The 1,153,433-nt window shown below is 35.4% G+C and overlaps 10 protein-coding genes, 1 non-coding gene and 3 pseudogenes across 25 annotated transcripts in view; 8 read left to right on the top strand and 6 right to left on the bottom strand.

Annotated features, from left to right (window-relative positions):
- The window catches only part of Kiaa0825 (KIAA0825 ortholog), a 369,653-nt gene extending 249,762 nt beyond the window's left edge, over window positions 1–119,891 (bottom strand). For 2 of the 7 annotated variants that reach the window (XM_071612407.1, XM_071612409.1), the window contains exons 1-10: window positions 80,626–80,862; window positions 66,021–66,189; window positions 62,342–63,011; window positions 30,172–30,333; window positions 19,159–19,253; window positions 15,993–16,220; window positions 14,518–14,783; window positions 12,919–13,069; window positions 8,484–8,674; window positions 5,676–5,858 (exon numbers count right to left, since the gene is read on the bottom strand). In XM_071612407.1, the coding sequence (XP_071468508.1) occupies window positions 5,676–5,858; window positions 8,484–8,674; window positions 12,919–13,069; window positions 14,518–14,783; window positions 15,993–16,220; window positions 19,159–19,253; window positions 30,172–30,333; window positions 62,342–63,011; window positions 66,021–66,189; window positions 80,626–80,786 (2,276 nt within the window). In that variant the 5' untranslated portion in view covers window positions 80,787–80,862. Of the gene's footprint in view, window positions 1–5,675; window positions 5,859–8,483; window positions 8,675–12,918; window positions 13,070–14,517; window positions 14,784–15,992; window positions 16,221–19,158; window positions 19,254–30,171; window positions 30,334–62,341; window positions 63,012–66,020; window positions 66,190–76,689; window positions 76,736–80,625; window positions 80,867–84,308; window positions 84,448–85,707; window positions 85,778–119,804 lie in introns of those variants that run through there. The other 5 variants (XM_071612405.1, XM_071612406.1, XM_071612408.1 and 2 more) reach the window with 5 other exon arrangements.
- Window positions 119,892–119,991: 100 nt separating this feature from the next.
- Slf1 (SMC5-SMC6 complex localization factor 1) lies at window positions 119,992–192,207 on the top strand. Of its 2 annotated transcripts, none has more exons than XM_071612404.1 (21): window positions 119,992–120,078; window positions 136,092–136,205; window positions 136,372–136,447; window positions 137,566–137,806; window positions 148,022–148,184; window positions 155,284–155,427; window positions 156,573–156,719; window positions 157,708–157,848; window positions 159,189–159,311; window positions 160,337–160,390; window positions 161,306–161,464; window positions 162,272–162,435; window positions 165,700–165,828; window positions 166,386–166,551; window positions 176,222–176,369; window positions 183,833–183,978; window positions 185,049–185,212; window positions 185,836–185,969; window positions 187,871–187,963; window positions 188,368–188,550; window positions 191,226–192,207. In XM_071612404.1, exons 2-21 carry the CDS (start codon window positions 136,092–136,094, stop codon window positions 191,705–191,707), a joined length of 3,171 nt encoding a protein of 1,056 aa, XP_071468505.1. In that variant the 5' UTR covers window positions 119,992–120,078; the 3' UTR covers window positions 191,708–192,207. The 2 variants fall into 2 exon arrangements, with proteins under 2 accessions (XP_071468505.1, XP_071468504.1); XM_071612403.1 differs by having other exon boundaries at window positions 157,705–157,848.
- A 10,296-nt stretch (window positions 192,208–202,503) lies between these two features.
- On the bottom strand, window positions 202,504–734,259 carry Mctp1 (multiple C2 and transmembrane domain containing 1). 2 transcript variants are annotated; one of them, XM_071612401.1, is made up of 21 exons: window positions 733,540–734,259; window positions 486,347–486,461; window positions 437,351–437,493; window positions 427,548–427,627; window positions 424,679–424,790; window positions 415,688–415,726; window positions 398,206–398,376; window positions 395,251–395,381; window positions 380,001–380,187; window positions 375,222–375,315; window positions 359,145–359,247; window positions 357,289–357,391; window positions 356,859–356,960; window positions 356,404–356,478; window positions 354,340–354,459; window positions 296,995–297,114; window positions 275,760–275,813; window positions 212,339–212,448; window positions 207,819–207,928; window positions 205,619–205,716; window positions 202,504–204,476 (listed from the first exon to the last, which is right to left on the bottom strand). In XM_071612401.1, the coding sequence occupies exons 1-21, from the start codon at window positions 734,257–734,259 to the stop codon at window positions 204,405–204,407; spliced, it is 2,859 nt and encodes a 952-aa protein (XP_071468502.1). In that variant the 3' UTR covers window positions 202,504–204,404. The 2 variants fall into 2 exon arrangements, with proteins under 2 accessions (XP_071468502.1, XP_071468503.1); XM_071612402.1 differs by lacking the exon at window positions 415,688–415,726.
- LOC114086376 (large ribosomal subunit protein uL4 pseudogene) lies at window positions 435,724–437,091 on the bottom strand (annotated as a pseudogene).
- LOC117794927 (activator of basal transcription 1 pseudogene) lies at window positions 500,249–501,970 on the top strand (annotated as a pseudogene).
- An 83,639-nt stretch (window positions 734,260–817,898) lies between the features above and the next one.
- On the top strand, window positions 817,899–890,366 carry Fam81b (family with sequence similarity 81 member B). The gene is given in 13 exon segments (XM_027927503.2): window positions 817,899–817,981; window positions 822,155–822,286; window positions 822,288–822,346; window positions 822,757–822,794; window positions 822,796–822,864; window positions 826,207–826,271; window positions 846,457–846,700; window positions 852,167–852,285; window positions 867,486–867,615; window positions 870,060–870,166; window positions 885,967–886,102; window positions 887,668–887,863; window positions 890,233–890,366. Coding segments are annotated over 13 exon segments (1,512 nt in total).
- Window positions 890,367–904,150: 13,784 nt separating this feature from the next.
- Skic3 (SKI3 subunit of superkiller complex) lies at window positions 904,151–1,005,826 on the bottom strand. Of its 2 annotated transcripts, XM_027927745.2 has the most exons (43): window positions 1,005,753–1,005,826; window positions 1,000,642–1,000,708; window positions 997,026–997,172; window positions 995,305–995,394; window positions 991,914–992,057; window positions 990,585–990,676; window positions 990,099–990,174; window positions 989,401–989,541; window positions 986,362–986,460; window positions 986,138–986,246; window positions 980,021–980,161; window positions 979,084–979,185; window positions 978,100–978,239; window positions 975,791–975,877; window positions 975,586–975,689; window positions 974,834–974,960; window positions 974,003–974,182; window positions 973,557–973,681; window positions 972,406–972,659; window positions 971,143–971,245; window positions 968,591–968,767; window positions 968,359–968,503; window positions 968,118–968,196; window positions 967,970–968,031; window positions 967,797–967,853; window positions 965,792–965,860; window positions 964,564–964,638; window positions 963,764–963,905; window positions 954,382–954,475; window positions 949,701–949,778; window positions 945,114–945,238; window positions 944,191–944,314; window positions 941,251–941,472; window positions 940,323–940,395; window positions 937,565–937,618; window positions 937,342–937,453; window positions 933,625–933,753; window positions 928,496–928,617; window positions 925,914–926,072; window positions 921,726–921,878; window positions 913,637–913,767; window positions 911,880–912,003; window positions 904,151–909,175 (listed from the first exon to the last, which is right to left on the bottom strand). In XM_027927745.2, exons 4-43 carry the CDS (start codon window positions 995,392–995,394, stop codon window positions 909,101–909,103), a joined length of 4,695 nt encoding a protein of 1,564 aa, XP_027783546.2. In that variant the 5' UTR covers window positions 997,026–997,172; window positions 1,000,642–1,000,708; window positions 1,005,753–1,005,826; the 3' UTR covers window positions 904,151–909,100. The 2 variants fall into 2 exon arrangements, with proteins under 2 accessions (XP_027783546.2, XP_071468501.1); XM_071612400.1 differs by lacking the exon at window positions 997,026–997,172.
- Window positions 1,005,827–1,005,934: 108 nt separating this feature from the next.
- On the top strand, window positions 1,005,935–1,048,680 carry Arsk (arylsulfatase family member K). Its single transcript, XM_027927726.2, has 8 exons — window positions 1,005,935–1,006,227; window positions 1,012,389–1,012,518; window positions 1,014,456–1,014,615; window positions 1,028,201–1,028,483; window positions 1,031,072–1,031,243; window positions 1,033,144–1,033,368; window positions 1,045,056–1,045,280; window positions 1,047,547–1,048,680. Exons 1-8 carry the CDS (start codon window positions 1,006,096–1,006,098, stop codon window positions 1,047,834–1,047,836), a joined length of 1,617 nt encoding a protein of 538 aa, XP_027783527.2. The 5' UTR covers window positions 1,005,935–1,006,095; the 3' UTR covers window positions 1,047,837–1,048,680.
- Window positions 1,048,681–1,066,483: 17,803 nt separating this feature from the next.
- On the top strand, window positions 1,066,484–1,067,898 carry Gpr150 (G protein-coupled receptor 150). Its single transcript, XM_027927527.2, has one exon. It carries the CDS (start codon window positions 1,066,484–1,066,486, stop codon window positions 1,067,774–1,067,776), a length of 1,293 nt encoding a protein of 430 aa, XP_027783328.2. The 3' UTR covers window positions 1,067,777–1,067,898.
- Window positions 1,067,899–1,074,343: 6,445 nt separating this feature from the next.
- On the bottom strand, window positions 1,074,344–1,074,416 carry Trnae-cuc (transfer RNA glutamic acid (anticodon CUC)). The gene has a single exon. It is a non-coding gene; the product is annotated as a tRNA-Glu (tRNA).
- A 21,313-nt stretch (window positions 1,074,417–1,095,729) lies between these two features.
- LOC114086418 (heterogeneous nuclear ribonucleoproteins C1/C2-like) lies at window positions 1,095,730–1,096,577 on the top strand (annotated as a pseudogene).
- Window positions 1,096,578–1,100,163: 3,586 nt separating this feature from the next.
- Window positions 1,100,164–1,112,332, top strand: Rfesd (Rieske Fe-S domain containing). 6 transcript variants are annotated; one of them, XM_071612397.1, is made up of 6 exons: window positions 1,100,364–1,100,945; window positions 1,101,047–1,101,728; window positions 1,104,128–1,104,186; window positions 1,109,960–1,110,135; window positions 1,110,243–1,110,277; window positions 1,112,044–1,112,332. In XM_071612397.1, the coding sequence occupies exons 4-6, from the start codon at window positions 1,109,961–1,109,963 to the stop codon at window positions 1,112,305–1,112,307; spliced, it is 474 nt and encodes a 157-aa protein (XP_071468498.1). In that variant the 5' UTR covers window positions 1,100,364–1,100,945; window positions 1,101,047–1,101,728; window positions 1,104,128–1,104,186; window position 1,109,960; the 3' UTR covers window positions 1,112,308–1,112,332. The 6 variants fall into 6 exon arrangements, with proteins under 6 accessions (XP_071468500.1, XP_027783518.1, XP_071468498.1 ...); XM_071612399.1 differs by lacking the exons at window positions 1,100,364–1,100,945; window positions 1,101,047–1,101,728 and adding an exon at window positions 1,100,164–1,100,270; XM_027927720.2 differs by lacking the exon at window positions 1,104,128–1,104,186 and having other exon boundaries at window positions 1,100,365–1,100,945; window positions 1,101,583–1,101,728.
- A 2,105-nt stretch (window positions 1,112,333–1,114,437) lies between these two features.
- On the bottom strand, window positions 1,114,438–1,153,207 carry Spata9 (spermatogenesis associated 9). Its single transcript, XM_027927700.2, has 5 exons — window positions 1,153,147–1,153,207; window positions 1,152,885–1,152,973; window positions 1,143,219–1,143,440; window positions 1,124,448–1,124,543; window positions 1,114,438–1,114,728 (listed from the first exon to the last, which is right to left on the bottom strand). Exons 1-5 carry the CDS (start codon window positions 1,153,205–1,153,207, stop codon window positions 1,114,438–1,114,440), a joined length of 759 nt encoding a protein of 252 aa, XP_027783501.2.
- On the top strand, window positions 1,140,593–1,141,119 carry LOC114086444 (large ribosomal subunit protein eL32-like). Its single transcript, XM_034637151.2, has one exon. The coding sequence runs from the start codon at window positions 1,140,638–1,140,640 to the stop codon at window positions 1,141,043–1,141,045; it is 408 nt and encodes a 135-aa protein (XP_034493042.2). The 5' UTR covers window positions 1,140,593–1,140,637; the 3' UTR covers window positions 1,141,046–1,141,119.
- Window positions 1,153,208–1,153,433: the final 226 nt, after the last annotated feature.

The raw sequence follows: 1,153,433 nt of genomic DNA, 5'->3' as shown, positions 1-1,153,433 counted from the left end.
TAGATAGTGTATGGGTACATATAGGAGCAATGGAGCCAGACAGCCTCAGTTTGCATCTTGGGTATGCTTTTTATTGGAGATATGGTGTTCAGCAATTTATTTAGTTTCAGTTTTCTTATTTGCAAAAGAGGGATTGGGTCAGTGTGAGGAGTTGGTGAGATAATGCATATGAAAGATTTAGCCAAGTGCCTGATATAGGACAAGGGCTCAGTATAACAGTTGTAAGTAGTTCTTAAGAAGGTTTTATGACTATCTGAAAACTGACATGGAATTTCTAATAGACTAAATGGTTGCCTAGTTACAGTTTTATACTGAAGACTAGAAAAAATAATGTAGGATCTAATAATAATGGAATGGTTAATTGGTGCCAAAATTTCTAAGACTTTTACAAGGACATTTCTGCCAGAACCAGAACCTAAACTCTTTACTCCACTGAGAGTTGCTCAGTCATACTGGTAATAGTAAGGTTATTTGGCTATAAGAGATATTATGGCAGATGTTTATGGTCTCAGAGGGGGAGGGATCTGTATGAGCATTTAATTCCACAGCAAGATCCCAAATTAGTTTCATTATTCTGGAGAGTATAACAGGGTGAAAATTGGCCCAGAAGCCTCAATGGGGGAATGAAATATGAGCTAGCTATTAGATAACCTCTAATGATGTTTTGGTATACAGTTAAAAGAGAGGATGCTCTGAATAATTCATAGCAAAAAATAACAATTATATGAGCCATAGCATTATATTTTCCACAAGCACATAAAGGAATTTTGATATAGCAAATTTAAATACTTTAAAAATAAGTAATTGTCTATAGGTTGAAGCAAAATACATTTCTTCTCATTCCTAAATCAGGCTGTAAAATAGATCTTGCTTAGGGGGAAAAAAAGTGAATTTGGGAAATTTCTTGCCTTTGTCCTTTCTCCAACATTAGTGAGCCATACACTTTCCCTCTCATTAACACCACCTGCCTCTGGCTGACCATACCATAGTGCTGCCTCACTTTCTATTTTAGATTCCTTTTGTTGTTGTTGTTGTTTCTGATGTATGCTACTTTTCCCTTAACAAAACTGATTAGCTTCTTGAGCTTATGTAGCCAGCTGCTGGGATGAAATAAATCCAAGGCATATCAAAAGTGAGAACAACTAAAAGCTAAAAAGAGTTAGCTGGGGTTTATGCCTTTCTTGTGCCACTCTTGGCTGCCCTCCCAAGAGAATTGGTTCTCCTATGAGGTTAATGGAATAAGCCCCCATGAAGGAATTAAGTAGGCCAAGGATATAAGCTCTAGGGGCGGTAGAGGTGTGAGGGGTGGGTTTCTTGTTTCATCTGTGCATATCAAAGTTACTGGGTGATAAGAAAAAATACCAAGAGAAGACTACAACCTTAGAAGGAGAATTGGTAGGAGAAAGCACCAAAAATTGAGGATATGTAAGTCTTTTTGATAGCCCTAAAATAAAAAGCCATTATGAATATGTAGAAATAATCAAATTCAATCTACTTTAAGATTTAAACAGAATCCTAAGTCACTTCTTTGCTTTAAAAACAAAAAACAAACAAAAAGTGCTACCCCAGGGGCCATAAATTTGTTGCTTAAATGTCACTGAGAGATATCTGGTAAGATTGGAGTAAATTATGGTTCCCTACATTTCTCATGATCCCTAGCTTGAATTTTTCATAACAAAAATCACTCTCTGAGGTTAGAAAATGATGATTTTTAAATTAGACAATGGCACAGTGCTGCTTGGTCTATTGTTGAGCCACAGTAAATATGTGGTAGGGAAGAAAAAAGAAAGAATAAATGGAAGGTATTGCCAGAACATGCTTAGTGGAATGGAAGATGAATTTGAGGGGCCATCTATGAAGAGCACACAGCCACTGGGGAAGGGGGAGAACAGGACAATGGTGGAGAGAAAATAAGACTGGACCTCAGGGTACAGCAGGAACCAACCAGTAAAAGGCTAAGGTGCAAATCAACTCCAAAATTAAAGACTGGTCCTTTCTCAGTGTTTTACATATTAGGACCACATATAAAGCTTTTTGATTTTATGTGTTTTTTTTAAAAAAGTTATTTCTGCTTAAAAATAATATTTAAAGGGAGGCAAATAAAAGGACTTTCCTCCTTCTAAACAAAAATGGAAAGAAATATCATTTAATGGATTATTTTGCTTTCTGACAGACTATTTTTAACATTTTAAAAATTTTATTTCCATTAAATCTATATAAATTTTAACTGCTTTATTAAGACATATAATTCACATGCCTAAAAATTAATATATTTAAAGTATACAATTAAATGGTCCCTACTGTAATCACAGCTGCATAACTACATCACTATCTAATTTTAATTTTTTTTCCTTATCCCTAAAAGAAGCTTTATGCTCATTAGCAGTCACTCTCCATTTTCCTTTTCCCTCAGCTCCTAGCAACCAGTGATCTGTTTTCTTTCTCTATGGATATGCCTCTTCTGAATTTTTCTAATAAACGTACCCAAACAGTAAGGGTTCTCTTGTGTCAGGCTTTTTTCACATAGCGTAATGTTTTTAAGGTTCATTCCTAGTAAAGCACATATTAATAATCCTGCTTTTTTATTGCTGAATAATATTGCACTGAATGCATATGCCACATTTTCTTTATCCATTTACCAGTTCATGGGTATTTGGTTTGCTTCTACTTTGTGCTATCATGAAAAATGCTTCTATGAATCTTTGTGAAGACACATTTCCATTGCTGGGTCATAAGATGATGTGCTCAACATTTTACATAATCATACTTCATGCTTCACAGTTGAGGAACTTCCTGTTTTCCAAATGATATTGGTCATTCTTGAGATATGAAAAACAAAGTTTTAGCCTAAAATATTTTGGTTTTTGAGGGACAGTGAATTAGTTGCAAAGCAAAATGTAACAAAACAAAGTTTAAGACCATAATCTCAAAAGACCTAATATTAATTTGAAATTGAGTTATGGACATGGCATTGAAATACCTTGGAATTCATTGATGTAAAATCTTTTAAGTGCTTCCACGGCTAAGACAAGATGAGTCTACTATTCCTTGGCTAATTGAGCAATATCCTAACCTACTTCTGACGAGCTGAGCCTTTGACTGGTAGTTTGGGACTTTTACTGGAATCTTACTCTTCTGTGTTATTTAATGTTGGAATAAACAACTTTCAGGATTTCTAATATGATACATCAAAATATTTCAGAAATATAAAAATTTATTTAATTTTAACATTAAAAATTTTATCAGACTTTGCTAAATTACTAAGGAGAGATATTACATCTTTCTTACTCTTATATCCCTTGTGCTTAATCATAGAGGCAACACGATTGAATTGAAATCAAATTGCATTTACCTAGAACTTTAGGAATTAATTTGGGGTGTGAGTGCTGGAAATTGAACTCATGACCTTGGATATACCACTGAGTCACACCCCCAAATCCCTCTAGGAATTAATATTTAACTTGCTATATACAAGCTAAAACTAACAGTCTATGCAAGCAAGTGCAGCAAGGAAACCACTAACTGGCTATGTGGATATGCATGGGAGGATGCTTCTGAATGCAGTTTGTTGACAGATTTCCTCTGTCAACAAAAAGCAAAATATATCTCAAAGATTAGAATATTCTAGAAAAACAATTTAAATTCATATGAAAGGATTTTTTGGAATAAACGAATATTTAAAAGGAATTAAAGTGTATCTAGATTTTTGAAAGCAATATAGCTTTCTATGTTTCACATTAGAAAAATCCAGAGGCAATGGTTGATATAAAATGTTATAAATGTAATCCTGATTGAAATTAGCAATTTAAATTTGCTGAATGAGATTACAGTGTAGTATCTGATGCACAAATCAGAGATTTGAGTACTTGCATAGTTGTTAGAAAATGTATCAAAAGGTCTTAGGTTAACAATAATGAGTGTACATATTATATTATTATTATTATTAAAGTATGCAATCTTTGATAATAATTTATTTGTTTTACAAATGCATTGGGGGTTAAAATTTTTCAATTCATCTGTGACAAAGCATGAAATTCAATATTGCTCACCATGACAAATCCATGAAATTTGTCAACTTTGTTCCTGATTTTCACAGGGCCTTCCTCTTAGATGAAATGACCCATTGAACCGAGAGCACAGCAATTTTTTCATCTATGGTAAATCAGTTTAGTTTGCCAGGATTTACTATGGGCCTCAGACTTAAGCTTTTTATGATTATGAAGCATTATGTATATAATCTCAACCTTATGGAGATTTATCTCACTGTTTCTTCCCGTTTCTGAAAGAATTATCCATTTTTAAAGTTAGTTCTCCACCTGGATTGCCTAGAAGAAACAACCTGTACACAATGGCTTTGTCGACAGTGAAAGAGTAGGTGAAAATTATAGGAAAATTGCAATCAAAGTTGTTAATTACTCTTAGAATATCTGACACTAAAGTCTAAAATTTATTGAAAATAAAGATTTGTATGTCACTCTTGCCAGAATGTTATAGGAAGGAACACTTTACCTTGTTTAGCCTAAGAAATAGAAATATTATATAAAATTTTTACTATCTAACTGGTAACGTACAATTATTTAGTCTTTTATTATAAAAGTGACAATTTTGGAAGAGGAATTAAATAAAATATTAATGTTTTAATTGTAAAATCTACTCAAACCTCTTCTATAATATTACAAACTTGAATCAAATTAACTAGAAGTTAAAAGTAGTTCGAAAGTTTTCTCTAAATCTTGTTTAGCTAAGTAAAATATTTAAATGTTTTTTCCATTTAATTACTCATTTCTATTTCCACTTGCCATTATCATTTAAGACACTAAAGCCTAATATTAAAAGTACAAATCTAGCCAGATATAGAAGTGCACATCTGTAATCAAACTACATGGGTGGCTGAGGTAGGAGGCTGAGGCTTGAGTCCAGCCTGGGTAACTTAATGAGATCTTATCTCATAATAAAGCAAAAATGTGGCTTGGGATGTGGCTCAGTGGTAGAGTATCCCTGGGTTCAATCCCCAGTACTAGAGGGAAGAAAAAAGCACTTCTATAGTAGATTTATTGAAAGTATGCAACCTTTAGGTCTCTTTCAGAATTGGGCATATTTTAGAACAATTTTCTAAAATTTATTTTTTATTAGAGCAAATTATGTAAAATTAAAACATTTTTTATATGTTGATAGACCTTTATTTTTTTATTTACTTATATGTGGTACTGAGAATCAAACTCAGTGCCTCACACATGCCAGGCAAGTATGCTACAGCTGAGCCTCAGCTCCAAACTATAACATATTGTTAAGGTGAGCCAAAAACAACTAGATATGATTTTCTTTTTCACAGAATATCAAGTAATGACTAAATAATCGACCCATTAAAATAAGTCAAAAAGTAAAGCTTAAAATGCTCCAACTACATTGGAAACTTATCAACTGAATGAGATTGACCAATAAATGAAGACAGATATAATACATATTGGGAGATTAAATTAGTTTGAGAATCAAGAAACCCTTGTTGGTTGGTATTAGTTTTATAGAATGGCCCAATACACAATATCAAAAATGTACTTCAGAAAATTTCTACTTGCTACTTAACATAATTCAATAAGTGCTATGAAAATAGCTTTGTTAAATACATTATTTTATATATAATCATAATTAAAAAATAAAATATATTTGATACTTACCTAAATAACTCTGTTAATGGTGAAGTCAAAATGGCTAATGTTGTAAACAGATTATTACAATGGGTATGAATTTTAAAAATTTTATCATCTTTAGACTCATGAGGATTCACAAGGTTTTGTACAGATGTACAAATCGACCATAACATGTTCTCAGTGCAGATTAAAATTGTTGTCACATCAAGTCTATTGGAAAGAAAAAGAGGAAAATCATACTAAAATAAACTTTTGGCTTGGTATATATACTTTCCTTCATATTTCTAGTACTAAGCATATGTAAGAATAAAAAGTTTTGGTTAGATGTCAGAGCTTCAGATCAAAAACAAAAAGCATCAAAGATACTTTTTTTGAGTTTCTGGTGTTATACGTCCCATAATACCATCATGTTAGGGATAGTTAAGGTCTATAATAGTATTCTAGGAATGCTTTTCATAAAACATTTGCTTTGCATTATCAAGATTTTATTCCAGAAGCTCAAGAGACTGTCCTTTAAATTACACTGAGCAAAAGAGAAGCTAGCTGAAAAGAAAAACTTGCTATTATCCATACATACATAGTAGGTGAAAATTTGATAGCAGAACAATTCTCTCCATCCATGTCTAAGCTGTCAAAAGGCTATAATATGTGGAGTAACATGTACTCCCAGCAAGTGCGAGATAAGAAGAAATAACAACAGAAACACAAATGAAGATGCTCATCCTTTCAGAAATTTCTAGTGTTAATAAATTTGTGGAAAATGTGCTCTATCATTTATTTTATTTATAAAACTATTTATTTGTTTCCATATTCCCAAAGTTTTTAAATTTAAAAAATGTTTAATGTATTTATTTTAATTGACAGAATAATTACACATATTTATGGTGTACAGTGTGACATTTCAACACATGAATACAACGTGCAATAATCAGATCAGGGTAATTGGCATATCTATCACCTTAAGACATATATCATTTCTTTGTTTTCAGAAGCATTCAAAATCTTCCTAGCTATTTTGAAATAGTCAATTAATTGTTATAGTAGTCAACCATGGTTATCACAATGTGCCAGAGACCTTTAGAAGTTATTCCTCCTGTCCTATTGCATGCCATGTCTCTTAATTGTCCTCTTACCATCCCTTCCTCCCCTTTCTGGTGTTTTAGTAGAAATGCAGACAAACATTTAAAGGCATTTATTTTTAAAGTATATGACTAAGTTGAACAGACCTCAGCTAATATACTTTTTTTGCTTTTAAATTAAGAGTTGAAGCAATACAAAATGGAAATTTTTTAAAGGATAACAAAAATATGTTTACAGATTTTTAAAAATTATACTTAGGCCAAAAGTGTATTATATATAATCAATTTTCTATGTTAATACACATGATTTTGGTTATATGACATACGTACACTATTGGAATACTAAACACATCAATAATAACTTTTAAGAAGGTGTAATTGTAGTTGATATTAACTTTCCCTAAATGCTAAATTAAGTCACTAATACATGATACACATGTACATCACATAATCTGATTTCCATAATAATGATGGTTTAGGATTAACCATTCAAATAAAAATAAATTTTTTACTTATCAAAACTAGAAACAATAAGTCTAGCTTTACATAGCATTTTATTCAACCATCCAGAAAATAAAAACCAAATTCTCTATGGTACAGTTAATTAATTAAATATACTACCTGTTTGATGAGCTAACAGTAAATCTCATTTTACAAATATCTCATAATGACTTGCCACCTCATAGTCAAATGTGCTTCATACTAAAAAAGAAAAAGAATGAAGGAATACTTTGCTCTCAAAAGGAATTTACCAACTATTCAGAGTTCAATTTTTTAAACACTTGGCCTATAATTCAAAACAGCCTGTTCAAAATACAGTGTTTATGAAACACTGTAGCAGGACCTAAATGCCCTTAAGATTGCCATATACTTTACAATAACATGATCAGAAATAATTCTCCTGCCAAAATAAATAAATAAATAAAAGCTTCTGATGTATATAGGTTTCTTCTAAAATATTCCTGGAAAAAAATTCTATGTAAACAACAGGTCTTAGACAAAGTATTTATAAAATAAAAGTCTCTGTTCATGTAAATCATTGTTGTTACATAAGGCCATTTGTATAATATTCATTGCCTAGATAACTCAAAGAATTGTGCTGTATTTCAGTCTTCAATTTAAAGCCTGGTGACTGGTGCTCCTCATTTTCTGGGATTCTATATTTTCTTGAACTGGCTTTTAATAATACATAGTGAAGAGAAAAGAAAAAATAAAGGAAAAGAGGAATGAGGGAATTGAAATATATTAAGAAGAAAAATTACTAGACAATGCAGATAATGAAGACAAACTTCTATATATAAAGGTTTAAAAAAGACCACCACTAAAATCTCTTGATTGCCTAGAAGCTCAAAGTCAAATTAACTGCTCCATCACAGCTTGGCTGCTTTTTTATCTATTTTATTAACTTTTGTGTGTATGTGTGTGCGTGTGTGTGTGTGTGTATACATAAATATATGTATGTATACATATACATACCTATATATGTCCTAGATTACAAGACATCTTGAATAATTTCTTAGAAACAAATGGGTTTTATAGGCAAGTTTAAGAGGAAATAAGAGCAAAGTTACTTCTATTTGAGTTCCACATTTCCACTTAAATACCCCAGAAGAACTGAAAACAATTTCCTTTCAGATGTTAGGAACATGTTAAATATACAAGGTGTTGTGTGTGTCATGAGATTCAGAAATATATTCTGCATTACACTGACTCAAAAGTTTTCTTGGAAAGCAGTAGTTTTCAGAACTTCAATTACCTTATCTGTGGAGTTCTCTTATAACTGGGATGGGCCCGAGCATATCTGGAGGCTAGCAGACTCAATGATTTCTCTAGCACTTCTGCCAGAATTTCCTGGGCTATCTTAGGGGGCAGAATGGTCCAGAGATCATGATGAAGAGCCCAGCAGAAATAATGCCACATCTGGAGTGAGAAGGAGCATCTTTCCCCCTGGCAAAATCAGCACACATTAAACAATAGAATTACATCTTCCAAAATGTCAGTTTGCTTCCTATGAACCTAATTAGTTCAGGCTGAAAGGAAATAGCTGGAGAGACTGACACACTAGATGACCAGGAAAGATTTTTGACTAGATGTTAAACATCCTTATTGACAAAGGAACATATGTTTTATTTCAATTACAAGACCAGATATTCTAGTGCAAATCCAGACCATAAGCATTTAACCTAGCATATCCTTGATTTACTTACTCCCGGCCTAGGGTTTAAAATTTACTTTGAAACAGTTTTTGTAGTTGCTAAACAAGTTATGCTAGGTAGTTTAAGATAATAGACTGATTCTTCTAAAATTGAAATCTATTTAAATTGTCAATGAAGGTATTTTTCTGAAACTATTGGCATCATTGAGTTAATTTTATAAATCAGATTTCATATTGTAAGAAATGACAGGAATAAAATAAATGTGCACACTATAATCTTATCAATATTCATGAAACAAAGTGGGATGTATAACTACTAAAGATTATTACATTGGGCTATTTCACCTATGGCATTTTAATAATAGTACTATACTAGCAACGGATACCACAGAGGTCTAATTTTATAAGATTTTGAAAATCCTAGATACATAGTTTCACCATTTCTTAGCATTTTTATGGCATTTTATACTTCCAAGGGACCAGATTCTCATTCTTTTCTATCCCTCTACAGATTTCCTTTGTGCACTTACTTTTCCCTGAGTGCTGAGGGAGACCCAACAGTGGCCTAGGCAAAAAGGAACAAGCAGAAAGGAGAAGGTAGCCTCAAGTGATTTGCAAGTATTAATTAGGTATCATGCTCTGGGGGAGGTTTGTAGTTGTTGACCTCATTTTCTTCAAATCAGATCAAAAGATTATTTGAAATAAGAAAGAGTAGAAAGCATTCTTCAAACATTATCCTTATTATGTTAATATATCAAAACTTAAAACTGGTAAAATTTCCTATTTTAGCTTTAAGTAATTTTCTTTGCCATAAAATTTGTGCTTTGCCCAGTATATTTAAAAACAACAACAAAAAAGTCATCTAAAAATAGCTGTTGTTCTCTTATACCAAAAATTGATGGTTTCCTAAGCAGATACGTCTTTAAGTATTATTAGACTCTTCTTCCGGTAGTCTCTTTGGTTATTAAAATCTTCTGCAGTCATTGTGAATAATAATTTATAGTTATTATATATTGAATTTTAAATGGCTTTTATAAATAAATAGAATTGTTTTTCCTTAGAAAGGTAACTTGGGCATCAAACTGTCAAGAGTCAAGTTCAAACCAAAGGGGATTTAGACTACTGGTTCTGACTTCCTAATGAGACATACATCTAAACTGCTTAAGAAAAAAAAACACATATGTATATAATTAATATTGAGGCAGCAAAATTAACAGTTTCATATGTTTTATTTGTGATATGTCCTATAATAAAGAATTCTTTTTAAAATAAGGAGTTAAAACTTGATTCCTTTAAACTTTTTTGTGTTGCACATAAATGAAAACAAAACTAAGCCCAGCTGATGTAGTGACTAGCATGAACAATTATACTAACTTTCCCTTTGGCAATGAATGACTGATTAAAATGTGATCAACAGTATTTTTCATAATTTTAAGAATATGAAAAACCAATTTCCTTAATGCCTTCCTTTTAGCAATAAATGGGAAAATAAAGATAACTTGGGCACACAGATATCTTCTTGTAAAGTGAAGAAGTACTTGCTCATTTTTAATACTTTTCAAAATTTAATGTTTACTTAAAAATATTCAAACTGGTCTTTGTTTCAACAATTATTTTTAAAATGCATACAACTTCAATTAAACTAAATGTGATTCATTTATTTTTTCTGACCTGTTTCCCCATTTGTTGTCATTTCAAAAGTATTCTGCTAGTAAACATCTGTTATTTTTGCAGACCCACTATAATGTAAACAGATGTGGGCTTTTATTTAGATTATATATCAGGAAACAAGCAGCTGGGCTTTATTATAGAAGCCATGCAATATTATGTTTGAACAGACAATTCTTTATTCTTTGACTATTGGAAAACACAAGTTTCTGAAATTGAGCAGACGTCAACTCTACTAAAAGCTTAATTTTGAACATGTAATCTGAACACCCACTGTGCCATCTGACCAGCACCTCATCAGAGAGATATCTAACTCTTTGAATTTTACAACCTGACAGTTTAGAAAATGGAAATAACAGATCTAGTGCTCACTTGTTATCACAAAACATGAGTGAATATTGCTCCGTATCTTTTACTATTTCTCTACTACATTCTGCACATGGTGATAAGTTCTTCCAAGATTTCTATCCTATCCTTCGCCTGCAGCCAGGCCACTCCATCTCCTTTCCTCTCAACACAGGCCTGCCCAAAACAAGCTAGTTCTTTTTCACAAATCAGCTGGAGTAACAGGGAGAGGAGGAGAAAGGGGTGCAGCCAGCGAGATAAAACCATGTCAGGTACACCACTTGTCAAAACAGTTTAAATTTGTGCTATTTTTAGAAGGATCTTAGCTTTGGTAAATAGACAAGTGGTATCACTTTATTTTTCTGAGAAAAAAATAACAACCACTAACTCTGCAATTAAATTGTAACTACTGACCATGTAAGTATATGGAAGCTACAGTACCATGTAATCACAGGGTAACTATCTCATTACTTCTGTCTTTGAGGCTAACGCCTTGTCATAAGACCTAAGAGCAGTGTTTTACATGGTAATTTGGTTGTTTCTTTTTTTTTTTTTAAATACTTGGTAACTTCAATAACAGCTTGTCAATGCATCCACTTATTATTTACACTGTACGACTATTCTAGTTCCAATTTGTATAAGAGAAAACAAATACCCCTGTATTGAACATATACTGAGATGATAACTGTTCTTCTCCAAATATCATATAAAATTGTCATTAGTATCCTGACATGTTGAAATAGTTTGAAACATGAGATGGATTCATTTTCAACCTCTCTGTTTACCTCAAGGCAAATAAGGAGGCTGTGAGCTGCCAGGAGAGGGGAAGACCAATACATTCATTCTTATCTCAGGCTACCAGCTGTACCATACCACTTTTTTCCCTCATTCTGCTCACTGCTCCCACTACTTTTTGAAGTATGTCAGGCTTGGAAAACCCTATATGGATGCTCTTGCAAAGAGAAAAACTATCTGGGAAGGGCCTCTAAAGAAGAGATAAAATGGCCTTAGAAAAAGTGAAAAGTCCTTTAATAGAGCTTCTTATTAGCTGTTCCTCTGAATTGTAGCAACATTTATGATGGTAACTCAGGCATAAATGGAGCCACAGGAACCTGCAGTGCCAGGGAGGTGACAAGAGTGACAGTTGAACAAAGCTCCACTCTGTTTTTCTAATACCCTATAGTGGCTAGAACAATCAGGAAAAACAAAAACCATAAACTTTGATTGAAAAATTGACAAAAAGTTGAAATGGAAAAGCTCATGAAGTTGAATTTGGCTATTGAAATTTTTTTTAAATCACAATGATCTTTTATTAAGGTAGTATAAATGTTTTACCCTTCCCTAAAATCCATTTCAAAGAATTTCAAATATTGTGATCTGTGTATAATATGTGGGGTCTAGGGGATGATAAACTAATAAAGCTTGAAGATGAATAATTTTAATTGATCCTCGGTTTGGTTGCACTGGGAATCATTAGGCTTTAATTTGGTAGAAAGTTAAGATTTCAAAACATGGCTAAATGAAAATAGGTAAGTTATAAATGATCAGATGGGTCTTAAAGTGCACTCATAAGAACAATGAGAAGGGAAAAATAAGTATAAAAATAAAGGTCCTTAATAAAAAATATTTATCAAACACAGATGGAAATACATAACAAGAAAAAATGCAAGGATACCCATAACTGGTTCCTTTGGAGAAAATATGTTATAGCTTTTTGCTGTGTGTTATCTTTTTGAGTTTTCATTGTATCTCATTATATTACACCTTATATAGCACTGCAACATTGCAGCTCAAATTAAGTTATTTTTACTTTTAAGCAGAAGGAGAGTTCTGATGTCTAATTTATTTCAGGTTTTTAAAAACAGTGTTTTTCCTAAATACAAATTCAATATTTAAAAAATATTATCCTAACAGCCTTCATGTGTTAGTAATGCCAACCTCATGTTTCTAATTAGCCAGAAAGCAGGTAGGCAGTAAAACATATTTGTGTAAAAAGGAAGGGATAGTAAACTTAACTTCACACCTCATAAAAAGCTTTGTAGTCATCCCAGTGGTGGCTCTCAGCATCCTGTAAAATGCTTGTAGCACAAACTCTGACGCAGTAGTCCGTAACCTGAAACTGTAGAGTGTTGATGAATTCCTGATATCGTTGGACAGGCACCAGGAATATGGGTCTGTTCAGAGGGAATGATCAAAGAGGCAGAGATTTAAGGCCTGTGCAGTAGGAGGCAACAATCTCCAGTACTACAAGTGGTTTTGATTATTAGATATCAATCATTCATTTCCTCCTAATGCTGTAGTAAGTCTGTATCCACATTCACTTTCCAAAAAGAAAAGGGAAAAAAAAAAAGCTTGTCTTTGTTTTGCAAGTCCTTTGAAAACGTACATCTGTTGTTCTACAAATATGCATTTCAACTTGATATAAACTGCACTGTCAATACATCATTCAAAACTAAAAATATTCTTTGTAAGCCTATTATTAGAGATCAGTGTATTATTTAGGCATTAGGTTATCGTTACTACTAGAGAACAACATACACTTGTCAGAACCAACTTTTATAAAGCTATCACATATTCCACAAAAACACTCTTTTTATTTTTTAAAAATTGCAATTTTGTAGACATCAATTATCTCATAAACTGTTTAAAAATATCCCACAGAAATGAAGTGTTTCTGGCATATTTTGTTTATAAATTCAAGTATGAATTGCAACATCTGACTACTTACGAGAATTAAAGAAATATCTTTTATCTTCAGCTATTAAGAGTACACTGCTTTCTTTCATAACTGTAAGACTGTGAAGGCTAAATAAAAAATGCCAAATAGATTCTTGGGGTGACACTGGACTGGTGAGTTCATATATTCCCTTCACAAGGCACCAGGTTAAGTTCTGTATGATACAAATGTAACCAGAAAGACTATGTGATAATACCTGTGATCATTTTTATCTCTATATGGAAAACATCATATCTTAGACTACTAATACAAGAGAATCAACATTGGTAGTTGTTTCATCTTCAAATACTATGGGTAGTTTATTACTAAATAGATGTCCTGCAATATGTTTGCATTGGTCACTAGAATAGATTAAGATTGGGGTCTGGATATAGCTCAGTTGGTAGAGTGCTTTTCTTGCATGCACAAGGCTCTGGGTTCAATCCCCAGCAACACACACACACACAGAATAAATTAAGAAGCATTTGTTTTCTACACCATCTCCTAACAGCTTATTGGCTTAAAGACAAAAAAGATAAGTGAATATTTTACAAATAAATACAAACATGGGATAAAAACAAGCTTGTTTTCCATTTTCAGTGTGGTCCGTATAAGGTGCCTTACAAAATGGAAGAGGTACATTTAATCATGTCATAACAATGTACAGAAAATAGTTGCTCTTTTTAGTATGTCTGAATAGAGTCGAACTTTCTTACTGTCTATGTACCTAGTTTAATACCTCTCATGGTTCACCTTTTTGACATTTCCTAGTCAAGAAAAATAAAAACAATTCTCCTTGTCAATTATTATTTTCTCTTCAAATATCATCCTTAAAATTTCATTCCTGTGATATCTAAAGTTTACACATTTCTTTAAGCATAGCCATTAGCTTAATTTGACACTCACTTCTTAGTGGTTTCTTTCATCAAATTATTGCAGTGTGTGAAATGCTGGAAGATGTACACCGCTGTGGAGAGGAGTATGTGCAGGTTTTTCAGGGGTGCTTTGGAAGGAACATCCTTGCCTCTCTCTTGTAGTCTTGCCAGGACAGCTGTTGCCACTTTGCAACAGGCCTCTACCAAGTTTGCTCTAATTTCCTGAAAAGAATCATCTCTGCATGCCAGAGCCAGTGGAAGCATGGTGTCAAGTTTTTCCATGATGTCAGAACAAAACTAGGGAGAAATAAATGTGGCACTGAGTTATTTGTATTCTGACAGCACCGTGTAATTTATGTATAGTGGAGCCAAATTCCTAAGTAATGAATTTGGCATCAAACATAAATATAATGGACACAGCTTTACAATAATCAATTCTTAGTTGTAGAAAGTTAAATGTTTCATGTCAAATAAAGAAATACCAAAATGATGCCTCTCTATCTATAACCTTCAAACATTATGCTTACCAGACAGACATTATGAAAAACTCAAGAATAGCTTTACTTGACAATACCTTTGTTTGGAGTAAATAGAAGTCAGAAAATATGTATCCTTAATATTAATGCTTACATTATTTTTTAACTTACCCAAATTTTCTTTCTCTAAATTTCTATAGGATGATCTTATTAAAAATCACATATAAATATCAGTTTAATTTAAATAATCTAAAAGAAACAGAAGCTATCCCATGTTGCATCTTCTTATAGCTAAAGAGTCAGCAACTTTCAGAAGTGATGTCTGGCTTTTCACCAAATATTATGTATATACTTAATGGAACAGGAAGATATGGTGGGAGGGAAGGCAAAGCTTACCTCCACATAAAATCAGCCAATAAAACTCCTTAGGGAATGTTCTGGAGCTTCAAGGTGACAGTAGCATAATGAAACCCTAATCAAGGACTCTTAAAAATATCACAACATAGGCTTCTGAACTCACTGTGGACCTTATAATGAATAACTGTATTTATCTACTTCCTATTTTCACAGATAGTTCAATGACTTTCAAAGCACTGGTAAAGAAGTAAGTCTGATGCTAATGATATAGAATGCTAAGTAAGGTATAAAGAAAGAGTTTAAAATTGCCCCAAACCAAACACAGAGAGATAATATCTCCTTTAAATTTCTAAATTTCTCCTGGAGTCCTTCAAAGGTCTAACCAAAACAGGAAGTTATTCCAGTTCCCCCTGGTGTCACAGAGGCCCTGTTAGGTTGCCTCAGATCAAGGGAGCAAACAGCTATCAAGAGGTATAAGTGGTTTTGGTAGTAGTGTCCCCTAGACAGCAGAGAAGACAACTCGTATTGGGTCAAACACCAAAGGATTGCCAAGAGATGCCACCGTTTGATCTAGTTTCCTTTTGCAATACCTTATATTAAAAGAGAAAGAAATCAGAAAAAAAAACTCCATTATACCTGTCAGCAGTTTGAAAGGAATTCATTTGATACTTACCTTTGCAATTTTCTTTGGTTGTTCCTCCTCAGGAAACATGTGGCTATCTTGCCAAATTTGCTGGACAGTTACAAGGTTCATATCATAGCTCACAGCTGAAGACTTTTCATTCTGTTCCTGTTGGAGAATTTTTGTGGAAAAATTTTCAACTGCAGTTGTTATGCAATGTGCCATGGGTAGAGATACTTCTTTAAATGCATTCCTCCAGCCAAAATCTAGTAAAGTGACCTGAAATATAAATTGATTTACAGTCATATTAATCTTAACTTAGAAACAAATATTTCTATTGTTATAGATATAAAATTATGACTTGCATTCAACATATTGAATATAGGTATTCTTTGATATACTGCAAAAGCCATTCTTACAACCTGAAAAATATTACCTAGTGAATCTAGTAATATACAAAAACCATGTGCATTCTTTACACACAGTAATATACTGTTAACTGTTATTTCATTTTAATTCATCAGTGGGTTTAATAAAAATCTTTTTTCAAAATTTAATCTCTTAAATATAGTTCAATAAAACCATCTTTACGAGAGCCGAAAGCTACACTTACAATTTATCACATAAAACAACCTTTAAATTCAATATATTTAATAAAGTTTAATTAGATTTTTACAGTCTTTTTATAGTTTATTGTTAACAAGTATTGCAACATACAACAGCATTTAATATTCAATCTTTGATTTCTTTTTTAATCTCAGAAATCCAGACAAGCCAAAAAAATAGCAATAAGAAATAAATTTATCAGAGAAAAACCACCACTGCACCTTTCTGAATTTTCACTTGCTTAGAATTTTATTTAGTCTCTCTAATTTTATTTAGTGATAGGCACTGCTACATTTATTCCAGGAAATGAAGAATTAAAATTATCTGCATTGTTCTGTGTGGGGGAGGAGCAGAGCGGGGGTCAGGGACTGTAATGTTGTCTTTTTAACTTTTGGTCTGTGTCTCCTATGGCAATATATTTATGAATATATATTTCCCCACAAGTTCCCTAATACTCCCTAAAATACTAACAGCATTATGACTAGCAGGCTGAACCTGTGCTTAGAACTAAACTCTCCTTATTTTGTTTATGGTAGCATATTATCTACTCCAACTTTAGGAGACCCTGGGCTCTATATCCCTGACTGAACTACTTATTTTTCTTGATCTCAGGTTCTTTGTTCGAAAAATAAAAGAGTTGAATTTGATTATTTCTATGGTCTCTTTCAGTCTAAAATTACTGAGATTATGATTATTAGCCTAACTTTTTTATGTATGCCCCATTCAGCATTAATGTAATGCTTTTATATATACAGTACAAAATAATAAAAGTGATTTATTTTCTAGAGCTATAATTCTATGATTCCATGTCTATAATCAGAAAATGGGGCTCTTATTCTCACTATACTTATTATGTAACTGAACTTGTCTGTCTAAATTTTATTTGGATCTTTAACATCATAGGCCTGAAGCATGTCTCTCTAATAGTTGCATAAAATTAATCAACTATTAAGTTCTATCTACTAAGTTTTTAGAATCTCCTTTCTTACAAGTAAAGTTTCAGAAGTGAAATGGCTATATCCCTCTGCCATAACAGTAATTCCTTGGAATATATTTAAGATAAAAATGTAAAAAGGAACTGATCTCCATGAAAATGAAAACAAACAACTAAAGCTATAATTTTTGTTTCCCCAGTAGGGCATATATATTCACTGAAATCATTCATTAATTCATCTAAGGAAATATGTTCCACTAAAAATGGCCATTAATTATTGTTGCTATAATGACATTTTCCCCCCATTTTTTTAGATGCAGTGATGATTATCTTTTCCCATGATTATTTGTATATGACTATACTGTCGGTCCATCTAAATTTTCTTTACAAAATTTAGGGGGAAAAAAGCACATTAGTAGTCACTATTTTAAAAAAAATCTGAAACCTTTAATTACTGAAGCTTTCTAAAAGTCTACTTGTTTTCTTGGAAGATCATTTTTTATCTCTATTCTTCTCATATGGTATTTGGCATCACACAAATTCTAGTGAGAACAGAAACATTTAACAGTTGATCCAGGGGGAGAAAAAGATCATGTGGCATCCTGTTCTGTGTACAAATTAGTTATGTGCCAAATCCCTATTTTAAATTACCTAATACTAATTTCTTAGTACTAATTTTGACTTTTGGTTAAGGCACAATGTATAACTTTGAATTGTCCCTTGCCTTCTAGATTGACATTGTTAAAAAAATTCATCCTTTGCTTTATGAAATATTTACCTTGTATATTAGTCAGGATTCATCGAGAAAACAGAAAACACTCAAGGTATTTCAAAAGGAAGAATTTAATGTAGGATATTGATTACCTAGAAGATGGAAGATCTGACTAGCCAAACATGGGCTGTAAAGCACAACAGATATTAATATATGAGGAAGCCACAACCAACCCTAGGATTGGAGGAGCAAAGAAAGGGGATAGTGCTATGGTAAACTAGATCCTGGGCTCCCAGTGGAAGCTAAACCCAAGGCAGACCTGCTTTGTGGAACCTGAATCATGCAGGGAGGGCTGCTTGGTAGGAGTAGGGTCAAGGGAAGAGCTAAAGGAGTCACAGCCACTGCCAGAGGTTGAGGGGGCGGGGAGGCAGGAACTGGTTTTCTGCAAATACTACATTCCAATCTTCTATGGATGCCTTTAATTGGCCAAACATTCCCTTTGCTTTCTAAGTTCCAGAAAGCAAAGGATCCTGGCAGATGTAATTCTCCAATAAGCAGAGCAGAAGAAGAATAGTAATGGATATTGAGAATAAACAAGCAAAGGTTGGGTACATAAACATAGGTGATCAGATCAAACTATTATTTCCTTTCTTTTTTAAATCTCCACTTTCTCATGTTTCAACAATTATTTACAACCTATATTCTCAAAATGCAGACCTTGAGTCAGAATAGGGAACAAAGATCTCTTAACTTCTATCTCTCAACTCCTCGTATGGAACAGATTGCGCAAAAGAACAGTGGCCCTACTAAATTAATTTTTGTCAAAAACTTACAAGTCAGCTTTCAATCAGAAATTCCTTTCTAGTGGCAAAAAGGAAAATTCAAGAAATTTTGATTCATAATGGAATCACAGACATAGACATAATGGAATCACAGACATATTATGTATGACTAAAGTTTCTTACCTCTTTTCCTGGTAGCAATTGCTCTAAAGGAATACTGGTTTTATGTGCTTTAGGTTTTTCTATTACAATTTCTTTATTGGATTTCTCCACAATTCCTAAGCAATAGGAAAGAAAACAGACATAAAAGCAAATATTTGAGAAGAACATCCAGGAGTTGTGGCATATGTGAGCAGGGAGGCAGAGGCCAGAGGATCTGAAGTTTGATGTCAGCTTCAGCAATGTAGTAAGACCTTGTCTCAAAAAAAAAAAAAAAAGAGTGGTGGGCAAGGGTATAGAGCAGTGGTGAAGCACTCCTGGGTTAAATCCCTGCTACCAAAAAAAAAAAAATACTAGATGTAATTAACAGATTCAAATGAAAATGAATTATGTTGAAAAACTTTATCCATCACAGATACATACACATTAAACAAACATACATATCAATATACAGGGAATAAGTCAACAAGATACCACAGTTATAATAATGAAAGGGTTAAGATAGAGCCCTTTTTCATATATGAGTTGAAGAAATGTATATGCTAGTTATATTTATATTTGATACATATACATATATGTCATCTATTTGATACATATACATATAAAGTCTCAAAAAAAAAGATGTCACTAATTCACCTCATGTTGACAACACAGGATACATTAAGAGTAGAAAATAAACTTAATTTCATTGTTCACTTAAAAAGTTAAATTCTAAAAAAAATTAAAATAAAAAGTTAAGTTTGGGGGCTGGGGTTGTAGCTCAGTGGTAGAGCACTTGCCTAGCACATGTGAGGCACTGGATTTAATTCTCAGCATTGCAATTAAACAAACAAATAAATAAATAAAAATAAAGGCCCACAGACAACTAAAAATATTTTTTAAATAAGTTAAATTCTAAGGTACAACATCTAAAAACTGGGAGGTATGCCAGGCAAGATGGCCCACACCTGTAATTCCCAGATACCCAAGAGGCTGAGAGAGGAGAATGGTAAATTAGATGCCAGCCTTGGCAATTTAGCAACACCCTTTCTAAAATAAAAATTAAATTAAAAAGGGCTGGTGTTGTAACAGTGTAAAGTGTTTCTAGGTTCAATTCTCAGTACTGAAACAAAAGAAAATAGAACAGAAAAAGGGGCGGTGTTTTGTATCATGCTAACGCAAAACAAAGAACAAAAATATACAGATCAACATCAACTTCTCAAAAAAATACCCCCTTGAAAACTACATAAATGATTAATTTGAAAAGCTCAAATACTGGAGAAGACATAAAATAATCCTTAGTTCCTAAAATGGAAATATTTCCTTAACTCTTATTTTTTATAATTAAGGAAATATTTTCTATGGGGAAAAAATAGACCTACAAAAATGTAATGAATAAACACTCCAAAAAGAAATCTTTCCATTTTTTTCCACTAAGGTTACATTAATGATATTTTGATTCAATATGAATAATTTAATATTCTTTTTTGCTTAGACTTAGCACATAATGATAAATTATATGCTATGATAAAATTTTTCTTTTCTTTTTTCGAATTTACCAGGAATTTTAAGAATCAGTTTCTTCATATTCCCTGGACAAAGCAAATTTCAAAATTTAGCTTATTTTGTTGATGGGGTTGTGACCAATAGAGTCATCTTGTAGATGAGTGTTTTCTCCCCAAATGTGGTTTTATGAACATACTTGTGAATGATATCTAAGGAGTACAATTCACTGCAGATCTAACTCAATGGTTGAGCATTTGCCTAAGCATGCGAAACTCCAGGTTCATTTCCCAGCCCTGGGTTGGGGGGTGGGGGAAGAGAGAGAGGGGAAGGAAGGAAAAAAGGGGGAATCCAATTCACAGAAATAAAACCATTTTGTTCTGATATTAAAGTTAGTTTCAATATTCTTGTACATAGGGTGCACTAAAGGTAAATATTCCATTTGGTAGGCAATAAGAGCACTGCTATGGTTTGGAAAAGAGTTCCCCAAAGGCCCATATGTTAAAGGCTTGGACTCTAATAACCTGTGGTGCCATTGGGAGGTGATGAAAACTTTAAGAGGTGAGACCTAGTGGAAGAAAGTAGGTGAGTTGGAGTGTACCCTTGAAGGGGCTATTAGGACCCCAGCCTCTCACTTTTTCTGTTTGCTTCCCAGCTGCTATGAGGTGAGCAGCCTCCTCCACCACATACTCCCCACAGTGATGGACTTGTGCTGCCACAGGCCTAAAGGCAAAAGGACCATGTCACCACAGACTGAAACCTCTGTGAGCCAAAATAAACCTGTCCTCCTTATAACTTGATTACTTCGGTATTTTATTTTAGTGATACAAAGCTGCCTAACACAATCAACTTTTAAGGGAATTTTAAGAGAGCTTATCTATTCTAAGGAAAAGTTTTCCCCAATTCTAATATGTCTTAATTGCTTTTGGATTTGTAAATACTTCTGAGAATTTATTTAAAGTTACAGAACACTCCATACAAAGATACACAATATGACTAAATGGCAGGTAATTGTGTGCATGTGCACCCATGCAAGCGTGTGAACACATGCACACTCACACCCCTTTGGGACTCTCAGGTCCTCTTACAAAGCTTATTCATGAACTGCAGTTTAAGAATCCATTTCCCAAGATACATCAGAGCATAGAGAAGGTTTTAGACTCAAGGAGTATTATACAATTTAACCTAAAATGCTTTTACTTTTTTTCCTTTTTATTGGTTCTTTTTAGTTATACATGTCAGTAGAATCCATTTTGAAATAATTATACAAGAATGGACTATATCGTGTTCTAATTCAGACCCCAGTATCTCTCCTAAAATTCTTTGTCTTATGGTTATTATTTTATAATTTCTTTTTAGGAATATGGTGAAATAAATAAGATCAATTCTAACATTGAACCAAAAATCCAGATTACTCACAGATTTTTAAAGAAAGAAAAATAAAAATATAGGCAAATTTTTAAAAATATGGAATATTTTTCAAAAGAGTCATGTAGAGAAAGCTTAGGACACAAACAGCAAAAGCCATAAAAATTCTGCAGTACAAAAATATCATTAAAAGTCAAAATAGATATGATAAACTGACTTGGCAATTGTCCTCAAAATGTTCATTTAAAAATAGGCTTTATTTTTTAGATAAATTTCAGACTTATAGAAATATTGAAAAGAATGTACAAGAAGTTTTCACATACTTCCTCCCTCTGCTCAGTTTCTCTTATTGTTAACATCTGGCAATGATGTAGTATATTTGTTACAACTAAGCCAATAAAACCAATACTGAAATATCATTATTAACTGAACTTCAAAGTTTACATTAGTACTTACTCTTTGTGTTGTGCAATTCTATGGGTCTTGCCAAACAAACAGTGTCACATAGCCACCATTACTATACCATATGGAATAATTTCACTGCTCTAAGAATACCCTCTGCATCACCTATGTATCTCTTCTCTCTTTTACCCCTGGCACATATTTTACCCTCTACCACCTCCTTTCTACCCCTTTGACTTTCTACCCCCCTGTTTCTATAGTGTTGCTTTTTCCATAATGTCATATAGTTTGAATCATACAGCATACAGCCTTTTTAGATTGCTTCTTTAACTTAATAATATACATTTAAGTTTTATACATGTCTTCTCATGGATTGACATCTTATTTCTTTTTATTGATTAATAATATTCCATTGTATTGACATACCACAGTTTTTTATCCATTTACCTATTGAAGAATATCTTAGTTGCTTCCAAGTTTGGGCAATTATGAATAAAACCGTTATAAACATGTCTATGCAGGTTTTTGTGTGGACGCTAAGTTTTCATCTCGTTTGGATAAATACCTAAGAGTGCAATTGCTAGATCATATGGAAAGGCTATGTTTAGCTTTGTAAAATACTGCCAAATTATCTTACAAAGAGGCTTTACAATTTTGCATTTCTAACAGCAATGAATGAGAGTTCTTGTCACTCCACATCCTTGCCAGAATTTGGTGATGTTAGCATTTTGGATGTTAGCCATTCTATAGGTGTATAGTGGTATCATGTTTTAATTTGCATTTCCTTATTGACATGTGATGCTGAGTATCTTTTCATATGCTTATTTACTATCTTTATATCTTCTTTGTTAAGGTGTATATTAAGGTATTTTATGCATTTTTAATTGTGTTGTCTGTTTTCTTGTTGGATTTTAAGAGTTCTTTGTATATTTTGAATACAAGTTCTTTTTCATATGCTTTATAATTCTTTTTTTAGTCTGTTGCTTATCTTTTCAACCTCTTTATGACCATACCTCTTTGCTTGACAATTCCACTTTAGAAATCTGCCCTTCAGATTTACTTCTGTACATGTAAGACAAAATTCAAGGAAATTTGCCTTATTATTTGTGGTAGTAAATGAAGGGAAAAAAACTCTATATATTCTTTAATGAAGAGCTCATTAAATTATGATACATGCACCTGTGGAAAACTATTCAGCTGTTAGAAAGAATTAGGTATTCTATACTTTCTGAGTTGTTAATAAAAGGACATTTGCATAGTATAACAAAATTTTGTCATTTAAACTTGGGGATATTTTTGGAAGTAGTCATCTATGAAAAGGCAAACTGGACAAGCAAAGTGAAAAAAGACATAACTTCACCATTTACCCTTTGTCCTGTTTAAAAGTTTTACAATATGCATTTAGTTCTATTCAACAATAATTTTTAAATTAGAAAAAATAATAAAGATCATGTTGTTATTGACATGAAGGGACAACACTTGGATTCCTAATGTCACTTTACTTTTCTACAAAGAGCTCATAAAACTAGTTTATTTAAAAGGTACTTATCAAGACTATACATTCAGGGATCATTTCTACAGTTAGTTACTAAAAGGTACTTAGCCTGAGAACATTGACACTAGTTTCAAGTATACACTTTGCAGATTTCTTTCTGGAAATAACTATCTGCCATCGTGTAGGTATAGTTTAAGTCTTAGGAAAAAAGACATGTATTTATCTTTTCGCTCCCAAATACATTATGTTTATTCACTAAATGTAATGTGCTCAGATGTTTATATAAACCATCTGCCTATTTTCAAGATGAGTAAGGAAAAAAGATAAGCTTTCCAAGACTTCTCTTCCCGGTGCACAAATTTAGAGAGAAAAAAGTGAATAATCAAGTAATTATGATAACCTTTAAAATATATTCCCCCAAAAAAAATTTAAAATTTTTTTAAAAGCTTAATCTTTTATGGGAAAGCAAATGGGATTATTTTTAGGCAGGATTAATAATACTGAATCCATAGTAATAAGATCTCTTGTGATTTTAATGAATTGTGGCATTTTTATATTTCTTTGGAATTCAAAATGGTCAATTTCAAATTTGGGCAGTGTAAGACTTTATGAGCTTTGTGAACACTTGGGGAATTATAGTAATATATTTTAAAAAAATATTTAAAATTCTATATACTTGTTATTGTCTAGAAAAGGTAGTCCATTTTTGGCTCATCAGATATTTGCATGTGATCAATATGGTCTCTCTAAGAGCATGCCTAGATTAAGGATCTCAGAAGAGAGCAGAGGGTCACAAGAGTGCCAGCTGCTCAACAGTTTCCCCTACAGAGTTCTCTGTGGTTCATTTTATAGTGCTGGTTAGTTTCCACACTGCCTCTTTCTTTCATAGAGAGTGCGGGTTGGCAGTACTTCCCTGTGACATCCACTTTCACACCCAAATTGGTCTTCATAGGTTCCCATTGTGTGCACTACAAAGCAACTTGCCTTGTTGGCAGCTCTAAGTGGAAACTACAAGTCTTTCTTTTCTTCACTGTTCTTTTCTGGCTCACAAGCAGCCTCCCACCAAAAGCTGAATCTGTAGAAGAGACTACATCCAAGAGATAATACCATGAAAAAGTATGAAGAGAAGCCCAGGTGGCCACCTTGCAAATTTCCAATGTGGAAGCCTTCGACCTCTCTGCCCAAGAAACAGCTAAAGTCCTAGAGTAATGAGCTTTACAAACCCTAGGAGCCTCTTTACCTTAACTACATACGCCTCCCTAATACAATCCCTTAACCATCTAGCTAAGGAACTCTTAGAAGCCATTTGACCCCTCTTAAGACCCCCTAAGAGTACAAACAATCTTTCAGAAGATCTGAAATCTTTGATTCTTCTGAGACAAACCCTAAGTGTTCTTCTTACATCCAATTGAAGCAGCCATTGCGCTTTGTCATTGCTGGGGCTAAAGAAAAATGAGGACCAAGAAACCTCCTGGTTTAGATAAATCTCAGATGCCACCTTTGGAAAAATTGAGGAACTGCCCAAAGAACAACTTTATTCTGAAGGAGCATTAGAAATGCCCCATAAAGCAAACCCAAAACCAGTCCATAAAATGCCATCACCTAAACAAAATGCAATAATAAGGCATCATAACAGTCAAATAACGTCCTGTTGTTCTCTAAAATGATGAAATTAGCCATCAAAGCATGACCAAATAAAAGCAAATACATAAAACGATTAAGTATCTTTTCTTTCTCTGAAAAAAAAAAAAAAACTCTTTCTCTACAAAACTCTTGTTCACATTCAAATTACTAAGAGAGCTGCCAATTTGGCTACATCTACAATATTATAGTAAATATCAAACTAGAAAGTAAAATATTTGGTTAATCATCTTATATTTTCTCTTTGTGATGCTAAGTACCTGTTAAGTACATTTTTACAACATTTATAGACAATGAAGAAAAAAAATCTTAACTTTCATCAGGTTGTTTAAGTTATATAGCCACGGTAGGAAACTTTTTCCAAGTTAACAAAATATGCTCCAATCAAAACAAATATACAGCAAACCAAATGACTTATTCTCTTTTCCCCCCTCATTCTCTCCCACATAAGATTTTTAAGCAAATCATTAACCATAAGGAATATTCAATAGTTAAGATACATTTGGTTCTTTAGTCATCTGTTTCACAGAATCTTGTTCATTTAAAAAACCAATTCCTTTGATAAAGATTGATTAACTTGGATACACTAGATAAAATATTTAAGATATTTCTTGAAAATTTTCCTCAAGATCATTCTTCTTAGAGTACCATCTACATAAACTTGTGTCAGATTAAATCAATCTTGGCTTTATCACAAAAAAATAGAAATTTAAATATAGAAGAATACACATCCCACAAGAAGGTGTTCTAGTCCTCAGTCATTTCTTTTTTAAGATTTTTATTTGTTTTTATTAGTTATACATGGTAGCATAATATATTTTGACATATTATACATATATGGAATATAACTTCTCATTCTTCTGGTTGTACATGATGTAGAATTACACTGTGTAATCATATATGCACATAGGATAGTAATGTCTGATTCATTCTACTATCTTTCCTATTCCCATTCCCCCTCCCTTCCCTCATTCCCCTTTGTCTAATTCAAAGTACTTCTATTCTTCCTCAGTTGATTCTTATGCCTACTGTTCAAAATTATTTCTATATACTATGTTTGATAATCAACAAGTATGTTTGTATAGTACACTATCATTAATGTGATGTTGAAGTTGCTGTTATCTGCCATACTGCTTTTATGACAAATTTGAGGGTAAGACAGTACATTATGGCATAATTATATATATTCCTTGTGAATTTTATTCAAAAAATGGTTACTATAGCTATCAGATATTTAGAATTTGCAAGTCTCCACATTGCTTGATAGCTGAATGATCTTTTTCTTTTTCTCCTTTTTCTCTGATATCAACATGTTAATTTTTTTTTCAATTCTTAACCATGTCATTTTATATCTTTAAATACTTATAACACACAACTTCTATTTTGAATTTTTGCTACCCTTAAGAATAATAAAGTTCTCAGAAATGACACAAATTCTTAAGGGCCTGATCTAGTACCAAATCAAGATGATTCCCAATTGGTAGGTGCCTGTATGTTTTGGAGTTCATTCTATTTTTTAATGTATACTTCATAAGAGATCAACTAGGGAAGTGGATGAGAGGTGCTTGATCTTAGCCAGGTATGGTGAAATGACTACCAACAACAAATGTCAACTGTTCAAGGCACCAATATGTCAATTAAATATTTTTCATTCTCTTTTTAACAGAAATTCATATTTCCTTTCTTATAGTTTTATTTTTTGTCAATTTCACAAATCTATAATCTACCTCTATTTTTTCTTAAAATTAGCTCCATATTTGGAAAAGTGGTCACTACAATTTGAATATGGTTTGAGTCTATTCTGCAAGGGTTCATGTGTTGGAAAGTTAGTCCTTAGTGTGGTAGTGTGAAGATGATGTGATCTACAAGAGATGCAGACTAGTGGGGGGGAGTTGTTGGAATATTGACCCTGGATGGGATCAAGGTACTTATCTTGGGACTGTTAGTTTTTGTGAGAAGGTTTTTATAAAAAGATCAATCCTGGATCTTCCTTTCTGGCTTTCTGTCTGGCCATATGATCTCTTCCTTTTGCTTGTGCTCTTGCCAGTGTGATGCCATCTGCTATGTGGCGGCACAGTTAGGAGAGCCCTCACCAAAGCCAGCACTATATCTTTTGGACTTTCAGTCTTACAAAACTGTGTGCTAAATAACCTCCTTTGTTTATAAATTATCCAGCATCAGGTATTTCATTATAGTAAGAAAAAGTACTAACAGTGATTTGCATCATTTGTATTATAATAGTGCTACCTAAACTTAACCTGAAACACAGAAAGCCAGGAAACAACTTAATGTAAAACAAACTTCAATCCTACAATTTTTCTAATGTTATTTACATAAGGCAAAGTACTTTAAAAATACATTTAATTTGCTCCATATGTTTATATATGTAATTTCTTTATTAAAAAACTGGGCTTTGGGGTTGAAATTTTCAGATTATTTGTTAATCCCTGCTTCCCTCATTTTATTTTGCAGATGTAGTCATTCTCTCTAGAATGATATATGGCATCATGTAACAGAGAGTTTTGTATGTTCCATTATGATAAAAATGAAATCTATAAATATAGACATGACAACAGTCATTATTCCATCTTTGAATTCTATATTTAATGTTAGAAACACTATTTCATAGTGCAGCTTTCTTCAAAGGGATTTTGTTAAGACTAACTGAACCTGAAACAACATATTATGTAATTACTATTTTCAATAACTCACATTTATTGCTTTTATTGCTTACTTATGATATGCTAGACATTTCTTTAAGTACTTCATTCACTAAATCATTTAATCCTCACAACATTTTGGAATCTGAAGCGTCTAATTCTAAAAGAGAATGAAAATTCTAATAGAAACTAAAGGTACTCCTCCATGATTATTTTGAAAATGAGAAAACTGAGGTCAAAGAGACTAAACGTTTGACTCAAGATCATCTGGCTGGGCTGGGGCTGTAGCTCAGTGACAGAGTGCTTGCCTAGCATGTGTGAGTCTCTGGGTCTGATCCTTAGCACCACATAAAAATAAACAAATGGGATGGATTCAAACTAAAAAGGCTCTTCTCAGCAAAAGAAACAATCAGTGAGGTAAAAAGAGAGCCTACATTTTGGGAGCAAATTTTTACCACACACACATCAGAGCACTAATCTTGAGAATATATAAAGAACTCAAAAATCTTAACATAAGAAAAAACTAATAACCCAATCAATAAATGGGCCAAGGAATTGAACAGACACTTCTCAGAAGATGATACACAAATCAACAACAAATACATGAAAAAATGTTCAACATCTCTAGCAATTGGAGAAATGCAAATCAAAACTACTCTAAGATTTCATCTCACTCCAGTCAGAATGGCAGCTATTAAGAATACAAACAACAATAAGTGTTGGTGAGGATGTGGGGAAAAAGGCACACTCATACGTTGCTGGTAGGACCACAAATTCATGCAGCCAATATGGAAAGCAGTTCGGAGAACCCTTGGAAAAGTGGAAATGGAACAACCATTTGACCCAGCTATCCCGCTCCTCAGCCTATACACAAAGGATTTAAAAGCAGCATACTACAGGGACACAGCCACATCAATGTTTATTTCAGCACAATTCACAATAGCTAAATTGTGGAACCAACCTAGATGCCCTTCATTAGATGAATGGATAAAGAAAATGTGGTATATATACATAATGGAATATTATTCAGCATTAAAAGAGAATAAAATCATGGCATTTGCAGGTAAATGGATGAAGCTGAGACTATAATGCTAAGTGAAATTAGCCAATCCCAAAAAACCAAATGCCAAATGATTTCTCAGATTTAAGGATGCTAATCCATAATATGCTGTGGGGGGAAAGGGGAGATGGGAGGATTAAGTGAACTCTAGATAGGGCAAAGGGGAAGGAGGGGAAGGGAGAGAACATGAGGTTAGGAGAGATGGTGAAATGAGATGGACATCATTACCCTAAGTACATATATGAAGACACGAATGGTGTGATACTACATTGTGTCCAATCAGAGATATGAAAAATTGTGCTCTATATGTGTAATATGAATTATAATACATTCTTCTGTCATATATAACAAATTAAAATAAAAAATAAAGAAATAATGGATTTCATAAACACTAAAAATATATAATTAAGCATACTTGTCTACTAGCAATGTGAAAAGATATTCTTTAGACAAAAAATGTATTATATCAAACTGAAATTTGGACCTACACAAAGAAATTATGAATGCTGAAAGTGGAATAAGTGAATAAAATTGGGGGAAGAAAAACAAAATAAAGCATGCTGTCCATCTAAAATTACAAAAAGAATTTTTTTAAAAAAAGATCATCTGGCTGCTAGTGGCAGAAAAGGAGACACTACATTACCCAGTATGCTTATTTTTCCATAGACCAGGCTGTGTATTTTTGGGGAAAAAAATCAATCTGATTTTAACTGTAGACAATTATCCAGACTCAACTTTGCTAATTTGAACTAAGGAATCTGCCAAGTACAAAAGATAAAAATAAAATCCATGGTGTGCACTATACTGAATGTTTATCTCAAGAATTTTACCGTGTATTTTTTCCAAGTAATGGTACAGATTCAAAGTGGCAGGAAGCAAAAACAGAGAGAAATTGTAGATTTAAACATTTAAACAAAACAATATATTACCTGAAGTATTCCTGGGCATCTTAAGCAATAAAAACATTTCTTCAAACAGCTCTTGAACATCATTTTCCAGCTTCAAAAAAGATTTTATGACTTGTGATAAAAATTTGAGTTCATCAAAGGAAAGGAAAATGTTTCTTCCTGTCCGTGGGCATTCAGGTGTAACTGTATGAAGAGAAGATCAATACTGTTAAACATTTTGTTTGTTTTCTCAGTAAATATTAGAACAATCTATATGGCATCATAAACCATCCAAACTAACAAGACACTCCATAAGTGAAACAAATTTGTTCATTAAGAAAACACAGAAAATCTCTTAGGAAAGTCCTTTTTCTTGGAAGTTGGACATAAATATTCTACTTGATGCAGATATGGCAATTAATTAATTAGGTTCATTCTTAGAGTTATAAATAGGGATGTGATTTGTTGTTCTGAAATCTTATACAATCTTATGTTTTTAAAGTCTAGCACAACTTGAATATAATCATGCAGAAACATCAGACAAACTCAAATTGAGGGACATTCTACGAAATAGCAGATACGTTCTTTTGGAGTGTAGGGTCAGGAAACAAAAAGACTATGAAATATTCTAGTCTAAATAAGCCTAAAAAGATATGAAAACTAAATTCAATACATGATCAACATTTTAGTTTGCAGTAAATGACATTATTGGGGTTATTTGGTGAATTTTGAGCAAATCTATAATCCAATGCTATTATTGCATGACTGTTAATATTCTGATTTAACCAACTGTACTATTATGAAAGAGAATACTCTTTAATAACGTTTGTAACTTACTCTCACTTCAGAAAAAAAAAGTTTTGAGAAGAGAAAAGAAATGTAGAATTGTGATAAACTGCAAAATATTAACATTTGATAAATATGAATATGAAATAAATTTTGGAATTCTTCATATTATTCTGGCAACTTCTTTTGTAAGTCTGAAATTAAAATAAAAGCTTTAAAAAAAGACCAGATGAGGATATATCACTCTTCAAGATCTTATACATGTTATTTCTATATCATTAAAAAGAAATAAACTAATTCAGCAAGAGAATATAGACTATATAGTTCATGAAATCATGTTTAAAAATAACACCTGTCTAAATAATTGTGGTATCTCTTGCTTGCCTAAGAACAATATAACTAAAAATAAATGAAGATTGATTTTTCTTTTTATAATTATGTTACTAGTCAAGTCTTACTACCACTTTATTATTATAGAGAACACCTTATACTCTAAGAGTTTGGAAACAGTTCATTTATTACATCCCTCAAGATAAATTTGTTTTCATTTTAGGTTGACATCATCACATGACACTTTTGATCATGTTCTCAGGGATTTAAAGAATCCCTTATTAATGCCACTTCTTTTTTAAAATATTTTTTAGTTGTTGATGGACCCTTATTTATTTATTTACATGTGGTGCTGAGAATTGAACCCAGTGCTTCACATATACTAGGTAAGTGCTCTACCACTGAGCTACAACTCCAGTCCCTTAAAGCTGTTTCTTAAAATATATATTTAAGGATTATCTTGAGGAAAAATTATAAATTGGAAAAATCTGTAAACGCTTATGAAGTAATCATTAAGTGTTTTTGAAGAGAAAATATTAAAGAATGCTCTTCAGAAATTATGTAGGAGTCAGTCTGGTGGTTACAAATCAAAAAACAAAAAAGATTACTTTCCTCACATGGATTTAGAAGTTTCCAGAAATATTTTATAGATAATATTTTATAGATAATCCACTTCACTTCAGTCAATCTTTAAAATATTGGCATCAAACTTATAGTCATATTATGGTCTTTCACAGAGAACAAAAAAAATGTCATGATGTCTTTGCATGTACATGAGAAAGATATCTACTAACTTCAACTGTGGAATTTAGTTTTGTTCTTAAAAAATACAAAAAAAAATTTTTGAAATATACAAATACCTACAAAAACTCCATTTCATCTCTACATTGACCTCAGTCCCATATACATTAAAATCTACCTCTAAATAGCCCTAATTACATTTAGCATTCTTTAAGAATTCCAGAGTTCAGAAGATATACAAGGAGCATACATAACTAAAATTTTGCCAGACATATCATGTGTCAAAAAAGAAAAAGAAAAAAATACATAAATCATGTTCTATTTAGTCATTGCTTGATTTGCATTTGGCTAATTTGATTTCTTTTAATCTTTAATCATGGAAATAAGAGGCTAGTTTAACCTTCTAAATTGTAAAGTTCCTTTTGAATTTAATATATTTTTGAAACAAATTTTCAAAGATGTTAAGAATCTTTCCCAATCAGGAAAGGCCATTCAATGGTGTGAACAAAAATTAACCATATTTAACAAGGCTTTATTTGGTTGAATTCTAAATTGGAATAATTATAAATATTTACAGCATAAGCAAAGAAACACCCCAAGAAAAATCTTTAACAGTCAAAACACTACAACCTGGGGTCTGAGGATATAACTCAGTTGGTTGAGTGCTTGCCTTACATGCAGAAAGCCCTGGGTTCAATCCCTGGCACCACAAAAAACAAACAAACAAACAAACAAAGCACTTGTTTAAAATTATGTAGGAATTAAGGATTCTACATGAAGAGGTGTTATGTTTATGATCCAGAGTTAGACCTTATTTCAGACAAATCACAATATTGAAAAGCAAATCCATTTTAATTCAACAAATCTTTAGAACTTAATAATGAAAGAGGACAGAATAATATGTATGACCTAAATCTAATCATTTTTGTCCCAAAGAAGCAATGATTATGGTGGAGCCCCATTAATTAGTAGTTCTTATTTCCTATCATTATTAGCTCAGTGTTCTCCCAAGAGTATTGTGAGGGTTCTTAATTTATGGGGAAAATACTTCTGTGATAAATTCATTTTGTGAAAGGCCAATTAAAGCAAAATTAAACACAAAGGATAGAATTGCATTTCCCAAACTTATTTGACTTATTTCCCTCACTGTTATCTCACAGGACTAGTGTCCTAATCATCACACTTAGTTCATGATTTCTATGTACGGAAACATATCTAGTTTTCTGTCCCTGAGATTCTTCACTGCTAGCTAAATTAGGAAAGGATTTCTCCCAGCAGAAATTTCCTTTCTTTAAAGTAATCTCTTTTCCTTTTCTTTGAATATGATTTCTGTTTGTTCCTCTCCTCCAGATCACCTCTCCAGAAAACTTCATCTGGATATAATCAATTGATCCAGAGAGCCTCTTTCTTCATCTATGTCAATCTGATCTTTATTTATTCATCCATTAAATTATTTATTTAAATAACTATGGAACTGCTTTGCTTTCAAGAAGACTTGGACATACATGTTTATACACACAATCTTTGGCCTGCCACCAATGATTGCTATAAAATATCTGAAATAATGACTGACGACTGTTGATTATTGTATAATGAGCTCTAATTTTTTTTTTTAGTTGTAGATGAACACCTTTATTTTATTTATTTTTATATGATGCTGAGGATTGAACCTAGTGCCTCACGTGTACTAGGCAAGAACTCTACTACTGAGCTATAACCCCAGATCTCTGATTCTTAGGAAATATAAATTTCACCTAAATCTTAATAATATTATAAAGAAAAAATTTCCATTTTAGGGCAAGACTTCCTTTAGTTTACCATCAACTAGCAATAAGTAAGTCTATGTAAATAATAACTAAATAATTTTTTTCTTCCATAAGTTTAATTTAAAATTTTCTAAAATGCAGTCCAAATTTCTCTGCCTTCCTATTTTTCAGACTATTTAGAGAACATTTTAAATTTTACTTCACAACAGGCTTATGATGAAAGTTACTTCTATGTTGCATACAGAGACTAATGTTTGTTCCTCTGTTAAAGGGTATTTTCAAACTGATAACCATTTGAAAAATGTTATATGATCAAATAAGCTTGGGAAATCCTACATACTACATTGTATTAAGGTGGTTCATAATGCAAATTAGCATATTAAAGTTTCTGTTTGCTTCTATAATAAAGTAAAAAAAAATAGAACAATGTTTCTCAAATTTTCCACCCATGAACCCCAGTTTCCCAACACACCTATTCATTTGTGAGATTTTCTTAAAAACAATTGTTCAGATGATCACTGTGCAACCTGAGTATTTATATCTGTTTTTCTTTTCATTTTTAGACTTTCCCATGTGGATTCTTGAGGCTGGTTGTGTGACTCATTTTACTAGTATTCTCTTTCACTTGTAAACTGCTGCTCCTAATATCATCACGGTGTTTTTTGCAGACCCTTTAAAGAAATTAATGAAAAGTCTCCTAAATCCACTTATTGGAAAATCTCCATGTAGGCACAGTTTGAGGGCTAAAACCTAACTTTCTAAAAATCCACCAATGCTCTCAAAGGACAGTAAAGTCCAGGATCTCCTGGATTACTAAAAATGCAAATCCTAGGATCACCTCCAGATCTCATGAATCAGCATCTCTGTGCAATCAGCCCCACAAATATTCCTTTTAAGTTAACTTCCCAAGTGAGTTTTTTTGCACACTAAAATTTGAGACTACTGCCTGAGGGGGTCCATGAGCTCTAGTTACAATACTTTTGGTTAAAAATCACCCATTAGGCATCAGAAAATCTGGATTCGGATATTAGAAAGTCAACCAAAAAGGTACTAGTGTGTAAAACACCCCCCAGGCCTTTATATGCTTTATTTTGAGACAGGGTCTCCCTAAGTTGCCCAGGCTGGCCTCAAATTTGGGAAGAAATATGGATAATCTGTAGGAAATTTTAAAGAGCACATTGTATAGACTTTCCCTAGGCAAAAGAAAAACTGCTATTAGGGGGGAAAAAAAAAAGACTAAAGACTAGTTGAAGTTCATTTGTCACAAACATAAAATGATTTCCATAATGTCAAAGACTAAGCCCAGTTTATTCAGTTTCAGCATCTCTGAACCAAGCATAATCTCTCATACAAAGTAGAACTGAAAAACGTCCGGTAAAAACACAAAACAAATGAAATTTCATGGGCCCTAGAAATAGCTAGGTTTGGCCCAAAATACATATTTTATACCTAATTCCAAAATGTAATCTTCAAAACAACAAGTATTTGTAGTGTGAGTTTGTAAATAAAGAAAATTTATAATACTCTATAAACAGTCTGTATAGTATTCTGTTTGACAAAATACATTCGACAATTACTTCTAAAATAGAAAATGTGTGCAAAAGAATATAAAAACAACGATGGACTAGGAAACAGAGCATATTAAAGCACATCCTTCTAAGGTATAATTTTTTTGTGTTCTTAAAAAATAAAATTATGCTTCAGGGGTAAAATTTCATCCTGAAAAAAAGGGAACAGATGTTCTCAGAAGTTTTTTCTTTTTTTATTTGTTCTTTGTAGATACCCATGACAGTAAACATACATATATATGTATATACATAAATATATATATATACATAAATAACATTTACCAAAAAAAGGTTCTCTTGCTCTATCTCTTTCCACATACATATAGTTATATAAATAAATGTGCATATATTTATAAATGTGTATTTACAGATATCTGTATATATGTTTGTATACATAAATATCTATATGTTCATATAGATATATTGATGTATCATTCATAAAGAATACAGACTATATATTTAAAAGTGCCCAGGAACAGTGGCAACACTTGTAATCCCAGTGACTCAGGAGGCTGAGGAAAGAGAATCCTAAATTCAAGGTGAGCCTGGGCAACTAGTCAAGACCCTGTCCCAAAATAAAAATTATAAAGGACGTGAATAATAGCTCAGTGGTAGGGAGCCCCTGGGTTCAATCCCTAGTTCAGAAAAATAAAAGTGTTTTTCACCTCATGACTGATAGATAAATAATTAGTCCCATTCTCTTCTAGTAAAATTTAGGACACGGAAAATATATCCAGAGAAATATTAAGGCTTCTCATAATTGATCTGCAACAAAACAGCATTTGGAATGAATTTCAACCTTCAGCTAAATCAGACAAACCATAAGAATACAGGTAGTGGCTGAAAGCACACATATTATTTTCAAAAACCATTAGCAACAGAATTCTTGTTAATAATAGCATTAAGATACTGGAGAAAATGAGAAGCTACAAACAGATAATCTGAAGCTGGTGGATCAGTATAATAGGATAAAAGGTGCACATTTCAGTTTTCCCAAGAAAAATGAACATTAGCCACCCTGCTATTGACTGCAAATGGATCCATTTTCAGTGGGGAGGTAGTCTCAGTGCTATCTGACAAGCGATATAAAAAAGGTGACACACAAATGTCATTGAAGGTCTTATTACAGATGAAATTTATGACATAATCCAAATGGAATATATTTGTTCCAGTAAAGAAAACTTTTAAACAGTCTTATAATATGAAGACAGCAGGGACTGAATAAGAGCAAGTAAGAAGTAGTTTTCCCAGCACCCAAGAGAACAGGTGAGCCCACTAAGTATATACCAGAGCCTGAAGAAGCCAAGGCCTCCCTGAGTGCCTGGTTCCATAGAGCCACAAACAGGGGAAGAGCAGAATGCAAACACTACAATGCTGAATTTGTAAAGAAGCTTCTTTGTCATGTAAGCCTAAAAAGTAACTGGAAAATCAGGTATTGCATCTGCCACATGCACTGAGAAGAAATTGGAACTGTTTTTTCTCTTTTTTCTCCAGCATTGTTTTTGTATCTTTTACTATTTTGCAAATTTATATGACTAGGAAGACAACTGAGGTAAAAGTAAGAAAAGAAATATTTCCACCTTAGTTTTCAGAATTGAATGTATTCCTTCTTCTCTCTTCTGAGGAGGCTTCCATATGTACCACCCACAATAGGGTAAAATTTAGAATGAGTGAATGAGGAGTGAGTGAATAAATGATTAAAAGAATAAAGTTTAAAATCTCTGAAGTTGAGTGAAAATGTAACCTGATCTAAGCTGACAGAAATTCAGAAACCCCACAGGTAAGTATCAGGAACCCTCTCCTAAATGGTCAGAGAGTAGAGAAACAATTACAATGTTGAGGAAGCTTAGCCTCATAAATGTTAATGAATCTGGATTTGAATTCAGGAATCACTTATCTTTTAGAAGCTGTAAGTTGGACCCCTCTGTCTCTCTCTTTCTCTCTTCCCATTTCTGCCCCCGCCACACACACCAAGTTTTATCATGTGAGGCACTATTTAGAATATAAGAGGTGACATATGGAGTGGCTAATACCTGAAATCTACAAGCCAGAAAGCTGGGTTCAAATGTGGGTACTACTGTCTACTACCTATGTGACCATACAAGTTACTTATTCTCTTATGTCTCAATAGTATATGAGGTTTAACTGAGTTAACACTTTAGAACAGTATCCCCTGGAGGTAGGAAGTGCTTGTACAAATGTTAGATACTATTGCCATCTCCTCTGAGAAGCCTACCCTCAAATACCAGGCTGGGTTAGGGTCCTGTTCTCTATGCTCCTTTCTTTCACTTTGCACATATTTCATTTTAGCATTTAGTATGTCACATCATAATTTTTAGTTTGGGAATTGTCTACTAAAACTTTAAGTTCCTTTAGGTAGAGATCTTTTTTTCCCCATAATTATATTCCCATTACTCATCAGAGTGCCCACATGAATGATTTAAAAATGAAACATGTTTGGTGACTGTCAAGAGACAAAACCAATTGTTCTTAACTCATTTTCCTCCACCATAAACATACTTTAAAATAAAACTTGATTATTCCATCTAGTATAAATCTAATATTTATACAGTAATAAAATTCCATAATATCTCATTTTATTCATATCATTACTGTATACCCATATTGACTTCATATTAATACTATATGCCAATTTTATATAAATATGATTTCATATTATAGTATTGAAGGCCCTTTGGAGAGGGCTATACAACAAACATAGCTTTGCTTCACATACCAAGAGAAACTTACGTAGCTAGAAAGGTGGCGATAGAGTCACCTGAAGCTATCTTCTGTGTCAGTGAAAAGAAACTGCTTCTATTATTTCCTTAGATGGTTCCCAGGCCAACACTGGCTCCACTGGATGTCACCTAAACTTACTGTTAAATGATAAAATTCTCTCACACTCCATTTCATCTCCTCTGGCAAAAGAGGTCAGTATTACATTAGCAAGAGATTTGACTTAATGCTCATTTGCCAAGGGTATCATACTCTTGTTCCTCTCTTCTATTTTTAATTTTTGACAAAGAACATGAGAGAGAATATCTGACTACTGACATAGCCACTGTTGGTTGAGGATACTAATCAAAGAACAGGTTACATTTAAATCCAGCCAAAATCCAAAATGGTTCCCAGGACAGACTTCTGAATATTTTCTCAGCTGACTTTTGTTTTATGGTGGTTTAAATCCCAGTTGCAAATACTTGAATATGCTGACCCCTTTCAAGAAACATCTTCATGAAAGGTGTCTCTTAAGTACAATGAAATGGGTTCTAAATTTTAAGTACTTACATGATAATGGTATATTATTAATGAAATATCTTCCTAATATTCCTTTCTCAGTCCCAAACTTTGCTAGAGTGTGGTTAATTATATTTCTTATCATATATGTTACTTTCTCTTATCATGACTAAAAATTAACCTATAGAAAAAACCTTAAACCAAGTTAACAATTCATTTTTACTATAGCTTCAGGTTGTATCTGAAAATCAATATTTCATTTTTTAAAAGAATATGCCATGACAGAGAAATTACATTATCAGCTCTTAATATAACATGTTAAAATTAACTTTAAAAATTTAGCACAGGAATAAAAATAATGCCATCATCAAAAAGACAGATTTAAGTAAGATATCTGCTGAGTGTGCTTCCTAATATATTTTCTAATTGAATCATAACCTTTCAAGAGAGATTGAACACTTTTCTTCTCCTATACTAAAAAATAAAATATAAGATTCACTTCACACTCTTTTTTTAACACCAGGTAGAAAATTGTAATTCCTATGAATGTATGTTAACATTACAATGAAAAGAGATAGCCGTGGTGATAATAGCAATTTTTTGAACCCTCCTGGAAAGTTGTCCTCATAAGCTTATTATTCTATCAGAGCAGGGTGCAGGCCTTAGAGGTAGGGAAGACATTTCCCAGGTGTGATGGCCCTTTGTCTAGTAAATTTTATAGTTAGTCTTACCTTTTTAGCTGCCCTTCTCACCTAAGAAAAAGTTATGTAGTCATAAAGGTAAAGTCCTATTTCCTTCAAACTTCAAATACAACTTGGAGCACCTGGGAGGCAGAAACTATCTTTTATAATAATGTCTCTCTCAAAAGACATATGGTCTACAAAAAGCCCCTTTAAGCCTTTAAGTGGGTTTCACTTGCTAATTAAGAAAAAAAAAGAAAGAAAGAAAAAGTGCCAGCAATGCAAGTAAATGACACCATGTAACAAGTGCCTCTAGTGGTGAGAAGAGGTATAGAGGGCAGTTTGAAAGCAAGAGTGGGGAGACTCACAGGGCCATGACTCAGAACAGTCACCATGGGGTCTGGCTGCCATGTTTGTCTAATAAGTTAACCTCTCCAACTATTTTAGTTCAGAAGAGAAGAAATACCAATAAGACATAAGATGCCAAGAGAAGTCTGTGAATAAGAAACTAAATGAAGAAAATACCAGGAGTTGATTGTCATCCTATTTTGATATTTTATATCAAAATTTTGATATATATATCAGTACTGGGCTCTGTTAGGTTTTTTTCTTCAAGGTAAAATTTTTTAACTGAAAAAAAACAAATAAAAAACACATGGAAAATTAAACCTTATTTTTTATTTTTAGTATATAATCAAATATTAGACTTACTTGATTTTATGTTACAATAGAAGCATAAAACCTCATTCAAGAAACACAAATACTTCAAAAGTAACTCATTGTCTTTTGCATAGAGTGTTTTTGGTGACTGGATTTTGATAAAGAAGAAAGGAAGAGTAGATGGAAAAGGAGGAAAAGAAAAAGGCAGTGAGAGGTGAGAAGAGAACAGGTCCTCTTAAATAGAGGTGAGTGTATTATATATAGCTCCTGGGATGAACTTGGCCTAGTGCTTATCTTGTTGAGTTCTATGAGCTCAACATAGTTTGAGTACTCCCCAATACCAAAAGAAAAAAAAAAAGCCAATGGGCGCTTCAGTGTACATTATCATTTATACAGATACCTTTCTTTCAAATATCAAGATCTAGCAATATTAGAAAATAATTATGTAATGCTTAGTAGGTATCCAATACTGTTATAAGTATTTTCCCACACATTCAGGCTAATTCTCTAAGCTCTGTGAAGAAAAACTAATGTTAGCATTTGCCTCTAAAGTATAAAAAGGTTAAATATCCTGTACAAGGTCACAAAGTTCATAAACAAAGTCCAGGACTTCAAGGAAATCTGGCTCCATACTCCACACTTTCAAAAAAACCACTACATTGGTGTCAATCAAATGTTCGCATGCATTAGAATTATCTATAGAGCTCTTAACACACAGATTGATTGACTGGCCCACCTCCAAAGTTTCTGATTCGGTGAGTCTGGGGTGGAGCCTGAGATTTTAGATTTCTAACTTGTTCTAGGTGCTGGTGCTGCTGAGTTGGAAACCACCCCTCTGAAAGCCACCTTTATTAGTTCCATGTTAATTTTTGGTATACCTACCTAGCTACCCTATTCTTAAGTTTTATGGATTTGCCTCAGTATAAACTCCTTTCAAAGGCTTGTTTAGTTCTTTGTTCAATTGTGTTAAACACTATATTCTTCTTTTAATAAATGGTCTTTCATTTTTGTGTAAGAATCATAGATGAGAAAGAACAAAACGTCACTTGCAAGATTAGAGTTATGGCTAATGCCATCATCAATTATTTATAGACTAGCTCCTAGGTACTACTCATAGTTCTCTTTCTTGTTTTCAGCAAGCAACAGAAACCTCTACTGCTGATACCCTCTGAAGTGAAAGGAAATCTTCTCTTTCTCTTAGCCTATGGAAAGTATACTCATGGCCAGACTCAAGTCCAAATCTTTAAGAAGTTTTTCTGGTTTGCTCTTCTTACTCCAAAATCTTCCTTCCTTGAATTCCTAATGCATTTGAAATCTTACACAAATAACTTGGTAATTTTTAATTGGGCTATCTATGCTTTTCCCCCTGTTTTATTTTTTTGGGGGGTTAGTCTTTTTTACCTCCTAGATTTGAAGGTACCTAAAGACATTATTTTAATCATAATACTACATGTAATCTAAGCATCAAAGACTGGCTTTTAAGACATAATCAAACAAAATCAGGTTTTAAATTCATTTCAAACTTCAGGAAAAAAAATTGCATTGGGGAAAGTGGTTTTCTCAAATGAAAAATTTTTAGTTACTCCAGAGTTAGCTGAGGTGGGGAGCAGAAAGTAGAACCAAACTATGGACTAAGGCATCCAGTAGAATAAACAGGCTTGAGTTAGAAGATGCGACAAGACCTGAGAAACAAAGCTCAGGTTTTCTTTCCAAGAAAACTCTCCATTCTAAATTCTCCACTTTAGAATTCATTTCAGAGCTCTTTTTCCTTGTGGTGTAGGAAAACACCAGAAAACAAATACTTTTTTTTTATCTCCTCCTACTTTTTGTTTCTCCAGATCCTGCCCACACTGTAACCCACAAGGCTTCATTACATCTTGATTACCCTGGACTGAAGTCAGAAGGGACCCCTACCTGGTAGAATCCTTTCCCCCCAGAACTCTGCAACTGCTTGTCTGCATAACTCCCAGTAGCTCTTCAAATATTTGTATTTTATTTCTTGATCTAGATAGGGAGGCAATGGTCTTTTTTTTTTTTTTAAATCCCCATTAATCTTAGCACACTATTTTAAAAATAGAATGGGATTTAATTAATAAGTTGATTAGTTGGCTGCCAGTATAGACTATTATACCTTCAGATTCTGATTTATTTTAAAAATATGGGTCAGTTAAAAAATATTCATTGAACTCCTGGTATGTGATAGGCAGTGAATTGGGTGCTGGAGAAAATAAATAACACTTGCCCTTGAGGTGCTTAGAGTCCATATGGGGAGACAGACTCCTAATGATATATTTTAATAGAATACACTAAAAGCCTTAAGATAGGCATATGGAGATGCTGTGGGAGCATGGATTAGGAGCTATGGTTTATGAAAGCTTCCTAGATGTGAACTGTCATAAAGGATCAATGGGAATTAGGCAAAGAACGGTAGGAAGAAAGTGAGAGTTGATGAACAAACCATCATCAGCAGGGCTTTTTCTCAGTTCAAGTTTTTAGTGGAGAGTGAAAAATACATGGTGGAGGGAGGCATGAGCTGAGGAGAAGGAAAGTGGTAGGTTATGGAGGCCAGCTTTCCAACATTGAGTTGCTGGGGCAAGATGATGACTGATGAGGAGCCACTGGAGAGCTTTAAACAAAGGAAGAAAGTGTGCAGGCAGATGTCTTTGAGAAACACAAGAATAAGCATAGGGAACCTAATTAAAAACAAAACTATTTTAACAGCCCAAATTAGAGATGATAAAGACCTAAGTAAGGCCTTGATGGCATGAATGGAAAGGAGCAGAGAAATTTGGAAATATTTAGGGGTTGAAGCAAAATTAAGAATCGTGGTGATTCTTGTGATGGTAGGGAGGGTAAGCAGAAGGAGACAATAAAAGTTTGTGCCAAGTGATTATTAGTAGCAATAACTTAGTTTGGAGGCGGGGGGGGGGGGAAGCAGGGATCAGCTGATGGTGAAAAGTTATGGGATATCTCTGTGGTGTTTGGAGGGCCTGTGGAAAATCCAAGGGAGCAAATGATCAGTTTTAGCTATAGAACTGTGGAAGTTCTGGGGCAAGAATCAGTTCTGAGCTAGATCTGGCAGTCACAGAGTCAGAGTCGCAACAAGCAAAGGAGATCTCTGGATACATTTCTTAGTTTTAACTTAGTTTTTATTTAATGATTACTGTTTATTTTATTTATTTGGTATTGGGGATTGAATGCAAAGGCACTTAACCACTGAGCCACATACATCTCCAGCCCTTTTTTATATTTTAGTTACAGACAGGGTCTCTCTGAGTTTCAGACCTTGCTAAGTTGCTGAGGTTGGCTTTGAACTTGAGGTGATCCTCCTGCCTCAGCCCCCCAAGCCACTGGGATTACAGGTGTGTGCCTTCATGCCCAGCTAGTATTTATTTTTAAATTGAAAAAAAATTCCATAAAACATCATACAAAGTACTTCAAAGATACAATGAAGTAGTCATTATGCAATTGGATTAAAAAAAAACAGCAAATATTCAGTCTCATCATGTATTGGTGTATGGTAACACCACATTAGTATATGATGGCAAGTTACCTTGTCAGTACTTCATATATATATGTGTATATATATATACACATATATATATGTATATGTATATAATGTATATTTCAATGTGTATGTATTTATGTGTATGTTTTAAATAAGGATAATGATACCACTTAGCTTGTGTCAGAACTATGATTAATATCTATATTAATGCTAAGACACTGTGAGGAAGGTTTTATAATTATTATTACCTCCACTTTCTAGATTAAAGGAGGGATGCTCATGGAAAAAAGGCAATCTATCCAAAGTCTCATAGCTGCTAAGTGGCAAAACTGGAAAGCAAAGTCAAGAGCTATAGGAAACTGAGAATTAAGTGCTCCTCTGTCACTGCCATCCTTTGCTCAGGACTATTTTGTAGCAATGAGAGGATAGCTGGCAAGATAGCAATAACCTTGATGATCCAGAAGGAGGCAGGCGAGCACAGGGATTTCAATACTTAAGAAGCATAATTAATGACAATGTCTAAATGAATACATGCATTAATCTGGATAGTTGTGCTTCTAAATATTTGTAGTTAAGACTTACAAGATATATTTATTTTAGAGGACAGTTTGGAAAAAATACATTATACATATATACACCAATACTAATTTAGTTTACTGTCTGTCCCCGGAATATCACTTTTAAAGATACATAAGTGCACAAAGAAAAGAAACTGGGAAAATCCTAATTTCTATCATGGAGTTGGTTAAAATTATATAATCACACAGTACATAACTTTAGCCTATAAAAAGAATAATGCAGATCATTCTGTATGTATTAATACAAAAAGAGGCCCATGGTATAGTAAGTTACAACAAAATTGCAGAGAAATTTGTAGAATGTACATGCATAAGTGTGGAAGGGCACAAACCCAATTGTTAACAGGGATTACTTTAAGGGGCTAGGATTAAGGGTATGGAAGAGACAGAATGCTGAGAGCCATTAGCCAAGTAAGTAGGTATGACAATTTCCTTGCCAGCATACCCCATGTTGCTGACATGTTGCAGCGACATTGAATGTAGGTGACCTTGCTCAAGGACCAAGGCAGATTAGGGTGTTCCCGGTTTAAGATAATCGTGTTTAGGGCGTTCCCAGTTTAGGTTCCAGGTTTAAGGTTTAAGATTATTCCTCCTGGGAATAGGGCGTATCCTGCTGCCTGAGTTCCCCTTGAGTTCTCACGGGATTCAGACAGTATATTTTGGAGATAGAAGCCCAGTGGAAGTGAATTTGGGCAGAGGAGGTGGATTTGGGCAGAGAACGTGGATCTTGTAACAGTGGACAACAGTGGGTATATATTGATTTTGAGAAGAAAAAGTTATTTTTCTGAGTTAAAATGTAGTAAGATCTATTTAAATTTAGCCATATGCAAATAAATTGTGCCTACCTCTATATTATGAACTAACGTGATGTTGCTGTAAAGAATGTCAGAACTGACTGCAATGACATGGGGAAAGGTCATGAAGTATTAAGTGAAAAAATACATTCTAGAACAATATGTCAATTTTGATCAAACATTTTAAAATTATAAATGCATACATGAATTTTTAAATATACAAAAGAAAATATTCAAAAAAGAAATATTCTAGAATATTCAACAAAATGTGAATAAGAGTGATGACCCTGGGGGTTAGGACTGGAAGGAGGAGAATATGAAGACTTTCTATGTATATTTAATGTCTTAATTATTATAACAAAAATTTATTACTTTAATAATTTCTTTAGAGTAATAAAAATATCCCTTGAAAAATGCAATTTTAGCAGTGGAATCACTTCATTTTCACTTTATTTCAGATCTTAAATATCTGTCATCATGAAATCTACAAATGTGCCTGAGTCAGAATTTCAGATTTATGAAGTTTATGAAATTTGTAACAGCATAACTTTCATGTTTAACCATAAAGACTGTAAAGAAAGTAAAAATATTTTCATATATTTTAAAAATCTCAGTTTTTCTCTCCCCCCCATTTCTATAATGTAAATCAAGGTCCTCTTCATATATCTAGCTGGAAATGAATGATCTGCCTGTAACACTTCCTAGAACAAGCTAAACAACCTTGACTTTGTCATTTCTAACACTGAAGAAACAATTTGAGACTTTCATAAATTTTTTTTCACCAGTTTTAATATTTCTGAGATAAACAATAACAAAGCTGGGGGTGATGGCACACTCTGGGAGGCTGAGGCAGGAGGATCACAAGTTAAAAACCAGCCTCAGCAACTTAGCGAGGTCATAAGCAACTCAGTGAGACCCTGTCTCTAAATAAAATTTTAAAAAGTTTGGGAATGTGGCTCAATGGTTAAGAGCCCTTGGGTTTAATCCCTGGTACCAACCCCTCCCTCCCCAAAAAAATAAAACAACAAAAAAACAATAACAAACCAGGGCTCCAGAGGTACATTTGGAAGTGAAACAAGCAAATATGGGGCATCTTCCTAAGAAGGAAGAACCCAGTCTGTTTTCCAGTCTTTGGCATCTTCTAGGGAGGTTAGCAGGGTGCTCATAGCAAGATTTCTTCGTGTGTGTGTGTGTGTGTGTGTGTGTGTGTGTGGGTGTGTAGCTAAGGATCAAACCCAGGGCCTCAGGAATACCAGCTAAGGGCTCTGCCACTGAGCTACACCCCTGGCCCTCTCATCTTTAGTTCAAAGTGGTAGGACACTGCAAATGGATTCTGTGGAATAGATCTATGCCAGCCTATCAAGTAAAATAATCATAGGCACACACCTAAATGCAAAGGAAGAAATGGTCTCATCAGATTAGCTTGAAAATTGTTCTACCTGTAACAAAGTACACAGACAGAACAATATTGGAGGCCCTAAATATCTTAAGTAGGACTGGGGGTGTAGTTCAGTGGTAGAACAAGTGCATATCAAAAGGTGAGGGACCCTGCACTTGATCAAAAGTAACACAAATAAAATGGAACAAAAACCTTACATAAGGCATTATTGATAGGATCTTATTTCTCCAAGATTTTTAGTCAGAAGTAACAAAAAAGAAGTAAATAATGGAAACAATAAATGGGACTTTCCTATCAGGTTACAGATTATTCTGTGGGCCTTGTCTCAAACAGGAACAGGGAACAATGGACAGCACACTTAGCTGTGTTGTAAAAGCCCCTCTCTTTAATCAACAGCTGAGTCTTCTCACTCACATCAAGTCAGAGGATCAGAAAGGAGCCTTTTATATCTGTTTGGTGAGCAAGACTTCCAGCTTTGCAAAGGGGGACTTACATGTTTGGAATTCATGTGGAGGCTGGAAGACTCCAAAGGGCTTATGGTAAATTGGGGGAGTAGCTTATGCCCCTTTGTTTTGTCCTGAAGTGGCATGAGTGATCCCCAAGTGATTCTGATAGACACTCTTATTTTTTTGATACTTATTTTTTAGTTGTAGTTGGACACAATACTTTTATTTTATTTTTTTATTTTTATGTGGTGCTGAGGATCAAACCCAGGGCCTCACACATGCTAGGCGAGCGCTCTACCGCTGAGACACAACCTCAGCACCCCCACCCCACACTCTTATTTTTAAAAATTTTTTGTTAGTGATCCAACATGAAAACTAGATTTTATGCTAGTATGTGTGAGTGTATAAATTCCAGGTACTATTTAAAAAGTATATATATGTTCTTTCCCAGACAAATCACAGAGGCTGCCTTACTAGAAATCTCTTATATTTATTACAAAGCTGACATTTAGAATTATGTCTGTGTGATATTTTAAAAAGTTAATCTCTATAGTTATCCCTTTATTTCATGGAGATTTCAACTTAAAGACCAGTTTCAAGATTAAGTAAAAATTATGTCATGATAACTAACAGCATAAAATATATCAGCTCCACCACATCACCAATAACCATTAGATGTGTCAAGATGTGAAAGCACAGATAAGTCTCATTTGATTACTATGAAAGCTAATTACATTCAAATTCTTTTAAAATTAATAAAATGGATGGCCACGTTTGTCTTCGAAAAATTTATTTTAAATTAAAAACAGGGAAAATAAGGAAAAACAAGTAAAGACTAGAACTGAATAGAGGCTTCAAGTTCTTAAACGAAAAGATCAAACTAAAGACAAACATATTATATGTAAATAAGCATGCCTAAAATGAATACTAAGTAATAATTTATCAAAAAATTAAAATTAATTACAAGTTTAAATTTTAACACAGAAACCTTTGCTACAATGTTGAGTAACTCAGCCTGATGATATTTAATATAACTTTATGCGGTTTGAAAACTACAGTTAGCTCTCAGCAATCAATTTGTTGACTCTGTTTTCCCCAGGTAATGTTTGCTACCAGTGGGAAAATATTCCTTATGCTCTAACTACTATTGCACACTTCATAACCTGCTAATTAGCACTTAATTTTCTCTTTGCTTAGGGAATGATGATTATTGCCTTCACCTAATACAACAAAGGGCTACCTTCAACAATCAATTTTTTAAAAATTAGCTAATGATCCATAGACAATACCCATCCCCCCATGAGTGCCTTATGGAGTCAATCAGGATATACCCTGTTAACCACTACAAATTTTCAAGCACAATTAAAGATAGTTAACTTTAATGCTAACATAAGAGGATAGCCACTTTGATTATTTTAAGATGACACAACTTTGAACATGTTGAGCTGTTTGCGGTATAAAAATTTTAATCTTGTTTTAAACTTGCATACAAAATTATTAAGGTTTGATTTAAAATATTTAACATGAGATGACATAAGTGAGATACAAATTCTTATCAAATAGATGTTTAAAAATTGAAAGTACAAACATTAGAAGCTAAGTTCTTTTGCTTGTATACTACTTGAATTTGTAGAGATTTTTGCTAGCAAGTGGTCATTTTTCCCTTGGTAAAAGAAGTAATTATAAGAGGTGTAAGTTGGTTTTTAAGTTTTGTCCATGGTTTTCTATAACATATCCTAATCTGGAGAAAAAAAATTATATTAAAATATACTTCTTTATCCATACTTACACTGTATAAAAGCATGGAACAGTAATAAAAGTTATTTCATTTTTACTGAATCATGCAAATGTCATCATAGAATGTACTAATAAATTGGTTCTCTAACTTTGGATCAAAAGTATTTTAAAAGGGCAGTGTCTGCCTGGTCTCTAAGCTTGAAAGCTTGCTACTCTTCAAATAAACAAGGAGAAATTAAAATTTGAAGTACAAATTTATATAATATGAAATGTGGTTCTTATGTTGATAAAAGACCCCAAAATCTAGACATTCTAGGTGGTAACAGTGAAATTACAATGTCTAAATTTGCTGTTGCATATATATTATCATACAGTAGTTAATACAACCCACAATGCCAGAATACCCAACAAATGATTATGAACAGTCAAGAAAATGAAGCCCACGTACCTTATAGTCTCAATAGGAGTAAAAGAGACACTAGTATTCAAATATCAAATTCTTATTTCTAATTACATCTATTTCATAAAATAGCAAATTATAAAAAACAAACTTGGTCAAAGTTTTTTTAAATAATTTTTTATAAGTTAGATAGTGAAATAGCAAAATAATTGTTAAGAGTATTGAAAAATAGCTGGGGGATATAGCTCAGTGTTAGAGCACTTTCCTAGCATGAAGGAAGCTGATTCCCAGCACTACACACACAAACACACACACACACACACACACACACACACACATGCATATACACACATTTTAAAATGAAAATGGAAAAAATTCACACCACTTAGACATACAAATTAAAAAAGAGAATGCAAATCTTGACTCAGTGACCTGATAAAATATGAGGTAGTTTAATAAAAGTAAAAACTATGCAGCTTAGTGATTGTGAATGTGGAAATTTTAAGGAGTAAATTTCCCAAGTAGAGCATGGGGAAATGCATGCATAAATCCCATTAGCAATAATGTGTTCCTCTGATCTTGGTGATGTTCACTTTTAAGTGAATCCATAACTATTGTAACAATCCTACATTTATGACAGCATTCATCTACTCAGTGTCTCCTGAAGCAGAGAACTTAAAACTAGTGCTAATTCTTTCTCTTAAATTTACTAATGACATACTAAAGTTTATAGGCAATAGTCACAGATCAACCCTTTTTATGTCGCACTGTGGTGTGCAATATATATTTTTTTTAAATTAACTATATGTTTTAAATAATTAGTACTGCTGGATATAATCACTAATTTCCTAAAACTGTAAAAGGCAACTTAATATTTCTGCATAGCAGCTGTAATACACAATATTGCACCGAACTAAATTATTACAAATAGTGCCAGCAGTTTTCTATACACAGTACTTAAGATAATTATAAAAAACCATCTTCATTACTGAGTGCTAGCATTTTTTTAACAGTTTAATTTGGATAGGTTACAAAATACATTCAGATCACATAGATATAATTACTATAGACCCAAGAAGCTATAAAATGTTCCCAACCAAATCCCTTTGACCCTGTTAATGTCTGTTCCTTGTTAATCTAAGGCAAACATTGTTTGTAGTGTGCATTTGTTATAGAATATGAAAGGGGGGGGGGGTAAGGAAATCCCTTAACAGTTGTTATTGATTCCAGCATTTACCGACTGAGAGTTAAGTGCTGTTTACAAAACAGAACAGATGCAGATGCTGACAAAAAGGTAAACAATTGTTGCATGGCTTCCTGCCAGATTCTGAACCAATATATTAAACTCCAAGTGAAGCACATTTCCCCTATGGATTGCACTTATTGCCACTTCATTTCCTATGTGCTCAGTCTCTCTATTGCCGTGCCTGGCACTAAGCTATTTCCAGTTCCTTGCTGACCCCTGAGGCCTAGTGCTACCACACACAGCCATTAGAGAAGGGAATTGCATGTGTCTGACACGGCCTGAAACCAATTATTTGATATTTTCTTCAGAATGATGCCCAACTCTGTTGGGAATGAGCAATCATGAAATAATTTACCTCCTGATTTAATTTTTTCCTGCACAAATTAGTTGTAGACTGAGCTGCCTATACACAGCTGCCTGTGACATAGCTCTGTCTTATCAAGATGATACTTGAAATGAAGCAGGGGAGTCTGAATTGAATAGGTTGGGGAATCCTGTGTTAAAGAGGCATTGACAAGTTTATCAGATATACTGATCACATGTACTCTCCGTTGATTGAAAATGACAGAACCTTAAAGAACTCTCAGGGTAGCAGAGAAAACCACAAGGATACAATTCTTATCAGAGTGTTTAATGTTTTTAAATACCTGTCTATTTTAGTATGCTTTTTGTGTCCCAGAAACCTTGGCATATGATCATAATATTTAACAAAATATTAAAAGCAAACACATTGGTTCATGGCTAAATGACCTTCACTAAATTTCACATTTATTATCTCTGTTTTTAGATATAGATATAAATGTCAAAGTATATATTTTTCTGTAACTCAAATCTCTACAAGTATCTTTCCTAATAATACAAAGGGCTTGTTGCCTCCAAGTAACAGAAATGGGCAAAATCTAAGATTATCACTTATCAACGAATATAGAAAGCTTGTATGAATCTGCATATTTACAAATCATCACATATTAAGGGCAACTGATCAAGCTAAATAAAGAGAACACAAGTCTCTTTAGAGAAACTCACTGGATATAAAACTTCAACCTATCTTGTCCATAAATTCAAGAAAGAATCTTTCTCACTTCTACATACTGATTCACATTAGATTTTAGCTATTAAATCTTAAAGGGGCTGCTACTGTTGCATCTTCTGATTTCTTTTCAGGGTCCAAGGTTCCACTAACAAGCCCCATTTAGTATAACTGTGAACTATAAAGCTTTTGTGATCATGATTAAGAAAAATTATAAGAAAAATGCACCTTAAAAGAACCCTCCTCAAATAGCTGAAGGATTACATTTTATTGCATTACAAAAAGAACATTAACAAAGATGATTATAATTGATTTCAGTAGTCTGGAAAAAAGATAAAGGTGGCGTTATAAAGCAATTTTACAATATAGCTTTCTCTGACAATGATCATCATAAAATTTGGAGGTAATTCCTCTTTTTTATAATACTTGGGTATTCACTCTAATAATTAACACTACACTGTGCCTTTTGCTAATGGAAGGGCTAACACTGAATTCAAACTTAAAGTAAGTTTTACCTTGGAGGACAAACAATATAATGCCATTTATTCTAAAATTAGCTCAGTGATGATCATGCTGTAGAATTTTAAATAACAAAATGTCAAATTATTTAGTTTTTTATATTTTATTGGCTTCAGATAATTTCAAAGCCCTTATTAGATTCTTATCTGTGACCCTGACTTACCTGCTGTCTTGGATACTTCCTATTGTCCTGTTATGAAAAAGATTAAATGAGTAAGGGGATAAAGTACTCCTTTCTAAATAGCAGACCAGAGTTTTCTATTTTTATTCAATGTTGAAAATAAGCTGCAAAAGCAAACATTGATAGGCTTTGCTTTTGATTAAGGCAACATACACTACTTCATTTAAAGTAATTTTTCATTCCCTTACATGTGCAATTTTAGATCTCCATTTAGATAGGCCAACCATCAACATTCTTATGAGTGTTCTGATAAGAATAGAAGAAAATTTAAAATATATGTATAAACAGAGGAATAGAAATTAAAATTTAAGAATGACAAAAGCAAAAGAAATTCTGACTAGAAATCCAAAATGACTTTTGAACATTTTTACCTAAAGCTAAAGATTATTTTCTTGTTTTTAAGTATGGCAGGAGGAAGATTAATCAGTTTAGCTCTCAAAGCTACCAATAGTTTCTCCTTATAAAATCCTTCACAGGGGTCATCTCATATTCAGAAAATGCCACTCCAGAGAAAGAATTTTTTTTTTTTTCCTTTTGGTACTGGAGCTTGAACCGAGTGGGACTTTACCACTGAGCTACATCCACAACCATTTCTAAAAAATGTTTTATTTTGAGACATGATCTAAATTGCTGAAGCCAGCCTCCAGTTTGCAATCTCCTGCCTCAGCCACCAGAGTCACTGGGATTACAGGCAGACACCACCATGCCCAGCCAAAGAATTTTAATAGTCCCAGATTAGTAGACACAGATTTCCCAGGTTGTGGTCTGAATATTGGTATCCTCTCCCTAAATTAATATGTTGATATCCTAACCTCCAAGATGATAGCATTCAGAAGTGGGGGCTTCTGGGAGGATTATCATCGAGCCCATATGAATGGAATTAGTGCTCTTATGAAAGACCTCCCTTATTCTTCTGCCATCTATGAACCAGAAAGTAGGCCCTCACTAGACACCAAATCTGTTGGTGTCTCTAAAACTGTGAGAAATAGTATTTGTTGTTTTACGTATCCCAAGTCTATGGAATTTTCATTACAGCAGGGTTAATGGACTAAGACATTTCTTAAAGTAAAAACAAATAGGTGAAGACGTTAAATTGTTAAATGACAACTATCTTGAGGCAGCAGGTTTGTTTTATGCCAAATATCTGACTTAATGGAAATGAAGAATATTATGGTACAGGAACAATCATTAAAATTCTCAGTTTCCAGTTGAAAATAATTAACTTTTAAAGGAATCTTATCAATGTTCGCTTGCTAATTAAACTTTTTATCTTGAACTTTTGTTAAATATATATATGCTGGGTACTAATAACTGATTAATAGTGTACTAACCAGAAGTCACTTATCACATTTTCTAGGAACCTGAGAAGAAACATGTTAATTAAATAGTATTTAACAATTATTTACAATAGTCCATTGGAAAGATAAATATATTTTAAAGATTAATCTAGGGATTCATGACCTGTGAATATTTTATATAAAACAACAGAGCTAAGTATTTACATTAAGGATTATGTTCATAAATTAAGATATGGAATAACAGATCATTTTAATGGAGTAAAGCAGAAACCAAAAAAGTTTTAGGAAGGTGACTTAACTACTCACTTTACTATAGAAAATTAATTTTTTTTTTTGGCAGTGCTGGAATTGAACACAGGGCCTTGAGCATGAGAGGCAAGCATGCTACTAGCTGAGCTATATCCCCAGCCCCTTAGAAAATGAAGTTCTGGCTTGTAACAATCTCAAGTATAAGTACTTTGCTTAAACAATATAGAATAGTTGCAAAATAAATTTGTTCACTTTGAGAATGATTTAATTTAAAATTCTTTTGTAGATTTTTTCAATTATTTTAATTCTGTTCTCAGTGCTTAGCACTTGTGAGCACCAAAACCAAGCACTAAAACCCAAACAAAACCCAAGCCATCAATTTATAAAAATGTTATTAAATGGTTAATAATGTATGTAAATTTCAAAATGACCTGTGACCTTAGATAAAAACAAAACAGGGAGTCATTTTTATCTTCATTCCTTAGGATCTGAGTGTCACAATTAAAGTATATGCCAAGTGAAATAGTTTTTCTACCCTTAAAAAGAACACACAGGTGTTCCAAGGAGAGAGTAAGCAGACAATTGAGTACAATTAAGTGTTCACTGTTACTACATGGAAGCAAAAATATTACTAAAATTAATTACATCTACTTTCTCGCTAACTAAATGTACTTTGTTGCCCTTCTGTCTCTGGAACATTGATTGTAAGCCTCAGAACACTTAATGAAGAATAGCTAGGTTAGAAAATAAAGTCCATGCAATAAAAGCAAAATCTTAGGTAAAGATATGCACGCATAAATGTGCTACCACACATTTATCTAAGCACATAAATACACCCTTTCCTCAAATCCATACAAATACGGTCATTTTTCTCATGTTTGTTTACTTATTTTTTTTTTTTTTTTGGTACTGGGGATTGATTCCAGGGGTACTTTACCACTGTACCCCATTTTTAAAATTATTTTATTTTATTTTGAGACAGGGTCTTACTATGTTGCTAAGAGTCTTGCTAAGTTGTTACAGCTGCCCTTGAACTTGAGATCCTCCTGTCTCAGTGTCCTGAGTAGCTGGGATTATAGGCACGTACCACCATGCTTTTCTCATGCTTTTCAGAGGTGATACAAATTTTGTAGAAGAACCTAAGTACAAATTCTTTATTAGGAGAAAAAGTCTACTTGTTTTCTTAGGAGGGATTGAGATGCAGTAGGAAGAAGTTTTTCTTATGATCTTAATTCTTTTGCAAACTTTGATAACCAGCCAAAATGCTTTTGTCTTTTTCACCCATAAAACAAGGTCTGGAGTTGATGCACAGGTTAATTTCTGGATGGTGCGGCAGCAAAGAAAAGTCAAATAAAAAAAAAATGGCTGCTTCTCACAAACAATTCTAACTATTGGTATTATTTGCAGTTAATAAATTGTATAAAGGATCTCAAAACTTGGCAACAATTCACTCAATTATTTCAGTAACTTAGTACTTTTAGCTTAACTCTGGTTTAAAGCTTAAATGTAACCAGCTTACTCAATTTCTAGGAATAAAATGAGATTCTCTATCTACTTAAAATGTCAAGTAAAAAATTTCATAGTATTATTTTCCTTTTCATGTATTATGCAAAGTCTTTCATCTTTTTCCCTTTCCAAATCTTTTCCAAATAAAAAATACAGTGATGTGACTTTGCACTCTGTTACTATTAAAGTTCCCAAATTCAAGTTTGTTTAATCTAATATGCAGAGAAATAAATGTGTATTATAATTCTATAAAGTTTAACACACACACACACACACACAAACGACCTAAAAAGGAACCAAAATGGGAATTACTCTTCAAGTTATAAAAGGATTCTTTGTCTTACAAATCAATTCTTTTGACAAGAGATAGTACATGATAGTAGTTAAGAGAACAGTTTTTTTCATATAGGTTTGGATACTGGTCAAGGGAATTCCTAGAAGGTAAACTCTAGGCAAGCTACCTAGTTTGTCCAACCTCAGGTTCTGATCTATAAAGATAATACTCAACTTTCAGAGATGTTCCAAGAATTGAATAGTATATGGGTGCCTAAAGTGCTTAATGTGGAATACAGCAAATGAAAAGCATCTAAAAGAACAGCATCTATGGCTGGGATTGTGGCTCAGTGGTAGAGCGCTCGCCTACCATGCATGAGGCACTGGGTTCGATCCTTAGCACCACATAAATATAAAATATATTGTGTCCATCTAAAACTAAAAAATAAATATTAAAAAAGAACTGCAACTACCATACAATTGATTTTACATACTTGCAAGTAGATATTAAGGCATAATGATGATCAATGAGAAAATATTAATACAAATTAATGTTGAATCTAATCTATGTTCTGAGTAGTACTCCCTTACAAAATACATTCTTTCTTTTAAAGTATTTCTTTGAAATAAATTTTAAGCTATTTGTGCATTATCAAAACTCAAGACTTAGAATGGCTGGGAATGACTTTAAACATGGAAAACACTATCGTAAATATCATAAAGAATTTGTCTTAGTCTGTTTCTTTGGAGGAAGACGAAATAAAAATAAATAATTCTAATTTTTACTCTTATCCTAGTAGATTACCTTGTGAACTTCTACTATGGAGAGATTAACAATACAGAAGGAAATCCTACCAAATGGTGAACATCCTTCCTGGCCCACAAAAGGGAATAGGAATCTTTCCCCTGCTGAAGGCATGTTATAGAATATTTTAGGAGAAGGCTCCAGAAGGCACTGAACATACCATGTAAAAATAGAACTAGTAGGAGAAACAGCTTTGTGATCGATTCTGTCATTATCTAAAACATCACTCTGACTTTCTTTACATGCTGAAAAAATATACTAGGAGTATTTACAAAAACTTAACATATATAATATAATAGTTTCATTATAATGGGGTAGAAATTCTTATCTAGACTTGTGAAAATATTGTTCTTCCATGCTTTAAAAGGTCTAATTATGAGGCTTTTGATTTATACAGGCATCTGTATGTCCAGAGATGCTTTTTTGGAAAAAGTATTGTCCAAGACTTTGCAGAAATGAGCTAGTTCTTTCCTGGGCAAAACGTAGGTCATTACTAAATCCCTACCTTGCCTAATTTAAATATAGGCCAGAGAAAAGACATATGGATTTCTGTTCAATGAACAATACAGAATAATAATTGCATTTCTAACTCTTGTCTGTGGTCTTAATTTTCAATTACCTCTTTAAAAATTGCTCCTATAAAAAATAAAAATTGAAAACTAAAAACAAAACAAACTTGATTGTGAGATCAAAGGGAAAGACAAGAAAGAAATTATCATTAAGAGCTTCAGATGTAAGCTGGAAGAAGAAACTTCCTATTTTTGTTTAATTACTCTCCCATCCCCCAAATGCAAGGATACAAGATGGGCAGTTTTCATATTGTTATCTTCAAGTTTCACTTGGGGGAAGAAAACTCACACAGATGGAGATCTAAAAGGAGGCTTTTGTATCTTCTACTATGGCATAAAAAGCCACATGCTGAGCCAGTTAACACATCTGTGTCAGCAAAGAGAGGAAATGTGGTGGCAGTTTCTAATGTCAACTTGAAGGCCTAAACTCTGGTTGTGGTTACTTAAACATAAAGAGTTTAAACTTAAAAGAATCCTTAGATATTACCTAATTCAACCCTTTCATTTTATTGAATAGTAAGATTCAAAGAGGTCACAAAGGTCACAACTAAGGTCACAAACTAAGTCACAAAACAAGGGTTTGGGTGAGTCAGTCAGGACCAGCACACTTGACTCAAGCTGTACTTTAAACCTTCTTTGAGCAAAATGATTGTGAACAAGCAATGTATCAGTCTTTCATTAGAAAACAGCCACCATGATAAAGCTGATTAACAACATAATTTGTTAAGAGTTTTCAACAGTGGTACAGCAAACAAAACAAATTTGTTAATAACTGAATATACATTACCATCTCTTATTAGTTTTTTCACTACACTTATTGTTTTATATTACTTAAAGATCCATCTTCTACTAGTGTGGGATTAGAAAATAACCCAGTATAATTGTCATCAGAGATCTAGTGGAGTAACCTTTACATGTGCCTCAGAAGCACAAGGCTCAACAGGCAGAAGAGATGCAACATCCTTCTATAAGTCTTAATTACCCTAGAACAGTTCTCACACCAAAGCTTCTTCCTGTATGGATTGTGCATGGCTTGCTTCAGTACACTTTTTCACCCTTTCTTGGTATTACCTCTTAAATGGCCATAGCCACTTGAGGCTTAGGGAGTAGAGTGCCTTTTGATTGGCCTCTTTTCCAAATGTGTATGTCTTTCCCTGCTCAAGATTTCCATCCTCAATTTGGTGTGAGGGCCTTCATTATCCTGAGGATCGTTTCACCCCAAAGAGTTGAGATCCTCCTTAAATAAAACAGGGACGGCTGCTCAGTTCAATCCCTCATCCAAATGCAGATTTTCAGAAACCTTCCAAATGTTCAAAGATATGTACCATATTCTCTTCAGTCTTTCCTTTTCAAGCAAACAATAACCTCAAGAAGAACTCAGAAGAAGATGTACCATAAAATTTATCCTAAAATTAGAAGCTCATATTAGCATCTTTTCATATTAAAATATAGAGGATTTATTTAACTGGAATTTACTAGACATAAACAATCCTGTTTTTTCAAACTTGAGAAAATAGCACTTTATTTTTTTTAAATATTTTTAGTTGTAGATGGACACAATACCTTTATTTTGTTTATTTTTTTCTTTGTTGTTGTTTTTAATGTGGTGCTGGGGTTCGAACATCTTCAAGCATGCTAGGCAAGCACTCTACCACTGAGCCACAACCCCAGCTCAATAGCACTTACTTTAAATTCAAAGGACATAAAACTTTAAAGGTAAAATTAATTTGATTACTTAACTATTCCAAATGTAAACATAAAAAAGTTACAATATAAGAATGGCAACAATTCTCCTGAAATGGCGATGGCACAGTATAATGTGTAAATGTGGCTCTGGTTTTTAGATAGAGGCAAATTAAGTTATAATCAAAATATTAATAGCAAATATTTTGCTTTTTTAAAAGATGTTTATTTTAACTTTAATGCCTTATAAGATAAATGAAAAAAACAAAATATTGTAGCAAAACCCTTTAAGAAATAATAGATAATTTTCTTGCAAAATATTAAAAGACAAGTAATAAGAATACAGATTAGTAAAATCAGGGTTATTAAGAAAATAATGGTTCTTAAATCATTCTTCAAACTTTGTAAGTTTATAAGAGCAATATCCTTTTCTAGGAAAAATCAGCAAATTGAAGATTTTATAACACATACATCAATATTATTTCATCATTTCCTTCAAAGAACAAAAAACTAAAAATATAATCTATACATTTCCAAATGTATTACAATACTAAAACAGCAAATGCTTTCAAAGAAATAAGACATTCAAAACCATAGGAATATAAAGGAGAAAAATGGTTACCATACAATGCCAAGTTGGGGAGTTAAAGTGTAGGGACAAGCTCATATATAAATAAATTATATATACCTGGTACCTTATCATAAGAGAAGAGACAGCAAGATTATCACCACATTTTAAGTGAATGTCAAAAAAGAGCCTGAACTAGTTACAAAGGATATTCTGGGGTGCCCAGGTGAACGTTTAACCCCAGGGACCAGCTGGAAATATAGGATAGTTAGGCTAGGCTAGGCTAGGATGAAAACCATCCTAATCAGTTTCCGAGGTAATAAACATAAGCAAATTATGTCAGTTATAATAAAAAGACAAAGAAAAATGAAAACATTCAATGAGTACTGCCTATAATTACAGGAATGTAAAATTTTTAAAAAGTGGGAATGCATTTAGTGAATAATTTTTTAATGCTAATTATCACAGTGTCATGCACAGTTTCTGACATGATTTTGTGGCATATCAAGATAAAATAATACGGCTGGAGACATAAATCAGTGGCACAAGGCTTGGGTTCAATCCCCAACACTGAAAAAAAAAATACATACACACACACACACATTCATATACCAAAACACAGAGGAAGCTCCTTTATTTGGCTTATTAGATTAGTTGTACGGCCTTGGGAAATATTTACCCGAGTCTCAGTTTTCTAATATATAAAGTATACAGGAATAATGTGAAGAGCTGTTCAGAAGATCAATTGAGCTAACACACATAAAATCTTGTAAAATCTTAATAATAAGCAGTAATCATTTTTTTGATATTCAAGTAATATAGATAGATAATTTATAGACCATTCAGGGAAGAACAATCAGTCTTCAATCTAAATATAAAATCAGAGGTAATTAAAGGTTCAATAGGTCCAAATTGTCTTAGCTCATCAAGAAAAGGGAAGGTATCTACACAAATAGAGAATATATTAGCTTAGTACTATAGTATATACACAAATCCTGATTAACATATATTAATAGATCACTGAAGAGGAATTATAAACAAACATACTTTAAATTGGGATTTGAAGTATTCAAATGAGAAGAGGGTAGGAGAGTTTGGAGAAGAATAAAATAATGACAACGTTGACGCTAAGGAAGCATACAGAGCATTCAGAGAAGTGTTTTTAAATGGGCTATGCTATTTCCATCTGAGTTTTAGTCAATAAAGCACAGTTATAGAGTCAGGGTTGTAGAATTAGATACCATGCATATGAATCCTACTTCATTTTGGGATCTTCAAAAGATTACTTAAAATATCTATCTCTCAGTTGCCTCACTGTAAAATGGAGCTTAACAATGACATCTATGTTGTTAGGGGGTTAATAACAAAACATTAAATAGATATTGAACATCACTGTCTGAACCAATACAAGTTACATAAGGAATGTTGTTTTTATAATATCAGGCAAAATATCATATCTTTGGTGAGCATAAAGATAGAGGCAATATAATATATATCCCATTCAAGCCAATCTAGATTTTATTCAACTATGAATATAAATTATTGTTGCTCATCTTAAAGCTGCATTTTTTAATAAATAAAATTTCAACATTGGGTCAAATATTAGAGAAAAACATGGTTCATCTTTTTGAGTGAGTTTAGCATTTCTCATATAGCAGCAGTGACTTATTTAGTTTTCTTCCCAATTCTGTGTCTGGCACAGAATCTTAAACATGGTAGCTCCTAAAAAGATTTTCTTATTGTAGGTGGTTAATAAAACTGAAATAAACTTTTCAGGAAGTTTGCTTGAACAGTGCTCTGTGAAATTTCTTTTACAAGTGATAAAGCATTTAATTCTATACTTTGAGACAAGATCCAATAGCTTGATAGTTAAGAACAGAGATATTGGAGATACAAAGAATTGCCTATAAATTCTGATTTTGAATATGATTCTGACCTCATACACGATGATCCTGAGCAAGTTAATTTTTCTAAGCTCCTTTCTTTGTTCAGAAAATTGGGATAATAAGGAATAGGTTGTCCTTACACAGTGCCTGGCATATGGAAAGGGCTCATTTAACAAGTGATTTATACCTAGCTCCGACAATGGAGCTTGAGAACGATCTGTGCAGTCAGACTTGTGGAAAATGCTTGCAATTCTAGAGTTAAAGCAGGCACACATTCTCTTCTCTCAGCAAAGGGAGAAAAATACCTCAATATCAGTGCTAAAGACTCCATAGTAATTTATAATATTTTCAACCATCTGGATCTTTTCTTCTTTTGTAAAGTATACTAAGCACATATAAAACTTTCATATTGAAAACACAAGCAGGCTAGAAGTTTTTTAGAAAGTATAAAAATATTAGAAAACAAGTGCACTCATGAATGAAATCTGTTTTGAGAAAAACTGCAATGTCTCTAAATTATTTTGGCATAACCCAAACTGGCTAATGCAATGCTGATCTGCAATATGATTCAGCTTCCAGATAAAAATAAAAATTTTAAGAGAAAATATTGCTATCTTTTAATATTCATATAACATATTAATTTGGTATCATGAAATTTTATTAATGACATTAAGTAAAAATTTGGTGAAATTATGGAAATTTTTAAAAAGATCATAAATACAAAGATCTATATCAATTCACCAAAACATAATTTTCAAGTACTTAGGTAATATAGTTTACAAACCTACTTGGAAATACAGCTCATAGTATCATAACTAATGATTACTTTTTTTTTTTTTTTTTTTGCCTTACTGGGGATTGAAAGCAGGGGCACTCTACCACTAACCTACAAATAAGGCTTTTTTTGTATTTTATTCTGATGCAGGGTCTTGGTAAGTTGCCAAGGATGCCTTGAACTTGTGATTCTCTTGCCTCAGCCTCCTAAGATGCTGGGATTACAGGCGTTTGCCTGGACCAATAAGTACTTTTGAAATAATCATATTGTTAGTTTTGATTCTTATGCATTGATGGAAAATTAAAGCCAGGAAGAGGAAGGGTATTACATCATAATAACTTCTTTTTTTTTCCCTATATCTTTTGAGTAAAAGTAGGAAATTTAAAATTTTTATTTTAATATATTCTTATTGAAATATTAGAAGAATGTTTAAAATTATAGTTAATGTTAAATTGTAATTAAAGTTATAAGTAAAATGCTGTGCCTTCCTAAGCAATTATAATGTAGAATTTTATAATTGATATTTCATAATTGCTATTTATTAGAACTGGATGACTAAAATTTAGTTATAATTTTTAAACTTCCAATTTTAGTTAATGCAAATTTCAACAAATTTTCCTTAATAATGCTTTGGCTTTGGAAGATACAATGGATTACAAACTATGCTTTTTTGTTATACATATAACTGCATGTTTGTTTATGTGTGTGTTTGGCTTAGTACTTTAACATTTGGTATAAGCAAGCAAGAGAAATGAAACTCTTATTTGTAAAACTTTGACTTACATTTTCAATACCATTAACAATTAAACAGAAAAGAAAACACTCTATGAGTATACTTACAGAAAAAGAATGCATAAGAGAAATTTATACTGCAAAAGTTCATTACATTTATTTTTTGAAATTTCAATGAGATTTAACCAAACAACAAAAACCCAGAAAAGATATCAAAAGGATTAAATTAAACCAATCAAAAAATTTAAATGTCACTAACCCAAAGCATGCACTGCTCCTCTATGCTTGCTGGAGCTCTTGCTTGTTTTAACCACACGAACAGTATTTTCTTTGAACTGCAACTCACAAAAATTTTCAAGAAATTTTGTCATTTCTTCTGTAACTGTATCCAGGTAAGTTTCTTTAATGAATTTCACTGTTGAGGATGGAGCTAAAATTTCATACAGTGTGTCAAAATCCTCTTTTATCATTGAGTATAATGTAAACATTGTATTTTGGAATCCATGAGCCATTACATCTAAATTTGAATCTCTGCTGTAAGAAGGAAAGCAGTTCTGCAGAAGTTTAGCCAACAGTTTATTCTGTATGTTTTGGTACTTGACAATAACTTCTGATTCTGGATAGAGAAACAAGAGTTGCTGTATGCGTTGGTTTTTCAATATCATTTTTTGCTGTGAATTACTTATTTCATTATGGCTTTGTAATCTGCTTACTAAGAAGCGTCGAAGATGCAGTCTTATATCATCCCATACAGACTTTACATCTACAGAGGAATGATCTTCAACAGAATGAAGAGAAGTTCTAGAAAGCAAATGGAAAGATGTTTCACTTAGAGACGACGGGAATGAAACACTGCTTCGGCAGGAGAGGTCCCAAAGTAAATCCAGAATCATTTCCTCTTGATTTTGTTCATTCTTCAAGAAATCTTGCTGATAAAAGTAAATCATAAATTTAGAAATGTGATTAAATCAAAGTACAACATGAAAATATCATTTCTATAAAGATGTACAATTTCATATATTTTTCAATTTAGATTTAATACTCTTTTGCTCTTCAAAACTTTTTCTTTCTTTTTGTATTTGGAATTTAATCAATTCAGATATTTTAGAATATTAGCTCTCATGATCTGTAAATTTTATAAAGCCCAGCTGATTAAATATCTTTTCAGCTACATTTCTAGACAGGTACTTTTTAATGTTACAAATTATATAACCTAAGCTGTGTGAAGGGTGCAGCTTAAAAATTCTATATAAAAAAAATGTATAGTAAAATGTTGATTGAAATGTATACTTAAGAAAAAATAAATTCAAGATCATGCCCCGTAATTAATTCTTGGCATATAATTTTCATGCCTGAATGAGTACACTTATTATTATAAAATCCCAAATGAACATATAATGCTTAAAATCATTCTGAAATAGAACAGAGATCTTCAAATATAGTATGTGTCTAGGGGTTACTAATAGCTACCATCCTGAGAAATAAAATTTAATACATTGAAAGATTTTAACTTTCATTTAAATTCCTTTCTGAGAACCATGTTAAGGATGTGAGAATATTTTATTTCTCTCCAAAGAAATAACTAAATCAAAATGGGATAAAGATACTCTCAGAATCACTCCTCAAAACATGATATGAAATTATTCCTTTATACTTTCCATGCTGATAGAAAACAATGGTGAGTATAAATACATATAATAAAAGGACAAAAATTACTTTACTCCTGGATTTTGAATCACATAAACACATTTTCCTTACATTCTGACTTTTCTAATTATATTTATTTCAGCTAATACTGAAATTAGTTTATATTCTCTAAGTAGAAACAAGCTGATTACAAGAGAAATGGAAGTAAAGCCCAAGTGGTGTGAAAATCAGGCTGGTTTTGAAATTAATTATTAGTAAAGATATTACAGGTATTATGTGTGATTCAGAATAATGAACAACTCCTAGACAAATTTCTGGTATTTTTTTTTTTTTTTTGGTCATTCTAAGCTTTACAATGCGGAATTTAATGTTCTATGTGTAATAATTATACCTAATATCTATAATTTTTATTTCATAAAAAGTATTTTCTATATATTCTCTGGGTTATTCAGAATGAAAACTCCATGGCATAGATATTAAAAACCCAGTTTACAAATAAGGACACTAATATGAAGTATGCTTAAATGATTTTCAAACTTCACACATAAGAAGGCAGAGAACCAAGACTAGATTCCTGGTTTCATTTTCTTCATCTGTATTTCTTCCTATCATAATCTAGAGGACTACAGAGTGAATATAACCTTTCTGTATCTTCTTCTTTTTCTCTCATGCTATTAGTTCTTTTGATACTTCTGGAAAGAAATGTCCTTAGGTGGAGTCTGTGACATGTCAACATTAAGATTAATTCTACAAGGCAAATGATCATCTTAGTGCTCAGCCTTGGGCTTTGTTAAGTCAGTTAATAAGTGTAAATATTTGATCAGACAAAAAATAATAGATTACAGAGGTTTAAAATATGTGTTTTGTATGATTGCTTAAATTTTGAAAATAACTTCACCATAATTGGCATGAGAGCCTTTGTTTCTTATTTAAATAGCTAGATAATTAATATAAATTTTGTATGAAAAAAATAAATATATGAAAAATGCCATCAAAATCAACACTTTTAGTATGGAGAAACTTGATAATAAGGTCATTTTAATCTGGATCTGTTTTAATAATGTGGTTCTTTCCTCAAAATAACATGCTCAATTATGTAAAAAAAAAAAAACCCTAAGTCTGGCACAAGCCTATCAGACTAATGAGTTTGAACAAAACTAAGGTGGCCTTTGCCCTGCAGTGAATAGAGAATGACTTATGTGTGACAGATTAAAAGATAATTAAAAGCTCTTGCTTTTAATTAAATGAGAAAGCATTATTACATCAATATTAATGAAATTCAATACACATGGTTCTTAATAGAAATTAAAGAAATAACTATATCCATATTTATTCTTCAAGGCTCCACCTTCAAGTGATAATGGGTGAGAGGATTTTCTTAAAAGATTAAGGCTTGAGGGCATAGCCTTCCTTTCTCTTCCTTTTATTACTTTGTAAACATTAAAGAGACATCTGTAATAATAACAACAGCCAAAAACTATTTTCATCTGATTCTGTCATCCTAAGCCATCTACAACCTCAAAATATTTTCCACATCTGCCTTAGTCAATGTTTGATGTTTAGACAAGAACTGTATGCCTTTCTTCCCCCTTAAATTAAATTAAAATCATGGGCTCCAGAAATACTGCTTTCTAATAATTGTACTGTTTCTCTGGGAATCTTTTTTTTTTGTAAGCAAGCCACCATTGTAGATGTAGGTGTAATAAAACAACTATTCTTATTGAAGGATAAAACTTCTCTAATGTAGATGGTGGCCAGTATCAAAGGAAAAATAATATAATAATTCTCCATTAATTAACAGTGGTCTTATATAAATTGCTGACTTGATTGAAAAGAATTGGGTATGAGTACAGGTTGAAAATACAGAGAATGACAGATAAGGCCACTTAAAAGATATGATTGATGTGGATCTTACTATGTTTAATGCTGAACATAGAGAAAATTAATAGTTGTGAATAACACAAAATATAATGAGTATGAATTTCTCTGGCAGACAACTGCAGTACACACCGTTATAGTTTTTGATACTTATATGCCATACATCATATTACCAATCACCTAGGAATTACAAATTTAACCTTCATTTACATAAAATTTCATTTTTTGATTTAAAAAAAGCAAATAGCTCACTGGATTATATTAGGGATATAGGAACAAAACAAAAACATAAACCTAATATCATCACTAAAATAAATAGTTATACATAGAAATAGAAGAAACTGCATTATCTATCTATGTTCACCCACCCCATTCCATAATAAAATAAACTTTTTTTGGTTGTTTATTTTTACCAGTGTTTTGAGGAATTTTATCAGATCTCCATGGGGAATGGAAGGTGACTTAGATGTATTATGATGATAGCTAGTTAGCCATTCAAAGCAGTCAGTTGATGTTTGCAGCTGTACATCTGGGCATTGTTTGTTAACTTCAGATTGTATTTCTTTAATGCAGGATTCTATGCTATAAAAAAAAAAATTATTTTTGTAGAAAGTAGGTAATTGCTACATTTCAGAATATCACAGGGCCTGAAATGTTTGTTTGTAGTACCTGGTTGTATACAATTGACAAAAGTATAAAAAGTATAAACAGTCATATGATATGAAAATAATAACAAAAGGACTACACATTTTCATTTACACATGAAAACAAAGTTCAAATTTTCTAACAGAAAAAAATGCAATAAATAGAAAATATCAAGCTACTTACAGATGAATTAGAAATTATTTGTGTTAAAACAAATATCAACCATAGATACAATGCAATAATGGCTCTCTTGATAGGTAGTGGATGGATGGCAGAGAAAAAAAATATTCTGATGATTATGAAAATCAGAAACTTTCATTATATACCAACAGGTGAATGGTGATACCAATTAGGAAAAACTTCAATACTGGAATATTAAGAAGTTGTGAAGCAGTTACAAAGACCTTGTGAGTTTAAAAGGATAACTACATCTAAATAATTTCTGAAGTCACCCAACTTCAGAAAAATCCATACTAAACATTAAAAAAAAAAAGACTGGAAGGAAATGAAGCAAAAGGTTAATGACAATTATATTTGGTTTTTAAATTTTACTTTTCTATATTTTCTAAGTGTTTTTATGGCCCAAAATGAAATGCTTAGTTTAAAAAAAAGAAAACAAAAAAGCTAAGATTCAATTGAATTTTAGAAATATGTTTAAAAATTCCAGTGAAATCATCCCTAACTCTGATAAAACAACATGTATTCTGTTGTTTTAATTTCTATATATAATTCTGCACATGCATGTTTATAAATCATTGTGGTATAAATTGGTGACCTTTAGCAGAGTGTCATCTGTGAAGTCACATGGATATGACATATTACTACCACCTGATGGCAGCATATCTAAACTGCAAGAAAGCTTGCAAATGTAAATTACTTTGAAGCTGAATCCCCTCATCCAAAATTGACAGTTATGCACTTGTCTCCTAAGAGATTATCAAGAAAGACTTGTTACAAAAAGGCAAAGTTACTGTTTTGAAAATATAATTGCTATTAATTATAGGCTCCATATGATAGAACCATGTAGGTTTTAGAAACCAAGGTCTGATTATGAAAATTGATGTTCTGTAAATGACTTTTCAAAATTCATCAGGTGTGGGTTGCTATAAAACATGCACTGTAAAAGTTAGATTACAGCTTTTTAGGATACTTCTGAGTATGAATGAATTCAATCTAAATTGCCTTGAAAAAAATAAGTTCTGAGAATCATAAGCCCTTTTCATGAAAACAAAGAAAAATAATACCTCCTCTTGGCCAAAGGCGGCTCAATTTTCTAATGGGACAGTCTTATTCTGGAATACCAGTTCTGACAAGAGATTGGCATGTATTTTCTTAACTTATGTAAGCACTTATATGGACTGAGAAACACAATGTCCATAGGCATACATCTTGACTCTAGGGACCCTTTATAATAAAAATCAAAGGTTTTTATTATAGCATCCTCGTGTGCCTCATTCAGTGAAATCTAATAGATTACAGCAATGTGAATTGGAAAGGCTCAGCATTTAGTCTACCTAAATCTGTTTCAATCAGGACTCAGCTTTTAGGCTAATCTCTAACATCTGAATCTGGGTAGAGGCCAATAACTCCTACAATTTATAAATAAGGTAAAGCCTTCAGAGGGCTAGATGTTTTAGTAATTTGTCCAAACACTGATAAAGAGATTAAGCAGTTGCATTTCAAGGGACCTCCCTTAAAAGGAAGACAGTTGAGCTTCCTTTTAAAATCATTTTGTCACAATTTCTAAACATCAGAACTCATTAATGGCACCTGATTTTTATTTTAATTGGCTAAGTATCTTGTCAATATACCATTCACCACTATTTATACACATTTTTCTAAAAACAGAATCATCTGAAGTCTAGAATTTCTTTTTTCTTTTTTGTACCAGGGATTGAAGCCAGGGGCACTTGGCACTGAGTCACATCCCCAGCCCTATTTTGTATGTTATTTAGAGAAAGGGTCTCACTGAATTGCTTAGTGCCTTGCTTTTGCTGAGGATGGCTTTGAACTCACAATCCTCCTGCCTCAGCCTCTACAGCCACTGGCACCACCGCACGTGGCTACAATTTATCTTTAATTGAGATCAAAATTGAATCAAAAATTAACTTTCAACATTTAAAAGAGACTTTTTCAAATATCATGTTTCAAATATTATTTTGAAATATGTAAAGTAAGTAATACTGCTGGTAGGAGATAGTAATCTGTCACAGAAGGAAGTCTGTATATTATTAGACTTAGATGATGTGAGATTTAGTCTAGGTTTTCAGAAGCAACATAGCCACTAGTATTTATTTTGCCTTAAGAGTTTTCTGTTTAAATGTATATTGTTTCAAATTTTCTTTAGAAGCAAAATCAGTTACAAAAAATAACCAAGCTAATTCAACCAACAGGAATATAATTAGCACATTTATTATTGGATTCCAAACATTAGGACAAAATACACAAAGATTACAAAAATAGTACATTTTCTTCCCAAAATATTTAAATTTCCAAATTTACAACATTAGTTGGCTTAATGAGGACTTTTTAAAGCATATTCTTAGCTTTATTTGTAATATTAAAGCCATTAGAGACAACCTAAATGTTCATCAATAGGAGAATGATTAAAAGATTGGATAGTTCAAAATAAGTTTAAAAATAAAGTAAAATTACACTTATCAACACGGATGAATCTTAATAACTATAAACTTAAGGGGGAAAAGCAAAAATGAATACACATACTATGATACTATCCATATTCTAATTTGAAAATACTCCATATAATGCTCAGAATTATAAACACGGGTAGAAACTGAATGAGGAATGTACTTTAATGATTCAATATCACCCTCTGCTAGGGTAGGATGGAAGTGCAAGAGGCTGAGAAGAGGTACAGGGAGTCTAAGCTGGTAATATTTTATTTCTTAAATTGAATGGTGGGTGCATGAGTATTTATCACAGTACTCTATGACTTTTCATAAATCTCAACATTTCTTAGTAAATTTGAACTTCAATGTGCTTTAATTATAATGAGTCTGAATTATCCAAGTTAATGATGTGTGCAAGTGATACATTACTGAAAGACTGTGTATAAATCAATTTATAAACCATTTTTAAAATGCAGAATGTGTATTCTCAGCTGAATTCTACCAAATCTTTAAGGAAAACTAATACCAATACTCCTGAAATAATTACATGAAATACAAAGGGATGGAACACTTCCAAATTCATTCTGTGAAGCAAGTATCACACTCATACAGATAACGACACATCAAGGAAAGAACACTAAGACTAATATCCCTGATGAACTCTGATGCAAAAATCCTTAATAAAATATTAGTAAATCATTTTCAACAACATATTAAGATGATTGTGCTTCATGACCAAGTTGGTTTTATCCCAGAGATGCAAGGATGGTTCAACATATGCAAATCAATAAACGGATTTTACCTCATAAATAGAATTAAGGACAAAAATCACTTAATCATCTCAATAGATGCAGAGAAGGCTTTCAACAAAATTTAGCTCATTCATGATTAAACCCATTCATGATAAAAACACTGAAGAAACCAGGAGAGACGAAATCTACCTTAACATCAAAAAGGCTAAGTATGAAAAATCCAAAGCCAACCTCATAGTAAATGGGGAAAAACTGAAAGCATTTCCTTTAAAATCTGTAACAAGAATATTCACCCTCACATTCTTACTTAATAAAGAGCTAGAAATTCTAGCCAGAGGAATTATGCAAGAGAAGGAAATAAAAGGGCTAAAAATAGGAAAGGAAGAAGCCAGTATCACAGACAGATAAAGACACATACAAAATTCAATAGCTTTCCCATATACCGATAATTAATCTGCTGAGAAAGAAATCTGGAAAACACTTCCCCTATTACAATAGCCTCCAAAAACAAAAAACAAACAAAAACCCTAGGAACAAATTTACCCAAGTAGGTGAAGGATCCCTACAATGAAACCTAAACAAGACTGAAGAAGACTTCAAAGGATGGTAAGATCTCCCACGTTCATGGATAAGCAGAACTAATATTACTAAGATGGCCATACTATCACAAGTAATATACAGTTTCAATGCAATCTGCATCAAAATACAAATGACGTTCTTCAAAGGACTAGAAAAAAGTCCAAAAACTGCATGGTGCTGGCAAAGAAACAGACAAATAGACCATTGATATAGAATAGAAGACACAGAGACAAACATATACATCTATAGTCATCTAATCTTTGACAAAGTTGCTAAAAACATACATTGGAGAAAAGACAGTCTTTTTAAACAAATGAAGCTGGGACAACTTGTTATACATATACAGAAGAATGAAACTAGACTCTTATCTCTCACCCTGAACAAAAATCAACTCAAAATGGATCAAAGACCTAGGAATTAAACTAGAAACTATGCAACTTTTAGAAGAAAATGTAGGGTCAACCCTCCAATTTTTAGGCACAGGCAACAACTTTCTCAGAAGATCCCCAAAGAATGGCAAAAGTCAATAAATGAGACAGCATAAAATTAAAAATCTTCTGCACAACAAAGGGAATAATTAGGAATGTGAAGACAGAACCTACAGAATGGGAGAAATTCTTTGCTAGTTACTCTTCTGACAGAGGATTAATATCTAGAAGACATAAGAGTTCAAAAAGCTTTACAACAAAACTCTAAATAACCCAATTAATAAATGGGCAAATGAATTAAACAGACATGTCTCAAAATAAGAAACATAAAAGGCCTATGTATGAAATGTTCAACATCATTAGCAATTAGGAAAATGTAAATCAAAACCACACTGAGATTGCATTTCACATCAGTCAGAATGGCAGTCATCAAGAATATAAACAATATATAAAATAATGTTAACAATAATGATGGAGAGGATGTGGAGAAAAAGCAACACTTTTACACTGTTGGTGAGATCGTAAATTAGTACAACCACTATTGAAATCAGTATGGAGGTTCCTCTAAAGACTAGGCAGGGAACTACCATATGACTCAGCTATACCCCTCCTCAGTATTTATCTTAAACAATTAAAGTCATCACACTATGGTAATATGTGCATACCCATGTTTATAGCAGCATAATTCACAATAGCAAAACCATGGAACCAGCATAGTCATCCTTCAAGAGATGAATGGATAAAGAAAATGTGGTATATAGACACAATGTAATTTTATTCAATCATAAAGAAAAATGAAATTATGTAATTTGCAGGAAAATGCATGGAACTAGAGATTAACATAATTGCTAAGTGAAATAATCCGAATTCAGAATGTCAAGGACTGCATGTTTTCTTTCATATGTGGAAGTTAGGAAAAGTAAAAAGATAGGTTCTAGAGGGTGGGGGTGGGGTGGAGCAGAGATCTCATGAAAATTAATGGAAAATCAGTAGAGGAAAGGGACCAGAGGCTGAGAAAGGGGAGGGAGGGAGGAAGTGCTCAGGAGTGATATTGGCCAAATCATAATATTATACTGTGTGCATGTATGAATATGTAGCAACAAATTCTATCATATGTACAACAATAATGTACCAACAAAAACTGTGGAAAGAGAAAAAAAAAAGTAGAGCCATTATTTAGGGGAAAAAATAAACTTCTCAATCAAAAAAATAAAAAAATTAATATAAAATATTCTTTTTTTAAAGCCTACCCATGACAATTTTCCTATTAGCTTTCACTCCTAGATTACTGGAGTGCAAAAACTGCTTATTGAATGAAGGCATTATATTTGATAACCATGAAATGAACACTGAATGAGTGGTTGGCACTGTAATATATATTAGAGATCTAAAGCAATAAGACATCATCCTATTCCTAAAGGAATTCTGTCTAGTAAGATAGATAGACCTGTAAATAAATAACTACAATATGTTAAGATGTGATAAGAGGTGTGTAGAATGTGCTAAGGGAGTACATAAGAGGGAACCACCAAGTGTGCCTGTGGGAGGTATAGAAGTGGATTCTCCTCATGGAAAAGGAGGTTGTATGCAACAATAACAATGCTTTAAGAAAATTTATAGAATCATCCTACTTAAGAGTCACTGCCACCTAACTCCCACAATTCAGTACTGATCATTTATTTAGAGAATAAAAATTATGATTTTATTTTTGTGGCCTCATCACATTCATGCCCCTATGTGTACAAATATGCACAGATACACTATCTTACTTCCTAAAAGATTACAATATCCTACAATTAAACAGATGGCATTAAATATCAACAGCAGCATAGGACCCATTAATATTAGTCTGGTGGAAGTGGGGAGAGAAACTGAGAAAAAGAAAAAAATAAAAAGAATTACAGCATAAAATCTTGAAACTACAATATGTAGCTTATTGCAAAAGCTTCTCAAAGATTTAAAATATAGTCTTTATTATGTAGCCACAAAACAGTTAAAAGGAAAAAAAAGCATGCTCCACTGGGAAAAATTATGAGAATTTCTTGATATAAAGGTTGTAAAAAACAAATATGTGTTTTCACTGAATGTTAAAACACTTTTAAAAATTTTTATTTCTGAAATCAGAGTAGAAATCCTATGGCAGAGTTTAAAGAATATTTTTAAAGTATGAAAACCCAAACATTAAAAAAAAAATTTTTTTTAAGATGTTACATGTTCGGTGCTCTTTTCTTATATGACATATCAATAACGCAAGTTCAGTTTAAGGAAAAGTCTTTCAGTTCTGTCATATGTGTTTAAAAACACAAATAAATAGTTATAAGGCAAATAAGAATTTTTTAGTTTCTGGATAAGCCTAGTTTATCTAAATAAGTTACTAAAATTCCTTGGGATTACCAGGTAATTTTCAGGGAAGAGGGCTGATTTATAAAAACTAGTGTGTAGGGCTGAGGTTGTGTCTGAGCAGTAGAGCACTTGCCTAGTACATGTGAGGCCTTGGGTTTATATTTGGCACCATATAAAATAAATAAAATAAAGGTATTGTGTCCAACTACAACCAAAAAACAAATATTAACAAACAAATCAAACAAAAAAAAAAAAACACTAGTGTGTAATTAAACTATAAGTCAGTCATGAAATGAAAACTCATTTTCACAACATAAAGACATTTCTGGATAATGTTTCATAAAAGGACAAAAAAAGCATTCCTAAAACAACTACTTTAATGGCTAAACTGAATAAGAAATTAACATTTCTGCTGAAATGTATTCTATTTCAGAAAGGTTTTAGTTATTTCAAAAAGTTGTAATGGAGCTAAAACTATAAGGGGAAAAAACACCTTTGACATCAAATCACATTAACACTATCTCTTTACATCTTTCTCACATGTATGCTTCCCTTTCTATTTTGTCAAAGAGTTAGGTTAGGCCCTTATCATTTTTCGTCTGGATTGTATATTAATAGCCTCTCAAGATTCCTGTCTATTGTTAACTCATCTTTCCTTATTTAGTATGAGGAACATAGTATAAAACAAACTTTACAGTTAAGTCCTTCTATTGATTTGTTGCTTTATATCACCAATCTTTAGTTTAGAGAAGCTCTGGAATGGCCCAGATGGCTTCAGGAAAGTTCAGACCCAGTGTAGGCATGTCAACCTGAAAAGTCTTAAAATGCTTTTAAAAAATTAAACAATTGTGAAATATCTATCTCCAATACCCTCCCCAGGCCCCTAGTCCCTGTCCCCAGGCCCAGTTTCAGTGGATGGCAGAGTTATACCAGAATGAGGTGGTATTAACAAGAAGAATGAGCCTGGCGTTATATCTATGTTGAGACACATAGTTTTAAACCTCTGCCTCCTAAATTTATATCTGATTTGGATGATTTTTCATAAACTGTAGAGGCAAAAGCAAGATGAAAGAGTCACAAAGCTATGTTAACTACATAAAGAAAAATTTTTATAAATGTTCCATAGAGATATAAGAACATGGTGATTTAATACCCATGACAAGGAATCATATGTAAGTGTCCTTTAAATCTATGAAACTTGCTCCTGTAATTTTAGCATAATGTGGTTTATCTCAAGGAAACTATACAATAAACTAAAATCAGGAGGAGAAAAGTGGGGAATCTGAACGAGTACTTACTCCATGCCAATTCCCTTGATTCTCTTCCTAAGAGCCAGGAGTAAAAAAAGAAATGGAGAATATTATGTAACAGTGAGAATCAGAAGAGATCTAGAGCCATATCTGGTATAAATCTTTATCTCCACTGATAAGTTGAAGCAAGAAGATTGCAAGTTTGAGGCCAGCTTCAGCCTCAGCAACTTGGCAAGACTCTGTCTCAAAAAAAAAAAAAAGGTGGGCGGGGGACATAGCTCAATATTAAAGCACCCCTGGGTTCAACCCCCAGTACAAAAAAGCAAAACAAAACAAAAATAGAAATTAAGAGTTTTAATAATACCTATGGTTAGGGCATGAGAATGGAAGGCATATTGCATACATTCTATATGCTACCCACTGGAGAGAAGTCATTTGCAGCACTGCTGGAGAACAATTTTGCATAGTTAACTGCATAATTTCTAAGAAAGTATCTCATAGATAACTTTCATAAGGATGGAAGGACATATCCTTTGTATGTGTAATAACAGCAGAAAAATGAAAATAATGGAAATGCTTATCAGGGGAGAACTGGTTTAATAAAAGGTATTACTTGCATATCCATACAAGTAAAATTTAAAAGAATTAGGGAGAACTATATGAAGAGATTTTTAGATAACATTAACACACACACACACATATACATGCACACACATAATCATAATACATATCCCTTTCTGAAAAAACCTCTGAAATGTACTTTTAAGTGCATACATGTATATGCACAGAGTATTTCTGGGAAATTATATAAAAATTAATCAGAGCAGGTTCAAATAACTATTATTGATTCAATCTGCATACTGAGTCTGGATTTTCAGTATAACAATAGGAATCCTTTTTTTGTCCTTTTATAAAACATTATCCAGAAATGTCTTTATGTTGTGAAAATGAGTTTTCATTTCATGACTGACTTATAGTTTAATTACACACTAGTGTTTTGTTTGTTTGTTAATAGAAGGGTCAGAGGAGTAAGAATACTTCCTCATATTTGCCCATCTCTACTATTTGAAATTTTACTGTATAAATTACTATTATAATATAAAAATACCTAATGAAAATTAACATTTGAAGACAGCTTCTTTTACCATGCTCTCCTCACCTACCTCCATTCTAATTTAAATAAAGCAAGCACAAGTCTAAAAAACATGCTAGCATATATTTACTGATTACCTTCTAGCCTACTATGTGCCAGAACTGTTTCAGGCAATACTGTTTTTGGCAATTCTGCTTTACAACTGTTTTAGGTACTACAGTAATAAACAAAGTCCTTAAAGCAGAAATTAAAGAAAAGTCTTTAAAGTAACGTGGATTAGGATTGTGATGAGCAATGGCCTTGGTGTTAAAGACACTTTTCAGACAAGGTACTGAATTTGTTGAGTCCTGGACAAAGTTCTTTTCCAAGAACAGTAGATAGGACTGAGTTTAATTTTAATCATTTATCCAACAGGAAAGATGGGCCAGCTAACAGTGGTCATGTCTGTTACTGGAGCTCAGTCCTCTGGTGTGTTTCCTTCTCTGTTCTTATCCTCAGGGGTGGGTCAGATTTTAACAGGCCCATAAGTTGTTACCTCAGGAGTTGGGCTTTATTTCCAACTGGCCCATTATTTCTTTGGGAAACAGTGGCCCAACTATTATTGATTCAATCTGCATACTGAGTCTGGATTTTCAGTATAACAATATTTGTACTTTTGCTATCCTAATAGTTTAAAAGCAGGTAGACATGTGCTTTTCTTTATTTCCCATGAAAAGGTAATTACAATGCTATTCTTTAGGAACATCCTCAAACAACAATTCTCTATTGTGTTTATGCCTTATGGCCTACATTAAATGAAGCTATTGTACTTACAAATAAAAGCTATACTTTTATTTATGAATGGGGCCAGGGAAAGTTTAGGGTACCTAGCAGCTGAGGCCCAGGATGCTATCTGTGTGAGGAGGACAAGAATGCTATGAAGACTCAGTCAGAGGACATTGGAAAGTGGTGTTTTAGGTTTTACTCTGGGTTCAATGATAAATGAGGAAAATGTTTTCTTTCCATATAGCCTAGTCTTGTGCAGTAGGATGGGAGGAGAGATAGGCTTCCCTTAGATGGAGTACAGAATATAGAAACCCCAAAACAAGGTATAAACATAGGAAATTTAAATGCATCTACCATGTGAAAAAGTCTAAAGTTTTCACATATAAGCTCAAAAAATTTAAGCATTATATGAAAAATAAGTGTAATCAGTAGGCATGTATCCTCTCATTAATAAACACAAATAAATTTATAGAAATCTTTATCTAATGCTGTTTCATGATATCCTTCCTCCCGTCACTGCTGAATTAAAACCAATGGATTGTCCCTGGTAGCACTTCCTAATTTTTCTTTAGATCACAAAAAATGCAGATATCTTACATCAGTATCAGCAAAACCTGCTTCCCGAAGTACAGATTGAAGTTGTCTATAATTAGAAAACAGGAGAGTAAAACAGACTTTTAAGATACAATAATATAAAAAAAACAAGACAACAATAACAACAAAAATAAAATAAAATGCTACATTCAGGGCTGGGGATGTAGCTCAGTAGTAGATTGCTTGTGTAGTTATGTACCAGGCCCTAGGTTCAAACCCCAGAACCACAAAATATATCAATCAGTAAATAAAAATGAAGAGGGTGCAGGTAAACTAAAAAGATACAATAATATACATCCAACTGAACATTAAGAGGATAAAAATCATTCTGTCTTATTCTCAGTTCAAGAGAATGTCTATATCTCAATATCTTATTAAATTAATGAGTTCTAGTCAGCTCAAAAAATGTTTCAGTGTATGTGCAGTTTTCTGACTCTGTGGGTACAACATTTATAGCATTCTTCCATGGCAGGTTATTAACCTTCTTGTTATCAATTTTGATATGTGTTCAAAGTAAATGATTCATTGTCCCTGATTTTGACCATCAGAAGTAGGAGTCACCTAGCTCTGAATTGAGTGGAAACCAATGTATAAAAGTGAAAATAGCTTGAGAGAATGACTGCCTATCCTGAGGGGAGGTGAAGGTTCAGTGACCTCTGGGCACACCAGTCCATTCTGGTGAATCACTGCTTTGGGGAGGTTAGAACCCCCATGGCTCATAAAATTTGATGATATTAAGAAGAGGGAAGGAATTCACACTTAAGATGTCAGGGTCATTTTAAGAAATAACAGCTTTAAAAATCCAAGTGTAAGAAAAAATACTGTATTTAAAAATGTATTGCAATTATTTTTTTTTCTTTTAAAGTATTGGGGAAAACCCATATCATACAGATGTTCATTACTTATTCAATGTACACCACTGGGAGATAAACAGAACTGTTAAAATACAAAAATGCCAAGGGTAATTCAACTGCTGCACTGTAAGTGTGGCATAACTGATTCGTCATGACACACAATTTTCTAAAATCTATTCTGTTAGAAGGCAATAAATGAGTGCATAAATGATTTACACTCTTTAGAACCATAGTTATTATTCAGTATTTTATTTTTGAAAATATATACACCCTATACTATTATGTTTATTCTCTAGAGTATAATAAAAACATAATTGAATTTGATGAAAAATAGACTTGATTCTAAATGTAGCATATAGTACATACAGCTACTCTCTCATTTTATCCTTTGTGAAGCTCAATGGTCACTTGAGGTGGTTCTGCTCTAGGTTTGTTTTAATATATGAGCAATAAAGTGTTTTTAATTTAAAATTATATCCCTATATTCCATATTACAATTTCTTTTTTACTAACATCTGAATTTCAACCTATAAAATAATTTATGAATGCAAAATATAATAATTTAATAACTGTTTTACTTTTAAGTGTGATTTTTTTATTAACCAAGTAGGGCAGAAAATTAAGTACAGATGGCTTACCAAATAAAAACAAAGCAATATATAGTAAAAACATCAGTTTGGTAGCTTACTTTGTTTTGATAGAGACTAAATGTCATTTTGAAGGGAGAAATGTATCTTTAAAATAATTTTCCATTTTAAAAATATAACCATCTCTGAAATTTAGATAAATTATTTTAAATCTATTTAAATGAACACTATTTTCATTTCTAAGTTCTCTTAGGTTAGAAACTCCATCATACGATATATAAATATATAGAATAAAAATTACATGAGTGCATAATTACACTTAGGTTTTATATAGTTATTTTATAATATATGTAATTTCAAGTATACACTCTCAACAGTATGGTTAAGTCATATACATATGCTACATTTAAAATATATTCATTACATATGTTTATATTATAAAGTTAAAAATAAGTTTAATTCTTTCTGATGAAATTCAGGAAAAATATTTCCTCCTCTCCTTTTTCTTAAATCATGTGCCTTAGAAAATTTAATCATAGTACTTTTTTACTTTTTGGACATGTATTCCTTGGAAGACTAGATGTGCCTTTTGTCAGCTTTGGGACCCAAAATGTCCTTCTCAAGAATCTGGGAGCTATGTTTTTGAAATGAGTAACCAGATAGATCATTCCCCTCTTTCCTCCTTTCTGTGGGAGAGTTAAGAGTCTAACTTCAGTGTGTACCTGGCTTCAATTTGCAAAATTATCACCTCGCATGAAGATATTAGAAAGATGTTTCTCCTCCAGATGAAGTCTATCAGCTAACACAGGTAGTAATTTCCCCAACTCTCACAGTAAATTTAGTATGAACTATGTGTGAAAAAATGTGTTGTGAAGTCTTCTTAAGGATTAGTGATGTTTACCTCAGCAACATATGAGTACAGACTGTGTCTACCTGGCTACCTAAGGTGGTAAGAGTCCTTCCTGTCTTTGCAATCTCTTAGTAGATTGCCTGTGATGTACATCATATTTTTGTTTAATGCTTAATCAACAATAAAAGTGTTTTCTTTCTCTGCTGATTTCATGGGCAGGATTTCTGAGAAGAGAAAAATTTTGTTTCTAATTATAACTCCCCAACAATATGCTATCTTTTGAATTTATTTGTACCTATTATTATGGTGATGAAGAATTAACTGTGTTCTCATGTAAACAGGAGAAAAAATACATTAGAAAATTTTCAATTGCTTCATTCATTTTCTTTGAACCAATTGAAAGATACCTTAAATATTCAAAAAAGAAAATATTTTGTTGCATGCTAAAAATTTTTACTGTGATTTGTGCATTTATAGCAACCCACATGTGAATTAGAGCTTTTAACTAGAAGGATTCAAATGAGTGAACTGCCTGATTAAAGAGTAAGATCTATTTATAGAAAACTCCTTTGTTATCCGTGCTCCCCCCAGTATTGGGGGAGAAGTCCCTCTCATTTAGGTGAGAAGAAGACTTAAAATGACAAATATTATGCAAATAACTTATTTTTAATGTTCTGTTTTCAGTAATATTGATTGTGACCTTTTAGTACCATTTAAATACCTTAATTTAAAAATTTTAATTACTGTGATTACCTTCAAGTAAAAATGCTTAACTCTAAACATATTAATGACAATCCAGGACATTAATATTTCAAACTCTAAGAATCCTTTAATAGTGGTTTAATAAACTCTAATTGGCCTATTTGAAAACAGTGCTTATATTTTCTAGTCTTATTGAAATTACTCATCAGATAAAGACAATTGCCGGGTTTCTGTTCTCATGACTAAAAGGCTCAGGAGTCACTCCAGGTAAACTGGGCTAACTGGGCTGCGCAAAATAACCACACAAGAGACACAAATACCCTTTTCTTTGGGGTCACTGTGACGGCTCCTCTGACCTTAAGGGTCCACAGAAAGAGAGAGAGTGAGAGCACTGCTGACCCCTTTTATTGAGGAGAAGCTATTCAAATGAGGCAAGGGGTCAGGTTTCAGGGGGCTGAGTCTATCTTCATGATGTCCACTGTCAGCAGGTTGACTGACACCTGGGTAGGCCACACCCAAGGGCACAGTAAGAGAAGGGGACACACACAAGGCACTTCCATGGAAGATTCTATCCTCAACAGGGCAAGGGGTTGTATTACAAAGGAACAGGTGAGCATAGCTTCGCCCATGGGGCTGTAGAAGACACACCCATGCATGAGACACAGACCCTGGAACCCAAGAAGGGTGGGGAAAGCTCTGTCACATTTCTGTGACTGAGAGCTTCAGCACCCAGTCAGGGAGTGTGACCCAGTCACATGCAAGGATGGTCTCCCACAGACAATTGTGTTAATTTTTAAGATGGGGATTATAATCAATATTTTTCATGAAAGTTAATAATAATTCAAACCCCAAATTGTTTAAGAGTAGAAACATTAGAACTAGACTAGGTAAATTCTATGTAAACAGAATATGAAATAATTTTTTAAAAATAATTAGCAATATTTACCTTGTAGCATTTTGTTCTATCTGTTCATCAATGTCACTGAAGATCTGCTTAAACTCCAAGTCTCCAGGAAACGAGTTTAATAAGCATTGTAGGTCAAAAGAATTATGCGAATATTCATCTACCCAGTCCATTCTGAGGAACAAAAATAAGCAATAAAACATGTCAGTTTCCCCAAGATAAAAAGAAAAAAAAAAAAAACAAAGAAAGAAATCTACCTCAAACAAATCGTGATACTAAAAGTTGTAACACTCATAACCCACTTGAATCAAAGTGTGAAATATGATATATCAAGAACTATGTAATGTTTTGAACAGCCAACAATAAAAAATTAAAAAAAAAAAAGTTGTAACACTAAACCAAAAATAATAGTTTCCCTTTATAGGCACATGAAATATAGACAAGGAAGAGAACTAGGGTGCTATTAAACTAGGGAGAGTGCTTTGTTATTTATATTTCATGAGGTGTGACCTAATTTTCACACTTCTCTGTGGTATGAAAACTGAACAACAAACCAGCCTTAGAGGGTACTTAAACATTCTATAGCTTCTCACTATAACCAAAGCTACAGAGGAAATCAAAACACCCGGAGAACACTGTAAACAAAGCTGGATGAAGCTAGAACTCAACACCTTCCTTCCATTCTTGTGAATACACTGACCTGGAAATTGTAGTTTCAGACTTTTGTTTTTAATTTTAAAAATTTTGGGGGGCGGGTACTGCAGATTGAACCTAGGGGCGCTTTACCACTGGGCTACAGCCCCAGTCCTTTCTTAAAATTTTGAGATAGGATAGGATCTTGCTAAGTTGCTAAGGCTAGCCTTGAACTTGTGATCCTTTTGCCTCAAACTCCCTATTCGCAGGGGTCCACCGCCACACCAGGCCAGTCTCAGACTTCTATAGCCTCATCCCTGGGCCTACTTATATGTGAAGAAAGCAAAATTTTCCTTGAGTTCCTCTAGCATTCCAGACAGACTTTGCCACAGGCTATTGTCTTTCTTTGGTCCCACTCAATTTCCAAAGAGAATCACTTATAAGCTATTGTCTATTTTTTGGTGTCACTAATTTCCCCTAAAAATCATTTATTGTCCCTTAAAATTGCTCAGATTTTCCCCATATCCCTCTTCCCTATCAAGAATGTATAAGCAACTGAACCTCATTGGGTTATTTAGCACTCTCCACCTTCCTGTGATCCCCCTGAACACACTAACAAGTTTGAGCATTTTCTCTTGTCAATAGTCAGTTTACTTCACTAAATTTAGACTCAAAATTACAGGGGGGAAGAAAATTCTCTTCACTGCTTCACTAGCAAAGTTATTCTGTATTATTACAAGAGTCGTTTTACACCCCAAAGGTCTCTCCCTCCAGAGCAAAAAGGTTGATTCAGACACTGAATGAATGGATGGTGCGTATCTATGTGCAAGCCTCTCTTTAGAATTTGTGAACAGAAGCCTGGTGTGGTGATGCATGCCTATAATCCCAGAGGCTCAGGATGTTGAGGCAGAAGGATCCCAGGTTCAAAGCCAGCCTCAGCAAAAGCAAGGTATTAAGCAACTCAGTGTAACCTTGTCTCTAAATAAAATACAAAATAGGTTGGGGATGTGGTTCACTGGTTGAGTGCCTCTTGAATCCAATTCCTGGTACCCTCCTCTGCCTCAACAAAAAAAGAATTTGTGAACAGAGCTATATGCTGATCATTTGCATAAGTGACCAAAAGTACAAAATAACTACAATGGAATGATTTTAGTTTTTTTTTTCCATTTTGGGGTAGATCTGCCTCTTTATTCTCTCTTACGTTTTTGTATTAGTCTGGAAGTAACTTAGGCTTCATTCTGTTTCTCTGACTCTGGTCAAGACCCAATAATGTGCCCTTCCCGTGCAGATTTTCAGTTTCATTTAGATTTTCAAGGAAGCAACTGCTATAGCATAATGAGAGGAAGGAGCCAGACTTGTTCAGCTGCTCAAAAACATCACTGTGGTACCTTCTCTCTCTGATGGCTACCTCACAGCCTACTTTATTCTTTACTGTTTTGTCTGTGAAACTGGCATTGTTTCAGAGAATGGCTCTTACTACTATAGCCGCTTCCTTTTGCAATACTGTAGAATGTAGTTTTCATGCCTCTGGTGTCTTCATTTCTCAAAGCCTCTATACCTTCTATCTTTCAGAAATATTCCAATGCATGTTTCTTTCAGTGCTGCTTTTCTATTATATCTTTACTAACATTTCAATAGGATTTCAAGAGGGAGGAAAGTAAATATGTGTGCTTAGTCCTTCATCTTCAGAATTTTCTGTTTCCATTTCCCATACTAAGAGAAATAAAATAAATTATGAGAATTTGAAAAGTCAAAATGTACTGCACAATCTTTTCAAATAGGTATGGCCAAAGCAGAAGACATTGATATGTGTGTGTGTGTGTGCGTGTATAATATATACATATATATATATATATATATATATATATATATATATATATACACACACACACATATATATACATATACATATATATATGCGCTAATGCAAGCAAATTAAATGTAACATTAAATTATATGAAGTCACAATTCCCAATTAAAATGCCAAGATTGATTCTACAAGAAATTCTTGTGAATATAGTCTAGTGATTACCTGTCTATAGATATAATCTGTTTTGCTTTTCTCTTCAACATGAAGTTCAACTATATATGTTGATTTCAATCCGTAATATATTTATTTAAATAAATAAATATTTAAATAATTATTACTATTGGGTACTGGGGATTGAACCCAGGGATGCTTTACCACTGAGCTATATCTCCAGTCATTTTTATTTTTTATTTTGAGACAGGGTCTTGCTAAATTACATAGGGCCTTGCTAAGTTGCTGAGGCTGACCTCAAACTGATGATCCTCCTGCCTCAGCCTCCTGAGTTGCTAGGACTATAGGCCTGTGCCACTGTGCCTGGCTTGTATTTGTTTCATAGAATTTAAATATTATTGTCTACTTTAAAGTTAGAACTGTATTTTTGTATAATATTGATTACTGGAGTCAAAAAAAAAAAACAACATTTTTTTTTTCAGTATTGGCAATTGAACTGAGGTGTACTCTACCACTGAGCTACAACCCCAAGTCGTGCCCCCACCACCTTTATTTTTTTAAGACAGTTCTTACTAAGTTGCCCAGGCTGGCCTTGAACTTATTGATTCTTCTGCCTCAGCTTCCTGAGTAGCTGGGATTAAAGACATGCACCACACTGCCCAGTTTCAAATTTAATTTTAAACATTATTTCCCTAGTATAACATAAAAATAATCAAGCTTATTTTTTAAAATGACAAAATTCTAAAAATTAGACCATTAGGACTGTTAGATTTAGCATTCAGTTTGGAAGATCCAAGACAAGTAATCACATACATGTACTGATAACTGCTAAGTGAAACTGGGCAGGTGGAGATTGAGAGGCAAGGCCTATAGCCTTGAGTCTATACCTCAGTCTTGCTCTGTATCTTTACTTTATCACTTTATATTATAACTGTCTTGTAGCTAAAGTCTTATTTATTCATTAAAATAGTTCTGAGTTCTGATAATAGTAGAGACAGTGAAAAAGTATCAATTTTAGCTACAGGCAAGATATTCCAGATAAATTAATGATCAAACTAACTAATATTTAAGGAATTATTAAAGATGTGAAGAGGTCACCTAAAATTTTTACCTATACTTGTTTTTCCATGCAGCTGCTAAAGAGGGAAGACATTATGGCTGCGGGGTGATGGCCCATTGCCGGCTCTTCAAGGTGCAACATCCAGTGTTTTCAAGATGTATAAAGATTGTCAGAAGAAATGTTCCCAAAACTTGTCATAGAAAATGACAAAAAAAATTTTAAGAAAACAGTTGCATATAACAAGCATATAGGTAGCTGTCAATGAATGCTCTGGTTCTTTGAGGTGTTCAAAAACACTTCATTGCATTTATTTTTTTCACTAGGAATTAAGATGAGGTTGGTGATGTGGTTTTTAAGAATTCCCCTCCCTCTCTCTCTCTCTCTCTTTCGTGCAAGGCAAGCATTCTACCAACTGAACTATACCCCAGCTTGTTAAGGATCGTCTGTGTACATGATTGTAATGTTTTTCTATCTAACCTCAGTATGAAAAATAATCAATTAATATAAAGAATCAACAAGGAGAATGTCATTTGATAAGAATAATAAGGTATTAGAACGACAATGGTTTAGAGTGTTCATGTAAGCTGCCTAGATCTGTGATGCTTCCATGTCTATATAAGGTTTAAAGGTGATAAAGGACTAAAAAAAAAAAGGCCACAGTTACCTTAAGGTAGCAAGATTAAGGTACTTTGTGATAGAATAATAAAAAACCTGATGAGAAGCTGAGGCAAGGAAATTGAAGGTTCAAGGCCAGCTTCAGCAATTTAGCAAGGCCCTAAGCAACTTAGTGAGACTGTGTTTCAAAATAAAAAATAAAAAGAGTTGGGGCAATATCTCAGTAGTAAAGTATCCTTGGGTTTAATCTCTGGGACCAAACAACAAATAAACAAGAGAGAGGGGGAGGATGGGGGAACAAGGAAGAAAAGAAAAAGGAAAACCTGATGTGTAAAATAGAATTAACATGATGGGGAAATTAGCTTGAGTGGATAGGGATGCAGAGGACCAACGTGAGAAATAAAGCAGGGAGGGCTGAATGTAGATTATTCTAATGTTTAAATATGGAAGTCTTCACATGAGGATTGCAGTGGTTCATCATGCACTAAAGTGGGCCTGGGGTCTAGGCACCAATCAATCACTATTATCTGATAAATAAAAGATAACTATGTCCTCAATGACAGTAAAGTAAATTAATGAGGGACAAAATGTGGTTTGGCAATTCTTCAGTGGTATTTCACAACAGTGAAACTACTTTTTTAAATATTTAGGGGGAAAATGTGAAAGCATGTAAGGCTATAGGTTAAGATACAGCTTTATATTCTGTTTGGTTCCTGTACTTGGAACTATTGACTTGTCATCAGGAAGGTAATCATAATTTGATATAAAAAAAACCTCATCCTAATCAATAATCAATCAAGGGCTGGGGATGTGGCTCAAGCGGTAGCGTGCTCGCCTGGCATGCGTGCGGCCCGGGTTCGATCCTCAGCACCACATACAAACAAAGATGTTGTGTCTGACGAAAACTAAAAAAAAAAAAAAATAAAATAAAATATTAAAATTCTCTCTTTCTCTTTAAAAAAAATCGATCAAAAATTAAAGTCATAATTGTTCAAAGTATAATAACTATTAAATTGTCATTCCACAATATTGCTTTGTTTCTGATCATTTTTTATAAGATTAAAAAAGCACATAATATTTTAAACAAATATTAACTGCTAATCTAATATGAATCATTGCCTTTTAAAATGATTAAAGAGTTAAGCTTGATGAATTATATCTAAGTCAAACATATGTGGATTAAATTTCAATCCTTGGCAAATTATAACCATTGAGTTATAAATTCCCAAGAATAGCAACTGTAAGAAAATATGAATGTATTCTAAACACTGCCAGAAAATATTACAATAAAACATACCCACCCAAAAAGCCAGTATCACAGATACTTTGTGATAGAATAAGAAAAAACCTGATGAGAAGCTGAGGCAAGAAAATTGAAGGTTCAAGGCCTGTATGTAATCAAAGGAAATCCCACAAAATTAATTTTGAAATCTCAGTTGCCCTTTGCTATATTTTAATATAATGCCTATCTTACACTCTTTCTTTATTTAGATTCATAAAATAGTCAGAATCCTTATTTTGCATTTCTCTTTGTCTCTTCAACAATAAAACTTCAGAATGCCATTATTCTATATTGGCAAACCAATATGTGCTTTAAAAGAGTGAAAGAAGGAAGAAAAATCACTTGGATGTAATTCACACTAAAATTAAGTACGAAAAGGAGAAATATTAGGACCACATAATTTTTTTTCTGTAAAAAATCCCAGGAAGGAGGTTTACATGCCTTCTGAAATCTGTTGACACACTGTGAAATTAATGTGTCCATCTCCTCTGGATCACATAAAGTCCTACCATTCAATATCAGTGCCTAAAACAGAATAAACACTGTTAATGAGCACAATAAAGTAATAGTGTATTCTAACTAATTAAAAATAACTATATGTTATTTTTAATTAGTTAGAATACACGAATTCAATGTTGCACTATAAAAAAACACATTTAACTCTAAATGCCATTGATTCCAAAAATCAGTAGATTTGAGTCTTGATCCTGGTTCTGAATCTATGTAGAGGTTGGGTAAGTCAATCTCTCTGCAAGAAGGCAGCTCATGTTCCTCATTTATAGAATGAGGTGAACAGAATTATTAGGCCCTATGGTTTCTTTAAGCTATAAATTAATTATATTCTGTAAGAAATGGTGGGAGAATGCCCAATTTTTGCCTAATTCAAATCAGCTCTCAATGGACTAGACTATTTTGTTTATTGACACCATTATTTTTCACAAAATCCCCTATCCTTTTTTTTGAGATGGGAGTTTTTCTTTTTGAGATGGGAGTCTCACTATATTGCTCAGGTTGGTCTCAAACCCCTGGGTTCAAGCTATCCTTCTGCCTCAGCCTCCCAAATGGCTGAGAGTCAAGGCAAACCACCATGCCTGGCTACCTAACCATTTTTAAGTTTCTCTTTTCCCTTACCCAGGCCTGTCACATAGAAAGCTAAAGAAGAATTTATAGCTTAGCAAGAAATAATATGTAAAAAGAAGAAATATGAGGCAGCAAGTTATTATTTTATACAAATGCCAACTTTTTATATTTTACTTTTTATACAAATGCCAACCTCCAAGCTCCCTAAAATATTCTAAAAAACAGCTGTCCCATGTGTCTGAACTCTTGACTGGGCACTCTTTACTCAACAAAAGATGTATGAGGTCAAGTGACTCATGCCTTCACAAGGAAAAAAAATCAGATCTACAGAAGCCATCAGGTATCCTTGATCTATTATTCTTTGTATTCTTATATCATTTCTATCATTCTTCATATTGCTGAATATGCTTTGTACCGCTGGTTTGATAAAATAGCAAAATAAATACAAATTTTGCCCAGGCTATCATTCTTACACCTGGACCAGCCTTTTCTTTTGGCCAGGCTATTTTTACTTTTCCATCCATATCTAGTCACAAATATTTCTCCTATATCATTCACAGAGTCCTACCAGCATTACATTAATCAAAATTTAATTTTAAAAAATCATGAAAATTTTAATTCAGTGAGTTCATTCTTAGAGACATGAATTAAAGTTATGATGGTTAAACAACAAGATTAATGATAACAACAGCTAACCCAGGCATTGTTCTAAGTATTTTATGTTAAATGAACTCATTTAATTTTTAACGTAATGCTAAGGGATAGGCATTATTATAATCTCTATATTAAAGATGTAGAAATTGAGGCACAGAAAGGTTCATGACTTGCTCATGGTCACTTAGATCAGAAGTGACATGGTTAGGATTCAGACTACAAATGTTAACCTTAATCACAATACTATAAACAACTACCTCTCAGGATAGACTTATACTTAAGAATTATTATTTTACTTCTAATAAATGTTAATTTGTCTTTTGCCACATACATTTGACAGCATTCACTAGAACCATCATAAATATCCTTTATTATAAAACCTACATAATTGCAAAGAAAAATAATCCCAAACAAAGCAAGATAAAAATATCTTTTTTTAAAGGCTAGATCTACTTCTCTGATAGTATGGAATTGCCAGAAATCTTTCTTTTCATTAATTACTTGGGCATTGAAATTTTAATGTTTTAGCTTCCCCAAAAGACAGGAAAAAAGATTCAAATGGAACTCAATTTGTTGATAGTAATTTAAAATATATGTTGAGGTATCATGTTAGGAAACAAAGAATGTGTTTTTCTATTCAATTTATATTCTCAACTCTCATCCATATAATAGATTTTCCTTCATAGACTGCTATGCTTTTTGCTAATAAGTATGTAACTCCTGATTACTATTATTATATGGCTTATAATATCAATATAAATTTGATAATACATTAACATACTACAGCTATTAAAAGTCACCTTTTTAAAATATAAGATATTTCATTGTAACTCCTCTATTAATGATTTATATATGTGTGCATATGAAGTAGAAATTGACAGGATCAGTCAGAATACACTACTGTAGCTTGACAAGCAAACAGAATTAATTGTCATATGATTTTCTCACCAAATATGACAATGCTTTCTTTTCAATGCAATTCTCTTTTTAGAAAATATTTTCATTTTAATAACCCTTTATAATCTTCAATATGCAATCCTAGCCATCTCTGCTTTAATAGAACAGTGAAACCAAGATAATGTGAAAATAAATTTTAATTTATCATTCTTTTATAACTTGGCACTCATACATTTCACATGATTTCAAAGTTGCAAAATTATTATATATTTTGAGATTGGAACTAAATAATGTCACCAGCCATAAGGTTAATGTTTAACTAATGAATTTTTAAGCATAGTAAAACCTCATCAATTTAGGGAAAAAATTTGTGTGCATTGGTAGAAAGTTATGGAGCACTTTTAAAAAGGCAGCATATTATGCATTGACTGAGAATAATCACAAACATAGCTTATGACATGCCAAATGCATTTTTAAGGAATTCTATTTCAATAAATAGATAGTACTTTGAATGTAGGACATACTTTGTATCAAAATGAGTTCCTTCTAATAGATTTAGGATTCTTAAAATACATTCCAAGAGTATAAGAAGTTCTCTTAAAATGCTAATACTATTAATTAGCTAGTCTTTTAGTATGGTAATATTAAACTATTGGTAATATTAACTAGCTTAACACTAACTTAATGATTAAAATCTATCTTTGGCAATACCCTTTTATGACTTCCAAGGTTTTGCTTCACAAATTGTCGCTAATCTTGTATCATCAATATTCCTTTCAACTGATTCTAAACATGTTCACGATTCTTACCTTTTAGAAACAACAGCCCCTCTCTGGGACCATCCCCTCCCTTCCTTTCATATTCTAGTTTCTCAAAATAGCAGTCTATATATCCTAATCCAATATTATTACTGATTATCAATCCAGAAAATCAGGTTTCTGCCTATACCCTTAAAATAAAACTGACGAAATATTTTTCAGCTCCTATTATATCATACATAGTCTAGTGGCAGGTACTCATTCCTTGAAATTATCTCCACTCTTGACAATATTTCTAGTTCTCTTCTTGTCTCACACCATTTACTCACAGGCTCCTGGTAAGAGATAAAACTGGGTAGCTGGTCAGCTCACAACATGTTTTTTATTTTTATTTTTTTAACTTTGATACACAACATGTGCATATAAAATGAAAGCATATTTTTGTGTTATAGGACCTAGCTTTTCTGGTTATAACTAATTGCTTGAGAGTTATACCATCTGATGATGTTAGATCATCTAAACGAATTTTGAGGATGGGACCAAAGGCAAGGGCAGGGAATCACTGACAATAGACCAATCAAGTTAATTTCAGCCTCCTAAGAGAAGATACATGTACTGTGGATTTTGGTGGTTGAGGCCACTGAAGCCACACAGTTCCTTTCCTCTGAATGAATGATTATATAGCTTTGTGTTGATTTGGTGAGACACAAAAAATAAATCCGTTTGGGCGCCATTGCCCAACAATTGCTCTTCTTCTTTTTTCCTTAAATTAACCAGAGTGGTTTTTATTAAATTAATAATCATCTTAATTGTCTTCTCTCTCATATCTGCCATTAAACATTGATATTCACCACAGATATTCTCTCTAGACTTATGATGAGGTTAAGGACATGCCTCCCGAATATGCCCTTAGCTCTTAGGAAAACAACTGAAGCAGAAAGGTCTCTCAAACCTTCCTTCTCCCCTGAAGTAGGCCATAAAAGAATTCTCTTATCTTACTTTGAAATAGGTCATAAGCCTCTTCATTCCAGAGGTGCCTACCCTGGTAACAGTGCCTCTTCTTTGGCACTTCCTTCTCTTCTTGTTCATTTCATGTCAGACTTCATGATCCTCATTTATTCTGTGTGCTTTTGTGGGTAAGTTCTTCATCTATCACTACTATGCTCTTTAGGTCTAGATCTCTACCCCAACACACATTTCCAAGCAATTACTAGATAATTGCACATGTCCAAAACTTAATTCAAAATCTTTTATTTAAACTGTTTTTTCTCTGACACTATAGGCTCACCAACTATCTCTTTGTCTTTTGCCCTTGTATCTTAGAGCAGGTATTTGTAAACTGTGGTACAACCTGTTTCTGTATGACCTAAGAATGATTTCTATATTGCTAATGTGTTATAAAACAAAACAAAATAAAACAAAAAAGCAAAAACAAAAAAAAGAGAGTACATATGTGTCTCACAAATCCTAAAATATTTACTATCTGGTCCTTTATAATAGAAAAAGTTGGCTGATCACCATCTTAAAGGGTCAAAAAGTTCTTTGACCCTAGTCTCCCAAATATCTTTCTTTGGTACTAGAGATTGCACCCAGGGGTGCTTAACCACTGAGGCATATCCCCAGCCCTTTTTGTTTTTTTTTTTTATTTTGAGTCAGGGTCTCATTAAGTTTCTTAGGACCTTGCTTAGTTGCTGAGTCTGGCCTTGAACTTGTGATCCTCCTGCCTCAGCCTCCCTAGCTGCTGGGATTACAGGCTTGTGCCCAAGCTCTCCAAAATATCTAAAATGGTTAGTGAATAATTCAAATTTTACTTTTCCTTCTGTCAGCTACAGTATTCCAAGTCTGAACATTATTTCTTGCTGAAAAAAATGGAACAGCTGGGCGCAGTGGTGCATGCCTGTAATCCCAGCAGCTCAGGAGGCTGAGGCAGGAGGATCATGAGTTCAAAGCTAGCCTCAGCAAAAGCGAAGTAACTCACTGAGACTCTGTCTGTAAATAAAATACAAAACAGGGCTGGGGATGTTGTTGTTCAGTGGTTGAGTGCCCCCTTAGTTCAATCCTTGGTACCAGGAAAAAAAAAGAAAAAGAAAAACATCCTATGTGGTTTCTAAGGATCATATCTTGTGGTATGATAATGTGTATATACACACACACATATTTGGGTTTTGTTCTCCTCTCTCGAGTATAGAGCTCAAAAAACCTTTGTAATTTCCTGATATGTCTTTTATTATTTATGTCTGAATTTATGCTGAAATATGACTCTTGGTGGGTCCCTAAAAGGCTTCAGGATGGGAACTGGTCACCAGAGGAACCAACCACCTAAGTAGCAGGTTGTAGGTTTAAAACTGAGCCCAGTTACTAATGGCTGATGATTTAATCAATCATGAGTACATGATAAACTTCAATTAAAAACTCAAACAAGACGATTCAGGGAGCTTCTGGAGCTTCCAGGATGTTCAATCCACTCATGTCTTGAGAGGGTGGCACATCCAGAGAACATATGGAGACTTGCTGCCATGGTCCCCATCCTTGCTTTGTCTTATACATATCTTCCAGTTGACTATCCCTCAGTTATATATTTTCTGATATGCATACCTATAAGTACAGTGTTTCCTGAATTCTGTGAGTCATTCTAATGAATTATCCAACCCAAGAGTGAGTTGTAAGAATCCTTGAATATGCACTCCACTAGGTTCAGTGCAACATATTAGAAATGTAGATATTATTCTTAGCTGGGAGATCATACAATAACAGGGCATATGGGAAAACCAGTTGTGTCTGCATATGAAGTGAATGCAGCCTTGTGGGGGTATGCATTAACTACAGGCAATCAATATCAGAATTAAATGAACTAAACTGTAGGACATCCAAGTGTTGTGTGCCTTGCATGTGGGCATGACTTCTCATTTTACAAACTAAATCTGGTTATTTCACTACTCTGTTGAAATAATACTGAGGTTTTTCCACAATGCACAGCACAATTCTAGGCTCTTCTTGTTTATACATATAGTTCTTCATATTTAATTATATTTTTCTATTGTGACTGTCCTTGATTGATATCCTGAAACAGTCACCCAGCTATTCAATAAGAATGCTTTCAGTAGAATATTTTATTTGTGGAAATATTTACTCCGTCATGTAAACAATACTATTTAAAGGAAACACATAACCATTATAACAGTATTATCTTTAAGAAAAAAAAGTTATCTACAATTGTGGCTTAAACCATTTTTAAGTGCCGTTTTAAAAATAATTTAAACCATTTTTTAAAAAGATATTTTGAAAAGATAAGAAAATACGCTGTGGTGAAAAATCAGGATTTAATATTTAAGCTAATCAAATAAAATTTAAATGTGATACCTAAAAATTCTGTTTCCATCTAGAAAAAAGGGAAATGAGATTAAAATAATCTTTAAGGACTCTTACTTTTAAAATTCCATGATTTTTAATCATGTGATTTATTTATTTAATATTTAAGAAATCTTTTGTCATATGTACTTTGCAATATGCTTTTTAATTTTATAGTTAATAAAAGGAAAATTTGTTAGTAGTTAAAAAATTCATATGAAATGACTTGAAAATCAATTTAAAAAGCAACAGTGAAAGTAAATAATCAATTTCTTCATGTTAAATCAAAAAATCCATCACTATACTTGCTTTTTACTTTATTTGCTGCTTAACATATCTCAACAGTGAATCTATCATATCAACATAGTCATCATGATCCAAGCTGCAAATAATAGAGAGTGTCAGTGTCAATTTTGCTTTCTCACACTTGCTTCCCTTCACTTCATCTGATTTTAATAATCCCTGTCAAACCACAAACAGTCCAAATTACCTTCATGACACAGAAGCTTTCAAGGAGCAGACAGAATCTCAACTTTCATTTAGCAACTACAAAAGAAAGCTGTCCAGCTGGACAAATATTATTTCCACACTTGACATCTCTACAGTTGAGCATGCATTTTAATTTTAACTAAACCTGCCAGGAGTTTGATATGAGCTACTTGTGTTGTGTAGATTGACTCACAGGATTATCAGACCAATGACTGTAATTGTGATGAAAGAACCTAGCATTTATCTACTAAAAGATGAATCACATACCAAAACTAAAACATCAAAATGAACATATGAAAGATAATGTATAGGTATTAATTACAGGAGGAAAAATTAGGTTTTTTAATTACTAAAGTTTAAAAGATACAGAATACATTCTTTTTTAAAAATTTTTTAGTTGTTGATGGACCTTTTTAATTTATTCATACTGCGGTGCTGAGAATCAAAACCAGTGCCTCATGCATGCTATGCAAGCACTATACCACTGGGCCACAACCCCAACCCCAAGAATACATTCTCCATATAATTTTTAAAAGTAACAAGTCAAAATATGAAGTAGCAAAAAAATTTACTTATACAAATTATAATCATATGTTTCTCAGACACTACTGAGAAACAGGATTGAAGAATGAAATTTAAAAATTTAGAAGTCAGATTTCTAGAAAAGTTTTATTTGTCAAGTACAATAAAGCTTACATTTTGACAAGATACCAAAAAGTCCACTCTATACTACCAACATGCCCTTAAATATAAAATGTAGAATTTCAAGAAATTCCCGAGTAAAGATGAATAATGATACTAAGTTTGTAGAGAAATATTAGAATAAAAGTTATTATGCAAGCCATATTGAGGACTATTAGCTCTTTGGAATTTAATTTATTAAACATATCTAAAAGTTTCAAACTGTAAAATATTTTTGAGAACATTTTAAACTAGACCCAAACTCTTTCTAAAGTTGCTAAAATCTCACAAATGTACAAAGGCTATCTTCCCTCCAGCCTGCTATAAGTTGATCCTAGGCCTATCTTATTCCTTCCCCAAGGGTCAATCCATTGGTCTTAGAACACTGCTTCTCCCTTAACTCCATTTTGGAAACCCTATCTCAATTTCTTTAACCAGCTCCCTTTCCTTGTATTTCCCTTTATCCTCTAACTGGATGATTTCTCCTACATCCACATTGACTGTTACAATCTGTCTGCTAGAGTTATTGTTCTGACTATATGCTGGGCAAATCCCACAGTTCCTCAAATTTAATATGCCTCAATTTTATTCTCTTTGAAACTTCTTCATTCTCTTGACAACCATATGATAATTAATAGCTCCAACATCAACCTAGATATTCCTGTCAGAAATGTGATAGGCATCTCTTAAAATCCAGTATTCTCTCATCAACCCCATAGCTATGTCTTTCACATCCATCCATTTCCTCCTACTACCTACCCCTGTGTATGTTTAAACACCATCTTCTAGATCAGTGCAGCAGTGTCCTAAAAGGTCTCCCTATTTTGGGTATCATTACCTTCTAACACATACCCTAACTTCTAAATCATGATCTTTGTAAAACAGAAAAAGATATCAGTGTTTATAATAAGATTTTAAGTCTAAGTGACTGGGAATAAAGTTATACTCACATGAAAAAGAGAAAAATCACAGAAGTGGTTTCTAAGGAGAGAGTCTAAACATTCTATCTTCTATTTTTAAACTTATATTTTTGCTTGAAAAATTATAATCATATATATTTATAGAGTATAAAGTGATGTTGTAATATATGTATACAGTGTAGAATGAATGAATCATACCCCTCACCTTAAATATTTATTATTTATTCCTTCTAAGTAAAACTTTATACTTTTGACTAACAACTCCTATTGCCCCCACCGCATGGTACTATCTACTGTCCATGACTTCAATTATTTTAGATTCCATGTAAAAGTAAGAACATGTGACATTTGTCTTTTTGTGTATAGATTATTTTACTTAGCCTAATGTCTTCCAGTTTCATCAATGTTGTCTTGAATAATGGAATTTCTTTCTTTTCAGGTTGAAAAATATTCTCTTGTATACATGAACCACATTTTATTTATCAATTTATCTGATAATGAATACTTGGGTAGGGTGTTAACTTTAGAATAGAAAAATTTGAAATATAAGAAGTATAGTTAGGTCTAAACATCCAGCAAGCATTTGGAAAAGGCAAAGGGAATTTTGAAAAAAGGGAAGAAACATATACACAAAAAAGGACTACATAATTTATCATTCAAACCAGGCCATTTTTTAGCTTAAAAAGGGTAAGCAAATGATAAAAATTATATAATTTTTGAAATGCATATTTACACATAATAAAATCAGATAAGTGGTTTTGTTAAATTTGAGGCCATATACAATAAATATATTAAGAACTTTTTAAAATAAACTTTTTCAAGAAAATTCTTTTGCTTAGTAAAGCAAAAACTCTATTATTTGTATAAAGTTTTATGAACAGATGGTTTTTTAAATATTTATTGTTTAGTTATAGGTGGACACAATATCTTTATTTATTTTTTTATGTGGTGCTGAGGATCGAACCTAGTGCCTCACACATGGTAGGCGAGCACTCTACCTCTGAGCCACAACCCTAGCCCATGAACAGATGATTCTTGATGCATTTTCACATATTTTAATCAATCTGTCCACTATGTGTCATTCACAGATAGTTTTCTGAAGAATAAATTTTTATATGACTATTTTATGGCTAGCAGGTTTTTTTTTTTAACTATCAATACCTTCAAATGACTCTTTTACATAAATAACATTTTAAATTGGGAAATATTCTCCTTTAGGTGCAAAGGTGTCTGATAAATTTATGAAGTTCAAAGAAAATTTTGTTAGATCAAGAATAGTCTCAATGTTAAGTTTTATTATGAAATATTTTTACAAATAGTATTTTTGCCTCTGTGCAGACTTTTTTCACCAATAATTTAAAAAGATGAAACTCATCAAATAAATATTTATGGTTATTTTGAATGTTTTTCTAAATTTAAGTGGTGCAAAATTGTAAAGTTTTACATTTTATCATAATTATGGGCCAGAATATTAATAAACAATATCAGCTCCTTCAAAATATTTTCCCCAGAAGGCTAGATATTGAAAAGGAAACTATGGAATTTCATATTTAACTAGGGCATATGATTCGAACTTTTATCATTTAATCTGTTCAATTCTCCCATTGATGTAATGGGATACTTGGCAGTATCTTCCAGGTGGCAAGCTTTCTTTTCAACATTTGCCATTATCTAAAATCTTCACATAAATTGGAAGTCCTATTCTCCATTTATTGAATGCTTCAGTTAAATATTTCTAGTGGATTCTGAAGAAACTGGAGCCAAAATTTAGAGAACATTTTAAATTAATTAATCGATTTTTTAGTTGTAGATGGACACAATTCTTTATTTTGTTTATTTATTTTTTATGTGGTGTTGAGGATTGAACCCAGTGCCTCACACATGTGAGGCAAGTGCTCTACTGCTGAGCCACAACCCCAGTCCCTAGAGTACATTTTTACAAAAATGTTTAATACCATAGTAGGATACCTAAGTTGATCCACAAAATAATTCTACAAAGTGTCAAAAGTTCTAAAATCCAGGGAGAAAGTATATACCATCATGATATAAAATTATTTTTGGTTTTATTAAACATCAGCCTATTTGTAAATATTTATAAGCCATTTATTTTATGTATGTATAAAGCATTTGAATTTTTAAACTGTATATTTCATTTTTATTAGTAGAATACTGCAGTTTGGGGGATATAATTAGAAATTACCATGTGCATGATAACATATTCCAGAAACAGTTCTCTGTCTCTAAACTTATTAAAAGCATTTTTATAATGTTGTGTTCTACAAGTAGATAGTATCACCAAAAGCAAATACTTTCATTATTTTTCTTATATTTTGTAATATAATTTATAATAGCCTTCACAATATCAAATATTTCAACTCTGACACAATGAATTTCCAAATGCTTTATTTTGATTTCATAAACAGGATGAGAAATTTGAACCATTATTGGAATTGATTTTTTTTATTACAAATATCCAATGATATTGACGGACACCTGGCATCATTTAACTGTTGAAATTCTTCAAATGGATAGATATATTAACTGTTATTGCTTCCCTTTTCATACATGCAAAGGAAAACTTGAAATTAAAAGTGCAAGGAATTAATTTAGAACAACCACTTGATCTAAATGAAAAGTCATGTTTAACAGATATACAAAGTATATTTTGCAATGAAATATTAAAATGGAAATGTTAAGGCCTCCTTCCCTTTTTTTCCTAGGTGAAAACTATTTTGACTTTATCTTATATGTATCAAGGAGTCAGAAGTTTTTTCCTATGGCAGTACAGGACTAGTGTTTTACTAATATCTATAAAACAGGGTGTTAAGATGTTTGGTGTGAGGGGAGAGACGGAGGTAGGAAGCTCAATTAGAAGTATAGTAAATTAATCCAGATGAAGGTGATGATGAATTAAGGAAAGAATGTGGCCCAAAGAAAACAGAAAGATAGCTTTTTCAGTGAGTTTTCAGGATCTGAAAACATTGCTTGGGCTCAGTGACTGAGGCAGACAATTACAGCTGAGAGAAAACCAGGCATGCTGGTTGCAGGTGCAGTGGCGAATGCCTGTTATCCCAGGCAAATGATCCTCCTGAGCCAGGAGGACTGAGAGTTCAAAACTAGCTTTCAGCAAAAGTGAGGTACTAAGCAAATACTTTCATTATTTTTCTTATACTATGAAATATAATTTAAAATAGCCTTCACAATTTCAAATATTTTGATATTGTGAACTCAGTGAGACCCTGTCTCTAAATAAAATACAAAATAGGACTGGGGATGTGAATCAGTGGCTGAGTGCCCCTGATTCAATCTCCAGTACCAAAAAAAGAAAAGAAAAGCAGGCATTTGTTACATGTTCTAGGCATCAACAAGGTTGGACTTGAGACCTGATTAACCAGACAAACCAAATAGGACAACTGAAAATTGTGAGGTCATGTTAAGAGACAGAAAGCTTGGGGATTATGCCATTATAAACTAGCAAGTATAAAACCCAGAGAGTGGCTTTTCTTGAATTAAAAATTATATATATCAGTGTGATAAAAGGCTAATTATGACAACAGTGAGGAAAATAAAGAAGTGTGCATCATTCAGAGTAGGGAATATTTGTCCTTAAAAGCTTTTACAATCTTGCTTAAGGTAACCATAGTTAACATACATTGCATATACAAGCTGGTCTTCAGGAAGGTAGCTGAGGGTGACTGTGATTGTCTACATGGTTTTCTGCAAGCAAAAGCCAAAGGATAGGCTAGGATAGAGAAATGAAATCATAAGAAAGCTTATGCTATTTCAAAGGAAATTCTAAGTTTTTAATCTGGTTGACAGATGATAGTTTATTAATAGATACTAAAAATTTAGGTGGAAATGGTGATATGAAATATGACAAATTAGAATACTGAATGATGATTTTGAGTTTGTAATACAAATGGAAATGTCCAGAGTAAAGATGGAAGAGATACATGAGAGGAGTTCAGGAGAAAGGATAATGCTCAGTGTTACACTGCAGTTTAGGAGACCAAGAGGCAGACAATATTGTTCAAACAACTTTTGGACTATCAATTACAGGTTTAAAAAAATGCATGGAAATTTAATGTGTATGTGTATAAACATACATTTTAAACACAAGCTTCACAAAGCTTCACCCTTAAAAACTTCACTGATATCTTCTATTCTATTCTATTTTTTATTATTGTCCACATTAAATCTAAGTTAATATCAAAGCTACAGAATGGTTCAAAAAATTTAGATTAAAAAGATAAACTTGTGGGCTGAGATATAGCTGCTTAGTTGGCACAGTGCTTGCCTTATATGCACAAGGCCCTGAGTTCAATCTCTAGTACAAAAAAAAAAAAAAAAAAAGGTAAATTTGTGATTACTTTCTAGAACTGCCTGTAAACATATGATTGATAAATCCAGAAGAGATGTTCTTTGAAAAAGGGTAAAAAAGAGAAAGGCAAAAAATTAAGATTGGGGTGGGGACTATTAGCAGAGGGTAGAACAAAAGCCAAGGAAGATAAAGAAAGCAGGGTTGGAGGTTGGGGAGAAAAAGTACCCAAGAGTAGAATGTTGCAAAAAGGAGGGAGCAGTAACAAAATCCTTTTTTGAGTTGTGTGCAGCAATGCACACCTGTAATAGTGACTCAGAAACTTAAGGCATGATGATCGTAAGTTTGAGGACAGCCTCTGCAAGCTAGCAAGGCCTTGTCTCAAAATAAAAGTAAAAAGGAATAGGGATATAGCTCAGTGGTAAAGTGTCCCTGGGTGCAATCCCTAGTACCAAAAATAAAAAGCAAATCCTTTCTCTTTTTCTTCTTCTAATTTTTCTACTGATTGATTGATAGTGGTATTAAGGACTGAATCCAGGGGTGCTCTCCATTGAGCTAAATATGTAGTCCTTTTCTATTTTTTTGAGATAGGGTCTTGCTAAATTGCTGAGACTGGCCTCAAACTTGTGATCCTCTTGCCTCAGCCTCTTGAATTGTTGGAATTGCAGGCATGCACCACTATACCAAGCCAAAAAAAAAAAAAAAAAAAAACCTTTTCAATTCATGTCTTCATTTCCATTGGAGTTTCTCAAAATACTGTACGAAACAAACTTAAGACACATTACTGTAGACCCTAGCTAAAAATTCAAGTACCTGGGCCACCAAAGATCGAATAAATTAAAGTTTCATTATAGGCACCCAAATTGGAAATTTTAAGGTTTTCCAGGGCATGCTTTTCATCAAGCGTTTTTATTTCAATGTCTTTTATAAATAAGCTTTCAAAGCAGTACTTTCCATGCACTCTTACTTCACACATTATATATATTTTTGAATATATATATATATATATATATATATATATATATATATATATATATATATATATATATATATAGTTGTTAGGTGAGTACTTATATACCAGACCATCATTTCCCTGAAGATTATCGTGATTATTTCAATATTATGCTCATCCAGAAAGACAAAACCAGCTTCGAGAACATCCAACCTTATTTTTTTTTTAAAAATTGTTTTTTAATTGTAGATGGACACAATACCTTTGTTTTATTTATTTATTTTTACGTGGGACTGAGGATTGAACTCAGTGCCTCACAGATGCTAGGCAAGCACTCTCTCACAAAGCTACAACCTCAGCTCAACCTGTAAACAAACATTCTTTATCCATCTAATTTTTCTATATTACTCATGTAAGATATTGGCCAACTGGACTCACATCTCATCATCTTTATTCAGTCAGAAGCACATATATTTAAGATGTAATGCATTTTATCATAATTCATTTTTATTTGCATTGGACTTGTTAAGCATCATAATCTAGTGGCATTAGCAGAACTTACAGGCAGAAAGTGCCATAAGGAGAAGTTTTCAGAAAACACAAAAACTGGTTTGTGATATGAACTTTAATAGCAAATATATCTATTTATGTTATGGCTTTTTATTACCAAAAAGATTATCAAAAAATAACAAAGTAGTATGAGGTATGGATTCATTGTACTCAAGATGGAATCATGGCTAAGAATAGCAGTAGTTAATGTTTATTCACCTATCTCACAAAAGGTAAGTGAATCCTTTATATGCCCTAACTGATTGATCCTTATAATCCTGTAATATAGGTTTTAGACCTCATTTTCCAGATGAGAAAGCTGAAGTATGGAGAGTTATGAAACTCTACTGAGATCCAACAGTTGGAATTAGGAGGTAGGCAGGCAGCCTATCTCTAGAGTCTGCACTCTATCTTTGCTCTACTGTGACTTTAAGAAAGTCTTTTTTGAAACAAATATCTGCCCCTGGAGAATGACAGGCTTGCTGTTTATGTTGTGGGATTATTTTAATGTGCTCTTCATTCAACTGCTTTCAAGATAATTTGGGTCTACCTCATTCCTGCTTATATTTAGCTATTTTATAGATCCCATGATAATGCACTTGAAATATGACAGGAATCTCCAAATCAGCACAAGGATGGAAATTCAGTGTCATACAAAAAAATAGAAATTTATTTTAAAAGATACTTAAAAGATGTATATAAAGGCACGATAGTAAAGTAACTTAGAGCTACACTTTTTCAATTTTAATGTATCAATTATTATTTGTTAAAAATCTAGACTTTTCAGTAGGTCTAAGTTTCTACATTTCTAACACATTCCGAAGGGATAGTCATACTGTTGGCATAGGATCACATTTTGAGTAGTAAGAGCTCAGAGTCACACTGCTTATGTTTGAATCCCAACTCCATTACTTAATAAGTTAATGTAATCTCTTTGTATACCTCTGCCCCAACTGTAAAAGAGGAAGATCACTAAGGATTGTTATCAGGATTACATGAGATAATCTGTAGAAAGTACCTGGAACAGTCCCTGTCATGTAAAACTCAAGAAATGTTATACCTTGGCATAAATGAAAAATATTGAAATCATATATTATATCCTTAGAAAAGTAATTTATAGAAATGATTCAATCTAGCAGAAATACTAAATAATATGTCATTGATTCTTTTCCAAGCAGTCACCTAGAACACAGTGCATTGAAGGATATTAAATAGTTAGATCTGCTACTTACTTTTATTAAATACATAAATCTGAAACTGCTCTAATAAATTTGCATGAAGCCAGCATGGTGTACGATATTTAAGTTGCATAACTTGTTTATAGGCCAGAAGATTTTTTTCATGATGCAGGTACATACTGTGTTCCAATTCACTTATTTGAATAACTTCCTTTGAATTCAGACAGCGATTTTTGCTTTAAACTTTTCATTTTTATGTTGGATTTTTATGTAGGATTAGTATGAACAATAACAATGATGTTAAAAATTTGTTCAAGAAAGAGTACTGCTATAGCTTAAGTGGGTTAGAAGGATTTAACAAATCCTTAAGATAACTGTAGATATTTTAAAATCGCTATGAGATACAGAATAATTACCTCTTGCTTTTGAAGACTAGGGTTTAGAAAGAATAATAATATTAGAATTTTGACAATTTAAAAATGATATTTTAAGAAAGAAACTAGGGGTAGAAAAAGTAAAGATATATCATAACATGTTCTCAAATGAAAACTGTAAGAAATTTATCAAATTCAACAATGATTGAAAAATAAAGACAGAGAAGGAATGGAACACATTAGAAAATAAAGATTAATGTTCTCCTAGGCATTGATAAAACCCAGAGAGGGTAAAACTTGGTGGTTCAGTCAGGGAGGAGTTGAGAACTATGAACTGTTTTTGTTTTGTGGGTATCTTTAAAAGTCAGCAAGAAAAGGTTAAACACACACACACACACACACACACACACAAAAAAAAAAAAAAAAACCTGCCTTTTCATTTTTTATTTTTTTAACACAAGTAATTTTAAAAATTGGGAACAAATTCTATTACATTTTGTTTTCTAAATTAAAGCTAGATTCAGCACAGGTATGTATGACCTACCTGCCCCATAAGATCACGTCAGGTAAGAATCAAAGAAAAGGAACAATTTGGGTAAGTACATTTTCTCTGCCATTCTCTTCTTGCAGATTAGGGTTAGGTATATTCTTGGAAGTTCCCTTAATGTCTGGTGTGATACTAATATTTATTTTTAATTTTCCACTCATCATATTTTATTTACTTTGTTTTGCTTTCTGAGACAAATGTTAATTAAAAAATAATAAAATAAATAAGAGTTTACTACCCCTCAAATCTGCATAAAAATGCTTTACTTGAAGAACTAAGTTTGGAAGTTTATAAAATTCACTTGTACTCAACTACATCAAATAAGTATTGTTCAAATGAAATGAAACTTGTGCTTTTAGTGAAAAGAAATATCATTTGTGGGAACTGTGAGTCTTTATTTATTTATTTATTTTTGGTGAGCCTGTAGCCAGTTAATCATAGTGTTCTTAGAATAGGAGAAGGCTGGGACAGGCTAATACAGCTTCAATGAACTAGCTACTTTGGCACACTAAACCATAGTACCCGAGCAAATTCTGTTTTAACAACAGCCACAGGGTCCTTTCTAAAGCATTGCCTCATCTTTGATATTGATTCTTAATATTTTTAAAAAGACAATAATGAAGGATATCAAATTATTAGGATTAAGGGTAAAAGAAGAACAGAATGTGAACAGGATTATACCAACATCATGTCTTATTGTTTGGGTTCACATTTTTTTGGAATCAAATACCTGAAAAACAAAAATTTACTTAAAATGCCTGAGTTAACTTTTTCCACTTACAATTCAGGTATTAGCTGTGTCTTAACTCCAGGGAAGCAAGGAATTCCACTTCAGTGTGACCTATTTATGCCTCTTAGATTTATCATATGCATTTTTTAATGACCCCAAACCAAAGGAAATGTAGAAACCTATTTGAAAAGTTGACGTTAAGGTTGTGACACCAACCAAAACAACAAGAGAATTTAAAGTTAAACTGACACAAAATCCCCAAATCAGTCTGTTATCCTCCTAATTTAAAAAGCAGTAACTATGTGAAATAGTGATGGCATGTCAGCCTCTGCTTTGAAACTCCTGAATTTTGTCACTTGGTGTTTGTGTCACAACCTTAATATTATTTAAATATACTTTTTAATATCTATTATTTAAAAAATATCTTTGAATTGAAGATACTCTAAAGCTTTGAAGAAGCCAACCTCAAAGCATTGCATTCCTAGTGTGCCACTTTTATTAGAAGTAGTGCATAAAACATTTGCTGTTGACAAATCTAATTCATTAAAAGGTGAGATGGATGCATTTTAAAATAACTGGCTGGCATCATTATCTGCAGCGCCTTTTATAAATTATTCCTCTTTTCCCTTTTGACTGAACTTGTCACAGTTCCCTTTCAGAGCCTGAGTGTTATGCCTTATAGTCAATGCTTTCAACATGTTTAGACAAGTCACAAGTTAAACAAGCAGCAGTATTTTATTTTCTAGAAATGAGAAAGGATAACAGAAATACAGATTATTTTATTCAATTCATTGATTTTTAACTAAAGACAAGTAAAGTCAGTTAGTGGAGGTTTCATCTCACACAAAGGATTTAAAAATAAAAGTATACTGTGTGTGTAGAAGGGGAAATTTCAAAGAAAGGGACATAAAGAGAGATGCTGGCAGCCCTGCTGCACTGTCATGCAGAAAACTTGGTTTAAAATTGAATTGTGCTTCCCCTGACATTGGAGATCAGGTGTATCATAAGGCTGACAGCTGGCTGGCACACTAACTTCCTAAAGGAAAATGCTAACTGTATTCTCTTAGAGGCCAAAGGAATAGAATTATAGAAGCCTTCAAGGAAACTCAGGAGGTAGAGTACAAAATATTCAAAACATTAAGAAAAACATTTCTCACTTAATTTTATTTCAGAAGACTCTTAAGAATGAGCTGGTTATCTAATCTTAAGCAGGAAGAATATTATTTTCTTATGAGTCAGTAATAGAACTGTTCCTTCTTTTAATATCTTCAGCAGTTTTTTTCCCAAAATTCATAAAATATACGTATAAAATAATGGGACAAACCTTTATTACTGCCATAGTGGAGGAAGAGGGCACACCACATTAATAGTCTACATTGGTAGAGTATGACTTATAGGCTTGAGCTATGAAGAATTAATAAAGATGTGTATTCTGGGAATACATAAAGATATCTTGAAGTTGGAGTCCCTAAGGAAAGCTTATAAACAAGAGGGACCATACCTCGTAGGCACATATATAACAGTGGCACCTGGAAAAATATTTAAAACATTCCTTCATTTTGCTAAAAATTGACCACTTCTAAAGAAATGGTTGTACCATATAAAACTAATGATTCCAATTTGATTACCTAATTACTAATTGCCCTACCTTTTCCACTTTTCTGGGTGACCTTGTTTAAAAGAGATTCCTGGATTCTGTCATCAGGTGTTTGTGTCATGACTTTTATATTATTTAAATATACTCATTAATATCTATTATTTTAAATACATCTTTGTATGTGCAGAAAATGCTCAAGATAATTGAAAATCTTGCTAAAAATGGATTCTGATTAAGTTGCTTTAGGTTCAGTCCTGAAACTCTATATTCTAACAAGATTTTAAGTAATATCACCAATGTTGTAGTCCACAGCCTTCACTTACACTAATAAGATTCCGCCAGTTTATTGGTCTTTCTCTACATCAAAGTATACTATTTGTCTTCTTGGCTATTGATCTTTTGCTTTTCCACAAAAATTTAAAATCTCTTGTCAAGTATTTTCCTTTTCTCACCATAAGGATGACAGTTAATAATTTGATTGAGATTGTAGTGATCAATTCAGCATCTGCACAACATTGAGTTTTTCAAGCTATGCGTATTATATATTTATTGAGGTCTTATTGTCACACAATAATACTATTTTTCCCATGGGAGTTTTATATCTCTTGATATGTTATATTTATTCCTAGGTACTTCATATTTTGAATGTTGAAAATAATATCTCTTTGCAAAACCTTTCCTTTTTTATACATGTACATATAAGATTTTTGATGTTTATCCAAAATATTTGTTAAACTTACTATTCCATAAACTGTCAATGTTGTTACCTGGTAAAGGAGGTATGAGTGCTGGTAGAATATACTAAAATAATAACCATTATAATAATAAAAAATAAACTGCTTCTTTAAAAACATGTCCATAATGAACTATAAACAACAATGATAAAGAAGGATAGCAATGTAGAAAATGTTTAAAAGGAGAACCAAAACAGAACTCAAGAGGTGGGAATGCAGCTCAGTGGTAAAGCACTTGCTTATCAATAGGCAAGGCCCTGTACTTGTAAGAAAAAAAAAAAAAATCTCCAGCACTGAAAAACAAAACAAAACAAGAAGAAACAGGATAGAAGAGAGCATGTACCCACTATTTTCAGCCATTTAAAAATAGGTGCACAAAGTTTTTGGTTAGCATCTTAGTCTGTTTTCTATTGCTATAACAGAATATACCTGCCACAGGATAATTTACAAAGAAAAGAGATTTTTGTCTCACAGTTCTGAAGTGTGGGGGAGGGGAGTTCAAGAGCATGGTACTAGTATCTGCTGAGCCTCTGGTGAATACCTCATGGCAAAAGGACAAAGAAGCATTAATTAATTCACAAGGCCCTTCTCCCATGACCCATACCCCTCTCACTAGGCTTCCAATACTGCTGACCTCGGGACCAAGCCTTAATGTGAAGTTTTGGTAGCAACAACCTATATTGAACAACAACCTATATTGAAACCACAGCAAGTAGGAAGGTCAAACAGCATATTTTTTCTTTTGTTCCTGATATATCTCTTTAAGTAGATTAAAAAAAAAAAAAAAAGGTGTGTTGAAGGAAGGGAAGTGTACGTTTACAACAAAGAAGAGAGTCATCAATACAAATTATATAGGGTAAGACAGATGTAAGAATAGTCCTAGAAGAAAGAGACAGAAAAGCTCACAAGAATGTGTGCTGAGGGAGCTGCAGTTAAAGGAGTGCTTTGTGCTTTGGTATCTGTGACAGATGTGTGAATACTAAAAATCAAAATCAGTTGAAGGTTTGTCCAAGAAACACTGAACTTCCCTTCCCCACCTTTTATACACGTAACTACTTTTTTTGTCTTTTCCTTTTCTATTGTTAAATTTTTAACTGTGGGTAAAGTAAATAAATAAATGAGATAAATGATATATTCAAAGAAATAAATTGACTGTCTAGAAAAGTAGGAAAGGTAGTATGAATATGGATGTCCCCCCAAAAAGTTGGTCCCATTCTGGCCTTTCACTTACTTTAGAATGCTATTTACTCCACAGCAAATTTTATCAGTGAAATTTGAAAATTTGAACATATGAGTATAAAAATTTTAAAAAAATTTAATTTGAAAAACTGCTAATTGTTAGGTAAAAACAGCCAGACTTTGTTATATGCTGGCCTGGGGCTACTCTTGTCACCACCAACCACAACCTATTCAGAGCACAGGTTCTTCTAATTCAGAGAAGAGCTTATTTGAAATGGTCAAAGGGGGCACACTTAATGCATGATGCCCAAACCTTGCAGTGGTCAGTGGAATAAATAAGTGGAGAGGGCAAACATGAATGATCCTAATTGAGAGAAGCATATTCTTGGTTGAGACTTAGAACGTAGGCAATGGGGACCAGAGATAAACAAGGATGACCTTGTATTCTGGGCCAACCCTAAGGCTGAATAATTACATGCCAGAGATGAAAAGGGCATAGTAGAAAGTAAAAGCTCAGTAACACCTGAATACAGTCTGCACTTGAAATTTGAAATGCCTTTCTCTTTTTTTTTTTAAGAGAGAGAGAGAGAGAGAGAGAGAGAGAAAGAATTTTTAATATTTATTTTTAGTTTTCGGTGGACACAACATCTTTATTTTTATGTGGTGCTGAGGATGGAACCCAGCACCCCGCACATGCCAGGCGAGCACGTTACCGCTTGAGCCACATCCCCAGCCCTGAAATGTCTTTCTCTTATCAATACAGAGATCCATGAGCAGAGAATGAATTACTGACTTGAAGTATTTAAGCACAACTACTGTCCAACCGCAGGCATACCATTAAACTACACAGACATTATGTATAACCTAGAAAACCATATGTAAAACTAAAAGCAAGTATTTAAAAGGCTCTGTGGTCAATCCCAAGTATAACTCTCCTCCTTTCCTCCATCAAAAAAAAAATTTTGTTTTTTAAACAGAGAGACATCAATAGTCACACATGATAAGGGAGACAAATTTCAAAAATTTAATTTAGGGAAATTACCCTCCAAATGAACAAAGCACAATAAAAATATAAACATCAACATGATTAACAGCTAACTTTTCAGAGGCAACAATGGACACCAGAAAATAGTGGAATGAGAAATTCTAAAAAAAAATACAATTCAAATAATCAATCTAAAACTGAAAGTAAAATAAAGCCATTGCCTTTAAAAAGAATTAAAATAAAGATTCAGAATTACCTTTAAAGAGATACTGAAGAAAATACACCAATTGTAACTCAATTATACAATAAAAAAATAAAGAGCTCCAGAACTGGTAATTATGTGGATTAATTAAGATTCTATGATACTTATTTCTCATTTATTCTCATTCAATTCTATATACACGTAACACACATATAGATGACAGAGAGCCCATCAATTAATTGTTTGGTTTACAATATATGCAAATCTAATGTATATGACAGAAATAGGAAAAAGGGAAGGGAACTATATTACAGCAAATTTTCTACATTTTATTAAAGTTGATTCACATGAAGCTGTTTGTGGTAAATTAAGATGTAGATTGTATTCTCAAGAGAAACACTAAATAAACTTTTTAAAAGGTTAACACAGAAATTAGAATCTGTGTATACTAAGTATATTTAATACAAAAGAAGCAGTCAAGAAAGGACAAAAAGGATAATATGAAACTAAATTGAAATGAAAAATGTAAACTTCACACAATAGCAATAAGTACATTAAATGTATATGGTGTAAATACCTCAATCAATAGGCAAAGACTGCCAGACCAAATAGAAAGGAAAGGTCCAACCATGTGTTGTTTATACAACAGACATCTTAGATTCAAAGACACAAGATAGGGTATAAATAAAAGAATGGAAGAATATTGTATTGCAAACAATAATCATAATAAAGTTGGACTGCTATATTAATATTAGACAAAATGAGATTCAAGAAGTAGTTAGAGAAAAAAGGATGTTTCAAATGATAAAAGGGTGAGTACATGAGGAAGATGTAATTATATATATACCTAACAACAGCATTAAAAATCAGTGGAGCAAAAATGAGAGAATTGGAAAAAGAAATAGACAATTCAACAATTGTAGTTTTTAATACTGTGCTATAGACAATTCAACAATTATAGTTTTTAATACTGTGCTCTCAGTAAAATAAGCTTGATGTATTGACATTTGTATCATTATGAAATACCCCTCAAATACTATTTCTTAAAGCTTATTTTGTCTAATATTAATACAGCAACTCCAGTTTCTTTTTTTAATATATACTTTTTAGTTGTAGGTGGACACAATACCTTTATTTTATTTTTATATGGTGCTGAGGATCAAACCCAGTGGTGCTAGGTGAGTGCTCTTCTACTGAGTCACAACCCCAGCCCACAGCAAATCCAGTTTAATTATGACTGCTGTTTGAAAGAAATTCATTTTTTTATTCTTTTCCTTATCACCTATCTTTTTGTCTCCTCCCCCTCTTCATCCCCCTCCTTCTTCCTCCTCCACCTTCTTCCTCTTCTTCTTCTTCCCAGGGATTGACCCAGGAGTGCTTAAGCACTAAGCCACATCCCCAGTCCTTTTTATTTTTTGAGATAAGGTCTAGCTATGTCGCTGAGGCTGGCTTTGGACTTGTGATCCTCCTGCCTCAGCCTCCAGAGGCACTGGGATTCTGAGCATGCACCACTGTGCCCAGCAAGATGTATCTTTTATAGGCAACACATGATTGGATTTTTCTTTTTAAAATTTAGTCTGACAGTATACAATGCATATCTTAAAAGAATATCTGAGATCAATAACCTAATCTTCTATTTTAAGAGCTTAGAAAAAGAAGAACAAGACAAACTGAAAGCAGGGAGAAGGAAGGAAACAATGAAGATTAGGTTGAAAATAAAAGAATAGAAAAACAATAGAGAAAAAAAATCAATGAAATCTAAGTTGATTCTTTGAAAAGATCAACAAAACTGACAGAAATTTAGCTAGACTGGCAAGATATTAATGGATTAAAACAGATTCTAAGGGGATACGACAGATAATTATATATCATCAAAGTACACAACCCAGACAAAGAGACAAATCTGTAGAAAGATAAAACTACTGAATTTAATTCAAGATAATTAGAAAAATAAAAAGACTTTTTGGGGTTTGAATACAGTTCCTCAAAGTTCATGTGTTGGACACCAGATCCCTAATTAAGAAGTTTTGGGAGGTAGGACTTTTAATAAGTGTGAATGAATTAATGCTCTAATTGTAGGAGTGGTTTCCTTATTAAAACATGAGTTTCATTTCCTTTTGCTCTCTTTGCTCTTCCATCAAGGAATAAATTTGGTGACATGCTAGCATTTTGATCTTTAACTTCTCAGGCTCTGGAACTGTAAGTTAATAAATTTCTGCTAATAACTTTGGTCTGTGCCATTCTGTTATAGTACCACAGAAGAGCCTAAGACATATCACAAGTAAACAGATTGAATTAAAAATATAAAAATTTTTTACAAAGAGAATGCTAGGGCAAAATGGCTCTACTGGTGAATTAAAAAAATTTTCAAAAATTCTTCTAGAAAACAAGAGAAGGAAATACTTCTCAACTAATTCTCTGAATCTAGTATTAATTACACTGGTGACAAAAAGTAGATGACTATAGACCAATATCTTTTATAGTGGTAAAAATATTCAACAAAATAATAGTAAACTGAAAACAGCAATACATAAACAGAATTATACACCATGACCAATTGAGATTTACTCTAGGAAAGTAAAAAGTTTAAACACCTTATTAAAATATTAAAGGACAAAAATACAAGATATAAATTCATGCAGAAAAAAATGTTAACGTCCAACACTCTTTCATGATAAAAACACTCAACAAAATTTCATGATAAAAGCATTCAACAAAGTAGGAATAAAAGAGAACTTCCTCAACCCAATAAAGGGCATCTCCAAAAACCCAAAGCTATAAAAATTATGTTGAAAGACTGAAAGTTTTGTCTCTTAAGATCAAAAACAAGATAAAATTGCTGGGTTTTAACCACTTTTATACAACATTGCCCTGGAAGTTCTAGCCAAGACAGTTAGCCAACAAAAGTAAGTAAAAGAAGGTATTCAGAATGTGAAGCAATAAATACAATTATTATTTGTAGACAAAATGATCTTTATATAGAAAATACTGAGAATTCTCAAAATAAACTAAAAAAAGAGAATTGAATATCAACGTGCAAAAGATTGGACTCTTTCCTCACAAGAGACATATTTAACTCAAAATTGATCAAAGACTTAAATATAGGCACTAAAATACATAAAATTCTTAGAAGAAATTATAGGTGTAAATCTTCTAAATCTTGTATTCGGTAAAGTTTTCTTAGATATAACACCAAAAGCAGAGTTAACAAAAAAAAAAAAAAAAAGGAGATAAATTAAACCTTATTAAAATTAAACTTTTTGGTGCTACAGGCCTACAATTCCAGCTACTCAGGTGTTTAAGACTGGGCAATTTAGCAAGACTCTGTCTCAAAATGAAAAATAAAAAAGGGCTGAGGATATATTTCTGTGGTAGAGCACCTCTGGGTTCAATTCCTAGTACTAGAGAAAAAATATTTTGTGTTTCAGAGGACAAAAAGGAAGTGAAAAGGTATGCTATAAAATGTGAGAAAATATTTGGAAATCATGTATCCCAAGATATGTAAATAACTATTACAACTCAAAAATAAAAACAAATCATCAATTTAATAATGACAAAAGGATTTGAATAGATATTTCTCCAAAGATATATACTTGGCCAATAAGTATATGAAATGATACTTAGCATCACTGATTATTAGAGAACTGCAAATGAAGACCACATAATTAGCATGTATAAGGCCCTGAGTGATCCACATCACCACAGAAAGCTAAAAAATCTATATGAGTTTTATCTTGTTTTTGATATGGATCTAGGAATCACATGAAATCTATAGGTTAAGTTGGGAAGTATTGCTATTCCACAACTAACTAAAATGACTAAAATCAAAATATATATAACAACAAGTGCTGGGAAGGATATGGTGAAAAAGAAGTCCTCATACCAGTTGGTGTCAACGGGGTTATTTCCTACTTTTACTTTCCATTTTATAATTATTTTTTATGATCTCTTCTACTAGACTGAAAGCACATGAAGCTAAGGATTAAGCTTCTTTCCTTCTCCAATGTGTACTGATTGTTACTACCACAGCCTGAATATAACTCAGTTGGGCAACTGTCATTCTGTGCTGCCTTTCATCAATAATTTCTCTCTAGACTACATATTTTAAAACAGAACTGCACCTTCTTTACTTTGACATCCCAGTTCCTAGGCTAGGGGCTGGCACAGAGGAAATACAAATAAAAAGTTAAATTGAGACTCCAAAATGTCATCTAGAGACGCCCGATATTCTTTCAGGTGATCTGCAAGGTTAAAACTATTTTTATCATAATAAGACATTATAGGTCAGTTTTGCTAGGTTGGGAGTTGCACATAGTCCAAAAGCCAGGATGCCTTAGGACAAATCAATGAATCCCCCAATGTATTAGAAGTTTTAGTTTTCTATTTGTTATGATAAATAACCACACATTTCTTGGTTAGTTAGGTTTTCATTGCTGTAACCAAAATACTCAACAAGAACAACTTAGAGGAGGTTTCAGAGGTCTCAGTCTGCAGACAGTAGACTCCATTGCTCTGGATCCAAGGTGAAATAGCACATTATGGGTGAAGGATATCATGGAGGGAAGCTGCTGTCTTCATGGCACTGAGAAAGCAGAGAGAAAGGGAGTGGACAGGGCTACAGAAAGAACCACCCATCTAGAGCACGCCCCTGTTGACCCACCATCTCCAGCCACACTACATCTGCCTACAGTTACCATATAGTAGGATGGACTGATTAGGTTATAACTCTCACTATTCAATTCTTTCAACTACGAATATTCCTGTAGAAACATAGGAGCTTTGGAAAGATATCTCATATCCAAACCATAACATTCTTCCCCTGGTCCCCAAAAGCTCATGTCTATCTCACAATGAAACATACATCTAGTTCATTTCCAAGAGTCCCATAGTCTTAACAGTTTTAGTAATATCTAAAAATCCAACTCCAAAGTCTTATCTGAGATGCCAGTCAAACTCTTTGCTATGAGCCTTTATAAAAATCTAAAGCAAGTTACATGTATCCAATATACAAAGGCACAGAGTAAACATTCCCATTCCAAAGTAGCAAGAAGGATAGGGCCAAAGCAAGACTGAAGCTCATCCAGGCAAAGGGATCTGGTAACTTTGGAGGTAACTCTTAGTACATCATCTAGAATACTTGGCTGTAAGATGTTCTCTCCAAAGAGTTTGGGAAGCCCTGGCCCTGGGTGCTTGCTTACAGCTTACATGAGCTCTCTTTTAGCCTGACTCTATTCACAGCCAGCTGCTTTTCTTGGTACAGTCCACGTTACTGTCATCTCTTGATTTCTGAGGCCTCTATTCTAGCTTTGTCTTTACCATTACAGCTTCATGCATGGTCCTCTCATGGACAGCCTGCAGGGATTCCAACCCTGCTACACATTGCCTAGCCTCCAAGGCCTGCCTTTGAATCCTGGGTGGAAGCCTCCATGACCCCTAACTTCAACATCTTGCATTCCTGTAGAACCAGGACAACATGAACACCAAGGTTTGCCACCAGTTTGCAGAGGACCTGGGCACCCTAGTGTAATGGCTGTACCAGCCTCTGAGTGCCTGGGTAGTGCAAGGTGAAACAAAGTCCTAGGTCCCTCTTCATAATCAGGGTACCCCCATGATTCCTTCTCAAAGAAATTTTTTCTCCTAAACCCTTGAGTCTGCAGTAGATATGGTCTTGAGATGCCCTCAAAGTATTTTTTTCTATTGTTTCTGGGTAACATCTCTTTAGGAGCTGTAATCTCTTCAATAAGTACTCTTTGTTCCCAGCTGTATATGCACTTTTCTGGACAAAAAAAAAAAATTGAAAAATTTTAAAATCCTTTAGCTCTGCTTTCTGCTCCTGATTTTCACAGTAAATGCTACCAGCAATATCTACGACCCTAAGTAAATGCTGCACTGCCTTGAAATTTCCTCTGCCAGATTAATTAAGCCCTTACCTTCAAATTCAGTCTCAGCACTGCATGTAAATAAATAAATATTTAAGGTCCATTGACAACTAAAAAAAATTTAAAAAAAGGTAGAAAAGTTCTTTGCCAGGATGTAATATAAGTTGGCCTCTACTCCAATTCCCAATAAAGTCTCATTTCCCTCTGAAACCTCATGAACATAGTCTGCACTCCTACCAGCATTTTGCTCTTTTGAACTTCCACCAGAATTGACCATTAAGCTCTGCTTGCAACATTCTAAGGCTTTTCTAATATTTTTCAAATTCCTGCTGTAAACCATTTCCAAAAGCTTCTGAACCACATGATAAGATTAATCAGCACTAACCCCACTTCTAGGTAACATTTTTTTGTTAGCTTTTTCATCGCTGTGACCAAAACACCAACAAAAACAATTTAGAGGAGGAGAGTTTATTTGGGACTTATGGTTTCTGAGTTCTCAGTCATTAGATGACCAACTCCATTGTTCTGGGCCCAGGGGAGGCAGCACAACATGGGGAAAGGGCCCAGTGGAGGAAAGCAGCTCAGCTTATAACAAGTTCAAGAAGCAGAGGGGTGGGGAAGGGGCCACAGTGAAGAACAAACCTTCCAAGGCATGCCATTAGTGATTCACCTCTTCCAGCCACACCTACCTACAGATACCACCCAGTCAGTCCATTGACACTAGGGTAGACTGATTAGGTTACATTTCTCACAATGCAATCATTTCACCTCTGAATGAATACTCCACGGGAGCTTTGGGAGGACATCTCATATCCAAACCATACAGTATAAAACCACACAAACTTACTATCTTACAGTTGCCCAGGTGAAAAGTCTGAAATGAGTGTCATTAAATGAAAACTGAGTGTGTGACAGGGTTGTATTGCTTTTTGGCAACTACAGAATCTGTCCTCTCCTTGCATTTTCTATCTTTAGAGGCTGCCTTCATTTCTTGGCTTGCACTTTCTCTATTTACTAGGTAGCTACATGTGTTGAGTCCTTTTTACAATGCTTCATTTTAAAGGTGAAAGATACTTGGTGAACTGAAGTTTTAAAAAGCAAGGAAAATACATAAAGAAATGCCATGATCCAATGAAGCACAAAACACTATCCAACTTTTTTACTAAAAATAAAGATGTCATCAGGATAATGCTCCTCAAAAAGAGCTCCTACCACTCCTCAGTTTAAATTAGGTAAACTCCAGATTTAAACTGTTGAATTAGCTGTGCCCCTTGGAGGGAAAATAGTAAATTCAGATGAAGTAGCCTGGTTGCTAACTGCTAGAAACAACTTCAGCATACATGTACGAACTCTCTGGCACCCAATAGCCAGAATCAGAGAAGAGCTCTACTTAGAAAATTTAGCAACTAATCAAAGTGACATAAAAGTTCTATCACATTAACAAACTGGGATGCCCTGAATAAACAAGAAGCCATTTCTGGGAAGTCCTAAATTTAGACTCATAAGACCAAGCAGCTGGCTCAAGTCACATGTGTCCAGAGTTATCTGGATGAGTTAAATCACCTATTTGGTCTTTTTTCATCTCCTGTGTAAAATAAAGAAGTTAATCTGAATTACTTGTTTTCAAATTCTACTGTAATTCCCAGTAACAAATACATTGAAATCCTGAGAATCCATATATCTGAAACAAAAATGCAGGCTACTAGTCACCTAATTGCTAATTCATAAACTGCCATTTGAAAAGCACTTATTGTGTTGATGGATCTCTATAATTACTTATTTAAAACAACAAAAGGGGAATGGTATTTTTCTTAAAAGGTGGGAGGGGCTGGGCACAGGCAGTAAAATACAAGAGTAATAATGCAAACACATTTTTAAATCATGGAATGTGACCACAGTTCATTATTTTTTATTAACAGTTAACATTACATTCAGTACTGTGACCACATGGAATTCCTCTATCAGACAACTTTGGCATGAGAACTTGCCTTCCAGCTACTGAAGATTTCTTAAAATAGGACAGCAGTTTGATATTCTCTTAATCTATCTTTTTGCTGTGAGAGTTAAGTAAGAATACAAATACCATTTGTTTTTATTCTTTAATACTTCTGAGACAAATGGGTATTATAAAAAAATGCCAACTCCACCCTCCTCCACTCCGTCCTGGTTATACACATATATCACTACTTATTGTGAAAAGCCTAACATCTTTCATATGACCACACTGTTATCTATAGCTTGTCCTAAACTTGGCATTTTTTTTTTTTTAACCCTTAGCTTTATCATTAGCCAGTTTTCCTCATCTGTACTCCTGGAAGCAAAATTTCTTTACTCTGCATTCCATCTTGTTTTGTGTTCAATGATGTTTATAAATTGTCCCTCACATAACAACTATTTATCTCTCCTAGTAGATGATAAGTAAAAAGATTCTTTACCTTGTCTAATTTATAAAGCATATTTATATCCACCAATCTTTTATCTTCACAAACTGAGGGACAAAAAAAATCTATATTTATTTAATGGCAATTGTATGTTGGGCTGTGTGTTTGAGGACATATATATACATACATATACATATATCAACTCACTTAACTCTCAAAACAATCCTGTGGATCCATTTTACATGTGAAAACTCACAAAGGTTCTGTAACTTATTAGTATCAGAAGCTGTTTAAAAAGAACGGCTGAGAATTTTTACAATTCTGGTCTTGTTCTTTCCATTATGCAAACATGACTGTGTCAACCAAAGGGGAAGACAAAAATACATGTAAATTTCACTGAAGACAGTTTCTCTAGTACGCTAGAATTGGCCTATTCAGGTAATACTTGGGAATCAAGTAAAGTTAGAGAATTTTAGAAGTGGAAGGGACAATACAGATTATCTAATCAAATTCCTACATTATAGATGAGAAGTATGATTCCCAGAGAAATAAATTTCCTTTAGCATACAGTTTGTACTGAGCCAGTATTAAACCCAGTTAGAGGAAGTATAGCAAAGTGGTTAAAATTATGACCTCTGGAGTTAGACACATTGGTTCAAATCACAGCTCTGGCATTTAATGACTTTGTATAAACTAGTATGATTTATAAAGCTTATCTTTTGTCTCACTTTTTTCAGCTATAAAAGGATAGTAATACTTACCCAATAGGGCTATGAGAAATAAACCTTATACTTCATAGCAGAAAGTAAGCACTCAATATTTCTTTTTATGAATGAATGTGGAGTGGACACAGCATTGTAGGGTCAAGGTGAGTAACAATAAATAAGCATTCATTGATTTACATGGTAATTTCTTTTAAACAATACATATACAAACACTTTTTGGTAGATAAGTAACATTTTTAAAAGGAATCACATAATAAACGTGCTAGATGGTATGTATGAGATGATGAACAATGGAGACAATCTCAACCTTCCTAAGGACTCAAATTTGACAGAAAGCAAAATATCTCTGAGATCTTCCTATGGTATATGCAAAAGCATATACCTTTCACATGGTTAAGTCACTGGAATGTACTCAAATGCACATCAGTATTTTATGTTATTTGTACATACATAGTGTGTCTTTCTGTGAAACAAAATATTCTGTAGAATTAAGTTGTCATTTCTAACATTGGTCATTTCTACAAGATTTTAGCAAATTTCCAATCCTCAAATTTTTAGTTCTCTACATAAAATAGGATATTGGAATGGGCAGGTTTAATTAGGCATACTTCCTTAACATGTGTAGTAATGACCATGTTTCTGAGAATTTTTAGCTAAAATAGAAAAGTTTTGCTAATAATCACTAAATAATAATTATGTGTGTGAAAAGCTGCTCTCAGAAGCAACTGACATTTTTGACTCAGAGTTGCCAATATGCTATTGGTCTCTAGATCTTTTGCTTTTGTTCTACGTATTATGCTTAAGTACAATGTAGGCATTTGATTGACTTAGGTTGATAAAATGGGCCAATAATCAATATAGAAATCACATTATTCAAATGTGGAAATTACCTAGGTTAATGAATGAACTCCTTAAATCCCTTTATCTTCAACCTGTGCTATACACTGACTTCTAAATCTGATATACTATTTATCCAATTTTGCTTGAGAGTAAAAAAAAAAATGATTCTGTTAGGTTTATATTATGAGAGAAAGTATAGAACACAGTAAAATGAAGCAAAGTTTACATGGGATACAAATTTCAACTGTGCTACTTAAATGTATGATGTGTGGGAAAACACAATCTCTTTGAGTCTCAGTATAAAATGTTTACAAATTAGAGATGATTTTTCTTGATCTTATTTTTAAATTAGACATTAAGTAAAATTATAAATGTAAAGTTCCTGGAAGACAATAGATACCTGTGGTATTAGTGGTTGGCTTTATTAATTTGAATGGAAAAATCACAAATCGAGAGCAAGAATTAAAAATAAAATAACTTGCCTGCATAAAAACTAGTTGCTATATGTAAATAACACACAATAACACACAATGCAACAATTTACAGTTCATTCCACAGGAGAGATAAAAACCATATGATTAAATAAATGGCAATATTTGGGTCAATGGGAAGATTTTAAAAATTGGTTGAATTATTAACCCACCAGAAAGTTAGAAAAGATCAATGTGCTGTCTTAAATATGGATGCATTACTCTCAAAAGGGAATAAGGCATATGTGATTTCGAATAGAACATAATGTGTTTTTCTATATGGTAGAGTACTCCCTAGAATTCTGGAGTATGGAATGGGTTCTTTTTTTTTTTTTTTTGTAGTGGGGGAGAGCTGCCATTAATGGGGAAAAAAGGTGATTACTGAAATATAAGGTGTTGAGAACTACTTAACTGGACAAACTGCATTACTCACAAAAAGAGAAGTTGCCAAGGTTCACTACACCAGATCTTTCAAATCCTTGAATAAATGAGCTCTTTTCCTCACATTATCCCTTTGTCAGAAGCAATTTCTCTTTACAACTATTTTGGCTACTTTAGACGTTCATCCCTGAGTTCTAAATTATTGAAAAAGCCTGGAGCACATTCCTTTCTAAAAGTACATCTACTTCCCAATCACTAGTTTACAGAAGGTAAAACGTCCATCTAAAGCCCACACATGAAATTATAAGCTTGTTGTCCTATCTCATTAGTTCACAGCAGCCATGAAAACAGAGACCATTCTCCTCACCTAATCAAACTGCAGCGGAAATGTTCAAATAATTCTAGTTTAGAAATGACTCTCCAAACCGCACCTAATAGGTCCTCTTCAATCTACAGTCTCCTTCCCAGGCTTGGCATCTCAGAACTATTGAAACACAGCTTTCCATAATCGAGCGTGATCAAACCCTGCCAATGGAGAAAGTAAGGACTCGGCACTAAGCCGGGTCGCGATACACACTGTCCATGGCCTCGAAGTTGGACACAGATACTGCAAGTGAAGAAGAAGGTAAGCAGGGATCCCAGGGCCTTTTCCAGGCTCAAGAATGGTCAAGAGCCCCGGAGATGGACGGGACTCCAATTTTATCCCTCTCCCACTCACTTTTCGATCGGGCCGAGATGCTGACTGAGCCCCAGTTGGTCGGAAAAAAACAGGTCCAAGAGACAACCCACAAAAATCACTTACCAGTCTCCCACCTCCCGCACGTACCAAGCCGGAAACGAACCCGAGCTGGCCACAGTCAAGCCCAGCACTACCTCAGACCATCCTGGCGACCGCTCCAGAGCGTCACTAACAACCACCCGGAAATGGTACAACCTCTTCCGGGGCTGCCAAGCGCGCGGCGGGAAATTATTTCCCAGAGCCCGGATTAGTGAAGCAGCGAATGCTGCAGCGGTAATCGACGCCGCTGCTGCCGCCGCCAACCGAGAAAAGCAGCCCAGACACTCCGGCCGGGAAGGTAAAGGGCCTCACCTCGGAAGACTCAGTTTACCCTGCCTCTTTGGGGACGTTTTGTCCCAATCTGTGCCTCCGAAGTTTCTGCTGCCCCCAGCTGGGAAGGGACTGGGTTGAACGGTGGCAGCGCCTGGCTCTCGCGCTTTCCACAGTCGCGATTCCGTCCCACTCTCCCGACTAGCTGCGCTCAGCGCCCGCGTTGGTAGCCTGCAACTGCAGACCTGGCCCTGCTCCGCCTGAGCTCCTCGCGAAGCGCCTCTCTGCAGTGCAGGATTGAGTGCTCCCCTCGCCTCCCGCTTGCGCAGCTCCGCGGCTGGTTCCCCCCCCGGGAAGGCGCTAGGCCGCCCTCATCTCTGGTTTCCATAGAACCAACTGGGACGCCTCACCCTGATCCCAGATTCTTGGCTGCTTTCCATAACTTAGCGTCAGTAAATGTAGTAGGGATGCTCCAGGCCTACCTTCCTGTGACAAGGAAAATAGTGTCATTCTTTGTTTCCTTGTTGATTTTTTAAACACATGGCAAAGAGCTTATCTCTGCAGCTGCTGTAAGGCCTTTAAACAAACATAAATACACCTTGCCCTAAAGGGAGGATCCCTGTTCCTGGGAATTACCTCTCAGCTGACTGAAGGCTAGGGACAAGACTAAGTGAATGTCTGGAGCTTTCTTCCACTTCTAAAGCCTCTGATTAAATACTGACAAAAATTGATATCAGTATTTGAACCAGAAGGTAGATTGGGCTTGATTTTTAAGGCCTCAATTTCTTTTTGACAAATATTGACTATCCTCTGCAAACAAACAAAAATTTTCCGTTGAAACATTGGAAATGACATTTAAACTGGATTTACAGTATATGTATGACAGACATTGCCCCTCGTGGACTTTTTGGTTTGTGTTACTCACTTATGCCTCAGTTCCTAGAAGTATGTTGATGTGCAAGATGTTCCCCTTGAAGAGTTTGCCAAAACCTCTATATTACAGGTCTTCAGTACATAAACTGATATTTTATTCTTCACTAATTCAGTGTATTCATAATCAGCTACAGTGTTGAAATCCTTGAATGTTTTAATACATTTATTGTAAAGACGGCCTCCAAAAATGCAAATAAGCCTCTATTACATCCCTTTTCTATGTCCATATTTTCTAATGCCTGTGAAGTTCAATTAAGTGATTTAACATTTCTTGCTTTCCTAAAGCAGAAAGGATAAATAATTTGAAAGTCTTTGAAAGAGTGAGCAATGTGGTTACTTTTCACAAACTTCAGAACTTTTTTAAAAGATTTTCTTCTAGATATCCACAATTTCCAGCGATGTCCTAAAACACTGATATTTACAAATCCAAAAGTATAGTGGTATCAATTAGACAATATTTTTAATGTGATATAAATCTTGATTATATTATTCTAAGATAGTCTTTTTTCGTGATTTAAAAGTCTGTAAATAAAATAACAATTCAGTGTAAGTTCTGAATAATAAAATCTAAAGACACTGGAGAATCCTGTGTCTTAAAATATAACTAAAGTAGAACATTACCTGTTTCTTGACTCTTTGGATATACTAGTAGAAAATAAATGCTGTAAAATGTTGTAGGTACTTTTTGACATAAGGAAATATTACTGCTTAAAATTAAATATCTCTGAAACTTTTAAATACATGTAGTTTTTACTTTCTGAGAAAATTTGAAATTAAAGATATACTGTTGTTATTTTTGATAAGAAAGTAGACCCATTTGACTATCCCTTGATTAATTGATCCCAAATTCATTTTGAGAAGAAAGTTATAAAAACTTTGTTTCCAATAAGAAAAAATAATGACACTTTTCAGATTTTTTCATAGAAATATGGTGAAATTTTAGGCATTGGTATTATTTTCCAGAAAATAATTTATAAATATGTTTATATGCTTTCAATTTTGCTGATCTTAATGTCTCCCCAGCCTTGTAGTGGATTCCTTTTATGCAGCATGCCTTTCTTTCATGCTATGAAAAATGGATTGCTTTTTAAAATTATAATGCAGTTAAGAATATCAGACTAAATTCTGAAATTTGAGTCAGGATGGTTTTGTAAAAAAGTCATATCATTTTTGCAGAAACAGGCTTTTCTTTGAATATTGGTTTACGGATTTACTAGTAATGTGTGTGGGGGGGGGTGTTGCTGAGGATTGTACCCAGGGCCTTGTCCAGGCTAGGCAAGCACCCAGCTCCTTAGATTCTTAATTAGTAATACTTCTCAGTGTCCTCATCTGTTTGACAAGGATAAATAGCACTTATGCTGTGAAGAAGGAAATCAGTTAACAGATGAAGTGCTTAGACCACAGTAGGTCCTCTGTAAAAATTAGAGTGCAGTGGCACATGACTGTAATCCCAGTGGCTTGGTAGGCAGAGGCAGGAGGACTGCAAATTCAAAGCCAACCTCAGTAACTTAGGGAGACCCTGTCTCAAAATAAAAAATAGAAGAGGGCTGGGGATAGGGCTCAGTGGTTAAAGTGCCTCTGGGTTCGATCCTTGCTACAAAATAAATAAATAAATAAATTTTTAAAGATTCTGCTTGTTCAGCTTTAGGATTATACTCCTCCTCCTAAGTAATCCAAAGTTTCTAGGACACCTAAGCAGGTTTAGTGACCAGTATTTACTGTCCATCCATTTTTTTGCCCTGAACTGTGTTCCTTTTTCTTTTTCTTTTTTCTTTCTTTTTTTTGGGGGGGTGCTGGGGATTGAACCCAAGGCTTTGTGCATGCAAGGTAAGCACTCTACTGACTGAGCTATATCTCCAGCCCTCCGTGTTCTTTTTTCAACCTGCTTCATTATGAAACCTTTTTCTCTAAAATAGCATTGCCAGTCCAGCCTGTACCATGTACACTATACACTACTGGATAGATTGAATGGTTCTGTTATCTCAGCCTCTCATTTCTTCCTCACCACAGTCACTTTGTTGCTAATTCTCCATTTCCTTCCTGTACTGCTGAATTTACCATCAAAGGGACTAATGACTGCTCCTTTCTCAAATAATGCCATTGAGGTAAGAACATCTCTCCAGGTCTCATCACTGGCTGTCATATAATTAATATGTTTAGATCATATCCTTGAAGGATGGGCAGGAAGTAGACATCTTTTAAACCAATTCCAAAGTCCCCCTGAAAGAAATTAAACAAAGGGCCTAGTTTGGCTCCTTGGCCAAGAGGGACCAGAATTCTTAAACTCTCCTTGAAACCATAGTGTTCAGCGTAGAAGTATTTTACTCACAGTTTGAGTACTGTAACATGTCCCTCTTTTGCAATATTGGTTAAAACAGAGATATAATATTTTGATCTTTGCAGTTTTAGCTCATCTTTGTTTATTTTTCCAGCTAAATATTATTCGTAAAGGAAGTCATGAAAATCTTTCACAGCAATATTATTGATTGCATTTAACACTTGGTATGTTTTTCAGAAGATGGAAATTTCAGGGAATTTTCTTTAATTTGCTATAGAAGTAGATTTTAAATCAAAATAGCTTACATTCTAAAATAATGAAATTGAGAGACAACTAGTTTTCATCACATGACTTTAAAACCATGAAGAATATTAAGTGGCATGGGAAATGATCATGATAAAAATTTACATAAAAGTACAATATAGAACTACATATCTAAATTTTGTTATGTGTATTTTTTTTCACACACACACATGAAATGTGAAAGTCAATCCTGGGAAAATGTTAATAGTGGTATTACAAGGTAAAGGAATTAGAGATTGTTTTAATTTTTCTGTAATAAGCGTGAGTGAATTAAAATTAATTTTTTTCCGGGGGGGGGGGGTGTGGTTATCTGGAATTGATCTCCAGGGCACTCAACCACTGAGCCAGACCCCCAGCCCTATTTTGTATTTTATTGAGAGGGTCTTACTGAGTTGTTTAGTGCCTCCCTGGTGCTGAAACTGGCTTTGATCCTCCTGTCTCAGCATCCCGAGCCACTGGGATTACAGGTGTGTGTCTGCTGGTGTGTTCATTACAACTAAAAGACAAAATCAGCAAATTTAAGTAAATTAAGAAATATGTGAATTAACTTTTAAAAAATAAGTCTCTTATTTAATTTATAATACTTATCAGATGGCTTTATTTTCTTTATTCTTTTTTCTTTTTTGGTACCAGGGGTTGAACTCAGGGCACATAACCAATGAGTTACATTCCTACCCATTTTATTTATTTTTAGACAGGGTCTCACCAAGTTAGGGCCTTGATAAGTTGCTGAGACTGGCTTTGAACTTGGGATACACCTGCCTCAGCCTGTGGGATTATCTGCATGTGTCATTGTACCTGGCTATTTTCGAAACACACACACACACACACACACACACACACACCCTTATTTTTATAAATAATGTTCTTTTTTTCTATAAAGACCTCTTTAAGCATTGCTGCTTCTCTGTTCTGCAGCACTTTCCTTTTTCACACAACAGTTTATTCTGCTCTTTCATCCTAGCCAAACCTTTGTGTTCTTATCTGTAGTGTTGCCTCTACTTTTCTCTGAATTCCCTTTTCAGTATATTCTACATCACCTTCTTCAAACATGTCCCAGATAAATGTTATATTGTGTAGAATTCAAAGGACCTAAAACAATAGTGTGTAATAAAAGCTTTGCAATTATGATGCTTGCTGTGCTATAAGTTTATTTGCATTTCTGACTGGCTCTAACTGCAAAGGAATTTCAGGCATCAGGGATAGGCCCATGTGGGAGATATTTTGGGAAAGTCCACTCCACAGAAACAGTTGCTTGCTATGCCTAAATGCCAGCACTGTTCACAATAATTCACTCCTTGGTTGTCAATGATATATGGTTTAAGGTAAGTAAATTTAAAAATTATTGTACAGAGTTTTAAAACACTCATCACTAGGCATGTAGTATATAATTTAAAAATTTTTTGACTACAGATAAAATCATTTAAATGTATAAGATAAATGCTCCCTCCCCTTTTTCTATAAAGATAGGGCCTTATTGTATGCTTGGTTGCTTCAAGGACCCTGCCTCCCAGTAAGTACTAGAAAGATTTGTGATTTTCCTAGAAATATCACTGGTATATTTATAATATATCTGCTTTCTTTCTTATATTAAAAGATTCCCAAACGTTAGTTGTCTATCTTCCATATCTCAGAACATATCACCTATATAAAACTTGACCCTACTTTTAAGGATTTTTAGCTGACTGGGTTATTGCTATAGGTTCTGGAAATTTTTATGGTGTTCTCTTGGAGTTCGTTGGCATGTCAAGCTGTTTATTGTTCTGATAATCCTGCAAGGATCAGGAAGAACTATCAAATCACTAATTTTATTAATATAAATTAATCTGTTCATATATCTGTACATGGCTGTGTCTTTTCCTATATACAGATAACAGTTTTCCCATGTTGCTGTGTGGATTAAATTTGTGATGTAGGTCATCAGTTCATTATTCAATGTTATTGGAAAGCATTACTACATGTATTGTTCACTATGTTGTTTTAAGTAGATAATTTTATCATAGAATGCTATTAGATTTGGACCACTAGAATTTATTCTTTAAAAATATAGTTATTTTATGTCATCACCAGGATTCACTATTCTGAGAAAGTTTAGCTCATAACCCCCTTTTTCCCCCATGGTGAACTTTTGGGAAAATGTCCCATATTCTGGTTTGTTTTAAACACATCTATAGCTACAAAATGCCCAAATCAGGACATCCTGTTTTTTTCACTTGTGCGTGAGTAGTTTCAGTTTCCTATTTCATCATTTTCTAAGGAAACAAATTGCTTTAAAAAGGCTTTCCTGATTTCTACTGTTATATAGTTGGTCCCCCTTTTATGTTACCATCTATGGGATCTTGCTGTTAAATACACAGATATTATTTCTATCATTTCTATTCCGTTATAAAAATGTTGTGTCTCAAGATGAAAGCTTTGTTTTATATGCTGGCTTCAGTAAGTTCTAATAATTTAATAATTTACACATCAAACCAAAATATGTTAAAATGTCACTTTGTTAATAATAAACATTCAGTTGTAAAGAGTTGTTATTGACTTGTTTGGAAAAGAAAAACATAGTTTTTTTTCTTGTATTTCTATGTAACAATTGTAAGGAAACTAATTGTTAAAGAACAACATTTAAATACAACTTTTGATAATAGTCTTATAGCAAATTTATTTTTTATTGGTTTCTTTATATTTTGATTATTTAACAGGTTCTGTTTTGTTTGTGGTACTGGGGATTGAACCTAGGAGGACTCTACCTCTTAGCAACGTTGCCAGCCCTTTTTTTATTTTTTATTTTGAGATAGGTTCTCACCAAGTTGCCCAGGCTGGCCTCAAGCTTGCAATTCTCCTGCTTCAGTTCCCTGAGTCACTGGCATCACAGGGGTGTGCTACTATCCCCAACAACTGTAGCTTTCAATACTTCATATTTTAGAATAACTAGACAGGCATGATCTTAGGTTTTAAAAACAACTCCAACTTCCTTTCATTAGCAACATTTCTTTATATAGCCTGATAAAAAATAGTTTCCAAAATTCATAAATACATAAATGAGATATAAATAGTAGGAAAAGTATAATCTATGCTTAAAGCCCTACTTTTGAGAACTACCAAAGCAGTTATTAAGTACCAAGATTATATTCACAGATATTGCATTTCATTTACCTAGTATTTCTGAAAGGTCCATCATTTTCTAAAGGAAAATTGCTAAAGAATTTATTTATTTAATTCTCTAGAATTAATGAAAGCAGCATTTTCCCCTAGTTGTAGACATTATATTTGAAGTTCACATGTGGCTTTATTGTATGTGTTCTGAATAAGATTAATGAATTATTTCTTGGAACAATATATTTGTAGTTTTAACATATTGACAAGAGCTATGTTAATGAGACCCATGTAAACTTTTTTTTTACATTTTTAAAAAATGTGTAATTATTATAGTAAAAAGTTCCCTACTGAAGAAGCTGCCTATAGTTTACCTATTGATGAAAGTATTTTTCATGGATGATTAAGTTTTCAGGAGACTAAGCCCAACTGTGTATATGATATAATTTTTTACTAACCAGACCAAATCCTTATAACTTTAAAGTATTTCTTTCATTGAAAAGGCTTTGAGTTTTAGGGTTTATTTTATTTTAATTAATTTATTTTTTATTAGTTTCTTTTAGTTATATATAACATTAGGACTCATTTTGAAATGATTTCAAAAGCATGAAAAATATTCTAATTCAGTTGCTAGTACTTTCCCTTTCCTTTCTCTCCTCCTTCTGTTCCCTTTTATTTTACTGATCTTTCTACTATTATAGATTTTTTTATTATTAGTGTCTTGTGGATGTACATGAATATGTGATTCCTTCTGGTATGTTCATATATGTACACAGGAGAAACAAATCAGATTAATTCCACTGTGTTTTTCCCTATCCTGTCATTCCTCCCTTCCCTTCATTCCCCTTTGTATGCTCCACTGTTTTTTAACCCCTTATTTTGAATTAGCTTTCACCTATCAGAGAAAATATTCGACCTTTGGTTTTTGGAAATTGGCTTATTTCACTTAATTTGATAGTCTCCAGATCCAATCATTTACCAGCAAATACCATAATGTCATTCTTCTTTATGGCTGAGTAATACTAAATTGTGTATATATACCAAATTTTTTATATCCATTCATCTGTTGAAGGTTGGCTTCATAGCTTGGCTATTGTGAATTGTACAGGTGTAAATGTCTACATCATTGTAGTATGCTGATTTTAATCTTTAGATGTATACTGAATAGTGGGATAGCTGGGTCAAATGGTGGTTCCATCCTAGTTTTTGAGGGGGGAAAAATGCTTTCCAGAGTGGTTGCACTAATCTGCTATTCCACTATCCATGTGTGAGTGTACCTTTTCCCCCACATCCTCGCCAACACTATTGGTACTTGTGTTATTGATAATTGCCATTCCTACATGAGTGAGATAAAAATCTCAGTGTAGTTTTAATTTGTATTCCTCTAATTGATAGAGATGTTGACCATTTTTTCAAATATTTGTTGACCATTTGTATTTCTTTTGAGAAATGTCTGTTTAATTCCTTTGCCTCATTATTGGTTTTGTTTTGTTTTGTTTTGGTGTTAAGTTTTTTGAGTTGTTTGTATATCCCGGATATTAATGCCCTGAGGAACTGACAGTGACAAAGATTTTTTCCCATCCTGTAAGTTCTCACTTCACTCTCTTAATTGTTTCCTTTGCTTGGAAGCTTTTTGGTGCTATCGCACGTACTAATTTTGATCTTCTCAAGCTTTAGGAGTCTTGGTAAAGAAGTCAATTCCTGAACTGACATGTTGGAGTAGATTTCTTCTACTAGGTGCAGGGTTTCTGGTATAATAACTAGGTTTTTGATCCACTTTGAGCTGAGTTTTGTGCAGGGTAGAAAGATAGGGGTTTAATTCCACTCAATTATATATGGATTTCCAATTTTCCCAGCACCATTTGTTAAAAAGACTGTTTTCTCTAACACATGTTTTTGTCTGAAATAACTGTATTTATGTGAGTTTGTCTCTGTGTCTCGTATTCCATTGGTCTCTCATACCTTTTTTGGTGCCAGTACCTGCTGTTTTGGTTCCTGTAATCCCAGTGGAATTAATCTGATCTGTTTCTCCTATGTACATATATGACATATATGAACATACCAGAAGAAATCACATATTCATGTACATCCACAAGACGCTAATATGCTGTAGTATAATTTGAGGTCCAATATTTTGATGCTTCCTGCTTCGCTTTTCTCGCTAAGGATTGCTTTAGCTGTTCTGAGTCTCTTATTTTTCTCAAATGAATTTCATAACTGCTTTTTCTAGTTCTATAAAGAACATCATTGGAATTTTGATGGGGATTACATTGAATCTGTTTAGTGATTTTGGTACTATGTCCATTTCAACAGTATTAATTCTGCCTGTCCAAGAACATGGGCAATCTTTCCATCTTGCAAGGTCTTGTTCAGTTTCTCTCTTTAGTGTTCTATAGTTCTCATCCTAGATGTCCTATACTTTATGTTAGACTGATTCTCAAATTGTTGTTGTTGTTGTTGTTTGTGGTGGTGGTTGTTTTTTTTCATTATAAATATGATCATTTATTTCAAGTCACTTAAAAAAAAAACTAGGAAGCATACTGAAAGGCATTCAATGTTTTACCTGCCAAATGTAAAAGACTGATTGCTCTTTTTTTTAATCTTGATTTTTTAATTGCTTTTATTTTTTAAATACATGACAGCAGAATGCATCACAATTTTTAGTACACATATAGAACACAATTTTTCATATCTCTGTTTGTATATAAAGTATGTTCACACCAATATATATGTCTTCATACGTGTGCTTTGGATAATGATGTCCATCACATTCTTCCATCATTGCTAAATCCCTGCCCCCTCCCTTCCCCTCCCACCCCTCTGCCCTATCTAGAGTTCTTCAATTCCTTCTGTGCTCCCTCTCCATACCCAAATATGAGTCAGTCACCTTATATCAGAGAAAACATTCACCATTTGTTTTTTTTGGGATTGGCTAACTTCACTTAGCATTATCTTCTCCAACTGCATCCATTTACCTGCAAATGCCATGATTTTATTCTCTTTTATTGCTGAGTAATATTCCATTGTGTATATATGCGCCACATTTTTTAATCCATTCATCTACTGAAGGTCATTTAGGTTGGTTCCACAGTTTAGCTATTGTGAATTGTGCTGCTATAAACATCGATGTGGCTGTGTCGCTGTAGTATGCTGTTTTTAGGTCCTTTGGGTGTAGACAGAGGAAAGGGATAGCTGGGTCAAATGGTGGTTCCATTCCAAGTTTTCTAAGGAATCTCCATACTGCTTTCCATATTGGCTGTACCAATTTGCAGTCCTACCAGCAATGTATGAGTGTGCCTTTTTCCCCACATCCTCCCCAACACTTATTGTTGTTTGTCTTCATAGTAGCTGCCATTCTGACTGGAGTAAGATGGTATCTTAGAGTAGTTTTGATTTGCATTTCTCTAATTGCTAGAGATGATGAACATTTTTTCATATATTTGTTGATTGATTGAATATCCTCTTCTGAGAAGTGTCTGTTCATTTCTCAAGTTTTTTTTTTTCCTTGTGGTGGTTGTTTTGTTTGTTTTTTTGAGACTATTTTGAATGGATGGTTTTCCTAATTTCTTTTTCAGCAGATTCATCATTCAAGTATAGAAACATAATTGATTTATCGGTGTTGATCTTGTATCCTGCTACTTCACTGAATTCACTTATGAGTTCTAGAAATTTTCTGGTAGAGATTTTTGGGTCTTCTAAATATAGATTCATGTTGTCAGCAAAGAGAGATAATTTGAATTCTTCTTTTCCTATTTGTATCCCTTAAATTGCCTTCTCTTTTCTGTTTGCTCTGGCTAAAGTTTCAAGGACTAGGTGCAATAGGAATGGTGAAAGTGGACATCTTGTCTCGTTCCTGTTTTTAGAGGAAATGCTTTCAGTTTTCTCCATTCAGAATAATGTTGTCCTTAGGTTTGTCATAGATAGCCTTTACAATGTTGAGATAAGTTCCTTCTATCTTTGGTTTTTCTAGTGTTTTAAACATTAATGGGTGCTATTAATTGTTGAATGCTTTTTCTGCATCTGTTGAGATAATTGTGTGATTCTTGTCCTTAAATCTATTTATGTGATGAATTAACATTTATTGATATCTGCATACTGAATCAAACTTGCATTCCTGGCTTGAATCCACTTGATCATAGAACACTGTGTTTTTGTATGTAATTTGCCAATATTTTATTACAAATTTTTGCATCTAGTTTCATCAAGGATATTGGTCTGAAGTTTTATTTCCATGATGTGTCTTTGTCTGGTTTTGGTGATAGGGTGATACTGACTTAGTAGAATGAGTTTGGCCGTGTTTCTTCCTTTTCTACTTATTGTAATAATTTGAGGAGGATTGGTCTTGGTTCTTCTTTAAAGGTCTTATAGAACTTGGCTGAGAATCCATTCAGTCCTAGGCTTTGCTTTTGATGGAAGGTTTTTGATAACTGCTTCAATTTCATTGCTTGAAATTGATCTGTTTAAGTTTTCTATATCCTCTTAGTTCAATGGGTAGGACATATATCTCTAGGAATTTGTCAGTATCTTCAAGATTTTCTAGCTTACTGCAGTATACATTTTCAAAATAATTTCTGATAATCCTCTGTATTTCAGTAGTGTCTGTGGTAATATTTCCTTTTGCATCTCAGATTTTTATAATTTGAGTTTTTCTCATATTTTAATAGTTTATCTAAGGGTTTATCAGATTTGTTTATTCTTTCAAAAACCCAATTCTTTGTTTCTTTGATTTTTTATATCAATTTCAATGATTTTTGATTCTAATTATTTCCTGTCCTCTACTGATTTTGGTATTTTGTTCTTCTTTTTCTAGGACCTTGACATGTAATGTTAGATTATTTACTTGGTATCTTTCTCTTCTTTTAAGGTATGAGAGCAATGCTATGAACATTCCTCTTAGAACTGTCTTCATATTGTCCCAGAGACTTTGATAGGTTATATCACTATTCTCATTTACATCTAAGAATTTTTTAGAATTTTTCCTCTGATTTTCTCTGCTATTCATTCATCATTCAAATGTATTTTATTTAATCTCCAGATGTTAGTTTCTCTTTTTGTGTCCCATAATTCTTTTCTAATTTCATTCCATTATGATCTGATAGAATACAGAGTATTTTCATTATTTTTTTGTATTTGCTAAGATTTGCTTTGTTACGTAAAATATTATCTATTTTAGATAATGTTCCATGTGCTACTAAGAAAATAATATATTCAGTCATTAATGGGTGAAGTGTTATATGGATGTATGTTAGGTCCATATTACTAATTATATTATTTAGTTGTGTAGAATCTTAGTTTTTGTTTGGACGAATTATCCAGTGGTGGTAAGAGAGGTGTATTAACGTCACCCAATGTTATTGTTTGGTGATATATTTGATTGTCTTTTTTTTTTTTTTTTTGGTACCAGGGATTGAACTCAGCGGCACTCAACCACTGAGCCACATCCCCAGCCCTATTTTGAATTTTATTTAGAGACAGGGTCTCACTGAGTTACTTAATACCTCACTTTTTTCTGAGGCTGGCTGTGAACTTGTGATCCTCCTGTCTCAGCCTCCCAAGCTGCTGGGGATTACATGCATGCGCCACCATGCCCAGCCTATTTGATTCTTAATATCGAGAGGGGTTTGTTTGATGTATATAGATGCTCCATTGTTTTGGCATAAATATTTACCATCCTTATATCTTGTTAATATATGATTCCTTAAGTAGTGTGAAGTGATTTTCTTTGTCTCTTTGATTAATCTTGGGTAGAAGTCTACTTTATTTGATATGAGAATAGCAAGCCCTGCTTGTATATGAATCCCATATGAATGGTATTTTTTTCCCCGTCCTGTTACTTTCAGTCTGTGGCTATCTTTGCCTGTGAGGTGAATCTCTTGCAGACAGTATAATTTTGGGTCTTGTTTTTTAATCCAGTTTGCCAACCTATGTCTTTTGATTGAGTTTAGACCATCTACATTCAATGTTATTATTTGAGAGGTGAGTTTTATTTCCTGCTGTTTTGATTTTTTTTTCCTAATGTTTAAATTTGAGTTCATTTTCCTTTAATTGATTATTTTAATATTATTCCTTCCTATGCTAGTTTTCATTTCTTTTTCATGAAATATTTTATTTAATATTTTACATAGTGCAGACTTTCTAGTTATGAATTTCTTTAATTTTTGCTTATCATGGAAGGTTTTTATTTCCTCTTGACTTCTGAAGCTTAATTTTTCTGGGCATAGTATTCTTGGTTGGCATCCATTTTCTTTTAGAGCTTGGTTCATATTATTCCAAACCTTCCTAGCTTTTAGGTTCTGGGTTGAGAAATAGTTGAAGTCTGTATTGATTTATCTCTGAATGCGACTAGTTATTTTTCTCTTATAGCTTTTTAAAATTCTGTCATTGTGTATGTGAGATGTTTTCATAATGATGTGTCTTAGAGTGAATCTATTGTGATTTTTGTATATTTGTAGTTCTATATACCTCTTATATTTGAATTTCCATCTCATTCTTAATATTTGGAAATTTTTTTATATTATTTCATTGAAAAGAATGTGCATTCCTATAGTTTGTATTTCAGAGCCTTCATAAATCTTAAATGTGGCCTTTTAATGCTATCCAAGTTTTCCTGAATATTCTGTTCATGGTCTTTTAACGTCTTTATGGTTGGCTTTATTTTCAAGATTATGTACTTTGTCTTCAAGATCTGAAAATCTTTCTTCAAAGTGGTCTCATTTATTGGGGATGTGTTTTTAATTTTTTAATGTAGCATATTGATTCTTTCATTTCAAGGATTTCCTTTTGGTTCTTTTTCAGAATCTCAATCTTTTATTGAAGTGATCTTTCACTTCCTCTTTTTTCTCTGATTTCACTCCTTACATCTTCTTTTAGCTCTTAGAATAGTTTAACTATGGACTTTCTGAAGTCTTTCTCTGACTTTTCCTCCACTGTGGTGTCATTGAAGTCTGTTGTTGAAGCATTAATGTGTCGTTTGGGATGGTTTGTTCCCTTGTTTTTTCATATTGTTTGTGTACCCATCTATTAGTATAGTTCTGACTTCTTTTAGGCAAAGGACTACTTTGTGAGCTTCTTTCTCTTCAGACCCCTGGGTTGGATGATTTTTTAAGTCACTGTGTGATCTGTGCTGATTCTAATATCAGCACCATTTTAAGACATGTCACTGAGCTCTATTTACTATAGTGACTTCAGAGTCAATCCTTGTATTATTCAACCTTACAAGAAACAAAAACTTGTTGCAGTTGTTCTCTGCAGTTCCTCAAATTCAACCATAAACCTGTAATTATGTTCCAAAATAGGTAAAAAAAAAAATTATTTGTTGAATTTAGTAAACTTACTATAACCTTAAGTGAGGGTTAAAAGTGGGTTGGAAGAAAAATTGGGCAAAAAGGAGAGGAAAAAGACAGAGGGGGAGAGAGAGGAGATAAAAGACTAACCTACACCAAGGTAGAAAATATTGGTGTTTGAGGTAGTAGCAGATAATGCAAGAATATGAGTAGGGGGTGAAAAAGCAAGTATAAATCAGAGGTAGGAAAACAAAGATAGGAAGATTGGTTTCATTTAATGCTTTAAACCATTAGATCAAATACACTCAAATGGGTTGAAGGTACAGTGTTGGTTATTGGTTTAACAATTGTCATTCAAGTTAGAGTTTTTTATATGATCAAAGTTGATATTAGAGTTGTTTATAGTAAACCATGTCAAGGTGAGGAAGATTCTTGTTGAATTTTGGTTTGCATTTCATTGGGGTTTGGACATTAAGCAGATGTCCAGCAGTCTTTGGCTGTGGATCTCTTCTGAGTTGCAGGGGCACAGGAGCCAATTCCTTAGTTGCTGGTAACCTCCTACTAGCATCTTCTGGTTTGCCAGCTCAGGGGCCTGCATCTGACTGCTCAGAGGGCGCAGTGTTTGGGTTGGTTGTTTCTATTGTGTGCAGTAGTTCAGGATGAAGGCTCTGGAGTGCCCTTGTGTTTGCTTTGGGTTACCATGTACCTGCTCCCCTCTACAGGATCCTTTTCACGATAGTGAAGATCTGTGAGCACAGGAACTCTGGTAGTGAATTTTCTGTTGTGTAGTGTTCTGGCCATTGACACTCTCTGAGGTACTGTAGTGAAGGGTCTCAGGTGATTCACCTAGTCTAGTTTCTACTGCCCCATGTTGTGAATGACTAGGTTGATCACAGGTCGCTGTGTGCCAATTAAGGCTGGGAGCAGCCCTTTCCTGGTGCATAGACTGTGTTAATTTTCCACGGGATGTCTGACTGGACATTCAGACACCTTCCCTCCGGTAAGGCCTATGTTCCTAGAGATCATCTCTAGCCTTCTCACTGTGCCTCCCACTAGTTTTAGTGGTCTAGGCTAATGAATCTGATTTCCTCTATTTGGTGCCAAAAATGCTTTGTTGCTGTCTCTGAGTCAAGCAAGGGAATGCTGAGCAATTCTTTATGCTCTTGCCTGGGTCATGGAGTTTGAGCAGGGTTAGGTGCAGTTCCCAGCACAGATCTCCACCAACACGTTCCCCTTGTTCATGTTGAGGTAGAGCGAGCAGGGGATTCTAACAATTTTCTGCTAGTAGTGGTTCTTCTAGAAGTTCTTTCTGGCTGGATGCTTAATAAATCCCACTGCAGGGGGATTTAAGGGGTGACTAGTTGGCTGATGACTGCATATCCATGGCTCAGTTTTCTTTTTACAATTTGGTTTTAAGCTGTTTGCTCTGTTTTAAGGGCCTTTTTGTTACTGTTGTACTATTAATTTTGTCTGTCTTTCCAAATGTTTTAAGTGGTTGAGCTTAATTTCCACTCCCCAATCTTCTCTCTCTCTCTTTCTCTCTCTCTCTCCCCCACCCCCTTTCATTCCCAAGTTCAGTATGTTCAGAAATGTACATGGGGAATAGAATCTATACAGGATCATTATGTGTACCTGTTGTACTAAATTATTTGGTATTAATGCTGTGGGACCATGTGTTCTTTGTCTCCAGTGACTTGCACATATCCTTAATATCTGTCCAAAAACACTTCAGAATTCAGTACAAAATCTGATTGTATCATTGTCCACAATGTATTTGTTTTAAAGCTCTTAGCAAAAAATAGCATTTTAAGAATGAAGCTGGTATTGTTATACTAACATTTTTATGGATATATATCTTTTTGTGAAGAATTATATTCATTCATCAATGTGTGTATTGATGCCCACTTTCAGTGTTCAAGCCAGAAACAAAAATTTATTTTATTTAAGATCACATTTCGAGAAGATAACTTTTTAAAATTTGTTTCTGTTGTAAGTAAATTTAACATTGGTGTAATGTTTATGGTTAAGCCTTACATGTTTAGTTCATTATGTGTTTAATTAATTTTAGTTTTTATTTTAGTACTCATAGTTAAGAAAAAATAACTCTTTGAGTAATGTGTTTAACATGTTATTTTCTGTGTGTATATATGTTAGATGGAACATGATGCCCCAAAGCATATCATCCAGATGACAGGATTTAAGATGGAAGAAAAGGAAGCTCTAGGAAAATTGCTTTTAAAACTAGATTGCACGTTTATTAAGAGTGAGGTGAGTACAAAAGCTTATAAAAATATTCAAGGTGTAGTTGAAAAATAGAATTAAAATACTGACTTAAACATGAAATATTGCCCCTTGATATTGTAAGAATAGAAAGTTGTGTTATTAAGGAAATCTTAGTTTAGTAATATTTCTTCATGTGAATTTTTCCCTCTAGAAATACAAAAATTGTACGCATCTTATAGCTGAACGCCTGTGTAAGAGTGAAAAATTTTTAGCAGCTTGTGCAGCAGGTAAGTAAACTGCCTTTCTCTGAACCTTAAAAAATCCTCGTGTTAAAGAAAAGATAGCATGTTTATTATATCAGATAAAAATGTGGTTTTTCCCCTGATATTTTTCTTAAATTATTTCTTTGATATAACTTCTACTTTATTATTCTTCTGAGTAAAACTTTGTAATACATGAAAATATGTTAATTGGGTGGAAATATTTACTTCACCAAAGATTTAGGTGTTTTATTTAGAAAAAAATTGTTTAATAAAAAGATTGGCACCAAATGCCAAAACTTAAGCTTTTGTTGAGACCTCAGCTTTTCTTTGATCTGTCATTGGAAATAATCAGCATTTTTGTTCTCCTTCTGCTTCCTCTCCTATCCATTCTATGAAGCAATAGTGATTCTATTTTATTTCCCTAAAATACCAAATTCAGTAAACCCAAATTAGACCTTAATCTTTCTTTCTCCCCCTTTGTCGCCACTGATAATCCTTAAGGCTGTCTCTACTGTGAGTGATTTGGAATATCATTAATCTACTGATTGAATCACCCCCAAAACAGATAGATGTATGTGACTCCAGTGAATTTATTATTTTTTAGATTAACATACCAGAGGATTGATTCATTATTCTTGGATTCATTATTAGGTCCATAAATAAAAGCATACATTTTCCCTGCAGTTTAAAAGATCATTGATTCCCAGATATAGAAACTACAGAATGATATTAAATGCCAGAGAAAATTACCTAACAATAAATTTGTTTGGCAAAGTGTAACAGTACTGTGAACATTATTGGAGAGACTTTTAGCATAGGAGAAACAATATATATATCAGCCCAAAAGTGAATGATATCAGTAATAATAATTCAAATAATATCACATATTTTTTATTTTAAAGCTTTAGATGTATGCTTCATTAGTAATATTTAAAATTATAATTATTTGTCACTGAAGACATTACATACAATGTTCAGTGATGTTATCGGCTTCACTCTCAAAAATTTAGAAAAACATAGTTCAAAGATTATGTTGGCAGTATAGCCTAAGAATCTCATGTTGACAAAGATTGACTTATTTGAAATTTGATCTTTATTTGAACCAAAATTTCTCTGTGATGAACAGTTCATTTCCTTTCTAGGAAAGTGGGTACTGACTAAAGACTACATAATTCATAGTGCCAAAAGTGGCAGATGGCTTGATGAAACAACTTATGAATGGGGATATAAAATTGAAAAAGACTCCCATTATTCACCTCAAATGCAATCTGCACCTAAAAGATGGCGTGAAGAACTGAAACGCACTGGTGCTCCAGGAGCCTTCCACAGATGGAAAGTTGTCCTTCTTGTTAGAGCCGATAAACGAAGTGATTCTCTTGTAAGGTAGGATCTCATAAAAGCTAAAGCAATGAATAAGAAAACAATTTTGGCATGAATACCTTATTGTATTTTTGCAGTTATCAGTTCAGTCAAAATGTGAGCTGTGATTATTTTCTTTTTGATCCCCTAGGTAAGCCATTCTGCATGTTTAAGTATATGTCTCTAATAAAACAAAATCTATTTGATCTCCTTTATTTTCCATGTTATTTCTTTTGGCCAAGTTTGAACCTCTTAAATTTTTGCTAGTAAAGTATTATGTTATCAGAACCCTTTTTTAGGTTTATGTAGTATTATCTTTATGGTTCTTAGTGTTTTCATAGTTTAATTTCATTTTGCCTTTTATATATTTTTTGGAAGCCTTTCAGTTGTTTAAAAAGTATTACAAGTCTGCTACTATTCTTTTTTAAGAGGGGATCGTTTTATTCTCTTTAGTGAAATGTAATTTATGGATAATGATTATGGATATGGGTAATGCACCCATATTGAGTGTACACTTTAATAAGTTTGGATAGGAATTCACCTATATTACCCTCACTGTATCAAGATCTGTAACATTTACACTCATAATGTTCTTTTGTGACCTTATACATTTAATTCTGGACCACAAATACTGGGCAATCACTGGTTTCCTTCTTATAGTTACAGATTAGATTTGTCTTTTTTTTTTAGAGGTTCATATATTTGGGATGATACTGAATACGCACTTTGTTTTAGCTTCATGTGCTTAGTACTCTATTTTTGAAATTATGTTGCATGTATCACCATTCACTCTTGTTGCTGTTTAGTATTCTACTCTATTGCTGTATTAAAGTCTGTTTGTTCACTCGCCTATTAATGGGCACTTGGGACATTTTATTATTTTTATTAATATGAATAAAGCTCCTTTTTAGTGATTATGATAATGTGGTGTTGTTAGAAAGATCAACAAATGAATCAGTGGGACAGGAACAGAACCATACATAAGGATACTTGAATTATGACAAAATGTCATAATTGTGCTGAAGAGAATTGTCTTATCCAAGGTTATGCCCCAAACGTGAGGGCAGTGGGCATCTAATGACTGACTCATGTTGGGATATAAAGGAACCTCTCTCCAGCAGTAGGTATAATCGAAGGGCTACTTTGGCTCTAATGCACAGATGGAGTAAGAGAGGCTTTCCTTATAATTATATGACAGTTCAGTTGATTCCTCTGCCCATGGCTACTTCATCCCCTTCCCCTCCACAGCTGTTTTTCCGACAGAACAAAACAAAACAAACCAAGCTGCTTTGACCATTTGAGTATGAGTATTCATATAGGCATGTTTTCATTTCTCTTAGGAAATACCTGAGAATGAAATTGCTAGCTCAGATGACAATTGCATGTTTAACGTTATAAGAAAATGGCAAACTGTTTTCCAAAGTAGTTGTACCATTTTACATTCCCAATTGCAGTGGAAGAGAGTTTAGTTGCTCTGCATTTACTTTGGCACTGTGGTCAAAAATCAATTGACCATAGATGTATGGTCTATTTCTGGACTTGCTATTCTGTTACACTGACCTGTATGTCTAACATATACCATCATCATACTGTTTTGATTACTATTGCTTATAGTAAATCTTCAAATGAAATAGTAAAAATCCTTCAACTGTGTCTTTTAAAAAACTGTTGTGGTGATTCTGGATTCTTTGAATTTTCATATATTTTTAGAATCAGCTTGTAAGTTTCTGTGAAAAAAGCAAGCTAGGATTGTATTTTACCTACAGTGTTCATACTGGGAGAACTGTGTTCTTAGAAATATTGAGTCTTCTTATTAGTAGACTCTCTCTCCTAGTGTTCTTTGGTTTCTGTCATTAATGTTTTATAGATTCATTTTATTAATCTTGTACATATTCTGTTGAATTTATTCCTAGGATCTTTCTGTTTTGGGAAGCCATGTAAATGAATTTCTTTGAAAGTTTTATCTGCATCTATTGAGATAATTCACTTTTATCTTTAAGTTTGTTAATATGGTGAATAATACTGATTGAATTTCAAATGTTAAACTTACATTCTTGAAATAAACTGTATTTCACTGTGGTGGATTATGCCTTTTTAATATATTGCTGATTCACCATTTCTATTTAGCAATTTACTAGATGTGCTAGTAAGCCAGTGTAATAAGTACAACAAACAAACAAACAAAAAAGACATTAAGATTTTTATCAAAGATACTTAAATTAGTGAATTTAGGAAGATCACAAGATAACATCATTATATAAAAATTATTTTCTTACATATTAGCAAAAAAAATTGGAAATTAAAATTTAATTATTTTAGTTTTGTTATTTCATTGACTTCTGTAGTTGGTTTTTTTATGAAATGGCTTTGTTGAGATATAATTAACATACAATTTAGCCATTCACTGTAGTGTATAATGTAGTAGTTCTTAGTATGATCACAGAGTTTTTGAATCATCAGTACAATACAGTAAATATTAGAACATTATCATCACATTAAAGAGAAGCTTCATGATCATTGGTAGCTATTCATTTCTTATCTCTTCTGTCTGTCCCCCTGCCAATACTCTCCCACCATCTTGGTCCTGGAATTACTTATCCAGTCTGTGTGTCTATTTTGTACACTTAAAAATATATTCCTCCTATCTAACCATAATTATATATCCTTCCACTAACATCTCCCCATCCTTCTTCCATCTCCCTAACCACCCAAATATCTGGTAACCACCATTTCACTATTTCTATGATATCAGTTCTTTAGATGGCACATATGAGGGAAATCATGCAATATGTAGTATTGGTCTCTATAACTGGCTTATTTCATTTAACATAACATTCTCTAGCTCCATCCACATTGTAACAGATGACAAAATTTCATTCTTATGACTGAGCAGTGTTGCATTATGTAGGTGTTCAGCAATTGGTGAACATGTAAGTTGATTCCATATCTTGGCTATTATAAATATTGCTGTTATAAATATGGAGACACAGCTATCTCTTATACATACTGATTTCATATTCTGTGGATACATACCCATATATATGGTGAGATTGATGAATCATGTGGTAATTCTGTTTTTGATGTTTTCCATAATGGCTGTACAAATTTACATTCCCCTCAACAATGTGTAATAGCCCCCTTTTCATATACTTGCCATCACTTATTTTTTTTCCCTCCTTTTGATAAAAACAGTTCTAACAAGTGTTAAGTGATAAGTGGTTTTGATTGGCATTTCTCTGATGATTAGTGGTGTCAAACATTTTTTCCATATACATGTTGACTATTGTTTGTCTTTTGAGAAGTAACTGTTTAGGTTGTCGGCCCATTTTTTAAAAAGGGTTATTTGCTTTTTTGCTATAGTTGCTTGAATTCCTTATAAACTCTACATATTAACCACTTACCTGAAGTATAGTTTGTGAATATTTTCTCTTATACTGTTTGTTGTCTGAAATTTTAGATTGATGTTATCTTAGTTGTCTATTTTACTGTTGTTTCTTGGACTTTTGAGGTCATATCTTTTCTCAGACCAATATAAAGTCTTTCCTCTCTTTTCTTCGAGTGGTTTTGTAAACTATTCAAGCCTTAACATTTTAGTCTTTGATCTTTTTTGAGTTGATTTTGTATATGGTATGAGATAAGATTTTAATTTTATTTTTCAGTATGTAGATATCCAATTTTCCAAATACTACTTACTAAAGAGATTTTCCTTTTCCTATTGTATTTTCTTGACACTTTTGTTGAAAATCAGTTTGCTGTAAGTGCATAGACTTATTCCTGAGCTCTCTGTTGTGTTCCATTCGTCTGTGTGTCTGTTTGCATGCCAGTGATACTATACCTTTGTAGTATATTTTGAAGTCAAGTAGTGTGATACAGTCTACTTTGTTCTGTTTTACTCAAGATAGCTTTGGCTGTTCAGGGTCTTTTTATGCTTCCATGTAAACATCAGGATTTTTTTTTTTTTTTTTCTTGTTTGGTGAAAAATGTCATTGTACCTTTTTTTTTTTTTTTTTTTAAGTTGTCAATGGACCTTTATTTTTCTTATTTACATATGGTGCTAAGAATCAAGACCAGTGCCTCACACATGCTGGCAACATGCTCTATCACTGAACTATAACCCCAGTCCCATCATTGTATTTTGATAGGGATTTTATTGAATCTATAGATTGATTTTGGTACTATGGACATTTTAACAGTATGCCTCTAATATCTTTCCATTTATTTGTATACTCTTTAATTTCTTTCATCAGTAAATTTTATATAGTTTTTATTGGAGAGAGATTCTAACTCCTTGGTTACATTTATTTTATTTTTTATAGATTTGAAAATGAGAAAGTTTCTTAATTTCTTTTTCAGCTAGTTCATAGTAATATAGAGGACACTATTGATTTTTATGTTAAGTTTTTTATCCTGTGCAACTTTTTTGAATTTGTTGACTGATTCAGGTAGCTTTTGGATACTCATTGGGATTTTTCTGTCATGTCCTTTGCTAACAGAAATAATTTGCCTCCTTTCCAGTTTGGGTGCTTTTTTTCTTTTCTGTTGCTGAATTGCTCTGGCCAGGACTTCCAGTACCATGTTGAATAGAAGTGGTAAAAGTGGGCATACTTGTCCAGATTATAGATCATAGAAGGAAAGTTTTCAACCCTTTCCTGTAAAGTGTTAGCTGGGTTTATGTGTTATGGCCTTTTTTGTGTTAATGTGTGCACCTTCTATACATCAGTTACTTAAATTTTTTTGCATGAAGGATGTTGAATATTGTCAAATACTTTTTCTGCATCTACAGAAATGATACGATCTTTTTTTTCTGTTAATGTCATACCATGTTTATTGATTTGTATATTTTGAACCATCTTGAATTCCTGGTCGTGGTGAATGATCTTTTTAAAGTCTTGTCAAATTTAATTTGTTATTATTTTGTTGAGAATTTTTGTATTTCTGTTCCCTGAGGATACAGGTGTGGTGGTTTTCTTTTTTTCTTTTTTGGTTGTGGTGGTTGTTTTGTGTCCCTCTGATTTAGGTTTTCAGGGTAATGCTCCCTTATAAAATGTGTTTGGAAAAATTCCTTCCTATTCTATTTTTTGGAATAGTTTGAGAAGAATTAATATTAGTTTTTCGAATGTTTGGTGGAAAACAAGAATAAAGCTTTTAGATCCTCGCCTTTTCTTTGATGGGAGATTTTATTGTTGATTCGGTCTCATTATTTTTATTGGTCTGTTTAAGTGTTCTTTTTATTCCTAATTTGGTAGGTTGTGTGTGTCCAGGAATTTATCAATTTTTTTAGATTTTCTGATTTCTTAGCATATAATTGTTCATAAGTCTTTTATGACTTGTATTTCTTTGGTATCACTTATAATTTCTTTTTTTCCCCACCTTTGAGTTTCTTCATTTGAGTCCTTATTCTTTTTGTAGTGTAGCTAATGGTTTGTCAATTTTATTTATCTTTTTAAAAATCCAACTCTTGGTTTTATTGTTTTGTTTTGTTTTTTCCTGGTGTCCATTTTACTTATTTCTGCTCTAATCTTTGTTATTTCCTTCATTTTTCGAACTTTGGATTTAGTTCTTCTTTTTCTGGTACTCTGGTGTGTAACAATAGGTTGTTTATTTGAAATTTCTTTTTGATGCAGGCTTTTATTGCTATAAGTTTCCCTCCAATATTGTTCTTGCTGCATTCTATAGGTTTTGGTATGTTTTATATCCATTATCATTTGTCTCAAGGTGTTTCTTTGCTCAGGATTGACCCCGGGGCTTCATTCATGCAAGATAGTCATTCTATCCCTGACCTGTGTCCCCAGCTCTTGTCTCAGGATGTTTTTGATGTCTCTTTTTGATTTCTTCTTTGACTCATTGTTTGTCCTGGAATATATTGTTTAATTTCCATTTATTTGTGTGTTTTCTAAAGATTTCTGATTACTGATTTAGTCTAACTTTTTATCATTGTGTTTATAAAAGACAGTAGGTAATGATTTTAAGTTTGTTCAGACTTATTTTGTGATATAACATAGAACTATCCTGGAGAATGTATTGAGTACATTCTAGAAGAATATGTCTTATATTGGTTTGGATGGAATGTTCTGTATATGTCTGTTAGGTCATTTGGTTCCAAGTATAGTTCAGATCTAATGTTTTTTTTCTTTCTAGATTATCTGCCTATTGTTGAAGTATTAAAGTATTTATATTGAAGTCTCCTATTATTACTGTATTGCAATTTATCTATTCCTTTAGATCATTTAATATTTGATTTATATATTTAGGTGCATGTATACTTCCAATTATATCCTCTTGATGAATTGACCCCTTAATCTTTATATAATGACTTTATTGGTCTTTTCTTACAGTTTTTGACTTTATCTTTCTTGTCTAAGTATAGCCAGCCGTGCTTTTTTTTTTTTTTTTTTTTTGCATGGACTATGCTTTTCCATTCTCTCATTTTCAGTCTATGTGTGTTTTTAAAGATTGAAGTGAATCTTTTGTAGGCAGCATATAGGTGGATCATGTTTATTTTTGTTTAAACCTGGCCACTCTGTATCTTTCTTTTTTGGTACCAGGATTTGAATTCAGGGGCTCTCCACCACTGAGCCACACCCAGCCCTATTTTTATATTTTATTTAGAGACAGGGTTTCATTGAGTTGCTTAGCACCTCGCCATTGCTGAGGCTGGCTTTGAACTCATTATTCTCCTGCCTCAGCCTTCTTAGCTGCTGGGATTACAAGCATGTGCCGCTGCACCCAGCCCACTCTGTGTCTTTTTTTAAACAATTTAATCCAGTGATAATTGATTGGTAATTGAATTTACAGATATCTTTGTAACAATGCCTGCATAAGGAACCCAGGTTTCTGAGAGCTTCTGATTAGCCAAATACATGGAAGTTCCTAAAGTCTGTATGCCTGGAGAAGGCACAGAAGCTCCACCTCCTTCCCACATGCCTTTCCCTATGCATCTGTTCATCTGTATCCTTTGTAATAGTCTTTATGATAAACATATCTCTGAGTTCTGTGAGCTACTGTATCAAATTAATCAAACCCAGTTGAACCCTGGTTTATAGTTGGTCAGTCAGAAGCAAAGATAAAACAATCTGAGGCTAGCAGTTAGCATCCAAACTCGGGGAGAGGGCAATCCTAGGACCTGAACCCTCAAACTGTGGAATTTGACACTACCTTTAGTTCTCATTGTCAGAACTGAATTGGGTTAGAGGACATCCAGGTGGTATCTTCTGATGCAGAATTGACTGCTTGTTTGCTAACAGAAATAAATTCTCACATTTTGAGATAACAGAAGTTTTCTCTGTTGATTATTGTGGTGTGAGAGCAGAGAAAACTTAGTTTTTTTAATTTTTTTTTCTCCCACACAGACCCTGGATATAAAATTATGGGTTGACTATTTTTTTTTTACTTTCAGTAATTAAACGCTCTGTTTATTGTCTTCTATCTTGTACCAATTTTGATGAGAAATCAACTGCCATTCTTTCTGTCTGTAGTTTCTTTTAAGTCTTTCTGTCTGATTTCTTTCAAGTTTTTCTCCTGACCTTTATTTTTTATCACTTTGATACTGATGTATATATACATGTGTGTATTTTGTTTATTTGTTGGCTTGGGTATTTTATGTTTCTTATACATTTGGGTTTTTTCTTATTACTATTAAAGAATATTCAGCCATTATTTTTTATATGTGTCTCATCTTATGTTGTTATTCCACTGGAACTCCATTACCTGGCTTCTGCCCCTCGTCCCACTTCAGCACTGGGAATTGAACCCAGAGGTATTTTACCACTGAACTACAACCCAGCCTTTTTTATTTTTCACTTTGAGACATAGTCTTACCCTAAGTTGCTGAGGCTGGCCTCAAACTTGTGATCCTCCTGCCTTAGTCTTCTCAGTCACTGGTATTATAGAGGTCCACTACACCTAGCCATGACATGTATTTTAGACTATTTAATTCTATTCCATAACTATTTCATGTACAGTTCTTCTTTTGAAAAAATTTTGATCTATCTTCAGGTTCAGTAATTCTTTTATCTGTTGTTTCTGCCTCTTGATAAGCTTATTAAAGAAATTGTTCTCTGATATAGTGCCCTTTATTTCTACCATTTTCATTGATGTCTGCTGAGTTCTCAATCTGTTTATGTACATTGTACATCTTTTCCATTAAGTTCTTTTAAATCATAGTTATTTAAAGGTGGTTTTCTGATCATTTCAACGTGAATTATATCCCAGTCCATACTGTTAATTCTTTTATTTCTTGATTTAAGTTTTTTTTTAACTGTTCTATAGATATCTTATATTTTTAATGCATTTTGCTTAATATTAGACATCGCATGTAGAAGAATAATACAGGCTAAGATGAATAATATTTATATTAAAAATGGGACTGCCTCTTCTATAAGGGGGCTATTATGGGTGATTGAGTTAATCTTGTCAGTTATTGAGTTGGATTTGGGTTTTGTTAATGTTATAGTCACCCTCAGTGCATCTCTGCTGCTAACAGCAGTGAACTCTAATTTCTTTGTATTTAGTTTGGGACCGTGGGTACTAGAAAGGTTTTTATCAGTGCTCTTGCTCTGCCTTAACCTTTTGGTAGTTCCTGCACTAAAAGGGCACAGGAGTACACTCTTTATGTTCTTCCCATCTATCTTTTTACTCATTTATAGGCCGAGTGTGGATAGTGTATATTCTCAGCTCTAGATAGGCTTTCATTTTAATCCTTCTCTATGTTATTGGTTCCTGTGATTGGGGCTTTCTCAGTATTTGTGTTTCTAGCCTTCCTGCCCCACTCCCCACAATCAAAATCTGACTATCTGTGGACAGGCTTTTTCGGCAAGAGAGAGTTTCTGGTCTCTCCCCAGTGTTATATCTCTGTGTATTGGTCTAAGATCCTGCTCCCAGGGGATATTTGTGTTTCTCCTTTATAGCGATGATTTTTGCTTCTCTCATGCAGAAACAGTGGATCTTTTGGGGTGGGGGACTGGGCAGCAGGAGAGTTTTTTTGCTCCTTCCTTAGAGATAAGTTTTACTCCCTCCCCTTCAAGAGAAAAACATTGTATTTTTTTCCCTAGGTCTGAGGGCAGACAACTTTCTTATTCTTCTCCAAACATCTGAAGGCTTTTCCTTTATAGTAGAGAAGGAAGAGCTCAGGGAAGGGGACCTGGTTTTATGTATACACTTCAGTGGCAACCAGTCCCCATCTGTCCTGAACAGGAGGGCTTGTATTTTTTTCCTGACATGCCCCCAGTATTTTTCATGAACATTTAATGAAGGCCTATGCCAAAGAGCTGGCAAATGAGAGCATACTTTCTTGGGTCAGGGACTTTGCTTTTCAAAACTGGTACACAAACTATCTTCTTCATTTCAGTTGTCTTAAATTTTTGCCTGGTTCTTTTTAAAAAATATTTTTAGTTGTAGATGGACACAGTACCTTTGTTTTATTTATTTCATTTTTATGTTGTACTGAGGATTGAACCCAGTGAGTCACATATGCAAGGGAAACTTCACCACTCAGCTACAACCCCAGCCCTTTACTGATTCTTATGTGTTCTTATGACCAACCACTTTCCTTTGCTCTGCCAACAGTGAAATGGTTTGGAAATCCAATCCTTTTCACATAGGGGCCTATCATTCTTTGGAAATTAACTTATTTGATTGACTTATTACCTTGATTCGCTAATGAGCTTAAAGAGAATTATGATGTGGATTATTTGGCCTTATTTTTAGGTGGTAGCAGTATAGCTTTCTAAAAGCAGAAGCTTAGTGCTTATGGGACGTGTATGTCTGCCTGAGTCTATATGTATTTTTTTTTCTTAATATAGACTAGAGCTAAAAATTTTTAAAGGCTGAACTTTTAAGGTTGGCAACTGATTTCATTTTTTGTGGTCCAGAATGATTTCCTTGGGTATATATTGCCTTCCAGGATATCTGCTTCCTTAGCCGTTCTTCATTATTCTTTTGGGCTTAACGCTTGGCTTATACTTAGGAAATACTTTAATATTCTTGCTTCATAAAAGTCTTTCCCATATCAAGAAATGAATAGGCAGAAAGAATAGTATGATTTCTTAAACATTTGCTATGAAAATCCTATATTTTAAGAAATTATTGCAATAGTTATTTTTTGTGATCCTCAGTGGCCCAAAGGAATTAGTTCCTTTCAGATAGTTATACTCCTGCTCCAAGGAGTAATTGATTTGAATAATTTGACTAAATATATTCAATTTTTCTAATATATTTTATACCATTTACATTTTTATTTAGAGTTTTGGAGGCTGGAAAGGCAAATGTTATTTTACCAAAAAGTTCACCAAGTGGAGTAACTCATGTGATTGCCAGTAATGCAAGAATCAATGCTGAGAAAGAAAAAGATAACTTTAAGGCTCCATTTTATCCAATTCAGTATCTAGGGGATTTTCTTTTAGAGGTAAGTAAGATAAATAGTAGACATTTTTTAGTATTTATTTTGTAAAGTACCCATAGAGTGAAATGCAATCATCCCTTGGAGCCCCAGAGGATTGGTTCTAGGATCCTTCTTATATACCAAATCCAGGGGTGCTCAGATCTCAAGTCTTTTATGTAAAATGGCATAGTATTTGTATATAACCTACATATATCTTCCTGTGTGCTTTAAATCATCTGTAGATTATTTATAATACCTATTAGAATGTAATTGTTATGTAAATAGCTATTTCACTATATTCTTCAGGGAAGAATGACAAGGGAAAAAAGCCTCTACATGTTCAGTATGGGTGCAGCCTTCTTAGACCTAACTGTATTTTCCAACTGAAGTTGATTTGAATCTGTGGATTTGGAATCTATGGATATGGAGGACTGACTGTTTATATTAATATTATATTCTAAATTGTGAACATATAGGGATTGAAAGTCATTAAAATGATAATATTTTTAAGGTAATTGTTTTCACTTATTTAAATGTTGAAGAATACCACTTACATATTTTGAAAAAGCTTAAGTTTAATTTTGTCTTATTTTGAGTCTCTACTTTTATTTTTAGCACTTTGGTGGTATGTCCTACAAAATAATTTTCAGCATTTTAATGTTAGAGTGTAATAAAACAGCAGTAGAATACATAGTATCATATGAGGATTTGGGGATTATTTTTTCTTTGGAAATGTGAGCGCTGTTTCTAAGAGTTTAGAAATATTTTCCTGTCCTATTCCCCTACCTCCTTCTCTATACTTGGTGTAAATACTAGCCCTCAAGTTGTTTGAATGGGGATTAAAGCCTGATTAAAGCCTCTAAGCATAGAAGAATTTATAAGTCATTTAGAATAGAAAATAAACCTCAGTGTATCCCCAAACAGGCTTGATCTAGGAAAAAGTATTTCCTTCCGTGTTTCTCATCTCAACAGATTCCATCACCTTTTATCTAATACTTTATGTCAGAGATTTAGGAATCACCATTGTAATCTTCCTTTCCCTTACTCCACATATCTTGTCAACTACTAAGTCCTATTTATTTTATCTCAAATGTTTTGTGAATCAAACCACTTCTGTCCTTCTGTACTAACATACTGAGTTCATCATCTTTCCTCTGTGCTCTTGGAGAACAATTGGCATCAAGAATCATGTCTGGGGGCCTCAGTTTTAGTTCAGTGATAGAGCACTTGCCTAGCCTGAGTGAGGCACTGGGTTGAATGCTCAGCACCACATAAAAATAAATTAATAAAAGTATTGCATCTATCTACAACTTAAAAAATAAAAGAATCGTGTGTCTTTTCCATAATTATATCCTGGTCATCTCACATAGAACCTGGCAAGTGGGTCCTCATGTAATACCTGTTAGTTTAACGTAAAGAAAACCTTTGAGTCTTCTGTGAGTAATTATCATTCTGGAATTATTTTTCCCTAGTAAGTAACATCAAGATTACTTACTTGGATTGGAAATTTGCCATTAGTATTAGAATTTGATCTATTTGGACTATTGATAATCTTGACAGCCATAGATCTGGAAATGAGCACATGAACCAATTCAGTTCAATGAGGCATGAAGAGGAATAAGTAAGAACTTCTAGGATTCTTCCTCATTTGAAAGAGATCCAATGGCAGACTAACTTCTGTTAGATGTGAACATGAAAGAATGTAACCTAAATTACTACTAGTAATTGACCATGAGGAGTACTAGCCTTAGCTTGTTAGCCCTATAGATAGCAGATTTTATAGGTAGAATCTGGATCCTTGCTGATGATGGAGTCCCTGGGTTAACCAAACCTTGAAACCACATTGGACCAAACTGCCATTCTGTAAGATAATACATTTCTATTGTTTAAGTGAGAGTTGGTTTTCTATTAGTTGTATCCAAAAACATCCTGATACACCTTTTTAAATAGTTTAAATGTAGTATTAACTGTCAACAGAATGAAAATCATTAGTAGATATGTCTGAATTTTCTCTTCTCTATGCAAAAAAATGATTAGAGTATGATATATTTGTATTACCCACAGTCCTGTTTTGCAGTATTTTGAATAATTCGAATTTAGATGCTAAAATAGTAGAGAGCAGCAATAGAATATCAATCAGAAGTAACAAATATTTAAATTTATACTTAGTTTTAGAACACATTGTTCTTTCTTTAAGTTCTGGATCAGACAGCTGAGGGTTCATAACTGGTAAACTAAAGAAAAGATATTGTACTCACTTCTGAGGAGAAATTAGAAAGTTAACTTCATATTGGTGTCTTGCTTTTCTTCTTCCTCTTTTGCACAGAATAATAAAAATGTTCCTCATTGACTGTATTCTGAAATGTCATCTCAGAAGAGTAGCTTTGTAAATTGACTAAGTTAAAAATAAAAAACACTCACTAAAAAATAATTCTGTTTAACCTACTTACACCTTTTAGAAAGCTTCTGAATAAACAGAATCAGGTATATATTTAGCTCAGGTTTACAGATAATTTATTGAAAACTATTGCTGTACCAGGTACTATGCAATGCACTAGAGATATGAAAATGAATGCAACCACATATCAGACTTTGAAGTGGTCTACTATTTAGTGATGGATAAGGAATGTAGAGATTATTAATTTCAGTTCAGTATGAAATTTGCATTGATAAAACTATTTGCATAGCAGAGGAATACGGAGGAACAAATGATTAATGTATCTCGGTTGTTTGATCCATGAAGGCTTCACAAAAATGAGAGAATACTAAGGAATACTTAAAACTTCTTTTGACTCTCTATTTAAAATACAATAAAACAAACTTTGGAAAAGTATTATAGAAACAAACCAGACACACAAAACAATATGATTTTTTGATCTAAATCAACCAACTTGTGAACAAGATTTGTAATATCTAGTTGTGACTATAGAGAAGTCGTTTATCCTGTGCCTTAGTTTTCTTTCCTTTTTATGTGAAACTAATATTTAATGTTGCTTCACTTGTTGTTAGTACAACTATTACTCCGTTTATTAAGTAACCACTATGTGTCAGGCACTATGCTAAGCATTTTATACCCTTAATCTTATTTAAACCTCATGTTCATTTCTGGTGTGTCTTATTTTTCCATTAATAGTTGGTGATATTCAGGTACAATGAGGTTAAATAACTTGCCCCAAATCCCAGAGCTGTCATGTATGAGAGCAAAATTTAAGGCTATACACTCAATACATTTTTACTTCTTTTGAATAAATTTTGATTTCTTTTGTTAGATCTCCCTTCCATAAGGTAGTAGATAATCATAGGATTATGAAGTACTATTTAAGAATCATGGTGTAAGTACAAGTTAAGAACCAAGTAGCCCTCAAAGGACTCTTGTTCTTTACTTGATTTCTCTGGCTTTCTGTAATCTTATGATTAGCATATCAGTCTCATGAATTCATTCAAATTGTATGACAAATTCCTTGGCTACATATTGGAATAACACCTGGAGACCAGAGTATATCTGTACCTAGTCCAAGGTAGGAAACAATCCTGAAACAAACCTGAAACAATATCATTGTCTGAACCGTACTATACTACTACTAGAATAAGTGGCTGTCTTTTACATGACACCATACTATATAAAATATACTAGATACAGCCATTTTTTCCTATATTATATGGAGACATATGCCATAATGTCTAGTACATAATTGGTATAAAGAAATAAAATATGAATATTTACATTTACAATAATTATAATTATTAATTACTTTTCATCAAAAATTGGTTATTTTTCATATGAGTAACCAATTAGAGTATTGGTGGCTTAGAGAAAAATATATGTTGATTTTTTTTTCTCTCATATAAAACATATTGGTTTTAAAAAAAAACTTTGAATGTCATTCTTTGTGAGGTTATGATTTTTAAATAGTCCAATGGGACATAGGACACTAGAAGCATCCGTTCTCATTGATAAGTCATAAATAACATCTGAAAAGGCTGCATAAGTAAACATAATGTTTCATGCCTCCTTGCTAATGATAATGGCAGATTCATTTTGCATTCTGTGCAGCTGGAATCTATGTGGGGTTAATTAATCCTATATTTTAGACATTTCTCAATCTGGGCCTATGGACTGATTGTCCTTCAGTTGTATACCATGTGAAATGGAAAGCCAGAAACTTAACTTTTTTTACCCTGCAAATGAATCCTTAATGGAAATTACTGTTGTACATTCAGAGTATTACTCTGAATGTCTTTGATAGAAAGGAACAAAAGTCTGTATTTTTCTTAGTTTTAGTTTCACTTTTCTGAATAGCTGAAGGGTCAATTCAGTCAACCACTCTTAGGGATTGTTTTTTGATTACAGGATTACAATGTGCTAAGTCCATCATATCCACAAAGGAAGCCTGACGTGAGAGGGAACCAAATGTTACACTATATAGGCCTTAACACATTTGGATTTTATCATAATCATGCCCTTGGAGAGGGCATTGATTACCAGGCTATTTGGGTAAATGTGAATCTCTAAACAACCTTTCAGGAGTATGTTTTAGGAACTGTCATGAACTCACTTTTACTCCTAACTCTTTGCTGTGAAGTCTTAAAACTTGTAGAATTATATGTATAGATATATATGTGAATATTTGTTAAATGATTGGTAGGAAATTGATGAATTTAGTTTGAATGTATTGGCAAGAGAAATTTGTTTGAGATACAGTAGGGTGACAAAAATTGTTATTTTTAATCTGGTAATATCAGAACTGTGAATTCAGCTATTGCTTACTTTTATTTTCCCTCCCTCATGTGAATGGTAAACTTGCAAGTGAGAAGCTTATCAGAAAAACAATCCAAGAAAAATTGATCCATAATCAGATAATTTTTAATAGAATTATAGTTAAAAAAAAAAAAAAAACAGCATGTTGTTGGCATCAAAACAGGCATGAAGGCCAGTGGAATAAAAGAAAACTCAAGAGATAAACCCACATAAATAAATACAGTCAGCTTATACTAGACAAAGGCATCAAAAACATACATACATTGTAGAAAAACTTCTTCAACAAATGGTGCTGGGAAAACTGGAAATCCATATTCAGCAGAATGAAATTGAACCCCTGTCTCTCACCCTGCATACAGCTCAGCTCAAAATGGATCAGAGATCTAGGAATTAGAACAGGAACTCTGCACATACTAGCAGAAAATGTAGGTTCAACAATTCAACATGTTGGCTTAGGAACTGACTTCCTTAACAAGACTTCTAAAGTGTAAGAAAAAAGGTTAAAAATCAATAATTGGGATGGCATTAAACTAAAAAGTTTCTTCACAGCAAAGGAAACAAAAGTGTGAAGAGGGAGCCTACAGAATAGGAGAGAATCTTTGCCACCCATACCTCTGATAGGGCATTGATTTCCAGGATATACAAAGAACTCAGAAAACTTAACATACACACACACCCGCCAACAAATAAAACCCCAAATAACCCAATCAATAAATGGCAAAGGAACTTAACAGACACTTCTCCAAAGAAGAAATATGAACAGTCAACAAATATATATATTAAAAAAGTTCAACATCTATTGGAGAAATACAAATTAAAACTACACTTGAGATTTCATCTCACTCCAACCACAATGGTGATTATCAAGAATACAAATAAGCCGGGTGCAGTGGCACATGCTTGTAATCCCAGTGGCTTAGGAGGATGAGGCAGGAGGATCTTGAGTTTAAAGCTAGCCTCAGAAATTTAGCGAGGCCCACAACTCATTAAGACCCTGTCTCTAAATAAAATACCAAATGGGCTGGAGATGTGGCTCAGTAGTTAAATTCCCCTAGGTTCAACCCCTGGTACCAAAAAATAACAATAATAATACAAGTAATGATAAATGTTGGTGAGGATGTGGGGAAAAGGGTGCACTCATATATTGTTGGTAGAACTGCAAATTAGTGCAACGACTCTAGATAGCAGTTTGGAGATTTCCTCAGAAAAAAACAGGTGTGGAACTACCATTTGACTCAGTTATCTCAGTCCCTGGGATATATCCAAAGGATTAATATCAGCATACTACAGGGACGCAGCTGCATCAGTCTTTATAGCTGTACAATTCACAATAGCCAAGCTATAGAGCCAACCTAGATGCCCATCAACAGATAAATGGATATAGAAATTATGGCATATATACCAATGGAATATTAGTCAGCCATAAAGAATGACTTTATGACAAATTAAGTCATAAACAGATGGGTCTTAGACTATCATGCTAAGTGAAATAAGCCAATTCCAAAAAACTAAAGGGCAAGTGTTTTTTCTGATGTGTAAAAGCTAACTCACAATAAGAGTGGGGAGGGGAAGAATAGTTCGGTGTATTAGACAAAAGGGAATGAAGGGAAGGGAGGGAGAAAACAAATAGGAGAAACAGTGGAAAGAATCTGACATATATAAATGTACATATATAAATCCCACCATCATGTACATCTACAAGACTAGGGCCCTAATCAAGATATATTCCACACATGTATAATTTTATGAAAATAGACTCTTTTGTCATGTATAACTAACAAGAACCAAAAAAAACAAAAACAAAAAAAATCTCGATTGTAGCAGGACACAGGGTACACACATGTAATCTTGGTGACTCAGAATGTGAAGGATTGCATGTTTGAGGCTATCCTCAGCAACTTAGCAAGGCCCAAACAACTTAGCAAGACCCTGTCTCAAAATAAAAAGTAAAAAGGGCCAGGGATGTAGCTCAGTGTTGTAAAGCACCCTGGGCTCAATCCTTAGTACCTCCCCGACCCACTCTGTATCCACCCAGCAATTTGCATCATAACTTTAAGTTGGACAGGGATTAGATAAATATTTTTTCTTGATTATTTGTAAGAAAAAGATTGTTACTAGACTTAGCAAACATTATTTTTCCTTTCTGACATACTAAAATCACTTTATTATTCACAACTTTTGTAGTAATAATTTTTTCCTTGAGAGATTTATCTGTGTTTAACCTTTTTTTGGAGGACATGTTTTATATCCTTGCTCGACTAGTGAAGTATTAAAAAATTATAGATTAAATTGAATACCATAGGAAGTACACAATGTTGAAATTACACTTAGTTAATTGCCTAAACCATTTTTACATACATACAGAAAGAAATTCAGAATGATGAAGATTCCCAAACCAATTCTGTTTGGAGCAAACATAGCAATCAAGAGAAAAACAAAGATTTCAGGAAAGATATGGGATTTCTTGAAGTGAGAGGTGCCTTAAGAGGGACCATATGTAGAACCCAGGTAAGATTTTATAGGCTAAAAAAAAATGTACATTTCTGGATTTTCTTACAGAATTGTTAGAGAAACAGTACATGGTAGAAATTACATGAATTTTGGAATCTGAAAGCTGATATCTGAATCCTGGATTTATCTAAATTCAAGTATTTAACTGCATATATAACAAATTTTTTAAAAGCATGGATTTTGATTAATATGTGGGGAAATACAGGAAGGACTTTGAACATGGTGCACTTGTGGCTGTCATGTATGAATTTTCAGATATCAGCAACAAACAAAAATGTCATTGTTCTACTCTAGAACACATGATGTTCAATTCTGTTGTTTCATATTGTGTTTTATAGAACAGTCTGTTGGTTAATTTACCAAATTATTATTAACTTAGTAATTATTAGTAGTTTATATTGAAGTATTCTTATGTGTAACTAAAAAACAATTCTAAATAGATTGAGTTTTCACTGAATGTGTCAAATATTAAAAAAGAAAAAGAATTTTAGGAACAATTTGGAAGTTTTTTAATTGAATAGTCCTTAAATTCTACATGGTAAGATTATCTAAAACTTCTGAAGTTAATACTTTTGCATGTTTTTCCAAAATATATTTGATATTTATGTGACTTATAAGACTACTTCTATGATCACCTATGCATGCTTATAAAAAAAGTTTTTAGGGTTGATGTGTCTGTTGAAATATGCAAAATATAGCATAAAATATTTTTAAATACATAAAGGATTGTAAAATGATGAAATTATTAAATAAATTCAGTTTGACTAAACATGAGTAAAAGAATAAAATAAGATTTTGTAAAAGACAGAAATTATTAAAATATATCTAGGAGAATGTATATAAAATTTAGATAAAAATTTCTCATTTGTAAAATAAATTTCACAGTATAATGAGTAAATATTAAACATCTGAATTGAGCATACAGGTACACCAAATTAAGTGTATATGTAAACTTACTATAAAACTTAGGGAGCTATAATATGTATGTTCTGCTTTATGTGAGTCTGACTTAGATGGAATATAATTTGCAGAGCTTTTTACTTTTTGTATTTCATCTTGAGTTTTTCTGTTGGGACTTGCATTGTTGTGTTGAGGCTACATTTAATCCATAGACTAATTAAAGTAATTTTATAAATATACAGAAAGAAATGCAAAATCATGATGAAGATGTTAATGTTAGTTGTATTCTAAGTGACCATCACAAAAAAGAAAAATTCAGAGAATCCAGTAAAGATTTGAAATTTGTTAAAATGAGAAACACCTTAGGAAGGCATACATATGGAAATCAGGTAAAACTCTACAAATTAAAAATAATTTATTTACATTTACAACTTCTTTCTAAATTTACAAAGTACAATGTCATTCATGAAATTTCTTTTCATACATATGTATGAGTATTTATAAATATTTGTGTTTAGTTCTTAAAAGTAGATTCTTTTTAAGTATGTGTTTATATGCACCAATTGTATAAGAAATAGCCTTACTGATTTTTTAAAAATATACGTATATCTTAATTGTAGTAGGACACAGGAACTTTATTTTATTTATTTATTTTTATGTGGTGCTGAGGATTGAACCTAGTACCTGTCATGTGCTTGGTGAGCATTCTATCACTAACCCACAACCCTAAGCCCAGAGCCTTACTAAATTTTAAGTCCCTGCTGTGTCATTCCTAACTTTATCTTTTTTCCCTTTTACCCAAAGGTATCCTTTATTTTAGAATATGTGCTATTTTCTTGCTTTTCATTATGGTTTTACCAGTTTGGTGAATTCCCAACAAATATTTGTTTAGGTTTGCCTGTTAATAATCATTTTGTAGTTCATGCAATTTATAGACAATTTTTGCTAGTGTATACGTTTCATTATTCGTGTCACACTTATATCCATTATCTGTTTTACTATTGATAAAGCATTTCACTTTTCTTTTAGTTGATTTGCCTATTTTAAAATTTTGAATAATTATTTGAACAGTGTACATATTGTGTGATTCTTCATATACAAGTTAAGGAATTTCTCTAGTTTAGGTTATATTCCTAGGAATGGAATAGGTGGGTCATGAGGATTATGCATATTTAACTATTCTAAAACCTGTTTCCCTGAATGTTTGTTAATGTATACCTATTCCAAAAGTGAAGAAGATTTTTCTTTTATGTAGAGCTCTGTTTTTAATGTGTTATACTTGTGTTGTAACTCCCTCTTCTTGAATTAATTTGGATTTTGTAAGATACATAGTTTATATTGATACTTGTTTAATTGTGGTTTAAATGCATATAGAAGGAAACTAAGCAAAAAGATGAAGACAGTCAAAGAAATTATACTTTGAAGAAAAAACGCAAAAAAGAAAGTGATTGCAAGAAAAACATTGAACATGACAAAATTAAAAGTACCTTAAGGAAGCATATATATTACAGAAATCAGGTAAATCTCTGTTAACAAACTGTAGGTTTAATTTTCTCTGGCTCTTACTAATATAATCTAGAAAAATAATCTTATTTTTATGATTCCTTGCTGTGTTCAATATAACCTGTATGTCTTAGAAAAAAAAAATCTTGAGTTGATCTGGTATAATGTAGTTAATGTTATAATTATCTTTGGTACATAGTGAAAGCATTTTTACATGAATACACAAAGAAATTTGAGTTAATAATCAAGATATTCAAATTAATTTTCTTGTGCATGAATATAACCAAAAAGAAAAAACAAAAAAGAGGTTCTGGAGAGAGTCTGAATTTCTTGAAATTTAAAAACAACCTTTAACTCTATACATATATGTAGTTTGAGTAATGCATTCTCACATAGATTTTGTTTTTTATACTTCCCTGGTATATATAATACAGATCATTTATAATATGAAAGCTTGTTTTTCAATGGAATTCTAAGATAAATTACTTCCGTAGTATAACTTTATTTTGCATTCTAAGCCACAGTATGTTTTTACCAGTTGAGCATTCCTCATCCAAAAATCTAAAATGCTCCAAAATCTGGTAGGTGTTTTGTTTTTGTTTTTAATTTTTTTTTTTTTTTTTTTTTAGTTGTAGATGGACACAATATCTTTATTTTATTTTTTAGTTTTATGTGGTGCTGAGGATTGAACCAAGTGCCTCACACTTGCTAGGCAAGCACTTTACCACTGAGCCACAACCCCAGCCCCCAAATCTAATAGTTTTTAATGTGATATACTACAAGTGGAAAATTTCATACCTGACCTCATGTGATGGGTTGCAATCAAAACACATGCCACAAGCATTATAAATATGGTATAAAATTACCTTTAGGCTACATATGTAAAAAGTATTTAAAACATAATGAATTTTGTGTTTGAATTTGTGTTGTATTCATTGTATATTTATTTGTGCAAACATTCCAAAATCTGAAACTCTATCTTGTCCTAAGTATTTAAGATAGGAAGCATTTCATATTTTTCTCTAGTATAAACCTGTAAACATACATTCAGAAAGATAGTTTGACATGAACATGGCAACCAAGAAAAACAAGGAGGTTTCAGGAAAGACTTAGAACAGGTTAAAATGAAAACTATTTTAAGATATTGTATTTGTATATATCAGATAAAACTTTCTCAAATTGAAATGTTTGCTTTTTAAACTTTTTTATTCATTGCATCATCTTGATAAATGTTTGTGAGGCTCTTTGCTAAAGATAACATTGTATAAATGTGTTTTTGTACTGTCCATTATGATAGCATTCATGTTGGCACTATCTTTACTGCATTTGTCTAAAGTTCTTTTATGTGTATATAGAAGGAAATGAAGAATTCTGGTTTTGCCAATTATGCCACAGAATCAAAAACCAAGGATATCAGGACAGATGTGGATGTCATTGAAATAAAAAATGCCTTAAGGAAGCACATATATAGAGCTCAGGTAAAACTTGGTACTCTTGGTACTTTCACTTTTTTCTGTAATATAACCAAAATATAATTATATACATATGCACATATAACATGATTCATTACTGTGTTAAATATGTCATAATTTTCTGAGTTCATTGATCTAACAACAGTAATGTAAATATGTTGAATTCTCTGCTATTTATACCTCACTAATAATATTACAGATTAATTGTGCTTACAGACTACTATAACTTTTTGCTGAATACTTGATAGCTTAATATTTGGCTAATTTAATATTTAGCCAATTTAATTTTGGTAGCTTTGTATTTTAGTTTAGTCGGTTGCACTGTGACTTTTGATGTCTGATTAGATTAAGGGAAATTGCTTTTTGATAGATCATACAACTTTTTCTTGGCATTATTGAAGCCAAAGATTTATTGATTTGATTTTATTTCTTTGTTAGCAACGAGTTTGAACATATTTGATACCTTTACTTCTCATTCATGTATTTCTTCCACTGCCAGTTGCCTATTCATACTCTTTGCCCATTTATTTCATTGGGTTGCTTGTTTTATATTCTTGCTTCTAGAACATTCTAAAATCAGAGTATTATCTAGCATTATAATCTATTGCAATAGATTATAATTAGCTGCAGATTTTTTTTCAGGACAATATTTTTTAAAATGTACAATGATTGTATACAAAATGCCCCCAAAGGCTCTTATAGAAACTGTTTTCCCATTTTTTATTATTAGTATATTAAGGACAGTACACCATTTCATATCTTCAAAGTAAAAAATGACCTTACCTTTTAAGTTATTTTAATTTAGAAGGAGAAAATAGAAAGTATTCATACTCATTACTTATGAGAGTGTTTATTTCCCAAAATAATGAAAGTTGCTAATTTGGCCAGACATGACTATCAGATTAATTATAGCTATTAATGTGTTCCTGGATCTATTTTTTATGTTTGACCAAGGTTTCATGCTATGTAAGCTGAAATATATTTTTCAACCTAAAATGTTAAATTTTAATTATATGGTTTCTATTTTCTAGGCTGTCAGATACAACTGTATTAGACTAGAAAAACAACCAGTGTACAATGTAGAGGTAAGAGGCTTGGAGTAGGGTGGTGATGAGGACCAAAAAGAAGCTTTGTCTTTTGTTATTTTTAGTCATTTTGATTTAAAGGAATGTGTTATCTATACAAGAAAACTTCCTATCATATTTGAAATGTAGTCTAGTGAGAAATTAAAAAGAAAAAATTTCATACTATTGTAAAAAGTGATCCTGAGAATTAAAAGCTTACCTGTGCTTATGACAGGTGAAATATATATATCCTTATTCTTACATTTTATAACTGTCATAATTACTATTTTCAGATTAAATTTTTGTATATTTCCAAAGTATATTATTTTTAATATTATTATTCATTCCTTTAAAATTTGTCATTTTATTTCATGAAGTCTTTCAGAATGTTTTTCACTCTACTAATTCTAGGTAGTTACTTTTCTTGTTAAAAAGTGTCTTGACCATGGAGGAATGAATATATTTTGTGAAACTAAGTCTTACATTAGTGCACATCCTTGGAGTTATTTTATGACTCTCTAACAATTGGTACTTTTTGCTAATGTTGATTGTCCTTGATGATATCTTAATATATTCAGAAATCCTAATAGATAAAGTATGTTTTCAAGTTTAAAAGAAAAATATTTGCACCTAAGAGATTCTTCTTTATCCACCAAACTTTGCACATTTCTTTTAAATATTTTCATTTTGAGATAGGAAGTATTTTCCCACTATTTAAGGCAACAGAAAATAATAAATATAACAATAATTTACATTTTTGCATCACCTTCTTGTTGTAAAACACAGTCATACTCATCATCCTTTTTGAATCACAGCCTACCCCTATCAAGTAGTGAGGATAGGAATTACCTTCATTTTACAGATGAGGAAATTAAAGAGATTTAATCCTAGAATTTCATTCTCTGTTCTTTGAGTCATGCAGTCTTTTTTTCTTAGGTTAAAAATGCTGAATTTCCTAGAGGCGTATTGAATTTAATTGAAAGTCTCATAGAAGGTCAGTTTTTTAAAGAAGCAATTGAGGAACTTTCCTCTTTGCAAGCACATTATATCCCTCCTGTATGCCTTCTTCACGCTCTTCTAGAGAATGTTTTACAGGTAAGAACAGTCTTATGGGTTTATTTTCTTTTTCCAAAGGATGTTAAAATGTGAATATTTTCTAATTTTATATGTTTATTTTCTCTTTTCAATTGTATTTCCCCCTCATTTTAGTAGGAAATAGTTGTTTGATATCACTTTTTCTATTTTTTAATCATATTTAGGTACTGTTCAAGGATTTTTTTTTTTTTTTTTTTTTTTTGGCTTATTTTCTCAGAATTTACAATATAACTTTCTTTTAGGTGAAAAAGGTACCTGATTTTTTCCATAGCAATAAGGTTATCCAACATAAAGTCTTGATTATAATGCTCTAGAGTACTATTTAGTAAACTACTCCTTTAGTACATTGATAGTAATCATTTATATTTACAATATTCAGAGAGAATGAACATTAGGAACAGCTGATGAAAGATAGTTTTCTAATCATGTTAATAAAGGTGCTGATTTAAAAACTAAGCTGTCTGACTAATGTTGATGATAAGAATGTTCCATGAAAATTTCTTACCTTTAGTTTCTTTTAGGTGACTTTGGGAACTCAATCTTACTGTAATCATAAAAAGAAAAATGAAAGTTTTGTATAAGGTAGCCCTAATAACTAAACATTACCTAATTTGTACATACCTATTTAGAGAGTACCTCTTAGTTGCACTGTTTAATTAGCTAGATATGATACTTCTTTCTGATCTTGTCTAAACACATACATTTGGCAAAAAGTTAAGCCACAGTTATTTCTAGTTTTAGAATGAATTCTGTGGAAACTACTTTTAACTACGGTATTTTATTTGTTTGTTTATTTTTAAATAATAGGATAATATAGATACGTTTTCCGGTCGATACTTTCATATATTGTCAGCTCTTCTTCACTTGCATCCTCCTTGGAAGTCCCCAGCCATGTCAAGATATTACTTAGAGTTGTTTCAGTGTCCAACTTGTATGAAAGGAGCTTGGTCTTTAGTAGAAGTGCTTATCAGGTAAGGAATTTCACATGTGAGGATATTAAATTTAGTGTAATAGTTGTTAAATTATGTAGAGAAATAGACTTCTATTTTTAGAAAAAGTGTGTAATATATTTGTGTGTTGTATTTATGACAAAACTATAAAAAGGATAAGTTTAGGTCATGCAAAGAAAATTATGAAATATGTATTTATGAAATATGTATTTATGAAAATACATATCAAATTTCAGTCATCAGAAGTATAAATATTTCTAACTATATATAATATCCTTTTTAGGGTTTTGTTATATTTTTTCAGCTAGAAATTTGAATTTTGAAACAGGTCTTAATGTTTCATACATATGTTATCTCTCTTATGCCTCTGTACATGCTATCATCTATCTAGACCTTCTTTTGTCTTCCAAATCTTGCTATCTCCAGAAATCCTATTTCTTCTTTTTTTATAGTGGAGCTACTAATTTCCTCATTTCTACTCTGATAAGTTTTCTGTATTTGATAGCCCTCCTTTGTCTTGGAAGATCTTTCTTTTTATCCATGTATTCAGTTTTAGGAGAGTCATAGCAGTGGTAGAAGACTACTGCCAGGCAAAAGGCTTGACCTTTGGTTATCTCTTTGAGTCATAAAAAAAAAATGACATACCATCTATATGGTTGTGATATATTAGAAGCAAGCTATTCAGCTAGGTAGCATGCTTTTATTTAGTCTTTCAACAAAATGTTTAGGGAAACAGGCACTATGCTCCATATATACTTTTTATCAGGGATAAAAAGATAAAATTATAGTTCCTTCACTTCCTGGAAGGTGAATGAGATGTAAACAAAATACCAGCATAACAGTACTAGCCAACATAGGTATAGGATGGGGAAAAATATGGTTTATATTATATGGCATTCTTCCTGATTTGCAAATCTGTTCCCTCCTTCACTGTCATTGCCTTTGTTTAAAAGCCCCTATTGTATAAAACTATTGCAGTACCTACTTTACTGATCTTGATTCACTTTATTCCCTTTATCTTCTAGGGTGCCTCACTATGCTCTTTCCATAGTATTCTTGTCATTTTCCAGATGAAAGTCCTTTATTGACTCACATATCACCTATTGAAGATGGGTGAAATTCTTTAGCAAAACATACAAGACCCTTCATGCTTTAGCCTCTGTGTCATGTATGTCTCCATTCTCATCATCACTTTCCCAAATGCCCATTGACTGTTTTCCATTTCTATCTGCTTGCTCTCATGTTTCTACCACCTCACAAATATCTGCCACCTCCAAATTATCCTTTAAAATACAACGCAGATGCACCTCCTACCTTTTGCCTTTTCCTTTGAGTTAAGTTTATCATTCACGTAATCCTTTCTTAAGATCAGGTGCTAAGTCTTGTATATCTCCATCTTCAATATCTAAGAAAATGTCTAGAACATAATAAATGCTTAATGAATGTTTCTACAAATTAATTGATGCTATTAGGAGATGGAATTTGGACGGTTTAAAAGTAGGCTTTTTATTAAGCAGAAATAACTAGGTTTTGTTTCAAATAATCGGTTTCATTATAGGTTGAGGAGGAAAAGTACCTAGAGAAGTTGTGGAATATTAATAAATGAGCTAGGTGATGTTAGTCTCTCTACTTTTTTATACATTTGAAATATCTCATAATATGTGTTTTTAAAATAGCAAGACAAGAAACTGTTTTCTATCCCTGGCAGATCTGGGATCTTATAGAACAGAGTCAAGTATTAAATAAATAATTAAATTTATTAGCTAGTAAATACTCCCCTAATAATGTAGATTCAAGACAAGGAAAGCTGAGTCAGGTGTAGAAAGTAAGAGACAAATTAACAATGGCCAAAGACCTATAGAGGACTGTCATTCAGAATAAGGTGGGTGAAGGGTGCTCTGTAGGGACACAATACAGGATGAGATGGAACACATCACTTCTGGGTTACATCTCTCTGCAGAGAGATGGTCCTGGACTAAATGCCTCCTAATATCAAGACACCCAAGAAATCCTGAGGCACCTTTCCAGAGATAAAGAAACCTGTGAGAATAGCCTGAGTTGAGTGAAACCTAAAATCCTTAGAAAATGCAGAAACAACTGGTCTAAATGTAGCTCACTGGATTGTTTTTCTACCATTGGTGGAATGAGGCCTAAAATGGACATTAAATTATGTTACAGGAAAATAAAGTTCAATTGCTTGCTATTTGGGGAAAAAAAGTTAAGTAGAGACAGAATAAAAAGGTATTGTTGATATAATTAATCAGAAACTTGGGAGGTAGTAATAAATATTATTCCCTGAACGCTATAATCTTAGGTTCTCTTTTAAAATACAACAGTCACTAATATGGCATTATATAAAAACGTGGATGTGTAACCGATGTGATTCTGCAATCTGTATTTGGGGTAAAAATGGGAGTTCATAACCCACTTGAATCAAATGTATGAAAGATGATATGTCAAGAGCTTTGTAATGTTTTGAACAACCAATAAAAAAAAAAAAAAATACACTGTAGAACTATGCTACCTAACCCAGTAGCCACTAGAGACATATGACTATTTATATTTTAATTTAACTAAAATTTTGTAATTCAAAATTGAGATCTTCGGGTGTCTACTAGAACATATTCATCATCACAGAAGTTCTCTTGGATTTGATGACTGTAAGAGATGATAGAAAACAAAATATCAACTTATTAAAACTCAGGACTGGGTTGTGGCCCAGTGGTGGAGCACTTGCCTAGCATGTGTGAGGCACTGGGTTCGATTCTTAGCACCACATATAAATAAATGAATAAAATAAAGATCCACCAACATCTAAATTTTTTTTTAATTATTAAAACTCATAAAATACAGCCCTGAATAACCTTAATTTACTAAATAATGAAAAAGAAAATAATTGTGAATAAGAAAGAAAGAATTTTAGTGACTGTTAGAGTCTGAGAGCAAAACTTACCATTTGGATCAAAAGGACTTAATGAAATTCCTTTCTTTGTTTTTATCAGTGAAATAAATACAAAGAGAGAACACTGGTAGTTGTTAAATATCATGATCATTGATAGAGAAATTATAAGTATATTATTAGGAATTAAGTAGTCATGAGATATTGTAGTGGTTTAATTTTTAAAGGAAGAAAATGTTAATGAAATTTTATTGAGCTTCCTTTATATTTTGTTGAAGAAAATTTCATGAAAATTACATCAGTATTCTAAAAAAAAAATTTTTTTATCCACAAATTACTCTGTGGTTTTGATTGTATGTTATAGATTGTTCGTTCCTGTCTTTCAGGTCTTGTCTTTTCAATGAAAGTTTTTGTCACCAAATTTCAGAAAATATTGGGTCTAAGGTACTCCACCTAACACTGCTCAAATTTTTCTTTAATTTGGTTGAAAGTGAAGTACGGCATCTGAGTCAAAAGTAAGTTTTAATCACAAAAAATCTGTACTTTTCTATATTTCTACTTTTTTACCTACCAATTTTATGATTGGTATACATATTCTAAAAAGTCAACTGTTTTCTGTTTTAGAGTGGGTTTAAGACATTTTCAGAAACACTCTAGTGACAGTAAAGTTTTATATGCCCCCTTTTTTTTCCCCTCAGTTCACATTTTTATTTCTTGCTCTTTATTCAGATAGATAAATGTGATTTAACTTTAAAGGATTTATATATTTTAAACTTCTTTAGTAAATGAATGCTGAAGAAAAATCTTAAACACTGAATTTATGATATACTTAATAAGTTTTCCCCATACTCTAAACTTGTATAGATTATCGTTTATGTTAGTGTGATTCTTTTTTTTAACTGTGAGGCTATTTTTTGTATTTTGTCCTTTATTGTAATTATGTTATAATCTTTACATGTTATGACCTTTTTTATATTAAATCATTGCTAGTAATCTTTTGTGTTTTTGACTGAAGATACCGCTGTCATCAATTGGGGCATAAACATTTACTTTTTGTTCATATTTTCATTAGGTTGTATGACTGGCCAGATTCTCAGAGTCTAAAAATAACAGGAAAGGCAATTCTTCTTGAAATCTTTTGGTCAGGAAGTGAGACCTCTGGGCTTTTGACCAAACCAGTGAATATGCTTTTGGAATGGACTATATATTCTCACAAAGAGAAATGCAAGTCTAATGACGTAAGTAGGATTAATGGCCTATGGAAAAAGTATACTGGGTCTTCTTTATTTGTAGGTTCTGTACCAACCAACCACTAATCAAAAGTCTTTGGGGGAAAAATTGCGTCTTCCTTGAGCATGTACAGACTTTTTTTCATGTTATTATTCTGTAAACAATACAGTATAACAACTGTTTACATGGCATTTAGATGTATTAGATATTATAAGTAATCTGATATGCTTTAAAACATATGGTAGGATATGTTTAAATTACATGCATGTACTATGTTATTTTAAGGCATTATTCACAAATTTAGTTACCTGCAGATTTTGGTATCTAAGATGGGTCCCAAAACAAATCTCCTGACAGTTGATGAGGATGACTGTACCTTGAATGAACACACCTTTTCTTTTTCTTTATTGTATGAATATTTGTATGAATATTGTATGGATACACTTTTTCTTTATTGTATTAATTACTTTTTGTTTTCTCTTTAGTTTATCTAATTTTAAGATAGATGTCCTTAGAGACCAGCTTCTTCATCTCTCACTTGGTTATAGTAGCTAGTAAATGTTATTTGATTACTGCTATGAAATCTGTAGCCACGATTTAAAATTTTTTACTTTTATATATTTCAGAACTATAGTAAAAAAAAATTGAATCAATTCATACAATTTTGGGGAGGCACTATAATAAGAAGCTTTGCTTTTTTTTTAAAACTACCTTTCTGGATGTTAAAAATTATTTGCTGAAATATTTCTTCATACGTAGATTTTACCTGTTACAGCAAATTTAACACTTGGAGACTTTAGTGTATCATCTATCTGTAATACAGTTGGGAAAATTAAATGCAGTAAAATATGTGAAGTGATAAGCTGGGTCCCAATATTAAGATAAATTAATATTGATATAAATTTGATGTGGAGAGAAGGATATTCTAGGAAAAATAGGACACCAAGAATTCATGACAGATTGTCCAATATTCTTGAGTTAACCACATCATAATAAATATAAAAAATAAGGGTAGATTGAAAAACATGTTGCAACAAGTAAGGTATACACTAAGGGTTTATATTCATAATACATAAATATCTTCTAGTAATCAATAAGACAATAAGCCCAAAGAAAACTGAGCACAAATTAATAATAGGCAACTCATGGACAAGGAATACAAATATTAAAAATTTTTCAATCTTTCTATTATTTATAGAATGTGAAATTTTAAAAATATATATAATATTTATACACCAAGCACTAACTACACCCTAACTAATCTACTAAGCACTTTTGTATCTTATTTATTCTTTACAGTATCCTGAATTAAAACTGTAAGGCTTGTCATTTTATGAATACAAAATTGAAAGTGAGAGTGACTAAATAAATTTTGCATGTTTGCAAAGAAATTGAGTCTCTTTATCCTCAAAAGTCAGGCATTTTGGTCTTCATATACCACTTTTATCATTAAATGAATTAGGATATTATTTTTGTCTCTCTGCTTACAAAAATTTTTAAGTGATTTTTTTAGTGATTACTGTTCATTAGAATGCTATGGAAGGGATTATTCTTGTTTGTAGGAGGGAATGTTGAAGTATCTATAAAAATTTAGTACTCAGTAGTTTTACATAATTAAATGAATCCATAAGAATGACTGTGGAGCTGGGCGCAGTGGCCCATGCCTGTAATCCCAGCAACTCCAGAGGCTGAGGCAGGAGGATCAAGAGTTCAAAGCCAGCCTCAGCAAAAAATAGAGGTGCTAAGTAACTCAGTGAGACCCTGTCTCTAAATAAAATACAAAAAATAGGGGTGGGAATGTAGCTCAGTGGTCCAGTGCCCCTGAGTTCAATCCCCAGTAACACTCCCCCATCCCTCCAAAAAAGAATGTATTGCACCATGGTACTTAATGATATGAAATTGCAAACAACATAATTCCCTAAATCTTCACAGTGAAATTATTAAATTATATACAAATCTCTTCTGCTATTCTATACAATTGTTACAAAAGGGACAATTCTGTCTAGATAACTTGACAAGGAATGATATCTATTACATATTAACTAAAATGGGGGAATCCAGAATATTTAGTGTAGTAAAATTACACCAGCGTATAAAGAAAATGTGTAAAGTATAGCAACAAACTGGCATGTTTTGAGTGCATACTAAATATTACTCACCTTTCTCTTTAAGTATGATCTGCTTTTGAGACTTATCATCTATTTTTTGTGTTAATTCCTGCTCTTTAATTTTTAATTTTTTACTTTCTCTTCTGTTTTCTCAAATGTTTAGATTTATTTCTTCTTGGTTTTTCTTTCTAATACTTAATTTCCTTTGGAGTACAATTTGATCTTCATTTTATAGATTTGCTACTTTAATGTAAGTCATGCTTATTATTTTTTAAAGTATTTTCTATTGTCAGTTTTTATTTCTTCTTTGATCCAAGAAATAATTTTAAAAAGGTCTTTTAAAATTTCTAAATGGATGGGGTTTTGTTAAGATGAATGGGTTTGTTTGACTATGCTTTTCTTTGTTAATTTCTAATGATAAATTATAGTTAAGGAATGTGCCTTATACAATTTATACTTTCTGGAATTTACTAAACTTTTCTTTTTGTCCCTTATAAGATTAAGGACTAAAACATGTTTTCTTTGTGGTTTACAGTGTTCTTTGTCACCTACTATATCAAACTTCAAAAATTATTTTAATCAACTCTTCTGAATTGTGATTTTTTCATTTTTTAATTTTATTAATATATATATAGGACCATTTTGTTTTTCTGAATTCATATATCACTATAACTGCTAGAGTTGTGATGCCTAAGTACTATAAGTACTAGTTAAGATGCTTAGTTAGGAAATATTCTCCTTGGAGGCAGTAAACAGTGGTTTGAGTGGAAATCTTTAGTGTCAAACTATGCTCTCGTATTAGTTTCTCATCATATATTTTCTCAGATCTATTTTTTTCTCCTCTACTGTTTAAATTCCAATTGAATTTGTATTACACTTCCTCTTCTTATCCTCTGTGGGTTTTTGTTTTTTCTTTTCTATACTTGTAGCATTCTGAGTAGGGCATTTTCATTCAATTTTTAGTTTACTTTTTCTCTTCAGCTACATTCTTAATGTATTGTTAAACATGATCATTGCATTTTTTCCCTAGACATTTTTTACTGCCTGCTATGATGTGTTTTTATGGTGACTAATACCCTACAAAGTTTTTTTGTTGTTGTTTTTGTGGTGCTGTGCATATAAGGCAAATACTCTACCAACTGAGCTATATCCCCAACCCCCTGCAAAGTTTTTAAGGTTTCTTTTGTATTTGAAAATGGGACAATTCACAATAGCTAAACTGTGGAGCCAACCTAGATGCCCTTCAGTGGATGAATGGATTAAAAAAAATGTGGCATATATACCCAATGGAATTTTACTCAACAATAAAAGAGAATCAAATCATGGCATTTGCAGGTAAATGGATGGAGTTGGAGAAGATAATGCTAAGTGAAGTTAGCCAATCTCCAAAAAACAAATGTCGAATGTTTTCTCTGATATAAGGATGCTGACTCAGAGTGGCGTAGAGAGGGGGAACATGGGAGGAATAGATGAATTCTAGATAGGGAAGAGGGTTGGGAGGGAAAAGAAATGGGCAGGGGACTAGCAAGGATGGTGGAATGTGATAGACATCATTATCCAAAGTACATGTATGAAGATACGAATTGGGTGTCAACATACTTTATATACAACCAGAGATATGAAAACTTGTACTGTATATGTGTAATAAGAATTGTAATGCATTCCACTGTCGTTTATTTTTTTTAAAAAATCAATTTAAAAATTGAAAAAGACAATGGCAATAAGTTTTTATATAATCTATGACTGATTATTTCATATCTGAAGTTTTTGTGGGTCTGTTTTTATTGTTATTTCTGCTGTTTCCTTCCCTAGTGCTTTTTAATTTTTCTTGCAAACTAGTTATCATTCTCTGTGTGCTCTCAATTACATTTGAAAAATTATTTGTAGAACTAGTTTGCCAAAGATCAAAATATCTTCTTCTAAAAAGAATTTATGTTTACTTCTGCCAGGTGCCTAGTTGTACTACCAGTCAAAGAAAACTCTAATCCAGTGTCTGTCTCATGGACCTTGGGTAGTTCAAGTGAAGTAAAAGGGTTTAAAAATGTAGTTTTGCTTTTGATTCATTCTTAATCTTGGGTGAGGTCCTTCAGTGTCTTAGCTTATTGAGAATTAGGCCTTAGACTGTGATCTCCCCCTCCCCTTTTAAAACCCCTTTCCCCTAGACTCCTCAAAACACAGCTTTATATCTCAGCTTTTTTTGATAAAATCAGCAGGAATCCTCAGAGCAAAGTCAGTTAGCTTTGAATGCTTTGCTTAACTTTTAAACTTCTCTTGGATCTTGGCTTAGCAATTACTCATAATTTATTGTTTCTCTTCAGAAAATACTTTATCTAGTTCATCCAACGTTTTGTTTTCAAAACTGGTTTTATCAGAATTCCCTAGGATTTGATTAACAGAAATTCTTGCTGGGCTCTATTTATTTATTTATTTTGATTTTTTGGTTTGTTTGTTTTGGTTTTTGTACCAGAGATTAAACCCAGGGGTGCTTAACCACTGGGCCACATCCCTAGCCTTTTTTATTTTTATTTTGAGATAGGGTCTTGCTAAATTGCTTAGGGCCTCAACCTCCTGAGCCACTTGGATTACAGGCCTGTGCTACCTCCCTGGCTCTAGTTTGTTTTGTTTGTTTGTTTTGTATTTGTAGTTTGACAGAATGCCTTTATTTATTTTTATATGGTGCTAAGGTTCAAACCCAGTGTCTCAAGGCAAGAAAGCGCTGTATCACTGGGCCACAGCCCCAGCCCTCCTTGCTGTTTTTTAAAGTTCTATTTATTGGGCATGTGATTCATGCTTCAGGAAAGAAAAAAAAAAATCTTTTAGGGTGTTAGGGTTTTTTCTCTTTTGTAAATCAACATTAAAAATTAGCAAGATTACTCCTAGGTATAACTGGATTTCTTTGGAATCAAGCAATACTATATGTGACTATAACCAGGTAGATAGGCACTTTTTTGCACATGTATATGATTTTAAAAGAAGCATGACTATATAAATATATAGAAATTGAAAATATTCAGTGTTTAATCTTCAACCAAAATAGAACTATCTACACCTAATTATCAGAGTTGATTATAGTACTTGTAAGCCAGAGTTTATAAGTTACCATCTGTCTTTTTTTTTTTTACTTTTAATAAAATAAAATCATTTAAGAGAGAAAATATTTCATTATAGAACATTTCCTTTCTTCATCCATTTGATGAATAAATGAAATTTCATATTAATATCTGAAATCAATAACAAAACTGATGTTTTCACATTTTACTAAATCACCAATGGATAACCACAGATAAGAAATTGCTAAAGAAACACTGATAAAAATAGTAACAGATTTATATATATTTAACTTGAAGATTTTTGTTCAAATTTGTAAATAAAAGCAACATATTTGAGAAGCAGTCTGCAATAAATTGTAGCATTAGTTATAATATCAAAGATGGTTTTAGATTTTGCAGATTAATATTTTAACATTTGAATTGCTTAAATTCACATAAATTGTGTGTGTTTTTTTTTTTTTATTGTATTACCTTTCTGTTAAGAATTCATTCTTGCACTTAATTAAATCTTTTTTTGGCAGTTTCTAGTTCAAGAATTCCACGCATGTTCACAGACATCATTTTTCTTACTGTAAAGCATTTGTTTCTTGATTTGCTGAGTTGAAGCATTCAATTTAAGTCATTAGCTAAACAGAAGTCCTCAGTTTATGCTAATATTGTTTTGTCACAATGTCAATCAGCAAGTATTGCAGAGTGACACAATGGCTGTGAATTTCATTGTCATTAATCTGAGAAAGCTTTGGGCTTTCCTTGGCAAAGAGCAGAGGTGGGCTGTGTCAAGGTTATGGAGGAGGTGTGAATTTTACTAAGCTTTGGTGGTTAGACCCATTTTTCCTTGAAATATCCTTAAGAGCTATTTAAGCTTAACCCCACAATTATAGGTAGAATAGAAGTTAGTTTATATTTAATGATTAGAAAATTGAAGCTAGAGACTTTAAGTAACTTACTCAAGCTGTCACAGCTTATTAGGTCAAAGTCTTGATTGGCGTCCAAGTCTCTGGTGAAGCCTGCTTTCTTATGTTTCAAATACCAGTGGTTAAAGCAAGAAGAGGCACAGTATGTGCATTATGTTTGCATCTTTGCAAAAGAGTAGTTTGTCATCTATTTCAGTGGAATATTGTGGAAATTCTTAATCTGGGAGTATTAAAAGGCCATGATGTTAGTTTGTTCTGTGTTACAGAGTAGTCAGTTTTTGGAAAATCACCAAGTTTATAAACTGTAGATTACTTGTACTATACAGCAAGATAATAGAGAACTGTACTGACAATGTCTGGTAATACACTTTAACATATTAGAAAGGAATTCTAAGGTAAATATATGTCATATATGCAAATCATGTCTTTATTTCTTTGTTAATTCTTAGGATATTCATGTTCTCTTCTTTCAGCTTTAGCAAACATTTCAGTATTTCAAGAAAGCTTCTTCCTTTGGTTTATTTGCCATTTTCTTATTAATCCACTTCTGAAGCATATATATCCATTATACTAGAAATAGTGGCATTGTTTATACACTTGAAGTGGTTGTGAGTATAATCCATGGCGCGATGTCTTGGTTATGCTAAGTGTCATAATTAAGAATATAGTATAAAAAATCTAAAAACCTGATTTGGTGGTGTCTTTTTTGTAGAATACATTTATGGATCAGAAGTAACATGCATGTTTAGCCCAGTGACACACTTAAAAAAATAACTTTACCAGGATCTTTCCATGGTAAAGAATCTACAGTTTTTCCTCAAAACCACTTTTGCCCATCTCTAACTGCTTAATAACATTAATATCAAGGTAAATTTAATATTAATGTTCAATTAAGATTTCAGATATAGGTATACATACATTTGTCTAAGGAAAAAGGGAAAGTCCTATCTGGTTGATTTTATTAATTCTGATTGGTGGATTGCTGGATGTGGTTTTGTGTGAGACTTAGAGACTTACCTTGAAGGCTAACTTACCTCACAGTCTCAGAATTAAGGATCTTAAGTAATCCTGATTTAATATAAACTTGAGATGGGGACTACATTCAGAAAACAAAATGTACTAGTCCCTTGTTTATTTGTTTTTTAAGTGATATCATTACTGATATTCATATGTATAATATTGGAAGAAACATTCTGTGGTATACATATGGACATGATCAATTTGCTGTTTTATGTTCTCTTGACAACTTGAATGATGAGAGTAAGGTTTACCTTTACTTGCTCAAAGGGATCACATCTACATATTTGGCTTTACAAAGAATAGAGTTGTTTTCCTGCAAATTAGAGACTAATACTGAACCCTAGATCCTAAATCTCAGATCATACAAAGGAGGCTTTGGTATTGGTGATACGGCCAATCTTGCAGTTAGCTCCCCATACCACACAGTTGCAGCTGCAATCCTTTTTAACTAAGCCTTCTAATAAGGTGTGAAGGAGTACTGCTGTTACCAGCCTGTGATTTCTGACCTGGTAGGATCAGGCCATGCATTGTGGCCCCATGTCATATCAAAAGAAGACCATTCCTTCTTTAAGTGTTTATTATGCAACTTAAAATCCCCTCAACCCCATGCTTCAGGATCTCTCTCATAGTTTATAATACCCAGCCCTGACAGAATGCAGTGTGCTACCATAGAATGTAGTAGGGTGCCAGAGGACCTGTACAGCTAGTACTGATTCTCACTATGAGTTTTCCTTCCATAAGCACTTGTTTTGGCAAGCCTGATGTATGTGCCGCTTGACCATTTGCCTGTGTTTGCACAACAAACCAGAAATAGAACTTTCCTTTTGAAATCACTTGTGTAGTTTCTTCTTAAGATAAGGAATAATGTCCTAATAAAGTGCAAAATATACCTATAGGAGATTCATTTGCTGAGGGCAGAAGAAGCAAATCTAGCAGTCACTGAGGGTTTCATATATTAGGAATTTTTCTGTCACTAATCCCTTTTAGGCATTGTGTGATGACAGAAAATAGCAGTTACAATTTATTTGGCTACCATAGCATTTATTAAAATCTTCTTAAATGTCTTCTACCCAACTGTTAATTTAGTGATTTTTTTTCATACATCCAACATGCCTAGACAACAAATCCCAGGAATATAGAAATTTCAGCTAGTTTTAATGTCATTTTTAAAAAGTGTTTATATTTAAAATTAAAGGTGTTTTTAAATATTATTTTCACACTTTTTCATCTTCACACTGAATTTAGTGGATTAAAAGGATATTTTTAAACGAGTAAATCACTCTCTAAGGTTTTTATGCTTTTATATAATATATAATAATACTTTTTTGTGTGTATGCCAATTATTAAACCTAGGAGAGCACTTAACTACTGAGCCATATCCCCAGGTGGCCCCCGGACCCCACCTCCAAGTTGCTGAGGCTGGTTTTGCACTGGTGATTCTCCTGCCTCAGTCAGCCTGGCTGCTGAGATTACAGACGTGCGCCACCACACTTAGCCTTGCTATGTTTCTTATAGGAATTTAATAATATTTACTATAAAAGTGACAATATAAATAATATTTATCCTTTGAAGGCTGATCTCTATACATATTCAAGTTAGGTATTTAATATAACTTAATTAAAATTTGAATCACTATTTCTTTACGACAAATTGGCTAAAGTTTTTATTTGTTTTGTTTTTGTCTTTTTCTGAAAAATGTCATTTAGAGAAATGTAAAGGATAATTCTATATTTGAATAGTAAGGGTAGCAAATCTATCTGCTTTTATTGTCATATATGTTCCTGTTAACAGAAATCCACAGAAACCATGTATTTTCTCATTGTTTAAATTGAATTATTGCCTGAATAAAGCACTTTACAGTGTCAGAAAAAATTATTTTAACAGTTTGCTGTAAACTATTCCCTAGAGAAATTATTGTTTTTCTTTTTTGTATACAATTGAGCATCTCTAATCCAAAATTCTAAATGTCCTCCAATCCAAAACTAATTAACCTGGTGCCACAAGTGGAGACATTCCACACCTGGCCTCTTTTGATGGGTTTGTAGGCCCACTAAAAATATCATATAAATTACCTTCAGGCTGTGTGTAAGATATATATGAAACAGATATGAATTTCTGTGTTTGTACTGTGTCCTATCCCAAGATATCTCTTATGCATTTGTAGATAATTTCAAAGTTTGAAAAAAATCTGAAATGTGAAGCACTTCTTGTCCTAATAATTGTAGATAAGGATTACCCAAACTGGAGATAAATTCTGTGTGTGTGTGTGTGTATGTGTGTGTGTGTGCATATGTATATAAACACATTAACATAATTTGTAAAACAAGCCAGATATATATGTGGAAAGAGAGAAATATACATACTTGTGTACATAGAAAGAAAGGTGAAGGAGTTGGGGGTGAATGAATGGAAAAAGAGGGAAAACAGGAGTTACTGTACTATGGTTCTTAACACTGTCTTTTAGCATTAGCATACTCTGTTTTTTTTTTTTTTTTTAATAACTAAGCTTAGCCTCAAAAAGTACTCAATGATAGAGATGTCATATTTTAATATATTTTAGTAATGTTTTTCCCATCTTAATGTTAGGTCTTCAAACATGAACTAGCTTACTTATTGACTGGAATTCTTGGAGCAGCAATAGATTATTGGATTTTCCTTGGTCTTAAGATGGGTAGAAATGTGATGAGACACATGTCTGATGACTTAGGAACTTATATTTCCCTTTCATGTGATGGTAAGTGTGTCTTTGTTTTTTCTTAGCCTCATTCTGGAAATTGTTATGTTAATTTTTTTTTTTTTTTTTCAATTCTTTTGGTGGTACTAGAGATTGAATCCGGAGGACTTTGCCACTGAGCTACATACCCAGTTCTTTTTATATTATTATTTTGAATCAGGGTCTCACTGAGTTGCTGAGGCTGGCCTGGAACCTGCGTCAGCATCCTGAGTTGATAGAATTACAGGTGTACACCACCCCACCCAGCTAGAAATTAGTTTTGACTTTCCTTTAAGCAGTATGTAATCTTCTAATGTATGTTTAAATGATGCTTTCCTTAAAATAATTGCAGATAGATAGACAGATATATACAGGAACAACTGAAGATAAAATTACCCATAATGCACCCACATAGATAATCACTTTTAACTTATGATGTTTTTCTAGTATTTGTAAGTATTTTTATGTAGTTGAGATTATTACTATATATGCAAGTTTGTATTCTTATTTTCCTCTAAATATTACAGGAGGTGTCCCCCCATATATATTATTTATTACCCAAAAGTATTTTTTAAATAGTTTTTGGTTGTTAATGAACCTTTATTTTTAATTTATTTATATATGGTGCTGAGAATTGAACCCAGACATACTAGGTAAGTGCTCTACCACTGAGCCACAATCCCAGCCCCTATTATCCAAAAATATTATTTTGATGTTTCATAAAAGTTGAATATTACTTAATAGAATAAAAATAATATATGGAAAGAAATTTTTTATTATATGTTATGTATAATATTAATATGGTTTCCTGATTCTATAACTAAAAATTGTAATTAGACAATCTTATGCAGTAGTTTTAAAAATTAGTTTTTACCCCCATTTCATTGGAGAAATAGATTCACTTTTTTATTTTAATATTTTTTTTAGTTGTCAGTGGACCTTTATTTTCTTATATATGGTGCTGAGAATCGAACACCAGTGCCTCACACATGCTTAGGCAAGCATTCTACCACTGAGCCACAACCCCATCCCTGAAGAAATAGATTCACTTTTTAATGTATGTTTTGTAGAATCTTACATGTTCAGAACTATTTTCAGTATCTTTAATACCTCTAATTCTTTGAGTAGGATGCATTATCAGTCTCTTGTCTTACCTGTGCTATATGAATAATTACCAGGTTTTTTCCTATATAAACACCTAATAACATTAAAAAATGAAACTCATTGAATAAGAATACTTTTTACAAAGCCCCTTATATTAATCTGGTTTATATCACTCATTATAATATTTCCCCCCAGTGTACCTTTTGCTGTATAGTTTTTCTTAATATAATGTAAAAAAACTATTAGCCAACTAGTTTGGTTGCTTTCATCTGGTTATCTAACAAGAAAGGAGTATGGATGAAGCAAATAGAAGTACTTTATATGCATAATTTTCTCACTTTTCCTCTTCACCTTATTATCTAATTTTAAAGTTTTTTCTAAATTAAATGAAGAGTGTTATTTAAGTGTTATGATGACAGAATTCCTTTTCACAACTATCATCTTATGGTAAGTTCTAGTCAACTCTTTGACATGTCTAGTCTGAGGAAGGCTTCCCTAAGACCTTATGTATGTTTTCTAACTTCATAGCCCAATTTAGGAAGAGTATGCTTTTCTGAACTCTTGCCATTCCTTTTTGTTTCTGTAACTCTGAACTCCTAAAATGAACATATTTTAAATCAAGTGTACTTTGTGTGGCTCTCAGATATAAAAGATGATTTTTACATACTTAATTTTCAATTATTTAGACTGCTAAAACATATAATTTTGTTGCACATATTGTAGTGCATCTTAGTTTTATATAAAGAAAAAGTTCTTGAATCCGCTGTCAAGCAATTTAATACTTGAAAGAGAGATTCCAGAATAGGAATCCAGGTTATAACTGGGTTCAGGATTTATTTGATGATGTCCTCTGGAAAGAGAGGTCTTTTTTTTATACTACCAAAGTTAGAAGATTTTTATCTAAAGCACTTTGTCTCCTTTTTTTCTCTTTCTTTTTTATTGAGCCAAGGGGGTGATTGCTCTTTCTTTTGTGGACTAGCTGTCCTTTGTTGAGTGACTTTTTAACATTTCTTAGCACAAATTCAATCTTCCTTTGGAAACTTATCATTCTTTCCCACCATTTCTACTAGGTAGTGTAGTGTTTTTTGTCCTTTTAGAAACAGCAGAATTCTGGCATTGTTTGCCAGAGTGACAAATAATATTTGGCTAACAGAATTCCTTGTTTCCATTCTGTAATGAAACCTCTTTGAGTTTGAGGGCCCAGGACAGGATTATCAATGGCTTTAGAGCCTACCAATACAATTAAATATGTTATTTCCAGTACACAGTAATTGCCTTTAAGGAAATAAAAGTTATTTTATAGTTTAGTCAAATACATGACATTTGAACTTTATGTTAACAGAGTTCTTTGTGTAGCTTCAATGCTTTCCTTACTCATAAATTTCTCTTTACTATGAAGTAGGGCATTGTTATCCAGTGTTATTCTTATTTTCACATGTCAAATTTAAACCTTAGAAGTTTAAACCTATGACTAACTTGAGGTAGAACTTAATGTTACTTTGATAATCATGTCACCAAAATGATGCCAAGGATATATAATTGATCACTTATCTTTAAAACTCTAGATGTGTGCTTGGCTAGCATTGTACAACTCCCTGAGTCCAATACCAGTAACACACACACACATACACACACACACACACACACACTTATTTCCATAGGTTCCAAATTAGATTGCAGATAGGCTAGTTAAAAATTTCTAGCATATATTTCTAAAACTGGTTCAAATTAAATATTTCCCTAGTTTTTTTTATTTATTTTATATTATTGTTTTTATATTTAATATTTATCAGGGTGTAGAAAATTAAGTGAACATTTCAACATTAAGAAAGCAGGAACTTTTCTATAGCTAAAGTGCAAAATAAAATTATATTTATTATGGGATTTGTAGAATACTACACTTTTCCCTACAAAGTGAACCAGGTGTTATTTCTAATTATATCCTTTCTGCTCATATTTTTATGAAGAAATTTGAGAATCATTGACATTGGGTTGTTTGCTTTTTTATTTTTTAACACTTTTTTGCATTCTTTATTTGGTTTTCCTCAGTACTGGACATTGAACCCAGGTACACTCTACCACTGAGCAGCACCTCAACCCTTTTTATTTTGAGACAGGGTCTTGCCTACTTGGGGTGACTGGCTCAAACTGCTGATCCTCCTGCCGCATTCTAGGCAGTCTCTGGGAGTATAGGCATGCACCACCACACCCAGCTTTTTTTCATTATTCTTTGGCTCAGTTACTATCTTCTGCTTTTTCTAATTTGTAAGTAAAGATGCTATGTTGCTGTAGCATTACTTCCAGTTGAAGATATTGATCCATCTTTCTCGTTTAATTTTAGTATTACCCTTGTTAGTTTATAATTGGTGAAAATTAAGGCAATAAATAGTTCAGAAGATAAGTAAAATCTTACTTTCTTTCCATCACATCTTGTGTCTATCAGATTCACATTTTGGACAAAAAGAATTTCCTTCTTGTATTTTAAGGTCATGTGAAATTTATTTTCAATGCCTAATTGAAATTCCCAGTCTATTGGCGTAAACTAGGGTTAGCAAACCTTTTTAATGTAAAGTGCCAGATAGTAAACATTTCTGGCTTTTTTGTCCCTACTGTCTCTGTCCTGTCTGTGCTGCAGTTTTAGTAAGAAAAAGCAACTATACACAGTATATAAATGGATGAACATGGCTGTGTTCCAGTAAAACTTTGTTCATAAAAATAGGCAGCAAACCATTGTTTGCTAATTCTTGAGTTAAACAAATTTCTTCTGTTTTTTTTTTTCCAATGGGAAAGAATACTTGTCATTAAAATTTTTATTTTTCACATCTTAAGAGTACTTTTTTTAAATATTTTTTTTTTAGTTCTTGCTGGACCTTTATTTAATTTATTTATTTTATATGTGGTACTGAGAATTGAACCTAGTGCTTCACACATGCTCGGCAAGTGCTCTACCACTGAGCTACAACCCCATCCCTTAAGAGTATTTTTAATAAACCTTCCTTTTCCCTTGGGTTGCATTATTATCTTTTCCTGATATTTTTTGTTTTTATTCAGTTTTACTTTTTTTACATCTATTCCCTTTTAATGCTTCCACGAATGCAAATTTTTATCTTTTTACTAATTGTAATTATCTCGTTCAAAATGCTTCTTTTTCTTTCATTCATAAAACACTTCTTTATTGGTGTTCAATTAGGCATTCAACTTAACACTTCATATATAGTGAAGGAGGGAAATAAAACATGATTCTTGCTTTTTTGGAGCTTTCAGTGGGAGAGGAAGATTGTAATAAAGTTAATGTAAATGTACCATTATACATCATTTAAAAATAAATGTTGAGAACAATTAAAACCATGGGTTGATACTGAACTACTTTGTATTGGACGATCAAAAAACACAGAACTTGAAAGATAAGCAAAAGATTGGTACATTCAGGGGAGAGTATTCTTGTCAGAAGAGTAAAAATTTACCAGAATTCTTAAAGTAGGAAAGAGCTGAGGCTGTGTGAAGCCTTCTCACCGACTGGTAATAATATCAATGGAGTCAGAATAAGGCCAAAGAAATGGGTAAGGGAGTTTATGTAGGAACTTGTAAGCCATGCTGAGAATTAGAAGCTATTTAACAAGGGAATGGAAAGATCTGGTTAACTTTTCAAAAGATTGTTCTTGCTTTACATTGTATTTTATTTCCATGAAAGAAAAAGAAGCATTTTGAATGAGATAATTACAATTAGTAAAAAGATAATTATAATTAGTAAAAAGTTATCTGTCACTCATTTTTTCATCTGTCAAATATGAATGTTTATTCTGTGCAATTTAGTGATATACATTCTGTGAGGGCTAAAAAATATGATCCTATTCTTTAAAGGTTTTGCAGTCTTGGCTAAGTTCTCTTGTTCATCTGTTATTTTTTATTCTATTTTATTCTGTTACCTGGTAATATGTGGATCCATTAGAGTTTGTATTTCCCTGTTTCTGTAAGCTTACCAAATAGCTTCTTCTTAGATGAATAACTCCATTTGATAGTGTGAGATTATCTTCTTCAAATTTTACAGTCAGACCTTTTCTCCTTTCCTTTGACTGCCTAGAGTTCAAGTTAACAGATCAATTCATTGTAGTAAACTCTGTGATGGTAGATATAGGGTTTTTAATGTCCATAAGTAGAAATTAAATGTAACTCCTTTCTCATTTCCTGTTCATAAAAACCATATCTCCATTGAGATCATTGTGAAAGGAGTTATGAGTTTAGCAATCATATCTGTTCAGGGATATGTGAATCTGGTTGTCATATGAATGGAATCATTTGCTAAAGACTCGTATAGTAGTCTGTCACATCGCAAGAGCCTCGATCTCTTTAATCAAGGCAAGGTTTCTCAGTCTGAGCACTGGTTATGTTTTGGCTGGATAATTGTTGTTGAGATTCTCTTGCACATTAATAGGATGTCTAATAGCATTCCTAGCCTTTTGCCACTAGGGGCCAATAGCATTCCCTTCTCCGTTTGTGAGAACCAAAATTTCCCTTGAAGAAAAATCCTACCTTTTTCCTCCTCCTCACTGATAATCAGTTGGTCAAGAAGGGTCAATGACTGCAAGGACACCTGAGTGCCAGCCTTTCTGTGAATACATCTGAGCAGGTATTCAGTGCGTGACTGCATTGTCCTGACTAAAAGAAACTCCACCTCTGAGTAGAGAAGTCAAGCTTTATAAAACTTAATATGGCTATTAAGTTTCTTATTTAGCCCCATTTTAAAAATATTTTAATTAATACATGTAATTGTAATTCTTATGTGTTGTAAATATTTGTTACTTTTATTGACTTTATTGTTTCAGTGTAGTTAATCTACCATATTATATAGTATCTCAACTTTTTTATACTGTTTGTTTTGTTTAATTTTAGCTCTTTTGGTATCCTATTGTTTGGTATCATTCTTTACTTGACATTCCATTGTTTTATCCATTTTGTTACACAGATAGTAATAATAGAAAATTTATAACATTAAATAGATTACAGGGGAAAAATCACCCTAGTACTTTATCACTTTCAGTTCATTTGTATATGCATTTCCATCTTACTGGAACACTGATGTAATTGAATAGCAGAGATTTGAGGGTTTGGGTGTCTTTTTGTTGGTTGTTTTTCATTTAAAATAAGCCCATAGTCACTGGGCACGGTGGCAACAACCTGTAATCCCAGTGACTTCAGTTATTTGGGAGGCCAGCCTAGGCAACTTAACAAGACCCTATCTCAAAATGAAAATATTAGAAGAGTTGGGGATATAGCTCAGTGGTAAAGTACCCCTGAGTTCAATCTCCAATACCAAAAAACAAAACAAAATAAATACAAAGTAAAAGGGACTGGGATGTTGCTCAGCAGTGAAGCAACCCTGGGTGTAATACCCTCCCAAATACAATATAATAAAATAACCTCATGGTAGAATGAATGAAATTTTTTGGTTTTGTTTTTAATTGTAGATGGACACAATACCTTTATTTTATTTTTATGTGATCCTGATGATTGAACCTAGTGTCTCCCACGTGCAAGGGTAGCACTCTACCACTGAGCTACAACCCCAGCCCAAGTGCAAATTTTTAATGAAATCTTTACTTACATACTCTCTATTTTATGTTTTCTTTATTTATCTTGTGCTTGTCTTTCTTCTCTTCAGTAATAGGATTTATGGGTGTTATTAGGAGTAATAGTCTAATATATTTTTTCCTATCACCTCAAGACTGATCGTTGCAAATTAAATAAGTGTGGTCATTCAAAAACTAAGTACTAGTTTTCCAAAGAAGCAGCTGTTTCATGAGAAGAGATCTTTTATGTTAATTGGAAAATATAGTGATAAAAATCTCATGTATTTTGGTATAATTATATTATTTATTCTGCGTGTGTGTGTGTGTGTGTGTGTGTGTGTATGCAATTGTAAGGCTTTTATTTGATGTAATAAAAAGTAAAATGAGAGTTCATGCCATAATTTTTTTTTCTCTTTAAAGGCAAAGAATAGGAAAACTACTTTTTTTTTTCTTTGGTGTGTATATGTGTGTGTAGTTTATAATGTGGATAAATGTTTTTGGTGTAGGAACCATCATTTGGTTGAAGAAAATCTACTGATGAAATAGTCTAAAGGAAAAAAAATTCATTTGAGCACAGTGGCACATATCTGTAATCCTGGTAACTTGGGAGGCTGAGACAAGAGGATCTCAAGTTTCAGGCTAGCCTCAATAACTTAGTGAGCCTCTAAACAAATTATCAGAATACAAAGGCTTAGGGATAAAGCTCAATGGTGAAGAGACTGTGGATTCAATCTCCAGTCCCCTAAACGCCCCCAAAAGAGAAAAATATATAGAGAGAATATAGTTCTATTTTCTTCTCTTGTTTTTCTGCAGACTTTTCTTCACAGGAATTAGAGATTTTCATTTGCTCCTTTTCTTCCTCCTGGCTTCAAATGTTTGTTGCCGAGGCAGTCTTTAAAAAGTTGTGTTTGCAGAGCTCTATCAGTATTTCTTCTGAGCCACTCTCTCTTCATAAAATGGTAAGCACTATTTTAGATGTTGTAATTCCTAAGAAGTATCTTTATAAATTCAACTTTTAAATATTCTTAGGTATTTCTAATAAATGAACAGAGTTAACAAATCTTTCCAACCCATAAAAGAACTAGTATTTTTCTATTTCAAAAATAGTTTAATTACGAAAATCAAAGGGAGATCAGTAAAGGGACCATAGGGGGATTCTTGGGGAATATTAGCCAAATTATATTGTTATATTGTGTACATGTGCAAATATGTAAAAACAAATTCCTCCATATGGACAACTATAATGCATCAGTAAAAATATAGAAAAAATTCAGTGAATAGAAATTTTTAATCATTTTTTAAAGTAATTAAGGGTTGATAATAGAAAAGCGGAACAGTAATCTTTGTTCCCTAATCACTTCTATAATAATACATAAGATTATTTTGAACTAGATTCAAAACAATTCCACCTAATATTTAATGGTTTATAAAGAACAAAATTTATAAATGATATATATCCTATATACACATACATATAAGTTACATTTGATCCAAGGTTTTCTAGTTTTATTTAGGCTACCCGAAGATATAATTAGGATTTAGTATCTAGCAGTTTCTTCAACAAATAAGAAGTAAGTTTATTTATTGATCAGATTGGGTAAATTGTTTTACAACAATACTTACCTTTAAAGTTCTTTTCACTCCTTATTCACTCATTATTCATTTATTTCAGCCTTTCTGTTGAAGAAAATTATTTTTAAAATGGAAATGACAGAATATAAGTTGTATAAATCATCAATGTAAAAGTATACGAGTGATTCATAAGTTGGATATAAGACAAATCAACTTTCTTAAATGAGTATTAAAATTGAATAATAAAAAAATTATTTTCAAGAAGGTATTTTCCTTCTTGTCTACATGATATTGACATGGAACTATCAGCTTTTTAATATTTTATCGTGTTCAAATAAAGTGGAAACTGTAATAGTGAAATCTAGAAAATGTAATCACATTTAATAGTTAATCAATTAATTTCTTTTTACTGCTATCTTTGTAGTTGAGAAAGCAATATAATAATATTTTGCAACAGGTATATTCCTATTTGCCAGCTTTGGGGAAAACTATTATGCATGGAGCTGGAAAAATACCAATACCAAAGAAAATAGGACAGCGACCTTGCCTTGAATCTCCGAGAGCTTTACTAATGCTGAATGGTGCTAAGCAGAAACATGTTGAAGGACTGTCAGAGTTACCGTAAGTGTTGCTATTATCTCTGCTGTGCGTTATTTTGGAGTACAGCTTTTTTTTGACATCTTCCTTGAACTTTAGCTTATCTGTGTAACAATTACTGTTTTATACAATTTTTGCCCTGTGATTTGAATTACTGCTTTTCCATTATATAGATGAGCTTTCAGAAGGCATGTTCATGTTGAGATACTCAAGTTGTTGTACTACCTTCTCCAAAATGAGAAACTTCCTCTAGATGTATGCTGTAGAAAACTCAGAAAGCCTGAATTATTCTCTAAAAGAAAAAAGAGAATAGTATTCACATGAAAATAAGAATTGGGAGCAGAGGCCTGTGTTCTAATCTTAGTTTTTCACTTTATTTTCTCTGTCAGATATGGTTTATACTTGGTTTCCTTTTATTTACCCCACATTCTGTATTCAGAACCTTCGCAATGAGTAGTTGAGGCTAGTAAAATGAAAATTAATGCATAAAAACTTATTTCTATATGATTGAAATCAATTTTAGAATTAACAGTGAAGACTGAGTGATTAAGGGAGTTTAAATTAGATTTTAAGAAAAATACCCACCATATAATATATGCTGGCATGCCTTGCTGAAAAACAAGCTTTCATTCTTTTTTTCTTTTCAGGGAGCTGAACCTTGCTAAATGTTCCTCATCATTTAAAAAATTGAAAAAGAAGTCAGAAGGAGAATTGTCATGTTCCAAGGAGAATTGCCCCTCTTTAGTTACGAAGATGAATTTTCATAAGACTAATCTAAAAGGTATTCCAAGTATCTAAATTAATTTATGCTAAGAACTTTTTGTGGTTATAGTCAGTACTTGTAAATTTTGCCCTGATGAATACTTGTAACTTAAATATTGGACTAGGTCCAGGAAATGCCTTCCTGGATACCATATTATTTTCTTGTACTGTCACTTGTACAGAGAAAATGATCAGTTAATACCTGGTATAATAGAGTATTCCTCCCTTTCTTTTCTCCCCCTGGCCTTCCAAATACTAAACATAGTGTGCAGCACTCATTGAGCATATTCCAGACTTGCCCGCCTTACTTTTCTATTCCACCTCAACCTGTGTTGTTCAGGATCAGTGTCTTCTGATTTGAAAGTATAATTCAGTCTTCATCTCTTTCAGTCTTAGACATTTTGTGAACAAAGAATGAGGAGTAGGCTATGTTACATAGCTGTGTTAAGCATATGGGCTCTTTTCTTCTAGGCACTGAGCCCAGACTATGAAATGTGTTTGGCTTTTGGTTCTGACTGTACTGGAACCTAAGCACCTAAAGGATGGAATAACTAAGAAGAGTCTTGTAATAATTTACTGTCACCCCTTTTATGTAGTTATCTCTTAACTTAAAAATGTAAGTTATCTTTAAAGAGTCTGTACTTAGCCAAAGTAAATTGTTGAATCTTTTGTTTATAAACTAAATCATATTTTCAATATAGTATTAATATGACACCCATAGAAATAGAGTAAAGCTCTCAAAGTCTTTCAATATGATAAAAATTCATAATTTCATATCACAAATTCAAAATAATGTCTCGTTTGGCTCAAAATCTGAAAAATGTATTACATGAGATCTTTAATATTAATTTCACAAATCAGGGTCTTTTTTCTTTGTTTTATTGTTGCAGAAAGTAAAATGAATATGAATGACTAGTCTGAACAGAAGGAACTGGGGGAGAGGAAGAGAATTGAGAAATAATACAAAAAAACTTGAAAAGCTTCTCTGTGCATGTAAAAGTAATATTTTAGTAGAAGTTACAGAGATATCTGTAAAACTGAACATTATAAAAATAAACTACATAGTATTTTATAGTAAGAACAAGTGTGTTTCAGTATTTCATTTTGTTTCTTAAGCAGTCACCTATAATAAGTTTTAACAAATTTACGTCAAATCATCACTTATAATTTATTAATCTTGGTTATAACAAGACAGATATAGTTAATTTTTGCCAGCAACTACTAATTGCATTCCTCCTAGCAAATCTTTACTTTTCTATTTGTTACACTTGTTCAGCTTTAAATGGTACTAGAGATTTTTTTCCCGTGTAGTGTGTGTGTGGTGTTTATATTAAGATTCCTCCATTTCTCCCTCTCTGTGCTGCTGTAGCCAAGCCAGACAGCCTATTGAGAAGCAGCAAACCATCTGTTAATGGATTTGAAGTTCTGAATTATACTTGAGTGTGTAGAGGCACTCGTGCTTAGCCAGAAACATTCATTTGAATTAAGCTATAAATGCTGTATAAAAAGGAGCCATACATTTAATGCAGGTTCATGAATAAATTTAAGAGAGGGCAATTGCACTCTAAACTTTTACTGCTGCAAAACCCAGTATTTTTGGTGTTCTCTGATCATTTGGGGATTTTATAGCAGGGCTGAAGCTTTAAAACTTGAACTAGGGGGAGACAGTGCCTATGTTAAACCTTTTGCTGTAGAATTTCATTGCTGAATTGCTGATTGAACAGAAGCTCTATGAATTGGTGGGGATCCCCCCCCAACACACACACTTTCTAATGCAGGAGATGTTTAAACTAATCAAAAGGAAAACTCAATAAATAATTTTCTGGCATGGGGCCAGATCTCCTAGTTCATGCCCTTTGATTATTTTCTTTAGTTGATATCTTGTCTTCTCTGGAATAATCTATTAATTTTTCATGGCAGGAGAAACAGCCCTGCATAGAGCTTGCATAAATAACCAAGTGGAGAAATTGATTCTTCTTCTTTCTTTGCCAGGAATAGACATCAATGTTAAAGGTAAGTTTTAAATCTTTGTGGTTTTATACAATGTCTTAATATTTATGATATAAAACAGTTTTATGTCACATTAAGAAAGAACACTTGAGTTAATTTACCTAAGATGTCTTTAAAATATAGCTATTAGCAAAACCCAAGAATTTCATTATGTAATGATTTATAGCTAATGTTATAGAAACATTTTTAGTGTTTATATTTTGTTCATAATATTTTAAAATTGTCTTTAATTATTTAAATTTCTTTTTCTTTAAAGCAATGTACTTACACTGGGTATTTTTAGCAAAGTTTATTTTTAATATGAAGTGCGTACAAAATCATTCCGATAAGAGAAGTAGAACATCAATACTTTACTAACAGAAGTCCTACTTCTGCTGTTTTAAAACTTGCCTTGATTTCTAATTTAGACAATGCTGGCTGGACGCCTTTGCATGAAGCCTGTAACTATGGCAACACAGTGTGTGTCCAGGAAATTTTGCAACGTTGTCCAGAGGTAGATCTGCTCACTCAAGTGGACGGGGTGACTCCTTTGCATGATGCACTGTCAAACGGACATGTAGAAATTGGCAAGCTGCTACTACAGCATGGGGGTGAGTGCATTTATGCTAAATGGGTTTTGATAAATTATCCAGTTTTTTGACGAATCCCTTGGAGGTAGATAGCATTTTATATTTAAAACCTGTAAGAAAAGAGGTTTTCATTTCATATTAATAAAAAAGTAAGGATAAAAAGTCTCATAGAATGTAATCACCTTTTATTAATAGTGATAAAAGCCTTTTCATATTATGGACGCATGTATGTATTGTTAAGTCTATTACGGTTCATGTACAAGAGTGGATTTTTTAATTGAATGTGTTGGTTTTAGATATTAATCCTTTCATTTAATATATGAAATCCCTATGAACTAGTCATTTCTGAAAGCTTATTATTAAATGAATGTAAATGTTCATGTGATTACTTGAATTTTTTCATGCTTTTTATATGTAACTGTTCAGTATTATTTTTATAAGGCATATCTTTACAGACTGTGAAAAAGATGTCCTAGAATCTTTTTCTTCATTCACATTTTGCAGTCAATTAAATTAAAGTAGAAGAATTTTCAAATGGTAATAACTGTTGTGCAGGGATTTTATAAAAAAGGCTAACTTAAGCTTAATATTCAACTACTGCTCTTTCTACTGATATTTAATCTTTGCTTTCAGCAAGCCCCTTTCTTTTTTCAGTAACATTCTTAAATCTGAGCTGAATATTATTAATTTACATCAAAATATTCAAACTGATTTGTGTTTTAAAAAGAACAACAAAAGAAAATTGATGAGCTTATAAAACAAAAACAAATTTATGTAAATTTCTCATTGCTTTCATGTACTCTAATCTTAGAAATTAACATGATTTTATCCCATAATGAAAGCATTTGATTCTTCATAAAAACGAAAAGCATATTTTGGGGGGGATGTCTTTTTTTTTCTTTTCTTTCTCTCTCTTTTTTTTTTTCTGTATATACATATAAGAAAGGTTGTATAGCACAATAACATAAGCCATTTGGTTATTTATAGTCTTCTCCTGCCCCCTAAAGGCGTTAGTGTGTCTGTTTTACTAACCATTTCATAATCAATATATTTCAGTTCTTCTGCCTTCTTTTTTAGTATTGTTTACTAAACATAACATTCGACCTCCTAAATGTTTTATTTTTCTACTCCTAAGTGTTTTGTTTTTCTACTTAATTTGTATCTGACATTCAAGCCAATAGTTGATTTTGCTTCAAGTATTGTTAATATAAAAGATATTATATTAGGTCCATTTCTCTAGTAGACTTCAGTATTCCATCAGCCAATTTGAATTTTATCTAGTGAATGATAGTAAATGGATGAGCTCCTTGACCTGGGAGAGGAAATCTACTTGTTCTTGAATTTATTAAGGTCTTTTGACAATTGTACAAGACTTAGTATTGCCTCAGTAATATTTGGTTTAAATCTGTTACATCGTTTGACATTATCATGTAGTAGCTGTATTATCTATCCATTTTGAGTAGTTTAGTCTTGAGAGTAATAATTTTAAGATTGAATTTATGTCTCAAAAATTTTTATTTAAGTATTCATAATTTTGTCTTTTTTTAATATGAAATGCATTTTATATCTCAGTCATTATGTATGTTTAATCAAAGTTACCATTAGGAGGTTTCACAGTTACAGTATGTTCTCTCTGTGATAATATAATCTTCAACAGTGTGACTTTCTAAGGTGTCTGCTAGTACTAAAACCTTTATATCCATTCTGACATCTTATTTATAACTAAGTGCATAAATTATTGTAAGATTTGGTGTCTAATACTCCTTTGTTTTGCTGTGTCACCAAATACTATGTTATTTTTATTTTGCCCTGTTATACCATCCTTTACTACAGCATCCTAAACTATATCTTCAGTACTTCTAAGTAGTTAGATACATTTAGCTTGGATAGACAGATTAAGATCTGAGTTTAATGCAGAATAATTAACACCTAATTTTTTTGGAATCATTTACCTATACTAAAATTAAGCATAAACAAGGATAAAAGAAGTAAGGTTTTCCAGTTTTTGTACTACCAGAATTGTTGACCACCAGTGGAAAAGGGCACTACTTTTCCTTCTTGGTAATATGAGACAGCCTTGGGACTCTTATAGAATTTAAGAAAAATATATATTTTGTTAATTTCTTTTTTTTTTTTTCTTGTGATGCTAGGGATTGAACCCAGAGCCTTGTGCATGCAAGGCAGACACTTTACCTACTGAGCTATATCCCTAGCCCCTATTTTGTTAATTTCTTACGGAAATACTGAAATTCTTATTTTAAGATGATAATTAATAAAGTTTTATAAAAGCCTTTTTCATTTATAATCATATATACTGTATATTTCACTCAGACATATACTTTTTTTTAATGAGGAAACTTTTTATTTTATTCATTTATTTTTTTATGTGGTTCTAAGGATTGAACCAGGGCCTCATATGTGCTAAGCAAGCGCTCTACCGCTGAGCCATAACCCCAGCACCTAAGGAATATACTTTTAATCTCCTTAGGCAATTGACAGAATTTTGCTTTTTTTTAATGCACCTTTATTAGGCAGTTAGTATGTATAGCCACTTAATTATGCAAACATGAATTAGTTAAAAACATGATTATAAATAGAACCCTGTGTGCTTTGGGAAAAAAGAGAGAGAAAACAGCTGTTAAGTTGCCAAAATAAAAATATTTTACCCTTAACATTTTGCATTTTCTTTTTTACAGGCCCAGTGCTTTTACAGCAGAGAAACTCTAAAGGGGAATTGCCCTTGGATTATGTAGTATCACCTCAAACCAAGGAAGAACTATTTGCTATTACAAAATTAGAAGACACAGTGGAGAATTTTCATGCACAAGCAGAGAAACATTTTTACCACCAGCAACTTGAATTTGGTTCATTTTTACTTAGTAGGATGTTGCTAAATTTTTGTTCGATTTTTGACTTATCCTCAGAGTTCATCTTAGCTTTCAAAGGGTTAACTCATCTAAATGACCTGCGTATGCCTTGTAAAAGTTATAAAGAAACCCCTAGTTCTCATACTGACTGGTTATTGGATCTTTATGCTAGAAATATAAAGACATTGCAGAAGCTCCCAAATATTCTTCAGGAACTGCCTGAGAATTTGAAAGTATGTCCTGGAGTACATACAGAGGCCTTATTAGTGACATTGGAAATGATGTGTCGATCAGTCACAGAGTTTTCATGATGATGCCAAAAAGTATGAGTCAGTGTTCTAAACATGTTCAACTTGCTTTAGTCATTTAGTACAGACTTCATGGCTTACTGACAGATAGTAATTTTATTTATTTATTGACAGACTTTACAGCCTTGAAAAATTTTAAAAGCACTTAAAAATCTTCATCAGAAGTATAGTCTAAGCTTCTGTCTTTTTACAGTGTGTAGAATTTGACTCAGAAGTAAAAAAAAAAAAAAAAAAAAGTTTGGTATCAACTATTTTCATTAATCTGATTTTTTTTGTTGTTGTTGTTCTGGAATTGATATTATTTATCTACTCATTGTAAATGTAAAAAATTTAATTTAAATATTTTTTCAAATCAATATGTAATGTCCTCTAGGTGTTCTAGGTCTTAGAATCATGGTAAGGATATTCATGGAAATGTGTGTCTGTAAACTTGTAACTACCTTTTCTTCTCTATGGGTTGATGGACTAAAATATACATTTTAGTTTTGTGTGTTTCCCAAATAAACATCTTTGAAATTTAAAATATTAATTATTATTCTTATGTTTTTAAATGCACTTAATACGCAAAGTCTGACAGTTCCATCCCTTAATCTGTTTTATTTTAGCAGTTCATGTACAAAGTATATTACTGCTCCATACAATCAGTATTCTATAAGTAAAAACATTTTCCTGCATAATAAGTTCTATTAAATATTAAGATTATAAGTGGCATTTAAGTACTAGATGTGAGATTATCTAAAAATTTAATGTACAATATGAATATACAGTAGTAATGTTTCAAATAACAGGTTTTTCAAAATAGTAATTTATAGTAAAACTAAAAGACAGGGCATGGATAATAACCACTTTTAAAATTGGAATTTCTTCACTATAAAATAAGTTACATTGTGCTACAGCTGGAAAAGAAACATTAAAACTTCCATTTAGCTTTTATGTAACTAAAGTGATGATCTCAGAAATTAATCTACTGAAGAAATATACATCAATTTTATCTTGGAAGTAGATCTTTTAACAAGATACAAATGTTCAGTTTCTTACTATAGAGTTTATAATCTAAACTAAACTGCTACATTAGTATGTCAGCTCCGAAAACAATGTTTTTCCATATTTTTAAATAATTAAAATTTTATATATACTGTAAGAAATATTAATAATTTCTATTTAGCCTTCACATATAACATCATACATATTTCTCCTTATTACTGAATCTGCCAAGCTATCAGAGAAAAATGACATAGGGGAAACTCTCTAAAGGATGTTAAGATATTCATAAGGAGTAACATGCTTCCCCAGATGACGACTGTGAACATTTTGTTTCCCAGGAGTTGCCATTTTACCTCACTTATGAAGGCACCTGGGATAATGTTTGCTTGGTAAATTATTATAAATTGAAGAACATAGGCCTTAACATCAAGTCAGTTTTAAATCTTTAGTCTAGTTTGTTAATGACTAAGTTACAAGGAAAATTCATTTCTGTGCTTTGATTTTCTTACATATCAGATGGAAATAACATCAAGCATTCCTATCATGATAGAATTAAGTTAGTCTATCATTTTATATAGCACCTAATAAATATTACTTCCTTTCTAGTTCTTACCTCCTCTTTTGGTTATAATGAATCATTAAAGTAGAATGTAAGATGTAATTGCGTAAGTTAGCAGTAATGCTAAGGTAATTAAGTAATCGACATCATGAGTTGAGGTTTTGCACTGTTAGAAAAAAGTAGTTTTCTAAAATAGATATTCATAGAGAAATAGTCATTTGGTTGAGATTTTCATTAATATTTCATAACTATTCTATCTGCCAACTTCTACAAGTTGTGATGACATATTCAAATGCCATTGAAGTCTCTCTTTGTAAGAATATTGCAGTTTCATTCTTTGAATGTCCAGTGTGGCAAACACAGGTCACTATGTTTTTTGGTCTAGTTAACAATACCAGGATATGAGTATGTATTTCAACCTTTAATATTCCAATATACATATATAAACATATATATACATATAAATGTATATATACATATATATATGTTATTAAAAACAATAATTGCCTTAAATCTTAGAAAAGTGGAAATTCTAAAAACTTAAAATAGTCTTTCTGAGTCCTAGATGTTTAGCTGGAAACTTCTCATAGGTCCAGCTGAATAATGTTATTCCAACTTGTACTCTTTCAGATTTTATATCATTTACTATCTTCTGTTCAGAAAAACACAGGTTTTCATATAAGTCAAATGAAAATAATTAATAATTGTTTTGAATTCAGTATTTCTTGAATACCTAAAATGTACCAGCTGGTGTACTTAATGGCCTGACTCTACAAAAAAACAAAGACTTAATAGTCTGGGAAGGTAATCTAGGCTTAAATATTGTGAGTTTTCTTGCCTTCGAAAATGCTGTTAAAAATAAGTAATTTAAGCTAGGCTTGGTGTCACACACGTATAATCCCACAACTGGGGAGGCAGAAGTCTTGCAAACTGGAAGTCAATCTGGGCAATTTAGCAAGAAGACCCTGTTTTCAAAATAAAGAAAGGCTAGGAGATGTGGCTCAGTGGTAGAGTGTCCTTGGATTTGATGGCCAATACCAAAAAAATAATACTAATTTCAGTTTTATGTGTTTCTAAAATTTGCAGTAATGGTGCTCTGCTTTTGTCTTTAAATGTAAATATTCAATAGTCTGGCTGTTTAGTCCTTTGATTAGTATTATTTTAGCACTTTTATTTTAGAGTGGGTCAAATGTAGAGTGTGTTTTCAGTGTTACTGAATTAGTACTCATTCTTAGGCAAATACAAATGCATTAACAGTTAGATACTTTATATAAACTCCAGAAAATGTTTTTTTTTTTCTTAACACTGTTACAGAAATTTAAATGAATAACTTTACATGAAAAAAAAAATGGTGGAATGTGCCCTCATGCCTTTATACACCTTTCCAGTTTAGTGATGAACTTGATGAGAGCCTGTCACTGTTGCTCCTTTATGAGTAGAAAGGGGTCATCTTTGAGTGACATGAGGCACTCTTTCCCTTAGGCATTATCATACAGCTTCCACACCAATTGTAACTCCTGCTGACGTGGAGCTTACAAAATTCAGAATGATAATTGTTTTTATAACCAATGTGGATTGAGTTAGAAAGGTCAATGATGGCATTACTGGAATTAGGCTGTGCCTATGTCAAAAATGGAGTCCTGGAATAGTTAACTATTCCCTATAAGTTAAATTGTTATCCAGAAATTTGCCTTGTAAGTTAAAATGAGTTGGAGGATATATTTTCTTGGTTACTATCTCATATATATTTAGAAATTATTAGGCTAATTAATTAGAAAAGGTTGTATTATTCATGTACTTGGTTCTAAGCATACATATCTCAAGACCTTGTGAGAAAAGATAAACATTTTGTAAGTTTTTTTTTTTTTTTTAGTTGTCAATAGACCTTTATTTTCTTCATTTATTTATATGGGGTGCTGAAAATCGAACCCAGTGCCTCACACATGCTAGCAAGCACTCTACCATTGAACTATAACCCTAGCCCCTTGTAAGATATTTTTAACATTGGTATTAGTTTTTTTAAAGAGTTTGCCCTGTTATAGTCAATTTCTGTCTTCTAGAACACCCAAAATATGTTCAACTCATGTTTCAAGTTTATGAAAATACCAAACAACATAGACCTCTCCTCTACCTATCTTTGTTTCTTGAGACATGAATTTATGTGAATTTTAAAGGGGAAGGAGTATTTCTGTTAAAATGTTTGAAAAAGAGACTTCTTAGGTTTACCACATATACATCCAAGTGATTAGCTTTTTTTCACAGAAGAATCTGCTATTTGGTAGTATTTTTGTGTTATTAGCTTTTTGTAATATTTTGTATATTTGAACTAATTACTGTAGGTTTTAAGTTTGAAGTACAACCCTTAGCACTAGATACAAGTGATTTTTTTTTTTTTTTTTTTTTTTTGCTTTAGAACATTTTTGTTTTTAAGGATATACACCTTTTCCCTCCCTTTTAAAAACAGAAGGACATTGAACACTTTTCTGGTTTTTAAAACTGTTGCCGAATTAAAATCCAGCAGTATTAAGTAAGCAAAGTGACTAGTTCAGTTATAAAAACAGTATAAATTATAAATGTATACATAATATTTTTAAATATTATAACATCATATTGCCTGTGACACAGACTCACTCTCAAAAGGCCCTTATCCAGACATTCCTAAATAGCTGTCTCTAATTAGAATTGAAACATTCTCTCTAAAATTGTTTTTGTATACTAGCTCCCAAATATTTTTAGGATGTTAAACCCAGATTTGGTAAATCTAATCATCTTCCTTCCCTGGGTATCTAGATTGGATTAAGTGAACATTAATACTTTAATGGCTATTAATCATTATAGTAGAGAACGGCTCACTACTTGGGAACATATGCTTTAGTTCCACCAAAGAATAGAGGTTTTAAAAAAAATAGTGCTTCCAGAAGATAAGTTGCACTGAATTGAAAATCTGGAATCTAGCATCGAATTTGCACCTATCATACTATCATTTGTCTTGATAGTAGATGAACTAAAATTGCCGTTGCTTCTCCAACCTTCTGTCCCCAAGTGATATAGTCATATTGAAAAAATTAATCCAAAAGTGGTGACTGACAGATGAAAGAGTGTTTGTTGTTGATGGCTTTTCAGCTTCAAGGTTAGGTCTATGATGGTTTAAGTCATGATGCTTGATAAATTTTATTGAATGACCAGAATGGTTTAATTTATAATAGGTTTTTATCTTAAGGAAAGTACATCTCAAGTATCTGACTTAGCCCTAAACATGCATTTTTCTACTTTGCATTCTCTTACAAAATGAAGATGAAATTGCAAGCAGTAGTTAGAGTTTGATAAAATTAAAATATGTTTTGAAAGAACTTTCTAGGAAAATTTAATAGCAGAATTGTAAAGAAGAAAACTGCCAAGCGAATGGGGGAAAAACTATTAGGAATTGTTTTGATTTGAAGGTATGAAGAAAGTAAAAATTTTCAGGTGTTATTTAATATTATGAAATTAGTGAAAGTATAAAATTAGAAGGCTTATAGACAAATCTAATTTCAGTAATTAACTATGTCTTTGAAAAATTTGAGTAATTTTCAATAAACTAAGCCAAAGGTCTGGGTAATTATTTTGTAAGAGGTTCTTTTAGTTGAAATTCAATAAAAATGATGAAGAATAAAAATACCAGTTTAATGAAATCATCAAAAACAGACTATTTTGACTAGTAGTATTCAGTCTATTCCTCAAGATTAGGTAAGTCTAGATGCCTTATTTCTTATTTTCCTGCCATTTAAGTTCTTTCCAAGTTCATGCTTCTGACATGTTATTGGAGAAAATGATCTTCTTAACGGACATCAAAAGCCATTTTTTAAAGGTTCCTTAAAACCATTTTTCTTGACAAGTTTTTGTTCTTTGTTAAAAGCTATTTAAATGTGATTAAAAATCACTTCCATTTACATAGGGAAAATTACTGTACATAAATATATTGCTGCCAAGTGCAGCGGCACACACCTATAATCCCATGGGTTTAGGACACTGAGGCAATAGGATCAGTAGCCAGCCTCAGGAAAAAGCAAGGCACTAAGCAACTCAATGAGACCCTAGACAAATAAAATGCAAAATAGGACTAGGGGTGAGGTTCAGTGGTCAAGTGCCCCTGAGTTCAATCCTTGGTACCAGAAAAATAAATAAAATAAAATAAACAAAAATATATTCCTAATTATTGGTTGTGTTTATGTGGCAAATTTTTGAAAATTTCTTTTTCACTTAACATTTTTTTACAACATGATTTGTTTGGAATGCCAGTAACCAATTTATTTTGAAAGTAATGTTCCAGATCGAAGTAAAAATCAGTATTGATTTTTACTGAAGTTGCCTTAATTATTTATTCATTTATTTTTTAGATTTAAAAATGTTTTTAATTTTTTATTAGTTCTAATTAGTTATACATTCTTTTCAATTCATTGCACACATATGGAGCAGAATTTTTCTCTGGTGGTACATGAAGTAGAGTGACACTATTTGTGCAATCATACATGTACCTAGGGTAATGATGTCTGTTTCATTCCACTGTCTTTTCTACTTCCTTACCCCTCCCTGCTTTGCCCCATCCAAAGTTCCTCTACTCATATCACACACACATTCCCATTATTGATTAACATCCACTTATCAGAGAAAACATTCATCCCTTGGTTTTTTCAGGATTGGCTTATTTCACTTAGCAAGATGTTCTCCAGCTCCATCCATTTACCTGTAAATGCTGTAATTTTATTCTCCTAAAGTTGCTTTATTTAAATTGGCATCTATTAGAGTTTTAAAAGATAAACTGCAATTTTAAAATATGGCCATTTTTCTTCAAGGTAGGATGTAATTAATATCATCTAATATAAATCTCGACACACTTGTACTGGGTGCTCCTCTTCTGAGAGTGTATTTATCACTTTACTGATCTAATTCTTCTAATTTTAATTTTCACTGCTTTAAAGTAGATCCTCACCATGTTGGGATAGGGATTAGGAGATTATTAGTAGTTAAATTGCTAAAGGTTAAATGTTTCCATATGTAGTCATGATAAAATGTATTTTTGCTTTCTGACTCTAGAAGTATTCACAGAATCTGAAGAATTACTTGTTCTCTAGTGGGTCTTTTCTGATTCAACACAGAAAAGGAGATAGAAAACTGTTAAGATTAAGTGATAGCTATCTTTATCAAAGGTTGTCCCTTAAATGCCTTTGAAGGGAGTTTACTACTATTATTAAGTTAAGAATTTGTTCTTCTATCATCATTGGTCTGGAAAAAATCCACTTTATGACATTATTTGCAATGTAAATTCAGATGAAAAACGCTATTTGTTGAGAAAATTATCTGTACTTCTAGTGTGATGGCCAGGAAAATGGCTTCATTTTTTTTATATTATTTCTGGAAATGCATTTTTTTCATATATATGCTAGGGGGGAAATTTTACATGTTCAGGAATTTAAAAAGGATACCTCATTGGTCATTAAAAACTACTTATTCAAAAATGCATAATATTTGACTTTTCTAGATGGATTCCCCTGCAGTCTGGCTGCAGCAAAATAGCCGGGGGGTGATGAACAACTTGTGTAGATTGATACAGCAGGAATGGGATCCGTTTATTGTAGGACAACAGAGGTATTTATACATTCCACACAGCTTATCTAATTAACATAAACTAGATACAGCAGTCAACCAATAAGGAATCTCCACACTTAATGGCTTGCTGGCGTTACTTCACAAACCACTCCCTCTGGCATTTTGCCAGGCGCCATCCAGACTTGTTTACAGACTCTAACATTTGCCAGGCACCATCCTGACTTGTTTACAGACTCTAACAATGTATCCCTACCTGTGTAATAGAAAGTAGATATTTGTACCTTTGTAAGAATTTTTCTAAGAGAGTTAGTTTGACTTAACACTACTTTATAAGGAACAGTATTTTATAGGGAATGTAATTAATTATATATCGTCTACTTCTCTAATAGCTTTAAAAAGGGATCTCTAAATGTGAATCAGATATTGACACTTCCTTCCCCAGCTTCTCTTTTGTTTTCCAGCTATTTCTGTAATGACACTTGACATTTTCTCAGGTGTCTCCCATAATGCAAAAGACAATAAAGAAGCTGGACCTGGTGGTACATGTCAGTAATCCCAGCTGCCAGGAAGGCTGAAGCAGGAAGAACACAAATACAAGGCCATGGGACAACTTAATGAGACCCTGTCTCAAAAAAATTAAAAAGTAAAAAGGACTGGGGATGTAGTTCAGTGGTAGAACATCCCTGGGTACAATCCCCAGTACTCAAAAACCAAAACAAAACAAACACCACACAATTAAGAATGGCTGGGAGCCAGGTCTATTGGTGCAAGCCTATAGTTCCATCTATTGGGAGCCTGAGATAGAGGATTGCTTGAGCCCAGGAGTTAAAGACCAACTTTGACAACGGGAGACCCTGTCACCAAAAAAAAAAAAAAAAAAAAAAAAAATTAACTAAGAGTGGCTGAAGCCAACTTTTTCTATGAATTTTTCATTTCCTCCAAACCTGTTACCATTTGAACCCTTGTAAAATCAAATCTCTCAGTTTGACTCCAGCTATTTTGAAATTTGTCTTGGATCAGAAAGTAAATTTGAGCCTATATTGCCATCTTTCCTAAGTCATAGCAGTGATATCTCCCTGAGAGGTCTCAGAATCTCTTCAAATATGGTCCTCCTGAGAAAACAAGGTGATTTTCAGTAAGATTCATTGACTCAAGTTGGTTTCTCCTTTTCTCTTTTGAAGCAACAATTGAGATATTTGTGGTAGGGAAGACTTAACATTGCAATTTTAATTTTGCTTCATATTGAAAAATTTTGACACAACTACTTACCTAAACGATTTGTTTTACTAAATACAAATAAAACTTTCTGCCTAATGCAGTAACCCTGCTAATTGACTAGAGCAGAAGAGCAATGCCATTGTTACTTTTTGAAAAATGGAATAATAATTTTTTCAGTGACATTTGGAAGAAATACAGGATAGTTGCATAAATTTCTAAAAACCCTCTTTTTACAACAATACTGCTTGTGCATTCAATACAACACTTTTTTGGGTTTGGGGGGATTTTTTTGTTGTTGTTTAACTTAGAATGTGAATGATCTTTGTCTTATTTTTTGTCTCGGATTTCTTCCTTGAAAATAAACTGGCAATGCTTGATTTCTTTTGTGCTTGGTCTGGTACACCTGTGTCCATCTTTTTCATGTTCAACTTTGATGGCTCTCTTTGTTATGGATGTCTCATTTAAATGGCTTAGATTGGCTTTTGCTTGGTGACATGGGGTGGTTTTCTTGATGAGTGGGTTAATTCCATCTTATATTTACTATCATGTTAGATGAGTTGATCTCAGATCTATCTTGATTTTTTTCTCTGGATAGTTTTTAAAAAAGTCTCCTCCAACCCAAAACAAAGAATGTGAAAGAAGGGATGAGGCAAAAAATTGAAACTCCCTTAAGATTAATTGCATATTTGGTTATTAGATTTGTATTTGGTGTGTGTGTGTGTGTGTGTGTGTGTGTGTGTGTGGTGTTTTCCCTTTGGTTCTTAATCCATATCCCTTGGAAAAGCACAAATAGAATCATTAAGTTCCAATAAATTTTCTTGTATTAATTTCTACATTATGTAAATACTTTGACCATTTAATTTTTTATTTGCATAATGTTCTTATATAATGACAAATTATTCTTGATATTTCATAAACTTTAGAGATTCAACTGGAATAAGTCTTCTGATGTGATTGTTAACTATATAAATGTAGAAACTGAGGTATAAGAGTAATATTTTACCAAAGAAAACCCTGTTTTTCCAGTGAGTTAATTCAGTCATCCCATGAAGGAGAATTATAATTCAAAGAAATAACACTATTGTAAGAATTCATTATATTTTTATATGGTTTTGATTCATACTTAATCAAAAGTCTGATTTCTAGATTACTCTATCAAACCAGTGAATAGGCATCTATAATACACACTCATATTAGATATTTAAAGCACCAGGACTTTAAACACATATTCATTTAATAATATCTGAGGCTTTTTAAAGAAGTAAAGTAGTAGCTCCTTGATTTGTATTTCTAGAGCTTTAACTGCCTTAGCCTTTTTTGTTTTTAATGGTGAGTACAAAATTCCAAAGCATCATGAACATTTAGGGTCAGTTAACAAGTTTATAAACTGAAATTAAGGTCTTTGAGTAAGATTTGTTAATACAAAAGTAGGCTACTTTTGGAAATCCTTGAGTAAGGAAAAGTCTGTTATGGTCTCTGGATAAAGTGCTTACTGTAAAGTTTTTATTCACATTTAAATGCAAATAAAAATTCTATAAAAGTTATTTTCAGAAAAGTATCAGTTAAATTTACCTTTCACTATAATTCAACTTCAGGTTTGGTTTTAATATACTACCATTAGTTTGAACATTGCCTATGATAGGGTCATACAGTAGGTACTCAATAAATATATCACAGAGCGAAGTAATTTAAAGAATCTCCCAATTCACATTATCATAGTATATAAAATAGCTCAAAAATAATTGGGAATTCCTGTAGAATTATCAGTGTGAGTCTGGGACAGTACCAATATGAACAGCTATTAAATAGTTGTTTCTAAGGTGGAGATCAAGTTTAAAAATATGGACAGATATGCATTTCTTGCGAATTATCAAAATTAATGGTGATAATTTGGAATGTAAATATAACAACTTTCAATGAATTTACTCACTAAAAAATGCTGAGGAAAATATTTAGTAGTTCATAATATTTACTATATTTAGCAGTCTAAATAAAATAAAGTAACATTCAGTCTCTTAAGATATTTTGAAATATTTGCATCACAAATCAAAACCAAGACAGATTACATAGTTCTTAAGAGAAAGGTATGCCTATGTGAGAAGGGGAAATAGTTAAAATTCAAGACAGTTTGTTTCATCCTGTGAGTGTAATAGTTTCAAAAGGCAGTGATGATTTACCTGACTATCACTTTTATACTTAGCCTCAAGCTAGTTACTACTCTCAGCTTCATTGAGTTTTTTTTCCAATTTTTTTTAAAATATCTTTTTTAATTGTAGGTGGACACAATGCCTTTATTTTATTTTATTTATTTTTATGTGGTGCTGAGGATTGAACCCAGTGCTGAGCTTCATTGAAGATTCAGGAGAAGCCAAGTGTAGTGTCATTTAAGAATATGCACGCAATCCCCCATCCTCTTAGCCAAAAAAAAAGTATTGATTACACATAGAAAAGATTATTTTCTTTTCTATTTAATGCAGTGAATATGTAGTCAACATTATCATTGAACTAAACATCTGAAACTTGATACAATGAAACAAAATTAGTCATGTTAATGGTTACGATTCACTAAATACATCTGAGGTTGTAGAATATCAGGCTTATAGACATCTGAGAAGACATTGTCAGCACAGACATAAATCTCACACAAGGTATAATCAAGTTATTTTAAACAAATTATCAGACTCTCGGTAGTAACATCAACTTCATGAAGTAATGTTTTAGCAACAAACAGTGATGGTATGCAGAGGTAAAGCATGTCATTTTAAACATGATGCACTAAATAGAGCATAATGAGGTCAAAGCCTTTCTGTAGAAAGATAATTTAATTGACATTCTTTCAAGCATAGTGTATAAACAGATCAAAATAGTTCTATTATAAGAAATAGTATTCAACAACATATCTCTAAATAAAAATACTTTTAAAAATCAGCTTTGATGAGATTGTTTATTATTTAAAGAATCTTCCTTTAGCGTGAAATATATATTTTCTGCTTTTCTACATCTTCCAACATAATCCCCACCAGTCTATTATTCCCTATCCCAGTCTATTATTAAGAAAGTAGTGCAAAACATTGTCTGCAGCAGTTTCAACTGAGCTAAAGTTGCCTACCAAGTTAGAGAAGTAAGATTCTCGCTGCCCAAATGGTTTCTTTCTCTAGAGGTATGTTCCCTCGATATACCAGGGAGATAGGTATAAAAGCCACTGTAAGAGTCTTGGGAATGCAGTTTTTAAGTATAGATTCTATGGTAAGTAGTGAAACATTTTTAAAGGCAACCCCCCAAGCAGTTTATTTTACAAAACAGGTTCTCATGCATTCATATTATCAAGAATTATTTTTTCATAAATGAATGTAATGAAACACTGGCATATCGCTTAGCACACTGCATTCTCCTCTACATTTAAATTCACACTAACAAAATCATAGTATGCATTAAAGCATTTCAGGAACTTAATGAAAAATCAAATATTTTTTTTTTCTGTGAGAACACTTGAGTATTAAATGTTTTTAGATGCACAAATACATAATTTGATACCAAAAGCAATATGGATTTCTTTTGCTTAGTATTTTTGACAATTGAATTGGGTTGCTAATTTACTAACTTTGGTAGATACAAAAATTCAGATAGGCAATCATTTATAAACCTGGCAGTATTTATGTTATATAGTCCTGGAGAGATTTTAAGTTCTTAGATGGAATGATAGAAGGTTTATAACTTTTCTTTACAGAATCTCAGATTCTCTTGAGGGGTTGAATGTGCCTGCACTCATTAGTTTAAAATCAGCCTAGTCATACCTAAGTAATTTGCACAGGAGTGAATGTCAGGATCTAAAGACAGGATTTACATTAGATTGAAGTGTGTCCTTTTCAATTCAGACTTTGGGATTTGCCCTTTCTTGAAATGTATAAAACATAGAAAAATGTAATGGATTACCTTTCAGATAAAAAATAGTCACATTTAAGAAAAACTTTAAATCTACATAAAATTTAAATGTTAATTTGATTTTAATCAGAGTTAAGCATTTTATCTAATATTCTGGTTCTTCTACTTGTAATTAGAGAAGTGTGTGTCTTCCAGTGTTATCACCCTTACATTTGTTCTTTCGGTATATTATATTATTATCCATAGCTAATAAGACTTTCACACAGTAGTAGTTAAACTGTTATCAAGTTGAGTCTGTACAATGGAAGTATATTTCCAAAGACATATGCCTTTGTACAATATTTACAAATTCTATCATGATAAAAAGGCAAAATAAATAAAAAGCAGAAAGAAAGGAAATGCTGCAGAGGCTGAAGGCTTTTTCTTTTATCTTCCCAAACAGATGCTGGTCTCCTCAGTGCTGGGAGCTGGCTAGCCAAGATTGTTTTTCTTCCTTTTATATGGGCTATGAGAAGGATCTGGTTTCAGTTCTTGGTATTGCACCTGTTTAAACAGAGTTCAGAGAAAAACTGGTCAGGTGGCCACTTTCTGGCAAAGGAAGGAAAAGCAAAGCAATGAAAGACTATGCTGGGGGAGGGGGGTGGAATGCTCTAGAGCATTATGGGATCTGCAGCTGGGATGCACAAAACAATAAGAATGATAGAGCAGAAGTCAGAAAGGAAATCCTACCAAAAACTTCATGGAACCCTGATGTGAACTTTGGTAATGGGCTAGGGTCTTCACTGACCATAATACATGAAAAGCAAAACTATCTCAATCTGTTTTGAAGGACTGGATAATGGTTCTTTGCAGTTTACTGTCTGTTGCATACTGTCTTAATCTTCATCCAGCCCATTCTCATACATATCAAATGAAAAACTGAACTGAAACAGGAAAAAGTTATTAGCTACAACTCACCTTAAAGATTTTGATTAAAAAAAAAAAAAAAAAAACTTATTCTGAAAATAGTTGATGGTTTAATGGACTTTAACCTTGAAGGATTTCAAAGTATTTTAAAAATGTGCCCCATTCTTTAAAAAGTAGTCAGCTTCCTCCCCCTCAGTGATCTAAAATATGCATCTTTAAAACTCACTTAAATGTGCATACTCTAGAAATAAATTTTTTTGTCTTAAGTGTCTACTGACAAATTTTACTCTCATTTAATAGTCCTATTTTCTCCCATCAGGTCATGATGACAAACTCCAGCTGAACTTAGGTAAAGGAGGATTCTTCCTGACAACTCTGGTAGGTTTTTTTAAAAAAATATTTATTTTTTTAATTGTAGTTGGATACAATAACTTTATTTTATTTATTTATTTATTTATTTATTTATTTATTTATTTATTTATTTATTATGTGGTGCTGAGGATCGAACAGGGCCTCTCAGTGCTAGGCGAGCGCTCTACTGCTGAGCCACAACTCCAGCCCCTCTGGTAGGTTCTTTATGCAGCATACTCTGATTTTCACACTCGCCATTCTTTGCTAAATTTTTCTTGGATAACACTCCAAGTTGACTAACGTCCTGACTGGGAAAATCTTCCACAGTCTTTATTAACTTTACCTGGCTTTTCTAAAACTTTGACATTGAAAGGATATAAAAGTTAAAACTCAGTGCCACATTTCATCAAAGTAATAATTATACATACCACCTGTACATCTGAAGGGACTCTGGAAAGGAAGTCAAGTAGCTCATTGTTATCAATTGCATATGGACTCCGAAGTTTTTTTGTAAATTTATTGATGCCTAAAAAAATGATAGGTCAAACATAGAAATCTCCAAAGTTTGAAGTTATACAGAGCATTTGTCTGGCAAAAGTATTACAGTGATTTGAAGATCTTGCTTATATGCTACCCCTCAACCTTGACTGAATAAAGCAACCTATGTTGCTTTCCTGCTTCTCCCCTTTTCCCAACTTAGCTGCTGCTCTTTCTCTTTGCACATTTTGTTCCTTTTTAGCAAGAAAAGCTTTCTGTTTTGGACACAAATGGGCATAGCTATAAGGAATGATAAGGCTATGATGAAAATTGTCTTCCTGTATTTTTAGATTGAGATTGTTAAGGCAGGAAGTCTACTTGATTGGCTTTCCCCTTTTCAAAAGATATATCTTTTTTTGTGGGGAGGTTTTGCCCTTAAACAAGCTAAATGCCTAGAAGACACATGACCTTGATTTTTTTCAAGCATTAGGAGAGGGATTGCTATCAGCTTTTTCTCAAAAAATAGTTGTACATGAAATCAACACACTGACAAAAACTGAAACAAACTAGATCATCTCAACTCTTCTTCATGAAGTTCATACAGAATGAACTGGAATCTTGACTTTGGTCTCTGTATTATCATGTAAGAACTTTCTTATATTTCTGGCTACCTACCATTGAAAGCATATTCTTGTTTTATTTCATTTGATGAAACAAGAGACCCAAACACATTCTCTAAAATTACTTTTAAGACAGCTAGCCAGTGAGGCCCCATAGGTTACATAGCCAGATGTTGGCCATGACCTCCAGTTTCTAAGAACCTGGGAAAGTAGGTTGGGTTGGTGAGGGTGTTTAGTAGCAGAGATGGCTTGGCAAGTGTGACCCTATTAGGTTGTGTTAATAAGCTACCACACATGATAATGTACCTTGATTCCTTCAATAATAGAACATCTGCTTTAATATCAGAAAGGAACAACAGATGAGGGCTTGAATATACAATAGAAAATAAGAATATGGTGGAAATGCTTCATTCCTTGTATAGTATCATAACTGAATTTCTGTTAATTATAGTAATTAAGATAGGAAAAAATAATTGTCACCCACCCCATGTTTAAAAGTGATGGTAAGGGGTTGGAAGGCCTGCTAAAGATGGGCCAAAAAAGAATATGGAAATAGGAATCTTAAGAGTAGAGGCCTTGGCAACAGATTACTTTATTCCAGAATATTTCTTTTAAGGTCTTGAAAACAGAGAATAAAAAACTCCCTTTAATCTCTTTCCTTTCAGTGTAAACATGTTTTCTGAAGTTAAGATCCATTGGTATTCTTTGCATTTTACTTTAGCAATCTTAGACGTATGTGTATGTAGGCAAGGACAAGTAGAGACTTACTCTGCCCCATCTTGTTTATATATGTCATTAATGTTGTAGTTGTATATGTTAGATCTTAAAGACTGAAAAGGGGATTTGTAAACCAAGAACTCTGTCACGAAAGAAGTGGGGGTGACACATTATAAAGAATGCTGAAATAAATTATCTCTTAAATGGAGCTAGGTATGTAGGAATTGTTAGCATGCAGCAAAATCATATTAAAATTTAGATTTAAAAATATCACCTTTCAAGTAGCTTTTTGTAGAAGCATTCTTGTTCATTATGTATAAAACAAGTATTTTTGTTCCTAAGAAGCCTATAAATGCCAACAACCCTTCTCCTGAATCTTAAAGGTGACCTCTTAAATAGCCATAAACAGTACCATGTTTACATACATTTCCACAGAATAATGTACCACAGCAAAAAAGCATATTGTCCTAAATGGACCATATGGATCAAAATGCTCCTGTTTGTGTGTAAGTGGTGAAAATAAATCATAACAGTATCTAGACAAAGCTATACTTTGATATATGAAGAATCTGCACAACTACACCTTTATAGTCTGATAGAGCCTATGGTGCCAGATAAGAAAAATGCATTTTTCAGGTAGACCTAAATCTTTACACTGTTGTGATTTTTAACTGATCTGTCTCATTTCATCATAGAATAGCCACATGACCATAAATATAGTGAACTACTGAGAGTATAACTCATCCCTTAAAAATAGTTTATTCTTAACAGTTAAGACACTTAAAAAAATTTTTTTTAAAGACTTTTTACTTACCCCAGACAAGGACAATGTATCGTAGTGGAACGAAGTACAGGATGATTGTGAACACACAGAGGGCTACAATGGCCAGCCAGCTTAAGAATGGAACAGTCCAGTTGAAAGTACTAAGTGAAAAATATAACACATCAGCAATCTGAGCACTTCACACCTTTTTCAAACAAAGATTAAAATAAATGTGATTTTGACTAATTTGGAACCTAATCAGTCTGCATTTTTCTCTGGAGTAGAAGCCAATGTGGTAGGCTTATCAGAGGACACAGGTTACTCAAGATTTGCTCAATTCCATGAATATAGAAGCCCACTTGGATTGTAGTGGACAACTTCAGAGTCTAATCACTTGTACTCTTTGAAATCTATGTAATTCACTTATCAAAGAGGAACTAACATTCTATTACCTAACTCTTTAGCAAAAAGAGCTATTGTACTGTTTGTGTGACTCCCCACATGGTAAAAAGATTCATTTTTCTCCTGCTAAAACTAATACCCAGCCTCCTTTTCTTTCTTTGTTTTTGTTTTGTTTTGTTTTTTAGGAGTGGAACTACCCTGGGCATTCTTCCCTCTACCAACCTTCACTCAGTTTTTCCCACATTGGGAATAAAATGTTTCTAGCAGTTGTCTATAGACACAGTTCTTATACTTTGATGTAAACCCTCTAAATTTTAGAATTCTTACTCAGTTATGTTTCAAATGGAATTATAAATAAGGAAAGGGGGACAAAGCAATTAACCTTATAAAGCTTTACCTGCTATTATTGCCCTTCTCCTCAGGAATAGATAGGTAATTAAGAAATAACATCAGCATTGCCTGTTATTCTCCCTCTAGTACTTTGGGAGAGAATGGCACATGATGGATTTGTAGGATAAACTGTGAAAAGGGAATACAAACTGGAAAAGTATGCTTATAGTAGGCTGGGGTTAATGGGTCTATAGTGTTGCTATACTGCTGGTGATTGATAACGTGGAGGACTTGGTCCCAGAGGGCTACAAGACAGTAAGTATTAACAGTAAGACACGATAAAAGCAGAAACAGGATCAATGAACAAGAGTAGGGGATGTTACAAAAAGTAAGGAAATGGGGAAATAATTTAGTGGAACAACAGGGAAAATGAAGACACACACACAAAAAAGATGATGTAGAACATTTTTTTTAAAGAGTGTAGAGAATCAAGGAAATGAAAGATGGAAAGATTCTATTTAAGGCTTTCTGTGTAGAAGTTCTGTGATGAATCTCAGATAACAAAATTATAGAATAAATAGAAATGCATTGAGCCTCTAGGTTAGGTATACAAATACATCACTATTTACAGATACACCATTGCATTTTTTTGAAATCTCTATAATGTTCAGTACCAAAGAGAAACTAACATATTGTGTCTACTGAGTCTAACAGTAGTTTGATGAAAAGAGCCAAGAAGTAAAGAGATCTATATTCAAAGCCTGGATTCTGTTGTATGAGTCAACATCTCTAACCCTAGGTTATCTCCTTTAGAACATTAGGATAGCTTCTGTTATATCAAGAAAGATTGGTTGTGATGCAGCATATTTATGTGATTCAAGGTGATCAGAGATAATCAACTCCAGGAGTCTAAAGTGTGTCATTTCTTCCAGTGAGAAGGACTCCAAACACAATTCAGAAAATACAAAATTTATTTCTTCTAATTTCTTGGTAATGCATGTTATAGTCATTTGGAGTGGGGTTTGTCAGGGCAGTTTTGATCCAATGAAGGGTGATTACTAAGAAATTTTTTTCCTATACTATACCTCAGCTTAACACATAAGAGTTGTTCCTTAGCTTTATGTCTTTTAGCTTGCTTTTTTGTGTCTCCTTAGGTTCATTGTTACCTAAAATTGTTTGTTCTAGTAAACGATCCAAAGTTGGATAAGTTGATTCAAAATTGGATAAGTTGGCTGTCCTGTTTTCAATAACCCTTGGATTTTTGGCTTTTCTTTGTTTTTTCCTCTTATGGTCAGAGTGAGCATACTGAGACTGTGTCAGTAGGTAAGGTTCATGCTTTACTTCCTTGATGGACACCTGTGCTTTCCTTGCTTCTGCCTGCTTGTGGAGAGAACAGAAGGCTTTCTTTCCTACGGCTCAGTTCAGAGCCATCCATCACACCACTCCATGTGTGAGGGCACTGGCACTTCGTTTGGAAAACCTTCCTTCTGGGCAGCCCCACTGAAGGACTCCCTGTGTTTTTCTTTCTCTTACTGGAAGGATAGATGGCAAAGAATCCTCACCACTGTAGCTAGTGGTAGGGAAAAAAGCTTGCCCTTTTCTGTTTCTACATTTTGCATTATGGAATCTAAATCTAGAATATGCTCTTCCCCAAAAACAGAGCTGCAATTCAAGAAAGTTCTGGAATGATTATTTAGTAACAAGACATGGTATTTATAGAGATTTCATTTTGTGCTTAAAGATCACTTCTGAATCTGCTTTCTGGATGATGTTTTTAATCTTATGTGACCCCAGGGGAACTTTGCTTTTTTGGTATCCAAAATATTGTTTTACAGAAGATATAGCTCCTGTAAGACTTACTCAATCTTATGCCATATTCCTGTACCTCAGCACAGAAAATTCTACAAAGCCCAGGTTCCCCCAGAGCTGGTCCACCTCCAGACTCTGATCATATCCTTCAGCTAGCCATCATGTTCTCTGTTTGAGTCCTCCCACCATTCAGAGTTAAAAAAGCTTTCTTTCCCTCAGGTGTTCATTAGTCTGATCTCAGAGCTGATCCATGGTCTTCTGGTATAAATGAGAGGTTTCCATCACATTATCAGTATATGATGTACTCCGGAGAAAAGTAAAAAGAATGTCCCAAATTTAGGGCTACCAATGCCCCAAATTTAGGCCACACTATGCTTCAGTGGATAGGGTAGAGAGTACAGGGAACATTCTTAGAAATAGCACAGGGAGGAAGAAGGAGAGAGAAAAGGCGTGGGAGTGAGTCTTTTAAAGTCCAAGGCTGAATATTGTTTAGGGGTACATTTGCGAGTGAGAGAGAAAGGACCAATGAATGATTCACACCTTTTGTTTAAATAATTGACTCCTTTCAAATTCTGTGTATGTCCAAGGATCTAAATCTGCAGAATACTTTAGGTTATCAATAAAAAAGATTGATATTTAAACTAAGAAAACCAGGCTTATCCAGATACATTGTACCCCTTCTTGACTAGATCATTAGCAATCATTACACAGGCCAGTTTCATGTAGTTTATGAGGCCTTAGCATGGCTTCAACTCATAACCAATTACTGTAAATTCACCTTACCGGTTTTTTTTTTTTTTCCTAAGTAAACTTTTTTCGGGGGAGGGGGTATTGGTGATTGAACCTAGAGGCAATTTACTATAGAGCTACAACCCCAGCCCTTTTAAGTCCTTTTTAATTTTTAACCTTGAGACAGAGTCTCACTAAGCTGCCCAGGCTTACCTTGAACTTGAAATCCTTCTACCTCAGCCTCCCAAGTTGCTGGGACTATAGGCATGTACCACCACACCTGGCTAATTTTTAAAAATGTATTAGTAAATAAAATAATAAAACAATAAGATAAAGTAAGTTCCTTAATTTTATGTTAGCTCTCAATGAAGCTGTATAAAAAATTAAGATTCTAATATTTTTTTAAAAAAGAGAGAATTTTTTAATATTTATTTTTTAGTTTTCGGTGGACACAACATCTTTATTTTTATGCTGAGGATTGAACCCAGCGCCGCGAGCACGCTACTGCTTGAGCCACATCCCCAGCCCAAGATTCGAATTTTTAAGTATAAAAATTCTGTGATTTTTTCTAGATGGCAAAAGTTTGTTTCATTGATAATTATGATCTCAGATATTTAAACTAAAATATCTGAGTTTAGGGCCGGGCATGGAGGCCTGTAATCCCAGTGACTTGGGAGGCTAAGTCAGGAGGATCTCAAGTTCAAGACAACCTCCCCAATTTAGTGAGATCATAACCAACTTAGTGAGGCCCTGTCTCAAAATAAAAAAATACAAAGGGCTGGGGATATGGTTCAGTGGTAAAGCACCTCTAGGTTCAATCCCTGAGGTGGGCGGGAGGAATAGAGTATAGGAATATTTCTGTAGGGTGCTATACATAATATTTTTTTAAATATAGAGTAACTTGAAACTATAACTAGACCAATAATAAAATACAAGTGTCTTCATTACCTGAAATCATCATTTAGCTTGATTTATTTTTTTCTATCATGATTGCATATTCCATTTAAGAACAAAGTCTTTCACTGTGAAAAATGTGCTAAAGTTTAGGACGGTGTTATTTCTTCAAAGCTACAAGTATGACTTCTTTCCAACCAATATGTTCTAAATTTCAGGGAAGAAATTGACAGAACTTTCATAAAACCAAAGACTGGCAGAAACAAAGTAAATGATGATGAAACTGAGCAATAGATCACCCAGAAGGAGTATGTCCTGCCAAAATGAATGTGGCATTTCACCCTTCAAGAAATAAATGGATACCCTGTCCCACAGAAGGCCAGGGCTCACATGTCAGCATCACTCACTTCTTTATCCTTTCGCCAAAGGAAGCCACTTCATCTAGGATGTTCTGGACACTCACACATACCTCCTGGATGGCATAGATTTTATTTATAAATCCCTTTTTTTCACTGTCCTAAAATGCAATAAAAAAAGAAATTCTGTATGAATAAAATATATCCTTTAGTGCTTGAATTCTTTGCATTGTTCCTCATATTTAAAATTTAAATAAACTTTCTATACGTAGATGGATAATTGAAGCTTATGAAAATTTCAGGATATTAGGGACATGAGGAGGAAGAGTACCCAGCATCATAGACCTGTGCTGCTATGAAAATGGTTGTGACCCAGCAGACTTGAATTCTTTTGTTCTTAGGCTGATTAAAAGAGACATTGAGGGAGTTGGGGGATAGGGTGTGAAAGAGAGGACAGATCTCAATATTAGCAAACCTGGATTTTGCAGTGACTCAGAACCCATCAATATTCTACGTAGCAAATCCAGTTTTCTTGACCCTACCACCCATAGACCCATGTTTGGTTGTGGCTTCAGATAATTCAGCAGCAGAATATTCTGGGTACAAATGAAAACTGCAAAAAAATAACAAATAACTGAAATCCATTAAGTTGACACTTCCTAGATCAAATATACACTAAGCTTAATCACCCACTGAAAAGTAATACTCTTACTCAGTAGCATATACTATTAGTCAAGGTTCTGACTAAATCCCCTCTCCCTACCCCTCCCCCCCTTTTTTTATATAGTTCATCCTAAAACTTGTGCAGAATTTAAGCAAAGCTGGTGCACTCCAGGGAAGAGGTGGGTGGGGATTGAACACAAAGCACCCAGAAAGTGGTGTGAGCCTAAGGGAAATGTGCATATTTTGTAATTTTAAACCCAGAAGAAGAAATAGTGGTGGCCTTTCACGATTGAAAATTCTGCTTAGTAGCCTGGCATCACAGGCACTTGCCTAGGCTGTTTAGTGGAGACCATCCAACCCTGATTCCATGACTCCATTCCTCCATGCCAGCTTGAATATCTATGGAAATATAGATCCAATTTCATTACTTTAACTTCTTTTGAACACTTGCATACTATGCCAGAACACTTGAGACCTCATGTGGCAGTCAGTGCTTGCTGAAAGCAGCCAGGAAGCTAGAATAATAATGTCATGTTGCACATTTACATACTGACTTTCATTTCAGAAGAGTCTAAAGCACTTTACACTGTGAACACTTGGCCATGGCTGGCATCCTGCCACCCAGAAACCAAGGGCAAGTGAATCAAAGTTGTGTGTGTATCCTCCTAGGATATTGCAGTATACGTGGACCAAGGACATGAAGGCCAGTTTTACAATAACTTGATCTTTGGTAGATGTCAATTACTTGGAGCTTTCATTTTATATTTAATTACCATGGGAGGATTGTCTACATTATTTATCTTGCTTATGCCAAAACAGATTTTCAAACAATGAGGTAGATGAGACACACAAAACCCAAAACAGTATAGAAAGCAATTAGCTACTCAGCATTCCCCACTATCGTCAAAATTCACTTGTCATGATAGACTTGGATGCATCAACTGCTTATCTTCCCCCCCATTTAATAAAACAAAATGCATTAATTTTACCTATGTAATTGTACACTTTAGAATGAAATGAATAACCATTGGCTCTTTGTAGTTCCGTTCATAAACAACTACAAAGTTGGTCGGCATGATCCTTAGTGTTCTCATCTCAAGTATCAACTAAATTAACTTATGTCCATAAAGCAAAGTGCTCTTATAAGTGATTTATTCTAAATATAGCAAAGTCAGTTGGAGGGCAGGGTGGGGGAGTATATGATAGTGGTAGACTGCAATGCTTAGTATGTGCAAGGCCCTGGGTTCAATCCCCAGCACTACAAAAAGAAAATGAGTCAAAACCTGCTGATTGTACAATGAAAAGTCTGCTGAGAATAAGATTTATTCAAAATTATGTGAAAAATATTTTCTCACAACAATAAAATATATAATATTTAGGTATAACTTAAGATATATACAAAATCTATATGAAAATATGGATATATCACATTTGTATATTATAATACTGAATACTAAATTTTTTTCCTCCAGTTTGAATGCAATTTCAAGCAAATCCCAAATGTTTGAAGAGAATATGATGATATGTTTCTAAATTTTGTTGGGAATAATAAATAAGTACAGCCAAGAAATTTTTATGAAAGAGAAATAATGAAAAAGCATTTAATGGACCAGATACTTAAGTAATTAAAGTGAGATGTGGGCACATAGAGATTGATATATAATGTGTCACCATCATAAAGAGGGAAGTGTTATGTTACTGAGCAATTATGTCCACAATTTGAACAAAATTATATTAAATCCTACCTTCAATAGAGTCTCTAACCTATTTGAGATAACCCATATCTACTTCAATATTTACTTCAAATAGCTCCAAATACATTCTAGGTTAATTTTTGAAAGCTAAAAATAAATGATAAAAATATAATATAGGATGGGCTGGGGTTGTGGCTCAGTGGCAGAGTGCTTGCCTTGCACTGGCGAGGTACTGGATTCAATCCTCGGCACCACATAAAAATAAAAACAAAGATATTGTGTTGATGTATACCTAAAAAAAAATTTTTTAAATAAGTAAACTATTTACTCACTTTGGAATACCAAAGAACTTTCTAAACATATAAGCTCTACTAGGAGATCACAAGGAAATATCTGATAGTGATAGTTACATAAAATCATATCAAGTCATCATAAATTTGGAAGGCTAGAGCTAGGCATATAGTTCAGTGGTCTGGTGTATGCTTAGCATGTATAAGTTCCTAGTTCAATCTGCAACACCACCCAAAATTTTAAAGTCTTAAGTAGGAAAAAAATTTGAAAGAATATGACAAGTGATGGGATGATGTTTCCAACGTATTCAGTAAACATCTGAAAATGTTTCATTGAAGTTTTGTTTATAATGCCAAAAAGAAAAATCAATAATATATTGGTTGGAATTAATTATGAAATCAAAAGCATTATTATTTAATGAAAACAAAAATGCTTATGATCTAATAGAAATAAAAAGTAGGAAGTAAATGTGATATAATTTTTTTTTTTTTTTGGTACTGGAGATTGAATGGGGAGTGCTTAAACAATGAGCCACATCCTCAGCCCTTTTTGTTTTTTGAGACAGGGTCTTGCTAAGTTGTTTAGGGCATCAATAAGTTGGTGAGGCTGGTTTTGAACCTGTGATCCTCCTGCCTCAGCCTCCCAAGCTGCTGAAATTATAGGCATGGGTCACCACACCTGGCAATATAATTCTATTTTTTAAATGGCTGTTACGGGAAAAATGAAAGGAATGTGTCAAAATATTCAGATAATGGAAGTTTATCTTCTTTGTGCCTTCCTATAATGATTCAAAGCCTGCAAGTTATTGTTTTTCCTTTATAATCAGAATATTATCCTGATTTTCTCCAATATTATTGAAGGAACTTAGAAGAAATAAATTAATTAGAAATTACTGAGCATGGTTTTACTGTGGTATTTTAATGTGTTTTTCTATTTTTATAAGTAATTTGGGGAGAGAAGTATAAGTCAGTGGTCATTAAGCACTGCAAAGTGATTTTTAAAGAGTTCATTCAGTCCCCTCAACCATCCTACAATATATTTTTCTCCACAGAAGAGGAAACTGAGGCTCAGGGAAAATGACAGCTTGGATTGGGACTGCAACTGGCTAACTTCAGTCTATTCTTCAAACCATAACATACTATGTGACTATTTTATCCAGGAAGTTTTTATTTTCTCCCTAGAACCCCAGTATGATAAACAAAAAGAAAGGATTTGAAAATGTTCAGAAACTTTTTAGATAGCACCATCTACCCTTGATACTCATCACACAGATAAAATCCAGAAACTAGATTCAAAGGTGGAAAGTGAACAGCATCAGATTATATGCTAACAGGATGCACAAATATTAAATATGGAAACTTCATTAGTAGGATGTGTCATGTTAAGGTATCTCCAAAGACTATTTTTAGTAGATACTTTAAAACCTAACTGTTGATATATGATTATTTGTTAATATTCTTTAAAAATCAGATCACTCTTCGTTGTATTTGTTTCTCCTGTACTCTCAGCCCACTGCCACTCCTTGTCTGGCCACCAAAAGACAAAAATAAGATGGTCTCTCTGTAATGCTGGCAAAGTTTTGGAATGTTGGCAAATGCTTTCAGGTAAAAAATTGTATTTTAAAATCTTTCATCAATTTCTATATTCCTCCACTGTGGTCTCTAACCAATGAAGTAATTACTCTTTATATACAGTATATGACCCAAAACTGCAATGGGTAATGGAATTGCTCTGTGTTACATTCCACTATTTCATACTTTTTTTCCCTAATGTTCAGTACTTTATTAGTTGAGAATAAATTGGTACATTTCTTTTATTGTTGTTTTTGCCTTCCTTTATAAACTGGCTTGGATGAAAGAAATATCACAGGGTAGTCAATCATCCAAAGGCTTGGTAGTGACACTGGTTTCTTTAAAAAATGTATTATTAATATTACTTTTGAAGATGTAAAAAAATTACCCATAAAAACAGCTATAACTATAAATCTAAGATCATGTGAGATTTCTATTGCACAACTACTTTAATTCTGTACATTTTTAAGAAGCTTATTAGACTTTAAATAGTCCATAAAACATCAATAAAAACAAAATTTAAATTAGTGATTTTCTAATATTTGCCCATTTTATTACAATTACATATCACAGAAAGTTAAGCTACATTCTGTCAAAGAAGTAGCTACTTTATAGCTACTTCTTTGAGATTTTTAGGAAAATCTAAAGACCTAAGCAATTAATAGGAATACCTTACTTATTTGGAAAATCCTGTCCATTGACTTCTAAGCCAAAATGACAGATGTCCCCTCCCCTCTTTCATTGATTCCGTTCTGAATGGGACCAAGAAGCCAAAGTAATAGGCATCTGGGATGTGTATTCTGGGACTGACTCATGCTGAGCTGCATCCTGCCTCGGCCATTAAAGCATTTAAGGGCCCTGCCAAATGGTCATTGTCAACCTGTTGACATCATAGAAAGTGAATCTGTTGAAAGCCTGGGCTGTATTGTTTACTTAGTGGGTATGTAGAATATGTTTGTTCCAAATATCACTATTATAAAATTATTTTTTTTCACTTTCCAGGCTTGAGAGAGTGTCTTCAGAGTGAAAGGGAGGAGCTATTCGATTTTATGCCAGCATAACAAACATAAAATAGAACAGTACTAGCAAACCAAGGCATATGGTCACATTATTTCCTGGGGGATGTATTCAAATTTGAGATACTTCTACCCCGAAGAGCTAATCTTGATCATTAATTTTGCTTCTTTAAATCTTTGCTATATAAAAGGTTATAAGGTTGTTATTTGCTGAGACATAATTAGTTTACCAATAACTACAGCTCTGTGGATAAGTATAGCTTCACAGAACATGAAGTCCAGAATTGTGCTTAGAGTGTTTGTTTTCTATTATTTATTTTCTATGCTAAATATAGCTTTGGTCCACCACTTTTTCTAGTTTATCAGTAAAATGCCACTCAGTTCTACACATCTAACCTATGGAAAATATATTAGATATGACATATAGATTAGATGAAGAAGTGATCAAATATTTTCTCTGTGCCAATATGCTTTCTTTTTCAGATATAGGAAACTACTTTTCAGCCCAGTATCTAGAATACTGAAATTCTCACAGAGAGCAACTTGGCAACTCAGAGCCCCTTGGCTACTGAATCTTATCTAAGTGTCTTACTCAGTTCTTACTATATCAAATCTTATCCAGTTTACTTGGTGCCTTGGCTCTTCTCCCTATACTATCCTTAAAAAATAGGAGAGTTCCATTGAGATACTGAATTCTGAAAGATATGTATGGTTAAGAGGCTAGATGGACACCATTTAACAAGACAGTATATATTTTTTCTTAAAACAGTTTTCAAAAACATCTGTATTTCAGGGTTATAAGAAGAACTAAATTAAATGAAATGCTACATATAAAGTTTCTAGAATAATTTCTAGTACAAATAAACTATGAATATAATTCTTTAGTTTTTTAAAAAAGAATTGAAATTATTTTTATTCATTTTGGCTTATATTAAAAACAAATTTTGGAAACATTAGAGGAAATTTCCAACTATATGAAGCCTTTTATTACATGTTTAGTTTTGCTCTAAATGATCCAGTGTTGATCTGCCAGATTCAACTTTAGACAGTAATGATAGATTCTTCATGTTACATAGAGAATCCCTTCTTTACCTTCTTACTTAGCAGATATTTTTGTTTTTGTTGTTTTCCTTCCAGAATAAGTATTTTCCTGATCTTAGTTTTTTTTCCCTAACTCTGTTGCAAAGTAGCCTTATGTTTTTCAGTGCTTATTTTCTGCAGTGCAGTTTATAATAGCCTTGTTGCACATTTACACTTAACCTTAAAAATGATTGTAAAATTACAAGAATATAAATAGAAATATCACCTGGACTGAACAGTTTTTAAAAAGTCTTGTTTTGGGAGTGGGGGGCGGTGGTAATTGGGGATGGAATCCAGGGATACATTACTACTGAGCTACATACCTAGTTCTTATTTTTTGAGATAGGGTCTAACTTATTGAGGGTCTTGCCAAAGTTCCTGAGGCTGGCCTCAAATTTGAGATCCTCCTGCCTCAGCCTTCCAAGTCACTGAGATTACAGGGATGTGGCACCACACCTTGCCAAAAGTAATTGTTTTTAAATAACAGCTGGCACTCTGTTATGATGAGAGCCAGAAAGGAAAGGATAGAGAAAAAAAGAAAAGGAGGAAAGATAGGACAAAAGAGGAGAAAGAAAGAGGCCAAAGGGAAAGAGAGAGAAAGGGAAAGAATGAAAATTTGGAGAAGACACACTTGGTCAGACAGGAGAATGAGGATTCCAGGAGAGGTTGGAGTGAATTTGAGCAGGGAAGGACAGATACCTTGGATCAGAAACAAAAGCAAAACAAATACTTCCTAACCATGTTAGCTTCTAATTAAACAAAAATTATTACCTGTGAAAGACTGTATGTAAAATACTTATTTTTTTCTAGTAAATGCAAATAAACTTTACAGAAGGCCTGCACAGGGGTGCAGATATACCTGTTGTCTGGGGAGAGTTCCCTGAAGCCAAGTATTTTAGACACCCTCATCATATAGGGCCTAAGGAAGGTGCAAATATCTCTAGTCCTAAGGATTTAAGAAAACTCATTCTAACTGTCCTGCAAGTATTTGACAACTCTTAAAAGATGGGGACTATACATTGGTCTCGAAACCTTTGACTCAGTCTCCTTGCCAGCAGGCAGGAAGTACAACTCCTAGAGAAGGGCCTTGTAGATGATCTGTCCAGGCTTTTGTCCCAGGAGAAGCTCTGCTTTCTGATGCACTCCAAGTGAAAGGACCAAGAGTCTGACTCCAGGCTAACCTTGATAAAAGACACACAGAAGCTCTGAGGCTGCTGTTCCTAAGTAACCAAGGAGAAACATAAATAACAAAAGCTACTATCACCCAGAAATGCTAGGATAAGAATTTGTGGGATAAGAATCTTGTGTGAAAGCACAAGATTACAGTGGCCAGGGACAAGTCATTGTCTGTACTTAGACCTCATTTGGAAAAATAAAAATAAAAAGATTAAGTAAGGTGGGTCCTAAAATCCCTTCAGGTTAGATTTTGCCATGTTACCCAATAAGATAGTAAGGCTATGGAATAACCTCTGTCCCTCAGAGTCATTTGAAAGATTTCAAGACACTGCTGGTAGGTTATCCTGCGGTTTCTATAGGTGCAGTCATAGAAATGTGGAGATTGTTTCTGAATCCTAATAGCAAATGTTGGGATAGGTTTTCTTTATTACAACTTCTAATGAAAAAATTGTAAATGCCTATGTTTGTTTTTAAAAGCCTCTTCTAAAGTGTTTCATTTTCAAATGTGTGTTTAAATGTGTTTTAAGTTCAGATGCAGAGCTAAGAGAACATTTGAGAGGGTAGAGAAGGTAGTTCTAGATAAGCATAATCTTATTTAGAAGATGATTAAATTTCTAAATAATTGGCTCTATTTCTGAGTGGTTCAAATACTGCCACTCATTTCCTTAGCTACATGGTTTTGAGCAATTTATTTGACTTCTTCATCTGTAAAACTGGAGAAATAAAGGAAGATACCTTGTGATCATTAAAAAAATTATCTAAAGCATTTACCACAAACATCTGGAACATAAATACTCAGTAAATTAATCATCAATATTATCAATAACTTGAAGAAACTGAAAAAGGAAATAGTCTAACCTTTAAATGTTAATTTTTATTAAATTTTAATAAAGACGACAGAATTTTCTCCCTTCTTATTTATAATTCTGGAATATTATTTTATGTTTATATGTCGTCATATGTGTCTCATATTATCCTTACAACAGTCACCCAAGGTGACCTGAGTTATTCTCATTTCCTGCTTGAGGAAACTGAAGGCCTATTATCTAAAGTCCCACACTTCTACCGTAATTTGTGCTCACACGACTTTGGTAGCTCCAGTTATATTTTTATAAGTTTTTATGTTTACATATTTTTACCTGAGATTTGAAAACTGGCATCTGAGTAGAAAGAGACCATCTGTTTACAATAGTCCTCACCCACTAAAAGTTGTATGTCCTCTTCATGCCTTTTGTCATACTCATGTAAGACACATGCCATTATCATGTATATCATGTGATTTTTATCTGTCAGTGCTTATGCAAGCAAAACATTCCATTAGAATCAGAGTTTTGTTCCTCAACAAGCCTCATGGCTGAACCAGGGCCGAATTCTCTAATCTTAAACAGTACAAGCTCTATAGCCAATCTACTTTCTAGTGCAGTTTTTGTTTGTTTTTGTGGGGCTGGTTATCAAGCCCAGGGCCTCACACATGCTAAGCAAGCACTGTACCACTGAGCCATACCCCTTGGCCATTAGTGCAGTTTTTAATCAAAAAAAGAAGCTTTCTAATATATAACAAAAGGACATATACACAAGGGGTGGAACTTGTGTAAAAACGAAAAGGTTTTCTTAGATTTTATTTAAAAATCATCATTTACCTTTTTAGGACTCTATGCTTCATAAAACACTTTTATCTTTCTATTTGAGATGTCAGGGGCAAGTGTTTCCTCCATTTTACACATAAGGAAACTGAGGCTTGGAAAAGCTAAGATGTTACTAGTTAAAAAGAGTTCCCAGCACCATAATCCATGTCTCATGAGTGAAAAGGGACTTCTTTTAGGTCACTGTCAAAAAGCCATCAAGTCACACATGATATTTTTTTACTACATTGTTTTAGATATTTAAGCTTGACTCTTCCCAAAAACTAATCTTGAGTCATAATCAAATTGTGTGAGAAAGGAGTCATATTAGTATTATAAAAACAATGTTCTTTGTGATATCTCCAAAACTGAGTAAGAATTACTTTGTGAAATCCGGAGGCTATTTTTCTTTACAAATATTTTACAAGACAAATTTGTACCTTTCTAAAAAGGCACATCTGTTATAAATTATAGAAAGAGAGAGAATCACCATCCTTTCTCCCATCTGAGCTTAAAAGAGATTTGTTGACATATTCTAAGGCCGGCATAGACAAAACAGCACAGGAAAGAGGAGGCGGTCAGCAGGACCAGGGTTTGGCTTTGTTTAAACTAATTCCACATGCCCCATGAACCATTAGCTGTTTTTTATTTCCTGCTCTAAAGATCTGTAGTGAAAATAATCTGGGATAAGGAAAAGCTGCGCTTATTTTTTTTTTTCCCCAACAAGATGCTGTGTTAGCAAATAGAACATATGAGCCACCTTCAGCAAACCAAGGTCTTTAATAATCCATTTTTCAAACACTACTGGTATTTCCTTTCCAAACAAAGATGGACTGTGACTGGAATCAATTTCATCATTTGTATGGTTACAATTGCCAAGTTTCTGGAAATAATCGCCATTTAAATACTGGATAATATTTTTTATATGAAACCAACAACAGTTTTATTGCTATTTAATTTCCATGATTTGTTTGCCTGTTGTAAGTTTTCAGTGTTCTGAGAACATGATGTTTGGGGATAGGGAGAAGTCTTAAAAACAAATCAGGAAAAAAGCAATGTTGAAGTTGTGTTAATGGCCCGACTTGAATCCACCAAACAAGGGAAATGAACATTAGGAAAAATTTTCCTTCACCATTTTGGGCTTTTCACTCTCAGTTTTCCTATAAAAGGCACAATAATAATAATAACATCACCCACCATTTTCATTTGGACATAATGTGAAAAATCAAGAACAGGGCTGTGAACTCAATTGTCCTCCTTAAAAAGATAATAGGGTTCTTCAGTGAAATTCGACAAAACAAAGGTAATGTCAGTAAATAAGGGGCTTGGCAAATCTGGAAGGAAGTAAGCCATCTTTCTCTATTGATGCCATATGTAGCACATACCTGTATAAGAACTTCATGCTCTACGGGATACTGCTGATATATGGAGCAGGCCTATCTTCTCAACTCCTTCCTTACTGCAGACTAAATCACTAAATCAGGCTCATTCTGAGGTCAACATGGAAGAAAACACCTAAGGCCCACTTTATAATTGTAGCATTGTTGAGAACTTACTTATATGGATGATGGTCTCTGTCTGTCAATAAACTTGGGGGTGGGTCAGGGTGAAGAGTGGGAAAAGGCAAGATAAAGATGGTTATCAACTTGAAAGAGTTTCAAAATATTACACCATAGATAGCTATCGCTTTAATAGGATAAAATAAGTCCTTAGAAATGGTGGTTTACTTATCTGCATTTAAAATTCCTATATGTAAAATAAAAGTAGAATGGACATGAATTGAGGCCATTATGTACTTTCCTGGGCTTGTCCTAATCAGGTTGATGTGAACCTGAATCCTGATGTATTTTACAAAGTATGTGACCCGTGTAAATTACTTAACCTTTCAGATACTCAGTCTTTCCACTAGTAAGTTAGAGACAGTGTCTAGTAGTGTTGACAAATTGTGTACAACAGATGCATTCGTAGATATTACTTAAAGACTAGTTCAACAGAAATGGTTATGTACATCTACCTATAATCCCACTATTTGGGAGGCTGAGGCAGGAGGATTGCAAGTTCAAGACCAGTCTAGGCAACTTAATGAGACTCTGTCTCAAAAATTACAAAGTATTGAGGATGTAGCTCAGTGGTACAGCACTTGCCTAGCATGTTGTAAGGCTCTGGGTTCAATCCCCAGTACCAACAAAATAGACACACACACACACATACACACACACACACACACTCATTTCCTTCCACCCAGTAATTGTCTTTTTTCCCAAAAGGTAATATTTTCCTATTTTGAGTTCTTTCTTCCTTTTCCTGGAATTTATGTTGAGAATCCTACTTATCAGATAATTCATTTTATTCATATCACCTACTCATTTGAGCAGTATTCTGTTTAGCTAAACCTCTTAACAAGTACTTATTGAATAAATGAATATCAACTAAATATCTGACACTGTTATAGGTTCTACAGGATATAGTGATATGCAAGATAGCACCAAACACATAAGTAAACAAACAAGAAAAATAGCAGGAAGTTAAAAGTTCAGTGAGCCACTGGACAAAGGTACATATTCTAGAGAAGGACCCAGTGGTCAGAGTGGGCTGCTCCAAAGATGAACTCTGTAGTTGAAAAGTAGGTGTTTATGTCAGGAAAACAATAACTCCTTTCGGTCTTTCAAATGGAATTTAATGCAGGGAAGTGGCTACACAGGTGATGGAAAAATTGAGAATCAAATAGAGTGTGGCAGATTTTGGCAATGCAGGAAGCCATTGTCAGAGGGAGGTAATGCTACTTACTGGAGTCTAGGTACTAGACCACATGGCCTGACCATGTGACAGGAGCCAAGCCATGGAAGTCTTGGCAGTATTTGAGATTATGGAGGATCTGTCTGTTGGGAAGGTGAACCACAGACTCAGCCACTTAGACACTATTAGAAAATGCCCCAGAAGCAAAGATAAATATGGGGAATTGGGAAAATTGTCCTCATTTTTCTCCTTCTTCCTTCCTTCCAATCTTCTTTTATTGAATTGAAGATGAGGACAGAAAGAGCATGCTTGAGAAAAGGTAGATGAAGAGTTGTATTTGGACAATGAAAAAGTGTGAGGTGCCTATTGGATATCCAGGAGGTAATAGCAATAGGTGGAAGGATGTTTGAGTCAGGGTAGGAGATACTGATTTGAAAGTTCTTGGTATTCAGAAGGTCCTTAATGTCAAAAAAGAAGGAGTCACCCAGGTAGGGAATGTGGACAGAGAGCACCAAAACAGCTCTGGGCCCAGCAAAACTTAACTATTGAGCAGATAGGTAGGAACTAGCAGAGGAGACTGAAAAAGACTGAAGTGGGAGAAAAATTAGAAGGCACTATGAAAGTCAAAATAAAGGAAGTATTTGAAAGAGAGAAGGATAAAACTCTCAAACTCTGAGAATTCAATAAAGACAAGAGAAAAATGCCAGTGGATTTGGCAAATGGATATGTGACCTTAAGGAGCAATTTCAGCTCAGTCGCTGGGATAGAAGCTGTGGATGGATTTAGCAGAGTGCAATTGCAAAGTGGACACACTCACTGTAGACACCTCTCAAAAATTTTGATGTGAAGGGTTGCTATATAATGGGGAGAGAGCTGGAATATATGTGTGTGGAATCAAGAGGCTTTTTTAAAGATAAATACTACAGCCTTATAACTCCAATCAAGATTTGTAGCTTAATAATATTCCTAGGTGATTCATATGCACATTAAAATTTGCAAAGAGATATCCTACAGTATATTTACTTGTTTTTGAATGACCAAGCAGCACAGAGGAAAAGGATGTTGCAGAAAATGAGAGCCAATGGCACTGCAGTTTGCAAAGAGACGAGACAAAGGGAGAGGCAAAGATACCTTTTCCCCAGTGACCAAAGGGAAAAAGTAGTGAAGATAAAAGAGGTCTCAGCATTGGTGTTAGGAGGATGCAAAGACCTGAGTGTTCTAATCGCTTCTGTTTTTCTCTGTGATGCAGGAGGCCAAATCATTAGCCAAAAATGAACAGGACAGAGGCTGCTAGAGACATCAAGTGTGAAACTGTTCACTGGGGAATGCCATTTTTCCTCTCAGTGCTGTTCCCAGGCCCTGTGGGGGTGATTTATACCAGTGCTGCATTGCCATATTCACTATTGATTTTGCATTTCAGACCCTTCCACTACCTTAATAATATTAAGAGTTTTCTCTATCTTTCTTGTCTAGTCTTTTATTTAACCCCCTTTTACAAAGCTTATTGTACTGTTGAAAAGTCTAAATCAACATGGTATTCAATAGCCAACAATTGCTCTTAAATGGAAAGAGAAGACCTTTTTTTTTTTATGAAGACTACCTTTGAATGAAGACTACCTGCCTCTCCTGGCCCTCCCTGCCCCAGCAGAATGGTGAGCCAGCCTGCGCCAAGTCTGAAATCTAGCAGGTACCATCAAAGAGTGAGAAAATATGCTTTTTTTTCTCCTCTCCAGTTCCTGCTTTTTATTGCTGGCTCTTGATTTTTTTGGCAGTACTAAGGATTGAACCCAGGGTTTCTCTACCATTGGGCTACATCCCCAGTCCTTTTTGTTTTTCTTTTGAGGCAGAGTCTCATTAAGTTGTCCAGGCTGGCCTTGAACTAGTGATCCTCCTGCTTCAGCCTCATGACTCACTGGAATTACAGGCATGTACCACAGTACTTAGCCTGGCTCTTGATTTCTGAGAACAAAAACAGTTCTTTGCTAAGTAACTGGATAAACAATCTAGAACTTGACCAGGTCACTGGTGATTTAAATTTGTTCCACTTTGCTGGTATGGTAGCAGAAAATTTCCACCATCACCAGAATGATATTGCCTATCTGGGAATTTATTTGCTTCTGTTCTGAAGGGTCATTTTTGACTTCTGGAAATATTCACATGCCACTAATCATAACAAAGGGGAAAAGGGTTACACATGGTCCCCTACAAACTGTTCTAGGTTTAGTAAAGCATATTGTCCTTGCCCTGGGTTCTTCAAATAAATAAATACCACTCAATTATATGTACTGAGTGAACCTTTTACTCCATTCTTTTTTATGCAGGAGATTCTATCATCAAATGAGAATAAATTGTTTTCTATGCATCTGGAAAGAGTTGGTGAGAGAAAAGGCCATACACACAGGTGGTGACGCAAACTAAGTTTTAAAGCCATGCCTTATACAGAGCACAGCTCATAAAAGTCTTCGTGGCAACTGTAACTCACACTCCTCTCCTCCTGTGACCCCCATCTTCCCTACTAACACTCCACTCCCAGATGTTTCAGAAGAGAATTTGAAATAGGTATGTCACCATTTGGGAACCTCTATTTAAAAAAAAAAAATCAAACACTGAGTTCTGAATCACAATTAAATATGAGCAACTCTAGCCAGGGAAACACACACACACACACACACCCATACACACACACACACACCACACAAATTGCAGGGGAACTTGACCAATATAAAATCAAGTACCAGTATTAACGAGAAAACCTTCAATAGGAAAGCATTGGGAAATATTGCCACTGCAAGAGGGAGTGATTCTACTTCCAGTTCTTTTCTTGGAGTTTGTATTCCAGGACGACAAAAGAAAATATTTTTGGTATAATTTGTAGAGCTAAAGAAATCCCTGTATACTTGGAGCAATTTAAGATTGTTTTGAGTCTAATATGGTAGATTAATCCCAAATATGTAAAATGTTTAGCCCACTGTCTGATTTATAATAAGTTCCAAAAATGTTCCTTATTACCATTTTATTATTATTAATTATTTTTGTTACTATAATTATCATTAAGTGCTGGAAGATAGATGACAATAAATATTGACTTTTCCTACCTGATTTTTGATGTGTTTATGATATCAGATGAACACAAATGTTTAAATGCCTCTGTTTATGAATGCTTCCTGATTGTAAGCACTAAAGTTACAACAATCTGCTCTTCCTCAAACACACTGTGTAGAGTTGATAGAAATTATTTTGAACCTTCTGGTTTGTGTGACTTTTTGGCACATCTACCAGTATTATGAATTAGATATTTTATCTGAGCCAAACTGCTGCTATGCAGGAATACAAATAGAAGTAGCATTTTCCAGACAAATACATAGCCGGGGAAACAAAGACAGCATTATAAATTAACATTTAATTTTTCATTATTCACTTTATTACTCTAAATGTCAAAATTGTCCTTCCAATTTCTGATTCTTATTTCCCCTCCTTTCTGAGAAGCATTTAAATACTTTTCTTTAGCCAACAGGCACTTATTTATTCTTTTAACTTCAGAGAGATAATTGGCACAATTCAATTAAGAACACAAAGTCACTGATACCAGGTAGTGTCACTCTTGTAAGGTCATTTTGCTAAAGAGCCACCTTATAGTGGCAAACATCACATTAATATAGGATAGAGTGGTCATGCTTAAGAAACATGATTTCTAAGAAATATTAAAAGACAATATTATTACATAAGAGAAAGGATTTGACAACTGACAGTATTTTTTAATATTGCTGATTGCTATTATTTTTTTTTTCTGCCAGGATAAAAATCTTCATCCATCTGAAGTTTTATTTACTTTTTTTTTCATAGTGCCTTGTTGCCTTAGGAAATTTAACTGACTTTAGAAAATGATTAGGTCATGAAGGTGAAATCCTCATGGATAGGATTAGTGTCTTCATAAAACACCCCAGAGAGTCCTTCACTTCATTCCACCACATGAGGACATAGCAAAAAGACAGTCATTCATGACCCAGAAAGTGATCCCTCAAGAAACTGAATCTATTGGCTTCTTGATCTTAGACTTTCCTGTCTACAGAACTGTGAAAAATAAATTTCTGTTCTTAAGCTACCTACACTATGGCATTCTGTTATAGAAGCCTGAATGGACTAGAACATTAAAAAATTCATCAAATCATCAGGTTTGATTTATAAAATTGTATTTATGTATTAAGATTTTATAAATATATTGCTTAAATTTAAAGTTGAAGTTTGTAGAATTACTTGTAATTTTATCTATTCCAAATATGACAAAGTTGACTATTCCCATCTACTTTGTTATTAAGTAAGTTGGTTGTCTTAGAAAAATGTTTTAAAAAAGTTACTTAGAAAACACTTAGGAAAATGATTTTGTGAAATTTGTATTTAAAAATTTTAATGCAATTGAATTCAAAGGACAAGGAAGAACAGAATTTTCTATTCAAAGTCCATAAGCTTTCTCTTATTTGTAGGAATTATGACTGACAAGGAGCTTTTCAAGTCTAGAAAGTGGGCATCCAAAGTTTTAGGCAAACATTCAAAACCCATAAGTTCTCTAGCATTCTTAGGCATAGCAATATGATCCACAGATGATTTCCATCCTTTCCATCAGACAAAATTCTACAGACCACAAAAGTGTGTGTGCATATATTTTATATCAGCACAGCATAGGTGCTAATCACTGGAAGGAAGGATAGTCATAGATCCCCAGGCAACACACCTTTGCTACATCAATACAGTGGGATGATCCATACCTTAAAGAAACATTAGTAGGATGAAGTTAAATATTCAGTTATAAAATAAGTTCTCTTCCCAGTTGTAAACCAAGTTTTAGTTCTTCATTCATGCTCAGGACTCAATGATAGAAGTGGAAAGCAGAACATCCACATTATATGCCAGGTACTATGCTAAACCCTGCACTTGCCTTAGGAAAGCATTCCACAAACAACCCACAAAAACTATTAGCCTCATTTTGCAGTTGGAGAAATATCTTCAAAAGGTCACCGAGCATGAAAGGGGCTGAGTGAGGACCAAAAGCATATCCACAGGTGGCAAAAAACTTAAACAAAACAAAACAAAACCTTGCATTACAGAAAACTTAAAAATAAAAAATAAGCTTAGATGACAGTAAAAAAAATCTCTTGAAAACATGTGATCATATTTAGGATATATCCTTCCAATATTTTTTCTATGTATTAATCTTTCTGCAATTATTAATCATGTGATTACTACATGTCAAGAACAGTGTCATATGCTATGGATTCAATGAATTAGTCAAGTTTGATCTGGAATCCCTGATATTGAACATGTAAAGTTATTGCATTTACAAAGGAGATGTGAAGTATACACCCATGTATACATATTTCTTGCTTTTAACTTCTAAATGCTGAACATTTTTATTGATTTCCCTAGCTATCATTTAAATAGTGGTGCAGAGAACACCTTTGTACGTACGAAGTCTTTGTACTTTGTACAACCAAACTTCCAAATCTTGAAATGCAGAGTTGAAGGATACACGTTTTAAATAGTATTTTATTTGGTACCAGAATTGAAATCAGGGGCACTCAACCACTGAACCACATCCCCCAGACCTATGTTGTATTTTATTTAGAGACAAGATCTCATTGAGTTGCTTAGCATCTCGCCATTGCTGAGGCTGGCTTTGAACTTGTGATCCCCCTGCCTCAGCCTCCCAGCCCACTGGGATTACAGGCATGCACCACCACTATGCCCAGCCACTTACATAGTCTTTTAAAGTAAGTAAATAAATAGTTTTAAAAATTATAAATACATGTTCAAATTGGGATGGAAAAGCTTCCCTTTTACTCCCTGGCTCTGAGCCAATTTCTCTCCTTCTTGGACACAATCAGTGTCACCTAATTTCTCCTAGAGTCTTCCAGAAATTCTGCTGTGCATAGTCAAGCAAATACAAATGTGAATGAGTGGAAGTGTATGTGTGTTATCCTATTTCTTTTTTCTTTTAAGACACAAACAGCATATAATAACACAGTCATGTTTTTTCCTAATGAATTATATATCTATGAAATTGTTTTGCATGAATGTTTAAATCTTTCTCATTCTTAGAACTGCATAATGGCCCATGGCATGGATATACTGTGAATTTACTTGATCAGTTTTCCATTAATTAAGTTTAGGTCCTGGGCTGGGGATGTGGCTCAAGAGGTAGCACGCTCGCCTGGCATGCATGCGGCCTGGGTTCAGTCCTCAGCACCACATACAAACAAAGATGTTGTGTCTGCCGAGAACTAAAAAATTCTCTCTCTCTCTCTCTCTCTCTCTTAAAAAAAAAAAAAAGTTTAGGTCCTTTACCAATTTTTGTTATTACAAAAGGAGTTCACACATGTTAGGGTATCTGTAGGATAAACTTGTGGAAGTGGAATTGTTTGGCCAAAGAATCCATGTTTTTGTGATTTTGGTACCTACTGCCAAACTGCCTTCCAAAAGAGATTGTACAGCTTCTACTCCCACTGGGAGGACATGGAGGTATCTATTTCCTTGCCAGACTGCATCTCAGATGTGCCTCCTCTCTTCCATGTATGTTCAAGAATATCTGGAGACTCAGACTAATTACTGGGAGAGCTCCATCAGGTCAGTTTTTTATACTTTTAACAGTATTTGTCTAAATTATGTTTTGAATTAAATGAGACTCTGATATTTAGTACTGAGTACAAAATATATGTTAGAGAAGAAGACAGTTTTAATCTGGATATAGAAATGGCAAGCCAGTTGAGCGTTTTACAGTACAGGTGGGTCACAAATAATCTCCACATTACTGATAGACTAAAGTAGAATTTTTCTTGTTCCGAAGCAATTTCCACCAAAACTGCTATATGGAAAGAGATTTTTGAGAGTATTTGTGCATTGTATGTAAGGTCTAGCCTCATAAGTATGTTTGAATAAATGTTTCTATTTTACTACATTTTCAAGCAGAAAAAATTCAGCATAGTAGTAGAATAAGCAGTAGAACATTCCAGTGAAGTATACAGGCTATACAACTAAGTAGCCCCAGGTTTGGACCTCAGTTTCCACCTGCTGACCTTGAGTTTGAATCTTGCTAACTAGTTGTTCTCATGTACCTTACTTACTGCATCTGAACTTCAGCTCCTCTCCTCACTATCCTTTTTCCCTGCAATGTTGGTGATAGAAGCCAGGGCTTTACATATGCTAAAAGCAAGGGCTGTACCACTGAGGTACACATCCTCAACCCTGAACTTCAGCTTCTTTATATATAAATATGATTAGTAGTAACATATAGTTACTGAAAAGATTAAATTACATACATTCCCCAGTGAATGGCAATAACTACTAGCACAATATCACTTTGGCAAGCACAGTCCCCAAATCAAGTATCCTATCTAATTTTAAGATGCATTCCCAGATTTATATAGTTAAATGCAAGCAATATAAATATAAGCTAAATACAAATATTGGTTAACCTTAGAATTTAGAATAACCCAAATCAATCTTGTTGAATTTAGAAAGATTAATACTAAAGTTCAGATTTCCTAAACACACACACACACACACACACACACACCCTTGTACCCATATATACTTCAAATGAGAGAATACAAGAAACAAAGTATATGTAAAAATCTTTGTATGAACTGGAGTCAGTCTTAGAAGATAATAAGTATAAACTTATTGCCAGGATAGCAAAAACATGTAATCACACCTCATTTACTAAGATCACATGGAAAGGCACTAGACTATTTTTTGGCTAGAAGAAAATGTTCATTAACTCATTAAGGGTCTGGAACCAAGACAGAGTCCTAAGCCCATAGACATTGGCCCTGTCTTCATGGTGCTTACAGTCAGGCAAAACATTCTGAGGAAGATACAACAAGTAACATATTTCCACTGAGCTTCCTGGGAATAGCAGAAACACTTTCAGGTAAGGGTTCTATCTACTTACTTAATCTATCAGGGAAAATGGCTAAGTAGAAGAAATGGGCTCCAACCCAGAGCATTAAGCTCAGATATTAGAATGTCATGTGTGTGATTTACAAATCTAAGCACACAAATAGTTTTATGTCATTTTTTTACCAAAGATACTTGTCACTATATGAATACTAAATAAGGATGTTTCCTGAGTGATTACTGAATAGGAAATAATAAAATGGGGAGTTTCATAGGAGTTTTGTTTAGATGACACCAATTTTGTATATATGTTCTTTTATGTTTGAAATAAGTACCATTACCATTGTGATTCTGCACCATGTACAGCCAGAGGAATGAGACGTTGTTCTCCATTTGTGTACAATGTGTCAAAATCCATTTTACTGTTATATATAACTAATTAGAACAATTTTTTAAAAATAAAAAGAAAGAATACCATTGAATATTTTGGTATTCTATTACTCACTAGTTACATAAGTTATAAAGCTATATTTCACTGATAGAAAATCTAATTTAATTAGAACTTGAATTCTCATAATTAGCTAAATCTCATTTACAGGAAGTCTCTAAACTCAAGCCACGAATAATGCACGTTCGCCACCTAGTGGCACTTATGGCAAACTGCAGGTGCATTTATAATATACTGAATTTAAAACAGTATATTCTGCTAATTCATGGATAACATCAGAAGTTTTATGGATAACTTCCATTTTCTAGATGATTTATGAGGTTTTAGCCATAGAAGTTTACTGTGACAAGCTCTCTTCTCATTCCTTTTCGTTTCCCACTGCACTAAGTTAGATAGCCCTCACCTTATCCTAGTGGTGGGCTAGCCTCCTGAATAGACTCTCCAACACCTGTAAAATACAACAATTTGTGTCATTCCTATATTTAAGAAATGAAAAAAAACAGTTTGCAACACATCCAATAGAAGCACCTGGGCCCGAAGCAAAGTGCTTGATTTCGAACTTGCTCAACAAACTGAATGCTAGCAAGAGGCTCAAGTGTGGCCACTCAGAGCACAAATCATACTTTGCAGGCTGTTCCCCTGCTGAATGCTCTACCTGAAGTGTCCTTCCTACCTTTCCTCCACCTGGGTAATTTCCACCCAGTCTTCAGGACTTGAAGCACTTCTTGGCTCTGCAATTCACTCATCTTTCCTCATTCTGAATTTTAAGAACGATAATTGTCTTCAGTCCAAGATGAACCTCTGACTTATTTTGCTGCTCTCTTATTAGTGTCCATTATGTCAAAGGACTTGTAGATGATTTCTCTAATGGGAAAAGAGTTTTTTTTTTTTTTCCTGTGGGAAACCTCTTGAGGACAGTGATTGTTCTTAGATGTTTTAAAATATCCCCTCTCCACTGCTTCTAGCTCAGTGAAGAACACAAAGCTCAATACATACTTGAGGGTTATGGCCACCAATACTTAACAGCATTTTGTTATCCTGATATTTTAGTCTGCAGATGTATTGCAGGTGTGGCTTCTGATCATCCTGTCATCTTTCGATAGTTAAAACACATGTGATCTTTTCAACAGCAGCGGTAACTACATGTCAGTTTATCTGCATAATCAGTGAGTAGGAAAATGGGTATTGATGTTTCCTGGTTATTTAGGCTAAGAGAATAAATAGTCTTTTGACTACCTGAGTATTTTAGGTGAAAATTGGGGTCAAAATTTGGCAAGGATTTATCCCATTGATTGATTTCACTTTGTATATGAAGGTCCATTCTAAGTGATTAATGGATGCCTTTCAGGGGTCACTATCCGTCTTCAAAATACATCATTCCTAAGTAGGCAAATTTCTACTTTGAAGAGAAAAAGTTTTACTGTTTCACAAACATGTTAGACAAGCATGTGGTTTGATCAACAGGGCATAGGATTCATGAAATCAACATGTATTCATAGGGCATCATATGCGGCAGCCAGCCTCCTTCAGGTTCTGATTAAAACCACTATGATAAAAACTGGTGTTAGATCCAGGAGAAGGCTTTGTTCTTAAATTAATTTAAATATATCCTGGGATAGCAGAAGGTATTGAACTTCCCTACATGAATCCCCAGTGGTGTGACATTCTAATAGGAAGACATGTTGGTTTTAATAAATAGATGATCCAAGGATGCACACCCAGGCAGGAGGTATCTCAAACCTCAATTTTAACCCTGTAGTTATAAGCATATGACAAGATCTTAATGTTCTTTAATTTGGGATAAGGTTTAAATAGTTTTAAATAAATTGTATAAGGCTCAAATATGTTTATCACATGAAGTGCTACAGCAATTACTTTGCCAGATACAATATTTTCTTGACTCATACACATATTTAAAATATATGTATAGATACACTTCAAAAATAAAATTCATGTTGACTTATCATTCTTAAAATAACTTTCTCTACACATATCCATTTATCTCTAGACAAACAGTCATTGAAAATATGATTTGCCAAGGATTTGAATTTGTGTATCTACAGGCTGCATATTCTTACAATAAAAAAGTAGAAAAATCTACTTTCATGCCTTCAGTTATCTTTGTTGAATTTGATTTTCTAGATATAAATAACCAAACTCTCTCAACATAAGCCTGACACAGATAATGAATATGTTTCAGATGCCAACAGGAAAACATACTTCTGCCACAATTAAATGCAAATGTTTTGAATGCGTGCAATATTAAAGTCGAGTTTAAGCCACTGAATGAGGAAATTCAGAAGTTAAGTGGCTCAAAAGGAATAATTTAAACCAGCTGAGTCAGGTTTTCCCAGGAACAAGCTGCCCCTTGGGAATAAATCTGGCGTGGTTGTAAGTGGTAGAAACTCTGTACGTTGGATTTCAAAATTTTAATAAGAATGGAGATATTATTCCTGATACCTTGGCAATTTTATGCAAAGTGCATAGGGTTTCATTCTGAGAGAAGCCCTGTCTGTTTACTTAGCCAGTTACTTCATACTTTCTGAGTACCCACTGTTTGCAGTATAGTAGGCCAAGCATTTGAAGAGGCACTGGACTCATGTATCTTTCAGTTGCAGAACAGACCTTACATGCAAACGCCTTCCAATACTAAGAATCCTGCTTCTATAAATTTGGAGGGGACTGAACCAAAGGAGTGATTAATCACGGAGGCAGTATTATCAAACATGACTTCCTGGAAGAGTTAAAGGACACAGAATGCAGAATCACACAAGTTATTTTATGAGGATGAGAAATCAAAATGCTACATTAGAGCCAATAATCTATGTTGAGGAGATCTGTGATGAGAGAAAGCTGTCAAGAGCCTTGACGACCCAGGGCATCTGGTTGGCCATCTAGGTACTATCTCCTTCCTCCCTGAAGTGTGAAATGTTCACTATTCATCTTTAGGTCATGTGTAATGTGAGAGAACCCCAAGAAGTAAATAAATTAGTGTTACAATTGTGTTGTCAAAACTTGTAACCTCACAGATACATTATAGACAATAACTGGGCTTCTGTAGACACTCTCGCACAGTGATCCTTTTAAAGCGAAACCTGAAGTTAAAAAGGAAATGGTGATCCCTCATAATAGAAGTATAGATGGAATGCTAGTTTATGCATTTCTCACTGTACCTCCCTTATTAAAGTATCAGAGAAAATATTAAGGGGCAATTTGGTTTCTAACATTTAAATATATATATACCTGTTTTTAGCAAATAAAATGACTTTACTTATTGTACTAAAAATTATGGTGTAAATTCAAGACCAAGTGCAATACAAAACCAACTCAGATGACCAAAAGAGGAATCATGCATGTTCAAGGACAGCTACTTTAGGAGGCTCTGCTGATGCTGCTAAGTGTATTGTTTAAAAAGTAATTTAACTTGTGTCTAGCTTCCTCTTGGATGCTCGAATAATGTTGAATAATAGCAGGGCATGCCACCAAGTTAGGAATCTCCTCTAGCAAAATTCACCAGCACCTTTTGGATGGGGAATTTCCACAAAGCCACCTATTACATCAGAATTTGGGGATGGCAGAGGAGCAAATGTTTGCCTGTCTTGAATTCAAATTCCACGCTGTAGCTTATTGGCTGTGACTCTGCATGAGTTTCTTAACTTCTCTAACCCTCAGTTTCCTCTATGTAAGCTAGGGTTAATAGGGATACATGTTTTCTCAGGGTTATTATAAGGATCAACTATGATAATGTAATTATAGTGCTTTCCCAATGCTTGTCTTATAGGAATACTTTATAAATATAAATCCTTATTTTAATTCCAGAATATTTAAATGACATCACACAAGTGGAAGCTTTAGGTAAAATTTTGAGTATCATTTAGGCAATAAAGAAGTGGAAAGCTACAAGAAGAAATTACTCTGATAAATCTACTACTGCCCACAGCAGAAAATAAAAGAGGAGGTATGTCTGTTTACCAGTTTTAAGTGTTTCAACTGATTTTTTCATTTTGGATTCAATGATGCTAAGTGAATGGAGTACCGATACTGTCATTTGTCTTGGTCAAGAAGTCAGTTGAATCAGACACTGTGATGCTTTACAGTCTTGGGTCAATCCCACGAGCCCTCTGTGGGATTTAAAGCTTGCCTTGACGGCAACAGAAAAGAGCATCACGAGCTGATAAACCCTGCTACTTGCCTGCTAAGCTGGTTCAAAAGGAGAAAGCCTAAGGAACTTCCGAAGCCTCTTGGTTTCGCCAACCATTTGATGATTAAAATATCTTTTTGCTGATTAATAATTTAACATTAAGTTTTTAACTAAAAAGAAATGTAAAGAAAAATACTCTATTGAACTCTCAAGAATATTGACAGACTTGAGGAAGTGTTTCTGTTCCTTCATGTCAGACTAAAGAAACTTTAGTATAGATCATCTATTTACTGTGTATCCATTCCAGGCAATAATTCAATCAGTGAAATTCTACTGAATACCTATTATCCACCAGGTAGTCTGCTGAGTGGAAGAGATGCAATGATTAATAATGCCCATTACCTGCCCATCAGTGACACAGGTTAGTAAGCAAATCCTCAGGACACTATCTGTTAAGTTCTACAATAGAGGCATAAAGAGGTGGGGGGATGGCTAACTGGTAGAGGCAAGAAAACTCCACAAAGGAGAGCAAAATGATATTCCTCATTCACCAAAACAGATCAAGAACAAACACCAAATGAAAATATCATGAAAACGTTAATGTAATCCAATGTCAAAGGAAAATCTGGGGGATTATTCATTAGCTTGTCACTCCTGTTTTTCCATAAGTAGGACTAAATAAGAATTCCTTATACTTAATCCTAAAGCTGTATTTGGAGGATTAAATGTGGAGCTTATTAGGAAACCTGCAAACTTACTCATATTCAATTCAATAAAAATACAATGGAGAGTCTACAATATGCCTAGTGCAGATTTCATGCTAATGAGAAGGAAAATACAACAGAGAAGACAGAAATAAAGGCGGAAAAGGCTTGCAGGCTCAGGAAGGCAAGACGAGATAAAGGAGCATGTGAAAAATGCTTTACAACAGGGTGCCAACAGGAGCTATCAGAGACACAAACACCAGTGCCTGAATAGGCCAGCCTGGGTGAGAATATAGGCCCCATGAAGAGGTGGTATCTACAACTCAGCTCCCTCTGATCATGGCCATGTGGGAAGCCAGACTCGACTTTGCCCGAACCTCCTATTTTCAAAGAGAAGCTCAAATCCATTTTTCTTTCCTGAGATTTGATTCCCCCCCCCATATTTTTATTGGCACATTACAATTGTATACAGTGATGGTATTCATTGACACACTTATGCCTGCACGAAATACTACAATATAATTTGGTCAATGCCATTTTTCAGTATTTCCACTTTTCCTCCCCCTTGTCTCTTTTCTCTATTCTACTGATTTCCCTTTGATTTTCATGAGGTCCCTGCCCACTGGCCCACTTTCTTTATCGTTTGTTTTTTTAGTGGTACTTGGTACTGGGGACTGAACCCAGGTGTGCTCTTCCACTGAGCTACATCCCCAGCCTTTTTAAATTTGGGGACAGGATCTCACTAAGTTGCTGAAGCTGACCTCAAACTTGCAATCCTCCTGCTTTGGCCTCCCCAGTAGCTGGGATTACAGGTGTGTACTATCATGCCCAGCTCTCCTATATCCTCTCTAGCTTCCACATATGAGAGAAAACATACCACTCTTGACATTCTCAATTAGGCTTATTTCACTTAATGTAATGGTCTCAAGTTCCATCTATTTTCCTGCAAATGACATAATTTCATTCTTTATGGCTGAATAAAACACCATTCTGTATGTTATGGTTTGGAAGTTAATTGTCCCCCAAAAGCTCATGTGTAAGACAATGCAAGAAGGTTCACAGAATAAATGATTGTGTTGTGAGAGTCTTAACTCAGTCAGTGATTTAGAGATTAACTGAGGGGTAATTGAAGTGGCAGAATGTGGCTGGAGGAGGTGGAAATTGGGGTGTGGCTTTGGTAGATATATTTGTATCTGGCAAGTGGAGTCTGTCTGTCTCTCTCTCTCTCTCTCCCCCTCTCTGCTTCTTGATTACCCTGATGTGAGCTGCTTCCCTCTACCACACACTCCACCATGATGTTCGGCCTCATCTCGAGCCCCCAAGAAATGAAGCTGGGCTTCTATGTACTAAGATCTCTGAAATGTTAAGCCCTCAAATAAACCTTTTCTCCTCTAAAACTGTGCTGGTCGGGTCCTTTAGTTACAGGAGTGAAAAAGCTGACTAAAACAGTGTATATATGCCACACTTTCTGTATTCATTCATCCACCGACAGACATATTTTGGCTATTGTGAATTGTGCTGCTATGAACAGGGGTATGACTGTATCACTATATTATGATGACTTTAATTCAAGATAATTATCAAGGAGTGGTATAGCTAGGTCATATGGTCGTTCCATGCCTAGCCTTTTGAGGAACCTCTATACTGATTTCCATAGTGGTTGTATCATTTACAGTCCCACCAACGGAATAAAAGTTACTTCTCCACATCCTCTCCAGCACTTATTATTATTATTATTTGTATTCTTAATGGCCATTTTAACTGGGATGATGAGATCTCCTGGTTTTTGAAAATTGATTTAGGGGCTGGGGATGTGGCTCAAGCGGTAGCGCGCTTGCCTGGCATGCGTGCGGCCCGGGTTCGATCCTCAGCACCACATACAAACAAAGATGTTGTGTCTACCGAAAACTAAAAAATAAATGTTAAAAATTATCTCTCTCTCTCTCTTAAAAAAAAAAAGAAAATTGATTTAGAAGTTAAATTCAGTTTCTTGGCTGCCAGTTTTCAGCCTCTGGGTTTTTAAAATGCACAAGGAAAAATTTTAGTGAATAATGGGATGACAGGGTACAGGATACAAGGGCTTGAGCATGGAGTCAAATCCTGCCCACCTGTGCTATGCAGAGAGTCAAATCCTTGAAATGGCACTGAATTTTGGTTTCATAATATTTCGACTGGGAATAAACATATCTGCCTCAAAGGTGTTTCATGAGAAGGAAATGTGAGCTAGCTAGCATATAGAAAGTTCCCCTCAAGTTTTTATTATTTTTAGAAAAACCTTCATGAAGGAAGGGTAGTGAGAGCTGGTTCTTAAGGGATGGATAGGAGTTTGATGTACAGATGGCCTGGAGGGTTTCCAGATCTTCCAGGGAGAGCTGCAAAGGTTCAGACATTTTAAGGAAATGGAATACAACTGTCTTGGAAAGATAATGTTCTTTCATTTGGCTGGAATAGAGAGCATGTAAAGGAGTATAAAGGGGTGAGTTCTACAACTGTGACCTGAGCTCTGGAGTTCCTTGAGTGCCATTCTAGGGAGGGTGGCACTTCATCTCAGGAAAATGAGAAGACAATAATGGGTTTTGGACAAGGGAGCACCACATTAGGGCTATTCTTTTTTTGATGTAGTCATCCAGCTAAATTTATTGGGCACTTACTATGTGCCAAGCACTATACTTGATCCTGGGATTGCAGTAGTGGACAAATGGAGTTCCTACTCAATGGAACTTATATGCTATAGGCATTAGGAAAGTCAGGTGCAGTGGTGTGCACCCATAATATCATTGAGTCTGGAGGCTGAAACAGGAGGATCACTAGTTCAAGGATAGCCTAGGCAACTAAGAAAGACTCTGTCTCAAAATAATAAAAAGGGCTGAAGTTGTAGCTCAGTGGTATGGTGCCCCTATATGCAACCCCCAATACCAATGAGTGAATGAATGAATGAGTGAATGAGAGATGTGTCAGGAGGCAGGTCTAGGTTGCATTATAGGAGCCTAGGGTTGAAAAGACTAATTGGCAGGACATTACTAGTCTGTAGCAAGAGGTGGTGAGGGTAAAATTTCAGGCAGTGGTAGTGACAAAATGAAGATGAGTCAAGAGATGGAATCACTAACAGGAAAAGAGAAACGATATAGGTCATTGGAAGAACACATGTTTTTGAGCTGGGTCCATAAAGCAGTTACGATGGCATTAGTAGAAGCAAGAAAAAATGAGGAAACTCCCATTTGTTAGTGGGAACAATGAATTGACTTTATCCTTGTAGAGGTTTTCATTTGTTTGTTTTGTTGTTGTACTGGGGATTGAGCCCAGGGTCTTTTACCAGCTAGGCAATCACTCTACCACTGAGCTACATCCCCAGCCCATCCTCACAGAGTTTTGATAAATGGCACATTGGTCTGTTAATGGCTCCATCTGCAGCATCTTCACCAAGTAGTTATCTCTGAAACAGGTTTTCTTACCAAGAAGTAATTCTTGATCTGATTACAGCCAGAGACTTGATACCAAGACTAAATTTGTGTTCGGCTTACTTCTGAAAACACAGCCTCAAAGGCAAATCCTGAACACAGCATCTGGTTCGAAAAGCGCTTGCTTTAAGATGGTGAAAAACGGTAAGAGAAGGAAGACATGTCTCTACCAAACAGAATAAAAACATTCTTCAGCCATGTCTCACACCCTTATTTTTTCTTCTTATTACATAAGCCCAAGTGCAATAAGGTCCCTGAGGAAGTTTGGGGGCTCAGATTTGAGGATTTACTCAATGACCCATCTTTCTGTTTGTGAGATGTATACCCACAAATGACTGGTATTTCTCCAAATAGTGCAATTATGTGTTAATTAAAATATTAAAATTAATAAAAGCAGAGTCATTATATTTTTATATCCAGCATCTAACACAGTGCACATAGAAATAATTTCTTGAAGAAATAAATGTTTATTTGTAGAATAAATGTAGAATCAACTTAATGAATTTTTTAGCATTTAGCTGCAAGTAACAGAAGATTTGAGGTAACAGAATACATTTTCCTCATGTAATAGGAAGCTCAAAAGTTACTGATGCTGTTTTAGATTTGAGGGGCAGGGGCACTAGAGATTGAGCACAGGGATGCTTAACCACTGAACAAATCCCCAGTCCTTTTTATTTTGAGACAGGGTTTCCCTAAGTTGCCAAGAGTCTTGTTAAGTTGAGGCTGGCCTCAAATTTGTGATCCTTTTGCCTCAGCCTCCCAAGTCACTGGGATTAGAGGTGTGTGCCACCAGGCCTGGCTATTTTAAATGTTCAAAGGTACCATTTGAGCCCCAAGAAGTTCTGTCTTTCCATCCCATCATCTCTTTGTTGGCTGAATCTTGGTGGTAGAATGGCTATCCCAACCCCAGGCATCACATGCACATTCAAGCGTAGATGAAAGGAGGAAGAAGGGAGCTAGCAATTTCTGTCCTCTTTTATAAAGAAAGTAAAAAGCTTTCCCAGACACTTCCCCACAATGTTCTTTCTTAGCTCTTTGGTCAGGATTACATTAGATGACCATCCACAGACACAATGAAACTTTAGAAAATGAATATTTAGGTCAGAATCTCTGCTGTCATATATAAAATTGGTCTTCTATTAGCAACGGAGAAAGGGAAAATGTGCATTGGGTAGACAATGAACAGTATCAGCCACACTTCTGAAGCTCTTTCTGTCTCTCACTCCTTATGAATACTTGATTTATAGCCTTGCATAATTATTTGTCACTTATTTTTCCTCTCAGATTGAAGACGGAATTCATATTTTACTCATTTTCCTCTATCTTTTTACACAGCAAGTCCCCAATAAGGATTGTTGAACATATTGAAAATATTATAAATGTTTTTAAAGTATATGTAAAATGATGCTTTTTAAATAATTATAGGGAAAAAACATGAGTTTTTAAAGGCACTTTTACATTTATACATTAGCTACCATCTCCATTTAAACACACTAGGTAAAGTAGGCTTAAGTGGAGTTTCAGGAAGGGGAACAAGAACAAATATAAACAACAAATAAAACATTTTTATAATCCTAACAACATTGCAGGCAAAACTGAAATTCATCTCTATAAAATGAAGTTAATTTTCTGTTTCTTTGTCTTATAATGCATTCTCTACCATTAAGGAAGGTAAATTATTCTAGAAATACTAATTCAGGTTTATAAAACTTTAGTGAATCTTGCCTGGCACAGTGGCACATGCCTGTAATCTCAGCAACTCAGGAGGTTAAGGCAGGAGGATCACAAGTTCAAGGCCAGACTTAGCAACTTAGGGAAGCCTAAGCAACTTAGCAAGACCCTGTCTCAAAAAAAAAAAAAAAAAAAAAAAAGAAAGAAAGAAAAAGAAATTTAAAGGGCTGGGGATGTGGCTCAGTGGTAAAGCACCCCTGGGTCCAATCCCCAGAACCAAAAACAAAAAGGACAAAAGGAAACTTTAGTGAATCTTAATGTACAATAGAAATTTTTCATGTTCGTAGCACCATGGCTCAAAATCCTAAAACCTGGTACTAACCAATCTTTCCAACCCTATCATAACTCTTGGATCAGAATACTTTTCTCCAGCCAAATTCTTCTACTCAATGCCTCTTGAGCATTCCCCTTCCCCTGAATCCCTTCGATTCTTCACTCAGCTTTTCTGAACCCAACTTAGTCTTCAAAGGCTAGCTCAAGTTTCAAGTTGGTAACTGAATGATGGTAAGTCTGGTTCAGGCTAGAAATGCAGTTTGCCTTTGGCACAACTTCTGCCCATATTTGGGGTTGTCACTCCAGTTGTCCAAGAATCACTTGTGTGAACTGCTATCCTTTCCTTCCCATGCAGTATCTCACCCAGGGGGAACACTGCAGCAGCCCTTTCTTCTGTAGTAGAAAACTGATGGATAGGACTAATAGTGATCATGCTTACCATTTAATGAACAATTTTATAATTATATATTTGTTAACATTTACTACATAGGAAGTAAGGACTATTTTTTAAAAATTTTTAATTTTTATATTTTTAGTTGTTGATGGACCTTTGTTTTATTTATTTATATGCGGTGCTGTGAATCAAACCCAGTGCCTCACACATGCTAGGCAAGCGCTGTCACTGAACCACAACTCCAGCCTAAGAACTATTATTTTGATCCTTATAATTTTGAGGTAAGCAATATTTTTATTCCTATTTTGTAGATGGCAAAACAGCTATCTTAGATAGCTTCTAGTCCAGGAGTCAATAGCTTTTTTTTTTTTTTTTCTCTATAAAGGGCTAGATAGATACTAAATGTTTTAGACCTCAAAGGCCATGCAGTTTTTGTTGTAACTACCCAACTCTGTCCCTGAAAGCATGAAAGCAGTGATAGATAACTAAATTTTTAAAAAAGATAGGCGCACTGATGTTTCAATAAAACTTTATTTACAAAAACAGGCAGCCAGTTGAATTTGTTCGTTGACTATATTTTGCTGTCCTCTGTGCTAATCTGAATAACCCATCTTATATATTAGGCCAAGATATGTAAAGCTACTTGGTTCAGGCTACAACAGCGGCAGATCTAGAATACAGGTCTTCTAACTGGTTATTCATAGTTTTCAACTACTAACTGAATTGGAATAATTATTCTGTAATAGTTGAGCTTTTGAAACTGAAAGGAAGACCTGATATTCTTGAAAAATTAGATTGTTTTGACCCAGATGATTAGATTCACATAATTTGATGTGAATTTTATTCCTTTTTATGGATCTGAAGTCAATGGACTTTTAAATTCAGTTTGCTTGTTTATCTTTTCAGTGAAAGTATTTCCCAGACTAGACAAACAGTGGCCACAATTGCATGTATGATTAGGACTTTGTGCTTGTTAAAGAGCAGCAGGATTTTGCAATTATCACACTATCAGCACATTTCCAGGACATAATGCATTACAAGATTCCTTGGAGTGATTCTGAAGACACATGATTCCCTGCCTACTTTCCTATATTACCAGGGGGCATTTTAACCTAATAATATGGGTAAGAATATCCTTTGTGGTTTTAGAACAAAACCCATGATTGCTTGACACCCTCAGCTCCATGCTGTAAAAAATTAAAAAAAAAATTATCTCCATATTGTTGATTCAAATATTTGAAAGGAAATAAATTTCTGTGGGTAAGCCATTATTGTACGACCTTTGTCTCTTCTGTTAGTAGGCTTGGAATAGCATGGAAAATATATTCCCTTGCATATTTACTTCTTGAGTGCTGTGCCAGCACCCTAAATTTCTCTGATTGTCTCAGAACTCTGCAATGATACTAATAGCTTCAAGAAGAATTTCTTGAGCTAGAAGAACTATAACACTACATTTCTGGCTCTCTCCAGAAAAGAAACTAAGCAGAATATAAGAGATGAATTGAACTTTAATTTTACCCACAAGTGTAATATACTTTACACTTGTGGGTAAAGACAAGATGCTGTTATCTTGACTGTGCACAGTAGACAAACCACAGAAGACTATCTGCCTGTGCATTAGTGTTCAATGAAATCAGAAGGCTGAGGGATGAGTTGACTCCAGAAAGTCAAGAAATAGTTAATTTCAACTGGCTCCAGAGCAATCTTGTCTGTGACTTATATGTGACCTGGTGTTACATTTGGATTCTGAGCGTCCATGTCTTTCAGGTTATGACCATCATATTTAAATAATTAGGTCAACCTTGAAAGAAGTTCAGAATCTTCACTAGCCTATATAGCTTTTGCTAGTCCAATCTGATGTCAAGGAGACTGAAGAAAAAAAATATTTCCTATGAATAGAAAAGAATATTAATTATTTGTCACTGGTGACTGAGTGTCTCATAGGTACTACCTCCTAGCACTTCAAATACTTGCAGCTTTGTGTCCTGAAATTTGCTTTTGAAGAATGAAAAAATATCTAATATGTTTTATCCAAACAGTAGAATAAGAGCTAGTTTTCCCAAATTTAAATCCTTAAGTATTGATATTAAAATTAATAAGGAAATAGTTCGTGATTTCCTGCCAAGGATAATATCTAACTAAGAAGCTGTGGGGTAAGTATGATTACAGTATGCATTATAGGGCCAAGGAAACTGAGGCTTATAGAGAAGTTAAGCAATGTACCTAAGGTCATTTAGCTAGTAAGTGATTAGGCTGGAATTTAAACTGAAATCTGATTCTAGAGTCTGAATGAACCCTTTACTCCAGTATGTATAATCACTTGGTAAAATCTATATCCTTCAGTGGGGAACTTGCTGTATGAAAAAGAGACATAGAGGAAATAGCATTTTCCAGTGTCCTATTCCTTAGATTGCTGCTGGCGTACTACAGAACCCAGCCTAGCTGGTGCTACCAGGTCTAGGGATGGAGGTACCAGCCACAAGAACCCATAATCAGATCTCATCATTGCTTTTCTCCAATAGTTACCAATGTCTGCTCCTTGCCTTTGTAATGCTAATGAAATGCAGGGAGAATTATCATATTCTTAATGGTTTGAATTACTTATTTTTGGGTAAATGAAACCTTGTTTTATAGTCATTCTCTCCCTCCCATATTTTAGGCTCATGAACCTTCTAGACCCTTTTAATAATCACTAAGGCTATCCACAAATATTCTGGCTCTTTCTGAGCTGAGGAAGTATTGCACTTCCCCTTTTTTAGCTGATGAAAGGTGAAAAAAGGTGGTCTGTGTTTCTCCTGGGAGGAAGCTTTAAGAGCCACAACTGATCCCAAATAGTATAATATTTGGACCTAGAGAAAGGAGAGAATAAAAGTGTGGCATCCTCTGTCCTCCCCTGATAGACACATGGTAAAAGAGAAACCAAACCAAAACAAACAAATAAACAAAAAGCATTGTAGTTTTAAGCCCTAAGATCTGGAGTTATTACAGCAGCAGCAATGCCTATCCTTCCTGACTGATCCATTCTTACAGATGTTGATGCCTAATTCAAAGCAGCAACATGGAAAATGTGGCAGAAGAAAGGGGTTAGGCTTCTGGTATTTGTGAAAACCAACACTATTGTCAGCTAACAGGAAATTCCAAGTATGTCCAATAAAACTGGAAACAGTATTCCATCATCTAAGATGGAATCCTGGTTAGGAGTCTCTGCAAAGAGAAATGTGGCATTTCCAATTCCTGCAACTCACCCAAATTGTTGAGAGGACCTAAAAAGTCCTGTATCTTTCCTATATGATCTTGGACATAAGCATACACACTTTCAAGACAATGTGAAATGAACTATTTTGGCTATGCTGAAGTCACCACTCAGAAACATAATTTTTAAACTTTCCTGACAGATATGATCAGTAGAGCAACTAAGGGCTTTTCATTTTCCTCTTCTCCTTTTTAGTAATAAACGAAAAGAGTGATGCTGTGAGTTAGGGGTTTAAACAGAAAGAAATTGAAATCCATGACAGTGATGACTTAATAATATTGCAAATTATAGTTTTTAGTTCAGGTAATTTAGCATACCAAATCACAGTTTAATTTCCTTCTACAGAGCCCAGGCATGTGAGAGAGCGTATGGGAAAGGGGGCAAGGTGGGATGGAGGGAAGGGTGAGGATGAACGTGAAGAAAAATATTTTAAGACCACTCAAATGCAGATGCCCTTGAAAGACAAATAGAAGTGACCTGGAGAATGCACACAACAGTTCATTAATATGTTCAAGGCCTGTAGCCCTGAACTTTGGGAGGCCAAGAGTCCTTGCTTTCTTTTGTTCAGGTGCCTATTCCTCCTGCCTGGTGGAATGTGAGGCTCAAGTGCCCAGAAGGAATGCATAAAATGTGCAGAGCCCTGACAGCTGTGAAAGAAAGAGTGACTTTGAGAGTGTCAGCACAAGGAGCTGCTGTTGAATGGCATGTGTCCTTGATTGTGAACAAAGCCACATGAGGGAGCAGAGAAGGGGGAGCTGAATCACTTAATGACTTGTCTTTTGTTCTAGGATCAACCTTCCAGATAAAATAACCCACTATTCAATCCACACTCACAACTCTCCTTGCAATCTATTCAAAATAGCATCTTCAGGTAAGTCAATTAAGACACCTGGCTGAAGCAGCATCTGTGTGTTTGATAGGAGAGTTGGAAATAATTACACTGAGTGAATTTCATCCACAATGATTACCTGAGTCCCTGCCATGGCAAGGCTGTGAGGCCAACCATTCTGAGCTGGCTCAGGAAATATTAGTTGTTCAAGCCTGTCAGTATCACACAGCCAGGCTGCAGCTTCAGGTTAACCAAATGTTCACCGGAGGACTCTAGAATAGTTATGCTGCTTACCTGTACCTGACTTCAGAGGGTAAGACTCAAACAGGTAGACTGAGTTTGCAGATGCTTTAAACTAAAATGCTAAAACATAGGAGTTTAATAACCACCCAATTAAAACAATTGGGGGTCCCCCTTCATCCTTATCAAAATAAAATCTCATGGAGTGGGATAAAGAATACATGTTTTAACATTGTTCATAGATTTTGAAAATTAGTTTGTGTTTTTTTTAATCTCAAGTTAACTCAAAGGAAAAAAAGAAAATGGAATCCCTCATAAGAACAAAAAGCACCAAGACAAAAACACCCATGGAAACAAAACTCAGTCCAAAGACTTCATCTAAGCAGAGAGATCATGTTATTCATTATCCAAACTGGAGCACTTTGGAAAGTGAAATGGGATGCTATAATAATTAGAGCAGGCTAACAGGCACAAAATGGGACTGTACTCTCTAAACCAGGACTTACAGTCACCTGAATTTTAAGAGTAATACAGGCAGGAAAAATATTTAGGATTTAAGTCACTGCCTCAAGTCTTGAAACTTAGCAATTATTGCAAATATTTTTATAGGGTTTTATGAACCCTGAACATTGAAAATTTGCTTCAGAAGCTTATTGTGTCTTGAGTAGAACAGGATGAACTTTCAGAAAGAATGGATTGTGTGTTTTCACTATTTGGTATATGCGAGGATATCAGTGCGAGAAGAGTGATTTGGAAATGCAAAATAATTGAGACACCATGTATTCCTAGAAAATTTTTATTTTTTTGGTTTTAATAATGATATGGCATATGATTGCATTTGCACAAAATTATAGTGATGCTATTGCATATTTACTTTCAGGTATTAGTTCTATTTTTAAAATAATGTCAAAATATAGTGTACATTCAATTAAACATCTCTGAGTAAATAAAAATCTATTCCTTGGGCTGGGAATGTGGCTCAAGCGGTAGCGCACTCACCTGGCATGCGTGGGGCACTAGGCTCGATCCTCAGCACCACATAAAAATAAAATAAAAATGTTGTGTCCACTGAAAACTAAAAAATAAAGATTAAAAAATTCTTTCTCTCTCTCTCTCTCTCTCTCTCTCTCTCTCAGAAAAAAAAAAAAATCTATTCCTAGCTCTCTAAAATTCCCAATATTGGAACTGCTTTCTCAAAACATCATGACCAATGGAAATGTGTATGCAGAAGAATTTAGATCTCCACAAAGTAACTTCTCTTCTAAAAATTTTATGTAGGGTAGACTATGCCTCTTCCATGCACAGTTACCCGTGCATGGAAGGAAAGCATAATTGGTGTGTAGGTCCTCAGAGAAAAGTAGTATCTAAGGAAACATTGAAATAATTACTAAATATGTGTATAAAAGAGGCATGGTGATAGTTACAGGAGAAGGGAAAGAGAAGGAAAGGAAGAAAAAATCGTTCTTAGATGATTATAAAATATATCTTATTTACCTGAGAGAGTTAAAATGTATTGGCTATGCTTTTTAAAAACTGGTCTTAATTACCCTTGAGACCAGAATTCCATATGAGATAAATATGTTTTTAGATAGTTTTCTAAAATATGTATAATTTACTCAAGGAAAAAAGGACTGTGTCCTCTGGAGCCAATCTAGCCTCACAGGTAAATACAAATTTAAGTAGATTCCTAAGAAGCATATTATGTACAGTTGCTGATGGAGTGGAATGTCTATGAAGAAGCTGGGAAGGTCCGTCAGTTAAGTACATAATAAAAATGTATTGAAAAAATACATCATTTTCTCAGTGGACTATAATTGGCTATGCATAGTAAAAAGTCTTATTTTCAAAAACGTATTCGGCATCCGCAGAGTTTTAAATCTCAATAACTGCGTTATTTTTAAAACTCAGAATGCTATGCAATATTAGTGAGAGTGACAGAGGAACTGCATGGCAGATGTCATTCTACAATTTACAACTCTCTTTGACATCCTTTTCCCCCCATTTTCTTTTAAAGCAGACTGCATCTAAAGCCATAAATGAAAAGTTAAAGAAGACAGAGAAACAAACTTCAGCTTTCTTTCCTAGTTTGAGTGATGCTTTCAGATATGCCAAAGTACAATTAACTTGCAGTGTGCATTTTTTTTTTTTGTTATCCAGGTAGAATTTTCTATGATAACCAACCAACCAAACAAAAAAAGAACAGAAAGACAGACACACAGAATTTAAAGGTCTGTAGGAACATAATTTAGTTCTGCTATTTATACCTTTATTTGGTGGGAAGTCTTCCTTATCCACTGATTCTGAGGCTTCATCTGCCTAACACTTCATATTCTCTGAGCTTATTCTCTGAGGCCATTTTGGCCTCACTTCAACTATATGTCTGAATTGTATACAAGTATATATGAGAGACTCAGTTCATCTCTAAGGACATTCAGGGACTGAAAATGAAGGGATGGAAAAAGATATTCAATGCCAATGGAAACCACAAGAACATGGATTGCTATCAATGCTCTTAATAGATAAAACAGATTTTAAGTCAAAATCTGTAAATGGAAACAAAGGAGGACATTATGCCTTGATAAAGGAATCAACTAAGCAAAATCATATAAAATTATAAATGTATATGCACCCAATACCAGAGGGCCAAAATATATAAAAGAAAACATTAGATCTAAAGGGAGAAATAGAGGCCAATATAGTAATAGTTGGAAAATTCATTATCCACTTTCAACAACAGTTTGTCCACACAGAAAATCAACAATGAAACATTAGATTTAAACTACGATAAGCCTAGCAAACCTAACAGACATTTACAGAACATTCTGTCTCCTCTTACAACCTGTACAGGTTTTCATTGTACCTGTTCTTCCTTCCTTTCTTTATTATCCTGTTTCTACACATACCACTCTGGGATGTTGGGCCATGTGAACTGCTCTGTTTTGGTTACTATATACTCCTGCTATGTCACTAGCCAGGTGGGGCCTTCACCATTACTTGGCGATTTGTTCATTCATCTAGTGCTGACTGGCTATCACATTTCTCACTGGTACTCTTTCTATCCTCCTTCTTTCTCCAGAGCCTCCTCCCCTCCCAATTTTTATACTCTCAGCAGGTGACATTTCTCCCTCTTTCCTGACACAGTTGAAGCCACATGTGCTTCCTCAACACCCATATTCTTCTCTCAGAATGGCCCCGCAGAACCATCCCTCCTGCTCTTCTTTCCACTCCTCCTATCTCTTCTGAGACTTTGATCCCCCACTTTTCTAGCTCTAGAATTCTCCTCTCCAGCTTCCTTCTAAAATAGTGCTCTCCAGGACCAAAACAAAACAAACCCTGAGATCTTGCCAACTCCTTAAGTTCCCATCCTTCCTCTCTCTTACCCAATCAAATTAAACCATTTTTAATTAATTTTTTAAAATATATATATGACAGCAGAATGCATTACAATTTATATTACACATATAGAGCATAATTTTATCACATCTCTGGTTGTATACAAAGTATATTCACACCAATTCATGTCTTCATTCATGTACTTTGGATAATGATAACCATCACATTCCATCATCATTTCTAACCCCATATCCCCCCTCCCTTGCCTTCTCACCCCTCTGCCCTATCTAGAGTTCATCTATTCCTCCGATGCTCCCCCTCCCTAACCCACTATGAATCAGCCTCCTTATATCAGAGAAAGCATTCCACATTTAGTTTTTTGAGATTGGCTAACTTCACTTAGCATTATCTCCTCCAACTTTATCCATTTACCTGCAAATGCCATGATTTTATTCTCTTTTATTGGGACTGCAAATTGGTGCAGCCAATATGGAAAGCAGTATGGAGATTCCTTGGAAAATTGGAATGGAACCACCATTTGACCCAGCTATCCCTCTCCTCAGTCTATACCCAAAGGACTTAAAAACAGCATACTACAGAGACATAGCCACATCAACGTTTATAGCAGCACAATTCACAATAGCTAAATTGTGGAACCAACCTAGATGCCCTTCAGTAGATGAATGGATTTTAAAAAATGTGGCAGATTAAACAATTTTGATGGGCATTTTCCTACCAACTGCCTCTGATATAACTTCTGCTTTCTGCTCTTACCACTTCAGGGACATGAGAATTTTCTTAGGACTCATCTTCTATGTCCAGCTGCCATATTTAATTCAAGTGTTGGTTTCCAAGTTAGGGATCCTTTTGATTCTTCCCCCATCACTCTGAAGATTCCTTTTCAGCCCATGCTCTGTCTTCATTCTCCCTTGATCCCTTACATGACATTCTCCACAGAACTATCTTGCCCTCTTCCTTTCAATTTCCACATCCTCTATTTCAGTAATTATCTTGTAGCTCTAATGGATAATTCCAAATTTAAGTCTCTATAATCTCTTTGAACTCTAGATTTCTATTTCTAACATCTGTAAGAACACCCAATTTGATGGCTTGGTGACATTTCAAACCCAACATATTAGAAACAGAAATAATTTTCTTCCTCTCTAAAATCTATCCGTATTCTTCTGTTCCATTTAATAAATGACAATTTTCCTGGATACCCATTACAATAATGTTGCTGATGATGCTAATAATGACCATAACAACAATGATGCTACTACTACTACTATTATACTTATGAAATTCTTAACCTATGCCAGCCCTTGTTCAAATCTTTATATCTATTTATCATTTAATCCTAATAAAAGCATACTGAGGTAGGAACTATTATTAACCTCACTTTACAAATGGGGAAACTAGGGGCTATGGTTGTGGCTCAGTGGTAGAGGGCTTGTCTAACATGTGTGAGGTCCTGGGTTTGATTCTCAGCACCACATAAAAATAAATAAATAAAGATATTATGTCCAACTACAATAAAAAAATAAATATTAAAAAAATGGAGAAACTGAGGCCAGAGCCCAGGTTCAGGACTACGACCACCCCACCAACTGACAGACCCACGCTGGAGCCCAGGCTGAGGCCTAGGACCACCCCACTTAAAGAACCAAAGACAAGATTAGTCCCAGGACCATGCCCACCAACAGGCAGATCTACCTGGAACCCAGGCCTACCCCCACCTCCATCTTGGGACACTGCAGCCACCACTATAGCCCTCTCCATGCAGTAGCTTCCACCTTGGAACAACAGATAGGACCAGGAAGCAACTGCATCTCCAAACAGACAGCCCACCCTTTCACTCCCATCTCTGAAAGTGGTTGCATCCATCTTGGGACACCCCCAATGCTATCTCTGCTATCTTGAGTTATGTCCTCTATTGCCACCACCACATTTAGTTACAGTAGCATTTATCATGGAACGGTGGCTGGGGTCTAGAAGCCCAACATCAAGGTGAGAGAGAGGTAATCTGCAGGGACACTATAAGATTACAGGGTAGAAACTGTAATATCTCAGATCCACACTGCAAGAAAAGAAGACACATAGACAACATGAAAAAAACAAGGGAGGAAAGTGCCCCAAACAAACCAAGATACTACAATAACAGAATCCATGGATAGCACAGTTGATGAAATGTCAGAGGAGTTCAGAATGCACATAATTAAAATGATCTATGAATTAAAAAATGACCTAAATGAGCAAATACAGGCAAAAATTAATCACTCCCATAAAGGGATAAGGGAGCAAATAGGAACTATTGATCACACCAAGAAAGGGATAAAGAAGCAAATACACATAGCAAAATACTACTTCAAGAAAGAGAGATTCTGGGGAAAAAAAAGAAAGAAAAGAAAAAGAAAACCAATCAGAGATCACTTGGACGACAGAATGCCAGATAATGAAGACAAAATATACAATCATGAAAATAAGTTGACCACACAGTGAAGAGGGTAAGAAACCATGAACAGAACATCCAAGAATTATGGAATAACATCAAAAGACCCAATCTAAGATTTATTGGGATAGAGGAAGGCACAGAGATTCAAACGTAAAGGAATGCACAATCTCTTCAATAAAATAATGTTTAGAAAATTTCCCAAATATGAAGAATGCATTGGAAAATCAAATACAAGAGGCTTACAGGACACCAAATGTACACAATTATAACAAATCTACACATTATAATGAAAATGCCTAGCATAAAGAGTAAGAATAGAATTTTAGAAACCACAAGGGAAAGAAATCAGATTACATATAGGGGGAAATCAATTAGGATCTCTGCAGATTTTTCAACTCAGACCCTGGAAGCCAAAAGATCCTGGAATAACATATTCAAAGCTCTGAAAGAAAATGGATGCCAACCAAGACTCTTATATCCAGCAAAATTAAGCTTTAGATTTGATGATGAAATAAAATCCTTCCATGATTAAGAAAAGTTAAAAAAATTTACAACTAGAAAGCCTGCACTACAGAACATCCTCAGCAAAATATTCTATGAGGAGGAAATGAAAAACAACAATAAAATCAGCAAAGGCAGCTATTACACTAAAGGAAATACTAATCAAAAGAGAAACCAAGTCAAGTTAAATACCAAAAATAAACAAAAATGACCTGAAATACAAATCATGTCTCAATAAATCCCTGAATGCTAATGGCCTAGACTCAGAAATCAAAAGACAAAGACTGGCAGATTGGATTAGAAAAAGAAAAGACCAACAATATGCTGCCTTCAAGAGACTCATCTCAGAGGAAAAGACTTCTACAGACTGAAGGTGAAAGGTTGGGAAAAAACATATCACTCACATGGACTGTGGAAAGAAGCAGGGGTTTCCATCCTCATATCAAATAAAGTAGACTTTAAGCCAAAGTTAATCAAAAGGGATAAAGAAGCACACTTCATACTGCTTAAGGGAACCATGCATCAACAAGACATAACAATTATAAATATATATGCCCCAAACAATGGAGCATCTACCTTCATCAAACAAACTCTACTTAAGTTCAAATAGACCACAACACAAAAATTCCGGGTGAATTTAACACACCTTTTTCACCACTGGATAGATCTTCCAAACAAAAGCTAAACAAAGAAACTATAGAACTCAATAATACAATCAATAATTTAGAATTAACAGACACATATAGAATATTTCATTCATCAACAAGTGAATACACTTTCTTCTCAGCAGCACATGAATAATTCTCTAAAAAAGACTTTGTAGACCATGTTACAAAGCAACTTTTAACAAATACAAAAAAGTAGAGTTACTACCCTGCATTCTATCAGATCATAATGGAATAAAATTAGAAATCAATGATAAAATTTAAAAAAAGAAGCAACTCCCACACCTGGAGACTAAATAACATGCTATTGAATGAACAATGGGTTGCAGAAGACATCAAAGAAGAGATTAAAAAATTCTTAGAGGGAAATGAGAACACTGATACAACATAGCAAAATCTCTGGGACACTATGAAGGCAGTACTAAGGGGAAAGTTCATTGAATAGAGTTCATTCCTTAAAAGAAGAAAAAGTCAACAAATAAATGACCTAACATTACATCTCAAAGCCCTAGAAAAAGAAAAACAAACCAATACAAAAGCAGTAGAAGACATGAAATAATTAAAATCAGAACTGAAATCAATGAAATTGAAACAAAAGAAACAAATGAAAAAATTGACAAAACAAAAAGTTGGTTCTGTGAAAAAATAAATAAAATTGATAAACCCTTAGCCATGCTGATGAAGAGGAGCGAGAAAACTCAAATTACTAACATCTGTGATGAAAAAGGAAATATCTCGATGAACACTACAGAAATACAGAAGATAATCAGAAATTATTTAAAAAATTTTTACTCCAATAATATAGAAAATATCAAAGGCATCAGCAAATTTCTAGAGTCATATGATTTGCCCAAAATGAATCAGGATGATATACAAAATTTAAACAGATCAATTTCAAGCAATGAAATAGAAGATGCCATTAGAAGCCTACCAATCAAGAAAAGCCCAGGACCAGATGGATACACAGCCAAGTTCTACAAGACCATTAAAGAAGAACTAATACCAATACTCCTCAAATTACTTCATGAAACAGAGAGAACACTTCCAAACTCATTCTACGAGGCCAATGTCACCCTGATTCCAAAACCTGACAAATACACATCAAAGAAAGAAAACTTCAGACTGATATCTCTAATGAACATAGATGCAAAAATTCTCAATAAGATTCTGGCAAATTGAATACAAAACCATAGAAAAAAATAGTGCACCATGATCAAGTGGGGTTCATCTCAGGGATGCAACATTGGTTCAACATACAGAAATGAATAAATATAATTTATCACATCAACAGACTTAAAGATAAGAATCATATTATCATCTCAATAGATGCAGAAAAAGCATTTGACAAAATACAGCACCCTTCATGTTCAAAACAGTGGAAAAACTAAGGATAACAGAAATATATCTCAACATTGTAAAAGCTATCTATGCTAAGCCCCAGGCCAACATCATTCTTAATGGAGAAAATTTGAAAGCATTCCCTCTAAAAACTGGAACAAAACAGGTATGTCCCTTTTCACCACTTCTATTTAACAGAATTATTGAAACTCTAGCCAGACCAATTATACAGACAAAAGAAATTAAAGGGATACAGATAGGAAAATAAAAACTCAAACTATCAGTATTTGCCAACAACATGATTCTATATCTAGAGGATCCAAAACATTCCACCAGAAAACTTCTAGAACTAATAAATGAATTCAGCAAAGTAGCAGGGTATAAAATCAACACCCACAAATTAAAGGCATTTCTGTACATAAGTGACAAATATTCTGAAAGAGAAACTAAGAAAACCATCCCATTTATAAAAGAAAATAACTTAGGAATCAACTTAATGAAAGAGGTGAAAGACCTCTACAATGAAAATTACAGAACACTAAAGAAAGAAATTAAAGAAGACCTTAGAAGATGGAAAGATCTCCCTTGTTCTTGGATAAGCAGAATTAATACTGTCACAATGACCATACTACCAAAAAGACTATACAGATTTAATGCAATCCCAATCAAAATTCCAATGACATTCCTCATAGAAATAAAAAAGCAGTCATGAAATTCATCTGGAAAAATAAGAGACCCAGAATAGACAAAGCAATCATTAGCAGGAAGAGTAAAGCAGGTGGCATCACTATACCAGACCTTAAACTATACTACAGAGCAATAGAAAAAATTTTATGGTATTGACACCAAAATAATCTGGTAGACCAATGGTACAGAATAGAGGACATAGAGACAAACTCACATAAATACAGATATCTCATACTAGACAAAGACATATATTGGAGAAAAGATAGCCTCTATAACACATGGTGCTGGGAAAACTGAAAATCCATATGCAGCAAAATGAAATTAAGCCCCTATCTCTCACTGTGCACAAAACTCAACTCAAAGTGGATCAAGGACCTAGGAATTGAACCAGAGACCCTGCACCTAATAGAAGAAAAGTAGGCCCAAATCTTTATCATCTTGGGTTAGGCCCCAACTTCCTTAATAAGACTCCTATAGCTCAAGAAATAGAATCAAGAATCAATAAATGGGATGGATTCAAACTGAAAAGCTTCTTCTCAGCAAAAGAAACAATCAGTAAAGTGAATAGAGAGCCCAAAGAATGGGAGCAAATTTTATCACACATACATCAGACAGAGCACCAATCTCTAGGATATATAAATAACTCAAAAAACTTAACACTAAAAAGACAAACAACCCAATCAGTAAATGGGCCAAGGAACTGAACAGACACTTTTCAGAAGATGATATACAATCCATCAACAAACATATGAAAACATGTTTAACATCTCTAGCAATTAGAGAAATGCAAATCAAAACTACCCTAAGATTTCATCTCCCTCCAGTCAGAATGGCAACTATTAAAAATACAAACAACAATCAGTGTTGGTGAGGATGTGGGGGAAAAGGCACAATCATACATTGCTGGTGGTACTGCAAATTGGTGCAACCAATATAGAAAGCAGTATGGAGATTCCATGGAAAACTTGGAATGGATCCACCATTTGACCCAGCTATTCCACTCCTAGGTTTATACACCAAAGACTTAAAAACAGCATACGTACTACAGTGACATAGCCACATCAATGTTTATAGCAGCACAATTCACAATAGATAAATTGTGGAACCAATCTAGATGTTCTCCACTAAATGAATAGATAAAGAAACTCTGGCATATATACACAATGAAATATTATTCAGCATTAAAAGACAATACAATCATGGCTTTTGCAGGCAAATGGATGAAGTTGGAGAATATTATGCTAAGTGAAGTTCGGCAATCCCCCAAAACCAAAGGCTGAATGTTTTCTCTGATATGTGGATGCTGATCCATAATGGGGATGGGGGGTGAGCAGGAGAGAAACGGAGGAACTTTAGATAGGGCAAAGGGGAGAGAGAGGAAGAGAGAGGTATGAGGGTAGGAAAGACGGTGGAATGAGATGGACATCATTACCCCAAGTACATGTATGAAGACATGAATGGTGTGACTCTACTTTGTGAACAACCACAGAAATGAAAAATTGTGCTTTATATGTGTACTATGAATTGAAATTCATTCTGCAGTTATGTATAACAAATTAGAATAAATAGATAAATTTAAAATAAAATAATGGAGAAACTGAGGTACAGAGGTCAAATTCCTTGTTCAACCTCACACAGCCTGGTTAAAGAACAAATATCCTTTTCTACTATGCTATATTGCCTCAAGAACTCTTTAGCATTTCTGATTGCTGGCAGAATTTTTAAGATGTATTATAGTGTGAGTGGCTGGAAAGTGGCTACTTTGAGGTCCTGGGGATTTGAAACTGGATGATGGTTTTTGAAAATGGAGAGTGACTGACAAGAGACACTAGAGTTCTGTGAGAACAAGAACTACACTCAACTCTTGTCATCTGTAGCACCACAAGCAGAGCTGAATTTCAGAGTGGTGAATGGGGATAGGAATTAATTATTTTCATATGTGTGTGTGTGTGTGTGTGTGTGTGTGTGTGTGAAAGTTCCTTTTTTCACCATACTGGCAATGGTAGATGCAATTACACTTATGGGAGGTGTAAATATCAGAGAGAAGTACAGAAAGATATTGGCAAAATGTAGATAATTTGACAGCCAATTTTCTCTTGCGAAGTAATAGCCAGCATATAACATGACTGGTTTGCACAGTTATGGGACTCTGATTTGCTATTTTTCCATTCATACATATCTTTCCATTCATGGAATAGTCAGATGCTTACTTTTATGTAACATTGTGTATAATATATATTATAATACTTAGTTCTGGTCACCTGAATTTTTTTGTGGCGTCAAGGCATATGAAAATGAAATAAACTCATAAGTTAATAAATACCATATAAATGTCATAAAGCAATATGGCATAAAGGTTTAAAGTATGGGCCTCAGAATCTAGGTAGAAATTCCAGCCTTTTGTGACCTTGGATAAGTTAGTTTGTTTTCACATATAAAATGTGGATGATAGAACATACTTAATTGAGTTGTTATGAAGAAGAAATGAGAATAATACAGTGCCTGGCACATAATTACACACATATTCACTGAAAAACTAGAAGGGAGAAAATTATGAATGTCAGCTGAGTGGAGCAAATACATTATTATGTGTTCTGAAAAGGGGCTCCCTATTGGCTAAACAGTACATTGAGTGGCAGGGTTAGATTCTGATTCTTAAAGAATGAATGAATCTTAGAGCATTTTATATAGATAGCAAAGTAGAATTTGACAGAATATAAGAGGAAGGTATAAAGTAAAAAAAAAAGAAATATTACTATAGCAAATTATACAGAATTCTGATTACAAATTAGAGAGAGAACCATAAAAGATGATTTGAGTTTTTGAGTATTCATTAGCAATGTGATACTCTTGGTAGAAATCCATTAGCCATGGAAGGAAGCAAGTGTTAGAGGAAGAAAATAAACTCAAGTTGTAATGTATTGAGTTTGAGGTTATAGTGAGACAATTTTCAATAGCCAAGAGGGTGGAAAGAGGCAGCAGACTGGGATGAAAGGGAAAACTGGAAAGTCACAGCTCCTTTAAATATGTCAAAATATACTCTACTGTCATGAATAACAAAAAAGAGGTTTTATTTCTCTTTATATCCATCAGGACATCTAGCATAGTGTTATCAACACCCCACGTGCATAACACTTGTTACACTGAGGAATAAATAAGGAATAAAAGCTTTTGGTGTTATCATCCCTAAGGCAGTATTTAAAATTGTGGGCACAAATTAGTCTCTAAGCAAGAACAAAATTTGGAGGTACACAGACACTGGAGACCAAAGAAGGAACTTAAACACAAGTGCACAGGGAAATAAAGGACGGTCCAGGGGTCATGGGGCACATGCACTAGAAAATAGGCCCAATCAAAGTAACTAATGTTTTCAGGGAACAAAGTTTAGCAAACTGCTACAAATGGAGTTCACAGAAGAAATGATTAGGATTAAACAGAAGTGGGGAGTAGATGAAGGCAACAGATGTAGGGTATGTCTGAGATTGATGATGAATGAAGGAAAAGAAAACTCTTTATATCCTTTTCTAAAAATGTGTCAGTACATGATGCACAGAATTGACATTTGTCATAGGTACTTATGCATACATAAATGGCACACATGTATGAATATGTGAACAAACGAACAAATTGCATTAGTCATTTGTATTGAAGATAAGAAAAATACCATATCTTGATTTCTTTTTTCATAATTAGAAAATTTCCCCCTTCATTTCTGTACTCTGGGTATGTGAATAGATGCAAAGGTACTTGAAGGTGACAGATGATCAATGTTAAAAACTGATCTCTTTCTAACATCTTACTCTTTTACCTGATGTTATGAAAAATGACTCACACCATAAGTTATATCACAATTTAGATTGTGGGAAGGTGAATAATACAGAAATACAGAAATTTTTCATATCAATTATTGTTGCACTCCAGGTGACTGCCCTCTGGATAGTTTCTTTTATTAAAACTAATTGTTTTGCATGTTTAGAAAATGCTCAATTTTTGTCATCATGAAGAAGAATCTGTACAATATCATGGTAACATAAAAAGCAAACATGACTTGTGGAAATAGGAAAAAACCCTTAAAATCAGTAAGCATCTATTTGCTTTTCCCTATATAAATTAAAAACAGATATCAACAAAATATTTTAGCTTTAGGATTTGTCTATAAAATCATGCTTAGTGGATAAAACTCACACTTGATACATTCAACTCTGTGTGCATTTTCAAGGAGAATTATTCGATCCTCAAAACCTGACCTAATGAAGGCCTTCATGCAAGCAGTGAGTGAAAAAATCCTCAAACAACATAAAAACGCATAGATATGTGGCCAACTAGGGACAAATGTTGATGGGATTATCACCAGATCTCAGAAGACAAGGCCTATCTATCAAACATGCCTACCATAAGCTTTGATTCCACTAATTCCCTGAGAAAAGACATCAGGTAGACTTCTGGATACCAGGTGTGTAAACATTCAGAAATTCTGATATTACGATATCTCCCATGTACAAAACCCGAACAGAACCCCACCAGATGCAGAATCTAGTTTCCACTGGGAATGCTACCTACCCTTTAACTATTGGTGTCATTATTTAAATGTTTAATGTAGGAGAAACCGAAGTCCAAAAAAGAACATGCCTGCACTTAATTTCAAGTGACAGCTAATACAGTGCATTAAAGGTGTAAGACTATACACATGGTAGTTATATATAAATAGTAACATTAAAAGGGGTTACAACATCCCTAAGACATCCTAAGTCTAAAACACTTAAAAAGCACATTTGCAGTACAACTTATCTTAAATTATTTTAATTGGTTTCAAGATGACTTCAGATTAGTGATGGGCTTTGACTTTTTTTCTGATTGTAAAAGAGAAACAGATGAATGCTTTTTAGGCAGGCTAATATCATTCCCAGGTAGGCTACCACATAACCTGTGTTACTTAAATGCCATTAACTATTAATGAATGTTATTTTCACCTAAGTGTTTTATGTAAATTTTGTTTTCCTACAGTTGTTAGTTCTAATAAATATAGCTAATACAAATGTCTTTTGTTCTTTCTTAGCATTCATTATCAAGCAACTTTTTCACAGAGGAAAAAAAAAGTAGTGGCAGAGAATGCTTAGCAACCATTTTACTGTTGGTTTTTTTTCCCCACTGTATGAAAAATAGCCCAGTTATATTCTTTAGCTCAATTGCTTACAAATAACTTATCTGAGAAAAAAATCAAGTGAATCTGTCGGTTGTGGAAGTTTATTTTTCCATGTGTTATCTAGAGATAAGCCAGCCTATACTATTAGATTTCCACTGACATAATTGTGCATGAATTCTGATCTGATTTGGTATTATGTGGTGCAAAAGGTGACACATTTTCTCTAATATACCCCATTAGAAGGGAAAGAAATTGCCGAAGTATGAAATCTGAGGACCTTGATACAGAAACTGTGTGACTTTGAGGTTAGTTAAATGGGAGAAAAGAACTTGTTCAACTACCCCAGGCACTAAAGATTGTGACAAGCAAACCTACCAGCTGGGGTAGTTACTCTGTTGGATAATCAATAAAATCTTACATTATCAGCTTGCCCCAGCTGTATATTCGTTTATCACATTGCCTCCTATGACTCCAAAATATTCAAGTGCGGAATCACAAAGAGAATATAGATACTGTCCTCATTCCCAAACTATTGCTGATCAGAATACGTGGCTGAGATAACAGAACTAAGAAATGGCATCTGTGTGCATAACATGTGGAATATTGATTTTAACATCCACATAATGCTACCTCACTACCACAGAGAAACATTAGCTCCAGAGATATAGAAAAAAGGGTCTTGACCAAGCTACTTATGGTTCTTACAAAAAATTTTTTCAGAGATACTAGTGAGAAACATCCTTGGGAAAAAACTAGTACAATGCCAGATATGAAGTGTTTATAATCTCCAATTACATTTTCTAAAAAGTAGAAACTATTATGTTTTAAGAACTATTCTGCAATCTCCTTTCTCAGTAGACTTTTCATTTTTGGCAGCCAGTCCTGGCAGGTAAAGCCCAATTTCTAGAACACAATCTATTGGCATTTTGTTCTCCTTTATAAGTGGAGGACAGTGAATGTTTATTATGATTCATACAGGAATTTTGTAGGGTTCTTTGCAACTCCTTCCTAATTCTCAACAAACCTCAAGGGTCAGTTTAGCTGAAAGGTGAAAATTTTGGATGAAGTCCTTATCTACAACCTAGACAAAGAAAGAATTGGGAAGTACTTTTGTATTTAAATGGAGAAATAGTGAATGACAACAATCCTTTGTTGCTTCTCATCTTCAGTATGTAAATCGTTATATATGTGTTTGCACACCACACACACACACCCACACACACCCACACGGACCTTCTTTGGTAATCTGAAGGTGCCATGTTTATTTTTGAAATAATCTAACCTACTTTGGATAAACAGTCTCCTGGTAGGCAATAGGTTTCATTATTTTTCCCATACTGGAGATGGAACCCAGGGGCACTTTGTCACTGAGCTACATTCCCAGTCCTTTTTATTTTTATTTTGAGATAGGGTCTTGCTAAGTTGCTGGCCTCAAACTTGCAGACCTCCTGCCTCTGCTTCCCAAATCCCTGAAATTACAGGTATGTACTAGGTTCCATATTCCTTGATGCTACATGATACATATTAGAAGTTTTTGTTCTTTGAAATTTTGGCTGATTTTGTTTTCCAAAGATGGACACACTATATCTCCCATATAAGACATAGGTTCTTATGCAATGTGATCTTGATATCACCTATCAATAGGTAGAACTGAGTTTCCCCCTCCTTGAATCTGGCTTGGTCTTGCTTGACTAGTAGAATGTGGTAACAGTGACAGTCTGAAACTTGCAGGTCTAGTTCACAAGCCTTGCAGCTCCCACTTGGGTCTCTTGAAACACTCGCTTTTTTATTTTCCCTCTCAGAACCAAGCTGCTGTGCTGCAAGAAGCCAACAACTGTCAGTCATCTGACTGAGCCACCTTAACTACCCAGTCTAGTCAAACTTTAGATGGCTACTACCCCAGACATCTGATAAGAACCACACAAAATTCAGCAAGATCTGCCTAGGTGAGCCCAGTCAACCCACTGAATAATGAAAGAATAATAAATTATTACTTTAGGTTACTAAGTTTTGGGAGAGTTATTGTAAAGGAAAAAATAGATGTTAGAGGAATAGACTAGTCTTTAAAGTTTTTTTTCTTCATTTGAGACTTTTGTTAGTGTGTTATGTGTCTCATAGGTTTCAGTTTTTCATCTATAAAACAGTAACAGCAGGGGCTGGGGCTGGGGTTGAGGCTCAGCAGTAGTGCACTTGCCTGGTATGTGTGAGGCACTGGGTTCCATTCTCAGCACCACATATAAATAAATAAAATAAAGGTCTATCAACAACTAAAAATAAAACTCAAAAAATAAAAGAAGAACAAAAATCAAAACAGTAACAGCAGTAACTGCTTCTCAACTGACCCAAGTTCTGCCAGCATCAAATTGTCCTCATTGACTATTAGATCAAAGTCAGACTATCCATGGTTATTATATTCCTTCTGAATCAACTTTTGAGGCAATAAAATTATTTAGCCTCTTTTTATACTACCCTTCATGTCTCCACATTGGGCCTGTGCTTACTGAATAGGTAAAAGACCTTGGGTGTGACCTGCTGCCATCATTCCTCCAGATGTCATTCCCAGTGCCAGGGAACAGAGGTAGATGGGACTTTCTGTTTATATTCAGCAAAACAGGCTATGGACATACAAACTACATATCAAGTGGCCTAGGTGTCATAAGTCAACAGGCTTTGCTACATATCTGGGTAGGCAAATTAATTAGAGGATTTCATTTCTTATCTCAGAACATGAATAATGTTAGGAAACACCAGATGTATTTCCTAATTCCTCAGCTTCTTCTCTATTGGACAAGTTAACTTGTTTGGTAGGCTTAACTGCTGTCCCATGATCTGGTGTCTAATCTTAGCTACTTCCACACTAGCCAGGCTAATCTTCCTGTTACTGGAACAAGGGAATGACACCTGATATGCCAATGTGTAAAGTTCTTGTTAATATTGAAAAGGTAAGAAAGGAAAGTACTTTGAAATAAGAATGGGCTGTACAAATACATCTCAGCTGGATAACTCAGCCAACCACAATCCTAAAATTTACCTTACTCACTTCAATATAATTTTTAAAATAATCTTAGACTTAGTATTAAAAATATCTCTCAAATAAGTTTCTATTATCACTATTACTGTTTAAAGATGCCTTTATTTTTTTTATCAGAGCTATTTTAGTGCCTCCTAGCATATTTCCCTACTTCAAGTCTCATTTCCTTCTTATTCCATCCTCTGTCTGGTTGCCATGGTTCTTTATAGAAATGAGCACTTATTTTTTGGCTGATAATAATTGTGCACCTTTGTGGGGTACTGTGTGATGTTCTGGAACATTTTTACATCATCTATTGATTAACTCAGGACACTTCATCTCAAGTATTCATATTACTTTGTGAGAACATTCAGGATCTTTCTTCTAGTTATTTTGAATGATATAATACTGTTAACTACAATCACCCTCTGTGTAACGGAACACTAGAACTTATTCCTTCTATCTGACTGAGAGGGTAGGAGACATGGGGAATGGAAAGGTGTTGGTTAATGGGCAAAAGTTCTCTATCTAAAACACAACTTCATCATGAAAATTCACACTTTGAAACTGTACTGCTTTTGATTCCATTTCTTATTACTTTGAGAATATCATCCAAACTCAGATGATGGCTAAAAGTTTCATGAGCTTAAATTTACATTTCCAGTGTCATTTTCTTCTACCTCATCAGCAGCACTCTATGTTCCTACTATACTACACAGTCCTTGATTTTATGCCACCCTTCCTGGTACATGCTCATTCACACTTCAAGACCCAAACTGAATGCCACTTCCTTTGTGGAACATTTGCTGACAATTCTGAGATGATGGTTACCCTCCTGTTTTCTCACCAAAATTGTTCATAACTTTCTTAACATTTTCCTTGTTGTATTATAATCATTGGCTTATATAACCAAGGGCCCCATCAGCTAGAGACTTCTGAAAAGCTCATGTTGTGTCATATTGTCTTTGTCTGCCCAGTGTCTTGTCCCTCAACATGTGTTTATGGAATGAAGTATCATTTTTCAATGGGACATACACAATAACAAAATAGTTCAACCTTTACCTGAGATTGGGCTTCAAGGTGCAGGGGGTTTGGTAGGTATGTGAACTTAGGAAAGAAAAAATTTAAGTTCCTTTCTGAGAAATTGATTACTCTTGTAAAAAAAAAAAGAAAGACTGTTCTATGTCAAATGTAATATTAAATCACTGATTCACAGAGTGGCAGAGATAGGATGCTGGATCCATCAGCCTAGACAAAGTTTAGTTGCAAGAACCAAGACCTCAATATCTTAGAGACTTGTAGAACCAAAGAATTATTTTTTTTACACACACTATATGTCCATGAGTTGGCCTCATGTTATCTTTATTCCGGGACTCAGGTTGAAAGAGTGCCTTTCTGTGGACAGTTCCAGTATCATGGCAGAAAGAAAAGAGATGGAAGAGCCCAGGGTGGCCCTTAAAACCTTTTCTTGGAAGTGGCAGGTGTCAGCCAAAGTGAGTTGTGCAGCCAACACTGGTGGGCAAGAAATTATATTTTTAACATAATGCAATCTGCCATGGGTGCTACCAAAGGTAAGAAGACAATATTCAGGCTTCTAAAACAGCTTCTTGATGAGAATCTAAGAAAACACACTTGTCTCACACGAGTATAAGCCATGCATCTTTTTACTTTGAGTCTAGCTTAAGTTGGAAAACTTCAAAGAAAAATTAGTGCCATGAAGTTTTCATATCTATTGGTTTTATTGTAAGTATGCAATGTGATAAAACACAAACATTGCAGTACTTGTGTGGCAGAATTCTGCCCAATAGAAGCGTGGAATCAATTAATTGAAGAAGTACCTCAGACTGCCTACTCTGAAAATCTATTGGATATTGTGGAATTTTCACTTGTTATAAAATTGTCCCAATTTTTAGACAGGAACTTTATCTGGCTTAGGATTTACCCTTAAATAAGGAGTGGGTACTTATAATGAAGCATTTTTATGTGTTAACCCTATCACCAAGAAAAGTAACTCATATGCTGCTGGAAGTATTTGGTGAAGCACACATTTCTTGGAGTTTTATCTAATCACAGAATTTCTGACATTTCTTTAATATTTTTTTTTGCATGTAAGTTAATGAAAATAGATACCTCTATTTGTATAGCCAACTCCTGTTGGCAGGTTTTTACAATCCCGGAAGAATTCTTACTTTGTGAACTCCTTTTAGGATCTGCAGAGTCAATGTCTTTAACATGGTGAAGAATTTCTTTGCCAAACAAACTTTCAGGCAGAATAAAAATCTTGGCACTCTGGGCTCAGATGGAGCATCTGTGATGCTTGGCAACACATCTGGTTCTGCTGCTTTGGTGAAGAAACATTCTTCTCATCTCAACATGCAGTGGTGTCAGCCGGTGTCAACGACTCTGCCAGCAATCCTGAAAAAATCGTGTCTATTTCTCTGTATGTTGTCAACCTCCTGAGAGCCAGGGCTGACACACTGCTATTTCAAGAGTTTTTGTCAAGAAATGGGAGCAGAAAAGGAAGTTCACTGTTGCAATACAGAAGTTAACTAGCTTTGCAGAGGACTGTCTTGAAACATTTGATTGGCCTTCGAATAAAAGTTTCTTCGTTTTTAAGGCAAAGGAAATCCAGCTATCAGAATAAACTAACCAGAAAGAGTTCTATTCTTAGTTTAGCTTTATTTGATGGGTATTCTTGCCAAATTATTCAGGTAACTTTTTCTATTTCAATTACTTTAGCCCACCTGCCACTCTAGAAGAGCAGGTGGGCAGGGGGCACAAATATCTACCCAAATATTTCAAAATTGGAGAAGTGCTTCTGCAGAGTAGAATAAATGATGAAGTGACAAAGCTGTCAATTTGTTTAGAGGTATAAACCTGCCAGCAGCTAGAATCACAAAATAACTCTTAGAAAGCTAATTCTGCCTCAACTCTTAGAAACCTAATTCCACTGACCTTAACGTAGACACAAAAATATTTAATCCGTTTTTCAACCATGAAGCATTAAGGATGCAGACTTTTCAAAAGATGATCTCATTAATGTTTTATGAATTCAGAAAGAATTCTTGGGGAATTCTAGGAGAATTCTAGGACTCCTCATCTACTAAAGTTATAGCATATATTTGTTTGTTACTGTTTTCTTTTGCCAAATTGGTGTTTCCAGCACTTACTGCCATGAAACTGAAAGTCATAATCAAACAAATGTCAAAGATAACAAGCATATTGTTGCATCAAAGCCCTTCCATAATATCAAAATCAAGCCAAATATCAGTCTTTTTGTAGAAACTTTTGAATATAATTTTTTACTTTAAAAAATTTGAATTTATCTCAGGTGTTTGAGGAAATAGACATTAATGTCTTGAGGAAGATGGTGAGAGCAATAAAATATGACTTCATAAAGATACTTCAATTTCTAAAAAACAATTCCATTTCTATGTCAGCAAAAATGGTGTTAAAAAAGTGTGTTGGTTTAATTTCTTCTGGGGAGTAAGTCTGTAAATTTCTTAAGATTCTCAAAGGATTTATTATCTCTATAGGGTAAATAACCACTGCCCGGAAGTTTTGTAGGGTGAAACATTTTAAGGAATGGAATGAATGTTGTGAGGAAGTGACATTCTGTTGAAAATTGACGTTAACCATGATTTGCCATTACATTCACTAATTTAGAACACTGGCTCCTAAACAGGAAAGTATGCAACCATATCAGATGGGCAATATCCCTCTTCTCATTTTGGGGTGAATTTTTCTGAAATAAAAATTAAGACAATTTGGATAAAGATATTTGCTTTTTAGATGCTATTTTTACTTTCCATATTGAATGAAGAACTGTGTGGCCATATTTACGTAGAAGAATAGGACTAAGTTAGGAAGGAAAAAATAGGAGTTAACACTTGTGCTATCAAATAAAATGCTTTTGAAGCAGTATAGAAAATTCAGCTGGAAGGTACCTGTAATAGTTCACTATTGCTACTCTAGTGAATTACCATAAACCTAGTGGCTTAACATATATTTATTATCTTACAGTTCTGTAGTTAAGTCTAAAATGGGTCTCACTGGGCTAAAATCAAGATGTGAGCAGAGCTGCATTTCTTTCAAAGACTCTAGGGGAGAATCCTTTTCCTTGTGCTTTCTATCTTGTAGAAACTGCCCACATCGTCTTGGCTTGTGGCCTCCTTTTTCATCTTCAAAGCCAGCCATAGCAGTCCCTGGCCCCCCAACCTTGCTCCAGCCCATTTGTGTTTTATCGCTGCTGCAATGATCAGTCCTTGACCACCTTCTTCCCTCGAGGGTAACATCTACTCCTTCCACAGCTGCTTCTTGGTATCCAGGGTTTCCTTGTGCTCATTGAGCCTGTAGTGCAGGCGTGTGCTTTCTTTGGCAGCAGATTCTTCCTGCCTTGTAAAACACCCTCAGGTTTCCTGAGCCTGGCTAGTGACATTGAGAACAAAAGCAATGACTACAGACAAGCTCTCTTGGAGAGCTTGGACCCCCAGGCCGTCCATCACTTTAGCAACACGCAGCTGGGAGAGCCCCTTTCAGGTGGTCCAGCTGGTGCAGCAGCTCTTTCTTCTTCTTGCTACAAAGGTCTTAAGCTCTGATCTTGGCCATAGCTGCACAAGTAGCCATCAGCTGCCAGCTGCTCTGAATGCCCCCCTCCTCTTAAAGACACAAATGATTATATGGGCCCACTCAGATAATCTAGGATAATCACCCTGTTTTAAGGTCAGCTAATAAGTAACCTCATCCTATCTACTGCCTTAATTCCTCTTTTTCATGCTGTGTTATACATTCACAGGCTCCAGGGATTAGGACATGAACATTTTTAGTCTCATTCCACCTATAACACATCTCTTAAGATAACTGAGTGTGCAGAACAATGAGAAGTAGAGGAAATGCAGAATTAAACATATCCCAGCTGGAATGGGAGTTTTCTTATCATACCACCTAAATACTTATTCAAGATCTTGTCTGAGTCTGTGTATGGTGGTCCGCATCTGTGATTCCAGCTACTTGGGAGACTGAGGTAGGAGGATAGCAAGTTCAAGCCTTGGCAACTTAGCCAGACCCCGTCTTAAAAATAAAGGAGGGGGCTGGGGATGTGGCTCAAGCGGTAGCGCGCTTGCCTGGCATGCGTGCGGCCCAGGTTCGATCCTCAGCACCACATACAAACAAAGATGTTGTGTCCGCTGAAAGCTAAAAAATAAAATATTAATTCACTCTCTCTCTTTAAGAAAATAAATAAATAAATAAAGGAGGTAGGAATTGTCCCTTTATACTTCTAAGTTGTGCTTATTTATTGTAGAGTGCCCCTGGGTTTAATCCCTAGCACCATCAAAACAACAAGAACAAACAATGGTGGAACTGCAAATTGGTGCAACCACTCTGGAAAGCAGTAGGGAGATTCCTCAAAGAAAATAGGAATGTATCCATCTTTGACCCGATTATTACTCTTCCTGGTATATACCCAAAGGATTTAAAAATCAGCTTACTACAGTGACACAGACACATAGCAGCAAAATTCACAATAGCTAAGCTATAGAGCCAAACTAGGTGCCCTTCAATGTCTGAAGCAATTTGCCTCCATACTCCACCCCATGCCCCAGGAAGCCTGGGCTAAAGGAAAGATAAAGATGCCACATTTGAAGTCAGGAAATCTGGGTCTCAGTTATTCTGTCATTTATTGTCTGTGTCACCTGTGATACTCATTTTGGCTGAACAAGCTTCCCCTTGTTTTTATTTTATCTGTGATGCTGAGGACTGAACTCAGTGCCTTACACATTCTAGATAAGTGCTTTACCACTGAGCTACACCCCTGGCCCCCAGGTGCCTTATTTTAAAACAAGGTGGTTGAATTGGATTATATCTTGGGCCCCTCTATTTTTATTATCCCTATGATTTGGGGTGAAGTAGAGAGTTTCTACAAACTTAAAATCAGTAGGCTGTTAGCCCAGTGGGCTTAAGCACCACCAAGTCCCCCAAAAAGGAATGGATACTTCCCCACCTTTTACTAATTTTATTCTTAATATTCTTTTCCAGATGGGAAAAAATGAGAGGATAGAAATGACCCCTCAGACTCTCTGCCCAGTCACCCCTGGCTTTAGATCAAAAGTGGATAAAAGCAAGTGGGATATATTGATTTTACCAGCAATACAACTACTGTGCACTTCAGCTTATCTCTCTGCAATGAGATGCTTCTATCCAATAAAAGAACATGTCTAGGCAGATTGGCTTTCCTCTTTTGTTTACTGTAGGAAGGAACACAGATGGTTCCATTTTCACCCTACAGCATGGGAAGGTCTATATGGTTGTGGTAGACAGAATTCTAAGATGGAGACCAAGATTCCCACCTCTTAGTCTATAAGTCATGTATAATCCCCTATTCTTATGTTTGGGGATGGGTTTAGGAGTATAATGTGTATAATGGGACAGTTACTCCCATGATTATGTTCCATAGCACAGCTGTCTTTAAGAAAGAGAGAAAGGCAGGTTATCACTGGGGTCTGGTCTAATCTGGTGAGCTAGCATCTTCTTGAAGGAGAGCTGAAGCATGGGAGAGATTCAACTCAACAAAGATTGTCCAAAGATAAATTTAAAGATAGAAGATCCCACAGAAATTGGCTAGGAGCAGAAAACAAGGGCTTTAGTTTTTCTACTGAATTCTACTAACAACCTAAATGAGTTTGGAAGTGAATTTTTCTCCAATAAGAACTCATTCTGTCATATTTTGAGGGGGAAAGCTTCAGCAGAGAGCCCAGTTGGCTGTGCCTGCACTTCTGACCTACTGAACCAAGATCTTAAAAATATAAGTGTTGCTTTACACCTCTAAGTTGTGCTCAGTTTTTATGCAGCTATAGAAAAATGGATAAACAAATAGTATTCCAGTTAAATATAATTAAAAAAAATTTTTAGGAAGTACTGTTTTTCTTGTTTGCTCTCTTTCTGCCTTTCTCCAAAGCCTTGATCCATTTCCTTATCATGCATCTTTTTTTTCACTGAATATAACTGTAAAATGCAATTTTGTCAGATTAAAATCTTCTCTCATATCACTTAGAATTATCTCTTTCTCCCCCCACCCCACAGTTGATTTAAGATTCAGAGATGTATGAATGTTGGGTACATTATATACATGTTTGGGCTGGAGAATCAAACCAGAAAACATAGACTTCAAGAATCAAAGCAAACAATCTGTATATTTTGAAGGAACTCAGATATGTTTCATTCATTGCATCTAGTTATCTTGAAACATAGTAACCTTGACATAACCGTTGAAAAAAAGGAGAAGCAATGTAAGCATAAATGCCTGAACATTTTAATATCTTTTATCAATAAACATTACTAGAATGCCATGCATTTGAATTCATGCTTTTCCTGAGGGAAACCTGCATTCTGTCTTCTCTTCCTGATGTTGCAGCTGGATCTTATTACAAGGGTGGGATGCACCATGGGAAGCATGCCTAAACTTTTTAAACTACAGAAGGCAGATCTTCGTTAATTAGAGGTCTAGATTATGCAGAATGAGCATTGTATTATTACATATAATGTGGAGAAAAACACTATTACATGACTGTTCTTAACTCCACCTAGGTAATTTAGTTCAGCCTTATTTTCTTAGATATTCTGTTAACCACAAAGGCAAGATTTGGTGTCAGGTCAAAAATCACATCAAACTGAGGCTTTGTTGTTTTGACTGAGAGAACGCTCTGTAACAAAGGGAACTGAATACACAGTATGATGTCTTTCTAACATTTAATTCAGAAAAAAAAAATGTCATCTCCAGCCCGGCTTAACGTAGAGCTAATAATGTACTATGCTATGTATGATGCAGATAAGTGAAAATATTAACAAGTAAATGCTTCATAACTAAGACTCACCATTTAAAATCCATATTCTCTTTGTTAAAATTGTGAAATTGGATTAAGAGAGAAGCCACCTAATTTTAGATTCAAACAAATGTGGACAATGGATTTTAGAATGAAGAATAAGTGTGTGGCCATCTGAATAATGATGAGATCTTTTAATAAAAAGGAAGAATTCAAGGAAAAATACTTAAAAGGTCATAATCTAGAAAAATTTCAAAATATGGAGATGCAGGTAAATCACAAGTTAGCTTTAACCAACTTCAACCAAAGCTTTCCCAGGTGCTAAAGTCAGCACTGAAGAAAAGCTATTACAAAGCAATTATGTGAAGTAATTGTAATCTTTGCTTCAACTTCTTATACCTGTGTCTTTGCCATGTATATAATTATGCTGAGGGAAAATACTCCAAGCTCAAATGAGATAAAGGACTTCAGTGTATGCCCGCATGGACCTTGTCAAGTAGCCAATGACTTGCCTTTCATTGTGAGTGACTAATATCAATGCTGGCTCTAAAGAAAGACACTTTTCATAATCGCCCAACAATCTGCTAAGTGAAAACATATGGATTGGCTTAGGCAAAGCCTGCCAGGGGTCTTTGCTGAATGGAAAACAGGTGCTCTCATTCTGGGCCACGTAATACCCCATTTACCCCCAAGTCCAAAGGTTATAGGACTAATAGCTGCCTCGTGGTAATCAGGGAAGCCAAGACACTGGCCCTGCTGAAACATCTGGGACATATTTTACATACTTGCAACATATGCTTCAGGTTCAATTAACATGAGGCTTTGGCACATTTATTAATCTTTTTTACTTTTATCCTATAAGAGGACCCACTGACCTGACCCCACTATTATACCATATGAGAAAACAGAGAAATAATGAGAGCTAGAGGTCAGTACCTGCTCGTATGGTGAAAAACACATTTGTTTTCTTATGAAATTCCATTACGCATGACTCTATACACAAACTTTAAATAGAGGAACCAATGAATTTTTTAAAGTAGGAAATTACTCTTCTCCCATTCAGACACACGGATAGCCAAGACTTAACAATGCAGGGCTGTGACAGCCAGTCAAGGGATGGAAGCCAGTAAATGGAAACTTGCAGGATCCTTTCACGTTTCCATTTCTTATGGTACAAAAACTTTACATTTTAGGATGTCCACTCTAGGATTCTTTCCTCAATTATGCAAGAACTTAAACATCTACTATAATTACTACATTTGATGTTTTTGAAATAAAATTTTAATGTTGATATTGAATTATGGTTGAGAAAAAGAAAACCTATATGATGTCCAAATAAGGAATGCATTTAGGAAAAAAAAATCAGCTCACATTTTTTTTCAGAAGGAAAACACCCTGTGTGTTGGCACCCGGTACAGAAGAATACAGCTGAATTCATGCAGTAAAATAAGCACTCACTTTCAATCAACTTTGGTAACTAGATCTGAAAATGTGTTAGAACCAGGGTGTCAATTCCAGACAACCATATACTAGATTACGATGGATGCTACTCCAGAGATTTGGAGTTGTTTTCCCACTCGCATGTTCCACTTGACATCTATGTTTTGGTGAGCTGGTTAACTAGGTGTGTATTTGTTTCCCAAGCCTAACATCCTCTCTGTTGAAAAAAAATGACCATAAAAAGAAAGATTAGAGGTGTAGAATATCAGCAAGCTGGCTAAAAATATATAGGGTGACTTCAAGCAGGGACATTGAAGTACTAGACTTCACCAAGGGTTTCCATTTATTAACATTTCTGGGGAAACGCCTGCTGCTGGGATGGATCTTTATGGTGGCTTTAATAATAAAGCAGCAACAAGCAAGGGGAAATGGCCATAAATGGATGGCAGCTCAGTGTTTATCAGCAGAGAAATGATGATTCAGAGCTGGCATGTTGAGTTAAAATACAATCTCTCTACAGCTCCACAACTGACCTTAACAATAAATCATATCATTTATTGCCAGAAGTGTGTGCTCATGTTATTTAACATTAAAAACAAGCACATATGTGTTTTTTGCAGGAAGAAGATTTTGTTAGTTTATGTTTGATGATGTTGCTAATAACTGAATGATGTACAGAAGGAAAATTTCACATAAAAGCTCTGTCAAAAATGTTTGAAATAGCATTAGAAGGGAGAAGAGGGGAAAAGCCCGCATGTGTGTGTTTATTTTCCTTTAAGCACTGAATATTATTCAGGAAAAGAGTCATTTGTGAAGTTAACTAATCCCTGTGATTTTTTTTTTTTGGACACCTCTAGTGCTTGCTTCCAAAACAAATTCTTGAGGACATACCTGTATATCTCTACTGGAACCAAAGGTCAAGGGCATAAATTGAGATACATTGTTTTTCTCCTTCAAAAAATTTCATTGCTTTACTATAACAGAAGTCAGATTCTGGTGAAGGTCAAAATCTGGCTTTATTTGCCAAACAATGTTCAAAGAAATAATGATATTCTCTCCCTGCCTCTGATTTCACCTTAAGACTTTGTAGATTTTAGGTCTAGAAATGACAGAGGTCATGATGTAACAAACGGCCATAGAAAGCTGTTCTTCCAATACCAGCCACAGCTGCAGTGGTGCAAGGTCGTTCTAATTCTTCCCCCTAGCTGTCCCCTCTCCCCAGGGGACAACCAATCCAAGCAGTCCTAGAAACTAGCTGTTATTTACTGTGGTCAGCCTCCCCAAGCCCACCAGCAATTGAAGTAGTAGCCTCAGCCTGAATGGACTTCCCTGATGGAGGAGCCATGGGGTCATTCCAAATCTAGACAAGGCCACTGGACACCAGGGTTATTTAAATGTCCTCTTGAGTGCTCCACACACGTGTTCTTTTGCTGAGCAATTCTTTGAAAATTACAGACGGCAATATCCATGCTCAACTCATGCAAGGCTGCTGATTTTTTCACTCCCCTCTTCCCCCAAAGCATAGAACCATTTGTAATACTCAAGATAGGACAAATTTTTGCCCTTCAAAAACAGTTGTCACTGCCGTTATCTTCATGAGAGCTATCAAGTTCCAGACAAGCTGAATTATTTTATTTTATTTTTTTTTGTTCCTGGCAGAAAAATATTTGACCCAGCTCTGGACAAAAGCGAAGAGGATTTATAGCCCTCTCTCCCTCTTTGCAACATGCAGTGGCATTGTTAGGATGATAAACAGCACTGTCCAATTTTCTGGACTCAAACACTTCAACTCCTTTTTTAACTGTCTGTGAAAACAGTGTCATGTCTACATTTCCCCATCCCCAGGTACCCAAGTGCTGGGAAAGATAATTACCTTGTCATCTTTGTCATCTTCTTCTTCCTCGTCCTCTAGCATGTCCTCCACTACCTGCAGACAGAAACACAAGTTGTTTTTGTGCTCCTAAAGGACAGAATTTTGTCCTGTCATTTTGAACCTTTTGGAAATGAAAATTTTATTAACATTTGAAACACATACACTGGAGAAGGAATGTTTGATCTAGAGATGGACATTAGGAAAAGGCTGTCTTTAATTGTTTAAAATCAGGTAACAGAAGCCCGATCAAGGGAATCCTATTCATGCAAAATGTTTTGTGACAAAGAATTTGAAATATGTGTAAGGCAAACTAACATCAATTTGGAGGATGCTTTACATCAGGAAATCTCCTTTCTACCTATTCTGCTGTCAATATTAATCAGGCACTCTAAATTTAGAACTAGATAACTAAGCATGAAGCAACTCTGTTATTTCTAATTTACTTTTTGCTAAACTCTTAGATTAAAAAAAATCTGTTAATCCATTCATGCTGATGGCCTATGGTGTAAAACTAAATGTCTTTTATAGTTCAAACTTCAATTCAGTTTTGTGGATTACCTGAATATTTCATTTTGGCTCTGTGATTTTACACAAAGATTATGAGGATTGTTAGTAAAAGAAATTTAGAAATGCATTCTATAATCAAATGTGCATAATATATGCACCTAACTCAGACAAGTGGATATGCATATGCACTTTTAATGGCTCCTAATTCACCTATATTAGTAGAATGGAAGAGTCATTCTGGATTTGCCAAATAATTTTCGTTTGCTTTGGTCAATATATAACTGCCAGTATTAATAATGGGATTTCATTAAAGTTTTTTTTATGACTTTATAGACTTACATAAACATACACACGTGCACCCCAGGGAAATTAAAAACATAAAAAATAAACCCTCTACAGTTGGGATTCTTATTCAGGTAAGTTCCAACTTCTTGTATATAACATTTTATATACTTTCTAAATTTTTATTGTGTTTTTTCCTAATCCAATCTGAGTATCTCTAAATAGTTAGCACATATTTGAGAACATTTCTTTCAAAGCTTGTAACTTTGGAAGATAAAGACAACTAGCCCTTCTTTTAGGAGACTTTTTGATATAAATAGGAATAGCTTATGAGTGAAAATTTCAATCACCAAGACAGTATTATGCAAAGATTGTATAAACTGAGATGACATATCTGAATTCTCAGTTATTCCTAATATTTTTCTGAAATATTCAAAAAGCATTCAGTGATTTAAAAAAACCCAACACACACTTCCAGGTCTCATGAACCAATATAAAACTAAGCTATCTAAAAAACTGTGAAATTGTTTCTAATTTATGTCATACATAACATCTTCTGTTCAACAGTAGGATTTTGTGGTCTTTCATTTTGACATCAGCACTTCAAAAGAATCATAGAACAGAGTAGGGTCAAAGAGCATGAGAAGAAGATTAACATTAAACAGGGATGAGAGGTGGGAGGGAAAGGGAGAGAGAAGGGAAAATGCATGGAAATGGAAGGAGACCCTCAGAGTTATACAAAAGTACATACAAGAGGAAGTGAGGGGAAGGGGAAAAATAATACAAGGGGGACAAACGAATGTCAGTAGAGGGGGCAGAGAGAGAAGAGGGGAGGGGAGGGGAGGGGAGGGGGGATAGTAGAGGATAGGAAAGACAGCAGAATACAACAGACACTAGTATGGCAATATGTAAATCAATGGATGTGTAACTGATGTGATTCTGCAATCTGTATATGGGGTAAAAATGGGAGCTCATAACCCACTTGAATCAAATTGTGAAATATGATATATCAAGAACTATGTAATGTTTTGAACAGCCAACAATAAAAAATTAAAAAAAAAAAAGAATCATAGTAGCCCAACATACTTTTTCCAATGTATGTTGAGTGCTTATACAACTTTGGGAACATGTAAAGCAATTTGAATTGTGGTTGACCTAAACAGGAAATATGAACTCTTGATACTCTAACTATTTTCAGCCACTCCATAAGCATTTATTGTAAACCTCCTTATCCAAGGCACACAATTCTAGGTAATGTGAAAATACAAAGAGAAACAACACATAGGTACTTGTCTAGCCTCATATAGGCCCTATGGAATGTAAACAGGGACCAGCAGATAAGCCATCATATTAATTTTTAACTTTCTTTAACCTGAATTATGTGCATCACAAATATACAGACATTAGTAATGACAATGTGTAATTGAGGAGATGTATGCCAGGCTATTCCTTATTGGCCTATTTGCGATGGAGGTTTAGAAAGGAAAAGAAGCCACAGTGTTTCAATGCATTGTATTACATCAAGATTTCACCTAACCCTTGCCAGATTTTTTAAAAAAATGATTATTTTCTACTTCTAATAAAATTATCTTTAGGTGCTGGATGTGGTGGCATGTACCTGTAATCCCAGTGACTTGAGAGGCTAAAGCAGGGAGATTAAAAATTTGAGACCAGCCTTAGCAACTTAGTGAGGTCCTAAGCAACTTAGTGAGACCTTGTCTCCATTAAAAAATAAAAGGGGCTGGAGATGTAGCTCAGTGGTAAAGCACCTCTGGGTTCAATCCCCAAGTATATACACAAAAGGATTATCTTTAAAGTTTTGGATTTAAATGAAGTTTTTTTTTATTGCTAAAACTATCCATGCAGTCATATCAAATATGTCAAAGAAAATAAAATATTCTTTTACTCCTTTTATTCCTCTGACTAAACTCAAGAAGTATTATATATAACTAGTTATTAAAAATATATCATATACCTCCTCTTACAGTACTTAGCATCCTACTGCAGATACTACAAAGGCAGAATGGTGTCAAATTGTATCTAGCAGATTGCATAATAGGTGTTCAAGAAATATTTTTTGATCTAGTGGATAAATGACTGCATCATCCATCCTTCATATCTTGGAACACACTCTTTGGTAAAGTGCCTATCATTTATCTCACAAACCTGACTTAGCTCACTTCGAAAGAATTATACCTAATCAACTTAATAAAGGCAAATATTCAAAATGCTTTCAAACTTTTTCCTGGAAATAGAACCCATGAATATTTAATCTTTAAGATCTGGGGATATCTACTAACGCCAAATTAATTTTTAAAAATTCCAAGTATGATTGAACCATGAAACAAACTACTAGCGTAATTTACACACTTTGTAAATCAGCTGTGGCTCTTATGTTCAAGTATGAGTCAAAGAAGCCTACAGAATCAGGCTCTTCATTTGCAAAACCCAAACTGTTCTTTCCCTGCACAAGTGGGTAATTGGCTATGCACAATTGCTCCACAAATGTGCAGCCAGAACCACCCAATACAACCATTTGCTTTTACATTTGGCAGAAAAGTGTTGTGTTAGTGAGAGGCCTTTGTGTTGTGTTTTAGCGCTCTAGTGAGGGCTTTTCCCCTCCTCCAGTGCCTCCTTAATGTTATATCATGAACATCTAAAAGTGAGGATTTAAAATACAGATAGTTTCCTGTTGATGCCTTTTAGCTGCTTCAGAATGCACGCCCCCCCCCCCCATTATATTTTTTTCAGGTGAAGCTTAAGTTGCCTTGAAATGGAGATGATAAAGCCCTGATCATCTGATTAAAGTCCAAGGAGATCATGTCTGTAGAGTGTTTAGCACAGTTCCTGTATCAAAAGAAGTTCTCAAAAATATTAGCTATTGATAAAATAACATCAACTTAATATTTTAACACTGAGTTTTGGAAATTAAATTGCATCTTTTTTTTTTTTTTAACCTGGGCAGAATATCTTTTGTTCTCAATGACAAAGTTCTGATTCATGTTTTCACTGAAAATAAGGAAAACACATACAGGCACAAGGAGAGGTTTGGGTAAAGATTCCAAATTAAAATGATGCTGCTTTTTTACAACTAGTTTTCAGGCGTTAGTGGCCTGGTGAAATGGACAGCCCTGAGAGCAAGAGTGTCTCAGAAGCTGAGCTTTAAGACTTGAGCTCCAGCCAAATGCAATGGACATAGAAACCACAAACTGTGTTTTAAAAAATAAACTGTGTAAGGCTGGAGATGTAGCTGAGTGGTAGAGTGCCTGCTTAGCGTGTGTGAGGTCCTGGGTTCAATCCCAGGACTGAGAAAGAAAACAAAAACAAAAACAAAACAAACCTGTATATGTCACAGAAGTGCATTTAACGACTGCATAAAATGTAATCTTTCCCAGAGAACTTAAATAACACCTGATACTTAAAAAGAGAGTACTGGAATTTAACACTTAACTTAGGAAAACAAATAAAAATACAGGAGACCTAGTCTCAAATTCAAGCCCTTTCCTCTTCAAATAAAACCAAATAAGCATTACATAGTTTTGTTTTCAAATATTGCAAGTCCAATTGCCCAAACATTTGTCAGCAATGATTTAATAACACACACACACACACACACTCACACACACACACTTCCTTACAGGGGGAATGACAAAAAATTCAGGTGATAGAAAAGATACGTTTGCAAAGTTCAGATTTTTTTGTTTTTTCTTAAAAGGGAATATCTCAGACTGGCTCTGGAATTCTCTTTCCAAATTATGCTTTCTGATACGTTGCTTGAAAGCAAGTAGTATTAATCAAACAAAGGAAGGGCACTAGGGAAATCAGAAAGATGTAATGCAAGCAGTTAAAAGTGACATGACCTTCTGTAATGTCGCTCGTCACAGACTTATATGCCACACACTGGAGGAAGGTCTTGAAAGAACGGATTCCTGGTACTATTCCTTGAATGTAATACTAATAAAGATGACATTTTAAAAAACACACATAGACAGCCCCAAATGTAGTGTGCCAGCTACATTACAGCCAAAGAATAAGCAGATAACATTATTTTAAAAAGCATAATATTTCTTCTTCCATATCCAATATTTGTTGAACATTTGTCATTAAGATATAAAACATAATATGTAGCTATACATTTAAGAATCTATTTCCAAAATGGAACAAAATTGCTTCTACAGAATATCTTTTATATATTTTTTTTCTAATTTTGTAAGATTTAATTGTAATCCAACACAAATCTGTGATTTTCAAGGAAATAAAATGTTATTTGAGTGAAAATGTGAATAATGATGTTGAAAATCTGAATGAAAATATGACAACATGTTTAGAATCATTCCATCAATGATATATACAGATGTGACCAGAGAAAGCAGTTAAAGGAACATTAACACAGTAAAAGTATGATAAAAAGTGGATTCAGGTAAACTTTAGGATTAATATCATAATGCAACAGTGGATAATAATTATTGCTTTTCAAAATCAATTTAGGGTGCACATTTAGACTACAGTGACCAGAGCAGGTTAAAAAGGTCCTTGGATAATTCTTAAAGTACTTTATATTCTGACTTTCCAGGAATATTATTTTTCTCTTATTCAAATCCACCTAAACAAAAAAGAACGAAAAGAATCTTTGTTATATTCACCTTGTTAAGATAAGAATTCAGTGATGTGAAGCCAAGCCCCCTCAAAACCCAGTGCTGAAACAAACTGGTTTCTTTTGTATTTCTACATTTTTTCTTGAAAATAATCTTTGAATTAAATGGATGTTTTGCTCTATTCAGAATGAACAGTTGCACAATTCAAATTGCTTTTCTAAAACACAGTCTACAAAAAAGCAACACATTTAAATTAAAGAAGAAATCATTGCTGTCCAGATGTGCAAATGCAAAGTTAAAATATTAAAGAAAATTGTCACAAAAGAAAGAAGTTTCATACTTAATTTCATATTCATAGAACATCCGAATGTGTACAGATGCTTATATTTGGATACATTACAAACTAAATGCCTGTTTCCACCATAGAGATATGGAAGAATTAGGGGAGAGTGGTACTCTTCAACATGATTTGGAGCTTATTGTATCATTGTGTGTCTACACCACACAGAGCACACATTTGCATGTCAGTGGATTTATTACAAGTGTAAGTACTGTTTGAAATTCAGAAATGTCTCTGAATTGGGAAGATGCATAGAACCACTTAAATGATTTTGGATCATCTGAAGGTACCAGAGGTTGGGCTGAAGGCTTTTTTGTGGTCAATAAGATCATTATGGATGTACTTCTGCAGATGTTTTTTTTTTTTTTTTTACAACAGACATCTGCTTCTCAAAAGATTTTTGAGAAGCAACTTTTGCAAAATGAATGGTACAATTGAACTACATGTATAATCTAGACCACATTTGTAAGAGTAATAACATTCATAAACACATCTGGGATATACTGTTTTATCCAGTATATCGCAAAAGCAACTGCATGTATGATGGCTGCTTGGTCTGATTCACGCTATTAAGGATTTGACCTTGAAGTATTTCAGCTACAGTAGTCATCAAGATAACTGAACTACTAGATGTAATAATAATTAGTGTGATAGTCTTGCCAGTGAGGCTGAATATATTGCAATACAAAAGAAGGCAGACTAAAAAGAAAAGCATTAGTACTTATTGCTAAAACACTTCCTGATTTTTACAGAGACACTCAAATACAATTATTTCTTCTTTCAGAATGCATTTCCTTGGCTCATTCTGGGAAGTGCCATGTTGTAATTTAGTCTGATTCTTAATAGGAAATGTGGCTTTAATGTGGCTATCAGATGACTTTTGATTCATGCCACTGATTACAGCCTGTATTCTGCATCATCAACAGCATTCTTATTTGCAATATAAAATGCTTTACTATAAGGTGCAAGGACACTAAATTTACTTCACTGGCCAAGAGTATGTAACCATTTATTTTCTTCAGTGTCAACTTAAAATGCAGAAAAAACCTTCCATTAAGAAAGGCTAAACAATAGCCAATATAAATTTTATAATCAGTATAAGCATCTTAAATGAATTTCTTTTCATATTTCCTTCTCAGTATTCTTAAATGTTTATTCTTAGACTTACACAAAGCACTGTGAACAGAAATCTAGTGTTTATTTGAACTCTGTCTCCATCTAAAGGCTTCCCAATGTATTGTATTTTTTACTTGAAGGAAAAACCTAATCTTGGCATCTTTAGTATATTACAAATTACTTGGGTTAAGTAGGAAAAAACAGGTCAGCTATTAACCTGTGGTGTACTTTTAAAATGATGACGCTTTCTTAAAACTCTTGTCAGATATTAAAACAAATATACAAAATGCCAAAAAATTTGAGTTGTTTAATGTGCTTTGTAAGTAAAATTAAAAGATAACTAGACATTTCAAACCTATTTTATAAAAGTTAATGTTTTTAAAGCAAAATGTTTTTGTTTATGAAGAACAAACAGTTCAAATAAAAAGAAAATTTCTTCCTTAAGCCTCTATGTATGAAGCCAAATTTCCATTTGAGAACCACAGCTTTTTAACAAAAAAGGTACAAGTTAAAATGTTTCAAATTGAGAACAACTTTAGAAGCTTTTACATTATAAGTTGTCTAATGAAAGGTTTGCATTATTTATTTAATGCGTTTTCTGCAGTGCAAGAAAAGGGAGCTGCTGTGATCTCTGTAGGAGTCCATGTTCTGCTAACGTCTTGTATATGTCTCTTGCTCTAACCTCATCAGACACATTTGGGAGCATTAAGCTGCAATAGGTGAGAAATTCTTTTTCAGGTAAAGGCATAGCACATGTTCTACAGGTAAATACTACACTTTGGGGATATTGGGGATCTTTAAAGAATTTTGAAAACAAACATTTATCTTGGAGATTAATATTAGCACACTTTGGAGCATACTAATCTATTAAGTCTGATTCATTTTTAATGAAAATTCACCGCAACCCCCCATTTTAAGCAATATGTTGGGGGGTGTGGAGGGGGTAAGTGGAATGTGTGTTCAATCACAGAGAAACATTCTGACATTAAATTGAATTTTTCCACTTAAAATGTTGAGATATAAGAATGTTATGTCAGAAAATTTAACTTTTAAAACTGAGCATTTTAAAATGTCAAAAAATCAAGAAAGACTTCAGTTATTTGCTTATGTCTTTTTTGAAAAAGTAGTGATAAAATATAATTTTATTGAGGATAGTATTCACAAAAGAAAGAAATCTCTAGTCGGTTTGGACCTGCATTTGGACTGGAAAAAATGTCTGTGGTTAATGGTAGCATAAAAGCCTGAATGAAAAGAAAGTTCAGGAAACCCACACAATCCCATACAATGGTTATAGCATGAGCTTTCCATAATATTACACAGAGCTCTTTCTACAGTCTCACAAAGGCCAGTCTGGTCCACTTATCATTTCTGCTTTATGTAGTGTACTGTGTGATTGCTAAATTAGTGCATAATGCATTTATAATATTTATAGTACCAACATTTAGTTAAATAACCTTTATGTAAGATTTATGTTGATTTTTTTTATTTCTCATTTAATGGCAAATTATGAAGAGCATGTTTCATAAAGATAATTCTCCATTTAAATTCATCAGTCCATTAAATATTAAAATTATGTTTCTGATGCAATCGAGAACAAATTTGTCCAGCTTCAGTGATTATTTGCACTCATAAAAATTAGGCTTGATTAATAAAATTTAAATGCTTGATTAAGTTGACATTTTCATGTCCCATTCTGATTTATTAAAATTAGTCCCTGTCTCCAGGCCTGGTATGCCAGTGTGGGTTTACCTTCTCCTTTCTCTTACCTAAAACATCCTGAGTGAGGCTGTTAGGAAAGAGTATTTTGCTATGAGGCTCAAAGAGTTTTTCAGTGAAATGTCCTACTCTGGCCATGTGCTTCCTACCTTTGGTTTTCTGCACTGGGTATGGTGAAAATATGTTTCTTTCATGTATCAATGGATTAACATTTAACATTTAAGGTATTTCTGTAAAATTCAACTTCTAAGAAGCTTTCATCTGTTGAAGATTGCATTTTCTCAAATTTCTTCATGTTTTTTTTTATTGGTAAAAATATAGATTTTTATTTTTGTGAGACTTCCGTATACATAGCAAGGGAATTCTGGACATAGGAAATCTTACTGTGTCAGTGCTTCTGTCTTTGTCTATAATCTTAAAACTAACAAGAATCACAAATGACCAAGGGAAACCATTCTTTTCAACAGGACTTAGACAGAAAGTCCTCCTGAGAACAAGTGACTTATATAACATCTAAACCCACATGATACCCACACTGGCTTACTTATCATGGTATGATGTTCAATTGTCATTTATTGAGCAGTTACCACATGCTTAACACATGGGGTTGACTCTTAAATTCGCAGAAGACCCCAACAAGGTAGCTAGTATCCCCATTGCAATGGTGAGGAAATTGAGGCTTAGGGGAATTAATAAATTTGTATAGCTAAAAAGTAGAAGATTTGGAATTTAATCCCATGTCTTCCTAATTTCAAAGTTTGGGCTCTTAATGCTTACTATCTGGAAAGGTACAGGAGTAACACTTGTTTTTTAAGTTATTTTTGCTATTGCCCAGGGGAGTAAAACTCATTTCAAAATTCTGTACAGGAGAACTGACTCTCTTGTTTAAGCAATGCTGCCAGAACATTGGGTTATTTTTAAAGTAAGTGACACTGTGTAGTAGTTATTTTCTTTTTCTTGCATGATGAAATAAATTCAGTAACAAATGACAGATAATGTCCTCAAAGGTGTATTTTAGTTTGGCCACTGAAATGTACAGTTCCAACACTATGTATAGGATAGTGAAAGGGCCTTGTACACTCTTGACAAATGTATTTTATACAATGTTCAACAAAACAAACAAAACTCTCAGGGTTACGGGACCCTTAATAATAGTTCTGATTTACAAATGTTTTACACAAGTAGATAAAGATATATTATTTAGTCTCCAGTTTTGTTGATGGAAATCTGGCAATTTCTTGTCACTGTTCTGAATGAGGGACAAGTCTCCACAAATATATATAAAATATATATATATAAAATATAAAAATAATATGTATAAAAGTACATATAAAATATATAAATAAAACAATATATAAATATATAGTATATTTATAAAATATAAAAATAAAATAATATATAAATAATATATATAAAAATAAAATATATACATAAAATATAAAATCTCCTGCCAACACCACCCACCTTACATGCATGATGATCAAGATTGGCAATGCAAATTAGTCACCAGTCATGAGTTACCAGTTACACCAAAAAGTACTTACTTTTGGTCTTTGATCCTATTTCCCTTCACCACAGCATTTCTAGTAGTTTGGTGTTTAACAAAAAGACAGTGCAAAATCATTTGGAAAGAAGAAACAGAAGGTCACCAGAAATAGGTAGGATGGGAACAAATCTTTACTCCTCACACTTCAGATAGAGCCCTAATATCCAGAGTATACAAAGAACTCAAAAAATTAGACAATAAGATAACAAATAACCCAATCAACAAATGGGCCAAGGACCTGAACAGACACTTCTCAGAGGAGGACATACAATCAATCAACAAGTACATGAAAAAATGCTCACCATCTCTAGCAGTCAGAGAAATGCAAATCAAAACCACCCTAAGATACCATCTCACTCCAGTAAGATTGGCAGCCATTATGAAGTCAAACAACAACAAGTGCTGGCGAGGATGTGGGGAAAAGGGTACACTTGTACATTGCTGGTGGGACTGCAAATTGGTGCAGCCAATTTGGAAAGCAGTATGGAGATTTCTTGGAAAGCTGGGAATGGAACCACCATTTGACCCAGCTATTCCCCTTCTCGGTCTATTCCCTAAAGACCTAAAAAGAGCATGCTACAGGGACACTGCTACATCGATGTTCATAGCAGCACAATTCACAATAGCAAGACTGTGGAACCAACCTAGATGCCCTTCAATAGACGAATGGATAAAAAAATGTGGCATTTATACACAATGGAGTATTACTCTGCATTAAAAAATGACAAAATCATAGAATTTGCAGAGAAATGGATGGCATTAGAGCAGATTATGCTAAGTGAAGCTAGCCAATCCCTAAAAAACAAATGCCAAATGTCTTCTTTGATATAAGGAGAGTAACTAATAACAGAGTAGGGACGAAGAGCATGAGAAGAAGATTAACATTAAACAGGGATGAGAGGTGGGAGGGAAAGGGAGAGAGAAGGGAAATTGCATGGAAATGGAAGGAGACCCTCAGGGTTATACAAAATTACATACAAGAGGAAGTGAGGGGAAAGGGAAAAATAATACAAGGGGGAGGAATGAATGACAGTAGAGGGGGTAGAGAGAGAAGAGGGGAGGGGAGGGGAGGGGAGGGGGGATAGTAGAGGATAGGAAAGGCAGCAGAATACAGCAGACACTAGTATGGCAATATGTAAATCAATGGATGTGTAACTGATGTGATTCTGCAATCTGTATACGGGGTAAAAATGGGAGTTCATAACCCACTTGAATCAAAGTGTGAAATATGATATATCAAGAACTATGTAATGTTTTGAACAACCAACAATAAAAATTAAAAAAAAAAAAAAAGAAATAGGTAGGATGACATATCTACCTGACACCAAACCAGTGGGTATCCTCTTCTTCTCTCTAAAGTCATACTCCTCAGTTATAGAAATGACAGAATTGTGGGGGCAGAACTTTTGCAAGAACAGAGGTGAGAAAACCATTTGGCTGACATGAAGGTAGATACTTGAGTTGTATACTCTGGAGAACCACAAAGCGATGAATTTACTGGATGTATAGAAGGCTTTGAGGGGAATTTAGGGAGTTGAGATTTCAATGACTGTCTGGGGCTCCAGGGGCTAATTGGGGATCAAGAGAAAAATCAGCCATTTATGGAATCACATTTTCAGTTGGAAGTGGCCAAAAAAATTAATCCGGTGGAAAAGGAGCTAGGTTTCAGTGAAGAAATCCTCTGTAAAAACTGAGAGTACCTTTTTATTTTGTTACATTCTCATATGCATTTCAGGAAAATCTGAGCAAGGTGGGAAAAACTCAGGAAGACAGTTGGGGAACAAAATATGAGAGTAACCAGGAATATCTTCTAAGGAAAATACCATTAACTTTAAACTCTGGGTGTCTCTTTTGAGTCCTAATAGATCTAAAGCAAGAAGTGCACCTTCCATTGAAGAGATCTTTAGAAAATTGACTTTTAAAAATAGAAGTGTTTTTCTTTACATTTTTTTCTATATGAACTGACATGTCATGTACAGATTACGCTCATCTTCTACCATGCTACCATTTGATCTTTCCAATTTTAAGTTTAGTCACAGAGAGCAAAAGGACAGCTATAAACTCAAGAAGTATTAAAGGTAAACATGGAATACAAGTGAAAGGCACAGACAGGAGCAGGAGTGAAGTGAGAACTGGGGCAACAGATAGCCCTTCTTTTCCTTAGATATGCAGTTCGCATAGTACTTACTATATTCAGATACTTAAGGTTTTTTTTTTCCTCACTAGGTCATAAACTGTCCTAGGTACAGAGTATGTCTTAATCATCTTTCTTGGGACAATACTATGGTTAGGGCTGTTAAATGTTCAATAATTTTCTTTTGTTGACCAGAAATAATGGTACATAAAAATTAGATAGTTTTTGATTTGGAAAGAAATATCAGACTAAAATATTTATTCAACCTTTTTTGAGCAATAATTATGCTGCTATGTGTAAGAAATCTTGCTGTACTGGGATTAGATACATAAATGGAAGATACGATTACAATAATAACAGGCTGGTGAGAAAGACCCATGGTGAGCCAATTATCATAATACTGTGAGAATCCTGTGCTTTTTATTATTATGGTTTCTCTCTAATTTGGTCTTGAGGTCTCCCTCAAGAGAGGCCATGAGGTACTCTACCCATTGCTAGACTAGCTCTGCTGAGGAAAATTGTATTAGACATAGGTACAGCAAAGAAGTATGAGGTTCAGGTGTGTCAGTCAGATGAGATATAAATAAAAATGCATGAGATAGAAGAAATTCCTTACTTACAAGTCCCAGAGAGGTTGAATACCAAGTTGAGATTGAGAGACATCTGGAGATGTCAGGGAGCCAACCAGTGGGTGGGGCACGTGAGAGGAGGAGAGGACCTGTGGGACTGTGACTTTATTAGGGCCCCTAGGCATTATCCTGGGCTAGTTTAAAGAAAACACATGCAAAGTTGGGAACTTATTTATGTTATTCTGGTGTTAACCATTAGATTTTACATGTCAGCAGCTGTGGGGCGTGTTACACTTTGGGTCAGTGGTTTGAGAAATAAGGGGGCTATATTACAAACAATTATACAATAGAGGAAATTCAAACTAGCCAAAGGTGATGGGATACCACTGGGTTTCAGATAACTTAAGTCATTTCTAAAAACAGATGCTTAGCAGCAACTATATAAATAAATTTATGACAGAGAGAGAAAAGGGGACTTAGAGGGGCAGGCCTGCTTAAAATCGTGGAGTCTAAGTTCACAGGGTTGACTTGTAAGGGGTAAACATGAGCAGGCAAGGCAGCCCTCCAGAAGAAATGATATGAGTGACTTGCCAGGTATCCGTGCATCAAATGCTAAAACTTCAGTAATTGATAAATTGACATTAACTACCCAAAACCTTCCAAATGCATATAATTTTTTTGCTAAAATTCTTTAAGGACCTTGTCAAAGGGCCTTATCAAAGTGGTGCCCAAAGATTTGTTTAGGGTTTTTCTTATAGCATTATTTGAAACATTTGACACAAGCATTTCTAAATAGTGTTTAATAAAGAAAAAAATATAATATTCATGCAACAAAAACTATGAACCCTTAAAAATCAGGTGTTTGAAGGTTTTCCAGCAACGTGAGGAATGCTTCTAGATATACTGTAGACTATAAATGCAAATAAGCTAACAGTGGGTTCAGTGTAATTTATTTTTAAAACAAAATATGTGCAATAAGCAAGAAATATAAATTTACACTTGTAAATATAATTTTAAGAAAAGAGTAGAAGGTATAGAGAGAGTTATACAATAGTTGATTTGGGAAACTACAAATACATTGTTATCTCCTTTTCTTGCTGCATCTTGAACCACTCCACCCACAGTCTTCCTCTTCAGAAGTCAAGGAACCATCACCTGTCAAAATTCCTCTTTTTCACCAGGGTGAAAGCCCCCCTCCAACTCCATTCTCCAGTGGTGGGGCCCCTACCCCCATGTCTGGGCCACCACCTGCTCATGGTCAAAAACCAAGTTTTCTGTGAATAATACACAAGGTACAGCTGGAGAAGGAGCACCACAGCCATCCAGAGCAAAGCACATTGGGAAGAATCTGGCCTTAGCCAGGACTATAGCTTCCCTGAATGTTCTGTGTCTTTGCCAAGCCCACTGCTGCTGCACAGCCACATAATCTGCACTAAGTCCTCAAGCCCTTCATGTGCTGTCCCAGTGGCAAGGACTTCCAAGTGCTTCAGCCATGCTGAATGTCAGTCTACAGTGCTCATATGGCTTTCAAGACTGCATGGAGCGGGTAGTGCACAGGTACCTCCATCAAGTTCACTTGTGTCCTGCCCTGCTGGGCTACTAACTTCTGTTCCACATAGAACATTCCCATCCAATCTCATTGGCTCTGCAGATATGATGACTTTACCCTCGCCTCAGTTTCCCCATCCATCCAAAGAGAGAATCATCATTCCTTTCTCCCTCCCTTTCCATCTGTGTTTTGAAGACCAAGTGGTTGCCTTCCTTGGGCCTGTGGGATGGGTCAATAGGAGAGGAAGAGATCACATGTCTGGATGCCAGTCAGTACTGCAGTCTGGTCCAACTCTGCTGCAAGTGGCATCACCTCTCTGTGCCTTGGATTCTTGCTTTCTCTAGTTGTGAACAATCACTAGTTAACTGAGGTGATGAAAGAACGAGAGCATATTCTGACTCACTTGTGTTTTTCCCCCGTTTGGCTGATGCTCCCGCTGTTTGTTCAATAAACATTGCGCACTCCAAAACAAATGCACACGAAAATAATTGTGATGGAATAAAAGGGAAGTAAACTGAAGCTCTGGTTTTGATATGGTTTTCTCACAAGGGGTATGTCTTGCTTGAAGATGTTGGGGGACCACCAAAATAGCACAATGATGCAATGAGAGTTTTATTTCAGATCTGTAGGTAAGAATGCAGGTAGAATCCAAGGTGCATTGGGATAAAGTTGCCAGATAATCTAGGAATCCGATTAAAATGAAATTTCAAACATGTAATCAATATTATTTAATGTAAGTATTTAATATTACTACCTGAAATTTCAATTTATTATCTTTGGCTTTTTTTGTTTTGTTTTTGTGCTAAAAACCCAAACTTGGGATGAATTTATTGAACTTCAAGGCAGGAATTTGGGGAACTCTGAAAAGTAGAAGGTCTGGTCATTTTATGAGAAGGAAGGGATGGTAGGTAGCATGGTAATGAGGTTGGGCCTCTGGATGAGCATAGAAAATGGGCAAATCCTATTGGTCTGTGTACAGATCCTGATGAGGTGATGGTCATCAATTTGTTAGGACACCATTCTCTACAGTGAGTGACTAGGTAGTAAGGCTAAGCAACTGGTGAAAATCCTTGAGAGGGGCCATGGGGGATAAACCTTTCAACTGACATCTAACTAGCTGTTGCTTATGACTTCTTTATGCTAGTGATTGTGTTTGGAAAACTAAAGGTCTGGTTCTTTTCATGGTCCTCCTCAGATTTTTACAAGCTGGTGACCTTCTGAAAAAATTGAGAAAATTGCTGTTGAAATAAGCACGAAGAAGAAAAGAGTAATCACCCATTTTTAGATGTGTTTACAGGCTGTATGACTCAGTGCTGCTTCTGTTAAGATCACTGAGTATGTGGTCTTTTTTGGTACTGAGATGCAAACATAGGAGACTCATGATCTATGCTACTTTCAGTGAATGATAAAACACTTATTGAAGTAGCAAGGGTCTAACTGTAACATTCAGAGTGCTTCTGTATAGAAGTCCTCTTCTCTCTCAGCTTGGCTTTGGTCAATCTCTTTTGATCCTTTTAGGAATAGTTCACTTTTTCAATGTCCATATATTCAAAATCTACTGTGGACTTCTTTGGAACCAAAAGCCCTGGCTTGAAAAAAAAATAAATAAATGTGTTTGATTGACAGGGATTCAGGTCAAACACCAGATGTTTCTTTGGCAGAATTTCCCAACAACAGCATTTATGGTGGAAAAATCATTATTTTTTCCTTATCAGCTTCATTTGTAGAGATAATTGCTCTGAGACTAAATGGACCCAACCCAACAAGAAACAATATTAAGTACTATTCTAAAGAGGAAATGAGGAATCAAATGCTTTGTCATTAGGGTGGGCTAGCTAAACATTTCGGATTTACCAAAGTGTTTTAGCAAGGCAGACTTTGTCTCAATTTGTGTCACAGTCATATCATGAGTCAGAATGATTTCATTGATCTGCCCCACTCTTCTGTCTTTTAATGCTGCCATTGATTAGGCAACTGAGACTGTTGTGTAGGAGGAATATCATGACAGTATGAATGAATGTTCTTTTAAAGTATAATTTAAAAACACTGCTTGAAGAATTTCTGTATGTCAAAGAAATTCAAAGACTTTCTTTCCTAATGTGAAAGATTTTCAGCTTTGATTTACTTCCCTATGCTCACCCGGGTAGATGGAAGGTCATTCTCCAGGCCACAAGTGCTTATGAAATTAATGGTGGGGGGCATCTGAGCTAGAACAGATGTCCAGCACTCTTTCATGAGAATTCATGGGGTTCCTCATAGGAAGGAGTCTTGGGACACTTGAGATTCTGTTTAAAGCTCTGGACACTTAGAAAGTGTCCCTTGGGAAAGACATGCCCAAGTATGTACCACAAAAAAAAAAAAAAAAAAAAAAAAAAAAAAATAGCCTGGGGCTTCAGAAAAGGGAAGAACTGGGTTAACATTTCTCTATTCTGTGGTGGTCCTTATTTATCCTTTTTCATTTTAAATTTCTTCATTTTTAAAGTGGGGAGAAAACCACTTAGAATTATTTACTTCATATTATTGTTGTACAGAATAAAAAGAGATTATGTTTCTTAGCAGGATATTTTATACATAGAAATTGCTTAATAAATATCAGCTCAGTTTCCTGAATGAATAGTAACTAAGTTAAGGCGGGTGGGCTAGGAAAAACGAATGTTTGTCATCAATATGATTGCTTGAAGATAGAGATAGTGCTGCTGTTTTTTTTCTGTAAGTTATGGGAGAAACTTGCCCAGGGAGAAGTGGGGTGTACCAAAATATAGTCAGAAGAGAAAATGTAATCGACTAGTGATTAAGAGCATAAGCTTTAGACAGATGAATTGGCCCTGTTTCTGTGTATATAAAATAGAAATAATGATACCTACAGAGTGTGTAATAGGCCCCTGGTTTGCTTGACCAGCCTATTTCCTTCAATCTCTGAAACTCAAGTCCATTTTCTAAAGGAAGGGCTCTTATAGCCATGCTTATTTCTCATGAGCAGGTTCCCTTAATTGCCACAAATAAAAGGACAAAGGGGTTCACCTGACTTAGGAGGACTTAAACCATTGACTGGGCTGGCACATTCAGCCTAAAAGAGAATTCCTCCTAAAAGAAGACTAAATGACATGATGAACATAAAGTGCTTCACATGGCACCCAGGGTGTAATGAGGGCTTAGTAATTTTTAAATCCAAAGACCATTTCCTGGCATCTGTTCTATCTAAACTTTTTTGTCTACAGTACCTATAATTTGGCCGGTTGGCATAAGCCTAATAGGCAGTGCAGGGGAGACTTTTTCTCCAGGTTTTGGAGTGACAGCTCAAACCAAGAGAAGGATGACATTTCTAACTTTATATCCCTTTCATGCCAGGGACATTTCTGAGTGAAGCATGTATTAAACAGTTTTCCCAGGAAAAGCCTAACAATTCTCATGCTAGAAATTTTAATGTCATGGTCCCAGCCTAGGTAGATTCAGACCTAGGACTGCTTATTTTTAACAAGTCCAACTGGGAAACAGTGGAAGTGAAATATCATTTTAAACACACAACCTTCTCATGAGCACCCTGAGTCAACAGCTTTAGCCCCCAGAAATGGCTGGCCACTTATCTTGTCTTTAACAGGTTCAGTTTGTTAAATGCAGCAAAACTTCTTCAGTAAGGATCCTATCTTTTATGTTTTCTCATTAAACTTGAACAGGCACCATGGGGTGGGGGAAAGGTGACAGTTTCAGCTCCTGTGATCTTAAGGATATCCAAGAGAGGAAAGGCTTTCCTAATAAACAATAAACACACAAGAAAACCTTCTCCTATTGTGGTTATAATCTCAACTATCAATCAATATGTTGAAGACAGAATTTTCATCCATTTATGTACTTTTCATCTTTCACACGTGTTCATTTTCTTTTCTTTTTCAACTTCTTAGGTCATGGAAATATTATTTCCTATTTTTTTCTTTTTTAAATACAGATCTGAAGGTCATTTTGATTTGTTTTTCTTTTATAGTTTTCATCCTAATTAAATTTACTCAGCTGAATTTACAGATATGTATATTTTTCATGACAGAATCCCCATCCTCACAATATAGCAAGTTTCCTGTTTGGGGGTTAGCTAACAATGTGATTAATGCTTCTCAGAGATCTTGTAAAGTTTTTACATATGCTGAAAGATTCTGCAAAATTCTGGGCCACCAATAAGAGCTTAGAGAAATACCATTCTTCTAGGGCTATGCACAATGCAGAAGTCATTAAGTCACAGCATAGCAACCCCTACAAACACTTTTCCTTAATTTGTGCATGCATGTGCATATGTGTGTGTATGCACACACACACACATAATCTGTACCCAGCAAAGTATAATCCAGGTTTCTATTCAAAAGGAGCAACCAGTTCAAATGCACAGCTGGGTATGCCAGAAAACACATAATTAGACAAATTGGATTTAAGAGTTACGTAAGGTCTCAACTGAGCCAGTGAATAAGAAGCTGAATGAAACGTTGTGATTGCTGCTCTGGTGCCTGGAAAGAACAGAATATGTGGATATGTGTGTTTTGGGCAAATAAAAGGCAATTACTGGGAGTTATGGAGTGTGGTTGGCATTCCATGAGATTTAGACTATAGAATGTTCCACAGTGGGCTGTACTGGGGGATAAAATGTTGTCCAGGGCTAAAAGGAAGAATCTGTTAGAAGATATATGCATAAAAGGAAGATTTGGTAAATTCTATTTTGGAGTTGTATTTTATTTTTAAAAACAGAAACGATTGTTGAAACGTTACATGTTATATAATTTTAATTACATATTGTGTAATTTTCTACAGGCTTATAAAAAGTCTGAGAGAATTTTAAGTACCAAGGACACATTATATATTATTATTTCTCCTCTAAAAGTGGACTTTTCCATCTGAGGCATGTATATTCTGGAAAAGATAATAAGCAAAGTCCACAGCTTCAGAATTTTTCACTAAGAATTCTCAAACTAATGACGAAATGTTGAAGATAAGTCTCCTCATAGGATTACGAAGCTAAAACTAAATTACCACTTTTTCCTATTTGCAAATAATCTTATTTGCAAATTTGTCTCAAGGCAACTGAATGAAAAGTAGATATTCTTCTCTCTTGACAATCTCCCCGAAATAAATGGGACAAAAAAGCAATTGTCTGACAGAGTCCTATTTTCCTAAAGAAAATATTGTGGATTAATTGACAAAAGTACCTATTAGTCCCCATGACACTAGTGCTTATAGCATTTGGGGCTTGTCTCTTAGTGTGCAATTTAAATATGTATCCATAAAACCCTTGCCAATAATAATAACTTCTTGTCTATTGATGCCACCTAACCATTAAAATCTCTATTAACAATCTCATCTTTGATTTGCTATAGTTTACAAAAAAATATTTTGAGCACCTCTAACTTGCAAATGACATGCTAAAGACAGAGGGAAATACAAAGACGAACACAGTCTCTTCTTTCAAACTTACAATCTAGTCAAGGAGACAGAAATAAAATAGGAAAGTAAATATGGTATGTTTTTGGGAACTTTGCCATGCACTTAAGTGTTTGTGAATCAGGATTTTTCTTTAATTTTGATGATAAAGAAAATAATTTTGAAGAAGTATATTTTGCTTATGTTACCACTTGAAGTGCACTTTACTTCAAAGGGGAGTTATTTTATTTCACAGGTACATCTGTGCAAACATGGTGCTTAATATTATAAGAATTTTATTACATAATAATTTAAAATGGTGATCAAATAACTGCATCATTATGCATACAATAGTTGATAAACAGTTCTGATTACACATCAAATGGAGACCCTTAATGGTGCATTTAAAACATTTATGTAATCTGACGGGAAAGAACATATAGTTACCAAGTAGATTCTCACGTCTGGTAATCCTTAAAATTCTTCTCAGCAGCTATCTATCTAGATATTCAATTACAAATGTAGTGTTTGGAGAAGACACCCCCTTCCTCATTGTTTATACGTTGGGAAGTTTTTGGAAGCAAATATTCTAGGGATATAGAGACTGGAATAATCTAAGGGGAACAAAGCTGGGCAGGAGAACAACAAAAGTGATTCTAGTGTGACTAGCTTCAACTTCTTAGTCTAAGGGGTGGGGGACAGAGAGAAACTTTGTCTCACACATTCTGAAAACTTTCAAAAATGCCAAAGAGGGGAGGTGGATTTAATTTAACTTTCCCTAGATTAAAGGGAAGTTCTTCATCCTTGAGCTAATATCTCAATACAATCCCAACAAAGAGAAGTTGTTGTTCAGCAAATGTTCATTGAATTAAGGTACTTATTTTTTTTAACTTTTTTTTCTTTGTAGTTGTAGATGGACAAAATGCCTTTATTTTATTTGTTTATTTTTATGTGGTGCTGAGGATCGCACCCAGTGCCCTGGACATGCTAGGGAAGCACTCTGCCGCTGAGCCACAGCTCCAGCCCAAATTAAGGTACTTTAATACACTTTTGCAGGTCAACAGCCATCAGTCCTTCCTTCCTTCCAATGACTATAGAGAGAGCACTGTCATTTGGTTGGATCATTAATAATTTTGTGAAATGTCTTAGTTTAGGAATCATTAAGACATAAATCAAATAAAGAGACCAAAAGAAACAATCATTTTGAGGAACAGCCATTTATGATTAAAGAAAATCACAGTTCATTCTTTGGTGTACTTCCTACTTTAGTTTTTACCATGGTAAGTGTAATATTAGAAATAGGTAAATACTTTCTATTGTGTTAGGACCAAAGAGTTATTAGTTTTGATCTGATAAAACTTTCCTCCAAACTTGAGTATTTATAGACAAATTTCTAGTTTGTAAAACCAAATTCAATGTTGATCTTGTCAGAGAAACTAGGAGTAAGAACAAACACACACACAAGTAGGAAAGTAGAGACTTACTGTATCACGTTGCCTGTTATCTTTCCCTGATATTATCAAGAAGTAGTTCCATGTCAATAGTAACAACAAAACCAGTGGTATCATGTAGAGCTCAAAGTTCCAGACAACAAAGAGAAAGAGCTGGAGGAGAGAGAAGAGAGAAAAAGAGATGAGTCAACTCTGAATTTCATTAGATGGACTTTCTTATTCATTCTTTACTTCAAAAACCACAAAAACTAAGTACTTCAGAACAGGAAGATTTATCTTGAAAACAAAAGCCCTAAGAACTTGTTAGGTATTTTTCTAAAAGCATAACTGACCCCTTGAAGGCCACTGTTAAGATTTTTTTTTCACATTGTTTAATTTCTGTGAAGGAAAAACTGATATCATTACATTGTCAAAGAGGCAATTTTAATTTTTCTCCTCCAGTGAAATTATTGTTAGGTTTGACAAAAAAAAATTTAAAAAGACAGCAAAATGAGCTTTGCTGCATTGTTAGAATAGCCTGTTCTATCTGCCTTAATGACAAAGAATGAATCACTATTTAACATTAGGAACTTTTTTAAAAATCTCACTTGGATAACACAATGCAACCAGAATAATAGGCAGATGAAAATACCAAGTCTACACCTGAGAGCTCCAAAGATGTCACATTATGAAAAAGCACTGCTACCAACAAGTGTGAAAAAAAGTTGGCTTAATATTCAGTATAGAAATCAAACATCTATTGAAAAAAAAAAGAGTAATTCTATCAAGTTATTTTGCCAAAGGAAATTCTAAAATGCCTATTTATATTATTTTTAAAAGCCATCTATTTCTCTAAATATATAAACCATTTTTTGTTGTAAGATAAATGTTAAACTAAGAACCCAGGGTAGCAGATGGAGCCATTCTAAGAGCATTTACACTGGAAAACAGCACAACTTTGGATGTGACGTGTGACTCACACCACACCCCCACCAAACTCCTGGACAGATCATCTAAATTCACTGGGTCTGTGGCTCCTGCTGTCAAACTAAGGTTATGTTAAGTTAGGTGGGATTTAAGAGCTGACTCTAATGCTAACTAGCTGTACAACCTTTCAGCAACCTATATATTCTCTCTTTAATTTCTTTCTCTAAAATGGGGGCAATAGAAGTGTCACTTCACAGGTAGGAGAATTAAATCAATAAAATGCCTAAGGATTCAATATACTGCTTGGTACCCAATACGTGGGCAAAACCATTATTGTGTAAATATTATTGATATTCAGGAAATTTAATTATTCACTAAGGTCCTCAAATTCTAATAGTGAAAGCTGGAAAGTCATCTGCCTACTAAAATTTAGCTGAATGGTAGCTTTACTAGGAATTTCAGCTGGTTGGGATGACAAGCACCTTGTATTTGATAGGTCCGGACATGGAGGGCGTAAGGAGACTCATGCCAGGCACAGCAGCATGGGCTACCTGCAGCCTCATAATACCTCTCAGTCTAGTCTACAGGCTGCCCAAATGGCAGAGAGAAGTAAACTGTGTGGAGTGATAGAGATCCCATCCTGATAGCTGCAAGACCCAGGCTCTAGACCTTAGAAAGTCACGTTGTCTCTGTGTTTTCACGTCTAGACAGAGGTCTATAAACCTGATCACCTCAATACTTCAATATTTGAAATGACTTTATGACATGACTGTACCATCTCATTTTTTAACACTAAATGTTGAAAATAGTACATTGTATTCAATTTTTTCATATTTATAACCCAGATGAACACCAAAAAGCATAATTAATGATTTAGTAACCCAAGAAATAAATTTTGAACAGAATTACATGGTAACTATAGATTTAAATTCCTCAATAAGAAAATTTCCAAATATTGCAAAACATGAAACATGACCCATATCTTTTCTTTCATCATAAAAGCAGAAAGATTTCTATAAAGATAAAATATTTGCATTTAATTTTTGAAATTTGTAAAATATATACAAAGATGATAAAAATTATGATTTATGGATATGATTATTAAAATTCATGTTTATAAAAATAATTCAGGAAATGAACTAAGATAAATTTAATAGACATTAATATATGTAAAGGGGAGAATTATTTTTTACTAGAATCCATATTAATTCTTTATACATTTTGTGTAACGTTTAGACACCCATGAGAATGTAAAATCCTTAAGGTTAGAGACTTCTTTTTTGTTCACTGTTTTATATCCAGAGCTTAGAATACTACTTAAATACTCAGTAAGTAAATTTTTATTCAATTAATGAGGAATTGGACACTGGATTCCTAAATTACTCAACAGAAATATATTTAACTATTAGTAAAATTACTATAAAGCCACTACATAAAACCAATGGACTTCAGAAAAATGCATTCAGAACTACAACCTTGGATACAACTAGCAAATTTCTCTCCCCAATAAATAAGTCTACCTTAGTATTTCTGGACAATATTCTCTTTACATCCTGGCTATGCAGGCATGAACTGTTTTGCATGTTATGGTCTGAGCACAGTCTTTCCTCTAGGCCCTTCTTATGTTTGCCTTTTTTGAGAGTACTCCCTCTACTCAGTATGTTCTAACCTCATGGCAGGTCTTAAGGTTATTCTACTACTAAATATGACAAACTGTAATCATTTTTAACCTGTTGAGCATATATATTCTCCCTTGTAATGTCTACTCCTAGTGTATTCCAGAATAAACTTTTTGTAATGTCTATGTATTGGTGTTAGTTATAGGCCTTTTTACATAGAAAAAAACCTTTCTAGATAATAATTCTGCAAGTAATCAAAACATCTTCCATGCTTTTTTCTTCTCTAGGTTTGATATCACCGATTGCTTCAAGCACAGTAACAAAGTATGATTTCTGGGAACTTCCCTATTTTAGACTTCTACCTTTTATCAGATACAAATCAATATATCAATAGCTTTCTTAAAATGGAATACTCAGAACTGGCATGAAACTTCTCATGAATACCTGTAGTGTATATGCATCCTGTAGACATGGGCACCAGAACATGGGTTAGGGAAAGACACAGAAAAGAGAAACAAAGGAAGAAATTACATTAGGTTTAGGGATCCTGGCAGTGGAAAAACAGTCTCCTTTCCTAGTATGTGTTCTTTAAGAATCTATTATTTGAGTAATTGAGAAAGGAACTCCTATTCTTGAAACATCTTTATCTTTTAAAACCCCAAGAAATCTTTGAATAGATTCTAAATACATAAGCATTTATTTATTTTTCTTTTTCAACACCCAATTGAAGTTTACAAAAGGTTAAAATATATTCATTGAATACTTACCATGTATGTGCTATGAAACACTGGGTGTTCAAAAGCAGGAAAAACATCATCTCAGGAGTCAGATTGTTAAGAATCACTAAGAAAAAGAAATCCTTCACTATATTGTTCTTATTAGCTGGTGAGAGTCCTCTGATAAAAAGTGCCCTCAGAGAAATAAAGCAACTTTTTTACTCATTCTCTTTACACCGAGGCCTCTTCCTAGGGACCCATTGTGCTAAACTTCTTCCCTACAGAAAAACTGTGATAATGAGCCAAGTGTAGTGGCACATGCCTGTAATCCCAGGGGCTTGGGAGGCTGAGGCAGGAGGATCCTGAGTTCAAAGCAAGTCTCAGCAACTTAGTGAGACCCTGTCTCTTAAAAAACAAACAAACAAACAAACAAAACCCACCAAAAACCATAAAAAAGGGCTTGGCGTGTGGCTCTGGTTAAGCATCCCTGGGTTCAATTCCCAGTACAAAAAACAAAAACAACAAAACTTAGATAATGAAAAGGCTAGGCCTTCAGTATCCCAGTAGGGCATCAGGAGAAAGAAGCTGCAGGTGGGAGAAAACCCAAGGATGGCCAGATCAGCTTCGGATCTGTCCTTGGTCCTGACTACACTTTTCCATAGGTTGAGATATATTCATGGGTTAAAATAGGATGAGAAAAGAAATTAAGAAATAAATCCTCAACACATTCACAGAATACAAATATAAACCATAAAATGTCTAGCATTTGTCCTTATCCAAACTTCTAGAATCCCTTTTACCTGTGTGGAATGTGGAAAGAGGACCCAAGGATTCTAGATTTTTTTTAGGTGACAAGGACTCTCACAAATTTATATAGTATTTAATTTCATTCAATTCCATCACTATCATATCCTTCCATTATTTCCCCTTCCATGTCACACAGTCTCCTCAACTGTCTCTTTCACTGTCTCCCACTTCACCCCTGACACCCATGTTTTATAAGGAAACTGGGACCATCTACATTTCACTTTTAAAGAACCCATGCCTCCATTCCAAACCAACAATGTAGGCATATATTAGTTATCCCAGATCTCTATAAACTGAAACTATTCTAAGTATTTGATGGTTTTCTTTTTAAAAAAATTACTAAATGGTGGTTGTGATTTATATTTAGAATTCTATAGCAGAAACTCTTCATGAGACATATTAGCCAAATAGTGATAGTACACACAACCTCCATCATTAGGAAAGAATACTGAGAGTTCTACCCATTATCCTGACTGTCCAATGTCCTCTTTCAACTAACTTTGGAATGTCAACCAAGATAATGGAATCCCTCAACAGACTGCTGCTGTTTCGTCCATTGAAGAGTGCATCAGTGTTCACGGTAGGCTTAGAGGCATGCACGTTCCCTAGTTCCTAGCCATGAACTTGAGCAAGTTACTAGATTTCATTTAGCTTTATCATCTGAAGAGGGGAAATTATATGATTTACTTGGTGGCTGTGAGGTGGAATTTGCCTACTGTTGGCACCTACAAGGTGCTCAGAAAACAGAATTAGATTGACTCATATTATGTATAATTCTTTTTTGGACTTCTTGCAGTTTATCACATTTCCTACACTGCCTTAGAACATATAGTTAATGATTGTTTTAAGATAAGAGAGATCTTAAAGAAGTGATGCCAACTAGAAAAGGAAGAGATAATGAAATAAGTGCCATTTTCAGTGTTTAGATTGTGATGATCATGTACAGTGAAGACCCTAGTTTGTTCATGCTGCTCTTTATCCAGGTATTTTGTGATTGATCAAGAGTATCAAATATGATGAAAGCAGAAGCCTAAAAAAAACACATGACACAGCCACCCCATCATCTTAGCTGAAAGCTAGCACCCAGGAGCACAGCTGCCTACTGAGGACAAGTTGACTGAAGATGCATGCATAAGCCCAGCTGAAACTGGTCCAGAGTGCTGGTCCACAACATCATCACTAAATGAAGTTTCTTTAAACTACAAATTCTGGAGCCATTTGTTAAAGAACAAAAGCTAACTGATATATTACTCTCTCTGCAAGGAGATACTATGGTATGGTGGAATATGGTTTGCATCACAAGCCTGAAGAAGTGGTTTTAGCCTGATATTTGATCATCACAGGACCCTGGGAAAGATGACTACTCTCTTTGATTTTAGTTTTGTATCTGTAAACCTGGTAACCTTGGCCTATCTCAGAAGATGACTTCGGGTAGTAAATGAGTGACATATGTGGAAATGCTGTATCACAAAGTACTATATAAATGCAATTTAATGCTTTTTCATATTTAAAGTTATTTCCAAGAAAATTACACAGACTTTATAAACTAATTCTCTAATTCAATATGATAATTTTTCTGAGAAGATGGCTGAAGTTGTGTTAAACACAGGGTATAATTAAAATACAGAAAAAAGAAAAATTCAGATCTTTACAGTAGCTCACTATTATTAGCAAATGGCATTTGTATACATCGCAGATTTTGTCAACTCTGGAGTTAAAACAATTAAGTTTTAAAATGTTAAGCATTTTTTTAAAAAAATCTCATGCCCCTAAATATAAAATAAAATCTTGCTCTGAACTGACAGTTTTACAAATGTCAATTCCTGACCATAATCCTTTTTCATTTTTAAGTTCAAATACCTTTTATTTAATTCACTATTACCTTGCTCATAATATTAGCATCATTATCACAAAACATAATCCTTAAGTCTATTTGGTTTAGGCTTTAAAAGCATTCTAAATTTTAATCCTAAAAATTCATAATGGTGGTTTTGAACATTTTAAACTTACTAAAAAATAAATAATATAATTTGTCCTTAAAAGTATCATAGGATGAACTTAAGAGGAAAGACCTGAGAGGCAGACTGTGAAGACTAAGAATCAGAAGACTTCATTTTACAAGTGAGGAAACAGGCTCAGGAATTTTGAGGCTTGTCTAAGGACACTATTAGTTGCAGAACTAGGTCTTCTGATTCCTAATCCAGGGTGTTTTTCCCACAAAGGCCCACTGACTCTAAGGTGGAGAATTTTATAGTGAATATTGATTTAGGTACTGATTCAGTTTGTCGATTTTCTTATGTCTTCTTCTTTGCTGTGGGATGGCTACTTTCACATCAGTGCTAAGAAAGGGAATGATACTTCGTAGGTGTCTGCAAAGAACACCTTTTGGTATAGCAAAGAGGTCAAAAACTAATAGTGGAAACGAGGCTTGTGGAGCCCATTTCATTCTTTCTTTTTCTCACTCTCTCACATGGTTCTGAATAATCAAAAGTTGGCTATTCACAAGGTTTCTATTAAATGGGGTTTTCTTCTGTCCAAAATGTTTAGAAGAGGTTAGCAAGGTGGCTGTAAAGGCAAGGGTTGGAAACAGAATGAGCCAATTACATTTTATAGACAAAAAAGCCTGGCTTTTTCACACGAAGATTAAACAAACAAAAAATCTGTTCTACTGAGAAGCTAAGTGAAGATGGGATAAGGCTTTTCATTTGTATTAAAAAAAAAACAAATTACATAAAGTCGAGTGAATGACTCCAAATATCAAGATTTTATAGCCACACAATTTCTTAGGAGGTGCAGGACATACATGATTTGTATTTCTTTGAGCTTGGAGGCTTACGAGTCCCAGACAGGACCCAGCCATTCACATCATCTCATCAATTGATGCTCCCATTGAAGTGCAATGGGAGATGCCTGCATTCAATGATCATTCAGTGCCACACATGACAGTATCCCTGGGGGAGACCACTTCAAAAAATCATTTAAGTTAGAATATTGAATATCCTATTCTTTTGCAAACTACAGTATATTTTAAAAAGAAATCTCGTCCAAAATGATTAACACTTCCTACTGTTCAGGAAAAAAGCCTGCCCTTTCAGACTAACAGCTGTGGATCATTAGCTCGCCAGTGATGAGATGTGTTTGATGAGTATTTTTCTTTCTAATTAAGAGATGAGATTCTCTATTTGACTGTCTCTTCAGAAAGAAGTGAAAAAATTTTCTGCCTACATGGAAAGGCCATTTCTTACAAAACAATTAATTATTTCATGGTCCTTTTAGAAAATCCTTTTCCTCTCTAATTTCAATTCATTTTTTCCTTGAACTTAACACACATTTACACTCAGGCCTTCACAGTATTAACCCATTTTTCACCCTACCTTCACCCCCTAATGTTTTTCTATTTGTCTCTTCACTCAATAATATCTATTTCAAGTAAAACAGAAGGAGGAAATGTGCCCAAAGAGCGTATGCTTATAAGAATTAATCCAAAAGGACTTTTTTGGTCTAACAGAGAACATGTGATCTCAGAAAATTCCCTGATGTGAGAGAGGCCTCTAATTATGTAGATGATAAATACATAGGATATGCTTTTTGAAGCAATGATTTAAGAAAAAAAATTCAAGGTGCTTAGCAATATATAAAAACTGGTTGTGGGGATGAATACTTACAAAAAAAAAATTTCACCTCTGCCAATAAGGCTGGCCTTAAACAAGAAGGTAATTGAATGTAAATGGGACCCAAAATATTTCACTTTTCTTTTTGAAAAAGGCTTCATAAGAATTGGGAAGGAGGTAAAATTCCTGGATTAAAAATTTGATTGAAGAGTGTAGTATGAAGCTAAATGAAAGCACTGTTTGTGAATTAATCCCATCAGTTGCCTCCTTACATCCTTTTTAGCACTAAAGAAGAAAAGAGGAAAAGAAGTTAGGAAGGTCAACTTTCAAATACTTAGGAGCAGACTGCCACTTCCCTCCCCCAGGGTACTCTTGGAAATATGTAGAGTATTTTTAGTTGTCACAAGGACTAGAGTGAGAGAAGGGAGATACTGTACTTTATTCAGTGGGTGGCACCAAGGGTATGGATCACTCTGACAAATGCAGGACATTCTCACCCAATGCGAATTTTCCTGCTCAGAATGCTAGCAGAAGTCCTTTTCGAGAAACAATATCAGTTTGCTATGTAGACAACAGAATATTCTACAATTTAGAAGAAACTATACATTCATACATACACAAGTGCACACAGAAGAAGGCTGGGCATATTTCCATGGAGACAGCATGACTTATGACTTAGGGGTTGAGAGTAAGTTAGCAGTAGGGAAAAAATGCCGCACTCATACATAAGCATTTGTACTAGATTTTTCTCTCTAGCTATTAATGCTTAATATTAAAAGTATGGTTAAAGAAGAAGTGGAGGTGAATTCCTTGTGCTTATTTCATCTCCCTTGAATTAAGTCAGGCTCCACCACATTATCAGAACTTTCAAGCCTAGTCTTTGGGGGAAGGGGGGCAGTTTTGCCTTATATTAAACAGTAGGTGGTATCACCTCTTTTAAGATCTTTATTTATGGTTGGTTCTTTAAAGCATTTTGTACCACTTCCTCTCATCATAGGAGAAAAGATAGGCAAGGTGAGCCAGACTAGTTCCTAGGATAAGGACAGACTTTCCAAGGTAGTTTTAAAGTATGAATTGTGGCTTTTTGGAAGAAAAGGCTTTACTTTGTTTGGACAATTCTCTATCTAACATGAACAGAAGCAGGAAACTGACCTTAGGCCCACTGATTCTCTCTGTGTTGAGATGCTGTTTCCTCTGATCATGCCACAGTGACACGGTGCAGGGAGGGGCTTTGTATGCTCAAAAGAGCCCCATATAGAGCAATCGCTCTCTCTCTCTCCTATTAACTAGAATGAGAACAGCTTTCTTTCTGATTAGTTTCAACCAGTTATCAAATAAACAAGACATTTTTTTTTGTTTGTTTTGGAACACTAATTTTCTATGTGTTATGATTTAGATCTGGAATGTCTTCCCCAAACTGACGTGGTGAAGGTTTTTCAATGTCCAGAGGTGGGACTTTTGGGAAGTGATTGATCATGAGGGCTTTAATCTCATCAGTGGATTAATGTGTTTAATGGATTAATAACTTGCATGGACTATTGGGAGGTGGGACCTGGTTGGAGGAAGTAGGTCGCTGGGTATTCCCTAGAAGGTCATTTCTTGTGTTTGGCCCCTCCCCTCCCCCTCTGTCTCCAACTGTGATTGAACTAAGGAGCTTTCCCCTGCCATGCCTTTCTGCCATGATGTCCTGTCTCACCTCAGGCCTAAAGCAATGGAGTCAGATGACCACGGACTGAAATCTCTGAAAGTATGACCCCAAATAAATCTTTCTTCTTCTCAGTTGTTTATACCAGGTATTTTGGTTAGTGATGAAAAAACTGACTAATGAAATATGTTTACAGCAAAAACTCAGAGTGCACTATCTAAAAAATGCTTCCTGGTATTGAATAGGCAAACCATGTTAGGAAGGTTGTGCATCTCTGTTCTGGTGATGGAATGAGGTATGTAGTTAGGAGTAGTTAAAAAAAGAAAAGAAAAAATGGTTAATTTACTAGCAAACATTGAATTGAATACATGTCTATACTTTGGTTCATTTATTTACTGATGGTGTTGAAAAAACATTGTTCAGATTTACTTCAACCACATACATCAGAAGGTTCCCATTCTTTATTTTGTGAAATTGACCAGTGTATTTTTAAAGTTGCTATCTGAAATTTAAAGTTGACAATCTTAGAACATCCATGTTTTTTTGAAAAGCATAGCTTGACTCCAGCTATTAAAGAAGCAAATGTGAAAACTAGATAGTACTCGTTTGAAGATATGCTACATATGACCCATGGAAACAGCTACTGAGGGATCTCTACAACAAAATGGACCAAAATACCCTCAGAGATGATGCTATTAACTAATCATAGGAAAATGCACACCACTTTTCTTGATGGAGATATTGATAGAACCTGCCAGTCAGAATGTTTAGGAAATTATTTATTTATTTAGATGTTTCTTTTTTTCTTTTCTTTTCAGCAAACTGTACTAATATTTTGTATCATTTTTATCAAATTCAGAGATGAAAATCTCTAGCTTTGCTTTGAGAATATTGATGACTCCAAAATGTAAAGCCCAGAGTATGTCCAATCTGAATATCACATCAACCACACGCAAAGATAAGAAATCCCTGCAATGTTGTGAGCTTAATGTTAATAAAAGTTTGGATGTAGAATTAAAGTGACAAATGTTTGTAGATGCCTAGAGAATGTTGATTCCTGGAGGTACTTTCCCTTAGAAATTAGTTCTTTACCTAGTAGCTTATAATAACAATCACAATATTGAATACAGTTGATGTTTTAATTTTAATAGCTTTATCATTTGCAGAAGTTCGGATTACCCATAATGGAGCTGTATAAAAAGTTATTCTTTCAGACTCCAGATCAACACATATGTATTATTTCAAATGACCAAAGATGGACAATAAAGAGCAATTGGTATTATTTGTCCCAGAAGGAGGTTGCTGGTATGCAGTAGCAATCACTCCAAAAATGAAAATAAATTGAGAACCAACATTAAAACACTTTTTTCCCTAACTAACAAATAAAGCATTGAATGTTCTTTATCTCTGCTAGTAAATAGTCGTGGGTTCTTCCAGAAAGAGTTGGATCATGGAGAATGGGTATATTGGAGAAAGACCAGTTCTTTGAGCTAAATAGCCTTAACTCATTCTTATGTGTTCTTTTTGTATTTCTTGAGTAATTGTTAGAGTAATCGTTAGTCATCCCTTTATGCCTCCAGTGACAATGAAAAAGGCATTACCTTTTCCAGGATATTCAAGTCATTAAATAAGGTTTGGATATCCCTTTTTGTCTTTCCAGTTCTTAGATTATTAGTAAACTAAATTATTGTGTTAAACATGATCTTTTATTTAGGAATATTTTTCATATAAACTTACCATTATTACATACTTTCTGGGACTTGAGAAGTTCTGTAGAGATTTAGGAAAACTTATTACACACAGTTACTTTTATAAATTTTTAAAGAAATGAATCTTTTCCTGAAATGAATCTGAACCTATTTTTGAAATAGGTTCTTGGTCATTTCCCCTTCTTATGTATGTAAATGCTGTTGTCTAGACACACAATTTTTATACCAATGTTTGCTGATGTACAAAATGTGAAATTTTCCCCTAAGCTTGAATTTTGGCTTTAAAGCTATCTCCATCATGAACAGGTACAATATTTAAGGCAACAGCTGGCATTTCAGTTGCTCATGGGGGGAAACTCCCTCTGTTCTATATACTGTGCCAGAAAATAGTATACCCAGCCATCTAACAAGCCAAACACATGTTAGTGAAGTCTGTGATACAAGTTACTTTAAAAATTAGACCTGCAGTCTTTATACTCCCAGTTCTAACTCGCTGAACAGGAATGCCTTTAAGAAAGCAGATGATGAATTATAGTCATTCTTTTTGTACAGTAGCTGATGCACAGAGGGTTGCACTCTGCCAAGTTTGGGGATGTTTGGTACCATTCTGACTCACTTCCACTCAAATTATTTCATTCATACTTACCCAACTTAACATGAATCTCTCTCCTGGGCTACCAATTTCTGATCTGTCTTTTTAATCCTCCATACTATATTGCAGTTCCTTACTGTTGATTATTCTTTGCTCAGATTTAACATCTTCATTTCAATCTTAAAATCACAGAGCCCAAGTCAGAAAGTGTGTTTTAAAATTTTCACCCTCATAAATAGATTTAAGACCTAATAATATCATATATTTCAGCTATCTTACCAGCTTCTGAAACTTCATCTCCCATTCTGTCTTATAATTTTCTAATTTTCTCCTTCACTGGTCTCATTCCCCCAGTCCCTCTGTTCTGGAAAAACTTCAAGAGTTATGTTTAGCAGCTCTAGCTATGTCTGAACATTTCTCTTTGCAATTCAAATAATCATCTTAGGCTGATTTTAACAGCCTTCTTTACTCCATTCCATCTTTTACCCTTGCTGCGTAATGTTTACTGATGAATGTCTTTCTCCCATTTCTTAGCAGATCTAAGTGGTCTCATTAGTGCACGGGAAGCCTAAAGGTTTGAACACTAAGTATACATTTCTTTTGGCTATTTTCCACACCTCTAAATATCCTCTTAAATGCAACAGGGCTTGTGTTTCAATGGTAACAGAAGTTATCAGAGAACACTAGTTTAGACAGCAAGCAAGCCGAACTCCAACTGTTCAAACAGCCTGACTTTTGCAGTAAAAGGAAAGGCCCACGGCCAAGACCACTGAGATGAGCAGGTATTTTTAGTTCACTTGTAGGCCAGCTCTAATGTAATTCTGAAATGTTTTCTTCAAACCAAACCCAACTTTTTCAGGGCTGTCCAAATCTGTTTTCTTTTATAGCAAGTACAAATTCTTGGAGCAAGGGAAGCATGCGTATCATTTGCAACGCTGCTGCATGTCTATGGTGTTGATGCCCGATGGCTCAAATTAGTCCGCAAAACAGATGAGCGCATTGTAATTAGCTCTTGTCAAACTGTTAGAAATACAAAAACCATTTCCACTGTAATAAAAATTATGAAAAAGAAAAATCTCTCATATCATTTTCAGCCAAAATAGTTCCTGAAATGTCTTGTAGTTTAGGATTCCAGAGTTCTAAAAGAAGGCCATTTCATTTTCAGAAAAGCTTTCAGTTCATTGACATGGGGATGCTGAGATGCATTATCTCTCAGACATTTTTGTTGTTGTATTTGATTGCCTGTAAAATCTCATTTCTAAAAATGACCTGTCAGGAATGGACATATTTTGTTGAGCCACAAGGTGCTGATGTATGATTCTCAATAAACATTTATGCTTCTTTGAGTATTTTTTAAGTAAAAATTTTCTGCATTTTTTTCTATTAGTGTGTTCCTATGCTCAGTTTTCCTGAACAACTAAATATTGAATTCTATTTAAACAAAAGAGGATATTTAAGCTGGTATTAATCATAGGTTCAGATGGGACACCTTTGATGTCAAACTCTCACATGATGACCATCAGTTTCTTGTTGACAATTTACTTGGATATTCATTATCAGGACAGTGACTCAAAAGATGACTTTGTTCAATCTTTTAAATTATTCACAAGGAGAGTTTTATATCTCTCTGGAATTTAATGACTCTCAAGGAAACATATGGGCTACTAATAGTGTCTAAAGAAGCAAATGTAAGTACTAGTTGAAAGGTGATGTCATTTGAGATTAAATTATATAAACCCAAAGTTATCCCTTTCTGTATGTCTTTGGAACCTTCCCAAAGATATCTTTAGGGTTAGCCGTGATACTGAGCACAATGGTATAAATAAATCTATCTTTAAGAGTAATAAAATTACTGTATGCAAAAGTTAATACAAAATAGATTATAGAGCTGAAACCATAAAATCTCTAGAAGAAAACAAAAGAAAATATTTGTGGTTTTGGGTATGCAAAGAATTCATAGATATAACACTTAACACATTCTCTCTCCTACTCTTAACCTCTTGTTCTATTTCTCTCTGTCTCTCTATGTGTAAGTACTTGTATTAGATTCCTTAAAGTTAAAAACTTTAGTAATACAAAAAAAAGGCCATTAAAAATGGAAAAGACAAGCCTCCTGTTAAAAGAAAGTAATTGTAAATAGTATATATAATAAAGGACTTGTATTCAGAATATATAAAGAACACTCAAAACTTAATAATATAAAGATGAAAACCAAACTAAAAATAGGCAAAAGATTTAATAGACATTTTACTAAAGAAAACACATGAATAGTTAATAAACACATGGAGAGCTCAACATGATTAGTCACTAGGGAAATGTAAACTAAACCACAAGAAGATACCACTTCCTATTCACTGAAATGACTATCAAGATGAAAAGTACTATATGTTGGTGAAGATATGTAGAAATTAGAATGCTCATATACTACTGGTGGAAATGCAAAAGAGTGATGCCACTCTACAAAACATTTTGGTGTTTTCTTAAAATGGCAAATGTAAACTTACCTTGCAAACCACCAATTCCACTCCTAGAGAGCCAAAAGAAATGAAAATATATGCCTAGATAAAGATTTGCACATTCATGCAGCATTATTCATGACACCCTCAAAATGGAAACAAAAAAATGTTTATCAGCTGGTGAATGGATAATCCAAATGTGTTGTAGCCATACAATGGAATATTATTCCTCAATAGAAAAAAGACACTACTGATGCCTTCTAGGTCATGGGCTCAAAATCAATACCCTAAGTGAGAGAAGTCAGATGCAAAGGATATATTATATGAGTCCATTTATATAGAATATACATAAAAGGCAAGTCACTAGAAATAGAAAACAGATAAGGGAGCTGCGTGCAGTGTTGTGCACCTGTAATCCCAGCTCACTCTGGAAGCTGAGATAGGAGGATCATAAGATGGAGGCCAATCTGGAAAATTTGTTGAGCCTTATAATGAACAATAAAAAGGACTGGAAATATAGCTCAGTGGTAAAGTGCCCCTGCATTCAATACCCAGTACTGCAATGAAAAATAAATAGTAAAGAAAAGAAAGCAGATTAGCAATTGGCAGGGGCTGGAGGTGGGAACAGGCAAGAGGAATCCTTTTGAAATGCTGGTTACACAATTCTGTAACTGTACTAAAAACCAGTAAATTATACACTTTAAATAGGTTGACTTTTGTGGCTATAAATTCTACCTCAATATAACTGTTTAAAATAAAAAGTGATAAACTTCAAATATAAATTCTTGGGAGAAAGTAGGCTGAGGCAACGAATGGTAATGGATCTTGGGTGTGTCTTGCCAGCATTCTGAAAATATTTAAAATTCTGATTGACAACACTATCCATATGATAATTCTTCACACAGTTGCTCCTCGTTTGAGTTCAGAGAAGTCCCATAAAGAAATTGCTAAGGCAAATACCTACGTCAGTTATTGCTAATTATAATTGCAAAAGCCAAGTCCTAGAGGCCGGTGATGGAATGTGACAATAAGAAGCTACTACCCTAAAGTGAGATTATGGCATTAACTCTAAGTTCCCATAAAAATATGATCAATTTGGAGAAAAACATAGAATTTTGTCACCCTCTGAATTAAAAATGGCTGAGAATTTGAAAAAAAAAAAAACAGTGCTAAGGAAACTCTAAATTTGAGATGTTGAAAGAAATAGAAAAAGAAAGGAGGCTGAGACAGGAAGACCACAAGTTCAAGGCCAGCCTGGGGAACTCTCTCAAAATTAAATAAAAGAGTCTGTGCGATATAGTTCAATGGCACAGCACTTGCCTAGCAAGCCCCAGGCCCTGGGTTCAATGCCTAGTACTGCAAACAAACAATCAAACAAAAACAAACCAAAAAAGGCATGAGGGTATGCGGGGGGGGGGGGGGGTGTGATAAATAACTTAACTAACATGCTGAATGAAAATTGGTCAAATAAAACTAAACAAAAACAAGAGAATGAGGATAGACTATAGAAGGTCCTTGTGCCTGTCCAGAAGAAAGTACCTCGGGATGAAGAAGATGATGTTTTCTTACTTGGTGGTCAGGCCAGGGAGCTCTTTTAATTTGGGCCTAGAGTTGGGTTTCATTTGCATTCCTCAGCGATCTCTATTACCAAGTCACCTTTAGTCCACATGGCAGGAAATAAATCTCACCCCTACATTCATCCACAAAAATAGCAGGAAAACATGTTAGGGGCTATTTGTTTTATTTTTTTGGTCAGCAACAGTCAGCAACTCCCTTTGGTTGGTTGAGTTTGTTTTTCTCAGTATATTACATCAAGAAAATAGAAATGAAAACTGCTGAACACAGCAGGACGAGTGAAATAAATCTGAAAACCACTTCCAACTGTTTTTATGTGAGCACTTCTAAAGCTCTAAGATAATCCTGTATCTTCCTATAACTGCTACAAAACATTTCTTAATTTTTTTTCCACGATAAAGCTTAATACACGTGTTTGTAAGTTAACTAAATTATATCAAGCATAGAAAAGCAGGTGAGGCCTGGCAGATTTCCCATTGTTTTTACAGCCAGTTTCTCTATCTACCAATTGCTGCAATCTAAACTGGCTCCAGGTTCTGCTGTCAGCTCCCAGGGAGCTATTCTATCTCCTGTGGAGACAGGTGTGGCTTTGTCCTCCAAGTGCAGGACCCTGGGCAGAGTCCAGCTCCCCTTTCAGCAGCTCCCTGTTGTGGCAACACTGCACTTCTTTCATTTACATCTTTGCCTCTCAGACAAATTTGACCGCCCTTCTGCCCAGAAGTGTTCATCCTGAGTCTCACTCTAATAAAGACATCACCTCAGAAGCAACTCTGGGTTCAGTGTTTACTAGTGCAATGAAAGGGTAGCTTTAGCTCAATCTTGGGAGGCATGGAGAAGTGTGTGGATTTTAAACATCAGAGAGGGACACTGGCTCAAAACTCTCATTGGGAATTAGCAGAAAAGTAAATGGATTATGTTTAGATTATGCAAAATAAAGGGTAATTGGTGAACAGATGGGAGGAAGACCTAAAAAGAGATATCACAAAAAAATAAAATAAACAGGGCTGGATAATACCTAAGTAGGAATTGAATATGAAGCTGAGTTTAAATAATTTTAATTAAATAAAATTATTACCATAGATAAATAATTATAACTAAGCATTTTTGTGCCCGGAAACAACTTAAGATCTCTCTCATACACAAGAAAACTTGTTCTTGTTCTTTTTTTTTTTTTTTTGGTACAGAAACTTGTTCAATAATGATAGCTCCCAAATCAGTTAAAACATTTTCAATATGCAGGGTAAAATAAGTGTGTATAAATATGTGTATCAAGTGTTTATATGGGTATAACATATTAATATGTATGGATATGAATGTATATAAATATATATTTTATCTATATCTATCTATACTTTTATTTATTCATTCTATATGTAATATATATCTACAAATATTAGGTAATTATTCATGGGCCCCTCTCTTTCAATTGTGGAATGGAAATATCAATTCAGTTATATTGTGAAAGTTCATTAAACACTGTTAATTATATAGTTTATCTCCCTTCTAAGGAAATAATTTTACATGGGATTAATATAGCACTGTTAATATATTTAAAGAATTTTATTATTTTGAAACCTAAGTAGGAATTAAATATGAAGCTGAGTTTAAATAATCTTAATTAAATAAAATTATTACCATAGAGAAATAATTATAACTAAGCATTTCTGTGCCCGGAGGGACAACTTAACTTGATTCCCCTTTATCATTTTTAATTATATTTCTATATTTTCATTCCCATATTACAGATAGGAAAATTGAGATTAAGGTGAAGCACGCATTTTCTAACATGTTACAATAGCAAATGTTTCAATCTCTACTTCACAGTCTAATTCCAAAAATAAGGTGGTAAAATGTGATAGGATTTTAAGCCATTTTGTGTAACCTTGCTTCATGATAGTATAAAAAAGACCCTATATATGTGTGTGTGTGTGTGTGTGTGTGTGTATATATATATATATATTTAAAGATTATTAAATTTGCCCTTTTTAGAACTATTGGCCCATCCACAGTCAGTCCATCTATGGTTGACATCTTTTGTTTTTTTTTCTCACACCCTGATTTTCCTTGGGGAAATCCTCCCTGCCTCTCAGTTGGTGGTTTCTGATTCCTCCTCTGGCTCCTGCTAAAGAGATCCTGGCCCCAGTCCTGGGAAGTGAGACCATAAACTGTTCCAGACTGGAGAACAGACTCAAGGGTGGGGTAATCAGAACAAATGAAACACAACCACACATCTTTGGAATTACTATATTTTTAAAAAAAAAGAATATTTTCCTGACCAAAAGCTAAAAGAATGTAAACTGGGGGTGCTGATTGCCATGTAGAAGAAATTCTGTATAAAATCAGTACTAAGATAGAGAAAAACCAAACCAAGAAGTGGCAAGAAACTGCCTCTGGAATCATCTGAAATATAACTTGATCTTCCAGCATACATACACACAAAAGAAAGTTTTAAAAAATTAAATATTTTGTGACTGGGGTTGTAGTGCAGTGGTAGAGCACTTGCCTAGCATGTGTAAGGCTCTGGGTTCAATTATCAGCACCACATATAAATAAGTAAAAAAAGGTCCATTAATAACTAAAAAATATATTTAAAAAAAATAAATATTTTGATGCAATTCTTATAGGTTTTGAAAAATATAAAATTCATTTGTCATTCTTGGCCACAACCAGACTTACTTAGAATCTCTGGTGATAGGGCCTTGGAATCTACATTTTGAGTTATTTCTGCGGTATTTCTGGAGATCAGCTGACTTAGACCTTCTTGAGCATCCACCAAAATTCCCATTCTTTCTCCAATACTACCAGCAAATCAGATATAGTTCACAGACTGCTCCAGAGGCTTCCCAGAGAATGAAATAAAATAGACTGAGGGCCACAGTTATTCTCTTCTAGTAGTTATAACAACTTCTTATTTACTAGTCAGGGCAGAGAAGTGATTGCGATTATTTGAGGGAAATTTTAATGAAAGGAGGCCTTCTTTCTTCTCAATAGCCTCCTGGTAAAGTGAAACAGCTTCTGATCATATGGGGCTTACTTTTCTGATAACATGTTTGACTAGGACTGATCAGAAAAGTAAGGTGGGCAGATAAAATTTATTAGGAAAAGAACACCCAAGGTCCTCCCAAATTCAATTTTTCTCCTTATCTTGGAAAATTCAGGTAATCTGCAGGGAGGGAATTGAGGTGGTCTGTTAGAACTTGGGACAAGGGGTTATTATGGGAACATAGGTTCCTCAAGTTTAGCCAACAGAGTGCATGAGGGTGTGGATTTCTGGGTATGGATTGACGGGGTGGGTTTCTTTCACCAGTTTTATAAAGCAAGAAAAACTAATTCAAATTTACCCTCTTGTGTTTCTGACTGGATTCTAGGAGCACTCTTCATAGTTGTTTTAAAAGGTTGAGGAAAACAGAAATCTTCAGTAAAGATTTTTCTGCCTTTAGATCAACTTTACGGTAAGTTCCAGTCCTTACAGATGTGTTCCCTCAATGTCAATGCTGGCAATCAGCCCCCCATGCTTACATTACATTCTTTTAGCTTTTGGTCAGGAAAAAGATTCTTTTTTTTTTTTTTTTAATATAGTAATTCCAAAGATGTGTAGTTGAGTCTCATTTGTTCGGATTAGCTCACCCTTGTCCAGAGTGGCCACACCATACAAAAAAAAAAAAAAAAAAAAAAAAGGTGATTATTTATTTTCTAAAATTATCAATCTTTTCATATGTTTAGATATTCTGAACTAGTTTCCCCAATGAAAAGTCTACCTTCTTAGGCCTAAATTTTATCTAAGGAGCAGGTGACTCTGGACATAATATTTTACCACTGACTGCTGTACCTTGTGGGGACAGCAGACAGAAATAATATGCTTTCAGAGGATTCCCTCTAGGATTTTAAAAAATGGGCAGGAGTTCATTATACACAAGTTGCATGAGGTCTTCTGGGAGTCTGATGATTAACGATCCTATAGAACCCATCCTTTTGTGTCATTTTGAGTTGGATTTTGTGGAAAAGTTGTCTTGATGGACAGGAATTCCCACTGAGATAGAAAAGGATGTGTTCTAGACCTCCTTCACACCATCCCACACTTTTTTCTTTTTAACTTATACCTTAAAGACTTCTTGTCACTTTTGACTGAGCTGGATGCGAAGCAAAAAGAGAACACAGAAAAAAGAATTTCCTAATGTGTTAACATTGTGGTTTTATTGTCACACAAATAGGTGTGAGCTTAAAAAACAAATATCCTAGGACACAGTGGGGGTATTGAAAAGATAGCTTAAAATGAATCATCTCCAAACCCAAATAATTACTTTTGACAGATGCTCTGAAACACTCCACTTACTTATAGCCTACCACTCCAAACAGGTTACTGACGCCCAAGCATAACAGGTTCTGGTGAAGGACTCCCAGGAGCCATGAGGTCAGCTGCTCAGTGGGTGCTCTAATGGGACCTTCATTAAGCCTAGTGGGAGTTTCATAATACCCTCTTTAACATTTTTTTTTTTTTTTTTGCAGGCTAAAATAATCACAGTCATGCTCTTTGGCATAGAATTTTGAGGTTTGTGAGAAAAACCTTGGTCCCATTCTCAGCCCGTGTCCATGTGGAGGCGAGGTGGCATTTTACAGGCTTGTGTTTTGGTTAGGCTTCTCCACTTTTAAAAGAGTTGTCAGCTACATTCCCATCTCAGCTGAGGCTTAAAGCATGGTCTGTCCCTAATTGGCAACAGAATATTTGCACTCCAAGTACTTGTCAAAAGAGGATAACACTGACTGCTTGCTGCCCAGTGCCTATCAAAAATCAGTCGAGAGAAATTGTATTTATGGAAGGTTGCCTGAAGGACATACATTCCTTTTTAGATCTTTGAAATTTTATTTCTGGATTTAGCCAAACCTTTTGAGAGAGTAACATACTTAAACCCTATAGCCATACCTCAAAATGATAGTTATTTATGATTATGCACCTGGCACTAAGATAGGTGCTTTTCATACATTAGCCATTATCTTTAAAATGACCATGTGAGGTGAGGGCTACCGTCTGTTTTCCAGATCAGGAAACACTCCCAGAACCATCAAGTTGCTTGCCCAAGGCCACCAACAAGCACATGGCATTATACATAATTCAAATGAAAGTCTGTCTGGCTCCAGATTTCAAGCCTTGTGTACAGAACTTGAGTTGCTTTTTACCAAACTGCATTTTGGTGTTGCAGCAGCAACCTCTACTGAGAAAAATCAGAAGGAAGACTTCTATGAAACACAGCATGGAATTTAATTCTAGAGATTCTGTTCAGATCATACAGTGTTGATTCACAGAGGCTTTAGACTAAGAGTGCTTGAGGTCATAGTACTAGAAATAGTTGGACTCATACTGGACAAAGAATGTAATATAAAACATGAAGAAGATTATGAATCATCACCAATAAGTTTCCTTTTCATTTACTTCTTGGGAAGCCTGCATCCCAAAATTGGACCTTCTTCTGCTGTCTAGGATGTAAGCTGTGCATTTTATGTGGCACTTTCACAGCTGGAATTACTTATCCTCCCACTCTCTAACCATCAGGGTGCTCCTCTCTATATATAGATACATGGATAGATGGATAGCTAGAAAGATAGTAGATAGATGATAGAAAAATAATCAGGGCCTTGCAAATACCATGCAGTTTCTCTATCACTGAGCTATATCCCCAGTCCTTTTTTTCATTTTTGTTTTGAGACATGTTCTCACTAAGTGTCACAGGCTGGCCCCAAACTTGTGATCCTCCTGCCTCAGACCCCTGAGTATCTGGGATTATAGGTGTGTACCACTCTATTTGGTTTTGGTTCCTTTACTTACATACTTAACTTGATAAACTGCATGTATTTTTGTAATCCATTTCCATTATTTTCCTATTTTTTCAGTACAAATAAAACCCAAATTAGAAGCCTACACTTAATAAGTATTTAATGTATTTGGGGGATCTATGCCTAACGGCACATTTTCTTTCAAATTTTTTTATAGATTATAGGTTAAAATTAGGTTATGTCAGTCCCATTTTATAGATGAGAAAAATGGGGTTCAAAGAGTTTAAGTAAAATGCCCAACATCATACAGCTGAGCCAGATTTCTGGCTGATTCTAGAACCTGAACTCTATTATGGATATGTCTCTTCAGTTTCATGTCATGATCAGTTAATGGGAACAGAATAACCTGATAGGATGGGAATAAAAGGAGATATGGGTGAAAGAAAAAAAAAGATGGGGGAAAATATGTCTTAAAGGTAAGAAAGGGAGCAAGCAAAACTAGATGAGAGAAAAGTTAGGTAGAGAAAAGGCATTTGAAAAATAACAGAGGAAAAGAAGAGCATGAACTGTAATGACTAGCTCCCCCACAACTTTAAAAATAGCCTTTGCTGCATCAGAAAACAGCTTCCCTGCTTTTTTGTTCAAATTTATATATATATATATATATATATATATATATATATATATATATATATATATACATATATTTTTTTTTTTTAAATAAAAGTGTCTTTTCCCATGGATTTTTAAGGGACCTCTATAGAGTAAGGAATGATATGGATTTTTAAAGTTCACACTGGAACCACTGAGGTGCCTATCGATTTACCAGCTGGAAATATCTTTTGAGATTTAATATCTATTACACCCATGGTCTTTGACATACTTATGTTATGTAATTGCTTATTTTTGTAGATCCTATTTGGATCCAACATCGCCAATAGCAGAATTTCATTTGTGTTTCATTTTCTTATTTTCCAGATCAAAGCTAATTTTGACTAAGTTGGCTCCTCATGGAGGAATACATATATATTTGGGGTGAATATTCCTCATGTTTCCACTTGGGGTGCCATTTCACACTCACACATGGCTTCTCTCCTTAAGTGTTTCTTCCCCCTCCATGCCAGAAACTTCTAAACACAGATAAGGTGGTTCATTTCTTAAATTACATTGATTCTTCCCAACAAACTAGCAGGAGCTAAAGAATGGTGAAGTAAGCCCAGCATTAGATCCTAGGTTCAGCCCCAATTCTACTGCCCAGGAAGTAGGCCACCCTGGATGAAGTGGATCAACCAATCATGCAAGGTCATTTTGAAGGTAATGGATGTGAACATGCTTTGAAATGGTAAAACACTAACAAATTAAAGATAATTAGACCCAGATCCCGGTTTATATCTAGATATAAATAAAAGACTCTGGGATTTTCATTCTGCTGCTACCAATTAACTAACATTTATTGAGTACTGTCAGATTATCAGAACACATGGAGCCCATAGGCTTCTCCTGTAAAGTGTCAGCTTCTGAAGGGCAGCATCATATGAAGGACTCAACACAGCCAGCCTTGCCAGTAGACTTAAGACTGAGAGTTAAGTCAGTAAGCAGGAATGCTAAGAGAACCTCCCGATGCTAAGACCACCATGTATATGATCATGGGTTAACATGGTTGAGAATGGATGACATCAAGTCAAGGATAGTCCCCAAAAGAGCAAAAGGGGTCTGCACATTTCATTCTGGTTCACCTAGTCTTCTATTACTAGGTGTCCAACAGGAATCTCCAAACAGCTGCTTCCTATATCCAATTTGCAAAAAAACACAAAACATTTGTTTTGTCTTTTGTAACCATACACAAATAAAAATATGTTCACAAAGAATTTCATAAGATCATGTGCAATTTTTAGACTCTCAAATGTAAATGTCAGAAATAATCTTTGAAAGTCTTGGAAATTTTCTTCACACAGCTGACAAGACACCTGATGTTTTAACCATTGAGAAGAGTGTTCCAACCTGTCTACAGGAACCATTTTTAGGAGTCAAAAGTGCCGAAATAAGAATCCTTTGTATAAATAATGTAATGCACCTAAGTTTCAATTAATTTTAATTTAAATGTCCTTTACAAAACGAACTCAAGTGAAAATGTCTACAGAGATTTCATGGAAACACAATATTTACATATTTCTGAGGCAAAAGTAATATTTTAGGCTCTTAAGTTTTTTGAAAATCATCGAGACTGGATACATGCATTTTCTGATGGCAAATATTTTGTTATTCAGTTCGTTCAAATAATAAGACAAAGATGAGACGAAATTTGTTAAAGCCAATTCAGATTAGTGAGAAAGGAAAAAGGTAAATTCTGAAGAAGAAACACTTCTGTGGAATTCTTTACTGATGGAGTGGCATCCTAGGAAAGCCTCTTTAATGAATCTGCTGATGCTTGATTAGAGTATTAAAAGATTTCTGGAAAACTGGGGCATTCCCAGGGGTTCTACAGTTTCTGTAGTATCCTTAATTAATTCCACTTTGAGTTCATTATTCAACAGCTGCTTTAGGAAAATAAAAGGTCTGCATCCCTACACAAATGTTTGAGAGTTATTTCATAATGCAGTCCCTCTTTACAGAAGCCATTTGTTCTAAACTAGATTAAGAGAAGATACAATAAGAACTACTTCCACTGCCAAGGGAGTTAGAAAAATTATCCAGTTTTACCTATAATTTCCTCAGTGTAAGAAAAGAAAGTTTGCACATAATCACCATACTCCCCCATGAAGACAGAGCTGTTCCTTCCCTAGCTTTCAAAGCTTCATTTCTACCTAAGGTTATTTTTGCTGGGGAAATATGTCTGTGATTTCCTTGATCGACAACTTAAACATTTAGATCTCCCTCTGTAAATTGCTTTGAAAAAGTGCATTTGGCTTCTTTGACTCACAGTCCACAATTTATCCTTTGATTTTTCCTCTCGGTCATTTTGACACAGGTTCTTTTCTCTTGCTTTGGGCTATCTGAACAGGCACCCCCACCACCACCACACACACACACACACCGCCCTTTCAGAATGACTTCATGACAAGTGGTCTGGTTTTGAACACCACCTTAAATTTCAGCTGCCCTGTTGGCTCATGTATTTACAAAGTCTGAATTTATTGTGGGTCCTTGTAGTGCAATTTTTGACACATCATTAAGCTCCCTTTTCATTGGGAGCCTAAGGGCATATTCAGGCTCACTGCGAAGAGTGCGCCTAAATAACGGTTAAAACACGTGTCATGAGCTGCAAGGGGCTTGTTTGCCAGCAGGGCAAACAGTTCCTGTAGCTGAAGCAATACCCTACAACAGGGTGGGTAGAGATAATGAGATAACCACACACCACAAGTGAGCTGTTCATCTTTGTCTTCAAGCATCTAAGAACACAGTTATCTCAGTAAGAAGATGCACCCTAGAGAGTAATAAATATCTTTCAGAAAGGTAAAGAAAAACAGTCAAAGAAAACAAACCCAAAAATATAAGCAAAAGAAGATTTGTGAATATTTTTTAAAGCAAAATTGCAACTATACCAGAACTTATTGAATCTGGCCAATAGTTCTGTGTGCTTTTTTTTTTTTTTTGCAATATGTTTCATTTTAATTGTATGCAGATTTATTCTAATGTTATGATGCTAATCAACCTGTGTAGCTATAATAAAATAAAGGCAATGTCAACACCTCATCAACTAGTCACACTGCTTCTTTCATCCTAGAAACTGTATCCTCCCTACACAACACCAAAGTGCTATGAAAATTATTTATACAAATAAACTTTTATCGGAAGACTGAAAATGCATAATAAATTATGTGTAATATGGCCCAATTATGTGGTAATTTCTTTGTTTTAATTATTTGTATGGTTTTAATGAAGGGGCTGCTAGAAAGTGGAACCATTTTTATTTTTAATGAAAAAAAACAAATTGTTTTTTAGGAATGAAAACAAAGATAATTAACTATTAAATTAGAGGCATACTAATATATGTATGTGCCTAAATTATTATTATCAGTATTATTACTTTGTTTGTGCTATCAAACTTTTCTCTCTGAAACTCTCATGTTGGCTATTCAAGTTATTTTTCCCATTTCTGTTAAATGTATTAATATCTTGCTGTTCATCAAGTGCCAAAATAAAGGTTAAAAAAGTTCCCTAGATTATCTACAGCAGAAAAATTGGGGTGGGTGATGACAACTATGATCTTTCAAGATGCAGTTTACGAATGCATAATAACTTAAGAAAGTGAGAAAAAAATAGATTTATCAAGAAAAGAGAGAACTATCCTAAATTCAACACAGCAAATCAGCAAATTTCTTCAGGGAAAGACATCAAGTTTGAAAGGCATCAATACTTTTCTGCTGTCACCAAACTGTTATTTATGCTCATGTACCAGCTGGATTTGTGTATGTGCGTGCATAATCTTTTTCTCACCACTGATGTCATCATTAAAGCTGTGCAAGAATTTTGATTTTCGCTTTGCACAATCTTCAGGGGAGACTTGGACATTATGGTGAAAGTTTGTGACAAGTTTGTAAGAAAAGTAAGAAATGCAGGCTTAAAGCAGTGAAATTTCACCACTGCAAAATGGAGTAAGCTTTCCTAAGTGTGTTTTGTTTTTCCTGTTCAGCCTACATTGTAGAGAACATGTGAGGCAACTACAGAGAATGGAGCTAACCATTTTTTGAGGGGGATGGAAAGACATTTATTACCCACATAACCCTCTCTAACTAACTGTCCTTTTTGAATATTCAAGTATATTCTAGAGTTTTAAGGCATACAATCTTTTTTTTTTTTTTTTTTAACAAATGTTCAGAAAGATAATAGCCACTGGGCATCTGATTTTCAAGGCAGAAACTAGAATTGCTTTGTATTATTGTAAACAAAGACTTCAAGATACTAAGTAAGACTTTTAGGATTTTTTTGTTTATGGCATCTCAAAGCTGCAGTGAATTAATTTTTTAGACAAGGAGGTAAACCCCAGGAACAATGGGCAGCAGTGGCCCATCACGAGGAGGCACATATGGAAATTCAGAGGGAGCCCATTCCAGGGGCAGACCTCAGGATGTACAGGTGGCAACCTGGACAGTGTGGAGGTTGGGGCCTGTAAATGGGGTCCCATCACTCAACACTCATTTCTGATTGCCCAGACAGTTCTCTTTTGGGGGAATGGTACTGGGGATTGAACTCAGGGTCACTCGACCACTAAGCCACATCCTCAGCCCTATTTTGTATTTTATTAAGAGACAGGGTCTCACAGAGTGGCTTAGCACGTTGCTTTTGCTGAGGTTGGTTTGGACTTTGGATTCTCCTGCCTCAGCCTCCTGAGTCATTGGGATTTACAGACATGTGCCACTCTACCCAGTGCCCTGACAGTTCTTTAAGTCAAGAAATGTGCTCTTTTTGCTCTTTCAGTGGTTTTTCAGTTTTTCCAGAAACTATCTAACTCCAAATAACATTCCAAAACAAAATGTCACTGTGAGGCCTAATAACTGAATTAGGAAGTAATGTGCACTTACATTCTTACCCATTTCTACATTCATAGGTTTAAGGGTTTGGAAATGCAGGAGAGGGACTTTTGAAAGGAAAGGTAAACTGATTTTTATTAAGAGTGACTCAGTGATAGACCTCTTACATTTTTTTTAACTTTATTCTCTACAAAGTCTACAAGATAGGTAAGAATTTTCCCTTTCTGAAAAAGGAGGTAACTGAAGGCCAAGGTTAGATAACTTATCCAAGGTGAGAAATAAAACAGAAAGGAGAGAATTCCATGGTCTAGTATGATTTGGCACTGTCCTACTAGTGAGTGACTAGTGACAGTGGGCAAGTAACTTAACCTGTCTGGGCTTTGTTGTCCTCAATTATGGGGTTGTTGTTTCCCAGCAGCTGAGATACTATGTGCAGCAATTCAACGGGTGCCATCTATAATGCATTCGTGCTCACTAACTAGGTTGCTTCTGCCAGTGCTGGAATCCCCAGGACTCCTCATAGCCACATTATCATCCCTGTCTTTCTCAGGAGAATTACAATTTGTATCTGGGCCTGTCCTATTTGAAAGCTCTTACCCTTTCCTCCATGCAGATCTTCAAACTAGATTAGAGGAAGAGATGAGTGAAAAACAAATCCACCTGTAGATCTACGCTGTGTCAGCAAAAGGTGCCAAAGGTGTTCAAAATACTAACTGGTCCTCAAGTGTTTGCTAACCAGCTGGGGAGAGAAAACACATACTGAGGACCAATTTAATACATAACCAATGATGCTATGTTGTAAAAGCAGCAGAGTAAATGGTGAAGAGAGAAAGCACTTGAGGAGTTGAGGGTTTTCATGACTCTTTTTCTTCACCTTCCTCAGTCTGCTGTGCTTTTCTCGTTACCATGGAGGCTGAAATCAACTCAGATTCTTTATAAAGACACTAGGGGTTGAGATTTAATGCTGGAAGGTTTATGCAATGAAATTCCCTTTCCCTGGTGATTTTATGATTTCACAGTCTGAGCCTTTGTCTTTAGAATAGATTTAAAAGACCCACCTGATTGCTCATGGTTTTGTCCTAAGTGACAATCTTAGGTTTCTTATATAAACTGGAGCTGATAAAATTTGCAATTCCCTATTTATAACTTCTTCCATTTTCTCAGACAAAAGGGCAAAATAAGGAAGATAATTATTGCATCCTTCTCTATAGTTTAAAAATCATAGACTTAAAAAGTATGAGGTCATTTGAGTCCCAGAAAGTGAGAGATTTTGATGGAGAATATGTTCTGCTATATCTAGGATCATTAGTAATGTCAATCTTGGAGTCCTTCTTTTCCCTGAAAGAATATCTCATTGAAAACATTTTAATTTCTTCCCAGGAAGATTCCATGATCTGCAGAAGCAACAGTAGTTCACTCTCTGGAGTAGGGGAGGAAGTCACAGTGGTTAAGACTCAGGGAAATGCAGTTCGTGTTTGGCCAGGACTACCTGATCTACTATTTATGGGTCCTGGACCAAATTGCTCCAGTTCTCTGTCTCTTGGTCTTTTCATCTGTGAAGTGAAGATCATAGAGTAACTACCACTTAAGATTGTTATGAGAATGAAATGAATCATTATTTATAGCATCTGTAGAACAAAGCCTGTTCCAGGCTAAGCATATCTTTTTTTAAGTCAAAAAATTGTGCTTCCTTGCACACTTTTGGACCTAGTTTTCTTTAAGCATCTCCCTGGTCAGAAGGATGAGAAAATAAATATCTGAAATCTAAAGCATCTGGGTTGGAGGTTGGAGGTGAGATACTGGGCACTTGTTAATCAACCAGTCATCTCTTGGAATATAATGAGACTTAATCAGGGTTCCCAAATCAGACTATCCTCTGTACTCATGGAAGGGTAAAGTATTATTAATATGTATGTGTGTGTGTGTGTGTGTGTGTGTGTGTGTGTGTGAAATATTATGTGTACAAGGAGTCAGAAAGGCAGACATCCTGAGGCACAGCTCTTGGACAGGGCTTTTGGCAACAATATTTAAACATTCCTTCACATACCACCACTTGATGTAAGGCAGTGATTTGTTAACTGGGTCATCTGTAACACTTATCCCTTCCTTTTTTTGGAAATACACCTGTTTCTGGGATTTGATTTGGCTCCTAATTCAAACAGACCTCCAAGTGCTCTGAAACAAAATCAACCTAAAATTATACACTTATCTAGAGTTACATTCAGGCCATATGGTTTAAGTTGTCCAAATGTCACAGAAGCAGCAGCAGCAGCCATCATCATACTTTACACTTGCCCAGCATCTCTCCTGCCAGAATATTATGTAAGTTATAAAAATTTCATTAAGGCAGAGGTGTTAACCCTGATTCCAAAAGGGCAGTCCCTTCACTGCTGTGTTTTGCTTTAGTTCTGTCTCATGATGAAGCACTGCATGACAGTTTCTCAAAGTCCTTTACAATCTTACTATGGCATTCTTGTAACTGACAGTGTCTAAACTGGGAATTCCTGTGATGTTAAAGACAGGTGGGGAGCATGCAGGACCAACACCCTGCTCTTGGATCTCTGAGAAAACTTGAGAGGACGCTTAACTAAATTATTAGGCATACCACACTGTAGTTTAAGGACAATGGCTGGGATGTCATTTCCAGAAAACTCTGTAAAATATGTTACAAAAGCCTGGGCAGTGAGGATATCTCTCTGCATTGCTTTAAGTCTTCACATATCTGAACTTGAAGTTCTCTGTCAGATTACCAGACCTTTTTCTTGAGCTCTAGCACTGTGCCAGATACTTGGGAGATTCTCATTGGCATCTCAGGAGATGTCAAGTGGAAAAACAAATACATTAAATGCATGATTATCCTGCTGCAGGTATCACAATCAGAGAGTTCTATAGCATATATTTGATGAATTAGGCATAAAAAAGGCCTATAAAAAGATGATTCTGAGAAAGAGAGACGATGATGATTGTCAGGGGCTGACAGGGACTGGTTGGACTAAAGAGATCCTTAGAGGTTTTGGTGCTAAAATTCTCTAGGCAGTGTAGGGTTTTTTTGAAGACAAAATTCCATCATAACTTTGCTTGGCATTATTCCTATGGTATTTAATGTCTCTGAAATTATCTAGGCTGGAACATTGTAAACATCTATGCTTTCTTGCTCATTAACCAACTAACCAATGAATGAAATGATCAACAAAACATGTGGTATGCGCTAGGACACAAGGACAAATACTCCCTTCAGATAACATTCCTGCAGTCAGTGAGCTCATAGTGAAATGCAAAAGCTCAAAATTCAACTTTTTGAAACATGTCCCTGCTTTTGTTCAGTACTGGTCCTTGGCTAGGACCATCCTCCAGTTGAAGTCAGCACAGCTGAATATCTAGAAATTTTTGTAATCAACTCTAACCATGTCATTACGTGAATTACTTCCAGGTTCTGCTTTACCTGATAAACTGGGAGTTGAGTTTTCACACTTTAATACTAAAAAAAAAAACAAAAACAAAAACAAAAAAAAAACCCAACAACTCTCCAGAAGTTTTCTGAGGGTATGCAGAGATAAGGTTCAACAACATAGAAAACATTTCTTAATAGTATTTTTAAAAGATTATTTTAAAAAGGATGGAAAAGTTTTATAGAATAGCTAAGTCATACATATTTAAAAAGAATACAAAAGAAGTCAAAATAAAATTCTTGCCTAACACAGTTCCTTTCAGGTAGGCTCTCTGTAGACCTCCCTGGGATGGGTATTTGTTCTCCTCTACTGATGATGGGGCATCTGGAAAGTACTGACAAACAACCCTAAACAATGGGTTTGAAGCTTGGCTCTGGCACTTCCTAACTATGATCTCAGGTAAATTTCTCTTTCAGAGCTTTGATTTCCTCTTTTATGAAATGCTAAAATAATAGCACCTTCTTTAAAAGATGATTATGAAGATCATATGATGACATTTGCACAGTGCCTAGCATGTAATATATGCTCAATAAATATTCATTTTCCTTAATTGAAAAAAAAACTAATTCACAAATCAAATTCTAGGATTTCTATACCCTTAGTTCAGTATTTAATTATGTCCTCTGGTGATAATTAGAGATCTAGAGCAATGAGCTCAGGCAAGCACTGTAACTATGGCTGCATGTGACACCACAGGGGACATGAGGCACAGACTTTGAATCAATCTGGAATGGCCGTGAATGAACCTGATGAGCTAAAACCAAATTAGGTTCAGAATGACACTCATTTTAAACACAGCTAATGTTGCTAGAAAAAATCCTCCCCCAGTTCTCTGGGGAATCCTTGGAGCCACCTAAGAAAGGGTGACCATGGAAGAAAGAATGAAGAGAAGACGTCCTTTCAGGGCACAAAGTCATATTCACAGAAACAGAACTAAATTGAGAAGACTGAACTATACAGAGAGTAACAGAGAGGTGACAAGAGCTTCCCTTTCTCTTTTCTTATCCCTTAGTTGCAACAGGAGGGGTCTGGGAAGGTGGGTATGAGAGAAGTTTTGTTCAGGCCTTCCCAGAGAGTAGCTTATGATGTGAGATTTTAGACCCCACTGAGACCCCTTGGCTGAGACTTCTCATTTCCTCCATTGCTCTAAGTTACTTCAGGCTCTCATCCTTTCCATGTGACATCTTTTCTTTCCCTTTATTTTTTATTTTGGGTTAGGAGAGGAAAAGAGCATCACATTTAGTACTTGGAAACCTGGACAGTCAGGACTTACTAGCCCCGAGTTACAGTGCAAAGGATTTCAACTGGCTGGACTTAGTTTGCATTCTGGGCATGAAGACTCAAGTCCTCTTAAAGAATAAAATAGTCTAATATTTAATTTAGACAATAATATCTCCTTTAAAATATATATATATATATATATATATATATATATATATATATATATATATATATATATATATATGGTATTGCTATCTTGAAGATAACCCTTTGAGGGACTTGTTTTTAAGTTGCATTTAATATTAACCAAGCTGTTTTTACAGAGTGTCTATGTTTATTTTAGGTGACTATTCTTCCCCAGGGGATTGGGAGGCAATGTGGATGTTACTACCATTAGCTTGGGCCATTTCTGATAAAACAGAAAAACACTTGGCACAGAGTAGGTGCTCTCTGTGGGAAGCAACTTTGGCAATGGAGTGCCACAGGAGACAAAAAAAAGTTTAGAGCTGGCTGCTGGGCATGAATTCGAGGCTTAATGGAGAGAAATAGTTGGGCCTTTCCTGTGTCCTTCTAGGGTTGCCAGAGAATGAAAACAGGGATTGAAAGATATGTTCCCAGTATGGAAAGTTATTACTGAAAATAAAATTATTGCAAGTTAAGTACTTATGTTGGCAACCTCAGCTACAATAATGGCAAATGGTAATTTCAGTCATAAATCTATGGTCAATCACAAAGATTGGCACATAGATTGGAAAAGCTTTTAGAATATCTATTTTTTTCCATGAAAAATAGCTGAAAAACAATGCTGGTTTTCTATGCTGTGATACTTTCCATCTCATAGTGGCACAACTCCCACCCCAAATGTTGTGGAATTATATTCAGTATAGATTTGTTTATCATTTCTTCTATCCTATCCATTTTTCAGTAGCTGATTAGTCTCCCTGGGATATAGACACATCTCTGATCAAGAGAGGCTTGACTCTTTCCCATCTTCGCACATGCATCCTAATAACTACATTACTTATAATAAATGGGCTTATATGTACATATATAAACAAATTTTATGCATATATGTTCCTCATATTGTATTCAAAGACACATTCCGAATGGTTGTATATATGTACTCATATTCATATAGGAATCCAACTAGATTCCCAGAGGGAAATGTGGAACACATTGTTAAAATGTCTGTCATCCATGTAAGAGAAACAGAAATGAGCTGGGCATTAAATTTGCATACAGCCCCAAGCACAGAGGTTCCTGTATGTGCACCGTTCTACTGTTCTTGATGATGGGCATATCTGACAGGAAGATTCTGTCAGGATTAGCTCAGGAAAAACACCCCCAAGGAGATAATTTGAAGACATACTGAGAATTTGCCTCAATACATGAAAATAAACATGAAATCCTCAGCACTCTCTGCACAGTGAAAAGTTCCCACCAACACCCCACCACACACCAGGGGATAATCTACTGGAGCTAATTAACACACAGTCATACGCAACGCTGTTAGAAGTGGTTGCCACTTAGGATTGATTTAGTTGCTGCGGTGCTTAAAAGAGACTTGAGAAGGTTTCTGTGTAAATGCGGGAGGAAAGAAGAGGAAATAAAAGTGTAAAAACAGCTGCAAAATTAAAAGGTGCTAAGGTCTTTTTTTCCCCCCTGAAGACATTAGGGAAACTTATGGAGAAAGTATTATTATTCCGGTAAAGACAGACTCTTGATTTTATGTTTCTTTCCCCATCAAAATTACACACACATTCATACAGGGTTTATAGATTGTGACTACGAAAAAGGGCATGTTGTACCTCATAAACAAATGGGCTCTTCATTAAATGCTAACCCATGGATTATGACACCTAAATGACAACAGCCACCTTTTCCTGTCCACTTCTCATTTTGTTTCATCTTTCCAGAGTATTTAGATTTTCAGTAAAGTTATTAATTAGTAATATGTTTTGGGAAAAATAATCAAGGAATAAAGAGATGCAAATAATTCCTTCTCATTACACCATCTTTGCAAATGATAAGGATAGAAAAATTTACTTTAAAATGTTCTTTCTCAAAGTAAATGTTAGGGATGCCATCTTATAAATAAACAAGATGTCTAATAATCATGATTGTGGAATATTGCAATGAAGTAAATAGTGGTTTTAGCAACCTGTTTTCTTTCTTTCTTTTCCTTTTTTTTGGTCATGGAAACATAATAGAAACAATACAAATCACATGTCAGTGCAAGTAAGAAATTGATTTGAACTGGACAAACAGGAGAGAAGAGTGAGGACATCAGTGAAAATTCCATTAAGTCAGACTTAGTGAACTTTTTGAGATTATAATTGATTTTTTTGCCCTGATAAAAGCATTTGCTAAAGAAAACTATAAAAACATAAAAAGGATTTCAGAGGACAGTGCATTTACTTCAAATTTAAGAACCATCTTTTATGGGGCAGTACTGGAGAATTGAACCCAGGGTCACTTTACCACTGAATCACATCTCCAGTGCTTCTTTCTTTATTTTTGAGGCAGGGTCTCACTATGTTGCTGAGGCCAGCCTCAGAATTGGCAAACTTTGCCTCGGCCTCCTGACTAGAGGGATTATAGGCATGTACCACTGTGCCTAGGGAGAACTCACTTTTAATTATAGCTGTACTGTGTCTATCCAAAATAGTAATCCAGGTTTAGCAGTATTTTATATTCCACAAGTTGAGATATCTTTTCTTAAGAATAATAGAACCTATATGTACAATATCCTACAATGTTATCAGTTTATATTAGCCTTTAAAATAAAACTTAACCAAAATATATATCTTTATAAATCTCTTTGTACAAAGCCCTCTAGCATATCCTGAGTGGAATTAACAAATGAAATCTGGACTGCATCCCTTGGAAGCTCAAGTTCAGGAGTGAAGACAGAAATATTCACAAAGAATGAAGGAATGGCAAAAAGGTAAAAGAGTTTCAACTTGAGAATCAACTCTAAAAAATTGGTAACGGTTATGTGGTGTGTTTTACTGAGAGGGATTATGACATGTATGTGTAAGTGCATGTTCTGTGATGATCAGTTTATAATGTCTGCCATGAGAAAAGGCATCAGAGGTGGTGGACTATAGGCATTTATCTGCCAATTGGCCTAGAAGGTGGAGTATATGGGTGGGATGCGTGAGACTATATGTAAGAAATAAGAGTTAGAATTATAGGTTGGGGTTAGAAAATGGGCTTTGGACTTTTCCCCAAGCCTTGTTCTAATTAGTCAGGTTTTATTTTAAATATCTCTCAAAAAATAAAGAATTTGCTAACATGGTTTTGGGGCCATTAATTTGACCTTCTTATCTGAATCTTAGATTGATTTATGTAGAAAATAAGAGTGCCATCAAAATAAATACTAAAGCTAAAAATATAAAGTTTAGAAGTGTCATGTCAGTGCAAGTAAGAAATTGATTTGAACTGGACAAACAGGAGAGAAGAGCTCACAGGTTCTGGGAATTTGCCAAGTGGGACCAGCACATTTGAACGAGGCAAATAGACTGATTTATTTGTTATTTTCTTACCAAAAAAAAAAAAAAATGAAGCTTATGTTCTTGCAAAAAAAAAAGTAAAGATTTTATTTTTGCTGTTTTCTATGTTAACCAAGAAAGATTAGCTGGAAACAGCTGTTCATTCTATTTTAAACAGAACAGATACCAAGTCAAAAGGGACTAGATCACCCTCCTCCTACACTGTGCTGCAGCTTACATGTTCCTCCATTAATACTGCCATCAGTGATGCTGGGAACTGACAAGCTTTCTATTCCTCGTTTTTAAAGAATGGGTTGGAGAGATAAGGAAATTAAAAAATATTTTTAACAAAATATTGAAGATGTGCATTTTTTTTTTCATTTCATTAATTTACTTCCACCTCTTCCATTCCAAGAGCATTGAAACCTAGGGGTACCACTTGGAGAGCCTGCTTTTCTTTCTGGGTCTAAGGTGACAGAGACATGCAGGAGGCCCTGAAAGAGGAAGATGGATTGAAGGGTGTCAGGATGTCAGCCTCTGAAGAAATCCTGGCAGCTCCCCAACTGCCAGTTGTAGAAACACTTTTCTCAATTGTCTTCCCGCACAGACTTCACTGTACATTGATGATTTTTTAAAAATGCATCATTACCTTTTTCCCCTCCTCCCACACCAATTTCTGGTTTCTTTATTCCATCTTTTAAAACAGTCTCCTTCCCTTTCTTATTTAGTTCTTTCTTTTCCAATTCATTATATATCCTTTTGTGGAAGGAACCCAGTTGGGCCCTCTAGACTGATTTTACATTAGAAAACCCTGAGAGAAGTTGGATTTTACTCATTATGCTTCTTCCCTATCCAAGAACAACGAAATAAAAAAAAAAATCACAATTGTTGGAGGGCAGAAACTGTGATGTGTGTATGTGTGTGTGTGTGTTGTGGGGAGTTGTCTGTATTATGTTCTTTTAAGGCACCTGTGGTAATTCTAATGGGCATCCAGTAGATTGTAGAAGACCAATGGTTTTCAAAATGTGGTCCCTGAACCAGCATAAGCAGCATCACTTGTAAACTTTAAAAATGCAGACCCCTGAACCCCACACTCCCTCCCTACTGTATCAGAGAACTCAGGAACAGGGCTCAGATTTCTGTTTTTAAGAAACGTTCCCCTTAACCTACTGAATTACAACCTGGCTTTTATCAAGATCCCAAGGCTGAAGAACACTGTTCTAAGAACTCTTTAAAAGTTCCATATGCTCTTGGCCAAGTAGCTGGCAATTTATGATTTTAATAATCAATGTAGTAATTAATAATTTCTTGAAAACAGAACCCATTTATTTTTTTCAGCTATTAAAAGGAGAAACAAAGTTGATTTTCCTATGTGGTACAGGTCTGAGTCTTTTACTATTCTTTTATTTCCATTCAAAGGGTATTTTCACATCTCCCAAGAAAATAAAAGGTCAAATCCCAATGTTTTCCTCAGTTTTGATATGTGTCCATTTATTACTCTGGAAATGGGATCTCTGAGGCTTGACAGAGAACAAAGATGGATTCTTTGATTTTTTTTTCTCTTTTCTCCTACACAAAAATGGATTTCTGGGGGTAAAAAGAAATTCTTTATTGAACACAACAAAGGGAAAGCAATGTGTGTATTTGTACATATATGTTGGGGTGGGGTAAACTAGATCGAGAGGGAAATATCATCCTCCCAATGTCAAGTTCATCACCCCTTAGGGTCAATCCTGATGTGAGGATGCCCCAGATGTCTCTGTAACAGAGAGAGCTCTGTTACTTCTTGTGATTACTCTAAAACTATGAGAACCAGTGTAATGGCAAAAGATCACAAACCCACCTGCTCAAGCACCTGTTTTCCTACTCTTCTATTTCCATCTGCAACTTCAGCTCCATTTAGCTCAGATAAGACTGATCCCTTGAAACAGCAGGTCCTTCACCTGTCTGGTATCCTAGTTTAGTCCTTAATTTGAGGGAGTGGTAGGTGGGGCTATCAGAAGATCTATGTTTGTAGCTAATAAAAGGAAATATTTTCAGAGTTGAAAAGAGCCTGCTGAAAAATAATGATTAAAAAGTATGCCTGAATCTGATTATAACCAATTTATAAATCAACTATCCTGAATAAAGGGATATGACATTGAATCTCACAGCCAGAAAGTCTTTCAAAAATAAAAAAGAATCTAAAATCAATTGTGCAAAACCAAGCAAGAAAGAAGCCTCCCTCCATGTTAATGTTAATTTTCTCATTCCAGTTTTGCCAATTGGTTCAAAACTTCTTAGTCACTCAGTTTACTTCTTTTAGAGCTTCCCCACACTCTACAGCCCCGAGGGTCACCCTGTGAGAAAATGCCTTCTCTAACCACTTAAGAAGTGAATATTTGTTGTGAACCAGCTGCAGTTCTAATAACCACTGATCCGTGGAATCAAAGGCTACTCCTGACACACAATAAACTCTTCTTGTTCCTAAAGCTGCACTGTGTAACCTTCACAGGTATTATAAAAAGTAGGCATGATGGGTCCTAAATGCAATCACAGCCATGGTTGTTATTATGATCGGATTGATTTCAAACTTCAGAAAACCAAGAAGTTCAAGGTTTATCAACAAAGGTGGTAACTGATGCCATATAATTTCTATGACTATAGAATAATTTCTTCAAAATCAAGTATGCTGTATTGCTCTTGTTAATATTTGAAACTTTTAAGTTTATTTTAAATATCAACAGTTTGAAAGGTAATGCAGTGTTGATAATAAAAGTTCATCTCCCACTTAAATATAATTTTCCATTTTCATTCACAAACAATTTGTTCTAAGAATTCCTGAAATAAATCAGATTTCATTCTCTAAAATCCAATGGATTCCCAGATAGAAAAGAAAATTACACAGGAATGAAGGTTTATAACTTTTGTTTGAACTTGATAAAAACCTCATGGAATTAGACATTTATGGGTGTGACACATTGCCTAGAAGTAAGACTAATGTTTGATGAGAATTTAGTGCACTGGAAATCCACTTCTCAGTAAGATATGAAGTAATAAATTTTCATGGGTACTTAATTGACATTGGAATAGTAATAATAAAATGGAACAAAATAAATATTTTATTCCAGAAGTGATCATTATAATTTTGTGTGCTAATTAAATCTTTACTAATGGTACTTATTAATAAATATGTACTATTGGTTCCTTTTGTCTGAAATGCTCTTTCTTGCTCTTATTTGCTGTCAGACTCATATTCATCCTCCAAGACTCAACACAACCATCCCGTCTTCTCTGTAGCTTGCCTCCATCTGTTTCACAGGGGTCAGGCCATGACCAATTTTGAATCCCAATGTAGAACAGTTTGCCAACTCAATGGGCACTTAGCCCACATAGTGAAGGAAGGAGTGAAGGAATAAAATAGGTCAAAATTGGACAAATAGCCTCGGCAGCAAAACAGAATTACCTTTCTGAAATAAATCAAAAGCCATAATTCTAAAAACATCATGTACTGTTTTCAACTCATGAATTAGAAATAAAGGTACATTTTGGTATGGAACACATGCTCTGCAACTGTTCAAATTAATACACTGCTGTCAATTGTTCCAAAAAATCTACCACAAGGAAAAGAAGGAAATTAACTTCTATGCTATTAAGAAATACATAAGCAATGGCATTTTGCAGTATTTATTTAAAAATAGCTAGTCACAAGAATAATGTTGGTCCTTTTGACTTTTAACTATTCTTGATAAAAATAAGATTAAACAGGTCTAAGCTGGACAAGGTTCTGAGATGCTGGCAGCATTATATCATTGCATGAGAGTCTGACTTAAGTACCTGACTTAAGGAACACTCTTGTAATCTTTGCTACATAACTATTAAAATTTTATTCTATAATTTAGGAGATTTATGGATCTCTTTTTATCTGAAGGGCTGTATGAAAAACTAAGCATTACATTCAGTCAAGAGTCTTCATGATTTTCAAGATTCCACGTTATATACCCACCTACATGGGGTCACAATCCAAAGTCACCTCTGAGAAAATTGTGAACTTTAAGGCCAAACAACTGCATAAATAATCTTTAAGCCACTGTTTCAAAACCACAGACCATCATCAAAGTCTGGAATTTATGCAAATAACACTGCTTACATTTAACAGATCTGTAAGGGTGCAAGCTTTTCCAGCTAAAATAAATGAATAAATGGAGGGAGCTTTTGTGGTGCAAGATTGCTACCTACAGGCCAAACTGCAGAATGACAAGCAATTGATGTGGAAGGAGATAAAAGAGGCAATTTTACATACTGGCATGTAAGTTATTTACTGACAGTGGGTGAGCCCAGGACCATGCAAACTTTCATATTATAATTTTATATGTGCATTCTAAGTTCCTGTTTCAAAACTACAAAACTGATTTAGAATTCTACAGTATCCCTTTCACCTTTTATTCTTTTGGAGGTTTATCTTTTGACAAATGAAAACTACCTTTCAGGTGAGGAAAAAAACTCTCTTTCAATAATAAACTATAATATCTCCAAATCTATATTTATTATAGGGATTGATTCTCTATAGAATCACCACTGATAAAGTTAATTGTTTTTTGGTAGAATAATCAATCTCAAAATGTGGGGTTACTTTCCACAGTTCCAACTAACCTCTTGGGGCAGCAGTGGTATGAGAGGGAGCAGTTTATACTGCAGGGAGCAATTACACACTCCCTGACTCTATGTGGCTTTTAAAATTCACTTGTTCAAAACTACAGATGTTCAATATTTAGAGTAATTTAGGGATTATATGTCTCTGAACATATTTCTTCTTTAAGAAAATATCAAATACTTTGTTTATGAAGCTCAGATGGTATTCTGTCTTAAAATAAAGGAATTTGATTTTCATTGGCAAAAAATATCAAATTAGCACTGAATTCTCAGTAATTTAGATAACTTACCCCACTTTCTGAAATATGGAGAATGATTTTAAAATGCATATCTATGAGGCAAGTTATTAGAGACGTGTTTCCTTTCAACTGATAAGGAAATTACAACTCTAAAGAGAGTAGGTTTAAAAACTGAATAATATATTATGGTTAAAGCATATCAACAATCAGTCACTCCATATGTTCAAAAATATATCCCACCATCACTGCACCTGCCATGAATAAGGCTACCGAAACACGGAAAAGGTAGAGCAATTCTTCCTCATGGTGTCATAGATGCTAAGTAACATTGTCAACATTTTCTGGGATATGCATAAAGTAAAACTGTCCATCTTTAACACTTCTATTTACATAGTTAAAACATTCTGCTTACCTATCAAATGAGGATGTTCAGCTCATCCTTAATTTTAAACACAGTTTGGAGCATATTCAAGTTGCATAAAGAAAGAATACTATTTTTACACTTGATTTTGATTTTGAATGATAAAAATTTTAATTATATCTTTGAAATAGTGAGAAGTTAACAATCTCAAAGTTCAATTAATTAGAGCTCAAATATAACAAAACGATTAAAGACATTTACTAGCAGTAAATATGATAGTTTGTTCTGATTTTATAGACAACTGCATATTGTTCAGCATTTTTCCTCTACTAAAGTGTAAATTTTACAATTGGGTGGTGCAAACAATGTGTCTAATAGAATCTATAACTTTAAAAGTAGAAGTGGCAAAGGTGTTGTTAACCTCTAGGATTTTCCCCTGATATGAGTCTCCTAAAGAGCAAATATTTTCTATATGGTGTTTAACTGCACATATCATAATATAGTTATGTGATGATTAAATAACCTCAATTTTAATTAAGTAGATAACCCTTTTTATTAGAAATAATTCTCTATAATTAAAGTGTTCAGGAGAAATTTTAAAGATTTAGGACAGAACTATGTAATTTCTAAAAGCAAATTTTATAACAAGTTTTCTATGAAATAAATAATTCATCTAAAAATACCTTTCCTCTTATACAGGTCCCAGCAAATTAGATTGTTACTTTTTCAGCTGACTCATCCTTTGCTTAGTCAGTACAATTGTGAATTGAATTAGTGAGAATACTCAGGATAGATGAGATAATTATTAATTAAGAGAAAAGGTTTTAATATTGCCCTCTTAGGCAAACTAGGTTTTAAACACTTTGCTATTATTTACCTGGCTCAAATAAGTTCCTATGAAGAACCTTACTTCCACCATAACATAATTATAAACCATATAAATTAAGGGCAAGAATTTTCCTATTGTATTTTAGAAGTCCTTAGTAACCAAATGTAGAACTGAAAAACAAAAATTGTACTGAAGTTGGCGGATACTTATGCTATCTATCAACAGCAACTAAAATTATTGATTATAAGAAGCAGTGGTATTATTCTTCTGGTGTCTAAAAGCAAGGTAGCTTACTGTGTTTGTGTGATGTTCTAATGTGCATTGTGTACTAGGAAAATTGCCCCCACATGTAACAAAGCTGGGTTTTTTTGTAGGTTGCAGAACTCTATTTAATATTTTTCCTATTTGTGTATTTTCATTGTTCTCCTGCTAAACATGAACAAATTCTAAAATTAAATTTACATTATCAGTATGAATTTTAGACCTATCTGGTCTCCTTCTAGGAAGAGATGTTACTTTTATCTTTGTTACATTCTCTGCAAAACTTACAGGTAACATTCTTTCAGAAAATGCCAGCCAATAAACTACACTAAAATAATTTTCTTTATAAAAGCTCAGTGATCTTTGGCATTGTTCACTATTTTCAAAACCATAAAAGAACAGATAACAAATATATGACTCACAAATTATCAATTATGAAAAATAATCTGGTTCAGAAAGCTGCACTAATGTAAAAAGATGGATCACTTGTCACAAACCAATAAAGGCTATTGTTTGTGAATCCAATATTTGATTTTATCATTTGTGTTGGGCAACTTAAAATGATTTTTAAACTACATTACTTTTTGAAAAAAAAATTGTTATAAAGGTGAACATGGGGGTTGCAGGGAAAGAAACCATATGTAATCTGTCATCCTCAAAAGAATTTATATTCTTATGTTGAATCCAGCCTATAAATCCAAATTGCAAAGATGTGGTCAGCAAGGATGGAAGCATTAGAAAGGACTCTATCGTGCTCCAGAGAATGGGCCTTACAGGAATGTTAGCATGGTTTTGACTCTATCCTTTCTTTTCATGTGCTCTTCTGATGGCTGAATATATGCAACTGTGATGCTTCATTATGCAGAAGTTAAACTCTGTGTTTCTAAGTGTGCTTTATTACATTACTTGCGAGGGTAACTGCTTTTGTTTACTTTGCATTACACAGAGAAAATCACAAGGAAGCCGCCAGATTCTCAAAACCTCTATTACAAATTCTCTTCCCAGTTGTTTTATATTTACCACTTCATAATGAAGGAAGAGATATACTTTACACCAAGAAGAATCGCACCCCTGTGAGTGGCTAGGATTAGAAATTTTCTACATGGTGTTATCTGAGGGTTCCTCCAGTGCTCTGTCTGCTCTCTGATATCTCAATTACAGCCTTTCATACCTGCTTATTTTTCATATTTTTAAATATATTTACATATCTTCTTATAAATAAAGACTTGGATGTCTAAGAAAAAAGTATGCTGTCCACAAGGCCAGTGATGAAATGGGTGCATGTTGGGTGCATGAAATGGGTGCATGAAATGGGTGATCTTATTTCTACCCCTAGATAACAGATTTGATCATTAGATTATCTAGTTCACACCCTGAAAGTTACAGGGAACAAGTCCAAAGTGATGACCCAGGGAACAGGTGAATTTCAGTGACATATAATATGGCAGACACAGGCAAAGGGTAGCAGAGACCATAGCACAGATAATGAGAGTAATATCATGATGACGACATGCCCAGATGGATCTCTGGTGGGGAGAGTGAACAGTGGTGGAAGAAGGGATGGGCTTATGGACCAAAAGGTAATAACAACATTCCAGAGATACTTCATCTATCTTTATCTCTGAAGTCAGCTTCTCCATCCTTGTAGACATTATGTAATAAACAGAAAAAAAAGAGAGCCCAAGGACCTAGTTATACACACCAAAATGCAGAAAGAAAAATTAAGTACCAAACCTGGATCAATCTATCACAGCTTGTTTGAGGTGGAGGTCATAAATGTATTTGAATATAATCATACTTGGACTTTGAAAAGAAGTGAAAATAAGATTGGGGGCTGGAATAATTGAGTAGCTATTCAATTATAGAAACTTCTCATTAATGAAGACCTATTACACTAAGTTTTTAATAGAAAATGTGCTAATTGACTATGTTGGAGCTTAGAACAAACATATGGCTAAGATGTTTCATTACCCAGTTTGGTTCCATGTCCATGACCAACTCTAACACTGTAAAACTGGGTGTTTCTATGACAACTACTGAGCTTGCTAACTAAAGAGTGGGTGACCAACTTGACAGATAAGTTCCTTCAACTAATATATGATCTATAGTCCCCACACTGTGTGACCCTGAGGTATGAGGTATACCTTCTCTTGTCCCTTACTTAAACTATTTACTTTAATTTCAGCTTTGGCAAAGTTTAAGTCAAACTCTTATGTGAATAAAATTGCATAGTTTTTTTTAATTGAAAATGGTGTATAAAGCCAAGTACTTGATTTTCTTATAGAAATGAAACAAATCAACACACTCCAAATGGGTCTGAATCTAGGGTTCACTTTTCTAAGGAGTGATCCTAATACTTTCTGTAATGTTTGGATGGGGCCAGTCTCAGAGCCAAAGCCTATACAGTAACATTCAGGAGATGGGTGTTTCATCATCCATGATTTTAGACAAAAAAAAATCTTTTTTCCCCCAATGTTATTCTAAACTAAAATTCAAAACAGGTGTTTGATGCTAAGTCTGTAACCAAAATATTCTGATAAGACTTCCCTCGGAAATATAATGGTTACATAGCCCTTGTATAGCTTTAACAAACCCCTATTTTCTTCTTTCTACTCCGTACAATGTGCAGTCTATTTTCACCCATTCAAGACTAAATTACAGATAAAGTTACAGCAAATTTGTTTTCTCAAAAAAGCAGTCAGCCTTAATATCCCTTGAGTAATAAAAGCCTTGTCTTTCATTCAGAAGTAGAACTGGCATAATTTTCTCCAAGAAACAAACTCTACTTCCTGTGACAATGGACCTCTTCTTAAAATTCTGAATGGGATACAGCTCAATTTGCAGGTGTTCAGGTATAAAGGTAAAAGGGCATTTGACCCCCCAACTGGCAATTGTTGCTGTGGTAGGTAACTTCAGTCTGCTAGTTATATCATTCTATTAGATAAGCTGCCAGAGTTTTCAGCTCTGAATTACTGAGGTAGGCTCAAGTGAATCAATAATTTATACAGATATATCTCATTCATTCTGATGGTATAAAGATACATACTAACAGCCTGCTGCAGCCACAGAACAAAGCCAGAAAGACATTATTTAAAAAGAAAGAAGGAAAAGGAAACCCATTTATCTCTGTGAACAAAACCATTACATAATAATGACCTAATGGCTTATTAATTTTATTTTTCAACTGTTTTAACAAATAGTATGATGAGATAAATAAGCTCTGCATGAATCTCAGTCAGGTTGCCCTGGCAAATGTTAAGACAACATTTAAAACTTTCAGACAGCTTTTAAAATAGAATTGATATTTTACATAGCAATGTAATATAAATCATTGGAAAAATAATTCATGAACCTAAGAAGTTTGCATTAAATAGATTATCTAAGTCCCTTAAATATTTCCTTACTGAATTTCAGTATGAAATTACTTTCTAAAAGATAAGAATCAAATGCATTTAGGGACTATGCACTAAGAGTATAGTTAATATAGCTGTATGCCATTAATCATTACCTGGGGAAAATTATATAGTGTTTTATACACTAATACTATGACATTTTTATTAACTCATAATCCCTGTGCTAACAGGAGTGTATTAAACAAGTAATAATTAAGAGGGCAGCAAATATTAAAAATGCCTACTTTAAAATTCCTCAATCATGTTAAAAGGAATCCTCTAACATACAAGTTTCTCTAAAGGAGAGCAGTGCCAAGATCAGTATGGTTATAGCATAAATTAATAATCAATGGATATAGATCACATAAATTTTTCCATAATTTCTGGCTATTTTCCTTCAGGATTAATGGAGTTTATGATCTAAAAACATTTAAAAAAATGGCTCCTAGAAACTTTAATTAAAAACAGTGACTGTTTCTTGACAGATTTGAAAATGTATTTGAAGATAAGATGCATTGGTAGTTGATCCCTTGCCCATTTTACCTCTTAAGTTCAAGGCTGAATATATCTGGCTTGGATACATGAATCAATTGCATTCAGATTTGGTTTAGAGATGCTATGTCCAAAATTAATTGGTGTAATAGACTCAACAAGAAGGAGGATGGCAATTCGAGGTTATACTCAGGGACCCTATTTTCCTTCCCATGGAAAAATCTCCTTCTTTTCTAGGGAACCCCGTGAGGGATTACAGTAGATGATAAAAGTCTGAAAGAAAATAAAAGCATACCTGAGATAGAGTGAAGGCAAGAGGGGGGGGGGGAGGGAGGGACAGACAGACAGACACTGACTAAAGTTGTTGGTTTCACCTAAAGTTCTTAAACATTTTTATGCAATGCTCTGAAGCTGCCTGCTGTTACTGGTTAATTTTTCTGGACTGCCAGGAAATATATACAGGAAGCAAAGAGAGGAAGGAGAAATAATGGAGTGCCCCCTTTCTGACAGTCAAGAGAGGAGAGAGAAATGTTCCCACACTGATCTCATTAAGATGACGAGAATAATGAGTGTGAATCTTCTGTACGAATCTCATAGTAGATAGAGGAAGGCATAAATGTATCCCCCATTCACCCTTTTATGATGCCTGATATACTACATTTATTCTCAGCTTCATCTGATACTACTGTTGGGGGTTTCTCTTAGGATATTACAGCTTTAACTTCAAGTTTTGCCGCTGAAGTCCTCTGAGTCAGTCATTCCACACAGCTTTACTGAGTGTGCATGAAAATGGGGGAAGATCTGTTAATGGCAGTTGAAATGCATCTCAAGCAGAACAGCCTGAATTTATTTCCTGTCACTGGCTCTGGTAATGGATTAAAAATACTGACAAATGGCATTTTTCAGTTTAAAATCTATTTTATTTCCTAGTTCCTTAAACTTAGGTTAAACAGTCTAGTCAATTAGAAATAGAACTTAGGGATTACTACTAAATATTTTGCAGCTATATTTTTGTAGGAAAAGCCATCAATCTGTGACAAACACTGGTGGGACATTTTCTGTTATCTCCTGCTCTTAGGTCCAGTAGAGAATACTTTTTTCATCAATAACTTTACATTAAATTTACATCATTTTGATAAAATTCTTGAAAGACTATAGCTTTCAGGAAAAAAACCAAAACTCTATGTTGTTGTGATCATGTTATTCAAATCTAAATTATCCACAGGCTCTCTCCTGCTTCACAGAATTTCATTCAGATGATTTAATTTAGCTTTCTTCACTCCAATAACTCCAATAGCAATAAATTGGCACACCAAGTTTATAACTATACCTCACAAAGTCGATATAACAAAGTGGGCAACACCCTACAAATTCAAATAGTATTTAAAAGTATGCCCTAACTGTTGTTTCAATACTGCACTACTTCATAAAATAATATACTATTGCATCATGTTGTTTAATTTTATGCTGGAATAATTTGGATGTATATAATTTTAAAGAAAATATAGATTCTACAACATGTACACTCAGAAAAATGAGAAATTATATCCCATTCATGTATGATATATTGAAGTACTGTCATGTATAACTAATTAAAACAAATAAAAATTAATAAAAAAAGAAAATTTAGGAAGACAGAAGTACAATGAAGTTGGGTCACCAGTTTTTCTAAATGATTAAAATACATATACTTTCCCCCGGCATTTATTTAGTCTAATGGAAATTTATGCCATGTAAAAGTCATTTTAGCTACCATTAAATCAAAGTGGATCAATAGAGTTTAAGCTACTTAAACAACTCAGTAAAAATATGTTTGAAACCTGGGAAATATATTCTTAATGAATTGACATTTGCTTTTGGGAAAAAAGTCATTTTTACTACTTACAGGCAAAATTATATAATATATACATATGTTATATATATAATCTAAAATGTACCTTACTCAAACACACAGTGAGCTCTAATTAAGAGTTTCTTTTTTTTTTTTTTTTTTTTACTATTATACACACATCTCTGCATGGTATTTTTGGAATGTGATTGCAACTAATAGAAAAGATGATCAAAATATAAGGTATATACTTATTACTTAAACTGCAGAAATAAGACTAAGCAGAGTGGGCATTAATTTACTATATCAAGTAGGCAATTCCAGCCTTCCCACATCAGCGTGTTCCTTAACAGGAAACACAAAGCCTCACAAGTTCAACTTTACACCCTGAGAATTCTACAGCACAATGTCAAACACCTGCTTTTCCTTAATTGAGGACAATTCAACTTACAAACGTCACCCTTCTTCTCACTGCTGCTGTCCTTGAAACTTCTATTACTAGCAACTGGGGGAGGAGAGTTATTGTCTTGGTAAGTCATTTACTTTACCTCTTTGTACTTGTTCTGTCCTGTAAAATAATCTCTAAGCTCCCTTCCAGCTGTAACATTCTATGACTTCATATGCATTGTTCATATCCCTTACGACTTTTACTTTTTAAAGCCCTGGACTTTGCCCTTAGAATTTGGACAGATGTGTTCCTGGCATCCTGAGCACCCAGCCATAATCCCACTGACTTTTCTTCCTCCATAGGATGCTTCCATTTCCAAGCTAGGACTCTATGAAGGGATCCCTAGGCTTGGTGAGTGGTTCAATGCTATTATCCATGGTGTCCCCATAAAGAAGTGTGTTCCAAGGTTCATGCAACTGTCTTCCAAAACAGACCTTTCCATCTTGTTTGGATGTAAGTAGATTGTCTGAAAAATGTTACATTTTATGTACACTAGCCAGCCCAGATATGGGACTTAGAAATAAAGTGGTGGTAAGAGGCACAAACTCTGAGAATCTTAAAAATGTAGGAAACAGTGCACATTTAGTCAGGTTAGTAGAATCCAGGTTAAAAGTCTGTCTTGTAAATATCAGCCTCTGGCTAAGGTATGCAATAGGCTGTTCCAATAGGAGAACCAAACTATGTAAAGGAATTTAAATAAAAATCAGATACACACTGACTCTCAAAACTTTTCAATATCACTACCTACCTAGAAAAAGTGAACTCAGCCATCTGAATAATATGTAATTTTTCTCTGCCATCACTTTACTAATATCACTTCAAAATATAACAACTCTCTATACAAGTTCAGTATACTAATTTGTGGATAATTAATGTACTACAGTAATATTTGGTGATCTATGATTTTAAATTTAATCTAAATGATTTCTCTGATTGACGAAGGGAAACTATTTAATTCACCGCTTTATGACAAAACTGAATGAAGCTGGGCTCAGTGGTGCATACCTGTAATCCCAGCAACTCAAGAGGCTGAGGCAGGAGGATTGCAAGTTTGAGGCCAGCCTGGGCAATTTAGCAAGACCCTGACTTCAATTTTAAAAAGGCGGAGTGGGGGTAGTGGCTGGGAATGTAGCTGAAGTGATAGAGCACCCCTGGGTTCAATCCCCAGTACCATTGAAAAAAAAAATCTTGATGAAAGATTTCTGTTTAAAACATGTACAAAATTTGCTTGCAGGAACTGTATAGAATGTTATCTATGGAAAATAGATAACACATAATTATTTATATATAGCAATGTGGGATAGAAAATCACATATTTACATATTGTTGATAAATTGCAATAGTAAAGTGTTTTTTTTTTATCCCAGTGGTGAGCTGAAAAACTTTATATGCAGAACAGACTATAGAACACATATTTGAACTGTTTTAAATGGTTTTCCTATTACATAACCTTTTCTTTTCCTGCCCTTCCAATGGAGATTTAATAGGTAATCAAGCTTAATGAAGTATGCTTTTATAACTTTGACATATTATATTTATTTAAGAATAAAAAAATTAGCAGTTACTCATAAAAACAGTACAATGTATGTATAAAACACTAATATTGAGATGTTATATTACTTAGTCCAGAATTCAGCTTCAGCCCACTTCTCCATTTTGGATTGGGGTATAGGAGAAAATCCTTATGTGGTTTGCATAAGGGGGAAAATCAAATTCTTCCATCTTTAGGAAACTAAAATTCTTTCCTTGAAATGGTGGACTGCAACGTAGTCAATGATTTCTTATAGCAATCACAAATTCTCTTTCTCTCGACTGGTTTGCATCATATACAAATGATAGAAATTCCAAATTATACATTATCACCAAGAGTAGGAAATTAAACACAGTTAAACTTACATTAAACCCTAATATGTAGAGTATGCATTCTCAGTAGGGGCAATATGACACCCCAGGGGATGAAAATTAGTTCTTGGTGGGGGCTGCCAGAATTACTTATGACTGCCCCCCAAAACTCAGTACTCTCTGACAAAATCTTATTCCCTTAGTATTTAATTTCTTTCATTAAATTAAAAGAAAAATTCTTCTGTAGCAGAATACAAAAAAAAAGTCGAGGAATCTGACTTAAGATTAAATAAAAGTTTTGTCATGAAAATCTGTTTATTTATTCCCTTAAAGCCAGGGGTGACTTTTGTTTTTATCCAAATATACATTTACACTTTGAATTCTTTCCATCTTTCTTTGCTTCTTAGCTGTTCTCTGATTTTCTCTGCATTATTTCACTATAAGCCAGTCACTATCATCTTTACTGTTACCACTTGTTGATTGTTGGATTTCTGTCATCACAAAAAAAGTAGCAGATGCAACAGAGTCATTACTCACAGACCTACCTTTGGCAAAGACAGACTACTATATATCCCCAGCTCTTAATATAATGTTCAAACATGGTAAAATGATTGCAAGGAAATAGGCAGAGAGAAAAAGGAATAACTAGGTTAATAACATTTCAAGTTAGTCTCTGACTTGGTAAATTAACTCAAATATATTCACAATTCAAAGGTTATATTTACAACTATCCAAAAATAGAAAAATGAAATGATAGAAAGCATTCTATTTCCTATTTCTTAATATTTATCTGATACAAAAGTGCATGAAATTACATGGAGAATGAATCGAATGAATAAAGTATATTAATGACTGCTTCTCTGTTATAATTTATAAACATTCAGAAGAGTTAGTCCTCTATCAAATTTTACTAGAATAAATTATATAATTATCTCATTCTTTTAAATGGTTTCCTTTGCAAAATTCACTATATAATGATATACTGAAATGAAAATAGTTGGCCATTTTGTTCAATAAATGTGTCCTATACAATTTAAATCAAAGTTAGAAAATAGAAAAATCCTTCAGAGGACAAGAATATAAGCTTAGGAAATGGGGAGAGAGAATCAGATATCTTTGATTCATTTCATGATTTTTAATCCTTAGCAAACTCAGTTGGAAAATATGGAGCACACAACATATTTATAGCATCTTATGAAGGTTTGGGGATTGCAACTACCTGATAAGTAATGCAAAGAGGTAGTTTAAAGGCAACACCCATACAAACAGAAAAAGACTACACTGAGGCTTTGTGTACTCCACCACCTGAACCTTCATTGCATGTACCAATAAGGGTCATGAGAAGGAAAATTCTTGGATTCAATATGGAAACATAGTGTTATGGTTTGGATCTAAAATGTCCCCTAAAAGATCATATGTCAAAGTCTACAGGCAGGAGTGTTCAGAGGTGGGGCCTTTGAAAGATGATTGTATTATGCGGGCTCTAACCTCATCAATGGATTAAACATTTATGGGTTCATAATCGAATGGGCTATCGGAAGGTGGTGGAAATTTAGGAGATGGGTCCTGGTTGGATAATGTAGGCCCTCTGGTGTATGTCCTTGAAGGTTATATTTTGTCCCTGGCCCCTTCCTCTCTTTTGCTTCTGGGTCACCATGACGTGGGTAACTTTGTCATATTCTCCCCACCGTAATGTTCTGCCTCACCACAGGCCCAGAAACAATAGAGCCAATTGACTATGGACTGACATTTCTGAAACTGTGAGCCAAAATAAATCTTTCCTCCATTAAGTTCTTTCCCTCAGGTGTTTTTTCACAGCAACAAAAATTTGACTGACACATATGGTTATGATTATAATATTTGTGGTTTATGTTTGATTATAATATAGCACAACCATGTTTATACTTGGAAAAAGTGATCAGTTTTATTTTCTCCAAATCACCCACAAAAGAAAACTTTTACAGATTTTAGCATCCTATGACTTCCCATATAGAGGACAAAGGAGGTAGAGCAGAGATCACAGAAATCATGTTTGATCTGCTACTGGGATTAATACAGAATAAAATTTAGGATGAACAAGATTTTCAGAAAGTATCAGATTCTCTGGCATATGTGACTATCTCCCTCCAAATATCAGAAAGCCCTTTTGATGACATCTATTAAAATAAACCAAAAAGGGCGTTGGCATCATTTAAAGAGAAGGATGATTTGCAGAAGTGCTGCATCGTATAATCTAACAAAAACAAAAACAAAAGAAAAATTATTCATGTAAGTAGGAATGCAAAGTGAACTGCAGCATCACTTCTCAGGAAGGATCAAGAAATGTTTTGTTACATTATTATCTGGTTAGGTACATTTCCTATGATTCAGAATTGACTTTAGCTAATAGTGATCAGCCTTAAGACTCAACTCACTTCTAAATTATGGTCTTTTCAGGGGAGATTTTGTGTAATTGAAAGAATTTATATGCAATGTTTTGTGAAAAGCAGTGCTTACGGAAACCTAATTTATAACTCGTCATGTAATTTAGGACACTGTTTGAAAAAATTCTTCCCTGGAATTGAGATGAATTTTGGGAAAAATGTATATTCTGGGTATCAACTTGATATGCCAGAATGTCCATCTGAATTGTGCATATAATCTATTTACTGAAAATGGTACTGCTAGACACTTCAATGTGTCAACACTTTTGACTCTACAAAGTAATTTTAGGTAACTTTGGTTATGTGTGATCTTCTAAATCAATGAGATGTTGCAGGTTTTTTCCTTTCTTGTTCGTTTGAGAAAGAAATGTTTATCATTGTTTAAAACTTATATAAATTAAATTAACTATTGTTTACTAAATAATGGCATAAATGCTAAAAGGTGGGCAAAAGGGCTTGGAAGTTAAAATTTATAGCTTTAGAAAAATTCGTGAGTACAAGGATAGAACCATCAATCATAGATCATTTTTCTTTAGTATTTGTTTCTTTAATTTTTCGAGGTCCTTCTGATTTTCTATCATGGGCAAAGTAATAAAAATTATATCTGGAACATTTCCAACTTTTCTGCTAACTCTAAAGAATAATCGTGGCAACAAAAGACTCATAAAAATAATTTGAAAATCGTCATAGACCTGAAACATAATTTTCCTGGTGTGGTATTACTGATATCTGGTAAATTTTCAAAATAGGAATTTCTGTTGTAAACATAAAGTGATCTTTGATATGACCAGTATAATTATCCTATGTTCCATTATTCAGTAATATAAAGTAAGACTTGACTTACAGGTGGATGTTGACATTGTTTTTATACTGATGCTTCTTTTTAAACAATGAGCCCTTTTTAGTCTTTGATCATGAAGCCATTTAAAATGTCCTCTTGGTTTTTAATAACTTTTAGGAAAATCCATAAGTTGTTTAGTAGCAGCAGACTTTCTACCCAGGAAGCACACAATGAAGCCTCCCTAAGTGCCTATTGTCTGCAGATCACTGTATTATATTCCCTTTGCCTCTGCAAGCTCAGTTCCTCCTCCTTTGCTGGGGCATCCTCCATTTTTTTTTTTTTTTTTAATCATTTGGTTACACAGAACAGCCTTGTGTCATTCTTTGCATGCATCATCCCTGGTTTTTCCTCTCCTCCTGCATAATGGCCCAGCTTTTCTGAGGATGGCTGTTGTCCCAAGTGTGATCCTTTACTAAAATGGGAATTGAATGAAAGTGAGCACAAATTTTCTGGAAGCAAACGAAAACCAGCCATTTGAAAAGGACCCAGAAAGAAACAAGTAATGAACCAGAGTGGCCTCCATGAATTGCTGTAGAGGGAATTCTTGGTCTCCCCACCCCACCTTTCTCTCTCTCTCTCTCTCAAACACACACATATATACACACCAAGAAAAACCTAGAGGGAGAATCTCAGTTGGAAGCCTGCCTCCTAGGCTGGTCTGGACAGAGGGTTGAAGTCAGTAGCCCTACAGGTACTAACAGAAACAAATGTATTTTATGACTAACAGTTAAGCATTCAAACATGCCGCTTTGGAACACAAGGTACATTGAGGAGTTGACATCTCTTCATAATTCATGTTCATTGTTCCTCTAAGTAAAATATGTGTCTCTCTTTAGTTATTCTGTTAGGAATTGTACTTTAAAGGCAAGAGGACATTTTTGATAATGCACATCTTAAGACTTTTCATTAAAGTACCAAATTTAAATTCTACCTTTTTGTGCACTCTGACATTTTTGTCTGGCATTTTCATTAATTTTGCGACATACATAAATGTAGCTGAAATGTTAACTGATCAATACTTTGTCTCTCTCATGTAGCACTAGCGCTCCATTCCCCAAGGACCACACAGCAGAACAGAAATTAAATGTGTAAAATATCAAATGTTAATGTTAAACACAGCGGCACTTACTGTATAACGACAGAAAAGGCTAAAACAATTCCAAATGGACAGATGGTACCACAAATTATCTACAATCACATTTAAAGATTAAAGTTTGTCCTGTAAAATAATTCTTTGACGCACACTGAAGTGTGTCCTTTTACTGATAGCTCAGTTGTCCAATTATTTTTGTGCTCATTACAGTGAGAAATGACAGTACTGAAAAGAGAGAATGTACACTCTTTTTCTTTTTTCTCTTTTCTTTTTCCCATTTTGCACCCACTGACATCCACAAGAACACAAATGTCTGGTCAAAAGCCTGATGAAAATTAGGCCCAATTTATGAGGCATTTCCAAGTCTATGATAGATGATTCCCAGAGACAAGCAGCGCCTACACGCACACGCCTGTGTTCGCTCTTAGGTAGACGTTACTCACAGCAACATTCAAAACCCACTGCATAGTGCTCAAAGGAAGGCCATTCCCAGAAACATATTTGCTTATCTTTTCCCTCCCCTTCCAGACTAATTTCAGTTTCTATTGTCATCAGCTGGCTTGGAATCCTCCCCATAGCGTACAGGTAGTGCTGTGCAGACTGCAGCTGCCCTGAGTCTGCATTTCTTGAGCTTTCCACGTTAGTTGTCACTGGGACACTAAAATGATGGTTTTTCTATTTTGACTTATATTTTTGGAGAGTAAATTAGAAAAGGAAAGTAAAACAGAATAGAAAAAAAAATACCTGCTTTTATAAAGTTTGATCTGGGCCTAAAACCAAGTTGTATAATGGTACAAATGCATGTGCTCCATGAGGCAGCTGCATTTATGAAAAACTGGGCCAAGAGGAACCAGTATTATAATAATAGACCCATGATCCATCAACAGGGCGTGACAGGAACAGTATGTTTGTAACAATGGGGTGCTGCTCATACTCTTCTCCTAATGGAAAGCACTCTTTTTCAATAAACTGGCCTAAAAAGGCTCCAGTTAGGTAATGAGATCTTTGAAACATTTCATTTTTAAAATACTCACATCATTTAATATCTATAAGATGAATAAAAATCTTACAACAGTTTTGAACTTTATGTTATTAAAATTGTAAGGTATATATTTTAAAGGGTCTTTTAGAGAAGAAATAAAATCTACTGTATGGCCTTGGGCAAGGTAATTAACTTTCCTGTGCCTCTGTATACTGGGAAAATAATAGTATCTAAGTACCTAATGATATCATAAGGTTTTGGGGAATATTAAATTCATTAATGCATGAAGGCATTTTCATGTGTTAATATGTAAAGAGTGGTTCCTTGGCACATAGTAAGTACTTAATAAATACCAGCTCTTGTTATATAAGAATCTTTTAATATCAGAATTCAATCTGGGGTTTTATATTAATAAAGGATTATGGAATAGTTTAGAATTCAAATGGAAACTATAGAAAAATTACTACAACAGTATTAAGCTGCATGTATCATGATTTAATAACTAGCCTTATTCAATCAAACCCTTATCTGTCTGGCGAGTAAATTTCTCCACATAAGAAAAATATTCATATTGATTGATTGGTTCATTAATTGGTCAATTGATTTAGTAAACCATTTATATAGGGAGCTTAGTAACTGCTAGATATTTTGCAGATGACACTGGAGTCCAGGATGAAAAACACAGGGTTCCCATTCTCAAGGAGCTCCTAGTTGAAGTCTAAATAAATAAAGCTTGGTTTTGTTATTCATTGTTGTTTAAATCACATTCAACAGAATGTAATTTAGCACTTCTTTTTTTTCCTATGAAACTGTTAATATTATTGTTTCTTCTCAAAATACTCTTAATGTGTTTTCACATTGTTGTTTATAGCCTCTTTTTTTTTTCTTACCCTCAGTGTCCAAGGTTCTTTTCCTACATTTATTATGCCTGCTCTGCTTTTTGTGTAAGCCTCTTGCATTCAGCTGGTGTTTCATAGGACTGTCTGTTACAAACCGACCACCAGAAGAGAGAGATTTTTATAGTTCTTCCCCAGTGAAGTTTGCCCCCTTTCAATGAAATCATATTATGTTCATGTACCTAAATTTCTCAGAATTTCAGTGTCTGGATTTTATTTTTTTTCCCCAGAATCAGAAAAAAAAAAAGTGAAAAAGGGCTGCCATCTTGAATATATTTTACAAGAGTGTCCTTTAGAAGCCTCAAGTTTATGAAGACTTACGTAACACAGAGCAAAGCTCAAGAGTTCACAACAAATGTTTCTGAACAAATTATATAAATATATACACTTTTCTGTGTTCAAATTTCACAAACAGCTATGGAGAATAACTTTGGAAGGAGTGAATCAAAAATGGCAGCATGACCTTTCCAGTAGAATTTTATTGCTGTTATAAGGCCTCATAGAACCTGGAAGTAATGATATAAAATATACATAGAAACTCAGTATCATTTTTTCTCATTAACATCAAAGTGCCTCAATGCTAGTGAAAAATCAGAACAAAGTTTGTTTTACAGTACCCCAATATCTTTATTATGTGAGAGGACTACTAAAAGAGTATTTAGAGAGGGAGTTGTTGTCCTCCCCCCCTCTAAAACTTAATGATGATGACAGTCACTTTCTTTAAAGAGACAACAACATGTCTATGGGAAGCAGGCTGCCTAACTTTCTGGTAACTTACAACACAAAGGGACATACATACTCTTTGTTCATGTGCTCAGACATTAATGAAAGTCCCATAGAAGCCCTGAGAGGAGGACAGAGCTCAAAGTACTAAACAGATGTGCATACATTCATTTGAATGGTAATACTAAAATGTTGATTTGTTACTATAATTGAGGCTTTTCTTGTAAGCCCTCATAATAAAGTCGTATTTTGCAAAACTGGCAACTATAAGGAAACATAAGGTACTTATATTCTAACAAACATGAAAATAAAATAAAGGATTTCAAAAGACAGACTCCACTTAAACTTCAAACTGAAATCCTGAATAAGCAAAAATAATGTGAGAACAGAAAATCCCAGCTAAAACATAGAGGAAATTATCTTTTTGGATTTTCTGGCCTTGCCAATTGGTCTCATCAGCACTTTTTAAATAATCAAAAAGGCTACAAGATGAACATTGTTAGAGGACTATCTGGATCCATCGAATTCTTACTTGTGACTTTTTAAAAACTGGAAATCTCAGAAGTAATAAAATACTCTTAAATAGGTCACATCCACTTCCAATTGATTCACATATTAAAGCATTACATACTACCATTCTACTGCCAATGATATTCATATTTGGGAGAAAAAGACTATAGAATGAATAAAATCAAATTGGGGATGGTCAAGATTATAACTATTATTATTTTCACATTGAGGACTTTTCTTGGCTCTCCTATTGGGATTTAGAATTATGCAACATGCAAAATTTTACTTTTTAACTGTTACAGAGAAAATTATACATTGGCTGAGATGTCTTGCGTTCCGGAAATCTGGGGTGGGGGGTGTATTCTTGGACTCAGACCTTGAACAATCCATCAGGTTCCTGCCCACGGCAAATCTGTCCAGTCAAGTCTTAAAATAGGAGTTTTAAAATGGCCACATCAACATAACTGTTACTATAGCCACAGAAACATGCAGCTATGATTACTGAATTTAATGAATAACAATGTAAGTAATACAGAATGATCATACCACAAAAGCAGCTAGACTCCTTGGGGGTGAATCCCAGTCAAAGCAACTATTAACGTAGTATGCAGCATTCACCAGCACCATGACACAGCGTTTCGTTCTGATAAAGTTTCTTAGTAGCAGCTGTAAGGAAAATGAAAAAATTATTAGAATCTGCAAGATGAAAAAATGATCAAATAAATGGCAAAATTCTTCAAGTTTATTATGACTTAAAAAGGATTCAGGGAGTTAATAAAGCCATAAGAACATACTAAGCAATTTGGCTCACAAGTTTAAGAGAAAAATGTATTTCTGGAGAAAATGGAAAAAACTGACCTGTAAGAGCAAGTTCTTAGCTAAATATATTTGAAAAAACAATACTATCATGTAGGTTGGATTTCTTTTTTCACAAGAAAAAAAAATTCTAACAAATTTAAAAATTGCTATTTACTGAATAATTATTAATTTTTAAGCTCTTAAATCTTATTGTGATTTTAAGATTCATTAAATGTCTTAACTTCAACATATTTCAAAGTGAATTGAATACTTTGGAATGTTTTTATTTCGTCTTAGAGAAAAACCTGTCAAGTATTGCTTATTATAGAAAACAAAATATTTTCACCTTTTAAATAAGATTTCTTCCTTTTTTACTAACATGTTCTCTACTAACGAATCTCTCTCCTACCTTAAATGTAACCTATATTTTCTCATTTCTTATTTTGCATACTTTTGGAGATCAGGAAAAATATTATAGTAATTAAGTGTGCCATAAAATATTTAATTTGAATGGTATATGAGAGTTGATATAATTTAAATTTAAAACTATAGCATGATTTCAACAGTGAAAAAAAATAGTGTACATGCTATATAATGGTTCAAACAATTACGTACAAGTATCTTAACAGTTAGAACAATCATATGTCTGCAGGTTAATATTTTGCTACTCCAAATATACTTAAGTACTGCTCTGATGTTTTAAAGAAGTAGCTATGTAAAGTTCACTGAGGCTGTACAGCTAAAAGTATATGTGTGTAAATACAGATGCAAGTATGTGCATAACAATTTTAACACGTTGCTAAAACTGCAATTCCATTTAGGCAAAACGAAGAGTCTCCCTATTTATTTCACCTTCCTTTAAGAACATATTTTATTATTTTTATCTATGTAGAGAAATGTAGTCTGAATTCCTGTTTAGATAGATATTGCATTTGTAGCACATACACTATATTTAAATATCCAAAGATCTCACTGTTTTGGGTAGATTTCTTAGATTAAAAATAAAATGATTTCAGGTTTCTAATGGCATGGAAAATTATCAAATATTTCAAGGTGCTAATAAGTTCAGTAAATTTTAAAGCCATAATAAGTGCAGTTTATTTTTTGCTCTGTGATTAGGTGTAGCATTTTTGTTAAAAGGGGTAGTTTAGTAGCACTTTTTAAAAACTTTATATCAAACCAAATTTAAAATTATAATTGATAGGTATCGAGCTTAATTTAAAAGTCTTTCATGATAGAAAAGTGCGATTTCCTGGATTTCTATTTTCTTAGCTAAAAATGGCAATGCAAGTTCAGTTCTGAAAGATTGTAGTTAAAAATCTAATTAACAGGAAGGTTCCTCTTAAAAGATGGAGCCCCCTCGCTGGATTAGAGGGAAAAGCTTTATTCGGCTCACTTTACACACACCTGCATCATACCTGTGGGTGGTCTGCACACACATTTGAACCTCAGCTTTTGGCATTCTCATTTGTACACTCCATAGCAATCAAATTGTATGTTATGTTTGAAAAGATCATTCTTTTGCTAAAACATGACTACATATCCATTATATGCAGCACCTACAGTATCCCTTGTTCTTTCTGACCACCCCCATCCAATGTATTAGTTTGGTATTGTCCTGGTTTGATCTTTTAAAGAAAGGAAGGAAGAGAGAGAAAGAAAGAAAAAAGCGAGCCATTTTCAATAAGTAGATGACCAAAAATTCCATCATCTTCCCCCCTCCATACCTCCAAAATTTATTTGAATTTACTTAGATGTTTTACAGATATAATCAGGTCTTCCCGGAGGGATTAATCTTTCCTTGCTTTTTACCTGTTTAGAGAGTCTGTTTTCCTCTTCAATGTACTTCTGTTCTTTGGGTATTAATGTTCGTAAGCTGGCTTTCACCTATACATCAACATATGTGTCTGTTATGGATTAATATATTACAAATGTTTACAAGTTTTTCACGCAGTTCAATTTTCAATAATTTTTCAAGTTTCAAAGTCCTGGCTGCTGTGCTCATAAAATATAAATGTATACAGTTGCACATGCATGCACTTCCTTTTCTTAGGCAGGCAGGCAGCGGTCAGAGCACAACCACAGCAGCAGTCGCCAACTATAACAGAAAGTGTGGGTGTGCCAGGCAGTGGCAGAAGCGTATTCTCCAGGATACATCAAGGTTTAGAGAAAATGAGGAATGACAGAAATTCTCTACAAATCAGGAACAAAAGCTTTCATGAAACTGAACTCTTTAGCAGTACAAAAAAGCCAAAGTTAAGACTTACAGCATTAAAAATCACATCTATTTCAAGATAGATGACCCCCTTTGTTGGCCCTGTCAGCTGCTTGTTTTTCAAGACGTAGGCTTTCTGTTCACCATTTTGAATCTGCGGGAAAAGGACATGACAGCCGTCTGTCTCGCGGTCTCCACTGAATACACTCCCTCAGTGACCTTTGACCCCCAGCTGCTGAAACTGACAGAGAACCCAAAACAACTGTGGCAATTCTGACAAGTACCTGTTCATTACCAGGATCAAGTCTGTCAGGAAAAATTAACTATCATGGGATTCAACATGGCCGTGAATTGAGTATGTTAAAATTTTTAGTGTTCTTATTACAGACCTTGGTTGAGAAATGACAGACATAGAGCTGAGGTTTTTTTTTTTCCTTGAGCAAAAGCAACACAGAACAGTGTGTCAGGTGAATAAAACTTACAGACAGCAATGGTATAGCAACTTTGCCCAGAAAGTCAGCACTTCGATCCCGATCTTCATCATAAACTGTCACTTCAAGAACGGAATGAATATCTTTAATGTTGCTGCATAATAAATATATGTAAAAAATAAAAAAGATTTCATTAGTGGGAAACAAGAACTAAAATGGTTTTGAAATTTCAGATAGCTCCAGCTGATTTTGTATGTGTATATTTTTATGTGTGTTATTTGCATATACACATACAGGGCAGCTTGGTATCTGACAGAATTTCCCATAGTGCACCCTAGTTGACTACAGTGATGGTTCTATTATCTAAATCTTTGAAGAACACTGTAATTTCAAGTTATAATTTTTAAAAATGAAAAATAATTTCCCATCTGCATGGGCAAAGAATAAAGTTAATGAAAAAAATCAATAAGTGAACCTGCTGTTTTTTAGATTTTTTTCTTTTCATTTTAACAATAAATCATATTTTCCCACAACCCCCACATAAAACACCATAAGGTTTGATATCAGCAAGAGTCACCATTTATTTTTTATAACTATTATTTTTTATAATAATAGAACGTGTCTTTTTTGTTTACAGCTCTCACCAAAACATTGACTCAGTTTCTGTTATGTTCTTAGTGGGAAAAAAAAAATGAACAAACACAGAAAGCAGAATGGTGAATATGTAACATTTATAGCAATTGTACCACCCTGGAATTTAGAAATTAAGTGATGTTCCATTATGTTCTAAAGACAACATATGTTAACAAATGACTGTGTGAGTTCTTCATATTCTTGTTTCTAGAAAAATAAATGCAAATTGTTGATAGCATTTATTCTTGGATCAAACTGTTTGCCTAGAAAACATGAATTAAGAGGAAAAAAAAAGAATATTCATTACTGAAAAACTGCAACCACATGTGAGAAGAGGCTTTATCAAGGCACAATCAATTAATGGCTTTGATAATAATCAAACCTATTCATTTAATTATGCATTCCAGAGAAAAACACTCTCCACAACCTTCTTAGGAGTGCAAGTCTCCTGACTAGGCTTTCATCTTTTATAAAAATGTGGAATTCCTTAAAAATAAATTGGTCAGATAATTAAAGCTGATTAGTTACGGGCTCTTAAGGAAAGGCATTATAAGGAATTAATGAAGAATTTAGCACTTTTTCATGTACAAAATAAAACTGTGTTAGAAAACTTTATGTAGTACTTCTGTTTGGAGAGTTTTCTTTTGTTTAGAGTTCATTTCTAAAGCTCAATTTAAAAAAAAAAAAACTTAGGAAATACTATAGTGTAACATCGGCAGCTTTTACAGTGCATGATTGAAAAGATTTCCAAACTTTTTAAAACAAAAGGAAAATTAACTCAAAGGGTGTTTTGGTATCTAGGACAATACTTAATATTCTTATTGTGCTAAAATGAAACAAACCAAAACTAAAGCATCTGCCGAATTCGTGACCAGATTGTTTGCTGATTTCAGCAATGGAACAAATAGAGCTTTGTCCTCCTTGGTGTCAATGTGATTGGGAAGAATTTCAATAGAAAGTATAAAAGGAAGAAGCAGTATGGCGATTCTGTTGATGAGAGCAAAACCCTTAGTGAAGTCATATGAAAAACACAGTCGTATAAAGAACTCAGTTTAAAAGATGTCTGTGAAAACAGAACAAAACAAAAAATGGCATACTTCTTTCCCCAGGTCTCAATTCTCAGGAAGGTAGTCATGAAATTTCCAGTTGTTAGCAAAGACAGGTCAGATACATTGAGTTGTGAATTAGCAAATAATAGACAGACACACACACACACACACACAGAAGTATATTTCATACAGTTCTGAAATGAGCTCAAGGTAATGGTTACTTACAATGTGAAGACTTTGTTCCACTCAGGATTGAGATTTTTGTAGACGGTATGTGTTAGCAGTCTATCATTGTTCAGTTCTACTACACAAAATGGGTCACTTTTACCTACAAGATATTTGGGGTGGACATTTTTAGTATAAATCGCACCCATCATTTACAATGTCATGTTCATGACCATGTTTATTTTCCAAAAGTTTTATAGTAAACAAAAAGTCAAGTAAAATTTTAAAAATAAAACAACCCATCAAAATAGAGTTAGACATACTAGATGATGTTAGCAATCATAATGATTCACAGCAATTTAGAACCTGGAAAAGTGAAAAAGACCAAATTATATAGCTTAAATTTCAATTTGCATTTGTTTTACAAAAATAATACTATAATGAGAGAGAATGTGATGCATGTCCATCCCTAAATCAGTTGTTATTTAATTCTATAAAGATCATTTGAAATGTTCATCTCCTTCAATCTTATGCATATATTTTTCAACTCATCTGATTGACTAGTAACTTGTAACTAAATTTCTAAACAAGTTTATTTTGAGAAAACTGCTATTATTGCAGAATTACAACATTTTAATCTAAGGCTGAGTTACTTTCTCCTGAGATATCTATGGAATCATAAGAAGTAAATTAGAACCTCTTAGGCAGAAAAAAATTCTGCCATTTGAAACTTACATCAACAACCAATCTGCATGTTAAGAACAGTATTTTTTCTGTTTGCCGAAAGTAAAGGATTCTATCTATCATCTATTTACAGCGACTTTGCTCTGCCAGTCAAATCTCATCCTTTCTGCAATTATGTTTTGTGATGTTCTCAATATTTTTGTAAGGTCATGTCCCGTGTTATAAGAACCCATAAAGTCAGAGGCTCTACGGGAGCAGCATTAATGATATTAGTGCAGCATGTAATTTGTTTGATACCTTATACAAATGACAATGAAATCAATATTTAGACAAAGCTGTCCAGAGGTCATATCTTTTAAACTACAATATTGATTTAGACTACATAAGAGGTTAATGTGCATATTATTAACTTTAATGGTAAAGAATAATTGTTTTAAATGCATTGTGAATTGTACTCAGAGTAGTTTACACTTGTGCGAAAGCTTAAATATCATTGAAGATTTTCAATTAAATTTTAATGAGAAGAAATGTATCAGCTACCAGTGACAAATAAGCTATGTATGTATGTATTCCCATACAGCAGTGTTATTCACTTTGTATAGTGTAGTTCTTAAAATGAACTGCACAAACTTTGACTCACTTTTAATTTATTATTTCTATATTTTAAAAAAAGATTCAATATGTGTGTATAAGTTCAGTGGGCTCATATATCCTGGGATAATTGCATGGTTTAACATTTTGGTAGTCTTCTCAATTTGGAGTCTTGGGAATAATTTTCAGTAAAGAACAGGGAACTGGAAGTCTTCAAGGTCTGGTGAAGATTTCACTTCTGGCTTAGCATCTGTATTGTTTCCCCCACCCCCACCCCACCACTTCTTCATTGTTCTTGCCTTTACCTACCTATACCACCCTCACTTCCAGCTCACACATACGCTATGGAAGATAGTGTTTAAAAAAGAATATTTTCTTCATTAAAACATATTGCAACCTGTTTTATTTGGTACATCATCCCATAGAATTCTTGTACAAGCATGAAAAGGCAGGCTCAAATAGTTCTGGAAATATACTTAACTGTAAAGGTCTAGGCAAAATCTTCCTAATTAACCATCATCCCATGGTAGTTAGTAGGCCACATACATAGGAAAAGCCATGCTATTTTGATTCTAGATTCATATATTTAACCACCAATATTTACTGCTTACCAAGTACCAGACAGTTTTCTATGCATCAGAGCTTTAGCAGTATATAAAACAATTGTTAAAAATGCCTGTCCCCGTGGAGTTTACATGGAAGAAGAAGGCAATGACTAATTTTAGTTTTTTTAGGTGATAAATATTATGGAGAAAAATAATGATGAAAGGTGACGGGGAGTGCTGGTTTAGACATAAATTTTTCAAAAGGGCCACAAGAAAGGTATCTCTGAGAAAGTGACATTCAGGCAAAGCAATAAAGGAGGTGAAAGAATGAGTCGGGTTAGCCAGAGAAACAGATCTTGGAAAGGCCAAAGAAGTGGCTATCCCTGGCATTTCCAGGAATATCCAGGAGCCAGTGTGGTTGGAGGAATGGATGAGGTGGTGGGTAGGTGACAGAGAGGTAGGAGGAGAGTGGCAGGCCTTTGAAAGGACTTGGATTTCACTCCAACTGAGAGAAAATGCTGTTGGGGGGATTTGAGTTGAGGATTGATATGATCTGATGGCTGTTATTTGAGAATAAGGTAGCAGCAGGGCACAGGAGGAGGTAGGGAGAAAGTCAGGAGTCTATTGAGATAATTTAGTGGTAGAAAGTGGTTGGATTCTGGACATATTTTGAAGATATTGTCAACAGGATTTGCAGATGTCAATATTGAACAATCTAAAATGCCCTAAAGATGGAAAACAATTCATTGAGCGCCGCTAAGCCAGTACTTTTTCTTTTCTATCTTCTCTTTCTTTTTAAGAATAAAAAGCATTCAACAAGATTCTCAGACTGGATAATTCTAGAATCTGACAGAGGAAAATTTAGGTAAGAAGAGAGCAGGAATTTTATGTTTCTTTTGTATTCATCTTTTATTTCTAAAAAGTTATCTTTTTGCAGTGTAAGTTAATGGATGCCAACATGAAGTGTTTACACACAGTTGCTTTTCACTAATTTAGAGAGTATCCTTCCACTGTGTGATCAAGGGCAATTAAAAATTAGCAGCAATTTCAACTGTAAATATTAGATTCTGTAAACTTACCATTAAAAAGCATACACTTTAGTTTTATTTTAAAGAAGTGGCTACACATAGTTAATGTGCTTATCTGGCTTGCTAAATACTATTCTAAATGACTGGCTTTTCAGTTTCTAAATTTTGCAGTCTTGATTATCTGCCACTTAAAAAAAAACAATTTAGAGAAATGCCAGTGATGGACCTAACCATTAATTATCTCTTAATTATTCTTTCCTTTTATCTTTTTATCTTTTTATCATTCCATTTAGACTCTGTGTTACACTGCTCTGCTTGCTGAGAGTACTGAGTTGTGGGATTGACTATGGGATGCAATGTTGAAGTCCCTAAAGTGTACTTTTTCTGCAAAGATCCAGGGAGTGATACAAAACAGTGCCCTGAAATGTTTTTGTTCAAAATCATACGGTCAGGAATGATTTTGGAGGAATGAAGGCAACATCCAAAGTTAAAGTGTATTTTGTTTCTGATCATTTTTGGCTATTGAAAGAGCCTACATGTATGAGAACATAGTACTGATCTTCCTCTCATTTTTGTTGTAATGTTACAGTAGATATATGGGTGCCATCAGGCTCTCGTAATCCCTATCCCTTTGGATATAAAGCACCCAATCCTCTTCTAGCAATGCAAGAAACTGGAGGATTTGGTTTGGATGGAAGATAGAAATTTCAGCAGTGCTGGATGGTTGGAACTGTGGAGTTGTTTACTTTAACCATCATGACAGCTAGAAGAGAATCTTAGCCTTCCTTGAGAAAATGGCAATTTTCCATGTTAACAATTTTCTAGAGAGTAATACTAGTGCTTTTTTGATGGTTCATTACTTACTGAGTTTCTGCTCTGCTCACCCTAGAACTACAAGTATGATTAAGACATAGGCAATCTCTCAAGGCACATACAATTTAGTAGACATGAAAGACATGTAAATACACAATTATAATTTAGGGTTGTAAGTGCTATAATAAAGGTAAGTGAAGAGTTCAAAGGGAGCAATGAGAAAGAAACATGTCATCTGTAACTTCAGGATGGGAAAGGGAAAAGGAAGTAGAGACTGTCCCAGAGGATATGACCCTGTGATCCACGGTGAATATACATCTCTATTACTGGCATTTTTAGAAAAGAAGGACAACCACATAAAAAGTGGACTTTAATGTTTTATTATCAGGAGTATTTAGTTGAAATCTCTTTTGATAAGGTCTCTATAACAAAAAACCTAGATATGTGTAACATAACCACTATAAAATATTTAAAACTTTTGTTAGTATTGAGGTATTTCTAGTTAAATACTAGAGGCTACTTTTTTTTCCTATGGATTTCTAGTAAGAAAAAAAAAAGAAAATTTCAACTTATACTATGAAGCAGATTCTATCTCATAAAGCTGAGTCTATAATAGATTTTAAAGCATAAGAAGGCTTTTGTTGAAAAAGCATTCCTATGAGAATAAAAACAAACATCAGAGTTGACTCTAGTGGGCATCTATTCTGGCAACCTTCAAAACAGCACCGAGGATTAAACAGGGTGCACTCACTGACTGGCTACTTCTCTCTCACTGTTGACCCTTGTTCTTTGAGGTTTCAACACTGACACGTATATAAAAACACTATGGAAAAGTCTGCACTGCTTCTACTCACTTGCTAACTGCTTTATGGCAAGTGGATGACTTCAGGTTGTTCAAACTATTGGTTTGGGCATTAAAGTCACTCAAAGAATACTGAGTTTACATTCTTGCTCACAGAATAGAGAGTTAATCTTGATCCATCAGTGGTGGACTTTACTGGGTCATTTTGCTGCTGATAACTGGGGCCATTTGCTGGATGTGATGTGCTATAAAATTATGGGGGTGGTAAGGAACCCAGTGATCACCTCTTTGTTGCTATGTCTCTGTAAACACAGAGGCTTTCAGTGGTATGGAAGGCAATTTGTGCCCACGGGGGCCTTTTATTTTGGGCCTACCTTGCACAAATTAAGCTCTTTGGTTTAATTTCTTTGGTTTCCACAGTTTGAAGTGAGTCTATTTTAATCTTTTTATAAAATTATAATTGAGGTTGCCATCTGTCCTTTCTGCAAACTGAAATTTCAATCATGGCATATAACAATGTTAGAGTTGAGGGAATCCCATAGGGTCCATTGGAACAAAAAGCAATGTGTGTTGAAGACATCTTCCAATCCTCCTCTTACCACTGGAGAAAGAACTCTGACCTTAGTCGTTTTCATTGACTGACCTAAACACATTTTCAACATCTGATTGGTGGAATCACATTAACTGACATGCTTCACTAGGTCCCTACTGGGTCTGATTCTGGGACTTAGTAATAACAAAAGTGAAAATAATAAGGCTTATTTTTTTTTCCTCACTAAGTCATAAAGCAGGTTTCATTGTGGCAAGAAAATTGACACTCTAAAGTCACAGCTCTACTATATCTTTTTTCATATTGAAAATTTTATAATGTCCTCTTTCTTATCCTGAAACAAAAAAAACTGACCATTATATGATTTTAAAATTTAATATAATGCCTGAATTCTATTATAAAGGAAGACTAAATAGAAAGCTGTTTACGATAAAATCATACATTTATTTGTTAAACAAATATTTAGTGAGTGCCTATTATGTGCCAGGCCATATGAACAAAAAAGAGAAAGGTTTTCCCTTTCTTAGAATTTACTTTAGAAGGGAGGAGAGATGGAGAATAAATACTGAACCTAATAAGTAGACTGGATTATATGCTAGAGAGCAATGCATGTTAATGGAAAAGAAACAAAGAGTAGGATAATAAGTTTGAAGGGTTTGGGGAAGGTCAGAATATAGATTTAATTGCGTGGTTAGAGTAGGTCTTATTGAGAAGATAAGGGCTGGGTAAAAAACTGAAGGGGGTGAAGTAGTAGCCAAGTGAATATGTGTAGACAAGTGATCCAGAAAGAGGAAAAAGCCTAGACCAAAAGCTGGTGTGCTCAGGGCCTTAGATACTGGGGCATGGTGAGCAATGGGAGATTGGTACAAGACGTCAGAGAAGTGATGGAACCAGACCATGAAGTACCTGCAATGCCAACTGTGCAAACCATGTATAGCAGCTATTCACAAGGACTGATTAAACAATAGTGTTTCAGGAGGAAATCTAGATAATTATGAAACCCATAATTAATTAACCCATAAATATCTATTAATATAGTTTTGAATGTAAGGCATGTGGCAATTTTCATTATGTAAGACTGATGCTTTTTTTTTTTTAATTTCTTAGGTAGATGGACATAATTCCTTCCTTCCTTCCTTCCTTCCTTCCTTCCTTCTTTCCTTCCTTCCTTCCTTCCTCCTTCTCCTCCCTCACTCCCTCCTCTCTCTCTCTCTCCACCCCCACTCCTTTCTGCTTATGTGGTACTGAGGATGGAACCCAGTGCCTCACACACGCTAGGAAGTGATCTACCACTGGGCTATACCCCAATCCTATCTGATGCTTTTAAAGGCATTCCATGTCCCCAACCCCCAGATACCAAATACCACCGGTGCTCTACAATCATTATGGCAAATAAAATTCTCTCAAAAGTCTCTTAAACACTAAGAGGCAACACTGTCTTCTCCCTAGGTGAGCATCATTGCCTGACTGCAAGTGTGTACACATTTTGTCTTAGGAACACATACAAATTACTGAAGATATCAAAGAGTTTTATTTATGTGTGACAATATCTATTAAAATTTAGCATTTTAGGAATTATAAAACACTTAAAACTTGTTAATTCGCTAAAAATTACAATAATAAGTTGATGTCATGGTAACATGGGAATGATCAAACATTAGATAGCCTTTCAAAAACGTCATTGTACACTCATGAGAGTGAAAAATGCAAATAATATCTTGATTTTGACTTTCCAAAAAATGTCTTGGGGAATTCCCAGAGGTTTCTGGACTTCTGAATAAACACTAAGAGCAATGAAAACAGATAAAGCCCAACATAAATATGGGGTTATTTCACTTGGAATCTAGAACTAGATGCAAAATAATATTTGTAGAATTCTGTGTAACTAGATGCATTCTTGATCCCTAAAATTTAGCCATCTTGATACATGCTGGGGAACTTGAAATTCATGATAGAAGAATGGGAAGTGAAATGAGACTGATGAGAAAATAGAAAAGAAAGAAGAGGAAGACTAAAGGATCTATTAAATAAGGAAAATCCATGAGAAAAATATGCCTGAGCTTATCAGAGCTTAGACAAATTATGGTAAAAACATAAAAATCTTCACTTTCAATTCATTTTAAAACAAAAAAAAATATATAAGAGATTTGTTGTAAGCTTAGACAAAAAAGTTGTTTGGTCTAAAATGATTATAAAAAGAGTATAAGCTCTCTTGTTTTTGCAAGCTTTCCTAGAAACTTTAGGACCTATAGTATTTAATTAGACTTTCTTGCAGAAAAACATGAGGCTGCAAATTAACTCTCATAAAAGTAGACTAATTAACTGCAGAGATCTTTTGCAATAAAACGAAATCTTTTAGACTTAAAAAATTAGGTATTATTAGGTTTTTAAGTTTTATATATATACTTAATTAATCAAAGGTAATGCAATTGAAAAATGTCATCTGTCAAGTCTTTGCCTTTGGAATGATGTCTTTGTCTTTTAATTTCTCTTCTACAAAATAACTCTCTCAGGAATCTGTTGCTCATCTTGGCACCTACTGCAGTGTCTCATAATCTGAAGGCTTGTGGGGAAGCCTGAAGGCCAGTTTGAAAAACCCTTCTAGGACTTGACTCTCTACTTCAAACAGGTGGTCACTGAATGAAGTTCTGCTTTAACAGTTCCAGTGATGGAGAACTCATCTCCTCTACGGGAATAGTCTGATCTATTTTTTGGCAATTATAAATTCTGGAAAGGTTTTCATTATTTGAATATAAAATTACGTAACTGTGACTTTTGTCTATTCTTTGATTTCCCTTATATAGTAATTTTAAAATCTAAATAAAATGTTGGGTGTAAAGTGAGGGGGCAGCACCCGTCAGACAGTGTGTAATCAATGTTTGTTACCTGCCCTTTTATGCTGGGTACTGCAGATGGCTTTGAGTACCCCTTCTAACTACCTTCTAGGTCTCTTCCTGAACTATTGAGGCCATGAAGCCCAAAGTGACATTTCCAGAGTCCCTTGCAGCTAGGGATACAGTATATCCCCTTTTGGTTAAATTTCCTAGTAATTTGGATCCAAACCTTGGTCATTACTTCCATTGCCAGCTCCTATAATTACCCTTTCTCATGACAGATCTTTGGATAATTGGCAAGAAATTATATTCCCCCAATGTTTTCCTTTCTGCAACACAAGACAGTTGGTAGCTTTAGAGGAAAGATCTGGATCAGCATGCCTACTCTGCATTTTATGAGTTGGTGTGTTGGGGTGTGTGTGTATGCATGCTTGGGTACTGACTGGACAAGTTATTTAATCTACACCTCATTTTTTCAAATGTATAAAGTGGGCATAGTATTTATTCACATTGTTGTGAGATTGGTTGTGATTATCTTTATACCGAGCTCAGGGTTAGATCTGTCATGTGACAAGGGCTCAATAAATTTTAATTGCTATTATTATTGTTATTATTTTCATTATACTCAAGGTATTCTCAATTGACTTGGTTCTAAAACAGTAGACATTCCAGTTGAAAATATATTCTGGTTAGTCTTTCTTTAAAGGGCAGTTTTTTATATCTGGATTCCTACCCTTGCACTATTGTCTTAAAAGTCTAAAATAAAGAATTATTCTAAATATTTCATTTTACTCATTGTAACAAATTGATGTATATATAATTCACTCTCATAAACCTTAAACTCAACTCAAAACCTAAAGCCGTCTCCAATATTTTCTACTCTTTTCTCTTTTTTTTTTTCTAAGAGGGAGAGGGAGGGAGGGAGGGAGGGAGAGAGAGAGAGAGAGAGAGAGAGAGAGAGAGAGAGAGAGAGAGAGAGAGAGAATTTTTAATATTTATTTTTTAGTTTTCGGCGAACACAACATCTTTGTTTGTATGTGATGTTGAGGATCAAACTCGGGCCCCACGCATGCCAGGCGAGCGCGCTACGCTTGAGCCACATCACGAGCCCTAATATTTTCTACTCTTAAAGCAAGTCATCTTGTTTTTTACCCATGTAAGTCTTGAGATTCATACTTTTCAACATTTGTCTTATTGAATAAAGCTAATTTAGGCTGATGTAATATATATATATATATGTATAGTCTAATAGTTTATATTCGTAATATATCATATCCATCTGTAATGTATGTTATTTACATATTATTACATGGTTGTTCATATATAGTTAATAATATATTATATTAATGTGTGTTATAGATGTATATAAATATAAAATACTGATACATAAACACAATATGTCTTAGTCTCATATAAAATAATTTACTAGCCCTCCGAGTATGTTTCATAAGAAAGAAGTCAATTATCTCTTCAAAGCCATTAATAAATACAGTAAACAATTTATACCAAGGACAGAGTCCTGTATCCTTCTATTCAGCATCCCCACTGACATCACTCCTTTAATCATTCTTTAGACTTACTGTTCAGTCATTTATGATTCTAACTATACTGTTATATATCCCTGTAATAAGATTTTTTTAAATACTTTTTAAATGCAGATCTCTGTTTGCATCAGAATTTCCCTGATCCAATGTTCAAGGAAATACGTTGCTTATTCACACAACTATATTGTAATATAATGAAATAAAAAGAATAGTTTTTAAAAAATGATTGTAGCATCTCGAAGCATTTCTTTAAGCACTGAGTGAAATCCTGGAGCTAGCCCCTTCAAGCCAAATCAGCAATTCTCTATTTCTTTACTCAAAGGATCATTTTGTAATCTTAGTTCCACAGAACCCAATTAATTATTTTATAGTATTTCTCTTTCCCTCATTTCCCATTGATAGTAGGACCACCACTTTCTCAGCCCATAGTCCTTCACCTCTAGAGCATATCAAACCCAATTATTAATCTCTTTTGTCATCCCACCTATTCTTCCAGAGCAGTATCTTCTAACCATGTGACCTGCATATGAATGACACATGATTTCTGTAATTCCCTTTAAAACACTGGTTCAGACTCAGACCTTACCATCCCTTGTGCTAAATTATAATTTCATTCTCATTTTCACAAATATTTGATATCGACTATTTGGTTTAGAAGATTACTTTTGCATTTCTATAACTAGAATATGATTAGCTTTTAAAATGCAATTACTAAAAGGAGGAAACTTTTATTTCTATGTAAGTTATAGTGACATAAAAGAAGAGCAATAAGTTTGCTCTTTGTGATTTTTTGGTTTAGTCTCATTCTTAAGAAAGAGATTTATAGAGCATTAATACATGTATCATGCATGTATGTATATATAATATTATTTTCTAAACGAGATATATTGTGATAAGAGTGTCAGGTTTTATATATTTTTGATGCATTATTAATGGGATAAAATGTCTTCTCAGAGTGTATAGGCTGCTTAAAAACCTTCTACCGTGTAATTATTAAAAAGCAAATGGGGAAAACATTGGCTTATATAATGGAAATAAAACATATTTTTTTGCTTGGGAAATTTTCCATATTTTGTGTTAACACTTAGGATTTTTGTTTCAAGTAATATAATTTCAAGATATTAAGATAACAAAGTTAAAAAATTAAGAGTATCTGCACATATCTTGCTTTTATTTGGTAATTTTTTTTATCCTTGATAATTCACAAATATGAGGACTCATGCTATTTTTCACATAGTCCATTCAGTAAAGGACATATATTTTCTCTTCTTCCAACACGGGTTTTAAATAAGGATCATAAAATGTAAGGCTAGATCTATCAGACACCATCATATTATTAAATATGATAATGACAATTGAAGGATCATGTTATTAAAAATTCAATCTGCTATAATCCTATAAGAGAAGCACTTAGCTACTACTTTCAATAGAGCAATTGTATTCTGCAGGCCACTTGAAGCAACAATTGCATATATTTTATGCGATTTGCTAGAGGAACACACAAAAAGTTATTTTTTTTAAAGTACAATATCTTGTCTATGTTATATGTATGTGCTTGGTATTTCTCCAACTTTATATAAAACTTTCCAAGAGCAGACTTGCCTTTTTTCTGTACAGCTGCCTTTTCATTTTCTTTCTCTGAATAGACCCATAATGTTCAGGGAAAATACCAAGAATAATAAATCCCAATCTCTGTATAAAATATACCTTCATGACACACTCAAGCTGGAAATCACAGGAACCAATAAAATGCAGGCAGCCTACTGATAATGAGGTCAGAAATACAAATAAATTTACTTTTAATGAAGACTGGAGGCACAGTAATCAAAGTGTTAAAATTCATTTCATGCATATCTCATTTGCTTCTTAGCTGATATTTACCACGCAATTCTGTGAGAAAGTAGAGGCCTAAGATGCTCCAGATAAATGGCTCAATTAATTGTACAGAGGTAGACCTCTTTGAGCTGAGCCAGAGCTGTGAGCTCTTTATTAAAAGCACTATTCTGTAGCCCCTAACCTTGTTCCTTGACTCCTCTCTGGTTTCCAATTTAAACAAGTCCCCATGCGGCCCGCTCTAAAGGGCTTTGTCTCCCTGTCATTGTTAAGAGAGCTGAGGCATCCTGGAAGTGTGAAATCAGACCTCATGAGTTGAACGGTTCCCCAGGGAACGCCGGACTGCGCAGAAGGTCAAAGTCATGGGCCGGACCATCTAAAAGTGTCTGATCGCCGGTCTGTGACACAGCAAGTTGGGGGTGGGGGCTAGACTGAAGAGGACTGAAATTGAACACGTCTTAATTAAAGCCCACAGACAGCAAAACAAAATGTTTTCCAGGCAGCCTGTCAAATGGGGCTTAAATTTAGCTCTGCTAATGAATCTGAGCTGCTAACTGTTATTTCTTAAGATAATAAGACTCTCACGAAAGCTGATAAAAAAAAAAAAAAAAAAAAACTGTAGCATGTCTTTTTCTGCTGTTTTGTTACTTAAATATTTTCCAACAATGAAGACAGTTTTCCAAAAGGAAAACATGGGGAAAGTCTATGCAAATAAAGGGGTAGTAAACATCTCTCTTAATAACTAGTAGGTTTCCAGACAACAGGGTTGGTGTGTTGCAAGTCTTTGTGTATAGCCTTGTTTTAGTGGGGGGGAAAAAAACCCTCTCATTTAATGGGACAATTTCAGTGACAGATTCTACTAATTGTAAAATTCTTTCTCTCTCTCTCACTTTTTCTTTTCCTTTTCCTCTATTGTTTCCTGGAAGAGATGGTGCATTAATTTGAGAGATCAATTCACCTGGTGTGGAAAGTTTTATATTATTGTACCTTTTAGTACAGTGAAAAGGTAGGGCATCTTTTGACCGGTTTCACAGTTCTCCCATATTACTGCTCCTGAAACTGAGTCTCCCTGGGGAGGCTATGTATGACCTCTTCCTTAGGAGCTCAAACACACACACACACACACACACACACACACACACACACTCACACGCACAAAACCCAGGGGGAAATGAAGGGGAGGGGCTGAGGAGAAGAACTCTTTTCTCTTTCTTCTCTTAGAACTTGAAAGAACCAATAGGCTAGGTCTAAATACTCTGCAAAGAAAGCCTCACTCAATTTAGAAGACTTGAAATGTTCAGTTGAAAGCAGAAATTAGGCCCTGCTCAAGGAAAAGAATAATTAGAAGCTAGAAAAGACAAATTACAACATGAACCGTTTCCCAGTACCCCCCCACCCCCATTCCTTTTTCCCTCATTGTCCTTTCTATTCTCACAATCCATCCAGTTCTAAGGAACATGTGATTTAGTGGAGAGAATCTTCCTCAGTGAACACAGGGCCAGACAGTCTCTAGGTTTTTTGCTTTGATAGTGCAGAAAGACATTAACCTTTTCGCTGGTTAGTTGAAAGGTAAGTAAGTTGTACTGAGCAGTATTTCTCTGTTATTCCAACTTTTTCCCTCACGAAGAATTTAGCAGACCAACTTTTCAAACCCGAGTGCCACTTTCTCAGGCTGTGAAAGGCTGCCCACAATTTGACTGAAATTTCAATCCACTCTTGTGCCCTGCTCAATGCATGTGTATGTGTGGGAGTTGTAAATTGAGGCCTTAACCACCAGAGTTAATCTCTTTTTAAAATCTGTATTAACCTTAATGATTTGAAGTGCACTGTCCAACACTGGGCTATTGAGACGGAAGAAAAAACTACCCTCGACTATCAACAGTTTATTAGGGGCTTAACTGAAGTGACCTACTGTAGTAGTGTTCAGCTGAACAAGGCTATAGGCTTTTTGTGGAAAGGGAAAGAATTGAGGGTTTCATTAAAAAGTAATTTGTGCTTTATACTCACTCATTCAAAGAGAGTCTCAATTGCTCTTTATTCACACAGAGTTAATACAGTATCACAATGTTTCTCAATGAATGTGTTGTAACAAAAGAAAAATTTTACATTTTGAAAGGGAAAAATTCTTTGTGACTTCAGTAAGATTGATGGCTACTTAAAAGATTACAGAATCTCTCACATTAAATGATGGAATATGAAAATTAATTTTTTTTGCTTAAACAATGAAAGTTTAACTTTATGTCCAGATCATTGAAAATATTTTAAAAATTGGGCAAAATTGGTCAAATATAAGTTTGTCTTGTTGGAATGGTCTAGAAAAAAAGTGCTCTGAAGCCAAATATCTTATAATAATACCTTCATTTGTACTGAGTCAGAAAATATTCTTGGCTTAACTCGGAAAATTATCCGTGATTTAAAATCTCCCCTCTCCATCTAAACACTTATAAATGGATACTTATTTGAAGATTTGAAGACAGCACTATTCATTCAATTCCCTCTTTTCAAACTATTAGTTAATATTGTATAGAGCTTGACTATTATTAACCATTGAGATGTACATCACATCTTTAAAGTTCTTCTTTGAATAAGAGATAAAACTACAGAGCTTACTTGTACATCAAATTAACTGACAAATGGGGCCATCAGGATACACACACACATACACACACACATATACACAGTCTTTTCAGAAGAAAAGATTATTTTTAATATTGGTGGTGCATTCAGACATTTCTGACTTAAATACATGGTCCTCAATTTTTTGCCACCATCACAAATGTCATAAACCACAAAAGTTCCAAGAGTGAGCAAGGTCAAAGACTGAATTATCCTTTTGCCCCTGAATAGTTCAACATCTCTCTTGTTCAATTCAGAGCCCATTAGATTATAAGGTCACCACGGAATGAGAATCATTAGATTTATATCCCTAAAACTGGAGGAAAAAAATGGGGACTTTGTTATTTAGTATTCCCCAAATTAATGTTCATTTTATCAAATCAAAATCATGTCTCATTGAATCCCTAGAGGAAAGGCTATTGTTATTCACATCGATTTACATAGAACCATTAGGAAAGAAATATCTCTATTTTTTCCAGCTTTGAAAGAACATGTACTTTAACTTCCATAGTGGCATACAGGCCAACTAGGTTAACATAGTTTGCATATTCATGAAGTTTTAAAATCAAAGACAGCTTCTTTCTAAGAGAAGAAAAACCTACACAATAGTATTCAGCTTCAATAATGGACAGGTAGCTAAGTGTTTGAAGTAAATGGTACTTGAATTTTTCTATAAGAAATTGTTTTCCCAGATTAATCTGATTATAACCATACCTGAAATAAAATTCATAAGAGAGAAAATGAATAAACTTAACATTCACTAATTGTTTAGCACTAGGAGCCAAGTCAGCATACATGCAAACAGATTTCCAAACTATATTTTCTCCCACTGTTTTTAGCTACACCTAGTTTGAAAATTTTTGACAGTTCTTATTTATCTTCTTAGTCACAAATAACCTGATAATTACTTCTTTAGAGAAACTATAAATTCCCAACATTTTTACTTTATCATATAATAAATAGTCACTTGATAATATGCAAGTAGTAAAACTTAAAAATATTGCTCTTTTGGACGAAACATGCTACTTTAGTTTGAAGGCAGTTATCTTTTAATTTTTTCATTTTGTTAAATGAATTACTGAAGGACACAATGATTTGCAGACCCTTGGATGGTAAGAAAAATATACTTCTGTCTTTCAAATAAGTCTGTTACCTTTTGCACGTCATCGTGCTAATCATTCATAATGGTAAGTATAGTTCCACAAATAATAAGTGGGTACTTTCCATAAACCATGAAATTTGTATAAAAAGTGGTCAAGTCAGTCCATCTCAAGATAAATAATTTGATCAATGGAATAAACATCACCCATATCCTTACAAAATTTAGCAATAAATATATAACATGAAAACAGTTATAACAAAATGAGTAAATTTTTAAGAGATAAGACTAAGTTTTTCTTTCTTTCTTTCTTATTTATTTATTTTTTGGGACAGGGGAGAACTTGGGACTGAACCCAAGGTACTCTACTACTGAGGTACAGTCCCAGTCCTCCCCCCTTTGTTTTTTTAAACATGGTCTCACTAAGTGGCCAAGGTTGGGCTTGATCTTGCAATCCTCCTTCCTCAGTCTCCCAGGTAGTTGGTAGGCATATGCCACCACGTTTTGGCAAGCCTATGCCATGGTTAAACACTTCAAACAATCCTGATGTTTAGTTTAGATCCAGAATGATCTATGGATATGTTAAGAAATTTGGACAACTAGGAGATTGAAGGGGCAACACAAATATTCAAGAGTCCATAGTAATTATTAAGCACTACTCATCTAAACTTCTTAGAGACCTGTGCAACAGATTTCATGCATGTGTACATTACAAGTATTTGGTTATGGGGAAGGTGATATTCTCTGAGAGAAGATAATTCAGCATTACTTCAATATACTAAAATGACAATATCTGGAAAATTATTTATAATACATTGGTTAAACTATGGGGAGGGCAACAATTCAAAAGTTATTTTGCTTTTATTGTTTATTTTTAATATATTACCCTGTCTTTAAAAAACAGAATTAGTATAAAAATTAGAAGTATAAAAATCATGGGGTTGGGGGGCTGGGAATATAGCTCAGTTGGTAGAGTGCTTGCCTTGCGTGCACAAGGCCCTGGGTTCGATCCCCACCACCAAAAGAAAAAAAAAATCATGAGGTTGGAAAATCTTTGTTAAGATCAACCCTGAATTTTTATATTTAAATTAGTTACTTTGACAATCCACTCAGGTAAAATGAAGAGTTGGAATATTCAGTGGTGTAGCTCTTGGATACTGTCCCACATGTGCCATAGGAGAATTACATCCTTTCTTACCTGTGACATCAGCAGCCATCAAACCTTCTGCTCTGATGACTTTCACTTGGAGAAATCCCACATCTTTTAGGTTGTGGAATATCCTCAACGGGCTCTGAAAGACCCCAAGATTGTTATTAGAAAAGAAAACTCCTAAGGAGTCTCAAAGAGTGTGCTAAGAAAATAACTAAGTTTTGTGGATATCCTGGGATATTCCCCAGAGTGTCAAAAGTTCATTTGTCTTTCTCCAATACAAATTACCCTTTCATCATCATGAATGTACATACACTCACAATTATGTAGCTAATTATTGCTCTATAAGTAGATTTTCTGAGAGAATAAAAAATCACATTTATTCCCCATAAGTAATTATCAGTAAATGGTAAAAAACAAATTATAGAAAAAATATGTCTACTTTCTTTTCTTCTCTCAATGCCCTCCATCAAAACACTCCAAGAAATCTTTCATCTGTAGAGATGATGGTTTGAAGACTAAGGATTCCTAATAGTAGTGAATCTTTAAGTTGTTGGTCATATAACACATGGGGCACAAGCAAAATGTCAACACTAAATTAATTAATTTTTCTATTAATTTCTTCTTGGTATCTTTTAGAAACTGCATGTACTAGATTAAAGATAAATTAAAGACTGTTTACTAATGTTTAATTCAAAAGACAGTGTAGTTCTATAAGTCTTTTAGGGAGAAGGCATGATATTTTAAACTAAATAAAATTGATGACTTGAAAATTAATTCAAAAGGAGTAATTTTTTCTTAAACCTATAGTTTTACTTGGTAGCATACGTATGGAAATTTTGATAGAAGAATCAAATGATAACAGTTATTTTGCTTCCTAAGGTCATAATTGTGATTTTTAATAAGCACAGTACTTGCAGAAATTAAAAGCAGGAAACCAACACAACAATTCAGAAGTCTAATTAATGGGCACAAATAGTCTGAGAATAAAATGAAACTCTAGACACCGAAATGCATTTGTTGATTTACACTTCATAGCGTTTTTCCTATGGCGAGGTCAGCTTTTCTACTCAGCATCAAAGGCACTTCTTTATCATCATCTTTAAAATGTTTCATGACCAGGGAGCATAACACACTTTTGCATAATAAAGTTATCTATTAAAATGTTGCTAGAGTAAAAAGCATCCCCATTATTGTATTACCAATGTGAGAATACTGACAAGCCCAAAGCTTCCTGTGATATGAACTTTATCAGTCCCCTATGACTAGTCATTGTTTACACTAAAGATATGCCCTTGGTACCCTGAGAGGAGGAAATACAGATCTATCTGTAATCTCATAGCCTAACTTTTTAAAAACGATGTTAGCACAAGGATTAACTCTTAATCTTTTATTGTCTTTAAACAGTTGTTTATCACCAAAAATCTGTTTAAAATAGCCAGATGACACAGTTTAGTAAAAAGGTACTTCTCTTTCCATTTAAATTCTCATAAATTAAGGGTTTTAACAGTGGGGGTTTTAGACAGCAGTATTGTAATTCCAAGGTTTGTAGGCACGTTGTGCTCCTACAGTAACAATCAAGTTTGGGAAGCTTTTTATCTGAGAAGTTAACTAATGCAATAAACCAGACAAATCCCCTACCCTAATGATGGTTTGATAGTTTTATCAAAAGATTCCAGTACTTATAATTTTTCAGAAGCAATTTTAACCAAGTTTCATCATGACTAAAACAAATATCATCAGTCCCCATGTCTGAGAACCATTTCATTCTGGTAATCTCATTCCACAGACACCCTGTCTTCTGATGCTTCTTCAGCTCTGATGTTCTGCTTCCCATTTGGAGGGGTAATTATTGTTTGATGGTTTCATTTTTCCAAGTCAGCTGACGCCCAGTAACTTATTGCAAATTTCAACTGTTTTAGGCCACTGATGCGAATATTATTATAATAAGAACTCAAAAAAGCAAATAAATACATCAGTTTAAAAATATTACTTTAAGTAATACTTCATCAAGAGATATTTCTGTCTTGTTATTTATAGTTATTTTAGAAGGCCTCAAAACATAGATGGCTTCTGAAGCCAGAAATTTCCATAGCAGAGGAATCTATGATTTGCTGTGAATCCTTTCAGCCCTCAATAGATGGGAAAAGATTGAAATGCTCTGGAGAGGAGTCCTCTTTATTTTTTTAATGAAAGGCTGTATAATATATTTTCTCTATGGCTGCAGCAGCTGTCAGGGAGAGCATCTCAGTTCAGCTCTATTACGGGAGAGGCAATACCCCAGCCTATGGCATCGAGATGCTCTGAGGGGCCAGAGCTGATTGACAGCTTGTCACCGTGACGTCTTATTCCATCTCTGTTATGGAGAAAATTAATGTCACACCACCAGCCTTATGACTCGCTGTCATCTTAGAACCGCTCACCTTTTATCAATGCTCTAAATAACATTTCAAGCCCATCGTCTCACGGTGGACAATCCGGTCAAGGGACATTAAATCAGATGACTGTGAAATGTCATAATAAAAATGGAATGCTAACAACTTCTTCTCTAAACTAGCTCCTCTGGTTTTTAAACTGTGACAAGGGGGAGCAAGGGTTCAGCATACCCGTTCTGAGAAGGTCATACAATCACTCTTGGTCTACTACCCATTACTACCCGCCCCCTATTGACCTTCCCTCCCTCCCTCCCCCACAAAAGAAGAAAAAAAAAGAAAAATGGAATTAGCCATCTTTTCAGAATGGGGTGATCAAATAATGGCTCACATAGGAATGTCTGTTTAATTTGTGAGACTTCAATGTTTAGCAATGAACAGCTAAACAACAGCAAAGGAGAGATTTTTCAAGGGCTGTTTCGTATGAGAGTCGGGAAGTTCATTTACTTTTCTGCACACAACCAATGCCAAATCAAATACTTAAGTTTAACCTTAACTTTTAAAAACATACATGTCCTTACAAGAAAACATAAATAATTCTCCAACATGTAACATCCTTTATATGTTTCTCCAAAACAAGGGATATTTTAGACATGATACAGCATCCATTCATTTCAAAATACATATAATAAAAAAGAAACACACCACAGCCCTAAAATATAGCTCTTTGTCCCTGTATTGCTATGAGCAATTATAACACATGTGCTATACTGATAGTGTAGTTTCTTAGCAAGTAAGTCTCTAGAGGGAGGTATAGGCCTGTGCCTGAAGTTCAAGGCTATGAAAAAGTACATTAAAATATGATTCACTTTTTAATATATTCAGCAGAATATAAGCTGAAAACTCACTGGAACATCCAAATAATATTTTAAAATTTACTGAAATAAGTAGGGGTTGAAAGAAGATGGGCAACAAATACTCAAGTTCTGAATGAAAGGAAGTCCATCCAGCAAAGAAAAATTAGATCAATAATAGATGGATTACTTCTAATTACCTGAACAGAATTATCACCTCCATATATAGGATAATAACATTGTAATCCATTAACTACAGTATTATAATACCTAGAAGAATTTTTATATTAATATACCAATTAATTTCTTTATAATAGTTTTAACTCATAGAGTTCACTTTTGGTAACAATATGTTTTGGTACATACCAATAGTGAAATAATTTTCATAATTGCAATTATATATTAGGAGATGCCACATAATACCTTAAGCTTTTAGGTGGCTTAAAAATATATACTATTTAGCCTTGCTAAGTCACCTCTATTAAACTGTTTATGATAACACCATTGGTGGATGAGTTGAACAAGCATTAGCAGACAGCTGATTCAGTGGAGATAGCCAGAATAAATTTGCTGAAGCGCACATCCTGCTAATCTGTTTGAAGAATATTGTAGAGCATTAGTACCAGCACTTCATGTTATCTGCACAGCCTGATAAGGTACATCTTTATTAAATTCGGTTATTGAAAGGATGTCAGTCAGCAAATAGGAATATATTTTTTTAAAGCCATTCTTTGTTAGTCAGAGCTTGGTTTCATGGCTGAGTGTCTAGAGGAGACTTCTAAACACCTGGCAGCATTGTACAATACAAGCTTTGTAATTTTAAGTGGAAGCTTTTCTCCTCAGCTTCATGGGTACTGAGGCATTTACTTTTCCAAGCTTCCATTGAGAAAGAATGGTGGAGTAAGAGCTCCCCTCTCTGTTGATTCAATAAAACTACACAGTGGGAAATGCACCCTGGGAGGTTGCTGGGAAATAAAAAGATTTGGTTGCAAATGTTTGGGTTTGGTAAGATTTGTGGAGGGTAGTTGTTTTGGTGGCTCACTATTCTACCTTCTCACTCCACATTTGATCAAAGGGAAGGAAGCTCCCTTTTAATTGCACTTAATTTAAAAAAATTAAAGGAAAGAAGTGAGGCTTTTCTAAGGCATTGAAAATAAAAATCACTTCTGTGAATACTCTCTAGTTTACCAAGCTTCTAATTAACGCAAGTGCCATTAACCCCATTTTCAAACTCAGAAAACAAGGAAATCATAATTGCAACTCTACAGAGTCAATGAGTTAATTTAAAAGTAATGTTTGTGTAAACTTGACTTTATGATAAGATTCTCTGCATGATAAAATCACTGAGCAGAATCCAGAACTTGCTCTGGAGTTGATTCTGGAGAAGACTAAGGGTCTAGACATGGGTGGGTAAAAGACATGAGTGGGTAAAGCAAGTGCTCCTGCAAAGTCTGTGTGGAATTTGTATGTGTCCAGTGTTTTGCTTCTGCTGAACCTTCCATAAGACAACTTATCATAAATACATCTATCACTCAGGGTACATTGTTTACAACCTCATCTAGTCACATGTGACTCCAGAAGGAGGAGAGTTACATACGTACATATCTCTTTAATATCTCCTCCCGCTCTTTCTGGTCCTCCAGGGAGTTGACGGAGAGGTCAGAGATACTGACTGTGGCAGAGGCTGTCAGAGTGACGAGCAGCACCAGGTGTCCCTCACCCTCTTCCAGCTGCAACTCCAACTTGTGTGTCTGTTCCCTACTGAGGGACGACAGGTCGACCTGGCACCTAGAAACAAATGTTTTGAATCAGCAAGTGGCTTTTTTGCCACATCAAACAGCAGAAGTGAGGGCTGCTCAGAGGTATGTGAAAAGTGAATCAATAGAAATATTATCTGGCCCACTAAAAGAAAACATTTTTCATGTTAGTTGACATTCTTCAAAAAATTCAGATCCTGGTTATCTTAGGGTCTGTAATTTCTCACTTCCTATAAGACACCCAGAAAAGGAGTTTTCTGAAATTGGAATATTATCCATTGTAACCCTATTCAGAAATGGTGAGGACTTCCCATCCCTAGGTGACCTAGGAACTGGGTTGAAGGGTCTTTGCTTCCAGAAGGACTGACATAAAGGGTCTAGGGAAGCACAAGTCTGAGTTTTGTGTCACTTTCAAAACAAGGTGTATTTCCCCCCTCATTCATAAATGTTACTAAGTAGTGAATAATAAACATACTATAGTGGTGCCATAAGTATTACATTTTGAAACCCATGCCAATTTACTCATAGTACACTCCATAAGTCTAAATAAAAGTGCCCGAATCCCCTGAAACACTCTACCCCAAGTGTTAGGACCTCACGGGGTTCTATAACTTGGCATCTCATGCTTTATTTGCCACTCTGAGAGCTGAACACCATGCAAACCCTTTTCATAAAAATGTCACTTGATTTGGAAGAAACAGATAATATGGTGACCATAAGTTCTAATAACCTGAGAAAAATGTGGCAGTCATGAATGGAAATAGCCAATGATAAGAATAAACAGGGTTCAAGTGTTATAAACACAGTGGTCGGCAATCAGGGCCAGATGAAATTCTTATTCTTTGGTTTTTGTTTGTTTGTTTTTTGGTACCAGGGATTGAACACAGGGGTCCTCGACCACTGAGCCACATCTCCATACCTATGCTGTACTTTATTTAAAGACAGGGTCTCACTGAATTGCTTAGTGCTTAGCTTTTTAATGAGGCTGGCTTTGAACTCGCCATCCTCCTGCCTCAGCCTCCCAAGCCACTGGGATTACTGGCACACACCACCGTGCCTGGCTCTTATTCCTTTTTCATTCCTCACTCTCTTTGTTCATTATTGTTCCACTTTTAAATTAAATGTTGAGAAACTGATCCTCAAAACTTCTAATGGGGTTTAAACATCTGCTTAATGTGGGTGATTTTAGAAACGGACCCAAAATCAGACATTAATTTTTGCATATCACTTAATTTGAAGGATGACTGTGCCTAGACACAATTGGAAAGAGAGCAACATAACTATAAGAAATGAAAACCAACAGTAAGGCCCTACTCAATGCTAGGAAGTCTGTGTGTTGTAAATGCTCACTGTATTGAGAAAGCAAGAAGTTTAGATGCCAGGACACGAGAATAAATCATTCAGGGTCACTCCAGGTGAATTAGGTTAGTGTGAAATAATCACACAGACAGAATACCCTTTTTCTCTGGGCTCAGTGACGGCTCCTCTGCTCCAGCATCCACAAAGGAGGCAATCGAAGGATGACAAAAGAGGGAGGAGCACATTCTGAAGCCCTTTTATTGAGGGGAACACACTCCAGAACATTCCACCCTAAATGAGGCAAGGGGTCAAGTTTCAGGGGGTTGAGTCTAGCTTTGTGATGTCTTGTGGTCAGCAGACTGACTGACATCTTGGAAGGCAATGCCCATCTCATTGGGTAACGCCCACACCCAGAGCTGCACCTCCCTTACTGAGCAGGGGCAAGTCCACATGGATTGCAGAGGGTGCAGTGCCAGTCCAGTTCCTCTTTACTCCAAACTTAAAGACATGTGCTTAGCTTCTGTTCAGGGTGGCCCCCTACAGAGTTTTGTGAAATCTGAAAAACACCCTCTTAAAACTAGCATTTACATAGAAAACCTCTTTGTTTCTTTGAACACAACATTCATTTCAAAATACTCTATGCTGTCTCTTTAAACTTTCAAGAATGATAAAAATACATAAAATGCCTTATCTAATATTTTTATTGAAATTAAAATAAGTTTTTATCAAGAACAACAAATTGAGAGTAAAAAATATAACTGAAAAATAACCACTCTAAAGTATTCTCTAATAAAAAGGAAAGACATGAATATGGTTTTTTAGAGTTTTTTCCAATACTGGGCACAATGCCTGTGGCCTGTAATTGGTTGAATGACAGTGAATCTCTGGCTTGGATCAGAATGTAATACCAGAGAATCAAACTGGAATTGTAATCCAGACAGTATTCTTCACTTCTGGATACAGTTGTTACCCAGAATGGTCTTCCCTGGGCTTTGTTTTTTCTTTTCTTTTTTCACTCACATTGATCATGTATTCATTTTCCATGTTCCTTCTTTACTTACTCTTACATGCCACTGCCTTTCTCTTAAAAACGTCTGGACGACTTCTGGAGAATTTCCTTCTGTGCCTGCCACTTTGCACTGGTTGTGCAGATGTGGGCTTATGCTTCATTTACATCAGACTCATTACACACAATGCTCTAGAGCTGGGGAAGGTGCTGTAAGATTACTTGCTTCAGGAATTGCAAACTGGAAACTGGAATCTGATGTATAGATAGATGGGTTGTTTCTGCTGGTAGTGCACTAAATAAAGTTCTGAATCTAACGCAGTAATTTTAAATACAGGGCAAATGCCCTCTGAATTAGTTAGTGTCCTCAGTACTGCCTATTCGTTACAGCTGGCTATTCACTAAATTACTCTACCTGGTTCCAACAGACATAAGAATTTGTGATCCCTGTGCTCTTTAGTTTGACAATGAGGGAAACTGAGGGCCAGAGAGGTTAGAAGGGATTAATAGAGATCCAACAACAGAACCAGAACCTGTAACTCTGGAATCTAAGATCTAGTCTTAAGCCACTGTGCATCCCAAGAGAAAAGTGTGCTGCTAGCAATGGTTCTTAGAGTTGGTAATATCTTGATTTGTTTTTAAATAGAAAAAATTATCTTAATTTCCAAGTATATAAAATTATGTTGTTTTTATTCTAATTTATATATATGAATTAAATATATATTTTATTCTAATTTATATATACGGATATATATATAAATTAGGGAAGCAGGCTATAAGTTAAACTTTTATAAGATTATTAAGAAAATTTTGCACATTAAAGTTTTAAAACTAAGAAACTAATTAAAATTTAAATTAATGATATAAATTTATAGGGAAGATTATGCTTTTCCACAGCAAATAAAATTTCAATATTGAGTATACTCACAGAAAGGTTTCCTCTCAAGTCCTGTCCTACCTTTAGTGTCACACAATTCTGACTTTAACAATTCTAACATGGAGAGTACTATCTACACCAAGAGAAAAGAGAATATGAAATGACTTCAAGTTTCTTTGTGCTAGTTGAGGTTATTCAAACCTGCTATTTGTCTAAAATTTGTTTAGGAGTGAGAAGCCATTTTAAATAAAGCGTCACCTATAATTAGGCAAAATAACTCAAGGATAAAGTCCGTACTGCAGCTTCACTGATGAATAGCAAATCAAACTGGGCAGAGACAAAGAATTTGCCATCCTCTTGTAGCTTTGGAATAAATATGTACAAAGATGCAACCCTTGTGACACAGTCTATTGCCCTGTGGATGGGCGTGGCAGTAATCATTGTGGGGCAGTCTCCAGTATTTGGCTCACCTGTGCTATTATGTCCTGCAGAAGGGAAGATTCACTGTAGTTTGGCTATAGAAATACTAAGTGGCCATCCAGATGCTGCAGTAGAGGCACATATTAATGGTTTTATATTGTTATTAAAATTAAAATGCAAAATTGAAAAAGCAGTGATGTAATTTCATGAACTCCAAAAATACCTTCAGAGAATAGAGCCCAGAGTCAGAATCCCTTGGTTCTAGCCCTCCATTTTCCACTAATTAGTTGTATGACCTTTTAAAAGACAACTAACTTATCCTCTTGCATTTCACTTTTATCATTTGCAATTATGAGTTAATTGAACTAGATGAACTTTAAAATTTTCAAAAATCCCACAATTTTTTATAACTCTATGTTTACACTTGCTACATCTTCCTTCTCTGAAATTTCACAAATCAAATAACTAAGAGAACAAGTTTATCTTATAGGCAATGTATTGCCTATTCTTCAAATGTATTACTAAAAAAAATCTGAATGTTGGTGTAAGAAGTAATCCGATCTAATTTAATTTCAAATTGCATTACAGGAAGCACCATTCTTCCATGGTGATCTTAGAAGTATACCATATCTTAGTGAAAGTGTGAAAAAACTGGCTGTAGATTCTCCTCTTTGATTCAAAGAGCAACTCCCCTTCCATCTACCTGTTTTATATTGGAAGTTCCACATGTGTGATTTGAAAATATACTTAACATCTTATGCAACTCTCTAGGTTCTCCGGAAGCCATGTATCCTGGGCTCTCAGCTGCTTGCTTTGCCTCAGCTGCTCCTTTGGCTATCTCTCCAAAGATTCACTATAGTTTGGCTATGGAAATACTAAGTGGTCATCCAGATGATGTACCATCATCAATTGGTCATCCACCACCATGACCAATTGCCTATGCTTGGATTCTCATTAGTCTTCTACTATAGGTGGTTATTCATTCTCTTGCCCAAAGTGGGCAGGGCCCTCCTTTAGGATACTACTGTGCTCCAGGCCTAGCTGCCACATGCGAGAAGTTTCTGTTTTCCAAAGCCACTTCTACACTTTTTGATGTGAAAAAAACAAACAAACAAACACCACACTGTGTAAATGAGATCTGGCTCCCAGATCAACTGTCAATGAAGCTGGAAGAGAACAATGCATAAATTGTCTCTTTGTGGGGCGAACTTAGATCAATGGAATAGAAGATGGAAAGGTAACTTCCATGCCATCTTTCTTCTCATGGACTGTTCCAAAACATGATTCTATATTACCTGGACCATACATGGCCAGGTGTATACTGCTAAGCAACAAGCTGTGTCTCTGAAATACAGGAAACAGTGACCAGCCTAGTAACATATTATTGTGTGTTGCTTCCTAGTCTTCCCTGACCGGGGATCTTTATCTCTCACTGAGCACTGCCACCTAATCATTTCTTTAAGTTCTGTTTGGCAAAAATCATTGACAGAGTTTACCCCTCTCAGTTATGGATGTTCAAGACCCAACCTGACCACATCCCTCCCCTGGCCTCCTACCCTATATGAAATATTCTTGGAAGTCAATAGTGCCCTTCAGGAACCACCATTAATTGTGTATCATTTGTGCATGCATCTATATGACTTGTCATTCCAGATGGCTTATAATTCTCACATTTCATGCAAGGGCTCAGCGTTTCTTTGTGTTTCCATGAGGCACCCTTCTGCCTGAGATGATGCATCTACCTGTCTTTGCTTGACTAATTTTTACTAATTCTCATTAAAACAAAATTCAGTTGTTTATCTAAAACACTTTAAGGGCAAGAAAAATGTCTTATTCTCAGCATCTAGCACAGGACCTGAAATAAAATTGGTGCCTTGTATATTAAAAAAGTACTTATGGATTAATGGAGGTTCAGAGAGGCCAAAAATTTACCCATGGTGACAGTGTTTGACAGCGGCGGGGCAGGTGTAGTGCATACAGTGCTTATTCTACCACTTCTCTATCATTTCCCTAGAAAATGGTCTGATTTCTTTCTAATACTCATTCTACTCATTCATTAATTCATTTACTAACATTTTAATAAATGCCTAGCTATCTGCTCCTCTGTTGGATTTTGAGAATTTGTCCCCTTCTAGGCCGTTAGTCTTTCAGAACATTATTTTCAGGACTACCACAGACTGTGTGTTTTTGAAGAAAGCTATTTGGTTTCAGAATACTGAAATTTAATGAAACTTGATTATTCATTTGTATTGTGATATTAAGCTAGTTATTTATATTCTTTGTGTATTAGGTTTCATCATTTACCAAACTGAAGATTTTAAAAACTCCCTTCTCTTTACATAGAGGTGTAAGAACACAAGAATAATAGATTAAAATGTCTTTGAAAGTTTAAAATGCTATCTCAATATACTATCTGGTTATATTATCATATTTGCCTTAGTTTTATATTACAAACTTTAAACTATGTATACCAAAACAAACTCTTCAATTAACCAAACAATAGAATAATCAAGAAAGTAGCAACAACACTGAAGAAGATTTTAAAGCTACTTTGCCTCATTCCAGAAATGAGGAAATTAGGGCTGAGAGAAACAGCAATGTCAAGAGGTTAAACCATGTTTCCTGACTTCCATATCTAAACTCAAACTTCTTTGTATTTAAGAAAAGCATAATAAAAAAAAAGGAAAGAAAAAATAAAGCCTACATACATTTGGATTATTTAACCACATGAAAGGAATATTAGTAATCTTTGCAAGTGATATTTTCCCCTCTAAGAGTTGAAGGAGAAAAATCTGAGTTCTCATCTCCTTATCTTTTCCCTTGCTTTCCCTTCTGCCATCACTAAACCAGTGACCAACATTTCTTTCCAGATACAGCAGTCCCTTGATGAGCACCCTGGGTATATAGGAATGAATCCCCAGGGGTGCAGGAAGTAAATTTTGGAAATCTTTGGAATTATTTTTCATTTAGAAATAAGACAGATTTCAAGCTTCATAGAGTTAACATATGCATTAACACAGGTGGCCCCTATTTGGAAGGTGTCACCCTGGCCTACAATATTTCAAGGGAGGAGTAGGAGCTGCAGGACACCAAGGAGTTGACAGGGGCACCCTTCTGTGCTCACTTCCGTTCACTGAATTGCAATTCACACATGCCCTGTTAAGTGGATTTACGGATTATATAATCTGGTTCTAACTAAACTAATCCTTGCAAAATGGACAATTGGCTTTAAAAGATCCCAGCAAAAGAACTGTGGATTGAAGATAATGCTAATTGAACATGCACAAGTGAACAGCAATGATAAACAAGAATCTGCAAAGCTAACACTTCCACTCCTACTCGAACTCCTGTTAGCCACATTAGGATTCACAAAACACTGGTGGTACAATCAGATCTAGCAAGACCTCAGCTCAAACAATCTAAAATTATCAAGGAGAATATTTGCAATAGAAATTCATACCTATGCTTTTGACAATGAAATTCTTAGTGTATTTTATGTCTTAAAGTACTAACTAATGAATGGTATTTTGAAGCCATTATGATTAGCAAGATGTTTAAAATGAAACCTTCAGAATAGAAAGACAAGCCTCCATAGATTTTCTTCAGGGGAGTGGATTTAAAAAAAAATATAATATTTTACATAATTTTTAACCAAATTTAACAATAAATTTCCTGAAGCTCATTGAAATTTCATATATGTGAACTACTTTACACTAGATAACAAAGAATACATAATATAATATAGAATCTTATAAATTAGTATTACACATTTACCTCCTTGGAATATTTGCATTTTAAATAATTCACCACATAATTGCTAAAGTGTTTTCAAGTTCATGAGTATGCAAAAGTTTTACACCATCTCTGACATTACAAAATGATAAATGCTGTTACTACCTTTTTGTTGTCAGAAGTTGCCACTTTTCAATTGTCTTTGGGGAGATTGCTTTATCAGAACATGCTCTGCAAACTTGTAGAATTCCCTATTCATTGACTTGAAGGTAAAGCATTTAATAATTTCTGGTGCACAGAAATTATCTTGGAAACTTTGTCCATTATTACAGAAATATTGTGATGAATATAAATTTTATAAGAAAACCTTCAGAAGAAAAATAGTAACTCATGAAAAAAGGGATTAAAATATATCCAGTGTAGGTTGAGTTCATGAAAAACCAAAACAAAAATCAATGACACTCTCTAGTCTTTCTTTATTTAAATGTTGTTTATCTCCCTAATGAACTGTCCACTCAAACCCACATAAGAAAAATGTAGAATATAATGATTTCATAAACAAAGACTGCTTTATTTTAGAATTTTCTGACTAGCTGTCTTTGTGCTTTCAAATTAATAATGAAGCAGAATCATTCTTGTTCTTTTTTTTTTATTAGTTGTCTTGTTCTTATTTATGTAGGAAGTAAAGGATCACAGTAGTTTTGGTGTCACAAATAAGAAATGTTCAAAATCAGAATCTCTAGACTGTCAAATGCACAAATGCAATGACCTTCAACCTTAAAAAAGCACTAGTTTATTTAAGATTCAAAATCAAAGGCTATTTTCCTCAGCTCCCCACACTAAACCTGAAAACACATTCAAGTACACCTATACATCCACATTCTCTTCACCTCAGCTTTATATACAGAGCCACAGATTTATTTTTATGGCTGTAGAATTGGAAAGCATTTGTTTGTCACCCATAAATTGCCAATTTAGAGTAAGTTTTTCTTATATATTATTTAATAAAAATTTGTTGAAATTAAATTTTATACTCAAGCTTACATTTGTTAACACTTTGTTGCATTGGGCAGCACCAAAGCTTAGTCCCTGATAACAACACAATAAATAGAGTCAGTAGCAATCCACGAACTTAAAATATATGTACCCCAAGTCAATGCCACTGTAAAGATAAACATGTACTTCCACACTAATAAATAATGTTGTATATCTTCTGTGTTGGGTTGCAAATAACTCTAACTAAATAAAATTGCATGACATGGGATTTACATACTCTGTACATTCATAAAAATAACTTGTTCTCTGACAGCACCCATTCTTGGCAATTTACCACAGCTGTCAGCAGCCAGTTTGTTCAGATTACTGCTCTGCATAAAAATGTAACAATCATGAGGATTTATTAGCTGATTATCTTAAAGGTGGCAGTCCATCTTGCCAGCCAAAATGCAGGTGATCAGAAAGTTAAATAATTACCTGCAGATTAACATTATTTCACCTTCACTTGAAGTTTGTAGTTCAGCAACAGGTAATATTTTTTTGTTCAAACTTTGCAATATAGTGTACATCTCCTAAGTCGGTTTACTCTGACTACTTGGCATCTTATTAAGCACATAAAGGCTTCAGGAGAACATGATGAATACAAGAATGGTAAAATGAGGGTGAACTTTAGAAGCAAGAGACCTGTGTCTGAGTCTCAGTTAATCCAGTAACTTAATAACTGACCAACCTCTTAATCAACTTTGGCTTCACTATTTGCATCTGTAAAATTGGTAAAATACAGATCCCACTGTTTACCTCCTGATGTTGTGTTAATGTTTGTAGTAATGCCTTACAAGTTGTAAAGCAATTTATTTATTTATTTATTTCCATGCATGGTAAATTTATTTTTGTGTAAAATTTAAAAACCAAAAGTCATTAACTTCTATATATCATGAAAATGAGTTGTGAAAACTCTTAACAAATTAGGTATGAAAGAAACATACCTCAACATAATAAAAGCCATATATAACAAGTCCACAGTTAATATCATATTGAATGGGGAAACACCAAAAGATATCTGAGATCTGGAATAAGACAATGATGCCCACTTTCAACAATTTTATTCAACAATTTTACTTAAGACTGTAAGTCTTAGCCAGAGTAATCTGGCAAGAGAAAGAAATAGAAGGCATCCAAATTGGAAAGAAGGAAGTCAAATTTTTACCCTTTGTAGATGATATATCTTATATATGGAGAATCCCAAAGACTCCACCAAAAAACTATTAGAAAAATAAATGAATTCATCACATTTTCAGGTTACAAAGTCAAACGCACAAAAATCAGTAAGGTTGTTATATGCTAACCAAGTTATCTGAAAAAGAAATCAATAAAATAATCCAATTTATAATAGTTTAAAAAGTAAAATACCTAGGAATGAATTAAACCAAAGAGGTAAAAGGTCTCTACAATTAAAACTATCAAACTTTGATGAAAGACACTAAAGAGAAAAAAATACAAAAATGTAGAAAGACATCTGTGCTCATGGATTGAAAGAATCAACTTTGTTAAAATATCCATACTGCCCAAAGTAATTTACGAATTCAGTGTAATTTCTATCAAAATACCAATATTCTTTACAGAACTAGAAAAAACAATTCTAAAATTTATCCAGAACCACTCAATCCCCACCTAGCCAAAGCAATCTTAAGCAAAAAACAAACAAACAAATAAATAAAAAGGAGGTATTACACTGACTTAAAAATAGAGTACAAAGCCATAGTAATTAAAACAGTATGGTATTGAAATAAAAACAGACCTAGACCAATGGAAGAGAATAGAGATCCTAAAATAAACTGATTCATCTGGAGCTAACTTATTTTCAACAAAGGTGCCACAGTAGAGAAAAGACAATCTCTTCAACAAATAATTTTGGGAAAACTGAATTTCTACATGCAGAAGGATAAATCCAGACCTCTGTCACATTATACATATGACAGTTGACTCAAAACAGAAGGTGTTAATATCCAGACTACATAAGAAACTAAAAAACTCAATAATGTTGTTGTTGTCATCATCATCATATCCAATTCAAATGGGCAATATGCCTAAATAGAACTATGTAGACATTTAGCAAAATAAGACATACAAATGGCTAACAGGTATGTGAGAAAATGCTCAACATCACTGATCATCAGGGAAAGGTAAATCGAAACCATGATGAGTTATCATTTCGCCTCTACAAGAATGGCTACTGTTAAAAAGATCAAAGATAGTGAGTGCTGTTAGAATGTAGAGAATAGGGAATCCTTGTGCACCACTGGTAGGAATGTGAATTACCACTGTCATTATGGAAAACAATATGGAGCTTCCTCAAAAAATTAACAATTGAGCAACCACACAATCCAGCAATCTTACTCCTTGGTTTATACCCAAAAGAAATGAAATCAGTATGTCAGAGGCAACTGCATTCTTATGTGCACTATAGCACTATTCATGATAGCCAAGAAATAGAAGCAACTTTAGTGTCCATCGAAATGATGAATGGACAAATAAATGTGGAACATTTATGCAACAGAATTACATCATTCACAAAATGGATGAAATCCTGTCATTTATGACAACATGGATGGAATTGGAAGTTATTGTGCCAGGTGAAATAATCCAAGCACAGAAAGATAAGTAGTGCATGATCTCTCCACTATATGGAATCTGAAGAGTTGATCTCATAGAAGTTGAGAAAAATCGTAGTTTCCAGAGCCTGGTGAGAGTAGGAGGGTGGGAGGAATAGGGAAAGGTTGGTCAGTAGGTGCTATGTTATAGTTAGTTAGCAGCAAGCAGTGCTGGTGTGCTATAGTACAGTAGAGTGACTGTAGATAATGAAGTGTATAATTTTAAAAATTCTATAAGGAAGGATTTTGAAGGTCTATACCACCAAGAAATGCTAAATGAGGAGATAGATAGGTTCACTTTGAATTAAACAATGATATATACATTGAAACATAATGAAGTACCCCCAAATATGTACAATTTTTGTATCAATTGAAAAATGTTATGATAAAAGTATCTTGGTAATGTATGGGTTGTGTTCACCCCCAATATAACAATTCAGTATTTTTAAGTATTTTTCAGACACATTTATACTTTAATTCACTCTTCTCTTTTGTATTATATCTACACATATTTCCACAATCAAACTGAAAATTTATATCTTCCACTAAGTTATGTTGTTTTAATAGCCATTTCTTTCATGCCCAGTGTCAGATCAATTTTTTGGGGGGGACGGGGAATGAAGTCATAACTTCCAGTATAAAATTAAGCTACAGGAATTTAAAATTAAAATCCAGGAAATAATAAATATTATTATGTTCCTATTATGTGCCAGATTTTTATCTAGATATTGAGTGAATAAAAAACTAAAAAATTCCTGCCCTCATGGAGCTTACATTCTAGTGAGGGGAAATAAATGATAAAATAAATAAGTGAGATGTACAGTATACCAAATGATGGCTACTTCTACGGAGAAAAACAGAGCAGGGCAGGAGAAAGGGGATTTTGATTTTAAACAGACTTGGTATGGATGCCTCCTTGACATGATATTGTACACAGATCTTAAGAAGGTAAAAAGGCAAGGAAGACAGGTATCTGAAGTAAGAGTGGTACAGAGGGAAAGTTATGGGGTAGGGAGTGTCTGGTGTGCTCAAAGAACAGCACAGAGTCTAGTGCGGCTGGGAGAGAGCAGAGGGCAGGAGAGGCAGATTGGGAGAAATGTTCAAAGTAGAGGAGTAACAGGAACAGATCATGTGGAGCATCATAGGACTCTGTGAGAACTTCTGCTTTACACAGATTAGGATGGGAAACAAGTAAAGGATTCTGAACATAGGAGTTAAATTACTTTATTTGTGTTTTTAAAATATTACTCTGGATGCTTCATTGGAAACAGAGTGTTGTGGAATAGGAAGGGTGGAAAGAAGAACAGAGGCTTTTTCTATTGTCCATGTGAAAGCTAACGTTGCCTCAACTAGAATCATAATGGTAGAGGTGATGGAAAGTAGTTACTGTAGTTTGGATCTTGAATGTCTTCCAAAAGTCTTTGTGTTGAAGGCCTATAACCAGTCAAAACAACTTTTCTCTTTGTAAAGTTGATTATCTCAGGTGTTTGTGGCAGGTGATAGTGGCAGAAAGCTAACAGTTGTAAATTTCGAATATGTTTTGAAGGAAAAGTTAGCAAGTTGCTGACGGCTTTGAGGAGAGTGAGAGAGAAAGGAGTAAGACATGACTATAATATTTTTTATGTTAACAACTAACATAGGAAAAAAGACAGGTTTAGGGGCTGGGGACCAGAAATTTAGCTATGTACATGCTAAATTGGAGAAATCTGTTGGACAGTCAAATGGCAATATCAAGCAAGGAGTTGGGTATAGGAACCTGGAGTTGAGAGAAAAGTTTTGAAGTGGACCTGCACATTGTTAGTTGTCAACCTATAGGTCATGTGGAAAGCAACAGAATGGATAAAGGGTAGGCAGAAATGATGCCCAAGACCTGAGCTCTGAGGCTCTCCAGAACTACAGCATGAGGGAGACAAGGAAAAAAATCAGTGAGGGAAACTAGGAAGGAACATGCAATGAGGGAAGAGGAAAAAGAAGAGAATGAGGCCTCCTGGAAGCCAGGTAAAAATGTTTCAAGGAAACTTATCAGCCAAATGTAGCACAGGTGCTGGGTAGAAAAGAGGAAGGTTGAAAACTGGCCATTGGATTAAACATCTTGTCATTCAGAGGTGACCCTGGCAGGAGCAGTTGTTGGGAGTTTAAATGGGTTTAAATGGGAATGTAAGGGATAATGTTTACTGTTAAAATACTTCTGAAAGTTGCTTCAACACTCCAGATTTGAAAATGGCCATTATGTCTATATGTGTGCTCTTGTTTCTGTGCTCTAAAACTTTTGAGCTCAAATTGCTTTCAGAGGCAGTTACATTTGGCATACGTTAAAAATTGGAATTACTTGTCTTTCTCTGAACTTCACAAAACTTTCTTAAAATTCTCAGTTTTCTAGATCTTCTATCCACTCATCTATTACTATTCTCTAAATGTCTGCTTAAATGTAGACAGATACTTAGAAATAAGGTGAAGTGAAATAAACAAGTCCACCTCTCTGCCCTCCACTTCTGCCCTTGAAGAATTCATAATATTACAAAGTGGGGAAAAGTATCAAATGAGCCGAGAAATTTCATACATACCAAATTTGGAAATTCTTCCCAAAGGAAAAAATAAATATAAGTATATTTGCATTATGAAAAAAAGTAGAAAAAGGGATAAGAAGAACTTCATATGTCACCAGAAGTATGAGAAGCCAGTATAATTTAGAGTATAGTTGCCTTCATTATTTTGCCAAAATAAGGAAGCTTGACTATCAAATAATGAGATTAAGGCAGAAGGTTATACATGAAAGCAACTTTAATTATCTGATACCAAATATAAATAATGTTGCTATAAACGATGAAAACGAATGAATCATTCAGGGAATAGTGAGATTTCAACTCCTTGAAAGAACTCATAGCATACTGAGGGAGACAGAATCATAAATACAAAATTATAATTAAACACATTTAATGTGTTAACAGATGTACACCATTACCTAAGCTAGTGGTACACTGCTAGGAAAAAAAGACTGAACTTTCAGAAAACTCTGAAAAATAGTGTTTTACTTATCGGAAAATTTGCAATATAGAACTTTGCTTTAAAAATGATTGAAATATAGAATTGTATTATATTACAGTGGTGTTGTCCCAATTTCATTTTATAAGTAAAATATTAAAGGTTAACTTAAGTTGATCTTTCACCTCTTGTATGATGAAAGCTATTGCTTAAAACATGCATATGAGAATCATAAAAAATGAAGAGATAAGTGTGTTGGACTGGATTCTTGTTGTACTTTCTTAGAATAAAATTTCTTTTATCATTAGTATGTATGAATTTTCTTTAGATATTAAGTTTGAAGACTTGAATTTTATGTGAACTACAGTGAAGAAGGATTTTTTTTAAACTAAAAAATTCTGTACACCATGCTTTATTACAGTATGGGCAGGTTTTCAAGTGTTTTGCTTCAAAAACACATATACAACTATTGAAAAATATAAAATAGTCTAAAACTATTTTCAAGTTTTAGACTATTTTATATAATCTCATGATTCAAGTAGTCATTCAAAATAATCTTGACTTTGTAAAGAAATGTCAATGTAAGCCTCTGAATAGTTGTTTTTTTTTTTCCTGTATTATCAGATTAACATGGACCTGCCTCACTTACATGTTTCCTTCACTAAAACTTGGAAACTCTTTAGAGATTTATGAACTCCTAAGAGATTATAAAGATTCTCTCCCTTGTAGGCAGTTGTAGGAAATAATGCATTTTATGGTTACAATATGCATTATGAAAATAAATACTATGTTAGATCACTTTAAAGACTATGAATATACTCTTTGTTTCTTTAAGTATCTCATATCAGATGAAATTCCTCTTTTTCAACTCCCATAACTTCTGTGCACAATATCTGTGACATCTGGAGAAAATTTCTAGATGCTGAATTGGGAAAGCTTGTGTCCATCGACTAGTCAAAACTGCCACCTACTGGTCAGTCTTTAAATCTTTTTTTTCCCCTTCAAATATTGCTTTACAATGGAGAGAACATTCCTTTAAAACAACAAAGATAATTTACAATATCCAGATTTTTAAAATTCAACAAAATTCAGCCTCTTTAGGGTGAACCAAAAATAACAAATTGTACATACCTGCCAATAAAATCATCCCTTTTCCCAGCATCTTTGTCCCATGCAGTAATATCAATGATTCCTCCTCTTTCTTCATAAAGATGAAAATCAAATTGTTCCCTCCACTGAGGATTCAAAGTTTTTGGCATAATCTGGAAAACCAAAAGGTCATTGTTGTCTTATTAATATCAGCCTTTAAAAACTTAACTTGAGACCTTAAATCAAACTTAGGTACCAACTGGAAAACTATGTAAGTGTGCTATTTGAACCAAAGATTCCAGAAAAAAATAGAAATCAGTCACTAGATCTCTAGCATCTTTACTGATGAACAGATTCCAAAGGATGTGTCCTGAAAAAATCAAAAGTGACCCTCAATTTTCTTACATAACAGATGAGAAATATAAATTATGTAGAAAAGCTAAATAGATCACTATTTACCTTTCATATCTATCACTCAGACACTAGTAGTTATTCTACATAATTATAAATTGTTACTAGATGAAGACATAATTCATAGTTATCCCATTATAAATGAAGACAAGGATTCTCAGACTTTCTTTTTCCCCTTACTCCCCACACATTGGAATCTTCAACAGAGTACATGAAAAACAGAAAATGAATTTCTATGAGAGCAGAAGAGAAAAGCAAGTAGATTTTAGTGGTCAGGCAAACTTTTACATTAGATGTATTATCTTCATTGTACATATATGTGTGTTTGTGTGTGTGTGTTCTCGTGTTGCATATACAAAAAGATCCATGTAGTTCACTTTTATAAATTCAAGTATTCAGATAAGAAATATAGCAGAATCAATAATAAACTATCCTACAGTGACACGATTTAAAATTCCATTCACCATTAGATTAAACAACACTCATATTTGTTTCTTAGCAGGAGGGTGTGCCATGGCTTTTTCTTTTTGATGTATGACAGGCGGGTCTTCAGATATAAAGAGTTTGAAAGCTATGAAGTATGTTATGTGCAAAGGTAATATAAATGAATCACAATTTTTAAAAGTTCATAATGTGAACTTAATCAGCAATAGATCATGGACAGAAAGAGCAAAGAAAGACACATGTCCATAGTTGGGTTTCATATTTCATACCTAAAGAGCAAAACTATAAAAATAAGTAATTTTTTAAGCCTACTAGAACATAGAAATGATGCTAATTAAGAGAAGGTAAGATTCAAGTGGGCATAGATACCTATTTTTGTAGAGGGAACAACCTTAAAATTTGTTATTAAGCTCCATATCAGAAAAAAATTACTGAAAGGCACTGACTGAATGCTAAGATCATTCAAATATCATTGGGCTTTGATGAATTCCTATGGTATTCTGGTAGTGGGAGGGAGGTGGTATTCTTACTTGTGTGGCTATAAATAGACTTAACTTTTCACTTTTCTTCTTTAGGATTGTCTTCCTTATATGATTTCCTTCAGGTCAGAAATGATTCATTTCTATTCCAGGTGGGCATTCGTAAGGTAACCTGCTTGCTAGTGGTGCTCACTGCCTGCTAACAAACCAGCACTATGATATTTCTAACAACTTTAAGCTCTCATGAAAACTTCTTGGCCCAGAGGGGGAAAGCTGTTTATTAAAAAAAGTATATATGTGACTATATGACCAATATGATTCTGCAACCTGTATACTCAGAAAAATGAGAAATTATATCCCATCTGATTCAAATGTATGATATGTCAAGGTCATTGTACTGTCATGTGTAACTAATTAAAACAAATAAAAAATTTTTTAAAAAATCCCTGAAAATGATGACATCAAGGCAAAGGAATTCTCCTCAAAATGGCCTATGATCTTTATTTCAGGATGGAAATAATCACTGGTCCCAAGCTATCTATGAATATCAGCTGTCCAAACTGACCAGTAAAGAGGTTAAAATTGGATATAATGCAAATAAGATGTGCTCAAAATACAGTTTTGGATGCTATGACTTTTACTAATTACTATTACTTCCATCCATAATATATAACTAAGGTTATTTAATATATTACTATTAAGAACATCATTGTTACCACACAATACACTTCCTCCTCCTACTGTTATATTTCTTTTTCCTTTTGCTTTCCCCATTTACTGATTATTTATAATGTGTGAGGGAGAACTCAAAGCCCTTTACATGAAAAACATATATTCATTTAATCTTCTCAATAACTTTTTTTACTAGGCCTTATTTTAATTCTAGTCCTTATTTTAATTGTTACAGATGGGAAAACTGAGGCATGGAGAGACTATGTAACTTGTGCTATGTGCTATGATACAGCATTGATAGTGGCAGTAGGAATGTGGTCATTTATTTCTCTTTTTTCGGGGGAGTGTACTGAGGATTGAACTCAGAGACACTAAACCACTGAGCCACATCCCCAGCCCTATTTTGTATTTTATTTAGAGACAGGTCTCACTGAGTTGCTTAGCACCTTGCTGTTGCTGAGGCTGGCTTTGAACCTGCAGTCCTCCTGTCTCAGTCTCTTGAGCCACTGGGATTACAGGCTCATTTACTTCTTAGATAAATTTAGAGCCTTGTGATCTACATTGGTGTAAGTAAGGTTGGATAAAATGACTCAGAGTAATTCACAAAGATTTATGGCATGTAAAATAATATTAAGAGCCAATATTCTCTAGGCACTTTATATGCCAGCATCAACTATGTTCTGTCTGGGCTATTGTTCCTTTTTTTTCTTGTAAATCCTCATAGGTATGCTATGAGAGACTTCCCACCATCATTCCTGTTATAGATGAAGAAATTGAGACATAGAGAATTAAGCAATTTACCCAAGGTCACTTAGCACATAAAGTAAGAAATGCAACAGAATTGTTGGTTTTGTTTTTCTGACATGATATTCAAAAGTTCTCTTAAGCATTTCAAAGTATACCCAGCATTTTCATTTCCTAAAGCATGGCTGTTACCAGCCAATGCCTTCTCAACATTGATAGGAACAGAACAGAGAAAATAGAGAGCTACCTTGCTCTTGTACTTCTGATGCCCAAGCCGGAATTTCACATAAGGGTCACTCAACCCATTGGAATCCATCGCTTTGAGGTCTCGCCCCTCAATCAAGGTGATGCTGACTATCCCTCTCCATAGGTGGGATTTTCTGTGCTGGTCTGACAGACGTAAACTTTGGGTCTGAAACTTTCACAAAGAAATGTGAGTTAGGTTATTTTGTTTTAAACTCAAGTATTTCATTTGGTCTTAAACTTTCCCTGACACAGTTTTTCAAAAAATAAAAACTAAGCAGCTACATTTTTAAAAAATAAAAAAATGGAGTATTAATTATTTATTAGTTATAAATTTGTTAATAAATTGTATCATGACAAATTTGTTGTGTAGAAGAGGTTAGTGCTCAAATAAAGACAGTCTAGCTTTTCATCTCTTAAAATTAGAAGATGTAGATAGTTTAAGAATATCAGAGAATACTTGCATTCATGTCAAATATGCCTGTTAAAAGATGTTTAAAATAAATATAAATATCAAAGACCATATCTACACTGTGATATTTAATTTTTAATTATTTATGGGTTTTGATGAGATTTTTCATGTTATAAATGGATTTTATGGGTAGTTTTCAGTTATAAGATCAGTTACAATTCTATTTGGATAATTTAAATACTTTCTTGCCACATTAGGAGAGAACTGAGTTTCAGCTCAATAGAGAACTATTTAAGGTAATACAGAACACAAAACAAAATCAGTATACCTACTCAAGATATTTTACTTATGTCTGAAATTTGCATCACAAACATTCATTTTTTAAATTACAGACATGATTTATATTGGTGAGTATATTTTGTATTCATTTCTCACTCCAGTATTTGAACATTTTCTTTAGAATTTTTTATTATACTCAATTCCAAATCATAATATTCAAGCCAGTGAGCAAAATTAGAATTTTTTAAAATTAGCAAGTATACTACAAATGACCATATAATATCATTTACCTAAATAGCATATGAAAAAAAAATGGAGAAAGTATTTAAACACCAAAACATTTTTAAATCTAGATTCAGCAACAAGCAGTATTATAAAAAATATTGTTTCCTTCTAATCATCAATCATGTTTTTCCCATGTAGTTATTTCATAAAGAAATTCAACATCCCTCTGACTCTTACAGTACTGCAACTTCTAAATTACAGATGAGCTCTATTTGCTATCTAGTCCCTTCTACATTAATGTAGGAAATTACAGCCTCTTTTATATAACTCTTCCTGCCATGCTGACTTCTTCATTTCTCATACCATACAGCAATGCCAGTCATTCTTACATGTCATCCTTAAAAGTTGTGCACTTCAGGTGCTTTTACTAGGAAAACGAAATCGATGTTTTTCAAAAGACAGTAGTTCTAATCCTTGAACTTTTCAATGGAAACCTTTCTAAATCACATTGTATATTTTCCTGTCTTTTTGAATAGCAAATTTTAAATGTTGGTCATTTCTGTCTTATTAAAATCAACATGCCTCAAGAGTGTTCTGAAGGGCAATGGAGGTTCATGGAGCCCCAGAAAGTTCCACAGATCTCTGCCCATTTCAGTTAGAGTTCCCTCTGCTCCTATTCATTCTATATATAGGTATTGGGTTTGCACATTGGCTTTTGTTTGAACAAAAGACTTCTCAGATTAAAACAGAAGTTCTCAATTAAAATTGTTCAGAATTTGTTGTACCAAGTGATGCCAAGTTATTATTCTTTTTTATTTATTTATTTTTTAGTTTTAGGTGGACACAATATCTTTATTTTGTTTTTATGTGGTGCTGAGAATCAAACCCAGTGCCTCATGCATGTTAGGCGAGTGTGCTACCACTTGAGCCACATCCCAGTCCCCCAAGTTATTATTCTTGTTGTTGTTGTTTTCATTCTAAGATTTCATGCTATTTATTACTATATAATACAGCAGTAGGTTTTGGTGATTGATTGACTGATTGATGATTGATTTATTGATGTAACTACCTCTGCTGATATTCAGATGGCCTCTAACAGCATATCTTAGAAATGCAGGTTTTAAACTCTGGATCAGAAACATTTATTAAGGAATATGAGTGGCATAGGAGGAAAAAAGGAAAACAAATATGGTAAATAAAAAGAAATAGTTATCTTAGCAAAGACCAAAATAATTACTAATAGAGCTTTAGAATTTAGAAGCAGTTATATGTTCATTATACATTTGGCTTTCACTAAATCTCCAGGAAGAGGAAGGTGAGGCTTCTGCCCGTTTTTTTAGATGTGGAATTTGCTGTTCAGAGTAGTTGAGCTAATAGATGGTAAACATGTGACCAGAACCCCAGTATTTATGGCCTTTATTCACCCAACACAGGTGTTTAGGGTAGAGGTTCTCTCATAGGCTTGAATGCTGCCATAAGTAACACTTATTTATTTATTTTTGGTAATAGGGATTGAACTCAACACTTTACCACTGAGCTACATCCTTAGCCCTATCTATTATATTTTGATACAGGGACTTGTTAAGTTGCTTAGGGCCCCATTAAGTTGCTGAAGCTGCCTTTATACTTGTGATCCTCCTGCCTCAGCCTCCCAAGTAGCTGAGATTACAGGAATGCATGACTGCACTGGGTAAAGGTAGCCCTAATTTAAATATAATGTTGCCAAGTGGTATTCCCCAGTTAGGTGGGTTGATTTTGAAATAACATTCTAGAACAGATCTTCCTACATGGCTAATTCATGAAGGCACCTTCTACTTTTCTACCATATAAGCACATGTATTTTTATTTATAATATTTCAATTTATTGAAGAAGGCACTTAGTACCATCTTCTATATATTTTTCCAGAAGAAGCTATACAAGGCATGCAGCCAGGTACAATCTAGGTTACATATCAGCTTCAATTAGTAATGCTAAATTGGTTTTCTTTCTTTTTTTTTTTTTTAAAGAGAGAGTGGGAGAGAGAGAGAGAGAGAGAGAGAGAGAGAGAGAGAGAGAGAGAGAGGGAGAGAATTTTTTAATTTTTACATCCCCAGCCCCTAAATTGGTTTTCTTAATAGGACCACACTTACTTGTTTACCCTGTCTCCACGCACCCCCCCACCCCGCCTTTTTCTTTTAACATTCAAATATAAACAGGGTAAGGAGGGAACAGGTAGGTGCTTTCCATGAGATCTTTCATGCTTTCACAGAAAAAAAAAAAAGGAGCTTAATGGAGTCTTTGACTACTTCCATCAGTCATTATGGTAGTCTTTTCTGTAATCTGGATGGATATTTCCCCCAAACTTGGAAAACAGGCAGGAAGAAGGAGTGTTCCCTCATAAAAGCAAGGCTAATGAATGTGGGAATTGAGATGACCTCTGCAAAGGGCTAAAAAAAAAAAAAAAAAAAAAAAGAGGAAGAAGAAAAAAAAATAGTTCCAAAAATATGGTAATTGAATATTTTTTAAAAGTGATTTTTTTTTTCAGTAACTTTTTTTTTTTCCAAAATGGCATATTTCTAGAAAGGAACTCCATAATTCAGCTGTGGATTTTATGAAATAACCATATAGTAATGAGTAAATGCATGGTCATTAAACAGGTAAGTGTTTAGTTTAAGCATAAAAGATAGAAAATTTGAAATAAAATTTTAAAGTAAAGACATAAACTTAGGCTATCAATAGTAGAAAAGGCATACACTTAAATACAGTTGGTCTACCACATCCATGGATTTTCTGCATCTGTGGATTCAACTAAACATGGATTTGAAATAAATAGGAAGAAAAATTGCATGTTTACTAAAAACGTACAGACACTTTTCTTCCTCATCATTCCCTAAACAATACTGAATAACAACCATTTACAGAGAATTTACATTGTGTTAGGCACTATAAGTAATCTAGAGATTATTTACATATAGGAGGATGTTCATAGGTTTATACAAATATGACATCATTTTATGTAAGGAATTTGAACATCTGGAGATTTTGATATCCACTGTGGGTAGGAGAGTTGGAACCAATCCCACCACCCCACCCTTGCAATACTAAGGGACCAGTTTTTCACTCACATTATTCTAGCAATTCCTATATAATTGTAAACATTATTCACTCTCTGGTATGGATAATATTAATCTATTTAAGGTCCTTCTTTAGACATGTTTCTAAATTTCTAAAGAACCAAGCCTGCGAAAGAAACCGTTTGGACTGGGGATGAGGCTCAGTAGTACAGTGCTTGCCTAGCATGTGCAAGGCACTGGGTTTAATCTCCAGCAACACACACACACACACACACACACACACACACACACACACACAGAAACATACCAACTTTGAACTTTTAAGGTAGTAGTTCCTGTATTTTAGCAGTGCATGTATTGAAATTACTGGGTCTGATTCCTGGATGTGATTCAGTTCTTGTGGGGGAGAGTCTAATCTTCATTTCAACATGTGCCCCATGTGATTTTCACACACACCAAAGACTGAGATCCACTCTCATAAGAAACACCCATCTAAGTTCGGAATTAATAAAGAATATCAAGATATCAGGTAATAATACAAATTTAAAAGCATGAAGCAATTAGTCAATAACATGGATCTTTAGTAAAATTATAGAACTGGTTAGCTGGTACTTAAGAAAGACTATTAGTTCACTTATATTATTTCTTGAAAAATAATTCAAGATTATAATTTCTTTTATATATGTAAATTCACTATATATATCTAAATATACATAAAAGAAATTATACAAATCTAGGTTAGAATAGGGAGTAGTTTTAAGTACAAGTCAGTCCTTATAATTCACAGCTCATGCAAGCTCAGAAAAAATAAATGAACTGAACAGTTGAACTTACTTGTGCATTTTGGAAATAAGGACTCTGAAGTTCTGCCCTGCAGAAGCCCAGGACAGTAAGAGCAGGCCTGCTACATGTCTGGATGGAAATGAATGGTCAGAGCTGTATGGGAAATCTTTGCACCACTCTAACCCCTCATTTTGATGAGGATTTAGAATTACTTTAAAATATTATTTGAAAAGTATGTACTTGCTTCTCAAGTCACTATCAGAAAATGTCTTGTAGCATCATGAAGATAAACACCAGGACATCTTTATAGTTACAGCTACTTTTTAAATAAAATATAGCCCGAAGATTATATGGTGATAGATCCTGCTGAAGTGGTTTCAGGATTTTGTTAATAGAATCATTATAGAAAATAAACACCATCAGAGAAATCATAGAAAGAATAATTTTTCCCAATGTCAAAATAATGATAGGTCTAAAGAAGAATAAATGTTACATAGATAAGTAATAACTATCTATGATCATGTTAACCTTGCATCCCACATGAAAATCTTTTGTAATGATCAAAGAAATATCTGCAAAGTAATAGGAATTTTGTCTCATGTAAGACATCTTCTTGCTGCCTTGGTTATCATTTTAAGAAAAGCAACAAAAAGATCCCTTCCCTACTAAAACCAAGAGCAGTAAGAGATGGATTAAGAAAGATAAAGCTTAACAGGAAATTCTGGAGGGAAGGTATCATGATGGAGTTGAAAGTTTGCATTAAGGACTTCTAAAGCAGCTATAGAGTTTCTGAGTATTATTATGAAGAAATGGGAAGCAATAGCTTTGATGACATCAGCAGGGAGGACTGGATAGGACATCTGAAATATAGGTTATGTCACACAGAAACATTTATTGAGCAGCTATTATATGCTGAAGTTTTCATTCTCCAGTGTTTTTCATGACAAACATTCTTTTTTTTTTTTTTAAGAAAAAGAAACAGAGGCATAGAGAAGATAAATGTCCTTCTCAAAGCCAAATGTCTAGAGGATAGCAAGATTGAGATTTGATTGTGGAGTTACTGACAACTAACCTATGATTTCCCCCACTATACCTCATTTTTTGGACATCTGTGAAGTTTATGATACAAAAAAGAAAGAAAAAATAATTAATCAGCACAGGTTTTTCAGATTGCTTTTGTCTTTCATTTAGATTAAATATAGTCTGATTATAAATTGTTGAGAAAAACTAAATGGGGACTTAAAAGAAGTAAAATAACTGGCATATGTTATTTGGTAAAGCAAATGAGAGTTGACTGTACTCAAGTTGTGCAATCTAGCATATAGCTTGACAACACCTCTGTATTCCCACTCTTATTATTTAAGTTTACTAGTTTCATTCCTTGAAAAACTGGACCACTAATAATAGGATATATCCTATTTGTCTAAATTTTTATTTAAAAATAAATCAAGACCTAAACCAAATCTATTTAGACTCCACATGTGACTAGGGGAGCACAGTTATACCAATCCTCTCCCTGATACTGTAAACGATCCTTGGCTTTTGTTATCCTGGATTGTATTACCTGTGTAAAGACTAATCCTTCCAAATGAGACCCAGACACTGAAACTGGAGTAAAAGTGTGTTTACAATAAGGCATGTGTGGAGTCAGCTCTTTTCTCTATTTTTAGCACAGAGATGGCACAAGCTTTTATTTAATCAAATGATCCACACACCACTACAAAAAAGAGATAATGACAGCCAAGAATGACTGTTTTGTGCTGCAGAAACTAGAGTGTGGAGCAATTATTGGCTCAATCCCAGGCATGGGCATGTCCTATCCTTTCCTTTTCCTGCAGAGTTCACTCCAGTGAATTGCACCTGGATGATGAAGTCCAACAACTAGATTTGTTCTGCAGTCCTCCATCCTCTCCAAGCAGGATTGCCTCTGCAGAAGCCCTCCCAGTGTTTTGTGCCACGAAAGCCAAGCGTCTCTGCTGACAATAAAGCTTCAATCCCTTTCTTCTTAGAAGATGACTCTCTGGCATTGTAATCCTCAGAGAAGTTCTCTTGATTTTTATCCTCTCATTTTCTGTTGTATTTTTTATTGCTTCTTTATACAATTTGTGGTGCTAGGAAATTCTTTATGTTTACCTGAGGTGTTCTAACTACCCTCTCTAACTTCAATTGTGGATCAACAAAATTTCTTAAACATTTCTTGTATCCTTCAAAGTATATACTTATAGAATAGCATCATATATATTGTAATTTTCTTGGCTTGTTAAAATAATCTGCAAATTTCTACCAATGATGCAGGGAAAGGAATAATAGTCTTTGGTTTGAGTACAGAGACATTTTCTTTGGAAACATTTAATTAAAAAATATATATTTTAATTTAATTTAATTTTTAAAAAAATATATATGTATCATCCAGGGTCTTAAGCATGCTAGGCAAGTGCTCTACCACTGAGCTACACTTTCACCTTTTAAATTATTTTATTTAGAGACAAGGTCTTGCTAAGTTGCCCAGACTGGCCAAACTTGCAATCCTTCTGCTTGAGTCTCCAGAGCAGCTGGGATAACAGGTGTACAACATCATGCCCAGCTGCAAATAGTTTTGAGACTCTTATTTTCATGTCTAAAAATGGAAATACTATCAGACCATTTGGGGAGGTATTTCATAGATTATTGAGTTGTTCAGCACAGCTCAGGATCTCAGGATCACTTTTTTGTTTTACAAAGTTGACAAGTCTTCTCCTTAGTCTGTAGTCTTCCTCCAACAACACTTCTGATTGACCTTAAGATATGCTCTGATGCTCTGACGTAACTCCCATTGTTCTGTATTTTTGTATATAATCTTCTTTGCCTGGCATAATCCTCTTCTCCATTTTTAGGTGAGTTTATTTTGAAATATCCCAGCTGCTTCCATTTAAAAAATGTTAACATTTCTCTTTAATTCATTGTTCTTGTATGATGATTCATGCAATTAACTCTGTGATCAGTGTCTAGATGTTTGTTAGGTGGAGGAAAATAGTAAGAAACATAAGCATGCTAAATATTTGAAAGAACTATTCTAAGTTATTCTCCTTAATGAGAAGTTAAATTAATGAACTTCTAACTTAGAATAATCCGATTTGATTTCACATAATTTTTATTGTTTCATGAGAAACATGGTAATTGTTATATCCACAATTTAATATTTTGTGTTCTAAGACACGATATTTTGATGAATTAAACTGTTATGCTTTTAAAAATTAGAATATGTCTGTATCATATCAGTGATACAATTTATTCTCAAGAAAATTAAGATGTAGCAAGTAGCCCTGACATTCCAGCTAAGTGACTTATTGCTAGGATTTAGTTTCACTCCATATAACTCATTTGCCATCTCTTGAACACATGTATTTATACTTATAAATTAAGCAGATAAAACTTTCTTTCAAATCACATCTCATTTAACTTACATAACACACCTACACTCTTCATGCAAGATTTTTTTTTCTGAGCATATCTGAAAGTGTTCCTAGGAAACCTCCTTTCATATACATTCCCATTAAAAGCTCATCAGAATACCAATATTGCTTGGGTAAAAAGCCACAAGGTAAGTTTTCAGAGTGGGCTTTTTATGTGAATATGTGAGATAACACTCATCCAGCTGTGGCCAATAATTTTCTGATTTTGTAAATGGGACATCGAACGCAGCAACTCCTCAACAGAGGAGCTGCTCTCCCTACTCATGAATTCTATTCATCAACTCAAGAGAGGAATGCTTCTGCTGTGAGTTCTTCAAAAACATTTATTTCTGTGGCATTCACAGAAAAATATTGGTTCTGATCACACCATCTGAGTACTTGATGATACTGATATCATTTCTCTGGGCCTTTGTTTCCTCACTGGTAAAATAAATGACCCCCACATATTCTGTCTGTGACTAGATTCATTTGTCACTCATTTGTTGTTGCTTTCCCATGAAAAAGCATTATTGCTATACCTTGGACACAAAACAGCTATCGTTTAAACCTGTATATTTGTTATTCTTAAATTACACAGTTTAAGCAATTGAGAAGGTTATTAATATTTAAGGATGAATATAATCAAATGGAAAGCACTGATAAATGGAAGACTAATTTAGAAACAGCAAAGTAGGAAGAAGATGTTGAAAGAGTCACTTGAAAGGGAGACTTGAAAAAGTATTAATTACAGAGTTGATACTGGTGGCAAATCTACACTAATTGCCAGTCTGCATGTTTGCTGCATAGAGAACAAACAGAACACAGAACACCCTCAAATCCTGCTCTCAAATAAGTGTTCCATGTGAATTCACACCACATTTGTGGAACTTAATAGATAGTGAAAAATGTTTGCAAAAAGCCATTTTCCATTTCAGGTCATAGAATGATTCAAAAACAGCTTGTGTGATCATGGACATTGCATGAACTCGTAAGATGAACTGTGATTATTTCAGCATATGTATAGAATACCTTCAGCAAAGGCAGTGAACTGAAAGCAAATGAAGAGGCTATAATCACTGAAATAGTCTTGCAGTAATAAAAGTGCAAAAAAGTGTTAAAGCAGGCAGGGATGAGAAGACTTGATTTATATTTGCTCAATGATCAGTACATAGCTTAATCTGGAACCTGACAGACTGCTTAAGAAACACTGCACCATATCTTAAAATTCTAAGGAAAAAGGTTATTTTCAATCATGAGCAGTTTGAGAGCCAAGAAAGGAAAATAGCAAAGCCCTAAGATTATAGCATTTCCATGGTAGTGACTATTGCTATATAATCATGTACCAAGTGTGAATTTTCAAAGAAAGAGAGACACTCTTAAAGGCAAAGTTAAATTAAGTGTATTAATAGCAAATCATGCTGCATATGATGCAGAAATAATAGCAGAGAAAAAAATGGATGACAAAGCTCATAAGACTTTAATAATTGAAGAGTAACTTAAATTGCAATGGCATTTAAAATTAATTTGGTAGAAATTTCACCTTTTTTTGTTTTAATCAAAATCAGAGTTAATGTTTTTCTAAATCACAGAGGTTTTATTTTTTTCCTCAAAGAAAGGGCACTGATTGTCTTGTACAGATCAAGTGTATATGTTATATAAGATCAATGTAACACAAGTACATTTTTTTTAATAGAAATGAAGCAGAAAATAATCTCCAAGATGGAAGGTCTCTGGGGTTCCAGCTCTTTGGAATAGCCTTTGTCTCACAAGGAACTAACTTCAAAGATATAAGTTTTCAAATATATGAAGTTCTTAATGTTTTTTTTTTTCAAATGAAGAAATAAAAGAGTTAGCTATCTAGAGGACTTAGAATAAAATTTAATAAAGAAGGCAAGTGAATACACCTGTCTGGGAGCCTATTTTAAAAAGTGAATTTCTTAATTCACACTCAAGTTTCAAAATTTCTAAGTAGAACAAAAATCAAGAATGTTAATATAAAGGATTTAGACATTACCCTCCAAAAGAAAGACTTCACAGAGAAATAAGATCCAACCACTTCATTTTCTGAGAGTTCCTAAAAACAAACAAATATTTAGCCAAATGTTGTTTTTTTAGAATATTTAATTAGTATTCAAATCAAAACAAATAAAATCAAATAAAATTTAAAAACAAAATCTATATATCCTGGAAATCCATTGGATAGTAGAAACCAAGTTTCCTTCTCTTGTGAATAAATCAAAGTTTTTATCCTATTCATCTCTGACATCAGTGGTAATAAAGTTGAGAGGATTGTTTCTGTAGTTTGAAGCAAGTCCACTTACCTTTTTATTATTAATTTTTTATTAATATATCTTTGAGTCTTATCATAAAAAGTAAAATTGTTTAAGGATATTTTTAAAGATTTTTTTTTAGTTGTTGATGGACAATTATGATTCTTTTTTTTCTTGTGGCTTCTGGCACCATGTTTGCTCTGCATGGGTATGAAATTTTCAACAGACCAACCATGGCTCTCCTTTTACTAGTTTCTAATGATAATGACAACAAAACACCTGGCATTATGATAATGCACCCTAAACAAAAGTGCTGACTTAAACATAGAGAGCAAGGAAAACTGCACAAACCATTCATGAATTCCAGAAAAGACTTGGGCTAAACTGCAAGGATACATATTCAGTTACACTTCTATCTTTATCAAGACAAGAAACAAATAAGTGAGGAAAATTGCCATTTAAAAAGTTCTAAAATTATAAAGTGACATCAAAAGAGAACAAAAATATAGATAGCAAATTGATCAAGGAAAATTACTGAAAATATTCCAAATAATGAATTGTTAGAGTGCTTGTACTGAGGTTTTTAATTTATTAGAAGAATAAGATCCACTGGTAGTATCTTATTTAGATCTATTTTTTTCCTCCATAATCTAAAAATTAACTATATTTTGAATTTATAAATCTAAAAAATAACATTTTTACTCTCAAGGAAATTAAACTAAAGGATAGTTTCCCCAACCCTAACAAATTAATATGATACTATTATCCAGTTGTACATAAAAATAAATCACAGAAATCTCTTCAGAATATGTATTAGATAGAATAAGGATTAGTCAATAAAGTTATGTTAAAAGTGATACTTTGGCCAGGCAAGGTGGCACACACCTGTAATCCCAGCTACTTTGGAGGATCCTTCAGGAGGAAGGCAAGTTTGAGGCCAGCCTCATCAATTTAGTGAGACCCTTCATTTAAAAAATTTAAAAAATAAAAAAATAGAATGTATCTAGTTGTAATTCAGTCCCCAGTACTTCTCCTTCCCCTTCCTTCTCCCTATTCCTTGCTCTCTTTCTTCTATTGTTCTTTCTGCCATTTATCCACAGTTTTTTTTAAAAAAAATTAATTTCTTGTGGATATTCATGATGGTGAGAGTCACTGGAGTATTTTCATAAATGCACATAGGAAAGTTATTGCAGAATCAAATTAGCCTTAATGTGTACAGGCCTTTAAACATATCACATAGTACTGTAAGTCACTCATTCTTCAAAATTCAAGACAATCATAATAGATTTGAAACTATAAACCTTGGAATTCAAGTATAAGAATCTAGTCAGCAAGCCTTCCTGCTTATATGAGTGTGCTTTTATATGAGCACAATTCCTTTTGATAAAAATCATTTGGCAGGCTGGGACTGTGGCTCAATAGTAGAGTGCTTGCCTAGCACACATGAGGGACTGGGTTTGATCCTCAGCACCACATAAAAATGAAACAAGTATATTGTGTCCACATATAGCTAAAAAATAAATTTAAAAAAATCATTTGGCATTCAAGAGATTAAAAAATAAGTAAGTATCTGAGTAAATCATTTACATAAACTTTCCTGGTCAGACTGGAATCACTGTTCATCAAAACCATGGCTGCTGGATGCTTCCATCCTATCAATAGGAATGGCTTGTGATATCAACTAAGCTCTATCAACAGTTACGTGGGCCAAGGTTTTGGTAGCAGGCTCCTAACAAAATTATGAATTGTTTTCACTGGGATTCAAAGTACATTAAAATTCATAAATCTCCTCCTAGTTGAATTCAACTTAATCTATCAATCATCTGTCTTCTTAAATTAAAAGGCCATGTAAATCTGAGAACTTGCTCTTAGTTCCATTATCTGGAGCCCAGTTACATTAGTTCTCCCCCTTTTATCAGCCTGGAAAGAATGATCCTGGGAAACTTGGTTACACGCCTATGATGTAACACCTCTTCTGCAATCCCACATTGAACACCAAGATAGACCTAGATCACAGTTGTGGTAGAATCCATCCTCTGCTTGAGATTATATTTTGTCCTTTCACTTTGTGCCAACTCATTTTGGACCCACAATATTTTAAAAATTCAACAGGAGTGGTCAAATAAATATAATGCCATCATTATAGCAAATCCCTGTAGTTATGAATCATAATACTTAAAAATGTAATTTTATGCCTCTGGGGAAGTATTGTCAAAACAGCAAAAAAAAAAGTCATCACAACATAAAATTTAATTATGGCTCCATGTATTTTGTAGGATAATCAAATGTTTACTGGGATTACAATAATACTTGTTCTAAATAAACATACTACAAATTTCAGGAGTTTGGTTAACTAGAGTCAAAATATTCTCCTTCATCATAATTGCTCATTGCTGTTCACCATTTGTTGATTGGATTCTCAGGCATCTTAATTAGAGAATGAATTTACAGTATTTCCAAATAACACAGATTTAAAAGTAAAAATAATAGCAAAGCAAAAAATTTTAAATAAAATGATATGCTTCCCTCAAAAACAAATAACCATATATCATTTTCAAAGATATATGCATAATAATTTGAAATGATGCACCAAAGAAAACCATTTTGGTCACTCCTGGTTGAGAAGGTATGTTACCAATAAATTGTTAATTTTTTGCAGATTTTCAAAAAATCACCTCTTTGTCAGGATCTGAACTCTTTATAGGAAGAACCTGGTAATTGTTAATTGATATCTTTTTCCCCCAGTATGTCTGATGCTAAGAGCCAAGTATATGATGCATGGCATTTTTGGTCGAAAGGTGACGCCAGCTAGCCATTGAGATGATATGATTATGTTAAGATTTGCATTCATATGGATATTGGACTCCTGCTGTTCACCTAGGCCGGCTACGGGACTCCTGGAGAGTTCCCATTGGTTGGGGAAGTACAGTAGGAGGGAGTTCCGGGGGAGGAGCTCTCTCTGGGTCCGGGAGGATGCGGCGTGGGTGGAAAAAATCTTCCCGGGCGGTACCGGACATTGGCGGCAGTTTCAAAAAATAAACTTTGTTCCTGCTTGAGTGGCTCGTGATTTTGTGCCCAGCCAGACTGCGGCAGTCTGACTGACTGTGTGAGATAGTTATGTGTTAATCTGTTTTTTTCCCCTCACTTAAATTAAAGCATTTATGAATTTCCACTGCATTACTAATGAGTCACTCAAGATGTCAAGTTTAACTACACCCTGCAACTTAAAGTTGAGTGGTCTCTAGCTCAAATTAAAGTATATATATTTGCTGAAAAGTCTTGTTAAAGATTGCTTCATTCAACCAATGCACAAAGTGTTTTATAGTTCATTTGTTATGCTAAGTGATTATAATAAAGTCGTTATAAAAAAGATCTATTGAAAAAAAAGAAAGAAGCCATTAAGTAGCAGTAGATATGGTAATGAGATCATCATAGTAGTCTTTATTATATTTTTCAGAGGATGAACTTTTTCTTAAAGAAAATTATAAACTATTACTAAGGTCATGAGTGGAACATGTATATCTTTATATTATCACTATAGTATTTCTCAGATAATTTAAGCAATTTGTTGAAATACATAAATTATTATAGCACCCGAATCCATGGACACATTCATTCTTCTGAATTGAAACACAGACATACATACATGGTATAAAATCGTAACTGCTTGCTGTCTGATAGAGACAATTATTTCATTATTTTTTTCCATTTTGGCTTGATCTTACAAAATTTATTCACAAAATACACGTAAATCTTCTCTTTTGAGCTCATGCAACTTTCTTGATGAATAATTTAACCTTAGAATAAATTATCAATGGTAAGCTTCTTCTAAAGAATAAAATATTGCATTTATCTGCCAAAATGCAGTTTGTCACATGAGTGTAACTCTTTGACCAGGATAATTATCTAGTTGCCCAAGTTTAGGGATAAATTGATTCCTTTATTCTTAAAATAACATTCTTCTGTTACAGTTGAGTGTGAGGCACAATTTAAAATGTGCATGATGGAAAGTGTACCTGGGGAAAACCAGACTGTTTCAAAGGATGCTACCTTTCCCAGAGGAGGAGACCTTATGGAATTCATAACTGTTTTCTGATTTGCATAACATTCAAATACAGCACATATTTCACATATTCTTGCTCTTCAGAGGTGTAGGAGCTTCCCCCCATCACTTGTTTTTAGGTGATAACACATTTACTCCAAATAAGTTAGTCCTGAACAGCAGTTATAATTTCTCACTTCTTAAGCTGGCTACTCCTCCAATGATTTCAATAGTAAATACAAACCCCATTATGTGAATGCCACAAATAATAAAATTTCCATTAAAATAATATATTATTGGCAGAAGTGAGATAAATAAAATGCAAAAAGAAATCTCATCACCCAAACTCAGGATGATGAAAATGACAAGAAGACATGTAAGTAATGGGAAATTCTAAGAGTTGCATATTAAAAGTAACATCAAATTAGCTTTCTCCCTCTGTAGTTATGCTTTTCTGAAAGTACCCAGTCAAAATGCTACAGGGAATCTGAAGCAACTCTTCCTGGCTGAATTTAAGTCTTTGCTACAAAATCTCTAATTCTCAGATTTTATATCCTTCAATGATGCTCAAAGTCAGGCTATATTTCAAAGTCCTGCATCAAAATACAGGATACCTCATTCCTGTAAATCAGGATTCCAAAGAAGAACATGATTTAAGTTTAATGAAAAATTCACCTTTGATTTTGAACAGTTGTATCAAGTATAAATACCTGTATTTAAATGTAATGAAAAAACATTCCAAAACTAAAAAGAGAAAAAAATTCTAAGATGAGACTCTTCAAGGGGAATGTTGAAATAATTAGAGAAGAGGTCCATTTCTATAAAAAGTGACAATAACATTTATAAAACTTCAGTCTAGTCACTTTTCCCTCAGTTTCACTGCAGGACTCAGGGAGCAGTTCCAAGTTGGTAGTCTGTGTGAAGGATGGTAAACGAGGAAGTAGAGGTAGTAGTTGAATGTCAAATTTTGCCTGAATTTTTAATTACAACATTATGATACATATGGCAAATGTTTCAGGGCACAGTGAAAAGTTGAATGAGTGAGTTAGCAAGTGTTCCTTGTGGTCTCATAGAAAAAGAAAATAAAATGAGCAAACTGATTTTAACTCATTCAGCATTCAATATCCCCATTAAATTTTACCAAATTGAAAATCCTTTAGACTAACCCCCAAAGTAATATTAACACAGGTACTAAATATAAACTGCCAAATACTCAAATGAGTGTTGGGTTAGACACAGGGAATCTGTATGTTCAGTGGCAAGCTTGAAAAACATACCATTTTGAAAGTACAAATGGGTTATTAACAATAAAAACTCCAAGTTTAGATATAAAAATAATGGTAAGTAGATGTTTACTATACATTTTAAATCTTCTTGTAGATTGAAATAAAATATGTGAATTTTTCCTGAAGGTTAAATTTAAACACAAAATTAATGTATTTTTAAAAAGAATGTTTCTATTCTTTTTAAATTTTTTTGTAGTTGTAAATTAACAAAATTCCTTTATTTTATTTTTTTTAATACTTATGAGGTGTTAAGGATCAAACCCAGTGCCTCACAAGTGCTAGGCAAACACTCTGCCACTGAGCTACAATCCCAGCCCCAGCCCCATGTTTCTATTCTTTTTTATATTAAAATCAAACAGAATCATTCCCACTAGTTGATACTAAATACTAGGTCAAACTCTTTTCCAGGATTACATGTTAAATTCATCTGGAAGAAGAAATATGACTATATTATTAATGGATTGTTTTGGGTTCTATACAAATGTATCATCAGAGAGATAGAATATCAAAAGTCAAATTATATGCATTTAAAAGTATATATACTCTTAATATAATACTATTTTAAAATATAATTACAAAGAAAAAGTAACAAATGTGAACAGTACAAACATTTCTTTAAAATTTCTTGAAACTTTATTTTGTTTAATAACAACACAGTGAATGCCAAGTCAGAAATACTCAGCAACTTCCTTAAAAAGCACTTTTGGGGATCTAACCTTTTTGTGACTTATCTTTTGTTCGTCAATGCTATAAGAATTGGAGAGAAATTGTCCTTAAGAAACACTTGTTGAAACAGATTAATCCATTATCACAAATATTAAAAACTAATAAAAGTATTTTCTTAAATCACAATAAATAAAAATGACAAAATTAAAGAAAAATGTAAGTAGTAGGATGATTCAATCAGAATGGAAGAAAAAAGATTGTCATGTTGCAGGGTCTAAAAAAATTAGTCATTATTTAAAAAGGAATATTAACATTTTAAGTAGAAATTTGTGCAGTTTTTATAAATAAAATCTGTTTGACTTGTTGGAAGATATATTTATTTAAAAGTTCAGTTTAATCTTTATATTTATCTATGTCCAAAAGTGGTATCACCACTGAATAAATTAAAAGCTCAGTATATATCTTATGTGTCTGACAAGTTTTAAGGAGAGAGCCAGAGTTTTTAGTACCTGGCAAGAACCATAAATTCCCCTCACTCCCAAGATCCATGTATTTCTTGAAGTGAGAAAGACAATGAAGAAAAATTGTTTTCATTATACACTCCAAAGTCACGATACAGTGATTTTTTTGAGTTTAGAAAAAAAATCTCATACTCAGTTTTTCATGAACAAAACCAGTAAGTTTCATAGATCTTCCTTCTACCTGGAGTTGTCCTTGCCCTCACCTCATCATTTCATTCTGGGAGCAAAATGATTTTCTAGACCCTGTTGTACATTTAATAGAGACCAGATGCTGAGAATGATGCTGAGAAGTGATCAGAATTTAATAGGAGAATGATTCACATGCTCTTATCGGTGTGATTTCTGTTCATTTGGAAAGCATTGCATGATTTGCTTAAAGTTTATGGAGAAAAAAAAATAACAATTGAATAGTGATGCGACTCTGTGGTATAGCTTGAGGAAGTATGAGAGGGGTTTGGGGAAGCAGCTGATAGTCTTCTCAACAAGAAAAGCTGAAAGATCACATGCTAAGAATTACCTTACTTGATCTTTTCCAACTCTTCCTCATTAGCATTGTCTGTAAATGAAATAAAGCATTTTCATTATCTTTTCACTCTAGTAGAGAACAGGGCAGCCACTGTTTTCTAGAGGAAGCATAACATTTATTAGCTCCTTAAACAGCAAACAGTTTTCGGCAACAATTGCACAAGACAAAAAAAAATTGTTTTCACATATACATAGCTAGAGCAGCACCTTTAACATTCAAGCAGTCTTTCTGGTAAGAGTTCATTTGCTTTATTCTTTGTATGAAGAAATGGGACAATATATTTAAATAGAGTGGAAACTTGAAATTCCTTAGCTATCAACTTGAAAATATACACTGAATCTCATGATTCACAACTGTTCCTTTTGGTGGTGGGAGTTGAAGTGTGTTTGGCTTTATTAGATATGTAATAATTTTTCTCTTCAAACACAATTAAAATCTGTGGCTTTGGTGACATCTTAGAATCGTCTCTGCATCGGGTTTATCTTTGTTATCAGTGACTACAAAATGCTTTCTATTGAGGAAATGCTGCATGTTGTGCTAGCTACACATGCATCTCCTGCTGAATGTTCAACCCAAACCTACTCTTCAAGCTTTAGGTTTGTGTCATAATAAGAGGTATTCATGGGCAAATGTTTTAATCAAAGTTCTAGAGATTTGTGATGAGTGCCTGAGATCACTGGTCTCTTGCATCAAGTAAACTGTGAAGCCCAAAGCCTTTCAAAATTATTTTCTCTTTTCTACTAAAAACTTCTCAGTGAACCTTAAGTTTTTAACCTTTCTGATTAACCTCTTTACCATGTCTTAGTTTTATCATTATCTTTGAGGCAGATGAAGTAGAGAATAGGGAATATTTGAAGCAAGAATTATAGCTTATAGAAAATGCTTATTGTATTTGTATAACAAGGAAGCATCCTGGTGCTTTTAAGAACTGTATCTCCTTCAGCAGAATTCACTATAAAGGAGGGCTGTTTCAGCAACCACTCATGGACTACAAAAAACAAAAAATAAAGGCAAGATTTTAATATAAGACTAAAGCTACCCTTGCCCTGCACCAAGATATTGGAACCATGTAGAGGCTTCAGGATTGAAAATAAGAAAATCATAAATTTATCAAATATAATGAAAAAATCCTTTTGTTTGCAGATAATGGCTTTATAGGGCATTTTTTCCCTACATATACTCTGTGTTAGATATTGACCAAAACATGGAAGAGTAATAGATTTCCTAAGGTTCTAATACTCCCCTATCCATTCTTCAAATGAATCTAGGAAACTGCAAAACAGTGCTATCAATTACTATTATAGGGACATTTTTGTTTTCTAAGAACTAAGGTCTGATTCATTTTGAAGTAAAAAATTCCATCATGGGGTTGTGGATATATATATCCTTTGGACTTATGCTAGGTGTTTGTTGTTGATGTTAAGTGAGTCATCCACGTCACTACACCCAATATCACCACATCCTCCACCACCAAAAGGCATTTGGAAACTGAATTCGCTAATGTATTCCATATTCACAAAAACTGTCTAATTAAGAGTCAGATAATGAATATTCAACTTTCTCAGAAAGCACAGTTTCAATGGACTGCATGATAATTTCTAGAGACAATGTTTTAAATCAAATCAAGTGAGAATAAAACCCCATCACTCATGATTATTTAACCACCATCATCTAGCACCTAAGAATCTTATGCAATTCCATTCTGTAAGAAGTGCTATGCTATGAAAAAAGTGTTTGGGATATTGGAAGAATGGAATCTCACTGCAACACTTGATTCAATACTGCTGGGCAAAGTTACCTCCTCTGAGTCAGAGTACTGCATGTGACTAATTTCTACATGTAAAAGAAAATATGAGGATGGTGTTTTTTCCTATCTCTCAAAATGGGTTTTATGAACAGGTTGTGTGACTTTAATTTTCAGAATTGGAAAACTGATACAAGAAAAAAATTCAATTAGTTCCTTGAGTTGAAATACAAAAGATTTGACAGTTATGAGGACCATTCATTTTCCTGATTCAGTATCTAAAGTTACATTATTAGAGTCAAGTGATTCTCACAATGGCTCCAGATTTTATAACAAAATTTCTGCCACTTTTGTCAAGCCTACCAGCTAAGTAATAGATTAAGTTCCCAGGTTCCCTTTTCTTTTTAGAAAGTTGGATTAAGGTAGATTCAATGAAAATAAAAACAATAGAAATGTTAAGAAGGAAATTAATTTAATAGAATACTATTAAAACTGTTATCTTTGCTATCTGGGGCATCTGTTAGAGAAGAAAGATCAGGGAATGTTAAAGATAAGAGATGAAGCAAATTCTAGAAAAATAAATTTTTTTTGCTCTGTGATCTTAGGTTCAGCTGAGAAACATATGAATTTGTTTTCGAAAGTGTCAGTATCTAAAATTAAACTTAATAATTATTAGCAGCTCAACCTTCCTTGAAACAAATAAAAGAAATAAGTAGCATAAAATAGCTATTGATAGAGCTGCAGAAATGACTATTTTTAAAAGATTACAAATCTCAATTCATTTTCCATTATCATCTTCTGTAGTGGTGATATTTTTTAGGCAATTATAAAGCTAACATACAAACAAAATTATAGAATTATTAGTCTAAGCATTTTATAAAACATATTTAATTATTTTGCAGGTAGTCCAAATTTTGGCTAGATAATAATTCTGAAAAATAAAAAATTAAACTAAAGTAAAAATATGTTTTTAAAATTCATTAAAGGTCAACTAGGACCAATCCATATGTTTCTTTGAATTTTCTAACTTTTTAGCCTTAGCCAAGCAATTTGTATGCCTCCATTATCTAAGAGAGTGTGTAACACAAATTAACTCACTTTTATTTCACAAATTCTCCAATGAAGAAAGCTGTGGATTGAACTCTGCTAGAAAAAGAGCCAGAAAGAACTCAAACACACTATCAGACAGAAATACCATATATAGGACACACATATATGAACTGCATACCCTTGTAGGTTCGAAAACAGAACATGCAATCAAAACAGAAATGACAGTTGTGCCATGCAACACATCAGCATGCCCCCCATGAAGGTTTTGGGTTCTTGTACACACAATGCTGGAGACTTTAAAAAAAAAGTGTGTGTGTGTGTGTGTGTGTGTGTGTGTGTATGTGTGTTTCACATCTGGGATTTTTTATAAAAAGAAGTCAATGGAGAAAATTTTAATACTGGCAACTATATAATACATTTGCTATTACTCATATCATACTTCTCAAATTGCTGAAATTAGACATTGCAAGTTGTCAAGGCTTTGGTAGACTCAGTAGGCTGATAGGTTTTTTAATTCATTCTTTAATTTTACTGATTTCCAGAAGTATAGCAATCCACACAAGAAATCATCCCAACTGCATTATTCATGGAACCTATTGTCAGTATTTAACAGTGCATAAAAAACTCACAAGATAACTGATTTAGAAATCTTAGCACTTTGTATTACTGACTACTCTATATTTCTAGTTACTCTCTTTCTAATTTTAATAGCATTTTCCTAATGTTAATGGTATTTCTTATTTGATAGGATTTAAAGGGTCTTAAACTCATATCTTCCATTTTTCCATTTTAATATGTATAAATACCAGAGTTTTGTAAACACAGGCATAAAAATGAACATGTAGTTTGTTATTACTTTGATTTTTAGTTTTAAAAAAGTTTTTTTTTGTTGTTGTAGGTGGACACAATACCTTTATTTTATTTATTTATTTTAATGTGGTGCTGAGGATTGAATCCAGTGCCTCACATGTGGTAGATGAGCACTGAGCTACAACCCCAATCCCAATATGTGTTTTTTGAATTGAACTATTCAGTTCCAAAAGCCTAAAATAATTTCTGAGCTAATAATCTAAGAGAACAGAACTCTTCTTATAATTTTGCTATATGAGGGTCAATGCAAACTCATCCTGTATTTCTTCTCTGTATATCATTCATATTAAATGCCATTGTGAAGCATTCTGATTTCTGATTTGGTGCATTTTGAAATTGAATTTCTCTAAATAAGATTTGTTCATGGATAATTTGTACAAGTTCAATATGCCTTTTTCATCGAAGCAGTACATTATATATTTAAGGCATAAGATAATTTAATTTGAAGACAAATTGGATCTCTGATTGTCTTTAATCAAGAAATTTCAAACTTATCCCAGAAAAACATAAAATAGCTAATACTAGACATATTACAAAATGAAGAAAAAACAGTGATGTATTTACAATTCATTGTCATCATTTCTAATCATTTCTTTTCTCTTGGGAAGAGCCATATAGCTTGATTTTAATCAGATTATCATTTAATGTGTTAACGATTTTAAGAACTTACAAGAGAAAATTAAATAACTACTGAATCATAATTTAATATAATTTGTGACAAACTGAAGGGTGTGTATATTGAAACAAGATAAAAATACTTTAAATACTATCCCCTGGTCCTTTGAAGTATCCCTTTGATTCTTGTAGAGATACATCTGCAACCCAATGAACAACTTCTAGGTACAGAAAGCTTGATAAAATTTGATAGAAGTTATCATAAGAAGCATTATATATAATAATTATATATATATATATATATATATATATATATATATATATCCCCTCCCCAAGATGATAGGACAGAAGATAGAGGTGAGTTGAAGTGTAGGCATATTTTAGGAAGGACAAGTGACATTGAAGAAGTTTGTGTGGCTCAGACACAAGTTACAAGTGCAGAAGTTATGCTGTTTGTCAGAAAGCCTTAAAGTTGATCAGGAATTTCAGTTTAATTAGAGAAGCAGTCACAGGTCATTGAACAATTAGCAGGAGGAGGAGGGGGAATTCCAGAATCTGGCACATAACTGGATTTTTTCCCTTTTGTTTTGTTTTTTGAATCGACACTTAAAAGTTGTCATACTTATAGGTCTCATGAGATATTTCTAAACACATACACACAAATGTTTAATGTTCAGATCAGGATAAGCTTACCTATCTCTTCAAACACTTGCCATTTCTTGATAGCTAAAATAATCAAAATTCTTTCTTGCATCTTTTAAAAAATATTTAGTAGATTATTGTAATCTATTGTCACCCCTCTATGTAAGAGCACACCAGAACGTCCTGCTCCTATTGAACTGTAACTAAGTACCCACTGATTAACCTTTCTCCATCTCTCTCTCCTGCTTTGTCTCATCCTCTGGCAACCACCGTTCTTCTCTCAATTTCTTTGATATCAACTTTTTTAGGTCCTATATAAGAGTGAAATCATGCTGTATTTATCTTATTTGTGTCTGGCTTATTTTTTTAAATACATTTTTTATTTGTAGATGGACACAATACCTTTATTTTCTTTATTTGTTTTTTTTTGTGGTGCTGAGGATCAAACCCAGTGCCTCACCTGTGCTAGGCAAGTGCTCTACCCCTGAGCTACAACCCCAGCCCCGTGTCTGGCTTATTTTAATCAACATATGGCCTCCAGTTCCATCCATACTGCTACAAACAATAGATTTTCATCCTTTCTTATGATGGAATAGTATTGGGTTATAGTTTATTTTTCAATAGATGCCTACACATATGGGGTCCTTGTGCAGAGTTTTAAAACTTAATAACTAGTGTTGATGGATGTAATAACTAGTTTGAGAGCATTTAAAAAAGTGGCTGTAGAACCTCTACTTAGACCAAATAAACAAAAAACAATGACAACAGAACAAATTTATATGTATTTGTTGGAAATTTTCATAATGTATGGATAGCAAACACTTAGAAACCCAGATTCAAATCTAGGATATTAGACTAGCTAGGATATTGAATCTTAGCAGAATTTTATGTGAGGATCTTTTATCCTTCTTCCCCTTTCCTGTCGCAGCTTGCTTCTCTGCAGACAAGACCCTGCCCTATCTATGGATTAAACCCATGAGGGGGAGCCAGGATAGCCTCACTGGTCATCTTTCTCCTTGCCTCCTGAGGTGTGACTGAGGTCAGGCTGGGCAGTGAGTATGGCCCCAGCCAGAAGCTGGCTCTGGTATGGATTGCAACCATTGCTGAGTCCTGGCTAAGTCACTTGCTTCTCTGATGAGAAAGAAAGAAGCCAGAGGAGAATCAGTATTGGCACGGGAGGGAAGAAGACACCATTTCCCAGTTCACACAGCAGAATAAATCCATTGCTCTTTGAGACTCTGAAGGGGGAGGACATGAAGTGGGGCAGTGAATGAAAAATATCTGTCAGTAAAGGATTTCTTTCAAAAACATCTGGGGTAGTCAATGGGATTTAGTCAAGAAAATGGCACAGGGCTCTTAGGAGGACAACTTTGTGTTAAGGATGTGGCTGGAGAGAGATAAGAAGGAGAATGGAAAAAAAGAAGAAAATAAGGTAAATAAAACCAGGCTTTTGATATACAACTGTTTAATATAACCCACCTGTTTTCTTCTGTATTCATGTTTGAAAGCTCACTGATAAGAAAGCTCCTGAGTGCTCTAATGGTTTTAAATGATTTTATTCTAATTAGAATAAGATAAAGATAAGTTTGAGTATCTATAGAGATTGAAGTGTTTTTGCAAGGATTGTTAAAAAGAAAATAATGTTGAGAACTGTTTTTCCTATTTTGACACATATATCTATGTGATTTAAGTAAATTCAGTAGTAGCTTCACCGTAAGATTTTTCCCCTACCAATTTGATAACTCAAACTCTCAATTTGATGTTAGAATATTTAATAAAGATACCTTTGATGTAAAAATTGAGTAGACTATCCATCATCAAATCACGCAAATAAGCATTATAGCTGCTGTATTTTTCCAATATTCAATAATATTGCAAATTTGGATGGTTTAGGGATACACAGAACCTCAGGCACCTCACTACTTTTGTTTGTGAAGTGCTGTCTGTCCTTCATTAACATAACAAAGAACCCCAATGCAGAAATATACTGTCATCAAGTTTGTTGATTTTTATCTCCTACCGGTAAACTTGCCAATTTCCTTCTATCTCTGCCTCTGACAGTTCTAATGTAAGCCTCTGTCATCTTTTACCTGGATTTTTGCAATAGCCTCCTCATTGGTCTACAAGCATCCATTCTTACCCTTTTGATCTGTTTTCTACAATGCAAGTACAAAGATATTTTCAACAGGAAAATTTGATTGTGTCATTTCCTTTATCCAGAACTTTTGATGGCTCCTAATTACTCTTTGGGAAAAGACCACAAACCTTAACATGACCAATGGGCTTTCCACAATTGGGGCTTCTCCCTCCCCTCCAGTGTCATTATGCACCATGACTGACCATGGTTTTTAAGGTTCTCCTTCCTGCATGCTTCAGTGATTTTTCAATTCTTGTAATATAGACTGGTTTCTCTAGCCACAGAGTCTTTGCATATGTTGTTTCCTTTGCTTGAAATACTTCTTATGTTTTTTAAAAAACCTTATTAAATACTATTCACACTTCATACTTCAGTTTCCATTTATCTTCCTTAGAGAATCCCTACACACCTGACTGGAACAAAATTTCCTTGTTGGTCTTTCAGAAACATGTACCTCCTTTGTGGCACTTAACAGGTGGTCATTTTACATTTCCTTCTGTGATTATTTGAGTCCTGAGTTTTCCACTGAACCCAAGATCTACTGTATCCTCAGCGTCTAGCATACAATTGACTTACAGTAGGTTCTTGGTGAATAGCAGGATTATTCAAATAAAGCACAAAGTAAACATTTATAATTTATTTCTATATGTGGATTTAGCCAGCTAGGATGTACTTACTGACTTGTGCTGGGTGAAATAATGTTTTCCAACTGGTTACTTCTAAGATCATGGGCTTCTATTTCTGAATATTCCTAACCTACCCTTCCATCTGCACATGAGTGCATCTGCACACATACAAACCTAAGTTCTTACAATAGGTGATATTTAGTAATACTTGTTGTAAAAGCAAACAAAAAATATCCTTGGTGACTATAGACATTTAACCTATTTTTAGCAAAATATTACATACCTATAGGAATTTATGAGCTCATTGTTTAACTTTTAAAGAAGAATTGAAAGAAGTAATTATTGAAGAGGTGAATTTTTCAATGAATTTAAAACAATTCTTAATTTGAGGTTGAAATTCACTGTTTTTACCTACAGACTTGATAAAAATGTCAATAATACTTTTTCAGCAGACCATATTATTAATTTTAATAGTGCATTATTTTAAGACAGCCATATTTATGAAATGGAGTATTTGAACTCACCTAAAAAATTATGTCTACTACAAAAATGTGTTACAAGCAGAGTAGTTCCCAGGTACATAAATGCACATTTGATCTAATAAATAATCTCTGGTAAGTGGTGGCAGAAAGTGCACTGGCAAGCATACTGATGTGGGTCAAACCTGATATTGTTTCATGTTACTTCAACAGTGTGGGAGTAATTGGCTCCTCTGCATTCCTTGTTAGTTTCTCATAGCAGCATGGTGTGCAAGGAAGTACAGACAGCTAGAGCTGAAAAATGAGTCATATCGATATGGAAGCCCATAGAGAAGATGGAAAGTACTCACTTATCATTCAGTCAACAAATACCAGAAAGCAGAAACTCTGTTATAATTTCACCTCATTTTCTTTGTTATGATACACCTGACAATATTCTCAAAATAGCAGGGTCTGGATACCTCAGTGTGGAATCCCAAATATTCAATTCACTTGTAAATGTATTCCCCGAATAAACACTAATATTTGTCTACAATGTAACACATGTGAAATTGAGAAATAAAATTATAAAAAATGATGCAAATCTGTTCCTTATTTACAACAAGAGGTTCTGATCTGGAGCATGGGACAGGAAATTTGAGTTAAAAAGACACAATAAGCATGGACTAGCAATCCCCCGATACTCACAGAAACAAAGAACAGGCCAGATTTTCATATGCAGCTTCTCTTTATTATTACCTCTGGATCCAAAGAAGGCTTACATCATTCGAACAAGTGAGAGCAAGGAAAGAGCTCGTACTAGGGGGTGGGGGAACTTACCACATCCCTGGATTCTCCTTCTTTAGGGGTAAGGATGACTGAGAGTAAAATGATTCCAAGATCATGGTCAGGATAGTGGGGATCTTTCAGAGTTAGGGTCACATCTGTGGACCTGTGATATAAAATATTTAGAATTTTTGAATAGTCACTAAATAAATAAGACAAAAATATTGTATCAATAATTTATTATTATTAAAAGAAAAGCAATTGTTGTCTTCATTTACTTCTTGGTACAATATTTGCTATCATTAGAATATTACCAATGTATTAACTTATCCAATAACTGAAATCAATTGATAGACTTGAATTCATTGGATAAATTTCTGCCCTTCGTGGGGTTCTAAAAGGTTGCTGACAATGCATAGGTAACATCTTGTTGCACATTTCAATCAATGTTGAACATATAGCGTTTAGTGCCTACCATAAACCTAAGTTTCTGTGAAACAGTACGGAACAAAAAGATCTTGGAACAAAAGAATCTTGAAATGTAGGCCAGCCTGGAATGTATCCTTGCTTGTTGAGTCATTCAGTGTGCATTTTGTTCACAAAGTGCACGTTAAACACATTAAATGACACACACTGCTAGTTTCTGGGTAAAAACCAGTGGTCAAAAACCAAGATTAGCTCAGTGTCTTCATGGAGCTTAATTTTTGGTGCAGAATTCTAGTGCTGGGGAGAGGGCTTATTGTGGAAGGCTGGTCCAAGTAAGAATGTTCAATTCTGGCTACATATCAGAATCAACTAGGAAGCTTTTAAAAAGTGAATATTCCTGAATTCTACTCTTGAGGATTCTGGTTTTATGTATCAGAGATGGGACTTGAAAATTGATATACTTACGAAACTCCCCAGATAACTTTCTCATACAATCAGGAGTGAAAACCACAGCTAATTGTCAATGCCAAGATTATAATACTAGGCATTTTCACATGATCCTTAATTTATTAAGTCAAAGAATGATAGTATGAAAAACGTGAACAATTTTTTGGTGTCAGAGATTTTAACTGAACCATAAACAGCCTGTCAGAATAATACTACACATATGTTATAGTAGTTGTGATGCAAATTGCTCCAATACTAACTTATCTATAACTAATCATTATGGTTTTATAGTAACAATTTGTTTTTTTATTTAGAAAAAATCTATTAAGCATTAGTATATATGTGTAAATATATATGTATACTATATAAGTATATATAGTATAACAATTTGATTTTATTCCTTCTCCTATAATGAGTACATATAACAATTAACAGAAATTTTTATTATGTTTTATGATTACATGATAAAGATTTCAGAACATTTGCAATTGCTTTATGATGCTTATTATTTTTCTTCAAAAAGATACACTAAAACATAATATAGTAGCATAATTACCTATGTGCCTATTATTATAATCCATTTTTCTATACCCAAATTCCACTAATTTATACAAAAATTGAAGTGGTATACTAAATTATATGAGTTTATAAAGTGGTAATTTGATGTGTACATGGTTTTAAGGGAAGAGAATTATTAACTACATAAATTATTAATTACATAAAGTAAGTAATGTATCAAAATCCACATCAGATGCTTATATATAATCTCTTAATTTTCTTAATTATCTTATATTTTCCTATTTAAAATTATTTCTCACCAATGATTTATCTTTAATAGAGAACAAGAGAAATGTATGCTTTGGGATTAAGTTTCTAGTAATTTTCATATCCTTTTGCAGAGGTCAACAGAGAAAATAATTGCAGTCTTTGTAAAGGAACAGCACAGTCCATACTAGTTTAAGCTGTGTTCATCATCATGGACCACATATATGACCACTGAGCATGCATCCTACTGTGCAAAGCCAGTAGTTACTTAAGTTCTATCCTTATGTCAAGCCAGTGCTTAGCCTTTAGGTTGGGATGGAGAACATGTCAGAAATACAGTAAAGGCTGTTCTTTTTACCTGTCTGAGATAAAAATGACCATTGGAAGACCAATAAGCTATCCCTGTGTTCAAACCTTGCTCACTATAATACACAAGTGGGATTTCTCACATATGTTTCTCTACTCATCTACATTTATAGGATAAGAAAATGATCTGGCCCATGAATCTGCATCTCTGCTTTCCACTGTCCCTATCACAGGATGTCACGTGATCATTCAAAACAGGAATTCCTTCTCCTTATAAACTTCAAAGAAGATTTCAACAGCTCCTTTGAAACCCATTTCAGCACTGTTTTAAATTTGTTTTTTTTCCTTCTATGATATAATCAATTCTTAGTTTCTATGCTGAAATTCATTTTGAAAACTACGATGCCCATTGTTTTAGGGGCATGGAATGATTAATATTAGTAATAATAATGTAACTTTATAATTAGTCAAAAATGATAATGTAACTGAATAAATATAATCAATCTGTCTCCATTTTAGGAGTACTTCTTAGTAACCTAGTGAAAGCAACCTGGTGATTGTAATCAGTGATGGCAAAATCAGGTTCTACCTAGATTCAGGTGATGAGAGTTGCTGCTTTTGAAGCAAAGTACACATTTTATTTTCTATTAGGATCAACATTTATAATCTTCTTCATCTCACTACAACCGTATAAGCACTGTGAGACTGAAGAGTATGTCTTTTGGCTCTAGATTCTCGTGCTTAGCATAGTACTACAGTCAGAACAGGTGTCCAGGAATTTTTTTGTTGAATAGTCGTTGAATGAGGCAATTATACCCGCTGGGGAGGTGAGAAAGGGACACTTGAGAAAGGGTTGTTAGCCTGAAGGCTCATAGCTGTAGATGACAGAACAGCACCCAGAACATAGATTGGCTGGCATTTTCTATTTCACAGGTCCAGCTGCACAAGGCAGAGTGATATTGAAATAGTTAAAAGTTACCTGTTTAAATCCAATTGTGTGAGATCCAGAAAAGCTGAGCCCATAAAGTCATCCTGTAGTCCAAAATCATAGTCAAATACCTAAGAAGGCAAGGAAACATTTTCACAAATAATTCTAGTATAAGCCATAAATGAAAACATCTTAATTAAAAGTACTGATTGTCTATGTCATCAAAAACAATTAAATTTCATGGTATTTGCTTTTCAAAATTTATTTGTTTTTGTACTTTGGAATATTAGGGTCTCATAAAACATTTAAAGGAAAATACATATTTTTACTTAATATTCATTTTTACATCAAATATAACTTTAAGAAAGATGTGATAAAATTAAATGAAGTATAGAACATATTCAAATTGTGAGAAACACAGACTCATAATATTTTTCCTTATATTACAGAAATGATATTGGCATTACTGGAACAAAAGTGAGTTAGTATGGGAAAACTCAACAAACAGGTCTTCCATGTTGGGCTCTGAGTGATGAAAACATGATTCCAAACTCCTCGTATGTTTTAGGTCATTGAAGATAAATTCTGTGATGTTATAGAACAATGCCATTTTAAATACACAAATCATAAAAATCCAGATAATATGATTAAAGTACTTGGTAAAATTATATTAAGGTTAAATCAAACTAAGATTTTATTGGCAAAAGCAATTGCTGGGGATAATACTAATGTTAATAACAATATAAGCAAAAGGAAAAGAATGAACACATTTCTCTGTCTATATTCTCTATTCAATATTTTCTCTGTGTCTCACATGGTTTTCATTCATACTGTTGGAGGGCAGACAATGTCCCTGACCTCTTGGACCTATTTAGGAGTTAAGACAGTCAATAAATAGTTAAATAGATACATTACAGATATTATAGGTAAATAGTTAAATAGATACATTATGGGTGCTATAGTGACAAAAAAAAAAAAAGAAAAAGAAAAAGAAAAAACCTCTAAGGGGTGTGATTGGGATCTGATATTTTAGATACGGAGTCCAGGAAAGCCTCTCAGAGAAGGTGTATTTATGTACAGATCTGAATAATGGGAAGAACGATGCCATACTAGTATGAGGAAGAACACTCCAGCCAGAGGAACAGCAAGCCCAGGAGAAGGACTGATGTGTCTAAACGTCAACAAGAAGCCAGTGGAGTTGAAGCAAATGGAAAGTTTAAGAAAGTTGGAGGGAAAGCTCAAGACTAGGTCAGTTTAGACTATTTCCAAAGGACTCTGGGTAAATGGGAACTGGCTAATTCCCATGCATTTATTAATTTTCTCATTCATTTATTCCCTCAGCCAATATTTATTAAGTACTTGCTATGTGCTAGGCATTGAAAAGACGGTGCTGAGCAAAAATGATATCATGGATGCTTACACCTTAGTGAGGGAGATGGATGTTAAACAAGAAAATGTATAAGTGATATGTAATCATAAATTTTGATAAATGGTTTAAGGAAAACAATGGGGTGAAAAGAAAGACTAGCAATGGAAAATAGGGAAAGCTTTTAAGATAGAGAAAATGCTACTAGAGGAAGTTGGTTTCACAATCTATTCAAATAGAAAATATTTGTTTTGAGCACTGGGATACATAAGCATAAACAGATAAGTCTGCTTTCAACTAGATGACCCAGGCCACTGGACTCTCCAGGATGTGAGAATCCATGAGTCTGAGAGAATCAATATCCCAAAACTTCCATATTCAACTCTTACACAATAGTTTGAATGCTCCATGTAGAAAAAACAGGTATAGTAGCCCTGAATCAGTTATTCTTTTTTTCCTCTAGTGCAGGTATACTTCAATTTTTAAAAAATCTGAATATATAAAACTTGATTTTTAAACAAAAAGATTAATATATTATACTACAAAAAGAATTCTTAGATTGGAAAAGTCACAAGGGAATTCATTTAAGTAATAAGCTTTCCCAATGCCTTTTATATTATTCAATGTGAAGTTGTTCGATTTGCATACAACCTTTCAGAGGTACATTTATTGTAGAAAGCTCAGCACTTCTGCAATAAATATTCTCCTTGATCAATTACATTTGTGAGCTTTAGTCATTCATTCAGCGGCCTATCACATGCACACATTGCAGTTCTTAGGCAACTGGCAGCTTGATATTTGCAGGTGATTGCAATAGTGTATTTTATAACATAAAATTTCCACCAAAACATTAGAGAAATTTCTTGTGCAATGTCTTCTAATCATATCATCCTCAGATTTGAAATCTTGGGAACAAAATACATAGCATATAATTACTGAGAACACCTGGAATATATTCACACATATAAAGCAGAAAGCTGTGAATCCAGTGAAATTAGTATAGACAGCCCAAGGGGGTGATTCAACATCCAAGTTATTCTCCTGGTGAGAATGTTCCCTCTTCTCCTAATGGTAGATATTTACTTTAGTTCTCAATTCTCATTAATCAATAAAGTCATAAACATGGGAAGGAATGCAAACTCTAGAATCTATTCATTAGTGAAATCTTTAGCAGTGCTACTTGGTTCCAAGTTTTATAAGCTATTTGTCAGAGGGAGCATTGTTCTCCAGCATTTGATCTTCAGAAACAATGAACAGAGAAGAGATAAAACAGGAAAGAAAAGGTATTCCTACTGCAATAACAAGGAATACAGTTAATGTTTATTAATATTTATTCAACAGTTAATGTAAGTTGTCACTGTTTAAAATACATTATATGGATCTAAAAAATTAATTCTTTTACAACCTAGTTAACAAGGTACTGTTTCTATTTATTGAATAAAAGAATCTGAAGGTGGAAAAGTTTGGTATTTTCCCCAAAATCCAGGAAGAGACCAGATTCTAAAATCTTATTGTATTGACTTTCAGAAACAGAGCATGTTTAAATTCAACAAATTCAACTTGGGTACCCACTCTGGGAAAAGCACTGGAAATTCAAACATAAATGATTTACACAAGATCCTTGCTTTCATGGAACCTCTACTCTGAGTTGAAACATCAAATAACATTAAGTAGAAGTTACTTTGGTCTGATAATATGCTTGTTCATTGTCAAACATATTTAAATAATAAATATATTATTACAAATAATTTATTTAGCATCTTGAGTCAATTATCTATCAAAAAATTGTCTGGGGAAATGTGTCAGTAAAATGCTTTTGGATACAAAATGGAAACTTGACTCACTGGCTTCAATACGATTGGGAATTTTTTAGTTCAAAATGTTCATAGGTAATTATGACTTCAGAGAAGTTTTAGTTTATTCAATTTCAAAATCATCTGAAAACATCTTAAGAGTTGGTTTATTAACATTTCTAATCAAATTAAAGCTTCTTTAAAGTTCTAACCCATCCCATAAGACTATTTAATAGGATCCAAGATAAAAAAAATTCTACTCATCAACTGTGTCTATGACTCATTTTATACCCAGTTTCAAAATAAACATCACACTATAAAATAATAAACTATAAAATTCGTAGAAGTTACATTGTAAAATTAGCAAATAAACCTGAACAAATTCTAACTGTGGTCACTGTAATTAATCATTCTTACTGGAAAACAGAAGCTATGTTGCACAATTGCTGGATGGACTTAAGAGATTATTATTATTATTATTATTATTATTATTATTATTAATCCGGTTCACCTGTAAAGTGTGGATAAGAACAATTATAGGGTTATGTGAGGCCAACATGAGCTAATGTTAGCATGCATTTAGTGTGCTGCTTAACAATGATGGCTATTTACTATGATGAAGATGTGCCTGTAGATTCCACACTTCCCAAGACTCATAGCATCCTTTGCCTATCACAAACAGTTAAGCTTTTGGTTTGGTTTGTTAGTGATTTTGGGGAGGCAGGACTATAAAATAGTTGAGATTCTTTATCAATAAATTTAGGAAATACTTCTGAACCATGCCAGATAAGAATTTCAGACAATACAAACATTTTCTTACTATGGAATAATTGTTTGACTGTGTTCTGACTGGTTTATGCTATAAATGTATTTCCACTCCAAATATTCAGTTGTTTCCATTCACGTGTCTAGAAAAGTATTTCCCTACCCTAGCTGTACATCAAAATAACCTATTGAGTTGTTTTTAAAATAAAGAGGCTTGACTTCTACCTCAGAGGTGATAAACTGGAACCTTTGGGGGTAGAGTTGGGAATCTAGAGTTCTAAAAACTTTATGGATAATTCTAATAATATGGCATGGCTGAGAATCATTAGTGTGTGATATTGTGTATTTATTTTTTTACTCTTTAATTAGTGCATATTAATTTTACATAACTGTGGGGTTTCAATGTAGCATATTTGTACATACATAAAAACATAATTTGATTGATTTCACTCCCTGATGCTTCCGCCATGCTCCTCATTGCCTTCTTCCTGATCTCTTTTCTCTATCCTAATGATCTTCCTTCTAATTTCATGGAATCTTTCATTTTGTTAATTTTTCCTTCTAGCTTCTACTTCTGAAAGAAAACATGCAACATTCTTCTGAGTCTGACTTATTTTGTTCAAAATTGGGTTCCATCCATTTTCCTTCAAATGTCATAATTTCATTCTTCGATTGTGTACCATATTGTGGACCATATTTTCTTTATTCCATTCTTCCATTGATAGACACCTCGTTTGGTTTCATAATGTACTATTGTGAGTTGTGCTAAAATAAACATGGATGTGCATGTATCTCTAACATGTCCAACTTCATTTGGATAAATATGAAGGAGTGTGTTATGGTATGGATGTAGAATGTCCTCCAAAGTCTCATATATTCAGAGGTGGTGCTTTTAGAAATTGATTAAATCATGAGGTGCTTTTTTTAGAAATTGATTAAATCATGAGGGCTGGACCTCTTTAGTGGATTAATCCCCTGATGGATGCATGGACAACTGGAGATGGGACCTAATTAGAGGATGTAGTTCACTGGGGCATACCCTGGAAGAATGTATCTTCTTCCCAGCCCCTTCCTCCCTCTCTCTGTTTCCAGCTGCCATGAGTTGAACAACTTTCTTCCACCCCACCCTTTACCACACTCTTCCACCTGATGTTTCTGCTTTGGAGCCAGTGTACCATGGACTATACCTCTGAAACTGTCATCCAAAATATTTCCCCCTCTAAGTTGCTCTTGTCAGGTATTTTGGTCACAGCAATGAAAAGCTAAAACATGTGATTTGGCTGAACATTAGCCACAGTGTCATAAACATTTTCTCCTTAATATTACTTGTACTCTTCTACTGTAGTTCTGGGTATTTACTATAAGCCTTGAATAGTAGTGTCAGTGGAAAGACATAGAGGATTTGAATTAAATTAAACAAAAATGGGCGAGGAATTTATCCTGCTGTTTGTGCTGTGAGCAGGAGTGTCAGTGTGCACACAGACAAGGTTCCTGCAGTCTTATTTCCCTTAAGTATTGCATGTATTGCATTTTAACTCAGCTCCCACTGCTACCTTATTATAATATTTTTATAGCCCATTCCTCAAGCTTTCTTCTTACCTGCCATTAATGTGAAGGCATTCAGAACTGAAGGAATATTCTCTTTTCACTAAAAAGCTATGTGAATTTCAGATAAAAAATAAACTTAGATTATTTTGTGCATAGTATGACAAAATATGACAGTTTCAATATTTTCTGAATTTTTTTTTTACTGGAAATGATACAAGCACTATAACTTTAATATGATTTATAACCATGGCTCAGAACTAAATTTTGTTTTCCTTAGTAATTTTTACATTGATAGAGACGAGATTAAAGGATATACAGGTATTTCTTTTTCTTAAGCTACAGATGGGAGGATTGCAGACTTAGTATTTTCTAACCAACTACTTCACAAATGCATTTCATATTACCAATCACTAAAGAATAAATTCCTAAGAAATCTTTCAGGCAAGATTAATCATTCATCAGAGAAAAAGTAGACTTCATATTAGAATCAAGGAAATCAATCACACAGGGTTGTGCAGAGATAATGAAAATGATGTAATGTTAATGAAATTATAGTGTCTGAAACTATCACTTTCACCCATGTATTTCATTTAGGTCCTTGAATGCCTGAGGTTAGGCAAAAAGTGGCTAACACAAAAAAGGAAAAATTAAAGCTAAGAGATTTTCCTCTAAAGAAGCCCTATGCATTTTACAGAAAGTGAAAACCAACAGAAAAATGTGATAGCATTTTAAAAAGTGCAGAGTATCACAAAACTGCGCTTTTATGCTTGTATTAATATTTGAGAGGCCAGTGAAATTTCTTTCTAAATTAATCATTTTTTTCTTACACAGAAATGTAACAAAATTGACAAATCTTTTATAAATTACTATGTACCTACTTCTGTATGGTAGAAGTTAAATTGTGGATAATAATCTTGTATAATGAACACTCAAAAGTGGTTAAAGAACAAAGCTGTAAAACAACCCGTGGATTCTTATTCTCACCTTCTTATAGTGTGTGTGTCATTAACCACGACTATCTATCAGCCTGCATGCATTGTCACTGTCTCCATCTACTGTGTGTTTGTGTGTGTGTGTGTGTGTGTGTGTGTATGTGTGTGAATGCACACACATGTGTGTTACTGCTCTCTGAAAACAACATATTTTCCTAACATTCTTTTCTGTGTGCTTCAGATTCTTGTCTGTCTGTTTCAAGCCTAGTTAAATGTTCCTCTTAAAATATGCACTTGACAATTGACTTTCTACATAGGTGAATATTCATTCTTGAGCACAAGAGAATAAATAGCAAAAGGACCCAGCCAATATCTAATGTAATTTTGGGAAATTCATGTGTAGCCTCGTGTAGACTGGAGAGCCACAGATTGTTTTGTTTGTTTGTTTTTTAAAATACTTTTAGTTGTTGATAGACCTATTTTTATTTATTTATACATGGTGCTGAGAATCGAACCCAGCGCCTCACACATACCAGGCAAGTGTGTTACCACTGAGCCCCTGCCCCAGCCACTTGTTTTGTTTTTTAATGGACTAATATTCCATTAAAGGAAGATAGATCCATCACAGAAGTATTGAAAACAAATGTCTTCCCTGTCATGATTTCTCTCTTTAGCAATATTAATGCAATCCAACAGCCTGTTGCTACCATATTAACATATGCTTTCCTCTCCACCATTTCCTTCATGACTACAGCTGCTCTCACTCATCTCTTCTGACCACCCCCTCAGGAATAAAATTTCTTCTATAGCCTTCTTGGCTTCAAAAATTCCTCTTCATCCTCTGTGTCACTGCTTTATAATGAAAGTGATATTTCTTTCTCTTTAGACATGAGGAGGAGGGTAGAAACATCTCCGATCAAGCTTCCCTTTGTGGGCAGGAGGGTTGGTTGTGAACATTCCCACATTAATAATTATTGCAGCATCCCACATTATACATTAAGAGATGGTTCATTAATTCTATTTAATTGATTTCCTTTAGTCAGTGTTCACTTGAGACAATTTCTTATGCAATAGAGGTTCATTCTCCATATACGATATCTAGTAACTTATCAACTTTACACTTAGGAGATTCTCTTCATCCATTTTATAAACTGTTTTTACTAGTATTTTAATAACATCTTGATAGTTTCTTTTTCCTTTCTGTGGGAGAAGGAAACAACTGGAGGCAATACAATGAAGATTTGGGGGAAGGGGGATGTCCAGTGATTGTTGAAGGAGTGACTCTGAGATTTTGAGCTTATATGCCAGTAGAGAAAATCTAGAGAAGAGTGGGTGTGTTTGGTGTGGTAAAACAGAGAAAAGCATGGACACTGAATGGATAGACAAAACACAGGAGCACAAAAAATTGTATGGGTCTAGAGACATGAAATAAAGAGAAGTGAGGTATGAAATTAGGAGACCTATTTAAAACCATAGTTTTAACAAGGAATTGGGTTGTAATTTCCTAAGAACTTCCTTAAGCTCTTCATCTTTCTTTTAATTACATCAAATAAGAGAAAAGCCTTCCCCCCGCCACTCATTTTTGGTAATATAATAGAGAATGAATTTTTCTCCTCCATTATCTTTACCCTTTTCATTTCCCAAGTAAAGAATTTTGCTTGCAACCAGGAATTGTGGATCTTAACTAACAATTTATTTTTTCTCACTGCCTTTAGCCAAGTCTTTATTCAAAATAAGCTGTCCAAAATGACTTGACCTTTAGGGAGCAAACCCAATTGAGAGTTTATACATTAAGCTCCTTTCCTTCTATGGTAGGTTTCTTGCTACATTTTTTCAACTGCTGATTTCTTGAAGGCTGCAGCTTTTTTACCCACCAAAGTCTTCATCAACCACCTAACTCCAACCATCTTCTTTCCTTTCTTCCCTACCCTGCTTCCTGCCTGCAACCCCCTTCTCATTTTATTTGCCTCTGGTACTGAGGCTATCGTATCCATCTGGAGTTTGTGATTCCTGGTCTGGTGTTCTGGCACATGGTCTTTACATATTGATTGCAACATGATTCTCAGGTTTTTAAGTGGATTTTTTCTTCTTGACTCTGTGATGAATCATCTTCTGTGGTGCTCAGAAAGCTCTCTATATTTCAGGGCTTTTCAAGATTCTGCTAAGGCATGTATTGATCGTTTTGTGCATGGGAAGGCTGTAGCTACTCTTGAGGGAAGCAGTTTAGCACCAAATGCCATACAATCATTTAGCTTCTGGAAAGCACTTTCATTCCAAGGCAGAAACAGTTCCACATGGCCACCAGGAACAAGCTCTAAATGTTTACTTACATTAAGCAGGGTAATTACAGGAATGATTCTGAAGGCCTTGTTGTACCAGAATCCTCATTAGAGGTGATGCATGGTCCCTGAGCTGGATATAACAATGGTTTCTCATTTTACCCTTGACAACTCTTATTTGCTGAGAAGCACAGATCTTTTGGATATCATTCCATGATTTGAATTTCCTAAGAACCAAGCAACCACCTTAAATTTTTTGTAATCTTCAGTGTTATCTTTGCTCGCCAAAGGAAGCCCAGGAATTGCTCATTATGATAATCATTGGACATGAACATGCTGGTAAAGCTGAAGTAGCCAGGCCAGAGCAGATGGGATATGGCTTTGGGATTGACAGGTGACAGCAGCACGAGGTTTTGGTTAGAGCAATCATGTGACCTCCTCAACACATATTTCCAAAAGTTGTCCTAGCTGGAACTGTGAACCATACCACCTCAAACTCTGGGGATCTGAAGTACAGCTCTGCCAGTACTTCTGGACTCAGCACTGATCTGATGGTCTGCTAATTCACTGACAGCACAGGACTGTCATTTTTATGCAAATTAGTGGAAAAAATATTCACATCTGGTTGAAGGGGAGTCTTGAAAAAGGCAGAAAACATGACATGTTGTCACATGTCTTTGTCTTTTTGGTGAGTTTTCATATCAGTGGACAAGTACACATTCAGGTGAGAAGAGGAGGCCACACACCTTTCAACTGGCAGCTTTTATAGGAAAAGCTTAAATAGCACAGTTCTTAAACAGAAAGCCTAGGTTCTGCGAAAGCTCTTCATCTCACTAGGTTACATGGAGACTTGTTTTCAGATGCTCCCAGAGTGCACTGAATAAGGAGGCAACGCAAAGCAGGAGGAGACATACTTCCTGATCCTCCCAAATAACTGCAATACAACTGTCCTGAAGAAAAATGCCTTTGCCAGCTTCCTCTACCTTCTATCTCATTTCATCACATTATCAACAGATTAGACTTGTGAACAGCAGAGTACATCCTGTGTGTAAAATCTCATCAGAGAGAGAGAGAGAGAGAGAGAGAGAGAGAGAGAGAGAGAGAGAGATGCTAAAAAACCATTCAACAGGATTTTGTGTCAGATTCTGTTAGGGAAAAACAAATGGCTTACCTTTATATACAATGGCTCCCTAAGATGATCAATAAGAATGCAAGCCTTTTCCTCCCACACAGGATTGAGGTTCTTGTGTATTATTTTACTTCTAAAAACTTCTTTTCTTCCAATTTTAAACTTCACGTATGGATCACTTGTCCCTATTAAAGAGATACATATTGACCCATGTTAATCATGCCTTTCTAAGGAAACAAGATAACTGTTTATTAAAACATCAGAAAGAGTTTGAAGGAAGAAAATAAGGGTTGTGTTTTTCCTGAATCTTTTCTTGCATATGGAAGTGACAGAAAATTATTATTATTATTATTATTATCTTCTCATATTGTATAATCCTGTCCTGTTATTTTTTTCAAAAAAAAAGTTGATTACATGGAGGAGATATAAATTGAAGCCCAATTATAAATCAGAGATTAATCAGACATTTCTCTTGATATCATCCAATCACCTATAAAAAGCATGAACAATGAGATTGGCTTATTTAACTAGTTTTAAAGACTAATGCATATTACCAAAATTAGGGGCTTAGGAAAAGGTGAGTATCAAATTGAGCTTCATTTCATCCTTGATTTCATATTCTTTCTTGCTTAGAAGTTTCAATTTTAGAATATGAGGAAAGAATGTTGGTCTTAGAGAAATATAGTATGAGGGAAGAAGGACAAATACTAATTAAACAAACTGGATACTTCATTTTGTGCTTAACCCTTTCTTTGCTGCATATATGATGAAGAAAATCAGAGCTGTCAAGTTGTTCATGGACATACAGCTATCAAGATATGGAGTTAGGATTCCACACAGGGCTATTTGACTCTAATGGCTGCATTTTATACCATCTGTGCAGGAGAGAAAGGCCTTTACATACATACACACACCAATATAAAATACTATTTCTTATTTGGACATGAGGTTGACAAATGAGGTCCATCTTTACTGGTGGAGTTTATACAGTTACTAAGGATTCTTACAGAACTGAATCAGTGACATCATCAAAGAAAAATGATCCAGTATATGACAGTCTCCATTGTTAGGAAATAAACTCTTTCTATAAGGCCCTACTTCCTTAGGATAAGTTTGATGTAACCTCACTTGATAACTGTGGTCTATATGATTCAATAAAAGATACTGTAATGGTTTGGATGTGAGGTATCCCTCTAAACCTTATGTGTGAGACAATGCAAGAAGGTTTAGAGGAGAAATGATTGGGTTATGAAAGCCTTAACCCAAATAGTGAATTAATCCCCTGATGGGGATTAAGTGAGTGGTAACTGAAGGCACATAGGGTATGGCTAGAGGAGGTGGGCATTGGGGGCGTGCATTTAGGGGTATATATTTTGGATCTGGTGAGTGGAGTCTCTCTCCTTTCTGACCATCATGTGAGCCACTTCCCTCTACCACAGCCCCATGATGTTCTTCCTCACCTTGAGCCCCAAGAAATGGAGTGTGCTGACTATGGACTGAGACCCCTGAAACCTTGAGGTCCCAAATAAAATTTTCCTCCTCTAAAATTGTTCTTGTCAGGTGTTTTTTGTTACAGCAGTGAAAAAGATGACTGAAACAGACATGAATGGGACTCTGAAAACTATAAAACCTCAAGTAAGTGTTAGACGTTACAGTTCTGAAACTGAGATCCTTAAATCTACCCTCTATATCCCTCCTCTATCCTTTACTCACCTCAATGACACACAAACACCTATGCTAAGTATAAGCTTGCCTTATCTGGTTTGCCTTTTCTTAATTATTTGGGATTACTCTCAAAACTCTTCATATCCCCCTGCCCCCAATATAATAACTAGACCCAAGTATAATAAAATAACAAAACCCACTTTTCCATTGTGACAACTCCATTTTCAGTTTGATTTTATTATAAAAGTACAACCTTAAAAATATTTATAAATGTAAATGCAGGCTTATACATGAGAACTATTAGAATATTTCTTAGGCAGTTCAATACACCTGAAATGTTTTAATGACTAAATGCTTAACAATTAAATGTTTAATGGTTAGATGGCTAACATGGGTATTTTCAGCTTACTGGTTCTCAGATATGGGTGAGGATCCTGGGAGATAGAGCTGTTACAGTTCATATTCTGAAGGAGACTAAAATTCAAGAACCCATTTGAATTTGCTTAGTCATGCACTAGATCATGTTAATGTCACTGGTTTTAAAAATTATCTATGTAAAGTCAGGGTGATGGTACACACCTATAATCCTAATGACTCCAGAGACTAAGGCAGGAGGATCACAAGTTCAAGATCAGCCTCAGCTAAAGCCCTAAGCAACTTAGTAAGACACTGCCTTAAAATGAAAAAATAAAAGGGCTAGGGGTATAGCTCAATGGTAAAGCACCCCTGGGTTAATTCCCAGTAGCCCCCTCCCCAAAATGATCTGTGTAATTACCAGTACCTTCTAAGCCAGCTAAGATATCAAAATCTCCATGAAATTAGAGCTCCACTGGATCTCTATTACACATGTCTAGCACTTGGTATAGAATCAGAAATATTGTGCCAGGCACGGTGGCTCAGGAGATTGAGGCAGGAGATGGCAAGTTAAAGTCAGCCTCAGCAACTTAGCAAGACCCAAAGCAACTCAGTGAGACCCTATCTTAAAAAAAAAAGGGGGGGGGGGTGGCAATGTTGCTCAGTGGTTAAGTGCCCCTGGGTTCAAGCCCCCGGTACCAAAAAACAAACACATTAATTAATTAAAACTATTGTAAGTCCTTAATAAATGTTTGGTGAACAAATAAATGAAAGAATGATTTAATGATGCATGGGGCAGAAAGGTAGTCTAAAAAATTGCTTGGTAAAAATAAAAGAAAATTTGGGAATCTCTATTTTTTAAGTTTGCAGAGGCAGTAAAACTACTCAAAAATTTTCATGCTCAACATCTCCAGTGTTTCCGAAGGACAGATGGTCAGCATAGAAAGTAAATAATCAGTCGGGGTCAGAAATATGAGAGCTAATTGGTAAATTATCAAAGAAAAGGAAATGGGTTGCTAACACCTTCAGGCAACCCAGGGAACGCTCCTCCCAACACAAGGAATTGCTAATGATCACCCTTCTCTTTTCCTGCCCTTAGGCATGTAAGTAGGTGGAGAGGGAGAGAAAACCGGGATTTATAAAAAGGCAAGACACCCCACTCCTGAGGATACCCAGCTCTGGATCCCCATTTCTCTGGAGAAGTATAACTCTGTCTCTCTCTTAAAGGAAACTTGCTTTCTAGGTTTGCCTAGGTGTTTCTTGGGTGTTTAGGGAACGAGGAACCAATCCTGATTTCCCAGACCAGTATCAATTTCAGAAATGAATTCTAAAGCTTCCAAACCTCTCTAGCACAGAGGATGAAACCCTTGACCAAAATGCTATGTTGCAGGGTGATACCTGAGGATAAGGAAAAAGACTTGGGTGTCTTAAGTAGATGTCCCAAAGAATATGAGCTAAATCTCTTGCCCTTTTCTTGTTGTTTACTCTGCTTCGGCAACATTTTAATGAGTGTGGTTATTGAATTTTCAGAATAAAGCATATAAGAGTAGTAGGTGGCAAGAGGAAGCCAGAGAGACTGCAGTAAAAAATGACAGTTCTTATGAGATTAAGAAGAACAGTTTTGAAATTTGAGAAGAAGTTACAAAAATTTTTGTAAGTTTTTCTTTCTAGAGCACTTTGGAACAGGGACAAAGGGTTCCAAGAGAGATACGTAGGGCTTACTGGTAGCTGACAGATGGCAGCAAAAATGAAATGAACTCAGGAGTAGAAACAACATGGTATGAGGGCAAAACAAACTATTGGCTGGTCTAGATCAGAAATCTCAGAAATAGACTAATGGAAATATTCTATTTGATGATGGTTACAACATAAAAATAAATGGAGAAAAGATGAACTGTTAACTAGATTTTACTGGGATATCCGACTCATCATATGAAAAAGTTGAAGCCAGATCCTTATCCATCTTGTGCCATATGCAAAGATGTACTCCTGACAAACCTAATGGCTAAATGTGAATTTTAAATCAACAAAGTTAATAGAGATGGGGGAAATATTTTATGAAAAAGCAAAAATTTAAAATCACAAGCCATAAAATAAAGAGAGAGAGAGAGAGGAGAGGAGGAGGATTGTGTACAGTTAAAACCTTTTCTTTAAGCATGGTATAAAAACAAACACATAGACCAACAGAAAAGAATAGAAGACACAGAGACAAACCCACATAGCTATGTTGATTCTTGACAAAGGTGCCAATAACATACATAGGAAAAAAGACAGCTTCTTCAGCAAATGGTGCTGGGAAAACTGGATATCCACATGCAGAAGAATGAAACCATATCCTTATCTCTCACCATGTGTAAAAGTCAACTCAAAATGGGTGAAAGACCTCAGTATAAGACCAAAAACTTCACAAATGTTAGAAGAAAAAGTAGGAAACTCTTCAACACACAGGGGCAGGAAAAGACTTTCTGAATAGGATCCCTATAACTCAGGAAATAAAGAAAAAGAATCAATAAATAAGATAGTATTAAATTTAAAAGTTTCTGAACAGTAAAGGAAATGAGTGAAGAGATAGTTACTCTCCTGACAGAAGATTAATATCCAGAATATACAAAAAACTTTCCACCAGATCACTCAATCAATAAATGAGCAAATGAAATGAACAGACCACTTCTCAAAAGAAGAAGTGAAAATGGTCAACATCTTCAGCCATCAGGAAAATGTGATTCAAAACTACACTGAGGTTCCATCTCACTCTAGGTAGAATGGAAATCACCAAAAATGCAGATAATAAATGCTGGCAAGGTTTTAGGGTAAAAGAACTGTTGGAATTCCACACTGCTGGGATGTAAATTAGTAGAGCTAGTATGGAAATCAGAATGGAGGTTCCCCAAAAAGCTAAAAATAGAACTACAAAAAGATCCAACTATACCTTTCCTTGGTATTCATCCAAAAGAATTAAAGTCAGCGTACTCCAGAGATACATGCATATCCATGCTTTTTTGCAGCACAATTCATAGTAACTATGTTATGAAATCAGCCTAGATACCCATCAACAGATGAATGCATGAAGAAAATGTGGTGAATATATACAATAGAGTTTTATTAAGCCATAAAAAGAACAAAATTATATAATTTGCAGGAAAATGGATGAAACTTGAGAGCATTATATTAAAAATAAGCCAGTCTCAGAAAGTCAAGGATTATGTTTTTTTCTCATGTGGAAGCTAGAAGGAAAAGAAACAGGAAATAAAGGGATATCATGAAAGTAGAAGGGCGAGATCAGGGAGAGAGAAAGGGGGAAGGAGGGGGGTGTACTGGGAGAGTGAAATTGATCAAAATACATAATACATGCATATATATATATATATATATATATATATATATATATATATATATATATATATATATATTTTCACCCAGGGCTTAAAATTTCTCCTTCTTTTGTTTCAGTATAATTGAGTTCACTCTTTCTCTATGTAATAGTCTTGTCTCTATTCCAATATATATATATATTTGGTACCAGAAATTAAACTCATGGGAGCCACATCCTCAGTCTTTTCTATTTTTTATTTTTTAGTCTCAGCTAAATTACTGAGATTGGCTTTGAAATTGTGATCCTCCTACCTTAACCCATGGAGCTGTTGGAATTACAGGTATGTACCACCCCACGCAGCTCCAATAGTCTTTGCTATTTTTGACAAGCATCCATGCAATTTCCCTCCTTGATATGCTGAAGAGCAGTTTGGTAGATTTCTGTTTGTTGTTCCGGGATACCTAGCTGAGCTAGATTCCATTGTCAGTCACAGTTCTTTACTTCTCTCAGTGTCCAATATCTTTGCAATCCCTCCTACTATGGACAGACTTTGCCCTTGATGATGAAACTTGTTTTGACCTATAAATTTAATAAACCAAATCCTGATTTTAGCAAACAGGGTTATGGAATGGGCCTGTGAAATGGCTGGGCCTTCGCTTGTGCTTCTGCTATCACTATGAGCAAAACATACCTGGCCAGCTAGTGGTCCCAGGGAGAGTATATAAGATGTCTGAAGCAGAACAACGCCTGCCATCTCAGCCCAAAGCAGAACTGCCATGCTAACTCACCAATTTATGGACAAAACATAAATACTTTTTGTTGTATGTAACCGAAGTTTTGTGGTTATAGGCAATGCAATTGTTCTAAGAGTTAACAAACATGGTAGGCTTGTAGCCTAATTTTCTGGCCCTCCCAGAGATTCCTTGAGTGCATTCCTTTCTTTCTGGAGTGGGTTCTGATTACAGCTAAAATCTCTGAGTGAAACAATAGATAGTGTCTAGTGCTGGTGAGGACGTGGGAAGGTGGACAACCTTGTGTTCACTAACAGAAGGACAGAATATTTCAGTAATTTTGGAAAGCAATCTGGCAATTTCTGATGAAATTATGTGTATGTCTTATGATCCAGCAATTCCATTTGTGAGCCTTTATTCCATGTAATTTTTGTGTAGGTCCAACAGGAACTATTTATAAAGATATATTCAGTAGCACTATTGGTAGTTGCAGATACCTGGATGTCTATCATAAGGCAGAAGAAAGGTAAAATGTGGTAGATGTATACATAGAATACTAGGAAGCAGTTAGAAATAATGGATTGGTTCAATGGACAGCATCATCAATATCTCTAAATAGCAAAGCCATAAGCAATAAATATAGGAAGTACTATATATAGAACATCATATAGGCAATGAAAAACACAATCACACAGTTTATATTCCAGAGGGTTACATTCAATTCAAGAATATGTATTAAGTATGTTGATTGGTCTTCTACATGGGCTAAAGAAAATTGGAGTTGGAAAACTCATATGAAGGTAGAAAAACAAAAACAGGTAAGGGGGTCTTACACAGGCCAGTTATTAGAGGAGTGTGGTTAAACCTGCATTTTAGAAAAAAGGAGGAAAATAAAAGGAAAGATGGACAAAAGGGAGAACTGAAAGAAAAAATGAAAAGGAAGGAGGAAAAAAATGAAAGGAAGAAAGGAAGGAAAGCTAGCTATATTTACAAACCATTTTGGTAAGCCACAAAAGCTGAGACACAGAGTCAGAGGAGCTTTGGCAAAGCCTCTCCAAACAGTACCCAGATGGGGCTCCCTGGAACTTTGCCATTTACTTCATGCGTGACAGCTCCCAGGCAAGGAGCTCCCAGGCAGGTGTTCCCGATGATCTGATGGCTATACTTGGATTGATTCCTGCTTCTGTAAGAACCATTTGAAAATTCTAGCAATAATGCAGAAAAAGCTGGCTCAAGGTCCTTGTTCTTTGTGTTCAACTTTGCTCATATTTTGGGCATGACTTCTGACCCTCTTTTTTGCTGTTTACTTGCCCAAGCCTTCTTGCTACAGTTTTGGTGCAGTAAGTTTGTCTTTGTTCTCTGTTTTTAGCATGAACTAATTATATTTAACAATTTTAAAACTACTTCATTAGAACTCAAAAAACTTAACACCAAAAAGAAAAACAAATAATCCAATCAATAAATGGGCAAAGGAACTGAACAGACACTTCAGAAAAGAAGAAATAGCATCAGTCAACAAATATATGAAAAAAATGTTCAACGTCTCCAGCAATTGGAGAAATGCAAATTAAAACTACACTAAGATTTCATCTCACTCCAGTGAGAATGGCAGTGATAAAAAATACAGGCAATAATAAATGTTGGGGGAGGATGTGGGAAAAAGGGTACACTCATACATTGCTGGTGGAAGTGCAAATTGGCAAAACCATTATGGAAAGCAGTATGGAGATTCCTCAAAAAACTAGGAATGGAACCACCATTTGACCCAATTATCCCACTCTTCAGCATATTCCCAAAGGACTTAAAATCAGCATGCTATTGTGACGCAGCCACATCACAATGTTTATAGCAGTTCAGTTCACAATAGCTAAGGAACCAAACTAGTTGCCCTTCAACAGATGAATGCGTAAAGAAAATGTGCACACAATGAAACATTACTCAGCTGTAAAGAAGAATGGAATTATGGCATTTGCTGGTAAATGGATGGAACTGGAGACTATCATGCTAAGTGAAATAAGCTAGTTCCCCCAAACCAAAGGCCAAACATCCTTTCCGATATGTGGATGCTAACACACAATAAGGAGGTGAGGGAGAATAGAAATTCATTGCATTGGACAAAGGGAAATGAAGGGAAGGGTGAAGGAATGAAAATAGGAAAGTCAGTAGAATAAATTAGAATGACTTTCCAGTGTTCTTATATGAATACATGACCAATATAACTGCATATCCCAACCATAAGAATGGGAAATTATACTCATATATGTATAGTATGTTAAAATACACTCCACTGTCATGTATAACTAAAAAAGAAACACATAAATAAAAATAAAACCTCTTTATTAAGATATGTTTGACCTGTACAAATCGAACTTACTGTATACAACCCAATGAACCTATAAAACTGTCACAGTCAAGACCATAGATATATCCATCATTTTCCAAAGTTTTCCCCTTCCCTATTCATGTTATTATTATTTGTGGTAAGAGTACTTAGTGCAAGACTTACCTGCTTTGAAAAAATACAGTACAGTATTTGTAGTTAAAGGCACTATGCTATGTAGAATTTTAGGACTTTGTATCCTTTATCCATTAGTTCTCCATTTCCCTCTTACCTCAGCCCTTGGAAATCTCCATTCTACTCATTGCTTTTATGAATATATTTTAGATTTCTCATAAAAGTGAGATCATATTTGTCTCAAAGCATTTGTCTTTAGATTAATTTATTTATCAAAGGATCCTCCAAGTTCATCTACGTTATTGCAAATGAAAGGATCTCCTTTTTTCTTTTATATTTTAAATTGACAAATTAAAAATTTGAATCCATATATGTACATGAAGCTTTGAACTCTGTATGTATTAGAGAATGGCTATATCAATCTAATTAATGCAGATCCTTTGATATAGATATTTAAAAATAACTATAGACTTGTTTGTGAAAAATACTTAAAATTGAATAATAGTAATGTTTAAGTATAAAGTATACTGTTATTAACTATAGTCACCATCCTATACAATAAATTTCTTAATTTATTACTCCTAACTGAAATTTTGCATATGTGACCAACATTATCCGGATAGACTACAATAAAATAATAGTAGGGAACTTCAAAAACCCATCTTCAGCAATGGATAAATTGTGTTCTATATTAATATTAGGTCTATTTTTTCCAGGATGTAGTTTAAGTCTGATGTTTCCTTATTGATTTTCTGTCTGGATGATCACTGTTGAAAGTAAAGTGATAAAGTTCTCTGCTATTGTTAGAAAATTAAGGTGGCTTAGGAAAAGTGTTCTAAAACCTAATGGACATCATTAAAAATAAATCCAGATTTCTCATTAAAATAGTTCTTAGCTTTATTTTGTTGAGACTATTTCTGTCTTCAGATCTATTAATATTTGCTTTATATATTTAACTACTCTAATGCTGAAGTGCATATATTTACAATTGTTATATCTTCTTGCTAGATTGACCCCTTTATTGTTATATAATGACTTTCACTGTTTTTGCAGGTTGACTCAAAGTCTGTTTTGCTGGTGTGAATATATAGCTACCTCTGCCTTTATTTGGTTTCCATTTGCATGGAATATATTTTTCATTTTTCATGGAGTGGGTCTCTTGTGCACAGCACATAGTTGGCTCTTTAGAAGTAAATCCATTTGGTTATTCTGTATCTTTTGATGGGATGTTTACATGCATTTATATTCAAGGAATTTTGATACAAAAGGACTTACTACTGCCATTTTGTTGTTTTCCAGATCCTTTGATATAGTTATTTAAAAATATTTTGTCTTTTAACTTTTATACTACAGTTGAAAGTGGTTTACACATCGCTATTGCAGTATTATTCTGGATTTGGCTATATCCTTACCTTTTCCAGTGAGTTTTATAATTTTGTATGTTTCACATCAAAAATAAGCATCCTTTCAGGTCAGTTTGAAGGATTTCCTTTAGCATTTCTGGCAAGGCAGGTGTAGGGGCAATGAACTCCCTCAGTTTTTGATTGCTTAGGAAAGTCTATATCGCTTCTTCATTGCTAAAGGAAAGCTTTCTGGCTCTTTGTTTTTCCTTTCTGAAGAACCAGCTCTGTTGAGTAGTCCTGGAGGGAGCCTGATCTGTGGAGAAGTCAGAGCTCTCTTTACTCATCCCCTCAGGTGAGCATCTGGCAAAAGGGGACCTCTCCAGGCGCTGAACTGAGGTGGGCTTGGGGGAAAGAAGGGTAATATAGGTAGAGTGAAACTGCCTTTCCAACCTTCTTCACTGTATCTTTCCTCATTTCTGTTCTCCTCTACCACACTTTAATCTACAGCCTCATGAAGGTATTTTTTAGTGTGAATTTTTTTAATATCAGTGTTTCTGACAAAGCATGGGAAATTCTGTTCTGCCTTGTTGCTAATATCACTCTTCTTAATATCATTAAGTATTTGTTGAATGAGTGAGTAAATAATTAAGTGTACAGAGTGATGTCAAACACATCCTTCTTATGGTTTGAATGTTTATATCCCTTCCAAAATTCATGTTGAAACTAAATTCTCAATGCAACAGTATAAAGAGGCGGTGCCTTTAGGAGATGGTTAGTCCATGAGGACTCCACATCACAAATGGATTAGCCTTAGAAAAGGGCTTGGGGGTGAGTTCACTTTTTGCATCACTATGTCCCAAGAGAATATGGTGTTTATCCCTTTAGGAGAACTTAACGACAATGCACCATCTTGGAAGCAGAGGCTGGGCTCTTATCAGATGCTAAATCTGCTGGCACCTTGATCTCCAAAATTGTGAGGAATAAGTTTCTATTGTTTATGAATTACCCACACTCAGATTTTTTGTTAAAGCAGCATAAATGGATTAATATAATCCTCACAAAGACTATAAAATGTTTGGGAAAGTATATATCATCATCCTATATTGCAGGTGAAAAGCAATCTGAGATTCAGTGTGACATTCCTCTAAACCTCATAACAAGTAAGTGACAGGAATGGAAGACAAATCTAGACATCAGACTCCAAGTCCAGGATTTCTTCTATTTAACCATTTGAAAAAATAAAATGAAAGCTGAAAAGAGGAGGCCTCACAGTTTAGTTTGGGCTGATGCTCCAATGGGCACCAAGATCTCAAGGACAAATGTCAGGGTTCTCTGAAAACACATTATGATGGTGCAATCTTTTATAGATGTGTGGTTTGGGGTATAGGTTGGCCTGGTTTGGAGATGGCACATATGTCAGCAAATTTCAGCCAGTGAGAAAAACAAACCCAAGTATATGCTCACCATGGGTTAGCCACCAAACTTTACCTGTTTTGTTTTATTTCGCCAACCATCACTTAAGTCTCTGGGTACTATTTTCAAAACTTAGTAACTATCTTTCAGGGCTGGGAATTGAATTCAGAGTCTAATGCATGCTAGGCAAGTGCTCTAACACTGGGGTATACACCTTTTCACCAACTTTAGTAATTTTTAATAGCCAACTTTCAAGTATTTATAATTGTTTTCAAGATCTTAACTTGGGGTATCCTTAGTGATGGATAGTCCCTAATAGTTCAAGACCTTCAGCTTTGTTGTGATTCTAGTATAGATAATAGGAGACATTGTTCTTTGAAGTTAGGGTTAGTAAAATATTTGTAGTAAATAATGTCTTGTCTTCCATGTTTGACCACGATTCTTTCAACAAGTTATTACTGGTGATATTAATAGCTATGTTTGTTTTTTAAATAAGGAGTTCCATGGCCAAGTGTTTCTGACAAAGCATGGGAAATTCATATTTGGAAAATATTGATTTGGAAGTAAATTAAATAGATATATTATCTCCAGTCTTAAAATAGTTGAATGTGTGCTACGACTCTCCATGAAGTGGGGTGGGTGGTGGAATACATCATTTATGAGGCTTTTATGACCCCAAAGACTATTTTCCTAGGATTTGTCTTTTAGAACCAGTAAGCCCTGAATCTTTTTTGGAAAATGCTGCCTTATTGTATTTCATAATAAAGACGTTTCACTTTCTAGAGGTCATTTTATTGTAATATACTTTCAAGTTATCTCAAATAATTTTATTAGGTCACTGGTATGAGAATTAACCTTTAATAAATATATAATATAAAAAGTTTCATTTGTTGCTTCAAACAATCCCTAATAAACCCACAGGCTAGTGCAGTTTTGTTGCAATATTGCAACAAACCACAAGATGGCACTAATACTCATCAAATTATGCATGGTCTGTGATTCTGCTATTCAAACAAAGCTAGGTGGCTCCCCTGCACACTTTGTGGTTCCCAGGCACTTTCTAGAAATATACGTTTCACTGTTATTATTTACAGAATTAACCTCATTAAAGAATTTCTTATGGTGATGGTGAAATTTTAAAAAGGGCAAAAAAGGATAGGAGATTAAACTAGGAAGTTTTAGCCTTAAAATACAAAATTCAGATTTTGTTATTAACATCTGAGTCCAGAATCTTTCACACATTAATTAGTCAGATAGTCTTAACCTCAGAGTTTGCTTTTAATTATTATTTTACATTATAATTATACATCTGTGCTTTAAAAGTTCTAGAATATTTTAAACTAAAGAACATTAATGTTTGTTTCTGAACTCCAGGATCAAATTGTTTCAAAAAGAGGAATTAGATGGTTTCTGTCAATGGTTTCTCATGTAGTAGAGGAATACATATTATAAATACCATGTGTATGTGCTTGTTTTAAAATGAATCAGAACAATGATGAACTTCAACATTTTATACAATTACTTAGCCTAAGTTTGAACAGGTCCATTTTGTGCAGAAATAAACAAAGCAGACAGAAGATGGCAGCCTCTCTTCCCTTAAAATAGGAGTAAAGATATTTAAAATATAAATAGCCCTCTAGTAATGGTTCTCCTGGTTTTTATTCTCAGAATAAATGAGCCTCCTGGTTAACAAATTCACCATGGATCTTCCTGAAGATAACCAATCTTATTATGAGCATTAAGAGTTACCTGTCTTTTGTCACCCAAAGGCAACAGAGGGGTTGTCTTTGGATAAGATCTTATTTAAGAGAGACTATGAAAATAGTCATGTTTAAAACATACTCCCAATAATGGATTGTTTCTTTCTACACATTTATTTTCATTAATTATTTTTAAAACTTTAAAATATGTACCTTATTTGTGTGCTAAATTATTTCTTTATGCTCTCCTATTCCTTTTTCATTTTTTGTTGGTGACTAGTAATGCCTTAAAATGGAAAAATTTTGCAGAGCTAAATAACTGGATGTCTTAAAATTTAAACACAAAAGGTTTATAACAGCAGATAGCTTCAGGTAATAACAGTAAAGTAAAAAAAAAAAAGTAAATTGACAGGCTGGGGCTGTAGCTCAGTGGTGGAGCACTTACCTCGCATATGTGAGGCTCTGGGTTCGATCCTCAGTACTACATATAAATAAGTAAAATAAAGATTCTGACAACTAAAAATATTTTATAAAAAAAGTAAATTAACATTTTTAAGGAACATGAATATTCTAATGAATTTAAATTTGGGGCTAATAAAATTACCACAATATAGCACACAAATGAATGGAAATGATGAATTGGAAATAATACTATAACAAAATACAGTATAGAACTGAATAAGCAAATTTATTTCTTTGAGAAGAAGGCACTTCAGACAAATTACATATTATAAAAGTATTAATGATAGGAATACATGTGATTTTTATGAGAATTTTTTAGGATCATTTTTCTCTTCTAAATGCACAGTTCAAGATAGGATATGCAAGAAAAATTGTTCATGTTGTATTTGGGATAAATACAACTGACTCAAGTTTACCTTCATATCTACATAAACAACAGATAGTATCTAAATGCAATTTCCTGATAACTTCTGGAGGGTTTGGTAAGATAAAATAAGGAAGGGTGGTGCTTATTTACATGTTTCTCACACTGCTTTAAACAAACCTTGTTTTAATTTTGAATAGACATTGTATATTGACCTGACATAAGAACAATTACAATGGTGTCATAATTACCAATCTTTCCTAAGAACCTTAATTCTGTAGCCTCCAGAAATTCCCTCTATGAGCAGTAACTAATGCACTGACTCTGTAATAGAAATATATACTCCTCACCATTAATTTTTTTTTTTACCTAAAGGGAAACAGTTTTTCCTGAAGTAATTTTGAAATATATACCAGGTTTAACTTTTCTATATAAAAATTCAAATAGCAATAAAATTGTAATGGAAAGTGCCCATATCCACCTCAATTATTTTTTTAAGTCAGTCTCAACACTTTTCTGAAATTGTTTCCCTGAGTGCCACCGGTAACTTTTTAAAAAAAAAAAAAATACCAGTTTCAATGGCTTCCTTAATCTTTGACTCCTTCCATCTGTGAGTCATTAAATATTACTACCTTCACTGACTGAAAATTTCTTCTTTCTGGATTCTGTAGCACTAGTCACAGTAGACCTCTGATAGGAATAATATTGGCCAGAGAATGAGTTCTGCTTGTAGGAATAATATTGGCCAGAGAATGAGTTCTGCTTGTTTTAGCAGTGTGATCTATGAAAAGTGCTCTTCTCTATACTTTTGTCTTTTCAAAATAAGGAACTGCCCACATTTACCTGAGAGCCAAGCTCTCTGATGACACCCAACCTGCATACCCTTGATGGACAATCAGCCATTCCACATAAGTGGGTTTTCCAGGAAACTAAAAGGTACCACTCCAAACATGTGGTAATATAATTGTTAACATGCCTAAAGAAACTATTTCTAAAATTAATAATATTTCTGTCCTTTGGGAATACAAAATGAATATAACTTTTAAAATGTGGGGTAGAGTGTCATTTATTGATCATGTCTGTCTGGGAAAGATTCCAGCATAAGCAATTTAAACCTTTTTTAGAAAACTAGTGAAATTTGTGTAGAAATATTTCAACTTTTGAAACTCTCCACTGAATGTGTCTAAAGGTCAAAAGATATTTCTTATATAATGAGGGCACTTTCCCCATAATGGATATTTCTATAATATGATTACGTATTCATTTTTCTTCATACCTTTCAATTTGCAGTTATTATAAACTCAATGACAGCATTATTTTCATTACTATAAATGCCAGTGAATAAAATGTGGTGCTTAAAACATAACAGGTTAAATGTAATTTGAAGTGGATGGAGCAAGAGTGCCAAGATCATGTACTTCATGGAGAGCAACCTGCCAATCAGAACCCTGCTCTTGGTCCATTATGTGGATGAGAAATAAACTTCTATCATTTTGAGTCATTAAATATTTGAGGTTCTATTTTGTGATCAGATTTCAGTGTATTCTAATCAATACAGATTTTAAAGTCCTATGGATTATAATTATTAAAATTTCATTTGCAATATCATTCGGTGTATTCCACCTGATATATGTCCCTAAATTCTTTGATTCTAATTTTTAAAACACTTCTTGAAGGGTTGGTGACATAGTTTAGTGGAAGAGCACTTGCCTAGCATGTAAAAGGCCCTTAGTTAGATCCCCATCATACCAGAAAAATGAAACAAAACCTCTCAAAACTATCTCTATCATTATTGCCTCATCATTCCTTATCTACATTATTTTAGAGCCTTCTTCTTGTTTTCTGTGCTTCTTCAAATCTAACCTCTAAATGATGCTATTATTTCCATAATATTCAAATCTGTCCACTTTATTCCTCTTGGACTATATTTATAAGTTTTTTTTCCTGCAGTTGTAGATGGACAGCATGCCTTTATTTTATTTGTTTATTTATTTTTTATGTGGTGCTAAGGATTGAACCCAGTGTCTCACACGTGCTAGGTAAGTGCTCTGCCACTGAGCTACAGCCCCAGCCCCTTGGACTACCTTTTATTCCGTATCTCACATCCAGAAGCACTTCTGTGGGTAGCCCAGGCCCCAGAACTCTGGCTTAGGATCAATATTCAAAACTTCTTATCCAAGAGATTTTTTCCAAACATGTGTGTATTTTGACAATCTTGTACTTTAACTATGGAGATTTCTGATCCTAATTTGGCATCCATTTTCCTCTTTTACCTTTTAGGTATAGAGTCTTGAGGAGTTTTAGCAGAACAGAAGATCACCCACCACAGAATTTCTTCTTCTTTAAGCACAGGCATGACCACATGAACAAATCTTTGCTGGCAAGAACTGACCAGAGGTGATGTAGGCTCCCTCTGGATCTTCTAGTGTAAAGAGAAGCAGCCACTTCAGACCAAAGATGGAGGCCACATGGTGATGAGAGCAGAGCTATTCCATCAGCCCTAGATCTCCCAGGACCTCATGTGGCAGAAAATGTAAAACTATGTGAAAAGTTGAGTTTCTTATTAAAAAAAAAAAACTCATCTTGTACCATAGTACAACTTTCCAAATAGATTTCCCTTCTAGAAAAGTACATTTCTTACTGGAATGACTTGTTTGACTTTATAGAGTCAATCGGTCTATAGACAGAGAGAACCTATTCATTTCAGTTTAAGAAGACTGTGTTCTGAATGAGTTTTTTTCCATAGCCTGGACACTTCTGGGCATGTCTCATACTTGCAGACATAAAGATTAAAATAAAATAAATAAAGAAAAATGGGTCTAGAGGGGAGAGAACTAGAACTAACTTTCTTGAATAACTATTATGCACCTGGGCCTTTTAATAAAATATTTTATTTATATATAATTACATCCCTGTTAGGTAGGTTAAACCAGCACAGAGGAGGCCACCCAGTAAATGTTAAATACATTGATGTTCTCAATATTTTACCAGTTAGTAAACTGGTTCTGAGAGGCAGCTTGACTTGGTTACGTTTAGTAAGGGGCAGCTCCAGAGTCTATTATAAGATCTATTTGATTCTGGATTCCACGTTTACTCCACTAATCTGGACCCCTGTAATTCTAGCTGAGGCTAATGGAGGAGGGTCATAAATTTGAGGCCAGTCCAGATAACTTAGTGAAACCCTATTTCAAAATTTTCAAAATTAAAAGGGCTGGGGATGCATTTCAGTGGTAGAGTTTTCCTGGGTTCAATTCCCAGGGCTGAAAAAAATATTAAAAAGAAAGGAAAGAAAAAAGAAAAAAAAATTAGAAATTTAATCCATTGCACCATGTTGTCTAACTACTATAAACCTTTTCAATCAATGCTTTTCTTAACTATCTCAAACTATTATTTTTGAGCATAGTCTTCCTTCAATAAATCTCTTCAATCTCTTTGATCCCACAACAGAGGCAGGATTTGATACTATGGAATTCATGTGTTGCACCCAATGTGGTAATTATAATTTTTAACTATTAGACTAGCAGAATATGGACTAGACAAACTCAGGAGAATTGGGTTAGGAAGATGATTTATTTAATGCTATTTGTCTCCACTAGACTGAAAATATCACAAGGGCAGGGACCCCTTCTGCACCCCAGAACCTACTTCAAAGCTTGCTGTTGTTGATCAACAAATATTTGTTGACTTCTGTGAATAACATATTATTATTAATATATTAGCTTTGCTTAAGTTGGATACTGATTCAAATGCCCCAAACTGAGTTTCTCTGCAAAGAATCAAATGGCCCAATGATAAATAAAATTCTAATTAAATAGTATGAAACTGTTTGATATATTTCTGAGGGGAGTGAAGGCTCACAATTACTCCACCCATAACAGAGATAGTTCAGTGTTGAACAGGGTGATAGTTAAGAGCTCAGCCTCCAAGTTAGAAAGCCTGGGTACCAATCTGCACTCCAGCACTTACTAGTCATGAGGACCTGGGCAAGTCATCTGACAGGACAAAATGGAAGTGATCACAGACACTCATTAACGTCACCAAAGGGATTAATTATGGGGTACATGTCAAGTCCCTGCCATAGTTCTTGCCACATTCAATTAGCAATTATTTTTATTCTTAATCTTACTTAGAATAGAAAGTAATATAATTATATCACAATTTTAAAATGAATTATATAATTGAGATAAAGAACTATGAACACATCAAAATGGGATCAAATATCTGATTCCACATGTTTAATAATTCATTTCAGTTCAGATAGTTATTATTTAGCTACTTCCTTTAATCATTTAAGAATACATAAATACATAGTAGAAAAGTAATTATTTTCAAGTGCTTTCTCTCTTCTAGTTATATGGAAATAGCAACTCTATTAGATTTGTTAAATCAAGAAAAAGGCTTATAATTAATTATAAACATTGTGTGAAAAAAACATCATAAAATGTGCCATTAAAATAATTAGAGAACATAGAACATATCCACTAAAAATTGATGACCCTGAAAACAAAACCTCTTCCTCAATCAAAACTGTAAGTAATAATGCAAATAATTTTATGACTCTTTATTAATTACTATTAACTGAAATAACTCCAAGACAATTATATTACAATTGTACAAATGTGTAACAAATGGCCATAGTAAGAGAATAGTACATTTCTTAGACTCACATATTCAATTTGAGAAAAGACAAAGGAGTGATCTCCTATTTGCTTCTCTGCTGTAGTCTTCCCCACTCTAATTCATTTTCCAACATCATAGGCATAAATATTTTTCTGATGCAAAAGTCTGATATTATTCCTTTGCTTTTAATTCTCATTACTTTCTCCATGACTTTAAAATACAGTCCAAACCACTCAGCACGTATTATGGACTGAACATTTGTGTCTCCACTGTACCTCAAAATTATCTGCTGAATTACTAAGTTACCACTGCCCCACTGTGTGATGGCATTTGAGAGTCGGGACTTTGGGAGGTAATTAGGTTTAGATGAGCTCATGGGGTGGGGATGGTCTCATAATGGGATTAGTGTCCCCTGAGAAGAGGAAGGAACTCAGAGCTCTCTCTCAGTATATTGAGGAAAGGCCACATAACCATCCAGCAAGAGGGGGCTGTCTACAAGCTAGGAAGCAGGCAAGTCCTTGCCAGAAACCAAACCTTTCTCTTAAGCTCCCAGGGCATGATGCCTTGAAGTAGCTGCCATTAGATTGAAAGGGAATAGTAAAAGAATGAATCCTGTATGAAGAATATGTGTAAGAAATAAGAACAGACCCAACTCAGAAGCACATTAAAAGTATCATATGCTACTACCAGTAGGCTTTATCCCTGTAAAGCAAGAGTGGTTCTACCTATGAAAATCATTAATGTGGTATACCACATTAATAGAATTGGGGATAAGAAAAAATTCATGGACATCTCAATAGATCCAGAAAAGGCATTTGACAAAATTCAATACCCTTTTATATTTAAAAACCTCTTAAATTAACTATGACTAGAAGAAAACTATCTCAATATCATAAAGGTCATATATGAAAATTCCTCAGCTAATCATCCACAATGGTGAAAACTTAGGCTTTTCTTCTAAGATAAGGAACAAGGCAAGGATGCTCACTCTCACTACTTTTATTCAACAAAATACCAAAGTCCTCACCAGAGCAATTAGCTAAGAAAAAGAAATTAAAGCCATCCAAATCTGAAAGAAAGAAGCAATTTTTCCCTGTTTGCAAATTACATGATATTTATATATATAGAAACCATCAGGAGTTCATGAGAAAAATAATTACTAGAACTAATAAGAAAATTCATTAATATTGCAGGACACAATAATGAACATACAAATCAGTCTCATTTTGATATATTAACAAGTAACTATCCAAAAAGAAAATTATGAGAACAATTTCATCTATAGTTGCACCAAAAATAAGAATATTTATGAATAAGATTGATAGGAAAGTAAAAGTCTTGTATCTTAAAACTATAAAATACTAATGAAAGAAATTGAAGAAGATACAAGTGAAAAAATAGCCGGTGGTCATAGGTTGGAAGAATTAATTTTGTTAAAATCACTGTACTACTAGAAGCAATAGACAGACTGAATGCAATTCCTATCAAAATTTCAATGGCATTATTCACATAAATGGAAAAAAAAACTAGTACAAAATTCATGTGGAATCACAAAAGACCCTAAATAGACATAGCCTTTATAAGAAAGAAAAATGAAGTTGGAAGCATTAGAATGTCTGATTTTAAAATACATGACAAATCTAATTAAAATAGTATAATTATAGTATAAAGACAGATGTATAGTCCAATGGAACACAGTTAAAGGTGCAGAAACCAATCCATGCATATATGGTGAACTGTTCTCAAAAAAGTTGCCAGAGATGCAAAATAGGGAAAAGTTAGTTCAACAAATGATGTTGAGATATTTACATGCAAAAGCATAAAATTGGACCCTGACCCTCTACCATACACAAAAGTCGACTCAAAATGGATTAAAGGCTTAAATATAAGATTGGAACTGTAAGACTTCTAGAAAAATAAATGAGAAAAAGTTTCACAATATTGATCAAGGTAGTGATTTTGTTGCCAAAGCATAGGCAACAAAAACAAATCAGGCAAATGAAATACATTAAACCTAAGTTTCTACACAGCAGGGGAAACAGCCAACAAAGTGTAAAGGCAATATATAGAATGGGAAAAGATATTTGCAAACCATATATCAGGTAAGGGGATAATATTCAAAATATATAAGGAAATTCTACAGCTCGATAACAAAAACAAATTAATACTATGATTTTGAAAGTAAGCTAGAACTTTGAATACACATTCCTCCAAAGAAGATATACAAATGTCCAACAAGCATATTTAAAAATGCTGAATGTTACCAATCATTACAGAACTCCACATGAAAAGCAATGAGATATTACCTCACATCTTTAAGGATGGCTATTAACAAGTGTTAATGAGGATATGGGGAGAAATTGGTACCCTTCTACACTGTTGGTGAAAATGCAAAATAGTGTAGTTGCTGTGGAAACCAATACAAGGATTTATCAAAAATATTAAAAATAGAATTACCATATGACCCTGCCATCTCACTTCTGTGTATGTATTTAAGATAATCAAAATTGGGATTTTAAAGAGATTTTAGCACTCCCAATCATTATAGCACCATTCATAATAACTGAGACATGGAAACAAGTTGCATGTCCACTGATGGATCAATGAAGAAAGGAAATGTGTTATATTCATATAATAGAATATTATTCAAATTTAAATAAAGGAGAAAATTTTGCAATATATATAACCATGGATGAAACTTGAAGAAATTATTCTTTATATCAGCTGTATCCTATTAAAATGTATAGCTAACTTAATTATGATGTAAAGCTAATTAAAATTAAAAATAAAGAAAACGGAATTTCCTTCTATTCAGAAATACAGACTTTGAGCTGCATAGAGGGATGAACTTAGGGACTCTAAAGAAAGGTGAATGTCTTTCATGTTCAGGAAGAAGAGTAAACCACATATTTGGGACCAGAAGGTGAACTATAGCTGAGACTATTATTGTTTGGCAATATCCAGTTTTTCTTTTTTTCCCCTAGGTACATGGCTGGACTAAAACTCCAAAACTCCTTTAAAATTAGGAGTGGCCAAGTGGCTGTATTCTGATCAATTCATTCTAAATCCAAAAGATATGTGGCAATGTCAAGTCTGGTCCATAAAAATCTCCTATGGGTGATTCTTACTTTCATTTTTCTATTCACATGCTGAAGAGAGATTTTGAAGACCAAAAGAAAGGGAATGGCACTGGATAAAAAAAACTAAAAACACACACACAAAACCTAAGATCCCTTAATGTGAAACAGAGCTGGATCTCCCAACTTCCATTACTAATGCATATTGGACCATGATAAAAGCAAACTACAAGCTTTTATTATGTTAAATAATTGATATGTAGGGCTTATCTGTTTAGTTATATACCTTTATAAAAATAAAAATTAAGCCCAAACATACTATTATTACATTGTTTGGTGCAAATTATAAAGAAAATAAAAGATTTAAGTCCCTTTAAAAGGGATTTCATTGATAAAAATACTTCAAAAATCCAATTTGCAAAATATCTCAAGTGATCAATAGTTCACTCAAATGATGATTGTTTACAAAGAGTTAATACTAAAAATATAGGTCTAAGGACTTAGAATTATCCTTAGCCTTTTATTAGAATTTAGTAACATTCAAAGCAAGTATTCAGATATATTTCTGATAGATTCTTTTAATTGTTTCACCTTCTTTAATTAATGGTAGCAATGAAGTGAAAATTATTATTAATCATCTTCACATCTGGCAATGCTTCCCTTCAAAACTAAGCAATGATTGAATAATCTTATAGAAACAAAAATAATTGGAAGACAATTCATGTAGCTTTTCTCTAATGTAAGAATTCCAGCTACAAAACCCAGTGACATATGACAGATGGTCAGATATGTGGAACAGAAAGGCAGCTTGAGTGTTTCCAGCTCAGCACTTCAAAGCTATATTCAATATTTGTTGAATGTATATGCTAAGTGCTGTGGTATATTTTAATTTTGGACAGGTCTGTTATAAAACATATTTACTTGTCTGAGGCATATCTACCTCCTCTGGATCTTTAAAGCTTTAAGGAAGTAGCTGGTCCCTTTACATAGACATCCCTTCCAGGCACATGTGAACATAAATATACCTAGTCACCTGGCACAGTTATATATGAGGCCATTAAAAGCAAATGCAATACACTGATCTTCTTGTTCATTGTTCTTCAACAAGGGGATTTTTATTTGTTCCCATGAATTAGCAATTAAAAAGAGGGATGCTTTCTAGTTCTTTGAGGAACCTCTATTCTACCTTCCATAATTTACACTCCTCTGAGTAGTGTATGAGAGCTCCCCCAACTTCACATCCTTGATGAAATTTGTTGAGTTTTGCCTTTTTTTGTAATAGTCATTATAAGTGGGGTGAGATAGCTTAATGTGATTTTGATTTGATGATGAGTGATGTGGAGCATTTTTTTTTTACATACTCAGCCATTTTCTTATTTGCTTTAGAGAAATGTCTATTCAGATCATTTATGCATTTTTAAATCACATCATTTGTTTCTTTTGCCATTGAGATGTTGAGTTTCTTGTACGTTCTGGATAGTATCTGCTGGTTGGATTAATAGTCTTCAAATATCTTCTCCTTTTCTGTGGATTGTCTTTTCATTCCAGTGATTGTTTCCTTTGCTGTACATAACCTTTTTTGTTTGATGTAATCTCATTTGGCAATTAATTTCTTTTGTTGCTTGTGCTCTTGGGTTCATGTCCAAAATATGTTTCTCAGATCAATGTTCTGAAATATTTCTCCTATTGCATATATATCCAAAGGAAAGGAAATCAGTATGTCAAAGAGGTATCTACACTCCCATGTTTATTGTAGCACTATTCATGATAGTCAATGCATGGAATCAACTTAGGTGTCCATGATGGATAAGGATAATGTTCATATACAGTGGAATATTATGCAGCTATGAAACAATTAAATCCTGTCATTTGTGGCAACATGGGTGAAGATAGTGTACATAATGGTAAGTGAAGTAAGTCAGACAAATATCAAATATTTTCACTCATATGTGGAAGTTATAGAAGTAGGGAGAATATTACCAGAAGTTGTGATATTCATTGTGAATAGGTACAAATAAAAGGATAGCTAATAGATACAAATTAGAATTAGGAGGAATAATCTACAATGTTATATTGCATAGTAACATAACTATGGTTTACAATTAATTGTATATTTCAAAACAGTAGAAAATATTTTCAATTTTCCAACATAAAGAAATGCTAGGGCTGAGGGTGTAGCTCAATGGTAAAGTGTTTGTCTAACACATATTAGGCCTTGGGTTCAATCCAGGCACGACAAAAAAAAAAAAATATTTGAAGCAATGTCTGATATGATCATTACACATTACACACATGTATTGAAACCACCTTACTTGTAAATACATACAATTATGGAATTTTACTCAGCAATAAAAGAGAATAAAATCATGGCATTTGCAGGTAAATGGATGGTGTTGGAGAAGATAATGCTAAGTGAAGTTAGCCAATCCCAAAAAATCAAATGCCAAATGTTTTATTTGATATAAGGAGGCGGATTCATAGTGGGGTAGGGAGGGGTAGCATTAGAGGAATAGACAAATTCTAGATAGGGCAGAGGGGTGTGGGAGGAAAGGGAGGGGGCAAGGGGTTAGCAAGGAAAGTGGAATGCGATGGACATTATTATCCCAAGTACATGTATGAAGACACAAATTGGTGTCAACACATTTTATATACAACCAGAGATATGAAAAAATGTGCTGTATATGTGTAATAAGATTTGTAATGTTATTTATTTTTTAAAAAAAGAAAAAAAGAAAAGAAAAGAATGCCACCATGAACCCCCCCAAAATTTTTAAAATAAAAAATAAAAAGGAAAGATGATTTTCTTTTAAAATACAAGTTTAAAGGGAATGACTACAACTGCCTCCATGTCCCAGGTGATTAATTACAGGCTTTTCATCAATTATTATATTTGATAATTTTGATGTTTAATTTTTATAATTTTATTTTGATAATCTAATGACTATATAAGCTTTATAAGCAAGCAGAAAAGATAAGCAAAGTAAAATGTTAACACCTACAATGTAACTAAAATACTTAAGGAACAATTAAAAAAACTTCACTCCTTATGCTAAAAATGGTTAATAAGTGTTCAATGTGACAAGTGACTTCAAAACTTGCAATTATCCTGCTAAAGCATGTCGTCACTGGTAGAGGCAAGAACAGCAGATATAGTATAGTAGTAGGTGTTGAGGGTACTTGTTCTTATCATTAAATCTTTAACACAGCGTTTTCTTCAACTCTCTGGTGGGGTGTGATAAAGTCTGTGGTCTGCACTAAAGTTTAATAAAAGCGTCAGAATCCACCTAAATTCTGCTTTTCCCAACTAACACACTCTACCTTGCCTTCCACTTTTCTGTCTACCTTGCCTTCTACTTTCCTGTCAAACTTGCTACTTTTCTGTTGCCATTCACATTCTGTTATGTTGTTAAGGAAGATGAGGCTCTTGTGTACTACAAGGCTGGTGCTACTTTGCAGAGTAAATAAATTCTCCAGCAGGTATAATTTTCCTTTTCTGAAATGCCTTCGAGCATTCAACAATATTTACTAGATGTCAATTATGTGCAGACACTGGGGATTCAGCAGTGCATAAAACTAAGTCTCCACACCCAAGGAGCTTTCATTCTAGTGGAGGGAGGCAGGCCACAAAACAATGATTTAGTATATAATGTACCATGTGCTTATAAGTGCATGGAGCACAAGAAGCTGGCTAAAGGGATGGGGTGGTGGCCAGAGGGGCCTGCTATCTTGATTCAGGTGCAGAGGGAATGCTTCAACTATAGTGAGACATTTGACAAAGGACCTGAAGCAATGAGGGATTGTTCCAAAGAAAGCAGCAACCATAGAGTACCTGTAAAGTCAGTGGTAGAAGAGAATGTCAGAGCTTGGTGGGACAACGGATCATGTGGGACTCTGTAGACCCTTATGAGAACTTAGGGTTTTTATTCAAATGAATTAAAATAGAACAGCAAGTTAATAATTAGAGAAAAAATATTTTAAGATTGGCTTGTCTGATGTCAAATTATTCTTAAGATTAAGGATAGACCAATAATTGAAAAATAGAATGTGCTTAAAGAACTAATTATAAAAGGGCAAGTAGGTTGTTTTCTGTAAGTTATTCAAAGTAATGACTAGGTTTAAGACTAGCTTTCCTGAAATGTTTTGACAAAGTTAACCTAAAGGTTAATAATGCATATAAAAGAACATGAATTTTTGTATTTCTCATCTTTATGTCTACACCAGATCCTTAAAAATTTATATTAAAAAACTAAATATAATAGAATAAAATATGAAATATTTTCAAAATCTGCTATGATTCCTGTTGATTTGAATATGATCTGGTTTATCTTGATATTTATACAATAGCATCAAATGAGATTTGGAAATCAACATTCATAATCGAAATATCATCTTCAAGGCAATGAACATCTATTAAATGTCTATTAAATATTTATGAGTGAGCACATATGAGATAGCTATTATTAGGAGCTGGTTGTAAGCATCCTTCCTACTGTAGTAGGCAGAAATGAGACCTAATCTCATTTCCTTTAAAAGCAGGAAGGTTTCTCTACTTTGTAGCATATGGGTAAGTCAGAGTTGAAGCATGAAGGGGATCTCACGTGCAATTTACTGGCTTGAGAATGATAGAATCACATGGAAAGGACATGAGACTGGCCTCCAGGAGTTGAAGCAATCCCTGTTTGGAACATAGCAAAAACATGGAGACTTTAGACCAATAGCCACAAGCAACTTATTTCTGACAATATCAGAATGGGCAAGACAGAAGACCCTGAGCTCCAAATAAGAGCTCAGTCTAGCCAACACCTTGCTTTTGGCCTTATGAGACTTAAACAGAGAACCCAGGTATACTGAACCAAATTTATGATCCATAGAAGCGGTGAGCTTTTAAATGGGTGTTGTTTAAGGAGGTAAACTCACAGAAATTGCTTATAAAGAAAGAGGAAACTAATAATTTACCTGTAGGAACATATGAATATGTAGTTCGAGAAATAAAAAGGAAGCAGGAAGGAAAATTAGTTGGAACTAATAAAAGATTTATTATAAAAATTATAATTTATCATAAAAGATATTAGTGTATTGGGGCTATCTAAATTGCCATAACAAAGAGAACTAAAAAATATAGTGGCTAAAATTAGAGATAAAATTCATTCCATTCTTTCAAAACCAAAGAGGGCTAGGTAGCTTGCACCAATAAAGCAATTTCCACCCTTGTTTGTGCCTTTTGACCTACAGCTCATAGTACAAGGCAGCTACTCTTGTTTTCTCTATCATTGAGTTGTCAGGAAGGTAAAAGGGGCCCAGACAACCCTAGTCTATTTCTTTTAGGGGCATAACCTGGGATTTGAGTCACCCAAAGTAGCACTTTTGCTCAAATCTCATTGACTAGAACTCAACACAAAGTAGGCTGAAAAATATCAGTCATGGCTTAAGGCAATCTAAAACATGGAAGCTCTGTGAGGACAGAAGGGCTGAATGGATAGGTACGGGAACATAATGAACTGTCTCTATCACAAGCTAATAGAGCTTGGGATATTTTATATGTTATGAATATTGAATTGCTCAAATTAGTATGAATTTCTTTCATGGAAGTGAATCAGATATTTGTTTTTACCAAAACCTCTCCCAAATTAGCCTAGACTTTCTAGACTCTAGACCTAAAGCAAAAATGAGGAATTCTTCTTCTATGTGACAGTTTTCCAAATACTTTAGTCAGGTTTTCAGTGTCCTCCATAAGTTTACACGGATTGCCCTCCAGTCCCTCTCCCATACTTCTCTGTTTATCGTACCTCACTATCTTATATGCTCTAGCCTCATTTTTCCTTGTTATGAAGTCCTTGCAAAGACCATACTCCTCAGTGAAAGGCTCTTGGCTGAGAATTTGAGTTGAAAAAGAGGCCACAGGAATATTTAAAATGAAGCGCTGAATAAGCATGTTTGCAAGGACAAATAAACATGATATACTTTTAGGAAATCTATGAAAATAACTCTATCTGAAGTGGAAATAACATTTTGGGGAATAACGAGAGCTTAAACTGTTTAATTGTGTCTATAGAGTCAGTTAAGAGAGTCATGAATGCCAGAATGAAGATCTGATGGAAATTATATTAACATAATGGAAGGTGTGTTAGTGGTGAGTTGAAATCTACATTCTAAACCACAAATACCAGTTTTAAATGTGGATTCAACAAAGTAAACTTTTGGGTACATATGGCTGCAGAAAACAATCTTTTTTTTTTTTTTTTTGGTATTGAGTATTGAACTCAGGGGCATTCGAACACTGAGCCACATCCCCAGCCCTATTTTGTATTTTATTTACAGAGGGTCTCACCGAGTTCCTTAGCACCTTGAATTGCTGAGGCTGGCTTTGAACTTGTGATCTTCCTGTCTCAGCCTCCCAAGCCTATGGGATAACAGATGTGTGCCACTGTTCCGGCTAACAATCAACTTTTAAAGCAGAGAGATAGCTCTTCTTTTTATTTCTTTTATAAGGTTATAAATTTAAGTATAAATAAATTTTCTTGATACATAAACCTTTAAATAGAAATAAACTCTGTATCTAACAAGATTAATGACTTAAAAACACATTAGATACATATTAATCAAAGCAATACTATTCATGAATATTAATTATAAAATATTTAATATCAAATGCTATCCTAACACTGACATTTTCTTCAATCAAAAAGAGTCTTTGCTAAAATACTTTATAATACAAATGATTAAATCGTACATCAATGTTCTTTTACATCTCATTTAATGTGAGTCCTGATGTAAATAAAACATCCATGGCATTTTAAGCTACACAAAAAATTTATGTACCATGTGATAAAACTAATTAAAAATCTTTCATGGGTAGCATTATTCTTTGCTTATAAATCTCTAAAACCTCCTAACATCAGAGAGCAAGGGCTCAAGAAAAGGTTTTAACCATGGTGATTTCACAAAAGCCATTATCTTTAGAGTGGGTGAGAACTGTAGTGTCAGGCACCAGAAAAGTATGAGTGGTATATGCAACCCCATTCTTTCTTTGGAGATTGAGAAGTAGCTTAGCTTACCTTAATAACATAGGCCAGTAAGATCATATAATAGTTAATACGCAATACTAATATAATTCAGTGCTGTTACTAATTGAATACAAGCTGTACCTTAATTGGCACAAATGATTTGAAGCCCCATTAATGGTTTAAATTTTCATTTTGCTTAAAAAAAGACCTGTTTTTAATTTTCTTTTCACATATCCATATTTTTTGGAGGTGCTGTGTAGCTATAAAAGGCCTTGCCCAAAGAACTAGCAACAACAGTGCCACCATTAAATTATCACAAATTTATAACTACTGAAGATTCTGGAGCACTTTATTTAAATAATAAGTTTGAAACCCAAGTCCTGTTCCCTGATGTTTTACCAATTTGTGACTATGGTAAAGTTACTTTATAAATTCTGTTCATTTAACTTTTTTAAACATGTTAAGTAGATCTTGCTTTTATGTACCTGACTCTGTAGCCAGAATTATTATCATTATTATTATCCTTATCATTATTATTTTTATTATTGTGAGAACTCAGGGGAACTCTACCACTGAGCTACATTCCAACTCATTTTGTTTTGAGACAAGTTCATGTTATCTTGCTAAGGCTGACCTAAAACTTGAGATCTTCCTGCCTCAGCCTCCCATGTTGCTGGGATTACAGGTGTGCATTACCATGCCTGACTAGAATGAAAATTTAAAAGTATGAATAATAAAAATGCTATCACAATGTAGGATGTGACTGCCTTTGTTACTATGTGTGTTTTCCTTATGCAACTGGAAGGATGGTCTGCTTTTATTTCTTCAACCTTGAGCTAACTATCTACTTCTCTCCTGTTCTCCATGTTTTGAACCAAAGTACACACATTGGCATTTGGCATCCTGAATCCTCCCAAAACTTCAGCTCTTCTGGCACAATCTGGTACAAAGAATGTAGTAAGTACAAGGCCTTTTTTCCCCATTAACAACCAGTTGCTCAGACTTCAAAACAAGCTTTTACTGCGCTTATTTCCATTTGTGGGTATTGTTTTTTAAAGAAAAACACATATTGCATGCTTACTATATGCTAAGTAATGTCCTTGTCAGTTTATGTATCTTTGCTCACTAAACCATCACAAGGACTTTACACTAAGTTATTGTATTATTTTATGCTACCTTATTCTATAATAATTGATAGTTATAACCATTACTAACATCACTACCCAATCATTATCAACACAGGAATATTGCAGAACTCTAAGTGTGAAGGGCGCTTCCTAGCGTCAGCAATGTGCTGGGTGGTGCATGGACTAGGTGCTAAGTAACTGCTCCTGGAGACTGATTCTCTAACACTTTCTCTTCATGTTCTTCTTTTCCTTTTCATATCCCTGGTGTTCTAAGGAGTTCTCATGACCTATGTGGAATATCAATTCTGGAAAAGGCAATAGTTGTAGTTTTGAAAGGGTGAACAAACTGAAAGCACAAGACAGTTTAGGTACACATAAGAAAAAATATTTCAGGGGCAAAACAGTTCAAAATAGGACTATCAATGGTGGAGATGTTTAGGCTTCACCTCAAGGCTTCCTCAAGATGGTCACTAGCACCGTGGGAGCAACATGAACACAAAACTTCATGTGAGTGCCTGGAAAATAATAGCTCCCCTCCTTTCCTTGTTCTAGGGGACAGTGCGGTAAATCCCTAATCAAATCCCCCAAACTAATCCCATCCATAAGAAATTACTTGGATTATTCTTGGTATTGAGTGTGGTTTTTTGTAGGGAGTTTTATGGGCTCTGTTTGCTTTGGCCTTTCACATATAATTATATTCTCATAAGAAAGTATGCAAATTCAGAAAAGTCAAAAGTTAGATAACTTATTTCTTTGCTTGCTACAGTCACTCTGCAAATTGTGAACAGCTCTGTAGAAGCCAAAAGATCACATGGTGAATTTTGGCAATAGCGTCTTCCATGGCTGTTGATTTTGGGGTATAAGCGATTGAACTCAGGGGCACTTGACTACTGACCCACATCCTCAGCCCTTTTTTTTGCATTTTATTTAGAGACAGGTCTTACTGAGTTGCTTAGTGCCTTGCCATTGCTGAGGCTGGCTTTGAACTCACTATCTTCCTGTCTCAGCCTCCCAAGCAGCTGGGATTACAGGAGTGTGCCACCATGCCCAGCTTACAGCAGGTTTTTTTTTTCCCCAAGCTAATAAAAATATAATTTTCATAAATACTAAACGTACTTAAGATTTATATTAATGTTTATTCTTGAAATGGAGATACTATATCTCTTAAAAATACCTTTATGTTAATATTTAATGCGTCCTTTTATTTCTGGGCTGATTTACAAGACTTTGCAGAATAGCAGTTATTTCAATCTTCTCTAATATTCCCATTTTCATTTAGAAATGACACAGTTGCTTTCTATTGTATTCAAAGATTGCTCACAAGAATCAATGAATAGATTTTCTAAGTGCTAATGTTTTAACTAAATGAAAGTGCTCCTTAGCAATTCTGTTCATTGGTTGTCATAAAAATGACTTTGGGGACTAGGTCTTTGAAAGACTGTGGCATCTGAAAATGTCCTAGGTATTTTCTTTTGGTGCTATACCTTCTAGCCTTAGCATGGACAACTGAGATTTAGTTAATCCAGTGGCTCAAGGAGCATATTTTAAGAGTATTTTCTAGAAGAGTTGAAACAGACGGACCATCTGGAAGGAAAGACAAATAAGTTACCTTTTATCCCTCTAACTTTGACCCTGTAGATAAAAGAAAAATTCTAAGATATCCTAAATTTAATGACAAGGGCCAGAGAAAGGTTGGGGGGGGGCAGAGATTAATTAGTTAACAGGTAAGGGCCTAAAATAACAAAAGACTGTTCCACATTCCCAAATGTGTTTTAAAACCTTAACTTAAATCCCATCATGATCCCCTAGGTGCCCCTCCTGCTTACAACCCCAATCCATCCAGAAGCAATGACTTTTCTTATGATGTATCCTCCTATCTCAGAGCTTTCTGGTTGCATTCACTTGCTCCTCTGTAAAGCCAATGTAATATGTAAATATATAATGTGATGTGTAAATAGCCAATGAATATTTAATTTAAACAATGTATGCTTTACTCCACCCAGACTTTCATTATAAAAATGTTCTTAGTTCTAAGTCCAATGGAAATTTTCCGAGCTGCTGTCTCACCTTGTTGCTGGAAGCTGTGGGTTAATTTTAGAGGGCTCACCTCACTAAATCAAGCCCCTGAAGATTATCTCCCTTTTGATTAACCTATTGGTTAATAACATTCATTATGTCTGCAAAAATAGCAGCTATCACATTCACCAATTCCATTCACTCTAATTGGGAATGAAACAGCATGGATCATTAGGAATCATTTCAGAATTCTGCCTATACCACAAGTCCTGAGGTTAGTTTTATTTAGCTGGTTTATTACACTGTATTTTCTAGACTTCAATGTAAGTTCCTCAGCTAGAATCCAAGGCACAGGAACTCATAGAATTACCTTGGTATGGCCAAGAACTTCCTTTACCACTTTCCTACCACAACTCTTGGACTTAATAAAAAGATGCAATGCTTTCTCTTCTTAAGCCCTTCCCATCTAATACCCAATTGTAGAACAAAAGTGTAGGAAGAAATAACCCCTTAAATTTGAAATCTAGGACTGGGATTGTAGCTCAGTGGTAGAGTGCTTGCCTAGCATGTGTGAGGCACTGGGTTCGATTCTCAGCACCACATACCGATAAATAAATAAAATTTAAAAAAAATCATCAACAACTAATAAAAATGTTTAAAAAAGAATTTAAATCTAATAGGTGACAGTATTTGTGCCATTGAGCAGTAGTACTAAAATATTCCTGTCTTTGCTAATAACAATTTTAAAACAATTCCTTATTTTCTTATGAAAAGTTAAAAATAATCTTATTCAGCCTTCTGTATTACCGATACCCTACATTAATGCATTTGAAGAGCAATAACAATGCACCTGAAATGTGTTGTCTTTTCACTCTCTATTGATTTTTTTGTTGCATATGATGTAGTAAAAAGGAGGTTCTATTGACTTCTGCTATGACATTTATTATTCATAACAGTAAAGAATACTTTTGTTGCTCAATATTATTGAAAGAGTGAAATAGAAATCAGTAATAATTGACTTCAAATAATGTTCAATACTCTGGAGAAGTGTTTCCCATAGTTTTCTTTTTCTTTCCATCTTGAAAACTGGTAACAATTCCTTTTCAGATTTTATCATCATTCTCAGAGTGCAATTCTGAAATGATTAATGAAAGCCTTGTATGATATTTTAAAGAAAATAGGAGCTTCGTGCTTCAAAGAGTTGGATTAAAAAGTATAAGAAATCAGACAAACAGTTGCTTTTTTTTTCTTTTTAAATCACTCTTCTTTTAGATTGCACTGATTTCCTTTTATAACTTTTAATGTTTGCTTTTTTTTTCTCAACAAAATCCTACTTTTCTTTTCCTGTAGGGTAGATGGGCTGTCACTTTGGAATAAGTAGTACAAAGACATACAATGAGTAGGCTGTCAACATCAGCTATTTGTTAGGGCAGAAACTATGGTGTTTCTGACTATGGTGTGTCACTGTAGCACACAACCAGAGAAGTTCTTGAAGCACAAAAGCAAATGCTGAATGCCAGATCCCAGTAGAATATGTACTACCACTAAAATAACAGAAAAGAAAACGTCCTTGCATATTTCATTCAAATATTCACCAATTTAATTAATCATATTTTAGTTAATGTCAGGCTAATGATAATGCTGATGGTGATGAAAATTTTATCAGATGGCTGACTTTGCATATTGTACAAAACTTCCTATGCAGAAACCCATTCAATCTTTAGAACAAGCCTGAGAGGTAGACACTTTTGTTACTTCATTTGCAAGTGAAGCTTAGTTATTCAGTGACTTAGTTCTGGTCTCTCTGATGCCAAACCCATGCAGTAGCAGATGTTGTACCTGGCTATATGCTGTCTGCATTCTCAGTTTCCCTTCACACCAAAGGCTTTTTACTTCCATCCTTTTTACAAACACTAGTGACTTTCTGCAGCCACTGGTGCATGTTTGACCTATGCCTTGGGAGCAGGCCTCAACCAATTGCAAATGGAAATTACTGAATAAGCAACTCATGTTCTTGGTTCCTCACTGGAACTTGCTGAGGAGGTTCCATATGGTGTCCCAGGATCCCCAGAGGTTGCTTGTTTCTTCATTTACTCTGTGCTGGCCCCTTCCCTGTCTCATTCCTTCCCCTTGTCACTGATGTCTGGGATTGTCTGCCAAAGATACTCCAATCTGCTTGTCAGGGTCTGCTTCTGGTGAACCCAACTTAAAACCATGATATTCCTTCCATAACTAACAGACTGTCAATAAGATGTCATTTAGAATTAAATTAACTGAAGCTAAGTGTTTCCACTTAGTTAAAACTTGAATGTGCTTTTCTGGAAAAGCATTTTATTTTAGTTATTTTATAATTTATGCTCACAAATTTTTGGAATAACGAAGAACATCGCTTGGTTCCTTTTCTTACTTTAATTAGAAATTATTCTCTGGTAACTTTTTTTAATAAGTAATAAGGTCTCAAAATGCTATACAATTTTAAAAAATCAGATGCACCATTTTGTAGTCATTGCCTCTGAGTACATTTTGGTATATACAGTGAATGCTACAAAATTTTAAGCAACTTAACCTTCTACATTTTAAAGATATTTGTGCATATCAAATTGGTCATTCTTTATAATGAGAATTTCACATTAGGTTATAATTACCGAGCACCTACACGTTCACAATGGATAAAATCCATGCTTGACAGAAATAAGCAATAAGTAATAACTAAGAATAATGAATAATGAACTGCAGGCTATAAGACAGTGTCTTCTCCTTCCAGAACCATTTTCTCCTCATACTCTAAGGTTTATAGGCCCTCGGCCATGATTTTACTTTTCAAAGAGTTACAAATATCTGGGAACCTTCTCTTTTCTGAACAGATATCATTTTCATTAGAAAGATTAAGTCAAATTTCCTCTCTCCAGAAGGGAAGAGGAGCTTCTGTGTGGAGTTCTTACAGAAACTCCAAATGGCATGATTTGTGGGTTCCTCCTGGCAGTGCGTATTCATAGTATGTGCTGTTCTTACTCTGTCCCACAGGGAAGGGGAGAGTCAACATGGGAAACCAGTGTGAAAAACAATAATGCCTGTTCTCTGATGTAGAAACCTCAAGTTTGCTTTTGATATAAAGCAAAGAAGGACAGGGATTTAAAATTTATCAGTAAAATGTTCTTGGAAGTGAATTTTTAAATTGTCCTTCAGAGAGCCTTTTCACTTGCAAAAAAGATTGCAATTAATCTCCAACACTTGTGAGCAACTAAACTGACTGAAATGGTTCTCTGAGTCCCTAGGCAATTCTTGGAGTGATTAGGGGAACATCAAAGCCAAGCAGATGTCTGCCACTAGATGGAGGAACAACATTGGAGATTTCTTCCTCTTTAAGAGCACTGTAACCAGAAAATAGCCAGACTTCTCAAAGGCATGGAAATCTGAGCTCATGTTCACAGCCCTCTCATGTCAAAGTCTAATGTCCATTTGGAAGGACCCTCATCTAACCTTAGGCCCTGGAGGAGTGAACCGGGTCCAAAGGCCTGAGTGAGACTAGAGTATTGAGGGGTCTCCAGAAGCTCCAGGAAGAGGTACCTAGAAGACTGCACAGGTTTCTAGAGTGCTTTAGATACAAAGAATTCTGTGGTATGTGTTGTATTTGAGAGTTACTACATAGCTGTCCACTGTGTTACTAAAGAGTGAGAAACACTCTTAGAAAAAAAGTTTAGGGTGAGCAAGTAATCTTTCACTGAAGTCTTTTGGTTATACTGTGGATTGCTCGAGGAAGTTTTATTATCCATTTTTTTTTTTTTTTTTTTGGAGGGGATGCTAGGGATTGAACCCAGGGATGCTTAACCACTGATCCATGTCCCTAGTCCTTTTTACATTTTATCTTGAAGCAAGGTCTCACTAAGTTGCTTGGGGCCTCACTAAGTTGCTGAGGCTGGTTTTGAATGTGAGATCCTCCTGCCTCCACCTCCGAGCAGCTGGATTATAATGTGGACCACTGTGCCTGGCCTACATGTTTTTTTGGTCCACAGTTTCATTTACCCACTAATTAGAATAATGCATAGTAATTGGTATAGTGGCTTTCTAATTGTCCATATGACTATTGGTGCCAGTGAGGTTCTTTGGATATCTGTGTGTATGTGTTTGCATAACTGGAGACTGAACTCATGCATGCTCTACCACTGTGCATCCCCAGCCCCTTTTTATTTTTCATTTTAAGACAGGGTATATGTTACCCAGGCTGGCCTCAAACTTGAGATCCTCCTGCCTTAGATTCTTAAGTTATTGGGATTCCATGTGTGCACCACCATGACCAGCTGGAGATCTTTTTTTATCAGTGATTCACAAACTTTAGTATATATCAGAATCACATAGAAGTTTTTCTTAAAACACAGGTGAATAGGTATTTTTTTCTAGAGTTCATGATTCAATAGGTCTAGGGTGGGGTCTGATAATTTTCAAGTTCCAAAGTGATTTTGATGATACTGTTCTGGGTACTAGACTTTGAAAATCACTAGTATATATGTACAACTGTATGTTTTTTTTTCTTTTTATATCTTCTCTAAAAATTAAGGATAACTATGTATTTTATAAAAAAATATCTAATTAAATTGCTTTAAAAGTGAAAGGAGAAGAAAGTATCTGATCGCTAATTTCTTAAGAACTTTTCAAGAAAAGGATACTGTCCTAGAGTGAATTGAAGAGATAGTTCTGGTTTTTATAAAACAGAACAAAAAGTTGAGCTATTTGATATTTTTCCCTGAGGCAAAAGACCTATCCCTATACTATGTTGGGACAGGATTTTTCTTTTGACAAGGTATTTTTACCAGACTCCAGAGAGAAATCAACAAGCTTATGTAGTCTCTCCAATTGAATAGAGCTCATATTTTGATTGGTCCTGAAATTAGCAGGTACATGTAAATTTAGAATAAGGAGTTTTAAAACACCCCCTTCCCCATGTAAGGGAAGGAACAAATGTTTAAAAGGGTAGAGTTGTAGTTAATAGGTGTTCTTGATTACTAAGATAAGATGAAGAACAAAAGGTATGCTAATAGTCTGTCCTTAAGAAACCTTTTGTCTTAAGATTTTTAAATAAAGATTGAAAGATGGTAATATTAAATGGTAAATAAGTATCACATAATTATAAAATGTCCTTTAGGGTCACTTAATTAAGTCTCTTTAATATTCCTGATCATAGAAAATTCTTGAACCTTAACTCTTTAAAACTTGATTTAAAGACAGCTAAATATCTTCTCTTTGCCTGTATTACCAAATGGGATATAATGCAAACATTGCATTTCATTCATGTAAATCATATTTATTTTCTGATAGGAGGCTTAAGTAACTATAAATTTTTAGACATGTCCTATAGGATAGATAAGTGATCACTAATTTCACTTAAAATTTAAGGATGTTTGGATGTAACAGGTATAAAACTGAACTGAAATAGAGTAGTATCTATATTTTTAAAATGTGTTTATTTTATACTTTAGGAAATGCTGTGTGCTATTTCATTTGGATTCTTTGATAAAACTTTAAGGTTCTGTATTTCTCTGATGGGTTTTAACATTAGTCATGGTTGTATTCCTTGGCAATGTCAATATTAATTTTCCTTCCATGATTCATATTTAACTTTGAGACTTGAAGTAATTAATATGTAATGTTTGTCATTTAATATTTAAAATAAACAGAACAAAGATACCTGGTCACCACAGGATAGGTTTTTCTTTTCTTTTTTTTTTAAAGTATGCTTTATCTTTTATATTAGTTTTAACTTCCCAGCAAAATTTAGCAGAAAGTACAAAGAGGGACCCTAACACACACTCACAGACTCCCCCACTGTGAACATCCCACCAGAATGGTACATTTGTTACAAATGATCAATCTAAATCCAAACATCATAACACCTAAGGTTCCTGGTTCACATTAGAGTTTATTGAGTAGCTTTTATTTACATATTTTTAAATATGCAAATTATTTGTAACACCAATAGCCATGAAGTTTCAAAAGTAAAATTAATGGAGTAAAGTGTCTTGTACTTCTTAAAATTAATTATATTCAATCCAAAATATATTATCTACCATTGTTTCACATACATGTCTATATATTGAATATATGCATATGGAGATAATTTTAACTTTTTAAAAAAATTTTAAAGTTGTTGATGGGCCTTTATTTTATTTATATGTGGTACTGAGAATCAAACCCAGTACCTCATGCATGTCAGGCAAGCGTACTACCACTGAGCCACAACCCAAGCCCAATTTTAACTTACTTTTAAAAGAAGTTTAAGTATAATAGAAATTGGAAAGAAAAATAGTGAAGACAGTCTATTACCAATACAAAGCAATGAAAATTTGTTTTCCATAGAGAGAAGAAACTGGGTCTGCTTTTATGATGATTTTGAGTATTTTTTGACCATGGTCAGTTATTTTTAAAAAATTGTTAGAAAAAATGATAAAGGTTTCCTATGACTAGACAACCTGTAATTGCTGAGTTACTTGTTGTTTTGCCTCCACTGGGGTTGCTATAAGTACTGCTACTGTGTTAGTAACACAGTCAAGGTTGTAGACCTCCTTCATGTCCTTGAGCATTTGTGTGCTGCTCTGGAAATCCTGTTTGATTTTATTGTTATCCAAGGTCAGGTCGTAAATTTGGAATAATGAAACTGAGAGGGTGTTTTTATATACAGACAGACTGGTGCTTTCTGAACAGCTGCTAGGAACACAGAAGGCTTGCTCTCTCACCTTGAAACCTGCCCTGGGTCATTCAAGTGCAAAGGGACTGCATGATACAATTAGGCACAAATTAGGAATGCACCACATTTTCTAAATTTTCTCAGTACTTACTCTAGTGTGGGGAAACCTATACCCCTTTCCTAATGAGAATATTACCTTTAGTTAATTTGGTATTCTCTTGGAAGCCTGACGAAAGAATATACTTATATGTTACTAAACACCAAATGGCAAAATGATTCCCTGATTAGTAAATTTTATCTAGACCAGGACAAATAGAAACACCTGGTAGGAAGCCACATCTTTGAGCTTTCCTGAGCATAATGACTATTATAACAGGACATGTCTATGAAGTAGTTATAAGAAGTAATGGCTCCTGTGGCAAATGAAGCCTTTATGTCAGGTTGGTTCCCACATCTCCTCAGTGTGGATCTTGTCTTTTTGCATCTGCACTATGTTACCAAAATATAAAGATAAATAACTTGCAGATGGTAGTGGGAGCTGGAGCTGCTACATAGACTACAAAATATCTGGTGCTTTCTGGCTGATAAGCTGTAGTTCTGGTCCTATATCCTCTTAAACAGACTGTGTCAAGTATGGTCATAGATAGTCTTTTAAGGCTGATGTTTAGTTGAACCAAGAGCCACAATGGTTATAGAATACTGTTTTGTTCTTTTTGAGATGTAAATGTAAAACTCAATTATCTAAGGTCAATTTTGTATAGGTACAGTGTTATTCCTTTGGGGTAACTCAAGTGTCATGAAATTTATTTCTAGGTAGATTCCATTTTTAGTTTTTAAATTATTGATCAGTTAGATGCTTTTGGTGCCAGTGCTCAGTGCTGATTGTAAGACAGTAGAGATTTGCCAGTGCTTTCACTGTCATAACGTATTGCTCCTTTCAGGGTAATCATCACTTACATTAGAAGTATGTATATTGGCTTATATACTCACTTCCAAAAGGAGATGCTGCTGTCTTCCATTCTGGCATCGTTTATAGGTAAAACAGAGGCATTCAAACTTTCATCAGCAGGTAGCCTTCCTTCTCCCCTTGTGCTTGCCTTATGTTCCTACTATTAGCTACAGGGACAGAGATGGTGTCTTCAAGAGGAATCACAAAGGAAGTCAGTCTCAGACCTTGGTGGAAAAGACTATTGAGGTTGCAGAGATGAACTCATGGGTGCAGATTTCAAAATGTAAACTGAGACCTAAATTTTTAGATTTCCAGAGCACTTTCGATGCAATGGCAAATGACTTTGTGAAAGTAGGTTGCTAATGTAAGGTCATCAGAAAAAGAAATATAACTGTGAAAGTGAAGACACATTTCTAATTATAGTTATTTGTTTTCAGATATTATTGGTATTACTTTTAATGGTTTATTTTATAAGCGCACAATAAAGCACTTTCATTCCTTTTTGTTCTCTCCTTTGCCCTAAATTTAGAAGATTGAATTGTTGGCAATTAGAATGAATAACATCTCTTAAAATAATCTTAATTAATGGGCCTATAATTTCATGTCAGTTGTACTGAAAATGTGAACTCATTCTTAATAGATATACTAAGCCAACTGACCTTTCAAAATTTACAGAATAATTTGTGTATTATCCAATTTTGGGCAATACATAACAGAATTCCTGAGAATATTTCTTCATATAGGCAAAGTGCATAAAAATCCAAGAACACAATACCAAGAAGAAACATACCTTTTAAGAAGGTTCAATATGGAAAACCATGAGTACAAGCTAATTAACCCCAGAGAAACATAAGAACAATGTCTCTAATAAAGAAACTCAGAGATATGCTTTTAAAATGGGTTAAGCTTACTGCCATCTTGATTAACAGCTGCTGAATTAAATCATACTTATTCTAAATCAAGTTCGTCTACAATCAAATCTCATTTGAAAAGAACACCGTTGGCAAAGCCTATGCAGATGCTGACGGAAATACACTGAATATTGATTATCTCTAAAATACTGAGAAGAGTGTCAGATATTGTCCTCAGGGCCTTTCCTGGATCCTTTTACTTCATATGGCAATGTAGTTATTTACAAAAGTTTAATAAACATTGGTTCTCTTTCCTTCCTTAGGAAGGAAGCAAATTTGTAATCCTAATAATGGAAGAAAGGACACCTTAAAAAGTAAATAATGTTTAGATAGGTGAACTATGACTATGTTTCAACAGTGGGAACATCATCCTCAGAGTATCTTCAGGAAATTGTAGTGACTGCTCTATGACTTAAGGTATCCCAAATTTACCTCTGGTAAAGGATGTCACCTCTTGCTAAACCTTAGGAATCTATCTTAAAGAAAGGTATACCCCACAGATATACTGCTGTAGACAAATCCCAGGGAGGAGCCACTGTACCCTTTTCACTGACATAGACTAAAGTGTTAAGACCAGTATAAAATGCTTTCTAGACAATGGTGCAATCCTGGAGTCATTACAAAATCTCCAGGTAGAAGTTCATTCTCAGGGTTTAGCAATTGCGTGCACGTGCGTGAACACACACACACACACACACACACACAAACACACAGTGGAGATTGAACCAGCAGCCTCATGCATGCACATACTCTACAACTGAGCTACATTCCCAGGCCCATACTGCTTAATTTCCTGATGAACTTTAATGAGATTAAGATGTTTTAGGAAGCATTAGTATATTCTATATGACTGAATCTGGGACTCTTGAGAATGCAATAGAATACTGTTAATAATTACGTCAGTTAAAAGGTATAAAACAAAAGCCCCCAGGTTAACTGGACTATACAGCTATCCTATTTTTTTTTAATTTTTATTGTTGGTTGTTCAAAACATTACATAGTTCTTGATATATCATATTTCACACTTTGATTCAAGTGGGTTATGAACTCCCATTTTTACCCCGTATACAGATTGCAGAATCACATCAGTTACACATCCATTGATTTACATATTGCCATACTAGTGTCTGTTGTATTCTGCTGCCTTTCCTATCCTCTACTGCCATCTTGATTAACAGCTGCTGAATTAAATCATACTTATTCTAAATCAAGTTCGTCTACAATCAAATCTCATTTTGATTTCCCCTCCCCTCCCCTCCCCTCTTCTCTCTCTACCCCCTCTACTGTCATTCATTTCTCCCCCTTGTATTATTTTTCCCTTTCCCCTCACTTCCTCTTGTATGTAATTTTGTATAACCCTGAGGGTCTCCTTCCATTTCCATGCAATTTCCCTTCTCTCTCCCTTTCCCTCCCACCTCTCATCCCTGTTTAATGTTAATCTTCTTCTCATGCTCTTCGTCCCTACTCTGTTATTAGTTACTCTCCTTATATCAAAGAAGACATTTGGCATTTGTTTTTTAGGGATTGGCTAGCTTCACTTAGCATAATCTGCTCTAATGCCATCCATTTCCCTGCAAATTCTATGATTTTGTCATTTTTTAATGCAGAGTAATACTCCATTGTGTATAAATGCCACATTTTTTTTTTATCCATTCATCTATTGAAGGGCATCTAGGTTGGTTCCACAGTCTTGCTATTGTGAATTGTGCTGCTATGAACATCGATGTAGCAGTGTCCCTGTAGCATGCTCTTTTTAGGTCTTTAGGGAATAGACCGAATAGCTATCCTATTATAAATAAATTTCCCCAGGATCAAAAACAAAGAGGAACCTGAACACCAAACCATGAATACACATCAGAGATGGCAGGTACTCTCACAGCCAGTCCTGTGAAGATTGGAGGAAACATCTGTATATGCAGATATCTTTAGATATAAGTATATGTATATATCTGTGCATCCTACCTTGTGCACAATACACACTAGTCATATTACTCTGCTTTACCCACTAGGAGAATAACTCTTTAGGAGCTTCACAAATCGTATTCTAATGATAAAATTGCTGGCAGGCCCTCTAACTTGAAAAAGTCCTTTTTTACACTTAGAATTCAGAATATATTTCAGTTTTAATAAATTGAATTTATTTTCTCAGATCTGGCTACATTATATCTGGTGTTCTCAATTAGTGAGAAATGTGAATCTTAGCTAGTGGTAAATTTCTAAATCTTTTCCCATCTACCAGACTTTTATGATTTCTACTACAATCTGGAAATGTGGTTCTCAGAACACCTGCAAACACCCTTCAGCACAGACACATCAGACTCATAGGGTAGGCTTCAAGAGATTCAGAGTATGGTACCCAGGATCTTCTAACTCTACTCAATGCAGGAATTTCCTTTTCCTTTTTTACCTTTTTTTTTTTCACCTGGGAATTGAAGTCAGGGGCACTGAGTTACATACCCAATCCCCCCCCCCCTTTTGAAAATTGAGATGGGATCTTATTAAGTTGCTGAAGCTGGCCTCAAACTTGTGATCCTCCTGCCTCAGCCTCTTAGAGTCCCTGGAAATACAGGTGTGCACCATCAGACCCAGCAATGCAGGGATTTTTAACACTGCTATAAACAGAATAACAAAAAGTTCCCCCAGTTCACCTGATTGATATTTAAATTTGATCCTAGCACGAGAAGCAATTGTCCTCAGTAGTAGATTAACTTGAACCTCTAGAGACTCCTTACCCCCCAAAAAAGAAGGTATGTCTGAGTCTTTATCCCTGATCCTTGTGACTGTGACCTCATTTAGAAATAAGGTCTTTGTTGATGTAATTAAGTTAAGAATCTTGGGATACAGTAATTCGGTATTTAGGGTGGATCCTAAATTCAACCATTGTGTCTTTATAAGAGAAAGGAGAGGGAGATACAAGGCCCAGAGACACAGAGGGGAGGGCCACATGAAGGCAGAGGCAGAGACTGGAGTGATGCATCTATAAAAAGCCAAAGAATCCTGGAGCCACAAGAAGCTGCAAGTGAGGAGAATTCTCTCCAGTAGTTCTGAGAGGGTGTTTCTCCTTGCCACACCTTGATATTTTGACTCCTGGCTTCTAAAACATTGAGAGAAAAAAAATTTCTGTTGTTTTAGGTCTCCATGGGGTAATTTTTAAAAGCAGCTCTAGGGATACAATATATTCTTCACAATACAAATTTCAAGAAATCAAATTGTAGGGAATTGCTACATTGCTCTTATTTTTCTAAGAGTACAAATAACTATGTTAAAACATTACATTAAGAATCCAATACATGATAATATAGATGTCTCTGTCAAAAGGTATATCTCCTAAAAAGTACTACTTAATTAAAATATAAAAGGCATTTTTCTAATAATAACTGTACTTGACAATTACATAGGGTCAGGTAAAATGATAACCCAGATTTCAGATAAATCATATTTTAATATTTGTATTTTTCCAATATTATTTGAGACATGTTTATACATATATATGAAAGACAATGTATTATTTATCTCAATTGCAGATTTAACAAGGTATCCTATAGTTCTGATTTCTAAACCTGGAACCCTCAATTGGAATAGGGAAAACACACATCTCACTCAAAGTCACACAGCTAACAAAATGTGGAACTTGGCTTTGACCTCATGTGTGTCAGATTCCCAAGATCATGCACTTTGTGGTTCATCAGGCTGCCTAAAGAAGAGCTAGTAAAACCCAGGAAATGGTAGTACTATTTCAAGAAGCCATCTGGATATTCTGGAAAAGGGGTAACAAAAATATAAAAATGAGGGCAGCTGAGGCTGCCTCTGTATCTACTACATATGAAGGAGGATTCTGGAGGAACAAAGTCCAGCATTCCAGTGATAGTGGTAGAAGTGGAAATGAGTTTTTTCCTCCCATTCTCCTGTGCAAATGTGATATGAGGCATAGGGGACGCAGACATTTTTGTCTTGCTGGGTAGTAGATAAGGGCATTGACATAAAACAGAAGGGAGACCAGCAGAGTAGAGGCAAGGGAACAGTGGGATGGAAGGGGGAGAGAAAAAGAAAGTACTGGGGACTGAAAGGGAGAAAATTACATTCCATGCACACATGATTATGTCAAAATGGTCCAATATTATTAATAACCATGATACACTACTAAAATCATAATAGTAACTTTCAAAAATGTTTGAAATGCGAGGCCCTCCATCCCCAGCAATGCTTTGGTGGTCCACAGACCAAAGAATGGCCTTACGGAATCCTGCTGGATGACCATAAACAGACTCTCAGACTCCAGGAAAAAGTATTGTCGGGCAATAGAAAAGCAAATGGGAAGGGCACCTTTCCTGTGAAAAAGGAACATCAACATCAGTGGGATAAATGAAGAGTGTAGGATGTGCTAATTCTAATGGCTCTGCAAGGGTCTTATTCATTGTTTTCCAACCTGCACAGACCTCCCAGACACCATCAGGTTTTGTTGGTGGTGGTTTGTTTGTTTGTTTAGCCCCTGCCTCCCAAATGCTCCCAGGACCTGATGAACATTCCCTTGAACCTTCTCTCATATGTTCCTTTCCTTCTCCACTTCCATACTCATAATCCCAATTCAAGCACTCAAAACTGTATTCCCACATGACTGCAATGCTTTCTTCTAACTTTAAGTATCCATTTCCATCTAATTATCCTGCCAGCTATATGTATATAAATTCATGAATCTACAATGACCCAAAACCATCTATCCAATCAAATGTTTAACACAGTTATTCAGAAATGGGTCAAAGATGTTTACTCAACCCCAAAAGTAACTCAGGTTGCTTCCTCCCTGTAATTATCTCTTATTACCCTTACCCAATTAAAATTTCACAAATGCAAAAGTAAGGTAAACTGGTGAAACTGAATTAGAGTTAACCTTTTAACATTTTGTTGTATTCTTCATTCTTGCAAAGTAATATTTTCTCTCTTTTTGTTCTTTTTTCCCCCTCTCTCATTTTTTTTTCTTAAATACATGCCCCCGCCAAGTTTCCTGAAATTTGTTTCATAATTTTGTCAGTAATATCTATAGAGAATAATTTGAGATCCCAAATTGTGGAGAAATAGGGAATGTTGAAATGAGGTTGTGCACACACCTTTCAAAAGATAGAGATGATACGGTTCAGATAAATTGTGTCTTATGATGGGAGTTTGCCTGATGTTCTCTTATGATTTTGTCGAGCTTTTGCATTTTGACAAGAATGCTACAGAAATGACAGGTGGTGCTTGGTGTACCTTATCAGGAGCTATGTGATGTCTGCATGTCTCGTTACTTCTGAATCACCTTTGATCACTTGGCTAAGGTGGTGTCTTCCACACTTCTCTAGAGTTAGTATTTTTGCTTTTGTAACTCATTCATATCTTGCAGAAAAATACTTCAAAATGCTGCAAATACTCTGTTTCACATCATAATTTTGCACAGATAACTTTAGCATTCATTGAAGATTTTTGCCTACAACGATTGTGATTTAGTGTTTGTTAAAAGCTGATTTCTATTTTCATCTTCCCTTCTTCACTCATACATTGAAATTCTACTATAAGGAAAAGCTGTACCTTCTATCTCACTTATTCTTTTATCCAATCATTTATTTATCAGTATGAAATCAGAGATATTTATTATATTCCACATGTTATACTACATTAGTACCATTATTTGTTTTGTTGCTGAAATTGTCCCAGTTTTGGACATTAGGAGTTTCTTTAAGTTGGCCCTATGCAATTTTGACATTCTGCCATCAACTTCAGAGCACTGCCTTAGTTCCTGGCAATGCAAGATGTTCCAGGCTCATCTTGTACTTTTCCTGCATCAGGTCTGAAATCAACCATTCCTCCAGGAGCCCTGATTACTGTATTAGGAAAATTCTACTTAGAAACAAATACCTAGGCCCTAGGTGTGTTACTATTTTATCATTAAACTTTTGTTATAGCTTCTGGGCCCTTTCAGCAAATAGATGTAGGAAACACACACACACACACACACACACACACACACACACACACCTTTATCCATTTGTATTTATATCTATTTGAACACATATTAAAACCCATTAGTTCACATCATTACCTAATACCACAGGGACCATTCTAGACTTACCCATTTCCTTTTTTCCCCATATTTTTATTGGTGCATTATAATAATACAGAATAGTAGGATTCATTATTGCATATTCATATGTGCACACACTATACATAATTTGGTCAACATCTTCCCCAATACCTCCCTTTCCTTTCCATCCTCCCTCCTCCAGGTTCCATTTCTTTACTCTACTGGTCTCCCTTGTATTTTCATGAGCTCCTCATCACCTCCCAACACCCCGACCCCGGTTTTTTCTCTTGAGCTTCCACATATGAAAGAAAACATACAAGCCTTGATTTTCTGAGTTTTGCTTATTTCATTTAATATAACACTCTCAAGTTCCATCCATTTTCCTGCAAGTGACATTTCATTCCTCTTTATTAGCCTTCTCCTTTCCTGTATTTGTAACTACTTTCTCCAAGGTTTCTCACTACCTGGCTCTCATTCACTACAATCCATTTACTTATTTGCTAGCTCCTAGCATACACATTCATCTAATAATTGATAATAATGCTCCAGTACACAATATTTATGTTTATTGATTTTTAAGTTTTATAGCATATAACTCACTACTGTTTTACATCGTTTCTTAGATTAGTTATTTATTCAACAACTCCTGAGGTGTAGTTATTCTTATATTTCTTTCTGAGTTCCTCCATGCCCTATTGACTTTTACTAATCAATCTAGTAGTTATTTTAAGATGCTAACTATTGCCATAGTTACAAATGTACAAGAACTATGGTTTACTCAGGGAAATATTACTCCTCCCTCACCCTTTTACCTTATTCCCATCCCCTATTCTTGTCACCTGATCTTACCCACATTCTGCATGTTATCAATTTTATTCATTTCTGATTTTTTTCCTGTTCTTCTTTTTGTACAAATTAGAAGAAAACGCAAAATTTCTTATATCATTTTTCTTACATGAAATGATGCATATGTTGATATTCTTTTGAACATTTCCTAAGTAAACTTAATATATCTTCTACAATTTTCCTTATTAATTCCTAGAGATTTTTCCTTATTGTCTTTTACAGCTGCATGCTCATGTGGATGTACTACAGTTTATTAAACTTTGCCCCCATTAATGGCTATGTTTTAAAATTTTTATAATTATAAACAATTAATACATTGTAAAAGTATATATTTTAAATTACTGAGGGCTTATATAGGAATAAAATTTTTATCTCCAGTTCAGTGGTTTAATTCTGTTTTAAAAATACTATATTGAGAGCAGCTTGAAAACTAAAAAAAAAAATGTTATATGAAATAATGTTAATACTGTGCTAATAGCATTGTTTTCTTTTGGTAATCTAATTATAACTTATTTGAAATAGTTCAATCCAATAAACATTTCTCCTCACCTACTAGACCAGATGTTTAATTTTGAAATCTTTCCCATCGGTTCTAACATTTTCAATCATATCTTCATTCATTAAAAATATTCTAATTACTAAAAAGATTAAATTGTTTGTACTTGTTCAATATTGCTTGTATTTTGTTATAATGTAGTTTTCTACTATTAGTAGGACAAAAGGAACATTTGAAAAAGAAGTTCTAATTACTAATATTTACTTAAAATTAAAACTATTGTAGTTTCTAATCATAAAATAACCACTATTACATAAAAATATTTTATCCCCTTGGAGAGAGAAGACATAAATTTTAGACTATAGCCTGTTTTGTTTTGGGTTTTGTTTTTTGTTTTTGGTACCTGGGATTGAACCCAGGGGCCCTCAAGCATTGAGTCACATCCCCAGTCCTTCTTATATTTTAAGACAGGGTCTCACTAAGTTGCTTGGGGTCCCACTAAGTTCTGAGGCTATCTTTGAACTTGCGATCCTTCTGTCTCAGCCTCCTGAGCTGCTGGGATTACAGACATGCACCATGTCCAGCTAGACTATAGTCTTAATCTGGCTCCTCTATTCCCTAAGTATGGATATCTGTTAGGATAGAAGGAGTAAAACTGTATCATAGAATGTTATGGGTCGCTCCAGTGGTATAATGACAAAATAGCATAGGTTTCCTCCCTCCTAGCAGGAGAAGTTTCACCAAAACTTTGCTTCCTGTGAGACAGAAGCTTTCAGGGACCTACAGGTCTCTATCTCCTGCATGGCTGGTAATTAAAATTTATGAAGGATGCTACACAGTCTATTTGGGAATTTATCCCTGATCCTGCCTCTGCCCTGGGTTTAGGAATCCCTCAGGTGCTCCAGCCTAGTTTATCAGGACACTGCACTTATAATCTAAGGAGTATTTATGTTGTCCTCTGCCTCATCATGGCCTACAAAAAAACCTGTTCAATCCACCAAGTCCTGTTTAATCCTATTGCAAGGTCCAACTAAGTCTCAAATAGTTATTTGATGGAAAGCTCTAAAGTTTTGGTGAGATACTAGTCCTGGATTTTGTAATTTCAGTAGATTTAACTGGGTCTACTAAAAAGTAACTTCTGGTATAGCTTCAAATAGACACCTCACCTATGTAACCACCTGTTCCACTGATTATATACAAATAGAGTCTAACTTGTCAGCAGTGTGGTAAGGACCTTGCTGTCTGGGTCAAGTAGGTCATGGTTTGGAACCTGCATCAAAACCTCTTTCTCCATGGTCAGAGGAGTGAGGTAATATATCAAATTGCATCATTAAATCCAAACTTCTCAAAATTACAATATTACAGTTTTTATTCAAATTTAAGCAATCATAAAGGAAGCAATCTTTCTCACAAATACACAGAAAAAGCATCTAGGTGATATTGTTCTTATGTTCATACCTCCTCGATCTCGGGCAGCTAAACTTTGACCCCTTCTTAATGTAATGTCCAACTGGTACATTCCGGGATCAGCCAAAGGGACATCTGCATTACTGGTTCCAACAGTGTTTATTTTCTGGAAAACAAGAAATATACAAAATATTAAGTTTATTATCTTTGTTCTTTTTTCTTAATGGGAGACTATATGTAGCTTAAACCAAATTGTAAGAATTAGACAATAAAAAATCAACTTGTGATTTCACACGGTAACATAATCACTCAGTTCTCTGAAGGTTTTGAAATTCATAAAATTCTTTAGACTTAAAATAAAAACATGGCCATTATAGAAATGTCCCATTTTAACTCATTATAACATATACAATATGAAAAACATTTCGTATGGAAGACTACATAATTTATCTAAAAAGATTAACATAATAGTCTCTAAAAGTAAAAATACATTAAATTATGAATGGAGAATAAAGATGTACAGAAGCTGATTTCCATATAACTGAAAATTAAAATTAAAATGATTTATTCAGGAGTCTTTGTTGACTCATTTACCTATGCAAAAGATCTCAGACTGATGGATTATACACTTCTATTTCAGCCCCAACATAAAATATGATATAATTGTATGGAAATAAATTCTCCTAGCATTTTAGCATTTTGACAGTATTTGCAAGAAACAAATTCTCAATGGGGCTGAATATCTAATGCTCCTTTCTATGGAATTAAAGTGCACCAAGTTTTTTTTTTTAAAAAAAAACCTTTGCAAGGCTACCTCTATAGAATATTTTTAGCAACAACACACTCTTAATAAGTCACTAGGCATTGAGTTACAAAAACATTTGCAAGAGGAATAACAATAAGAAAACAACAAAAAAGACATTCAGTAAAAATTTTAGAAGTCAAATCTTATATCTCTTCCATTTTGTATAGAGTAGGAAAGTTATTTTTCTTCCCATGTTTGATATTATTTTAAATTTTATGATTCTTTCTATTTAAAAAGAAATGTTATTTTGTTTTAAAATATGCATAGATAATAGTTTCGATCCTTTAATTCCATAATTCACATGAAATGCAACCATAAAGCAGTATTTTTCAAATTTTTATTGAGATATAATTCACATAAAGTAAATTCACCTTTCAAGTGAGGCATTATATTTTTTCTGAAGTTTCAGGACCAAGGTAAGAAGATTTCCTTTTGTAACAGTGATTATTTAAAATGAGAAGCAGCACAACTTTGATTGATAACCTGGAGTCATCATCTCTCCTCTGGTAACAATAAAGAATTCATTTTGCTCCTCATAGTCACCTTGTTTCTATAAATGACATCACCATTCCCTAATCACTCTGGCTAGAAATTGCTGAGCCATCTTTGAACTCCTTCATTTGCCTCCCACTCACATCCAAATAGCTGCCAAGTACCATCCACCCCATTTCTGTGTTATATTTTACAACTGCCTTTTTCTGTGAATTCCTATTACCACTAGTTTGGATCACGCCTTGAAACAACAGAGAAATAAAAAGTAAATTTCAATCCAATTGTTCTAGTCCTGTAGTTACCAATTATTACTTTTGAAAGTTCTTTACAAACATATACACATACTAGTGTTTTAGTCAGCTTTTTGTCACTGTGACAGAAACATCTGACAAACAAGTTTATGGAGGGGAAAGTTTACTCAGGGCTCCTGGTTTCAGAGATCTTAGTCCACAGATGGCCAGCTTCACTGCTTTGGGCCCAAGATAAGACAGAACATCATGGCAGCAAAACAAAGCAGTCCAGGACATAGCTACCAAGAAGTAGAGAGAGTTCCACTCACCAGGGACAAAATATAAATCCCAAAGGCATGCCCCCCAAGACCTACCTCTTCTAGCTATACCCTACCTACCTACAGTTACCACAGGATTAACTGCTGCTTAGGTTAAGGCTCTTATATAAGCATTTCACCTCTAAATTTTCTTGCATTGTCTCACACACGAGTTTTGGGGAGATACCTCTTACCTAAACTAAAACACAAAGGTTTTTGTGTGGTTTGTGGTTAGGTTTTGGTTTTAATTTTTAACAAAGCTAATATTATATTATTTTCTCCATTTTAACAATTTATTTAAGAAAAATATCATGGCATTTTTCTACCCATAGATTGATCAGCTTCTCCCCACACCTCTAATTTTCCAGCTTTAATGAGGCATAAATAACAAAATTGTGTGACTCTATGATATACAATGTGATGATGTGACATACATATATTTTGTGAGATGATTGTTATAATTAAGTAGTTAACATATTTCTTACCTCATTTAGTTAATCTTTTTCATTTTGTTTTACTTTGTGGTGACAACATTAAACAAATTTCAAGTATAAAATTCAGTATTGTCACCATGCTATATACAGACATCATGCTATATATTGGGTTCCCTAAATTATTTATCTTATACTGAAAGTTTACATCTTTGAGCAATGTTTTTCCTTTTCCCTCATCCCCTAAGCCCTGGTAACTGCTTTTTGTTTTAGGAAAAGTATCTTCCCAGCGTGTCAATACTATAGTTTCTCTGTTATTTCCTATTGATGAGCAGTCATGTTAGTTTCAGTGTTTGCCACTAAAAGGACTAGTAATCTTATTTCTCTTATAGGATATTTTTTTTTTAGGCTTTTTTTTTTTTTTTTAATTTTTTATTGTTGGCTGTTCAAAACATTACATAGTTCTTGATATATCATATTTCACAATTTGATTCAAGTGGGTTATGAGCTCCCATTTTTACCCCATATACAGATTGCAGAATCACATCAGTTACACATTCTTATAGGATATTTTTTTCCCCAAAAAGTTTAAATCCTTGACACTGCTTTCAAAAATGTGTCAGAGTACCTATTTACAATAACTAATCCGCATATGATGTTACTAATTATTCTAACTTTTCAAGTTTTGTGAGCAAAACACATTATATACCTTTAAAACATATTTTCAGAGGTATGTTCAGGTATCTTGAAATCGGGGTAAAGGATAAAAGAGTGACAAATATTTATGGGCCATGCAGAAGACATCCATCTGGAAAGAGGAAGTCAACCAACGGCTTCTAAACAACTTCTCAAAGAACAGTTTGTATGAGAGTCTAATTCATAATCAAGATTTAAATTCAGATTCCTGGACAGTTGCTGACATGGACATTGTGTTCTAAGCAGTTTATTAGGTTCTTTTATACATATTGTTTCTGAGTAAACAAATCTATTAATGAATATTAATATTATATAGGCTTAGTACATTCTTTAAAAATGGAATGCAATCTGCAGAAAAAAAAAGTGATTTTCTACTCACCCCACCTTTAAAGACACAAAAGTTTGAATGCTCAGATATCTGTAACTTTTGTAGTCTTTGTTACACTATTCAGTGCTTCTGGAACTTTAGACTACATAATTTATAAAGTACTCTGTTTTATATTTTAAAATGTATACTATATGTTATCTGAGGTTAAGGAATTTTCATAGGTAATTTTAGTTACTTCAGAGTGTCCACTCCTGCCATTTTAGAATTTAACAGTTAAGACACAATTTCACTGGCCATGTATTTATTGGCTATGTTCATTTTTTCTTTTACAGAAAATTCATCTTTTGGCTATGTTCATTTTCTTATTCATATCCTCTGCTCATTTTTCTATTATGCTGTCTTTTATATGGCATGTAGGAACAGTTTTTATATCATATATATTGCAAATATTTCCTTCTACCTTGTTTTCTGTCTTTGATCTTTGGTCTTTGGGCAGTTAAAGCTTTTTTTTTAATAACTTCTACATTCTTTTTCTAATTTGCTTTTCCCTTCCTCCCTTCCTTCCTTCTTGCCTTCCTTTTTTTTTATTTGCTTCTCATGATGCTGAGGATCAAACACAGGACCTTATACACACTAGGCGAGTGCTATACCACTGAGCTTTATCCCCAGATCCTTTCTTCATTTCTTATCTTGACTAAAAATATTTTACTACATCATGAAAATATGTAGTCATTTTCTTGTATTTTTATAATTTTAATTTTATGCACATCTCTAAATCATCTTGATTATGAATTTATACAGTATATTTAAATATACTGTGTAAAACAGGAACTTAAGTATTTCTTCAAATGTTGGTTGGATTGAGAGTCAGCAGGTGTAATACTACCTATTAAAAAGCCATTTCCATTTACAACACAGCAAGTTCTCACAGGTATTTGGATATGCTCCTGAAATTCCTATAATTTACTTATTTTTGCATCAATACCATACAATTAATTACAATGACTTTTAAAGCAAATTTAAATATCTGTTAGAATATGTAGCTGCACATTTCTTGTTTTTAAAAAGTTGCCTGGTTATTGTTGCTTTTGTGATTTTTGGTTTAGCTAGGCCAGAATCACAGATTGAATATCAATTCTGCCACTTACGATAAGTATATGTGAGTTCTTATTTTTCAAAAATGAAACAAATGGGCTCCACCTGTGCGGAGACTGGCCACGAGGGCTCACCCTCCAGGAGGAAGAAGCCCCGCCAGCCCCGCGGGTCCCCCTGGCCCCACTCTGAAACCCAACGGCAGCTAATGGTCCTTCAATTCACAACCTTCGACTGAAGTTAAACGTACACCGTGGCTCCTCTCGGCCAATCCACTTAAGTTTACTTTAAGCCACTTGCATCAGGCACCTATTAAAACAAGAGTGAGGAAGGGAAGGAAGATGGCGGCGAGGGGAGTGCATTGCCCCCGTGTGCTGCTTCACTGTGTGGGAGTATGACAAGTCAGGACGGCTAAAGGATATCTTGTTAGGAATTTCCAGCAATAGTGGGGTGCTCTGGAACCTGGAGGAAGGATTTCCATCGCACAAGGATTGGCTACGGGGACTCAAACGCGAGAGGTTTGTCGCACGGAGGGTAACACTGCTTATTCAGCAAATCGCCCCGCGGCTAGAGTCTGCAGCGCGCGCTGGGATAGAGACGCAGGGTTACAGCGCTGCAGTTTCTGCCAGCCGCGCAAGCACCATACTCAGGGCTGAATTCTGGGTTCGAGACGGGGGAAGGAAGCGGTCCATCTCGGTTCTCCACACCGGTCAGACCACAGAGGAGGCCAGCAGCCACCATGTTGGTAAACTGACGTCACCACCCCTGTTTTCGACTGACCGCAGCTCATTCAGCCATAGAACAGGTAATTTCAGGCTGAAATTCGCCTGCGGCTTGCAGACAGATTGCTAGGGTTCAGCGCCTGGGTGCTTCTTAGAACCTGATCTTATCGGAGCGAACACCGAGCGCGGGGCGGCCGAGTTCCGGCTCCCGGAACTGTCCCGGAACCGCCCTGGCCCAGGGCTGCGGAGCCTGCGGAGGCTGCTTCTTGGACCCTGCTCCTATCAGAGCATACACCAAGCACTAAGCAGCCGAATTCCGGCTCCCGGAACTGAGCCCGCGGGGACTGCTTCTTGGAGCTTACACTTATAGGAGCTTACACCGAGCACGGAGCGGCCGAGTTCCGGCTCCTGGAACTTTCCTGGCCCGGGGCTAGGAGCCCGCGGAAACTGCTTCTCGGTCCGGGTCCTGCTGAGGGCCAGTCAGGTCTCACCCGTTGCTTTGGTTGCCCGGCAAGGGGAACGAAATGCTGCCATTCGCATAGGATACCAACATGGCAGAGATCTGATGTCTGCAGAAAGCGGCGGAGGAGAGAACTTCATCAATACCAGCGGTGACATAAGCAGTTGGTCTCCTGGTAGGGGGGGGTGAGGCACAGTCACCCGAGTCTCCTCAATTTGTCGTTGAGCCAGAGGGGAGGAGCCGGGCCGCCGCCAGCGCCCGGAGCAGGCCCAGCGGCTCGCCAGCGTGGTGACCGCGTGACCCCAATTGGAGAGGGGGCGGAGCGGAGCCGCCACCCGCACCCGCAAGGTGGGCAGACCCGCGACCCAGTGGTACATGGGTGTGGTAGGAGGGGCAGGGCAGAGCCGCCGTTCGTGCTTGCAAGGTAAACAGACCTGTGACAGCCTGGCGGGTCAGGCCCAGTGGCCTGCCAGTGTGGTACACACGTCACCCCAACTGGAGTAGGGGCAGAGCAGATCCTTCTCCCACGCCCGGATCAGGCCCTGCCAGTGTGGTGGTCACGTGACCCCAATTGGAGTGGGGGCGGAGCGGAACCGCCACCCGTGCCCGCAGGGTGAGCAGACCAGTGATCAACCTGCAGATCAGGCCCAGGGGTCCGCAGGCGTGGTAGGAGGGGCAGGGCAGATCCGCCGCCCGCGCCTCCAAGGTAGGCAGACCTGCAACAGACCGGCGGATCAGGCCCAGGAGCCTGCCGGCGGGGTACAAACACCACCCTAATTGGAGTAGTGGCAGAGCAGAGTCGCCCCCCGTGCCAGGAACAGGCCCAGTGTCCTGCAGGCGGGGTAGTCATGACACCCCAATTGGAGTAGGGGCAGAGCAGAGCCTTCACCCGTGCCCGAAAGGTGGGCAGATCTGCGACTGACCAGCGGGACAGGCCCAGTGGCCTGCCGGTACGACAGACACGTCACCCCATTTGGAGTAGGGGCAGAGTAGAGCCGCCGCCCGCGCCTGCAGGGTAGGCAAACCTGCAACCGACCGGCAGATCAGGCCCGGTGGCCTGCCGGCGTAGTACACTCGTCACCCCAATTGGAGTAGGGGCAGAACAGAGCCGCCGCTAGCTCCCAGAACAGGCCCAGTGACCTGCCGGCGTGGTAGCCACGACACCCCAATTGGAATAAGGAGAGAGCAGAGCCGCCGCCCGCACCTGCAGGAAATATACGCAAGCAGTATGAAAAGACAAGGAAAGAAAGGACCACAAGCAATGCAGGTCAACGCAACTTTAGAAGAGGTAACAGCTGCAGCAGATGGAATGTCAGATAAAGAATTCAGGATATACATGCTTCAGATGATCTGGAGTATCGAGGAAGACATTAAACAGCAAAATCAGACAATGAAAGATCACTTCGACAATGAATTACGCAAACAAATCCAGGAAACAAAGGATCAACTATACAGGGAGATAGAGGTTATAAAAAACAAACAATCAGAAATCCTAGAAATGCAGGAAGCAATAAACCAACTTAAAAACTCAATGGAGAATACTACCAGCAGAGTAGAACACTTAGAAGATAGAACATCAGACAATGAAGACAAAGTATTTCAACTGGAAAAGAACATAGACAGCTCAGCAAGACTGTTAAGAAACCATGAGCAGAACATCCAAGAAATATGGGATAACATTAAGAGACCAAACTTAAGAGTCATTGGGATACAGGAAGGTACAGAGCTCCAAACTAAAGGAATGAGCAGTCTATTCAATGAAATAATACGAGAAAACTTCCCAGACTTGAAGAATGAGACAGAATCCCAAATCCTAGAAGCCTACAGGACGCCAAATGTGCAAAATCATAAGAGATCCACACCTAGACACATTATAATGAAGATGCCCAACATACAGAATAAGGAGAGAATTTTAAAAGCTACAAGAGAAAGGAAGCAGATTACATTTAGGGGTAAGCCAATCAGGATAACAGCTGATCTTTCAACACAGACTCTGAAAGCTAGAAGATCCTGGAATAACATATTTCAAACACTGAAAGAAAATGGGTTCCAACCAAGAATTGTGTACCCAGCGAAATTAAGCTTCAGGATGGAGGATGAAATTAAAACCTTCCACGATAAACAAAAGTTTAAAGAATTCGCAGCTAGAAAACCATCTCTTCAAAACATCCTCGCCAAAGCATTACAGGAAGAGGAAATGGAAAATAACAATGAAAACAAACAGTGGGAGGTAGGACAGTAAAGGGGGGGGAATAATCAAAGAGGAAAACAAACCATGTTTAGTAACAAAAATAAACAAATATGGCTGGAAGAACAAACCATATCTCAATAATAACCCTAAATGTTAATGGCTTAAACTCACCAATTAAGAGACACAGGCTAGTAGAATGGATCACAAAACAAGACCCAACAATATGCTGCCTACAGGAGACGCATTTGATAGGAAAAGACATACGTAGGCTGAAGGTGAAAGGTTGGGAAAAATCATATCACTCATATGGACTTCGGAAACAAGCAGGAGTGTCCATACTCATATCAAATAAAATAGATTTCAAGCCAAAGTTAATCAAAAGAGATAAAGAGGGACACTACATACTGCTTAAGGGAACCATACACCAACAAGACATAACAATCATAAATATTTATGCCCCAAACAATGGTGCAGCTATGTTCGTCAAACAAACTCTTCTCAAGTTCAAGAGTCTAATAGACCACCATACCATAATCATGGGAGACTTCAACACACCTCTCTCGCCACTGGACAGATCTTCCAAACAAAAGTTGAATAAGGAAACTATAGAACTCAATAACACTATTAATAACCTAGACCTAATTGACATATATAGAGTATACTACCCAACATCAAGCAGTTACACTTTTTTCTCAGCAGCACATGGATCCTTCTCAAAAATAGATCATATATTATGTCACAGGGCAACTCTTAGACAATATAAAGGAGTAGAGATAATACCATGCATCTTATCTGATCATAATGGAATGAAACTGAAAATCAACGATAAAAGAAGGAAGGAAAAAGCATACATCACTTGGAGAATGAACAATAGGTTACTGAATGATCAATGGGTTATAGAAGACATCAAGAAGGAAATTAAAAAATTCTTAGAGATAAATGAAAACACAGACACAACATATCGGAATCTATGGGACACATTGAAAGCAGTTCTAAGAGGAAAATTCATTGCTTGGAGTTCATTCCTTAAAAAAAGAAAAAACCAACAAATAAATGATCTCATACTTCATCTCAAAATCCTTGAAAAAGAAGAGCAAAACAACAGCAAAAGAAGTAGAAGGCAAGAAATAATTAAAATCAGAGCTGAAATTAATGAAATCGAAACAAAAGAAACAATTGAAAAAATTGACAAAACTAAAAGTTGGTTCTTTGAAAAAATAAACAAAATCGACAGACCCTTAGCGATGCTAGCGAAGAGAAGAAGAGAGAGAACTCAAATTACCAGCATACGGGATGAAAAAGGCAATATCACAACAGACACTTCAGAAATACAGAAGATAATCAAAAACTATTTTGAATCCTTATACTCCAATAAATTAGAAGATAGTGAAGGCATAGATAAATTTCTTAAGTCATATGATCTGCCCAGATTGAGTCAGGAGGATATAGACAACCTAAACAGACCAATATCAATTGAGGAAATAGAAGAAACCATAAAAAGACTACCAACTAAGAAAAGCCCAGGTCCGGATGGGTTTACAGCAGAATTTTACAAAACCTTTAAAGAAGAACTAATACCAATACTTTTCAAGCTACTTCAGGAAATAGAAAAGGAGGGAGAACTTCCAAATTCATTCTATGAGGCCAACATCACCCTGATACCTAAACCAGACAAAGACACTTCAAAGAAAGAAAACTACAGACCAATATCTCTAATGAACCTAGATGCAAAAATCCTCAATAAAATTCTGGCGAATCGGATACAAAAACATATCAAAAAAATTGTACACCATGATCAAGTAGGTTTCATCCCTGGGATGCAAGGCTGGTTCAATATACGGAAATCAATAAATGTTATTCACCACATCAATAGACTTAAAAATAAGAACCATATGATCATCTCGATAGATGCGGAAAAAGCATTCGACAAAGTACAGCATCCCTTTATGTTCAAAACTCTAGAAAAACTAGGGATAACAGGAACATACCTCAATATTGTAAAAGCAATCTATGCTAAGCCTCAGGCTAGCATCATTCTGAATGGAGAAAAACTGAGGGCATTCCCTCTAAAATCTGGAACAAGACAGGGATGCCCTCTCTCTCCACTTCTGTTCAACATAGTTCTCGAAACACTGGCCAGAGCAATTAGACAGACAAAAGAAATTAAAGGCATAAAAATAGGAAAAGAAGAACTTAAATTATCACTATTTGCAGATGATATGATTCTATACCTAGCAGACCCAAAAGGGTCTACAAAGAAACTATTAGAGCTAATAAATGAATTCAGCAAAGTGGCAGGATATAAAATCAACACGCATAAATCAAAGGCATTCCTGTATATCAGCGACAAATCCTCTGAAATGGAAATGAGGACAACCACTCCATTCACAATATCTTCAAAAAAAATAAAATACTTGGGAATCAACCTAACAAAAGAGGTGAAAGACTTATACAATGAAAACTACAGAACCCTAAAGAGAGAAATAGAAGAAGATCTTAGAAGATGGAAAAATATACCCTGTTCATGGATAGGCAGAACTAACATCATCAAAATGGCGATATTACCAAAAGTTCTCTATAGGTTTAATGCAATGCCAATCAAAACCCAACAGCATTTCTTGTAGAAATAGAGAAAGCAATCATAAAATTCATATGGAAAAATAAAAGACCCAGAATAGCAAAAACAATGCTAAGCAGGAAGTGTGAATCAGGCGGTATAGCGATACCAGACTTCAAACTATACTACAGAGCAATAGTAACAAAAACAGCATGGTACTGGTACCAAAACAGGCGGGTGGACCAATGGTACAGAATAGAGGACACAGAAACCAATCCACAAAACTACAACTATCTTATATTTGATAAAGGGGCTAAAAGCATGCAATGGAGGAAGGATAGCATCTTCAACAAATGGTGCTGGGAAAACTGGAAATCCATATGCAACAAAATGAAACTGAATCCCTTTCTCTCGCCATGCACAAAAGTTAATTCAAAATGGATCAAGGAGCTTGATATCAAATCAGAGACACGGCATCTGATAGAATAAAAAGTTGGCTACGATCTACAGTCGGTGGGGTCGGGCTCCAAATTCCTCAATAGGACACCCATAGCACAAAAGTTAATAACTAGAATCAACAAATGGGACTTACTCAAACTAAAAAGTTTTTTTTCAGCAAAAGAAACAATAAGAGAGGTAAATAGGGAGCCTACATCCTGGGAACAAATCTTTACTCCTCACACTTCAGATAGAGCCCTAATATCCAGAGTATACAAAGAACTCAAAAAATTAGACAATAAGAGAACAAACAACCCAATCAACAAATGGGCCAAGGACCTGAACAGACACTTCTCAGAGGAGGACGTACAGTCAATCAACAAGTACATGAAAAATTGCTCAACATCTCTAGCTGTCAGAGAAATGCAAATCAAAACCACCCTAAGATACCATCTCACTCCAGTAAGATTGGCAGCCATTAGGAAATCAAACAACAACAAGTGCTGGCGAGGATGTGGGGAAAAGGGTACACTTGTACATTGCTGGTGGGACTGCAGATTGGTGCAGCCAATTTGGAAAGCAGTATGGAGATTTCTTGGAAAGCTGGGAATGGAGCCACCATTTGACCCAGCTATTCCCCTTCTTGGTCTATTCCCTAAAGACCTAAAAAGAGCATGCTACAGGGACACTGCTACATCGATGTTCATAGCAGCACAGTTCACAATAGCAAGACTGTGGAACCAACCTAGATGCCCTTCAATAGACGAATGGATAAAAAAAAATGTGGCATTTATACACAATGGAGTATTACTCTGCATTAAAAAAATGACAAAATCATAGAATTTACAGGGAAATGGATGGCATTAGAGCAGATTATGCTAAGTGAAGCTAGCCAATCCCTAAAAAACAAATGCCAAATGTCTTCTTTGATATAAGGAGAGTAACTAAGAACAGAGTAGGGACGAAGAGCAGGAGAAGAAGATTAACATTTAACAGGGATGAGAGGTGGGAGGGAAAGGGAGAGAGAAGGGAAATTGCATGGTAATGGAAGGAGACCCTCAGGGTTATACAGTGGAGGGGGTAGAGAGAGAGGAGGGGAGGGGAGGGGAGAGGTGGTGAGGGGGGAGGGTGGAGGATGGGAAAGGCAGCGGAGCACAACAGACACTAGTATGGCAATTTGTAAATCAATGGATGTGTAACTGATGTGATTCTGCAATCTGTGTATGGGGTGAAGGTGGGAGTTCATAACCCACTTGAATCAAAGTGTGGAATATGATATGTCAAGAAATTTGTAATGTTTTGAACAACCCACAATAAAAAATTAAAAAAAAAATGAAACAAATGAAAAGGAACAAGATTTTGATCTAAACTTCACTGAATTTCTATACTAATATGGAAAGGACTTATAGTTTCATAATACCAAATACTCCTCTCAAAGGAAAATATAACTTTCCATTTCCTCAGATCTTGTTTTATGATATTTAATAAAATGATATTATTTTCTTCATAGGTCTTATGCCTATCTGGCTAATTTTATTCTTGGGTTTCATTTTTATTGTAAATGAAGTAATTTTTTCAGTTCTATTTTGATCAGGAAATAATAGTATAATTATGACCTAATAATGTATAATTGACAAATATTATTTTGTATACTGACTTTGTCTACTATCACTTTGAGTTGTCTGTGTATAAAACTGTTTTATAAAATTCCAGTTTGATTTGTGTTATCTAATGCTTCAATTACTTATTTCTTTTTGTGTTTTCATCAAAGAGTATTTAAATAGAAGTAGTAAATTTCTGAATATTTGATTTTAATGTCTTTTAGTATTTCAGTATTAAACATGTTGCTTACCAAGCTTAAGCTTTTTCTTCTATTCTGATTTTACTTGGAATTTTAAAAAGTAACTTCTGAACCTTATCAATAGGCAATAGGTTTGGTGCTTCTATTAATAAGATCATAAGATATATGGAATTTTTGGATGATAGATTTAACTGTTCTTTTTCCTTTTTATTAGTTCTTTTTAGTTATATATAAAAATAGGGTTCATTTTGACATAATTACAAAAGCATGGAATACAATTTGTTCTAATTCAAGCCGTAGTACTTCTTCTTTCCCTCCCCTCCTCCCTCCCCCTACTAATCTTTCTGCCATTTACCCATAGTCATTTTTTTAATCAATGTCTTATGGATGTACATAATGGTGAAATTCACTGTGGCAACTTAATATATGACATAGGAAGGTTCATTCCCTTGTCTTTTCCTATTTCATCCCTCCTCCCTTCCCTTCATTCTCCACCATCTAGTCCATTGATCTTTCTTCTATTTTTATGGAATCCCCTGCATTTTCCTTTCCCTCTTTCTCCCTCTCTCTCCTTCACTTCCCTCCCTTATTCTGGACTAGCTTTTAGTTGGTAGATTTTTCTAACAGTGAATCATCTTCATATTTCTGGAGTAAACTTTACTTGGAGTTGTGAGTTAGTTTGCTGTGATGCACAGTCCTGATTGTGTTGAAAACCATCTACTGTACCCCAGCATACTTGAGAATATGTCTACTTCTCACTGAAGGATCCACAGCCCCCATTTTATACCTTAAACCTATTTTTCCAAACCAATCTTTGACTTTTCTCTTTCATATACTTTGGACCATTTTCCTTAATAGAATAGGACTTAAAATCAATCACTCCTATCTTCATCATTCTCTCCACCAGGACTGCCCTCACCCTCTTGTTTTCTATGTCTTCCCATCAGTCTTCGAGTCTTCTTTCATGAACATTTAGTATCTTTATTTTCCATTGCCACATTATCTTCTGTTTTAGATTTTAAACTTTTAAAATCAGCAAACAGAGTAAGGATCAAATTGATTACAAATTGAATAGAGGCTACAAGAACAGATGTCTTTAATGACACATGATCTAGCTGAGTAGAAACCTACATGAGGATCTGTAACAAAGCTGATAAGCGACGGGCAGTTTTGTTCTCTCTCTTCTAAGCTGTGCGTGACACAGAATCTGTGCTGGCACCTTCTTTCTGGAGGAACTCAAGTATACCCTTAGAATCCTTCTCTATAAAGCACTCTAGGCAGCTGTAGCCAAATCAAATTTGACATTTAAAATGAATGCTGTCTACTAAGAAGTTATAATAAAAGATAGACTGCAAGATGATGAAAGAATTAAATCATTTGGAGAACAGGAAAGATGCAAGTTATAATGGGAGAAGAATCTGAGGGGTACGATTTTGACAAGGGAGGATTTGCAAGACGAGAACATCAGGAAAAATCAACCTGATACAAGTGGTGAGTAGTTTCTAGAAAGTGCATCACTGAGTTGTATGAGAAATAAGATAGAAAAAGACTGACATACAGTGAGACCAGGCTAAGGAGAGTTTTAGCCTGTGGGCAACAGGAAACCATCACATGTTTTTGAAGAGAGAAAAAGTGTAAGCTGGCCTCCTGACAAGCATTTATTGTCTGTCCTTCATGTTTCATGCTCTGGGCTAAATGTTCAGATTTCAGAGATGAACAAAACCTGGCCTTTTTTCCCCCTGTAAAATAGATGAGAGTAGAGAAATCCCGTGGGCAAAGGAATTATTTAAAAAGGCTTTGTAACAGTTTCTTTTAAGTCACAAGAACAGGATCTGATCGGCAGTTAGAGAAACAAAAGATGGATTCAAAAGATATTAAAGAAATTCAATCAACTGAATTTGCCAACTGACAATATGTGGCAGAGGTAGGAAGTGGAGGAATGTGTCATACAGAAGTTTGAGCTGACCTTTGAGAGAATGGTAATGCCAGTAGTAGAGAAAAGGGAGGAGGACAAGTTCCATGGTGTCATGACCCAAGAGTCCTCCAACCCTGTGAAAGAAGGATATCAAGAACCACCATGGTTCCAAGAAGCACATACATCAGCAAGCTGCCTATGGAGAGATGCTACAGATATGTGTGTATTTGTGTGTGTGTGTGTGTGTGTGTTTTATATTATGTAGAATATCTTTTTTCAAAATGTTTATTAAGAAAGATGTCTCCAGTGCTAGCTCTGAAACATAGTTATTTGTCATTTCAAATATCTTGAATGACATTTCCAACTTGTTTGTACTGGTGTTTTTCTTTTGAAGCCAGGGAAATAGGCCCTTTACAGCATTTATCATAATTTCAAGGAGTCAGTCAATATGTCTTCTCAGCAGAAGACAGAGGCAACTACTGAGAGAGGGCTGTTGGAAGAAAACAGAAGCAGAGCAGGAGCAGGAGCCTGGGCCATGTCCTGCCACGCTGCAGCCCCTGAACATCCACAACCTGCTCAGAGTGTTTGGTGAGGTCAGGGATCCTTGTCTTCCAGGCAGAGGACAGGTTCGAGAGAGGTAAGAAGGAGGCGGCACCAGCCTCCAGAAGAATAAAAGCAATCTAAGTACATCAAGGACTACACTGAGGGGCTGGGTGGAGTCCCGCAACAAATGGGTGGCCAAACGGGTAGCAGCCAGTCTGTGCAACTCTCCCATGGGTGCTGGCAGGCACAGCCCTTTCTGTTATGACCTGTGGAACCTTTGCACTGTTTTCCTTGATCCCACCTCAGTGAACACCTTGCCTTTGAGTACCAGGTGTGACACCAGAGCTTGAGAGCAGAGGTTGCTCATACCAAGCAAGAGACTGACTTCTTCTATCTTCGGAGTTTAGAGCAGGGACAGTGCTTCCTTGTAGCTATGGGGACCCTACTCATCCAGAAGGCTGCTGGGTGTTTGCCCAGCGTCCCATGAAACAGGAGCTGAGGACCTGGAAAGCACTTGGCCAGGACAGTGTGAACAGGCTCACCTGGCTACAACCCAGACCAGGCCTGCTGCAACCAAGGGTTCTTTGCCAGAATCTTTGGAGTATCCCACCACCCTCGGAGAGTACAGAGGAACCCTCTCTGGTCAGGGACTCATGAGGGACAGGGAGGCCCTTTCACCTCCTATTCCTGCTCTGCTTCTGGTCTATCTCATGCTGGAATGACACATGACACCCAGGCAAACATTTTCAACTTGTTTCTGAGACGAGGAGTCTCTGGTGAAGTCTAGACACGGAAGTTTTGTGGGCCTTCCTCCGTCTTATGCCCAATTCCTATAAGTGCCTGGCTTAGGCACCTTATTCATATTAGCTTGATTATGACCACTACCGATGCCTGTTAGTCTTGTTTGACTTGGTTGCCTGTATCTTGTTTAGTTGGGTGCTCCTAAACAAAATGCTACTTTCTTGTCCCAGGAATGGCCTTTATTTGAACCTCTGGTGGAAACGGCTGGTCCAGGCAGTCTTCTTCTGTTTACTGAGTACAGACAAGGGAACAATATCATTTTTATTTAGAAAAACAGATATAAGAGTTACTGGTTTAGAACTGAATTAGGGGTGAGAGTCATTTCAACTTTCACCTTGTGTTACATTCATTGACCTTCACTCCATCTCCTTGTCTCCGAGCCTCCATTCAATCTAGATCTTTGTGGGGTTTTTTCTATTTAATTCCTTAGCCCAGAGCATTTATCTAGTATATTTATTAAATTGCAGTGTGAGAAATAGTGATAATGGGTGAAAATGACCTTGGTGTTAAGAGTCTATAGAGGAGCTGGGGCTGTAGCTCAGTGGGAGAGCCCTTGCCTGGCATGTGTGAGGCACTGGGTTCAATTCTTAGCACTGCATATAAATAAATAAATAAATAAAGGTCTATCAACAACTAAAAAAGATATAGTTTTTTTTAAAAAAGAGTCTTATAGATCACTAGAATAAGATGGGCATCATGGTAGAAGCATATAAGGGATAGAGTCGGGGCCACGTGCTCTGGGTGTGGACCCCATTTGTTGTCACAGGCAGCAGGAAGGTCAGTCTTCACTAAGTCTCCCCAAGTCATTCCTAGAGGTGAACTGGAAAATGGCAGAGCAGAATAAGTTTGGACTGCTCCTGAAGTTCAAACTGCTTCATGGATGGAGTGTTAGGGCAAACCAATGTAAAGGGCAGAAGCTTGGAGGAAAGCTGGGAACCAAGATCCCTCAAGCGCTCTTATGTGTGTTGGGGCTGTGCAGGATTCACAAACACAAGCAGAGGAGCCCTGATTGCTTCAAAGAATCAGGGTGAGCCATCAAAATTAACTTAAAACTTGGGAGTCACAATGTATACACAGAAAATAATATAAGGAGTTAATGACCTCTGCAGTTATTTTTTATATATATTCTTACTAAACTGTAAAATCCATGAAGGCAGAGGCCATGCCTGTAGTTTACATAGATGTAGCCCTGTCATATCCCTGGCAAAGAGGAGATGATCAGTACATATTTCTAAATGAACTAAGATGTTAATAATGGAAAAGAGTTTATTTTTTAATTCTTCTAGTTATTCTTTGCATTTTCAGAGGTCAATTAGAAAAAGAACAGTAATGGCAAAGGAATGATTGTCTAGAGGAATCCCAGGCAGTAAATGCTTGGGTGGGGGGAGGACACCTGGGCATCTAAGAGCCTTTCATGCCTAAGCTCTTCATATCCCTTGCTTTTTATTTAATCTGGTTTATGGTCTCAGACATTCCCAAATCAGAGTTTTACATGTAGATGCCTTTGATTAGTGATGCTACAACACAGATAATAAGAGCAGTCTCTTTTGTAGACATAAATGCTACCTTAGTCTTGGTTACTTAAAAAGGAAAAAGGTTTATTTTGACTAACAGTTTTGGTGGCTGGGAAGATATTGGCATTTGCTTGGCTTTAGGTGAGAATCAACTTGCTTTGCAACAATGTACTATCTCAGGAACCAATCTAATCCCATGAGAATGAGAATTCACTCTTACAAGGAAAGCATTGATTCCAGTTAAAGAGCACACTTCCCAACTTCCCTAAATTGGTAACTAAATTTCAACATTTGTAGGGACAAAACAAATCCAAATCATAGCACTAACTCTCTTAATAAGTTTTTCATGTTACTCAAATCAAAACTAACCTCTCCTTTCCTGTTCCTTTTCTCTCCCTAACCCCTCTTTTCTGGGTTTCTAGCATAGATTTCTGGATTACAAATGATGCATCAGGTAAACATTTAGAGATTTGAGAGATAAACTAGAGGAAACACCAGGTGCTCTCTGAAATTAATTACTCTTCTTTAGTTCTTGAGTGGATGTGTCTCTAATCTAGCTGTTTCTTATCATTCTAATTTTGAATATGTTGGAGAAAATATAGGTTTGCTCACTCAGTGTATATTCCCAATCCCATTGAGCTTTAGTTTTTATGTGTTAAAGAGGCTGGAAAACTATGAACTACACTTCCCAGTTCTCTTTGTAGATAGGATTTTGCTTAGGTTCTTCAGTTACATGAACTTGGAGGTAGAAGTGAGCACTATGGCAGCCTGACAAGCTTGGTATAAGAACCATCTGGTTCTTCTAGAGAAGCTATGGCAAATTTTGGTGACTAGTCCATGGTATCATAAGTACCACACACTAGGCAGAAGTAGCAAAGGTATAATGTGGTTGGTATATTTCCAGACCTCTTTAGTATCCAACACCATTTCTCTTGACCTGCCTTCCTGTTTAAATTATCTGGAAGAGATTCTGTGTTCTGTAAACTAGAACCCTCCTCAGATTAATGACAAGTAATAGAAATAGATGCAGGTAAGAGATCTTCAGGGAGGCAGTGATCTGGATTATCCAATAATACTAGAGGTTGGGACACAAGAAATGCCATGAGTTAGCAAAGTAGGTAATTAATTACCTGGGAATGAAGAGCTTTAGTAATGGCTAGACCTTGTAGACCAATGATTGCTGTGATAGAACATTATGAAGGGTATAGGATATGGGGAAAAGGTCTGTTTCTAACAGGCCTGAAAGTTTAAAGAGAAATGATAAGTTCAAAACCTTTAATTCAGAGCTATTGACAATTGAATGATATAAGCAGGTATAAACAAAACTGTCCCAGGTAAAATGGGATGTTTGTTACTTAATAAGTTAGTCTTCATAGGAACCAGGAGGAGAGGATAACTGGGGTTTGAATTTGAGCAAATTATGTAATATGTATTTATGAATATGTTAAAATTAACCCCACAATCATATAAGACTATAATGCACTAATAATGCACTAGTAAAAAATAAATTAGCCTTCAGTTAAGCAGAAAGCAGAAACATCCAAATTATAGATATGATTCTGATCGTATCAAAGCTTACTATTGTTTGTTTTAGAATGGAAGTACAACCCTGGGTTTAATTCTGAGATTTTGATTTTCCAATTTTCTATACCAAACAAAACAAGCTTGTCAATACTCAGGCCCAACAAATGACAACATTTGCTGCTGTTGGATAAAGTACAAAATCCAGTGCTCCAGGAATGTCTTTCCTGGGACTCCCACGACCCTGATTACTCACCCTCGGCTGGTCCGCTAAATTGATTGTTCTGTGAGGCATTGCTTCATGATTGCTGATAACCTTTCCACCCACACATACAACTAATAAAATAACCTGAGTCAAAGCAAGAGAAATTCTGTTTTCTTAATCCTTATGTACGTGGCACACTCCCTTTTCAAATCGGACCAAGAACCCAGCCTCTGTGGTAAGAGATACAGATCCCATGGTGGGAATACAGGTATCAGATCAAGTACAGAACTTCACCCCTGTACCATCCGCTGTGCCCCTTTGTTTCTAATCTTAAAGATGTAGTACTAGAGACCTCATGAAGGATCATTTTAATTATGAAATAAAATGTGTCAAAATGCTTAGTAAACATAAAAAAATATTTAGATATAAGTATCTATTCAGGGACAGGTGATGAGAAGAGTTATTATAAGATAAAGGAAATATTACAAGCATCAAGGACAAAGGCCTGGATATAAAGCCTAGCTATGCTGTTAAGCTGCTGTAAGGCTGAGGGAGATTTTTGAGGTCTAGGGGCCTTGTTTTCTCCTCTTTAAAATTATATAATTGTGAAAAGTGAAAGAAATAATGTAATTGAAAGTGCTTAGCAAAGAGACAATTTACAAAGTAGATTCTTCCTGCTTTTTGCAAATTATAATATGTATTATGCATATGTACTGGGAGTGTTTATCAATGGTCAACCAGAAATTAGAAACAAGCTAGCAGATCTTCCTTGGGTTATGTCTGGGGACTTTTGTACTCTTTTATTACTTAATGATTGCTATCTTTACTATTTCACCAAAATAATATTCATTAGACCTGAGAGCAAGATAGATTTTATTTGTATTAACTCTTCTGACCTTTCTATCTTTTGATGAGTCCTCAAACATATTCGTTCTTCCTTAAAGAAAACCAAATTTCATCAAAAAGCAGAGTTAACAGCAAACACAACAACTCCAAAAGATATAAACTTATCAAAAATAGGCATCCTGTACTAATTTAGTGATTGATGTTACCTGGCTTGCCACATATGCTTCTGACAATAAATGTTTCAATTAATCAAGATTAGTTCTGTTATTTCCAAAATTTGGGCAATACACATAGGAAACACTTAGTTTTGAAGGATTTAAATTTTTGAAATTATAACAATCTCAGAGAGAGAAACTTATGTAACAGATATTTTACTTGAATTTTGAATTTTGCTAGAAAAACACATTCACGTCTATGCATTCACAGCTAGAAAGCTGTCACCATAGATACCCTGAACTCATCAGATTTTATGAAGACCCATCAAAGAAACCTGCTTATAGATTTAATTGCATACCTTTACTTTTGAGGGAAAAATATATAGTGTATCTCCTTTTTTCAGTGAATTACAAAGTGCTTTTTATCTGTGTTTCTGTTTTAGAAACTTATTGTTTATTTTAAAATCAACTCCAGGAAAACCCAAAGAACTAAAGTAATATTTTGGTAGTTCTAAAAGCACTGATATGATTCATATGGAACATTTTTATTGACATGGGCAAATGCTTAGGGTGAAAAAATAGTGAGGTGAAAAATCAGATGCAAAACTGCGTACAGATGATATATGGATACTAACCCACAACAGGGAAGGGGAAGATTAGAAATTCATTGGACTATACAAAGGGGAATGAAGGGAAGGTAGGAGGGATGGGAATAGGAAAGACAGAAGAATGAATCAGACATATCTTTTCTATCTGCATATATGAATACACGACCAATGTAACTCCACAAACATGCACAATCACAATAATGGGATCCTAATTTGAACAAGATATACTTATTCTATGTATGTAAAATATTTCAAAATATACTGTACTACAATGTAAAAAAGAAAGAAAAAAAGAAAGAAAGAAAGAGAGAGAGAAAGAAAGAAAAGGAAAGAAAAGAGTAACCAATAACCCCTGTAAAGAAACAGCAGACTGGGAAATGGCTCCTCAGACTGAAAAACAGCTATTCATACTTGAAGCACTTTCTACTTCACAAAAAATTTCACATGTCAGAATTCTGGAATAGAGTAGGTAGGTAAGCCCTCAAAAATTTTTCTTGATGAAGTATTTCATTTGTTCTGCATGTAGAAAAAGTTAAGTAATTCAGTACTGATGATTAATAATGCAAGAATTGCACTGAGGTTAGTTTATGGAAAAAGGTCACTGTGAGATAATATATATGGCTATTGATAAATGACACACAATCCTACTTACTCTACTCATGCTGTTTCAGAATATTATAGATTTTACCTTATTTTCAGAAAACAGTAAAACAACAAGAAATTTTAAGAATATATTCTCAACTCTTTGTTTTCAAATGATGACTTCATTGAAGATTGACAATATTAAAAATGTAATAATTATATTTATTCATTACAAAATAATAGGAGGAAAATATAACAGTATACTAGCAAGGGTTATTCTGTGGATGGTGACATTAAGGGGAATGATTTTCTTCCTACTTTCAAGAAGGTTTCAAGTTTTTAACATATGTGCAGCATGTATTGTCTGATAAAGACTTTAAAATAACAATATTATTCTCTGCTGCTTCTACCCTTTGATGGCTCTGTTAAAGATACTATGGAATAGACTTATAAACTTTATTTGATTCAACAAAGGCTTTCACATGAAGCAAAGCATATCAATATGCCAATTTTATTGACATAGGAGTCTAAAATAAAGTTCATGTATATTTCATTCCCTCAAACAATTTCATGGTCACAGGTGTACAAATGTGGTTGGAGAAGTATTTCATATACTCAGCTGTGCAAATATCACATTATCCCTCACAGGTAAAACCAGACTACAAATATGGAACTGTGAAGTTTGGCATAGGGTACCCCTCAGAGAATATTTTGATTTCTATTTCATTATTGCCACCTTCGCAAACACTGGTAGAAGAGGTTATTAAGTTTTCAAGCAACAGAATAAGTAACAGAGCATTGAATTATAATCCAAAGTACAAAATAAATTATGGTTTTATACTGATATAAATGATTTGAATAAGTAATTAAATAAATAAATGGCAGAGAATAGAATGTATATTGTGGAAGAATTCAAGATAATTTATGTGGAAACTCTTCCTCGAGGAGGTAGAGCATCACTCCCTACCTCTTCAGGTTGGTATGCATGTAGTGTACAGCATGGACAGGCTTGGAAGAGGACTGGGGGAAGTACCTAGAGAAACCCGACAAATGCTACGCCAGGCAGGGGAGGAAGGTTAGCATCAAAAACGGTAAGTCACATTGATAGCATGCAGCTTTGATGAAGTGATGAGAAGCACTTATCGATCTATCTATCTAAGGCCCTATCTCCATGGGCCTTCTCCTCTGCCAAGCCATGAAAAACACACCAGAAAAACCTGTCAAAGAACATTCTATTAAAATACCGGACCAGTATGCCTCAAAATTGTCAAGGTCATCAAAAACAAGGAAAAGTCTGAAAATTCTGTTTTATTTTCACAACTTTTCCATAAATCTAAAACTATTCTAAGATAAAAAGTTTATTTGGGCTGGGCAAGGTAGTACACACATGTAACCCCAACTACTCTGGAGACTGAGGCAGGAGTATCACAAGTTTGAGGACACCTGGGTAACTAAGTGAGACACTAACTCAGGATAAAATAAAAAGGGCAGAGTATATAAAAAATAAAAAAAGGTTGGAGATGTAGCTCAACAAATTCCTAGTACAAAAAAAAGAGTTTATTCATAGAAAAGTTCTGTGTAGTTAATTCTATTGTATAAATAATGTAGTGTTTGATGGGGACAACCATGTCAACCATGCTTAGTAAGCATATGGACAAGCTTCATAGAAAACATGTTAGTAAATAATTAGCCTAACACTCCCCTCTACTTCCTTTTCCTTTGTACATTCTTCAGATGATAAAACTAAGGGTGATATATTTAAGGGATACATTTACATATTAATTATAGTTAGTAAAAATAATTCTCTAATATTGCTGCTGATATAAACGTTTTACCTCCAGATAACTCTTGAAGGGTGGTGGCAGTGACCACACTTTAGTCATAAGACTTGGGGTTACTTCTAATTCATCTGTAAAGTTAACTATTACCTGAACAAAGAACTTAGCTCTTTGACTCTCAAAACCTTATATAAAAGAGGAGATTTATCTACAATACTTCCAAATTTTCTTCTCTCTTTCAAAACAAAAGAGAGCCACCCCTAATAGATTTTTAAATTTATATCTATTGCTATAAATGGTTCATGTTCTTACATTTATAAATGGGGAGTAAACTAGTACCTACTTGATAGGGTTTTTGTGAAGACTAAATATAAAAATATGTGTGAAACACATACTATCCTATAGTAAAAATAAAATAGACCCTGCTTTTATACTCTGAAAATAACAGTGTAACTATAGATGATTGTGAAAACATGGTGATGTGAAACATAGATTAGTATTTATTTTGCAGACACATTCCAAAGGACATACTTTAATGGGGAAAAGTTCAGGCAGTTGGAGCAAGTCATTTTTTCGGGATAAAATTCTGAGATTTCTATATTTTCACACTCCTCAGAACTCTGCCCACGAATTGAAATGCTTTCACCTAAGTGGGATTTTTGTGAGAGAAGTTTGTCATTCTCAACTATTTGTGCCTATGGTGAGTGATTTAAGAAAATTATAAGGGTTTTCTGCACACGTAAAATCTATTGGAGTAATGGGTTGAAAGAAGTATACGCTATGGGTAAAGCATAAATCTTCGAAATGATCAAAAGTGGATTATAAAGATAATCAACTATAATGACAAAAACTGGTGAGCTTATTCAATTAACTGATATTTTTCAAGTGTTCCAGAATTATCACTAACGTGAAGTAATCAACACTGTTATAAATTGAGTACTATCATATGAGTAGATAATATTATCATTTCTAACTTTTTTAGAACTTCCTCATAATGTAGAATTAACCCAATACTCTAAGATGGCCAAACATTTCTCAGTAATGGGATTCAGTGTGGGAAGCTCTGATGAGCTTATTATAAGAACACATACTCTTCATCTTGGCACATAATCCCCACCAAAATTGCCCTGCTTCCATTAGCAATTTTAAAGAAAGGCTTGAGGACTAACTGACCCAGGAACATAGATAACTTCCTGCGTGGAGAACAGCCTCTGGGTAGTGCCTGGATAAAATACAGTGACTGTATTGGTACCTTCTTAGCCTGTGCCTCTACATTCCCCTTTTTCAATATCCCCCAATTTCCTCTTAGATATTCAATGTTGTTGTGGGGAAGCTCACTTGCCCATCAACTCAGAAGCCAATCTAACACCTGGCCACAGTAGACTAGTTCAGGTTGATATGGGACCTGAGAATATTTTGGGCACATCTTCAAATTTGACTAGGAATGTTAGAACAAAAGGCTTACTCTTTCCTCCTGGGTAAGAATGAGGAAATGTAGTGGGATGCGGGCAGACAGTTTGAGTTTACAGAGTAGGGAGCCATATGAGAGAAAGATAATAATGGGAAAATCTGGTAGAAAGACAGAAATATAATAGATTATTGTTACTTGACTGAACTAGGAGGTTAATCTCTAGATTTTCTAGTTATTCCAGTCAATAGAGTCCCTTCACAATTTTAGTTGGTTTCAGTTGTGATTTTTGTTATTTGCAATCCAAAACTTTACAATAATGAACTAGATAACACAGATGAAGCACAAACACGGCCCATTTATTCTGCATTTCAAACTTAAGACACAAATACTCTTGTTATCTTAGTTTCACGATATGTGAAAGCTAAAGTTTCTGCAATTTACTTCATCTAGGAAATAGAAGTGGAATCAATGCCAAGTCTATTCTTTAACCACTATGCTAATGATTCCTTCCAGATTTTTAAAAAAATAGGCTAAGGAACTGAATAGACACTTCACAGAAGAAGTGTAATCGGTCAACAAATATATGAAAAAATGTTCAACGTCTCTAGCAATTAGAGAAATTAAAACTACACTGAGAGTTAATCTCACTCCAGTCAGAATGGCAATTATCAAGGATACAAGAAATAATAAATGTTGGCGAGGATATGGGGGAAAAGGTACATTCATACATTGCTGGTGGGACTGCAAATTGGTGCAACCATTATGGAAAGCAGTATAGAGATTCCTTAGAAAACTTGGAATGGATCCACCATTTGACCCAGTTATCCCACTCCTTGGTTTATACCCAAAGGGCTTAAAATGAGAAGTGATGCAGCCACAACAATGTCTATAACAGCTCAATTTACAACAGCCAAACTATAAAACCAATATAGGTGACCTTAAACAGATGAATGTATAAAGAAAATGTAGTATATATACACAGTGTAATATTACTTAGCCATAAAGAAGAATGGAATTGTGGTGTTTACCAGTAAATGGAATTGGAGACTATCATGCTAAGTGAAATAAGCCAATTCCAAAAAAACAAAAGCCAAATGTTTTCTCTGATATGTGGATGCTAATTTATGATAAGGGGAGTGGGTTTAGGGAAGAATAAAAGTACTTTGGATTAAACAAAAGAGAATGAAGGGAAGGGAGGGGGAATGGGAATAGGAAAGATAGTAGAATGAATCAGATATTACTATCCTTTGTGCAGATATGATTACACAACCGATATAATTCTACATCATGTAGAACCAGAAGAATGAGAAGTTATACTTCATATATGCATGTCAAAATACATTCTACTATAATGTATAACTAACCATAACAAATAAAAAGAAATCAAAAAGTGAAATAGAAATCTGAAACTACATAATAATTTTAAATTCTCAGGTCCTAATTATATAATTTTACTTATCTAAAATTTCAAAATGGCTGTAGCTAAGGACAAAGTATTTTAAATGTGTAATACACAGGGTTTCTAAATCACAGATTCAGTATATTCCTCATGAAAAAGATATTTCTCTCTGCCATTTATTACTTCCAGTAATTTGGGGGATGGGTATCTTTTTTGCTTCTAATCAAATCTCTTTGGTGTCATTAACTAAGCTAATTAGCTAGATATTATTTTAGGATAAATAACTTGTTCAACACATATAAGATGGGGGTTTACAATTAGAAAATACAGTCATATATATTGCCTTTATTTCAGTTAATGTATAGAAATAGTGTATAACTTTATCCCAGAAGTCAGAGGGAAAATATACCCTATGGAAATACAATATATATTTGTAAAAAGTGTTTTTTTATTCCAAAGATTAATACATACCCCTTTCATGGGCACGATGGTAAATGACAGTAATCCTAGCGACTTGGGCAGCTGAGTCAGGAGGATCACCATTTTAAGACCAGCCTTAGCAACTTAGCAAGACCCTAAGCAACTTAGAAAGACCCTGTCTCAAAATAAAAAAAAAATTAAAAAGGGCTGGGGATGTCACTGAGTGATAAAGAAAACCTAGGTTCAATTCCCAGTACAAAAACAACAACAACAATAACAACAACAAAAATCCAAACAAAAACCACACACACCTTTCATTTTGTAGCAAAATATTATTCATTTCTTTTTATATGTCTTTTCCATCTTTATATTTTATGGCTGAATCTGGTTCCTGTTTCTCTGAGTTGAAAATACAGAATTCTACCCGTGACCTCAGCATTTCACTTTCTAGAGAAGTTCTAGTTATTACTGAAAAAGACTGAAGACTTGGGATCTTGTTTTGTGAATCTCACTGCTTCATCTGCTGAGATGTCAGACCAGCTGCCTCTATTGGTTCAGTGCAGCAGTTTGAGAAGTTCCCAGTTATGTGTGATTGGCACACCTGCACATGTTCCCAAAACTAAGGCCCATTTTTCAAGTTCCAGGAAGGAAGGGTTTGTTTATACAACCAAATAAAATAGGTGTTATGTCTACATATTGGACCAATGAGTACATTAACTTAGAGTATCAGTTACAGTATAAAAAGGTATAAAGATTTGGCAGTTCAATTTACTTTTATATGAACCTGCTAAGACTAAGCAATAAATAAATACAAATCACATCAAGCTACCAGAATCCAGAGGAAGACTCTGAAATTCACTGTTTTCTTAAGTGATGGTTTATGGATAGATCAGATAAAAAGGTTAAAAATTCATAGCATGATATACCATCATGATATACCATCCTCTTGTTAAAGATAAACCAATGCTTAAACATTCAGTTGGGAGCACCATATGTAGAATTCCCAATAATATCTATCTCAGGGTATCATTTCTTTAAATACACTAAGTGCACACTATAGCTGGTACTAAAAACAAAAACAAAAACAAACAAACAAACAAACAAAAACACTGAAAGCTAAAATTTTACATCTTTCACCTAAACTCTAGTGCTTCTCCTCAAAGGTAATCACCATCAACATCTTCTTGAGTATCCTGTGGAAAGAAAATATATACTTTTTAAAAATGTACGAAGGTAAGGGTGAATGCATTGTATGGGCCATGAAGCACTTTCATTTTTTAAATCTTGTCACATTTTGGCAATTGTTTGATATTTGCTTATTCAGCACTACCTCATCCTTTCTAACAGACCAACAGTATTCTGTTGAATGTGTATACCATAACAATTTAATCAACTTTTTGCTGATGGGCACTTATATTTTTATTTCCCCCACTTTTTATATTATTACGAAATTCTGAAGAGTACTTAATTGCATATAGATCTCAGTGTACTCTTAGTATTGGCAGTTATAACCAACAGAATTGTTAGGTATATGGACTAGACGTTTTTCATTCTTAGAGCTCTTGTCAAATCAACCACTTTCCAGAAATACATGAATTTATGTTTCCACTAACAGTGATTGAGAGTTTCTCATATAAACGTCATGAACAGATGTCATCAGACATTTCCAGTCAGTCTTCTGCAGAGAACCACATTTAAAGATGCCCAGATCAAAAGTTAAGATACTTCATGATTTACTTCCACTTCTCAAAAATTTCTGAATTTAATCCAATTTATAACCTATTTCAATGCTTGTCAAAATTGCCTTCCTCTCCTTGTAAAACTTCTTCACAGTGATCCACTACTACAGCTTCTGAGGTCAATCCCCCATAAGGGGTAATTGACACTAATACCAGAGGTTTTCTCTAGCCTTGGAGGTAATGTTTCTACTTTCCTTGAGACCCGCAGGACTCCCAATCTCCTGATTATATCATTCATCTTAGCCTTTTTTCCATCTCTTTCTTTGTAGTTGTGAACAGGAAGAAACTGCATGAAAATTTCACAAACATGGAGGAGTTAAGAACACGCACACCTTCAATCTTGTTGGTCTGTCACAAATTTTTAAATACTTGCCCTTTTGACTGATTAAAACAGGTATCTTCTTGTTTTGTTTTGCATGCCTTTATTTACTAGTGAGATTGTCTGTTGGCCATTAATATATTTTCTTATGAACGGTTTATGTGTATTGATTCTTTTTTATTTTATGTTAAGTAATGTTTAATTGGCTAGAGTGTGCCCTTTGTAGATTTAGAGAAATAGTAACAGCTCTATTCTAAAGGGCAAGGCTTATGTGGATGGAGCCAGGATCAGCAAGTACATCTCTATAGTGACCCTGATAGTGTGCTCATCAATTCTAGCTCTGTCTACTAAACATGGTGTGCTCACACATAGGCTTTTCACAGAAGGTATCTCTGCAGCAACCACTTGCTAGATATTTTTCCAGGTGCATTACAACAAAATTTAAGGTTCTGTGGTGGTGGGGTGTGTGTGTGATGGAGGAGTGTCAATTTCCTCTTGTCCTGTGTGTCCTGTGTGTATGGGTCAGATGACTCTCTGCCACAGGGAGGGCAGTACCCATCTGAGTATTTTGTTCTCATTGGTGATTGGCCACATCATGGAGAAAGGTCTGTGAAAGGTCTGAATAAAGTCCAGGTGAGAAAGAAAGGGAATAAAGTGCAAGGAGAGAAGGTTGAGAGAAGCATTAAAATGAATTTCTTTCTACTTGTAGAATCCAGCTGGATTCTGCCACGTGCTACCACTAGAAAAAGGCAGCATAGGTGGCCTGGTTCTTTCTGCCTTTACAGAAGGTGAGGGAGACAGGGAGGGAGCAGAGAGAGTGCAGTTCTGGGCAGGCAGAACACTTCTCTAAGTGTTGGCTCCACGACAATGTAAAGGGTGTGATTTTCAGCTGCCTTCTCACTCATCTTTACCCTCTGTCCCTCCATCAACATCAATCCCCACAGCCTTAATCAAGACCCATTCTCTGGTGTGGGACTCAGAATTCTGAGTTCCCTGTCCACATAACTCACCTGCTTACCCGACCTTTCCATGTGAGTGTCTCATGGGCAACTTAAACTTCATATGTCCGGGTCTCATCTCTTGATATGATTCTCCAAATTTTTTTTCCACTTTGACCTCTATTTTTCAATTCAAACAAAGTATTCACCTGCCTATTAATTAATTGCACAGGATCATATTTTCCTCTTCTTTTCCTCCAAACTACTTCTACTAATTCTTCTTCCTCTTCTTCCACTTCCTCTTCTTCTCCTCCTCCCCCTCCCTCTCCTCCCCTCCTCCTCTTCCTCTTCTTCTTCTTCCTCCTGTGGTGCTGGGGATTAAACCCAGGGCCTTGTACATGTAAGCCAAACATTCTAGAAACTGAGCTATATCCCCAACTTAACAGCAAATCCATCAGATAAAGTTCAAAGATGAATCTTAAGTCTTTCCTCTTTTTTCCCTACACCTATCACCACTAGCCTGATCACCCCTAGCCTGAATTAGGTTGGTGTCATTCTAAGTGATATTCCATCTTCTACTCCTCTACAATCCAGTCTCCCAGAAGTGCTCATCCAACACTCTCCTGCCTAGAACTTTTCAGTGGACTTCCATGCATTGAAAACTCCTTAGTATGGCTTACAAAGCTTTGTATAATCTGTGCCCCCAATGACCCAATTCCAACTCCAGCTATTCCCCCACCCCACTGCACAGTAACCATGGTGGCCCTCTGTGAGTTTCTTGAATTTGCTAAGGTCTTGTCCTCCAGGAACTTCACACAAGCTATTGTTGGATACTGTCTCCTCCAGGCTATTTTCATGACCAGATCCTTACCCTCCTGGAGCTCTCAGCTCATATCTGTCACCTCCTCAGAGAAGCTTTCTCTTATCACCCATCTAAAAATTCTCTACTAGTTAAGGTTTACCACAGCAATATCTTGTTTCCTTTATGTCACTTTTTGCAATTTGGAAATGTCCTATTTATGACTTGACATGGTTTTAGTAGATTCTATGTCTGTGTGATGCACACTTGCACCTCTTGCTTTTCAGAGTAGTGCCTGGAGTCAACACATATTTGCTGACTGACTGACTGACTGACTGATGGACTGACTGTGTGAATGCATGCATGAAGATTTGTTCCTGGATTCAGTGAACTTAGAGGGCTAGATCATTTTATTTATTTATATTGTGCATTGGATCCACAGGAGCTTAATCGCTGAACCACATCCCTAGCCCTTTTTATTTTATCTTGAGACAGTGTCTTACTAAGTTGCTTAGAACCTCTCTAAGTTGCTGAGGCTGGCTTTGAACTTGTGATCCTCCTGCTTCAGCCTCATGAATCACTGGGATTATAAGCAGGTGCCACCTTGCTAAACTAGAGGGCTAGATTTTAGGAAGAGGAGATTACCATTTAAGGAGGGAACAAAGCCTCAGCATTTGGTACAGTTACTCAGAACTTACTCAGAAGTGAGGCTTGAGTCATGTGTCAGCCAGCATCATCAATAAAAGGGTCAGGTCAGTGGTTGAACCAAAGAAGATTCAAAGGCTATGGTGGCCTCATCCCTGGATATAGAATTTGGACTTAGTATAGAAACACATACTTAATACTTGACATATGGTTACATGGTAACTTTTGATACTTAAAGTTCTCAAAAAATATCATGTTTGGAGTGCTTATTCTGTATTTCAGAAACAGTGTACTATAATGGTTAAAATACAATTTTGTAGCCAGACTGCTTGAGTTTGAAGCCTGTCTGACATTTTCTAGCTTTGGGACGCTGCACAAGGATCAGAACCTCTCTATAACTCAGCTTTTCCCTCTGGGAAATGGGGTCATAATGGGTCATGCCTCATCAGGCTTTGATAATTTAATAGGTTAATAACCCAAAGTAATTATAATAGTATCAGAGACCTAGTAAACACCATGAAAATGTTAGTTATCAATATTTTGTTTCTAGAAATGCCAGGAGAGTTTGCACTGGGAGGAGATTAACTCTGAAAAGATGCCTCCCAGAGGTATGGTATTCCATGGACCAAATCCCAGGAGGGTGTTCGTGAAAATCTGCATGGATAGAGATGCCAGAATACCATTGTTACTATTACCTTGTAAAGAATTCATTTGAAAGGCTAATTAGCCACACATACAATTCCTTAGAAAATGCAAAGAAACCTGAACAAAGTTATGGTCAACTCAATGAATGTAAAATCTATATCAGCTCTTACAGCCAATTTTACAGTTTGATGGCTTCGCTCTACCTCTAGAGATAGAGCTCTTGGAAATAAGTGTTTCTATTATATAACTTTTATCTTGGATGTTACTTCATTATGCTAATAGTCTCCCTACTGGTCTGCTCTATTCTTCATTTTTGTCAAGCCTCAGGAAGAAATGGTGAGATAGTCAAGGACTAAAGAATAAATGGATATGAGAACAAGCATAAATATCCTATCCTACTACTTTTACCTTAAGACATCAAGTTATGAATGTTCTAAAGATAATCAGAAGTTCACCAGTCAGGATCACCTCTGAAGGGAAGTTTTCCTGATCATCTCCACACTAACAGTCACTCTTCCCGTCCCTCCAGTCCCCACAGTTAGTTATATCCTACCCTGTGCTCTGTTGAAACCCACTTCTGCCATTGTCTCACTGCACTTGAACTTCTGCCACATGTGACTATTTCCCCTACTAGACTGTATATGGGACCATGACTCACTCATCTCTCCTTACCCTGATGAGGGCTATGAGATTGATGTGAAGTTAAGGGAAGACCAAGTTCATGTCAAATATGTGGCATTCAATGCTGTACTTCGAACAGCATTCCTGTTGGAAAGTAAGTTCTGTGTGAGCAATGATTTTTGTACATTTAATTCACTCCTGTGTGCATATAGTACAGTGTCTGACACAGTGAGTGCTCTAGAAATATTAAATGAGGGAATAGAGAAGATACCTATAGCCTGGGGTGCTATTTATCATCCCTGCATCCTAACAGCCCTGAGAATAAGTCAGAGGGACATGACAATATGGAAGTGAATAATATCACTCAGGACCATTTGTTTTTCCCACATATGTAGTCTCTATTTCACTTTGACACCATGTACAAACATGAATATAGTCCCTCTGTGAAAGATGCCCACTTAAGTCACGAGAATTCAAAGTTACAAAGTGTTTAAATTCTGGTTTAGTTTACTTTACATAGTGATTACTTTATGTAGGCTTCCTAAGCCCAGATTGCATTTCCAAGGCCTCAAGAACAGCCAGCACCAGCCTGGAACCTGCCCCCGTCATGTTGTCTTGCAATTGCACAGGGGCCAAGGTGGCGCCACCTCTCTCTGAGTACTCAGGATTTGCTTGTTGAGGTCAGAGATTTACTCTTGCATCATGTTCCTTTTGGATGTAGACCTCTTTGACATTTTTACTTTCAAATGAATTGTGTAAAGTGAATACAACATTAAATATCAATGTCAATTGGCACCAACCAGAGAGAGATTTTCATTTGGCAGGAAAGATGCCTGATGTGATTGCAAAAAGACCTCTAAGCTGGCATCACTGTGGCCTCTGTGAACATCTGTTCTTCCTAGGGCCTCACACAAATGGTCCAAAACTGTGGTGCAGACTCGCACTAATCCCTGGTTGGATGTTTCTCCTTGGCATTGTCAGTTTATCCTAGGAAAGTCAGGCCCTCTTCCCAGCTTCCTCAGGAGCTACCCGGGCATATGTTGGGTCATGATTGTCTGATCATAAATGAAATATTATGAGAGCATATCAATACAAATAAGAAACTTTAGTAACACTGCCCTTTTAATAAAAACTATTAGCTGTTTTTAACTCAATAATTTAAGTTTTAAAGAATAAAGGGAATAAAAGGGCATTACCATTTCACCCTCCTTCTCCCCTATGAATAGCATTCATAGGTCAGTCCTATGAAATTAAAATGATGGCATTTAGTAGTCTGACACCTGTTTAAAATATTTATAATGATATGTCTAAGAAAATGAATTTTGAATACCAAAAAACCTGCCTATCTACCATTTCCTCTCCCTTGACTAATCTGACATCTCTCTTTTCTATCCGTCCATTCTTCCATCTATCCATCTGTCCATTCACCCATTCACCCACCATTAAGTACTACAGTAGTCTTTATACTGGGCCAGGGAATGAATATATAAACATGGATGAAGACATGGTTTTCACCACTTATAAGTTCATAAATTTGATGTTGCCTCTAATGTAATAAGATTTTAAGCAGAAAAGTTATTAAATCAGATAATATATTCAAAGGAAGCTTTCTCATAATGATTATATTTAAAATGTAGCTTATCCTACTTGGGCTTGAATAACACAAACTGATTAACATAGCTGCAGCATAAATTGCTTTTTCTTTATCTAAAACCTCAGAAAAAGAAATAGAATTTTTTTTTTTGGTTTCTATAAAAAATAGATTATTTAGGAGTCAGAATGTGAATAATTTACTGATGTACTTTTAATCTTTATCTGACATTAGTTACAATCACTGCCATAAGCTAAAGATGACAAAGAAAAAGCATAACATATGGGTTTTATGTAATTTTTACAAGAAAAGTGTTATTTTGACTGACAATATTTACTAGAATTTGTACCCCAAGGAAGAACCAACACAGAGCATTATAATGAAAATTTCTTTGTCACTGAGATTGATTTCATAAAGAATTTATGCTCAACGTTATCATGCTGAGAATACCAAATAATTGTGATGAATGTTGTTACCTGACTTAGTCAAAATGTCACTTATTCCTCTAAGGGGAGATGAGAAACCACTAAAATAGATAAATCATTGTCAGAAGAAAGAGTTTACCATTGCACAAGCACATACTACTTTTTCCCTTAAGAAGAAATACTAAGGCAACATCAAAGAAATACTTAGGAATAAGAAATCCAAATATTAAACTTGCTGGTTTGAAGACTTGAAGCCCACGGGTATTCTGTAGTTGTGTGATGAATGACTGAAGGGCCCAATTTGTCATTTCCCTGTCTGAGAAAGGTTTATTATAACAAGTTATAACAACAGATAGGGTTTTGCAATTTCATTCACTGTCAGGGAGGGGCAGGGAACTTGGAGACACAGACAGAGATGAAAGATCAAGTCTATCACATTCCTCCTTACAGAAGAGAAAGGAGCAATGAAATTTTATAGCAAAGAGCCTTTGCTGGCTTGCATCTACTTCCAAAGAACTCCATTTCAGTCGCTGGAATGAAGACATGTGTAGCCAAGAAATTTGCCCTGATGGAAAAATCTTTGCATTAGGACATATTGGAGTCTAAAAGGCATCGATGGCAAAACTTCCCAAGCTTTGGCATCTGCTGTTTTGCTCTTCTGCCTCTAATTGATTTAATGGCATCATCTTTAATTAAAGAATGATAAATTCGAATCCCCAGAGTCTTAATTTCCTCACCAAACTCAAGGGTGAGAAGCTCATAGTGCTGATTCTAAACATTAGCTCATTTCTCTGCAAAACAAAAATGCCAGCAAAGCACTTCTGGGGGTAGCACTTCCCATCAAGTTTCATAACATTTACCTCCCAAAGAACAGCATCCCATTCAAGGAAACCATCTTCCCGCCTGGTGCCAAAACTCTTTTGAGGAGCTTTGAATTACTGCCCACTAACAAGAATAAAGTTTGTTGAAGCAAAAGCCTCAGATGAACAAACCAAAGATGGGATATAGTGGTATATAATAAAAACTAAAAAAAAAAAAATTCTAAGACATAAATAAGTAAAGTATTACTGTGTGGGAAAAATGAAACACACACAAAAAAATAAAATTGCCTCCAGAGGCACAAATGCTAAAAAGTCAAAATGCAAAATAGTAATTATAAAAGGCCTTAGCTCCCAGGAAAGTAATAATCTATTCTACATTTAAATATTTCCCCTTTGGTAAAAAGAAATTATTACCTCACTTTTCAACCTACTTTCTGGTTTTCAAAAATTCACTAATAATAATCTAATGTTCATGTCCTTTCATTCTGCAGACTGATGCTATTTTAAAATCCGCAAAACCAACACTGTAGTACAAGGACGAGGTGGCACAAAAAATTAAAATTAAAAAAGGAATGAACCTCCCTCTACCTTATCTTAATTGAAAACAGAATATAGCTTAGACATGGCTGCCAGTTCATCACTCTTTCCTATCTCAAGTCAAATTGATCAAAGTCTTATGAAATGTGGTATAAAAAAGAATACTGAACATCAGAATAAACATTTGTCTAACACCATTACCATCACCTCTTTAGGCACTCAGAGGGATGGTCAGTAACTGGGACCCCTGGTGACCCAGGGACCTCCTCACCAAGACACCTTAGGCAGCCACCTAGGAGATGTACTAGTCTTTGTACCACCAAAGAAACATCTGGGAATCATGTCCCATAGTACTAGGCTCAAATTTATAGCTGAAGAAGAGACAAGCAACACGATTTAAAGATAGGTATCAGATTTAGAAAAGAAAATTTACAGGATGCCCAAATAAATGTGAATTTCAGATTAATAATTTTTTAGTTTAAATATTTCCTCTTTAATATTTGGGAATTGCTTATACTAAAAAAGACTTTTTGTTGTTTCTCTAAAGCTCAAATTTAACTGGGATTCCTGTATTTTATCTGGCAGCCATATTTCCTGGGTGTGGAAGGAAAACTACCCTTTCTCCTTTCCTTGCCTAGGTATGGCTGGGGGAACAGAGTAGGAATGAAGCCAGCAGATCTCACAGTCACATGCAGGTATTCCACACTTGTTGAGACTTTGCTAAACTCACATCTTCCTGTGTCTGGGAGCAACAGCTGGGCACACAATGCACTTTTAACCCAGAAAGCACTATTCCTCACTATAGTAGCCCAAGACATGCTTCTCTGATAGTATAAAGCAATTATAGATAACATCAGGATCTTTCCACAAAGTTGCCAGATTTATGCCTGCTAATATTTGACCTTTGGTTCTATTCTGACAAAGGTGCATTGCTATGGATTAAATTGTGTTCCACCAAATATGAGTCCCTGGCACCTCAGGATGGGACCTATCTGGAAATAGGTTGTTGATATAATCAGCTAAACAGGTAATACTGGATTAGGGTGGGCCCATAATCCAGTGTGGCTGGTGTCCTGATAAAAAGGGGGAATTTGAACACTGAGACATATTTATGGGGAGTATATACTATGTGCTGATTATGTTATGCTGACACAAACTCAGAATCTATCAGAAGTTAGGAGATAAACCTGGGCCAGATTCTTCCCTGTGCATTCAGAAGGAGCATATCCTTGCGGACATTTTGATTTTGGACTTCCAGCCTTGAATCTGTTAAGAAAAAGCATTTCTGTTGCTTCAGCTGCTCTGTTTGTGACATGTTGTTGGGGGCACACCCAAGAGACCAACACGTGCACCAAGTGAGCCTTCTATTGTTGACATTTATTTTTAATGTTTAACTATTTACTTACACTTTTACTCTGTAGTAACGGGGTTCTGAGCTAACTGCTTTGACGAAAGCCTGCTTTGTACCCCATTCTTATCCAATCCTATTCCAGGCTAGAGGCTTGGTACCTACTCAGTATCCATATCCTCAAAGACTGAGGCCTCACAGAACTCACAATCATTAAGGAACTATGGACTAGCTTATAAATCGAAATACACAGAGAGGGCCCCCAGCTCTCGCCCAATCCTGTGACAGGGATTTTATCTATCTGTTCAGATGACCAACTATGTTGGCACCTCTGTACTAGCATTCATTTAATCACCAGGATGTCTGCCTCAGGTTGTAGGAAGGGTGGCCCCTCCAACCTTCTGTGCTGTGAAAGGTGGTCTCTGAGCTCTTAGTCTCAGCCACCACCTATCTTTAACCAGCTACTTATTACACTTTAAATAGAGATGTGATAAAATACATACTTGAGAAATATTACATCTCTGAACATTATCAGAAAAGAATTTGAAAGAATAAGGAAATGAACTTTAAGAAAACAATACATGAGAATGCATTTGCATGTAACATTGAGGTAAGGTTTGTCTAAAAGTTTGGGAAAGTAGATAGGTTTTTTTCAAAATCAATCCACTGAGGTTTTGAAATAAGATTTACCACTTTCTGGGTAAGCCTTTATATAGAGTTAGATTCATTTAAAACAATTTAAACAGGTAATTCTCCAATGTGGTCCACAAAGCTGAGTTCATTGGCTTGTTACCATGGCGATGTCCTAGGTTCCACCTTAGAGCTACTGAGTCATTCAGACTCTTGGGAAATGTGATCCAGCAATTTGCTCAGGGAGGTTTTATGCACATTAAAATATGAGATTTGATATGATTTAAAGTGCTTCTATGGTTGGCTAAAATTCCAAATATTCTCTTGCCATTCTTTTCCTGCATTTTTACAAATTGTATTCTCATCCTATAGTCTTTCTAAGAGTCTTCCTCCAGATGCAACAGAGGTATGAGGGACTCTGCACTGAAGGACTATGGCTCTTGTGGAAGAGGTAACTTTCCTATGTTCACATATGAATACACAACCAGTGTAACTCTATATCATGTACAACCACCAAACTGGGAAGTTATACTCCATATCCACATTATGTCAAAATACACTCTACTGTCGTGTATAACTAAAAAGAAGTAATAAAAATGAAAGAAAAAAAACTAATGGAAAAAAGACATTTTGGGCATGTTTGTTTAGTGGCCCCAGGTTAAACTTATGATGCTAGTTTATAGTTTTAACAGATGACTTCTAAACATACAAAATTTCATTAATCTTGTTTGGTAGAAGAAGACTGGAGTAGTTGTCCAGTTAAACCTGTGTTTTAATACTAGGAGAAAAGGCTCTTTGTTTTTTCTCATTTCTGGCCATTTAACATTTAAATAAAAAACTAATATTCCAGCAGGGAAAAGTGCTTTGTAGTTCTTTAATTAGCAAAGCAAAGTAAAAGGACACAAAGAATTACTTTCAATATTAAAAAGAAGCCTATTTGTTATTCAAAAAATATTAGATCTATTTTCAGACACAAAACAATATATTTGTGTGTATTTCATATTTTACATGTAAATCAAGGAGGAACAACAATACTTTGGATAAGTACAGAACAAAGATTGAAGTGGCAGAATTGTTTTCAGACATTACTAAGAGCATGAGCTCTTTTATGGATTTCAATAAACACATCTCTACCCTCTTAAATCAGAATGACAAGATGTTCAGTCCTTATATAATCATGTTCTCCACAGCAGGCATTAATTCAAGGTATTATTGTATTTATTAAGGTGTTATTCATATATGAATATAAAACTATGGCTAAACATAGATCTTGAGCTTTAAGGTTCTTTCTAGCTAGTAGTGAGGAGTGGTGGTAAGTCTTCCCTGCCCCCTCGCCCCACCATATCCCAAAGTCCCTTTTCTCCAACCTTAGGGAGAAGTGCACAGAATCACCAGATACCTCGCTAAAACACAGATCAGATTCTGCAGTCTCAGGTGAGGCTGAGCTCCAGGTCATTCACAGACTACAATTCAAAAAGCAAGGCTATAACCACAAGGAAGAGGAGGAAAGAAGAAATAAAATTTTAAAAAAGCATTGTTTGCAGAGTAACTATTAGGTATCAAGCAGTCCTCAAGGGACATGGATTCACAAATCGCAATACAATCCTTTCTGATTGATGTGCAAGCCAACTGTGGCCTCCGCAACTCAAAAGACAGAAAGGGACAGTCAAGAATTCACAAAATGTTTGAATTTGAAAAGCAAAATCTGAGGGGAAGATAGAAGGAATTCATTATGTAAGAATAATATGACTGAACTTAAGAATAAAAAAGCTATTATGCAGTGAATAGAAATCAATTGTCTTTTATATCCATGATTAAATATTCCAAACTTGCTTGAGTATGAAAATCACCTGGTGTATTTGGTATGGAAAAGCACTGAGGTCCAAAACGAGCTGCTGCTTAATCAGTCCAGGAGATTAATTCTTCTAGTCCATGAATCCAGAAAACACTGGTTTGTTATACTGTTTTGCTTTTAGGAATTTTGGATACTTAAAGCTTAATGTGGGGCTGGAGTTGCAGCTCAGTGGTAGAGTGCTTGCCTCAATGTGTGGGGCACTGGGTTCAATCCTCAGCACCACATAAATAAATAAAATAAAAATATTGTGTCCATCTACAAATTAAAAAAAGCTTAATGTGATCTTATTCTATTTCAGTATGTACAAGGAATATAATAGAATGAAATGGATAAGAATTGTGACAAGCTCAAGGGACCTGGGTAGATCACCCAGTTAGTACAATTGTGGAGCCAGAACTTGTTTCAACTTCTTCAGTAGCCAAATTTAATACATCACTGCCATAAACTAAGTAAAATTATTTTAAAGCAAAGAATGGAAATCAGGAATACTATCGGGAAAGTTTAAAAGAATAAACTATGATCTAATTCAACAATCGTTATCTATTCTGTGCAGGACATTGTATTACATCCTGCAGAAGACATTAAAAAAATGGACCAAAAAAAAAAAAAATCCCTCTAGTTCTTATTTGGATGGTTGAGGGATGGACATCGCTCATTTGATACATGCAGTTAAGATTATGGCACCCACAGCAGATCCCCTAATGTTTACCCACTCCTATCCCTTGAAATAATTCTTCCTAGATTAGAATTTTACAAAAGGGGGAGTTTCCCACAGTCATTATACTCATCAAATCCCCACTCTATGGAAGATAACACATGGGTAACAATAGGAACAAATAAAGGGAAGACATAGACCGTCAAAGTTTGCCATCATCTTGGGCTTAATTGATGTATCTATATATGTCTCACAGATATAATACATGTGTCACTTACTGACAGGGATATTTTTGTGAGAAGTTTCCTCATTATGCAAACATCATAGGTGTGCTTACACAAAGATGGCTTTGATGTCACTAGAAAAATAGAATCTTTTCAGTTCTATTATAACTTTTATTTATTGAATGACCATCCTATATTTGGCCTGATACTGACAAAAATGTCATTATGTAACACATGATTCTATCTATTTCCTTTGGTGTATCCTAATGGGTAGTTCCTCTCCATATGGGAATCTATGTGTGCTCAGGGAGATTATTTTCTGTTGGTTTGGAAAATTAAGTTTTGCAATGAGGTGTCTCCTTTTTGTGAATATTTTTAACTTTATTTACTGGAGCTCTTTTTGTAATTCCTCTCCTGAGCTAATCAAGATTATTATCAAGCCAAGAGTGGTGATGCACACCTGTAATCCCAGCAACTGGGGAGACTGAGGCAGGAGGACAGCAAGTACAAAGCCAGCCTCAGTAACTTAGCGAGGCCCTAAGCAACTTAGTGAGACCCTGTCTCAAAAATAAAATTAAAAATAAAAAGGGCTGAGGATGAGGCTCAGTGGTTTAGGTTCAATCCCTGATACCAAACATCAATAAATAATTCTTATCAATCCTTATTTTCTATGGCATATGTGCAAACATTTATTTATTTAAACATTCAACAACATAAAAAGTCCATGACGGTTCCATTAATATTGAGGACTGAGGGAAATAGGTGATGGTACTAATAACAATTAACATTTAATATTACTATGTGCCGGGCACTTTTTCTAAGAATTTAAAAATATTAACAGATCTAACCTTTATAAACCTCTCTATAAAAAAAAACTGAGACAAACAGAGGTTAAATAACATGTCTAAGTTCACTTGAAAGTTAAGTTGGTGCTTGAGGCCAGACAATCTGACCAAAAGTGTATCTCATGGAAGATACTAATCTATTGAGCCTTTGCACGTTCCTAAGGAGCAATGTGGTGTGATAGAAAGTGCACCAGCTTTGGAGTCTGACAAACGTAAGGCTTGGATCACTAGGACATACAGTTGTACTGCCATGGGTTACTTAATATCATTAGGCTTTAGTTTTTAAACTGTAAGGTAATATCAATAGTATCTTTTGAGCTAAGTTTGGGGATAATTAGAAGCAATGTATGCAAAAAAAAAAAAAAAAAAAAGGATGATGCCTGGCTTATAAGCAATGAATAAACATTAGTTATCATGTATAACAAAATCAATATTTTGACTTAAGACTACTATGTTACACTTCAACTTTAATGTAATATAAATTATGTGAGGGAAAAATGATAATAAACTTCTATGTTAATATTTGGCCTTATGTGCATACTTTGTAATTCATACTATTTATTTGGCATCAATCAAAATTTCAAAGTCAGTATTATCAAACAGAAGAGCAGAAGAAAATTATACATGACTTGGAATATTACATAAAATTATGAAATTAAGGATTTCTTTATGGGCTTGACTCTCCACATACTTAATATTCTAGCTAGAAAGAATTATTAGCTCTTAACACAACCATTTGTATAATGCTTATACTTAAAATCTCATTAACGCATCTCTCAAAATTTTCTCATTGCAGGCATGTTTTGCTAATATGAAACATTATCGACAGTGTGGGTAGAAACATATTTAAGGAAAAGGAGCTAGGGAAAATCAGATCATGGTAGTTAAGCTATCAATGATTTTGAAATTCTATTTCACAGGTGTCTTTCTTACTTACTTAGATTAACAAGCATATAATCTAGGTAAAATGTGTGCTATCACAATGACATTTTAAAATATCAAAAATGGATATAATGATTTTTCAGCTTACATGAATTATCAAGGATTAATGCACACAGTAGATATATTTTTTTTAACATTTGGGATATTAATTCGCTAACTGTGAGAAAGGTGGGTAGAAATTAATCTTTCACTCTGAAGCTCTCTAGTATTTATGCACTGTTAGTAACACAGTGGACTCATTGGCATTCAATTCCAACATTGGGGCCCGCATTTTATGTCCTCCTTTGATGGTAGTGATTCCTACCTTAATGATCTTGCTTTTGGTATTTCTCTGGGGAGTACTACTACCTCAGTTCCCAAATATTACAGCTACAGTGTTTCCATTAAAAGGAATGAACTCTTTCATCCCAAATAGACAGGGCTGAGGATGTGGCTCAGTGGTAGATCATTTGTCTAACACACACACACACACACACACACACACACATTCTCTCTCTCTCTCTCTCTCTCTCTCTCTCTCTCTCTTTTCTTCCAAGGACTGATCTTATGGAAATAATTCTATGAAAAGCAAGTTATAGAAAAAATTTTTATTTCATTTATATAAATAAAAATATACTATATTTTGTTTATGGATATATATGTATTTTTAGAAAAATACATATATATTAATTGAAAAGAGATTCAAAGAATGCCAGATTCATGGCCACAGAGTCTCTAATCTTATCTGTAATATTTTATTTTCTGGAGAAAATGGGACTGGGAGCATACAAAAAAATTAACATTTATAGATTATGGAGAATGGAAATGGAGACATTTGTTAATCTTTATACTTTATGCACTTTTTAAGATGTCTTAAAATACAAGAATAACATAAACATTAGGGTGGGGTATACCTTAGTAGTAGAGTACTCTCCTAGCATGCAGGAGGCCCTGGGTTTGATTCCCAGCAACACTAAATAGATAAATAAATAAATAAATAATAAAGAATAGTATAAACCAAAATGCAAGTTAACAAAATCACGTTACAGGAATCGTCAAATTTATATCATAGGAGCTTTATCTCTCTCGGATCAAAGTGAAAAAACAAAGAGGAGAGGAGAGGCAAAAAGAGAGGAGTAGAGAGAAGCAGAGCTATGTGGGGTGCAGATGATAGTCATGGCATAGAATGAGGGACTTTTTATTTCTAGGCAAATTTAAAAATACTCAACTGGGCAGTAAAAATCATTTTGAGAAAAAGTTTCTTTTTATTTTGAAAACTCTTATTTGTCCTGCAATGTAATGCAATGGGAAAATGAATCAGAATGTATAATTTAGCAGTTATGGATTGGCATTGGTAATTCTTTCAGTATTATACATAATTTGCTTAAAAGTTCTACATCAGATTATATAATCTATATAGGCCACTTAAAAATTAGAAAGGCAATCAGAATAAACTTGTATGCCTATCAAGATTACAGAAAATACACGTTCAAATAGAGACTGAGAATGTATCTCCGAAGACATTAACTGCTTGTGTCACCAAATAGCTTCGAAACTTCTTGATAATGGTCCTAACTCCCAAATTTCACCTTGGTATACAACGTTAAGTGTCTCTTGGAACCCCTAGTTTTTATTGAGAGCAGTCAATGCAGTGACAAATACAGTTTTGTGAGCTCTATTTGGTAAGAGTTTCCTGTTCAGTCTCTGATAGAATACCAATAATAAGCTGCAAAATGTCAAAACAAAAGGATGTGAAGCAGGGGTAGAGATAATCAAACCTAGATAAACATCCCCTAAACAACAAATATTTATTTCCCATCTCCAGTTCATGGGACTTATTCCAATGACTGGAGGCTTGTTTATAATGAAAGAGTAACTTTATTTCTATTAACTGGGTCTATGTTAATTAAGTTACAAAATAAAATCCAGCTGGGCTTCTCAAGATGAGTCAGTATTCTGACCAAAATCATTTTCAACCCAGCCATTTTTACAGTCTGAAGTTTTTAATTCATATTCTAGTGGTATAAATTAGCTGAGGCGTTAGCTCTTCTTCTTAGCTCTTCCAAATATTTCAAATGCATGAATTATTTATGGTTTATTCTTGCAAAAACAGAATTTAATGTAATAATACAATGCCAAAGAAATCTGAAGGAAAATTCATTCCTGTTTTAGTCTAAATGATTGCATAGTTCAGATTTTTAAAACATAAAACTTTAAATTTACATTAATGTATTTTTGCCAATCACAAGAGTCAAGACTAGAATTATGAGAAAGAATTGTAATGAGAAGGGGGGAAATGAAGGAAGAGTTAAAGTCCAGTCCCAGATACATTCTCTGAATGACCTTTACAACTGCATCTTTCTGGACCCTGCCTTCTTCATCAATAAAATAAGGCCTTCTAGACAACCTTTGCCTACTTTTCACAACTATTTTGAGTCTAATGAAATGTGGTATTGGAAAGCACTTTGGAAACTATTAAAGTATTCTACAAACTTAAAATGTGCTACTCTAACAAAGATTTAAGCGGCCAACAAATGCAAGGGTTTAGTAAAGATAAAGATTACCATGTAGAGAAGATTGTGAGAATTTCCCCTTTTCTCTTCAAGGCTCTTATTTTTGCAGATCTTACTGCCACCCACAATAATTTTTTTATCTCCTTTTACCTCACCCTAAGCATAACTCCAAACCAAGTTTTTAGGGGATCAGAGGAACAATATGCATTAGAGTTCTTTGACATTCTCTTCTTAAATATGTGTCATTCCTTGCTCTTAGTGCTGTTCTACTCAACAACATCTCCAGTTTCCATCTCACATCCTATATCCAGGACCACACTCCTCATCAGGGCCCAGGGGCCTGGAAGCTCCAGCCATTCTGGTGACAATGATATTCATGCAAAAGTTGAGTTAAATGAATCCATTTTGTACCCTAAGTTATATCATAGGAGCTTTATCTCAGATCAAAGTGTAAAAACTAAGAAAGGAGGGGCTGGAATTGTGGCTCAGAGTGAGAGCGCTTGCCTCACATGCGTGAGGCACTGGGTTGGGTTCGAGCCTCAGCACCACAAAAAGATATTTTTTTTTTTACAAAAAAGAGCCAAGGTAAACCTTAAAAAAAAAAAAAAAACCTAAGAGAGGACAGGCAAAAAGAGAGAGGAGCAGAGAGAAGAAGAGCTTTGGGGTGCAGATGGTAGTCATGGGGTAGAGTGAGGGACTTTTTTATTTCTAGACAACTTTATTTTATCACGTGGAGTAAAATTCCTCACACTTTCTGAGAACAGGCCAAGTTTTCCAAGGCAAGGGTGAAGAGAACTTGATATACTATTCTGTTCTATGAACCCAAGGTGGCGAGAAACCTCAGTCAGAAGCAACTAATTACGGCAATTGGAAAGTAGGAGTTTGACCCCCAGTGTCCTGTAGGACAGAAAAGAGATATTTAAAGAATCAGTCCAAAATAAAAGTGACAGGTGACAGGTCCTAAGCCCCTGGTTATTTTTTGCTTACAATGAACTGCTCTGTATTTTCCATTCTTAGCATCTCTGGGGCATCAACACCATTCCCTCACCTTTAGATAGAGCACAGTTTCTTTGGGATAGCTGCTGTAAGTACTTGGAGCTGCCAAGGGAAGGTGAAGAAAAGAACCCAGCTACATTTCAGCAAGACATCTCTGACACTCTGGGTGACTGGCTTCCACAGAGCTAGATCAGAACTTGACCAACACACTTGAAATTAGGACCTTACCAGACACTCTCTGGGCTTCCCTTGATAGATCAACATTTTCTTGTACAATTATTCTAAAAGAAAATGCTCCCCAACTTCCAGTAAACAATCTTGCAGAGCATTATGTGTAATAAACTTGAGAATAATGAAGAATTTAAAAAATAAAGAGGTAAATAGCCATTTCTTTTTTAATTTGTTCTTATTAATTATACATGATAGGAGAAGATATTCTGACATATTATACATATATGGAGTATAACTTCTCAATCTTCTCATTGTACATGATGTGGAATTACATTGGTCATGTAATCGTATATGCACATAGGATAGTAATGTCTAATTCCTTCTACTATCTTTCCTATTAACATTCCCCTTCCATTCCCTTCATTCCCTTTTGCCTAATCCAAAGTACTTCTATTCCCCGCTCCACCATTTTGAATTAGCCTCCACACATCAGAGAAAACATTCAGCCTTTGGTTTTTTGGTATTGTCTGATTTCACTTAGCATGATATATTCTCCAGTTCTATCTGTAAATGGTCACTTCTGCAGGTGTATGGGAGCTTAGAGATATTTAAGAAAAGGGCTACCATGTATCTTTTCATTCTTTGCAATAATTAAAAAATCATCACCTCTGTTAATGGTTGATTGGTCAATTCAGATACTATGTTAAACCAGAAGATAAGAAGAATCTACCCCAAGCCTGTATTTGTTTCTGAACTCTTCAAGGGGATTATTAGACCCTTGTTACCCTTCTCATCCTGTGACAATCCATTAGGCTATGATGAAGACACTGGTCACAAAAGGTGGGCTGATTTGGATTTAGCCACAGTGACTCTCTGACATGAAAAGATTGAAGCATGGGCTGATTGAACAGAGGGGAAATAAATGTTCAGGAAAGGAATCAGAGAAAACCATAATTGAAAAGTAAACTCTTTAAAATGGAGCTGAGGTTTCAAGGTCACGTTTGTAAAAGGATTTTCTTCACCTATCTTTATTCATGGTTTTCAGTTTCCAGTGCTGGCCCAACATATATCTATAGCCCTTTTCACAAAACCTCTTTGAGATTGTTTTTAATAACTAACATGTATTAAGTGCTTCTTTTGTGGGAGGCCCTGTGTTAAGGGTTTGGCACTCACTGCCCGATTTTAAACTCACGACAGCACCAGGAGGCAGTTTTGTGGCAATCATACTTCACACACAAGGATCCTGAATCATAGAGCAGCATGTGCAACTCAGGATAAACAGTTGCAAAGGGAGTCAGGGTGGCTGGGCTTCCACCCCAGGATGACTCCAGAGCCCATGGACTCACTCCTTCACTGAAACAACTTGTATTCATGGAACAACTCAAGGTTCAATTTGGACACCTTACTTATAGAAGCTAGCAGTCAGCAATTTAAAATATGAAAGCAAAGAGAATTGAATTCAAGGATTATCATTTCTATGCAATTAAAATTACACTGAGATTCTATCTCACTCCAGTCAGAGTGGCAATTATCAAGAATACAAGCAACAATAAATGTTGGTGAGGATGTAGGGGAAAAGGTACACTCAGATTGCTGGTGGGACTGCAAATTGGTGCGAGCACTGTGGAAAGCCGTATGGAGATTCCTCAGAAAACCTGGAATGGAACTACCATTTGACCCAGTTATCCCACTCCTCAGTATATACTCAAAGGACTTAAAATCAGCATGCTATGGTGATATGGCCACATCATTGTTTATAGGAGCTCAATTCACAATAGCTAAGCTATGAAACCAACATAGGGGTCCTTCAACAGATGACTGGAGGAAGAAAATGTGGTATATACACACAGTGGAATATTACTTAGGCATAAAGAAGAACGAAATTATGGCATTTTCTTGTTAATGGATGGAACTAGAAACTATCATGATAAATGAAATAATCCAATCCCCCAAAACAAAGACTGAATGTTCTCTCTGATACATGGATGCTAACACACAACAAGGAGGGGCAGGGCGGGGATAGCAGTTCATTGGATTATACAAAGGGGAATGAAGGCAAGATGGGAATAAAAAAGACAGTAGAATGAAGTAGACATAACTTTTCTGTGTTCATATATGAATATACAACCAGTGAAACTCCACATTATGTACAACTACAAGAATGGGATCCTAATTAGAATAAGTTACACTCCATGTATGTATAATATGTCAAAATACACTCTACTGTCATGTATAGCTAAAAAGAGCAAATAAAAAAAGAAATGATCATTTCTACTAATTTAATCAATGGAGTTTGATCACAATGTTTGCTCAGTACTATTTAGTTCTTTATAATTGATATTTTCATTCTATGATGTATTTCTAGAATAAACACTAAAGCAAAATTTAAGGGAATCTATGTGCATCCGTTGTGCTTCTTATTGAAGAGTATATATTTTAGGGAAAAAAAAAACATCAAAGATGTATTATTTGGGCCTAAACTTTATTCTGACTCTCAACCCTTGGTTGGTAGCATCTCTATCTTTAGATTTAGAGCAGCATGAAATCCAGCTTGAGCTGCAGGAAAACGAACTTCCTAGTTCCCTTCCCATGCTAAGCTTCAGCTTCCTTTAGAGAAGTGAAAATCAGATAAACAGCAGGAATAAGATTGACAGGATGGTATTTTGAACCCAACCAAGTCCTCTCAGCATGGGATGGGCCAAAGGAACTGAACAGTCCCCTCAGAGCCTTCTGTAATTTGCATTATTTAACTTGGGTGATGACACATCCTCTCCAAGCCGGAAAAGTCTACTCACAGTCAAATAGGCACTCAGAAAAATACATTCCAGTTTGTGCACTGCATACCACGGGATTGTCCACACAATGTTTTCTTATCGTCGCCAGGTTCATGAATTGATCTTTTGAAATGACTTTTCCTGCATATTTTTAAAAATGCATTTCCCTAACACCCAACAGATGAAGAAGGAAGGCATTCTATGAGTGATCCTATGTAATGTGACTGTGGCAGAGAAAAGGGAACCTCTACCTTCAAATGCCACAACTCAGGGCTTTTTATTTATTTTTTTCAATTTTCCATTTCTATTTCCCTTTTAGTGTACTCTTATCTTTCTCCTGTGAAATGTTTCTATTGCAGTAAATAAATCCATAGTGATGATGTGGCCATTCCCTTTCAAAGAAAGTCACAGAAGCTAATCTCAGAATTAACCTCACTTTTTGGAGATGGGTCACAAGGAAACATTCATTTAATCTGTATTTTAAAGAGAAGGTGGATTTGTTTAATATGGAATGTTCACTCATGTCCACTTCATTTTTAATCATAGAATGTTATCCTTAAGAGTCTTCTACAGTGTAATCCACAAAAGCTGTTACTTCAGTCCAATTACAACAAGGTAAATAACTCCACAGCCAACCTATCTCCCCTTTTCCATCTTCAAGTGGGATAGAAGAGATGGAATGGCAAGGCAATTATGAAAACAATGAAACATCACTGTGGGATCAAACTGTGTGAATATCTGCTTTTTCATTAAAAGCCTGAACAGTTCACATTCAAACTACAGCACATCTTAAGGTCTAATTATTAGAAAATGATAGTCTCCAAGAACTGTTTATACAAATATGCATTTGACATGCTGTTAGGTCATCTAGATAACTTAGGACAAATGGAATTGATGATTAAACAAAACTGATGACAGTTTACATGATAATAGCTGCAACTGACAATCACAATAAACTAAAATCAACACAAATGATACATCAATAACAAACCATCAATCCAAAAATCCATGGAGACCCTGGCTCTCCAAGTGTGGTTTGTGTATACAATAGGAGCTAAGCAATGCTTCTAGTTGAGGCATGACAGTTGGACTTTTGGGGGAGTTTCTGATTCTGTATCCTCAGAATCTGATGATGGTAATTTCGTTCACAAATACCCAATTTTAGTTACCCTGGATAGCTCTCTTGGTGGTGACTAGTAAATAAATATTCTCTTTGTGTACATAAAAATGATTGTCTATGCAGAAGTCATTAGACTCTAAGAATACTACCACCAATCTGATATTTTGAATGAGTTCTCAGTCCCTGAAAAACAATGTCTAAGACCCCCAGGGTTGCAGCAGACACCACTTAGTGCTCTGGGGTACAGCCACATGCAAAGGCCTGAAGATGCACTAGTATGATAGTTGACAATGGGATATTGACCAGCCCTGGAAGTTTCCTTTAAAATATCATTTACTAAACCAACAGGCCACAGGATAGAAGATGCTAATGAAAACTTATTGAGGATTAGAAAAATCAATAATTTTCTGAATGGATTTAGATATGAGTGAAGCTGAGTATAATCATTTCAAAAATGATTTTGACAGTTGCCATCTAATAGCCTACCAATGAAGAGGAATATTTTTAAACTCCTGATCCAATTCATCTTGTACAACATCCCTGAGCATTGTACCATTTTTCTGCTTAAAAACTTCAATATTTCCATATTTCCTACATAAGTGGATAAATTTTGCCAATTTATTTGAAACTTATATAAAATTGATATATATCTGAAAATAATATCTATTACAATTTTAAAAGGATGAGAAAATTTGAAAATACTGAAACTTTTTAAAGAAATGTTATCAGTACTTAAAATATTTCTCCACCTAAGATCTTTTCAAGATTATAGGAATTACTCCAGAGTAGAAAACATTTATTATCCATTTTTTGAGGCCAATACCTAAACACAAAAAGTTGACATGGAATTTGCAAGAAAGGAAAAAAATATTGGCCAAGATCACTCACAAATAAACATGCAAAAATTCCAAACAAAATTTTAGCTAACTAAATCCAGCAATGTATGCAAATGATTAAACATTATGACCAATAAAATTTTATCCTATGAATTAGAAAGTAGGTTACTATTAGAAAATAAAGTATTGTTTTATACGAATTAGTATAATTTCTCACTAATTAGACAAAATTCATATGACCACCTCAAAAAATAAAGGAAAAGCATTTGAAAAATTCAATATTTAATATAAAAACTAGCAATATATATGTATTTTATATATATATATATATTTTGGAGGGGGTACCAGGGATTGAACTCAGGGGCACTCATCCACTGAGCCACATCCCCAGCCCCATTTTTTAATTTTATTTAGAGAGAGGGTCTCACTGAGTTGCTTAGCACCTCACCTTTACTGAGACTGGCTTTGAACTCACAATCCTCCTGTCTAAGCCTCCCAAGCCACTGGTATTTCAGGTGTGCACCACCATGCCCAGCTAAATATATATTTTGTTAGAACAAACTTCAATTCCTTTCTTAACTAAACTTAGAAAATAAATTATTGAATTAATTTGATCTTTCATTTTCTCTCTCTCTCTCTCTCTCTCTCTCTCTTTCTTTTTTTTTTTTTTTTTTTTTTTTGGGTAAAGAGATGGGGTCTCACTGTTGCCCAGGTTAACCCTGACTTCCTGGGCTCAAGAAATCCTCCTAGTTCACCTTCCTGAGTAACTAGGACCACTAGCCTGTGCCACCATGCCTAGCATGTCTGTCTCTCCCTCCCTTCCTTCCTTTTTTCCTTTCCCCCTTCCTTCCTTCTTTCCTTATCTGTTGCAGTACTGGGAATAGAACTGAGGCACATTTGATTATAGGTTTCTCAAGAACAGAGAAAATATCTTGGAGAGGTTTCCCTTAAGAAATATCTAATAAGAGAAAATGGATATGATTAATAGTGGAGAGAGAGAGAGAGAGAGAGGAAGAGAAAGAGAGATGTTAGTGGAAATAGAAATGCACATTTAATTCTCAGGATCAATATAGATAGAAATTTGACTATAATTATTTTTTAAAAGGAAATGAGAACAAAACAAAACAACCCCAGGAGAGCCTAGTCAAATACATCAACATTCTCAGTAGCAGATGGCAGATATACAGAGCCCTTGCAGTTTTATGGGTTAATTTTCTACAGTAGCTAACACTTGGCAAATATTTTAAGTCTTCAACTGCCTGGATGTCCAGGCCCGGGTTTCTACACAGTCCACATCTATTTCCTTTGCTATCCCAGCAGCTTTCTCAGTGTCTGTTTGCATTCATATGGTATTCATGACTGGGTTGAAAAATAAAGCTTCTATACTTAATTACACATTCAGCAAACCCACTTTGGCTGTCTTTTTTATTTATTGCATTTAGGATATCCTCTGCAATCTCATGATAAAGGGCCTGAGACATGAATTATAAGCATTTTACATAATATTTGCACATAGGATATTATTTAATATGAATATAGTGGCTTTTTATAGATAAAAGCAAATTAGACTAAGTTCCAAGGGCAGACTGTGAGAGACTTGCAGGTTAACTTTTCTGTCTTTTTTTTTTTCCACTGAGAGAAACTGTGAAACAACAGAACAGCCTGTGCTACATACATAATCAAAACAGATGTTCTCAATCTTAATTTTCATTGCTAATTCTGACAGCCAAAGAAATGTGCTTGTCTTTTGTATAGTCACCTATTTTCTCTCAAATGTGCCCTATTTTTCTCATCGCCCACTCTGATTGCTCTGAAAGCCAGGAGGCATTGATGGTGGGTAATAATGCAACAGCAAGAACTCTGTCAAATTATTGGTAAGTCAGCCCATGGAACCTGTGATAGGAGGCATTGATCATGAAAAAGCTTGAAGTCTACATAGTACAAGCATTTGTATGCATTCCGAAGTTTGATGATTATGGTTTTTATTGGTTTGTGGGATCTTCCATGATGGAAGCCACATTAAACATAATAAAGAAACTTCTTACAAGCACTTTCCTTAGTCAACCCAGACTTTGAGAACATAACTTTTTTTTTTTTCTTATCAGAATAACATGTATAGAAATAAGCTGCAGTTTGATGACACAGGCCCGGTGACATATCTGCCAGAGCAGAATCTGGTATGCCTGTCTACACGTGTATCCGAAAATAGAAACCACAAAGTCATCCTTTCTAGAAGCATGCCTTTCCCTGTCTTCCTTGCCTTTTGTGTGCCCTTGTGCTTCATACAGAAAAATAAATGACCACCCCTTTCCCTAAGAGTTCCTGGCAGCCTGGAATCATGAATATCAGACACTACAAAGAAGGGAGATAACTGACTTCCTGGTCTCTGTGGTGGAGTGTGTCATGTTCTTCCCCATAATGGAACACTGTCTGATGATATCTAAGTTCTCTTCTTACAACGTATGCCCTACCCCACCCATGAAAGGCCCACAAGGCCAAGGTCACAGGCCCCCTGCTATAGTGCTGCCCTGAACTATGGCTTGCCTCTTGGCCTAGCAGGAATGGAGGCAAGTGCTGGAGCAGCATTGCCAGTACCCCTGTTTTCTTCTGCCTGAGCACCAGCAGCCCATGGGTACCTCATGGCAGCAGCACCTTTTCCAGTCTCCTCTATCCTTATAGGTCAGGGGCTCCATTTCTTCATTATAGACTAGAGGATATCATCAGGAGCTCCAAAACTCCTGGCATTCCCAGCAACTCTAGTTTCTTCATAATTAGTCTGGATCCTCTGATAAGTATTCCAGACTCATTCCATTTCAAGCCCACTCTGGATGATGGCCTCATTCTTCTCAGCAAAGCCCAATATGGCCTGATCCCCAATCCAAGCATTGCCACTGTCCTCTCTGCTTCAGCAAGTTGCCCTGTACAGGCTTATCCCAGAAAACAACAGCCAGGGACCTAAACAGTTACCCACAAGTCTTTCACCATGTGGGAAAGCAGGTCATCAAGGGCAGACTGACCAGTGGAAGAGAACACTATAAAGACAGGTCTGGGTTGTGGCTTGATAAATTTATCCAGGGTTAGTTCCATACTCCCACCTGCCAAGAATGAGAGCAAATAGGAAACACAAAGTCTTAGGGGCTTCATGGAAGGGGCCTGGCCTGGTTAAGGAGTTGGGGGAGATAAAAAAAAAAGAGGCAGACACCTCTGTTGGAACTAAGAGATGACTCTCTTAGTTCAAGGGAAGTTCCATGGGATTGGGGTGCCAGAAAATGAATCCTTTCCCACAAAGTAGAAACATGGAATCTAAATGGACTAGAACACAGAGGAATGGAGGGAAAGGGTTCTCATCTCTGCAGAGAAATGTTTAGCAAAGCAGAACTGAGCATAAATTCACACACAGAGCATACTCTGTCAAGGCTAAGCAGAGAGGCTGTGGGGCAGGCGGGTCCTCAGCTAATCTGCAGTGCAATCATAGCTCACCAAATCCAGAGCTTGAGGCAGCACATGCAGCTCATGAGCTGGTCTCTAAAGCACTGGCTGGCTTGGCATCCACTGATTTGCAGACAGGCCGAATCTGAATCACCTTCTACCTTTTGTGCCAGATACTGGGTTGGGTACTTCACATACATTTCCACTAATCCTTACAAATTTCCAAACAATGGGGAAAAATTAACTTCTAGTCTCAGCTTGAAAGTCACTTTCTCAGGTAGGATTTTTCTGAGCCTATAATCTAGATTAATTTCCCCCATTATACTATATTATCTTCTACTTTAATGTAACACAGTATCGCTTATAATTTGATATTCATGTATGTGACTAGAACTCCTCTGGAGCAAACATTGTATCCATTTTGTCCCCCAACTGTGGCCCCACAGTTTCTATCACATTAGATCTCAAAACCCATTTTTGCATCCTGGAATACATAAAGGGGAATGAGCAAAACATCCACAGTACATCACATGTGATCACAGAGGCCCTTGTGGGTGGAACCAGGGCCACTGCACACATAAAATACCTCAAAGTCAGACTGACATCCATAATCACATCCATGAGAGGTCTTCAATAAAATTTAACATTGATTAGATTCTTATTAAAATCTGGCAATCATATAAAATAATCATATCTATTATATTTCTTTCCTAGACATCTAAGAAAACAAATAAGGAAAATATGTACACATGAAAGTCATTTTATTTATACTCTTTCCCAGAACTCCCATGTCGGAAAACTGCTAGAGAAATTTCAATAGATACATGAGAAAAATAAGTCTTCCCTTTAGAGTTAAAAGGTTTAAGTGGTGTATCTTATTAGACTTCTCAGAGACTCTAATATGAGACTACTTGGTACACTGTCCTTATGTATGGTGATTGAGGAGAGGAGTCAGATGGTAAACAGATGCCAAACATGTTTGGCTTTGTTTGTAAGAACTAATGGACCCCATCCCTCCTTCTGCCCCTATTTTCCAGTAAAATCAGAATGGAGAGCAATTCTGTCAGTTCTGCAGTACATTATGTTCCACTCTCCTAACCCTAGCTAGATAAACACTGAAGAAAACAAATTACATAAGGCTGAGAAAATATAAACAAGAGCTTGTAAACAAGAGTCAATAAATCAGTCTACTTGTTACATTTACCCTGCAAAGTAACAAAGCTTTTTCAATTTTTGCCCAAGACTGTCTCACATGAATTGATGCCATCAGAGACCAATAGATTGGTGAGTGCTCAAATTAGGATGAGAAGTGGTCTTGTGCATTGATTGGCAGCATGAAGGGGCCCACATTGTACTCTGCATCCAGACCTTCTATTGCTAGTTCCAAATAGGGTATTCCAATTCTCATTTCAGAAAAAGGAATCTGGAGCCCAGAGATGCCAAATAATATACTCAAAGTCACAATATGGATATGAACCCAGGTCTTCTAGCTGCAAATCTGGAGTCTATTTGTACATGCTTTTTTCTTTTTTTCCATATTTTTATTGGTGCATTATAGTTGCACATATTGATGGAATTTGTTGTTACATATTTGTACATGCACATAATATAACAATATAATTTGTCAAATATCATTACAGGTTATCATTCCCCAGTTATTATATATGCTTTTTCACTGGAATGCATGTAGAGATGTCAAATCATGTGCCACATGGCCCTTTCTGTTCCTATTAGAGCTCATCACACTACCCTGTGGTCACATTGCAGCCTGGCTCTCCTGTTCAGCTCATCATCCTCCTTTCCAGAGAGTTCATCTTAATTTTCTTAGTCTTGGGCAAAGAAAGACCATTCTCACATCATGGCACTTGCCAAAACTATTTTTTTATCAGAAGAATCTCAGCTTTCATTAGTTTTCTCTTCAGACTCATGGCTCAAATGCTATTAGATGTTGAGTCTTGGCTGGAGACTTTGGCTCAGAGTTGAGGGCACTCAATCACTGCTGCAGGCTATGCATATGCTACCCTATCCTCCCACCCCTGTATACCTCCTTAGTAAGAGTGCTGATTGCAGAAATGGCTGATCATAGCCCCTACTGGATTCATGACGCAGAACATTCTGTGAGCTCTCACAAATCCTTTGTTCCCCCATATCTACTCTACTGGCTACTTGCATACTCAAAAAGTTTCTCCAATTTATGAAGATGGCAGCACTCTGAGGTGTGAGTACACCATATGTATCACCAGTAGCAAAGTGTTCTCCACCTGGGGTATATATTAGAATCATCTGGGGGATGCTTTTCACAAAATTTATATTCTTGATCATGACCTAATGAATCAGAATCTCTTAGGCATAGGCCTGAACACATGATGTTTGAACATGATTCCCTGCTGAATGTGCTGCACAATGCAACTGAAGAATCAAGTGCTATAAGATGAAGGCCAAGTTCCTTGGCACAGTCCACAGAGATGTAGAGGACCATGTGCTCTGCAGTGCTGATGCATGTGTTGGCTGCCCATTTTCTGAAGGAGCTGCCAAGAAAGGCAGCAGGGCTGGCAACTAGTAAGGCTATGCTACATTGATGACAAAAGTACAGGTTATTAATTACTATAGGGCACTGTTCACTTTTGCCATTCAGTAGTTAAGTGATTTGGATAGGTGCATATGTTGTTTACTAATACAATAATTTACATTTATGATGTTTTTTGGAAGTTTGAATATGCATTTATTTTTAGGATCTGGAAAGCTTGGGGAGCTAGAAAAGCAAAACCAGTCTTAGATGTATAGGTTAAATGTAAACCTGTTTTTACAAGTATATCTATAGTGCTAAGTGAATAAAATAAAGGCAAACTTTCAGGCATGAGAAAATTTTCTATATCTCATCTGTAGTTAAAATACATTATTCCCCTCAAAATGGAAAAAAAAATAGTAGCCAAAAGTAAATTGACTTGAATGGCTTTATGCTGTGCACACTTAACATTGTAGTAAGAAGTAAAAATCTGATGTGTCATTTGAATATTAAATCAGAGAATTATGTCTTTAGTAAATGATGAAGTAAAAATATTGTAGAGGTGTATGTCATGTTCAGTTGAACTGTGCCAGGACCTGGCTATATAACCTTGGAAAAGTCCTTTAATTTTCCTGTGGCAGAATAGTTTTCCTTTGCAAAATTAGGAAGCTGGGCTAATTGACCATTAAAGCAAATTTTAATTCCCAAATAAGTATGAATTACATACTATTCAGGTAAAGGAACAGATTATGGAAATTTTATACCTGTTACAATGCTTTGAACTACAATGACTTACTGAGCTAAACTTTAAAAATAAAGCTGATGTTTGGTTTCTAGTTAACTTTCATTTGTAAGACTTTAATTAAAATTATAAAATGTAATAATCTTTCATGATAATTTGCAAAAATAATAGACAAAAATGAGGGCGAGATCAGGACATAATGAGAAAAGTATTTTAACACAGCAAATTGTTTTCTGTTCTTGATTGATTTTCAAAAAAAAATATATATATACACTAATGCTTAATAAATGAAAAGCATGTAAGTGGGGACTCTACCTTTCATTGTAAAGCACCTGCATTACAGACTAAAGGAACAAATCTATTGTTACAGGAAAGTTTTCTTCCCTCAAGGGTAACTATCTTAATATTCTTTTTCAAAAGTGACTATTGTCAATATTATTAGCTTTGTGGTGGTTTTGAAATTGTAATAGACCTTTAAAACATTCTTGAACATAAATATACCGTGTGACTTATATCAATGATTTAAAACAGGTAATAAGAATACAAAGTCTTCTTAAATCTGGTGCATTAATAATTCTTTTTAGTTATTTACTTATTTAAAGTACCCATTTGTCATGAAGCATTCACTCATTTTCTTTCACTCTTTCATTCATTCATTCACTCATTTCCACTAAGCATAAAAATTTCTCCAATTCCAGGCATGGGCTTAACAAAAAATTTCCAAGTGGATAAGAATTGATAAGTTTTGGAAATGATATCAAGATTCACAGCAGTCACTAAATTGAACAAGCAAAAGAAAAAGGAATCCCATTCTAAAATAATTCACAGACTTTCAGAAAATGTGAGAGGAATTGGAAGATGAATCCTTCAGTGAAGGATGTTGAAACTGAGCCTCTACTATAGTTACATGGAATCCAGGTGTCCTGTTAGCTGGGATAACACTGTTCACTGCTGGGTTGGAACATGATATTTCTAAGGGAATCATAGGAATTGAATGCATTTCCAATAATACAAAGCACTTGCACACCAAGGAATATAATGTCCTCAAATAGTGACTCTGTGCTATTTTGTTTAGGGCCATGGGAAAGAAAATCTATCCAATGATTCTGCGCTGATTGGGGGATTTTCTTTTCTTTTTGTTTTAATGATTGTTTTGGGTCAAGGCCAAGTGTGTAATTTTCCAAATAGAGTCATTTCCATTGTCTACAACTTGGATCTATTTTGCCCCTATTGAGTTTTGCTTGTTCAAGTGTATTTACAGGAAAATTTTCTCTCTGTTCTTCCACCCTTTGGGAAACTTGAAACAAGAAGTATCTTAATACCCTCTCTGAAACTTGTAGAACTTCCTAACTTGAGCCCTTGGTCACCATCCTCATTTTGGAAACCCTCACTCACAGTTATGGATAGTGACAAATAAATTTTAATTCCCAGTCTTAGTGTGAGCAGGCCAATGAAGAAAAAAATCTTCCACTTTTGAATAAAAAGAAATATTGTAAATGACTAAAAAATTGATTTTATAAAATCCCTCTTTCTTCTTTGATATTCTGTCCACTTGTTTTTTCTTCTTTTTAAATATTTTTCACAATAAATTTTAAAATTGTTAAATTCTAACAATTATCCTTAGTTTGGGTGTACAAATTTATTTTAATCTTTTAATTTTATTATCCAATCTAGGTCTATTTCTGTCATTATCTCCCTCTGTGTATACACTCAGGCACACATACATATATTACATATATTATACATATATTATATATACACATATAACTGCATAATTATAGCTTTTTGAATCAAGAAAGTGAAGAAATTATGATTCATTATATATAATTAAAAACCTTAATATGAAATAGTAGGAAGAGCTTGTGGCAAGAAATGGCTTACATCTATGTCCATTCTAGATAAAAATATGAGTTGAACTGAAGTAAAGTCTTCCATACTTTGTACATCATTCCCCTGTGCCCACATGCTCAGTGACAGTCTGGTCCCAACCCAGTTTCAAGCATGAGTCATGACTTGGAGAAGATCTGGGGATGCCCCAGTTTATCCCTAACATTCATCCACGAATCCACCCACCTATCTGTCTACACCCAGCCAGCCAACCAGCCAGTCAACTTGCCAGGAACTGTTTCTGAGAGTCTGCTGTGTATTAGGCTCTCTGCTAGCACTAAATGTATACAACATTATGAAGCAAGTTCTTCGTTGCAAGACCTGGGGAAACATGAATTTAAAAACTATCCAAGAATTTCAAGCATATTTTGAGTTGTCTCTGGATGAAGCAGATCTAAAAAGACCTGGTTGCATAATTGACCTAAACTTTTCCATTATACCATTCACTCAATTTGCTCCTTTACCCAAATGACTATCATAAGGAAATGTTTAGGGAGCATATATGGAAAAGTAGACATGATATGAATTTTCCCTTAATATACATAAATTCTCACAAGCTTTCCTGGAACTGCACCAGGTAACTGAATATCTTGAAATCTGATTATGCCCAACTGCCAATCTCAAAAATAATAAAACAACAACAAAAATCTTTTCACATAGTCAAACCATGATCACTCACAAGAACTGTTATCTTTGCTCATTCCAGACACATTTTACATTAATACCAGCCTCACCTTATAAGGTTCCCAAATAACTTCAGTATATTTTCAGATCATAAAGTCCTTGGCCTCACAAAGAATGAGAATGTTGTAGTCATCAAAAGGACTAAGTGTAATAACATTAAATTTTTTCCTTTCCTTTTTGTAGTACTTTATAGTAATCATTTCAAATTACCAAAATCAAGAGAAATCTAAGCTGAGGCAGCATAAAATGTAGTTAAATATCTTGACTCTGAATCCTGACTACCATGGTTTGACTCTGGTTATTCTATTACTATTTGGGTGATTCCTGGGATAAGTCATTTGATTTCTTTATACTTCAGTTTCTTCATCTATAATAAGTGAATGATAAAAATAATAAAAAACAATAATAGTGTCAAAAGCTTATAAGGTTTCTATAAAGATAAATTAATCACAAAAAGTTATCATACAGCCTGACTTAATTACTGGACATGATTATTATTTTCATCCTGGAGAGAAGTGCTTGTGGAGTGAAGGATTTGGAACTTGATTTGTTATATTTGGGCATGCTTCTAATTGCCATGAATAAATATTACTAATGCCATCCCACTAGCAAAATGACTCAAGCAAAGGGAGATAAGTGACTAATGTGGGTATCTCTACTAAATTAAGATGGAATTAAAACCCAGGAATCAATCTCATCATCTATAACAAAGACACATCTATGGACCTTTCTAGTGGGATGGAATAATTCACTTACTTTGATGTTCACAGGATCACTAATCAATACCTATCAAGCACCTATGGGAAGTATGAGATTGTTATCTGGCATGAAAGTGTTCTCCCAACTTTGTAGATATGAAAACAAAAATTTAAAAGTAGATGAGGTTTTCATTGTCACCTCTGGTGACAAACCAGAGGAACAGGCCAATATTATCAAGAAATTGCTAATTCCTCTCACTGCATTCCTATGCCTCAGGGTTTGGTTCCTTAGACCTCACACTATCCCACTGCATTTATATGTACCAAAAGTATTTTTAAGATCCATTCTTACTTATCTCACCCTTGATATCCGAATGGTTATATAGTAGATTCATTCAGTTGGAATCAGAGCAAACATGAATGTTATTACAAAGCAGCACTAGGACTTATTCATAAGATGGCATGATTGTAAGTTTCATTTATCTCTTGAAGCTCTAAGTTGCAGCATGGGATACAAAGATAGCATGTACTTTTCATAGGAGTTACATTTTTATTAAAAGAAATGGTGATACTATATTTTGAGAAAAAAAAAAAAAAACAGTTCTAGAGATAGAACCCAAGACCTCATGCATGATAGGCAAGCACTCTGCTATTGAGCTATTGTCACAGCCCTTGTGTTTTATCTTCTAATCTTACTGTTAAAAGGTTTTAAATCAACATCTCCTCTTTAAATCTTGTGTTTACTGATATAGTAGGTCATTAGGTTCTATAATTGTGAAATCATCTTTTTCTCTTGTCATTGTCCTTAAAAATAGTAAAGTACTATAAATAGAAAATAGCCAGATCAATTCTAACAGAAATGGTTTGAATTTCATAGGTTGTTTAAATTTTGTCTCTTTTTAAAAGGTAAACATTGGGAGAAATCTCTTTTTGTTAACCACTTTCAACAAATGTATCCAAACAATCTACCATATCACCTTCAATCTTAAAAGCAGAAATACATGTATATATCCTTATTCATTCAATATGTTTACTTTTATGGCTCATCTCCCAAGAACAAGGACTTGAATGCTTATACTATGGCAATAGCAAAGAAATTGCAAAAATCAGATAGGATATTTTGATAACTATTCCACAAATCCTTGCTTCATCAAACTAGACCAAAGAGAGAATCCCCAGTCGACAAAACCTGCAGAGAAAGTAATATGTCTTCAGCAAAGAATTTAACAAAGAATATATATTTCTATGAGCATGTTCATCAGCATTTGTAAAGCATTATTAATTATTTTTTAAAAGCCACCTCAAGGGTAGTACAGAAGAGCTAACAAGACAGGCAAAAAGATACAGGCTTCAGTCTTTTCTCAGATACTTGCCAATGCAACTTCCTTAACTCATTCCGACCTTAATTCCCTTCTTCATGAAATGACATCTAAGTTCCCTTTCAAATGTGTAATTATGAATATAATACTCTGTGATGATGAAATTTGAGGATAACATGAAGTTCACAAAGTGCTCTCACATCAATAATCTCATTGTATCTTTATTATAAGTGATTTTCAGGTTAAGGTGAGTGCAGGTATTACTCATTAGTTTCCTCAAGTATCTGCTTCGATATTAGGTAGGATTCACTAGAGACAATTGGATCTAAAGTACCATCCAGAAAACCTAAGTTTTCAGGAGTCAGAACAAGCACCTTAAAATCTTCTTCTTCCTATGCTATGGTTCCTCAAATCATGAATGCTTCAAAGACTTAATAAAAAGAATTAAAAAAAAAAAGAAAGAAGGAAAGAAAGGAAGAGAGAAGAAAAACGTGATGCTGAATACTTCTGATGATGAAGTTCCCAGTTGAGACAAATCATATATTAACTTTAGTGAAAATGACCTTTAATTGACATTTAGGGAATATTTGAGTGAGAATGAATTTCCTTGAGGTATTTGAAGTTTTTTAAAGACCACTAGGGCTTAGGTAAAATTGAGTTTTTATTTATTTTTTTTTATTTCGGGGTATATATTATCTCTGTAAAATGTTTTCATGTATGTTGAAAAGGTACAAGAAATAAATGGTTTAGAAATGAAAAGATGAGGGAGCTGGGGTTGTGGCTCAGCAGTGGAGCACTCGCCTCACAAACGCAGGACCCTGGGTTTGATCCTCAGCACCACATAAAAATAAATAAATAAGTGAAATAAAGGTATTGTGCCCACCTACAACTAAAAACATATATATATATATATATATATATATATATATATATATATATATATATATATATATATATATAAAGAAATGGAAAGATGAGACTCTTTATTCCTAAAAGAAAATATCTTAAACCCTGGGTGGAATTTCAAGTATCTCTGATGTGTTTCAACCCCCATTACTTTAAGAGAACTCAAAAACATTTCCTTAAAAATATGCCCAACACGTCATAGTAAATAAAATACAATAACATAGTAAATAAAATACAATAACATCTTTTCAACAGTCCCATGAGGTAGGTAAAATCTGAAATGTCTGTCCCAAGTTAAGTTCCCAATTAGAAATCAGTGATAAAATAAAAATTAAAAGCTATTCCAATACCTGGAGATTAATAATATGCTATTAAATTAATAATGGGTTGCAAAAGATATGAAAGAGGAGATAAAAAAATTCTTAGAGGTAAATGAGAATACCAATACAATGTATCAAAATCTCTGGGACACTCTGAAGGCAGTTCTGAGAGAAAATTTCATTGCATAGAGTTCATTCCTTCAATGAAGAAAAAGTCAACAAATAAATGACCTAGCATTACATCTCAAAGCCCTAGAAAAAGAAGAACAAATCAACCCCAAGAGCAGTAGAAGACAGGAAATAATTAAAATCAGAACTGAAATCAATGAAATTGAAACAAACAAAACAATTGAAAAATTGACAAAACAAAAAGATGGTTCTTTGAAAAAATAAATAAGATAAACCATTAGCTATGCTAGTGAAGAGAAGGAGAGAGAAAACTCAAATTACTAACATCCGTGATGAAAAAGAAAATGTTACGATGGACACTACAGAAATACAGAAGATAATTAGAAGTCAAAGCATTTTTTGATCGTTAAAATCCATGTTATCTGAAAAACTGATTTTGCGTTATATCTAACCCCTTCCTCCCTCCCTCCCTCCCTCCCTTCCTCCCTCCCTTCCTTCCTTTCTTCCTTCCTTTATCCCAACAAACTTGTACATGCATGGAAATGATTTCAGTTCATAACCCCCCCTTTTCCTTTCTCCTTTTCCCTCTTGTCCTCCCCATGCTTCCTCTTTCCTTCCCATAGTCTACTAGACTAACCTCTTTCTTCATCAAAACTATTATGAGCAGCAGCTTGGGAGGCTGAAGCAAGAGGAACACAAGTTCAAAGCCAGCCTCAGCAAATTATTGAGGACCAAGCAACTTAGCGAGACCTTGTCTCTAAATAAAATATAAAAAAGGGCTAGGGATGTGGCTCAGTGTTCAAGCACCCCTAGATTCAACCCCCAGTACAAAAAACAGAACAAACAAAAAACCCTATTTGAAAACCCTAGGTTGAGAGGCAGAAATATGACACCCTTTGCATGCATCACTTTCCTTCTCTGCTCTCCCTGTTCCCTCCCTCTTGCCCACTGACCACACCCTCTGGAAGTGCAAAGAAGCAGGAAATCAGCCAAAGGATGGGCAACAGAAAGAAAAACGAAACAATATGCCTCAATAATATGATTAGGCAATCACCAGTCAGTTGTACAACATCACAAATAATTATGTCCATATTTGAAATGGAGCATATTACAAAAACCAGATTTGATAACATTTTGTCAACCTGAGTTGCCATTCCTACTAACAGTTTTTATGGCCACTATAATTCATAATGAAGACCTGGAAACAAGGCAAAGTGCAATAAGACATGCTTGTCTCTTTATGTGGGTGTACTCTATTCTTTTTATTGAAATTTAATAATTCACACATAAGCATAAGGAAAAATTTCTAGCAGAATATCATTTGAACCAGAATAGCTCCTTCCTTGCCCAGGCAAAAAATCAGAGTATGATGCATAATCTAGCATCAGGATATTCTATTTATAACACTTCATGATCTTTTAGAATTTGTGCTTTTTCACTATTTGAGGTCCCAAAGATTCTCAGTGCTACTACGTTCTTTTCTATAATTCTTTCCCTTTCTATTTTCCACATGGAATGCTGTCTTCACATATGTTAGGAAGTTTAAATAATGTTAATTTCTCCTATAAAGAAGAGGGAACCTACTTTCCTTCCCTCAGCTTATTAACCTTTTGACCTTTGAAAAAACATGAATTATTGAATACATGTCTAATGAGAAGTAATTTTCATGTTTTAGTCAGAACCTAGTAATTTAGTGGTGGATATAATTTTGAAAAGAATTGAAACAATTCCTAAGCATGATAGTGAGTCAATTAAGAAAAGATATTCATAATGCCAACTGTTATTAGATACATTTTTTAAAATCTCAATTGATTAACATCTTATAAATTCAAAGCAATAGCTCTCAAAATCAAATTAACTTTATTTTTTAACCTCAAACTAATTTAAGGAGCTTAAATATGAGGGTCCAAATTTATGAGACCAGACACTACTTAAAACTTTGATTTGATGTTATTTTTTTAAAAATAAAATGCCGAGACAGCTTTCCTGTCTTTCATCCCAATCTTTCAGCAGCCAGCTTAAAGAATTTGAAAAACAAACCTCTCAGTCATTCTCCATCCAGATTCCTCTATCCACACAATTTGTATATGACTGTCTCCAACAGCAACTGAGAAAGCAGGCTATGATAAATAAGCTTGTACACATTTTAAAATAAACAGATCAATCAGAAGTTTAGAAATATGGTATATGTTCATTAAGTAGAGACTCAAATACAACAGAGCAGAGGCTTTCACTCCTTTTCCACTTTAAACTTCTTAGTTACTAAGACCACTTTTATTTTAATGAAGAAATAATTATGGAACTATAATTATTTAGAATAAAATTTTAAACATAATTAATGGGACGCTTGTGTACATTTCATCTTTAACTGAGATCATACAGTAACAAAAAGAAAAAATTAAGACCCAAAATTCTTATAAAGAAAAAAAAATTACCCTAAACCAATATAAAACTATTACAGTATTTCCATTACATGCTCTACATTTTTTTATTATAAAAAACAACTATTATCAAAGGAATATTTATCCATTAACCTATATCACAAATGGATTGTACTGGGGTTTTAATTACTTACACTAGAACCCCAAATGCCATCTCCAGTACCCTGTGAGAAGGCATTTTCTGAGGCACCATCAAATACTGAAACTGCCACAATCTAATGAGTGCACCAAAACATGATACTTACCTTACTACAAACAAATGGCAAATTGTAGGAACTTTTCAGTTTGCAGCTATCTAGCATAGTTGTTCAGAAATGAACAATACATCTTCCACTCCAGTAAGAGAACTGCATATCCAGACTTGGCTTCCTTCACTGAACACTGGCAAGAGCGTCTGTTCACCACGGAGGGATAGCAACAGCCTCTTTGCACAGAGCACTTGCTGCTCTGAACTGCAGTGACTTAGAATGAAAGTAAGAGGAACCCGTGATGTTTAAATACCGTTGCTTCAGATTCACAGGATGTGACTCAACTCTCAAACCAGTAGGGGTATAGTTTCCCCAACCAAATTGTTAGTACAGATTACGTAATAAACATCATATTTGGGATCTTAAAATGTTCACAAACTAAACATTAGAGAACCATTCTCCTGTTCAACCAGACACAATTTGACTAAACAGTCAAAGTCTTTCCTATGGCACAAACCACAGTCAGAAATGAGAATAATAACACTGCATAAAGAAAATGAATCTGCTTGTTCCCTGCAGTGATTTCATTTAATGTTATTAAAGGTGTGTGAACTTGCCAACATCTCCCTGACAGACATTAAAAAAAGGCACACCAAAGTTACTAACATTCCCATCAATGCAAAAATAATGTGTAGAATAAAATTCTATTTTAACATGCAAGAAATGGCAATTCTATACAACACAATAGAATCTCTTTCACTACGTACAGAATGGAAATGGAGCTTTGTAGTTTTCTAGTACTGTTTCCCACAGAAATCCTGTCCTATGCTGTCATTACCTTGTGATGCTAGTTCTGCCCACCTAGCCAACTCCAAGTCCTTCTTTATCTGTTTTGTGAACATTTCTAAGAGAACATGACTAATGACACAACTTCTCTAGTAAATGTGGCAATTTTCTGTGCTTTTTCTACCACCCGTTACCCCTTAATTCTGAGCTGTATTAAGCTTGAACACACATTGAATTATCATATTTGAGCACCTCAGTGAATAAATATTATAGACTTAGATCCTTGGAGAAAAGCCTACTATGTAAATCCATCCACTATCATCCTCCCCAAGGAAAAATATTTTAAAAAACATGTTAATTATAGCAAATAGACTGAAATAAACTAAACCAGGACTATTAAAAAGAAATGTAAGGTTATCCACCTATGTAATCTTAAACATTTTAGCACTCATATTAACAAAGTAAAAAAAAGTAATTTTAATAAAGTTTACTATAATATATGTAAAACATCATGATTTTAACATTAATTTATACAAAAAAATACTATTAAAATAATTTAATACTTTTGAACTAGTCTTATAGATTGATATACATTTTACACTCATGTTATATTCCATCTGAGCTAGTATATTCAAGTGCTCAGTAGCCACAAGTGGCTAATGGCTACCATAATAAATAGTATAGGTCTGGAGTTTAAAGATCATTCTCAGTCTTCAAGTTGTAACTCAAATGGTCTCTTTTCAGAAAGATCTTCCCAGACCACCTTTTCTAAAATGACCTTCTCTAATGTCTTCCCATTTGATCTTTTTTTTTTAAATTTCTCATAGTACATCACAGTCTGAAATAGTCTTCTTTATTCATGTTTGCTTACAAACAGTGCAAATAAAGTAAGAAATCTGAGGTTAAGGATTTTGTTGTATTCAACTTTTTATCTCAATGCATAACAGAATTTAATAAACATTGTTTAATAAGGAAATAAAATATATAATTTCTACTATGGTTTGGCAAATAACAGAATGTTACAAAGTATGTTTTTCATATCAGTGAATTTTCAGCAAATATATTAGGGCAATGCTTTCCTGAATTAAGACATTGCCTCTTTTTAAGAATATTAATGATCCTTAATCTGTAAAACATTTTATTCTTATACACAATACTATATGTCATTTTATTACTCCAGAAAATATTCTCTCTCTCTCTCTCTCTCTCTCTCTCTCTCTCTCTCTCTCACACACACACACACACACACACACACACACAAACACACACACACACACACACACACAAATCACAAATCAGGTTATATGGCTCAGAGAGCCACAGTACTAGGGTCAAGAATGAGCATATGACCTAAGTTGTTTAGGGAGAGCCATACTGCCCAATCTTGCTGATAATGGGAAAGAGGTTAAGTTTGGAGAATGTAAGCCTGAAACTGCTGGCTTCAAATTTACTACCACATTAGGAGAAACTGTCTAAAAACAAGGCCAATCAAAAAATAAAGTCAAAGACATAAAAGACAAATTTCTGGCAACACTATTCTAATTCCCAGATATGGTCATGCATTAAGTGCCATCTGCCCTCTGCTTTAATGATGGATATGCTGGAATGTTCAGTGCAGAATTGTAATAATGAAAATCTGGAAATTTTGCAGTGGATCATGAACAGTGAAAGGGTAAAATAAATAGTGGGTTAACTATACCAAGGGTTACTGGGCAGTTATTTTTTGAAAGAATCAGGCTATATAAATGCACTGACAGTCAAAGCTTCCTGAAAGATATTAAATGTATTAACTGGAAATAACATGGCAGAAAAATACATTATACCTGTATGAGTATATGAATTTTTATGTGCTAATTCATAGGAAAGTGTCTGAAGGACTACATACCAATTGTGGACAGGTGGTTATGTCTGGGAAAGAGATTTAAAAGAAGGGATGATAAGGAACAAAGAGAGATCTGATCAATTTGCTGGTTTATTATCAATTGTCTATGTCATTAAAATGAAAATGAACTCATGTATTCCTTAGGTAATTTGAAGAAAACAATTTACTTTAACAATATTTTTATCTTTCTACATTTTGCTACGTTATACTCACTCTCCCTTATTATTTTCTCAAAACAATGTAACAGAAATAAAAGTGCTCTTCCTTGGCTCAATCTCCATTTTTTTACAGTCCCAATTTTTTTTTTCCTGATTTTTCAGTCTGGACTAAGGGATATACCAAAGACAGAACAGAGACAAAGGACAGAGAGCAACAGAAACAGACGGCAAGCTTCATTAGAATCTCCAATGTGCCTTCTAATACCAGCCAATGTCTTTGACTGTTTTTCTCTTTGTTTCCTGTACGCTCTTCTATTGGCTTCATAAAATAAAGCTCAGATTTATTCAAGTGTACACATATCAGCAGTCCAGAATTCATGACAACATGTGTTTCTTAACTTAATGTTGGAACAGAGTAAATAAACTTGATTATTTATTGCTCACAGAAAATTCTCTGGTACTTGAATTGGGTACAATAATTGCTTTCCTAATTAACCCATTGAGTTCTACATTTTTAATTCTGTGAACTTAACTATTTCAAAGTTACCATAAGTGGCATACATATTACTTGGCTTAAGTTTTTAAAGGTGTTTAACATGGGAAATAAACAAAATGGGTAAACTCAAAATCTGAAACTTTGATTGCTTTTTTGGTTTGCTCTCTCTCTCAAACATCTTTACATTATTTTGGGCATACTCATAATACCTTATGCTTTGGTGTTTCCCTAGATTTCCACAGTGTGCCCTTATTTTTAAAAGATATTTATTTAATTATAGATGAACACACATTATCTTTATTTATTTATTTTTATGTGGTGCTGAGGATCGAACCCAGTGCTTCACCCATGCAAGGCAAGCGCTTGACCACTGAGCTACAGCCCTAGCCCCGAGTGTTCTCTTTTTAAACATTCCACAGCTAAAGATGCTTAGAGTCTGAGCAGGAGTCAGTACTCTTTTGACTGTTAATATGACTCATCAGGATTTGAGTGCATATTGAGTTGACAACTTAATGTAAATACTACTGTTTTTTTCTTAAAGCATACTTATCCTTTATAGCTTAAACCTTCTACATAGTCTATTGATATTCTTATTCCCCACCTCTGTGTAAAGTCTTAACATCATGCCAAATTTGCTTTATATTTTCTGGAATAAAACATTACAGATACACTTGAAGCCCACATATATCCCTTCTATCCCATTCTCCTTCCTTTCTCTCCAACAGTGAATACTACTGGGCTAGCATGTATTGTTCCCATGCATTTTGATACTTTCACTGGATATATGTATATCATAAATAAGATATTAATTTTCATGTTTTAAGTGTTATAAAAACAGCATCAGAGTTTATATATACATAGGCATATATCTTTTAAATTATTTTTGGCTTAGCATTATCTTGAGATTTACATGTAGTTCTGCATAGATTATTCTTTTTAACTGCTGATAGATTTCAATTTATGTATCTATCCCCCTATTTGTGGACATTTAGGTTGTTCCTAATTTATTGATATAATCAAGCTATTTTATTTCTCATCTATGTGAAAGGATTTCTCTAATGATGGGTACCTATCAATAGAATTGTGGGGTCATGGTATATGCACACCTTATTTTTCTAGATATTGACAAACTGCACCCCAAAATAGATTACTTTACAATGCAGCCAACAATGTATGAGAATTCTTGTCATACTCATTCTTGCAAATAATCTCCATAGTACTGTTACTCCAAATGTTGAAATATCAAGAATGTTGATTTTCCTGACTGGCACTATTGCATTTTGTTTATATTTTGTATAGAATCTCAGTGTATTAATTTGGATTTCCCTGATTGCTATTGAAATTGAGAATTTTATCTTATTGTTACTAGTTTTTTTCCTATTAGATCATTGGTCTGTCCCTTCCATATTTTGGGAAGATATCTTAATTTGTATAAGTCTTTATATATTATAAACACTACTTTGTCAGTGTTTTGAGTTACAGTTATATCTGTAACTCAAAACTCTTTATAACTTCCTTTGCTGTTTTGTTTTTAAATTTTAAATATTTTGATCTGGTTTTAATTTTAAAAATCTATTATTTTCAGTTAATTACAAGTATTCCTTGTGTCAAAATATGAAAATTGGGCCTAGTATAGTGGTGGAAGCCTGTAATCCAGGGATTCAAAAGCTGAGGAAAGAGGATCCCAAGTTCAAGGCGAATCTTAACAATTTAGTGAAGTCCTAGAAACTTGTCTCACTAAACCTGGGGTGTAGCTTGCACCCCTAAGTTCAATCCCCAGCAGCAATATAATAACAAAAATGTAAGAAAGAAAATTAAGTTCTTCAATCATTATTCCTAAAGCATTACCGATGATACTGTCATTTTATATCTAAAGGAGAACTGAGAATTCCTATTTCATAAGAGCAATTTAGTTCCCCATTTATTGAACACCTGCCATGTGCCCCATACATGCAGTGGTCCATGCAAGTAATCAATTTATGATCGAATATTGGTAATGATGATGATGAAATGAAAATGTAACCATATGCCAGAGATTATGCTAATGCATTCTTTATAGTAGCATAAGCAGGATGGACTAAAATGTCATTGTAACACACACACGCATACACACACACAGACACACACCCAATGCTATGGACATAGAAGGAGATTATATTATAACATTGCACCCCAAAGACTAAGGTATAGTTTGTACCTGAAAACTAAATACAGAAGACCTGGAGCTAAGATTCATATTTTCTCAAGGAGGTCTATTCAGATCACTCAAAAATTAATCCTAATTTATTTATTTATAACAATTATATTTATTTTATTTTTTTTAATTTTTTATTGTTGTTGTTCAAAACATTACATAGTTCTTGACATATCATATTTCACACTTTGATTCAAGTGGGTTATGAACTCCCATTTTTACCCCGTATACAGACTGCAGAATCACATAAGTTACACATCCATTGATTTACATGTTACCATACTAGTGTCTGTTGTATTCTGCTGCCTTTCCTATCCTCTACTATCCCCCCTCCCCTCCCCTCCCCTCCCCTCTTCTCTCTCTACCCCCTCTACTGTCATTCATTTCTCCCCCTTGTATTATTTTTCCCTTTCCCCTCACTTCCTCTTGTATGTAATTTTGTATAACCCTGAGGGTCTCCTTCCATTTCCATCCAATTTCCCTTCTAATCCTAATTTATTTAGAAGATAAATAAAAGTTAAAGGGAAGGAAAGGTTATTAATTTCAGCAAAAAATGTTCCCTTGGGAGACAAGTTTATTTTTATAATCAGTGATTCAATCAGTTTCTCCATTCATTAGAGAAAAAAGTAAGAAAAAAATCCTTTGCTTCTTAAGAATCCTAACAAATGGTGCACACTTCTTGCTGTATCAGACTATTAATAATTTATAACACTGAAGATAAAAATAGGCTTTTGTTCCTGAATGAAATCATACAGTAAATATACTTAGACAATGCATTCAAATTTCTTTCTTTTGTAAATATAGATGCTCACATTACATTTAAAATTACAACCTTAAAAAGTATGGAAAATTAGACTGTTTGATATTCTTCACCCAGGAGGAAGAAAAGCTCTTGAGCTAGAGATAGAAAAGGGTGACCATCAGCACCACACATTTCCTGAGGAAAGATTAAGGGCATCCCACTTCCCTGCAGCTCTGTGACTTACGCTTGAGCCTTCACTTCACTGTAACCCTCCAGGACTTACTAACTTAAATGTGTTTTCCCTACTCAGGGGTGACAGAGAACTGAATCTGAAAATGAGAAAATAGAACTGCCATCTGAGAATTAAAGTTAGAAATAAAAATCTAACAGGTCAGTGCATAGATAAATGAAGGCAACTTTAATTGTCAGAATGATGCAAACTCAAATGGCTGGAGGCACACACATTACTAACAGCAAAGCAGACCAATATCTTAGATCTGGTAGGAACCATGGTAACCAGAATGAAGGGCAGGACTCTAGCCTTATTTAGAGAAGACATTCTCAACTCAGTGCCAGACAATTAACCAGATGTGGAAAGGAGGCAGATCTCTGGATTTTTCAAGAAAGGCTACAGATCTGAGTTGTTTTAAAATCTTAGCCTCTATACAGTATGAGACAAAATAAGCTTTTGAAGTCCAAATGTGTCCCACGGGTTGTCAGTCTCAGACTCTTTGGCACAGCAATAGCCTGATTGATTGAAACAATGTGTGAAACAGGTAGGACATAGCACAGACCAGGAAAATAAGTAAAAAGTAGTTTCAGAAGCAAGCACAGGCAGTAGCCATTCAAAGAAGACTGCCATCTGAGAATTAAAGCTTGTAATAAAAATATACATAGTAGAATATAGATAAATGAAAGCAGCTTCAACTGTCAGGATGATACAGACTCAAATGGCTGGAGGGATGCACATTACTAACAGGTAATGCAGACTAATGTCTTTCACCTGTGGACCTATCTTCCTAATACTACTAAACCTGCAAGTCCAAGAACAATCTGCCCTTCTGATTCCATGTTCACCAAGCTGCTATCTGATTAGAATTTGGTATATCTAGCATGCCTTCATGGAGAAACTTGACTTGAAGAGCAACTCAGTATCTGTCTTCCACTATAAATTAAAATGAACAGATGGGTTAGAGATTTCCACATGTGTGACTGGCCTCCAGACACAATGAACTGGATGGGCACAGGAGCTGCTCATGCCCAGAAGTTTCACTTCATGTTGCAAATGGAAACATTGGCATTCTAATCTTGCTTTTTAGTTGTATGAGCTTTGTTAGAGTGAATCCAGCTTTGGAGGAGAGATGTGCTCTGAAACCGCTGACAAGTGTGGTTTCTGGGCCCACAGGCTTTGGACCAGACTATGGATAGTAGCAAATACTCTAAAACAAAGTCTGTTGGGATCCCTGCAAAGTCTGTTGGGATCTTAAGTAATTTATTTTGCCCTCACTCTAGCCCCATGGCCATCCATTTCAAAGAGGATCCTGACCTAGGTCTCTAGATATCCAGAAAGGACTTAGAAATGTGAACTTGAGAATTAAAGATAAATCCCCAGGGACAGAGCCAGAACATTCACAGGAATTAGAATACACATTGGTAATCATTGGCACTAGGGAGCAGGCACTGTGCTATGTGCTTGCCATAGACCATCCCATTTAATGTTCGTAGAAACCAGGTGAAGCATGTACTGCTTTGGGTGATTTTTCCATTTTACAAAGGAGGAAAACAATACTTTAGGAGATTAAGTAATCTGGTTGCATGGACACATCTGACAAGTTGGGCTTGAACCTTCACCCTCGAACCTGCACCACAGTATGTTGTGTATACTTTATTTCACTCTTTTGTTGTTGTTGTTTCAGGTCTTTTTTTAAAAAAATTATTAGTTTTAATTAGTTATACCTGACAGTAGAATGCACTTATATACTTTGATATATCATACATAGATGGGATATAATCTCTCATTTTTCTGAGTATATATATATATATTGTAGAATCATATTGGTCATACAGTCACATATATACATAAAGTAATAATGTCTGTTTCATTCTACTATCTTTCTTATCCCCACATCCCCTGACTTCCCCTCCTTTCACTTCCCTCTACCTAATCTAAGGTAACGCTATTCTTTTTTTTTTTCCACTACAATTCTTAATGCACATATATACCACAATTTTTGTATCTCTGTTTGTTGTTTTACACCAAATATACATTTTGCCCTTATTTATAACAAATGTTTTTCTAGCTACTTTACTAATATGACTTCATTTATTACTCTTGATGCTATGAAATGGACACTACAATATCCTATTCTTATAAAGAAACTGAGACAAAGAGAAGTTAAGTAATTTTCTCAAGATTGTACAGCTAGTAGGTGGCATAACCAGGTCTTAAGCTCCAGAGGGCAGCCTCTCAGACTTTGTACTACTCCACAGAGAGAAGTGATAAAGACTCCAATTTCAATATCAGTACTGCTTTAAGTACCATTTTCAGGTGGATGGATGGAAATACAAGGTAAAGGAATTTCTTATGTCATATCATTTTTCTTTATTTTACACCAATTAGAAAAACTGAAATTTTTCTTCAGGATTTAAGAACTATGGAACAATTAACTATACCATAAAACACTACAGTCCTGGAGACAATTATGTTAAGGAGATCCATCCAAGGAAGATGACAATCTAAGTCTGCTGCTTTTCTTTCCTCACTACTGCAGAGAGAATTAAAGGAATACTTTTTATTTCTGCCTTCATAAATCCTGAGAGGTAAAGATTGGAATACTTTTGAGAAATGTAAAATGAAGCAAATATCTCAGAGTTTAATTTAAAAGTCATTTCTTCTAGAAATGAAAGAAATTCAATTTCAGAATAAAAAGGCATTAAACATAAAGAAATAGATGTGTATACCTCCTATTTTAAAACAAGTTTTCTGTTTTACTTAAAATAGAACTTTCAGATCCATAAATTCTTGACTTTTATTAAAAATAATACTTTGGAATTGATTTGGTAAAAATAACAACTTCTGACTCATTATAAATGTGAAGGAAACTCTTCTATTTAAATAGTGAGGCCAGGCATTCAGTGGTTCCTATACAATCAACAGTCCAGTTAGACCCTCTCAGTCAGGGGCTAAAGAACACAGTCAAACCTAAGTCAGAAGGACTCTTTCCTTAAGTCCCAATCTGCCTTATTCCTTTTCAGAGTGATTTAGTTCATTAGTTGCTCTAGTTTTGTAGGGGACAGATGAGGCAAGGCACTGAAGATAGCAGGAAATAGTTTTATTTGGCTGCATCCAGGTTCAGAGGGCAGAGCTTTTGCTGTAATCAATTAATACCCTGAACCCTGAGTTCAGGGAGTTTCAGAACTTTATACCCAGCATGTAAGGGGAGGGGCTCAGAAGTTCACAGTCTGCAGAATTTCACATAAAAGCAGCTTTTTCTTTCAATGTTCTGGGAAAATTAACCCTTCAAGGACAACACCTGAGAAGGGGAGAGCTTCTTCTCTTCTTCTTTCCTCCCCCTGCCAGCTATTACCATGGAGCCCAATTGGTAACCTCCCTTATCTTAGAAATGTAGACATCTCTGTGAAGCTCCAGCTCAAGGCCAGAGGCTTTGTTAAAGGATTTGTCTTTTTATTATCACATTTTGCATTTGTAAACACACGTCTACAAACTACTATACTGGATAAATGTTTGTGAAAAACTAGTAAAGGGGCGTTCAGAACCTGTAGTGCTGATTTCTTCCAGGCCAGTGGCCAAGTAAAATAGAGCAACAGGAAGATACAAAGTTTGCCTACATTGAGGTCTTTTGTAGAAACTCTTTTGCTGATAGTCCTAAAATCAATTATGGTGAAGATTTCTGGAGAAGCTTAGTTAAGATTTTCTGTGGCAGAGCGGGTGCCACTACACTAGAAACCATCATCTTGGGAGATAGAGCATGCCATAGAGCCAGCTCATAAAGTGACACTGAACAAGGGACAATACTTAATGGTATTAATGATACCTTTTTTCAGTCCTCTGTTCTCCACAAATGGCACAATCATTTTTGCTCAAAACAATTTATATAGTCTGGTTATCAAAACAGAGCTCACTTGCCTGGCAGTACACCTCCCCTAGCCTTCTATTACATGGGGTTTTCCACACAGCCCCACATTGAGGCCCCTCCTGTGCAACCTTATCTATTTCATCTTCATCTCTCTCTCCCATTCTCTCATGCTGTTTCCATTCTTCCTTTCATTCCTTTACAAACCAAAAAAAAAAAAAAAACAATTTTAGGGGTCTTACAGCAATCTTTTAAGGCAGTGCTGCATAGCAGTTAAGATAGTATGCTTTAAATCCAGACTATTATACCAGTTATGTACTGTGTTTATTATTGTCATCATCATTACTTGATGTTTAAAATTGAATCACTTGACTCTGAAGTAAGGAATAAAAATAATTTAAAAATTAGAAATATAAATTACCTAGCTTTCTTTTTTAACCAATGCCTCATTAAAAAAATTATGTAGTAGTTCTGATGGTAAATCAATTAGAAATTATATTTTATACATACTCTTAATGAGTTATCTGGTCTTTTCTTCTTAGTCCTCTTTGCTGTTTTCTCCTGTCCCTTCAATGCTACTGGTCCAGAGTCATGAGTCCTAAGTCCTCTGCTTTTCTTGCTAAAAAGTAGATGTCCTAAACTCCATGAAATAGAACAGGTGTTCAGTACACATTAGCGGCATGGCTGGAGCATTCACTCACCTATCCAAAGGTGATGCTATTTTTTTCTGCTCAGTATACACACACACACACACACACACACACACACACACTATATATATATATATATATATATATAGTGTGTGTGTGTGTGTGTATAAAATCTCCATATCCAGAGGGGTTTATAATCTATCAAAGTATTTCCTAGATATCTTCACCTGGATATGTTCCTGGTATATCAAACTGGGCTTTTGGAATTGTATCAGTGTCATCCTACTCCATAATGCCCCCTCCTTTCCAATCCTCCTTTCCTTAGTGCTTCCTTCCTTGTTGCTATAGGCTTTTGCCCAAACCAGACACCTGGAATTCATCCAGGACCTTCTTTCACCACTAAGGGCCAATCACTCACAAAGGCCTGCCAATTCAGTGACCTGTGATCTTCTCATTCTCATGGCCTATTTCCTGTCCTTCATAAAACTTCCCTATGCATAATTACCTGCATGAATAATTGCAGTTATTTTATGTGGCAAATTAAAAAAAAACATGTTTGACATTGTTTATGACTCCTATTCTGAAGAGGTGGGGTTTATGTCCTCTTCTTTTGAAATGAATTGGCTTTTGTGACTGTTTTGAGCAATAAAGTATGATAGAAGTGATAGCCTGTGACTCCTCAGATGAGATCCTAAAAGGTTTGCAGTTTCTGCCCTGCTCACTGGTACAGCCTCTCAAGAAACCTTCAGCGACTCAACTGCTCAGGGCTAATTTGCCCTGGGGAAGCCCAGGTGGCCCTCATGGGGTTCCCTGAGAGGGGAGTGAAAGCAAGAGAGAGAGAGAGAGACAGAGAGAGAAACTGTCAGTTCTCTCTGACTGCCTGAGCTTCTCTATCTTGTCCCACATCTGTTTCAGCTCTGAGTACCATCTGCATGCAACTGCATAAATGCTGAGCTAGACCTTTCCAGCAAATCATGCACACAGTCCTGTTTTCCAAGATCAAGAGCAAAATAAAATGGTAGCTGCTAAATTATAGGTAATATGTTAGACAGCTATATTAACAAACACAGAAGTAAGGGTCTACCATAACAGAAACCTAAAGGACTTATGTCAGTGAGTAAGGAGATGCTAAAGGGTTCTCCAAGAAAGTGTCAGCAGAAGTTAGCAGGAATTAGTTACAAGCTTCAAGGATGCTGTCAGCAAGGGCTCAAAGGAAAAAAAGAAAAATATTGCTGGAAACTGGGAGTAAGGGTTTCCCTTGTAATATAGAATTGTATAGCTTGGCAATGATCATTCGTGGTAATGTGGAAATTAGAAATGTACCTAAAATTTTTGATGGTTAAGATGAAGATATTTGTATGGCTTTTTGTTGTTGTTGTTCTGTTTAATTTTTTGTTTAATCATCTTTAATAAATGCAAAAGGAAAGACATGAGGTAAAGAACAAATTGTTGTTGGGTTTAACAGAAAAGTAAACAAATACCTGGTTCTTATCCTCCGCCTCTCTAAACAGTAAACTATTTTCAGTTTAAGGAACAGTATTAGGCCAGAGAATCCAACAATCTAAGATGAAATTATAAGATCTCTATTAAGACTTCAGCTAAGTCAGTATCTCTTCAAACTTTTAAGGTTGACAATGGCCCTCCTATATTTTTTTAATCTCAAAATAAACAACCATTTTAATAATGAGAGTTACACTAAAACCCATTTTGGTTATAACTACTTAATAGTATATTTCACAAATTCTCTGCATTAAACAACTGGGTTTGTAAGTGTCTTAAGAATTTATCTTACAGGGAACCTAAGTAAAGCATTACTTATCTTAGGGGATATTGGTAGATATGGAATCAGAAAAACCACCATTAAGGGAATTGTTCAGGTGTAAGAAGCACTGATTCTGTACTAAAAAAAGATAGGGACAATACACAATAAAAAGTGGACTTGGACATTTAACATTCTGTGGGCTGCAAACAGGCTGAGAAGACTAGTTATAAATGCAGTACTTTTATTGTTGTTGTTATTGTTTTATTTTTTTTTTGATTTATTTATTTATTTTATGTGGTGCTGAGGATCAAACCAAGGACCTCACATGTGTGAGGCAAGTGCCCTACCACTGAGCCACAGCCCTAGTCCTGCCCCTAAGCCTTTTGAGTTCTCTACTTCTTAAATTATCTGGTTGTTATCCTTTGTCCCTTGTTCTTTTTTTTTTTTTTTATTTTTTTTTTATTGTTGGCTGTTCAAAACATTACATAGTTCTTGATATATCATATTTCACAATTTGATTCAAGTGGGTTATGAGCTCCCATTTTTACCCCATATACAGATTGCAGAATCACATCAGTTACACATCCATTGATTTACATATTGCCATACTAGTGTCTGTTGTATTCTGCTGTCTTTCCTATCCTCTACTATCCCCCCTCCCCTCCCCTCCCCTCCCCTCCCCTCCCCTCTTCTCTCTCTGCCCCCTTTACTGACATTCGTTTGTCCCCCTTGTATTATTTTTCCCCTTCCCCTCACTTCCTCTTGTATGTACTTTTGTATACCTCTGAGGGTCTCCTTCCATTTCCATGCATTTTCCCTTCTCTCTCCCTTTCCCTCCCACCTCTCATCCCTGTTAAATGTTAATCTTCTTCTCATGCTCTTCGACCCTACTCTGTTCTTAGCTACTCTCCTTATATCAAAGAAGACATTTGACATTTGTTTTTTAGGGATTGGCTAGCTTCACTTAGCATAATCTGCTCTAATGCCATCCATTTCCCTGTAAATTCTATGATTTTGTCATTTTTTAATGCAGAGTAATACTCCATTGTGTATAAATGCCACATTTTTTTTATCCATTCATCCATTGAAGGGCATCTAGGTTGGTTCCACAGTCTAGCTATTGTGAATTGTGCTGCTATGAACATCGATGTAGCAGTGTCCCTGTAGCATGCTCTTTTTAGGTCTTTAGGGAATAGACCGAGAAGGGGAATAGCTGGGTCAAATGGTGGCTCCATTCCCAGCTTTCCAAGAAATCTCCATACTGCTTTCCAAATTGGCTGCACCAATTTGCAGTCCCACCAGCAATGTACAAGTGTACCCTTTTCCCCACATCCTCGCCAGCACTTGTTGTTGTTTGACTTCATAATGGCTGCCAATCTTACTGGAGTGAGATGGTATCTTAGGGTGGTTTTGATTTGCATTTCTCTGACTGCTAGAGATGGTGAGCATTTTTTCATGTACTTGTTGATTGACTGTATGTCCTCCTCTGAGAAGTGTCTGTTCAGGTCCTTGGCCCATTTGTTGATTGGGTTGTTTGTTCTCTTATTGTCTAATTTTTTGAGCTCTTTGTATACTCTGGATATTAGGGCTCTATCTGAAGTGTGAGGAGTAAAGATTTGTTCCCAGGATGTAGGCTCTCTATTTACCTCTCTTATTGTATCTTTTGCTGAGAAAAAACTTTTTAGTTTGAGTAAGTCCCATTTGTTGATTCTAGTTATTAACTTTTGTGCTATGGGTGTCCTATTGAGGAATTTGGAGCCCGACCCCACCGACTGTAGATCGTAGCCAACTTTTTCTTCTATCAGACGGCGCGTCTCTGATTTGATATCAAGCTCCTTGATCCATTTTGAATTAACTTTTGTGCATGGCGAGAGAAAGGGATTCAGTTTCATTTTGTTGCATATGGATTTCCAGTTTTCCCAGCACCATTTGTTGAAGATGCTATCCTTCCTCCATTGCATGCTTTTAGCCCCTTTATCAAATATAAGATAGTTGTAGTTTTGTGGATTGGTTTCTGTGTCCTCTATTCTGTACCATTGGTCCACCCGCCTGTTTTGGTACCAGTACCATGCTGTTTTTGTTACTATTGCTCTGTAATATAGTTTGAAGTCTGGTATCGCTATACCGCCTGATTCACACTTCCTGCTTAGCATTGTTCTTGCTATTCTGGGTCTTTTATTTTTCCATATGAATTTCATGATTGCTTTCTCTATTTCTACAAGAAATGCTATTGGGATTTTGATTGGCATTGCATTAAACCTATAGAGAACTTTTGGTAATATCGCCATTTTGATGATGTTAGTTCTGCCTATCCATGAACAGGGTATATTTTTCCATCTTCTAAGATCTTCTTCTATTTCTCTCTTTAGGGTTCTGTAGTTTTCATTGTATAAGTCTTTCACCTCTTTTGTTAGGTTGATTCCCAAGTATTTTATTTTTTTTGAAGATATTGTGAATGGAGTGGTTGTCCTCATTTCCATTTCAGAGGATTTGTCGCTGATATACAGGAATGCCTTTGATTTATGCGTGTTGATTTTATATCCTGCCACTTTGCTGAATTCATTTATTAGCTCTAATAGTTTCTTTGTAGACCCTTTTGGGTCTGCTAGGTATAGAATCATGTCATCTGCAAATAGTGATAATTTAAGTTCTTCTTTTCCTATTTTGATGCCTTTAATTTCTTTCGTCTGTCTAATTGCTCTGGCCAGTGTTTCGAGAACTATGTTGAACAGAAGTGGTGAGAGAGGGCATCCCTGTCTTGTTCCAGATTTTAGAGGGAATGCCTTCAATTTTTCTCCATTCAGAATGATGCTAGCCTGAGGCTTAGCATAGATTGCTTTTACAATATTGAGGTATGTTCCTGTTATCCCTAGTTTTTCTAGAGTTTTGAACATAAAGGGATGCTGTACTTTGTCGAATGCTTTTTCCGCATCTATCGAGATGATCATATGGTTCTTATTTTTAAGTCTATTGATGTGGTGAATAACATTTATTGATTTCCTTATATTGAACCAGCCTTGCATCCCAGGGATGAATCCTACTTGATCATGGTGCACAATTTTTTTGATGTGCCTTTGTATCCGAGTGGCCAGAATTTTATTGAGGATTTTTGCATCTAGGTTCATTAGAGATATTGGTCTGTAGTTTTCTTTCTTTGAAGTGTCTTTGTCTGGTTTAGGTATCAGGGTGATGTTGGCCTCGTAGAATGAATTTGGAAGTTCTCCCTCTTTTTCTATTTCCCGAAGTAGCTTGAAAAGTATTGGTATTAGTTCCTCTTTAAAGGTTTTGTAAAACTCTGCTGTATACCCATCCGGTCCTGGGCTTTTCTTAGTTGGTAGTCCTTTGATGGTTTCTTCTATTTCCTCAATTGATATTGGTCTGTTTAGGTTGTCTATATCCTCCTGACTCAATCTGGGCAGATCATATGACTTAAGAAATTTATCTATGCCTTCACTATCTTCTAATTTATTGGAGTATAAGGATTCAAAATAATTTTTGATTATCTTCTGTATTTCTGAAGTGTCTGTTGTGATATTGCCTCTTTCATCCCGTATGTTAGTGATTTGAGTTCTCTCTCTTCTTCTCTTCGCTAGCATGGCTAAGGGTCTGTCGATTTTGTTTATTTTTTCAAAGAACCAACTTTTAGTTTTGTCAATTTTTTCAATTGTTTCTTTTGTTTCGATTTCATTGATTTCAGCTCTGATTTTAATTATTTCTTGCCTTCTACTTCTTTTGCTGTTGTTTTGCTCTTCTTTTTCTAGGATTTTGAGATGAAGTATGAGATCATTTATTTGCTGGTTTTTTCTTTTTTTAAGGAATGAACTCCAAGCAATGAATTTTCCTCTTAGAACTGCTTTCAATGTGTCCCATAGATTCCGATATGTTGTGTCTGTGTTTTCATTAATCTCTAAGAATTTTTTAATTTCCTCCTTGATGTCTTCTATAACCCATTGATCATTCAGTAACGTATTGTTCATTCTCCAAGTGATATATTCTTTTTCCTTCCTTCTTTTATCGTTGATTTTCAGTTCCATTCCATTATGATCAGATAGGATGCATGGTATTATCTCTACTCCTTTGTATTGTCTAAGAGTTTCCCTGTGACATAATATATGATCTATTTTTGAGAAGGATCCATGTGCTGCTGAGAAAAAAGTGTAACTGTTTGATGTTGGGTGGTATATTCTATATATGTCAATTAAGTCTAGGTTATTAATTGTGTTATTGAGTTCTATGGTTTCCTTATTCAACTTTTGTTTGGAAGATCTGTCCAGTGGTGAGAGAGGTGTGTTGAAGTCTCCCATGATTATTGTATGGTGGTCTATTAGACTCTTGAACTTGAGAAGAGTTTGTTTGATGAACATAGCTGCACCATTGTTTGGGGCATATATATTTATGATTGTTATGTCTTGTTGGTGTATGGTTCCCTTGAGCAGTATGTAGTGTCCCTCTTTATCCCTTTTGATTAACTTTGGCTTAAAATCTATTTTATTTGATATGAGTATGGATACTCCTGCTTGTTTCCGAAGTCCAAATGAGTGATATGATTTTTCCCAACCTTTCACCTTCAGCCTATGTATGTCTTTTCCTATCAAATGCGTCTCCTGTAGGCAGCATATTGTTGGGTCTTGTTTTGTGATCCATTCTACTAGCCTGTGTCTCTTGATTGGTGAGTTTAAGCCATTAACATTTAGGGTTATTATTGAGATATGGGTTGTTCTTCCAGCCATATTTGTTTATTTATGTTACTAAACATGGTTTGTTTTCCACTTTGATTATTTTCCCCCCTTTAGTGTCCTACCTCCCACTGTTGGTTTTCATTGTTATTTTCCATTTCCTCTTCCTGTAATGTTTTGCCAAGGATGTTTTGAAGAGATGGTTTTCTAGCTGCAAATTCTTTTAACTTTTGTTTATCGTGGAAGGTTTTAATTTCATCTTCCATCCTGAAGCTTAATTTCGCTGGAAACACAATTCTTGGTTGGAACCCATTTTCTTTCAGTGTTTGAAATATGTTATTCCAGGATCTTCTAGCTTTCAGAGTCTGTGTTGAAAGATCAGCTGTTATCCTGATTGGCTTACCCCTAAATGTGATCTGCTTCCTTTCTCTTGTAGCTTTTAAAATTCTCTCCTTGTTCTGTATGTTGGGCATCTTCATTATAATGTGTCTAGGTGTGGGTCTCTTATGATTTTGCACATTCGGCGTCCTGTAGGCTTCTAGGATTTGGGGTTCTGTCTCATTCTTCAAGTCTGGGAAGTTTTCTCGAATTATTTCATTGAATAGATTGCTCATTCCTTTGGTTTGAAACTCTGTTCCTTCCTGTATCCCAATGACTCTTAAATTTGGTCTCTTGATGTTATCCCATATTTCTTGGATGTTCTGCTCATGGTTTCTTAACAGTCTTGCTGAGCTGTCTATGTTCTTTTCAAGTTGAAATACTTTATCTTCATTGTCTGATGTTCTGTCTTCTAAGTGTTCTACTCTGCTGGTAGTATTCTCAATTGAGTTTTTAAGTTGGCTTATTGCTTCCTGCATTTCTAGGATTTCTGTTTGTTTGTTTTTTATAACCTCTATTTCCCTGTATAGTTGATCTTTTGCTTCTTGGATTTGTTTATGTAATTCATTGTTGAAGTGATCTTTCATTGTCTGATTTTGCTGTCTGATGTCTTCCTTGAGACTCCAGATCATCTGAAGCATGTATATCCTGAATTCTTTATCTGACATTCCATCAGCTGCAGCTATTACCTCTTCTAAAGTTGAGTTGACCTGCAATGCTTGTGGTCCTTTCTTTCCTTGTCTCTTCATACTGTTCGCGTTCCTTTCTTCTTGGTGAAACTGTTGTGCTATTGAATTTTCCCCCTATATCTTTATACTGGTCTTGTATAGTTGCAAAGTCTCCCTCGCAGGCACGGGCGGCTGCTCTGCCCCTCCGCCAATTGGGGCAATGTGCCTACCACGCCGGCAGGCCGCTGGGCCTGCTCTGCCAGTCGGTAGCAGGTCCGCCGTCCTTGCAGGCGCGGGCGGCGGCTCTGTCCCTCTGCGGGCCGCTAGGCTTGTTCTCTCGGTGGTCGCCGTTCTGCCTACTTTGCAGGCGCAGGCAGCGGCACTGCCCCTCTGGAGGCCTCTGGGGCTGTACTGCCAGTGGGTCGCAGGTCCGCCTACTTTGCAGGCGTGGGGGGGGGGCGGCTCTACCCTTCCTCAGGCCACTGGGCCTGTTCTGTCTCTCAGTTGCAGGTCTGACCTGTTCTGATGATGGTCTCAGTTCCGACTACCTTGCAGGCGCGGGGGGGAGGGGGCGGCTCTGCCTCTCAGCAGGCCGCTGCTCCTCTTCTGCCAGTGGGTCGCAGGCCCGCCTACCTTGCAGGAGTGATTGGAAGCTCTGTCCCGCCGCGGGCCACTGGGCCTTTTCTGTCTGTGGTCACCCTTCCCCTACCTGGCAGGCGAGGGGGGTGGGGGGCGGCTCTGCCCCTCAGCAGGCCGCTGGGCCTGCTCTGTGTTTGGTCCCAGTTCCCTCTACTATGCCAGCGCAGGGGGAGGGGGCAGCTCAGCCTCTCAGCAGGCGGCTGCTCCTCTTCTGCCGGTGGGTCGCAGGCCCGCCTACCTTGCAGGAGTGATTGGAAGCTCTGTCCCGCCGCGGGCCACTGGGCCTTTTCTGTCTGTGGTCACCCTTCCCCTACCTGGCAGGCGAGGGGGGTGGGGGGCGGCTCTGCCCCTCAGCAGGCCGCTGGGCCCGCTCTGTGTTTGGTCCCAGTTCCCTCTACTATGCCGGCGCAGGGGGAGGGGGCGGCTCAGCCTCTCAGCAGGCGGCTGCTCCTCTTCTGCCAGTGGGTCGCAGGCCCGCCTACCTTGCAGGAGTGATTGGAAGCTCTGTCCCGCCCTGGGCCACTGGGCCTTTTCTGTCGGTGGTCACCCTTCCCCTACCTGGCAGGCGAGGGGGGTGGGGGGCGGCTCTGCCCCTCAGCAGGCCGCTGGGCCTGCTCTGTGTTTGGTCCCAGTTCTCTCTACTATGCTGGCGCAGGGGGAGGGGGCGGCTCAGCCTCTCAGCAGGCGACTGCTCCTCTTCTGCCAGTGGGTCGCAGGCCCGCCTACCTTGCAGGAGTGATTGGAAGCTCTGTCCCGCCCTGGGCCACTGGGCCTTTTCTGTCGGTGGTCACCCTTCCCCTACCTGGCAGGCGAGGGGGGTGGGGGGCGGCTCTGCCCCTCAGCAGGCTGCTGGGCCTGCTCTGTCTTTGGTCCCAGTTCCCTCTACTATGCCGGCACAGGGGGAGGGGGCGGCTCAGCCTCTCAGCAGGCGGCTGCTCCTCTTCTGCTGGTGGGTCGCAGTCCCGCCTACCTTGCAGGAGTGATTGGAAGCTCTGTCCCGCTGCGGGCCACTGGGCCTTTTCTGTCGGTGGTCACCCTTCCCCTACCTGGCAGGCGAGGGGGGTGGGGGGCAGCTCTGCCCCTCAGCAGGCCGCTGGGCCTGCTCTGTGTTTGGTCCCAGTTCTCTCTACTATGCCGGCGCAGGGGGAGGGGGCGGCTCAGCCTCTCAGCAGGCGACTGCTCCTCTTCTGCCGGTGGGTCGCAGGCCCGCCTACCTTGCAGGAGTGATTGGAAGCTCTGTCCCGCCCTGGGCCACTGGGCCTTTTCTGTCGGTGGTCACCCTTCCCCTACCTGGCAGGCGAGGGGGGTGGGGGGCGGCTCTGCCCCTCAGCAGGCCGCTGGGCCTGCTCTGTCTTTGGTCCCAGTTCCCTCTACTATGCCGGCGCAGGGGGAGGGGGCGGCTCAGCCTCTCAGCAGGCGGCTGCTCCTCTTCTGCCGGTGGGTCGCAGGCCCGCCTACCTTGCAGGAGTGATTGGAAGCTCTGTCCCGCCCTGGGCCACTTGTTATTGTTTTAAAAGAATATAAAAACCAACCCAAAGGGCAAACCCACAGTGTGGAAACCAGAATTGCAATGGATAAATCTCAGCAGGAATATTAAGCACTAATGAATAAACTAGCAACACGAGTCTGGCTGGACATTGTGCTCACTATGGGCCAGTTACTGAATGTGCCTCCTGATTCCTTCATTTTCAGTGGAAATGTCTGAGCCTGTCCAATCACTGAAAGTTGGGGGTGTGTAGGTGATGACCTATACTATCTCTTCAATTAAGTTTCATCAGACTGAGAAACTGTACCCAAAGAACTATACACAAAGAACCTAATCTTCACTTTGGTTCTTAGATATAAAATAGACTTAAGAAGATGTTTAGATTTTTAGGATTTAGGGATGAATTGGGTTTATTTTGCACATGAGAATGACAGAATTTTAGCTGCTTGACTAGTTACAGAAGATTGCATTTTCCAAAGATGGCCATAGGTCTCTCCCAGTCCATATGCTTTTCTTACAACGTGACTTTGACATGCCTCCCATCAAAGGTGAGATGGAGGTTCCTTCCCCTTGAATATGGACAGAATTATGACTGTAGCAGAAGTGATGCTCTGTGACTTCTGAGGCAAGACCATAAAACCTGCTACAGCATTCATCTGGCTCCCTTGAGGTCTTGCCCTAGGATCTAGTTACCATACCACAAGGAAACTCAAGCAGCCCATAGAGAAGCCCTTAAGGAGAACAATCTAATGCCCCAGTCTAAGCTCCCTGCCAATGACCAGCACAAACTTTTCAGGTTCTTGAATGAATCATCTTGAAGAGGATCCTCTAAACCTCACCTGAGTGGCATAGCATAGAGGCCAGCTGCTTTGTCAAGCCCTGACAAATAGCACATCAATGAGCAAAACAAATGACTCTTTTTTTAAGTCATTAAACTTTGGGATTTGTTGTGCATCAGTACTTTCTTCGTGCTTTCCTTGCCTGCCCTATTCTATTTCCTCTCATTACCCATGAATTTTTAGAAGATGCGTCTGTTGAAGTCATGCTTTAGACCTTTCTTTTTTCCCATTTGAGTCTCTATCATGAAACCATAAGGATCTCAAGGCCATGAGTGGTTTCTTAACATCACAGTAGCATTAAAAATTCACTGAAAAGATTATCAATATATTTGTTCCTGGAAATTTACTAGGATTATCATTGGAATTCTGACTCATAATACATGAATTCTATGAAATTGAATCACCAAATTAACAATAATGTTGATTTCCCTTTAAGAAATCCAAGGAAAAAAATTTTTTAAATGTTCAAATGCTGAACTAGTTCATACATACAAGTTGAGAAACATTCCTTATGAAAACACCTTGTGACTAAGTAAATGTGGTGTGAAAAATCACCAAATGTTTCTTCATAAGTAGATGACATGTTGTTTCGCTTAAACTTGAATAACCTGATTTTGATAAATATTGAACTACAAATACAGAGTATTCTGTTTTATCACATAAAAGCACAAAATTATAAGTAATCCCCAATATCCTAAGAATACTAATAGCTATTAAAATTTCTGAGAATTTCAAAATTTTCTGTTAGAATAATATTCTACCTTTTTTTCCTGAGAATTAACTGTTTCTATAGCAAACTCCCCCTGTAACAGATTCTTGAGTTTGCACCTTTTATTTATTTATTTATTTTTGTTTCCTTGTCATTACTTCTGTTCAAGGCAGACCATTTTCTTTTTTATTATTTGTGTTAGGTTTTTATAACAACTCTTTCCTCCAAGGAATTTAAGGTGCTTAGCATGAAGAGGTTTGGGGACAGAGGTGTTTGTTTAAATGAACATCTTCCACACTGCAAGAGCAAAGAAGAACAAAGTTAGAAGGAGAAGATCACAGGGTAAGGAACAGAGCATCATCATCAGAAGTCAGTAGGGGTTGGTCTATTTGCAGAGCAGTAAGAACTCAGGGAATTGTAAAAATAACTGTATGCAAACCCACTGCTTAACTTTAGAGTATGCCCCCACCTTGGGAAAAGAAGGTGCCAGGAGTTTCCATTTCCTGGTTGATTTCTGGATCTGTAGACATAGGCTACTCTGCTTTTTCCAGTCTTTTATGCTATAGTAATTACTCTTTGTATATTATATCAGATTTGAGCAAGGCTAAAAGTGGAAGTAGCCTGAAGTCATTGACTCTATTTGACCTGAGCTGTTTCTAACCCTCTGAGGAAATTAATTGACTTATGAGATAAAGAAGTAAGTAGTGGTAGTAACAATGGATTTGAAATAATGGAAGACACAGAGGGCAGAGAGAACAGGTAGTGAGTTCTTTCTCCCTCAGAGGCAACAAGGCCTCAAAGAGGAACGTAGTATATGACATTTAAGCAGGTAGGTTCTTAGACACTTGGAATTGGGGCTCAGACTTAGAACTAACCTGATTTAAAGATGATGAATGTCATATTTATCAACTACCTGATTTTATAGGAAGAAACTCATTCAAAAGTATCACATGTTCAGCAAAACAAAATTTTAAAATCACAGAGTATTTAATATTCCCACTGTGGAAGACTGACTTCTTGAGAGAAAATTTTGATTTTGGGGGGTGGATGAAGCATGGCATTTCAACAACTTCTTAATGGGGTCACTAGGAGGACCTCATCATATTTAGTGGAACAAACTAAAAACTGGCCCCCACACAGTGGTGCATACCTGTAATTCCAGACACTCAAAGAGGCTGAGGCAACAGGATCACAAGTTCCAAATTAGCCTCAGTAACATAGCAAGGCCCATGTCTCAAAATGAAAAACGAAAAGGGCTGGAGATGTAGTTTAGTAATAAATACACCTGGGTTCAAGCCCCAGTGACAAAACAAAAACCAAAAACAACTCTAAAAACTATTTTATTCTCAGGCAAACAAATGAAATTCTTAATTGCTTGTTCAATTTGATAAAGTTATATAATCAGAAAAGGAATAAACCTCATATAACAAACCCAGCTTTGATTGGCAATTGCAGAGCGACATCCAAGACGGCTGATTAGTAGCAACCCAGTTTCTACTTTTCTGAAAGTCTAAAAAGCAGTGAAGGAAAAGGAAGAAAGAGATGGAATGCATGTGAAGCAATAGCAAAAACAAGAGAAAGGGAGAAGCCAAGAGTTGCTTCAGAATTTGCTTGAGAAAATGGGTCTGCTTTAAAAGGTTTTCCATAAATGGAAGAAGCTCTAATTCTTGCAGTATGCTAAAGCACAAAAGCTTTTAGTATCTCACAGAGCTGAATTTCAGGAACGAAAGCTAAATACCATAAAAGGTCTGAAATGGTTTTTCTTAGAAAGGGCAGGATTTTAATTGTAAAGTCTTCCCATGAATATTGAATGGAGAAGAAAAGAAATAAGTTAAATTTCAAAATAGCTCCACAACATATGAATGAATATGATATCATAGTATACCATGTTGTTCTAAACAGCTTAAATGGGAGCCAAGCTATACAGTTTGGTGTAATTCCATTATGTTTTTGCATTTTTGTGGTGTTGAAATGAATTACACATTACAGTTCCCCCAACATACAGATGTGGTATTCTACCATGACAGTAAATCATTTTAACAGCATTTTTACTTTGTTATTTCAATAATCAATGTCTATTTCCTAATATATATTGAAGATTTCTTTGAAATGTTGTAAGAAAATATTTTTATGACATAAACTTTTGCAAATAGCCAATGTTAATATATTCATGTTTTTAACAAATATTTATGAGCACTTCCAATGTGCCAGACACTTGTTTTAGAATGACAGCAGAAACTCCAGCAGAGACTGAAAAAGAAATCCTACAAGGAAATAAATAATATCAAACATGAAAAACTATTGTGAAGAAAACAAAACAGGTTAATGGACAGGTGAGAGGACTATAGGTGGGAACTAGGAAGAGCTTGAGCCCCTACAGAAGGCTGGGTTACTTTGACAAAGTCTTCAGTGGAGCCAATTGATGAGGAGGAAGCAGTTGTGTCAAGATACAGGGGAAGGTTTTAAGATGGCTTCAGGAACATAGGCCAGTACAGAAATGATCTGTGCAGAAAAGTCAGGAAGAAGGCATGACCACGGCCTCATAAAAGAGGGGCAGAGTCAAAGGAGAAAAAATCAGAGAAATGAACATGATCTGAGCCTTTAGAGTCTTGAAAACAACAGAAAGGAACTTGGATTTCATTTCAGTGGTTCCCATCCTGGGAGTTTGTGATCTCTTCTACAAAGAACTGCTGGGTGCAGATTAGATCTGAGGATGAGGGAGATGGGAAGGGGGAGTGAGTGCACCTGTCATGACGCTTGCAGGAATTTAGGTAGCTTGGATGAGATGTGGTAAGATTCCGGAAGTATTTGGGGTAAAGGTGATAATAAATAGCTAAGAGGACAGATTAAAATGTGAAGAAAGGGATCAAAGATGATTTTTTTGATTTTGGTCTAAAGAATTGGAAGCATGGTCATTCTTATTATACAGTCGTAAATAGGCATACATAAAGTTCTTTTTCACACAGTAAAAAATTATCAAGAAAAAAAACAAACCCTGAAGTTTTTACATAGTCCTTGCCTTCCTGCCAACAAACTGAATATTTCATTTTTGATTAGCTACCAAGGGTCTCACAGACACAATTAGATTTAAATTATAGTAATTGGAATCTGAGATTTCTGGCATATTTTTCTTTATACAACTAAATAATTTCTGATATTTCAACTTCTTTGATCTACTTTATAGATCAATAGTGGGTCTACTCTTTAAAATAAGATCATATATATAAAATACATATATATGTGTTTATATATAATTTTTACAGTACTAGGATGGTTATAAAATATAAATAAAGGTAAATGTGTTCCAAACCAAGTAACCCTAGAAACCCTGAAATTAAATCATATTTATACACATTGGTCACTTAAGTTTTTCTTCTGTCATGGCTAACTTTGATATTTTGCTCATGTTTTGATGTATTTTTTAATGAGAGGAGTTATTTTTCTCAATGACTTTAAAAAAACTCCTTTTATATTAAGAAAATTGTATGCAATCTAGATTTGTCAATTCTGTTCCAATTTTATTTTTAATGTTTTCTGATACATAAAATTATTTGTTTTTTACACAAAGAAATGTATCAATATTTTCCTTCATGATTTTTGTTGTCTATAATATTATACCAGCTAAACACTCACCTATATATACTTTGAAGGTTTACCTTTGAACCCATTTAAGAATAATTCAATCATCCTAAAATGGGATTTTGTGGGTTTTAGGTCCCAGAGACTTGATCCAATGCTTCCATAGGAATAACTGCATCATTCCTGACACTTCTGTTTTTGTGTGCTCAGTTTCAGGATTTCACCATTGACACACCTGAACAGGTGTAGCATCTCACACCCCACAGCTAGTGATGCCATTTCATCATCACATATTCCAAAAATTAAATCATCAGATAATTCAAAACATCAAATCAACATTAGAGTAGAAACAAAACAGAACCAAACAAGCAATGAAAAAGAGCAAGGATTAAAATTGAATACAAATACATACAAATTAAACTAACAGTTTATCAAGTAGTTCACCTAGTCACACTGAGAAAATATGTATTTCAAATATTTTCACCAAAGGAACCAGGCATTCCTACATAAATATCTGATTCCTGTCTAATGGAGGGAAAGCACAAGGATGACTTTGAATATCACACGCCAGCAAGCAATGAGACATGACTTAATATTAATAGTTCATGCCATAAGAATAAACGATCCAGCTTGAATACATCTATATTGGATAGAAAAAAATTAAGAAGTAAAACAAAACAACTGTAGGTACATAGTGGTATTTGACAGTAAGATAAGTCAGGTGGAGGAAACTGTTCCCTGCAAAAGAACTTCCACAACTAAACACAGAAGGAGTGAGAGAATTTAAATATTTTTAAAAATTAAAATATAAACAAAAGTCCACTCGCAGTATATTTGTATAAATTTTTTAAAAGCTATATGTTCTGAAACAAGACAATTTTATTTCAAGATAGGTAGTTCCTGTTGAGATACTACATAGTACACATGGGGGAGAAAACATATTGTGTCTTTTGGGTTCAATTGTGTGAAGAGCAATTCAGATTGCCCTCTTGACCAAAGTGACAACTTTCATGTATTTATGTTTTATGTTTCTTATAATCAACCTTTTGGGGTTTCTGAGCCAGAGCCAGGGATGTGAGAAGTTACCAATTGTCCCACCAATACTCCAGTTAATCAGATTTGTCCTGAATATGTATGCCAGTGAGTGTGCCCAGGACAGAGTGGGCAGCAAGTGGAAGTTAATCTAGCAGAGAGAAAGAATCCAAATCATGCTGAAGCTGCATTGGTAAGGGATCCCACTCTTCTTGTAGCTTCTAGAGTTCCCGCTGGGAATATCTTCTGCTGGCCACAGGTACAATAAGAAAGAGGGAATGAAGAATGTGAATTATTCACAAGCAGGCTAGACTTAAATGAAGGAAATACCTATCAAAGACTAAACAAATAGCTTCAGTGGTTTCTAATGGTGAGTGAGTGGTGGAAAATATAGCTCTTTTATGTGACCTTACAAATAATATTGTATTTTATCCAGTAGATCACTTAAGGCAGAGACTTTGTTTTTTCCTTCACAATTTGTGGTAACTGTGAATGTGACCACAATCTTTTACTCCTCCTTGTATTCATACATAAGGCAATATGTCTTTGCTGCTCCTGTTAAGAGGTAGAATTTATTTTACCTTTCCTTGAACAGAAGTTGGTTTGTGACTTGTTTTAAATGATAGCACACATCTAAAGTTAATGCTGTGCTAGTTCCAAGTGCAGCCCCAAGAGGCCTTTCAAGCTCTCACAGACTTGCCAGTGTGAATAAGCCCAGGCTAGCCAGCCAGAGCATAAGAAACCAATTCCATCAAAGACAAGTGGCTGAGGCCATTCCAGTCTAGCCAGCCTCAGCTGACCCAACAGCTAACTGCAGATGCATGTGTGAACTAAGCCAACACCAGAAGACAAGCCCAGCTCAGCCCAGCCAAAATGTCAACTTGCATTATAAGCTAAACAAATGGCTATATTAGCCCCAAAGTTTAGGGGTGTTTATTCTGCAACAAAAGCTAATAGATATACCACCATCCCTAGTGAAAGCATATTGAAAAGGTACACATTAAAAGTTGCATAAATATTAAGGAGATTAATCCGTCTAATACAATGCCTATTGTGTGTCAGTGCTGTGTGTTAAATCCAGGATAGAGAGATAAGAGATGTGGTTCCTGTCATCAAGGCACTCTGGGGCTAGCCAAAGAGACCATAATTACATGTATTCATGTAAGGTATAGCAGCAATCCGTAACAATGCTATGTTCAGAATAATGTGAGAGATGCCCAGGACCCAGAATAAGGGAAGCAGAAGTCAGAGGAAGTTCTTGAGGAGATAGGTTGACAAAGTGTTTTTAAAATAAAGCAAAACCAACTAAATGAAGCAGTACAGGTAAAAGTGTGGGTATGTATGTACCGTACCGACACAGAGGAAGACTTGAAGGCTACAAATTTAACTGCATGGCAAGATGGGACTGCAGAAAGAGGGGAAGATTAACTTTTAATAGTTGCCCTACTCACCAACTACGTGAACCTCAGCAAATGACTGCACTTGTCTAAATCTTAGTTTCCTCATTAGCAAAATATAATATGAACAGCTCTTAGTTCAGAGGGTTACTCTAAAGAATAAATAAGACCATCTACGTGAAGTGCTAATACAGTGCTAACATGTAATATATACTTCATAAGGCTCCGTGGGTTTTGTTGTTGTTGCTTTGTGTTTTAGTCAGCTCTCTTACTTCTGTGACCAAAAGACCTGATAAGAACAATTTTAAGGAGGAAAAGTTTATTTTGGAGTTCACAGTTTCAGAGGTCTCAGTCAAAAGATAGCCATCTCCATTCCTCAGGGCCTGCGATGAAGCAGAACATCACAGCTGAAGAATGTGGCAAAGGATATCAGACCAGGACATGGTCACCAAGAAGATGGAGCTCCACTAATCAGGAACAAAATATAGACTCCAAAGGCATGCCCCGTGGACCCACCTCCTCCATCCACATCCTATGTGCCTAGAGTTATCACCAAGCTAAGTCCTAATAGGGGATTAATTGCAATTAGGTTAAACCTTTTATAACCCAATCATGTCATCTCTAAACTTTCTTGCATTGTCTCATTCATGAGCTTTTGGGGGACACATGTCTAAACCATAACATTTTGTTTTGTTGTTTTATTGCCTTGTTACCATAAGCATATGTTTCTTTGGGTTTAAAAGTATTTTAACAAAATAGAAAGTAAATCCTAATTCAAGAGATCACTGAATACTGCAAATACACATACTCAAACCTTGAAAAGAAGCAAATTCTTTATCTTATTTTAAAATATTCTGTTTCTGTAATAAATCAAAGTTTTAAATTTTTTTAAAAAGTGAAGAACAGCTGCTCTAAGCTGAAGAAACATCAAGTATAGAGATAGGGTGGTGTGAAACTATTTGGTACATATGTGGGACTGCAAATGCCAAATCTGACCAAAATATAATGTGCGAGGGACAAGGTTGGGATAGATGAGGTAGGGGAAATAGCAAGAGCCAGTCACGAAGGAACTCATATTCAAAGTAAAGAGTTTGAGGTTCATCCCAAAGGCACTATGGAGTCACTACCAACTCTCATTTGGAATTAATATATGCAGCAGTCTTTTGGGAAGCAGTCAAAACATAAACTTGCTATTTATGCAGGAATGAGATGACACCAATTCCTTTACTCAGCAACAGTTTTTAAGTGCCTTCTATGGATTGGCACTTCTTCAACACAGGGGATTCCAAGTACTAAGATGTAAGCCCTGCTCTCAGAGCGTTTCCAGGCTAGAAGACAGGACAACCTTGGAAGCAAACTGCTACAACTCAATGTGTCATGTTGTAATGGGGCAAAGGATCTAGTTCCATGAATGTAATTGGTTAGAAATATGAATTCTGGGAGCCAGGGAGGGACTAAGAGGTTAAAGTTGTTTTGTTTATTTTTGCTTTGTCATACTGGGAATTGAACCTGGGGCCTTTCACATACTAGGCAAGTACTCTACCACTAAGTCACATCCTTAGCCCCCTGGGAAGTTTAAAAAGATATGCAGTGCACTGGATAAAATATGACTTCAGTCTCTCCCCATTTCTGTGATCTCCAATTCCTCTGTATCCCACTTCTTTCTAAACCCTCTCCAACATATCTGAGTAGCATTTCTACTTCTGCTTCTACTTTCCTGTGCTTACCAACATGAACTCTTGAGCTGTCAGTTATAAAAGGAATAATAGAATTATTTATACTGATATACAACCTGGCCCAATAGAGTTAAATCATAAACACTGCATATTCAGATTTACCCCATTCCCACATCCCAGAAGTGAAATTTAGCATTGATTGCTAATGGGACCAAATTAAAATAGCACTCTAAACTCAGTAGTTAATGAAGAACACAGCTTAATAAAACTCTAAGCTGATTCTGAACCCTTTTGGCTCTCAGTTTCATAAGTTTGGGGTTTTGTTCAATGTCACATTGTGTATCATACATGAAACCATATTGATAACATTTGAATTTTAAGAAGTAAAATCCAACATAAAAAATACCTTGTAACTTTTTTTATTTTGTGGATTATTGCATTGTCCTTAGAGCAAGAGCCAATAGTCACCTCTTTAATCCACATGTGGAAGCAACCACAGATGCATAGGTGCTTCTTACTGGGACCCCATCTATGAGTTCATATTTTCATGTTTCATACCTGTGTTCAGTCTGTGTTCATCTAAACCACAATGAACACTTTTATTATGCTGTTTTAAATTTCACTATTATACTAAAATCTACTGTAAGAACATAGCCAGGCTCAAAAAGACAAATATCACATGTTTTTTCTCATATGTGGAATCTAGGAGGATAAAAAAGACAACATTAAAGAAGGGGGACTATTAGAAAGAGGAAGTGGGGAGAGAGAAGAGGGTGAGAGAGGTCAAAAAGGAGAGTAGGCATGACCAAAGTATGCTATATCCACATGTGAAATGTTACAAAGTAACCCATAATTTTACACAATTAATATGTGCTAGTAATTATAATAATAAAAATATTTTGAGAAGAAACATACATACTAACAGGTACTATGAGTTCTTATAACAAATAAAAATATTTTCAGCAATCTTCAAATTTCTGACTAGGCTGGGAACCTAGGTCATCATTCTCAACACTGAATAACTCCCTTGCTTTTGTAAATCCTCTCTCCTTAACTGCATATTTAAATAGGGAAGACTAAAGGTGACATTAAAATAAAATAACATTTCTTCAGATGAATAACATCAATTGTCATTAACTATTATGAAAAAAAATTTAATTCTTCACATTCACATGCCTTATTTAATATTGCCCCCAAGTAGTGCTAAAAGTTTCCTAAAAACAGACCTATAGCGGTCCATAGCATGCTATATGTATTTTCTGTAATTCTCCTGCTTGGTATAATCTCAGTGAATGAGCAGTGAATGAGAGCTACTGCAGCAGCTTGTGGACAGTAAACCATGGAGCTGGGATTTGAACCCAGACAGTCTAGCTCCAGAGTCAGTATACTTAGCCACCAGAACAACACAGGAAGTACTTAGTGTAAGTCAGCTATTATTTTATTTATTGTTGGTATGTATGTGTGTGTGTGTGTGTGTATATATATATATATATATATATATATATATATATATATATATATTTAAAATCTGTTATAGATTTGTATATGTGACAGATTCCCATATAGCTGATATATATGTATACATATGCACACAATATTTAAAAAATAAATAAAAATCTAACCAAAAGGAGAAAGACAATTAAAATATTGTAAATATATTAATAAATTAAAGAAAGTAAAAGACAAAAGCTTTTTTTTTTCTCCCATGTGTTTTCTTTAGTCTACGATGGTCATTTTGTTTTGGTGAATAATTTTGACACATGATGACTACAAAAATAGTACACAAGTAAGAGTACTGAAATATATCTTTCATGAAGAGTAAAAAAAGAAAATCATAGTAAGGGCTGAGAACACGGCTCAGTGGTAGAGAACACACCTGGCATGCATGAGGCCCTGGGTTGAATCCCCAGTACCAAAAAAAAAAAAAAGGCAGATATTAAGATAAAATTTTGACTCACGTTTCCTTTGAAGAAATCTGGAAATGATGATAATATGCTGACCATTAAGGAATGGTGAGACTTTTATTTCTTAGAAGATATACTCAGCTGCAGTCTATCATGTGTATTTTAGTGCATCTGTGTATGAATTTAAACCATAATATGAAGACTCACCATTTAAACTTCATGGGAAAACTTCTGTGTAAACTGTAAGGTTCTTGCCTAGCATCTGAATTAATCTGGTGAAAAATATTTCCAATTTGTTAGTATTTTAATTTGGATGTGAATATTTGCAAAATTCATTTTTAGTTAAAAATTTAAATAAAATATTATTTTGTTGTCAGGACATATTACATCAAAGTTAATGAATTGTTATATTAAATTAATAATTGATGTGAAATTCTTTAAAGGCCAATTATCCTCTCTGATAAATAAAAAATATTCATAACATGTAAAAATGATAGAATATATATATGCTTATTCAATAGGTCAATATTAATGAAAACAAGTTTAAATATTCACTAAAATTGTGCTATAGCAGATCTTCATTTTCTAATTTTCTTAATTAGTATGATTTCTCCAGATATTCACAAAAATATAAGAGTCAATGATACCAGGAAGCAATATCTCACAGGAATAACTGGGGTTCCCAGAAGACTTGCAAGTACATCTTGTTTTTGCAAATGAAGGGAGAAAGAAGAAAGGTATGCTGTTCAGGTTTAAAAGATTTTGGTATAATTCTATAATAAATTTTAGCTTCTCCTTGGTCTGACCTTGAAAACTTAAAACAGTACCTTATTATGGAAACTCTAGCAAAGTAATAATCCAGAAATAGCCTGTTATGGAACTTGGGATCATTATTAAGGCATCAATTTGTCTCTTATCTTGGGGAAATCTGGGACCCACAAAAATTTTCATAGGAATGAATATGCTTGTGAGCATTTATAACCCAAAGAAGAACATGATAAAAGCATTCAAGGAACTTTTTCCAAGTCTCCTGGGGTCGTGGGCATGGATGTGTGGAAGAGGATAGCATATCTTGTTAATATCTCTTTATTCACATACCTGTCGTGGGAAGGATGGAATGTGCAGGGAGTTTATGCTACCAGGATGGAGTCCTGGAAGCACTACTAATAGGAAAGTCCAGGAATCATCCCCTGTGAGAGTAGCAGGAAGAAATGTTGGTCTAAACAATACTGTGCTAGGAGCTGTCTATTCCAGCATGACTCAATTTTAAAAGAATTAGGTCCCCAGTAGACACACCGTCCAGGACAAATATGATAATCAATCCTTTTAAAATTCTCCACACCAAGGATAGAGAATACATTTTTCTCATTACTTCTTAATAGGTTTAGGGGCCCAGAAACTCCAAGTGGATTCTTGAACCTATACTGAGTCCTAAAAACACCAAGTCTACTAGCTGCAAAAAAGCCCAAGGCAAGGAGATTTACCTCATTTTATACTTAGTCTCCTTTGTGTTTGTTATATGATGCCAACTGTTGCAGCCCTTATTTTGTAACATTTCCCTGAGTTGGTGATCATCCGCTGGCATCTTTCTGGGGAACCCACACTCCCCCTTCTTAAAATATAAGATTTGGGTGGAGATGATAGCAGGTGGACTTTCCCTGACCCAGGTCTGAACAGAATATACTTCTCACCTGCACAAAGGTATGGGTTCAGAAATATTGAGGTTACCTGAACAAAGCCACCAAGTAGCAAAGCATTAGATAGGGACTTGTGCTGAAGCCATCTGGAAAGACTCTTCTCTTCGGGAGAAGGCCAGGTGTCAGGGCAATCAAAGTATAGGGTTGCTTGTGGGCTTCCTTAGCTTCACATTCAGGAACCCACCATCCCTGAGCAGAGCATAGTGCACAGCAGCAAGAGAAAGGACACTGAGGAGACCCTTGGAGCCTGTTGAACCTGAAGCCATGTATATAGCTGGAATTTCTCAGCTATTGAGCCAATAAATTACTATTTTGTTCTGTCTGGTTTGTGCTAGCTTTTCTATCACTTGAGAAACAAACAAACAAACAAACAAACAAAAAGAATACTGACTATCTTGGCTGTATTTCCATTTACTTCCATTGAACAGACATCATTTGAAGACCTTCTGAGGGCCAGACACTGCATTAGATTCTAGTGTCTCAGATATGAATGAAATGGAGTTTCACTCCTAGGAGTTCTGAACTTGGCAGTAACACAGGTCAGCTGGCCACATGCTGTTTTGAAAATCACAGTTCACGAATACCTGTACTGACCCTATCTCACTGGACCAGAACAGTCATTTTGAAGGGCAAGGGAAAATACTCAATTAGTAAGCATGCTTTCAAAATATAAATCTGGCACTATGTTTTCACAGTTTAAGAAGCAAAACATAAAATTATCTTTGAGATGCTACTCAGTGAGAAGCAGAATTTTTCTAGGACACAATAGTAAATATTTAAAGCCTACTACTGAAAACAATGTCAAAAAATATACTAATGCTAAATTTGATTGGGTGCTAATTATAATGGAGATAAATAAAAGAAACCCAGAAAAAGCATAAAATATGAAACATGGGTACACACTAATTTATTTAGAGAATTCTATGTTTTGAATAATTTATTTAAGTATCATTAATCACTACTTACTTTCAATTTTAAAACACATGAGGAAACAGCTTACCTTTCCAAATGAACACAGATTTATTTATTTCATGCTATGAATCAGGTATCCTGGGAGATACAGCACTGAAATGCTTTGAGGCATTTGATTTTAATAAATGAAGAATTGCTAGTAATACCCTTCATAAAACTAGATGAGTCAAAAAGGAGACATTTTTCAAAATCTTATACTAGTATCATTCACCAGTTATAAATAAAAGCCACATTTTATTATAAAATGTCTAAAGTAGAACATAATAAAAAGGTAAAATAAAAATTAGCATATAACTTTTACAGAAATATATCTGATAAGAATACTAAGGCTATCAAGAAGAGCAAGAAGTAAAGCTAAGAAGTACATAAAGTTTGGCTTCAGCCCCCACTTTTCTGAGCGTCTATTTTTCTATATAATTCTTCAGGTTCTTGTGCCCCCAGATACCATTAATCTGGAAAATTTTCAAAATTCTAGAAATATTCCTCTCCTCTCCTTTTGTCCAAGTATTGACCATTATTCAGTAGACTGGAATTATATGTTGGTGTATAGTTTGAAATGTTACTTTCTTTAGGTGGGATAGGACTAGGAAAACTTAATTTTCAGTCTATTGAATCTTACATTCAGAAGCAATACAACATACCTACATTAAAAGGGAACTTGGGGGCTCAAGTACCAATATCTTTAAGCCAAGGTGAAGGAATGAGCCCAATTTGAATGCGAACTATAGTTCAAAAAGGTAGGAAAGCGGTGCTCTGCATTCCTCTTTATAACATATACAAAGGTTTATTTCCTTTTTCCACATTCTTCCTAGTAATAAGACCAAAGTTTACCTCAGCTTTCCTGAAGAAAAGGGATTCGGTCACTCTCCCTTCAAGTGCTCTTTGTTCCAGGTACAGCTAGAAGGAAGGCCAGCCCATGAGGAGGACCAGATGGTCACCAAGAACTTTTGCTGAGTCAAGGCAGCTCCTGTCTGCTGGGTCCCAGCCCTGACACACCTTACTGACTGGAGCAACTGCACCAAGTAATTCTCAGTAAGGTATTAATGATTAATAATCAGTTTAATGTGTTACAAGCTCAAATACAGCCAGTAATACATTTTAAAAGATATAATGACAAAGAAGAGAGGAAAGAACATTTTAATGCTATATCAGAGATTTAGGCTGCTTATAAAATCTTTAGATCAATAAGGCATCTAGCACTCCTCAAATCTAATCAATTTCATAACATTTATTTCATCCATCATAAAAGAAAGCAGGTCTTGTTAACAATTGGTAAATAGTCCATAGCCACCTTTCCTTTTGTGCCATCTGATACTATTACCTATGGGTAATAATATCTACCAATACCCATAATAAAGTACATCACACCTAATGGAGGCAAATAAATATTTGTAAAGTTGTCTTAGAATGGGTTGGAAAAACCCAAAAGGATTAAAACAGTATTGAAAGGATGAAGATCCAGAAAAAAAATAGTAGTTGGAGGTAACAATAGGTAGCTATTAGCATCTACTATATATCAGAGGCTTTATTTTGAATTAAAATGATACTTATATGCCACTCAAATCACAAAAATAGTATTAAATAGAATAAAATTGTTCTCATTTTAAGAATGGTCCATGTGTGGCATGAAGGTACCTGATAAAGGCTTATTCAATGTATGTTTAAGTTTACCAAGAGTCTGGACTCAAGGTCACAAATTTAAGCTGAGGTGGATGACATGTTTTCTTCAGGAGGTTCAGCTTCTCCCCCAGACCATCCTGAGTTTAAGAACTTCACATTCACCATAGTCCTGACCACTTAACTTTTCCCCAACACCAAAAATACTTCTGTATCTGTCAGTTGAGGAAGATATACTCTTTAAGCAAAAGGAAGGCACAATATTGAAGCAAAGATAAGAAGAGACATCAACTAATCAATAGAAATGTTGAGTCACAAAAATATTCTAAAAGTCACTCAAACTGGCAAAAAAATTACAAAATCACTTTCAGATTTATTTAGATTTTAAATCTTTCTTCAAATAAAAATTATCAGAAGATAGGAATTGCTCATCAAGAAAGTGTTTGATAGGCTAGCAATTTTCTCTTTATTCTTAACCCTTCATGCTACTCCCTATATAATGAATTCTTTAGGCTCTGATTCTGTCCTTTAAAAATCCCAGAGGTTTATAACTAAAGATCGGATAAAATATTTAGTACCAGAAAAAGCCAGAACTGGATCAAGTTCAAATCTGATTTTATAGCTGAGGATGGTGAGGACTTCCCTGGGGTTATACGGAGGCAGAAAATAAGATCAAAAGACAGCTCTCTGGCTTTTTACGAGGGATCTATTTCTTATACAACTACCTATGTCCTGAGTCCAACTGTTCTTACTCATTACATTCTGTTGTAGGTTAATCCCTTTGGTAGAAGACAATTTCCTTATATCAATATTTCATCAACTCAAATGTTTACAGACAAGCAAAACAAATCAGAAGTACTTTTGCATAATTTCTTATTTCCTTTTAGAAAGGATATGAAAATTAAAAAAAAAGAGTAGGGAGGTTTTCTGTATTCACAGAATCACCCAACAGAGCCATTCCTCTACTATGCCTATAACAAGTAAATAATTAGTACATGGTAGACTGGTAAGTATTTAGTACTCCCATGCCCCAGTTATCTCTCCAGGAATTTATAAACATCTATCCAGTAGGCATAAAATATTTCCCTCTAAAGCATCACAACTTTGCAAAATGAATTACCACTGGGGTTTCCACACCATCCCTGATACAACATGATCAAATTTAACTGTGAAGACAGCACACTCTCTAATAGGCCTTATGGACCCCCTCCCATAATACAAATCCTGAGGATCCAGCAAATTTACTTTGTTTTTTTGTTTTGGTTTTGATCTTTTGTCAGAAAGCAACTACCCAGTCATGTTATTTCCTATCAACTCTCACTTCTAGGTGGGGCCACATGACTAGTTCTCATCAGTGGATCCTAAGTGGAAAAAATGTATCACCTATCAGCAAACATGTATGACAGGAGGCTGTGCCTTCTGCCTGGCCACTAACGACTTTTTAAGATCAGTAACCAGTAACACAATCCCAACATAGAAAGAACCCAAATTCTTGGAAACCTCACAAACACCCACACTGAACATTATTTGAGTGAAAACAAGCATCTATTATTGTGTTAAGCCACAAAAATTTTGGAGTTTATTATTATAGCTATTAGCAAAGCCCCAATTAAAACATTGACTCAACTAGATATAGCCAGGGCAAAGTATTCTGGGCATTCAGACAATAATAGTTGCTGATAAATGTGGCATAGAATATGTCAATTTTATTATTAAAATTTTCCTCTATCATGTTCCTAAGATCATAATCACTGGCTAGGCTATAACTAAGTATAGCCAAAATCCAGGAATTCTACAGTTAAACTGAACATTTAGAAGGACTTTATATTCTTCTAATACTCCGCATTTCAAAGCTTACTGCAATTGTACCTGACTTCAGATTTCTACTGTAAATCACATCACTTCAAGTCTATGAAATTCATGGGTGCTTCCTTGGAACTCTCTATTTTATGATTCAGCAAAGCAATATCTCTTTCCTAGTAGGCTTCATGTAAAAGAACTTTTCTTTTGCAAGGGAGGGGGAAAAAGCATCAGTTCCTGGTACTAGTATGAAGGATTCTTGGAGACACTTTATAGTCTGCCATAAATAAGGTCCTAAAATATGTTCAGATTTCTAAGGCCTGACTAAAAGTAAAGTTGTGCCTCCTTTTTAATTAAAAGTGTGTGTGTGTGTGTGTGTGTGTGTGTATTCCTACAGTTAAAAAGTCTTGATTTAAATAAGTTAAATTCTAATGGAAAGGTTTGTTGTCCTGTTTGGCATCTGTTTATATATTAGTGAAAATGGTATCTTTTGGGGGGTCATGTACTTGGGATTGAACTCAGGGGCACTTGACCACTGAGCCACATCCCCAGCCCCATTTTGTATTTTATTTAGACACAGGGTCTCACTGAGTTGCTTAGCTACTCACCTTTGCTTAGGCTGGATTTGAACTCACAATCCTCCTTCCTCAGCCTCCCAAGCCTCTGGAATTACAGGCATGTGCCATCGCACCCAGTGAAAATGGTAACTTCTTAAGAAAAAAAAAAAATAAGCTAAACTGGGGAAATATGCTCACGAAGGTGTGTTTCCTTCAATGGTACGTTGAAGAAGAAGTGCTTGAAATAAATTAGTAGTACAGAGTACCACAAAGTTTTTTGGTTTTGTCTGTCCATTTTTTATCACAGCTTCTAACAGAATGACCAAGTTTGAGATCTTCATACTTCACAGCAAAATCTATTTCCAGCTCAGCCTATGTTTGTTAAATCTAAGGTGATGCTTACGTAACCCACACTCTAAAGCCCACAAACAATTTCATCCACTTTAAATATGTTATATTCATCAAATAACAAGATCAGATTTCCCAAAAAGAGTTTCAGTGTAAATTAAACTTTTAATTTAAAACCATATATACAAAAATACCATTATCATCTTGGAAGAGGGTCTGTTTCAATTGAGTTGAACATAAAAACCCAGTGAAGTAGATTTTTTCCAATAATTGAGACTGAATGACTAATTTCCTCTGGTGCTAATTTTTAACCAAAATTTTAGAAATGTATGTTCATGAAATTTTTCTTATTTTTCTCTAGTAGATGTAATCTCTCTCTCTTTATGTACATTGTATGGCACTGATAATTCTCTAACTTATTTTTCTAGCTATTTACATATTGCCTGTCTATAATAATAAACCATAGCTCTGAGCATGCATCCACATTTGATTATTCTGGTCTCTCCTGTACTCCAGTACATAATATAATGACACACGTGTATAAAAATCACAAAAATGTTTGAGAGGTATGTGCATACAATAGAACACCACCCACAGGCTCGTGTCTATAATGTCTCATGGGGGAATGTTCACATCCAGATGTCAATACGGCTTCTGTACCTCGTATAACAAGGCAGCTAGAGTGGAAGTGCTCTTGGACACTCTCCCAATAATTCAATGCTTCTTAATAATGTTAGAGGACAGCTCTCACTTTAACTTCAGTGGAACTATACCTAGAACAAATACTCAAATATAAGCATTTAAAAAATATATGGAAGGGCTGAGGCTCTGGCTCAGTGGTAGAGTGCTTGCTTAGCACCTATGAGGCACTGGATTCAATCCTCAGTGCCACATTAAAATAAGTAAAATAGGGTTGGGGCTGTAACTCAGTAGCAGAGCACTTACCTAGCATGTGTGAGGCACTGGGTTTGATCCTCAGCACCACATGAAATAAATAAATAAATAATGGTATGCTGTCCCGCTACTATATAAAAAAAATTAAAAATAAAAAAAAATAAATGTATTTTTGAAAAAAGAAATCACAGATCCCTGTTTTTTTAAAAGTAAATGGTGTTAATTACAGTATATGCCATTAAGTGCAGTCTTAACCATTGCATTTATACTTGAATTAATGAATGAATTCAGCAAAGTATCAGGATATAAAATCAATACCTGTAAATCAAATATGTTCCTATACATCAGTGATGAATCTACTGAAGGAGAAATTAGAAAAACTACCCCATTCACAATAGCCTCAAAAAATAATTATAAAAACACTTGGGAATCAATCTAACAAAAGAGTTGAAAACTACAGAACGCTAAAGAAAAAAATTGAAGAGAACTTAGAAGATGGAAAGTCCTCCCATGATGCTAGATAGGCAGAATTAATATAGTCAAAATGGCAATACAACAAAAGTGTTATACATATTTAATGCAATTCCTATTAAAATCCCAATGACATTCTTTGTAGAACTAGAAAAACAATCATGAAATTTATTTGGAAAAATAAGAGACCCGTAATAACCAAAGCTATCCTTAGCAAGAAGAATGAAGCAGGAGGCATTACAATACCAGGCCTTAACCTATATTCAGAGACATAGTAACAAAAGCAGCATGGAATTGGCACCAAAACAGTCACACAGACCAATGGTACATAATAGAAGACACAGACACAAACCCACATAAACATAATTACTAGACAAAGGTGCCAAAAACATTCACTGGAGAAAAGGTAGCCTATTCAACAAATGGTGCTTGGAACATTGAAAATCCACATGTATCAAAATGAAATTAAACCTCTATCTCTCACTCTGAACAAAACTCTAAGTGGAACAAAGATTTGGGCACTACAACAGATACCCTGCACCTAATAGTAGAAAATGTAGGCCCAAATCTTTACCATGTTGGCTTAGGATCTGACTTCCTTAACAAAACTCCTTGAGTGCAAGAAGTAAAATCAAGAATCAATAAATGAGATGGGTTCAAACTAAAAAACTTCTCAGCAAAGGAAACAATCAATAATGTAAAGAGAGAGCCTACAAAATGGGAGAAAATCTTTACCACATGCACCTCAGATATAGCATTAATCTCCAGGATACATAAAGAACTCAAAAAACTTAACACACACACACACACACACACACACACACTAAAATAAAAAATAACCCAATCAATAAATGGGATAAGGAACTGAACAGACACTTCACAGAAGAAATACAAATGGCTCAACAAATATATGAAAAAATGTTTAATATCTACAGCAATTAGAGAATTGCAAATCAAAACTACTCTAAGATTTCTTCTCATTCCAATCAGAATGGCAATTATCAAGCACACAAGCAACAACAAATAAATGTTGGCAAGGATGTGGGGAAAAAGGTACACTCATACATTGCTGGTGGGACTGCAAATTGGTGCAACCATTATGGGAAGCAGTATGGATATTCCTCAGAAAAATTGGAATGGAACCACCATTTGACTCAGCTATCCCACTCCTCAGTTTAGAACCCAAAGGACTTAAAATCAGCATACTACAGTGACTCAGCCACATCAATGTTTATAGCAGCTTGACTCACAACAGCTAACCTAGGTGCCCTTCAACATGTGAATGGATAAAGAAAATGTGGTATATATACACATATACATATACAATGAAATATTACTCAGCCTTTAAATAGAATGAAATTATGGCATTTGTTGGTTGGTAAATGTATGGAGCTAGAATACATGCTAAGCGAAATAAGCCAATCCCCCAAACAAAGGCCAAATGTTTTCTCTGATATGGGGATGCTAGCTCACAATGGTGGAGGGTGCTAGGGAAGAATAGAGTTACTTTAGATTAAGTAGAGGAGAGTGAAGGTAGGGGAGGGGGGTCTAGGGGTAGGAAAGATCATAGAATGAATCAGATATTATTACTCAAATATGACTGAGCAACTGATGGTATTCTACAGAATAAGAAGTTATACTTCATTTATTTATGATGTATCATAGTGCATTCTATTGTCATGCATAACTAATTAGAAAAAATAAAAAAAGAAATTACAGATCTCTCTTTTAAAAAAATATATGGAGTTAATCACAGTATATGTAGTTAAGTGCAGTCTTAAACATTGCATTTATACTTGTCCACAGCATTTCTTCATCTACATCCTGCAGTGGCATTTGAAAACTATAAATATTATATTTTTAAAATGTTAGAGATATCCATCACTCTGTAGCCTAAAGGCTAAAAGCAAAAAAATGGTTGGGAATAAGCATTAAAATGTTAAATTTCATCTGAAGTTCTAAGTAGCGATCTAGAAAACTCCTCCTCATTTATTTAATCTACCATAGTTCCAACTTGTCATTTATTTTAAGAAATAGAAGACAAAATGTATTTTATCTAAAAACGTACTGATCTTGGTTATGCTATCCCCCACAAATATAAAGCAATTACTATACAATTGAAAAAATAAAAACTGCCAGTTCATCATAGGATGCCAACAATTTTGAGAAATATTTTAATTTGTGAAAAGTTAGAATGTGTAATAAAAAATACATCTTAGAATCAATGTAATGAGAAAATGGACAGAGAACATGTTAGATGTAATAAATATATTATGGAAATACAGAGTGGAAGATTTTCTTTTAAAATGTACACTTATTGTCCCCAAATAATATCAATTACATATAAAATATGTAATTTTAAAAGTATGCAGTGTATTTAGATCTTTAATGATTTAAATCAACTCGTAAATAAACTTAATGATCAAAAGAGTACAACATTACACATATCTAGAAACTTGTAACCCTTACTTTCTCCAGAGAGAGAATCAAAACACGGAATACAGTATAGGAAAGAGAATTTTTATCACTGTCCCTTAATACCTTTTGAACTAAGTACTGTATACTGGTACTAATTTTGCGAATTAAAAAAAAATAATTAAAAGATCCTCTCTTTTAAAAATTGATGTAACATAATACAAAATGTAAATAGTTTGATTTTTCTAATCCACTGGACAAGGACAAAGAAATTTATGAGCTTAGACTCCTTGCAAGTCTTCCCCTATGTTTAGATGTCACCAAGGATCCACAACGTGTACCTGAGAAGAGAAGTACATTTCCTTTGATGACTTCCTGGGTTTTGCCAGAAAAATACTCACTCTTTGCATGTGGAATATTTGTGTCCCTCTCTTGCTGAAGACATCATTATTTGGCTTCTTCAGGAGAGGTGAAGTTCACCAATTGGAAGAAATAAGATACATACATTTGTATTTTAACAAGCTCCGATTTTTTAGATGCATTTAGTAATATATAAGTAAGGGTTTCCTGAGACTCTTAAATGTCTAAATGCATAAAGAAGAGGTTTTTTAAGAGTAAAATGCTATTTGTGAACCAAACCTGTGACCCCAAAGATGCCGCAAGGCCCTGGAAGGCTAAGACCTTCACTCACCCAGCAGCTACCTATTGCAGTGTGGTTAAGATCCAGAGTAAATGGCACTTTAGATGAATTTTCAACTTTGATTGTTCACCAAACTTCCTCTAGCTGACTGGCACTCTCTACTTCAGAAAGGTTTCAAATTTGAACCATAGGTGGGTGCAGTGGATAAAGATGAGTGAGCTGACAGATTTGTGTGGGAAAGCACACACTATCTGTCAGGTTGTCTTTATAAAATTGGAAAAAGGCACTTTATAAAACAAGAAAATCTGACTCAAAAAGTATATAGATTCAACAAAGGACTCAAATCAATTCTTTAAAATGTTCCTATAACCTTAAAAGCTACTTTTTTGCTGGTGATTCACAAACCCTTCCTAACATTCTGCTGTGATGCTGTGGCCAGAAACACATTTTCATAGTATCTGCAGCATCTTTCTGAGTGGAACGTGCCCTACAGAAATCTAGTTCCTGTGTTGCCTACAGTAATGCAAGAACTAGAATAAATACTTCATAGGTTCTAAGTACCTGTTCAAAACCTGAGCAAGGGAATCCAAAACAGCACCCCAAGAGAATCTGGTTGACTTTGCACTGATATATATTTGTCATAGTCTTTGTGTCATTAATTGGGACTAAAAAGGTTATGGAAAGGGAATTTTTGCCAGAAAGGTTAGAGGGATGAATCAATAGTTTTGTTTTGATCCATGTTAACACAGGTTTGAAATGACTATTGGGTAGGCCCAATGGCCTACCTCCTGTAAGCTCTGTAAGCTTGGAGCTCACTGGAGAGGACCAGCTTAGACATGGGCATGAGTCAATAGTGCAGAGATGGCATTTTACAATATAAGATATGAGTAAAGAAGAGGACTGAGGACAGAGCTCTAGTGAACTACAAGTCTGATGGAGGATGGGGAACCAATAAATGAGACTCAGAAAGAAGAGCCAAGAAATTGAAATTAATTAAGGTGCTAATTAAAATTTCATACTCTGCATGGTTCACAGAGCCCTAGGAAATGAAATGGCTCAGGAAGGACACTGTAAACCATGTTTGTGCTGCTGAGATGGCAGGCAGAGTGCTATGAGGTATAATAGAGTAATATAGATAAGAAATAGAGAGCCAAACAGCCCCACCTCTGCTACTTATCAATGGTAAGACCTTGTTCAAGTTATCCAATCTTCTGGTTTCCTCATTTGTAGGATGGGTATTATGATAGTACCTATCTTATACAAGGGTTGTGAAAATTAAATGAGTAATACATATCAAGTACTTAAAATTTGTATCTAACACACAGTAAGCTTTATAGAGGAATTATCATGAGATTATCATTATTATTATCTTTGGCAAGATTTTGATCTTAATAGAAGCCATTTCAATAGGGTGGTAGGAATAAAAACCTATTTCAACTGGTTAAGAGAATATGAGATGAAGAAAAAGAATATAACAAGAAGAAACACTGTAAGAAGTAGAGAGAAAAGGGAAGTCACTGCAGGATGACATGGGCTAAAAACAATGGATTTCTCTATTTGTAAATGAGAATACATGTTTACATGCCAAATGGAAATTACACATAAAGAAGGGGGAAAATTCCAAAAACAGGATGGAAAAGAGGTAATTGCAGAGTCAATTATGAAATGGATCTGATCCAGTGGCTGAAAATGGATATAGCCTTAGAAGAATCAGGAACAGGTTTGCCACCATATGAGGAAGGTTGGCCAAGGGTGTGGTAAGGGAGGAGTATAGAGCAATAGATTTTGGCAGTGGTAAGATGTAAAGTTTGTCTGAATGTATTTATTTTCTTTGTAAGTATTTGAAGAGATAATCAGCTGGGGAGAGGATACTGAAATTTTCAGAAAAAAAGAAGGAAGAAGAGTAAAAGCATGGTCTTTTACTTATTAGGTGAATTTATCAGAGATGAATAAGATCATCTGACAGTGTTGAGTATCTATTTAAAATTTGCAGCAATAAATTTGTAGTGAGTCCAGTCAGGATTATTCCCAAATATCTTTTCAAAATTAACACTATGAAGTGTTTCATGAGTAGAAATTGCATAACTTATTTAATCTGTACTCTCTTCATATTAGACAATTACAGTTTAATAGAATTTATTTAAAGTTTACTATTGAAGTTATCTATTCTCTTTATAGAGAGCTATATAATACACACAAACATTTTGTTATTTATTTGGACACTCATTTTCATACTGGAATATGGAACTCCCCAAAGAGGATCACTGGTTATTGAAACAAATTAATGTTAAAGTCATTCATTCAAACAATGTATTTCAGAGCACTGGGATTGGAAGTTGTAAATGTTATTTATGTGTCAACTAGACAGGCTAAGGGATGCCCAGATAGCTGCCTTCTAGGTGTGTCTGTGAGTATATTTCCAGAAGTGATGAGCATCTGAAGAATAGAAAGTGTATAGATGCTCTACTATGACCAATGTGTCCAGGAATCATCTCATCTATTGAAGATCAGAACACAACAAAAAGGCAGAAGAAGAGGAATTCTCTTTCTTCTTGAACTTGAGCTGGGATGTCCATCTTCTTCCTGCCCTTAGACATGGGAGTTCCTGGTTCTAGGCCTTCAGTCTTAGGGACTTAAAACAGCTGCACCCATTTTATAACACATGTATGCTTGTAAACCTCCTATCAGTTTTGTTTCTATGCAGAGAACCCCAATAGAGATATCTGTTAGACATTAGGTTCTAAAACACAGTACTTGTTTCAATATGAGAAATATTCTGGAACTGTGTTCTAATATTTTACCTCTTTAAAATGAGTCAACAGTATTTGCAATCCTTGCTCCTTCAATTGTGCATTTATGAATCATATGCTGAGGGTAAAGTACTATCCTATTCTTTATAGGAAAGCAAAGGAATAGTTCCTAAGCCATAGAACATGAATTCCATCTCATTTTCCACAAATACATGATCCCACTCAGCTGGGTTCTGGGATGACTAAATCAGTTATTCAAATTATTTGATAAAATGTAGAGGATAGCACTTTTCAAAGGCATTTATCTCAATCTTTTTCTTCTCTTCTTACATTACCTGATGACTTTCATCTTTCACATGCCTTTTTCTTTTGTTTTGTTAGAACTTAAAAACGCTTTCATCTGGACATCAAAGATACCACTTCACCCCAAGCAGGTTGCAGCCAAACCATAGGATCTTTCTTTGAATGTCCTTCAACAGTATCAGCAATCAAGAGTCAGAGTGCACTGAACTTTTCAACATAAACAACAAAACATCTTAGAAGGTCAATATGCTTTTTAACACTTAAATTAAGCACACTAAAAGTTAGGACATGTGTGTTTTGTGTAGAAGGGGAGGGATACTGTCATTGATTATTAGGAAATAAGTTTTTGTTCAACTCTTGACTCTTGATCTCCCTGTCTAATCACTTCTTCAGGTGATGATGATTGTCTCTTTGGGGTACCTAGGAATGCAAGTATATATCTGTTAACTTCCAAGTGAACAAAAAATTGTCTGGTTTGAATCTGGGTGGAAGAATTTTAAACTATGAGCTATTTTACAGACTGACCACATGATCACAATATGACTTTCTGCTGTTAGCTAATTAACTTCACTCCCAGCAGAGCCTCCAAGTCTTTGCCCATAACAATACCTCTGCCTGCAATTTGGTAGTCCCAGTCTTTACCTGACTATCTTCTTGTCTTTGAGATGTTAGCTTAAATGTTGTCACTTTAGCAAAACTTTCTCTGGCCAATTTAAGTATTCTCCAACCCCATGCAAAGGCACGCTATGAAATCAGACTGTCTTATCTTGTTCCTACCATTCACTGGTACCTGAATTTTTATTGTTTTTTAATGTAAATCCCATTAGTATAAAGACTGCACCTTATTGATTGGTGTGTCTCCAGGGTTTGAAGTAGCACTTAGCCATAGTAGATGCTCAATCAATGTTCTATGAATGAATAAATAAGTGAAACCACAAACCCAAACTATGTGTATCTTAAAATTACTGTTAACCATGTATCAGGTCTTAAAAATCTTACTCAATTCAATCATTTTATAGTGATCCAATTCTCATATGTCAACTAATTACCCAGCCAAATATCCTTTAATTTTTCTTCAGATTACTCCAAAACTGCAAGCAGCATATGAAGATTTCTTCTACAAACAAATATAGTAGTTCCCACTTCTCCATGGGGAATATATTCCTAAGCTCTACCATGGATGTGTGAAACCGCAGACACTAACAAACCCTATATATACCATGTTTTTTTCCTATAATGCTTAGTAAGCATAAAGTTTGATTTGTAAGTTAGGTACAGTAAGAGATTAACAACTATTAATAATAAAACAGAACAATTATAACAGAATACCGTAATAAAAATTGGATGACTGTTGTCACTCTTTTTCTCTTAAAATATTTATTATACTGCATGAAAATATTTATGGTACTGCATTCACTCATCTTCTTGAGATGTGCTAAGAGCCAAGTATATGATGCATGGCATTTTTGGTTGAAAGGTGACGTCAGCTAGCCATTGAGATGATATGATTATGTTAAGATTTGCATTCATATGGATATTGGACTCCTGCTGTTCACCTCGGCCTGCTACGGGACTCCTGGAAAGTTCCCATTGGTTGGGGAAGTACAGTAGGAGGGAGTTCCGGGGGAGGAGGGAGTTCCCAGGGAGGAGCTCGCTCTGGCGGTTCCGAGAGAACGCCGTGTGGGTGAATCGGATCTTCCCTGGGACAGACAGAACATTGGCGGCAGTTTCAAAAAATAAAGTTTGTTCCTGCTTGAGTGGCTCGTGATTTTGTGCCCAGCCAGACTGCGGCAGAGATGATGTGAGATGATACAATGCCTGCATGATGAAATGAAGTATGATTCAGTGTTTTCTGGAGAAACATGTTACTGTCCTTTGGAACATGTTTTCTATCCACCAATGCAATGCTTTTTCATCTTAATTAAACACCCATCATACACTATTGACCATAACTTTCTCAGTTTGAGGTGCAAGAGCAAAAGTAATGGAATTTTATTTTCCTTAATCACAATTTTAGTTGAGAGATTTGTTCTTAGCAAACTCGGCATGGATTTTTTTCTTTCCCGTTAAATTGCAAGCCTTCTCCTTTTCACTGAAAGGAAGCACTTTACAGATTCTCTTTGGTATATCTGAATTTCCAGCATCTGCCACTCATATTTTGTGGCCACCATTAAGTAAAAGAAGGGCTACTTGAATACAGTCACTGTAACAATACTGCAACAGTTGATCACATAACCTACATGACCCCTAAGTGACTAATAGGCTGGTAGCATATACAGTGTGGATACCCTGGACAAAGAGATGATTTATATCCCAGGCAGAATGAAACAAAATGAGATGATATTTCCCCACAAAACTCAGAATGATGTGGAATTTTAAAATTATGAATTGTTTATTTCTAGAGTTTTCCATCGAATATTTTAAGACTGCAGTTGACAACAGATAACTGAAATCATAAAAAGTTGCAGAGAAGTGGAGAATACTGTACCTATAAAAATCTAACACAAAGCTATAGACAAACATAACATGCTAAATGTTTTTTTGTGACTCTATCAAAAATAATTTTGAATAAAGAACAAGAGATGGTTGTTGCAATAAACTGAGCACTTTGGTTTAATTTGTAACATGTGCTTGAGGTATGTAGGGGGGTACAGAAAGAGAGAGAAGATATACTCAGATGAAACGAATAAATCTCCCACCTCCAGGCTCATACAGCTAAATAAGCAGGTCAATAAAGAAGTCAGTGCACATTTGAAGTTTATGCTTGTCTTTAACATTAAAAAATCTAGAGATAAACTGAGGATATCACCTAGGAACAATGTTAGTGTTCCTTCCATTTGTTAATATCAATAATAGTGAAGTTACAAAAATTATATTTGAGAGTTATTTGTATTTAACTTGGCTTACATCACAGGAGTGAAATAAGTCATATATATGAGGCATAGCAAAGACAAAGACCAGAAAACTATGCATGTACTTCTTCAAGCTTTTCATTTCATGTGCCTAATTATCTTTTTGTTTCAGGAAAATCTCTGTTTCAATTAAAAACACAGTTCACAAATGTTCCTAAATATGGTTTTTAAATTGAATTTGTTTAGCCTCATAAACACCCCAATACGTGTATTCTTATTTCTATAGCAGACTAGATTTTGTATGTCATTATTTTATTGCATTTAAATGTACTAAAGCAGGAAAATGCTGGAATTATGCTTTACTATGTTTGCAGATTACATTTTCAGATAATAAAGAACCTGTTCACAATTTTGACTAAGGTACAGAGAAACTGACATTAGATCTGCAGAAGGATTTTATCCTTGACATCTAACCTTCAAATGAAAAGAAAGAGGATTGCTACTCATTAACTTCTTCACTCTACCAATATTTTTTGAATATCTATGGAATGACAAGTAGGAAGTACTCCTCCATGGAACATGCGGGGTGATGTTTTCAATTTTTGACACAGGACACTGAAGCCGAGCAGACCTGCCACAGTGTGGGAGTAGGCTCTGGAGGTCACTGGTGCCTCAGTCCCTTAGTTCCTGGATCATGAGGGAATCTGGGGAGCTTAGGGCAGGGCTCAGGGCATTGTAGGTGGTGGTGTGGTCCTTGGGAAGCTTGAAACATCATCTATTTACAAACAAGAAAGGAAACACCGAAACATTGTAAAGATCAGTAGGGTCAGTAAGGAGCATGGAGGACATATACTGACCCCAGACAGGGAAACTGTGAGTGGAGGCATCAGTATACAGGTGAAAGAGCAAGAGAAGGAAGATCTTTAAATATACAAGGAGAGTAAGTGGTCAGCTGACAGCTTCAACCTCTAGTAAAAACAGCCTTCAATTCTTTACCTTTAAAGCCAAGTGGAACATCCAAAAACCCAGATTGATCCTTGAAGCAACAGATGCACGTGACTTAAGAGCAAAGTATGTTATGGGAGGAGAACCAGAGCCACAAGGTACTAATGAAACCTAAAGTAAGAGGCAGGAAGAGAATAGGGTGGCTGGATAGTGCCCAAAGAGCGGGCACACATGTGCACCTTGCTATAGAGGCTTGCACACCATCAGGTGCTGACAGAAAGCCAGGGGAAGGTTCTAAACAGTGAAACCATGTGGTTAGGAATGCATTTTAGACAGTTCATTCTGGCCCCATGCAGAGGTGTTTTGAGAAGGAAAAATCTGGAGGCTGAAAGGCCAAACAAGAAGTGCATTCAGCAGCGAGGACACTGCACTGTGTACAGCTGCATGGCGAGGTCCGTGATCAAGAGCACAGCTGGGATGGTGGCTCCAGCCATGAGAGGGGATGAAAGGTTTGGGAAATAATCTACTATTTCTTCAAACTGTTCATCCAAGGACAAAATATAGAATTATTATATGGCCCAGCAATGTCACTCCCAGATATATGCCCAAGAGAAACGAAAATACACATAGACACAAAACTTATATATAAACATTCATAGAAGCATTATGTATGTAATTCTTTAAGTTTTTCATTTTCATGTGCCTAACTGTCTTTTTGTTTCAGGAAAATCTCTGCTTCAATTAAAAACACAGTTCATAAATATTCCTCAATATTATTTTTAAATTGAATTTGTTTAGCCTCATAAACATCCTAATACATGCATTCATACAGCCAAAAAGCAGAAACAATCCAAGTGTCCATAAAATGAAGAATGGATTTATAAAATGTAGTAGAGCCATACAATAGAATATTATCATCAATAAAAAGAAATGAAGAACTAATGCATGCCACAACATGGGTAGAACCTTGAGAACGTTATACTAAGTGAATGAAGCCAGTCACAAAGGATCACATATAATTCCCCTTATATGAAATGTACAGAATAGGCAAATCTATAGATTCAGAAAGAAGATTAATGGTTGCTTAGGACTGGGAAAGGGAGGAAAGGTGGGGAGATTGGGGAGTGATGAATAAGAGGCACAAGATTTCTATTTGGATTAATGAAAGTATTATAAAAACAATTATGTGATAGATGCACATCTCTGTGAATATACTAAAAGCCATTGAATTGTACCTTTTATATAGATAGATTGTATGTGTTAATTTAAGTTCAACAAAACTATTTAAAGAAAGGTAGATATGGCCCTTCCAACAAAACAACAGTAGCCCTAGAGTGGTACCTGAGCAACACCAGGTGGAGAACCCAGTGGAATAAGAAACTTCTCGAAAGAGATAGAGAAGAAATGGTTGGAAAGTTTTGGGAATGGAGAGGGCTAAAGGAATAAAAGATGCCTAAACATATGAGAGCCTAAGTTTATTTCAATAGGAAAATGAAATCATACCCAAATTTATGAAACCGTAAGGTGACCAAAGCTTCCAGTTCAAGAGATCTAAGACAACTCCTTACTAAACTGCATGTCAGGTTAAAGTAAATACCAGCTCAGGACCATCTTACAGGAGAGGCTTAGCACTAGAGAAAAAGACCAAGTTATCAGTCTTGGGTTTTTCAGCTCATAAATTTCAGCACTTCTTAGCTGACATAAGTTTCATCATTTTGGTCAAGTGTGCCAAATCAATGTAACTCAATAAACCATCTGACTGAAGGGTGTACTCCTGGATGGTTCTTCACTATGCTGTTCAACTTAAGCCCTGTCAGGAGCAGTTACTCAATTTGTAAAACAAAGGGCACATTCCAGAGATTCTGTGATCATATGTGAGTGTGATGGTTCATTTTCTGTATCAATCTGAGTGGGCTGGACATGCCCCCAATAGCTAATAAAACATTACTTCTGGGTATGTCCATGGGTGTATATCCAAGAGAGATGAGCACTACTTATGCATAACTCAGCATAAGGTGCTGAAAGGAGAAAGAGAGAAAGGTCAAGGTTAAGCATGTGAGGAATGGCTATTAATAAGTCCAGGCTGAGTTCATGAAAATGTGATTTAAATGAACAGGATTTGGTTTTAATTGATCTGGTCTGTTTGTATATCTAGATTTTGTGTTAGGACACTCCTCTTAATCACTGGATAACAGGATTCTGAGAGTTGCTAGTATAATCTAACATTAGATTCATCAGTAGCCAAGGTTGGCATCATGAAATGGAACTTACGACGAGGACCTCCAACAGGCCAACACATTTAAAGACAAAGGGAAATGTAAAACATAAACCTTATTATTTCCATGTTTGGGTCTCATTTTTGTTCTATAATACTAGGTTTAAAGGTTTGGTGTACTCCCAATCACCTTGCTTATTTCTTTTCTTTTTAAAATAGTAGTTATCACTTGTAACAAAATATAGTATTATCTATTTCACTCACTCCTTTTATGTTTATATCACACTAAAATGTAAATTTCTCTGTTTTATTTATCGATATATCCCAAGCACCTAGACAAAGCTGGTATCAGAGAAGATATTAAATAAAGATTGGTTAAATGAATGAGTGAATGAATGAATATGTCTCATTGACTGACTAAATCGATTTTTAAGTGTGTATTCCAGTATTATATAAGTATGGCGTCCCTTGAATTGTCCTTGGGGACTCTATGCTCATTCTAATTACTCAGAAATATTTAGGACTTCTTTTTATGAGCTACACTATCAACTAGTGTTATTATTTTCATAGTTTTACTTTTTACTATGGCCATCACTTTTCAGTGTTACCATCTATTTTCTTTATAGGACTTTATTCCAAATGACTTTTGGTACTTTCCTCAAGTCAAATCCACCCTGAAAGGACAAAGGCTTGTGATGAGACTATAGCGAATTAACAATGATGAAAAAAAAAAATCTCTCACTGCACAATCACTAGAATTGAGGAAAGGGAGCCCAGGAAAATTTTATAAAGTCATTATGATCAGTTTACACTGCTTATAATATTTGCAGCAGGACACATAACTCTCGTTTCTCATGCATTTAGATAATCACATTTGACAGTGTGTCCTTTTATACCTGTGTGCTTTACCATCTTTTGCAGATTTAATCAAGTTTTTTAAATTAAGCACACTGAGCTGGGTAGGACATGAAGCACAACTGGGAAAAAAAGCCATGAAAAATTAGAAAAGTGACACTTTTTTGTAAGATATTTCATGGAGCTACCTTTTGCAAACATTTTTTTTCCCAATGCCAAAGTATTATGTGCTAAACAGAGAACACGTAAGAAACAAACAAGAACAGACAGCATTTTGAAGGAATTCCCTTGTGTGCAGGAAACTGAGGCCTGATTCTACACTTTCATCACACCTCACACTGCTCACCAGGCTCACCTGACTTCTTGCAGATCCCTGGCTGCTCTGCCTTGTGCTCTTACTGCTTCAGCACCTTGGAAATGGCTCTTTCCTCTGCCAGGTATGCTGCCCCTCTTATCCTTCCTTTCATCTGGTCATACCAAGGGGATTCCACCTCTAGAATTTCTTCCTCAGGGGAGGCTCCTCTCACTTCCTGGTGTATTTGGTCCCTTGAGGTTTAGCATTGTAGCATTTATCACAACAGGTGGTCATATACTAGGTGACTATTTGATTCATATTTGTCTCCACATTAATTCAAGTAACACAGGATACTTGTGGGACAGTGGCTATTTCACTCATACTAGTTCCCTCCAATACATGTTGCTATGCCCTGCACAAGTAGGTGCTCCGTAAATATATTCATTCATTGTGTCCTCACTTTTCAAGTGTTGGACATTGGTAGAAACCAGGTGAGGAGCTGAGAAAATGACAGCTGAATATTTCTGGATTCTGACCAAGCTCTTTCTTTTGCATGAGGCACTTAAATGAAAAACATCATACCTATTTACCTGGTCCCTCTACTTATCTAGTTACCTGGTTGCTGTGTAACAAATCACCTCTAAGGAAGTTCTGGTTTAAGATTTGATTATATATACTAAGCTTCTTATGGGAGATAATATAAAAAAGGCCCATTAAAATAATATTTATAACTTTTGGAAAACACTAGTTAGAAAACAAAAACAAAAGCAAAACCTTTTGTCTGCAATTAAGGTCTATATAGTAAGACCTTTCTCCTATGGAAAGAAAAAACATTTGTTCTTCATTTGAATGTGTGTTCTTCCTACTTGAATAAGAGCTAGATATACCTGGTTTATTTTTTTTGTTGTTGTTGTTTCTTTGTTTGTCACTTTTTCTTGGCTACCAAGAAAGACCAAAGGTGAACTCCTTATAAGAACAATTAATGTATACTTGGCTCTTTTCTTCTGTTTCTCCGATCTTCAGAATCATGTTGTATTCTCTTTAATTACTTTGGGTCTACATGTTTAATACTGTAAGAAGCTTCAGATCTATTCTGTAAATAGGTGAGATTGAAAATGATAAGTAAATCTTTAATCTTTCCAATGTTAAGTGTTTTAATAATTTTAGTAAGTTTGTGCTTTTTAAACTCTACTTTTCAGAATATCTTAAGTTGTTAAATATATTTCACTAAAAGTACTTACATATTTTAGCTGGCCTCAATTCTGACATATGTATGGTCTCCTATATTACCACTGAGGTTACATATAAAAGAATGGCAAGCAGTGGATAAGTATTGCTGTGTAATAAATCACTCAAACATAGTGGTTTAAACAACAATCACCTCCTTTGCTGAAGATTCAGTTTACTAGTAATTTGAGATGGGTTCGACTGGTAAGTACTCTTTTGGACTCACACATGCAGCTGAAATGTGCTAGTTTTTCAGGTGGAATCAGAAGGTCTAAAGATATTTCCACTCACATGAGTTGCTGCTGGCTATTGGCCAAGTCACAAGTCTCTAGCAGGTGATCCAGGGTTTCTTGAAGCAAAAGTTGGGTTCTAAAAGCAACAAGGGAAACATACCCAATGTGGAAGTATTTTCAAGGCTTTGTTGCAACGCTTTGCTAATATCCTACTGGTCAAAGCAAACCCAAATCAAGATCCAAGTAAAGTGAGACACTGATATGGGTAGGCCTGATAAACTAGAAGCTATTATTGTGACAATTTACTATGAAGTGTAACAAATTAATAGAAATAATCTTCCTTCTCAGTTTTCAAAATATTATTGCAGTTAGTACCTTTGACCAAATAGCAGACAATCTCTGAACAGTAGTTGGGGTTCATTACAACCTCTGTGTTACACTGCTTTTGTAGGATTTTGATTTAGTTTTGCCTGATGGCAAAAATAAAAAACAAACAAACAAAAAAACATTTCCTTCTTTTTCAGAATTAGGAAAAAAGGTCAGACTCTGACACTGAAGTATGTGAAAATCAATATTTCATTACATCAGGTACAGTTCCAATACCAGTGCAGAGAAATAAAACTGAAGAAAAATATATGTTTGCTGAACAAATATGGAGACAGTTTCTATAACTATAAAAAATATAGTGAATAAGAATAACTCATCCTTAACTTCATGCAAGAACCAGAGATACCAAAAATATTTCATATATATATGAAGTTATTAATGATAAAGTTATGACTTATTTATAATCTGAATTTCAAAAGCCCTGGGAGATAAACAAGTTTGAAAAGCAAATGATGTGTCATTGAATTCATTGATAATTAAGTATTCTAGTTCAAAAATTCAAAGAAAAAAACACAAAACAGTTTGTCATACTGTATCAAACTAGTTCTTTCAGCATTCTGTATTTTAGAAAATCACATATGTATTGAGAGAAAGGCTCTAGTACCCACTTGAAGTTTGCCACAGAGTGGATTTCAGTGTAACTGGACAGTGTAATGTCCCTAAACTCCTTTAATATCTTTATCTGCTGCAGAGCATGGGTCTTCTACCCTCCAGGTAGCTTTAAACACTTGGTTTTTTGCATGCACCTTGACAATCATTGTTTCTAAGCCTCAACATCCCTCTCTTTCAACCTCATGTATTATTTGTCTTTTGGAAGATTCAGTGAAATGGAACACTCCTCCCTCATGCCCATATCCTTCCCTAATGCCCCCAAGCAGCTATAACTCTCTTCTGGGAACTGTGTGTTCCCCTCTGATTCTTGGTAGCCCTCAGGCTGGTTTCCTGGGAAGATCATCCTATCCACTTGGGGAAAAGCCCAGGTGTCTCAGATTCATCCAGGTCTAGCTATCAAGTGCAATTAGACAAAGGAGGACAAATTGGGATAAGGAGAAAGAGGAGAGGAAAAATGAAAAGTGGTAAATTCTTGAGAGGGAAGAAAATGTCAGGGAGAAAGAAAGTCAAGGAGGAGGGAACTGGAGAAGGAAGGACGTTTGGGAGGAATCAAGTCAAGAAGAGGGAAAAGTAAGGAAAAGGGGAAGGTCTAACTGATAGCTAACAGCATGTCTGACTCTAGGTTTTTAAAAAGTTGACAGACATTATCTTTTCTGATGTTGATAATACTCTTACTAGATAAATATTGTTGTTATTCCTACTTTACAGATGAGGAAACTGAGGCACAGAGATAGAATACCTCATCCTGATCTCAGTTAGAAAGAGGCAAGAGTATTAACTAGTATCTAGACCCCCTCAAACCAGAGCAATAGCCACTAAGCCTTCCTGTCTCACAAAGTTCTGCCCTCCAATCAACAAAGAATAACTCCATTCTCTTGCCTGGAACTGTCTCCTAATCCATTTCATCAAGACCACAATGGAGAAAAAAAATACACTTAGCAAAAATTATTTGTGAAGGATATCCCATCTATTAATCCAGATAGACTATATTTTAAACTTCGACAATGAAAGCAATTACTAAGCTTATTCATTCTTGGCTTATAACAGAAATCCTTTCCCCAAATTATTTTGGTGAGACAACCCAGCTTACTTGAAGTGATATTATAAGCAACGCCTCATCATGGAATCTAATGTTGTGTTTGTGGCTTGTTGTCAGGTCCTTGGTCCTGCTAGGGGAGGCAAGAAGCATTGCTCAGGGGAGGAGCAACCCATGGATGAAGAGACAGTCTCTGTAATCATTCAAGTCCTGCCTCCGACTGGTGCTCAGTGTGAGGCATATAAAGTTTATTGGATTCACTAAACCTCTGTTTTGACATCAATAACATGACAGTACCTGGCTCATATAACTATTGTGAAATCACATGAGAAAACGTTTGTGAAACAATACCATGCCTACCACATAATAGGCACCCCATAAATGTCCTCATTAGACAGTATCCCCTAATAATGTTCTATGCAATTTCTTTCACATCTACATTCTAGGAAAGACTTTGCCTCTTCTAAAGTTTTAACATACTATTCCTTTTATGGATGCTATGCTTCTCTTTTAGCTCTGGACACTATTAAAATCTTGGGATAACTTTTACCTTGACCTTAGAAGCTTTGTGGGACTCTGTTGCTTTATGATCTCTATCTTAACATTGCCTTCCATTCTATCTATATTGTACCTCATCCTGACTACTTGTTTGTATTGGTATACATACTATTGTAAGTAGCTTCAAAGATTTGTGGGATAAAGCAAAAATAATAGATGAAAATAAATGATTTTGCTTGTTTCTATATCTGCTTAACCATCAAGAAAGACTACTCCTCTCTGGTGGGGAAAATGGTGTCTCCCCACGAAGTCAAGCTTGATGATTTGCATGCAACATGTTCTTTGAAAATATTTACTGAATTGGTGCATGAATATTGACTTTCAGATGTAATAGTTATTGAAAGTCCTACAGTGAATATTAAAATTCCAGTTCTATATAACAATCATGAATGTTTAAATGTTTTCAAATTACTTCAAGTTTATATTTCAATAGAGTGTGTTAAGGTTTAAGTATTAGGTGTACCCCAAGAGCTCATTTGTGAGACAATGCAAGAAGTAATTGAGTTATGAGAGCCTTAACATAGCCAGGGTATTAATCCCCTGATAGGAATTAATGGTTACTGTAGGCAGGTAGCATGTGGCTGGAGAAAGTTGGTCACTGGAGGCATGTCTTTGGGGTATATATATATTATGAGCTGAGCTTAGTCTCTCTGCTTCCTGTTGCCATGTCCTGAGCTGCTTTTCTCTATCATACTCTTCTGTCATGATGTTCTGCCACACTTTGAGTCCAAAGCAATGGAGCTAGCCATCTATGGACTGAGACCTCTGAAATCATGAGCCCCCAAATAAACTTTTCCTCCTCTGAAATCATTGTCGGGTCTTTTGGTCACAGTAGCAAAAAAGCTGACTAAAACAGGGTGTAACAGTTTTCAACATTTTCTTTAATAATAATTTCCACTAATATCTCTTTCATACAGGAGAGGAGATTGAGTTGTATCTGGTAGTAAAGTTACCATGATCAGACAACAAGATATATTCACAGATATAAAAAAATCTCCATTAAAATGATATATGTTTGCTGGGTGTGGTGGGTGGTGCATGCCTGTAATCCCAGCGGCTCAGAAGGCTGAGGCAGGAGGATCACAAGTTCAAAGCCAGCCTCAGCAAAGGTAAGGTGCCAGGCAACTCAGTGATACCCTGTGTCTAAATAAAACACAAAATAGGGATTGGGATATGGCTCAGTGGTTGAGTGGCCCTGAGTTCAATCTCCAGTACCAAAAAAAAAAAAAAAGTAAGAAAAAAAAAGAAAAGATACATGTTTTTTGAACTGAATAGGAATGCAGAAGGCATTGAACTCAGTTATGTCACTTTCTAGATGAGAAAACAATATGTTAAGAGTTTATAGGGTATAAATATAGCAACAGTGGAACTGAACAAGAACGCAGCTTTCTAAATGCCCATCTGGGACATTTTATCACACTCTCCTATAACTTTCAAAAATAATATTTTTCATGACTGTGACAAAACACCTGGGACAAATAACTTATAAAGTGAAAAGGCTCATGGTTTCAAAGATTTCAGTCCATGCTCCCTCTTTGGACCTGCTGCTTTGGGCCTGTGGTGACACAGTACACCATGGCAGGAGGGTGTGATGCAAGTGGAGATCTGTTCACTTCAAGATGGCCAGGAAGCAAAGAGCAAGGAAAAGGAGGAGCTACCGTCCCATATCCCCTCAGAGGGCACACTGCCCCCAGTGACCTAACTTCCTTCCACTAGCCCCCCTCTCTCTTTTTATATTTTAATACCTTTATTTTATTTTTTAAAATTTTATGTAGTGCTAAGGATCAAACTCAGTGCCTCACACATGCTAGGCCACTTTCCAATAGTGTCACTAGCTTGTGCCCAAGAATATGAGCCTTTGGGGACATTCAAGATCCAAACTATAGCAGTGACAGAACACTAAATTAGTCACATATACAAAGAAAGAATTATCCATTCATTCAGTTTAAGATTCCTTTCTAAAATGCCTTGTTATCCAAACAACAAACTGTTTGAATAGAAATTTCATACAACTAGTGCTTTTGGTCTAGCAGGTTCTCAAAAGGGTTTAGGAGAGGGTTTGGTCTGCTAACCAAAGAAGCAGACTCATCACCTATCAGTTCACAAAACAAAGGTCACCTCCTCACAGAGACCTTCTCTGATGGCCCATCGAGCAGCTGTCCCTCCTGCTGCCTTCACCCCTCTAGCCACTCTCATCACACAACACTTCAGATTCCTTATCACAGTGTATTATTATTCCTTATATTTTGCTTATATTTTTGAACTTTTGAGGTCCCTAGAGTGTACAAAGCAGACTCCACCTATAGCTGGATAGACAATTTTCAACTAGTTGTAACGTATCTGGACAATCCCATTAACAGCTGTTTTCAATTAGATTTTTCTAATGTGTTAGATTTGTCAGGGTCTTCTTTTATATCTATTTTTCTTTATGTATTTTACATATACACATATGTATGAATTACTTATAGGGTTGTCAGTCTGATCTTAGAGATCACATTTTCAAAATATTTAGAATGTATATAAATATTTAGACTTCTTCCTTTCAAATAGTCATCAGTTTAACCTCAACTAAGATATATAATTATGATTTAGGACATCACTAGAAAGTTATACTTTCATATTAAAGCTCAATATATAAGTTCCAAGAGAAAAGATTATTAGATGAATACAAATTGCCAAAAATATTTGCTGCTCAAAATAGAGGATAGATCCAAATTCTATTATTCTTAATGTCTTTGTAATCTAGAAGGCTTTGTGATAATACACCCAACAGGAGGAAACAAGGTTGGAGATTTACAGATATTTGCATGGTTTTCATTCTGGCAAATGCAAATTTCTTAAGGAAATTAAAAGACCTAAAAATTGCAGCATGTGAAATGAAAATGAGTGCAGGTGAGAGCAAAATTTGCCTGTTGCAGTGTCTTTGCCTCTCACTTTGGAACAAGGGAGATTCTTTTTATATTTTTATCCTTTTTTAAAAAACTATTTTAGCCAAAGCAATCTCAAAATCAACCTTATTTTTTTAACAAATTAATTAAGAACAGATCACTTGAGGCCAGCACTACATAAGAAGAATTTTTGCTGCTCATTAAAGGTTAGTTTCTATACCAAAGGTTTCTATTTTTAGCAACTCATCCAGGAATACAAGTCTAAATCTGTACAACTGCAGATTCACAGCAGCTGTTTCCTCATGCACAATATTAAGTGGCATTAGCCCCACTCCCCACTATACAGAGCTCCTAAAAAGTGAAATTGGCACTAACCTTTGTTTTATTATCTAGCACACAGTCTGACACATGCAGCTTAATAAATAGCTGAATAATAAATGAATATGGGAAAGGGGATCAACTTTCATAAGTTTTATTTTACAAAAGATGATCCAGAAAAGAATGAACTTAAAAATCATTAAATTTAAATATTTAGTGTTTAGAGAGACTTTTATATTTGTCCTGCCAAGCTTCTTTTCAATGTTGGAATCCTTTCAGCAAAAGCTAAATCCACTTTAAATTTAGCCTGACCCTCTTTCTTCTCATCTTCATGCTCCCACTTGCAGCCAAGATTTGGAATTGCAGAAAGGTGTACCATTTCTAAACAGGCCAGGGAGGCTTTTACCTTCATGAGAGCAAACATTCACTTCCTCCTTTAAAAAGTCCATTTGCAAAAATCTGTTTTCTGCCATCTGTTTTGAAATCCAGTCTGTTTTCCAAAGTGCAAGCTGTCATTCTTATCAATCTGGAACTTCGCAACACTATATTGAAGGTGTTCTAGGGCAATTAGTAACAGGAAAAATTCTACCAAATGCTTCTTTTATTACTTCTCTATATTTCAGAGAAACCTTGAGAGGACAGAGGAATTTTTCATCAAACATGCCTTTATTTTATGTAGGAACTTTTAAGCCATACTACTATTATGAAGATTTGAAATTTCAAAAGGCAAAAACACTTTTTTTTCAATTTTGGAAAAACAATCATGACAATTAGTTTTTGAACTATCATTCTGCTTTATGAATGATTTAATGAGAGCACACAAGAGGACTATGCATTTCTTCCATGATCTACAGTTTCAGAATGAAGTTATTTTCCAACAGAAGAGGCACACGACAAATGCAAGAGACTTGATATTTCTTCTCCTGGTCAGGAACATCATCACTCCTCTTCATTTAGGGTAATCATTTACCCATTTCACTTCTCTCCTAAAAATTCCTACAGATTTAGAATTTATCATTGGAAATGTTAACTTTTACTTTTAATTATGAACTTTTAAAAGCATTTGACTGAGTAAATAAAAAAACTGCAAAGTTATTGCAATGGGAATATGCTGGTTACTCAAGACAAAAGTCTGTTTTAAAAACACTTTAGAAACCCACTAATCACTTACGTCCCTCTGCAAATTAAATCAAGAATGCCCACCTTCAGAGCCTAGCTTTTATGCATGGGGTTGTTGCGGGGGGGGGGGGGAGGTGTCTCAAAATCTGGCTAAATTTACATCACTGCTGTGCTTATGCAACAACTTGAGTGTTTTGCCTTAAAAAAAAAAAAATCCTTCCTTGTGTTGTACTCCTTTCTGCCATCTGATACCAAAGTCTCAAGAGCATCTTCTCCTCCCAGTGTCTGGTAATTATTGCTCTGCCCTTCCTCATTATCTTCTTGGTTTCTCCTCATTTTCTTTTCTCCTTCCTCTCTCTCCTTCATTCTATTTTTCTTTCTTTCTTTCTCTTTTTATGTGCCACTGTTAGTTTTCGTATAGAAATGAAAACTTTTATCTTTGTTTGGACTACAATTTTTGTTAGGGCAGTTCCAAACTTTGTTAGGCAGTAAACTGCCTGCTAAAGTGTTTTTCTTTAGAAAAATTATTGGTAAAGAATTTTTAAAAATACATTAAACCATTAACTTACTGCTAATTTCTATTTTCAGGAATAATAATTAAATCAAGTATTGCACACTTTTAAAATGTTTTCTAGAAGAATATGAAGAAATTGGCAGAAATAAAACTTTATTTTTTTCCAAATTTTCTAAAATAGTCTTCCTTTATCATTTCAAATTGACTCGTCATTAAATTTTACCTTTTTTTTTTTTAGTACTGGGGAATGAACTCTGGGGCACTCAACCACTGAGCCTTATCCCCAGCCCTATTTTGTATTTTATTTAGAGACAGGGTCTCACTGAGCTGATTAGTGCCTTGCTTTTGCTGAGGTGGCTTTGAATTCACAATCCTCTTACCTCAGCCTCCTAGCCATTGGGGTTAGTATATAATGAATTGTCTACAAGCTCTAAGGCAGGTTTCATGAAGGCTGTATACAAAGCTATCTTTACTTATTAGGACCTTTAATAACACAGACTTTAGCTTGGTCATTGTTTCTAGAAAGAAATCACATGATTCTCTTAATTTGCCAAGTCTCCAGTGAACAAGAATCAGGGCTTATCATGTATCTCTATTGTTATTACTGATTTGAACTGACTGCCAAGAAATAAAGTTAACAGGAAACATAATAACTTTTTACAATAGAACTTGAGCATATAACTAGGAATTGAACATGGGATTTCCACAGAAGGCACAGCTCTCAGGCGTACTTGGAAACTCCATTCCAGTTTGGGCCCTATGTCACATTTCCCTACAGACACATTGAGATCAAAATCTTGAATTCTCAGAAAACTGAAAGTTATAATTGTCTTTCCCACTATGGGTAAAGTAATAAAATAAATATAATGTAATCAGAGATTGGATTCAGATTAATTTAATTTAGTTTAATTTAAAGGTTAACTTTTTGATGAAAAAACCTAAGAAACCCCTGCTTTTCAAGTAAAAATTTTCAAGTTTTTCAAATAAAAATTCAGAGTTTATTTGCATGGAACCAAAGATCTCATTGGTCTCTATCCAGTGATTACTCAGGACCTTTTGCTTTGGATTACTGTGGACAGCATGAAGTCTTGATTACCCAGTAACACAAAATAATATTTTTTAAAAATCAAGAACAATAATGACATGATAAGAGATAGTAACCATGCAGCTGAGGTCATGGAGGGACTCAAGCCAATGAAGGAAAAGCTATTACTTTACATATGATGATGGATGTGGAAAAGAAACAGAAACTATCAGCATCACTGTGCAAAGAAAATGTTATTTTCCCTAATGACAAGAAATTGAAAATTCTAAAAGGAAAGACAGGGGCCAAATTCCAAAATGTTACCAAAATATGGGTTACTAAGAAGCTGCTTCTTTTACCCTGCCAAGGATGATTATCATGTGTCACAGGAGCCTCCTCCACAAGGTACCCCCACTGTGACCCTATGCCTCATCCCTGGCAGAAGGACCCAGAGGAATGGGATGCAGCTCAGTTTCTTTTTACTGATTCCTCAAGGAAAACAGATTCAACAATAAGCTCGTGGGTTTTAATAAAACTTGTCTCTATTCAACAGGCCCCAAATTGGCTCAAATCTCTACAAACAATACTTCTTGCCATAAAGTTGTGGAATTAACTGTTCAATACACAGAAATAAAATTACTAGGAAACAGAAACTCAACTTATCAGATTATGAAATAAGTGTTTTTATATTCCTAATGATTTTTATTTAAAGCTTTCTAAAATATAGCATCCCTTTTCTATATTAATTTTAAGTACATAAGTTAAATGATGATAACTACAGCTTTTATTGATGGATGTGATGTTATTAGCATCTTTATTTTATTAGTTAATGCTATAATTATGTCTCTGCTTTCTAATTTCTAGTTTTCTCTTGATATTAGATTATAGCTTCTGCTTAACATTAAACTATAACTTTTGACAGCCATTAGCAAAACAACTTTCCTTATAAACTGGTGATTTTAATCATTTTGGAAAAAAATAATTAGATTTCATGTCATGGAATACTAAATGAGTATTAAATATATGTGAGGCTTAGGAGTTAAAAACCTTGATGTTATTTGATAGGTTTTCTCATTCTTGGTCTTACCCAGTTACTTTTAGATTAAAACAGAGACATAAAATTAATAGCAACAAAAAAAAAACCAATTTATAAACAAATTAAATACCTATTTATTAGGTATTGGTGACTGTGTCATTGTCTAATACCACAAAGATTCTAATTCTTAGCATTTCTCTTAACAAAGTAAAAAGAACATGCAAGTTCAACTAATTTTCTATTTCATGTCTAAAGACTATAAACCTAAAAATGACACAATGGAAAGAATTTGTACATTTCCATACAATACTATTACACTAAGCTTCGTATCAAAGGTAGCTTCTGAAGGGACCATTCTTTCACAACTTGGACAAAAATGGACTTACGAGTTAAAAACAACTTATTACAGCCCACTACTGATACCACCTTAGACTCTCTAAACTGCTGTTATCTCCATTTCAACCCACTGGTTCCCTCCCTCATCTGCCTGCTCCTCTGACTTGGCCATTAGGACTAGAAGGTCTAACCATTTTCCACTTGTTTAAACTTTTAAGCAAAATCTATCTTTCCATAGACAAGCAGTGGTCTCTTACCTTAGCATTTCCTCTCTGCTTCATCCTTTGACTGGATGCTTCCCTCTAACCAGAGAGGACAACACCACCAGTACAGTCCTGACCACTGTCCCTTACACACACACACACACACACACACACACACACACACACACACCTAGCAACATCCTATGGCTCCCTCTGGAGACAGCCAACAGTTGTAAGTGCCAACACTTGTTGAAGGCTTTACTAAATATTCCAGGTTATAGCCAAAGATGATACTTTGCCATTCATCTTTCCTTTAAGCCAGTTAAACAGTATGAGTAAAAAACGCTTTGAATTATAAGTGCAATGAGAATCAATTTTTAAAATTTAAGATCATTTAATATAGTCAAAACAGTAACTAAGGAAAAACTGAACAAAAGCCTAAAAATCATGTCACTTGCTCTCTACCACCCTAGTAAGCATTAATGGCAATTCAGGAATGAGAAGTACAATTATTTGGATTAATTCCTACTTTAAATCTGATCAAATGCCAGGATCATTCCAGATTCTATTCCACTTTTTTTGCATCTTTGAATTAGGCATGCAATGGAAATGAGCTTGGGCAAGAAGCCTCAGGCACATCACACTGAAAATCAATAGCCAGAGAAATGCTTTCTATGTGTAGGGAAGAATACACTTATAAATACTGAGGCCTAACACCCAGCTATTCTTCTTGCAGGTTCATCTCAAGATATATGGGTAATACCTAGTGTAATTCTACCACTTAGACACTAGGAAATGTTACCAGATATGGGAAAAAATAACTTTAGAAAATGGGGAAGTGTAGACCCAGAAAGAAAGTCTAAACCTAATTGGTTTCCTTAATGTGGGTTATGGTTAAACTCTATCCATTTGATTTGTTCTTTTACCAAATATTCCTGCAGGGCAGAGTAGCAGAGAAAGATAATTTTGGCTCTATTCTTTATTTATATTTCTGTGTGTGTGTGTGTGTGTGTGTGAAAATTCACTTAACTAATCAGAAACAGGAAGAAACATCAACATGTGCTTTGTGGCTATTTGGCTCAGCCCCTTATATAACTGCTAAGGATATCAAAGACAGGAATTGGTCTCAGAGAGCCTATCCTTTCCTTTCCTTTCCAGATTAAATAGATACTTTCCTTTTCCTGACCAATGATCTTATAGAGAGGAGATGGGAGAGAGTAGAGATATGGGAATGTGGTCTTGTAAATCCAACATTCCCACTGTGAGGGAAAGAAAATAACAGATACTTTCCTTAACCAACAATATACCAGAACAGTTACCAGTCAAAACACATTAGAAGTTCAATGAACCCAGATGAATCCTGTCCAGTTCAACCAAAAGGCTCATGAGGCCTAAAACATAATAAACTGTGCCCAGACAGCAGCCTCAGGCACTGTGGTCCTGACATTTCTCCATCTGACTCTCAGATCTGTGTGTAGTACAAAGAGAGAATGAAATAAGACAAAATCCTCCCAAACATGAAGGTTTCATTGGAGTTTGGAAAGCTCAGTGTGAAGGCAACAGAAACACAAAATTCTAAAGCACTGAAAAAAATATGTCTTTAAGTCTGCTTCACGGTGCTCTCTTTGGGGAGTGATCAAGGGATAGTGAGCCAGAATGCTTTCCCATAAGAGGAAATGCAGCTCTGCTTTGCCAGGAATGTTTGCAGGATTCCGAAGCCTCATTAGGAGCAGTCTTTGTTTTTAAGGTGTGTGTGTGTGTGTGTGTGTGTGTGTGTGTATGTGTTCTTTTCAAAGAGAATGAGTAACTAGAGGCTTTTGAATAACCTGTGCCTGTCTTTCTAAAATTAAAGGTTGGCATTGTACTTGTTTAAAAAAAAAATCAAAAAGTATATATTTACCTCTGTACTCTGAAATCCATGCCCAAAAGAAATGCATAATAATTTTTAATAATGAAAGAATATTCCTTTTTGACAAAATACATTTACCATTTATCCATTTATAATCTGATATCCTAATAATGATGCTGGATGATAATATGAGTTGCTGGCCACAGTGATGATGTTGTTTCCTCTATTGGTGAGGTGTTTGTGCTCATCCTGCCACACTATGTGGCTCAGCCAGAAAGCTATCTGACATACTGTTTTCCTCAGTGGTGAACTAGGTTAATGCTCAGGGCTTAGCTACTTCTTATAAAAGGCCTACAAGACTTAGGCAATACAAGCAGAAGAGCAGCATGCTTGTGTAGCCATATAAACTTATATACTGAATAAACCTGAGACTAAGGAACCATTCTGAACCTACTAGACAGTAACTCCCTTGGTATGGGTTTCTTCATTTGTGATATAATGAAATAGATTAATTATTAGGCCCATTTTAGCTATAAAATTCTAACCTCCAACATAATGAACAAGAAAGCTGCCACCACATTTACAAGAATATTTTAGCTTGAACAAGTTAACTCCTTCAAAGTAAGATTACACAGATCCTAATATTAAAACCAAAGGGGTGGGGAGGGAGGGAGAAGGGGCATTTCTGTATAATGACAAACATTTAATCTTACAACCAAAATTTAGAGGAGGTTGCCTGAAGATCCTATAAGTACTGATTTTTTAAAAATGAGTAAAAAGAAAGAAAGCCAATAAAAATTGGAGCAACTGGAATATTATGAAAGTTAATTTCATGTTGTACTTTTCATAATACTGTTAAATACCAGAATAGTTTTTCTTTGTTTGTTTAAGGGAAGTATGATAATGGTAGATAAATTTAAGAATGAACCTACTTTTCATGAAATTGTAAAGAAGGAAAAAGAAATTCATGCTAGTCTTGCTATTACACCTCAAACTGCAAAAGTTTAGGACTATACTATATAATAAGTGTCTGGTTATAAAGCAAAAGTCATTAAATTTGTGTATGCATGTATGTATGTATAGAAGAAAACATAGTATATGTATGATTTGATATTATCTACAGTTTTAGGCATCCACTGAAAAGAGAGGACTACTGTATATTAAGCTTGGCAGGTGATTGCACAAATACATACCTATACAACATGAGTTATGATACATCTTGATTTTTTTGTATATACCTGGAATTCAAGTCAGAGCACCAGATTATTCTAAGGATTATTCACTCATCTAGTATAAAAAGTTTCAAAAATGGTAAACATATTTCATTGGTATTTTTCATCATTACACATTATCTTTTATTACAAATAGTATCTCAAGATTTGGGGCATAAAATATTTTTATAACCAGGGCGTGGGAGAAGAAGAGGGAGCTGGGAAGGGTTGGGGATGGATAGTGGCCAAATTATATTGTTATATTGTATGCATGTCCTGATATGTAATAACGAACTCTACCATTATGTACAACTATAATGTACCAATATAAAAAATGGGAAAAAATGTTTTCACGGCTTTTACTTTTCTACAGACTTTTATGTAATGCAATCTTGTAAAAATTACATAAACCTATATGCATAAATTAAAATTAGAGCCTGAGTGACATGGAAAAATGGAATTTTAGGTTATGAGATGTTTTATAAAAAATTATAAATATAGTATGTTTGATTTGAGTAATTGGGATTTAAACAATTGGGACATCATTATTAAGGAATCAGAAAAAAAATTACCCAAAATATATCAAGCTTATTCCCAGGATTTTCCAAAGGCATTTAATTTAGTTTTTTAAAAAATGTGCAATTTTAGATGAATGATTAAATTCAAAAGCAAATTTTGTCAATACAACATTTTTTTTTCTTTATGGTACAGAATTTTTGAGTTTCTGGTACATGGTTGTCCGTATCTTTGAAAAGATTATTTTTAAAAAATATATTTGATATAGCTAATAGGCAACATCCCAGTGCACAATTAGTAGAATTAAAATGATACCATGTCTAGGGAGGAATTCAAGTGAGAGCACCTGATTATTCTAAGGATTGTTCACTCATCTAGTATAAAAAGTTCAAACCACAATACCAGGTTTCCAAATATGCTTTCAGAGAGATCAACCACTGACTTCAAATCCCAATTACTCAAAGCTCAAGTAACACATGACATTTGCAATATTTGATTCAAGAAGCTGTGTTAATGGTAAGTTTCTCTAAGTTCCACTGGTGGATTCTGTAGTACCTTAAAATGTAACAGTCATTTTTCTGGAAGATATACTACATGATATAGAGATAAAGAAAGTACCATGAATAAAATGGAAAATATGAAGAAGAAGAAAGCATCAAGTTCTACCTGGAAAGATTATAGAGATCTTATCTGAAGAGGTGTCCTTGAAGATAAACCTCAATAGATAAGAAATTCACAAAGCAACTATGTAGGAAAAAGAAATCCATATGGAAATAAATAACATTTATAGACTTTGCCATGTGTAGGAACTAAAAGCTTTGTTTACTCAATCTTGATTAAACACCAACTAGAAAGTGACAAACCCAGGATTAAATACAGCCAGTCTGGTTTGATAGTGGGTGCTTTTAAACTACTCTGCTATTCTCATATAAAATAAATATGGAGAGGCATAAGAGAACTTAGAAATTGAAATCAGTTTCTTAGCACAGATGCTGTGGTCCTATGGGAATACATTAACTTTAAGACACTTACTGACATGCTCAGAGAGAAGTTGAAAACGTAGATCTGGAGCTAGGTACTCTGCTGCAGGCAGTTAGTGAGCACTGGATGCCACTCATGGTTTTCTACTAGTGGATAAAGGAGGTGCCAGGAAGATGGTGAACAGTGAGAAGGAAAGTGTAGAGGGAGGTAAACCCAAGTTCACGACATAACATTATATTTGGATATATGTAAATTACCTCTATTTATCTATATGGATGTATCTCTATCTCATTACAAACACAAATTCATTTCCTTTGGAAGAAAGCTGCATTTTCATTTATCAGAAGATAATAAAAGCAATATTTTTGAAAAACATGAATCAATCACTGGACAGCATTTTTCAACACTACTTTGTTGGCCTTAAATTATAGGAGAGGAAACCCACAGGGGGAAAGAGACTGTTAAGTGAGAATAGATCTCTTTCAGATTATTTATGAGCTCAGAGACAAACAGTCAAGCTACCGCAGATGTGCTAAGTCTGTAAACTATGTCAGCAAGATTATATCAAACTATTTTTAAAAAAGGATTATTCCAAAAAGACTCATTTGTATTGCTATAAGATATTTCAGCCAAAATACTAATGGAATGCCAGGACCCAATGTGAAATCGTGGAAACCACACACATCATTTTGTTAGCAAGAAAAATTTTGGATTACTTTCCTTTCTCCTGGTTTCAATAATAACCTACTTCGTTCTGCAACAATGAGATTCCATGTCACTAACACCATTAATCTGTCAGGTCTGAACAATGCTTTACTTTGTGCTTTTCCCTGAAGATTTACATATAAACCTGACAGCATCACTTGGCACCATTTTCTGGCTCTGCTCAGTAAAGGCACAATATTGGCAGGAACTAGGATTAAATACTACATCCCATCTAAAAGATAGCCTAAATTGGAAAGAAATGTTAGAAATAAGACTCTTACTCTTTGAACAAATCCATGTGACCCAGAGCTTCAGAATTTCAATTTTATTTACTGGTTAACAACAATAATAACAATAATAATGATAATAATAATAACAACAACTAAATGTTTAAGTTTTTAAAAAGAACATAAAATATGAATCTATCTAAAAATATCTGCTTTTAATTACTATTTTACTCCCCAATATTGTAAGTTTGTATTTATTTTAAAGCAGTTAAACATTTGATATAGTGAAGTTGAACCAGAAAAGCCCAGGTTATGCCCAGGCCTGGCACCTACTTCTTAATTACCTTGACCCCTAAATGACCTTGTTTCCACTCATGAGTCATTAGTGATAAGTAGCCACAGGGCCCCACACAGATTCAACAGGGGCTGAGGAATTTAATCCCTTGCTGGTTATCAACTTCCCAGAGACAACTCTGCATAATGAATAGGACAGCTGACATTCCAGTGAAAAGTTATCATCTGTGCCTCAGCATGGAACCTGGGGAAATAAACACAATAATCATTCTAGGAATCATTTTACTTTGTATGTTGGAGACAGATACCATTCAACACCATTGGGACTCTCCCTCTTTGTATTAAGGGTGCATAATCTGTGATATTTTGTAAGTCATAGAAACAAAGTTGGTTTTGGGTGGACACGTTTTTCCTGTTACTGAAAAATTGTGATTATGTAACTATACCAATCTATAGCAAAGGCCTGTCATGAGAATGAAGTTGCAGATGTGAACTGCTTTAAGGAATTATGATACATAAATCAAAGCACATAGTACAACTGGGGACTCCTCAGAGGACCTCACTATCTGCTACAAAGACCTCCAGCAGCCAGATTCTCTTACTCTGGGATACAGCACTTGGTCCTGAAGACTTCACTCAATAGGAAAGAACAACAATGATCCACATTACACAGGCCTTTGAGTCTCTGTGTTTCCAATGCTGAGATTTAGATGCTTTCTTGCTTTTTTCATGACTGATCTGTACTGAAAAATACTTAAAATTTTGTATATTCTGAAATTAATCTGGTACTTCTCATGTCCTTGGCTATCTCAGATCTCAACCCAGTGACTCTGACCTTTCCAGTTGGCAGAGAATTTCACATCTGATGAGCTGTTAGATCTGCCACCCAGTGGGACTTGTGATGACCATGTAATACCTCCTACCAGTGTAACTAGGCTCCTGATAAGCTTTCCATAACCCCACTGTTAGCATTTTGCTCACCAACTTCAGTCCCTATGGGCACTGATATTAAATCTATGGCCAGTATTGATAGCTGTGTTCCCGAATTGTCTTTATGAAAGCATTCTCCTGACATATTTGAAATGATAAATGGCCACCACTTGTTCTCAGTGCCAATAACAGTGAGTTCCAGTCCTATACAGAGGTGAAAATTGCTCAGACTGCTACAGACTTGGCTTTCCACACTTTATCTACCAAAGGGAAAATGGACTTAATATGTTTGCTTTTCTCTATGCCAATTTCTCATTTTTCTTCTTCTCTAAAAGCTTTGAATACTCCAAACAGGTGAGCCTAAGCATTTAGCTCTTCATATCAAAATATTCCTCTAAATTTTTTTCTCTCCAATAGAAAAGAAATTAAAATGCAGGTAAGTGTGTTTTGCATGAAACACTTAAGAACTAGAAACTTATAATGTTGTACTGTCACATAGCTAGATTCTTACTTTCTTATCAAAGTAGCTCATAATTCATATTCCTTTTAAGACTCCTTCAGGTACTGGCAGCTTCCTACATATTCCACTCTATTAAGCTGTCAAAATGCTAGAAAACCTCTTTGGACTTTTTCACAAGTTTAGATGAATGATCACATTCTTCACATCAAACATTTATTTGGAGCCAGTGTGACGTCTGGCACTACACAAAGCATTGCAGAGATTTATCAAGATGTGCATTTTATCTTCTTCAATGGTGCCTGGTTTGTAACATACAAAACTTATATTTGTGTTCATAACATACAAAACTCATATTTGCTGAATTAATAGGGACACGCATAGAAGAACCATGGTATCTTTTATGCTATTATGTGCCATTCCTTTCCATATGTCCTATAGAAAACAGACTCATAATGCTACTTTATCAAAAGAATAGTTATTAAAACACTGCCCTAGAAATAGACTTTATTGACTGACTCATGTTGGAGCCAATGAGATCACAAATGATTTCAATATATTAAAATTCAATGGTTCCCTGAACAGCAAAAGGATAACTGGCTTGAGTTATTACTTGATGCTTATACTCAGAATGCAAGAAGCAAATTACATAAGTAATGGATATAGCAAGTCGAAGCAATAGACTAATGTTTACTCACCAAAAATAAAACATAATCATCATAGCCTGGAAAAATCTAAGAGGAAAGAATGGAGACAGGAAGTTTATATCCTAGGACTAAAGGGAGTGACTACAAAAGACTTGCCTCATGACCGTCACCTACATTCTCAGTGTTTGCAAAATAAAGTTTGAAGTGCTTACGTTTGTACACAAGGCATACTACACTCTGAACCTACTTGTTATATCCAGTCTCAACTCCACTTTCTTCTTCTTTGCCTCATGGTTACATAATTGACCTATGGAGCAGCTTACTAGACTATAAACTTATTCATGGAGGCAGAGTATCCAATCAGAATTTTAGTTCTTAACTCAAATATGAATACACAGACAAGGATCATCAGACAATGAGGGAAAGCCACCAATATGAAAAGGACCCAAATAAATCACAAAAGAAATCCAGCATAGAGACTATGCAGAGAGTAGAGAATAGTTTTCAAAATATTTTCTTTCTTGAGATAAGAAAAAAATCAGGATGCCCCCCCAAAAAAAGAATGAAGAACAAGAAAGTATAATTGTAAAATAATAATAAAAAAACTGGAATTTAAAACGTTACAGAATTGGAAGATAAAGCCAGGGAAATCTTACAGAAAGTAAAATAAACTAGTTGAAAGGATGGACTATAGAAAAAAATCCATTAAGAAAATTGAAGGATCATTCAAGAATCCCAGTGTCTGATTATTTGGCTCCATGAGGGTAGTGTTTTACTCACTGCTACCACCACTCACACAGAATTACAGTGCCTGGCAGAGAAAAAGAGCACAACTATTTGAATGGATAAGTGAGTGGTCCAAAAAAAGAACAGATAGACCATGATGGGTTAAAAGAAGAAAACAGATATCTCCCCAAATTAAAAACATGTATCATTGAAATAACCTACCAAGTGTCCAGCACAATTTTCTTAAAAAAAAAAAAAATCAAGTTAGGTGCAGTGGACCACACCTGTGATCCCAGCAGCTGGGGAGCTGAGGCAGGAGGATCAAGAGTTCAAAGCCAGCCTCAGCAAAAGAGAGGCACTATAGACTAGAAAAAAAAAAGAAGATGGTGGCGAGGGGAGTGCATTGCCCCCGTGTGCCGCGTCACTGTGTGGGAGAATGACGAGTCAGGACGGCTAAAGGCTATCTTGTTAGGAATTTCCAGCAATAGTGGGGTGCTCCAGAACCTGGAGGAAGTATTTCCATCGCACGAGGATTGGCTACGGGGGCTCAAACGCGAGAGATTTGTCGCACGGAGGGTCACACTGCTTATTCAGCAAATCGCTCCGCGGCTAGAGTCTGCGGCGCGCGTGGGAAACGAGGAGATAGCGACGCAGGGATACAGCACTGCAGTTTCTGCCAGCTGTGCAAGCACCGTACTCAGTGCTGAATTCTGGGTTCGAGACGGGGGAAGGAAGCGGTCCAATTCGGTTCTCCACACCGGTCAGACCACAGAGGAGGCCAGCGGCCACCATTTTGGAGAGCTGACGTCACCATCCCTGTTTTCGACTGAACACAGCTCATTCAGCCATAGAACAGGTAATTTCAGGCTGCCATTCGCCTGCGGCTTGCAGACAAATTACTCAGGCTCAGTGCTAAATAACCCGCGGAAACTGCTTCTTGGAGCCTGCTCTTATCAGAGCATACACCGAGCACGGAGCGGCCGACTTCCGGTTCCCGGAACTGCTCTGGCCCAGGGCTAAGGAGCCCACGGAAACTGCTTCTCGGTCCGGGTCCTGCTGAGTACTGTGGAAGTAAATACCAACCGAGCCTTCATGGGCAGTGGCAACAGGACTGAGACGGGGCCTGTGAGGGCCGGTCAGGACTCACCCGTGGCTTTGGTCACCCGGCAAAGGGAACAAAATGCTGCCATTCGCATAGGATACCAACATGGCAGAGACCTGATGTCATCAGAAAGCGGCGGAGGAGAGAACTTCATCAATACCAGCGGTGACAGAAACAGTTGGTCTCCTGGTAGGGAGGGTGAGTCACAGACACCCGAGTCTCTCAGAGGGGAGGAGCTGGGCCGCCGCTCGCGCCCGGAGCAGGCCCAGTGGCTCGCCAGCGTGGTGGTCGCATGACCCCAATTGGAGAGGGGGCGGAGCAGAGCCGCCACCCGCGCCCGCAAGGTGGGCAGACCTGCAACCAACCGGCAGAACAGGCCCAGTGGGCCACGGGCGGGGTAGGAGGGGAAGGGCAGAGCCGCCGCCTGCGCCTGCAAGGTAAGCAGACCTGCAACAGACCGGCGGATCAGGCCTGGCGGCCTGCCAGCGTGGTACACACGTCACCCCAACTGGAGTAGGGGCAGAGCAGAGCCGCCGCCCGCGCCTGGAACAGGCCCAACGGCCTGCCGGCATGGTAGTCACAACACCCCAATTGGAGTAGGGGCAGAGCAGAGCCGCCACCCGTGCCCGAAAGGTGGGCAGACCTGCGACCGACCAGTGGGACAGGCCCAGTGGCCTGCCGGTGTGACAGACATGTCACCCCATTTGGAGTAGGGGCAGAGCAGAGCCGCTGCCCGTGCCTGCAAGGTAGGCAGACCTGCGACCGACCGGTGGAACAGGCCCAGCGGCCGGCCAGGGTGGTAAGCACGTCACCCCAATTGGAGTAGGAGCAGAGCCTTCGCCCGCGCCCGGAACAGGCCCAGCGGTCCGCGGGTGTGGTAAACAAGTCACACCAATTGGAGGGGGGGCAGAGCAGAGCCGCTGCCCACGCCTGCAGGGTAGGCAGACCTGCAACCGACCGGCGGATCAGGCCCGGTGGCCTGCCGGCGTGGTACACACGTCACCCCAATTGGAGTAGGGGCAGAGCAGAGCCGCCGCCTGCACCCGGAACAGGCCCAGTGACCTGCCGGCGTAGTAGTCACGACACCCCAATTGGAATAAGGGCAAAGCAGAGCCGCCTCCCGCGCCTGCAAGGTAGGCAGACCTGCGACCGACCGGCAGAACAGGCCCAGGGGTCCGCGGGCGTGGTAGACACCTCACACCAATTGGAGGAGGGACAGAGCACAGCCGCCACCCGCGCCTGCAAGGTAGGCAGACTGCTGCCCGACACTGCAAGGGAGACTTTTCAACTCTACAAGAGCAATATAAATATATAGGGGGAAAAATTTTTCAAAAACACAACAGTTTCACCAAGCAGAAAGAAACGCAAGCAGTATGAAAAGACAAGGAAAGAAAGGACCACAAGCAATGCAGGTCAACTCAACTTTAGAAGAGGTAACAGCTGCAGCAGATGGAATGTCAGATAAAGAATTCAGGATATACATGCTTCAGATGATCTGGAGTATCAAGGAAGACATTAAACAGCAAAATCAGACAATGAAAGATCACTTCGACAATGAATTACACAAACAAATCCAGGAAGCAAAAGATCAATTATACAGGGAGATAGAGGTTATAAAAAACAAACAAACAGAAATACTAGAAATGCAGGAAGCAATAAACCAACTGAAAAACTCAACGGAGAACACTACCAGCAGAGTAGAACACTTAGAAGATAGAACATCAAACAATGAAGACAAAGTATTTCATCTTGAAAAGAACATAGACAGCTCAGCAAGACTGCTAAGACACCATGAGCAGAACATCCAAGAAATATGGGATAACATAAAGAGACCAAACATAAGAGTCATTGGGATACAGGAAGGTACAGAGCTCCAAACCAAAGGAATGAGCAATCTATTCAATGAAATAATACGAGAAAACTTCCCAGACTTGAAGAATGAGACAGAATCCCAAATCCTAGAAGCCTACAGGACGCCGAATGTGCAAAATTATAAGAGATCCACACCTAGACACATTATAATGAAGATGCCCAACATACAGAATAAGGAGAGAATTTTAAAAGCTACAAGAGAAAGGAAGCAGATCACATTTAGGGGTAAGCCAATCAGGATAACAGCTGATCTTTCAACACAGACTCTGAAAGCTAGAAGATCCTGGAATAACATATTTCAAACACTGAAAGAAAATGGGTTCCAACCAAGAATTGTGTTTCCAGCGAAATTAAGCTTCAGGATAGAAGATGAAATTAAAACCTTCTATGATAAACAAAAGTTAAAAGAATTTGCAGCTAGAAAACCATCTCTTCAAAACATCCTCGGCAAAACATTACAGGAAGAGGAAATGGAAAATAACAATGAAAACCAACAGTGGGAGGTAGGACAGTAAAGGGGGGGGGGGAAATAATCAAAGAGGAAAACAAACCATGTTTAGTAACAGAAATAAACAAATATGGCTGGAAGAACAACACATATCTCAATAATAACCCTAAATGTTAATGGCTTAAACTCACCAATTAAGAGACACAGGCTAGTAGAATGGATCACAAAACAAGACCCAACAATATGCTGCCTACAGGAGACGCATTTGATAGGAAAAGACATACATAGGCTGAAGGTGAAAGATTGGGAAAAATCATATCACTCATATGGACTTCGGAAACAAGCAGGAGTGTCCATACTCATATCAAATAAAATAGATTTCAAGCCAAAGTTAATCAAAAGGGATAAAGAGGGACACTACATACTGCTTAAGGGAACCATACACCAACAAGACATAACAATCATAAATATATATGCCCCAAACAATGGTGCAGCTATGTTCATCAAACAAACTCTTCTCAAATTCAAGAGTCTAATAGACCACCATACAATAATCATGGGAGACTTCAACACACCTCTCTCGCCACTGGACAGATCTTCCAAACAAAAGTTGAATAAGGAAACTATAGAACTCAATAACACAGTTAATAACCTAGACTTAATTGACATATATAGAATATACCACCCAACATCAAGCAGTTACACTTTTTTCTCAGCAGCACATGGATCCTTCTCAAAAATAGATCATATATTATGTCACAGGGCAACTCTTAGACAATATAAAGGAGTAGAGATAATACCATGCATCTTATCTGATCATAATGGAATGAAACTGAAAATCAACGATAAAAGAAGGAAGGAAAAAGCATACATCACTTGGAGAATGAACAATAGGTTACTGAATGATCAATGGGTTATAGAAGACATCAAGGAGGAAATTAAAAAATTCTTAGAGATAAATGAAAACACAGACACAACATATCGGAATCTATGGGACACATTGAAAGCAGTTCTAAGAGGAAAATTCATTGCGTGGAGTTCATTCCTTAAAAAAAGAAAAAACCAACAAATAAATGATCTCATACTTCATCTCAAAATCCTAGAAAAAGAAGAGCAAAACAATAGCAAACGAAGTAGAAGGCAAGAAATAATTAAAATCAGAGCTGAAATTAATGAAATCGAAACAAAAGAAACAATTGAAAAAATTGACAAAACTAAAAGTTGGTTCTTTAAAAAAATAAACAAAATCGACAGACCCTTAGCCACGCTAGTGAAGAGAAGAAGAGAGAGAACTCAAATTACTAGCATACGGGATGAAAAAGGCAATATCACAACAGACACTTCAGAAATACAGAAGATAATCAAAAACTATTTTGAATCCTTATACTCCAATAAATTAGAAGATAGTGAAGGCATAGATAAATTTCTTAAGTCATATGATCTGCCCAGATTGAGTCAGGAGGATATAGACAACCTAAACAGACCAATATCAATTGAGGAAATAGAAGAAACCATCAAAAGACTACCAACTAAGAAAAGCCCAGGACCGGATGGGTATACAGCAGAGTTTTACAAAACCTTTAAAGAGGAACTAATACCAATACTTTTCAAGCTACTTCAGGAAATAGAAAAAGAGGGAGAACTTCCAAGTTCATTCTGCGAGGCCAACATCACCCTGATACCTAAACCAGACAAAGACACCTCAAAGAAAGAAAACTACAGACCAATATCTCTAATGAACCTAGATGCAAAAATCCTCAATAAAATTCTGGCGAATCAGATACAAAAACATATCAAAAAAATTGTGCACCATGATCAAGTAGGATTCATCCCTGGGATGCAAGGCTGGTTCAATATACGGAAATCAATAAATGTTATTCACCACATCAATAGACTTAAAAATAAGAACCATATGATCATCTCGATAGATGCAGAAAAAGCATTCGGCAAAGTACAGCATCCCTTTATGTTCAAAACTCTAGAAAAACTAGGGATAACAGGAACATACCTCAATATTGTAAAAGCAATCTATGCTAACCCTCAGGCTAGCATCATTCTGAATGGAGAAAATTGAAGGCATTCCCTCTAAAATCTGGAACAAGACAGGGATGCCCTCTCTCTCCACTTCTGTTCAACATAGTTCTTGAAACACTGGCCAGAGCAATTAGACAGACGAAAGAAATTAAAGGCATAAAAATAGGAAAAGAAGAACTTAAATTATCACTATTTGCAGGTGACATGATTCTATACCTAGCAGACCCAAAAGGCTCTACAAAGAAACTATTAGAGCTAATAAATGAATTCAGCAAAGTGGCAGGATATAAAATCAACACGCATAAATCAAAAGCATTCCTGTATATCAGCGACAAATCCTCTGAAATGGAAATGAGGACAACCACTCCATTCACAATATCTTCAAAAAATAAAATACTTGGGAATCCACCTAACAAAAGAGGTGAAAGACTTATACAATGAAAACTACAAAACCCTAAATAGAGAAATAGAAGAAGATCTTAGAAGTTGGAAAAATATACCCTGTTCATGGATAGGCAGAACTAACATCATCAAAATGGCGATATTACCAAAAGTTCTCTATAGGTTTAATGCAATGCCAATCAAAATCCCAATAGCATTTCTTGTAGAAATAGAGAAAGCAATCATGAAATTCATATGGAAAAATAAAAGACCCAGAATAGCAAAAACAATGCTAAGCAGGAAGTGTGAATCAGGCGGTATAGCGATACCAGACTTCAAACTATACTACAGAGCAATAGTAACAAAAACAGCATGGTACTGGTACCAAAACAGGCGGGTGGACCAATGGTACAGAATAGAGGACACAGAGACCAATCCACAAAACTACAACTATCTTATATTTGATAAAGGGGCTAAAAGCATGCAATGGAGGAAGGATAGCATCTTCAACAAATGGTGCTGGGAAAACTGGAAATCCATATACAACAAAATGAAACTGAATCCCTTTCTCTCGCCATGCACAAAAGTTAATTCAAAATGGATCAAGGAGCTTGATATCAAATCAGAGACGCGCCGTCTGATAGAAGAAAAAGTTGGCTACGATCTTCATTCTGTGGGGTCGGGCTCCAAATTCCTCAATAGGACACCCAGAGCACAAAAGTTAATAACTAGAATCAACAAATGGGACTTACTCAAACTAAAAAGTTTTTTCTCAGCAAAAGAAACAATAATAGAGGTAAATAGGGAGCCTACATCCTGGGAACAAATCTTTACTCCTCACACTTCAGATAGAGCCCTAATATCCAGAGTATACAAAGAACTCAAAAAATTAGACAATAAGATAACAAACAACCCAATCAACAAATGGGCCAAGGACCTGAACAGACACTTCTCAGAGGAGGACATAAAGTCAATCAACAAGTACATGAAAAAATGCTCACCATCTCTAGCAGTCAGAGAAATGCAAATCAAAACCACCCTAAGATACCATCTCACTCCAGTAAGATTGGCAGCCATTATGAAGTCAAACAACAACAAGTGCTGGCGAGGATGTGGGGAAAAGGGTACACTTGTACATTGCTGGTGGGACTACAAATTGGTGCAGCCAATTTGGAAAGCAGTATGGAGATTTCTTGGAAAGCTGGGAATGGAGCCACCATTTGACCCAGCTATTCCCCTTCTCGGTCTATTCCCTAAAGACCTAAAAAGAGCATGCTACAGGGACACTGCTACATCGATGTTCATAGCAGCACAATTCACAATAGCAAGACTGTGGAACCAACCTAGATGCCCTTCAATAGATGAATGGATAAAAAAAAATGTGGCATTTATACACAATGGAGTATTACTCTACATTAAAAAATGACAAAATCATAGAATTTGCAGGGAAATGGATGGTATTGGAGCAGATTATGCTAAGTGAAGCTAGCCAATCCCTAAAAAACAAATGCCAAATGTCTTCTTTGATATAAGGAGAGTAACTAAGAACAGAGTAGGGACGAAGAGCATGAGAAGAAGATTAACATTAAACAGGGATGAGAGGTGGGAGGGAAAGGGAGAGAGAAGGGAAATTTCATGGAAATGGAAGGAGACCCTCAGGGTTATACAAAAGTACATACAAGAGGAAGTGAGGGGAAAGGGAAAAATAATACAAGGGGGAGAAATAAATGACAGTAGAGGGGGTAGAGAGAGAAGAGGGGAGGGGAGGGGAGGGGAGGGGGTCTAGTAGAGGATAGGAAAGGCAGCAGAACACAAGAGACACTAGTATGGCAATATGTAAATCAATGGATGTGTAACTGATGTGATTCTGCAATCTTTATACGGGGTAAAAATGGGAGTTCATAACCCACTTGAATCAAAGTGTGAAATATGATATATCAAGAACTATGTAATGTTTTGAACAACCAAAAATAAAAAATTTTTTAAAAAAAGTGAGGCACTAAGCAATTCAGTGAGACCCTGTCTCTAAATAAAATACAAAATAGGGCTTGGGATGTGGCTCAGTGGTTGAGTGCCCCTGAGTTCAATCTCCAGTACCTCCCCCCCAAAATCAATACTCATTATCATGAAATTTCAAAATCAGGGATAAAGAAAAGATCCCAAATCCAAGAGTAAACACTAGCTGTATTCAAATAAATAGAAATTAGAAAGCTTTAAATGTCTCAAAAGAATATTGAAGTTAAAAATTAGAGGAACAAGACTCAAATTTTAAAAGAAAATTTTTCTTAGCTTAAAACTATTAATCAAATCATAGGATATATTAGAGACATTTTATACATGAAAAGTAACAGAACATTTATGTTTCATATGTCTTTTCTCCGAAAACTACTGGAGGATATGATCTACCAAAGTACAAGTAAAACCAAGAAAGAGGTAGACTTTAACTAGGAAGTATATGATCCAACATTAGAGAGAATTACCAGGATGGCAGTGAGAATAGGAATTCCTAGGTTGACAATGAAGAGAAGTCCCTGGATGACAATGGTTCACTAAGCCTGAAGAGCCATTAGTCCATATGGAAGCTAGAGAATGGAAGTTTCCAGAAGAAAGGTCTCCAAAAAAGAAGAAAAACTATAACCAATAGATTCAACAAATTTGACCATGTGAAAAAATACAGAACTATTGCTCTATAAATTGCTGAATGTGGAAAGACCTAGTATAGATTCTAATAAAACTAAGCAAGTACAAAAACAAAAACAAAAGTTCACAAAATAATCATACATGAAAGGAAATTACCATGGCTCAATTGTTAAATATGTTTACATAAACATAAAACTAAAAACACTAAAGATCAATGTAATGAAAATTTAACCTAGGAATACCAGGAGAATATGTAGAAGGGGATAAGAGAACTAAAATCTCTGTTTTAGTACTAAAGCAGGAGGGAAGACATGGTAGAGATTCACGGGTCTCTATTCTAAGCCATCTATCATTATTTGACCTTTTAATTTGCATACATTTATTAATAAATACATGTATAATCTCAATAAATTGTTAATTACTGATCTCAATTATCCTAAAATAAAGAAATAGCTTCTACAAATCAGCAAGATATTACTGATTTATTGTATACATTTTTTGGTTATTAGAAAATCATTAGTAAAGCTGGGTGTGGTGGCTCTGTAATCTCAGAGACTGGAGAAGCTGAGACAAGAGGATCACAAGTTTAAAGCCAGCTTTAGCAACTCAGTGACCCTAAGCCACCTAATAAGACTCTGTCTCGAAATAAAAAATAAAAAGGACTAGGGATGTAGCTCAGTGGTGAAGCACACCTGGGTTAAAACCCCAGTACAAGGAAGGAAGAAAGGAAGGAAGGAAGGAAGGGGGAGAGAGATAAAGACAGACAGGGAGTGAGGAGGAAGGGAGGCGTGGAGAGGGAAGGAAAGGAAAAGCCAGCCAGACATTTGTATTTTCTAACTTACATAATGGTATCCATACTTCATATTTTTTCCCATTTGTCTTCCTGTTTCTTACATCAACATTTATTAGATTATTGGGACAACAATTTCTTAAGTAAGGAGAAAAGAATGAAAAAGGTAAATAACTTAAGTATCACTGAGGAAAAGACTACAAGAAACAGTGGCTCTTTAGACACAGTGGGAAAAAATGAAAATCATGTTGTACTATAAAAAAAATTAAGTTACAAATTGTAAATGAAAATTATCCTGTGAGATTGCAATTCATCCATCAATGTTGAATACCAGCACTTGGCTATATCTCCAGTTCTTAATGCCTTTCTGAATTGTCATTTTTCATTATTGTCAGGCAAATTTTAAATGAAGACAGATAGCTTTGAACACTTACTGCCCTTTAGCAGAGCAAACATGCAGGAAATGGCACAAGAAGCGTTGAACCAATCTCGTGTTCTTAGACTGTTTGTCATTCAGTATGGCTGAACTAAAAGGATCTCCAAAATAAATCTGCCTCCTGGCAAGAAAAAGAAATAAAGAATTAAAAAAAAAAAAAAAAAAAAAAAAAACCTCAAGTCCTGTATCATAGAAAAATCAAACTTTATAGCATGCTGAAGGATGGCTTTTGTTAAAGACTGCTTGAAATAGCATCTGGCTAGATCCACATTTTCAGTACAATTGCATGTTTAGTGTAAGGGGAAATGCCTTTCTGCAGCCACATTTCCTCTCCATAAACAAGGTGTTCTCAGGATAGCCTTCAGAGGCCCCACCCTCTCGGCCCTGCTGGGATGGCTGGCCTCCCCCATATCACACCCCCAGCAAATCTAATTCAGCCTCAATAAAAGAAAAATTAAAAGAGGTTCTTTCCAAAACCAAAACAGAACAAAAACAGGAAAACCTGACATTTATATTACCCTTTTGTTTTCCAGGAGTGCTACCAGGACATCAGGATCCAACGGGCAAAACACAGACTGAGTCAAAAACCTACTTCTAACACCCAAAACAGAGTCAATATTTCTGGTTCTACAATTCCTCTTTGTAAAATAGTGGTGATTCCTATTCATAGACTTTATCTGGTCCTTGAGAAAATCAAGTAAGCTAACAGATGGTAAATGATCTAAATACATTGTTTTTTCTAACTGATATAATTCACTATTTTAACAAATACTTGTTGAGTATGCTCAGCACTGTTCTAAGTCTGAGGCATACACAACCATAAGCCGTATAAATTACTTATTTCCAGTAAACTTTCATTTAAAAAAAATATATAAACATTGACGTATCTATCTATATATAGATAGATAAAGCGTGTATATATATATATATATACATACACGTATACACATATACACATATTATTTAAAATTCTGCTGGCAGATTTCTTTTTTTAATTGATTTTATTTTTTAAATACATGACAGCAGAATGCATTACAATTCTTATTACGCATATAGAGCACAATTTTTCATATATTTGTATATAAAGTATGTTCACGCCAATTCATGTCTTTATACATGTATTTCTTCCTTGCTCATGAGTGGTCATTTTTTGCCCTACTCAGGTTGTCAATGGATTGGAAAAGCCCAGTTACATTAAGGAGGGGAGTCTGCTTGAATCAAAATCTGCTGATTTAAATATTCATCTCATCCAAACAGCACATTTACAGAAACATGCAGAATAGTATTTGACCAAGTACCTGGCTGGGCACTTGCCTCAGTAGAGTGACAGTTACCTAGAACTAAATACATATACACATCCTGACACACAAAGAAGTACATGTAAAACCAGGAAATCTAAATAAGATCAGCATTTCATACCTTGTCAAATTCCTGCTAGTATAATGTTGCAATATGTGGCCACTACAGAAAACTGAATAAAGGATTCATGGAATCTCTACACGTAAGGTCAAATTCATGTGAAGCTACAGTTGTCTCAAAACAAAAAGTTTTATTAAAACAAAAATTTTTACAGTCACATGGTAGCATTGTTTATAATAATTCCAGACAGGAAATAACTCCAGTGTTTGTCAACAGGTGATGAAAGAAGCAACAATGGCATCCTGTGCAGAAACAGAAATCACAAATTATTTCTACGTGCAACACCACAATTAATCTCCCAGATTAATTAATGATTAATTAAATTAATTAATTAACCTGAAAGAAGCATTTATGTGAAGCTCTACATCAATGAAACTAATCTATAATGACAAAAATTAGAGCAGTGGATAATTGAGTGACAGAGTGGAATCGGAGAGGTGGGGGCTTTATAGAATGATCCAGGTACTTCATATCTTGATTTGGTGCTGGTCACAGTACAAACATTTATGGACATTAATCAAAGTGTATCCTAAATCTTTGTGTTTATTATATGTAAATTATACCTCAATGAGTTACATATTTTCTTTAAAAACCATCAGCTTGGCTGTAGCATAGAGAAGGATATTGAGAATGGAAATGAGGAAGCAGCATTGGGGGAGGTCCTAGAACAGGTGTCTCTGATCCCAATCAGATGGCCTTAAAGGGCAGGGCACATCAGTCAAGGAAATTGGGAATGTTGAGTAAAAAAAAATCCAAGAAATCAGAGAGGTAAAGCTTCTTTTTTTCTGTTACAGCATCTATTTATACCATGGAGTATGTGAGAAATAAGAACCCTAAGGTCCATTCTTCATGAGACTGTTAATGATGACATAATTTGCATGGGCTAAATTTGTATCTTCACATAAATATTTAATTAGTATTACCTTTAAGGTTTAGGAAAAGAACAACAACAACAACAAAACTTTTCAGGAACACACCTAATTTTTATCATGCCCTTCCTTGACCGTCTACTTTGATTACTGTGCATTTCCAGAAAATGAACAAATGGGCCAGGAGATTAAATGACCTGGAAAATATTGATTGGTGGTCTGAATATCCATACTTGGCAGGAGAGAGAAATATTCACAGACTGAAACACATTCCAGAGAAAAGTGAGCTTAGAAATGAAGCTATCAGCCTTTTTATTAATGGCCTTCAACTGCCTCACCCTGACTGTGTTCTTAAAGCAGTCGCATGCATCTCTCACAAACACTCCAGGAGCACACTACAGCCTAAAAGGAAATCTAGTAAGGACATAAACAGCTCCCTACCAACTATGCCTCCTGGGGTTGATTGAATTCCAATGCCCATCCACTGGGAACCTGCAGCTGTCCTGCAGAAGCCAGTTCTAGAAAATTATGACATCATCTTAATTTGAAAGAAAGAAAATATGACATGAAAGATCTCGAGATGCTAGATTTAAAGAATGCACTCAATTATTCTTGGGTCAGTTATTTAATGTAAAGGATCACTTCTTCACTATAGAATAGTTCTTTCTGCTGGTCTTTTTCTTTTCTTTGTTGTTCTTAATTGTAAAATATTATCAATCAAACTATTGTAGCAACTAGAAAATAATTCACCAGCATGACAAAATGGTCAAAAAATAAGTCATTAGCATGTCAGAAATGAAAGTAACTTCTGAAATTTTTTTAAATTGTTGAATATATTTTATGAAGAATTTATAAAAGGGGTAAATGATTGGAATTTACTGTTCATGACAACTTTTGTTTAATAAAGTGAGTTTCAACAACAACCAAAAAAAGCAATTTAACAAACTTTTAATGTATGTTTTCTTCTGCCAAACCTCTTACTTGGCATTTATATCTGGAGATAGTGAATTGTGAGCTCTTTCCATGCAAACCAGGAGCAAATCCACCAACTGATAATTTCCAATCTGGACCCAGGAAAGAGCTGAGCTATTGAAACCAGAAAGCCAGGTCAGTTACTAGTTGCCTATTTCTCAATTTCCTTACTACAAAAACAGGGAGAAAATATTTCTTTCCCTATCTTCTGAAAAGGATGTTGGAAATATTAAATAAATGAATAAATGTAGCTAAAACACAAGCCATGTCTTTGGTATTACAATAGTACTATTTGGTAAGTATTTGAGACTTGATAGAAGAGATGATTTAATATTAAATATTTGATAAAAGTCTGAGAACTAACATTTGCTTTGACAATATGGTCCACCAAAAATAAATAAAAATTATTCTATGCAACTAAAATATGAAATATTCACAATTCTAATGGGGTTGAATATTAACCTTTACATCTGGTTTTATGCAGAATGACAATGATATGAAACCAGAGTCAGCCAAACACAAAGAAAAAGTCTTACACAATAAACCTATTCTACGCAAGTTCATAAATTTTCATGACCTTTTAGAAACTACTTGATACAGAAGATCAAAGCACATAATAAACAAAAACAAATGTAAATCATTAAGTAAATGTTCTCTATTCTTCCCATTTTACTTTAATAATGAAAAATAAAACTTACCTATAATGATATGTTAAAACAGGCCAAGGAACTTTATTCAAATATCTGTACAAAGGGCTTACCTTAAAAATAATTCATGCTTAGAAGAAGAAGGAAAAAAAACAGTGTTAAAATTTATTTGGAAGAATCAAAGACCCAGAATAGCCTGTGCAATACTGAGCAATAAGAGCAAGGCTCAAAGCATCACAATGCCTGATCCCAAATGATATTAGAGTCACAGTAACAAAAACAGTGTGGTTACTGACATCAAAACAGACATGTTTTTATGAAGACTAGTGTAATAACATAGACGACACAGAGACAAAATCACATACTTAAAGTCATCTGATACTTGACAAAGGCATTAAAAACATACATTGGAGATAAGATAGCCTTTTTAACAGATGGTGCTAGAGAAAATTGATATCCATACATAGAAGAATAAAACTCGATCCCTATCTCTCACACTGCACAAAAATCAACTCAAAGTGGATCAAAGACCTAGGAATTAGATCATAAACACTGAAACTGTTAGAAGAAAACACAGGATCAACACACAATATTGGCACAGGTACCAACTTCCCTAATAAGACTCCTAAAGCTCAAGAAACAAAACCAAGAATCAATAAGTGGGGCGGCATCCAATTAAAAATCTTTTGCACAATGAAGAAAAGAAGACCCTGAAGAGAAAGTCTGTGAAATGGGAGAAAATGCTTTCCAGCTACCCTTGTTTTTTGTTTTGTTTTTGGTACCAGAAATTGATCCCAGGCATGCTTTACCACTGAGCCAAATCCCCAGCCTTTTTTATTTTTTATTTTGAGATAGGGTCTCACTAAGTTGCCTAGGGCCTCACTAAGTTGCAGCTTTGAACTTGCAATCCTCCTGACTCATCCTCCCAAGTTGCTGGGGTTACAGGTGTATACCACCATGCCGGGCTGCCAGCTATTCTTCTGACACTGAGATTTCATTTCACTCTAGTCAGAATGGCAATCATCAAGAATACAAATAACAGTAATTGCAGGTGAAGATGTTATGGGGGAAGACACACTTACACATTGTTGTTAGGACTACAAATCAGTAAACCACTTTGGAAAGCAATATGCAGATTCCTCAAAAGACTTGGAATGGAATCCCCATATAATCTAGCTATCCCACTCCCTGGTATTTTCCCAAAAGATTAAAAAATTTAAAATAAGTATACTATGGTGATACATGCATACCAATGTTTATTGTAGCACAATTCACAATAGCCAAGTTAGGGAACCAGCTTAGGTGCACATCAACAGACAAATGGACAAAGAAAATGTGGTATTTTACATGATGGGATTTTACTCAGTCATAAAGAAGAATAAAATTATGTTATTTGCTGATAAATGGATGGAAGTAGAGAACATCATGCTAAATGAAATGAGCCAGACTCAGCCAAGTATTTTCTCTCATACGCAGAAGCTAGATGAGGTGGAGAAGGGAGATAAAAGGAATAAAAAAGGGGGGGATCTCATGAAAATAAAAGCAAAAGCAATAGATTCAAGAAAGGGATTGAGAGGAAGAGATGACGGGAGGGTATGGGGAACCACTATGGGAAAAAATCTACCAAATTATGCTATGTTTATGTACAAATATACCAAAATATAGCTGCTTTTGTATATAATAATACACTAATTAAAACAATAACAATAATGGAAGGGAGATCGGTAGAGTAGAACAAGCAGATCTGGGGAAGGCAGTAAGGGAAGGTACTAGGGAAGGAGACTGAGTAAATTATGTCATGTGCATGTATAAATATGGCATAATAAATCCCACTATTATGTATAATTATAATGTACCACTAACAAAATAGTTGTGATTAGACTGAGATTTAAATGGAAATGGACTTCTTCTACATGCTTTCAAATAGAAAGTTTTAATAATGCTTATAAAAATATAACAGTGTATTCCAATCAATATTTATACTATCTTCTATTGCACTTAAATCTGAAAAGGAGGTTATGATCTGAGAAACCATCTGCCAGAGTATTCATGATTTCACCCAAAGAAGCAATTTATTTTAGTTTCTACCACTACACCTTCTTATCCAACTCATGGCTTCATGTATGAGTCCCAAAGAGTTGCTTTTCTGTGTTTCACTTTTTCAAACATTTCTGGGAAGGTCTGCCACAGTCCGGCTGCAGCAAACTAGCCAGGGGATGACGAATAACTTGTGTACTTGATACAGCAGGAGTGGGAGCCATTTATTGCAGGTCAGGAGCAGTATTTATACATTCCACACAGCTTATCTAATTAGCATAAACTAGATACATCAGTCAACCAATAAGGAATCTCCACACTTAATGGCTCGCTGGTGTTACTTCACAAACCACTCCCTCTGGCAAAATGCCAGGATGGTTAAAAATAAATATACTGGTTTTCTTGAAAACATGTTCTCTACTTTTCTTTCACAAGTGGTCTATACTATGTCACTAATAAATCCATTTTAACCAACAAGAATCTGTTTCCTGAAGTGATTCTCACCTCTTATTACAAATGCACTGTTATTGTTGACTAACCCCATTGGTCTTCCTCTTTCCACATAAAAATATTTCTCTAGGATAAATTTTTTTAAAAATCTAAGTTTTGGGAATCAAATTCCAAGTGTGTATGTATCTATATATGTACACTTGTGTATGTATCTATATATGTACATACATACACATATAGGTCTTCATTCTCTAGATTTGAAACCAATTTATAAAGTTTTGTTCAACCTTACTTCCCAACTGTCAAGCTAGTCACCATGGGACAAATTAGAATGCTAACTATACATTTGATATTTTTAAAATTAGATACACCTCCAATTTTCAATTAAAAGTATAAATTTAATAAAATAGATATGTTTTGAGTTGCTAAATTTATCAAAGTGTGGCAAATAAATATGTAACCATATTCATAATATAGAAATTAACATTTTAATGTAACTTTTCCTTTATAATACTGAGAATATTTAATTTAGCCTGTCACAGGAGAGTGGGGACTTAATGTTCCAAACCTGTTTTTATGTCCTAATGAAGAAAATTTAAAATAAGATATGAAAAGCCAAGTAACATAGTTTTATTATGAGTAAAAGCATAATAAGGCTCAAGCAGAGAGCACTCTTGATAGACAGTAGGTTATCTAGGAACACAGAATGACAAAGGAAACAGTGCTGCTTCTAAATCTGTTACTGTTTGATGTATGTCAGGAGACCAGGGTCCACCTTCTGCAGTTTTCACCATCTATGTTGATCACCTCCTTCATGTCTGGTGGAGGAGTTTTTGACTACAGTTGGTCTTCTCTGGAAACATCATGGCCACCATCCTATTCAGGGGGATTCATCTACAAGTCAATTTCTATGTTAATATGGGTGTTGGGGGTTAATGATCAGCAACTTCATCTTAGTGCAGCTGCACTACTAATGAAATTTCCTTCTGAAATACATTGAGAAACATATGGCCATAAACCCTAACTTTATAATGACCTCAGCAGACCCTGCTAGGAGTTGATCCCATTCATCTTTCTTTCTGCAAGTATTTCTTAATTATTTCCTTTCGTTTCCATGGGTTTATCCTCAGGGTGAGTACACCTGTTGTTTTTGTACACCTTACTTTATTGATCATTGATGGCAATTTCACAGAACCCCATGTCCCTGCTAGATTATTGGTCCACATTTTATTGCTCGTTACTATTACCTAACAAGCCTATTTCCATTTCCCCCTGACTGCCAGGAAGTGGACAGTCAAATTTGCTGCTCGTTACATATCTAAATTATCCTCTTTTTGAACCAATTTGTTTTTTTCCCCAAGGTATGGAGCATTGTCTAGTAATAATTCATTAGTTTTATTGTGCAAGTGTTGTATATCGTAACTTTTCTCAAATCTCTTTCAGGGAATAGGTAGGATACAAGAAAAGCACACACATACTTAAGATCAAGTGATTAAGTTTCGATTTTAGTCAAAATTACCAGTCCACAAATACTTATACATGTCTTATAAAAGCATTTAAAGTCACATTCCATCAAATAAAATACATTCTATTTTAGCTTATAATTAGCCATTTTCAGGCCTAAAGGACTTTAATGAAAGAATATCAGAGGATCTAAGAACACAATAATGGTTTGTGTCAATTTTAAAGCCAAGATTTATAAAGGCCTATTATTATTCCAGTGACATTTCCTTTCTATTTTTCTACATCAGCAGGAACCTCCTGAGGGAATAGATTGCTGTTTGCTGAGATGTGGCTGTGAGGGAGGCAATGCTGGATGCTAAGTGAGAAACTGCAAAATGAAGTAAAATGACATGTGCAGCTCCTAACACTTCACCTGTCCTATAAATGGGTCTACCTTGAGTAGCCACTACTTTTCCTCAAAACTACAGAAAGTTACACCTAATAAATGTTAGTAAGCCACAGAATTACACTCCATCCAACTAGATATACTTTGGAAAATTTGTTTTAAAGCAAGACTAAAGTTTAATAAAGATCTAAAGAGATATAAAAGCAAATATGCAATCATAGTCATTGATCAATAGATCAGAGACAAATATTTTATGCACTTTACATCTTCCTCAAAGTTTTTTCTACAATATGAGTCTAACCCCAACAGCCTTACTTTTAGCTAAAGAAAATACAATATTTTTGTGAGATTATTTCTTACTAATTAATATATTTTATATTTGTATTGCATTTTTCTGTTTACACAGGATTTTCATTTCATAGGAAAAACAAACAGGTAAAGAATGACAACATGATTAATGTGCATAATAGTACAAAAAAGTTAGATTTTTATCAAAGCACAAATCTATAGAAGTGATGGTATGTAGATGGAATTTATGACTTGATTTATTTTTTTATTTCAAGATAATAAAATGAATTTAAACTTCATGTAATTCCAACAGGAACTTTGTGAGATAGGTGCTAGCTTTATGAGCATTTAATGCACTGGGAAAGTAAGATTAAGAAATGTCACTCAAGACCTTTCATCTAATAAACAGTCAAAGGGAGTTGCAAGCCCAGGCAGCTTAGTTCCCTACAACTTGCCTTTACCCTTGCTCTACTTCCTGGAGAAGTCATCTGCCATGGTGAAAGGGAACTTGGAACAGCATAAAGAAGGGAGGGGGTGCTGAGGTGTAGCTAAGTGGTAGTGAGCTTGCCTAGCACATATGAGGCACTGGGTTCAATTCTCAGCATCATATTAAAAAATAAATAAATAAAGACATTGTGTCCATCTACAACTAAAAATATTTTTTAAAATATAAAGAAGAATAAGAAGGAGGAGGAGGAGGAAGAGGAGAAGGAAGAGGAGGAAGAGGAAAAGGAGGAGGAGGAGGAAGAGGAGGAGGAGGAGGAAGAGGAGGAGGAGAAGGAAGAGGGGCAGGAGGGGGGGCAGGGCTTATTTTATGATCTAGTGCTACCTACTAGGCATGATTTGAAAAAAAAGCAAGTAAGATACATCTTAACAATCCTCACCTCACTAACTTACCATATTTAGAAGTTTGCTTTTTAGGATTTGTTTTTAAATGCCACTATTAGATACAGGTCTTCAGAAATGTGCACATTCACTGTTCAACTCCTGCATCTTTAACTGTCAGAGGGATGACAATGACTCTCCTGACACCTGTGTGAAAGAAGTGAGAGAGCTGTGTCCAGGGTGGTACCTAGACTTAAATTCACTGAGAAGAAAAGGCAACCAAACTAAGCCTGCTTCAAATTTGAGCTGAGGACCAAGGCAGGAAGTGAATAGTATGGAGTAGACTCCCCAAACACAAAGACTAGCACCCACAGAAACAGAGACCTGGACAGCAGAAGAACAAATGAGGCCAGAAAGATGGAAAGGAAAAGGCAAGCCTTGAAGGCTTTAAAACTAGGGGCAGAGGCCTTGGTAATAACAAACTGCTGGAAAGCATTCAGAGAAGAATCAGAATAGAAAGGCAGGTTGGTTAATTTGGCACCGTAGGGTGTGGAATCCAGCCAAGCCTTAAAGGCCTCAGGCCTGAGATGGAAGATGGCAATCAACCAAAGGGTAGAAGGTGGCACCAGGTACAACCTTATTCAAAGAACATCCTAGAAAACACACCTGATAGTCAAATCAACAACAGAGAACAGTGTCTTATTTATGATTGGGCACAGCAACCTTGCAGAATTTCTAGTTTCACCCCAGAGGCAACTTGACTGGAGGTAACAAGATTGATACACAAAATCTGTTTTCTATTTATACCACCCACAGAAGCTCAGATGGGATGTGAAAATTAAAATTCCCCTTCAAAAATAATGATGTGATACTTTCTATTTCTAAAAAAGAAAAAAAGACACGCACACACACTACTGTGACAGAAGACAAGGAGATACTCGTTCAATAATGAGGGGTGGTATAGGAAATGGAGCTCTCTAGGCAGCATGATCATAGAAACCATGTTTGTTTGTGAGATTTATTTTTCTATAAGGAAAGAGAGAATTAAAGGATGCACATAAAATCAAAGCAAAGGAAGAATCAGAAAGGGTTTCAGGAGCAGACAGTACACTGAGTACCAATCTGACAGCCAGACACTGTAAAAGGTCTGGTTTGGATCCAAATGCCCAGGCAATCCAGCACTGGGGTAGCTTAGGATCTGTGAAATAAACATGAGAGGGGACATAAAATGACTGAGCTGAGAGCTAAGTAATAATTCTTAGACTCAGATTTTACCTCTTAGTGGAAAAATAAATATTTTATATATATGGAAGAATGATGTGTGTTAATTCCCAAGGAGGATTAAAGATCTATCTGTAATGCATTACCACTATTTAAACTTTCTCAAAGACTTATTATATTAAGAGCACATTCTTAAGAAGATGACAAAACTACCCATGATACTGTATTCTGAAAATGTTTAATTATCTCCTTTATATGTTGTCTCTCACCTTTGTGAAATCTCTATACTGGGCCAAATAGGAGAAACCACTGAGCTCAGTATGCCAGCTCATTCCTAAATATTATCATCACAATTAAGAGTAAATGCTATGCCCTCTGCCAGATTTTTAGGTGCTTGAGCAGACAAATGTCTTAGAAACCTGACTATATTTTTCAGGGGGCTCCCTAAGTCTGTGATGAGTAAATGCAGAGAGATACAGCTAGATGGAAACAAAAGTAAGCTCATATATATTCCCTGAAAGGCCAAGGTTCATCGTCGGAGATTAAAATGCACACACACAGATAGCAGTGACAAAGATGAAGCGCCTTATTGCAAGTTGGTGTTAGCTTATATAGAAAGTGAGAGTCAGTTATCTTAAACCAGGAAGCTCCCTGGGCCAATCATAGTAAAGGTCAGGTCATCACCTACGGTGCACGCACATCCACCCTGCATAAGATTCATGGGGGGCACGAACTGTCCACGTGTATGGAAGACGGGAGGGCCAATTAGAAGATTTTCAAAACAACTTGTTATCCGCCCACTGGCAACTTGCCCGCCGCCATGTTGCATTAGGGGCTCCTTATCTGAAAGGCCCAGGGAGTTCTAGCTGCCCAATGGCAATTTGCCCACCACCATGTTTGAAAGCCCAGGGGAGTTCTCAGGGAGATTCCCAACATTCCCTATGTTGGAAAACAAGAGACTAGTACATTTGGATTAGTTTTTATAATATATTACTTAGCCTACAAGTTTCATTTCTCAAACCTTATTTCAATAATAGTAGTAGTATTCATAGTAGTTATCATCCTTTCACGGTTTATACTGTGGTAAGCATGAGGATATTACAATTCCTTTCCCCCAAATAGTCCTTTAAGCACAGATAGTCCCAATTTACAGAAAAGGAAACTGAGACCTAGGTATCTTAAGCAATCTTCCCCAAGAACACACAGGGCTGGAAAGTGGAAGAAATTGACTGTAGATCTGTCTGACACTTACATGCTAAAACCCTGAGCTCCTAAGCACTGTGCTGCCACGTGGGAGTATAGGATGTATATAACTCATGGTTCAGTCTTCAAGGAACCCATATAAGTAATGAAAAGAAAGAGAGAAAAGAATAGATGTAATTCATAATAATATGAGGGAATTCTATAAGACTACACACATTCAGCAACTGCTAGCCTCAGCGTGAACTGGCAGGTATGTTTGCACTGGTCCTTAGAATTGGGAGCAGTCTGGCAGCGGGGGAGGGCTGTGGAGAGCTGGGGGAGAAAGTGCTAGCCAGGAGAGCTTCTCACCAGCTGTTCGGATCCCTTCTCAACACTGGAATCAGTCATTGAATGGAATCACCAGTCAGGAAGATCTTAATTTTAATGCTTTCTTTTCAAAATAGGCCCAAGACCACTCTTCTCAAGCTTTATTTGGGGTTTCATTAAGCCTTCTTTTTAATCTTTTTAGTGATTAAAAAAATAAGAGTATCAAACCAAAAGAGCTTCAATAAAGATACTCAGATTTATGTTAAATGATCGGTTGTTGGCTTCTATTTTGGGCACCCTAGCTAATTGTACATGAGGTCATTGCATATTTCAAAGCAGTTTCCCCAAGTTCATTAACAAGAATCTTGTAATTTAATCCAAAGCTTCACTCCAAATATATTGCTTTTTTTCCTTCCCCCTTATCTTGTCACTGAGGAAATTAAACTGAGCAGGAAAGTTGTTTTTCACAAAGCCTACTTGTTAAGATTTAATACTTTGTAATATGGGTAAGATTATATCTACCCAAACAAATTAATTTAACACTTTGGAAGTATCTAACAAAACACAGAAGGTACAAAATCCCTGGTAGAGCAATTGGACCACTCAGTGTTTAACCTGTAGAAATCCCCACACAGGCAGGATGGGTAAAGCACATGTAAGGATGCTCAGTGTAGTACTGTCATAAGAGCAAAACCTGGAAGCAACATAAATGACCATCAAATGGAAAAAGTAGTTAAACAGGAATCCCATGTAGCAGCTGAAACCAATAAACTCAATCTACATATACATACTAGGATCTCCAAGACTTGTTAAGAAAAAAATCAAATTGAAGAAAATGTGTGGTAAGACATTAATTTTGTAGAAAAACACCCACACCCAATCATGTACACCTGGATCTCATTCTTTCTCTATCCATATATGTATATACATATATACACATATATATGCATATATAAATGCACAGAGATTGGGATTTAGGATAATATTCAAAGGAGACTTTATCTATTTCCATTTACTTTATAGTTGTAAAAATAATTAATTTCTATATTACTCACCTAAAGATAAAAAAAAATTAATTTAAATCTAAAATAACAAAATGCAGCTTTAAACCATCAGAAATCAAGCTACTGCAAAGCATTTTTAACCAATAATTAAAACCTGTACTTTATAAACTAGCCTGTATTTTATAGAGGCTTTATTCTCCCCCTTTAAAAAGAAAGATGAAACTTTTACATTCTGATGAAAATTAAATGTTGTATAACTACAAACATGCCTGAGAACTCAGTGAAAACAGGATACACACTTCACTCTTTCTGAGCATCACAAAGTGAGTGTTTAAAAAATATTTAAAAGCAAGGAAATGAACCAACCAATAAATAAATGACAGCCTCTAAATATTATGCTTATATTTCTCAGCTTTGGCCAAGACTTAAAATCTGGCAATTGGTGTAGAGATATTAGAAAATATTCATGAAAAAATTAAAGTCTCTTTTATTCTGGGCAAGATTACTGCATTGATTTATTAATGGTGCTATGCACTGAATCACCAAAAGTAAATTAAGGTTTATATGTTGAGACTAATTTTTCTAGCCCTGGACATTAAGTCATTAAATTTTCTGTTAAGATTTTTGAACACAAGCAGTGTTAATATATGTTGATTAATTAACATAAAGTGACATTTTAGGGACAGCTTCATAAATCCTCATTAGTCATTAAATATGAATACATTTTAAAAAAATTCAACCACTGTTTCAAATTAAATGTTTTAATTTGTAAAGCTTTCATTTTAATGCTTGGCTAAGAGTCAAAATTCCACTTCAATTTGGTGTCTACCACATTAGTTTTAATGAAATTCACAAGTTCCATAATATTTTTCAACAAAAGCCAGTTAATTAGCAAGGAAGTGTAGGTTCAACAACATCCCTACAATAGATTTATTTACAAACCACATATCCAAAGGAAACATCCTCACCATTGTAAAAGACACCCATGAAAAACTCAGTTAGCATTATACTAAATACTGAATACTTTTTCCCTAAAGTCAGGAACCAATAAGGGTGTCTGCTCTTTTCACTTCTAATCAGCATTACATGGAGATTCTTTTCAGGACATTAATAAGAAAATAAATGAACAGGCATCTAGATGAGAAATAAATAAATAAAATTATCTCTTTTTGCAAACAACATAATCTTAAATATAGAAAATTTTAATGAATCCACTACAAAACTATTAAAACTAATAAAAAAAGTTCATCAAGGCTGTAAGATTCAAGACTAATACAAAATTTAATTTATTTCTGTATAGTACAAATGAACAAACTGAAAAGAAATTAAAGAAACACTTCCACATATATGCAATAACCTTACATATAATAAAATTATTGGGAATAAATTTAACAAAATAAGTACAAAATTTATACTGTGAAAAGTATAAAACATTGTTGAAAGAAATTATCACAACCTAAATAAATGGAGAGTTATCACGTTTATGGGTTAAAAGATTTAACATCGTCAAGATGATATTACTCCCCAAATTGTTCTATAAATTTAACACCATCTTTATCAAAATCCCAGTTAGCTTGTCTGCAAAAATTGACAAGCTGATCCTAAAATTTATATGAAAATTCAAAGAAACCACAATAGTAAAAACAATTTTAAGAATGAAGAAAGAACTTGAAGAACTCATATTTCCTAAATTAAAAACTATTACAAATCTACAGTACACACAATAGTTTGGTATTGTCATGAGGATAGAAGGTAGATAAAATGATTTAGACTTAAGAATCCATAAATAAACCTTTATATTTATGGTCAATTAACTTTTGATAAGGATGTCAAAAAAATTCAATGGGGAAAACAGTTTTTCAACATATTGTTCAGCCACACCTGGAAATCCACATACAAAAAAAAATGAAGCTGGAGTTTTATCTCACATTACATTTTCAAAAATTAACTCAAAATGGATCAAATAGACTTACTCTCCTAAATGAAAGAGCCAAAACTCTACTACTTTTAGAAAAAAACATTGGTCTTCATGAACTTGAATTAATTTGGGTTTCTTCTGGAACTCAAAGCCCAGCAATAAAAGATAATTATACTTTGTCAAATTCAAAATCATTTGTGAAAAAAGCAATGCTGACGTCAAATTATACTACAGAACTGTAGTAATAAAAATTGCGTGGCACTGGCATCAAAACAGACACATAGACCAATGGTACAGAATGGAAAACACAGAGACAAATCCACACATCTGCTGTCATCTGCTTCTTGACTAAGGTGCAAAAAACATACATTGGAGGAAAAAAAACTTTTTAACAAATGGAGCTGGGAAAACTGGTAATCCATATATAGAACAATGAAACAAGACCCTTATCTCTCACCCGTAAAAAATCAACTCCAAATGAATCAAAGACCTAGGAATTAGACTAGAAACTATGCAACTCCTAGAAGAAAATGTAGCATCAACACCTCAGCTTTAAGGCACAGTCAACAGCTTTCTCAATAGAATCTCTAAAGCTCAGGAAATAATGCCAAGTGTTAATAAATGGAAAGGTACTAAATTATAAAGCTTCTGCATAGCAAAGGAAACAATTAGGAATGTGAAGAGAGAACCTATAGAATGGGAGAAAATTTTTGCCATCTACTCTTTCAACAGAGAATTAATATCTAGAAAACATTAAGAACTAAAAAACAAAAACAAAACAAAAAACATTTACACCAAAAAATTTAAAAACCCAATTAATAAATGAGCAAATGAATTAAATAGACAATTCTCAAAAGAACAAATACAAATTATCAATATGTGAAAAACATGTTCAACATCATTAGCAATTAGGGAAATGTAAATAAAAACTACAGGGAGATTTCATCTCATGTGGCAGAATGGCAGTCATGAAGAATACAAATAATAAGGATTCAGATTGTAGCCCAATACTGGATTCAATTCTCAGCATAAACAAACAAACAAACAAATAGTTATTATGTCCATCTACAACTAAAAAAAGAGTACAAATAATAATAAACGCTAGAGAGGATATAGAGAAAAAGGACACTTTTACATTGTTGGTGGGATTATAAGCTAGTATAACCACTTATGGAAATCAGTATGGAAGTTCCTTAAAAGACTAGGCATGAAACCTCCATATGACCCAGTATACCACTTCTCAGTATTTATCCTGATGAATCAAAAGTCATCTTACTACAGTGATACATGCATACCCATGTTTATAGCAGCACAATTCACAATAGTCAAACTATGGAACAATCCTAGGTGTCCATCAATGAATGAATAAAGAAAATGTGAGTGTGTGTGTGAATGTGTGTATATAGATAGATGTGTGTGTGTGTGTGTGTATACACAATGGAGTTTAATTTAGCCATAAAGAAAAATAAAATTATGTCATTTTCAAGAAAATGGATGGAACTAGAGACTATCATGTTAAGTGAAATAAGCCAAACACATAACGTCAAGGGTAGTGTGTCTTCTCTCATATGCGCAAGCTAAAGATAAAAAAGGAAAAGAAAGGTCAAAAGGATATCATGAAAATGAAAGGGAGATCAGTATGATAAAAGGGACCTGAGGTGGGAGGAAAGAAGGGAAGGGGAAAGTGCTAGAGAGTGATATTGGCCAAATTATATTGTTATATTGTGTGCATATATGAATACATAACAACACATCCCATCATTATGTATAATTATACTACACTAATAAAAATGTAAAAAAAAAAAAAGAAAAATTAAACAAACAAAATAAAATCATTTGTCCTTCAAAGGATGCCATCAAAGAAGTGAAAAATTTTCTCATACACTGAGAAAAGGCATTTGAAAATTATGTTTGACTTGTACCTAGAATATATTAAAATCTTTTACAATGCAATAATAAAAACTAAACAATAAAAGGACAAATGAGCCGATTAAAAGCATGTAAAAGATATAAATAGACGTTTCTTCAAAGAAGATATACAAATGCACAATAACACATGAAAAGAAACACAACCTCTTTGTCCATCGGGGAAATGCAAATGAAAACCAGAATGAAATTCCATTCCACAACCATTAAGGTGGCTATAATCAAGAGGGCAGATGATAAGAAATGTTAATAAGGATGCAGAAAAATTCAGATCCTCCTACACTGTTGATGAGAATGTAAAATCCACTTTGCAAAACAGTCTAGGAGTTCCTCAAAAAATTAACCATAGAGCTACTGTATTAACCAGCATTTCTACTCATAGGTATAAACTGAAGGGAAATAAAAATAATATATAAATATCTATAGGATATAAAAATAAATATAAATATCTATAGGATCCCCATGCATATAAGACATACATTTCTAACATCATAAATGAAGATAACACAGAATCATTTGATGAAGCAATATCAAGAAACAGATTAATATTGTATAATTCTGTTTTCCCCATTCTATCAAAACGAATAAGATATTGTAACAGCAATATTTGTATAGGATTTGTTTTATAGCTTATGCTTTTGTATGCATAAACTCATTGTCAACTACCTCTGAGCTGGATATCATTATTTTCATGTAGCACACGAAGAAACTTAGGCTTTGAGGGTCTAAATTACTTGAACAGGAAGATACAAGCAAAGGAAGATGTGAATAACTGGTCCTGGACCCATGTACCCACATACCATAGGGTCAGGAGTACAGAACAACAGAATTGGACATGAAACAGGTACCAACCCTGTTCATTTTGAACACTTCCTGAAAAAGAAAAAATGTCCTGAGCATATTTTGATGTGATCTAAATGAAATGTTCTTACTTATCTAGTAATTACTTTCTAAAAGTAATTTAACACTATTTACTATTCCTTCCTTCTTTACTGTTTCTTTTCATGACTTTGTCCTCTGTCATCTCCTCTTTTGCATTTCTTCTGCATTGCTTCATTTATGTAAAGGTTTCCTCCTACTTTAGGAAGACACTCAGTGTATCTAGCCCAGTAAGTCTTTACTTCTGTCATAGCTATTGAACTGATTGCTCAACAAGAACACTCCACTGATCCTCATATGTAACATTACCAAATGAAATTGTGTATCTTCCCCAATTGTCTTCCAACATTCCCAATGTTAACTTACAACATCACCATTCTTCCTATTCATGGTCAAATATTGAGGGAAGAACCTTTTGACTACTTTCTTTTCCCCTTCCCTGGCCAATCAGCAATCAGACACTAGTCATGTTACTCAGGAACCCACCACCTTCTCCATCTAGTCCAGTGTTTCAAAACTACACATATCTACCTAAGAAATAGCTCCTGTGTGCCTGGCCCTTCAATCCTTCTTTCTCTGTTACTTTCGTACCTGCCTCCTTGTTACTGCCATCAGAGTCACCATTCTTACAGATTAGTTGTCTATCCAAAGCCTTCAAAGAATCCCCACAACCCACAGATTCCTTAGCACAACCTCCAACCCCATATCAGGGTCTGGTCTCAATTCATACTATTAGGCTTCCCCTAAAAATGGATTATTTGATGCTTCTGAAGCTCATCAATCTCTATACCTTAACCCATGCAAGGCCATGTTAGGGATGGAATGTTCTTATTCCTCTCCTAATTGTCTTTCAAAGTTCTGCTTAAACATAAAGTCATTAAGGAAGCTCTTTTTAGTACCACCTCTACTCCAATGTTCTTTCTTAACAATTCTATCATGTTTTATTTTTCTTATCCACTTTACTCATATTTACCCTATAGTCAACATGTATAGGTATCTCCCCCACTAGATTACAATTTTATTTTTTCAAATTTTACCCAGCTCTTATCATATAAATGTGGCATAAATATTTACTGAAATTTACTATCACCTATTGAAGAGCATTAAAAAATGAAAAGCATTATACTGACAGGTAGCATGTGACATTATACAGCATCAGATTGGCTTCTGGGAGAAAAGAAAAAAGAAGTATACTTTCTATCTTTATTGCTAGATAATGTTCCTAATGTAAAAGTTGTAAGGAAGTAAATATATCTTAGTAGAAATTCTGAAGGTTTAAATTATAGCAGTAGAACAAACTACAAAATTGTTTCATCTCTTTCATTTGTTATTACAGTACCAAAAAAGTAATCTTACTTATTTTACTTTTTAGATCCTTGTATAATCAAAATGATTCTATAAGAAACACACAGCTTCAAGAGGGAAATGGAGACTCTTATGATGCTGTTTCTGTACAAGTGCCCAATTTTGACCCTCAGATGTAATCAATAATATGACCCAGAAGCCCAAATACTTCAACTCAATTTCCCTAAATGATCTGCAACTTCTGACTTGCATGGTGATGGCTATTTTCTAGGCCTGTCATAGATCCTATAAATGTGAACTCAAATGCTTCTATTTTTTCCACTTTAATGCTGCAAGATAACTAAGCAGTTTTTAATAGAATAGGTCAGAAAGAAAGTTTGCCAAGCTAACTTCTCCCTTTGTCAAAAAAGCACAAGAAAGCATCATAGCAATAGATCAAAATAAAAGCACAGAAAATATTAAACACAACATCCTGTCCTACAATGCTTGACTTTCAAATGTAATAAATTCAACTCATTTAGTTTGAATAAAAAAAGACTTAATTATAAGCATTAATTCCACCTAGATGAGACCATTTGGAACATTAAAACCCTCTGCTCTATCAAATGATATTACAAAGAATTATACGTAAAAGATGAAAAACTGACTTCAAGCATGTTAATTTTATCAAGAAATAGGAATATGTATATAACATAAATATTCACAAATATAAATTTGCAAATCTCCAAGATATCACTGGAGTAAATTCCACTACTTCCCTTTGGGTCAATAACCATTTGAATTATCTCAACTAAAAACTCACAACCAGAGGGAGGGGAAATCTCACTCTCCAATGAAGCAACTCATGTTAGAGTACCAATTATAAATTAAACAGCATATTCCCTTTAAATTACCTGGAGTTCATTGGTTCATTAGTGTTTTGACACAGAAATAATGTGTTATTCACCTATTTTTCCATTTTCTTAATCACATATGAAGAACACTATTAACAATGTTTCTTAATAACATATTACATAAAATAAGAAGCCGTATTATTATATAATTTCCCCATATTATAAAAATGTTTTATGTGGAAAACTAATCTCATTTTCTTATTAAAAAATCCATACATACCTCACTTTATCATTCATAAATTTATTTCAATGCTAATTAGATTACTAGAATATCTATCTGTTCCTTAATTTATAATAGATTTTCTGGGGTGTTTTTCTGGGGTAATTATTTCAACAAACCTCATAAATTTTTTCATGTTTATTTTAGAATACTAAATGAAATTAAATAAAATAAAAACCATAAAACTGAGTATAAATAATGAGCTAACATAGGTGATATTTAATATGTTATATCTAAAGGAGATAATTATCACACAATATATGCCTAATAAATTATAATAAATTTTAATTTTAATCAAAACTCTGAAACTTGGGGCTGGGGTTGTGGCTCAGTGGCAGAGCATTTGCCTAGCATGTTTGAGGCACTGGGTTCGATCCTTAGTAGAGTATACAAAAATAAATAAAATAAAGGCATGATTTCCATCTACAACTACAAAAAAAAAAAAACCCTAAAATTTTTTTTAAAAAACCCTCTGGAACTCTAACAAAATTCTTTAAAATTGCAAAGCATATCAAAATATAAATGGGTACCTTGATACACCAGATATCTCTAAGAGAAATGATTTGTATATTATAGAGGTAAAAACTAATCCCTCCAAAGAGAAAATAATGTTTTTCTCTTCTCAAGGCAAACAGATTGAATTACTAACTTCTACAGTCAAATAACTCACTCATATCACATACAAAGCAATAACACACATATCCTGATGCAAAGTCAGCATAAAACTAATTATTAACATTCAGCATTCTGGGAAGCAAAAAACAGAATGAATTTTTGTAGAAAATGCTGAAACTGCAGCCAGACAACCACTTATAGTGTATATTGATGATTCTTACAAAGCTTCCAAATCTGAAACTTACTAATATTTGTTAGTATAATAATTATATAATATAATAATTTGTCTGATATTATATATTATATAGTTATATTCAAGTAATCAGGTTTTTAGAAACTCATTCTATCTCTGTCTCTGTTTTGAAAAAAAACAATACTTATAGAAGAAAAAAAATTAATTTGGTATAATTGTCAAAAATAAATATACCCCAATGCAACAAATTACTACTTGTCATGTTATTTATTCATTTATATCTAAAGGAGATAAACCAGCTCCTTCTTATGGATATTCCTTTTACTGATTCCGCAATCACAAGGATTAATTTGCACTGTATTGGGAGTTCACATGAATTAGACCACGGAAGACCATTTTGATAGGCAGAGTCACTCTATTCTCACAGGATTTTGGGGTGCCTTGATCAGAAGTCGGACATGAAATTCTGCCTTGTAGCTGGTCTTCAATACACAGTGATTCTTTGTCTCTCTAGTAAAGCAAAAATACATAGTGTGAGAAGGGAAAAGTGAAGGAGTTATGAGGAAGGAGGATTTTTCTTGCCCCTTGAATTCAAATTTCCTCAATACATCTCATGCCCCAGTGCATTCCCAGAGGTGCTTCATCCAATCCAAAGGTAACCCTAGAGCTTTTCATCATCCTTCTCCATTCCCTTTTCTCCCAGAAAATAAAGCCCCACTAACATGTTAAGGTATCAAACATTGGAGGTTTAGATCCAATACTACACCTTATCTACCTTACCTTTCCAGGGTTCTGTGACTAAGACACACACATGGGTTAGCACAGAGAATATTCAAAACCCCTGATGGGGAATATCCTCAATTACCAAGGATTCAAAACAAGTCCTTTCCTTCTGAATGACTTTATTTCTATTGCAGAGAGTTGTTTTGTAAGACAAAACAAAATTATATGCCCCTGATCATGGTTTTTCTTTTGATACCTGCTGAGGTCTCCTCACCTTTCTTTATCTCAGGCAGCTGCTTAAACTTCTCATCAGCACTTACTTTACAGCATCTTTGGGTCCAGTATGATGAACACCTAAGGTCAAGTTTGGCTCAATAAGCAATTCTCACCCAACAGATCAAGGAGGTGATTGTGATATCTGTGGCAAGACCAAAAGTCTCACTGGAATAAGAAGGTGCCATATCACCATAGGGTTGTGGTCTTTTTACTAAACAAAGTTTTGATTGGCTCCTAAAGAAAATTCTGGCTTTCCCAATAAAAATGTGAAAAAAAATCTACTTACATCTTTCTTATCCTTTGTTATTAGAGCATATATGATTGGATACACTATGACTTATAAGTTAAAAAGTAGTGGAGTAAGATAATTTTCACTAATTTCAGTAAGATCATTTGCACTAATTTCAGAGATGAAGCAGACTCTTGTTTTTTAAAGGATTTTACTATTAATCTTATAACTTTTCTATTTTCAAACACAAGCAATGATATTTACCAAGCAAAATAAGATAGTTGGGATGTGGTTGCACTGGTCTTATCTGACCTCCCTTACTTACTAAAATCTCATTGCCTCTATAGGAAATTTATGCAAATATATTTCTATTTGTGTTAGGTATGTCTGATAGTACGAAGCAGAAATGCATACAAACAGTGGAAGAAAATAAATGACATTTCAGGTTAGGCATGGTGGCACCCTCTTATAATCCCAGAGAGATTGGGAGACTGAAGCAAGAGGATCCCAGCCTTGGCAATTTAACTAGACCTTGTCTCAAAATGAAAAGGGGGCTGAGGATGCTCCTGGGTTCAGTCCCCAGTAAAACACACACACACACACACACACACACACACACACACACACACACACACCATTGCAGATTTTCACAGGAAAAAGAGCAAAGTGTAGCCAAAGCTCTGGGAACTGAAAATGTTGATATCTCTGGGGTAATACCTTTCTCATTTGCTACTCCCTGAACAATCAGTGTCCTCTGATTATTTCTGTAATATGGCCTCCCTTTCCTCTCATCACTTTGTTCTGCTTCGTTCTACCTTTATCTCTCAGTGACCCTATTCTCATATATCTTACAGATTTTCTTCCTAAAAGCTGTTAAGACTCTCAGAAACCCTAGTTTAAATTCTAAAGAGAATATATTTGGATCATATCATCTGTATGCATGAGCCTCTGAGTGAGGAGGTCTGGGAAAAAACACATATCCAGAGAAACCAATATGGTGGCTTAGGCCTTACCCTTCAGCAGGAGCCATGGAGTGAGTCCATTCTAATGGTGTTAGTAAGAGGGGTGATTCAGTTTAATTTGATGCTGCAAATACATGAGTACTTCCCATGTTATAGGCAGGGGATAAAATATAAATCACCTAAAAACTTGTAAAATTCTAAGACAGCCTTGAATGAGACGGGCTATAGAAATAGAGACTATGTATAAATAGCCATTGATGGAGGCTATATTTTGAGATGCACTTCTTTTTCTATTATTTGTCAGAATATAAGTTTTAGAATGTTCCTTGAACTTAATTTGGGTTGCTTTATGCTTTTTCCATAATGCCATATGACAACCAAATTTCGGTATCCAACATAGTTCTCTCCCTCCATTCTACTTTTTCTTTTTTTTAAGAAAATCTATAGGATTGTCCCAAACATCTCAGCTCACACAAATCATACATATTAATTATCTCTTTGTCGATAACCATAATCACATGTACCATATGATATGTACTATGATCATTTGTACCATGATCATTTCCATGCTGGGATTTTTATCCTCTGTTTCCTTTTTCTTAGAAATTCTGCCCCACCTTCTTTTCCAAAATATAGCTATACCTCAAAATCCATCTCACCTTCTCTGTAAGATCCGCCATGATCAATTAAATTAACTAATTTTTTCTTATTTCTCATTTGTTAAGTATTATATAAAATGAAACTACGGACATATGAGTAGGTTGGAGAATTAAAGAAGAGGTAACATTAGGGATAGATTATTGTGATTACTTCCTAAGACAATGTAAATTGGTGAGAGGGGATCAAAATGTTTTCACCTAGAAAAAAAATATATATAACAGCTTCTCTGGCAGAGAAGAGAGGCCATGCAGCAGGATTCCAGCCAATGGGATTAAGTACATTGAGCAATTACTCAGACAGAAAGAAATTCAACTAGGAATGAACCCTTCTACTTTATCCCCCCCTTTTTTCTGCCTGGAATATAGATGTAATATTGGAGATTGGGCTGCTATCTTGGAATTATAAGAAGACCACAAAGAAAAAAGGAGCACATTTATAGAACTTAACTTTGTGATATGTTAGCCAGCAGCCAACTTCCCAAAAAACTTCTAACTAGTTAGAAAAATGAAACAAAATATTTAAACCACTGGTTTGGCAGGATGGGACTTGTTATCCAGATAGCACAATTCTAAAACCGTTCACACAAACTACCTGGATCTTTTCCTAAGTTAGTGAAACTGTTTTAAAAAGTTCCACTTAACTGTTTTCATAGCTATTGTATTAAAGAGTTGAGGAAAAGACAACTAGGGTGAATTAGCTTCCCTACCATCTGTCCTTCAGACATTCTTAAATAAGACTTCTATCTTGGAATTCAAAGTCATAGCTCAGGGGTTGTTCTATTTTCCTTTCCTGAATGATGAGATGTCAAAGAAAAAATGGAAAGCAAGTCCAATGCAGTGAAACAGTCTGGCTAATAATAAGAGTGCTTCAGATTTCACCAATTTGTCTCATTCTTCAACCAATCCTTTCACAAGTGATGATTTTTCAAGGATAAATGGAAGATCCTTTGAAAAAGTTTAAGGCAAGTGACAGAGAGAATCCACTGAAAATCTGTGGCCAAGGCTTCTTCTGAAGTCTAACCCAGAGTATTCTTACAGCATGTTACCCTAATGTATCTAATCAACAACTATCATATTCAACACACAAATTAAATTACATGCTCATGAAATGTATTTTTAAATAAAGAGTATGTTGTGCACTGAAATTTCCTCAACATTTTACTAATATTAGCCCATGCACACTCTTAATACTTCCAAATTAAAATATTTTTAAAAAGCAAAAACACACCCAAACAAAAAACTATTAAACTACCTGAAGGTACAACATTTTGAAACAACCCAATATTTGCTTAACATCTGTGAACATGAACTAATGTATTTGCTGATTTGATAAACCAAGTATTTATTTTCTTATTTTAAACTGAAATACATCACAAACAAATTAGCTTTTGAATCTTGTGGCATTTGTTGTGAACAGTTTTCCATGACAGTCTAAGAAAACCTATGGTAAATAGGATTTCCTTTCCCAATGATGAAAAATATATTAAATATCACTTAAAAAATAGTCGTGACTTTGTAAATGCCCTTGTGTCAATGTCCTTCCTATTCATAGATGACTGTGTTTGTGCGCTGGCTTAACTGGAGACACTGCTCATGTTGCCAGGAATTCTTGCTATGATACAACCATAGGAAGCCTGGGCTTTGGTCCAAGGAACTGAGCTGGAAAAGTCATCCCCAGCCTTTCAAGAGAATTACTCAGAAAATGTTCCATACAGTAGGTTGTCCTTTATCCATAGTCACTGATAATAAGACTATTCTCTTGGCATTATTCCTCTGATACTATGTTCTGCTAGCATTTCTCCAGTTCAGAGGAGAGTGAGACTTCCAAATCTGATATGTACCTGCTGACATGGCCCCACTGATATGTCTACCTGAATTTTTCCTGAGGTGTTCAGAGGAAACTCCACCAGATGTCAAAATATCAATATTAAAGTGTGTGTTAATATCACATACTTTCAGAAGCCACTGTGTACAAGAGGCATAATGTCACACACAAGTGAAAAGGCAGAATTATCAACCCTTGTTATGAACATTCTGTCACTCCAAAGTGAAAATTACAGAGGTGCAATAAGCTGATAGGTCATCTGGCAGCAAACAAACATATACTTATTGTCTTTCAATCTAAACAGTGGAGCTATCCCCTCCTGACTTACATGCCAAGCTCTTCAAAGACTTCATCTCACAATTACTATCATCAGTAAAGTACAAGAGCACTGCCAGTGTCATAGTTCCTGGAGCTAGCTCTGGGAGAAAAAGATGAGGACTTCAATTCTTCTCAGTCATTTTTATTGACTGCCTAAAGGGAACATGACTCTAGCAGATGCAGGGGTGATGCATAGTTCTAATGGATTCCACATGACTCTGCACAAGGCAAGTAAAGATTTCAGAAGGCAACAAGACAGATTCACTGAGGCCAGAGATGTGTGATCCCTGATGCTATTTACAAATTTTAAAAATACTTATTAATCATGCAGTCTAGCACATTCATATTTCCTAGCATTGTTTCCAAATATTCCTACAATACTCTATAAACAGCTTTTCTTTCCTGGAATTTAACATTGATATTACTTTAAAACTTGTTTATGGACTTGCTTTCATCAGTTTTTAAGATGTATCTTCCTTTAGCAGATGTCAAAATTTATCACTTCTAAATTTAGAAGGATGATGGAAGAGGTAAAATTCCTTTATATAATTTAACTGATTGTTCAGTCAGAAAAACAAATAGAATTTGGGAGTTCTATATTCTGACTACAGATAATTCTTTATATTTGTTCCAATAAAGATACAAGAATAGGCTTTTGGTAAAGCTGGCCTTAGCCATATTGTTTTCCCTCTGGCTATGGAATACTAGTCCATAATCTCTGTTATTAAATTCTCAAAACATCAAATAACCTACACTGTGATTAATGGGGATAATGGAGCATGAATAGCAGAATTCATAGGTGTTAACTCTGAAAAAGTTTCTGAGACTTGGTAATAACACTGGAGACAAGATTTTACATGGAAACTTAAAAAAGTACTTAACTAGTATACCACATAGTACTAATATAAATAAATACCTTTATAATTAATCACCTTTGCTCAAGTGGTTATAACAGGCAATACTTAGAAATTAATGAAGTTTGATTGAATACTGGAGGTCTCAGAGCACACTGGGAAATTAAAACCAAATTTGCCACTAAATGGTAGCACAAAGGAAAGAATAATCAGGACTCCAAACTGTCTAATATTAGATATGTCCTCTGGCTCTCCATCTTCTCTTATCACACAGGAATTTCATGAAATTCATAAGAAACTTTACATATTGTTCAAATGTGCTAGAGGCCTAGAGAATATGGACAAGAGATAGCGCCTTCAAGACACTTTCCAAGGCTAAGCCTTACACAAACCGACAGGACTGATGTCAGAAGACTCTAAAGAGCTTCTAGTTTCCCAAATGTTATACCGCACTTGAGTAGAAATGGGAGAAAAACTGAGATTAAAAAATATATATTTTTTAGAGGAAGAAGACTGGGTGCATGATTGAGAAACTGAAAGGAAAGATCTGTGTTCAATGGTTGAGTTCATGGGGCAAGGATTTGTGTTGTATTCAGCAATGCACATCCAGTTTGAGGCACATAATAAGATAGAGGAAAGAAGGAAGGAAGGAAGGAAGGAAGGAAGGAAGGAAGGAAGGAAGGAAGGAAGGAAGGAAGGAAAAGGGGTGAAAGAGAAGAAATGAGGAATCAGTTTATCTGATCCTTTTTCTTTGTTTAATATTTCCACTAGTATGGGATACTTCAGTGGGTGATCTAAGACATGATTTAGGTGATCACGGTACATTAAAAACTCAATTAGACAGTGACAAGGGTTTTCTCTTTTGAATGTAATAATATTAAGGATAAAATATCTTTTGGTACTATTAAGTCTTTACAATCTTTCCATCCTTATTTAAACTGGAGATGGATGTTCTCAGGCACTAAGCCTCCAGGTAACACCAACTAGCTCAAACTGTATACCTATTTGTATAATTGCTAAGTATTTTAGGAAAGGAAACTTTCCTAAAGGATTTTAATGTGTTTATTAGTGCATTTGAGTTATATAATGTGCATTGGGGTACATTTTGACATAATCATACATTCATGGAAGATAATTTGCTCCACTTCAGTCCCCAGTACTTCTTCTTTCTCTCCCCTCCTCACTCCCCTGTTCCTCTTCCTCTACTTTACTGATATTCCTTCTATTATTTATAGTATTTTTATTGATGCTTTATAGATACACAAAAGGTGAAATTCACTGTGATATATTCATATTATGTATGTAGCATTATTTGGTCAATTTCATTCCACTGTTCCTCCCTTTTCCCTCCCCCTCAATCTTCTTCCTCTACTCAGCTGATCTCCCTTGTTTTCATAGGATACCACTGGCCCATAGCCACTTGCTTTTTGTTTGTGTGTGGGATGGGGAGGTTGCCAAGCAAATCCAAATACAGTCTTTAGTTTCCTGGTGAGAAACTTAAGTGCAAGTGTAACAACTACATTTTCCAATGTCTGCCATAAATTTTATGTTCTTATTGAAAGAGACACCTGCTACAGTGTACTATTCGTTCACTTAACCTTCTATTATTAAGCTAATTTAGAAATATTAAATTACTAAGCTAAAGAACAAATGGGTCTCAGCAATAAGAGGAGTCATAAATTTTGAAGCCAATAATCAGCCAAAAATCCCTTAACATCAAAATTCATTTGGAAGGTCAATAATTGATAGATTGCAAAGTAAACTCAGCAACAGCCTGCATTATCTAAATTAGGAACACAACTAGAACTAACTCGCAACATATAACTTCAGACTTTCAAAACCAGGATTTAAAAAAAGGGCTTAGACAGAGTTTCCTCAACCAATGGCTAATGACATATGTCACTGAACAGTCAGTAAAAATGCTGGTTAACAATAAGAAGATTAATTGTTCTATTTTTAAAAAGCACTACTTAATTGCCACAGTACAACACTATTTAAAAATAAATAAAATATACACACTCACTAATCAAAATGGATTGCAATCATTTCCATTTTTAGAAAGGATTGATTAGCCTGTAGGCTCCGGCATGAACAAACATTGATATAGAACCATAATGTAAAAGGAAGAGGGATATGATGGTGAATTGTTCATTACCCTTATAATTGATTTTACCTGATTCTTTTCTCTCCTTTCCCTCTAACTTTATTAGCTTTTAGTCACTTCACAATAATTAAGACTGATATTTATTGGCTTTCAACCATTTCTCAATAATTGAGACCTTGGTCTTGAGGCAGAGAGAGAACTAAACAAAAGTAAAACTCATTCATCAATCTAATCCAATCAGTGCCACCTCTTGCATCCTTACACAGCCACAAGAAGCCACAGCAACAACCCAACAGCTCAGAACAATAAATACCTAGTATCACACATTCAGACTCGAGAATCACTGAAATATTTTTCTACATAAAATAAGTCATACTAATGTTGAAATGCTCTCTAACTATAAAATCCTTTGCCTCACATGGGTGCTGTTGTTTGATACAATAACTCCTACAAATATATTCCCAGCTTCCTGGAAGAGTGACATGTAAATAAAGCATTATTGCCATAACATCTCCCTTAATGATCTAGAAAAGGCAGTAAATTGTAAGCTGATGGATTCACAGATGGCACTAAATTGTGAAGTGTTGCAAACAGCCCTAAAGGCAGGAAAAATTACACAGAAAAGGCCTAGCATACTTAAAATAAGACCAAAGCATTTTTAACCTTATGGGGAAAAGAAAGTGACATTTTTTTAAAGTGCCCAAAAGATAGTGTCCAGCCATAAATGCTACAATCAGCATGTAAAAATATGCCAAACAGAATAATTTTTAGTTCTTTATATCAATTAACATGCCACCATACTTTGAAGGAGGACTGATATATGAAGTTTATAATCAACAGGAAAAAAATACCATGATTTCATTTAAAAGTGCAATGAGTTCAGGTTTCTGTTTATAATTTTGAAAGAATGCAAAGTTCCATTTAATTTATAGATAGGAAACTATCTCCATTTAGGAAACTTATTTCAAGTAAATCTCCTTCATCCTAAGCAGTTTTTGTTGTTGTTGTTTTGTTTTGTTTTGCTTTTGCCTATTTAGGTAGAGCCATCTCTATGCTCAGATATTTTCAAATGGACCAAAACAGATATACCACTTATGGGGCCCAAGCTTGGGGTTCCAGGTGGCTTTGAGATTGTCTTCTACTTCTCAAGGTGACTAACTAGGCACATGTCAGACATGCAGTTAGAAATACAGTCTGTATCATTGGTGACAGAAGAAGTACACACTGACATTACCACCACCCGGGCTTCCATCCTCTAGCGTCTGTCCTGTACGTTTGGGGAAATTTAGATCCATTTTTCTTTTAGATTTTTCATAGTTGTAGATGGACAGCATGCCTTTATTTGTTTATTTTTATGTGGTGCTAAGGATCAAATTCAGTGCCTCACACATGCTAGGCAACTGTGCTCTGCCACTGAACAATAGCCCCCAATTTAGATCCATTTTTAATATCAAAACATTTCAATATCAAAGAATATTTTCACATGGCTTCCACTCCACCTGTTGATACTTTTATTTGTTCAGGTGGCAAACAATAGTTTCTGCCTTTGAGGCCTTGGTGAGCCCAAGAGAGGCTGTATATTCTCAGGAACCAGGCTCATAATTCTGTGCTTACCCAACCAACATCTCTAATCACTGAAGTCTGACAACTGAGGTCTTATTGTAAAACAGGTTTCCAATGCAGGTGTTAGTGAGAGAATGTGCAATTGAACTTTATTATCTCAAGGAATTTATTTACACACAAAATTGTTTAATAGTGATCAAAAAGAAAAATTATTTGATGTATCTGTCAGGATTAATGTCAGTAACCCTGGACCCTAGAAATGGGTCTAAATCCAATTAAGTAAAAATAAATTGATTAAACATATAGTTTATTTTTCCCTGACAAAAAAAAAGAGAAAGACTGGAGCTCATAAGCCCAGATCTGGTATGTCATCTTCACCTACACCTCTGATGTTCAAGATGGTGGGTTGCATTATGTCGTGTCCACACTGTATCCCATTGGCCAGGACTTGGTCACTTGTCCATGCCTTGCTACAGGCAGACTGGGGGAAAACAACAACAACAACAACAAAAACCTTTATTCCAGACATCCATGTGTCCAGGTAAAAATCAGGGGTTCTGGTATGTCTGTTACTGAATAAGCAGAGAGAGAATATATTCTGGAGAACAACTAGAAGTCTCTACTTCAACTAAGAATCCTGTATTGGCATAGAAAAGATGGCAGATTAGAGGCACCAGACACTCACTCCCTTCTTTATAAAATAAAATCAGAACAACTACTCATTGAGGTGAAAGAATGTGGGAAAATACTGAAGTTCAATAGCGGACAGAGATTTGGGGAAACCCAGAGACTTCAGATATCGGAACACAGGACAAGACAGTGCGCACCCTTGCATCAATCACACAGCAGTGAAGCAGAGGGCAGGAGTAGAAGTGAAAGGAGAGACCCAGCAAGCACTAGACAGGATTCAGCACTGCAGAAGTTCAGTCTGAACAGACAGTGGACCCAGGAGCTACACAGCAATCTGGCATTAGAGAAGTTCCCTATACTTCCTAGTATATGCTCAGTTCTGTAACAGGGAAACTCCAGAGCAGTTTTGTCTAAGCTAGCTGCTCTGGGAGTCAAAGGCCCCTGAATTTTCCTATCTCTAAGATCCCACAGTAAACACTACATCTTTGATTCAGAGGTTTCTGCCTTGAGACTCAGTTTGGCACTGGAGGAAAGCCTCTGAAATAAACCTGCTAAAAATTCTGTTTGGTAGGAAATGACCTGTAAGGGAATGTCCCCATTAAGAATGGCACCTTAGGCCAGGCATGGTGGTGCACACCTGAAATCCCAGTGGCTCAGGAGGCTGATGCAGGAGGATCAAGAGTTCAAAGCCAGCCTCAGCAACAGTGAGGCACTAAGCAACTCAGTGAGACCCTGTCTCTAAAGAAAATACAAAATAGGACTGGGGATGTGGCTCAGGGGTTGAGCTCATAAGCCCAGGTCTGGTATGTCATCCTCACCTGCACCTCTGCTATTCAAGATGGTGGTTCAATCCCCAGTACCAAAAAAATAAAAAAATAATGGCATCTTAGGAAACCAGCTGCAAGAGTTTGAGGGAATGAAGAGGGGATGACTATTGGAGCAGCAGAGTTGTGGTAAGTAGATTATGTGGGGCCTGCTGCTATTCCCTGAGTCCCATCACGGAATGTTGAAACCCTACCTGCCTTCTGAGTTGGCATCACAGCATCACAAAAGGCACCAGAGACCCTAACATGCTACAATGTCCAGGGTTAGCCCTGCCTTTGGAAGGCACAGGGTAAATATCTCTGGAGTAAATCTCTGCTGAGGGAGCTCTGCATTCTGCCCTAGTTTCTCTGGCAAGCAAGGTCCCTAAGTATGCATGGGTGGAGAGCAATAGGACTAAAGACCTGCTCTGGACATTCAACCCCACAGCAATAGTAGAGACAAATAATAGAAAGGCTGTGGACACTTCACCAGCAAGGGACCTCAGCATAGGATACTCCCATTCATTTCAGACCATATGTTTCTGACCAAAACTAGAAAATTAACTGCAGAGGGTTTGTTCTAAATAGACTTCTGTCTACTTCACACCTGCCTATACCATTAGTGGGATGCCACTCTTACAAGATCTAAGGAGAAAACAGGTCACTCAGGCTCTCACATGGTATGCATTGTGTCAAAAGCAACTAATCACAACCAAGAGCTATATGGAAACTACACTATGAAGTCCGTTTGTTATTAAACTCAAAACCACAAAACAAATTGATATGTCAGGGTACATTGCCACAAGGTGGTTTCTTATGGAGAAGGCCCTCATATAAATGTGGAAGAATTTTCCATCATAACAGATTATAAAATTCAACATAGAAACATAAGAAATATGAAAAAACAAGGCAATATGATACTTCCTAAAGTTTAAAATTCATTAGGAACTTTTTCTAAAGATATAAAGGTAGATGAAATTCTAGACAAAATTTCCAAAGAATGATTTTCAAAAGATAAATGAATTCCAATATTACACAAATAAGCAACTGAATGAATTAAGGAAGACAATGCAGGCTATGAACAGAAATTCAATAAGGAGGTAGAGATTATGAAAAAGAACCAAATAGAAAATGAAAAGTTTAGTAAATCAGATTTAATTTTTAAAAAAAAAAATCAGTTGAAAACCTCAGCAATAGACTAGAACAAGTAAAAGAAAGAATATCATAACTTGAATGCAAGTTTATTGAATTATGACATTCAGATAGTAATTAATAAATCCTATTTGGTAAAACATTAGCAAATATTTCAAAAACTTTGAGAAAGATATAGACATCTAGGTACAGGAAGCCTTTAGAACCCCAAAGAGACAAGACCACAAAAGAACCTCTCAACTACAGTTATAGTTAAACTGCTAAAAGTACAGAACAAAGAACATTAAAATACATAAGAGAGAAGTACCAAGTAACATTTAAAGTTGAACCCATCAGAAAATTTCTCAGAAGAAACTCTGAAGGCCAGAAGCACATGCAGCAATGTATTTTGAGGCCTGAGAGAAACAACTGCCTGCCTAGATTACTCTACCCATAAAAGTTACAATTCAGAATCAAAGAAGAAATAAAGACCTTCTAAGATAAACATGAATTCAGAGAATTCATGATCACTAAACCAGCAGTTTACAGGAAATCCTATACCTAGAAGAGGAAGAAAGATAAATACAATCGTGAGAGCATGGGAAAGAAGAAATATGACTAGAAGAATAGATAAGAAAATAAGAATTAGGAAAGAACCAAACATTAATATGGTAAACCATCAAATCTCAAAGATCAATAGGGGAAGAAGAACTGAACATAGAATATCCAAAACAATCAGGAGAAAAAAAAAAAACAACCAGGAAAAAAATGACAGATACAAACACATACTTTTCAATAATAATCCTGAATGTAAATGACTTAATTTTTCAATTAAAAGACACAAACTGGCTTATTTGATTAAAAAAAAAAAAAAAGATCCAACAATATGCTGCCCACACACTCACCTCATCAGCAAAGACATACACAGACTGAAAGTGAAAGATAGAAAATGGTATTCCCAGCAAATGGAATCTGAAAACATGCAGAAATGGCTATATTCACATCTAACAAATCAGGCTCTAAGCCAAGATCAGTTGGAGGAGACAAAGAATATCAGTATACTGATTAAGGAAACAATTCATCAAGAAATTGTTATAAATTATAACAATTATAAATACATATGCACCAAACAGTAGAGCATCCAATTTTATAAAACAAATACTATTGGACATAAAGAGAGAGACCCAATACAAAAATAGTGGATGATTTTAGTAAGCCAAAGTCATCAGTCAACAAAGAAACATCAGAATTAAACTACACTATAGATAAAATGTACTTAACAGACATCTACAGAATATTCCATCCAATATATATAAAAAACACATTTTTTTGTCAAAACATGGAACTTTTTCCAACATAGGTCATAGATTAGGCCATAAGCCAGATCTGAAAAAAAATCTTTTTAATTGAAATACTTTCTTATATCTCATCAGATTACAGTAGACTAAAACTGGAAATAAACAGTAAGAAGAATGACAGAAACTATACAAACACATGAAAATTGGACAATACTTTTTTTTTAATGAAGAGTATATTTTTGAAGAAATAAAATGGGGAATTTTGAAATTCCTAGAATCAAATAAAAATGGAAACACAACAAACAAGAACTTTTGGGATACAACAAAAGCAGTAACAAGAGGGAAGTTCACAGCTATGAAGTACTACATTTAAAAAAATAGGCTGCAAGATATTTTTGCTCAGTTCCTTGGCTCATTCATTGATTGAGTTATTTGGGTGTTTTTTTTTTTTTTTCGGTGTTACGTTTTTTTAAGTTCTTCGTATATCCTGGAGATTAGATGGGCTAAGGAACTGACCAGACAATTCACAGAAGAAAATATACAATTGATCAGCAAATATATGAAAAAAATTTCAACATCTGTAACAATTAGAGAAATTCGAATAAAAACTACTCTAAGATTTCATCTCACACCAGTCAGAATGGCAATTATCAAGGATACAAGCAACAATAAATTTTAGCAAGGGTGTGAGGAAAAAGGTACACTCATTCATTGCTGGTGGCACTGCAATTGGTGCAATCAAACTGGAAAGCAGTATGGAGATTCCTTAGAAAACTTGGAATGGAACCATCATTTGACCCAGCTATCCCAGCTCCTTGGTCTCTACCTAAAGGATTGAAAATAAGTATACTACCGTGACACAGCCACATCAATGTTTATAGCAGCTCAATTCACAATAGCTAAACTCTGGAACCAACCTAGATGCCCTTCAATAGATGAAAGGATAAAGAAACTGTGGTATATATATAAACAATAGAATATTACTTAGCCTTAAAGAAGATGAAATTATGGCATTTGCAGGTAAATGGATGGAGCTAAGTGAAGTAAGCCAATCCCCAAAAACCAAAGTCTAAATGTTTTCTCTGATAAGTGAAAGCTGATCCAAAGTGGGGCAGAGCAAAGGAAGAATGAAGGAACTTTGGATTGGGCAGAGGGGAAGGAAGGGAGGGATTATGAGAGTAGGAAAGATGGTGGAATAAGATGAACATTATTACCCTATGTACACATTTGATTGTGCGAATAGTGTGACTCTGCATTGTGTACAACCAGAGAAATGAAAAGTCGTGCTCCATTTGTGTTCAATAAGTTGAAAGGCACTCTGCTGTCATATATAACTAACTAGAATTTTAAAAATAGATTTCAAGAATCACAGCCTTTGGAACAGGAGTCCCCTGTGTTTCTCCTTTGCTAGCAAAGCAATAAACTTTTTTCCTTTTTCTCAAAATCGTGTGCTCGTTATTGGATTAGCATCAGGGACAAGAACGGAGCTTTTGGCAACAATCTGACACTAACAGCCACAGCAGCCTCTGTGGGTTTGTTGATTATTCTCCATATTCTCTTCTATGGTTTCACACTTTATTATTCTCCATTTTTTTACATTCAACTCTGTGTCTCAAGATAAGCTAATTTTGAAAACACGAAAGCATAAAGTTATGTGTCATATAACAAAACAAAACAAACAAAAATAGATTGCAAACCTAACAATATTATCTCAAGGTCTTAGAAAAACAAGAACAAACTCAACTCTTCAACAATGGTGATGGGAAAACTGGACATTCACATGTAGAAGATTAAAACTGCATCCCTATCTATTACCTTTTACAAAAATCAATCCCAAATTGATCAAAGACCTTAATGTCAGAGCCCAAAACTTTGAAACTGCTAGAAAAAAACATAGGGAATATGTTCAAGAAATTAGCACAGGCAACAATTTCATGAATAGGACTTCAATAACCTAGGAAACAAAGTGAAAATTGACACATGAGATTATACCAAATAAAAAAGCTTCTGCACAGCAAAGGAAGCAATCAACAGAGTTAAGAGACAACTTACAGAATAGGGGGAAAATCTTTGCCAGCTATTTATCTGATGGAGAATTAATAACCAGAACATATAGAGACCACAAAATTATTTTAAAAAGAACAAATAATCCAATATAAAATGGGCAAATGAACAGATACTTCTCAATACACGATATAAATAGCCAATAAATATATGAAAAAGTGCCCAATAGCTTTAGCCATCAGAGAAATGCAAATCAAAAGTACACTGAGAATCCATCTCACCCAGTCAGAAGAACCATTATCAGAAAAAATGGAAGGAAGGAAGAAAACAAATGTTGGTAAGGATACAGATAGAAAGGAGCCCTTATTCATGGTTGGTGGGAATGTAAATTAGTATAACCACTATGGAAATCAGTATGGAGGTTCCTCTGAAAACTAAAAATAGAACTCTCATGTGATCCAGCTACACTAGTCTTGGGAATTTATCCAAAGGAAATGAAGTCAGCATACAAACAGATACGTGTGTAGCCATGTTTCCTGTGGCACTGTTCACAATAGCCAGATTACGGAATCAGCCTAGGTGCCCATCAACAGATGAATGGATATAGAAAATAAGGTGTGTGTGTATACACACAGACACACACACACACAGTGTAGTATTATTCAGCTATAAGGAAAAATGAAATGATGTCATTGCAGGTTGCAGGGAACTGGAGGTCCAGCATTAAAAGAAATAAGCCAAACATAGACAAGTACTGACATGTTTTCTTTCATATATGGAAACTTTGAAAAAAAAAGAAGATGATGAACTGAAAGTAGAAGAGGGACTATTAGGGAAAGAGAAGGATATGAGGGGAAGAGGGAGTCAGGGAAGGGTAGAAGGGATAGAAGGGAAGGATAGTCATAAAGCATGATAGCATGGTGTATGCATGCATGGAAATGTCACAGTGAATCCCACTAAGTTGTATAATTAATATGCATTAACATTTATAAAAACAATTCTATGTTTATATTCAAAGATTGTTAATTTTAAAAAATTCTTTTAGTGTTAGTTCTTTCTTGACAAAATAAGAATTGATTCTCAATTATTTATTTAACACAGTTTCTTTGAGTTTGATATCACAATAAAATTTCCTATTTTCCCCTCACCTTTTAAAGAATACTGCTCTATGGGTTTACAGTTTATTTACCACAGGGATTTCTTTATGTTATCACAAAATGCAAAATGTTTATGAAATTATAAAATCATAAATTTTAAGGTTTTTCCTTTTTCTATTAAGTCTTTTACCTGTTTAAAGACAAGTTTCAGGGCCAGTTATGATAATAAATTTGATAAGGAATATTTTAAGCATTTTATGTACATTAAACAGTTTATGCATATCTCTTCACATTTTAAAAGTATGTATCAATATATCTACATTATACTTTCACATAGTGTATCACTTTTTATGAATGATGCTTCATTAAACAACTTGTATTAGTCAGAGTTCTCCAGAGAACCAGAACCAACAAGATGAACAGATGTTTCTGGCCTTATGATGAGCTTCCCGCATAAGTTGAAACTATCATTTAGTTAAAAATGCATCAAATACACCTAAATTACAGAACACCACAGCTTAGCAGCACAGTGCGTGGTAGCAGTCAGTTGTTCCCCCTTGTGATCACACGTGGTTGACTGGGAGCTGTGGCTGTCTGCTGTTGCCTGGTATAACGCTGCATATTGCCAGTCAGGGAAAAGATCAAAATTCAAAATTTGAAGTACAGTTTCTACTGAATGTGTATTGCTTTTGTACCATGTAAAACTGAAACCATAAGTTGAACCATCTAAGTCAGGGATTGTCTGAATATATGTAGGTACAGAGAGATTTTGTCGTAAGGAATCGGATCTCTCAATTATGGACAAGCCCAGGTCTAAAACCCAGTTCAAAGTATAAGTCTGTAGGCTGGAAACTCAGGGTAGCCAAGTGTGCTGATAAAACCCAAAGGCAATCCTGTGGAGAACTTCCTCTTGCTCAGACCAGTCTTTTCATTCTATTAAGGCTTTCAATCAATAGAATGAGGCTTACCCATGTTATGGAGGCCAATCTACTTATTCAAAATTCACCAATTTAAATACTAATCTCACAAAAATACCCTCCAAATTGATATATAAGTTAACTACCACACTCTTTTTGAGGGGGAATGGAGCAGGTACATTTTGATTAACAGATAATTCATTGTTGGTTACATTGTTAACCAAATACATTAATAATTACACTAGCCATTATTTAATTTTAACATTAATTTCATAAGTCTCTTTTTTGCATGTCTTGAGAAACTAGAAAGATTATTGCAATAACAGTCTAAATTCTGAAAATCTTACTAAATAGGAAGTTTAAATAGAAAGGATACAAACACTGAAAACTTGAGGATATTCCTTGGCTCTAACAGGATTTCAGTTCCCTCTTCAAAGTTAACTTGAGCCTGAATTTCAAAGTCACTTCTAAAGTACTAGCCATGGCTCTAAAGTTAATTTCAGAAGCCAAACAATAAAACTGTTTGTTTCTTAAGAAAGTCATGCCAAACATTTCTGATCAGTTTTAACAAATATTTTTCTGTTTTTCTTTGTTATTTTCATAGTAAATAGAAAATCCTATTTCTAAAGAACAAAACAAAATGAAAAAACTATTCCTAAGAAGTAACCCTAAATAACAGGAAGTCCCATATCAGCCTTGGGAAATAAAGGGGAAACTCTGATCCTTAACAACACGGGAAGTGCAATAGCTCAGGGGATGCTGGCATCAGCAGCCATAAAGAGCACATCATGGGATTTTACTCTAGAATCACAGTGGGCCCAGAATAACTGAGTGCTCCACAGGCCTATGGGAGGAAAGCCATCACTGCCTGGAACAAGCTTCACATGGACAGCCCCTCCTTACGCCCCCACAGAGATGGGAATTAGTCTTCTAGATGTCTTCCTCTGTCAGCCCTGATAAAACCAAAAGAACTTCTGAGTTCCGTCTTGCCTTTGCATTATCTGTGGGGATATTTAGAGCCAACTATTCGCAAATAATGAATACACTTTGATCCTAAAGAATCAGCACACCGCTCACTTTCTCTGCATTTAAACAATTGTCATGACACTAATCAGGGGCATCAATGACTCTGAGTCACTAAAATGTTAGGTGTGCACAGACTGGTTTATTAGAAGGTACAAGCCTTGTTCTGTTTCTGAGAAAGAAGAATGATATAAATGCTTTACCCAGGTTTACCTTTTCTCATGTCTAAAAATTGTGTCTTCTTTATGTGAAAAAGCAATATCCGTAAGTTTATATACAATTAACAGAAAGCAATTTCCAAGCTGTGTTAAATATTTACCATTGAGGTTTTTATTTCTCAGAGTAATAAATTTATTAACTACTAACAATTATGCTAATAGTACACACACACACACACACACTCCCTACTCCCTCGGCAGTTCAGAAACATTAAAAAAAAAAAACCATAATGGTTCAAAGACAGAAAATTCTGTGTCTAGAGATGCCAACCTAAAAAGTCAGAATATAAAAGTTTTCCAGATTTCTGTGTAAAAGGAGCTAGCAAAGAAAGAAGGTTTTGACTTCAGTTTTAATTCCAGTTCTCTGTGACTTTGGGCAAATAACTTCTTAAAGGTTAACTCTTGGCTTTAAGATTAGGCTAACTCACATGTGTGTGGTGAGGATTAAGTGAAATATTTTCAAAATCCTAGTATACAGCATCTAGCACATAATGTGACTCAACTGACACGTATCTTTCTACCCTTGCCTTATGGCACCATGGAAAACTCTGGGATGAATGTTCTTGTGTACATTCAGGAAGAAACTCTGCAGCCCATTAAAGAAAAAGTTTAAGTTAAATTACTAAATGGACTCATCAGCTCTGTATTTTCTTTCAGCATCCATTTTAAAAGTAAACCCATATTCACTGGAGAAATGACCAACACTTATGGAGCAAAATGAAAGCAGTTGACTCATCATTATGGATACAGAAAACTGAAACTTTGTATAATCTTCAATAACAGAGCCTACTATCCTAAACAAATCACACAAAAATTCTTCCTCTTCAAGCCCCTAGCAGAAATAAAAGTACCTAGGAACATATGCCTTCAAGCAATAGCCCTTAAACAATGCCAAAGGGAGGGAGGAGTATGATCAAGCCAGATACCCTGCCCCATCTGTACACCTCTGAGATGTGACCTGTGCTATCTCCAGGTAACACCCCACCCCTGCCAAATAAAAGACTGAGCCAGTAAACCACTGGATATTTTGCTGGATGTTATACCTTTGCTGGGTTTTTGTTTATGGTCTTGTCTTTCCAATCTCCTATCAGCTTTCCTCAGCAAATTTCTTTTTAATGTATGTATGTATGTATGTATTTATGTATTTAGTTAGTTCTTTTTAGATACACATGATAGTAGGGTGTATTTTGACATATTATACATATACAGAATATAACTTATTCTAATTAGGATCCCATTCTTGTGGTTGTACATGACGTGGAGTTTCACTGGTGGTATATTTATATATGAATATAGGAAATTTATGTCTGATTCATTCTACTGTCTTTCCAACTCCAATTCCAAATTTTCCCCCTCCCTTCCCTTCATTCCTTTTTGTCTAATCCATGGAACTTGTATTCTTCTCCATCCCATCCACACACATCCCATGTTGTGTGTTAGCATCTTCATATCAGAGAGAACATTTGGCCTTTAGTTTTAATAAATCATGTTCATTCAGATGAGTCCTCCTCTGATAGCTTTGGAGGAATCCAATCTAAAAGAGGCGGCTGTACCCATTCATTCAAGGGTGGGGAGAATGATCTAGAGGCAGATAGAAACAATCCCTAGATAGACAATTGTGGGGTTGGCTTTCTTCCCTCACTTGTGACCAAACTCATAACTGAGCTGCACCTGCATTTAAACTGTGCCAGGCATAACCCATTCAATCCCCACAGCAACTTCATGAGAGATGGATGATGTTTTTATCTCAATTTCCAAGGACAAACAGGTTAAGTGTCTTGCTCAAGTTCACAGAGCTAATCAGTGACAAATATGAGACTCAACCCTCCAGAGTGTATATTCTTCAACTCCATGCCAGACAGCTTCTATAGACAGATCAATTACACTAACTATAGTTGGCAAGAACATGGAGAATATAAACTATTTAACAATGTGCCATAGGATCTGTAGTGTCTCAAAAGCAAAAACAAAAAAAAAGTATTAACAATAGAACTTAACCTACAATTTAATTTTCTTTTACTATGACACCATGATAAAGTTACATATAACCTCATCCAAGTAATTAGGTGCCCATTGACTTCTTTCTCTTTAATTGTATGACCCTTATTTTTTAATCAGTTTTTTATTTTTATTTTTGAAATATATATATGCTCCTTAATTCATCCTACCAGACTAAAGAAGAATGCTACTTAATCTTGACTTTGAACCAATATTAAAATTATAAATACCCAATTAATTTCCCAATAAAATATTGTAACATCACATATCCTATGGAAAATATTTGACATTCTGGGTTGGAAGATTTCATTTCAATTACTATCAGAATGGTAATGCCTTAGTTCAAATGTATCTTTGGGAAGTTTTATATTCTGTTCATAAGTGCCATCTCAAGGGGAAAAATTGCTTCTTTCAAAAATGTATTGGCAAAAATGCTATGAATTGAAGAATCCAAATATATCATAAATATCCCTTGTCACCACTATGAACAGTTGGACTACCATCATTTCATATCATTTTGGAAGCAACTGACAATTTCATTATACAAAGATGTATGACTTGGGTCTAAATGGCACATCAAGTGTGTTTGTGCCAGGGGGTTGTCCATGGTCCAAAATCCTGTGGCTGAAAACACACTGAAAAGAAGATGGCATAAACCCAGTCATTTCTGCTTCTATATTCATCCTAGGAGTAAATTCATTGTTATAAAATGGGTATTTTCTGATAAAATTGAGTACTACTGTCTTATGAAAATCTCAAATATATAGAAAAATCCCACAAATAGCCAATTTCTAGAAACAGAACTTCAAAAATGGATGGAATCTTATGGTGTCATCCATGGACATTTATGCCTAGGGCATAAATTTCCTCAATCAATTTCCAGTCATGTGCCCTCTTCTTAACACCTCCTCGATTCAAATGTTTGAAGAGAAAAATGCACAGGCCTTAACTTCTCAATTGATAAAACATGATATTATTTCTTTCAGCTTCTCTGTACCATGTATAAATGACAACATGCCTTAGAACATGTTCCTGAATGAAGAACAGATTTAAAGGCTTTTTCTAGAAATAGAATAGAAACTAAACCTGAAAATTAATCCAGTCAGTTAGAGAGGTTTTTTTAGCATACAAGAAGAAAAATTTCCTTGTTTCTCAGTTAAGTATGCAGAAATAGCTCAGAGGTGTCTCATACCAATGGAATAATGAGCTCTTATATGGTAATATTTCCTCTGCATTCTCTACGGACTTAGTCAAGTATTAATAACACCTGACATCCAATTTATTGGCTACTATTTTAAAAGATTCTTCTAAAAACATGGTAGTTAGCAGATAATTTGTTCATTACCTGACACAGGTGTCAGCAGTAAGGGTAATAAAGATGTTGTAATAAGTCAACTGATTTCCCTCCAAACAAAAATTTTTATAACAGATTGGAGATCTTTCAACTCCTAACAAGGTAATGATTTCTGACCCAGGGAATGAGAACATGTAAGAAACTTTAAGGTAACAGCTCCGAAGGGATTAGCTACTAACAGGTATGGATAACATTCAACAACAAGGAACAATAAATAAATACAAAAGCTTAGAAACAAAATATGTATATCAAATTGTTGTATCATACAATTGAGTTCATCACATTCCAAAAGTACAGTTAATGCTCTAAGTTCAAAGGAGAAAGAACACTTTCTTTCTGTTTCATTTCTACTTCAGATTCCATGGAGAGTTTATAGTGCTTGCTGCTTGCTGTCTTTCTCAACTTTCTTAGGGATTTTATCTTTCTCTTCTATATCTCCTCGTCTTGTTCCTGTTTTTTTCTTTGTGTCTATGGGCATTTCCCTCTCCATTCTCTTCTCTCCAGCCTGTCCCCCTAGCCTCATCTCTCCATCTCCCTTCCTCCCTCCAACTTCCCCCCATCTCTCTGATCTATCATCTGGATCCAAAGCATATTTATTCTTAATGTGCTTATTCTTATTGTTGTTTTTAGGAAAGTATGTCATAAACACATACACCCATACACATGGTAGCTATGTTATTTTAAAAAATATAGTTAACTGAAAGAGAACCTGTCCTACTCTGTTGAATTAACCTCTCCTTGCCTTGGACATGCATTCCAGCCCTCCACAGTAACACCAAAGAATATTTTGAAGGCTGTTGAATTAGCAACACTAGCATGAAGAATCTCTGCATGACCTATGCAGACTTTAGTTTCATTGGAGTGAATTTTAGTTAGTGACCTTGAGCCCACAGTAAATGCTTTCTGCAGTTTTTCTCCTGTTAACTAATCCCCTTCTTACCATTTACCATTCCTTCAGAAAACTTTCTTTTTTTAACTCAACAACTATAGAGGGCTCCTTTCTCTATTGTCTACGAAAGAATTCTATGAAGTCATATAATATCAGAGTTTTTGTGTGAAAATATTTACTGTTAAGTAAAAAATGCAATTTAAAAAAAGAAAAACTCCAAATGTTCACCAAAACCTAATAGCCTGCTTTAACACTGCAGTCCCATATAAAACTATTCTGATATCAAGATGGAATGAAGTGAAGAAAAAGCAATTTGAGGTCATTTTCCACATGAGGTCAAGAAGGAATATTTCATTTTCTGAGGCAATCAACAAAACAGCTTTGCAAGTCCAGACAAAAGGCAGACTACAAAACACAATGGAATTTTATGCCGCTCAAAAGAGACTAGATAAATATATGAGAGGATGTTGATTAGAAGGTCTTGAGGTCTCTCTCAGTCTACCAGCCTCCTAGACAAACTGCCTTAGGCCCATGCCTTGGAGGCTACCAAAAAATTTGATTCACTTATTTAGTTTCAGGGAAAAATTAAGAACATAATGCCTTGAAGCCTAGCATAACTGTTAGATTCAAGCTCAGAAATTTTGATTCTGACAGTTTCATGTAGAAATTCTACTTTACTGAGCATCGCAAATTTTCTTTTCTCCTTAGCTCATTTCTTTCTGTCTTACTCTAACTTTTGATAGGTAAAGCAGAGGAGAGACTGACTTATTAAACATAACAACATTGTGAAATTATACTCTGAAAGATAGTTAATATTAGGAAAATAACAGGGTGTTAGGTAGGTAGGTGTTCCACTCCATTATAAACAGGAGGTTTAGAGAGTTTTTCTATTAATCACTGGCAGAATCATTCATCCCCCACTTCTATTCCTAGCCCAGGACAAAACTCTGAGCTTCTACTGGCTCCAGAATTCAGAAAAGACAAAAGAGAGAAAATGAGAGCTGCCAAAGAGAGATCAGATTCCCATCCAAGACAGACATTTTCCTTTCTGATGATGGAGTGTTTCTACATACAAAGATAGAGGGCATAATTAAAGGACTAATATATGTACGGTTTTTAATCACTAGGGTATTCTCTTTTATTAACACTATCAATTAATAAGTCTTTGCTTCAAAAAAAGAATATAAAGGGCTTATTAAACTGTGAAAATACAAAGAAGTATAAAGCATGTCTCTACTCTCAAGCATAAAGCATGCTATAATCTAGTTGGGTGAAAAGCTCACTCAATATGTATTAACCAAAATAGTTCAGAAAATACATGCTTGAACAGCTCCAAACAGGTAGGATCACGTCACTACTCATAAACTACTAACTTAAAACATGTAAGGCACCATCATGAGCTCTTCTGAGCTGTCCCCACTCCTTGAGAGTTTACAATTAATTGGAATAAATAAGACAAATACACAGACAACATTAAGAATAAATGAATTATTATTGCTATTATAGGGCTGGGGATGTGGCTCAAGCGGTAGCGCTCTTGCCTGGCATGCGCGGGGCGCTGGGTTGGATCCTCAGCACCACATAAAAATAAAATAAAGATGTTGTGTCCACCAAAAACTAAAAAAAAAAAAAATTGCTATTATAGCAGTTCCAGCAAATGGCTAAAGAAAAAGGAGGCATTTCTAATACATTGTTCAGAGATAGCCTCAGTAAGAAGGTAAGAAGGTGCTATTTGATTGATATTATAAAGAATGAGAAAGATTACTTTTAAGAGATGGTCTTAATTAAAGAAATAGCATAGCCAAAAGAACAAGAAAAAATGATTAATATTCAGAATTTAAGTAGTTCAGCTTATCCAGCACAGAGAGAACATTTGTAATAAACTGAATTTTATACACTTTGAATTAAGGTTCTGGAAGTATAGCCATACCAGATGGGAAAAGAGATTTAATATGAGAATCAATCATAGGGAGGAAGACACAGAGGAACTTGAGAGATATCCAAGAGGGAAAATAAGAGGGTTTGGGCCAAAAACTTAGAAAATCCTCCATGGAGCCAAATAAAAGGAGCCAGATCCTGGGGGTCAGCAGGGAAGTTTTGCCAGAAGAAATAAAACTTAAAAGCTGAATGTTAAGTGGGTAGAGCACAAATGAGTGGCGAAAGAAAAAAGGACAAACTAGGTGAGAGCTCTGGCTTGCTTTAACAAATAGAAGCACAGGAAATGTGGAGGATGCCCACCAAGAGCTGGAGAATGCCAGAATAAGCAATTTCACCAGAAGGATCCACAGAAAGATTTACAAAGGTACAATTAGGCTAAGGCTTGGAGATTTTAGAATCTTATGAAGAAGTCTAAGTTTATCTTAATAGTTATGCAGAGCCACTGAAAGTGCTTGAGCACTGAAGTGACTTGGCAGAGTTTATATACATATATATTTCTAAATATCTTTTAGTTGTAGTTGGACACAATACCTTTGTTTTATTTATTTATTTTTATGTGGTGCTGAGGATGGAATCCAATGCCCTGCACATGCTAGGCAAGCGCGCTACCCCTGAGCCTGAGCCACAACCCCAGCCCCTTTTAGTTGTTGATAGACCTTCATTTTATTTATTTATATGTGGTGCTGAGAATTAAACCCAGTGCCTCACACATGCAAGGCAAGTGTGCTACTGCTGAGCCCCAACCCCAGCCCTATTTGGCAGAATTTTAGGGCTAATTGCTAACCAAAAACATTAATGAACTACATGCCATATGATGATATCAACTTGATTCTACCAAAATCTTGGATCATATATCTACAATTCCTCCTCTAAGATACTCCAAAGCATTTGCAAGTGCTACCACCGTTCCTTTCCCCAGTTCTTAATCTTCCTCATTGATGAGATTAAAGATTAGACAGGGTTACACAGTGTCAGGTTGCTGACCAGCGATGCTTCATAAAGACTATGTGTCAAAGGGTGACAGAGACCCTGTGCCTACATACTGAGCAGCTTAGTGGAATAGACTGGGAACAGACTTCCTTTTTCTGCTCTCTTCCTATATGTTTATCTATCTCTATTCATTCCCTTGCTAGTCATTGTGCCCCAGGAAAGAGAGAAGAAAAGAGGCCTCCAGAGCTCAGCCACAATTTCTAGCACCTCTGCTGCCAGAAAGGACCACTTTGACTTGTATCACAACTAACACTCAGGTAGGGGCCTTATTTTTATTTAACAAACAATTAGTCTAAGGCTTGGAGATTTTAAAATCTTATGAAGAAGTCTAGGTTTATCCTTAATGGAAAGTGTATAAAATTCAGTCTAAAAAGCATTTTCTATGTAACAGGCACTGTTCAGTGTATGGGAGTGCATGTTTGTGTATGAATTTAACCCTCATGATAACCCAATAAAATAGATCCTACTACTAAGCCCATTTCACAGATTAGAAAAGGATACTGAGGCAACGGATGGTTAAGTGGCTTGTCCAAGGTCTGTAAGTTTCAGGGCTAGGAAGAAAGCTGGCACCTTATTCCAGAGGCCCTGCTTTAAACCACTACACTGAGATGCATCTTTATTCCCATTGTGCTTGGGTTCCATGAAACATGGTTACTAGTGAGTCTGGGAAGGGTGGAGGGAGCGGGTAGGGACGGTGGAAATCAGATTGAGGGACACAGTATTAGGGTTTTCGGGTTCCCTGGCCATAAAACTATCAAAAACATCAGTCGGAGTCAGTATATGTACAAGAAATACATTTTCTGAACAACTTAAATTTCAATGAAGAAGTGAATTTGATGTGAATTGACACTGACAGCTGTAAGAACATACCCACACATCTTTTATTTAACTGAAATTCTATATTCAGTCTTCAAAATTTCTCATTAGCACATGATGAAAAAATATTCCCCATAATTTAGATTTAATCTTATCTAGAAACGTTGCTTTTAATAAAGGCAAAATTTCAAAATGTTCATGGAGAATATTAATTGGAGTAAAGAATGAAAAATGACTATTGACTCCTACTAGAGAAATTTAACCAATAATAGGAGATAATATTACCTTCAATAATCTTCTAGTTGCCTCTTGTATACAGTGGGCACTCAAACATTTCCTAAATGTCACTGAAATAGTGAAAAAATTATAAAACATAATCTAAAAACTGCAGAAACAGGGCAATTTGGCACACAAAATCTCAATGTATTCATACCAGATAACATTTTCGTATATTTATTATAAAGATAATTTTAGCATCATGAAAAATATGCATTGTGCAAAAGCAACCAGTGGTAACTTGAAGCCAAATCCACTCAAAATTGATGCATAGGCATGTATTAAGACACCTTTATGGGGCTGGGGCTGTAACTCAGTGGCAGAGCACTTCGCTTGCCTAGCATGTGTGAGGCACTGGGTTCAATCCTCAGCACCACATAAAAATAAACAAACAAAATAAAGGCATTCTGTTCATCTACAACTACAAAAAAATTTTAAAAACCACACACACACACACACACATTTGCATGAACTTCTGCTTCTGGACAAGTAGTTAACAAGGATAAGATTTAACCTCCCATTTGAAACAACAGCCACAGCCCCACCCCACCCACAACAAAAACCAAACATTCAATATAAAACCAATAGTTTTTAAGACAAGAATGTCAAGCCCAAAAGATAGTAATCTTTGAAAGATAATATAGTAAGTAAGTGGGCCCTACACTTGTCTCAACTTACTGCCTTGAGAAACTCTAGGCCACAGTGCAGGAAGGAATAGCTATAACAGAGGAAGAAGGTAATGGAAATGTGAATTTACACAAGGTAACAGAGTGCCAGAAATGACAACTATATTGGTAAATGTATAAGGTTTTTCTTATTACTTAAATATATTCCAGATAATTGTCTACTTAAATGAAATCAGTAACAATATTTTGTAGAATTTATATCACAGATATAAATAAATGTACAGTAACAACAGTATTAAGGTAAATCAAGGAGAATTAGAAGTATACAATTATAAGATTCTTACACAACACATGAGTAGTTACAATATCATTTGAAGGTAGATTTTGATGAGTTGAAGTCAGTGTATAAAATCTAAAGCAATGTTTTTCAACCTTAGCACTTTTGACCTTTTGGGACAGATTTTTTTTGTGGGGGGGGGGGGGAGTCAGGGGTAGCTATTATGTGCATATGGAATATTTAGTAGCATCCCTAGACTCTATTCACTAGATGCTAGTAGCATTCCCCCAGTTGTAAAAATAAAAAAGATCTTATACATTGTCAAATAAACTCTTTTTTCATTATTGGTTCTTTTTAGTTTTACATAACATTAGGTTTCATTTTGACATACTCATAAAAACATAGAATATAATTTGTTCTAATTCAGTGCCTAGTACTTCCCTTTCTCCTACCCCCTTTCTCCCCCCACTCACTCTCCTTCCTACCCCCACTTACTTTTATCTACTATAATGATCTTTATGTTATTTACTTTAAGTTTTTTTAAATTAGTGTCTTAAGGATGCACAGGACAAAATCACTTCCAGGTGAGAGCTACTACCCTAACATTACCACTAAAATAACTAAAATCATAACTAATAAACAGAAGAGAAAATGATACCATTAAAACACTAAGTTAATTTAAACAAAAACAGATACAGAGGAAAAGGAGACCAAAAATGACATGGAACAAATAGAAAAGGAACAATAATGATGATACACTAAAAATCATATCAATAATCATATTAAATGTAAATGGCTCAAATAACCCAATTAAAAGGGAGAGATTGTTAGGTTGAAAAAAATAAAAGATTTAATTATATGCATTTTACAAAAAAATTAAATTTAAATTTAGGGATACTAGAGGTTAAAACAAAATTATGGAAAAATATGCTAACAGTAATCCAAATAAAATTAAAATGACTATATTAATACTAGGAAAAAAGGCTTCAGAACACAGAATATTATGAGGAAGATAACATTAATTTCAAAGTAGTAAAGTGGTCACTTTATCAAGAGAATATAATCTAAATGTTTATGAGGCTAATAATAGTTTCTTTTTTTAAGAATGCATGTGTCCACTTTTTAAAATTTATTATTTAAATACATAACAACAGTATAATGCATTCTAATCCTTATTACACATATAGAGCACAATTTTTCATATCTCTGCATATAAAGTATGTTCACACCAATTTATGCCATTATACATGTACTCTTTTTTTGCATTACTAATAATATGTTTCAAAATGTGAAGAAAAAGCAAATCATTTTGTCAGAAGAAACAGATAAATCACAATTAAAGTAAGAGATTTTAACAACTCTTTCTAATGGTTGATAGAATAAATAGAAACTCAATAAAAATACAGAAGATTTGAGCACCACAATTCAACTTAATTGTCATCCATTTAACATTATATGCAACAATTGTAGAATAAATATTCTTGACTTGGGTCCTTTCACATACACAGTGACTATATCCTTTTAAACATAATCTTTTCAAATGTATATAGAATATTTAACAAAACCTATAATACTAGAGTCATAAAATAAGGCTCAATATATCTAAAAGGACCCAAGTCAAAAATGTGGATTCTGCAGTTGTTGCATGTTCAATGAATGACAGTTGAGTTGTGATGCTCAAATTTTCTATATTTTTATTGCATTTATATTTATTCTACCAACTATTAGAAAGAGTTGTTAAAATCTCTTACTTTAATTGTGATCTATTTCTCCTGACAAAGTGATCTGCTTTTTATTCATGTATTTTGAAGTTCTATTATTAGGCTCACATTTAGATTATGTTCTCTTGATAAACTGACCACTTTATTACTTTGAAATTAATGTTATTTTTCCTCATAATGTTCCATATTCAATCACAATGGAACTAAGTTAGAAATTAGAAATAGAAAGATCTCTGAAAAATCCTAAATATTTATAAATGAATTAGTGTACTTCTATATAAATACATGGGTCAAAGAATAAATCAATTATTAAATAAGGAAGGATTTTTAACTGAATGAAATGAAAATATTAAAATGTATGAAAATGTGAGGGTATCACTAAAATATAAGAGAATTTATAGCATTAAAAGTCTATAATAGAAAAGAAGGGTACAAATTAATCACTTCAATTACTACTTTTGTAAACTAAAAAAGAAAGAGTAAATTAAATCCAAAGTAAGTAGAATAAAAGAAACAATAAACAACTGATGGGAAATTAATAAAATAAAAACAAAAACTAAAGAATATCAATGAAACAAATTAATTTTTTTAAGAATTATCAATTGATAATCCTCTAGCCAAATCAGACTGATAAGGAGAAAAAGAAAGGATACAAATTTCTAACACAAGAATAAAAGAGGCAATGTCCAAGAAGTGAACACTTTTAACTTTTCTGCATACTTTCTGAGCAAATAAACTTGATACTTGTGTCATCAGAAAAATCTTAAAAGTTTAAAAGTGGTCAGAGTGAGAGACCACCTATAAAGGTTTGGGTCTGCAGAGGTATATGTCTACATTTCCAAGAGAGATGAGCTGCAGGGACAACAGGTTTTAAACTCAAAAACCCTTTTCTTACCTTTCTCCTGAACATACTTACTTATATTCCAATGGCTAATAATTCAAGAATCTTACCTTTTCTTCCTAAGTAAAATCTGTTTGCATTGAGAAAACTAAGTTTTTCTCTTTCTCTCCCTCTTTCAGGAGGGGAGGGATCAACATTTACATAAGTTTCCAGATTCAGATTTTACAGTGCCTCACTACTAGGTCAGACATCAGTACATGTTAGGTGACAATTGACTGTTATTCTCCATTAAGGGTGAAAGATTGAGGAAAGGGGAGTCAACACAGTTACTACTGATAAATTAATAATAGTCCATTGCTTTTTCCTAAATCTCATGTCTCCTTTCAGTATAATATTAATAAACATAGTACTTAAAATGTTTCAATTGTATTATTACACATTACGCAAGTATAAAAAGAATGAAGGAATATTGCAAATAAAAATTCCAATCAAAATGGACAGCCTAGAAGAAATGGGACAAATTCCTTGAAAGGTGTAAAATACCAAAGCTAATGCAAGAAGAAGCAGATAACCTGACTAGCCACATAGCTATTAAATTTTAATTTGCAAAAAAACTCTCCCACAATGACAACTTAAGGCCCCATAGCTTCACTGGTGAACTTCCCAGGCCTCATATAGTATACACAAATTAAACAGAAATAGGTCATGAGCCTAAATATAAAGCATAGAACTATAAAAGAAAAATAAGAGAAATAATGGTGAACTTTAGTCAGACAAAGATTTTTTTAAAAGAACAACAAAGAGATGGTGCATACAGTCTTTCAAAACTGATAAATTGGACATCATCAAAATTAAGATCATATTAACCTAGGAACTTTTGTTGCAGGTCCCTGCCTTGATAAATTCCTAAACTAGAAGGGCTATCCTATTATGTTCCATATGTTATCTTTACAGCCATCCTCTTTCTTTACATTTTAACTATTTTAAGAAATCAAAAACTTCCACCAATAATTCTACCCATCTTGAGAAACTAGAAACCAACCATGTGCTTTGAGTCAACTACCTATCTTATATAATTGTGTCTATGTTGTTTACACTGGATTTGAGCACAGTCTCTGCCAGTGAGGATATTTTTATTCGTTATAACACAATATCCACCTCAAAATGACTTACACCATTAGTGGACTTGTTATTTCACACATGGCCAGAGCTGAGCCATCATGGTGCGCTTAATAGCTCCTTCAGTCTCTTTCTGTCATGCTGCTCCACCATCTTTAGTACACAGCCTTGTCTCACATGACTGCAAGAAATTGCTGCAACCCAGTATCATTCTTTTCTGTGACAACATCTAACAAAAAAGAGGGGTTCCCCTCACTTCGCCCCCATCATGCATGTATTAGCAATGGAAGACTTTTTCCAAAAACTTTTCAGTCATCTTCTTATGTCTCATTGTCAGGAAGATGGAAGAGAAGGACATAGGGAGGGAAAGAGAAAGGGAAGGATGGAGGGAAGTAGAGAAAAAGGAGAAGAGGAGTTTTTCTTTTCTTTTTTTTTTTAGCAACCAAGAAATGGAATAACACCTATAAGGTAAAAACCTGGAATATCTTCTACAAATTCAAACATTTCTTCTACATACTCTGAATATACCTAATATAAACACGCTAAATAAGCTGATCAGTTTTCTAACACCCCTCAGAACAGGAAGAAAAAAAAAAAGCAAAAACAGACCATGATTCCTCATAGCTGCAAAGCTTTTCCAGGGTCTAACACCAATTTAAAGACAGAAATATCTCTTTGAAATGGAAAAGAACCAAACTAACACCATTTTGTACTGATCTGACTCCCATTTTATATGCTTGCTTAAATATTTTCTTTTCAGCCTCCTAATAGCAGTATCTATATTGACAGTATAATAGTAGGACCTGCCTGCATCCCTGACTATGGCCCCAATGTATAACAAAAATCACTCTAAAGTGTATAATCAAAACAATTCTCTCATGCAATCAAAATATCTGACTCAACAAGGTCTTTCCTGACCTACATGTACCTCCCTAGTCCTTGTAGTTTTTGTGGGGTTTGCCTTTATAAACTCTGTGCTTGCAAAATTCAGGTGTTAGGAGTCCTTTGAAGCTGGCCTGGCATGCTCATTAATGGAACTTTTTTCCCTTTCAATCTGGCTCAGTAAGCACAATGGTCTGTAATTCTTATGTACTCTATAACACTCTTACAACTTGATGGACTTACTTCTACACCCTGTAGACTCAGGAAATGCAAATGATCATTTATTACTTACACTGCAATAGCAATTTTATTCAAAACTGGATCATTTCAGCACATTAACTTTTTCACAGTTTTTGGCTTCCCTCTCTGATTTAAAGAGATTCTATTTAATCCATGAGGATTACTGTGGTCATAGTTCAGATAGAGTTCTGATACTTAACTTTGGCACAGAATCTTAGAGGAATCTGTTGAACATGCAGACAGACATAAAGTTCCCACTTCAGATATACTATAGTAGGCAGTGTTCTCAGATACCCCACATGATGTCCACCTTCTGGTCTTACTTCCATTATTATAATAAGGTACATAGCCAAAGAGATTTTTCACATGTAATTAAGGTTACTAATCACTTGATTTTAAAATTGATATCATCCAGATGGGTCAAATGACATGAGCTCTTGAAAAACAGACTTTCTCCGGCTAGTTAAAACAAGGGAGGACTCTCATCTAGGAAACTTACCCAAACTACTTCTGTCTACACAACAGTGAAATGATAAATAGGCATTGTTTGATGCTACTAAATTTGATCATTTGTTACACAGTAATAGAAACTAATACACCTACTGAATTAACATATTTGTAAAGTGGTATGCAAGCTCCCAAATAATTTTCATACACAGTGAAGTTTAAGACTAACTGAACCAGAAGAATGTACTTCTGAACTTTTAAGGCCTCTCAAAGTTTGAGAAGCCATGCCCATTCCTGACAGCTTGAATACAGTTCTTAGTTAATTCCTTGTTGATGATATTTCCTCTTATCAACTGATAAAAAAAATTCTTAAGGTGATTTAACACATCTTCCAGCCTCCAAGCAAGGCTGAATTGTGTTGCAGTCAATGTCTACTCATTCTATTTTTAGATCTTCAGATAATACATATATGCAATATCAATAATATTATCTAGCATACAATACCACTATGATGTCTGCAAATTCTAGGAGGTACTCTCAATTCTCTTTGATGTAATTCAAACTGGCTTTCTCTTTTCAGATCTTGGGTAATACACTTAACAGGCAGCCATCTTTCTTTGTGTTTTATCATGTATTTCTTGAGGATATCTGGGAAGCAACATACCTATTCCCAGAAGGTCAAATGTAATTGGTCTATATAAGGTTTTTGTTCAGTCTTTGCTAATAACTGGATAGAAGGAGGGCATGCAAATTTAGTTCTGACCAAGAAGACCTAAGGTGAAGGCTGCTGGATGATCACATGAAGGATTTTCCTTCTTGGTAAAAGGAGAGATGCACAAAGAGACATCCACCATTTGCCTCCCTCCTAAAAATCATGCACACAAAAATTTATGCAGATACCAAATAATTGTGACACATATGTCACTACATGCTCCAGCATCAGTCTCAGAGAGGCTGAGCCACAAGCACATATAACACATCCAAGAACACAGGATAATCAGAACTTCTGGAGTTATCCTGTGACAGCAGGGGAAGCATCTCTGATGTCCTAATGATGGCAGAAGAGAAATGTGAAGCAGCATGGGCCCTTGACTCTGTTGAGCAGTCAGACTGATCATAATAGTACCTATCTCAAAACTCCTCACTAGGAGGGCTTTAAAATGGCCTTCTTATTTAAAGCATTTTAATTAAAACTTCCTTATAATTCTTGTAGTCTAAGCCACTTTTGTACTAGTTCTTCCCAGGAAGTTCCCAGGAATACTCTTGTGTAGTAGAATACCTCAGGTACTTCTCTTCAGCCTGTCCCTTGAACCAGAATCTTTGAAGATCCTCTAAAGATGGGCAAGGCAGCATCTTGTCAGGCCAAATTTAGGGATTCCAGACATACCTATGGCAGAAACAGTCTGGGGGAAGTCATGCCTGCCACTTCTCAGCCCCTTCACATTTCCCCAGAACTAGCAGGTGCCATGACTAAGCCTAGACTGAAGCTCCCTGGAAACATCTGCAGAGGGTAGCTGCAAATAGATCATTAGAGCAAGGGATAAGTAGGAGCAAACTTGGAATCCACCAGAAGAGAATAACCCTGAGTAAGGGACTGCCTCAGTTCCTCTGGGTACAACTGAGGTAGGGAACCCCATGGCTAAGCTTACCACTCACTGGCTGTTCTCTGCCTCCAGGGAAACCCTTTGCTAGAGTCTGTAGCTGCTCTTTCATGGCAAGAAAACTAGGCTTCACAGGGAGAGAAATATCCCATTTTATTTTCTTGGAAAATTGCAGTGCCACACAAGAGAAGAAAATACAATGCTAAGCACATTCAAATGCTCACAACTCCTTGAGTCATTAATAAAGTTCAATGAGAAAATTTATAATGATAATATTTTGTACTCCTCTTTGAAAATTATAGTTCTGCTAGTCTGTCCCTGTCTTTCTGATTTACTCTGGGAAACAGTTAGTAGGATCTTCAGAGAATGGAAGAAAGGTGGACAATAGTGGGCATCACTAAAACAGGCTCACTGGCAGGCCGCAAGCAACCTAAGAAGGGAGCACTTACCTTAGGAAATTCCACCATGGTCCAGACTTGTTCTCAGCTGCTGGCTCAGAGCTGCTTCCTTCAGCATCCAACACTGGTAGATGCTGAGCCAATCCGAAAACTACAAGTGACGTACGGGTCTGAAGACGCATGTTGGTATGACCAGTACATTCTCTGTCAAATCAAATCTAAGGCCAAGTCATAAATACAATGTAGCAGAAAACAGGCTGGGAATGTAGCTCAATGGTAGAGGACTTGCCTTAGCATGTGTGAGACCCTGGGTTCCATCCCCATCTTTGCAAAAATAAAAATAAATGTTGCAAAATAGGCCTGAAATCAAAAGAAGGTAAATTTATCCATGATTCAAAATTTTAGAGGAACAAGTATCCATTGCAATGTGAAGGGAAACTGAAGTTCCATGCCATCTTCTTAGACAGTTTTCAGACCAAACTCCTCTTTCTCAGATTCCCCTATGTCTGTGTAGGTTTCAGTGTAAGCAATCATCTCCCTTCTGACTGGCCTATTATTCATCATTCATAATTAGTTTATAGATAAGTAATATTAAATCATATACCAAATGAAGTAGAATTGGGTTTTTGATACATTTTGGGAGCCATTCTGATATTTCCATTTCTGTTGTTATTTATTTATTTATTATTTTTAATTATAGATGGACACAATACCTTTATTTTATTTATTTATTTATTTTTATGTGGTGCTGAGAATTGAACCCAGTGCCTCACATGTGCTAGGCAAGCACTCTATCACTGAGCTACAACCCCATCCCTGTATGTTGGTTTTATACTATACTTTCACTTCAGAGTCAACACTTACCCAAGTTTTTGCATAATACTACCTTGTTACTCCTTCATTGTTATTGTTGCCTCCTACTAATCATCAAAAAAAAGTATGCAGATGCCAAATTGGTGTGTTACTTACATCAGAATTCCTGTGATGAATCCATGTTTCAGCACCAGTTTTTAAGAGCCAACAGCCATATATAACACCTCCAGGAAAAGAACCCCATCACAATCACAATCTTTATAACTGGACATGCAACAGGTGTCCTGGAACTGTCTATGAATACTGGTCCCCTGACACCCACCCCATCTCCTTTCAATTAGTCTTTTAAAGTATTGTTACTCCTGCCAGGTACAGTAGCATATGTCCATAATCTCAGAGGCTTGGAAGGCTGAGGCAGGATGATCTCAAGTTCAAAGCCAGCCTCAGCAACATAGTGAGGCCCCAAGCAATTCAGCAAGTCCCTCTCTCAAAAATAAAAATGGCCGTGGATGTGGTTAGTGATTAGGAGAGCCCCTGGGTTCAAACCCCAGTACCAAAAATAAATAAAGTATTTAAATTAAATTAAATATTCCCATTCCTACCTGTGTTAGTTATAGCTTTTCACCACTATAACAAAATACTTAAGATAATAAACTTACAAAAATAAAAGGATTATTTTGGCTTACGGTTTCCTTCTACTCCATGATAAATGGGCCTGTGGGAAGGCAGCACATCATGATAGGAGCATATGACCAAGCAAAATCACTATGTCACAAGCCATGGGGCAAAAAGAAAGAAAGAAGAAGGGCATGAGGTCCTACAATCCCTTTTGGAATTCTCCAGTGATCTAAGGATATCTACAGGGCTCACCGCTCAAGGTTTTCACCCTGGGACCAAACCTTCAACATATGGGCCTTTGGGGGACACTCAACATCCAAACTATAGTGCTATCCCAACTACATTAATCAATATCTGGGCCATAATAGACTTCTAAACCCTTATTCCACTGTTCCCACATATTGCTACCAGAATACACTTGGAAACACACCACATATGCACATGCACATCTGAGCTTAAACCGTGTTCAGTATCTTAAGTCCCTTGTATTCTCTGGGAGAGACATTAGTGTATTCTATTTTATTTTAGTTTACCTGCAGCAAAGACCAGAGTTTACATCCTTGAGGACATTTACAAAAACTTTTTTTGAATACAGTGATTCATCCACTTGGGAACCCCCAAAACAGGTTTTCTCAAAAGAAGGAGAAAAACATTTTTGTCTCCAATTCTCACTGCTCCACAAACATAATAATATATGGTCTCCTAAAAGAAACATTAAAAAGGCCACTGAGCCCTCCAGTGGTAAAATTATGAAAATGTTGTGATGCACATTCAATCACTCCAGAGAACTCTCTTGAAGAAAGATGGAAACAATACATAAAATTCAGTCAATTTAGAGTTTTGCAGTTTGCTGAGTTTAATTGGTCCAATACATGATAGTGGCCATCCTGCAACCATTTCATTTTCTGAAAAAATCTTTTCCCAGCAATGCCTATAATAAAAAAGTCCTCCAGAATTTATTTACTGGACTTTAAAATTTGTTTTTTCTTCACAGCTATAGGTTTTAATAAAAACTTAACTAAGTGTGTTACTATATGACAAGTCTGATGAATGTAGCTCAGAGAGGAAATTATAAGACTTGTGAAAATCAAACACAAAGTGCAACAGAAGCTATTCTTAGAGACCTGTAATGAAAGACCAAGTGTTTTCATTCAGAGACTATCTGATTTGGGCTAAAGATGATCAATGAATTTGCTAATGATTTACTCTTGAGATAGATATTTTCTTTTGTTGACTTACATAGACTATTAAAACTCTCTCCTTTGCTTTTCTAATTTCTAAAGGACTAAAAGAATGGAGAAAATTGAGGGGCAATTGCTTTTGATGGATGGTCAGGACAGATGACCATCCTCCTGTGAAGCTCCTAAATTTGATTTTACCACCTTGCCTCTCTCTCCTCACTGCAGTTATCAATTGGTAGCCCAATCTATCAAATACTTCAATTTCAAGCTTAGAGTCTTCTTTCTACCTCATTATTTCATCTATTTAATCATCCCTTTGCTCATTTACAGCTCATTCAGCAAGTATTTACTAGGTGCCATAAGTTTCTGCACTCATGAACTATGGACTCTTCGTGGAATGCGACCAACTCACTCATAAATTTACAAACAAGCTTCAAAAAGGTAAAATACTAGGAAACTTGAGAGTTTACAACAGTGGGAAGCTAAAGTAGACTGGGAGACAGTCAGGGAAGCCTTCTTTCTCTTGTTGAGAAAGTGGTGTTTGAGAGAAGTCTGAAAGAGCCAGAGGAGTTAACCAAGCAAAGATGAATGGCAAGAAGGCGGCACCTCAGAGAAGATCAGCATGTACAGGGTCATGAGGTGAGGGAGAGACACATATGCCAGGAATACATATGGCGGGAGATAAAGCTGGAGGTTCTCCCTTGATTGCTACAACAGCTTCCTTGTGTTCTATTTTTTATAGTACTGTCCCATCCCATAGTGATGCCATTGAAGTCACTGTCAGATTATATCATTACATTGCTAAAAGTCTTTCAATATTTTATAGTTCACAAAGGAAGAACCAAAGACCCTCACAAAAGCCATAAAAGGCCTGCATTGGGCTGAGGTTGTGGCTCAGCGGCAGAGCACTAGCCTAGTATGTGCGCGGCCCGGGTTCCATCCTCAGCACCACATAAAAATAAATAAATTAAATAAAGAAATTGTGTTCAACTACAACTAAAAAAAATATTTTTTTAAAAAAAAGGCTTGCATGCTCCAGCTCAGGGTTATCTCTTTGGACTCCCCTCCATCTACCTCCCCACTACCTGCCCATTCACCTATCCAAGGCACTTTGGCCCCCTTCATGTTCCTAGCATACCTAAGAATGCTCATCTGGCTGAGCCCTCTCCTACATGCTCTTCCCAAACACCCACACAAATGACTTCTTCATTCTTCAAGTCTTTGTTCCAGTATTCTTTTGCTCCTCAATGAAGCCTACTTGTCCACCCAATGTAAAAATTAAAATCCTCTCCTTGAATCTCAGTATTCTTCATCTTCTTTGCCATGTTCTATTTCTCTCCCCTGCCCCACCCATGGAACTTATCACCTTCTAACACTCCTAGTGCTCTCCTCAAGTGATTTCACCAACTTCCATCATTTCTCTACCTTTATCTGCTTCTGGGTGTGCTTGATCACATTCCAGAGGTATTCAGCTCATGCCTGCTATCCTAACCACTGTGAAACTCATTAGCACCAAAGCTCAACATCGCACCTCCCTTAACCACAAACCTCCTACATTCACATCTCTAATTGTACCATAATCCAGATGTTCTCCCTGCCATGGTGGTTAGGCAGTTTCTTGGAACTCCTTGTCTCTCTTCAAATCCAATCATCGCCAATCTTACTGACCTGACTTTTGAAACATGTCTCAACTCTAACAATGTCTCAGTGTGGCTCTCTTTACCTTATTCCTTCACTATTCCAGGAGCTACCTAAATAGTTTTGTCTCTATTATAACCAATATCCATACTGCTCCACTTAAACCATCATGAAATGTTGCAAATTTAAGCAGGTCATTCTTCTTCTTAAATTTCTTCAGGAGAAAAAGCCTAAAGGTGATATAGTTCCTCTCTAGCTGCATCATCCACAACCCTAGCCCTAAATGCTATGCCCTGGTAATTCTAAACCTCCTGTGGTCCACGCCCTCCTCATACTCACCAAACTCCTTATTTACCTGGTGAACTCTCACTCATTTTCAGGCTTCTTCCTGATCCCTAACAGAGTTAAAGAACCTTCTACTGTGTGCTGTTAATATGCTGTGTTCACTTCTAATCTAGTGGAGTCTGAGTTCTAAAATTCTCATGTAACCAAAGTTGGGACTTAAGTTGATTTTGCCATAACAAAATGAATTTATGAGCAATAAGAATAACTATGAAACATTATCAGATATCTCACAGATGTTGTTACAAATTATTATGCGTTTTTCCCCAAGGAAACTTGAATCATTGAGTTTTTTACCAAGTTAAAAATTATACAAAAATTAGAAATATAGGTTATTCTCATTGGATTCTTCCTCCATTTGTTAGCATTTAAAATTTTATAACATATAATGACTTATATGTAAATTTTGTAATTTTATAAATATTCATTTATTTAAAATATATGATGCTCTTCATAAAATTATCTAATTAAAGTGCCATCTCTTTGTATTTGTTTTACATGTCCATCTGTTCTTTTTGTTACTTAATTTTTTGGAATTCAACATTCAACATGGAAAGAACACACGGATATTTTAAGTTGCCTCTACCAGGCTAACAGCATTGAAAATTAACCTTCAGACATTAACCTCAAGTTTGAATGTCATGTCTTGCATAAGTAAGAAATGTGGTTGTATCAACTAGATATGAGGCTAACCTGGTATTCTCACATAAGTTCAAGGGTGGCAGAAATAATGATAAGGTGTTTCTGAAGGCTGAGACTTGATAGCAGGTTTCAGCTGACTAGAGAGGTCCAGGCTAAATGCACATTAAAACAATGATCAAAACAAAACAATGATGGGTTCAGTCCCCAGCACCACACACACACACACACAAACACACACACAGAGAGAACAATGAAAGATTTTAAAAATCAAGTTGGCTACATTTTTTTTTCTGCAAAATGCAAAGTTAAAACATAAATAGCCTTATAATCACATGTCAAGGAAGAATTCTAAACTTAACAATTTTTCAGTTTTTAAATTATCTATTCTTATGCAACTTTATTAGGTACACAGTAATATTAGGTACTGTTCCAAGTACTGCCATAATCAATGGAATCTGGCTTTATTAGGAGAAGAAATTTTTAATTAGCCTGGTATTTTTTTTATATATTAACACTCTTCATATTTAACGAGCCCTAGCCCTGTAGGAATTGTGCAAAATACCACTGTCAGGCTCTCCACACATGTAAAAATCATTCTCACATCTTAATATCACAGCTACTTTGCAGGACAATGAGGTATTTGCAACCCAACTTCTTATGGTCTTCAAAACAAGGATTCTGTCATTATTTTTAGAACATTAAGAAGTCTGCAGAGGCAGATAGCCATACGATCAACTTCCTCATTTCTTCATACTGCATCAGTAGAAAGAACACAGACTCGGAGATTTCTGGGAATTTACAAAGCAGAAGTCTTTAAGAATTTGTCTGGGCAATCTGTTATCAGGCCTATACCACACCCAGGGTGCCATCCTGCTTGAGCTATGCAGTCCCAAGCCAATATTTTATGGGGCAAAGCATCCTAAACACTACCATTCTTGCATTAGGTCATGGGCAATTTTGTAACATTTATATAATATTTTAATTTGCCTAAAGTTCTTCCTCAGAGCTCAGAGCCTTAACCAACTTCTAAAGTTATTTCCCCCCAATTTAAATTCCAAAGAAAATGGAAATCCTTCAGATTTTAGTAGTTTTAAAGCTCCATTTACACAGCATTACTGTCTATTTCTACCTGGCAGCCAACATTCATCACACACCTACATGCTACTGTATAGAAATGAGTCACTTCCCTTTCTGGGCAAGATTTAAAGCACAATTCTACAAAGGAAAAAAGTCTGAAAAGCCAGAAAGTTATATACACACCAAAAAAGGAAACACTGAAGCATAGTCTCTCACTAAGTGAAAATAGGCAGAAAAAAAATAAAAATATAAACTGGGTTGAAGATGTAAGGAACATCAACACCCTATGAATCAAAACACATCTGTACTGGCTGAGTGAGAAAAAAAGTCCTAAGAAAAATGCTTATAATCATTTTATAATAAATTCATTCAAATGCAATAGCCTTTATTAATTTAAAATTCACAAGCCTGAGGCCAATTTCATCTAAGAAATGAATAGATTCATCTTCTAACAAAAGCTAGATTTTTTTCTAATTTGTTACTTTATTCTTCACTATTATTTCTTTCCCATTTCCCACTTATTTCTGATAAGTCATTACTGTAAAAAGAGAAAGAAAGAACAAAGAAGAAAAGTACTCTCAAAACTCCAGTCATTTGGATGTTTAATTGGGATTCTGGAAATCTTTTAATGGTTGGACATCCTTTAAAAGATAGTTTTTCAACATGAGCTTCTAAATTAGTAAGTTGTGAGAATAAAGGGAATATTCTACTAGAAAAAGTAATATATTCATATTCCTGATCCTATTTTTAATAGCACAAAAAGTATAAATAACCCAATGTACATTAGGTGAACTAACTGAAGTATATCCATACAGTAGAACAGCACTTACAGTGCAAAAATATGAACTATTATGCCATGAATAAATATTAAAATTGTTGTTATGGTTTGGATAAATGGTATCCTCCAAAAGTTCATGTGTGAGAAAATGTTATAAAGTTTAGAGGTGAAATAATTGGGTGATGAGAGTTGTGACCTAATCAGTGGATTAACTCACTGATATGGTTTAACTGGGTGGTAACTATAAGCAAGTAGGGTGTGGCTTAAAGAGGAGGTCATTGAGGGCATGCCTTTGGGGTTCATATATTGAATGGCACTCTCTCTGCTTCCTTGTTGCCATGTTCTGAGCTGCCTTCCTCTGCCATACCCTTCTGCCATGATGTTCTGCCTCACCTTGAACCTATAGCTATACTGTCAGATGTCTATGGACTGAGACCTCTAAAATGGAGCCAAAATAAACTTTTCACCCTCTACATTGTTCTTATCAGGTTTTTTGGTCACAACAAAGAAAAAGCTGAATAAAAAAAATTATACCGACTGAAAACATCCACACCTCAATAAAAAATACAATGTAAAAAGGAAAAACCAACAAATAAATGAGCTCACACTTCACCTCAAAGCCCTAGAAAAGGAAGAGCAAAACAACAGCAACTGTAGCAGAAGGCAAGAAATAATCAAAATCAGAGCGGAAATCAACGAAATTGAAACAAAAGAAACTATTGAAAAAATTAACAGAACTAAAAGTTGGTTCTTTGAAAAAATAAATAAGATCGACAGACCTTTAGCCATGCTAACGAAGAGAAGAAGAGAGAGAACTCAAATCACTAACATACGGGATGGAAAAGGCAATATCACAACAGACACTACAGAAATACAGAAGACAATTAGAAATTATTTTGAAAATCTATATTCCAATAAAATAGAAGATAGTGAAGACATCGATAAATTCCTTAAGTCATACGATTTACCCAGACTGAGTCAGGAGGATACTCACAACTTAAACAGACCAATAACAATAGATGAAATAGAAGAAGCAATCAACAGACTTCCAACCAAGAAAAGCCCGGGACCGGATGGGTATACAGCAGAGTTTTACAAAACCTTTAAGGAAGAATTAATGCCAATACTTTTCAAGTTATTTCAGGAAATAGAAAAAGAAGGAGCTCTGCCAAATTCATTCTATGAGGCCAACATCACCCTGATTCCGAAACCAAACAAAGACACCTCAAAGAAAGAAAACTACAGACCAATATCTCTGATGAACCTAGATGCAAAAATTCTCAATAAAATTCTGGCGAATCGGATACAAAGGCACATCAAAAAAATTGTGCACCATGATCAAGTAGGATTCATCCCTGGGATGCAAGGATGGTTCAATATACGGAAATCAATAAATGTTATTCACCACATCAATAGACTTAAAAATAAGAACCATATGATCATCTCAATAGACGCAGAAAAAGCATTCGACAAAGTACAGCATCCCTTTATGTTCAAAACATTAGAAAAAATAGGGATAACAGGAACTTACCTCGACATTGTAAAAGCTATCTATGCTAAGCCTCAGGCTAGCATCATTCTCAATGGAGAAAAATTGAAGGCATTCCCCCTAAAATCTGGAACAAGACAGGGATGCCCTCTATCACCACTTCTATTCAATATTGTTCTCGAAACACTGGCCAGAGCAATTAGACAGACGAAAGAAATTAAAGGCATAAAAATAGGAAAGGAAGAACTTAAATTATCACTATTTGCAGATGACATGATTCTATACCTAGAAGACCCAAAAGGGTCTACAAAAAAACTACTAGAACTAATAAATGAATTCAGCAAAGTGGCAGGATATAAAATCAACACGCATAAATCAAAGGCATTTCTGTATATCAGCGACAAAACTTCTGAAACGGAAATGAGGAAAAACACTCCATTCACAATATCCTCAAAAAAAATAAAATACTTGGGAATCAACCTAACAAAAGAGGTGAAAGATTTATATAATGAAAACTACAAAACCCTAAAAAGAGAAGTAGAAGAAGATCTTAGAAGATGGAAAAATATACCCTGTTCATGGATAGGCAGAACTAACATCATCAAAATGGCGATATTACCAAAAGTTCTCTATAGGTTTAATGCAATGCCAATCAAAATCCCAACGGCATTTCTTGTAGAAATGGATAAAGCAATCATGAAATTCATATGGAAGAATAAAAGACCCAGAATAGCAAAAGCAATTCTAAGTAGGAAGTGCGAATCAGGCGGTATAGCGATACCAGACTTAAAACTATATTACAGAGCAATAGTAACAAAAACAGCATGGTACTGGTACCAAAACAGGAGGGTGGACCAATGGTACAGAATAGAGGACACAGAGACTAATCCACAAAGCTACAACTATCTTATATTTGATAAAGGAGCTAAAAGCATGCAATGGAGGGAGGATAGCATCTTCAACAAATGGTGCTGGGAAAACTGGAAATCCATATGCAACAAAATGAAACTGAATCCCCTCCTCTCGCCATGCACAAAAGTTAACTCAAAGTGGATCAAGGAGCTAGATATCAAATCAGAGACTCTGAGTCTGATAGAAGAAAAAGTTGGCTACGATCTACATATTGTAGGGTCGGGCTCCAAATTCCTTAATAGGACACCCATAGCACAAAAGTTGATAACAAAAATCAACAAATGGGACTTACTTAAACTGAAAAGTTTTCTCTCAGCAAGAGAAACAATAAAAGAGGTAAATAGGGAGCCTACATCATGGGAACAAATTTTTACTCCTCACACTTCAGATAGAGCCCTAATATCCAGAGTATACAAAGAACTCAAAAAATTAGACAATAAGAAAACAAATAACCCAATCAACAAATGGGCCAAAGACCTGAACAGACACTTCTCAGAGGAGGACATACAATCAATCAACAAGTACATGAAAAAATGCTCACCATCTCTAGCAGTCAGAGAAATGCAAATCAAAACCACCCTAAGATACCATCTCACTCCAGTAAGATTGGCAGCCACTATGAAGTCAAACAACAACAAGTGCTGGAGAGGATGTGGGGAAAAGGGTACTCTTGTACATTGCTGGTGGGACTGCAAACTGGTGCGGCCAATCTGGAAATCAGTATGGAGATTCCTGGGAAAGCTGGGAATGGAACCACCATTTGACCCAGCTATTGCCCTTCTTGGACTTTTCCCCGAAGACCTTAAAAGAGCGTACTACAGGGATACTGCTACATCGATGTTCATAGCAGCACAATTCACAATTGCTAGACTGTGGAACCAACCCAGATGCCCTTCAATAGATGAATGGATAAAAAAAATGTGGCATTTATACACCATGGAGTATTACGCAGCACTAAAAAATGACAAAATCATAGAATTTGCAGGGAAATGGATGGCACTAGAGCAGATTATGCTTAGTGAAGCTAGCCAATCCCTAAAAAACAAATACCAAATGTCTTCTTTGATATAATGAGAGCAACTAAGAACAGAGCAGGGAGGAAGAGCAGGAAGAAAAGATTAACATTAAACAGATAGATGAGGTGGGATGGAAAGGGAGAGAAAAGGGAAATTGCATGGTAATGGAGGGAGACCCTCATTGTTATACAAAATTACATATAAGAGGTTGTGAGGGGAATGGGAAAATAAACAAGGAGAGATACGAATTACAGTGGATGGGGTAGACAGAGAAGATGGGAGGGGAGGGAGGGGGGATGGTAGAGGATAGGATAGGTAGCAGAATGCAACAGTCACTAGTATGGCAATATGTAAAAACGTGGGTGTGTAACTGATGTGATTCTGCAATCTGTATTTGGGGTAAAATTGGGAGTCCATAACCAACTTGAATCTAATGTATGAAATATGATATGTCAAGAGCTTTATAATGTTTTTAACAACCAATAAAAAAAAAATTAAAAAAAAAAAAAAAATACAATGTAAATTTTTTGATCTCATATATAAAATTCTAGAAAATAAAAAATTAAATTTAGGGTGATAGAAATCAGATCAGTGGTATCCTTGGAAAAGGGATAGAGGTAGGAAGGGATTATAGAAGAACACAGGAAGTTTTCTGGAGCCATTGAAAAGTTTGTTATCTTGGTGTCATGATGATTTTTTGATTATGTCCGTATTTCAAAACACATGAGAATGCACATTTTTAACATGAAATTTATTAAGTGACAATTGTTATAATAAAAAAGTCTGCTTATGTCACCCCTGCAAGGAAGTCTATCAAAATTAGAACTTTTACTATTAAGTACATGTGAATAAATAAAAAATAAGTAATATGAAGCCCAGCACAAAGAGAAACAGAGATGTATAATATGAGGACCCTGACCTCCCCCTTACAATTGTGAATATATGGGAATTTGGCTTTTTTAGACATTCATCTCAATTTTGTAGTAATGATAGACTATAAAAGTAATAGATAAATTAAATTCATAGAAAATATCCAATAATAAGAAAATATGAGACTGGTTTAAAACCAAAAAAGGAAAAAACTATAAAATGAGAAAAATATAGTATTCCACTGTTTTCCAACCAAAAACAATAGATGGACTACACCAGTGGTTTGGGAAAAAAGGGAAACAATGATGTGGGTCCAGGTTTGAACTTTCTGGAGCACAAGGCAATAAATACCAAGCAGAGCAGAGATCTTAGTAAGTTAAGGAGGTAGAAAGCATAAAGTCCATGCTTCAGGGAGTAGGGAGGAAGTGATACAGAAATCATTAGAGAATTTATAATGGGTCCTTAGCCAACATATAGAGTGCAAAGGTGAAAGCTACCAGAGACTACCTGTGTAGAGCTCAGAGCTAAAAAGAGATATTAAAAAAAAAGTTTGTAAGAGATGAAAGATGGATTTCTGATACAACCAGAGTAAAGAGATCTTGTTGAAAACATTGGGTGTTCAATTGAGACCCCATTCAGATGAGTCCCAGGCCTTGAAACTAAAAACCATGCTATACAGTAGAAAAGGATATAACTCAGACTGCATATGACATATCATCCACATAGAACACCATATAAAAGTTACTAAACATGAAAGAGTAAAATGTGACAAGGGTAAAAACAATCATGCCATGACCCAGGTATTGGAATTAGTAGACAACAATTGCAAAGCAACTAGGTTCAAAGACTGAAAGGAAAAGATGGTTGTTATGAGTGAATGGTTGAAGAGTGTATTATTTCTGTGCTTCTATTTCTTCACCTGAAAAAGGAGATAACAATCTTACCTACTTTAGTATAAGTAATTATACTAAACACTTAGAATATGCCTGGTTCATCATAAGTACTTATAAAGACTTACTCTTACATTACACAAGTTATCGATCTGAACCTCAATTTCTTCATTAGTAAAAAGAAGAAATGAATGGCATCACCTCATTGAGATTTTCATAGAGATTAAATGACTTATAAAAGTATAGGGAGACCCTAGCACAATGCCTACAGGCAATAAATATTCAATAATTGCCGGTTCCCTTGCTCCTCTAGATTAATACTTTTCAAGTTAAAAATACAGGGTGGGGTAAATTATGATAGCCACAGAAATCACAATAGTTTCATAATGCATTTATACATTTCTTTCTTTGTAATACACATAGCTATCTAAATAAAATGAGATGTTAAAACATCCTTGTTCTCCTTTTCTGCAAGTTTTCCAGCACTAACTTTTGCACTACTCCATTATCTATTCATTCACTGTTCTTTCACAAAATGGCTAGGGAGGCCAATTGAGGGCCTAGCTTTGTGCTGGTCTGGGAATTAATCTAATAAACTGATACTCTTATCCTCAAGGAGCTTAAAACAATGAATGGGATGTTAAAATAATCACACCAAGTACCAAGAAAAGGACATAGGCACAGAAAGTATAGGAGTGTAAAGGTCTGTGTGTGTTAGAAGTGGTGATATTTAAATTGAGACCTAAAAAAGGAAAAAGGCAGATATGAGAGAAAAGGGGGAAGCACACCCCAACAAAGGGAGATGCTGAGCACTCAAATATGGGTAAAGGTGGAACCTGGGGAATACAATATGAATAAAACATAGAATTTGACTAAAGAACTGATGCGAAATAAGGTAGGTAAAGGCCAGAACATGAAGGACCTAATCTGTTTTGTTAAAGTCTTTAGACTTTATTGTGAGAGCAATGAGAAATTAGTCACAGTTTAAAAAAAAAACAAAACAAACAAACAAAAAACAAAACACCTTATTCTGGAGCTAGTTGATAATAGATGAGAGAGGGCAAAATTGGAGGCAGTGATACCAGTTTAGTAATCTGCTCAAGTTGACAAGGATTTGAAACCAAAGTTGCAGCTGGATAAAGAAAAGATATAGAAAAACTCAAAAAACTCAACACTAAAACAACAAATAACCCAATCAATAAATGAACTAAAGAACCAAACAGACACTTCACAGAAGAAATATAATTGATCAACAAATATATGAAAAAATGTTCAACATCTCTAGCAATTAGAGAAATGAAAATTAAAACTACTCTCAGATTTCATCTCACTCCAGTCAGAATGGCAGTTGTTAAGAATACAAGAAACAATAAATGTTGGTTAAGATGTAGGGCAAAAGGCACACTCGTACATTGCTGATGGGACCGCAAATTGGTGCAAACATTATGGAAAGCAGTATAGAGATTCCTCAGAAAACTTGGAATGAAACCACCATTTGACCCAGCTATCCTACTCCTTGGTCTATACCCAAAGGGCTTAAAATCAGCATACTACAATGAGACAGCGATATCAATATTTATAGCAGCTCAATCACAATAGCCAATTTATGGAACCAACCTAGATGCCCTTCAGCAGGTGAACAGATAAAGAAAATGTGGTATATATACACAACAGAATATTATTTAGCCTTAAAGAAGAGTGAAATTATGGCATTTGCAGGGAAATGGATAGAGCTGAAGAATATCATGCTAAGCAAAAAAAGCCAATCCCAAAGAACCAAAGGCTGAATGTTTTCTCTGACATGTGGATGCTAATTCACAATAAATGGGGTGTGCTAAGGAAAAATAGAGGTACTTTGGATTAGGCAGAGGGGAGTGAAGGGAGGGGAGAGGGTATGGGGTAGGAAAGATATTAGATGAATCAGACAGTAATACCCTATGTACATATACGTTTACAACCAGTGTGATTCTATACTATATATAACCAGAAGAATGAGAAGTTATACCCCATTTATGTATAATGTGTCAAATGCACTCTACTGTCAATGAATAACTAATTAGAACAAATTTTTAAAGGAGAGTGAAAGGTCCTGAGGACAATGACAGGAAGATTTTACTGTTTCCCTCTATAAATTTTTTAGCTTTAAGCAATGTAACTACACTGCCAATTTAAAAAATGAATAAATAAAATAAAAAACCTAAAAAAATACTAAATAGCATATGACCTGCCAATCAACTCCTATGAACCTATGCAAGGGGATGAAAACATATGTCTACAGGAATATTTGGACTTGAATGTTCACAGAGCATTCGTCACACTAAGTAGCCAGTGAGTGAAGTGGTTGGTGAGTGAGATGAAGTTTAAAAAAAAAAACTGAATTCAAGAGCTATTTTTAAAAGGAAGAATGGAAAGAATTTGTGGTTGGTTGAAACTGGTGAGAAGGGGAGTTAAGAGCAAGATAAATAAAGTGATTAATAAAGAAGGAACAAGAACAACTGAACAAAATGACTAGATTTCTGGCTCGGGCAACCAAGACAAATGCATTACCCTTCATTGGAAGAGGAAACATAAGTGGACAGTATTAACAGGGCAGCTCTCAACAGGTGCCTCTCCTTTCTGCATGTTGGCACTGTTTGAATGCTTGTGTTCAGAACATCATTCAAACTTTTTGAACAGTGACAATTTTGGAAGACAGAGATAATGGATCCCTTCAGAGCAGAGGGAAATATTTTTTAATGTCCTGTATCCTAAAGATAATGCCTCCCCTCATTGTAAACATAATAAAGATGTGCAAAGGACATATTTGTTTGCAGCCTATTGTGAAAGATTTGAGTTCCCTATGATTTTTCTGATGGCACAAATCCAGAGTGTGTGGCACTTACCAGAGCCACTCTGCATTGCCATACAGGATCTGGGGACTTAGAAAACTAACAAGAAGGTAAACTTTATGCTGTTGTTCTCATGAGATATAATGTCCTTTTTCTCTGACTCATGGACCTTGAGTTGCCTGTCAGCATCCATGAAACTGTGGCAGTTAACTTGCTAGTTTGCAAGTACTGTATGTGAAAATCTCCAACCCTTCACAGTTTTTAATAGAAGAGAGGGTTTTCATTTTTTTAGCGTAATTCAAATAAAATAACACTTGGAATCCAACTGATAGAAATTTGAAGTTTCATCCATCAACAACCTCACTGGGTAACTCCATGCCCATTATTTAACTTCTGAGTTTCTTCTCCTCCTCCTCTATAAAACTGAATACAACAATACATAAATTGGAAGGTTCTTGAGAACAATTTAAGTGGAATAATTTATAGTGACTAGCATAATGCTTAGCACACAGGTTTTTCCTTTTTATTATATTTTCTTTTCCTATTTTTCCCTTGTAGTTCCATAGTTTGGGAATTATCTTTTTAAAGTTTCTTTTGTATGCATGTCTTAATATCAAAACAGATAGCAAATCTTGTATGCACTATGCTGAGTCCCTTCAGTATGTGGTATATGAGCTACTTCACCAAATATCTCTAAAATCAGTGAAGGATGAATCAAAAAGGGGAGCTCATTATTCATTCACTAACTCGTGCAATATTTATTGAGACAATATAATTCCCCAGCCACTGAACTAGAAAGCAGGGACTGAGAAAAGGTCCCAGGTGGTCATGAAATTTACTTTTGGTAAACAGATTTAGCCAACACAGACATGAATTTCAGATAGTCACAAGTGCTACAAAAGGAAACAGGGAAATGAGAGACCACAGATGACCTGTAAGGTTTAGAAAGAGCTTCTACAAGAAGGGTTTCCTTTAGCTTCCACCCGAATAAAAGGGAAGGAGCCAGCAATGTCTTCAAAGGAGAAGGGGCATTCAAAGGCTCTGAGGGGAGAGCAATGATGGCTGTTAGAGGAACCTAAAGAATGTCACTATTACTGCATGCTAGTGGCAGAAGCATCAGGATGAAAGAGCATACAGAAGACCCATGCAGGCCTTACAGGCCCTGGTACAGATGTGGAGTTCATGAGCCATTATGAAATAATGGAAGAAATCACTCACTAACAGAGTATTTTCAACACATTTCTCAAATTTAGGGGAAGTATTTAACTCCGTGATTTTGATGTGGATGGTAGACTTTGAGCTGAGATTTTGCAATTGGCAGGTGGAGTCTCTATTTTAACATTTTTTGTTTGGTCTTGAAATTCCTTTGGGAGTACACAGTAGTAAAAAAAAGAAACCAGAATTCATAACAACAAGAATTTTCTTTTTATAATTATACAGGGAAGCGTTTAACATTTCTATGTATGGTAATAATAATCAGTAGTATATGATATCAACTAGTGTCTGGCTCTGTTCTAAGCATTTTACATACATTTGGCTATTTAATTCTCACAATAATCCTAGAAGTAATGGTAGTAAAAAGTATTCCTATTATCTACAATTAGCAGATGAGGAAATGGAGGTGCAAAGAGATCTAGGGATTTTTCCCAAATCACATATCCAGAAAGTGTTGGGGAGATACGATTAAAAACAATATCTCCTCCAAACCCAGAAAACCTTTCCATGAAGATGCAAGAAAAAGCAAACCATGTTACTATTGAATAAGCATCAAAGCAGCAGCTGGCATGCATCATCACATAACAGGAAGAAAACCCACCTTTTATTTAGCTAGGAAGATGCAACCCAATACATAGTTCTCAAGTAAGATGATTTGTGACAGCACCATATTATGCATGGTTCATAAAGTCACTGATAATTGGGATGGTATGTTTGGAAGATGAAAATCAACAGCTAATATACAATAGGTATATCAGATTACAAGGTAACTAGCAGAATATACAAGAAACTAAGGAGGGTGAGAACACATAGACAAGAATTTTCTTAATCCCATGTATGTGAAAATCACTGCTCTTTTTAGAAACAAAACCATATCCTAAAATATCCCTTTTTTATATATTCTGAATAAGAATTTTTATCTATGTATTTTCCAAGAACATTGCCAGAGACTGTGATAACTAGTTAACTGGCATAATTTGAGGAGTTTCCTCTGATCATAGTAAGTTTTTAAAAAACATGAAAAACAAGATAAAAGGACAATGTGTGACATGCACAAGTTCAAATACAATAGAAAACTAAGATGCAAGTAAGCAATGTACTGCAAACATAAACATTGCATTATGCCTTTCTTATATTAATCTTGCGCAGTGAATCTTTGTTTTTTTCCTAATGAAAATAGTTATAAAAGATACTATGATTAAAATGAAGATATAAATACTAAGAAAATAAATATTCAAATCTATACTAACATAAAAATAAGACTAATAAAAGTTCTAAAAAGAAGATTTTCATTTCATTACATATGAAATCATGTAATGAGGATGGATTGGAAGCAAGAAGAAATTTTAAGTTTGCTAATTTTGAAAGCATGATGAATATCCTAATAGCAGACAATCTGTTGTTCAGTTTGCAATTTTCATGATTGTTAAATATACTTGTCTGGGCCACAAAATTATCTTTTTATTGAATAAGCAATGAATTCCTAGATTTTTTTTTAAACTAAAGAGAAGTAATTCTACTGCTCCTGCTAAAAATTCAATCAATAAAAATGTCAATAACATAGTGTTCCAAACCATAAACCACTGAAACATTTCATAATAGACCTTCAAATAACTCCTTTCCTTACTGTATTTCTACCAATATTATATTCATGATCCTAAATTTTCTACTGATAATACTTCTCTATGAGCCTCCTTATAGGTTATCCAGAAATTAAAGTCAACCAGAAATTAAAATGTTATTTATAGTGAGAATTACAGCAGTTATTATCTGTTGAGGTCTTGCTATGTACTAACCACAGTTCTAAGTGTTTTATATGCATTTAATTTTCAGAGTAATATTATCAGATAATTAGCATAATTATCTCAATTTTCAGATGAGAAAATGGAGGGGCAGAATGGGTACATATCTTACCTAAGTAAACAGCAAGTAAGTATGTGATGGAGCCAGAATTCCAGCCCAGGCAGATTGGCTCCAGAACCTACACAGTACCCTCAATATTATGTATAACTATAGTACACTAATAAAAACATTTTAAAAATCTCACTATTATAACGTTCCAATTGCGAACAGTACAATGAAGCAGAGGTATATAAACGAGAAAAATATAATTGGCAATTTGACCAAGTCAGGAAGACTGGGAATAGCTCTCTTGAGGTTGCTAACAGCTGGAAAATGAGCAGATATTAGCTAAATACTCCCAATAGGAAAAAATAAATAAAAGGCAGGGGAGTTATGGCCAATAAAGAGCTCTAAGTAAAAGCAGAGTGCCTTAGATTGTGGGAATAAGAAAAAGCAAGATGAAGTGCTGAAGTCAGGTCCAAAACCATCCAGGACTTTTTAAAGTCGTATTTTTAGGTTGACTTTACATGAAGACCTTCTTTGCTTTCTTTTTTTAACCTTAATAATTGTTTGGTTCCACTGTGTTTTAAATTTTCATTTGATTCATAATATATATTTTTGCTTAGGGAAACATTTTTCTGAATTATGCATTTAAAGTTTTTGAAAGTCAGATTAGAAAAAACTATTAAACAGATTTCATACAGATGTGTGTTGGGTTGGGGGTTAGATATAGCCAAAACTATGAATGGCTAAAGTTCAAGAAACTCTGTCATAAGAAACAAAAACATTCTTAGCAGAGCACCCTGGTGCATGCCTGCAATCCCAGAGGCTTGGGAGGCTGACACAGGAGGATCATGAGTTCAAAGCCAGCCTCTGCAAAAGTGAGGTGCTAAGCAACTAATTCAGTGAGACCTTGTCTCTAAATAAAATACAAAATAGGACTGGATGTGTGGCTCAGTGGCAAAGTGCCCCTGAGTTCAATCCCCTGTACATATAAATAAATAGATAGATAGATAGATAGATAGATAGATAGATAGATAGATAAAATAAAACAATAATAATATTCTTAAACCATAAAGATGGTCCCAATGTACAATGGTTTGACTTATGATTGTTGCACTTTATAATAGTAGAAAACCAACACAGATTCAGTAGAAACTATATTTTGAATTCCAAAGTTTGATCTTTTCCTGGGGCTAGTGATATATGATATGATACACTCTCATGATGCTGAGCAATGGCAGCAAGCCACAGCTCCCAGTCAGCTGTGTGATCACAAAGAGAAACAACTGATAAACTATATCATACTCTGCCGCCAAGCTCAGTGCTCAGAAGGTGAGGTGTTTTAAATACATTTTTTTGCTTATGATATCTTCAGCTATGTGTGATGCATTTATCAAGACACAGCCAGCTCTCTCGAATGATGAGGAACATCTGCACTGATAAAGATGTTGAACAGTGCTGTGGTTTGCTGAGAGATTTCCATCAGTACATTATCCTCGAACTCCCCTCAGAACAGATGATGATAAGCTTCTGGCCTGACTCCTTGTATACATAAGGAGGGCTTGTGGGATATAGGATCTTAATGACTACTAAAAATACAGCCTGAGAAGATGGATAAAACTAATAAGAGCTGTCTCATTTTCCTTGTAAAAATCATTAGAATATTTTTAAAAACACTTTTGTGTTTTTACTATTGTAAAAACACTTTTTGTGTTTTTACTATTGCTAAAACACTTTTTGTGTTTTTACTATTGCTACTATTTCTTTTCTCTAACTATAAGCTATACAATTCATAATCAAGAACTTGGAAGAAACAGAAATATACAAAAATCTCACAAACCTTTGATAAATGAACTGAATTGTGTTTACATTTTAATATTTTTCTTTGCCTTCTGATGAACATACATCTATAGATTATAAATACATATAATTTGGATCACATTTTATCTAATTTCAGATTATAACGAACATTGTTCTATTCCTTTAAAAATGTTCCCCAATAAAACTGAGCACATCTAGTGTCCATATCTTGGTTTCCAATTTTATTCACCAAAAAAAGGAACGAAGGAGCCGGAGCCGGGTCAGTGGCACACGCCTGTAATCCCAGCGGCTCCAGAGCCTGAGACAAGAGGATCATGAGTTCAAAGCCAGCCTCAGCAATGGTGAGGTACTTAGCAACTCAGTGAGACACTGTCTCTAAATAAAATACAAAATGGGGCTGGGGATGTGGCTTAGTGATTGAGTGTCCCTAAATTCAATCTTTGGTAGCAAAATAAATAAATAAATAAAAATGAGGGATCCTTGGAGAATGGCTATTTCTAAGATGAGGGCAAGAAGTACAGAAGATGAGACTGGAACATTGCCACAGTCTGGCTGGGCACAAATGCCGCAGTCTGGCTGGGAACACAATCACGAGCCACCACACAGCTTGTAGATTCAAACAGCAACTCTTTATTCCCGAACTCACACCAGCCGTCTACAAACACGTTCTGGGGAAATCCACGTTCTCTGCCCAAATCCACCTCCACTGGGCTTCTCTCTCCCAAAATATACTGTCTGAATCCCATGAGAACTCAAGGGGAACTCAGGCAGCAGGATACGCCCTATTCCCAGCAGGAATAATCTTAAACCTTAAACCTGGAACCTAAACTGGGAACGCCCTAAACCCGATTATCTTAAACCGGGAACACCCTAATCCGCCCTGGTCCTTGAGCAAGGTCACCTACATTCAATGTCACTGCAAAATGTCAGCAACATGGGGTACGCTGGCAAGGAAATTGTCATACCTACTTGGCTAATGGCTCCCAGCAGAACATCCTACAATAAGGAAGTGCTGAAACACACACACACACACACACACACACACACAAATGATGCAAGTATGTCAAAGAGACACGGGGTCAAAAGGGCCAAATGAGAGAGTTCCCACTGGTCAAAGCTAGAACAATATAAGCAAAGAAACAAACAGTAGTATTTGATTATAATTCAAAGTATAAAATAAATAATCATGAGTACACACTGGAATGAATGAATTAATAAATAAATATACATGTATATAGGTATATATGTATGTATGTATTTTAGTAAATAACAGGGGAGAAAAAAATGAATCTGTGCTGAATTCCAAATCATTTATGTAAGTACTCCATCCTCAAAGAGGTGAAACATCTCTTCCCACACCTTAAGTGTAAACTGCACAGAGTAACTTTCTTCCAAAGACTACAACATAAGCAATGGAGTGGAGTGGGGGAATATTGAATAACTTTACAGAGGAGAAAGCTGAAAAACAGGACCTCAGTTAAATGACCAAGGTTAACATTAGCAGTAATAAGTCACATTGACAGTATGTACTTACAACAGTTTGGATATTATGTTTGGATATTATGTTCCACAAAACCCATGGTTAAAAAGCTTGGTCTTGCTAGGCATTATGGCATGTACCCGTAATCCCAGCGGCTCAGGAGGCTGAGAAGAAGGATGACCAGTTCAAAGCCAGCCTTAGGGGGGGAAAAAAGTGAGGCACTGAGCAACTCAGTGAGACCCTCTCTCTAAATAAAAATATAAAATAGGGCTGAGTGCCCCTGAGTTCAATCCCCAGTACCCCACCACCACCACAAAAAAAAAAAAAAAAAAAAAAGCTTGGTCTCCATTGTGGCAGTATTAGATGCTTTTTATGGACCTAGGAGAAGGTCCTTAGGTCATAGGAGGTTTATCCAGGAAGGAAATCTTGTGACCCCAGCCTCTCTCTTTTACTGTTTGTTTTCTGGCTCATGAAGTAAGTAATTTGCTCTTCCAGTTGTTCTCACCTGGCATGTGACATGTCATCCTTGTCAGAGGCCAATTATTGGGCAATCCAGCCTTGGACTACAATCCCAAGAACCATGAGACAAAATAAATGCTTTCTCCTTACAGCATGATTGCCTCAGGCATTTTCTTATAGTAATGCAAAGTTGACTAATACAGTGCTCTTGATATGATGGTATGAACATGGCACCTTATATTTATGGTCTTCTTCTATAAAACCCATTAATTGCTCTAATTATGAGGGGGGAAAGTCAAACAAATCCCAATTAAGAAATTCTATAAAATATCTTAACAGTACTCCTGAAAACTAGCATGGTCATAAAAAAACAAGAAAAGTCTGACAAACTATCACAGCCACTAAAAGCTTATAGAGATATGACTAAATGCAAATATAGTGTCCAGTATAGGATCCTGGAACAGAAAAAGGATTTTAGGTAAAAACTAAGGGTATCTTAATAAGGAATGGATTTAAAGTTAACAATGAATTCAAGTTAGTTAAATCTAACAAGTTATTAATATCCTATACTATTATAGTAATAAAAGTAATATACTACAATACTATAAGATATTAATAGTAGGGGAAACTGGGAGCAGTGTAGATGGGAGTTCTGCAATTTTTCTGCACACTCAAAATTATTCTAAAAATAAAATTTATTTTAAAATATACCAAATTAAAAAAAAACATTAAAAATGATGAGGTAACAACCCAGAGAATGCATTCATTATAATTATTTAAGCATTTCTTTATTGTTGGAAATTTTAGCCATGTCCCATTTTTCCATGAAAAATAACACAGTGGTGAACAATTCCATGTATATTTTGGGTTGCACTTTTGATTGTCCTTATAATAGATTCCTAGAAGTTCATTCTAGTTTAAATAAATGTTAAAATAATATAGTTAACCCAAAGCATCAGAAGTCCCATAAAAATGGGAGGCTTTGCTAAGCAAATTTTATGATTAAGGAAAATATGCAGTAGAAAAATTATTCAGAAGAAGATAGCAAGGAAAATATCCAGGATTTGCCTTCAGCTTCCAGCCCCATGCATTGATTCAATGAATAACTGAGCAACTGCAATGCACCAGGTTAATATACTGTTAGGAATAAGAGAGCCTCCTGGAGAACTCGTACCCTGATCCACAACAATTAAGGAATGCCAACTATTCCTTTAATTCACAGAATTCTTACGTTTGATTCTCTGCTCTTTGCCAAGAGGTAGTACACGAATACTAAGTGTTAGGTGTTTTTATACCGATTCTCTGCATCACTTGAATCTCCAGGTTACAGTGTGATTTTGTAGCTGAAAGAAAAAAGATTTCTTCCACATTAGCATTTTGTGAATTTTTTAAAATGCTTATAGAAATCTTACTTTTTTTTTCTATGATAAATGATTTCATTTTTGTACCTGCAATCTCTGGTTAGCTTCACTGTCCTCTGGTGCCACCTAACGCTCATCTCCTCTGGCACATGTGTATTTCTTAATCCTCCCATAAATGTTATTTTAAGCCTGGGTGTAACCCTAACAGCAAAACTTCCTTTGATTATCTTCAAAATGTCCATCTGTCACCAAGCCCTTCAGAAATTGTTGCTTCTATTTCTATAATATCTGATTATTTCTTACTTAAACTTACAGATCAATTTAAGAAATTCCACAATGGTTTCAGTCAGAGTTCCTTGCAAATGTTCTCTGCAATGGAGAACTGCATATAGTTGGTTTAGTTGAGTGGTATGGGATGCATCACGAGATGCACAGTAAGAAAGCAATACTGGGCAGAGGGAGCTATTGACTCACAATGTGGTTTCAAATGAGGCCTTTGCCAATCATGTGGGAAGTCTTGGAGCTGGGACTGCAGTTGCCCCAAATTAATGCAAGAGGCTTAGTCTTTATAACCCTGAATCAACTAGCCATTGGCCCTTGGAAGGACATAATTTGGGGAGAACTATTTCCTAAGGTTGAAAACAGACATTCTCCCATATTTTAAGGGGTAGTGTCCAGTAGAGGCACATATTTGCAGCCATCATAGTTCATACCCCATCAGCCAGGGGATGGGCATGTCCCAGATAAAGGGGTCTGGGAAGAGCATCAAGGTTTGCTCTTTGGGTCTGTGGTAGTCAATTTTTCATCACCATGACCAAAATACCTGACCAGAACTACTGAGAGGAGAAAAGATTTATTTTGGCTCACAGTTTCAGAAAATTCAATCCACAGTCAGCTGCTGGCTCCATTCCTCTGACCCTGAAGTGAGGAAGAATGTTATGGTAGAAAAGCATGGCAGAGGAAAGCTACTCAGCTCATGGCAGCCAGGAAGGGGGTAGGTATCTACAGACAAGATCAGCCTTTCCAGGGAACACCCCCAGTGACCTACTTCCTCCAGTTAGATCTAACCTCCCAGTGGTCCATTTGGTTATCAATGGATTAATGAATTAGTCCACTGATGCGATCAGAGCCCTCTTGATCTAATCATTGCCTAAAGGTCCTATCTCTGAATTTTGTTGCACTGGGGACTGTCCTTTCTTTTTGAGGGGGTGGAGGTAGAATGATTTATGGAATCCTCCCTCTTCACAAAGAAGTCTTGGCATTTGGGTGTTAAGGAGAATCAGGCTTTTAACACATGAGCTTTTGGGGGACATTCCAGATTCAAACCATAACAGGTCTGTCCTCACTAAATCTTTGCCTGCTCCTTTACCTTCACAAGTCCATCTAAATGAAGGGATCTAGCTCTTGAAAATAAACTGTACAAATTAATAATCACTTTTTTTGAAAAATATCACAGGTGACTTCTGGGAGTATATAGCTCATTTTAGGTATGAAATGGTTGAGGAAAACAGGCATTTCCAATTCATAGCACCTAACACAATGGCTTCTGTGTAAGTGAGAACCCCATGCATACCTTTAAAAGATACCCCAGTTTTAGGAAAAGAAATGAGGAATAAAAATATGAGTAATGTAAAAGGATTATACTTCAATTAAATAAATACTCCATCAGTTCTCAGTACAAAAATCTGAGATTGGACTGTGTAGACAGCTGTGTGCTTGAAAAGATTAGGAACGAAGTTAGAACATCTATATTTGAGAAACTTTATCTCTTATTAACCGTGGAAAATAAAGCCCCTATAAATATAGTTGTAGCAATCTGGGAAATTCTCAGGAAGATGAATAGTAGCTTAACTCAGAAACATATAATCTCAAAAAAATTGTATTAATTAACTCCATGAGATTTTTTTAAACAAAAAAACACATTATATTTGACCATGAAATAATGCTGAGTTTTTTTAAATGAGAAATCATTTATAAATACTAGAGAAATAAGACTACAGAGAATATGGTATAGAATAATATATTTAAATTCTAAGTTTAGATTCATTCTTGCAGCCAAACCTATATGAGAAACACAAAGATTACATAGTTTTCAATGTCTATAAACACATGCTGTTACATTGTGGTGGTCATTATTATTGGTTTGCAGAGTTGCAGAAGAGCCATTTAATTCTTCCTATTTTTATATCAAATAGAAACTTATTACCAAACATCTCTTTCTAAAATATAGCACAGTCAAATGGCACCCATCCAAAACAGAACTCCCTATAGTCAAATACATATTTATAACCAGGATCTTTCCTGAGGAAGGAGTTTGAAAGTCCTAGGAAAAATAAGGATGAAGGAACTGAACAAACTACATTGTCTTTCTCTTTAGTAACGGCCCCACATAAAGTCCCCAAGAGACAGAAATGGATAGTTCAGTTTGTCAGTTCTAAGTTTCCAGAGGCATTTGGCTCAAGTCACAAGTGCTACCAACACAAGGACCGAATTAAAAGCACAGCTGCACTTTTCCTAAAGAAAAGGACCCACTGGAGTGATCTGTACAAATTGTGAAGGTATCTCACAATACTCTGGGATAGAAGGCTCAGAGGCTTGTAGTATGAGATATGCTGGGAAGAAAAACATTGTAAAATTGACTTAAGTATGGAAATGAGATACTGGAAAGAAGTCTAGATGCAAATAATAGAGAGGAAACCATGCAACAACTGCAATAAAATTAAATAATAAACCCATTCCATAAATTAAATATAAAGTTCATTTATGTCATATTATATCATTTACACCTAATTATTCTACCTAATATTTTAAAAATTAAAAGCTTTTCTCCAATTAATAGAAAACTCACTTATTAGTTATCTAATTTAATTGCATACTTATAGGGTATTTTCTATGTACAAGACATATATGAAGCAAAGAAAGTACCACGAGTCACTCCTTTCTAAACACTCGAAGATGTGAAATGGAGAAACCCTGCAAATGTAGGAAGGCTTAGCAATGTGAAAATGTTATCTATAAAGCTCAGGGAGCCCCCTGACTTCCTGAACTGGTCATTAGAAGGCTGACTGTTTACTGACTTCATTTGCCCAAAGAAGCAATGTTGCACACAGGAGTTTCAGGGAGGCATTATGTATAAAGAGCATACATAAGAGAAAGAAGATGTCCAAAGCCAAGCAATTCTGGGAAAAGAAATAAGGGGTCCTGGGGAAGGAAACAAAGAGACCTGAAAACATTATTTGGGGCTCTGGATCCAGCTTGCGCTGGGTCTTCTAAGGTGTAGGCCATAACAACCTCCTTTAAATCCTAATCCAGGGAGAGCTGAGCTCCTGTCCCTGGCAAGGGAAGAGTCCTGAATAAAACACCCCTGATGTCTAGGTTCTGCCCCATCCATCTCATAAAACATTGCCTTTCTTACCCACTTCTCAGAGTTTCTCTTCATTATGCAGGAAAAGATCATGTGCCTCTTCAGCTTCAGAGCCTGGCAGGACCTATAGAGCCAGCCCCAACAGCAGGCCAGTCTACTCACCTCTGGCACACCAAGCATCCATTCTCCAACAAGGGTTCACCTTCCACCCCATCCCCATTCAGTTCCCTTCTCCTGGCCTGTTGACCTAAGTAGAGAGTCAGGCTTGCAGGCCACAAGCTCCAGAGTTAGTTAGCTATTTAAAGGAAGTACTTGTGCTTCCATTTGTCATGGTCCAGGGACCATGAGCACAGATCCATGTCCCACTGAATCATCTACCTCTCAGATTTGAGAACTGCCCTTTAACTTACAAAGTGCTTTCTTCACAGACTACAAGCTTCTGTATTTCCTAACACATTTATTTCTAAGATGACCATGAAAGTGTTGAAAGGAAATAAGCAGAGAGCTAAGAGAACAAAGGCCTATTCACATTACTCCTAGTACAAACCAGACCAATGTCCCAACAGCTTTAACAAATGAGATAATTAAGCCTCTGTATTTATCTCCTCAGCAAAGAAATTCCTGTGGGTTTATTAATAGTGGGACATTTATGTTACTTAGTGGTTATGTCTGTGTGTGTGCATGTGTGTGTTTGTGAGAGAGTGAGAGCGAGAGAGAGAGACTGCCTTTGAGCCTAATCCAGGGAGAGTTCAGCTCACAAGTGCATGTACAAACACACACATACAATCTCCTTATCTAAGAGGAAAAATCTCTGGAGGGCAGGAGCCTTGGGTCCCCAGAATCTAGAACAGATTTTAGATTCCATGTATATGTAGCTGATCTTCAGCAAATGTTTACCACTGAGGAGGATCATTAGCAAAGCTGTGATTAGATATCTTGTCCTCTGATAAAGAAATCTTGCTTCTTAGTGGTTCAAACCCAAAGAAGATATATCCTTTATATAAGAATATATAGGAAGGAAACAGAAATCACCTTCCAGGAAATAGAACCCCATATCAACAGTAAATTCGATTTGTGACCAAATTTTTCACTTGTTTCCTGGTGTCTTCAGTAAATGCTGTGGGACATGGCCACTTTTCTATATCTGAACACCTGCACCTCTTCTTCAGAAGATAATCTACAGATCCTTTTTAAAGAATCAATCCCTGTACCCTGCAAGATCCTAGGATAAATAATATACAGTGTCATGTTGAAAACTCAGAAACTCAGGTTTTAATTTTTGTAATGCTAATGTGGGCATCTTATTCTGATGAGAATTATCAGTGAGTTTTCTTTTCACCCCAAAGGGAAAGTGAGAGTTCTGGAATCTGCAGGTTGGAAGTCATAATCTTTCTTCCTAGAAAGATGATGCACAATTTTGGCTTTGTGTTCATTTATGTTTCTGTATGGGCACCATGTGACAACTTTCCCTAGCTTCTGAAAAGAGTCTATGATACCAAAACAAAATTAGAATTACTATTAAATCGCTTTACTATTTGAAGAGTATAGCGTTTACTTGGTTATGACTTTAGTAAAATGCTTTACAAAGAACAACAACAATAAAAATAAAAGGCCACATCACATTTTCCCATTGTAGGAGATAGACTATAAGTTCTTTATACCCTACTGACTTGAGCATGGTTCCTGTCATTGAGAATTTTTACCAGATGCCATTTCCTATTCCAGATGGCAGTAAAGCTGAGGTACTTAGGAAGCTCCTGTGGCCTGAATGTTGATCATCCTAATAGTCATCTGGGAATGACAAAGCAGAGATTGGCAGACCTGACTTGGCCTGACTCAAAATCAGTACGATTTCTAACCACTCATAATTGCAGGACATGTCAGGATCCATGCACTGGGTTTTCAGTGGCACGTAGGCTACCTAATGTTGTCATTTGAGATTTAATTGTTTAAAACTGAAATTTTTACATTTTCTTCTTTTTCCTCCTATAACTCTGAATAACAAATGTAATGGTGAGCTTTTGTATACTTTAAGCTTTCCTTCTTACTTGGGAGCATTGATGCAAATCTGTTTCATAAATGTGAATATTGGCTGTACATGAAAATATAAAAGTTAAATTTTATATCTGAGAAAATAGACAGGAAAATACAAAACTTAAATCAAGTCTTTTTTCCCCATGCTTTAGATCCATTTAACAAGAAGTCTTCCCAATCACTCTATAATTGTATTAAGAAACAACACAGATTTTTGAATATACACCTTCTTACAGAATCCCTTTCCAAAATTCTTCATTTTTCTCCCAGCCTAACTTCAGGAAAGAAATTGGAAACTCATGAAAAAATATGTTTTCCATAATTTAGAGTTGTAACATCTGGATCACTGAGCTTTATCTAATTTCCATCTCCATCTAGACTCTGAAATGTGCGGTCTGTAAGAATCTCTCCCTTGAGCATTGATAATGGAACATTAGATTGCATTCCCTGCCTTCATTTACTTTCCAATGGTACTTGATAAAAAGTAACAGGAAGAATAAAATGGTATGTTTTTCCAGGGGGAGAAATATTTTCATCTAGTAGCTATTTCTATTTCTTATAGTTAGTTCTAAAATATCACATTCTAATTGGGAAACGATAGCCCAAACCTCCTTCACAGTTAACAAAGCAGCTCTGTGAAGACAGTGATTCTACACAAAGAAACAACAAAAACTATCCCTAGAATAAAGTCATGAACACTCCTGAAGATGGTAAGATGGTTCTATTCTCCATGATCAAGCAACTACTCTATCAAGATTACCTTGGTACTTGTGAAAGCCCCATATCTTCCCATGACACAAAGTCCTGCATGATCTGGTCCCTGCCAACACCTCAGACCCATTATCCACAAACCCTTTCTCTCCTCCTCACTGAATTCCAGCTACCCAAGACATCTTTCCCTGAGCTTCTTCTGTTGTGGTTTCCACTGCCCTGAACTATCTGCCACATCCCTTACTCCCCTCTTCCCCAAACCTGGCCAACTCCTATTCATACTTTGTCTTTCATCCTAAATGTCACTTCTTGAGGAAAATCTTCCCTGTCCCTCCTTTTCTCTCAAGATTAAATTGGGGACTACTAGAATTCATTCCTGTAGTTCTCTGTATTGCTCTGAATCAGTTTCCATAATTGTAATTGATAATGACTTGTGCATTATTTTAAAATGTCATGTAAGTTTCATATACTAGAACATAAGCTCCATATAAGTAGAAATTGTTCTGTCTTCTTTAGCAAGGCATTTGCAAGATGCCATGTCTACTACAGGATAGATATGTAATAAATATTTTAGGGAGGGAAAAGAAAGGAAGAAAGAGGAATTACTAAAATCATTGATATTGGGTTGGAAAAAGTTCTTCCAGTTACACACATATATGTGTGGGCCTGATTAATTATATTAACATTTTAACTGAAATTTTCCCCATTTCCAAGACATCTGGAAAATAGCTACCTGACAGCAGACCCAGTAGCCCTTCAATGTTGAGGAAACTCATGTACTATAGAGGTCATGTGAATTTTAGAGCAGGCCACTTAGGTACAAAATCCCAGATCTGCTTTGTGACCTTGCAAAATTTGCTCACCTCTTCGAAGCCTCTCTTTCTTGGTTTATCTATAGAATAAAGCTAAGAATTCCTGCCCCTTTAGAGTTGTCACAAAGATTAAATAAAGTAGTGACTGTGAAGCGATTGAGACAGTGACTGACACAAGACTAAGATTTGAATGCTGGTATATTATTACCAAGGACATTAGAGGTTCTGCCAAACCCAGAAGACATTATCACATATATTATATTCTTAATGTTAAAGGAATATACCCCAAATAGCCACCTTTAAAAAACAACTAGATGCTTATAAAACAATGTGCCCTTGCCCAGAGATAACTCCTAGACTAATTGCAGAGGTATGGCTTTACTTTGCAAAGAAGCTTTAACAACATGATTTGAAGTCATGATAGCTGAACAGAACTCACAAAAAGATTGATCTGAAAAATATTCACTTATGAACTGAACCTGCAAATAAATGAAATAAGCCATTCCCATTCTTTACTTTTCTCTAGGTAACAAGGGCACCTTCCCAAAGCTGTCACTCCAAAGCAATGAACGGGGACACTCAGATCATTAGCAAGGCTGGAGTTAAGAGAGAGCCAGGCTTAACCAGGAATCCTGAGTTTGGGTTCCAGTTACAGTTTCTGCACTTATATAATGATGTGGCCTCATTAATGGTAGAACAGTGAGCATCCTGTAAATTATGGCCTTGGCAAAAATCAGATGTTCATTAATACCCAAGTTCCACCACTTGCTAACTATGGGCAGAACCAAGATTCCAGAAGAGTCATTTTGCCTAAGAATTTCCCACATGTAAATACAAAATTGCAGTAAGGTTTGAGTTAATGTATATAATCTATAATGCTTATTTGAGATATAATACATAGAATACTTAGCAGATAAAACTATTTAATTTTTTCCCCTAAAACCATCTCTTTCAGGTGTCAAAAAAAGCAAATTAATGACAGAAAGGGGATGAAACTGTATAATATAGAAAATGTATAATCATAGAGTTCTTGCAATTTATAACATGCTTATAATAATATTATCAATAGCATAAATAATAATGATGACCTAGTGGAGTGCTTGGTAAGAAAGACTGTTTTAAGTAGAACTGTTTGTAAAAGTTGATAGCTACATCTTTTTCTAACAAAAGATGTAGCTTCTTGGGTGGCTTACATCTACTCGGACTAGACAAACTCAAACAAATTGTAACAATTATATCTTCATTGAAATTTAGTACTATCATATCAAAGAGGATGATTAAATTTAGAAGGAGAAGAATATTGGAGTTATTCGGGTTCTCTTTAACTCCAGTGAAAAATACAATGTATGTGATATGGGCATGGTGGTGCATGCCTGTAATCCCAGTGGCTGTAGAGGCTGTAGAGGCAGGAGGATCACAAGTTCAAAGTCAACCTCAGCAACTTGGTGAGACCCTAGGAAACTTTGTGAGACTCTGTCAGAAATCAAAATAAAAAGGGTTGCGGTTGTGGCTTATGGTTAAGCACCCCTGAGTTCAATCCCCAATACCAAAAAAATATTTTTAAAAAGATATGATGATCATGAAAGAGTAGGCATGTACATAAACCACCCATGGAAAAGACATATTTTGTGTGTTTGTGTGGGTGTGTAGACACAAATATATGCAAAGTATATGTCAAAAAAGCAACACAAAATGCCAAAAACATCACAGGAACCAATAATTTAAACTTCATCATGAAAAAAATATTATGAATTTTTTAAAAATTTCCCAATTATGCTTTACTTATTTTCCCTGCTCATTTTCCAAGCAAAGAAAGAGAAGTAAAAACACTTGAAAGCACAAAGTGGGAGGACAGAGAAGGAAAAGCTGAGACCTAAATGAGATTGTCCTGCAATTGTCCCTGACAGAGTTCAATCGGCTAACCATGATTGGTAAGCCAAGATACACCAGATCCTCTTATGGCAACTTCCATACAGTCATTCCTCATTTCTGGCAAATGCTGGGAAGAAAAAAAAAAAAGTTGAAGTCAAACAAACTGAAAAGCTCAGATAGAAAGGAATCAGTATAAGAATGCTTTACAAAGCTCCATCTTTCTTGAAAATCCCAAAAGCAGAGGGCATGGGGCCTGGGAAACTGCCAACTGCTGGTTTCCCTCCAATCTTTGCCTGTTCTTCTAAGTCCTACTCAGCTTATTTCCTCAGAGGACATGAAGAAATCACAAAAGCATCCATCTGAACTTAGAGTCCGTGAATGTTGTCTAACAGGCCAAAGACAGCAAACACTGACTTCAGAGAATGATCTAAATGTCAAGTTTGTTTGTTTGTTTTTTAAATTTGAAACTCTGTGGAATTGAATTGGCATGTATGCAAAGCCAGACAGAATTAGGCAAGGGCACAATCACAGCTGGACTCCATCACTGTCCCTCACCTCTGGCTTCCTTCAACAGATGCACGGATAAAGATGCACAGCATGGAATATTATTCAACTATAAGAAAGAATGTAATCCTGTCATTTGTGACAACATAGATGGAACTGGAGATCACTGTGTTAAGTAAAATAAGCCAGGCACAGAAAAACAAGTACTGCCTGTTCTCCTTTATATGTGGAAGCTAAAATTTGACTTCATAGAAGTTGAGAGTAGAATAGTTGTAACCAGAGGCTGGGAACAGCAAAGAAGAGATAGAGAGAGGTTGATGATGGTTACAAAAATATAACTAGGAAGAAAAAGTTCTAGCATTCTATATAGCACAGTAGGTGACCGACTATAGTTAACAATAATTTCTTGTATATTGCAAAATAGTTAGAGGAGAGGACTTTGAATATTCCCAATATAAACTATCACATTTGAGATGGTGGTCTTGCTAATTGCCCTGATTTGATCATTGTACATTGTATCCATGTATCAAAATCATACTGTACTCCATAAATATGTAAATTATTATAGATCAATTTTTAAGACATTAAAAGAAAAGAATGTCATGATGAATATGAAACAAATAAACCAAGCTTAAAAAGAAGCAAAGAAGGAGAAAGGACAAGAAGACACAGACACATCTGCTTTCAGCAGAGACAGCATGGCCCCTGTTGATTCAGGGGGTTTGGTCCTTAAAGTGCGCATGAGGTTTGGCAGCAACTCTGTGGTAACACAAAACTTGTCTCCAAAATCTATTCCAATTCCAAAAGACATTTTGGAAAACAGTCAGACTTCTAATTTGGCGTGGTGAAAATACTATTCAAAGACAACTATAAAAAATGCTGAATTCTTCTGTTATCAAAAGCTATTTTACATCTGAATAAAAGAACACGTTAAATATGGCTTAAAGGTTTAGATTTCTATTTTAATAGACTATCTATTGGCAATTTTCAGATATGGACTATTTTCCTTGCATCTGAGAGAGAATGCACATTTCACCATTAAGCACAGTGCTTTAAGAATGAAAACTTTCAACATAGCCCTTGGATTCCAAACCCTTTCATTAAAACTATTTCTTCAAATATTTAGCCACTATGTCAAGCACCTTAAGAATTCAGGTAATAGGGATATGTAAGAGGTTTTCTTGTTTTACCTGATCTTTTTAATCAGACAAACATAAATTTATCCTTTCTTAGAGAGAGAAGATGGGAGGGGAGGGGAGGGGGGATAGTAGAGGATAGGAAAGGTAGCAGAATACAACAGTTACTAATATGGCATTATGTAAAAATGTGGATGTGTAACCGATGTGATTCTGCAATCTGTATACGGGGTAAAAATGGGAGTTCATAACCCACTTGAATCTAAAGTATGAAATATGAGATGTCAAGAGCTATGTAATGTCTTGAACAACCAATAAAAAAATTTATCCTTTCTTTGACTCTATTAACACCACTTTTAGTGCTTAATGCTGCAGAGAGAAGGAAACTATTATTCTGAAGATTCCAAAATATCAAGAACGGGAGCGATAATAATAAATAGCTGACAGTCTGGTGCTGGAAGCCTGCCATCCTTAACCATTCTGCATAAATGCAAACTCAAAACTCACTCCCCTCCAAAAAGAGACTTGTCAATAAAAGCATTGATGATGATAACAAGGAAAAATCAAAGACATAAGTAAAGGAGAAAACATGCTGTGATTACCTCTTTCCACTCTCCTTTTCCCCAAAGGTTCACACAAATCTCTGCTGTCTCCCTAGCTCAGCCACTCCCAGGATTTCCTTCTGGTCTACGCTCCCACAATAATCACACTTCATTTTCACCTTTCTTCCCACACCTTAGGCTTTGGTCCCACTAATTGACTCCTTCATTCTTGCACATACATGACACTTGGTTGGCAATATCCTTTCACCATCTCCCTGTATCCAAATCCTAATCACACTTCAAAACAAGACGGAGGCTATCAGGTGAAACATCCTCAAATTGCTGCCACCAAACCTACAGACATTTCTGCATCCAAATCCACACCATCTCCTTCTGTTGCAATGGAATAGGGAGGTTACTTCTGGCTTAAGGATAAGGAAGATGGCCTCACACTGGTCTATGGGACCCTCCACAACACATGTCCTTAGGGAGCTCACACATCGGTAATCACCTTCTCGTTCATCTTCAACCTCTTCTTCTCCACAGGTTCTGTCTCATCAACCCAATCAGGTGAGCTCCATAAAACAGAACATATAAACAAACCTTCTCATGGCCCACTTTTGTTCTCCCCTACCACTTTTTTTTTATCCCTGTGTATAACCAAATTAATTAGCCACCCTCCCTATGCCCACATTTCCCTTTCCACGTTTCAACTCACTTCATTCTGATTTTCATCCTATTCATTGCTAACAGCTGGTGAACTCCAGAGAACTCATGGCAAAAATCAGTCTATTTAATTTTAACAATGTGGTCATGGCTGGTGAACTCCAGAGAAATTTAGCCCAGATATATATTTTATTTAGCCTATGATGCTTTAAAAAATATCTAAGTTATCTGCCAAGATTTGAAGACTGATGACATCACACAAAAATCTGGGCTTCTGACTTGTATTAAAGACTGGAAGCTCTATCAATGTTGCTGCTTTTCCTGAGTGGCAATAATCAGCAGAAGCTGAAGAATAGATTCTCTCTCAAGGATGTGTGCACTCCTTGGTTCCCTCTTTGCTCATTGTTCTCACTTTAGTAAAAATTTAAAAGGACTGGCAAAATTCATTTTTTTTAATTTTTTATTGTTGGTTGTTCAAAACATTACATAGTTCTTGATATATCATATTTCACACTTTGATTCAAGTGGGTAAAATTCATTTTAATATTATATTTAATTTAACCCAACATATCCAAAATATTATTGCAATATACAATCCATAAAAAGTTATTCTTTTCTGTATGTTTCCAAAATTCATTGCATATACTATTTTACACTAACAGCACATTCTCAGTTCTAACTAGCTACATTTCCAAATGTGGCTAGGTATGTGCTGCATATGAGACAACACTGGGTGTTTAATGATTAGCTACAAAAATAAAATCTTGTAAGGAGAGAGGAGGGGAGATAGCACTAAGTAGAAAGAAGAAAGCAGGCAAGATTAAGTAGGAGGGTGTTTGTGTTAAAAAGCAGGCATATAATTTTACAAAGAAGGTGGCACACAGACACAATGAAAAATGAAAAATCAGCTGTAGTCCAGTCCTCCAGGGGAAAAAATGTCCTTCAGAAGCAAATGCAGTTGATCAGTGATGTAGACTTTCTGAAGGCAGATTTGGGTGTTTTATCATTAGGCTGGGCAATAAATAGGAGTCACTGTGAATATCGACTGGCCAGCTGTCAGAGATCTATTTCACCTACTTGGCACTTAAGAGGTAGTAGAATGGACCAAGATAGTGAGAATGGGATTCTTGGTCAAGACTGGGGTGTCAATCTGAGTCATGACTGGGAGAAGAAAGATCATAAGAGACTTTTTTTTAAATGATGAGTATGGGATACAGTAGAAATATGTTAAGGTCAAGAGGTTGAGGTAAGGAAAAGCATCAGTGAAGCACAGGAAGATACCTTGAGCCAGGATCCAAGCAGAATTCAAGACTCAGAGTCTGTGTGGGAATAGTCAAAGGTATCAGAAATTCAGATGTGCAAGTGCAATATAGAGACGGGAGTGCAAAAACAAATGCCCCCACTCAGATACAAGCACCAAGAAATGTATCCCTGAGCCAAAGACCTCAGAAATAGGATTTTCTCCTTTGTCCTCCAAGTGAGCACAAATGGCAGCCATTTAAGAGGTATCATGTGCTCCTTTCATGCCTGAAGACAAGAACCAGAATTAAAGTCTAGGGAGGGAAAAGCAGAGTAACCAGCTGGGGGAAAGGGGGAACATCAAATTTATCTGACAGGTTGAAAAGGACTTTGAATCAAAGAGGCAGGAACTCCATTATACAATCATAAAGTGATTCTGAAGCTTTTCCAGAGAACTTATCTCTGAGCAGTAACAACCTGCCCATTCATCCCTTCATTCATTTAGCAACCATTCATTGAGTAGTGCTCTCCTGGACTGTTTTAAGGCACCGATTCACTAAGTCTAAGACTTGTACTAAGACTTGCCAAACTCTACAATAGCAGAGCTGGTAGGCAAATCATAGTAACTCAGTCAAGCAAAATAGGTTCTGACTACTAGTACTAAAGGGGATTCTCTAAATAAAACCAGTGGGATTAGGATGATGCAATGATCTTAAAATGTCCAAAGGTCCCCTCATCTGTCATCTCTTGTAATTTTCCATACTAACTAGGCCTCAAGAGAATGGATCTATTAAAATAGATTTCTCAGGAAAATCATTCTTTTAAGAGGGCAGTATGCAAGATTTTAAGATCTCATGATACTGAAAATACAGTTTTTCATGTTGTGTTCAGACTAAAATTAAATAGAAATATTTGAAAACTTTAGGGAAATCTATGTGATCTATTACTCTGCTGGGGAAAAAAGTTTCTAATGATAATAAACCAGTTCACATTGCAAGAGAAAATATACTTGGATAAAGTTTTGAGTTGTTGGGGGAGAGTAATCACTTCCTACACCTGATTTATAAAAAGAAGTGTGAGTTAGAAGAAAAGGTTGATGGTGGCAAAAAAAAAAATTAAAATGGCACATAAAGTTAATGTGTAGAAACAATAATATGTTCAATAATACCAACAAATCAAAACTCCACAAGGACTGTAAAGGCCAAGTAAAAAATTACACGTGGAGCATGTTACCTTTATTCTTTAAATATTTTGGGAGGGGTTGTAGATGGGCACAATATCTTTATTTTATTTATTTATTTTCTGTGGTGCTGAGGATTGAACTCTGTGCCTCAAACATGCTAGGCAAGCGCTGTACCACTGAGCTATATCCCCAGCCCAACACATTACCTTTAATTCAAAAATTAGATTTACAGAAATGTAAGCATTTCATACATAGGCATGATTTACCCTAATTTTATGAAAACAAGCAAGCTTATATAAAATAAGTTCTAGGATAGTATCTATTTCACTGACATTAAACAGACCCTTGAAAGCCAGTATTCAAAAACTATCCTTCTGTTATACTTAGTTTACTCAGGCAGGGAAATATGCAATTTTAGTAAGTTTTGCAGTAGCAAAAAAAAAAAAGTCAAAATAAAGAGTTTATGATTTCAAAAAAATTAACTGTTGCTTATCTAAACTATGTAACTGCTCTCATATTATAAATATACGTGAATTAAGGAGAAAAACACCACAGGAACCTAATATGCAGGTCTCCTTGATGCTTACAAAGTTACCTAGGCATACTGTTTACTCTTTGTCAGTTTAGGATTAGCAAATGTCTTAATGATCACTATACAAAAGAAGTCACACTACAGATTTCCTTCCTTGGGGACCAAAGACCTATTATTAGCCTTTTATTTGTGAAATCATTCATTATTTTCAAACAAGTGAATAAAGACAAGGGAGAAAGTTTATCCTATGTTTTAATGAATCTATTGATTTCCCTTCTCTTTCTCAAAATACTTATTCATTCTTCTATGATAATGCATACACATTTGCTAAAAGTCATGCTAGATTTTTTTCATTACTGTATGAAGTTGTAGTATTAACAGTACTACCTTGGTTTCTCTTGGGTTATGTTTGCCACCCCTACAAACAAAGTTATTTACATTTTGAATTAAATGAAAAGACTGGCAAAGCTCCCTGTTAATTTTTTTCAACCACCCACTTACTTGTAATGTTACAATCACAAAACTTTCAATATACTACTCAACAATATTGACAACCACAAGAGCAACTAGTAACGTTAAGTCCTTGATATGTTGCAAACCAATCTCTCACAACAGCTACATGAAAGCACTTCTGTTTATACAAGAGTACTACCTACCTCTATTCAAATCTGCCAGATGTGCAGGATACCAATTAAAAGATAAAGGAACATAGTATACCCCAAAGTAATCCTCTCACTGTGTTTACTCCCTTTCTTTGGAATAAACTGAGAGTCATGTATTTTTTTTTAATATTTAAATGCTATCACACCTCCAATTCTAGTTTACACCTGCTCCAAATATGCTGACATCTTATCTGCCCTCCATTGCTTTGAATTTGGAGGAAGTAATTTCTGAAGGTAGACCAATATCCGACCCTGTTTGTTTTCATAAAATGAAGCTAATTAAAATTGCTTTTAGAGGCTTGCTTTGAACATCATTAGATTTCTAAGTGGTTTTGTCATTTACATTAGGAATTATGTTTTTATGTCTGTGCCTTCCCCAAGATGAAGTTGTGTTCTTTGAAGTAATATTTAAAATGTCTGAAATACAGATAGCAAAAATTAACCCAAATCATATGTTTGGATATACAATTTTAAATGCCAGCATTCTTTAAAAGAATAGATAATTAGTAAAGCAAGTTGTTCTTCACATATAGACTTAATCTTTAAAAAAAATTCTCTCTTACAGATGTCTTAAGGGATTTTATCCCAATGAATGGATATCCCTCCTGCAATGTTTCAAAAACATTTCTATCAAATACTGAATATAAACACTTTTCAAAAGTATATTTTCTCCTATGAAAGCAATTTTGATAAAATTTACTTAGAAGAGAAAAAACAATAAAAATTTAACATTCAGAAAGACTCCATATTTTGTTAAGACATTGAAAAATGCAACACATTCATTTCTCACAATCTCAAAATACTGACTTTCTGATTCTAGCGAAATATAATTTTAGTAACTCATCAAGACAGAATACATGAAATTGGCATATTTTTGATATGCACACAAATTGAGAAAGCATCTTTCCCAACTGTGTTGCAAAAATGAAATGCATCTGTTATGACAATATGGCTCGACACGTGAACTAAAATCAGTGGGAAGAAAGAGGTTTCTTTTCTTTTCTTTATTCTTATAGCAGGACGTTTTAAATAATGCACATGCCCCAACAGCAAGGCATTATCAAGTCTGTTACTGTGTTTCAGAGGTATGTAACAGCAAGAGGGCTGACAGGGTCCTGGGAACTAACACAATTCATTCACATTAACCTAGTGTACCTCAGTGACTTTCAAATCTCTTTCCCTGGCAGTCCAAACTAATTTTTTTTGCTTTTGCTTCACTCTCTCCTCAGTGTTGGAGTATCAGCACATATGTTGTTGAGGCCTCATGCTGGGCTGGAGGGTGGAGAGGTGGGGAGCATGGTGGAGAACGTGACTAATGCCAGGATCAAGCAAAGAACAGAGAAAAATTCAATAGTTGACCTATTTTTGCATTGAATTTTCTTTCTGCCTCGAAAGAAAGTACTTTGTATAAAGGCAATCTAAAGATGTAGTAAATGCTTTTCCTATCTTTTGTGTGTACCCATCTGTGCTGGTAACCTATAAATAAAACAAATCTGGATGTTCTCTAAACTCTTCCCCATGCCTAGGTATCTTGGAGACTAGAAGCTGGGAGACCAAGGAAAAACCCTTGAGATATGCAGGATGCTTGGAAGGGCAGGTGCTGCAAAGAAAAGCCTACTCCTGAGCAGCTTAGTAAGTCTTCCTCCAGTTTCACACTCCAATTATATTTCATCCTCTTCCCCATTTAAAGGCGAGCTGGGCTCCTTTGGTTGGACAAAAAGGTATTTAAAGATCAAAGAAATCTCTCTTCTACATTGGTGAGAATACTGATGAAATTTATACTTATAATTCATAAAACTTCACTTCTCAGAGGACAAGACCCCATGAACATCAGATGCTAGACTAATACTGGTGTCTTCCCTGGGTCTGTGTCTGACATCAGGCAAGTTCTTCGGGGCTTTCTATTCTTTGTGCCTACATCCCACCTTTTACCTGTTTATTTTTCACTGATAGTTTAATCCCTCTTATATCTACATTAAGATGCTGGTTATTTATAATGAAAAGCTTCTTTAGAAACAGAGATTATGATTAACAATGTCACTTTTAAATGTGATATGATGTGCAACAATGCATTCAGAACAAATTAGAAATTAATATAGCTAATCCATCTGATTAGCTGATTATATACAGTGATGGGGAAAACTTTTTAGAATGCATGTAACCTTGCAAATTTAATCATTAAAACAAAGTTATCTCAAAAACTTAAGTTTTGAAAGTCATCAAAGGTAGCTGTGATCATGGAAAGTAATTCAGGAAACTAACTTGAATAGAGACCTCTCAGTCATTATTAACCACGTGATATTGAAAAGATTTAACTTCTTTGGGCATTGGCTTCCTGATCCACAACAAGAACTTCTATCTCATAGGACTCAGGATGAAATCCGGCACATGGTGAAAGTACACACAATATTAATTTAGTATCTCCTACAGAATGAGTCTAGGGCTTCAGTATACAAAATTCATAGTAGTAATTTTGAAGATAAACATGGATAGTTTCTGAAAACTTTTTGGTAAAAAGAAACCTAAAAATAATTCATAATTCTCTATTTTGGTTTTGAAAATAGCTTAATTCAGTGAACTGCAAAATTATTTAGTAATATCATCTTATAATATGATATATACCTTCCAAAATAATTGAATTATTATTGTTCTATTATCCTTGATAGTAAAAGTTACAAAAAACAAAATGTAAAAACAGTTCCCCAATTCTGAAATTCTTATAAAGTAGGATTATATGTATGCTCAAAAACACTATATGGTGTTCCTCTATACTGAACTTAAAACATCCCTTTGAAACCTTACTTTTGAAACCAAATCTAGGAGTTCTATTAAGTTCATTTTCAAGATGACATGAAAGATGAATTTATTTAGTCTTTTACAAATATTATCTCTATCTATTCTTACTTTTTCAAGAACTTAAGTGTTTGCTTAATACAAGCAATTGTGTTTATGAAGCAATAAGATATGCTAGTTTTCTGGTTTATTTTCAGAAACTTCACTAATAAAATGACCAGTAAACAATAAAATTTTCAATTAAAACACATCTATTCCCATATCTTAACCCTTCATACATGGCCTGATATATTTTGTGGCTCAGTTTTTAACCTAATTAAAGTTTTAATGTATATGTCATTCATCTAAAGTAATTATTTGAAGCCAAAATAATGAGGATTTGAGTAAACTAAGATATATTGGAAGAAAAGAGCTACCTAAGTCTCTGGCAGAATGGAATTTCTGAAGCATTTTATAGCATTAACATGACATGATAAACGTTTACAAAAAGAGAGCAATCCCTCTTTAAAATGCAGGGAGTAAAAGCAGCTGCTCGGTGGGATGCCTTATGGATCCTACAAGTAGAATTCGCTTTACTCTTATCTGAGTAGAGTCAACACGTTGAATAAAGCAGCGTATTTCAAAGCAAGTGCTTCCGATTACTATTAAAACTTGCGAAGGGTCATAAGAACATATCCATTTGACTATATCGGATAAGAAGCTCACCGCTATCCACCTGTGGAACAGTGGTCCACCTGCGATTGGAAGTTTTCAGAAAGGAAGGCTGGGGGAGGGGAAAGGAGGCGATGATGAGTAGACTTGTGCTATAAGGCATTCCCCAGCACTAACCTCGTTTACACCATTACTTCACCTCGCCGCATTTCTTTCTATTCCTTCTTGCCAGCCATTGATTTGCTTCAAATGATGTGCCCGCCACTACATTATACATGGTTGTAATTTTTTTCCTAAGTTTTGGCTGTTGTTAGTTTTTTCCTTTGCCAAGGTGATACTTGGCTGAGCATTCCAACAAGTACCCGCTTTGTCTAACTTCTCATTGGCGCCTCATTAAGTTACCCAAACTGTTTCTGCCGACAGGTGTCATTCCTATCAAAAGTAAAGGTGCAAATCAGAACTCTTTATTGTTGCTAACCATGAGGAAAATGTTTTCTTTCCACTGCTTCATCTACTCAATAGAACATACAAACCAACTTCCAGGGTAGTGATTGCCTGAAGCTGGAGGCGTGGCCCGAAGCACCACCTGGCACTCACCTGGCTGCTGTCGCGCTCTTCGCCCTTCTCTTGGGTCTGAGGTTCCACCGGCCTCTGTGATGCCTTTGCTTGAGGCGGCGGTGGCTCCAGCAGCTGTTCCAGGCATGCAGTGCCCGGTAAAGAGGAGCTCTTCTGGTGACACAAATGCACTCCGGGACCCCGACGCCGTGCACCCTCATCTTGGACTCGGTCCCCCCTCGGGGGCGGCTGGGGAGAAGATGACAGGGAAGATGAGGCAGAGGAAGAAGAAGGAGCTGAGTCCGGGGATCGTCCGCCAGGAGGCGTCACTCCGGCTGCTCCAGCGGCTGCCGCGGGCCCTTTTACCGCCGGCAGCAGATGTTCCCGGATCCGGCGGCGTAGTGTGGACCCCTGCTCTGTCCTGCCAGCGCCGCCTGGCTCTAGGGGCTCTGGTGAGGAGCAGCACAGGTTGGGCTGAGAGGAGGAGAAGACCCGATCTAGCACTTGCTTCCTCTTCTTAAAGCCGCTCCACCTGCTGCCCGTGCTACCCACACCCGCCAGGACGTCCCTCGTGCCCCTCGAGGGCGGTGGGGAGGGCGACGGGGTGTCCGCAGTGCGGCGCTCCGGTCCCCCTGAGCGCCCGCCCCCGCCGCCCTTGCTCTTGCCCACTCCCAGCTGCAAGTTCTTCCAGATCCTGGCATGGAAGGAGGAGGACGCCGCCGCAGGCTCGGGCTCGCTCGCCGTGGCAGCCCTGGACTCCATCCTCCACCCCCTACACCTCTTTTCCCCTCCTCCTCCTCCTCCTCCTCCTCCTCCTCCTCCTGCTTCTCCTCCGCCCTCTTCGGCTGCGCCTCCTCCTGGAGCCCCGCGGTGGTGGCGGTGGCGGTGGCGATGGTGGTGGCGACGGCGGCGGCGGGCGCAGCAGCAAAAGCCCGGAGTGCCCAGAGGCTTCAGGCCAGCTCGGAGAAAAGAGGCAGCCGCCGAGACTCTCCCGCCGCGGGACTGAGGCACCGCCTCTTCCTCCTGCACCTGCCGGGTTGGACTAGAGCTGTCACCGAATCCTGGCCGCTGCGCCTGCAAAGTTTTTAGCTCTGAGCTCCGCGGCTCCAGTCCACTGAAGTCCCCCAGGCCGCGCCCAGGCTCCTTTTCCCCGCTGGCAAAGAGCTCGGAAAGCTGCCCGCACCGGGGCGTGCGCTTCCAGCTGCGCCAGGGACAGAACCCAGGCGCCCTCCGGGCAGCACCTGTCAGTGGCGGGGGCGGCTGCCTCCAAACTGGGCGCGCACGCGGCTTACACAATGGGGCGCGTCCGACTGAAGATGTAGGGGACCAGCACCCCTGGCTAAGCACCCTAGCACTATCCTCCAGCTCCTAGGTGGGAGGGCAGGCAAGACCTGGGTAGAGCTGGGTAGGGCCAGAGTCAGTTTGGTTCCAAGGATCAGGCCACTGTTGCCCACGTAGCTTGCTCCGGGCCAGCCTCCGGATGAGTGGGTGCTGGTCTGGGTCCGTTGAAGTACGTCGGAGTGGAGTCTATGCGTCCCGGGCGGGTCTCATGGGGCGCCAAGCGTTCACACCGAGTGCTGAACCTTGCCGAATTCTAAGCTGAACAAGGCTACCTCGCCGGATCGCACAGTCTGCCCCGGGTCCAAGAAGAGAGTTTGATTTCATATGTCTTGGCTTCATCCCATTCATTCCTTTCACGCTCTTCATTTGCATGTGCATTGGCGACTTCTCTTATGATGGGGATCAGGCAGCTTCCAGAGCCTGACAATAAAGCCAGCCCTTAAAGTTACAGGGAGTTTATGGTGGACACAGATGGGAGGGATGTACAGGGCTTCTGACCCTATTAGGTACACAAAATCTCCTCCTTTTCTTTCAAGCTCGTTTTTCTTAGACTACCTCATTCCTTCCTTGCAAGACAAATCGAAAAGGGTTTTTTACTTACTCAGACTTTGCTTTCTCCTAAACCTACTCATCCAGGGTCCTGATTCTACCTGATAGGAGACCCTTATGTAAGGCAGGCAGTGAATCTTCCCCCCACTGCTGCACCCCGAAATATGGAAAACAAAGGAAGAGTTTCTTATGCTTTGGCACAGCAACACTGATGGTAGTCTCCTCTCTGGGTAGCAGTATGCCCTAGAGGTACTACCAACCTAAGCTTTTTTGGCTTTTGTTTTGCTTACCCTTATAACAAATAATTAACAAATATTTACTGAGCACTTTCTATGTGCCAGTTGCTAGATAGGCTCTGGAAATGCAGTTGTGAACAAGAGCAGAGTTTCACTCACATGGAGCTTATTTGAGGTGGCGGGGGTAGTGGCAGAGTCAGACAACAAGCAGAATATCTAATAGGGAAAAGTCCCAGGGAGACAACAAAACTGTTTAACAGTGGTGATAGAGAAGAGGTTGCTAGATAAAATGGGGGACACCCAATTAAATTTGAATTTCAGATAAACGATAAACAATAATGTTTAGTAAATCTATGTCCCAAATAGTGCAAGGAACATATTTATGCTACAAGACTGTTATATTTTTGTTTATCCAAAATCCAATTTTACTAGATATTTTAGCTTTTACTTGCTAAATCTGGCAACCCTATATGAAAGGCTTTTTTACTTTTTGGTTTGGTTGGGAGATTTTTTTGCTTAGGATTTTTTTTATTTATATGTATAAGAAGACAAAATTTGAGTTGAGATTTCAAGAGAACAAAAACCATTGAAAGATCTGATTACAGTGTTTTAGGCAGAGGAACATAAGATACAAAGGCACTGAGACAGGAAGCAGCTTGAGCAGGCAGGTTCAAGGACAGATGGAGACCACTCCTGATAGAGTGGAGCAAGAGTTGGTAAGAGATAACAAATGGGAGTGGTTGGGGGGGGGGGCTTTAGTTATTGTAAGAATTTCAGCCTCCTATAAGTCAAACAGGGAACTATTAAAGCATTTTTAAGCATGGGAGGGTTGTATTGTAATTGACACTTGCCTCACAGGGCTATTTCAAGGGTTAAGGGGGAAAGGACTTAGGTTAGTGTTCTTCGTATAATTGAGATTTTTTGTTATTTGGCAGACACAGAATTTCCTAAGTTTATGAACTCTATGCTTTGGAAAAAGAGGTAAGGGAGTAGCTAAAGATTGCAAGTTGCATTTAATTAACATTTTGAAGTGATGAGATTGTAGAGATGAAAAACAGTACTTACCAGGAGTTACTGGTAGTGCATATAGAAAGGAAAATAAAAGGAAGTTCCTTTATGATGGTGGGACAGATTTATATCTTGGCTGTGATGGTTACATGAGTTTATTATACATGTGATAAAACTGCATAGACTTACATACCCACATACATACACAAGTGCATGTAAAAATGAGTGAAATATGAATAAGATCAGTGATACCAATGGAAATGTATATAGTTACACATGATGATACAATTGGTTGAAATTGGGTGACACTCATATGGAATATCTATGAAATACTTTGGCAAATTCTTGGGAATCAATAATTATTTCAAAATAAATAATATAAATAAAATTAAATCAATGATAATAAAGTATGTTTTTAAAAATTGCAGGCAGCTGAGAGTTTTCTATTGGAGCTTTAATTGCTGGAAAATGAAATAGTGTTAGAACCACAATGGACAACTCTTCCTCTAGCTCTGTTCTCACCAACACCCCCACCCCATCCCTAAGTCAGTCAGCAAATGTCTGAAAAGCAAATGAAGGAAGTCCAAGACTACTGAAGCAGAGTCCATATCAGGGCTTTTGTGTAGACAAAAAGCCCATGGAGATCTCTCCACACAGAATAAGGCAAGCACATTTGCTACTATAGAAGCGTCTTATCACGTGTGGAAGCAGAAGGAATGACATTTTTCATCGGCAACTGCTTCCTCTTCACTCCCATTTTCTCTTTGTGTTCCCTTCCTAGAGTCAGCCCTTGCTTCTACTTAAAAAGCTTCAGTTAAGTTTTTTGAAGTGTCAGAACTTTTCAAATTCTGAGTTTCATAATTCAAATAAACCATGTAGTTGATGGTAGCTTTACCCTCTCTCTGGATTATTTGTTACTAAGTAGGGGCTTTATAAAACTGAAATCTGCATCAAAACCAGTAGAAATCTTCTTTAAGGACCTAACTATCCAGGGTATTGTTGGTTTTATCAAAAGAGACACACACTGTATTAGATTAGCTTGTCCCTCTAAATCTGCCTCATTAAATCAATATGAGGACTATTTTCAAAAGCCTGAGCCACACCAGACAATGAGGCTAAAAGTACCAACACCACAAAAAATCACCTCAATAGAGAGCTACTCTGAAAGCCAAAAAAGAAACTGCAGTCTCAGAAGTTTTATTCTCTCAGAGTAGGAGAAATACCTTGTTTTTCCATGATATGGAAAAAGCAAAGAGAAGACAAGTAAAAAGATATGGCATTACCATAGAGAATTAAGAGGAAATAACCACTTCTTACCAGAACACTCTAAAGATGTCAAGTTTGTCATAGTGACAGCATAGTGATAACTCTACACAACTTGATCTTACATTTGTAGTCTAATGATGAAACAAATTGACTTTAATAGTTAAATACTTTCATTTTCTATTCTACCTAATTTTGTCTTTAAAATACCCTGAGATTTTGACACTTATGATCCCAAGTAAACATTCATCTAACAATATAAATTCACATACATAACTTGAAAGGGAATATGTAACTTTTCCTAAATGTCTGAAGTAGATTTATAGAGACTGTTCTTCAGATTGCGCATCATGCAAAGCTGCAGTAGATATGGTCTCTGCTGTCAAATGTCTTATTATATTTAAGAGAAGATTCTAATAAAACAACATTAGTGGAAAGTGAATGGAATAAATTGATCACTGAGAGATCACTTCTGGCTTGACCAAGCAAGGATGTGGCATCATGTGAGCTAAGATCTATTGCAGGTGACAGAGTACACAAAGAAGATGGATTGCTACCAGCAAAGGAAAGCAAAATTCATGCCACATAGCAAGATTTCAATTTATGTTAGCCTTTTAAAATTATTATAATAATTTACAGATGATCTTAAATATTGATAGGACATTGATTGCTTGAACTAATATTAGTATATGCATCAAACATGGATATATAGAAGGTTGGGGAGGCAATGTATAAGATAAAAAACATTTGAGCAAAAATTCAAAGGAAATGAGAGGGAGCCAAGCAGTGATCCAAGGGAAAATTTCTCCAGAAGAAGGGAAGATTAAGTACAAAGAGGCTGAGGCAGAAAAAATACTCAGTTTGAGAAATAGCAAAGGGGCGACTGTGGCAGCAGCAGCGGCAGGAGTGATAACTTCATCAAGATGGCCAGTGATGAGCAAAAGTCCAATGATGACAGCCCCAGCACCAGCAGTGGCAGTTCAGATGAGGACTAGGGAGACCTTGCTGCTCCAGAGCCTGAAGATCAAGAAGAGTTAAGGCGGCAGGGCTGGGGTCCGCGTGGGGGGCAGGCGCCGTGAATGAAGAAGAAGAAGAGCACCAAACTCTCTAGCAAAACCACTGCTAGTTATCCACTAGTGTAAAAGAATTCAGAAGGAGCTAGCTGAAATAACCCTTAATCCTCCTCCTAACTGCAGGGAGAACAGCAGCCAATTTGGATTCCAGAGAGACTAACCAAAGCGATTTCTACAGACCAAAAAGAAGATGATTTGACTCAAATCCATAACAGCTGGTATCCAGAGCTCTAGCTTAGCTATTCTTACATCTTCAACAGTGGTTCTCCCACACCTGGAGGCTAATGAATAATGAACACCATTAAAGCCTATTTCAAATGTAAAAAACCTTGGGGCTTGCTTGTGGGAATATCTTCAGACCCATTATGCAAGTTACAGGAAAAAGGATGGGATATCCAAAAAAGAGTCAAACCCAGGTGGTAACCAGGATGTCTTTTTTCCATATCTATTTTATTATTGCCCTTTCCCACATCATAAAGTTCTATTTTATTTTTTGAGCTCATACAGACCTAGGTTAATGTTTTTCTGATCAGTTTTATTTTTTGACTGTGGAGTTTTTAAACATTGCAATGGAGATTTCTCCTGTGTAAAGCTACAAGGCCTTTACTATTGTCTTATGTGTTGTATGTTATGTGTGCACACTTGTGTTTTGTGTTGTATGTCTGTATGTGCGTATGTCCATATATCATATATGAGGAGCGCTCATGAGAAAATGGATCCAAATATTTTTATTATTCACATGATTTAAATGGTTTAATTTAAGTTGGGTAAACAGCTGTTGAGGATTGTTTTAATATGTGAACAAATAAGGAGGTTAACAGATTGTTTACTTTCACCTTTCCTTTTCATTATATTTAATAATTCTGTTCAGGATAATGTAAATTGTTCAGAAAATTGTTTTCTTAGTACCTGTTGAAATGTTACATAATTTCTTTTTAGCCATCATTGCCAGAATTCCTATCTTTCTCCCAGTGTCAGTGAAGACAAAGATAAAACCAAACTACAGCTTCTTCGATAGCTACCACAGTAAACTGTATAAACTGATGCATCAATGAATAATAACTCAACAAGTAATGCTCAATCAAGGAGTTTACTTTAGGAGGAAATGGACATATTGATGGATTCCTCTGCTTTGAACTGCTTGCAGAACTTGCCTGGATTATGTATCACTTGTATGCATCGTGAACTATCTGTTGGTGCAGCGAATTGTGGTAGTGCTGGAGTATCTTTGCTGATGGTGTCACCGGTGGTACAATTTTTCCAAAGGAGCCGTCAATTGGCTTGGTGTCGTGGCATTTCTGTATCCTCCCTTCTGCTTGTGATGGTCATTCAGCTAAAATTTGGGGGCCAACAGAGGTGAGGCAAAGAACCTCACCCCCCCGCCACTGGCACCAAGGCCAAATTTGGGGGCTAACAGAGGTGAGGCAAAGAACCTCACCCCCCCACTGGGACCAAGGCCAAATTTGGGGGCCAACAGAGGTGAGGCAAAGAACCTCACCCCCCCACTGGTGCAAAGGCCTATGCACAAGTATGGCTGTATGCTGGACCAGTAGTCAGTGACGGGTAAGATCCAATAGCAATGGTACCAACCTAAGACAGGAGGCTAACGCCTTGAGGTCAGCCCATCCGATGACGGGTAAGGACCACATGTAATATTGGACAACCTAACAGGCACGGTCCCTAAGCCACATTTCTTGTTGTTTAATTAAACAGAAGGGGGGAGATGTTGAGGGCCACAGCCAAGTTGGGATGAAGTATGGCATTTTTGCCAGAACGAGTGGTTGAGAGGTGACCCCAGCAAGCCATTGACATGATGATGGTTATGTTAAGCTGTGTATTCAATTGTATATTAGACCCCTGCTGTCCACCTCCGCCTGCTACTTTGGAGTTCTGGGGGGGGGGATTCCTGGGGAGTTTGCTGTTGGTTGGGGAAGTGCTGGAGGAGGGATTTCCAGAGGAGGGATTTCCTGGGGAGTTTGCATTGGTTGGGGAAGTGCTGGAGGAGGGATTTCCAGAGGAGGGATTTTCCGGTTGATGTGTGGTGTGTCCTGGGAGAATGCCGCGTGCATGGCGTTCGCGGGAGTGCAGAGAATAAAGGAGTTCCCGTTTTGAACCTACAAAAAAGAAAAAAGAGAGAGCGAGAGAGAGAAATAGCAAAGGGACAAAGTAGCCAAACAGAGACAAGAGGGGAGTGGGAAGAAAAAATACTACAGAGATAGTTCAGCATCAGATCATGCAGGATTCTAGCCAATGATAAGGACTTCAGATTTGAGGGATATGGGAACCATCAGGGGCTTTGAGTTTCTCTATAATCCAAATGCATTTAAAAGACTCACTGTGGGCTCTGTACTGATAGTAAAGGAAGGACAGCAGTGGGAAAAAGAGTTTATACAGGAACAACCATCTATAGAACATGAGGGACAATGATGGTCTCCACTGAGGTGGTAGCAAGAAGTAGTGAATACAGTTCATTCTAGATATGCAATATTTCAAAGATAGAATGGGCAGGACTTTCCCGAGTTTGGGCATGAAATACTCAAACATGATGCTAAATTGTCTGCATCATTTACCGCACATACTCCCCACAGCAACCTCATTTTATAGATGAAAAAAACAAATTTGAGGCATGTTATGTGTCTGGCAAGGTCACTGGTTGAATAATTAACAGATTGAACCCAGATCCATAGAATTCCAAAGCCACATTTTTTTTCTTTAACTTTAAAATATATGCATAGATTAAGAGAACAAATAACTAAAAGCAGCCTCAAAAGATAAACTGATTCACACCCTTAGCCTTGTTTCAATGAGATCAAGGGCATAAATGCAAGCACAAAAACATTTCTGGAACTAATTGAGTTTAAGGCCAACCTAAATGGCACTTAAGGAACCCTCTTGTCAGAGGAGCGCTGGCTGCTCTCCCAGCTCCATCACTGGAACAGATGCCTTCAGGCCCTCAATTTGCCTCTCAGTTTCTGAAATGGGGATAATATCTACCCACCTGATCTACCTCCCAAGGACCCAATTCAAAGACCAAGTGAAAATACTCTGGATGAGCAATGCCTGTGCAAAAGAGAGACATTATCACTTTGTAACCAAAATCAAGAAACATCAGCAGACCTATGGAAAACCCTAGGAAAACCCCCACCTCTGTGGAATGAAGCATGTTGAACCTTTCAAAACCAACAACCCAGTCAACAATTAGACACTTTGAGATGGCTGCTAACTACACGATCAATGCAACAGAATAAATTCCTATTCTGGTATGAATTGCCTTCTTCCGTTCATGAAAGTTTCCTCAGTAGAGTTCTCAAACACAGTTTAATCTTTAAGTAACTTCAAAGGAGCTATGTGTGGTTGTTCTGTTGAACCTAAGCCACCTTATATTTTCTTCTTTTTTAAAAAAAAAATAAGTTGTACTCCATGTATGTATACCTTTATTTTATTTATTTATTTTTATGTGGTGCTGCAGATAGAACCCAGTGCCTCACATGTGCTAGGTGAGTGCTCTATCACTGAGCCACAATCTCAGCCCACAAATTACCACAAATTTAGCTGCTTAAAACAAGACGCAAGGCATTGAAGGTACCCTGTTTGATACTACAATGTTGGATACTTAGCATTCTACATTTGTCCAAATCTATGAAAATCCATGACACCAAGATTGAAGCCTAATATAAACTATTGGCTCTGAGTGATAACAATGTGTCACCCAGGTTCATCAATTACAGCAATTGATTACACTCAGGTGGGGGAGATTGATAATGATGGAGGCTGTTCATATGTGGGGACACGGGACACATGGAAAATCTCTTTACCATACATTCAAGTTTGCTATGATCCTAAAACTGCTCTAAAAATAAAGTTCAATTTTTAAAAAGATATGTATTATTCTCACAGTCAGTGCCTGTGGACCAGAAATCTGGGCACAGAGTGGCTCAGCTGGTTCCTTGGCTTCAGGTCTCAGAAAACTGAATTAAAGTGTTGGCAGGGCTGTGCTCCTTTCTAGAGGCTCTGGAGATGAATCTGCTCCCAAATTCATTCAGATTTTTGGCTGAATTATGATCCATGCCCTTGTGGGCCTAAGCTCTCCATTATCTTCTAGGGACTGCCCACTTTCCTTGGCTCAGAGCCCCCTTTCTTTCTTCAAAGTCAACAATGGTGGATCAAGTCCTTCTTATGCTTCAATCTCCCCTTCAGTTCATCTCTCTTACTGCCTCTTCTGCTGCTTCTAGATTTAAGGACTCATGTGTTTCCATTTGGATCATCTGGATAATCCAGAAAAAAAATGCCTTTTATTGAGATAAATTGATTTGAAAATTTAATTACATTCAAAAAGTCCTTTCACATCTGTGCCTCCATTAGCAATTGATTGAATAGGAGAGGACAGGAATCTTGGGGAAGGATTGGAGGACTTTAGAATTCTGCTTATCACAGGTTTCTGAAAGCCCAAAACATCTTGAAGTATCCTGGTTGAGACCAGGAGTACAGATACATCTCCCTAGGTTGTCTCTTTCACCAGCAGGTATGGAATCCAGTGGAACTGGCTCAATGTAAAAAAGTTACAGAATGAAGACAGACCCATACTGATGAATGATAAGTACACTGAGAGACTGGCCTAAATAACAGTTAAGACCTTCCTTTTTTGCTACTATTTTGAATCTGACCATTTTTCTCCTTCAATCATACTGCCCCTCTATTTTTGTCTAATGTGATACTTCTTTTTTCCAGATTACAATTCATTTTTGGCTTATTTAAAATCCAGTCCCCTAAATTACACATTTTTCCTATTGGGATAAAAAATATATTTTTAATGTATATTATAACTGACTTCAAACTGGTGCCTAAAAATTTAGCTGCCTTCTGATGAGGCCTGTTATAAAAACACCTGCCTAGAAATTCCACACTCAAGAATCAGCTTCAAGTAACTCTGTAAGTTTTTCTCTGAGCCTCATAGCAGAGGTAGGAAAATGGAAGTAAATGTGGAGTTGCAAAATGTGTGTGAACGTGCTCAGGAAAAAGAAATCAAGTACAAATATCTTTTATGCAGAAAGTTACCTCTAATAAAATTATGTTGGCTAAAAATAAATCTGTCTTTAAGGCTCATCTCCACTTCTGCCTCCAACCACAGTTGAACTACTAAATTCTGGCCATGGAGGTATCTAAACAGTTCAGGTATTACTTTCTACCTTTGAATGACAGAGCAACTAAGAAGCTGAGAAATTAGGGGATTTGCCCAGGTCTCTTAGATAGTCACTAGTGAAATCAGTAAAGTTACTGCAGGTAGCAACATCTTTCGGGTTTAAGCCATCCTATTCTGCACCACTCCCAATGTTTGTGGACCTGTTTCTCATTCAAGGATATAATTCAACAGATTGAATCCACCAACAATTTGATCACACCAAAATCAAGAATTCTCTTTGTGATGCTGCATGGGACGGCAGTCTGGACTCCACAGACATTAGGTCTGGAATTAAACATCCTAGAATCAGGCTAGACAGCAGCCCTGGGCACTCTGCACTTTTCCCCCAGCATTGGGTTATGGAATCAATCTGAGGCAATAAAATTGCAATCACCATTTATTGGGACTGTCGTGTATAAATAAGACCCCTGAGCACTAACAAGATTAGATAAATGGCAAAAAGGCTAGGGTCCTGTAGAAAGATAGTCTCATATTGCAAAGGCAATGTATTGCTAGCAAAAATTAGTCCTAATTTTTGTACATATGTACGGAAAAATCTAATTCCTTTGTGTTTTCTGTAGTTAACTAACCTGGTTTTCTTTTCAGGTAACCACACTAACCAGAAATATACAACCACATTTTAACAGTCATTAAGATGTAATCATTTAGACAGTGCCTTTAGGAAATGCCTATTATTTTCTTGGGACAAGATGTTTTTCTCTCAGCCTTCTCTTGCCTTGGTTCTCTTTCTAAGAAAGGTAACTGGGTGCATGGGGAAAGGATGTGACTTTCACATCATCTTGGAAATAGGAAACATTCAGGGTCTGCTGGCAGTATCGTCTGCCTTTGCTGATCTAGGGGAGCTGCCCCTTGTCTACAGGTTTGCCTAATATTCACCAACAACTCTGTACTATGTAGGTCTCTCTCGCCTTGATCAGAGTTTCCTTAAAAGCAAACTCCTCTTTGCGCCCCCTCGTGGGCATCCCAGACACACGCCGTTTCCTTTGCCCTGTTCCAGGACCAATGACCCATAGGAAACCTCTACCTAAGGGATCCTAGGCCCACTGGCTCTCAATTCAGCATCCATGCATGACACAAGAAATGAGGCACACTCAGAAAAGACAAATTATCAGGGCTTGCCAGCCATAGAAGGTCACCTGACTTTTCTTGATGTAGTTGCATCCTAAACTAGTTTGCAACAGCTCTGCCTTCTGAGAACAGATGATTAGAACCTTTGCTCCTCCTCCCACATCCACCAGCCACCCCCCGCCCACACACACACACTGTCCCTTAGTATCCAGACAGCATGCATTTATCACTCAGGGGAACAGCAGGAAATATATGACACATTCACATAAGAAACTTTGATATAAATTTTGGAAGCTGTGACAAAATTTAGAGCAGTAACTCTCAGAATGTGGTCTGGGACCTGAGACCCTTTCAGGGATCTATGAATTTATATTTAATCCACTTACTATAATGAAAATGTTTGAAGCTGGGCAGATTTGTAAAGAAAAGAGGTTCATTTTGGCTCATGTCTGGAGGTCCAAGGTGGAAAACTTCATCTGAAGGTGGCCTTCTTGCTGACAGAGTCCCAAAGTGGCATAGGGCAAGAAACAGGGAGCACATGTGTGTATCCTCTTTTCTCTATCCCTTTTCTGTAAAGTCACCAGGATGCAATCTGGGAGGTCCACCCAAATGACTTTATCTATTCCTAATTACTTCCTAATAGTGTCCCACTAAGCATCATAGTAGAATTGAGATTCCCCCTTCCAGTACCTCACGGTGGGGTTAATTTCAACACATAAATCCTTGGCGAACACACTCAAACCATATCCAAACCATAGCAAGGGTCAAAGCTATTTTCATAATAATTTAATAAAATGTCTTTTTCACTCTCAGTCTTTAACAGTGTACAGTGGAGTTTTCCAGATACTACATGACATTTAATATCACAACAGACTGAATGAAGAGACAGAGATGAGAATCTAGCTGTCATTTATTAATATACACATAAAATCATAAAACAAGGCCAATCTTATCACTGATGTTTTAGTTTTGAATAAAACTATTTTTAACTGTGTTTGTGTTAACCTGTAATGACTTTATCATTGACTTTTTTTTTTCTTTGCAATGTTGGTAATACAATCCATGGCCTTGCATATGGTAGGCATGTGATCTACCATGGAGCCACATCCACAGCCCCTATTATTGATACCTTTAATGAATTAATGCAAAAATATTTTTAACCTCTTTTAGTATTAACTTCTAATACAGTAAGCATGAAGGGATACAACACAGAGAAAAAAGACCTTTAGGATTTTTAATACTTTTTACATGTAAAGGGGTCTCTGTTGGGAAGAGGATCATCTGCCAGGACAGACAGCTCTGAGACAGGGATCTTTCCATTTAATGGATCCCAACCAGAAACCAGGGGGTGGGAGCAGTTGAGGAAGTCCATGCAGTTCCTCTATCTCTGCCAAGAGTATGAAGAAAGATGGAGAATAAATCTTCCCAGAGCTGATGGAAGATACCTAGAAAGTTGTCTTTCCCTGAGTTATATGTAGCCTTTTTCTTTCTAATCTTCTGATTTTAAAAATAGGGTTTTTTCCCCTTAACTATTTCAGAGAACTATGAACTAAGAGCCTTAGGCTCAATTGTTGACACACTGAAGGTGGAGATGAAAGTGTCTGTAAAATCTTTCTTCAAATAAATATCTAGGCTAGCAAGACAATTTTCCTGCTCTTTCACACATCAGTAGCTACAAGTCCCTTGGTGGCCCCTACCAGGTAATAATTTCTCATGTAATAATTTCTAATCTTAATTGTCCCTCCCCCCTGACCCCCCTCCCCGCAGGCAGGCCAGATTCATGGTCTCACATTCAGGACAACAAAAGAAAAGAACAAATTTCACATTCAAAAGCTATTACTACCATAGCTGCCAACGTGAGAACACAAGATTTTTTTTTAAGTGATCCTAGACTTTCACATAAAATTGTGGTTACTCATTTCCTGTTTAAAATCTTTAGATAATTTAAAATCTGCAATAGACCTTGTTTTATGAGACAAAAAAAAAAAAAATAGGCCTGGTTTGAAGAATGAACTAGTCAATAAATGAACTGGGGAACAGTTGAGAAAATTAAAATTAGGTTCTTACTTCACACCCAGCCTCAATAAAATTAAAATCTACTTGTAAATACTTTACATAAAAATACATTATATATATTTTAGATGAAAACGGGGCAGAAAAAGTTGAGTAAAAAAAGTTTATTACCTTCTTGGTAGAGAAGACTTTAATAGTAAATAGGTAAAATGCTATAAAATGAAAGACTAAGTTAAACAACATGAAATTTTGAATATTTGACAACAAAGGATGACATCAACTTAAAAGGAAAAACAACAAAAAGGAGGAAAATATTTGCAGAATATATAGCAGTCAAGAGACTAAAATACAAAAATTATAAAGAATCCAAATTGATAAAAAAAAAAACACAACTCAATATAAAGATAGGCAAAGGATGTGAATAAAAAAGTTCACAAAAGAGCTAGTAAAAAAGGGGGGGAAAAAGATCTTAAGCCATGCTAAAATACAGTTAGAAAAAAATTCTCACAGAGATTAACAAAATATAAAGTACTTTGGGTGAGCTATTGATGTGGGTATGGAAAATGGATGGTCATTACTAAAGCCAATGAATTGTTATAGCCACTTATCAGGTCAGTTTGGCAGCTCCTGCTTAACTGCATGAAATTTATGATCCTGCAACTCCATGTTTAGACATCTGTCCCATGAAACATAGCGCATACACAAGGAGATATGTATATGGACTGTATTACAATATTCATTGTTAGAAAAAGTAGTTATGGTTAGTAGTAGCAAATTTTCTTTAAAAACAGGAGAAGGAATATGAATGCCCTTCAACAAAGAAATGATTATACAAATTATGAATTATTTATGAAGTTCTATGCAGCAGTCACAAAAGAAATGGATAGATTAAAATTTTTGCATGAAACAGATCACCAAAACATTGCAGCATCAATTAATCTTTTCATTGTGGTAGAATATTGACATTAGTGCCAGGCATGGTGGCACACATCTGTAATTCCAATGAGTTGGGAGGCTGAGGCAGGAAGATCACAAGTTTGAAGACTCTGCCTCAAAATAAAAATTAAAAAAGACTGGGGATGTATCTCAATGGTAAAGTGCCCTGGGTTCAATCCTCAGTAATAAAAAAAAAAGCCAGAGTATTGACATTAGTTAGCAAATATATTCACAAATAGAAATCAGCAATACATTAAAAATTGATACACCATGGCACATTAAAGTCATCTCCACTGTGAAATAATTGTTCAACATGAGAAATTTATTACAATATCCTCTATTGATTGATCAAATTACTCAAAAGGCATGGAACAAAATTTATGTCTTTTTCAAATTTTAAATTTTAAAATATTATTAAATTAGAAAGAGGTGGAAAATGTCTTAATGTGACATAATAATATATGTGTAAAGCCCAAAGTAATATCTTCATGGAGACATAAAATAATAGAGGCAATCCTGTATATGCTGAGAACAAAGTGAGGAGGTCAAATAAGAGCATGGTACTTATTAGTCTGCAAGAATGAGTCCATGCATTGAAATAAGAAAGTAAGAGGTGTAGTGTAAACTTTGCAAATAAGAGGAAAGATTTTTATTATATACAATGATATCATTATGAACTTGAAAAAATAGGGGAAAACCAGCATAGGCACAATAAGAAAAACCAATATGGGATTCATTTATAAAATTTACTTACAAAAATCAATCAATGGTTTTCCTTTCTATAAAAAGTATTAGAAAAATAAATGTAAAAATAAGATTATTAAAATAATAACCAAAAATTTAAAACCAAGTGAACAAATTTAATATTAATCCAAGAGGAAAGATTTAAAACTCTACCATGTAGCATAAAAGAAGACTTGAAAATGTAAAATGCCTAGATACAGAGATTCAACATTGATCCTTTCAGTTTCTGCTTCTCTGAAGAGCCCTGACTGTTACATGTAGGTATGTATTCATACCCTCTTGTGTGGAAGGGCACACACTTAATTTTAATGGCTGCTTCTGGTATGGGGCACAGAGAATTTCTTATAGCACACTACTCTGAGCAGTTAGATCTTCACTATGACCATTTGTTAGCTCTATAATAGAACCATTAAAATATTTTTTTCTGGTTAAGATTTTTTAATGATATGGAAATGCTTTGACATGTCTTACAATAAAGGACACAATATAGTGCTTGTCATTAGAAGAGTTCTGTTTGAATTCATATTTTTCCCTTACTTACCCTCATTTGTTCATCAATCTCATATTTGCTAAAAATTAATACTTCAGTGTTAACTCCTGGAATTCCAGCACTGAATGAGGCATAACAGACAGTCCCCTCATGGAGCCCACAATTCCATTTACTACCTGTCACACAACCAACCTAGACTGCAACTTCCTCATTCAAAAAAAAATGGGACTATCAATGAATATCTCCAAGATTATTGTGACAATCAAATGAATTAACACTGTAAAAGTACCAAGCTAGCATCAGGATATAATGAGCACTCAGTAAATACTTGCTAAATATGAAGCATGAGCAGTCACAAGTGACTTCACTAGCCTGATTTTTTTTTTTTTTGTAAAAACAGACAACAAAAATACCGTTGGTTGGAAAATAAATGATGGATAGATAGCAATACTGATAGACTCATTGCAATTAGAGGGCATTGCTCCCTTCTAAGAGTCCACTAAGATAAAACTATTACTTTATGTCAGTGAATTTGTCAGTGGTCTTATTAACAAAAGATAGTTTTTATATATCAAACTAGCATATGTCATCTCAATTAAAAAAAAAAAAACAAAACTCTTGGTATGTGTTTGGATTTGCTTCTTATTGCCAGGCTCACATTCTAGAATTTCCAGCTTGAATCTATAAATGCAAGATGACAAATTTGGTGTTACATAACTTTGTTCAAATAGTGACTAACCTGATTTTGGTTTTAAAATATTTACTATAAATGCATGTCAACATCTTTGTTTATGCTACCATTGAAAATAATTTCGAAGCAACCATTTGTCATTGATTTGCTCAACTAAATTAACAGCAAAAAGAGATGAAATAAAAAAGAAGACAAAGAAAAAAGAAGACAAAGGAGAAGTGGGGAAACCTAATACATTGAACCCATAGAGAACAGTAAAAATAATTGTTTTTAAATCAATATTATTCTTAAATTTAATGACTGAAAAGACATTTCAATTTAGAAATAATCTGATCAACTTGAATTAGAGGAGAGCCAGCAGTTTTACTGGTACCATATATAGTAAGAGGGATTGAAGTGGGGAAAGAGTTGACAATCACTGACCTTGGAGGAGGGGACAGGATGAGGGCTAGATTTTTATGAGGAAAAAAAAACAGGACTTGCAATCATTTCAATCATTGTATTTTGGTGTTTTCAAATTATTCTTATGATTTATTATCTATTATAGTAAATGAACAACTCAGAAGATCAAGTGACAGCAGTAACTTTGAAGTCATTAACTTCAATTTTAAAGCCAAAAATGCAATAAAGGGAACCAATAAGTCAAATTAGCATGTACATTCTGAGCACTTCCAAAATTCAGAGAACTGTACTATTTGCTAAAGTGACACAGAGATGAGTCATGCCTGACCTTTGCTTTCACAGAGCATATATTCTAGAAAGGAACTATGACACATGCCTAAATAGTTAAAGAATGGTATAGTAAAGGATGATATATTGAATGATAAAGGATGACAAATGTTCTTTTAAAAACAAAAACAAGATGCTTTAGGGATAGAGGAGAGAGAAATTATTGCTTCAAAATTAGCATAGCTACATAATTTCTTCTGAACTTCCTCATCAAACCTCTTTCATATTCAGCTTTCCCAGATGATGGCAATCCTCTCCTAGTTGCTCAGGGCAAACATATTTCATACATCAGGAAATTCTAATGGCTCTATATTCAAATTATATTCAAAACCTTCCCACTTCTCATCAACTCTACTACTACCACTCTGGTCCAAGTCATTATTGCACCTTGCCTATATTATTGTAATAACTTTATATAATTGGTCTCTGTGTTCTGCTTTTATCATCCTGTATTAGAGTTTTTCAGAGGGACAGACCAGTAGGCTATCTATCTGTACATATGTAAGTATGCATGTATTTATGTATATGTGTGTGTGTGTAGACTGACAATAAAGAGGGAATTTCTTAAGGGAATTTGCTCATGTATTATGGAGGCTGAGAAATTTCACAACAGGTTATGTGCAGGCTGGAAATTATGGGATGCTAGTAGGCTGTTGCAGAGTAAGTCTAAAACCCTCACAACCAGGGAAGCTAATAGTATAATCTTCAATCTGAAGCTGAAGCCTGAAAAACTGGGGAGCTGGTTGTAGTCTTGGAGCCTGAAGGCTGGACAGCCTGGAACTCTGATGCGCAAGAGCAAGAAAAAAATGTGTTCTAGTTCTAGGTTAGGGAAAAGCGGCCTTTACTAAACCTTTTTTGTTGTCTTCACCACTCAGTCCACCAACTCACATGCCTGTCTCCTCTAGAAGCACCTGCATAGGCACACCAGAAGAAATGCTTTATCATTTCTCTAGGTGCTTCTTAATCTAGACAGGTCAATATTTAAAATTAATCAGTACACACTCTGTATAATCCTAGTACAACAGCCAGAATTAAGCTTTGGATATGTAAAATATATCATGTCATTCCTATTCTCAAAATTCCATTTACAAAGTGTAAAATCCAAAGTACTTACAAAAGCTGCCGAGGCCCTACATACACTGACCTCTCAATTCCTCTCTGATTGATTCCTATCACTGTTCCTTGACCATACAATGTATAGTTGTGCCTTAAGATCTTTGCAATGGCTCTTCCTTTCCTTGAAATGCATTTATCTCAAGTAACTGTAAGGCCAATTCTTTCATGTCTTTTAAGATTATCACAAATGTTTCTCTCTCAGCAAGACCAACCTTGACCATTCAATTGAAAAGCCCACCCATCCTCATGGAACTCTCGATCTTCTTTATCTTATCCTGTTCTTTTTATCATCCTTTTCATAGAGCTTGTCACATAAAATCTAATTTTTACATTTTTTATGTTTATGGCTTATTGTCTGATGTCTCCCACTAAAAAGTAGCAATCTCATTGTTGGGAAAATATCAAAAGGAAATGAAATCAGTGTGTTAGAGAGACATCTGCACGTCCATGTTCATTGAAGCACTATTCACAATAGTCAACATATGGGATCAGGCTAAGTGTCTGGATGAATGGATACAGAAATGTGATGTATGTGTGTGTGTGTGTGTGCACGCACGCACACGTGCATGCACATGCATGCACAATGGAATTCCATTTAGCTTTATAAAAGAAGGAAATTCTGTCATTGGCAACCATATGGATGAAACTGGAGGAGATCCCATTAAGTGAAATAAGCCAGACACAGAAAGACAAATACCGCATGGTCTCACTTATATATGGAATCTAAAAAGTATTCGATCTAAAATGCAGAGAGTAGAAGGTTGACTACGAGGTGCTTTGGAGCAGAGGGGGCTGGCAAGATGTTGGTCAAATAATATGAAATTTTACTAAGCTAGGAAGAATGAGTTCAAGAGAACTATGATGAAAAATGATGACCAAGTTAATAACAATGTATTATATTTTTGAAAATCTACTCAATCTCCCAAGTAGATTTTAAGTGTTCTCACCACAAAAAAAAAAAAAAAATGATAAGTACCATTTATTGAATAGAATATCTTTTCTCCAGTGAATGTTTTGGCACCATTGTCTAGTATGAGATAACCATATTTATGTGGGTTTGTCTCTGTCCTCTATTCTGTACAATTGGTCTACACTTATTTAGGTGCCAATGCCATGCTGGTTTTGTTACTATAGCTCTTTAGTATAGTTTAAGGTCTGGTATTGTGATGCCTCCTGATTCACTTTTCTTGCTAAGGATTGCTTTAGCTATTCTGGGTCTCTTGTTTTTCCAAATAAATTTCATGATTGTTTTTTCTATTTCTGTAAAGAATGTCATTGGGATTTTAATAGGAATCACATTAAATCTGTATAATGCTTTTGGTAGTATGGTAATTTTGATAATATTAATTCTGCCTATCCAGGAGCATGGGAGATCTTTCCATCTTTGGAGGTTTTCTTCAATCTCTTTCTTTAGTGTTCTGTAGTTTTCACTGTAGAGGTTTTTTACCTCTTTTGTTAGATTGATTCCCAGGGTTTTGTTGTTGTTGTTGTTGTTGTTGCTGTTTCTTTTTTTTCGTTTTTTCTTTTTTTGAGGCTATTGTGAATGTAGTAGTTTTCCTAATTTCTCTTTCAGTAGATTCATCACTGATATATAGGAATGCATTTGATTTATGGGTGTTGATTTTATATCCTGCTACTTTGCTGAATTCATTAATTAGTTCTGCCGCAGTCTGGCTGGGCACAAAATCACGAGCCACTCACAGCCTTGTAGATTCAAACAGCAGTTCTTTATTCCTGAACTCACACCAGCACTCTACCCACGTTCTGGGGGGATCCACGTTCTGGGCAAAATCCCAAATACTCTCTCAATCCCGCAAGAACTCAACGGGAACTCAAGGAGCAGGCGCGCCTGAGGCAGCAGGATACGCCCTATTCCCAGCAGGGTACACCTTAAACCTGGAACCACCCTAAACCCGGATTGTCCTAAACCGGGAACGCCCTAAACCCGATCCACCCTAAACCCGGAGCCCTAAACCCAGATCCGCCCTGGTCCTTGAGCAAGGTCACCTTACATGCAATGTCACTGCAAATGACCTGGGTCATGCCATGCGTCATTCTTACTTAGCAATGGTCCTCAGCATAGTTCTACAAGTTTTCTGGTGGAATTTTGGGTCTTCTAGACATACAATCATGTCATCAGCAAATAGTGATAGTCTGAGTTCTTCTTTACCTATTTGTATCTATTTAATTTCTTTCTTTTGTCTAATTGCTCTGGCTCGAGTTTCAAGGATGATGTTGAATAGAAGTGGTGAAAGAGGACATCCTTGTCATGTTCCAGTTTTTAGCAGGAATGCTTTCAATTTTTCTACATTTAGAATGATGCTGGCCTTGGGTTTAGCATATATAGCTTTTATAATGTTGAGGTATGCTCCTACTATCCCTATTTTTTCTAGTGTTTTGAACATGAAGGTGTGCTATATTTTGTCAAGTGCTTTTTCTGCATCTATTCAGATGATCGTATGATTCTTGTTTTTAAGTCTATTAATATGATGAACTATGGAAATCCATATGTAGCAAAATAAAATTAAACCTCTATCTCTCACCTGCACAAAAATCAACTCAAAGTGGATCAAAGACATAAACACTAGAACCGAGACCCTACACCTAATAGAAGAAAAAATAGGCCCAAATCTTTACCACATTGGCCTAGGATCTGACTTACTTAAAAAGACTCCTAAAGCACATGAAGTAAAATCAAGAATCAATAAATGGGGGATAGATTCAAATTAAAAAGCTTCTTCTCAGCAAAGGAAACAATAATATGAGGCGAGAGCCCACAGATTTGGAGAAAATCTTTACCACATGCACCTCCAATAAAACATTAGTCTCTAGGATATATAAAGAACTCAAAAAACTTAACACCAAAAAAAAAAAAAACCCCAATCAATAAATGGGCATAGGAACTGAATAGACACTTCACAGAAGAAGAAATACAATTGATCAACAGATACATGAAAAAGTGCTCAACATCTCTAGCAATTAGAGAAATGAAAATCAAACTACTCTAAGATTTCACCTCACATCTGTCAGAATGGCAACCATCAAGAATACAGGCAACAATAAATGATGGTGAGTTTGTGGTGAAAAAGGCACATGAATACATTGCTGGGGGGACTGCAAATTGGTGCAACCAATCTGGAAAGCAGTATGGAGATTCCTCAGAAAATTAGGAATGAAACCACCATTTGACTCAGTTATCCCACCCCTTGGTTTATACCCAAAGGACTTAAAAACAGCATACTTACCACAGTGACACTGCCACATCAATGTTTATAGCAGCAAAATTCACAATAGCTAAATTGTGGAACCAATCTAGATGTTCTTCAGCAGATGAATGAATAAAGAAACTGTGGTATATATATTCAATGAAATATTACTCAGCTTTAAAGAAGAGTGAAATTATGGCATTTGCCAGTAAATGGATGGAGTTAGAGAATATCATGCTATGCAAAATAAGCCAATCCCACAAAACCAAAGGCTGAATGTTTTCTCTAATATGTGGATGCTATTTCACAATAAGGCAGATGGCACTAGAGAAGAATGGCATTACCTTGGATTAGGTAGAGGGAAGTGAAGGGAGGAGAGGGAAGGGAAGGGGATGTGAGGATAGGAAAGACAGAATGAAACAGACATTATTACTGTATGTATATATGTGACTACATGAACAATATGATTCTGCAACATGTGCACTCAAAAAAATAAGAAATTATATCTCATCTATGTGTGATATATCAACGAGCATAAATACCTTCTACTGTCATGTATAACTAATTAAAACAAATTTAAAAATTTTTAAAAAGATAAGTATTTGAGTTAACATATATGTTAATTAGCTCAATTTAGTCATTCTACAATGTATAAATATTTCAAAATCCTGTTGTACATGGTAAAGATGTACAAATCTTATTTGTTAATTTAAAAATAAATAAATGTAAAGCTCATGTGGTCAGTAACTTTCTCTTTCTTTAAAGAGAGAGAGAATTTTTAATATTTATTTTTTTAGTTTTCAGTGGACACAACATCTTTATTTTATTTTTATGTGGTGCTCGAACGCAGTGCCCCGTGAATGCCAGGCGAATGTGTTACCGCTTGAGCCACATCCCCAGCCCAGTAACTTTCTTAACAAGACCGTATCCTGAACCCCCAGAAAACTGCATGCACTTATTTAGCATACAAGGTTCTGAGTTGATCCGGAACTCGGAAAAACATTAAAAATATACTTGAGGGCCATCAGAATGACCCAATAGCTGAAAGCATGGATATTTAAGTATTATTGGGGGAGTTGGGTGTCCATGCAGGTTAAAAGAAGGCAACTACAAACAGAAATCTGGTATAGAATAAAAACAAGAAGCCAGCAAAGGATAGATGGAGAGCTGAGAACCATGAACACAGCACTTCACAAAAGAGAGGTTTTCGAGAAGAAAGGGCTGTTAGCAGTGTCAAATGCTGCAGAGAGGAGAGGAGCATAAGGGCAGAGCAGTGGTAACTGGATTTGATGACTGCGTTTCAAAAGTTACCATGACCTTCAAGAGAATTCTCACTGAAGCAACTGTCTCACAAAAATTTTACAATACCTAGTTAGAAAAAATAGTATAATGGGCTGAAGAAAAGATTTTCTTTGCTACCTAGTGAAAAAGCCAAACATATATAAGAAATATTTTATAGTATAAGCAATATTGATTAAGTATCAAGCAATCAAAATCTTAAAATATTCATACTGCTTTATAATTTCTTCATTTGTCACTCAAATGGCAAAAAAAAAAAAAAATGTAGACAGCAAGGCAATACCTGTACTTGGAGAAACTCTGAGTTTGATCTCCATATTTTCTTCTCCCAGCTCCTATCCATGGTTCTCACTTTCGACCTCTACCAAGAAAGGATGGTCTTTTCTCCAAAAAAGTTAAGAAAATCCTAGAAGCTATTTTTCTACCAGCAGGAGTTTGGTCAGAAAGTGGATAACTAATACCATTGATTATTTTATAAGTTCAAAGACTGGATATTTGAACACTGATGAACAAATTAATATAATGGGATTTGGGACTCTTTATCTCAAAATGTTAGCTTCCCCCAGTCTGTGATGCCCATTTCACTAGTATGAAAACTGATGATCATCATGAAAAATAAGCACATAATCCCTTCTCCAGAACATAACAGTGAACTCTCTCAGAGATCTTCCTGAGGCTGCATGTTGGCCTTCTGATTTAGGAAGCCAGACACTTCGGCTCAAAAGAAGATAGCCATCTTCATTCTTCACTGACAGGTTCTCTCCAGAGCTCAGAACTGACTTGGCAATTGTTCTTTCCACCCACAAAAAATCGTCTTTCTGATCTTTTTTAAAGCTCAGGACAGAACTTCTCTTATAATCTAATCTGGAACAATATTGTAGTTTTACACAGCAACATAAGACAATATTGATATGTAGTAAAATAATAATGGTGAAACAAACCTATGTAGAATTACAAAGGAAGTCCACACTCTTTTGCACTGAAGTATTTTTCAAAAATATTCAAAAAAAATTTCATCTCCTTTAAAATCAAATTTGTGCTCTCTTTGCCATGGGTCATCACAGAATTTCTAATACATTTCAGGGAAGATAAATAAGCTGCATCTTTCTCCCAAGAGCTTATGAATTCCACAGACTTTCACGCTAAGAACTCCAGGCTATCCAAGTTTGTAGTCGTTTCCCTTAAGAAAGAGCCCCAAGAGCTTTGTTATACTTCCATCCTTCACTTCTTTTTGTATTCTGCAAACTATCAGACCATTGATGTCTATGTCTTAATTTGAAACAGAACATTTCCTACTTAAAGGAGCACACAAATAAAATAGCCTTTCCCCCCCCTTGCCCAAGATTTTTATATAGTGGCTCTGTTTTAGGTTTATTGTTAAAAAAAATGTTCAAGTATTTAGTTCAAAGTAAAACACGACACATGACTTTTTTTCACTTTTTTAATTTGTTCTTTTTAGTTATGCATGACAATAGAATGTATTTTGACATGTTATACATACATGGAGTATAATCTCCCCTTCTTGTGGTTGTACATGATGTGGAATTACACTGGTTATTCATATATGAATAGGAAAATAACATCTGATTCATTCTATGGTCTTTCCTATTCCCATCTCCCTCCCTTCCCTTCATTTCCCTTTGTCTAATCCAATAAACCTTTATTCTTCCCTACCCATCCCCTGATCATTTTGTGTTAGCATCTATATATCATGGAAAACATTCGGCCTTTGGTTTTTGAGATTGGCTTATTTCACTTAGTGTGATAGTCTCCAGTTCCATCCATTTACTGGTAAATGCCATAATTTCATTCTTCTTTATGGCTGAGTAATAGCCATTGTGTATATATACCACATTTTCTTTATCCATTCATCTGTTTAAGGGACCTTTGTTGGTACCATACCTTAGCTATTATGAATTTAGCTGCATAAACATTGATGTGGCCATGTCACTATAGTATGCTGATTTTAAGTCCTGTGGGTATATATCAGGGAGTGCAATAACTGGGTCAAATATAAAATAGTGGTTCCATTCCAAGTTTTCTGAGGAATCTTCACACTGCCTTCCAGAGTAGTTTTGCACCACTATAAATACATAGGAAAGTTGTGTCGGATTCATTCCAATGTCTTTCTTATTCCTATCCCCATGTCCCTTCCCTTCATTCCCCTTTCTAATCCACTGAACTTCTATTCTCCTTCTTCCACCCTTGTGTGTTAGCATCCACATATCAGAAAGAATATTTGACCTTTTGTTTTTTGGAGATTGGCTTATTGAAAAACATAATGGACATAATGAAAGTGCTGCTTGAAATCATTATTTTATAAATTTAAACTTACTTTCTTCAAAGAAAATGGTCACTTAGAACAATACATGATATATGACAAGATACTATAATTTAGAAGAAATTTATAAAAAAGAAATACAGTACAGCCATAGAAAATATTTGAATGTAGGCTGACAATGCTCAGAAATTAATTCAGTGAAATATAAATTTTATGTTCCATTGACTATTTTTATTGAAGAGTGCTTAATAAGATATATTTGAGTCATAGTTTAGGAAAATCACTACTCAAAATAGCTTTACAAAGGATGTAATTTCTCTGAGACTGAAGGTGTGCTCTGAGCTCATAAGGCTAGTATTCCAGGAACTTTATTATTTGTACATCAGAAGGCTAAGGACACTGGTGTAAGCATAACTCTTTGGATTGTAGTCTCTTCTTTTAGAAAGTATATTCCATCAATCTGAATCAGTAAACCTGAGAACACTTACATACACAACACTATTCCCCATCTCCTCTTCAGCACAAAATGCCCTTAATAATGATTAGTGTCTGCTCACACTTTCTAGATAATTATTCTTCCTTCACTCCTCCTGATTTCAACAAAGCACAGCACATTTAGAGGTAAATTACAATTGCCTGAGCAAACAGCATTAAGTACTAAATTTATCTGAATAATCCAAAACAACTAACAGAAAATAAGCATTTCTAGCTCTAAAGAGCAAAGATACTCAATACCTCAGCAAAGTATTTTAACCCCACAAAAGGATCCACAGAAGTGAGACTAAAATATATATAACCAGAGTCTGGCATTTATTCCATACTAATGGCATTTCAGTCGAATTAAGTTTGAGAGGAAAATGACTCAAGGCTTCTAATATATTTGAGTCTACAAGATCAGCAAAGCCCGTCAGGTTTATTTCTTACCTTTAATAAATTAGCATAATTTTCCTTTTATTATATACACTAGCATTATTTTCTTTTAAGAAGCCAGTCTGGCTTCTGGGAGGCCTGAGGAGAGCAAAGCGTGTAAGAAAATTCATTCCTTCAAATGAGTCCTTCTGACACCAGGAAGGCAACCTGGTGTTTCTCACGTTCCTTTTTCAAGGAAATTTGAAACTTATGGCTCCACTATGTTTAGTATGAAAAATGCCTGTGAGGAAGCCCTGGTTTAATGTCAAACCTATGTTTTAAGGGGCAACAACTGTAATTCAATGTTTTTGCTCTGATCATTACAGTTAAAAAAAAAATCTGTTAGACTAATTTAAGCTCCAAGAGTGCAGGACCATGTATACTTTCTCGCCACTGTATAGGATCACTTATCAGAGTGTTGATAGTATAGTGACTTGACATTTAGATCCTTGAGTTGGGCAGTCTGGTTCAAATACTAAGTTTACTAATATGAGTTGTGCAATCTAGGGATACTCAATTGAAGAGTGCATAATAAGATATATTTGAGTCATAGTTTAGGAAAATCACTACTCAAAATAGCTTCATAAAGGATGTCATTTCTCTGAGACTGAAGGTGTGCTCTGAGCTCATAAGGCTAGTATTCTCTCTGGAGTTCAGCTCCCTCATTAGCAAATGGGGATGATACTGATAAACACATCTATCCTGAAGAACTGTTGGACAGTTGGACAGACTGTTGGACAGTCTATGCAAAACATTCATCACAATGCCTATGATAAAATATATAAGTGCTCAATAAATATGACAAATATTCAATACATGTTAGTTATTGACTAATATTTTAAAGCGGTTGAATTAGCCTATTTGATCCTCTTCATTGCAAATAAATGGGCTGATACTGCAGAGGCAGGAGGGTCATAAGTTTGAGGCCAGCCTGGCAACCTAGCCAGGCCCTCAGCAACTTAGGACTGGGCACATAGCTCAGTGGTAAAGAGCCCCTGGGCTCAATCCCCAGTGCAAAGAAAGAAGAGAGAAAGAGAGAGAAAGGAGCATTTTAATTGATTTATTATATTTCCAAGTCTTCATTGGCTTGATTTTTGGTACATATGGTCTAGTTCTCTTTTCATTTATCTTCATCAAATTGAAAAGTACAAAGCATTAATGTGAACTACTCTTCTCTGGTTATGGGCTTGCTATTTTTAATGGTTTTATAATATATAATGTTTCTATCTGCAAGATAACGTTTATTGCATGACACTGATTCATGAGTTTTTCATTTTGAATAATTTTCTATTTCTGTGGGACTATTTTAAATATTACCTCAGTTTAAAAACTTCTTTTTTTCCTCTTCAATAAAATCAAATTTACATTTTAAGGTTATTTTTAAGCCATACACATTACATCTTAGAGTTTCCTTTTTTGTTTCTCTTCTTTTTTCTCTATCCCCCCACCATTCCTCCCCACTTTTTAAATTTTTGAGTTCAGGTCAGTGAACTACCCTTAAAGTAAGAGTGTATGTTTTAAAAAGATAATTTCTTGCCCTTTGACTTTTTCCTCACTAGACTGGTCTTAAGGACTAGTTTCCTTGTGCTAGTGCTCACACCATCCTGTCCTCTTTTGTTATTATTATTATTCCCTGATTTTAAAAAATGTTTTCTGAGTTGCTTCAGGAAATGTAGTTACATTTCTTTACCTCTGATAAAATTAAAGGTTTTCCTGGAAGGAATGATAAATCTGTTGTTTAGATTGTTGCCAAGGAACTAGATCCATAGTTCAGTTGGTAGTGTGCTTGCCTTGAATGCACAAGGTCCTGGGCTTAACCCCTAGCACCTAAAATAAGATAAAACAAATTAAGAGGAATTATTGGTTCTTCTACCCTTTCATTCTTTCTTATTGATATTACTGATTATTTTTAAAATATATTCTGTACATAATATTTTAAATATGGAATTTAAGTAGAGAACTTGGGGTTAAATTCAAACAAATTATTATTTTCAATCTTTTGAAAATTAAAATAATAGGAACAAAAGAGATTCTACAATCCAGCCTAAGAATAAACATTCTAAATGGGGAAAAATGAAAACATTCCATCTAAAAACTAGAACACAACAAGGATGCCCTCTTTTACCACTTCTATTCAACATAGTCCTGGAAACCCTAGCCAGAGCAATTAGACAAAAGAAAGAAATTAAAGAGATATGAAAAGGAAAAGAAGAGTTCAAACTCTCCTTGTTTGCCAACAACATGATTATCTATTTAGAAGACCAAAAAGCTTCTTGAACTCAAACGAATTCAGCAAAGTAGGAGTATATAGAATTAACACCCATTAATCAATTGCATTCCTGTACATCAATGATGAGTCAACTGAAAGATAAATTAAGAAAACTATTTCATTCATAATGGACTCAAAAATAAAATAAAATACTTGGGAATCAATCTAACAAAAGAGGTGAAAAACCTCTACAATAAAAACTACAGAACACCAAAGAAAGAAATTGAAAAAGACCTTGGAAGATGGAAAGATCTCCATGTTCTTGGATAGGCAGAATTAATATTGTTAAAATGGCCAAACTACCAAAAGTACAATACAGATTTAATGCAATTCCTATTAAAATTCCAATGATGTTCTTCATATAAATAGGAAAAGCAGTCACAAAATTCACTGGTAAAAATAAGAGTTCCAGAATAGCCAAAGCAATCCTTAGTGAGAAAAGTAAAGCAGGAGGCATCATAATACCAGACCTTAAATTATATTACAGAGTGATAGTAACAAAAGTGGCATGGTATTGACACAAAAACAGACATGAAAACCAATAGAACAGAATAGGAGACACAGAGACAAACCCACATAAATACAGTTATTTTACACTAGACAAAAGTGCCATAAATATACATTGGAGAAAAGATAGCCTCTTCAACAAATGGTGTGGGGAAAATAAAAATCCATAGGTAGTAGAATAAAATTAAATCCCCCTCTCTCACCCAGCACAAAACTCAATTCAAATTGGATCAAGGAGCTAGATATTAGACCAGAGACCCTGTGCCTACTAGAAGAAAAATTAAATCCAACTTTCTATGATGTCGGCTTAGAAACTGACTTCCTCAACAAGACTCCTAAAGCACAAGAAATAAAATCAGAAATCAATAAATGGGATGGTATCCAAGAACTAAAAAGCTCTTCACAGCAAAGGAAATAGTCAAGAAAATGAAGAGAGAGCCTACAGAATGGGAGAAAATCTTTGCCACCTGTACCTCAGTTGGAGCACTGATCTCCAAGATATACAAAGAACAAAAAACTTAACACCAAAAAACAAATAGCCCCATCAATTATTGGACAAAGGAACTGAACAGGCACTTTGCAGAAGAAGAAATATGAATGGGCAACAAATATAGAAAAAATGTTCAACATCTCTAGCAATTAGAGAAATGCAAATTAAAACCACACTGAGATTCCATCTCACTCCAGTCAGAATGGCAATTATCAAAAATACAAATAACAATAAATGTTGTTGAGGTTGTGGGGGAAAAGTTTAACTCATACATTGTTATTGGGGATGCAAATTGGTGCAAGCACTCTGGAAAGCAGTATGGGGATTCCTCAGAAAACTTGGAATGGAACCACCATTTGACCCAGTTATCCCACTTCTTGGTATTTACCCAATTTTGAAATGAGCAACCTCCCATTTCCACCAAAAGGAAGGATGTTGCTCATTTATTTGGGTAAAAAAAAAATTACTAGCGTGTAAAAATATGTATAGAAGTATTCAATTGTTTCACTTGAACATGAAACTTGGACTGCAGAGTATATATTCTGTTAAAACAGTAAAAGATTATTTAAAACTAAAAACAAGTTTCTGTATAATGGTGTTGCCACTTTAATCATCCCCAAAGAGGCTTTGGGAAAGAAATATCATATCTCCACTCATAAAGCAGTCCCAACAGTCTTAATTTTCAACAGCTTAGCAAGGCCCTAAGTAATTTAGTGAGACCTTGTCTCAAAATAAAAAAAAAATAAAAAGGGCTGGGGGTATAGCTCAGTGGAATTGCCCCTGGGTTAAATCCCCAGTAATTCCCCCACCACCAACATAGAAAAAAGAAAAGGTTTAATGATTACATTCACTTTCAAGGAAGTATACCTATATTGGGATTTGAAATCAATTGAAATGGGCAAGATGCACTAATTGTTGGTCCTTCCCTCTCACTTGACACTAAAAGTAGGTTTGAATATCAGAATGCTTCAAGGGTACCATGGTGGTCTCTCAGTCCTGTTCAGCAAAGAATAAGAACAGCCTCAAACCTGGTTCAGAGAATGGTGAGAATCATTTAACCAAAGAATGCTGGTTATAAGTCTGGGCAAGGAAAATATGGAAAAGCTAAACAATCTTATTATCAAGGTATGAGGGGTGGGAATTTACCAAATGACTCAAGTCTCTGTTAAATTCCAAAAATCTCATGATTTAAAAAATTTTGACTAATAGTCCTTTTTAAGCCTACTAGTAGAGGAGCCATATAATTTATCAATTAATGGGACAATGTCAGTAATGAAATGGAATGCTAGTTATAATTGCCATGACGTATCTAAATTACCAGCACCATCCCAGAAAAACAAGATGTATGGGCACCAAACAGTAACTTATTTAGATAGAGTATTTTATATAAAGTAACTTTTCCATTATGATCCAATTCATGAAAATTCACTTCATTATTGAAATGCAGTGATATCCCCTCCAGTTCTAGAATGTTCTATACCACTGTAACAGTGGCCCTCACACTGTAATGGCCATCAGAATCATCCAGTGGGCTTCTTGAAGCAGATCGCTGAGCCCCACCCTCAGAGCTTCTGATTAGTGGACCTGGGATGAGGCCTGAGGATTTGAATGTCTGAATTCCCAAGTGATCCTGATACAGCTGGTGCAGTGACCGCTGTTGAGAAGCACTATACCTCCTGCTGACCTCAGAGAGCTACACCTTTCTCTGTTCTTGTTCTGTGTTTTCTTGGCCTTTAGCATCAGGTTTTCAGCTGTCTCTTCCTGCTCTTGCAAACCCCAGTTACAATACACCTGTCTGCAACAAACAATCTTGATTTATTTCTTTAACTCCTTCTAAGGTGTTTGTTCTAATTTTCTATTGACCGAGAAAAGTAAATATCCAACCTTAATAAAATTCTCCTTAAAATAAGCTCATAAAAAGACTCCTTAATTATTTCATTCATTCTTTTGTTCCTTCAATCTACATGTATTTGAGTTTCCCTCTGGGCTGTCACTTTACTGCCTGTGTTGTATCTCTTTTGACTACTTCAGTTGCCTTGTTTTATTTTCTGTCTCCCGGCTGGGCTTCAAAATGGTTTTATTTCCACATAAATGTGAAATAAGTGAGAGATTACTGTAATAGTCTCTTGGAGAACATTTAGTCTAAAATATATAATTAAAAATAAAGAAAGGATTAGAATGGCATTGCCATAGAGATGTTGCCACATTTCTTTTTAAGGAGAATGAAGAAGGGCAGTAATTCACAGTGCCCAAACCACATTTGTCATCCACCTTATTCTTATAAAGTTATTTGCTATCTACAATATTCTCATCTGTCAAGCCGTCCCCATCCTCTTTGTCCATTCTCTTTATATTGTGCAGAATTCTAGAGGGATTCTGCTGGAAAGATAATGGAACACACTCAGCTTCAAAGTTTCTTAAACATAAATCCACTTTTAGCTAATAAAACTATTTTCATTAATCTGAAAACTTTGCAAGTTATTAAGCTCTGATTGTATTTCTTCAATTTTTTCCTTGTTCTCTGATAAAAATTCCTTTGATATCAGGAAGTTGCTCTAATGAAAACTGACACTGGAAGAGTATATGGAAGAGTAAGAAGTCTTACGTGCTTATAGTCTGGATACACTCCATCTAGGACACCAAGATAGGGAAGAGGGTTGAAACTAGCACCACCCAACTATCTACATTTCACTTGTTCTTTTGTAGCCAGCACAGGGCAGGGTATGAGCATTGGTAAGGGAGCTGTGCTTTGGGATCAGCCCCGCCCTCACCTCAAAATCCTGCAATCTGTACACGTGGAAAAATGAGAATTCATACCCTATTTGAATCAAATGTATGATATGTCAAGATCATTGTATTGTCTTGAGCAACTAATAAAAAAAAATGCTTCATGGTCATTCACTAATAGCAAAGGGCCCCAATACTCTCAATGTCAGGGATTATCTTTTCTTTTATTATCTAAATGAAATTTCTCATGCACTGAGAGAAGTCCAGCATAGCCCCTGCCTCATCACTTCCAAGAATTTTGGCAGAAATATACATGTTCCTGTTCTTCTCTAAGTTCCTGCTTCCAGGTTGGCTATCAATCCACACTCATTCCTTTTCTGTAACTGCTGCTCTTTCTCTTCTACACTTCACCCCAAAATGGGCCACAACCATAGTGTTGACAAGATAAGATCCTCAAACTTCACCAGATTCTGCTAAATTTTGACTACAACTGAGGTTAACATCACAGGGCAAACCCAGCCATCTACCACTTCCAGAGGGTTCTTTTTCTTCCTCAGGCTCTTACTTGCCACCAGGTGGCCATCCCTACTCAGCCTCCAGAGGACTCTCCCTATTTTATTCTCTTCTGTTTTCCAGAAATCCTATCTTCCTCTCAAGTACCTAGCAGACAGAAAATTCTCTGTTACTTCATCATGCCCAGAAATTTAGTTTCTTAAACTCCACCTTAGACTGGTTGTTGCTTCCTTTACCAAAAATAGGCTCTCTTTTTCTGAAATTGACTCTACTGCTGTTAAGAATGTTAATGCTAAGACTGAAGTCATACTTTTGAGTAGCATTCATCCTTTTCATGGCAATAGTCACATGAATATGTGCAAAATGATTAATTTATCTGAGTTTTGGTTTCCTCACCTACTTCACACAATTGTCTTAAAGATTAAATGTGAAAACCAACAAATACTTTCCAAATGGTAGATGCTAATATTGTTAATTGGAAAGAATTCTTACCAAAAGCAGGATTGATAAGGGCACCAGTGAGTGGTGATGTTAGCCAACATCCACAGCCAGTAACTAACATGCCAGGCTGAATGAGTGTACCACACTCTGGCACCAGACACTGTGTTTCTTGATTCTTTTGGATGGCACATATTCTGGCAAACAGAAATATTAGGCAAATCCTCACATTCCAGAGCTAAAAATATCCTCTCCATCCGTGTTCCACCCCACCACTGACAGTAAGGGATGGTGTTCTATCTCACTTATGTTGTTTACTTCTTTCTCTCAGCAAGGAGAACAGAGCTGGACAGGAGCCCAGCTATGTGCTACACGCTTCTGCAGTCCCTTGCCTGCCATCCTATATCTGCTCTGAGAATAAACTACAGGCACAGTTTTACAGGGATCTTAATTCCCCAGTGAAACAAAGGTTGGTCTATAGAGAATCTAAAAATTACTTCAGTTGACAGATGACTTAATGTCAAGGAAAAATCATTAAAGGCAACATTAAAGCAAGTACCCAGGGGATAAAATTGAATCAGGTTCCATCAGCCCACTCCTCTTCCTAGGTTACCTTCCATCAGTGACCCAAGACTTTTCTAAGCAAATACTTCTCTTCCACCCTCCCCTTTATCTTTCCTGACCTTTGTAGATGTTCAGAGATCAGATCTACACTTGCAGACCCTCCCCTGAACCATCACCTAGACACTCTCCTGAAACTGAGATGACCTAAGTGCTTTAAGACTTGAGGAACATGTAACTTTGCACCACATGCCAAGCCATCTGCTATGTGCTTTACATGTATAAACAGTGATTCTCCCAACAACACAATGAGATATACATTTTAAATACCCCAAACTGACACCCAGAGAAGTAAGTCCCTTGAGTCACAGGATCAAGTAATGAATAGACAGCCTTCAAAACCAGGTTTGTCCTGTGTCAGGTCTCAAGTTTTTTATCACAAAATATTTTCTTGCTGTGTGAGAACATTGGCTCAAATTCATCCTACTTAGCCATATCTTCAGAGTGTAATTGCAAAAGATTTGAAATATCTCAAAGTATTACATACTTTCTATCAAACTGGGGACAGTGTGGCATTCCTGTTGAACGTAGTAATGATCCACTATTTGACTAAGAATAATGTATATGATGGTTGTATGGTAACATAGAGGCCACTGACATATTCCCAACTGTTTTATTTCCTTGAACACACAACATTTTACCCTCTTATGCATCAATGTCTCTGCTTAACATTCAAGGCCCTGTACAATTTGGGCTCAATGTAATGTTTCAGCTTCATTTTCCATCAGCTCTCACATGAGGACTATCTGCCAGCCAAGTGAGACTACCCACAGAGCTCCTGCCATGCTCTTAGAATGCCCTAGTAAGTGGTGAAAGATGAGAGTAAATTTTTCTGCAATAAAAACTAACAGAAATTGACCACAAAGAGACACACTTCATATCTAGTAGGACAGTTACAATTTTTTAAAGTGAAAAATAACAAGTGTCAGCAAGGATATGGAGAAATTGTAATCCTCGGGTATTGCTGATAAGAACATAAATGAGGCAGCAGCTGAGGAAAAGAGTTTGGTGGTTTCTCAAAAAGTTAAACATAGAACTATTGTATGACCCAGCAATTTCACTCCCAGGTATATATCCAAAAGAATTGAAAGTAGGGAACTCAAAAAGATATTTGTACATTAATGCTCATTTATCACGAAGACAAAAGGGGGAAACAACCCAAATGTCCATCAATAGATGAAGGGATAAATAAAATGTGGTATCTGCATAAATGGAATATTTTCCAGTCATAAGAAGGAATCTAGTTTTGATATATGCTACAACATGGATAAATCTTTTAAACATAATGCTTAGTGAAATAAGCCAGATAGAGAAGAACAAATAGTGCACGATAACATTCCACTTAAATTGAGGTACTTAGAATTAGGCAAATTAATAAGAGTCAGAAAGTAGAACAGGAACAGAAGTTACCAGAGGCTGGAGGGAGTGGAAAGGGGAGTTTTTGTTTAATAGATGAAGAAGTTTGTTGGGTATGATTTTAAAAATTAGGTATAAACAGTAGTGATGGTTATACAGCACTGTAAATGTATATAACGCCCTTGAGTTACACATTTAAAAAATGGTGACAATGATAAATATTATTTTTCAATGAAAAACATTAATAGACATTGTGAAACAAGTCACTAGTCATTTGAAAGATGAATGGGTCCTGAGAGCTAGCAAGGGGGAAAAAAGAGTATAGAGAACTCTCAGGAACTTGAAGGCCCTAGGTGGCTGACTGCTACTTCTGCCTCCAGTATCAACTCACGTTACTCCTCTCCAGTCACTATGCTCTCATTAATTCACTTTCAGTTCCTAGAATATATCAAGCTCTTCCCCACCTCAGGGCCTCTACATATTCCTTTCCCTTTGTCTGTAATTCTTTTCCCAGTTCATTCATTATCAAGACCACAACTAAAATCTTTGCTGATAGAGCAGCTCTCTAACCTAAGTTCTGAACTACTTCTTCCCACCAGATTTTATGCTCTTGTTTTCATTTTCTTAGCACCAGTTTTAGTTTGCTAAATATTTTATAGGTTACTTTCCTTAGGTTTTAAATTTGTCTCCCTCATTCTATCAGGTCCCTGTGATCAGAGATCATACCTGGTGGTCTGACTCTAGCAGTCAGCCAAAAACTGTTTGTCATCTCTGAAACCTGTGTCCTTTCCTCTATATGACATTGCCACCATCTAATTAAGGAGACTGAAGTGAAACCAATAATTACATCTGTCACTTTACTATCACTATCCCATTGACTAGTCTGAATACAACTTTTTAACCTCTATTTAAGAGTATATATAAATATAGTGCTGTACAGTAATTGTTTTGATTTCTCCTTCATATTACTAAGATAAATTAATGTCTTAGGATGGTCTGGAAATTGAAATAATTAAATATAAGTAGAAAACCAAAGTTTAAACCTTGCTCACATTTCTTTCAATCTGATATTTTACTGAACAATTAGAAAAAGGGTTTGAAAAATTATTCAACAAACATTTGAAAAGATGCTCAACACTAAACATCTTTTAAATCAAAACCACCCCTGAGGGTGGTTATATAAACAAAACAGAAAATAACTAGTGTTGGGGAAAACATGGTGAAAATGGAAAACTCATACTTTTCTTATGGGAAAATAAAATGGTAAAATCACTGGGGAAAACAGTTTCACAGTTTCCCAATAACTCAAACATACAATTATCATCTGAATAAAGAATTCTACTCCTTGTGTACCAAAAAAATTTGAAAATCTGTGTTTAAACAGAAACTTATGCACAGATGTTCATAATAGTATTATTCACAGCCATCACAAGGTACAAACAACTCATGACAATCACTGAATGGCTATACAAAGTGTGATATAATCACACAACAGAATATTATTCAGTCATTAAAAATAATAACAGTGATGCATGCTCTAGCATCAATGAATCTTGAAAACATTATGTTAAGTGAATAAAGCCAAATGCAAAAGGCACATGTTGTATGATTTCACTTATATGAAATATCCAGAATAGGCAAATACAGAGAGACAGGAAGAGGATTGGTGGTTGCCAGGGGCTGGGAGGTGGGGAGCAGTTGCTAATAGATACAAGGTTTCCTTTTGAAGTGATTAAAACGTCCTAGAACTAGATATGTTTATGGTTGTACAACATTGGAAATGTACTTAATGCCTCTGAATTATACACTTTAAGAAGGTTAAAGTGGGGCTTGGATTGTGGCTCAGTGGTAGAGCATTCACCTAGCACATGTGAGGCCCTGGGTTTGACCCTCAGCACCACACAAAAACAAAAAAATAAAAACAAAGGTATTGGGTCCAGCTACAACTAAAAAAAAATAAATATTTTAAAAAAGATGGTTAAAGTGATCATTTTAATGTTGAGATTTCTACTATAATAAAAGGTTTTAAAGTCTCTAGAAATAATTGACTCATAAAAAAGTGCTCTATTTATCCAAAAATTCATTGACCCAGGGAGAATTCCCTTGAGGAATAGATTTCCACCTTAAAGCAAATGTTTATTTGGACTTTTTTTTTAGCTCAACCAGATGTCAAAGCAAAAGTACAAGATCCCATTTTTTGTCATTAAAATTTTAAACATAAATGATTAACATAGTATGAGGTTATAAATTAGGTAGAATTGATATTTTGAAAAATTTTATCAAATTGGTCAGAGTATCCTAGATTCAAGAGAATTAAAAAAAACCAACATCCATAAAACAGCCAAAGTATTTTTAAAATTTTAGACCTACATTCCTTGAGAAGTTTCCTGACACAGATTCTAGAGCTCTATCTCACCACCAATAACACTCAGACATTCATCCACTAGTACTGACTATCTATTAACCTGGTAATCAGTGGTGAAGAATGAAAACCCCTTTTCAGCATGTGAAAATTGAAAGAGAAGAACATCTTTGGTAGATTTCACTTTTTGTGAACTGGTAACTGACTAAAAAAATGTCTAGCATAGCAAATCCAATATAGCCATTAGTTTCTATAAAAATGGATTTTCTTTCCAGACAACTTAAATGGACAGATATAATTGAATGAAAACAAATATGCATTCCTCCTACCATTAGGGATAATGCTCTGCATAAAATCTACAGTAATTTCAGCTGCAGCCATTTATTAGGAAATTCAATATTATTCCTGGAGTCGATACAACAATCAGTTGGAACAGAGATGCCAGGAAAAATATTGTACAGTTTAATGTTTGGCACTCTTCCACTTTTTTTCTTATGGTTATTGCTTTCTGAACACTACTTCTGATTATATGATCTTTGAAATTAATTCATTCAAATATTATCAGAAGGCTTGTTGCAGGCAAGGGAGAGCCCATATAGTATAATGTAAATAGCAATGACTTGTGAGGCTGGTAGATTCTGATTACAATTGTTTCTCCATTTCTTTCTAGCTGGTGAATGAATCACTTCACCTTGGGCCCTCATGATCTTCATTCATAAAATGGAAATGATAAAGAATCTTCTTCCTACTTCACAAGGTTGCTCTGAAGATTAAAAAGAGATGACAGTGGTGAAAGTGAATTGCAAGAGGTGATGCTGACTAGGGTGGTGCTGATGAACAAGAGGTGGTGACATCAAGCCCCTGTCCTCAAAGACCTGACACACTCCACTATCTGCACTTACCTAGGATGAGAAGTGTTTCTCCTCAAACAAACAAAAGGTAACCTTCTAAGGGAAAATTGGAGTAAAGTTTACAGGATGGATAATCAGTAAGGAAGAATCAAAACACAAAAGTGGAAATATTCATTTACATTCCTATGTTATTCTAATTGCTCTTACTAAAATATATATCTTCCTTTCTTGTAGTTCATAATAATAAATTGAAATTTCCTCTTCACTACTCAGGACAATTTTTACATAAACCAACCATATAAAAAATTTACAAAAGCTGATTATAATCAAAATAAAAGCAGATTGTTCTTATCTGGTTTTTTTTTTTTTTTTTTTTTTTTTTTTTTTTTTGGTATTAATGCCCATCCACTGTAGAGTAGGCATAACATCAAATTTCTATCATTAGAAATTAATATATGGTCTAGTCTTTCTCAAAGAAAGTTATGTTGTCTTTTACCCTGTAGTTCTTTTTTGGAAAGTAATTTTAAAGAAATATTTGTTAGCCTGGGGTTGTGGCTCAGTGGTAGAGTGCTTGCCTAGCATGTGCAAGGTGCTGGGTTTGATCCTCAGCCCCACGTAAAAATAAATAAATACAATTATACACACACACACACACACACACATATGAATATTTGTGGATGTTTGCAAAGACCTAGTTGTAAAGATGTTTAACACATGTTGTTTGAAATATCAACAAACTGGAAATAACCTAATGTTCATTTGGTGAATGGTCAGATAACTATGACATTTATGGGATTTGGCTGGAGTACTTTCTTTTTCTTCATAAACTTTTTCATTATCTACAATAAGCACTTATTAATTTCAATGATAACATCCATGACAAATTTTATTTACTAAAATAAACTAACAATCATTTTGATTATAGAAATGATTTAATATATGCATTTATCTCATTCTCTCATAAAACCCCACTAAAATGTTAGTAAAGGGGTGTTTCAGGCTGTCATCCTCCAAGAACATAGGGGAAAAGGGAAGCAACAATAGCCACAAACTTGGGGAAATTGGAAAGCCTCTGGATCCCTGATATCAGATTAATAGCCTCAAGAAAACTGAAGCCTACACCGAGTGGGGAAAGCCAAAGAGCAACCAGATTTACATCACAGAATCCCCAAAGATTGAGGAATCAACTGCACAGGCACCTCTGTAATAGAGGAGGGAACACTAATAGCAGGAAGATTGCCTAAGGTGTGTTGAAGAAGTTAGTCTCCTTCCCATTCTGCACAGGCCAGCTTCTCTTCCTCCCCATACCTGCAGAAGGCTGCTGATTGTGTTTCCGGAGATGGTAAGACTGAGTTTCCAAAGTGGGCGATAGGAACAGTGCAAAGTTGGTCTGCATGAAGGAGGATCAGGGAATGGGTACTGTGAGTGTTTACATAATGAACAGTGGGAGCCCCCCAGCCCACTTCTCATTCAGCTAGCAGAACAATGGCAGCCAGCAGATCAGAGAATTCTCACAGAACTCTCAGCAGCCCCAAAGAAAGACATACTGATGCTGGGAGTTTTCCCCAATGAAGACCGAGTTATGTGGCCATCAATCAAAAAGCCATTCACAGGACTTCCAATTAAATTTTTAGTGTCCCACTGCTAAAGATGAGAAGATAGTCAGGGAAACTCAGACAACTGAGAAAATCCTCTAACATGAAAGATTCAACCAGAAGAGAAATAAGCAGAAATAAGAGAAATAAGGAAAGCAAGACACAAGGGTAAATAAAGGCTCATCCTTATTCAAACCATCACTCCTATCTAGTATTAATAGTCCTGAGAAATGAGAGAATACTGCATCCACTGAACAAAATATGATATTTACAATATATTCTATTCAGGGTGGAGAAAAGAGTTCTTATGAATTGAAAGTACAATAGAAGAGGTAACAGGTAAAGTTGAGGAAATCTCTCCAAAAATAGGATAAATGAATACAGACACGGAAAACAGAAGGGGAAAAAATAAGGAAATTAGAAAAAATACCCCTAAAAAGCCAACATCTAAAAAAAAATTCCAGAGAGAAAACCATAAAATAAATAATCAAGGAAATGATTTAAGAAAAACTTCTAGCACTAAAGGACCTGATTCACTAAGCTATTTGTGTGCACTGAAGCCCAGCCCAATAGGATACCCTGAGATATATACATTAACATTTCAAGCAAGGGACACAAAAAGAAAATTCCACAAGCTTATAGAGCAGAAGTCAGCAAACTATGGCTGGTAGACTAACCCCACTACGTGTTTTGGCAAGTAACATTGTGCTAGGTCACAGCCATGCACATGAACTTACATAATGTCTATGGCTCTTTCACACCTCAACAGCAGAGTTGCCTAGAAGCATCAGAAACTCTGTGACCAACAAAGCATGAAATACTACACTCCCCCTTATGGAAGCCTGCTCACTCCTGTTCCAGGAAGAAAGAAAACAACAACAACAAAACAAACAAACAAACAAAAAACAGATCTCTTACACAAAGAACACAATAAAATTTTCAGGCTCCCAAAATCTAAACAAAACAACAACAACAATAATTCTCTCAGGCACCCTTAAAGGAAATTACCAAATTTGTGTTCCACCAAAATAATGGAGTGAATTGAGATAAAGAAAGATGTAAAATAAAGGACACAGATAATTAAACTCAAGAGAGGAGCATGAGTCCAGGAAGATAGGTATAAACCAGGCAAATAGATTCTGTGTTTTTAATTGTTTTGCTCCTCTAGGAGCTATTTGTACCACATTTTACTTCTCACACATCTTTTTCCCCATGGGTGGTAATAGCCCAAGCATTTCTTGTGGGGACCCATGCCCTCTGCCCACTCTCAATCCACACGCTCAGACCCGCAGGTAATTTTACAATTTGGAAACAGAGCCTCAGGAAGTTAGGCCACTACCCTCCCAGCTACAGGAAGACAGGGATGATATCTTGTTTGGTGATCACATTACCAAGAAATGGCTTGGTTCTTGGTCTTTGAGAAAAACATCCTTGGGTTGTAAAACTGGCAACAAGCTTTTAAAAAGATTTACATCTCAAAGAAGATAAGGGAGAATTTGCAATTACAAGGTTTCTAAAAGTAAATGCTGAGAAGGGAGGTTGCCTAAGAGTCCAGAAGAAGCCTGTCTGAAGTCCTGTCAAGCAGAGAAGAAAATGGAGGCTGCCCCAGTCAATATTTATAGGAAACTGATGGCAAAATTATTATTTTTATGATTCACAAAATATCTATCAAAGTGTTCTATTTCCACTAGATTTTTCTGCCAAGAAAAAATTTAAAAACACTTAATTTTATTTATTCAGAGAAAAAAAAATTGTGAAGAGAGTTAACCTCATGTCCAGCAAAAGAATTTCTATTTCCTGATATAATACCCACTAGTCTTCTCAGAGCACAGGGAAATACACTGAGTGTTTAATACCTGATACTATCAAATCTCCCACAGGAACTGACCATGCATTTGAAAACTGGCTACTCTCACCTATATACAACAATCTGCAGTTGTTACTAACTGCTATGGTCTGTATGCTTGTGTCCCCAAAAATTTGTATGTTAAAACCTAATTACATGAGAACTGATATTAGAAAGTGGTGCCTTGGGCCAAGCACAGTAGTGCACACCTGTAATCCCAGAGGTTTGAGGTTTAAGGCTGGAGAATCCCGAGGACAAAGCTAGTCTAAAAAAAATATTAAATATTTTTTAAAAAAAGTTACCACTGCCCTCACCCCCAATAACTGCAGTCTACGCAGAGTCACAATATTTTTTTAGAGAAAGTTATTTGCTCAATTTTTTTCTGAATCATAATTAAACTTTATGATAAAATTTTTAAAAAATTAAGAACTTTTGTTAATCAAAAATTATTGATGCAGGGGCTGGGGTTGTGGCTCAGTGATAGAGTGCTCACCTAGCATGCATGAGGCACTGGGTTCGATCCTCAGCACCACATAGATGTTAAATAAAGATATTGTGTCCACCTAAAACTAAAGAATAAATATTTTTTTAAAAAATTATTGATGCTGCCCTTCAATGGATGAATGGATTTAAAATGTGGCATATATACACAATGGAAAATTATTTGGCATTAAAAAATAATAAGATCATGGCATTTGCAGGGAAATGGATGGCATTAGAGCAGATTATGCTAAGTGAAGTTAGCCAATCCCAAAAAACAAATGCCGAATATCTTCTCTGATATAAGGGGGGTGACTCAAAATGGGGAAGAGAGGAAGAGCATGGGAAGAAGATTACTTCTACATAGGGAAGAGGGGTGGGAGGGAAAGGGAGGGAGAAAGGGAAATTGCATGGATGGCGGAAGGAGACCCTCATTATTATACAAAATACACGTATGAAGATGTGAGGAAAAAAAAGAATAGCGCTACCTTAGATTAGGTAGAGAGAGTGATGGGAGGGGAGGGGAAGGGTTGGGGAGATAGGAAGGATAGCAGAATGAAACAGACATAATTATTACTGTGTGTATATATGTGAATGCATGAACAATGTGATTCTGCAACCTGTATACCCAGAAAAATGAGATATTGTATCCCACGTGATTCAAATGTATGATATGTCAAGGTCATTGTATTGTCATGTGTAACTAATTAAAACAAATTTAAAAAAAAAGAAAGAAAATTGAGGCGCTAAGCAACTGAGACCCTGTCTCTAAACAAAATACAAAATAGGGCTGGTGAGATGCCTTAGTGATCAAGTGCCCCTGAGTTAAATCCCTGGTACCCACCTGCAAAAAAAAAAAAAAGAAAGAAAGAAGAGTCTTGGGAAGGTGATTGGATCATGGGGCAAAACCTTCAGGAACAGAATTGTTGCCCTTATAAAAGAGAGCCCAGAGAGCCAGATAGTCCTTCTACTGTGTGGGAACACAACAAGAAGGCTCTGCTCTATAAACCTGGAAGGGGGCCGTCACTTCACACTGAATCTGCCAATGCCTTGATCTTGGACTTTCCAGCCTCCAGAACTGTAAGAAATGAATTTTGGTTGTTCATAAGCCACCCTATTTTTCGGCATTTTCTCAAAGCAGCCTACAAGGGATCAAAACACCAACAAACGGGGGAAGGTTTTACAATGAAAATCAGATAGTTATTTTGCTGCAGCAATTTAGAAACTCCCAAAAGAGGGAGATTAATGAAATGTAAAGGCTGAATCAAAGAGGAAGTGAGCTTAAGAATTTCAAGGGTGATCTCTCAAAAATTACAGGGAGAATATACAGTAGATAGACGTAAAATAATTATGGGCCTCAGCAGAGAAAAGATGGTGCTTCTCCCTGGACTTACCCAGAATTTTCACACAAGCATTTTCTCAGGACATGAGTTCCTCAAGATGTTCTGCAGCTACAATTTGGCCAAATTATTTTGATAAATTCTGTGGGCTCTCCATTCTCCTAACTTGGGATACAGAATACACAGAGAGACCAAGTAAAAGAGTCCAACTTACATTGTTTAACCCTGTCCTCTCACATTGGGCTGCAGAATCCTTTTTCCTCCTCATGAAACATTTATTAATCTATTCAAACTAGTGGTTGAGGTGCTGATCCATTCCCAGTCTCTCCTCGTTTCCTTCTACCAGCCTCCCCATACAGCAAGGACCTGGCTCCTGCACTTGCTTCCTGTGGCTCCTGGGACCTCCTGCCTCCTCCTGGGTCCAGCACTTACATGAATGATGCCCACAGTCTCCCTGGCCTCCTCCACTCCAATGGCCTTCCCTTCCGACCCCCATTAGTTATCCATTCTCACCGCCACATCTTAACCTGATTATTTCCCAGAACTACTGCTCTCCAGAAATTTTTAAATGTAGGAACTCTCTCTCTATCAAAGCAGTGGATGAAAACACTATTCTGGGCTAACCTCACCTTAAATCTCTGCAACTCAGAACTCCAGAAAATCCAAAGGAACCAAAATTATCAAACAGAATATTTCTGAGGACATACTTTATGTTGTTGTGAATCATTCTATTTGGTCCCTTTCAATAAATTTAGGTACTTTTCTTTCATTGTCAAATCAATAATGCCATTACTTCTATACTCAATGACCCTTTTCATTACTTTTCCTATCAAAATATTGATCTAGTGGTATTGTTGTTACAAATCAAATAGTTTGCAGACACTACTGGGACAGGTTACTCAAATGTTTCCATTAGTTTACATTTCAACAGAGAAAAAATATTCTTTCTGGCTAAAAGTGTTGTTTTTAGTTGTATTAAACTCTCCTAAAAGTAAGTTATGCTGACTTTTATAAAGTAAAATAGGAAGAAAAGGAGTAAAGAAGGAAAGAATGGCAGTTTTTTGTGCTTTTTTTTTTTTAAGCCTGTAAGTTTTGGGTGGTTTGTTAACAATAGATAACTGAAACAAAATCTCTATTCTCCTTACCACTATTCTACTACTTCTCCCATTCTTTCCCAGCATCTCTTTGCAGATGAGCTTGACTTCTACTTCAGAGAAAATCTGGCCCAACATCGTTTCCTTTCTCATTTTTAATCTTGACCTCCCCTATGACGTAAATAACCACATCAACCCTCTACTCTTTCTTAGAATTACCTTCCTTGATTCCATCCCTTCCTTCCTCTTTCAAGATTTTGATCTTTCTTCATTCTTAGTCACTGCCATTCTCCACTGGCTCTTTCAACCTATAAACATCCCCAGCTTATTCCAGTTCCCTTCCTTATAGCTTCAAATATTTCTATCTCTCTTTCCTTTTTTATCTCACACTTCTTGACTGTAGTCTACATATGTGTCCACATCCAAAGCTCAGCCAGGTAGTGGAATAAACCAGCTAGAGGACCTAATAGCCATGGGTCTAACACTTATAGAGTAGGGCACAGAGTATTGTGTAGGGAGGTTCATACTTAAATAGGGTCTAGTTGCCAAGAATAGGTAAAGATGAATAGTTGTCAAGAATTCATAGAGGAGACAGAGAGGAGTTGCAGGGATAAATCTATCATACAGGCATAAAGTCCCAGGAGGGACAAAGGCAGATTTGGTCCAGTACCAAGAGAAAGGATAAATTGGATCCTCCATAACTCAGTTGCACACTATTGGTCTTGCCTCAGATGGGCAAAAGTCCTCCCCCCATGGAAGAACTTGGTTGCACCAGAGTTTCAATCCAATGGTGAATATTCCATTCTTGTACTTAATGGACAATGCTCAGAGAATAGTTAGTGCATGGATGACCAAAATAAATCAACATTTCTATAGAAAACAAGATTGAGATAAAATTGCTTTGGGCTATATATAACCACAAACCTATAAGCTAGGTTTCCCAAAGTAATACTGCATTACTGTAATACTGTAGTACAGTACTGTGATACTGTAATACTGCATACTGTATGCTATATTGCCACTGAATACTATCTTATTGTATTACTGTAATACTGAAGTATAGTACTGTAATACTATAAAACTGTATTTTTAAAATGCTGTATTACTGTGTATGTATACTATATTACTATATACTGTATTACTATAACACTACAGTACAGTCTATTAGTAGAATGAAATTTTTAAGAGCATGAGCTTTAGAATAAGATTATATGATATGCAGAAGAGTGACCCCCAAATGTCTGGGTTCTCATGCTAGGAACGATGAAGATGTCACATGGCAAATGGGAACTGAAGTTGCAAATAGAATTAAGATTGCTAATCAGTGGACCTTTCAGTGGTGACATTATCCAGGACTGTAGGTGTAGGCAATGCCATCACATGGGTCCCTAAAAGTAAACAAGGGAGGCTGGAGAGGAGGTCAGGGAAGCGTAATAGGAGTAGGTATTCACTCACTTTTGCCAGCTTTGAGTTTGGAAGAAGGAGCTTTGCCCCCAAAGAACAAGGGCAGCCTCTGGAAGATGGAATAGGAACGGAAACAGATTCTCTCCTAGAGACTCCAGAAAGGAATGCAGCCTTGTTGAATGTGGATTTTTAGTCCAGTGAGACCTGTGTTGGACTTGGGCTCTCCAGCAATGTAAGATAATATATTTGTGTTAAACCACTCAAATTGTAGCAATATGTTATGGCAGCAGTAGAGACCTAATACAAACTACATGATATTTTAAGTTCTGACTATCATGTGGGACTCAACTTTTCCTTTTTATTAATCTCTAAAATCAGACTGGCAGTAACTATCTACTTAAGGATTAAATGAGATAATACTTTTGATACTTAGAATAATGCCAGGCATAGTAAGAGCTCTATAAACATTAAAAGACATTGTTGTTACCTTATTGTTAGTTTTTATTTATCTTCCTCTTTGATTTTAATTATTTTACCTGAAGGTAAAATACTCCAAATATATTTTTCCTATTTTAATTTATACAACACAAGAAAAAATATCCATTACATGTGTAACAGCCTTAATGTCCTGAATTGCTTAAAGTACCTTCTTAGTAGGTTTTACTTTTAGCCATGAACAGCTAACTCATCTTGCTTGCTTCTAACTTCCTAGAACAAGCTGTGCTAACACCATTTTTTAAAAGAGAATTTTCTTACTTCTTGACGACTTAATTATAGTGCAACTGGTTGATGACTTTGCATTTGAAACCAAGACCTTGAAATAAACACAGTCATTTCAGTTCTTGATATAACAGAGTGAAAGTGCATTCTCTGGTTAGCTTGTCGGCTTTAGAGTGCACCAAAGCAATGGGATAAAATTAACCACACTCACCAATGATTGCAAATTTTGGAAGTTCCTAAACTCTTAATTCTTTTTGGAGTATTGGTGTTTAATATATTTAGCATGTTTACATTTTATTTGGGAAATGTAATATTGATGTCATAGTTAATTAATTTAGTTTACTTTTTTCCCAAAATATGACACAAAAGTTTCATCAGATACACAAAACAGAGTCCTTTGTTTTTAATGGTCTGGGATCCTCCCACAGATCACAATCCTAAACACCACCCATCTTAATGTCTACTAAGTGTGAAAAAGAACCAGTTTTGCATTAGCCTGAACATCGGCACCCTCTTACTCTTAATGGTTATTAATAAGAAGAATCTCTTTTATTGTACTTAACCACAATATTCATAATAAAATCAGTGTGTATTGTTTAAAAAGAAGATTTTAATAATGCACCACATCTTTGCTAGTTTCAATAGTTGATAAAAGAGCATGGATTAAGCATCTTTGCTTACCGTTCATACATTCATTTATTCATTCTTTTAACAAATTCTCATTAAGTTTGTACAATGTCCCCCAAATTCTGAAACTCTCTCAAAATCTGAATCATGTATTGCTGAGGAATGTACACATATGTGGTTGAATTGATTTTAAAATCCCCAAATTCAGAACTGTGCCACCTGTAGGGGAGATAGGGAGACAGGATCGACAAGGAATACACAGGTAGCTCCAGTGGCACAGATAGTGTTGGCATTCTGAGGATGGGTAACATCCTCAGGCATTCCTTCTGTTCATGTTTTATGATACATGCAGATGACATATCTTGGCATATCAAATATTCATTTAAAAAAGAATTAACCAATCTTCACTTTAGTGAGCCTGTAGTCTCCTATGATCTCAGAACTTGTTTCTTACATACTTACAACCATTACCTCCTATCTCCTCCATTTTCAGGAGTTTGTCATGTCTTTTAAAAGAAAAAAACTAAAATTATATGCTCCTAATTTAAAAAAAAATTTGATGAGAGAGCCTTGTGAAATCATATATGATTACCCATCCCAGGTTCAAAGGACCAAGGATCACTAATGGGAGAGAGGTAAGTGCACTTGTTTGTGCTGTGTCCTGCTACTTGAGCTTGAGGCAGGGTCAGCCTTCTGCAGACCTCATGTCTAACATGGTGCTGAATAGGAAGTTTCTAGACACAGATTGACCACTCACTCATTGTGTGCCTTATGCAAGTAACCAAATGTTCTTTCTTTTTAAAATTTTATTATCTTCAAAATGTTCACATCTATCACTTGTCACCCTGGGACTTTTTGTGACTATAAAAATACAAATATGGAAGTTCTTTGAAAAATTAAGTGCTAAAGTTGTATACTACCATAGCATCCTAATTACAAGCATGTGAATGTTATAAGAAACATAGCAAAGGAATTTGTATCTATAAGAGTATGGTGTGGCTGAAAGAAGGTTTATTCATATGTAGACAAGCCAACCTTAATTCTGCTTTTTGTTATGTTTATTCATTTGGACTTCAGTTTTTTTTTCATTTGCAAAAGGGGTTAATAGTAACAGCAGCAAAGGTTTAGAGAGCTTAACCAAACTACTATATGAAGGTCTTATTAACTCTCTGCTAGTGAGAATAAAAACAGATATAGTGTCCATGCAGATATATGTGGCAACATCTATTATTTAATAAATAAGTGTCTAGTATTTATTTTTAAATGCTTCAGAAAAAAAAAAGAAACAAATATGGCAAAAAATATATGGAAGTCAAATCTAGGTGATAGGTATTGGGTATCCATTTTATATTTGCTCTGCTTTTCCACATATTTTATATATAATTAAGATTAAAAACAAAACAGGCAAAACATGGTAATTTCTGACACCTTCTCTGACTAAGGACACAATTCCCTCACAAGCAAAAGGCCTGGGGAAATCAGCAGATAGCCAAAAAAGTGAATCCTGGGAAGTGTCAGAAACAGAGGGCTCTGACATACACTTGAAAAAAGTAATTCCACTTCAAGAAATTAATCACAGATGTTCTCACACAATTAAAAGAATGGCATTATGTATATAGTTTCTCATCTTAGAATTGTACTTATAGAGGCTTAGAAATAATCTTAATAAAAATAACAAAATAGTGATCATATTTTTAAAAAATTACATCCATACAAAGAAAAATAATAAAGAAAATTCTTTGTGTACTTGCATAAAATAGTCTTCAAAATAAATTGTTCAGTGAAAAACCAAATTATAAAAAGATAAATACTCAACATGCCATCATTTGTGTGCATGTTTTAAAAATAAAACATTAGTTTCAATATGCATGAAATATTTCTATAGGGACACACAAGAATCAAATCCTTTTGGTGACCTCTGAATAGGAAAATTAAGTAGCTGGAGAGAAACTTGGGAGGGAGACTCCCTCCCATATATTCTTTTGTACCCTCCAAATCTGAACCATCAAGCGTAGTGCCTGTTGGAAAACTAATAAATGAATGAATCAAAATATCTGACATAAGTGCTCAAAAATGCTTAGCTTTCATTCTTCATTCCTTCTATCTAAATTATTTCAAAGCTGGACATATAGATTTTTAGCCTTTTACCCACTCATTTTAAATATCCACATTTTTAGTTGAAATAAAATAAACAGTATTTCTGCCAGTATTTTTAGAATCCATATTTGCCTATGATACAAATTGAAATGAAATAAAATACTGTGTCTTTCAGCAGATTCTGGTTCTAAAAAAAACTGGTCCATTTCAAACCCAAAGTAAACTAAAGGACATAGAGATTAGAGAACAGCATGAGACACCTTTGTGCCTCCCAGAAAGGAACATGATGAAATCTCTTTCTGCAGAACCCAAGCTACATCAGCACTCAACTTCACCTTTCTCCCCACCTGAACTTTTCATTCACCTTTGAGAAGCAAAAAGAAATTCCCTGATTGAAGTGCAAATGAGTAAGGAAAAGTTCCAGGAAAGGGAAGAGACCAACAAAACTACAAATTGAATAATCCACACCTTTGGGAAAATGGATAGAGTAATTGACTTTATTATATTTCCAATTTTATTCCAATTTCCACTTTTCTATATGATTAAAGCAATCTTCCTTCACCTACTCCCTGTCATTTTTTTATCTTTCTGTTTCCTGGAACAAGTTAGAATTTGTCAAACCACACGGGTATAGGTTTGGCCCATTTGGTATAATTCTATTTGAATTATCAGATTACCTGTCTCCATAGGGCCTTTCTGTTTTTATGGGTGTTGGTCCTTTTAAAACAAAATAGATTGATATAATACTGTTCTTTTTTTCCTTTTAACTTCACTTATTTATTTTTTCACTTTTAACTTCATATCTATCGTGTCTTGCTTAACAAATGTTTAATCATGAACATATGCATAAGGATGTAGAAACACACACAGCATGGGTCAATGTTAACCAATATGAAGAAGACTTACCTCAAACAGGGAGGAGTAAGGACCTCTGTGCACCAGCCTCTATCTGCTGTCTTTAGAACTGCATCTGGTGTCTCAGCTTCCCCAGGAGGCCCCCAGTGCTCCTGGTATTCTTGTAGGTTCAGAAGCCAAGAAAATTCTGGTGGAGTGAAGCAATAAACCAGCTCAGAACTAGTGTGGCCATCACATTGTATTTCCACTGTTTTTGGAGTCTTCTCACCTCTCTCCACCTGGCTCAGTCAGGTGAGAGCTCTTACCCAGATTAAAGACACCAGGCTATGAAAGTGCAGACAGGCAAAGCTACATGCCAAGGGAATCCTAGTCCTATGTATATTTAAATGTTAAAAGTGAGTCATCTAGGAAAAGACTATAAATAAAAAATCATAACAGCTAGAGGGTCACAAATATGGCAAAAATCATAAAGGTTGTGTGAATTGTCTAGGGCTGCCATAGCCCAGTGCCACAAACTGGTGGCTAAAACAGAAGGAATTTATTGTTTTGTAGTTCTAGAAGTGGGAAGGTCTGAAACCAAAGTGTCAGAAAGGTTGGTTCCTTCTGAGGGTTATGAGGGAGAATTTGTCCCAGGCCTCTGCCCTACCTTCTGGTAGCCCCGGGCATTGTCTGGCTTGTAGATGCCATTCTCTCTGTGTCTTCACACTGTCTCCACTCAATGTGTGTCCAAATCCCTCCCCCTTTAAAAAAGACTCCAATAACACTGGATTAAGACCCACCCTAATAAATTCATTTTAATTTCATTACTGTTATAAAGACTCCACTTTCCAATAAGGTCCCATTCTGAGATAGTGGGAGACTTTTAACATATTGAGGGGCTATAGTTCAATGGAAAGCAAGGTTATGACTTGAATGACTGAAAGGTGGGCAATATTAGCTTAGTGGAAGCAGTCTGTCCTGGCTTTTGTTCATTTAAGTACAGATGTGCCATTTTAGAACTGTGCTATCTTGGGTAACTTACTTAACCTTCTGTAATTATGTTTTCTCATTTATAAAATGAAGGTGTTGAAGAAGATTGGTGGTTGCCAAATTATTTTGATTTTGTGGACTATTAAGTTTTCAAAGAACAAAGGAGATGTTCTTTTTGCTTGAACAGAAGGCTTGAGATTTAATTTTGTCAAATGTTGAAGGGATCTGGTACTAGTCCTACTGCTAAATTGTATTTTCCAGCCTCATTTGCTATTAGGTTGGGCACATGGTGAGATCTAACCATGAAATAGGAAAAGAAAGTAATTATAAGTCTCTTCCAGGCTTAGCCAGTAAACACCTTCCTCCTGCAATCTTCTCTTCTTCTCTACCTTACTTAAATGAGGACAGACAGAGCCACAACATGGAAGCCAGTCTGGATCCACGAATGAACAGGAGGGATACTCCCTATATTCTGCTTGTACTTGAGGAAGACATAAATTTATTGGTTTAATCTATTAAAAATCTGGGGACTATGGCAGCTATCATCACTTATTGTAAGTTATTTTACAAATATTGTTATGGGCCAGGCTATATGGTCAAAGACCAAACAGACTTCATTTTGCCCTGAAACTCCACATCATGTAAGAAATGCTTCTTTCAGGGAAAGCCCCACCTCTGTACTCATCAATAGTTGCTTAGCATAGCATGTTTGGCAACACAAAATGGCAATTCTCATACAATGTAAAAGTATTCTCTCTTTGGTTCCTGTTTTTCTTGGACAATGTACCTGTCTAGATGATTAATTGTCTAGATATTAGTAACCATTCTTTAACTTGTACACTACTAGGGATGTTTTGGCCTGCTCTCTTTTCTGCATATGATTTTAGATCTCAGAACATTTGTTTATGGTTTTGAATCATAGCAAGAAACACTTATGTTTTAATATTGTTTTGGACTATAAAAGGTGTACTCAAACCCTGGAAGGGGGTCGAAGGGTATAGACTTGCAGCCTACCCCTTGGCCTGCCAGCTGGTGGATCCAGACCGCTGTCTCTTGCTTTAAGATTAATTCAGTGATTTATTGCAATCTTTGCCTTAACAATATGGACATTAAAAATACCATCCACTATCACAAAGAAAGGATAATTTAACATCCAAAAATCGAGGAGACATGCAATCTTAGAAACAGGAATGGTCCTTCTGATTAGAAAGCTAACTTTTTGAAAACTTTTCCATCACCTAATTTTTACTCATTTCATCATAGATGAGTTTACCTTTAATATAGACAGTCATTAGTGAGTGCAATCACATTGAATCCCTAAAACATGACTCATCACTCATCAGAGAACAAGTGACAGGCTGAATTTACCTGCTCAGATAAAGCTGTAGCCTTTCTCCATCTCATGATTGTGCCAGCCTCTCTGTTGCTTCATTTCTAGCCAGTTCAATCCTCATAGTAGGCTTCATTCCTCGAGGTTAAGATGCCCAGCACTCCAAATTCAGGGAGAAAAGACCCTCCTCCTGTTTCTCCTGTAAGTTTCATGATCAGTTCTCATTGGATCAAAGTAAGTCATGTACCCATCCCCAAGAAAACACCCCAGCCACAGTGACAGCCTATGCCAAGGAGCCAGTCCTGGCTTACATCCTTGGCTAATTCCCCAAGAAAATGTGTGTGTCCTGCTACCCAAAGAAAGGGGAATGGTCTCCAGGAGGCCAAAGCAGCAAAAAATATCATAGTAGCCTATGGCAATGTTCTATGTTGAGCACTATAGTGCTGTGGGAGAACAAAGACTGCCCAACTTCTCAGTGGTATTTGAAACAAAGCATGGGAGAAGAATTGGTGTGCAGAGAAGCACTTTGAAGATCAAGAGGAAAATGAGTAATAACCAAGCAGGCAAAACATTTCAAATACAATGTGTTTTCATCCATTGTAAGGTAAATATCAATGCCCAATCCTGGAGGTTAGGCAGGTTTATGAATTTAGAATATGAATTTTTTATTAGAAGCACAAGAATAAATAATGTAAACTTGGGATAATTAAATTCTTTATTTCTTCATCTATCATAATATCTTTATGATATTAGTATCATTCCATCTGTGACAAAAGGCTTAAAGACATTCTACACTTAGCATGACCAAGGTTATGTAATTTCTCCCTCCTGCTCCCCCCAAATCTAGTGTTCTTTCTCCTTAACTGGACATTTTTAGAAGTTAAATTTTCTTTTACTTCACCCAAATCAGTACAACATTTCAGACTTTCAATCCTAGTCCTGTAGAATTTAGTGTCTCTTTAGATTCTTTTAAAGACCTGTACTGGCACAGCAATCTAGCTAACATCTTGTAAGAGGTAACCCAGCATATATCTTTCAAAAATAATTGGACAATGAAGAATTTTCAAGCCTCATTCTGATAAAAATCACAATATTACTGTCCATTCCCCTGGTTTGAGCAGGCTATTTTTCTTTTTCTCTTTTATATCATTAATTCAGTCAAGGGTTCTTTCATGTGAGTTCTCAACATAGTAATGAATTAATTTTGTTTCTGCTGTTTCTGCTTATACTCTTCCCACTGAAGCAAACATGAAGACCAGCCAACATCTTTACTGCTTCAAAACCATCTCTGTCCTAAATCTCATATAACAGGATACTCTCATTGTTTTCTTCAAAAAGAGAAAAAAAATCCATAGTCCCACACATATGCTTGCTATTTCTTTCCTTCCTTCCTTCTTTTCTTTTTCTGCACGAGATTAAACCTAGGGCCTTGTACATACGAGGCAAATATTCTCCCACTGAGCCACCCCCTTCAAACTGCTTGCTATTTTTAATGCAGTATAACATGTGTGTCAAATTCGGTTTGGGGAATAAATTCACATTCATAATTATTAAGAGATAGATCAATTGGGAAGAACTTAGAATTTCTTTTTTTTTACAGAAGAGAATTGATATCTTCAATTGTCAGTCATTAATTGATATATTAAGTGACATACGTTTGATAATATATTAACAAATACTTATTGAGTCCCTGAAAGTGCCAGGCATTATGATCTAAGAGATGGGGACACAGCATTCAAGCAAGCACACTAGGACCTGCCCTTGCAAAGATTCTATGCCAGAGGAAGAGACAGGAGATAAATACATAACCAAAATCATGCCATGGGGTGAGGACTACTACTAAAGGAATAAAGTGGGTAAAAGAAGTAGAGAGTGACTGACAGAGTCATTAAAGAAGTACTGAGGATGATACAGCTGAGCTGAAACAGAGAGGATGAGAAATGACAACCACACTGTGGAGTTGGGTTGGGAAAACCTTCCAGGCATATGCATAAATTTAAAGGCTAGAAAATGTTCACCAAAGTCAGAGAAAGGAAGCTGGTGTGGCTAGATCATTTTTCACTCATCTCAGTGGTCACAGTTAAACCCAGTTTAGAGACATTATATTTTGCATCTAACACATAATTTTAGTCCTAGCTGATAACTAAGTCCTTCATTTTAGTAGTAGCTCCTTCTTCGTATTCAATCACATAGTTTTCAGTTCTTTTTGTTTTTTTTAACTCTCTGAGAACATTAAAGACCCATTTAGATAGTAAAAATATTGAAAGCATCAACTACCACTCCAGTGATCACAAAGAGTTAATAGAGGACCCCAAATGCCAGTCTACTGCCAAGAAATCCCTGACACCCTAAGAGAATCTGGCTAGATTTTAGTAGCCATCTGGTACTTAGAGCAAAACCCATTGTGCGGAACTGGCCAGCATTTAGAAAACATAATAACCACCAATCTGGTTTTAACATAATAACAGCCAGTCTCGTGCATCTATTGAACTAAGTGTGTTAATCTCTGCTTTTGGTGATTTTTTAAAATAATATTTCAAATTAGCAAACTGTCATGTATAAAGGACCAATAGAGCAAGGCTTGATTGTCTTCTGAGCTCGACAGGATCCCAGTGTCTGCTCCATCTGCTTCCTGAAAGCACTAGACCAATGAGGAATGAGCCAGTCTGAAGAGGACAAAATGTTGACTGCCACCCCAGCACTGCTCCAGCTCTATGGCAAATGGGAGAAGAGGCTTCTCTAGGGAGGAATGAGGAATGGGGTAATCACTGAGGAGAGGAACTTGGCTTCAGGAAGACATCAGTTAATGGAATCCAGGGTCCCACTCACAAGCATTAAGACCCCAGTCTTCAGTAACTTACAGAAATTCCTCAAGATTCATTTTTAGCAATTGTAGAAGGATACCAGCTACTTATTTGTTATGAGAAATAAGTGAAAGAATACCTGCGAAGTGTGTGGCACATCATAGGTGTTTAACAATAGTAGCTATCATCTCATTATTATTTTAAATTAATAAATTTAATTGCCTGGGTAAGTAGAAAATAACTGCAAAGACACTTCCATCCCTGCAAGAAATAAGGCAGGTGTTGGTATACAAGGCCAACAAGGCACCAGCACCATCTTGTACCAATTCCATCACTATATCTGCCCTGTGTCACTTGCCTAAGACTAGAGTCTCAGGAAGACCAACTCCCTAGGAACCTCAAGCTCAGACACTTTAAATAAACACCTCGTGGGTAGTTCCAACATGACCTTCTCACTGTCCTGTGTCTTCTCTCCAAAGTTTTCCTGGATTCTCAGGTGGGAATCAAAGCAGTTGGAAGCAATTTTCCATGTCCTACAATTCTAAGACATCTCTGTTAAGCCATGGATTCCTGGGAATCTGATGATCTCAAGGTTTGAGAGAAATAAAAATAAATAAGTAGCTGTTTCTTACATGGCACAAAGGTGTAAAACCGGCCCTAAGACAGTGGGAAATACCTGATGCAGACAGGATTTCAGATACTCATCACTTGATGGCGCTATTTGCTATTCATAACCTAGTAACAGCTGACTAACTATAAATCCACTCTTCATCTTCAAATCAAAATAGACTCTGTTAAAATGCCAAATGTTCTTCAGAGAAAGAATATGGAACTTGAGATGCTACTTTAAAGCAAGAATGTGGAGAAAATTAATTCCTAGGCATTTGCAGATTCCTCTCCTTGGTTCTCACACCTACCTGGGCCTCTAGGTGATGGGCCTCTGGAGGTAGGCCATCCCAGGAAAGGCCCCAGGGCTTCACCTCTGGATCCAGCTGTCCTCTGCCCCAGATGAGAACATCATCAGGAAGCCTCCAGTCAGCTGGCTGTCTTCCAGCCACTGGTCACCTCTTGTTGGCCTGTGTCCTGAAGCTTCAGCCTCAGTTTAGTGGTGGGCTGTCAGAAAGTCCTCCTCAGGAGAATCTCTCAAGGAAACCACCTTTATGCCCCTGGGATCACTTAGTTCATAGCAACAGCAGAGAACCTACTCCCACAGTTGCCGGAGCTTCTGCCTCCCCTGACCTCACGTCCTGCCACTCTGCTCCTTGTTCTTTCCCCCTCAGCCTTCTTGATCATCATTCAATTCTCCTCATGCAAAGTATTCTTCCCAGCCCTACGTCTGAGTACCTGCTGTTCTCTCTAACTGGAACACTTATTTCCCCAGGATCAGATACACACTCTGCAGGGCCCTCTGCAGTGCCCAGATCTTGCCTCCAGGAAAGTTGGCCCTAATTTTGTTTATGCTCTTCACAAGGCCCTGCTCATCACTGAGTCCATCACTTCCAGTCATCCTGTTTCAGCTTCCAATTCATATTTTTATAGCACTTCTCACAATTTTAAATATCAACCTATTTATTTGCTTGATTATTTGGGTCTACCCCCCCACACACACATTTTTTTAAAGCTTTTTATGTAAGCTCCATAAGAGGGGAACCTATGTCCCTCTGGCCTTCGTTGGATCCCCAGTGCCTAGAAGTGTCTACATATGTCCAGCATATGTAGGCATTCAATAAACACATGACACGTGAATGGATTGACATATTCATCTGCTTTCAACTTGGAGTTACTTTTAATATTAAAGTCTTCAGTTCACAAAGAAATAGCTTGAGACTTGTCAGAAAGTAAGCAGGAAACCACAAGAGGAATGAATGCTCCCTTCTCCTCTTCCAAGAAACTGCTTCTTCTTTCCCCAGACATGGCTTGCATTCTAGAATCATTTAATGGCTTTTATGAGTCTGGTCTACCCAAACTTTCATATTTTTTTCTTGCATAAAGGAAACATCTCAGGCACTTTATGAGCTATATTTAGAAAAGGAAAAGAAGATGGGTTTTATGACTTCCTCCTGGATGTCTCTGAGGGAGACGTGACTAAAGAGTGTTCTGGCTCCAGCTGGCATGCTCTGGACTGCAATATGATTCTGACACAAGTCACCCAGAGTTAGCACCAACCCCACAAGTGAAAGGATACATTCCTCAGCAAAACTGCCCCCACTTCAGACACCAGCTGCAAGAACAGCCATAGCAGCCCACTCACACTGTTTTTTTTTTTTTTTTAAATGGTGCTGGAAGTAAATCCTAGGACCTCACACATGCTAGGTAAATGCTCTAACATTGAGCTACACCTACAGCCACACCCCAACTTTGACCAACTGGCTAAGTAATTGAGGTCTCTGGGGAGAGTGGAGTGGTTCTCTAAAACAGGTTGGAAATGGCTTGAGAGCAAAGAAAGGAGGTTGGCCAGGGGTACAGAAAGCTAGGGGTAAGCATGCTTGAGAAGGGGCTTGTGTGGTTTGAATCTCCTACCTGGGCCAGAAGAGGGGATATCAGACTTTTGTATCAGCTGGTCTAGGTGTGGGGCACAAGGGGAAGAAGGAAAGTTGAGGTGTAAAAACTATGAGCAACTATTGAAAAAAAAAGGGAATAAGATTTCTCATCACACATACTAAAGTAGATAAAACATGTTATCAACCTGCATGTACCCATCACATGGCTTCTTCTAAACTCCTTCTCACTTCCCCACTCTCATCAGATTATTTTGAGGTAATTCTAAGCATTAGAGCATTTTGTTTGTAAATGTTTCACCACATATCTCCAAAATAAGACCTTCCTTTTGAAAATTAACAATAAATCATTTATATTATTAAATATCCATTCTGTACTTAGATGTTCATAATAAGTTTATAAACTTTTTTTTAAAGTGTATTTGGTTATAATTGGGACATAATCCAAACCAGGGACACAATTTCTAACTAGTCAATGTGACTCTCATCTCCAATAAGTTACAGGTTCCTATTCTGTCTCACCTTACTTCTTGCAAGAAATCATGTAGTTTGTCTTACAGGGTTTCTCACAGTCTGGCTCCTGCTGTTTGCGTTCTCAAGGGGTCTTTTGCATGTTTCCCATTCCTTTATTTCCTATCCATAGATAGTAGTGAATAGAGGCTTGACCACATTCAAGTCAGACAGACAGACAGACAGACAACTGATCCATAATGCTGTACTCATCCATTAGGAGGTGTGTGACATCCGATTGCCTTTCTTTGTGCAATGTGAGGAGGCATTGATGGTGAGTTCACAGATCCACTAGTTCTTTAAGGGTTGTAAAGTGGTGTTTCCCTAATTCTCATTTCCTTCTTCATTAAAGCACTTTGCTAAGGAGGAGCCACACCTCGGTAACAATAACTTACTCTGAGGTATAGCTCTTATAGGAAAACCCGAATAAACGATTCTTTCCCTGTATATTGTCATATTTATGAGTCGTATTCTTTTATCCTACACAGATGACCTCTGAGTTTTTGGAGGCATTTTTAAAAGTAACATTTTGGACTATTTATGCTGAAGTTCTCTGCAGCAGACTCTGTGGGTTGCCTTTACCTTTTTTTCCCCAACAATCCTCATTTCTAAAAACTGAATTGAGATACTGGCTATAAGAAGCCCAAGTAATTTCTTAATGGAACTATATTCTTTTTCCATTGAAACATGGATTTTTAAGAGACATCTAAATTGCCTTTATAATAATCTGTAATGTTATTTCTGTAAGGTTATTTTTCTCCATTCAGTGATTTTCTTTATAGAATTGTGTATTACACGAAAGAACAAATGTTTTAAGTTTGGGCCAGTTCTCAACTACAAAGGTGTCTGAGCCTCTCCGCATCCCCAACGCTTACACAGCATTTTAAATGGTCAGTATTCTGTATTCTTGGCTACATTTCTAATTCAGAATCTCTTCCACTTGTAGTTTCTCAGGTTATTATATAATCAGTTCAATATGCCTACTTTTAAAGTGACTTGGGACTGCCAGGAGGTCCAGTCTGGCTCCTCTGTGGTGACCCCAGATGCTACTCATCCCAAACAATGGGCCACTGCCACTGTGATTCTGGCTGTACTGCCAGCATGTTTGCTTTAGTTGACAACATTTTTTATCTGACTTCTGCTAAAATTAACCTCCCTTGGAATTCAGTCTTTCTATTTCATCAGTATAATTACTGGCCCTTGAGTGCCTCCCCAAAGCTGTTGTTTATAGTGATTCATGCAGCAGAAAATATACAACTTGGTTCTTGAGAGCCAAGCAATGACGATTCAATCCAGTGACAGAGAAAATGCCAGTAAATTGGTACAATAATACAATAGTACAGAAGATTCCTGCTCTTTTAAACATTTTTTTAAAAAATTTAATTTGTTATATATGACACCAGAATGCATTACAATTCATATTACACATACAGAGCACAATTTGTCATATCTCTGGTGTACACAAAGTAGAGTCACATTCTTCATATCTTCATACAGGTACTTATGGTAATGATGACCATGGCATTCTACCATCTTTCCTACCCCTATTCCCGCTCTGTTCCCCTCCTTTCTCTTTTCCCCTTTCCCTATCTAGAGTCCATTTAATCCCCCGCCCCCACACTCCAGCAACATATTATGAATCAGCGTCCTTAAATCAGAGAAAACATTTGACCTTTGGTTTTTGGGGATTGACTAATTTCACTTAGCATTATATTCTCCAGCTCCATCCATTTACCTGCAAATGCCATAATTTTATTCTCTTTTAATGCTGAAAAGTATTCCATTGTGTACATATACCACATTTTCTTTATCTATTCATCTACTGAAGGGCATCTGTTTAGCTATTGTGAATTGTGCTGCTATAAATATTGATGAGGCTGTGTCCCTGTAATATGCTGTTTTTAAGAACTTTGGGTATCGGCAGAGGAGAGGGATAGCTGGGTCAAATAGTGGTTCCATTCCCAGTTTTCCAAGGATTCTCCATACTGCTTTCCATTTTGGCTGCACCAATTTGCAGTCCCACCAGCAATGTATGAGTGTGCCTTTTTCCCCACATCCTTGCCAACACTTATTGTTGTTTGTATTCTTAATAGCTGCCGTTCTGACTGGAGTGAGATAAAATCTTAGAGTAGTTTTGATTTGCATTTCTCTAATTGCTAGAAATATCAAATTCTTACCACGTGCATGTCAGATAGAGCACTAATCTCTAGAATATATAAAGAACTCAAAAATCTTAACACCAAAATAAATAAATAAATAAATAAATAACCCAATCAATAAATGGGCCAAGGAACTGAACAGACACTTCTCAGAAGAAGATTCCTGTTCTTTAAGTAAATTTTTTTTTGTGTGTGTGAGGGACACACACACACACACATTTGCACTTTAAAATATCTCTTATTCTAAACATCAATGAACATTTGTGTGATAGTTCATGTCAGACAGGTTAATTATAGACTGAGTAAACCATATGCAAGTGTTAAATGAGGAACTGTTTCTCATATTATTTCAGAAGTAATGATAAGGCCCTGATCCTTCTCCAAATGCTTCCTCTATCCTGGCAAATGACTGGAATGTCACTATCAATGCTTTACTCCCTTAGCTTGAGGGTTGGATTTGGCTAAAATTACAATACTTCCAGAGAAGGTGGAAATTTAAATTTTCTCTTCCTCAGTATGAAGGGTGGACACATTCTTCCCAGCACCAAGTTTAATTTGAAGCACCAGCTCTCAACCAACTTGCACATCAAAATCACCTAGCAAGCTTTTATAAACCATGGCTGAGAAGGCTCTACCTCAGACCAATTGAATCAGACCAATTGAATCAGGGGGCCTAGGCACTATTATTTTTTTAGAGTGTTCCATGTAACTTCCAATGTGAAGCTAGGGTTTTAGGCAAAAGGGCTTAAGTATGAGGAAAATGGAGAACGAGGCACAAGTATGCACACTGACAAATTCCACTTGGTAAAAAGGAGTACAAGAGGGCCAGACCTGACAAGGCTGTTCATATATGAGGGAGACCTTTTCCTTACTTAAAATGCTCCTGCTTCCCCAACACTGTTCACTGTGGGTCTATCTCATTGATAAGTCCTCATCTTGTTGACAAGGAAGGGAGATGTGACCTAGACTTGCCAACTGGAACATCACATTTCTCTGAAATAGTGATTGGTGTGAGATGAAACTGAGTCAATCAGAACCAATAACCATTGGAACCTGGAAGCATCAGTCCCAGGTCTTTTAATGAAAATGATGGAGAAACGTTATTCTCGCTATTGAGACTATTGATAAACTATTAAGGCGAGAGCTAAAGCCATTAGTGAACATCAGACTATTCCATTTTCTGTTGCTATAGCAAAATACCTGATACTTTATAAACAAAAGAGATTTATTTAGCTCATAGTTCTGGAAATTCAAGAGTGTGGCACAGCATCTGCTTGGATCTAGTGAGGGCCTGATGACAGATGGCATCAGAATGGTGGAAGTATAGGCAGAAGCCATCATAAAAAGAGACAGGAAGACTGAGGGGTTGGGGGGTCAGGCTTGCTTTTTAATGTGTGAGTGTGTGTGTGCGCGTGTGCTTGTGTGCACACAGACTCGCAGAGTACTAAGGATTGAAAGTAAGGGTGCTATATCACCAAGCAACATCCACCAGCCTTTTTTCTTTTCTTAATTTTTAATTTTGAGACAGGGCCCCCCTAAGTTGCCCAGCTGGCCCCAAATTTGAGATCCTCCTGATTCCCTTCCCGGGTCACTGGGATTATAAGTGCATGTGGCTCAGGTGCTCACAGAAGCTCAATCAGGTTCTATGAGCTCCACACTAATCCCTTTCAAGGTTCGTGATCCCCTGCAATGATCTAACTACCTCCCACTAGGCCCTACTTCTTATAGGTTCCACCACCTTTCAACATGGCCACACTGGAGAATGAGCTCCAGCACGTAAAATTTTAAAAGACACACTCATACCACATTCAGACCATGGCACCATCTGACCATCCTGAGTTGAGAAGCTGCCTCACCATGAAGCCAATACAAAGGAAGCAGAACCAGGGTGGAGACAGCCAGCCCTGGTGGCATCCTTGAACAACTGGAGGTTGTCTGACATACTGCCTAGGTCTTACAGTTGTGGGAGTTAAGGTTTTTTTTTTTTTTCTTGAGTCATTTTGAGTCAAATTATCTATAAGTTAAAACAAAAAGAATTCTGAATAACAGACAAGTAGAGTGACCCAAATGAGTCAAGGAAATTCCCTGGGTCTCAGAGATCTGTTATTTCCCCTACCCTAGAGGTAGACTTGATTGACCAAATAGGAACAAAGTTTACTCTAGGGTATAGAAAAGAAATCAAGATTCACATGTTTCAAAATTAACATTAGATTTTGTATTTAAATGGAACATAAATATCACAGAGTTACGCCTTTAGCTATGTCCCCAATTTTAAAGAAAATCCACACAGTAATCTTTTTCTAATTAAGTTAATTTGAGCTAGATTAATAATGCCATCAATTAATTATCACCAACAAATACTCCTAGGGTAAATCAACTTCTCATGAAAAACATAGTTTATAAGTTTTAAGTGAAAAATGTAGTTTTCTGCAAAATCACTCTATTAATTGGAATTCTTATATACATTATAGTCTAGTCTAGAACTATAAGTTGACATTATTTGAAACTACTCAAGTCAGCATCTCCATATTTTAGGAAAGCTGAATGCCCTCCATAAAAAGACATTCAATTTTATAATGACAGGCTACAAAATAAGGTTAGCTTAAATTTTATAGTAACTATTATGAAAATATTTATTACCTTTAGCCTTACCCATCTAAGATGTAATGGGAGTTGATTCTTACCTTCACAAATCTTATGTGTCCACAGACTCCTATTCTTTCCTGATTCTTTAAGAACAATTGCTAGTTGGCACTGGAAATCTGTCAAATTCAATTATACTTTAAACCAGAGTGGATTTAAATAAAATAGGGATTATAATTTTTGGAATTTATAGGTTTATGCTCAAAATGCCCTGCTGTTGTATTTTCTCCATGAGGCCAGTAGTTCTAGGAGCAAGGCCTGTGAGTGTAGAGTGGAGAAATGAGCTTAGAACCAAACACTGCACATCTCACACATGAGCTTAAACAATGACATGCAGGTGTTCCAGGTCAAATTAATCGTTTGATCCCTTTCTAGCTGATGCTCTTTGAGTTTGTTGAACATTTAGTAATGTGTGAACACTTTTTGTTTATTGGTTGCTTGACTCCATGTTGTTTGATTGTTGTTATTTTAATTTCCACTTGAGGGCACTGCTTTCTTCAGCAGGTATGGGATCAATTCCTGTCTCTGGAAGTATTGTTAAGTGGTTGCTCATGGAAACCATAATTCCGACTTCCCCCAGCTGAATCTTAACATTGCATATGAACTGGAGACCCAACTGACCTGCTTTCTGCCTTTGGTTTGTCACCCCTGGTTTGGAGCAGGCCATTTTATAGACTGAGTCTTAGTGGTGAGGTGCTATTGTCCCTGGGCAATGACTAACTTCATAAGGTTGTTTTTTGCTTTCTGAAGTAGGTGCATTCTGCTACTAACCCAAAGGAAGCCCACAGACCTGTGTCTCCATGGCCATCTTCACTTCCTCTCACCCTGTCATGTGCATTTTATTTCATCCTATGGGCTCAATAAGACCACAGCAGATATTCATGCCATCTCTCAACCTGAATATTATCAGAAGCCAGACACCAATCCAGTGTGTCCTCTTAACTTATGAAATACGTATCATGTTCTCTAAGTGATCCCTGAAGATCCTTTCTCTTGACTTGGCCTACAAGAGAAGTACTCACACATCCATGAACATTTTCCCCTTGGGGTCTAAGGTCACCAGTGAAATTATCTTCACAAATCTTCAACAACTGGCTCCTTTTTATTCTTGAGGTGGATAAATATGTTAGAATCTTGTTAATAATTTTTTAGATGTTTACTTGGTGATTCCTATAGGATGTTTTGGGTCATAGCTCATATTGTGACTTAATATCTATGGTTCAGCCAAAATGTAATTTGTTATTTCTCAAAAGAACTAACGTGGCTAGCCTATAGCTGCATCAAAACTCAATAAAGCCATCCAGAAAAAAAAATTAAAAGATTCTTCACCAAGAACTTTCAAACAACAACTCTTTATCATGTTTTATCTGAAGAACAATCAGGTCATGACCACCTTATATTCTATTTTTCATCTCTGAATTTACATGTCTCTTTTGCAAAAACTTGAAGAACAATGGTTTTGACTCATTCTAATGACAGAACCACCTTGGTCTCCTGACATACCTCCTCCTTGACCTACCTGGAATAGTGTCAGATTCATTCCCCAATGAGTACTTCATGTACTGCAGATTGAAAATATACCCAAGTTTAGCTCGGCAGAATTTCAAGAGGCAAAATTGCTATTAATAAATACAAGTTACATTTCTGCTCTGGGGTTTGGTCACCTAAGTGTATGTGTCTTTACATTTTGTGACTTCTAAATAACAGGGCATATGAATCCAAAATCTGACAATACTTAATGATCTGTAAATACTTAGAGTGGCAGTAAATTCTTTATTCTGGAATAACACTTATAAAATAAAAACATGCTCATTTTAAAAGTATTGATACTGACCAGGATAAAGAATGGTGCTTTAAAATCACTCGAACCCCACTAACTAAATATCCCTGATTAACAATAGGTAAGTATCATTTCAACACCATTCATTACATATATACAAATATGACAGCAAGCTAGTTTAAATAGGCAGATAGATAAAAGAGAAATATTCTTTTAAAAGTAGGAATAAAGTTGAATTAAGCATCAAATACATCCATACCTCTTTCAAACACCAAGTACTTTGCATGGAATTTTATTCACTTAACATAGTGGGACTCTGTTTCACCTCTAAGGAGAGGAGAAGAAAAGGAATCTCATACAGGCATTGCTGGAGAGAAATCAGGTGATAAATCTAAGGTAGTTTCCTGGAGTTTCCACAAGAAAAATGGCAGATACTGGGGTTGAGAGACAGAGCAGCTGAGAGTTAAGCATGCTTGGGGACCAGGGGAAGTCTGCAGTTATGCTTCATTTGGGGGCAGAAAATAGTACAAAGGTATTTGATCCCTTGCTCCTCACACTTTACTTACTTTTGAGTTGTGGCCTTTTTTATTGATCATTTTACTTATATCAAAGTTAAATCTTATCTGCGAATATTCAAGGCCCTATTTTTGACAGCAAACCCTTGCCAGGTGTTCTATTAGCTTCTGGAGATGAAGCCAAAGCCATCCTTGCACTGTAGACACTTGTAGGAGGAAGCAGCACATCACTGAACAATGACAAGAAGCAGCAGTAAGCATTATAATGAAGCCATTTATAAAGGGCTATTAGAAAAAAACAGAAGAGGAAAAGTAGTAGGCTCATCTGAGGCACTTAAGGCAGAAAAGCAGTATGTGTGGAGATCTGGGAAGTGACAATACAGGATTTATTTCTGGGATGGAAACTATTTCATGCAGAGGTGGCTGCCTTGGCAGCACCCGAGTTTGCTGACTCTTTTACACACCTATAGGCTTCCATGGATTTTGCACACTGAATAACAAGAAGGGAAATGTCCGCAAGGGCCTGCCCAGGTACCTACCGAGTAACTGTGACATCCTGAAGCCACCCTGGTACTTCAGTTAGACATGCAGAGAGAATGCCATCTCACACTCATCTACTTCATCCAAGAAACTGCGTGATCACTACATGCAGTACCCTTGAGTCAACTGAAAAAACCTTCTCGTTTCTACCCTCTGATCTGAGCCCCACATTAATGTCTTCATTTATTCCTATTTCCAGCATCTAAAGGAGCAGTGGTCTTATATAAATTTATTTTTAAATCAAAAGGTCCTTGAAAGTATCCTTGAGTAACCCTCACAACATGTTTCTAAGAATTAGAGAATGAAAAAAAAAAAAGGAGAAAGAAAACCCAAACATATATAGATATTGGAAATACTCTCTCCTAATGAGGATGTTTTCTTCAGGCAGGTTCTTCCAGATTATCAGCATCAGCTGGTAACTTGTTTAAAACAGTGTCTTGAGCCCCACCAAAGAACCACTGAATCAGACCCTCTTGGGTTGGAGCCCAGCAGTCTTTATTCTAACAAGCTTCCAGGTGATTCCAGGGTACACACGTTTGAGAACCACACTCCTAGAGTGATAAATATGGGACCTGAAGAGTTTATATGCCCACAAATACTTCTCACATAAGACCACTGGTTATAGTACAAAATTACAAAAATGTCTATCATTTGAATGTATTCCTTGAGATCAATTCACAGTCCTCTTATGATCAAAAATCTTACTTGAAGAGTCAACCACAGACTCACATTCCCAGAGAGGGGCCTTGGGTTGTCACCTAATAAACTCATCTTTTATTAATGAGGAAACTAAGACTCAGAGAAGTGCCCAAGGTCACAGAACCAATCAGCAAAGGGCCAAATCTAGCCTCCAGACTTTTATTTTTTGTATTAGGAATTGACCCCAGGGGTGCTTAACTTCTGAACCACATCCCCAGCCCATTTTAATTTTTATTTTGAGATGGGCTCTCACTAAATTGCTTAGGACCTTGCTAATTTGCTGAGGCTGGTCTCAAACTTAGATCCTCCTACCTCAATCTAAATGAGTCACTGGGATTACAGGTGTGTGCCACCATGCTGGGCTTAGTCTCCAGATTTCTTGTCACAAAATTCAAGGTCTACATCACAACGTTAACATAATTTCACAGATAAATTCAGTTCCACTAGTAAAATCCAAGGATTCAAAAAAAATGAATGGCTCTATGATTTTAAAACAAGTTTAATTTTTTCTTATGAGGAAAGTAACAAATGTTTTTTGTAAGGAATTTGGAATGGGTAAAACACATAAAGAAGACAAAAAATAAACTAATTATACAGAGCTAACACTTTAACACTTTAGAATGTGTGCATGCATACATAGATATGCAGATATACAGTACTGTGTGGGTCAGTTTCTCATCACCATGACCAAAATACCTAACAATAGCAACTTAGAAGGAGAAAAAGTTTATATTTTGGGCTCAAGATTCTGGAGGTTTACTCCATTGTCATTCAATTCCATTGCTCTGGACCTGAGTGAGGCAGAACTTTATAGAGGAGATCTGTCCGTTTATGCCAGCCAGGAAGCAGAGAGTGCAAGGGAGGAGCAGAGGACAAAATATAACCCCCAAAGGTACCCCCCCATAACCTCTAGCCATGCCACACCAGTCTACAGTTACTACGTAGTACAGTAGTCCTTTGAAATTATTAATCCGTCAGGTAAATTAATCCACTGATTAGGTCACACCTCTCATAATCTAATCATTGTACCTCTGAACCTTCCTGCATTGTATCATATACGTAAATTTTCAGGGAACACCTCATAACCAAACCATATCAGTACTTATGCAGAATTTATATATAGGATGTATTTATGGAGCTGGGGATATAGCTTAGTTGGTAGAGTGCTTGTCTCACATGCACGAGGCCCTGGGTTCAATCCCAGCACCACAAAAAAAAGGATATATTTATGGAAAGATAATTTTTATATGGATTATAGAATGCATATAATTTGCATCTTTTCTCATTTAACATTTCTTTAGTGATTAAAATCACTTAATTATCGAGTAGCACTTCATCAGTATCTACTTCAAAATTTTTCTTACTGCTTCATATCTCTGCTGTTTTCAATGTTTTGCTTATTGAGGGAAGAAGGTAACATTTGAAGTTTTCATAAGAAGCAGGAAAGATACAGACCAGGGTGAAGCACCTATGAAGGGTCTTTTGGCAGCCAGAGAACTGAAGGGGTAGTCTCCTAGAGAAATAAGGTGAGGATAGAATGAAGTCTTGGGATTGTGGAAATTCCTGAGAAAAGCTGACTATTCACAAATTTTCCTGGGACATGAATATGGCAATTCCAGGGAATTGTGCATGAGTTATGTGCATGAATATGGCAATTCCAGGGAAAAAATACATAGGCTCATCCAAGGCCAAAATATCTAATCTCCTTTCTTTGCCTCATAACTCTTAAGAGAGGAATTGCTTTTCTAGAAAACTTCACCTCTCTTTAAAGCTTAAGATGTGATGAAAAGGACGGTTCAATCAAAACAAATCCTCAAAAGAATTCTTGAAATATACCTTCTCTCTAATATTCGTAATTAGTACCTACTGTTTCATCTAAATACAGCCCTTTGTTTTGGCTTAAGTGCAAAAAAATTTTTTTTCTCAGATAATGATAGATGACCTATTTTTATCATACAACAATGAGAATTTATTGCCTCTAACTTAGAAAGCTATGCTTTGGCTACTCAGCTAAAATATTCTCTTATTATAAAATATTCATAGAGTAATTTTCCTGTATTTTGCCCTTCCAACATGTTTGCAATCATAAAGGTGGTATGTAGGTGGGAATTTCATTTGTATTTTACTAGTTGAACAATTTGCTCAAGTAAATACAATGTTTTCCCAATGGATCCTTAAAATTATAATCTTTTTTTTTTAATTCATCAAAGTTTTAAAAAGAATTTCAACATCTGTCTGAGGGACAAAATTTTCTTTTTTTAATTGAAATATCACTCAAATCTTGAAATGCCCACTTCAGTAATCATTTTTGCCTTTATAACACTTTTCTTGCTTATAGCATTTCTACAAGACTGGTCTCTCTAGTCTTTGGATTTTTAAAATGTTCGATGAGAAAATCCACAAAGATTCAACCATGCAGAGCTCCAGTGAAATAAGACAATGCTTATTTTCTGAAAAAAACAGATATTACAATGACAAACTTGGGTTTTAGTGGAGGGACAAAATAAATTGAGCAATTGATATCAACACTGGCCCTCTACTTCTAACTGGGGAGAAGGTTCCATTTTGGAAGTCCACCAATGAAGATGCCATTGACCTCTAAAAGAATTTCAAAGAAATTCCCTTCAGAGTTTTTCAATGGAGTTATTCTAGAAACAATCCTCTGAAGCAGTATTTCTGAAAGTGTGTTCTATTGGTCGCTACTTCTTTGGGATGATAAAAATTGTTTCTCAATTTAAATTATGACTACCAGATTCAGTAACTTTTGCAAATAAATTCAAGCAGTGTGACATGTTAGAAGTACATGCCAAAGAGGGAACTGAGAGAAACAGTCTTTCCAAACTTATTTGACCATGAACTCTTCTTCCAAGGAAAGTCTGTTGAATATCCCAATGAAGAATGTGAAGCCACCAAAGCATTGGCAGAGGTAAATTGCCCCTTCTACTATGTCCCACTCCACCCCCAGTTTCCCCTGCTTCACAATCACCAGCTTGCACCAGCAGGTGTTTGCCCATATGTTGGGAAGCCTTTTCTATAGTAAAAGATTGTAAATGTTTTACTTTCTAATTCCTGAAAAGGGACAAGTAGCTGCTCCTAAAGGTTCATATCATTCTTCTTTGCTCCATGGCACTATTTTATCTCCTTATATATTTCCTCCTGTTTGGAAGTAAAAATATCATTCCCATATATAGACATATTTTGAGTTGAAATAGTGGAATTCGTCACAGAATTTGATTTACTCTTCCATCTTTGTTTTCAAATAGTGATGACATCCTTCATCAGGAATTATGGCAAACACCTTGCTTCCTGTTAGGAAGAGGAGTAAAACATGAGCAGCCATGTGGCCAAGGTGGGATGGGTAGAAGAAAACTTCTCCATAGGCACCCTCTACTTTTACTCCACTCCACCTCATAATCCTAATTCTTTATCTCTGTCCCCTGAACCTAGAATTAAGTCTGTTGATTTCCCAATACTTTATCCAAGCTGGAGGAAGAATGAAGGTGTTATCTGGAACCTTCATAGTAATTTTTCTCTCCCTGTACCAGGGTGCCTAGAATCCAAACTGAAATTGAACAAAAAGAAAATTTCTTCTGCAAACCATTCTTTGCAAAATTTCTTCCATTGATCCTCCTTTGACCTACCCTGGCCAGCAATATGGTGCCCAAGAGAGTACTTTTATGCTGTCCCAACCAACAACCCCACACCAAATTCTATAGGAATCTAGGGGGACAAGCACTGATTCGTTTCATGAGATTTTTAGTGCTAAAACTGGGAAAGTCCTGGACAAACTACGATTTGTGTGCCTGTTCTCAGCCAAACCACCTTTGGCAGCAGTCTTCCCTGGTAAGTGCTCAGAGCTAGGGTGGCAGAACCTCATTTTACATGATTCCTACTTGAAAATTCTTGCCTCAAGAGAACTTAGTAACAGGCTGGAACCTGGCTGAGACTCAATAACATGGTGGGCAGTCTGGATCTTCCCCTGCCCTACAGTCTTCCCCTCTAAAACTTCCACTTTTTACCCCTATGTTCCTATGTCACAAAGCATCCCACCATGGTTTACTGTTTCCTTCATCATGTCTTATTAGCATCTCATTATAATTAGAAGAATGGGGTAGAGACACTGGCCTTCCCTGGATGCTTGTCAGATTCAGCACAGTTAGATGCATGATGGGTTGGTTGGCATATCCATCTCCCTGTAATAACACCTGTGAATCCACTCTCTACCTAGTTATTGTTTGTGACCAATGGGGCTAATGAATCCTCCTTGGCTAGTAGCATTCCTTCTAGAACTATCTGGCTGACTTGCAGCTTCCTGAACCTACCCTTTCCCGTTTACACAGAGAAATACATATCTATATTCTAAGAATAGATCTTTACTGATTAGAGGATACACACATATGTCAACTTCTTCCTATCCATTTATTTATCTTTTATAGCAAGTCTCTCAGACTAAGGACAGTAACAGAGACATGTTTTAAGTGCAAGATTCAGACAGGCAAGTCAGAATTTTTCAGTAAACAAGAAAAAGAATCTTAAAGGTTAATGAGAATTGCTGGAGGGAAAAATGAATGTAGACTCAGAGTCCAAGACTGTTCTTCCTGTTTGGAGGTAAAAATATCAAAGAGACAAGAAAGATGGGGGGAAAAAGTGATATTTTAAAACTTCATGATGATTTGAAATGCATTCTTTCAGTCATATATGATATTACAGGTTTTCTCATGTTCACATGTTTGTCATTAAATTGCTCTACTTGAAATGATAAGCTTTTATCTATGTTCTCAGCTTTATCTTTGGTGAGTTGAAATTTTTTCATTCCTGAAGCTGTGAAAACCTGAATTATTATAAAAGGTACAGGGAAAAAATGATTAAATTTGTAATTTAGAGAAATGTTCCACATATTTAAGCACTATGGGTCCCTGTGCAATTTTGAGAATTCTGAAATAAATTTGGTTTTTGCAGAGAGAATTTAACTTAAGTTTATCACACATTAAATCTATTATGCTTTGTCAATATTTCTTAAAACTATGACTATATAAATGAATTTGGGTTGAGACCTAAACATGTTGCCAAGGTAAATTTTTTGTGCTTTTTAATGTTGAATACCTTTTCACAAAAATTTTTAAAATGTTAAAAAAAAAAAATATATATATATATATATATATATATATATATATATATATATATATATCAGAAACAAAATACAACTAAGTCAGTGGACTGTTTTGACAACTCTGATTTTCTTATTCAAAGCTTTTAAAAATAAGCTTGTCACTTACCTATTTTTATACCTTAGCTCTATGAGATATGATTTATATAAATGGCAATAATGTTCTTTTTTATACTTGTATCAATCAGATTAAAGTACCATGTAATCCTATACAGCTGATTTATACTGTAAAGGGATTATATTATTTCATAAAATTTACAAATCTGAAGTTGGGAGGTTTTAAGAGATATTTAAACTAAAGGCTCGATGTTTGGATCCAATATTTTTATCTCCTGCTCTGTTTTTCATGCTTTTGCTTCATAGAAAGAATGAAGTTACCTCTGATAAAAGTTTGTTTTCTGTCCAAAACTGAATCCTGTGAAATCCTTAGGGCTTACTTCCTCCTGGTCCTCTCTTGGGTCCAGCTCCTACAGCTTCTTGGATCTGTCTTCCCACTATAAGCCCCATCACAAAACTCAGGTTATTCATTGATTTCCAAAACAAACAAAATACCATTTCCCTGAGCATTTAATATGAAATGAGGGGGTCACTTCAATCCCTAAATGGTCCATATCTTCTCAGCTCTCCCCTGCACACCCCCAGCAAAGAGCTAGTCATCACATCTTCCTGCATAGGGTTTTTCTCCTTCTCTCTAAAGCCAGGGCAACAGTTGACTTACCTTCCCTAGAGCAATGGAGGGCTTTTGCTTTATGTGTTTTCCAGCTTTATAAAGGTATAATTGACAAATGAAAATGTATATTTATGGAATAATGCTGTTTTGTTACATGTACATAGTGTGCAATTATTATCACAATCAAGCTCATTAATATATCCAGCACCTAACATGGTTATCATTGTATGTGTGTTTGAAAACATGTAAAGCCTACTCTCTCAGCAATTTTCAAGTATACACTACATTAACTATAGTCACCATACTGCAAAATAATCTAGGGAATATATTCATCCCAAATGGAATTTAGCCAATATCTACCCTTCCCCTACTTTGGGGAAGTCTCTGGACTAGTCCCACTATTCTACTAATAGCAGCCTCTATTCTACTATCTGAGTCTATGAGTTCTACTTTAAAAAATTCTACATATAAATAAGATCATACAATGTTCATCTTTCTGTGCCTGGCTTATTTCATTTAATATGATTTCTTCTAGGTTCAAAAGAAATAATTTATTTTTCATATGCTAGTATTATTTCAGCTAAATAATATTCTATCGTACACAAACACACACACACACACACACACACACACACACACTCCCTTACCACATTTTAAAAATTCATCTCTCAGTGAACACAGGTTTATTCCATATCTTGGTTATTGTGAATAATGCTGCAATGAACATGAGAATACAGATGCTTCTTTGATGTACTGATATCCTTTGTAGCAGATTTTGAGATCAATTAAGTGATGCCTCCAGCTTTTTTCTCTTTTGCTCAAGATCACTTTGGTTATTTGGAGTTTTTGTAATTCTATAGAAACTTTAGGATTATTTTTCAATTTTCTGTGAAAAAAAAAGTCATTGGAATTCTGATAAGGATTGCATTGAATCTAGATTGCTTCAGGTAGTATGAACATTTAAAATATTAATTCATCAGATCCATGCACACAGTCTATCTTTCTATTTATTTGTATTTTATTCAATTTCTTTTACTGATGTTTTATAATTTTCATTGCATAAGTCTTATCTCCTTAGTTTTTTTCCTAAGTATTTTACCCTTTTTCATGCTGTTATAAATAGGGTTTTCTTGATTTCTTTTTCAGGTAGTCCATTGTTAATATACAGTAACGCAAATTATTTTTGTATGTTAATTTTGTATCCTGCAAGTAACTGAATTTATTGTTTCTAGAAGTTTTTAGCAAAATCTTCATGATGTTTTAATATGTAGATTGTGGCATCTGTAAATTAAGACAATTTACTTCTTTCCTTTTAATTTTGCCTTTATTTCTTTTTCTTGCCTAGTTGCTCTGGCAAACACTTCCAACTCTCTGTTGAATAGAAGTGGCAAGAAAGGGCATTCTTGTCTTTTTCCTGATTTAAGAGGAAAAACTTTTTAGCTTTTTACTATTGAATATGATATTAGCTGTGGGCTTGTCGTATATGGCCTTTATTATGTTGAGGTATATTCCTTCTATACCTAATTTGTTGACAACTTTTATTATAAGCAGATGTTGAATTTTTTCAAATATTTTTTTCGAATATATTCACTGATCATATGGTTTTTAATCCTTTATCCTGTTAATGTGGTATTTCATATTTATTGACTTGCATATGCTAACCATCCTTGCATCCCTGTGATAAATTCTACTTGATCAAGCTATATGATCCTTTTGATATGCTGTTAATTTAGCAGTATTTTGCTAAAGATTTTTTCACCTATGACCATCAGGGAGATTGTCCTATAATTCCTTTTTGTAGTATGCTTTTCTAACTTTGGTATAAGAACAATGTTGGTCCCTTAGAATGAGTTTAGAAGCATTCCTCCCCTTCATTTTTGGGGGGAATATTTTTTGAGAAGGATTGGTGTTAAATCTGCTTTAAATATTCATGAAAATTTAGTAATGAAGCTATTAGGTCTTGGGATTTTCTTTGTTGGGAGGCTTTTGATAACTGACTCAATTTCCTTATTTGTTATTGGTCAGTTCAGATTTTTTCTCAAGATTAAGTGTTGGTAAGTTGTATGTATCCGGGAATTTATCCATTTCTTCTAAGTTGTCTAGTTTGCTGTCATAAAATTATTTCTAGTAGTTTTTTATGATCCTATATTCTGTGGGATCAGGTGTAGTTCTCTTCACTTTGTGTCTTTCCCTCCCTCAAATCTTAGGCTCACTAAAGGTTTGCAAATGTGTCTTTTTGTAAAACCAACTCTTAGTTTCATTGATGTTTAATTGTTTTCCTAGTGTTTACTTCATTTATTTCTGCCATGATATTTATTATTTCTTTCCTTTTAACTGCAAAGAATATACAACTTCACAAAAACTTCAGGAAGAGCATTTGATATGAGGCCAAATGTTGGGGAGTAGGGGAAAGGAGTTTAGCTGCATTGTCCATTTCAGAGTCTACATTTTGCTTTTTCTATCTAAGGGCCTCTTAGAATGAGATGCATTGTGAAATTATCCTTTGAAGTATAGTTTGTTGGTTATCGTGATTAAAGAACAGAATAAAAGGCACAGTTAACTTTAGCCAAAAACTGCCTTAATAAAGACTGTAACTAGCAGTCAGAGTTGCTTGATCAGAAATAATGGTGTTTTATCAATTGTAGCAATCGCTCTGACCTACATTTGATATAGTAATGAGAAGAAGAAAGAAATGGGACTCTGTCTCCATGACATTAAATCAAGAACTGCCTCCTTCTACATCTTTCACTACCACCTGGGAGATGCCTGTGGAAGAACAAACAGCTGAGCTGTTTCTGTGGCAGAATGAGGATACAATACAAGCAGCTCTCATGACATTTCGTTGAGTAATACCCTGTCACCTGCAGAGCCATTTCTACCTCTCTACCACTTCCCAGTCCTTAAATGGCCCCACAAGAATTAATCATCTGAAACCTGCATGTCACTACAGACAAAAGAAGAATGAAGACTAGTGATAAATAACAGAATCTTCATGAAAAATCTAACCCAAAGTATAAATCAGTAGAAATGCATCCGTGCATAATTTAAATATCATCAAATTGCACCCATTAGAAGCATATAGTTAAGGGGGATTAATGAATGATGCACACTCATATGACCATGACTAGTAGAGACAGAAAATATTTTCATCATTCCAAAAAGCCCTCTTGTGCTCTTCACATTCAAAATTACTTTTAAAGTAACATAACATTTATATGAACATTTAAAAATTGAGGTAAAATTTCTAAAAATACATTCACTTGCCATAAACAACATAGATCTTCAATTATTTCTATAAATCAGATAACATTTTTCTAAGTATAGGTTTAGCACAGGTTAGTTACTAATAAGAATCCACAGCCACACAGATTCCAAACCTAATATTTTAACTGTAACATTCACCCAAAAATATGAGTGGAAAGGGTTATTATATCTACTGGATGAGCTGTAAAGTCACAAAGGTCTCCTACTAAGGCTGCAGTGCAGGTAATTAATGTGAGAGGGCTGGGAGAAAAGGAAGCAAAATTAAAAGAAGAAAAGAGTTCATCAAAACATGTCACATCTATGTGGTTATGTAAAATCATATGTGTGTATACATATGGAGATTGAACAAAACATTTAAAACATAAAAATAATTCTTACAATAATTTTAGAAGTCTCCTACTGAATTTCCTTTAAATGTTTCTTGTTTTATGTCACATCAAATGACTTTCTCTTCCATCTTAAAAATCACAAACTAAAATCTAAAATATTATTGACCAATGGAAACTAGCTATGAGATTTGGAGTGAAAAGTGCTGTCTCAGTCTAAAACTAACATTCTCCTCCAAAATGTACTTCCCTGCCTGCTTCTCCATGGATCAATAATAGATAAGACGAGAACTTTACCTAATGCCTTTTGCTAATAGATGCAAAGTATTAGACATTTCAGAAATCAAATCATATTCCCCCATTCTAAGCCATCTATTCATCTCTAGCAAGTGGAATCTGTGAAAGCATTCTGAATGAACCAGGAACTTCCAGACTGCTCACTGAAGAAAGCCTAGGGTCAGAAAATTCCTGTGGTTTCTATTATGGACTTAACAAAATGTAAGAACTGGTGCACATCATGAGACAATGATAATATGACTGAAGTTTTATTCAAAAAAATGACATTTATAACAAAGGGACAAGATTTCTTTAACTTAGTCATTTTTAAAAAATATTTTATTAGTTATTGATGGACATTTATTTATTTATTTGTTTATATGTGGTGCTGAGAATTGAACCCAGTGCCTCACACATACTAGGCAAGTGTTCTACCACTGAACCATGACCCCAGCCCCTTTTACTTAGTCATTTTTGAAACCCAAATATAATGTGTAGTAATAAAAATGTAACATTTATTTTGTGTACAACATTTCCACTTACTGTTGTACTATAATATATTTTATATCATAAGTAATTATTATTTTTTAGTTGTAGATAGACACTATACCTTTATTTAATTAATTAATTTATTTACTTATGTGGTGATGTGGATGTTAGAACCTAGGGCCTCATGCATGCAAGGCAAGCGCTCTACCACTGAGATACAACCCCACCCCCTCAAGTAATTATTAATAGACATTTTAATTAAGTTTCACATAAGAAATAATTTCAGCATTCCCTAGTATAGACAATTGAGCTGGTTCTAATTTTGGGTTATTTTAACACTGTGGTGAATGTATTTATATGTAAGTTTTGCTATATTTGGGGGTTATTTTCCTAGGCTAAATTTTAGATATACTATTACTGCATTTGGGTATAAAAACTTTGTCTCTTATTGCATGTATTTTGCTTTTCATTTATTTGAAAAACATTTTTTAGTTTCTGATAAGATGTATCTGAAATTCTAATCCACACCAAATTTAACTTTTTTCCCAACATAGAATTTTACTAAGAGTTTTCACTTTGTATCTTTTTGGGCGATTTGGTAGTGATATCAATAACTTCACAAATACTTCTGCCTTTTGATCCATTATTTCCTTTAAAAAATACACACACACACACACATATTGTTTAAAATATTACTGTGGTATTTTTCCTATTATCAATAAATTAATTATGATTCAAAGGCTCCAAAATTTAAAAAAAAAAAAGAAAAAACAGTTAAAAATTATATTACTCACAGTCCATACTTTTACTGTCATTAAATCATATTTCTAATATGTAATAATGGTAAAATGTCAGAACATATCATATTATAAAGGTTAAGAAAAAAAGTCAGTATAATATGATTACAGTTATATTTATTTGTATGCATGTTCATAGAAAAAGGACAAAAAGAAGCAGATCAACGCACATACAGTTGTCATTTCAATGTGGATATACACAAATATTTCTGCATACTTTGATATACATTCTTTACATTTTCAGGATCTTAATCTTTTCCGATAGTTCTATGATATATCACATTTATGCATTTATGTAAAATTGCATAGGTATGCATATAAATGATAATTGAATGTAACACTTAACACATAAAAGTCATTACAGAGATGCTCCAATTCTCACAAAATAATTTTTCAAGTGTAATCTTTCTTTGTTTCAAAGAAATTTTTCAATTTACCTGGACACATTTTTATGTCACAAAAATAAAACTATTGTGTAATTAATAGGAATTCCTCTGATAAAGTGCTGTGAAATGCCTCAGCAGTAATGTGGTCCCAGAGTCCCAAGTTTAAATAGTTTAAATACAATACCAGTTTTAGACACAAAGGGAAAAAAAAAAAAACTAAAAAACTAAACTTTCCTCGAGAATGAAATTGATCATGTTTTTATAGAATTGACTTGAAGTCTTTATCTAAAAAGTAAAAACAGTCCTTCACAGTGAAGTAGAAAGAGTTCATGCATTTGTCCATGTATACATCTCAGGTGACTCCTTTCAGGCTTTGTCCTAGTAAACAAGCACAGCCACAGGACTCAGTCACTGACTCAGCTCCCCTGCTTCTGAACTCTTTATTATGCCTCTGGAGATACAGGACCTTAGGAGTCTGTCCTGTACTCGTGTGTACAGCCTCATTTCTGATCATAAACCCCTTTCTTTCTACCACTCTGTATTACTTGTTATGGGAATGGGCATTCATCAGCATTCATTGATCAGAAATACATTTTATTCCCTCTATGGGGCTAATTCCTAGGGCCATACCACTTCCCTCCAATGTCCCCTCCCCCTTCACTGTAAGCATGCAGCCATTTACCCCTGCAGCAAAGAGACATTCCTCTGTGGTTTCACTCACCACACCGCATGTCAACTGTGTACTTATTGAATAATAAGTCTGAACATCCCCTTCTAGAATGCCTCCTGTTTGCTCACTGCTATATCTCTGAAAAGAGGATAGAAGATCACCCAGTGCATGTCTGAAGGCTTGTATGAAAATAGGTAACTGAATGAATTCAGTGGGGAACTTGTGTATATTCAGCCCAGCTGCCTGGCAAAAAGCAAAAGTGGTACCAGAAAGATGAAAAGAGAAGGAATAATAAAGAATATATAGAATATATATAGCTTTCGATGAAAAGGAACTTGTTATGGTGCAAAAAGCAAAGACTAGTTCAACTGAGAAATTTTCTTAACTTGTACGTATAAAATGGGATAATATATTCATTGGGTTTTTGTGAAGACTACTAAATTGTAAATATATAAATCCACACATACATACACAGAACATCGTGCCTATAATAGGCCTTTGGCTAAATGTTTGAACTTTTCTTACCCACTTACATTAAAGTTTGGTCTAGGTATTTCTACACCTGTAAAAACCAATAACAAATTTCTAGGAAAAAATGCACGGAAAAAAATAATTTTTACTTTAATTTTTAAAAAGATAAATCATGCTAGCTGGCAGCCACAGCAAATACAAAATGCCTGAACTCTTACAAGATTAGAAATCATAGCCATAAGGAGATGTGGATAAGCAGCCCATACTGAAATGGGCCTTCTTTCAGAAGAGAGGGTTACTTAGGGATAGATTTTCCACAGAACAAAAATCTCATGTATTTTAATGTTGGGTCATAGGAGTATTCCCAGAGCACAGGAAAACTTCTCTTATGGCTTTCATTACCCCTGCTATTGAGACAAAATGCATAAAATATTAAAAATCTGTCCTCAAATCATTTGGTTAAATGTATAGATGTCTAAGGCCAAAAATACATTCATTGATTTCAGAATTAAAATCTATTTATAGGCTTTTCAAACAGATATCTATGGTCACCTTGAAGCATAAGTTCTTGCTTTAGCTGCATAGTTGGGGACACGGGTCTTACTACACACACACACACACACAAAAAAATAGGGTCCCAGATCGTGAAAACAGCAAACTGGGTGGCTGCTGGTTCCTGGTGAGCTGACACTAGCAGGGATGTTGAATTGGGGTTGTTCAGAGCAGACTGCTGGGTCCACAAAGCTGTGCTCAGAATCTTCCTGGTTGAGCAAGAAACTTTCACACAGCTGAAGAAAAAATTTTTTTTTTTGCTAAATACTAAATACTTTTTTTTTTGCTAAATATTAAAGAATAAATACTCCTGCTCTCTATGCCATACAGATCCTGTTTACTAATTTAACAAGGGCAGACTTTTATTGACCCCACAAAGGCCTACCTATGGTCCCTGTATTTGAGGGCAGCATAATAAACAGCCACTGGAGTGGTCATCATCTTTAAATTTGTGACTTACCTACCTTTGCACTGTATTTGCTGTTATGAGGTTTTGTTTTTTTTAGTGATTGTTGGTTGGTTGTTTTATACTGTTTGCAAATATGAGCATGCATGACAAACTAAATATTAAACATACTTACAAAGATAAATACATTCCCCCAAAGATTACTTTTTTCTTTTGGCATTTATTTCATTGAAAATTATAAAAGTTACTGTATTTTAATTTATTGCACTTCTCAATTTGGTTAGTCATTTGATTTGGCTGGTATTAGCCAGAGCCAGACAATGGGTAATGGGAGTGGAAGTCAGGAGACAGGAGCTAAGACAACCGGGATCTACATAGAAGCTTGCCTACAATTATGTGTCTGGGGAGAATCTCTTTGTTCAGAAGCAGAGAAGACAGAGGGATAACAGGAAATCAGAGAACGGAAAAAGAGAACCTCACTGACAGTTGGAAGGGGGAGGAGAAGCAGGGTATAAATACAAAGTAGGAACAAAAGCAAATTGCTAGTTGGCAACTGAGAAGAAATCTCCCATAGGATGTGGTTTTCTGCCTTGGGGGAAATACAGATGATAGTTTGGACCTTTGAATGATGCTTTGGAAGCAGAAAGCACTTCAAGCTCTGCTAGGTTTTATGAAAATTTACTTAAACACAAAATCCAGCGCTCATGATAGATGAATGAATGGGTGGATAGATAGATAGATAGATAGATAGATCAATGGATAGTTTTGTTGGGATACAGTAGTAATATTAGGGACACCAAGTTGTCCCCTTACCAAATTTTCTTCTTTATAAGTCTTCAGGTATGCTTTTTTAGAAATTCTTTCCTTTGAGTTTTTCAATGCATGATCTTTGGATCTCTGGATCAAAATTAGCTTGTTTAGAAACTTGCAGGGTGAGACCTACACATCCACAGTTTATTAAATTCATCAGGTAATTTGCTTTTACACAAGAATATTTGAAATGCCCAGACTAAGACATTGTCCTTTGTGAAGTGTAAAGTTCATATCAAACTGATCAGATCCTAAAAAGAACCACAGGAGAAAGGCTGAAAATCAGACAGGAGAACAGAAAAAGGAATTTTGGGGGGTGTAAGGATTTCCTTCTCTCCAAACATCAGTGGAGGATCCTAGGCAATAAAAGCCTCTGGGAGAGTAAGACTGGAGGAAAGGAAAGAATCAACCAGTCATGAGTACCACTCAGATTGTAGGGACCTCCAGCTTGGGCATTTTTCAAGGGTCAGGTAAATGCCAGGTCCTTCAAAATTCAGGCCACATTTGTCCACTTCTGTAGTTCCCTATAGAATTTTGTTTATGTTTTATGGACTTCATTGATTAATTCAACTGAAATATTTATTGTGCACTTACCAGACACTATTCCAGGAATTGAGGCAGGGCAATGAACTACAGAGACAAATATATTCGCCCTTAAGGAGCTTAGGTTCTAACAGGGCAAACAATAAGGAGAGTTAAATATACACTAGACAGAAAAATGCTAAGGGGGAAATGGTAATAGGAAGTATGTTTAATGTGGGAGGAAACGGCAATTTTAGAAAGACAGAGAAGACTCCCTGAGAAAGTGATGTTTGAGTAAAACACAGAAGTAAGTAAGAGGGTGAGCAGAGGGCCAACCTAGGGAAAGGGCATTGAAGCAGAGGCAACTGCAAGATCAAAGGTTCTGAGACAACAGCCTGCCAGTGTGTTCAAGGAGTCAGTCATAAGGTGGTCACCAAGGCAGGAAGAGAACAAGCCAGAGGTAGAACCAGATGGTCACTGGAGGATCCTATCAGATTTATCCTCAGAAAGGTGTTGCAGATCCCAGGAAACCTTCTCTGATCAAGATAGAAAATGATTGAAGGATTTTTGTTTGTTTGTTTCTGAAGTAATCACTTTAATTCGCTAAAATGTTATTCTCTAAAATTTGATGTTCACAATAACAATATTAAACTATTTTTTAAAAACCTGAAATTTGTTACATCTTTAAAAACAGATATAAAGTTTATATTTTAGAAAAATATTCACATAAAACAAATTGGGCACATAAATGGATAAGATTCAATTGCCCATAAAAATTAGAGGAATATACCAATTGATTCCCCAAAGAATTAGGAAATAATGTAAAATTTCTTACTTAGAATTACCATATACTATGGCTGTCTTTTGGAAAATAAACAGTAATGGAGTGCTTTTACACTTTGTAGGTTTAAAACTATAACCCCCAGTGCCAAGCCAGATCTTGGTTAATAGCCCAAAAAAAAAATCACTTCTAAAAGCTATTTGGGCAAATTTCTAATTAAATGACTGGGAAAATTAAGAAAAAGTCCTGATTTCACTTTATTTACTTTAAGTTGTAATCCCAACTACACAGGTTGGTCTGGTTTCTAGCCCAAACTTGCTAAATTTCCTTTTTCAAGTCACTCTATCTCTTTAGCCCGCCTTAGTTTCTCATTGCAGAATTTTGAGTAGATGAATTTCATGGTCAGTCTTAACTTTGACAAAATCACTGGCAATTTTGCTGAGAATAATCTGGCAGAAAGGTAAATTTGGCAGAAGGAAGCTTGGTTTTAGAAAGACATTGCAACAATCCAGGAGAGAGATGATGGTGGCTATGATTGGCAGAGGAGGTGGTGACTAATAACCCAAGTCTGGATATAATTTGAAGGTGGGCTAAACAGGTAGAGTATGAGAAAGAGAGTGTTATGGTTATATGTGGTGTCCCCCAGAAGCTCACATGTGAAACAATGCAAATTTCAGAGGAGAAATGATCGGGTCATAGCCTTAACCTACATAGTGAATTAATCCCTGATGGGATTAACTAAGTGGTAACTTGAGGCAGGTGAGTTGTGGCTGGAAGAAGTAGTTCATTGGGGGCTGTGGGGTATTTATTTGTATCTGCTAAGTGGACACCTCTCTCTCTGCTTGCTGATCAACGTGTGAGCTGCTTTCCTCTGCCACACTCTTGTGTCATGAGCCCTGAGGAATGGAGTCTGCTGTCTATGGAATAAGACCTCTGAAACCGTGAACCCCCAAATAAACTTTTCCTCCCCTACAATTGTTCTGGTCAGATCCTTTAGTTACAACAGTGAAAAAGCTGACTAAATCAGAGAGAGAGAGAGGTGTGAAGGAAGATTCCAAGGTTTGGAAAAAAGCAACTTGAAAAATCTGTTGTCCTTGGCTGCAATGGGAGACTATACGGGCAGCAGCTTTGTAGGAGGGTACTTAGCCTGTAGCCATGAGAATGTGAGAATTCATCAACGTAGTGAGTGCAGAAGATCAAGGGCTAAGCTCTGGGGCACTTTACTAAGTTTGTTTAGGACTGAATGGTTTCCAAGAACAGGAGACTTTTGGGAAAGTTCTGGACAGACTGAGATGATTGATCACTGACTGAGAGCACAGGGAGATGAACAAGAAAACAATAAAGAGTAGAAAGTAGTGGTAAGGTGGGAGACACTTTGCTCTGGGACCCAAGTAGAGAAACAGTTTCAGGGAGAAGATAGCTCTCAACACTTAAATGTTGCTGATGGGACCAGGACAATGAAGAATGAGAATTAACCAATGGATTTAGCAATAAACAGTTGCAAGGAACCTTGACAAGAACAGTATTAGTGGAAGTTACAAGGGACAGAAAGCCTGACTTCAGTCACTCAAGGTTATCAGGTTATCAGCTACCCTAACAAAACACTGCACTTGCTAAAACAACAGAAATTTATTTCTTCACAGTTCTGAAGGTTCCGAAGTCCAAAATAAAAGGTGTTGGAAGATTTGGTTACTAAGAAGGATTCTCTTCCTCACTTGCAAACTTTGACTTTCTCACTGTGTCCTTCTCACTGGGTCCTTAAATAACAGGCCTCTCTCTCTCTCTACCTCTTTTTTTCTCTCCCTCCCTCTCTCTTTCTCTCTGCTTTTTCTTCCAATGCCATAATTCTATCAGATTAGGACCCCAATATATGATTTCATTTAACCTTAGTTACCTCCTAAAGATCCTCTCTCCAAGTATAATCACATGAGAGGTTAAGGTTTCAATATAAAAATGTGAGTGGGGGACACAATTCAAACCATCGCTAAGAGAGAATCAGAGAAAGCAACTATAAAGCGCTTTCATGGATTTTTCCTGTGCAGAAATGGAACAAATTGAGTTTGCTGGAAAGCAATATAGGATCAAGAAAAAATTGCTTGATTTAAGGTGAGTAGGAGAAATAAAAGTATGCTTATATGTTGATGACAGTGATTCAGTAAGAGGGAATATGGGAAATTGCTGGGGTGATGTCCTTGATAGATGAAGGGCAGAGGAGCACATATGGTTCTGCCAAAGCAGGAGACAGAATGAAAGGACACAGGTACACAGAGTCCTGTCCATGCAGTGGGAGCTGGGCAGGGCTCTTGGAAATTCTCTTCTGATTATCTGTTTCCTTAATGCAATAAAAAGTGGAACTTACCAACTGGGAGAGGAAATGATGGTAGTTTGAGGTCAGAGGAAAAGGTATGGGAGTCATCTAGGATAGCAGGAGAGTGATGGACTAGGGACATGTAATATAATTAATTACCAGGGAGCATTAAGGACACACTTAAAGCTTGTGGTCATGAATTTCAAGACAAGTAAACAGGTTGCATGCTTTCGCCAAGCCATGGGTTGCCACACAAATGCAGGCAGAAGTAGAAAAATGAATTTAACCAAGTTTTGACTTAGCCAAGGGGCATAAGGAAGTATGAAAGGCACTGGTGTCTGTATTATTGTACCATGCAATGCAGCCCTTTCTGTCTTGAGTTAGAATCAGTTGGGGGTTCACCTTCTGTCTTCCAGAGATTAAACTTCTTCACCAGAGGACTTTAATTTTTATTTTTCATCCTTACATTTTCCAGTGACCCTAGCACAATCAATGACTTAAAATAGGAAATGTTCAGAATCCTTCCTAAACAAATGATTCCAGGAATCCCAGAGAATTATCCTGATGCTGAGCCACTTGGAAGAGGCTCCCAGGGTGAGCAGTGATAGATATGGGCAAAATCCATTTATACAGAGAGAGGCTGGGGGCCTTCATGAAATGGTCCATGGAAACTGGCCCCCTGGATCCTTCCATAGGCTGCCTCCAACCCTTTATGGCCAAAGTAAAAATTCATTTAACAGATATCCAGACCCCACAAAAAAAAAAAAAACTGTGCACAGAAAATGCAATAAAATGGACATAGTTAGCCCTAAGAGAACATGAGCTAACATTCACTACATAATTACTATGCTCTATGCAGTGTTTTAAGAGCATTAGAAATCAAATTAATTTTCATCATAATCTTATATTGATACAGAATTATTCATATTATACTATTATCATCATCCCATTTTAGAGATAGAAAGTAGAATTATGTATAATTTACCAAAATTACCCACTGGTAAGCAACAGAGAGAAGAGATGAACTCAGGTTGTCTGGTGCCAGATATGTTCCCAACCACCATTCTAGAGGATTCATATCATTTTCCTAGAATCTAAAAAAGTTATTCACTTAACTTGAGGGGAATCAAAATATGCTCTGCCTCAAATCCACTGGCTAAAATCACAACCCTCATCTTTCCTTTGGGTTCAATCATAGCCCTACTTTAGAATGGAAGTCGAAAGACCCACACCTTAGTAGATTTCAGTATGACACCTCCCAGGCAGACACAAGGCCAAGGGTCAGAAGATTTGGGACTAATCAATCAATTTCACCATTTACTTATGTGAGTCATTTTAGCTCTCTAAACCTTTTTGTATTTTTATCTATAAATTGGAATAGTTATGCCTGTACTGCCTGCCTTATTAAGATGGACCAGGAGGAGTACCTCCTACAATATTATGTGCTAAACACATCAGAGATTGATAGAACACCAAAGCAGGTAAAATCAAAACACAAGAGAAAAGCTACCTAAGGCACACACAGGTCCAAGTGAGGTCTTTCCAGGACAGGTGACCTTAGGAGTGCTAAGACATCATCAGACCGTGGACAAGGGAAAAGGAACAAAGGAGAAAAAGGAAGTCCAAGAACCTGCCAATAACCATGAGCTGCTCTGTCCCAGGCCTGGGTGAGGCTAGTTTAGCTGAGCACACAGCACTCGGCAGATACCCAGGGTCAGGGCTTCCACTGGCCCATGTACACTCCTTGTGTGAGCTAAGAATTGGTGCCCCTTTCTCAAGACTCTACTTCTACCTATCAGAAAATTGTCCTGATATACTTACTTTGCTAAATTAAGGTATTTTACTGGCATAGACCTGAAAAACTGTTGTAACAAAATGAAAGACTACAGTGGTACTGTTTTGGTCAGCTTTTTTGCTGCTGTGCCTGAAAGATCTGACCAGAACAATTTTAGGGAAGGAAAAGTTTATTTGAGGGCTCATGGTTTCAGAGGTCTCATTCCATAGACAGCTGGTTACATTCTTAAGGGCTTGAGGTGAGGCTGAATATCATGGTGGAAGAGTGTAGTGGAGGGAAGTGGCTCATATGATGATCCAGGAGGGAGAGAGAGAGGGAGAGACTCTACTCACCAGATACCAAATATATGCACCAAAGGCACGCACCCCAATGACCCACCTCCTCCAGACATACCCTAACTGCCTTTAGTTACCACTAAGTTAATTCCATCAGAGGATTGATCCACTGATTGGGTTAAGACTCTCATAACCCAATCATTTCTACTCTGAATCTTCTTGCATTATCTCACATGTGAGTTTTGCAGGACACATCACATCCAACCCATAACAGACACCATGTGAATGGCACCCCCTCGGGTTGTGTAGTGCACAACAACACACAGCAGCTCTGCCTTGGATGAACCTCAATGCTGACCATCCTCCTCTATATCTGTATTTAAAATATCAGAGTGTGGTCATTTTAAGTTTTTAAAATTTGAATATTTTGGTTTCAGTCCCTTAAAATATACTATTATTAACCCGAAATTAGGAAGAATCTTTGAAGATCATAGACTTTCATACACATTTGGGGTAGGTAGGAAGTCAGTGGTGCATTTATATATTGTGTATTATTCAGTTAAGAACTGAGTAGTCATGGTGTTTGGAACAAACCAGTCAGACTCTCCATTTCAGTGGGACCCATTTCTTTAGCCAAATGCCACAGATTCAAAGTTGAATTTAAGGAGGGAAAGAATCTCAGAAAGTTGTTAAGCAAGGTCAAATCCAGTTTTTGTTTTTCTTCACATAGATGTTGTATGTATCTATTTCTTGAATAATAGCCACCTTGTGAAATAATCTCTAATAACATTTACATTTTAGAGGGTTCCTGTCCTGGCACTTATCTCCCAACCACCTATGAGTTCAATATTAGCTCATTTTACAGAGGAAAAGGCTGAGACTTGAGGAGGTAATGTAATTTTGCCTAAAGTAAATAGCCAGTAGGTTGAGGAGTCAGGGTTCCAACCCACTTTCTCGGAATCTATAGCCACCTGCTCTCAGTTACTGAGAGCAATAACTATGAGTAGGGGGATAGTCACAGATTGTAATCCATAAACTACTGTATTTCTAAGTTTTAAGGAATGAGACTAGCACTAGAAGATAAGCAAATGGAGCCAAAGTCATGGGTGATATTTACTTGTGGATCAAATCTGTCACACAGCATCCTGAACATCTCACATCCTTGGACCAAGGCAAAGTCAGCACAACAATTTGGACAGTAACTTAGACAACAGCATCATTGTTAAGAGCCAAGTAGTATTAGCAAAATATGCAAAATCTAATTCTGAAACTCAGAAAAACATCTTGGAGCTAAAACAATCCCTTCTTTTTTGGCCAACTAAATAAATACAATTTCCTCTACACAAAGTTTGATATATTCATTTATTAAAGCCCTGACCTATACCACCCATTGTTATTGCTATAATATTTGTGTCCTAGAAGAGTTAGCTTCTTCAACCAGTACTTAGAGAAGGATTTGGGAATAATTGCCATTTAATTTCCTTCCTTTTTCTTCTTCTTTATTTGCAGTACTGGAGATTGAATCCCAGGTCTAACACATCCAAGCAAGCACTCTACCATTGACCCCTTTTAGTATTTTATTTTAAAACAGTCCAATTTAGTTGCTCAGGCTGGCCTGGAACTTGAGATTCTCCTGAGTAGCTGGGATTATAGGCATACACAATCAAGCCTGGTCCTCTTTCTTTAATTTGATAGAAAGTGTTCTCATCCAACTGTGAAGATGAAATCAGTGGAATGGTGTGAAATATCAGGTTAATAATGGCCATTTCTCACCCATAAGACAAAGAAGGAAAGTCCTGGTGATTTTTATGACAATAAGCATTAAGAAAAAAACCTCATAAACTTCTAAATCCCAGGGGTTTAACGACTTAAAGTCTGAGGAAGCCCCACTGACATCACAGATCCTTCTGCAGTCACAATGCTGCTGAGCCACACTTGGGAAGATGCTCCAGAAACACGAAGACTTCAGTTAGCCTGCAATTGAGATTCCTTGGTATTTGGGCTTTCTAAGAAAGAAAAAAAAAATCTCTTTCCTTTTAAAAGATTCAAATCAACAAAAAATAAAACTGAGAAATCAAGCCTCATGAGTTCAGGTATTTACCTCATGAACTACTCAAATTTCTCATTCTTCACTATCTTACTTCTTATAACATATAAACAAAGTAATAAATCCCAAAGAAACCCCTCAGATAGCTTGGGCAAAGTAGGGTATGAAATTATTCTCTATGATTTTAGGACTGTTTGATCTCAACAAAGTTCCTAAATATCTCATGGAATTACCCGTGAGGATACACTCCACCTGCTGACTCTGGCTGTGATACCAGTATGGCGAAAACTGGGGTAGGGGTTTCGGGGGAAGGACAAGTGTAAAACAAATTTGAAGCCTTTCTTTCAACTTTTACATCTACAAAAACTACCTTAATTTAAAAAATAAAACAAAAACATCAGTGCAAAAATTCACTCGTCGTAGTTCCTGAGCTGATTCTGCATTCTGGTTGCCTAGATACAGAAGTAAACAAAAGTGCCTCCCCGACTGGCCCCGACTGCACAGGAACAGCCGGATGAACCTGATGGCCCCCTTCCTGGCTCAGCCAGTGACCAAGAAAAAAAAGCAAGTACTTTAGATATTCATATCAAAAAATATAATATTTTTCTCAGCTTCTTTAAAGCTCAAGGTTGCTTAGTGAGTTTTAAGACATCTTGGAAGAATGGTTTTCCTTTTCCGTCTTCCCATATTGCTTGCTTATTCTGCCTTAAAATAGTGACTGATGACAGCATAGGCTGAAAAGTAGAAGGGTCTCTATACATGAATTGGACTGATTTCAATATATGGAATAATTTTTTTTTATTTCATACTGATTTTTTTATGAAGGTTCAAAAGGAGCCAAGGTGAACTCCAGGTGCAGATTTTAACAGGAAAAAAGACAATAGCTAAAAAAAAAAAAAAAAAAAGTTTCTTTTATTAGTACTAGTCATATCTTCCACATTAATTAAAAAGGATCTTGTAAACAATCATTGTTTTTAGACTTTGGTAATTCTCGTAACACCTGCTCAGTGGATGTAGCCTTTTTATATGGAAAGAGCACCCAAAAGCCAGTACAACATCAAGTACTCATTCGGGGTCTCTATTGACCATTCCACAAACTGTGTGATTTTAGGTGATTTCTTAAACTCTCTGTTTACTCTTTTACAAAATGAGCTAGTTATGCCTATCAGACAAAGTTGTAGGGTTTCAATGAGCCACTTAGGTAAAGTGTTTAGCAGGTAGGAAGAGCTCAGTTAATAACTAAAGTAGTTATTGTCATCATTTAAATCATCTTGAGCAGTTCTATTACTTCTGATTCTTAAGTTCTCCACCTATAAAAACAATCATCTTAATTATTTTCTATAATAATGAAGGATTTCAGTTACTTAAAATAATTATCCCTAATACAAAAATAGTGATACCCACTCTTATAGGTCTATTGGAAAAATGAAATTCCATTATATGCAAGAAAGGATTTTATAGTTCATAAAGTCATAAGAATTATAACATTTTAAAATATTCTTATGAAAAAAATGAAAAGTGACACATTTAAAACAATCCCATAATAACCATCAAATTGTTTGACTCTGAGACAATTTTTATATAAAATCACATTCCAGCCTATAGGAAGGAGATGAATAAGAACAAACGCCTATGTTAAATTAACAAAGATGTAAAATTTTAAGTACTGCCTTAGGTACGTAAGATGCATTTTAAAAGAGGAAATAATTGTGCTACCATGGTGATTATTTTGCTGTAGGTAGTAGAATTATAAATAAGATTTTTAATGTAATTTTTAAATTTCTTATACTTTTCCAAATTTTCCTCCATCATGTTTAACTCTTTTAACTTTAAAGTGTGTGTGTACTGGGTGTATTTTTAAAAGGATGCTATTCATCTTCTTCCAAATGAGACTTAAAATTAATAAAATTAAATTAAAACACGTAGTCCAGGTATGGTGGTGCATACCTGTATCCCAGTGACTCAGGAGGCAGAGACAGGAGAATCACAAGTTCAAAGCCAGCCTCAGCAACTTAGCAAGGCCCAAGCAAATTAGCGAGACCTGTCTCAAAGTAAAAAGGGCTGGGAATGTGGCTCAGTGGTTAATGTGGCACCCTTGGATTCAATTCCTGGTACCAAAATTAATTAATTAACCTAAAACACACATGTATGAATACTCTCACACATACACACATACCTATTACAGTTTAGAAAGAGAAGGAAAAATAACAGCTCAGGGACGTATTGTTCATCATACTTTTTCAATGCACAAATACTTACAGCGGCTACTGGGTACCAAACATGTAAGGCAAGGACCAATCAGTTGCTGAGGAAATAATAAAACCAGATTCTCACTGGCCTGGGGGAGCAGCAGAGAGATGGGAAGGAAAGAACTAGAATGAACTAGGCAAGGAACCCAGGGCCCAGTACAATTCCAGCAGGAAACAGGAGTAAAGGCGTGTGCCAGGGAAAACCATTCTGATCGCTAAGGATTTAGGATGGTTTCCAGAATGTGCACACGCGTGAGTGCCCAATGGTTAGTAGTGCCAAGCTAGGCTTAGGAGCATCCACACCCATTCCACAATGAGGGTCAAAGCACTAGGTAGCAGCTCACCAACTCTGTCCCAAGCAGCCTGGAACCTCTTCTGGTTACCCACCACAAGTGGGCTGGGTCAGGAAAGCCTGCATATTATCAGGGGTCCTTTATTAGCTTCCTGGAAAATGGACTTTTCTAATTTTTAAGTTTTGTTTGTTGTTGTTTTGAAGAGGGAGATTTTCTATTAAGTTTTCCAGTCCTGAATCAATATGTGGTGGTTCCACAGACATTTGTTAAAGGACTGATTTTTGTTTGTGGGTCTTAACACATTCCTGCAATCATTAGGATATAAAGGAATATAAACCAAGAATAATATACCATGGGAATATGTTTTGTTTAATTTTTTAAATGAGAAAGAATACCAATAACACTCTCCCTAGTAGATTCAGTTCAGTGATATTGACTTCAGTGACTTCCATTTTTTAAAAATGAACGATTAAAATGATAAACTTTTAAATTCACTGTTTTTTATTTTGATATTTCCACAATTAAGAATTTCCCTGTTTTTTTTCCCGTTTAATTTAATTCATTCCAAATAATCCAACCACCATACTTAGTCCCTCTTTTCATGCTCCCCTTAACTTATAATCGCTTATATAACTATGAGTTTATAATTTAAACAACATAGAACCAAACATGAGAAAATGAAACTGTTTTGTTTTTAAACTTAAAAAATAAAAAAAATGGAGTTTAAAGCATTTTCAGCATGTGCAAAACAATGAGTATATTTAGTAACCTCTTTACCATAGAAATGTTGCCAAATTATCAACCTTTGTATAAATACAACTTTCTAGAATTACCATTTATTAGGTTAGAGGTTGTCAGTTAAGTGTTCATACTAATAAATTATGTACATAGCTATGCTTTGTGCTTTGATTTTTTTCTCATTGACTACAATAATCTGATATCCAAGTTTCTTAGAACATAAATTTATTTGAAGAGACTAGTTTTCTAGCTTGTTTCAAAACTGAACTGATTCCCCTAGGAAATCAGCACATCCAGAATAATTCACTCTATGAGGACTTCTTTCATAACTCAGTCAATAATCACTAGATATTTCATTTAGGAATTATCTAGGAATAATCTATGACTTTGACTTTTTCAAAAGTTTTTTTTTCTGTGATATGAAATCTATGAAATATTGCTCTTTAGTATCTCCTGGGAACTTGATTTTGATTATGGTCACTAGCAATACCTATGGGACATGGGCAAGATTAACTGGGATGATGGTCTACAAGCTATGTTTTGTTTGAAATCAAAACTTTTTTTAAGGATAAAATGGACTGTAACATAGCAGAGAATATATTTTAAATTCTTGACCTTTGTTTCAGGTAAAATTTTCTCCAGCTAAAATGTCAACCAAGAATTCTACAGATCTAGCTGAATATGTTGACAAGTAAGTCTATAAAATTACTCCTTTTATGTATTTACTACATTTAATGATTCAGTCAGAGATTAAAGTGCCTAAATAAGACCTTTAAGGTCATCTAAACTAGTTCTCTGCTTTCAGAAATTCTCAACCATCTAAGAAAGATGAATCTCTATCCTATTCCTTTTTGACCACAGAGCAAGCAGATTTTACTCTCTTCTCTTTAAATAACTTCCGTAGATCCCTATAAATTTATTTGTAAAATAATATAGCACAGGCTGTAAATTACATATGATAATTTCAGATATAGCTAACCGTGAATCTCAAATTAGCCAAGTTGATCCATTAACATTTCATGACAAAAACTCAAGAAAATTTGAAATATTAAAGTGATCATCAGAAAAATTTTCTTTCTTCTATTTACAGTGGCACAGTTAGAGCTCATCCAGGGTGAGTATACAGAAGGGGAACAACTCTGGGCACATAAAATATGATGATGACATATTATTAATACATCATATTATCCAGAAGTTCCTAGAATTCTAGTTGGTAAGGGTGGGATTTCAGAGGCAATGTGTATTTATTTGAATTGTCTTATATTTGGCATATCAAGGGAGCATAATTTGGTCTGATGTTCTCATTAATATTTTCAGTACATTTGAGACTTGGACTCTGCTCACTCACTAATTTGCTGTGTGACCTCAGTCAGTCCCATAATGTCTCTGGGTTTTTTTTAATATTTATTTTTTAGTTATAGGTGGACACAGTATCTTTATTTTATGCGGTGCTGAGGATCGAACCCAGTGCCTCATGCATGATAGGTGAACACTCTACCTCTGAGCCACAACCTCAGCCAGTCTCTGGGTTTTAATTGTTTTCATGTAAGGACAAAAGGGTTGGACTAGAGCTCCAGGGTCCACTATAGCTTTTATTTTTAAAAAAATCTGATTCTAAAACATATATAATAACCACAAAATAGGATCAAATAAATAAAATGAGTTGATGAAGAAACAATCTATATACTATACTTCCATTTTTAAAAATGACCAATTAAAATGATAAACTTCTAAATTCACTGATTTTTATTTCGATATTTCCACAATTAAGAATTTCCCTGTTCTTTTCCCTTTTAATTTAATTCATTCCAAATAATCCAACCACAATACTTAGTCCCTCTTTTCATGTTCCCCTTAACTTATAATTGCTTATGTAACCATGAGTTTATAATTTAAACAACATGGGACCAAACATGGAAAAATGATTTTTGTATTGTTGAAAAAAATATTACACTTGATGAATGAATTTTTTGCTGCATTAAGGACAATGAATATGGTACATACAAAAATAATTATCAATGGACATATTAGCTCACCTTACCACCCAAGGAGAAAAAAGAGACTTGTTCCTACCTGATTTCATGTGACAAATGGAAATTAGAAATCGTTCTTCTCATCTATCAAATTCCAGTGTGAACCCAAGAGGCTTTGTTTAATGCACACTGGTGACCTACATTTCAAGGAATGAGAGAAAAAAATCCTGGAAAGATGGTAATGAATTTCAGAAAGCCAAGACTTTTTTTTTTTTGATATCTTGGATTTCAGAGAAATTAAAATTAAGACAAAGAGGAGAAATAGTCTATAAGAACATGATGAGGATTATCTGGCCACAACATTAATTTCTACCTTGATCTTTCTTGTATCCTTTTCTTGCTGTCTGAATCACATGTCTAGAACTTTCCCTTTACCACCTGAGATGGTCAGTTCTCCTCTGATCTCTACCCTATAATCTCAGACTAGACTGCAACTCCCTAAAGGCAGGGACTCTCTAACCTTGTGCCTGTTGATAACCCTATAGTAGCCCACCATGTTGCATGGATATCAATTCTTGATGAACAGCGATTGACAAATTTAACGGAGACTAAGGGTAGAACAATTGAATCATTGCGGCTCTGCTTAAAGTTGCAAGGTCAGGCAGCAGTGACCAAAACGAGGCAGATTAAAAAAAGACCGCTGATCAAGGCTTTATTGAGATTTCACTCCCAGGAGGAACCCTCTGACTGACAGAGTGGGTAAGAAGAGGGTCTGAGGAGAAGCACGTGGCGGGAGGCTCTGGACAGGACTGGAATTTTTATTGGGCTTATGGCAGGAAGAGAGGGCTTGGGACAGGAAAAGGGGTTTTTAGAGTACCTTGTCCTACCGGGGTTGGTGGGGACGGGTGGCTGGCTAAGATTCAGGATTGGCCAGGAGATCCCACTGATTGACAGGCATCAGTGCCTGATTAGTGTTTCTTTCATGCTTGTGGGTTGCTTAATCACCTCAAACCGACCTAACATCAGTGCTAGACTTATAGGTAGCTGACTAACTGGAAGAGCAAATCCATGTCCTGGCATTTCAATCATCACTGCAGACATTTTGAATGGACATATGTAATCCAGTGAACTAAGTGAAGAGCAAGTTTTAAATAACTGCACCCTACAAATCAGAGCATTCACTGGGCACAACAAATGTATTGAAATGCAAACAGAGAACTTAGACAAGTAAAAGTCATTACTGACTCATTAAACTGACAGAATGCATATTACATTTCTCTGAGGTTCAGTCTTAATAAATATATATGGATACAAAGGCGGTGCTCAGAACAAATAATAACAATCCCCAAAAGTAAAAATCCAACAACGAAAAGAGGTAATGCCCATCCTATGAAAAAGCTTGGACTAGAGATATGCACACTAGAGACAGGCAATATGGTTGTGTTTACAATGCCCTTCTCAGCCTCAGACAGCTGCAGCAACCTCACATATTATTAGTAGGTTAAATGTTAGGTCATACCAACAATCCACGGGACACAGGATGGCAAAATGCCACTGACAATACAATCATTGATACCGCCAGTTATCGGTGCTCCCTCAAATGTTGAAGTTTGAACATTAGAGAAGCACATGAGGCAAGCATATAAGCAGGGCAGGATGGTGCAGCCCGGGACTCCTTAATTAACAACTTCATAGGTTCCTGTAGGGAGGGGCAACTCCTGGGACAGGTTACCTTAGCAACAGGTTGGAGCAGGGGGATGTTCTTGATAAGGGTGGAGGAAGGTTTCAGAAGGAATTAACATTTCAGTTCCTCAGGGGACAGTTCCAACTTGCGGGACTCACTCAAAATTGGCCTCCTTGATCCGACATGACTCGATTTACCTATCTATACTGACTGCTTGTCTAATTCTGGCTTCAACATTATATCAAAATCTATGAGTAATTCTGATTTCCACATTTGTTCATCAGTTCCACAACTGTTTACAATGAGCAGGCATCCACTGACCTTAGGACAGTGTATCCAGTGCCTATTTGAGCAGTAAAGCACCAAAGCCCTTTTTCTTGTTCTTTTTCTTCTGCTGGTGGAAAGAGCACTAATGGAAACCAGGACATCTCAGGTCTGCTCTTGAGTCGCCTCCCATCAGCTATGTGAACTTGGGAAAAAGAACATTTCTTCTCTGACAATCTGCTCTATGAAGTGGGGAGGGAGTTTCAAGTGATCAATGATGAGCACTTGTTCCTTCTCACCTCTGCCCTCAATTCTCATCAACATGCTTCTATGAAATAAAGTAATTATTTAAATTATAATTTAAAACATGTACTATTCTCCCAAGGGGTTTAATTTTGAACAGAAAACAAATTCTGCTCATAAACCTCCTGTTTTTCTTTAATTGACTGAGTTCCTTGCTGGGGGTGGAGAATCAGATACATTCTAAGGTTGCATCTAACCCTAAGATGCTCTGGTCTTCAAAAACTAATTACTGTCAAAACCAGTGCTAAATAGATGCTCATTAAACACCTACTATACTGTAGGTAGGCACTGTGGTAGGAACTTGGAGAGTCACCAGTGAACAAATTAAACAAAGATCTCTTCCCAGTGGAGCTCCCTTCTAGAAAGAGGCAACAGTATGTATTGCTGGGTAGCCAGGTCAACACAGGCCTCATTGAGACACTGGCATTTGAGCCAAGACCAAGACAGGAAGGTTTGAGCCATGTGATCATCTTGAGAAAGAGTCAAGTTTTTAAGGCAGGTATAAAAAGGGAGCAAGGAGGACAGGAAAAAAAAAAGGATGGAAGTATGAATTTGAACCACGTGTCTGGAATTTTATTTGGAAGTCTCTAGATAGAAAGAATCCTGAGACTCTGCTGCCTCCGAGGAAAGTTCTAAGTTTCCCTTACAAAAAACAACTTACAAATGGATTAATTTGTCCAGGCTTAGTAATCTCAGTACTTCTCTCAAGAGTACATTTTGAGAAGATGAGGGTCTGGTTGACAATCAAAGAATGATATTTAAAATTTGGATAGATAAAACTTTAAGTAAGTCAAAGGGTCAAAATGACGAATGACTAATAATTTCTCCTTGTAAGAAGAATGTGGCATTCAGAGTATAAAATTATTTGCTTTTAAGGTTTTCTCAGCACCACTTTTTATTATACGATGATGCACTGTTTTTGTTACTAAGTGATAAAGACAGATATTTCACTCTACAGTATTTAAGAAAGGAAGACAAAACGCTGCTGTCGAGCTCTCCATGCAGGTCCTGTCAGGATGGATGGTGCTGCTACCAGCCACGGCACAGTCTTTTATTCTCTTTTTCATCTTCTCACTGACCCCTTGACCCCAAGAAAACAAGACTAAGCTAGGTCCGGGCACAGCCCCAAGAATCCCAAATCTGTCATGGCAAAGGCTGCCAGGTGACGTTCAGTGCCTCCAGCCCAGGAGGCTCTTCATGCCCATCACATCTAAGAGCTTCTGCTTTAGTGAAAGACCCTGCTGAGGTCTAGCTGCAGCCAGTCTCAGTTCTCAAGAAGGAGCCCCTGTGACACCACCGCAGAGAGGAGATGTGAACCAAGCAGGAAAGGTGCCCAGAGTGAAAAATTACATGATGTTGAAGCAAGTTGAGTAGCAAGGAGAAGAATAAACACACTTCACCTCTCAGAGAAAAGAGCAAATATAACGTAAAGAGCCACTAATTGTCCACAGCAAAGCTGCTGTGATATAGGAGAAAGAGGAGACGCATGTCCCAATGTTTCCCAGCTGAGTTACTAATAACCCCAAGCCTCAGTTTCCTTCTAAGAAAAATTTTACTTACATTCACAGGATAGTTTTGGGAAATAAATAATGAAATAATATTTTTAAAAGTAATATGCTGAAAAAAAAAAAGTAATATGCTGGTTATAAGTACTAATGGAACTAAGATAGTGTTATAATAAATTCTATACATTTCTCCTGGCCTAGGACCTCCCTAATCTTAAGTAACTTACCGTCTGTATTAATTTCCCAGGGCTACCATAACACAACAGATTCTTTTTTTTTTTTTGGTCTCACAACTCTGGACATTAATAGTCTCAAAAGTCAAGGTGTCAGTAGGATTTGTTTCCTTCTGAGAGCTATAGGGGAGAATCTATTCTGTGTCTTCCTCCTAGCTTCTGGTGAATGCAGATTGTCCTTCATCTCCCCAATCTCTGCCTCCATCTTTTCGTTCTCCCTGTGTCTGTCCTTATGTGGCCATCTTCAGAAAGGTACACCAGTCCTACTGGATTTGGGGTCCACTCTACTCCAATGTGACTCCATCCTAACTATTACATCTGCAATGACCCTGCTTCAAATAGTGTCACATTCTGAGCTACTGGATATTAAGACTTTAATATGTCTGTTTGGGAGACACAGTGCAGCCCACATTGCCATCAAATAATTACAAAAACACAGACATCCCAAAGCACTTGAGGTGCATTATTTAAATTGATCCCTTCAGCCAGCTGGGTAGGACAGGAGTCATTCTCTCCATCAGACAGAGCAGGACAGAAATTAAACTCAGGTTTTCTGACTCCACCACAGTATTCTCTACCCTAGAGACATACACAAAAACAAACACCTCCCAGGAAACAAGTCTTGTAATACAGGAAAGTGTCTCCAGAGGACTACCAAACACCAGAGTGCTCCAAACATCATGACAACAATTGCAGCTGCAGCATACATGTGTTTTACTTGCATGTGTGGCCCGGAAGTCTGCTCTGCCCACACTCACACAGGACCCACCTCGATGCCTCCACAAGAAAACAAGGGAGTCATACCAAGTCCATCACTAAGATTTCAATTTTATTGAAACTTTTCTCCACATGAGGGGTTTGCCTCACAGAGTGACTTTTCACAGGAAAGGTCCACACCGGTCTCTGTCTCTCTCTCTAATCTTCTTCTTGGGCGTGCCACTGTTTAGAAGCATCTCTTTCCCAGGCTCCTGCTCCTTGTGCAGCCTCCATGCTGGCTCAACCCCACTGGCCTGGAGTCTCTTTCTGGACTGTACCCTCCAAACTTGAATTGCTTCCCTCACCGGCAAGAGCACTCAGCCTTATGTCAATCTCAGCAGCAAAGATTGACAGCTACCTAATTTCCTAAATCCATCTGCCAGCTTTATAAGTGGAGAAACTATAGAAAATATTTTTTTCTTTTCTGTCATTCCCCATACATTCAGATTATTTTTGTGAGGCATTGAAATATTCACTAAAATTTCACTTGACATTTTTTGTAGGACTCTATGCATTCAAAATATAACTAGTCATAAAATTGATCTCATAAAAATGTAGAGAATTTTCTTGTTATGCCCTTTTGTGTTCTAGAAGAGGATTTAAATTTTCGAATTTTTGTCTCTGAGCATTTACAGGTTGCCAAAATGGTTATCAGAAGCTCCTAAGTAAATTTAGTGCTCTCTTCACAAGGACAGAACAGGCAGCAAAGTGAGAGGCTCATGTACTGATGCCTCTGCCAGCTACGGCACAGCTGGTGTAAGTCACACCGAATTGCAGAGAAACAGAACTCAGAGTATGTGGAAAATCTGTTCAGATTCATTTGTCAGCTACACAATCAGTGGCAAAGTCCAAAAATCTCTGAAAAGGCCCTCTAGGAGTTCTTTCTCCTGTGGCTACTACCTCCATGTGGACTAGTCTGAAATCTCAGGTATTTTTTTCCTTGAGCAATTAAATTAAATAGAGGTTCTACTAATACAGCTTACTAATAGAGCACATAGGTTGTTGGCTTTTAAATTATGTAATTTTAGAATCTTAGTGGCCATACCTTGCTACTAGTGAAAGGCCTTGGGTTATAACCTTTTGGGTAACTTGATGATTTGAATAATATTTTTCTTTAAGAATTTCTCTTGAAGATGGTTATGTGTTTGTTCTTACAGTTGTTGTTCTAGAAAGGGCAACTGAAAATGAATATTCCCTTGCCTTATAGCATTAGAAATTGGAAAAAAATGTAAGTCCTAAATTTATCTTAATCATATAAATATAACTAAACAGTGCTTCATTGGTACTTCATTGAGCATTCTTAATAAACATAATAATTATATCCCAATTGACAGAAAATCTGTGGCATGAAAAGAATTTTCAAAAAGAAAGCTCTATTTAAATATTTAAATATAACTTTAAAAAAATAAACTTTAGAAACTAAAGGAAAAGAAATAACTGTAGTCCAGCTTTTGTGTATTTCACTTCATGTCTCCATGGTTGCATGCAAATCAGTGTGCATGACAGTAGGTGCTGCCCTGCTTAGAGGCTTCTTCAATGTGCCAAATAGAAAAAACATTGAGACTAGCTATGACAGACAAAACCACAAACTTGCATGTGAGCAAGGTGGCAGCCCTGTGCCACTGATCCCTCTGCTGGCTTAGGTTTGCTTCCTCTTTGCTTTTCCTGGATACAGCTTGATTACATACAGCACTCCACAAGAGTGAGTGTGTGGGGGCCCTCCCTAAACTGTACAGCAGTATGGCATTGGTTTCACTGCTACCTACTATGGTCATCTCACTTGTTGTCTCTAAACTTAAAAACATACAGCAAAGTGGGACCTATCAGCCCTGTTTAAAAATGAAGCAACTCAAACATTTGGCTGGTAAGTGATGGAGCCTGTATTCTACCCTCAATCTATTCTGCTTTCCAACTGACCAAGCTGTTTCTGAGTATCTACAAAGTGTACAGCCCATATTCCATATTACATATCAGCACTTCACTGTGCATCCTGCTTTATATGATTTGCTGATTCACACAAGCAATCTTAAATCAGTCATGTTCTGTCTCCAGAATACATTAGAATTGCTAAGTACTTAAGATACATTCATTACCTTGCTCTCCTGATCCACCCCAACATTATGATGCAGGTTTATGGCAGAGCCAAGGAATCAGTATTTTTACAAGTTTCCTGTCTTCCCCACCCCGTAAAGTCAAGTTTATGAAAATCATTGAATTGGACTATTCTTTGAAGGATAGAACCATTATATATTATGCATGGAACTAGAGTAGATATTAAGTAAATACTTATCAACTGATACGTTTTTATTTCAACTGACATTATTACTGATAAGTTATGATACAGTGTTTTTAGCTACATACACATAACAGAAACCTCAACCAACATTTTTTAAATATAAGAGCACACTGATTAGCTTATGTAACAAAAATTAAGTCTAGGGTTTGGCTAATTTAGGGACTTAACATCATCATCAAGCAACTGGGTGTTTTCTGTACTCCATCCCTGCCATTCCCTTTCCTTCAGAATCACAAGATGCCTTCTGCAGCTCCAGGAATCACACACGGACACAACAACACTTAGTAAAGAAGGCAATATCTCTCTTCAAGAAAGCTTACCCAGGTGCCCCCAGCAAGTGTCTCCTTTTACCTCCTTGACCAGAATTGCTTCACATGCTCCTATTTAAACCAACTGCCTCTCAACCCAGAAGAATGGAACCATCAGAATGAGTTCTCCCTACCACACATACCCCCTAGGACAGGAGAGGCAGGAGAATGAATCAAATCAGGTAGAAGTAGGGAATGGTTATGAGGAAGGGAGCCAACAGTGTACCAGATCATCTAAGAGAAAATGTCTCAGTTGGGGTGAGGGTGCAGCATAATTTAATAATGTCTGTCTAGAAATGAAGCTCGGAGATCAAAAGCCTTCACTGGCAAATTCAGCCTGCATATTGTTTACAGGCCAGAAAGAAGTACTAGCACAAAGAAAATAATGAGCAAATCTGCAGTCCACTGCTAGGTTACGTGTCACCATCAGCAGCGCCTGACATTCTCTCCCCTTCTGCCTCTGGCTCAGACAGCAATCCAGGGTAGCACTGTCAGCATTGTGGGGTTTAGAGGAATGGATTATATATATATTATATATAAATGAGTACCATTTGGTAATTTTCCAGAAGAACAGTTTTGAGCCAAATGAGAGGTAGGTGAAATCTGACTAATGAAACCCCTTAGCAAAGCCTTCTTCATTCCTTGGATGTGCAGTAATGGGAAATGGGAACACCACCCAGGCTGAGGCTATTTAATATTGCTTATGAAAGTAAATATAAGCCTCGAGCCAATAATGTGTGGCTTTATGGAGTCATTTTTTTTTTCATCCAACAACTGAATCTTAAGAGATCTGTCAAGTTTGAAAAATCAGTCAGGCAGCAAATATTTATTGATCACCTACCATGTGCCATGCATATAGTTTCCCATAGGGGATGCTTTGGGAAACAAGTAAGAAAAGTGCCTGACGCAGAGAGGTCTTATGTTAATGAAGGAAAACAGGAAATAAATACAAGCAAGTAAAGACATGCTATGGAGACGATAAAATGAGGTGTTATGGTAGAAAGTGACTGGGGGAACGGTGCCTCAGAAGTGGGTACTGGAGTTGAAGACTAAACAATGGAAAAGAGGCAGCCATGAAGTGAGTGCAGGGGAGAGCAAACTAAAAAGGAAAAGCGAATGCTGAGGCTCTGAGCTAGGAAACAGCTAGGTGTGCTTGAGGGAGAGCAAGTGTGTGGGGTTGAATAAGAATAAATGAAGGGAAGGGTGGGAGGAGAGGAAGCTGGAAAGGAGAGTGAGGACTTTATTCTCAGAAAATGGATAAGCCACAGGAGCATTTTAAGTAAGGAAGTGCTCTCCTTTACACTTGGGAAAAACCACTGTAGCCACTAGTTAGAAGGGTGCATTCTTCATTAGGAGGCAAAACTAGAAGAGAATGGTGTCCAGGACCGAGAAAGGAAGAACTAAGTTGGAACCTGAAGACACTTCTAGGAATTATTTCTGCTGTGGCCGTTTGAATAGTAAAGAGGTGGAAAATAGTTTCTTTTCTTAACCCTTAATTCATGGCCAGAACAGATTTGGGGGAACAGGAGGCCTATTAACAAGGCCCACAAAAAAGCAAGTTTATTACGTAAACAGTGTAAATCACATGGGAGAAGAGTTACTATCTCAGAGTAGCTTAGGAGCCTTGTTTAAATAATATTTTTAACAAAGGGCAATAAATTTTAAAGTGACGAGACAAAGAAGAAAAATTTTCAGGCTTCCAATGGGAGAAACTATGGGAAGGTATTTTTATTTATTGCAACTATTGTAGTTTTCATGCCTAATTCTATTTGTTTTTATTATTTATAGTTTTTTTAGTTTGTTAATATCTTCCCCCTTAATATTTTCCATTAATCTTTAAAAATTTTTACACATTTTAGTATTAGTATTTCTCTTTGGTAGGAATAGTTGTAGGAATAGTCTTGTTGTCTAGTGGTTTTCCAAAGGCTATCCCCTCAAATGCTCGATGAACTCATTTTGTCCTGGGGATTTCAATCAGACCCTGGTTTCCATGAGGTCTTGTCAGCTCCAGTGAGCCCAGGGGTAGTAGAGTGTGGTTGAAAAAAGCCAGATTCCAGAAAAATTATATTAAAAAAAAACCTTCCCCATTCTACAAAATAACTTCTGCCACATGATCACTTTTTGCTCTTCAGGAAGAAACAAGCCACTCTTGAGGCATTTGCAGGTGAAATTGCATGGAAGCAACTACCAGGGGGTCAGTTGTTCCTCAAGTTTACCATTATTGTTACTACTACTTGCTGACAGAGGCCCTGTGCTCTGCCGGATCTTTCTAGAGGACACCTAGACCACAGTCTGAAATGTCACATAAGTAGGAACAGTTTGCCTCAAAGCAACCAAGAAACAGCAGTGAGAGCAAACCTACATCATTCCCTCTTTGGTTATGCTCCACGGGCAGGCTGAGCTGTCTCTTGCTTCAGGCCAACACGGGCATCTGGCTCAGGTGGGGACATGGAGGAAAAAGACACCAAGACAGAGGCTGATAAATATATGCCTCATTCTGGAGCACACTGAAATCATCATCTGTAGAAAGGAAGCAAAAGACAGAATGTGCAGAAGGGAAAGTTGAGCTATGACAGATTCCAATGAAGATTTCAGCTGAATTCATAAGAGCTCTGAAGCTGAGATGAACCTTCAAAGTTGTTCTTGGTTAGAGGAAGTGTACCAGGCCTTTACACCCACACTGACCAACCTCTGAAGGCATGGTGTTCCTGGAAGTGGGCATGACCTTGGGAAGGCGACCACTTACCTGAGACAGTTCCAACCACTGAGGTCTGCCAGCGGGCAGTACTCCCAGCAGTGAAGGGATCCTTCCTCCCTGAAAGTGCAGTAGGCTGGCACATTAGAGTGCCCACTGCACTATCCAACTCATTCACTAGTTCAAAACAGGTCCCACGTGGTCACAGAGTGTCTCACAGTATTCTCACAGTATTTGTCAAGGTCCTTCAAGCCTTTATGGGAAAGAAAGGATGGGAAGGCTGTAGTCATGCTAATTCTTCATTTCATCAAAACTATAGTCAACCCAGGAATTTTCACCCATGAGGAATTGGGCAATTCAGTTCCTTTCTTTCTGTGATTTGTCTCATATGAGTTGTCATATTCCTCTGGGGCAGATGTACTCAGCACTCACCCTGGTTCTCACCTCTCTTGCTCACTAACAGGCCTCAATTTTCCAAGGAGGCTGAAACTGAGTGAGTTCTCTGACTCCCAAAAGCAGAGTTGAGCAGAGTCGTAGTGGAGTCTTACAGGCAGCCTCTAATCCAGGGCTCTTCAGGGGCACCAGGATTCTGGGCATGGAGGATGGCAGGATATTCCATGGGACAAAGGTTCACTCTATGAGTCTCTCAGAGCATGCCTCCCCATCACTTCTCACATACACACACACTTCCTCCAACTCTGTCAATCTCACCATCCTCACCCAAGTCTTCAACTATCCTTTGTTTTTCAGATAACATCCCAATCTCTATGGCTAGACACACTTCATACTATTCAACAGGCAACTCTATATGGATGACCTACGAATATCTCAAGTTCATTTTCTTCCCCTGAATCTAATATTTTAAACTTCAATCTTGATGAAAGTTACCATCATTCATTAAGCCTAACTCAGAAATTTTAAAATCTCTGCCTTTCCTAACCCCGTTTCTAAACTATTCCAAAAGTTCTAGCTACTTAAGCTCCATAATATCTTCTTCCTCTCTGTCCAGAATCATCATTTTAGTCTCAGACTGCACCCCCGCCCCCCGCCATCATATTTCACATAGAAACTACTTGTATTAGTTATCTGGGTAGCAAAGCATCCTAAAACTCAGGGGCATAAAACAGATATTCAACTCACAGTTTCTGTGGATCAGAAGCCCAGCAGTGGCTCAGCATGTCTCGTGAGGTTGTAGCAAGACATGAAAGCTAGAGCTGCTGTGGTCTGAGGCTGGACAGGGCTGCAAGTCCTACTCCTGGGAGACTTACTCACACAGCTGTTGGCAGGACACCTCAGCTCCTGCTGGCTGTCTCAGGAGGGCTCAGCTTCTCACCTCATGGACCTCTTCACAGGGCTGCTGCTCACATGGCAGCTAGCTTCCCCCAACATGAGTGAGGGAGGAGTAAGAGGGATTGAGAGAGAGAGAGTGCTCCAGGGACATGATGGTCATAGCATGAGGAGTGAATCTCAAGTATTGAAAACCACAAAATTAGTTGCTTCTTCAAGAAGTTTATCCATGAAGGGAAGGAAGGAATGACATACTAATGCTGAGAAGGGCTGTCAGGATTTTAAACATGTCTTTGCTCCTGCACTTCTAGCCTTGGCCTGTGAATTTTTCCCTTTCTAATTTGCTTTGCTTTTCACTGAACTTATGACTCTGATTAATCTTTGTCTTTAACCTATCATTTCTGCCAGCTATTAGAACACAGCCCTCTCTGCAGCATAGAATTTTCAAGTATTCAGTTTATGTAGCTCCAGAAGCCATCTGACCTGGCTCGTTAGAAGAGTGGGCAAAATAGAGCAATCACATTCCAAGGGCAATGTTGAGGCCAAGGGTGGAGGTGCCTTCATCTATGTGTATACTATAGGATCAGCTCCAGAATCGAATCCTTGGACTTAAACACTGGTTCCACCCTTGTTAACTGGGTAACCTTGGACAAGTTACTTAATCCCTCTCAGCTTCGGTTTCATCATCTTCGAAATGGGGTAATATTAATACATCCCTCATGGGGTTATTATAAAGATCCAACAAATTAACCACTTAAAGCAGTAGCCAGAATGTCTGGCTTATATTAAGGACTTGAAGAAATTGTCTACTGTATTTGTAAAGTAGTTTATGGTCATGGCAGTAATGCTCTTATTTGCTCCGTGACATTTTCTTTCTACTTTCTGGTTCTCAGCTTCTAGAACTATATTGTCTGAAACAATATTCACTGAGCACATGTGACTATTGAGTACTTATATGTCCAATTTAAAGTGGGCATAAAATTCACAGTATATTTTAAAGATCTACGGTGAAAGGTTTAGTATAAAAATAATGTAAGATATCCCGATAAAAAAGTACATCTTAGTTGCATGCTGTAATAACATTGTAGATATTTTTGGTTAAACAAAATACATTAAAATTAATTTCATCTGTATTTTAAAATGTTTCCTAAGGTATCTAATAAAAATGTAATTATATGTAGGGCTTTCATTAGATTTTTAGTGAATAGCATTTTAGGAAATTGAAGTTGTAAAGCTACTAAACCAAAAACAAGTAATGTGTTACTGTATTTTCTTTATCTGTATAGCAAGAGCTCTTCTTCTTTTGACCCACTATGGTCAGTTAGAGCCTTGCCTTTCATACACCCTGATACTTGTGGGCCACTGTCCATCATGAGGGTAATAATAATATTTGTGGCTAACTTTTAGTCAGCTTCAGGCAGTGCCTAAGAAATCTTGGTTGTAATTAATCCATAGAAAGCAATGAGGAAGAAATCAATTTCTTGCTTTTAAAATTATTTTAACAATGTTTCATATAAAATTAAAGGTAAGAAAGAGAAAAACTGCACATGGCAAATGCCTCTGGTAGCCAATCCAATATGTTTGCATTCCCCTCTTCTTTGCTAATAAAAGTCCTAATTTTGCTTAAGACCACAATGTGCCCAATTTAAAAAAAAAAAAAAGTCACAGGAGGTGGCCATATGGCACAACTTCAACCAATGAAATACACTCAAAGTGTCATAGTGAGTCTAGTGAGTCTTTAGAACAGTTGTTTTTTGCTTTTTCTCAAATTAAAAAACAGGGGGTGGGACAAACAGCTGGCACACACACTGTATTCCTGGCTGTCCACCTTTTCTGTGTGAAATATGAACTCAACTACATAGAACAACAACCTTGACACACTGAAGGTAAGAGTTACACACTGAAGTGGGTCAGGAAGCTGGAAGGCACTTGGATACTGGACCACTTCCTTGGTCAATTGCACCAAACCTCTTCACTTAACCTCTAGACTTCTTGTTACATAAGCCAAATAAATCCTATGTGTTAGGATCCTCTGTGGGTTTCTGTTTTACACAACGAAGTCAAACTCTCACTAACACTTTTAGTCTTCAGAAAAATACCAGTGTTCATGCTTTGATCCAAAAGTCTCTGTCTTCAGTACATTCTAATTCCAGGGAAATATTATTAGCCCACTGCAAATGGATATTCTGGGTTTTGCAGTGGGAATAGTTTAAACTACTTGGCCTTGGCTTTTATGATCCAGTATGTATTTCAGTCACTTTTAAAAGATATATATGCTATATATTTATACATCTACATAAGCATATAAGTAGATGTTTCCTACAGAACAGGAAATTGTTTTTATTTGTCTTATTCATCATTTTATTCCCAAGCCTTAATAAAGGTCAAATTCCCTTCTCTTTTTAAGTCTGTCTTCTTCTAATGATATTCATAAAATATTTTGCATCTTGAGAATTATCTTAGGCTACATTTCAGAATTCTTGGATCAAATCCTGGTAATGCCACATAAAATAGCTGTGATACTGAAGCATTTCTTCAACTGAAAGCTAATGAAAAAGCTCAGTGTTAAAAAGGGACGATTGAAGAAGGAACATCCAAAGTCCTCTCTACTGGGACATAAGGTCATACAAAGTCCTCAAGAAACTTAACAGCATTAGAGACAAATTGAAAGTAAACTTCTAACTCTTATGTAGACCTGATGAAATATTGACCTGGTGCGAGGTCAGAAATCAATGCACGCATCAGCTTTGGAAGTGACCTATTCTTAGGGACTATAATCAAGTGCTTTAGCCATGGGAATTTGATGGCCTAGGACTAGTTATTTAACTACTACATGAGTTATTTTTCTTACCTGATATCTGATAAGAACAACTTAGAGTAAGAAAAGTTTGTTTGGGCTCACAATTCCACAGATTTCAGTTCACAGTCCTGACACAAACATCTTCAGGGAAGAAATATTTATTTGGGCTCATGGTTTTAGAGGTCTCAATTCACAGTTAGTCAACCCAATTGCTCTGTGTCTGAGATGTAGCAGAAGGATATGGTGGAGGAAAACTGCTCAGCTCATGGTAGCCAAGAAGCACCAAGAGAATAGGAGGGGCCAGGAAGAAATGTATAATCCCCAAGGGATGCCCCCAGTGACCCACTCCCTGTAGACACAGCCCACCTGCCTAGAATTCTTATTTGCTAATAAAAGAGTAATTCAAATTATTAATCAAATGGATCAATCCACGGGTTTAAGTTAAGGTTCTTAGATCTAATCATTTCACCTCCTATATTAATGTAGGAGATTTTTTGTTTGTTTTTTGAGGGGTTGAGCCCAGGTGTGCTCAACCCCTAAGCCACATCCCCAGCCCTTTTTTAGTGTTTTGAGACAGGGTGCTAAGATACTGAACCTTACTTTGAAGTCATAATCCTCCTACCTCAGCCTCCTGATCCACAGGGATTATAGGCATTTGCCACTATACCCAGCCCAACACAGAAGTTTTTTTGTTTTTTTTCACTGTTTTATTATTTTTTTAATTTATATATGACAGTAGACTGCATTACAATTCATATTACACATATAGAGCACAAATTTTTCATATCTCTGGTTGTATACAAAGTATATTCACACTGATTCGTGTCCTCATACATGTACCTTGGATAATAATGTTCATCACATTTCACCATCATTTCTAACCCAATATTCCTCCCTTGCCATATCTAGAGTTCTTCTATTCTTCCCATGCTCCCCCTCCTTACCCCACTATGAATCAGCCTTCTTATATTGGAGAAATATTTGACATTTGGTTTTTGGGGATTGGCTAACTTCATTTAGCATTATCTTCTCTAACTCCATTTACCTGCAAATGCCATGATTTTATTCTCTTTTATTGCTCGGTAATATTCCATTGTGTATATATGCTGCATTTTTTATCTATTCATCTATTGAAGGACATCTAGGTTGACTCCATAGTTTAGCTATTGTGAATTGTGCTGCTATAAACATTGATGTGGTTGTGTCCCTGAATTATGCTGTTTTTAAGTCCTTTAGGTATAAACTGAGGAAAGGGGTACCTAGGTCAAATGGTGATTCCATTCCCAATTTTCCAAAGAATCTCCATACTGCTTTTCATATTGGCTGCACCATTTTGTAGTCCCACCAGCAGTGTATGAATGTGCCTTTTCCCCCACATCCTCGCCAACATTTATTTTTGCTTGCATTTTTTCAGTTTTATTGATTTTATTTTTTAAAATACATGACAGTGGAATGCATTACAATTCTTATTACACATATAGAGCACATTTTTTTATATCTTTGTATATAAAGTATGTTCACACCAATTCATGCCTTTATACATGTACTTTGGGGTTTTTTTGGTATTACAGTTCTTATTACACATATATACCACAATTTTTTATATCTCTGTATATAAGGTGCATTGACACCCAATTAGAGTCTTCATACATGTACTTTGGATCATGATGTCCATCACATTCCACCATCCTTGCTAATCCCCTGCCCCCTCCCACCCCTCTTCCCTATCTAGAATTCATCTAATCCTCCCATGCTCCCCCTCCCTACCCCCACTATGATTCAGCCTCCTTATATCAGAGAAAACATTTGGCATTTTTTTTTTGAATTGGCTAACTTCACTTAGCATTATCTTCTCCAAAGCCATCCATTTACCTGCAAACGCCATGATTTTATTCTCTTTTAATGCTAAGTAAAATTCCATTGTGTATATATGCCATATTTTTTTTCATTCATTCATCCACTGAAGGACATCTAGTTTGGCTCCACAGTTTAGCTATTGTGAATTGTGCTACTATTAATATTGATGTGGCTGTGTCCCTGTAGTATGCTGTTTTTAAGTCCTTTGGGTATAGACCGAAGAGAGGGATAGCTGGGTCAAATGGTAGTTCCATTCCCAGATTTCCAAGGAATCTCCATACTGCTTTCCATATTGGCTGTACAATTTGCAGTCCCACCAGCAATTTATGAGTGTACTTTTTTCCCCACATCCTCGCCAACACTTATTGTTTGTCTTCATAATAGCTGCCACTCTGAGTGGAGTGAGATTATATCTTAGAGTAGTTTTGATTTGCATCTCTCTGATTGCTAGAGATGATGAACATTTTTTCATATACTTATTGATTGATTGTATATCCTCTTCTGAGAAGTGTCTGTTCAGGTCCTTGGCCCATTTGTTGATTGGGTTATTTGTTTTTTTTGGTGCTTAGCTTTTTGAGTTCTTTATTTACTCTAGAGATTAGTGCTCTATCTGATGTGTGAGGGGTAAAAATTTGCTCCTAGGATGTAGCTCTCTGTTTACCTCACAGATTATTTATTTTGCTGAGAAGAAACTTTTTAGTTTGAATCCATCCCATTTATTGATTCTTGATTGTAATTTCTGTACTATAGGAGTCTTATTAAGGAATTTAGGGCCTAATCCTACATGATGGAGATTAGGCTTATTTTTTCTTCTATTAGATTCAGGGTCTCTGGTTTTATTCCTAGGCCCTTGACCCATTTTGAGTTGAGTTTTGTGCATGATGAGAAATAGGGGTTTAATTTCATTTTGTTGCATATGGATTTCCAGTGTTCCCAGCACCATTTGTTGAAGAGAGGCTATCTTTTCTCCAATGTATGTCTTGGAGCCTTTGTCTAATATAAGATAATTGTAATTTTGTGGGTTAGTCTCTGTGTCCTCTATTCTGTATCAATGGTCTACCAGTCTGTTTTGGTGCCAATACCATGCTGCTTTTGTTACTATTGCTCTGTAGTATAGTTTAAGGTCTGGTGTAGTGATGCTACCTGCTTCACTCTTCTTGCTAAAGATTGCTTTAACTATTCTGGATCTCTTGTTTTTCCAGATGAATTTCATGACTGCTTTTTCTATTTCTATGAGGAATGTCATTGGGATTTTGATTGGAATTACATTAAATCTGTATGGTGCTTTTGGTAGTATGGTCATTTTGATAATATTAATTCTGCCTATCCAAGAGCAAGATAGATCTTTCTATCTTCTAAGATCTTCTTTCTTTCTTTCTTTCTTTAGCATTCTGTAGTTTTTGTTTAGAAGTCTTTCACTTCTTTTGTTAAATTGGCTCCCAAGTATTTTACTTTTTTTGAGGCTATTGTAAATCGGGTAGTTTTCCTTTCTGAGGATTTGTCACTGATATTCAGAAATGCATTTGATTTATGGGTGTTTATTATATGCTGCTACATTGCTAAATTCATTTACTAATTCTAGAAGTTTTCTGGTGGAATTTTTGGGGTCTTCTAGGTATAAAATCATATCATCAGCAAACAGTGCCAATTTGAGTTCTTCTTTTCCTATGTGTATCCATTTAATTTCTTTCATCTAATTGCTCTGGCCAGTATTTCAAGAACTATGTTAAATAGAAGTGGTGAAAGAGAGCATCCCTGTCTAATTCCAGTTTTTAGAGGGAATGCCTTCAATTTTTCTCCATTTAGAATGATGTTGGTCTGAGACATAGCATAGATAGCCTTTATGATGTTGAGATATGCTCCTGTTGTCCTAAGTTTTTCTAGTGTTTTGAACATGAATGGGTGCTGTATTTTGTCAAATGCTTTTTCTGCATTTATTTAAATGATCATATGATTCTTATATTTAAGTCTATTGATGTGATGAATTACATTTATTGATTTCTGTATGTTGAACCAAATTTGCATCCCTGGGATGAACTCCACTTGATCATGGTGCACTATCTTCTTGATGTTTTTGTTTCAATTTGCCAGAATTTTAGCATATATGTTCATTAGAGATATTGGTCTGAAGTTTCCTTTTTTTCATGTGTCTGTGCCTGATTTTGAAATCGGGCTGATATTGGCCTCATAGAATGAGTTTGGAAGTGCTGCCTCTTTTTCTATTTCCTTAAATAAATTGAAGAGTATTACTATTAATTCTTTTTTTAAAGTTATTGTAGAACTCGGCTGCCAACACAGAAGTTTTTGAGAGACACTTCATATCCAAACAAAAACAATACAATTAGACATTAATGTGATAAACATGTTGTAAATCACAAAAGACAGATGTGATATACAATGTTTTCCAAATTTATTTGACCATAAAATTCTTGTGCAGTAGCCTATTAGTTTACTAACTACTATTCTAAGACATACCTTTTGGGAAACTCTAATATAGTCACTTTTGCACTTTTATACATATAAGAATTTAGATATTTTTCTAGATTAAAGTTGAGTTTTTATGCAAGTGTATATAAAGGCAGAAATCATGGAAAAAGCTTTCTAGTATTATCTTTTATGGATCCCCCATTCCCTCCCAACCACTACCAATTTGGCTTAAAATTTTACTGTCATTGTATATAGAATAATTCCTCCTTGGGAAACATGAAAAATGCATGATATGAAATCAAGGCAAAAGTCAGGTTAGCTTCTTAGACAAGACATAAACCCAAGATTCTAACCTTGTGAGAACTTAAAGTCCTACCAAATTTCTCACAGGTGAGAAAATAAAGGAGTAGCATGAGGAGGCACGTTCTGGTTCCTGGCTCATCCAGTTCATTCTTGTAACACCCCTGGTATTTCCTTTTCCTGACCAGGGGTCGTCCTTTTCTTCCTGTCATCCAAAACACTCAGAAAAGTCAGCTGGAAGACAGATTGAACAACCAGGAGCGCACCATAGCATTCCTCCTTGAACAAGCCTTCCGCATCAAGGAGGACATCTCTTCTTGTCTCCAAGGGACCCACGGCTTTCGAAAAGAGGAATCACTTGCCAGGAAGTTACTAGAAAGCCATATACAGACCATCACTAGCATCGTCAAAAAACTCAACCAAAACATTGAGGTAGTTCTCTTTCACATATTGGCATCATTGCTTGACAAAAAAAATTATCAACCACCAATGTCATTTTTCAACTGTAGAAATGTGTTGCTGTTGTTTATGTTTAAATGATTATAGCTGCCTCAGAGGAAAACAGTTCAATTTTTGGACTACTCATTTATGCTGAAAAGTAGAAGGAACTTACATTCAAAAACTATTTATTGTCTATCTATCTTGTATTGGCAAAGATCTATTTAACATTATACTACATATTTATGTTAAGACACTCTTAGTCTAAATCTCCAAAGTTCTATTAATGTCATGATTCCAAACAGAGGTATTCATAATACACAACATGCTGGGTCATAAATCCACCAGCAATCTCTGACTCCGTCTCCACCCACCTCCTTCAGTCTGGCCATGCTGGTCTCCCAATTATTCCCTTCTATTCAGTTTGGATCATCTTCCTCCACTATGACATGTTCTTTATTTCCTTCAGGTCTCTGCTTAGACCACCTTCAAAGAGAAAATTTCCTTCATACTGTGTAAGATAGCATCCCTTCTCAGCCCAATAGTTTTAATCTCCCTTAAACTCTACTTTAATCCATAGTACTTAGCACAATCTATTTTTGTCTATTGGTTGTTTTCTTCCTCTAAAATATAATCTCCATAAGTGCAGGAAGTTTTCTTAATTCACTAGTAAGTCAACAGCAGTGTCTGGCATGTAGGCAGCACTCTAAATTCTTGAGAATGTGGGTAAATAAATTATTTTTAAGATTTTAAAGGAAAAATAAGATTTTTGATGGAAAAAGAAAATTCTTAGGCTAAACCAAGATAAGTTTTTATCTGTCAGAGTTTTTAAAGTACATATGCATGATAAATCAGGGTTAACAACTTTTGGGCAAGGATTCCAGTAAATACACCTTTAGGAACCTGGCCAAAAAAAAATGTGGAATAATGAGAAATAACAATGCCCTTTTGCTTTCTACTATCAGTGAGAATATGAATTAAAAACAAATAAACAAACAACAAAAACAAAAGATTAAATACTAATCATGGAATTAACCCAGGAATGATTTGCTCATGAATTTATCTTTGAGGTAGAGGATATTTATGAGTTTATTTCCTATCTGCAGGGTCTAGCAGACTCCATGATGCAACTGAGAAAATATGGAATGTTAAAAACTATTAGTTGACTTTTCAAAAGGTATATTAGTGATATTTAGCTCAGGTTGAATTGACCCTGGTACCTGGAAAGTCAATTGACCAAAGGTGATTCCAGACATGACAGTGTCACTAAGGTGTCAAGAGGCAAGCAGCTCTGTGCTTTTTGAGATGACCAGAAAATCAAGTAAAGGCTGGGACTGTGGCTCAGTGGTAGCACACTTGCCTGGCATGTGTGAGGGACTGGGTTCGATTCTCAGCACCACTTTCAATTCTCAGCACCATGTATAAATAAATAAAATAAAGATCTATCAACAACTAAGAAAAAAATTTAAAAAAGAAAAGAAAATCAAGTAAATATAGCACTAGCACTAAAATAAGATTCCAATACATGATCAAAATATCTTGGTAGTTGAAAAGAACACTCTCACCAAAATGTTCCTAAGCATATTCTGTATTTTGACCTGGGTCATTGTTACACAGTTGATCACATTTGTCAAGATCTATCCAGCTGTGCACTTTGATTTGTGCATTTCAATATTAATTATACCTGAATAAAATACTCTTAGTATTAAAAGGGAAAACATATTCTATATCTCTAGTATCTTTTAGTGTTTCTTTTCCTACAATAATTGATTATCTAGGGCTGGGGTTGTGGCTCAGTGGTAGAGCACTCGCCTCTCACGTGTGAGACCCTGGGTTTGATCCTCAGCACCACATAAAAATAAATAAACAAAATAAAGATATTGTGCCCATGTATAACTAAAAATAAAAATTATCTTAGATTAGTTCTTTTTTTTTTTTTTTTTTTGGTACCAGAATTAAACTCAGGGGCACTTAACCACTGAGCCACATCCCCAGCCCCATTTTGTATATTTAGATACAGGTCTCACTGAGTTGCTTAGTACCTCTTAAATTGCTTAGGCTGGCTTTGAACTGGAGATCCTCCTGTCTCAGCCTCCCTAGCTGCTGGAATTACATGCATGCATCACCACACCTGGCCAAGGTTAGTTCTTTAAAAAAAAGACAAAGCCAAAACATTTTCCAAAAAATTATAAAACCTCAAAATATTTGAGTCTTCTTAAGGGTTTGACATGATTAGAGAAAATGAGGAGGGCTGATTTATGTGGAAAACTAAATTTAAAATACATTTTAAAGGCTTTAGATAACACTGTTAAAACATTATGAAGTAGAAATTATTTGGTTACCCTTAGTGAAAAACTAAAACTATAATTAAAAGCACTTTATAGAGAAATCAATGCTATTCAAATATTTTAATAGCACCTAAACTCAGCAACCTAGTTAGTCCATTTGCAAACCAGCCAGCAAGATAGATCCAAATGTGAACTAAAACTTGACTCAGGTTCTTAAAAGGAATAAAATAATATTTTTTTAGATTACCATAATTGCAACAGTTACACTGCTTGTTTCTTTTTTAAAGAAAATGATTTTTAAAGCAGACTATTAATTATGTCTTAAAAATAACATTTTTAACTTAAAAAAAAGAAAATTTTTTTTGTATAACATTGCCTTATTGTGGATCCCCCGCTACAATTTATAGAAGCAATTCTTGTTCACTGTAATTATTTTGGAAGTTCAGGAAGAAATTTTAAAACCTGAGAAAAAAATTTCTCACAATTCCACCATGAAATGTCAATCTCCGCAAACATCCAGATATATCTCCCTCTAGCTCTTGTAAGTATTCTGTTTAGGAGGCTGAAACTATTTTTGTTGCATAGTCTTTAAATAAAATTATAACACAAACCCTTTCGTGTCATTAGAAACTCCTTGAATGGAGCATATACCATGATTTGCTTTATTATTCTTAATGTTAAAATATCTTTGTGCTTAAGTATATATCTGCATTTGGATTATTTCCATAATATATATTCTTAGAAATAGAATTACCAAGATATAAAGGCTGTGAAAATTCTTGATATGTGTTGCCAAATTGGTTTTCAGAAAGATTATACTGGTTTATCCTTTCATTAGCATTATATGAGAGTGATTTTTTTCAGTGGGCCTATGCCAGCATTGAGATTTATTGTTTTAATCTTTGCTAATTTCATAGGACAAAAAATTAGATCTGTTTTTTTCTTGAAGGTTTTGAATCCACTTTTTAAAAATGACTATGAAATTTTATATTTCCTCTGCCAATATTTTGCTCATGTTTTTTGCCAATTTGTCTTTGAGAGTTTTAGCACTTTTAAATTCTTGTTGATTTAATAAACTCTTTTACATATTAAGGATATTAACCAGTGGTACAATGATAAATGTTTAACAATAAGAATTTTTTTTTTCCTGGGGAGAAAAAAACCTGATGTGTGGTGTTTGCCTACTTGCATGGTGTAAATACTCCCACTATGATTTCAAATAACCACTGTGATGACGCTGAACACAAAGGTGGGGAAAGACGCATAGCATCAGCTCTCTCTCACCAACAGGTACATGCTGATTGCAGAACACTAATGAAACTTTGGCAATAACATTTGTTATTAATGTTTTTCAAGCTTACTTTTAATGTCTTAATTGTATTTATAATGTTTAACAAGTTTAATATAAAATATCTTAAGCACTCAAATATTTTGCTTCTTTTTACTTTTGAGATGAGAAAAGTCTTCAGAAATGAAATAATATCATCTTTTACTTGTTATTCTACTGACTTAATTTGTGTGTGTGTGTGTGTGTGTGTTGCTGGGGATCAAACCTAGTCAGGGACTAATACATGTGAAGCAGGAGCTCCACCACTGAGCTACATTCCAGCCTCCTCTTATGGCTTAATTTCAATTTATATTTTATTCAGTTTTTCTAAAATCTATATCAATATGACATGAGGTAAATACCTAAATGATCCTACACCATTTGTAAAATTTCTCCCCTATTGATTGGTTAGTCTCATGCATAGCATTTTCACACTTACCAAGGTCATCATGACACAATTACATTATAGGACATTATTACACTACATTGAACTCATTGGCAACATATCATTACTATACTGATTTGCTTCTTATACAAAATGTTTCATTCTATCATAGAACATGTTCACCTTCATCACTGTTCTTTAATTTAAAAAACCTACATATGAATGAGAAAAGGCAAAAAACAAACTCTAGCTAGTGTTTTTCACACTTTTATATCTTCAACTTAGGCTCTATTTGCTCTTGGGTTTTCTCAGTCTGCCAATTTAAAAATGGGAAAGATCTGTATTTGGCCTTTGAAATTCCTGTCATACATTTGATAAAAAATCCTACTCTACCTAGCATAATTCATAAACCTAATTTTAAATGTAGTTCAGAACTTTGTCAAATATAATAAACTCAAATGTTTCCCCAAATTCAAATTTATTTGTTTTCTGAAATTCTATGCTCTCATTCTTTTCTCAACAACAACAACAAAAGTATATGTCAACACTTCACATTGGAATTTGAATGTCAACTAAAATGTATTTTTTCTATGGATAGGCAATTTTTTTCAATTTTAAAATTAACATTCATAAACAGGTACAAAAAATAAAAACCACTGTTCTCAGGACCACCAATCTGGCAATATAGGAAAGACAGCTTCACTTCCAAAATACCATGAGAGAAATAACTAACAATACTCAACAACACAATCTGAAAGCACATATGCCATAAACCTTTTGTGTTCTCAAGAAATCTGAAAAAATAAACCCCTTTCACTCTATGTATATGAAATGGTTTGGTTCAGATTGGCTTATGTCAGTTGTGTTAGCTTCATTGTGGTTCTGATTCAATCCATAAAGCACCTGACTGGGCTGGGGACATAGCTCAGTTGGCAGAGTGCTTGCCTTGCATGCACAAGGCCCTAGGTTCAATCCCCAGCACCAGAAAACAAAACAAAGAAACTGACTGATGCCACATTGAATAAAAATCTCTTTTTAAATCTGACCATCCACACTGAAATCGTGTGTGTATGTTTGTGTGTGTGAGAGAAATTTTTATATTAATGATGGCCAAACGGCAACTTCTGGCCAAATCAAACCAATAAACATGTTCTGTTTGGCCTATATAGTGCTCAAAGATTTTTAACAACATGCCAATATTTTTAAATTGAGATTTTTACATAAAGTCTCATTTTCTAGCTTTTGTTGAAACACTAGTGAGATGTTGCTCTCACCTGACCACAATCAGCTACAATCAAACCATAGCTGCCTCCTCCAGATAAACCAAGATCAATTCTGTGAGACCAGCCTCTTGCACTCCTTTACCACCTGGACCTAACCACAAAATCCATTTGCTTCAGGTGAAGTTTTCTTACCATGTGTGATGGAATATTAATTGCCATCTTAACTCAAAATTTCAGGTCTTAGAAGACCAAATAAGAACTCGAGATCAGGTGACCACAGGAACTAATTTCGCAGTGCAGGATCTAAACATCAAACACCTGCAAGGAGTTGGAGACCTTCGGGGAAGAGTAGCCAGGTGAGAAGAAACATGTTAACTCATGTTTAACAATCAGTTCTCAGCCATTGAATTCTCATCCCTAAATAAATTCCATAGTTTAAATAACAAGTTATTGACTTTATATTAAGCTAAACTGATGAAACAGTAGTTGAGAAAATGTCTTTAGAACTTTGAAAGACCCAAGGTTGTATTCAAGACCCCTTATACAGAATATCCAGTTTAGTTTCACTGGAAGTGACTGGAGTCTTGTCTTCACAACCCACAACTGCCCAAATACCAACAGCCATACACAACCTATAACCACATATAAATATCCATTTGTCAGGTTCTAATGAGTAAAACATTTAAAATATACAAGGACTAGTTATCAGTCTAATCAAAGAGATTTTCTGCCAACTAGATGAAGTTTTGAATAGCAGATTTTGTATGAGTTTCAAATCAAGAGTTAATAGTAAGAAATTCAGAAAAAAAATCTGTTAAGCATTGGCAATACTTGTGAATGGCTTACCACTGATACTCTCCATCTCTGCATCTTCTGCCAGAAACTCTTTCTTCTCTCCTGAAATACCCCCACCTCAATCTTATTAATCTTCCCTGAAGTATAAAAGACCAAATGAGAATTCAGTGATTGACATCAAAGTCAAGTCTCTCAATCCGTTTATGCTGCTATAACAAAATACCTGAAGCTGGGTAATTTATTTTAAAAACCAAAACTTATTTTCCCACAGTTCTGAAGGTAGAGAAACATAACAAGGGAGTCTGAAGTTTCAGTTGTCTGGTGAGGGCTGAATCCTCCAGAGGGGAGAGACACTGTCTCCTCACACATCAGAGAAAACTAGTGAAATGGAAAACTCTTCAAATGCTGTGTGAAGACTCTTCTATAAGGGACTCACTGATCTGGCAGGAGCTCTCAGGGCCTACTCATCTCTTAAATACCTCCCTTATTAATACTCTCACGTTGGCAACACCTGAATTTTGGAGGAGACACATTTGAACAATAACATTACTCCAGGGTATTTGTCCATTCAATTAAAAAAAAAAAAAACTAAATACTATAAACCAGGCATTGTACTAAATTTCAGCAACACAACCTGCTCTCTTTAGCTGCTCACAGTCTATCTGGCAGAACAAGTTTTGAAGGTCAGCAATAGGGCAACACTATGCTGAAAACCTGGGGTGCTGTGAGAATATCCAACCAGACAGACAGGGGAGGGGCTTCTCAGTTGAGGTAACATTTGAGATGGGTTGCAAAGGACTTGTAGCAGTTAGCTATAAAAGGAGGGGTGGGAAAGACACTTCAAATAAAGGAGGAATGACTCGTGGAAAAGAATCAAGGCAAATATTATTGTGGTGTGTTGAAAGGCTGGAAGAAGACTATTTGGGGTTATAGGATTTGAGAGTATGATTCAAGAAGAGATGGGAGAAAAAGTTCAAGAAGTGGCACAAAGTTGAAATATGAGTGACTCTGTGGGCCAGTGTCTGAACACTATGTAGAAGGTTATAAATAGCCATGGGAGGATTTCAGGTAAGGGGATAATTTGGGGTGGGGGGGTTCAGAAAGAGGGTATGAGACCAGAGGCAATCCAGGGGAGAGGTGACAAGGGCCTAAACTCAGGCACTGGTCGTAAGTTCCAGAACAGAGCATTTGGAAAATTGAATCTATAGGATTAGTACATGAATTAAATGGAAGATGAGTTAAGATAAAAGAGTGCAGGATAGCTACCACGGTTTCTGTCTTGGGGACCAGTTGAATGTTCATGTTATTCAACAGAAATATAAAATGAGGAACAGTTTTGACAAGGAAATGGGAAGAGAGTCAAGGGGTGATTATGTATTTGGTTAGTACCACATGGGAAGACTGTGGGATATTAACCATAAAAAGCATGGTACTCAAAGGTGTAGAGGCTGGGGGTGGGCCCAGGCTTTTGCTTGACCTATAATAAAAATGATATAGTGGCTCTGGGAAACATAGTGTAGTTCTGAAGTATGACTTCTTTCCTCTTAAAAATAAAGATACAGTGTAGGGAATAATAGCCAGGGTTGGAAAACTGTCATCAAAGAAAACTAAGTGATAACTTAGAGACAATACAAACAAAATTATTGTATTAATATTTTCTGTAAATATATAAATAAACTATATGTAACTATATAATGTTCAATATAAAGAAATTTTTATAATATTTGGGTTAAAAACATACAATTATTTCATATTTGATACATAAGAATTTTTATAGTATTTGGGTGAGTTATGAAGCAAGATACTGAAATAAACATGAGCAAATCCACAACCTTCTTAGATAGGTTTTTGCAAAAAAGATAAACACCAAATATCCATTTTAAGTGAAATATAGTGGGCTGGGGATATAGCTTAGTGGTAGAGCACTTACCTAGCAAGCATGAGATCCTGAGTTCAATCCCAGAACTTCAAAAGAGAAAAACAAAATCATCAGTGAATGAAGCAAGATTTGGTACAATCTGGTGTGTGCTGATGACACTCGCCATGAGTGCCAAACCTATTATTCACAAACCTATTATTTTGTTCTTATAAATCGTATTTTGCATACAAAAGAACAAATGGGTTTAAAAGCAACCCAGAGATCAATAGAATTACATCAAGAAGAGATATACAACTCTTTTTGCTCTGCTCTGTTTCTTCCTTTTGTTTTGGGCAGGGGGTGGGGCGATGTTGGAGATTGAACCCAAGAACTGTGCATCCTAAACACGTGCTCTATATCCCCAGCTCATTTCTATTTTATTTATTTATTTTTTGAAACAGGGTTTTGCTATGTTGCCCTAAACTTCTGGTCTCCATCAATCCTCCTGCCTCAGCCTCCCAAGTAGCTGTCATCACAGGAGTGGGCCACTGTACCCAACTTGCTCCAATTTCTTATTTATTTTCATCTTCAATTGTAAGCAGTGATTTTGGAACAAGGTCTTAGTTTTCCTTGAAATGTCCCCTTTTTATGGAAAATTTTTGAAATCTATTTGGAAATCTGAGACCGAATCTGGCTGAAAGCCATGAGACTTAAATTCATCCTCCCTCTCCTGTTTCTTGTCTGTGTTTTTGCCAGACAAAATGACTAATGGACAAGCTAAGGCACATTGATTACTGGCTCTCCACATCTAGTGACATTAATACCAATTAGCATTTTGAAATTAAGTGAAATGTAGTTGATTATTTTAACGTAATTCCTAACAATCACCTTGCCATTTCATAAATCTGACTCAATATTTAATAACTACAATGTTCTTAGAATTTTATAACTTTTTCCCCACATCCAAACATAGTGGTAGTTTAAAAGCATGTACTTCCAATGAAATGAGATTCTTAAAGCTTCCCAGCTTACCCTTGACACCTTCTCCTCTATTTGATAGATGAGTCTCAAGTGTGAAAAAGGAAACAGTGGGTGTGCAAAGGGCACATCCCTATGGATGAATAGGTATGGCTATGGCTTACAATCGGCAGCAGAAGTCAGAGGAGGCCAAGTTGCTTGCCACATTTGACTCTTTAGACTCCATGGCAAGATTGCATTTTTAAAAGTGATAAACTGGGTTGATGTGTGATTAAAAGCAAACTCATGTCCTTTAAAGAAACAATGATATTATAAATATCAGCAACTTTTAAAAGACAAGGGATACTTCTGGCTAAAGGGGACAGAATACACTTAACTCCACTTTCTTCTCTTGAGATATCTCAATTCCAGTGAAAAATAAAAGGAAAACAAAAACACCTCCTTTAACATAAAATGGAATTTGTCACAACCATTAACCACAAACAAAACACTCTTGCCAAATATTGTGATGTTTGGACTGACACTGTCCTTCTTAGACCTTAAACAAAGATCTCTTCCGAACCAAGAGTCATAATCCTGAAAGGCATAGGCCAAATAATTTTTTTAAGTTTAAAAAAATATTTTCAGTTGTAGATGGACACAATAACTTTTTTGTTTATTTATTTTCTTAATGTGGTGCTGAGGATCAAACCCAGTGCCTCATGCCTGTGTGACAAGCACTCTACCACTGAGCCACAAACCCAGCTCACAAAATAATTTTAATTTCGCAATACTATTTGGGGGCTTAGCTGGGTCAAGAGATAGGAAATGTCCTTTTAGAGATAAGGTCAACAATGCAGAATAGCTGGGGAGCTTTAGCTGCAAATCCAATGGTGTTCTTTATTGTTTCATTAATCTAGGACTCCCTCCTTGCCAGCTCGTAGTTGAGAGAAATTGGAGAGGAGGCAAGAGTGTCACCACAGAAAAGCTATGACTTACATTTGATATGAGATTCTCCAGTCTGTCTTATCAAGGGACAATTGAGAGAAGTGCCCCCACCCTCAGATCTAAGGAAATACCAGATTTGATACTGCAAGACTCCACAGAGCATGGTCTCTGCCCTTCACCAAACCCCACCAATCTTCTGCAGGCAGCCAGAAATATTCACAGATGTCATAGTGATAGGCAGAATCTACCCATGAATAAAAATCACTTCCACTACCATCTCCAGATAAACAGACAGACAGATCAGTCTGGGATGGATAGATACACAGACAGACAAAACACAGGTCAAAGAATGAATGTACTTCATGAAAGGAATTGGCCAAAAAAGTTAAGAGGTCATACAAAAATTCTCCTGGTTTCAAAGAAATCAAGAGCAAAAGAGATAAAAGATTGTATGAACAATTGTGAGTAATTTGGCTCCTTCCAAAACCCCCACCAAATCTACAGTAAAAATATTTTCTCTTTAAAACATAAACCCCACAAGGACAAGGGATATCATCATAGAAGTCCTGGAAATGAGAAAGCAGGAGGACATGTGGAAACTGCCTTAGCAGATTTCATAAAACTAACTTTAAAGCTGTAGGGTAAGCTGAGAACCTTGATTTCACACCACAAAAATCTCAAAAGGTTTCAGGCAATTGCCTCTATGGAGAGGAACTGAGAGAAGCAGGGAAAGGTCAGGAACCATGGTAAAGTAGGTCTCCCCTCATCTTGCAGACTGCCAGTAGATGCCTAGAATTGCAGATAGTACCAAACCCTACAATTACTCTTTTTCCTATATATACATACCTATGATAAAGTTTAATTTGTAAATTAGGTATAATAAGAAATTAACACTAATAACTAATAATATATAAAAATTATAACATATATACTGTAATAAAAGTCATGTAACTGTGTTCTTGTTCTCTCTCAATAGCTAATTGTACTGTACTCACCCTTTTCCATTTAATACTTTCAACCCGATTGACTACAGGTAACTGAAGTGTAAAACTGGATAAGGGACAACTCCTATAGTTTTTTTTTTGCCTTTTATTATTGACTTTTAAACTATAAACATGTTTTACTTTGATAAGATAAAAGTTAATTTTAAAAATCAGGTATAAGGGCCGGGGTTGTGACTCCGTGGTAGAGTACTTGCCTAGCTTGTGTGAGGCACTGGGTTTGATCCCTGGCACCACATAAAAAACAAATAAAATAAAGGTATTGTGTCTATTTACAACTAAAAAAATGTATAAAAAACGAGATATAAGAGTATTTCCCCCCCCAAAAAAAAAAGAGGGTATCATGTAACAAAAGGAAATAGATAAATTGGAATTTCTCAGGATAAGATAAAAGGAAAAAAAATGAAAATATTAAAGATTAAATCTACTTTAGAAACTCCTAAGCAGGATAAATACAACAAAAAATAATAAAGAGTTATTCAAAAAATAAAAAGCATGAGCAAACCACATCAAGAAAATGCTTTTGACATAAAAATGGATATGGATAAGTATGTTTATGACTGACACACCATAGAAAATTTCATGGATGTAGGAGAAGACAATTTAATGGAAACAGAGATCAAAAGGTAAAACTGTGTCCTTGGAAAAACCTGATGTAAGAACAATTAACCCAAGATAATCTGGTTGAAGTTACTGAACATCAAGGATAAAGAATCACTGAGCATCTAGGTAGACAAAGCAAATCACACAAAAGAAGGGAAAGGTATAATCACCTCACACTTCTATATCTCAACCAGCACCAGAAAAGAATGGAGCAACATCTACCATGTTTACCTTTCAAGTGTTAAAGAACAGATTTTCCTAAGGATTTTAACATTACTGAGCCTTTCTTTTGAAATCTATATGACAAAACCCGGCCACTGAAGAATTTTTTAAAAAAGGAATTTCAGAAAAAGAATCATAATTTAGAAGGACTGTTAATAAACATAGATCTAAATATAGAATAAAGATTCAATAACTGTAGGAATTCTGGTTATAGAACATAATAAAAGTATCATAAAATTAAGCATTTAAAAATAGCAAACTATTCACAGACTGTTGAAGAACAAGTATATAAATTTATTTCCTCCATTTTTTTCATATGGTCAACAGATAATATCTAAAGTTGAGTTGGTATTGTAAAAAAAATAACAATTCCAATCTACAATAACTTTTTATAGCTTCTTTATTTCAGAAACAAATATCTCTCATAGTGAAGAAATACATAGCCAGCATTCCATATTGTACTGAACAGATAAAGAATTTTTCTTGTCATTATTCCCTAAACAATACAGTATGATGGCTATTTGCAAAGCTTTTACATTGCATTTATTATTATAGCTAATATAAAAGTTATTTAAGGTATTTGGCAGGATACCATTAATATAAGAAACTCGAAAATCTGTGGATTGGGTATCTTCAGGGTTCTGGGGGCTGTCCTAGAACCATTCCCCTATAGAAACCAAAGGATGACTGCACACACACACACACACACACACACACACACACCTATTATTAAGAGAATGACAGGGTGGGGGGGCTGGGGTTGTGGCTCAGAGGTAGAGCACTCGCCTACCATGCGTGAAACTCTGGGTTCAATCCAGAGTTCAATATAAGATAAAGATATTGTGTCCACCTATAACTAAAAAATAAATATTAAAAAGAATGACCAAATATTAAATATTAGCAATGTTATTTCTGAGAAGTGGGATTTTGTTTTTTTTTCTTTTTCTTTCTTTCTGTTTTGGTATTATATTAATTTTTTTACAATGGGCATGTTACTATTTTAACAGAAACAATAAAACCATTCTAAAGAAAGAGGAGGTAGAGACTTCCTTTTGGAAGATAGAATGCAGGTTGAAAAGCTGCTTAACAATCCTTCACTCAACATGCATGGGTGGGCTTGTGGAGGAAGCCAGGGGAGGTGAAAATGAATAGGTGGCAGCTTCCAAGATGACTAATAAATAATAGCTGTTAATCTTGTGTGGGTGTTCCCTCTGCACTAGGTACTGGCCACATGCTTTATATTCATCACCACCTTCCTTGAATAACTTTACTAAGTAGTGCTTCTCAGGACCTCCACTTAAGTTCTGAAGGTTGAACACGCAATGCTCTTGAGACATATGTCCACTGTTGCCCAGGTGTTTGACACCCTCTGGAATTGCATGGTAGACAAATTGTACAACTGTGTATAGTGATCTTGGCATCACTATACCCCCTCCATTTTTTTTCAGATGAGGAAAACTGAAACTCATAGAAGAAACTTGGCCCAGATCACAAACTTAGGAAGTAGCAAAGCCAGGACTCAAAGTCTGGCTTATCTGACATCAAAGACAAATCTGACAATGGAGACCAGTGGCCTCTAATACACAGACCAACTATCCCTGGGGTTAGAGAATGAGGGAGGGATAGAAGGAGGTAGCAGGAAGCAGTGGTAGCAGCAAGCACTCCTATGTATTTTGGGGGAGGGATTTTAATATGGACTCACATAAAGATGGAATTCCAAATAATCAATAATAGAGGTATAATTCTGACAATGACAGTTTTCATAGACAAACATGGAAAATGGCTTTGGGGCATGACTTGAGTGCATACCATCTTGCTTCTATTCTTTTTTTTTTTCATTTTTTATTGTTGGTTGTTCAAAACATTACATAGTTCTTGATATATCATATTTCACACTTTGATTCAAGTGGGTTATGAACTCCCATTTTTACCCCATATACAGATTGCAGAATCACATCAGTTACACATCCATTGATTTACATATTGCCATACTAGTGTCTGTTGTGTTCTGCTGCCTTTCCTATCCTCTACTATCCCCCCTCCCCTCCCCTCCCCTCTTCTCTCTCTGCCCCCTCTACTGTCATTCATTTGTCCCCCTTGTATTATTTTTCCCTTTCCCCTCACTTCCTCTTGTATGTATTTTTGTATAACCGTGAGGGTCTCCTTCCATTTCCATGCAATTTCCCTTCTCTCTCCCATTCCCTCCCACCTCTCATCCCTGTTTAATGTTAATCTTCTTCTCATGCTCTTCTACCCTACTCTGTTCTTAGTTACTCTCCTTATATCAAAGAAGACATTTGGCATTTGTTTTTTAGGGATTGGCTAGCTTCACTTAGCATAATCTGCTCTAATGCCATCCATTTCCCTGCAAATTCTATGATTTTGTCATTTTTTAATGCAGAGTAATACTCCATTGTGTATAAATGCCACATTTTTTTTTTTATCCATTCGTCTATTGAAGGGCATCTAGGTTGGTTCCACAGTCTTGCTATTGTGAATTGTGCTGCTATGAACATCGATGTAGCAGTGTCCCTGTAGCATGCTCTTTTTAGGTCTTTAGGGAATAGACCAAGAAGGGGAATAGCTGGGTCAAATGGTGGCTCCATTCCCAGCTTTCCAAGAAATCTCCATACTGCTTTCCAAATTGGCTGCACCAATTTGCAGTCCCACCAGCAATGTACAAGTGTACCCTTTTCCCCACATCCTCGCCAGCACTTGTTGTTGTTTGACTTCATAATGGCTGCCAATCTTACTGGAGTGAGATGGTATCTTAGGGTGGTTTTGATTTGCATTTCTCTGACTGCTAGAGATGGTGAGCATTTTTTCATGTACTTGTTGATTGATTGTATGTCCTCCTCTGAGAAGTGTCTGTTCAGGTCCTTGGCCCATTTGTTGATTGGGTTGTTTGTTCTCTTATTGTCTAATTTTTTGAGTTCTTTGTATACTCTGGATATTAGGGCTCTATCTGAAGTGTGAGGAGTAAAGATTTGTTCCCAGGATGTAGGCTCCCTATTTACCTCTCTTATTGTTTCTTTTGCTGAGAAAAAACTTTTTAGTTTGAGTAAGTCCCATTTGTTGATTCTAGTTATTAACTTTTGTGCTATGGGTGTCCTATTGAGGAATTTGGAGCCCGACCCCACAGTATGTAGATCGTAGCCAACTTTTTCTTCTATCAGACGGCGTGTCTCTGATTTGATATCAAGCTCCTTGATCCATTTTGAATTAACTTTTGTGCATGGCGAGAGAAAGGGATTCAGTTTCATTTTGTTGCATATGGATTTCCAGTTTTCCCAGCACCATTTGTTGAAGATGCTATCCTTCCTCCATTCCATGCTTTTGGCCCCTTTATCAAATATAAGATAGTTGTAGTTTTGTGGATTGGTTTCTGTGTCCTCTATTCTGTACCATTGGTCCACCCGCCTGTTTTGGTACCAGTACCATGCTGTTTTTGTTACTATTGCTCTGTAGTATAGTTTGAAGTCTGGTATCGCTATACCGCCTGATTCACACTTCCTGCTTAGCATTGTTTTTGCTATTCTGGGTCGTTTATTTTTCCATATGAATTTCATGATTGCTTTCTCTATTTCTACAAGAAATGCCATTGGGATTTTGATTGGCATTGCATTAAACCTATAGAGAACTTTTGGTAATATCGCCATTTTGATGATGTTAGTTCTGCCTATCCATGAACAGGGTATATTTTTCCATCTTCTAAGATCTTCTTCTATTTCTCTCTTTAGGGTTCTGTAGTTTTCATTGTATAAGTCTTTCACCTCTTTTGTTAGGTTGATTCCCAAGTATTTTATTTTTTTTGAAGATATTGTGAATGGAGTGGTTGTCCTCATTTCCATTTCAGAGGATTTGTCGCTGATATACAGGAATGCCTTTGATTTATGCGTGTTGATTTTATATCCTGCCACTTTGCTGAATTCATTTATTACTCTAATAGTTTCTTTGTAGACCCTTTTGGGTCTGCTAGGTATAGAATCATGTCACTGCAAATAGTGATAATTTAAGTTCTTCTTTTCCTATTTTTATGCCTTTAATTTCTTTCGTCTGTCTAATTGCTCTGGCCAGTGTTTCGAGAACTATGTTGAACAGAAGTGGTGAGAGAGGGCATCCCTGTCTTGTTCCAGATTTTAGAGGGAATGCCTTCAATTTTTCTCCATTCAGAATGATGCTAGCCTGAGGCTTAGCAAAGATTGCTTTTACAATATATGTTCCTGTTATCCCTAGTTTTTCTAGAGTTTTGAACATAAAGGGATGCTGTACTTTGTCGAATGCTTTTTCCGCATCTATTGAGATGATCATATGGTTCTTATTTTTAAGTCTATTGATGTGGTGAATAACATTTATTGATTTCCGTATATTGAACCAGCCTTGCATCCCAGGGATGAATCGTACCTGATCATGGTGCACAATTTTTTTGATATGTTTTTGTATCCGATTCGCCAGAATTTTATTGAGGATTTTTGCATCTAGGTTCATTAGAGATATTGGTCTGTAGTTTTCTTTCTTTGAAGTGTCTTTGTCTGGTTTAGGTATCAGGGTGATGTTGGCCTCATAGAATGAATTTGGAAGTTCTCCCTCTTTTTCTATTTCCTGAAGTAGCTTGAAAAGTATTGGTATTAGTTCCTCTTTAAAGATTTTGAAAAACTCTGCTGTATACCCATCCGGTCCTGGGCTTTTCTTAGTTGGTAGTCTTTTGATGGTTTCTTCTATTTCCTCAATTGATATTGGTCTGTTTAGGTTGTCTATATCTTCCTGACTCAATCTGGGCAGATCATATGACTTAAGAAATTTATCTATGCCTTCACTATCTTCTAATTTATTGGAGTATAAGGATTCAAAATAATTTCTAATTATCTTCTGTATTTCTGAAGTGTCTGTTGTGATATTGCCTTTTTCATCCCGTATGCTAGTAATTTGAGTTCCCTCTCTTCTTCTCTTAGCTAGCATGGCTAAGGGTCTGTTGATTTTGTTTATTTTTTCAAAGAACCAACTTTTAGTTTTGTCAATTTTTTCAATTGTTTCTTTTGTTTCGATTTCATTAATTTCAGCTCTGATTTTAATTATTTCATGCCTTCTACTTCTTTTGCTGTTGTTTTGCTCTTCTTTTTCTAGGATTTTGAGATGAAGTATAAGATCATTTATTTGTTGTTTTTTTCTTTTTTTAAGGAATGAACTCCACGCAATGAATTTTCCTCTTAGAACTGCTTTCAATGTGTCCCATAGATTCCGATATGTTGTGTCTGTGTTTTCATTTATCTCTAAGAATTTTTTAATTTCCTCCTTGATGTCTTCTATAACCCATTGATCATTCAGTAACCTATTGTTCATTCTCCAAGTGATGTATGCTTTTTCCTTCCTTCTTTTATCGTTGATTTTCAGTTTCATTCCATTATGATCAGATAAGATGCATGGTATTATCTCTACTCCTTTATATTGTCTAAGAGTTGCCCTGTGACATAATATATGATCTATTTTTGAGAAGGATCCATGTGCTGCTGAGAAAAAAGTGTAACTGCTTGATGTTGGGTAGTATATTCTATATATGTCAATTAAGTCTAGGTTATTAATTGTGTTATTGAGTTCTATAGTTTCCTTATTCAACTTTTGTTTGGAAGATCTGTCCATTGGTGGGAGAGGTGTGTTGAAGTCTCCCATGATTATTGTATGGTGGTCTATAAGACTCTTGAACTCGAGAAGAGTTTGTTTGATGAACATAGCTGCACCATTGTTAGGGGCATATATATTTATGATTGTTATGTCTTGTTGGTGTATGGTTCCCTTGAGCAGTATGTAGTGTCCCTCTTTATCCCTTTTGATTAACTTGGGCTTGCAATCTATTTTATTGGATATGAGTATGGACACACCTGCTTGTTTCCGAAGTCCATATAAGTGATATGATTTTTCCCAACCTTTCACCTTCAGCCTAGGTATGTCTTTTCCTATCAAATGTGTCTCCTGTAGGCAGCATATTGTTGGGTCTTGTTTTGTGATCCATACTAGCCTGTGTCTCTTAATTGGTGAGTTTAAGCCATTAACATTTAGGGTTATTATTGAGATATGGGTTGTTCTTCCAGCCATATTTGTTTATTTATGTTACTAAACATGGTTTATTTTCCTCTTTGATTATTTTTCCCCCCTTTACTGTCCTACCTCCCACTGTTGGTTTTCATTGCTATTTTCCATTTCCTCTTCCTGTAATGTTTTGCCGAGGATGTTTTGAAGAGATGGTTTTCTAGCTGCAAATTCTTTTAACTTTTGTTTATCATGGAAGGTTTTAATTTCATCTTCCATCCTGAAGCTTAATTTCGCTGGATACACAATTCTTGGTTGGAACCCATTTTCTTTCAGTGTTTGAAATATGTTATTCCCGGATCTTCTAGCTTTCAGAGTCTGTGTTGAAAGATCAGCTGTTATCCTGATTGGCTTACCCCTAATTGTAATCTGCTTCCTTTCTCTTGTAGCTTTTAAAATTCTCTCCTTATTCTGTATGTTGGGCATCTTCATTATAATGTGTCTAGGTGTGGATCTCTTATGATTTTGCACATTCGGCGTCCTGTAGGCTTCTAGGATTTGGGATTCTGTCTCATTCTTCAAGTCTGGGAAGTTTTCTCGAATTATTTCATTGAATAGATTGCTCATTCCTTTGGTTTGAAACTCTGTCCCTTCCTGTATCCCAATGACTCTTAAATTTGGTCTCTTGATGTTATCCCATATTTCTTGGATGTTCTGCTCATGGTTTCTTAACAGTCTTGCTGAGCTGTCTATGTTCTTTTCAAGTTGAAATACTTTGTCTTCATTGTCTGATGTTCTATCTTCTAAGTGTTCTACTCTGCTGGTAGTATTCTCAATTGAGTTTTTAAGTTGGTTTATTGCTTCCTGCATTTCAAGGATTTCTGTTTGTTTGTTTTTTATAACCTCTATCTCCCTGTATAGTTGATCTTTTGCTTCTTGGATTTGTTTATGTAATTCATTGTTGAAGTGATCTTTCATTGTCTGATTTTGCTGTCTGATGTCTTCCTTGAGACTCCAGATCATCTGAAGCATGTATATCCTGAATTCTTTATCTGACATTCCATCTGCTGCAGCTATTACCTCTTCTAACGTTGAGTTGACCTGCATTGCTTGTGGTCCTTTCTTTCCTTGTCTCTTCATACTGTTGTTGTTTCTTTCTGCTTGGTGAAACTGTTGTGCTATTGAATTTTCCCCCTATATATTTATATTGGTCTTGTATAGTTGCAAAGTCTCCCTCGCAGGCACGGGCGGCGGCTCTGCCCCTCCTCCAATTGGGGCAATGTGCCTACCACACAGGCAGGCCGCTGGGCCTGTTCTGCCGGTCGGTAGCAGGTCCGCCTACCTTGCAGGTGCGGGCGGCGGCTCTGTCCCTCTGCGGGCCGCTAGGCTTGTTCTGTCGGTGGTCGCAGTTCTGCCTACTTTGCAGGCGCAGGCAGCGGCACTGCCCCTCTGCAGGCCTCTGGGGCTGTTCTGCCAGTGGGTCGCAGGTCCACCTACCTTGGAGGTGCGGGGGGGAGGGCGGCTCTACCCTTCCGCAGGCCGCTGGGCCTGTTCTGTCTGTCGGTTGCAGGTCTGGCCTGTTCTGTTGGTGGTCACAGTTCCGCCTACCTTGCAGGCGCGGGGGGAGGGGGGCGGCTCTGCCCCTCAGCAGGCCGCTGGGCCTGTTCTGTGGGTGGTCACAGTTCTGTCTACCTTGCAGGCGCGGGGGGAGGGGGCGGCTCTACCTCTCAGCAGGCCGCTGCGCCTGTTCTGCCAGTGGGTCGCAGGCCCGCCTACCTTGCAGGTGTGGTTGGCAGCTCTGCCCCTCCGCGGGCCACTGGGCCTTTTCCATTGGTGGTCACAGTTCCGCCTACCTGGCAGGCGCGGGGGGTGGGGGGCGGCTCTGCCCCTCAGCAGGCCGCTGCTCCTCTTGCTTCTATTCTTGATAAGACTGACTCCTAATATTTTCTCTGGTAGCCTCTGCTCCTACCACCAGTCATCTGGTATCCATCCCTTCAAGGGCATGTTCAGGCAAAATTACCTTCTTAAACCACCTTTAGTTCAATTCTTTGGCACCAAAAATCTTAAGAAAAAAATTTCATTTCTGGTTCCCCAAAATTATCAATTGTCATAATGCAAACTTAGTAGCACTTAGCATGGCAATATGAAAATGTAGTGTTCCTAATACTATCTGCAGACAATTGAAACAGTTATTTTATAAAATGACAATGTTAAAGTGCTCTCTGATAACTCAAACATGGAAGACACAGTCCTTCAGTGCTCTCCATTTTATCTGTCATGAATTCAGGGAACATTTAATGAAACTGATCACAAATGCAGATGTAAACTGCTGTCTCCCAAGTGAGGTCTTCGGTAATGGTAGGGGGCTAGGGCTCTGTGTTTTCTTCCCTGACATGCTGGGAAGATGGTAAATCTTCAACTCAGCTCCATCTCACCAGAGGTCCCTCCCTAAAATATCAAATGCTACCTATGGACCAAAACTTCATCCATATGTTAATATGAATTATTTTTGTCCCTATAAAAGACAAAGGCTAGCTGAGACCATTCAAGGAACAGGAGGTTTGGGGCTAAGAAGGTGATTTTTAAATTTTTTTAAATTTCTTTTTCTTTTTCTTTCTTTTTTTTTTGTTTTTTTGTTTTTTTTGTTTTAATGGATTAGAAGATCTTTGTTTGGGTGGGACATCTTTTCTACCCAAAGGAGAAGAACTAGGCAATCTGGGTGCCAAGTAGATTCAAAACTTGGATTAAAGGGAGCAAAGTGGATTCAAAACATGATAAAGAAGAGGACATTTTATCAATTTTGCCTAACCACAGACAGCATGGTGTATCCCTCCAAAATTAAAATCTGTTAGAAGTCCTTTGAATGAGTTACTATAATGCTAAAAATGTAAACATTTCCCCAATTTATTCTAATGTTCCCTTACACCAATTTGATGCTCTGGGTTTGGGCCAGAATTTTAAAAACTGATTTCTCTCCCATCAGGAAGAAAAAGAAAATGAAAAAGGAGATTCCTATACATACTACTACATCTACCAACGTTATTCAGAGAACTTTAGAACGTTTGTCAGCAAATGAATGCACAGAACTTATAGTATTTAAGATGTTATAAGGCTGTTGAACTCACATAGATTTCCATGTTGGCACTAGATGTGACTCAAGCATTATGAAGCTTTCTGGAGATATACACTTCATCAGGAATGAGTACCGGCAAATGGAGAAATCAATTCAAGACCTCTTGTCTGCCCTAGAAACTGTTTCCAAGAACTTGGATATGAAGGTAATTGGAAAGAGATGGGACTCATGCTATGTGTTACTACCTGAAGTAAGCTCATCCATTATGTCGTATCAAAATGGCCAGACAGGTGGTAATTTTTTAAAAAGAACTCTTTTCTTCCAAAATGAGTAATCTGACAGCTCATGCATACATACAGTCAGTCCAGTCAACAAATATTTAATGAGTGCCACTTATATTCTAGTACTGCTGCTCGTTGTGAGCATAGACTGCCTGATTCCACTGTTAACATCGTTTGCTTATTTTCTGGCTTCCCCTCAAAGACTGGAGCCAGGGATTATAAACAGGCATTTCCCAAGGAAGCTATTATTATTAAAGATCCAACATTAACGTAAGTTGATCATGTTACATCCCTGTTTAAAACCCTTCAATAGTTTATGTCTCTTATAAAAAATACAAAAGTCCTTTGGCCTGAATTTTAAAGGCCATCTCTTCACAAGCCCCCGCTTAGTATCTGTACTTATTATCTGTGCTTTCTGACTCACTCTTAATACCAGGGGCACCAGCTACCTATAAGTAGTTACATGCTTATAGATTTGTCTGTGCCCATTATCGTTTCCTACTTAAACTGTAATAGCAGTGTTGACTTACTCTTTGACATGTGTGTTAGTCCAAAGCCTTTGAGAAGTCAATGCTGTAAAGGAATTAGATGAACAAGATGATTAGATGAACAAGAGATTAACTGAGGGGAAAATCTATGAGGAAAAGAGCTGTATGAGACTGGAAGAACCCTAGTCTGCAAGCAGTCTGGGTCCTATGGGGTGGGGTGGGAACCAGGAAGAAGGTCTTTAGCTGCAATATCAAGAGGAGCGGTTCATCAAGTTCCTGGGAGCAGCCTGTGCAAAAGAATGTCTGGACACATGCTGATCTTTTTGGGTCTAGGCAGTCTAGGCCCTTGAACAAATTATGTTCCTTGCAGTAGATGTCATGTTAAACATGAAATAAACACTAGAATTCTAAGAATATTTTTTATTCAAGGGGCTGGATTTTTATTTCTTTTCATATAATTTTCTTATTAATTTCTGGTTTTAGAGTAGTATAGTTAGACTAATGACCTATGTTTTTCCTTCCTTTTGGAATAATTTGAAATTTTCTTTATAGTCACACACATGCTTAGTTGCTGCAAATGCTCATAGGCACTGGGAAAGTGTTGGCTATTTGAAAGCTACATAGTTTGATAAATAAATCTATTTAATAAAATTTATATTTTTCCTATCTTCCTACATCCTTATTAGTATTTTATTTATTTTCCCAGTAAAGAAACAAAAAAGGCATTAAAAATCACTATTATATGACATGTTAGTTTATCCTAAAAAGTTGTTGCTTTCCAATTCAGTATATAGAGTAAAAAAGGTCCAAAGTTCTTTATTTTTTCACTGAGGATTTTGCCCTTTAGCTATAAAAATTGGCATCTCTGTCCCACTTTCTAACATATTTTGTCTTGAATAATATTTTATCTAACATTATGACTACTCTGCCTGTTTTCCCTTTTCTTTCCCAGATATATATTAGCCTGTTATTTTATTTTCAACATTTCTGCTTTCATCCTGTTAAAAGTAAACAATCATTTGGGTGCTATTGTTTGCCCACGAAATATGTATCTCTTCAAACTCTTACATTATCCACCTCTTTTTTTTTTGCTAAGAGAACACTGATTACATCAAATGCCCACCTTCTTCAGGAGTTGAAGTTTGCTTGTACGACGTCAATGCTGTTTCATTCTCCTTGACAGCGATTAGTTCAGACACAATCACTGTGCTGCAATTCTGCATCTATTTTTTAATCCAGTCCTTGTACCTAAAGGATTTCTCTAATGCTTCTAGCAATATGAAAGGCGTCCTACTCATAAATTTCAGAACAGAACCTTTTCCCCCACTATCTTTATATGCCCTAAGTCATTTCACTTGTGATTCTTTTATGGTCATGTCAGAATACTAGCTGGAGATCAAAGGGCCTGAATTTGGTCAGTCATGTGTTTTCCTCAGAGCCCAACTGTGTATTTAAACATTATTCACTAAATATTTGTTGACTATTTATAACCAGTCACCTAATATGCCCTGAGGATATAGTGGTGAAAGGATATAATTGCTTACATTGTAACCAGAAAGACAGAAAGTAAAAAAAAAAAAAAAAAGTGTGTCAAATTAATAAATAAACTAATGTCAAGAGTGTGTTTTTAATATCATTATTTAGCCAATTATATAAAAGAATATTATGCACAGCAAATGGAGCACTTCCCATTATTCTTTTCCTGAAAATAATGTGACTATAACTGTGAATCATACTCATTTGAAAAAAGTAATTTTCAAATGCAAACATGCTTTCAGTTCAAGTCTATTTGCTGGCTCCTTTAGGAATAAAATATAATTCATGTAAGTGCTGGTGACTTTTCTCATACACAAAAAAGCTCCCTCTTGTACTTTCATTAGGTAATGCAGCTCTTAGGAAAGATAGAGTCTTCCACTTCTGAGCAAACCTCAAATTTAAAGATGATCCAGGGAGATTATCGCCATGAAATGAACCTTTTGGAATTCAAGTAAGTGAATGGAAGATTTTTAATTCTGTTAAGTGAATTCCAAAGAGTTTTGTCTACTAAAAGCATTGACATTAAATAAAAACCTATCCCAGGAATTTGAACCTGATTAAGAAATGAAGTAGCAAACCAAAGCAGACAATATTCCACCCTAAAGCAACTTATACAATAAGCATAAAAGAAGAAATATGATTATCAGTTTTGTCATACTTCTTTGTATAATATCTCAACATTCACCCTGACCTTCCCTATAGAGTAATTTTAACTTATGACCAATTTTATATTAAATGCCTCAATGTAAATCACTGCTGAATATAAATTGATTACCAAAGATTATCAGATACTTTTCAAAGCAATTTTGATTTGCAAGCTTTTCATTTAAGGTTTCTTCTAATATCCTCTACTTACTCCATTATATTGCCCATTTTTAAAACTAGTTTTTATCATGTCTTAAACTAAATTTTCCCCCTCTCAGCAGAGAAAGTAGTAAAATCTCTGAAGACGTTCAAATTACTCCCCTCCCCACTTGAGGCTGCCATTGTAGCTCAATGGTAGAGTGCTTGCCTAGCATGTGTGAGGCACTGGGTTTGACCCTCAGCACAAGACAGAAAGAGAGAGAGAGAGCGCGCGAGAGAGTGCAAGAGAGAGGGGGCGGGAATTGGAAAAACTTACTGGCCCCTCATTCTCAAATCTCCCTTACCACCATTGTCCAGGGGTTCTGGTGCAGGCAAAATAAAATTCTAGTCACTTGGATGATGGTACCTAAATGTCCTGATATGCTTGTTCTTTTTCCTTTGCTTCCCATATCTTGAGGATGTAATGCTTTGGTCAAATCCAGTATTCTGATTATACTCTGCTTTCTCCATTTCTCCCTATCTCCACTGTATTTTATTAAATCTAAGTGCCCTTCAATGATAAGACACACCATTGTTAAGACATGAAGCTAACAATTAAGCCATAGCACACCATCATTTTTAATATACTTGATTTTGGACATGTTATAAAATATGTGTGCCCTAAAAAATGATGAAAAACACTAGCTATCACTAAATGCATATAGGTAGATATCTTAAATAAACATACAATACCTACTTTCTTCACACTCTGAAAGCACTTTGTCTTGAATTCTAGCACAGTGAGAATTCCCAGTAAATACCTCTGTGATGTTTGACAAGATGCCTTTGGTTTGAAATTAAGACAAAGAAAAGTATCCAAAGGAAAAGTAGAAAAGTAAACTATTTATATATGTACAGTTCAAGAACTAATTTCCTAGGGAAGAGATGGAAGAGCTGGGACTAATAATCCAGAGTGGGAGACTGGAGACTGGACTTAAAAGAATAAAGAGTATTAACAAAAAAAAATTAAAATCAAAGAGGGAAAAGGGAAATGTTTGAGATGTAGGGTTGACTACTTCATTAATGATGAAGCTCAACTTCTCCATCTTCATTAATGTGGGAAAAAGGCTTATAGATGAGTCACTCATCTACATAGTTAAATGTGAATCTGGACATTTTTACAATAGTGTGAATTTGAATCATTTATTCATTTTACATAATTAAGTCTTAAAATTTTGGCAGTATTTCAGTAGGTGATCATGAATCTATAATTCATAATTTTTTCTAGACAAATAGTTGTGAACTCTAGTAATTCACTTAGTTATAAGACTGACTCTCTTCTATTTAAATCTTCTCCACTTAAAAAAATATGGACTTACTCTGTAACAAAATTAATCTAAAATGAAAAGAAAAGGTCAACTTTTCGGCTCCATAATATAACCATTGCTAACAACAGGGATATATCTTTCCATACTTTCCTCTTAGTTAATATGAACACATAACAGGAAAAAAAGACATGATATATATATATATATATATATATATATATATATATATATATATATATATATATATATATATATATAGAGAGAGAGAGAGAGAGAGAGAGAGAGAATACAATTTTTGTTTATTTGTTTTTTTTTTTTTTTTTTTTTGTTTATTTGTTTTGTTTTGCAGTACTGGGGATTGAACTCAGGGCCTTACACATGGTTGGCAAATGCTCTACCACTGAATTATATCTCCACTCCAAGAGTATGGTTTTAAAAATAAATACTGGGATGAGTGGTAGAGCATTTGTTTAACATGTGTGAGTCCCTCCCTGGGTTTAATCCCCATCACAACAAAAAATAAATAAACAAAATAAAATAAATTCTATGTAAATTACTCAATTTTTCCATTTTATCTGCATACCTCTTGAGGACAGTGAATATTATTCAAACATTATTTTTCATAGCTGAGTATTATAATGTGCCATAATTCAACCATTTACCTTATTGCTGAATAGATTATTTCATTACAACCAAATAATGATTATGTGTCTCTTTAGATATCCTTAGATTCTGGAGCTGTTATTTCTAAAGGCAAGATTCCTAGGTCAAATAATATATGTATTTATTAATTTTTTATAAACTTTTTTTCTTAAAATATTATAGTAATTTATATTTCTATCAGAAATATATGAAAATGCATTTATACATCTATACATTCTTACCAATACTAGATATGCTCTCTTTTTAGTATTTGTCAATTAAAAGATGAAAAATGGCATGTATTTCAATTTGCATTCCCTTCACTATTTTGCTTTTCTTTTCTGTGAACTGCCAATTCTTATCTCTTATCAAATTTTTGTATTGGGATTTTTAAAAAATCATTATTTATCAATTTGTAGGATTCCTTTATATTAGGGATATTAATCCCTAGACTGAGATATATGTTACAAATGTATTTTACACAAAAGGAAAGTAAGGTAGGTAGGGCTCTTTAAAACAGAGCATTTCTGTTTTAATCTAGTATATTAGATTTCAGCAAGGTTGCCTTTGAACAACAATAGTTGTAGTTCCATGACTTTTTAAAAAATATATAAATAACCTCTAATATTAGAATTTTAAGATACATATGAATTTAAAATTAAAGTAGACTGGGTACAGAATTTGCTTTTCTTTTCTTTTTGAAGGAAGAACTGTCTGAACAAAGAGATTAATTTCAATAACATTAAGAGTTAAGTTTAAATAAGCAACTTTCTCATTTAGAAACTTTGACAAGTTCTAGCTTAATTGTCAACTAAACTTATATTTTACCTTAAACTTAGAAGCCACAATAATGTCTGGGGGTTTCCTGGGGAATTCCTGGAACTTTGGCATCCATCACTAGATCTGGACAAAGAAGATGTGCACTGAAATCCTATAAGGACCCCCATTCTAGAAGTCATAGATGTCCAGCTAACTGTCCTAAAGTCAACAACTTAATGCTTATATAGCAAGAGTTTTGGCCATAATGAAATACAGCCATCTTTTAATAAGGGTTTGGCAGGGGCAGCAACTGCCCATAACTTCCTGGATAGTTCCTACTGCTGATACTGTTTAGTGTTAGACCAATGACGCAAAGAAAAGATCACCGACTCCAATTGAAATCAAATTAAAGCAAGCTTATAATTTCTACCGGCAGGGCTGCCTCTCCCAACAAAAACATGGAACAAAAGACAGCCCTGCAGCTGTCTTGGAGCACACCTTTATAGCACAGAAAGTTACACAAAGGGGGGTTTGAGAACTTACAGATAACAAAATTTTGACAAGCATAGAACAAAGGCTATTTAATATTTTAGCTGGCCCTGACATCATAATTTATGAGGGTCATTAGAGCTTCAGAGAGGATGGTTATCTGGTCAGGGAAAGCCAGGCATGAGTGAATGCAAGGCATGGGCAGGCATTCCAAGCAAGTTTAGAAATTGCAGTAATTTATAGTAAAGCCGAAATTAGCTTTTCATGCCTTTGTGGCGAGATGGCTCCCAATTTTAAGAGGGAATTAGGCTGGGTTTATAATTAGTAGATAGGTATTTTTAAAATTTTTTATTATAATTTTTTATATATGATAGCACAACATATTACAATTCATATTAAACATATAGAGTATGATTTTTTCATATCTCTGGTTGTATACAAAGTATATTCACACCATTCGTGTTTTCATACATGTACTTAGGGTAATGATATCCATCTCCTTACACCATCTTTACACCCTGCCCCCCTCCCTTCCCCTCCCTCCACTTTGCCCTATCTACAGTTCATCTAATCTTCCCATGCTCCCCCTCCCAACCCCACTATAAATCTGCCTTATTATATCAGAGACAGCATTCAGTATTTGTTTTTTGAGATTGGCTAACTTCACTTAGCATTATATTCTCCAACTCCATCCATTTATCTGCAAATGCCATGATTTTATTCGCTTCTGTTGCTGAGTAATATTCATTGTGTTTACATACCACATTTTCTTTTGCATTCATTTACATTTAACAGTTTAGCTATTGTGAATTGTGCTGCTATAAACATTGATGTGGCTGTGTCCCTGTAGTATGCTGTTTTTAATCCCTTTGGGTATAGACGGAGGAGTGGGATAGCTGGGTCAAATGGTGATTTCATTCCCAGGTTTCCAAGGATTCTCCATACTGCTTTCCACATTGGCTGTACCATTTTGCAGTCCCACCAGCAATGCCTTTTTCCCCACATCCTCGCCAACACTTATTATTTTTGGTATTCTTAATACCTGCCATTCTGACTGGAGTGAGATGAAATCTTAAGTGTAGTTTTTATATGCATTTCTCTAATTGCTAGAGAAGTTGAACATTTTTTCATATATTTCTTGATTGATTGTATATCACCTTCTGAGAGTGTCTGTTCAGGTCGTTGGCCCATTTATTGATTGGGTTATTTGTTTTTTGGTGTTTAGATTTTTGAGTTCTTTATATATCCTAGAGATCAGTGCTCTATCTGATGTGCTTGTGGTAAAAATTGCTACGATGCTGTAGGTTCTCTATTCACCTCACAGATTATTTCTTTTGCTTTTTAGTTTAAACCCATCCCATTTATTAATTCTTTTTTTTAAAGAGAGAGAATTTTTAATATTTATTTTTTATTTTTTGATGGACACAACATCTTTATTTTATTTTTATGTGGTACTGAGGATCGAACCCAGAGCCCCGTGCATGACAGGCGAGCGCGATACCACTTGAGCCCCATCCCCAGCCCCATCCCATTTATTAATTCTTGATTTTATTTCTTGTGCTATAGAAGTCTTATTAAGGAAGTAAGGGCCTAATCTGACATGATGGAGATTAGGGCCTACTTTTTTTCTGTTAGACGCAGGGTCTCTGGTTTAATTCCTAGGTCCTTGATCGACTTTGAGTTGAGTTTTGTGCATGGTGAAAAATAGGGTTTTAATTTTACCTTGTTGCCTGTGGATTTCCAGTTTTCCCAGCACTATTTGTTAAAAATGTTATCTTTTCTCCATTGCATGTTTTTGGCACCATTGTCTAATATAAGAAAATTGTAATTTTGTATGCTAGTTTCTTTTCTGTACCATTGGTCTACCAGTCTGTTTTGGTGCCAATATCATCCTATTTTTGTTACTATTGCTATATTGTAGTATAGTTTAAGGTCTGGTATAATGATGCCACCTGCTTCACTCTTCTTACTAAGGATTGCTTTAACTATTCTGGATTTCTTATTTTTCCAGATGAATTTCATGACTACTTTTTCTATTTCTATGAGGAATATCATTGAGATTTTGATTGGAATTGCATTAAATCTGTAAAATGCTTTTAGTAGTATGGTCATTTTGACAATATTAATTCTGCCTATCCAAGAACAAGGGAGATCTTTCCATCTTCTAAGTTCGTCTTTAATTTCTTTCTTTAGTGTTCTGTAGTTTTCATTGTAGAGGTCTTTCACATCTTTTGTTAGTTGATTCCCAAGTATTTTTTTTTTTTTTTTTTGGAAGCTATTGTGAACGGGGTAGTTTTCCTTTCAGAGGATTTGTCACTGATAGACAGAAATGCATTTGATTTATAGGTTTTGATTTTGTATCCTGCTAGTTTTCTGAATTTATTTACTAGTTCTAGAAGTTTTCTGGTGGAATTTTTGGGTCTTCTAGGTATAGAATCTTATCATCAGCAAATAATGCTAATTTGAGTTTTTCTTTTCCTATGTGTATCTCTTTAATTTCTTTCATTTGTCTAATTGCTCTGGCCAGTGTTTCAAGAACTATGTTAAATAGAAGTGGTGAAAGAGGGTATCCCTGTCTTGTTCCAGTTTTTAGAGGAAATGCTTTCAATTTTTCTCTATTTAAAATGATGTTGGCCTGGGGCTTAGCATAGATAGATAGCTTTTACAATGTTGAGATATGTTCCTGTTATCCCTGATTTTTCTAGTGTTTTGAACATGAATTGGTGCTGTGTTGTTGAATGCTTTTTCTGCATCTATGGAGATGATCATATAATTCTTATCTTTAAGTCTATTGATGTGATGAATTACATTTATTGATTTCCGTATGTTGAGCCAACCTTGCATTCCTGGGATAAACCCCACTTGATTGTGTTGCATGATCTTTTTTGATATGTTTTTGTATTCGATTTGCTAGAATTTTATTGAGAATTTTTGCATCTATATTCATTAGAGAAATTGGTCTGAAGTTTTCTTTCTTTGTGTTTGTGCCTGGTTTTGGAATCAGGATGATATTGGCCTCATAGAATGAATTTGGAAGTGCTCCCTTTTTTCTATTTCCTAAAATAAATTGAAGAGTATTGGTATTAGTTCTTCTTCAAAGGTCTTGTAGAACTCAGCTATCTATCCATCTGGTCCTGGGCTTTACTTGGTTGGTAGGCTTCTGATGGCATTTTCTATTTCATTGCTTGAAATTGATTTGTTTAAATTGTGTATATCATCCTGATTTGATTTGGGCAAATCATATGACTCTAGAAATTTGTTAATGCCTTCGAAATTTTCTATTTTATTAGAATACAAGTTTTCAAAATGATTTCTAATTATCTTCTGTATTTCTGTAGTGTCTATTGTGATATTTCCTTTTTCAACACATATGTTAGTAATTTGAGTTTTCTCTCTCCTTCTCTTTGTTAGCATGACTAAGGGTCTGTCAATTTTATTTATTCTTTCAAAAAACCAACTTTTTGTTTTGTCAATTTTTTAAAATTGTTTCTTTTGTTTCTATTTCATTGATTTCAGCTCTGATTTTAATTATTTTCTGCCTTCTACTGCTTTTGGTGTTGATTTGTTCTTCTTTTTCTAGGGCCTTGAGATGTAAGGTTAAGTCATTTATTTGTTGACTATTTCTTCTTTTAAGGAATGAACTCCATGTAATGAACTTTCCTCTTAGTACTGCCTTCATACTATCCCAGAGATTTTAGTACTTTGTATCTGTGTTCTCATTCACCTCTAAGAATTTTTTAATATCCTCCTTGATATCAATGCAACCCATGTAGCGTATTATTTAGTCTCCAGGTGTTGGAGTAGCTTTTATTTTTTATTTTATCATTGATTTCTAATTTCATTCCATTATGATCTGATAGAATAAAGGGTAGTATCTCTACTTTTTTATATTTGCTAAGAGTTTCTTTGTGGCATAATATATGGTCTATTTTAGGGAAGGATCCATGTGCTGCTGAGAAGAAAGTGTATTCGTTCATTGAAGGATGAAATATTCTATATATGTCAGTTAAGTCTAGGTTATTGATTGTACTATTGAGTTTTATAGTTTCTTTGTTCAGCTTTTGTTTGGACAATCTATCCAGTGGTGAAAGAGATATGTTAAAGTCACCCAGAATTATTGTGTTGTGGTCTGTTTGACTCTTGAATTTGACAAGAGTTTGTTTGATGAATGTAGATGCTCCATTGTTTGGGGCATATAAATTTATTATTGTTATGTCTTGTTGATGAATGTTTCCCTTAAGCAGTATAAAATATTCTTATGTATCCCTTTTGATTAACTTTGACTTGAAGTCTACTTTATTTGATATGAGGATGGAAACTCCTGCTCGCTTCTGCAGTCCATGTGATTGGTATGATTTTCCCCATTCTTTCATCTTCAGTCTGTGGATGTCTTTTCCTATGTGATGAGTCTCGTGGAGGTGGCATATTGTTGGGTCTTTTTAAAAATCCAATCTGCTGGTCTATGTCTTTTGATTGGTGAGTTTAGACCATTAACATTTAGGGTTATTATTGAGATATGACTTGTATTCCCAGCCATTTTTGTTTATTTTTGGTATTTAACTTGAGTTGGTTTCTCCTTTGATTAGTTTTTCCTTTAGTGTAATATCCCCCTTTACTGATTTTCATTGTTGTTTTTAATGTCCTCCTCATGGAATATTTTGCTGAGGATGTTCTGTAGTGCAGTCTCAATAGTTGTAATTTCTTTTAATTTTTGTTTATCATGGAAGGTTCTTATTTTGTCATCAAATCTAAAGCTTAATTTTGCTGGATACAAGATTCTTGGGTGGCATCCACTTTCTTTCATAGCTTGATATATGTTGTTCCAGTATCTTCTAGCTTTCAAGGTCTGGGTTAAAAAATCTGCACATAATCTAATTTGTTACCCCCATATGTAATCTGATTCTTTTCTCTCATGATTTTAATATTTTCTTATTATTTTGTATGTTAGGCATTTTCATTATAATGTGCCTTGGTGATTATCTGTTGTGATTCTGTACATTTGCCATCCTGTAAGCCTCTTGAATTTGGTTTTCCAATTCATTCTTCATGTTTGGAAAATTTTCTGATATTATTTCATTGAGTAGATTGCTCATTCCTTTGGTTTGAAACTCTCTTCCTTCCTCTGTCCCAATAACTCTTAAATTTGGTCTTTTTATTTTATCCCATAATTCTTGAATGTTCTGCTCATGGTCTCTTACCATTTTAACTGTGTGGTCTACATTCTTTTCAAGATAATATGTTTTGTCTTCATTGTTTAAGGTCCTATCTTCCAAGTTGCCTAATCTGTTGGTGATGCTTTCAATTGAACTTTTAATTTGGTTTATTGTTCTTTTCATTTCAAGGATTTCTGTTTGTTTTTTTAAACCTCTATCTCCCTATTGAAGTAAGCTTTTCCTTCCTATATTTGTTTATATAGCTTTTTGTCAAAATGGTCTTTTGCTCCCTGTATTTGCTCTCTTATATCATCCTTTAATTTGCAGAGCATTTAAATTATGTACATCCTGAATATTCCTTCTCTGTAATTTCTTCTGAGTGCTGGCCATGGATTCTAATAATGTGGTATCTTGATTTGTTTGGGACACTTTCTTTCCTTGTCTGTTCATATTGCTTATGTGTCTTCCCTTCTAGCACTGTGGAGCTGAGGCATTACTGTTTTCACTTGACAGGCTTATAGTGCCCCTGTAGGGATCCAGTACCTATCCTTTGAGGTGCAGGACAGTGTTATCAGATCCCAATATAAACAATATACACATTAAAAAACAAATGTTTGCTAATAAGAAACTGGATACCTGGCCTGCCGGAGTTCCAAACTGGGAGTTGCCCCCCACTGAAGATTGTGATGAAGGTGACCCAAGATGGAGGTCCCTGCTTTCAGTAGTGAGGTGTCCTGTTGAGTGGGACGAGCCAAGCATGGCATTAGATGATGAGTTCAGAGATGCGCTCTGTGGCTTGCAGTGTGTGGCTGTTGGCTGACTTCAGAGCCTATGTGAAGTTTTCGGGCACAGGCAGGCTACTGCACGTAGGGGACTATCTCCGCTGCTGCAGAGACCTAAGATGGCTGTGACCAGGGGAGCCCCACATTTGTAGATGGGAGTCCACACAGAAGTGGCGGCCAGAATTCCTGTTTGTGGGAAGCTGCCAGGTGTCCTGCATGCAAGCAGCCTTGGTGATTTCTGCTCGCGTGGGTGGCTGAAAGTTCTGCCTGGGTGTTGATGGTTCCATTCAGGTAATCCTGTATGGGCAAGTAGTTGAGAGACTTACTCTGACGCTGAGGCCTGAAGCCCTGGACTGGCATGGTGGCTGTGATTCCTGCACAGAAGCAGGAATATTGCTCGCAGAGAAGCAGTATTCTCACTACTTGAGTCCCAGGTCACAGAGCGACACAGAATGCTGCCTCCCTCTGGCCCGCCATCTTGGATCCCACCACCACCAGATAGTGATTTATAAGAAAAGGAAAGAAAATGGTCAATGAAGCAAATCTATAGACTCAAATCTTATCACTCAACTCTGAAAACATTATTACAGTAGAAATTAAAAACTATCCAAGGCAGGACTCTGCCTCACTCATCTTTGTATCCTTAGCATCAACCACATACAAACACAAATAGAAACTGATTAATGAATGAATGATCTTTTGTTAGTTGTAGATGGACACAGTACCTTTATTGATTTATTTATGTGGTGCTGAGGCTCAAACCCAGTGCCTCACACATGCTAGGTGAGAGCTCCATCACTGAGCCACAACCCCAGCCCTGAATTAATGATTTTTTGATCACTTAAAATATGTAAGTTGTATTTTGGAATTCCCAAAGGCATTATCAGTAATTGTGAGATGCTATGCAACTCAGTGAGACCCTGTATCTAAATAAAATACAAAAATGGCTGGGGATGTGGCTTAGTATTTGAGTGCCCCTGAGTTCAATCCCTGGTTAAAGAGAGAGAGAGAGAGAGAGAGAGAGAGAGAGAGAGAGAGAGAGAAAAGAAGAGGATAACATTTACAATCATTGAGATTAAATAGTCTGCCCAAGTCATACTGCTAGAAAAAGTCTAATTCCAGAGCTCAAGTTGTTTTTATCAAGTCATATGCCTCCATCTCACAATTTCCACCTGCTAGTAAATGAACTGTGCAGATTACATTTGCTTGGGCAACCAGGAAAGAGGCTATGAAGGTATTGGGATTTAAGTTCAAGTACAATTTGGAGTGACCAAGAAAAAAATCTTCCTATACAGTAGAGTTGGAATTGCTTTTTAATTAGCATCACTAATTAGAAATCACAGAACATTTAGAAGAAATTAGTTTGAGTTCTACTATATGGGTGAACTCAGTAGAAAAACAATATTTCTTAGGATTAACTTCTTGATTCTTACATGAATTGAAAATCTTAGACTCAATCTCCAGAGAAATATAGCACATGATCTATCTTAAGCACTTTTTCAAATATAGTTACCAAAAATGAAAATATCCTCTGTGTTTAACAGTTCAACAAAGACCATTTTTTCAATCCCTGGTTTTAAAAAAAAGAAAGAAAGAGAGAGAGAAAGAAAGAAAGAAAAAAGAAGAGGATAACATTTACAATCATTGAGATTAAGTAGTCTGCCCAAGTCATACTGCTAGAAAAATATCAGATAGTGGTCAAAGTCACTATCTGAATTTTATATATATATATTTTAGTTGCAGTTGGTCACAATACCTTTATTTTATTTATTTATTTTTATGTAGTGCTGAGGATCAAACCCAGGGCCTCACATGTGCTAGTTGGGTGCTCAACCCCTGAGCCACAACTCCAGCCCCACTATCTGAATTCTTAAGAGCCTGCTAGCAAAAACAATTTTCAAGAATTTAAAATCTTCAAATCTTCTAAAAATGTTAGTTCAACACATTGTTGAGTACAGGACACTGGCTTGGGTACATAAAGTGAACTGGTAAAACTAATATAGACTGGAGCTATGTCTATTTATGTATGTCAGTCATAAGACTGGTATTTATTCTGCCTTCATGGTTAGCCCCTGCTGTGGCCTCTACTGTGTCTATTGTTTCCAATTAAATTTTTCTTTATCATTTGTAACCTCCTTCCTTATAATTGCCCTTGGTGTAAATTTTAGCCTGATTCTGTCAATAAGAAAAAATTTTAAAAGTCTATCAATAGCCTACACATCATCCTAGTGGGGTCTCTGGCCATAAATTCATAACTCACAAGTCTGATTTTTCTGTTTTAGGAAAAATAAAAGACAAAGTCATCCATCCATTTGGAAACAGCCAAAATTGCCCCATACACTGCCAAATGTTCCCTCAGTGGTGCAAAATTACCCCCAATTGAGAAATGGTCTAAATAAAGTGGGAATGTTTGATGACACTTGCTTTGCTATCTACCTGTCTATCTATGTCCAATAAAAATACTCCTAAAACTAATAGAATAGAAGATTTGGGAACTAAATTATGAATGTTCCATGTATGTATTATATGTCAAAATATATTCTGCTGTCATGTATGACTAAAAATAAAACACATGGTAAAAAAAATCAGTTTAACCATTGGAAAAAAATTATGAATGTCATCCAAGATAAATTCATTCTTTTGCAAGAGAGCAAGAAAGGCATGTGCATACAGTGTGTGTCCAGCATGTCTTAAGCAATTTCCAATGATATCTGTAAGTTCTATAATCAATAGAATTAGGGCAAACCATGTTCTTTATGTTAGGGAAAAGTCTAAGCAAAGAAAACCGTTTATAAAAAAAAAAAACCTTTATCTTTTTATCTTAAAAGGAGAACGTTTTAAAAATGCTTTTGTATTTTAATAAATTACCAACAGAGAGAATATGACTTCTGATTGTTAACAGAAACATGAATCTCCAATTGCAAGTAAACCTTGTAATAAAAGGATCATAAGTAGTAACTCAGTTTTATGACTTTAATTTCATAATTTTAATTACTGATATGCCCTTCTGGAGATATTACTTGAGCACATTTAGTGGTTCCTTGGTTCCTTGGTTATAACTATATAAATAATAAGAGACTAAATTTTCTCATTTATTACACAGGAAAGGTGGGCACTGAAACCTGAATTCTTAATTGAAAGGTTAACTCTTGATTATCTGGGGACTTACTGTCTCCCTTCATCATAAGTATTAATTAATACTTCCACCAGACACAGGAAAAATAAGGCAAATATCAAAGCAGATTAGATTTATAAATAGATTAATAGGTTTACATGTTATGTGTTAGCAGCCCTAATAGATATTATTTATTGAAAAAATTACCCATTTGTTCATTTTAGTCAACAACTATTTATTGATCACTTACAATATTCCAGGCATTATTTGTAGCAATGAACCAAACAAAATTCTGTTTTCATAAAGCTTCAATTCTAGTGGAGAAGATAGCATACAAATTAGTATATATCAGAGGGCAATGGGCATTTTAAATAAAAATAAAAGTAGGGTAAGGGAAAAGGGGATGTCAGGTAAGAAGGGGTCCTTTTTAAAGGTGGTTAAAATAACTTTTGTGATAAGGTGGCAGGCGCCAGTGGAAATTCTGAAGGATAGTGTTCCATAGGAGGAAACAGATGGCTCACGTGAAGTTGTCCACTTTACAGTTGGTGAGCTTATTTGTCTGAGATTCAACAGCTGTTGGCCAGTAGCAGAGGTAATTGGGAATCATTAGATTAAGCACAAAAAGAGAAATGAATGTCATCTTCAAAGTTGGGGTACCCACCTAAAACACGATATGCCTTCTATATCTCTTTGGGTCAAAAATAATGTTAGAATTCAGAAGGAGTAAAGATGAGAATTTAGCTCTTATAACTAATTTAGCTATTGGAAAATTAACTCACTTTTCCCATTCCTTGGTTTCATCAACTAAGTCAGGGTTTCCTCAACTAAGTCAAAGTTTTTCATTACTATTGATATTTTAGTTGGATAATTCTTTGTTGCGGGGCTGTATGCATTACAGATGTTTAGCAGCATCCCTGGTTTCTAAGCACTGGGTGCCAATATCACCTCCCAGTGATGAAAATCAAAATGGTCTCCAGACATCACAAAGTGTCCTTAGAAGAGGCAAAATTGTCTCCAGTTCAGAGTTACTGGTCTAAATTAAAAGGGAAAATAATTTGATGGCACTTTTCTAATTATGAGTCCAAACACTTTTTTAGGAGAGCAAGAGAGGCATGTGCATACAGTGTGTGTCCAGCATGTCTTAAGCAATTTCCAGTGATAATTATCACATACTAAATTGTCTGTATATATTTGCCTGAACACATCAGAGTGCTTATTACTGTTATTGTAAGTACCATACCTTGTAAGGTATTCTGATATTTTCAATAATGAACAACATGCATTGTTTCTACCAATCAAATCATTTTGCCTATTCTGAAAGGAATTGAAATTGACATCTTACCATGAGCAAATCACATATAGAAAACATACATATGAATTACAAGTACTCATCCCTCATCTCTTGAGAGACCTGTATCTCTCAAGTCATTTCAGATCTGGAGTCCCCTTTCTGCCTAAACCCTCAGTCACTCTACAGGGATGTTTTAGACTGATGGTACATGTTTTCAAAACTTTTAATCTCTATAATAATTTTTAAAAATCCTTCATTCTCTGTTATTTAATACTCCTATGGTATGTCATCCTGATGCCAGCAGTCCCTTTCTAAAAGTCTATTACTTCTATTTTTTTGTTTCACATGAGTAAATCAGTCCCCATTTAAGCAAACACAACACACACACACACACACACACACACACACACACGAAATCCACTCACATATATCCACTGGTGGCAATGGGGACTGCACTAAAGATTTCACCTGAGACAGAGACAATCTAAAGTTCAGTTTGAACACTGCTTCCCAAGGTCCTCTTGGGGGTCTCTCCCCCTCTTCCTCTGACTTTCCTCTCCTCCCCAAGACAATGCAGGTTCTTTCTGCGCTATCCCCTCCCCAACTTTAGAGTGGCACTTTTTAGAGCACGAATCAGCAAACTACCACTCTTAGTCAAATCTGCCTACAGCTAAGAATGGATTTTGTGCTTCTGAATAATTTCTTTAAAAAAAGAATTATACTCTTTCCACTAACTTATACTTGTCTATCTAGAATACAGGTTGTCCATTCAGCTGGTCATTTGCCAGGTGTGGACTTAAGTTGCTGGGCTTGCAATATGAATTGCTATCCCCTCATTGTGCAGGTCTGTGTGGAGCTTTAATCACTACATGTCTCCATTTCTATATTACATTAATATTGGCTCATGCATATAATTACCTGCTGCTGATGTAGTTCTCCATCTTAAAGTTTTAGAGTGGGTTAACCAGTTCATTACATCTTAATTTAATAACAAGCATTACTGTAGAGTGATTGTATATAGGTATCTGTTAGCTGTCAGGGTGTGTTTTTTTTAACCTGATGTGTGTGTGTGTTGGGGGGGGGGGTAGGATTAGGAAGGTGAACTGTTCAGGAATTTTCTGCACAAGCTGTGCATAAGAGCAGATAACTAGCTGTGCTCTGGCATTAATCCCAGGAACCACTAGCAGTAGTGGGGTGCCACCAATCTAACATGAGCACAGGTGCCTCATGACAAACATTACTAGCATGTTCAACTGCATAATGTTCTGGCACTGTATTTTGAATGACATTAATTTATTAAATAAATTGTATACATTCAAAAAAAGAAAAGAATTATATTTCATTTCATGAAGTATTATATAAAATCTAAGTTTCAGTGGGTATAAATAAAGTGTGAACAAAATGTAGCTATTCTCATTTGTTTCTGTGTTTTCTATGGCTGCTCTTTTGCTGTAATGGCAGCATTGAGTGGCTGCAACAAAGACCACAAGGCCCACAAAGCCTAAAATATTTACAATCCACCCTTTACAGAAAAAGTTTGTCTACCCCTACAATAGAGACACCCACCCCAAGTGATTTATCAGTGTTTCCAACACACATAATGAGCCCCAGGCCCTGAGGGAAATTTTGCATGGATAACATGCACTTAGGTATGGTGAGGTTTTTTTCCAAGCCAGCAGTGAACCTGTCACTGTGTGTATATTTCAGGGTATGCAGAGAGGCATAGCCAGCAGCTAGACTAAACTTAAGCCCAAGTGGCCCCAAAGTGCACTTACCTTGCCTCCTCATCTCCCACATCACAACATAAGTATTGGCTAGATACACTGACTTACAGCAGACTTTTCAACATTAAAATTTTGTTTTATATTTCAATCCACTCATTAAAACAGAATCAAACATTTTTCCTTAGATTCAATTCACTTTCAAATAATCTGTACGAAGAACTTGAGAACAATCAAAAATGGGCACAAAGTGAGTTCATCAAACACAGAAAAGACCACCTGAGCCATACAAATGAATGTCTGATGGTCCTGCAGGAGAAACTGGTAAGAAGCTCTTATTTCATGAAGTAGAGCTGCATGGTAAATGTCTGGATGTTAGCCACGAGTAAAGGTCTGGAAGTTCACCCTTCAACATTTATAGCATCAGTAACTTCTTTATAATTTTAGCACTGTAGGTTCAACAGCCTGTATTCTGGTCCTGTTTACTATACCCTAACTCTGTGAATCTGCGTTTCTCTGTTCAAAGTTACCTGAAGTGATTTTTTCAAAAATACAGATTGTCACCCCAGACCTAGGGAGTTAACTCTCTGGGGCCTTCACTGGAATACATGATCTTAGACAATTATATTGGATGATGCTTAGGCACAAGAAATCTTGGAAACTTCTGCTCACAAAGTCATTTAAAATCTCTGGAGATCTGTCAGTAGAACAAAACTTTTCAAAACTCTGTTTAAATTGTATAAAGAAAGCCCCAAACTTTGAGGTGAGGTTACCAAGGTTTATGAAAAATATATTTCCTTTAGGATTGCCTTTTCCCATTGCAACCAGCACATCGGGAAGGCTGAAAAGGGACATCAATGCTGTCAGTGGCTGCCAGCCATGAAGATGATTCAAAAAAGATGATAACTTCAGTAAAGGAGTTTTGGGCAGCTCAGTAAATAATGTCTCTCACCCCCACCCGAGTTTGCAAATAACTGAATGAGATAGGAGTCCAAGAGGTGGAGATATTCATAACAACATTATCACTGAGAAGGGGTATCAAAGTATGTGCAGTCACATCAGTAGTTGCCAAGTGGGCCTGCTAGATTTTTACCCTCAAGTTAGGTAAATTCCTCTGCTAGTTACAGGCAGCACTAAGTGACCTTGTGGGTTCCCCTGCTGACAGAAGTCTCTTACAAGAAGAGAGAGACGAATCCACCCTTCCTAAGGCAAGGCAGGGGCAAAAAGAAGAGGGCCAAAGGGGCCATGACAGTCTGTCCAGTTCCTGCTCCCAAATTCTCTGTGGGGAAGTGAGATGAGAAGCTAATTAGCCTAAGGCTGCTTCTGCAGTCTACACCCTGCTGCATAATAGAATCACTTGAAGAGTTTTTAAGTGGTATTAACTCCTGAGCTCCATCATAAACTAATTAAATCAAAAATTCTAGAGGTGGGGTATAATCCAGGGGATTGTAAGAAATAGCTGGAATGGAAAGTCACTATTTTTGCTAAAGTGTGTTGATGTGGATATGAAGTTCTAGGGAATAAGAACTTCTGGCATTTAGGAACATGCCAAGGAGCTCAGGGAAAGCCATATCTGAATCATCTTCATTTGCTACACTTCTTTAAACACTAGACTCAAATTCCAAATCCTTAAGGCATTTCAGCAAGACCAGAGAGAGCCCTCTTATTTTATTCTATAGCATGTAGAATCCAGAAACTACAAACAAGGTCAAACAAAAAGAATTAATTCTTACACCTGGAACACAATTTTAGATATAAGGAATCTTGGTTTGAATTTTCATGCTTAACATGGGAAAACAAATATGTTAAAAACGTTTTCTCTAAGATGAAATATAAATCTACATTAGTATTCTTCTCTGCTGAGTTTTATCACATGATCTCGTTTCTAGGAAAAGTCTGAAAACAAAATGGAAGAAAAAATGTTGCAGCTTTCAAGCAAATTAGAAAATTTCATTAACTCACAGAAGCAGGAAGCAGAACTGAACAAAGTAAAGTTTGTAGAAAATAAATTGTCCAAAAAGATGAGCCAAATGGAAAAGCACGTCTGGGGTGAACTAGAGAAAATGCAGAATGAATATCAATCAGGTGAGTAGATACCTTTTATTAAGGAAAGAATAATTGTCCTTTCCTGTCCAATTGCTCAGAATTTTCTACTTTATACCACTGGCCATGGAACAATCTTGTCATTAGTTACATCATTATGTATTTAATCTGGCTTCCTAAATATCCTGTAGGATGTCAGCATACCATCAGAACATGTAAAAATGAGTCAACTTTCTTCATTCACATTGGGTAATGTCACAATCCTGTTGCTGTCCTGAGATTCTCATAAATCCTAGACATGGAAAGTCCTTAGAGATCACCAAGACCTGACTTGTTAGGTATATTATAAAATTAGGAGCCTAAATCAAATGTCCCTCTCATCGGACTACAAGTAATGAGCCTAGACAGATGTCAGATTGGAAACTTGACCTTTAGAAGTGAGGAAGAGATGAATTAGCAGAGTCCAGTATAATGACTGCTTTTCCTCTTAAGAGGCTAATGGCAGCAGTGTCAAGCTGAGCTAACATCAAAGAGGATTAATTTGAAAGGCTCATCTAATTTGTCAAAAGAAAAGACATGGGATAGGTGCTGTGGAGCAGCCATCTGCCTCAAATCACAATTCTGAAGGAATTACCAGGAACCAGAGGGGTTCTTGTATAGAGAAACTCCAACCCATTCTCTATCTTCTAGATCTCAGAAAAATTCACATTTAAATTCCATAAAATTTTGGTCCCATGGGCGCCTTGGGAAGACATCACTGTTTCACTGTTTCATTCTAGCAGCTGTTTCTGGCATATAAGTAGAATTTGTTGCCTGGAAATATAACCCTCACAACCTCCATTTTCTACCACCAAGTCAAAATAATGAACTATCTAGCCAGGAATCATGTCCCAAATCTAACTGGTACTTAAAAATGGCCTTGCTTTCGCCTTAACTCTCAAAGATTTAATTTTACTCATCCCATTGGTACAATCTCAGGATTAGCTGAAGAGAAATGTACAATCTATGTGTTTCTACATTTTACCAAGTAGGAGTTCTAGCAAAAGAGGACTCCAAATTAATGGTCTGCTCCTTTATGCCTTTAATAAAAATGTGTTGAGAAGCAACTATGTGAAAGGCCTCAGTGAATATGAAATGGGCTACACTTTAAGAAGTTTGAGGTCTGATAGGTCTGTGGTCATGAGTGATTAGATATGTATAAGAGGGACACAAAGTGCTGGGAGGGAAGAGGGAAGCCACTCTTTTATGCCTTTCAAACCGGCTATTCTCAGAGAAATTCTCAAATCTCATCAGTGGTATTTACCTTCAACTTGGTAACAAGAATTTTTCTTTTTAAAAATCACACAGGGCTTGGGATATAGCTCAGTTGGTAGAGTGCTTGCCTCACATGCACAAGGCCCTGGGTTCCATCCCTAGTAACACACACACACACACCACACACAAATCACACAAGTGCTGGAGATTAATGCTCTGGGGTGTGGTTGGTAAAGATTTTCTCCCATTCTGTAAGTTCTCTCTTCACATTATTGTTTCCTTTGCTGAGAGGAAGATTTTTAGTTTGAATCTATCCCATTTATTGATTCTTGATTTTACTTCTTGCGCTTTAGGAGTCTTGTTAAGGAAGTCGGATCCTAAGCCAACATGGTGAAGATTTGGGCCTACTTTTTCTTTTATTGGGCTTAGTGTAAGGAAAATTAAAAGGGACACAGAGACAAGATACAGAGGCAGGAAAGAAAGATGGCAGAATGGCAGAAGGGCCAAGCTGCCAAGCTTTATTTATATCAATAGGTTGCTTTAGGTCATTAGCATCATTGGTACATATTGTTCACTGCGTCATTAGGCAGGTTACAGACTTAGCAACATTATGCAGCTTATTCTTCAGTTGCATACTACATTGCAATGTGCAATGTTTGGAGCTTTGTGTAGCTCTCAAGAAAGTCCATTGTATAAAGTTAGTTACTGCTATGTGGGCAGGCTCTTGTGGTTGTCTAACAAGAGAGTTCCTTTATTCCCAGGGCCTGTGTGCCTGAGATCAAGGTGGAGGCTGCTAAGACTCTAATACAGAGTTTCCTCATGAAGGACATTGCTACAGCAGCCAGGCATCCTGTGTCTTTGCACAGAAGTTTTCCCAGCAGCCAGGCATTCTGTGTCTTTGCACAGAAACTTCCTAGTCACCAAGCATGCCACAGTCATGAAGCTATCAGAGACCTCAATCTCAAACACAGAACCTATTATATCCTCAGATGAAATGGATTTTGTTTGTTTTTAAAAGGGTTTTAATGGAATTTAATGTACTTTAAATTAAACAATGATCAATTATGGTAGGAATTCTAATCTGCCAATTTCTACCAAAAAAAAAAAAAGTTCCAATGCATTCTTTGATATATATGTATTCTCTTTTTCTTTCTCAGGATTTAAATCAATTCACGACTCTCTCAACTCCCTCCAACAAATACAGAAAACAAAAATGGATCTAGAGAAATATAAAGTACAGAAAGACATAAAGAAATTAAAGCGTAAGATTGTGGAACTCCAGGAGGTATAAAACTTTCCAGTCTTTTTCTTTTTCACATGCTAATGGAGCAATCTGTTAGAAATAATTGTGAATAAGAAAGTTAATATCTCTATGGTGTTTACTGCTTCTAATGTCTCTGTATCTCTTACCACCATTTAAGAAGATGAAAGTACCAGGGAAAAACAATAAAGAAGCTTTATGTCTCCATGTCTTCAATGTATTAGTGAAAAAATTAAGGAAAATCTTCACACAGATGCCTTTTCTATATTTTTATTTACCTACAAATTAAAAAAGAACAATGTTCTTAATGTACACAGATGAATTAAGTAAGGCCAGATGTAATACATCAAAGAATGGCAGGAATATGGCAAATTGAACTATGGCAAAACCTGTCTGAAAATAATAGCCACTATACAGTTATAATTCACTACCTATATGAATTCAGTCCATTATTGCCAAAATATTTCAATTTTTTAAGAGAAACTTCTCCAGTTTTTTATTTTACTGGGGGCAGGGGGTAGGTACTAGGGATTGAACTCAGGGGCACTTAACCACTGAGCCACATCCCCAGCCCCATTTTTTATTTTATTTAGAGACAGGGTCTCACTGAGTTGCTTAGTGTCTTGCAATTTCTAAGGCTGGCTTTGAACATGTGATCCTCCTGTCTCAGCCTCCCGAGCTGATGGGATTATAGGCATGCACCACCATGCCCAGCAAACTTCTCCAGTGTTAAGCATTAGTATCTAGTTCAATATGGTTCTTAATTTATGAAGGAAATATTTGTGGAATAGGTACATCTAGTGGGTTTTCAATCACAACTTCTTAAAAAGCATTTTTGTAGTTGTTAATGGACCTTTATTTTATTTATATGCAGTGATGAGAACAGAACCTTACACATGCTAGGCAAATGCTATACCACTGAGCTATAACCACAGTCCATCAATCACAACTTTTGACACAAAGATTTTCATTTTCTAACAATCCCAATGTTCATAGAAAGTTTAGAATGTTCAAAATATATTTTCATTGTTTTCAGTATGTATCAGAATTATGAGTAAGTTCTAATCCAAAATAAGAGAATTCAACAGCTTTCAGGAAAAATATGCCACATAATTGATGTAGCTGTACTTCAAACATGAATTAATTTCTAATAAAATTAAAATACACCTAATTTTTCTGGATATAAATATTAAATTAAATACTGAGTCTGGAATGAGGCAACAAATTTGTGAAAAGTAAAACAAGTTATCCACAGTATGTTATCTGTGCTCAGAACAAGGACTAATGTCTAATCACAGATTGTGTGTAGGGCTGGCAAGGGAACTTATGCTTCAGATTTAGGCACCTTCCTTAGTTTACAGAAGGAGTAATAACTTCTCTCAAATAGAGAACTAATTTGCCTTTCATATAAATTTTTGACCAGTGTCCATTTTTCTAATTTTTAACTGTATAAAACATCTCGACTTATGCAACATCATTGGCTCTATCATTGAAGGAATATTCATAGCAGGAATTAAGCATTTAGAAGCAACAGCAAGTGTCTTTTGTAATCAAGTACCATTCTAGGATAAGGAGATGATATTTTATGTAATATAAAGCTCTTAAAATATCCATAAGAAAATAATAACATCTGTTAATATTTTGAGTATATATACATACATTTGTATATGAATACACACACACACACACACACACACACACTTTTATTCACAATTCCATGACTAGAAATTTATATTACAGAAAGAAATGCTCTCAAAGTATACCAAGAAATTTGAATAAGGAGACTTACTTATTATAGCATTATTTGTTATGGTATATAAAAATGTGAGGAATCTATTAACTAAATTAATGGTTTACCAGACCCCCCCCCCAAAAAAAAGTTATATGTAAAGCTATCCGTGATACACTGTTAGATGAAGAAAAAGCAAGTTGCACAGCAATACTGGCCCCACTTAAGTCAAAAGTTAGTTTCTAATAATTTTAACACAATACATGAAGTACAGTATGCAAAAAAAGATTTTTAAAACAAATTTAGCAATGATTGAGTTATAAAACTTTTGTTTTCTACAATAAGTATATATAAATAGTTTTACATTTTTACATATGTTGAAAAACAACAAATATACTAGTCTATAATGAACCAAATAAATTGGAAATGTTAAATTAGGAAATTATATAGAACAAGGCATATTATCCTACTCATACCCACTTTCTAATCTACATACATGACTCCAAAAGCAAAGAGGATATACACCAAGCAAGTGGGAAAAAAAATACAGGATGCATTTTTTTTCTTGTAAATAAAAATGCTCTAAACCATATTGTAATTCAAAGACTAGCACAGGATTGGGCCAAACATTTTGTCAGAATTAATCCCTTTCGCTGGTGTTGACCAGGAAAGTACCATTTAAGGGTGGGAGCTCAAAGGATCAAAGCATCCTCTGCTACCATCCTCTTACTTAGGATGATGTCACATGGGAATGCACAGACACTAGATGACCTGAGCACTATGCCTAGAAAGAGGGTGGACCCAAGTTCTGTAGGGTCTAAAGCTTATATATATATATATATATATATATATATATATATATATATATATATATATATATATATATATATATCTGATGTCCGGTCATGATGCCAGATGAGTTTGCACAGTAGTCTGTAGAATATTTTAGGAAGTAAATGCTACATTGGGATAATACCAATAATTCAACTCCATACACAATTGTGAACAACATTGAATACATTGCTCTAACCAAATTTATCTCAAAGATGCCCATAGTCACTCTAGCACCACCTGATGTAGTGCTAGAGTAGAAAAATGCAGTGAGGGCTGGGGATGTGGCTCAAGCAGTGGTGCCGCTCGACTTGTATGCACGGGGCACTGGGTTTGATACTCAGCACCACATAAAAAAATGAAAAATAAAGATGTTGTGTCCATCGAAAACTGAAAAATAAAAATATTTTTAAAATTATCTATCTCTTCTCTCTCTCTCTTTAAAAAAAAAGAAAAATGCAGTGGTTTTAATCAATTGTCTTAATCAATTATGATTAAAACATCTGCACATATTATAATGACCATGTAAATTTGTGGCCAGGGCCCATGTAAGTAAGTGGCTCTGAAGCTCAAGAGCCATTGATTGTTATACAGTAAATTCATCTATGCTCAGGGGACAGTGAAGATAGGACTCCCTCCCCTTGCATTTATTTTGCTATAGATGGAAAAAGCTAATAACCATGAACAATCCTCCTTTCTTATCAGCTCACTATGCATAGGATTGTATTCTATATCAAATGATATTTGTGAATCCTGCAAGCAATGTCAAACTTCCCTCCCCAATACGTTTGAGCATTACAGAATCTTCATACTCACACTGTAGACTCTACAACAAAATATTTCAGGTAGCTCTTACTTTATGCACAAACACCACGTAAGCCCTTTTGCACAGCTTAAGTGTTCTTCTGACTCCCAGCATTTTCTGCCTCTTACTAAAACTTACTCTTGGAAAACATAGGGGAAAATCCCTTGACATTGGTCATGGCAATGTTTTGGTAAAATATCAGAAGCACAGACAACAAAAGCAAAAATAAATAAATGGACCTATATCAAACTAACAGTTTTCCATACAGCAAAGGAAGCAATAAACAAAATGAAAAGATAACATACAGAATGGTAACATACGGAATGTATAAGCAGGGGATAATCTCCAACCCCTTCCCCTGTTCTCCAAATTCATAATATATGCTCAAGTCTTTTATATAAAGTGGTGTCATACTTACATGAAATCTATGCACATCTTCCTGTATGTGAGGTACTGGGGATTAAACCCAGGTCTTCACACATGTGGGTAACATGCTTATTGAACTACATCCCCAGCCCCTCTCATATACTTTAAATCATGTATATATTACTTATAATACCTAATATAATGTAAATGCTATGTAAATAGTTTTATTACACCAAATTATTTACAGAATAATAAAAATATCTACATGTTCAATAAACATTTTTATATTTTTGATCCATAGTTGGTTAAATGCATGGATGAAGACCTGCAGATATAGAAGGCTGATGGTATTTATAACATATATTTTGATAGGCAATTAATATCCCCAAATAGAAATATTATATAATTTAATGGAAAAACATAAAAACAAAGCAAAACAACAACCTCCTTCCCCCAAATAACCCAATTTGTACAATGAGCAAAGAACCTAAGTAGACATTTTTACAAAGAAGATACACAAGGCCAACAGGTACACGGAAAGGTCCTCAACATCACTAATCATCATAAAAATTAAAATCCAAATCACAAAGTGGTATTACCACACATCAGTTTAAAGGGGTAATCTCAAAAAAGCCAAATGATAACTAGAATTGGTAAGCGTGCTGAGAAAAGGAAACCCTAGCACACTGTTAGTGGGATTATAAATTGGTACAGACAATATAGAGAACAGTATGAATGTTCCTCATAAAATTAAAAAGAAATAGGAGTATTATATGATCCAGCAGCCCCATCATTGGGTATATATCCAAAGGAAATGCAATTCGTATTTTTGAAGAGGTACTCTTGAAGGGTATCTTGCATGTTCACTGTACAGTCAAGATATGGAAACAACCTAAGTGTCCACTGACAGATGAATGGATAAAGAAAACATGGTATATATACACAATGGAATTTTATTTGGTCTTTAAAAAAGAAGGAAATCCAGCCAGGCACCATGGCGCATGCCTGTAATCCCAGTGACTCTGGAAGCTGAGGAAGGAGTATTGCAAGTTCAAAGCCAGTCTCAGCAATTTAGCGAGGCACTTAGCAACTTGGTGAGACTCTGTCTCTAAATAAAATATTAAATAAAGGGCTGGGGATGTAGCTCAGTGGTTCAAATCCTGGGTTCAATTCCTGGTATCAAAAAAAAAAAAGGAAATCCTGCCAAAATGGATAAACTTAAAGGACCTTATGCTACATGAAATAAGGCAGTCACAGAAAGACAAATACTTCACAATCTCTCCTATATGTGAAATCTAACGAAGTCAAACTTACAGAAACAGAGAATAATAATAATTTCCAGGGGCTGGGGAGTGGGGTGAAGGAAGAATTTCAGTCTGTGTTAGTCAGCTGTCACTGGAATAAAATGCCTGAGAAAATCAATATAAAAGGAGGAATGATTTATTTTGGCCTATGATTTCGAAAGTTTCCATCTATGTTCACTTGGTCCATGTGCTTTGCAGTACATCATGGTGTAAGGGTAAAAGAAATTGAAGTTAAAGTGTAAAAGACCGGGCATTGTAAAGTTTCTAAGCTGCAAGGCCTGAGTTAAAATGTAAAGGACCAGGTATTGTTAAGTTCCTATGCTACACGCAAAACCTGAAATTCCTGTAGCTTTTAAGACAATACTTGGAACCGCCCAGTAAATATTTCCCCTGATCGCCTGGTTGTTTGATAACCTAGGACCCTGTGTGACTTTGCACGTAGACATCACAGGGCCTAAACCAAACAGTTTGAATGTACCTCCCCTCTTAGAACTGACCTATCACTCCTGCCCGACCTGTTCCCGCCAATGAATGAACTAATGATGTTTAGGAGTTATTGTTTGATTTTCCCGCGGTGTATGATGATTTGTTAAAGGAGACTGTGATGTATGTAAAGTCCCCGCCCTCCCCAAAAAGTGTACTTAAGCAGTGCTCAGCCCCTGCACGGGGCTCTGGGCTGCTCTCCCTTCTTGAGTGAGCACGGAGCCCCAGTGCGTTGGATTGGATCCTCAATAAACCCCTTTGCTGTTGCATGAGCTGCGGTCTCTTGGTGGTCTCTTCCTCCGACGTTGGCCGGACCCTTACAATGGTGGTGAGAGTGTGTGGTGAAGGAAGTTTGTTCACCTCATAGAGTCTGGGAAGCAAAGAGGGAGAAGAAAGAGCCAGGATTCCAATTTACCCTTTCAAGGTACTCATCCAATGACCTCACTTCCTTCCACTAGGCCTCACTTTCTAAAGGTTCTACCATCTCACAATAGCACCACAAGCTGGTAACCAAGCCTTTTTAGCACATGACCTTTAGGAAACACCTTAATATCCGAAAAATAACATAGTCAAGGGGTACAAACTTTATAAGATTATTAAGATAGGTTGTTCTGCTGTGCAGGAGCTGAGGATCCCAAGCAGGCCCGACTCCTGAGAACCAAGAAATGGAACTGTTAACATTCAGGGATATAGCCATTTATTTTACTGAAGAGGAGTGGGAATGCCTTCAGCCTGCTCAGAAAGACTTATATAGAGATGGGATGTTAGAGAACTATAGAAACATGGCCTTCCTGGTTTTCAGCAGACACAACATCTTTGTTTGTATGTGGTGCTGAGGATCGAACCCGGGCTGCACGCATGCCAGGCAAGCGCACTACCGCTTGAGCCACATCCCCAGCCCAAGAAGAATACACCTTTTATGAATAAATTGTGCAGCATGGTGACCTATTAAATACTATGTGGATAGTAAGGACACGGTTATTCTGCTAAGACAACAATGAATACCATGAGACATTTTTGCAGGTATATAATAATTTCATCCCAGTGAGTCAAGATATTGTAATAGGTTGTAGAAGTCCAGAATCTGACAGTACTGAATTTCCCACAGCTGGTGTACAAAAACAGAGCAACATTGTTATTAAGAACAAAGCATTTACAAAGTTTTGTGTGAGTTTAGCAATCAAACCGTAACAAAATTATCTAGAGTACATTCTAACCTCATTTGAGCCAACATCTGTTTAGCTGAGGCTGTTAATGGTTTTATATACCCCCAAGTAACTGGAATTATAGTATCTTGGGTTCCTCTTTTAATGTTTCTCCTCTTTTGAGGAGAATGATTGTTCTCTTGTTTGGAGGAACTCTTCTCTTCCAGGGTAAAATGAAACTTACGAATCAGCTTGTCAAGTCCCTGATGTACATTTACAATTGCTATATTTCATGCATCAAGCTAGAGTCCAAACAGGACATGTTGGCATAAGTGTAGCAGTCTATGCTTTACCCCATGTAATCAAAGGCATAGGATCTTGTTATGCTGGTCAGGTAGAGTCTTATATATTACATAATTTTTTTGGTAATGGCTGTTTGAGAATAAAATGTCTATTCAATGAAAAAAAAAAGATTATTAAGAGAGAGCTAATGTATAGCATGGTAGTTATATTAGTCCATATCCCCTTATTATAACAAAATACCTGAGGTAAATTTATAAAAACTTATTCAGCTTACAGTTCTGGAGATTCAAGGGTATGGTGCTGGCATTAGCTCAGCTCTGGAGATAACCCATGGTAAATAGCATCACAATGGAAGAAGCATGTGCAAGAGGCAATAATCACATCACCAGACAGGAAACCAAAAGAAACTGGGAAATGATCAGGCATGGTTTATTTCCTTCCTTCCTTCCTCTCTCTCTCTTTTGATGGTACTGGGGATTAAACCCAGGGATGCTCTATCACTGAGCTACATCTCTAACTCTCCCTAAGTCTCCCAGGCTGGTCTAAAACTTGCTATTCTTCTGCCTCAGACTCTAAAGCAGCTGGAATTATAGGTGTGTACCATCATGCCCACCCAGGCTTGCTCTTTTATAATAATCCTCTTACAATAACTCTAAAGCCCCACAAAAACTATTCTTAATCTTTTCTGAGAATAACAAACCCAATACCTCCCACTATACTCTACCACTTAAAAGTGCCACTATCTCAGCACTACCATACTAAGGACCAAGCCTACAGTACATGAACCATTAGGGAAACTAACACATCCAAGCCATAGGCAGTGAGCTGCTGAGAGCCATAGCCAAGTAGGAATGACATGGCATTTTTGGTTAAGGTGACCCTGCTCATGGATTAGGGTGGCTCCAGGTTTAGGGTGGATCCTGCTGGGAATAGGGCATATCCTGCTGCCTCAGGCGCCCAGTTCTCCCGGGGTTCTGAGAGAATTGGTACGCAGAGCCCGGTGAAGGGAGTGGATTTCCCCAGAACGTGTGTGTAGAGTGCCGGTGAGAGTTCGGGAATAAAGAGTTGCTGTTTGAATCTACAAGGCTTTTGTGGTGGCTCGGTTATTTTGTGCCCAGACAGACTGCGGCAGTGAGCATAGTTAAAAACATTGGACTGTATCCTTGAATTTGCTAAGAGTAGATCTTAAGTGTTTTGATCTCTCTCTCTCTCTCTCTCTCTCTCTCTCTCTCTCTCTCTCTCTCTCACATACACACACACACACATACACACACAAATAGTAACTGTGAGGTGAAGGATATGTTAATTAACCTCATTGTGGTAATTATTTCACTATGCATATATATATCACAACACCATATTTTACAGCTTAAATATATACAACAATGGAAATTTTTTAGCTGGCTCTTTGTGGAAAATTTAAATATTCTTACTCAAGACTAAGTAACGTTTTAAATGTTTTGCTTCTCCATTAAAATGAAGAACAAGGCCTTCACCTGATTGCATATAAGTAATTGCCTTCTCAGCCCCACTATGAGGTGGATATGCTGCTCCAATAGCTAGGAGTGGAGCAAGGCCCAAGGTCAAAGAAACAGAATCCCCAGAGTGTTCCACATGCCAGTAACCCTTCCGTCTTTTACAGAAGCAGCATCCAAAAACACCAAAAGGAAGAATTTGATCCATAATACATATGCACATATATATGCAGTGTTGTTACCTTACTAACTTACCAAATTTTAGTGAGGTATTACTTTTTATATCTTTCCATCCCTCATATACTTATGTGCTAGGTACTGTGGAGACAATACTGAACAATCAGAACATGGACCTTGGCCTTAGGGAACTTACGGTTCAGGGAATAAAAACAATAATTAAATTTGCAAATATATGGGCAAGTACAGGGTATAATGAGAACATCTGGGAAGGTATTTAGTAAACATGGGGAATCAGGCAGAGGCATTTTCCAGAAGGAAGAATGTCTATATTGAGAACTTGAAAGTATAAGGGAGAGAGGCTTGATTGGTGGAGGTGGGGGTCAGGCAGATGAAGCAGCCTGAGCAAAGGCCTGCGAGAATGGGGACACATGCCAGGAACTACAGAGATTCAATGCCCTCCAAGTGTCGTGGGAGGTGGGAGATGAAGAGCAGAGGAGGTGGATAATGACAGAGAACACTGGAGAAGATAGGGGGAGGGGGCCCATTAACAAAGAGCCTTGTAATGCATGTTGAGAAACTTGGACTATATCTCAAGGACCAAGAGTAACCTTTAAAGCATAACTTTGGAGTTTTAGCTTCCTCATCTTAAAATGAAGATTATAATACTATACCTACCTTGTAATTACTGAAAGAATGAGAATAAATATTCATTGAGCTTTCACTAGATAGCAAACACTGCTTAATGCTATCTAAATGGATTAAATTTTTCAGTCTACCAGATATCTAATACTGAGGCACATGAGAGGTAATTTATGTATGGTCATACAGCTAGAGGGACGGAGTCAGGATTTGAACTCACCAGCCCAGAGAATTTGATATTAAACATTGTTATACTACTTCTATGTATGTAGATTATCTAATATTAGTGTCTAACACATAGCAGGTACTATACTTGATATATGAAATTAACAAAAGTAAACAGAGCTTTCAATTTTGTGGGGAAGGAAAGACAGGTTCCATGGTACTTTTTCACATAACTCTGATTCAATCACTACCTAAAAATAACTTTGAGTTTTGAAAAAGTGGTTTTACCACATATGAGAAAAAATACTTTGTCTTACAATAATTCTAGCAATGCACTAAAGTAGAAGGAAGGGCAAAATATAGATTTCTCCTGAATCAACTGTTAATGATAAAGCCAGGCACAGTGGCACACACCTGTAATTCCAGCAGCTTGGGAGTCTTGGGCAGGAATATCATGAGTTCAAAGCCAGCCTCAGCAAAAGCAAGGCACTAAGCAACTCGGTGAGATCTTGTCTCTAAATAGAACACAAAATAGGGAAGGGGATGTGGCTCAGTGGTCAAGGGCCCCTGAGTTCAATCTCCAGTGCCCTCCCCCCCAAATTTTAATGATGAACTATTCCTGTTTTAAAAGTAATTCTTTCTATTGTTTTGGGGTAAGGAAGCCAACAGCTGAAGAGGAAATTGTGTGGGGTGCTGATGCCAATGGGCAATAATTCATATTTCTTCCATTAAGTACTAGGGATCAAACCAAACCCAATACCCCTTATACCAAGTAAAAATCATTAGTATCCAGGTAGGAGGTGCTTCCCCAAAAGTAGTGCACTGTATTCACAAGGCAAATGTTTATGGATAGACTTCAAGTGGGTGGCACTGCATGGCACTAGGCAAACCCATAATCCTGCAACTCAAAATGACTGCTACACCAAGGAATCTATCTAGTGTCTATGCTGTATTCCATTACTTAGTGCTCAAAGACTTAGTTTTCATAACACCAACACAAAATCTTCAAGAAATATGGCATGGGTGGGTGGGTAGGTAAAAGAGTAAATAGAAAGAGGAACACACACACACACACACACACACACACACTCGTGAGGTTTTAACCAACTATTTCCTCTGAAGGGATTAATTTATAACTAAAGAAGTGCAAGGTCCATCAAAATCAAGAAAGTGTCAGGCACCTAAGATATGGAAGGGCCAAAGGTGTGTGTGTGTGGGGGGAAGCTGATGGACTCTGGGAATAGGTTAGAGGACACTAAAGAGAAAACCAAAGGTGGTGATATGTCTGGGGCAGTAGCACACGCCTGTAATCCCAGTGGTTTGGGATGCTGAGACAGGAAGATCCTGAGTTCAAAGCCAGCCTCACCAACAGCATGGCGCTAAGCAACTCAGTGAGACCCTATCTCTAAATAAAATACAAAAATAGGGGTGGGGATGTGGCTCAGTGGTTGAGTGCCCCTGAGTTCATCCCCAGTACGGACCCCTAAAAGTAAATAAATAAATAAATAGAATAAAACCAAAAGTGGTGATGTTATCAATGATTAAATCAAACCATTAGCTCACTTTGGTCCTAGTTTCTATGAAGTTCAAAGTCTAAGTATGGAGTATTCCTTGTCATTACACAGGTTTTAATTTTTAGTTATTTCTTTGGAGGAGGGTTTCCTAAATTTCCTCCTTAGAATTGATTGTGTCAAATGGTAAATGGTAGCATCTGAATAGAGCTTGTTAGGATAACTGACTATGTCTCAAAGATACATACCTCATTTTTTTCACATTTCTTTGAGCTAATAGAAATTATTAGCAAAATTTGACAATAATATCAGAAAAAATGTTTTAGGCAGATTCCACTTACCTAATATAAAATTTTAGAAACTAAACTCTGTGCCTTTTTTCCCCCTATAAAATGAGGATATCTAGTGACTGGAGTTGTGGCTCAGTGGTAGAGCACTTGCCTAGCATGTGTGAGGCAGTGGGTTAGATTGTCAGCACCGCATATAAATAAATGAATAAAATAAAGGTCCATCAACATCTTAAAAAATAAAGACATCTACTGTAAAAATGATGAGAATTGAAGGAGGTGCATGGTAGGCATTCAGTCTATCCCTGCCTGTCAGTCTGTGGATGCTGAAGATCTGGTGGGTCAAGGTTACTACCTCATAAGCACAAAAGGCTCCTCTGGAAGCAGGTGGTTGGCTGGTACAGTATAAAGAGCCTTGGCAATGCTAGATCTTACTTAGGCTTCCTTGGAAGCTACTTGACTAGCACAAAAGCTTATTATAGCTTACATATTCTTAATATTCACAAATTATTCACCATTTCTCATAAATCTGGGCCCATTGCATAGATAATTCATTCTGAATCTGTAAGGGTAAAAGAAATTGAAGTTAAAGTGTAAAAGTTAAAGGGTAAAAGACCGGGCATTGTAAAGTTTCTAAGCTGCAAGGCCTGAGTTAAAATGTAAAGGACCAGGCATTGTAAACCTGCTTCTAAACTGCAAAGCATGGGTTAAATTCCTGAGGCAGTTAAGACAATGCCCTACTGGCCATTTAGATGATTTATAGCATTCAAGACCCTGTGCAGCTTGTCACGTAGGCATTCAAGGCCCAAACCAATCAGTTTGAATGTAACCCCCTCCTTAGGAATGACCTATCACTCCCACCCGACCTGTTCCCACCAATGAATGAACTAATCATGTCTCAGAATTGTTGTATGATGATTTGTTAAAGGAGACTGTGATGTATGTAAAATCCCCGCCCTCCCCCCCCCCAAAAAAAATTGTACTTAAGCAGTGCTCAGCCCCTGCTCGGGGCTCTGGGCTGTTCTCCCTTCTTGAGTGGGCACGGAGCCCTAGCATGCTAGATCAATAAATCCCCTTCTGCCAATTGCATGAGTGGTCACTTGGTGGTCTCTTTCTCCGACGCTTGGCCGGACCCTTACAAATCTACTTCTTAGAAAAGCCTTGCAACCATAAGCATAGTACTTGTTCTAAGGCACTGTAGGGATAACCTTAGGCAATTCAGAAATACACTTATCTCCTTCTTATAGAAAGAAATTTATATTATTTGTGACAATATAAATTTGCCTTGTCAGCAATGTTTTTTTCTGTCTAACCTCCTCCTCTTCTTTCCACACACACAAAAAAACCATCTGCTCCATCTGGCTTTTCTCTTGTGCCCAGACATTTGTGTCCCAAACATAAGACAAATTAGCATTGCCAGGAATGCACATATGCAAGAAAACATGTAACTCAGTCTGTGAAGATTAAAACCTACTGTAGTTGTCTTTTTTCCACACCCCTCAACTTTCCAGGTCAATTTCCAAATTTCTGAAGGTACCATTTATATAAAGACTATTTGTACTTTTTCCTTTCTAGATCTATTAAATCGAACAGATTAAGATCAGTCTTTTCAGGCTGGGGTTGTGCCTTCGTGGTAGAATGCTTGCCTAGCATGTGTGAGGCACTGAGTTCCATCCTCAGCACAACATAAAAAATAAATAAAATGAAGGTATTGTGTCCATCTACAACTAAAAAAATATTTTTAAAAAGATTAGTCTTTTCAATAAGACTACACTGTAGTTTCCAGAAATGCTTGATTGTCTGATACTAAACTATGCAGCATTTTTTTCTCCATACTAATTAAGCAATGATATATTTTGTATGTCAAAGGGAAGGAAATGGTATTAAAAAGAAAGGGTCTTAGAAACTCAAGTTATTTAAGCTACCTGTGAGTCAGATATTAAAATAATGTTTTATTTAAAGTGGCGGCCTTTCTATAAAAAGTATAACCTGTTGGACATGTAGTAGGCACATATAATTACATTCAACTATGTATAAATGTTGGCTTCCATCAAAGTACTGAGTGAAGAACACTTTTCTTCCCAGAGTCTCAGCCCCCAAACCTCTTTCCCTTCCTTTACCATGAGCCTTTTTGCAGAGTGGTTCTACCCTAAGGTTTGCAAGCACAAGGGAACCGTGTTCAGTGGAAATTAGAGCCACTGTTTCACATGTGCTGTACCATACAGTTTATATCCACAGTTTTGCTTCAGCTCACTTCTGACTTGAAAACTTTGGTGACATTATTAGAACACTAGAAGTTTGTCATTAGAAATCTAGTTCAAGGCCCTGATTTTACAAATACACAGAAAAAACTAAAGGCCAAGAGTGAAGACTTACCCAGTCATGTATCCATTTAACAGTAAAACAGGTTGAACACACTTCTTAGTTTTTTGTGAGTATAATTTAATGTAGTTTTTGTTTAAGAGAATTCAGAGTGAAGTACTTATCAATGGTGTTGGTGCTAGTATGTGGTTGATACCACATTGGGTGACAACAGTTCAGATATTAACTATTAGAGAAATCGACAGCCATATTCTTAAGAGTCAAGTCTGTTTTCACAGTAAAACTATTTAATAACTCATCATCTATATCTTATCACTTCACTTTAACAATAATTTAGATGATCTCTAATCTCAGTGATCTTATGAAACTGAAAGTAAAAGATATATGTATTCATTTTAACAGTATACACAATTAGCAGTATACTTATTTTCCATTGCTGCTAAGACAAATCATCAAATTTAATGGCTTAAACAACAGAAATTACAAAACTACTAATCTTAAAGTGCTGTAGATGAGTTCTGTAGGTCAGAGGTCCAACCTGGGACTCACCAGGCTATAAGCAAGATGTCAACAGGGCAGCATTCCTTTCTAGGGGCTCCACAGAAGAATGCTTCCTTGCTGTTTGGTTTCTAGAAGTCACCTCCTTCCATGACCAATGCCCCCTTCCTCCATCTCTAAAATCAGCAATGTGGGCTCTCTTTGACCTTCTACTGTCACATCTCTCTGAAATGCTCTTTGCTTTTAAGGACTTTTTGATTAAATTGGTTCCACGTGGATAACACAGGAGTCTCTCCCCATTTCAAGGTCTATACATTCAACCAGATCTGCAAAGTCTCCTTCTCCCTATCTTCACAAGTGCAAGGAATTAGGACATGAATATATATAGGCACCATTATTCAGCCTACCATAAGCAGAAACGGTAGGATACTTTTTCTTATTACCCACTTTATCTTCAGAAAAATTAATTTAATTATGTTCTTATAGTAAATATTACATACAGAGAATATATGTGGTGAAGAATGAAGCCTAAATTATTTTTTTTTTACTGAAGCAAACTCAGTAAAGATCAAGACATGCCAATCATGTCACAATCCAGTGGTGTAATGTGGAACCAAATCCTTAGGGATACTCCAATTTTAATTCTCTCTCTTCTAGCACCATTTTGCTTCACTAAAACAAATTGCTATTTTCAATTCTGAGTTCAAAATTAATTTCAAAAAATTATTTTAAATGTTTCCTAATAGCTATTTATTAAAGAAGAAATGTACCTACTTCAAAACATTTTAAGATCCAAGTTAGGTACGGTGGTGCCTGCCTAAAATCCCAGCAACTTGGGAGGCTGAGGCAGAAGGATTTAAGTTCGCAAATTAGCAAGACCCTGTCTCAAAAAATAAAAAGGACTGGAAGCATAGCTCAGTCATAAAGTATCCCTGGCTCCAATTATCACTACAAAAACAAAACAAAACAAAACAAAAACTCTTTTTTTGAGGTCTAAAGCTAGTTTAGAATTTATTTTAAAAACTTTTAGTTGAACAGGATGTTTAGGTACATTAGAATTTAAAATCCAGGGCTGGGGTTATAGCTTTGTGGTTGAGTGGAGTGCTTGCCTCATATGAGTGAAGCACTGGGTTCGATCCTCAGCACCATATGAAATAAATAAATAAAACAAAGATATTAACAACAACAACAAAAAAAAAGAGTTTAAATTCCTGGCATTAAAAAAGTTTCTAATCAGCCAAAGAAAGAAAAACCCCATTGTTACACAGTACATTAACAGACACTGTGAGTGGTTGTGAGATACAATAGAACTTAAGTGACTTTATTTTTTAAACTGAAAATGGGGTATATACTCTAAGTGAGAGAAGTTTATGATTTTATTTCATTTAATAAGTCATTAAATAACAATACATGTGAAATTTTTGTGCTTGCATATAATATATAAATGTATTTTTTAAAGTATGTAACAAGCAAAACAAAAAAACCTCTCCTGCAAATTGAGGGTTCATTTATAACCTGTAGCTGAGTGCTATCCTTTACAAAAGCAGCATGGAAGGAAGCCTGCAAAGTTGTATATCCATTGGCAACTACAGTGGGAGAAATGAGGATCTGGACAGTAATCAGGGTCAACACTGCCAAAACAGAATATCTACATTTTTTTAATGTGTAAAAAATAAAATAGATGTACAAACCACACTGACTCCCAAATAGGTTTCACTGTTGTGTTCCTATAGTTTTCCCAAAGTAGATACCAAACTTTCTACAGAGGAGTCAAATGTGTGCCCTTTTACATTCATATTATCAGTATTTATTAACCTAACTAAAGTTTCATAACATGGTCAATAACTAACCTTTCAAATTCTTTAATGTACTACCTGAGTATTTCTATCCAGTCCTAGTCCATGTAGAATCCTAACTAAAGAACACTTGTCAAGGCGAATGTTTTCTCTGATAAAGGTTACTGACTCATAGTAGGATGGGGAGAGGGAGTATGGGAGGAATAGATGAACTCTATATAGGGCAAAGGGGTGGAAGGGGAAGGGAGAGGGCAGGGGTTTAGCAATGATGGTGGAATTTGATGGACATCATTATCCAAAGTACATGTATGAAGACAAGAACTGGTGTGAACATACTTAATATACAAACAGAGATATGAAAAATTGTGTTCTATATGTGTAATAGGAATTGTGATGCATTCCGAGGTCATGTATTTAAAAAATAAAAGCAATTAAAAAAAAAGAACACTTGTCAAGAGCTCATTTAGTAAAGTTAAAAAAGAGCATAGCATCTTAAATTAAAGGTTTGTTTTTTCTTCTGACCAGAAATTAATGTGATACTTCAAGAAATACGACAAGTGATCCCAAATAATGTTCCAAAAGTTTACTTGTATGCCAAAATATATTTTTCCCATAAAAAATTATCCTCAGATGCCAAACAAGTCTATAAACATCTAATTAATCAATGATAGTCAAATGGTGGATAGAAAATAAAAGCAAATACACCATAATTCTCAAATAAGATATAACAAAAAATAATTAAACACTAAGATAAATGTTAAATGTTGGCACTTTAGGAAATATCTTGAGTCTAATTATACTTATGTATAAACTCCAAAAAGAAATCCTGGCCACTTTTTAAAGTTTCTAGAATCTGAAAACACTATTTATTTCAAATTTTGTTTTAAGTATGCTGTTTAACACTGCTCTCATTTATTAACTAGAATTAAATGATAACATTAAGAATTCAGCCTAAGTTCAGCACAAAGTAAGCTTTGTAAAAATTACATGATTAAGAATGATTTAAGGCTCAAAATGGGCAGCAATTTTAAGAGAAAGTAATAAACAAAATTTTAAAGAAGATGTGTACATGTAAATGCAAAAAAAGAATGACCTGGGATGATATCAACTAAGGGGTTGTTACAACTCTCCTTTCTTTTGTAGTACTGAGGTTTGAACCAATAAATGCCTTACCACTAAGCTACATCCAGCTCTTTTTATTTTTAATTTTGATACAAGGTCTCACTAATTTGCTTAGGGACTCACTAAGACGCTGAGGCTGGCCTGGAAACTGTGATCTTCTTGCTCCAGTCTCCTGAGTTGCTGGGATTATAGGTGGGAGCCACCACGCCAGCTCCAAGTCTCCTTTCTAACCTGAGACTGAGGTTCTGGGAAGCCAGAATTTGGCAAGGGAGTCAAAAGGTTACCCCTTAATTACAGGCCTGGAGCAAAAGCTAATCAAGACCACACTGTAGGTGGAATTAACCTTGTGAAGCAAGTGACACCTACGAAAGTGAATGGTGGATAAGAATTGAACCAAGCATCCAGGCAGATGGAACCAGTCCACTCAAGATGAAAAAGCTGAAGCATTTTCCTGAGGAAAGAGGAGAACATGGATACTCGGGTAGCACAGGCAGCCTTCTGCAGTGCATCTCTCACTGGCTTTGTGCCAGGTTGTTAAAAGAACCGAATAGGTTTGACAGCTTTGAGAAAAAGGAACAAAGGAACAGAAAATGACAGGTGCTTGATTTTGTTACAGAAACAAAGAAAAGCAGAATCATTAGATTAATCCAGTGATTCATAAATCTGAACAAACATTAGAAGTTTTCGGGCATTCCTTTAAAATGCAAAATTCTAGGCTCCTCCGGTCTTGAAATATTCTGACAGCATAGGTCTGAATGATTATAATGTTCAGTCAAATTTGGGAAACACCAGATTATGGTTCAGTTTAATAGATTAGCCTCTGAAGTACAATTTATAGACTATTATCAATTTATATTATCTTACAAAGTAACACTGTGAAGCGGCTGGTTTAGAAAAACCACATACGTAAAATATAACCACATATCTTTGTACAATAAATAACATCTGTAAATGTCTGAAAATATTTTTAAAACTACAAATTCAAAGTAAGCAACATACATCTTATTTAAAATGTAAAAGACTTTTTGAAAAAAACAGAAAACTGCTTTCAAGTTTCTCGATTTGAAATTTAGAAATTATCTCATACTGATACTATAGAGAAAATAAGACTTTATTTCAGAAAATTAAGTCTTTTCATCAAAATTGAAGAATCTGCATGATCATTAAATACTGTCAGCACTATTTTCCAACATTTTCCATCGTTTTTAACTGAAGCCACACACCTGAGTATTTTGAATTATATAAACATATCAATAGTAGTCAAAGACTAACATTTATATTATGCATATTCAAGGGACTCTGAGATGATACTCTAGCAAAACAGGTTACAGGATTATTTGGATTTCATGATGAGTTGGTATATGAACTCCAGAATTCATGGAAGAAATTAAATCTTAGAATTTATTTTTCATCAAATGAAAGTTCTGCTCTTTATATTATTTATAAAATGGCTATAAAGGCTTTATTGTAAGGGATTATCAAAAAAGATGTCCCATTATATACCATGCAAGATACAAAAAATCATGGTTTACAAATAACTGTTGAGCAAATAAGGGAAACATGGTTTTCCTTTGTTATGGACTTCCCAAATCAAAAATAATTTTCTGGTTACAGTCATCTTAAGAGTTAATGGAAAATTACATCCTTAAATTAAGAGCTTTAACTTCTTTAGCTTAAAAAAAGGAATAAGAATGGATGATTACAACTATAGTTTTAAAATATGTTGCTCTGGGGAAAACTCTTGATTCACAACTTCATTCTTACAGCTTTTTCTTTGTTTGCTCACTATAAGACAATCCACTGTTACTGTGAGGACAATTTCTGATTCAGTTCCAATGCTCTTGTATCTCTGTGAGTTTCAGCATTTTTTACCAACACCTATGGGAAATCACATACAGGAATGTTAGGATTTTATTAACAGTATCCCAAGGACAGCAGTCTTAAAAAGACAACATTAAACTACACAAGAAAAAGTAATTATGTGCAATTTTTCAGTCATTTTTGCTGAAATAAACTGTTTGACCAAAGCTAACTTAAGAGAGAAGCACAATTTATTAGTATAGATGTCAATATTTTCATTGTTACATTGTTACATTGTTGGCCTCTAAGAAATTAAAGATTTTTTTTCCCTTACCCAAAATGACTACTTTATGTATAGAACTGTCTAAATGACACTGGTCCCTGTTAAAGTCACAGCTTAGAATCTAGGCTCTTGATTTTATCAAGAATGTTTTCATGATTTTCAAATTTCTCAAACTAGAAGATTCAATTCCAGCTGATAATCTAATTCCTAAAATATTTTTTGGTTGTTCACTATCAAACACTGAAGTATCTGAGAAGGTAACAACATAGCTTGCCACCACTGCACGATACTGCCAGAAGATGAAGGACTCTTAGCTCAAAGACAAAGGTCTTCATTACTAATGATATGTCAAGTGACATGAGCATCAACCATTCCCTTGAATGAGTTTCAGCATTTTATACCAACACCTGTAGATGGATATACACAATTTCCCACCTACATAATGGGTTGCATTTACAAGAGGGAGGCCCTGAGCCTAGATATTCAGATCTTTTATAATGGGAGTTTAATGTGATTAAGTAGTGCCTACCATTTGCTCTGGAGGGAGACATTATCTTTGTCTCCCAAGGCTGTTCACTGTACAAACATCCTTAAAAAGATAATCTGGAACAGAGTAGTTAGGTTCCCTATTCACAGGATGTTTAGAAACACATGGTAAATAAACTATCTCCCAAAATTCATATGTAGTCTACCTTTTTGGTTTGTAATGTGTTGTTTATAATACCTTCTCCAAGCATTGCTTTCTTTAGAACTTTTTAAATACTGTATATTTCATCAAAAGGCAAACAATATTTGCCTGTTGGAACTGAAAAAGGTTTACATTAGTTTGACTGTTATTTTTGAAATTGTTGGCTAAAGTTATAAGAATTCTAACCCTTTCCATTATTACAACCTCTTCCTTTTTCAAAAGAATTTCAGATACATGTTTATATATTTAGATACCAGAGCCAATCCATGAGGAGCAAATATTGTAACACACATTTTACCAAAAAAGGAAGGAAAAGCCAAACAATTTTTTTAAAGATCATGTGAGCATCCCATTAGATTCTACTACCTTTAACCCTATCCTATCTACCTATATGCTTAAGTTTAAATATTAATAAAAATAAACAACTAGCACCCAGCACCTTCTTTTATCCTTTTTCTTATTCTACATGTCATATTAGGGGAATGGATTACTTATAGTTTAAACCAATGGTTCTCAACCATGGGCAATTATACCCCAAGGATCATCTGACAACATCTAGAAAACATTTTTGGCTGGTGCAATTAGGGTAGCAGGGAGGAGGACAGTGCTAATGGCATCTACTGGTTAGAGGCCAGGGGTGCTGCTAAACATCCAGCTTTGTTCAGGATGGCACTCATTACTGCAAAGAATTATCCAGTCCAAAACCTTTATCAATAGTGCTGAGGTTGAGAAATTCTGGATTAAACAGATTGTATAGGATTTGTCATACTCCTACCTCAGGAAAAGAGAAACAAGCAGACGCAAACAACAATGTTAATATGAGCTCAATATGAACTCACAAATCCTTTTTTCTCTGACTTAGTACTTTGGAGTTTTCATTTAGACTTGCTTTTTGATAAAACATTTTATCCATTCAGTTCTAAAGATAGAGCAAAAGTAAAGAAAGAGAGGATAGCTAAATCATCCCATTCTGGAAAAAAAAAGAAATGCTGATTCTTGGTGCCACCTCAGGTTGAGTTTAGATGGAAATACACATGTACTGCTATAAATTTCACTTGATACAGACTTTAGATGAGCACCTCTCAACTTTTTATAAACCTCAGTACATCTGATGAATGATTTTTAAACTTGTGATGTTTTGGTTCACAAATAAAATACTGACAATCAGGCCAGTTCCCTAAAATTCTACTCTGCTCTTTCATGTAAGAAAGCTTCTAAGAATACATTGATAGATGTGAGGATAGTGATGAATCTGTTAAATTTTATTATAGGAAATTAAAAACTGAAACCTCTTGCCACCTATAGTTAGGATCAATTATTTAGAACATACTTCACAACTGATCATGATTCCAATGTTTTAAACCAATACCCTAGACTGGCAATACTTGCTATTAGTTTGGATTTTGGTTTTGAAATGGGTATAGCTCAAAGAAAGCTTAGTACAGCTTTCCTACATACAGGCATCTTGCACATACACAGGTTAAATTTATACTAACCTATTTTAAAACACAACTTTCAAAATCCTGCTATTTTTGTCAAAAACCCCAGCTTTTAATATTACAATACTAAAACGGGAATTTTATAAGTAACCCATGGTAAAATGCAAACCACTTATTTAACCTTCAAGTGATGTGCATAATTGTTTCTCTACTTTCAGTGAATGCAATGATAGATACTGTAGTAATTTGTTGGCCAAAGAATTAGGTAGTTCATTTTTTAAAAATCCATCATAAAGTAGACTAATTTTGAAAAACAACTCTAAAGCTCTTAGGTCCAACATGAAAATATTTTAAATAAAGTCAAAGCCTTACATCAATGAGCTCATAGTCATTTTTGAAGTACAGGTGTCTTAGCAGGTACCAACGTGCAGCTGATACAATAGACTTCGGATATCCAGGTTGATATACCACTCTCTCCAAAAGTCGCCGAGTCTCTCTGGGAAAAATATATTTATAATTAAGTTCAAAGCATGTAAATTAACAGAAGGTATTTCATAAAATAGTCTTAACATATCATTTTTCTCATTCTTTTGAAGATGTCATACATGATTACTTTGTGATTTTTTTATTCAGATAATAAAAATTAATAACAATGACTAATATTTATTAAGTGCTTATAATGCACTAGGTATTTTATAATGTAGTATGTGTTTTATACAAATGGTTGTAATTTAATATTCACAACCTTATTAGGTGGGTTGCTGTTATTATTTCCACTGCAGATAAGCAAATTAAGGCTCATTCCAAGGGGTATGGGGAGAAGATCCTTATTTTATGAATACTTCTGGGTGAGGTACCTCTTATCTTTTCTGAAAGTAGGCAGAAAAATAAATCAATAATACAATGGAGATATATATTGGAATAAGAAATATTTAATATCTACACTAGAGGTTAAGTACATAATATTTGGTATTAATGTATGTTTTCAAGGATATGTATAATATATGAACTCATACAATAACATGTTGATTTACCATTACAATTTAATTTTCTCTTTACTAATTCATTAACATGAGATAGAAGGATATTATAGGTAGAAGTTGTTTGAAACAGGAACTAAAGAACTTGTCTTGAAGAAGTTTTGACATAGGGATGATATAATGAACACACAGTTTTTTTCTTAGACTATACATTTATTTGGGCTGGTTTTAGAAATATTCATATTTATGGGAGGTGTAAGTTGCCCATAGTATGCACCAGCAGAAAAAAGTTCATTAGGAAGCTCATAGCCTAAAACATTTCTTGGTGAAATAAGTCTCACAGAAAATGGCCAAAAGTAAATATTAATAAACAGTCTTGGAAATGCTGATTAGTCATAGGGTCTTAATTCTTCCTTCATCTCTACTTTGTGATGGTTTTTGCCACATATTTATATGTATTAAACTCTACTTCTACAATAACTATTATGTTTCAGTAATATTTGTTCCAAAATCACTAGTCTACTTATGGTTGCTTTGTTATCAGAGCTAGATGTTATTTTAAGAATTTTAAAATACTCTTTTGACTACTTTTTCATCCATATTACCTCTAAATAATTATCTTCACGTTTATTTTGTCCATACCCCTGACCTCCAATAAAAACATTGCTAATCTTTTATATTTTAATTTGAGTAGCTTTTGGATTTTCTAGATATGAAACCATGCTGTTTTCAAATGATATGTCAGTTTTTACAATATATATGACTTTTTCCATACTTCACTATATGAGCAAGAACTTCTATTAATGTAGCCTTGACCTTGAATTTTTCTGGTTTTGTTTCTTGGCTCATCCTAAAATAGCAAAGAAAAAAACCAAAACCAAGGATTGCTTCACTGAAATGCTGTGATGCTACAAATCTCATATTTGTAGCTACTTAGCAAACTATTTTTAAACAAATATGAAATTTTATTTTTTCCTTTACCAGATAACTAGAACCAGCTGTTTTAGAGTAGAGGTATGAGAATAACTCCAAAGTTTGTTAAACTAGTTCATTAAGCTAATTATAAATCTTTCCTTGATTGTTTCTTAGAAGGCTTTAAAGTGAAGAAAGCATGGCCAAGAAAAAAAATGAACAAAAAACTCTTCATACCGTGCCCCCATTTTGCGGTTGAATTGTAACAAAGCTTGCAAAAAAACAGCTAGTGGGCAGAAACAAAGTTTCAAGGCCTCAGTTGTAGCCTCTTGAACCAAGGATGGCCAGTGATCACTGGAAACATTAGCCTGTAAAAATATAAAGTAAATATTAACATTTCTGGCATAAAGTATAAAATTCAATATAATCATTAAAAAATAATGTAAGATCTAATTCCTGCTTTTAAGGAGTGACAAAACAGAGTAGACTCAGTGAGAGAAAGGGCTTATAAAGGAGGCATCATTTAAAAATGCTGACATATTTGTTAAAAGGAAATATAGCATTATACTACTAAAGTGAGTAAAATCTATCAGTTAGTAAGCCTTTGGTCCACCAAATAAACAAAAACATATATAACATGATTAATTCTTTAATAGTAGTGATAAAGTTACATATTTCAAAAATTATTTAACCAGAGAGGCAACCTGAATTGTAATATTTTAATAAAAATCACAGTATAGAAGGTAAAAAGCAGATCAGAGAGAAAAAATTAAACCAAAGTTATCAATATTGAAAACTTAAAAAAAAAATTCACCTATGGAAGAAATGTTTATGTACATAACTTGGGTTACAAACTAGTTTTATAATATGTACTGACTCAAAAATATTATACCAAAGTATCTCCCTAGAAACAGTAACTGAAAATAAATGCTAGCTAAATTACATAAGAAAAAAACCTAAATTTTTTCATTAAAAATATCAAATTATAACCAAGATTTAATTAAAGGTATTCATTATATACATTTGAATAAAGTTGATATCATGAGTCAATATCTAGTTCACTTCACATTTTAACAAAAGTCAATATATGAATCAATATACAGTCCATTGAAACACTAAATCATAAGAAAGAAAAATGTTAGAGAAATATTCTCTGAGTGCAGTGCTGGCAATAGTAATTGTATAAAAATTTGTATTATAATTTCCTTATATAAAGGAAAAAGGTACTATTTATAATTTATAACTCATTAAAAATACCTAACCTGCCAAACATTACAGCTTAACAACCCAGTACACTGTAGAGCATTGATTGTTTACCTTCATGAGTGCATATATAAATGAGATGCAGCTTGCTGCTACTCCTCACTATCAAGACAAAGTGTTACACTGCATGCCACTAACACAGGAAGGATGAAAATTAAAAAATGTGAGTACAGGTTCCATTACACACACACACACAGAGTTAAGTTTCTTTAATGTTATGAAAGCTGTGTGTGTATGTATATCCATACCAAAGCTTTCACACCATTAAAGGTAAGAAATCATGAAGTTGACGATCTTAAGTGTAGGGCCATCTGTATTATATTCCTCTTACTCCACATCCTCTAGCAATGTGGAAAAACCTCTAGCTGCCTTTCTGCTGAGACCCCCTTAACCCTATAAAGTGGCTCTACCCAACAGGAACTAAGCTAACTCCTGTGCCAGTCCACTCTCACACCTGGCATCACTCATTTCTAGACCTAACAAACTCAGGGTGCTGCTGATCCCATCTGACAATATTCTTCACTCCCTCCTCCCTGTACATAGCTATTCCTACCTACCTGGGGAGTTCATCCACCAATGACCACTCTCTCAGAAGCTAGCAGCCATTTTCCAAAACTCTGGCAACTCTCTTCTCTCTTAGCCTTACACTGAGGGCCATAGCCTCTGAAACCTGTGATAGTGACCAATCCATATGCTGAGGCCTACAGAGTCCTTTGTTCAAAAATTAAGGATTTTTAACAAAAATCCTCAGGACCTCAAAAGAACACACCCCAAAGCAACTGTCTCTAGTTACACCCCTTCTTCACCTTAGTGTGTGTCTGGGAAAAAAATGGGAGGCAACAGCTCTAACCAAAGAAATTTCTTCATAAATCCTTTTCAATTCCACTCTTCTAATGCTTTTATATCTTCCTTGTAGGTTAATCTTGTTTCAAAAATTGGTATCTTGATCTGATATCTCACTTTGGAATCCCAGAGCCAGTATTTTAGATAACTTTTAGTTTAGAACTGTTCACATATTATCACATATACTATAGTTGATCATAAAAAAGTATTCATTCTCTTTACACTGCCAGCTGTTGACCACAGAAATATGGCATCACCTTCATTCCTTTATAATAACTCCTGAGTGTCAAATCTTTTAACAAGAACAAATTAGATTTGGCTAGTGCTTTAACATTTCTAAAGACATTAGTAAATGTTACTTCATTTGAAATTTACAACAATCCTACAGGGATGAAGTATATATTATCTCCAGTAGTATAAAACAAATGAAAAAGCTCTTGAATACTTCTATGGGCTGCAGGTTTCATAGGTAGTAACTGTTAGAAACAGAATAAAGGCTTTTAGAGAAAACACTTTTGTGGTGGCAGTAGTGTGATAGGGGTCAGTATAAATGGGTATTACTGAACTCCAAGTAAATTTGCTTATCTATAAAATAAGGTTATTTTGACTATCAGAAAATTAGTGTGGAAATCACTTATAATAGTGCCTAGCCCAGACTAAGTGCTATATGAATTACAGCAATGTTATTACTATAACAATTATTAATTTGTTTTATTCCAGGTCATATTTAATTTCTTAGGCTTAAAAATAACTGAATAATATTTATAAATATTGTTACACTAAAAGAATGTTCACTTCTCTAGTTCATGCATTCAAAAGCATATTACTGGGGCTGGGGCTGTTGCTCAGTGGTAGAGCTCTTGCTTCACACATGTGAGGCACTGGGTTTGATCCTCAGCACTACATAAAAATAAATAAAGATTTTTTTTTAAACAGTATATTACAGATACTATGTGTGGCTTCCATAGTTTATCAGTTTTCCAAGGTATTAAAATCCTTTTAAAAATACAAATATGGACAAAAAAAATAAAATTTGGGGTGATTTATAATTACTATTACCACTACTATTCCTTTAGACTTGAATCTCCTCAAATTTGATTGCATTATTCCCAAATCTCCATCATGTCAGGTTAGGCCCCAACTTCCTTAATAAGACTCCTATAGCGCAAGAATTAATATCAAGAATCAATAAATGGGATGAATTCAAACTAAAAAGCTTCTTCTCAGCAAAAGAAACAATCAGTAAGGTGAATAGAGAGCCTACAATTTGGGAATAAATTTTTACTACATGCACATCAGATAGAGCACTAATCTTTAGGATATATAAAGAACTCAAAGAGCTAAACACCAAAAAAAAAAAAAAAAAAAAAAGAAATAATAATAATAACCCAATTAATAAATGGGCCAAGGAACTGAACAGACACTTCTCAGAAGATATACAATCAATTAACAAATATATGAAAAAAATGTTCAACATCTCTAGCAATTAGAGAAATGCAAATCAAAACTACTCTAAGATTTATCTCACTCCAGTCAGAATGGCAGCTATTAAGAATACAAACAACAAGTGTTGATGAGGATGTAGGGGGGAAAGCACACTTATACATTGCTGGTGCAACTGCAAATCGGTGCAGCGAATATGGAAAGCAGTATGGAGAATCCTTGGAAAACTGGGAATGGAACCACCTTTTGACCCAGCTATCCCTCTCCTAAGTCTATACTCAAGGGACTTAAAAACAGCATACTGTACGGACACAGCCACATCAATGTTTATAGCAGCACAATTCACAATAGCTAAATAGATGCCCTTCAGTAGATGAATGGATAAAGAAAATGTGGTATACATACACAATGGAATATTATTCAGCATTAAAATAGAATAAAATCATGGCATTTGCAGGTAAATGGATGGAGTTGGAGAATATAATGCTAAGTAAATTTAGCCAATCTCAAAAAAACAAATACTGAACGTTTTGTCTGATTTAAGGATGTTGATTCATAATGTGGTTGGGGGGGTATGGGAAGATTAGATGAACTCTAGATAGGCAAAGAGGAGGGAAGGGATAAGAGGGGACATGGGGGTAAGAAAGACAGTGGAATGAGATATCATTGCTCGAAGTACATGTATGAAGACACAAATGGTGTAACTCTACTTTGTATACAACCAGAGATATGAAAAATTGTGCTCTGTATGTGTAATATAAATTGTAATGCATTCTTCTATCATATATAACAAATTAAAATTTAAAAAAGAAAAATGCTTGTTTTACATAAAAACACAAGAGGAGTATCATGTATAGACTTTAAATACGTTGAGTTTTTGCATGTTAACGTAAGCAAGATAAAATTAAGGTGAAGATAAAGAACAACATAACAACATTAAATTTTTTTTACCATGTTATTAATTGTTCATACACTCAAAATGTATTTACTGGGGACTTCCTAATGTATAAGAAAGTGGTAAAGCAAACAGGTAAGTACAAAACATGGCCTCTGACCTAAGGAGTTTTTGGATATAGTCCACAGTAATGGTGCCAAAGCTAAAACGATTCTCTATTTCTTATGTTTCTTTGTCAAAATACCTAAAATAAATAAATCACATTCATATGATTACCAAGGCAAAAGCAAGAGTTAATTCAGGCCTATGAAAATCTCTTCTAACCACCTAAAATAGAAAAACTGAGAGTTTATCTCTTAATAACAAAAGTAATGTGCTAATAATAAAAAACTCAAACACTCTCAAAAGACATGAAATGAAAGTCATGCTCTGCCATCCTTTAAAATGACCAGTACTATTATCTAAAGTAACTGCCATTAATTACATTTCTTTATGTATCTTTCCACATAATTATATCTTTCTATGTGCTTCTGTTATATACATAAATGTACATGGTATATATATATCACAGATACAAACACTGAAATAGGATTGTATCACCATATTATTCTGCAGCTCAACTTTACCCCTAAACCCTTAAATATGTATCTTGAAGAACTGTCCCTACCAGCACATAAGAATTTCAGATTAATACATAAATTGGTATCAGAAAATAGGATATAAAGTCATAAGCTGCTACAAATTCCTCTTACAGAACGTCACATTGATAAATATCCAGAATACATAAAGGGCCTAAATATCCAGAATACATAAAGAACTCAAAAAGCTTAACACACACACAAAACAAACAAACAACAACAACAACAAAACACCCAAATAATCCAATCAATAAATGGGCAAAGGAACTAAGCAGACATTTCTCAAAGGAAGAAATATAAATGGCCAACAAATATATTAAAAAATGTTCAACATGTCTTGCAATTAGGGAAATGCAAATCAACACTATATTGAGATTCTATCTTACTCCAGTTAGAATGGCACTCATCGAGAATACAAAATTAATAAATGCTGGCGAGGATGTGTGAAAAAAGTTACACCCATACAATATTGGTGGGACTACAAATTAGTACAATCACTTTAGAAATTGGTATGGAAATTCCTCAAAAGAATAGAAATAGAACTATCATATGACCCAGCTATCCTACTCCTCAGTATTTACCTGAAAGAACTAAAATCAGCCTACTACAGTGATCCAGGCATAGAAATGTTTATAGCAGCATAATTCATAGTAGCCTGCTGGGAGCCATTAGCCAAGTAGGTATGACAATTTCCTTGCCAGCGTACCCCATGTTGCTTAGTGGAAGGACTCGTGGAAATAGGACATTTTGCAGTGACATTGCATGTAGGTAACCTTGCTCAAGGACCAGGGCGGATTAGGGTGTTCCCGGTTTAGGATAATCGGGTTTAGGGCGTTCCAGGTTTAAAATTATTCCTGCTGGGAATAGGGCGTATCCTGCTGCCTGAGTTCCCCTTGAGTTCTCACGGGATTCAGACAGTATTTTTTGGGAGATAGAAGCCCAGTGGAGTTGAATTTGGGCAGAGAACGTGGATTTCCCCAGAACATGATTGTAGACGGCTGGTGTGAGTTCGGGAATAAAGAGTTGCTGTTTGAATCTACAAGCTGTGTGGTGGCTCGTGATTGTGTGCCCAGCCAGACTGCGGCACTTGTGCCCAGCCAGACTGCGGCAATAGCCAAGTTATGGAGCCAGCTCAGGTGCCCTTGAAGAGATAAATGGATTAAGAAAATGTGGCATATATAAACAATGTAGTTTTACTCAGTCACAAAGAATGAAAGAATGACATTTTCTGATAAATAGATGGAAATGGAGAACATGATGCTAAGCAAAACAAGACAAACTCAGAAAAATCAAGGGTCAAATGTTTTCCATCACACTGTAAAGAGAGCAAAATAAGGGGAAACAAGGTGGACTTCACAAAAATAAAGGGAAGATTAGTAGAGTCAAAGGAGATTGAGGAGGGAGGAGGGATGGAAAAGAGGAGGAAATGCAGAATTGATTTGACAAAATTAAGCTATGTACATGTATAACTATACCACAGTGTATTCCACCTTTATTTATATCTATAAAGTGCCAATTTAAAAAAATAAATAGAAGGAAGACTAGTAGAGTTGAGGAAGGGAATAAGGAGAGGAGGATGGGAGGGAAAGAGGAGTACTGGAGACTGAAATGGAGCAAATTAAATTCCATGCACATATGATAACATTAAAATGAACCCAAATATTATGTGTGACTATAATGCACTAAAATAAAAACATTTAAAAAAATTTACAGAAAAGTTGTAGAAATAGTACAGAGAGTTGCCGTGAAACTCTTACCCAGTTTCTCCTAGCATTAACATATTTCATTATATGGTATATTAGTCAAAACTTAGGAAATCAACATTAGCATATCATGATTAACTAAATTTCAGAATTCATATGTATTTCTTAATGTTGAGTTTTCAGAGTTCTTCATGTATTCTGGGTATAAGTCTCTTATCAGATATATCATTTACAAATCTCCCAGTTTCTTTTTTTTTTTTTTTTACTCTGATAGTCAAATTTAATAGTATGTTATGGGTGTCAGATGTAGTAATGTTGGGAAACAGTTGTAGATGGCCCAGGCAATTTTTACATGTAGGCAGGTTTGACAACCACAAGTAGGGATTGGCTAGCTTCACTTAGCATAATCTGCTCTAATGCCATCCATTTCCCTGTAAATTCTATGATTTTGTCATTTTTTAAATCTCCCAGTTTCTACCTTGTCTTTTCATTCTCTCATCTGTATTGCTCTTATTTTTTTAAATGTCAGCAAAAGTTATGTGGGTGGTGCTATTCTTGTTTCATTTTTTAAATTTCTCTTTGATGAATGTAAAGTTTTTAAATAACAGCAAAATATTTAAAATGAAAGAGTAGAATTGAGACATGCCTAAAATGTTAAATTATTGTCATTTTTGTCACTGATGAATAGCTGAATTTAATTCCAATTTAGATCAACCAAGAAACAAAAATGTATATTCTGCTCTAATTCAAATTTTAAATTTTTCAAAAAATTATTTAGTTATTTTAACTTTTTATTTATTTTTTTTACTTAAACATGACAGCAGAATATACTTTGTCATACATGGAGTATACATACATACATGGAATATAACTTGCCATTCTTGTGGTTGTACATGATGTGGAGTTACATGGCTGTGTACTCATATGTGAACATAGGAAACTAGTGTCCAATTCATTCTACTGTCTTTCCTGTTCCCACCCCCTCTCTTCCCTTCATTCTCCTTTGTCTAACCCAGAGTACTTTTTCCCCTCCCCCACCCCTTATAGTGTGTTAGCATCTGTATCACAGGGTATTCAGCCTTTGGTTTGGGGGGATTGGCTTATTTCACTTAGCATGATAGCTTCCAGTTTCATCTATTTACTGGCAAATGCCGTATTTTCATTCTTGTCTATGGCTGAGTAATATTCCATTGTGTATATATGCCACATGTTCTTTATCCATTCATTTCAACTTTAAAATTTTTCATCTTAGTTTTTCTCCCAAATTGTAGCCTATGTAGATTTATGTTACTGTTTTGTCTCAAGAGATGTGAAAATACAAAGTCTATCAAGAGACCACAGTAGAAGACAATGAAACAATAGGAACTCCATGAAATAAACCCCAGCAAAAGTTATGTGGGTGATATCATTTTTGTTTCATTTTTAAAATTTCTTTTTGATGAATATAAAGTTTTTGAAATGCTTTAAAGAAGGATAAAGAATGAAATAAAAAAGGATAAAAGAATCAAGTTTTTAATCACATAATTATAACATGATCTTACCATACAGATTTCTAAGGCAAGCAATGCTAGTTTCAATAGACTTGAGAGTTTCCCACTCCAGCTTCCCTGTTGGGATGCTACTTGTAGACTCTTTCTGTAACACATTTCTGCAGCACCCATCATTCCTTGAGACTGATACACCTGTGCCAACCACTGAAGAACAGAAAAGGAGAAGGATGAAGAGAATTTTAGTTTAATACACTGTCTGGTTCCCCATTCCCAACAAACTGAAGAACTGATGAAGTTAAACTTTTTTTTTATTATGATTATCAGCAAGTTCTGTGCCCAAAAGACAAAAACCACAAGTCAAGAAAGGAATATACTGCCAATTCTATCAGTAATAGCTTACTAGCTATACCTACTTTAAAGTATAAAATCCAAGATGGCAAGTCAGGAATAAAATTAAAATAAAATGTAAAAACTGATCTATCATGTAAATACTACCAAAAGAAAGTCTGTACAGCTGAATTAATAACCAAAATAGACTTTACAACAGAAAATAGTAAGAAATAAGGTGGAATATTTCATAATGATAATGAGGCAGGGGATGTAAAGATTGGGTCACAAAGATGGGGGCTGACTCAGGAGAAAATAAAATTTTAATACCTTCAGGACACTTCCCCTTCCACCACCTGCTGTCAAGGACACCTGGCTCCAGGGATTTGTTCCTCCATAAAAGGGACTGTTAATGAATGCCTCCTGGGCCATTCCCTTCCTGCCTGGATCCCTAGGTAGCTAAGTTCCCACCCTTGGATCACTCCACCTTTGGTCTACCTTTTGGCCACTAATCATGACACAGGATAGGAGGAGGGGAGAGCATGAGAACAAACGAAATCTAAAAAGTATAAAAGGGGCAGGACACCCAGCTCTGGGCCCCTTCTCTGCGGAGAAGCCTATATCTGCTTTATCCTTCAAATAAAACTTGCTTTCTATGCTTGCCTGGGCATTTCTCAGGTGTTCAATTTTCAACATTCCTGGAAAACGGAACTCGGACCTGATTCTCATCACCAGCATCAATAAAAGTCCATTTAAAATAAACACTTCTACATTTGTATATACCCAATAACACAGAATTCATAAAACAAAAGTTGGCAGAAATGAAAAGTAGACAAATTCAGAATCATAGGAGATTTTTAACACACATTATCTCAGCAATGATAAGTAAATAAATAAACAGATTCAGTAAGGAGAAGAAGACTGAAACAAATAATTAAATTTAAATTACATATTTAAAAGACTACATTCAATGACTATAGAAGACACATTCTTTCCAAGTGCACATGCAATATTTATCAAGTAATCAAATGCTGGATCATAAAGCAAACCTCAACAAATTTCAAGACTAAAAATCAGACAAAGTATATTCTGATTAAGTAGAATTGAACTTGAAATTGGTAACATAAACATATATTGAAAATCCCCCATGTTAGATATTCTTCAAAATACTTCATATAAAAAAAGTCAGTTAAAGAAACCCCAGTGGAAATTAAGAAAAAATTTGAGATGAATGACAATGAAAGCACTATATAAAATCTAATGGGGTACATATGAGAACAAGTATTATCTTGAGAAGCTAGAGGTGGGGAAAAAACTAATTAAACCCAAAGAAAGTACAGCAAAGAAAATAACAGAGAAAAAATATTAATATGTAGAAAATATAATAAAAAAGCCAGGTGTAGCAGTGCACACCCATAATCCCAGCCACTAGGGAATCTTGAAGCAGAAATATCACAAGTTTGAGGCCAGCCTGAGTAATGTAGTTAGACCTTGCCTCAAAATAAAATAAAAAGGGTTAGAGAGGTAGCTCAGTGGTAGACTGTGGGGAGCCACTCTGAATGATTCATGCCTTCCATCCTGAAGTAGAGAGGCTTTGACCAGTCACTACATCTTGTAGTAACCTGGACATTGCCTCAGTCCAGTAAGTCTGAGGGCATGTCTTCAGACGCAAGATGAGCTACACTCACCTATTCCTTTGTAATACGACCCCTTTGCCCTGTTTGGGATAGACTGTTTCATGGAAACTTCCTTTGTGTGTCCCCTTCTCTTGCTCTGCCTTTGGGTGTGGCCTTCCTAGATGTCAGTCAACAGCAGACATCACCATGCTAGACTCAACACCTTGAAACCTGACTTCTTGCCTCATTTGAATGATATCTCTTGCTTCCTCAATAAAAGGGTTCAGCAAGTGCTCTCTGTTTCTGCAGACCCTTAAGGTCAGAGGATCCATTACAGGACCCCAAAGAAAAAGGTATCTCTCTCTCTTGTGTGGTTATTTCATGCAGCCCAGTTCATCTGGAGTGATCCTGAGTGTTTAGTCATGAGGAACGAGACAGTAGAGGACAATGAACAAATTAATGCCAATAAATTTGACGTTGAAATGCAATGGAAAAACTCTATGCAACTCACCAATGTTAATGAAACATGACATCTCTATATATAGATGCCTATGTATATTAAAGAAATTTAGCCTATAATTAAGAAATTTCTCACAAACCAAATTCCTGGCCTAAATGGCCTCAATGGTGAATTGTTCTATAAAGAAACAAATAATACTCATGTACAAATGCTTTCACAAAGTAAAAACATAGATACCAATACATAATAATGACCTTATGGAAATGAAAAGTTACAGGTCCACTTCTCTTATGAATATAAGTATGAAAATTCTAAACAAGATATTAGCAAAATGATGGCAGCAATGTATAAAAAGCATAACATCATTATCACATAGGGCTAATTCTAAGAAGCTAAGGTTGCTTAACATTTGGAAATCAATGTAATCCATCACATCAATAGGATTTTTGAAAAGGTCATTCTATCAAATGTCAAAAAAGCATTTAATAAAATTCTATATCATTAAAAAATAAACCTCTCAACAAATTCAGAATAGAGAACTTCTTTAATCTGATTTTAAAAAATCTATAAAAACCTATAGCAAACACCACACTTAATAATGAAATGGTAAATAATTTCTACCCTAAGGTAAGAATAACATAAGAATATTATCACTACTTTTATTTAATATTGTATTAGAGGTTCTAGACAGTACAATAATGCAAGAAAAAAATCAATGTGTAAATATTGGGAAGAAAAAAGTAAAACATTATTTACAAAACACATTCATTTTGTTTGTACAAAATCCAAAACCATTCCAAAGAATAAGTGAATTTAGCAAGGTACTAGAGTTAATATAGAAAAAAAATCACTGCATTTCTAAATGTGTGGAGCTAACATATAAGAAAAAGCACCTTATAATGAACAAGAAAAACAATAAAAAGTGCAAAAAACCTGTAGGTTATATGTTTTAAATCACTGCAAAGAGAAATATCAAACAATTAAACTGAGGAATATACCACATTCACCAATAGAAAAAAAATCAACAGAGTGTTACTGTGTCAATTCTCCCCAAATTGAGAGGCTGAGGCAAGAGGATTACAAATTCAAAGCCAGCCTCTGCAAAATCAAGGCACTAAACAACTCAATGAGACCCCGTCTCTAAATAAAATACAAAATAGGGCTGAGAATATGGCTCAGTGTCGAGTGCTCCTGTGTTCAATCCCAAAACAAAACAAAATAAATCTGTACCCAAAAGTCTCTGTTTCTCTGGGGCACAGAAAGAAACAAAAACTGAACTAAATGATTAATGTTTTTGAATATTATTATCAATCAGAAAAAAAAGACATAGTGATTACTGTGTATGTGACTATGGGTAATCAGAGACAGCTGAAAGAGCAAATAATCTGTTGATGTAAGCATCAATCCTGAAAATTTCTATCTCCAAAAGCAGTAAGTACCTATTAACATATTGGATATGGGTTACCTGTAAAGTAGCCAGGGGAAAAACTGCACATATCCTTTCTAAAGACAGAGTTAAGAAAGTACCAATATTATAGAAATATTTAGAACACATCTTTACCTCTCCTGCATTAGCCCCATGTAAAAGATAGTGTCTTTACCATTGTTTGAAGTTGAGAAAATTTATAATCATAATTAAGAAAGTTTTGAAGCATTATAGTAACTTAAATTAGTATTTAAGTCCCTTGGCTTTCTAGTCATAATACTATTTACATCTTGAGATTACCACGTATGTTTAAAAGCAAGACTTAAATAAAAAGAGGGTATATCCCTAACTTCAACTAGTTTCACGAAGCATTTTAATTTAGAACTCATGTAAGAAAGTAGATAACTTACCTGCCAAGCTGGAACAGAAGTTGAGTTGGACATGACTGTTTTTTGAAGTTCCTCAAGTACTGCATCTGGGAGTGGCTTTTGTGACTCCAGGAGTGATTTACACTGAACTTGTCTCAAAAGTAATATAATAGCTGGCTGATCCGGGTTATTTTTTAAATTCTAAAAATTAAACCACAAATAGCAATACATCATGTAGGCTATTAAGTGATGTAAGTACAAGGAAATTAAGCTATGCTCCATGTTGGGGGGAATTTTTCTTAATTTAAAACTTTTCTTATAGAATAATCAATTGCAAAAGCTAAATAAATACGTTGGACACAGTGGTGTACACCTGCAATCCCAGCAACTCAGGAGGCTGAGGCAGGAAAATCACAAGTTCAGCCTCAGCAACTTAAGAGAGACTCTTTCAAAATAAAAAAAATAAAAGGGACTGGAAATGTAGCTCAGTGGTAAGGTGCTCCTGCATTCAATTCCCAGTACCAATAAATAAATAAATAAACAAACAAACAAACAAATAAACAAACTAGTTTAGGAATATCAAACCCTGCATTTTTAATGCATTTTTAAAATATCAGAGCTTTACACTTATACATAGTAGTTGGGTTCATCCTGACAAACTCATACATACATGAAAATCACTTTCAGTTCATGATTCCCCTGATTCCCTTCTCTCTGTCCTTCCCATCTCCTTCCCCTACTCTACTAGACTTCCTTTCAGTCATCTCTTAATTTATATTTGATTGGTCAAAACTTATATTTGAATAATCTTTAAGTAACATGATATGCCATTTATTTGAGACTTAATATGTCCTTTCAACTAGGTTTTTCTCAGGAAATATCCTGAAAAATTTAAGTTCTAAATGTAAATAACCTAACTAAGCAAATATAAAATTAAGAGCGAAGGCTATCACCATTCCACTGGAATAAACTATACCATATAAGAAGAGGCAAAATTGTGCTTCTTTCTCAAACTACAATGTCCACTACATTTCTTTCTTCTAGGCACAGACTTCTTAATCATTGGTAGTAAAAGAAATGGCCCCTTCCCATACATTCCTGAGCTATTATTTATACACTAACATATAGAAATAAGAGTTTGAAGGTTCCTAGCACAAAAAAAATGATAATATTTGAGGAGATGAGAATATTAGTTATCCTGATTTGGTTATAACTATAACTATATATATTTATATATATATTTTGAATTATAATACAGTACTCTGTAAATAAATATAAATATTATGTTAGTTAAGAAAATGCAAACCTGACCCTGAAGGTGAAACATTAACCTACTATTTCCAAAAAAGAAAAAAAAAAAAAAAAAAAGAATGAACTGGCCTTCAAGAACATGCTTATCTATTTTTTTATTCATTAGTTCATAGTCAGACATATTTCTAAAATGCATCTGGATTGCTTTCTTCTACGTAAGAGATGGGAACGATAAAATGCCAAGGAAAGGTTCATACATCATTTTTTTTTATAGATCCCTTTTTTTAGTATGTTTTTAGTTGTCAATGGACCTTTATTTTATTTATATGCGGTGATGAGAATTGAACCTAGTGCCTCACACATGCTAGGCAAGCTCTCTATCACTGAGCCACAACCCCAGCCACCATATATCATTCTTGATTCTATGAGAGCACAAGGCAACTTTTGGTTCATGCTGAATAAACACTCTTGGTGTAACAGCCCGTCTTGAACTTATCTCAGATGGAATTCCTTACATGAAGGAGAAAAATGTAATTACTCTGCTTCTCAGAAGTTTAGCAAGTCCATTCTTCTTTCTCTGTAAAATTTAAAACTGTTCTTTCAAAAACCTCATTTCAAAAGACAACACAATATCCCTGGCAAGCATTCATGAAACAATGTTTCCAAGTAAAAACATGTTTAAACCTCTCAACTACTAATTTTTATTTCTGAGTAGATTTATTAATTCATTCATTCAGTAAATATTTATCAGATCCCTATTATGTGCTAGGCAAAATGCTAAGAATTTACTCACAGAGCCTCCAAGTTGATAGCCCTATAATCCTGACATGTAAAACATTACTTGTGAGGGATTAGTTCCAGTTCCCATTCATCAATTTTCACAGTCATGCTATGTGGCTCAGAACTTGAAAAATGGAAGAAAAATGAAGGGATCCTGAAAAACACAGCATTCTGAAGGGAACAATCAAAAATCAAAGGAAAACAGTGCCTCCTTAATGGTACCCAAAAACTAAAATAAAAAAGGTTTTTTCAGAGGTGGAGTCCCGAGTCAAATATGAGTTCAAACTGCAACACTATTTTTAGTGTTACTTTCTTACTGTGCTTACTTTCTTTAAGCCTTAATTTTCTCACTTGTAAAAATGTTTATTATATAAATACCTACACACAGGATTATTACAAAACTCAAATACAAAATGCTAAATGCAGAGATTGACTTGTAGCAAGAAATCAATAAATTCTGAATGTTATCATCATAATCACCACCACTATATGCTCTTTAAATAACACATATTCCATTTTTAAAGCTATTTTTAAGTTTAAAAAAAGAGTAAAATAAGAATCCACAATTTCAATGCATAATTATACAATAATACCTTTGTGCAGAGAGCTTCAGCTTCAGATACTCTTCCCGTGTCTATCAGACCAGTGACAGCTTGTGAGAGAGACCACCTTTCAAGAGATTGGTTATAATTTTCAAGAAATTCCTTGCCCTTAACTGTAAACAAAAAATATCACTGTTACTTTCTTCTGTAATTTATAATACATCCTCAAGGGAATAAATAGTTGCAGAAAGTACTATAATCAGACTTATGCATATAAAATTTTTAAAACTTACATATAGTAGTGAAATACCATAGAGTATGCTGACATGAGACAAGTTTTTGAAAAGTTTCATGGCACAAGTATTTATGGCTAAATAACTTGAGGCCACATTATTATGATCCAAACAAAAAAATCACTGTATCCATAGAAACAGGGAATTCACTGAAAATATTTAAAGATTTACTGCAATATAATTAAAGTAAAATAAAATGCATATATTCAAACTATACCATTTGGAAAGTTCTAACATAATTATATGTTAGTGAACTATTATCGCAATTAAGATAATGAACATACTCAATATTATCAAAAATTTCCTCCTGTCCCTTTTGTAATCATTTATTTCTCCAGATCATCCAATCTCACCTTAACCTTCTCTGTCCCCAGGCAACTCCTCATTTATTTTCTGTCACAATACATTTTTTTACAAAATGTCACATGAATGAAATCACACAGTATATAGTGTACACTTTGGCATTTTCACAGGTGATAACATGGTAAATTACACTCATTTTCAAATCCAAGAACAAGCCCCACTTGATCATTTGCATGTGCTGTTGGATTTGAATTGTTGAAGTTCTAGTATGAACTTCTCCATCTACATTTGTGAGTAATGTTGTTCTGTAGTTTTCTTGTAATGCCTTTGTCTGGTTTTGGTATTAGAATAATGCCAGCTTCATAGAAAGTATTATAAAGAGTTATCATCTCTTTGATTTTCTGGAAGAATTTGTATGGAATTGATATTGCCTCTTTCTTAAATGCTTAGTAGTATTTTAAGTGAAATCCATCTGGACCTAGAATTTTCTTTGTGAGATTTTCAATGTCCTTAACAGATATACAGCTATTCAATTTATTTATTCTTGAGCAAGCTTTATGTCTTTTAAGGAATTTGTTCACTCTCCCTTAAGGCATCAAATGTCATGGCATAAAGATGCTCGAGGTGCTTATTCACCTTTTTTATTATTCTACTTGTATCTTAACAATTTCTAGATCTTATTCACATTCCTGACATGGGCACTGTCCATCTTCTTTTTCCTGATCCATCTGGCTAAAGGTTTATCAATGTTATTGTGATTTACAAAGAATTCATTTTTTTCATTAATTTTCTGTTTGATTTCAACTCTTTATTTTTTCCTGTTCACTTTGGATTTAATTTCCTATTCTTTTTTCTAGATTTTTAGTTAGTTTGTTTGTTTGTTTATTTATTTAAATTAGGTATATATGACAGCAGAATGCATTTTGATTCATTGTATACAATTGCAGCACAACTTCTCATTTCTTTGATTGTACATGATGTTGTGTCACACCATATGTGCAATTGTACATGTACCTATGGTAATAATGTCCATCTCATTCCACCATCTTTCCTGCCCCCATACCTCCTTCCCCTTTGCCCAATCAAAGTTCCTCCATTTTTCCCATTCCCCCCTCCATTATGGATCACCATCCACTAGATTTTAAGGTAGAAACTGAGATCATTGGTGTCAAGAAAGTGCTTCTCCTTTTTTTACTATAGACACTTAATGTTAAAATTTTCCATCTGTGTAGTGCTTTGCAATTTTGCATAATTTTGATATGCTTTGTTTATTTTCATTTCAAAATATTCTTCTAATTTCCATTTGACTTGTTCTTGGACCTAGATTATGTAGAAATATGTTATTTAGTTTCCAAGTATTTGAGAACTTTCCAGTTTACTTCTAATTTAATTCCAGTTTATTAAGATAGCATACTTTATATAATCTGAACACTTTTAAATTTATTGAGGCCTGTTTTATAGTCCATAATATGATTTATTTGGGTATATGTTCAGTGTGCACTTGAAGGGTACATTTAACTGTCAGAAGAAATAGATTCAATAATAAGTGCAATAATAGTAATAATGTCAGTTAGGTCAAGTTAGTTGACAGTGTTTTTCAAGTCTTTAATACCTCTTTACTGATTTTCTGTTTAATTGTTTTCTCAGTTATCAATCCATGAAAAACAATGCTCTTTGTGAGAGGGGAAACAAATAAGATGAGCCCCAGTGGAGCCCAAAAAACTCCCTAAATAGAAGAGATGAACTGGGAAAACCAGGAAAGAGTTCTAGAGCATAGTACTAGGGAGGAGACAGCTGCAAAAAGAGTTCCAGAAATCCACAAAAGGACTCCTCAATTATTTAGCTCACAACTGATCAGCACAACTGTGAGGAAACTACCTGAGGCCAGGAAAAAAAAAAAAAAAAAATCAAAAGGAGGAATAAGAATCTTCAGAGTTTACAAAAGACTGGAAATAGTTTGTTAATTAACAAAATACAAATCTCACCCTGAAAGGCAACACATTAAACCACTATCTCCCATAAAGAAAAATTAGAATGAATTGGCATCTTGAAAATACTGAATCTTCTGATCCATTAATATTTTGTGTACTTCATTTCTCTCAGCAGTATTTTGTACTTGTTAGTATATGGGACTTACACATATTTTGTTAAAGTTATCTCTACATATTTAATATTTTATATGCTATAAGGATATATTTTTATAAGGAGTATAAGTAGCTTATTTTATATATTTTTTTTAGTTGTAGATGAACACAATATCTTTATTTATTCATTTAATGTGGTGCTGAGGATCGAACCCAGTGCTTCATGCATGTGAGACAACTGCCCCACCAATGAGCCACAACCACAGCCCTAAGTAGCTTATTTTAATGGCAATTTTTGGTTCCTGGTATATAATCATACTATCAATTTTGCTATGTTGAACTTGCATCCTGTAAACTGAGCTTAATTCTTGGCTCTAGTGGCTATTTTTGGTAATTTCCTAAGCTACTTCTATGTACATAATCATATCTGCAAATAAAAACAGCTCTAATTTCAAAGACAAAGAAACTTTCTATGTATACGTATATGGAAGAAGATGCATACACATGCATGTATTTACGTATGTATCTCTGTTTTAGGGTATAATCTATGTGTTTCAGGGAAATAGGAAAATAGGTCATTTTTCCTTCCCAATGACTGAGAAGTTGGTGCCTAGAAGAAAGGTAGGTAGTGAACATCTTTGATAAAAGTTTGAGAAAGAAACACAATTATACTCTTCTTTTTTTATACACATTATGTACTTATTTATTTTTATGTGGTGCTGAGGATTGAACCCAGTGTCTCACACATGCTAGGTAAGCACTCTACCACTAAGCTACAACCCCAGTCCCATACCTCTTTTTATAGTTTGTTCCAATGGAACAGTGATAGTCTTCACTCTTAATTTTATATTTTCTTAGTTCGGTTATTTACATTCAGAACCTAAATTTTTCAGAATATTACTTGAGAAAACCCAAGTCAAAAGGACATGTTAAATCCTAAATAAATGACTTATATACCACAATAATAGCATTGCTTACATTAAAGATTATTTAAATATCGGGTTCGATATTCCCATGCTCATAAGTCTTTTTGTTTGCTTAGTTTTTGCAGATAATAATTATTCAAAATAATGATAGTGCTGGGCGTGGTAGTGAATATCGTAATCCCAATAGTTCAAGGAGCTGAGGTAGCAGGATTATGAGTTCAAAGCCAGCCTCAGCAACTTAGTAAGGTCTTCAGCAACTTAGAGAGACTCTGTCTCAAAATAAAACATGTGGATAAGTGATTAAGCACTCCTGAGTTCAATCCCTGGTACCAAAAAAAAAAAAGATAGCAATAATTTCATAAGTTATGTATGCTTAAGTGCATGTGTGTATGGATGCTGATAAATGCTCATGTATAAGCAAAATGAATGACAACAGGGATATAAGGGACAGGAGAGAGAAATTAGGATATTTTATTATATGGTTCTCATACTACCCATGAAGTGGTACAGTGTTATTTGAAAGTGGTCTTAGATTAGTTTTAAGCATACATTGCAAACTCCAGGGCAATCACTTACAAATATATAAATAAAAAATTAAAGAAGTTTAACTGATAAGCTAAAAATGGGGACAAAATGGAATCACATAAAGTGAAGAATTAAAACTAAAAGGAAAAAAAAAAAAACAGTGGAAGACAAGGCCAGGTGTGGTAGCACATACCTATAAATCCTAGCTACTCAGGAGACTGATGCAGGACAATTGTAAGTTCAAGGCCAGCCTGAGCAACTTAGTGAGACTTTATCATATTTTTGACTTATACTTTAAGTTCACTTTATTAAAATACTTCAATCTTACAATGCCACTAAAGAAGGACCTACTTTTAAAAAATTTGCCCTGGTAGTCCCTAAGAGACAGGCAGTAATGATCTTTAACATTTACCAAAAAATAACTGATAATCTAAAATTAATTTAGTGAAAAACTACTGTCCCAAGACAAAAAAGTAGGTTATGCTATTATATAAGATGCTAATTATAGATCACTTTTCAATGAACAGATCTGCAGAATTATAAGTGATACTGAGGAGATTAACAGCTACTCTGGCCAATATTCCCAGGAAGAATCAGAGAACACTGTTAGTGCTGGTTTCAGTAAAGACATCCAAGTCACCTGGATCCCCAAACACTGGCTAAGTCTCAAAGCAGGTAAATGCTATACAACAAAGACTCAGCTTCCAGATATAATGGACTTTAAAGCTATTTAGAAAAGTACAGTACACTCATCACATTTCTGTACAGCTAAAACCGTGAATTTTTTTTTTTTTTTTTTGTAGTTGTTGCTGGACAGAATGCCTTCATTTCATTTGTTTATTTTTATGTGATACTGAGGATCAAACCCAGTACCTCATGCATGCTAGGCAAGTGCTCTGCCACTGAGCTACAGTCCCAGCCTAACAACCATGAATTCTTTAATGAACACATTTTATAACAATATATGCTCAGTTATTTGTGTTCCTGATTTAATCATTTGAGGAGCCTGAATTAAGTCATGTATTTTTAAAATGCTTCTTTAAACTTACTTGAAGCAGAAACAGCAGATAACAGTGCCAAGTATAAATCCATCCTCTTTGGCTGAGTGTTGTTCACTAGAGCCAGCTTATCATCAGCATGACAGGCTGCCATCAGTCCAGCCCAGACAGCAGGGTCACCTAAATACAGGAAACATAGTTAAAAGGATTGTTAATAACATTATGTTAAAAAGCTATCAAAACTTAGAATAAGAATTCTAAGCAGCACCTCCGCCCAATAAAAATCAACTATATACTCAGAAAAATTCACTTCCTTAAACAAAAACTAAATTGTTTTCAGAAAACAGATTACTACATTGGTGGTACACTCCTGTAATCCCAGTGGCTCAGGAAGCTGAAGCAAGAGGATTACAAATTCAAAGCCAGCTTCAACAACTCAGCGAGACCCCATTTCTAAATAAAATATAAAAAAAGGGCTGGGGATGTGGCTCAGTGGTTAAGTGCCCCTGGGTTCAATCCCTGGTACCAAAAATAAATAAGTAAATAAAGATTTCCTCCCCCCCCCCCCAGAACATTAGAGGAGGAGAAATATCTTATCATGCTCCTCTTCAAAAGCTGGTCAACTCAGATACCTAGAGTGAAATGTGTGGAAGGGGCAATTTCATTCCCTTTCACTAGACACCAAGGACAAGCTCAGATAGATGCTCCTTTTTATCACTCAGGATAAACAAGATTACACAGATTTTAAGTTCTTTTTAAAAAAAAAAAAAAAAAACAGGGAGAGAGAGAGAATTTTAATATTTATTTATTTTTTAGTTTTTGGCCGACACAACATCTTTGTTTGTATGTGGTGCTGAGGATCGAACCCGGGCCGCATGCATGCCTGGCGAGCGCGCTACCGCTTGAGCCACATCCCCAGCCCAGATTTTAAGTTCTTAAGAAAAGTATGAGACAAAGCAAAGGCTAACATTTTATCTCTTCTCTACCAAGAAGGCATGACAGACACTCCATCATTACAAATAAGGCATTTATACACTTATGTATCACTTCATTCATCTGATCTTTTCTTCCTTCTCACTTGGACAGCAGCTTCAGGTGAGAGGGGACACCTGATAGTGGGTTGAAGAGGTGATAACAGAAAGGGATTAGATGTATAAACTCTGTTTAAGAAAATTAGTTGTGAAAAGAAACAGTTGGAAGAAGATTTGGAACTTAGGTTTTTTTGTTTGTTTTTTAAATTTGTTTGGTCTTTTACTATTAAAAATCCTACTTTGCAGTTTACTTCATCAGTTAATATTTTTGTCTTGTTACCATTAAAAAACAAAAGGATAATTTTAAAATCTCAGGAGGTGTTAGTTAATAACATAGTCTTTTAACAATACCTTTTAGTTTTCTTTTTATTTTTTTCTATTTCACTAGACCATCCAAAATAAGTCTCCTATCAAATGTCTGCACTATATACCTATTTCACTTATAGGTGATCAGTATTATTGCTCATAATACAAAAATCATTAAAAATCTTATGCAAGATTAAAAAAAATTTTCATAAAAAAATTAAATGTATACTTCCATATTACAAAATAATTTCTTCCCAGATAATGGCTATCTTCTTTTAAGTAACAGAAGACATAATCAAACTCCAGAATAAACAAATGAGGACCAGCCCTTAGAATGTACAATGACAACTAATTACTGTAAAATGATCTGAGTTTCAGGGCTGGAGTTTAGGTCTCACAAATTAATAGTGTGGCAGCCTTCCCTTTGGGACTCATTTTTCTGTAAAACAAGGCAACTGAACTATCCATTGGCTGAAGCGCCCTTAGGTCTAAAATCCTATAATTACATCTGACATAGACTGAATACTGACTTAACTCCTAAGATTAAATCAACAGGCCTTTGGGGGATCTTTGTTTGTTTGTTTGTTTTAAGATTTTTAAAAAATATATATATTTTTAGTTGTTGATAGACCTTTATTTTATTTATTTACATGTGGTGCTGAGAATAGAATGCAGTGCCTCACTCATGCCAGGTAAGTGCACTACCATTGAGCCCTGGCCCCAGTCCAGGGGATCTTAAGGTATTCTATAGTTAATATTTCTGGTTAGGGGATGGACATTAGTGGGGAGCAATTTCTTCTGCCACAATACAGAAGAACTGCCAAATCCATGAACTCTGTTTTAGTTTTATTTTTTGGTGGTGATGGGGATTTTTGACGCACACCAAGCAAACACTCTAGTGCTGAGCGAAATCCCCAGCCCTAGTTCCATGAACTCTTCCACAGATAATCAGTAACCCAAATTCCCTGTGAAATAAAGTGATACTAGAAAAACATATAAACTATAAACCTGAAACTCTTTAAATACAGATTGCTAAAAGTTAAAAATATCTCTTAGTACCATAGAAACATAAATTTAGCAGAAATTGGATCTTCTTCCATTCAATTCTAAACTCATAAAGAGTTATCTTTAAATTCCTGAAAACATTCCTTATGGTAAAATCTGTACTTTGCTTAACTAAAGATCTCAAGAATTAGATATATAGCCACTACACTTAATTACAATTATATTCACTTTCATTGGTCTCCAAAAACAAGTTAAGCATGCTTTACTACTTGGTCCCTGTTTTAAACATCTTACATGATGATTTTGCTTCCTTCGAGTATGTATTTCTCCAGGTAGTATGGAGAAATATCAGAGATCACTAGAAAGGACCTTATCTGGGCAATCACCTTCCTAAAATTTATGTCATTTATATAATCAAAGACTAACAGATCTTCTATCATGTTGGAGACATAATAAGAATTCTTGAGAGTAAGTTCATCTAATATTTACTTGAGAACACCTCTAACAATGAGAAACTTGTCAATATATATCATAGACAAATTCAAACGTTTAGGTCTCTTTTTTCTCTAATCATGTCAAAATGAAAGAAAATATAACATGTATTGGTCTATTTACTTGCTTTATAAAATAATCCCTGAAATATTAAGATATCTTGCATTTTAGTTAGGACCATTACAATTTATTGCAAACACTGAACTTACTTTGTATAATTTGCATCCCAATAGTGCCTGGCCAAACAATAGAATACTGATCTAAAAAATGTTTCAAATGTTCTGAGAGTAAGAAATTGTTTGATGTGATATTTCATAATTAAAATAATATTATGTGTAATTCACCTTATAGACTTACATTGCTATAAATTTCATTCCTCTAAGACATTTTTCAGTAGTGATAATGGAAATACACAAAAGCAGTCATATGCAATTCCTCATTACCTTTATTGTCAATGGCAATATATGACACAGCTGGTTGGAACTAATAACAGCTAGCTTGGGTAAGGCCATGACCTTGCCATTTCTAACAGTTACCACAAAGACACACACCTGTACATAAAAATAACTAAGCATTATTAAATAATTTAGTGTGTGTATGTGTGTGTGTATATATACATATATATATATATATAAACTTCATTAAATCAGACAGAAAATGGAAGTAAAACTATTTCTTGAAAATTCGTAATTTTGATTTTCAGTTACAAAGTTATAAAGTATCTTTAAACACATATTCCCTTTAAGCCTGTTTTGATAATTAAATCCTCTTAATTATCAGTAACTAAATACGGACAAGCAAATAATATACACTAAAACATTGTCTTAAAATTTCCTTTTATCGTATTTCATGGAAATACAAGTTTTGCTCTTGTAGATCATAAATGCAAGATTGATAGAATCTGAAGTAATTAAATGGATTATAATATATTTACCTGGAGAAAGGAGAGCTGCCTTCTGTATAGTCTTTAGTGCGATATTTTTTTCATCTTCTGCTGAACTGCTTCCCATTGCCAACTGATTTATTGCAGTGTACAGTAATGCCTTCTAGATAAGAGAAAAGGATCAAACTGACCAAAAAGCTATGAAAATTTTTATTTTATTATTTCATCATTAATTAACATGTTAAAAATTTCCATTGTTCTAGCGTAAGCTAACCTTTCCATGATTTGAGTCCAGAATATGAGCCACATTTCCTGCTACAGCACCCCCCTGTAAGAGAAAATACTGATTAGACAAATGCATAAACTTTTATGAAATAGTAAACATTAAAACTGATAAAATCTTTTCATTAAATAATTTGAAAGATTCAATTTTATCTCATTTGCAACTTCTGAATCCCTTAAGTATCAATTTATTATTACTATTTTAAAAGAACAGTTTAATATTTTTATGGGAGAAAACCTTTTATACTGTGATCATTTCAACTCTGCAATTAAAATACTCATCAAAGGTTCAAAAGTTACATGATTTTACAGTGGCACCAAACAAATGTACACATGTACAAATGTATAATAATATAAGAGACTAAAGAAGAAAGAAAGGGAGACAGAAAACAATACAAAGATAAACTAGTATGATTTATGCCACAAAAATACATAGTATTTTAAAAACTCCATAGTCCCTAGTAAAATGAATAACTAAGTCTGAGAGCACCATGAAGTTTACCATTGCTACAATAATCAACTCAATATCCAAAATAATATATATACATATACATATATGTATATGTACATATATGTAGCATCATGAAAGTATTCATAAGGTCAATTTGAAATCTATAATTTTAAAAATTCAACATTTTACTTTTAGAAAAGAAAGTGAATTATAAGAATGGTTTCATTTTATATCAGATATATACTGTACCTTTCATATCAGAAGTGTATCAGACTCTGTACATTAAAAATGCTTAAAACATAAGCTTTAAAATATTTTGAAATAAAACAAAAGATGAATTAAAAAGAAAAAAGTCAACACAGTACAATAGGAGAAGGATTTGGGAATTAAAGCTTGAATTAAATCCTGTCACAACAACTACTAACTGTGATTTTGCACAAGTCACTTACCGTCTATATCTCATATAAGTTTCCTATTCTATAAAGTGGACAATAATTGCATTTACTTCATATAATTGTTGAAATTATATGACAATATATTAAAAAGCTTAGTCACAGTAGCTGACAGATAACGAGTACTTCATTCCAGGGTCTAATAATGATGATCTTTTGGGTTCTATGAACCTATACATCTATCAAAAATTACTAAAACTATGGGATAAAATCTTGCTACTCAAACCATGATCTGCATATCAGCAGCATTAACATTCCCTGGAAGGTTGTTAGAAATGCAGAATATAGGGCCCTACTCAAAACTACTAAATTAGAATCTGTACTTTAATGAAATTACTAGGTGATTTTATTGCATATCAAAGTTTGAGAAGTACTAGGATAAATATTTTTAAAACATATTTCTTAAAGGCATTGAATAACTGTCAAGACATTAAGGACTTGGGCCAAAACTGAAAAAGAGAAAACTGGAATTTAGAGATGCAAGTGAATCAAATAGAAACAAAACATCTAGCTCTGGATCCAACAATATTATACAAGAAGGAAAACCTTAAGTTTCCTTCTCATAGAAGAAAGGAAAAAGGAAAGATTACATTTTGCCATTTTTTCCCTATTTCCAATGTTCAAACTGATTTTGTTACTTTTAAAAGTAATAACCACTTTTAAAAGTAATAACCACAAACTTTTGGGTCTAATTTGGGTTTATTTTATCCTTGATAACTGCCATTTTCAGACTGTAACAAATTTTAATTGTCACCTTGAAGGACATGAGTCCTAGTGGAACAGAAGTTAAAGCCTAGGGCTCAAACAAGGAAGGTAGTACATAAGGAGAAGAGAAAAGGATCTATAATACAATAGCTGGGACTCAAAGGTATAAATTAGAGATAAAGTCTCAAATGACTTTGTAATCCAGATACAAAGTACCCTGGCTGGTCTAGAAACCTCAGGCTCTACATTGGTAGAGCCACCAAACACCTGATAAAGCAGGTACAGATTCTTTCTATAGAAAGGTACCTTGATCTTAGGCCTCAAATTATTCCTAGAAATAATTTTTAAGTATACATAACCAGGTAAACAAAGAAACAAGGCCACCATGAATAAAAACCAGTGGGAACAAACAACAAAAACAGATCCACAAAGACTTCAGATATTGGAATTACTAGACATGATAAAGTGTTCAAAACATATTTGCTATTACTATTATGTTTAGCTAGGTGAACTACAAAGGGACATATTAACTATAGAAATTAAAAGAATATAGACACTTGAAAATATCTGGCTATTGTGAGTGAGCTAAAACACAACATGTAATCCTTTATAGGGTATCAAAATTTTTGTTTATATTTATATTTCTGGACATTAACAGAGTTCAAATTCCCATTATCTAGTCTCTAAGAAATTTTTGAAGGGCTGTGGAGGTGCCCCAGTGGTACAGTGCTTACTTGGCATGCATGAGTGTTCAATCCTCAGCAAAACACACACACACACACACACACACACACACACAAAGTAGTTTTAAAATAAAATTATCTTTTGGAATCTAAAACCACAATAACTAATGTTTATTATATTTTGAACATTACTTTAACATATAGGCATTAACACAATACATATGTGTTCAAAAAAGACCTCCTACTTCTTTGTAGCTTCCAAAACACCCTAAATGGTACAACAGTACAAGGAGAAAACTCAGTCTAGGACTTGTATGAATAATGGAACATTTTGTTAAATGACAAAACTCCCTTCACTGTATTTATTATATTTCAGAAAAATAATGCTATACATTATAATTATGTTTACAATATCATAAGTTAATTTATGTTTTTTCCAGAATTCAGAACACTACTCACCTTTGCATTTCGTTGAGCACACTGAGCAACAACTCGGGATAATAGAGACCAAAGAGCAGGATCAGCTGGGTTACTAATTTGAAAAAAAAAAAGAAAAAAAGAAATGGGAGTTACTTTAATCAAAAAAACTACAACCAACCAACATATTACTAAGTTTAAAACCTTTCTGACACCTAGGACAAGGTCATATGAATTATCCTTGTATGATTGGAAATGCCTTAAATTTTAGAAAACAAATTTCATATCTTCTATAAGCATTAAGAGTTCTTACAAAAATACAAAGAAAAAATCAGCAACAGGAGGATCCCAAAACCACAAAACAAGTAAAAAAAATTAAGAAAATGTAATTGTGTTCAAAGAAATGCATTTTACAAGATTAAGGAAATGTATTATGTTCAAAGAAAACACAAAGAGATAAAAAGAATTATAAGAGGATGTACTCTAATCAAAATGACACCATAAGAAGTAAGTTTCATATTAAAATAATTTAAGTTTCTGAAAATATAATTAGCAAAGATTATTAATAATTAACTATTGAAGAAAAAGAAATGACAGACATAACATTCTGAAAATAAAATAACCACTATTGATAATGATAGCTTTCTACTGTCCAAATTTTGAAGACATTAATGAATACTTAAGTGGCCCCAAGTTCCTAAAGCCATCAACCTGTCCTGTATTAGATAACGGACTGAAAATACTACAAACTGCAGGAAATAAGAGCTTTTACATCAAAACAAGTTTTGGGCTTTTACCCAAGTAAGAGCCAAATTTATCAACTAAATTAAAAAGATCCTTATAGAAAAATAACTGGCAAAGTCAGTTGCCTGGTCCTATGTATAATTTCAAGGAGCCAGAGTCTGGTTTCCAATATAAACATGGTTACCTCATCTTACTGAAGACCAAGTGACAAACATAACCACATTACCTGTGAACAGCTTTAGACGCTTGCCGTTGCACTGCCACACTGCGGCCTTGGAGTGCATAAATAGCTGAAGTAAGAAGGCACCTGTGATAATCACTGTCTTTGTGTTTGATACGCTTCAGTAATTCATTAAGTGCTGCTTTAGACAGTGTAGCATCCTGCATTACCAATCCTAGAGCACACAGGGTTTGAAGGCTTTCTATGGTTGGTTCCTTTAAAATAGAGCTGTAAACACAGTTTTATAACTGCTTGTTAGCTATCAATATAGTAGTTTTATCTATATTAGTAAAAGACGCTTAATACAAAAAGAAATTTACTTAAAGATTCATCAAATAAGCCAGTTTTAACAGTAATATAAGAAACCTTTCTTGGCTTTTATAGATAGCAATTTCTCTGACTGATAAAAAGTGGTAATGGCTTTTCATAGACCTATAATAGCCAAATTTCTTCTCTGGTCATTCTATCCATTCTTTAGAAGCAAATGTAAATCAGCTTCTTTGGGTCTCAGTTCTAGTTAAATAATTAGAACAAATTTGCTAAAATGTTCAGTTTCAATAAGATCCTGGAAGGCATGAATAGTTAAAAAAAAAAGAAGAATCTGTTTAATATAAGATCTGATTTTTATCATTCTGACAGAACTCTTGTCCTATTTGCTTGGTGATACTGAAAGCAGCACTTTACATAATAAGCACAATGTAGCTACACCCAGTAGGCTTCAAATAAACATTTTTATAATTTAAGGAGAATTTAAATATCGTGAATGTAAAACATACAATAAAAAATATAGATTTTTTTTCCTTTTTCACCTGTAAAATGTGAGGCTTATTTAGCCTTAAAGAAGAAAAAGCAAATAATTTTTAAGAATATTAATTTAAATGAAGAATTCTTAGCTCTCCACAAACTAAATGATACTTTTAAATAATTATTATGAATTGTGTACTGTAATAAAATGAAGAAGCTTTCAAAAACGTTTTAAACAAAGTTCACTAAAATATAACAAAAGCATTTATACTAGCCTTTGAACCATTTGTTGGAAGGGGGAATTAATTCTTTTGCACTTAATTTTGATCATTGGGTATAAAATCATGAATTTTCGTAAGCAGCTCTGGAGTAAGTAGCTTACTTAAAATACCTACAGTAACCCTTCACAATAAAGAATTTTAAAAGGTAGAAGTAAAAATGTGGAGTATGATGTCAGTGTCATTTCTATCACTATAAATATATACTGCCATTTGGTACAACAAAGAAAGCATAAAAGTATATAGCAATATATAAGTTTTAATCTTAATAACAAAAGAAATTCCAATTTGTGCCTTCGCTCAAAAGGAATAAAACCTATCTACTCTAATATTAATATGTAAATCTAAATCATTACAAAAATGAATACATTCCAGTAACAAGCAAACATGTACTGAAATGCTCAGTACCTGCATGTTGCCTTTTACCATGTTCCAGGGATTAACATGTGTTTATTCAATACTGTAAAGTCTATGAAATTGACAATTAGATTTTTTCCCCCTTATATGATGAATTTACTCCTACTCTCCCCATATAAGCATCTAGGATACTGCTCAGTTTTCAACATACGAATGGCAAACAAAACCAATAAATCTTATCTCTTCATAGAAAGTCAAAGAATGCCAAGAAGGTGGGAACTGGAGCAGTCAGTAGTGCTACTTGGATGATGACATAAAGAATCAAATAGAAACAAAACATCTAGCTCTGGATCCAACAATATAATACAAGAAGGAAAACCTTAAGTTTCCTTCTCATAGAAGAAAGAAAAAAGGAAAGATTACAGTTTGCTATTTTTTTCTCTATTTCCAATGTTCAAACTGATTTTGTTACTTTTAAAAGTAATAACCATAAACTTTTGGGTCTAATTTGGGTTTATTTTATCCCTGATAACTGCCAATATTCATTAGCAACTGTGAGTGTTACCACAAATTCATGTACATTACAAGGATGTATCCATGTAAAGTATCTGGATTATAGCTTAAATTGATTAGTTTTCTCAAAAAAGCAAAGAAGAACAGAAAGAATTTCTTACTTATTACACAAGGGAATGACTTTAATTAGGCAGGATTAGATAAAAGTATTGCAATGAATAACTAAGTTAAAAGCTGATCTACAGAAGTGGCTCTCAACTACTACCATCTAATCATTTCCCTTCCCCCTCTTTTGAGGGGAACAGTTATGGAGGCAATTTTTTTGATTGTCATAATGAACGAGGAATGATATTAGCATTTAATGAATGGGAGGCAGAGATGTAAGTATTCTGCAGGGGAGGGAAACTTGCGTGCTATTACAATATGTATCAGTCAAAATGCCAATAAAGTAGTCAATGACAACCAATGTCCAAGGACATATATTGATCACCTCCTGCTCTGTAAGAAATTTAGGCCAATTTTCACAAAAAAAAAAAAAAAACAAAACTCAAAAAGTCAAAAAATATTACATAAATAACCAGAGGTATCAGAGCTATTATCTTATAAACTTGACCCAAAAACATAAGAATAGTTACAAGTTCCATTGGCATAATTGTTTTTTAAAGACTCACTTTCAAAAGAACTTTTTTTTCAGGTTAACTTTAAAAGGAAGGAAGGGAGGAAAAAAAGTCTCATTGGGGATCCAAGAGTTCATTACAAGTTTAAGCTCCTACTACATTAGTTATGTAATCAATTACTCTTAAAAACAAATAAAATAACATCATCATCATCATCATCATCAGAAAAAACATACACAGAGGAGAGGATGATTTTGAAAGATCGGGAATCCAGATCTGAGAATTAAACCATGACATCTAGCTCCACCTGTGATTGTCAATTCAGAACCACCTGAAAGTTCCTGAAACACTTAGAACTTCATTTTACATTGCTCCAAATCTTAACCTAAATATTTAAGTATCAGGTCATGTTAAGTGTTGATGTCATCTATACATACCATTTGAATAGCAGTGACTTGGCTATATCCATTTTTCCTTGTTTATATTCTGTTATTGCCAGAGCTGTCAAGATATGGGCTTTGTCTTGCTCTGATTCAGCAACAGACAAGGCTCTTTCATATGCTGTCACAGAGAATTAGAAACAAACAAAATATTAAAACAACTTTGACTAACAATCCCATTTTTCAAAAAGACCTAACTAAAATCATATCTTATTGTTCCCTTGTTTTAAAGTAGACAGAATAAAAAACTTATAATAATCCACCTTGGTTTAGCATTTCCAAGGTGAGTCGGTGGTATGATTGGGATTATTCTGTGATAAGCCCCATCTTCTAGTACCATCTAGTATCTAAATGGTAGAATCTATGGAGAGGTCTGAGTCACTATCTCTAAGAGCCACCTTTAAAAGCCAGAAGTGGAGGCTTGTAGCCAATGAAATATCATCAAAGTTTCCAGTACAGACCACCACCGCCATTAAGCAGAGGATATTTAAATGAGCTACACAAATGTAGGTGGGGCCCATATATTTAAAAATTTATCAGTTAATATTTTTGGAGAAACCAGTATCTACTATACCAACTGATATTCATGTATCAGAAATTTTCACTTAAGCAGCATAGAATAGTAAACACCTACTTTCAAATACTAACTCACATGTCTACCATAAATAATCTTGGCTCTTAGTTCCCTCATATGTAGAATACTCAGCTCATTGCTGAGTATTACTAAAGGACTAGTCACCATCATAACATACTACATGAGGTAATATGTAAAAAGTGACTATTATGATTCCTGACTCCTAGTCAGATTTTAATAAATACTACAACCCTCACCCCCATCGCAAGATAACATCTTTCTGTATATAATAAACTCATTATGAGTAAACTCTGGAAAAGAAACATCCTTTAAGCAACAGCCTTACCTTTGCTGCTCTCTTTATATAGCCCCTTCATAAATAAAGCCAATGCAAAGCCTATGATGTCTTCTAACTCCTCGAGAGGTATTGACTTAAAAGCCTGGATAGATTTGTCGTATTCACCAATGGAACTAAGAAACAAATACAATTTATTTTTAATATAAAAGAAAATTTTGGCTTGCAGCATCAAAATAGAGAGTTATCTACACTACTACTTTTAATAACTTTACCTGCAGTTCCATTTTTATAGTGGCAATTCAGTAAAATATAATCTACTTGTGTTAAAGATGCAGAAAAGACTGAAAACAGAAGGCATATCACAAACAGAATGTACTAAGGGGATTTTAACTTCAATACATTGTTTTTTAAAAATTACATGTGAAAAAGAATTGTCTCTAACAAACTTTAATTAAAATCCTAAGTTATAAGAATAATTTCAGGTTGACTTTTATACAGAATTCTAATTTTTTAATTACCAATTTTTATTTTTATTATGATTTGTTACATATGACAGCAGTATGCACTACAATTCATATTATACATATAAAGCACAATTTTTCTTACCTCTGGTTGTACACAAAGTAGAGTCACACAATTTGTGTCTTCATACATGTACTTATGGTAAGATATCCATTTCACAGAATTCTAATTTTTTAAGCTTAATACACATTAGTTAAATAGCATCCTATGATTATTATATCTCAGACAAGCTTAATAAGTCATAAGTCAGAATCAAACCCAATCTTGGTGTAAACTATTTATCTGCAAATAAATTTTTTTTGGAGGGCACAGAGAATCATTAAAATTCTACAGATAATACTATTCATTATCTTTTTGTGTTTAATAGAGAGAAAAGTATAAATTGTTAATATATGGTACTAAAGTACAATGCTTACTAATAACAGCAAAATAACGGTTTTGCTTACTTAAAAAAGAAGAGAACTTACTTACATAAGCTCCGCTGCCACCATCTGAATAGAAACAACATCTCCGAGATTTTTATTTCTGGTCAAACACCATAATCCAAATCTATTTTTATTTATTGTGTTACTGGAAATCTTTTTATAAAATTTTTCCTCTTGAAGGATATGAGTAGGAGCTAAAAACATGGGCAACCTTTGCTTCTAATATTAGTTTTTAAAAAGCCAATGAATTTGTAAAACCAATAAACTCAAATTTGGTTAAGTATTTTGATAAAGGAAAGATGGTTAACTCAGATTATATATGAATACATTCATATATATTAAAAGTATTTCTTTAAATGAATAGTCTTTTTAAAAATGTGATTACTTTTGTAGAGAGAAAAAAAATTAAGCTAGGAGTGGTGGAGCATACCTATAATCTCAGTGACCCCAGAGGACAAAGCAGGAGGATCACAAGTTCTAGACCCTCCTCAGCAACTTTGCAAGGCTCTAAGCAACTTAGCAAGATCCTGTCTCAAAATTTAAAAAATAAAATAAAAAAAGATGACTTAGTGATTAAGCACCTCTGGGTTCAATCCCTGGTACCAAAAAATTTTTTTTTAATTTTTCAAAAGAAATTAGAAAAGGCCATACAGGGTTTCAGTTTCATAACTTTATAACCTGAAGCAAACTGACAGAATTTTAAGATGTTACAACTAGTGGTAACTATTCATTAATTGATTCTCTCTAGTTTATTACTAGACAATGCTTGCCTATTCAACATATCATAATAAAACCACATTTAAAAGAAAACAGATGTCCTATTTTCAATGGGAGATATAAATTTTCTTCTAAGATATTTCCATTACATTAAATATCAAAACTAAAAAGAACAAACACTTTACTCCATGTAATTTTTTACAATATCCATCCTCTGCTTGAACAAAATCTTGGATAGAGTTCTACCACTGCTTAAATGTTAACAGTTAAAAGAACTGAAAGGACAAACAATCAGAAGATTAAAATTTTCCTGTTTGTGGATATGATTCAGTTACACAGTAATAAAGGAAAGGACGCGGCTGCCTCAAGTCTCTATTATGTAGCTCCTTTATGTATGTCTCTATTATTTATCTACTTTAAACTGGATTGCTCAATTTTGGAGCAGTTACAAACTTGAAACATACCTCCTTGAGGCATAAACTTTCCCCTAACAATATTTCTATTCTCTGGGCATTGTTCTATAACTGGTTTTTAATCTTGTTTTTTCTTTTTTTTAATTAATTTTTTTATTTGTATGACAACGAAATGCATTACAATTCTTATTACACATATAGAAAACAATTTTTCATCTCTGTGGTTGTATACAAAGTATATTTACACCAATTTATGTCTTCATACATGTACTTTGGATAATAATGTCCATCACATTCCTCTATCATTTGTAACCCCATGCCCCCTTCCTTCCCCTCCCACCTCTCTGCCCTATCTAGAGTTCATCTATTCCTCCCATGCTCTCCCTCCCACTATGAATCAGCCTCCTTATATCAGAGAAAACATTTGGCATTTGTTTTTTTGAGACTGGCTAACTTCACTTAACATTATCTTCTCTAACTCCATCCATTTACCTGCAAATGCCATGATTTTATTCTCGTTTACTGCTGAATAATATTTCGTGTGTGTGTGTGTGTGTATATATATCACTTTTTTTATCCATTCACCTACTGAAGGGCATTTAGGTTGGTTCCACAGTTTACCTATTGTGAATTGTGCTGCTATAAACATTGATGTGGCTGTGTCCCTGTAGTATGCTGTTCTTAAGTCCTTTGGGTATAGACGGAGGAAAGGGATACCTGGGTCAAATGGTGGTTCCATTCCCAATTTTCCAAGGAATCTCCATACTGTTTTCCATATTGGCTGCACCAATTTGCAGTCCCACCAGCAGTGTATGAGTGTACCTTTTTCTCCACATCCTCGCCAACACTTATTGTTTGTCTTCATAACAGCTGCAACTCTACTTTGACTGGAGTGAGATGGAATCTTAGAGTGGTTTTGATTTGCATTTCTCTAATCGCTAGTGTTGATGAACATTTTTTCATGTTGATTGATTGTAATATCATTTGTTGATTGATTGTACATCATCTTCTGAGCAGTGTCTCTTCAGGTCCTTGGCCCATTTACAGACTGGGTTATTTGGAGTTTTTTGGTGCTTAGCTTTCTGAGTTCTTTATATACCCTAGTGATTAGTGCTCTATCTGATGTGTGAGGGGTAAAGATTTGCTCCCAAGATGTAGGCTCTCTATTCACCTCACAGATTGTTTCTTTTGCTGAGAAGAAACTTTTGAGGCCATCCCATTTATTGATTCTTGGTTTTAATTCTTGCGCCACTGGAATCTTATTAAGAAAATTGGGGCCTAATCCACGATGCAGATTAGAGCCTGCTTTTTCTTTTATTAGATGCAGAGTCTCTGGTTTTATTCCTAGATCCGTGATACATTTTGAGTTGAGTTTTGTACATGGTAAGAGACAGGGGTTTAATTTCATTTTGTTGTATATTAGATTTCCGGTTTTCCCAATACCATTTGTTGAAGAGGCTACCTTTTCTCCAATGTATGTTTTTGGAGCCTTTGTCCAATATAAGATAATTGTAATTTTGTGGGTTAGTCTCTGTGTCCTCTATTCTGTACCATTGGTCTACCAGTCTGTTGCGGTGCCAATACCATGCCGTTTTTGTTACTATTGCTCTGTAGTATAGTTTAAGGTCCAGTATAGTGAAGCCACCTGCTTTACTCTTCCTGCTAAGAACTGCTTTAGCTATTCTGGGTCTCATATTTTTCCAGATGAATTTCATGACTGTTTTTTCTATGAGGAATGTCATTGGGATTTTGATCAGAATTGCATTAAATCTGTATAGTGCTTTTGGTAGTATGGTCATTTTGATATAATATTAATTCTGTCTATCCAAAAGCAAGGTAGATCTTTCTACCTTCTAAGGTCTTCTTTGATTTCTTTCTTTAGGGTTCCGTAATTTTCATTATACAGATCTTTCACCTGTTTCATTAATTTATTCCCAAGTATTTTACTTTTTTTTGAGACTATTGTAAATGGGGTAGTTTTTTTGTTTCCCTTTCTGAGGATTTGTCACTGATATACAAAAATGCATTTGATTTATGGGTGTTGATTTTGTATCCTGCTACTTTGCTGAATTCATTTACTAGTTCTAGAAGGTTTTTAATCTTTTTTAAAAAATAATCATTAAAAATCTTTGCAACCTGAGGAAAGTTCTGTAGTTCCCTCTTCATAGCCCACCAAATTCTTTTCTATTGTTTCAGAGGAATTCCTCAACTGCTAATGTCCCTCACTAGTTTAAGAATACATTAACAAATCAGAATAAATCCAGTTCTTCTTTCAGTTAACTTTCCAGTTAAATAGGTTTCTACTATTAGAGACAACAACTACTTCTCCTCAAAATGTCTCTTATCTAGTCCACAAACCATTAGTTTTAATTCTACTCTGTGTAAGGCACATTAGGATTTAGCATTATTATAGGTACAGAAAGTGTTAAGATAGCCTGGTACTATGGACCACTGTCCATATGACCCTGCTCTGGACACTGATCATCACCTTACCAATTCCATAGCTTTACCAGAAAATTCCAACAGATTCACAGAATTAATGAGAAAAATATGCTTACCTCAACAATCTGCCATAATTTCTTACTGTAACATTATAAGTATCTTGATCTTCTTCAGTCTGTAACAACAACATTGCCCTTAAAAAAGGACAAGGTATTTTAACTATCTCCGTGCAACAGCATTGTTTTACCCTTCCTGTCTTGGATGATCACAGATTGCTATTATTTCATTTAATTCTACTACTTGTTTAATGCCAGCAAAAGCAACTTATTCATATTTCATACCACAAAAACGCTTAAATATATTTATGTTTTAGATTGTCAGGAAATTAACTTTAATAAAATAAGCACTTAATTCTTTCACTTTTTATTAGTGTATCATAATCATACTAAATAATAGCATTCATTTTGACAATCATAAATGCATATAACATAACTTGTTCCATTTCAATCCTCAATATTTTCCCTTTTAGATCATTCTTAGTGAAATTATTATTCACATTCGAGTTGTAAATATTCCAAAAATTCTAATGTAACTCTGAGAAATGAGTATGTAACAGGATTACATTTTTTACATATTTGAGTTTATAGAAGATATTCTTAAAACTAGTAGTCTGGGGTTGGGGTTGTGGCTCAGTAGTAGAGCACTTTCTAGCATGTGTGAGGCACTGGATTCGATTCTCAGCACTGTATATAAATAAATTAAAGCTCCATCAACAACTAAAGAAATATTTAAAAAAAACTAGTAGTCTGAATTTGGAAGACAGGAAGTTGAGTGTTTTCATTACTCTTGCCTATACATTCAAAAAACTAAAACACATTGAGTTAAGGGAAGAGAATGGCAGGACATTAGAAGTCCCTTGATGCTTCAGAATGCCGACAGCCCATGTTTCTTTTTCATACAGTCTTCTACAGGCAAATAGGAAGATGCCTCACAACTAAAAAGAGCTGAAAAATTAGTAAGATTTTTGTTTTTTCTTTTCTGTATTGAAAGGATATGTCTAAATTTAAAAAGAAGTCATTGTTTGCTGATGACATCATCCTTCATCTAGAAGAGCAACAAATTCTACCAGAAGACTTCAAGAGCTGACAAATTTATCAAAGTAGCGGGACACAAGATTAACACTCATAAATCAACAGATTTTCTGTACTCCAACAGTGGTTCAGCTGAGAAAGAAATCAAGAAAACCATCCCCTTTACAATAACCTTTAACCAAAAAACAAACAAACAAACAAACAAAAAACCTGAGAATTAATCTAACCAGAAGGTGAAAGATCTCTACTATGAAAACTATAGAACACTTAAGAAAGAAATTGAAAAGGACATCAGAAATGGAAAGACCTCCCAAGTTCTTAATAGGCAGAATTAATAATGTCAAAATGGCCATACTACCAAAAACAATTTACACATTCAATGCAGTCCCCATTAAAATACAATGACATTCTTCACAGACTACAAAAAAATCCTAAAATACATTTGGAATAAGAGAGCCAGAATGGCTAAAGCAATTCTGAACAAAAAAAGTGATACAACAGGCATCACAATACTCAATCTACAATTTTACTACAGAGATAGAGTAGCAAAAACAGTATAGTATTGGCATCAAAATAGAAATAAAGTCCAGTAGAACAGAAGACACAGAGACAAACCCAACTTTCTCCAGTCATCTGATACTTGACAAAGGTTCCAAAAAATGTATGTTGGAGAAAAGATAGCATTTTTAACAAATGGTGCTGGAAGACCTAGATATCTACATGTAGACATCCATATGTAGAAGAATGAATTAAGATCCCTATCTTTCAATCTCTACAAAAGTCAAATCAAATGGATTAAAGACTTAAAACCTAGACCAGAAACCTTGCAACTTCTATAAGAAAATATAGTTAACACTCCAACATATAGGTGCAGGCACCTACTTCCTCAACAAGATCCCTAAAGCTCAAAAAGTAAAACCAAGAATCAATAAGTAGAATGGTATCAAATTAAGACGTTTCTATGCAGCAAAGGAAATAAGAGAGTGAAGAGAGAGCCTGCAGAATGGGAGAAAATATTTGCCAGCTACTACTCTGATAGGATTAATAAAATGTAATATATATCAGAATATATAAAGAACTCAAAAAACTAAATGACAAAAAAAAATAGCCTAACCAATAAATGGGCAAAACAACTGCACAGAAACTTCTCAAAAGAAGAAACACAAATGGCCAAGAAATTAAAAAAAAAAAAAAAAACTAAAATTTCATCTCTCTCCAGCCAGAATGGCAATTATCAAAAACACAAATAACAATAAATGCTGGTAAGAATGTAGGGGAAAAGGTATATTCTTACATTGTTGGTAGGACTATAAACTAGTAAAACCACTCTGGCAAACAGCGTGGGATTCCTCAAAAAACTAGGAATGGAACCACCATATGACCCAGCTTTTCCACTTCTCAGTATTTATTCAAAAGACTTAAAATCAGCAAACTATGGTGACACAGCCACTTCAATGTTTATAGCAGCACAATTCACAGCAGTCAAATTATGGAATCAACCCAGATGCCAATCAATAGATGACTGGATTAAGAAAATGTAGTATTACAATGGAGTTTTACTCAGTCATAAATAAGAATGAAACAATGGCATTTACCAGTAAATAGATGGAAATGGAGAACATCATGCTAAGTGAAATAAGTTAGTTAGAATATCAAGGGTTGAATGTTTTCTCTCATGTGTGGAAGCTAGAGCAAGATAAGGGAAAGAAAGCAGTGGGATTGGATATCATATAGATATAGGGAAGATCAGTGGAGTAAAGAAGGAGAACAAGAGACAAAGAAAGGAAAGGGGAAGAAATATGCAATAAATTTAACAAAATCATCTTATAGTCATACATAAAGGTACCTAAGGGAATTTCACCTTTAGGTACAAGGAAGTTTAGTAGAGTAAAACTGGGAGAATAGAGGGAGGGAGTGGGGAAGAAAAAGTGGGAAAGGGAAATGGGGATTGAAATCAAATTCCTTGCACGTATGATTTTGTCAAAATGAACCCAAATACTATGTATAATTATAATGCTCTTAAAAATGTTTTTAAGGACTGGGGGTGCAGCTCAGTGGTAAAGCACATATATGAGGCACTGGGTTTGATTCTCAGCACTGCATATAAATAAATGAATAAAATAAGGTCCATCAACAATTTTAAAAATTTTATTAAAATTTAATTAACATTAATTTAATTAAGTTTTAATTTAAAAAATTAGTATGAAGACATGTCAGGGAGAAATATCCAAGAAAAGTTTTGTATTTCCCTAATGTTAGTTACATGAAAAACAAAAATTTTCCAGATAAGCCTAAAAGTATTACAGAGATCAATAATGGTACTTTGGTTAAATTTATATCTAATTTATAGTTTCAAGCCTCAAATGCTTCTTTGAGGCAGAAAACAGTAGAGGAGATCAGTTAAGAAAGAGTAGGACAACTCCAACGATGGAGTTGCCGTGTAGGCAATGTTAGTTCACCATATCTGCATTAACAACAACAACAAAAAAAAGCAGATGCCCTATAGCTCTCTAGGTGTTTTCTGTTCAAAAATCATGTTCACTCTTGCACTCTATCATATTTATAATTTGTTTATTATACTAAAATAAAACTGTGTTTTTCATAAATCTCTCTCCACATATACCTGGAAAACAAGTACTTGATTACACAGCCTCCAGTACCATCGAGTGATTACTACTTTAAATACACAGATATCCATGAAAGAATAGGGCGAAGTATTTGGGACACCTGAATCCCACCTGACAAGGCTTCTTCTAAATATGTACTTACATTCTAGGCAATCGGGTCTTTTAAACTTTTCATCTAGTAATTCATGAGATCAACAGTTGCTTCCTTATTCACCTAACCATCAATTTGCAGAGAACAAAACTTTAAGACATAATTTCCCACCACTCTCCAGGCCAGTCATTCAACTCCAGCACACTGGCTTTCTTGTTTCTTCCATTGAGAGCACTTGCTCTTGCTATTCCTTCTGCCTGGATGCTCTTGTCCAGATAACCTCAGCCGGTTTGTGGCCTCAACTCCTTCAGGTCAGGCTTCAACTCTTTCTCAGTATACCTACTCCTCTTAAACCCATCTAAAATGTCACTTCCTGCCCTGCATTCTCTGGCCCTTTATCATACTTTAATTCTTTTTTACTATTATTATCACAATTATTATTATCAGATGTTCATTACCTTATCAAGTCTCTCCCCTATCACCAGAAAATGAGCTCCAGGAGAATAGGGTCTCTCTCCATTAGAATTCAATACTAAATTGCTAGTGCTAAGGATACTGTTTGAGACCCTGTTCAAAATTAAAAGGGCTGAGGATGTACCTCAGTGGTAGCACACCCTGGGTTAAATTCCCAGTGCCAAAAAAACCAATAAATATTTATTGAACTAATAAATATATTGCAGATACTAAAGTGATTCAAGTATATACATGTATCTGATAAAGCTATACAAGTTTTTAGAGGACAGGTTTCTCTAAAACAACATCTGAGAAGTTTCTGTTTTGTGCCACTCCTTCTCTTACTCTTCTCACTCACCTCCCTGCAACAGAAACCAAAACACAACTGAAAATTTGGGACCATATCTTTTCACTTTCTAAGATGCAATAATAAAATACAAGGAGTCAAAACATTTAGTACAGTCTTCAGGAGAATAGGACTAAATTTGAAAGACTAACTGATAAAACAATGACTATATTATTAAATATAGCTTACCTTTGGTACGCATCTGCTGCTTCCTTTTTCAGTTGTAGATGTTCATTTAAGTAACCCAACATTGTGAAAGCTGGAGCATAATTCTGAATTCTTTCTAGAAATTCAGAAATATCTTTACTTTATATGTCCATACTGGTTATGTTCACAAAAAATATTAGTTTAATTTTCACTTTTTCCTGTATCTTAAACATCAGATTACCTACTGAGATCACTGACATTATTAAGAGTGATGGTTTAATTTTATCTTGAAAATATCAGTAGTCTTTTTATAATTCTTTTAAATCACTGAATAATATTTCATAGTTACATATGGTTTCTATTCTGTTTTAGAATTTCAAATAGTTTTATTCCTAAAGTATAATTTTTAATTTTAACTCATGTTAAAGCTAGTCATGATATTTAAATCCAGTTTGGGGTTATCATTTAAGCCTTCCTGTGATTAAATTTAGCAATGATTTCTCTTGGTGGTTCTGTTCCAATCGCTATATGTTTAAAAAATAATAATGCAGTATTGCACTCTAAAAACAGAAGATGATCTGGGAACTTTCAAAGCAGTATTTTTTTTTTTTTTTTTTTTTTTTGGCACTGGTGATTTAACCCAGGGCATGCTACCACTGAGATATATCTTCAACCCTTTTAATTTTGAACAGGGTCTTAGTAAGTTGCCCAGGCTGTCCTTGAACTTTCAATTCTCTGACATCAGCCTCCTAAATGCCCCATGCCCAGCTAGTATTTTGAAATTTTAATGTCAAAAACATCATATATTACCCTATATCATGCAGATTAGAGAAGAAGAAACACATCTAATATAACTTAAAAGTGATACTGGGGCTCTGGAGATGTGGCTCAGTGGTAAGTGTTTGCCTAGCATGCATAAGGCCGTAGGTTCCATCCCCCACAAAATAAAAATAAATTTTAAAAAGCAGTACTTGGATGCAAGACTTTAAATCCCATCAATTGTTTAACAAAGTACAATATAAATCATATCATATGTGATAGTTAGGTTCTAACGTCAAAAGGCATAAGGTGAAAAATACATAGTCAAAGTTATTCTTTAAAAATCCCTGACATCTTCAAACAAGGGTCACAAAACTGAGTCAAAACAAGTATGAGGAGCCGCCCCCTCCCCCTGCGCCGGCATAGTAGAGGGAACTGGGACCAAACACAGAGCAGGCCCAGCAGCCTGCTGAGGGGCAGAGCCGCCCCCCACCATCCTAGCCTGCCAGGTAGGGGAAGGGTGACCACCGACAGAAAAGGCCCAGTGGCCCGCGGCAGGACAGAGCTTCCAATCACTCCTGCAAGGTAGGCGGGCCTGCGACCCACCGGCAGAAGAGGAGCAGCCGCCTGCTGAGAGGCTGAGCCGCCCCCTCCCCCTGCGCCGGCATAGTAGAGGGAACTGGGACCAAACACAGAGCAGGCCCAGCGGCCTGCTGAGGGGCAGAGCCGCCCCCCACCCCCCTCGCCTGCCAGGCAGGAGAAGGGTGACCACCGACAGAAAAGGCCCAGTGGCCCGCGGCGGGACAGAGCTTCCAATCACTCCTGCAAGGTAGGCGGGCCTGCGACCCACCGGCAGAAGAGGAGCAGCCGCCTGCTGAGAGGCTGAGCCGCCCCCTCCCCCTGCGCCGGCATAGTAGAGGGAACTGGGACCAAACACAGAACAGGCCCAGCGGCCTGCTGAGGGGCAGAGGCGCCCCCCACCCCCCTCGCCTGCCAGGTAGGGGAAGGGTGACCACCGACAGAAAAGGCCCAGTGGCCCGCGGCAGGACAGAGCTTCCAATCACACCTGCAAGGTAGGCGGGCCTGCGACCCACCGGCAGAAGAGGAGGAGCCGCCTGCTGAGAGGCTGAGCCGCCCCCTCCCCCTGCGCCGGCATAGTAGAGGGAACTGGGACCAAACACAGAGCAGGCCCAGCGGCCTGCTGAGGGGCAGAGCCGCCCCTCACCCCCTTCGCCTGCCAGGTAGGGGAAGGGTGACCACCGACAGAAAAGGCCCAGTGGCCCGCGGCTGGACAGAGCTTCCAATCACTCCTGCAAGGTAGGCGGGCCTGCGACCCACCGGCAGAAGAGGAGCAGCCGCCTGCTGAGAGGCTGAGCCGCCCCCTCCCCCTGCGCCGGCATAGTAGAGGGAACTGGGACCAAACACAGAGCAGGCCCAGCAGCCTGCTGAGGGGCAGAGCCGCCCCCCACCCCCTTCGCCTGCCAGGTAGGGGAAGGGTGACCACCGACAGAAAAGGCCCAGTGACCCGCGGCGGGACAGAGCTTCCAATCACTCCTGCAAGGTAGGCGGGCCTGCGACCCACCGGCAGAAGAGGAGCAGCCGCCTGCTGAGAGGCTGAGCCGCCCCCTCCCCCTGCGCCGGCATAGTAGAGGGAACTGGGACCAAACACAGAGCAGGCCCAGCGGCCTGCTGAGGGGCAGAGCCGCCCCCCACCCCCCGCGCCTGCCAGGTAGGGGCACTGTGACCACCGACAGAAAAGGCCCAGTGGCCCGCGGCGGGACAGAGCTTCCAATCACTCCTGCAAGGTAGGCGGGCCTGCGACCCACCGGCAGAAGAGGAGCAGCGGCCTACTGAGAGGCAGAGCCGCCCACTCCCCCCCGCGCCTGCAAGGTAGTCGGAACTGAGACCACCATCAGAACAGGTCAGACCTGCAACCGAGAGACAGAACAGGCCCAGTGGCCTGAGGAAGGGTAGAGCCGCCCCCCCCCCACGCCTGCAAAGTAGGCGGACCTGCGACCCACTGGCACTACAGCCCCAGAGGCCTGCAGAGGGGCAGTGCCGCTGCCTGCGCCTGCAAAGTAGGCAGAACTGCGACCACCGACAGAACAAGCCTAGCGGCCCGCAGAGGGACAGAGCCGCCGCCCGCGCCTGCAAGGTCGGCGGACCTGCTACCGACTGGCAGGGCAGGCCCAGCGGCCTGCCGGCGTGGTAGGCACATTGCCCCAATTGGAGGAGGGGCAGAGCCGCCGCCCGCGCCTTCGAGGGAGACTTTGCAACTATACAAGACCAATATAAATATATAGGGGGAAAATTCAATAGCACAACAGTTTCACCAAGAAGAAAGGAACGCGAACAGTATGAAGAGACAAGGAAAGAAAGGACCACAAGCATTGCAGGTCAACTCAACGTTAGAAGAGGTAATAGCTGCAGCTGATGGAATGTCAGATAAAGAATTCAGGATATACATGCTTCAGATGATCTGGAGTCTCAAGGAAGACATCAGACAGCAAAATCAGACAATGAAAGATCACTTCAACAATGAATTACATAAACAAATCCAAGAAGCAAAAGATCAACTATACAGGGAAATAGAGGTTATAAAAAACAAACAAACAGAAATCCTAGAAATGCAGGAAGCAATAAGCCAACTTAAAAACTCAATTGAGAATACTACCAGCAGAGTAGAACACTTAGAAGACAGAACATCAGACAATGAAGATAAAGTATTTCAACTTGAAAAGAACATAGACACCTCAGCAAGACTGTTAAGAAACCATGAGCAGAACATCCAAGAAATATGGGATAACATCAAGAGACCAAATTTAAGAGTCATTGGGATACAGGAAGGAACAGAGTTTCAAACCAAAGGAATGAGCAATCTATTCAATGAAATAATTCGAGAAAACTTCCCAGACTTGAAGAATGAGACAGAACCCCAAATCCTAGAAGCCTACAGGACGCCGAATGTGCAAAATCATAAGAGACCCACACCTAGACACATTATAATGAAGATGCCCAACATACAGAACAAGGAGAGAATTTTAAAAGCTACAAGAGAAAGGAAGCAGATCACATTTAGGGGTAAGCCAATCAGGATAACAGCTGATCTTTCAACACAGACTCTGAAAGCTAGAAGATCCTGGAATAACATATTTCAAACACTGAAAGAAAATGGGTTCCAACCAAGAATTGTGTTTCCAGCGAAATTAAGCTTCAGGATGGAAGATGAAATTAAAACCTTCCACGATAAACAAAAGTTAAAAGAATTTGCAGCTAGAAAACCATCTCTTCAAAACATCCTTGGCAAAACATTACAGGAAGAGGAAATGGAAAATAACAATGAAAACCAACAGTGGGAGGTAGGACACTAAAGGGGGGAAAATAATCAAAGTGGAAAACAAACCATGTTTAGTAACATAAATAAACAAATATGGCTGGAAGAACAACCCATATCTCAATAATAACCCTAAATGTTAATGGCTTAAACTCACCAATCAAGAGACACAGGCTAGTAGAATGGATCACAAAACAAGACCCAACAATATGCTGCCTACAGGAGACGCATTTGATAGGAAAAGACATACATAGGCTGAAGGTGAAAGGTTGGGAAAAATCATATCACTCATTTGGACTTCGGAAACAAGCAGGAGTATCCATACTCATATCAAATAAAATAGATTTTAAGCCAAAGTTAATCAAAAGGGATAAAGAGGGACACTACATACTGCTCAAGGGAACCATACACCAACAAGACATAACAATCATAAATATATATGCCCCAAACAATGGTGCAGCTATGTTCATCAAACAAACTCTTCTCAAGTTCAAGAGTCTAATAGACCACCATACAATAATCATGGGAGACTTCAACACACCTCTATCACCACTGGACAGATCTTCCAAACAAAAGTTGAATAAGGAAACTATAGAACTCAATAACACAATTAATAACCTAGACTTAATTGACATATATAGAATATACCACCCAACATCAAGCAGTTACACTTTTTTCTCAGCAGCACATGGATCCTTCTCAAAAATAGATCATATATTATGTCACAGGGCAACTCTTAGACAATACAAAGGAGTAGAGATAATACCATGCATCCTATCTGATCATAATGGAATGGAACTGAAAATCAACGATAAAAGAAGGAAGGAAAAAGAATACATCACTTGGAGAATGAACAATAGGTTACTGAATGATCAATGGGTTATAGAAGACATCAAGGAGGAAATTAAAAAATTCTTAGAGATTAATGAAAACACAGACACAACATATCGGAATCTATGGGACACATTGAAAGCAGTTCTAAGAGGAAAATTCATTGCTTGGAGTTCATTCCTTAAAAAAAGAAAAAACCAACAAATAAATGATCTCATACTTCATCTCAAAATCCTAGAAAAAGAAGAGCAAAACAACAGCAAAAGAAGTAGAAGGCAAGAAATAATTAAAATCAGAGCTGAAATTAATGAAATCGAAACAAAAGAAACAATTGAAAAAATTGACAAAACTAAAAGTTGGTTCTTTGAAAAAATAAACAAAATCGACAGACCCTTAGCCATGCTAGCGAAGAGAAGAAGAGAGAGAACTCAAATCACTAACATACGGGATGAAAGAGGCAATATCACAACAGACACTTCAGAAATACAGAAGATAATCAAAAATTATTTTGAATCCTTATACTCCAATAAATTAGAAGATAGTGAAGGCATAGATAAATTTCTTAAGTCATATGATCTGCCCAGATTGAGTCAGGAGGATATAGACAACCTAAACAGACCAATATCAATTGAGGAAATAGAAGAAACCATCAAAAGACTACCAACTAAGAAAAGCCCAGGACCGGATGGGTATACAGCAGAGTTTTACAAAATCTTTAAAGAGGAACTAATACCAATACTTTTCAAGCTACTTCGGGAAATAGAAAAAGAGGGAGAACTTCCAAATTCATTCTACGAGGCCAACATCACCCTGATACCTAAACCAGACAAAGACACTTCAAAGAAAGAAAACTACAGACCAATATCTCTAATGAACCTAGATGCAAAAATCCTCAATAAAATTCTGGCGAATCGGATACAAAAACATATCAAAAAAATTGTGCACCATGATCAAGTAGGATTCATCCCTGGGATGCAAGGCTGGTTCAATATACGGAAATCAATAAATGTTATTCACCACATCAATAGACTTAAAAATAAGAACCATATGATCATCTCGATAGATGCGGAAAAAGCATTCGACAAAGTACAGCATCCCTTTATGTTCAAAACTCTAGAAAAACTAGGGATAACAGGAACATACCTCAATATTGTAAAAGCAATCTATGCTAAGCCTCAGGCTAGCATCATTCTGAATGGAGAAAAACTGAAGGCATTCCCTCTAAAATCTGGAACAAGACAGGGATGCCCTCTCTCACCACTTCTGTTCAACATAGTTCTCGAAACACTGGCCAGAGCAATTAGACAGACGAAAGAAATTAAAGGCATCAAAATAGGAAAAGAAGAACTTAAATTATCACTATTTGCAGATGATATGATTCTATACCTAGCAGACCCAAAAGGCTCTACAAAGAAACTATTAGAGCTAATAAATGAATTCAGCAAAGTGGCAGGATATAAAATCAACACGCATAAATCAAAGGCATTCCTGTATATCAGCGACAAATCCTCTGAAATGGAAATGAGGACAACCACTCCATTCAAAATATCTTCAAAAAAAATAAAATACTTGGGAATCAACCTAACAAAAGAGGTGAAAGACTTATACAATGAAAACTACAGAACCCTAAAGAGAGAAATAGAAGAAGATCTTAGAAGATGGAAAAATATACCCTGTTCATGGATAGGCAGAACTAACATCATCAAAATGGCGATATTACCAAAAGTTCTCTATAGGTTTAATGCAATGCCAATCAAAATCCCAACGGCATTTCTTGTAGAAATAGAGAAAGCAATCATGAAATTCATATGGAAAAATAAAAGACCCAGAATAGCAAAAACAATGCTAAGCAGGAAATGTGAATCAGGCGGTATAGCGATACCAGACTTCAAACTATATTACAGAGCAATAGTAACAAAAACAGCATGGTACTGGTACCAAAACAGGCGGGTGGACCAATGGTACAGAATAGAGGACACAGAAACCAATCCACAAAACTACAACTATCTTATATTTGATAAAGGGTCTAAAAGCATGCAATGGAGGAAGGATAGCATCTTCAACAAATGGTGCTGGGAAAACTGGAAATCCGTATGCAACAAAATGAAACTGAATCCCTTTCTCTCGCCATGCACAAAAGTTAATTCAAAATGGATCAAGGAGCTTGATATCAAATCAGAGACACGCCGTCTGATAGAAGAAAAAGTTGGCTACGATCTACATACGGTGGGGTCGGGCTCCAAATTCCTCAATAGGACACCCATAGCACAAAAGTTAATAACTAGAATCAACAAATGGGACTTACTCAAACTAAAAAGTTTTTTCTCAGCAAAAGAAACAATAAGAGAGGTAAATAGAGAGCCTACATCCTGGGAACAAATCTTTACTCCTCACACTTCAGATAGAGCCCTAATATCCAGAGTATACAAAGAACTCAAAAAATTAGACAATAAGAGAACAAACAACCCAATCAACAAATGGGCCAAGGACCTGAACAGACACTTCTCAGAGGAGGACATACAATCAATCAACAAGTACATGAAAAAATGCTCACCATCTCTAGCAGTCAGAGAAATGCAAATCAAAACCACCCTAAGATACCATCTCACTCCAGTTAGATTGGCAGCCATTATGAAGTCAAACAACAACAAGTGCTGGCGAGGATGTGGGGAAAAGGGTACACTTGTACATTGCTGGTGGGACTGCAAATTGGTGCAGCCAATTTGGAAAGCAGTATGGAGATTCCTTGGAAAGCTGGGAATGGAGCCACCATTTGACCCAGCTATTCCCCTTCTCGGTCTATTCCCTAAAGACCTAAAAAGAGCATGCTACAGGGACACTGCTACATCGATGTTCATAGCAGCACAATTCACAATAGCTAGACTGTGGAACCAACCTAGATGCCCTTCAATGGATGAATGGATAAAAAAAATGTGGCATTTATACACAATGGAGTATTACTCTGCATTAAAAAATGACAAAATCATAGAATTTACAGGGAAATGGATGGCATTAGAGCAGATTATGCTAAGTGAAGCTAGCCAATCCCTAAAAAACAAATGCCAAATGTCTTCTTTGATATAAGGAGAGTAACTAAGAACAGAGTAGGGTCGAAGAGCATGAGAAGAAGATTAACATTAAACAGGGATGAGAGGTGGGAGGGAAAGGGAGAGAGAAGGGAAAAAGCATGGAAACGGAAGGAGACCCTCAGAGTTATACAAAAGTACATACAAGAGGAAGTGAGGGGAAGGGGAAAAATAATACAAGGGGGACAAACGAATGTCAGTAGAGGGGGCAGAGAGAGAAGAGGGGAGGGGAGGGGAGGGGGGGGTGATAGTAGAGGATAGGAAAGGCAGCAGAATACAACAGACACTAGTATGGCAATATGTAAATCAATGGATGTGTAACTGATGTGATTCTGCAATCTGTATATGGGGTAAAAATGGGAGCTCATAACCCACTTGAATCAAATTGTGAAATATGATATATCAAGAACTATGTAATGTTTTGAACAGCCAACAATAAAAAATTAAAAAAAAAAAAAAAAAACAAGTATGAAATATTTCCCTTCACATGCCACAGTACTCAAAGGAAAGCAGCAAATGGTCTGTATTCTTTCTCTCATTACCCTCTCTTTTCTGCTTATGTTACTTTTTATTTATTTATTTTTTTTGGCCAAGTACATCAAATTAAATTTGCTAAATGAGCACATGATAGGGCTCCACTACAGAATTTAAAACTCACGCTGGGCACAGTGGCACACACCTATAATCCCAGCAGCTTGGGAAGCTGAGGCAAGAGGATCACAGGTTCAAAAATGTCCTCCGCAATTTGGCAAGACCCTGGGCAACTGAGCAAAACCCTGTCTTTAAATAAAATACAAAAAAGGACTGGGAATGTGGCTCAGTGGTTAAGTGGCCCTGGGTTTAATCCCTGGTACCAAATTAATTAATTAATTAATTTTAAAATTTAAAAAAAAAAAAAAAAAACAGCTACACATATTTGTTAAAACGATTTGTTCATTGTTTTTTGTATGTGAATTTTGCCGAAAGCTAAAGATTTATCTCTTTTGGTAAATTCTTTACAAAAGTTACTCATTGGCAAGGAAACACATCAATTAAATTTCTGAAGCACTTCCTCAGCTCTAAGTATTTATTGTCATTTATTCTGGCACACTGCCTAACATGATAATGTCCCAAAGTGCTGATGTTTGAAATCTACTTACTTTCTTCTACACAAGTATCCCAGTCTAAATGCATAAAGAAGATTATAATGCCCCTAATATCTGTGATGTTGTTTTCTATCCTGTTTTTCACAGTACCTCTGATCTCATCACTCTTCAAAAGTGCTATAGTTTTAAAAAGGAGACCACATGGCCATAAAACAAAAAAGCAAATTCAAGTCTTAACACAAATATTTAATATGGAATGAATTAGTTTAAAAAACTCTTTATTTTAATATTTCTTCAAACATTTTGCCATTAAATAACAGGTAACTTACCCACATATTTACACAAAACAACTTGTGCTGCTGGAATAGCATTCATCTGGAGGATGTTGTATTGGTATAGCTCTGTTTCTCTGTTGCTTTTATCTTGCAATGTTGTGCAGACCCAGTATGCATAACCTATTGCTCCCTCAGTCTATAAAAAAGCCAAAGTTAACAAGTGGGCATAGGGTAAAAAATATGCTAATAAAAATTAAGAAATACATTAATGCACTTCAATAAATATCACATCTTAGTCTTCTTTGAATCAACACTTAAGTATCTTTAAATGAAGAACCATTGTGATTAAATATAGAATCATTGTGATTAAATATAAGAACACATTTAAATTACTTTCTCCAATCCTAAATAGAAAATCAAATGGGATAAAGGCAGAAAACAGAGCCTTGTCAGATGGATTGATTTTCCCTTTTTCAGTACTGCTTCCACAGGTCAAACCAAACTAACAAATTCTAAAATATTTTCATAAATAAAAATAATCCAGAAATGTCAACCAAGTCTAATCCTTATGTCTACTTTTTCTAGTGTCTCAGTTTCTATTCTATAACTATTACTATAACTCTTAAATTTTAATGCCATTTCTTCATGAGCTTTTGAAAGCTGTTGGAAACATGAGAACTAGTTCTGTAAAGATACTTTATCTATCTTTAAAAAATAATAAAAACCAGAAAACAACTGCTAGTAACATCTTCTATCACTTTCTACTCATTTCCTTAACAAGGATAATACTTCAAACAGAAAGTATAATACTTTATTCATTAATGAATCATCAAGAAGAATGTTCACATTCTTACATGCATATTGAGTTCTGTAGTGTGCCTGAAGAGATCCATGGTATCATAACTTCCAACTGTCTCTGCAATAAGAGCCTTACAAAGGGGAAAAAAAATGGTCTTAATGCGTTGAAAATAAAATAATAATAATAATGACAATGGATCTAGAACCAAAAGTTTACCAGCTCTGCTTAAATAAGAAGTTTACTTATACTGCTACCATTTTAATTATATCAGTTACCTCCTGAAATAAATTACTTTGTTAGAACAAAATTTCTTACAAAATAAAGAAATAAAAAAGCTTAGGTGATTCTGATAAGCATCTAAGATCTACTGACCTATAGTACCACTAAAGTGAGGTCCTTGGACCAGCCTCATCAGCATAACCTGGGAGCAGGCAAAAATGCAAATTCTTAGGCCCTCTGGGTTCAATATCTGACACAAAGGTTGGTACACTAATTCCACTGCTCCCCTAGGCTACCACACTTAATGGATACAAATGTTTCCCTTTATATCCTTTTTTGCTTCACCAATTAACTAAAATTAGACTCAACAAACCAAAGAACAATAAAAGATGCCCAATCCTTGATTAATGATTTTCTGATAACAGGTGATGTTTCTATTCCCTGAATCAAAACAATACACCACTCAACCAGAAAGACACTGAAGACCACTCAGTCAATTCCCTTTATTTTCAGGTGAGAAAATTAAAATCCAGAGTTGTGATATGTTAAGGTAAAATAGCCAGTCAGTGACCTACTCAGACTAGTAATTATCTGATTCCTATCTGGCAATACAAAAATCTACATCTGAGAAAAGGGAACACTCAGAAGCAAGTGCAAAACTAACTCAAAGTTTTTAAGAAAACAATCATCAAATGATCTTTATAAATGTGCATTATCTTTGTAAATGTGAGTTAAATAGAAAAATTCTGGGTTTATTTTTTTAGGCGTAGCAATAGCAGACTGATGAAGTTAAAGTTTAATCATTACAAGCTCTTGTGAACTTAAGTACAATATTTAGGATTTCTGAGCTTTAATTTCCACCTATATTTGAAATATATATATATATAAAAGTCACATCTCAAAGGATTGATGATGGAATAACTAAAATAATGTATACAAAAAGCTAAGCACAATGAATGGTACAGAGCAAATCCTCAAATGTTATCTATTATCATTATTACCACAGTTCTTATGTGAATATTTTATATCAATAAGTTTATTAATAATTCTGTTGTATATCTTACTTGTCCAATCCAGCACATTAAATAAGATGGATCAAGAGACTGAGCCATTTTGAAAGCTTCATGAGCTTGCTAGGGAAAAGAAATGAGAAAATATCACTTAAATAATTTTATAAATTTGGTATCAAATTATGTTTAAAAAATATAAAATAAGGGAATTAGAAAAGTCAAACCTGTCATAATAAATAGATATGAGCCTAAAACTTCACAGTTTCAGCACAGCTAGCAATGCTTAATGCAGTGCTTCAACTACATAGTCTCAGAACAACCCTGGGTGTAACAAATTTCTCTAGAGATTAGTTCTGGTTCCCAGCAAAATGAAAATGCACTCCACAGAACTTTTAACCAATCAAACAACCACTTACTAGCTATCACTTTGAAAGAAATGATTACATAAGGCTGTATCTATTCCCTTCTCTTTGAGCTTAACTAAGAGGATAAGAACTCCCAAGGAGTAAAATCTGAGACATGAACCTGCTACTAGAGAAAGAGTGGTCAACAACATAATTCTGCAACAGGCACTCAAGAAACTTTGAAGATACCTCACTTGGACCATTAACTTACATTTTTTTTTAACATTTTCAACATGCATTTTTTTTCTGCTACAAAACAAATTATTATTCCATACTGACTTATATTATTTTCTTGATAATCTAAGTATGGCAAAAGAGAGACTTATTTTTTCCATAAAAAGTAAGATCAGGAGCTATAACTCTGCCATTCTGTAATAAAACATTTGTAACTTACTAAGAAGTTGTTTGACTTAAAGTTTTTAAAATATGTTCACTTATTTTTTTATGGTGCTGGGGATTAAATCTCAAGCCTCATGCATGCTAAGCACATGCTCTAATGATAAGCTATAGTCACAGCCCTTCACATGTTTAAGATCCAAACTAGTATTTTCTTTCAATCTATTTATAATCTTCTAAAGCCAGTCTTCTTTGCAGTGAATTAGTTAATGTATTCCTAAGAATATTACAGCTTATTTTAAAGAATGAGATTTGATACACTGGTTAAAACAGCATAGATGTGGTATTTTCCATAGATTTGTGCAAACTTTCCAAACAAGATTCATAAACATGTTTCTAGTACTTCAATTCCCATTCTATAATGTATAATTGTTCAACTATGATGAATTACAGTCATTTAAAAGGGATTAATATCACTGAAGTCAAAATCTAAATCACACAGCAAAGGTAAATATCAACTAGTAGGGAATACTATTCATCTCCCTTACCTTTATCCATCCCACCTCCATACACAGTGTATAAAGGATTTTTGTTTGTTTTGTTTTGGTACTGGGATCAAAAGCAGGTCCTCAGACATGCTTGGCAAGCACTTCACCATTAAGCTACAGCCTCAAAGGACTTCTCTTAACACAAGTCCAGATAAAAAGAAAATTACTCAGGGCTGGGGCTGGGGCTCAGCGGTAGCACACTTGCCTGGTATGTGTGAGGCACTGGGTTCGATTCTCAGCACCGCATATAAATAAATAAAATAAAGGTCTATCAACAACTAAAAGAATATTTTTAAAAAAGAGAAAATTACTCAATTAATTCATGATAAAATTACTTTAATCTTTAAAAACTATATTAAGTATAAAACCAGAAGTTTCTTGTGAGACATGTAAGGAAAAATAAATCTTACAAATTCATTACCCTACATGATAAACTTAATATCATCAGCTGACTGAATATATAACAATGTGTAAAGTTATTTCTCCACAAGAAATTGAGCTACTATGAAGTGATTATACAAAGAAAATGATCAGAATTGTGCTTATTTATTTATTGTGGTACTTAAGATTGAACCCAGAAGGGCTCTACTTACTGTACTATATTCCTAGCCCTTTTTATTTTTTGAGAAAGGATCTCACTATATTGCCAAGGCTGGCTTCCAACTTGCAATCCTCCTGCCTCAGCCTCTCAAGTTGCTGGAATTACAGATGTGCACCACTGTACCCAGCTATTTCTTATTTTTAATGTGACAAACCTGACAACATGTTTACCTCAATGTTTTCATTTGCAAGGTATAACACTCCCAAATTGGTCCACGCGACAGCATTCTAAAAATATATATATTAAAAAAAATTAGGCCTTTTATCTATGTGGAACTCTCAGAAAATTAGTTAACACTAAATCTTGAAATTCTTTTTCATAAATAGACACATAGAACACTTACAATTTGTTCTGACTGGATTGATTTGATGAAACAGTGCTGAGCAAGGGCATAATTTCCAACACCTGAAACAAACAGAGTCTGAAGTAACTGAACTTTTTATTTGAAAAAATAATCCTCAAAAAATATTGAAGTATTACTTAGTTCTCACCACTATAACATGCAACTACACCAAGAGCATTCCAGTATAAGTGATTATTACTGTCGAGTCTCACTGCCTTTTTCAGACACTGAAAAGAAGTTAAATGAGATTAATTTTTATTTCTTGGAATGTAAGCATTTACATCAAAATAAAACGTGATTTTAAGTGAAAACACAATAGTATTTATCAAAAATATCTTTCAAAAGAAGCACTTTTTTTAAATTTATAAAAAATTTTCTTAAAATCATACATGTAAAGATTTCTCTAGCAATTCTTTAAGATCATTCATGCTGCTGCCCATTTCTGCTAGATGTTGTGCTTGGCGATAATAATTAATTCCAAGATCACACCATGTATTAGATGTAGACATCAGTTTTAATGCACGACCGTAACACCTATGGAAGAATAAAAGTGAATGTTATGGTTTGTTATACTATCCTACTTCATTTGAAAATCATTAACTGGTAATCTTTGATAAATACCTTCCTCCAAGATGGAGGAGCTCAGTTTTCTTTAATGCTTGCTTTCCTTCTTTCTGGCCTAGAAGGACCCCTAAAATATTAACATTCACTTTAGATGATGAAACCGCATACAGACTGGTACAAGCATCCCCAACCAGCTTCCAAAGGCAGGATACATCAGCTCGATGCTGCAGGGCCCTAAAAGAAGAAACAGTGTGATTCTTAAAAATTATTTCCAAAAAGTTTGGAGTTTATCTCTCTCATTATTTCTGATAATTAAAACAGAAAAACTATATATGTAATCCTGATTAATCCTTAGTTAAGCTCTGTGAATACTTGACTAACCTCCTCCCATCTGTGAGGAGAAAAGGAGAAAGGAAGGAGCAATTTATTATTTTAAGTGCTAAAAATTATGCAGACACTTATTTAGTACTCTTCTTCATTTTTGTTAGAAATAGCAAGAATCAAATAAATTATAAAAAAAAATTTTTTAATATTAAATTTTTTAAAATATGTATTTTTAACATTTAAGCAATGACCAAAGCAATAAAGTAACTACCTAACAGTTACCTATTATAATATCATGTGTTTGCTTTTAGACCATCCCCCAAAAGAATAAAAAAAGTAAATGTATCAAATATATTTGGTGATCTAAAAGATTTTTATCCTGAGAACAAAAATAACAAAAATCTAAAAACAAAAAAGTGAAGATCCACATTAACAGAAGCAAGAAAGAGCAGACTAAATAGACAAGCTCAAAATGTAAATAGAAATATTAATTACAGAGATTGAAGGTGCTTCATTTTAGAACGAGAAAAATCAGAGCTATATACTTCTCTCCATTTTTCTCAAGATTGGATAACAAAACACTGCAATTTCATTTAAGCCAAGTCTCCATAATCAGCTATCACAAACTGCTATATCACAGACAGATGGACAAAGAGATGGAACATTTTTCACAGTCTTTTCTACTAAATAAGTGCAGCCAAAAATCATTTTCCAATGTCTTCCTGAGAAATATTAATTATTGCAGTCATGACTGAAAACCCATGGTGAGAATCAAAGGAAGGACACTATTTCTCTTAGCCAAATTTCTAAAATTTACAGCATTAAAAGAGAAAACTAGAAAAAAAAGAAAAATTATAACAGGTAATTTTAACTGCCTGAATTCTTATGTCTTTTTAAGTTTAATGAAAACAACACATCTGTAAAATACAATAACTCCTACCACTCTTACACAATAATTGTGGTAATATTAACTCCTGTTAAGTACAGATTTGGGTCCATGATTTTAAACGTTGTAAACACTTTATAATTAGGGGAGTACTACATGTTATCCAGAATAAAACTTCTCAAGGAGGTTCAGTAAGGCAATATTTGTAGCTAAAGTACTGTCACCCAAAGATTCATATTTACTTTTAATACCAGTTCAAACAAAGTCTGTCCACTTCACTTTAAATTTTTCTTTGAGAAAAACTATATTATGTTGAGACTTGAAAAACAGCAATAAAAATTTGTGAGAGAAAAAAAGGCTGGGTATCAAATTAGCAGGAAACAAGAAAAAGCAAGTCTGAAAAAAAGGAAGATAAGCAGAAGAAAGATGCTTTAAGTGTAAAAAAAATTTCAATTTATACATTGAAAAAAATTCTAATTTGAGGACTGGGGTTGTGGCTCAGTGGCAGAGCGCTTGCCTAGCATGTGTAAGGCACTGGGTTTGATCCTCAGCACTACATAAAAATAAAATAAAATAAAAGTATTGTGTCCATCTATAACCCCCCCCAAAAAATTTAAATTTCAACAGTCTATGGACTTTTTTTTTTTTACATAGAGTTTCCCTGTGTTGCCCACACTGATCTAGCATAGAACTCACTATTCTCCTGAATTAGCCTCCTTAGTACCTGGGACTACAGGTGCACACCACCAAGTCCAGCATAACTTGTAGATTTTTTAAAAGTCATCTACCATAATTCTAGTGAGTTTAAATAATGAACTACTGAATTTACACTTCTATAAAATACTTTATTATTAGACACAATACTATTTTCTTAGTTTGTTTTTAGGAATAATCAGATTGCTTATTTTCTCTTTACTTTCAGATCCACCAATAAGCCTAAAAGAGGCCCTTACCACTGAGTAAAGGCCTATCAGGGATTTAAATCTCACTGTTTTCTTTAAAAAGGAGAAGGAAATATGGAAAAGCACATATAATGGGCTCCAGGCTCCACGATGCACTTTAGCGCATTGTGCACCTGAAGTCCCATTTCCCAATCAGTTTCAATTAGAGATACCCTATTTCCACATCTCATGAAAGAACACTAACTCGTGGTGTGGTGCTCTTTGCTCCTTTCTGTTCTTTCCTGAGTATCCAGCATGCTAGCCACTATGAAGACCATAAGAAATTGTTTCTCCAAGTGCAAAATTAATACAATATATATGCTATAGACTTAACTGTCTAGTCTTCTTTATGGTTTATATTCTGAATAATTGCTATATCTAATAGAAGACAAATTATTTTACAAATTTGGCTTTATTTTAATATTTAGAAAATAAATACAATAAATAATAATACTAACCAAGTAAAATATTCCAGGGATTTTTCTATGTAGTCTACGGCTTTCCCATCAAGATAATCAACTAGAGCTGCTTTTGCCATCATGAGATAGCATTCGCCCAAACCTAAAATCAGGTAAGTCTATAGTCGTCATTAAAATACATAATACAAACACTTAAAATGAACTTCAAACAAATGTACTGTTGTTCTTTTAAAGTCACTTTCCAAACAAAACTTAATTGTATTTTATAAAATTATCTTCAAGCATGATCTTGCATACATATAATGAGGAATTCAAACGTCAGGGTTCTACTGGAGTAAACATGCAGTAAAGAAGTAAACATGCACTAAGAAATTATAAAAATTACCTATAAAACATTAATTTGTTGACTTTGAATAAGCACTTTCCTCTCAAAAACCTCAGCTTCAAAAATGGAGATATTATCTAAATCTTATTCCCTATCATATGACTGTTTAACTGTTGTATGTTCTTTCAACATTAAAATTCATACAGCAAAATTAAGAATTAAATGAAATAGTTATTTCCTAACATGTCTAGTACACATTTCAAAACTGTGAGCTCTCTTTCTCTTGAGAAGTTTTATAAATTTCTTTTTAATTTTTAGGTAGATTTTCAGTCCTAATTTGTATGTTGCTCAAAAACTAACACTACTAGGGATTTAAACTTCAATTGTTTATTTATAAAGGAAAGAAACTGGAAGTAAGTATATATAATGAGCTCCAGACTTTTTTTTAATGGTAAGATATAATCACAAAAAAGTTATATATAAAGATGGTAGTGTTTTTCCTTATATGACCAAAAAAATCTCTTTAAGAAGGAATAGATGTCTATGGAAGAACTAAAATCAACTTAGATAATAATAAAATAATGCAATGTCTCTTTAGGTTTAAAAAAATTTTAAATGAGCTTCTATAACTTACAAAATAAATAAAAGGTATTAAGAAATCCTCGGGATGCAAGAAATTAATTATCAAAATGTAAGAATATGGAAATCTGTTTTAGAGATCCATTTTTAGATCTAAAAGCTATCATGCTATCTAAAAGGTTCATCTCTATCATATTATTATTTACTATTTTGAAAGATATTTTGATATTTTTGTATTCAAATCCACATAAATTTTACTATAAGAAATTCATATCAGATGTGTGCTATTGACTACAGAAGTTCTTTTGAAGTTATTTAATACATTCAAATAGGAAATTTACCCAGAATTCTATACTATAGTATTATAAAACTTAAAGGATCTTTTAAAAATAAATTACCTTTCAAAGCAGGTACGTAATCTTCTTTCTTTTTAATAATCAGCTGGTATTGAGCTATGGCTTCCTTGTACTTGCCTAGGATTTGTTGTATTGCTGCAACCTTAAACACACTGTATGTGGATTCTGGGTTGATCTCACTGGCTTTTGTGAAGGACTTCAAGGCTGTTGTATAGCCACCTCTGCTTAAGTATGCCTCTCCTAATGACTCCCAACAATTGAAGTCCTTTGGGTCTGCCCTTAATGCTGCCTGTAAACTAGAATTTTAAGAAACAGTAAGAGAACTAAAAATAATAGAACCATTTTCACATATGAAAGGAAATGTGAGATAAATAATTCAAATGAATTACATATATCCATTGCTCCTTCTATTTATAAAAGTGATACTGAAAGCAGGTATACTTGTTCCTTTTACAACTTGAATTTCTTAATACTAAGAAACTTTATTACAATTTAGAATGAATAAGAACAAAGTAGTCTTTTTGAAATATGCAGTTCAGAATTTCTTTTTCTTAATGAACTGGAAGACTTCCAGTTTTCTATTATAACAGGATGGGTGGACATCTCAGTTTGCCTTGTCCTTCTACTAAATAGAAATATCACAACCAAAATATAGGAACAAGAGGCATGCTATATATTTCTGATCAAATTACATTTTTATGGAAAGTTTTAAAATGCTATGTTCTAGATATTAATATAAATCAGAAACAACTGTATTTTGATTCAGTTATATTTGATTTACCCTGAAGTACAGTTCAAACCAAATGACTAAATTAAACACATATGAGCTGTTCAAAATGCCCTTCAAGCTGCCAAATGACTCCTTTGCCAAAAACAGTGACTATCAGTGGAAGAACAAAACAACAAAGATCTTTACCTTAGTTTTTTATCACTACTGATATTTCTATTGAGACTCTTCTTATAAATGTCACTATTAAAACCTAACTTCACTAGTCTGGCTACCTCAACAACTGGACATAATCATAATTTTTTCAATTCTACTGCCATATGGACAATAAGCATCAATCAACCATAAATCATTTTTTCTTTTTCTTCTCTCAAAATACAACCTGGTAAGGTCATTTGGGTACAAATTAAATTTATTTCATGGAACCATTATGCTATCTAAATATTACCACAGTAAGGTGCCTTACTCAGCCACTGCTTGTGAATGTTGACCAGCTTTCAAATAGTATAGTCCTCGCCGAAGCCAGGCCCATTTTGCCGTTCCAGCACTTGCCCTCTGAGTTACTGTTGTTAGGATAGCTAAGGCAGCTTCCTAATAAGAAAATGTTACTATTAGCCATGCTGAAGATCGTAAGGATAAAGAATACCTATGTCAAGTACACAAATATGTTTTAATTTCCCATTTATTTTTTTAAACTTAACATTGGTATATATCAAACTAGTTTCAATAATAAGTTGTGAGGGACTTAATATCTGCCAATGACAAGAATATTTAGCCAATTTATAAATGGAGGAACAAATCTATTATTTCTACAAAGAATAATAAAAACTAATGATAACTTTCAAATATGTATAAAATTATTTCTACTCATATACTCAGGAAAAGAAAAGCAAAAGTGGTTATTAGACGTACCATATCTTCAAGCTCCACACTTAAGTCAACTGCTGCAGCTCCAGATTCAGCATCAGTGTCATCTAATTCAAAAGCTTTCCTGTAACATCCTCGAGCTCTGTTTTTATCTCCCACTACATCTTTGTAATAATGACCTAAATAGCAGAAAACTTTGCCCATGTATGGATCCAGTCTTGCAGCCTTTTAAATAAATATAGACAACAAAATGTTAAAAGTTATTTTGCATGAGTATCTTTAAAACACAAAGAAAAAATAGAGTATATAGGTTAAAAGAAAAAAATGATTAATACACAATTTTATTAATTATTTAAAACTATGCCAAAACATCTTTTAATGTAAGATTTAAAAGAGACATGAAAGGTGGCCCTCACTGATTACAGAAATTAAACAGAAGTGTCAACTATTATTTCTTTGGCAAAAGAAATGTGAAATTAGAACCATTGTTAAATTAATCAGCTCTTACAGGTCAAGTTAAGAATGTAAGACTTATAGATGTTAAATGCTTAAAAAAAAAAACAAAAAAAACCAATAAGTTAAAAATCTGGACTTAAGTGCCAATAAAATTACAGTGGAAATTATCCCAAAACAGTATTGTTTTTCAAAGATAATTCTTCTCATTTTCTATAACACATACTTCTGAAAATAACATTTATACCTTTTAGTTTTCTCCTTAAAAACCCACAAAACATTCTCACAAAACCTTATTGTAAGAAATGATATACAAAAAGTAGTTAAGCATAGTTTTAAATACCTAACCTACGTGATTCCTATTAATGATTTTAGAAAAAAAATCCACTTCAACTAAGAATCGAATAGTAACACCTGTTTTACCTTCAGAAAGTGGGTAAGAGCCTTTGTTTTATCTTTTCTTGTTTCTTCACCCATGAACCAGTATGTTAACCCAAGCTGGTAATGATATTCAGCAACTTCAGCATCTCTCTCAAATGCTCTCTGAAAACTAAGCACCGAAGGAGAATGAAAAGAAGTATTAAAATAAAATTTAAAAACTTTGTAGATAAATATATAAAATAAAGGAGACTTTTTCTTGGGTAGAAAAATCAAAGTTTAAGTGATTCAAAGATACCAAATCAGAAATGTTAGTTCTTTAGAATTTAGATAATGAGAAAAAATTATTTGTGCTTGAAAAGGAGCAGTGTCCTTTTACCACTATCACATGCTAAGTGTTCAGAGCATATACCAAATACTACATTTATTTACTGAACATTATGATCAACTATCCAAATCTACTGAAGAATTTATAGCTACTATGCTATAACTGAACTATATTTCTTTAAAAATACTATGATTTAAACCTTCAAAGGTCCAAATTATACAAACTTTGACCTTTAAGCCCATTTGGATTTTTTTTTCTAATATTTGTTTTTTAGTTGTAGGTGGACACAATAACCTTTATTTTATTTTTATGTGGTGCTGAGGATTGAACTCTGTCTCACACATGCTAGGAAGCACTCTACTGCGGAGCCACAACCCCAGCCCCCAATTTGAATTTTTGAGAAATACAATAGACTGGATCTTTTGAGAAATAAAATAGACTGGATCTATGAGCAAATATATATTCTTACCATTTTTCTGCTTGTAGATAGTCCTTTTTGGTAAAATGAATCAAAGCCTCAAGGGCATGAACTTCAGCTAGGTCAGGGTAAGAAGAGAGAAGGTCTTCCATAATCTATAAAGCAGATGCCTGTCAATTTCATATCCACATAAAAATGACTTTTAACTTCTAAAAACTGTTTAGTTTAAATTTTAAAACAAAACAAAAAAACTAACCTTTGTAGCTTCATCTAATAAGCCTTTGTTCAGATAAGCCAAGCTTTTGAGAACCAAAAGTCCTGGGATATTATTTGCATCAGAAACCTAGAAAATAATTGTAAATAACTGCTAAAATCTCCTCAACATAACTGCAGCAATATTTGCTTTAATTAAAGAAAGACCATAGTAGAATAAAGACATAGAAGCCCTACTTTCTATCACTATTAACACTTTAATTATTTGTAATAACTTTATGAGGGAAATTTTCAAATACATAACAAAGACTAGTTAATAAACTCACTTCACCCAGCTACAAAAGCCACCTTTTTTCATCTACACATCCACGCACTTTACCTACTCAGATGATTCTACAACAAATCTCAGATAACTTTCCATCTGTGACACTTCACTAACTGGACAAGATATAACTTATCTAAAAGATATATTCATTTTTAAGTGACACAACCACATTATTATCATGCCTAAACAAAACTAAACATGTATCCTTAATATTATCAAATTTCCCAGTTGCCTTATAAAATATTTGAGCAATTTTCCTGTTTTAATCAAATAAGCATACATATATTTCAATTTACTGATAGGTCTCTTAAGTCTCTTTTATCTATGGGGCTACCCTCCATCTTTTTTCTTTCTCCCTTACAATTTAACTGCTGAAAATATGGACTATTTGTCACAGTTTCTCACAGATCTGAAGTTTGCTGAATGTATTCTTATGTTGTTTAATATGCTCTTTGCCCCTGTATTTTAGTAGTTAGATCTAGAAGAAACTTGATCTGATTCTGGGATGATATCCTGCAAGAATACTTCATGTGTGTTTGCATTTGGCTGGCTGGCTAGCTGTCTTTTGTGATATTAACAGCCATTGATCCTTAATGCCTAGATCCACTCATTCATTAGGGATTGCAAAATGGTGACTTTCTTTTCCATCATTCCTTCTTCCTTTATTACATAATACTTTAAGAAGAATTTCTCCTCCTCTCATTAACTGCTTATCCTAAAGAAAAGTTCAGATAGGAAAAGCAAGATAAATGTTTTCTTTCCAATGTGGTCTTTAGCTTCCTCCCAAGATAATATTTCTTGAAGTTGTTCTGTTGATTTTTTTTGTATCAACATGAACAAATGAATTTAAATATTTTGATGTATTTCAATCTACCACAGTTACTAGTGCCCTTTTCATTTGTTTTTTTGTGAAAAAATTTTGGAAAGATCTATTTTATAACACATTCACACAAAACAGATTAAGGCAAGTAGAAAATAAGATACTAGTTCCTTTTTTTTTTTTTTTTTTGCATTACTAGGGAATAAACCCACGGGCACTCTACCATCGATCTATACCCTCTGCCTTTTCATTTCTTATTTTGAGATAGGGTCTTCCTAAATGACCAAGGCTGGCCTCCAACTTGCAATCAACATGCCTCAGCCTCCCAAATCACTGGGATTATAGGCATGCCTCACAATTCCCAACTAAGGTATTAGTTCTTCAAGGATACTGATAACTGCTATAATTTTAAAGAAATTTTATAGTTTTAATGAAATGCAAAGCTCCTTGAAATATACAAAGCAATAATTTTTTTAAAAAATTAAAACCACTTTGGGCCTATAGCTCAGTGATAGAGCACATGTCTAGCATGTGTGAGGCACTGGGTTCGAAGCTCAGCATCATACATAAATAAATGAAATAAAGGTCCATAGACAACTAGAAAAAAAATTTTAAAAACAGAAAAATTAAAACCCTTCAATATAGTAAGTGATATAATTTTAATTTTAGACAAAAAAATAGCTGTTATCTGACAAACTCTATAAAGTGCAATGTTGTGATAATTCATAATTTACCTGTTGTCTTTTTTGCTAGGGAATTTCAAATTGTTTAAACCAAAAACATTAAAAAATCAGTTTCCTTCTTAAAAAATTAATCTTTTTTTGAATGAAACTAACAACATTCCTTATTATGAAATTTAATATTAAAGTCCTCAATTAATCTTGTAATGACCTATAAAACAATTTTGAAGAAAACAATTTAGAATCACAAATTAATAATAATCAAGTAGTGATGACCTTAGAGAACAAAAAGAAGAGAGAATAACAGTTAAAACTAAAGAAAGTGCCTCACAGTCAAAGCACTGGTAAGAATTTAACCAAGAGCAAATAACTTCAGGAGTTTCCAAGTACGTGAATGATTCGTCAAAGTATAGATATGGTGAAGTCATAGCTCTAACTCAAAATGTGTGTTAGTAAATATTTGGTAAGGAGAGATAGTCAGTTGCTTGGGACTAATTAAAGTTTAAGGGAAAAATTGATAAGATTACCTGATTGAGAGAACAAATTGCTTCCTCTGAAGATTCATAATCTGAGAGTTTAATCAAAGCTTCTGCTTTCAAACGAAGACAAAGGTTCTTCTGATAAAGACTGCCTCCAGACACACCATGATTATCTAGGTTCTTCAGAGCTGACAAAATTAAGGACATCTGGATGAAGATAACTACATCAGTTCACTTTTTTTTTTTTTGCTTTTATAAAACAAATTACAGATAAAATAAATCTAACTTTCTAAAGCAATATACATGAGGAATGATTCAAAGGTAAATATAAGTTCTTCCTTGAACTCTTTATAGAAAGATCTGACTTTAAAACAGAACACATATAAATTAAAAACCTCTATCTTCACAAAACATATGATAAAGCCAAAGATCCTGAAACACAACAATGGCTATCTATATTTATTTACATAATAAAGGTTAGACCTTAGCCAAAGCATCTGTAACACACAACAAATTAAGAATACTGGACAGAGAAAAATGAATTAGAGTGGAGCTGGGTGATTTGTTTTTCAACTACAGAAGCAAGGCTTCTAGCCTAGTCAGGAACAGAGAATCACCTTTTATGATTTCCTAGCCCCATACCTCACCTCAAAATTCAGAAAGTCTCCAAGATGCCCAAGACTTCTTATTTATACCAGGGAAATTAAGAATTCATGAAGGTCCTGAACACATATAACACTAGAAACTTCCTTATTATAAAGACAGAGCACCTCCACTCAAACCCCTAAACTGACTAAGTCAAATTCCAAATATGAGAAACCTTAATAAGTATCCATTGCCAGTTTAAAAATAAATAAAACTAGTAGGTATGCATGCAGATTTGGCATTTATTTAATTTCCTTAGGGAAACTGAAATTAGCAACTTAAAAAGCATCCAGATTTTTTTAAGACCATTATCTTTCTCCTTTAAGATGAAAAACACAAACAGCATTGGCTACCCTTATGTGAAAACCTAAGAGATGTCAAGAATACCTTGATTGCATGAAAGAACAGCTTCCTTAGGTCTATGCATTTTGATTTGAACTTCAGAGAGATGATACCATCCAGCTGTGCAGAGAGGGCTTTCCTTTAGCCCTAAAAGGATTAAAAACAATAAATAATAAAACCCATGTTTCCATGACTACTCAGATGAAGGGTACCACTATCTACTATCTAAATCAGACTCCTCCCCTCTTCTTTCTCATGATTGCCCCCAATCATTTTTCTCCACATATTCCTCCATCTCTACTACCACCACTTCAGTTCACATCTCCATCTTTATCCCAGGTCATTGAAAATATCTGACATCCACTCCTATGTATGTACATTAGTCACAATATTTCTAAAAAAATCAGAAAATAAAATTTACCTCATTAAAGGCTTTCTCTGCTTCCCTAATGCCCTCAGGATAATGTACAAACTCTTTAACAAGGTTTGAAAGTTCCCTCTCCAACCTTACTTCCTTCCCTTTTCTGCACCCATACTTCATTCTCAAACCTTGCTGAACTATTAGCAGTTTCAAGAATGAGTTTTCCCTCTTACCTCAGGCTATCTCACAGATACATCTCTTGACCTAAAATGTTCCTCCTGTCCCCTTCATCCACTCATCTTGTTTGTCAGTCAGACCTCAGCTTGAATATAAGCTTATCCAGAATCATCATACATGATAAATCTAAGCTAAAGCTTTCTTAAAACAATGCCCATTTTATAATGCAAACACTGAGACACTAAAAGTTTAACTAACTTTTCCAAGGTCTTGAATTTACTGAGTGGAAGAGTTGGAATTCAAACCTAAGAAGACTCTAGGATATATCAGTACTTTTTTTTTTCCTCATCCATCTTAGATATTTCTTTAAAGCAAGGCTACAAGATTAATGCCTACTGACAAACAATTACAACTCATGTCACATGACACACATTATAAATTTACCTTCTGTTAGATTCCTAACAGCATCTTCATATTTTTTGTCTTGTAATGCTCTAATGCCTAAGCCAATGAGGCCTGGACCACTTTTTGAATTCATTTCCACTAGCTTACAACAATACTGATGTCCCTCATCAGTAAGATTTCCTGGAATTAAAAGAGAAACATTATTAGCGTATATATACCAAGTATCTAAGTACCAAATCCTATATACTTAAATCTCAAAAGTTACCTAACACATCCTTTACCGTATCATGATTCTAGGAATTCAGAACTTAAACTGGGAAATACAAAAATATTAATATTTCATTAAAAAACTATACTTTCTTCTTAAATAGTAGAAACCACTTTCCACAGATACTGAATCTGAAGTCATACTAAAGGGTTTCAAACAAAACACCTATTGCTACTTGCTAGTATGCTAAATTACAGAGCATATAGTTTGCCAAGTCTCTCTTTCCTATTCAGCAGTAACAATTTTAGTTGTTAAATGAAGGAACCCCTGTCAAAGGAGGATATCTTCATCAGTTTCCCCCCTGTGGGCAATAATGAACTGACAAAAACATGACAGCCAGATCCAATGGAATTTTCCAGCATCCTAAAATCAAAAGACAGTGGGCTACTCCTCTGAACATTGAACAAAAACTTGGAACAAAGACATAATATTCCTAAGTATACAAACTCAGCAGAACATTTCCACATTTTTCTAAAACTATATTTTTTCTATGTAATAATTAAGCTTATGTAATAATCATCCGATGCCTACATTTATTTTAAAATTTATTTTGGTAAAACAGTTTAGAAAATATTGACTGCCATTTCCAGAACAGCGTGCGCACGTGCACACACTCACACACACACACACACACACACACACACAGTGATTTGTCTTTAGAATTAATAGTAAATAGCATTCACCACTTCAACAAATTGTTCTATCACATATGGAAGTTCTTAAAATAATTAAGACAGACTATAAAAGCAATAAATACAGGAACAAATAGAAATAATTTATCTGAAAAAATATACGATGCTCTAATATCTACATAAAACATATGCCCTTAAATCATATATGGAACCACTGTTTCAGTCACAGATGTCAAAGGTAAATTATTTGCATAATACCATTTAGTTTATATATTTCAAATTTTTCAAAACCAGATGCACACCAATGTATAATCTGGAATAGGTAACATAATGATTTTTAAGTCCAAATTAGCACCAAAAATAGAATTCATAATGGCTGAAGAATTGACATTTTAGTACTGCTTGGAAAAATAAGAAAACAAATTAGAGCCGGGCACAGTGGTATACAGTCTATAATCCCAGTGGCCCAGAAGGCTGAGGCAGGAGGATTTCAAGTTCAAAGCTAGTCTCAGCAACTTAGCGAGGTTCTTAGCAACTCAGCGAGACCCTGTCTGTAATAAAATATAAAAAAGGGGCTGGTGATGTAGCTCAGTAGTTAAGCACCTTGGGTTCAATCGGAAGGAAGGAAGGAAGGAAGGAAGGCAGGCAGGCAGGCAAATTGGAATTAGTAGTTTGATCACAAAGCCAGTTTAAAAAAAAAAAAAAAACACTTATTATTACGTTTCCAGACATGAATTTCCTCCTGTCAGTATATTCCTCTTATTGCTTCCATAAACATGAACTTAAGGGATAGATATGCCTAGCTCCATACCTTCTATATAAGGCAGTGGCTTTTTCCTTTCTATCCAGTGATTTTACCTAAACTAGACACTGTCTATACCAAATATCAGAATTACATGAAAGACTTGTTAAAAATACAATATGCTGAGCTCCACTCTTACAGCTTCTTATTCAGTTGGTCTGGTGAAAGACATGAGAATTTGCATTTCTAACATTTTCTTAAGTGCTACTGACCCAGAGAGCATACTTTAATAAGAGCCATGAGTCTAGAATATTTTAATATCATATAACACCTTTACTACTAGTTTTAAAACAGATATGCCAAGCCTTTGTTGCACATCTGTAACTAAATGGGAACTTTTAGAGAGTAGAGACTAGCATAGTTTCTTACATGTTGTAGGTACTCATTAAATACGATGATCCTTTAAAAATATCATCATGAATTGATGTTCAAAAAGATTTAATAGGTACTGAGAATTATTAGAGAAACCATTCTAAAAAAGAAAAACAAATAGCTATAAAAATTTTACCTTTGATTCAAATTCTGAGTCAAAACTCTTACTCCATAGAAACATAATTTATGATAGACTACCTTTGCAACATAAACTATATTACAGAAAACACAAGGGATGAAAAGAGGAAAAGTCAATCATGCATCTTTCCTATGATCATCTAAGTACCCAAAACTGCACATGTGGGTAGGTAGTTTCCAAAAGGTGAAATGAACAGGTGCCACTTTTAGAACAGGGCAAATCTTCTTGCCACACATTGCTCACGACAAAAACACTCAGGAGTCACTCCAAGGGAACTGGGCTGCACGAAATAACCACACAAGAAACAGAAACACCTTTTACTTTAGGGATACTCCTCTGACCTTAAGGGTCCGCAGAACATGCTGGCCCCTTTTATTGAGGAAAAGCCATTCAAATGAGGCAAGGGGTCAGGTTTCAAGGGGCTGAGTCTAGCTTCATGATGTCTGCTGTCAGCAGACTGACTGACATCTAGGAAGGCCACACCCAAGGGCAGGTAAGAGAAGGGGACACACAAAGGGCGTTTCCATGGAACATTTTATCCTAAACAGGGCAAAGGGTAATATCACAAAGGAAGACACATTTGGTTGCATTATTGCTACCCTCAAGAGCGGGGCTACTGTCTTCAGCAACTTAAGAGTAGCCAGATCATTGCGGGCGGGGGGGGGGGGGGGGGGGGGGGGGGGGGGGGGGGGAGAGAATGACCATCAGTGCCTCAACCCATCAGGAGAGGAAAAACACTGGTCACATGATGTGACAGTCTCCTACACCTTAAGATATTCCTTTGCTAATGCCTAGAAGCACAATTATAGAAACAAAATGAGATTTCAGGAAACTATATTCATGCTTAACTCTGGTAACATATTCTCTATATATGACCAAGTGGCATTGACAGAAATTATCCATAGTGATCTCAAAAACTAGCAACAGTAATAACAACAATAATGAGTCCTCTTCTCCATATTAATTCTTGTTGAGAATTCTAGCTAAATAAATATGTTTGGGGAGAAAGAAAAGAGAGAAAATAGACATCACTGTTTTTAAATAGTAAAAATTTATTTAACATATGTACTCTTTTTAATGTTTAGAGGATTTGAAGGTTTTATGAGTATCCATAAAACATTGATTTTTTAAAAATTATAAACAAATGAAAGATCTGTAGAATTGAGGAAGGGGAATAGAGGAAGGAGGGAGAGAAAAAGGAAGTACTAGGGACTGAAGTGGAGCAAATTATATTCCATGCATGTAAAATTATGTCAAAATGTACTCCAATTTTATATATAACTACAATGCACTAATAAAAACATTTCAAAAAATAGTTTAACAATATTATTTTTATTTCTCCAAAAGGCAAGCCAGACTTGAAGTTGATGAATACTAAACACCAAGGGTATATAAAGGATGTTCTGAAGGTTGGATGCTATGGTAATACCTACAGAATTCTGTTTCCTGAATTTTACTTAAAAAAAAAAAAAAAAAAAGGTAGAATTTCTTAAAAAACTAATTCATTTCTGACATAACGAAGAAATTGACCACTATTACAGAATTTTTCTTTTAAATAAACCTGGCTTGAGAGAGGAAAAAATTTTAAAGTACGTATGTACGTATGTACATTTCTTTATGTTCACCTGCATTTTCTAATATTTCTAGAGCACAAAACCTTAAAGAAGCTCTTTTCTGCTTGTATTTGAATTTGAAGAACCAAAGTTTCTTATGCTTACTCATTTCAGCAAGAAAGCAAAATTAATCAAAAAGGTCATTTAGCATGAAAGAACATTTCAATAGATGACAACTGTGAAAGCTATTCACCACTTGTTTTATGAAGCTTTACAAACTGACTCAAGCAAGACAAAGGATAATGAAATATATTTGTTTCCAGTGGAAGAGAACCCAATGATTAACTGTAGTGAAGCAAAAAATTCTGTAGATATTGAAATACTCTGGGGGAGGAAGGGCCAGAAATTTGGAGAGTTAAGAGATTTTCAGAAGTTCTTAATTTTCAGAATACATAGTTTGACTTAGAGTAACAATAAAAAGAAAACTATGCCTTCCTACTGCCCTGAATTAACAAACTTTCATCCCTAGAATAATACTTTATCTTAGAATAAACTTGAACTGTACCATTCCAAAAATTCTTGCAACAATTCAGTAGGGAAAGAATTCTCCCTTGATTTTGTTATATGTGTAAATATTTACCTAGTCACTCTTCTCTGCCATGATATAGACCTACTTTCTTTCAATTCTGCAAAATACCCATTCCCAAATCCTCTTTAACAATGATTTTTTTTCATTTAAACCAATACAATTTCTAATAAATTAGAATAATCCCTTTCTCTCTCTCTCTCTCACCCCTCCCCCCCCCCACCCGCCTCCCTCTCTCTCTCTCTCATGGAGCATGTTGTCAGCTACTGCATTCATAAGTAAAATTTTAGGGTATTTGTTAATTTTATTTCTTCTATTATTTTTCAGGCTTTCTGGACTATAAGGGCCATGTTTACCTAACAAATACACGTTAAAGGCACATTCATGGTTGTTGAGAGAGCATTCCATCAGTTTTCAAAACAGAAATTTCAAAATATTCACTGGTACCATTTGGCATGTAAGCAGTCCAAGAATATGGGAACAGTACAAACCATTAATAGCTTAATGAGATTGGAGAGAAAAAGAATGATCACCAGTCATTAATTTCTCCTTAGCAACTATACCAGGAGAAAAAGGAATGGAGGGATGGGTTCCAAAGGTCATACAATAAGGAAAATCATTCCACTTATCTTTAGAACACATTGCATCTTATGTTTAAATATGAAAAAACTGGGTGATTTTGGAATTACGTTTCCTAACAGAGGAAAAATACACACAAAAATCCACACACATGACCCTTATGCTGATACTCTCTTAGCACACCTCATCTTCTTTGGCCTCAATACAGCATTTATAATGTCCAGAAGCCCTTTCCTCTTGAAATGCTCCTGCAGGTGACACTACTACAATTATTCTCCTACCCCTCTAAAAATTTATTATCCCCTTCTCACAATTCTTCCTCCTGGCCTTAAATGCAGCAAGTTAAATTTCTGAGTTATTTTTCTTCTTATACCTGCTAACTAACCACTTGTTCCTATTTTTCTCCATCATTATAATCTAAGTTCCACTTCAATTACTTTGATTTAAAGACAGTCTTAATAATTAGGTCTCAATTATAAAATTAGTTGCTTAGTCTGTCATGACAGACCTTAGTAATCTCCTTTTTCAACTGCTCTTTCCTTCTATTTTGCTTCCCATCTTGGTCTCCCACCTTCCCCTCTGTTCTCTTCTCCCTTTCTCTGTCCTTTTCCTTTCTCTTCAAATCAGCTGGCATTGCCCAGATCAGCCTTTTTCCCTTAGGTTTCTCTGATGTTATCTACTCCAATTCACTTTTACTTAGACAAAAGATGTTTCCATTTTCCAACCTACGTGTCTAGCTTTGTTATTGATCTCACATCTCTCACTAACTTACCTTTCATACAAACCATCATTCCATAGTGAGTCAACTTTTCAGGAAAATTGAAAGTTAAAATTGACTTTTCCTTTCTTTTACCTCTAAGAATCACTTTCTTTCTTTTTTTTCATTCATGGGTTCCTTTCTATGACTCCCTTTTGTGCTCTGAGTTCATTCATTGCTATTATCAATCTACTTGCTCTAGTTTATCTTCTATACAACCTATTCTGTACACCATGTTAGCTTAAGACCTTATACTTCATCAATTAACTCCCGATGATACTGTTTTCTCAAGGTACTAAAAAATACTCTTGCAAGTCTACTACTGTTATTTCCTTCCTTTTATGTCCAGAAATACAGAAACTGTATCTTACATATTGTAAGCACTAAAATATTTGTTGATTGATACAAACATCACTCCCACACAATCACATAGCTCTAGGACACACAAGATAATAAGGAAGAAATTACCTGATTCAATTAAATGCAAACAGAGCACTTCTAATGGATACTGTATGGTGGGATAGATGTTTATCATTCCTTCACAAGCCTTCTTCAACCTAGCAGTCTCATGAGGAAACTTGAAAATACAAAAGCAAAATAAACTAAACTCCAATAGTAGTAAAATGCATTTGTGAACACTTTCCTGATTAGAAATAAAACTCACTTTAAAGATTTTTTAAAAATTTACTTACTTTCGATAAACACTGAATGAAATGCCTATACAGTACTTGATGATCTTCACTAGGAATCTTATCTGATAAGCCCAGGGCATTCTCGAATGCAGTTAAAAGCTGAAACAAACAAAAAAAGTATTCATGTATAAACTTAAATGACAAATGTGATAAACAGTTGAATGTATAAGACTCCCGTATACAAACTTCAAGTAGCTGCAAAACAAAAAAAACAAAAGTACATACAAATTTTAGAATATATTTTAACTCTAACTGGCCAGCAGACTACACTAAACTAATAAATGATAACTATAATTTAATAACATTTTTAATTAAATTAAATTAAACATTCTTCCATTCTTTGCTGTCTCCTACAAAGAAATCAACCAGAGCAGTCTTATATGCTAGTATAGCTGTTATTGTTCACATCATTTTGAAACCATCTCTTCTGAAATCATTAACATATTCTTTGGAACATCTCCAGTAGTAGCAAATCTTCAACCTTTAAAAAACAACTGTGGGGAGGTGGGCAGGGGATATACCTCAGTTGACAGAGTTCTTGCCTTGAATGCACAAGACCCTGGATTTAATCCCCAGCATCACAAAAAAAAAAAAAAAAAAAAATAGAAATTGTGGGGCTGGGATTGTGGCTCAGTGATAAGAGCACTTACCTGGCACATGTGAGGCACTGGGTTTGATCCTCAGCACCATATAAAAATAAATAAACAAAATGAAGGTATTTTGTCCATCTACAACTAGAAAACTTTTAAAAATTTTTAAAAACTGTATATAGCACTTTGCTTCTGGCAAAAGAGATAAGACTGAACCGTAATGAAATAATTTCTTATAAAGTATTATCTGACTTTGAAGAAAATTCCAAGAGGCCTTTTAAATAAGTCTTGCTCAAGAACAGCAATACTAAAACCCAAGGCAAGCACTTTAAAACACTTTATAATCATTTATATTGGTTATATAAGTTCTACATCTTTTAATAAATATTTTATGACTTAATTTACTAATGAAGTTTACCACCTCAAATTTTATTTGGTAAATATGATACAAAGTCTTCATGAATAAGTAAAATTTCAGTGCTCTGAAAAAGTTAATGATCTTAACAAAAATGAAGATTAACTAAAAGTTAAAGCTAATGGTTTTTCAAAAAAAATAATGAAATTATTCTAAATAGAAAATGATGACTTTTTTGTGAACACTCTTAACTCAAGGTGAAAATAACCCCTCTCCTAACCTTTGAATCTATTTTTAATAGCCAGAAATTCTTTTTTTATTTATTTATTTTTATTTGTTTTAATTGGATATGATTGGATTGGATATGATCACTGCATGCTATGCACATATGTGAAAAGATCACACTGAACACAAGTTATATGTGTTAATGTATAAAAAGTACAAGTATAATTGAAGCTGGAGATGTAGAGGCTGCTCCTAACATCACAAAGCACTAGGTTTCTTCCCTAGCACACACAAAAAAAGAAACAACCAAATAAACATACTGGCAGGCAGACAACAGCTGGGCACAGTGGTAAATGCCAAAAGTCTCAGCTACTTGGAAGGGCTAAGGCAGTGAGATCACTTGATCCTAGGAGTTCAGAGACAGTCTGGTCAACATAGCATAACAATTAATTATCTTTTATGGAAGAGTACAGTACATACAAATCAAAAAGACATTTTGTTTTGATATGTGCTTAGATATTCTGGTACCTTATATTATTCTAAGAAAAATACTGAAGCCATATTATAAAGGTGTGATTTAAGAGAAGCTGGTAAGCTATTTCTTTCTTTCATCACTACTCAATTTCTTCTACAACTGCACCTATGCACAGATTAACCACCATTATCACGTAGGGTTTGGATCTTAAATGATCCCAAAGGCCATGTATTAAAATCTTATTTGCCAACTTATGGCACTTTTGGAAATGGAGGAAAATTTAGGAAACAGGACCTAATCAAAGAGGTTAGGTCAATGGGGATGCCTTCAAAGGGTATATCAGGACCATGGTCCCTTCTTTTCCCTCTTTTCTTCCTGGCCACCATGGAGTAAGCAGTTTTGCTCCACCATGTACTCCCCACCATGATGTTCTGTCTTGCCATAGGCCCAAAGCAATGCAGCTAGCTGACCAGGAACTGTAATCTCTAGAAGAGTAACCCAAAAATAAATAAATAAATAAATAAGACTTTTCTCCTTTTAACTTGATTTTCTCATATATTTTGTCTTAGTAATGGAGAGCTAACAAACCACACAAAAATAGAGAAAGATCTTATTCTTACATTTTATCCTTAGATCTTAGGACACTACCTAACACACATACTCAATAAATATTTTCTGAATAAAGAAACAAATTAATGAGTGAACAAATAAGCAAACACAAGGAAATGAATTTTCTATTCCATACAGAGTCTGTAACTTATATTAAAAATTCCATTTGGTTTAAAAATTCCATTCAAATACATGAATAAATTGAGTAGCTATTTATTATAATAAGAAATTAGGCTGACTTTTAGACTCACAAACAAAAAAAGTATTACAGAGATATTTTCCAAGTATGGTGCAATAATCAATATTTTTTACAGAAAAAAAATTCTTTTTTTTTTAATTACTTGAAAATCTGCTCCCTAAAAAGGAGTATTATTCAGGTATAAATTCTCTAACTAGTTAAGTTGTTAATTCTCAAAGTAATTCAGTACTCAGTTCATAAGTTCATACCTTCAAAGTACAATTTTTAGAAATTAAAAAAAAAAAATTTTTACAGTTTTTCCCCTAGGGCATAAAGTTATTGATTTATTGTGAATTCTTATAAATACAAGGGAAGGAAATTCTAATGCTATTGAGTACCAATTCCACTCCCTCCAGACTTCATGAGACTGCAGGCCAATAATGTTAACTTTATCAGGAAGAGCCCCTATGAATGTAAAATTACACTTACAAAATACCTCATCTGACAGACAGTATTATCCTATATATTCATTATGTTTCCATTTTCTAAATTAAATTAAAGGATTAATTTTCATGATACAAACTGTGAAGAATAAATAAGTTAATACCAATTGCTGGGTTTCATTATTCTGATCTTCCATACTCTCAGCCAGCAACTGAGTCAATTTCCTCCATAGCTGATGAAGCTCCTGGTTGTCTGCACCTTCTTCTTGCCGTGTCTTTATCAATCTGTGCCATGTTCGAGCCACCTATTAAAAAGGAGATTTAAAATGATTGTTATCTTAAATACATAAAAAAAAAAATAAATGACAAATGAAAAATGCAAAATCTGGAAATAAAGAAAAAATACTTCTTATATCCACTAATATACAAAAACAGCGTAAGCAAAGAATTCCATCTATTATGAAACCTATAAAATATATGCTGATTGGGCAAATCCACAGAGTACTTCCATCAGAAATATGATGTGAGATACCAGAGCAGATACAAAACTGATGACCACGGTTCCCAACACCTATAGCTTAAATCATCAGCTACAGAGACACCACAGTGGTCACCAAGTTCCACAGATGACACTTTTAGTTATTTAATTTATAACTCACCCTGTTTCAAAAAGATCTAGAAGTTATGATACCTTAAATTTGAATTGTTTATAATTGCCAAAGCATTGTAATTTACCTCTTAAAGTCTTATGATATCATACCACATATTAATTTTTAATTTTTACTTAGACAAAATGATAGCTTTCTTCTAACAATAGTTTTTATTAAAAGATGTCTAAGACATTAGAAAACCATTAACCAACCTCTAGGTGTTTCTTTTCTTGGTAATAGAGATCCACAAGTTTCTTACAGACATCACACCACTTCTGTTTGTCAACACTTAGATCAAAAACAACAGAAAATGACTTTTTAATCTGATAATGAAAATAATCAAGAACTTAAAGCACTAAAAATTAAAATATCTCAATAATATTATCAGGTACTATTTTATTGAAAAATACCACAATAAAATTTTGTAAAAAGAGTCTTTTGTTAAAAAAATTTAAGAAATGTCATTTTTCATTATATTGACTAAAAGTAATACCAAAATTCTCAAATTAGTCAATCTTCTTACTAGGAATGTTTTGATCCTATTTTAATCATAATCAAGAGATTGTATTATAAACATTTGAAAGAAAAATGCTTCCCAAATCCCAGTAAATGCTTGGCATACTTCTATATAATTTTTAATCAGTTTACTCTAATTCAAGCTTATAAAAAAATATAGTCATTCCCTATATATTCATTACCTTTCATAAAGATCCAGGAGTTTTTGGTAAACACCCGGTAAGTCATCCTTAGCATTTATGTGATTACACTTCTCATACAAGCTTGCTAAACCCTAAAAAAGAAATAGTAGCAATTATTTTTATCTAAACATCCGATATTCCTACATTCATTTATTTTGCTAAATAATGTGATAACCTCTAAATATTATTTGCAATAAAATATTACCATATTTTACACATGAAATGATATGTGTGGAATTTGCCTCCAAATAACTGGGAGTGGGAGAAAGCAGATGAAAGGACAGGTTTGAAAAAATACTGATGTGGGTGGATTTTTGTTGAATCTGAATGAAGGGCATAAAGAGGTTCATTATTCCATTCTCTTCACTTTTCAAAATGTATTTTAAAGTGCTTCACAATAAAAAAAAAATTTCAATGAGGTAAAAAACATGGCACTACTTTTTAAAAATGATTCAGTATGTTTTGAAACAGCTTTATTGAGATATCATTTATATGGAAAAATAATTTAAGATATACAGTCTGATGTTTTTGATATATGTACACATTGTAAAATAAGCACCACAATCAAGCTAAATAATGTATTCATTAACTATGTAGTTACCCTTTTGTGTATTATGTACAGGTGAGAAGATTTAATTTTAGATGTGTTTTGAATGACACTACTTCTATGATACAAATTGAAAAAATATTCAAGTAGTTTGTGAAATTTTTCACTTTTGCTTCAAATGCAGCCATTTCTCTAAGGGTATACCAGGTACCCTCACCCAAGTTCTTATTCATCTGAACCTGAAACAAGTTCATACTTACCAGAGCCTACTGCTTCCTATTAATTAGCTTCAAAGATGTAATTGACACATGAAACAAATTCATTAAATATGAAAAAGTTAGAGAATCCAACTAAAAAACATTAAGATTGACACGAATAAAGAATTTAACTTGGACTTTAAGAGAGGGAAATGAGAATTTGACATTATTTTATTTTTAGAAAACATTTATATACAATTCTTTTCCCCCTGGTAAGCATAAAGAATATTCTAGATATCTTTTTAATGTACCTATAATTATGTTAAAGATTTATATAGTCGATCAACTTGGGTCCTTGCTTTCAGAAATAGTCCATTAGGTAGAATGTTAAATAGTGATACATAGTATTCTTTAGCAACACTTTTTTTAAAAAACTAATTATAGGCTTAAAAGACCAGTAAATTTAATTTTTTTCTTATATGGGGCAAAAAGACGTTTAAATGTTTAACATTGTCATTTATACTTTGAAAAATACAAAAACAAATTATTTCCCATGTTATAGGGGAAAAAAACATGTCTACATACCTGCCAAGCTAGTAATTGGTTTGGTTCTAGTTCAGCAGCTTTCTTATAGGCACCTTGGGCCTGATCAGGTTGTTCTAGCTCTGCTGCAGCAACACCAATAAAAACCCAGGCATTGTAGTTATTTTTCTCTTGTTTTAAGACTGTCTGATTAAAAACAAAATTAAAAGAAAGTCATTTTATTTTTGAAACTATTGAACAAACAACAACAAAGTAACAGTCTATTAAAAATCAGGAAATCTGCATCTATCACTAACAGAGAGGCCTGGAATGCTATTTAATCTCTCTAGTTTCAGTTTCCTCAGGGAACTGAACTGCATTAGTGATTGTAAAGGGTTTGGAATATGAGGGATAGATAGATAGATAGATAGAGAAAATTTGGGGGGTGGGGTGATACCAGAGATTGAACTCAGAGGCGCTTAACCACATAGCTACATCTCCAGCCCCTTTTGTATTTACTTTAAGATAGGATCTCACTGAGTTGCTTAGGGCCTCGCTAAGTTGCTGAGGCTGGCTTTGAACTCACATCTCCCACCTTCAGCCTCCTGAACTGCTAAGATTACAGGTATGCGCCAACATGCCCAGCTGAAGTATATATTTTTAAAGCTGCCCAAGTGATCCTGATGCCTCCATCAAATGCCCCCTCCTACTCTTTGAGAATACTGGGTAAGTATAAAACAGCTTGAAGTAGAAAGCAGGGAAAGAAAAACAAAACTAGTTCCTAAAATGAAATTAGCTTCTTAAGGTTTTATATATTCTAGAGAAAATAAGAACTTTACTATGAGTTGAACCAACTTAGGTTTATGTGTATCCACCTAACACTTCCAGCAATCTATCATCAATGTGCTGCACAAGTCCCATTCTAATAATGCTGCCTCCTAAAAAACCATAACAATGAGATCATTAACTACCAAAGTTCAGTTCTAAACTCTGGGCCCTTATTAATGTTTATGTCCCCAACATCAGGTCCAAAGGCTCACACATAACTGTCAAATAAATGATAAATGGCATAGTCATCTAACAATCAGCAATTACTGGTTTTCAAAATCTGAAACAGATTTTTAAACAGATAATTACAACAACGTGGTAAAAGCAGGTATAAGATTCTGAGAGAACATAGAGGAAAAAATACCTAACTCCATCTGCACAAATTGGAAAAGCCTTCTCTAAAGGGATGATCACACCATATTATAAAGCCCCACAGGTAGACAAGGTGATGATCAGACAAAGCCACAGCAAATACACTAAGAAGCAACATTTCTTTTTTAAAAATTCATTTATTGTCAACCAACATTCTAGGTTACTAAATCAGTAATCAGACATCTGTCACTGATTTAGTCTCCATTTGTGTTTTCTAGTTGAGTACCTTCAGTATAAACCTTCAGTATGAACTAGTTGGTAGAATTCATATCTGAATTTTCCATGAAATATACTGAAGAATGCTATGATGCTGCTGTATATAACAATAGAAACAGGTTCACATGTGCTTTATTTGTTCAATAAGACTACTGCTTAAGGAAATAGTCCTTCTCCCCTTCTTTCATTCAATCTACCACCCTAACCCAGTATAAACAGACTGCCCACCTTCTTCTGTATTAAGATTAGTACTATCATGGCCTCATATCCCTGCTGGCCTCACAGTCACCACTGGAAATGTGCACTTCACAAAGATATTCTTATCCTATATTTCTCCTAATTTTGCCCAATTCCCTCTCTACCACTCTCCTAAATTCATCAGTGTGCCCTTTAGAATGCCCAATCTGGATCAGCCAAGTTCCCTCCATATTTTCAACCTTTTTTTTAACTGTAGTAAGTTCTGCCTGGACTGAAACCTGGCTATTCCCTTATCAATCTCATATGCTGCAGCTAACTTCCTATCTCTTATATACTTAATACCACAGTGCCAGAATGAGAAAGAAGTTCTCCTTGCCTACATTCCTCTTCTGTTTCTCCTTCTTCAAAAACACCACTATCTTTGAGGCTCAAGTCATCCAACTATACTGCAAAAAATACTCTCCTTGTTACTATTACCATCAACAAACTCGTAGGAACTACTCTGTTCTCAAATATTTAAGCAAAAATTTTCTATCCATCTTCTCCTCCTCAATTCCCATATTCATTCTAACATTCATGTTGATGTCCCATTGAACTGTAGCCTCTCAGTTACTTAACCTTCCCACTTTTCCCCACCATCTAAAAATAAGATTTCCAACATGCTACTATTCTGCCCTTCTCCTGTCTTTCCAGTTCAATTACTATAATGGACTCATGGTAACAAACTTCTGATAACTCTAATTTTTTTACACCACCCCCTTTTCTACTACTTATTACCCCACTTTTAATTTCTCATCCCTCCTTACCCAGCCTGGACTCCATAACCCATCAGTGTCATCACTCCCGTTCACAACTCCCTCAACTCCTCTGACTGTTTCCCCTCTTCTTTCTCACCATCCATAGCTGAACCCCACTCCCATCTCCAAAGGTGAGAACAGACAGTAATAAATAAATAAATAAATAAATAAATAAATAAATAAATAAATAAATAAATAAGACGAAGAAACAAAAAAAGCCCCAAGCCAGACAAAAATTGGCCTATGTAGAACTTACATTCTGGCAGAGTTGGGGTGCAGATAATATGTAAGATTAAAAAATGGAATATATAGTGTAATAGAGGTATTCCAAGGACCTCAATATGAAGTAAGAAAAACACATTTAAGTTCACTGTTCACTTTTAATAACATGTAACTTTAAATAGACTCTTATTAGAGCCTTGTAATCCTTACAATTCTTACTAGTAGCTTGTTTTGTCAAGCTGCTTCAAGGCTTCTTTTGTCTCAAACCTTCTATAAAAATCCTTTCTCACTATTAGTTTATACTTCATCAAGAAAACAGAGGCCTGCAGATGGAATGCTCTTATCTTCAAGAGCCCTCCTCTCAAGCTCTAGATCCCATCCTAACCTTCCCAAGGACTTCACTACGCTAGCACCTTCTATTTCTCCCTCACATTCAATTTCTCCCTTTCGCAGGGACATTCCCATCAGCATACAAAAGAGCTTTAGAATCCTGATTCTCCCATCCACAAACAAAATATAACTAGAACGTCAATATACCATTAAAGAATACAAACTTTAAGATATAAAATAACCCATCTAAAAATATTTATGACACATTCAGGTTTTAACAATATGCCTTCAATAATTTACCAATAAAGAAAAAGACAAAATGAAGTGTGGCTTAATTTTTCCTACTAAGGAGTTATTAATTCAACCACTCCACTTGTCCTACTAAATGGTCTTATCACATTTGTTGCATGTAGACAGTAAATGATTCACACCATATAACACTTATAAATGAGTAACATACTTTTATTGTGGAAGAAACAAATATCAGATACCTTGCAATGTTTCAAAGCTTCTTTATATTCTTTGTTTCTAATTGCATCTCTTGCACTTTTTAGAGCAGTCTTCACTTCTTTGCTGGACATCTGTCAAGGCAAGAAACCCAGTTGAATCCACAAGAAATCTACCTAACTGTAAGAGTCTCAACAAACTTAACCATATGAAAAAGGCACCTGTGTTTTCTCTCTACTACCATATAGCTTATTCTCTCACCTCTTCAGATTTTTATTCAAATGTCACTTTCTAACTGAAATCTTCCCAAGATATATAATTTAAAATTTTAAATCTTCTATCTCCCTATTCCCATTATATTCCCGTTAGCCCTCCCCTTATTTTTTCTTCAAAACATATTTCTAATACACTATATATTCTATTTTTTATCTTACTTATTATCTGCACCCCCAACTCTTCCAGAATGTAAGTTCTATATAGGCCAGATTTTTGTCTGGTTTGGGGCTTTTTTTGTTTGCTTTTTTTTACTGCCTCATTCCCAGAACCTAGTCTTTGACAAATTATAGATGGTTGATAAATAGGTTGAAATTGAGCTATACTTAAATTATACTCACTTTCCATATTTTTTGGCTAAAATAAAGATGATCTTGTAGGTCAGCACCCAAAATACATACGGTTCTCAATCCAATTTTATAAGCAAGATCCAAAAGAATAAGCCCAAACAGAGTAAAATTTAGTCTTACACAGAATAAGATTTAGTAAATTATACAGAGTAATATTCAGTAAATATGATGGGAAAGTTTAAGGAAGTTTAAGAAAGCATTCTGTTTTAATATTAGTTTCTGAAAAATATAAATCAGAATATCAACTGCCTTCACATAAGGATTACTATAAGATTATTTTCTCTAAAGAGAAATAAACACAATGTTTATACATGAATGGTAGCATAATGAATATGAAAAAGGATTATACAATAACTTCAGCCATAAGAAGATACTTCAATTGGTAGACAAAGTATTTCTTCATTTAATGTTAAGAAATATGGTACTGAGCATGGAACCCAAGGGTACTTTACCACTGAGTTACTTTTAAGACAGTGTCTCACTCAGTTGCTGAGAGTGTCCAGGCCAGCCTAGAAGTTACAATCCTTCCGTTTCAGCTTCCCAATAGCTGGGATTACAAGCATAAACCACCATGCCTAGTAAATTAATTTGATTTTAAGTAAATTAGCCTATTTTAAGTTTTATAACTTATTCTGGCTTACCAGGAGGCAATCAAATCAATCACAATTCAATATTGAAAACAAAAGAAACATTTGCATGTTCTGCCAACTTCATTTATTTCTAATTTCACCAGAAAGGCAAAACAAAATTGAATAAATATTAAGTAGTAATAGACTCTAGATGTTTTAATCAACAAAATGAATCAAAAACATGAATTACTAATATATTACTAATCAACAAAATGAATCAAAAACATGAATTACACTAATAATACTTTATATACAAGGAGGGTGACGTACAAGCCCAAATCCAAAGAAATTTGTGAAGGTAGAGGTTAAAAAAAATATATTTTTGACTTAAAGAAAATAATATAATACATAAAATAATATAAAAATTAAGATGCCATAAAAGCAACTTCTTTATAGCCAGAACCAGATTCTTCAAATAGGCAAAAAAAAAAAAAATCTTACACCTAATTATAATAATTACATAATTTAAAGCAAAGTATTTCATATGCTCTTATTTGAAAACTACTGCCTCACCTGAAATTATCTTGGTATTAATTTATGGGTGAAAACTTGAGAAGGATTCTTTTGTAGTTTACAAATCTCAATGATTAGGTAACAGAGTTCAATGCTGATTTCACAGATTTTCATAAACCTGTTTCCTTTGGTAAAATAACCCACAGACTAAAAAAGAGAGAGAGAGAACATCAATGATGATAACCAATCTAGATCAATGAAAAGAAACTTTCAAGTAAAAAAATCAAGAACAAAAGCAGCCTCAAAATAACACCAAACAAAAAAAAACAGAAGACTACCACCTTTTCAGGATGAAGATCACCATCTCTTCTACAACCTACTATTTAAGTGGGAGCATATACATAAACAGTAGAACCAACTGGCATTAAAACTACATGCAGTCCCCAAGCTATTCACTGCACATGATATAAAAAAAGGTCCCTGTTCTAAAGAATACAATATACATCAAGAGAAAGACCTAAGACATATGAATTACTAGAAAACCAAATACTAAACCACAGATGATTAAGTAGAAGTGCTGTAGGAATTCAGAGGAAAAAAAGGTTTGTGATGTAATTGATGGCTACTAAAAGAAGACAGGACTTAAGAATGGAAGAAAGAGGGCTGGGGTTGTGGTTCAGTGGCAGAGTGCTTGCCTTGCACATGTGAGGCATTGGGCTCGATCCTTAGCACCACATAAAAATAAATAAACAAAATAAAGATATTGTGTCTATGTATAACTAAAACAATATTTTAAAAAATGGAATAAAGAAAGAAAATCACTCCACATGTGCATGTACACATATATAATAACAAATCCCATCATTACATACAACTATAATGCACCAATAAAAAATTAAATTTTAATTTCAGGGAAATGGAAGGAGACCCTCATTGTTATACAAAAGTACATATAAGAGGAAGTTAGGGGAAAGGGAAAAAAAAAAAAAAACAAGAGAGAGAAATGAGTTACGATAGATGGGATAGAGAGAGGGGAGGGGAGAAAAGGGGAGGGGAGGGGGGATAGGAAGGGGATAGGAAGGGCAGCAGAATACAACAGACACTAGTATGACAGTATGTAAAAACGTGGATATGTAACCGATGTGATTCTGCAATCTGTATACGGGGTAAAAATAGGAGTTCATAATCCACTTGAATCAAATGTATGAAAATATGATATGTCAAGAGCTTTGTAATGTTTTGAACAACTATTTTTTTATAAAAAATAAATAAATAAATAAAAATTAAATTTAAAAAAAGAAAGAAAATTACTCCAGTCAGAAAAAACTGTATTAGCAAAGAGACAGAAATGACTGTGGCAAGCTTAAGAAACAATAAGAAAATCATGCTGAATGGAACAGAAATGACTCACGAAAGAATAGAAGAAACAAGATTAGACAGGTAGAGTCTAAGATTACAACTTTTAAAAGTCACACAGACAAATCCGGACTTAAATACAGCAACAAATAGGAAATCATTAAAAACTTTTTAAGTAGATTGTTTCTAAAGATCACTAGAATCAAACTTCACTGTCTCTTGGTAACCCATTCCAGTCTTTCCATATTCATGTGTCTCCATATATAATTACAATTCCTTATGCTGCAGTGCAATTCTCTAGTAATCTATTCCCATTCCTTCTGCATTTGAAATGACATTTCTCATTGCTAGCAGTGAGGACCTCTCTCTTCATTTAATGTGTATATGTATGAGTGTGTGTGTGCACATGCATGCATGCTTATTTAAATTTCAGGAGATTAATTTCTAAAGAAACAAAATATTGGAACCTTAATTACCTAAAAACTACTTCTCTCCTTTTGAGGAGAAAGGAAGCAGATCATTCACTAAGTTTTCAAGCAAACCTTTATTGAGGACTAACCATCCACTGGGTACTACTGAAACCCATTTCCTTTTTTTTTAATTCTAATTTGTTATATATGACAGCAGAATGCATTACAATTCATATTACACATATAGAGCACAATTTTTCGTATCTCTGGTTGTACACAAAGTATATTCACACATTTGTGTCTTCATACATGTACTTAGGGTAATGCTATCCATCTCATTCCACCATCATTTTTACCGCCTCCTCCCTTTCCCTCCCACCCCTTTGCCCTATCTAGAGTTCATCTACTCCTCCCATGCTCCCCCTCCCAATCCCATTATGAATCAGCCTCCTTATATCAGAGAAAATATTCAGCATTTGGTTTTTTGGTATTGGCTAACTTCACTTAGCATTATGTTCTCCGACTCCATCCTATGAATGCCATGATTTTATTCTCTTTTGTTGCTGAGTAATATTCCACTGTGTATATATACCACATTTTCTTTATCCATTCATATACTGAAGAACATCTAGGTTGGTTTAACAGTTCAGCTATTGTGAACTGTGCTGCTATAAACATTGATGTGACTGTGTCCCTGCAGTATGCTGTTTTTAAGTCCTTTGTGTACAGACCAAGAATTTTTCTACTACCAACCTAAAACATTTTTATCCAATATAAATCAAGATTAAAAAGTAGCAACTATATTTAAGAAGAATTAGTAATAGTCATGCCAAAAAGGCAATGATATAAATATCCTCAAAACTATCAGCCATAGATAAATTGATTGATATGTCCTAAAGTGCCCAGCTGAGGGGCTGGATTATTTCACTTAGATGATGGTCTCCAGTTCCATTCATTTACCAGCAAATGCCATAAAGTCATTCTTCTTTATGGCTGAGTAATATTCTATTATGTATATATACCACATTTTCTTTATCCATTCATCTGTTGAAGGGAACCTCAGTTTCCTCCATAGGTTGGCTATTGTGAACTGTACTGCTATAAACATTGATGTGGCTATTTCACTGTAGTATGCTGATTATCTTTCGGATATATATAGGAGACGAATAGCTAGGTCATATGGTGGTTCCATTCCTAGATTTTTGAGGAATCTCCATATTGCTTTTCAGAGTGTTACAACAATTTGCAGTCCCACCAACAATGTATGAGTATACCTTTTCCCCCACAACTTCACCAACATTTATTGTTACTTGTATTCTTGATAACTGCCTTCTGACTGGAGTTAGACGAAATCTCAATGTAGTTTTAATTTGCATTTCTCTAATTACTAGAGATGTTGAACATTTTTTTCATATACTTGTTGACCATTCATTCTTCTTTTGAAAACTGCCTATTTTGTTCCTTTGCCCATTTATTATTTTTGGTTTTGATTTTATTTTTGTTTTGTGTGTGTGTATGTGTGTTAAGTTTTTTCAGTTCCTTGTATATGCCCACTTTGAGGAGGAGGTGGAAAAGATTTTCTCCCATTCTATTGGCTCTCTTTTCATGCTCTTAATTGTTTCCTTTGCTGTGAAGAAGCTTTTTAATTTGATGCTATTCCACTTATTGATTTTGATTTTACTTCTTGTGTTTTGGAGTCGTTTAAGGAAGTCAGTTCCTGAGTTGACATAATACTCTGAAATCTAGTAACAAAAATTACTTTGACCTTGTTCAACCTTACCATTTCCTCGCTGTATTATGATTTACAAAATCTATGCCATTAAATCTTTCTTCTGAAAGGAACCAGTAATAGCAATCATTAAGTAAATATAGACTCTAGATGCTTATCAATAAGCATTTTAGACACTTACCTTTTACTTATTATCACCACCTCTTTCTTCTTCTTGAATTGCAGATTGTTCTTTACCTGTTTTTCATCTGAATTAAATAAAAACAAATAAGATAATAATATAAAAGGGATAACATCCATAATCCCAAATATGAATTTTTTAAATATCATATTCACATTCAATTAATAATTTAAAACATGAGAAGTAATCATGTACAATTTTTAATCTTCTTTCTCAGTGAGACACTAATCTTAATCTTCAAATGTCTGAATTGGCATAAACTGCATTCCTACAGTCTCAGGTAATGAAAACAAAAGTCTTTTGGAGATCAGAAAGATTCTGAAAAAAAAAAAAAAAATCAGAAACTCAATAAACACCAAGTCAAAATAAAGACTTAAGCCAAAAAAGAATATTAACTATTTCTATGCTATGTTGTTTTGAATCTAGGGAAACTGAGGGCACTTATTTACTACAAACTTTCAGCCTAACCATGCTAAAGTGAACCTCGTTCTAAGCTATATAAAGGGTTATAAGTATGTAAAAAGCTATCCACATTATGCAACTATATTAGTTTGAAAACTAAGGAAAACATTACCTCATGTGAACATGTCATCAGAAATATTTAAATAGCCATTAAAATATAACTACAAATACACAACTACAAATTCTAAAGATATTTTGATGACATTCTGAAATAGCTTATGTCAAACAAAACTACCTAAAATGCTTAATGGAAAGAATGAAGGTGGTTTGAAAAGCTGAATGAAGTGGAAAATAAACATGCTACTTCAGAATTAGGAAGTGCAAAATGTTAGGAGACACAGATACAGATGAACAAGGACCAGAAAGTAAGTTTACAAGACCAAAACATGTATTAAAATTTACCTAATACAATGGTCAGTTCAGCAGTAAAGGGTCTTACTGGTAAGAAAACAAAGTATGGTATTCCACACAAGAGATATTGAACATTTTTTCATATGTTTTTATTTATGTTATTTCATGTTTTTTATTTATGTTATTATTTTTAATGTTTAGGAAACTAAGATAAAAGTTAAAAATAGACAAAGTAAAATCCTGGGTTTATTCCACTGATTCCTTTAGCCTCCATCCAACAATTGACTACCCACCCCACCCTTGATTTTAATGTGTTACTCAGTCACTTCAACTCAGTTCTTATGAAGTACCACAGATTCTGTCAATCCTACGACTCTGTCATATTTACCTACCATGACTTAACCTGGTTGAGAAGGAGCTTAAGAAATCAACCCCTTTGACTTTGTTCAACCTTACCATTTCCTCGCTGGTAAAGTGAGGATATCACTTACCTGATATGCACATAGATGGAATGCCCGAACGCAAGTATATTAATTCTGTTCACCTGATCTGTTATCCTCTCAAGTAACTTCACTACTTTCCTGCCATTCCTAAAATGACTAGTATGATGGTAACCCAGTAGTTATATTAAATTTTTCTCTATATGTTCAAAATTCCCAAACCCTCTGCCACTTTCCTATACCTAGTTCAAGAAGTAATCTTCTTGTTTATCTTACTTAAAAGACAGCTATCCCCAAACATGAGTATCCTCTTCAAATTAAGTTACTACACAAATACTAGGGCAAAGCCTGCCACCAGGATCACTCCCTCCTCTGAACCACACTTAGCTGAGCCTGGAATTTAAAAGATACTTTAAATTATCCTACATATATATGGCCTGTGTTTTAATTCAATAAATCCATAAATGCAGTTCATAAATCTTTGGAGTCTCTTAATATTCAATACCTATTGAGCAATACAATACATACACAACAAATAGCTGATGATCTAGCTACAAAACCCTACCACCAAATGACATGGTAATGTTTCAATGTTACCTCACATTACTTTTTTTAATCACCCTCCAGAGTTTTATACCTGTACATCTTTGCTCCTCCCATTCAGCCTGTCCACTGTTTATATTTTCATACTACACAGAATTCAAGTTCACGAGCTAAGCACGTAACCTTCCCAGACCAATCACACACTAGTTTGAACTTGTATATTTATTACCTATAGGTGCATTTCCAAAAATGTATTCTAAGAAACATTAGCATGCTTAAAGGTATCAATAAATGGCCTAGGAACTTTGTGACTACCATACATAATACATCTCACTCTTTCAAAGTCACAATGTACATTAGCACTTTTAAAGTCTCTGAGATGTCCTAAATACCCAAAAATAGTTTAATCAAGCAATTCTGAAATTTCTGTGATCATGAGACTTTTTTTTCCAGTGAAAACCAGATGACATTTTAAAAATGGTAGCATTCTCCAAAAGCATTTGGAATGTCTTGGTTTTCATTTTTTATTTGGCAATTAATTTGATAACTTTATGTTATTATTAAATTTATGTGTGTATAAATGTGTCTCCCAAAACTAGACCAGAAGTTCCTAGGATAACTGCTATAGGCAGCACACACAGTACTAATGAGAATTTGGACATTAAAAAGAAGTACAGGGAATCAAAAATTAGACTAAGACTCTTCAATTGAAGACTTTTCTGAAAAAGAGAGTAATTTACTAAAGCAAGCAATCCCTAACCTAGTAACCTTTAATTGATGATTTTAAGATATATACATATAACAGAGACTATTATGGGCTGAAACATACCCAAAATTCATATCTTGAAGCCCTAACACCAGTACTTCAGAATGTGAAAGTACTTAGAGATAACAAAGGTAATGAAGGCTAAGTGAACTCATAAAGGTGAACCCTAATCTAGACTATCATCTTTGGAAGAAATCTGGACACACCAGTGATACAAATGTATAGAAGGAAAGACCATATAAAGACACAGAAAAAAAAGCTGGCCATTTGCAAACTAAGAAAAGCAACCTCAAAAGTAACTAAACCTGCCAACTCCTTGATATTTGACTTCTAAACTCCACAATTATGAGAAAATTAATTTCTGTTGTTTAAACCAACCAATCTAATGTTTTATTATGACAGCCCCTGCAAACTAAAACAGAACCCCTATCCTCACTGCAACATAAATATACACACATGTGCACCTACAAAGTACATTTTCTGACAGTGTAAGTTAGTGATAAGTAAAAATGTTCCATGTTCAGAGGAGAGTGATCAAAACAATGAAGAAATCTAAAATTATATAACTAGCTGAAGAAACTGAGGGAAAGACTAAGAAAATTAAATTAGTGGAGCGGAGGTAAAGACAGTTCAAAGGGAGAGATTACCCATGTAAAAGTGGAGAGTAATGAATGAGTGGTTAAAAGTAGAGGCAGACTGACTGCAGTGCAAAAGAATAACTTAAAAATTTTTTTTAGTTGTAGATGGACATAATATCTTTATTTTTTTTAATGTGGTGCTGAATGTGGTGCCTCACATGTGCTAGGCAAGCACTCTATCACTGAATTACAACCCTCAAAATAATAACTTTTAATACTTAGACCTACACAAATGTGGAATGGACTGCTCAAAGGAAGTATGCTTCCCATCACTGGAGATGACAAAGCACAGCTGGATAATCCAATCATCAAGAATGTTGTAGGGCAAGCTGAATGGTCAGTTCAGCAGTAAAGGGTCTTACTGGTGAGAAAACAAAGGACTATAAATCAAGACTATAAATCTTAAAAGATTTTTTCCAGCACTATGTCTCTAGAGCCCTGAAATATCTATCTTGTTTGAACCCACTGCAGCATCAGCTTTCACTCACACTGCCAAGAGAAGAAAGAGGAGGAATAAGATGTGTTCTTGTAATCCTGTCATCAGAATAAAGGCCTGTATATACAAAGCCACAGAAAGTAAATATACCTCACAGAACCATTACTATGCCATGAAAAGAAGTTAAACAAAAATTTTATGAATCTTAAATTTCAGCAGATATTGTTTCTATGATAATGTCCTACATTCCAAATTAGCCCAAAACAATTTTGGAAACATATTCTGTTCTTGAGGGAGTCTACTTGTATTAAATTCCATAATGTACTATTATTTTAGGTATGTTAGGTTTGCTAAGAATCTAAGCTCCTTGTGGAAAAATCTAAAGTTTGAATTTCTGCATGTTCCCAGATCTGATTAGCATGATGCTTAACAATTCTGCTTCATAATACAAAACAAACTTAGTAGGTTGTTAGGAAAATTTGTAATTAATGGTGACAGAGTAGTGAGTTAAGGCACAATTTCCAGTCCTGCTCAGGCTGACTCCCAGTGTGACCTTAAATCCATTCATTTAACCTCTCTGAATCTGCTTTCCTATCAGCAAAATGGTCAAAGTAAGAAAACATTCCTTGTAAAAGCACCTGGCACACAGTAGATATTAAGTATATGCTTAGTATAATACTCAGCACAAAATGGTATGTGAGTTATTAAATATTTAAGGTCTGACTCCTGTCACAATTATTCTATGCAAAAAAAAAAGTTGCAGGATTTTAAAATTGTGTTGGTTTTTCTTTAAAAAAAAAAATAAGCTGTACAATTCCTCCTTTTCCTGAAAAAGATTAAAAACAATCGGTGTGATGTGCAATTATATACCTGAAACTATGATAATGAAATGAAGAATCTGGCTCTGAATCAGAAATCTGCTTCTTCCAGAATTCTCCAAAAGATTTAAACAATTAAAAGAGAATAGCTGATTACTCTGCAGCAAAACAACAGTATTTGGAACCTACGTCAATCAACTGAACACGTCACACAGCCCAACATTTGTTCCTTTAAGCTTCTGCTTGTTTTTCTCCTTTGCACTCAGAAGGCAAGGAACAAACTAAGCTTTTCCCCGCCTAGAACCTGAAACTTCTTACCAGGCCCCACTTTTCACAATAAATCCTACTGCATAGGCAAGGAGAGGTAACCACATAAGGTAGGCTAGAATTTTCCTTAAAAAGGGAATTCAGGTGCCCTAAAGTATCCGCACCGCATCTGAACGCGTCCAGGCAAAGCCCCATAAGGAACCGCCCCACCCAACTTAAGTGACAGACACGCCGCCACCTCATCAACGCCCGGTTCACGCTCTCGCGGAACACTAAGCCACGCATGTTCGGCGCAAATCGAACAGCACCGGCCCCGATCCTTTCTCAAAGTACCATTTCAACTGCCTTTAGGCTCCAATTTATGCAAAAACGACCGCGAACCAAACCCACCTGGGACAGATTCGGCTCCTACAGAAACGCCAAGTCCGAAGTGAAGGCGCATGCGCCTTTCCCAGGCATCGCTCACGTGACTGGGAGGGGCTGGGGTTAGTATGCTCGGCATTTGATTAAAAGGACTTAACGTGGGTTAAGGAGAGGCGGGGTGTTCCTTCTTTGCGCATGTGCCCGCTTTGAGCCTGATGGAAGTAGTAGTTCAGCGGGTGGAGTTTTGCTTTACTGTGTAGTATGTGGAAACCAAATTGCAAGTTCTGGGAGTTGTTGGACGTCTCCACCCTCTCACACCTGCAGGGAGTTCCAGGAGAGGCGGGCCCAGCAGCCGGCTCTTGGAACCGCTATGCCCATGCTGCTGCTGTGGGTGTCTGTGGTCGCAGCCTCTGCGCTGGCAGCGCCAGCCCCCGGGACAGACGGGCAGAGGCGGCGAGCAGCCCCGGTGCCTAACGTGGTGCTAGTTGTGAGCGATTCCTTCGTAAGTACGGTGAGGGCCGGGTGACCCGCCGCTCTAGATCTGCGACCTGCTCCAGCCCTGAAGGCTTTGGGGAGCAGTTTGAGACGCTTTCGAATATGTTTTATCCCGATGCACAGTTAAGTACATTTTATTGTGAGGCCACGTATATGTACGCACCTACATCACATACATATGCATGTATTTTAAAACAATACTTTAGTAAGTGAAATGCACTCTAATAGCATCTTTACAATTTTTATTTTTAATGCTGACCTCTAACCACTAAATTATTTTACCACTATTAATGAATTTTTCGTCCATACCGTTTGATTCATTTGGGGGAAATAACATTCTGCAAATCCATAAAACAATGTTAGCTTTCCTCTTCACAGGAATTAATGTTTGGATGAGAAGTGAAGAAAGTTAACTTTATCACCCAAGTATCTAATAATCCTGTTAATGCTAATTTAAATGTGTTGATATAATTTGATCCATTCCTTTATATTCCAGAGAAATTGTGTGTTTATGTAAAATAATAATAATAATAATAATACCATCATCATCATCATTTTGTGAGGGAAGAGTACTAGGGATTGAACCCGGTGGCACTTAATCCTGAGCCATATCCCCAGCTCTTTTTTTATATTTTATTTAGAAACGTGGTCTCGCTAAGTTGCTGAGGCTGGCTTTGAACTGAGATCCTCCTGCCTCAGCCTCTTATAAACTTAAATTTCAATTAAAAGTATCAGTGCAATCTCACAATTTATTATCCTCTTTCTAAAATATATGTAGTTTCTAGATCAGTACACCAGAAAGGTCTAGAAGTAATAAAAACCCTGTTATGGTTTGGATATGAAGTTTCCCCCAATGATTCCTGTGTTGTCGGCATGGTCCCCAATTCAGAAATGTTCAGAGGTGGGGCTTTTAGGAAATGACTGGATCCTCAGGGCTGTAAACCATATCAATGAATTAATCCATTTGATGGATTAATACTTTGGACTCGTGGGAGGTAGTGGAAACTAAAAGGAGTTGAAGGGAGTGATCCCTTGAGGGCATGCTATTGGGGACTGTTCCCAGTTCTCTCCCAGCTATTCCTGCCCTGAGCCTGGGCAGCTTTCCTCTGCTATACCCTTCCTGATGATGTTCTGCCTCACCTTAGGGCCAAAGCAATGGATCCAGGCCACTATGAACTGATACATCTGAAACCTTAAGCCAAGTTCTTATCAGATATTTGGTTACAGCAACAAAAATCTGATAACATACTGATAGTTTCAACTCATATCTTAAATTATGAAGATATATATATATATATATATATATATATATATGAAAATGAGATGGTAATATTATTCCAAATAATGGTAGTCCTGAATGCAACTTAGAGTTTCTTTGCAATTTTTGTTTTAGGTGTATTTAACACTATTCTTTAAGCCAATTTAAAATAATAATTCTGTCTATGGTTATACTATATCAGTTTGATATGCGGTCTTATTCTTGACAATATGATTTATCATAGGGCAGTTGAACTAATAATAATTGGGGTAAGAAAACAGTACTTTGCTTTTTACTTTCAGCATGGCAACAAAAGGACCACTACCCAGCAGAACTAGTAAAACTTACTTTTAAAAAAAGTAGAAATAAAACTACTTTTAAAAATGATTAAATAGCATTTAAGTATCTGGAAATCATCCTAAGAGCAAGTACCAAATGAGTAAACATTTATTCAACAAAATCTGCTAAAACTTGGTAAGAAGAGCATGAGTCCATGGCAGTGAACCATGGCTTGACAGAGGCTTTACTCTAGGCAAATGTGACCAAGAAGACAGGGCTCCCTTTCCTCTCAACTCTCTTATCACAGATTACAGTATCTCACCAGAAGAGACAGCTGTCAGCATTTTTCATCTCCTCCAAATCCAATGTGAATGGGTTCAATTCCAGGTACTTGCAGCCAAGGTGTTGAGGGTTCCCCTCCTCTAGTCCACATTATTATAGGACAGAGACTCTATGTCAGGTGCAGGAGGCTGAGAATACTAAATCCCCATTCACCCTTGCTGAAGCTCACTAATATTGTAAAGCATCCATACAGGAGAGATAAGCCAAAAAGACCAGTCAAGCTCCTTCAAGGAGAAAATAATAATAAGGAGCATAGCAGAAATTAAGGAAATAGATAATGGAAAAACAAAAGAGAAAAATCAATGAAACCAAAAATTAATTTTTTTAAAAGATCAAGAAAATTGACAAACCTTTGGCTGCATGGCCAAGGTAGGAAAAAAAAAAAAAAAGGCCTGAATTACCAAAATCAGGAAGAAAGAAGGGACATTAACTTACACAAATAAAAGAATTGTAAGGGAGTACTTATATTTACTTATATTCCCTTATGTAATGTGTAACAAAATATGTCAACAAATCAGAAAACTTAGATGACATGGATAGATTGTTACAAATACACAAACTACTAACAAGAAATAAGACAACCTGGATAGACCCATGACAAAAAGATTGAATTGGTAAATTTAAAACTCACCCATGCCCAAAAACCCTGGCCCAGATGGCTTCACTGGTAAATTTTACTAAACACATAAAGGATATTTAAAGAAGAATTAACACTAATTCTTCATAAACTCTTGTGAAACATGAGAAGTTGGGGAATTAAGAATTTGTTCTTAACAAATCAGTATGTGTTTGATTTGCAAGCCACCCAAATACATCACAAGAAAACTATGGACCACTATCTCTTAGGAATATGGAAACAAAGATCCTTTAAAACTATTAGCAAATCAAATTTATCTGAATATGAAAAGTATTAACATCATAAGCAAATGAATTTATCCCCAAATGCCTGATTGATTTAATATCTGAAAATCAATTGATGTAATATATCATGTTAAGTGAGTAAAGGACAAAACCCATGTGATCATCTCAATAGATGCAGAAAAAGCATTTGACAAAATTCAGTAGTCCTTCATGCTAAAAGCATTCCACCAACTAGAAATAAGAGGGTACTTTCTTAACATGGTAAAAAGCATCTACAAAAAAGTCAGAGCTAACATTGTATGTAGTATCAAGAGACTGAATATTTTCTGCCTAAAATCAGAAAGAAGACAAGTATTGTGTTCTCAACTGTTCTAGTCAGGAAAAACACAAAACTATTAACCTAATAAATTAGTAAGATTGTAGAATACAAGATCAATATACAATAATCAGTTGAATTTCTATACATGTAGTTGATCAAAAACTTAAGAAAAGAGGGCTGGGTTTGTGGTTCAGTGGCTCAGAGCATACGCCTAACACGCATGAGGCACTGGGTTCAATCATCACTACCACATAAAAATAAAGAAAGAAAATAAAGTCATGCTGTCCATCTACAACTAAAAAAAAATTAAGAAATTTCATTTAAAGTGGCAATGACCCCATTTGATTCAAATGTGTGAATTGTCAAGATCATTGTACTGTCATGTGTAACTAATAAAAAAAATGAAAAAATAAATAAATAAATAAAGTGGCAATGAAAGGAATGAAATAGGAATAAATCTGCCAAAGAAGTACAATTCTTATGCTCTGAAAACTAAAAAACATTGTTGTAAGAAGTTAAAGAACACCTCAATAAATGATAAGGCATCTCATGTTCATGGAGTAAAAGATTTAATATTGTTAATATAGTAATACCAAGTTGTTTTGCAAATTCAATGCTATCCTTATCAATCTCTCCATGGCTACAGTAATCAATGTAATGTGTTCCTGGCATAAAGGTACATAAATATGCAAATCAATGAAATAGATTAAAAAGTTCAGGGAAAAAAAACCCTCCTTTTTATGGTAAAGTGATTTTTAACAATGGAGTTAAGATCACTTAGTAGGGATGGGAGGGGAGGGGAGGGGAATGGGAGATAGGAAGGGCAGCAGAATAGAATAGACATTATGATTGCTGTATGTATATAGATGACTGTATGACCAATGTGATTCTGCAATCTGTACAATCAGAAAAATGAGAAATTGTACCCCAGTTGATTCAAATGTATGAATTGCCAAGATCATTGTAATGTCATGTGTAGCTAATAAAAAAAAAAAAAAAAGATCACTTAGTAGGAAAAAATGAGCTTTTAAACAAATGATGCTGAGGAAACTGAGTATCTATGTGAAAAGAAAGAAAAAAGTTGGATCCTGCCTTCAATCATATACAAAAATTAGCTTGAAATGAATCAACGACTCAAATGTAAAAGCTAAAACTATAAAACTCCTACAAGCAAACGTAGGTATAAATCTTCATAATCTTGGGTTAAGCAATTATAAAATGGGCCAAACAGCCAGGGATATGGCTCAGTGGTAGAGTGCTTGCCTAGCATGTGTGAGGATCTGGATTCATCCCCTAGCACACACACCAAGAAAGAAAAGGGCCAAAAAGGCATTTCTCCATAGAAGTTATATAGATGGCTAATCCTCAACATCATTAATCAATAGGGAGAGATTAATTCACACCCATGAGCATGGCTGTGATCAAAAAGATAACTAGAGTTGGCAAGAATATGAAGGAATTAGAACCCACAGACACTTCTAGTGAGAATATAAAATGGTGCAGTCATCTTGGAAAACGGTTTGGTAGTTCTTAGAATGGTTAAACACAGGACTGTCATAATCCTACAATTCTACTTCTGGCATATGCCCAAGAGAAATGAAAACAAATGTCTATACAAAACCTTGTACATGGATTTTTTGGCAATATTATACTAATACTGAAAAATGGAAACAACCTTAAGGTCCATAATTGTTAAATAGATAAAATTTGGTAATATATTCAACAATAAAAAAGAATTGCAGTACTGATACATACTAAAATATGGTTGAAATCTGTAAGATGTTATGCTAAGTAAAAGAAATAAGAAAGGGCCACATTTTATAAGTGCTACTTATATGAAATGTCCAGAGAAAACAAATATAGAGAGATGGAAAGTAGATTGGTGATTACCTGAGATTTGAGAGAATCGAGGATGATGGCTAAAGAGTATGCGGTTTCTTTTGGAGATGATGAGCATATTCTAAAAGCAATGCAGTGAGGGTTGCTGAGCTTCCTGAATATACTAAAACCATTGAATTGTACAATTTAAATGGGTGAGTTGTATGGATATGTGAACTATATCTTTAAAAACCCATTTCTTGAAAAGAAAATAAACACCTCTGCCTGGGTATTGAAGGACATAGGCATCTCTAAACCCCAACTTCCACTTCCCTTCATCTCCTCAGCACTGCACTTATATTGATTTTAGTTTAGTGTGGAGAGTTTCAGGAGTGGGGACTGGGGACAGGAGTGTATACTAGAGTCTGGTGAAAATGTCTTTTAGTGTGATGGACATTACTGGGAAGAACACTATAAACAATCTTGCCATAACAAGTAGTTGGGTACTGTTAGATTCTTTCATTAGGATGATGCACTGAAATCTAAACTTCTCAGGTTCTCTCTAGTCCAGAATCTTGAGGAACTGAGTACCCAGCTATGGTTCAATCTTGATTCAACAATGTTCAGGAGCAACCAAATCACTATCTCAGGATTTTTTCAAAGCCCTTCAATTTGTAAATATTCATGTTTTGTTTAGTGTCTGTTTTGTCTCTCCAACTAGCTCATAATGGCAGGACTCTATTTTAACTCTTCATGAGAGCAGGACTCTATTTTTTTAATATTTTTTAGTTGTTGATTGACCTTTATTTATTTATATGTGGTGTTTGAACCCAGTGCCTCACACATATTATACAAACACTCTACTACTGAGTTACAACCCCAGCCGCAGCAGGACTCTATTCTATTCATTATGGTATCCTCAACTCTTGCACAGTGCTTGGCACATAGTTACATACTCAATAAACACTTATATTAGTATTAATAGTATTAATACTATTACTATTATTAGTATTAATAAATACTTTCAATTAGCCCATCATCCCTCAAAAGAACTTTCCCAGAAGTCCTTTAGTTTATTTACTATATTCATATGAATTAATTCTGAATTAATTCAGTGTAATACTGAAGTTGAGATGTTTATACCATAGATTCCTGTAGCACTTGTTTTATATTTTGAGGTTAAATACAGTCGTGTTGAAGTCTTCTGCTATTGTGAATTTCATGTGAAATTAAAGGAAATAATTTTCTTTTTTTAATGCAGTCAATGTTGATTAAATTTCTTTTTTTCCAGGACGGAAGGCTAACATTTCATCCAGGAAGTCAGGTAGTGAAACTTCCTTTTATCAACTTCATGAAAACACATGGCACTTCGTTTCTGAATGCCTACACAAACTCTCCAATCTGTTGTCCATCACGTGCAGGTATAAACATGTTTGATATAATGAAAGAAAGTGATTACACACTGAAAATATTTATATCCAAAAGTTTAAAATATTATACCCAAAAGTACAATAGTAAAGTCATATAAAAATGTTTAAATAAGAAAAGTCGGTTCTAAGGTATGTATTGGTTATGTATATCGGTTCTAAGGTATTGGAGTTATTAGAATTTCTATTTCTGAGAATAGGAATTTTTGCTATCTAAAATACTGTTTAGTTCATGTGTTACTGTTTCATTTCCTCATGATTGGTGACTAAGAATCTTTTGACTATGAAAGCAAAAGAGGAAATATTCATACTTCCTAGAAGATAACTATTTCCAAGGAAATTTTCCAGTAAGTGGATAAGGGAGGACTTCTGTGGACTTTAAAAAATTACCACCAAGTAATTAGAACTTCTCATATTCAAGTTTATTTGAAATTTTCCCTGTAATTCCATATTATCTTTCTCTTGTCTTAATTCTCTTCTACCTCATATCTAATTGTTCACTTCTATCATAATAATTTAACAGGCATAGTTTTAATGGCAAAATGATAGTGATCTTAGGCCATGAATAATAGGGGAAAACTGTCATTTTTATAAATCTGTCTCTTGTGTGACAGTCACTTTCCTTGTCCTCTTTCTGGTCTGTGATTGTCTGCCTTGGGACTTAAGTAGTATTCAGCAATTCAGTTTCAGAGATAACCTCCTGAGATGATATTCTGTGATTTCATTACAAATTCTTTTACCTATATTTTAAGCACTCTGAGCTATATAATCATCAATGGTTAAAGTAAACCTAAACTATATTAAAATTGATATTTTAATGATGAAGAACCAAGTATATTAAAAAATTTTTTGCTAATTTATATTGTGTGTTAAGTGAAATGAGCACTAGGCTAGGGCAAAGTGATGACCTGGATCCTGACCCTCAGTAGGCCATCAAGTAAGTCACTAAGTTTCCTTCTCAACAAGACACTGTATGTACTGTGCCCCTCACAGCATGCAGAGCACCAGTAGAAATAATGAAATGAGAAAGAGGTCAATGAATTCTAAAGGTCTCAAAGCATTTAGATGATGTTTTTCCTGGAAGAAATAATTTAGAGGAGTTTGAACAAAGAGAAGTAATAATAGTCATAAAAATGAACATGTATTGCATTTTTACTGTATCTGGCAATATTCTAAGTGCCTTACATATATTAATTTATATAATCCTCATATTGTTTCCATAAGGTAGAGATTGTTATTACCCCATTTTGAAGATGAAAACTAAAGTACAGAAAATTACTAAGTAACTTATCAAGGGCCACTCAGTAATGGTGTAACTATAATTCAAACCCAGGTATTTCCCTAAGCTACCTCTCAGAAAGCATTTTGTTAGATGGGACCATAATGGTTATTCCAATCTACTATATAAGTAAACAGAAACTGGAAAAGGAAAAGAAAACTTTATTGAATAAACAGTCATAGAAAATGAGAGAAAAGTCATAACATACTTAAATTTTTTGTTAAAAGCCAGAAAAAAGACAAGGAATAGAAGAGTCCTTAAGAATATTAGGGAAATTCGGTCTATATTTAAACTGACTGATGTATGATTTAAAAATTAACAAAGAAATACCTAGAGATTGCTTTTTTATGAGACTAAAGCCACATAGGCTTTATATTATTTCTAACTATATTTACCTTATGCAGCTTAACCTCTTAGCCTTGGTCAACTCATTTGTAAAATGGAAACATTGATTCCTTGTAGTTTTCCCACTGATAAAGAGAGAGAACGATCGGAAATGTTTACTAAATTTAGCATCTAATGAAGTTATGCCTTATTCCACAACGTGCAGTCTAACCTAGAAAGCAATGCTCTCAGAATAATTACCTTAATAGTTAAAACAAATTGTTAAGCTTTAGTTTAATCCCAGTGTCTTTTTTTTTTTTAACCTCAGCAATGTGGAGTGGCCTCTTCACTCACTTAACAGAATCTTGGAACAATTTTAAGGGTCTAGATCCAAATTATACAACATGGATGGATGTCATGGAAGAGCATGGCTACCAAACACAAAAATTTGGAAAACTGGACTATACTTCAGGACATCACTCCATTAGGTAAAACATAATCCTGATAGGCTACAGTATACACGTGGACTCATTTTGACTTTAATATTTTTTATTTTCCACAAAGGTGAAACTAAATCTCTTAATCCCTCAATTGTTAATTTGGTTAAACCATTAGCTTTCTTTAATCTTCTTAAAATGTTAAAATTGCTAATATGCTGGTATTTTGTTTTTCCTAAACACTGAAGGTCTCTAAATAGTATTTTTATATTGTTTAGCCCATAATTTATTTTGATAATGTTTTTGTTATATAATGGCCCCTTTGTTATTCATGTTGTAAAAACAATGGCCACCTTGCTAGTGGACTTTATTGGTTCTCTCCAATTTGAGTCTATTGTAACTCTTTTTTTCCTTTTATTTTAGTAAGCCTTTCAAAAATCAGGTAACCAGCTTGGTTGGGGTATAGCTCATTGGTAGAGCTTAGCATGTTGGGACACTGTCTATCACCCCAAAAAATGTCAATCAGGCTCCAAGCATAATGGTTAAGAGTAGAAGGTCTAAACTGGGTGTGGTGGCACACGCCTATAATCCCAGAAGTTCAGGAGGCTGAAACAGGAGAATCACAAGTTCAAAGCCAGCCTTAGCAACTTAGCAAGGCCCTAAACACCTTAGTGAGACCCTGTCTCAAAATTAAAAAATGAAAAGGACTAGGGATGTGGCTAAGTGGTTAAGTGTGCCTGGATTCAGTCCCTGGTACCAAAAAAAGAAAAAAGTAGAGGTCTAAAGGCCAGGAGTGGTGGTGCATACCTGTTGTCCTAGCACTCAGGAAGCTTACGTAGGGGAGGAACAGTTGAGCCTAGGAATTCAAGACAAGCTGGGGCAACATAGCCAATCTAAATAAATAAGTCAAATAGCTGGGCACAGTGGCATATGTCTGTGACACCAGTGACTTGGGAGCCCGAGCAGAAGGATTCCAAGTTCCAGACCAGCCTCAGCAATTTAGCAAAGCCCTGCTTCAGAGTTAAAAATAAAAAGGACTGGGGATGTAGCTCAGTGGTAAAGCACTCCTCAGTTCAATCCCAGTACAATAAATAAATGAAACCATGTTCTTTTTAAAATTAGAGTATAGATCTAGAATTATATTGCTTACTTTTGATTTCCAGTTTCTCTATTTACTACTAAACTTGTAGTGGTATAATCTTGGACACATTTAAGCTAACTGAACTTTAGTTTTTTTGATGTGAAGATAAAACAAAGTAATTTGTGCAGAAAAGAGCTAATATTATAGCACTGAAACTATAATCCTTAGAAATGCTTGCTTGCAAGCTTTGCTCTTGGCTGGCGCCTGGGAACTTGGATTTCTGGAGTGTTCCCATTATTCCCTAACTGGTGAAAACAACTTGGAGTGTTTGTATAGTGAGATTTTTGCTAAACAAACTGCTTTTTTGTCTGGAATTTTGGCACGAACCTAGCAGAGGGTTGCCTACATTATCAGCCCCCAATAAAAACTTGAGTAGCCCATCTCTAGTGAGTAGAGATAGAATTTCACATGTGTTAAGTAGACACATATCACATATTGTTATGTGATTTTCGATGCTGGTAGAATTAAGCAAAAGTCTTTTGCTTAAAATCTTGTGATTAGTTTCCACTGGACTTCTCCCAAGCACATTTTCCTTTTGCTGATTTTCCCATGTGTCCTTTTGTAATGAATCATAGTAATGAGTGCAACTATATTCTGAGTTCTGCAATTTCTCCTAGCAAACTTGGGTATAATCTTGGAGTCCCCCAGCCTCTGTGACTCCCAACACAAGCACAATTAAGACATTAGATTAGTACCTCTTGCCTACCTAACGTGTATTAATTGAAGGTGCTGATTATACTAATGATGATGGTAAAAAAAGAACAAGAATAAATTAATAAAAATAATAGTGTAGTAAGCTGAATAGTGCTCCCAAAAACATCATGACCATCTGGAACTTGAGAATGTGACCTTATTTGCAATTAAACCCTTTTTATAGATGTAATTAGTTAAGCATGTCAAGATGACATCACCCTAGATTTATGGTGAGCCCTAAATCCAATGACTGCTATTCTTATTTGAAGAGGAAAAAGGATGTAGATTCTGAGAGAGGACAGTGTGAGGACAAGGAGAGACTGGCATGAGGCAGGTGCAAGACAAAGTATGTGAAAGAGTCCTGAGAGTCACTATAAAGTAGGAGGAGACAAAGGGTTCTTCCAGAGAACCTGAAGAAAGAGTGTGTCCCTTCTAGCCTCCAGAGTTGTAAAAAAATACATTGCTGGTGTTTTAAGCCACCCAGTTTGTGATCATTTGTTTTGACAGCCCTAGGAAACAATGCAGCATGTTTTGGGTTAATATACTAATACAATCTAGAATGATTTGAACAGGCATCTTTCTCTTCAAGTTAATGTTAAATTTCTTTCCTCTTCTGATGCAGATATCCCCAATCCCCACTCTGTTTTCTAATCTATCACCAAATGTTAATAGTTCTACTTCTAAATATTTCTGTAGTTGTTTCATTTCTTACTACCTTTACAAAGCTACTAAAATGACCTTCTAGCTAAACTCTTTTGACTCTGTCTGACCTATTTTCTCTAGACAGCCACAATGGTCTTATTAAAATACATTCCATCAATCATATGATTTACCTGCCTGAAATCCTTCAACAGTTCTTCTCTTCAGATTTATTAAAATCCCAGATCCACAACATAGACCCTACATGATCTAGCCCCTGCCTACCTGTATCCAGTCTGATTTTTGTACTACACTCTCTCCTTTAGTAGGCACCTCATCTTTTTAAAATTCCCTTAATATGCTTTTTGCTATCTCTGGAATATTTTACAAGCTAGTCCCTTTGTGCAAGATCCTTTTCCTGAACTCTGCCTTTGGAATGTAGCAGAAGGAAAGAGAAGAGGTAATACACATAGTGTGAGGAGCACAGGCTCGGCAGCATAGAGCTAGCAGTCCAGTTTCCCTGATTACCATTCTAGTAATCTTGAGCAAATTACTTGCCTTCTCTTGACCCAAGTGTCAATGCTCTTATCTATAAATTGGAATTAACACCATTGGATAACTAAGTTTTATCTGAGTTAATAAAAGATATTATAAAAGGATTAAATAAGATCATAGGAAGCACATAATAGTGTTTGGCACAGAGTACATATTTATTCAGTTGAAAGATTATTACTATAAAATGGCTTAACCAGAATTACAGTTTAACATTTAGGTAACTCTAGTTTTTCTGAAGTGCTTTGCATTTCTAAATATTTCATGGGAGTCTCAAAAATTTATCTTCAAAATCTTTCTTCTTTTTAAATTGTATTTATTTTAATTGAAACATAAAAATTGTGCATATTTATAGAGCATCGTGAGATGTTTCTGTGCATATATACACACTATATAATGTTCAAATAAGGGTAAGCATAAATCTCCTCAGACATTTATCCTTTCCTTGTGGTGAAAACATTCAAAATCCTTCCTTCTAGCTTCTGAAACATATATTATTGTTATCTATAGTCAATTTATTGTGCAATTGAACACCAGAACTTCATCTTTCTGTACAACTAAGTAACCCTTGGTCACTTTTCACCATTTTATCCTCCTCCTACTCTCCCCAGCCTCTGGTAACCATACTCTACTCTCAACTTCCACAAAAATCAACTTTTTTAGATTCCAATATGAATGATACCATGCATGTGTTATTTGTCTTCTGTGTCTGGCTTATTTTACTTAATGTTCTCCATTTCCATCCATGTTGTCACAAATGACAGAATTTCATCCTTTTTATGGCCAAATATTATTCCATTGTATATATACACCACATTTTCTTTACCCACTCATCAGTTGTTAGACACCTGGGTTGTTTCCGTTTCTTGACTATTGCAAATAGTGCTGCAGTGAACGGGGGACTGCAGGTGTCTTTTCAACATGCTGATTTCATTTCCTTTGAATAGATACCCAATATGGGATTTCTGGATCATATGGTAGTTCTGTTTTTAATTTGAAGACGAACCTCCATACTGTTTTCCATAGTGGCTGTACTAATTTACATTCTCACCAACAGTTTTCTCCACATTCTCATCAGCACTTGTTATCTTGTGGCTTTTTGATAATAACCATTTTAACTGGGGTGAAGTGCTATTTCATTGTGGTTTTGATTTATATTTCCCTGATGATTAGTGTTGTTGAACCTTTTTTTATACACTTGTTGGCCATTTGTACATCTTCTTTTGAGAAATGTCTATTTATATCTATATTTATTGTCCATGTTTTAATTAGATTATTTGTTTTTTTATTGAGTTCCTTATATATTCGGATATTAACCCCTTGCCTATACATAGTTTGCAAATATTTTATTCCATTCTGTAGGTTATCTCTTTACTCTGTTGTTTCATTTATTGTGCAGAAGCTTTTTAGTTTGATGTATCTATTTTGCTTTTGTTCCCTGTGCTTTCAGGGTCTCATCCAAAAAAGTCTTTGCTAATGTCCTGAAGTATTTCCCCCATGTTTTCTTCTCCTAGTTTCACAGGTTCCGGTCTTATATTTAAGTCTTTAATCCATTTTGAGTTGTAAAATCTTTCCTTTTCTTAGAAAGTAAAGTTAATCCAAAGCAGGATACAACTATTCATATTATCCTATTTGAAATTATTTCCTTTCTTTGTTTCCTTAATCCATCCAGTAATAAAAAGAATATAAGATTGAAATGCCTTCTACTCCTTGTAACTTTCATTCTTATGTGTGGAATTGTTAAATTATGACTTTTATTCCTCAGCAGGACAATACACTGCTTCATTCACACCTGCCAGCATAGTTCCAAAACATTGTAGGTGCACAATTAAAGGTCTAATGAATGAATGATAAAGTTATATTGATCTACTTACATAGTTTACATATTATTTGATAAACATTGATGTTTTAATCCAGGATCATGGCACTTGCTCATTATTAATGTGATGTAATATATATACATTGTGTGTGTATATCCTCTCAACTAAGAGCATATCCTGTTTTTAAGGTTTTTAAATATCCTTGATTTTCAGAAGTTCTTTCTTTGTCCTGTAGATTTCTAAAATCAGTAGAGGGAAAGAGCTACTTAGATGTTAATATTTGGGATGTCAGTGATGGTTTTCAGCATAATGATAGCTTGCAGAATATTTTTACTTACTCAGTCTTACATCACATCTTAGGAAATTAAAGTAAACTGCAATACTATTTGTACAAGTGCTGTATGTACTCACACAGCCATTTGGTTTAACAAATAGATCGAGGTCTCTATTAATAGCATGCCTAAAAGGTTATATGAATTATGACATATTATCTTTCAGATTTTTCTGTATAAGTTTAAAAATAGGTTTCAGGAAGAAAGTTCAATATCAAATTTCACAAATTGGGGTATTCAATACAATTGAGTGTTCCAAATCAAAACTCAGGTTTTTATCATTCTTGCCATTAAAATTAGCTATTTTTGTACCTGCTTATATTTTCAGCCAGAATTACAAGGTTTTTTTCATTAATCACTACAGAACTCTAATCTGTCTTTTTAGGCATCAAGTATTGCTTTCCTCTTGTACTTGTTTGGGAACATTAACCCAGCTGTGTGTCCCTTGCTATGTATAATACACTACAGCATATTGGGAACTCTGTGAGCAATACACTTGTTTCTTCTGTTTTGTTTTGTTTTTGTTTTATGTGGTGGTCCTGAAGGTCAAACCCACGCTGTATTTGTTTCTTCTGGACAGTGGTTAAAAAGGTACTGGAAATACTACTCATAAAAATCCAACTACTGACTAGAAGACCCTAAGCAAATTATTTTTCTACTTAGAATTTCAGTTTCATCACATGAGCTTATACTATATAACCTTGAAAGCTCTTTCATTCTGAAATTCTGTAATTTCAATGAAGTACCAGTTTGTAAATTACTGATAAGTATCTACCCATTTCATATTACATATATTGTACTTATAATAGGTTTAAGTTCAAATTAACAAGCCAGGTTTAGTTCCTTGGGAGGCTGAAGCAGGAGGACTGCAGGTTTAAGACCAACCTGGGCAACTCAGCAAGATCCTGTCTCGAAGTTTAAAAAAGGGCTGAGAATATATCTCAGTGGTAGGATACCCCTGTGTTTAATCCCCAATATAGAAGGTAAAAAAATTTTTTTTGCTGTATCTTCTTATCAATTGAAAGAAAACATTTGTATTTCATTTATGGGGTATTCTGATCATTTTTGCTCTAAGTGAAATTATTTTACCAATGTATTCCCAGTATCTGAAATGGCAGTTCTTAATCAAGCACAGTTTTGCCCTCCCAGGGATATTTGATAATGACTGGAGCTATTTTTGTTTGACACCACTAGGGGCTATTACTGACATCTGGTGGATAGAGACCAGGGTCTACAGTGCACAGGATAGCCTTTCCTTCACAAAGAATTACCAATCCTAAAATGTCAAAATTGCAAAGATTGAGAACCTTTGTCTAAAACAGGTATTTTAGATTTACCATCACAGCTTTAGGAATGTCACATTTAAAGTAATTATCAACATTTTAAATCTTGCATTTATTCTTCCATATTCTAATTTATCAGACCCCCTTGACACTAGTGTGTCAATTTTTGAGAATTAACAAAGCCAAAGAAAAAAATGTTAATTTAGAAATGTGTAGAATTAGGAAGTAATTGATTTCACATCAAATGTATTTAAAACTAGACTTCTATCAATATAATTTAATTAAGAAATTTTTTAATAAATAAACTTAACATTAAGTAGTGTTCCTTAAAATGCTTAAACTAAAAGGTGATCCTTATTTAAATTACAGAAGTATAATCAGGTATTTGCAATATTCATTCAGGTAATATTTATTGAGCTATCTGCTATGTACCAGACACTATTTTTAGATGACGTGAATATAATAGTACTCAAAATGCAAAATTCTCCAATTCTCAGAACTCATATTCTAATGCTATCAAAAGAGAAACTAAGCAAACTGCTGTCTTGTTTTTTCTAGCTAAAATTTTAAAACCTAAAATCAAGTCCTCTGTCATTTCGTTTTATCATTATAATTATATATGTTCTCTGCTCATGTAGCTTGATGTTTTTCTAAGCCAAGTCACAATAGACAATTTTTAATCCTTTGAGACAAATGAAAAATAAAGTCCTCCTTCCAAAATAAGAGAATTGCTATGGGCAGACTCTTAAGCTTGAGCCCCTTGGCAAACAACAAAGGGAAATAAATCATGGACTGCTCACACTGCTCTTCCCGTTCCCTCTCAGGCCCCTAACTATTAGTGAAAGCTCTCCAAGTAAAATCAGAGAGATGAAGAGGGAACTAATGAACCCAGAACACTGACCATAGAGCCCTCCTCAGCCCCTCTCAGTTCTACAGCCTAATAAATAAGTCTGTGTCTATCTCATGCTTATCCACTATTATTTTGTAATCTAAGATTGTGTATACTTTTAGATCAGTTTTCTCCACCATAAGGAGTTTATTTTATTCCTTTCCTAATAATGAAGAAAGATATCCATTACTTTGGTCATGTTGATAGCTTAGTTTTAGAATTTCCCACCTTATTATCTTTGTTGAAATTTAGTTTCTGGAACAGCATATATTTTTACAGCTCAGCATACTTTTTTTTTTCTTTTTTGCAACAGTGGAAGACCTTGCAGTGCTTTTTGTTTTATTTTGTTTTCCAGAACCCTCACTTCTGTTGACTGGCAAATTCTTAACTGAAGCAGCTCCTGGGACTATCTTCAGATTGCTTTCTGCTGTAACTCTTATACAGTTTCTTAAAATCCACAAATGATTCCTTTAAGCCTACAATCTCATTACAATTCTTGAATTTTTTTATTTAATTACTAAAATCTAATACATTGAGTTCAGCTGTGAGAAATGAAGTTTATCTCCTACTTTTGCAACTTAAAATTTATTAAGCATAGTTTTATTTGCAACTTTTTTCCCTCAGCAGTATTTTTTTTTAATATGTGACCCACAATTAGTAGCATTTTGGAGTTGATGAACTTCACAGAAGTTGAACATCAGTAGGCCCAAATGAAAACAGGAAGGAAAAATTTCTAAACAAGGCTATCCAAGTAGGAAAGCACAAACCTTTTGGAGGGCATTAGATGAACCAAAATTCCTGTAAGGCAGCAATTAGAAATAAGTCTTTAAAGATTATGCAAGAAGGACTTGATTAACAGGCTGAGAAAGCTGTCAGAGTAACCTGCAAGTTTCATCGAATAAGCTAGATTTGAGAATCTCCGTAGTTTTTGTTCTCTAAAAAGAGTAACAACTATGGACTGGTTCTGCCATACTATTGTCATCCTTGAACATCCGTTTTGCTCTCTGATCAAGTATCATAATTATTTTCAATGAGATTTTGAGCCCTTGTAATCTCTTATTGCTATTATTGCAATAAAGTTATAGTTACCCTTTTTTCCTCTAAGTAATCCTTCCATCCTTCCAGTTGGCTCTTTTCTTGACTGTATCATATTGCAGTTAGCAGTGAAAAATCTAGTTTTCCTTTAGCACCTCTTTTTCTCTTATAAGGAGAGAGTATAGAATTTCAAAAACAGGCATTTACTATATAAGGAATCTATAAGAATTTTCACATTTCTCTTATAATTTCAAAAGAATGTTAAAAAATATAAAAATGCATATGCAAATTAGCATTCCTAACAGCTAAACTAATTATATTTCTTAGCAGTGAAATTTTTTAAACTACTTTCAGCTATGATAGACATAAAGTTGGACCTTTTTCTAAGTCTTCTGAGACTGAAATTGAGTAAGATATTTACTCATTGTAGTACTCTGTACATGGTGATTATTTTCGTTACTTTTATTTATTTACTTACTGCAATGGTGGGAATCAAACCCAGTATCTCATGCTTTCTAGGCAATTGCTGTACCACTGAGCTACAACTCTGTTTCCCTCATTCTGTTGTTTCAATTGGGAGCCCACCTACATAAGACTGGGGTTTATGCAGGGTAGAGAAGATGTGATCATAATATAAGGATTTTCATGCACTAAGAGGAGATTTGGATTATCAGTCTAAGAACAAGGGCAGTCATTAACACTAATGTCAAGTGATGGAACTAGGGAATAATTCTGAAACCCAGTATGGCTTTAACGACCTCAGTAGCAGACAGTAGGGAAACTTTGTACTAGTTCTGTGAGAAACATGACTCATGACTTACTCCTCTACTCTGGGTCTTTTTTATTATTATTATTATTATTATTATTATTATTATTATTATTATTACTTTATTTTTTGGCTTATATATAGGTGATTGACTTTAATTTTAATGAATTATCGGTTTACTCTGGGTCTTTTAACTACTATATCATTTTTACCCATAACTGACCAGCATGACCCTTTTGGGCTCAAATTTCATCTCCTTTGTGACTCTACCTCATAGCTGCATTCTGGAACCCTTTACTGAAGTATATTTTTCTTTCTAAATTAAGATCCTGCAAATAAGAATAATAGGTTCAACTCAAATTTCATGTCAGACCCATCATAATTGATGTCCAGGTTAAAGACATAAGTGACCTATTCCTTAGGTTAGGTACCTATACCTCACCAATTGACAGGCTACACAACAGGGCCATCTAGATCATCCCTTCATCAAGAGCTAGGGACACACTGACATGACTCCTCAGTGACTACTTGTGTAAATTCTCTTAACTGGGAATAATTCACCCATTTTTGTCCTTTCAGATTTGATGGTATTTTTCCCAGGTAATATTTTCTATCTAAGATTTAAAAACACAAATATAAAATATTATAGTTCCTCAGGTTGATTTTTTTTTTTTACACTTTAAAGTGTAAGAAAAAAATCTTCCCTCCTCTTGATATAAAAGGAGTGAATGTGAGCTAAACAATTTCATAGTCATAGCTAACCTATTTTATCACAGTTGCCTTTTCCACAACATAACATTTGGCTATTTATTTTAAAAGTACAGTAATAGAAAAATTTATGTCTGAGTGGATATAAGGTGGTAACACCATTTTGATAACTTAGCAAGTCACATCAAGCACCTGCCTGCCACAATGGATTGTATATATCAGCTATTCATTAGCTATTTCTTGAGTCAAATGGAGAAGTATGCCTTTACATAAGTAAGCTCAAACTGTAGCAAAAATGCATAATCTGTCAAGGGCTACAGTCATTGTCACCTAGGATTCAAATTGTAAATATCATTGCTCCCACAGTGATGAATTGACCAGCGACTAGAAAATGACTAAGTGGGATTTCACAACTTGAAGACCATGAAATCCAAGACCATGAAAAGCTGCCCACTTCTAATTACACACAAATAAAACTTTCATTTTAAATACAGTTATTAAAAACAATATTATTATATGGGGCTGGTGTTGTGGCTCAGCAGTAGAGTGCTCGCATAGCACGTGCAAGGCCCTGGGTTCGATCCTCAGCACCACATAAAAATAAATAAACAAAATAAAGATATGTGTCCAACTACAACTAAAAAATAAATATTAAAAAAATTATTATAACAATCAATGATAATGATTATGTGATGGATATATAATTATTATTACTATTTCATGAAGAAATCCATGAATAAATAAGATTAAGGAGCACTAATAACTGTAATTTCACCAAAAAATAAAATGATTAGAATTAATAAAAATTAATTAATGGAAAAACATGTATTTATTATGGTGTTAGAGATTGAATCCACGGCTTGATGCATGCTGGGCAAGCACTCTACTGCTGAGTCACACTCCCAGCCTGCTATAATGAACATTTAAATATTGCACATTGAAAAATGGTGCGCCATCTAGAATTTATCAGGGTTGATGTGACTCATTCAATTAAAAGACTATTTGTGAGTGGTAAATATAAAGAAAATAGATGGCAGCCTTGTGAATACTTTTTTTAATTGTATATGTGTTTCTCACAACTTTAAGGAAAGAACTCAACAAGAATGAGTCTGGACACTTTTTCCCCTGCAGAATTTATTAGGCTGATACAGAATTTTGCAAAGACATGTTTCAGAATTGTTTTTCCATGCAAGAGACTTAATGGAGACACATTACTACTACAGTTTGAACAATAACAAAAAGACAAATCTTCACAGAACTAACTAATTAACTGAGATAGTTAATTATTAATTATCTTCAGTAGAGTCTTAGGAACCTGAAGATTTGTCTAGGCTACTACTTCATGTTGAAAGAAAGCTGTCATGTTCTCAGAATCAATTTTAATGAGTGATACTTTTTTCAGATGTGATTGCTACTGTGTAAATTAATCCTGTGCTAGCTGTGGCTTGACTGTATCCAGTATTACAGCAGAATTTGGCACACTGGCATAGAAGAACCACACAACAATTACATATATACAAATTCATGCAACAATTAATTGGTAATGTGTTAGGTAGTGTTATTTTCCATTTTTATTATTGAGGAGTTCATCACCAATTATTTAGTAAGAAGACAGAAATAAAGCCAGCTTTTAGATCTATCCATAATGATAAAACTAGGCCAAAATTAGCTTAATTTCAGCCTATTACCCTTCAAGGAGCCTGGGTTAAAAGAATCTCAGCACCACAGAAAGTGAAAAAACATAGCGAGAAGGCATAAATTTATTACAAGAAAGGTTAAATGAAATCACACTTATTCATTACAGGGGCAAAAGATACAGCCAGCTGGGTTCAATACAGCCATTTTTTATTAGTTCATTTTAGTTATATATAATATTAGGATTCATTTTGACATAATTATACAAGCATGGAATGTTATTTGCTCTAATTCAGTCCCCAGTACTTCCCCTTTCCTTTCCCTCCTTCCTCTCCCTGTTCCTTTTCCTCTATTCTAGTGATCTTCTGTTTATTCATAGTTGTTTTTTGTTTTTTGCTTTTTAATTAGTGCATTATCTTCCTTTGACATGGTCTAGTTTCACTCTTGACTGCATCATAAGGTCAACTGGTTAAGTCAGTCATCACATTCAAGACAACAGTCTATACGTGGGTTAACCCAAAGTGGGGGCTAGTTTAACTGTAGTACAAGCTCACTTCTTGTAATGATTTCTCAGCCTTGTTTTTCTATCTTATACACCTACGTTGAAAAGAAAGCACTTTGGTTTCTACACATCCTGTGTGAACCTCAGTGTCATGTTCTCTCAAACTCCTTGAGTTCTACTACAAGTAGAGTACTGCTAGTGTAATAAACCCCTAAAATCCCAACATTAATAGTTGTATAGAGTGATATTTCAGCAAAAGACTGAGAAAGTAATGTCACTTTGTTTTGATAGCATGGTGAGTTTTGCAAAACTTACTATTTTAGGACTTGCCATCTGTTAGAATTAACTAGAATCTGTTAGATGTGATTCTGCTAAAAATCAAGTTTTCATTATTTTGTCAATATATTTTCATTATGGCTGTTTAACTTTTTTTACCTGCCTTTAGTAGCAGATAGAAAAAAAAGAAAATCATACATTTGGTTCATCATTGATGTACCATTAATCATTTTATATGAACTGAAATTTCTTTTTAGTGGAGTATTATGTATTAATATAAAATATTCTTTGTGGATTGGGATCTGAATTTTTTAAATTCTTTTTTTTAAACCAGAGCTCAAACTGATAGAAACATAGTTCTTAGAAATGCCCAGGACTGCTTCCTAAACAGTTATGCCAACTGCAAAATTTAGACACTGATAAGAATCAAGTAGTAAGATAAAACAAACTGAAAGTCTTACAGGTATCAAATTGATTCAATCATTAACTTGTAATTCAGCTAATAAAGAAAACATCTCTATAATGGATAAGGATTCTGTGTCACTATTAGCTTAGATAGCTCAGATCATGGTTAAAATTGTGCTTTCAATGAGAAAAGATAGAATGGGAACAATTTAAAATGTGAACTTCAGAAACATGAAGCATACATGGTAGATAGGATTTTTTTAATGTAAAGATTTAGTGATGAAAAGAAATTATGCTGGCTAGGTTTCATGGCACATGTCTGTAAACCCAGTGGTTTGGGAGGCTGAGGCAGGAGGATCTCAAGTTCAAAGCCAGCCTCAGCAACTTAGTGAGACCCTGTCTCAAAATAAAAAATAAAAAGGGCTGGGGATATGGCTCGGTAGTTAAGCACCACAGGGTTCAATCCCTAGTAGAAAAAAGAAAGAAAGAAATTATACTAACTTTGACTAGAAATTCTATCTTCTGATTTAAAAAAAAGGAAAAATGCTAGAAAATTCAATGCATAAAAAAAATACTAAGACTCTGAAAAATTTTTTGTTTGACAAAATATCTTGCTATAGGAAAAAGTTCAAAGTAATTGTCATAGTTTTAAAGAACACATAAGCAAATATTCAATTCCTGTTTTTTTATGCTTGGTAACTGTTTTTTGTTTGTTGTTGTTTTTGTTTATGTGTGTGTGGTGCCAAGGATCAAACCCAGGGCCTTGCATATGCTGGCAAGTGCTCTAGCACTGAGCTATATAACCCACTTCTCAATAACTTTTTGATTGAGATTTAATGTAGTTATTTACACGGCTGAGTTCAAAGACTGTTTTCCATGTTGTTTTCCTATATGTATGCTTAGTAGTTTTTCAAACTTTTTAAAATACCTTTCAGCGTACCTGTCTTTTTACTCCCTCAGTAATCGTGTGGAAGCATGGACAAGAGATGTTGTTTTCTTACTCAGGCAAGAAGGCAGGCCTATGGTTAATCTTATCCCCAACAAGGCTAAAGAAAGAGTGATGGAAGCAGACTGGAGGAATACAGACAGAGCAATAAATTGGTTAAGAAAGGAAGCAATTAATTACACTAAACCATTTGTTCTGTACTTGGGATTAAATTTACCACACCCTTACCCTTCACCATCTTCAGGAGAAAACTTCGGATCGTCAACATTTCATACATCTCTTTTTTGGCTTAAAAAAGTAAGTGTATTATGTGTTCAAAAGCAGAAATAACATTATGTCTATAACTTATTAGTATTAGCTCATTGTTTCTACTTCACTCTTAAAGAAAGAAAATCACATATTTAAAATTGACTGGTTTAATAAAAACCATAGAAGCAGTTTTACAAAAACAAAATGTGTTAAAACTCAGAAACCTACTTCTAAGTTGAAAATATTTGTATATGATATTTCTATAAAAAGAGAAACTAAAGGACATTGTCTTAGGAGTGCAGGTAATCCTTACTTTGCACAGTTCAGGATAGGAAAAATGACCATGTGGTCTCATTGTGTACAATGATCTTAACTTTCAATACCAGAAAGGAGCATTTTTTTGATATTTTAAAAACATTTGTCACAACATGTAAAATGCTCTTTTTTTTTTTGGTTATAATTGGAAATAGATAAATAGTAAAATTACTCAGTGCAGTGTAATGAAAATAATAGAAACATTAATAAAGTATTTTTAATTTGGGGGTTTTTGTTTAAAAAATTTATTGAGAGAGACTAGTGCTTGTCTTCTCATGGTATTACATAATATAGAGCAAGAGTCCTCTTTATGACTTGGCAAATTATTATATTGTTATCTAAATTTGGAACATCTTCCAACATTTTATCTTCTGTACTTAGAATGTCATGGTATACTTCAAGTTTCTTTAAATGACATTTTTATCAATGTCACTTTCTCTTGAACATGTTTATCCTTTTCACAATGATATTCCTCACTTATGTCAATAAGTATGCCTTCCCTTCCTCTAGTTACATATCTAGTCTTTGGAATGGTAGCAGTGTCCACATTCCCAATCAGCCATTTCTTCTATAACTTCATTTACATTTACTATGAATTTCACTGCTAGCCTTATCACTTTTCATTTCTTTACTGCAGATTCGTATTTGTTGACCAATTCCTCTTTGATTATCCATTTTTGTAAAGTGTCTTACATGGATTTATCACTGGGAGACAAGGAGGCAGGCCAAGTATACACTTAGCTTACAATGCATGTTCTGAATACCCAACTCCTGACATACTTGGAAAGAAAATATATGATTAGTCACTGAATGTGATGTACATCTGTTATCACATCGTGAATTGTAGACTAAAGAGTTAGCAGCATATTGGTGTGAAGTTCGTAATTTATGTAGTTATTCAGTTAATATACATTGGCAACTGAAATTTGAACCCTGTTGTCAGGGACATGTTAATTAAACCATGATAGTTGAAATTTATGCATTTTAGAACCATGTGAAGCAACAACTACCTATATTTTGAAATGTGTAGACTTAAATGTAAGTTACTTTAAAAGCTCTAAACAGAAACACTATTTACTCTTTTCTTTTTTTTTTTTTTTTTTCTGTTGTTTTTGGTTTTTGCTTTTTGGTACTGGGGATTGAACCCAGTAGTGCTTTACCACTGAGCTCTATCCCCAGCCCTTTTTATTTTTTATTTTGAAATAGGCTCTTCCTAAGTTGAATCGGGACTCACTAAGTTGCTGAGGCTGGCCTTATACTTGTGACTCTTCCGCCCCAGCCTCCCAAGTCGCTGGGATTATAGGCTTGCACTACCATACCCAGCTTTCACCTTGTTTTAAAAGAAATAATGTAGTTTCAGATATTCATATCTTCTTAAAAAATTCTAAGTGACTCCATTTTCAAAAATATGTCCAGAATTAGGAAAATGAGTTAAAATTCAACTAAATAGTAGATGTTCGAACTTTTTAAAAGTTACTTAACTAAAAGATGCATGTGAATTAAAGATTTAATCTTAATTGCTTTTGCCAACACATGTTATCTATATTAAAAAGTTGTATTTGTTTTTAACAAACATTTAGCTATCTCATTCGATTTGGACAGTTTAGTTCAAAATTCACCAGTGAATTATGGGGGAAAAGAATCTAGATTCTTAAGTTATTGATTCTGAAGTTTTGAATTGGTCACACAACTACATATTAAGTGGTTCAACACTTTTCTGGGTTAGAATACTGCCTAATATAGCCAATATTCTTCATTAACTTGTATACTTCAAAAATAATTTTTCACAACTGTCTCACTATATATCCACATATTGATATGTACTTTTTTATGTTACTGGGAATATAGGTTGAACTTTGCTAATTCAAAAATACAAAATCTGAAAAACTCTCAAACTTTTTTGAATGCCAGTATAACACCACAGATGGAAAATTCCACACCTGATCTCATGTGATGGGTCATAATCAAACCTCAGGTGTACTAAATATCTTATATAAAAAATTACCTTAGGTTGTGTTTATAAGGTATTATGAAACATAAATGAACTCTGTGTTTTTTGAGTTGGATCGCATCTCTAAGATATCATTATGTACATGCAGGTACTTCACAATCTGAAAGATATGTGAGATCTCAAACATTTTTGATCCAAATATTTCAGATAAGGGATACTCAACCTTTATTAACAATTTGTTCCCATTTTCTTTACACACTTTGTCACTATTCTTTTCTACTGTTCTAAGTAATTAGCATTGTGTAATTCACCACACTTGTTAAAAGAGAGAACTTTGCTAGCTTAACTAAGTTTTTTCTCCCCTTTTTAGGTATCTCATGATGCCATCAAAATCCCCAAGTGGTTGCCTCTGTCAGAAATGCACCCTGTAGATTATTACTCTTCTTATACAAAAAACTGCACAGGAAAGTTTACAGACAAAGAAATTAAGAATATTAGGGCGTTTTATTATGCTATGTGTGCTGAGACAGATGCCATGCTTGGTAAGTGGAAAAATTAATAAGCAATTACATGAAAAAGTAGATTTTTCCAACAAACTATGAACATGCTGATTGGAACTTACATGAACATATTCAGATATTTCTTAGAACAGTTACTTAGATACTTCAGACTTAAAACTATAGGAATCTTGACACATAAAAGTGGAATAACATGTTCATAGTGAATAAGAAGCTCTAATTAGTCATAAACTCTCAGATTCATAAATGCTCAGATTTGTTCATACATGAAAGGTCACAGAAAACTATCATCTGCTAGAAACCATATTTTTTTTACCTACTTTAAAAAGAAATCGGCATTTAGCTGAACACAGGTATGCACATGACAGATAATTAATTATAAGATAGCTTAGGTTCTAAGAGATGAGAAGGACTTGTAACACCTGCAAAACAAATCCATTCTCCCTAGGCCCTTGAGTACAAGGCTTAACTAAGGCTGAAATCAATTTCCCTGTGTGTATTCTCGACCACATTTACATTGAATTTCCTGCTCTCATTCAGATTCAAGGCTGGCTAAAAACCAAACCTGTCTCCATAAGATGGCTGTCAAGAGAATTCTGCTATTTACTATAGAGTTGTGGCAGTTTCTGGTCCTTATGTGAAGAAACACTGTTTGTTTTTAATAGCTATTTCTATATTAAAAGTTATTTTCATATCACCATGTCATTTATTTTACTTCATTTGGGAGTGAAGCATAATTTCATTAGTGAAGTGTGGTTATCACCTCTGTATAGGAGGAATGGAAATTTTCCAAGTGAATGGTGGGAGAAAGGGCATTCTACACAAAAGCAGAGTATGGACAGAGGCAACATAGTGTAAACTAATATGGTATGTTCGAGGGATTCTAAGTAATTTAGGGTTATTGAAAAGTAAAGTTTCAGCAGGTAGCTGAGGATGCTGAGGCTGGAGGGTAGACAGGGGCCTTGTGCATCACAGAAAGGATAGACAGTAGAAAGCTGTGAAAAAATTTTAAGTGGGGATATAACATGATTAGATGATTAGGTGTTTTAGAAAAATAGCCACCAGAAAAGGGATACTAGAGGGGAAAGAGGAGTGAATACAAGAAGACCAACTAGGAAGCAATTCCGGTTGCCCAGTTGACAGATGAGGGTCTCCATGAATAACTCCACAGAACAGTAAGTCTCATTTCTGACTGAATCTCAAAATCTATGGGGTTTTTAAATTATATAGACCCAGATTCACGAACTGCCAAAACAAAGATGACTTTTCTATCTGGACTGTGCCTTATTGTGATTCTCTTAAATTATATTGAGGATGTTAAGAGATGGGACTGGTCACAGTTTTACTATCCATCTAGCTATTCCCTATCTAAGAATATGCTAAATCATTCTCATATACCATCTGTACTGCCTTCTTCAAAGGTCACATTTCCATAACCTCCCAACTTCCTGAGCATGAACTGATGTTGCTCAGAGGTTTAGGAGAAAAAAATAACAGAGGAGAGGAGTTCTAATTGCTCTTATCCCTTTCTACTGTCTAGAGGCTGTGGGTCAGTGGCAATACCAATCTCTGTGTCATCTGAGACATGTACAGTGCCAATGTCCAGACTTACCTTACTTTTCTTATTTGAGGCACTAAGGGGAAGACTTCTACCCCCAATTCTCTGACAGAAACATAGAGAGCAGGCCCGCATGATCTCCAGATAAAATAGTTTTGAGGGAGATTTCCTATGGATATATTTTTTCTTTTCTTCTGTAGTCTGTCAACTGAGGATCAAGCACATGAAACTTTGGATAATATTGAGATATTAAGAAGTATCCTTTGATAGAAGCTTTAATAGGGTAGAGTGGTTATACATGCAGTGTGATAGAATACAACATGAACTAAAAGCTAATTACTAAATTTAATCTTAATTTTATTGTAGGTGAAATTATTTTAACTCTTCACCAATTAGATCTTCTTCAGAAAACTATTGTCATATACACTTCAGACCATGGAGAGCTGGCCATGGAACATCGACAGTTTTATAAAATGAGTATGTATGAAGCTAGTGCCCATGTTCCACTGTTGATAATGGGACCAGGAATTAAGGCCAACCAACAAGTATCAAATGTAGTTTCTCTGGTGGATATTTACCCTACTATGCTTGGTAAGTAGTGTGTTCAATGTTTAACTGTATTAATGTTGGAGAATAAATAGACCAAGTAGTTAGAGGTTCCACTAACTTATTTTTAACCTTGAGCAACTCATTTAACTATGAGTCAAATTCATACTCTGAAAAAATGAGGATAATATTCCTCCATTTCCTGTGGCCATCACTCACTTTAGTCTTTTCCAAAAGATTAACAATCAGGATATGACTCTAAAGTAATAAATATATATTCAGGTTCAGGTCTTTACAGATGGCTTGTACATCATTTGATTCTCTCTCACATCCCTAAATATGAGCATTTTCCACTTTGAAACATTGCCTTTTTTCAATGTTATAAAAGTCTTTTAATCCGATACTGTAAACATCTCTCTCCCAAACCCTTTAGATAGTTTTGTACTATTTTCTTTAATAGCTTCTTAACATCTATAGGCATAGCCATAGGTCTAGAATAACAATATCTGGAGTGAGATAATTAGCAGTTTTCCTTGAAGATACTAGAATAATGACATCATCAAATTCAAAGAAAATTATGTAAAACTCTAATTTAACAAAGTAATTTTAATTCATTAACATTTAAAAACTGACTTTGGATTTTTGGAATCCATCAATTGCAAAAGTACCATCAATTCATAAATTTTGGTAAGACAAAAAGACAACACATTTCTCTAATTTGAGAAATGTTAAAATATAGAAGAAACATCCATCTTAAAAATCAAAGAAATAGGGCCTGGCACTGTAGCTTAGTGGCAGAGCGCTTGCTTGCCTAGCATGTGTGATGCACTGGGTTTGATCCTTAGAACCACATAAAACTAAATAAAATAAAGGCATGCTATCCATCTACAACTACAAAAAAAATAATAATAAATAAAACTCAAAGAAATAAAAGTTCATTTTATCTTTTTCCTTCTAGTACAGTCTTTCCCTTTACTTAAATAAGATTCTTTAGAGTTAATTTAACTCAGTGCCCTTTCTTTTTCTCTTTATTTCATATCATTTGTTGTATGTTTGAATATCTTTCTAGTTCCTTGAATCTTTAATCTCTTCAGTTGCTTAGTCATCATGTACTGGTTTCCTTTTATCCCAAAGCAGTCATCCCACTTATCCATAACTCGCCACTTTCTCACTCCATCAATTCCCAGACCTCTATTTCCCTCACTTGTTTTTTTAAGCATATATATAATTAAGTGATTTGTGGTGCTGGGGATCAAACCCAGAGTTTTGTGCACGTTAGGGAAGCATTTATCACTGAGTTACATCCCCAGCCATCTATGTATGTTTCTATGTGTCTATCTTATCATCTATTGAATCTTGTAAATGTATGCTGATATTGACCTTTTTTTATACTTTCCTCCCCTAATTTTTCTTTATGTAGAACTCTCATTCATTTTGGGGTCATCATTTTGCTTGACTTTTTAACTTTGTTCTCTTTCCTTGAGGTACAGTGACTAGAACTATAAAAAGTTTACTAAAAGGTTATAGAAAGCTGGGGTGATCCTTTCTCAGTGTGTCCCTTTTTCAGTGTGTCCCTCGATATACTTTCTAGTGATATTCAGCTTTTTTTTTTTTTTTTAACTCTGACAGCTTAATAGTCCAGTAACTTTGGGGAGCTGTCCAAAGTGAATCCTATTCCCTTCATAGAATTACAGAATGTCACCTTATGTATATTAGTTGATTAAGATGCATGGTTTAACTTTCATTTAAACATTGTTTTATATTTGCTTACAATGCAAATTTTGTACTTGAGTTACTATTATAACTACTTGTCATTTCTTTTTTTTTTGGTGGGGGAAGGAACTGGGTACTGAACCCAGAGGAACTTAACCACTGAGTCACATCCCTAGTCCTTTTTATTTTTTATTTTGAGACAGGGTCTTGCTAAGCTGCATAGAGACTAAGTTGCTGAGGCTGGCCTCAAACTCCTGCCTCAGCCTCCTGAGTTGCTGGGATTACATGCATGACCCACCACACCTGGCTAACTTGTCATTTTATATAGCATAAAAGTTAAGGGTCATTTGTAGACTAGTAGATGACATATGTATTTATTAGATAATAACATTAGATACATTATTTAGATAAATACATCATTGTAATTATTTCATAATATATTTATCTAACAGATGATGTAAGAAAATACTGATTGGCATGGGGGAATTTTAGAGGGGGCACCTGCCTAGTTTATGATACTTAACAATAAAAATTTCTTTAGCTAAGAGAAAACATTCCCAGAATCACCTTTGTCTTTCCATCCCTGCTCTCCTGGAAATGGTTCTCTACAATTATCGGGTTTTTTTCTATAACTTGTCTATTACAATTTTCTAAAATTTGAAGATTTATATCGATTTTTATTTATTTTTCTCTTTCATAAGATTCTTGGTAATAGAGTCCTTCTAAGTTACATTTCCCAGAAAAAAATAATATATTTTATTAGCAGCATTTAGATCAGATGGTGATTAGACACCCACAAAAAATAAAGGATGCCAAAAATAAGTCCCACTCCAGTTCTATATAAACTGGAAATTATATTAATGTCTTCAAGGCTTAGCACAATTTAAAATGTGCTTCATAATAAATATTCTTTTGTCATCAGAAGGGGAAAAGCTACATTTATATTATTTGGGGGGTGGGGTGGGAAAAGGGAATAGAAGAGGATGCCTAGAGATAAGGTGGAAAGAGAAAGGTACAAGGGGGTAAAACATAAAACCTGTGTTGGAGCCAGGAAAAAAATGTTAACAGTGTTACTTTTTAAAAGTAAAATGATAAAGGTTTGACATCTATAAAGTTCAAGAAAAAGAAAACTTCCCTGTTAAATTAACCAAAAGATATAAATAGGCAGTTCACAATAAGAGATATACAAGATATTTTTAGGTTCAGATTCAGTAGTCATAAAACTATTAAAACAAGAACATATCATTTTTCTTTCACATATGGAGTTTACAGAGGTTAAGAAAAATTGCAAAATCTTATATTAGAAATAGGCTTTCTCATATGCTGTTGCTGGGAATATAAAATGGCACAAAGTGTTTGGAGACAAATGTGGCATTATGTTTCACATTTCTTGGAAATATGCATACCTTTTGACCTAGGAATTTCCATTTTAAGAAACAACCTATATGTGGGAAGCCACCCCTGAGCTATTTTAGCATCTTCACTGGCCTTGAGCCAAAGATATTTTGGTTTGGCATTGCAAGTCATTTTGTGGCTCATCGCACTTAATGGATTACACACTGCATGTGACCTCAGTCTTACCTGTCATAGCTCCAGAGTTGGCATAACCCATTGGGCCTGGACAGCCCACCTTCTACCTTAAATGGTGCAGAAAATTCTATGGAAAAACCTTTGATGTTTCCCCCACATAAATAAACCAAACGTGGGCTCTCCTGCTCTCTCTGTTCCCAGTGTGGAAGCTTGACCCCTAAGGTGGAAGAGCTTTCTGATACTCGCTTTCTGAAATTACTTTCTGTGTAGTGTAGTTTTTTGCTGCCTTCTTTTCTTAGCTTTATGTAACAGCCAGCTCACTCCACGCAGCAGAAACCCAAATTCCACTGCCTGGGCTAGACATGGGTGGTATATATGTACTCATATATGTACCTATTTTATCTCCATGCATATTTATTAAAATATTAAGAATTATCAAACAGTGTGAATGTCTAGAAGTAATGGATTAGGTTTTAAAAAATGGAAATAGTTGGTTATATTTTAAAAATGAAATGATGTAAAAGTGATATTTTATTAAAAATAAAATATAGGCTTTCAAGTTATATAAACAGATTTTTTTGTTGCATAGAGTATCCATCTAATTTACTGTTCAGATCAGCATACTTTTTAGAATAGAGAGTATTATTAATAATTATACCAGGATTTACAGGTATACACTGAGTCTGTTCCCTTGTTTAAAAGCCATAATAGTCAACAAAGCAAAGATAATACTGATGGTCCTATATTTAACCTGGTGTTTAATTCAACCTTTTAAAGCAAAATTCTTCAGAGTTGAAAGAATTTAAAAGTACTTTAAAAAGTAGTGATTGATTCTAAAAGCATACCTGTGAGATAGGATGTTCTACTTACCTCTGCTTAATACATGTTTTGATATAGTATCTACAAAGATCTTATTTTGTGATTCTTCTAATCCATTAGAAGCTTAAAATAGTTATGAGTAATCTATTCTTAGAATTCTAAATTTAAGTTCTTTATTAGTTTAAGTGTACCTGTATTATTTTTATCAATTATGTTTACATGTGAAGAATATGGGATTGAACTTCTCAAATTAAAGCTTCCAGCCAGCCTTCCTCTTCGCTTCCATTCTATGTACCTAAAAAGATTCTTATAAGAGATGCTGATTCAAAAACCTTCAAAAGGAAGAAACTGGATAGGAAAACTCAACTGGAATTTCTGTTCTAATACACCTACCTTAGTTTCAAGAGTCTGTTGAAATTTCAGTGCTTCTATTTAAAATTAAAAAACTTCTATTATAGATAGAATATTTTATATGATATTTTTAAGTGTTCTTTTTCTATAGAATATTTTATGATAAAATAGAAAACACATAAAACATATTCTTAGTTTATTTATCCTTGTAGGTCCTTTATAGTTTCATAGTAATGTTTACTAATATTAGCAGAAAAATGTGCCATTTTCATGAGTAGGAATTCTTCATAGTATTAAAGTTCATACTTCAGAAGTTATTCTTTAAAAATTACTCACCAAAATATTTTCTTCTTGAATGCCTAATATTAGCATCCTTTAGCTCAGAAATAAAGACAGTCTCATTTTGAAATTAAAATTGTTTTGATTTTCCCTTTTAAACTTAACTTCCTATGAATTTTTTTTGTTGTAAATGGACAAAATACCTTTATTATATTTATTTATTTTTATGTGGTGTTGAGGATCAAACTCAGTGCCTCACAAGTGCTAGGTAAGCACTCTACCACTGAGCCACAATTGTAACCCCCTGAATTTTTTTATTAAATTTATTTATTCCCCATCTGATTCAAATGTGTGATATGTCAAGATCATTGTACTATCATGTGTAACTAATTAAAACAAATTAAAAAATTATTTATTCTAATTTGTTATACATGACAGCAGAATACATTTCAATTCCTAGTACACATGTAGAGCACAATTTTTCATGTCTCTGGTTCTTCACAAATCAGAGTCACACCATTTGTGTCTTCATACATGTACTTAAGGTAATGATGTCCATCTCATTCCACCATCTTTCCTACCCCCATTCCTCCTCCTTTTCTCTCCCTCCCCTTTGCCCTATCTAAAGTTCCTCCATTCCTCCCATGCTCCCCACCCATTCCCATTATGGATCAGCATCCACATATCAGAGAAAACATTCTGCATTTGATTTGAGGGGATGGCTTGCTTCACTTAACATAATATTCTCCAACTCCATCCATTTACTTGCAAATACCATGATTTTATTCTCTTCTAATGCTTAGTTATTTTCCATTGTGTATTTATACCACATTTTCTTAATCCATTTATCTACTGAAGGGCATCTAGTTTGGTTCCACAGTTTACCTATTGTGAATTGTGCTGCTATAAACATTGATGGGCTGAGTCACTGTAGTATGCTATTTTTAAGTCCTTTGGGTATAAACTGAGGAGTGGAATACCTGGGTCAAATGGTGGTTCCATTCCAAGTTTTCCAAGGAATCCAGATTGGTTGCACCAATTTACAGTCCCACCAGCAATGTATGAGTATGCCTTTTTCCCACGTCCTCTCCAGCACTTATTGTTGTTTGTATTCTTTTTTTAATATTTCTTTTAGTTGTTGATAGACCTTTATTTTATTTATTTATATGAGGTGCTGAGAATCAAACCCAGTAACTCACATGCTGGGCAAAAACGCTACCACTGATCCACAACCTGAGCCCCTGTTGTTTATATTCTTAACAGCTGACATTCTGACTGGAGTGAGATGAAATCTTAGTTTTGATATGCATTTCTCTACTTGCTAGAGATGTTGAACATTTTTTCATATATTTGTTGATTGATTGTATATCATCTTCTGAGAAGTGTGTGTTCAGTTCCCTGGCCCATTTATTGATTGAGTTGTTTGGGTTTTTTTGGTGTTAATATTTTTTATTTCTTTATGTATCTTAGATATTAGTGCTCTATCTGATGTGTGTGGGGTAAAAATTTGCTTCCATTCTGTAAGCTATCTCTATTCATCTCACTAATTGTTTCACTTTGAATCCATCTCATTTATTGATTTTTTATTTTATCTCTTGCGCTATACATGTTTTGATATAGTATTATTAAGGAAGTTGGGGCCTAATCCAACCTAATGAAGATTTGGGCCTACATTTTTTCTGTTGAGCACAGGATCTCTGGTTAAATTCCTAGGTCCTTGATCCACTTTGAGTTAAGTTTTGTGCATGGTGAGAAATAGGGGCTTAATTTCATTTTGCTGCATATGGATTTCCAGTTTTCCCAGCACCATTTGTTGAAGAGACTATCTTTTCTCTAATATATTTTTTGGCTCCTTTGTGTAATATGAGATGACTGTATTTATGTGGGTTTTTCTCTGTGTCCTCTATTATGTAGAATTGGTCTACAGGTCTTTTTTAGTGCCAATACCATGCCGTTTTTGTTATTATTGCTCAATAGTATAGTTTAAGGTCTTGTATAGTGATGTCACCTGCTTCATTCTTCTTGCTAAGGATTGCTTTGGCTATTCTGGGTCTCTTATTTTTCTGGATGAATTTCATGATTGCTTTTTCTATTTTTATGAGGAATGTCACTGGGATTTTTATTGGAATTGCATTAAATCTGTATAGTGCTTTTGGTAGTATGGTTATTAATTCTGCCTATCCAAGAACAAGGGAGATCTTTCCATCTTCTAAGGTCTTTTTAAATTTCTTTCTTTAGCGTTCTGTAGTTTTCATTGTAGAGGTCTTTCACCTCTTTCATTAAGTTGATACCCAAGTTTTTGTTTGTTTGTTTGGTTGGTTGGTTTTTGTTTTTTGTTTTGTTTTTTTTGTTTAGGCTATTGTAAATGGGGTTGTTTTCCTAGTTTCTCTTTCAGAGGATTTGTCACTAATGTACAGAAATACCTTGGATTTATGCATATTGATTTTATATCCTGCTGCTTTGCTGAATTCATTTATTAGTTCTCAGTTTTCTGGTGGAATTTTTTGAATCCTCCAGGTATAGAATCATATCGTCATCAAATAGTGATAGTTTTGAGTTCTTCTTTTCTTATTCTTATTCCTTTAATTTCTATCTAGTTGCTCTGGCTAGAATCTGAAGAACCATGTTGAATAGAAGTGGTGAAAGAGGGCATCCTTGTCTTGTTCCAGTTTTTAGAGGGAATGCTTTCAATTTTTCTCCATTGAGAATGATGTTGGTCTGGGGCTTAGCATAGGTTACTTTTGCAATGTTGAGATATGTTCTTGTTATCCCTAGTTTTTCTAGTGTTTTGAACATGAAGGGGTGCTGTATTTTGTAGAATGCTTTTTCTTCATCTATTGAAATGATCGTATGATTCTAAGTCTATTGATGTGATAAATTAGCGTTACTGATTTCCATATGTTGAACAAACCTTGCATCCCTGGGATGAACTCCACTTGATCATGGTACACTATCTTTTTGATATGTTTTTATATATAATTTGCCAGAATTTTATTGAGAATTTTTGCATCTGTGTTCATTGGAGATATTGGTCTGAAGTTTTCTTTCTTTGATGCATCTTTGCCTGGTTTTGGAATCAGGGTGATATTGGCCTCATAGAATGAGTTTGGAAGTCCTCTCTCTTTGTCTGTTTTATAAAATAATTTGGGAAGTATTGGTATTAGTTGTTCTTTGAAAGTCTTGTAGAACTCAGCTGTGTATCCATCTGGTACTGGGTTTTTCTTGTTTGGTAGGCTTCTGATGACATCTTCTATTTCATTGCTTGAAATTGATCTGTTTAACTTTTGTATATCATCCTGATTCAGTATGGGCAAATCATATGACTCTAGAAATTTGTCAATGCCTTTGATATTTACCATCTTATTGGAGTACAAATTTTCAAAATAATTATCTTCTGTGTTTCTTTAGTGTCTGTTGTGATATTTCCTTTTTCATCATGGTTGTTAGTAATTTGATTTTTCTCTCTCCTTTTCATTAGCATGGCTAAGGGTTTATCAATTTTATTTATCTTTTCAAAGAACCAACTTTTTGTTTTGTCAATTTTTTCAATTGTTTCAATTTCATTGATTTCAGTTCTGATTTTAATTATTTCCTGTCTTCTCCTGCTTTTGGTGTAGATTTGTTCTTCTTTTTCTAAGGCTTTGAGATGTAATGTTAGGTCATTTATTTGTTGACTTTTTCTTCTTTTAAGGAATGAACTCCATGCAATGAACTTTCCTCTTAGTACTGCCTTCATAGTGTCCCAGAGATTTTAATATGTTGTAACAGTTTCTCATTTACCTCTAAAATTTTTTTAATCTCCTCTTTGATGTCTTTTACAACCCATTATTCAATCAGTAACATATTATTTAGTCTCTAGGTGTTGGAGTAGCTTCTGTTTTTTATTTTATCATTGATTTCTAATTTTATTCCATTTTGATCTGATAGAATGCAGGGTAGTATCTCTACTTTTTTGTATTTGATAAGGAGTTGCTTTGTGACATAATATATGTTCTATTTTAGAGAAGGATCCATGTGCTGTTGAGAAGAAAGTAAATTCACTTGTTGATAGATAAAATATTTTATATATGTCTGTTAAGTCTAAGTTATTGATTGTATTATTGAGTTTTATAGTTTCTTTTTTTTAGCTTTTGTTTGGGAGATCTATCCAGTGGTGAAAGAGTTGTGTTCAGATCACCCATAATTATTGTGTTGTGGTCTGTTTGACTCTTGAACTTGAGAAGAGTTTGCTTGATGAATGTACATGCTCTATTGTTTGGGGCATATATATTTATAATTGTTATGTCTTGTTGATGTATGGTTCCCTTAAGCAGTTAATCCCTTTTGATTAACTTTGGCTTGAAGTCAATTTTATTTGATATGAGAAAGGAAACCCCTGCTTGTTTCTGCAGTCCATGTGAGTGGTATTTTTTTTCCCAACCTTCATCGTCAGCCTGTGGATGTCTTTTCCTATGAGATGAGTCTCTTGCAGTCAGCATATTGTTGGGTCTTTTTTCTTTTTGTAATCCAAACTGCCAGTCTGTGTGTTTTGATTGGTGAGTTGAGGCCATTAATATTCAGGGTTATTATTGAGACATGATTTGTATTCCCAGTAATTTTTGTTTATTTTTGGTATTTAACTTGACTTGGTTTCTCATTTGATTGGTTTTCCTTTTAGTTTAATACCTCCCTTTGCTGATTTTCATTGTTATTTTTAATTTCCTCCTTCTGGAATATTTTGCCGAGGATGTTCTATAGTGCAGGCTTTCTAGTTGTAATTTCTTTTAACTTTTCTTTATCATGGAAGGTTCTTATTTTGTCATCAAATCTAAAACTTAACTTTGCTGGATATAAGATTCTTGGTTGGCATCTATTTCCTTTCAGAGCTTGGTATATGTTGTTCCAGTATCTTCTAGTTTTCAGAGTCTGGGTTGAAAACTCTGCAGATATCTTAATTGGTTTTCCCCTATATGTAATCTGATTCCTTTCTCTTGTGGCTTTTAAAATTCTCTCCCTATTCTGTATGCTAGGCATTTGCATTATAATGTGCCTTGGTGTGGATCTGTTGTGGTTTTTGTACTTTTGGTGTCCTGTAAGCCTCTTGTATTTGATTTTCCAATTCATTCTTCATGTTTGGAAAATTTTCTGATATTAGTTCATTAAATAGATTGTTCATTCCTTTGGTTTGTAACGCTATGCCTTCCTCTATCCCAATAATTCTTAAATTTGTTCTTTTTATTTTATCCCATAATTATTGAATGTTCTGCTCATGGTTTCTTACCATCTTCACTGTATGGTCAACATTCTTTTCAAAAATTCCACATGTAAGAACTTCCCATAGTCATGAGCATATGCCAGTTGGCCCCTGCTTCCCATGATCCTCAAAGGCTTCTTTTCTGCAGCTCACTAGTGTTGGTGACACACAGATACCCTTACACAGCCTTCTTCCTTGCTACTTACTTCCTCTCCTTACAGTGAACAGAACACTGTCTTGGAGCTCAATTTCATCTTAGGCTGTCCCTTTCTCTCATTTACATCCTCTTTAAAGTCTTCTCTCCTGATAGTTTTTAACCAGTTATCTCTGAAATACTTCTCTCCTCTTTCTTTAGGAATCAAAAAAATTCCTAATTGTGATTGATTGGTGGAAGATCACTAAAATTATGCCTCTTTCAAGGGAAATGAAAGATACAAATTTTTAAATGGTCATTTGTAAAGCAAGTATCTGAAGAAGATTTATAGAGTGAAAGGAAAGTGACCAAGACACTAAAAGCGACCAAGAGATCTTTATTGCAGCAGTGAGAAAGAGAAGAGTGAGAGAGAGAGCCCAGCAGGAGAAGGTTTTTATAGCCCTTCTGCTGTGCTACCTAAATCTAATAGGGTCTGTGGGTTTGCAAGCTGCCTTGTTGGCATAAGGGGGATTAAGTGTTCAGCCTTGAGGGGGGAGTGGGGAGTGGGGAGTGGGAGAGTGTTCAGGCTTGAGCAGGGGGTGAAACATTCAGCCTTGAGTGGGGGGTTTGAGCGGTTAACTTGAGGCAAACAGGCAATAAAGAACCAGACAGATGGGGGTTTGAGTGTCCAGGTAATCCTGCAGCTAACATTCGTTCAGCCTGCCCTGCACCTAACGTAGAGGACTTTGCTTCCTTATTCTCATTAAAATAATTTTCTTACTCAATTTTGTTTAGTTTCTAACATTAGAGATATAATGCTATTTTTCATAGGGAATATTTAAATTTACATAGAAACTTGAGCCACTGAAACCAGAAAGGGGTGTGGAGCAAGTAGACTCATTTTTAAACTATCTTGAGTATGCAGCAATCATTAACTAATTTTCTACAGGGAAAAGGCATATGTTAAAACCAATTAAAAAAAAAAACTCTTTTTAAATTGGATATTTCTCATACATATTGGTCTATATGTATATATTTGATAGGTAAAAATTTACTTTTCCCTAAATCAGTATAATCCAGGATTCCACAAGGAATGTTTTTACAAAATACTAGTCCTTAAGATGTTCCTTAAGAGTGAAAAAAAAAATCTTTATCATCAAATAATTTTGGTAGGGCTCTTATTGACCAGGTATTATTCTCAGAATTTTTCATAAATTATCTTATTTAAATCTGAAATGAACTTATAAGATACAAGTATTATTGTTTTGGAGGGGGGTTGTTTTTATTTTAATTTGTTATTTATGACAATGCATTACAATTCATATCACACATAACAGAACACAGTTTTTCACATCTCTGGTCGTACACAAAGTAGAGTCACAACATTTGTGTCTTCATACATGTAGTTAAGGTAATGATGTCCAACAAGTATTATTATTATCCTTCTTTTACAAGTACAGAAACTGGGGTTCAGAGAATTTAATAACTTACACAAGGTCACATGGCTAAAGCAGTAAGCAAGCATCTGAATCTAGGTAGTCCATTTACAAAACCTATATACAGTCTCTAGTCTGTGATCTTTAATGGGGGAAAATGTAAATTATGTCATTTATGAATGTTCAACTAGTGAAAGGATGCATTGTGTTTTAATATTTTATTATTTTTGTTGCAAAGATATTGCTGGAATTCCTCTGCCTCAAAACCTTAGTGGATACTCTTTGTTGCCATTATCATCAGAACCATCTAAGAATAAACGTAAAGTCAAAAACCTACGTCCTCCATGGATTCTGAGTGAATACCACGGATGCAATGTGAATGCTTCCACCTATATGCTTCGAACTAACCAATGGAAGTACATAGCCTATTCTGATGGTGTTTCAGTATTGCCTCAACTCTTTGGTAAATTAATTGATGTGTTTTTAAGTGTAATTTTATGCATGAGCTGACCTACATAGCACTGCTCAAGAGCTTCAACAATTATTGTTAAATAAATGAAAATCTGCTGCTTCTCCTGATGAGACAGGCTACAGAGGTTGCCCAAGGGAGGAGCAGCTTCCTTGCCAGTCAGCATGTGAATATTAGAGAAAGTGCTCTAAGTCTTTGAATCTGGATCTTATGATTGAAACCACCGCTTTCCCCAGTCGGGGATCTTTTAATGCTCATTATTCCATTTCCCAATCAGTAGTCACCACCTTGTTCTGAAGGATCAACACTTATCTCTTATGGACTAGACATTCTACATATATTATTTAACATGCATCCCAACCCTACAATATAGTACCATTCTCTTCATTTTACAGAGGAGGAGTCTAGGGGGGTCAAAGAAGTTCAGACACCTGTATAAGATCTCACAACTAAGAAGCAGCAGAACTGAAAGGTCAACCCCAGTCTGATTCTAAAAGCCATTTTCCTGCCACATTATAAAAATGGCTGCTAGCTTCCCTAGTCTATGAATTAATTTTTAAACAACATTTTTAGATTTAGGATTTTACTTATACTCTGTCCCATTTTAGCCATTATTAATATTTATTTCTGCCTAAGTTTCCTTCCTACTTACAAATGTCAAAATTATTAACTCAAAATAATTCTTCACTGGCCAAACCTGAGTAACTGCCTTAACTCTAAAAACAGGGGATTCTTGGCTTCAAAAAGTCCTTAAATTTTCATCATGACAAATAATGGCCTCTTGCTTGTTCACTGGTCATTGTTAAATAAAATTTATGGGAACCCATTGTTTGGGCTGAACTCCTGCATTAGATTCAAAAACACAAACCAAAACACACTGGAGTCACTAGTGCTAAGTTCCACATAATCAAACTGAACTTTTAAAACAGGCCAGATTCCTAAAAAGAGATTCACAGAAACCAATCAGAAAGGGCTCATTTTACCGTATCCAAATGATAAGGAAGTTCCTTCTGCTTTAAACCTATATGAAAAGTAACTTTTTAGCCACCAATGTTTTTTTGCTCCTTGTTTCTCCTTCCTTCTTTCTTTTTCAGCTTACAAAGTTCACCCCTCTGCTCAGTTTATTGAAGCACCTTTTCTAATTCTTTAGATGGAATGCTGTCCAACTCATGAATCATGAAGTAAACATCAATTAGATTTTTAAACCAAATTTGTTGTAATTTTTTTTAACACTGTGTTCTGCAAAGTTCAGATGTGATTATTAAAGGACCAGTGGAGAAGCCATTCTTTCCTATCTTTTCTAGGGTTTATTCACAGACCTCCCTTTCCTAAAGAGTTGTCATGTGAAGTCACCTATCAAAGTCATATGTGTGTTCAGGGGTCTCCTGCCTAATGCATTCAAATAGCTCTCATAGTGGTTTTTCTTTGAACATAAAGTGTTCATTCACTATTTTGAAGTTGTCATAAGATCTTTTTTTTAAAATCAGATTGGCATCTTATATCCCCTGTCTTCCCACATCATATATAAAAAGTACTTGTGGATCTGAACATTTATCTTTATTTACTGGTAGTGACTAAGAGAAATTTTTCATTTCCATGATTCTTAGATAAAATGGAAGTATTTATGAATCTAACTTTCAGAAATCCAAGTATAAGATGCTAATATATAAATAAAACTAAGATTGAATGAAATTGCAGGAATATGTCTTGTCTATATAAAAAATCTTACAGCTGCAAAGTTTAGGGATGTTGAAATGAAACAATATAAATACAGGGTGTTTTCTTCTTCATGTCAAAGGAGAAAAGGCATCAGAAACAGGAAGAATTCATTTTAAACCAACTTACTAATGATAAGGGTCTTACTGTTTCTGGCATCTAAAAATAGATAAGAAAAAAAAATGGGATAGCAGGAAGGAAGATAATTTGGGTATGTTACAGGAGTGTTTAATTTTTGGTATATATTGCTTAATGATGGGAATATGTTCTAGGAAATGTGTCATTCTGCTATTTCATCAGTGTGCTAACATCAGACAGCATACTTATACAAAAAAGAAGATTAAGATACCACTAGGCAATATAATTTTATAGGACCACTATCATATATGTGGAGTGTTATGCAGCACATGATTATATACTGCCCTTCATTTTATTAACTAAAAGGATCTGAAAATAAAATCTAATATATTATCTATTATAATGACATTCTAGAAAAACTTTTAATAGGTAACCATTTTGACAGTTTTACTTTTTTTTCTTTCAGATCTTTCCTTGGACCCAGATGAATTAAATAACATTGCTGCAAAATTTCCAGAAATTACTTATTCTTTAGATCAGAAGCTTCGTTCCATTATAAACTACCCCAAAGTTTCTGCTTCTGTCCACAGATATAATAAAGAACAGTTTATCATGTGGAAACAAAGTATAGGACAAAATTATTCAAATGTTATAGCAAACCTTAGGTGGCATCAGGAGTGGCTGAAAAATCCAGAGAAGTATGAAAATGCCATTAATCAGTGGCTTAAAACCCACATTGCTTCACAATTTGAATAAAAATAAGAAAATAATGTTCTAGAGCTACTTATAAATATGTTCATATGTATTTTAAATGAAACAATTTAGTAATTACTTTTACTTTTAAAGAATGTATTATAACTTAAAATGACAGTGATTATAGAATTATGTATTTTCAGAAGACTAAGTTGCTTAGGGTATTGCTATGTTGCTGAGGCTGGTTTTGAATTTGTGATACTACTGCCTCAACTTCCCTTGCCACTGGGATTACAAGCCTGTACCACCATGCCTGGCTATTCTTGCAGACTACTAAAGATTTAATGGAAATATCAAAAGGATGACAGCAACTACTATACTATACAGTTGTTACTCTGATTAAATACAGAATATAAAATATTTTAATAACTATTATTAACTTGCAAACCATAAAATAATATGTATTTGACAGTGTCTGAGTTATTTGTATTTGATGGGATCATTTAGATTTAATGAGAATATTAGGATTCTTCTAGTGTTTTCTTAACATGTAGAAATTTGTACTTTCATGTAACCAATTTTATGAATCTTTATACCCTATAAGTATATGCAATTATAATCTGTCAATTAAAATAATATTAATTTTAAAATTTATGAATCTGCTTTTGTATCTTTGAAATTTTATGTCATGTTTAGAGTTTAGTGTTTTTAATATTTAAATCTCTGACCCATCTGATTTGTATTACATATCTAACATATTACATACTAACTTTAGTTGTTGCCCCCACCATTTTTTAACGACTACCCAATGGACCTTTTATTAAGTAAATTATCACTTGTTTCATTGATTAAAATGTTATTCATTACATGTTACCCTGGAATGAATAAATTATCTTATCCCTGCTGATTTCAAATGCCATTTTATCATATACCAAAATCCCACTTACACTTATGTCCTTTCTGAACATTTTATTTTGCAAAGAACTCTTCTATTTATTAATCTGGTATCCAATATCTGGTCCCTTTGCAACCCTTTCCTTTTTTTCAAAACTGTCCTAAATATTCTTGCTTGCTTGATTTTTCCATATAAATTTAGAATTTCTGTCTAATTGTAAAAATGAAAAATCTTGTTAGTCTTTTGTGAAGTAATTAAATTTATAGCCCTAGACAGAAATGAACTATTTATTATATCATTATAAAGAATACTGTCTTATTTTCCCTTTGTTCGTGTCTGTTTTTATAACCCTCAGCAGTATTCTAAATTTTGTTCAAATAGATAAGTTTCTCTGGAGGGATTTTTGTTTGTTTTTAAGAAAAAACTGATTTATTATGATCTAATATTAAAGGTAATTATTATTTCAGGTATATTATTCCATATAGCAGTATGCCTATATTTCCCTTTAAATGTCTTTTATACATTGGAAGAGTGACTATGCATTATATTGCTATTAGGATTTTTTTTACTTGTTTTTTCCCCATATTTTTATTGGTACATTATAGTTGTATATAATGGCGGGATTTGTTGTTACATAATCATATATGCCCACAACATAACAATGTAATTTGGCCAATATCATTACCTGGTATTTCCCCTTTCCCTCCTCTCCTTCCTCCCCCTGGTCCCTTTCCTCTCCTTTACAGATCTCACTTCAATTTTCATGAGATTCCCCTTACCACTTTTCTTTTCCCTTTTGCTCTCTAGCTTCCACATATGAGAGAAAATATACCATCTCAGCTTTCTGTGTTTGGCTTATTTTGCTTAACATAATGTTTTCAAGTTCCATTCATTTTCCTGCAAGTAACATTTCATGCTTCCTTTTTGGATGCATAAAACTCAGTTGTGTGTATATATACCACATTTTCTTTATCCATTCATCCACTGATGGGCACCTACTCTGGTTCCACAGTTTGGGAATACATGTATCACTGTAGTATGATGACTTTAATTCTTCAGGTTAAATACTGAGTAATATCATTGGTGGTGTCACGATGGGCAAAAGTGCAACATTTGCAGTTGAGGGGAGTGATGAAGAATGTCCATGCATTTCTGCCCTTTTCAGTGTTTTATTCACTGAAATCACTTAATATAATTTCACTCTATAGGTTCTTAATCAAGAAAATGACAATCGTTAACACTGGGCATTGCAACAGACATAATCCACTCAAAGCAAACAATTCAGGGTTAACTTCTAAGCACCGCAAACACATTTAATCATGACAGACTTATTACAGACATTCCCTCTACATGCTAAGCTTAAGTGCTATATTCAAAGTCTTTAAGTTTTAGATCTTAAGTCCAGTGGATGCACATTCACTCAGAGTGCAATGACCAGGTCAGGAATCGATAGAAGCTTCTCCTGGAGTGGAGTTGATGGCTGGCTGAGGAGACAGTCATAAGGAGAAGTCCTTTTCTCACTAGAGTCAAGAGGTTGCTATAGAGTTTGTGAATAGTGAGGATGATGCAGAGGATCAGGCAGATGAGAAGAGTTGGGAAGGCAGTCTAGGTCCTCATCAGGCTCTCAGGCTTGTGTATATCAGTGTCGGCAGGTTGAATGTCTGTTCATTTGCTCCAATATTTATATTAAATTTTGGGAGCTTCTGCCCACCCTTTGGGTCCCTATCAGCCATTACCAGGTTTCTTAGTGACATCTTTTATTCTTAGACTTAGGACATGTGGTTTGATGATTTCCGCCCTGACATTACACTTCTGACTCTCAACAGGGTTATGAGAAATGACATGTGACTTCACCCTGACTCTTACCTGGGTTGTGGAAAGTGACTTGCTTTTATCAGGCTATGTCTGATTGACATATTGGAGGGCTCCATGGCTTGCCTTGTGAGACTGCAGGTTTATTTTAAAATGAAGTTACTTAGACTAAGGCCCTTAAGTTAAGGCCATCCTTACAGGTGGTTCCATTCCTATCTTTTGAGGAAAAACCATACTGATTTCCATAGTGGTTGTACTAATTTACAATCTTACCAACAGTGTAAAAATGTTTCTTTTTCTCCACATCCTCTTGGGACCTTTAAGGAATATCACCCAGGCCCCACTCCATACCATTTGAATTAGAACTACAGGAGGAAGCCTGGTTATTGTTTTGTTAGTTAAGCCTTGTAGCTAATGATCCTAATGTGTAGCCAGAAGTGAATTTATTCCTTATGTTTTATCATTTATTGTTGCTGCTATTTTAAGTGAACCTTCCATTATATCTTTTAATCAGTTGTTTACATATACAAACTGTTTCTATATATGTATTGTGCATTGAAACACTTTATTGTTTGTAATAGCTTTTCAATTAATATCTTTTATTTTCCATGTAAAATGCTTAACTGCAAATAATAATTTTACACTTTTTCAAACTGTCTTTAAAGTTTTCCTCATGAGCCAATCCATTTCCTTTCTTTTATTTATTCTTTAGTGACTTTATGAGTTCATCTTTGTAGTTATTTATAAAGTTCTGAGAAATAAGTGGAAATAAATTCCACTTCAGAACATTATATAGGTTTTATATGTATATGTGAGGATGGCCTTAGGCCTGAGCCTAAGCAACTCCATTGTAAAAACTCCAGTTTGAAACCTGCAGTCTCACCAGGCACTAACAGGGCCCACCAGTATGGCTTCAGACAAGTCACTTCCCATCACCCTAATAAACAGAGTGAAGCCTCTGGTAGGCTGTCCTCACCTGATAAGAGGAAGGTGAGAAAATTAGGGTGGAGACCACCAGACCAGATGTTTCTGACCCCAGGGTAAATGATGTCATGAAGAAATCTGGTGGTAGCTGTTAAGGATTGAAATGAGGATCAAAAGCCCCAAAATTTAGTATAAATAATAGAGCTAATGAATAGGAATTCAGCCAGCGAAACAAGGATGCACTTGAGCTGGAGAGCCTAATGAGGACCTAGACTGACATCCCATTGTTTGTCATCATTTTCCTGATCCTCTGCATGATCCTCACCGCTCTCAAACTCTACCTTCTCGTCTGGACCCAGGTGAGAGCCGCAACTTCTCCCTACAACCCTTTCTTCAACCAGTCGTCCACTCCACCAGGAAAAGCCTGCCTTGGTCCCTGACCTGGTCACCACAGTCTGAGTGAGTGTGCATCTGCTGGACTTAAAGCCTAAGACTTAAAACTTTTGATCTGACTTTTGAACTTAGCATGCAGAGGGAATGTCTGTCATTAGCCTGTCATGATTAAGTGTGTTTGCAATGCTTAGAATTAATCTAGAATTGTTTGCTGCGAATTAATTAATCTAGAACTGTTTGCTGTGAATTGATTATGTCTATTGCAGTACCTAGCATTAAGGATTGTCATTTTCTTGATTAAGAACCTATAGAGTGAAATTGTATTGAGTGATTTGAGTGAATAAAGCATTGAACAGGGACAGAAGCACGTGGACATTCTTTATTTTTCCTCCTCGAGTTTTACCCCCTCGTGACAGTATATATATTCATTAATGCTGAGAGCCATTGCCAAGTAGGAATGACGCATCTCAGTTTCTTTGTCAGCCTACTCCATGTTGCTTAGAGGAAGGACTCTCCATGCTGGACCCAGGTTTTGCAGTGACTTTGCATGAAAGGTGACCTTGCTCAAGGACCAGGGCGAATCCGGGTTTAGGATAGATCAGGGTTTAGGGCGGATCGGGATTTAGGGTGTTCCAGGTTTAGGGCGGTTCCAGGTTTAAGGTGTACCCTGCTGGGAATAGGGCGTATCCTGCTGCTTCAGGCGCGCCCGCTCTTTGAGTTCCGGTTGAGTTCTCGCGGGATTCAGAGAGTATTTTGGGATTCAGAGCCCGGTGGAGAGTGTGGATTTTGCCCAGAACGTGTTTGTAGAGTGCCGGTGTGAGTTCAGGAATAAAGAATTGCTGTTTGAATCTACAAGGTGTGTGGTGGCTCGTGATTTTGTGCCCAGCCAGACTGCGGCAATTGGTGGCCCAAACGGGGAACGTCTAAAGCTTAGAGGTAAGTGAAATTGCTCGCCCCTGAGGGAAGGCGAGAGAATGGGTGACCATTTCAAAAAACAATGTGTTCTTGTTTTGATTTATTTTGTTTTTATTTCAAGTTGCCTGTCCCTAGAATTTTCTCAGGAAAACTGGAGAAAATGGTTGACTCAAGGTTTGAAGTTGTTTGCCTCCGAGGAAGAGAAATTGTTAGAGGAAAGAGGCACCCCAGTAAGACCAAGAACAGTTAGGACATATGTTGATATAATACAAAAATGTAGCACATGGCTTTTTAAAGACGAATTATTAAGTATATCAATGGGACCATCATGGTATCCTGTAGAAAGATTTTTCTTCAACAGGAAAGAGATGGCTAGTTCTGTTTACTACATTTGTCTAAGATCTTGGTTTTTACAGATATCTGATTAATTTACAATGCTAAAGTGTTAAAATATCAACCACTAAATATAAAATCAAGTACTCTTTACTTATTAAGTTCCATAAGGTAATATATTTAAACATTATGTGTGTTTTCATAAATTGGTAAATGGAAAAAAGGTTTAATATTGATTTTGTCTGTGTCTTTGCTGAAACAAGGTTACTAAGTGTTAAGATTCTATCATGTGTAATTTATATACAAAGAGTATAAGAAGTTTCAGTTGGGTTTCAATTATATTATTATAGTACCATAAAAAACATGAAAGTATTTCATCTTATTAAAGTGGAGTAATTTGTCTAAATCAGAAATTTTATAAGGGTGTTTCAAAATGTGAATTTATAAAAAGGGTTAACGGCTACAAAAGAGATATAAAAAGATTCAAGATGTGGAAATATATTTTAATATAAAGGTTAAAAAAAAGAAACAAAGAAATGTTTCTAGATGAGATAATCTCTGTGTGGTAAAGTAAAAAGTTGTAAAATGCCATTTAAAAAGATTTTGAGGAAACTAGACTTACTTTAAAAGCTTGAGAAAGGAAGAAAGAAGAAATAGATATTTGTACATGGCAGATTGAGACAAAGCTTCTTAATGGAGTTAAAAAAAAAAGCCTTTGGTTGAAGGGCAGCCATGTAAACTAACATTGAAGTGATTTAAACAAAATCTAAGCCTCGTTTAAAAGAGAGAAGCTGTAGGTGGTGAAAAAGTACATTTAAAAGTACAGTACAGATGATAATTGGAAGGCTTTAAAAGGTTAAATTAAAGGTGGTTAAGATGCCTTCATGGTGGAGGAAAGAGTGCATCATTCGAAGCCTAGTTAATCTTAAAAGCATTACTTTAAAAAAAAAACATGAAAATGGGAAGATAATAGGATGAAAGATATTTAGATAAAGAAGATTAAAAATTTGAAGTGAAAAACTTTAAAGACAGAAGTATAGAAACTTAAAAAGAAAAAAAGATAAAGAAGATGTAGAAAAATAAAAAAGATGTAGGAAGACAAGAATTTTAAATCCACGATATAGTGGAGAAAGGCATCAGGCTCCATTGCCAAAAAACGGACTGGGGGGCCCAATGCTCCGGGGCCCACAACCACAAATATATGGGGCAGTGGAGGAACCTAGCAACACCATCAGGGTAGTGCCCAGGACACATTGTCCATTAAATCCCTCTTCAGACAAACCAGAGGAAATGCAGGGTTGGACATCTGCACCTCTGCCAGAGCAGTACTAACTCCAGAGATGGGAGTTCAAATCATTCCCACAGGAGTAAAAGGACCTCTTCCCCAAGGAACAGTAGGCTTATTATTGGGACATAGTTCATCTACACTAAAAGGACTTATGATAAGTCCTGGGGTAATTGATCCCGATTATGTAGGTGAAATAAAAATTATAGCTAGTTCTCCAAGAGGTACATCAGTAATTTCACCTGGAGATAGAATAGCACAGTTGTTAATAATACCCAGCCTACATAATAAATTTTCTAGTCATAGTATAGAAAGAGGTTCCAGGGGATTAGGCTCCACAGGTGTAGATTGGGCTATGCTTTCTTTAAATTTAGATTCTCGCCCAATGCTAAAACTAAATATTCAAGGACATGAGTTTAATGGGCTACTGGACACAGGTGCTGACCTTAGCATCATATCTCGTCAAGAATGGCCAAAACATTGGCCATTACAACAAGCCACTCAAACGCTTCGAGGCCTAGGAGTGGTGACTAATCCGCATAGAAGTGCAATGGTATTAGATTGGAAGGATCCTGAAGGATGTGAAGGAACTATACAGCCATATGTATTGGATCATCTTCCTATAAATTTATGGGGACGAGATGTCCTAGGTCAATTAGGTTTGACTTTAACAAATAACATCAATCCTAATGCGCCCACTACTAGGGCTAGACAAGGTTTTAGGAAAGAAAAAAGATTAGGAGAACAAGAACAAGGTATAGCAGCACCAATTCAAATAGATCAAGGAATAAATAGACATGGATTGGGTTTTCAGAAAGGGCCACTGAGACAATCAAAATTACTTGGAAATCAGAAAGACCAGTGTGGGTTCCTCAGTGGCCCCTGACTAAAGAAAAGATACAAGTAGCCCATGATCTGGTCAAACAACAATTAGCGGAAGGACATATACAACCTTCCGTATCTCCCCATAATACTCCCATTTTTGTCATCAAAAAGAAATCTGGTAAATGGAGATTATTGCAAGATTTAAGAGCCATTAATAATGAGATGGTTATTATGGGACCTGGTCAATCAGGGATTCCTCAATTGTCTGCTTTGCCAAAAACCTGGCATGTTTTAGCTATAGATATTAAAGATTGTTTTTTTTCTATTCCAATTCATCCCGAGGATAGTCCACATTTTGCATTTACTATCCCTGCATTAAATCATGAAGGTCCTGATCAGAGATATGAATGGAAAGTACTTCCTCAAGGGATGGCTAACAGTCCAACTATGTGTCAAATCTATGTTAACAAAGCAATCCAGCCACTTAGAAATCAAAATCCTGAACTACAAATATTTCACTATATGGATGATGTATTATTAGCACATAAAGATAAAAACACATTGCTGGAATGTTATGCCACACTTACAAACTTATTAAAAAATTATAATCTAGAGATAGCAATAGATAAAGTACAATTAAATTTTCCAATTAATTATTTAGGAGTTCTATTATCCTCAACCATGGTCCGTCCACCAAAAATTCAAATATGAGTAGATCAACTCAAATCACTTAACGACTTTCAAAAGTTATTGGGAGACATAAATTGGATAAGGCCTTATCTAGGCATACCAACAGGAGAGTTGGGACCTTTATTTGATATTCTAGAAGGTCCATCAGATCCAAATTCACCCCGCATGTTAACTCCTAAAGCAAGAAAGGCATTAAAAAGTATTGAAACATATATGGAAAATATGCATTTGGATAGAATTGATATAAGTTTGCCTTTATTATTTATTGTACTACCAACAAAAAATATTCCTACAGGAGTATTTTGGCAAGAAGGTCCATTATTATGGATACATTTATCTTATTCTCCTAATACTATTCTTACTAGGTATCCTGAGGCTGTAGGACAATTAATACTCAAAGGAATAAAAGCAGTGAAGGGAGTGTTTGGAATTTCTCCCAATAAAATTATTACTCCATATACTATGGATCAAATTGATGAGTTGGCTAATGAGTTAAATACTTGGGCAATAATCATGTGTAAATCTAATGTTTCATTTGATAATCACTTACCATCTAATCCTTTGTTGTCTTTTTGGTCTAAGCATCCTGTAGTTTTTTCCAAAAATGACAAGAAAAACCCCTATCATGAATGCTCCAAATATATTCACTGATGGGTCAAATAATGGTACAGCAGCAGTAGTTACCCCTGATCAAACTTTTACATTTTTAGTACCCAAACAATCAGCTCAAAAGGTAGAGTTTAATGCAGTATTACAAGGTTTTGTGATGTTTAAAGATTCTGTATTTAATTTATTTTCTGATAGTCAGTATATAGTTAATGCTATAGTATCCCTTGAAGATGCTGGTAGGATTTCTCCTTCCTCTACTGTTTTCTCTTTGTTTTCCACTATACAAAGTCTAATCTGGGACAGAAAAGATCCATTCTTTATAGGATATATCAGGGCACATACAGGATTGCCTGGAGCCCTTAGTTTGGGCAATGATTTAGCAGATAAAACTACACATGACATACATATTTTCTCTACACTAGAAGAAGCTACAAATTTTCATAAAAGGTTCCATGTTAATGCTAATACTTTACAAAAGCATTTTAAAATAACTAAGGAACAAGCCAGACATATAATAAAACAATGTCAAAATTGTGTGACCTTTTTACCACAAGTTAATTTGGAGTCAATCCTAGAGGACTGATACCTAACCATATTTGGCAGATGGACATCACACACTTGCCAGAATTTGGAAAATTAAAATATTTGCATGTTACAGTTGATACTTCTTCCAGATTTTTGATGGGCTCCCTTCATGCAGGAGAAAAAACTAAAGATGTTATAGCTCATTGCTTACAAAATTTTGCCACTGTGGGCGTTCCTAAACAGTTCAAAACAGATAATGGTCCTGGTTATACGTCTACCTCTTTTAAACAATTTTGCTCATCATTTCGTATTACTCATATAACAGGAATCCCATACAATCCACAGGGACAAGGCATAGTTGAAAGAGCTCATCAAACTATTAAAATGTACTTATTAAAGCAAAAAGACGGAATTGGGAAGGGGTATATATTCCCCAAAGATAAACTTAAAATAACCCTTTTTACTCTAAACTTTTTAAATTTAGATTCATCAGGAATTAGTGCTGCAGAAAGGCATATGTGTCCAAAAAATGTGCATAAGCCCAAGGTACTTTGGAAGGATATTCTAACAGGACAATGGAAAGGTCCTGACCCAGTGATTGTCTGGAGTCGGAGTTCTGTTTGTGTGTTTCCACAGGGAGAACAGCAGCCGATTTGGATTCCAGAGAGACTAACCAAAGCAATTTCTACAGACCAAAAAGAAGATGATTTGACTCAAATCCATAACAGCTGATATCCAGAGCTCCAGCTTGGCTATTCCTACATCTGTGACAGTGATTAACCAGGATGCTTTTTTCAATATCTGTTTTATTATTGCCTTTTCCCGCATCATAAAGTTCTATTTTATTTTTTGAGCTCATACAAACCTAGGTTAATGTTTTTCTGATCAGTTTTATTTTTTGACTGTGGAGTTTTTAAACATTGCAATGGAGATTTCACCTAGGTAAAGCTACAAGGCCTTTACTATTGTCTTATGTGTTGTATGTTATGTGTGCACACTTCTGTTTTGTGTTGTATGTCTGTATGTGCGTATGTCCATATTTCATATATGAGGAGCACTCATGAAAAAATGGATCTGAATTTTTTTTATTCACGTGATTTAAATGGTTTAATTTAAATTAGGTAAACAGCTGTTAAGGATTGTTTTTAAAGGAGGTTAACAGATCTGTTTGTTTACTTTCACCTTTCCTTTTCATTATATATTTAATAATTCTGTTCAGGATAATGTCTCTTTAGCATCATTGCCAGAATTCCTATCTTCATCCCAGTGCCAGTGAAGACAAAGATAAAACCAAACTACAGCTTCTATGATAGCTATCACAGTAAACTGTATAAACTGATGCATCAATGAATATAACTCAACAAGTAATGCTCAATCAAGGAGTCGATTTACTTTGGGAGGAAATGGACATATTGATAGATTCCTCCGCTTTGAACTGCTTGCAGAACTTGCCTGGACTATGTATCACTTGTATGCATTGTGAACTATCATTTGGTGCAGTGAATTGTGGTAGTGCTGGCATATCTTTGCTGATGGTGTCACCAGTGATGCAATTTTTCCAAAGGAGCCGTCAATTGGCTTGGTGTCGTGGCATTTCTGTATCTTCCTCCCTTCTGCTAGTGATGGTCTAAAATTTGGGGGCCAACAGAGATGAGGCAAAGAACCTCACCCCCCCACACACTGGCACCAAGGCCAAATTTGGGGGCCAACAGAGGTGAGGCAAAGAACCTCACCTCCCCACTGGTGCATAGGCCTATCCACAAGTATGGCTGTATGCTGGACCAGTAGTCAGTGACGGGTATGATCCAATTGCAGTGGTATCAACCTAAGACAGGAGGCTGACGCCTAGAGGTCAGTTCATCCCATGACGGGTAAGAACCATATGTTGAATTGGACAACCTACCAGGCACAGTCCCTAAGCCACATTGCTTGTTGTTTAATTAATCAGAAGGGGGGAGATGCTGAGAGCCATAGCTAAGTAAGAATGACGCATGGCAATTTCTTTGACAGCCTACCCCATGTTGCTTAGAGGGAGGACTCTCCATTGTGGAAATGGGCTTGCCTTGGACCCAGGTCATTTGCAGCGACTTTTCATGAAAGGTGACCTTGCTCAAGGACCAGGGCGGATCCGGGTTTAGGGGTTTAGGGCGATCCAGGTTTAGGGCGGTTCCAGGTTTAAGGTGATTCCTGCTGGGAATAGGGCGTATCCTGCTGCCTCAGGCGCCCGCCTGCTCCTTGAGTTCCCGCGGGATTGAGAGAGTATTTGGGATGTAGAGTGCCGGTGGATTTGCCCCAGAATGTGCTTGTAGAGTGCCGGTGTGAGTTCGGGAATAAAGAATTGCTGTTTGAATCTACAAGGCTGTGAGTGGCTCGTGATTTTGTGCCCAGCCAGACTGCGGCACTATTTTAATATGCATTTATTTTTTTAGTTACAGTTGGACACAATACCTTTATTTTACTTATTTATTTTTATGTGGTGCTAAGGATCGAACCCAGGGCACCGCATATACTAGGCAAGCGCTCTACTGATGAGCCACAACCCCAGCCCTAAAATGCTATTTTGAAATAATATATGACACAACCAAAGCTATACTAAAAAATATTCTTAGCCTTAAACTCATTATGAATAAAAGATAAAAATAAACTAATTATAAAAAGTTAGAAAACAAAATATGCATAAATTTTATATTTATGGTGAAGGACTGATCTCCTTAAATACAGTTGTATAAATTCTACTTCCACTTAGGGTAAAGAAAGCCACAAAGGGATACTGTTCCCATGTTATCAATCACCAAAATTAAAAAATAATCTACAAAACAAAACTTTTCTTGAACCTATCAGAAGACAGCGATTACAAGGGAACAGATAATCTAAATTCCAAAAGGTAGCAAGCCCCTTCCAGAAGCAATGGCATACATAAAACTCTCTCACCTTTGACAGCAAGGGAAAAAAAATTAGCCTCCCCTGCAAAACAAAAAAAAAATGTGAATAAGAAACTGATATTTTAACAAATTTCTAAAGACCAAATGTATGTGAAAATAATAGCAGAAATTTTGGGAACCTCACACCCAAGGGAGTTATACGGACAAACCAGCTTTCATTCTTGGACCTCAATCCATACTCAAGACAAAGACATGGGGCAGGACAGGAGACCTAATTGGTACCCTTTCCAGGGGACAGATGTACACAGAGAGAGTGACTGCCTCTGGAGTTCAAACATAAAATCTGGAACCTTTTCAAAAGGCCAACAAATCACTGGGAAGGGTTGGATTACAGCAAAAGCTTTAGGCTAGTAAGGAGGAAGAAGAAACCCAGTTATGACCAAAGTCTTCCCATTATAAACCAAAGGTTCCTCCAAACAGGGATAGTGACAGGAAACTTACTCTTGGAAATTACAAAGCACTGCCACTGCAACAAATTACCAACCTAAATGTTTAGAGAAACCCAAGCAAAATATACCAAGAGAAGGACACATAAAAACATCCAAATCAAACTGGTGGAAAACACAAATAAGGAGAAGATCTAGAAGTCAACCACAGAAGTAAAGAAACATTCCATATAAATGAACAAAAGTTAGCCAGGTGCGGTGGTGCATGACTGTAATCTCAGGGACTCTGAAGGCTGAGGCAGAAGAATCAAGAGTTCAAAGCCAGCCTCAATACGGGCGAGCCACTAAGCAATTAAGTGAGATCCTGTCTCTAAATAAAATACAAAAAAGGGCTGTGGATGTGGCTCAGTGATAGAGTGCCCCTAAGTTCAATCCCTGGTATCTCTCTTCCAAAAAAAAAACAAAACAAAAAAAACGAACAAAAGTAAAAGAATTACATCATTACAAAGATGAGCAAAACCCATCAAGGATTATGTAAATCAGAAGACAGTGGTGCAGTTTCTTTAAAGTACTGTAGGAAAAACTGTTGTCCTTGAATACTACATACCTAGCAAAATTGTTTTCAAAAATGAAGGTAAAACAAAAATTTACAAGACCAAAACAGAAAAGAAAAGGATAATTTGCTGCCAGTAGTCCTGAACTATTAGAAATTTAAAGAGCATTATTCAAACAGAAGGAATATATTGCCAAGTTGGAATCCGGATCTACACAAAGACAGAAATTGGAAAACCCATACATTGCTGATGGTAATGTAAAGTGGTACCATCTGTGTAAAACACAGCTTGGCAATTACTCTGAAAGTTAAACATAGAATTATCATATAATCCATCAACTGCTTTCATAGGTATATAACCTAGAGAACTGAAAAGAGATGTTCATAGAAACACATGTACACAAATGTTCACAATAGCATTATTCACAGTAGCCAAAAAGTAGAAAAACCCCAAATATCCATCAATTGAGCAATGGATAAACAAAACATGATATAGCCACACAAAGGAGCGTTATTTATCCATTCAGAGGAATACCGTATCGTTATGTGCTATGACATAGATGAACCTTAAAAACATTATCCTAAGTGAAAGAAGGTAGACACAAAAGGCCATGTTACTATGCAATCACATATTTATGAATTGTCTAGAAACAGGCAATCTATAGAGAAAAAGTAGATAGATTGGTAGTTTCCAGGGGCTGGGAGAAGCAGCGAATGAGTATAGGGTTCCTTTAGAGATACTGAAAACATTTTCAAATTAGTGGTGACAGCTACACAAACTTGTGAAAATGCTAAAAAGCAATGAATTGTGTACTTCAAAGGTTCATTTTATGTTAATTATATCTAAATGTTTTTCATCTGTGAGAATGACAATAAAATGATGATGCTGATATTGTTGGGACCATAGAGAAAAAGACACATTACTTGTGTGCCTTATTAAGAGCAATTCAGCACCAGGAATTAAAATGTTTCAAGAATCCATGTGCTTTTCCCTTGCAATTCCAATTCCAGTATTTTATCATAAGAGAATAATTTAATGTAAGCACAAGGATGTATGTGACAATATGTTCTTTACAGAATTATTTATAAAAATACTTTAAATCCTTGTCCAGAAATAAGGAGCTATTTAAATAATTAATCCATTTAACATTAAAAGATATGTTTTTATTTATTAATATGGAAAGCTATTCAAATATCTCAAATGGAATAAAAGTGGGATACAAAATGAATATATAGTATGACTTATAATTTTTGTAAATATATAGATCAAGTCATTATAGTCTGAAGGTGTGTTAGCTTTATCTTGCTCTGGCTTAGGAAGGGAGGAAATCAACTTCCAGGAGGAAAGATTTATTTTGGTTCACAGTTTAAGAGGTCTCAGTTTACAGTCAGTTGGCTCCATCACTTCTGGCCTTTGTTGAGGCAGATCAAGGTGGTGGGGAGTGCAGTAGTGAGGCACAGCTGCTCCCCTCAAGGCGAGAGAGAGCAAGAGAGAGAGAGAGAGAAGAGAAGAGAGAGAGAAACGTTGGAGAGAAAATATACCCTTCAAAGGTCAAGCCTGGGGATCTACTTCCTGAAACTAGGCATCTACTTCCTGAAACTAGGCCCCACCTCCCAAAGGTTGCAACATAGCATCACAGGTTGGCAGCCAAGCTTTCAGTACATGGCCTTTGGGGGACTTTTTAGATCCAAATCATAACAGAATGACATGTAACTATTAACAATTGTTGCCTGGGCAGATGTTAAGTGATATTTTGGTTGTTGTGAGTATGAATTATCTACTTTTCTACAATTAATATGTACTATTAATAAAATAAATACTGACTTTTCAAAATATATTTATCAACCTTAATGTTGCTTCTATTGAGACAAATTGAGATTAGGTGCCTCTGAAATGATACACAGTATTAACTATGTAATATTCCTGCCCCCCCCCCCAAAAAAAAGTCTAATCCAATTATAATTATGTGGAAATAAAGAAAATTTTAAGAACATCCTGTATATGTATGTCTTGGTCTTTTCAAATGTCAATACCATGAAAGGAAAAAGAAAGCCTGAGGGACTGTTCTAGATTAAAGGCCACTAAAGAAATATTACAATTGAATATAATTCACCATGCTTTTTTGTTCCCAACACAGTGGATAAAAATAAACCCACAACAAAACACATCTTTGTGAAATTTGTTAGAAACAGAGAAGAAAAATAAGCTTCTTTCTAGAAGGGAAAAAATAATGATCACATCAAAACAAATCATGAATGAGAATGACTTATAGCTTTTCAACACAAACACTTAGAAGCCAGGAAGCAATGCCTCCAAAATTTAGCAAGAAAATGTTTTCCTAAATAGAATTCTAAACCTTGCTAAATCATTAGTTAAACATGAAGTTAGAGTAAAGAAATTTTCAGATATGCAAAGTCTCAAAAAATTCCCCTTTCTCAAGAAGTCACTGAAGGATGCCTTCTTCCCAAGCAAGGAAATTAAATCAAGGAAGAAAAAAAAAAATCATGAAATCAGAAAATTGGAGAAACAGTGTAAGTGGAAGGAATCTCTAGGATGATGATGATGAAGAAAGATGCCAGAATGAGTGACCTAAAAGTCCACCTGTCCAGGCAGACTGTCTTCATGACTCAAGTAATGGACACAAGGAGGTCTCTCACTGCTTAGTCCTCAAACCTTATACAAACTTTTTAGCCTTATGAAATAATGGATGTTTTCTACCAAGAGAATAAATCAAATAAACAAACAACCCAAAGATTCAAGAAACAGGAATTGCAAACCAAAAGAGAGACAATTTCAGTGACAACAAGTAGAAGTCCCTGCCTGATAGTAATGTGTCACACCTAGAGAAATCAGCCCAAACTAAAGGGAAATGAAAGTCTCTGAAAAGGAGGTTTCCAGGGAGAAAAAAATGGAATTGCCATATTTTGTTATGAAACAGACCTTGTAGAAATTGTACAGAGGGACTATATGCCAGCGCTTGTCTGACATGTGTGAGGCTCTGGGTTCAATTCTCAGCATCGCATATAAAAAAATAAAAACAAAGGTCCATCAACAACTAAATAATAATAATATTATTATTAATTATTATCTATGCCTGTAATATCAGCTACTCCAGAAGCTGAGACAGGAGGATCTCAAGCTGCAGGCCAGCCTAGTCAATTAGCTAAGACTCTGTCTCAAAATGAAAAAAAAAAAAAAGGGCTGGGAATGTAGCTCAGTGGTAGAGCAGCCCTGTGTTCAATCCCTAGTACTAGCCCCCCCCCCCCAAAAAAAGGCATTACCTGTGATTACAATGAAAAGTAAGAGAAGGCAATTATTAATTTCCAAAACAGAAAATAATGATCTTTATAATATACTACAACACTCAGTGAAAATAGTTTCATTTTATAATAATGCAAACACTCAATACAGGTATATCCCCAAATTGTAATATTACTATTTTGATACTATGAGAAAGGGAAAACAGTGGGAACAGAGATGTGAAAAGTAAATCTTCATCCTTTTCTAGTAAGAAGTTAACAGAAAATATCTAAACTGTTGAATCAATAAAAAGCATTACACATTTATTACTTAAAATAATGGAATTAAGTAAATACCAAAAGAAACAGCAAAGAGTAGAAGAGAAGATGTAAAAACAGAAATGTTAGGACAGAGAGTCATTTATGTTATCAGCTTTCTAGTTCTATTTGACTTTAAAACTATGTACATGTGCTATTTTGATAAGAATTAGTTTTTAAATCAATGTTTTAACAGGTCTTATGAAATGTTAAGTTCTATGAAATGTAATTTCACTGCTAGAGTATTGTTTTGTAATATGCATGAGCATTTCAACAAATCTGAGACCAATTATAGAATTATCTTGAGGAATACTGAACTAACATTGGGTAGGAGAATGACTGAATGATGAGTACTGCTAAGAGCGGATCATAAGCTGGATAATGTTACACAGAAAGGGGCCTCGGACAAGACCCTGAAGAATGTGAAAATCAAAACTGAACTTTGGAGTTTTCCAGAGCTATCATTCTACCTCTTTCTTAAATGTCCCATCCAAGACAACTCCATCCATACATCTCCACAAAGCTTCCTTGATCTTCTCTAGATGATATTGGGATGGGTAGGAAAGGCATTTTTTTCCCCCTTAGGTGGTGGATTTATAGTCAAGGCAGGAATTTTCACTCCAGATTACCTGAAATGCATTATATTCATTATTTCATCAACTGAACATATATTCACTGATATCTACTTTGTATCAGGCCCAGCACTGATATGACAATGAAAATGGCAGAGGTCTCTGACTAAAAAAGACCTTAAAAAATGAGATTCGTACAACAACTGGAAGGACTGTCACATGTACCAAACCAAACCTTTCTATTCTGTGCACCTTCAAGTTCCAAACCTTTCATCAGCCTGGGAATGTGAACCCCAGCAGACACCCACACCTCCCTGGCCTGCAGACCAGTAAGTACAGGAACTTCTACTTTTACCGTGATTAACGTGAAGGATGCACAAAAGACAAATTGATGCTTCTAACAGGAAAACTAAAATTTGTTTGTGAAGTAGGACTAAAATAAAAGAGGCAGCATTTAATCTAAACCATTTCCTGTGATTTGGATTTCCTTTTTAAAAATTGGCCGCCTTATCATTTTCTTAGTCACCATTTCTCTAGGATTGTTGGAGGCGTAGTCCCTCCTAGCAACCTCCCATCTGCTGGAAAACAGGATCAAGAGAAGGAGAGCCTTGGTGACACATTCCTCAGTGGATGAAAATACTAGGAAAAAGCAAAACACATATGCCATTTGCATAAAACCTATTAATGCCCTCTTCAGACAAATGAAATGAATTTTACATCACAGAGAGGGCAGCTGTAATCCACTGCTGCTATTAATGAGGAGTATCTGAAACTATCTACAAACCACTGCCACTCCTAATTGCCAGGCAACAGCACTGCGTTTAGTTCTCTCCAACTGACACACTCCCATTGCTGGGCAAAGGAAGGCATATCTTCTTTCTGCTCAAAATGCTGTTAGGTTTCTGGCGCTCCTGTGTTCCTCATTGTAGCGCAGACCCACAGCATTTCAATTCGGTCTTTTTGGTTTTCCTTTCTTCTTACAGGCAATCACGAAACCATGTGGGAGTGTGGGGGAGTTGGTACAATCTTGGTCTAGAGCTTCCTATCTCTTGTGTTGGGCCCTGGTTAACATTAGCCTTTACAAATGGCCAAGCAAAGCGACCGGCTGTGCTCTACAAGTAAATATTGAAAGTGTGAAGCTCCCAAAGCACTTATCCGCAGCTCTCGCATGGGTAGCTTGGAGGGCTGCCACAGAGATTATAAAAGAATATGCTAGGACTGGGGAGCGAGATGAGGAGAAGGTGGAGAATAGGAATCATGTGTGTTCCTTGAGTGTACAACCCACATTTGAGTGACAAATGACGAGGACAACCTATAAAAACAACTAAGTGCAAATCCACCCAAATCCATCTCCCTCTCGATGCGTGTGCTTTTCCAACTAACTTTGGGAACTCGTGTACACCCAGCATCTCTTTCTGCGCCACCTCGCCTCCACTTTGGTTTCCCGCGCTCTGCCTGCCTTCTTCGGTGCCTCCCCTTCCTCCTGCCTAAGGATGGAAGATCCTTTCAGCCCCTCAACTCTGCCACCTGCACCCAATCTCTCCGTACCCATCTTGCCGAACTGGGGTTTCAACCTGACTTCTGGAAAGGGAGCCAGCGCCCCGGGGCCGCAGTCGCCGCCACCCGGACCACGCATCCCCCGGGTCAGCCTGGTCTTACTGGGGGTCTTCTTGGTGGCGGCAGTGGCCGGCAACGCCACGGTGTTATGTCGTTTGTGCGGCGGCGGGCCGTGGGCAGGTCCCAAGCGTCGCAAGATGGACTTTCTGCTGATGCAGCTGGCCGTGGCGGACCTGTACGCGTGCGGGGGTACTGCACTGTCCCAGCTGGGCTGGGAGATGCTGGAAGGGCCGCGCCCGGCTGCGGGCGACCTGGCGTGCCGTTTCATGCAGCTGCTACAGGCGTCTGGCCGGGGTGCCTCTGCCCACTTCGTGGCACTCATCGCTCTCGAGCGCCAGCGCGCTGTGCGACGTCCCCAGGGTCCGCCGCTGCCCGCACGCTCCCTCGCCGCCTTGGGCTGGCTGCTGGCGCTGCTCCTGGCACTGCCCCCGACTTTCGTGGTGCGCGGGGACATTCCGCAGCCGCCGCCTTCCGCTGCGTCCCCGGCCGCCCGCTCTTGGCCTGGGGAGCGTCGCTGCCGCGGCATCTTTGCCCTTCTCCCGCGCTGGCATCTGCAGATCTACGCGCTCTACGAGGCTGTCGCGGGCTTCGGGGCGCCAGTCGCGGTCATGGGCGTCGCTTGCAGCCACCTGCTCAGCGTCTGGTGGCAGCGCCGGCCCCAGGCCCAAGCCATGGCGGCTCCCTGGTCGGCTAGTCCGGCCCGAGGCCCCGAGCCCAGTGCGCTGCCCCGTGCCAAGGTTCAGAGCCTGAAGATGAGCCTGGTACTGGCGCTGCTGTTTGTGGGCTGTGAGCTGCCCTACTTCGCCGCCCGGTTGGCGGCCGCGTGGTCGTCCAGGCCTGCGGGAGACTGGGAGGGAGGCCAGGCTGCCGTTTTGCGCGCCGTGGGAGTGGCCAGTAGTGCTCTCAACCCTTTCGTCTACCTCTTCTTCCAGGCGGGCGATGGCTGGCTTTGGCGGAGGCTACGGAGGCGCCTGGGCGCTGTGTGCTGCGCGCGGGAGGGAGTCTCTGAAGACAATGAGTGGGCCGGGGACCACCAGGCGCTCCACCGCCACCGGTGGCCCCACCCGCACTACCACCACGCTCGGCGGGAGCATCGGGACCAGGGCTGCTTGCGCCCACCCCCGCCGCGCCCCAGACCACTGCCCTGCTCCTGCGAAAGCGCCTTCTAGGGGCACATTTGGGCGGAGGCAGGTCACCTGTTGCCGCAGCTTTGCCTCCAGGTGGGGTGAGACCCTAAAGCTGTCCCCTTCCTCCACGCCCCTATTTTTTTTTTTTTTTTGTACTGTTTACGTTTCCTACACTTTGCACTTATTCCCCTCAATTCCTCTCACATTTCCTCACTTGGAGAGGAGAGAGCCTTTGGAAAGTTGTGAAAAATGGATTTCGGAGTTATTTTTGAAGTTTTCTCTCATTCTCCCATTGTGTTCTGGATAAGACAGTTTATTTTAGCTTAACTACCAAACTTTCATTATTTGTTGTGATATCATCTGGTTTTCGTTATTTCGAATCTTGCTTAAATCAAGTGTACCTTGAGTACTAGGGAGTTTGCCATTCCTTCCAAAAGAAGGGAAATCCCCATATTACTCTCCCTGGGGAGACAAGGAGTTGTACCAGTAATACTGTCAGAAATGTAATCATGCTGCCACTTCAAAGACACAGAGTATTTGTAAAATAAAAACATTTCCCACAGAGCAATTAGGTCTTTTTTTCTTAACATGGTAATGTCTTTTCTCAGAAGAAAAATAAATGTGGCTTTTATTTCCATCTTGCTTTCACTTCAATAGAAGCTAAAATTGTAGGAAGGAAACAAAAGTTTCCTTTAGTCCCTTTTAAACATGCCTGGTTTTTGTAGGAAATAGTCCCTATACCCAGATCAGCTTCTAAAGCTGTGATGTGCCCAGGTGGAGGCTCTTAGTGCAAAGTCCCAGCTAACCAGAGAAAAAAAAGTGCTAAGATGGGGCTCATTGTCCCAAATGTATCCTTAATGAAATTTGCAGCAAGAAAGGAAGTTGAGACCTCTAAATACTTCATGTATATATAAAACTCCCATTTAGAAAAACAAATCCGATACCAGGTCAGTGACACACATTTATGTAATGCCAACTACTTAAGAAGCTAAGCCAGGAGAATGGAAAGTTCAAGGCCAGCCTGGGCAACTTCAAAAACCTGTCTCAAAATTTAAAAAGGTAAATAAATAAATTCAAAACCTATTGATGTGGATTGCTGAAAACAAAGTCAACAAACAGATTTGATCCAAGACCTTTTCCTCTTAACGGTCCTTCATTCTAGAAAGAAGTGGCAGCACTTATGAATAATATATCCACATCCTTACCAGTGACTTTCACCCAAGAATCTGCAGCTTTCTATGGTTGTGTTTCTTGTTCATAAACAAATACAGGACTAAGATGCACAAAGGGGAAATGACTGGTTAAAGCTTATTTGTAGATCCAATACTCTCTGAGAGCTGTTTTGTTCACAGCTGTATCTTAAATGCTTTCAACATTCCACAAAGAGTAGGCACTCAATACACATTTGTTGTCTAATTTATCACATGAGTTCAGCATGGATAGAACAGATAAATGTTAAACAAAAGAAAATCTTTACTTAGTGTGGTTTACCTTCCTCCAGAATTTTGACAACAAATGTTACAGAATTAAATAAATTTTCCTTCTTCTTTTTGCCCCTCCTACCCTGTTGAGCATATTATGGTCTGCAAAATATCAGGAATATGTCAGTCAAAAGGGACAATTGTTTTCTTCAGAAACTGTACGGTGATCTTCATGAACCCAAGTTGGGACTATAGAATTTTTTCTCATTAGTCAACATTTATTACCTACTTATTTTGTGACAGATAATGTACTAGAAATTGGAAATGCCAGCTTATTACCTGACACAAAATAAGACACCTTTTTTCCATCAAAGACTGTATACTCAGATGTAATCTGACAATAATACTGCAGGGTCACATGCTCAGGGGGTGTTGGGAGCCCTGAAGAGGAGCATCTAGTATCTTAGGAGACATTGGAGGCCAATTAGGAAAGGCTGAGTCTTGAAGGCTGACCTGAGTAATCTATCAGATAGGGAAGGTTGTCCTACACAATGGGAAGAATCTCTGTAAAGCATAAAGAAGACATAACACAACATGGGCAAGCAATGACAATAGTGAAATGTTTAGCATTAGGGTTCATATGGGGCTTAAACTGATGGAATACGATGCCAACAAGATCGGCCTAGACCCAATGAAGAAAGATCTGTGGGCCAGACCAAGAAAGTAAGAAGTAGCCTTTGAAGAACTTAATCAGAGTTGTAACATGATCATGCTTGAATTTTGGAAATGTCATTTCAATGATGGCACAATGGACCAATTGGAAGAGCAGTCCTTCCTAGAAGCAGAGATCAAGGCAGAAATTCAGAGACTATTCAAACTATGACTTGTAGTATTATGCTATTTAGAATGATCTCAACTGAGATAATAAATTTCATCTAGCTGAATTGGATTTTCTGCTGCCTGTGGTTGACAGAACCCTAACAAAGCTGATTCAAGTGGCTTAAATTTTCATCTCATATAATAAAGAAGTCTAGTGATAGACTTATATATATTAGTCAACTCCAGAGTTGACTAATTGAGTAACAATTTCATAATCAAAGACTGTGATGGTTAATTTTATATGTCAACTTGACTAACAGATCCCAGATAAAACATTTTGGGGTGGGCCTGTGCAGTGTTTCCAGAAGAGGTTAACATTTGAATCAACAGACTGAGCAAAAAAGGTCCTTCTTTACCAATGTTGGTAGACATCATGCAGTCTACTGAGGGACCACCAAACAGAACAAAAAGGCAGGGAAAGGGCATATTCACTATCTTTTCTGGAACTGGGACATCCATCTTTTCCTGCCCTTGAGTGGAGTTCCTGTTTTGAGGCCTTCAAACCTTAGAACTTGTTTTCCTAGCATTCCCCAACCCCTGCCTCACACACCTGGTTCTCAAGCCTATGCACTTGCACTGAATACACTATAAGCTTCCCTGGGTCTCCAGCTTTTGCACAGCATTTTGTGGGACTTCTCAGCCTTCATAATCACATGAGCCAATTGCTATAATAAATTTATATATATATATATATATATATATATATATATATATATATATATATATATATATATATAATGGGTTTTTTTCCTCTGGAGAATCCTGACCAATACCTTGACTCAGACCATTTTTTTTTTCTTTACATTCTGCTATCATGAGTGGAAGACCTGGAGGCTAATTCCCCTTGAGGCCATAAAATGCATTCTGAAGTTACAGTTATCACATCGAAACCTAACAATGTCCAGAAGAAAACTTTCTCTTTCTCTTTCCCTCTCCCAACTCCTCCTCTCTCTCTCTCTTTCCTCTTCATGAGAATGAAGAAACATTTCTCAGAAGACTCCAGCAGACTCTCCTACATGGTTCGTTTGCAGAAATATATCATATATTCATGTTTAGAGCTATCATTGCAAGGGGAAGGGACACCATGATTGGACTGGACATGAAACTGAGGATATGAATTACCTAGGGTGGGAGTGGGGTGAAAAAATGAGGCTCTATAGGAAAAGAAGATACATGTTTGGGAAGGCAAACTAAAACCTTTAAATAATTGTAAAATGTTTAAGAATTTGATTTTTACAATCTAGTAGGTGTTTTTTTTTTTTTTCCCAGATGATTGCCAGCTAGAAATTTTGAGAATTTTCCAGCTGGTTTGGAAATATAGAATAGCAACCTCAGATATTAATTTGAAGTTCTGTTGAACTGACTGTCTAGGAAGATTTTGTGGAAGATTTAGTTAGCCCAATTCATACTGAAATGCTTCTCTTCTAAGTAAGGAAATTCCTCTAATTTTAACTTACTCTGAAATTTGAAGGAAGCATTTGTAGGTTAATAAAGTTGAAGCCTCCCCTTGGAATGATCATTCAGTGTTGATCTAGGAATCCATATTCTTTGGTACAACCCATTTTAGTTGTGTCTCAGTCAGAGACTTTACTTGATATTTAGACTTAGATTCTTACTACAATAAGACAAACTATTCCCATCACACAGCAAAGGTAAATAAGTGGATTGGCCTTGAAATTGACAATTTCAAGGTATTTGCCAAATTTCTCAAGGTATCACCCAAATAGAAAATGTCTAGATGTGAAACCAGGTCCACATACTTGAAGTATGTTAACAAATCAAGTTGACCCCCCAAAATAGAGAAATCTACCCCTCTACTCACTCTTAAATTTTAATGAGGAAAAGACAGCATATGGGAACCTCTGATACAGACCTGGGCTGCAGGACTCCAGGGGACACTATTCATATAGATTAATATGTGAATATCACCATCAGATTTGAGCAATGTGGAAATCCTAATACAACTTTGAACACTAAATGCAAGGGATCATATATATATATATAAATATATAAAAGAATTAGCCACACAGTAACACAGAGTTGTAAAATAAGCAAACATCAGATGTGCTTTGAAATGTTTAACATACTTAGCAGTATAACTATGTAAACCACAACTAGTGACTAGCTATAAGTCAGATACTAAAAATAGAATAATATAGCTCATCTGTGAAAGAAAAGATAGATTTTAAACATTTTTTTCTAAGCCATTTCCTAGGAAGCATGGAAAATTTTAGAAAATTTGAGGAGTTATAGTAGAGCTAATTTAAATACAAATTTTTATATACAACTTATTATATTTTTCATTTTGTAATTCTGCTAAAGTCAAAATCAAATCATGTATTTGATAAAATTCAAGTTTCTATTTACGTGGTCCCTTTCCAACTTAATAATGTTGGTTTTAACATAGCTAATAAATGACTCTTGTCAAGCATCATAGCCAACTAAACATAATAAGTCTCTTCTTATTATTAAAATACTTGTACTATACTAAACTATTGTCTACAACTTAAAACTAATGATATTATGACTTATTCCAGCCTTTTATTCAATTTAAATAAATAAAAAGGGAAAAAACAGGACCCTACATACATGCACTAAATTTTACGGGATATTTCAAAAAATTATACTTACATTGTAATACTAAAAGTCTTACTACTGCTGAACATGGTTCAGCAAATTAAATCAGATTTCAAAGGATAGAATCTAAATCTGTCATCATGGAAATGGCTGAAAAACCTGACATAAGAAGGTAAATCTCCAACCATAGAATTTACAACCATACAAGCTTCATGAGCTGCCAGGTAAGAAAAACCTATAAAGAGACTTCTGTGGACCCAATTCCCCAAGTCCACTTTTAATGTACTTTACAATGTGGACTGGAAAATACATCCATGTGACTAGATTAATTATATTGGCTATAATGGTCAGCTAGCTATATGTTGATTCCATGAGAAGAATGCTGGCTGTCTAAGGGTATCTTTTGAGGAAAAGACAGCATATGGGAACCTAAACCAGCCAATCTTGCTGGTCCTTATAATGTAAGACTATACCATCTGGACATTTGTCAAAATAGAAAGATTATTGAAATAGAATTTTCCCATAAAAGCCAGTTATTTACATAGAATATCCACCGATATATGATTGCCCTAATCACTCTACAATAGAATTTGTCACCTTTCCTAAATGGATGGATTGTGCAAATGTCTTTCCATTACGACATAAAGTGTCTAGAAATAGTGGATATATTTTAGACTGGTCTCCTAGAATTGACAAAGACAATTAATTACGCAAGGATGCCATGACCCCTGGAGGTTTTATTGGTTATAACTTAACCCTTGGCGAGACGGCATCCAAAAGGATGTTTGGTGCTTAATTGCTGCCCCAGAATTTTTGCATTACTGACAGATCTATGCTGATTTTGTAGACAGGAATTGTAAGGAAGGTTCCTGCTATGGCCTGTGGGCCTACATTCAATCTCCTTATGCTCTAATTATTGGAAATGTGAGAATTAACAGAAAAGATAATAAATATCTTGTAGCCTGTAAAAAATGAAATTTAACTACCTATATCACTAGTTATAATAGAGGAAGGTAACTTTGATCCTTTATCAACCCTCTGTTGTCTTAGTGCCAGCTAACATTTCAGAACCGTCGTATGTTGAAGTTGGTGTTCAGGCTTTGCAACAGATACATGCCCAGTTAACCAGACCTAAGCAAGCTCTTGGTCTCATGATCTTTGCAGTGGCTACTTTACTTTTATTCATTGTTTCTACGATTACAGCCTCTGCAGCTATGTCTTAAAACTTACAACATGTAAATTTTCTTAATAATTTGGCTTAAATTACTTAAAGTGTTCCATAATCAGATGAATATTGATGGAAGGATTGAAACTAAGTTGAATGCTCTAGAAGCTGCTGTAATAAATATTGCACATGAGCTTTCTGCTCTCAAGTTTAAGGCTTGAATGCCATGTTGATTATAAATATGTCTGTGTTACTGCGGCCAAATACAATGCTTCCCAATAAGATTGGGAAAAGATTAAAAATCTTCTGATGGGTATTTGGCAAAGCAATAATAATAACCTGGAGTTACTTCACCATATCCAGGGTGTTCAAAAAGGTAAAATTGATCTTTTGGATCTTACCTCTCTAGTTGATCAAATATTTCAAGAATTAAATGGCTTTAATCCTAAAAACATTCTACATGGTATGTTATTGAAATGATATGTTTTCTACTAATTCTTTTTTTTTAATTTTTTTAAGTTGTAGATGGACACAATATCTTTATTTTTATTTACCCATTTTTTTTTAATGTGGTGCTGAGGATCGAACCCAGGGCCTCATGCATGAGAGGCAAGCGCTCTACCACTGAGCCACAACCCCAGCCCTTTTAATAATTCTTTTTATGTCATAATAGATCATGACATCCTCAGACCAAGGATCTAGTGACTGGAAGTTATAACCCTTCAATTGCATTTATAAATTAAGAAAGGGGGCAATGTCTCGAGCCATCCATGGGCCGTGTGTGTGTGTGTGTGTGTGTGTGTGTGTGTGTGTGTGTGTGAGGTATGCACATTTGAGCATATGAGGGGACTGGTCTGGTGTTGCGTGCTGATTGAGCTGTGTGATGCAAGTGTGCTTTCCTCTCACTCTGCCTGTGATCCCACACAGCACCTGAGATGCGTGTAACTTGCCAAGATGTCAGTCAATCCGCTGACCACAAGACATCCCCAAGCAAGGCTCCACCTTTCGAAACCCTATCACTTGCCTTATTTGGGTGGAAATATTCTATCGAATGTATTTTCCCCAATAAATAGGGGGGTTCCAGGTGCGCTTGCTCTCTTGCTCCTTCCAGCGTTCTCCAGTGTGGAGCTGTCCCTTGAGGCACAGAACAGTCTCACCCTCGAAACGCATGTTCGTGTGTTACATGGTTTCTTTGCTGTTTTCTTAGTTTTTGCTCCAGCCAACTCCTTTAAACCCAGCTCATCTTGTCTGCCCCGCCAGCTGGCAACAAGTTTCCCTTCCATTCCTAAAGATCACAGGTAAAATATTATAGCAAAAATGAGTGGTTTGACTAAACAAATATTTTGCTGAGTTTGGGGGCAGTGTAATATAAAAAGATCACAGTACTCAGAATCTAAAGACTCAAACTTCAATTTCATTTTTATACTTAGTAGTTGTATGCCTTTGGACAGTTTTCTGATTCCCCCATCTTTGGTGCTGTGGATCAAACCCAGGCCCTTCCTTGCATATGCTAAGCAAGCACTCTATGACTCAGCTATACCACTGACTCCTACTGAATATATTTGGGTGTTGGTTTTCTCATCAATAAATCTTCTTCATAGGATCAATGTATGTAAAATACTTGATTGAGTGGGGGTGGAGAAGTCGTGATTATCTCTTCAGATTCCCTCGATACATAATAGCTATTGTTATTTTCTGTTACACTGGGCAGGGGGATAAAAATCCAATTGAATAATATCACATGAAAGGATGCAAAAGACTTTGGGGCATCATCATAATTAATTAAGATTAATGCATCAATAGTAGTACTTAATAATACACCGTTGAGCCTTGTAGAAGGGGTAGTGAGCATTGTTGATGACCTTCGTAGCCTCCATACCCCTTTTCTAACAGTTCACAGTTTTCTATTAGGATGTTTATCCCTCAGAAACAGTCAAGAGCTCTGAGAGAATCAGAAAACTGAATCCTCTCCCATTCCAAGATTGAAACTTGATTAGTCTAAGTTCCTCAAAGTAATTCCATCCCCCTCACCATCACATCTTGCTCAGGAATGGTTATACAATCCAATAAAGGTAAATGAGAATGAGGGGAGGTTTGTGAGGGGTATCCAGGAAGGAACCTCTTAACTCTTCTGAGGGAGCTATGACAGCTAGCATGCTCGCTCGCTCGTGCGCTCTCTCTCTCTCTCTCTCTCTCTCTCTCTCTCTCTCTCTCTAAAGGTAAATGAATGAGCATGTAGTCCCAATAGCTACTGGCAGGCACCTCTGTCCACAAAGGGAGGAAACCATAAAAAGAAGCCAGCATGATAGATATGGCAGAGTGAGGAGATGAAATGAACTCAGGTGCTTAATGACCTCATTGAAATGTCAAGCCAACCACCACCAAGGTCAGGTTATTGGATATCCTGGTAATTAAGCCAATATATTTTCTATCACCTAAAGCAGCTGAGATGAATTTTCTGATATTTGTAACAGCAAATGGTCTCTAACTGAAGTAAAAGCTTGGCAAGAAAAACAGAGTACCATTTTAGCCTATTGCATAATAACTTATGTTTTTTTAATCAAAGAAATAGAACAATTGCAAATATACTTTTATGTAATCCATTAGCTAACATGTACTGAGGGACTGTATTGGATATTGTATTGGACACAGTAGGGAAAATGAGAGAAAATCAAAGTTGTAATTCTTGAATTTGAAAACATACATATTCTATGGAAGATGTATAATTTGTATGGCAAGTACTTTTTTGAAAAACATCAACCTATAGTTATTAATGTCAGAGGACAGAATTTGCAAACTCTTTCATTGGTAATTGAATTAGATATTATTTAATGATCCATCATAGGCAGAGCACTACATGACATTAGCATATACATAGATGTCTACTGTTTATCCCAGATATATATTCCACTTTAAATTTAGCTTTTGGGTGGTTACCTATGAATAGTTATTGTTATTCTGTTGTCATTTTCCTGGGATAGGTCAGGGAGTAATAATGAGAAAATGTGATGGTGTAGATTATTACAGTAATGGCCCCCAAAGAATCACACCTCCTGATAATCACCCTTATGTAACCTTTTCCACGTAGAGTCTAGACTTGGTCAAGTGGATTGAACCCGGGCCTTATGCTTGCTAGGCAAATTTTACCAATGAGTTACATACCCTACCCTTTTTATTTGAGACAGGGTTTTCCTAAGTTTTCAAGACTGGTCTTGAACTTGTAATCCTCTGCCTCAGTCTCCTGAGTAGCTGGGACTACAGGTGTACACCACAGTGGCCAGTTTATAAGCAGCATCTTCATGAACATTAATACATGGCATCTTGTTCTTTCAATAAAGTTGTCCCAAGATTTCCATGCTATGAAAATACCCAGAATAAAATACGATATGGAAACAGAGGTCCAGCCACCCAATTATCCCAGCTGAGTATAGCTTTCAGATGACCCATATGAGTAAGCAGAGGAGTGATCAGTAGAAGAACTGCTGAGCTAATCCACAGAACTATGAGAAATTAATAAATCAGGAATAGGGATATAACTCAGTGGTAGAGCACTTGCCTAGCATACTTAAGGACCTGGGTTCAATCCCCAGTACTAAAATAATAATAATCCATTCAATTTTAAAAAATTGTTATTTTAATTCCTTATGCCAGGACCTAGACAGCTGTTAATTCAGAAAACCCGTGAGGAGCAATGGGGGGTTAGAAAAGATAAACAGACACACATAGAGACCAGGTGGGATATTATTCCTGATGGAGAGTAATGACATAGAGCTAACACAGCACACTTATTCTATAGATTTTAACATCAAAGGGTTTTTTGGTGAGAAAGTTTCTTCAAAGCAAGCAGGTTAAAGGACAAAGTCCTGTGCAGTCCAATTATAATTATCAACTTGCATTCATAATTCTTTACCCCTGGCAGCTGGTGTCTGAATTCAGAGTCAAGACTGATAGTGCCATGCCATGCACAGAACCGCCTTTAAACAGGGCGTCACCATAGCAACTGGGCAGTCTCAACTCATGTCTTTGCACAAGGAGTTCCCAATGCAGGAGCATTCCTGTTGCTAGACAGAGAGACAGTGATTCAAATCACCGCTCCTGAAACCCTTAAATTTTGGGGGTGGTTCATTTTACAACAACATACATCTTAATAATGGGTAGAGTAGTAAAATGGTATTAGATGCAATAAAAATGTAGGTCAGAAAATCCAGGATTCAGAAGACCTGGATTGTAGTCTCCAATGACACATTGAATTGGAATGTTTAAGTGTTTATCATATGATTTAATGAGATTTCATACCAACATTGAAATGAGAGAACCACAGAGGAAAGTCAAATTAAGGGGATAGAGTCAGGCCCCAACTATGAGTCATTTTTTCATGTGGTAAAACTCTTCTTGCCAAACTTGGGCAGTGCTGAATATTATTTTATTATTGCAAGTAAGTAAGATACTATTGTCAGCTTTACCAGAAGGTATATTGTAAGAGGAACACTGGAAAACATATTCATAATTGTTACAATAATGAAATGGGAGGCCTTTAGACTGATATGGCTCTAAAACCCTGGGTTCCTACTTAAACAAACTTAAACCTAACTCAGAATTGAAAAGAAGAGGACAAGGAAGATGGCGGCGAGGGGAGTGCATTGTCCCCGTGTGCTGCTTCACTGTGTGGGAGTATGACAAGTCAGGACGGCTAAAGGATATTTTGTTAGGAATTTCCAGCAATAGTGGGGTGCTCCGGAACCTGGAGGAAGGATTTCCATCGCATGAGGATCGGCTTCGGGGACTCAAACGCGAGAGGTTTGTTGCACGGTGGGTAACACTGCTTATTCAGCAAATCGCCCCGCGGCTAAAGTCTGCAGAGTGCACTGGGATAGAGACGCAGGGTTACAGCGCTGCAGTTTCTGCCAGCCGCGCAAGCACCGTACTCAGGGCTGAATTATGGGTTCGAGACGGGGGAAGGAAGCGGTCCATCTCGGTTCTCCACACCGGTCAGACCACAGAGGAGGCCAGCAGCCACCATGTTGCTAAACTGACGTCACCACCCCTGTTTTCGACTGACCGCAGCTCATTCAGCCATAGATCAGGTAATTTCAGGCTGCAATTCGCCTGCGGCTTGCAGACAGATTGCTAGGGTACAGCGCCTGGGTGCTTCTTAGAACCTGATCCTATCGGAGCGAACACCAAGCGCGGGGCGGCTGAGTTCCGGCTCCCGGAACCGTCCCGGAACCGCCCTGGCCCAGGGCTGCGGAGCCTGCGGAGGCTGCTTCTTGGACCCTGCGCCTATCAGAGCATACACCAAGCACTAAGCAGCCGAATTCCGGCTCCCGGAACTGAGCCCGCGGGACTGCTTCTTGGAGCTTACACTTATAGGAGCTTACACAGGGCACGGAGCGGCCGAGTTCCGGCTCCCGGAACCGACCCGGAACCGCCCTGGCCCAGGGCTGCGGAGCCTGCGGAGGCTGCTTCTTGGACCCTGTGCCTATCAGAGCATACACCAAGCACTAAGCAGCCGAATTCCGGCTCCCGGAACTGAGCCCGCGGGACTGCTTCTTGGAGCTTACACTTATAGGAGCTTACACAGAGCACGGAGCGGCCGAGTTCCGGCTCCCGGAACTTCCCTGGCCCGGGGCTAGGAGCCCGCGGAAATTGCTTCTCGGTCCGGGTCCTGCTGAGGGCCGGTCAGGACTCACCCGTTGCTTTGGTTGCCTGGCAAGGGGAACGAAATGCTGCCATTCGCATAGGATACCAACATGGCAGAGATCTGATGTCAGCAGAAAGCGGTGGAGGAGAGAACTTCATCAATACCAGCGGTGACATAAGCAGTTGGTCTCCTGGTAGGGGGGGTGAGGCACAGTCACCCGAGTCTCCTCAATTTGTCCTCGAGCCAGAGGGGAGGAGCCAGGCCGCCGCCAGCGCCCAGAGCAGGCCCAGCGACTCGCCAGCGTGGTGACCGCGTGACCCCAATTGGAGAGGGGGCGGAGCGGAGCCGCCACCCGCACCCGCAAGGTGGGCAGACCCGCGACCCAGTGGTACATGGGCGTGGTAGGTGGGGCAGGGCAGAGCCGCCGTTCGCGCGGGCAAGGTAAACAGACCTGTGACAGCCTGGCGGGTCAGGCCCAGTGGCTTGCCAGTGTGGTACACACATCACCCCAACTGGAGTAGGGGCAGAGCAGATCCTTCTGCCACGCCCGGATCAGGCCCTGCCGGTGTGGTGGTCACGTGACCCCAATTGGAGTGGGGGCGGAGCGGAACCGCCAACCGTGTCCGCAGGGCGAGCAGACCAGTGATCAACCTGCAGATCAGGCCCAGGGGTCCGCAGGCGTGGTAGGAGGGGCAGGGCAGATCCGCCGCCCGCGCCTCCAAGGTAGGCAGACCTACAACAGACCGGCGGATCAGGCCCAGGAGCCTGCCGGCGTGGTACAAACACCACCCTAATTGGAGTAGTGGCAGAGCAGAGTCGCCGCCCGTGCCAGGAACAGGCCCAGCGTCCTGCAGGCGGGGTAGTCACGACACCCCAATTGGAGTAGGGGCAGAGCAGAGCCTCCACCCGTGCCCGAAAGGTGGGCAGATCTGCGACCGACCAGCGGGACAGGCCCAATGGCCTGCCGGTACGACAGACACGTCACCCCATTTGGAGTAGGGGCAGAGTAGAGCCGCCTCCCGCACCTGCAGGGTAGGCAAACCTGCAACCGACCGGCGGATCAGGCCCGGTGGCCTGCCGGCGTGGTACACTCGTCACCCCAATCGGAGCAGGGGCAGAACAGAGCCGCCGCCAGCTCCCAGAACAGGCCCAGTGACCTGCCGGCGTGGTAGCCATGAAACCCCAATTGGAATAAGGAGAGAGCAGAGCCGCCGCCCGCACCTGCAGGAAAGATACGCAAGCAGTATGAAAAGACAAGGAAAGAAAGGACCACAAGCAATGCAGGTCAACGCAACTTTAGAAGAGGTAACAGCTGCAGCAGATGGAATGTCAGATAAAGAATTCAGGATATACATGCTTCAGATGATCTGGAGTATCAAGGAAGACATTAAACAGCAAAATCAGACAATGAAAGACCACTTCGACAACGAATTACGCAAACAAATCCAGGAAGCAAAGGAGCAACTATACAGGGAGATAGAGGTTATAAAAAACAAACAAACAGAAATCCTAGAAATGCAGGAAGCAATAAACCAACTTAAAAACTCAATGGAGAATACTACCAGCAGAGTAGAACACTTAGAAGATAGAACATCAGACAACGAAGACAAAGTATTTCAACTGGAAAAGAACATAGACAGCTCAGCAAGACTGTTAAGGAACCATGAGCAGAACATCCAAGAAATATGGGATAACATTAAGAGACCAAACTTAAGAGTCATTGGGATACAGGAAGGTACAGAGCTCCAAACCAAAGGAATGAGCAATCTATTCAATGAAATAATACAAGAAAACTTCCCAGACTTGAAGAATGAGACAGAATCCCAAATCCTAGAAGCCTACAGGACTCCGAATGTGCAAAATCATAAGAGATCCACACCTAGACACATTATAATGAAGATGCCCAACATACAGAATAAGGAGAGAATTTTAAAAGCTACAAGAGAAAGGAAGCAGATTACATTTAGGGGTAAGCCAATCAGGATAACAGCTGATCTCTCAACACAGACTCTGAAAGCTAGAAGATCCTGGAATAACATATTTCAAACACTGAAAGAAAATGGGTTCCAACCAAGAATTGTGTATCCAGCGAAATTAAGCTTCAGGATGGAAGATGAAATTAAAACCTTCCACGATAAACAAAAGTTTAAAGAATTCGCAGCTAGAAAACCATCTCTTCAAAACATCCTCGCCAAAGCATTACAGGAAGAGGAAATGGAAAATAACAATGAAAACCAACAGTGGGAGGTAGGACAATAAAGGGGGGGGAATAATCAAAGAGGAAAACAAACCATGTTTAGTAACAGAAATAAACAAATATGGCTGGAAGAACAACACATATCTCAATAATAACCCTAAATGTCAGTGGCTTAAACTCACCAATTAAGAGACACAGGCTAGTAGAATGGATCACAAAACAAGACCCAACAATATGCTGCCTACAGGAGACGCATTTGATAGGAAAAGACATACACAGGCTGAAGGTGAAAGGTTGGGAAAAATCATATCACTCATATGGACTTCGGAAACAAGCAGGAGTGTCCATAATCATATCAAATAAAATAGATTTCAAGCCAAAGTTAATCAAAAGAGATAAAGAGGGACACTACATACTGCTTAAGGGAACCATACAACAACAAGACATAACAATCATAAATATTTATGCCCCAAACAATGGTGCAGCTATGTTCGTCAAACAAACTCTTCTCAAGTTCAAGAGTCTAATAGACCACCATACCATAATCATGGGAGACTTCAACACACCTCTCTCGCCACTGGACAGATCTTCCAAACAAAAGTTGAATAAGGAAACTATAGAACTCAATAACACTATTAATAACCTAGACCTAATTGACATATATAGAGTATACCACCCAACATCAAGCAGTAACACTTTTTTCTCAGCAGTACATGGATCCTTCTCAAAAATAGATCATATATTATGTCACAGGGCAACTCTTAGACAATATAAAGGAGTAGAGATAATACCATGCATCTTATCTGATCATAATGGAATGAAACTGAAAATCAACGATAAAAGAAGGAAGGAAAAAGCATACATCACTTGGAGAATGAACAATAGGTTACTGAATGATCAATGGGTTATAGAAGACATCAAGGAGGAAATTAAAAAATTCTTAGAGATTAATGAAAACACAGACACAACATATCGGAATCTATGGGACACATTGAAAGCAGTTCTAAGAGGAAAATTCATTGCTTGGAGTTCATTCCTTAAAAAAAGAAAAAACCAACAAATAAATGATCTCATACTTCATCTCAAAATCCTTGAAAAAGAAGAGCAAAACAACAGCAAAAGAAGTAGAAGGCAAGAAATAATTAAAATCAGAGCTGAAATTAATGAAATTGAAACAAAAGAAACAATTGAAAAAATTGACAAAACTAAAAGTTGGTTCTTTGAAAAAATAAACAAAATCGACAGACCCTTAGCCATGCTAGCGAAGAGAAGAAGAGAGAGAACTCAAATTACTAGCATACGGGATGAAAAAGGCAATATCACAACAGACACTTCAGAAATACAGAAGATAATCAAAAACTATTTTGAATCCTTATACTCCAACAAATTAGAAGATAGTGAAGGCATAGATAAATTTCTTAAGTCATATGATCTGCCCAGATTGAGTCAGGAGGATATAGAAAACCTAAACAGACCAATATCAATTGAGGAAATAGAAGAAACCATAAAAAGACTACCAACTAAGAAAAGCCCAGGTCCAGATGGGTATACAGCAGAATTTTACAAAACCTTTAAAGAAGAACTAATACCAATACTTTTCAAGCTACTTCAGGAAATAGAAAAGGAGGGAGAACTTCCAAATTCATTCTATGAGGCCAACATCACCCTGATACCTAAACCAGACAAAGACACTTCAAAGAAAGAAAACTACAGACCAATATCTCTAATGAACCTAGATGCAAAAATCCTCAATAAAATTCTGGCGAATCGGATACAAAAACATATCAAAAAAATTGTACACCATGATCAAGTAGGATTCATCCCTGGGATGCAAGGCTGGTTCAATATACGGAAATCAATAAATGTTATTCACCACATCAATAGACTTAAAAATAAGAACCATATGATCATCTCGATAGATGCGGAAAAAGCATTCGACAAAGTACAGCATCCCTTTATGTTCAAAGCTCTAGAAAAACTAGGGATAACAGGAACATACCTCAATATTGTAAAAGCAATCTATGCTAAGCCTCAGGCTAGCATCATTCTGAATGGAGAAAAACTGAAGGCATTCCCTCTAAAATCTGGAACAAGACAGGGATGCCCTCTCTCTCCACTTCTGTTCAACATAGTTCTCGAAACATTGGCCAGAGCAATTAGACAGACGAAAGAAATTAAAGGCATAAAAATAGGAAAAGAAGAACTTAAATTATCACTATTTGCAGATGATATGATTCTATACCTAGCAGACCCAAAAGGCTCTACAAAGAAACTATTAGAGCTAATAAATGAATTCAGCAAAGTGGCAGGATATAAAATCAACACGCATAAATCAAAGGCATTCCTGTATATCAGCGACAAATCCTCTGAAATGGAAATGAGGACAAACACTCCATTCAAAATATCTTCAAAAAAAATAAAATACTTGGGAATCAACCTAACAAAAGAGGTGAAAGACTTATACAATGAAAACTACAGAACCCTAAAGAGAGAAATAGAAGAAGATCTTAGAAGATGGAAAAATATACCCTGTTCATGGATAGGCAGAACTAACATCATCAAAATGGCGATATTACCAAAAGTTCTCTATAGGTTTAATGCAATGCCAATCAAAATCCCAACGGCATTTCTTGTAGAAATAGAGAAAGCAATCATGAAATTCATATGGAAAAATAAAAGACCCAGAATAGCAAAAACAATGCTAAGCAGGAAGTGTGAATCAGGCGGTATAGCGATACCAGACTTCAAACTATATTACAGAGCAATAGTAACAAAAACAGCATGGTACTGGTACCAAAACAGGCGGGTGGACCAATGGTACAGAATAGAGGACACAGAAACCAATCCACAAAACTACAACTTTCTTATATTTGATAAAGGGGCTAAAAACATGCAATGGAGGAAGGATAGCATCTTCAACAAATGGTGCTGGGAAAACTGGAAATCCATATGCAACAAAATGAAACTGAATCCCTTTCTCTCGCCATGCACAAAAGTGAATTCAAAATGGATCAAGGAGCTTGATATCAAATCAGAGACGCGCCGTCTGATAGAAGAAAAAGTTGGCTACGATCTACAGTCGGTGGGGTCGGGCTCCAAATTCCTCAATAGGACACCCATAGCACAAAAGTTAATAACTAGAATCAACAAATGGGACTTAATCAAACTAAAAAGTTTTTTCTCAGCAAAAGAAACAATAAGAGAGGTAAATAGGGAGCCTACACCCTGGGAACAAATCTTTACTCCTCACACTTCAGATAGAGCCCTAATATCCAGAGTATACAAAGAACTCAAAAAATTAGACAATAAGAGAACAAACAACCCAATCAACAAATGGGCCAAGGACCTGAACAGACACTTCTCAGAGGAGGACATACAGTCAATCAACAAGTACATGAAAAAATGTTCAACATCTCTAGCTGTCAGAGAAATGCAAATCAAAACTACCCTAAGATACCATCTCACTCCAGTAAGATTGGCAGCCATTATGAAGTCAAACAACAACAAGTGCTGGCGAGGATGTGGGGAAAAGGGTACACTTGTACATTGCTGGTGGGACTGCAGATCGGTGCAGCCAATTTGGAAAGCAGTATGGAGATTTCTTGGAAAGTTGGGAATGGAGCCACCATTTGACCCAGCTATTCCCCTTCTTGGTCTATTCCCTAAAGACCTAAAAAGGGCATGCTACAGGGACACTGCTACATCGATGTTCATAGCAGCACAGTTCACAATAGCAAGACTGTGGAACCAACCTAGATGCCCTTCAATAGACGAATGGATAAAAAAAATGTGGCATTTATACACAATGGAGTATTACTCTGCATTAAAAAATGACAAAATCATAGAATTTACAGGGAAATGGATGGCATTAGAGCAGATTATGCTAAGTGAAGCTAGCCAATTCCTAAAAAATAAATGCCAAATGTCTTCTTTGATATAAGGAGAGTAACTAAGAACAGAGTAGGGACGAAGAGCAGGAGAAGAAGATTAACATTTAACAGGGATGAGAGGTGGGAGGGAAAGGGAGAGAGAAGGGAAATTGCATGGTAATGGAAGGAGACCCTCAGGGTTATACAGTGGAGGAGGTAGAGAGAGAGGAGGGGAGGGGAGGGGAGAGGTGGGGAGGGGGGAGGGTGGAGGACGGGAAAGGCAGCAGAGCACAACAGACACTAGTATGGCAATTTGTAAATCAATGGATGTGTAACTGATGTGATTCTGCAATCTGGGTATGGGGTAAAGGTGGGAGTTCATAACCCACTTGAATCAAAGTGTGGAATATGATATGTCAAGAAATTTGTAATGTTTTGAACAACCCACAATAAAAAATTAAAAAAAAAAAAAAGAATTGAAAAGAAAACATAACTTAAGCTCAGCCAATTACAAGAGACAACTGGGCATTAGGTATAGTATCTTGAACCACATACTTTAACATTCTACCAGGATTGCATTCACCGTATGAAAGCTTTCCCCTTGTGCCCCATTAGCAGATGCCTGAACCACTTCCAGTTTGGATTCTCCATTCATGAATCATTGTGTGCTCAATTTAACGTCATCATAATCATAATAGCTAAAGTTGTTAATTTATTAATTTACATAATATTTCTATGAAGAAGGCATGGTGTACTTGGTACTCTACAAGCATTAACTAATTTAATCCTCACAACAACCTCAAAGGCATGTATCATAATCATTCACAGTTATGGAATTGGGGCTAAAAATACATTTCCTGGTGTAAAGAGCTTACAGCTTATAACCAGCAGAGCTGTGTTTTTTGTTTGTTTGTTTGTTTGTTTTTTGGTTTTGTTAGTTTATTTGTTTTGTTTTTGTAATCTAAAAATAGCAAAAAGTTCAACTTAAGAAACAGGTCTTACTTTATAAGCTTACATGTTTGTTAGAACCCCAGCCAGGACATGCACAAATAGGAGTCAGGAAGAACAGTGTTGGATTAGAAAATGGCTGCCTGAAAAACAAAATGGCTGCATTGGGGGTGAGGGGAGATATGATTATGTCAGGATTTTTCATCATTTCAGTCTCCAAATAATTCAAATAAAGAACTCGTTTGTTGGGAAAGGAGGAGACTACCAGCCAGTTCACCAAAATCCATTTTTCCTTCTTCTCAACCAGAGACTGCATTTCCTAGCCTGCTTAGTTTTTGACTATAGCAAGAGACTCATTTCTCATGCCTTCTAGATATAGACTCCTCCACAGAACAAATGACATGACCATTATATCATGTAGCAAGGACTTGGGTTCCACCATGCAGAAGAGGACAAGATGCTAGGGAGTGTCAGAACATCAAATGAAAGCAATCTGAATTCATGGGGGCAGAGACAGTCCAAACCGGTCAGATTATGTATGAGGGTAATACATTTCTTTCTTCTTTAAACCACTACATTCTGTGGGTCATTTTGTTACAAAACATGAATCTTCACTTCAAATAATATTCTCAGGTTGTACTAAATTAGATGACGACAAGGTTTTATTCCTAAATCTTCTGGTTGTGGGGGCTTTCTGTGTTTCCAGGGCAGGCTAGGGTGAATTTACATGGATGCAAGGCTAGAATATGGAACTTCTTAGTCCTGGGGAGTGACCTGATGTTCAAGATGTGGCTACAGACATCATGTTTTGGGGATATGTCTTATATTTCCCTAAAGCATGTCATTTAACTTCAGGAAACCGCCATTTTTCATTTAAAAGTTGAAAATGTTAGAGAAACCTCATGCCCACAAACATCAATGCAGGAGCAGCTGTGAGAAACGCAGCAGGCTTTGAGTTACCCTGCATTACCCTCCTGCCTTGCTAGCAGAACTCTGGTTTATTCAGGATGAACGTGTTTCAGCAATAAATCTAAGACAATTGCTGTGCCTTGGATATGGTTTGAGTGTGTCCCCTAAGACTTCATGTATTGAAATTTAATTTCCATTGTGAGGTATTAAGAGGTTGGACATTTTTTTTTAAAAGAGAGAGAGAAGTTTTTAATACTTATTTTTTAGTTTTCGGCGGACACAACGTCTTTGTTTATATGTGGTGCTGAGGATCGAACCTGGGCCGCACGCATGCCAGGCGAGCACACTACCGCTTGAGCCACATCCCCAGCCCCTAAGAAGTTGGAAATTTAATCCAACTATAACATGTAGGATGATATCATTATAGGATTATAAAAGGTCATTGGGGTCATGATTGAATCTTGGTGGCTTTACAAAAGGGAGAGGGACCAGAAGAGGCAAATGTACAATGTGGTCTTTGTCTCCTGCCATGTGATTCCCTGTGCCTCCTCTAGACTGCAAGCAAGAAGGCCATCACCATGTGTGGACCGGTCTTGGACCTCCAAAACTGTAAGTCAAAGTGAACCTCTTTTTGTAAAAACTATTAGCAACAGAAAATTGACCAATACAACAACCACCATGTAAATACCATTCTTCCCCCTGGTCTTCCTACATAAAAGGGAATTAAACATAAGATAAGGCCAACACCTAGAGCCTAGAACTATAGAAAGGTGAAAGGATCCCAAGTTCTTGATGATGTAGATGGGTTGCTGAATTAACCAAAGGTTGAGCCATCCAACCCCAGATCTTCTTATCATTGAAATAGTAAATTTTGTTATTGTTTCATCAGTTTGAGCTATTGTTTTCTCTAAAGGCATCCAAATAAATATAAGGAATGATGGAGTTCTCTTTATTACCTCATCCCTTACATAGGGAGGCCACCTCAGGTCCTAGTGCCTTGGGTCTTAAGCTTATCTCCCATAAAAATAGAGATAAAATATTAGGTCCTAATTATTTCATCTAACCTGGAGGCTGTGAGTAATTTTTACCATAGATGTAATGGTCAGGAACAGTGGGACTGGTGAGAAACAATCTTCCAGGACTCATTTGTAAGAGTTCATCCTAAGAGAAGAGGAAATAGAGACAGAGAAGAGGATGACCCAGTTACAGCAGTGAGTAAGCCCAAATCAATTCAATGTCTGTCACATAAATTGTTCCAGTCCTTGAATGTTTTAGTAAAATATTTATGAAACCCCAAGACAATTGCATAGCTGACAGGGATTAGACAACAGACATGGTGTCAAACAGACACATATGAATCCTCCCGATTTTACCAAGATCTTTCTTTTGGAGGCAGAAGAGGTAGTGTTTCTTGGGTGATGAATTTGAGCAGTACCATCTAACTGAATGCTGTATTAAAGTAAGAATTTGGGTAATTGATATTACCTTCAGAATCACTATGTAAGCTTTGACCTTTCATCCCTCTGACCAATGAAGTTATATCACTGTGTTAAGAGCATTATACTTGCTCTCTCTCAGCTAGTGAGATGGGTTTGTGAAGTGTATTTTATCTTTAAGATTTTTATTTTTCACTGATCATTTATCATTATTGTATATAGGGTTTTGTTTTGTTGTTGTTGTTTTGTACTGGAATTGAACCCAGGGTGCTTAACCCCTGAGCCACAAACCCAGCCCTTTTATATATTTTATTTTGAGACAGGGTTTCACTGAGTTGCTGAGGCTGGCTTTGAACTTGTGATCTTCCTGCCTCAGCCTCCTGAGCTGCTGGTATTACAGGCGTGTGCCACCATGCCCATTATATTTTTAATGTAGTTACTAAGAGCTTGCCCTAGGCAAATATGTTCCAGAATGTACTCTGTGAAGCAGCAGATGCTTAGGTATATTATTATAAGGGGAAAAAAGTTTCATAGCCAAACGTTTAGAACACTAGGTTAAATAGGTTTCTCTCCGTTTAAAACGTTTTATTAAAAAACATACAGAAAAGCTGAAAGAATAACACAAAAGAACGCCCACATATTCACCACTAAAATTCAACACTTGTTAACATTTTGTCATATTTGCTTTTATAAATTACTGTTGTTGGTGGTAAATGACTTAAAAATCAGTTGCAAACATCTTGACCTCTTTGTATCTCACCTCTAAATACTTTGGCATTCATCGCTTAAGACAGTCTTACATAAACACAAAAGCATTATTACTACTCTTAAGAAAATCAACAATAATTTTCTCTAATATCCTTTAATACCAACTCCACATTAAAATTTCCCTTCTGTTCTCAACATAACTCATATAGACTTTTTTCTTTTGAACAAAAATCTTATTAAAATTCGCACATTTCATTTGACTGTGATGTTTCTTTAGGGTTTTTTTTTTTAATTCTAAAAAGATATTTCTGACCTGTTAAAAATTATATTGTGGGTTTTTGTTGGTCATGGTGGTGGTTTGTTTTGTAGTGCTAGGACTTTGAGCATACTGGGCAATTACTTTACCACTGACCTGTATCTACAGCCCCAATATTGGGTTTTTAAAGAAACTAATCCAGTTGTCTTATAAAATATCCCACATTCTGGATCTTTCTGAGTATTTCCTTATGATATCTTCTAGTTTATTCCTTTATTCTCAACCAGGTCTCTTTGCAGCAGTATTTCTCAGAGCTTTTCACAAATCAACATGCAAAACAAATCCCAAAGTGGACACCTTTTGGGAGCTTCTGCCATCTTCCCAATAACCTTTCTTTGAAAATTGTCCCCACCTCCAACACACACACACACACACACACACACACACACACACACACACACATATATATATACAGGCCCCCAGAAGTCACATATGGAGTTTGTAACCCCACCTTTCTGGCTAAATTCATTAGAATCATCCCTTTAAAGACTAGGGCACATATGACAGTGGTTATGAAAAGTTGGACAGATAGTGAAGGGATAATCAGGATTAAATGCTCAGAGATTACAGATGAGTTATAAAATGATACAGCTCTTTTGTAGATAATGCATATTGTTGAGGCCTATACCTTGAGGGAACAGGCAAGAGAAAAGTGTTGAGTTAGGGCTAACCAGATGACATATATTAAAGTAAATCCAGGTGGACAATAGCAGAGCAAATTCAGGCCTGCCTTAGATGTTGATCTAATGGCAGTTCACCTCCTCCTAGGATTATCCAGCTAAGGAAAATCCTGTCTGCACAGACATTCCATTTTGACAATGCATGTACAAAGAAAGGAAGGCACCAACTTAAGAAGCAAGTTAAACCTTTGGGAACTCAGCTGAGTCTAGAAAGAACAGTAGCAGAGCAGAGGGGACTGAAGCACTCAAAACACATTCCAATATTTACAATCTGGAAACACTGTCTTAAAGGGCATGTGGCAGGAGCACTGTTGCTCACTAAGACCTGAGGAAACCAGATGAAGAAGCATCAGAAGCCACGTCTTGAATGGCCACAGGAAAAATCTCCAGGAACATATGTGAGAAACACTGGGAATCTTCCCTAGGAATAGTTGTGTGAACTTAAGCAATTCCATAACAAGAGGGAGTGAAGTCGATCACTGGGCTGAAGCGTGCCCACAAGAGATGTGGAGACCTTGACATTAAAAAAATAGAGCACACACTCAGTGCGGCACACACTGCCAGAAATACCAGGCTCAGCAGAATGGTAGGCAGGAAGGTATATCCCTTACCCCTGGGGGGTTTCATGTGGAGAGACCTCAATTAAACTACTACTCCTAGACTCTATCCCCTGTTAGGATGAGGGGGACTTAATCAAAAACAAACAAACAATGAAAATCAAAAACCAACTTTTCCATATCTGGATTATAAAACAAGGTCTATTAGAAACTGATGTTCAGAGATTAAATTCCATTGCAAGAGAAAGTCCAAAGGTATCAAAATCCAAAAACCAAAGTTCAAAAAATCAAAAGTTCAAAGTTCAAAACGCAATTTTTCTGCCCTTGTATAAAAAAAAAAAAAAAAAAAAAATGAAGTCCTTCCAAATTTCTAAGCAGTCTCTGCTGCAGGGGGTCCTATTGTAGCCTGTCTCTCCCCTAGAATAGGTCACTCTGTTAGGATCTCTGAGGTGCTAATCATTCATCTCCCATGATGAATTTCATTCATCAAAGAATTTGAAGTGTTAGAAGGAACCAGAACATTATTACAGTATTGGCTTCTCACCTACCTACCCAAGTTAGGAAACAAACTGTTTGTATTCTGGAGCAACTGCCAAGAAAAGATGTATTCCCATAGGCTTAGGATCTAAGAGGACAGAATCTGGGGGTCAACTTTCCCAGGCTGGCTGTCAGTCAGGGCAGACAGCCCAATATACGACCTATGAAAGTACAAATTCATTTTGGAAAAATCTTTTCATGAGAGGTAAATTTGGACATCATGTTTCACCAATCTCAGGGGTAGGAAGAGAAGCACCTATGTATTTATTTCAGACAGAGGCAACTGGATCATCATGCTTTCTTGTAAGTTTCAAAATTTGAGAAAGTAGAGGCCTCAGTCTCCAGATGTCTTTCTCTTGTTGATTAAAATCTCCTCATTGCTATTTCAATTCTGAGTTTTTGTATCTGATTAAGCAGAGTCTCTACTGACTTAGAGTTCTCTCAGGAGCACGTATTTCTAATCTTGTGTCTCAGTGGCTATTTTCAGTGACACTGGCTAAGCATTAGCCTTGAGGTGCACTTTCTCAAGCACTACTGTATGGAATAACTTTGAGAATGAGGATATGTTACATGAATACAAGATTTGTCCCTCCATCATTCCCTCTCTGACCTAGAGTGCAGAATGGAATTTGGAGCAACCTAGAGAGTGCTGCTTACCCAAACCTGTCATGGACAATTTCCAGTTAGACACTCTGTATTCCTTGGTAGTGCACTTTATGATTTTTATAATGACAATATTTCTTATACCATTACTTTTTCAAAATTAACAAACTCACTGTTTATAGTCCTGGTACAGGTTTATGTACTTTAGACATGGGAATTCTGGTGTATTTTATTTCATGAAATTCCTATCAAGAAAGACACATGGTGGATTTATAGTTTACATTATATACCCTCAAGTATACTGTCAATGAGGAAAGGTCCTCATACTTATAATTTTTATAAATTTAATAAAAATCTGATAAGAGAAATTTCCACAAACTAACTTCTGGCTCAATCCATTTCAAATCAGTCTTCTCCTCCATTACTCAGAGATCATTCTCATGCCAGATGCTTCAGTCCATATTCACATTTTGATAGACGCCTGGCCCTCACGTTGGTGTAGGCATACACAGAAAGTCATCTCAGTAGGCAGCAGGAATACTCTTGGAAGCTATAAACCATATAAGTATATACCACTAAACTAAAACTAAACTCATTTCCAACTCAATATATCCTTAGCCAGAACCCCAAAAGTGCCTGCAACAGAAGGAAAAGAGATAATGGTCTCAAATTGAAGTTAAATTGTTATTTGTATACATTTTCCCAAAACATATTACTATAACAATTTCTCTCCTTCTTCTCTTTTTTCCATAAACACTTCAGTCATGAAGTGGGGGGACTTTGGTGGGAGATATGGAGCACAGTAGTTCAAAGTGGGGTGTTCCTAGTGGGGTAGATGGCAAGGTCGTAGAGTAAAGCAAGCTCTGGTCAGGGAGAAAGGAACAGAAAGGTAGCTCTACAGCCCACCAGTACTCAAAGTTTAGTCTCTACTTTTTGTATAAACTGAAACTAACTAAGAGAAAACATTGGACAAACTCAAATTGAGAGACATTCCACAAAATGGATGGCATGTCATCTCAAAAATGTCAAGTTTTTAAATGTTAAGGAAAGACCAAATAACTATCTCAGATTGACAGAGGCTAAATATTCCTGACAACTAAATGTAACCTTGATTCAGAACTGGATTTAGGAATTAAATGATGGTCAATGTTCATAGCAACTCAATTCACAATAGCTCAGCTATGGAACCAACCTAGGTGCCCTTCAACAGATGAATGGATAAAGAAAATATGGTACATATATACAATGGAATGTTACTCAGCCACAAAGAAGTATGAACTTATGACACTTGCCAGTAAATGGATGGAACTGGAGACTATCACGCTAAGTGAAATAAGCCAGTCCCAGAAAACCAAAGGCCGAATGTTCTCTCTGATGTGTGTATGCTAACTTACAATAGGCTAGGGGTGGGGGTGTTCACTTGATTGAACAGTGGGGATGGGAATGGGACAGTAAAATGAATTGGACATAACTTTCCTATGTTCATATATGAATACATGACCAGTGAAACTCTGCATCATGTAAACCACAAGAATGGGAAGTTATACTCCATTATATATGATATGTCAAAATACATTCTACTGTCATGTGTAACTAAAAAAGACAAAAAAGAGGAATTAAAGGGTGATAATGTTGGAGCTGCAGTCATAGCTCAGTGGTAGAGCACTTGCCTAGCATGTGTGAAGCACTGAGTTTGACTGTTTGTACAACATTTAAAAAAAAAAAAGAAACCTTAAATAAATAAAATAGAGGTATCGTATCCATCTACAACTAAAAAAATTTTTAAATGATGGTAATATGCCATCAGAAACTTTCTGATTTCATGACTACAATTATGAGAAGAAAGTCCTTGTTTGCAGGAATATACACTAAAGCATTAGAGGCTGATGGACATCAGATTGGAAATATACACTGAAATGGTTGTTGTGATATAGAGTGACCCTGTACAACTTTTCCACATTTTTTAGTTTGTTCTTAAATTATTTACACACATACACGCACACACACAGTTTTTTCTTTTTTTTTTTTTTTTTGGTACCAGGGATTGAACCCAGGGGCACTTAACCACTGAGCCACATCCCCAGCCCTTTTTTATATTTAATTTAGAGATAGGGTTATGCTGGGTTGCTTGGGACCTCAGTAAGTTGCTGAGGCTGACTTTGAACTTGCAATCCTCCTGCCTCAGCCCCCCAAACTGCTGGGATTATAGGCATGCATCACTGCATCCAGCTTATATATATTCTCTATATATTCTGTGTGTGTATAAAGGATAACCATGTGAGCACATTACTAGTGTCTCTTAGAACCTCAGGATCCTGGAAAGGACCCATGTGGGGGAGATATGAAGTTTTAGTTTTATTTCTATCAATATCTCTAATTGCAGCAAACATTACTCTATCTACTGCTTTAAGTTAAAAGGCCAAAGTACCAAAAGATATTTGTTCTATAATTTAGTCTTTACCTTATCTGTGTCTGCTCTCCAGTGACTCTAGGTCTCTCTTACTCTGCTGAGACCAAATGTGACCAATGTGAATTTCCTGAACATCATTCAAGGTCAAGAAGCAGGAGCCTGAATCCTATGATTCATATCACCAAAAGCTCTTTGGGTCTGCTACTGGACCCAAGTAACTCAGTGTATATTTGCTAAGCCTGGCCAGAAACAAATAGCCAAGGCTCGCTTCCAGCTCAATGCAGCCTACCTGGTGTTCAGTGCTTACATGCCCTTTTCCACCCTTAATTAACAGGTATGTATGATTTGCTTAATGCCCAGGACTCAAAAGAGTTTCACCTGGAACGTAAAAGTCAGGAGGGAACAAAAAATGTTTCACCTCTTAAAATCTCTAACCTTTACTCACTCCGCCTCATGTGCTTAGCTCAGCTTCTTCTTTGTTCTTCTTTCTCCTTTGTATGCCTGAAGAGAGTACACAACGTGGTTTGTTTTCTCAAAAGGACAGCACTAAGGGAGAAGGCGGTAGTTTGTGTGCATATGTTTAATTTAGAGACTTGGCATTTCCTTTTTCATTATTCCCCCTGTGCAGTAATGACTTCACAAAGCTTATCTGAGACCAACATCCTTAAAAACTTTGGCTTGCAAGGTTGGCCCTTGACTGGGCATCTGGGAACTTGGCTGATAAATACTTCCTTGCATTGAAAACTAACATTTTAATTTAAATACAGTGAAATTGGATATTATCATGAGATACCAGGTTAAACTACGCTATGTTATAATAACAACCTCAAAATTTCAATGCCTTACCAACAAAATTTTATTTTTCACTTAAGTTATATGTCTTTCACATCTTGGTGGAAACTGGGGAAGTGTATCAGGGGGAAAAGCATGTGGTCTTTGTTCCACATAATCACTCAAAGCCTCGGGCTGGTAGAGATTCTCCCATATAGGATGGTGTTAATTTTTGTGATAGAAAAAGAGGCCACTGGTAGCAACATGGATGCCAAGCCCAGAGCAGCATTAACCAGAGGGGCCTTCAGAACAGATGCACACCCTTCCTGGGTGATGTTCTTTCACCTTTGTGAGGAACTTTATCAACCATGATGACTAGCAATATTACCAACAAGACAGATCCTCCATCCATGAACTCCCATGTATTCATTGGGAATCTCAACACTCTGGTGGTCAAGAAGTCTGATGTGGAGGCAATCTTCTCAAAGTATGGCAAAATTGTGGGTTGTTCTGTCCATAAGGGCTTTTGCCATCATCCAGTATATAAATGAGAGAAATGCTTTGGGTTGTGTAGCAAGAGAGGATGGCAGAATGATTGCTGGCAGGTTTTGGATATTAATGGCTGCAGAACCAAAAGTGAACAGAGGAAGGGCAGGTGTGAAATGATCTGCAGTGGAGATGTACGGGTCGATACCAGAACACCCTTCTCTGTCTCCTCTATTAAGCTCCTCTTTTAACTTGGACTATGACTTTCAACAGGATTATTATAACAGGATTTATAGTTATCCAGCATGAGTTCCTCCTCCTATTATTGTTAGGGCTGTGGTGCCCTCTAAATGCCAGCGTGTATCAGGAAACAACTCCTGAAGGGGCAAAAGTGGCTTCAATTCGAAGGGCAGACTGCAGGGATCTTCTTTGAAGTCTGGAAAGTTGAAAGGAGATGACCTTCAGGCCATTAAGAAGGAGCTGACCCAAATAAAACAAAAAGTGGATTCTCTTTTGGAAAGCCTGGAAAAAAATTGAAAAGGAGCAGAGCAAACAAGCAGCTCCCTAAAGAACAATGAGACTAATGTGAAGATGGAGTCTGAGGAGGGTACAGATGACTCTGCTGAGGAGGGGGACCTATTGGATGATGACGATAATGAAGATGGGGGATGACCAGCTGGAGTTGATCAAAAATGATCAAATAGAGGCAGAGGAAGAACTGCATGACTCTTAAACACATAGTGGGGTTTAGAAATCTTATCCCATTATTTCTTTACCTAGGTTCTTGTCTAAGATCAAAATTTCACCAGATCCTCTCCCTAGTATCTTCAGCACATGCTCACTGTTCTCCCTATTTTTGTCCTTCCCATGTTCATTAATTCATTTTGCCCTATGTCTAGTACCATTTTCACTTCTTTTGATGCTCCTAGCAGTTTTGTTAAGTCTTACCCTGTAATTTTTGCTTTTAATTTTGATACCTCTTCATGACTTCACAATAAAAAGAATATATGCTTTTATCAGTTGTCTCCAAAATAATCTCTTGTTATGCAGGGAGTACAGTTCTTTCCATTGATACATGATTTCAGTTGTTGCTTCCCTAACTGCAAAGGCAATCTCATTTAGTTGTAGCACCTGAGAGCAGCAATGAGTTAGAGGTATGTGTTTTATCCCCCACATAATAGTCCTGTGTAGAACTGTTCAACACAAATACAACAATGTATTTTTGTGAATGAGAGCTGGCATGTTAAGTGCATCTTTAGAAGAATAGTTAGTGTAGTAGTCTTTGTTTTCTAAAGTTGATACTGTGGGTCACTTTTATGAACAGCCTGATGTTTGAGACCTTTTTTTTTTTTTTTAAATCAAAAACAAGTCCTTATTAAATCAGGAAAAAAAGAAAAGAGGCAAATGGACAGATATCATATCAGCTCTTCTGTGGTCAGCCCAGGAATGCATAATACATTTTCACTCACAGCCTAACTGACCAGAACTCAGGGCCTCAACAAACTGCACATAGAGCTGGAAGTAGATGGGCTATTTAGGGAACACCACTGTCTTTGCCACAATATCCACATGAAAATATCAAGTAGGCATTCACAACAAATGTAGACTGTAGACACATTGGTTTAGGAATCATAGAAGATAGATGACATTTAAAGCCACCCTTTTATGATTTGAGTCACAGTGGCCTAATGAAAGCAACATTATTAATGTTTTCTGATTTAAAGGAGTAGGAAACATACATGGGTGTGTATACCCTTCAAACTTCCTTAGTGAAAACAGCAACACATAAGTGCCTTCCCAAAACTAGTGAAGACAATGTTTTAACTTCTCTAAGTAGAAAAGAGCATGGGAGCTGGGGATATAGCTCAGTTGGTAGAGTGCTTGCCTCACATGCACAAGGCCCTGGATTCAATCCCCAGCACTACCAAAAAAAAAAAGAGCATGGTACCTAAAAACCCTACCTATAAAAGCCTGATGCTCAGTATAGAGGGGCTGGGCTCACAAAGTTAAGAAGGAACACTTGAAACTGTCCCTATTAATCCATGGAGATACTAAAAGCCAAGATCTCAGAGGACAACCTAAAGTTTCTTCATGCCCCATGTACCACTAGGTGGCACTAGGAGGCCAAAGTAAGAAACACCAGAAAGCAAAGAATGTAAGAATAAAGAAAAAGATGAGGGTGGGGGGTGGGGAAGGCATGGGAAAAATGGAAAAACTTTGGGCAAAGGGGAGGGAGAGGAGGAGGTATGGGAGCAAGAAAGATGGTGGGATGAGATGAACATCATTACCCTAGGTACATGTATGAACTGCACGTATGGTGGGACGCTACATTGCGTACAACCAGAGAAATGAAAAGTTGTGCTGCAATTGTGTACAATGAATCAAAATGCATTATTTTGTTATTACACCTAATTAGAACAAATAAATAGATTTAAAAAAAAAAAAAAAAAAGAAAGAAGGAAGAAACAAACTGGTTCCAATGAGATAAGTAGAAAGACAAGACAGTGCCTGATAGAACTTAGTAGTATCAGTGACCAAACTGGTTAGAACTATTCTATTGCAAGAAATTAACTAACTCATGAATCTTACTGTTTAAAAGCCTTACTAAACAGTAAGATTCATGAATTTTATTCTGAACTTTAATGACTTTCACATGAACTTTATGGGTTCTTGCTGTCACCTAATGTGCATTACTGCAATGCTGATTTTGTGCATTTTTGCATGTGCATCTGGGAACTGAAAAAAAAGTAGTTTATTCTGCCCTTCATTATAGATTTCCAAGAATATTATATTATCACATAACTAACTACATTAATGTTTTTGACAGAAAGTTTCCCTTCCTCTCTCATTCTTCTTGTGTGTATATGTGAGTATATTTACTAAAGAGCTGAGTTTATTCAAAGTCAGATTTTAGGTCAATGGATCTAAGGTCTGGACTTTTTAATGCTCATATTATGCCAAAACAAAAAAGAACACTTTTCATTAAAAATGGGAAACCTTATTTAGTCCTTCAATAACACAAACTAGGTACTAATAACACTCTCCGTGTGTAAATAAAATAATTTGGGACAGCCAACAGATAATAGAAATTATAATAAATATATCTTATCACTTTGGTGATTATAAAACTAGATGGTTCATTTGTGTTTCAATCAGTGAAACAAATGATCAAAAGGGAAATTATCCCACAAAATATTACTGATCACCCTTAAAGTATATTGAACATAACAGAATCAGAAGAAACCAGCACTGGAGGCAAAACCATTATTCTGAACTTCTTAACTTTTTACATGTAAAGGCTTATTTTTAAGATGGCATTATAAAGCACACTGGGGTAAATGGACAAGATTTCAGCTACCCTAAGACCATTGGGACACCTAGGGTCAAAGATCCCTAAGAGAGATACTTGTACTAAGTATACCAAATACAGGCTGTGGCATTCAACCTTGGGTTCACACTAGAATCGCTAGTAAACTTAAAAGATATATATTGTATCTCCCTCCCCACTAAAATTTTTATTTCAGTGCTCTGGGGCAGATTGGGTATCATGACTTTAAAAACTCACAGGTAACTATAAGGCATAGATAAGAACCACTGCACGAAGATAATCCAGGAAACTTAAAATAAAAATCTACGAACAGCCAACAATAAAAAATAAAAAAAAATAAAAAAATCTACCGGGGTCATCTAGCTTCCAGTCCTGAATACAAATATGAGGATTATTTGTTTATTTTCTTTTCAATTCAGGTAAGTATAAAGAGAAAAAAAATGCAAAGTTCAAAATAGGAAAACTACACCCTCCATCTCTCCAGCAAATAGCCATTACATTTATTTTGCCTTTTAAAGAAAAGTTTGTGTACACACTAGCATATTTGAATCTCAATAAATAATTTTACACTAAGGCGTGTACTCTACACATAATATTCTGTGTTGTGCCTTTTAACAGTCGATATATCCGAGAATAATTACTTTAAGGACTTACTGTGCTTTATTTAACCCTTTCCTTGGGTTGATTATCACTTAGCTATACTTATTCTCTCGTTGCAATAAACATCCTTATACATGGATTATATGCATCGTGAAGAACTTCTATAAATATTGTATAGGTAAATTCCTAAGACAGCGATTGCTGGGTGCATTTAAAATTTGGATAAATATAGTGAGTTAATAAGCACCAAATAAGTAAACCGATCACATTTGTCAAACACATGATTAAGGCGGCCAGTTAGTTCTGAGGTGCTGGCAGTTTTGCCGTGCGGATGTCAGGCGGGGTCGTCATACCCGGGGCGGGCACTCTTGGGTCACGTGGACGACTACGCCCTCCCGGCGGAGGCGCGACGCGAGGGCTAGAGCTCTGGCTCGCGCAGTCGCAACCCGCGGAGGACACAGCGGGTGGGTCTCGCCGAGGCGGAGCGAGGACGTAACGGTGAGTTCTCTTCTTGCCATGCGCGGCTGGACGGCCGAGCGCGGGGCGGGGCTCGCGGGGCCAGCTGCTTCCGGCCCGCGGCGGCCCGGAGTTCCGGCGGCGACGGCTGGCGGTTGTGCTGTGCCTTGCCCTCTGCTCTTTATTGCTCCGAACTCGTTGGCCAGGGGTTCCGCATTGGTTAACCGTTAACCTCCAGGGCAGGCTTTTGCGCAGGCACCAGAGGCCCCCTGACATTGTTCACCTTGGGAATTGGGCCTCACCCCTGACCTGCGGCCCTAGTGGTTTCAAACATTTTTCTGGGCATTTGTGCGCTCTAAAATAATAACTGCTTTAGGGTTTTTGCAGCCCTGTTCGTCCCAGATATTTGTCTCCTGGAGTCTGCCTATGGGATTGCATCTGAACCACCAGACTATCCAAGGCGCTGCTAGTACTTCTTCTTTCTTTCTTTTTTTTAATATTTATTTTTTAGAAGTAGTTGGACACAATACTTTTATTTTTATGTTGTGCTGAGGATCGAACCTAGGGCCTCGCACGTGCTAGATGAGTGCTCTACTGCTGAGCCACAACCCCAGCCCTGCTGCTTGATCTTAATAACTGCAGATCATCTTTACTGAAACGTTAAATACAGTTTGAAGTCGCTCAAGACAAACTGGCAGAGCTATAAAGGACTTAGAGGTAGGAACCAACTTAGTTTAAGCATTTCCTGAGGTTAGGCCCTGCTCTAATCATTTCAAGTGAATTCAAGCACTTAACCCTCACCATGCTCTATGTGGCAGCCCCTTTCTTATGCAGCACAGCAGAATGAAGCAATTCGCCCCAAATCACGCAAAGCCTGGATTTAAGTCGAGCTCAGCTGTGATCATGGAGCGCTAATGCCAGCTGATGGTGGCCGTTTCCAGAACGGAATAGCTACAGGACTTTATTAGGCTTGTATTCCATTTTAAACATTTGTGGCTACAGCTCTTACACATTAGCGTTTCTAAATTAAAAAGAAAAAAAAAATCAGAACCATCTTTTTTTCCTGATACATGTATATACCACCAATATAAAGATAACCATTATATACATAACTGATGTAAATCTTTGCATTGCTAAAAGGATGGTTTACTTGCAGGCTGCATGCTTTATAAGAAATGTAGGTCTACCTAATTAGTACTTACTCATATCTTCGATCATTAATCATCAATTTAGTGAGAGTCATTGAGCCTACTATATGAAAAGAGGCCAAGCAGTGGGCACTCACTGGAGGATAGCTGGGTTTTTTTGTTGTTGTTGTTTTGTTTTTAATCTATTGTTATTCTGTCATCCAAAGAGATACAAAACTACTGTCCAAGGCATTTCTGTTGCCTGAACCTAAAAGCAAGGGTGTCACCCTGGTGATAAACATTTTGATAATGTGTGGGCCAAGTCCCCAGACTTAGTAAAAGCACCTTTGTCCTTGCTCAAGAGGAATATCAAGTAAGTACCTTTAATTTCATGTCTCTTTTGTCTCCAGTGTCTTATGGAAACTTAATGGAGTTAAAGTATTTTTCTTTAAATTTATCTTTTTTTTTTTTTTTTTTTTTGGTGGTGGGGATTGAACCAGGGCCTTGTGCATGTGAGGCAAGCACTCTACCAAATGAGCTATATCCCCAGGCCCTTTTTTCTTTAAATTTAATCTGAATGTATTACCTATTTTGTAATAGAACCTAATAGTGACTGAGGATCCATTTAACTAGTTTGTAACTTTATATGGAGTTAGCACCTTTAGAAACTTAATTTTAGGGACAGACCAAAAAATGTTTTTTGAAGACAGTAGTGGAATAGAAGAGTTAAATTTTTCAGAAGGAAAATTTCACCTATCCCACAAACTGTCTAAATTGACTAATTTTCTCTATGTGTAAGCACATTCTATGTGTAAGTGCATTCATTTAAGAATCTGCTGTCTTTTTATTCATTGCACAACATGGTGACTATAGTTAATAAAATACTGTATTGAAAAAAAATCTAGGAATGGATGTAAAGTGTTTGCACCACAAAGTGATTATTATGTGAGGTAATGCATTTATTAACTATATGTAGTCATTCCACAGAAAATATATACTTCAGAACATCATGTTGTACACGGTAAATAAATACAATTTTGTCTGTCAATGTAAAACTAAAAAATAAGTTTTAAAAAGATCTTAAACTAAAATAGAGACAATGTGTAGGAGTACATGAATAATTCATCAAAGTAACCGTAATTAAAGTGAACACATGGACTCACTATTGTTTGAATGGACCATGATATTCACAGTATTCAATTAAGAATAATATGAGTATTAGTTATAAATAGTCATCAAATATCATAAATAAAGACTACCACTTATGACACATAAAGGAAACTATTATTTGAAGGATGAGATAATACTTTCCTAAGCATAATGCAAGGCTGTAATGGTAATTCTCTGAAACCTTTATCATTTAGCCCCAGCCTTCTCTGTTCATTTCTTATCAGTCCCTTTAAAGTTCACCACAGTTTTTATTGGTTGGAGGCAAACCTTGCAAAGACTGAAGAAACTGAAATTTAGGGAAGGACTTTATTTGGACAAGCTTAATTAACTTTTGGTGTTAGTTTACATCTCTTGTATTTTGGTATTATTAAATACTAGTATTTCTATACTTGTTTTTCCCCCACCATGGGGGGAGGGTGGGCGGGACACTTCATCTACTCTTCCTCTAGTGATAAGTTTTGACACAAGCTATACAAAATTTAAATAGTTCATTCATGATCTATGTGTAAGCACATTCTATGAGGGTATAAAGTACAACTTTTTCTTCTTTTTGCTTGGGTTTTAGGTCATTTGCAACATAGACATAAAGTAGGATACAATTTAAATATTGAAAAGTAATTTTTTTAACATTTTCTCTTTGATTTTTTTTCTTTTTGTAGTTGTAGATGGACAGCATGCCTTTATTTTATTTTATTTTATTTTATGTGGTGCTAAGGATTGAACCTAGTGCCTCACATGTGCCACGCAAGTGCTCTGTCATTGAGCTATAGCCTCAGCCCCCAAAAGTAATTTCAAATATAAGAACTGACTAGATATTTTGAAACATTTAAGAAATTTTGTTTGTCATCTCCCTTGCTTTTCTTTACAAATTTGCCCTATAAGCATTTATTTATGAATAATATATTGTTTGGTTTTGCTTGCTTTTGCACTTGATAAAAATGGAAGTCTACCTAGAAATATTTAAGAATTTTTTTCATTTGCAGTTGTTTTTGAAAATAATCTAAATTGATGTAGCAATACATTTTTACTGCTTTATAGCATTCTATTGAGTAAACATAAAAATTACTCCTTCTACTCCTGATGGGTTTTGAGTTCCTTGTCTCTGTTACAGTTGTTCTTGTGCCTGGTATGCCTGTGCACATTTCTCTGGCATATACTTATAGTGGGGTTATTGGGTTAGGTATATGTTCAGCTTTACTGGGTAGTATCAAACTGAGCATTAATTTTTGTCATCACTAGTGGTTGCTCAATATTTTTGCTTATACTTGGTGTAATTTTTACCATTCTGGGGGATGGAAAATAATGTCCCATTTGTGTCTTTGCTTTGCATTTCCTTTGCATTTTCCTTCTGAGTTTGAGCATCTTTTGGTACTGGGGACACTCAAGGACACTCAATCCCTAAGCCACAGCCCCCAGTCCTTTTTTGTATTAAGAGACAGGGTCTCACTGAATTACATGTGCCACTCTGCCCAGTTTATATTCTGCATCTTAATCCTTTGTTGGTTGTATGTGTTGCAAATTCATATTGTTTTGCCTTTTTTTTCCTAAGCCTTTTTTCCTCATTCATTTCATTTGTCTCTTTTTTCATTTTTCTTATCATAGCTGCCCCTCTGTGTGTTCTGTAACAAAATATAATAAAGGCTGCACGCCCAACTCTGAAGGTAAATACTACCACCTAGCAATTTGTATATTTTGGGTACCTGCCAAAATCAAGTAAAACCAGGTGACTGTTTAGAAAGATAATATTCTAGCCTCCTGATGGTCATAAGTAATATAGAAAATCATGCTTGTGGTACTCATCATCTTTTCTAAAGAACAATATTTTTTTATTGTGAGATAAATTTTTAGAATAATGTTTGTATTATTTTTCTATTCTTTTTTCAATAATTAGATTAATTATAGGTTTGTTTTATTTTTGCCATGTTGGGATTGATCCCAGGGTCTTATTCATGCTAAGCATATCCTCAACCACTGAGCTATATACCTCCAGACCAACTAGGTTACTTAGAGCAAGGATTAACAGGGCAAACTCCAGAATACATATTTGATACTCCTGTAATTTCCTAAACTTAATTTGTGTAATACTTTCCTTTATACATTGAATTAAACTCATGCCTCTTCCTCTCCATGCTGATATGCTTGCACTTTCTCTCCTCTTCTCCCTTTCCTCCTCCCCCTTCCCATCACCTCTCTTCCCTCTCTTCTCCTCCCTTCCCCAAATGCCCTCCCTCCCCTGCTCCTCTCTCCACCTCAGTTTGGAGCCCAGTTAATGATGACATCTGATATCTGTCTTCCACATGGCTCAGAACTACCCCTCTCAAAACAATGGTCTATGCCCTTTTTCTAAACCTTACTCCTAACACACTCACATAGAGACTTTACTTGTAATAATTTCTGTTTTATAAACTTGCTTTTAAAGTGACTTATGCTCATTTCCTTCTAACATTGTAACGTTTTTAATCCATTGTATAGGTTTAAATAAACAGAGAAGCCATCATGAAAATCCTCTGCAAAAAGCCTGCAGCCCCTTGACACTTCCATAAACTTCTTGTTGGGAGAGGATTGGATCTATAGTTCAGAACCATTCTAAGCTAGGTCCAAGTGCCCCCTTTAAAAGAGTTGGATATATGTGTTTATAGGTCAGATGTTAACCTTGGACTTAAATAAAATTTAAATGGCCTGTTGATCAAGGAAAAAAGTACCTTGTGCCAACTTCTATGAGTTATGACAAATTACTGTATTTGAAGAGATTATTGATTATAAAGGATGAGCTTCTTAAAATTGCGGTATTTATTTAAAGTTGATTTGAGATCCATAATTTTGATAAATACATTAAATTATAGACAAGTATATTATGTTTTTAAAAAAGTTTTTTAGACGTTGATGGACCTTTATTGTATTCATATATTTATATGTGGTGCTGAGAATTGAACCCAGTGCCTCACACAGCTTGGCAAGTGCTCTACCACTGAGCCACAACCCCAGTTGCAAGTATATTATGCTTACTATGAGCATTTCATAGCAAATGTCTTAGTGTTTAACAGCACCTGAGTCTCTACAGATAACAAGGGACATCATTTTATTTACTTCCTTTCCTTTTCCATATGTAATTTCTTATCTTGTAGTAGGCAGGGTTGGATTCCTCTCAGGTTGTCTAGGCCTTTCTGTAGTTTCCCATTCTGGTTAAATGAATCCATTAAATGATTAAATTTTTGTAGCTGGGGCTGTGGCTCAGTGGTAGAGCGCTCACCTAGCATGTGTGAGGCACTGGGTTCATCCCCCCCACCACATAAAAATAAATAAATGTATAAAAAAATCATATCAATCTTTAAAAAATGATTAAATTGTTAAAATGGAACTGAAAATGAAAGTATTAAATAAAAACCTAGACTTGTCACAACCTTTAGAATTGTAGTTATATTTTGTTTGAGAAGGCTTATATCTATCATGAACATCTAGTGAGGTTTTGTAAGATGACCAAAGAGTTATTTGGGGATTGGAAATGTACACATACACCATTTTTTTAAAAAATATTTAGTTTTTAGTTGTAGTTGGACACAATATCTTTATATTTTATTTATTTTTATGTGGTGCTGAGGATCGAACCCAGGGCCTTGTACATGCTAGGCAAGTGTTCTACCCGCTGAGCCACATCCCCAGCCCACATATACCATTTTTAAGGCTGAATATGTCTCTAACTTTGAATTTTGAAAAATGGCTGCTAAATGTTATACAGGGTATAAAAAGGTATAAAAAATCATATCAATCTTTAAAAAATGATTAAATTGTTAAAATGGAACTGAAACTGAATCATCATTTTGATTTAAGGATTGGATCAAACCAGAACCCTGAGTCTGTCCCTATGAATACTATTGAGAGATTTCTTGAACTTGGTTATTTTTTTTCCCTGACCTTTTAATTTCTATATTTGGCCAAAAGGACATTATAGAGTGAAATAGAAGATAAACTTTAGAAATATTGGGAAAAGGAGTTATAGTGTTTCTATTCTAAATGTAAGCCCTTACTTGAATATTAACCAGTATTTAATTTCTAGGAGAGTAGTGGTATAGGGATGAAGTGAATTTACAAAGAAAAAAGGGTAGACCCAGCTCTTAATGAAAACCAAAGTTTTGGAAGTTGTTTACTTCATGTATATCATTTATTGTTTAACACACAGAGGTAGCCAGCATTAGAGAAGATTTTTACCTCCTTAACTGCCTCTCCATGACCCCTGCGTGTTATCACCTACTTGCAATTTGAAGAAAATACAGAAAAGATAAGAAAGCAGTGAAGGAATTTAATTTGATTAGCAATAAATTATACACACTTAGTGGTCTGCCTCTATTTAGCTTCTTATCCTCTTAACCTCTAAATGTTCAAATGTTAAAGTGCTTTAGGAATTTTCTTAGACCTTCTTCTCCCCTATCTGTGCTCCCTAAGTGGTTGCATTGAACTCTATAACTAGAAAACTACTAAGATTCTCTTTCTTTAGTCATCCTCAATTTTAGTCTCCTATGTTTGACTGCTGCCTAGATATCTCCACTCAGATGTCTCTTAGGCACCTCAAATTCAGTATGTACAAAAAACAGCAAGTGCTTGATTTTCCTTTGCTGTAAAATTACCATTCTTTCTCAGTCTTTCCCATCACAGTCACAGTCACCAGCACAGCAGTTCACCTCACTGCATAAACCTAAAACTTGGAAACCATCTCTATTTATTTTTTATTTAGCGCCTTCACTCCATCAGCCCAACTTCTTTGTGCCTCAGTTTCCTCACTGTAAAATTAAATAATACCTTTTAAGTAATATGTTGGGGGTTGGTACAGTGCCGGCCTCGCATGCACAAGTCCCCGGGTTCAATCCCCAGCACCACCAAAAAAGTAATATGTTGGGGGATTGAAGAAGTAAATCAATGAAGTCTTAAAATAGAGTCTGGCATTTAGTGTAATTCATTATGCCATTGTTATTGTTGTTACTTTTTTCTCCCCCACAAAGGAAACACCTTAGTCTAAGCCACCTTCTCTCCCATGGTCCACTAAGGTAACTTTCTCATTTCCATGCTTTAGTTCTTTTTTAAAATTATTATTATTGTTTCTTTTTAGTTACACATGACAGTAGAATCCATTTTGATATAATTATACAAGTATGGAATATATCTATTCTAATTAGGATCCCATTCTTGTGAGTGTACACGATGGTGAGATTCACTGTGGTGTATTCATATATGTACATAGGAAAGTTATAATAGATTGATTCCACTGTCTTTCTTATTCCCCCTTCCTTCCTTCCATTCTCCTTTATCTACTGAATTTCTGTCCACCCCCATATCCCCATGCTTTTATTCTTCTTCTGCTATAATTCATTCTCCATAGAACCCAGGGCATTTTTTTAAAAAGATAGATCATGTCTAAAAATAGATCATGCTTTACATCCTTTAGTAGCTCCCCATTGCTCTTAGAATAAAGCCCCCACACAGCACTGCACAACCTGTCTTGTGTTTTTATGCCAATCTTGCTCATTATGTTCCAGAATCCTTTCTGTTCCTCAGATTAACCATGCCTTTTCTTTTCTTCAGGTTTTTGTATTTGCCATTCCTTCTGTTTAGAATTTTCTTCTACCAGCTCTTAGCATGTCAACTCATTTGCATTTGGTTTCAACCATTTATTATCTCGGTTATATTTCTTGCCTATTCTTAGCAAAATCACCTTCCCATTACTTTCTTATATTACTCAGTTTATTTTCTTCTTGGCTTTTATAATGTATAGTTGTTTATGCATTTACTTATTATCAGTCTCACCATCTATCAAAAATATTAATGTAGCTAGTTGTGTGATAATATAAAATTCTTGGAAAACTATAGTGAAAGGAAGAATAAACTACCTTTCCCAAATGCACACACACACAAATACACAAAAAAATCATGCATGTGCAGGCATGTATAATAGGTGATAGCAAGAACCTATATAGTTTATTTGAAAGTCATTACAGTTCAGAATAAAATTCATGAATTTTACTGTTTAGTAAGACTTTTAAACAGTAAAATTCATGAGTTAGATAATTTTGTTTAATAAAACAATTCCAACTAGTTTGGTCACTGATACTACTAAGTTCTATTAGTGACCATCTTGGGGCACTTTCTACTTATCTTGGAGGGCAGAAACTTTTATGTCTTATTTCCTGAAGTGCCAATCACATAGTGGATGTTCAGAAAATATTTGTCATGACTGATAAATATCTAACATTCTACTATTTATCATGAATGACTATCTGTAACAAGGAAGGAGAACTATATAAGAGAAGTTGAAGAACTTCTGTTGCAAGTTTTTTGTTTTAAAAATCTGCTGTGATAAAGATTATTATTGATAGCCACTCCTTGAGAATTTTACCTGCTTTTTGTTTTCAAACTTACATTCCTCCTAAATAGATTGAAAAATTTGTCTGTCAGTGTTCCAAAGATAAAAGTAGGTTGTGATTAGATGCTATATGAAACTTTAATTTCTTTCATCTGTCATAAACTTTTAATTTCTGTCACATAATAAAGGAATTGAAGTCGGTCTGTTCCAAGAAAACGGTCCAGGTTCTGCAGGGTCTTATATCATAATGTGATAGGCAGCCCCTTTTCTGTTGCCCGCATTGTGGAGTGAGCTGCTCTATGCCAGATGTATTCAGGTGCCTAACCACTGACCCTGATGTATCTTGATGTTTCCTTCTAACATGGAATTAATAATCTGTGAATATATTATTCTCAAAGTATATAAAAGGGTTTTTGGATCACTTTCAAATAAATAGACTGAATATCTGTGCTGAGAAAAAAAATACATGATACCTGCAAATTCCCTTCTGTAAGTTAATTGAGGAGAATCTCTTTGAATACCCAAAATAAAGCCAAAGTAGTAATGACAATTTTTATATAAGGTAAGAAAATGAAAGAATTCCATTTATACCTATCTGCTCATTTTAGAGTAGTTTTCTGGTTGTGCCTGGAAGAGGTGGCTATGTGCTATAGACAAAAATAAGTGAGCCTTCATAGTCAAAGGGCTCAAGACTCTTCAGGCTACCTTCAGCAGAAGGCTGGAAACAATGCAGATTGTAACCAGATGTTGTTTAGAATTGAAATTAATAGGGAGTGAAGAAGTCATAAATCTTTAATCCATGCCTTAGTAGTTCTGAAATTTCCATCTTAAGCATTAAAATTAATCTAATACAAGTCTAGCCTTAGAATGGGGGAGCCCTCTCTAAGTTTGGCAGACATAAGGAGTCTCTAACTCAAGTAATGACTAACTATAATCAAGAATTTTTTTAAGTGTTTTCTTTCATATAGTTACAGGAAAATGCACCCATTAGTCAAGAAACCCAGACTCTTATTATGTCTCTGTGAGTTGTAGTCAAATAGACCATTTGCAATTTTCTTTCTTTCCTCCTCCACCCCAACTAGCATGGATCCTGATGGGTCTGTACAAGATCCTGAAGATAAGGAATATTCTTCTGTCTGTGTTGGCAGAGAAGATGACATTAAAAAATCTGAAAGAATGACAGCTGTTGTCCATGACAGAGAAGTGGTCATTTTCTACCATAGAGGAGAATATCATGCTATGGATATTCGCTGTTATCGTAAGATTTTATTTTTATTTTTTCTATACAAATTGTGTTTATAAGTCATAAAACTATCAAATTTCAGGGTTTTAAATGACTACATGTAATATTCAATTACTTTTCAGATTCAGGAGGACCTTTACATTTGGGAGAAATAGAGGTATGTATAGAATTTATTCTCAAAAAACTCAGATGTTTCCTATTTACATTCTCCCATTTCATTCTTTATTCAAAAATAATGTATATTTGGATTTAATTATATCTCAGGGCCTTTAATGTAATTGCAGATATTTTTGGTATTCACAACCCTACAATGTAAGGAAAACCATTTTGCAGATAATATAAGAACTATGCATGTCTTTGACCTAATAATTATAATCTGAGATATCTATCCTATGAATATAATTGCACATTGTTTGTCTCTTTATAGGAAAGGTTCATTTTAGCATTGTGTATTATAACAAAACATCGAGGTCAACCTAAACATTTTAACAATAGAAAGCTGATTAAGTAAATTGTAGTACAGTCATGCTGTGGAATACCTATGACCATTAAATTAATGAGGCAGAACTATATGTGCTGGTATTGAGGAATGTTAACAGTGTATTTGTTAAAATAACCCAGTTGGTAAGTGGACAGAGGAACAAAAAAAAAAAAAAAAACAGTGTATTTGTGAGTGATAAAATTATAAGTCCTAGAATAGTACTTCTAATGATATTTCATTTTTATATTAAAAAGAATATATACTTTTTACTTTATACTTTGTGTGTTTTTATAATGAGCATATATTTTATAAAATAATATTTCTTAAAAATTTTAAAGAAATTACACTTTGAAGTCTTAACTAAAGAATAATGGAGGAATTGCCTTTGCCTCCATGTATTCCAAACTAATCACCTTATTTCTTCTATCCCTGTCTCTCTACTTCTCTATCTATAACTGGCACAAAATACAAACCTGAACTTAGCATTTCACTGTCTCTACACTTGATGTCGACCTGGTGCCTGGCGATGTAGCCCAGTGGTAGAGAGAGAGAGAGCTTGCCTACCATGCATGAGGTCCTCGGTTCAATCCTCAGTACCACGAGGAAAAAAATACAAACAAAACAGAATTTAACTTGATATCCACCTGGTTTATACCTGTCCTCATGTTAAAGGACATATGTATGTTTAAATTATGAAAATGTGTTTGCTGACGGTGCTATGAGGGGGAAAAAATCAGTATTTCTAAATTTTGTGTAGAGGAAAAATGTAAGCACCTACTTATCATAATGTCAGAATTTCCCCCAGTTCAGTTCATAATGAGAGCTTTAAGACCTTGCTATCCAAAGTGTGATCCACAGCCCAGAAGTCTTGGAGAATATTGGCATGGAGAATATTGCACCAATGCTGTAAGCTTTCTGAACTTAAACAGCACTGCATTTAAACAAGACCCAGATGATTCCCATTCTCCTTCAAGTTTGAGAAGAACCTCACTAAGACACAGTTACAAAGTTGGAATCACAAATTGCTTTTCAATTAACATTTGCACTCCTGCTTTTAATAACTCCTCCTGAATTCATATCTGGAACTTACAGTTCTTCCAGCAGCTACTGAAAGTTCCTTTAGAAGTGCTGGAAGCCTTTCCCCCACTTCTGTAGAGATGACATTGACAGATAAAAATGCTGCAGTCTTGGTATAATTTGCCTGAGCAAGTCATCTTCTGATAGAGCTCTAACACACTGGGTTTCTAATCAACTGCAAAAAGGACTTAATGACTGTTCTCCAGTTAGGTTATGCTTTATGCTGAATAATTTGTAAATGGAGGGGGAATAAAAGCTGACCTGTTCTTTAACTTAGCTTTTCTGCATATATTTTATACTAAGTCCAAGGTTATCATGAACATTTGAAATGTCCAGACTATTAAATCAGTTATTTCTTTCCCCAGGATTTTGATGGACGACCATGTATAGTTTGCCCCTGGCATAAATACAAAATTACTTTGGCAACAGGAGAAGGATTATACCAGTCTAAAAACCCTAAAGATCCATCGGCAAAACCCAAGTGGTGCTCCAAAGGAATAAAGCAAAGGATTCATAGAGTGACAGTGGATAATGGGAATATTTATGTGACTCTTTCTAAGGAACCCTTTAAGTGTGACTCTGATTTTTATGCCACTGGAGACTTCAAAGTAATTCGGAGTTCTTCCTGATAAAAATATATGACAATGAAAAGTGTTGTGTATGTGTGGAAATATTTTTACAATAACTTTGCTTCCATACCAAAGATGATTTTTTTCAACACAGGTACAATTATTACTTATCTTTAAAAATCACATATCTATGAGAGTTTAAAAGTTCATGTATTTTGTATGATTTAAGGATTACCAACAGAATACATCCAAATTTTTTTTTTTTTTTGTATTGTGGATTGAACCTAGGGACACTGAGTCACATTTCCATCTCTTTTTTATTTTTTGAGACAAGGTCTCCCTTAGTTGTTTAGGGCCTCACTAAGTTGCTAAGGCTTGCTTTGAACTTGTGATCCTGCCTCAACCTCCCTAGCCACTGGGATTACAGGCATTCACCACTGTGCTCAGATTAAATAAAAGTTTTTTGTTTTGTTTTGTTTTTTATTTTAGAAAACTTTGTGCATGTGTGCACAACAGGTGGTTCACCCTGATTTAACTACATTATTTATGTCCAGTGCTATTCTATTTAGAATAACGCTCTGGATGCCAATCATGCCAATTATGCTTCAAGATGGAATAACAGAGCATAAGTATTAAAAATAACACTCTGGATGCCAATTATGCAAAACTCAGCAACACACTGTAGAATGTAATGGGTATCTTATGAATTCAGTACTGTTAAGAATGGAACCTAGTCTCAATGCATGGCAGTCTTCATGATTTAAGCTCAAATTAAGAGTTCGAATATAATGCTTAACATTCTAAGGGGCCTACTTGGCCTCTTGGTTATTTGTAAAAATAGTGAATGTGGTATGTAAAAAAGACTTCTTACTATATATAGTAATATATGTATATATGTATGTATGTATATATATTATATAGCCCTTTGCTATATATTATTATGTTTCCTGTTGGAATATGGGCACCACGAAGTAATACATTTGTTATTGACTTCTCAGGTTATTAACAAGAGAGTTTGAGGCTTTTATAAATATTGTTTATAACAGCAGCTACTCACCAGGTATAGAAAATGTGCCATCTCTGAGGTGGGTTCATCCGTGCCTATTATATCAGGTGCAAATCCTTGAATGACCACTAAGGTCTTGATCACAAGTTCACAATTTAAAATGTACAGAAGAGCCAGGCATGGTGGCACATGCCTGTAATCCCAGCTGCTTAGAAGATGGAGCCAGGAGGATGGCAAGTCTGAGGCTAGCCTGGACAATCTAGTGAGACCCTATCTCAAAATATAAAAGATGGGGGAACTGAAGATATAGCTCAGTGGTAGAGTGCCCATGGATTCAGTCCCCACTGGGGTAAGGGAAGAGTGCACAGAAGAAACCAAAATGTCTCCTGCAAGCAAACACTATCACCCTTGTTTGCAGGGCCAGTTTCAAAAGCATTTGTTTTTAGGAGTCAATGGCAATAATGGTTTCTGGTTCTAAATTTATGTCAGAAAAAAAGGTAACATTGCCTGGTACAGTATGGCTGGCACCCATAGTCCCAGCTACTTGGGAGGCTGAGACAAAAGGATTCCTGGACCCAGGAGTCTGTGACCAGCCTAGGTAACATTGTGAAACCTAATCTCTTAAAAAAAGAAAAAAATAAAAAAAGGTGTGTGTGGGGTCTTCATATACAGAAATCTTATCAGATTTATAAATAATATTTTATGGCATTTGTGAATTGGAAGTCTTTCATAACTTTACAAGTAAGTTTGTTAAAAAATTGGTAGGTAGACTCAAACTGTGAAGCTTTCAGATAGAAAATAAATATCCTTTTATTATCCCTGAAAAGGGATTTTTTTTCCTCTCAGACACCAAAAACAAATCTTTAATAAAAGTATTATAAATATGCTGATATTATAAACCTTAGTATAAAGTCTAACCCACCAAAAGGAGAATTTTTTTGTTCATTAAAAATACTGATACTCATATGTTTATTATACATCAAGATTCATTTTATTTTCTCTACCATATAAATACTAGAGAATGACAGTTGCTTAGTAGTATCCCCCATCCTCACCCTGGAGCTTTTTTTTTTTTTTTTCTTAAGAGCAGAGCATTTGGTATATGTAAACTAGCTTCCTAGTTTTGTCAGATGAAATGTGCCATTTTCATAGATAATTCAAGGTCTCTGCAGTGATGTTTGTGTTTAGATTTCTTCATTTATTTCAGCTGATTGGTCAAACACCGAATGTAAAACCTGGATCTTATTACTCTGCTTATTAGCAGGAAGCTTGGGGAGATCTGAAATGTTGTCTGGCTTCTCCAACAATGACCTGTAAGGTTTTGCTTTGATTTCACCTTCAGGAAATGCAGGCTCCAAAATCACAGGCTCTGAAAAGGCTTTTCTAAAATTTTCACTCTCTGTGTTTTGCCTTATGGATTCTTCTTCTTGGAAAATGTGCTTTACCTTCTCCAACACAGCATTAATGCAGACTGCCTATATAATTTTCAAAAATTTTGAAAAGTGAAGTCTCTTTTTAAACTACTAACAACCACAGATAAAAAAAAAGGCAATAAAATATTTAGCATAAATAATCTACATATTCTAATAAAACAGAACTTCCTTTCAGGAAGCACTTGGTATATGGTAAGTATTGGGACATTGATTCCCTGTTCTAAATACATAACACCAAATTCTAAAGAGTATTTAAAACCTAGTATGCTTCAGTTAAAATGTGCTTTACATCTTTTTTTTTCCCTCAATTCATTAGCTGTTTCACTTCTTTATTCTTCTGACTAAATATAATGAAACATTTTTTTGAGAGATGGAATTTGTTCCCAAACATTTCAAAGTAGGCTTTTTGTTTTAATTTCTTCCTCCCAGACTTTGCTTGTACCTGTGTGTACAATGGGAAGGACATAAACATTTTGGTAAGAATTTAGTAAGCTTGCAAATCGATGATTTCTAAGCAAACACATGACCCAATTTCCACCTAAAAAAAAAATGCCATTCAGTGCTTCAAGGAGAAGCATCTCAAACAATTTTAAAAATTAGAGTCTCTAAGAAGGATATTCACTAGATTTCCCCTGTGAGTTTTCTAACAATGAAAATGATGATGATGATGATGTCAAGTAGTTAAGGCAAGCAAAGAGAATAGAAATTTCTATGAAACATGAACTTAAACTAGTTTATTATACAAAAGAAATGCTTCAAGATGGAATAACGGAGCATAAACACAAAAGGTTTTCTTGAAGAGGTAGTAGCAGTAGCAGAGAGAGAAATGTGTCACAGTAGATTGGGTAGAGAGGTGATGGGAGGGAAGGTGGGGATAGGAAGGGTAGCAGAATACAACAGACACTAGTATGGCAGTATTTATAAACGTGGCTGTATAACCAATGTGATACTGCAATCTGTACACGTGGAAAAATAAGAATTCATACCCCATTTGAATCAAATGTATGATATGTCAAGATCACTGTAATGTTTTGAGCAACTAATAAAGAAAAAAAAGAGGTAGTAGCAAAAGGGCTGAGAGACTCAGGCTTTGAAGAACTTCAGCTGGATCCTGCCCGCTTGCCTGCCTGCCTCTCATAGAACACAGGAGCACAGCTTTTCCACACTTCTCCAAGTTAGCATGTGGCCAATGAAATAAAATGATATGTCTGCTGGGAAAGAGGTCAGGAAGGGTATTTGGAAGTTTTTCCTCCTACCTAAAGAGAAAGATCTTTGTCTTTTGCCTCTATCTTCCCCTTCCAGCTTCAGACACTGATATTGAGGTGATGCCTGAGCATGAGGTAACAAACCTAAGGACTAAAAACAGTTTTTAGAGAAAAAGGTAGAAAGACCCAGATGTCTTAATCTGTTCATATTGCTATCACAAAAATATTATAAACTGAGTATCTTATAAACAATAGGATTATTTATCAGTTCTGGAGATTAGAAAGCCCAAGGTCAAGGTGATGGCAGGCAGATTCTGTCTCGTGAGGGCCTGCTTTGTTCATAGATGGTGTCTTTTAACTGTGTATATATGGTAGAAGAGAAAAAGACAACTCTCAGGAACTTTTTATAATATAAGGGCACTAATCCCATTCATGATGCCTAATAATTTCACAAAGATCCCACCTACTAATAGTCACACCTTGGGGGTTAGTTAACATACAGATTTGCAGAGGACACATTCAGACCAAAGCACCTGGTTTCTTGATGGCATTGTAGATCCCACTATACAAAATTAGGAACTGCCTAACTAACTACGGACTTCTAATTAAGATGATTAAATGTCAGTAACATATTTTTATATTTTTTGGTACTTGCATTTTGAATGTGCCCAAACCCAGAGCTAGAAACTTTCAAACCTATCACTTCTAACCACACATAATCTCATCCACATAACCCAATATGATCATTTACTATGCTGTATTGTGAAAAAAAATTATTGTAAAGTTCTCTCTTATTTGATATTCCCTCTTTCATCATCTACAAATTATATCTATGCCCATTTTAAGGAACTTTACTCCAGTCTCAGAAAATTAAGAGTTTTGATTGAGGTCAGTATGCCTTTCTTTGTTTTAACCTGTACCCTACCAATTTCTCTGTCGGTTGTTCCTTTTCTCTTCAACCTGTCACTCTTTTTTTTTTCTAGTACCGGGGATTTCACTCAGGGGCACTCGACCACTCAGCCACCTCTCCAGCCCTATTTTGTATTTTATTTAGAGATGGGTTCTCACTGGGTTGCTTAGTGCCTTGAAGTTGCTGAGGCTGGTTTTGAACTCATGATCCTCCTTCTTCAGCCTCCTGAGCCGCTGGGATTTTATGTGCAACCTATCACTCTTGACTGGCTCTTCGCCTAACAATACTCATGAATAATCTTGCATCCTAAAATTGGAATTCCCTGCAGCCCTGTCTCTCTCTTGACTGCTATATAACTTTCTCAGTCAAACCAGTTGATGTTCTTGGTTTCCATTTTATCATCTCCTATTCACTCTAAAACCTGTTTATTTCTGTCTTTCTTATCCCAACATGTCACTGAACTAGTTCTCAAAATGATTAAGCTTAGCATCTTAAATACTAGACCTGATATACTTTTCAAATCTTTCTTTTACTTGATCTTTTCTGCTTGTATTTGATAACCATTCACACCTTCCTGAGTCTCTTTATTTCCTTGACACCATTTTTCCTGATTCTCTTCCTGCTTTTCTGAGTGTTGCTTTTTTGTCTCCTTCATAGATAAATTCCTTCTTAGTTCACCTTAAATGTTGCTATTTTCCACATTTCTGTTGACTGCATTCTTTGCACGTGGCATGGTTCCACTCATGTGGTATTAATCTCCAATACATGTGTTATTTATTTTTAAAACCATAATTCCAACCTTGGCCTCTTTCAGGTCTTGGATGCTTATCTAATCAATTAACAGTTCACTAAGAGATTTTTATTATTTGCTTGTAAAATTTATAGTGTTACAAACTGGGATGGTTTCAAACAGGCTTTGAGAAACTGAAGTTTAATTTTGGTTTTAGTTTAGTTTTTATTTTCCTATACTCATCCATCCTACTATATTTGTAGAGTACTTACATCTTAATTCAATTGATGCCAATTTTATACAAGATTCATATTTAAGATATTGAGAACTTCTCAAAAACATAAAACATTTGCAAAATATTTGATACATTCAAGATTTTTTTAAAAACATGAAATAACATGTTTAAAAGTAAGTTGTAGTTTTTCAAGAATGTCTTGGATTTTTTTTTTTTTTTTTTTTTTGGTGCTGGGAATTGAACCTCATGCCTGCTAGGTACGTGCTTTACCACTGAGCTATCCTTGCCAGCCTTTAAACACTTTTTTTTTTTTTTTAAGGGTCTCGCAAAGTTGCCCAGGTTGGCCTTGGATTTGTAGTCTTCCTACATTAGCCTCCCTAGTAGCTGGGATTACTGTCATGCACCACTGGGGTGCAGCTGGTTTAGATATTCTTAGCCTTTTGCATTTCCCTAAGTATTTTAGAATCAACTTATACACACACAATTGCTTGGATTTTAATTGGGACAGGTATAAATTTATAGATTGTGGGGGAAAGATTAATATCATTTGTTTTGATATAAAAATATGTAAGAATTCCAGCAAAACATAAATTGATTATGAGAAATTAAAGATCAAAATAAATAGATACATATGTTCCAGTATTAGGAGAAGGACTTATTCTACCAGTTATCAAGACATCGTATAAGGCTCTGTAATATAGTGCTAAATTGGTGCAAAAATAGACAAACAGGCCAATTATAAACACACCTACATAAAAATACACTTGATTCATGATTTTTAAAAAAGGGGTGGAGGTTCTTCTAGGACAATAGAAAAAAGACTTTTGTTTTCTGAGAAATTGAGGTAAATCAGTTTGATACTCATGGGGGAAAATATTTGGCCCTTTTCTCAAACCAATTTCACATGGATTGTAAATCTAAAAGTGGAAGGCAAAATAATATATTTTCTAGACTACAACAGGAGAATATTTTTGTGGCCTTGGGTATAAGTTGAGATTCTCTAATTAGGATACAAAGCTCTTAGCAAAAAGGTAAACATTAATAAATTGAACTACATTAAAATGAAGAAAATGAGTGGTAAGAGAGTGAAAAAGCAAGTCACAGGATAAAAACAGAAATTTGCCCATATATAATCTCAAGAGGACTTTCTCCTATAATATACTTTTAAAGTACAAATCAATAATTTTAAAAATTTGATATCTCTCAACAGAAAAGGAGACTTTAACAGAAATGCACAAAGGAGGATATCTAAATATCCATTTAATGAATGCAAATCATTGAAATGAAAATTAAAATCACAATGAACATAATACTACATACCCACAGAAATGGCTGAAATGGAAAATATTGACAATACCAAGTGTCTGTGGTAATCTAGAGTAACTAGGATTTTTATAATGTGCTAGGATTAGTATAAATTGCTACAAACTATTTTGGAAAACTGTTTTGCATTACCTACTAGAGAGAAACACATGCATACTCAATGACCTAAAAATTTCACCAAAATATATGTACAATAATATTTATAGTAATCTTAGTCATAATAGTCTGCTGGGAGCCATTAGCCAAGTAGGTATGACAATTTCCTTGCCAGCGTACCCCATGTTGCTTAGTGGAAGGACTCGTGGAAATAGGACATTTTGCAGTGACATTGAATGTAGGTGACCTTGCTCAGGGACCAAGGCGGATTAAGGCGTTCCCGGTTTAGGTTCCAGGTTTAAGGTTTAAGATTATTCCTGCTGGGAATAGGGCGTATCCTGCTGCCTGAGTTCCCCTTGAGTTCTCACGGGATTCAGACAGTATTTTTTGGGAGATAGAAGCCCAGTGGAGGTGAATTTGGGCAGAGAACGTGGATTTCCCCAGAACGTGATTGTAGACGGCTGGTGTGAGTTCGGGAATAAAGAGTTGCTGTTTGAATCTACAAGCTGTGTGGTGGCTCGTGATTGTGTGCCCAGCCAGACTGCGGCATTTGGCGTCCCGTGCGGGGAACTTCTGAAGCTTAGAGGTAAGTGAAATTTCTCACCCTTGAGGAAGAGAGAAAGAATGGGTGAACATTTCAAAAAACAATGTGTTATTGTTTTGATTTATTTTGTTTTTATTTCAAATTGCCTGTTCCTAGAACTTTCTCAGGCAAACTGGGAAAAATGGTTGACTCAAGGTTTGAAGTTGTTCGCCTCCGAGGAAGAAAAATTGTTAGAGGAAGGAGGCACCCCAGTGAGACCAAGAACAATTAGGGCATATGTTGATACAATACAAAAATGTAGCCAATGGCTTTTTAAAGATGAGTTATTAAGTATATTAATGAGACTATCATGGTATCCTGTAGAAGGATTTTTCTTCAACAAGAAAGAGATGGCTAGTTCTGTTTACTACACTTGTCTAAGATCTTGGTTTTTACAGACATCTGATTAATTTACAAAGCTAAAGTGTTAAAATATCAACCACTAAATATGAAATCAAGTACTCTTTACTTATTAAGTTCCCTAAGGTAATATATTTAAACATTATGTGTGTTTTCATAAATTGGTAAATGGAAAAAGGTTTAATATTGCATTATAGTATCATAAAAAACATGAAAGTCTTTCATCTTATTAAAGTGGAGTAATTTGTCTAAATCAGAAATTTTATAAGAGTTGTTTCAGAATGTAAATTTATAAAAAGGGTTAACAGTTAAAAAAGAGATATAAAAAGATTCAAGATGTGGAAATATATTTTAATATGAAAGGTTAAAGGAGAAAGAAATATTTCTAGATGAGATAATCTCTGTGTGGTAAAGTAAAAAGTTGTAAAATGCCATTTAAAAAGATTTTGAGGAAACTAGACTTACTTTAAAAGCTTGAGAAAGGAAGAAAGAAGAAAAAGGTATTTGTACATGGCAGATTGAGACAAAGCTTCTCAATGGAGTTTAAAAAAAAAAGCCTTTGGTTGAAGGGCAGCCATGTAAACTAACATTAAAGAGATTTAAACAGAATCTAAGCCTCATTTAAAAGAGTGAAGTTGTAGGTGGTGAAAAAGTACATTTAAAAGTACAGTATAGATGATAATTGGAAGGCTTTAAAAGGTTAAATTGAAGGTGGTTAAAATGCCTTCATGACGGAGGAAAGATTGTGTCATTCGAAGCCTAGTTAATCGTAAAGGCATTACTTAAAAAAAATGGGAAGATAATAGGATAAAAGATATTTAGATGAAGAAGATTAAAAATTTAAAGTGAAAAACTTTAAAGACTGAAGTATAGAAAGTTAAAAAGAGAAAAGATAAAGAAGATGTAGAAAGATAAAAAAGATGTAGGGAGACAATAATTTTAAACCCACAAAATAGAAAACAACAACAACAAAAAAAAACTAGGAGGAAAATAAGCAACTAAGGGTAAATATACAAACCTTAGAAAAAAACTAGAAGATAGAAATAAGATAAAAAATGGTTGAAAATGTCAAGTAAGGTATTTCAGATAGAAAATGCAAAAAGCTAAGACAACTATTAGATACAGACATATACTTATTAAAGCAAAAAGAGGGAATTGGAAGGGGGTATATATCCCCCAAAGATAAACTTAAAATAACGCTTTTTACTCTAAACTTTTTAAATTTGGATTCATCAGGACTTAGTGCTGCGGAAAGGCATATGTATCCAAAAAATGTACATAAGCCTAAGGTACTTTGGAAAGATATTCTAACAGGACAATGGAAAGGTCCTGACTCAGTGATTGTCTGGAGTCGGGGGTCTGTTTGTGTTTTTCCACAGGGAGAACAGCAGCTGATTTGGATTCCAGAGAGATTAACTAAAACAATTTCTACAGATTGAAAAGAAGATGATTTGACTCAAATCCATAACAGCTGATATCCAGAACTCCAGCTTGGCCATTCTTACATCTGCGACAGTGATTAACTAGGATGCTTTTTTCAATAGCTATTTTATTATTGCATTTTTCCACATCATAAGGTTCTATTTTTATTTTTTGAGCTCATACAAACCTAGGTTAATGTTTTTCTGATCAGTTTTATTTTTTAACTGTGAAGTTTTTAAACATTGCAATGGAGATTTCACCTAGGTAAAGCTACAAGGCCTTTACTGTTTTCTTATGTGTTGTACGTTTGTGTGTGCATTTGTGTTTTGTGTTGTATGTCTATATGTGCGTATGTCCATATTTCTTATATGAAGAGCGCTCATGAAAAAATGGATCCGAATTATTATTATTATTTTTTATTCACGTGATTTAAATGGTTTAATTTAAATTAGGTAAACAGCTGTTAAGGATTGTTTTTAAAGTAGGTTAACAGATCTGTTTGTTTACTTTCACCTTTCTTTTTCATTATATTTAATAATTCTTTTCAGGATAATGTCTCTTTAGCATCATTGCCAGAATTCCTATCTTCATCCCAGTGCCGGTGAAGACAAAGATACAACCAGACTACAGCTTCTATGATAGCTATCACAGTAAACTGTATAAACTGATGCATCAATGAATATAACTCAACAAGTAATGCTCAATCAAGGAGTTAACTTACTTTGGGAGGAAACGGATTTGGGGAGGAAATGGACATATTGATAGATTCCTCCGCTTTGAACTGCTTGCAGAACTTGCCTGGACTATGTAACTATCGTTTGGTGCAGCGAATTGTGGTAATGCTGGCATATCTTTGCTGATGGTGTCACTAGTGATGCAATTTTTATTTCCTTGCCAGCGCACCCCATGTTAGTTGTGGTAGTGCTGGCATATCTTTGCTGATGGTGTCACCAGTGATGCAATTTTTTCCAAGGAGCCGTCAATTGGCTTGGTGTCATGGCATTTCTGTATCCTCCTCCCTTCTGCTAATGATGGTCTAAAATTTGGGGGCCAATGGCTTATGCTGGACCGGTAGTCAGTGACGGGTATGATACAATTGCTGTGGTATCAACCTAAGACAGGAGGCTGACGCCTAAAGGTCAGTTTTCTGATGACGGGTAAGAACCATATGTTGAATTGGACAACCTACCAGGCACGGTCCTTAAGCCACATTAACCTCACTCCCCCACTGGCACCAAGGCCAAATTTGGGGGCCAACAGAGGTGAGGCAAAGAACCTCACCCCCCCACTGGTGCATAGACCTATCCACAAGTATGGCTGTATGCTGGACCGGTAGTCAGCGACGGGTATGATTCAATTGCAGTGGTATCAACCTAAGACAGGAGGCTGACGCCTAAAGGTCAGTTTTCCGATGACGGGTAAGAACCATATGTTGAATTGGACAACCTACCAGGCACGGTCCTTAAGCCACATTGCTTGTTGTTTAATTAATCAGAAGAGGGGAGATGCTGGGAGCCATTAGCCAAGTAGGTATGACAATTTCCTTGCCAGCGTACCCCATGTTGCAGTGACATTGAATGTAGGTGACCTTGTTCAAGGACCAAGGCGGATTAGGGCGTTCCCGGTTTAGGTTCCAGGTTTAAGGTTTAAGATTATTCCTGCTGGGAATAGGGCGTATCCTGCTGCCTGAGTTCCCCTTGAGTTCTCACGGGATTCAGACAGTATTTTTTGGGAGATAGAAGCCCAGTGGAGGTGGATTTGGGCAGAGAACGTGGATTTCCCCAGAACGTGATTGTAGACGGCTGGTGTGAGTTCGGGAATAAAGAGTTGCTGTTTGAATCTACAAGCTGTGTGGTGGCTCGTGATTGTGTGCCCAGCCAGACTGTGGCAATAGTCCAAAGTGGAAATACTCCAAATGATCAACATCAGCAGTTGAAGTGGTAAAATAATGATGATAGAGGGAATACTACATGGCAATGACAATGAACAAACTATTGCTACAGACAACAAATGAATCTCACAATGATGCTGAGCAAAAGAAGACAAACACAAAAGATTATAAGCTATATTATTTCATTTACATACAGTTTAAAAGCTGAACTATCATGGTAGTGGTTGCCTTTATAGAAAAGGGTAATGAAGGGGCTGGATTTGTGGCTCAGTGGTAATGTGCTTGCCTAGCATGTGTGAGGCACTGGGTTCCATCCTCAGCACCACATAAAAATAAATAAAACAAAGGTATTGTATTCATCTACAACTAAAAAAAATTTTTTTAAAGGGTAATGATTTTAAGTGTAAAAGAAAGAGATTTCTAGAATGATGGTAATGTTTTGCTTCTTTACCTGATTACTGCATAGATTAATAGATTTTGTGATAATTCATCAAGCTGTGCACTTTTCTCTTTCTATGTTAGAAGTGTTTTTAAAGTAAAATATAAATGGCTATTGATTAACAGAAAATAAAGCCCTTATAAAATCTTCAATATTTTTGCCATGTACAGCACTTGTCATCAATATATTATATGCTAATATTTGTATTCTCCAAATTCATAGACCCAAAAATGATGAATGCTGAACTGCAGCTATCATAGGATATAATAAATGGAACAAATGTAGCTAAGTGAAAGCAAAAACTAAAATGTCTTGACCAAAAGCCTTCCAACAGTAATAAACTTTCTGAAAATAATTTTAGTTATTAAAGAAAATTGATTTTTGTTAGATCATTTGGCTCCTCAGAAAGTATCAAACATGAAATTATTTTGTGTTACAAGAGAATGGTACCTTAGTTTGTGAATAGTATCATTAAAGATAACATCATACAGCACACAATTGTATAGTATTATCTTTAACATTGCTTAAAATAAGTTATATTTATTTCTAGATTCCAATAGAACTTACCAAATAAATTAGTGCTGCATATGAAGCATATATTATGCTAGTTAAAGCAGTCTTTGCTGGAAAGGAAACGATATCACACAAAGAACACTTTCTGACCTGCAAAAATAGAAAAGATATTCTTATTACAACAAAAATTTCCAATGTTTCAGTGTTCTATTTTACTATGTTATTACAGAATGAGAATTTAAATTTTTATTTTTAAAAAAGTCATCTACATTGCAACTATCTGGACTTCTTTCCACATTTTGAAAATATATAGTTTTTTTTTTTTAACTTTTAACAAGAAAATACTTTCTACTAATCAAAACCTATGACAAATCTATAATCTTGCATTTTTTGAAATTCTTTAAACCTTTTATGATTATAAACTGTGCTCACTAGGAGGTGCTGCTGTGCATATTTGAAAAAAAAAAAAAAACAGTCTTTTCTTTGTTCAAATTTATGTAATCAGTCCTTACTAAATTATTCACAACCTCAATGAAGCAAACAGCAATCAAAATACTAAGCATTTCCCGGAGATTAATGATCTGCTTGGATATGTTAATCATGAGACTGCTAAAGGCCAGCATTGACTTTAGATGGTCATTAAGCTTCAGGAAACCCTCTGTTATATCCAGCTTGCTATTTCGAAGGTTATGCCAGCCAGTAATGAATTTGCCTCTCAGTTTTTTCTAGTTTCTGGTACTAGATGTCCCTACTTTAAACATATCAGTATAACATATTCAGTTTATGGGAACTATATTATCTAACAGGCCACCTCTGTGGCCTTGAGCAGGCTATGAAATGAAAACATTCCCTTCCCGCTCAGCAGTGAGGTGGCAGTTAGCCATGTTCCTCCGAAGCAACAGCCAAGCCACTCAGTGGTTTCGATGAACTCCCAAATGGTACAGACTGTGGCTAATAAAATCATGTAAATTCACAGTAGAAAATGCACACAAACTCAAAAGAACAGTGTGTACCATGTTTGTTAAAAAGTTATTTATAGCATTGAAAGCGAAGTAAGCCAGTCTCAAAAAGCCAAAGACCAAATGATCTCTGCGATTAGTGGATGCCGATCCAAAATGGGGGGAAGGGAGGGGCATGGGAAAAATGGAGGAACTCTGATTGGGCAAAGGGGAAGGAGGGGAAGGGAGAGGGTATGGGGGCAGGAAAGATGGTGGAATGAGATGGACATTATTACTCTAGGTACATGTAAGACTGCACCTATGATGTGACACTTTTGTGTACAACCAGAGAAATGAAAAGTTTTGCTTCAATTGTGTACAATGAATCAAAATGCATTCTGCTGTCAAATAGACCCAATTAAAATAATTAATAAAAAACATGAAAGCAAATAGGTCTTTAAAAAAATGAACTATGTGCTTCATAAATGTTCTCTTTAATTCTTGAAACAATCCTACAAAGTTGTTTTGTTGTTATTATTATTATTATTATTATTATTATTATTATTCCACAAAAAGAAAAAAGAGAAATAGGTAATATAGTTGGCAAGTAGTAAAGTTAGATTTAAGCCAGGAATCCCATTCCAGGGTCTGAACCCTTCATCTGATCATTAAGCTGTGTTGCCAACACAGTTGTATTGCCTTGGAATTTACTGCTTATGAAGAGTGGAAAGGGACTGTATTGTAATAGCTAATATTTATCTCATGGGTTTGCTGTGAAATAAGAAAATGCTTATAAAGTGCTTAGCAGGATACCTATATATGAATAGCAATAAGGGGCTTGGTAGACATGATTAATATTATTAGTACCTTAAGAGATGGGAAAGAGTTAAGATCAAAATCATAAGCCTAATAAATTATTCAATTCCAAACAAAAATAAGCCAAATTAATCTGTACGGTTAGGTGTCAAGAAAATGGGTATTCCTAGCAAGAGTGAGATTAGTGACTGGAAGGCAGTATGCGATTTTGGTGGGAGGTGGTTATGGGTGACTTGAACTGTAGGTTGTGTTCAGTTTATGAAAATGCATTGAGCTGGCAATTCGCCTGCGGCTTGCAGACAGATTGCTAGGGTTCAGTGCCTGGGTGCTTCTTAGAACCTGATCTTATAGGAGCGAACACCGAGCGTGGGGCGGCCGAGTTCCGGCTCCCGGAACCGTCCCGGAACCGCCCTGGCCCAGGGCTGCGGAGCCTGCGGAGGCTGCTTCTTGGACCCTGCTCCTATCAGAGCATACACCAAGCACTAAGCAGCCGAATTCCGGCTCCCGGAACTGAGCCCGCGGGCACTGCTTCTAGGAGCCTACACTTATAGGAGCTTACACCGAGCACGGAGCGGCCGAGTTCCGACTCCCGGAACTTCCCTGGCCCGGGGCTAGGAGCCCGCGGAAACTGCTTCTCGGTCAGGGTCCTGCTGAGGGCCGGTCAGGACTCACCCTTTGCTTTGGTTGCCCGGCAAGGGGAACGAAATGCTGCCATTCGCATAGGATACCAACATGGCAAAGATCTGATGTCATCAGAAAGCGGCGGAGGAGAGAACTTCATCAATACCAGCGGTGACATAAACAGTTGGTCTCCTGGTAGGGGGGGTGAGGCACAGTCACCCGAGTCTCCTCAATTTGTCGTCGAGCCAGAGGGGAGGAGCCGGGCCGCCGCCAGCGCCCGGAGCAGGCCCAGCGGCTCGCCAGCGTGGTGACCGCGTGACCCCAATTGGAGACGGGGCGGAGCGGAGCCGCCACCCGCACCTGCAAGGTGGGCAGACCCGCGATCCAGTGGTACATGGGCGTGGTAGGAGGGGCAGGGCAGAGCCGCCGTTCACGCTTGCAAGGTAAACAGACCTGTGACAGCCTGGCGGGTCAGGCCCAATGGCCTGCCAGTGTGGTACACACGTCACCCCAACTGGAGTAGGGGCAGAGCAGATCCTTCTCCCACGCCCGGATCAGGCCCTGCCGGTGTGGTGGTCACGTGACCCCAATTGGAGTGGGGGCGGAGCGGAACCGCCACCCATGCCCGCAGGGTGAGCAGACCTGCGACCAACCTGCAGATCAGGCCCAGGGGTCCGCAGGCGTGGTAGGAGGGGCAGGGCAGATCCACCGCCCGTGCCTCCAAGGTAGGCAGACCTACAACAGACCGGCGGATCAGGCCCAGGAGCCTGCCGGCGTGGTACACACACCACCCTAATTGGAGTAGGGGCAGAGCAGAGTCGCCGCCCGTGCCAGGAACAGGCCCAGCGTCCTGCAGGCGGGGTAGTCACGACACCCCAATTGGAGTAGGGGCAGAGCAGAGCCTCCACCCGTGCCCGAAAGGTGCGCAGATCTGCGACCGACCAGCGGGACAGGCCCAGTGGCCTGCCGGTACGACAGACACGTCACCCCATTTGGAGTAGGGGCAGAGTAGAGCCGCCGCCCGCGCCTGCAGGGTAGGCAAACCTGCAACCGACCGGCGGATCAGGTCCGGTGGCCTGCCGGCGTGGTACACTCGTCACCCCAATTGGAGTAGGGGCAGAACAGAGCCGCCGCCAGCGCCCAGAACAGGCCCAGTGACCTGCCAGCGTGGTAGCCACGACACCCCAATTGGAATAAGGAGAGAGCAGAGCCGCCGCCCGCGCCTGCAGGAAAGATACGCAAGCAGTATGAAAAGACAAGGAAAGAAAGGACCACAAGCAATGCAGGTCAACGCAACTTTAGAAGAGGTAACAGCTGCAGCAGATGGAATGTCAGATAAAGAATTCAGGATATACATGCTTCAGATGATCTGGAGTATCAAGGAAGACATTAAACAGCAAAATCAGACAATGAAAGATCACTTTGACAATGAATTACGCAAACAAATCCAGGAAGCAAAGGATCAACTATACAGGGAGATAGAGGTTATAAAAAACAAACAAACAGAAATCCTAGAAATGCAGGAAGCAATAAACCAACTTAAAAACTCAATGGAGAATACTACCAGCAGAGTAGAACACTTAGAAGATAGAACATCAGACAATGAAGACAAAGTATTTCAACTGGAAAAGAACATAGACAGCTCAGCAAGACTGTTAAGAAACCATGAGCAGAACATCCAAGAAATATGGGATAACATTAAGAGACCAAACTTAAGAGTCATTGGGATACAGGAAGGTACAGAGCTCAAAACCAAAGGAATGAGCAGTCTATTCAATGAAATAATACGAGAAAACTTCCCAGACTTGAAGAATGAGACAGAATCTCAAATCCTAGAAGCCTACAGGACGCCGAATGTGCAAAATCATAAGAGATCCACACCTAGACACATTATAATGAAGATGCCCAACATACAGAATAAGGAGAGAATTTTAAAAGCTACAAGAGAAAGGAAGCAGATTACATTTAGGGGTAAGCCAATCAGGATAACAGCTGATCTTTCAACACAGACTCTGAAAGCTAGAAGATCCTGGAATAACATATTTCAAACACTGAAAGAAAATGGGTTCCAACCAAGAATTGTGTATCCAGCGAAATTAAGCTTCAGGATGGAAGATGAAATTAAAACCTTCCACGATAAACAAAAAGTTTAAAGAATTTGCAGCTAGAAAACCATCTCTTCAAAACATCCTCGCCAAAGCATTACAGGAAGAGGAAATGGAAAATAACAATGAAAACCAACAGTGGGAGGTAGGACAGTAAAGGGGGGGGGGAAATAATCAAAGAGGAAAACAAACCATGTTTAGTAACAGAAATAAACAAATATGGCTGGAAGAACAACCCATATCTCAATAATAACCCTAAATGTTAATGGCTTAAACTCACCAATTAAGAGACACAGGCTAGTAGAATGGATCACAAAACAAGACCCAACAATATGCTGCCTACAGGAGACGCATTTGATAGGAAAAGACATACATAGGCTGAAGGTGAAAGGTTGGGAAAAATCATATCACTCATATGGACTTCGGAAACAAGCAGGAGTGTCCATACTCATATCAAATAAAATAGATTTCAAGCCAAAGTTAATCAAAAGGGATAAAGAGGGACACTACATACTGCTTAAGGGAACCATACACCAACAAGACATAACAATCATAAATATTTATGCCCCAAACAATGGTGCAGCTATGTTCGTCAAACAAACTCTTCTCAAGTTCAAGAGTCTAATAGACCATCATACCATAATCATGGGAGACTTCAACACACCTCTCTCGCCACTGGACAGATCTTCCAAACAAAAGTTGAATAAGGAAACTATAGAACTCAATAACACTATTAATAACCTAGACCTAATTGACATATATAGAGTATACCACCCAACATCAAGCAGTTACACTTTTTTCTCAGCAGCACATGGATCCTTCTCAAAAATAGATCATATATTATGTCACAGGGCAACTCTTAGACAATATAAAGGAGTAGAGATAATACCATGCATCTTATCTGATCATAATGGAATGAAACTGAAAATCAACGATAAAAGAAGGAAGGAAAAAGCATACATCACTTGGAGAATGAACAATAGGTTACTGAATGATCAATGGGTTATAGAAGACATCAAGGAGGAAATTAAAAAATTCTTAGAGATAAATGAAAACACAGACACAACATATCGGAATCTATGGGACACATTGAAAGCAGTTCTAAGAGGAAAATTCATTGCTTGGAGTTCATTCCTTAAAAAAAGAAAAAAACAACAGATAAATGATCTCATACTTCATCTCAAAATCCTTGAAAAAGAAGAGCAAAACAACAGCAAAAGAAGTAGAAGGCAAGAAATAATTAAAATCAGAGCTGAAATTAATGAAATCGAAACAAAAGAAACAATTGAAAAAATTGACAAAACTAAAAGTTGGTTCTTTGAAAAAATAAACAAAATCGACAGACCCTTAGCCAGGCTAGCGAAGAGAAGAAGAGAGAGAACTCAAATTACTAGCATACGGGATGAAAAAGGCAATATCACAACAGACACTTCAGAAATACAGAAGATAATCAAAAACTATTTTGAATCCTTATACTCCAATAAATTAGAAGATAGTGAAGGCATAGATAAATTTCTTAAGTCATATGATCTGCCCAGATTGAGTCAGGAGGATATAGAAAACCTAAACAGACCAATATCAATTGAGGAAATAGAAGAAACCATCAAAAGACTACCAACTAAGAAAAGCCCAGGACCGGATGGGTATACAGCAGAGTTTTACAAAACCTTTAAAGAAGAACTAATACCAATACTTTTCAAGCTACTTCAGGAAATAGAAAAGGAGGGAGAACTTCCAAATTCATTCTATGAGGCCAACATCACCCTGATACCTAAACCAGACAAAGACACTTCAAAGAAAGAAAACTACAGACCAATATCTCTAATGAACCTAGATGCAAAAATCCTCAATAAAATTCTGGCGAATCGGATACAAAAACATATCAAAAAAATTGTACACCATGATCAAGTAGGATTCATCCCTGGGATGCAAGGCTGGTTCAATATACGGAAATCAATAAATGTTATTCACCACATCAATAGACTTAAAAATAAGAACCATATGATCATCTCGATAGATGCGGAAAAAGCATTCAACAAAGTACTGCATCCCTTTATGTTCAAAACTCTAGAAAAACTAGGGATAACAGGAACATACTTCAATATTGTAAAAGCAATCTATGCTAAGCCTCAGGCTAGCATCATTCTGAATGGAGAAAAACTGAAGGCATTCCCTCTAAAATCTGGAACAAGACAGGGATGCCCTCTCTCTCCACTTCTGTTCAACATAGTTCTCGAAACACTGGCCAGAGCAATTAGACAGACAAAAGAAATTAAAGGCATAAAAATAGGAAAAGAAGAACTTAAATTATCACTATTTGCAGATGATATGATTCTATACCTAGCAGACCCAAAAGGGTCTACAAAGAAACTATTAGAGCTAATAAATGAATTCAGCAAAGTGGCAGGATATAAAATCAACACACATAAATCAAAGGCATTCCTGTATATCAGCGACAAATCCTCTGAAATGGAAATGAGGACAACCACTCCATTCACAATATCTTCAAAAAAAATAAAATACTTGGGAATCAACCTAACAAAAGAGGTGAAAGACTTATACAATGAAAACTACAGAACCCTAAAGAGAGAAATAGAAGAAGATCTTAGAAGATGGAAAAATATACCCTGTTCATGGATAGGCAGAACTAACATCATCAAAATGGCGATATTACCAAAAGTTCTCTATAGGTTTAATGCAATGCCAATCAAAATCCCAACGGCATTTCTTGTAGAAATAGAGAAAGCAATCATGAAATTCATATGAAAAAATAAAAGACCCAGAATAGCAAAAACAATGCTAAGCAGGAAGTGTGAATCAGGCGGTATAGTGATACCAGACTTCAAACTATACTACAGAGCAATAGTAACAAAAACAGCATGGTACTGGTACCAAAACAGGTGGGTGGACCAATGGTACAGAATAGAGGACACAGAAACCAATCCACAAAACTACAACTATCTTATATTTGATAAAGGGGCTAAAAGCATGCAATGGAGGAAGGATAGCATCTTCAACAAATGGTGCTGGGAAAACTGGAAATCCATATGCAACAAAATGAAACTGAATCCCTTTCTCTCGCCATGCACAAAAGTTAATTCAAAATGGATCAAGGAGCTTGATATCAAATCAGAGACGCGCCGTCTGATAGAAGAAAAAGTTGGCTACGATCTACAGTCGGTGGGGTCGGGCTCCAAATTCCTCAATAGGACACCCATAGCACAAAAGTTAATAACTAGAATCAACAAATGGGACTTACTCAAACTAAAAAGTTTTTTCTCAGCAAAAGAAACAATAAGAGAGGTAAATAGGGTGCCTACACCCTGGGAACAAATCTTTACTCCTCACACTTCAGATAGAGCCCTAATATCCAGAGTATACAAAGAACTCAAAAAATTAGACAATAAGAGAACAAACAACCCAAAACAAATGGGCCAAGGACCTGAACAGACACTTCTCAGAGGAGGACATACAATCAATCAACAAGTACATGAAAAAATGCTCACCATCTCTAGCTGTCAGAGAAATGCAAATCAAAACCACCCTAAGATACCATCTCACTCCAGTAAGATTGGCAGCCATTATGAAGTCAAACAACAACAAGTGCTGGCGAGGATGTGGGGAAAAGGGTACACTTGTACATTGCTGGTGGGATTGCAGATTGGTGCAGCCAATTTGGAAAGCAGTATGGAGATTTCTTGGAAAGCTGGGAATGGAGCCACCATTTGACCCAGCTATTCCCCTTCTCGGTCTATTCCCTAAAGACCTAAAAAGAGCATGCTACAGGGACACTGCTACATCGATGTTCATAGCAGCACAGTTCACAATAGCAAGACTGTGGAACCAAACTAGATGCCCTTCAATAGACGAATGGATAAAAAAATGTGGCATTTATACACAATGGAGTATTACTCTGCATTAAAAAATGACAAAATCATAGAATTTACAGGGAAATGGATGGCATTAGAGCAGATTATGCTAAGTGAAGCTAGCCAATCCCTAAAAAACAAATGCCAAATGTCTTCTTTGATATAAGGAGAGTAACTAAGAACAGAGTAGGGACGAAGAGCAGGAGAAGAAGATTAACATTTAATAGGGATGAGAGGTGGGAGGGAAAGGGAGAGAGAAGGGAAATTGCATGGTAATGGAAGGAGACCCTCAGGGTTATACAGTGGAGGGGGTAGAGAGAGAGGAGGGGAGGGGAGGGGAGAGGTGGGGAGGGTGGAGGATGGGAAAGGCAGCGGAGCACAACAGACACTAGTATGGCAATATGTAAATCAATGGATGTGTAACTGATGTGATTCTGCAATCTGTGTATGGGGTGAATGTGGGAGTTCATAACCCACTTGAATCAAAGTGTGGAATATGATATGTCAAGAAATTTGTAATGTTTTGAACAACCCACAATAAAAAATTAAAAATTTTTTTAAAAAAAATAAATAAATAAAAATAAAAAAAAAGAAAAAAAAAAAAAGAAAATGCATTGAGCTGTATGCATAGTGATTTGCATTTATTCTCCATATTTCAATTTAAAAGTTCAAGAATCATGTCTAATATTTTTATGATAAAATAAACAACTTTGCATAGAAAAAATCTGGACAGAAGTGTAACAAAATTTTGATAGCTTTTATGATTTAGTCATATAGCTTTGTAGTCATAACATTTACAGAACACTTATATACCAGGTTCATCCTACAGCTTTACTTGCACTGCCTCATTTTATCAACAAATCTATGAAAGGGTAACACAGGTTCAGAGATTAAATTCTTTGTTTTCTGTGTTTTTTTTTAGTTAAATTGAAAGAGCATATGATATTTTTTACAAATGAAACAATTAAAATATAAGTGAACTTTGCATCCTGTTATAGTGTTTATATAGTAAGTTTTTGCTTACTGCTGCCATTACTAAATGAAGAATAAAATTGTTTATCACAGTCTTCTTGCCTCCCTCTTATGTGGTTTGTGGAATGCTGAAACCAAGAATACCATCTGCCTATTAGCTGAGAGTATTGCAGAGAGCCTGTTTCCTTTCTTCTTCCTTTCTCTTCAGGCCATACTAACTCCTAGATATAGGGGTAGGTATGACTCCTTGTATAAGTCAACTTGGAAAATTTCCCAGAGTTCCTAGCTTCAGTAAAGTTTCCAGGAAATGAAGTAGGAGTTGCTTTTTCCTTCTTGCTGGAAGAACCAAAATGACAGAATGCCTCTGAATCTGACAGTAAGACTGTACAAGGAGACAAGCATACAAGTAGAGAGCAAACTTTTCAGGAGAAAGAAAAATAGACACACCCCTACAAAAGGCTTCTTCACAGTGTGAAGATTCATATGAATGCTGTCCATATTTGACAGTAGGCCATATACAATTAAGTAAAGTGGGTCTGCATGAGAAATTACTCTTTCTCTCTGTTTTGCTACATCTTTCTCAGATTCAGTCTTTCACTTTATAAGTAATTAAAATTGATTAGTTTCAAAATAAATGATGAAAACAATATATGTTATGCTTCTGAATAATTTATCTGTATATTGCCTAAGGGTCATTTTTTTCCACTATTTTATTGCTTTTAACAAATACTTTCTATTTCTGCAACAAATCATTCTTGTAGAAAATGTATTTCCTCCAAAATTTATGTGGCTACTGGCAAGTAGCCATTTTTCAATTTTATGACTTGCAGTACATATTTTTCATATTATAAACCATCCTGTTTCATTTTGGCTTGCTTTTAGTAGGAATAGTATATGGTCAAAACTGAGATAAATAAACAGGAGAAATTTGGTAAATGGGAATCTTTATTTAAATTGTCTTGGCTTATTTAAATTTTTTTCTCTTAACCATGTTATATTAATTTCATTTATTTGCATATGTGAGTTAAAAATATCTTAGTATCAATGTTATGTACATATGTCATTGTTGTGGTCCTCCTCCTCCTCCTCTTCCCCTTCTTCTTATTTGGGAACATTAACATATACAATAGGCATATACGTTTAAAAAAATGTATATATTAAAATATTTTCAACCTATAAACTTCTCCCATATAATTTTGACTGCCTCATTTCATAAAAGAAGTATCTGTGTTCGTTTTTGTTTTTTTACTAATAATGACATAAATTACAAGAAAGTTGAAAAAATAAAGAAAATAAAGATCCACATATACATGATCTAAAGGTTGGAGAATTACCAGGCCTGACTTAGATTGTGTCCAAAATCACCTTGATGAGTGATACAAGGAGAGGTATAGAGAAACTCTAGCTTGATTATTTACCAACAAACATTGCAAGAACACTGACTGCTGTTAATAGATAAAGTATGTGGGCAGGGATGTTTCCTATTAAGTTGCAAAAGCTTCATGCTCATGTCTTTGTTTAGCAACCTCAGAACACCCAAGAACACAGGCAAGACTCCTAGCAGTTCACAGTGAAGAAAGCTGTTTGACTTTGTTTAGCTCAGTATTAACACCCTGTGGAACCTTGTTTTTGAGCATGCTTTTAATCAGGTGGTCCTGTAAAGGTCAAATGTCCCAACTTCTTGGTATACTTGGAGAGGTCCTACTTTCTAGGAAATATCTTTTTTCCCAGGTCTGAATCATACTAGCCAAGTTAGACTCATGGCAGTCCCATTAAGGATGCACAGAAGTTCCTAATATTTGTATGATTTAGAAATATCCCAAACTGGAATCTACCTTGGAATGTCAGTGATGAGAAAGACTATTTTAGTTATTGTTAGCGTCCTAATGAAAGTACTTATTTATCTTCATGTTCTTCAGGAAAGTGATCTGTGAGACAGTACTAGTAGAACCATTTAAGAGGTTTATTTTTCTTTCATATATAAACTTCTAACCTCCATCCTGAAAAGAAATCACCAATTCACTGGGATGAAATGAACTGCCAGGCATTGTGAAGGCTGAGGGTTTGCTTCACTTTTGCCCTTATCATACCTTATACCACTCCACAATGCCTACACAAAATAAAAACAGTCATCTCAGATGGCTTTATAGAGATAACTCTGTCACAGGAAGAGCTCCTGGTCCTGTGGCCCTGCATTGGTCTGCCAGAATCAACAACTATGTCTGGGAGCTGACGTATCTTGGCTAAAGTCAGCATTAAAGCTGATTATCTAGGTCACTGCAGGGAGAGCAGCTGCAGGCTTCACTCAGCCAGGCAGTTCTTAAAGCTGGGCAGATGTACCATTCTGTAAATATAGGTGCTGGGGATGTTGGAAACCTCCAGGGAATTCTCTGCTCAGTTTTTTTCCATTTCTGAGGCCTCACAGGCTAGCTGCTGTTCTATTACTGCAGTCTCAGCACTGCAGAACCTGAAGAGGTTTGAGGAGCAACCTGACTCAGCATTCACAAAGGAAAGCCTCTTTCAACTAGATGGTCAGAGGAGAAGCCTGACCCCAATTCTCTGTGCTCATGTTATAACAGGTCATTGGAATCTCTTTAGGTCACTTGTGTCAATTAAATTTGGGGGGAGCTCATGTTTGGCACATACTTCAATATACTAAGAAATATGGGACATGGTCTAGATCTGAACATCCAAGCAGAAAGGCCCAGGTAGATTGTTGAGGGAGTCTTGGGACAGAGTCCATTCTCTGATTATCTTGAGGAGACCATTACTATATGCATCATCTCAGACTTCCCTATGTCAAAAGGCTAAAACACTATTCTGATTATTGTCAGTATTCTAATAAAAATGCCTCTTTATTTCCATGTTCTTAAGGAAAGTGATCTATAAGACAGTACTGGTAGAAACATTTAAGTTGTTCTAGGTGTGAATGCATCACCCTCAGACCAGTGATTAGACAGATCACTTGAAGAAGATCTTTAGAACATACTTTCAGATGGGTTATTAGGCCATGTACCTTCCTACAAGCAAGTTTTCATAAAATGTTATCCCCCATGCATTCACAAATACCACTCTTTGCATAGAAAGCAATTCCAGCTCTTCTTTTTAATTTCCTATAACACCAAGCTCCACCTTGATGCAGGCAGCCTAGGAATTCTTAAAGGAATTCATGCTGGAACCTACTCTGGATAAGTTGAACTCTATGTCACGTAGCTTCTTCACACTGTGACATTCACCTCACAGCATAGTCTGGTACCATGGAGACACTTCATCCACAGAGCAATCCGTTGATTTCTGCCACTTCTCATATCTCATATGTTTCTCTGTTGTATCTTTGACTCTCTGGGCCACTCTATTCATATTCATACTTCTATTTTTATCCTCAGTGAGCCTTTCAAATTTGACATGTTATTTTCTTCCTTGCTACAACTTAGTTTCCTCTTAATGGAAATTCTGCTTCTCTACCCAAACTACCACATATCATTCAAGTGAAGCTTCTTCCTCATTCCCAGCTCTCAAGGACTCTGAAACCTCTGACCAAGGATTGTCTTTTGTTGTCTTACTCCAGCCATATAGAATTATTTGTTTTCCAAATAAGTCATACTCTCAGTTACCTCAGTACCTTAATATATACTGTTTTCTTCTTGGAATGATTCACTTACTTCTTCACCTGCAAATTCTTCTTCCTTCAAGTTTCAGAATACCAAATCTTCTAGAAAGCCTACACTGACCACTCTGGAATCATAGGACTCTTCTTTACACTTCCTTTGTATACTTGGCACCCTTTAATCATATGCTTATTACTAAATCTCACTGACATTGTTTTCTATTTTACCTACCAGCCCCACAGTCCACAGAGCAAGCAAGAGAGGTCTCTGAATCCCTAGAACCAAAACTAGTGATTTTACATGTCATGTTTTCAACAAATATTGTGGAATGAATAAAAAAGTTAAGTCATATTTCTCTTACTTCCCCAAAGAAATTTAACCATCTTATATTAAAACTTGTGAAGGAAGATATTAAGTAAAGCTAAAGGCCATCTGATTCCATCAACATGGCAGACTGAGAACCACTTGCACAAAAACACTGAGAAATTCCATATAAAATGAAACTCAAAATATTTAGCATAAGAATGATTTTACAAAAAAAGAAAGAGAAGTTCCCTGTGCCAAGAACAAAGATGGAACTAAAAGCCAGAGAAGCAAGTGTATGAGTTTATACTTCAGAAACTCTGGGATGTTATTGGACCCTGAGATAATGATTGGGTGCCTGAGTTCTCATACAAAGACTGGAGATGAAATGAAAATTGGGCCTTTGCAGAGCTTCAATTTCAGTGAAATTGAGACTCAAAACAGAGTTCTCCACCTGGGACTGGAATTCTCCTATGAGAGATTAAGACCTTACAAAGGGATCTGAATTTACCCTTTCAGCAGGAAAACCTAAGCTGAAAAAAGAATAAAGCTTGCTCCCAGATTGCTGATACCCTTGGAAACAAAGCAAAATTCCTCTAAAGGGATGGTTGGTTCCACCAGTAAATACAGAAGGGATTTTTATTAAAAACAAAACAAAAAACAAAAAACCTCTGTTGGAGAAGATGCTTCGGTTAAAATTAAGTTATAAAACATAAGTAAATTATCTAATATATGATATAATATAAATCACCATAGTTAGAAAAATTAGCATTCCCCCTAATATTTCAAACAACAACCATGTAAAAGACCATTCCTAAATAAATATGTTCAGAAGGATTAAAGACTTTTTTTAAAAAAAATGAATAAACTTGTAAAGGATCCATTAAAAAGATAAAAGAAGCAGAAATTTTAGGTACAACAACAAATAGAACTTGTAGAAATGATAAATGTAATGTTTTAAAATTAAAATACACTGACTAAATAGGAAAGACAGTAGAGTGAGTCAATGTAATTTTCCTATGTTTTTATATGAATATATGACCAGTGTAACTCCACATCATGTGCACCACAAAAATGGGAAATTATACTCCATGTATGTAGGATATGTCAAAATATATTCTATTTTCATGATTACTAAAAAGAACAAATAAAAACTTTAAAAATACACTAAATGAAAGAGCATTTTAGGCATAATTACTAAGGATGTATCAAAAAGAGACAAAGAAGGCTGGGGTTGTGGCTCAGTGGAAGAGCACTTGCCTAGCATATGTAAGGTACTGGGTTTGATCGTCAGCATCACATAAAATAAATAAATAAAATTAAGGTATTTTGTTCATCTACAACTAAAAAAGAGAGAGAGGAAAACATAAGGAAGGCAAATACACATAAAGAATAAAATGAGAAGATCCAAAATATGTTTTAATAGCCATTCTATAAGAAGAGATTAAAGAAAAAACTAAAGAAGCAATACTTGAAGAAATAATGACTAAGAATTTTCCAAAACTGAAGAAATTATCCTCTAATTAGGAATCAGAAGGATTCCCAATAAAGAAAACCCTCCCTGAATACAGTTTGGTAATAGCTAATGAAACCTGGAGCAATCCCTTTTCAGATATATACCTGAAGAATGTCTCACACACAGGCAGGGATGTATTTGCAGGCATATTCACTGAAGCACTGTCTTCAACAGAAAAAAATTTAGAAACTAAACTGTCCATCAACCCAGTATCAGATGAACTATGGATCTTTTTTTTTTCTTACCAGAGAGAGAAGGTAAAAATAAACCCTAGCTACATATTTATCAATGTCAAGTAAGAACAGTCTCAGAAGGATAGGCACAGTATAATTTATATAAACTTAAAATATACATAGAATAAAACTATATGCATCTAATGTGAATATATATATATATATATATATATATATATATATTAAAAATATAGAAGTAAGGACATATTCACATCAACTTCAGTGTAATGATTGTCTTTGGTGAGAAGCAAAGAGAAGAGAGTAAGCTATAGTTAATTATATTCATTTTTATTAAGGGGAGATCTGAAGGCAATATGACAAATATTACCAGCAATTTAAATTTGGGTTAGACTTACGATATATTACTTTCTGTGTGTTTTGAAATACTTCATTGATAATAATTTTGGGGACTAAAGCTAGATCAATTAGAACAAGAGCAAAGGAGAAGAGATCTCACAGGTTATTGATTTTGATGTCAAGAGATAGTCACAGTCAGTATATGGACCTTGGACAAGCCAGTTGGTCCCTAAACCTGTCTCTTTCATCTCAGCCTCCAGGAATAAGTTAGATTTAAATTTACCTCAGAAACTCATTGTCAATCAAGGCAAAAAGGCAAACCCAGTGTGTTGTTTTTCAGTTCTTATCACCGGATAAAAGGAAGCACATAAGTTCAGCTGCAATAGATACAATTTTTCCTGCCACTGAATATTCATGAGTTTTGAGAGAATATTCTCATGGATTTGTTTCATTCCTGTACAGATTGATCTTCCAAGCAAAGGACATGTTCAAGTAGCAAACAACCTTGGAAGCTAGAGAAAGTGTACAGAGACCTAGAGAAGTTCTCTCCAAACACATCACCTGGCACTAAAGACAAAGTCCTCTTCTTCTCTCCTAGACATTTACATTCCAGGGTGATAAAAAATCACCCTCGGGGTCGGGGAGAGAGAGAGACAGAGAGACAAAGAGAAGGCTGGGCAAATGTATCATTTTCCTATGAAAAGCTCAGAGTGTTCCCTAGCATGGTGGCACATGCCTGTAATCCCAGTGACCTGGGAGGCTGAGGCAGGAGGATAGCCAATATAAGGCCAGGATGGACAACTTAGTAAGACTCTGTCTCAAAATAAAAAATGAAAAGAGCTGGGGTCTAGTTCAGTAGATAGAGCACCCCTGGGTTCAACTCCTAGTACTGAGAAAAAATTTAAAAAGTGCTCAGCTCTTCCTCGGCGCTGCCTTCGGAGGTGGCCGCCATTCGTAGTCGGCACCATGGCTGCCCTCAGACCTCTCGTGAAGCCCAAAATCGTCAAAAAGAGGACCAAGAAGTTCATCTGGCACCAGTCAGACCGATATGTCAAAATTAAGCGCAACTGGCGGAAACCCAGGGGGATCCACAACCGGGTGCGGAGGAGGTTCAAGGGCCAGATCTTGATGCCCAACATTGGTTACGGGAGCAACAAGAAAACCAAGCACATGTTGCCCAGTGGCTTCCGCAAGTTCCTGGTGCACAACGTCAAGGAGCTGGAGGTGCTGCTCATGTGTAACAAATCTTACTGTGCAGAGATTGCCCACAACGTTTCCTCCAAGAACCGCAAAGCCATCGTGGAAAGAGCGGCCCAGCTGGCCATCAGAGTCACCAATCCCAACGCCAGGCTGCGCAGTGAAGAAAATGAATAGACAGTTCGCGCGCACGTTTTTTGTGTGCTTAAATAAAGCCACAAGCTGCCAAAAAAATAAAATAAAAATAAAAAGTGCTCAGTCTTTTGATTTCAAGGTTCCTCACTTTTGAAATAACCTGCCTTATGGGAACTGAGTGTAGGGAACCAACAAAAAATATTGCTCTGATCCTTTTACCATGAATATCAATCTATGTCCCTGACCTAAGCCTGGTGTGTGTGTGTGTGTGTGTGTGTGTGTGTGTGTAAAAAGATAATTGATTAGCATGTAAAATCTCAGATCCTTGATGGTTCTGAATTAGCAGAGAAGCAAAAAGGAAGACTCTGAATAGCGAAATGGACAGTGTTTTAAAATATGATTTCATGTACTAAATACAGAAATATTTTTCCAAAGATATTTCTTATATCAAACCTCTAGAAAATCTGTAGGTTTGACAATGCAAGGAAAGAAATAGCAAAGCAAAACATTCTATATAAAGGTGATTTCAATGAGAATTTAAGATAATACAGTTTAGCTTTCTTTTTACTGACCTAAGGATACAGAAATACAGCTTGTAGATCTTAGAGACTCATATGGTTAAAACAAAACATTTTTTTACTTTATTAGATATCAGGTATTATAAATGAATTTTTTTTATAAATGCTGCCCTCAGGCAGTTCATAGCTCACATATCTGATAATTTTTGGAAATGTCAAATCTTTGATTAAAGACAGATTCCTACAGAGTAAAATGTTTTTATTATTATTTGTTGATTTGGGCCACTCAGCATTCATTTTATCATCTTTTTGAAACAACCCACATTTTTATTTGTGGATTTACTCTTCCCATACCAATCTCAGATCATATGATCTGGAGGGACGCCAATCCCAAATATAGGGATGAAGCTGGTAATCTGGTCATAGACTAATTAGGGCATCCCATTTTATGGCTTAGAGATGAGCACTGAGACCTAAGTCATTCTCCTATATAAGTCATTCTCAAAGAATGAACCTGAGGACTTTACTGGGAACACTGGATTAATGACTCTCTTTTCTGCTGTGAAGAAATCTAGAAGGAAGTAACCCCAGGAACAGCTGCAAATCATGGAGGAAAATGCCGCTCTAAGAATGCAGTCAGCATAGAGCAAGCAGACTCAAGAAATGGAGAAAAAGAGACAAACATCATTTGAGTACCTCTATCCAGCAATATCTGGGCTTTTAAACAACTCCAAACTGTTTACATAAACTAATGAATCCTACCTTTTTTGACTTAACTCAATTTGAACTTTGTTTTCTCTCCCTTCAACACAAGGGTTCCAAATGATTCATCCTGGGGTTTAGAGGCCAGACTTGCAAGATTCTAATCTTTTGTAGTGAAAATTTAGGATGCTTTGAACAATGCCCAGACTGAAAAACCCAGAGTTCTGTACCATAAAGTTTAGGAAAAAAGAAATAGTTCCTTAAAAGTTTTATGAGCTGTTTTCCTTAACAAAACAGAGCCCCAATAAAACAATGTAGAAAGGGTAATTCAAAATCTACTTAAATATTGATGGGCTTATCCAAATTATAGTTAAATATACTCAATATATTATATATGTAAAGATTATATTGAAAATACAACAAAATCATGGGGGAAAGAACAAAACAGCCATTTTAAAGATTTGTTGTAGAATTTCTTTTAGGTTTGACAGAAATTGTAATTTGCATCCTTATATTTGGTTGAAATCAATTGAAATTGACCATTTAATAGAGTTAAATAATAAGCTGGGAAAAAAGTCTACATTGCTGGGCTGGGGTTGTGGCTCAGTGGTAAAGCACTTGCCTAGAATGTGTGAGGCACTCAGTTCGATTCTCAGCACCCCATATAAGTAAATAAATGAAATAAAGGCCTATCAGCAACTAAAAAAGTATTTTTTTTAAAGTCCATATTGCTTCCCCTCCTTTTCAGACTTATTTAAACCAGAAAATACACTATATTGAAAAAAAGCAACCATTTATTTCTCTTATCCAAGTACATCTGTTTTACATGGAAGACAACCAAATGTTCTGCATTCTCATTTTTAAAATATTCCACATTTAAAGCAGTTTAGCTATCTTTCTTTTTAATGACCTGAGGATACAGAAATACAGCTTGTAGATCTTAGAAGTTTCTTTAACAAAGGTCCACATCTTGTGCCAAAGCAGTAGGGGCTTACCTGAATGTTATATACTGGTTGACTTGGTGCATTAACTTCTCTCAGCAGACGACAAGATATGTCCCGTAACTCCAAAATTCTACATGTAAGCTTAGGATGCAGAAGTTTGGCCACTGACTGGGAAGATCTGGATATGTTGTTTAATCCTTGAATTAATGTTCTCCGATTGATCTTGGCTAAAGTGATAGCCATTCTGGATTTTTTCTGCACAGGTTCTCTTTTCTGAAAAATAAGTCTTTAAAAAGTAACTGATATGTGATTTTCTAATGCATTATTAAAATCCACTTCTGGCAGAGACTGAATATATAGCTACATTGCACATAATATTGTATATGTATTTAGTATCCAATAATTACATACTCACATACAATACATATACCCCCACACTTCAATATGTATATATTTTTTTCCTTAGGAAAAATATCCAGAAATGAAGTAACTAGCTAAAAGATCGATATTTTTCATTTTTCTCTGGGTTTATATCTTTTTTTTTGCATTAATTTCAAAAGTAAACAAGAATCCTTATCCAAACATCAATATTTGAATTATTCAAACAATAATACTTATTCAAAACAGTTATAAATATTTTCCCAGTCCACTTAAAGTTTTAAATTATGAAATGCAGCATACATACTATATATATATATATATATATATATATATATATATATATATATGTACATGTATAATTTAAAGAAAAGTAAAATAAATTTCTGCATGCTAATCAGCAAGTTTAATAAAATTTTACCTCTCAATACTGTGAAAATTCTATCAGTATTCTGATAGAAAAAACTGTAGCATTACATAATATAGTTCTTTCTCTGCTCTACCAGTAAGTGAACCATGGGGCAATTACTTACAATGTGGTTAGACTACATTCCAGGCAACAAACAAATATAGTTTCCATTATTCATGTAAGTAATTTTGTGGGTTATTTTGGCATTTTAGGATATAACTGGAGGGAAAGTACTGGTTAATAAGTACTGGTTAAAAACAAGTAACTCTGGACCTCTAAATATTTGTTCAGTCTAAATATAGAAATACAAAATATTTTAAATAGATTTTTTTTGCCCATAACAAACACCATTTTCAATGCCCCTTCTTTTATCCTGAAATAAATGTATTTTTGTTATTTTGTCATTGAAGTTCAGTACTTCTACTACTGCTCAGCATTTGTCAATGGAGATAAACAAAAGCTGTTCTAGCTTCTCAATGAGGATATATTGCTGTAGCATTTGGTGTTCTGTTGTGATCTGATAAGTTAACTTTACTAAAAAAGTCCATTAGCCCACCAGTGGCCTCAGCCTTCCTAGTCAAAACCAATAACAGAGAGTGTCATTTAAATTGCAGACTACAGAAATTGCTAAAATCTCAAGCCATTTCAAAGGAAAGCAAGCCAAAAAAGCAGTTATATGGCAGGTAGAGCAAGAAAAGTAACATGCAGGTACAATCATTTGACATTATTTTCTACCCTGATTGTGGTTGTGAGCACTCCTGGGAGAGAACCCAAATTGTCTACAGTATCCAAAGCTCTAGCACATACAGATTCCATTTCTCTTGTGACTTTGTTCTTTGCTGCACTGACCTCTTCCAACACCTTTTCAAGGTGGAGCAGCGGGAAACAGTTTGATCTGATTATAATTTACTTGTGCTTTTTTCTCATTATAATTTACTATCACGCAAAGAAGTCCATATGTGATGGAATATATGCAGGTCTACTGTTACTAAATAACTTTGTCTACTTGTCCAAGCATCATGCAGTGTTGGAGGACCCCCCTTTTTTTGATACAAAGATTTAACCCAGGGGTACTTAACCATTGAGCTGCATCCCCAGTTCTTTTTATTTTTTATTTTAAGACAGGGTTTCACTAAGTTGCTCAGGGCCTCACTAAATTGCTAAGCTTTGACTTGAACTTGTGATCCTCCTGAGTCTGTCTCCCATGTTGCTGGGATTATAGGTATGCACTGCTGTGCCCAGCTAGGTCCACTCATTTTTGCAGCTGCAAAATATTAAATACTCTGCAGTTTCCCTATCCGTATTTTCATAAGTTTATTTACAAAATCTTGTGATCTGTATGTGTTGGTCTGGATTAACTGATTTCACACATTTATTTGTATTAGCCAATCTTGATTCATTCCCCCAAACAGTACTCCAGAATGACCCTTCAATCTTCACTTCTTTTACAGTTTCTCTTTAATTTTTTATCTTTGTATAAAAATTAAGCTATTTGTAATTGATAATCTGTTAACCCAACATCTCATGTAGGATTCAGGTTAACTGATTCGTTATAAATATTATTTTAATGCAGATGAACATTATGTTAATGCCATACTTTGTGTTATCTTCCCCATTTGGTGCTATAAATTCCTGGCTGTCTCTGACAGTCTCAAGCTGATTCTAATGACTATCATCATTGTTTCCCTTACATGCTCATTGTTTAGTGTGAACACTGTGCTTATCTTCAGGTTTTTAAAAATACTTTCCCTTTTTGATGTGTTCCTAGATTTTTTTTTTTAAAAAAGCAACTGTTACTTTTGAAAATAAAATCTTCCTGACCATCTTTATTTTCCTTGCCACAAAATATGGGATTGAATTTCTCAAGAAGACTTCCATTGATGAAGCATGTTTGGTGGTTCTTCTTGTCTCTGGAGACATGAAGGTCACTACAGAGGAACAGCTACTTATATCCTTTAGATGCAGAATAAGATTCCCTATATATAAAACACTCACCAATTCAATAGGAATGAAACCGGAGATCATTATATTTTGTGAAATAAGCAAGACACAAAAAGACAAGTACCACATGGTCTCGCTCATACATCAATTATTACAAGGTTGATCTTATAGAAGTTGAGAGTAGAATAGTTACTAGAGGTTGAGGAGTAAATGAGGGAAAAGGGATGGGGAAAGTTGAAAATGAGTACTAATAAATAGGAGCAGGAGGTTTTGGCATGCTCGAGTATATTTGGGTGACTATAGATAACAAAAAGTTATTGTGTATTTCAAAAAGCTAATAAAAAGAATTTTGAAAATTTTACCACAAACAAATGATAAATATTTGAGGAGGTAGATATATTAAATCTGCTTTAAACATTCCACAATACATATATATCCAAATATTATATTACTCCATTAATGTATACAATTATTCATAGACCCATTAAAAAATTTATTCTTAAAAAGTCACTAATTTATGCTGATGATTTCAATTCACGCTTAGGTTGAGTGAGTTACTCAATTAGTTCTATTAGGAAATTGGTTTTTTTAAAAAAAATTTTAGTTGTAGATGGACAAATATCTTTATTTTATTTATTTATTTTTATGTGGTGCTGAGGATCCAACCCAGTGCCTCATACATGTGAGGCAGGCCCTCTACCACTCGGCTACAACTCCAGCCCAGGAAATTGTTTAAATGTAAATGTTGACCAAAAATTAAATTTCTTTTCCCTCTTTTTTGTTTTCTATCACCCTAATCATCCTGAAGTTGATTACAAAGTGTGAAAGTTTAGATGATTCTTTCTGTCATCATCATCATCTGAGCACATCACCAAAGGCCAGAAAAGAAATTCAAACTCTCCATCACACCTCAGAGATGCATGCACAAAGGTACTTAGAGGTAACATACCAAAATAAACCTAGCCTCAGTTAATAAGATTGGCTTTAGAATCTTGCTCCAGATCTCTCCATTTGACCTCCACTATTTAAATATAAACCCTGCTTTTCCTTTTCCTTTTCTTTTTTTCTAGAGCCAGGCCCATTTCTTTGTCATCAGCAGTTTTAGTGCTGAACTCTGATTTCTATTATCTCAGCGTTTTACTATCCTCCATCTATAAAACCAGCCTGTCAGCATATCTTATTCAATTCTTTCTCTGAATAGTCCTGGAATTCGACCACTTACCACTCAGAGTACTACACCCAGTCTGTTATACTTAGATACCACCATCATCTCTTCTCCAAATTAGTGAATTAGACTCCTAAATAGTTTCCCTGCTTGCAGCCTTGCCTATTTTCATTCTTTCAACAATGTATCAGCCAAAGAGATCCAATTAAAACTCAGATCATACTGCTCAACTGTGTTGATGGCTACTTCTTGAACTCAGTGTAAAAGTCAAAGTACATTCAAACCCCACAAAGTCTATTACTTTTTTAACTCTATGGCCTCATCCTCTTTTCTTCTTCCTTTCCTTCCTCACTATTTATTGAACTTGTCAGGTAGACTTCGTGAAATGAAGGTACCAAATGGAAATATTTCTTCTCAGACCCAGACAAAATTAGAGCCAGGAAGTTATGAAGGGGAACGGTTCATAATTTTCTGTCTGAGATAAGAACTTTCTCAAGGACAAAGGCCCAAGAGAGATTTCTTCTCAATATACACATATCCCATGCTTTGTATGCCTCACACATATGAAGAGATTTGTGTAACTAAGTTTAACATTAAGACTGCAATAATTCAGAAAGATGCTGTTGACAGGACACTCACCCATCAGTTATGGCTCTGACAACAAATTTACACCAACTCCTGCCTCTGGTCTCCACTACCACCGAAGAACACTGTATCCAAGTAGCTTGCGCAAATATCTCCTTTTAAGTGCCTTTAAAGTCTTCCTCTTGCCTGGATCTCCTTGAATACCTATATAGTTCTCTATGGCACAGGTACTCCCATTGCCTACTCTGCTATTCCCAAATAAATGTCATTATTCTTTGGAGAAGCTCTCTGATTGTTGTTTAGTTTGATAATTTCTATCTCAGGGACTTTGCACTAGCTATGCCATTTGATTTCTCAAGTGTCCTGGATTTACTCCCTCACTGCCTTTAAATCTTAATTTAAAAATCACTTTCTCACTAGACCCTTCTTGGTTACGCTACCTCAACAATCAATTGTTCATTGGATACCTACTCCCCTACTTTATATCCCTTCTCTGCTATATTTTTCTTCTCCCTACATTTACCAATATATAGTATACAGTTTAAGGGCCTGGGGTTGTGGCTCAGTGGTAGAGCACTAGCATGTGTGAAGCACCAGGCTCTATCCTCAGCACCACATATAAAATAAAGGTCCATCAACAACAACAAAAATTTTTTTAAATATACAGTTTATTTCCCTTGCTTCTTATTTCTGTTTGACAAGAATGCAATTTGTATCACAGCAGTGTTTTATAGCTATTTGGGGGCTCTCTGTCCCCCTGCAAGGCCAAGATTAGTGCCTGGCATGTAGTAGATATTTCACAAATACTTATAAAAATGAATGAACGAAGAGCATCAGAAAATGTAACAAATTAATATTGAGAAATATCAAAGAAATATGCCAAATTTAGAAACCACCTAGAAAGTTTTTCGTGCACAATCTACTTTGCAACTTTAACAATAATGATTCTGCTTCACAAGAAACAATTCACCAAAGACAAAAATGCAATTGAATTATAGAACATTCTAGTTATAGTCCTATTCTCATTACATTTCAAAACTTCAACACCATTAAAAGTAATTTCCAGATACTAACGGTGCATCCTCAGAAGTTTTTTTTCTCACATTAAAAAAAAAGAGAATTCAGAGAAGTACATTTACAAATGTAACATTCAAAATTTTTGGCATGGGTTACAGCATTATGGCATATGTTCTATTTGTAATTCCCAATCTTGTAGTATATGGTTAAATGTAATTTTAACTAATTTTTTTTAGTTCCCCAATTATAGTAAACATTTCTTCATTCAAATGTAAAGGTTGGCAATTTTAAATTCCTCATATGGAAATCATTTACAATTTGCCTCTGTAAAGCTTTAAAAATTACCTTACCAAGAAAGTAGATACTGGTTGGGACACAGAGTGTGGAGGGTACTAGACCTCAGAAACCACTACCTCAAGCCAAGGTTCTAAAATGAGCTTATTCAGCCCCAGAAAGAAAATTTCATTTAAAATATTTAGCCATGAAGAACTACTTGATAACCATTATTCTGAGTATATCTTCTGTAAAAATTATACCACCACTCCCATCAAATCTTTTTGTTTTGTTTTAACTGTAGATGAACAATAAGGCCTTTTCCTGAATAAATAGCCTGGGGTGGGGGAGGATTTAAATACCAACCACAGAATTTAGAGATTTAAAAATATAACCCAATTAATAAAGTCCTCTAAGCATTCTTAAAACTATTTCTTTCAGCATATTTGGGAAGTAGGGATCATCCTAGAAATTTTTTTTTTTAAAAAAAGCATTTATAATCTGACCTTTTAAAAATAATCTAATTAGCAATATTCTTTGGATATTTTATTTTTGAAGAAAAATAGCTTCAAAAGTGCTTTAATGCTCCTTAACTACTCAGATTTCTTGCCAATCTCAGCAACACATTCTTCAAAGTAAGAAAAAGAACAATGTAAGTATTTCAAAAATGATAAAATAATGTTATCTATCATTATGTTCCTCTCTAAGTGAATTAAAGTTCTTAAAAGTAAATAGATTCCAGAAGATGAAAATGGGAACACAGAATTCTTTCTTTAGGGATCAGAATATCAATCTATTTCTATATAAACCATGCTTTGGGCTCTAGTAGGACAATGAGGCCATTCAGATGGGAGGAAAAGATGAAGGGAATTAAAAAGAAAGTTGCAACTTCTTTGTTTAAGTAAAATCCAAATTTCTCTAATTTAGGCAATGGGAGAATCACAATTTGGAAGGGATAACAGGGATTTCTTGGCCTGTCTCTGGCTTCTAGGATTCACCTTGAGGCTTTCTCAATAATTACTGTCACCATTGTGCTGCTTTAATCATTTGATATCCAGGATCAACCACGAACACCTGTCCATCTTTTCCCTTTATACCACCAAGTATAAGAGCATTGCCAAGATTCCAGTGTTTCAAAAGACTTTATACTAATTCTAGAAGAATGCAGAAGAGGAAGTAACTAGATTGCAAGTCTAAGATACAGAATTACAGAATTTGGTTTGCCCTCTGGAGCTTTTAAGCCTTATTCTATTTGCTCAACAGTCCACTATCTGGTTGCCACCTCAGCAGGGTGCATCAAGGACCCACGCTTTTTGCAGTAAAGACTACACCATACAAGAAATGGATTTGTATAGTGCCATACAATATCACTGACGATAACACTAGAGAGACTGCTGGAGTCTATAACATCTTCTGAAAGTCAGTTCTATAAGTCTCAGAACTCTACCATAATTAAGAAAGTCCAGTAGGTCTTAACAGTTGAAACTCATGTGTGATTTGATGGTAAACAAGAAAGTCTATCACTTTGCTTATTTTAGAAACATACAAGCTTAGAAATTTGAATCATTTACATAAATACACAGCCATAATCTTCTATTCAGATAAAAATAGAGTTTAAGTATGCTGCAAGCATTATTGGTGAATATGGGTTTGTAGAAGTAAATTTTGGGGGTAAATTCAATTTTACCCACTAAGCATTGGTTCAGTTTTTAAAACTTTCAAAAGTGTAACCTATACTTGACTTCTTTGGGGATTCTTATGGCTGCTAATCCCTCCCTCTTTTTTTCCTCCTTTGACCTTCATAGAATTTCATTCTTTCCTCTGCAAGAATTCCCTTTTGTACTTCTGACTCTCTGCTGATCCCTTTAAACACTGGCATTTCTTGGAGTTTAATCCCAAGCCCTCATATTATTACATTCTCTCCTTAAAGTAATGACATTTACCATCTTGTTTAGTTATAGCTATCATTATATGCTTGATTTTATGCATTACATAATGATGATGTAATAATGTATATTTTTAGTCCAGACTTCACTTGAGCTTCCAATCTATGTCTCCAATTTACAGCTCATCTCCATGGCTCAGAAGGGATGTGACAGAATCCCTTAAATGATCCAATTAAATTCATTTCATTATCTCCAAACCCTCTCCTCCTCATAGAGTCCTCTATCCTAGTTAGTAGGACCACTATTGTTCTACCCACTCAAGCAATCCAGAGTTTACCCCATCCCTACATATCCCTCTCACACTACATTGTCAGTTTCCAGATACCCTAAATATCTTGTACCCAACCCATTCTTTCTAACTCCAATGTATATGTCCTGTCTTTGTTTTTGGCTATCATTTGTAAAAGAATTGTACTAGAAGCTCTGCCCCCATTCAAAACACATTACCACTGAAGAAATAGTTTCATAGTGCAAACTGGATGTCATTTCCATGCTCAGAACCTTTCTGTGAATATCTATGTTATAATTAGGATGAAGCAAGTTCTTTTTTTTTAACATGTAATACAAAGACCACCATATTCTGACTCCTGGTTACATTTTCTAATTTTCTACTATTTTCCTGCCTCAGTCCTTCTCTCATACATGCTATTTATTCATATTTACTTGGCATTTAGGGAGTATGCTATGCTGTTTCATAATTTTCAGCCAAATTCACACTGTTTTCTCTGGGTTATTATTCTTTGCCCTTAACTACTTACCTTACCCTTTTCTTTACCTAAAAAAACCCCTCCTATTCATCCTTTGAGAGTCCACTTAAATATCCTTCCATGAAGCTTTCTCTAACCATCCTAGGCAGAATCGTTCACTTCTCTAAATTGAATTTACCTCTGAAACACTTAGCATATTCTAAGGCAATTATTTGTTTACAATTCTGTCTTTATTCAATTAAGCTGATTGATGGATGGGATGGTGTCTTGCATATTATCTCTGTATTCCCTCTGCCCAGCACCCATCAGTAGGGAGTATTTAGTAAACATATACTGGCTGGTTTTCTCAATGAATGGTCAGATAGTTCTTACCCTTGGAATGAGATGTACAGAGTGATTATTGTGTTGCTTGGAGTGCTTTACTGTTTATTTCCTGTTTAGGGCTATGTGCCTCACCTTTGACATTGCCAAGATTTTGATTTCTGAATAAGTGGATTGTTACTGTATCATAAGTGGATTGTTACTGTAACTTTAAGGCATATTCTATTTCAACTGTGGACAAAATGGCTGAAACATACTTTTCCATTAACAACTGTGTACCTTTGAGTAAATTAGGTTATATATGTCCCCTTAACAAGGTGTTACTTTTTCCTGATTATATGTCTCTTCAAAATTCTTTGTTGCTCTACTCTCCATTTCCAATATTTTATCTATTTCAAATCTTTTTTGGAACAGAGATTTTTAAAATACAGCATATATATAATTTGTTTAAATTGATACCAGTATTTTTTCCACATTAAAACACATGCACTTTTACTATATTTATCTTTCCATTGCTACAATTGAGTGTTTGCACTGATTTAATTGCCTCAGATTTTAGCAAAAGTATATCTGGCTTTTTTTTTTTTTTTTTCACTTTACCTTAAGTAAATCTTTATTTATTTTATTTATTTTTGTGGCCTTGTTCATGAAAGGCAAGCACTCTACCAACTGAGCTATATCCCAAGCCCATAATTTTAAGTGAACTGCATTGCAATTGTGGCTATGAGATTTCCAGATTTCTAATCCAAGGATTGTCTTTAAACTTAATTTATCACATTTCCTGATCTACAACCCCTCTTTTTTCCAGATCATCCTCCCATTGAGGAAGATTGAATTTTCTTTTTTTAGGTAAAATTAATATCTTCTTAAGCTCCAAGCACTTATATCAAAATCAAAGCATTAAATAATCCATATGACAGTAAAAATACAATATATTTTTAAAAATTCATTTTGAAAATTATGAAATCACATTACCTGATTAGATTGTGATAATCTTAGGATGGTAGGAAGTTCATCTTTAAACTCATCTATAAGGTCCATAATTACTTTCTGGATCCCCTCCACTAAGAAAAAAAGAGGTTAGGAAAAAAAGTTTTAAAACTATCCCCTAAATGATTCAAAAGAACTTGGAACACTGGGTTCGCCTCCTAAGTGACTGAAAAGAAGAGAACCATAGGGGATCTTATTCTCTGTTGTTCCCACACCCATATTCCCTTTAAAACAAGATTGTGTGTACTTTTTCCAGAACAGTTCTTCAACACATGCCCACATATCCACCCAATGGGTTTGACTGGCATGAAGAGTTCTTGCTGGGGTTTCTAGTGCCTAGCAAGCTTGCAGGCCTGGGCAGGGGATAGCCTTCTACTCAGGAAAGCAGGGGAGGACAGAATCCGCAGGTCCTTGTTGGAATCCATTGTTACTACACAATGGGCATCTGAGAACTTGTTACAGAATCTTCTGAAGTCACCCTGGCAGTGAGAAGAGGAAGAATGTGTTTGGAGGCATGAGGGGAAGAGTGAAGGA

This window comes from Marmota flaviventris, chromosome 5, assembly GCF_047511675.1.
Source record: "Marmota flaviventris isolate mMarFla1 chromosome 5, mMarFla1.hap1, whole genome shotgun sequence".
Classification (NCBI taxonomy): domain Eukaryota; kingdom Metazoa; phylum Chordata; class Mammalia; order Rodentia; family Sciuridae; genus Marmota; species Marmota flaviventris.
This window is presented reverse-complemented; position numbering and strand designations above follow the sequence as displayed.

Coding starts and splice junctions, on each gene's coding strand:
- Slf1 (XM_071612403.1), top strand. CDS start 136,092: ATGGAACATGATGCCCCAAAGCATATCATCCAGATGACAGGATTTAAG. Junction 137,807..148,021: donor CGAAGTGATTCTCTTGTAAG/GTAGGATCTCAT, acceptor ATTTTTATTTAG/AGTTTTGGAGGCTGGAAAGG. Junction 162,436..165,699: donor TTAGTAGAAGTGCTTATCAG/GTAAGGAATTTC, acceptor CCTGTCTTTCAG/GTCTTGTCTTTTCAATGAAA.
- Mctp1 (XM_071612401.1), bottom strand. CDS start 734,259: ATGGAGTCCAGGGCTGCCACGGCGAGCGAGCCCGAGCCTGCGGCGGCG. Junction 357,392..359,144: donor TGGAACAAAGTCTTCACATT/GTAAGTAACCAT, acceptor TTTATTATGCAG/CAACATTAAAGATATTCATT. Junction 354,460..356,403: donor AAAACAGACTCTCTAAACAG/GTAAAAAGCAAG, acceptor TTTTCCTTACAG/CTGCTACTAAGAAACTTTAT.
- Skic3 (XM_027927745.2), bottom strand. CDS start 995,394: ATGTCCAGCAAAGAAGTGAAGACTGCTCTAAAAAGTGCAAGAGATGCA. Junction 990,677..991,913: donor ACCAATTACTAGCTTGGCAG/GTATGTAGACAT, acceptor TTTCTTTTTTAG/GGTTTAGCAAGCTTGTATGA. Junction 940,396..941,250: donor GCGTCTAAAGCTGTTCACAG/GTAATGTGGTTA, acceptor TTTTCAAATTAG/TAACCCAGCTGATCCTGCTC.
- Arsk (XM_027927726.2), top strand. CDS start 1,006,096: ATGCCCATGCTGCTGCTGTGGGTGTCTGTGGTCGCAGCCTCTGCGCTG. Junction 1,006,228..1,012,388: donor TAGTTGTGAGCGATTCCTTC/GTAAGTACGGTG, acceptor CTTTTTTTCCAG/GACGGAAGGCTAACATTTCA. Junction 1,012,519..1,014,455: donor CTGTTGTCCATCACGTGCAG/GTATAAACATGT, acceptor TTTTAACCTCAG/CAATGTGGAGTGGCCTCTTC.
- Gpr150 (XM_027927527.2), top strand. CDS start 1,066,484: ATGGAAGATCCTTTCAGCCCCTCAACTCTGCCACCTGCACCCAATCTC.
- Rfesd (XM_027927717.2), top strand. CDS start 1,109,961: ATGGATCCTGATGGGTCTGTACAAGATCCTGAAGATAAGGAATATTCT. Junction 1,110,136..1,110,242: donor TATGGATATTCGCTGTTATC/GTAAGATTTTAT, acceptor ATTACTTTTCAG/ATTCAGGAGGACCTTTACAT. Junction 1,110,278..1,112,043: donor TACATTTGGGAGAAATAGAG/GTATGTATAGAA, acceptor TTCTTTCCCCAG/GATTTTGATGGACGACCATG.
- LOC114086444 (XM_034637151.2), top strand. CDS start 1,140,638: ATGGCTGCCCTCAGACCTCTCGTGAAGCCCAAAATCGTCAAAAAGAGG.
- Spata9 (XM_027927700.2), bottom strand. CDS start 1,153,207: ATGCCAGTCAAACCCATTGGGTGGATATGTGGGCATGTGTTGAAGAAC. Junction 1,143,441..1,152,884: donor GATTATCACAATCTAATCAG/GTAATGTGATTT, acceptor CTTATTTTTCAG/AAAAGAGAACCTGTGCAGAA. Junction 1,114,729..1,124,447: donor ATGCAGCACTAATTTATTTG/GTAAGTTCTATT, acceptor AAAATTATATAG/GCAGTCTGCATTAATGCTGT.